The 1,153,433-nt window shown below is 41.9% G+C and overlaps 1 protein-coding gene, 1 non-coding gene and 1 pseudogene across 2 annotated transcripts; 2 read left to right on the top strand and 1 right to left on the bottom strand.

Moving 5' to 3' along the window:
• Positions 1–334,524: 334,524 nt before the first annotated feature.
• On the bottom strand, positions 334,525–1,134,964 carry LOC126251807 (dipeptidase 1-like). Its single transcript, XM_049952451.1, has 11 exons — positions 1,134,838–1,134,964; positions 691,775–691,931; positions 514,937–515,093; positions 446,938–447,070; positions 424,902–425,052; positions 407,808–407,877; positions 400,828–401,004; positions 392,146–392,230; positions 378,263–378,338; positions 367,506–367,644; positions 334,525–335,036 (listed from the first exon to the last, which is right to left on the bottom strand). The coding sequence occupies exons 2-11, from the start codon at positions 691,921–691,923 to the stop codon at positions 334,908–334,910; spliced, it is 1,266 nt and encodes a 421-aa protein (XP_049808408.1). The 5' UTR covers positions 691,924–691,931; positions 1,134,838–1,134,964; the 3' UTR covers positions 334,525–334,907.
• LOC126253994 (5S ribosomal RNA) lies at positions 955,779–955,896 on the top strand (annotated as a pseudogene).
• On the top strand, positions 1,121,922–1,121,996 carry Trnat-ugu (transfer RNA threonine (anticodon UGU)). The gene has a single exon. It is a non-coding gene; the product is annotated as a tRNA-Thr (tRNA).
• Positions 1,134,965–1,153,433: the final 18,469 nt, after the last annotated feature.

The following is a 1,153,433-nucleotide window of genomic DNA, read 5'->3' as shown; positions in this document are numbered from 1 at the left end:
AGGTCATAATCTGAGGAAAAATGTTTCTGAGCATTTATTTTTGGAGGACAGGATTGTATGGCTGTTAGAAATGGACTTTGGAAAAACCAGAACACAAGATGGTTCAAATGGCTCTGAGCACTATGGGACTCAACTGCTGAGGTCATTAGTCCCCTAGAACTTAGAACTACTTAAACCTAACTAACGTAAGGACATCACAAACATCCATGCCCGAGGCAGGATTCGAACCTGCGACCGTAGCGGTCTTGCGGTTCCAGACTGCAGCGCCCTTAACCGCACGGCCACTTCGGCCGGCAGAACACAAGAGAATCAATGCATTTGAGATGGGGCGATACGGAAGAATGGTCAAATTTTGGTCGACCGATAAGGTAAGGAATGGGGAACATCTTTGGAGAATCAGCGAGGAAAGGAATATGTCGAAAACAGTTACAAGAAGAATGGGTGGGATGGTAGAACTAGTAGGGTAGTGGGGTTATCATTCCACTTTTGATATGAAACTGATATGCAAATTAATGAAATTGATCAATTAATAACCCTCGCCCACACCGCCCTCGCTCAGAACCTCCCAACACCGCCCACCTCGACCCTCAACAACCCAGACCACGCCAACTCTCAAGCCTGGACGACGTCAACTGTTTTTCTGAACCTGCACATTGGTCCCAACCTCCTCCCCCCCTCCCCACCCTACCCTAACCGTCACCTAATAAACTCAATTGGCGCGAATTTCGAAATTCAGTGGGAATTTCACTGGCCCAATGCTGGCCGTCGTCCCACTCCATCCCTCTAATCGGAAACTGGCGGGAAGTAGAAATTGGCATGCCCTTTCCGATATTCGAACACTGGTCCTCCTGGGTGGAAAGCCAAAGTGCACCCCCCTAACGCAGTTAACTCACCAGAGGCGCTTAGCATTGATTGGAAGTTAAAAATAGTGGTGCCTTTTCCGGGACTCGAACCCAGATTCTACTTGAGCGGAAAACCCAAATGTATACCCCCTACAAAACCTCGAAACTGTGCAGATGTCGCAGAGGAATGTTACGTTACTGCACTCTCTTTATTTTGGTAGGGAAAATGAAGTAAATATCGTTCTTAATTATGTAATTAATCATAAATATTGGGTCTAATTACACGAGTATATGCGTAGCGCTACACAAGGACTGCATAAAAGCGCAATACAACGCCAAAATTGACGATTCCATACAACTGCTACTATCCTGCTGGGAAAAATTTCGCAATACCACTCGAAACTAGCGGACAACTCTAGCCTACACTTAGGAGCTGGAAGAGAAAACAGACTGCGGTGTAAAGTATTATCTTTATTATTATCCTGCAGCCCAGGTAACCAAAGCCAATTAAAGCCATCACAGCTGATGTAGAGAAATGCGTCACAGTTCTAATTACACTTGGAAATGGTTGTGAAAAAAATAGCACTAATAATGAATTGCTCATAACGCAGCACATGTACTGGGGAAAATCTTCGTCCTAAAAGACTGCAGAGGGGGCATTAGTTGAACGTGATTTCTCCTCGATAGCGTCCAAAGACTGCCGAAAATTCTAGGGCTTCTTTCACCCTTCCTCCTTCTTGCCCCCCTGTCTCCATCCTTATACAGTGGTCTGGGGGCACACAGGCATTTTCAGATGGTCAGCTACTCTGACTCGCAGCACGTGCTGTTCGCTGTCCACCTTGAGAAGGTGGTCCTTCACCTACACAAAAGCAGCTATAGTTAACTAACCAATAGGATACAAAAGAACGGCTGCTCCAATTGCCACTTGATCGCCTATAATGACACAATTACCCCTAATAGTTAGGGCGATGCACCTGTGGCGGTTACCTGACACGGACTAGGCAGGCCCCCAACGCCACTAACAGGCCTCTCGTTATGCGCTGGAAAACATTTTGATTTAACGTCAAGAACTATTTCCTGCAGTCTATTAAAAGTATTTCTACAGTTCTGGAAAACGATGCCGCAGCACGTGGCTTTGCACCATCTGGCCGCTGCCTTTAGGCGCCACTCCTACGCCAACACAGTAGCGTGTACAGTTAACTAAACAACAGGAGCTGAAAGGACGGCTGCCTCAAGTGAAACTTGTTAGTCTAAGACATATCAATAGAGCCCTCATCCTCATGCACTGCCCCCTAGGCAGAGAGCGGCTGTGTCTGCCGAGTGACCACCGCAGACACGTCCCTGCTGCCGTCCCCCTTTGCGGCTCCTGGCTGCACTCGGCCCTGCATGGGATACATTTAGACGACACAAAAAGGAAATTTACTAGCATAAACTAAGCCCATCTGGAGAACGCTCCAAATGGCTATTTCAAAAGCCGGCTGCTTGAGAATCAGGAAGCCCTATCCGCATTAAGCAAGCACAGCCTCAGGCTGGCATCCTTCAGAACCATCATAAATGACTGCTATCCCGACCAAGGGAGAGCCGTGGTCTATTATATAAGTCGCCCACCGTTCTGTGCTGGACTATTTAACATCGACTCAACTCCTACAATAAAGCAACTATTAAAAAAGAATAAGATATCCCGCCAATAATAAATCATGGAAAAAAACTTCCACTATTTCGCTGCGAAAATTGCCCATCACCGCAGAATACCCTCATTGTCTCGAAACAGTCATCAGAGTAAAGAAAATGCGAGAATTTAATCTCCACTGAAAAAAAAAAATATTCTTTCAGGTTGTAGAACAAATTATACGACCTAAGAGCGTTTCCCCGTGTTCATTGTCTGTAAATAAACTGTCATGTTCGTACGTATTACAAACATTTCAGACAACCTTGCACGCCATTGGCACACTTGTTGAAAAAAAGAACGAGTTATAATTCAAGAGAACAAAGCTGTTTTGTACACTGTGGCAGGCCCCGTTTTACCTATGTGATACTGTATCATAGTAGCGTTTACGAAACAAATCTTCAGAGCCTGTCTCGTTCTGTGAAGGTGGGAGACTGAAATTTTGTTAAAAGATATCGCTGCAGCGAAACGAAAACAAGCGCTTGTCAAGAATCATTCTATGGTGCCCTAACCATCTCTTTCACCCACCAGATCGCATGTCATTGATATAAATTTGATAGGCTAAGTAATTAAATTGATCAGGAGTGTCAGTTTGCATGGCAAGAAACTTTTTTTTCAGCACCGGAGTACACTCGCCAAGTAGAAAAACTGGGTGTCCATGGAGGGAACATGATGTTCTTTTTGACGAACTCTATTGAGAAGTGACATCTGGGCTGAGAACAGAGTGATTGTACATTTTGCTTAAGGACTGCACTATTAAAAGGCGATCATAACGCCTGTGTTACCATCACTCTGAATAAAAAGCGGTCTTGAGTCTACAGACACACATGGGTCGCTGATGGTGTTACGCTTCCAGGCAAAAATGCTGTGCGAAATTCTGTCCGCAATTTGCAATCATATCTATCCATTCAACTATCTTGATACGAGTCACCTTTTTCCAAACCTATCTGCTAAGGATCCCATATATCAAGAACTGCAGCGCTGTTTTTCGACAGCCCCTCTACATCTTGTAACTGCTCCTAAGTCTCAGTCCTGATCTTCCTGCAGCTTAGTCCATGTCATCGTCCCAGTTTAAGTCTGACCTGTACGGAAGCCGGAGAGCACTATATCTAAGACCTTCGGCATCTTGCGGGGAAACAGGACGAGCTGAGTTAATGCGACAGGAGAGCGTTTTGACCAGTCGGTGGAAATGCGAACATGGTGTCAAAGCTCCGCCAATCATGTACAGTGCGTAAGGCGAGCGCCAAACGAAGTAAGAAGAGGTAGTAGAAGAGACAGTACGAGCAGCTACGGTGGTATTTCTTGTTGGGAAAGTTAGGAGGACTAGACATAATACAGTGCATGGAGGAAGGACCAAGGTTTTGCTACTGCATTGCGACACATCTCCGAACTACACACATATACTGCAGTCCGAAGGAGATCTGTGTCTCTCAGGCTGCATTCATGTCTATCACCCAGACATATGTGTCGATCCTATTATACATACAGGCATTGGTTCATCATCGAAAACGCTTCCACAGACTGGTGTAAAGTTTCATCACCTGTACTGTAGGATGACCATATCATACAGACTATCAGTCACACTAGAGAGTTCCTGTGTTGTTCCTTCGCTGGCCGCGGTGGTCTAGCGGTTCTAGGCGCGCAGTCCGGAACCGCGCGACTGCTACGGTCGCAGGTTCGAATCCTGCCTCGGGCATGGACGTGTGTGATGTCCTTAGGTTAGTTAGGTTTAAGTAGTTCTAAGTTCTAGGGGACTGATGACCACAGATGTTAAGTCCCATAGTGCTCAGAACCATTTGAACCATTTTTTTGTTGTTCCTTCATAAACAACTTAATGCACTGTTTTTTCGGTTGTAACACAGCCAATCAGTGTACACCGCCATACACATAGTTTTTTCTACCTTGACTTAGAAATCCATGTGGTATTGTAGAGAGCTTCCAACAGCTATTCGAAGTTGATTACCTGTACAGTTAATCTCATCTTCGCAATCGACAGGGAAGCGGATGTCTCGGTGCTCCATTTCGAAAAGCGTTGTTCTTTCATTTTGTAGTCATGTACATGATTACTGTTTCGATGCTGACCATCGCTAGAAGGTGCTGTTAACATGACGCATAAGGTAGCACAAATAAACAGAGGTACTGTTATCTTTCGGGTGAAAAAAATTAAAATTAAAAATTAAAACGTGTGTAGGCCATCGCAGCATATGGAAAGAGTAGGAGTCTGTACCAATGAGGAATGCTTCCATACAACTGTATTAAGGTGATAACTTCTACATTTATTCGCATTTTATACAGTGACAAGTAGCAGATATCCAGCCTTCCGCCAATGCTCCCTCCATTTCAACTCAGTGGTGTCAGTCAGTCGTTGTGTGGCAATTAACAGCATACCCAGACGATGGTAGGGGTGGGAAAGATGCCATTGATATGGGGCGATGTGCTGTAATACACACCACAATTGATATCGAAAACGAATACTGCCCATGTGCAGGCATCCAGCATATGCGGCGATCCTGTTAAGTTTACAGGTATTTATCCACTGGAGCAGGTGGCTAGTGATAGACGTCGCTTGCACAGACCAGTGTAAAGTTTCATCACCTGTATTATATGAGAACCCTCTCCGACATTTTATGAAACGCAGGAGATGGTCCTTGTTCCGTTGTTTGATACATCACTGTTTCTGCTGTAATACACTTTGTACACTGCCATACATTGAGTTTCTTGTTTTTGTTTCCGCCACGACTTCGACTCTGTGATATTTTCTAAACTGACATTAACACGTTGTGGTCCATTGGCTCTGCCAGAAAACTAGACATCACACGATGTAAATCATGTTGGTGCAGTGGATCCCACAACCCATCCACCTACTGGGTGATTTAAATAAAAGACGGTGACAACATAAAGAAACTGGAAGAGTTGTGAGGCATTGTGGACCGTTTCCAAACTGCTCTCCGAAGGTGACTGACGACCTGTACATTGAAACTCATCGTTCACAGTGACGGGATAGCTGATGGCTCTGTGTTCCATTTGATTGATTCCTCATAATGCATCCATGCACGTGATCACTGCTTCGGTGTTAGCGATCCCCAGAAGGTGTCGTCTCCTTCACCAAGACTCTTTCTCCATCTCAAACAATCGATGCCATTCAATCATTATGTGGGTATCAACTGGAAAAGATACCGTCGATGTAACGTAATAATAAGCATCATAGTTGATAGTGCGATCAATGTTAGCAGTTTTATCGTAATTTCAACACCAACCAATGGAGCGGCAGCATGCTTACCAATTTCTGTATCATCGTTAACAGTCCCTCTACTACTTTGCGAGTACCACCGCAAATGAAAGTAGATGACTGAGAAGAAAGTTTATTCGTTGTTAATTCTCGAACATATACACCAAAGTATACCACACAGAGACTGCATACCTCTAGCACTTCATAGTGTGTAACTTACGATCTTTCTTTATGTGGATGGGAGTGACAGGGTATTCTCGCATTCTTAAAATAAAGTTAGAGACTGAAAGATCTCCTCGCATTGTCTTTGACCAGCGCTCCCTGCAGCTGATCAGAAGTAGACCGCTACATTCCATATTACATGCAGGAACAGTGTGAGCCGAGGCTGCAACTGCTGTCCTGTACACATCCAAGAGCACAAGATTTCTCCAGATGCGCGAATGTCGAGGAGGTTAGCACACATTATCGGTGTAAAATAGATATGAACTGTTATGATATAACAGACTGTTAGGAACAAGAAACAGGTGATTTTTATGTATGATGGAGCACCACACAGACGGAGTTTGTTGCGTTTTATGTAAATCAACTGCGCTATCGATTCTAGTGTCTGGGGTCATTACCAAGAAGGTACTTGTAAGAGAGAAGATAAACACACGCACTCCTAAGGCTACAATGCTCTGCAATTAAAACGCGCTATTATGTTAGATTGCTGCAGTTTCCCACCTATTACTCATATGGAATGAAACGCTATTAATATCCCAATGTAAGAAATATATTTCCTGCGCAAGACATACATTCTCCTCGCAGGTTTCTTTACAATAAACTATGGTGATAAACTGTAAAATGAAAAACTACTTTTTTAAAACACCGATTCCTTGTGATATATTGTACATACTCGTATAGCTTTCCTGAGGCGTGTAGCCCCCACTATCCACATCCATTGACGGTTTAGAAATTATACTATCCTCACATCAGTCCTATACAAAAAGATATTTAGTAACGGAGAACGCCTCATATAAAAAAAAAAGAGATGGACATAGCAGCGGTATTTGACATGTGAAATTACCCCCCAATGCCGCCACTAACTCCGTAAACAGGACATCCGTCAAGCAATTGTTCACATGGTAATCGTAGTACCTCACAAACACCTGGCGCTAACTTAGAATCACCGTAGTTATGAAACTGAAGGCTCGATTTTATGCCCAAGATGCAGCTGGGGAATGGAGTATGTCACATAAATCTTCGTTCGTCCAGAGGAATGCGTCGAAACAGAATGGAAATCCTCTGATGTTCGAGAGGATTGCTGTTAACGATCGCCAGTACACAGTGCTCTACGTCACACAAACAACACGCAGTTGTATGCGAATCGAATGCAGCTTATGTGACACAACTGATGCATCCCGACAGAATAACAGAAAAAAATGGCCAAAAGACCTACAGCGACATGTCCCTCTCTTTCTAAAATGCATCATCAGTCTGCCATTAAATCGTACGTTGTTACAACTCCATCTCAACCTATGACTCCGACACTCTGTCATCCTTTAACGCCTATGCAAGTAAGTTTAGAGGCAGATGGTTCTCTTTTTCTCCATGAAAGTGTCAAAGACAGCAGTCAACTCGCACATGTCACTGTTGCCTCAATAGATAAAGTTGCCTCGACGAAAAATTAAAGATAGTATCCCTGGTTCATGGAGCTTCCATCTCTCCGTTTTCCCATATTCCTCTTGCTGTCGTATACTTGTTCCCAAGTAGATGAATCGCAACTGAGGAGGATTTTTCAATACATTACTCTTGTTTAACTTCTGATTGCTTCATCGCTTCAAGTATCGTGATAACAAAGTCATTAAAATGTGCCACAGTGCTCTGCAGAGCTCCAATGCAATACTGGCATGGCTTGCTCTGTATGGCCGACAGCCCCCCACCCCTCCACCCAGCATCAGGTAGCAGCAGTCGCCTAACCTTGCTGGCTCAGACCTTCCACAACTGTGCTGCTTTCGTGTGGCCACCTCATGCATCATGGGACACGCGTACCCACAACCCTCTGGCCTGCTGCGCGCCTTTCATGAAGAAACGTGCCACACCAAGTGAGCTATTAGATCTCAGGCGGCCTAACAATACAACCGTAACACATGCACCCCTCGGCCACATGTCTGGGGGTCTACTAATGACCACTTGTCTGCCTCCATCAGGGGAGGTGTGGGGAAGCGGCCGCCAGCAGCTGGATCTGTGTACCATTCCTTACCACCAGCAACAGAGTTGTTTTCGAAGGTTAGCGTCTTAATGCACACTTGTGTCCTCAGGAAAGCCGGCCGGTGTGGCCGAGTGGCTCTAGGCACTTCAGTCTGGAACCACATGACCGCTGCCGTCACAGGTTCGAATCCTGCCTCGGGCATGGATGTGTGTGATGTCCTTAGATTAGTTAGGTTTGAGTAGTTATAAGTTCTAGGGGACTGTAGACCTCAGATGTTGAGTCCCATAGTGCTCAGAGCCATTTTCCTCACGAAAACAGCAGAATATATTTCGAGGTATACAGCTGGCATTGGGTGTGTCGGACTATCCACATGTCTCAGACTGAACAAAGAGTGTTTTTCTAAGGCTAGCAACTGCATCTAATTTCCCATCGACCGGATGCCGACAAACACCGGATGTTTTCTAAAAGGGTCCTCTACTTGTTTCACAGAAACATTTAGGTCTCCCACAGCAACTGCCTGCACCAAGGAAAAAAAAACAACAACAAAGTTAGCATCTTCCCCCTCATCTCTATCCTCAGCTGAAGTTAAATAGTCCAGCGCAAAATGGCAGGCGAGTTCCCTAACAGACTACCGCTCTCCCTCAGTTGGGATAGCAGTCATTTATGAGTGTTCTGAAGGATGCCAGCGTGACGCTGCACTCGCTTTATGCGGAAAGGGGCTTTCTGTTTGGCAAGCAGCTGACTATTGAAACAACAATCTGGAGTGATCTGCAGGTGGGATAGGTTATGCTACTAATTTCCTCTTTGTGCTGTCTAGGACTATTTCTTCAAGGCATGCTGCATATGGCCGATTGTGGCCAGTGGCCACATAGGGGTATGATAGAGGGGGGCACGTCTGCTATAAAGTTGTCGCTGAACACAGTCGCTGTCTACCTAGGGGGTGGTGTGTGGGGGCTTTGTTGCTATATTTTAGACAAACAAGTTGCACTTGTTGCGGCCGTCTTTTATCTCCTGTTGTTTAGTTAATTATACACGCAATTGTGTTGGGGTAGGAGTGTCGCCTTAAGGCTGTGGCCAGATGGAGTGCTGCAGACCAATTGGACCATTCTCTGGAATTAGATAAGTACTTTTAACAGATTGCACGAAAGAACTGTTAACATTAAATAATGGAGTTTGGCAATGCAGAACGAGAGGCCTAATTGAGGCGATGGGGGCGTGCCTCGTCTGTGTCTGGTGCTGCCACAACATTATGGGCAGCTGTGTCACTACAGATGAACAAGTTGCACTTGAGAGAGCCATCCTTTTATATGATATTACTTTGTTAACTGTACCTGCTTTTGTATCGTTGAAGTACCATTGCCTCAAGGTGGACAGAGGACAGCACGTGCCACAAGGCGGAGTTGCTGGCCGTTTGAAAATGCCTGTGTGCTCCTCCACATTCCGCCCCCCCCCCACTCCCAGTAGGTAGATGGAGCGTTGGAGGGAGGGTAGAAGAAGGGAGGGAGGAAGAGCTCCTCAATTTTCGGCAGTTTGTGGACGCCTTTCGAGGAGAACGCACATTAAAATTCCGCTCCCTTTGCAGTCTTTTAGAACAACTATTTTTCCAGTACATGTGCTGCATTATGACGTCTTCATTATAAGTGCTACTTTTTTCACGACACTTTCAAATTGTAATTGGAACCGTTACTCATTTTTCTCTATCAGTTTTGAGAGCATGTATTTGCTTCGATTACCTGGACTGCAGGAAGTTTTTTGAGCAGGCATCTGATATCAGAGATAGATACTGTTTGCTTACAGGTAATACACTTCTTATATTCCTCTCTGTCCACCAGCGTCTCATCAGATGAATGCATTTCCTGCCTAAAAGAATAAAGATAATACCTTTCACTCCTGATATTTTCCCGCCAGCCTGTGCGTGTAGGGTAGAGTTTGAGTGTGCCTGTCGCAAATTTCGAGTGGTATTGCGAAATTTCTTCCCTTGCAGAATAACACCAGTTGTGTGGCATCGTCAATTTTTGAGTTGTATTGCGTTTTTATGCAGTCCTTGTGTAGCGCTAGGTATATAGTTGTATAATTAGACCTGATGTTTATGATTAATTACGTAATAAGGACGGATGTTTACTTCATTTTTCCGACCAAAATAAATAAATAACACTAACGTAACCTTTCTCTCTCACATTTGCTCAGTTTCCATGACTGGGCCGGGGGGGGGGGGGGGGCGGCGGTGCACTTGGGCTTTTCATCCAGCAGAATCAGTGTTCGAGTCCCAGAAAGGTCAGCACCATTTTTAATTTCCAGTCAATGCCAATCGCCTCTAGGGGTTTAATTGTGTTAAGGAGGTGCACTTGGGCTTTCCACCCAGGAGAACCAGAGTCCAGTCTTGGAAATGGCACCACCATTTTTAATTTCCTGAAAACTCCTGGGCGGGTGGGGCGGGGAGGGCGGGGGGTGGGGGGTGGAGTGGGATGCCGTCACCACCCTGGGAAAATGAAATTCCCACCAAAACTCGAAATTCCAGCCAATTGTGTAGGTTTGGGGAGGGTGAGGAAGAGGCTGGGGTCCCACGTTCAGGCTGAGACAAACACCTGACATCATCTGGGAAATGGATGGGTCGTCGTCTAGGGCATGGTTCTGCGGGGATGGGTGGAGGGCTAGGGTGACTAATTGATCAGTTTAATTAATTTGCATATCAATTTGATATCAAATGTGGAGTGACGACGCCACTACCCTACTACTCGTAGGACATCTGTTAAGGCCGCATGGTACTAGAAGGAGCTGTAGAGGGTAAAAACTGAAGAGGAATACAGAGATTCGGATACATACAACAAATAACTGAGGAAGTAGGGTGCAAGTGCTAGTCTGAGATGAATAAGTTGGATCAGGCATAAACAAATAACTATCTATCGCAAAACCATCTCGGTCATTCGTATGATTCATATACATAATCGATTCCCCACGACAATTCTGAGAAATGGGAATGACCTCCGCTGGGTGAACGCTGAGGGCAGTCATTTAGCGTGCACTCATTTTTTTAAATGGTAATTAGGCGTGGATATTGTACTTTACAGAAAATGTCGACGTATATAGTTATATGTGTAGTGTCAGAGACGATAAAAATTTATCTCGAATAACCTGTTCGCAGAAAGTCTCATGGTGTGGGATCCGTACCATATGGGGTTGATAGAAGAGATAGAGAAGATCCCACTGAGAGAAGCGCGCATCGTTACAGGATCATTTAGTAATCGCGAAAGCGTTACGGAGATGATAGATAAACTCCAGTGGAATACTCAGCAAGAGAGAAACTCAGTAGCTCGTTACGGGCTTTTGTTGAAGTTTCGAGAACATACCTTCACCGAGGAGTCAAGCAGTATATTACTCCCACCTACGTATATCTCGCGAAGAGACCATGAGGATAAAATCAGAGAGATTAGAGCCCACACAGAGGAATACCGACAATCTTTCTTTCCATGAACAATACGATACTGGAATAGCAGGGAGAACTGATAGAGGAACTCAAGGTACCCTTCATCTCACACCGTCAGGATGGATGTAGATGTAGATGTAGAACTCACTTAAGGAAGAGACAAGAAATTCATAACGTCTGTTGCAATCGTTACTTGGTACTTCTACACAATTGGCATCTTTACTACCGAAACGTTTCATTTCTTAGTGTAACAAGGAGCAGCTTTGAACAGTTCACATCCTACTTGGCGTTACTCAACAGTGAAGACGCCTGTCACCTTCTAGGCACAGCTTTCAATTTACTTCTTCGTATTTATTCTCCATGTTGTCTACGACCTTTTCTCTCTCCTTTGATTGTTACAATGTCTGTGTTTATACAGTATCTGTATCTTCCCAGTGTAAGAAGCACGAATTGTGTGAGCATACGGGATGTTACATACGGAAGTCTGGATCGGTCCTGGAGATGTTCTAAACAGCCGAGGTTTATGAGGCGACTGGTCGTGATAATCGGGAATTCCAGGCTCGAGTGCCGGTCCAGCACAATTCCGCATGTCTTAAAATAAGACAGTCTCGGTTGGAAGACACTTTTTATTTACAGGATATGACTTGTTTGGTAGTTTTGGGGCATCATCAGACTGGCGTAAAAATTAATCTGGAAACCCAACATCCGTCCATTCATGCCCACGTAAGCCATTAAGATAAAATTTTATAAGGAAACAATTATTGTCTGATCTTAATGCCATACGTGGGCGTTAATGGATGAATTTTGGTGTTCCACATCAATTTTTACGTCAGTCTCATGATGCCTCATAAGGACGAAACTCGTAATTTCCTGCACATAAAAAAGATTTTGCACCCGAGACTATCTTATTTCAACAGTTTCATAACCAGTTGCTGTAGCACAGTCCAGTATGGAATGGAACCTATTTTAATTCCTTATGTGTCGGGAACAGCTGAATATCAATGATTAGTAGCAGCATACTAATCTGTTTCGTAATCTGCTCTCTCACATTTAGGATTCTAAATTAATATTTCAGGATATTAACTCTGGTTAATTCATCTCAGCTTATTTGGTATAAAGTATGACCAATAAAAACCCGTGATTTTATGAACAAACGCTGCCATACATATTTCAACTGCAAGAATACGACATGCTACAATGTCAAAATGGCATGATGCGTAAAAGTGCTTTATTTTATGTGATTGCAGGCTGTCTCTGCGAATTTCAATCATTAAATATTCTCTGCTGATTAGTGGAGGGGTCGTGTCGTTTTGTTGCGACGTTTCAATTAGTTTCGTATCCATCATCATCTTCGACCAAAGGTTAAGCGTATGAAACTCACTGAAATGTTGCAAAAAGACAACGCCACCGCTCGGCTACTGCCAAAGAAAATTTTATCTTGCTGTAATTTGCAGATCATTAGCATTACTGGAAAACGGCACAAACACACGCGAACGGTTAGCGTTACACTGCAATCGTACAAAGTAGGTATGGATTATTCCATCTACATTCTGTATTTAAGGAAAGATCAAGAAACGGATTACTGAGTCAGAAACCACATTCGAATGTTTTTTGTGAAAAGATCGTGTCACACCTTGTGTAAGACGGTGAAACGTCTGCGAGCATGAGTTTAAAACCAACAGCGGCATGACCGTAGTCTGTTGAGACAGCGCTTCATCGTTCTTCTGCTTAGCTGAACTGTTGTTCGACATTTAAAGATTGTCGTTTGAATAGGGAATCGATTTGTTCAGGAGGTGCACACTCAGAGCAATGAAGGATCTTACCCGACCTACTATCGATATAAACTCGTCCAGGCGATAGCAACGTCACCTGCCGAGGCATGACTGTTAGATTCACGCACGGTGCATGTAGTCTCAGCGAGCGTGCTGTCTGGTTGTGGCGTAGAGAAAGATCTCGATCTATCTGAGTTTGATCAAGGCTAGATTGCGATTGCCCAGAGGCGTGGCAAGAGCATTTTGGAAACTACGCTTCTTGACGGACTGCTGTGGTGAGTGTCTTCAGCACGTGATGAAACCCAGATCAAGCGACGTCAAGACGACATGGGGTTGTGCGGCCACCCGTTACAGATGTCGGACTTCGTAGGTTGGGCAGATTGGTAAAAGAGGGCAAGGGCCGAACTTTGTTTTAGCTAACATCAGACTTTAATGTTGAGCTCAGTACAAGTGTGTCTGGACACAGAGTGAACCGAACACTCCAAACTACGGATCTCCACAGCCGACGACAATGCATGTGCCAATGTTAACACCACGGCATCAGTAACTACGACACGAATGTGCACGTGACCATTGGCAATGGACTTTGGCGCACTGGCAGAGCGGTGCATGGTCTGATAAATCCCGCTACCTTGCTCATCATGCTGATGAGACTGCGTGACTCCACTGTCTTCCAGGAAAACAGCTCCCGGACTTCTGAACTGCAGGACGGAGAAAAGCTAACGGCTCTGGGGAACAATTACGTGAGCATCTGTGGCTCTACTGGAGGTCGTGCAAGGCATCATAATGACCAATGGTACACTGGTTGTAGATCAAGTACACCCATTAATGCCCATCATTTTCCCCGACGGCAATGCGCCATGTCACAAGACCAATTAGTGTGATGGAGTGATTCGAGGAACACTATGGTGAGTTTCAATTGATGTGCTGGTCCCCCAACTCGCCGAAGCCGGCCACTGTGGCCGAGCGGTTCTAGGCGCATCCGTCTGGAACTGCGCGACCGCTACGGTCGCAGATTCGAATCCTGCCTCGGGCATGGAAGTGTGATGTCCTTAGGTTAGTTAGGTTAAACTAGTTCAAAGTTCTAGAGGACTGATGACCTCAGATATTAGGTCCCATGGTGCTCAGATCCATTTTTGAACTCTCCCAATCTGAACCCAATCGAGCAAATGTCGGCTGTGACTGAATGTGGCATCAGAGCTCATCGCCGCTCTCCCCGGAAGCAACGGGTATTACGTGACTTGTGAGTGCAGATGTGGTGCCAACTCCCTCCAGCGACCTATAATGGAGTCATTGCTTGCATGCCACGACGCAGGGCGACTGTTATCCGTGAAAAGTTTCGGCATATTTGGCAGGTGGCCATAATGTAGCTAGCTGACCTGCGTTTATGATTGGTATTAAAAGGACAAGGTACCAAACAATGCCGCCGATATAATTGAAATATTTATTCAAAAATAATCACCACAGGTCTCAGCACAACCGTCCGAGTGGGGATTCCCTTTCCTCAGAATTCTTGTGGCTGTGACGTGAGCCAGTCCTCCTCTATATGCTTCAGATCGTCGTTCAAGTTGAAGCACTTCCTGTAGAATCAAATCCTCAATGAGCAGCCCAGGACGTTTGCTCTTGATGGACTTGGTAGGCTACAGAGTGTCTCACAGTACACAGCTATGTTAATGGGTATATTTTTGTACCAGGAATTCGATGAGCTCGGACCTCGTTCGTCAAAAGAATGCAGTATCAAATGGTTCAAATGGCTCTTAGCACTATTTAGCACTATGGGGCTTAACTGCTAAGGTTATTAGTCCCCTAGTACTTAGAACTACTTAAACCTATCTAACCTAAGGACGTCACACACATCCATGCCCGAGGCAGGATTCGAACCTGCGACCGTAGCGGTGGCGCGGTAAAAGACTGTAGCGCCTAGAACCGCTTGGCCACTCCGGACGGCAGAATGTAGTATCACCTCGCCTGCTGAGGACACAGCGTTGAATTTATTAGTAGGAGTTGACGACACTACTCTCGCGTCCCTCGATGTCTCATTACGTTATCCCAAAGCGGCATAAGAAAATTTCCACCGTTCTGGTTCTTATGATGTTTCTACCTTTTCATTTGAACACTTCTATGATCGCGTTCTTCAAGTTAAACACGAAAAGAAACGTCTCCCGTGGGAACAAGAACCTCTGTTTCAGTCATGGCTGTACTTGAATGGATACTAGTTCCTTTCCCCAGATCATCCCGCCATCCATAGTTTCGATACGTATCTTTGCCGAATCCCGCGATATTTTAATGCTGTACGGAGGCCAAATCCTTCGTCACTGTCGAAATTCTTCATAGCCCACAAAAAATCGGATTTATTCTTTAGTGAGTGCCTTTAAAATACCGCATTTACGGTCTTGATGTTGTGTGTAGCCTGTCCAACGGCAATAATGCTAATTTTCTCTCCTATACTGGCGGAGGATCGAAACGAGAACGAAGAATTGGGACTTCGATTCTCCTTATGAGATTGTCGCACACTTCTTTCTGGAGGAACGAGTGAAGTTTCTGAGGCCGATAAAACGAAGGAAAGACGCGGTTGCCAGTGGGGACGGAAAGCGTCTGGGGGAGGGGCATCGGCAGTTGCGGCCACCTGCGCGCGCACCAGAAGAATGGTGGTGGCAGGGTGGGACGGTGTGGCGTGGCGTGGCGTGAGGGTGTGTGCGCCATGAGAATGAGCAGGTGCCGGCGGAGGCCGGAGCGCAGACGAGCTTGTTACCGGCCGACGGCGCGCTGCAGTGGTTACCCGTCTAAGTGCCTCCCCCTGTCCGACTCAGGCTCGGCACGCCCACCTAGCTGGTTCCGAGTATCATCTGTCGCAGCCACATTCTGCTAAACGTATTTTAGCCCTATATGTGCGGCAAATTTCATGTCCATTTCAGTAAAATTCTCATGGGTTACTGTTCACGTTAAAAGTCATATAATTTCCAAAGCTTCGCCTACTAATGAAAGCAAAATCCATGTCACCCCTATCAATGTTTCCTGCTATGGCACCCCAAATGTCGACAGTAGAATGACACAGGAGAATTTTTACTTATAAGCACTTTGATTCAAAGCGGTATCTTAATTGCGGTAGGGAGCTACCGTTGAGTGGAAATGTACTGAGCCATAATGAATTTATTAACGTTTCCAAATACACTACATAATTTATTTATAAAAGCAAAAATCCAAGAATAACATTAACAAATTGCCTCCATAACTGAAACGACGATAGCAAACCCCTCAAAACGGCAACAGCATAAAATCACTTTCTTTTACTACAGAATATTAAATGAAGTAAACATACATTAACATTACAAACAGCAAAAAATATGATAAAATGAATACATCACAAATATCAACCACCGGCTATTGGCAGTAATTATCAAAACGCCATTGCCTTCTTAGTAACCAAAATGATTGAGACATGTTGTTCAAATTTATGATGACAGAGGCGGTGGCAGAAGCAACGCTAGTAGCAATAATTCCTCCTTCTCTGCTAACATAGGACGGCGGTTGCCGCTACCACAGTTCTAGAAACTTTCATTAAAAATTTCAATCATGGTACACAGGCATCTTTAACTAGACCACAGTTAACAAGAGATACAATGAGCTATCCTGTAACAACAGACAACTTGTTAATTATTTAGTACAAATGCAACATACTACAAACGCAGCAAAGTACGAACGTTATGCAGGAACCTTAGATATGTCTACTGAGGCATAAAATTTTTCTTTAGTATTTTTAGTAGACGCAAACAGTTTAGTAAACAGCTCGATTGCGTGATATTAGGCGACAGGTAATTACAGACATGCCTAAGAAATAAGGTATCTAGATCAAGCAGTTTTCACTGACTATAAAGTAGAATTCGTAAATCAGAATAATTACATCTGCACTCTATACCTCTAGATTCTAAAATTAGTTTAGAATAGTGACAGCTGCAAGCCTACACATATTGGCAGAACTGAACGCAAGTAGCAGGAGGCTAGACGTTCATAAATAACACATTTATATACATATAGACGGGCAACCAGGAGTCAAAGTTGCCACCACGCGTCACCAAGTGACGCGCGCATTAATCGCATGCTCATCGTAAAATCCAGCGCCCTTTGACAAACGGTTCCTTAGAGAGCGACGAGAGAAGGATGTAACGAAAGATTACTCGTAGTCGAAAACCCACGGAAATCATCAAGCAGACGACAGCGTGTCCAGTACTTACAAAGGTCAGGCCGGACTCCAACCCGCCACCACAAAGGACACAAACTGCTTGCAACTTCAATAGCAAAGGACACGCCGAAACTGTGCGCCCTGCCGAACTAGCTGTTAACGAGCAATATTCACGGCTGCGATCAACACTCGGCCCGCCAAACCCGCAGTGAGCAAAGGCGCCACTCTTGCCAACGGGCAACGGCAGATGCTTGGTGGCCACAACCAGCCGCCTCATTTGCGCTCCTCGCCGCCCGTGTCACACTCTCCATTTCTCCAGGTCGCCGCAGCCCTTAACTACCTTCCCCTCCGACCTGCCCTCTACCGGCGACAGTAAAGCCTAGTTTACATGACGACACTAGGTTGCACGCAACTGTACTACCGTCCACTGCGCATGCGCGCTGCGCGTTTGCGCAACTCGTCGGTGAAACTAAACTTTCGGTGTGTTCCAACTTTGGCGACACTAGTGGCATGAGTTTTGAGGTTATGTGTGTTAGTAGAGTGTAGACATGCAGTCAGGAACGGAGAATAATGTTCGCTTTTTGGATATCTATGCTTTGCATAGGTGTTTGTGGGATTTCATTGCTACTCCTGAGACCTTCACGTACGATCACAGCACAGAAAGTTTGACAATATCTGAGCCGCATGGCAAAATTTATTGAATTAGAAGCACGTATAGAAAATGGTTCAAATGGCTCTGAGCACTATGGGACTTAACATCTATGGTCATCAGTCCCCTAGAACTTAGAACTACTTGAACCTAACTAACCTAAGGAGAGCACACAACACCCAGTAATCACGAGGTAGAGAAAATCCCTGACCCCGCCGGTAATCGAACCGGGGAACCCGGGCGTGGGAAGCGAGACCGCTACCGCACGACCACGAGCTGCGGACACACGTGTACAACTGAATTAAGACAAATACAACCAAATGTAACTCTAGCTGTCGAAATGCCCTCGTCTACTAAACTGAAATCCCAGCGTTCGAATTGGCAGACTCTTTTTTCTTAAGGGATATAGTTGAAAGGAGGAAAAGCTACACAAATCAAGAAGCTGCATTCTTTATTCAATATTCATCTATTCAAAACGTCGCAGCAGTGCTAACCATTCACACATGTTTGAATTTTGAAATATTGCCACTGTGCAGATCTTAAAGAGAGCAGTTCGCAAACCATTCTCTTCTTAATGCGGCCTGTTCGAATAATTACTGCTGTTAATGTTAATAATTATTACTGTTAATGTTAATTGGTGGTGTTAATGAAAAATTGCCATCACCAACTAAATCCGCATCTTATAGCATGTCGAGTGTTCTTGATTGTAATGTACGCAATGTGATACGTAATTTCAGTTCTGGAGAAGTGCTTCATGTACTACAGTATCTTTATTCCTTATCGCTACATTAAGTCTATTCAGAAGAAACGTGAACTGTTGTGGTGACATTCTAAGATAATTAAAAGATCTTCTTGGGTCTTCCATTGCAAATTATTTCAGTAAGGATGCTGAGCAACCGAGCTGACGTCTGTTCTTCATTCGGTCACGAATCGAAACACGTTTCTTATTTTTCTTATGCAGCGATTCCACGCAACAAGCTTTAATTCCATCACTACTTGTGAGCCGTGCAGCTGCCAAAACTTTCATTTCAGTCACCACTCGGGAACCTACAAAACGACGAAAGTGAAGTGTATAATGGTTTCGCCGTGTCGACAGTCAAATATGAAACCATTTGTGTGCAACTCGTTCCACGCAACGAGTAGCGCAACCCAATGTCGTCGTGTAAACTAGTCTTAACTTTCCATGCACTCTTGCGGCCAGAGGGATTTCAAATCCGCGGGAATTACGCGAAATTAAGCGCAGGAGCACGGCACAGTATCTTATATATGAATGACGACGGAATGAATTTTAAGTTATGTATGTTTTTTTTCTAAAAACCCACGAAATTACTGGACGCTATAGCTTTTACAAGTCCACCTATGTAGGTGTCTGGTTTGTGGGTCTGACTGTTATGTGGAGGGCCGGGATTCAATTTCCAGGACTACTAGGGATTTTTCGTTGTTGGGAGGACTGCAAAAAGGTAAGTTCCATATCGCGTTGCTAATTGAGGAGCTTCTTGAATGAGAAGTAGCGGCTCAAGATCTGTAACTCCTATAGCGGCCAGGACAGCATTGAGCTGGCTTCTCCATACTGCGTACGAAAGATGCTGTAAGACAAAGGATGACATGCCGGCTGTACCGTGTGATGCTCTGGGCCTGATCTTGGAGTTTAGTCGTGATTTACATGCATACTGGGTGTCTCCCCTAAGTACAGTCCAAGCGCTTTTTTCTGTGGCGTTTCGGCAGATATCCGCAATTTCGCTTTTGCGATGTGTACCTGGTGTCAGCTCAAACTGCTGATCCTGTCTTTCATGTGATGCCCAGTATCGAAGGAAAGCGTCGTTTTGTTTCCCGCCACAAACAAAAGTATTTTTAAAGTGGAATTTTTTGTGCCCATTCGACAGAGCAGTCCCAAATTAGTCTTGTGGGATATTTGTTTTGTCGATATGTATTAACAGGGACAGAAAACATGAGGAATAACTAGCAGTCTAGAAGAGACCGCATCGTTTTGGTGCGCTCTGACTGCTGCCGCCATGCAGCAGTACTGCAGTTGTTACTGGTGTACTGGCTACTCATCTTGTTTTACTGTCCTTGTAACGCATATCGATAAAATCAATATCACCGTAGCTCAGATTTGGACTACTCTGTGGAAGAGGCACGGGAAACAAACCGACTCTTTCCGTCGACACTGGGCGTAGCATTCAAGACACTATCAGGAATATTTGTTGAGGCGGACGTCGCAAAAGCGAAACTGCAGGTATCTCCCGAAACACTGCAGCTTCGTCCAGTTTGACAAATACATAAATCTTTCTACTCGTGTTATCTGGCATTTATACTTGGTATTGATTTTTGCTGTAGCAGCCACATGGTCACTGATACCAGTTTCGACACGGACGTCCTCACGGAGATCATGCATATTTGTTACCGTTACCCCTACTACATATCCATAATGAGTGGAGTTGCGAACTACATGTAGTAGGTGCAAGGCATTTAGTAATTTTTCACTGGATGTCTTGCCAAGGCCGTCAAAAAAGTATAACTATCGCAACTAATTGTTGGATGCTTAAAGTCTCCTCACATGATTAGAATATAATTAGCTACTTAAATACAAGAGAACTAAGGATGTCTCCAAAGTTTTCGATTACATCAGGAGATGAGTCTAGTGATCGAAGGATTTAATTATAATTTCATGCCCACCCTTGATAATGAGTCTTTCCTAAACAATCTCGTTCGCAGATTCGATTTCTGTCTCGGTGGATCTGAGATTCGTCTCTACTACAACAGATACACAACTTCCATTTCCCATTAGTCTATGCTTTCGGTATGAGGTCATATTTTCCCAAAAGTCCACACTGATGTCAATTTAATCAATATTCTGTACCTGGTTTTATGTGAGGATTTAAAATTATAGATCTTAGCTGTAAATTTTTCCGCATTTAACCACTTGAAATTTAACACTCTCACCAGTGGGGGCATTTTTTGGTTCTTACATCCATAATTCTCGGTTTTCTATGCCTATCGTTATCTGGATTGGATGAGAGTAGCCTAATCTAAAAAGCGTTGTGGGAAAATTACGCCAAATTCGTATGCCAATATGGAAGTTTAAGCATTTAGCCCAGAACAGCAGCATACGAGGAACTATGGATTAACTTTAAAAGAATATTTGACCAAGTACTGGATAGATATGAACCCAGTAGAAGGGGTCATGTCGCGAGGGACACTCTATGGTGCCCGGTCTCTTCAAAGAAACAGAAACTACTGATTATCAGCTGTAGCACAGAGCATAGTGCCACAGATAGAGAAATGCTGAATGGAACGCGTCTGGCGACCAAGTGAGTAATGAAAATCATTTAAGGACTAAGTAGCTGAATCGTCACAAAATATTGTCAAAAGATATTTCTCAAAACACAAATAAACTGGGAGCGCGTGTGAAGGCTGTTAGTGGCATCAATGTCAGTGCACGGTCCATGAACGACGAGACAAGAGCTGGAACTGAGAGCAGCAAAACAAAAACAGAAATTCTGTACTCCGTTTTCAAAAGATCACTTAAAAGGGAAACCCAGGAGTACTTTCCCACCATAATTACCATAACACTGGAAAAAAATAGATATTAGTTTCAGTGGCAGTGAGAATCAGCTGAATTCGTTGAAACTAAACAAATCCCCAAGGCCCGTTTTCATTCCTATCGCATTCCATAGTCAGACTGCGATGAATCAATCCCTGTATTCACTATAATCTACCGTAGATCCCTCGAAGGGTTTATCAAAATTTTAGTATTTATTTTACACGTTTCGATTTAGGTTGATTTATAAATAATTTATAGTTAATGTATCATAATTATTATTAAATTAAGAACCCTTACGTGTGGCGGTAAGAAAGCAGAGGTTACGCAAGAAGTGTAGCAGATATGATCCACAAAACTGCCGTCCAGTGGCCTTGATCTCAATTAGTTGGGGTATCTTAGAAGATATTTCGAGCTTAAACATAATGGGTACGTCGAAGAGAATGACGAGAATATCACTGCCGTAATGGAAAAATGTATGAGGTTGCCCACGGAATCATGGATTTTTCCATGCGAGCACCTCTTTGTCTGAAACAAATAGATGGCCTCGAATGTCTTTCTTAAGGGCTCTCAAAATATGGAAACCGTTTGGGGAGAGATGAGTACTGTATGAAGGATGTGTAAGGGTCTCCCAACAGTGGAGTCTCTCATCTCCGCCCGTCTATCCTGCGTTAGGTTTCCGGGTTTCCTGTAATTACTTCAGTCAGACACCGGGTCTTACCTGGCCCACCCTTGTCAAACGAAACCCATACCTATGTAAACGTCGGAATATATAAGCTGCCTATTCCTTCTTTAAACTATCACAACTGTGACGTTCTTGTAAAAGTGATCCAATGCTACTACTGTTTTTACTACTATTCTTTTGTGTGATACGAGGAGAGTTTTTCCATGAAGGTGTAAGTGCTCTTTTTTTTACCTTGCTGTACACGTTCCAGTATACATCTAACTATTAAACAAATCGTCATTCACGTCGCTGACGTGAAATACCACTTTTTCTTCGATACTGCACTACTTATATTCGTTATCGACGTGTAGGCAGCTTAAACTCAACAGACAACAGAATTTTCGACTTTCGCTCCAACCTGACAGAATACGTCCTCATCCTTTCCGACAGCTCTCTAATTCTGTGTAGTACCGACAGGACTGGTTTCTATAGACACTATTTTAGAACTGCTGATTCGACATCAAATCGCCCTGTGTGCCTAAATCAAGTCTGCTGTAGCAGTAGTATACTGATTCGAGATTTCTGTGGTGTTTCCACGGACCACACTACTTATCGAAATGACAAGTACGCTGAAAACAGTTCACACAAAGCGTTGTTGCAGAATAACTGAAGATACGATGGGTGTATCAGACGCTTGTATCAGATGATCTTAAAGAGATAATTAATCTTATGTGGGAAAAAGATGAGTAGATCATGATATTTATTGAAGATAGCATTGCTGATACTACACCACCTTGATGTCATCAAACAGTTGCTTTAGTAATGCAGAAGTGACCGAGAATACCCGAAAAAAGTGAAATTAAATGCAGTTATGAAGACATGAAGACTATGTCAGCAGATGTTACAGGTAAAACATTATCAGTCAACTACATGCGAATATTTAGCGTAATTTTTATTTTATGTATTACATATTTGTTATGGAAAATTGTCAGAGCAGTGCTTCGTTTATCTTTACGATTAAGGAGTGTATCTAATGCTACCTTTCAAGCGACTGTGATCGACTTTCGGCAAGTTTAGATTGTCGTACCTTGTGAATGCCACCATCGCTTAAAGAAATACTAAAATACACTTACAATATAGTCATTAACTGAAGCAGCCATTCATAGAGTACAAAGGACATTCACTTTTCATCTCACCTTAGACACAGAAGAAATCTAAATATCGATGGTCTATAGTCGGTTTTGTGGAACGAAAGATCTGTATCAATACGTGGCAGAATTAGCCGAAAGTTTTACTTTCAAGATGAACTTGATTTTAGGTCTAAAATTTCGATCACGGTCTACCTTCACATTTATCCATTCTCGCATGCTGCAGAATTGGCTAGCGTTTGATACACAGGGTAACTTTTATAAAACAGGCATGTAAACTGAAGATATTGTAACAATTTCTGTGGCATGATGCTTGAGAACTATTAACGGCACTGTGGTGGATGAATAGTTTCAAACACACAAGGTTAACATTGACTAAAAACCTTAAATTCCTCTCCTAGACCTATACTGATTAACTAGGGTGACGTTCTCGCTTGCGAAACTCTAAAGAGGGATAGTAAGGTTAAGAAAACGCAGTAGAAGAATAGCAGAAAAACAGTTCTCTAGCATTGGAAAGTAGAAATGAGGTTAAATGTTACAAGTGGACTGATAATTTGTTTCAATTTTAGATTGAAACAATCCTATAATTTGAACTGTGTAAATGAAGCCGGACTTACCAATACTTAGAGAGCGTAGGTATCTCATATTCGTAGTACGAAATTAAGGAAAGAAAATCATGCATAACCTTCCCTGCAACTCCTTCAATTAGTCATGTCATTTCATCCCCGTAATATCTATGGCTTGTAGTTTTTGGTGCTATTGGAGCAAAGAGAATACGGCAGCCGCCACAGCAGCATCAGTCTTACCAACGATAATAGAATACCTGTAGGGTAGTTTCTTTGCAACGATGTAAGAAAGGTTTTTTAAAAGTGTTCCATGGTCTTAAAGCATAATCAAATCGGCGAGAAAATTACAAGCATTCTGAGGAGAATTATACAAACGTGCTGCAAATTCTTTTCTTTTATTCCCTACGTTGCCATGAGAAATGGAACTTCCATTGTGTTATCCCACTCCCTCGTTTTTGTTACAGAATTTGTCCCCTGGTTTTAAAGGCCTTAATTTGCATAACGGTGTTATGCAAATGGAACTTTTAATACCAGAATGAAACTACAGCATAAAATGTTAATCTCTTCTTTCCAAATAAATACACATCAGAATTCGTGCAGTTCCATTATCAATTTCGAGTCTAAGCCACGTGCAACCCAAACCAATTTGTGTCTTGTGTCTTCAGTCTGAGAGACGAACGAAAAATAATGACGTAACACACAAAATAAAATTAAGGTAACACTGGATATTAGTTTCATATCCGTCATAAATGAAACACAGAAACCTAATATATGTGTAAGATGTATAAACGAAGTGACATTACGATTATATTTCAATCCAAAGTTTTCATCTTTTTTCCTCGTCTCACAAAAAAATTGGACTTACTTCACGACCGGTTTCAGCAATCGCATTTCGTTACCACACTAAATGAAGTTTCTGTTATAGAGTGTGTGATTATTGTATCATCAGTTACAGGGCACACGAACGGTTTCAGCAATAGCATTTCGTTACCATACCAAATGAAGTTTCTGTTATAGAGTGTTTGATTATTGTATCATCAATTACAGGGCAGTGTTGCAAATACAGTTATAATCTGCAGCCAATGTCACAGTGTTTGTGGCCTAAAGTGGTCGGGAATGGAGAGGAAGCAAACTTATTTTCGAGCTATGCATATCAATACAGGCATTAACAAATGTTAACAGTCGAGGACACAAAGTAAATCAGCATATAAATGAGGAAAGTTTTATGAGGGAAGACAAAACTGAATTTTAACGACCAGATGTCAATGAATTTTTATGCTAATCGTTTCAAACGTTAAACGAATTTAAACGTAAATGAGAACGAAATGGGAATTAATTACTTTTTAAGGCGTTTCATTTTCACTCCCTGATGAAGACGCAGTCTTAAAACACAGAACCAGCTTTAATATTATCTTTCTTATTGATGATGTTTTCTGTAAGAAAAGGCGTTGCAATCAACACGGTCATTCTATCAATATAATTTTATTACTATTCTGCCGTGCGGGATTAGCCGAGCGGTCGAGGGCGCTGCAGTCATGGACAGTGCAGCTGATTCCGGCGAAGGTTCGAGTCCTCCCTCGGGCATGGGTGTGTTTGTTTGTACTTAGGATAATTTAGGTTAAGTAGTATGTAAGCTTAGGGACTGAAGACCTTAGCCGTTAAGTCCCATAAGATCTCCCACACATTTGAACATTTTTTATTACTATTCTGGAACTGATGTGCGACATAACATCCGCAGAATTCTAGTTTTGATATCGATATATTGTCATAGAAATAGTTTTTTTGTGCACGTAAGTATCGAATTCCTTCCACAAGTGCGGCAGAGAAAGTCTCATAAACATAGCGGCACGCGAACGTTAAACAGAAGATCATCCCTAAACCCACTTCCAAACATTCTGTCGGCGAAACTATTAAGAGCTGCTAGAGAATGTGGTAGACGGAAAACTGTGAGACTGTACCAGCCCTTTGATTACATTATCTTCCGGCCTGTATATAACGTAGCTTCAGAGTCACTGTTATTTAAAACTATTTATTGAGGTATTAAACCAGTGAATTATATCAGTTCATATGCTGCTAAGAACATTCTTCTAGAAATTAAGCCAGTGATCGAAAGAAAATTGCAAATTTATACATCTGTGTATTCCTTGAGCTAGAGTAACCAAACATTGGATCCTGATCGTATCACTTCAGACGTTCAGAAGTAGTCTATTATGCACAAAATGCACATAAAGGCACACACACACACGCACACACACACACACACACACACACACACACACACACACACACACAAACGCAAACACTTCACTAGTTATTTACCGATGATTGTAATACTTGGTGCAGCCTTTTCCCAGCACGCCTTCTTTTAAGTGAACTTGCAAATTCAAGATGAGTTTCTAGTGCGTTTTAGTATGAGTTTATTTCTATAGCTTCCCTTATATTCCCCACAAGACAGAACACGAAAATTGCTCAAACGTTATCTGACTTACGTCAAGCAGCTGGAATATACTGTTACTCTATGATATCGTAGACAATTATGACATGAGCTAAATTCTCTTTCTCTCAAATAGTGCAAATGAGACAAAATAATAACTTTCGTGCTTCGTGAATCGTCATTTTTCCCCAACCATTTCAGGAAAACGCGTAGCACATTTAACTGGGTATATCTAGTATGGGGACGCAGCAGTGTCAGTCATTTTACAACCAATTTGCGTATCGCTGCAAATGTGCTAGATGACCTATTGAAACATTTATATTGTTACTACTTTTTAAGAAGCTTTTGGAACACAAGGTATAAAAAATAAGATTAATCATAGAATGAGAAAATATTTTCAACACTGGACGTCGCAAGAGTTAGAAGACATGGTAATTCATAAGAGGAATGCTTATGGCGTAGCAAAATGTGCAAAACATGTAATTTGATAAGAAACATATTTAGAAACTGTCATTAAACCTAAAAGTATTTTAGGAATAAAGAAAGTACTTGCTATAAGTTAATAAAGTAAATAAATTTTTTGAACAAGTATGCGACCGTTTTAGATTTGAGTGAGTATGTCCTCTAGGTCGGGCAATACATTTCTTTAATGATAAACGTCACTTCCACTTAGGCATTTTTTTTTTTTTGAAACTGACGCGGAACATTGTTTTGCAAGTATCTTTGTTTCCACAGATTGTTTGCAGCGATGTTGCGTTGTCTTTCTGACGTGTTCCGAGAGCTCGAACGGAAGTCGAGTTCTCAGAAAAGGCTGTGATGGGAAATAATCGGCTTCGGCATTCTCCTTTCATTCCAGACGTGCTCTACAATGTTTGTATCGAGATGTCTCTATAGGCAGTCCAACAGGTTGAGTTCTTGACTTGCTAATAATACATTCATCAGAGCACGTCGTAACGAAATACTACCTACGTAGAACGAGTATGCACTAACTATATCTGATAAAAGAAGCATATGTGGTCTCCCCACCTGATCCCTTTCACTGTGTAGCGGAATTGTAATCCTCCGACCATAAATGATATTATAAAACTACATACGCCAGTCAAAGAATATCTTACCGAGAGATATCACTAGACAACGAAATGAATACACATCGACGATTTTAATGTGACTGGTCGCATTACAGCCTTTCAAGGCTATTGTGAAACTAGAATCATTATGAAGTCTGCACTATCATGCATTTCCGAACAGAAACTCCCTCGAAACATTCATGCAAAATCTAGGTACATCTGAGGAATAAATACTGGCATCCGCATATGACAAATCACGCTATAGCTAGTTAGAAACAGGTGGATTTACTCGTCAGACGACCAGCAGTTGTAGTCTCACCATGAGGATACTACGCTGTCGAAAGATGATCATAATACAGAACTTGATTATAGCTGGATGTATCATGAGCAGTTATGAGTGTTAATAATGTTACTTTATGGCATAATTTGCGATACTATGTTTTTGAATGTCCTTTCAGTCAGTCAAATTATGTAGGTATATAAGAAATACAAAAAACTTCCGAAATACCTTGCCTCATAAGTTCGAGCTTGGTCTAATTTCTGATTTCATGTGAGATGAATATATAGTTGTCCTCACTGGTGTCAATACAACAGTCTCTCCACTAATTCAGTAGCTAATTGGAACCGTTGCAGAACTATAAGTACTCTATTTTCTTTCTTTTAAACAGTTTCACTTATTTTGGGATTTTTAGATGTGTAAAATGTTGCAAACATTTGTAATGACAATTAATTCTGTCATCTGACTGCTAATGTTATTTCAGTGAATAAATGAACATTCTTCTGTTTCTTCGCTTAGTTAACAAAAATATCATCTATATAAAAGTTCTCACGGACATTCTAACATAGAATTGACTAGCGAACAGCTGAGGACGGAACTGAGGAGTGTAAAGGCAGTCGATCGTGGCATGTCAAAATATTTGAGGGAAAGGCAGTATATTCTGTAGAAATAAGTGTTTCTTGTTAGCCGCGACTAGGAGGAGTTCGGAAGAAGAGTATGACCAAGTCGCAAGCCTGAAGTAGTTAGAAGGGACTTGGAAGTGTAGTCGGAACAGTCGCGAATGCATTGTCAATCCGTGAAGACTGTAACATAATTATGGACCATTTTGTTTATATCTGAATAGTGTTAGGGCCAAGCTTACGAAAATTTAACTCGAAAGTAGTAATCAACGGAAGGCTTCTACTCAAATACACAACCAAGCAGTAGTCCTTGTGGAAACTGAAAATCTCTGTTCATAATATCGACCTGATGCAACTTGTATACCATGTTATGAAATCAGTTAAAACTCATTTACGTCTGCTTAGCCAAAGAACAATACGCCAGAGCATCCGTGTTTTATTTTACTTGAGCTTGTTGATTTTCATATTATTATCAAAACAGATATCACCATCTTTCTGAGTCCTGCAGGCTGCCAGAGACAATATCATGACATTGATCACAAAGGGTATCCACCGAACTGGATTCCATTTCAAAGTAGGAGCATCTGTGACTCACTGAAAAGCTGTCAGTCGCATTCTCATAGCTGTGTAACACACAAACAAAGTTTCTACAGCAGGTGATTTGTGAATGATATACAAGACGATATTACTTTATCTGAACTAACGACTAAAGGTAGAGTATTTTGTGAAACAATAACAGTACACTGCTGACAGATACTTTAATTTGAGGTTTAATACAGAAATGTTGTTGTAAGACATTTGCATTCAGGACTACTTTTTACTAATGTTTTTCTGTTATCCACCCACACACTGACGGCTAACAGTTTACTGATAGAAGTCATCAATACAGAAGTCCCAATAGTATTTGTGTTAGTATTATGAGCCCCTTTAGTGTTGGCAATACGTACTTCCCAAGTAAAAGGGTGCAGATTATAATCATTACAGAGCTTCATTCCAATTATACTTTGCAAAAGCCTCTTAAAGAGTTAAAATCTAGAAGAAAAGGAAAACAGAAATATTTGATATAAACAAGACATGATGAGAGGTTTAAAGGTACTGTCGAGCAAAGAGAGGGTTTAAGAAAAGCAGAAAACTATCGGGATGGTCTGCAAGAAAATTTCTTCGTTGAACTACCCTATAACTATACTTGATTTACTAAAAGCGTGTTCCCTGCAATTTTTTTTATAATTTTTTCAACTTATCCCAGGAAGCTCATATTATCAGCACATCTTTTGTCACAGAGTGACTAAGGTTTCATAAAATAAATTACTTTTTTACCTGTCATGCACAATACCTCAAAAATTAATGATAAACATGTCCAAGAGATACAAGAAAGCAAAAAGGGGTGATCCATTATAATTCCTCCTGTAAGTTTAAAACCAACATTAGGTGCTATAGATAGACAATTTTGTATAATATAGTACCAGGTTACTGTACTGCCTACTTAACATGTAATGTGTAGAAAGGGGTCAGTAAAAAGAGAAATTTTGTTTGTTTGGATTTCCTGTTTAGCATTAGGCTATAACACGCAAATAAAAATGAAATCTGTTTATACAGTGATAAGGAATCAAAATTAATTAAGATTGTGTTCTATTATATAAATGCTCAATCAATGAGGCTGTTAACCTGATATGCAAGGAACATAGGGTAAGTAGAAACGGTCTTAAAAGCCTGTACGGGTGTCGCAGGATAAGTTGTGCTGACAAATACCTTTTAAGAAAAATTTCGATACGTTGCGCAGTCTCCGAGTTAGAGAAAATTTGGAAATATGTGGTAAGGTCTTGTGGGACCAAACTGCTGAGGTCATCGGTCCCTAAGCTTACACACAAATTAATCTAACTTAAACTTACTCTAAGGACAACACACAGACTCATGCCGGAGGGAGGACTAGAACCTCCGACGGGGGGAGCCGCACGGACCAGGACAAGGCGCCCTGGACCAAGCGGCTTCCCAGCGCGGCGTCTCCAAGTTAATTAGCATTGAAGTAAGCCAATCAGACCGTTGGGCGCGCAGATTCAAGTAGCTCGCACGGTACATTTAGTGTCACTTGTTCTCATAGTGTAGGTGATAGCGCCCGAAACTGATCAGCCTTTTGCTCAGGTTCGATCCTTACTACAATCTCTTGTCCAATTTTGGTATTGTTGTTCGGTTTTATGAAACTTATTGAAGAACACGTTTGGCGATACTGTCTCTAGAGCGTCGTTTAAGGATACAGGATACTTATAAATGGCAGAAAAATCAATTTTTTTTTAATTTATTAAATTCTATAGTCTTTCCTGATTACACTGATTGTAGTGTTTCAAACGGAAAATGACCTATATACACCAAATTTTAAAGTTACGGTCCTGTATGCCGTTACATCCCCCTTTATTTCTGTTACAGAAACCAGTATTATTTAGAAAACTGTGAACCTTCTGTTTCCAGCGATGATCCGTATGACACTTTGTATATGTTGGTAACAGTGCAGGTTTCTAATGTCTGTAAATGATTATCTTTGCTAGTATTTACTTTTGTTTCGCTGAAGCAGTTTGTTCACGTGTTACTGAGTGTTCCTTGCCCAAATGCTACATATATTTGTGGAAGTACATATCCTTTAGTGCGCAATAAATACGAACTAGGCCACGCATCAAGAAACTCAATAAAAGGAAACTCCGTGGTAACCAGTTCACAAACAAAGCAAGCCACACTGATTAAAGTAACCTATGTATCGGTTCTTCGTGGAAGAAACTCCCACATGACACGCCTCATGGTGATTCAAATTTTTCTTTTAACGATGACGCTGTTTTTAGTGGATTTGTTGTTGTCTATTTGGGCATCTTATCTTCTTTGATACAGGAAGTGGCGAAATGTGAACAATGTGATGGTGTAGGCTGCCTAGAAATAACTGAAGAACAAAGTAGAAGGAAGATTTTAGGGTCAAAATTAGTTGCTCTGTGCAGATTGTGCAATAAGTCTACCTCGAAAATTACTTCGAACATGGTGCGAAATATACATATGATGTACATTAGAAGTTAGTGTATGCAATGAGTGCAGTAGGAAATGAGAAAAAGGCTGCTCAAACATTTTGTGGTTTGATGGACCTCCCTCCTCGCCCCCCCCTTCCCCCCCCCCCCTCCCTGTAGGTTCAGCAAGTACATAAAAATACTTTTACGTGCCTTGACGGGTGTGTCTAAAGAATCTATGAAACGTGCAGTAGAAGAAACTGTAAATATTAGTGGAACTAGGGACATTGCTGTTGCACTTGCTGGGACATGGCAACGCCGAGGACATGGTTCCTTGAATGGTATTGTATATACTACTTCTCTGGAGAATGGAAAAGTTGTTGATATTGAGTGCTTATCTAAGAACTGCCCCACCTGGCATGGTAACACTGAAAGACATATTGAACATTAGTGTTCTGAGAATTATGATGGTTATAGTGGAGGTATGAAGGGTGATGGAGCTCTACAAGTATTTCAGAGGTCGGTACCCGTTTATAACGCTAGCTATACGAAGTACCTAGGCGATGGGGACTCTAAAGCTTTCAATAAAATTAATGAGTTCAATGTTTATGGTGATACCTTGGTAACAAAACTGCAAAAGGTGCTCGGTGCTAGACTGACGAATCTACGAAGAGAAGTGAAAGCAAAGTTGTTATCTGTTAGAAAATCTTTTTCTGGCCGCGGCAGATTGATGGAAACTGAAATAAACCTTCAGGGTTATTACGGACTGTCCATTACACGAACTGGACCTCTGAATGATGTTACAGCAATGATAAAAGCTGTATGGGGCATCTACTTTCGTAAGTTGTCCACAGATGACCACCTTGTTCACGGACTTTTCACTAATGGAGCAGAAACTTGGTGTGGTTACACACACACACACACACTAAAAGACAACATCATAAGCATCGTCTTCCTGAGTCTGTTATGAATGAAATAAAACCATTTTTAGAGACCTGAGGGACCCTGTTTTTCTTAGTAAATGTCTTCATTGGAGCACGCGTTAATACAAATCAAAGTTTCAACAACTGCATATGGAAAAGATTACCCAAGAATGTTTTTGTAAGACTAAATACAATAATAGTTGGCGTACTAGATCCAGTGATATGCTTCAATGATGGAGTGATAGGAAGGTTGGAAGGCCTGAGACATTTAGGCATGAAATGTGGCTCTAATAAGGAAGATAAATTGCTTGCGGGTGACAGACAACGGGTGCATGAAGTTGAAAGATTCGCTATTCAAGTTACCAAAAAAAGGCAAGAAGTGCTAAAAGGAATGCCAAGAGGAAGGTTGAAGATGGAGAAATGCGGCAGGATGAAGAGTATGCTTCAGGTATGTTCTGAGGCACAGTTTAATTGGACTCATATCTTCATTCGCCATTTCTCGCAAGTTCTATTTTTCATAATTCAGGTACAAATATTTCCAAATTTTTTTCTGTAACTTGGAATAATGCATACGTATGTAGTAGACGTAAGCTTTATTGCAGAAGCAACTAAATTATACAAAAAAAACATTTATTAGGGGAGAAATTATAAAAATTAAAATGTAAGAGGTGATTTTTTTATCCTTTCAATACACATAATAAGTGGAATTAAATAGGTCTGGTATCTCAGCCATCACGTCATGCATATCTGGTAAAAATTGGTCTCCTTAAAATGTATAACATTGGATTAAATGGTACCTCAATTTGAGGAAGTATTTTGGGAAAAAAATGAATAAATTTCTTGGTAATTTTTAATAACCCTAAACAGCTTCAAAAACATTCAAATTACTTCTGATTTGTTTAGAAAGTGTGCGGCATTACCTGATATCAACAAAAAACATTAAAACATATATGTTGTGGACATAGTTCCGCGTAGTCAGCGCGTACACAACTATCCCACTAGAGCGCGCCCCGCTAAGCACAACAGCGCAGGCGCATCGCTCGTTTGTCTCCACAGTACGAGATGGCGCTGCCATAAAGACGGACCAAATTCTGCTTCCGCCGATCCGTGTAATAATATGTAAAGCAGCCAATGAGATTGCTGCTAACGTAGAACCTCTTCTCCTAGTGGATCACATTCGCGCAGTGATACCTGAACGCGCGAGGTATTATAACGAGTGTACAGACCTCCCATTAGTCAGTTTGCATTAGTCTGTACGAGTATCAGAGACATGTGAGAATAAGATTAACGTACCAAGACCAAAGGAACTTCAGATTGTCAATTGTAAGTAGCATCCAGAACCAAGTTAAGTCATTTTTATGCTTGTTATTATTTTAATGCTACCCCTACGAACCATGGACTTTGCCGTTGGTTGGGAGGCTTGCAGGCCTCAGCGATACAGATGGTCGTACCGTAGGTGCAACCATAAGGGAGGGGTATCTGTTGAGAGGCTAGACAAACGTGTGGTTCCTGAAGAGGGGCAGCCGCCTTTTCAGTAGTTGCAGGGGGGACAGTCTGGATGATTGACTGATCTGGCCTTGCAACACTAACATAATGAAATAAAACCATTTTTAGAGACCTGAGGGACCCTGTTTTTCTTAGTAAATGTCTTCATTGGAGCACGCGTTAATACAAATCAAAGTTTCAACAACTGCATATGGAAAAGATTACCCAAGAATGTTTTTGTAAGACTAAATACAATAATAGTTGGCGTACTAGATCCAGTGATATGCTTCAATGATGGAGTGATAGGAAGGTTGGAAGGCCTGAGACATTTAGGCATAAAATGTGGCTCTAATAAGGAAGATAAATTGCTTGCGGGTGACAGACAACGGGTGCATGAAGTTGAAAGATTCGCTATTCAAGTTACCAAAAAAAGGCAAGAAGTGCTAAAAGGAATGCCAAGAGGAAGGTTGAAGATGGAGAAATGCGGCAGGATGAAGAGTATGCTTCAGGTATGTTCTGAGGCACAGTTTAATTGGACTCATATCTTCATTCGCCATTTCTCGCAAGTTCTATTTTTCATAATTCAGGTACAAATATTTCCAAATTTTTTTCTGTAACTTGGAATAATGCATACGTATGTAGTAGACGTAAGCTTTATTGCAGAAGCAACTAAATTATACAAAAAAAAACATTTATTAGGGGAGAAATTATAAAAATTAAAATGTAAGAGGTGATTTTTTTATCCTTTCAATACACATAATAAGTGGAATTAAATAGGTCTGGTATCTCAGCCATCACGTCATGCATATCTGGTAAAAATTGGTCTCCTTAAAATGTATAACATTGGATTAAATGGTACCTCAATTTGAGGAAGTATTTTGGGAAAAAAATGAATAAATTTCTTGGTAATTTTTAATAACCCTTGCTGTGCTGGTAGTGCGAACGGCTGAAAGGAAGGGGAAACTACAGCCGTAATTTGTCCCGAGGGCATGCAGCTTCACTGTATGGTTACATGATGATGGCGTCCTCTTTGGTAAAATATTCCGGAGGTGAAATAGTCCCCCATTCGGATCTCCGGGCGGGGACTACTCAAGAGAACGTCGTTATGAGGAGAAAGAAAACTGGCGTTCTACAGATCGGAGCGTGGAATGTCAGATGCCTTAATCGGGCCGGTAGGTTAGAAAATTTAAAAAGGGAAATGGATAGGTTGAAGTTAGATAAAGTGGGAATTAGTGAAGTTTGGTGGCAGGAGGAACAAGACTTTTGGTGAGGTGAATACAGGGTTATAAATACAAAATCAAATAGGGGTAATGCTGGAGTAGGTTTAATAATGAATAAGAAAATTGGAGTGCGGGTATGCTACTACCAACAGCATAGTGTACGCATTATTGTGGCCAAGATAGATACGAAGCCCATGCCTACTACAGTGGTATAACTATATACGCGAACTAGCTCTGCAGATGATGAAGAAATTGATGAAATGTATAATGAGATAAAAGAAATATTTCAGGTAGTCAGGCTAGACCAAAATTTAATAGTCATGGGTGACTGGAATTCGAGAGTAGGAAAAGGGAGAGAAGGAAACATATTGGGTGAATATGGATTAGGGGAGAGAAATGAAAAGAGGAAGCCATCTGGTAGAATTTTGCACAGAGCATAACTTAATTATAGCTAACAGTTGGTTCAAGAATCATAAAAGAAGGTTGTATACATGGATGAATCCTGGAGATACTAGAAGGTATGAGATAGATTGTATAGTGGTAAGACAGAGATTTAGGAACCAGGTTTTAAATTGTAATACACTCCAGGGGCAGATGTGGACTCTGACCACAATCTATTGGTTATGAACTGTAGATTAAAACTGAAGAAACTGCAAGAAGGTGGGAATTTAAGGAGATGGGACCCGGATAAACTGACTAAACCAGAGGTTGTACAGAGTTTCAGGAAGAGCCTAAGGGAACAATTGACAGGAATGGGGGAAAGAAATACAGTAGAAGAAGAATGGGTAGCTCTGAGGGTAGAAGTAGTGAAGGCAGCAGAGGATCAAGTAGGTAAAAAGACGAGGGCTAGTAGAAATCCTTGGTTAACATAAGAAATATTGAATTTCATTGGTGAAAGGAGAAAATATAAAAACGCAGTAAATGAAGCAGGCAAAAGGGAATACAAACGTCTCAAAAATGAGATCGACAGGAAGTGCAAAATGGCTAAGCAGGGATGGCTAGAGGACAAATGTAAGGATGTAGAGGCTTATCTCACTAGGGGTAAGATAGATACTGCCTACAGGAAAATTAAAGAGACCTTTGGAGAAAAGAGAGCCACTTGTATGAATATCAAGAGCTCAGATGGAAACCCAGTTCTAAGCAAATCAGGGAAAGCATAACGGTGGGAGGAGTATATAGAGGGTCTATACAAGGGCGATGTACTTGAGGACAATATTATGGAAATGGAAGAGGATGTAGGAGAAGATGAAATGGGAGATACGATACTGCGTGAAGAGTTTGACAGACCACTGAAAGACCTGAGTCGAAACAAGGCCCCGGGGGTAGACAACATTACATTGGAACTACTGACGGCCTTGGGAGAGCCGGTCCTGACAAAACTCTACCTTCTGATAGAGATGTATGAGACAGGAGAAATACCTTCAGACTTGAAGAAGAATATAATAATTCCAATGCCAAAGGAATCTGGTGTTGACAGATGTGAAAATTACCGAAGTATGAGTTTAATAAGTCACAGCTGCAAAATGCTAACGCGTATTCTTTACAGACGAATGGAAAATCTGGTAGAAGCCGACCTCGGCGAAGATCAGTTTGGATTCCGCAGAAATGTTGGAACACGTGAGGCAACACTGACCCTACGACTTATCTTAGAAAATAGATTAAGGAAAGGCAAACCTACGTTTCTAGCATTTGTAGACTTAGAGAAAGCTTCTGACAATGTTGACTGGAATACTCTCTTTCAAATTCTGAAGGTGGCAGGGGTAAAATACAGGGAGCGAAAGGCTATTTACAATTTGTACAGCAACCAGATGGCAGTTATAAGAGTCGAGAGGCATGAAAGGGAAGCAGCGGTTGGGATGGGAGTGAGACAGGGTTGTAGCCTGCCCCGATGTTATTCAATCTGTATATTGAGCAAGCAGTAAAGGAAACAAAAGAAAAATTCGGTGTGGGTATTAAAGTCCATGGAGATGAAATAAAAACTTTGAGGTTCGCCGATGACACTGTAATTCTGTCAGAGACAGCAAAGGACTTGGAAGAGCAGTTGAACGGTATGGATAGTGTCTTGAAAGGGGGATATAAGATGAACATCAACAAAAGCAAAACGAGGATAATGGAATGTAGTCAAATTAAGTCGGGTGATGCTGAGGGAATTAGATTAGTAAATGAGACGCTTAAAGTAGTAAAGGAGTTTTGCTATTTTGGATGCAAAATAACTGATGATGGTCGAAGTAGAGAGGTTATAAAATGTAGACTGGCAATGGCAAGGAAAGAGTTTGTGAAGAAGAGAAATTTGTTAACATCGAGTATAGATTTAAGTGTCAGGAAGTCGTTTCTGAAAGTATTTGTATGGAGTGTAGCCATGTATGGAAGTGAAACATGGACGATAAATAATTTGAACAAGAAGGGAATAGAAGCTTTCGAAATGTGCTGCTACAGAAGAATGCTGAAGATTAGATAGGTGGATCACATAACTAATGAGGAGGTATTGAATAGAATTGGGGAGAAGAGGAGTTTGTGGCACAACTTGCGAAGAAGAAGGGACCGCTTGGTAGGACATGTTATGAGACATCAAGGGATCACAAATTTAGCATTAGAGCGCAGCGTTGAGGGTAAAAGTCGTAGAGGGAGAACAGGAGATGAATACACTAAGCAGATTCAGAAGGATGTAGGTTGCAGTAAGTACTGGGAGATGAAGAAGCTTGCACAGGATAGAGTAGCATGGAGAGCTGCATCAAACCAGTCTCAGGACTGAAGACAACAACAACAACAACAACAACATTATTTTAATAAATGTGTGTGAAAATCAATTTCTGTTTAAAGTTGGTCACCGTCAAACTGCTACTCTAAGCGTGTAAGTGGCATTTCTATCGTCTGGCCTAACGGCAGAAGATAAACACGCCACGATAAGACCACGAGATGTATTGCTGACACTCGCATACTTCGTTAGAGCGACAAGTCAAATAATCTGATGGTGTGTGTACCGAAGGTCTTACAGTACGCACACCACAATAAACATTACCATTTTCGGCACGTTCATTATCAGTCACATTTCGCCGATTTGAAACCCTTAACTGTGCTGCTCCTGAAGTTTATCCGCGGTTGAGATCTAGTAATATGGTTCTACCTGTTCTTTGGGGCGTAGTGTGCCACCTGTTCCTCGGATAGTAGAGTGTATTGCGCTGGAGAGAGCGAGATTGTGTGTTTCTGACGTCCGCGACAACAACTGACCGGTGTCGGCTGTCATGAACTCCTCTAGTAAACAGCCATTTGGTGGTAGAGTCTACCGGGATGTACGGTCGTCGTCATAGACAAATTTAGGTTCCTCCTCTCGTCCACAACTGTACTGGACATCTTCGGTGGTGCTCATGGCGGCGCTGAGTCTTGCCGACTGACAAGCCGGACGATATAAATACTGTGGTAAATGGCCGAAGGCGAGTTTACAAGTGATCAGCAGAGATAAGATAACTATTGATTGTCGTTTGTCAAACATTAAAACTTACCTATCCAATATACGCAAGCAATGTCCATATATGGCTAATTTTTATTGCTCCTTCTTTTCTGCTAAAATTACCACCATGCTTATATATGTCAAATAGTGTGTTCTTGTAACTAAATTTCTGGGATCAGAAAGATTCACTTCTTGACTTCCTAACTGAAGAGCATGCTTTACTACAGCTGGTATTTCTGATTTTCGTAATCAGAAAAGTCTTACATGTTCTTACAGTCTTCTAGTCGTACTTCTCTTGGTAGTTCCAGGACAGATATTTACACAATTGGACGGAATCTCACTTCCCACATGCCAACAAAGGAGTGGTTTTATCCCTTACAGATTTGAATGTTTGACGTATATTCTTAGTTGATCTAAAAATCGGTCTCATGAAAAGTTTTTGTACTATCTTCCCGATCTGATCACTTACTTTTCTAATAAAGAAGAGAGAAAGGGTGTTTCTTTTCATCGCTGTGTTTCATCGTTGTCCATTGGCCTACTGTAATTTGGTGTCTAAACCCTATTTACGTCTTTTCTCGAATAACAATTTTTCCCAAAAGCCTGCTTTAATTAAGCGTGGTGTTGTTCTGTAGTGCAACTCTTCTCAGTCTGTCACCAAGAAGTTTAATGACATCTCTGTTTTCTCCTGGATGATAGTTGGAGGTCTTATGCAAGTATGTGTCTCTATGCATAACTTTTCGAAAGAACTTTCGGTTCAACATTCCATTAGTCTGTCTCATGACTAAAATATCCAAGAAGGATACTCCGTTGTCATCTTTCAATTCCATGGTAAATTGGATGCTTGTATAGAACAGAATCGTAACGAAGTGATATGAGACTAAAAACTCAGTTTACCATGGAAATGGAAAATTACAATATAGTATTCTTCTTCGATGTTTTAGTTATAAGACAGACCGAGGGAAGATTGAAATACAAGATCTTTCGGAAAGTTACGTGGACAGACATTTGCATAAAAGCTCTTACTGTAATCCACAACAAAAGCGAGATGTCATTAAAAGTCTTGTTCCCAGAGAGAAAAAAATTGGCATCCTACACCGTCTGGACAACGAATTAAACCATATGAAGCAGGTTTTCGAGAAAACTGGCTTTACGGGCAAAGAAATAAACAGGGTTCCGTGACCAAATGGCAGCAGACGAAAGACCAACGATAAAACACGGTGATGGAAAAACACCGTGTCTTTCCTATCAGAACAGTAACTGATCAGATAGGGAAAATTTTTCGGAAACGTGACATCTGACCATTTTTTAGATCATCTCCATCTTTAAGGGATAAAAGCAGTCCCCTGTCGGCATGAAGAGTAAATAAGATTCCATGTACGTTTGGAAAGATGTCAACTGGTACTACCAAGAGAAGCGTGAATACAAGGCCGACAGGATGTATGTGATTTTACCAACTAGGAATGATAATCACCTAGGACAGAGCATACTCTTCACTCAGGAAGTCAGAAAGTGAATGTTCCTGAAACCAAAATTTTATGTACACTGGCCAACTATTATTCACGTCTGCTTAGAGAATCCATCGAAATATATAGGCATGGGGATAATTTTAACAGAAATGAAGACAGTGGCTCTGCAGAATCTATCCTTAAAAGGCGACAATCAATAGTTATCGAATTTTGGACAAGAATTATGTCTGCTGATGACTTGTAATCTCGAGAACGCAAACTTTACACAGTGTTTATGTCACTTTCAAAGGTTAAACTTGTCGGTCGGCGAGAATCACCTCTCCAGGCGCATCCCCGAAGATATCCAGTGCAACTGTGGACGAAACGTCACGAATGGAGATGTCTCTTGGTCAATGGCCATAAAATTCGACTCACCAGCAACTGTAACACCCGGTCGTGAAATCCTTTATTGTGTAACAGGTGTCGATTTTACCTGCTGTTACCGGATGTACACTTTTCGGTGTGATTGACTGCAGAATGACTGCACGGATGGTCCTCTAGGTAAACGAGGAGCTGGTCGCCGAACTTGCCATACATGGGCAGCAGCCTACTGGCAGTGCCACGGATTACGCCAGTGCGTTGCGGGAGAAATTGGAAAGACTTGTGGCACTTTGAGGGATTAAAATTACATCTAAGGAAATTCTACACAGACACCACCATAATTTAAGATCCGATGTTACCTTTATTCTGCAAAAATAAAATTCTGTTTTAGGGAAAGCTATTAGAATTTTCAGAAATAAACACTCGCTGACATAAATTAATAATTCATAGAATACAATTTTAGGGATCTTCCGAAACGGGTTATAGAACAAACAAGACACTGTAGGAGATACGACATCAATTAAAGAAAATGTTTATCTTGTGGCTGATAATTCACTAACAGAAAAAAATCACAACACCAAAAATCAGTTAATGTTGAGTAACGAAATTTGAGGAACACATTTGATTAAGTAACATATTTAAGTGGTTAACATTACAAGATCGCAGGTCAACGTAAGCGCGAGATAAGCCATTGCAATTATGAAATGCTGGTAAATTAATAGCCGGTATAACCGCCAGAATGTTCAATGGAAGCGTACGTAAGTGCATAAATTGTGTACAGGTGTCGGATGACTCATTGTATAGTGGAGTTCCACGACAGTTGCTCTTAGTAAGTACAGGGATGGTTAATGCTGGTTGTGGATGACGCTGCAGTTGTCCCCAATAATGTCCCAAACGTGCTCGATTGGAGACAGATTTGCTGATGATTTCTATCGACATTCTGTAGAGACTCGTGGATTATAACAGCGGTATGTGGGCGGGCGTTACCCTGCTGGGAAACACTCCCAGGAATGGTGTTCAACAATGGCATCACAACAGGTCGAATCACCAGATTAGCGTACAAATAGTGCTTGGGATACGCACGACAGGCTCTTCCTGTCATACAAAGTCACACCACAGACCAAACTGCATCCAATGTGTCTTGCACGCGTCATTCAGACCAGTGATAGATCTGAAAGATGATTTCTGATTACATTTCGCTCCAGTCGCATTAAAGTGGCACTAGTAGCGTCGCTATGAGGATTCAAATCAGGTTCGCTTTAAATACTCGCTGCAACGATCGTGGAGGTAATTTACTTTTGGGATTGGATGTGGTGAGCTGATGATAGTCAAGAATGTCTTTATGCCGACAAAGGAGAAATGCTCAACGCCTAAATTACTTTGATACTGCAGAAAGACTTGGCAGGAGTGTAGCCACAGAATATGATTACTGGCAGCGGTGGTCACGAGTCACGCTATGCTTGTAAAGCTGTATTACAAGAATGATAACTGTGCACACGTCGCTGGGCAGAAGTTCCGGACACTGAAGGGTTTGAAAAAAGGTGTTGGTTAGATGACTGCTGTGGGTCTGGAGAAAATGATTCGAAATTCGAAAAGATGGGTTCTTTTGGCGTGCATCCCGGTAGAGGCTGAAAACGAATTGATTCGACGTCAGTGGAAGCAGTGGCCACAGCAATGCAGAAGGAGACGAGTGGTGGTGTGAAAACGTGTGGTGCATAGAGAACTGCCCGAACATTTGACATAGTCGTGAGCACGGTGCGTAAAATACTACGAAACTACCTTCTTTGCTAACCATTAAAAATTACCAAAGTAAACTAGCTTCTCCCTGTTGGCCTTCCAGCAAGAGAGACCTTTGCTTTAGAATTTCTTGCTCGCGTGGAAGTGGACAATGATTGGCCGTGGAATATTTTGTGGACTGACCAAGGCCACTTCCATCAGACAGGGTATGTCAACACTCAGGATTCTTGAATACGGGCAAAGGAAAATCCACATGAAACTGAACGAGTACTCCATTTTCCCGAAAAGGTCACTGTGTGGTGCGGGTTTACGGCATCATTTATCATAGGGCCATATTTTTTCGAAGAGGCAGGTGCTTCCGGTCCTGTTACCTGTACCGTCACTGGTAAGCGCTGTGAGTGTCTTTTGCGCAACCACGTCATTCCAGCTCACCAACAGCATAGATGTGCGGAAGGGAACATTTTTATGAAAGATGGTGCACCTCCGCACATGGAAAATCCAGTTAAGCAGCTGCTGAGGCGCAATTTCGGTAATGCTAGGATTTTCAGCCGCCATTTCCCTACATCCTGGTCGTCCCAATCACCTGATCGTAATCAATGTGACGACTGTGGGGCTATCTGAAAGATGTTGTGTCTAATATTCCGACTGCAAACTTAGCTGAACTGAATGCGTGCATTGCGCAACACATTCTGAACGTGACCCCGGAAACATTTCTATCAGTTGTAGAACATGCTGTTTCTGGATTTCAGCTTTCCTAGAAAACGGTGGAGAGAATGTTGAACATGTTTTACTCCAGTGACACGGACATTAATAATCCGATTTGATTTCGATTTATGCTTTTTATGCGGTTTTTGCCCTCAGGACAGTTAAAAAACTGATGTGATTGATGCTTTTTATACAGTTTTGGGCGTCAGGACAGTTAAAAACAGATTTTTTCCCATCCGATGCGATATGACGTTGCCTTGGTGGATGGGATTACGTAACTGACAGCATCACACCTGTACGCCCATGCACACTGTGTAATGCAGTTTCTTTAACGTCAAACGTACACCTTAGGCAATGTTGTATGATTGATTTGTCATTTGAAGTCGACCACTATTAAATTATGACTCTTACAGCACCGTCTATTCTACATTTTGTAAACAGTAATTTTTTTTTCTGCGATACGTTTTCTCTCCTCTCCGATAATATTCCGCTGCAATTTGACATCATTCTGACCAATGGTGTTATTTGTACAGCGGTTTGCACGCTTAACTTTAGTTATAATCACCAAGTGCGAGGTTCATTCAAGTTATAAGGCCTCGATTTTTTTTCTCCGGACTGGAAAGAGATAGAAACATGCGCATTGTTTTAAAATGAGGCCGCGTTCATTGTCAGTACGTCCCAGAGATGGCAGCACCGTACGGCAGATGGAATTTTACCGCCAGCGGCGAGAATGAGAACTGCTTATATACTTAAAATAGCGACGTTTTCCTTACTTGAACAGCGTGCAATCATTCGTTTTCTGAATTTGCGTGGTGTGAAATCAATTGAAATTCATCGACAGTTGAAGGAGACATGTGGTGATGGAGTTATGGATGTGTCGAAAGTGAGTTCGTGGGTGCGACAGTTTAATGAAGGCAGAACATCGTGTGACAACAAACCGAAACAACCTCGGGCTCGCACAAGCCGGTCTGACGACATGATCGAGAAACTGGAGAGAATTGTTTTGGGGGATCGCCGAATGACTGTTGAACAGATCGCCTCCAGAGTTGGCATTTCTGTGGGTTCTGTGCACAAAATCCTGCATGACGACCTGAAAATGCGAAAAGTGTCATCCAGGTGGGTGCCACGAATGCTGACGGATGACCACATGGCTGCCCGTGTGGCATGTTGCCAAGCAATGTTGATGCGCAACGACAGCATGAATGGGACTTTCTTTTCGTCGGTTGTGACAATTGATGAGACGTGGATGCCATTATTCAATCCAGAAACAAAGCGCCAGTCAGCTCAATGGAAGCACACAGATTCACCGCACCACCACCAAAAAAATTTCGGGTAACCGCCAGTGCTGAAAAAATTATGGTGTCCATGTTCTGGGACAGCGAGGGCGTAGTCCTTACCCATTGCGTTCCAAAGGGCACTACGGTAACAGGTGCATCCTAAGAAAATGTTTTGAAGAACAAATTCCTTCCTGCACTGCAATAAAAACGTCCGGGATGGGCTGCGTGTGTGCTGTTTCACCAAGACAACGCACCCGCACATCGAGCTAACGTTACGCAACAGTTTCTTCGTTATAACAAGTTTGAAGTGATTCCTCATGCTTCCTACTTACCTGACCTGGCTCCTAGTGACTTTTGGCTTTTTCCAACAATGAGAGACACTCTCCGTGGCCGCACATTCACCAGCCGTGCTGCTATTGCCTCAGCGATTTTCCAGTGGTCAATACAGACTCCTAAAGAAGCCTTCGCCGCTGCCATGGAATGATGGCGTCAGCGTTGTGAAAAATGTGTACGTCTGTAGGGCGATTACGTCGAGAAGTAACGCCAGTTTCATCGATTTCGGGTGAGTAGTTAATTAGAAAAAAAATCGGAGACCTTAGAACTTGAATGCACCTGGTACATCACTGGTGCAGGGAATATTTTCCCATAGATTAGCATATGCCATCGTAAAATCTCTTTATAGGAATGATGAGCTGACAGACTTAAATAAATATCGTCCAAGTTCATCACTGACGTATTTTTCTAAAATATTTGAAAAAGGAAAGCACTCAATAGTAGTCTCACATGAAGTGGTAACTACGTGCTAAGCTCATCACAGTTTGGATTTTAGAGTAGTTGCCCGAGCGAGAATGCTATTTATCCATTCATTCAGCGAGTATTACAAGACTTAAATAATAAAGTATTGCCCATTTGCATTTTTTTATAATCTTTCCAGACGTCTGATTACATAGACCACGTTACACTCTTGGAAAAAGTCATCTTTCACAGAATTAGTGGCCTTACACACAACTAACTGCCCTCAATCATACTTACCTGCCATATGCATAAGGTGGGATAAATAAGTGAATCAGTGTTGAAAGGAAGGAAAATTTTGGGGGATATTTCACGAAGAGCATACCACACGTTCCTATTTTGTGTACACTCCAGTTCCATATGTATGTGAATTACTTTTCACTTAACATTCTTCAAGCAGAACTGGTACTTTTGCCAGGCATTACTAGCGTTTTAGTAAAACCAGTTGAGAGAGAGAGCAACAGAAGATATTATTAACGATATTTTTCAAACAATTTTAGGTGATTCGTTGAGTCTCCCTTTGAGGAAACACACTATATTCAGTTCCCTACAACAAACAGTCATAGCAACAAATGATGTACCACGAGAAGAGGAGTCAAGAAACATGGCAGAACGGTGCATATTTTTGGGTGTGCATAGAGATGAAAATTTGAGCTGGAAAAAGCTTATTACTGACGACTCAAACAATTAAGTTCAGCCACTTTTCTCTTCCTATAATTGCACACTTCCATTCACTAATGCTGAACCGTTGCCCGATCGACAAGTCGCCCCAGGGTCTCTAGTGGAACATCTTTGCCTTAGGTGGGCGCGGTTCACATGGGGATCGGAGGTGGGAGGGTAGTGACAGTGAGACCGGGAAGGTGAAACAGTTCGCTCGGAAGTTAGGCGGCCGAGTCGAAACCTGGGGCGAGGCGAGCATTGTGCTTGCAGTTGATGTACAAGTTCGGTATCACCGGCTCTGCGCGCAGCACAGCTAACAGGAAGAGACGCTCAGGAGGGTTACTAAATTGTGAACCATTATTACGTCGATTGCGGCCGGCTACAAATCTTTGGACGTGTGGGTTGCGTACCAAGGGAAAGAGCGGACCTAGAGGCCGGCGGTGGACCTCCACTGTATTCAAGTTGTGGGCCAGTTCCACGCTGTCCTTTCTAGATCGTTGTACGCATATGTCTGGGGGGCTTCCGATTAACGAGTGAGATGAGTATCGGCATAACCAAAGCAAAAATTACCATTACCTGTACCAGTACTGTGACTTTGGTTCGGTAGTTTTCTGGCTGTTTGTTCGAGCGACCAGGTCCATATCAGACTTCTGGTTACTGATCCCGCTTCTGTCTCTAGGCAGGAAAGTTGCGTGTGCTCTCGTATAAAACTGTTTAATTTGTTTCTTTACTTAATGCTTCAGTCTGAGTGTTATCTGCTATTTTCGGTCTCAGAATCCTAGTTCGCTGATGTAAGGCGACGGATTTGTGGCGGCTCTCATATATTGAGTGGGTTAATTTGATGTGCCACGACTTGCATGTACTACTACTGGAGCGCACAGTTCCATTTATTACCTTATTTGGTATTTATACTCCCAAGTTTGACTGTATTTTTTATTTTTTAGCAAGTGTGGGACCTTTCCATCTTAATTATTAAGTCTCTTTGTCCCATTTACTCAATACTTTATTTTGCGTTTGTTACTAGTGACCTATATGTGGCTGTAATGTTATTCAAAAGGTTATTTACTATTTGTTGCTTGACAAGGGTTCGTTAGCCAACAGGAACGTATTTGCTTCAGGTTTCGTTCTCCGCTCCGTGTGGCGATTACTTGTTTACCTCTCGCTCAAGTGGCGTGCGTTTGTTACAGTTTATAGTCGGTAGACAAACTTCCTGCTCAGAGTGTGTGTTTGTAACTGTGCGTAGACTGTGGTCGTCTTACAAGTTTAGTTGTTTTGAATCCATTAACCCACTGAAAAATTGTTTACTAGCTTTTTCTTGATGCTGGGATTTTGACTGTCGTGTGGCGGCTTTTGTCATTAGTAGATGCTGGCCCAGTTCCTGTAATAAATTCTGTATTCCTCTGTTAATTAAGCTACTATTTCTGTTTCTTCTGGTGGGACTTGGGTGAAACGTAACTGGTTGACAGAGTAGCTGCAGCGTTCGAAAGCGGAGCTAAGTCCCCATTCGACCTAACGGCCAGACAGGTGCCGGTGGTCCTGCACCGCTTAATCTTCCCGAGCCCACTTTGTCTCGTCAACACAGAGCTGTTCAGCACTTAGATGTATTTATCTGCGCCTTAATCATTGTGCACCTACTGCAGCTCTCCTTTTAAATTTTATTTCTAGCTCATGTGAATTGTTGAAGTGTTAGCAGGCAAATTTATTTACTTAAATTTGTTTATACAGTTGTATTTCAGCTAACTTAATGGTTATTATACTCCTTGTATGCACTGTTTGCTTTTTAACTGACCGAACACTAGGAGCTTTAAGGTCTATTAATTTCATGAAGATTCTCACTGATAGTTATTCCTATTCAGGATACAATATTCAATGTCATCATTGTCTAGATATTACTCTTGCGTGGCTTGCGAACCTCTGCTCTACAGCGGTATAGTAGTTTTCTTATATTCTGCTAATTTAAGGAGTACATTTCTATTTTATATTGTTAATTTTAAAGTTTCTCTCTAGAATGAATTTTTAGTTTTTTTATTGCACTTCTAATTTTTATTGTACTTCCATAATTTTTACTATTCTGTTTAATCTGTTCAGTCTAGCACAGTTTTATGACTGTAAATTATTCTATTTCTTGGTAGCCAGTATCACTGGAAGTGTTTTTTCAGTAGATGTTTAGTGAGTCTAACTTAGTACGATTTGTTCAAATAAAGAGAAAGTTCACAACACGAATGATATTCAGTCTCCTTATGGCCCTGCCCTTCCTACGTCAAACAGTCTGAAGCGGGTATTGAGTTCTGGTGCCTTACGGAACAATTCTCTTAGGCAACTCAACACTCACAAAGAAAGTTCGTGGAGCTACGGTTAACGGCACTACTGCTACTAATTCACATGCCAATGTTTGCATTAAGTATATAGCAGCCCATCCCTCTCAAGATTCTGTGAGTACAAAACGAAGAAGAATACCTGTCAGTACATTATTAGCGTTCGAGGAAAAGATCAAACATTGTGTTTACCGCCTCATGAATCGAGAGTTGTTAGTGCTATATTACAATGTGTAACGTCGCATGATATAGCACTTGTACTATCCGCATTTTGGCTTGCATCCTGTACAGCGATCTTGTTCAGAAACTTGCAAATATTCGTATACACTGAAGAGCAGCGGGTTCTTAATGCAGAGTCCACTGGCCATGTGGCTCACTTACGCAAAACTGGTGCCGCTGCTCTCAGGTCCGAATCGACCTGGAAACGTTTTGAGTATGAGAGTACCGCCACTTGCAGTGGGGCTGCTCAGTAATGGCGTCCAGTAAATTTACCAGGGCGGAACGGCTAGTAGCCCTGAGCCACTCGAAGCTGATTAACGCAGAGCCTCCGTTGTGTAACAGAACAGTCGGCGTTTCAGCTTCGTGTGCGCCGTTAGCTTGCGCGAGCATTAATGTGGAACCAGTTTGCGCTCTCCTGTATTCGTGTAGTACTTTCTCGTTGGCTGTTTAAGCTTGGTATTGGTCCAAACGTATTTTGTGTAAACTGTCTCTATTGGGTCCAGCTGTCACAGGAATGTCGTTTCTTTTCTAGTATGTTACTGTCAACCACGTTGTGCATGCGAGTGCACTATGTTTATATTTTTATTGTTGATGCAAATCATATGCAAGTTATATTAACTAATAATGTGGGGGTACAATGTTGTTTCCAAATCAACGATGTAAGAAGTAGTATACAGAAATTTATTTGATTTTCTAATCATCTCCAGAAACAAACAGTCCATTACAGTTCCCTAAACGACAGGACATTATGCACCCTTCTGGATAGTATGACCAGTATGAATAGACATACACAGAACAGTTTCTGCGTCATTTACTTATTAGTTTTGCCACTACGAGTTTCGATGGTTCACAACACAATCTTCAGATGGAGAAATGTTTATTTACATATACTTTAATGATTCATTATTGCGTCCAATGTTGCAGCCATTTGTATTTTAGAAAATACAAGAAAACTTACTTATGTGTATATGACTACATAATATGACAATTACATAGTGCACATATCTATATTCTGATGAAACCCATTCATATTTTTTAAAGAAAGAACAACATATTTACGTAGAAATCATTTAATCTTTTTTTCTTTTTATCCAATAGAAACAAGGATACCTATAACACTGGCAACGTATTTGAAGTGACTGTATAAATATCGTGTGTAGTGGAGAATACATATATTATGTAGCTGTACTCATACTTCTTACAACTCTCACGCCCCTGTAAATACAGTTCAGTGTCAGAAATTCATGTTTCTCAAGCTTGAAAGTGCTTTTTATAAATGAACAATTTTTATAGTTAGCAAAAGCGGCGGCATAACTTACATTGCCCTTAGTCAGCTACCATGAAATGTCACCTGTACTCTTCGCCATTACCAGCTATGAAACTAAACAACTCTCCACCTGAAGGTGATGGTGTGAAGCAGTGAAATGTGTAGCGGTAAAAGAAACAATGATTGACGCAGAAAGTCTTTTAGTAGTATGACCAACAGTATTTATATTATGGCGCTCGTGCAATGTGTGTGTGTGTGTGTGTGTGTGTGTGTGTGTGTGTGTTTGTGTGTGTGCACGCACGTTGCTTATTTATTTTTATTTATTGACATATCAAGTTCAGTAGGACCAAATTGAGGAGCAGATCTCCAAGGTCATGGAACGTGTCAGTACATGAACTTACAACATAAAAGTAATAACAGATAAAAATAAATGTTCATAAACCTGAAAGAAAATCAGACCATAAGTTTAAGCAAACGCCATCAGCAATACAATGAGAATCAGCTTAATTTTTCAAGGAACTCCTCGACAGAATAGAAAGATTGACCCATGAGGAAACTCTTCAGTTTCGATTTGAAAGCGCGTGGATGACTGCTAAGATTTTTTAATTCGAGTGGCAGCTTATTGAAAATGGATGTAGCAGTATACTGCGCGCCTTTTTGCACAAGAGTTAAGGAAGTCCGATCCAAATGGAGGTTTGATTTCTGCCGAGTATTAACCGAGTGAAAGCTGCTTATGGTTGGAAATAAAGTACTATTGGTAACAAGAAACGACAATAAGGAATATACATATTGAGAGGCCAATGTCAAAATACCCAGACTCGTGAACAGAGGTCGACAAGAGGTTTGTGAACTCGCACCACTTATTGCCCGAACCGCCCGTTTCTGAGCCAAAAATTTCCTTCTAGAATGGGAAGAGTCACCTCAAAACATAATACAATACGACATAAGTGAATGGAAATAAGCAAAGTACAGTAATTTACGTGTCGAAGTAGCACTCACTTTCGATACCGTTCGAATAGTGAAAATGGCAGTATTAAGTCTTTGAGCAAGATCCTGAACGTTGGCTTTCCACGACAGCTTACAATCTATCGCAACACCTAGGAATTAGAACTGTTCAGTTTCACTAATCATATGCCCGTTCTGTGAGATTAAAACGTCTGGTTTTGTTGAATTGTGTGTTAGAAACTGTAAAAACTGAGTCTTACTGTGATTTAACGTTAGTTTATTTTCTACAGGCCATGAACTGAGGTCATGTACTGCACTACTTGAAACCGAGTCAATGTTGCACACAACAACCTTTACTACCAAGCTAGTGTCATCAGCAAACAGAAATATTTTACAGTTACCCATAGTACTGGAGGGCATATCATTTATATATTTAGGGAACAGGAGCGGCCCCAACACTGTCCCTGGGGCACCCCCCACTTGAAAGTACCCCAAGCAGATCCCACATCACAGCCGTTATCAACATTGTGAATAATGACCTTTTGCTGCCTGTTGCTAAAGTAAGAGGTGAACCAATTGTGAGCTACTCCCCTTATTCCGTAATGGTCCAACTTCTGGAGCAATATTGTGAGATCAACACAGTCAAATGCCTTTGTGTGTGCCGAAAGTGATATTGTAAACTGTATAATTAGATAAAAAACCTTTTTTACTAAGAGAGTATCAATACGCTGGCTTGTATACGCTACAGGACAGTCGGACCACACACGGGAAAAGTCTGGTTACGTCACTTGGGGAGGCCACGGCTAGGGAGAAAGTTTGTGGCTGACAAATTCGCTGTCTGTGCGTGGCCCTTGGATAAAGGGCCTAGAGGTCCACAGGGGGTGCCCGTGATGTCCCTAAAATATCGCGGAGACCCCGACTCGTATTCTGCCTCCTTGACGACGCCGTGGGAGAGGAGGAATGTAGTTCGCAAAAACAAGGCAACTTTCGTCATAATGTAAATGATCAAACCGTTGTCGCAAGACATACATCACTTCCTATAGTGTTGTTGAGGGTCCGCGTAAATGACAATATGAGTTTTAGTGTGAATTCCACATTACTATGTAATATCTCATTATATTCGATGAATTATTCTGATACAATTCTACCCTTGAATGACGTTTACTAATTTTCTATCTTCATACTCGCATAATCCATGCGCAAAGTAGTTTCATACAATAGCTGTGCCACGAGCGCATAATTATTCTTTGTAGTACTCTCTCTGGCGGTTGTTAGAAAAAAAGCTTCCGAGATTGTCTTCGTGCCGATTAGCCTGAGCATTATTTCAAGAATTATATTCTCAATATTGAAATTTATGACAAAAGATAACTGATACGAAATTGTACGATTAAAAGGGAGCCGGCCGCGGTGTTCTCGCGGTTCTAGGCGCTCAGTCCGGAACCGCGCGACTGCTGCGGTCGCAGGTTCGAATCCTGCCACGGGCAGGGATGTGTGTGATTTCCTTAGGTTAGTTAGGTTTAAGTAGTTCTAAGTTCAAGGGACTAATGACCACAGCTGTTAAGTCCCATAGTGCTCAGAGCCATTTGAAACATTAAAAGGGAAATATAAGTATATTGCTCCTTCATACAAAAGGTATGTAACAATTTACGTAATTTGACGTTTGAGAATTAATGATATTCATCGATATAATGCGTAGTAGTTAATCAGAAGGGAACGTCCGAAAGACTGGTTACGAACCTGCATTTAATAATCCAAGAGCTCCATTACTTCTTCGGAAGCTTAAACTTCATCAAAACCAAATATCCGCTTCATCTGAGGTTTCCCGACTGATTATACAACGCTCCCAAAAATACGAGGCATTTTATTTGTACAGATTAGCAGACTGCCGCAAAGCACGAGCCTGCAGAGAAGAAGAATCATCGCCTGATTTCATTCTAACAAGCAAAATTTCTGAATAATTTTGAGTGACTGAGTTATGACTGTGTTTCCTATTATGAATGATTGATTGCTCGAACGAATTGAGAACCATAACTACATAACTACATAGACAGGAGGAAAAATTACAACTACCTACCGTCGTTAGACATTACCGGCCGTTCCAGGCAACAAACTACATTCGTTTACTTTTGCACAGTATGACATATGGTAAAAATATAAGTTGGAGGAAAACCAACGGCTGACTCATGGTATTTTAGTATCTGCGACACATGTGTACTTTTTACCATCGAAATTACCAGGCTGTCGCAGATGATGTAATTTTGATAGAAACGATCAAGCACCTGACAACATGCAAACCTTTTTTTATGCTTTCAGTTTTCCACTACAGTATGAAATTTTATTTATCTCTAAATAAATACTAAACGAATAATTTATTTCGCGTATTCTAGGTTTCTCTGAGCTTCCCATATTTCCCTTGACTGTTTCTTTCAGCATCTGATAATAATCTTGAATACCACATATATATTCCTCTAAACTATTTCCTCTTCTGGTTCAAAATGGTTCAAATGGCTCTAAGAACTATGGAACATAACTTCTGAGGTCATCAGTCCCCTAGAACTTAGAACTACTTGAAGCTAACTAACCTAAGAACATCACACACATCCATGCCCGAGGCAGGATTCGGACCTGCGACCGTAGCAGCAGCGCGGTTCCGTACTGGAGCGTCCAGAACCGCTCGTCTACAGCGGCCGGCCCTCTTCTGGTAAGTTTTGTTGATAAACTTATTTCATGATCTCCCCTTTGTAGTTCTTTTTGACTCCATAATTTAACTTTCCACTAATTCTTTAATATTTTGCCACAACAGCACATTTCAGATGCTTTAATCCCAACAAATATAAGCGTCGCTATTTAATTCAGGCCTGTGGCACTAACACATTTTAATATTGCACAGTTTTTAATTACATCCTGATAAGTACGAATATATCGTACATTTTACAATGTGATGTTATTATAGCTATTTTACATTGGCCACCTCTTATTAAGAGCAAATGAAGGGCTTGATTTTTTGATGAGATTTAACACTGTAAAATTTGTTTCTCAGCTACTTTTGTTCGAATGATATATATTTCAGACAATTCACGAATCAAAATGCAGACTACAAAGTTCAATGACGACAAAGAACAACGAAATTGATCACACACTTTTTTATCGAAGCATATACTAAAAGGGTACATTTAGGAGTGTTTGCATAATTTAGGCCAACTTCAGCTCCGAAACACTAAAACCCAATTGTGTCTTATGGAATAGACTAGAATTAATCTCCCAGTTTACATACTTAGAGTGATATCTTACCATTCACATGGGCATCATCGCACATATTTGGATCAACAAATTGTGAGCTAGACTAAGATCCCCCTGTCATGAACTATGAATCTACAGCGTTAATAACTATGCGTATACATTTATTTTGTACTACCTTGAATGCATCTGGCATTTCAACTATGAGCGGTGATACCTAAGCCTTTAGGGTGACAAATAATAGCCATAAGAGGATATCTCAGACAGATTACTATGAAAACAGGAACCAGTGGTCGGAAATAATCATTTACTTTCTTACTCAGAAAACAGTTTTCGACGTTATGTAATAATAATGAAGATGGAACTATATAGCATAACAATATAGAAAGTATGGTCAAAGACTCCGCGGATAAATCAGGAAATGCTTGAACTTCTGTATGAAAGAAAAAGACATAAGAATTTCACGATGCGTACGAACACGACAACGCAGACTCTATTACTATAAATGACTTGGAAGCTATGACAGTTTGCGTAAGGATATATGAAAGAAGCAAGTAAAGATCCTGAGAACGACATGACTGTAGGAAAAATCCACATACTGTACAAGAAGGTAAATTGTAGCTTGGGGCACATAAAATGTAAAAGTGAAACTTTTGACAGGACTCGAACCGAGGACTGAATCATGGATTGCTGCTTTTGTGGCAAACACACAGACGAGGTACCTCCTGTTGACAGATTTCAGGAAGACGGGGGTGATGGAGGGTAGCAGAAACAAGTGTAAACATCAGAGTGTAACATCAGAACTGAAGCGACACTGTAGTGGAACAAAGGAGAAAATAATCAGTGCAAGAAGGAAGCGAGCCTACAATGTACGGGTGAAGCAAGGAAGGTATCTGGAGGAGAATGGTACACGAGAAGAAACCTTTCATCAGTAGAGGAGCTGTACTGGTCTAAGATAAAGATATGGTATAGAGGAAGGGTTTCTACAACCATCTGTGGAAATGATCCTTGGATCATCGACAATCCAGAAAAGAAATAAATTGAAGAATTTGATATACCATGCTACGCAAGAATGTGACAAATCTTGTTCATAGTGAAGAGGTAACACTGAGATTCAGTCATGGTAGGCTTCTGTGGAAGATATGTGAAGAAAGACGGGACATTTCTTATAGTATCCAGAAATAGTTAACCTGGGTCATGTGGCAGTCTTTCTTGCAAAACTATTCTGTGAACTATTTTACTATTAAGTGAAACGAAATCATGTATGTTACATGAAAACTGCAGGTGTTGATAACAAATGTTTCTCTGCCTCGTGATGACTGGGTGTTGTGTGACGTCCTTAGGTTAGTTAGGTTTAAGTAGTTCTAAGTTCTAGGGGACTGATGACCATAGATGTTAAGTCCCATAGTGCTCAGAGCCATTTGAACCATTTGATAACAAATGTCAATGAAACAGTTCCAATTAATTCTCTTACTTTTCCGTTTGGCATGTTGGAGGAATCTTGTAATGAGTGACAGCCCTTGACTTTTAGCTGACTGGCGAAATGTAAGAGCCGCTTGGGGGAACGGTACGGGTCATAAATATGTTTCCGCTGAAAGCCGACATCTCATCAGGTAACTGCAGGGAAGAGCAGTGTGCCGACGTAATGTAGCAGAAGAAACTAGCAAGTGTGGCCTGAAAAGAATACCTTTTAACAAAGACAATTATCTGAAGGCTAGGAGTAAACATGACGCATGGGATCCAGCCAATAAGCGCAAATGAGGCAAGCTGTAGCTTTGCTCAAAGTTTAATAAGAAGAATTTTGAGTGGTTCACAGCAGTTACTCTGGTAATGGGGCAGAGTTCTCACGTATGTGTACATGGATGCCTCCTCATTGGCCATTACTAGGAATCTCTTATATATTGTGGGAGATTTTCTGCCTTCTACCGCACTCAAAGATAGGAATATACTTCATTCGTTAACCTTGGAAAAATCCGTAAACGTTCTGTAATAGTTAGCTTGTTTATTAAATTATCATTGGTTGGAATTCGCAAGGTCTGCTGCAACTTGTAGGCGAGACCCCAATGGTGGTGGAACCTACAAAGTTTTGTGGAGGAGAGTAAGAAAGCACTTCTTCTCTGAGGGTCACAGTAAACAGTGGAGAACAGTTGGTCTCGGGTGATACCATAGGGCCGCAGATGGAGACGTCTGAAACTTAAAGAAGAGATCAGATGCTGGGCTAACTTAGAATTCGTAGACACAAATGCGGCAAGGTTCTACTTTTTTACATCACTAGAGTGGTGAGTATGTATTGTTTTGGCGTTAACTAGTATATGTTCTCAATTATTTGTTCGCTTGATAATATAGTGCATTCTTCAGTAAGTGGATGGAACACATTGATGCCTCTTAGCAGTAAATCAGATAGTTACTGTGACCTTTAGTTTCTTTTTGTAGTTCCTTTTTCGTTCTTGAATGGGGAGCAGTACCCATATATTCTTGCTTCATTGGGCCACACTAGGTAATTTAATTAGCTAAGCTGTTACCATGGCAGGAGCTTGTTTTCTTTTAATTCGGTTGGTTACGGGAAGTTATCTATCACTGTAGGTCATCGGAGACAGATCCAGTACCATCTTTGAGGTACATTAAATTGTTTAAATTGTTCAACTGACACATCACGACTCCATCTCTATCAATTTTCTTTCTTTTTCTTTTTCCTCAGGGTAGTATTTGAACGCTGTGTCTTCAATTATTTGCTGAATGTATTCCAATCTCTGCCTTCTCCTATACCTTTTGCCGTCAACGCCTTCCTCTAGTAACATGGAGGCTTTCCCTGCTGTCTTGACACATGTCCTATCATCCTGTCCCTTCTTCTTGTCACTGTTCTTCATTTGTTCCTTTCATTTCCGATTGTTGGGAGAGGCTCCTCATTCCGTATCACTCACCTAATTTTCAAAATTATTATGTAAAACTTAAAATCTGTCCTTTCCTGCTTTTTCCACTGTCCATACTGTGCTCCAGAAGTTCATTCTCAGCTATTTCTTCCTTTAATTAAGACCTGTATTTGATACTTGTAGACTTCTCTTGCCGAAAAACCTCTTTTTCCCAGTGCTAATCTGCTGTCTATGTCATCCTTGCTTCATCTATGATGGGTTTTTTGCTGCTTAGGTAGCAGAATTCCTTAAAATCGTCTACTTCGTGATACTCAGTTCTGACGTTTGCTTTTTAATCCCATTCTAGAACCTACCTTTTGTTTGCATCATTGCTTCTTCGACATGTAGACTGAACAGTAGCGGTGAGAGATGGTATCCATGCCTTATACCTATTTCAGTCCAAGTACTTCGATCTTGCTCTTCCAGATCTACTGTTCCCTCTTGGTTCTTGTACATATTAAATATTACTCGTCTTTCCCTACGCATTACTCCAATTTTTCGCTGAATTCTAAACATCTTACCATTTTACATTGCCACACGACTTCGGATCTTTTTCAGTGCTTCTTCCATTATCAAACGCTACATCATAAAGTTTGAATTTATACAGAAGCAACATCGAATAACAGTAAATGTTGAAGAATACGATAAAAAAGAGCCTGGAAGAATATGGGTGGTAAGATTTTCGGTTGACACCACTACCCTCATACAAAGTGGTGATGAACTGCAGGACCTATTGAATCGAGTGATCTAATGAGAATAGTATGGAATGGGAGTAAGTCGGAGATAAACGAAAGTCATGAGAAGTACCGGAAATGAGAGAAGCGATAACCTTGACATAAAGCAGAAAACTACGAAGTACACGCGGTGAAAGCATCCTGATGTTTTGAAAGCAAAACAATAGAGTATAGCCGAATGAATTTGGATACAAAAACCAAAGTAGCACTGGTAAAGAGAGCATTCATGGCAAAAAGAAATGTACTGGTTTCTATAATCAGTCCCACATGAGGAAGAAATTTCTGAAATGTACGTTTGATGCGCAACAGTTTACGTTAGTGAAATGTGGGCTGAAGGAAAACTCTGAAACAGAAAAACAATGATTGTGAGATGTAGTGTTGTAAAATGGTGTTAAAAAGTAGGTGTAGAATCCGTGAGGAGAGAAGCAATTGTTATATCATCGTTACGATAAAGAGACAGCATGTCAGGGCATGCGTTAAGACACCAGGTAACACATTCCATGGTACTTATGGGAGTAGTAGAAGCAAAAACTCTAACTGAAGAAAAAAAATTGGAGTCCATCCAAAAAGTAACTGAACAGGTTGGGTGTACGTGCTAGTCTAGTTGGAGAGGTTGGCACTAGAGAGAATTCGTGGCGGGCTGCAGAAGATTGATAACAAAATAAAGACGCAGCGAAGGTGGCAAAATATTTTGGCACATAGGGACGTGCGATCAGGAAGCAACAGTAATAATGTTCTGAGAGTCCACGGGTGAACTGCCGAATGTCAGTGTCCAACGGGCACAATATTTTGGCAAATGACCGTGTTGTCATCATCACGTACACTGATGAACTGACTGATGGAGCGCCATACCGTGCTTTAATTCCTGCTGCTTTCCCTCTTAGCCGTCCGGTGTGGCCGAGCGGTTCTAGGCGCTTCAGTCCGGAACCGCGCTGCTGCTACGGTCGCAGGTTCGAATTCTGTCTCGGGCATGTATGCCTTACCACTTTGGCAGGGTATCTGACATACCCCTAATTTCCGTACTCCTTGCTCATCTCTCACACTTCCAAGCAGTGCCCATGTTTTTGATGGTGGGCGGAAGACCGTCTTCAGTAGGTGTTATCGGAGAATTCGTCATTGATGATGATGTTTGGTTTGTGGGGCGCCCTGCTGCGCGGCCATCAGCACCTGTACAAAGTGCCAATTTTTACACAGTCCAATTTTTTACACAGTCCAGACTGTCTAACGTTACGAATAATGATGATGGTGATAATGATGAAATGATGAGGACAATACAAACACCCAGTCACCGGGAAGAGAAAATCCCCAACCCGGCGGGGAATCGAATCCGGGACCCCGTGATCCAGGGGCAGCAACACTATCCACTAGACCATGAGCTGGGGACTCCGTAGAATTCGTCCTATCTTCCCGGATAACGCGCCACAAAAAGGAATAAATGCATGGGCATGGGATACTTCGATTAGAATTGGCAAGAAGGTAAATGAGATAGGACCGATGACCTTTCTGTTTGGTCCCCTCCCCGAAATCAACTATCTAACTAACTAAATGAAATACCAGACATCGAACTGACGGAGGGAAAAGGTGGAGGAACGAGAGGTGCTGCAACCATGCCCATCTGAACGCGAACCTACGACGGAGCACCAATGTCGGCGGAGCTGTCGGGGGAAGGGAGAACCAATCTCGGCGGAGCAGTCGGGGTAGGGAGGCTGGAAGCGGACAGCAGATAGAGCGGCTGATCAGGGGGAGAGGGGCAGGAGATGAAAGCGCAGCGCTGGTCCCCCAACAGTCAGTTTATCAGCACGCCTGATGATGGAGTCATGGTCGTTTGCCAAAAAATTGTGACTGTGAGGCAATGACATCCGGCAGTTCACTCGTGACCTACTTCGACATGAAGTACGTCGGCAGAAGCTGATGAATCACAAAAGTAATAACGTCCGACCTAAATACGATGTAACAACACATATGACTGACGAAACATCAACCAAGAACAATAATTTAATACTTATTCTAATGAATAAAATTAATTATATGTTACGTACAATGTAAATATGGTGCAAATGGCTCTGAGCACTATGGGACTTAACAGCTGTGGTCATCAATCCCATAGAACTTAGAACTACTTAAACCTAACGAAGCTAAGGACATCACACAACACCCAGCCACCACGAGGCAGAGAAAGTCCCTGACCCCGCCGGGAATCGAACCCGGGAACCCGGGCGCGGGAAGCGAGAACGTTACCGCACGACCAACGTAAATATGTATTAAATGAAACTGAAATAGCAATCAGCGTCAAATACTGCGAGCGACGTTAGCGACCAAACCGTGTGGTGATGTAGATTCTGAGTATTGTGGAAATATGGCACGGTTTCGGTTGTCTGCCGGTGCGGTGACAATGCCATTACCGTGGGTAACGTCAAGAGATCCGCGCCTGCGAGGTTCCGCAACCGAATAGATGACGAAGGAGGAAGAGACGGGCGGACTTGGGGGATGAGGAGCGGCTGTTAGCGCCGCGCCGCCGCCGCCGCCGCCGCCCCCAGGCGTCACGGCGCCTATTTACATAAAAGCATCGCCCTAGGCGACGTCTCGAGGAGCTGCGGCGCAGGTTCCTGGCACCTCCACACCGCCTACCCACCACCACAAAACGGAACTGCCTCCGGTCGGATGCGCACGAGCAGTTTACTTCTGCAGGCTCGCAGCGGCATTTCCTTGTGGAGTACACGAGTGCATGTGAAGCAGCGCAGACACGCAGATTACAGAGATACAGGTACTCATTCGCCTGGAGGCTGCGGTGAGATAATTGTGCTTAAGCAACCACGGTTGCTAAACAACGAGCTTACCAATCGCTACGAATCCGGAATACAAGTGCAAATATCTAGAGTGTACCTATTTGGGGAACCCTAGTCTCACAGTCCCCAGCTTGTCGTGGATGCAGTCGGTTTCGAGGAGGTGAAGAAATAGATACACATACGGAATACAACACGGAGGTGATGTATCAAATTTCTGCTTAGCAAAAGCGACAAAAAACTTGTTTTCAGGTTATCCGAGCACTAAACATTAAACATTCATCTCTAGGACAACATTTTGATTATAAATGTAGAAAGTTCGTGAGCACTGTACAATATTCTTTGGTTCAAATGGTTCAAATGGCTCTGAGCACTATGGGACTTAACATCTGTGGTCATCAGTCCCCTAGAACTTAGAACTACTTAAACCTAACTAACCTAAGGACATCACACACATCCATGCCCGAGGCAGGATTCGAACCTGCGACCGTAGCAGACGCGCGGCTCCGGACTGAGCGCCTAGAACCGCAATATTCTTTAGACAGGTATCTGCGGAGCAAAGTTGTGAGAGATGTGAGAGAGCCACCGTGGTTAGTTAGACGAGTGAGAAAGCTGCTAAAATCCTAAGGGAGACTGTCGACAAATTTGAACTTTGCCAAAGCCTTAAGGACGAACAAAAAATGAAAGAAGCTGAAATTAGTGTCAGGAGAAGCATGTGTTAAGCGTTCAATGAATCAAAATGTAAAATTGTGTCTACTAATCTGATAGAAAATCCTAAGATTGGTATTGTGGTAAACATGTAAACGGATCAGAGCCATATTTGCAGCAGCTGCGTGAGCAGTAGGAGATCTAAGCAGGTAACAACAGCAAATATACAGAAATACTAATGGAAATACTGAACTCCTTTTGCTGAAATTGTATCACTGAGTAAGATCGTACAGATATTCCTCCTCCTACAGTCGAAGAACTTAAAAATATCAAAAATGGTCCAAATGGCTCTGAGCACTATGGGACTTAACATCTGTGGTCATCAGTCTCCTAGAATTTAGAACTACTTAAACCTAACTAACCTAAGGACATCACACACATCCATGCCCTAGGCAGGATTCGAACCTGTGACCCTTGCAGTCGCGCGGTTCCGGACTGAAGCACCAAGAACCGCTCGGCCACCGCGGACGGTTTCGGAGTACAGATGTAAATATACGCGTATCGTGGGTGTTGTGTGTGCGCGCGCGTGTATGTGTGTGTGTATGTGTATGTGTGTGTGTGTGTATGAGTGTGTCTTGGAGGCTGGCTGAGGTGGCACAAGTAGAAGAAGAAACAACAAAGACACGCATACAGTACATATCCAGCTCGTGTTACAGCATTCCTCTTGTGAAGCTACGTAAGTACTGTGATGTATTATTAAGACCTATTGCCGTAGTTCTTTGTCGACTCTTTATGGCAGACAACCTCGCCGTGCCACACAAAGAATCTCGTCTACGTCTACGCTTGACTCAAGGAAGGTCGAACGCTGAATGTTGAGACTTCTGGTGAACTGCCGAAAAGAGCGTACCGTATGTAAACGAAGCAAATTCCCTGAAGAAATTTTTACGAAAACGTTTTACTCGTAGCATAACGACTAAAACACCACGTTTTCGGTTTTACATGTTTCTCGCTATATATTTATTCTCGAATGATTACAGTGAAGGTATTGGTTATAAATACCTCATTATTTCAAGTGATGATATAAGTTAAGGTTTTTTTAAATTACCGCTACCAGTAACAAACTTTGTCAACTATTGTATTACTTATTTATTTAACGACATGTTTCGAGGGAATACCTCATTTTCAGGGTAAATGGCATTACAACAGCAACATTGCAAAAAGGTCATACTGATGTTACATAGTCTTTTCATAAATTCTGTGGTCATCCTGTGGAAGAAGAGAAAACAGTAAGAGGCGAAGTCACTTTGGAAGCTGGACTGATGTTTCCACTAAAATGTTTTGTAACGGTCACTCACTTTGTTCTTCTGGCGTGGCAGTGATGTTTCCCAAAAAGTCTGTAGGTTCTCATGATTGGGCCTGAGTGCTCAACGGTAAGAGCGCCGATAAGTCCATCTTCGTGCGTAAACTAGACTGTAACGGCAGCGGCGGTAACCACCTTCGCGCACACTTCTTCGGTGATCATTTTAACACGACACTGACCATGAGCAAAATGTGAATAATAGTGATGTCCTATGGGCCTACATGTAGTTCATCGAGAAGAAGTTTCCTACATCGTGTGCTCGGGGTTGTGGATATTCGGCTTGGAATGTAATCGGGACAGTGTTCATCCATTAGAGTTCACCCAGAGAACTTACAGTAAGCGACACTTGCTCTTGTGAAGTAAACAAGATCGCGCACGCCACTAGATCGGTGGGACGCTAAACACGCGTCCTCGCCGCTTCGCCCCCGACGACAAACATCTCACCATCAAACCTCATGCGAATCTGATCACGCTTTCTGTTAACTCTAGACACTGATGCTCTCTCGAGCTTGGCAGCTGCTCAGTAGGTGGCAGTGGCAGCGTTTTCACAAGTTAACATTAATTCGTCGTCATTCGGACAATTTGTACGAAATGTTTATAATTTCCATACAAAATTTTCCTCTTGAGTCTGTGTGTATATTAGTGGAAACAGGATCAGAAACCCTGCAGAAGTTCCTGTAATTAGCCTGCGTACACAGACGGACACTAGGAATTATTCAATCTATACAGGGTGGTCCATCGACCGTGACCGGGCCAAATATCTCACGAGATAAGTGTCAAACGAAAAAACTACAAAGAACGAATCTTGTGTAGCTTGAAAGAGGAAACCAGATGGCGCTATGGTGGGCCCACTAGATGGCACTGCCATAGGTAAAACGAACATCAACTGCGTTTTTGAAAATAGGAATCCCCATTTGTATTACGTATTCGTGTTGTGCGTAAAGAAATATGAATGCTTTAGTTGGACCACTTGTTTCGCTTTGTGATAGATTTCGCTGTAATAGTCATAAACATATGTGTCACAATTTTAGACGAACAGTTGGTAACAGGTAGGTTTCTAAATTAAAATACAGTACGTAGGTACGTTTGAACATTTTATTTCGGTTGTTCCAATGTAATACACGTACCTTTGTGAACTTATCATTTCTGAGAACGCATGCTGTTACAGCATGATTATCTATAGATACCACATTAATGCAATAAATGCTGAAAATGTCCGTCAACTTCAATGCATTTGGCAATACTTGTAACGAAATTCCTCTCGACAGCGAGTAGTTCACCTTCCGTAATGTTCGCATATGTACTGCCAATGCGCTGACGCATGTTGTCAGGCGTTGTCGGTGGATCTCTATAGCAAATATCCTTCAACTTTCCCCACAGAAAGAAATCCGGGGACGTCAGATCCGGTGAACGTGCGGGTCATGGTATCGTGCTTCGACGACCAATCCACCTGTCATGGAACATGCCATTCAATACCGCTTTAACCGCACGCGAGCTATGTGCCGGACATCCATCATGTTGGAAGTACATCGCCATTCTGTCATGCAGTGAAACATCTTGTAGTAACATCGTTAGAACATTACGTGGGAAATCAGCATACATTGCTCCATTTAGATTGCCATCGATAAAATGGCTAAATATCCTTCCTCCCATAATGCTGCACCATACATTAACCCGCCAAGTTCTCTGATGATCCACTTGTTGCAGCCATCGTGGATTTTACGTTGCCCAATAGTGCATATTATGCTGGTTTAAGTTACCGCTGTTGGTGAATGACGCTTCGTCTCTAAATAGAACACGTGCAGAAAATCTGTCATCGTCCCGTAATTTCTCTTGTGCCCAGTGGCAGATCTGTACACGACGTTCAAAGTCGTAGCCATGCAATTCCTGGTGCATAGAAATATGGTACGGGTGCAATCGATGTTAATGTAGCAATCTCAACATCGACGTTTTTGAGATTCCCGACTCTCGCGCAGTTTGTTTGCTGCTGATGTGCGGATTAGCCACGACAGCAGATAAAACACCTACTCGGTCATCAGCATTTGTTGCAGGTCGTGGTTGACGTTTCGCATGTGGCTGAACACTTCCTGTTGCCCTAAATAACGTAACTATCTGGTGAACGGTCCGAACACTTGGATGATGTCGTCCAGGATACCAAGCAGCATACATAGCACACGCCCGTTGGGCATTTTGATCACAATAGCTGTACATCAACGTGATATCGACCTTTTCCGCCATTGGTAAACGGTCCATTTTGACACGGGTAATGTATCACGAAGCAAATACCGTCTCCACTGGCGGAATGTTTCGTGATACCACGTACTTATACGTTTGTGAATATTACAGCGCCATCTATCACATAGCGAAATAAGTGGTCCAACTGAAACATTCATACTTCTTTACGTACTACACGAATATGTAATAAAAAGTGGGGGTTCTTATTTAAAAAACACAATTGATTTCCGTTTGACCTATGGCAGCGCCATCTATCGGGCCAGCCATAGCGCCATCTGGTGTCGTCCTTCAAGCTAGACAAGTTTCGTCCTTTGTAGTTTTTTTCGTTTCTTGCTTATTTCGTGAGATATTTGGCCCGGTCACTATCAATGGACCACCCTGTATATGTAGAGAAGATTTATTATGCAGTGCAACAAATTTCTCATTCAGAGAGCGTTAAGCCTCATGCGAAAAAAAGAAACTTCTACCACCATGTGTCAGAATATGACAGCGACTACTGAGACTGCAGTTCTTCGTCCACGATACTGGTACTCGCACTAGTCGATGTAGCTCCGACTGAAATTGCGATTATGGAGTTGATGGATTCCGAAGGATATACTTAAAGCAAAACAGGATCTCAACAACTCACACGAGTACGTGCCTTGAGTTAAGGAATGTGGCTTGTTCGCAGGAAGACAAACGCCCTCATTGACAATAAGACGACGCATACATCTGAGCCATACGCGGCTAGTGTTCATGCCGTTCAATGCTTGACATCTTTTTTTTTGCTGTACTTTCGTCCCGTTTATTATTCGATTTACTTTCGTCACTAAACTGCTGGCTTGCCTGCCCGTGAGCGGCAGCAGCAGCGCTTATCGATAAACACTGTCATACTATATGTGGAGAGACCGCTAGTATTTCCGGGTCGTCGCGTGTGAGGTCCGGACAGCCATGACTCGCCCGACCGTAGCCGACACACATAACGTGAGTGGGAACGACCTTGGTTGATCGTTCGGACGGTCGTCTGATCGGACGTCGTGTATTTTGTCGCCTACGGCTTCTGGGTTCCCCGTGTGTGTCGACTTGTGATCGTCCTTCTTGTTCCACAGTCACTGTTGTTAGTATAGTTCGAGTTGTTTGTGGAAGTGTTTTCGTGGAATCGTGTGTAGCTTGTGTGGTTTTGACTTAGCAGCTGTTCTAATGCTATCTGCATGCTGAATGTAGTCAGTGGGTTGGGACAGAGTAGCAATCAAGTCTCCGTGGCACGTGGCTAGGCCGGGACCGCTAGCAGAGTGCACGCGCTGTCGGATTGTTAGGTGCTAGCTGCAAGAGCGGCAAAGTTCGTTGCCCACCGAACCTGGACACTGAAGTTGAGTGATCAGTTAACCTGTTATGAAACCTCAGGTATTGTGACATCTCTTCGTTCATTTTCAGGTTGTTGGTCCCTGGGCCGTTCGGGCTAGCAGCAATATATGATGTGTTGGAGTCGGCGAAATCGTGCAGCCGTCATCCTATATTGTGATTAATTATTAAATTGATTGTAACTTACCAGGGAAGTGCACCAGCGGTGTTTTCTGCCCTGTGGCTGTTAACGCGCCAGTTACCCGCTCTAGTCGTTAGCGTAGTTTTCCGTCAGTGTGCCTTTCCTCGTCGTGTTGATGCTGTCTGGCACAGCATGAAGGCCGACAGCCTTTAAGTTGTTTGGTTCATATTTTGCTTAGAGTGGTTATTATTCCGTTGGCTGTTTTTAGACGTCAATTTCTGAAGAGATAATGCTGTTTATATCCTCGTCCTAGGCCTATATTTTCCATCGTTGTGCCGTTGGTCGGACGGAAGGGAATTGGCTAAATTGTTGGTCGGTCTTTGGGCTGTCCCTAGTTTGGTTTCCATCCAATTATTTAACTTAAGCTCTTGACTGCCTGTCTCACCTCACCTTATGTTTGAGCTACCTTCTCTGGCGACCCTTGGAACACTTTTGAGCACCATTTGTTCTGTTTGTTTTAGATTGTGGTTTTCATGTTAGTTTGAATTATTGTGCGAGGCCTTCGGCAACCTATTAATTCGGTTCTTTTCAATTTTACATAAAGGCCTTTGGCTGTGTTAAATTAAGATTTTTAAAATTGATTTTATTTTATACAAAAAATTTCCTTAATATTGGTTCTGTCTGAAATTGTTTGTAATCCAGGCCCTAAGCCGTTAGTTGTTCGATATGTTATGTGTGGCCTTCAGCCGAGGATTTACGTGAACCACTTTTAAAAAGGCCAACTGCCGTGTGTATTCTGTAAAGGAAAATTTTTTATAAGAAGGAAGGGGTTTACTTTAAATTGTTTGTCTGACTTGTTCTTCAGGCCTTCAGCCATAGTTTCAAATTTGGTTGTGGCCTTCAGCCGTGCAATAAGTTAACATTTCTTTAATTAGGCTTTCGGCCGCTCTGTTGTAAGTTTAAAAGGAAATTTCTTGTTTTGTGAAATGGTTTATAAATGGTTTTAATTACTGTTGTCTTTCAGACGTATAGTGTAGGCCCTCAGCGGCTAATTGTTTCAATTGTCTGTTTTTAAATAAATTTTAACCTTCTTTTTTTAATTGCTTCTGGTTTCTAAGCCAGGCCTTCAGCTGGTATTGTTTTGGTGTGGTTTCGGGCCTTCAGCCCAGAAAGCATCTCAAGTTTTCTTTAACTAGTGCTTCAGCCATATTGTTAATTGTGATCTTTAAAGCAATGTGAAAATAAGTGGTTCTTAAAAAAAGTTGTGTGTTTGATTGTGCAACTCATAGTAACTGTTTATAGCCCCATCCACAACCGTAACCTTATCCTGTGCGCTCTCTGAGTACCTACCAACCTGAATTCAATAACATTACAGTCTTTGATCACAGTGCCTATTGTAAATTCCATTGGCGCGGTGGACACATGAGCAGCAGCACATTCATTTTTTTTTTTTTTTTAAGGAGCTTCGTCCTGAATTCAGCATCGCGATGGTCATACCTGTGTGTGTTTGGTTCTGAAACAACGACCGAAGCCAGAGTTCATTATCCTCGCACGCGCCCCAAGCTTGGCGTGATGGTTAGGGTGACATTTTGCTTCGACGTCAGCCATTACATTTTGACGTGTAAAGGCTGTCCGGCTGGTCACTATCTTCGTAGCCTCTCACACATTACCTTTCAACAAAGTAACGCAAGATCACATGCTGCCCAGGCTGAATTGCCATACCCCAATATAGTGATTGTCGACTCTTTGCCCTATTCAGCATATTCTCCATAGATTACAGGCACTGAAAACCTCAGGCCATGAGTTTCCAATATACTGGCACTTGGCCAATCGTCAGCCTCTACAATTGGTTAACTCTGGCATAGTATTGAAGCAGCATGCAATGCCATATCCATATTTGTCATTCAAGCTCAGTTAGATACAGTGTGATAATTAGTGAACTATATGAGAAAAAAACGTAAATTGATTGCTAACTACGGTGTGCACACACTGTATTGAACATGTAAACGTCACTACAGGTATTCGGATTTACCTTATGATGTGTTCGATATGCCTAGAATTATTGGCGATAATGTGGCGCAGTCGAATAGCGAAATCCTGCATGATCCGCTGAAGTTTCGGAACATCAGTGCTGTCGATGACCTCCTGAACGGTTGTTTTCAGCTCAGCAATGGTTTTGGGGTTATTGATGTACACCATGTCATAGCCCCACAAAAAGTAGTCACATGTGTTCAGATTTGGAGAATATGGCGACCAATCGAGGCCAATGCCAGCGGCCTCTGTCTACCCCAGAGCCAGAATGCGTTCCCCAAATTGCTCCTCCACTCTCCTGCTTCGATGGGGTCAAGCTCCGTCTTGCATGAACCCCATATTGTTGAAATCAGGGTCACTTTGGATAATGTGGATGGTTCAAATGGCTCTGAGCACTATGGGACTTAACATCTATGGTCATCAGTCCCCTAGAACTTAGAACTACTTAAATCTATTAACCTAATGACATCACACAACACCCAGTCATCACGAGGCAGAGAATAATGCGGATAAAATCACCTTCCAAAACCTTCACATACCGTTCGGCAGTCACAGTGCCATCAATGAATATCGCACAGATTGTTCCATGCCTAGACATTGCACACCACACACTCACCCACTGATGGTGAAGATGGGTGGATGGAAGAATGGAGAGGTTTGTATGGGCGCACGACGGCAAGGTCTTCAGCGCCCGCGCAAAAGCAGATTAAGACGGGCGTCAAGAAAATACCCAGAACAGGAAGATAAAACAGAACGTAAAACACAGGTAACAAAGGTTCGAAAACTATGTGCGTACCCGCACGGAAGCGTGTGACGAAGCAATGCCTCAATAGTAAAACATGAATGGCACAGGAAGAAGGTGAAAGAAGGAGCTAAAACTATATAGCAGATGGAAGTGGCTGGCTGACCGCAAGAAGAAAAGGGAGGAGCCAGTCACTCTGCAATTCGCTAAAACCTCCAGCCTAAAACCTTAGGCCAAAGCCCAGACATCGCAAAACTTTAAAACCCTAGTTACACTTGTCTCATAATTAGCTAAAATAGAGGGCAGATCCCCACCAATTTTTGCTTCTGCCCTTGTATCACGGTTTAAAATGCACTCCGTTAAAATGTAAGGGATAGAGATGTGCACGAAACAAGCATCACAAAACGGGGGATCCTCCCGCCGTAATAGAAAGCTATGTGTGAGAGGACAGAGCCCAATACGAAGATGCTTGAGAGTCACCTCATCCCGGCTGAGAAACCGGCAGGAGGAACGCCACGGCCGAGTTTTTGACTTCACCAATAGCAGCTTATTAGCCGTCACCGCCAGTGATTCTCCCTCCCACAATTGCATAAACTTCCTCTGGGGTCCAGAAACGACAGCCTGCAAGGGAATAGGACTATGAGTCACACCCTGCTCTCTGCAGGCCTCCTTGGCAGCCCAATCGGCCTGTTCATTGCCCCAATTCTTACATGACCTGGTGCCCAGTAGAATGACACCTGATTTCCCTACCGTTGGAGCAAATACTGTTGGTCATATATCAGCTGGACCTACTGCTCAGCTGGGTACAGGTTCTGCAACGATTGTAAGGCACTAAGGGAATCGGAACAGGCGAGAAACCGATTGACCCGAATACAATGCATCTGCTCCAATGCCGTAAGGATCGCGTGGATATATTCGTCAGGCAGGCGAATCCAGGTGATTGACCAGGGATCACTACAGAACAACCAACAGAATTCCCTTGTTTGGAGCCAACAGTATAAATTACTGTAAAACCGTGATGCACATCTAAAATGGTAAAAGACAGAGATTGGAATGTAATATCTGGCGTACTATCTTTCTTAAAATAGGTCAAATCTAAAATAAGTCTGTGTCTCCGGAGGAGCCAAGGTGGAAATCTCCCCCATCCTCGACGTAAAACATTAATACCAGACACATCTATCTCCAAAAGGCAATCCTGCGCGAATCCTATAGGGCCTCGTTGCTCGTTGCCAGTTATGAAAAGGCCGTGCCAGAGGAAGCTGAGCAGCGGTATGGTATGCAGGTGTGTGTGGTGTGGACTATGTTTTATACGCTTGGATCACTGTAAGGAGCCGTTGCCTCGTATGAAGGGGCTTGTTCTGAATGCGCCAGTCGCCAACTGAATCCCTTCATGGTGCACCACGTGTATCACCTTTAAATAAGAAGGTCTTGTAGACCCATAGACCATGTACACATAATCGAGATGAGATTGCACAAATGCCCTATAAAACTGGAGCAGACAGGTCCTGTCAGCTCCCCATGTACTGTGGCAAAGACATTTTAAAATACTTAAAGCCTTAAGTGACCGTTGTATAAGGTCTTCAAGATGTGGTAGCCACGTAAGCTTAGAGTAAAAAATTACCCCAGAAATCTCACTTTGTCTTCAAAAGTAAGGACAGTATCCCTCATCCTCATCTCAGTAAAGGTTAAAATCGAACGAGAACGGTGTAAAAGAACACACACGGACTTCTCAGTGGAAAACTTAAAACCTCTCCTCTGAGCCCATTCATAAAAATGTCTAAGAGTAAATTGCAACTGACATGTTGTCGTTGCGAGGCTTGAGGAACAGCAAGACACAGAGAAATTATCCGCACACTGGGCAGAAATTTTCAGTATGGACGTAATGCTACTAACAGCTATGGCAAAGACAGTCACACTTAAAATGCTACTTTCAGGGAAACCTCTCTCCTGCTCAAAGTGATCAGACATGACGTCACCGACTCGGTATATAAAATATCGTGGCGCGTGGAAGGACTGACTGAAAATGGGAAGACCACCACGAAAACTCCATTCCTGAAGCTGCTCCAAATATTATATTTCAGGCATTCTCGATGTCAAAAAATACACTTAGAAGGTGATGCCAGCGTAGGAAAGCTCGTTGTATAGCCGCCTTTAGGAGGGCAAGGTTATTAAAGGATGGATCGAAGCCTCCTGAACCCACACTGAAACCGACTAAGGAAATGCCAGGATTCTAAGATCCAGACAAGGCGGCTGTTGATCATCTACTCCAAAGTCTTTCCCATGAAACTAGTGAGGGCAACACTACGGTAACTATTTGGGCATGTGCGGTCTTTCCCAGGTTTTAAAAGAGGAATTAAAACTGCCCACGAGTCAGGAAAGCGAACTGACGCCCAAATGGCATTGAAAAGTGAGAGGAGGATATCTTTGTTTCGCCTTGTGGCCAGGGGATGTGTCGTGAGACACAGACAGTGAAGAATTCAGCTCCCACATGAGAATGGGCAGTTTTAATCGTCAGTAGAGGCGGGCTGGAAGTCCAAAACTACACTTCTGAGCAACCGCTCTATGGTGATGGAAACCTGGATCCTAACTGGCTGTTGCAGTAACTGTGGAAAAATACGCCACCATACTCTGGACAGTGTCTCGCGGATGCTTTTGAAGACAGCAACCATGGGGCACCTCCCTCCCCTCCCAGAAATTTGCCTGATGGTCTCCCACGCTATGGAATTTTTAGTGGCACGATTAATGGTGTTCAGGAACTGTTGCCACGTCCTCTTCTTGCTCTCTAAAATAAATAGGCGACACTTTGCCCTCGCTGCCCCAAAGGCTGCAAGATTCTCGCCAAGTTGGCCGACAATGGAACCTTAGTAGAGCTGCACCCCTGGTCCTGATTGCAGAGCGACATTGGAACTCCAGCAAGGGACAAGTTGCCTCTTCTGTTGGCCCATGGACTGTGGAATGAATGCTGCAGCGGCGGGGTGGACCATATTGGTAATATGCTCCACCCATGCCTCGACATTTGCATTGTGTTCCAACTGGGACAACTGGCTATAAAGTGTCCAGTTAGCTCAACTGAGCACCCATCGCGATGATTTCCTTTCGGGCAGCACGCCAACTGAAAGGTGAATCCAGATCGTGGTCACTTCCGTGCAAGTCATAGACTACTTCCCATTGAGCACTGTGACCAAGAGCTGGAGAGCAAAACGAGAGGTCAGTGGCAGAGAACGACTCAGTCACTGTGCAGAAGTGAGTGCTCGGTCTCACAATTAGCAAGCATCCACAGGATGACAGGAGAAGCCTCTGAATTAATGTACACCTGGGACAGGTAACTGCAGAGCCCCAAAGCACACTGTGTGCGTTGATAGATGATGAATGGGTGCAGGAGCTGTGTAATAAGGTCAGTAACTGTTTCTTCATCAAGTGAATGATATGGGGGTAAGTAAAGGGAAACATATTGTCAATGTATGATGCACGTGCACGGATACATCAACAGCTTGTAATGTCGTTGTAAGTGAGAGAGGCGAGGAGTGGTTGTCGGTCCTGGCGAAAATACCTACACCTGTTCTAGCTGTCTCTCCACACACGTCGCCCTTTTGGTGGATTGCATAGCCTCGTAGCTCAGGAGCGTATGATGGATGGAAATAAGTCTCCTGACACAGACGCAGTGTTCTACCCTGAGATTGTAGACGAAGTTCCTCCACATGCATAGTGAAACCCTGCAAGTTCCTCTGAAGTATCGGTACGATATATGACTGGAGTAGCACATTGGTCCTGTCTCCGACGGGGTGTGGAGTGTGCAGCAGGTGGAGGGGAAGTCGTGGGGCGATATGATTGAACCATGCATATGTCATACTCAGCTCAGGGAGGATTAGATTAAGCATCAGGTAAAATGACATCGTCATGGTCAGACGGTTTACCACTTAACTGCTGATGGTGCTCTATAGGAGCTTTTCGCGGTTTGGTGGGCTTTGGTGGAGCCGACGTGGGAATGGTAGCGTCCTTGCAGGGCTTCCGAACAGCCTCTGCTGGTGGAGGCTACAGGAGCTGGCCCAAATTGGCCACTGCAATTTTGTGTGCCATTCGATTAGAGGTTACAGGCTCTGAAACACTTGCTGCCTAGCAAGTGCACTAACACTTGCAGCTGTTAGTGCCAACAATCGCCACCTCCGTCTGCATAGAGGCATTTGTTTTTGGAGTAGGCTTCTGAACCATTGACGCAAAAGGTGTAGCTAATGTGGGAGGCTGCATGGACTAGCGGATTTTTTCGGCCTCACCATAGGGGATACCCTTGAATGTTTTTATTTCCTTAACTTTGCGATGCTCTAAAACGATTCAGCAGTACCTACTCCTACTATGGTGGTTCCCAGAGCAATTGATACATTTGGCTGGAGACGAGCAACCAACTCCTTCATAAGCGGCGTTACCACAGTTGCTACAAGTCGCTTTGCCTTTACACCCTAAGGTAGTATGCTCAAAACGCTGAAATTTAAAACAGTTCATTGGGGTCGGGAAATAAGGCCTCACACTAAGGCGAAGGAAGCCAGCCCTAACGTTCTCCGGAAGTTTTGTACTACTGTAGGTTGGCGTAAAAAAGTCGGATTTCATAAGATTGCCATCAACCCTTTTCACGATAAGTTGCACATTAACTATACCTTCCAGAGCCCACTCACGTTGCAATTCCTCCTTGGTAATGTAGACTATATCCCAGCATGTCACAAGGAATTTGTGGTGTCACCGCTAGACACCACACTTGCTAGGTGGTAACTTAAATCGGCCGCGGTCCTGTAGTACATGTCGGACCCGCGTGTCGCCACTGTGTAATCACAATCCTAGCGCCACCACATGGCAGGTCACAATACACGGACGAGACCTCGCCCCAGTTGTACGGACGACATAGCTTGCGACCAGACCTACCAAGTCTTCCTCTCATTTGCCGAGAGACTGATAGAATAGCCTTCAGCTTATTCCATAGCTACTACCTAGCAAGGCGCCATTTGTATCAGTGCTTATAGCTTACTACTATTCAAGAGATGTATTCCAACAAGAGAATAAAGTTAAGTATATTATTCCAGCTACGTACTGTTCTTCTTATTCATTAATAAGTCTCATGTTCCAGTACTTCACGCCCGTCTGCGTTAGTTTAGCGTGCACTTTCAGCCACTTCGATCTACAAGGTGTTGGCCCAGCTGCCGACACATCAGAATTTGCTATAATTCAAGGTGCTATGCAATTTAGTGTCCATTGCATATTCCCCAAGGCATTTTATAGTTTGGAGGTTAGCTACTTGCTGGGAATTGGAAGTTTACATTTACAAGTTGCTGCCTCGGGCATGGATGTGTGTGTTGTCCTTAGGTTAGTTAGGTTTAAGTAGTTCTAAGTTCTAGGGGATTGATGACCTCAGAAGTTGAGTCCCATATTACTCAGAGCCAGCCACTTACAAGGTGCCACTGCACAAGGGATTTTAATGAGCCACAGATCCCCTCCAAACACTTTTGTATATAGATGGGCGAAAGCTTCTCAAAACTACCATCCTTCCGTTTCACTGTGAGAAACACATTCTGAGGACTAGCATGCATTCTGTTACTAGAGAGAAGCGCCACAATTAGAGGAACTACTACAGAGGCCCTCTTGTTAGACTGGGTTTTATTAGCTTCAAGCGGCCCACCCTTTCCACTCGGAGGAGGAAAAGGAGATATAGGAGGATCCATTTCGGTTCCATGAGGAGCAAAGGAAGTAAGGGTCCACTCAGACTGGGGATCGCATGAATGAGTAAGCCCTAAACGACTTAGGTGCGGCTGGTTCCCCCGAGTTCCCCTTTAACAACTGTTCCACGTCAAAAGCCATGCATCTCATCAACACACAGCATACTTTGAGATTGAGTTTTTTTATAGAGGTTTAGTCCGTTCTCGCTGACCCATGGTAAAAATTGCTGTTTTGAAGAACGCCGCAGTGCATAGTGGGAAGAAGTCGCAGTCTGTTTCTGGCGGTGGCGCCGCTGTGGCAAACGCAGCTTTGGTGTCTCCGTCTGGTGGGAAAAGGGAAAGGTTGCCTGTTTACGTGCATTTAAGGGGCGCTATGAGCTAGCCAGTCGGTCAGTCTGGGTCAGTCTCTCGTCCTCAGCTTGCTAGTTTGTCTCACGTCCGCATTTGTGAGGCAGTTAGTCTCTGTCTGTCGTTCGGAGTGCTAGTATATCTGTCGTTCGGATCAACCTTTAAAGATGGAAAAATGAGAGTGTTTCCACTCCGCCAGTAAGAGAACTCAGCGAGTGGTCGCCCAGTTGGGGCTTAGTTCCTGCATCTGAGTCTGCGCATTAGGCCGCCAGTCTGATCGAGTTTGCTCAGGCAATGGTCATTGGCGGTTGGATCGATCGGTTGGTCGGTCGTGCAATGAGACACAAGGTGACTTGTCCGTCCTGAGCGTCGGCGCATGCGAGGTCGTCACGTGAGTCCAGCGGGCCGCAGCGTATAGCGAAGGGTAGTGACTTCGCCGTCGACACGAAGGCAACCCACGACATCAGTCTGGCCGGTGCGAGCTGCGACGCCGTGACATGGGAGATCGGCGCGCTTTCCTGCATCCGTTGAAGCGGCTAGCAGCGGACGGTTCGGGAGAGCGATTTAGGGGTGCTGCGCCAGGCCTTCTCGAGATATCACAGTTTATTAGAGGTTAAGTGACTTGTGATTTGTTGTTTGATTTACTGTTGTTAGATTATACTTGTTTTCTTGGTGAGGTCACCAGCCGTTTTGCTTCGGTGTCGTCCTACAATTCTTCTCCGTTTACCCACCCACGGGAAGGTAGTTGTTTATAAATTGGGTGGTCCGTTTTTCCCTTGTGGAATAGGGGCGGGTTAGAACAACCTGCGGTTGGGTTGTTCGGTAATCTCCCTATCACTCCACTGTGCGTTAGTAGCTGCCTCTGTCATGTTTGTCAGATCTGGTGTGTTAACGAATTTATTGCTTGGAGTGTAACGGCCTAATACCTGAAATATGTTATAATCTTAGGAAACTTTGATATTATTGCCTATGTTCTTGAGAGGAGGTATCTGTGTACTGTAGAGGATCTTAACTATTGTTTGGCCAAACTTGTAGAATTTTATATAAGCTTGCATTTCAAGAGCTTTTATTTAAATGATCATTTTAGTATATAAAGTTGCCTCCCTTTCACTGTAAGACTTTTGTTAGATGTTAAAATCAAGTTGCACCTTCGGTGGCGAGGTTAATATTTTAATTGTTAGTTTTTTGTACTATTTCCATCCCTCCTACAGGGGGTGCATAGTTTGTGTGCTAGTGTAAATTGTTAAAACTACTACTCATCTCGGCTTCCGACACACGCTGGAGACTTCCTGAGGCGAGGGCCGCAGATTCAGATTCCGGATCGCTGGCGGTCGTTGCCGCCACGTTCTCAGATACACCAGCGAGGATCAAGCAGCCACGCGGCTAGCCTATGGCTCCCGGCAGAGCAGCGCAGAGACAATGGGGACGGTCGCCACTGAGTCGGCTGCTGGCACAGCGATCCTGATGTAATCGGTACTCTGCAGCTGGCGTAGGCGGCCAGCTTGACACAGCAGCATGTTGCATTGGGTCGCTGGGGCGGTGGCCTCAGCATTGCGGGACCCTGTGACATTGACCAAGGTATATGGGGCGCTGTACCTAAAAAAAATAAATCATTTGGAAAGCTCGGACGACTTTTAATAGGGCACCTCCTAGCACCACCCACTACATTTAATGTCTTCCCACTACATTTGGAAATCCTGATACATTCGGTGGCAGACGTCTACATTACATTAGGTGTCAGAACAGCGGACGCCATCTGTCCAGTATGACGTTATAGTCCATCGCCTGCATTATTGTCACAAGTTGTATTGAGTTGTGACCAAATTATTCTTTTTGAGTGTTGGACGTTTCCTTTCATTTTGTTTTTTCGAGTGTGGCTCCTGGCAAGCCACATTTTAGACGTTTTGCGTATGCTTTTTATTTATTTTTTCAGAATAAGTTTTAGTGTATTTGGGGCATTAAGATGTTGTTTATCATGGCATTTGATTACTTTTGTCTGGGCTTATGATGGTACTGTGATGATACGGAGCTGTGGGAAGTCAGGTTGTTCTTGTACATAAACATGTTTCAGGACTAACCGGGAACGAAAGCTTCAAAATGGCAGAGTCAACGACGCAAGGTGTGTCGGAACCAGAAGCGATGTGGATTTTGATGGAAAAGATAGCACAATTGACAGTGGGGAGTACTTAGTTACGAAATGAATTATCATATAGAAGTGAGCGGGAAACCGCATCTCATCAGTCATTGTTGCCTAGGGTGCAAGAGATTGATCCAGCTGCCGCCAGTCTGATTATTCCATTTTCTGGCAAGGCGAGGACGTGCGTTCGTTTGTGGAAGCCGTGGAAATTTCACTTGCGATGAATGGTCGGTCTGATGAACAGTTGTTACATGTAGCCAAGATTAGATTAACAGATGAAGCAAAAACACATTCAAGGTGATCTGAGGCCTTAAGGAAGGCAGGACAGTTTAAGCAGTTAAAGGAAGAGCTTTTACAAAGGTACAAGAAACAGAATAGCGCTCAGTACTTTAGGGAGAGTTTAAGGACAATGACAAAGAGACAGGGGGAGACGGTGGAGAAATTTGCGGACAGGATAATGGAGATTAATGAGTATACTTACGAGTTGGGTCAGCGTGATGAAGCGAACAGTGTTCTGTTGCAGGAGGCCGAGAAAAGGTCACTTGATGTATTTTTGAGAGGGTTACCAGCGCATATGTCACGGAGAGTGTGTGAAGGGACTCCGAAAGATTTGTATTCGACAATTCAGCTGGAAATTCATTGTGAGGAAATAGAGGTGGCAACAGGGGTACGCAAGAAGCAGCGGGTATAAAATTTTATAAGTGTGGTCGCACGGGATATGTGCAGAAACAATGTACCCAGTCACCGAGGAACAGAGGAAGGGGTGGAAATCAGCAGCGTGAAGGATGGATAAGTGGAGATAGGAGAGGTGGACAATCGTTAAACGACAGAGTGGAGCCCATGACCCACCTGAAGGAGCTCCCGTTTAATTTCAATGCTACGAATACATATGCAGAGGTGGAATGTTCAGTGGTAGGATCCATAGGAACTAAACAGTTTAAGATTTTGTTGAACACAGGGGCCCAAATGTGAGTGACAACTAGGAATATAATGGGACGAAGGAAGCTAGACCGACCACGTTATAGGTTGTGTGGAGTGGTGGATAAGATGCCACGCCTTTGGGGACGATGACAGTTGACTTTCGAATAGGAAAAGTCCGATTTAATGCATGCATGGAGGTAGTACCATGGGTACGAGAGGGCTACGACAGGATCCTAGGAGTAGATTTTTAGCATCAACATCATGCTAAACTTGACCTTGGACAGCGAACTGTGGAACTTGGTGGAATGTTATTTCAGCTAGGGGAAACTGTTATCAATGCAGAGCTGTCGCGAGGGGTGTTCAACGTAATGAACAAACCAACTGAACCGCGTACATTAGCATTAAGGCTTAATTCACATGAGTGTGTGTGGCTAGTGGCACTAGGAAGTGGCTTTGGGTAAGTGTGGAGTCGAATCTACCTGAGGGTGTCACTGAACCATTGAAGGATAATGAAGTTTTGGGTTCACTGGGTTGTTTTGTGAAACGTAGTGTTGTGCGTGTACAGGAGGGCAACAAGGGGCGAGTAGTTCCCGTGAACGTGGATAATTTTAGCACTGTAGACGCGAATTTGAGGAAAGGAGTTTTAGTAGCGAATTTCGATGTGCCAGATGACGAAGACTGGTGTTCTAGAGGTAGGCGAAGCGATCAACCACTAACTACCGATAGAACTGCATTGCATGACCATCATTTGAAGGGAGGAGAAGGAGACCATATGGAAGAATTAATGCGGGAATTTAAGGATTTGTTTCTTCAATGTGGGCCTTTACCAGCAACTCCTTAGTTCAACATAGGATACGATCAGGGAATGAACCACTGTTTACCATACAGAATACCGAGGTATTGGCAGCCGATTGTGGAGGATTTCATTGATCAGCAGCTTGCACACGATATTATAGAGCATAGTAATAGCTGCTGGGGAGCAGGCATTGTCTTTGTGCCTAAAAAATCTACGGACGGAATTAGGAAATACAAGTTCTGTTGTGACTACCGATACCTCAATGATAAGACAGGAACGGACGCATACCCCATTCCAAACATATCGGAGACATTGGATCAATTAGGACAGTGCCAGTAATTATCCACGATGGATTTGACAAGTGGTTATCATCAGTTAGAGGTGGCTTCAGAGGATCGTCCAAACACTGTTTTTTCTACACCTGGTGGCAATTACCAGTACATTAGAATGCCATTCCGTCTGAAAAATGCTCCGGCCATGTTTCAGAGATTGCTAGACAGCAACTTCATGGGTTTGAAACCACGGCAGTGTCTTATCTATTTGGATGACATTGTAGTGTTTTCAAGTAGTATTGAGCAACATAGACAGCGGTTAAGGGAAGTCTTTATGAGGTTAAGAGCAGCTCGTTTGACGTTGAGCCTGGAGAAGTGTCATTTCGCATTAGAAGAAGTAAAATATTTGGGTCTTATTATCAGTAAGGACGGACTGCGAACACATCCGAGGTTGGTACAGGCTGTAAGTGATTTTAGGGAACCGAAAACAGTTAATGAAGTGCAGACATTAATCGGAATTTGCAATTTCTATCGAAAGTTAGTGAAGGGTTATGCAGATTTAGCACAGCTATTGCCGCGATTGTTACGGAAGGCTGTGAAAGTTGAGTGGACAGAAGAGTGTCAGAAAGCGTTTGACAAACTGAAAGAAGTGTTTACATCAAGTCCGGTTCCTGTGTTTCCAGATTTTGAAAAGGAGTTTATACTAGCATGCGTCGCATCGAATCAAGCATTAGGGTGTGTTCTTAGTCAGGAATTTAATGGGAAAGAACATCCTGTAGCCTATGCGTCTAGGCAGTTGAATGCAGCAGAAAAGAATTGCTCAACAACAGAGACGGAGATGCTTAGCGTAATCTATGGAATTATATATTTTAAATGTTATTTATATGGGAGAAGATTTCGGGTACTGACAGATCATGCGGCGTTGATTGTTGGGGTTGAAGGATCCGTCCACAAGATTCGCTATAAGGGCTGTGAGGTTTAGTGAATTCGACTACGAGGTAGTGCACAAGCCTGGGAAGGAGCACGGCAATGGGGATGCACTAAGTAGGAAGGTGGCGAAAGTAGAAGTCACAGGTTACGACCTAGCAATATGGCAAAAATTGCAGGACGCGGACAACGATTGTAAGTTTAATCGGACACAGCCACAGTTTAATGTGTACTACGGTCTTCTGTGCAGGGAAACGTAGTTAGTGCCAAGGGTCGTAGTGCCAGTGAAGTTGAGGGATGAGGTTTTAAAGGAAGCACACGATCACGTGTTATCCGGTCATGGAGGGTGTAAAGGGACGAGTAGGAGCGTGGCTGAGAGGCATTGGTGGAGCAGTAGGAAAGGAGATGTGGATCCGTATGTCAAGAATTGTATACCAGGAAGGAGAGACAGCATTGGTCGTATTTTTTTGTTTATTAACCGCAAAATCGATTTTCGGTCACTTAGTGACCATCCTCAGTGCGATCGCTCTACGCTTGTTGACACCAGTGCCTACCAATTTAAATTGCATATTACAGCACTGAGGATGGTCACTACGTGACCGAAAACCGAAATAAAACAAAAAAATACGACCAATGCTGTCTCTCCTTCCAAGTATATCCATTATCTGGTCGTGGTGCACAGGACACTCCATGGAGTCACCAATCAATAATTGTATACCATGTGCGCAGAGAGCAGATTTGAGTTGGAAACAGACACAGCTACAACGATTACCGGAAGCGACATGTCCATACTATATGCTCGAGATCGATGTCTTATGGCCTTTAAGCGAACACCATAGGGGAACAGATTCGTTCTGACAATAATAGACCATTTCTCAAGGTATGTGGAGATGGTGGCTATGCAGAATCAACAGGCAGCAATGGTCACGCAAGCGTTTGTAAACAACTGGATTTTGAAGTACGGTGTACCAGAGACAATAACTACTAACGAAGGGACCAACTTCATGTCGGATCTAATGAAGGAACTATATAAATTGTTGAACCTAAAGAAGTTGAGGAAGAGCGCGTTGAATCCACAGGCCAACAGAAGGACAGAACGGGTACACACAACAATCGGGACGATGCTGTGATTTTATGTGGATTCGCATCACCATCAGTGCGACGAGCATTTGAAGCACGGTTTATGCTCATACAATGCAATAGTCCATACAAATACCAGTTTGTCTCCATGTGAGGAAGTGTACGGGCGAAAAATGCCGTTACCGTTTGTTTCAGTGAAGCTACAGGAAGGAAGGACTGGAGAATCTGTACGTCAATTCGCGAGAAAAATTCGATATGTTTGGAAACTGGTACAAAAGGCGAATATGAAGGCTTTGGAAAGGAAGGAAGACGCAGTAAAGTGAAAAGGAAGTTTATCGAAGTATAGAGTGGGGTAATGGGTATTGCTGTCCAGCCCCTATATGCAAAAAGGGAAAACGAAGAAGTCCCTCAAGGGCCATACCAAATTGTTGAAACACATCTCCCATTAATGTTAGGCTTCAGTGGCCAACTAGAACGGCGATAGTACACATTGGGTGGTAACAGCCATTTAAGGGTTGCTCGGATGTGATTCCAGGCATGTCACAGAAAGGAAAGAGGAAGAATGAGAGAGTGAAGAGAGGTGTTCAGTGTAGAGAAAACCAGGAAGATAGAGTACAGCATGAGGTTTAAAATGGCTCAAATGGCTCTTAGCACTATGGGACTTAACATCTCAGGTCATCAGTCCCATAGATCTCAGAACTAATTAAACCTAACTAACCAAAGACATCACACACATCCACGCCCGAGGCAGGATTCGAACCTGCGACCGTAGCGGTCGCGCGGTTCCAAACTGCAGCGCCTAGAACCGCATGGCCATCCCGGCCGTCCAGCATGAAGTATCGTATGCTTTCCTATCTAGAAAGTAGTAGAGTATTTGTAGTTTTTGTTGTTTTTCTTGTCATGTATCATTCAGTTTGCGTAGATTAATTAGGGATTGTATTTTATATGTGTTTTCAAGTATTGTGAGCCTGCTAAGGGCAGCAGTCTTTTTGAAGAGGTAGGAAGGGTGTTGGTGATCTCTGTCCTCAGTTCACTGGAAAGAGAAGTGTAGCGTCTGACGTATGTGGAGTGTTGTTGGAGGAGAAATCAAACGTTGTACTGAAGAAATAAATGCGTCGGAGTAAATTTAGCGACAAAACCGTAATAAATATGTTTTTAACGATGTCAGTGTTGTACTAATTACTGTTTAAACTTTTTGCTATCGTCAGTGTTGTGTCACGAAAGTCGAGTTCTTATAATGTAATTTAAATATGAAAGTAGTCACACAATCAGTGTTGAGTTTGTATCAAAAATAGCGTATGTTGGAGAAAAATCTGTTTAACTACAAATATGAGACACGTGCACGGTGCAGTTATTTTTAGCCAGGGGAAAAGGAATAGATTGTCCAACGGAGATCATGGAGCCAGAATTGAGCTTGCTACAGGTCGGGATGCACTGGATCTTATCCGCCTACGAAAATTTTGTAGTAGTAGCAAGCTGTTTTTAGTGGGGAGTATTTGCGAATCGAAACGTATAAAGCTCGAGCTGAGCGAAATTTTAATCAGTGGAACTAAGTGTAACAAAATAGGACAAACCTTGTATCTGCCAGCGTCAATTTCTGGAGTCACGCAATTGTAAGTTACGCAGCCAGAAACCACGTTAGGGTTTTTGCCAAGGCAAAATGTGACCTTGTTAAACGAAACTCTGGAGCCAGGTCTGTTGAGATCCGTAAACCAGTTCATTTTAGAGCAGGAGGGGCGCATATCAGCTGAACAGCTTGTTCAACATGTCGCTCAGTATAGGGAAAGGCAACGGCAAATAACCATCATTTTGAGCACCTCTGTGCCAAGTGTCATCGCAGCCTTAACTTTGTTATGTGTTGTTTTCTTTCTGATCAGGCGGACAGCCAATTCCCAGAGGTATCTGGGGGTAGTCCAAGACCCATTAGATTGGAAACCGAGGGTGTAGGTAAGGGGATGAACGAGCGTTCAGCGGAGTGACCATCCATTAAGGATTTTTTTATGTTTTTCCCATGTCATGTGCTTAGGAACACTAGACAACTTCTAAGTTTTCTAATAGTAAGTAAGTATGTCATAAGTGCCAATCCAAACAAGTTTAAGAGTTAGTTAAAAGACGAACCAGAGACCAGGTCTTTCTGAAGGGGGGAATAACGTAGCAGCACCAGCGTTTAGGATAGGGGAAGTTAGTTTTGTGCAATATTCGGAGCATGAGTGACAGCCAGGTGGGGGATGGATTGCAGTTAGTTACGCATACCAGCAGTTACGAAGGCAAGTACAGGCCATAGGGGCATAGAACTGCCGGAGAGGGCGCACACAGCAGTTCCTATGGCACAAGTCACAGGCAGAAGAGGGCCACTGGCCAACCTAAGTGTTATGTATACGTGACGCAAAGCGGAGCGCTTGGCAAAGCAGAGGCGCACAGCCGAGTATAAATAGGTACCGTTTTCTAACGAGATCCATTCAAGTGTGGCAGCTCTCCTGGACGGCACGGTGTATTACACCACCGAGCTACACACAGCTAGAGATGGGACGCCAGCGTCCCCGTCCACGGCGGGGCGTTGGTTCAACGCTCTGAGGCCGACACTGGTGCGCAGCCACAGAGGGACGGCCACTCTTCGGCTCGGTACCTACTCGTCTCGGCTTCCGACACACGCTGGAGACTTCCCGAAGCGAGGGCCGCAGATTCAGAACCCGGATCGCGTGAGGTTGCTGCCTCCGCGTTCTCAGCTACGCCAGCGAGGAAGAAGCAGCCACGGGGCCGGCCTACGGCTCCCAGCAGAGCGGCGAAGAGACAACAGGTACGGTAGCCACTGAGTTGGCTGCTGTTGCAGCCATCTGGGCGTAATCGGAATTCTGCTGGTGGCATACAAGGCCAGGTCACAGAGCAGCACATTGCACTGGGTCGCTGGGGCAGTGGCCTCAGCACTGCGGGACCTTGTGATGCTGACCATAGTGAAGGGGTCACTGTAGCTAAAAAACAGTAAATCATTTGGAAAGCTCGGACAAGTTTTAATGGGGCACCTCCTGGCAGCACCCACTATATTAAATGTCTTTCTGCTACATTTGGTCATCCTGATACATTCGGTGGCCGAAGTCATCATTACAGTGGGAAAGATGCAGGCCTTCAACGACAACTTGTCACAGTCCCTCCCAGTTTATTCCCATCTGTTATGCAGTTAGTCTTAATGATTTCCTGGGGCTGGTTTGAAATATAGCGCGTGTCTTCTCGATATTTTCATACGTTTTCACCCTTTCTGGACGACCGACAGTGCCAACTCTGTCTTCACGAAAACTACTCCATCGCTCCTACTTCCGAATGAAATTCTTGATTGTTAGCACACTTGGACCGGTTGTCTTCGACTTGAACTCGGTCTCACACCTCCTTTGAGCCGGAATAGGGCTGTCGTTGATCGCATAGTAGGCCTTCATAAGCGCTATACACTCAGGCATGTTGTACCATGATGTTTTCAAGCGCAAATGGCCGACAACAATTAGACGTGTATGCCTGCGTATTCTATTTCCCATGACGCTCCGTGGCCAACCGTGCTGATTGAACGTCCTAACGCAAAACCGTTCACAAATTATGACTATTTTATTCCATATAGTTCAATAGTTATCACTCAGCATAAACCCAGCCAAATTAGGACTACTGTTGATACTGGAGGTGAAAGATCGGTGTACATTTCACGCCTTTTGATTGATCCTAATTAAATATTCTTTATTCGTTTGTCCTACCGTTGTACTGATGTGTCGAGGCAGTAGGCCTCGTCACATTTCATTCCACACAACATCATTACGGAAACTAGCAAAATTTTTGTAAGCAAGTTAGAATCAGTTTGGTATGGTAATTAATTACATTTCAAATTAATCCAGTCGGAAATGGGGAGACTGCAGAAACATACGGATATTTTCAATTGCAACACCACATCATTGAGGGCCTTGGTGATTTCTTCCTTTTCTCGCATTTCTTCCATCTTGACACTTGTAAGTATCACATTGCATGTACTGGGCATGGGCTAAGACAATTTCCGAATGCTGTGCCAGCCGCAGAGCAAGAAGAGCACTTCATCACGAGACCAGTTTCATCCCCCTGCTGGTTTACATGGCACGGAAAGCGTCGGCTTCAGGTATGGGGAGGTCGAATGCTGGAGATTGCCATTCACTGTGCTCTGTTGTCTTCCTGGGGAGACTGGCAGCCAGGCGCACACTGTAAAATTCTGACTAGTAAGGACGATCTCCTAAACAACGTGTCCCTAGTGCAAAGAGGGTTTGGTAAACAACGCGGCCACTCTTAAGAGAAAACTTTCTACGGGAGATATCGATCGAAAAGACACAGGCGATCACATGCTTCGGCGGCCTGTACGATATTTAGCCCTATATTTTTCCTTTTTTTTCTCTTTTATGTTTCTACGTGAGAAAAAGACACCGATTGTAAGACATCTGGATTGGCCAGAGTATCGTGACGTGAAATTTATAGAAGCAAATTTCTGGAAGGGAGGCTTCAGCACACTAGACAGCAGTGGCTGCATTTATCTTACGGTGATGGGAAGTACAGCGGCGTATAATTATTTTTCCCTTTGTAGAACCAATATCTAACTTTCTGATCGCCAATTGCTAGTTAAGACATGGGAAGTGTCAGCAAACCTGACAAGCTCTGAGCTTTTAATTTCATCTTTGATCCTGTCCTGAGTAGAACGACTTCAGGTTTTTCTTTCAGAGGATGCTCTTCAGGTTCTGTTTTTAACAGAGTCACTTCACGTTTTATTGTCGGTAGAGACACTTGGGGTTTATCGCGCACCTCCTGGCGGTGACTTCGCCTAGCATACTTCTGGCACAGACCTAATCCGAGGACGGCGCAGCAGAGCGCACTCAAAGATTCTCTTAGCGACCCGTCGGTACCACCGACAGCCAGCACATCCATACACCAACGAGATTTACAGGCAGCGACACCGATATAATCGCGATGAATTTAGTATCCCGCAATAATTTCATGGATAGTTTCTACCAGGCACTGGGGATGGCACAGTGACACAATAACTTTACTTATATTGCCGGCATGAATCCTATCACTGTTGTCTAGTTGCGGACTTGAGTAATTTGCAATTTAATATATTAGCTGAACTAAGCTTCTAAACTTTCGCTTCAATTTTATCTTGATTTGTGCTTATTATTGCTGTCCTTGCTTCTGTATAAATTTTGTTGAATTATTTGGCAATGATTTTGACGAAATAAGCTTGTAACCATAAACTCAGGAATTTATCGTACCTTTGAATTTCATTTTAGACCCAATAATACCTGTGCATGATTAAAGAAGGTATGTGATTACCCGCTTAAACATTGAAGGGTCGAATGCTAGCGGTCATTAACTTCGTTGGCCACAGTTTAATTAGCCTTAATGATTAGGGGATAGATGTAGATTCACGACCGATGTGAGGGTGCAAATGTTCATGGTGATGAATGGGAACTTGTGGTATGCATCTTCGTTGCTGAAATGTGATTGCCAGGCCATGTCTTTTGATGTTCATGGAAATATATATTATGGTGCAACATGTTCGAAATTCTGAGGAAACTAGGTTTAAGCTGAAGTGGGAGACGGATTGTGCACAGCTTGTACAAAAACCAAGAGGGATCACTAAGACTGGAAGACCAAAATCGAATGCTAGATTTAAAAAGGGTGTAAGACAGGTATATAGTGTTTCGCCCCTACTGTTCAATCTATACACTGAGGATGCTATGAAAGAAACAAAGAATTTAAGAGTGGAATTGAAATTCAAGATGAACCGATATCAATGATATGATTCACTGATGACAATGCTATCCTCAGTGAAAGTGAAGAAGAATTACAAGATCTGCTGAATGAAATGAACAGTCTAATGAGTACAGAACACAGATTTGGAGTAAATCGAAGAAAGACGAGAGTAATTAGAAGCTGCAGAAACGAGAACTCCAAGTAACATAATGTCACGATTGACGGTCACAACATAGATGAAGTTAAGGAATTCTGCTACTTAAGCAACAAAATAACCCATAACGCACGGAGCTAAGAGGACATCAAAGGAGACTAGCACTGATAAAGGTAGATTCTTGGACAGGAGTTGTATATTAATAGCAAACATTAGCCTTAATTTGATAAATAATTCCATGAAACTACGTTTGGAGCACAGCATTGATCTGTAGTGAAAGACGGACTATAAGTAAAGCGGAACAGCGGAGAATCGAAGTATTTGAGATGTAGTGCTAAACACAAATGTTGAAAATTGGATTGACTGATATGGTAGGCTATGAGATGGTTCTACGCAGTATTGGTGAGGAAAGGAATACATGGAAGAAACTGTCAAGACGAAAGACAGGATGATAGGATATCTGTTAAGACATCAACGAATAACTTCCGTGGCGCCAGAGACAGTTGCAGAGAATAAGGACTGTAGAGGAAGACGGAGATTGGAATGTATCCAGCTATTATTTGAGGACGTAGGTTGCAACAGCTACTCTGAGTTCAAGAGGTCGGCACAGGAGAGGAAATAGAGGTGGCCTCATCAAACCAGTCAGAAGACTGGTGACTCAAAAGCAAATACTACGTTTAAGTAACAACAGTTACAGGTTCTGTTCGGATCAGCGTGGTGATTTATGTTGGAGATATCCCGGGGGGCGCCAAAAGGTTGCTCGCGACAGAGGACATAGGAGCTCAGTGCGTGCAGAGCGGTGTGGTGTACCATGGAGGTACCTTTCATAAGCGAAGTTCTATGATGGTGGAACTTGATAACTAGGAAGATGTGTATAACACAGAACGGCAAGGAAAGTTTGTTCTTGTTGTTAATTGATTGTATGAAGTTAATGTCTATCGGAAGTTAATCTGATTTGTAATTGGAATAATAAACACTGTTTGTGAACCTACCAGCACCCGTTATAGCGCAATAGTAATCATTGTAAAAAAAATGTCCTGAGGAAGACGGTGTCTGAAACATGGTAATTAAGGAAGGCACTACTGGGTTACGATTGTGGACGGGGCCCGAATCAATTACTATTGGATTGCTTTGAAATTTCACCCATTTATTTTAATAAATAATTTTTGAAAACAAGCTAATGAGGTCGCAATCAGACTTTTAAGTCATGTAACCACAATCACTGCTGAAGGCCTTTAAAAGCAGAATGGCAATTATTAGAAATGGAACAAACGTACATCAAATAAAGGCAGCAAATAATTTTTTTCAAAACAGCCAAATGCGGTCCCAATCACAATTTTAAAACTAGTAAACATAATTAAGGCTGAAGGCCTTTAACGCCCAAAATGACAATTATAAAAAAATTTAACAAATATACTGTCAAACGGCGAATTCGACACGCAAGTCGCCGAAGTGGCGTCAACTCGAAAGACTTGCACCAGGCGAACGGTCTACCAGACGGGAGGCCCTAGCCACACGGCATTTCCATTTCCAATGGCGAATGGCATAGCAAAAGTTAATTAAAAAAGCAAGAGATCACTAAACAGGTGAGACACATGATGGTGACTTAATAATACAATAATAAAATAAAACGCATGGGCCAGTGACAGACGGTGCTCCAGGAATCGACCTGTGAGTAGGTCACACCAAAAGCACGAGGAGAAAGGCAGCCAAGAGTTGCATACAGATCACAAGATGGTAAATCGGACTGGTGGCAGTCTAACGAGCGACTAATGATAATCTTGGTGAGGCTACCTGACATCCAGCAAAACAAATGCAAGATGTAAAATTACGGCAAAGCCGAAACCGGCGGTCTGGGCTCCGCGCGCAGAATACTGTGCTTAGAGCACCCGGATCAAGAAGGAATGACTACCACTAACGTAGAAGAACGCCACCCAACCTACAATCACAAAGCTGTCAAACTTACACGCCTCACCGGACAGCGGCGGCAAGGCGAGGAAATGTACACTGCCGTTACATACACCAATCCCCAGGGCAGGTAACTGGGAAGTTAGCGGCCACAAGACAGAAAAATACCGCTGGTTGAACTTAACAGTGTGAGAAGCTGAAAACAGTAAATGGCAATTAGAAGCTAAGGAAGGCTAATCAGATGCGCCTTCCCCAGGTACTCCACTCACGGCGTTTCGCCTCGGCGACACTACGAGCAGCAACACGAACCCACGTCACTGGAGAATCGTAAGATTTCACAATGGTAGAGGTTTCTCTACGCTAATAGCAATGCACTCAACTTAAACATGCAGAATCCGGTTTCGACGAGGTCGTGCACCCTCGTGACCACCGCCCTTCGCTCTGGCAGTCCACACACGCCGCCAGCGGTCCCAGCATGTTGTCGCTGTGTGCGGACCTCACTGCTCCTTCGTCTCTAATCGAACTCCACACTCACACCGCATGGAAGAAGCACTAGGTCGCCCCCAAGATAGGGCAGCAGAACTACATATCAATAAGCGCCGCTGCTGCCACTAGAGGACAGGCCACGCTTACGAAACCGAGTGGCGCCAGTGAACACGAGAAGAAGACAAACAACGCAACCATGTCAACTAAACGATACGGTCTGACAGAAACCTCCACACGGCATCAACGCGAGACGCAGCACAGCTCAGTGTCCTTCCGACACGAATAAGAAGATCGCTTAAAAAGGAGAGAACCGTTGCACGGACTAGCATCACTTCTCACTCTCTCTCATAGGGTAGAGAGGATGACGCGTACTGTGTCAGACGGTTACTTGATGTCACTTAACGCCTTCCTTGTTGGCACGAGTTCTAGCCGCTGCACTGGAAATTGGAGAGGCACTAGGTGGGACCGAGGGTATGTATCAGAATATGCTTCGTATGTACAATGTCTGTAAGAACGATGGTAGTCGCACATTGAGCCTGCTGTTGTAACGCATGTCCTCGTCTGGTTTCTTTTTTGTTTTGTAATAATGTCAGAAACTATGTTCCAGTGTTAATACAAACAAATATACTTAGGTGATAAATAGATGTATCCTTATGTTTACTTTCGGATTGTTACCTAATAACTGTACTGCGTGACGCCTAATTCAGTTCCTCAAGCAGAAGCTGACGGGTTAAGCAACTGAACCGAAACAGTCGTAGAACGTTTCCTATTCAAAATATTAAGCACTCACTCCCCTCCACAAGTCCTAGAAGCCTGTAACGATGGTATCTGAACACCCATTTTATGAACAAAAGTAAACATGAGTTTTTCCTAATCTGCCTTGCGATAAGAGCCAGAAGTGCGTAGTCGGACGTACTTGAGAGTGGCACTGCAGGGAAAATAACTGAATTCGTGACTTCATGAACTTCGTGTTGACAGGGAAATTATTTACAGAATCGTAGAATCGTCTTCAATTTTGCTTCATAAAACTTGAAGTTTACTGCCGCCTGTCAGCGGCCCTACCGGGAAAGCAGTTCGTCATTGGTAGCACATATTCACACATTGATACAACGTCGTTCTAAGAAGCTCCACCGGCCTACATCAGAAAATTTCGACCAAAGCTCCTACACAAATTAGCGTTGCATTACTCCCATTCTTCGGCACGAATTGCTTTGCTACCAATCATCGACACCTTATCTCGCAGCAAATGTGTGGCTGCTGGCAAGGCGCGGCGTGCGGTGTGCAGTTGCAACCGCGCTGCATTACGTGCATTCTGCACTGATGGAGCGGAACCCGAAATAGCGGATTTCGCTCCCGGCGCTGCAGCGGAAGCCGGTGGTTCTGCAGCCGGCCGGCGAGGCTCTCGCCATTAAGCGGAGCCATTGTGCGGGCCGCGTTAAGTCAGATGTATCGCGGCGGCAGGTACAACACGTTGCGCCAGCCATTATGCGTGATAAACGCACGCCGCCTGCTGCACGCCGCCACGGCCGTTGCATAATTACTGGCGACGTCACAGTCGTACGGTACGCGCGCTCGTGCGGCACAGCACGCTGCGTGCCAACGGAAACGAACTGCACCATGCCGCACCGCACCTAATAACCCGTTATTGATTTACAGCTCTCTTTTCTATGAAAGGTCAAATGTATACGTTGTAGGAACCTGCTGACCGCATCTTTAAAATGTTCAAGCACTTGGGCGGAAATGAGGAGCAACAGGTGAACCGTCATCTAGAAATACCTTTCCTTCCTCCTGCCACAGATGGTGCTTCGGTTTAGACACTTGACTTCTATCTCAGGAAGAATGCCAACAAAATTTCCATGAGATTCTTGCCGTATAAAATAGTATTAATGTGACGTTTCAGGAGGTTACTCCGTCTTTCCAGATTCTGGTGAATTGCCGGTGTACTACTGTCTCTATACATGGTCTCGGACTCCTGCTTAGCTGGGTGGTTACGTGCTTGCCTCCAATGCAGCAGCCCCGGGTTCCATTCCCGGCCTGATTGGGGATTTTCTCCGCTTGTGGGCTGGGTGTGGTGTTGTCCTTATCATCATTTGATACTCATCGCCTGCACGCAAGTCGCCCAATGTGGCGTCGACTGAAGTAAGACTTGCCCTCGGCGGCCGAAGTTCCCATACCGTAGCCTCCCTGCCAACAATGCTATGGAGCACGTATTGAAACGTGGACTTCTAGAACTCAGCCACACACAAATGATATCATCAAAGTGTACGGGCCTGAAGATGGCGTCGACGCAACGTCGAAACCAGTAACCAAATAAATATGAAATCTTAAATATAGCTTGAGTTGTTTTTTTAATACAAATTATACCAGCTGATGTCCGACCATCATTAAATTTAAATATGTATGTACGAAGAACAATGCTATACCCTCATTTCATTTTATTACATGGTTTCGGTTATCGGCGGTGGACATTTAAATATCGCAACGGAAATTCGCGTCTGCCGTCAATCGATACCATACACGGTGTACACTGATGTTCCATAACAAGATTCGACTCCTTAATACTATTTTTACAGAAAGCCTTAGGTCAGCAGATCATTTCGAAACTGACTATGTTCTTGTCCGTTAAGCTGTTCTCGTCCCGTCGGATACACGTATTTTCCTGTACGAGTCTTACGTTGCGAATTTGTTCCATGCAAGTTTGGGAGACAGCAGGCTGCGTTTGTCGAGGTAAGATTTTCTACATTGACATGAAATGTGGTGACGACGGGAGTGTGGAGTCTCAAGGTACTTCTCACGCGACCCAAAAAGTTTAATTTTTTCAGGTGGTCGAAATACCTTTCTTAGACAGAGATCGGCCACTACTTGCGGAAGCTACACCATCGCATCGCAGGGACGAAATTTGTTGTTTCTCTTTAGATCCATTGTGGATACGTGACAGCGGCCGGTCAGATATTTACCAAAGAAAAATCACCGAACAGCCTTATGTTCTCGGAAGTTATTTCATTTACACGACAACTTTCGGCATCTCAATAAAGCCATCTTCAGACCCATATTCACTCCACGTATAGCGAATCAGGTACATCGATTTATGCAAAATCGTAGCCACCGGTACCATGAATTCCGTGAATGTTTTGTGGCGTGTGTGTTTCGAAGACTTGGCAACAAGACTTGAGTTCTTGACAATCTTTCGAAGCACATACCACAAAAAATTCCACGGCATCCAAGTGCAGACAGCTCTGATTATGCATGTGTCGATATATCTGATTTCCTACACATGGAGTGTATAGTTTCCTGAAGACCCCTTTAATGAGATGCCGAAAGTGGTCAGGCAAATAAAATAACTTCTGAAAAGTTACAGCTGTTTGGTGATTTTTCTTTGAGAAAAATATGCTGTTCTCTTTCATTGCGTTCGTCTTCTCTCCCTTATTGTGGTGTTTAGAAGGCTTAGTAGGGCGTGCCCGTAGGAGAACACGATGAAAGAGAAGTTCTCGTTCCTCCCATACGTTGGTGCAGCTCTCACAAGAAGCTGTGGGGCTCCGTCTAAGAAAGGTACCAAGTCGACACTTCGACCGCCTTGGACTTCGTGCACTAGGGACCTATCACGTTCGTGCAACTGTGAAAACGCAGCACAGTCTCGGCACGTCACTCTGTAAACATATGAAAAGTAAGAGTTAGTCGTGAAAATAACTCTGCACTGTTCGAGGTCTGTTTAACGGAAAGGATAGAGTTAAGTACGAAAAGACACCTATGCTCAGCATTTTTTGTTTTTTTTGTTTTCTCAGAAAAGTATCACCGAAGAGGCAATCAATATACGAGTGTAGATACGTGTCTCGACGAATCTTTTTAATCGATATAAGGATTTTGTCATCATTGCGTCTTGGCAACGAGACTCTGAAGTAATGAGACGGGAAAAACAGCTGTCTTGGTCAGCAGCGGATGGCGATCGCGAATTGTTAGCTATTTGATGACGACGATGCTGATGACGATTCCGACCATGGCAATGGTGATAGATGTTGCTTGAGCCACCACATCAGGGTCATTAGCGCCTTCACAAACAACTTCGAAAGGCGTATGAAAAAATGAAAACTATAATACTTCCGACCAAATGTTCAAATGTGTGTGAATTCCTAAGGAAATTGGACATTTGTGGTAAGGTCTATAGGACCAAACTGCTGAGGTCAGCCGGCCGCTGTGGCCGAGCGGTTCTAGGCGCTTCAGTCCGGAACCGTGCTGCTGCTAAGGTCGCAGGTTCGAATCCTGCCTCTGGATGTGTGTGATGTCCTTAGGTTAGTTAGGTTAAAGTACTTCTAAATCCAGGGGACTGATGACCTCACCTCAGATGTTAAGTCCCATACTGCTTAGAGCCATTTGAACCATTTGCTGAGGTCATCAGTCGCTAGGCTTACACACTAATTAAACTAACTTACGCTAAGGACAACACACGCCCATGCCAGAGGGAAGACTCGAACCTCCGGCGGGAGGGGTCGCTCGATTCGGGACATGGTGCCTTTAACCTCGCGGCACTTTCGACAAGTCAGTTCCTTACAAACCACTATCACCATTTCGCTCAGGTCCCTCCTCCTGCACCCCCCCCCCCTTCACACACACTATAATTAATGTAATCATCTATCCTAAAACAATTACAATATGGAGCAAGATAACATGATTAAGTGGTAAGGTGCTACGTCATGGAAAGCAAAATTTACGCAAACCACTTTAATAGGTCAAAACTAACGAAATACACAGCTAGAACATACGCCCATTGCACAAAAGGAGATTAAATACAAAAGTATGCAGCGTTTATCATTCCAGAGCATAGTTATTACATGAAGACATACGTACCCTACCAAATATTAAAACAAAAACAATACTTAGAAAACCATCTCAGCTATGCATCTACGCAGTTGGAATAATAGTTATAATTTGTAGATATTACATTACAAAAATTGAGAGACGCTTGTGTGTGCTTGTCATCCTATACTGAAATTAATAAAGTCTACGTCATTCAACGGATATCTCAAGGCATTGTAGAAATACATTGACTAATGATTTGAGTTGACTGGTACTGTACTACAGATATGTACACTGCACCTAATTCAACTACTGAACGCCCACACTAGGCTTTATACCTTTATTAGTTTAATAATAGACTCACTATATTTTATGGTCACTGCGTGACATTGAAAGAACATTGTGAGGTACACTCAGTAAACAATTCTATGAAAGCAGTAGAGAAACAAGTCGTCCTAGTATACAAAACCGTCAATGATTATTTAATTTTCTTACACTAAACTTTAGAAGTACCAGTGTATTTCAGCAGTTTATCGAAGAACAATAGCATCATTAGAAGTTCCTACCTGAAAATACAATACAACAACCACGTCAATTATTATAGCCTGTTCTATGCAAATGTCTATTTATTTATTGTTATATTATACAGAATAATGGAAATAGCTATCATAGCATGTATCATTCTTTTGTGTCCGTACATGTGAAGAGCTTCAAAATAAAGACTTACTTTTATAGGTAGCATGTACATAGTGGCATAAAAAGAAAGAAATTGTCTATGGTGCCTACACAGGCATATGTCCTCAGTTTTTCACTCTCGTACATGTATAATAATCACTGTTCTGCCGCGCATGTGTCAGAGTCACGGTGACAGAAGCACCACACCGCCGGGAGGCAGCGCCCTCGCTGGTGGAACTGCAAGGAACAGTTTCGTCGGTGTTCCCGTTCTCTGCAGTTATCCTAGTATGGTCTTCCTGAAGTGCACAAAGAAGTTTTTCCTTTACGGCCAATAGTGAGTAATATTGACAGCCGAACATTTGATTTAGCCAAGTATCTTGCTTATATGGATACGGTGTCTGTTTCTTCGGACATTTGGTGAACTTCCTTTTTTTACAGTTATTAAAGTTTTGAAACAACTTTGGGCCTTTTACGAATCCAAGATGGCTATTTACTCCGACCTTGAGATCATCCTCATTCATTTCTAAAAGATCAGTATTGGAGTCGGACCTACAGAAAAGTCATTCGATGGATTCTCGAGCAACCACCTGGGGTACGGAATATGTTTTGCACGCTTGTCTCATCAGCAGTAACTAATACTTCACGTATTTTTACAATTTACCAGTTCTGGTACAGAGGTTGCGGACTGTCCCTTGCCCTAAAAGCACCTGTTGCCAACATAATGCGCTCGTGGTGGACTGATCTCAGTACCTCAAGCTATGATGCTCTTGCAGACGCGTAAGACTTGCATTTGTAATCAAGACGAGAACGAACAAAAGCCCTTCAAAACTGGACCAGACTTGTTCGGTCTGTTCCCCACATCTGGTCTCAACACAATTTAAAATGATAAGTTATGCGAAAGACTGAATTTTTAATTCAATCATGCGTGGTAGCCACGTAAGCTTCTGATGGAAACAGAGGCCCCGATACCACCTCGACTCACAAAAATTTAAAATTCTCTGGTGAATATTTAAAACCAGTTTTTACTGCACGTTCTGACGGTCTTCTTAATTGTCATCGAAGCCGAAGTAAACTTGTTACAGCACTGGAATAGACGCATCAACTGAAAAGTTATCCCCAAATATAGAGCACTTAACAGGACACTTTACTGCGAACTCAATGCTGTCTATAGGTATTGAAAACAGCGACACGCTTTCTTTTATAAAATAATCAACATCACCAACCCGATAACTAAAGTAACGTGGGCAGAGATACCATCATACACAAACAGGTAAACGTTCTTGGAATACCTATGCCCTTAGCTATCCAAGGATATGAGGCCCACGAGAAGTATTGTGATACATCTAAATGCCGAGAAATAATACCAATTTAGTGAAAGTCCAGCAGGGTCAGTTTATCAACTCAGAGCAATTAATAAGTTGCATGGATTCTAATATACAGACGAGGTGGTGATTGACTGTCCACTCCAAAGTATTTTCCACACTGGAGGTGAGGACAAAACTGCGACTTTCTGCCATCACCACCTGAATGGCTTTGGGGTTCCCGTCAGACGGCTAGACCTTCAAGGCCCCGCATCTATCGCAGACTGTGAAATGACATGCCTCACTCCACCAGGAGATAGTTGGTCTTTTTGGACGCCTGTAAGACTTCAGCTTCGGGGAACTGTTTTGGTGATGTGGCCTAGCCAATACTGGACACTGTCATGCCAGTTGGATGTACAGCGACCAGTTAGCCTTAATGAGCACTCTTTCGGGCAGCACTCTTCCTTGTCAGATGAATCCAGGTAAGGAAATGAGGTCTTCATACACTTCCACTGAATAGCTTGTGCGAGAGTGGAGAGTTAAGTATATATGTTACACAGAGAGCAACTCTGTAACAGCGCTCAACGACGACCCATTCCTCATGTGAGGGAGACACAGCAAGATGTTCTCAAATACTCTACCCTGGGAGCATGCGGTGGTGGAGCCTGTAACACATGGAGTTTGTTGACGTTTCCTCGAAGAAAAGCAGCTGAGGACGCTGTATGATGAAACTACTGATAATCTTGTCCTCAAGGGTCTTGCTAGGTGGCACGTACACCACTGCAATAACTGCCTGCAATAGAAATAATTCAAAAGCCAAGATCGCTTAAATACTGTTTACTGGATAACCGGTTTGAACCCACTAAAGGTGCCATCATCGGATCTGAATGTAGATTAACATTTATAAACCATTATATATCACGATACATGAGTCAGACTAGCTGGTATAAAATCTTTGTCACAAAAATTAGAAAACAACTGCTCTCATGTTCATTCTTTTCCATAATATATGTAAAACAGCAGCCACAAGATAAAACTATTTGGTACATGACCGCTGCTCGACTACCAACGGTCGGCATCAGTGTGATGCTGAAACTCTGGCGAACTTTTGGGATCCACCAGGTTCTGACTCTATTTTTGTGGCTTACAATGCATGACTGCATCGAACAGCGCAGGTGGAGGAACTCTTGGAAAGAGAAGATATTGGACGAAAGGACTGGCTTACTTGTTTGCCCGACTTAAATCCCACCTATCAGCTCTTGGATGTGTTCAGTCGCACTAATGGAGGAATAGAACTCTTTACTAACTTAGTGGACAGCATGGTAGCACATTGCAGCGCATTAACTACTGTAACTGGTGATTACACACCCTATTAAGAACCATGTCCCACCTCTTGGAATGTCCAGGGGACCAGTTTAATAATGGCTTGGAACGAAAGTGAATTTCGTTCCTCTCACTGCCTGTAGCTTTCAGATACCTTCTGCGCCACACGGTAGTAGTTATTTTTACGTATGGTCCAAGCTTCACGGTGTTATGTTAATTGTCATAGACACATCCGCGACAATTTCTTTTGTTCGTACGATTTCCACGCCATTGTATTAGTAGAAACATCAAACTCGCCGTGGAGGCTGTGAAGAACAACTCTTTTAAGTTTCTGGTAGTCTGCATCCAGGAAATCCGCGCGGTGTAGCCGCGTGGTCTTAGGCGGCGCCTTGCGCGGTTCGCGCGGCTCTTCCCCCTCCCCCCACCCCCCTCTTCGCGGAGCAGTTTCATCATACAGGAACTTACCACCACCAACATCCAGGAAAGCCCTGTGAGATGGAATGCAGTACACCCAACCATATGGATATATCTGCCAGTGACGAGCAGTCTAACTAAGGACAGTGATTTCCTTGTTTGACGTCGCTGATACACAGGAAGAAGAGGTTATGAGATGAAGGCAACCTATCGATAGTGCTGGATCGCCTGGAAAAGATCTTTTCTTTTAAGTGCTGAAAGCATGTAAATGTAGACACAAGAGGTGGATGTCAGAGAATGGCCGGTCTAGCATGTTCTGGCACAGCACCCATCGAAATCGGACTAAGTTTAAACAAGAAAGGTACCAAGCTTATCATCTGACCACCTGCTTAATTAGAGGTCTTCCTGCCAGCATAAAAGACAACCTTGGCCCTCGAACATCATCTTGGAAGTATGAGGAGTCGTGCACTGGAAAGACACAGCACTTAGTCTTTGGATGTTGCGCGTAACATACATGTAGAGCAAAACTCAGCCTGAAACGAAAAACAGAACTGGCTCAGCAAAGACGTCGGTACTTCGCCATAGGTTCTGGGACAGTATTATAAAGTAGACAAAAGAGATGTGAGTTGCACGAAACTCTTTAATCGGTATAATGGGTATTCTCACAGCGCTGTTTGTCAACTTTTATTGGGAGCCACAAGACGGGTTCAAATGGTTCAACTGGCTCTAGGCACTATGGGACTTAACTTCTGAGGTCATCAGTCACCTAGAACTTAGAACTACTTAAACCTAACACACCTAAGGACATCACACACATCCATGCCCGAGGCAAGATTCGAGCCTGCGACCACAGCGGACGCACGTTTCCAGACTGTATCGTCAGGAACCGCTCGGCCACTCTGGCCTGTCACAAAACGGGAGTGAAGACTGTCTGCATGTCGCAAGGCAGCGGTCGAGGTGATTGCGAGTCGTAAACACATCGCCAGCGTGGTGGTTAAACACTTAACAAAGGAAATCGCCCAACAGTCTTCCGATTTGAGAAGTTATTTTACGAGGTGCGACAATAAAGCAATGAGACTGATTTTCTTTGCAAGATGTGGCAACTCTGCAGGCATGTGTAGGAACAATCTCTTTGAACTGTATGTGTTAGGAATGTGTCGTCACGAGGAAAATTTTGGGAATCTCTGGTTTATGCAGCCTGAGTTTTTGGCTGAAGAGCTTCACCAGTCCCCTGGAAGGATGCTGTTAATGTGAAACAGCGACAAATTCTGGACAGACTTCCACACCTGAGATGTACAAGGGTTGCCCATGCAAGCTTGGCCCTATATCGATTGCCTTTTACATTTCTAGCTGTTCGCAGGAATTTCTAGCGTCTGGGAGTAACATCACCCAAACAACAAAAAGAGCTTAGACAGCCCACCGTGAGCATCGGCTCTATAAAGAATGATATCCAATGACGAGAGACCCACTGTGCCAGGTTGTTGTTTTGAATATTATGAGACAGGAGATATGTAATGAATAAGTGTCGCTATACAGAACGAAGATGTAGAGTAGGGACACTGATTAACCGTTTGTGAAAGGGAATACTATGAGGAGAAGCTGCCACAGCTCATCGAGTGGAGCAATGACAGAAAAGGAAAGTTCTCAGAGAACAACTAACTTTGTCTGGGTTACACAACACCCTTAACTGTAGCAAGGAGAGACCCAATGTGTATATGTGTACATATAGAGGAACTTAAGAATGAATGAGAAGCCGCTGGGATGAAGGCTGTGAGAAACAAGTTTTTGTCACTGAGCCCACATCCACAGATGATCTAAAACGGCGCATTGAGAACGCCAGTTGCTCCGTGACACCAACGACGTTACATTTCGTCCGTAGATCCTTTAGAAGGCGCAATGCGTTGTGCATCCAGCAACATGGACCCACATTTGAACATCTCATTTAAATCAGAACATCAATCACCCACCACCCAGCCATGTATTATGTACAGCATGTGGTACCTGCCCCTGAAACTTTGTAGGGTTGTAGCTCCCAAATTAAAATTGATAGCAATGTAATTTAAATTGATGCATACACAGCTGGTGTTACTGATTCCAGTGCATGATAGAAACACCTGCTGTTCCATTTAAAAAATTGTATCTTTTTGCTGTAACTCTTTGGATAAGAACAAACTAAACTATGCTCATAGCTCCGCAAACAGTGTAACGTTTCTTATGGTGACCTACCGCAATAAATACTCCCGTTGCCTATTTCTTCGTAACTTACAGAGGCAAACACGTTTAGTGAAACATCCTGTATGTCATGAGCTCTGCGGACAAGGGTACTGTTCACCGACTTCAGTTGTGCTGGGTGATGGAATCTGTTGGCTTTGAGGTATAGGACTGTGTATTTTCTTTCGGTACACCGAGTATCCCAGTGTGCCGTCCGATTTCTTATTTATTAGCCATAGGGGAAGGGTAGGACCCATTTCCTCTAATTTCATTGCTGTTCATATGGTTGGGAAATTCCATTAGAGTGTTTTCGCCGTGTGGGAATTCGAGGAGCATCGTCAACCTGACCAGCGAGGAACTGGGTGAGGCGACTAAAATGCCTGGACTAGCAGGACAGAGCGTATTAGGTTGTGGAAAGGGGCCAAAATAAGTTGCTGTCAGTTGCACTCAACATACAAATTTTATTTATCAACAGACAATTTTATAATAAGGATGCAAAATACTCAAAACTTTAATCGACCTACTTTGATTAGCTTTAAATCACTCAAAATCCAAGACGCAAGGCCTAAGCAAGAAATTGAAAGACAGGGTTCTTCTTTTCACCCAAAAATACTTTCTAAATCTTAAATCTAAACAGGCTGAAGGCCTTGGCAGTTTCATTTTAATGGAACTTGGCTGGATGCCGCATATTAAGCAATAAGAAGAGTTTCAATCAAAAGGAAAAAGGCCTTATCTTAAAACATTTCTTGCAAAATTCGGCTGATGGCCCCATACAAAAGCGTAACAATGTTATGCCTTGAGCGCAATACGAGAACATTAATTTAAGAGATATTAAAACCCGGCTGAAGGCCGCACATCAGCAAATAATTTAACGGCTTAAGCCCTAGAGAGAAGAGTTTCAATTGTAAAAGGCAGAAGGTCTTATCTTAAATCATCTCATGTAGAACTCGGCTGAAGGCCCCATATAAAAGAATAACAATCTCATGCCTTAAGCGAAAGAGAAGAACATTAATTTAAGAGATATCGATACTCGGCTGAAGGCCACACATCAACCAAATAACTAAAACCCAAACAGGGAAATTACTATGCTCTGAAGGCAACCCATCCGTCAGACAGCCGACCAACCAATCAACAAAATAAGTTCCGCTCCACGCAACTAGTAAATCAACCAAAAGATTCCAAGACAACGACACACAGAATATTGGCACCCACTACGACCAACAACACCTCAGCTGTCGAACTACACGCCGCACTGGACAGCAACAACACGACGAGGAAAATACACTGCCGAAAGTTACATCAACGACCGGGGAAATTAACCGGAACGTCAGTGACCACAAGGCAGAAGATACCGCTGGTGAACTTCAACTACGAGGAATAAATTAAATTACGTATAACTCCACAGGAAGACAACTGGAATCCTAGGCGACTTGAATACACACACGTTGTTGCTCGCGGGAATGCCCCAAAAGCGACAACCAGGATTGAAGGAAGAAATGTAAACAGTGGAGGCTCGATAGTGGGTTAAGTGATGACTCAGCCTTCATGTCCAATACCGGTTTGCGACGAACTTCGTAGCACGCGCAAGCAGCACCTCACGCTCCAACCGCGCTAGCCAACCGGTCAGAATACTCGCAACAGAGACGGAGACTTCCTTGCACCTCCATGCCAACTGACCTAGTGGTCACACACCTCCTAGCCAGAGACTAGTGCCGAGCACATTACGAAGACTAGAGATCATCAGCAGCATCGAACAGGCCATATGCGGGCTGCCATCTGAAGCCGCGGAAGAGGAGAGAAAGGAGACCTGCAGAATCCTAAAAAAAGCGAGAATGCCTAAAACCAACATCTCGGCGGCGGAATGCAGGGCGGTATGCAGCCTCAGAGAAAATGAGGGTACTGTCACTCCACCAGCAGAAAAGGTGAACGCGACAGTGTTGCTGAGAGCGGCTGACTACTGCCACAAGATTAATTCACTGCGGCAGAATCAGGCCTACAAACAAATGGTTTTGGTTTAGTTTTGCTCCAGGGCGCAAAAAACAACTAGGGTCATACGCGCCCAAGTCAAAACTATAGAACACAAAGAGAGATGAGTTCAAAAACGACTGTACGTCAATCCTAAATGACATAATAGAAGGCAGCTAAAACAGGCACGATGGAAAGGGTCTAAAGAAGACATTATACAGAAACGGATGTCCAAAACTGAAAAGTTAATTGCCTTCGCAATATTGATTTGGCGGATAAAAGTAAAACGTGGTCGACAGCCCACGCGTCATTTGCAAAAATGGGCAATAAATGAGACGGACAACCCAAGCGGGAACGTAAACGGTTAAAACTTGGCATTGCATCAAGAAGTGGCGGACAGTTAAAACTTGGACACAATGTGTACAAAGTGTTGGGGTAGCGCCACTTAGCAAATGACGATGGCTAAAATGGCAGCTCCCAATACGTAGTCGACTTAAAATGACCCGGTTGGAGGGCCGAGAGGTGGTCGTCCAGGCCGCTCGACGAGGCTTAATAATCCGGAACGTATTCCCGTGAAGTGACAACCTTTGTCGATGAGAAATGGACACCACCTCTTGACAGACGGCAACACAGAAAACATCGGAGGGAATATAGGTATTCGGTATCCGCCGGCTGAGGTATGAGGACTGCAGCCTTGGCAGCAGCGTCAGCAGCCTCGCTTCCTGGCAGACCGACGTCACCAGGAACCCACAGATTCATCACACTGAGTCCACCAAGAGTGAGCAAGTGACAGTTTTCCTGGACCCGCTGCACTAAGGTGGTGGTGGCGGTTAGTGTTTAACGTCCCGTCGACAACGAGGTCATTAGAGACGGAGCGCAAGCTCGGGTTAGGGAAGGATTGGGAAGGAAATCAGCCGTGCCCTTTTGAAAGGAACCATCCCGGCATTTGCCTGAAACGATTTAGGGAAATCACGGAAAACCTAAATCAGGATGGCTGGAGACGGGATTGAACCGTCGTCCTCCTCAATCGCTGCACTAAGGGATTGGCGATGTACAGCGCACATAGACTTTGAAGGGCGCTGAGTGAGTCTGAGCAGACGACACAATTCAAAAGGATTTGTCGCCGGATGTACTCTGTGGCCTGATTCAAGGCGAAGATCTCTGCTGTAAATACAGAGCAGTGTGTTGGAAGCCGATATTGAAAGACACGCGTGCCAATATGAAGGCATACCATACCCCACGGTCAATCCGAGAGCCATCAGTGTATACAAAGGTACTCCAGCGGAGTTCCATGCGAAGGTCGTGAAACTGAAGGCGATAGACCAAGGCAGGAGTAGTGTCCTTAGGAGGCAAAGTTAACGCGGGCCGCTTCATGAAGCCAAGGCGGTCAAGTGTTCACACAACATTGGTAAAGTTGCTGGTAGTGTGAAGTTAATCCGTGGTAGCAAGTCCTGAAAGTGGACTCCAGAGAAAACAGATGAAAACCATATGGACGATCAAAGGAATCATCAAAGAAGGAGGCACAGGATGGATGTCCATGCATGGCAGACAAACGGCATGCTTACCAGCTGAGGAGCAAGTCTCGGTGGTAGGACAGAGGTAGTTCAGCAGCTTCCGCATACAGACTCTCAACCAGGCTAGTGTAGAAGGCACCGTGGCCAAACGGATGTCACGATGGTGGATGGTATTGAGACAGCGTAAGAGCGATGGGCGTGCAGATACATTAACAAAGCACCCATAGTCGAGCTTCGAACTGGTGAGGGACCGGTACAAACGGAGGAGGCTGGTTCAGTCGGCACCTACCACTGAGGACACATACGACGTTCAGGAACCACGTACAGCGGGCAGCCAGGTAAAACAAATGGGGGGGGGGCCAATAGAGTTTCCCATCGAGCATGAGCCCCAGGAATTTCGTAGTCAATGAACGGAAGGGCAACAGGCCAGAGATGTAGAGATGATGGGAGAAAGCATTTACTTCTCCAGAAATTTGTACAAACGGCTTTGTCACTGGGAAAGCGAAAGCCATTGTCGACGCTCCAAGACTAAAGACGATCAAGACATAGCTGAAGACGCCGCTCAGTGAGACAGGTCCGTGGAGAACTGTAATAGATGGCAAAATCGTCAACGAAAAGGGAGCCGGAGATGCATGGCGGGAGATAGGACATATAGGGTTAATGGCGATAGCAAAGAGGACGACACTCAGGACAGAATGTTCAGGCACATCATTTTCCTGGATGAAGGTGTCCAACCAGGCAGAACCCACACGCACCTTTAGAACTCGATCTTTTAAAAGTGCCTGAAGGAAACAGGGCGGGCGACCAAGGAAACCCCACGTGCAAAGAGTACGGAGGGTACCAGTTCTCCAGCAGGTGTCGTAGGACTTCTCCAAATGGAAAAACAAGGCCACAGTCTGGGATTTCCGCAGAAAACCATTCACGACATGAGTGCACAAAATAACGAGATGGTCAACTGCAGAACGTCGCTCTCGAAATCCTCACTGTGGATTCGTCAGTAAAGTGCGAGGCTCAAGTCACCAAACCAGCTGGGCATGAATCATACGTTCCATCACCTTGCAAACTAAGCTGGTAAGAGAGATGGGCGGTAGCTAGAAGAAAGATTTTTGTCCTTAGCCGGGTTAGGTATGGATATGAGGGTGGCGTCCTGGAAATGTGCCCTCTGACCAGATGCTGTTGTACATGTTAAGCAGAAAGTGCTTGTCAACAAGAAAAAGGTGCTGCAACGTCTGAATGTGGATGGGATCTGTCCCGGGGGCGGAGGATCGGGATGAAATGAGAGCATGATCTAGCCCCCTCATACTAGAGGTGGCATTGTAGCAATCACGATTCGGAGAAGAGAAGGGTATCGCGCGAGCCTCCTCCTCACGTTTGTGATGGAGGAAAGCAGGGTTCTAGTGGAAAGAGCTCGAAAATTCCGCAAAATTGTAGCCCAAGGTGTTGGAGACAGCAATAAGGTTCACGATAACATCGTCTGCTACTGACAGGCCGGAAATTGGAGAATGGATCTTGGTCCCAGAGGAGCTGTTAAAAGTACTAGTGAATGAAGTCCAGGTAGCCATTTCGTATTGCTAAGAACGCGACGACACTTTGCACGCATCTGTTTATAATGAATTCAGTTTGCCATCGAAGGATCATGCTTAAAAATGCGGAGAGCACGTCTCCGTGCGCGAACTGCGTCATGGCATGCCTCAGTCCACCATGGGACTTGGAGAAGGTGTGGTAAAGAGGAAGTGCGAGGAATGTAACGTTCTGCAGCAGTAGGGATGTTTGTGAGATATTCCGCCTGGTCATCACATCTGGGGAAATCTTCTTCTTCGAATGTCGCCAGGGAGGAGTAAAGCTGCCAGTCAGCCTTAGTAAGATGCCATTTGTATGTGCACGTGAATGGTGTAGGAGTCAGCAAACGGATGGCACATGGGAAATGGTCGCTCGAGGAGGTGTCAGAATGAACGGACCACTCAAGACCATGGGCAAGCTGGGCAATGCAGAAGGATAGGTCCAAATGGGAATAGGTGGGCGAGGAGTCAGAAAAGAAGGTGGGTGCTCCACTGTTAGAGCAGAAGAGGGTACCTCTCTGACAGGTCCTGTAAGAACCCCAAAGGGAATGATGTACATTAAAGTCACCGAGTAGCAAAAATGGGAGAGATAATTGCCCAATCAGCCGAAGGAAGTCCGTTCTGGTGACATTGAATGAGAGAGGGACATTAATGGTACAGAGGGAAAAAGTCAGGTGGGGAAGGAAAAGGCGAACTGCAACAGCTTGAAGATGGTTAGTATGAGCAGCGTGACGCGCCCATGAGATGGAATGCCGACTTCAGGCGGAAGATAAAAACGAATCGGTAGGTAATGTGAAGGCTCAAAGTGGTCTTGAGGGCACAATTTCGTTCCTGAAGGCAGAAGGCAGAAGGCAGAGTACAGAGGGATGCTGCGATGTTAAAAGCAGCTGCCAATTCTCTTTATGTCACCAAAGAACGTGAATGTTCCATTGGTGGACAGTCATGGTGAGGAACAGATATAGGGGTTTCTACTCGGTGGCTGCCGAGTAACAGCCTGTGTAGAATCGCTGCTATAGGGCACAGAAGCAGGAGGATACCGCTCCATGGGCTCCACAGAAGCTAGTGCAGTCAATCCATGGAGTCCAACGCTGGAAAACGTTAGGTGGTGCGCTCCGACGATACGGAGGCGGGCCGGGCTAAATTACCACAGAGCGACACTGTCGAAGATGATCTTCGAGTTGGTGAAGGAGAAGGCCGTTTTCTGGTTAGAGGAAGACTCGGGTGTTGTTTGGCTGGTAGAACAGAGGAGGTTTACACGGGAGTACTCCTTCTCTCCTTTCAGGCCTACCGGTTGTGTAGATGGTGGCTTCGCCCCATGAGGCGAAAGTTTGACAGTTTGTTGCATAGCTGGACGAAGGGATGGCGATGCTGCCATGACAATGGGCGATTTCACAACCTCATAGCTGAATTTGAAGTCGCATGTCTGCGTGGCCATGTCCTTCATGGAGCAAGGGGTGATAAGAACACAACTATAGGTGCCAAACTGGAGAACACAGGGTTTGCGACTAACCAGTAACGTGCGACCGACTGTGGAAGGTACTCTTTCCTTTACCGAGATCTCTTGGAGAGCTCGCTCATGAAGATACATGGGACAATCCCGAGAGGAGGCGGCATGGCTGCCTTTGCAGTTGATGCAGTGGGGGGGGGGGGGAGGGTGAGGGGGGAAGGGAAGAAGGCGAACAAATGCCTTTGTGTGCATCCCTACCACAGTTTACACATTTGGCTGGATATCTACAAGACGTTCTAGAGTGCTTGAAACGATGATACTGGTATCTGCTCATTAGGTTCGGAATGTATGGCTGGACTGTGATAACTTCACAGCCTTCTTTGACCTTGGATAGCAGCACCACTCTATCAAAGGTGGGGAAAAGGTCGGGTGGATGTAAGGAGGAATCTACCTTTTTCGTTACAGAATGGATGCCAATGACTCCCTGATGAGAAAGGTAAGGTTGAATTTCCCCAACACACATGTACACAACGACCCAAATATGCCAACCACCACCATCATACAGAACAGAACGCAATCATTTTATGACAAAGCAGAAAACTCACCATTCTACCTCATTTTGTATATCGTATCGTATTCTCTTCATGTAGATCACCAACACCCAAGAAACGTAACCACTCGTCATTTCAGAGCATAAAACACCTCACCAAATATCACACTAAACACAGAAAACTACACACCAAGAAAAAGACATACAGATGTCGCATCACCTACCTTCAACAGAATGCATTAGGAAAAGTCCACTGGACCTTCAGTAAATATATGTGCTCAAACCTAATCATGCAAACACGCACGCAACCCTACACTTCGCCTGAAGATGGCAAGTAAGATTGTGAAACGTTGCCGGACAACAACGCATTGACTCGGCTGTCATCCCGAGAAGATTTTACCACCGAGTTTCGCCGAGAAAGCCTGCATTCTCATACGCAAAAGCTCCCCAGTTGTAATGTTGCATGACATTTGTTATTGATTAGGATTGCAGTGAAAAATGCCTTCGGAACCCGATGCGCTCTATGTCTTATTTTGAAACAAACATTGTCCATTCACCCAAGCTACTTTCTGTTGAGAATAGACCTAGTCAACCAACACTTAGCCCTCAATGTTGCATTTAGTATTGACAGAAACTGTCATGTCCCTATGATACCAAAGTTTCGTGACCTTACCACATTAGTTATTGAACTTTTGAAACTGTTAAAAGGTAATGTCTACAAAGCATCAGAGAACACAAGAGACGAACTGATTACTCGTATTGTGGATAGTTCTGCCCTCATAACAGAAAGTCAACACAACCTCATGAAAGTTGTAAATGGTGCTGTGAGGTGAATCCGAAACTGCATTGAAGTTTTAAGTAAAATTCATAAAAATCAACTTTGAACTTAATAATTTTTCTCAGGTAATCGTTCCGTGAGTATATGTTTGGGTTGGATCCTAACGATTGTAAATTAGTTTTTTTTTTTTTCTTTATATGAATGGGTGGTGTCTGTTCATTCTGACATTTCCGAAAACAGACATTATGCGGAATACGCAGCTGTGATACATTATTGAATGTAGAGGCGGGTGAAAGAGGAAAGGAAAGGGATTACTGACGTCAGCAGCATCGAGACATTACATGGAATCAGCAGCCTTCGAGTAAAAATGTGTACCGGACCAGCATTCGAACACAGGATCTTCAGCATACTAGGCAGGTGTGTTAACCATTGCACCATACAGTTATTGTAACTGCGCAGACTATTTCTGTACGCCTCTCAGGCGACCCACACTCACACTAGTTAATGCATCTGCCTAGTAACCAGGAGATCCAGGGTTCAGATCCAGGCCCAGTACACATTTTCAGTCAACGCCGTTGATTTCGCGTAATGTACCGATACAGCGGTCATCTGTAATCCCTCCCTTTCCCTTCCTTTGTTCCCCCTCCATCTCTAATTTACGTATAATGTATTACATCTGCGGATTCCGCATACAGTCTGTTCTTTCGGACATGTCCGAAAGAGCAGACAGCAAACATTCATATAATTGAGTCTCCTAGGTAGACAATGGATGCACCTTCTTCAGCGTGAATGCACAAGTACGTCCGGTGTCCTACGGAAATCTCTGAGTAGCGAGTATGGAGGAAATAGACAGGGTCTACGGATAGGTTGCGCACGGTGGGACTGGGACTCGACTGAAAGGCGTGTCGAGATGGTGAACGCAGATAATACTTTCCAAGATGGCGCAGTGGTTAAAAAACCTGATTCATAAGCAGGAGATTCCATGTTTGAATCCTGCTCCGGTACACATGTTTCACTCGTCACTTCTCACTCCGCGTAATATCCCGATGAAGCTGACATCAGTAATCCAATCACTATCCTTTGCTTTCACACCCTTCACCGTCAATTTAGATACAGCTTTTTTATGTTGTTTTTCTGAGACATCTGTCTTCCGACTAGTCTGATGCAGTCCGCCCAGCTTTTCATCTCAGAGTAGCAATTGCAACCTAAGTACGAATTATTTCCTGGATATTTTCCAATATTTGTCTTTCCCTACAGTTTTACCCTCTACAACACCCTCTAGTACCGCTGAAGTTATTCCCTAAAGTTATAACAGATGTCCTATCATCATGTCCCTTTTTGTCAGTTTCTTTCTTTTCTCGCCGATTCTGCGAAGAACCTCTTCATTTGTTACCTTGCCGTCCATTTCATTTTTAATATACTTCTGTAGCACCGTATCCCAAATGCTTCGGTTATATTCTATTGCGATTCTCATGCAGTCTGTGTTTCACTACCATACGACGGCGTGCTCCAAACGTCCGTTCTTAGAAATTTCTTCCTCAAATTAAGGCCTATGTTTGATACTCGTAGACTTCTCTTGGCCAGGTATGCCCTTCTGCTAGTGGATGTGTGAATTTTATGTCCTCCTTGCTGCAGCAAGAATGGTTTATTTTGCTGATTAGGTAGCAGAATTCCTTAACTTCGTCTGCTTCGTGATCGCCATTCCTCATGCTAAGTTTCTCACTGTTCTTATTTCCGCTACTTCTCATTACTTTCGTCTTTCTTTGGTTTACTGTCAATCCATATTTTTGACTCACTACAATGTTCATTTCATTCAACAGATCCTGTAGATCTTCAGTTTCATTCAGAATAGCGATGCAACAGCAAATCGTGTTTTTCACTTGTACTAAATTACACTGGACACATTTTACATGGAATGCTGTATTCGACGTAGTCTACACTACTACTGCCTAAAGTAATTTCTGTTCCTTGGAAAAAAACTGACGTTGGAGTGTTAGAAACCTTTTTGTCCAAGTATTAGTGCCGCATGTAGCCTCGCAGGGAGGTGCAACATGCACTTTTAGAAAGAGAGAGTGGAAGAGATGCTTATACATGGGATGATACAGAAGAATTCTGGAGATTATATAAATCTTTATGGTACAGCCCGCTTCGTGAACACCAAGCAATGAATATATGAATGCTACGAAGTTAAGGAATAGAGGGAATAGAAAGCGCGACTACAGCGGGCAGACACAGGTAAATGTAGGAGGCTACAGAAAGAGAATTTCGCAGGAGAGAGTTGCATGGCGAGCTGTATCGAACGAGTCTGTGTCACTGACGCCGATGCATTGAAGTTTCTCATAGGTCGGTATGGGTTCGTTGACCTCTCGATACCAGGTGGAAGTGACTTCTGATGTATGAATGCTCAGGTTGCTCTAAACCGTTGCCCAGTTGACATTTACGTGCTTATTGGTGATGCTGTTAGGCTTGTCCGTCTTTTGCCAATTCCATATTATTATCGTTGTACTTACATAGGCTGTTCTCAGGTACTTTCCCCCAAGTAACTCAACTCAAGACAGAACATACCGCTATGTATTAGGTGGAAGTTGATATTGTGAATATTAACCTGCGGGTGCATACTTTTAGGTCTAGGTATGCTGAAAGGCTTAGCTGTGATGGAGTTCGGGTGCTCATGTAGTAACATGCTGATTCTTTTTAGATACAAAGCAGTGACTTTCCTATGTAAATCAATTAATTCAAGTCCCTCTGTCAATCATGGTCTGGTGATAGTAGCATATGTAAGTTGAAGATGTGTCCTCTCCATACGTATCCATCTGAAAGCTTCATTGCCTTCTTCGCTTGTAACTAGGATATGGGAAAGACCTGGGCCCCATAGAATGTCTTCAGTTATATTCAGTGATCTCCAGCTAGCTTCTAAAGTGGTACCATGCATTTTGTTGATGGTTTGCCTCCAGTTCTTTATCGCCATTTTCAGTGGACATCTATTGAGTACGATGCCTGGAGTTTTGTGCTGTTCTACAGTTAGGGCCCATGGTGTGGCTAAGTCGTCAAAACCTCAAAGATTTAGGAATATACATTTACCGATGTCGATTTTTCGCTCCTGAAGCTGCTCTGTATTGGTCGAGTTCTCCTTTCAGGATTTCTGTTTCAGCGTCTCGTCGAATGAGCACACCCACTTCATCAGCGTAAGCTCTTTCTACGAAAGGTACCCTGACAGCGTAAGGCCAGATAGTTTATCAATTACGCTCCTGACCAGTGGCTCCAATGACATTACAAACAACAATATGGAGAGGGGACTGCCTTGTGGAAAGCCCCTCTCGATGTTTATAATTCGTGTCAGCTGTCCATTGACGTTTATTCGTGCTGTTAGTCCTGTGACCATATTGCGGATGACCCTGATAGCCCTCTCCTCAAAACGATTTTGTCCCATAATGTGCTCCATACATCGGTAGCTGACAAGATCGAAGGACTTATGGAAATCTAGGAAGAGTAATGCATATTTGACATTAGTTACTGAGGCTACTGAAATGAGGTATCTGTATTCTGAAGCCGGTGACATGACTGTCAGCCCAGGGACGTAGGAATGATTTCTGTCGACGACGGGGCGAATTAGCGGTGACAGTCGACTGTTGATTGCCCTGGCAACGGTTTTATAGTCAAAATTTAATTAATGGGCCTGAAATTTTCGACGCATTGCTGACCCCTAGTCTTAGGAACTAAAAAAGTTTTCCCTTCCTTAAAATCCTTGGGTATGGGGACTCCTTTTACCATCGCATTTAAAATTGTAGTAAAAGTAGCCCCTATGATGTTGCAAATTTTGAAATAAAATTCCCTTGCAGCCTGTCTGGTCCTGGAGTTTTATGGGCAGGGTATTTGCTGATCAGCTCTAAAACTTCGTCTTCAGTAAAATCTTTAACTGGAATGCCTTCCCGTATTAAAATAGCTGTTCCTGTACCGTCTTCTAGGGTTGCGTTTTCTATGGTATTAATGCTATATATATGAAGACCTGTAAAAACAACTTCCTGTAAAAAGACGATGTAGGCGTCATATACGTAGAGGAATTGCTGTAAAGCTGCAATTTTCTAATCCGTTTTAATCCTGTTGACGTTCATGTCAGTATCTTGTACGCTTGCATCAGGGTCATATGTGTACTTCACTATCTTTACGTCATGATATCAACTTCCGTGTCCTCGTACCAATCCATTATAGGTTCGAGCTGTCCACTATTTTCCTGACTGTCATTGGTTTCAGCGCAATGTCAGAGTTTTTGTTCTTTCTCCGCGTAACATTTACATTGTTTCTACGCCTCCCACTGTTGCTGGATCGCTCCGTAGAAGGCAAGGCGTGGCATGGGCTGGGGGGGGGGGGGGCAGATGTCGGAGTCCATCCCACCTGCCGCTACGTCCGTTGCCTGTGTGTGAACCGACTTCTTCTGTGGTGTCACACTACTTCTGCGAACACTCTCACTGTCCGCGTGTTGATCAGCACTCGCTTCTCCCACCTGTTTATTTGAGAAGCTATGTTGATGGTGGCAGGTATCTTTACCGTCACTCTCCACCGGCTCGCGACTACACACTGCTTAAGTCCTGGCTCTACTTGTTGTGGTTGCTAGACTTGTAATTGCTGGACGGGTAGGGGACTCTCTTCCCGTTGCTTCGGTTCAAGCGCAGACGGGTGTTGTTTACAGTCGGGACTTGGACTGATACACGGACAATATGTCGTTAGCCGAAATTTTAAGATCGGACGCAGCATTACTGGCATTTTTGCTGATACCCTGCTCGTTGTGGGAGGAGTCTTCATTCGGACTCTCCTCGTCAAATGTTCGCCTCCTTTTGTTAGGTGGCACCGCGGTAACAGAAGGTGTAACATTTTTAAAGGGAGCCTGTAACGATATTACTTTTTGTGCCAATGGAGGAAACTGCGCACGGGCCACTACCTCACGATCTTGTGTGTTGCCACCGGTCGTCGGTTTTACAACATCTGCCACCTGGTTTGGAGTCGCTAAATCAGCTAAAGTGAGCTTCTTTCGCTGTTGCAAATAACTTTTTAGAGCAAAAATTCCGTCGGACAATCTTGACACGTGTGACCCCTTTCGTTGCAAATGAAACACGTCCCTAACTGGCCATTATACATGGGCCTTATAAGCACAAGCAAGTACGTAGTAGGAAATATTTTCCTTGATTTGCATTTCTACTTCTCGGACACCGCTATGGTACTGCAATTTGTGCTGTGTCGACCACCGTTCATTACGAATTAGTGTAACGTCCTTAATATAACAATTTTCATCTACATCTACATGGTTACTCTGCATTTCACACTTAAGTGCCTGGCAGAAGATTCTTAGAACCCTTTTTATACTGCTTCTCTACCAGCTCTGTTAGAGCTCTGTTTTTTCTTATTTTATTATGGTGATCATTTCTCCATACATAGGTGGTTGACAACAAAATACTTTCGCATTCTGAAAATAAATTTGGTGGTAGAAATTTCGCAAATAGATCTCGCATCAAAGATGACCACCTTTGTTTCAGTGACTGCAGCCCCGACTCGCGTATGATATCAGTGACACTCTCACCCCTATTGCGCGATAACACGAAACGAGCTGCCCTTCTTTGCACTTTTTCGATGTCCTCCGTCAACCCATACCGTGCAGCAGTATTCCAGCAGAGGGCGGAAAAGTGTAGTGTTGGCTGCCTCTTTAGTTTGTCACATCACCTAAGTGTTCTGCAAACAAAGCGCAGTCTTTGTTTCACCTTCCCCACAACATTATCTGGGTAGTCTTTCAATTTAAGTGGTCGTAATTGTAATTCTTAGGTATTTAGTCGGATTGACAGCCCTTAGATTTGTGCGACTTACCGTATACACAAAATTTATCGTATTTCTTTTACTAACCATGAGGGTGACCGCGCACTTTTCTTCATTTAGTGCCAATTGCCACTTTTCGCAGCATACAGAAATTCTCCCTAGATCATTTTGTGATTATGATTGATCGTCTGATGATTTTACTAGACGGTAAATTACAGCATCATCTGTAAATAATCTAAGGGGGCTGCTCAGATTATCACCTAGATCATTTATGTAGATCAGGAGCAGCAGAGGGCCTATGACACTACCTTGCGGAACGTCGGATATCACTTCTGTTCTGCTCTATGATTTACCGTCTGTCACTACGAACTGTTACCTCTCTGAGTCAAACAACTGAGACGATACTCCATATACGCGCAATTTGATTAATAGTCGCTTGTGAGGAACGATATGAAAAGGGCCGGCCGGTGCGGCCGAGCGGTTCTAGGCCATACAGTCTGGAACCGCGCGACCGCTACGGTCGCAGGTTCGAATCCTGCCCCGGACATGTATATGTGTGATGTCCTTAGGTTAGTTAGGTTTAAGTAGTTCTTATTCCTAGATGACTGATGACCTCAGCTGTTCAATCCCGTAGTGCTCAGAGCCATTTAAAACCATTTGATATCAAAAGCTTTCGGGAAATCTAAGAATATGAAATCGATGTGAGATCCCTTGTCGACAATACTCATTACTTTATGGGAAAAAAGTGCACAAGAACGATATTTTCTGAAACCGTGATGGTTATGTATCAATAAATCGTTTTCTTCAAAGTGATTCATAATGTTCGAGTACAGTATATGCTCCAAAATCCAACTGCAAATTGACGTCAGTATATGGGTCTGTAATTCAATTGGCTACTCCTATTTACTTTCTTGAATATTGGAGTGAACTGTGCTACTTTCCAGTCTTTAGGAACAAACCTTTTGTCAAGTGAGCGGTTGAATATGATTGCTAAGAAAGGCGCTATTGTGTCTGCATACTCTGAAAGGAACCTGATATGTATACCATCTGGACCGGAAGACTTGCCTTTCTTAAGTGCTTTGAGTTGTTTCGTAACACCTAAGACACCTACTTTTTGGTCACTCGTGCTAACAGCTGTTCTGGTTTCTAATTCTGGAACATTTACTTCGTCTTCCTTTGTGAAGGAATTACGGAAAACTGTATTTAGTAACTCCGCTTTAGTGAGACCATCATCTGTAACATTTCTATCACTATCGCGCAGTGTTGATACTGACTGTTTCTTTGTGACTGGTGTACTTTACATACGACCAGAATCTCTTTGGGTTTCCTACCATATTTTGAGACAATGTTTCATTGTGGATTTACAGGGAACTTGGCTGAACAAACTGGTAGAATTTTCGAATTCAGAACGTAGGGCGCAATTCCTGGAAACTTTTCTTTCCATGGTGACGGCTATTCAGCGGTCGAAACAACCAGAAACAAGACACAAAACACTATATCAAGATAACGAGAGGACGATGCACCTTGTAACAAGAAGACACAACAAAAAACGAAGAAAAGAAACTAGTTCGAGGCTTGTATACGCTGCAGCGGAGAGGGACACGAGGTAAAGTGTGTACTCTGGCGCGGCTCAAGCGGAACTAGCCATCGAGGACACAGAGATTATTGCGACTCGAGGGACGTATCTTTGGCACGCTCCTAGTGAGTGCCTCATTTCCAGTGCGGCGCTGCACGTTACTTTTTTACCGGCCTGCCAGTGTCCAGCAATATTCATTTGTCTAGCTAAAAGCTGCAGTAGAAAATACTAGACCACTACTGTCTACTGTAGGTCGCAACATACGTAGAATTGTCCGGTAAACGGGATGTGGCTACCTACTGAGCCAAGTTCGTACTAAGTGGCAACACAATGTAAAGTTCACACGCACACCACAATCACACACATAGCCAGTTTATGGTATTCACACACGTTACCGAAGTTAATAGAGTTCACTGGATCGATTAGTTATGAAAATGCTTGCTCAAATGTTTTGCACTCTGCTCTACACGTAATACCTGTTCCAGTCTTAGATAGCACAACACGCCACGCGGTTTTAACTAACAGTCAAAAGCAATAATTTTGATATTCCGTCCGAAATTCCACACGATTTCCACTATACCGTTCACTTAAATACACTTTGTACTACCTCGTGAACTCGTAATTAGCATTTCTCCGCGATTTTACAGTACTTTCGTTGGAGCTGCTTTCAATGAGATGTTACTAGTCCGAATCCGCAGCCCCGACCCCCCTAGATCACACCAAAGGCTTTGTTCCCAGCATAGATTGGCGCGAGCCTGCCTTTTTCTGATTGGCTGACATCACAAACAGCAAATCAGGTTCCCCCCCAGGGGGTCCACAACTGTTTTGTGGACACGTGCGTAGTGAGCACGGGACCCAAAGCTAATGTGGCCTTCCTTCCTTTCCGGGCTGCATACCTTCCTTTTCCGCACCCTTCCCTATCCCCCATCATCGCCCCCCGACCCCTCACCTCTGGCTTTTTCCTTCCCTTTCTCCCCCTCTGGGAGTATGGTTTGTGCCTACGTCCGGAGGCGGACGCTCGTAAATGTAACGCACTCTTCGCCTTCTCTGCTTGTATGTCTTCATCCTTCCTTTGTCCTTCTCTTTCCCTTATCTCTTCACTTTACCCTTTTCTCCGCTGCGGCGTTTGAGACCTCTCTTCTTTCCTTTCCCTTTCTTTGTTTTTTCCCTTTCTTTTTCTTCATCCCTGTGCGTGTCTGAAGGCCGACCCACGCATTTTCGTTCGTAGCCGGTGACGGGGTAACGCGTAATTCCCCGCCCTGGGTAGACAGGTAGGGCACGTACGTACCCCCTGGTAACGGCCAGGCCCAGGGAGGGGTGATTACCCGAGCTGATACCTTCCGAAAGTGCCGATTGGTCCCTCTGTCCGTTTGTCGAGAGGTGTGACCTGAGGTGTGAACAATCACCTAAGGCGGGAGGTCCCTCAGAGAGGGGCCCCCACAAGGGAGGAGCGCGCCATCGGAGACGCCGGTAATCATGGGGGATTCTTCCGCAATGGTTTCCTCATCTTCCACTATGTCTGCTCACAAGCGTAAGTTCACTGAGTCTCAGCCACAGACAGTTCTTCCATCGTAGCCACAGTTACTTGTTGTTTGTCGGTGTGACGAAGGTCACGACTTCTCCACGGTAAACCCTTTCATTATTCAGAAAGGTGTCGACGCAATTGTAGGTCCTGTAAAGTCTTGTTCCAGGTTACGGAATGGCACCTTGTTGTTAGAAACAGTCAGTGCCCTCCAGGCACAAAAATTGCTGCATACTTCACTGCTGCACACTTTCCCTGTCCGGGTTGAAGCGCACTGAACTTTAAATTCCTCACGTGGAGTCGTTTATATACGCTCCCTCGACGGATTGTCTGATGAGGAAATTCAGCACTACCTGTCTGACCAGGAGTTATGGAAAGTGTTGACACGAACATCATTCCAACCAGCACTGTCTTCTTGACATTTGACAAAGTTCAACTCCCATCGAAAATCAAAGCAGGCTATGAGATAATTTCCGTTCGCCCTTACGTCCCAAACCCTACGCATTGCTATCGGTGTCAGCAGTTCAATCACACCAGCCAGTCCTGTTCCAATCCGGCCAAATGTGTTACGTGTGGCAAGGATGCCCATGAGGGTGCTTGTCCACCTCCATCCTCTCATTGCATCAACTGTATGGGTGTCCACGCTGCTTCCTCTCCAGATTGCCCCATTTTTAAAGACGAAAAGCTCATTCAGGAAATCAGAGTGAAGGAAAAGGTGTCACCTTTGCTGCTCGAAAATTATTCGCCAGTCGACAGCCCACCGTGCCTCAGACAGGAAAATACAGCACTGTCCTTGCTTCTCCTCGGCCAGCAAACGAGGTGGCCGTGCAGACTTGCGACCTCACTTTTAGTGCCACGGTCGTCAGATCGGCCAGCGCAAAGATCGCCCGTTCAACCTCACCACTTTCGCCTGCCCACTCTATGGCTCACCCTTCATCGGGTTCTGCTAAATCTCGAGCCCAAAACTCAGACACCAAGATTTCGAAAAAAGAGCATACTCGTGAAGATTTTTTACGTACCCCACCTTCACAACCATCGGTTCCTCCTTCATCTAAACATCATGTTTCCAAGAAGGCTAATAAGAAAACCAGTTCATCTCCTTCTCCACCAAGGCGTGTCTCATCTACAGCACCACCTGGCGGAAATCGCCCTCCGCCGTCTTCTGTGTCGCCGAGGCGCACTGCTGGCGGCCTATCAACCGGCCGATCGCTGGTGGCAGGAGCTGCTGCTGAACAACCTATGGATCAGGATCTTCTGCCTTCAGCTGAAAGCCATTCCATGCTGTCTGTCGCAAGCTCTGAGCAGTCGTTGAGTTGACGGCAACCTTGGTCACATTCCTCCATTTTCTGTTCTCGTTATGTCCATTATCCACTGGAATATCCGCGGCATTCGAGCCAGTCGGGATGAATTGTCGATCCTCTAACGATCCTACTCGCTGGTCATTTTCTATCTTCAGGAAACAAAGCTGCGTCCCCATGACTGCTTTGTTCTCCTCCATTTTCAGTCTGTCCGATTTGATCTCCCCTCTGTTGAAGGTACTCCAGCCCATTGAGGACTCATGATTCTTCTCCATGACACTCTCCGATATCACCCAATCCCCTTAAACACTTCTTTCCAAGCTGTCGCTGTCCGTTTTTCCCTTTCTGGATATACCTTTTCTCTTTGTCTGTATACATTCCATCGTCCACACCAATGGCACGAGCTGATCTCTTTCATCTTGCTGGTCAGCTTCCACTCCCCTATTTGTTGGTTGGGGACTTCAATGCGCACCACCCACTTTTAGATCACCTCACTCCTGTCCACGTGGCTCACTATTGCTAGACGTCTTCCACCAAGCAGATCTAGTTTGCCTCAACACTGGGGTCTCTATATTTTTGACTGCCTCCACGACACATTTCTCTCATTTGGACCTATCGGTCGGTACTGTTCCGCTAGCTCGGCGCTCCGAATGGTTCGAGTGACCACTTTCCATGTGTGCTTCGACTGCAGCGTCAACTGCCATATATGCGCCCGCGACGCTGGTAGTTGGCCCAAGCCGATTGGACACTTTTTTCGTCTCTAGCGACATTCGATGACCGTCACTTTCCTAGCGTCGACGATGAGGTCACACATATTACAGACGTTATTCTTACAACTGCGGAATACCACGCACCTCCGAATTGTCCCGGCGCCCCCCAGTTCTTTGGTGGAACGAGGCATGCCGTGACGCAATACGTGAGCGGCGACGTGCTCTTCGTGTTTTCCGCCACCATCCTACTTTGGCCAACTGTATCCGCTATAAGCAGTTCCGTGCGCGATGCCGTCGCGCCCTCCGCGATAGCAAGAAGGCAAGCTGGAAATTTTTTATTAGCTCATTTAACACCTTCACTCCCTCCTCGGAAGTTTGGAGTCGGATTCGATGGTTATCAGGCGCGCCTAGTTTCTCCCCGGTCTCTGGGCACACTGTCGCGCATGATACATTAGTGGACCCCGTCGAAATTTCTAACTCATAGGGTCAACACTTTGCTGCGATTTCGAGCTCTTCAAATTACCCGCCAGCGTTTCTCCCGAAGAAACGTGCAGCGGAAGTGCAACCTCTTGCTTTCTTCTCTCAAAATCACGAAAGCTATAATACTGTTTTCTCCATGCGGGAACTCCAACATGCACTCTCTTCTTCTCGCTCTTCCACCCCAGGACCGGATGGTATACACGTCCAAATGTTGCTGCATTTATCAACCCATAGTCTGCGTTACCTCCTTCGCCTTTATAATCGAATTTGGAACGACAGTACTTTTCCCAGAGCTTTTAACACCAGCCCAATGCGGATTCCGAAAGCAGCGTTCTGCAGTTGACCATCTTGTTGCTCCCTCCACTTATATCATGAACAATTTTCTCCGGAAACGCCAAACAGTAGCAATATTTTTTGATCTGGAGACAGCATACGATACCTGTTGGAGGACAGGCATCCTCCGCACACTGTTCTCTTTGGGCTTTCGAGGTCGGCTGTCCCTTTTTCTTCGCGAATTTATGGCAGAGCGCACATTTAGAGTGCGGGTGAACACTACTCTCTTTCGTACTTTCCCCCAAGAAAACGGGGTACCCCAGGGCTCTGTGCTGAGTGTTGTACTGTTTGCCATTGCCATAAATACAATTATGGATTGTCTCCTTCCTGATGTCTCGGGCTCCATCTTTGTGGACGATTTTGCGATCTACTACAGCTCGCAACGGACCAGCTTCTTGAACGACGTCTTCAAGGATGTCTCGATCGCCTCCACTCTTGGAGCATCGAAACCGGCTTTCGCTTTTCTCCCAGTAAGACCGTTTGTGTTAATATTTGGCGACGTAAGGAGTTTCTTCCACCCTCCTTACATATACTACCTGTCAACCTTCCGTTTTCGGACGTCGCTAAATTCTTGGGTCTTATGTTTGACAGAAAACTGTGCTGGTCCTCCCACGTTTCCTATCTTTCGGCTCGCTGTCTGCGATCCCTCAACACCCTCCGTGTCATGAATGGTACCTCCTGGGGAGCGGACCGAGTGGTCCTTCTCCGCCTCTATTGCGCCTTAGTGCGCTTGAAATTGGACTGTGGAAGCATAGTTTACTCCTCTGCTCGGCCGTCTATTCTTCGTCGTCTCGACTCTATCCACCACCGTGGATTACGTTTAGTGTCTGGAGCTTTTTACACCAGCCCTGTGGAAAACCTTTATGCTGAGACTGCTGAACCTCCGATGTCCAATCGGCGAGCAGTCCTTCTGAGTCGTTATGCTAGCCATCTGTCTTCCATGCCTGCTAATCCAGCCCATGACATGTTTTTCGACACCTCCTTTGATGTAGGGTATGCAGGCCGCCCCTCCTTCCTACTACCACCGGGAGTCCGCTTCCGTCAACTGCTCCATTCTCTTTCCTTCCGCTTTCCTAAAACCTTCTTGACAACTTGGGGTACAGCACCGCCTTGGCTCCGTCCTCGGATCTGCCTGCTCCGTGACCTTTGTCAATTTCCCAAGGATGGTACCCCTTCACTTGTTTATCGTCGGGCATTTGCTGCTCTATGTGCACAAATGAAGGAAACCACATTTATTTACACTGATGGCTCGAAAACATCGTTAGGTGTAGGGAGTGCCTATATTGTTGGCGACACCCCAAATCAATTTCGGCTTCCCGACCAGTGTTCGGTTTATACTGCGGAGCTTTACGCTGTTCTCCAGGCTGTCCACTACATCCGCCGCCATCAGCGGATACAGTATGTTATCTGTTCAGATTTTCTCAGCTCTCTCCTAAGTCTCCAAGCTCTTTACCCTGTCCACCCTCTGGTCCACCGGATTCAGCACTGTCTGCGGTTGCTCCACCTGGGAGGCGTCTCTGTGGCGTTCCTCTGGCTCCCGGGACACGTTGGTATCTGTGGAAATGAGACGGCCGATATAGCGGCCAAGGCTGCAGTCTCTCTTCTTCGGCCAGCTATTCAATCAATTCCCTTTGCCGATTTATGGAGCGTTTTATGTCGTCGTGTTGTTCTTTTATAGCACGCACATTGGTCGACACTTCTCCATAATAAATTGCGGGACGTGAAAGCTCTTCCTTGTGCTTGGACCTCTTCCTCCCGAACGCGTCGTCGGGAGGAGGTAATTTTAAATAGACTCCGGATAGGGCACTGTCTTTTTAGCCATCGACATCTTTTAAGCGGCGATCCTCCCCCACTCTGTCCCCACTGCTCTCAGCTGTGGACGGTAAGAAACCTTTCAATTGAGTGCCCCTATTTTACTCCGTTACGCGCCCGTCTACAGCTGTCGCCTGATATATCGTCAATTTTAGCAGATGACACGCGCTCGGTCGATCGCGTTCTCGAGTTTATTAGTGCCAGTGAAATGACGTCAGTCATTTGAAGCTTTTTTTGGGGACAACCAACCCCTTTCTGTAGTGGATTTTTAAGCCTTCCTTCTGCGTTTAGTTTCTCCAATTTTTTGAGTTTCGTTCCCATTGCTGCTGGTTTCCATTTTCGGTTTTTACTGTTTCCTAAGTCACGGACCGGGCGCTAATGACCATAGCGGTTTTGCGCCCTAAAACAAAAAAAAAAAAAAAGCTAATCAGGTTGCAGTATCATCCAGCGTTAACCTGCGCTTTACTTCAATGACCAATCATAGTAAAACATTTCTTTCTATGGCAATTGCTAAATAAATAAATTTAGAAAAGTATCAAATATAAAATTACTCCTTCTGAAATTACCGATTTAGTTGTGTTCTACTCACGATTTATTAGTACCATAAACTGACTGCACATTTAATTATAGTAAATCCCCTGTATAGTTTAACTGGTACTTCGTGAATAAACAAAACAATTTTCATTTACTTCTGTTCTTCTTCACTCATACAACGCTCACACTGCTAATTACTACACATATAAAACAATTATAATTATGCAAATACATTAAATATTAATCAAACATAACTTTACAACATTGTTTTGACTACGACTGCTAGCGCTGTCCGTCAACTGCTGACCTTTGCCGCCTACTAGTACAACTACGTGCAGCTCTGTAACTCAGGTCCATGTCAGCTGGTGACATCTGTCGATGACTCATGCCTATAACGATATCGCCCTAACAAGTGTCAGGAGCGATGCGAAGGCGCTACGCCTCACCAGCTTCTGTCCACACACTAAATTTGTAGTGCCCCTTCCCACTATACTCATTACTCGCGGCAGTATACCGATTCCCGTAAGAGTTTCAGCAAGTCCGAAAGAACAGATACCATTGGTGATCTTGCAGCTCCCGACATGTCCGAAAAAACAGATACCATCTTCATATACTCCCTCCCTCCCTTCACTACAATCACACAATTTAGAATTCAACGTATGCTTAGTAACGAGAATTGTCTCTTTCCAAGTGGAAATGACTCTAAATGTAAAACTATAGAAAATAATGGCAAGAGAATAGGTCTTTTGATACCTTAACCCATTATTAAAGTTCTAAATATCTCTTCTAATTCCTGTCAAGTGTGACAGAAGATTTTGTTTTTCTCCTGCTGCAAGCGCTGTTAAGGAAACCGGGAGACCTGTAGCAGCGGCACTGTCAGGTGACTCGCGGGGACGGCTATGTATCTCCCGACGGGCCACGCTATCTCTGGGCGTCCCCGCTGTGGAGGGTACGCATTGGTATGCCTGATGAGGGATTCCCACCACAAAGAGGTCGCCGGCGCGCAATCCCGCCTACACAGACAATTCACGGCGGTACACTGTACCCACCCTTGTACATGAACGCCGAACCCAGATTTCCCTCCAACCTCCTGTGCAGTATGAAAATACTTCCCTGGCGCTTCATGTGATATTAAATTGATCTGAGACTACTGTAAAGAGCCTGAATGAAAAAGAAATACGAGGTTCCCATATATGGCAAGTGCTTTCCAAGCTTTCCGATGTGCCTCAGAGAGGCTACAGACATGGACTATGCTTTAGGAAGATGCCTTTATGAGGGACTGCGTCCGCTTACTCTTAACACTGTTATACATACTGATTGATGTTGGGAACGAGAATGTGGCACAAGTTGGAGCAAGATGTTAACGTTAAGCAAGTGGACGGCGAACAAATGACTGCGTGAGCGGATGACGCTTAGCGTAATGTGTCATATATCAGGAAGCGAATTACTCACTGACACAAGTGTCGTTAGGCAGTTGTTTTGGTCATATTATTAACAATAGAAAGAAATGCAAAATTTTCGAAAACTTCAACAATTTTGTTCCTCAGAAGCTGACTTCAGAGCTTGCATAGAAACTCCAATGAAAATTATTCTGTCTTAGTGATTTGGTTCTAAAATGTGCAATATTAAATGACTCGTCATGATATGATAGAGACAACATATATTCAGAAAAGGCTTACAGTTTACAATTTTAGGGAAAAAGAAGAGTCAGAATGAAAGCAGTAAGCGATTTGCACCTTCAGCCGAAACTTGGAGTCATACATACTACACTGACGACATGTCAGATGTGCGAGGAGTGTTGTCAGTACATCCTGTTAGTTGCTTAATCTGTTATGCTGTTGTATTTAGGGCCTTGACGTATGAGTGGACACCATGTGGCAGCGCTCCGCTTGTGAAAGAATGTTTGCTATTACTGTCTCATCTTCCTGCTCCTCGGGGGCAAACAGGACACTGCTGTCTACGTGATCGGGTCATCAGTTACCTTTGCTGGGTACAGTATACAAGGGCGAACCATTTGTTCAAGATGTATGTATTAGACGTAACATAAAATATTAGAACGTTTGAAGATATAGCAGCAATACTGCTTACAAGTGATGGTAGGTGCTGGGTAGTCGTTTACTTTTGCATTATCAGTATTAAAACATCTGATCACACGAAATGGGGAGAAGAATGGTTGATGCAACGAGTCAGCTACCTTTTAATAGCATCAACCAAGGCACTGGAATCGTGTTTGCTGAAATCGTGGTAGCGGAATAAGAAAATGTGTATTATATGTTGAATACAGTGGCGAAAACTGCATTTCAGCCATGTTTTTATCCTGTGTTTACATGGCACTTGCGGTGAAACAGTGGAATGCAGACGTCCCTCGCATCACAATTCACGAATATTTTGCCTAATATTTCAGATAAAAGTACGAATTTCATCACTGGAAAATATTATGAGCTCCAGACATTGTGAAAATAAGTATATGCTTCATTAAAAACAGTTTTGTTTAATAACTAAAAAGGTTAAGATCTTTAGGTTTTACGGAACGTAAAATTCCTGTATATTTCGCGTTATATACAGAGAAGTTGCTTGGGTAACTTCTATGCTTTCCAGAACGTTTAACGTCACTATCTTTAGTCAATTTATTGCATATGAGCGACAGAGGCTTGTAGATCTCATAGCAGATGAATGTACAAAATCAATACATACAAAGTCGTTCTGATTATATTCAGCAAGTTTGAAATCAGAATAAATTTTCCACCTTAGCAGTCTCATGGTCACTCGATCTGACATAGCTTAAGAAACATATTTTCCCACTTGCGTACACTATGTGATCAAAAGTATGCGAACACTAGGCTGAAAATGACTTACAAGTTCGTGGCACCCTCCATCGATAATGCTGGAATTCAGTATGGTGTTGGCCCACCCTGAGCCTTGATGACAGCTTCCCCTCTGACAGGCACACGTTCAATCAGGTGCTGGAAGGTTTCTTGAGGAACAGCACCGCATTCTTCACGGAGAGCTGCACTAAGGAGAGGTATCGATGTCGGACGATGAGTCTTGGTACGAAGTCGGTTTCCCTAAACATCCAAAAGGTATTGCATAGCATTCAGGTCATGGCTCTATGGAAGCCAGTCCATTACAGGGACTTAATTGTCGTGTACCCACTCCCCCACAGGCAGTGCATTATGAACAGTTGCTCGATCATGTTGAAAGATGCAGTCGCCATCCCGAATTGTTCTTCAACACTGAGAAGCAAGGAGGTGCTTAAAACATCAATGTAGGCCTGTGCTCTGGTAGTGCCACGCAAAACCAGAGCTGCAAGCCCCCTCCATGAAAAACGCGACCACGCACATAACACCACCGCCTCCGAATCTTACTGTTGACGCTACACACGCTGGCAGATGACGTTCACCTGGAATTCTTCATACCCACACCCCGCCATCGGATCGCCACATTGTGTACCGTAATTCGTCACACCTCACAACGTTGTTATACCGTTCAGTCTTCCAATGTTTACGCTACACGAAGCGAGACGTTGTTTGGCATTACCGGCTCGACCACGATATTAAAGTTTTCTCACCTCCTGCGTAACTGGCATAGTACTTGCAGTGGATCCTTATTCAGTATGGAATTCCTGTGTGATGGTCTGGATAGATGTCTGCCTATTACACATAACCACCCTCTTCAACAGTCGACTGTCTCTGTCAGTCAACAGACGACGTCGACCTGTACGCTTTTCTGCTGTACGTGTCCCGTCACGTTTCCACTTTTATTGTATTTTACTTCAGTTAATTTTAATCATGAGTCTTCTGACTGTTTTCATACACCCGCCACGAATTCCTCTCCTGCGTTAATCTCTTCATCTCACAGTAGCAACCGCAACCTACAATTATTTCCTGGGTGTACTCCAATCTCTGTCTTCCCCCGCATTTATTTTATTTTCTGCAGCTCGCTGCAATACCAGGGAGATTATTCCCTAACGTCTTAACACATGTCCTATCACCCTGTCCCTTTTTCTTGTCACTGTTGCCAGTGTTTCCCGTTTGTTCCTTCCTTCACCGATTAGCGGAGAACTTCCACACTCATTATCTCATCAGTCCACCTAATTTCCGACATTCTTCTGTTGCATCATATCTCAAATTCTTCGATTCTCTTCTTTTCCCGTTGTCCTGTTGTGCTTGATTCATTGCGCTCCATCCTTACATTCTCGGAAATTTCTTCCTCAAATTAAGGCATATGCTTGATACCAGCTGATTACTCTTGGCCAGTAACTCCAACTGAGCTTACGCTAGTCTCATTTTTATGGTCTCCTTGTAACACCATAGCTCTAATGCTGTAATGATTTATTTTGCTTTTTGTTCATTTTATGTTTCATCATTGAGCTTCTGTAAATGTGTTTGATTGAATAGATAACACAAAATTGTATACTCATTTCTTTGTACAAACTTTGACTTCATGTTTTGGTTCAATACAAAGTAGTGTATCTACAATTTATATTCTTTGTCCCATTTGGAGGGAACAAAACTTACTGTATATGATTGTAATTTTGTGTGAATAATTTTTGTAGACATGTTAATATGTGCAAAGGTTCTGTCTTATTTAATGTATTTGTTTGCTGTTATGTAAACTGCTGACCTTCACTTAGGGCTCTTAGTTATTCTGTATGTAAAAGGTGTAGGGGTTCCCCTCGGGAACGGAACAGCGCAACGCGCGCAAAATGTGGTTGGCATAGGTGGAAAAGGTGGAACTGATAGTCAGTCGGGGACGAGCCAGCAGTCTGAGATAAGCTACGAGTCCGTGCGCTGCCGTGTAAAAGTTGCATAGTGCTGGTTTCGAGAGAGGCTTTTCTGTTATTTTCCAATGCCTCGGATGGGTGGATAAATAGCTGGGCTATTCTGGAATTCGTATCTATCTTCGCCACCAAGAAATGACAGAGTCCAGCAATTCTGCTCGCAATTCCACCTACCAACATGGTGTGGCCACCACATTGCGCAATCATTGCAACATATCACTATAATGATGTACAGTGAAGGATCAGCGTAATGGATGTGTGATTGTGCGGAAATATAAGGTAATTCGTATCTGAATTTATGTACCTACCTTGACTTTTCTCCTCATCATAACACCTCTCAGGGTCCTTTCCGTTCGAACTAAAGTGATTACCGAGTACCCTTACTGAAAGTACGTTAAAACTCAGTTTGCTAATTAATACCTATTGGACAGAATAAAGTTAAAGTTAATGTGGCAAGAGAGTGAGTTATAATTAATGATGCTTGCTGAAATAACTTTCCTAGTAAAACTGATTATTAATGTGTTGTTGCCAACTTCAAATTAAAATCTCTCAAGACTAAGGTTTATAAAGTTTTGCTTAGTAAATGATCACATTACTACCTGTTGCTAATCGCAGAAAGTGAGCTAGTATCTTACATAAATGTTAATTTTATGTCTCATGGTAGTAAAAGTAGAAAATTGCATAGTAGAAAATTATATGTACATGATTACTAAGTGTTTGTCTCTCTTGTCTGCATATTAACAGTATAAAGACCACTCACTTTGTGTAAGCCCTGAAAGTAATAGTGGGTTTCGGTAGCTGTTATAATTTTGGAAATAGCTAGTGCTGATCCAGTTGTTAGCTTCAATCTTAAAACATAGGTGTGTCAGAATTCATTGCACTCGTGTGTGGCCAAGTTTAGGTTGTGTTTGTCCGTTATAGTTACTTATACCTACTTTCCTAATCGAGAATGTTAATCTTTCTCTTGCCTAGTTAGGCTGGCGGCCGTTTTCTTTATCCGTTGAACAGTGCAAATAGGCAAAATTTCGTTTCGTACTGTTTAAATATTTACGTAATTCTAATTTTCATTTCCGATAAGCCACTTCCGTTGGGTACAACACGGTCAATTTAACAAAATTCCTCTCAGAGGGTAACACTGCTCTGTTGATTTGCACTATAATTGCTTTTACAAAAGAGTTATATGTCACAACCTGTTTCTAGCATTGAGGTTATGGTGCAGTAAGAACAGCAGACGGGTAGTGTTGTACGTGGCGCTGCGTGACAGGACGTTGTTCAGTTTGCATGTACAGACGAGAAAAAAATTATATGTAATTAGCATTTTACAAACATAGAGTGAACGTAAAACGTCCAGCGGCACGAACCTGTATCTTACTTGGCAGAACTGGTAGTGAAAGTTCAGTTTAAATTAAAAATAAAAGGTATCAGTACTTAATAATAGCTAAAATGGACAGGGAACTAGAAATGAATATAAATACGCGAGAGCAGAATGCAATCGAGAGTAGTTCAGGCAGCACACTAACAGATGGCACGACGCGCGACATGCGAGTACAGGCGGACGTAAACAAACCGATCCAAGCTACGAACATTGCACACAGTAAACAGCATGAAACAGACGATGTTGCTAAAGACTATGGCTATGCTAATGAATCGCGGGATATGTTCGAATCACCAGAAGCTGAGAGGGGTGTAGGATCTGAACACGAAAATGCAGTTGAAACCAAAAGTGAAAAGACACCAGATGTGACTGATTTGTTAAAAATGTTTTCTGCACAAATTACAGCACTGGGGCAACAATATGTAGAACAAAGACAGCTAATAGCAGCACGGGGACAACAATTGACAGCGCACTATAACGATATTTCTACACAATTGACAGCGTATTATGATGATATATCTGCACAAATGGCAGCACAAAGTAAACAAATCGAAATGCAATGCAACAGAATTATCGAAAAAATTGATATGTCATTCAATGATGATCTTTCAATGTCAGAATCGTGTGAAAAGGTATTATTAAAAAATGAAAGTGAGCCAGAAAATACGAGTGAAAAGGAGGATATTTGTACTGTTAATGATGTGTATGAGGTCAATGACGTAGATGTGGGGGAGGTTATGATGAAATATGCCACGCAAAAGACGTGTGCACAGCTAATAATAGGCGAAAGTGATGTAATGGAGGACGTTAGTAAACATAACATTATAAACAGTGCAGGTGAAATTATTGTTGATGAAAAGGTGTTTTGTGGCTCGAATGCAGACGGGTCTGGTAGGGATTTCGCACGATTACCTGAAACTGATAGTAAAGGAATCATTGAAACGAAGGTTATCAATGTATGTGACGAGTATACTATGTGCGAAACTAAGTCTGAAATTGTTCAAAATAATACTACTGAAGTGCCTGCGTGTCCAAACGATGTGCATTGTTTAGAAAATGAGTCGAAAAACGAAGTGACTGAAACATCTAGTGATAATTTGCCTCACTGTTTAAAAGTTGCATTCCTGCTCGAATCGGATGACGAAAATGAAATCAGTGATAGCTCAGACGAAGGAGAGACCACAGATTCAGATACAGATGAGTTTTCGGAGGTAGACAAATCTACTTATACCTTTACAGAAAGAGGTTACGAAAAAATTAATGACATCTTTTCGAAACAAAATCCGGAATGTGTAACTGAAACAAAACCGAAAGAGCCGCCGGATGACACTATATTAGGGCAGGCTTTAATTAATATAATGACAGAAATAGATTTACTGAAACTTAAAGAACCTCCAGATACAAATATAGTAGAACGTGAACTGTTAAAGATCTGTAAAGATGTAGAGGTACACAAACTCAAAAAGCCACCTGATATACAATTAAAATCAGTAGGTAATATTTCCTGGAAAGACATTATGGTTGAGCAGGATTTGTTATGGGAAGAACAGGAGGAAAAGGAACAGAAAATTATTAAACAAACTATAATACCTGTAAATGTTTGTAACACTGAACTGCAAGTACTTTTAGACACAGGTTCCCAAATTAGTGCCATATCAGAATCATTCTTTGATCATATCTCATGTAAACCAGGGTTAGTAATAATGTCTGTTAGTGGAGTAAAAATTATAGGAGCTACTGGTAGGTCCAGCAAGCCCATTCAAAAACAAGTACTGATGGACTTTGAAATAGGAAGCCAAAAATTTGAACATGATTTTTTAGTGGTCCCTGAACTAAGTGCTGAAATGATTCTAGGTATTGATTGGCTAGACAAGGAAAAGGTAATTTTAGATTGTGGTAATGGAATTGTTAAGATTAATAGGGAAACAGAAACAATAGAAATTAAATTTGAAGGTGACAACCAGGTCCAAGCTGTGAATGTAGAACCCATTTTGTTAAAAATAGAATCTGAAAATGATGGTTTATCCCAAATATATGAAATATACCATGTGAGAAGTTTATTGCAGGATGACCAAAAAACCGACAGTTTTAGGGAAATTGTTGATGTTATCCAAGAAATATCATGTGAACAGAAAGGTGATTTATTTGATATCTTGAATAATAATAAGAAAGTGTTTTCTGATAAACCAGGTGTCGTAAATAACTTTGAATACCGTATGGATGTCCTGGAACATGAACCATTCTTTGTCAAACCATATCCTATACCCATAGCTAAGAAAGAAGCAGTACAAGCTGAGATTGATAAAATGTTGGAATGGGGGGTAATAGAAAGAAGCAATAGTGAATACAATAGTCCACTTATTATAGTCAATAAAAAGGATGGAGGTGTAAGAGTTGTCATTGATGCTCGGACATTGAATAAGATTGTCAGGAGAGAAGTAGACAGGCCTGAAAATTTAGATGATTTATTACAAAAGTTCCATAATGTAAAGTATCTAACTAGTTTAGACCTTACGGCTGGATATTGGCAGATCCCATTACACAAAGATTCTAGAAAATATACAGCTTTTTTGTTTGCAGGAAAATGTTACCAATACAAAGTTGTACCATTTGGTTAGAATACTTCGGTTTCTGTTTTCATTAGGGCTTTGGATTCTGTATTAGGAAAAGAACTTTGTGCCAGATTGACTGTATATGTAGATGACTTGTTGATTGCTACTGATAATTGGGAGGAGCATTGTGATCTGCTGAACAAAACCCTTATTGCTCTTCAAGCAGGGGGCATGACTCTGAAGTTAAAAAAGTGTGAAATTGTGAGACAAGAAATTAAGTTTTTAGGACACATAATAACCACATCTGGGATTGGCAAGGACCCAGAAAAGCTTAATGCTATTGAAAAGTGCCCTCCCCCGAAGAACCGGAAACAGTTGAAAGCGTTTTTAGGTCTTTGTGGGTTTTACCGCAAATTTGTGAAAGGGCAAGCTTTTAATAGCCCACATTTGAATGGTTTGTTAAAGAAAAATAGTGTCTATATTTGGACATCTGAATGTCAGAAAGATTTCGAAAATTTGAAAACTGAGCTAGTAAAGGAAAACATTTTACATCACCCTGTTTTAAGTAAACCATTCCACATGATTACAGACAGTAGTGCTTATGGTATCGGTGTTGAAATATTTCAGGAAAACACAGAATTTGGGGAAACAGAACATAATACCATTGCTTTCGCTAGTAGAACTTTAACTAAATATGAGAAAAACTATACTATTTCAGAGAAAGAGGCCTTGGCAATCATTTGGGGATTAAAGAAATTTAGGATTTATTTATGGGGACACAAAACTATTATTCATACAGACCACAAGGCATTAACCTTTTTGAAAAACTGTCGACTGTTTACCGGCAGGTTGAGTCGATGGGCTCTGTATTTACAACAGTTTGATTATGAGATATTGTATATTAAAGGTAGTGACAATTATGTAGCTGACGCTTTATCACGTTTGCCTGAAGGTATGAACAACTTACCAAGGGAATCCAATGAAGATGGCAAATTTCATATGAGATATATTAAGGAGGTTCCAGGTAGGAAAAGAATTGAGCAAATTTGTAAAAGTATGAGGTTCCACCAGAATGAGGATGAAATTTGGAAGTCAGTGAAAATTAATTTTAGTAACCCTAATTTCCCCCAAATCAGTAGATTTTACAAAATATTCAATGGAGTTTTGTACAGGAGAAAGAACACCAGCACTGAAGAATGGAAGGTGTGTTGGCCTAAGCAATTTGAGACTGAAGTGATTGATTATTTTCATCTTGCCTTAGGGCATTGTGGTCCCAAGAAATGTATTGAAAAGTTAACTGATGTGGTTGCGATTAACGTAGGTGCTACTAAGAAAATTACTGAGAGAATAAGATCTTGTGATGTATGTCAAAGGGCAAAAGTAACAAATAGAGTAAATCAAGGTTTCATGCAGAATACAATACCAGAGGACACATTAGAATTACTGTCAGTGGATTTGTATGGTCCGTTACCAAAAACCTCAGGTAATTGGTCTTATATTGTTGTAGTGTTGGAAGTGTTTTCCAAATTTATTAAATTATATCCAATCAGGAAAGCCACTGCTAAAGTAGTCTATAGCAAGATGACTGAGTATTTTAACACCATTGGTAAACCCAAAGCAGTTTTGTCTGATAATGGACCACAGTTTATCTCAAAAGTCTGGAAGGAAGGCATGAAGCAACATGGTGTTCAAGTTAAATATATTTCAGCTTACCACCCGGCTAGTAACCCTGTCGAAAGATATATGCGTGAATTAGGAAGATTAGGTAGAACCTACTGTCACCATAACCATAAGGCTTGGGGCAGGTTTGTAAATGACTTGGAAAAGACCATGAACACCTTGTACCATGAAACCACCGGTTTTACCCCTGAAGAAATTCTGTTAGACCATAAAAGTAAAAGTATTATTGAAGAGACCTTGCAATACCCCCCTATTGTAGGAATTAACCTGCATGAAAAGAAAGAGTTAGTTAAGAAAAGAATGAAAGAGAAAGCAGCCGCTAGATCTAAAAGGCATGATTATAATCTCAAAACAACTAAATTTAAGCTTGGAGATTATGTTTTAGTGAAAACCCATGAAAAATCAAGTGAAATTAATAATGAAATTTCTAAATTCAAATACATTTACAATGGGCCTTTTGAAGTGCAAGGAACTCCACATGCAAATGCTTATTTTCTTGTGTACCCTAGGTCAAGGAAGCCTTTAGGAGTTAGAAATATAGTCGACCTGAAGTTGTATGTCCATAGAAACCAATGATGAATGAAAAGTAGTACCCTCAGGGGACAATGCACTCTTTGCATTGTCAGGTGCCTGACAAGCACCAGGGACCCGAGTCGTTGCCAGTACTATTTCCGTTTCTTTTCGTGCTGCCAACCTTCCTCTTCATCATTCAGAACTTTTGCTATCTTCTTTCCTTCTTCTCTATCAGAATAGACTGAAAAGTGTAGAAAAAAGGTGAGATACTGTGTATTGTTTGTGGACAAGTTAACGAATAATTAAATTGAGTACACTAGAAAATGACCAAGCATAATGAAAGTATAGTGAGTATTGTAAAAGAAAAAAATGTAATGGGAAACTAATTGGAAAGAGAAATATGGATGAAAAAGGTAAGAATAGTGAAAACAGGGTAAATGAATAATATATTATGACTAAATGTAAATGTTTTTGAAAATAGGGATAGTTATGATGTTGAAAAACATTGTGTGTTAAAAAAAAACTGTGGAGATGAACCTGGCTAATGTGTGTAAGATGGATAGGAGATGTATATGTCTAGTGCCACTAAAGGCAAAAAGCATTTGCAATAGGATATAAAATTATTGTCCTGGACTTGATGTATGTAATGACCTAACTGTGTGTGGTAAAGCAATGGTAAAGGAGTAGTAAGAAATTCTTAATCCTGACTTGACCCCAAGTATGACATTTAATTGCTTCTTGATTAATGTATATGTTTCCTGTTGTTGTCATTCGAAAAGAAATGATTTTGTTGCCAGTGTCTAATTACTGTTTCAAAGTTGCAGGTTTTATATTTTGTACCATTAATGTAAATGTTACCAAAGATGTGACGTAATGATGGAAAACACAAAGATGATGACAATAAACTGCTCAAAAGTATGTTGTTGGGCAGTAAAACAAGACAAAACAACAAAAATACTGTGTGAGCAGTAGCCAAAGGACTTGCCATTGTGGGGCAAGAAGTTAAGAGGTCACGAACTGCCAAACCTAGAGGATGGGGCAGTGTGTGAATTTAAAAACGTGTTTTCTTTAATGTTCTTAATCTAAATTGTGTTTTTGTGCTTAAATGTTTATAAAAGACTGCCAAAACAATAATGGGCAGAATGTATAGCATGGACTGCTAATGCTGAGGCAAGCAGTGAACTTAGTTAGGTTTATTGGTCAATGTGTTATGAACTGACTATTCTTTCTGATGTCAGTGAAAATTTATTAAAAAATATGTATGCATTGTCATTCAAATGGATGTAGATGTTTTGATTCTAGCTTTTTTGGAATAACTTAAAGTTCTGGACTGTCTGTTTTTAAAACACAGCAGTGATGATTAAAGATAGGTTCTGAATAGGTTAATGTGTTTTTGTGCAACAAACATTTTGGACTGCTATTAATGAAGAGCAGCTTTAAAGTTAATTGTTTTGAGAAAACCTTGAAAACTTACTTTTGTATTTAAAGAGTCAGTTGGAAAAAGTTCTCATAGCTGTTTGTCTAGAATTTTGTGCATTGATGGATGCAAACTGAAATTTTGAACATTAACTACTGAACCCTGCAAAATGTACTGTGATCATGAGTATACTTGTGTGTCTCTGAAAGTTACATTCTTTAACAACATTGAAAGACAAATTTGTGTTTTGTTGAGTTAAAATGTTCTGTGCTGTTGTATGTGTGTTTATTTCCTTTTCTTTTATTTGAAGACTATACCTATTCTCCTAATATGCAGATTTATTTTGTGTATTGTTTGTCTATTATTTGAACTGTATGTGTGTAAGATGAACATGCTTAAAGGCATTTTGTGTAAAGGTGCAAAATTAATTTCCGTAAACTAGTCTGAAAATGAAAATTGCTATAAATGCTTTACTTTGAGGATGTTTTTGAAAGAAATATATGCATTTCTTAGTGAATATACTGTATATTTGTAATATGTGTATTTTTTTTCTCCCAACTGGAGTTGGATGGTACAAATTTTTTTCTTTAGCCAACACCACTTAGGTGTTATGGATGTTTCCTTGAAGTATCCCTTACAGGAAACTTCAACGAAACATGGGGCATGTGTAACACCATAGCTCTAATGCTGTAATGATTTATTTTGCTTTTTGTTCATTTTATGTTTCATCATTGAGCTTCTGTAAATGTGTTTGATTGAATAGATAACACAAAATTGTATACTCATTTCTTTGTACAAACTTTGACTTCATGTTTTGGTTCAATACAAAGTAGTGTATCTACAATTTATATTCTTTGTCCCATTTGGAGGGAACAAAACTTACTGTATATGATTGTAATTTTGTGTGAATAATTTTTGTAGACATGTTAATATGTGCAAAGGTTCTGTCTTATTTAATGTACTTGTTTGCTGTTATGTAAACTGCTGACCTTCACTTAGGGCTCTTAGTTATTCTGTATGTAAAAGGTGTAGGGGTTCCCCTCGGGAACGGAACAGCGCAACGCGCGCAAAATGTGGTTGGCATAGGTGGAAAAGGTGGAACTGATAGTCAGTCGGGGACGAGCCAGCAGTCTGAGATAAGCTACGAGTCCGTGCGCTGCCGTGTAAAAGTTGCATAGTGCTGGTTTCGAGAGAGGCTTTCCTGTTATTTTCCAATGCCTCGGATGGGTGGATAAATAGCTGGGCTATTCTGGAATTCGTATCTATCTTCGCCACCAAGAAATGACAGAGTCCAGCAATTCTGCTCGCAATTCCACCTACCAACATGGTGTGGCCACCACATTGCGCAATCATTGCAACATATCACTATAATGATGTACAGTGAAGGATCAGCGTAATGGATGTGTGATTGTGCGGAAATATAAGGTAATTCGTATCTGAATTTATGTACCTACCTTGACTTTTCTCCTCATCATAACACCTCTCAGGGTCCTTTCCGTTCGAACTAAAGTGATTACCGAGTACCCTTACTGAAAGTACGTTAAAACTCAGTTTGCTAATTAATACCTATTGGACAGAATAAAGTTAAAGTTAATGTGGCAAGAGAGTGAGTTATAGTTAATGATGCTTGCTGAAATAACTTTCCTAGTAAAACTGATTATTAATGTGTTGTTGCCAACTTCAAATTAAAATCTCTCAAGACTAAGGTTTATAAAGTTTTGCTTAGTAAATGATCACATTACTACCTGTTGCTAATCGCAGAAAGTGAGCTAGTATCTTACATAAATGTTAATTTTATGTCTCATGGTAGTAAAAGTAGAAAATTGCATAGTAGAAAATTATATGTACATGATTACTAAGTGTTTGTCTCTCTTGTCTGCATATTAACAGTATAAAGACCACTCACTTTGTGTAAGCCCTGAAAGTAATAGTGGGTTTCGGTAGCTGTTATAATTTTGGAAATAGCTAGTGCTGATCCAATTGTTAGCTTCAATCTTAAAACATAGGTGTGTCAGAATTCATTGCACTCGTGTGTGGCCAAGTTTAGGTTGTGTTTGTCCGTTATAGTTACTTATACCTACTTTCCTAATCGAGAATGTTAATCTTTCTCTTGCCTAGTTAGGCTGGCGGCCGTTTTCTTTATCCATTGAACAGTGCAAATAGGCAAAATTTCGTTTGGTACTGTTTAAATATTTACGTAATTCTAATTTTCATTTCCGATAAGCCACTTCCGTTGGGTACAACACGGTCAATTTAACAAAATTCCTCTCAGAGGGTAACACTGCTCTGTTGATTTGCACTATAATTGCTTTTACAAAAGAGTTATATGTCACAACCTGTTTCTAGCATTGAGGTTATGGTGCAGTAATAACAGCAGACGGGTAGTGTTATATCCTTCTTTTGTCCGCCATGGGTTATTTTGATTCGAAGGTAACAGATTCCGTAACTTTCTTTACTTCAGGATCAATAATTCTGGTGTTAAGTTTCTCTCTACTCCTATTCCTGTCTTTCTCCGGTTTAATCTCAACCCACAATCTGCACTCATTAGATTTTTCACTGCAGGCGACAGATCCTGTAGCTCTTCTTCACTTTCACTTGGAATAGTTAAGTTATTTGTGAATCTGATAATTGTTATTCCTTCCCCATGAATATTTATACCAATCTTGAAAAATTCCTTCATTTCCGTCATTGTATCTTCGATGTATAGACTGAAGGCGAAGGGCAGCACCCATGCCTTAACAAAGTTTTTAATCACAGCACACCGTTTTTGCTTCTTCCAGTATCTTGTTCCCTCTTGATACCCGTTTTTCCCTATACGTTACTCCTATTTATCATAGACTGTTGAGCACCTTGCATTGTTTGGCATCGTTGAACGCTTTTCTATCTTCAGAGCAATTATATTCCACAGCGCCAATACATTCGATCGATTGTTCATATTATTTGGACACAACATATGGAGACGACATTCTATTGTGCCGGCTCTCGTAATGCAACAAGGAAATAGCTGTGCGAACAGTGCACACTAATCACAAATAAAATACGAGTATAACAAGGATGCAACAGGAATACATTCTCTAATAAGAGGAACAACCGTGTTTATCAGTGAGTGACTCCTATTCTTACATCTACACATACTTCGCAAGTCACTGTACTGTGCGTCGAGGAGGGTACCCTGTGCCAATATTAGTCATTTTATTCCTCGTTTCCTCTCAAACACAGCTATGGAAAAATGACTGCCTATATGCGTCCCTTTAAGCCCTAATGTCTCTTATCTTATATTGATGGTCCTAGTGCGAAACGTATGTTGGCGGCAGTAGGATCGTTCTGCAGTTAGCTTCAAACGCCGGTTCTCAAAATTTTCTCAGTAGTGTTCCTCGAAAATAACGTCGCCTTCCGCCCATGCATTCCCATTTGAGTTTCCGAAGGATTTATGTAATCCTTGTGTGTTTTTCGTTTGTGCCAGTAACAACTATAGCAGCCTGAATCTGAACTGCTTCGATGTCTTTCTTTCTGTTATCCGACCTGGTGCGGATCGTAAACACTCGATCAATACTGTAGAATAAGCCGCACTAGCGTCCTATAAGTGGCCTCCTTCACACATGAACCAGATTTTCCTGAAATTCTCCCAATAAACTGAAATCGACGATTCGCCTGGCTACCGTACACTCTCGTCCCATTTCATATAGCTCTGCAGCATAACGCCCAGATATTTACGCGTCGTTAATGTGTCAAAAGGTACAACACTAACGTTGTATCCGAACAGTACAGCTATTTGATTCCTAATCATCGGCCATTAACTTACATTTTACTACATTTAGTGCCTGCGGCCATTCATCACATCAATTACAAATTTTATCTAAGTGTCCTGTCTCGCCTGACGGCCACTTATCTTCGACCACCCCTTCATTTAGGTATCGCATAACTGGAGGAATGTGTGGAGCATATTTCTCACCGAATGGAGGCTATCATGAAAGCCTGAAGCAGTGTTATCCGGTACGAACTTGATGTCTCTGAGGTATGTGAATGTTTCTGTATGCTGTAATTATTAAGCCTGAACAGGAAAATGAAATTTTAAATGAGCTATAGATTTCCTGGGGATTTTGACACTCGTCCTCTTATTCCCCGAGAATAAGAACTGAAAATTATGATTGAGTGATGTCTTTGTTAAAGGCACTGTAGCGACAAAGATGGCTGCGGCAGCAGACGATCGGCCGAAATTAATTAAGGCTTATGAGGGACAGCGCGGCGCGATCCAGTAGCAGATCATTACAGGGAGCTTGCCAGCGCAGCCAGGGCGACCGCATCCCGCAGAGCGTAACAATGGCGTAACGCAATGACCCAGCCTGCCGATGTCTGTTGCACGCGGAATTGTCGCAATGACCGGCGAATACTTCACTAACGACTTTGCTGCGACGAATTTGAATTTAGTGTAGTAATTGTGACTCGCTTGAAATCTAGATCAACGTAAAACAAAGCCAAAGGCAGGGGAACGGAACTTCATTGTAACTGATTAGATTACTGGTGAAAATCTTGAGCACGTCCGATCGTGTAAGTTGAAAGGTACGCGGTAACATAAGTTCATGTTAACATATCATTGTGTAGAGATGAAGTAGATGGTCACATCTATCACAACGATCTGTGTAGAAATGAGATACTTAATAGACATGTAGGACGTTTCAAACCAGATTCAGTGAAAATTTGCTTAACAAGTATGGACAAATTTAGCAGAATGCTGAATTCGGGCTTTGCAGAGCACCAAAAATCAATAATCTGGTGGGCACCGCCCCCCCCCGCCCCTCCCCCCCCCCCCCACCGACGTTAATAAATGTACATGTCTGAGGCGCTGCAGTCATGAACTGTGCGGCTGGTCCTGGCGGAGGTTCGAGTCCTCCCTCGGGCATGGCTGTGTGTGTTTGTCCTTAGGATAATTTAGGTTAAGTTGTGTGTAAGCTTAGGGACTGATGACATTAGCAGTTAAGTCCCATAAGATTTCACACACATTTGAACATTTTTTTGGCCTCATTTAAACTTCTCTGTTAGGAACGTTAATTTAGATGTGGAACGGCTGCTTGGATCAGGTTGGTGGTCTCATATTGGTGTGTCTCCTGATAACTATCAGTAGGTGGCACTCTACTGGGCATGTTATTCACGTCAGCAGGAAAGGGCCGGGAAAGCTGTCTGGGCTAATAGCAAATAACCTAAGGGGGGCACAATCACGTGTGGTAAAGTACGAGTCACTACAATTGACAGAACAGCAGTTTTTTAGGGTAGCGCGGTCAGAAACAAAAGATGTTCAGAGACAGGCTGAAAATTACATTCACAGTGATATAATAGGCAGACAAAATGTAAATTTTAATGTACACAATTCATGCAAACAGCCCCCGATTGAAACTGAAGATATTCCAAAACTGAGGGAAGTGAGGTTTATCCAGCTGCAGTTCATCCAGTGAACCAAACCAGTTATCCTCATTGCAACAGAATATCTGAGGACTGAGGGGTAAGCTTAATGAGTTGTTTATTTGTGTAGAAGAATTGTAGTTAAGCACACCAGTTGATATAATTTGCCTCTATGAACATCTTGTGACCACTGGTATAGATACGTCAATTTTTGTAGGATTCAGTTTAGCCTCTTACTTCTGTAGAGAAAATATGGAGAATGAAGGAGCTGCCATATTTGTGAGAAACTGTTTTAACGTCAAGAATACTGATATTAATACAGTTTGCTCAGAACAGCACTTTCAAGCTTGTTCAAGTAATTGGTATTTCATAACAAGTTCTTTATAATACTAATTGTATACAGTGTACGTTCAGAAAACTATGCTCACCATAAAAAAATCTTGGAGCTCTGTTGTACCATCTCACAGTAAACCACAAGGTGATTTTAATGTACATCTATTGGAAAGATCTATCAGTGAACAGTTATTGCAGTCAGTACCACTGTCATTCAGTTTAATTCCTACTGTGAAATTTGCAACTAGGACATGAAAATGCTCTGAGACTGTTGTTGATAATATCATTGTAGACAAATCTAGAGAAAAATCTTATCACAAAACCAATAGTAAAATATGCTATTTTATCGTGACATCTTAAATTCGATTTTGAGAGTTCTCAGGATAAAAAATTTATTAAATCTGAGCACAGGAGAGTAATAAACCACTCTAAAATTGAGAATTTCAGGAGATGGCTGAAATAAATGAACTGGATAGACGATTACAATACTTGTGAGTGAAATGAAAGGTACAAAGCATTCATTAATGAAGTGTCTTCCTCATTTTAAAATTGATTTCCCCTAAAGTTAAATTATATCACACAGAAGTCTAAAAATAAAACATGGATTACACAGGAAATAAAGATATCATGTGGGACTAAAAGGAGACTGCATTTACTATCTAGGAACAGCTGTGATGTTTGCATCGTGATGCATTACAAAGAATGCAGCAAAATACTAAAGCAAGTAATTCGGAAATCTAGGCAGCTGTAATAGGAGAAAAAGATAATTACATCAGAAAAAAAAATGAAATTGTATGGGATATAGTGATGATGGAGACAGATGGGGCCCAAAAGGAAGAGGAATAGGTAGCCCTAAAAATAAATGAGACCCTGGTAACAAATGTATATTGTTTTGTGAACCTCTTAAACAAGTACTTTTCCTGTTACTGACAGTTTGGAATTACCAGAATCAGCAAACTGAGCATTGGATCTGCTAGTAGTCTTTACAAATAACTTCAGCAAAATGAAGATGATACTTACATATCCCAAAGAAGTAGCAACGATCATAAAAATCTGTAGAATCAAAGTATTCTAGTGGTTATTATAATGCATCAACAAAGTTAATCGAAGACTACACATATGTTCTGAATTCTATCTTAAGTTATTTGTGTAACCAATCTTGTATCAGCAAAACATTTTCAGACTGGGTAGGACATGTTGAAGTAAAGCCTCTTCACAAGAATGGGGAGAAAGTGATACTATGAAACTATCGACTAATTCCACTTTTGCCGGATTTTTCACAAATATGAGGAAAAGAGGTTCTATTAAAGCGTCTTCTTATACATCTGATTGCAATTAATATATCGTCCAATTCACAAATTTCGTTTCTTAAGGGATCCAGTATAGAGAGGGTTATTTACACAATCAGTGAGAATGTACTTAATTCGATAGGTGACAAATTGGAGACTACTGGAATTTAAATTAGAATACTGTGGTATCACTGGTATTGCGAAGTGGTTCAAGTCTTACCTAACTAACAGGAAATGAAGGGTGTCGTCGTGAAATATCCGTGTAGTAAGCAATCAGTCTTCATCTGAATGGGATTGAATGAAAAGTGCTGCTCCTCAAGGTCCTATCTTGGCTCCAATGCTTTTTTCTTCTGTACTTTAATACACTTAGTGTCTGTTAAATTGGCAGATGATAAGTTTCTTTTGTTTCCACATGATACAATCATTGCAATTAATAGCAATTCTAGCACAGATTTAGAAATATCTGCTACTTAAATTTTCATTGACATTAATAAATGGTTTATACCTAATTCACTGTCATTATAATTTGAAAATACTCACTTTATGCAGTACATAATCTATAAGATATTTCCTTCCAGCATGTGTGTGTGACATATTAAGACATGCTGATCGAAGAGGTGACTGTTAAATTTCCGGGATTACAATTCGATAATAAATCCAGTTAGGAAGGCCATATCACAGAACTGCTAGGGTGCCTAAACAAACCTATATTAGTAATTCGAACAATGTTGTATGTAGGCAATATAAATATATAAAACTTGTACAATTTTCTTACTTGGATTCTGTCATGTCATGTGGGCTCATATTATGCGGTTGCTCGTCAAACCAAGCAAAAGATGGATTGGTTTATTTGGGGGAGGGAAGCCAACAGCGACGTCACCAGTGGATTAGGAAAGGACGAGGAAGGAAGTCAGACATGTCTTTTCAGTGGAACCATCCCGAAAAGTGCCTGAAGCGGTGTATGAAAGTCACGGGAAACCTAAATCAGTATGGCCTGACTCAGGTTTGAACTGTTGTCCTCCCGAATTCGAATCCAGTATGCTAACAACTGCGCCGCCTCGCTCGCTGTGGAGCAGAAGTTTCCAGAGTTGAAAAGCGTGTAGTAAACCTTACCTGTGGTGTAATTCAAGGACATCATGTAGAAACATTGTTAAGGAACTGAGTATTCTAACTACTGTTTCTCAGTATATTTATTTCACACTGAAATTTGTAGCAAACGATATATCTGTTTCCAGTCACTAGCTCAATAAATAGTGTCAATACTAGGAAAAAGAACAATCTACATAAAGCCCAAAAATCATTTATCCTGATCCAACGAGGGATCCAGTATTCAGGAACATACAATTTCAGTAAATGGCCAGAAATAATTGAAAACTTGGTTTCAGATAAAGCCCAGTTTAAACCGAGTTTGGAAGACGTTTTGATAAGAAACTTACACTCTACAGATGAATATCTTAACAGGATTTGTTATCACGACTTAAGTTTTGATAGCACATTGTCATATCAGTCAAGATTAGGTGTTTTGTGTATCATAAATTTACAAAAAATTCAAAAACTATGCTCCATTCTGATAGTGCATTAATTCTGTAAATATCAGCAGTTCCAGTTTACTTTAATGTATTTATGTATTTTGACACTCTAATGGCAAATTGTCGGGGAAGTGAGTATTACATTCAAGTGCTCTACGTTTTGTATGCCATAGTTTTTTGACATGTTTCACACTCATCACAATTTTTTCGGTCAATGGAACGAAAATTTATACTAATCTAACCTAAGTACAACCAGGTGCAGTTGTTTCACTTCATACGCAAGCAATTATCGTTGCCTCAGCTTTGTAACACGAAGCTGATCAAGGTGTGGAACGATTGATTGACCGTTAATGGACCTTAACTATTGATATACATTTATTTAAAAAACGAAGACACTCCAAAACTTAAAATTCAATAAGCAACAGCGTCTGAAATCATTCGCTAACAAAATTTACCCTTAATTTTAGAAGAACAACAGTAAGCCGCTCTACTATAAAATAGACTTGCAGCCCTCAGGCTCCTCAACATACGCAACTGTTAAATAATAAAAAATTACAACTATTATATGTAAAATGGTATTTCATGAAAGAACGTCGGCTGAGAATAAGGAAATTTGCTCTAAGTCCTGCCTGAAAAGACTTGGTGAGTTTCGTATAATCAAACGTAGTAGCAATACAGAGGAACAAATCCCCAATGGTAGAGTCACCCACTCTATATGTCCGTTCAGCGATACCTTTAACAGCACTACATAAAAGAGCGAATACCATTTAATTATGGTGCACTGAAATTAGTTCTTCAAGAGGAAGATCATCATTAGCATTCAATAAAAAGAAATTTTCAAATAGGCTTACATACAAATTAGCATACTACAACTATTAATAAAATGAAGCAACGAGTCTTCCCTTCTATCAGTTTGTTGCTACAGAGTTAGATACTTCCATACAATGTCAATCATTCCTCTTGGTTCTTGCTTCTCCCACCTGTAGCAACACTGTCATACATATCAGCTTTAGTGCTCGTGGGACAACACAGTGTAATAAAATGCCACCTGTAACAAATTTGAGTTACTAACTTGCAGAGCCAGTGTTGAAAGGTAGTCAGTTCCACAGTAATCCACAAGGCCACTTGGTTGGAAGCACGATTAAGCACTATAAGAGGTTTACTGTTACACCCCTACCAATGCCAATTTCCAATATCAGAAACACTTGTCATCCTCGGCGGCACTGCCTATCCCCTTGGACATAATCACAGTTTGGGCAGCAATTCACAATGCTGTCAAACATGGAGAATCCGAGTTCATCCAGGGCGCCACGATAACTGAGGTCGAGGCTCATCGCCTCCCACGCCCTCCACGCCTCGTTGTACGCCTCGGACGACACCTCGCGCGCGCCAGCGAGACCCATGCCAGTTAATAGCCGCGTCCTCCGTCGGCGTGAGACACGAACCAGATGTCCGTCGGAGGTGAGGTCGCAAGCCGCAAGCGGCACAAGTGTCGACGTGGCATACCTTCCGCTGATTGTTTGGGCGTGCAGTTCTATAACAGTATACTGGTATTATTATCTTTTCCACGCAGAAACAGAATGTAACACAATCCCGTCAAAGTAACTACAAATATAGCACTGGATTGAAATCTTGACTTCATATTGAGTTATTGTTATCCCTTTCAAAGAATTATAGTGGCCGTGAACGTGCTTCTGGAAAAGGACTGCAAATTTCTCTTCTTAACAAAACCTAATATTAAAATAGGATGAACTGAAACACTTAATTCAAACCGGTGCTTTTCAGACCATAATAGTTGTTTGTGTACAGATAAATCAAACGGTCACCAGCTCAAATCGAGCAAACAATTACAGAACGCATTAATATTAATATTATCTTTTTGCACATCAATAATTAAAATTATACTTTTGAATCTGTTGACTTTCTAAATGCAAAAGAAAAATGTATTCAGACGAGAAAGCGCCAGCAGGCTCAATCACTTACCGTCACCTTGCATTTCTTTATTGACAAGCATGAATAAAGCAATTCATTTTGTCGCACTATCCTTTATCGGCCTATAAACAATGTAACCTTTATGATCTTTTAAGAGTATCAACTGATCATTAACTAGTACAGTTTCTAGAATACGGGGATAAGATTCTGTTTCGGTATACCATGGACATTTCGCTAAACTTTTGTTGTCTGCAAAGACCTAGAGTGTAACCAAGTTATTCTTATATGAGAGCTAAGTCCTAATTAAGTTATACGATAACGCATTGGGCTCTGAAGGTGTTATGATACAGAAACGTATTTCTACTGAGACGTTTACTGTATACAAATGTATAAACCCTAAAAGAGACAGTCCACAATGTAATTTGCCAGACAAAATAATGTCTATGCCGAAATTAAGATGACCCTCAAAACGTTATGTTTTACAATTTTCTCTTCAACATGCACATGATCGTGAAATATGCGTTCAATAATCTTTAATAAACGTTCACTGACTGTAAATCTGGATAGCACCTACATGACAAGGGATACCCTTAAACTGGTACAGCCCACGATCTCCTTTGCAAAACACTTTTAAGGTCGAAATATCCACAGCAAAAACTATATTCAGCTTCACTTCTTCAAACATATACAATGACGCAAAAAATCGCAACACCAAAAAATTATTAATGTTGAATAATTAAACTTCAGTAATATATTTGTCTGGGTATCATATTTAAGCGATTAACATTGAAAGGTCACAGGTTAACGTAAGCGCACGACAAGTCATTGCGAATGAAATGAAATGCTGGTACATTAATAACCGGTGTAGCTGCCGGAATGTTCAATGGACCCATCTTATTGAACTTGTGCAGGAAGTCAGTTGTAGAATGGACGGTCAGTGCTGTATGTAGACGACGCTGGAGTTGTCATCTGATGATGTCCTGTATGTGCCCCCCTGGAGACTTATCTGGTGATCCAGTACGTCAAGGCAACAGGTCGAAATTCTGTAGAACATGTTGGGTTACAACAGCAGTATGTGGGCGAGCGTTATTCTCTTGTAAAGCACTCCCTGGAATGCCGTTCTTGAATAGCAGCACAACAGCTCGAATGACCAGATTGAAGTCCAAATTGGCAGTCGGGCTGCTTAGGATAACCCCTAGACTGCTCCCACTGTCATACGAAATCGCACTCATGACCATAACTCGAGGTGTAGGTCAAGTGCGGCTATGACGCAGACGAGTTGGTTGTAGTCGGTCGCACGCCCTCGACCTAGCTGCTCCTTCCAACATACGGCCATCATTTTCACCGAAGCAGAGCCAGCTTTCATCGCAAAACGCAACTGATCTCCACCAGACCCTCCAATGAGCTCTTTCTTGACACTACAAAAACCGCAAATGGCGGTGATTTGATGTCAGTGGAATGCGCGCCACAGGCGGCTAGCTCTGAGCTCTCCTTGAGGAACACGTTCGTAATACTTGATTGTGGTGCAAAAAATGGTTCAAATGGCTCTGAGCACTGTGGGACTCAACTTCTGAGGTCATTAGTCCCCTAGAACTTAGAACTAGTTAAACCTAACCAACCTAAGGACATCACACAAATCCATGGCAGAGACAGCATTCGAATCTGCGACCGTAGCGCTCTCGCGCTTCGAGACTGCAGCGTCTAGAAACGTACGGCCACTTCGGTCGGTTTGTGGTGCCAACTGCTGCTGAAATTGCTGCTGTAGATGCAGTACGCTGCACCACAGCTATACGCCGAACACGGTGATCTTCCCTCTCGGTAGACCCAGGAGCCCGTCCGGAGCCAGATGTTCTTGCGACCGTACATTCTCGTGATTACCGCTGTCAGCATGTACGGTGGCTACCTTCCTGCTACGTCCTTCTACAGTATATGGCGTCGGCCGCCTTAAAGGAATTTTGGCTAACATCAACTCTCCACATCTAATCTAAAAGATAACTAATGCTTACCATCAGTATAGCGTGTACTTAGATAAAACTTGATGTGTATCCTCGTAGTGGCGCGGAATTTGAATTAACATCATGTTTCATTTGCAGAAACACGACTGTCATCATTCGTTTAAGTCACACAACTTCTTCTTGATGTTGCTATTTTTCCGTCAGTGTATAATTTGGTATGAAATGAGCTCCTCGGCTATGATGAACACTAGTAAGCGTTTGGAGATTAGGAATACAATTCTCATACTCATGAAATAATACAGGTCAGAGATATCAGCCTGACACACGTAATTTCAGATGACCACTATAATAAATAAATGTCGTGTGACTAGGGCCTCCCGTCGGGTAGACCGTTCGCCGGGTGCAAGTCTTTTGATTTGACGCCCCTTCGGCGACTTGCGCGTCGATGGGGATGAAATGTTGATGGTTAGGACAACACATCACCCTGTCCCTGAGCGGAGAAAATCTCCGACCCAGCCGGGAATCGAACCCGGGCACTTAGAACTGACCTACTGTCGCGCTGACCACTCAGCTACCGGGGACGGATATCTATAATCAGAACACGTTACGAATAACTGGTTCAAGTGTAAAATTGCAGTTCTATATCATTACATTGAATTTAGGCAATCGAAAAGTCGTGTTGTTGTGGTGGCAACGCTTGTCAGAATTACGCAATTGTTTTTATAACCGTCTACCCACCCTTAGCATTCTACACGTGGAAGCGTGTAAAAGTCTGTAAGTGTGAATTAATTTATTTTTCTTTTTTTTAAATTGTAATAAAAAGACATGTTTAATATCCTTGTGAAAGAGATCTACAGGTAAGTAAAACTAGTACTGCTACTCCTCCTACTACTACTGCTACTACATTCTCTGCAGCACATATTCTTGGTGATGTAATTTAGTAAGTCAGACAATAACATTAGTAGCACCTTGACTGGGTGTTGTGTGATGTCCTTAGGTTAGTTAGGTTGAAGTACTTCTAAGTTCTAGGGGACTGATGACCATAGATGTTAAGTCCCATAGTGCTCAGAGCCTAACAGTTGCAACTTGCTATGAACATTTGCCGATTTCATCCAAGGCTCATTTTATGTGGCTAATTTATAAATTTGCCTCGTTCTTCTATCCAATTCTTCCATATTAGTGTCTGGCCACAGATTAACCTGTCTTTGTTGTGGTATTGGTGCTCTAGCTCCGCGTTTTCCCACATTTTCGACTGGCGTGTTCAACTTCTAAGCATAGAGGGACTTCCCTACAGCTTTCCCTATTATTTACAGTTGTAAAAGCCCTAATCGTTAACGGGTTGTATTGCATAGTAAATTCCTACATCTAACACGGCGAAGAACGTAGACTTCATCACAATCTGCAATAAGAGTTCACATTTGGGAATAGTGAAATTAATAATCAACGTGTAAGAGAGTTGGATTCCATGCAGAATTTCGACAAAAACCACCATCTCTATTTTTAAGGTTACTTGTTAATTTCATTTGAACAGTTTCCTCACTAAAGCTGCCGTAAGAGCTAGGAGCGCGTGCTACAAACTCTGAGTTATATTCCATAGGCCGACCGGTGCCAAAACAATGATTTGGAATGGAGAATTTGGCTGTTGTAAACGTACGTGCCGCTTATGCTCAGTACACCGGTCCTTCACAATCCTGATAGTCCGACATATAGCTCACATGACTACTGCAAGGAATACGGTAGACACCCGCCATATGCAAAGCAAGATCATCCTTGAGTGACACTAAAAGAACCCTGTTCGAGATGCTTCCTGTATAACGCACAATGGCTATCTTCGTATTATCATCGTACATCCAGTGCACAGTTGGTAGACAGCGCATAGCAAGTCTATCATTCACTATAACCATTCTGACGAAAGGTGACTTCGATGGGCTAATTCCACTGATAAACTTACAGATCCACGGTACGAAGTCCCTCTTCACTCTGAGCCGGATTGTGATAGAAACATGTCAGTGTGAATAGGCTTCCTACAAACAGCATGTCCCAAAGTAGCATCCACCTTCCTCCTGACCAACGCATCAAGGATGGGAAGATAGCCATACTTTTCCACCTCCATTGTGATATAAATATTCGGGTGGACTGAATTCAAAATTCTGTTTCTACGATTGCCTAAAATGTGCACCATATTAATTCTCCTGCCCCCAGTCGCATCAATCAACGTGCTAGCTTACCTTTTATTCATGAAACGATAAATTACAGTCGTCCACAGTAGGATTTTGTTTTCAAAGGAAATGTTTTGGTTTCATTTAAGGATGGGATCAAAAGAAATTTCGACCTTTTCTGGAGATTGGCTGGTCGATGGGTCATGGTCGCTGCCTGAGTGAAAATTTTTTTCTTTAATTGTCTGGCATCTGGCGAAGTTTTAACGTGTCCGTGTCCCGGAGTCTAATACTATTTATCTACTTTCTGTGATAAATCTCACGAAAAAAATTTGACGACTCAGCCCTATTCGTGGAGTGTTCGAATTTTGCACTGACTGCCAAGCTTTTTCCAGCAGTTAATTTCATTAGTGCTGTAAAACAAGCTGTTTTTAAACTACCTCCTGATGTTGGAGAGAAGGCTAGGAGAGAGGCTGGTCGTATATTGACTGGTCCACCTCCGTCCATGAGTAATATCACAGCGTCTGAGAGGGCTGCTTTACATTTTCCTGGAGTTCATCGGGATAATTTTATTTTAACTGCTGGCAAAAGCAATGCTACAATTATTTTTGACAAGCAGGGTTAGGTTTATAAGATGCAGTGGTTACCGTCCTGTTGTACCTAGGTTATCCGGCCACCCAAAGGTCCTAAAGGAAGTGGTTTCTCTTCGTCGTATTCGACATATTGGTTAGCAAAGTACATTGCTACCCTGTTAAAACCTGTAGTACGTCTGTGGCAGCAATTTCTTATGTCCCTTAGAGAGAATACATTTCAATGACTCTAATAATCTAGTCAATTTTATGTGGTCTCTCTCTTCACTCGCGTTCCTCTGTCTGATTCGTTACGGTTGGTTGAGGTTACGTTTGATGCTGAATTAACGAGCCTATTTCGACGAGTGTTGACTTCGACTTATTTTTTGTTCAATGACCAGTACTCCGAGCAAACATATGTAGTTGCAATGGGAAGCACGTTATCACCTGCTACTGCCAATTCGTTTCGGGAAGAGTTTCCTGGAACGTGCCATAGACACGGTGGCTCTGGAACCTGCGTCTTTTTAAATATGTATTAAAATATTTTTTAGTCTCATGACAATTAGATCATGATTACATCAGTTCAATTCTCACGATAACACGAATATTCCTTTCACGAAAAGGATGGCTGTCTCCCCTTCATTGATGCGTTGGTCAGGAGGGAGGTAGATGGTACTCTGAGACATGCTCTTGATAGGAAGGCTACTCATGCTGACTTGTGTAAGCCGGCTGACAGTTTTACCACCCGGATCAAAGAGAAAGGGCACTTGGTACCTTGGTTAACAAGGCCTATACCTTATCCGATCCTGAGAGATTGCCAGCGGAGTTAAGCCGTTTCGAAGTCATCTGTCGTCAGAATTGTTGTAGGGAAAGACGGAATGGACTTGCGTTGCGCTGTCAACAAACTGTGTACCGGGTGAGGGATGAAAATACGAAATGACACCAAAGTCATTTTTGATTTACGTAGGGAGCATCTCGAATAGTCCTTTTAGATTTTCTAAAGGATGATCTCGGTTTGCGTAGTACGTGAGGCACACGCGTTTACAACAGCCGAGAAAACCCGCCATGGCAGAACATTGTCTTGGCACTGATTATTCTATGGAAAATAACCCAGAGATTCTGGCATGCTCTTCGAGCTATCATGATAATACTGTTAAGGAAGCTGTAGAAATTAAATTAGAAAGTAACGTTAAAAATAAGGATCATCGTTATTCTTAAAATTTTGCATGGACTATTGCTCTCTCACTAGTCAAAAACAGAGGGACACACATTGATTTTTAATATCATAATTGACAACATCTGATGTCAATCACAATTTGTTTATGGTAAGATAGTGTTATATATATTATATATATATAAACACTATATATATATATATATATATATATGTGTGTGTGTTTGTGTTTTAGCTTGACGGGCATGCCATAAAAACTGAGGTATTGGATTCACTTGCTGCAGTTTTACTTTGAAAATGGTGGAGTGGTTTCCTTTCGAAACGCCGGCGGTTGTCGACGATGTCACAAGGCTGAATTATCGTAAGTTGTTTGAACGTGTATCTTATGGTTTCTTAATATTGTTTATTTTTCTATATGTGTGCTTTCGCTGGAAATTATTACGAGGTCTACGCTCTTTTGTGTATTAGATGTAGGAATTTATTCGTAATACAATTGGTTAATGGTTAGGGCTTTCAGAACTGTAGATAACAAAAAAATGTAGGGACTCCTGCTACGCTCTGAAGTTGAACACACCAGTTGAAAAGGTAGGATAATGCGAAGCTACTGCTCCAGTACTAGAAGAAAGGCTAGGTTGTCTGTGACCAGCCATTGCCATGGAATGATTGGAGAGAAGAGCGAGGCAAATTTATAGGTTAACAGTATAAAATGAGCCTCGTATGAGAACGGCAAATGTTTGTGGCAACTTTGCAACTAATGGTATGCCCTGATTTATTAAATTCCATCACCAAGAATACGTTTTGTAGGGAATGTAGTAGTAGTAGTAGTAATAGTAATGCAATTTTGTTTACCTGTAGATCTCTTCTAGCACGATATTTAATATGTCTTGGTATTACACGTTCAGAGCTATAAAACTAGAGTACCCGGCTGGGTTCTCATAAGTTAGTTGAACATTGTGTAGGCCTAGCTAAACTAAGGTGTCACAGGAATGTACATAATTATGTGTACAGAATAGGTATTACAAAGTCTTTGTCAGCAGCACATACACACTTGGCGGACGTTCAAGTTTTTCGAGTACATTAGTTGGGCAGTGCAGTGCTTCTTGTAGTAGGAAAGAAAAAAGTTTCAAAATCATTACTACAGATTTCCTCCAGGGTACCTCTCCTTCATGAAAGAATGTAAATTTAGATTGGGCTTCGAGCTTGTAATTACTAAAAATTTTTAAATTGCATCTGAGCAGGCATGTTATCGGACTTTGTACAAGTTTCTTAGCCCCAGTATCATCCGTTGCATGAATTACCGAAAGAGACACAGGTCACTGTTTCGTCGAATTTTGATTGTAGCTTTCGTAAGTAATTGATCATCGCAAACACTGCTCCTCTACAGATTTTTTAATTCGTTACGTGTCTAGATGGTTACAGACATCCTATTTCCTCATTTTTCCTTCTTCATAATGTTATATAATTTTTCTCTGTGTGTTTTAACAGTGCTTTTTGCCATTAAAATTCTAAAACTGAGTGTAGCTTTTACCTCAGTAAAGTCAGTAGCCGATCATCCACCATCTTACTTGATTAGAAAATTTTTGAGTGTTTAACACACTTATGTCAGTCTATGCTGTAGCGAAACAACTTGTACTAGTCTCACAATTTTTTATTTGCCATCTAAACTCTGTGAGTGTTACAGGACCACACACGACATTCACCTACCATTGCGTTATCCGTCTCTCTGTTGCGTCATTTGGACCTCAGTAATGAGGGGCAGGTGTTTAGCAAACGGATCTCGTTCCCGCTAGTTTTGTTGTTCCTTAACATTCACCGGTAATTTTCGTTCACGTAACTCGACAGTTGTTCTCCCGAGATTGAGATCATCTACGTAGGGATTGCAGAAAGTGAGATACCTTCGTCATTCCATGCAAATACGGCTGTGCAAGAAGTCTGGAGCGATGTCAGACGAGAGTGCATTTCTGGTTGTCCTGCAGATACACTTCTTCTATACTATAGATAGCATGTGAATAGCAGTGTGCGAGTGAAATGGTGCGGCAACCGGAAACGTGCTCCAAAGTACACGGTTCACTAAGATTCACGTGGGGAAAGCGTCGACATATCACACGGACGGGCCGTGAAATTCTGGCAGTATTTTGGCCAATAGCATAGAAAGAGAAGAGCTCACAGATGAAGATGAAACGGGAGATTTGAAGTTCCGACAAAAATGTAACAGAGCGCTGGGATGCCTAAGTTGAAACACGGCCCCAGGAGTAGACAACATTCCTTTAGAACTGTTGATAGCCTTGAGAGAGCCAGCCATAACAATCTTTCCACCGTGTATGTAATATGTATAAGAGACGAAATCACACATACATAACCAAAAATGTAAAAATTCCATTTCGAAAGTACGCAGGTGCTGATAGATGTGAAAATTATCGAACCATCAGTTTATGAACTCGCTCATGACAAATACTGACTCGAGTTATGTAAAAATTGGGAGAAAACGAGCTCGGAGAATATCGTTTTGGATTCTTGAGAACAATAGAAACATGCAGGGCTGATCCTGACCCTACGACTTCTCTTAGAAGGTAGGTTAAGGAGAGGTAAACTACGTTCATTTGCTTTTGTAGATCCGAAGAAAGCTTTTGAAGATATCGGCTGGAATACCCAATTTGAAATTCTGAATGTAGCAGAAGTCCAATACAGGTAGCGAAAGTTTGTATACAACTTGGCCAGAAACCAGAAGACAGTGGTAAGAGTCGAAGGGCATAAACGGGTGCCAGTGGTTGAGAAAGGAATGAGATAGGATTGCAGCGTATCCCCTATATTAATCAACCGGTAAATTAAGGAAGCGGTATAGGAAACCAAAGAAAATTTTGGAGAAGGAATTAATGTTCATGGAGGATACATTTTAAAAATGTGGTTTTTCCTATGACTTAGTAATTCCGTTAGAGACAGCTACGTTGCATCAAACCGGTCTTGGACTGATGACCACACATATGGAACTACTGCAGTTCAACCCCATTGGTTGTGCCATGATGCCAACAATTTGACCGAGTCTAAATTGGGGTGACTCCAGCTAATCTAGAATTTCACATCTTGCACCATGTGATTTTCATCTTTTTGGCAAGCTGAAAGGACAATCGGTGGATGAAGGTTTTTGAGTCATACATGAGCCATATCTGAGTCGCGTGCGTGTGATGGGGATAGCAGCGTCTCTGCGGAAGTGTCTTTGCCTGGTTGTTGGGTAACCAGTGAAGGGTGTAGGGATGTGGCGCCAAGTGGCGGTATATGGGCATGCACAGTAGACTTTTGGAGACATGGCCTACTGGAGACACAGTGAGCTGTTTGACGTTCGCTGCAGCTGCGGCCATGTTTACTTTCCCCGTGGGCAGATCACTGGGGCCAAAAGGGCACCCTTAATTGAGGACTGTTGGTGTTAAGCCATCTGTCTTAATTAAAGCCATTAGTCAATCAGCCATTTAACGGATGGGAATCTTGTCTGGAAGAGCGGCCTTAGATAGAGTTTGAAATAATGGTTTCGACAGTCATATGTGTCAGTAACATGTGGCAGTTACTCATATCAAAACCCCATGTGATACCGAAAATGCACGCGGTTACGAAAACTTTACGTCGATTCCTAGTTTATACACGTGCCCAGGCTCATGTTTTACTTCATAGATCTGTCACTTCATTTTAGCATCTTCTGTATTTCAACGGATTGAGCCATAATTGCATAACTGGAAACAATCACCGTAACCCCTCCCCCTCCAAATTCTAAGAAAGAACCACACTGTGTAGAAAGAATGATATGATTAGCAATCAGGAGGCGATTGATCTAATAAGGGCATGAATGTGGATTTACTTTCTCCGACATAAGGTTTGTAGTGCATCACCCTAACATAGATCACACTTGACTATAGAGCCCAGTTACTCTAAGAACATTGCTTGACAAAAAAGTTTGAATCACCCAGAAGACATACATGATACTCAGTGTAGCTCTGTACACGTTCTCACAATAGTTGGCTATCTAAATAATTAGGATGTCGATAGTCGTGACAGAACAGCCATTTGATCGGTTATTAGAACCGTGCAACATCAGGATTTTTGGGGGAAATCGTGAGAGTGACCTACGTGGGAAAGAGAGTACGCCTACTCGTTTTCAAGGTACATGGTCTGAGGATCAAAAGTGTGAATCGCGGTATTGTCCACCCTTTCACATCTGCACCTGCCATCCGATATTAAGCAACGGACTCTCTGCAACGTTCAGTGTCATGTCACACCTTTGGTGGAGAATAGCAGCAGGTGTACTATTGAATTAACGACTCATGCAAACCCTACCTTTAACACCACAGCACAAACGGCTGCGTTTGGAATGGTTCTATGACAAGATAGCATGGAATGGTAACGAACGACATCACACTGTGTTCTGCGATGAACCATTGATCTGCGCAACCCCGGCTGACAATCATAGGAAATTTGGGGGCGACCTTGGTGGGAGGGTGCATTCTTCCAATGTGCTGGAGCCACAGCTATTTACTCGTGGATCCGCGGTTTTAGGAGTCATGGGGTACATCTTCATGACAATGCTGGTACCGACTCAAGGAACTTTCAACTGTGTATCATTCACATGCTGCGTTTCATGGCCGGCCGGGGTGGCCGTGCGGTTCTAGGCGCTACAGTCTGGAACCGCGGGACCGCTACGGTCGCAGGTTCGAATCCTGCCTCGGGCATGGATGTGTGTGATGTCCTTAGGATAGTAAGGTTTAAGTAGTTCTAAGTTCTAGGTGACTGATAACCTTAGAAGTTAAGTCCCATAGTGCTCAGAGCTATTTGAACTACTTTTTTGCGTTTCATGTGTTGTCTCTCATGCCACAGAATCGTGGTGTCATTCTTCAACAGGAGAATGCTCGTTTACACATGCGATGTGCTTGTATGAACTGTCAGCATGATGTCGACATAATCCCATTGCCAGCAATATCCCCAGACCTGTCCCCGTAAGAACACATGTGGGACCAGCTACGATGTCAACTCCATCCTAGCGCCAGTATCCAGCGTATGAGAAACCAATTACGATAATTGAGAGACAAATTTTCACAGGAAGTTTATGACACCATTCGCAACGGAATCTGGACATACATACAGGCCAGAATGTCATACTGGTAAGAGGAGGTATAATACCAATTTCAATGCAAATGTAGATAGATTTTGTAATCACGGAAGTAAAAACATGCACTTCCTTAAACCGTTAAGCTTCCTCTAGATTATTCAAATTTTACTCAACCAGTCTATAAGATGTATTACTGATGTTGTAATGGATAAATATTTGCGATTGTGGTGCTCCACAGAAACAGTATTAAAGACTGACCATCAGATAATATCAAAAGATACATAATGTTGGGAATGGACCGAAACTATTAGCAATATAAAAACTTTTCGCATGAACTGATGATGTAGATACACTGTGCAGCAGAATTAAAGGATCAGTCTTTCGGAACACTGTAGTTGTCTTCGGTTGCGACGGAGAAATTTGGCTCAAAGGTGCGTACAAACTTCTTCAGTAAAGGTGCAGAAACGTGACGCGCTGCGACGTCACCATCGGGCTCGACGACATTCAAACAGTAAGACGAGGACGCATAAGAAAAGGCGGATGGAGTTCAGAAGTTCACGTAAAGTGAAAGGTGGGTTAATTACGTCGCATTGGCGCCAACCTCGGCCACCATTATCCACAAAACCACAACGGACATGCCACACAATGGGAAAGTCGTCTCAGGTCCTCTTACCCACAGTTTACTCTTTCTTTTGACGCCTCTGCCGCGCGGGATTAGCCGGGCGGTCTGGGGCGCTGCAGTCATGGATGTGCGGCTGGTCCCGGCGGAGGTTCGAGTCCTCCCTCGGGCATGGGTGTGTGTGGTTGTCCTTAGGATAGTTTAGGTTAAGTAGTGTGTAAGCGTAGAAACTGATGACCTTAGCAGTTAAGTCCCATAAGATTTCACACACATTTGAACATTTTTTGACGCCTTGGCGATGTATGTCACAATCAGATGCCCAGGGTTGAAAACAATTTGTTTCCTTGTGAGCGGCGGAGGAAAATGTTTGACTCAACGCCGCTCAGAGTCGATAAGGAAACGCCTCAGAAGTGTCGTAATGGGCGTTAATGAACCATACCTTTCCTTGTGACGTTGATTTCAACATATTTGGCTGTCGAACACAACTGTTCCAGACGGGTGAGCAATCCCTGACACCGCTTACATTCCATTCGTTTCAACCCTAATAGAAGAATACTGTGGTTGTTGATCCAAAATGAACGTGATCGCACTTTATTCGATTGCAGATTTTGCTCTCGTGTGTAACTTGGAACCACTAAGGACCATTCATAACGACTCGACGATATTTGAACGTGATTCGAAGCAGCACAGGTTGCTTATACATTTTCAACACTTTTGTTCCCTGACCTATAGTGGTTGAAACGTCCGTGGCTGTCAGTGATGTCAGAGGTTGTTAAGAACGTGGTGCTGTGGCTCATGCCACTGCGAATTATCGTTTCTGAGGCGAGATGTGTGGAAATCAACGCCGTAAGGAAAGAAGTGGCGTTATTTATGCCCCTTAGGCGATCTCTCACACCTTTTCGTGTCGTCCTAAGCAGAGGAGTGTCTCAAATGCTTTTATCGGTTACCCTACACCTCACATGAACTTACGAGACCTGGCTGTGTTTTTCGCATGTATCGACACGTCGCTGGTTTACCCCAGGGTGACTTCGCAGGGAGTCAAAACGGCAGACTATAACGTGGTTCCGTTTAGTGGTACTTGAATTCTGCTGTACCGTGTATATTGACATGGTCCCGCAGGTGTTATCTGCGATAGATACCGGGAAAAAATCAGACAACGCCCGAAGCCCAATACCTTGAATACGTGGAAGTTGTGGGGAGTACGGACGGGCACCGTTTCTGTAGTAAAAGTTTTTAGTTACTTTTAAAATTACACAAATTATATAACTTGATTTTAAAATAGTAAGTGAACATTCGTTATCATGAACAGCAAGATCCTCAGTATAGTTTCTTATTCAAAATTCCTGAAGCATTATTTAACCAACACTCTTCAATAATAACAGATCAAAGAACAGCTCTCAGAATCACTTTATAACTCTGAAAACTCAAAATCTCTTTTTAAGCAAAGGAAAAAATTCTAATTGCATAATTCAAGATTAAATAAAAATTCTAACTTCACATGCAACACCAAAATGTTTCTAAATATCACCTGCAATCTCTAAATGCAACAAAATAGTGATCACAAAATGTTAAGTAAAACAACAAATTATATGCAATGAAATCTGATTACTGTAAACGTACACTCAAACCCCGTAGCCTCTACGATGTACACCGTATCACAAAATATTTTCCTTCGTTTTAAACACATTACACCATAAACCTCCCCACTTGTGATGCATACGACACCCAACGAATTATGACAGTTAAGCATAGATGTAATAATTAAACAGATATGTAAATATTTTCGTTGTAAAATAAATAAAAAAACGCTTAAATCCACTCTTAAGTGCAGTGGTTATATCCGTTAAAATGTTAATATAGAATACATAAATTTTGATTTCGTTGCGGTCATGCGCTGTTGTGCACCGTGCTGCCCTTCAGGACCATTTGCGACAGGGGAAAGATTTTCCAAGAGATACAAAACTATAACTGGGCGCAACCAACTTACAACAACTTACACAAATTGCGTACTGGGATTATACATCGATATTGATGCGGCTCGCAAATCTTCAAACGGACGTGGAAGTAGAATCGGTACTACCGCATCTACCCGACTCCTGTGGGGTAGACAAGAGAGAAATCAACAACTGTTGCAACGCAACCTCAGCAAAGGCTGTAAGAGAATATTTGTGGCTTTAAACTCTTGGGAGGGCCAGACCAAACCAGAGAATGACGTTCCAAACTAAATTATGAAAATACTGTAGGCAATTTCTCCACGACAATTAGAACAGTAAAATATCATAAGAAGTGAACTGCAATTAACACGATTCATAAGCGTTCGACTGAAAGGCTCCACAGTCAATCAAACACCTAAGATTACTTCCAACGTAATGCGGAGGGAATTAGATTAGGAAATGAGACACTTAAAGTAGTAAACGAATTTTGCTATTTGGGGAGCAAAATAACTGATGATGATCAAAGCAGAGAGGATATAAAATGTAGACTGGCAATGGCAAGGAAACCGTTTCTGAAGAAGAGAAATTTGTTAACATCGAATATAGATTTAAGTGTCAGGATGTCATTTCTGAAAGTATTTGTATGGAGTGTAGCCATGTATGGAAGTGAAACATGGACGATAAAATAGTTTGTACAAGAAGAGAATAGAAACTTTCGAAATGTCGTGCTACAGAAGAATGCTGAAGATTAGGTGGGTAGATCACATAACTAATGAGGAAGTATTGAATAGGATTGGGGAGAAGAGAAGTTTGTGGCACAACTTTACCAGAAGAAGAGATCGGTTGGTAGGACATGTTCTGAGACATCAAGGGATCACCAATTTAGTATTGGAGGGCAGCGTGGAGGGTAAAAATCGTTGAGGGAGACCAAGAGATGAATACACTAAGCAGATTCAGAAGGATGTAGGTTGCAGTAGGTACTGGGAGATGAAGAAGCTTGCACAGGATACAGTAGCATGGAGAGCTGCATCAAACCAGTCTCAGGACTGAATACCACAACAACAACTTCCAACGTTCACTCCTGGACACCACCAGCGTGTCAAATTACTCGTTATAACTGTAGATAACAGAGTTTAACACGCTGGGGGCCGACTTAGGTTTCTTAATAAGACAAGCAATGATTGGGACCCTCACTTGGATCCACCTTCGATCCCAAACCGTCATTTACTTTAAAGTAGCTAAATAGATGACAATGCTTCTCCCAGGCAGCACTCCAAGTGGAGACTGCAGACCGATGGAAAGCTTACACCATTCACAAGTCTGAGATACGCGCCACCCACGTGCACCATTTCAGAATTCTTATGTTCACCTCATACACCAAACTTGCTGTAATACTTTGTCGTAATCCAAGGGCAGAACCAAGAAATCACTTCTCAACCCCTGAATGACCACCTGATGACCACCATAGATACAACACCTTCCCTCAACACTAGGGTCTAGGAGCCCACAGCGATCCGTGGCCAACCTAATGCTTTCGAGGGGCCCACCGACCAAGCGGCCTCGCCCTCCGACACCGACGTCGCTCCTCACGCACAGTCCAGAGCCAACTCACAGAAACCCCCTTCTTCTTCGTTCTGTTGCCTCCCGGCGTGCGGGAAGCCAATTCGCCAAAGATATGCGCGACCAGAGACTCCTATCCGATTTCGATCTTTAAATCACAGCGAGTACTGAGAAAATTTAAACAGCGAGCCGTACCGGCTCATATATAAATACGCCTTTAAACCATCATAACTGTCACTCTCGCTCCAGGCACTAAATAAAACGTCGCAACGGCCTTGACCCACAAATAACCAAAATCTTCCGTGATCGGTTCTCCCCGAAGTGAGTTCGTCACTTCGTTTTTGTACAAGTTACTGTGGTTCTCGACATTGTCCAGCATAGTTCTTTGGCGGTAATTTAGACTTCGATAACAGTGCATGCTCATTCGTACAGAATCTGCGCCCTTGGACCGTTCGAGCGCAGAACCAAGCTGAGGTCCTGTTACGCTATGAGCTTCCTTTGTGAAACAAAGGGGCTGCCTTGTGCTCCAACCGCAGCCTGGCCATTGCGCCCAGCTTAACGCATGGTAAAATGTTGCACTTTTTCCTATCATAGCCTAGTGCCTTAGAATTACATTGGAACTGACATAAGGCTTTTACACTCACAACGCAGTTATTTTAGTAGAACGTTTATACTTTTCTGATTCATCCTTATCACACCACCTCGTCGTCTGCTCAATTAATTTGTCCTTAGAGTGATTGGCGGTGTGTGCTGGTACACTGTCCTAGATGAAGTAATCGTAGGTCTTTCCCATGATTGTAAAATCACAGAGAGAAGATGTTGCCGTTAAGCAGAAATTAAGCTTTGGCTGATAGAGATTGCTCGTTCGTAGTGTAGAACTAATTGCCCATAACACCCTGTTTTTGAATCATTGCTAATGCTTAAGATGTTATGGATGATTTTCCACAACTGCAACGTTGAGTTTTCGCTGAGTGCACAGCCTATATTTCTGTAGACATGTTTGAGCAGTAAATAAAGGAGCATTTCAGGATAAGCCTTTCAGTCGCGCACAGATCGTGACAGTCAGGTGCCGTTCTGACGTTGACAACTAATTTAAATGTCCAGTCGATGCCCATGCTTCACTTCGTAGTGATTAGTCAGTATATAGTTCAGACAGCAAAATGAGCTCAAATCCAGTCAAATTCCCAAACAGCCTTAGGATTTTGTTTTCAAGGTCACTTCTAAATTGTCTTGTCAACCGGCTAAAACCGGCATTCCTTCTTACACTAAGGAAAGAAGGAAAATTAGGTTTAACGTCCTCTCGACATCGAGAGACGGAATACAAGCTCGGGGTGTGTCAAGCATTGGTACGGAATCGTCCGTGAACTTTCGAATGAATCATCCCGGCATTTGCCTCGAGCGATTTACGGAAATCACGGAAAACCTCCATGTGGACGGCCAGACGCGAATTTGAACCGTGTCCTCCCGAATACGAGCCCATTGTGCTAACCACTGTGCCACCTTGCTCGGTCTTCTTACACTATGTCCGAGCAACGAGTTGGAGAGTGTTCGGTGATCGCATCCTCTCTGTGAGATACTGGTTCCACACGGTACCTATGAAAGCGCTTCTGTAGATAACCAACCTTTTGATCGATTAGACACTAACCAACTTTGATTCCGTGAGGTAGACCGTACTGTTGAGCACAGCGACCTTAGAATATAAAGGAGAGACATAGAGCAATTAGCCCCAATCCCATTACTTTCTATTACTCTCACAGATCTGTATTTGGGCTATAAATAGCCATCTTCAGTGCATTTCAGTTACAACCGAACAAACTCTCGACAGTACATGTCACCATACGACCTAGTGTGTAAGCAGAAGGAAATTGCTTCTGCCTATACGCTAGTTAGTTCGTTTGGCGACGCGAGTTTGTTGGATTGTAACTGAAATGCACTGATGATGACTATTTATAGTCGAAATTGCGAGGTAGCATCCGAAAGATGTACGGGCTGAAATGCGGTTCGTCGAAATGTCCTGTCTCAAACTCGTCTAGGGGTTGAACCGCACGTGTCGCATTACTCGCCCTAAATCAGACACTTGTGACCCTTTGGTAAAATTGTCTGGCTGGTGGCAAGTTTGGGAAATATGAAGTTGATATAATATATACAAACAGTAATAATAATATCGGGAACTAAATTAACGACCCATACATGATGTAGGCCACACAGTTGCGATTTGGTTAGAATAATGTTTATTCAGAAAGAACACTGATGGCGAAAGTGGTCGTATTTAGAGTTACTGTTACACTCGAGCGTATATCCATTTGACACAGTTAGATGATTCACAATCTCATTTCGAATTACAAGTCTCCTCCAGCACTGTCCCTCTGCCCGTCCCTTGCCGCGTTTCCCGCCCGCCGAACATCTTCACTCAACTGACCAGCGCATTTTCGTTTCCCGAAGCCGTCCATCTGATTGGCTACTGTACATTTTAACGTATTTAAAGAATCAAAACTTGACCATTTTCACGTTCTAAATAAAGTAACAATAATATCCATTACATAATAAACGTTAAATTCTTCTACATAAAACCAATACAATTTCCTTTTAACTTTGAATGTCACGGCTAGTAGCCTTGTACCAATATGCCTTCTGATAAATAAGTAACGAACAAAAGTAACTATTATGCCCTAAACTTTACGACAAACGTTCCATTACCTAAGATCCCATAAGGTGTCATGCCGTCATCGTTCGATGTGTTTTGTGTGGGGTAAATGATGATCTGATGCTTAACTGAAAATACTGATAATTTAAACTTGCTATATCTTTCAAACAAATAAAGTTGCAGAGTTGATATTTACAACGTTGGTCATTTTAATGATCCGCTTCTGTATGAAATGTCGATCTTTAAGATCGACTAAAGCGATCAGATTGTAGGATCCAGGTCTTTGTTGCAAAACGTGTTAATTTCACTTAAAGAGTAAATTCTAAACTATTACAGATATGATGAATATGCAAGTTTTATTGGGATCACTGTGAAAATTTCTGGGGGATGGGAGATTAAAATTACTGTGGCTTGATTCCCTGCATTTCTACAGAACTAAATAGTTTTCATATATGTTTCCCTTTATGGCCGACCGTAGCTCCGCCTAATTTAACACTGCTGCGTCCCCTCGGCACAAAAGCCTTCCACTGGGTTTCCCTATGACGTAGGTTCTCGTCTGTCTCACTCACGCACGACAGCACTTAAGCCTCAAAAGACAATAGACGCCTGTGAATTTCAACACCTTGTGGTAAATCTGCGCCCCTTGTCGCACGAGGCCCTGGACGACAGGATTAATTTCACAATTCCTGTAGCCTTAATCTTTCAGCCATCTATTTAATTGAGAGCACAATGCTCGTTAATTCACAAAATATAGGTATGCAGGAGTAATTAAACATAATGACATTGCGAGTGATTGGTGTGTGTCTCTCCTTCGATACAGAAATTTCAACTACACTTCCTGAAACAAAACAGAAGCTGACAGAAGGAAGGAGTAAACTAAATGAAATTTCACTATTGTGGTTGTACATGATGATTAAAAATCTGAGTCCCTTTTGCAAAGAAGTTTGCAGTATGGGCACAGTTACCAATATGACGATGCATGTCCTATGCATGCACGCAGTGACTTAGTTGAGAATGGTGTCATAAAGCCTTTCTATTCACTCATGCGTCTTTTTTGCCCACAACGTCGACTGTTCGTTGATATATTTGATACTGGTACTGGGACGGGGTTGACGTCCAAGATGACGCTGCACATACTCTATCGAGTATACATCTCAGGCTCATGCTGGCCACGATAATACACCAACATCATGCACACAGTGCATGGAGACATGCGTTATGTGTGAAAAAGCGTTACCCTATTGAAAACTTGTATCATTATACTGTCGAGTGAGAGATAACACACGAGTACTCTGAATGTAAGTAACGTACTGTTGTGACGGTGGAGTTGTCTCAATCACTAACAGCCGTGAGCTGGAGTCATACCTCGTGGCTCCCAACACCAAGACGCCAAGAGTAACTCTGCTGTAGATCTCCAAAACATTGCACGAAAGATACTGCCCCTCAGGTGGCAGTCAAATTCGCCTACGATGATCTTCTGGATTGGTGCAGAACTGTGTCTCACCACAAAACACAATGTGTCAGCATTCATAATATATCAATGCTTCCCGGTCACGACACCTTTCCAGAGGAAGCCATTTCTGTGGTGGTATTAACGGCAGCCCCGCATCGGGTGATAATTTCCTAATCCAGCTGCTGCTAGTCGCCAACTAAATGTACAGGTTAACGAGGAATACTGGGGTTCGTCCATTACTTGTTCTTAGATTGTATCTGCAGATTTGAAGGGACTTTGGTGTGCTTGCTACACAATACGGCATTCCTCCTTTTCAGGGTTAGACGTGATGGACAGAAACTTTGACGACGAGTATGCCCGCCACCACATTCCCATGCAGAGCAGCGTCGTCCATTGTCTTATCCGAGTGCCCCACAAAGCTGGACACTGCACTACTCGACCAGGCGGCCAAATGGAGACTCACAAGTGGCCACTTTGACTCGTGCTAATAACGTTCTCTCATACGAGTACACAGTATCTTCATGTCCTCACAGTGATAATTCGACATCTGACGCCGTCCACGCCCTTATACACCCTATCAGGCCTGGTGGACAGCAATAAACACGAAGAAACGTAATGCACTCTGATGGCCGTTTCCCTATCACTGAGAACTGCAACACTTATCATTTACATAACCACTGAAGTTGTGTATGTGTACGAAGTTAAATTGACAACCGACCATGTCCTCCATGTGCTTCACTTTTTTTGCACGCAGTGTACAAAATAGAGAATACGATTTAGAAAATTCAGTTTCTGAGTCTGTTCCTGGGATTTCATTATCAAATGAATAAAAAAAAGTGGCTCAAATGGCTCTGAGCACTATGGGACTTAAATTCTGAGGTCATCAGTCCCCTAGAACTTAGAACTACTTAAATCTAATTAACCTAAGGACATCACACACATCCATGCCCGACGCAGGACTCGATCCTGCGACCGTAGCGGTCGAGCGGTTTCAGACTGTAACGCCTAGAAGCGCTCGCCCACATCGACCAGCAAATTAATAAATGCAGCATTAAATAGCAACGTAATGATATGGATTTTGTGCATTTCTGTCCTTTTCAATCTGCAGAATGTTAGCGATTTTGTGATGAAATATTTTTGTAAGACAGACGCGTAGATTAGTGTAGTTGTGTACAATGGGGTCAATTCCACAAGAATTTTGAATAATACCCAGTTCAGAGATAATGTTACTAACAGATACATCTGTCACAAAAATCCCATTTACAGTATTGAATCACTACTACTGGACTAAAACACAGTTTACCTAAAGTAGTTTTCATCGTCAGTAAAGGAGATCAATATATTCCGAATTCATTAGTCTCATTATTACTTTGATATTGCCCTTGGTCTCTTCGTATTATTTCACCTCAACATGTCTACAATGGGGTAGTTCTTTGCACTATCTTACGTCATCATAATTATGTTGTTCAGCCCAGAAATTTTCCCTCGACGACTCCCACCAGTGCCAGGTTAGCTGCTTATGGATATTGCGGAACTACCATCAACTTTTCCCATCACGTGTATCGATGTTACACAGACCATTGCGACTACATACCAAGTGAATCGTAACTCAATTCAGAGACTACACAAAACACTATTGTAAGCTGACCTCCTTACTACTGCAGGGTAATTCAACATCCGTACATACTTTTACAGTTTCTTTACTTATTTTTTAAATGAGCGTTTTATTGTTGATTGAATATTCCGCTCTAGCACAGCCTAGCCACATAATCCATAGATGATGCGAAGATACGCGCTGCAGCACTGAGGATGAGACTTTCTCCACGTGAGATGTTACCTGTCGTTACAAAATCTCGTCGTACGTATCAAATACGATGGAGACAGCGGAAATATTACGCAGTGTACCGTGAAATTCTGTTTTACATTGCTGCGTGCTATAATTAATTGTTATAATAAAGTTACATCATCCCTAAATTGTAGTCGAGAGAAGAGGCGCAATGGTGAAAGATCGGGACTACAGAAACGATATTTAAGTCCTTGTCACACAACTGGTAAAGGCAAATGGTGCGATGGTTCCCTTAAACAGGACATGTCCTGTTAGCTTTCAAAACCGATTTCTTTCCATGGACGTAATCCGTTACTAGTGAACTCATCATCGACTGAGCGTCAAACCCCATTCTTCCTACCGGGATAGTAGGACAAGGACTCAAAATATAACTGTAGGGCTCTGGAGCATGGACTCATAAGATCGTTTTGCAACCGATGCTTTACACGTTGCCAGAATTACAGTTCGCATTACCGTTTACTGAATTTGCGTAATCTTCCGTTCCATATAAGTTTGTAGCGTTCTCAATGGATACTTAAGTGACATAACTTTCCATGTGTGATGTCACTGGAGATAGGGAAACGGCATCATTTATGATCTCCATTTAACTGACTATTGTAGATGAAAGAATGATAAACGTATGAAAGTAGGTAAGTATCACAATATCTTGTCTATTATTTGTGATTAGAATTGCATTTCACCAACACTTTGTTCACAAATCGCTGTTCAGTTTTCAGATTTCCATTTTCAGAGTGTAAAATAAAGAAATGTAATCGTCTACGAGGGACAGTATGGACCATTGCTGCTCTTTTTATTGGTCCTGCTCTTCTCATTGGACCAACTGGTAATGTATGAAAGTGCTGGGCAACATCTAAATTATTACTTTCTAGAAATGTATTTGAAGTAAGTGATGTTGCAATAAGATCAACAACTTAAGAACCTGAGATTATGCGTTGCAACAAATGGTTACTGGTTAACTAACGAAAGAAGTTTATAAACCCATTTAAAACATAGTGAAAGCACGTAGAATGAGCAAATTGCCTCTAGCGAATCCCATTTAGGTACGCTGTTGCTGCATCCTCAGCCAGTAATTTTTATTTTTTTTTACTTTTAAAGAGCTCGTTACTAAGGAGTGGTGACTAAGAAACTTTTTTATTTATTCGATTTCAGCTTTTACACCGCTTTCAAACGGTTGCATTGCATACCCGGATTCGTGCATACAGTAAGTAAGTACGTCCCTGTATGTCCATCTTTTCAGAGATGGTTGCAGGACTCAACTGTTCGATACACGATGTCAAACTGATCACCTTTCATCAATCTATTTTCCAAACTTGTGTTATTTGGTTACCAATTTCAGCGATTTTCTACGCCATTTTCAGGCCCCTGATCGACGTTTTGGATGATTCCACCTCAGTTATGATCAAATATCGGTACTAGTAGATCACTCCCGAAGTGGGAGGTGATCGCTAGAGCAAGCAGATATCTACTAGTTCCGATATTGCTGGCCCCTGTTTTGATCATAACCTAGGGAGAATCCTTCTACCCGTCAGTCAGGGGCCTGAAGATGGCATAGTAAGTCGCCGAAACTGGTAGCCAAACAAATAAAGTTTGGAAGCTAGACGGCTAAAAGGTGTTTTATTTGACATCCTGTAAGCAATGATGTGTCATTTAATGTTGTTCATTTTTGATTTCTGATACGCGCTCCAAGAGTTTTAAAACTACATGTACGAGTCCTAAACTGTCAGAATAACTAAAAATATTTTAGAATAGCTACTCTTTAAAAATCATCTTCTTGTAATAATATCGAGAATGTGCTTTGGTTTCCTGAATCTCAATATGAACAACGGTGTCAAAGCTGAAACTTGCAGTGCTGCTATGATACAGCATTATCCTTCTCGTAAAAATCGTATGTGTAGAGAGCCCTTTACACTATCACGTTTGCTTGAGCAGACTACGTTCACGACTGTCTCCACATCCGGTCTGCAGCACTCAGTTCGCATTTATACCTTCCAACCACAATGCAGCTTTTACACAGTCCTGAATCAGTCGTTCGAGAGTCCACAGTATTTCCTGGCCAATCCAAACAAATTAAATTTTCTTACAAGATAATTATTCAATGAGCCTTATTATTTAAGTTGTAAAAAAGACATTAGTAAAAAGAAATGGTTAAAGGAGTGGATTCTAAGACGTGTTAGATTTTCACACTTAAATCTTCTGAAGAAAATGAGAACTTGTTTACTCCCCTCGGCAGAGGGCAATCTTTTGTGCTGTTGCAGGATATTCATTGTATCACAACGTATGCAACAAGAAATGACACTGTAAGCAAATCGATAAGTCATCAGCTTACCTTCTATTAGGAATGCCATTGGTATACTCAGCGACTGTGGTATTATTTACAAATACTAGAACGCAGCAATCATTCTTCGGGTTTTTGTAGGTTTTATTTGGCAAATACCGATTTCAGCTAATGCCTAGCCATTATCATTGCACTAATTTCTGGTCTCGATACATGTCAGTTCCCTGTTGTTCGGGCGTCAGAAGCATTCAAAGAACAATAGTATTCAAGGAACTGTGACTGACGCTCGAACAACAGTGAACTGAGACTATAAAATAGTGCATTGATAATGGCTAGGCACTAGCCGAAATCTGGATTTGCAAAATGATATCTACATAAAAGGACGACTGATAGCTGCGTTCTGTAATTTACAAATTTATAAATCGATAAGTGCCTCTCGGTTACTTAAAGTAACACTGAAGTTCTTAGCAACTAGCAGAAGCTATGCCCATCTGTAATTCTGCCTTCATCGTTGAGCCACATCTTGCTGGAATCACGTCGTGCCGTATATCAAGTATTACAACACTTGATCTGCTGTGAACGTCTGATCTATGTCAGTTCAGACGCCACAAGACTTCGCACAGGCCGAACAAAGACAGTAACACTGGTAAATTTTTCATATCGCAGGTCATTAACAGGCAACAATTTGTCGGTGCAAACACTGTCTGTGCAGACACGTCGGTGCAGATATCCTTGCGTGTCAATGGCCACGACACATTACCCAATGGTATAGTTAAATGACCAATTCTTTTCTAGCATATCAACTAGTCTGTTAGGCCACTGAAAAACATAATGAACAGTCGCACCTCCAAAAAGGAAACAAAGGCACACCTTTCCTCCTAACATCTTGAAACTGTAATCGTGAACGAGAAATAATCATTGGAAAATAATCCAATACCACCATATAGATAAAAGTAGAATCTGCCTAGAACATATTAGGTATAAGTTGGATAGCTATCACGAATCTGTCGGAGAGTGGTCATTGATCACGTTTTCTCACTAATTAGATTCCGTATTTTATGATAATCGCGTTCAGTGCTTGATTACAAAGGTCGACAAGGGCATGCGTTGCATCTGCATGGCAGAAGAACTCATTTATCTCGTATAGACTATGACCAATGAGTTACAACTGCGAACGCCCTTTAAAAAAATTCATAGGATCGAAAACAGAGGGAGATGCGAGCGGTAACGACAGGTCGCACTGCAGGGCGTATCCAGTCCCCTGTGGGTCTGATGATCTTTTTTTTAAAAAAAAAAACGTTGATCGGTCGGTGTTTGAAATTATGGCCTTACAATGTTCTCGTAGTAGTGTTTTGCCCAGCTAGTTTCGCTGAGGTTTTTTTTTTTTCCCCGGAGGCAGCCACAATTTGTGGTTGCCACTGGATTAATTGTGACCAGCGGCTGCAATCAATGGCCGTAACCAATATCGTAAATTAACTAAACGTCAGGGCGCTGCATTCGGCGGCAGAAAGACGAATAATGGGCCATAAAAAATAAACTGAATTATATTTTCTGGTATTACCTTCTCTGTGTGGAACCGATCAAATGCTGTATCTCTGTGAACAGGCATGTAGACCTGACTGAGTGTCTCAATGATAGAAAATTCACTATAAGTGGAACGGGAGCTTTTGCTCCTAATCATTTACGATTCCTTAAGCAATGAAGCCGTCATCTGGGATTTCTTTATAGCACTTGGAAGTAAACTCGTGATGAATAACCTATTTACCATCTATAATGTGGAAAAAAAGAATCAAAGGCTGCAGTGACATGCTCTAGGATGTGAACTTGTGTAGAAAACAGACTGCTGTTATAAGAGTTAAACACCGCAAAAGGGTGTCATTTGTTCGAAAGGGAATGACACTGGTGTTTTTCAATCCGTGAATTGAGCAAGCTGTGAGATAAAACAGTAGAACAACTGGAGAGGGATTAAAAATTTTGGGAGGGGAATTAGAAACACTGATGGTTTGAGATTCTGTCCGAAGAGGAAAAGGCCTCGGAGAAACTGATGAACGGAATTGATAGTGCATGAATATAGGTTTCGAGACTAATAATTTCAAACGTCAGACAAGTATAATGGAATGTTGTGGAACCAAATCAGGCGATGGTATGCGAATTAGATTAAAAATAAGACACAAAAAAGGAGATGAGTTGTGTTGTATGGCCAAGCGAATAACTGACGAAGCAGAGAGAACAAAAAAGACAGCACGCAATAGCAAGAAAAGCATTTCTGAAAAATAAGAATTTGTTAACATCAAAAGTAAGTTTAAATGTTAGGAAGTCTTTTTGGAGGTGTTCCTTTCGACCGTAGCCTCACTCATACATGAAAAGTAGACTACAAACGGTTGAGATAAGAAGAAAATAGTTTTTGAAGTGTGTCTCTACAGCAGAGTGATGAGTGTTAGTCGAACAGCTCGAATAACTATGTCGGTGATACTGTATCAAAACAGGGAAAAATTTTTATAGCACAACTAGGCTAAGGGAAGGGATTAGTTAGTAGGACACAGATAAAGATAGCGCTGAACCTTCGGTTTGTAACTGCGTGTGTGTGTTTTGGGGAGGGATGATCGGAGTGGCGGGTGGGGTGGTGGCATAAGAATTGGTGACCAAGGCTTCTCTACAGTATACATGCCTCTAGTGAGAAATTATACACTGTGTGATCAAAAGTATCAGGATATCCCCCCCCCCCAAAAAAAATATACATTATTCAAATTAAGTGCATTTTACTGCCACCTACTGCCAGGTACTCCGTATTAGCGACTGCAGTAGTCATTGGACATCATGAGGGAGCAGAATGGGGAGTTCCGCGGAGCTCACGGACTTCCAACGTGGTCAGGTGATTGGGTGTCGTGTCATACGTCGGTATACGACGTTTCAGCACTCCTGAAGATCCCTAGGTCCACTATTTCAAATGTGTTAGTGAAGTGGAAATGTGAAGGGGCACGTACAGCACAAAAACGTACAGGCCGACCTCGTCTGTTGACAGTTGAAGAGGGTCCTAATGTGTAATAGGCAGACATCTACCCAGACCATCAACAGGAATTCCAAACTACACGAGGATCTACTGCAAGTACTATGACAGTTAGGCAGGAGATGAGAAAACTAGGATTTCATGGTCGAGCGGCTGCTCAGATGCCACACATAACGCCGGTAAATGCCAAACGACGCCTCGCTTGGTGTAAGGAACGTAAACATTGAACGATTGAATAGTGGAAAAAAGTTGTTTGGAGAGACGAATCACGGTACAAAATGTGGTGATCCGATGGCAGGTTTATGGGTACGGCGAAGGCCCGTAGAATGTCATCTGCCAGCGTATGTAGTGCTAACAGTAAAATTCGGAAGCGATGGAGTTGTGGTGTGGTCGTTTTTTTCATGGAGGGGGCTTGCACCCCTCGTTGTTTCCTCGTGGAACTATCACAGCACAGCCATTCGCTGACATTTAAAGCACCTTCTTGCTTCCCAATATTGAAGAGCGATTCGGGGATGGCGATTGCATCTTTCAACACGATCGAACACGTGTTCGTAATACACAGCCTGTGGCAGAGTGGTTACACGACAATAACACCCCTGTAATCGACTGACCTGCGTAGAGTCCTCACCTAAATCCTATAGAACACCTCTGGGATATTTTGGAACGCCGACTTCGTGGCAGGTCTCACCGACCGACATCGATACCTCTCCTCAGTGGAGCACTCCGCGAAGAACTGGCTCCATTCCTCAAGAAACCTTCCAGAACCTGATTGAACGTATGCCTGCAAGAGTGAAGCTGTCAGTGAGGCTAAGGGTGGGCCAACACCGTATTGAATTTCAGCGTTACCGATGAAGGGCGCCACGAACTTGTATGTCACTTTTAGCCAGGTTTCCAGATACATACTTTTGATCACATCGTGTAGCAGTGTGCTACAATGGTAGTAACTGTAACTAAACTGAATATATTAATTATATGTATATAAATATAACTGTGTAAAAGTATTTAAATTTTATAATCGGTGTCTTAACATTGCAAGGAATAAAATAAAACCAAAGCAAACTAGGTGGCTGTAAGGCTCTAACACACGTCCGCCAATTATTACTATTTTGTTTATCAAAATCTTTATTTAACACCTTCACATAATCACATCACACATCAGAATGTGTAATAAAGCAAAACTCGTTTTATAAATAGCTTTATGACTTACAACACATTCACATTTAAGTCTTCAATACGGAGATCTGTAAGAAAGTGACACTTGCATAGAATACATATTCCATTGCCGTTAAGGGTGAATGCATATTTCTCGTGATTATTGTAAATTTGTTATAAATTTTGGTATTGTCATATAAAAAAAATCTCTTCATTACTGTGCCTTTTGGAGAGTATGTATGAGATTGTATATCCCTTTAGTAAGTTGACTGCATTTTCTTCATTTTCGGTAAGGTTTTTCAATTGGTTGTAGAAGGATCGTCGGTGTTATCATGATCGGTGGTGTCCTATGGACATTGCCACCGTTTTCTCTTTTGGAGAGACATGCGTTATTTGCATTGCTGTAAAAACTGCTAGTCCTCAGTGTCAATTAAACTGCAGGTAGCACGCAGTGGGGAATCTGCCGGACGAATGGAGCGCAGTATTGAGTCTGTTGATCACTTTCTGTTCACAAGATAGTAGTACACTACCCACACATCAGTAGGTAACAGCAGGCCGCGTGTATTGTTCCGGCTTTTCTACCAGTTCTCTATAGTCACCAACGGTAGAGTCGCGATAGAAGAGCTGTAAAAATGCCTCATACTCTACGTCTGAACAATTCACCACTCTCAGTTTCAAATAAAAGTACTGGCTTTTGATTACAGTAATCTGTGGCAAATGACTTCCCATTAAATATTTATTCAGGAAATTATGTGCCCTTCCTAAGACCACCTTGATATTACCCTAAATTAATCTCCTGTGTAGCTTATACTGTGTTTATTATAGTGTTCGAAACTATATTATATGTAACTGGTTACAAATAAATTTCTCTGTTGTTATGATCATATTGTTTGTGATCATTTTTTTACGTAGTGAATGCAAGAAGGCCACTTTCCTCTCTCCTGGGAGTTTCTGTTTTCCAATTTTTCTCAAAGATTTCTCCAAGAGCTTCATGAAGTTAATAATTTCTTCAATTTCTTAGATAGTTGCGGATAAATCTTCTAAATTTTTATGAATGTTTGAATATCTAAAATTATGAATTGGTTCTTCACAGTTAAGAAGGAGATCTGAACCAGTCATTGTTCGGCTCACCTGAAGATGACTGGCAGTTGTCCAGCCGAAATATCGTGCAATGAAGTTTACGACGACCGGCTGCAAGCCCGAAATCTTTTTGAAGAGTTCATTCATTGGGAAAATTCCAAATTTTACAAGTAATTCGAAGTTTTCAGTTACGTGAGCGAAATCGCTAAGCATCGTCACATGCCCTTCTGCTGTTCGAATTACAATTGAAGTACATCACCCTAACTCTTTAAATCGCGCATTCTCCTTCAAAGATCTACTGATACCGGCCCTTTCAGCATATCGTCTCCAGAGAATATTGTCATATTAAATTTCCTCACATACTCGCTTATCTTACCACAATTTAGTCTAAAAAGGAATATTTTAATTTTTCATACAAAAATAGAACAGTTAATTTTAAATTTTATAATAAATCTTTTAACATTGAGCGACATGAAAGGGAAAAAAGTAGTTTTGGTATCAGCAAGAAACGAACTTAGGCCCGAAAATTCCCAGTCCATGCTTCAGGCAGATGGCCCACAGTTGTGTTACGACAAGGGTTTTTAAATTGTCTTAGAACCATATGCTTGTATCATATTAGCCTTCCCACTGCGGAGTACAACAAAAACAGTGCAATGGCTTTTAGAAGTTAGTTGGATGCATTAATTACTATGCCCTTTTGGCACTCACCTGAATGATTCTAGAGCGTTATTTGATATAGCTGCATTATCTGGAGCCACACAAATTTTTATGTGCAACAGAAGGATAACATCAAAGCCAAGGAAAATATATTTTAGGCGAAAATGTAAATTAATGGTGATGAAAGGGCATCATGAAGTGGAATGAATTCCTGAGAATGTGCCATAGCTTTGACGCCATTAGTAGAGACAGTGGCACTAGTTACAAATTTCTTAGTGACGAATCTTATAACTTCACCTACGGGATGGTATCCAGTAAACTGTGTGTCAGATCTCTTCCATTCTCGAAGTTTCGATTCCATACTACAGTATTTTTTATGATATTTCCTGTGTAACTATAGTACTTTCCTTAGGCCTTAGATAATTCTTTGGCTTTTTATCCCCCTTCTCCCTTCTTAATAGGGTACCATTCATTATCAATTTTTCTCCACTTTATTCTAGAGCTGACTGATTCCGCAGCCATACTTTATACATTTTGACAAGCTTCTTTGGGTTGTACTCGATTTTGTTAGGATAACCAATCATTGTGATCTGACTCTTAAAGGGGGATAAATTCCCGAATGGTGAGACTCGGTAATTATACATCTGCATTAGGAAAATATGACATCAGCCAGGGTAGCCGAGAGCGCTGATGCGCTGCTTCCTGAACTCGGGTAGGCACGCCAGCCCCGGATCCAACCCGCCTGGCGGATTATCGACGAGGGCTGGTATGCTAGCAACCTGGCTGTGGTTTTAGGCAGTTTTCCACATCGTAATAGGTGAATATTGGGCTGGTCCCCATTTTCCGTCTCAATTACACTACTAGCAGACATTTGAAAACGTTTGCACTATTCCATGGCTTACACTTGACCCTAACATCTGGGGTACACTAATTCCATTCCGGGGTTTCGGGGTGGCAGCAGGAAGGGCATCTGGCCACCTCTGCAACTGACACTGCCAAATAAATAGTAACACGTCCGACCTCGCGTGGTGCAGGGGAAAGGCCCCAAGAAAGAAAGAAAATTAGGAAAATATAACTATTGTATTTGTCGTTGTTCTTAGTTGAATGCCAACACTATGGTTCTGTATGTCTACCATTTCAAAAATTTCACATAGAGGCTCAAAATGGCTCTGAGCGTTATGGGACTTAACTTCTAAGGTCATCAGTCCCCTATAACACAGAACTACTTAAACCTAACTAACCTAAGGACACCTCACACATCCATGCCCGAGGCTGGATTCGAACCTTTGTCCGTAGCGGTCGCGCTGTTCCACACTGTAGCGCCTACAACCTTTCTCAAAAATGTTTTGTACTCTTGACAGGTGAGCCTAAAAATGCCTCCATATTGATGTGATACCTGTAGTTGCGAATAAAGTACCTTCACACAGCCTTGCGGCTTTTGGAAACCTCTCATCAACCTTGAATTTTTAACTGTTGTAATTTTATGATAATTTGGATGGTTACTGGGTGTTGAGTGTTTTGACTGTTGTTCACAATGTGTTTAAGCTGTGGTTGCCCTCCCCACAAAGTTTTTGGGAATAGTAAGGATGTCACAACATTACGTTTCAGCAACCATAACTTATTAATTAAGTGTTTCAGCGTTATCATAAAACATTGTTTCGTTATTGGGAACTCCTTCGTCAAGACCTGTTTCCTAACTGAAAATCTCCATGTACAGCGACCCCTGCATTCTGCATTCTCAGTGCAGTTTGTGAAACACCAACTCTTCCTCGTGGCAGTGTATCCGAATTTGCGATTCTAAAAATTGCTTTCAAACTATTGTTTGCGTATAGTCTGCTTAACTGAAAAAAATGTGGTAAATTTATTTCGCATAGGCTTAACTGTAGTGCCGTACGTTTGTGGGAGAGGAGCGGAGGCCTATTGTAATACTGGTCTGTCAAAATAAAATACAACAGAGCAGCGACGGCCATTATTGTTCAACGTAACGCTTGAAATGCCTGCAGTTCGTAACGATTGGCTATCAATCCGGGTGCAGATAGTACTAACGAATAAGTCACAGACAGCATTAGGAGATAGAATTGTACCTTCAGGACCGTGTACTTGGTCGGTGTTTCAGTCTAGTGACCAATGTTAGAACCGCATTTTCTTCTATACTGGCTCTTGTGCGACATGAGGTTGCGTTTCGTGTAAGATTTGTAAATAGATTTCGTTCTGCAGAGTTGATGTATAGTGTAAATACTATTTGGAAGGTATTGTTGATTCTTCAGATACCGAATTTTACGCTGAATAAGGTTTTTCAGGGTAAAGCAGAACTTTACTGGGAATTTTTCAAAGGTGGTAGTATGGACCAAACCCAGAAAAAAAGATTAGTAAACATGGGTCTAAAGTGCATCCCATAAGAGCCCTGACCGTTTCTTTGGGAGAGACATGTTTCAGAGCACCGATGATGAACAAGAGCACATAGCTCTTTACGGATACACTTCAGAGACCATTAATGTAACAGATTGACTCTTAAAGATATTATTGACAAAATTTTATCCTTGCAACACATAAATTTCAATAGAACAAATGCTCCTTTTTACATAGCAATGTTGTACCTAGGAAAAATGTTTCACATTTTAAAAACCTTGCCTTCTCAGCTACAAAGAAAGGCTGCACTACACGAAAAGTGTACAAAAATACATCCAGAAAACACTTTAAACTTTTATTATAGAGGTAGCTGGACGCCAAACGCCGAAAAGTTTCCCAAAGCACAGTACTCTCCCCTATGTAACGAAATATGCATACTTAATCACTCAAGCAAACTATAACGAGCCATCTGGCTTTACACGACGGAATGTTCCATCGGCAGATATATGTCATACACTGAAGAAGACCATCAACCCCCCTGCATATCAGAGTAAACTGCCAGTTCTGCTGAATGGGACAGGTGACAACAAATAAATGGGACTCATCCACTCTCGTAATTGTGTCAGCACAATTGCTCATCATTCACACACACACACACACACACACACACACACACACGCACGCACACAGAACGCACGCGCACGCACGCACGCACGGAACAATTTCAAAACATTGCATTATTACTCACAAGGAACTCGTTCAGTGTGAGGTCGCAAGTTCAGTATTTAATAAGGCTCATTTCAAAGGTGTTGTGTTAACAATCTTGACAGTTAAAATGTTAGCTCACTGTGGGCTTCTAGAGGGCGATGGAAAATGAGTGTCCAGGAGCTGCAGATGGGATGTACATGCTACACTTCACGAAATGGACACTGACGGCATTCAAGAAATGTTGAAAGCAAATCATTAACTTGCATCATGAACACCGGGTGTAAAGTGGCGCACTACAATGATCAGAAAGGTTTTCACCCTCATGATCGAAGGTGGAGTCCTTGGGTGTTGTAACTGGTGCAGGACGTTCAGCTAGCTCTTAAATAATAGTTGTAGAATCATATTGGTGTAACAGAGTGATGAGAACTAATGGAATGTGACGGCAAGCAACCAAATGCGAAACAGTCTGTCGTGGAATTATTGTGAAACTGGTTATTCCTTACGGCGTACCCACGCCCGGGTTCCCGGGTTCGATTCCCGGCGGGGTCAGGGATTTTCTCTGCCTCGTGATGACTGGGTGTTGTGTGCTGTCCTTAGGTTAGTTAGGTTTAAGTAGTTCTAAGTTCTAGGGGACTGATGACCATAGATATTACGTCCCATAGTGCTCAGAGCCATTTGAACCATTCCTTACGGCGTACCTGCAGACAGTGCGATAATACCATTTATAGCTTCCAGTGGTTCGAGGTGGTACGAACTGAAATGTGACATACATTCCAAGAGGGATAGTTTGCTTTAAAGGAGTATGAGTTTTACACCCAGAGCAGGAATCATGAAAATTAAGTTACTTTACAAGCTATTGACCAAACGCCGTGCTCATTCTATAGTTGTATTTCTCTTACCCCCATTTTTCCACTCTTGCTGGCTGTGACGTAACTATTCTCTGCCGCCCTTGCAAGATCACGCACGCCAGAAAGAATAGTAGAGTGGAGAGCACCTCCAACTTCTCGCAGCACAATAAATAACTTTCCAGCCAATTTACCATCTAGATTAACAGTCGGCATCGTTGTACACCAATACGTCAAGACACTGATGTTGGTGATACAACTCTCTAAGGTATGTCTAATTTTCAGAGATTCTTTCATACACATTTCCTCTTTATATCATGACAGGTTGGAGTTGAAAATAAATTCCTTAGTGGACGATGGGAGACGTTTATCTCATCTACAAATTTTCAGGCCGATGCTGCAGTTTGCTGTGCATCATCAAGTAGATAAATTGTTTGAAATTTCGTTATATTACCTCTTCCAGTTCTCTATCACTGACTGAAGTTATGAAATCATCCACTGCTTCCCTTGAAATCACTGCAATATATGTTACGCGCCATTTGATGTGTATAACGTAGTATTCTCTAAATTGTATCGCGCATTCGTGAAAAGCCGAAACACCAGTTTTTGTAACAAATGCGCCTTGTCCGTAGTTTTTCTTATGAACCAGACGGTCATATAGCTGCGGACTTATTAAAATCTTATCATGCTCCTTTTTCTTAAAAAAATATGCTCTGAATGATCTTCCATGTACGTAATTATGTTTGGCACCCACACCTCTGACAATGACTGTCTATTACTACGTTCACTGGAGACGGGATTGGTGTCTCGCTGTCCAGTAATGATGATGAACTACATGGCTCGACCCCTTATTTGGTATCGCATTCACTTGTTAAGCACATGCTGTCATAATTGTACTCATCACGTTCACTGCCCGCACAGTCAAGCGTATACGACACCAAACACTCTACTGATTCGTCATGCAGATTTGCTAATCTTTCATCTGCCACTTCTTACTCACACTGTGAAATTCCTTGGGCTCCTCTCTGATGAAATGTCAACTTCTGCAACTGTTGTTGTTGTAGATACAAAATGCACGTTTTTATCATTACCACTGCTCTGTTTTGTATCAACACATCACTAGAACTGTTGTGAGCTAAGCAGCTCTAAGCCTCTTGCTGTGCTCACCATTGGATACATTCTGTCACGACCCACGATGCCATTATCAGCCAATATCATGGCTGCTTGGTGGACAATATGTGGGACGTCGAATGACGTAAACATCATTGGCCTTTGGTGATCTCGCTCTCAAGGGGTTCCTTGTCAGCCTTCTAAAACAATGATAGTCTGCATTTCCTACCAAAACAGGTGCTCAGGCGAAAGCGCCATGAACATTTTTGAGCGATTCCGTAAAATATTTATAACTGAATTTAATTATCTCTAATAAAATGTACAAGGCAGTACGTCCCGCTACCGAATCTACATCTACTGTTACATGATCACTCAGCAATTCACACCCAAGTGCCTGGCAGAGGATTCTTCTCACCACCTTCAGTCTAATTATCAAACATTTCACTCACTAACAGCGCATAGGTGAATTGAACACCTACATGTTTCTGTACGAGATCTGATTTCTCTCATATTATTAATGATAATTTCTCCCTGTGTTGGATGGTGACACAAAGATATTTTCACATTCGGGGCAGAAAGTTCGTGACCGAAGATTCATGAAAACATCTTGAGCAACGAAAAATGCGTTTTTTTATTCAGTGTCCCTTCAACTACCTTATCACATCCATGAGACTCTGTCCCATATCGCTCCATAATACAAAACAAGCTAGCCTTCTTTGGACCTAGCATCCTCCGTCAATCCTATCTGGTACGGATTCCTTAACGCAGAGCAGTACTCTAGCACAGGACGGGTAAGTGCCGTGAAGGGAGTCTCTTTAGTAGATAAGTTGCATATTCTAAATGTTCTGCCTATGAAGCGTAGTCTCTGGTTGCCATCCTCAAAGTGATTTCTGCATGGTCGTTTAAGACGTCCGAGCACTTAATTCTTAGGGATTTAGGTGAACAAACAGTATACAGATTTATATGATTTATAGTGCAACTAAAATTTAACCGATTTCTTTTCGTACTCACGAGGATGTCCTTAAACTTTTCCTTATTGAGAAACAAATGCCACTTCTCGCACTACACGGATATTTTATCTACATAATTTTGCTATTGGTTTTCATCTTCTGATGATTCTACCATACGGTAAATGAGAGTATCATCTTAAAATAGTGTAAGGAGGGTGCTCTGGCTTTATCCTAAATCGCGTACATACATAAAGAACAGGACAAGGATAAAACACCTCCTTGAGGAAAGCCGGATATCACTTCAGTTTTAGTCAATGATTTTCCATCGATTTCTACGTAACTTGACCTTCATGGCAAGAAGTCACGAATCCAGTCGCGCGATTGAAGCGATACACTTTAGGTATGTACTTTAATTAGCAGTAGATTGTGAGGAACGGTGTCTAAAAGCGCCTGAAGGTCTAGAAATATGGAATAAGTTTGAGATGTTGTTTCTTTCTTTAAGTATATTTGTGCCATCAGATGTACAACTGTGTTTTTGTTCTATACTGCTGTCGATTATTACAGCCATCTTCACAGGTGAAAGGCAATATACATCAGTGGATCAAAAACACTTTTTTCAGTTTGAGACCCACTGTTGATAGCATTCATTACTTCACGCGATTGGAGAGTTAGTTGTGTTTCACAAGAACGATAGTTTCTGAATCCTTATTACTAAGCGTAACAGACCGTTTCCCTTTTTGTTGTTTTTTCTCCAAGCTGATTCACAGTGTGACTCAAAATGTTAGAACTCAGTACACGTTCCATAATGCCACTGCAAATTGACGTCACTGATATGGGTCTGTAATTCATTGGACTACGCCTACTTCCTTTCTTGAGTATTGGTATGACCTGTACAACTTTTCAGTCCTTAGGTAAGGAGCTTTGGAATATTGTATCAGCATACTGAAGAAGTAATCTATTTGGTATATGAATATGAAGGTAGGGCAGAGGGTGTGTTACTGTGAACAGTTCAGTGACCGGGTTGTTCTAATCAGAATCGACAGCAGACCAACACCGACAACGATAGTTCTGGTATACATGCCGAGGTCGCAAGCTGAAGATGAACAGATAGAGAAAGTGTATGAGGATATTGAAAGGGTAATGCAGTATGTAAAGGGGGACGAAAATATAATAGTCATGGGCGACTGGAATGCAGTTGTAGGGGGAGGACTAGAAGAAAAGGTTTCAGGAGAATATGGGCTTGGGACAAGGAATGAAAGAGGAGAAAGACTAATTGAGTTCTGTAACAAGTTTCAGCTAGTAATAGCGAATACCCTGTTCAAGAATCACTAGAGGAGGAGGTATACTTGGAAAAGGCCGGGAGATACGGGAAGATTTCAATTAGATTACATCATGGTCAGACAGAGATTCCGAAATCAGATACTGGATTGTAAGGCGTACCTAGGAGCAGATATAGACTCAGATCACAATATAGTAGTGATGAAGAGTAGGCTGAAGTTCAAGACATTAGTCAGGAAGAATCAATACTCAAAGAAGTGGGATACGGAAGTACTAAGGAATGACGAGATACGTTTGAAGTTCTCTAACGCTATAGATACAGCAATAAGGAATAGCGCATTAGGCAATACAGTTGAAGAGGAATGGACATCTCTAAAAAGGGCCATCACAGAAGTTGGGAAGGAAAACATAGGTACAAAGAAGGTAGCTGCGAAGAAAGCATGGGTAACAGAAGAAATACTTCAGTTGATTGATGAAAGGAGGAAGTACAAACATGTTCCGGGAAAATCAAGAATACAGAAGAACAAGTCTCTGAGGAATGAAATAAATAGGAAGTGCAGGGAAGCTAAGACGAAATGGCTGCAGGAAAAATGTGAAGACATCGAAAAAGATATGATTGTCGGAAGGACAGACTCAGCACACAGGAAAGTCAAAACAACCTTTGGTGACTTTTCAAAGCAACGGTGGTAACATTAAGAGTGCAACGCGAATTCCACTGTTAAATGCAGAGGAGAGAGCAGATAGGTGGAAAGAATACATTGAAAGCCTCTATGAGGGTGAAGATTTGTCTGATGTGATACAAGAGGAAAAAAGAGTCGATTTAGAAGAGATAGGGGATCCAGTATTAGAATCGGAATTTAAAAGAGCTTTGGAGGACTTACGGTCAAATAAGGCAGAAGGGATGGATAACATTCCATCAGAATTTCTAAAATCATTGGGGGGGGGGGGGGGGGGCAACAAGACGACTGTTCACGTTGGTGTGTAGAATATATGAGTCTGGCGACATACCATTTGACTTTCGGAAAAGCATCATCCACACAATTCCGAAGACGGCAAGAGCTGACAAGTGCGAGAACTATCGCACAATCAGCTTAACAGCTCATGCATCGAAGCTGCTTACAAGAATAATATACAGAAGAATGGAAAAGCAAATTGAGAATGCGCTAGGTGACGATCAGTTTGGTTTTAGTAAAAGTAAAGGGACGAGAGATGCAATTCTGACGTTACGGCTAATAATGGAAGCAAGGCTAAAGAAAAATCAAGACACTTTCATAGGATTTGTCGACCTGGAAAAAGCGTTCGACAATATAAAATGGTGCAAGCTGTTCGAGATTCTGAAAAAAAGTAGGGGTAACCTATAGGGAGAGACGGGTCATATACAATATGTACAACAACCAAGAGGGAATAATAAGAGTGGACGATCAGGATCGAAGTGCTCGTATTAAGAAGGGTGTAAGACAAGGCTGCAGCCTTTCGCCCCTACTCTTCCATCAGTACATCGAGGAAGCAATGATGGAAATAAAAGAAAGGTTCAGGAGTGGCATTAAAATACAAGGTGAAAGGATATCAATGATACGATTCGCTGATGACATTCCTATCCTGAGTGAAAGTGAAGAAGAATTAAATGATCTGCTGAACGGAATGCACAGTCTAATGAGTACACAGTATGGTTTGAGAGTAAATCGGAGAAAGACGAGGGTAATGAGAAGTACTAGAAATGAGAACAGCGAGAAACTTAACATCAGGATTGATGGTCACGAAGTCAATGAAGTTAAGAAATTCTGCTACCTAGAAAGTAAAATAACCAATGACGGACGGAGCAAGGAGGACATCAAAAGCAGACTCGCTATGGCAAAAAAGCATTTCTGGCCAAGAGAAGTCTACTAATATCAAATACCGGCCTTAATTTGAGGAAGAAATTTCTGAGGATGTACGTCTGGAGTACAGCATTGTAGGGTATTGAAACATGGACTGTGGGAAAACCGAAACAGAAGAGAATCGAAGCATTTGAGATGTGATGCTATAGACAAATGTTGAAAATTAGGTGGACTGATAAGGTAAGGAATGAGGAGGTTCTACGCAGAATCGGAAAGGAATATGTGGAAAAAACTGATAAGGAGAAGGGACAGGATGATAGGACATCTGCTAAGACATGAGGGAATGACTTCCATGGTACTAGAGGAAGCTGTAGAGGGCAAATACTGTAGAGGAAGACAGAGATTGGAATACGTCAAGCAAATAATTGAGGACGTAGGTTGCAAGTGCTACTCTGAGATGAAGAGGTTAGCACAGGAAAGGAATTGGTGGCGGGCCGCATCAAACCAGTCAGTAGACTGATGACAAAAAAAATTAATTAATTAAAAAAAATACCATCGGGAACGAAGATTTTCCTTTATTAAGTGATTTAAGCTGCTTTTCTACACCAAGGGTATCTGCTTCTTAGTTACTAATGTTGACAGCTGTTCCGGAATACTTACTTCGTCTTCTTGGGCGAAGGAGATTCGGAAAACTAAGTTTAATAACTTCGCTTTAGTGACTCTGTTATCGGTACTATTACTATTTATATAGGGCGGTGAACGTACAGTATCTTGCCACTGGCTTCCTTTCCATACGACCAGAATCTTTTTGGGTTTTGCATCAGATTTCGAGAGATAGTTTTGTTGTTGTATTAAAAGCACCTCGATTTGATATCGGAGATAAATTTCGAACTTATATATAGCATCGCCTATCTTAGAGATTCTGTGTTCTTTTAAACCTGGCATACTTTTTCGTTGCTTCTATAACAGTGTTCTGAGCTGTTTTAAGTACCATGGGGGTAAGTGAAATCTTTTATTAATTTATTCGGTACAAATCTCTTTATAGGCAAGGTTACTTTTTCCCTCAATCCAAGCGACACCTGATCTACGCTTATATAACGGGTGATCAAAAAGTCACTATAAATTTCTAAACTGAATAAATCACGGAATAATGTAGATTGAGAGGTACAAATTGACACACATGCTTGGAATGACATGGGATTTTATTAGAACCAAAAAAATACAAACGTTCAAAAAATGTCTGACAAATGCCGCTTCATCTGATCAGAATAGCAGTAATTAGCATAACAAAGTAAGACAAAGCAAAGATGACGTTCTTTAGAGGAAATGCTCAATATGTCCACCATCATTCCTCAACAATAGCTGTAGTCGAGGAATAATGTTGTGAACAGCACTGTAAAGCATGTCCGGAGTTATGGTGAGGCATTGGCGTCTGATGTGGTCTTTCAGCATCCCTAGAGATGTCGGTCGATCACGATACACTTGCGACTTCACGTAACCCGAAAGCCAGTAATCGCACGGACTGAGGTCTGGGGACCTGGGAGGCCAAGCATGGCGAAAGTGGCGGCTGAGCACACGATCACCACCAAACGACGCGCGCAAGAGAGCTTTCACGCGTCTAGCAATATGGTTTCTTTTGTTTTAATAAAACCCCATGTCATTCCAAGCATGTGTGTCAATTTTTACCTCTGTATCTACATTATTCCGTGGTTTATAAAGCTTTCAAATTTGTACAGACTTTTTGATCACCCGGTATGCTAGTGTCCAAAATTAAATCAACCGAAATTTTTGAAGGGTGGGTCAATTTAGCCAAAAAACAGTATATACAGGTGATATTAAAGTAGATAAAATGCCAAGAATACATAACGCCAACAACTGCAAAGAGCATAACGCTAGTCAAAACTGTTCTTCGTTTTTTCCAAATTAATGGATTTGCATACACATTCCGACTACTGATTATTGGCTCACTATAGGCAGTGACCACTTCTGGCAGCAATACAGGCCTCACAACGACGGGGCATGCTGTGAATGATGTCATCAACCACATGTTGAGGCAATAATGCCCATTCTTCCTACTCGCAATTCTTGGAGATTCGTTGGTGGGTGCTGACGTGATGCAGTACGTCTCCGTAGAGCATCAGAGACATGCTCAATGGGATTCAAATCAGAAGAGTGAGCGGGCTACGTCATGCGTGCAATATCTTCTGGTTCCAAGAAAACATCAACCACCCGTGCTCTATGGGCTCGGGCATTATTTGGTCTCTTTCCTCAATGTCTGGGTACCTAGATCGTGTTCCGCGTTCTCTCCAAATGCGAGTCCATTGAAAATCACTCTCCATACCAACAACTCGGGACTCGTCTGTGAAAAGAACATTGGCCCACTGTTCGACCGTCCAGGTGACAAGTTGGCAACTCTACTCTAGACGATCTCTTCTATGGAGACGCGTCAAATGTACACTTAGAGTAAGTCTCCGACAACAAAGGCCACTCTGCCGAAGTCTTCAGTACACCGTCTGCCTCGATGCTACACATCCAGTGGATGCTGCGAGGTTAGATGCCAGTTGCCATGCCGTACTAAGGCAGAACAGTTTTACCCTTACAGCCAAATAACGGTCTTCTCTTTCTGATGTCACACATGGTCGGATCTGCCCTGGCCTTTGGGATACAGTTTAGGTCTCTAAAAGCTGTCGCCATATTCGAGAAACTACAGAACGATACACTTTAAGCCATCGATTTGCCGCTGTCCTACTTCCTGTGTCTCTTCTTGCAGAGAGTGTAGCAGGTGTCTGCTCTGTGTCATACCGCACCGTCTGTGACTATGTACAAAGCGATTGTAGATGTGAGACTACCCGACGAATACTATCCCGTTTGATGTGTGCTCTAACATCATCGCTGGCGTGGTTCTCCGTTGAACGGAATGACATCTTCTATGCAGAACGCTGTCGTACGGACATCTGTTGACAGTTTGCATGATCATATTATGAGTTAGACACAGGAGGGGGGAATAGCGGTTTGTTGTTAGTTTTGGACACCATTGTAGTTTGGTGGAAAATGGTGGACGCTGTCCCTTAGGAGAGCCTCAAGGGAATTCTTACCTGCCTTTTTTATATATTGCGTTTACTTTTGATTTATTTAGATGATACGGCCGTCAGTCACCCTAAAACGACCTACCGGTCACTAATCGCTGTATTTGTCATCTCGCTCCCTATACCTGTAGAGTGGGGTACCTATTCGAGATAATACGTTTTCTTCCAACTGTCCATCAACTGATTCATCTGTGGTGAGGGTAGGATAAAGGAATGAATTATTAATTCACTCTGGTTGTCAGATATAATCTATATCCGTACTAAGTCATAGGCACTATCTACTTCAATTTGCCTGCAAAATAACTACTTATGATAACAACAAACACACCACCTGCGAACGTATTTAATTTATCCATCCGGAATACCATGAGGTACTTCGGAAAAATTTCGGCTGAACCTATTTTCGGCTATATCCAGCGCTTTCTGATAACACTTGGAGATCTTGTTCTTTCCCAACAGAGAAATGATAGTTGATAACTGAAGTACTGATTGTTGCTATGTCTACGCTCTTCTGTGGTTATCCTCCTCCCTTAAGAAACTGAAGCCCTTTCTGCACTTCCCCCAGAGCCTCCATTCATATATAATAAAATCCGGTCTTTTACACTTAATCTCGACTACTTGTGTAGCTGCTTCCTGCTTATAGTGGATCCCTGGCCTATCAAGCGGAACTTCAAAACCCACCATCCCATGACGCAAGTCGACCAGTCCTCAACCGGCATGGTCGTAGATTCGTCTGACCCTCTGACTCATACCGTCCATTCTGTTCCACACCAAACGTCTGCTATCGGTTCTTCATTGATATAGGCGCTGGGCTCTGCCTTCCTCTCGTAAGCTCCCCGAAATCAGAGAGAACTTTTATTATCCTAAGCAAAACACTTTAGTACCGACAGAACTTACCATCTGCAACTGACTACACCTTGTGTCTTCATAGCATCTTTCCACATCTCGAATGGTTCCTCCCGGAATGCACATAGAATGTGGACTGGATTCCTTCCCCTCCATGGCAGCCACGTCCCTGAGTAACCCCATTACATGCTCGAAATTTGAGCTCCACACTTATGGGCTGAGGTGCGTCTCTGGAACATAGCGATCGACTGCATCTGGCTCAAGATCTTTCTCAGCTGCATATAGCACCCAAAACCTGTTCGTTAGACGAAATGGGGAGGCTCTTCCATCTGAACACCTGGAAAATCTTTCACTGTCTGCCACAAATTTACATGATCTACCACTCGACCACGGATGTGGGGTCCTCCACAATGCGGACAGTAATGAGGGCAATCACAGTTGTGGGCTGACTGGGGGACACAACGGATATGCTGGGCATATCTTGGATCCCCACGTTTGGCCCCCCACAGTGATACCCACGGGCAACAGTCTCCAGCTGCGTGACCGAATCCAGTACAGTCTAGATCTGTGAGCAAAGGGTCACCAACACAGCTCGCTTTTGAACGCAGCCATCACAGTCTCAATCCATAAAGTTTGCGGAAATGTGCACTACACAGGTACAAAAAGGCGGAATTGTCGCTACTAGAAACACAAGTAGACAAGATATTAGAGAATTCATACTAAAATACGAAAACGACACATAAAATAAAAAGTATGTCGCTTCTTGTTATTAAAAGCTCGTTAAAACTCGAAACAAAGAAAGCTGTGATCTGATCTGCTGCTGACGACACGGGAGCTGCTGCCCAGCAGAAAAATTTGCTTCACTTGGTGGCTCGTTTCACGACATCTCATGTTTTATTTCTTAAATTGTCGTTATATATATTATTTTCAGTATTTGCAAAGAAAATGTGTACTGTCCTAATCTCAGTCCTGGAAACTGTGCGGAATCGATGAATTTCCGGAATATAGTAGTGATCGTGTTGGAGTCAATTGTTATCACACTGCACTCACACAAACATTTCTATTCCCCTATCCGCCTGGTCCTCTTCCTCTGTTTCCTCAGAGCCAGGAGCCATTTAATCTGCCAATTACAGCAGTTCGTATACGTCAAGTCACAGGACGGCAACCGGCCACTACCACAATCCTTGTTCTATCACAGGAATACAATACTGGTTAGTGCCTCACACCCGACGCTCTCATTTGCGTGAAGGTATCAATGACTTGACCTCTTCTACAGATATTAAATATGCTTGCAGTCATGTTGCTATTCATATTACCAACATTTATAAGACCAATAATGGTAGTTCACTTTCTGTAAGTTCCACCAATATTAAAACTGACAGCTTGTTCATTAAACAAATCAAAATGTATGTGAACTATTACAGAGCAGTCAAATGGTAACTACACCAGTTACAATGTTAACATAAGAATAAATTATATCTGTATTGCTTAGGTGGTATACCTTAAGACAGATCTGGGTATGATCGTTTAATATATTCTAACGCTCTGGATCGTGTTGATCACACTGACCAAAGCTAAATCTCATACATCTCAGTTCGTTAGTTTCAGTTTGTAATACAGCACTCTTGACTTACAGTTGAACTTCGACTGATTTGTGTACTTCTAAATCGTCAAACTATTATATCCTCTCGTTTCACTGATATTTTTCTCCTTCTTGTCTCTTATAGGCTAACTAGAGACCGCAGAATTAAACTACTGTGTTTCTAGTGGATTTTGATGTTCACCCACTTGTTGCACATCCTCTGGTTGCTTGTTCCTCTGATTTGTTCAGTGGGCACTTGTCTTCGTTTTTTGTGGACTGTCCTGGAACCAGACTTGTTTAAGAATTCCCCTGACAGATGTCTGGTCTTTCATGTTCCTTTCTATACCTACTTGTTCCTGTATATTTTTATGAATTTCATCAACCGTAGTGACTTTATCTTCGTATTTTGCCAGTATACGAAATGACTGGTCAACATCTCAATACGAGGCTAGACATACCTTCCCAGCAAAGTTCCTGATGTTCACAGTGTTTGTAGAGCTCCTGATTTGGTCGCCTTTAACGTTTGTTACCTTCCTTAACTAGTCTCAGCGCCCCGGCGTTATCTTCCCGTTCTTTATTTCAAGTTTGTGACACACTTTCTGCTGTGTACAAACCACTCTGATGCCTATACCCCTTCATACGGATGATTAAGTGCTTAATTTTTGTCTTACAGGAGAAAAATTGGATTGTTATAGGTGCTCTTCGTTAGTGCCAGGTCCTTCCAGCTTGTTTATTAGAGTTTATGGTGATATTTTTCAGAAGGGTTTGGTTGTAGACGTTATTCCAGGTACTGGTTAATTTTTCTTCAGTTTTCCCCGTTCCAGATGCATTGTGCAACGAGAATCACTAATGTTCGTGATGTATCGTGTTGTTTACAAGCGATACATTTAACAGTAGGTTATTATTAACATTATTATTATTACAGTTATTATTCACTGAGCAGTCTTAATAGCATATCCTTGCTGGTTCTCTCCCTTTCGAGAAAGAATAAGTGTCAAACGGAAAAAGTACTCATACCAAATCTCATTGAAATTATGTTACGCTCGTTACTAAGACAACTAAAGATAATGCCTGAGCTGCGACTTCTAGGAGGCTAAGCCAGTAGCTGAACTACTAGATTAATATTTAAAACACTGAAATATCAACAGAATAGAAAAGAATTTGGCATAAAATTACAATCTGAAGAGCGACCATCATGTTCACAGTTCATATTTAATTGCCTTGATCACACAGCTTTTGGGATAAAATTACAGTTTCCGCCTACGCAGTTGTCATCTTAAGACTCTACAACAGAGGGAAGAGAAAGTATATAACTGGCTACTTCATTAAGAGATTCAAAACAAATAACAGAAGTTACAGCGGAACCACAATATACCTCTCATCCTGATGCACTGCAACAAGTCATTAAATGTAAAAAAAAAAAAAAAGAAAAAAATCGATATAAAACGGCCATTCATGCTTCAAACACTTTTATACAGGATGCAAAGCGATGCTAGAGATCGTTGAAGCATCCATAACGCTGAATAAATGTAAGAATTAATTGAAATGAAAGTTATTTAAAAGTGAAGTTCTTGGAATATCCTCAGCTGTAAAATGAATTCATCTTCCGACAAGTTCAACTGGTCAGAATTTAACTATGTATTTAAAAAATTTGTATTTGTTTGCATAAGTCATTCTAAGACTGACTACATTGTCATGGCTGTAAGGTCAGTTTAATGAATGAAGAAGACTGAATAAACTTCATATTGTCTCGTTCCTCACGTTCCATATTATATTCTGATTAGGATACTAAATAACAAAACTGAAAATGATACGGGATCTGACGTAATCTAACGTAAACAAAAATTTACGAGCTTATGTCGATAAAATAAATAATAGACATTATTATTTACTGTGATTACTGAAAAGTATTTTCGCGAGTACATCGTCAGTTTACGCTTCCAAATCAAAGGCATTCTGCAGATGCGCCTTCACTAAAATACTGGCCAGAATGAAATTAAATTTTCAAAGGGGGATGTTTACGAAGAACATGTGACGACGGCAGTTGCTTTTATATTGGACAGACGTAACGCACCTTTGACAGAAAATTTAAGAAGACACCCATATCTGCGATGAAACATCTTGAGGTTATAATTTAAAATTTCTGTAACACGGAATATCTGTCACTGAAAATAATTTGACGATTTTGTAGATACAACACTTTGATGGAACTAGAAATTTTTTGTAGGAAGAGGCAGCATCCCGACCGTGTTCTTAAGGAGGGAAGTGTCATAATCCAAAACGTCTGTTGCGAAATCTTTGAAGAACTCATTTCCTGCTATATGAGTTCATGCTGAGCAGTGTGATTGTGCGACGTCGAAGGCTTGCAGACATCAGTAGTGGCACCATCATCTAGAGAGCTTTGTGGACGCACGGCATAGGCGACAGTGTCCCGCTCCCTTGAATAGCACAACAAGATCTGTAGCCAAGAGAAAGTAACATGCAGCTACGAGTAATCAACGCCATCTAGCAACGACCGCTGCCCCTCATTACCTTCCCATTGTGAATTATGCTGTATTTTATTTATTTCATTGAAATATTGTCGTAATTTACTTGTTTTCGTTACTTTACTTCCGTTAGCATTTCATTTTCATTTTATTATTTACTGCCATAATCAAACATAAAATGGTGTATACAACAATGTGCATGTTCCCGAACTTTGTTCCGTCTTGTTACTTTATGTAGCTGATTTTAGAGGCAACACAACGCAGTCAGTTTTAGAGTGATTCACATAATCAATTTCTCCGTCCTGAACATTTTGTTAAATTGTGACCAATTTATACTGTAAGGAGGCGAATACATTTTTCATATGGCTAGGCTTTTCTTTAAAAATATTTGCTTTCTTAGGTACAACTGAGTATGTTTCAAAGATCTTAACTTTTAAATGAATTTCGTTTTAATTACTTTCCATATTGATTTCTACGTTATGCATGCATCATGACCTCAGGAGCTGTAGGCTCGCTTTGCATCCTCTACATATATATATATATATATATATATATATATATATATATATATATATATATATATATATATATATATATATATATATAGGAGGCATAGCAGTTTTGACTTATGTTATTTACATATGTTATGAATTTTTTCAGTACAACGGAATAAGATGAATAACCTGTTTTTGTTGTAAGTTCTGCCATTTGTTTTCAAACTGTTAATGTAGTTGTTTTACTTCTGTTGAAGAGCCTGAAGATGGCTAGTGCATAGCCGAAACCGGCAATTCTATTCAGAAATGTGTACTATCAAGAGAAAGAAAAATAATGTAATGAACAATTTCGTGAACCTGTAATATTTTGTATTTGTTACACAATAGTGTTCACTGTAACTACTGTCACCGCGTCTTCTATCATGTATCTCAACTCATATGACCAAAGAGAATACTGATTTTTATGTAATGCTTATAGAAAATAATCTTAACGTAAATATGGAACAGAATATTTCTTCATAAATATGAACGATCAAGCTGTTTGATTCTTTCCGCAATAATCTTCAAAAGTCCTGCCTTTCATCCATTACTAAATGAAAACGTTCATAAATTACTGTTATCTGCCCGGAAGCTTAAATAAAATCATGAAACATATGAGACGTTTGCTAGTTCGTGTGATATATCCTGTTACTCTGACTCACAGATTCAAAAAATAACGTATTTTACACAATTTGCTTTGCATTTTTTTAAACCTACAATTCGTTACAAGAGATATGACAGTGTTTCAGGAATCCTTCTGCACTGGATGCCCTCAAAAACAATGGATACCACATCTGTTCATTGTCATCACACGCACCGTGCAGAGCAGCTATCTTCATTTCTCTGTGGCATATATGCAACAAATCAATTTCTATTCCTAAATTTAAAGTACGTATAGTAACATAATAATCTGAACCTATTAAACGAACCACTACATATAGTAACATAATAAACTGAACCTATTAAACGAACCACTACTTATAGTAACATAATAATCTGAACCTATTAAACGAACCACTCAGCGGAAGAAAGTATTAACCTTCAGTTTAGCAAGAATTAGTGGGACACCATAAACTGTTGTTTATGGGTACATTACATTAAAGTACTAAATAAATCACATTAAATTACAAATAACTCCCCACATGCCACTAGAAAACACTGTCTACCATATAAATTCCTTTGCCTTATAGCTTTTATGTCCTTGACTTCCAGTTTAATGACACTAACATGCACTACTTAAAATACGTTGTTTTGTGTTACAATGTTTATTTTGCCCACCACTTCGTCAGTTGCATATAGTACTGCTATTTATGCTGTAGGTGGCAAGGTGATCTGTGACACTTCCTGTGATGTAACACTACAGCGTATTATGTTCCATGTTCAGTACGGTGTGCAGTGTCTCCAAATGTGAGCAGAGTAGTGAGGCCTACGTACCTTGTGTACTCTGGTAGACTTACATGGTCATTTCATCTATATGGGTGTACAAATATTACAATTACTTGTAAAAAAAACTCATGGAATATGTCGTTGGTATTATACACTAACCAGTGTCAATGATCGTACTGCACACTGGATATCTGTTATATGCATAAAGCAGAGTTGTATGTGTATGTGTCTATGTCTAGAATCTCTGCCTAGACAAGACGATCGATTAGAAACATAATCTGGCACAGAAAGAGTAAGCTTCACGAGTATCAGCACTTCGTGTTTGTAGCTTCCAGTTCTGATAGAAGTAGAGACACCGATATAAACTAATGTTTTCCAGCTCCTAACATACAGGCTGCCTTGCACAGTTTTACAGGGCACTCTACACAAGAAATAATTTTCTGGGCTCTGGAACGCAGGATGCACTGAATGGCAGGCGTGTTGGAGTAGAATGGCCTGCTGTATTGAACTGTATTGCAGGGCTACACATTCTATTGAGCATGGCTGGAGACAGGCTGAGATGGATAGAGCACGGGGTTATCGAGCAATAGGAGGAGGAAATTGAGAGGGATTGAAGGAGTAGATGCTAGATATAGGTCGAAGACCTGGAGGGGTTATGGTCTTTTGGGAAATGAAGAGGGAGAGGTGGAGGTGGAAAGAGAGAGGGGATAAGGATTTTGTCAGAGAAATGGGGGAGAAAGATGTAATCAGAGGGAAGGAAATCGACAAAGTGAGGAGGGGAGGAGGAGTTTATCATGCATATATAACTACAACACTTTCTTAACAACTACGAGGCACTGCTTGTTTCTCTAGTATAACACTTTTGTATTTATTTGAGCTCGGAAGATGGTGTATTTTATTAGATCCTTTTTTCCTCTTCGGCGTTTGTGATCTTATTTATTTAGTTTTATGAGGTATACACGGTTTTCTTTGCAACGTCACCTTCTATCGACTATCGTGGCTGTTCTCACTTCGAACCATCGTCAAGACTCCTCTAATGCACCATTAAATTGGACTTGATCTGTTTCGTTAGTAACATATTTTCTCGAATTCTTAATTTCTCTTGAACGTCCTTGAGGTTTCGTTTGTTCATTTGTTCATTTTATTAGTACCATCGTTGCAACAACTGGGCTGCAGTGAAACTGCCTGCTCAAACATATACTTGGATGTTCTGTAGTCACGTTGGGTATTTAGCTCAACCTGTCGGCAGGCGAAGCTGGCTGAACGGGTCCGTGAAACTCACGAGTCTTGCGGAAACCCAAGCTGGCCTCCGTTAACAGCTATGCTTCAGAACACATGTATACTTGAGTTTCCGTCGTCAGAGGCTGACCTGCGTTAATTGTCTTGGCGGAGACTGGGGTAGACAGGTTGCAAAGAGAAACTGTATTTCTATGGGACAAACAGAGGGAGGAGTAGGTGAACACAAAGATTGGGAGAAATAGATGTATTCTATGTATGTGCCGGACGCATACGGACTCAAAACCACAAGAAAAAGGCTATAAATTAATAAAGATAATTGTAAATAAATTCAGTAATGTGAATCACCTAAAGTCACCTCACAGACACTGAATTCACACCAACAGAAGTTCGTTTTAAAACAATAAAGCTACATTGGCAGATGGGCTACTTGCAGAAATGATGAAAGTACGTGGTAAAAGGCTCACGCAGAAAATGTATAAGATTCTTACAGATATTTGGTTGGAGGAAACAATCCCTAGAGATTGGCCATGTGCCATAGTCCAGCCATCGCACAAAGCAAGTACCGAGGGGTTTCATTCCTACTAGTTAATTACAAAATTGTTTCAAAACACAACCTTGAATTAATTGAACCATAAACGGGCAATCTAACTGGCGAATATCAAGTAGGCTTTAGGAGAGGTAGCTGCTGTGTGGGACAAATACTCGCAACGTTCTTACAATCCCCCAGGTGCAATGGGACGGTGTTCACCTTTGTAGACTTCAAAAATGCTTATAATTCAGTAGCTACATGTACACTAGTTCTTACACTCTAAGGGTTTAAAATGGATAGAAAGGCAAGAAAGTTCATTACACAAACATTAACTTAACACAAAAATCCGACAGGGAGACGGATTATCCTCCTTAGTGTTCTGTCTTGTCCTACAAATAGCACTCCGGACGAGGGAGTAAGATGTGAAAGGAATAATCTTCACCACTGTACTGAAATTCATTTATGATATTTAGCTTCTGCAGACGACTGGAGATATTCTCGAATAACAGAGATCTGGCAGTTAATTCATCTGAGAAGCTCTATGAAACAGCAGCGAAAAGTACACTGTAAATTTCTTACGACAAACCCAGCACATGAAAGGTTATCCTAGACACCTAAATGGACAGTGAGGCAAAATATCCCAAATATGCAAACGTGAATACCTAGAAGACGTCATCCAACCCTCTTGATTAAATAGTGATTCTAGCAAAAACATATTCATTATATTACAAACAGCTTGTACGATTACGTGGAATGTTATTGTGGTCTTCATTACAGAGACTGGTTTGATGCAGCTCTCCATGCTACTTTATCCTGTGCAAGCTTCTTCATCTCCGAGTAACTACTGCAACCCACATCCTACTGAATATGCTTAGAGTATTCATCTATTGGTCTACCTCTACAATTTTTATCCTTCACGATTCCATCCAGTACCAAATTGATGATTCCTTGATGCCTCAGAACGATTCTTACCAACCTGTCCCTTCTTTTAGTCAAGTTGTGCCACAATTTCCTCTTCTTTCCAATTCTATTCAGTACCTCCTCGCCGGCTGGGGTGGCCGAGTGGTTCTAGGCGCTTCTGGAACCGCGCGACCACTACGGTCGCAGATTCGAATCCTGCCTCGTGCATTGATGTGTGTGATGTCCTTAGGTTTAACTAGTTCTAAGTTCTAGGGGACTCATGACCTCAGATGTTAAGTCCCATAGTGCCCAGAGCCATTTAAACCAGTACCTCCTCATTAGTTACGTGATCTACCCATCTAACCTTCAGCATTCTTCTGTAGCACTACAATTCGAAATATTCTATTCTCTCGTTGTCTAAACTATTTTCCGTCCATGTTTCACATCCATACATGGTTACACTCCATAAAAATACTGTCAGAAACGACTTCCTGACACGTAATTCTACACTCGATGCTAACAAATTTCTCTTCTTCAGAATCGCTTTCCTTGCTATCGCCAGTCTACATTTTATATCCTCTCTACTTCGACCATCCTCAGTTATTTTGCTTCCCAAAAAGTCAAATCCATCTACTACTGTAAGTGCCTCATTTCTTAATCTAATTACCTCACCATCACCTGATTTCATTCGATTACATTCCCTTTTCCTCGTTTTGCTTTTGTTGATGTTCATCTTATATCTTCCTTTCAAGACAGTGTCCATTCCGTTCAAATGCTCTTCCAGGTCCTTTGCTGCCTGAAAGAATTACAATGCCATCGGAAATCCTCATACTTTTTATTTCTTCTCCATGGATTTTAATTCCTTCCCCAATTTTTTCTTTTCGTTCCTTCACTTCTTTCTCAATATACAGTTTGAACATCGAGGGTAAGCAACAACCATGTCTCACTCCCTTACCAATCACTGCTTCCATTTCATGCAGCTCGACTCTTATAACTGACATTTGGCTTCTGTACAAATTGTAAATAGCGTTTCGCTCCCTGTATTTTAACCCTGCCACCTTCAGAATTTTAAAGAGAGTATTCCAGTCAACTGTGTCAAAAGCTTTCTCGGAGTCTACAAATGCTAGAAAAGTATGTTTGCCTTTCCGTCACCTATCTTCTGTGATAAGTCGTATTGCCTCTCGTGAACCAAATTTCTACGGAATCCAGACTGTTCTTCCCCAGTTCGGCTTCTACCAGTTTTTCCATTCGTCTGTAAAGAATTCATGTTAGCATTTTGCAGCCATGATTTATTAAATTGATAGTTCGGTAATTCTCACACCTGTCTACACCTGCTCTCTTTGGGATTGGAATTATTATATTCTTCTTGAAGTCTGAGGGTATTTCGCTGGTCTCACACATCTTGCTCACCAGATGGTAGCATTTTGTCACGGCTGGCCCTTCGAAGGCTATCAATAGCTCCAACGGAATGTTGTCTACTCCCGGGTCCTTTTTTTGTTTTTTTTTTTTTTTTGTTTTTGTTTTTGATTTGGGTCTTTCAGTGCTCTGTCAAATTCTTCACGCGGTATCATTTCTTCTGACTCATCTTCATCTACGTCCTCTTCCATTTCCATAATATTGCCCTCAAGAACATAGCCCTTGTGTAGACTCTCTATATACTCCTTCCACCCTTTTGCTTTCCCATCTTTGCTTAGGAATGGTTTTCCATCTGAGCTCTCGATATACATACTGGTGGTTCTCTTTTCTCCAAAAATCTCCTTAATTTTCCTGTAGGCAGTATCTATCTTACACCTAGTGATATATGCCTCCATCTCCTCAAATCTGTCCTCTAGACATCCTTACTTAGCCATTTCGCACTTCATGTCGATCTCATTATTGAGACGTTTGTATTCCTTTTCGCCTGGTTCATTTACTGCTTTTTATATTTTCTCTTTTAATCAATTAAATTGAATATCTCTCGTGTTACCCAAGGATTTCTACTAGCCCTCGTCTTTTTACCTACTTGATCCTCTGCGGCCTTCACTATTTCGTCTCTCAAAGCTACCCAAACTTCTTGTACTGTATAACTTACCCCTGTATTTGTCAATCGTTCCCTAATGCCCTCTCTGAAACTCTCTACGTCCTCTGGTTGTATCAGTTTATCCAGGTCCCATCTCCTTAAATTCCTACCTTTTTGCAGTGTCTTCAGTTTTAATCTAGAGTTTATAACCAATAAATCGTGGTCAGAGTCCAAATCTACCCCTGTAAAAGTCTTACAGTTTAAAACCTGGTTCCCATATCTCTGTCATACCATTATATAATCTATCTGAAATCTTCCAGTGTCTCCAGGCAGCTTCCACGTATATAACGTTCTCTCATGATTCTTAAACCAAGTGTTAGCTTTGCTTAAGTTATGCTCTGCACAGAATTCTACCTTTCAGCTTCCTCTTTCATTCCTTACCCCCAGCCCATATTCACCTACTACTTTTCCTTCTCTTCCTTTCCCTCCTATCGAATTCCAGGCTCCCATGACTATTAAATTTTCGCCTCCCTTATCTATCTGAATAATTTCTTGTACCGCACCATCGTCATCTGTGGAGATAGTTACCAAATAAACTCGTACTACTGTGGGAGGCGTGGGCTTCGTGTCTATCATGGCTACAATAGTTAGTTCAGTATGATGTTCGTAGTAGGTTACCCTCACTCCTGTTTTTTATTCAATATTAAACCTACTCTGGCATTACCCCTATTTGATTTTGTATTTATAACCCTGTATTCACCGGACCAGAAGTCTTATTCCCCTGCAATCGAACTTCAGTAAATTCCGTTACATCTAACTTTACCTCTCCATTTCCCTTTTTAAATTTTCTAACCTACCATCCCGATTAAGGGAGCAGATATTCCACCCTCCGATCCGTAGAACGCCGGCTTTCATTCTCCTGATAACAATGTACTCCTGAGTAGTCCCCGCCCGGAGATGCGATTCGGGGACCATTTTACCACCGGAAAATTTTACCCAAGAGAACGCCATGATCATTCAACCAAACAGTAAAGCTGCATGTTCTCGGGAAGAATTACGGCTGTAGTTCCCCCTAGCTTTCAGCAGTTCGCAGTACTAGCACAGCAAGGCCTTTTTGTTTAATGTTACAAGGCCAGATTAGTCAGTCATCCAGACTGTTGACCCTGCAACTACTGAAAAGGCTGCTGTCCCTCTTCAGGAACCACACGTTTGTCTTGCCTTTCAACAGATACTTCTCCGTTATGGTTGCACCTACGGTACGGATATCTGTATCGCTGAGGCACGCAAGCCTCCCCACCACCAGCAAGGTTCATAGTTCAAGGGGGGTTACGTGGAATAGGGGAGTAGGTACAATAAAAAAATCTATATCTCGCAATGCAACATTGAAAGATTACATCACAATGGTTATATGCATCAGAGACTGTAATCATTGTAGAATGAACATTAACCAACGGCATATAAAAAGAAGAAAGGACAAGATTAAGGAAAATTTTTCGTCCAAATTGTGTTGATGCAATCCGGATGGGACGGGAGATTTACGTGATGTATCAAAATCTGGTGAAATTCTTTGGCATTTTCACGAAAAGAATATTTAAATTTTATGGGTACATTTCCGGAAAGAATGACAACAGGCAGACCAAATGTATTCTCCATCTGGCCCTCTAAATGAAAGGTGAAAACAAGTGGATGGTTGAAGTGAAAAAGGTCTTCACGAAATATGCGTTACAAGATAAATTCTGCAGAGAGAACCACCTTCAGAACTTTTAATTCAGAAGCCTCAGTTTAAAGTTAAATCGAGTGTTACCTATAGGAGAACATGGACAGAAGAACATAACGAAAAACGCAATGACAAAATGAAGAGATTCTGGGAGGAGGAGAGGGCAATTCCACTATCCAGATAATTAAATCGTGCACCATAGGTCCACAAGATAATGTAAAAAAAAGGATAAAAGAATAATTATATGGATGCACAGGGTTTCAATCAACGCCGTCATGGTAACAACTTTGGTATTACATACTATAATATGACGAAATGTTCACGTGCTGGTATAAACACACACACACACACGTAAGACACGCATATTTTTTGTAATACGTAAGTAACTTACAAGTTCCTGAGAGCGGCACGAAATGAACAAGTTTTTCCTTCGCATCATGTACCTGAAAATAGTTGACATAACTTAGAGAAGGGCAGTCTAACCATGTTTATCAGAAGATGTAGATAGTTACTTCAGGCAAATGGACGATGCGCTTCTTAGGAAGAGAAACTGAAGATGAAAATGGTAAGATACTGTTCAAGGAGGAAGAAGTACGAAGGAGATGCAAGACGTTTAGCAAAGTAGATGTATATACAGGAAGGAAGTTTTATATACAGCGAAGGAGTACTCAGATCTAGCCATTGAAATGGAAGATGGGATAGAAGCAGAGGAGAAAGGAATAATTGTGACTAATGAAGTGGAAGAAGTATAAATTCTCATGCTGCCAAAATTATGTTGCGGGTATTGAATTGTAGACTGGTACACATAACGGGAGACCACATAGAGGAGAAAAATTTGCTTTCTGATACGAATAAGGTAGTAGACAAACCACTGGATTAATTACTAGGATTGGTGAAAGATAGAAAGAGGAAAAGGATTAACTTTGTGCTTTACACAGCGCAATATAAATAAAGGGTCATTTTTTAAAACCCGTTAATAGTCTGTCATTGCGACGCAGAAATTCGAAGGGTACCTAAAGTTACTCTGTAATGGTGCAATAGCGTGGCGCCCTGCCGTGTTACCCTCGGGCTCAGCGGCGCTTAGTACAGAAAGGTGTCGACACATGCGAAAAATTGACAGAGCTCACAATTTCATGTGAGGTGTAACGTTGGTTAGTGTCAGAATTGCACCAAATTTCACCACAATTCTGCCGGACTCCGCAGTGCAGTGGACTTATTACACGATGGGAGGTCGTCACCTCCCCTCCATTCCACATTTCGCACTTTCTTTTCACGTCTCCGCGATGGATGTCAGAACTGCGGAGCCTAGCTTTGAAATCACGAGGTTTTCTTATCGGTAGCAAAGAAAAACGTTTCAGGCCACTCCCGCATAGAATCGATATGAAAGGGCCTTAGGGAGTGGCATAAAGTGCGTCAGTCAAACCACACCTTCCCTTGGGTCATTGATTTCCACACATTTCGTGCTACAATTGGCAGTGCTATGACCAACAGGACCAGGTTCTTTACAAGCTTTCGCACTACTAACAACACTTCTATAAGAACGTCGTGGATCTGCAACGCCATCGAGCGTGATCCGCCCTTCTTGGAGTGTTGTGCGACCACAATATCTGCTCTTGCGTTTTTGGTGGAACCAACGGGCGGCCATTCAGAACCACTCGACGCAAAATTATACTGTGTTCTGAAGCAAGAAAAGTTGTTCATGTTTCCGGCGCTCTGTTTTACACGGCTTCCTGTGGCGTGTCCACAGGGTAGAGGAGGGGGAGAGGGCATATTGGCACGTGCGTGATTAAAAAGAGAAAGATCTCTTTCACACCACCTGTTTCACAGCACCCTCTTTGTCACCTGCGGATCTATTATGGGAACTTTAAAAATATTCCTGCATTCCTAGGCGTCTTAATGACGGACGCTAATCCCTTTGAACACCTCTGAGATATCAGACCCTACAGCAGACGCGTGTCGAAATGGTATCATGTCACACCAGCTCCTAGGAATCAGTGAATGGCTTTGTACAGGCACGCGGGTGAGCGGGTGACACCGACGGTGTTGCCGAACTGGGAATGGAGGTCTTAAAGCTATCCTTTGCCGTTTCATTCACGCGTGTGTTAACACCGCAACCCCATGTGATCACGCCACAGGATGGCGCAAAACAGGACTGAACAACGGTGTGTGCACTTTGCTGCTTACTTCTTCAGATCACTTTCAAGTTTCGTTGAAAGGGTTTGGAAGTTCCGGAATTGTTCAACCCTGCGCAGCTAAGCAAAAATTTCGGTCGTGATACATTGCAGAGAAATCAGGTCCAATTCAGTGGGTTTGCAGCTTCATGATGTCCTTAGAAAAATATGGTACCAGCAGTGTCAATGAATCCCAGGGCCGTCACACTGTTACGAAATAAACAGCAAACTCTCGTTTTCGACCGCGAAATGTGTGGGAATCAACGCCCCAAGGGAAGGTGTGGTTTGATTGGTGACGTATTTATCATTCTCACAGGCCGTGTGTCACTTCTGACCGGCCAGCCATAAGAAAACTCCATGATTTCAATGCTGGCTGTCGGGGTACTGATCTACAAGGCAGAGACATCAAAAGAAGGTATTAAACGTTGGTAAGAGGGATGTGACACTTCTCATGGTGCGATACGTGCAAGGTGACGCTGTAGAGAAATGTGGTGAAATTTGGTGCACAGCTAACCCGCCTCACGCATCAGATAGACTTCTGAGCTCAGGGATAGTCGTTTACGCATGTGTCACATTTTGCAGTTTGAAGCGCCGCCGAGCCCGACGATGAAATCGCAGGTTCCCACACAGTTGCATCACTACGGAGGTAGGTTATACGCACATTTTTCAAACTTCCGCACTGTAATGGAAGACAGTTACTGGATTTCGAAAGCTTTCTGTTGCGCACAAAAAGACCTTTGCTCTAGGAAATGGAACACAATGAAGGAAAAATGTGAACTGAGATGATAGCGAACTAATTGTGGAACTGTAATCAAGTCAGAAAATAACGTTGAGGCTAAGAAAAGGAAATCGGAAATGTGTATGGCCTTTTGATTTTCTTTAACACCGTTTATCGTATCTTTCGAAGCTTGGTAACGTAGACGTTGGATATATGAACGAATGAGTAAGGACAGAAGGCCGCAAGATCAATTGTATGAGATTTGTTGATGACATGTTATAGCCTGCAGATCAATATCTCTTCAAGGAAATACACATAGAAACGCAGTGATGAGAGTATTTGAAAAAGAAGAAATGAAAGTGAAAACGACAGATTATTGTAAACATGATGCACAGTGTAGATATTTGGGTAGAGTGCTATAGATATCTGGGTAGCGTGCTAACTAGTAAGTTGACGAGTGAAAAACAAGTAATATGGATGTTTCAGTATCAAATCCAGGTTCCCAGAAAAAAAATGCTCATAATGCAGCGATCTGGGGCTGGAGTAAAGAAAAAATTAGGTTATAAGCTTCGTTGATAGCTCTTCTCTTGTGTAGCTGTGGAAACTGAACATTGAAGACATGAGGTGCCAAAAATGAGTCATTCGAACCAGATGTTGAGTGGCTATTGTGAAGAACATGAAGATGCCACGTGCACGTCTGAGACAGCATATTAGCACGTGACTGAGTTTGAAAGCGGTCTCATTGAGGTTCCCCATTCAGCTGCCTGGTCGAGTTCTGCATTTGTGGGTTTGGCAGAGAACAGACAAAATAAAATGGGTGAATGAAGTGAACACCAACGAAAATAGAAAGAGACACATGCACAAATAAACCTACTAAAAGTGCTTAAAATAAGGAAAGAACACTAGGAGGTAAAAACAGCGAAGGAAAGGAATTCTAGCAACAGTCGAAGGTGCAGTGGAGACACGGAGGAAAATAAGAAGGAGAACAGACAGAACACTTTATGATGAGTTCGCCTGCTTAGCTGGATGGTCTGCCTCTCATGCCAGTGGGACCGGGATCGATTCCTGGCCAGCTTGGAGATTTTATCCGCTCGTGGACTGGGTGTTGTGTTGTCCTCATCATCATTTCATCCCCATCACCGACGTGCAAGTAGCCCAATGTGGCGTCGTCGCAAAAAAGACTTGTACTTGGCGGCCGAACTTCCTCGAATGGGGCCTCCCTGCCAACGAAACCACACGCTCATTTTCATTTTACCTTATGAAAATATGAACGTAGACTGCCTGACAAAAGCAGTGAAGCATCAATACGACGTTGTAGGGCATCAAAGTAACTTCACACGCCGGTCATTGGTGGCCGAGCGGTTCTAGGCGCTTCAGTTTGGAACCGCGCGATCACTACGGTCGCAGGTTCGAATCCTGCCTCGGGCATGGATACGTGTGATGTCCTTAGGTTGGTTACGTTTAAGTAGTTCTACGTTCTAGGGGACTGATGACCTGAGATGTTAAGTCCCATAGTGCTCAGAGCCATTTGAACCATTTTTTAATTTCACACACGTACACACCATCGGTAGGTTTGTAAATGATTGGAGCCACAGTTCTCCCTGACTGCTAAAACGGTCACCTGATTATATTAGCGCTGTCTGTGTTTATTACCGTCATCTGGTCTAGTAGAGCTCATAAGGGGCTTGAACACCTTCAGATGTTAAGTGACGACTGTGAAGAATATGACGATGCAACGTGCTCGTGAGAGATAGCGTTATCAGCGAAGGACAAAGTTGAAAGGTGCCTCACTGTGGGTCTGAGATTGGCCGGCTGGTTGAGCTGCGCATTGTTCGTAATTGTGGGCATTCTGATCTTATAATGTCCTGATGTGCGACTGCATGGGGACATGAAGGATGGTATACTCGTCGTCACGGTTCCAGCCGACCACCTCTGACCACCACAATTGCGGTTTGCCGTATTGTGCACCAAGCACACAGTAACACCACACAGATGCGCCTGTGAACCGAGAGCAAGTAATGCACTCCCTGCAACATTCTGTGACGTCCCAGTCCGAGACTAGCAGCTGCCGGACTACGAAATGCAGCCCCATGCATAGTCTGCCTTAACTCCATAATACAAATGGCTGCGTATGGAGTGGTGCCACGATTGAGACGCATACACAGCTGATTAATGGTGTTCAGTGATGAATTGCACTTCTAACCACGCCGGATGACAACCTTCGTTGAGTATGGCTACGAATTCAGGATAGTTCTACTACATAGAATATTTTGGAATATCGTCGCCGTGTGGGGAGCCTTCGGATGTGACTTCAGGGTACTGTTGGCAGCGAATGAGCAAACTCTGACAGTTTGTGGTATCCAGCGTTGTCATGAGTTGCTTCTCATGCAACAGTTTCGTAGTGCCATTTTTCGAGAGAACAACTTTCGTTCTCACAAGAACTGTCTGTTTGATGTTGAGGTACTTCCATTGCCAGCAAAGTACTCTGTACTTAACAGAACACGCGCAGTACGACCTGCTCGGATGTAACTCCGTCGCAGTTCCTGTATCCATGATATCAAGGATCATTTACAACAGTTGTGGACAAGCTTGCCTCAGGAAAAGATAAAATGGCTTTATAAAGATTTCCCAACACAGTAGTGGTGTAATTTCATACGGATTATTGGGCACTTTTTCTGCGTAAATTTTGCCCGAATATGAAACTATTAAAAAAAATCATGTATCATATCAAACCGTGTAGTATGCTTTCCTTTCCTCTTATCCTTCTGGGTGTTCCACTTTTTGGCAGGAAGTGTAGATTTAATGGATACTCAGAGTAAGCGAACCTTCAGATGAGTGCCTTATTAGGTGAGTTTTGTTGTGCATTCTGGATGTTTCACGAACACATCTTGCAGAATGTGTAAGTGGTGTCATTTCTCAATGATGCGGCGTTACAGTAATGACTTTTTTTATTAGAACGGCCTTTCAGCGTCAAATGAGGCACCGTAGAACGTGTGTGTGAGAGAGAGAGGTGACAGAGGCGCACTGATTCGTTCGTGCGTGATTAAATTCCATTAGCAAGTTGGGAACACTGTGCCCAGTAGAGATTGAAGGGAGAGTCGGGCACCGCCGCAGCGGCCCTCGTCTAGTGGGGACCCACTCTCCGGCAAGTGTGTGCCGTGGCGATGGTGGTGGCGGCGGTGGTAGCAGTAGCGACGAGTGGCTGAGGAAAACTGCGGAGGGGACGGGGGCACGAGTGGCGCGTGTGGATTTATCGCCGATGTCCGTGGCAACGACAACAGGTGTCTGCGAGCGACGGTGTCGGCGACGGGTGGAGCGACGCGCAACAAAGGGGCGGTCGAACGTCCGCAGCCCCCACTACACACCCTACCACTGGCCGGAAAGCGGATAAGTGCCTTGCAGGCTCTCTCGTTAAAGAGGTATGATCTTACGAAAGCATACGACTTGTGCTGGCTCCAGCCATGACAGCATCTGGCCGAGTGGGAGTGTGTGTGTATGTGTGTGTGTGTGTGTGTGTGTGTGTGTAAGTGCCGATGTGTTCACGAAAGTGTGTAACCGCGTAAGCGAGTAAATGTAACTCATCAGCCTGTGCAAAAGTTTTTGAGGAATGATATTCGGCCTGCAGTTGGATGTTTATTGTCTGTGTTTAGCACTGTCCAGTTTACTATCTGTGGTGGACCGTCATAAAACATTCACAGCCACTCTCAGCTGTCGCGTCGACAGCGATCTGAAACTGCACTTTTCACACTTTCGCCTCTTTCCAGCTCTGTTACAGAAGTTAATAAATTTTGTGATACAAATTCTGTATTTGAATAATTAACAACATATTACAAATAGTTTTATACAGCATATAGATCAATTGTACTAGAAATATTTACAAACAGTGTACAAACTACAGCTCCATGTATATCAAAAGCAAAAACTGCAGGAAATGGCGGAAACTGATGACGATTACCTGTAGTGTGCATTCCTTCACTTCATTATAAAATCTTTTAAAATTAAAAGGAGGAAATCTTGCGCGCAAGTGAATATTTATTAAAAATAGCAACTGGTTTCAGCAGAACTTCAGCAGAACTTCAGCACTATCAGCACATTCTTCAAAGTATTACATGAAGCGAGGAATAATTAAAAAACATCAAACAAAGAAGAGAAAAAGACAATGCTAGTGTACAGTTCCATCCACAAGAATGTATACTTGTTCTTTAAACAAACAGCGAGGCATAATTAAAAAGCATTTGAACAAAGATGAGAAAGAGACAATGATAGTGTACAGTTGCATTCACAAGAATGTATACTAAACAAATATATTCGTTTCTCGTTGTAGAATGTTTTATTCCGTTTGGTGCACCACTACGTATTCAGACTTCTCACCGCGCAGACGTCGGCAGTTGTAGTGGAAAGCATAATCGTCGTAGAAGCTCCAGCATTCCGTGGCATTAGCCGAAAGCTGCAGTGCCTGCGAATCTTTGGGGCCATGTCCACGCAAGTGCGAAAGAAATCCATTGCTGATTAGGCCGGTCAGTGAACGGGACTATTATCTTTCAGTCAAAGTTTCTGAAGTTTTCTTTTTGACAGTTGTCTTTGATCATGGTTCTATAACACTGCGTGTATGTATGTTTTGTATTTTTACCCCAGATTCCGATTCGTTAGTAATTTCCATCTTTCTTTCCTTAGGTGGCCCTGGAAAGCTTAGGCTGTTGTTTCATTCGTGACTCACTATGTCGAAACGTTCACACGGCTTGGAAGGTAGGAAATAGAGATTTATTTACCAATAAAAGAGCGACATGCTACGATTCAGAACGTGGACTATCAGAATTCCAAATGTGGTAGGGAAGATAGAAAATCTTCAGTTAAATATGAAGACTCAATTTAGCTACACGTAGTGACGTCCAATGAAGTAAAATAAAAAGGGGGTAAGTATTTATATCCGGATGACTGTAGAATAATGTCAACAGCAGCAGAAAACGGTACAACGGGAGGAATCGCCTTGTATCGTCTGTATCTCTCCCATATCGACTTCCGTTTCATCTTCTATCATGTCATCAGACGAATCTCTCCCCTCACAGAGGTCTTCAATACACTTTTCCCACCTGTCCATTCTCTCCTCTGCATTACTCTCTTAATGTTACCTCCCTTGTTCTTAATTCCACGAAGGTTGTTTTGACTTTTGTATGTGCTTACTCAGTCCTTCCAACAATCATTTCTCTTTAGATTTCTTCACATTTTTCATGGAGACGTTTCGCCTTAGCTTCCCGGCACTTCCAATTTATTTCATTCAAACGTGACTTTTATTTCTGTATTCCTAAATATTCCTGTAGGGTTTTGTAGATCCTTCTTTCATCAGTCAGCTGAAGTATTTCTTCTGTAGCACAGAGTTATTTGCAGTTACCTTGTTTGTGCGTACGTTTTTCTTTCCAGCTTCTGCTGCTATTTTTAGAGATGTCCATTCCTCGTCGACTGCGCTGCCTACTAATCTATTCCTTGTAGCAGTATTTATGGCATCATAGAACTTTAAAAGGAATCTGCTCGTTTCTTAGTACTTCCGTACCCCACTTCTTTGTGCAGCTGCTCTTCTTGACTAACCTCTTAAACTTCAGTCTGCTCTTCAACACTACTTATTTGTGATCTGAATCTATACCCGCTTATGAGTACACCTTACAATCCAGAATCTGACGAAGTAATCTTTCCCTGACCATGATGTAACCTAAGTGCAATCTTCCCGTGACTTCCAATCAGTTTCAAGTATACCTGTTTCTCCTGTGATCGTTGAACCGAGGATTCTCTATTAGTAGCCGAAACTGATTGCAGAACTCAATCAGCCTTTCTCCTCTCTCAGTCTTACTATCAAGTCCATACTGTCCCGTAACACATTCTTCTACTCATGCTCCTACAACCAAATTCCCATCCCCCATGACTATTAACTTTTCATCTCCCATTACGTACTGAATTACCTGTTCGGTATTGTTTGGTTTGCGATATCGGCATTTATATTACAGTTGTAGGTTTTGGTTTGCGGTCGACTCTGTTGAGAGTAACCTTATTACTGGACTGTTCACAGTAATACACACAGTCCCGTACCTTCCTATTCATAACCTTCCATTATACCACTTTCTGTTGCTGGCCATATTACCCTATGCTCATCTGACCAGAAACTATTGTTTGAAACCATTTCACTTCACTGATCCCCATCAATACCAATACTCAGCCTTATCATTCTCCTTTATTTCCCTTTTCAGATTTTTTAGCTTCCGTACCATGATATGACATTCCACGCCCAGATTATTTTAACGTTATTATTCTTCCACTGGCTATTCAATCTTTCTCTCATGGTCACCTACCGGAGATCCGAATGAGGGAATATTCTGGAATCTTTCGACAATGTGTGGTTGGTTTGAGGTGTAAAGGGACCAAACTACAGGATCATCAGTCTCTTTTTAATGACGCAAGCAAGGCTCAAGGTACAAAAAGACCCAACATCACACCTAAAAATAAAACAATGAAACGAACAAAAAACGTGGAAAACATACACTACAAGGAAAAGTGGAAGAAGGTATTAAAACCATAGAGGTGGTGGTGTGGGCTGGCTGATCACAATAATAAAAGAGTATTAGCCAACCACTCTGCAACACATTCACATGTCCACCCCAAAAAGACAAGGCGAGATGATCAAATGTAGGGAAAAGACGATCTCCAAGTCAAACAAATGCAAAGAAAGTGTGATAGAGTTAAAATGGAAGGAGGGTGGCGACCTGAGAGAGATGGCTAAATGCCCACCCGTGGATGGTGTGATAAAAAAAAAGAACCTCACCAATAAAACATAAAAACTAAAACTGCTGTTGAGGCATTATCGCCCAACACCGAAGGTAGGTTGCTGGGAAGGTTAAAAGTCCGCCGCAGAGTGGATAAAAGTTGACAGCCCAGGAAGATGTGGACGACAGTCGTATATGAGCCACAGTGACACCGAGGTGGGTCCTCGCGACGGTGGAGGTAGACACGTGTTAGCCGCGTATGGCCAATGTGGAGTCGGCGAAGAAACAAAGAGTCCTAGCAAGAGGCCCGCATGGAGGTCTTCCACACAATTGTATTGTCCTTAAGTGCACGCAGTTTGTTGTGCATATTGCGAACATGCGATTCCATCTCCCACAGCTGAAAAATCTTGCAGCGTAATAATGACCACAGGTCAGTTACAGATATGCCAATTTCCAGAAGCGGTTTCCGTGTAGCCTGTTTGGCCAGCCTGTCGACAAGTTCATTTCCTGGGATTACGTCATGGCCTGGGGTCCACACATACACCACGGAACCACTGAGCCATTCCAGGGCATAGATGGAATCCTGGATGGTCGCGACCAAAGGATGGCCGGGGTAACACTGGACGATAGGTTGTAGGCTGCTCAAGGAGTCAGTACAGAGAAGAAACGACTCGCCACGGCATGAGCGGATGCGCTCAACAGCACGGGAAATGGCCATCATCTCTTCAGTGAAAACATTGTAGCTATCTGACAAGGAGAGCTGATCAATATATCCTCCATGAACGTATGCAAAGCCAACGTGACCATCGGCCATCGAGCCGTCAGTGTAACCCACTTCATGGTCCCAGCACATGTCAACAATTGAGAGGAGGTGACAGTGGGCAGCCACAGTGTTGACTGAGTCCTTAGGACCTTGTGACAGTTCCAGGCTAAACTTCGGCACTGGTGTACACCATGGAGATATACGTGAATGTACCACGAGTAAAGGTGGTAAAGGCAAGTACTCCACTTCAGACAGAAGAGACCGGATGCGAACGGCCCTGACCTGGGCCTCCTATGCGGGTGATGAACCGCAGTGGATGGGAAAAGGAGAAGGTAATTCGGATGTTCAGGAGAACTACAAATGTGTGCAACGTAACTGGAGGGGCTCCGGCCTCCACAAGGACGCTGGTTACCGGACTTGTGACGCTACAACGCCGTCCTTGCTATGAAATTTTTCGCTTACTTAACACATGAAACTGTTTGTATACGATGTATTGTCTAGTGGAAACATGTACTGTAAATACTATGTTTAAATTGTGTAATATTTAACACTGGAAAGTCTGGGCATATTTAGTTAACGTTGAAGTCAGAGAGATTGGTTTGTAGTGGCGCTGGGCGCGGGAGCGCGCCAGCGTGTAGTAGTAGCAGTGACGCCGTGCTCGGAGTAAGACGTACAGTCGAGTGCTGCTAGTCCTAGCTGTGTTACATCTGACGGCTAGTGTGTGGATCCAAGTACGACGGGAAAGTAATGGTCGGAATGTCTGGAATCATGGCCGGGCAAGTTATTATGGATTAATGGGCATAGTGCTGAAGAAACGAGGACTTAAATGTGAAGCGCACTGTGGGCCCAAGTCGCAACAGTAACAGTGAATTGCGCTGCCACCTACTGGAGATTGCCTGTCACTTGGGTCGTACGTCTGTACGCCAGATTTCCTCACTCCTAAACATCCCTAGGTCCACTGTTTCCGATGTGATAGTGAAGTGGAAACGTGAAGGGGCACCTACAGCACAAAAGCGTACAGACCGACCTCGTCTGCTGACTGACAGAAACCGCTGACAGTTGAAGAGGGTCGTAATGTGTAATAGGGAGACATCTGTCCAAACCATCATAGAGGAATTTCAAACTGCATCAGGATCCACTGCAAGTACTATGACAGTTAGGCGGGAGGTGGGACAACGTGGATTTCATGGTCGAGCGGCAGTTCATAAGCCACACATCACGCCGGTAAATGCCAAACGACGCTTCGCTTGGTGTAAGCACGATTGAACAGTGGAAAAACATTGTGTGGAGTTACGAATCACGGTACACAATGTGGCAATCCGACGGCAGGGAATGGGTATGGCGAATGCCCGGTGAACGTCATCTGACAGCGTGTGCAGTGCCAACTGTAAAATTCGGTGGCGGTCGTGTTATGGTGAGGCCGTGTTTTTCATGGAGGGGGCTTGACCCCGTGTTGTTTTTCGTGCCACTACAATGATGTTTTAAGGGGCTCCAGAACGCCCTATACTTGCAATGTTAAAATAACGCTTATAAATTACATCTTTCCTCACAAAGTATTTGAGGTGGGAAGTTGAACTTTTTACAGATTATTTATTGGAATATGGGCTGCAACTTAACACAGGGATTTTACAAAATTTTAGTTCAGTTATTAAAGACGGTTTTTTTTCAAATGTAATGAAAATACACAAAATTTTTTGCAATTTTTTATTTATATATTCAAAAATATACAGTTTTTTTTAGAAAAAGGCTGTGTTAAATTATGCAGAAGGTACTGTGTAACATTTACTGAAAGTTTGAAACAAATATGTTTGGAAGATCCTTAGAAAACATGTAATTAGTGTGAGAAAATAAAAGTTTTGGGAATCGAGCGACAAAGATTGGATTAACTTTTTAGTGCATTCCAGGTCCATAGGATGGATTATCTTCATCCTCTGCAAACTCCTCCTCCAGCTTCCTCTTGTTCCTCCTCCTGTTTACTCTTGCTTGTATTTCTAAACTCTTTACAGCCCTGTCTGCAGCCCGAAGGCGTTCCTTGTCTAAAGCAAGCATCGCTCGTACCATGTTAGAACCTATCTTCATTCCCATATTTCTAAATACCTTGCACCTTACTATGTTGCCATCATTGAAAGTCGCAACAGCATCATACACACCAAAGTGAAGTGTTTCTATTCCAACAGTCTTGGGGATTCTCGACCATATAACACTATTTACACTTTCATTGGGGTTTTGAGTTTTTCCGTGAATACACTTTTTCAACAGTTCAGGTGCTGCTAAGTCTCTGAAAATAGGTTTTATCACCTCCATTATTGCATGAGGCAGACTATGCTTATGAGTGTACACTTCACCAGTTAGCAATCCTTTGTTATATTTACACCAACTGTCTTCTTCTTTGGGACACAAGCTATGTTGGGGATTTTCATCGTCTTTATTGTTTACAGTAATAACACATACCTTTGGCTTTCCAACATTTCTCCTTTTCTTAAAAGCCTTCAGAGGATTTCTAATAACTTTACTTTTACTCATTATTATACTTCAACAAAACAGAGACTCAAGAAACAGAATTAATTACGAATATTTTCGAGATAACGACAGAGTAAATAAACATGAAACAATCGACAACCACACCAGCGATATATATTGAACCATCACAGGTTAGCCACAACACATACCTTATCTCACATCACTAAATTGTACCTGATGAACACGGACGTTAATAATAACACCATTTGACAGCAGTTTAACAGCGCCACAGTGGGTCACGCCCATGTACAACACATTTCTAAAAAAAAATTAAAATAGTTGTAGTCTTCGGAATTGAATAAATTATATATCTATTAAAAGGTAATAGTCTGCAGATTCAGAAAACGCAAAAAAGTAAAAATTGAACTTTTCATGATTTTGAGCCTTTCCGGAGCCCCTTAAGCATTTTCTTCCTTCCCATATTGAGGAGCAACTCGGGGATGGTGATTGCATCTTTCAACACGACCGCCGGCCGCTGTGGCCGTGCGGTTCTAGGCACTTCAGTTCGAAACCGCGTGACTGCTACGGTCGCAGGTTCGAATCCTGCCACAGGCATGGATGTGTGTGATGTCCTTAGGTTAATTAGGTTTAAGAAGTTCTAAGTTCTAGGTGACTGATGACCTCAGTAGTTAAGTCCCATAGTGCTCAGAGCCAATTTGACGTTTTTTCCTGGTTATCTGCCAGCATTTGTAGTTCATGACACAATGATTTTCCCTTTTGTATGTTTATGTTTCACATACTCCATGCGTTCAGTGCCGACAGCTGAAAGAGGGAAATTCACCTTATGTCCCACCTGTTCTGACGCTTCATTTTTTTGTGTTGATTTTATATGCTACATATATGAAAAGATAACAATGGCTTATAGTATTATTGCCGTGTTTGGTTAACCGAGCGGTCTAAGGCGCTGCAGTCATGGACTGTGCGGCTGATCCTGGCGGAGGTTCGAAACCTCCCTCGGGCATGTGTGTGTGTGTGTGTGTGTGTGTGTGTGTGTGTGTTTGTCCTTAGGATAATTTAGGTTAAGTAGTGTGTAATCTTAGGGACTGATGACCTAAGCAGTTAAGTCCCATAAGATTTCACACACATTTGAACATTTTATAGTATTATTGTTGATCTGTGTTTCACTCTGATAGAAGCTTCAACACCTGGATGAACTGACCTAAATGATTCCGAACTCATCATGTCAGTGCCAGCAATATTCGACAATGGCGAGGGTAGGATGACAGTGGTAGGATGACAGTGGGGGTGGAGAGAACGTAAAGAGCCTGAGCGACAGTAATGCATTCGTTTCGTGAGTTATACTATTTTCTTTAAAACGCCTAGACACCCGAAACTATGCTGTAGTGCATGTAAAAAGAAGTAAATTTCAATCCAAATAATTACGAAATTATAGTATATTGTAGATATTCTGAGCGGTGGGGTTGATCTGTTATCCTGTTATTCTGCGCAACGGATTAATCTGAGATGTACCCTTTACCCTGTGACTCCTGCAAGATGCAATTTCCACCCCCACACTACTACAGAAGTCAGACAGATGCTCCTAACGTTCTAAAGAGAAATGCCTGAAAAACTTTCAGCAATAAATATCTTCTGGAGTCGTCCGCTGTAAGGTAATGACACAAAAATTCACAAAAATTCTTACGTAACTAGTGGGATACTTGGGTACTGGAATAGTGCTAGTTAGTGTAAGAAAAACATGAAACTAACAAAAGTTATTGTTTATTTTGCAAAAATACTGAGAAATCACAATGACACTTTTAGTTATGAATTGAACAAGTTATATCCTGGTTCTTTTCGGAATGTGAAGTTACCTTTCAAGGATAGGATTCGCTAATGAAATTTCTATACAAAGTTTAAGATGCTTGTTGCTTTGGCAGAATGGCTGAGAGGCGCGCCTACTCAACTTGAATAATTATCCTTTAGAATGTTGTTAGGTATGGTCGAGGCTGTCGCGTGTGAAATGCAGTGAAGTGTACTGTTGTGGAGGAAATATGGGGCTCGCAATAGCTGTAGCGCACAATACCGTAAGCTGCGATGACTGCTGTCTGCGCCGCTCGCTGCTGACAAATAAGATAACTCTCATTCTATCTGGATTGATCTTCGCCAATCAAACTCTCCCCACGCCTTGATGAATTCAAGGACTCCTATTCGCCCCTAGTCTAACTATTGGCGTGGTACACCAGTCAGATAACCAGTCCACCGCGATGCCACTCAAAATTCGATCGCAGGCATTAACTACAACTCTGTCCGATCACACCGCACAATAAGTGAGGCGGCCAACACAGTGAACAACGCTTAATTGCAAGGACTCAATATAGAGTCGCACTTCGATTCGCTCTCTACAGAGGTGCTCTCCCAGTGAAGTAATGAGGAAAGACTTGTTCCTCGCTTTTTGACTACACGTACGAGCGCGCACGCTCTCGTTATGTATTCTCGCTCCAAGAGCGACAATGGAACGGCCCCTCTCCACGGCCGATGTGAAGGGGTATATCTTTTGGTCTCTTCCATTACTCCTTCAGCTCAAGGCGTCAGAAATATTGTCTGCCAATCAGCATTGCTCTTCTAAAACGTGAGAATGACGTTTCATTTAAGGCGACCTATCCGGAAATCTGTAGTATCGGCGTTTGGCGTTTGCTGTCTCCCTGTGAAAATCTCTAATACTGCGTGCTATGTTTAAAGAATGCGTAGGCTGGCCGCTCCCACACAAAGTAGCGGAATTTGCCATTAAGGCAAACACGGGGTCGTCCTTTCACTCGGGCAAATGATGTCTGCTCCACGGGCGGTCACCGGCAGACGTAGATGTGTTGGGACTGGCCTCCTGGTGTGCGGTTGCCTCTCTCTAACTAAAAGCTTTTGTGACCGTCGTGTCGGGAATGTAGGTGTGCACACCAACCTCGAGTATTTCAAAAATGGTGCGCACTTGCGATTTATTAGTTATTTGCATATCGTTTACATGAATTCATACAACATTGATTTTATCTTACCGAGTTTGGGTTCGAATGAAGTGTCTCGATGTGCGGAATAGGATTGTGAGGGCGGAATATGTAAGCAATCAAGGTCAGGAGACCACGACGTCTTACAACATCTTCAAGCATATCGGACAGATAGTTTCACAGAAATGGATGATACCTATGTGCAGTCAACCAGTCAGGCAACATGCAGGCTGGCCGGTTTGGCCGAGCGGTTCTAGGCGCTTCAGTCTGGAACCGTGCGACCACTACGGTGGCAGGTTCGAATCCTGCCTTGGGCATGGATGTGTCTGATGGCCTTAGGTTAGTTAGGTTTAAGTAGTTCTAAGTTCTAGGGGACTGATGACCTCAGATGTTAAGTCCCATAGTGCTCAGAGGCATTTTGCAAGATGCAGGGGCCCTGACACCTGTCGCCCAATATTCTGGCCCACGCGTTGATGCCAATGCGGAGTTGAAACCCACGGTCGAGGTTGATGTGCGGACTAACCTCACGCCAATGGTGGGCATTGTGCACATTTAAGACACCGTCACGACTGAATGCTGCTTCATCCAACCATGTTACGGTGTTCACGAAGTCATCGTTGGCTTCCTGCTATTTGCTATTGTTTGAACCATCCATGAAACTGCATCCGCTGATGCCGATCTATAGGATGCAAGTCTTACGTGAAAGCATGATAATATAGGTGCAGCCCATGCACGTGCAGCACTTTAACGACCGTGCTTTGCGACAAACGAAGCTGCCTTGCTACGCTACGTCTAGTTCGCTGAGGTTCTTAGCGTATGACCACCAGAACAGCTTCAGCAGTAGCTGGACTACGGCTAGTCCGTGGACGACCACTGTCCGCGATGGGGGAGAGAACCTGAGTACCGAAGCCGCAACTCCAGACGACACTTTTATCTGCAGGATATCCAGCAGCATATTCATGAGCGGCAACGGCAGCCTGGTTATACGATGCACCAAAGACCACAAGCATATCAATATATTCATCGTTTGTGTATGCCATATGTCTGATACACTGGTAGAGGTATAGATTGAGAAAATTAGATACGTGTACGCATGAACGACCTCAGTCGAAACAAGGCCCTGGGAGTAGACAACATTCCATTAGAACTACTGACGGCCTTGGAAGAGCCAGTCCTGACAAAACTTTACCAGCTGGTGAGCAATATGTATGAGACAAGTGAAACACCCTCAGACTTCAATAAGAATATAACAATTCCAATCCCACAGACAACAGGTGTAGACAGATGTGAAAATTACCGGTCAGTTTAATAAGTCACAGCTGCAAATTACTAACACGAATTCTTTACAGACGAATTGAATAACTGGTAGAAGCCGACCTCGGGGAAGATCAGTTTGGATTCCATTGAAATGTTGGAACACTTGAGGCAATACTGACCTTCTAATCTTAGTAGAAAGATTAAGGAAAGGTAAACCTACATTTCTATCATTTGTAGACAGAGAGAAAGCTTTTGACAATGTTGACTGGAATACTCTCTTTCAAATTCTAAAGGTGGCATGGATAAAATACAGGGAGCGAAAGGCTATTTACAATCTGTACAGAAACAGATGGTAGTTATAAGAGTCGAGGGGCATGAAAGGGAAGCAGTGGTTGGGAGGGAGGGAGACAGGGTTGTAGCCTCTCCCCGATGTTATTCAATCTGTATATTGAGCAAGCAGTAAAGGAAACAAAAGAAAAATTCGGAGTAGGTATTAAAATCCATGGAGAAGAAATTAAAACTTTGAGGTTCGCCGATGACATTGTAATTTTGTCACAGACAGCAAAGGACTTGGAAGAGCATTTGAACGGAATGGACAGTGTCTTGAAAGGAGGATATAAGATGAACATCAACAAAACCAAAACGAGGATGATGGAATGTAGTCGAAATAAGTCGGGTGACGGTGAGGGAATTAGATTAGGAAATGAGACACGTAAAGTAGTAAAGGAGTTTTGCTATTTGGCGAGCAAAATAACTGACGATGTTCGAAGTAGAGAAGATATAAAATGTAGACTGGCAATGGCAAGGAAAACGTTTCTGAAGAAGAGAAATTTCTTAACATCAAGTATAGATTTAAGTGTCAGGAAGTCGTTTCTGAAAGTATTTGTATGGAATGTAGCCATGTATGGAAGTGAATCATGGACGATAAATAGTTTGGACAAGAAGAGAAGAGAAGCTTTCGAAATGTGGTGCTACAGAAGAATGCTGAAGATTAGGTGGGTACATCACATAACTAATGAGTAGTATTGAATAGTATTGTGGAGAAGAGGAGCTTGTGGCACAACTTGACAAGAAGAAGGGACCGGGTCGTAGGACATGTTCTGAGGCATCAATGGATCACAAATTTAGCATTGGAGGGCAGCGTGGAGGGTAAAAATCGAAGAGGGAGACCAAGAGATGAATACACTAAGCAGATTCAGAAGGATGTAGAATGCAGTAAGTTCTGGGAGATGAAGAAGCTTGCACAAGACAGGGCAGCATGGAGAGCTGCATCAAACCAGTCTCAGGATTGAATACCACGACAACAACTAACGCAATTTCATCTAGGTATGTCACGGTCGCTTTACTCCGCTCGCAATTAGTCCCTGTCTAGTGGACAGCGTTACAGTATGAACACGCCGTCAGTCCTGCGCGCTGTTAGACCTGACGCACATTACCGCTCTGACAGATATAGTTCTGCATGATTGATCCCGAAATTGATAATTATGAAACGTTCAGGTTCGAATTACACTGTTTCCCTAACGGTAATAGAAGTGATTTTTTACACAATACCATGTATAGAATAATAATAATAATAATAATAATAATAATAATAATAATAATAATAATAATCCCCGTGGAGGCCCGGGAAAAGAGTAGGCCTCCGGTTTGTTCTGCCAGTCGTAAAAGGCGACGAAAAGAACAAACCACTAATAGGGCTAACCCCCATTTTAGTGTGATTAGTCGGTTCAGGACAGAACTAAAGAAGCCTCGGACAAGCGCCGTCATGGTCGGGGACGACGCTTGAACCCTATGCCCGCCCACAATGGTAACGACACTGCTAGCCAACTGAAAAATGATTTAAATCCAAATAGAGGTGTTTTGCAGGATATGCTTCCTGCAACCACCGTAGAAAGAAAACAAAGACAGAGGATGAGATGGTCAGATGAAGTTAATCGACACCTCATGTTCTGTTATTACCAAGCAACAAACCTAGGAACCAACACAACTGGATACAGATCACAAGTATACACAACATTTATTACCAGATACCCAGAATTAAAATTTTTAACAGAACAACGACTAGCTGATCAGATCCGTGTAATAATCAAAAATAACAGGATACCCCATTCAGAATTAGAAAACATCAAACAACAAGTACAACAAATACTGGAACAAAATAATGTGCAATCAGAAGAAGAAGAAAATACAGTAATGGACTCAAACATCCCAGAGTAAACAAACAAAGAACAACACGCACCAATTAAACAATCAGAGGAAAACGAAATCTTAAGACAGCCACCAGAACAAGCACAAATAGAACACGAAGTGACACAGATGTTAGATATAGAAGAAAAATTTCAGCTAACATATATAGAATACAAAGACACAAATACAGACATTAGACCATTCTTGCATAGACCACCAAATAACCCACAAGTCGAAACAACAATAAAAACTATCAACACAATCATACACAACAAAATAAATGAAAACACAACTATGGAAGAGTAACAACTACTGGTTTATATAGGAGCACTCACTACACTAAATATACACACTAGGCAGAGATCAGAACCAACCAACACACGGAAGAAACCCACAAAACCAGCATGGCAACACAGGCTACAGATCAAAATAGAAAAACTGAGAAAAGACATCGGACTGCTAACACAATTTATAAGAAATGAAATCTCGGAAAAGAAAACGAAAAAGGTTAGGTAAAATCTCACAGCAAGAAGCGACAGAGCAATTAGACGAAAAGAAGCAGAAATTACAAGCATTAGCCAAACGACTCAGAATATACAAAAAAAGTGAAAATTGAAGGAAACAAAACCAAACATTCAACACAAACCAAAAGAAATTTTACCAGACAATAGATAACACACACATTAAAATAAACAATCCACCAAACATAACAGACATGGAACACTTCTGGAGCAACATATGGTCAAACCCGGTACAACATAACAGGCATGCACGGTGGATACAAGCAGAAACAGACACATACAAGATGATACCACAAATGCCTGAAGTGATAATTTTGCAACATGAAGTCACCCAAGCAATTAACTCTACTCACAATTGAAAAGCTCCTGGAAATGATAAAATAGCAAATTTCTGGTTAAAGAAGTTCACCTCAACACATTCACATCTAACTAAATTATTTAACAGTTACATTGCAGACCCATACACATTCCCTGATACACTTACACATGGAATAACTTATCTGAAACCTAAAGATCAAGCAGACACAGCGAACCCAGCTAAATATCGCCCCATAACATGCCTACCAACAATATACAAAATATTAACTTCAGTCATTAAACAGAAATTAATGACACATACAACACAGAACAAAATTATAAATGAAGAACAAAAAGGCTGTTGCAAAGGAGCACGAGGATGTAAAGAGCAAATGATAATAGATGCAGAGGTGACATATCAAGCTAAAACTAAACAAAGGTCGCTACACTACGCATACATTGATTACCAAAAAGCTTTTGATAGTGTACCCCACTCATGGTTACTACAAATATTGGAAATATACAAAGTAGATCCTAAATTGATACAGTTACTAAACATACTAATGAAAAATTGGAAAACCACACTTAATATCCAAACAAATTCAAATAATGTCACATCACAGCCAATACAGATTAAGCGTGGAATATACCAAGGAGACTCATTAAGTCCTTTCTGGTTCTGCCTTGCTCTGAACCCACTATCCAACATGCTAAATAATACAAATTATTGATACAATATTACTGGAACATACGCACACAAAATCACACATTTGCTATACATGGATGATCTAAAACTACTGGCAGCAACAAATCAACAACTCAACCAATTACTAAAGATAACAGAAGTATTCAGCAATGATATAAGTATGGCTTTTGGAACAGACAAATGTAAGAAACATAGCATAGTCAAGGGAAAACATACTAAACAAGAAGATTACATATTGGATAACCACAGCGACTGCATAGAAGCGATGCAAAAAACGGATGCCTATAAATATCTAAGATACAGACCAAAAATAGGAATAGATAATACAAATATTAAAGAAGAACTAAAAGAAAAATATAGACAAAGACTAACAAAAATACTGAAAACAGAATTGACAGCAAGAAACAAGACAAAAGCTATAAATACTTATGCCATACCAATATTGACCTACTCATTTGGAGTAGTGAAATGGAGTAACACAGACCTAGAAGCACTCAATACACTTACACGATCACAATGCCACAAATATAGAATACATCACATACATTCAGCAACAGAAAGATTCACATTAAGCAGAAAGGAAGGAGATAGGGGATTTATCGACATAAAAAACCTACATTATGGACAGGTAGGCAATTTAAGAAAATTCTTTCTAGAACGAGCAGAAACTAGCAAAATACACAAGGCAATCACTCATATAAATACATCGGCTACACCACTGCAATTTCATAACCACTTCTACAACCATTTAGATCACGTAACATCAACAGATACGAAGAAAGTAAATTGGAAAAAGAAAACACTTCATGGCAAGCACCCGTATCATCTGACACAGCCACACATCGATCAAGACGCATCCAACACATGGCTAAGAAAAGGCAATATATACAGTGAGACAGAAGGATTCATGATTGCAATACAGGATCAAACAATAAACACCAGGTATTACAGCAAGCATATTATTAAAGATCCCAATACCACAACAGATAAATGCAGACTTTGTAAACAACAAATAGAAACAGTAGATCACATCACAAGCGGATGTACAATACTAGCAAATACAGAATACCCCAGAAGACATGACAATGTCGCAAAAATAATACATCAACACCTTGCCTTACAACATAAACTTTTAAAACAACAAGTTCCTACATACAAGTATGCACCACAAAATGTACTGGAGAATGATGAATACAAATTATACTGGAACAGAACCATTATAACAGATAAAACAACGCCACATAACAAACCTGACATCATACTCACCAATAAAAAGAAGAAATTAACACAACTAACCGAAATATCCATACCCAATACAACAAATATACAAAAGAAAACAGGAGAAAAAATTTAAAAATACATCCAACTGGCTGATGAAGTCAAAGACATGTGGCATCAGGATAATGTTGACATCATACCAATTATACTATCAACTACAGGAGTCATACCACACAATATCCACCAGTACATCAATGCAATACAGCTACATCCAAACATATATATACAACTACAGAAATCCGTAATTATTGATACATGTTCAATTACCCGAAAGTTCCTAAATGCAATATAACATATACCATACAGTTAACAGGAAGTCACGCTTGATGAAGGTCCGCGTCACTTTCCATTTTTGACCAGACATAACGTCTGAGAAAAGAAAGAAGTAATAATAATAATAATGGTACATTGATATACGTACCAAACAGCATTCGGTTACTAGAGTCAATGTTTAAAGGCATAATTAGTGAGACCATTGTGACAACACATACCAATAGTAACCGAGTTTGGACATTATTCGCAAAGCACGTTTCTCGTCCTACTGGTGACGTAAGGCGCTAAAGAAATGTAATGGACCTGAACGAGGCAAGAATAGTAGTTAATACTAATCTATGGGACTATTGGAGGAGGGTACAAATAAAACAGGTTTCGCATCTAGTAGGTGAAGTGGTTCAAATAAATTCACTCCCACGACGGGGACAGGGCTTCTTTCAAAGATGACCTATCTTCCATTTCTACGATTGTAGTATGGAAGTGCAGATGTTTTCTAGAGGACCCGCTGCAGTCGCTGTCGATGAGAAACGGTACCAGATACCGTACCACCTGGACTACATTTACCAAATAAAAGACATATGACTCAACCCAGGATCGAACCATCGATCTCCTGTAAGCTTATCCAAAGCTCTATCCACTGCACCAACTGCACATCACAGCTTATATGTACTAACAGAGGTAGTTACCATACATGTCCTTATAGTGTTGCCAGATTACCATTCTAACATTTTTCTGCCGGATGGCCGGCCGGGGTGGCCGAGCGGTTCTAGGCGCTACAGTCTAGAACCGTGAGACGGCTACGGTCCCAGGCTCGAATCCTGCCTCGGTTATGGGTGTGTGTAATGTCCTTAGTTAGGTTTAAGTAGTTCTAAGTCTAGGGGACTGATGACCGTAGAAGTTAAGTCCCATAGTGCTCAGAACCTTTTGAACCATTTCTACCGGATGTAGTCGCCGGACGGAATTTTTGAGAGAACTTTTTTTATCGATGGCATATGAGGAGTTGCGCTACAAAGTCCGAGTGCATGAATTTCGCTTCACCTTGTGTGTATAGATTCACTAGCTATTGCCACCAATAATAACTCCGATTGTATGATAGTAGCCGAAAAGTTTGTGGGACAAATCCTGCATGAGACAATGGGGCCCATAATAAGACGTTGTTTTTATGTCGGTAGCCTGTCAGTGAGGGCACCGCTAGTTCCTGCTACTAGTAAGACGAGTACACCGTTTTTTTATATTTCTACGAGCTTCAAACAGGGGCGACTTCTTTTCAGTTACCTCTTTAGTTACTAGTATATTTTTGTAATATCTTAGGTGTTTGAGTGCTTACTAGGAGCTACCTTTCATTTTAAAAACAGTGTAGCGTATAGTACCGCCGTTGCTATCGACCGTGGTATCGACCTTCATATCGTACAGGCTTTCGTTTGTTTTTCTTAGAACAGCTTAGTGTCGGTTAGTCCGTCAGTGAGAGAAAACCACGAGTACCTGCTGCTAATAAGGCGAGTACATATTTGTTTATTACATATGAGTTCAGAAATGTATTGGCACTGTGGTTGCTATGTACTGATGTGAACTGACTTGGTGACCCTTCGCTCACAGCTGCAGGCAGTGTTGGCTTCCGTCACGCAGCTTGAGGCTGGTGCCAGGGGAATCACCGTTGGCGGTCGGATGCGGTTATGCGAGGGACGATGAGCACGGCACACGTGTCCCCTGGTCGATCCACTGCTGTAGCCGCCCTGCGTACTGCCTGCATTGAGGTTGACCCCTTACCCATGGTCGAGTGGGAGGTCATTTCAAAGTCTGCCAGGAAGTGAAAGACTTTGCCTGGGGCCAATCGTAGGGCCTCCCCGTTTCATTTGACGAACAGGTTTCGGGCGTTATCTGTGGGTGACGAAGTCTCTGAGCCGGATGCAGTCATCCACCTTGTTTCAGAGGAAGCTTCTTAGTCCAAAAGGTCTGGGCATTCACATGGGGTGGGTTTGCTGGTAGGTGGGAGCTCCTACACTATGCGCGTAGTGGGGCCCCTTAGGAACATGGCTGCCATGGAGGGGAAGGAAACCAGTGTGCACTCCATGTGCATACCGGGGGAGTCATTCCGAATGAGGAAAGGGTCCGTCCGGATGCCTTGAAGAGTACAGGGTGCAGAAAACCGCAGATGGTAGCCCATGTCAGTACCAATGACGCACGTCGCTTTGGATTGAATGAGATTCTCTCAGGTTTCGGGGGGGCTAGCGGAAATGGTAAAGGCTGCCAGTCTTGCTTCCGAGATTAAGGCCGATCTCACCATGTGCAGGATCGTCGCCAGAACCGACTGTGGTCCTTTGGTGCAGAGCCGAGTGGATAGTCTGAATCAGAGGCTCATGCGGTTCTGTGAGCGTGTAGGCTGCAGATTGCTTGACTTGCGCCATCGGGTAGTGGGTTTCTGGGGTCCGCGGAATAGATTTGGAGTCCACTACATACAGGAAGTGGTTAGACGGGTAGCGCGGGCTATGTGGGACTGGGCTGTGTTTTAGGTTACAGGGTCTCAGGAAACCACAGAAAGGACATCTAAAAGGGTGCAGGTAAGAAACAGTAAGGTAGTTGTAAAAACGATCGGTATTGTAGTTATAACTTGTCGTAGCTGGTATGGGAAAGAACCAGAGCTCCAAGCCCTAATAGAAAGCAATGAGGCTCAAATAGTTATAGGACCAGAAAACTGGCTACACCCGGAAATAAGTTCAGCCGAAGTTTTTCTAACGATATTACAGTGTCCAGAAAGGATAGATTAAAGGCAGTAGGTGGTGGAGAATTTATTGCTGTCAGAAGTAATTTGTCTTGTATTGAAACTGAAGTAGATAGTTTCTGCGAAATATTGTAGGTAGAGGTTATACTGGATAATTGGAGTAAACTGTTAATGGGATCGTTTTACCGACCCCCCGACTGAGAAGATATAGTTGCTGAATAGTTCAAAGAAAACTTGAGTCTCATTTCGAATAGGTACACCACTCATATAATTATATCTCCCCTAGATAAGCTGGAGAAATAACACGTTTAAAGCCGGAAGCAGCCATAAAACGTCATCCGAAATTATACTGAATGCTTTCTCAGAAAATTATTTTGAACAATTAGTTCATGAGAGTACTCGAAGCGTAAATGTTTGCGAAAGTATACTTGACCTCTTAGCAACAATTAATCCTGTACAAATAGGGCGTATCATGACGAAGACAGGGATTAGCGACCACAAGAAAGTTGCTGCTAGGCTGAATACCGTAACACCCACAACTATCAAAAGAAACGCAAAGTACATCTATTTAATAAAGCTGATAAAAATTCTCTTAACGCCTTTTTATGAGACAGTCTCCACTCTTTCCGATCTGAGCACCTAAGCGTAGACAAGATGCGAATTATTTCAAAGAGATTGTATCGACTTCAATTGAGGGATATATACCACATTAATTAGTAAGAGATGTTACTGATCCCCCATGGAACATAAAACGGGGCCGGCCGGAGTGGCCGTGCGGTTCTAGGCGCTACAGTCTGGAACCGAGTGACCGCTACGGTCGCAGATTCGAATCCGGCCTCGGGCATGGATGTGTGTGATGTCCTTAGGTTAGTTAGGTTTAATTACTTCTAAGTTCTAGGCGACTGATGACCTCAGAAGTTAAGTCGCATAGTGCTCAGAGCCATTTGAACCAACCACATAAAACGGGTCACATCGCTTTTGCAGAAGCAATGAAGAGAACTTGCCCAATTTTAAAGAAAGCAAACTCCCGAAGACTGGCAAAGTTTAGCAGAAGTTCGAAATATAGTGCGTGCTTAATTGGGAGATACTTTTAATAATTTTCACAACGAAATTCTGTCTTGTAATCTGGCAGAAAACCCAGTGGCAAGACGCAATCAATACCTTCACTGCGCGATAACAACGGTGAAGTCACTGATGACAGCGCCAACAAAGCAAAGTTATTAAACACAGTTCTCCGAAATTCCTTCACCAAAGAAGACGAAGTAATATTCCCGAATTCAAATCAACAACAACTGCGAAGATGAGATCGTAGAAGTAGATATCCTCGGCGTAGAAAAGCAGCTTACATCTCTTAATACAGGCAAGGCTTCCCGTCCAGATGGTGTACCAGTCCGGTTCCATTCACAGTATGCGGATGCAATAGCATTCGAACATTACGAAGTCTTTGGTTCTTCGGCTGACGTTCATCTAATGATTTTACTGACGTTTAGCCAACACGAGTGGCTGGCATTGTCAAAGCTTCACCCTCCATTGCCGGTGAGCTTTAACAATGCCAGCCACTCGTGCTGGCGAAACGTCAGTAAAATCATTAGATGAAAGTCGGCCGAAGAACCCGAGACAGTACCCAATAGGCAATTTGTCATTATGAAGTGCCTCGAAGAAAACGATTTATTGACACACAGTCAGCACGGAATAAGAAAATATCTTTCTTGCTGATCACAACTAGCTTTTTATACTCATGAAGTAATGAATGCTATCGATAGGGGAGGCCAAATTGACTCAATATTTTTAGATTTTCTGAAGGCTTTCGACACCGTTCCTGATAAGCGTCTTCTAACCAAACTGTGTGTCTATGGAATATCGCCTCAGTTGGGCGACTGGATTCGTGATTTCCGTAATAGTAGACGGAAATTCATCGAGTAAAACAGAAGTAATATCAGGTGTTCCCCAAGAAAGTGTTATAGGCCCTCTATTGTTCCTGATCTATATTAACGACATAGGAGACAATCTGAGTAGCCCTCTAACATTATTTGCAGATGATGCTGTCATTTACCGTCTTGTAAAGTTATCAGATGACAAAACGTAATTTCAAAACAATTTAGATAAGATATCTGTGTTGCGCGAAAAGAGGCAGTTGACCCTGAATAAAGAAAAGTGTGAAGTTATACACATGAGTAGTAAAAGATATCCGCTAAATCTCCATTACTCGATAAGACACACAAATGTGAATGTTGTAAAGATAATACTGTGGGTGGAGCAAACCAAGGACTGCGATTCATCGGCAGAACACTTAGAGGGTGCAACATACCTATTAAAGAGACTGGTTACACTACACTTGTCCGCCCTATTCTGGAGTACTGTTGTGCTGTGTGGGATCCGTATCAGGTGGGACTGACGGATGATATTGAAAAAGTTCAAACAAGGGCGGCTCGTTTTCTATTATCGCGAAATAGGGGAGATAGTGCCACAGAAATGATACGTGAATTGGAGCGGCAATCATTAAAACAAACGCGTTTTTCGTTGCTACGGGATCTTCTCACGAAATTTTAATGACCACTTCTCTCCTCCGATTGCGAAAACATTCTGTTGGCACCCACCTACGTAGGGAGAAATGATCATCACGATAAAATAAAAGAGAAATCAAGACCCGTACAGAAAAATGTAAGTGCTCATTTTTCCCGCGCGCCGTTCGAGAGTGCAACGGTAGGGAGACAGCTTGAAGGTGGTTCACTGAAGCCACTGCCAGACATTTAATTGTGAATAGGAGAGTAATCATGTAGATGTAGATGCAGATGTTGCTAGGTGGGGTCGCGATAGAGACATGAAGGTCAACTTTGTTTCCTTAAATGGGATGCTATAGTTTGGTACTTATTTATAGATAGTGGCTATCTAGACGAGTCCAATGATGTGTAACAGTAAGGTCTTTGAGGGTGAGCGAAGATCAAAAAGGTGGCATGAACGTTCATTTACAGAAGGTGTTCGAAGTGATGGCCGTTGGTGTCAATACAGTGCTGCAATCTTCTTACCGTGGATTGAGTAGTATTGCTTATCACAACGACGCTTATCGAAGAACATGATCTGACAATTCTATCTCGCATATCTTCAGGTGTAGTTGGCATGTCTTTATAAACAATGTCTTTTACGAATCCCCACAAAAAAAAAAAAGGTTCAGAGGCGTCAAGTCTGGCGAACGTGCCAGCTACTACACATCTCCTCCACGTCCAATTCAACGATTTGGGAATTGTCTCTGCAATCATTTCCAGGCATCAGCGAAATATGTGCTGGACGCCCACTGTGTTGATACCACATTCTGTTCTTTGTCTCTAAAGATGTTTCTTCCAATAACAGACCCACTGTTTCTTGCAGGAATGTCGTGTACTTCCTACCACTTAGATTTCCTTCGACGAAATAGGGGCCTACAATTCTGTCCTCCAGAGTCTCACCCAATTCATTCACAGACCACGTTTTTTGATGTGCAACTTGCCGCAGCCAACATGGATTGTCAGTTGTTCAAGTAATGCATGTTACGCAGATCAACATTTCCATGGTTCGCGAATGTAGCCTTGTCAGTAAATAAAATCAAATTAATAAATGTGTCATTACTCTGAATCTGAAGTTGAGCCTATCTTCAGAATTCAGAAGGACGCATACGATCCGTACCAGTTAACTTTTGGTGGAGACTGATATGGTAAGGATGACATTTATGACGATGCAGAACACTAACAACGCTACTCTGACACGTGCCAGATTCCCTTGCGATTCGACGCGATCTAACTGAAGGATCTCGAACCACAGTGTCAAGAGTGCCGATTCCCGTTTCCCAGTTAGTAACTTTCCTTTTCCGGATATATGTTTCAAATGCGTTAAAGATCCCGTAGTTCTCAATTTATCATACACATATTTAAATGTACGACGTGTACGATGAGGATATCTCTCAGCGTTTAAGTCTCTAGTTCTCACCTCGTTGTCTTTTTCAGCGCAACTTTATGTGCTTGTTTGGTACAGCAGTCTTAAAGTAGTATAGTGCTGTATTACTTTTATCGCTATGTGTTAACAGCTACAGTGAAAGTCGAAGAATGCCCAATAATCCAGCTGTAACTGCACCAACCTGGCCCTCGCTGCTTGGTACAACCAGTTCAGCAGCCTACACAGTAGCCGCTGACGTACCGGTTATTCTTGGTGTATTGCTGTCCTAGTTAATACATATCGATGAAACTAAAATCGTTCTAGAATAATTTGGGATCCCTCTATCGGATGACAATGTACAACTCAGCTTAAAAATCATTCTCTCTGTAACGGGAAACAAACAGACTATTTTCTATAATTCTGGTGCTAGCCGTCGCATGAAAGACCTGTTGAGCATTACTTGTGTGTGCTGTCTCCTTCTGCATGTGAGAAAAAAGGAAATTTCAAACACCTGCCGAAGCATCAGAGAATTCTCGTAACGGCCGGCCACCGTGGCCGAGCGTTTATAGGTGCTTCAGTCTGAAACTGAACGACCGCTACGGTCGCAGCTTCGTATCCTGCCTCGGGCATGGATGTGTGTGACGTACCTAGGTTCGTTAGGTTTAAGTAGTTCTAAGTTCTAGGGGACTGATGACTTTAGAAGTTAAGTCTCGTAGTGCTCAGAGACATTTGAACCATTTGAAGCCAATTCTCGTGACGAGTCTTACGCATGATACCCTATGTATACGACAAAATACTTATTGTGTAATTCAGTATGTAAATGGAGGTCAGAAAGTAATAATGTCAGGGGTTGGAATGCCTTAATAGGAACTTAGTAGGAAAGCAAACAGAGTCACGGGTGAACATGGGTTCGGTAGCGGGAATGAAAGACCCGAAAGACGAAATGAGCTATGCAATAAATTTCATGTAAGAATACCGAATACACTGTTAAGAAGGCAAAGGACCTGGAGCTACGTGTATTTGGAAATGGAAAGGGGAAACTAGAAAATTCTAGACGAATAATGATATGGTCAGCCAGAGTTTCCGAATACAGACAGAGGATTGTAAGGAGTGCCCAATAGGCTGATATAATCGTACTCTCTTTAATAGTAATGTAGAGACAAGTTCAGTACAATCTTAGAGAAGAATCAGAGTGGAAGGAAATGGGGTACATAACTATTGAGTAATGATGAGATGCATTTAAAGGTCTCCAAGTATGTAGATATTGAGACAATGAATACCGTTATGAGTAATTCAGTTGAAGAGGGCTAGACGTCTCTAAAACTATCACCAAAGAAGTTGTACAACAAACATAGGCATAAAGAAGGTAATATAAGAAATTAGGTGTTTAATTAACCAAAGAAGGAACTACAAAAATGTTCATGAAGAGCCAGAAACACAGTAATATGTCTAACGAATGAAAATGAAAGTAACTGCAGGAAACGATAACGCTGTGGGGAAAATTAGAAGAAATCTATAAAGAAATGGTCAACGGAAGGACTGATTGAGCATGTAGGGAAGGCAAACCAAGCTTCGGTGAAATAAACACCAACGGCATCAAAATTAACTGACCAATGAAAATTCCAGTGCCAAACTCGGAGGATAGAGATGATACACGCAAGAGTGTGCTAAAGGCCTCGACGACAGGGAGGATGGCCTGACTTTCGTAAAAATATCATTCACACATCAAGATTTACTAAGGCCACATAAGTGAGAGAACTGTCGCACGAATCGCTTAATAGCCTGTGCATCTAAATTGCTGAAAAGAACAATAAGCAGAACAATGGAGAAGAAAGCTGAGGTTCTGTTAGGTGACGACAAGAGAGGTTATCGGTGGGTTGGTTGGTTTAAAATGGGGGAAGGGGGAAGGGACCAAACTGCGAGGTCATCGGTCCCTTCTTTCCAGTAGAACAATTATCCAAGGTAAGAAAGATAACAAAGAAGATGTACGGCACAATAACAGGAGAAAGGAAGAATGTCAAAACGACAACGAACACTACAATTGACAAAACAGGACAAGAAAACTTCAGAGAGACGCAAGAAACAGGGAGAAGAGACTAGAAACAAGAAAGCAGATTACCATGGCAGGCTAACCATGAGAATAAAAATGGAGAATCCAGCCACTCTGCAAAGCATTAAAGCCTCCACCCTAAAAACCCTAGCGTGGGGTACACAAAGGGACAAAGGACATGCACTATAACTCAGATCAAATGATAAAAACCCAGCCTCACGAATAAAACGTAAAACTGGAGCTGCTTTTGAAGTATTGTCACCTAACACCGAAGGTAGGGTGTTGGGAAAGTTAAAAGTCAGCCGCAGAGTGGCTAAAGGTGGGCAGTCCAGCAAGGGGTGGACGACTGTCATTTGGGAGCAAAGAGACCCTGAGGCGGGTCATCGCGACGGAGGAGGTAACCATTAGAGATGGGGGATCCGCTCCTGAACTGTTTTATAGAGTTGAATGTTTCAAAGGAGTGAACAATCAGTGATTCAGAAAAAAAGAACGGTAGCTCCAACGTTTCACACAGCAGAGAGAGAGAGAGAGACAGAGAGAGAGAGAGAGAGAGAGACAGAGAGAGAGAGAGAGAGAGAGAGAGTCGGAGCAGGTCAGCGGGGCCTCTGCTGGTCAGAGCACACTGCACGCCACACAACACAGCCAGCGCCGGCCTCTGCCCTGCTTCTGCCTTGGCTGCCTGCATTGTGCAGTGCCCCATTGGATTTTGTGTTTCACATATGCTGTGCTGTCTCTGTGCTTCCTCTGCCACGTGCAGTGTCTGACTCACCTTAACTTAGCATCGCACTCCGTCGGCGATCGTTTCAGTCGCACGTCCTGCCCTCTGGGCAGTTTATGCGAGCAACAGGACAGAGAGCCTCCTAGCGGAGAGCATAAGAACTACTTGCAACAACCTGCTCGCAAGAGAATGGACGATTTGTCTCGGAGCGGGTGAGTGGTGGCCGTTCACCGCTCCCCCCACCCTCGGAACTCGCCCGCTCAACGCTCACCCCACCGTTCTCGACTCTAGCCAGAGCGTTGAGCAAAGCAACTCAGGTGTCACTCTGGTCTCTGCAGTCTTAGCTCACGCAGCAATACAGCTCGCGGCTCGACCAGCTAGACTCAGCACCTCTGCATCGGAGTTCGTCTATTCTGGATATTGTTCTTCGTACTAATACCGATATGTATATTACATAATTATGTTATGTATACATCATTTGTTTTTATTTTATTTTTATTTGTTTAAACTGATCAGATGAGGTTCCTGACGACTCCTCTTACTATAGGATTTTTTTTTATGGACACTCGAATTTACACTTTAATTACGAGCGAACCAATAAATGTATCGCAAAATGTGATACACCAATATTTTCCTTGTTTTGTTCTGCATAAGGCTATATGCAGCACTTTGGTCTTACAGTCAAATTTATATTTTTTTTCTAATTGTAGTACGGATTTTGCGTTTTTGGGCGTCTTCGGAAGGAAATGTTCACTTTAAAAATTAATGGCTTGGGATGTATTTGTACGAGGTTAATGAAATTTTAATACATTATAGCCAAATACATTGTTAATGTAAATCTCAAGTTACAACATTTTCCAATCACCCAAAAAACCACGATAGTGCAAAATAAATCGATAGTCAAAAACTTTGTCACATCGTGGAAATTTCAATAAACAATACAAAATTCTTACTCATTATCTGTGTTACTTCAAAATAGGATCAAATAAGATCAAAATACAGGTATAGTACTGGAATACACCAAGTTTAAAGAGCAATGTGCCTCCCATTTATTTTCTATTGTGAATGAGTGGTGAGTCATGAAAAAGACCTAGTTCATTTCAGGGAGTGAACAGTTCGGATTCGATCTCTGAAAAGAACAGTTTTGCCCATCTCTAGTAACCATGCGTGATCTACATATGGCCAGTGCGGAGCCGACTAAGGACAACTGATTCCAAGCGAGAAGCTCACAAGGACAACTGCCTAACATTTGCAGTCTCCTTAATGACACGCACTTTGTTGTGCATACTTCTATGGCTCTCCGTCTCCATCAGCCGAAACAGAATTCAAGTTAGTTTCAGAGATACCCATCTCCAGCAGCGGTTCCCACATAGCTTGTTTAGCCAGCGTGTCAGCAAGTACGTTGCCTGGTATTCCGACGTTTTCTGTAGTCCACACAAACACCACAGAACGACTGGACCGTTTCAGGGCAGAGATGAACTCCTTGATGTTTGCTACGAAAGTAAGGCGAGGGTAGCACTGATCGATAGCTTGTAAGCTGCTCAGGAGGACAGAGCAGAGAAGAAACGACTCACCAGAACAGCAACAGATGTACTGGAATGCACGAGATATGGACACAAGCTCTGCGGTGGATACACTGCAGCCAGCGAGCAAGGAATGCTGTTCAATATGGCCTCTGTGGACATAGGAGAAGCCAACGTTACCATCAGCCATCGAGCCGTCGGTGTGAACAACTTCAGGCAGCCGGAACACGTCAAGAATCGAGAGGAATTGACAGCGGAGAGCAGCGCGGTTAACGAATTCCTTACGACCATGCAAAAGGTCCAGACGAAGCTTCCGCCGAGGTGTACACCATGCAGGTGGACCTCAAGTAGAGGTGATAGAGGAATGTACTCCAGTTCGGAGAGAAGGGATCTCACGCGAACCGCAATCATGAGCCCTGACCTGGGCCGCCAGGGCGGGAGATTAACTGTCGCGGGTGGGAAAAGAAGATGGTAATTCGGATGCACAGGAGAAATACGAACGTGTGCAACATAAATGGTGAGCAGTTGTGCACGTCGGATCCGCAATATAGGGACTCCGGTCTCCACCAGGATACCGGTCACCAGACTCGTTCTAAAAGCTAATGACGCTAGGCGAACGACACAGTGGTGCACTGGGTAAAGTAAACGCAACGCTGAGGGCGCCGCCGAACCGTAAACCAGACTTCCATAGTCAGGAAAAAATATTCAAATGTGTGTGAAATCTTATGGGACTTAACTGCTAAGTTCATCAGTCCCTAAGCTTGAACACTACTTAACCTAAATTATCCTAAGGACAAACATACACACCCATGCCCGAGAGAGGACTCGAACCTCCGCCGGGACCAGCGGTGCAGTCCATGACTGCAGCGCCTCAGACCGCTCGGCTAATCCCATGTGGCCCCATAGTTGGGGCGGGGTTGAACGTGGTCTCGGTAGAGCTGCAGCAGCGCAGAGCGATCTGCACCCCTGTTGGTGTTGCTCAGGCAGTGGAGAGCATGAGGTGCTGCCAGCACTCCCACTGCTCAGGAAGGTGAAGTAGGCAAGTCAACAGGGCGTCGAAAACCAGTCCTAGAAATCGATACATCTCCACTACAGTGAGTGGATCGTCATTAAGGTAAAGTTCAGGCCCCAATAAATGCGACACACGACTTCCTGGGTGAAAACTGGAATCCGTGGGCTGGAGCCGATGATTGCGCCTTGTGAATGGCTCCCTGTAGGCACTGCTCAGCAACGCCAGTACTGGAGGAGCAATACGAAATGCAGAAGTCTTCCTCATAGAGAGAAGGGGAGTCCAAATGCCCTACAGCTCCTGGTAGGTCGTTAATGGCCTCTAAAAATAGAGATACACTCAATACGGATCCTTGCGGAACGCCGTTCTCCAGAATACAGGGAGAACTACGGGAGGCACAACTTGGACACGGAATGTATGGAGCGACAGGAAGATTTGGATCAAACTTGGGAGCAGGCCCAGGAGACCCCACTCATACAATGTCTCAAGTATATAATGTCGGCAGATCGTGTCGTATGCTTTACGTAAGTCAAAAAAGACAGCAACCAGGCAACGTTTGAAAAAGGCTGTTAGGATTGCAGACTCGAGGGACACAAGACTATCCATGGTAGAGCGACCATGGCGGAAGCACCCCTGACATGGAGCCAGTAGACCACGTGACTCCAGGACACAACCCAAACTGCCGACACTCCACATTTTCCTGCAGCTTACAGACAACGATGGTGAGGCTGTTGGGCCAATATCTATCGACATCAAGCGGACTTTTAACAGGTCTTAATACTGGAATGACGGCGCTCTCCCACCAGTGCAATGGAAAGACGCCATTACACAAGATCCGGTTGAAGATGAGGAGGAGATATCGCTTGTAGTCAAACGAGAGATGTTAATTCATCTGACTGTGGATATGATCTGACCCAGAAGGTGTATCGGGGCAATGTGCAAGTGCGTCGAGGAGCTCCCACTCAGTAAATGGGGTGTTATAGGGTTCACTGTAGTGTGTAGTGAACGAGAGGACTTTGCATCTGCCGTTTGAGTGTGCGAAAGGCTGGGGGGTAGTTTTCCAACCCAGAGGTTTGAGCATAGTGCTCATCAGTCGCGTTTATGTCGGTAGAGTGCACGTTGTTGATGTTAATGCCAGAGACACCTGTTGGGGTCTGGTACCCAAAAAGACGTCCAGACTTGGGAAGGTGACGTATGGCACCCAATGGTCGACACGTACCTCTCCCAGCACTCATGTTTTCGTCGTTTTATAAGCAAGCGAATGTGGGCACGTAGCTGCTTACAGGTTATTAGGTGCTCTAGGGAAGGGTACCGCTTACGTCGCTGTAGAGCTCGACGAAGATCTTTAATAGCCTCAGCGACCTCCGTCGGCCATCAAGGGAATGTCTTTCACTGGGGGCACCATACAGAACGAGTAATCGCCTTGCTTAATCACAACGTTGATGGCATAACGTGGAGGAGATTCAACGGTGACAGCAAAGGGAAGCCTACCCAGTCTGCCTTGTTTAAAGCCCATCTGGGGAGGCGCCTGGGAGAGTGACAGGAGGATGGGGAAGAGGTCACTACCACTCAGGTTGTAATGTGCTCTCCAGTGGATAGATGGGAGAAGTCCTGGGATGCATATTGATAGATCAGTGGCTCAGTAACTACCATTAGGCACACTGAAATGCGTGGTGGCCCCAGTATTTAAGAGGCAGAGGTCGAGTTGGAAAAATAAATTTTCGACATCTCTGCCGCAGCCAGTAAGCACGGTGCTACCACACACAAGGGGTTATGAGTGTTAAAATCTCTCAAAAGAAGAAAGGGGTTAGGGAGTCCATCAATCAGGGCAACCAATACGTTCAGGTGTACCGCACCAACTGGATGATGATGATGATGATGTTTGGTTCGTAGGGCGCTCGACTTTGCGGTTATTAGCGAATGTACAAATTCCCAACCTTTGCTCAGGCCAGTCTCGCTACTTTCAGGAATGATGAGGACAACACAAACACCCAGTCATCTCGAGGTAGGTGAAAATCAATGACCCCGCAGTAAATCGAACCTGGGACACTGTGCTTGGGAAGCCAGAACGCGACCGCGAGACCACGATCTGCGACTCACAATCTGTAGGGAGATATACGTTGCAGACAGTTATTTCCTGTTTCGCCCTTATCCTGACAGCCACAGCTTCAAGCGACGTTTGAAGGGGCACAGGTTCACCACATACCAAATACAGGACATAAACGCAAACTCCATCTCACAATCTATTATATTCGCTATGGTTCTCATGGTAACCCCAGTAGCTGTGAAGGGCAGGGGTCCGCATTGCCGGGAACCAGGTTTCCTGGAGGGCAATGCAGAAAGCAGGTGTAAGGCTTAACAGTAGCTGTAGCTCAGTCGGATAGTGGAAGAAACCGTCGGAGTTCCACTAGAGGATGACGTGATCGTGAGCCTGGGGAGGCATTAAACGCCTCAGGGTCACGTACTGCCTCCAACTTATTTCCTGAACAGGTTATATCCATTGTTTACTATCAAAAACGGCCTTGATCACAAATTATTTATTCCAGTGAGTGGTTTCGACCACAACTGTGGTCATCTTCAGACCAATGAGTGAGAACCTCCTTCTGGTGTGTAATGATTTACCACCAGAACGAGGTTCTTACTCATTGGTCTGAAGATGACCACAGTTTTTGTCGAAACTGGTCACCGGAATAAATAATTTGTGATCCAGACAGTTTCTGGTAGTAAATATTTGTAACAACATTGATCACCTTTCACTCTCACAATGTATTTAAAAGTAATTAATATATATATCAAGTGTGTCTGAGGGTCTGGCAACGCCAGAATCATCACCTCGTCCTCAGACACTGAGGTTGTTGGCAGAGGTGGTGTGCATGCCACTGCAATTCCTTTGGTCTTGAAGGTCTTCTTTCTGGATTTCTCTCGCTGATCTTAGGGTTACTCTGGCTGGGAGGGCGGCACTGACTCAGTCTCCGGGACTGAGGATGATCATGAAGCCCTACAACCAGCTGCTGGCGGGTGTTATCTTTCCCACTAGCAGAAAACTGGGAAAGGAGTCACCCAAGGAACCCATTCCTAGGGAGAGGAGCCGGAGAGACTGACGCTTCTCCTGCTGAGAAGTTGGTACTTGTGTCCGCAATGGTTGGTTGGACAGTGTTCCTGAGGCAGGTGATGCAGGAGCAACAGGGAGGGAAGTGCGCCCCCCCTCTCCACCATCAACGGGGTAGGTGTAGTCCTCTGGCTCTGTGAGCCGACTGGAACTCGCGGAACTGATGGGGCTGTGACTGTTCTACTATATGTGGCATAAGAGGAGGTCATAGCCACAGGATGTAGGCACTTACATTACCTCTTGGCCTCAGTGTACGTCTTGTATTCCATGATTTTGCTTTCTCACTGTAAAATCCTGCAGTCTGGTGAGCAAGGGGAATGATGCTCTCCGCAGTTGACACAGATGGGAGGTGGGGCACAAGGGATTATTGGGATAGGATGGACGTCCACAATCTCGACATCTGATGCTGGAAGTACAGTGGGATGACATATGGCCGAACTTCCAGCACTTAAAGCACTGCATCAAGTTAGAAATATAAGGCTTGACATCACAGCAGTAGACCATCATCTTGGCCTTCTCAGGTAATGTGTCACCGTCGAAGGCCAAGATGAAGACACTGGTATCAACCTGATTATCCCTCAGACCCCGATTGATGTGCCGGACGAAATGTACTCCACGTCGCTCTACGTTCGCGGGCAGCACGTCGTCAGACTGCAAAAGAAGGTCTCTGTGGAATATAATACCCTAGACCATACTTAGGCTCTTATGAGACATGATGGTAACTGAAACATCCCCCAGCTTGTCACAAGCGAATAATGCCCATGACTGGGCAGAGGATGCCGCTTTTATCAAGACTGGCCGTGACCGCATTTTGGACAAGCCTTCCACTTCCCCAAACCTGACCTCTATATGCTCTACAAAAACCTGACGCTTCATCGAGACACAGGAGTCCCCATCAGCTCTCGTACATATGAGGTACTGGGGCAAATAAGGTTCTCTGTCATCCTTAGCATGGCGTGACCAGGGAGGGGAACGATTGAAGATCGTACTTCCTTGCATTGTACTGAGACTTGGAACACTTAGAGACTGCTGGCGTTTGATCACCAGCAAGTGATGATGTGGTACGCTTCCTCGTGTGTCACCTGCCCTTATACCACCCACTCTAACCACAGGCGCCACCCAGCTGCAGCAAAGGCCACTTGGCAGAATGGCCATTGTTGGGAGTCCCGATGTCCAGTGTGACAGGCATCTACTCCTTGGCATACAGGGATAGTTAACAGCGCAGGAGTCAGCAGAGCGATCCCTGTGTAGTCTGGGGGCTACTACCAACAGGGTACATGACGGCCCCACCACAATGTATTGGCTACAGCGCTGCATATGAGGAGGCAAAGACCTCCATGGTCATCGTCGGCGCAGGACTGCAATGCCATGACAAGAAACTGGGCTGAAGATTTCAATGCACGATGAACGCAATGCATCATGTAAGGCACCCTTCCCCAACTGGCTCACTCTTCGGAAAAAATTTTGAAAAATTGAGGTCAAATACTGCAGGGGACCAACACATAAAGGCCGAAAGGGGTGAGACTTCTAGTCACGTATTACGACAAACTGGCCTATTCTAACCCGTGGGCCCGCAGGTGGGGGGGGGGGGGTTCGGAACGTTAAGTTCAAAACGTTGGGAGTTCTGCAATTCGCGACTGATAATGGAATCCAAATTTTAAAAAATCAAACACTTTCATAATGTTGACATAGAAATAACGTTCGAGAATTACAAATGGTACAAGATGTTCGCATCTCTGAGAAAATTAGTTTAGGGAAAGATCTCTAATATACAAAATGTACAATACCCAACAAGAATGGAAGACCAAGACTTGAGGATCCATATTAAAAAGCCCCCCGCCCCCATGAACCATGGACCTTGTTACTGGAGGGGAGGCTTGCATGCCTCAGCGATACAGATGGCCGTACCGTAGGTCCAACCACAACGGAGGGGTATCTGTTAAGAGGCCAGACAAACGTGTGGTTCCTTAAGAGGGGCAGCAGCTTTTTCAGTAGTTGCAGCGGCAACAGTCTGGATGATTGACTGATCTGGTCTTGTAACACTAACCAAAATGGCCTTGCTGTGCTGGTACTGTGAACGGCTGAAAGCAAGGGGAAACTACAGCCCTAATTTCCCCGAGGGCATGCAGCTTTACTGTATGGTTAAATGATGATGGCGTTCTCTAGGGTAAAATATTCTGGAGGTAAAATAGTCCGCCATTCGGATCTCCGGGCGGGGACTCCTCAAGAGGATCTGCTTAATCGGGCAGGTAGGTAAGAAAATTTAAAAAGGGAAATGGATAGGTTAAAGTTAGATGTAGTGGGAATTAGTAAAGTTCGGTGGCAGGAGGAACAAGACTTTTGGTCAGACGAATACAGGTTTATAAATAGAAAATTAAATAGGGGTAATGCAGGAGTATGTTTAATAAAGAATAAAAAAAATAGGAGTGCGTGTAAGTTACTACAAACAGCATAATGAACGAATTACTGTGGCCAAGATAGACATGGAGGCCACGCCTACTACAGTAGTACAAGTTTATATGCCAACTAGCTCTGCAGATGACGAAGAAATTGATGAAATATATGATGAGATAAAAGATATTATTCAGGTAATGAAGGGAGACGAAAATTTAATAGTCATAGGTGACTGGAATTCGATAGTAGGAAAAGGTAGAGAAGGAAACATAGTAGGTGATTATCGATTGGGGGGTAAGGAAGGAAAGAGGAAGCCGCGTGGTAGAATTTTGCACAGAGCACAACTTGGTTCAAGAATCATAAAAGAAGGTTGTATACATGGAAGAAGCCTGGAGATACTGATAAGTTACAGATAGATTATATAATGGTAAGACAGAGATTTCGGAACCAGGTTTTAAATTGTAAGACATTTCCAGGGGCAGATGTGGACTCTGACCGCAATCTATTGGTTATGGACTGTAGATTAAAACAGTAGAAACTACAAAAAGGTGGGAATTTAAGGAGATGGAACCTGAATAAACTGACTAAACCTGAGGTTGTGTAGAGTTTCAGGGAGAGCACACGGGAACAATTGACAGGAATGGAGGAAAGAAATACACTAAAAGAAGAATGGGTAGCACTGAGGGATGAAGTTGTGAAGGCAGCAGAGCATCAAGTAGGTAAAAAGACGAGGGCTAGTTGAAACCCTTGGGAAACAGATGAAATACTGAACGTAATTGATGACAGGAGAAAATATAAAAATGCAGTAAATGAAGCAGGCAAAAAGAAATACAAATGTCTCAAAAATGAGAACGACAGGAAGTGCATAATTGCTAAGCGGGGATGGCTAGAGGACAAATGTAAGGATATAGAGGCTTATCTCACTAGGGGGCAAGATAGATACGTCCTACTGGAAATTGAAAGAGACCTTTGGAAGAAAGAGAGTCACTTGTATGAATATCAAGAGCTCAGATGGAAACCGAGTTCTAAGTAAAGAAGGGAAAGCAGAAAGGTGGTAGGAGTACATGGAGGGTCTATACAAGTGCGATGTACTTGAGGACCATATTATGGAAATGGAACAGGATTAGACAAAGATGAAATGGGAGACATGATACTACGTGAAGAGTTTGACAGAGCACTGAATGACCCGAGTCGAAACAAGGCCCCGGGAGTAGACAATATTCCATTAGAACTACTGACAGATTTGGGAGAGCCAGTCCTGACAAAATTCTACCATCTGATGAGCAAGATGTATGAGACAGGCGATATACCCTGGGGCTTCATGAAGAATATAATAATTCCAATCCCAAATAATGCAAGTGTTGACAGATGTGAAAATTGCCGAACTATCAGTTTAATAAGTCACAGCAGCAAAATACTGACGCGAATTCTTTACAGACGAATGGAAATACTGGTAGAAGCCGATATCGGGGAAGATCAGTTTGGATGCCGTAAAGATGTTGGAATACGTGAGGCAATACTGACCTTGCAACGTAACTTAGAAGAAAGATTAAGGAAAGGCAAACCTACGTTTCCAGCATTTGTAGACATAGAGATAGATTTTGACAGTGTTGACTGGAATACTCTCTTTCAAATTCTAAAGGTGGCAGTGTTAAAATACAGGGAGCGAAAAGCTATTTACAATTTGTACAGAAACTAGATGGCAGTTATAAGAGTCGAGGGGCACGAAAGGGAAGCAATGGTTGGGAAGGGAGTGAGACAGGGTTGTAGCCTTTCCCCGATGTTATTCAATCTGTATATTGAGCAAGCAGTAAAGGAAACAGAAGTTCGGAGTAGCTATTAAAATCCATGGAGAAGAAATAAAAACTAGGAGGTTCGCCGATGACATTATAATTCTGTTAGAAATAGCTAAATATTTGGAAGAGCAGTTGAACGGAATGGATAGCGTCTTCAAAGGAAGATATAAGATGAACATCAACAAAAGCAAAAGAGGATAATGGAATGTAGTCGAATTAAGTCGGGTGATGCGGGGGGAATTACATTAGGAAATGAGACACTTAAAGTAGTAAAGGAGTTTTGCCATTTGGGGAGCAAAATAACTGATGATGGTCGAAGTAGAGAGGATATAAAATGTAGACTGGCAATGGCAAGGAAAGCGTTTCTGAAGAAGAGGAATTTGTTAACATCGAGTATAGATTTAAGTGTCAAGAAGTCGTTTCTGAAAGTATTTGTATGGAGTGTAACCATGTATGGAAGTGAAACATGGACGACAAATAGTTTGGATAAGGAAAGAATAGAAGTTTTCCAAATGTGGTGCTACAGACGAATGCTGAAGATTAGATGGGTAGATCACATAACTAATGAGGAGATATTGAATAGAATTGGGGAGAAGAGGAGTTTGTGGCTCAACTTGACAGGAAGAAGGGACCGGTTGGTAGCACATATTCTGAGGCATCAGGGGATCTCGAATTTAGCATTGGAGGGCAGCGTGGGGGGTAAAAATCGTAGAGGGAGACCACGAAATGAATATACTAAGCAGATTCAGAAGGATGTAGGTTGCATTAAGTACTGGGACATGAAGAAGCTTCCACAGGATAGACTAGCATGGAGGGCTGCATTAAACCTGTCTCAGGACTGAAGACCACAACAACAACAACATTAAAAAGGTTGTTAAACAGACAAGCATATTTTAGTCTGTACTGTTCAGTCGGTACATCAATCACAGAGATCACAGAAAGATTCAGGACTATTATTATAATTGAGGTTTAAACGCTATCACAGATAAAATTCGCTGATGGCGTTTCTGTTCACACTGAAAGTGAAGAGGAATTTCTGAAAGTCTTGTTGACTGGAATACACTGCTTAATGAGTACAGAATAGAGGTTGAGAATAAACTGAATGAAAGAAATGAGGAGTAGTAGAAACTTTCGATGCAGGCTAGGGTCCACATAGTAGATGAATTGAAGGAAATCGGCTGTCTTGGAAGCAAAGTAATACAAGACGCACAAAGCCAAGGAGACTTGAAAAGCAGATTAGCACGGGCAAAGAGGACTTTTGAATGAAGTCTAATATTTCGAACACAGGCTTCAAGTTGCTGAAGAAATTTCTGTGGATAGATTTGGAGTAAAATGTTATTTGATAGTGAATCATCGACTGTTGGGCCTCCAGAAATGACTAGAAGCTTTTCAGAAGTGATGTTGTAGAAGAATGTGTAAAATTAGTTACTAATATGACAAGAAATGAGAATATTTGAACAGGTTCTGTGAAGAGAGGAACTTACGGACGACATACATTAGGACGTTAAGATGTGATATCCATCTCATCTGTAGAGGATATTGGCATACAGCCTACGGATTATTCATATTGTAGTCTGAAACGTCTTCTCTGAGAGGGAGAGGTGGGCACAAGAGAGGAATTTTGGCGGGTCGCTTAAAACAATTTTGAAAACTCAGACTTAATACTCGTATTTGTAAAGCGAGATAACGACTGTGTGCCAGTGGATAGCCTGAGGATGCTACTGCGTGCCGAAACAGGTAGCCAGCAAGCAAAATAAATAAATTGCGAATATAGTTTAAAAGATATACCCCCACCGACAGAATGTCGTGAATACGCTAAAAAGAACACCTGCCGATTAAGTTTTATTTTCGTTTTAACTTATTACTGGACTAGTATCGGGCAAATAATCACCTCAGAAGAAAAGAAAACTCTTTACAATATGATATTCTCTAGCACATACAGTTTTGTGCGGGTTAATGTGATAGTTCGTCATACAGTATTCTTCTACTCCTCATACACACAAGGTGGGCCTGAAAACTCAGTGAATGGTCACAGAACATAAAGGAAGCAACAGTTACAAACAAAGTACCTTTACTGGCCCTCAAATTAACCACTGTTAACTACAACACTCTTCTGACATGGGCTGTAAAGCTGTCGCTAACTGTTAGCAACCGCTTCTTGAGGATTCGATCGAAGCTGCGTGCCCCTAACAAAATCTAGCAATTCGACCGAGGAAATGGGACCTACAGTTGAGTGTGGAAACCGCACCACGTGTCTTTCCTGATTACTCCTCGCATAGTTGAGTGATGATACTAGGTTTAGGGCAGACAGCTGGGATTTGTCTACCGTCCTCTCTGATTCCAGATACAACCTTTATTACCAGACGACTGCGCCGGACTGTGTGCAGGAAGAACAGGCACCGCATAATGCCATAGGCTGTGTATTTTAGTTCTTGAATGTGTGAACTAAATGAGGACATATTCACGTCAGTGAGATTCAAATTTTATCTGAAGTGTCTTTTGATATTTCTGCTTGTAATATGTTTATTCTTTCGCAGCTATTGCATTTACGTATACAACCACTTGAGCGCAAATTTTACGTATTAATCCATACAAAGACAGAAACGCGATCCTACTGCGTTTTGTGTTCTGTAGCTTATTTTTATGTGGGTTTCTGAAGGTCAAGTTTGGTTTTATCTGAAGTTTTTCCCAGTACAGTAGAACACCCAAGAGATCCTTCTTGTTATCGCATGCCTTTGATAGGATAATGGGATCTATTATTTTGATCTCGCAGCATGTAGCTGTTCATCATAAATTTTGTTGAGTAATTTGTGATCGTAACCATTGTTCTCTTACTAGGTATGTTAGTCTTTCTAGCGATATTGTTTCGTTTAGTAAGTAGATATTATACTAGCCTCTCTATGTAAGTCCAACAACCAAAATATGTGTCGTTTTGTGCCCCCGTATGACAAAAGCTATTGTGAATTACGCAGTCTGTGGTTATATATTTTTTTAAGATTTGTATGCAAACACTAAACTTTTTCTGATTTCAAGATCTGAAAAGATTATTTTATAACGCTATTCATGCTCGTATTGAACGTGATCCTTTTGTGTAGCTTGTTGCAATGTTGGTGGAAGATGTTTTCGTTCAAATTAGATAAATTTATTATCTATTATCAATGTTAATGAAGAATTTTATGTAGCCAATTTCGGCTCAGTTTAAATTTTTGTCTCTTTAATGTCTTGGAGCATTTTAGCTGGTTCATCAGAGGGGCAATTTAGAATATCAAAACAGTGTTCTTGCATTTATAAAGCTATTTGTTGATCTTGAAATATGTGAGACAGCTAATGGTCGTAATGTATTCTATTTCTTTTGCAGTCACCTTCTCATGTGTATGTAAACTATGTTGGTTAATTTCAATGGTTTCTTTAACTGACACTTTTCCGTACACGTTGGTTAGTACAAAGGAAACCATTCTTCAATTACCTTTAATGTGAATTACTTTCCTTTGTTGTTCCAGGTACCTGGAATTCCTAATTTTATAGTGGCTACAATAAGGCTACTTAAGAAAGCGGCTGTAATTTAGTTGCTTTATGTGTTGGTTAGCAGGATTACTTATAGAATTTCCTGTTGGTTTCGATTCAATCCGAAATTTAGGTGAAAATGGGATCGTCGTGGTGTAATATGTATTTTCTGTTTTCAAAAGTAAATAATTTTAGTTGATGGATTTTTCATAAAGGGTAGGGAACAGCTGACTGTGTCTCATCCCACCTTAACTATTTATTATCATTGTTGTTGGTCGTACTTGGGTCTTCTTTATGTTGTCGATATGACTACTCGCCAAACATGAATCCAGTGCCAAATATTCTCATCAGTCATGGACGTAAATGTTATGAATTACTGGTCGCCAATGCATCGTTATGGCACATAACATGACTGAAATAGCACGTTAAAAATGCAATTCACCACAGTATTAGGACTTGTTGAAAGTGAATTCTTTTTATATAAGAAAGGTAAATTTATATAAGAAACTCAGTGAAGGGAGACGAAAATTTAATAATCATGAGTGACTGGAAATCGATAGTAGGAAAAGGAAGAGAAGGAAACGTAGTAGGTGAATATGGATTGCGGGTAACAAATGAAAGTAGAAGCCACCTGGTAGAATTTTACACAGAGGATAACTTAATCAAGGCTAAGACTTGGTTCAAGAATCACGAAAGAAGGTTGTATACATGGAAGAAGCCTGGAGATGCTAAGAGGTGTCAGAAAGATTATATAATGGTAAGACAGAGATTTAGGAACCAGGTTTTAAATTGTAAGACATTTCTAGGGGCAGATGTGGACTCTGACCACAATCTATTGGTTGTGAACTCTAGATTAAAACTGAAGAAACTGCAAAAATTTAAGGAGATGGGACCGGGATAAACTGACTAAACCAGAGGTTGTACAGAGTTTCAGGGAGAGCGTAAGGGAACAACTGCATGAATGAGGGAAAGAAATACAGTAGAAGAAGGATGGGTAGCTTTGTGGTTTGAAGTAGTGAAGGCAGCAGAGGATCAAATAGGTAAAAAGACGAGGGCTAGTAGAAATCCTTGGGTAACAAAGGAATTATTTAATTTAATGGATGGTAGGAGAAAATATAAAAATGCAGTAAATGGATCAGGCAAAAACGAATACAAACGTATTCAAATTGAGATCGACAGGAAGTGCAAAAAGGCTAAGCACGGATGGCTAGAGGACAAATGTAAGGATGTAGAGGCATATATCAATAGGGGTAAGACAGATACTGCCTATAGGAAAATGAAAGCGACCTTTGGCGAGAAGAAATCCACTTGCATAAATATCACGAGCTTAGATGGAAACCCAGTTTTAAGCAAAGGACGGAAAGCAGGAAGGTGGATACAAGGGCGATGTACTTGAGGACAGTATTATAAAAGTGGAAGAGGATGTAGATAAAGATAAAATTGGAGACATGATACTGCGTGAAGAATTTGACAGAGCACTGTAAGACTTAAGTCGAAACAAGGCCCCGGGTGTAGATAACATTCATTAGAACTATTGACAGCCTTGAGAGAGCCAGTCCTGGCTAAACTCTGCCATCTGGTGAGCAACATGTATGAGACAGGCGAAATACCCTCAGACTTCAAGAAGAATATAGTAATTCCAATCCCAATTGAAGAAGGTGTTCACAGATGTGAAAATTACTGAACTATCACTTTCGTAAGCCCTGCAGCAAAATACTAACACGAATTCTACAAAGGAAGATCTTGCACAGACGTAGTTTCACTTTGAAAGACGAGAATTCAATTGGGAGACATGCCGAGGATTTTTCGTCTTGTTAATCGTTTCCTAAGATATCTAGTTTCTTAAGAAAAAAATTAATCTTTTAAAGTGAGTTGTTTTTATTTAATTTTTAAGTATAAATAAGAACGCATTTGAGCGCATCCACAGAAAACAAATCTCGTCGGTTATAGATAAAGAGGTTTCCACGTTACTTGATAAATACATACCAAGGTTTATACGCTTACACCAAAATATAATGGCAAAGAGGGGATACCAGAAATCTGGATGTAAGGCAAGGCTATAGTGTGGAACCTACACTATAAAGCATCTGCATCGACGACCTGGTCAGGAATGAATGATGTAATCCTTAAAGGTATAGGAACTGGGCCAGGTCAATATCTAAAAATAATGCTTTTTGTAGACGGCCAGGTAATTATACATAACAGTCAAGACAAACTAAAAATAACGGTACATAGATTACACCACATAATCCTAAGTTATAATCTAAAGATCTCAACAACAAAATCTAAAACAATGGCCAATTTTTTAAAGTACCATACGGGGACTATGATTTTGGTCAATAGCATAATAATAAAACAGGTGTACCATTTTCAGTATCTCGGACGTGGCATAATCTTTGAGCAAGAGAAAGACATAAACAAGATAATTACAGCTATCAACATACTGTATATGTGGCACAGTAAGAGTAATAGTGAAGGGTAAAACTAGAAGAGAAACTTAAATGAAATGACAGAGTTATAACGCTATCCACCTAAGACAACTTCAATTGTGAGAAATGAAGCTCCATACATCAGTGAAAGGCTGCACAGAGGAAGATAGAATGAGAATGAGAAAAGTAAGAAAAGAATCGGTGGTTCAGCCATTATCTGAAAAAGTAGTAAACCAACTCAGGATTGGAAACAGCAAGCATTGCGTATGTTATGTCAGAGTACTTCTCGACAAGCAGTGGAATACCATTAGAAGAACGAGTATGGGAAAGCCGAGGAAGAGATTATGCCGGAACACGCAGTAAGATCTAGTCCCAGACAGGCAGAAGGAAAACCAAACTAAGTCTTTGTTTCAAGTGCTAACACGACACAAACTTTCAATCCGTCGGTAATTTGCAATACAGCCAGCCAAACATACAGCAAAAATCAAGTTTCCACACCGGCATTGTCTAGACGCGCAGTCCGGAACCGCGCGACTGCTACGGTCGCAGGTTCGAATCCTGCCTCGGGCATGGATGTGTGTGATGTCCTTAGGTTAGTTAGGTTTAAGTAGTTTTAAGTTCTAGGGGACTGATGACTACAGATGTTAAGTCCCATAGTGCTCAGAGCCATTTTTGAACACCGGCATTGCCATTATTTGGAATAATTTCATAATATTGTATTGACCACATCAGGACTAGTAAAGTAAAACAATTGCACTCAGCTTTGATGAGAATTTCTGCGGTGGTGCTCAGTCAGCACACAGCTCTGCCCCGCGCGTTCATTGCTCTGCGGAATCAAACCATCGGTCAGGCGTCGGTCCTGACGGGACGGAGGTGCAGGGCTGCCAAAAGGCGGGGCGCCACAGCATTAATTAAATTCCAGCCGCGGCTGCGACCGACGTTTTCTCAGCTTCCGCACAGATGAGGTTACTGCCTCTGCTCGGCGTCTCTTCCATCTCACACGACCTTTGTCAAGTTGCCTCTTCTCTTAGCCGCAATGTTAAAATTGGGCTTCCAAAATCTTTCAGTCTACCATGACGATTTCATCTACTCTTTAAGATAACACAAATATTTATTCCATTCAGTGAGGAGCTATAAGAGAAGTGCGGTATATATTGCTGTCTTTTGGCACACAGGGAGACCTGCTTGTTAAAAGTATATTTTGAATATGAAACAAGTAGTAAAGGTAGGTATAACAATGTTTGGCAGCAAGTGATATGAAGTTTCTAATTTCGAAATTAATGAATTTCTTTTCAGTGAAGGTTTCTGAAAATAAGGCATTATTAGTGAAACATTATTTTCAGTCCACTTAACTATGAATGATCTAGTTAATAAAGCAATAGGTGTAGCACATAAGAAAATAAATCCTGAAATGATTTCTCGATCATTATGAAATTTTCCGAATAATACTGTCTACTTCGATTCAGTAAAATCAGGTGCGCTGCTAACTGTAAATTCCTGCTGTAGTTATAATAACAATAGCTACAGATCCTTCACAAGGCTAAATTCTTTTCTAGCTTCAGATTGTACATCTACATCTACATGGTTACTCTGCAATCCACACTTAAGTTCCTGGCAGAAGGTTCATCGAACCATTTTCATACTATTTCTCTACCATTCCACTCTGAAATGGGGTGTGGGAAAAATGAAAACCTATGTATTTCCGGTCGAGCTCTGATTTCCCTTATTTTATGATGAAGATCATTTCTCCCTACGTAGGGTAGTGTCAACAAAATATTTACGCATTCGGAAGAGAACATTGGTGATTGAAATTTCGTAAATAGATCTCGCCACAAAGACTGCCAGACCAACTCGCGTATCACCCCTATTTTGCGATAACGCGAAACGAGCTGCCCTTCTTTGCACTGTTTCAAAGTCCTCCATCAATCCTACCAGGTAAGGATCAGAAACCATGCAGCAATATTCCAGCAGAGGACGGACAAGTGTAATGTCGGCTGTCTCTTTAGTGGGTTTGTCGCATCTTCTAAGTGTTCTGCCAACAAAGCGCAGTCTTTGTTTCGCCTTCCCCACAACATTATCTATGTGGTCTTTCCAATTTAAGTTGTTCGTAATTGTAATTCCTATGGATTTAGTCGAATTGACAGCACTTAGATTTGTGCAGTTTATCGTGTACCCAAAATTTATCGGATTTCTTTTGGTACCCATGTGGATGACCTCACACTTTTCTTTGTTTAGTGCTAATTGCCACTTTTCGCACCATACAGATATTCTCTTTAGATCATTTTGTAATCGGAATTGATCGTCTAATGATTTTACTAGACGGTAAATTACAGCGTCATCTGCAAACAATCTATGGGGGCTGCTCAAATTATCACCTAGATCATTTATATAAATCACGAACAGCAGAGGGCCTATGACACTATCTTGCGGAACGCCACATGTCACTTCTGTTCTATTCGATGATTTCCATCACTACGAACTGTGACCTCTCTGACACGAAATAACGAATCCAGTCACACAACTGACACGATACTCCATATGCACGCAATTTGATTAATAGTTGCTTGTGAGGAACGATATCAAAAGCGTTCTGGCAATCTAGGAATATGGAATCGATTTGAGACCCCTTGTCGACAGCACTCATTACTTCATGGGAATAAAGAATGATATTTTCTGAATTCGTGTTCGTTATTTATCGATATGTCATTTTCTGCAAGGTGATTCATAATGTTCGAGTACAGTGTATGCTCCAAAATCCTACTGCAAATTGAGGTCAGTGATATAGGTCTGTAATTCAATGGGTTAGTCCTATTTCCTTTCCTGAATTTTAGTGTGACCTATGATACTTTCCAGTCTTTAGGAACAGGCCTTTCGTCAAGTGAGCGGTCGTATACGATTGCTAAGAAATGCGCTATTGTGTCAGCATACTCTGAAAGTAACCTGATTGGTATACCATCTAGACCGGAAGACATGCCTTTCTTAAGTGATTCGAATTGTTTCGCAACTCCTAAGATATCTACTTTTATGTCACTCATGATAACAGCTGTTCGGGTTTAGAATATTATATCGTCTTCCTTCGTGAAGTAACTACGGGAAACTCTATTTAGTAACCCTGCTTTAGTGGCACCATCATCGGTAACATTTCCGTCGCTATCGGGCAGTTATGGTATTGACTGTTTTTTGCCACTGGTGTACTTTACATACGACCAGAATCTTTTTGGATTTCGTACCATATTTTGAGACTATATTTCATTGTGGAAACTAACAAAAGCTTCTAGCTTTGACGTCCGCACTAAATTTCGAGCTTCCGTGAAACTTAGCGTCTTGGGGATTTTTCGATCTTCCGAATTTGGCATGCTCTTTCATTGATCCTACAACAGTGTTCTGACGTGTTTTGTGTACCTTGGTGGATCAGTCCCGTTTCTTATTAACTTATGTGGTATGAATCTATCTACTGCTCTCGATATTGCATCTTTGAATTTGAACCATATCTGGTCTACACTGACACAATTAGGTTGGAAGGAATGGATACTCCCTCTTAGGAAGACATCAAACGAATTTTTACCTGGTGTTTTAAATATATTTAGCGTTTATTTTTAGTGGTTTTGGTTGATATGGTTTTGAGGCTCGCTACAATGACCTTGTGTTCACTAATCCCTGTATTAGATGAGGAGTACTTGTGGCTAAGAGGTGAAGTGTGTTTTCGCAACCATTTATAATGCTTGTGGGCTCATGAACTAATTGTTCAAAGTAATTCTCAGAGAAATCATTTAGTAAGAGTTAGGAACATGATTTTTCTCATGTAGGAACATGTATTACCGCCAAGAAATCGAGGGTAGACTGAAGTCTCCACATAATTATAACTGTGTGGGTGGGGTACTTATTTGTAATGTGATTCAAGATTTCTATTATACCATCTGAGTCGGGGGGTCGGTAAAATGAGGCAATTATTATTTTGGTACGGCTGTTGAGTATAACCTCTACCCTTAGTTATTCGCAGGAACTATCTATTTCAACTTTACAACAAGATAAACTACTACCAACAGACACAAACACACCACCACCTACTTTATTTAATCTATCCTTTCTGAACACGGTTTGCGCCTCTGTGAAAATTTCCGCAGAATTTATCTCCGGGTTTAACCAGCTTTCTGTTCCTATAACTATTTCTGCTTCAGTGTTTTCTATCAGCGCTTGAAGCTATGGTGCTTTTCCAGCACAGCTAAGAAAATGTACAACTACTATACCGCCTGTTGCTTGGTTGGTTATCGTCGTTTCTTTGCCCTGTACCCTTTGAGACTGGAGCCCTTTTCGATCTTTCCGAAGACTGTCTAAACTAAAAACCACCCAGTCCACGCAACACAGCCTCTGCTACCCGCGTAGCCGTCTCCTGCTTGTAGTGGATACTTGACCTATTTAGTGGAACCCGAAACCCCACCACCCTACGGCGCAAGTCGAGGAATCTGCAGCCCACACTGTCGCAGTACCGTCTGAGCCTCAGATTCAGACCCCCCACTCGGCTCTGTACCAAAGGTCCGCAATCGGTCCTGTCGACGATGCTGCAGATGGTTAGCTCTGCCTTCATCTCGCTAGCAAGACTGGCAGTCTTCACCAACTCAGATAGCCGCCGGATACCAGAGAAAAGCTCTTGTGATCCATAGGAACACACATCATTAGCTCCGACATCAGAAACCACCTGCCGTTGGCTGCTCCCTGTACCCTTCATAGAATCCGGAAGGTCCCATTCCACATCTTGGATGACTGCCCCCAGCATGCACACGGAATGCACATTGGCTTTCTTCTCGTCCTTAGCTGCCATATCCCTAAGGGGCTCCATTACCCGCCTAACATTTGAGCTCCCAGTGACAAGTAATCCCAACCTCTGCGCTTGTCCGGACCTCTCAGGAAAACCGGCCACTGCCGCAATAGGGGAGGCCGCCCTTGCTGACTCAGGAGTACTTTCAACAGTGGACAGCACCTCAAACCTGTTACAGAGACATAAGGGTACAGCCTTGCAGCCAGCACCAACTTTCGCCTTCTGCCCAGGAATTCGCGACCCTGCCACGGTTTGCCAGTCACCGTCAGGCAAATGTCAACCGGCAGACACGTCCGAATCCGAGGATGCAGTGGCATCAGAGATACAAGGCGATGCTACAGGTTCCAGAGGCGCAAAAACGATCGCCTCGGGTGTTCAATTGTCACCGCGGCCCAGGACAACAGCCTGGAGCCTATCGACCACTGCCAACACAGCCTCCAGCTGTTTACGGACGGTGGCCAACTCCCCCTGAATCCGTACACGACAGGCGCAGTCCCTATTCATCCGTAACAATTTTTTTTTCTCTATTACCTCACAAGCCGTTCAAAACAAACAGATGACTGATGACTACGCTAATTTTTCACTGTACGGGTACTAAAACGCAATGCTACAACTCTCAAATACTATAATACGTCAGAAATGTATGAATTAAACTATGCAAGTACCCAAAAACACACAAAGAAATTAAGAATTGAACTATGAAACACATAAGTGAGCGCAGATTACGACTTGCTGCTGGCTGCTGCTTATCCAACGGTGGCAGGGAGGTCAATGATTCTTAGTACTAAAACTCAACCTGCAAGTTGAAACAAAACCAGAAACACCAAGACCACGCAGAAGTGGTCAGTTCATTATTAGTACTAACAGAATCATGTACAAAACTAGCATGAATATGTATCGTATTTTCTGTTCTTCAGTTTCGGTTCCTACCTTTTCCTTACATTTAATTAATTTTCTTTATAGCACACGTAGAGTAAGCGGATACCGGCTTCACAAAAAACAAACAAAACTCTTAGTCTTCACATTATTATTGTAGTATCAAACCACATGTTTGGATGTCATTATTACATATCACTTAATTACACTTACTATAGTTATTCATTAGTGAAAGCGGATAAGTGTGTCACTAACGGAATCTGGCCTCAGTCACGGTATCTAGGTGTGATGGCATCAAGTTCTTGCAGCAAAAAATAAAATAAAAAATTAATAAAGTACCTGAAGGCAGCAGCGATTTTCAAACAAATTTGTTCCGTGTTTGTGTACCAAATGTTGACAAAATACCAAAGGTAGACAGTTTTAGGAAAGGTTTAGTAAATATCCCAATTTCGAACATAACTTCAATCCAATCATCGAGTAGCTTCTACTACACCGACACAGCAATATTCAGAACATATTTGTGTGGACAATACGAGTAATACAGGTTTGTCACATACAGTCTGAAAAGCTTGTAAGTGTGTTGCAGGGTAGGTTCTGGTGAGAAATAATTTTTAGGATAAATATATGTTACGTAGCGTTGATTCCCACTTACCTATCATTGAATTTAGTCAATCAGGCTTCAGCAAGCGTTGATTCAATCGGACCGCTAGAGACGGTATTGTCAAAGGCGTTCTTCGTTTGTTTTCTTAAAACCGAACAACACAGCGATACAAAAACTGGACGATAGTAAGGATCGAACCGGTGCCAAAGGCTGAGCAGTCTAGAGCGCAATCATCTACGTTATGAGAACAATTGACACTAACTGTATCTGGCTGGCCGATTGAATTGGCACTAGCAACGCATCTTTACAAAGTCGTATTCCCGAAACGTCAAACATCTCAGCAGCTCGACCATCCCTCTCTCTCTCTCTCTCTCTCTCTCTCTCTCTCTCACACCCACATCCACCCACCCACCCACACACCCACACACACACACACACACACACACACACACACACACACACACACACTTCTCACTGAATGCTACACTGGCAACGCCAATACTACTGACAACCAAAGGTAACATGCCTTAGATCATCTGCGGCCTAACATATCGACAACTGAAGCCTTCTGTTTGAAAAATATCCAGTGTACAAATATGAAGCATAGCACACCGCAAAAAGCTAGTTCGCATCACTTTTATTGACTACTAAAAATAAGCTGATAACCTTAAAACAGTGCTATCGCATCTGGAAACTTCACGTAGCTAAGAGAGCCTGCGTACAAAAGGAGAATGGTGGGGGCAACTTAAAACTGACATTATTCACATTTGGCTACGTGTTGTTTTACGGACACGCGAAAATTCACCAGTTAACTACGGTTAAAAGTCCTCTTTTGGTTCTGCCACAATGGGAACGACGAATAAATAATGTTAAATAACTTCACGTCATTAGTTCAATGTAAAAATGTACTCATCCCCAAGTTACATTAGAAACAGCCGCAAAAAGGAAATTCCAAAAGCATATGGTAGAAAGAAATGAAAGAGGAAGCCGTCTGGTAGAATTTTGCACAGAGCATAATTAAATCATGGCTAACACTTGGTTCCACAATCATAAAATAAGCGTGTATACATGGAAGAATCCTGGAGATACTAGAATGTATCAGATAGATTATATAATGGTAAGAAAGAGATTTAGGAAATAGGTTTTCAATTGTAAGACATTTCCAGGGGCAGATGTGGACTCTGACCACTGTAGATTAAAACTGAAGATACTGTAAAAAGGTGGGAAATTAAGGAGATGGGACCTGGATAAACTGAAAGAACCAGAGGTTGTACAGAGTTTGAGAGTGACAGGAATGGGGGAAACAAATACAGTAGAAGAAGAATGGGTAGCTCTGAGTGATGAAGTAGTGAAGGCAGCAGAGGATCAAGTAAGTAAAAAGACGAGGGCAAATATAAATCCTTGGGTAACAGAAGAAATATTGAATTTATTGTATGAAAGGAGAAAATATAAAAATGCAGTAAATGAAGCAGGTAAAAAGGAATACAAACGTCTCAAAAATGAGATCGACAGGAAGTGCCAAATGGCTAAGCAGGGTTGGCTAGTGGACAAATGTAAGAATGTAGAGGCTTATCTCACTAGGGGTAAGATAGATACTGCCTACAGAAAAATTAAAGAGACCTTTGGAGAAAAGAGAACCAGAGAAAACAGAACCACTTGTATGAATATCAATAGATCAGATGGAAACCCAGTTCAAAGCAAAGAAGGGATAGCAGAAAGGTGGAAGTAGTATATAGAGGGTCTATACAAGGGCGATGTACTTTAGGACAATATTATGGAAATGGAAGAGGATGTAGATGAAGATGAAAGGGGAGATACGATACTGTGTGAAGAGTTTGACAGAGCACTGAAAGACCTGAGCCGAAACAAAGCCCTGGGAATAGACAACATCCCATTAGAACTACTGACGGACTTGGGAGAGCCAGTCCTGACAAAACTCTACCATCTGCTGAGCAAGATGTATGAGACAGGTGAAATACCCTGAGACTTCAAGAAGAATATAATAATTCCAGTCCCAAAGAAAGCAGGTGTTGACACATGTGAAAATTACCAAACTATTAGTTTAATAAGTCACAGCTGGAAAATACTAATGCGAATTCTTTACCGACGAATGGAAATACTGGTAGAAGCCGACCTCGGGTTTCGCTGGCTCTTTACTATTTGTTTTGTTTTATTATTACTCGCGTAACAACTAATATATGAAATAAAATATGTTCCTACGAAAAGAGCCCCGAAAAACCTTTTAGTGATGTTGTGCTGTGACTTCCTTTGGATCATTAATTTTCAACAAAACAAAATATATTATGTTATTATTGTTCTGGATCTGGCTTTCTATTTCTAGCGTTGGAGGGCAGCGTGGAGGGTAAAAATCGGAGACGGAGACCAAGAGATGAATACACTAAGCAGATTCAGAAGCATGTAGGATGCAGTAAGTACTGGGAGATGAAGAAGCTTGCACAGGTTAGAGTAGCACGGAGAACTGCGTCAAACACACAACAACATGGTAGAAACACTACCTTTAAAGTAGAATTATGTCATTATGTATTCAAAATTCCCCAAGTTTGCAGTCACTGTTGCAATGACTTCTGGACAGGGTGAACAAATCCCTTCGGTTCGGCATCATTCCATATGCTGCAAAAATGCGTTGTTTTATATCCACGTTGGTCGTTGGAACTTGTGGGCAGACTTTGTCTTTGAGCTTTCCCTATAGACCAAAGACCAGTGGCACGTAGTCACGAGAACGTGCAGTCCAAGCATTAGAGTTTTCACGTTCTATCCAGCAACCAGCTACGAATTTGGTCAGCGCATTCCTAGCTACAAACCATCAGTGTGCCGGGTGTCCGTCATGCTCATACGACGTACAGATACGTATTCCAAGTGCTAATTTCTCTGGGGAACCGGTAACACGTAAGTAAGAAATTGTGCCAGTCCTAACACAATCTGGTCCGTGATGTAACACCATTGATTCCTAGACGAAACTGATGCCTAACTCGCACAGGCAGAGGGGATTCTCATAGGCAAAAATAGAAAAACTAAGAATTATCGCGTAGATCTCCTAACGAAATCATTATTCACTCAAATTTCCCCGTAGATGAGGGCCCAGACCTCATTGAAAATAATCTGTTAAGGAATAAGAATCTAGGGCATGCTGAAGTTGTAGAACATACTGAGCTACTAAATCTTGTACTGTCCCTCGATAACAAGTTTCGCAAACACAATGAAGATCTAGCGAAAGGTTATTTCCTAGCAGGCACACTAGGCAATATATTCTGAGATCACTTGCAAATTAAATTTTTCAAAGAATAGTCATAATTTGCAAAAAGGTTAGTATACTATAGAAGATATGTAGACGATACCAGGTTTCTTGAAAACAGAAATATAAAAGAAATTTAAATAACCTTAGTAACTTAAAATTCAGGAGTGAAATCTAGGAAAACACTTCAATAGATTCTTCACGTCTGAGAATGATAAATGCTAATGCTGATTATCAATTCAACATATTCCGTAAAGTAACGAACAAAGATGATATAATACACCAGTCTACTTGCTAGCCTGAAGGACGTAAACGTCCTTTTGTCATTGTGATGATTGAGGGATTCATTATGCTTCCCTTTAAGAGGATAGACACAATGAGGTAGATACATTACGATGTATAGCCACACGTAGTGGCTACACCTCTGACATAGTAGACAAATTATTTAACAGAAAAATGAAGTCTAATGAAAACCGAAAACGAAAGAGATTTATGCTAGAACAGGTTTGTCACATTCATATATAGGAAAGGTATCCAATAAAACTCAATACTTTTTCGTAACACTTACGTTACAGTAACCTTTCATACCAACAACACTGTCATAAATAATGGAGTGGACACTTTCGATTAGACACGCCAATTTGATTGGTCTGGAGTACAAAGCATTAATTGGAGTGATTGTGATGAAGATTATATAGGCCAAACTGGACTAAAATTACGTGTCAGATACAAAGAACGTATTTCTGAAAGTGACAGCAATTAGTTCACATTCTCTCTACACCTGAAAAATAAAAACTACTCCGGTTTAAAAACATAGGACTATTTACAATTGTCGCACAGAACTGGCAAATGCCACCGTATTGACATATTAGTACTCGATATTTACTAACGTTTGAAAGAAAAAAACCTGAATCGTTTTAAATGAAAACACTGAGCTGAGATATCGATACATCTGGTCTTAATTACACATGAGTATCACTTTACCCAACATATTTCACATTTCGTATTCAGCGATCTGTTTTAAGCATAGTATGTATTCGTTTTTATTTATCTTTAAACGTCTTAAAAATTCCAGCAGTATTGTTTTTATTTACTTTCATACGTCTGTGAAAATAGTAGCAGTCTCTGCATCGCCATGTCACCTCAATGGTATTGAACATGGCTAGGAGTAGGTGCTCATTGTATGTGATGCTCTGTTGATATTGTTCATTCATGTACCAAGTCTGTCTACATATGAGTTCAACTCATCATTTAGTAAAATTACATCATCTGTACACACAACACGATATTAATTCAATGTACGTGTCCGTTTCTGTTTACAATTTTAATTTGTTTTACGTTAGACACAACTGTCACTTTATTTTGTTTTGTTGGGTACTGATCGAACTATTTGTCTATGAACTCTAACGTATTACATTTGTTGTACTAAAATGTATTCGAATATTCACTTAGGTTCATGTTTTATATGTCTGTACATCGTCTCTTGAAAGTCATTGTACGACGGAAGCAGTGCACATGTGGAATGTTAACGTAGCTTATTTCACAGCATATGTGTATGAGATCGGTTACTTTATGTCACCGTAATTATACCACACGCTTCAGTTGCTGTTAGATGCAACATACAATCTGTTATGATTATCACATTAAATAATCGCAGCATACGAACCATAGCTTGCATAATCGTAAAATACCTACAGTCGGCAATATATGGTATGCCTCCGCTCACAGCGTTAACGCTGACTGCTTATCTAACATGAAAGAATGCACCGCCAGCACAGTTTATATATTGCCTTTGAAGTTTATATTATAATGTGCGGCACATAACTCTTTATAAATACCAAGCTTTCATATTAATGTAATATGATTAACTAACAAAGGGTTACATCGCTGTGTATGTCATACTTGCATCTGCGATGACAAATTGATCGTTTTATTATGTGACGTCCTTGATTTTATATTCACCTAATATGAGGTTGTAAGTACTTTTAGGTGAATAAGCGACATTTTATTACTTTTGTGTTGCCCTTAACATTTCCAGCAGTTGACAGATTTGTGACAATTTAATCTTGTAATGCCACTTATGTATAACTTCAATTTGGTTTACAGGAAGTTGATGATTCTCGGTCGAGTGAAACTCTTTGTTTAAATTAAGATTTTATAAGCAGCCCAAGATGGTAAATATAAAATATCCCGAACATGTACGGCCTTTGGTGCACCACAACCTGAAAATATATTAGCATATTTCCTACATACCGCTTTCCATGATTTGTAAAGGTTGCTTAATGGTATGATGACAGAACCTATTGTTATATTGCAGTATCAGTAACGAGAGACAGAATTCCATGCGCCTTTTACTTGTTAATCTTCTCATGAAAGGTGACATTTTACGGATGGAAGCCGTATGGTTGCAAAATAAGAACAACGCTGGGCCGGTATTCTGGAAGCACTAGCAATGTCTCTGGAGGTAAGGTGCGAGTTATGAGCTATTACGGCAAGAAAGTAAGTTTCGTTTTCGCCGACCTTGCTGGCTAGCCACTTACACTCTGCTTAGTATGCCCGAAACACTTCAGTTGAACGATGAAATAAGGAAGTACAAAAATGTTCATGTGAAGTCGGATATACAGATATACAAGTCGCTTAGACATGAAATAAATTGGAAGTGCTGCGGCGAAATGGCTGCATGGAAAATGTGAAGAAATCGGAGAAGAAATGACTGTCGGAAGGGCTGACAGTATATCATAAGCCAAAAGAACTGAGGCGCGCGCGGCTCGTGTTCATTCCGTATATTGTTTGCCATCTTCTCTTACCGTACAGCCAACTCGTTATCTTATTCCATTTACAAGTGTCACTAACTTTCTGCCTTATCTGCCCGTGAGTGGCAGCAGCAGCGGTTATCGATAAACGCTCTGTCGTACTATCTCTGAAGCGACCGATAGTGTTTCCGGGTCGTCGTGTGTCCGGAAGTCAGTCGGGTACGGAGCATCGATCGGGGACGAAGGAGCGTCGGGCATGGAGTGCCAGTGAGGTGCGAACGGACAGTACTTGCCGAACGCTGGCGATACACATGGACTCTCCGACTGAAGAAGACTGGAGCGGGAACGACCGTCGGTTGGTTGTTCGGTCGGTCGTCTCATCGGCCGACGTGTATCTCATCTTTTGACCGTTTCCGGCTGTGGGCAGTTGGTCGGTTGCGGCGGAGCAGCGAGGAAGTCTCTGCGTCGTGTAATGAGGCCGCGCCCGCTGGCGGCGTGCACGCGCGGTCGGATTTGTGTGGCACTAGCTGCGAGAACTAAGTTCGTCGCCCACAGCACCTGCATACTGGAGATGCGTAATCAGTGGACCTGTCATGAGAGCTCAACCGTCGTGACATCTCTTTGTTGATTGCTGGTTGATGCATCCTGGGCTGTCCCCGCAAGCAGCAACGCGATGGTGTTATTTGGAGTCGGCAAAATTTGCAGCCGTCTCCCTGTATGGTGTTTACCCATTGAAGTGATTATAATTTATTAATCAAGTGCACCGGTGGTATCTTATGCCTTGTGGCCGTTAACGTTCCGATTACTTGCCCTGGTCGTTAGCGTAGTTTTGCGGCAGTGTGTTTTCCTCGCCCTGTTGATGTTGTCCGGCACGGCGAGTAGTCGACAGCTTCGTGGTTCCCTTGTTCTCTTTGAGTGTTGATAGTGCCTTGACTGCGTTTATGCACCAGTAATTAAGACATAATCCTGCTGTGATCCTCGTCTTCGCTGATACCTTCGGTTGTCGTGCTGTTGGTCGGGTGGAAGGGAATTGATTATGCGGTTGGTTGGTTCGTCATCCATCAGGAGGCCGTGCTGCAACCCGATTGTTTAGTTTTACGCTTGGCTGCCTGTCTCATCTAAACTGTGGTTACTTGCCTCCCCAGGCTGACCCTTGGAACATTCTGAGCACCACTGTTTGTTTTTGTAATTTTGTTTGGTCGCAGGTACTGTGCCAGGCCTTCAGCCGTGTAATAATATTGACTGTTTTATGTTTAGTATATCACCTTCAGCCGAACTTCATTTCAACTATTTTAAGATTAGGGCTTCAGACGTGTTTCATTTAAAACTCTTGTTGCTCTGTATTTAGGCCTTCAGTCGAGTTTGTTTCAGAATCTATGGCTTCAGTATGTAAATCCTTGTCTCTAAAGTTTCACTTTCATTATCTTGAATTCTTGAAACGGACTTCAGCCGTGTTCTGTAAACGTTTATCTTAATATTGTCTTTAATTATTATTGAGTAGTTGGCGACAAGATGCTTCAAGTTTTGTTAACATGTTTTTTTTGTTGTACTGTGTAATAGCCTATCTTTAAAGCCTCTCTTTTATTATGTAAAGAAATAATTTTTATTGGGCTTTCCGCCGAAGAATTAACTAGAATTTTCCTTAATGTTGCCATAGCCGGAATTTGTAAATGCTTGGCTTTTAAATAATTTCCTTAGCTAATCCTAAATATTATTTCAGCCAAAAATATATTGGAATTTTGCTTAAGTAACGCCTTCAGCCGTTACTCTAAATCCTGGTGTTTTAAAAGCAGTCATTTAAACTTATTCTGGAGAAGTTACTTGGGCCCTCAGCCATGAACTGATCTTTGTTGTTTTAAAGAGAAAACTGTGCATTGGTTTGAGCAATAAAGTTGTGTATGTTCTTGTATAACTAACCGTAATTGACCTTGGCCCCTTTCCACAAGCTGATCCACTCTGTCCTGCGAAACCAGATTTCAACAACCTTTCGTGAAATTAAAAGCACAGTAAATATTTTACTGTTAAATACAAAGTGAGCGCACAGACGGAAAGAATTCATTGAAGGCCTCTAAGAGGGGAATCGTAATGTTCTCCACAGGCAGATTTCATTAATTCGATATCATCTACTAATATTTTATTACATGTGATGGGAATACACACTGCTGTTCAGTGAACTAAACACGCAATTCTTTACATAAAACCTTTGATGCGAACAGTCGTAGCTACAGATGTGCTTTCAAACTCTGTTTGAATAATATCCTATGACACATAATCCAGATAATCAGACCAGAACCCAACACTACAGATCACTGGTAACAGAAAAGAAAACTCATCTGAGTTTCTAGTAATACAAAGCCGGAGAAGTGTGAGAAGGACTCACGCTCTGATTGTTCCTGCCTATTTACATTAGTGTGTGTGTTTTGAAGAATAAGTTGGCGAGTTTCAAATAATGCGACATAAAAGGTCGTATCGTTTGACTACGTTGACTTGGCAGCTTACATTTTTAAACTGTGTGGAGACCGTAGACCTCAGTATTCGATTTAAATTTCACCTAGGTACGTCTAACCGTTCCTGAGGAAACTGGATATTAACAGACTGACAGACCGAAAGATGTACCATAAAGAGTTTCGTTTTTACCGATTGTTGTACATAACCCTAGTAATAGGAAAGAGTGTGGATGTTTCAGTGAGCTAATGAGTATTGAGTTACACCTGAAAGACTGTAGTTACGTAAACGCAAGAACCGTGTAAACCTACCGTCATGGTTGGCAACATATAGATTTCGATTATTTGGAGAGGTTCTAAGAACCTGTAAGTTGTAAATAAAGAAAATGATTGACATTTTAGATATTATGTAGCTATGACTCAAGAAAGGGAGTATTTAAATGTGGAAAGAATGCTTGACACATTTTCATTGCAACAGACGGTTTAATTGATGACGAGACTGGCTAAGAGGAAATCGTCTCTGTCCGTGGAAAATCCGTCGAAAGACTGATGATTAAAAAAAATAAAGGAATTAAATAGATTGTAAATAAATTGTTGTTCCCGTTACGTGAATGAAGTTGCGCAGGTCATGAATGTTCACTCTTAACTGGCATATCTGAACACGAAAGTCGACGACGTGTTACCAATCGTACAGAGATTGGAAAATACACGATAATGTACGTCAGAGAAATCAAGGTACAAACGAAAACGAAAGGGTAGTCCACCGAGCACAATTCGCAGAAGGTACTGGAAAACGAGATCTTTGAAAATGACAGTGAAAATGTTCCATCAAGAGAAAACTTAAAAACAATTCGATCTTTTAAATTAACGATAGTAGATTTGTTCGTACTGCAATACGTAAAAGACCACCAACGATTTGCCCGAATCGGTAGAATATTGACATCAGTGGGGTCACATCCCATTATTTAGCTAGTAGTCTGTAAGTGTGGACTGAGACCAACGCCCGCCCTGCGGCATGTACTCCGAGCTGCCTCGTGGATGGTGCTTGGCGCGTCGTTTACACAGCTCTCGGCAACCAACTGGCTGGAAGAGATAGCGCCGGCCAACTGCAACTAAAACTGCCGACATACGCTGCGGTCGGACCGCTGATAACTGCGTTGTGTGTATATGTGTGTGTGTGTGTGTAGCCTTTTACGAACTGCTGTTGCGCGTGCATTGGGCTGGAGGTACTGTCGCATTTCCGACTCATACTGTAGTGGATGATCGAAGTCGTCGGCAATATCTCATCACCATCACCATCACCATCATCATCATCATCATCATGAAATGAACTGATGCGATTGATTTTAGTCGAACTACTCGGTACTAAGAATTAGAGACGCATGCGACACCGGATTTATCCGTAATCCAAACATTGCATTTTCTTCTTAATGGTATTTCAGTTTGCTGGTTGATAGCGGGTTAATACATCTGAATAATATCCACCCGCCCGTCCTTCGCAACGGCAGGAAAAGAAGGGCCTTTGCATATTAACGGATTTTGGGATTTCGTACTCTGTCTGTGGAACTCTTACAGCGGTGGTCGTCACACTGCGGCCCGTGATTCTCAGGTTTTCAACCGTATTTTACAACAGCACCTAACAACTAACTGCTGAGTTTAAAAACACGTCAAACAACGCGGTGAGCTTGTTAAGAGATTACTTTTTAGTTCACTAAAAAAAACTTACAGGGACAGTATTATTTCACGACGTGGTTAATTTTAATTCACGTTGGTGAATTCAGCCTTGAGCTAAGTAAAGTAGGCCACTTACCTCGGAGGCTATAGGGTAAGTAGATAGCACTACGATTGCAGGGTTAGAGGATGTCAGAGGGAGGGGAGGGGGAGGGGGCGAATGTTTAATTGTTTGTCTTCCAGTACTGACACTGAACGGGTGTGCGCGCCTCGTACCGCTCAGCAGCTATGGTACAAATTTTGACACGGAAGGAACATGGATTCATGAAGGCACGACTTCAAACGCGTCACATATTTGAAGCAGCGAATACGAAATTAAATCAAGGTTGTTGTAATAGATCGCAGTGAGCAGAAGAAAAATGACATTCAAAATATATTATAAACATTTTGATCTTGTCTTTGCGTAATCCATTTAAAAATAAGTTCCTTTAATCAATTAAACATTCGCTCATGCAGACAACACAAAACTTTATTTGGTAATCACACTGTCAGAGCTTCAGGATTGCTGAGGGTGTCAGCTATCTGTAACACATCACAGTCGACACGAAATGTTCCGAATGGCGCCGGCTTTAAATGACCAGGACTTTGAGGCTTGCAGCCAACTTACAGGGGTTGGAGAAACGCATGGAAACGCAAAGAGAAACACGTGGTTCAACATAAATCCAATAAATCCAGAGGCTAGTAAAACCTCAAAATGGGCTGTTGTTTTCGAGCACAAACGGCACCTATGCAATGCCCTCAATACATTACAAGTGGTCTGTTTAGTTGTGAGTGAATTACGTCGGAGGTAAGTGTGTTCGAAAGTGGGAAGATTGTTGGCGCTCGCTCCGTGGCTGCTTCCATTAACAAGGCAGCCGTAGTTGTTGGTGTTTCAAGAGACACAACGTCGAAGATTTACTCCGCGTACAACAAAAGCAAAAAAAAAAAAAAAAAATCATCTGCTTACACCCAGCGCGGAAAAATGTGTGCATCGAATGAGCGTCTGGGACGGTCATTGAAGACTGTGACGAAAGCTAAGAGGAAAGCGGAAGTAAAATTCACTGGAGAACTGAAAGCCGTACTCGAAAACCCTGTCAGCACCAAAACAACATCAATTGGGCTCGATACGCTTGGAATTGAAGGGTGACCTGGATCAGTGAGGCGAAAGCTCTTAAGAGGAAAACGTAGTTGTGCAGTCGCAAAATCGAGACTATCGAGCAACGGAAGAAAGTAATATTGTCGAATAAGTGTTGTTTCACACTGTTTCCAACTTCTGGCTGAGTTTACGTCCCAAGAGTGAAACATGACTGGGTTTCGGTTGTGATTTGAGCAGCCATATCGTGGTGATCCATGATCCGTATGTTTATTCTGCAAGCTCGCATTGCTGCTAAGGATTGTATTATTTTGGCTGGTCAAATCCATCATATGGTACAATGTTTGGCATTTGGCACTCAGTGTTGATGCTGTGTTCCAGGAGGCAGAACCGCTGTTCACAAAGCTTGCATCGTTCAAGACCAGGATTGTTAGCACAAGGACGAACTGAACGGTCGAATCTCTACTGGCCACAAGTCATCAGGTCTCGATATAATTGAGCCTTTGCGGCCTACTTTAGAGAGGAAGGTGCGTAATCGCCACTCACCCCTGCCAGCATTTCCTGAACTTGCCACTGTTTTGCAGGAAAAAGGTATAAGAATCCATTGAAAACCATGTATGAACTATGTTTATCCACTTCGAGACGCCTGGAGGCTATTTTTAATTCCAACGGTTTTCATACGTCATATTAGTTGGTAATGCGATTTTCCACCCTGGGTATCTCGCCTTTGCTCTAGCTCGTCTATTGGGGGGCTTATAACATACTAATTTATGTTAGTAACCATTAGGTTGGTAAACATGGTTCCATAGTTTCCGCCTCACGATGTTTGTATTGGCTCTTAGGGGAAAAAAAATTTGGCGACCACGGCGTTGTAATATCACTCGTTTAATAGATTCAGCCAAGAAGTCTAATTTAAATAAATCCTGTCAAAATAAACAAAGCAAATTCGTTGTGATTAATAACGAAGGTAAATCAGTATACGTAGATTTTTACCTATAAAATTTAATGTTACTTTCTGTTTGTAAATATAATATATTATGCGCGGCATAATGCTGTTACCAACATAAAAATTCGAAGAATCATATGTCACTGAGGTACAAAAACTAACAGCGTCGTCTATTGGTTGTTTGGTGTATTACACCGTGACGATCGTGTCACTAAGGTAAACACCCAAACAACTAAGCCCATGCGACTCCTAAAACTTCAGATCACAATATCTTCTTTCTCCTTCGTGATCCAATTTTGATGTAATAGGGCCTGTGTGTTAGCCCAAGCTAAAACCGAGTTGCCTGAAGAAACTGGGTGCGAATTCGTCTACTAATTTATGAGGTTAATTTCTTCAAAACAGACAAATACTTTTGTTTTTAATAAAACATTGAATGACGATGTGTTTTCCTCCGTGATCCTATTTTGATGAAATAAAGGATATACATTGCTCCAACCTACGCTCAAGTTACCAGTGAAGAGCTCATGTAAGTTCGTAAGATCGTTGTGGAGATTAGTGTGTTCAGAGAGATAGACACGACGGTTTAGGATTGAAACCTGAAAGTCAAGGTAAGGCAGGATTCGGATACGATTGTTCACGGGGCCGTAATCAGATACTACTGGTTGCCTTTTAGAGTTACATACAATAAATTTAATCTAGTAATTCCAGACTCGACAATAAATAAAATTACCACACGTTATTAATGAAAGAATAAACAACTGTGTAAATAATAGTGTTTTCAGTGAGTTACAATTTAGCAAATCATTAAATACAGATACAGCAGATAATGCTTTAAAAGCAAGCCACTTTGACCTGGGTAGAAGGCCTTACACACCAAGAATAGCAATAAATTAAGAATTGTTTAAAACCCGCTGCTACTTACAAACAACTGGTATTGAAATATTAAAGGCAAGGCGCCACAAACACAGCAGACGGCATCAGACGTCAAGAATGGCAGTAAATAAGGTTTTAACGGCTTACTGCGTAAATAAAAACACCAAATTAGAATTTTACGGCAAGCGACCAAAATCACGGCTGGATGCCTTACACGCCAAGAATGGCCATAAATTAAAAAAAAATTGAAACCTGCTGCAAAGCAGGCAACTGATCCAGACGGTGCTCCACGAATCGACCTCTGAGAAGGTCCGTCAACAAACATTTTCGCGAGCGATGAGATAGATAGCCAAGGGTTGCATTCACTTCACAAGGTGGTAACTCAGACTAGTGGCAGTCTAACGAATGACTAGTGATAATCTTGCTGAAGCTACCTGACGTCCGATAAACCAAATGCAACGATGGAACAATACGCCAAAGCCGGGTCCGGCGGTCTGCACTACATCCCCAGAATACTGTGTTACTCACAATGGTGGAGGTTTCACTAATTGGATTGAAATGAACTCATCTTAAAGCTTGCTCGATCCGGTTTACGACGAGGTCGTGCGACCTCGTGACAACAGCCCTTCCATCCGGCAGTCCATGCCTGCCGCCTGCGGTCCTGGCGTGTTCTGGAACTGCGCGGACCTGACTCCTCCTGAGTCCCCAACCGAACTGGCACACTCACACGACCTGAAAAAAACGACGTCGCCCCAAAGATAGGCTAACAGTTACTACATATCGATAACCGCCGCTGCTGCCACTAGCGGACAGGCAACGCTTGCAAAACCGAGTGGCGCTAGTCAACACGAGAAGAAGACGAACAACCTTAACCATGTCAATCAAACGATACCCTCTGGCCTCCAACAGAGGGCGGAAACCTACAGACACCACCAACACGAGCCGCAGCACAGCTGAAGGATAATATATATAATTATGATATTTTTTGCGTGATCCAGTTTTGATTAAATATGTACTATCATGTACCCAACGTAAGTTCAAGATATTTGTGAAAATTCCATCGTACTTGTCTAAGTAGTTTAGAAGATTAGTGATGTGTTGGTGAATGTGCCAACACCTTGTAGATAGAGGAGGCCGAAAATGCACGCTATCTAACGCAGACGGGCGTAAATTCTGGAACACGATAAGTAGTGAATTCTAATAAGAAAAGTATGCAGCTCCTCAATACTTAACTTTTATTTATCCTTGTTGTGAATACAGCATTCTTGATGAGACATTTCATACGATAACTATCAAACTATGTAAGGCTAATGGCGCCTTGCTAAGTCGTAGCCATGAACTTAGCTGAAGGCTATTCTGTCTCTCGGCAAATGAGAGCAAAGGCTTCGTCCGTATAGTTGCTAGCAAAGTTGTCGTGCAACTGGGGCGAGTTCTCGTACGTCTCTCGAGACCTGCCGTGTGGTGGCGCTCGGTCTGCGATCACACAGTGGCGACACGCGGGTCCGACATGTACTAATGGACCGCGGCCGATTTCAGCTACCACCTAGCAAGTGTGGTGTCTGGCAGTGACACCACAATTAGCATGTATAAACAAACATACAGACAGGTGCAACGATTTTACAGTTTTATTACTAGTATGACCGAATAAAGTTTATTTGTTATATATGTACTAAAATACGCGATTTTTAAAGTCGAGAGGGTGTAAGACGATCTGTAACAGCTCCTAGGCAGTTGCTAGCTCTCAGTTGCGTAGCTCAAACAGCAGCAGGAGAAAACGGTAGCCGTCTACAGAGGTATGACAACACAGGTGTCATACGGACATTTACAGAAACCCATTACTTTAGTGCCAGAAGTAGCCCCGCGAAGATGCCTCGTCCCTGCGAGGTAACGAATTACACCAACTGAACTTCGAACTTGTTTTTTGGTCGATAACGACACATCGTTACAGTAAACCTCATTGATGAATGTAAAAACAATCGATAAGTTGTCAGTTTCACACACATTGACACATTGATAATGTTATAGACCGTGGGCCGAAATAAGTAATAATTTTGGACGTGAGGGTTTTTAAGATTGTTCCTAAATAATGAAAGTAATTATGATTGCTCTTAGAATAACGTATTCATTTCAGTTGAATCATTGGGAAAAATATGTAGATACACAGTGGCGGCAACTGGTTCTTTCGAGGCACCTATTTTTGTCGCGGTTGATTGCTAAATAAGTGTATTGAATATATTTAAGGGGGATAGGACGTCAAACTCGCCGACTTTGAGCAGGAGAGGCACCACAGGACATTTTATTTTCTACTGTGTATACTTTTACAAATAAATTCATAAAACTGTCAGCATGACGAGGAAGGATTCTGGATTGACACTCATAGCAGTGGAAGTGCTAAAATATAACAAAATAAATTTTTCCTAGATACGAAATTTCATCATTTTTTCACTTACTGTTGGCTGCATTTGTTACTATAAGTACATTTTTCTTCACAAGTAAGAGAGATTCATTGATGAATTTTGCACAGCTTACAAACCATACTTACAGGTGTATGAAACTCTAGAATTTTCCAAATCTATTAAAAGCTGTGGTAAGAATTGAGATAATTAACTACAAAATTGGATTTTTTTCTAAATATAAAGTTTAAAACATAACAGCTCATTCATTTTTTCATAAATTAAGTATGTTCTAGAGTATCAGACACCTGTAAGTATGGTTTGTATGCTGTGCAAAATTCATCGAACAGTCTCTCTTACTTATGAAGAAAAGTGTACCTATAGCAACAAATGCAGCCAACAGTAAGTGAAAAAAAATGACGAAATTTCACATGCAAAAAAAAATTATTTTGCTATGTTTCTTATCTTCCGCTGCTACGAGTGTCAATCCAGAATCCTTTCTGGTCATGCTGACAAAGTTTTATGAATTTACTTGTGAAAGTATGGAGAGTGGAAATCAAAATGTCCTATGGTGCCTCTCCTGCTCCAAGTCGGCCCGTTTGACGTCCTACCCCACTTAAGGCGTGCACATACGTGGAATAAGTTGAAATGGAAATAATTGTTAATTAAATGCAATACCTTGGGCTTCTTCATCGTGTAACAAGAAGTAGTTTTCATTTGGACGTGGAGTAACTAGTGTTTAATAGCCGTTTGTTGTCGACAGTAAGTGACGCTCTGTTATCCATTTGCATCAGATACAATGCACGAACAGTTTTGTCTTATGTGAGAATAATACTCTTTTAAGACGTAGGGGGAAAGCGAACTTCAAAGTCAATAGAAGCTGCATGGAAATAGTTGATACGCGCGCTAAACCCGCTGGACACAACAGGGAATTAGTGGAATTGTGGAAAGGACCACACACACCGCCAACTCATGAACGATCGGCGAGCCAAAACGCCTCGTCCGGTAGGACGACCGACCAAAGATCCACCAAGATCGTGGCCAAGCTAAAGTGATGTATGGCGGCAATGGTCGGGCGAGCCATGTCGGCGCAGACCTCACTGCTGATACAACCCGACTGCACTAGTGCCGCTTTGCAACTCCCCGACTGGCAGGTCCGGACTGCGCTCCAGGCGCGTCCCAACCGACTGGCAGACCCGAACTCGGAACGCGCATCCCTTACGACGGACAACGACTGGGAAGTAATAGCAGTCGAGCAAAGATACTACGAGAGGGGATATATCGATACGTGCTGCTAACGCTGCTTACGGTCAGGCAAAGCAGCAACAAAATGACAGTAGCAATTTAAATTAACTTAGAGAGGTGGAAGTACGTTAATAATATGGTGTAAAATAAATGATGGCGGGGGCGCGAACCACGCATAGCTCGATAGTTTTCGTCCAGTCTTCATATACTGCTGGCTTACAATGTACTTGTCCGTGTAGCCCTCTCTTCTTTTCCAAAACATACATGTTCCTCTTTCTTTCAAGTCGAACACCATCCTTAACGTAACCGTCTCCTACGTCATCTCATATCAAGATGAATCTAGCAAAGAATTGGCATTATTTGATAAAAGTACCAGGACACCCCAGCAACATTCAAAATGAGTCACTCCAGACGCAGTCACACCTCCTCAACACAGAAAATAAAGGCGATATGTATTTTATTGTCAGTTGAGAAGCAGTAACAGCCGAACAGATCCATCAGGACAGCCCACTGACTTCACTGGATGTAACAAATGTATTCGAAACATTTCAATCCTTCTATAGCTGCCCTTGTTTACTGTTAATGATGTGATTTTGAAGTGGAAAGGCGAAGGATCATCCACAGATAAATTAAGACAAGCCATACTTCATGTAATGGCCGAGAGTATTGATAAGGATGGTACCAGAATATCACAATAAATCAACCGAAGGAATCAGTCGCGTTCCAAATTAACTGTCTGTAGCGACCTAAAGAGAACATGATACAACGATCGAGCAGCTCCTCATAAGTCAAAAATTTCTGTAGTTAGGCTATACGATACGTCACGGAGTGTAAGGAGCGACTGAATGAAAGTAAGTTACTTCGTGTGAAGGATCACTCCAAATCCTGAGTGTGGGCGATGGATGTGTTTCGGTTTGGCGGATGCCTATAGACCGTTAACTGCCAGTATTCGTGGTGTCAGCAGTCAAGCACGAATCAGGTGCTGTTATGTCGGTGTTTCTCGAGGGAAGGTTGTTGGCATTTTATTGGGCAGCGGGGGTAGGGCGTCATACGGGCCGACTTGGAGCAGGAGATGCGCCACAGGGCTTTTTAATTTCCACTGTCTATTCTTTCACAAATAAATTCATTAAACTTTGCCAGCATGGCCATGAAGGATTTAGAATTCTCATTCATAGCAGTGGAAGTTAAAAAACACAAAATAAATTTTTTTACATGCGAAACTTCGTCATTTTCTGCCTTACTATTGGCTGCATTTCTTGCTATAGGTACACTTTTCTTCATATATAAGAGATCCTTCGATAAATTTTGCACATGATACAAACCTTACTTACAAGTGTATTAAACTAGAATTTATTTAATTTATGGGAAAATGATCTGAGCTGTTACATTTTAAACTTCACGTTCAGAAAAACTCAAATTTTATAGCTAATTATCTCAATTTTGTTGTTGGAAAATTCTAGAGTTTTATACATCTGTAAGTATCGTTTGTATGCTGTGCGGAATTCATAGAAGACTCTACTACTTAGGAAGAAAAGTTTACCTATAGCAACAAATCCAGGCAACACTAAGTGAAAAAATGATGAAACTTCACATATAAAAAAAATATTTTGTTATGTTTTTCAACTTCCACTGCTATGAGTGTGAATCTTGAATCCGTTCTGGTCATGGTGACAGAGTTCTATGAATTTATTTGTAAAAGTATAGACAGTGGAAATTAAAAAGTCCTGTGGTGCCTCTCCCGCTCCAAGACGGCCGTGTGACGTCCTACCCCCATTAAGAAAATGCTACATGGGCAAAAATGGGAACAACTATTCGGAGACGATGACAACGATGACAGTGCATCCATACATAAACAGCATCTGTGAGGCAATGGTTTACGGACAATAACATTCCTGAAACGGACTGGCCTGCTTACAAGGGAACATTCCCATTACATCCCCCCTCAGATTTAGTTGTAAGTTGGTACAGTGGATAGGCCTTGAAAAACTGAACACAGATCAATCGAGAAAACAGGAAGAATGTGTGTGGAACTATGAAAAAAATAAGCAACATATACAAACTGAGTAGTCCATGTGCAAGATAAGCAACAATAAGGATGGTATAAGCTAAGGAGCGTCGTGATCCCGTGGTTAGCGTGAGCAGCTGCTGAACGAGAGGTACTCGAAAGAAAAATTTGATTTTTTATTTTCAGACAATTATCAAAGTTCTGGCACTCACACATAATCAACTTCGCTCTCCAAAATTCCAGGACATGTTCAGATTTGCTTGGACATATGCAGGATCTGACGGTCTACACACGGAAAAATATGAAATCGCTATAAACATACGTTTTGACAGAGCACAAGGAAAACTGTGCGACTGTGAATCTGTTACATTCATTTCTTGCAGTTTATGTGACAAACTCTTATGTTTTCATGACTTTTTTGGGAGTGATTGTCACATCCACAAGAAAACCTAAATCGGGCAAGGTAGAAGAATCTTTTTACCCATTCGCCAAGTGTACAAGTTAGGTGGGTCGATAACATATTCCTGTCATGTGACGCACTTGCCCTCATCAGTGACGTATATAATATATCAGACGTGTTTTCCTGAGGAGGAATCGGTTGACGTATGACCTTGCGATCAAATTTTTTCGGTTCCCATTGGAGAGCCACGTCCTTTCGTCTGCTAATCGCACGATTTTGCGGTGCATTCGGAAAACACAGAGACTAATTACAGTGAACAGAGACGTCAATGAACGAAAGGGCAGATCATAACTTTACAAAAATAAAGAAAGTAAAACTTTCACTCAAGGGAAGACTTGAACCAAGTACCTCTCGTTCCGCAGTTGCTCACGCTAACCACGGGACCACGGCGCTCCTGAGTTCGCACTGTCCTAGAGGTTGCATATCTTTTGCATGGACTGCTCAGTTTGCTTAGTTTTTTCATAGTTCCAAACTTCTTCCTGTTTTCTCGATTGATCTGTGCTCAGTTTTTCAAGGCCTATCCACTGTGCCAACTTGTAACTAAATCTGAGGGGGTGCGATGGGGAGGTTCCCTTGTCAGAATCCCAACCTCAACACAAGGGAACGTATCTGAGACGAGTTACAAAGTCGACGTCTGTCCAGACCACAACTTCACTACCTTCACTCGTTACGGCTCATGAAGAAGGGAGGGCTTCAAACCCCTCCTCCCCCTCTCCACCACCACCACTCCATAGATATTCACACACTTTGTTGGAAGTGTCACAAAAAGAGTTTAGGTCGTCATGAAGCTGAAGGGTTGACACACACCGTGCTAACGCCAAGTAACAGATGTCCAGATTTGTGAAACATGCTACTGAAGCCACTCTACTTAATTTTATTACCCATCACAAACAAAAAAATATTTTTTTTTTTAAATTTCCTCGTTAGGTTGATATAAAAGCTTCGATGATCGGTGTATTATATGCGTAAGACCTGCGGCACTACATGAGCAACATATACTTAACCGGGATTTTAACTATCTTTTAGCCGGACGTGGTGGCCGCGTGGTTGTAGGTGCTTCAGCCCGGAACCGCGTGACAGCTATGGTCGCAGGTTCGAATCCTGCCTCGGGCATGGATATGTGTGATGTCCTTAGGTTAGTTAGGTTTAAGTAGTTCTAAGTTCTAGGGGACTGATGACCTAAGATGTTAAGTCCCATAGTGCTCGTAGTCATTTTAACCATCTGAACTATCTTTCGTTCTGTGGTACTCCTTGCATGTAATGTTGTTGTTCTTGTCTTCAATTCGAAGATGGTTTGATGCTGCTCTCCGTGCTATTCTATCTGTGAGAGCCTCTTCATTTCCGAGTAACTACTGGAACCTACATCCTTCTGAATCTGCATACTGTATTCATCTCTTGATCTCCCTCTACGAATTTTACTCCGCACATTTCTCTCCAATACTAAACTGGTGATCCCTTAAAGCCTCTGAATGTGTCCTATCAACTGTTCCCTACTTTTGGTTAAAATGTGCCACAGTTTTTTTCGCCCCATTTCCTTTTAGTGCCTAATTATTTACGTGGTTGACCGAAAAAATTTTCAGCATTCTTCTGAAGTTTATTTCGCAGGTCCGTCTTGTTCACGCAACCTCTTACACTTCACTATTACCGGTTTCGGCTTCTGTCATTTTCAGATCTGTTAAAAATAAAGCGGGGTGTAACTAACAAAGTTCAGTTATGTATAAAAGGCCTGGTGCTAGAACAGAAAGAAGAAAAGAGTTTACATGATTAACAGCCTTGTATACCATCCATACATGCCACACATTATACTGATATAGTATCAGTGTCAAACTAAAGATATAGGTACATAGCAAGTGATGGTGAAGATCAGAATTCGTCTAGTATATATATATATATATATATATATATATATATATATATATATATATATATATATATATATCAAGAGCTCAGGTGGCAACCCAGTTCTAAGCAAAGAAGGGAAGGCAGAAAGGTGGAAGGAGTATATAGAGGGTTTATACAAGGGTGATGTACTTGAGGACAATATTACGGAAATGGAAGAGCATGTAGATGAAGATGAAATGGGAGATAAGATACTGCGTGAAGAGTTTGACAGAGCACTGAAAGACCTGAGTCGAAACAAGGCCCCGGGAGTAGACAACATTCCATTAGAACTACTGATGGCCTTGGGAGAGCCAGTCATGACAAAACTCTACCATCTGGTGAGCAAGATGTATGAGACAGGCGAAATACCCACAGACTTCAAGAAGAATATAATAATTCCAATCCCAAAGAAGGCAGGTGTTGACAGATGTGAAAATTACCGAACTATCAGTTTAATAAGTCACAGCTGCAAAATACTAACGCGAATTATTTACAGACGAATGGAAAAACTGGTAGAAGCAGACCTCGGGGAAGATCAGTTTGGATTCCGTAGAAATGTTGGAACACGAGAGGCAATACTAACCTTACGACTTATCTTAGAAGAAAGATTAAGAAAAGGCAAACCTACATTTCTAGCATTTGTAGACTTAGAGAAAGCTTTTGACAACGTTAACTGGAATACTCTCTTTCAAATTCTGAAGGTGGCAGGGGTAAAATACAGGGAGCGAAAGGCTATTTACAATTTGTACAGAAACCAGATGGCAGTTATAAGAGTCGAGGGGCATGAAAGGGAAGCAGTGGTTGGGAAAGGAGTGAGACAGGGTTGTAGCCTCTCCCCGATGTTATTCAATCTGTATATTGAGCAAGCAGTAAAGGAAACAAAAGAAAAATTCGGAGTAGGTATTAAAATTCATGGAGAAGAAGTAAAAACTTTGAGGTTCGCCGATGACATTGTAATTCTGTCAGAGACAGCAAAGGACTTGGAAGAGCAGTTGAACGGAATGGACTGTGTCTTGAAAGGAGGATATAAGATGAATATCAACAAAAGCAAAACGAGGATAATGGAATGTAGTCAAATTAAATCGGGTGATGCTGAGGGGATTAGATTAGGAAATGAGACACTTAAAGTAGTAAAGGAGTTTTGCTATTTAGGGAGTAAAATAACTGATGATGGTCGAAGTAGAGAGGATATAAAATGTAGACTGGCAATGGCAAGGAAATCGTTTCTGAAGAAGAGAAATTTGTTAACATCGAGTATTGATTTAAGTGTCAGGAAGTCGTTTCTAAAAATATTTGTATGGAGTGTAGCCATGTATGGAAGTGAAACATGGACGATAACCAGTTTGGACAAGAAGAGAATAGAAGCTTTCGAAATGTGGTGCTACAGAAGAATGCTGAAGATAAGGTGGGTAGATCACGTAACTAATGAGGAGGTGTTGAATAGGATTGGGGAGAAGAGAAGTTTGTGGCACAACTTGACTAGAAGAAGGGATCGGTTGGCAGGACATGTTTTAAGGCATCAAGGGATCACAAATTTAGCATTGGAGGGCAGCGTGGAGGGTAAAAATCGTAGAGGGAGACCAAGAGATCAATACACTAAGCAGATTCAGAAGGATGTAGGTTGCAGTAGGTACTGGGAGATGAAGAAGCTTGCACAGGATAGAGTAACATGGAGAGCTGCATCAAACCAGTCTCAGGACTGAAGACCACAACAACAATATATATATATATATATATATATATATATATATATATATATATATAGTCTGATTTCAGGACAGGGCACTAAAGCTATGGTGTATGATTAACCAGTATCGCTAACGCAATTGTTAAAATCCGGAGGTTGAGTAGTCATTAATTGAAATTACTTCCCATGGCAAAAGGAGCGTGTGGCAATAGGGTGCCAAATGGGCACTCTACTCGAGGATGTGGAGATTTATGTACACAGAAAACGGCAACCCGAGTTACTGCTCAATGAACAGAATGAGTTTAACATGAATGCGTATTTTGATGTATTCAGAAAGTTACTAATTTGAGCAGCGTCGAGCGCCCCAGCGGCATAGCTTGCTGTGGTGTGCGCCACCCACCAACGGTGATGAGACTGGGCCTTCCTCCGAAAGTTCCGCGGCAGGAAAACAACAACCTCATATAGAGAAGCCACGACACGCCGCCATTGAGATCCCAATCAGGAGGTATTATAGACTATCGATTTTTTAATTTTTTAATTAATAGTCACTGTTTCGTTAATTACCTTACAGTCAAGGTTACGGTAATTGCTTTTTTTTTTGTGCTGGAAGATTTCGTTTTATAGATGTGATTTTATGCCCAAACTTTTTATACTATATGTTTTACTTTGCCAGGCTAAGAGCTTCATATTTTAGGTATTTGTACATTTTATGTAGATTTTAAATACGGGTCTAATTCCACGTATTGTATGTCAGTACATGTTTTATTCTCAACCGCTCGTTTTGCCATGCGAAGTACTTTTAATTTGTGACTAAGCATGCCGCATTTTAACCATTGCGTTTGCTATACTGGTTAATGAAAAACTCCTGCTATAGTGACCTCTGCTGGCCTCAGTTCTTATGTGTAAATACCAGACGCATTCTGATGATCACCAGCACGTACTATGTTCCTACATGTTTAGTTTGACACTGATACTACATCAGAATAGTTTATGGGATTTATGGATGGTATGTATGGCTGTTAATAATGTAAACGCATTATTTCTTTCTTATGTAGCACCAGTTCTTTCACAGATTTACCCTCAGCAAACTGAACTTAGTTGGGTACACTCTGCTTTCGGTTGTAACAGACCTGAAGATGGCAGTGGCCAATAGTGAAGTGTAAAAGTTTGTAACATCACGTTCAAATGGCTCTGAGCACTATGGGACTTAACATCTTTGGTCATCAGTCCCCTAGAACTTAGAACTACTGAAACCTAACTAACCTAAGGACATCACACAACACCCAGTCATCACGAGGAAGAGAAAATCCCTGTGCCATCAAGACGGATCTGTAAAATATTGTGCTAAAATATGATTACGGACTCGTTTCCAGGCTTTGGTCTTCAGTTTATAAATTCTTTAGTACCACCACATTTCGAAAGCCTCTATTCTATTTTTGTCTAAACTGTTTATCATCCATGTTTCACTTCCGTACAAGGCTACAATATCTTTAGATAAGGCTTCCTAACACTTAAATCTATATATTCTTCTTCATAAATGCTTTTCTTGCCATTGCCGTTCTACATTTTGTATTCCCTCTACTTCTTCCATCAGCAGTTATTCTGCTGCCCAAATAGCGAAACTCGTCAACAACTTACGTTTCTCGTTTCCTAAACTAATTACGGTAGCATCACCTGATTTAATCCGACTTCAATCCACTATCCTCGTTTTGCTTTCCTTGATGTTCAACTTACATGCCCTTTGAAGACATTGTCCATTTCGTTCAACTGATTATCTAAGTCCTTGGCTGTCTCTGACAGAATTACAATTCCATCGGCAAATCTTATTTTATTTCTTCTTCCTGTGCTGTAATTCGTACCCCAAATTTTTCTTTGAGTTTCTTTACTACTTGTTCAATTTTACAGTTGCATAATATCGGAGATAAGCTACAACCTTGTCTCGTCCTCTTCTCAACCACTGCTCCCCTTTCGTGTCCCTCGATTCTTATAACTGCATTCTTGTTATTGTACAAGTTGTTAGTAATCTTGCGCTCCCTGTATTTTAACCCTGCTATCTTCAGAATTTCAAAGAGAGTATTCCAGTCAACATAGTCAAAAGCTCTCTCTAAGTCTACACATGCCATAAACGTAGACTTGTCTTTCCTAAATCTGTCTTGTAAGCTAAGTCAGGGTCAGTATTGCCTTACGTGTTCCTACGAGTACATCTACGATCCAAACTGATCTTCCCCGTGGTCAGGATCTACCAGTTTTTTCGTCTTTTCGTAAAGAATTCGTTTTAATATTTTGCAACCATGAGTTATTAAACTGATAGCTCGGCAATTTTCACACATTTCTTTGGAACTGGAATTATTTAATTCATCTTGAGATTTACTTGTCTCATACATCTTGCGCATCAGATGGAAGAGTTTTGTTATGGTTGGCTCTTCCAAGGTTATCGGTAGTCCTGACGGAATATATACCCCTAGGATTCAAAAATGGCTCTGAGCACTATGCGACTTAACCTCTTACGTCATCAGTCGCCTATAACTTAGAACTAATTAAACCTAACCAACCTAAGGACATCACATACATCCATACATTCGAACCTGCGACCGTAGCGGTCGCTCGGTTCCAGACTGTAGCGCCTAGAACCGCCCGGCCACTCCGGCCGGCTACCCCTAGGGCTTGTTTCGACTTATATCTTTCACAGCTCTGTCAAATTTGTCTCGCAATTTCATCCATCTTTATCTACATCCACTGTCTTTTCATTGCCATCGTCTCCCTTGTACAGAATCTCTACATACTCCTTCCACTTTTCCGCTTTCGCTTCATTGCTTAGGATTGGTTTACCATCAGAGCTCTTGACATTCATACAGCTGCTCCTCTTTTCCCCAGAGGCCTCTGAAATATTCCTGTAGTTGATATCAACCTTTCTCCTGGATAAATGCAAGCTCTTACGTTTGTGCTCTAACCACCCCTGCTTAGTCATTTGCACTTCCTTTCAGCCTCATTTTCTAAACGTTTGCATTTCCTTTCGCTTGCTTCATTTGCTGAAATTTTAATTTTCTCCTTTCGTTAATTAAATTCAATATCTCTTGTGTTAACCAAGGATTTTTATTAGGCCTTGTCTTTTACCTACTTGATCCTCTGCGACCTTCAATATTTCATCTCTTAAACCTATCCATTTGTCTTCTACCGTATTCCTTTCCCCTGTTCCAGCCAGTTGTTGCCTCATGCTCCCTCTGAAGCTCTAAAGCACTTCTGATTGTTTCAAATTATCATAGTCCACATCTGCCACTGGAAATGTCTCACACTTTAAAATCTCGTTCCGATGTCTCCAGGTCCCTTCCACGTGTACAAACATTTCTTCTCATTCTTCAGCCGAGTGATAGCGATTATTTAATTACGCACTTTGCAAAATTCTACCAGGCGGCTTCCTCTTTTTATCCTGTCCCCCAAACAATATTCACCTATTATTTATCGATACCTTCATTTACCTACTATCGAATTCCAGTCACCCATCACAATTAAATTTTCGTCACTTTAAACTGTCTTAATAATTTCTTTTATTTCATCACACATTTCTTCAATCTCCTTACCATCTCCGCAACTAGTTGGCGTATACACTTGAACTGTTGTGGTAGGCGTAGGCTTCTTGTCTGTCTTGGCTACGATAATGCTTTTACTGTGCTGTTCATAGTACCTTAACCGCATTCATAATTTCTTTTTCATTATTAAAACCCACTTCTGCATTACCTCAATTTTACTTTGTGTTTAGAACCCTGTATTCACCTGCCCAGAGGTCATGTTCGTCCTGCCACCGAACTTAACATATTCCCACATATCTAATTTCAACCTTCCCATTTGCATTTTAAGATTTTCTAACCTACCTGCCCGATTAACGGATCTAACATTGCACGCTCTGATCTCTGGAATGCCATTTTTGTTTCTCCTGACGACGACATACTCCTAAGTAGTTCCTGCCAGAAGAATGGGGAGCGGTTTTACCTCCGGAATATTCTATCCAAAGCCACACCATCATCATTCATGCCCTGGGAAAAAAATCACAGCTGTAGTTAACCCCTTGCTTTCAGCCGTTCGCAGTACCAGCTTGGCCAGGCTGTTTATGTTGATGTTACAGGGCCAGATTAGTCAATCATCCAGACTGTAGGCCGCTGCAACTATTGAAAGACGGCTGCCCTTCTTCAGTTCAGGAACCAACGTTTGTCTGGCCTCTCCACAGGTACCCCTCCGTTGCGGTTTCTCCTATGGTACGGGAATCTGTATCGCTGAGGCTCGAAAGTCATCCCAACGACGGCAAGGTCCAGTTCTTATGAGGGGATTGCATGTAATATAAAATTACGTAGATAATTATTACTTTAATACCACCTAATAACAACAAAAAAATTACATTTTTTTTCTAATAAGCTTTTCGCCTTTGTAATTTTTAGGACATCTTCACCGGCTTGGAATACGAAATAGTATATATTTGTGTTTAAACTGTTTTGGATTACATTTCTGAAATTCCTTTTATTCAGATTATAAACACTTTTTTCCCATGCCTCGTGATGGCTGGCTGTTGTGTGATGTCCTTAGGTTAGTTAGGTTTAAGTAGTTCTAAGTTCTAGGGGACTGATGACCATACATGTTAAGTCCCATAGTGCTCAGAGCCATTTTTGAACTTATTCCCATTCGTATCGATCCATGCTGTAGTGACAGTATAAATTTCTACTTATGGAGTTTAAGTATTCTGGTGTGCATGTATTCTTTTTACTGTTTTAGAGTTGTTCTTCTGCTTTCTGTCATGTGAAACTTAGTTTTCGCAGCATTTGGAAAATAATATAATTGCTGTCTGCATAATCATCTAAGACCCAGTCACTGTGAAACTCACACACACACACACACACACACACACACACACACACACACACACACATACACACAAACACAGAGACCACTAATTTCACAAGGCACATTCACGAGCTGGTAGTAAAATTCAAAATTTGGCAATACCACCCAAAACGTATACAAAACTTCGTTTGCAAGTGTTGTGAAAACGAAGTTCCGTGCGGCGGAAGTCAGACGAAAAACAACTGTAAAACAGCGAAGGAACGGATGTAGACAAGCATCTATGAAATTTGTAAGAGAAATTTATACCAACACTGTATCACAGATAAGGAAGACTGTTTATAATCGTGTTGTATTGTATGGAACTGGGGACGTAGAAATGACGGAGAAGATTCGTCCCCACCGTTGCCCGTAGTGGTACAGAACCCCACAACAGGGTACAGCAGTCCACTCATCCCACCACCGCCACACACCGAACCCAGGGTTACTGAGTGATTCGCCCCTCAGTGGAGCCCCCGGGGAACGTCTCACACCAAACGAGTGTAACCCCAATGTTTGCGTGGTGGAGTGATTATGGTATACACGTACATGGAGGAAGTGTTTGCGCAGCAATCGCTGACATAATGTAATTGAGGTGGAATAAGGGCAACCAGCCCGCATTCACCGAGAAAGATGGAAAACCGCCTTAAAAACCATCCACAGACTTACCGGCACACCAGACCTCGACACTAATCCTCCGGGCTGATTCGTGCCGGGGAACGGCACGTCTTCCCGCCCGGAAAGAAGTGCGTTAGACGTCACGGCTAACGGGGCGGGCTTTTATAACCATACTATACAATGTTCTAAGTGTACAGCAAAATAGTTGAAACACAAATGAGTAGAGACTGCATGTCACCCAAGATGCCTTACAAATAATAAAAGCGGAACGCATACGATAAGAAAGAAGTTGTTTTATTTAGTTGTGATTAGACGGTTCAAAAGGAATAATTCTCACTATATCTCTTAATCAATACTTATTGCTGAGAATAGTGAGATATTACCATCTGTAGGATATATTTCAATATGGCAACTAATGGTACTGTTCCTTGCTTGAATATTGTAGAGTTAAATCTCAACTGTCTTGGCGTACATATCAAACGCTTTCAGATGCCAAAAAATATTAATTGATGTAGATATTTAAAGTCCATTTTCCATTGACCTCATTATGTTATAACGGAATGAAAACAGACGTTTGCACTGCTTCTATTGAAATTTTGAGGATTATGTTTTCCCACATTTGGTAATATGTCTTGTTAATAGCATAGTAACCTTGCGAATAATGTATCCTGCTTTGCTGTATTATTTATAAATCTCCCTTACCTTACCGCCGTTGAATGCACGACATTCTCTTCGTTGATGTAACTTTAGCTCTTGGAGTTGGTACTAAGTAATCACTGAGGCAATCTGATCTTACCTGCCTTATATGATCGACTATTACCTCAGAACTAATGCCGTCAACGAAACTAACCAAAGCCTTACCATTGGTTCTTGGATGTCTTTTATTCAAAAAGCAAACGTGGCAGCAACTTCAGTGACTATTTTGTGTGATGTTAATATTTCCATGAACTGGATGATGGGGAGGACTAAACTGAGCAATGAAATGTGCCTTCCTTTCGTCAGTCTTTTCCATAAATTAATTACCGTGCCCATATTGCGCAGATCCTCATCACGTCGCTCAGTGGAATTAATTCTTAGTGCGCTACTGGTTCCAGCCTTTTTCGACAATATCAAATATATAGTACGGGATAGTTATATTATGAACTGCCAAGACCTTCCATAAAGACACAGCATTATTTTACAGCCCACTTTGTAATGTCAAAAAGGTCGAAACTGATTGTTCTTCAATCTAGTAAGGGAACTTCATGTTTTCATTGTTCACTGTTTTTCATTAAATATAAGATGGCTTGTAGCGACTGCTATAATGTAAGCTTTGCAGAGAAAAATATTTAATAAATCTCAGAGTTAACTGTAGGAGAAATCTATCCGGTTAACAGGGGAATTAACTTTCATTTGGTCGGTGCGAGAGCATCACAGACTCAACAAACCTCAATGGCAGTCGTACGGTCGATGGAAGGCAATGGCAAACCACCTTCACTAGGACCTTGCCTAGTACGGCGGTGCGGGCCTCCCGCATCGTTCCCCTAGGCTCTGTCAAGGAGGATGGGACTTCCTCATCACCATCACATATATCTTGCAATATGAGTACGATGAGAAAATACAATCGGTAATTCTCAAGCGCCATTCGCACTCGTGCAGAGAACAGAGAATGGAGTACAAGTTTTTTGGTTTTTTTTTTCCATCAGTCTTCTGACTGGTTTGATGCGGTCCGCCACGAATTCATCTCCTGTGGTAACCTCTTCATCTCAGAGTAACACTTGCAACCGGCGTCCCCTCAATTATTTGCTGGATGTATTACACGCTCTGTCTTCCTCTACAGTTTTTGCCCTCTACAACTCCGTCTAGTACATGTCTTAACAGATTTGGTGTCATCCTGTCCTTTCTCCTTATCAGTGTTTTCCACATATTCCTTTCCTCTCCCATTCTGCGAAGAACTTCCTCATTCCTCACCTTATCAGTCAACCTAATTTTCCACATTCGTCTGTAGCACCACACTTCAAGTGCTTCAATTCTCTTCTGTTCCGGTTTTACCATAGCCCAAGTTTCACTACCATACAATGCTGTATTCCAGACGTTCATTCTCAAAAATTTCTTCCCCAGATCAAGGCCGATGTTTGATATTAGTAGACTTCTCTTGGTCAGGAATGCCTTTTTTTGCCAGTGCTTGTCTGGTTTTGATGTCATCCTTGCTCCGTCCAGCATTGATTATTTTACTGCCTAGATAGCAGAATTCCTTAACTTCATCTATTTCATGACCATAAATCCTGATGTTAAGTTTCTCGCTGTTCTCATTTCTACTACTTCTCATTACCTTCATCTTTCTTCGATTTACCCTCAGTTTATACTGTGTACTCATTACACTGTTTATTCCGTTCAGCAGATCATGTAATTCTTCTTCACTTTCACTCAGGTAATGTCATCAGCGAATCTATCGTTGATATCTTTTCACCTTGAATTTTAATTCCGCTCCTGAACCTTTCTTTTATTTCCATAATTGCTTCCACGATGTACAGACGGAACATTAGGGGAGAAAGACTACATCCTTGTCTAATACCCTTTTCTAATACGAGTACTTTATTGTTGGTCATCCAGTCTTTTCATTCCCTCTTGGCTGTTGTACATATTGTATACGACCCGTCTCTCCCTATAGCTTACCCCTAATTTTTTCAGAATTTCGAACATCTAGCACTAATAAGTAGTACCAGAAATACCCTCCGCCATACACCTTCAGGTGCCTTGCTGATTACTGATGTAGATGCAGATCCAGAAGCAAAATTTAAAATTCTAACACCTGTCGTCAGCTGAGGTTGTTAGTTAGTCATCATTTATTCCAGGGAAAAGCTCCATGGTCATCAACAGTAACTGCTCGTTCGAGAACAAGTTACTGTCTTCGTATATATATTAAAATTCTAAATTACGAAATGTAGATGTAAGACATAGAACACATGAATGATAGCACTAAGTAGAGGGCCTATATAACACGAAAAACAAGTTTCCGAACGATGTAAATGCGATGAATGACCAATCTCCCGAGCAGGAATCTATTCTTTAACATAGGAGCCAATGGAATAAGGATGACATTTCTGAACTAAGAAGTTGTATAAATAAGTTGACAATCTATGAAGCGAAAGCCTGATCACATTTTCAAGAAAATATGAGATTCACGTTATCGATGAAATTAGATACACGTCAAACATTCGAACAATCAATTTTAGGTAAGTTACCGTAGTGTATGTTCGTTCTATCTGATGAATGGAAGAATTTAAAAAACTCAAGAGATACTAACAACCAGTTGCTTTCTTTCGGAAAAGAAAACGTACTAGTAAAACAATTCAGATTTTCGGCATAATAATAGAAAGAAATATAAAGAACTAACGACTAACTTCCAAGGGTTTGTAGAACTACAATAATCTTACAGAAACTGAAATGGAACAAACTGTTTGCAATCCTGAGTCGCTAAAGCCAAAAATATATCTTTTGACATCTACCGAAATCAGATTAGATATATGAGATTGGAAGAGAAGAAGAACACGTTTGTGTTAACAATAGTTTAAGGGTAGACTGTAGTTTATTAGCGATGTCGTTTGATTTGTTCATGGTAGAAGAAGTGACAAAAAGAAAAAAAAATTAGAATAAGATAAAATATGGAAGGACAGCTGCATGCTGCGTTGCTGTAAGTAATTTAGTTGTAATCAGAACCGGTGATTAACATGACTAACAAATGTGGAGGGAACTGACCTTGAATTTTAAAGAACGTAAGTGTCAATAGCACATTTGGTGCTATAGCAGGTAACAAAGGGTAACGTAATTTAAAAAGAGACGCTAACAATCTCGAGCACAGAAACATTTATTTTTTATGGTATCCAGTTTTGGTCAGTTTTTGACTATCTTCAGACCCTCATTCCATGATGTTAGGTGGTGGTGGTGCATGCAGCGGATGTTGTTGCTCCAGGAACGTCAGCTACTCGTATAGCTGCTCAAATTGTGCAGTAAACTTTCATTAAGTTATAACATCGTTAGCATTCACCGCCACCACGATATGAGGGTCTGAGGATGGTCAAAAGCTGATCAAAACCAGTTACCATCAAAATATCAGGTTTGCAGTCGAGATTTTTTGTTTCCATTTTTAAAGATCTTTTCGCCAGACCGTTGTTCTCCAAGAGAAATGTTCTCGAACATTAATAAAGGGTATTGCGCTTCAAAGAAAGGTAATCCGGCTAACTCTCGCATACGTAGAGGAATTAGTGGGACTACAGTGGAATTTTCACGGCTGGTAGCACTTATTAGTATTACTTCTATTGGCAATGATATTATGAAATGCGTTTATGAACTTTACCACATCACTGCAGTACGGCTTGTGATGGACGTAACTCTACCGAGCGTATTCCAGAGTGACCTATTCATCTTTATTTTTACTTCTGACAAATATTAGCGCATTGTGAGAACTGATTATATTTCTCATGTCTTACTGTCAATTTACGGGGTTTAGCGTTTATTTTACGTGAACTAGTAACGTATACGTTTCGTACCTGTTGGATCAAGACAGTCAGATATATATTTCTCCATATTGCTCGAATAATAACGTTTGAAGGCACAATAATAGCGAATTGATTCAGATATTCAACGATACCGAAAAATGGTAGAAAATAGAAGCAATATTAATAAAATTACTAAGTCGTTAATATTTTCCTACTTGCTTCAGTTCTATAACATACTGCTGAGAATTTAAGAACCTCTATAGAATAGGAAACGTGCACAATTACTTCAACTGGTCGATACGTAACATGGCTTAAGGATAACCTTATCCTGGTCATGTACCAGCAACTCGTCGTGTATTAATGAAAGCTTGTCTGCAAGCAGAAACAAAGGTTCTAACGAACTCATATCGAGCGACAGCCGGCTTTCGACAGCCAACTTTACTTTTTTTTCCCCTTCTTTATTTACTGATTCCAGTGCTGTTTAGTTAGGTCCATGTTGTACTACCTTGAAAATCACTCCAGCCTGCTTGGAAGAAGAAAGCTAACTCTAAATATATATTTTAGCCAAACGTGTTGGTAAAAGGATAGTAAAAGTGGTTGTTCGTAATACATTTATTTCGTTTTGGACAAATAAAAATAACTCACATACATTGTAAGATTAAAAAATCGTAGCTCAGGTACAATACGGCAATAATGTCTCACCTGCCACTATCATTAATGGAAAAATGAGGACAACACGTGAACCTAAAGTTGAATTTGTAATAAATTTAACAAGCAACTGATGCAGTCGTTCTTTCGTTGCCTCAGACAATATGTGACGGAAAGTTAATACGTGGTTTGACGTAGTCTGGGGTGGGATGAACATTTACGGCTTCCATCAGAAGAGAAAGTATTGATATAGTGTCAAAGTAGAAGAAGAAAAGATATTACTGAAGAATAAATATTCGGAGGAAAAGCAGCTTTACAAAATAATTATTTTGTGTTGAAGTGCAAATGCATTCCGACGGCTTAATATGGAGTCATAAAGTCGATAGCAAAACTGACATTCCAGTATTGATAAGGGAATACACTGCCAGGCAGCAGATAATTCGTTGTTCCTTGGAAATGGTTAGTGCAAAGGAATAGCTGGTGTAACTTAAAATTCTACGTCATTTATAGAAGGTAAAGAGAAGGCAATTTAATTAGAGATAATTTACGATGAGATGCCCATCAAGGAGTCCATCCTATTTAAAATTATATTTGTTATTAAGGATACAAAAGTTATCATATGATTCGTCCCTACACTTTGCGATGGTCAGTATTTTCCGTTCCAGAGATGTTAGTTTCCCTGGACACTCGATCAGTAACAATGATCAAAAAAAATCTCTTACATCGATTCTGTATATCTGCAAATAATGATAGGAGCATTACATCACTGTCGCTGTACATATATAAAAAAATACAGCAATTTTTTACGAAGCCTTATTGATACGAAGATCCACTTCTGTTAAGACCTACAGTTAACTGGCATAAGACATTTATATCTTTATCAATATTATGTTTTTGGTGACTACGTTTTGCACTCTGCAGCTGCCTTTCATTCTCTTACTATCAGATTCTTGCTTCGCATTTACGCGCATAACGCACACATATACACAGGAGTTGCACTAAAATATGGAAGTAGCAAAAACATCAACATGCCTTACACCGTGTAGGAAACCCTTTGTCATTCGAAATAGCTTCCACTCGCCTCGGAGAGGATAAATAAAAGTCATGTATAGTTTTCAAAAAAGTATTACACCATTCTTTCTGCGAAATAGTTGCAAGTTCTGACTACTATAATGGAGGTGCATAGCGATCAACAGTCCTTCTCTTGGATATAGACGACCAAGGCTCAAAAGTATTGTGATATGGTGACTGTGGCGGGCGGGAGGGATGCGACAATTCCTCCTCGGGCTCATAAATCTAGTGCTGTACGACCTTATGATCACATAGAACTAATGCCGTCAACGAAACTAACCAAAGCCATACCATCACATAGTCCTTGGAAGTAATGCGACCTTGCAGAGTAACCATGAAGCCCATGGATTACCACGATATTGCCTCTCGAATAATCACCGAACTGCCACCATGCTTCACTCTTGGAACATAAACTCGACCCGAAGTTGAAAATAGTATAAAACAAGACTCATCCGATCAAATGACTTCCTTCCATTGCTACATTGTTAAGGTTTCATGGCTCCGGCACAACGTGTTCATGTTATGGGCATTTGAATCACCCATTAATAGTTTTGAAACTTCAACTCGCACTTCAGTCACCAGCTTAAGGTGCTCTCTCGATGCTTCTTGGCACTGACAGCGTTCGAGTGCGTGGCATATAGTGCTGCAGTCACCTTTGCAGCTGTCGTACTCTTATTTTTATCAGAATCCTCTTCAATAACCACCTGTCACGATCACTAAGGTCACACTCTCACACGCGTTGTGAGTTAGTGATGTTTTCAGCTTATTTTGTTTTCGGTATAAATATTCCACAGGGTTTCTCATGGAACTCTTCACCTACCTCGGCCACCCAAGCACGCACCATACGAAAACCAACAATTTCGCTACGATAGAACTCACTTAGCTCTGACTTCAAACAATCACAACAGCACAGAGCACTGTTCTAGCCACGACTGGCACTGGCAACGTATACAGGTCACAGCACAGCGGTTGTTCGCGGTCATAAACAACGACGACCTGCAGGCTTAGCGGGCATATGCTTTTATATTCTAGCATGCACCTATCGCGGTGTTTCTATATTTCTTTCCAACCTGTATACCTTGAAAGATGCGCTCATCGAGGATACAAACCAAATCGCATCTTGGCATAAGTAAAATATAAACACTGATTACTGCATTACTTCCGGGTAGCGTCTTTTATTAGTAAACAAAACGACTTCGGTCCCGGGATCGAACCATGCGACCGCTTAAATTCTGAATAAAATCGTTAAAATCATCAGCAATGGCGGCAGATGGCTTATGGCATAAGAAGTCAACGGCCTTGTCAAAGAGAGTGGAGGAGCCGACAAAGATTCAGACCGCTCTCTTGTACTTGGAATGAGAAACTGCCCCTAAAGGTGCAAGAATCCGCAATGATCAAAGGCATGTGGATTCAGGAGGCAATGGAAACCACTGCAATAATCACCTGTAGTGTGTATCCACAGAAATGCACGCTGTAATTGAAGCAAATGCCACGCTGATCTCCCATTGCCAAAAGAATCCGTAATATCAACCATTCTGATCTCCGGGAGGCGACTGTCTAGGCGGAGGAAACTACAAGAGAAAGATTGAATAACCAACGAAAGGACAACGTCATACGTGTCGGGGCGTGGAATGGCGGAAGTTATAACGTGGTAGGAAAAATATAAAATCTAAAAAGTGAAATGAACGGCTCAGTGTAGATAGAGTGGGGTCAGAAAAGTGAAATGAAAAAAAAAGGACAAGGATTTCTGGTCACATGAAAATAAGATAATAATAAAAACATAAGGGAATGGTATGCTGGGAGTAGGATTTTTTATGAATAGGAAGGTAGGGCAAAGAATGTGTTACTGTGAATAGCTCAGGTATAGGGTTGTTCACATGAGACTCGACAGCAAACAAACACATACAACGATAGTTCAGGTATACGAATGGACGTAGCAGTGTGAAGATGAAGAGATAGAGGAAGGATATCAGGATACTGAACGGGTAATTCAATGTGTAAAGGGGGAAGAAAATCTAATAGTCATGGGGGACTGGAATGCAGTTGTAGGGGAAAGAAGGATTACTGTAGAATAAGGGCATGGGGCTAGGAATGAGGGAGGAGAAAGACTAATTGAGTTCTGCAATAAATTTCAGCTAGTAATTGCGAATCTTCAAGATTCACAGGAGGAGGAGGTATGTTTGGAGGAGGACGGGAGATGTGGGAAGATTTCATATATATTGCATCATGGTCAGGCAGAGATTCCGAAATCGGATATTGGATTGTAGGGCCTATCCAGGAGCAGATACAGCATCAGATCATAATTTAGCAGCGATGAAGAGTAGGTAGAAGTTAAAGAGAGTAGTCAGGAATAATCAATAAGCAAAGAAGTAGGATATGCAGGTTTTAAGAAATGAACAGATACGCTTGAAGTTCTTCAAGGGTGCAGATATTGCCATGAGGAATAGATCAGTCAATAGTTCGGTTGAAGAAGAACGGCATCTCAAAAAAAGGTAATCACAGAAGTTGGAATAAAACATGGGTACAAAGAAGGTAACTGCGAAAAAACCATGGGTACAGAAAAATACTTCAGAAGATCGATGAAAGAAGGCGGTACAAAAATGCTCGGAGAAATTCAGGAATGCAAAAGTACACGTTGCTGGGGAATGAAATAAAAAGGAATTGTAGGAAAGCTAAGATAAAATGGCTGCATTAAAAATGTGAAGAAATCAGAAAAGAAATGACGGTCGGAAGGACCGAGTCAGCTTACAGAAAGTCAAAACAACCTTTAGTGAAATTGGAAGCAAGGGTGGTAACATTAATAATGTAGAGAATTACACTCTTAACTGCAAGGGAGAGAGCGGATAGATGGGAAGAGTACATTGAAGACCTCTATGAGGGGAAAGATTGGTCTGATAGAAGAAGAAACAGGAGTCGATATAGAAGTGATAGCAGAGCCAGTATTACAACCAGAATTTAAAAGAGGTTCGGAAGACTTAAAATCAAATAAAGCAGAAGGGATAGATAACATCCCGTCAGCATTTCTAAAAGCATTATGGGAAATGGCAACAGAAAGCCTATCCACGTTCATGTGTACGCTATATGAGACTGCCGATATACTCTCTGACTTTCGGAAAAAGATCATCCACATATTTACGAATACTGCAAGAGCCGACAAGAGCAACAATTATCGCACAATCAGCTTAACAGCTCATGCATCCTGGTAGATGACAAGGACAGAATACAGAACAATACAGAAGAACGGAAAAGAAAATTGAGGATGTGTTAGGTGACGATCAGTTTGTCTTTAGGAAAGGTAAGGGCACCAATGAAGCAATTCTGACGTTGCGGTTGCAAGACAAAAGAAAAAAAAAAAAAAAACAAGACACGTTCATAGGATTTGTCGAATTGGAGAAAGCAGTGTAAACTGTCAAATGGTGCAAGATGTTCGGATTTTTAAAGAAAATATGGGTAAGCTACAGGTCGAGTGAAGGGGAATACACAATAAGTACAAGAGTCAAGAGGGAATAACAACAGTGGAAGACGAAGAACGAAGTGTTCGGATTTAAAATGGTGTAGGACAAGGATACAGTTTTTGGTCCCTACTGTTGAATCTATTCATCTAAGAAGCAATAATGGTAATAAAAGAAAAGTTCAAGAGTGGAAATAAAATTCATGGTGAACTGATATCGAGGATAAGATTCGCTGACCACATTGCTATCATCAGCGAAAGTGAAGAAGGATTACAGGATCTACTCAATGGAATAAATTGTCTAATGAGTACAGAGCATAGACTGAGAGTTAAATCGAAGAACGACGAAAGTAATGTGAAGTAGTAGAAATGAGACCAGCCAGAAACTTAACATCAGGATTAACGGTCATGAAGTAGATCAAGTCAAGGAATTCTCCTTCCTAGGCAGCGATATAACCAATGATGGACGGAGCAATAAGGACATCCAAACCATACTGGCACTGGCAAACAGTGTGTTCCGGGCCTGGTGAAGTCCGCTACTATCAAACATAGGCTTTAATTTTACGAAGATAATTCTGATAACGTACGTTTGTAATACAGTGTTGAATGGTAGTGAAACCTAGACAGTTGGAAATCAGAGAATCGAAGCATTTGAGATGAGGTCCTACAGAAGAATGTTGAAATTTAGGTGGACGGATAAGGTAAGGAATGAGGAGGTTCTGCGCAGAATCGAAGAGTAAAAGAATATATCAAAAACACTGAGAAAACGACGGGACAGAATGATATGACATCTGTCAAGACCCCAGGAAAGAACTTCCATGGTAACAGAGGGAGCTGTAGAGGGTAAAAAATGTAAAAGAAGACACAGATGGAAATCCATCCAGCAAATGATTAAAGACTTCGCTTCCAAGTGTTACTCTGAGGTTGGCACAGAAGAGTAATTCGTGGCGGGTCGCATCAAATCAGTCGGAAGACTGATGAATGAAACTGACAAACAAAAAATACAAAAAAAAACACGATTTTGGAAGCACTAGTACTGTAATCAATACTCTTCAAGAGGACGTTTATTGAGAATATTATTAACTAAAATACTGTTAATAACAGGTTACAAGATTAATGTCCGTAAAATTCAGAGAGAAGAACAACGGTAGATACGTAATTCTCCGCATGAAATTCTTTTGTTTTGTAAGAGCAGGTGAATGTCTGTAAGCATTGGGCTGTTCAGTTAAATATGTAGGCTGCTAAGGTCTATTTGTAACCAGCAAATAAAATTTCGTTGAACCAAAAGTTTTGGATCACAAATTGATTATGTAGACGAATGCTCTTAATCACTGTTTGTGGCTCTACGTTCATTCGTTACACTTACAAATGAAAATAGGTTTTAGAACGGATTATAAACATTGTGTGAAAATATCCAGAAGCATAAGCTGCTCCTTGAGTAGGGTTTGCGTGGGAATGCTTCCCAGCGCGGACCTCATTACATGAATATTCCCGAGAGTTCTAAAGCAGGTAGGCCACTTGTCATCCCATGAGAAAAACACAGTGGTTTAGTGGTTAAGATCGAAAGTGAACTTTATGTTAATAGCTACTGCGTTTCTGTACGGGGGGCCAGCCGCAGTAGCCGTGCGGTTAAAGGCGCTGCAGTCTGGAACCGCAAGACCGCTACGGTCGCAGGTTCGAATCCTGCCTCGGGCATGGATGTTTGTGATGTCCGTAGGTTAGTTAGGTTTACCTAGTTCTAAGTTCTAGAGGACTAATGACCTCAGAAGTTGAGTCCCATAGTGCTCAGAGCCATTTGAACCATTTTTTTTTTCTGTACGGGGGACGCTTTCCATATCATCCAAACTAAAACACAGAAGTAGTATACCTCAATCAAAATCATTACTGCCTAACCATACACGTCTCATTGAAGGACATGGCCAATTAGCTATTGTATATTATTATGTCACGAATGCCGTAGATGGCACCGGCCCTTTGTCATGACCTCCTGTATTTACTGAGGAAGTCTAAGGATCTGTCCACAGAATCATCTCACATGCAAGTAACTGAAATTCACTGTTTAAAGGCCGGCCGGTGTGGCCGAGCGGTTCTAGGCGCTATAGTCTGGAACCGCGCGACCGCTACGGTCGCAGGTTCGAATCCTGCCTCGGGCATGGATGTGTGTATTGTCGTTAGGATTCAGTAGTTGTAAGATATAGGGGAGTGATGACATCAGAAGTTAAGTCCTATAGTCTTCAGAGCCATTTGAACCATTTGAGGGTAATTCTGAGGGTAGCAAAGGTAAAACACAGGGAATAAAATGTTATCTACAACTTATATAGGAAACCGGGCTGCTGTTTTAGGAATCCTAGGGCATGAAAGGAAAGCAGTGGTTTGGAATGGAGTTCGAAGATATTTCAACCTCTCGACGATGTTATTCAATCTGCATACTAAGCAAGAAGCTATGTAAACCGAGCAGAAACTTGGAAAGATAATTGAAGGTCAAGGAGAAGAAATGAAAAATTTGCCCTTTGATGATGGCATGGTGTCAGACAAGGAGAAGGACCAACAAAAGCAGTTGAATAGATTCAAAAGAGGATATAAGGTTTTATAGACAGAAGTAAGACAAAAGTAACTGAGTTTAGTGGAATTGAACCAAGTTTTGATAATAGAACGGCGCTAAAATAGTTGATGAATTTTGCTACTGGAACAGAAAAATAACTGAAGATGGTGAATTGGAGAAGATAACAACAGTAGACTCGAAATAACATTAAATACCTTTCTGAAAGAGAGAAATTTGTTGAAATAGAATATGAAGTTAAACATGTAATAAAGTAACATACAAGTGTAACATACAATAAAGTGCCAAAGAAACTGGAAGAGGCATGCGTGTTCGAATACAAGTGTAAACTTGCAGAATACGGCGCTGCGGTCGTAAACGCTTAAGTAATGCAACAAGTGTCTGGCGCAGTCGTCAGATCGGTTACTACTGATACAATGGCAAGTTATCAAGATCTGAGTTTGAACGTGGTGTTAAAGTCGGCGAAGGGGCAATGGGACACAGTATTTGCGATATAGCGATGAAGTGGGGATTTTTCCGTACGACCATTTCACGGGTGTACTGTGAATATCAGGAATCCAGTGAAACATCAAATCTCCGATATCACTGCGGCCGGAAAAGGATCCGGCAAGAACGGGACCAACGACGACTGAAGAGCGTAGTTCAACGTGACAGAAGTGCAACCATTACGAAAATTGCTGCAGATTTTAATGCCGGGCCATCAACAAGTGTCAGCGTGCAAACCACTCAACGAAACATCATCAATATGGGTTTTCGGAGTCTAAGGCCCACTCGTGTGCCCCTGATGACTGCATGACACAAAGTTTAATGCCTGGCTAGGGCCTAGAAACACCGATATTAGACTGTTGATGACTGGAAACGTGCTGCGTGGTCGGACGAGTCTCATTTAAAATTTTATCTAACGGATGTACGTCTACGAGTATGGAGACAACCTCATGCTCCCATGGACATTGCATGTCAGCAGGGAACTGTTGAAGCTGGGCCGGCCGCTGTGATCGAGCGGTTCTAGGCGTTTCAGTCCGCTCTGCTGCTACGGATCGCTGGATCGAATACTGCCTCGGGCATGGAGGTGTGTCATGTCCTTAGGTTAGTTAGGTTTAAGTAGTTCTAAGTCTAGAGGACTGATGACCTCAGATGTTAAGTCCCATAGCTCTCAGAGCCATTTAAACCATTTTCTGTTCAAACTGGTGGAGGTTCTGTAATGGTGTGGAACGTAAGCAGTTGGTGTGATATGGGACCTCTGAAACATCTAGATGCGACTCTGACAGGTGACACGTACGTAAGCATTCTGTCTGATCACCTGCAACCATTCATGTCCATCGCGCATTTTGACGGGCTCGGACAATTCCAGGAGGACCATGCGACACACCACATGTCCAGAATTGCTAGCGAATGACTCCAGGAACTCTTTTCTGAGTTTAAACACTTACGATGGCCACCAAACGCCCCAGACACGATCATTATTGAGGAATCTAGGATGCCTTGCAACGGGCTCTTCAGAAGAGGTATTCACCCTCTCGTACTCTTGTGGATTTTTGGACAGGACTGCGGGATTCATGGTGTGATTTCCGTTCAGCACTACATCAGATATTAGTCGAGTCCATGCCACGTCGCGTTGCGGCACTTCTACGTGCTCGTGGGGGCCCTACTCCATATTAGGCAGGTGTACCAGTTCCTTTGGCTCTTCGGTGTATTACGTAAGTGATACGTACATGGTAAGCAGTTCCGATAAGAAGAGCATAGAAGCTTTGAAACGTGACGCTATACACATATATCGAATTACTATTGAGAACGTTCTTTATAGAATTTGGGAAAAAAAGAAATTACGGTGCAATTGTGCTAAAAGATGGATGGTCTAGCGGTTCTAGGAGCGCAGTCCGGAACCGCGAGACTGCTACGGTCGCAGGTTCGAATCCTGCCTCGGGAATGGATGTGTGTGATGTCCTTAGGTTAGTTAGGTTTAAGTAGTTCTAAGTTCTAGGGGACTGATGACCACAGATGTTAAGTCCCATAGTGCTCAGAGCCATAAAAGATGGAGTCTGTTGGTAGGACACATTCTGAAGCATTGCAGAGTCGTCAGTTTCGCAATGGAATTAGGTATGTAAGGGTAAAATCTTAGAGAGTGAACATGGTTAAAGTACAGCAAGCGGCTTGAAATGGGTGTAGGCTGTAGTAGTTATGCAGAGATGAAAAGGCTTGCGCTGTACAAACCAGTGGACAGCTGCATCCAACCTGTGTCGGAAAACAGCGCAACAACAACAGCAACAACGTTAGCTGAGATATAATAACCTACCGGCATGTTTCTGTTAAATTTTGAAGTTTGAAATAAATTTGTTTGAACTCTGACAAACTTTAATCGTCTAAGATCGATTGCATCTGTGCGTGTTCTTGTACGTATCAGGATACGCTTTGCATCGAATCAGAAACAGCTTCTATATAGCACATGGCTCCGCCGCTGAAACGAGCTTGACTCAGGCGGAGCGAAACACGAATCAGCGCAGCTACTCTGGGGCGGTGTGGTGTGAGAACTGGTCCCCCGTTGATGGACGATCAGTGCAGGAGCGCTTCCGCGGTTAATGGCCTGAAAGGAAAGCGCGATTTATCGGACGGACCGATCGGCGCAGAGCCCGGCGAGCGCTTTCTGGTGCGCCTGTCCGGCTGACGCGCCGCGCGCGCCACGGCGCCAATTTGTCCACAGAGACCGCCGCGTCTTGCTGCTACTCGGACAGCGCGAGTGTTGCCACGGAAAGAGTTTTGTCTGCGAACATTTTGTCAGTTGCGTAACTGATGTTGATAACTGTCCCACAACAAATTTTTTTCGAAAAGAATATGCGGGATTTCACGCTATACTCTTAACATATAAACCTTATGAAACCTGTTAAATTTCCTAGCATGTTCCGGAAAGACTTTCGCTTTTTAACATTATTACACAACTTGGGAAGGTAATTTAGGATGGAGTACTGCACCCCGTGGCACAGATCAACCCTACTTCACTCAATTATCAGGCGCTTAAAGTCATTCGCAACTTTATATCATCATATTTTAAAATGATATCTGAGTACCCGGCGATACTGGAGAACGTATCTCTTCCAATTTTCTATAATTCGTCTCCTCCAAGCTCTCTTCCTCGTCTTTCATCTATCTCCTACTCCTACCCATGCCCTTCTCCTGTCTCTGTCCATCTGCTCCTCTTTCTTTTTTATGTCCGTCTCCTGCTCTACCCTCTCTCTCTCTCTCTCTTTCATCTCCTCTTCTTCCTCTTCGTATCAGTCAGTCTCCTTCTTCCTCCTCTCTGTTCATCTCCTCCTCCCCCCTTCTCTCTCCACGCTCTCACCCTCACTCCAAAATGAGGCTTGTGGCTCATACCACTAGAGTATTTCTGTCCAGATCGTATCTAATATGTGTTCCATATTCGGTTGGAATCTTTTCAGTCATTTAGGATGAGCTTTTTACCCATGCCATTGCCAGTCTAAGCGTATGTCAATCATATTCCACACATATTTATCATATTTCATACTTATTTCTGCACATATTCCACCTGTATCTCTAGCAAATTTCACCCTGCAGCTTCATTTTCACACATCTCAATGTTTATTACGTAGTATTTAAGGGTCGGAAGATGTTAAAGGAAAAATATGGGTCTTTAAAGGTGTGTTCGCTTAAGTCAGAAGCCTCTGACTTCCATGGTCTATCCACCGCTGCATTGTTGACGGCGAGAACTCTTTTAATTTCGATGCGATGGATAAGATGCTTCACACAAAGGCTGTTTCGTTTGAAATTCTCTGTCTGCTTGCACTACAGAAAAATCATTGAAATGACACTCTAAAATAATGGTCAGTACGATTTTTCAAAATGGTTCTAAGATATTATATTTTGTCGGAGTAGCAGATCCGTATGAGATGGCATAACAGTTTTGTAGACCTGACAATAAATTGCGAAGAAATATAATGGTGAATTCTTTGTTATTGTCTGTACCCTTTAAATGGCACCACGTCCTGAAATTTATTCCCTTCGTTGTCGCATGAGTGTCATAAACACCACATTTCGTGGCCTACGGTGGAGCTATATTCCGCATGGTGGAATTGATGGAGTGTCCGCCATTAAAGTGGCCACAACACTATCACAAAAGAAACATAATAAACAATGTATTTTTATTCTGAAATTACTTTCCAGATCCATGTTACAGTAATTTCAATGAATCTCACATATTCTAGTAAAATAATTACATACGCCCATTTATGTAATTTTTTATCATTTCTATAGAATATGTTTTGAAGTGGATTTATCTCGCATGTTCAGTTACGGATTTTAGAACTTAATGACTTGTTATGAAACGATACGTGTTGTCTGACGGTTGCAAGTAATTATGCAGTTGTGATTAAAACGTCGGACTTAATATGTGTAGAAAACCTGCGACTTCTAATATCCATATTAATATTCAGCGCAGAAGGTGAACCATTATATCCTACTGCAACTAAGATCACTGAGGAATAATCCTGGACAATAGAGCCTATAAGTGAAGATACTACAGTAGACTTAGAAAGAAAGTTAAGTCAAAGTAACTACGTTCGATAATTATTATCCCATTCATATATAGACGTCTCCCCCAATTCTTCAGTGTTTAGACTATTGGAGAAACACAATCCAAACCTGGTTGTTTGAGATTTTAGATCTTTTCCCAGTTTGATGACGTTCTGTGTCTTTAAAGTCAGATAGCTTTATACATGAGATGTCCAATCCTAATGAACATTGTTGCTATTTCTGCTGCTGCTGTTTCTGTGGTTGTGGTTGTTGTTGTTTTTGAGGTCTTCATTCCTACCACTGTTTTATGCAGATATCCACGATTGTCTATCCTAAGCAAGCCTCTTCATCTGTGCAGAACTAATGCACTCGGCACCCTTTCAACCTGTTTAACTTACACAAACCTTTGTCTCCCTCTAGTACCTTTACTCCCACACGTCTTTTCATTGCCATTTTATAATTCCTTGGTACCTCACATTGTTCCCAATCAGTGTGGAAACATATATACCATTTTGTAAACGAGAACCATGTAAAAGTCATTTGCTGAGAATTTATTCACAAATTGAAGTTCTCAAACGTGTAACAATCCGTCAGGATAGAATTAAACCTAGCAAGTGCTCTCTTATTCTCTTCTGGTCCCGTTTACCACCATTTTCAGTAGCTACATATAAATTAGAATTGCGAATTTCGAGTTTACCCAATGCTGCTGATCAAGCGGCCTCTATAAAATGTAGTAATTAGTCTGTATACCACAACTTAAAAATCTCCATTGTAATAATGACACAAAATGTGAACATGCTGTTTGTGCCGTGGCGACTGATGAAGATATCTTTGATCTAAACCGAGAGTAGTTCTGCGTACGGCAGAAATATGAAGTCAAAAGCGAATTAACAATGAAGGAATTTCTCAGACAAGCTTCTAAAAGGGATGTCGTTCGAAAATTTCTCTCATGTGTTTCTCTAAAAAAAACGCAGGCCAACAATTTTCAAACATTTTACTGAACACCGTAGTTCTCTTATTAGGGGCAGAAACTTGTAGGACATCATCCTGTGGTATCTTCGACGCCCCTGCTCTGTCCTAGCATTGCGATTTCTCAGAAGACCATGCAAGCCTACAGGACCATCCATACTAAAAGGACCAACAGTGTAGCGGCAGCCGCCAAGCCGAGAGGACGCGTAGGAGCAGCATCAGCAGCACTTGTCTGATAAACAGTAGATTAATTTAGTCTTTGTTTTTCTTCACATACTACTGCAAAGAAGTGAACTATATGTGTGTATTTTACTGTGTAGACTAACGGATAGAAAATTAATCGTAGTTTTTGTTTAGGCATAATTCTTGTGAATACCCTTGTGTAGGGCGGCTTCCTAGCTTAAATTTTCCCGTCGCCAGAAACACCGTCACTCCTCAAAGTTTTAATTTTCTGCTAGTAGACGGCATACAGTTTAGATCAGCTCATTCTGGTTTGAATATTTATCTCGTGCATTAACTTTTCGGTAAACAGGATTTCTGATAACACTGGGCGGAAGGCGAAAGAGGGAGCAGGTCGTGCGGCTGGCTCCCTACGTCTTGGCAACAGGTACGAGGTGCTACCGAGTGCTGAAGATAACTCTGAGCCAGCGCTGGCTGCCTCTCCTGTTGGGTTAGCGGTCGATTTTCCTGCCCAGTCCGGACAAGTACAGAGGGTGTGTATGCTTACGATTGGCAGCTCCAATGTTAGGTAGATGGTGGAGCCCTTCAGGGAGATAGCAGGTAAGGCGGGATAGAATTCTAGTGTGCATTCAGTATGTTTCCCGAGAGGTCTCATCCGTGATTTGGAGGAGGCCCTGCCGGCGGCTATCACGCGCACTGGGTGCAACCGGCTGCATTTAGTGGCACATATCTGCACAAATGACGTCTGCCTCTAGGGTTCTGATGCCATCCTTGGCGCCTTTCGGAGGGTGGTTGATTTGGTGAAGGCAACGAGCAACACACGCGGGTTGCAGCCTAAACTATTTGTAGCATCGTACCCAGGGTTGATCGCGGTCATCTGGCTTGGAGAATTGGAGCAGAGTGGAAGGTCTCAACCAGAGGGTCAGACGACTCTGCAACGGTGTCGGATGCGAATTTCTCAATCGCCGCGATCGAGTGCGTAATTGTAGAGTTCCCCTTAACAGGTCAGGCGTGCACCACACGCAGGAAGTGGCTACTAGGGTAGCGCAGTATGTGTGGAGTGCACATGGGGCTTGCTTAGGTTAGAGAACCACTCTCCCGGGAACAAAGGCGATTTGCCTGTTAAGTCAGCCACAGCGACCTCAGAGAACCTTGGTCCTCGCACATCAGAGAAAGAAAAGATTAATATGATTTTAGTAAAATGCAGGAGGGTCCAAGGAAACGTCTCACAGTTAGTATCGACTACTGAAATTTAAGATGCATAGATTGAAAGCAGGTGTTGACAGATGTGAAAGTTACCGAACAATCAGTTTAATAAGCCACAGCTGCAAAATACTGACACGAATTCTTTACAGACGAATGGAAAAACTAGTAGAAGCCGACCTCGGGGAAGATCAGTTTGGATTCCGTAGAAATACTGGAACACGTGAGGCAATACTGACCTTACGACTTATCTTAGAAGAAAGATTAAGGAAAGGCAAACCTACGTTTCTAGCATTTGTAGACAGAGAAAGCTTTTGACAATGTTGACAGGAATACTCTCTTTCAAATTCTAAAGGTGGCAGGGGTAAAATACAGGCTATTACAATTTGTACAGAAACCAGATGGCAGTTATAAGAGTCGAGGGACATGAAAGGGAAGCAGTGGTTGGGAAGGGAGTAAGACAGGGTTGTAGCCTCTCCCCGATGTTATTCAATCTGTATATTGAGCAAGCAGTAAAAGAAACAAAAGAAAAATTCGGAGTAGGTATTAAAATCCATGGAGAAGAAATAAAAACATTGAGGTTCGCCGATGACATTGTAATTCTGTCAGAGACAGCAAAGGACTTGGAAGAGCAGTTGAACGGAATGGATAGTGTCTTGAAGGGAGGATATAAAATGAACATCAACAAAAATAAAACGAGGATAATGGAATGTAGTCGAATTAAGTCGGGTGATGTTTGAGGGTATTAGACTAGGAAATGAGACACTTAAAGTAGTAAAGGAGTTTTGCTACTTGGGGAGCAAGATAACTGATGATGGTCGAAGTAGAGAGGATATAAAATGTAGACTGGCAATGGCAAGGAAAGCGTTTCTGAAGAAGAGAAATTTGTTAACATCGAGTATAGATATAAGTGTCAAGAAGTCATTTCTGAAAGTATTTGTATGGAGTGTAGCCATGTATGGAAGTGAAGAATGGGCGGTAAATAGTTTGGACAAGAAGAGAATAGAAGCTTTCGAAATGTGGTGCTACAGAAGAATGCTGAAGATTAGATGGGTAGATCACATAACTAATGAGGAAGTATTGAATAGGATTGGGGAGAAGGGAAGTTTGAGGCACAACTTGACCAGAAGAAGGGATCGGTTGGTAGGACATGTTCTGAGGCATCAAGGGATCACCAATTTAGTATTGGAGGGCAGCGTGGAGGGTAAAAATCGTAGAGGGAGGCCTAGAGATGAATACACTAAGCAGATTCAGAAGGATGTAGGTTGCAGTAGGTACTGGGAGATGAAGAAGCTTGCACAGGATAGAGTAGCATGGAGAGCTGCATCAAACCAGTCTCAGGACTGAAGACCACAACAACAACAACAACAGATAGAATTGTGAACAGAAAGCTGGTTGAAAGCAGACGTCAGTGGCAATGATATTCTAAGTTCAGATTGGAATGTTTACCATAAGGATAGGTTAGCCGCCAATGGTGGCGGAGTGTTTATTGGAGTAAAATATTCGATAAAATCTAGCGAGGTTGTTACAGATTCCGATTGTGAATTAATCGGCTGAAACTGAGTATCAAAGAACGATCAAAAATGGTGATCGGATGCTTCACCTGAGTCAGGATCTGTAGTTGTAGAGGTCTTCAGATAGATCTTGCAGAATGTCATTCGTAATTTACCTGATCATGCCCTTGTAAATGGGGGGGGGGGGGACATCAACATACCAGGTATAGATTGGGAGTGTAATGCTATCAAAACTGGTGCCAGAGACAGGGAATCGTGTGGCATTGTTGTGGATGTCTTGTAAGAAAATTACCTTCAGCAGATATGGAACCACCTCGTGAGGGTAATGTCTTAGACCCCCTGGGAACAAACAGACCTGAAGTTATCGAATCAGTTACCGTAGAGGAAGGTATCAGTGATCATAAGGCTGTGACAGCATCTATGAGGACGGGTCCCACGAGGAATGTAAAGAAAGGTAGGAATATCTATTTGCTCAACAAGGGTGACAGGATACAAATTTCACAATTTCTCAGCAGTCAGCATCAAATATTTGGTGATGAGGACGAAGATGTGGAAAGCAAACGGAAAAAATTCAAAGTCATCGTTCAATACGTGCTAGACAAGCATGTTCCGATTAAGGTTTTAAGGGATGAGAAAGATCCACCATGTTTTAATAGCTGTGTTAGAAACGCGCTACGTAAAGAAAGAGCACTTCATCTCACATTCAATGAGAAGTAAAACCTAACTGACAAACAGAAGCGTAACTAAGCGGCAATGAACGTAAGGAGAGCAAAAATAGAAGCAATCAATTATTTAGAAAGTAAGACGTTGTCAACTGACCTTGGTGAAAACTCAAAGAGATTTAGGTCGAAAATAAAATCAGTAACCTAACGAATGGAAAAACATGCAGGTCATTTTATGAAAGGCCGTAAGACAGATACACCAATTATAGACCTATATCGTTGACGTCAATCTGTTGTAGAATTGTGGAAGATGTTTCATACTCAAGAATTGTGATATTTTTGGAGAATGAACGTCTCCTCTATAAAAATAACATGGATTCCGCAAACAGAGATCCTGCGAAACTCAGCTCGCTCCGTTACTCCATGAAATCACCAGCACAGTGGACAACGGCGCTCAGATTGATGCTGTGTTCCTTGATTTCCGTAAGGCATTTGACACCGGCCCGCATTGCTGTTTAATGAAAAAAATACGAACTAACGGAGTATCGGAGTAAACTTGCAATTCGATTCAAGACTTTTTTGCTGATAGAACTCAACAAGTTATCGACAGATGCGAAGGTAATATCCGGAGTACCGTAGTGAAGTATGATAGGATCGTTGCTGTTTACAATATATATAAATGATCTAGTGGAAAGCGTCGGATGCTCTTTTAGGCTATTCGAAGATTATGCAGTTGTCTGTACGAAAGTAGCAACGAGAGAAGATAGTAACTATTTGCAGAACGACCTAACGAGAATTAACTATTGTTGCAGGCTCTGGCAGTGGACCCTGAACGTAGATATATGTAACATATTGCACATACGTAGCAAAAGAAATCCATTACTTTATATCTACGTCTACATGCTCTCTCTCTACCGTTCCCATCTTGAATGTCGCGCGGGAAAAACGAGCACTTACATTTTTCTGTGCGAGCCCTGATTTTTCTTATTTTCTCGTGATGGTCATTTCTCACTATATAGATGGGTGCCAACAGTATGTTTTCGCAATCTGAGGAGAAAATCGGTGATCGAAATTTCATGAGAAGAGCTAGTCGAAAATAAAAACACCTTTGTTTTAATAATTACCACTCGAATTCACGTGTCACGTGTCTGTGCCACTATCTCCGTAACTTCGCGATAATACAAAACGAGCTGCCCTTCTTTGAACTTTTTTATGTCATCCGTCAATCATACCTGATGCGGATCCCACACCGCACAGCAGTACTCCAGAATAGGGCGGACAAGTGTGGTGTAGGCAGTCTCTTTAGTAGATCTGTTGCACCTTCTAAGTGATTTGGCCAATGAAGCGCATTCTTTTGTTTGCTGTACCAACAACATTATCTATGTGATCGTTCCAATTTAGGTTAATTGTAACTGTAATCACTATTTAGTTCAAGTTACAGCCTTCAGATTTGTGTGACTTATCAGGTAATCGAAATTTAGCGGATTTCTTTTAGTACTCATGTGAATAACTACACACTTTAGTTTATTCAGGGTCAATTGCCACTTTTCGCACCACGCAGATATCGTATCTAAATCGTTTTGCAGTTCGTTTTGGTCATATGATGACTTTTCAAGACAGTAAATGACATCATCACCTGCAAATATTCGAAGAGGTCTACTCAGATTGTCTTCTATGTCGTTAATATAGATCGGGAACAATAGATGGCCTATAACATATCGTTGGGGAACGCCGGATATTACTTCTGTTTTACTCGATGACTTTTCATCTAAAACTACGAACTGTGACCTTTCTGGCAGGAAATCAAGAATCCAGTCGCACAACTGAGGCGCTATTCCATAGGCACGCAGTTTGGTTTGAAGCCGCCTGTGAGGAACGGTGTCGAAACCCTTCTGGAAATATATTAATATCGAGTCAATTCGACATCCCGTCGATGGCACTAATTACTTCATGAGTATAACGAGCTAGTTCTGTCCCGAAATAACGATATTTTCTGAATCCGTGCTGACTGTGTGTCAATAAATCGCTTTCTTCGACGAACTTCATAATCTTCGAAAACAATATATGTTCCAAAACCCTACTGCAAATCGACGGTAGTGATATGGGCCGGTAATTCAGCGGATTGCTCCCTTTTTGGGTATTGGTGTGACTTGAGCAATTTTCCACTCTTAGGTACAGAATTTTCTATGAGCGAGTAGCTGTATATAATTTCTAAACATGGAGCTATTGCATCAGCACACTCTGAAAGGAACCTGACTGGCATACAATCTGGCCGAAGGCCTTGCCTTTATTCAGTGATTCAAGCTGCTTTGCTACACCAAAGATATCTACTTCGCAGTTGTCCTTGATTGGAATTCTGGAATATTTAATTCGTCTTCTTTGGTGAAGGAGTTTCGAAAAACCGTGTTTAATAACTGCTTTAGAGACACTGTCATCAGTGACTTCACCGTTGTTACAGCTCTGTGACGATACTGATTGCGTCTTGCCACTGGTATGCTTTATATATGACCAGAACCCCTTTGGGTTTTCTGCCAGATATCGAGACAGTATTTCGTTGTGGAAATTGTTAAATGCATCTCGCATTGAAGCATATCGTAGTTCGAACTTCTGCGAAACTTTGGATATCTTGGGACTTTGCGTTTTTTTTTTTTTTTAAATGTGGCATGCTTTTTTCGTTGCTTCTGCAACTGTGATCTCACCCGTTTTGTGTACCAGGCAGGATTAGTACCATCACTTATTAATTAATGTGGTATATGTCTCTCTATTGACGTCGATACTATCTTTTTGAAATTATTCCACATCTTTTCTACGCGTACGTGATCAAATCTTAAAAAGGCGTTAAGAGCATTTTTATCAGCTTTTTTAAATACATGTACATTTCGCTTCTTTTCGATGGTTGTGGGTGTTACGATATTCAGCCTAGCAGCAACTGCCTTGTGGCCACTAATCCCTGTATTCGTCATGATACTCCCTGTTTTTCCACGATTATTTCTTGCCAAGCGTTCAAGTATGCTTTCGCAACCATTTACGCTCCTAGTGGGCTCATGAACCAATTGTTAAAAAAATTCAGTATTGTTTCGGATGACGTTTCATGCCTGCCGCCCGCCTTAAATGTATAATTTTTGCAGCATATCGAGGGTAGATTGAAGTCACCACCGACTATAATTGTATGAGTGGGGTACCTATTTGAAATGAGACTCAAATTTTCTTTGAACTGTTCAGCAACTATATCTTCTGAGTCGGGGGGGTCGGTAAAACGATCCCATTAATAGTTTAGTCCGATTGCCAAGTATAACCTCTACCCATACTATTTCACAAAAACTATCTACTCCAATTTAACTACAAGGCAAACTACTTCTGACAGCAATAAATACTCCTCCACCAACTGTATTTAATCTATCCTTTCTGAACACTGTTAGATCGATTGAACTTATTTCCGGCTTTAGCCAGCTTTCTGTACCTATAACTTTTTGAACTTCAGTGATGTCTGTTAGGGTTTGGAACTCTGGCTGTTTCCCAACACAGCTACGACAATTTACAACAGCAATACCGATCGTTTCAACAACTACCTTACTGTGTTTTATCCGCTCCCTTTTAGGTAGACGCCCTTTCTGTGGTTTCCTGAGATCCTCTAGCCTAAAAACGCCCAGTCCCTTCCACACAGTCTCCGCTACCAGTGTAGCCACTTCCTGTGTGTAGTGAACTCCTGATCTATTAAGCGGAACCCAGAAACCCACCACTCGATGGCGCAAGCCAAGGAATCTGTAGCCTACATGGTCACAGTACCGCCTGAGCCACTGATTGACACGCTCCACTCGGCTCTGCGCGAAAGGACCACAGTCGGTTCTGTCCTTGATGCTGCAGATGGTGAGCTCCGCTTTAATCTCGCAAGCAAGACTGGCAGGCTTTACCATTTCCGATAGACGCCCGAATTCAGAGAGAATATCCTCCGATCCAAAGCTACACACATCATTGGTACCGACATGGGCCACCACCTGCTTAGCTGCACCCTGTACTCTTCATGGCATCCGGAAGCACCCTTTCCACATCCGAAATGACTCGCCCTGTATGCACGTGAAATGCACACTGGTTTCCTTCCCCTCCTTGGCAGTCCTGTTCCTAAGGGGCCCCATTATGCGCCTAGCGTTGTACCTCACAACTACCAACAAACCCACCTTCTGTGAATGCCCAGACCTTGCGGGCCGAGAAGTTTCCTCTGAACAGAGTGGACGACTGCATCTGGATTGAGAAACTTCGTCAGCTACAGATAACGCCCAAATACTGTTCATTAACGAACAGGGGAGACCCTACGATCGGCCCCCTCAGAAAGTTTTTCGCTACCTGCCAGACTTTGGACCGATTGGGGGACACGAGGGTCGTGTTCCACGTCACTTACATCCCCGTGTCTGACTCCCCCACAGTGATACCCCTTGACAGCAGCTTCTATCTGGTGACAGAAGCCAAAATTGCCTGGAGCTGCGAGCGAAGTGTCACCAACTCGCCTCGAATCTGTACACAGCAATCACAGGGCCTATCCATATCTGAAGTCGCTCCTGTTTGAAACTCGTAAAAATATGGAATAAGCAAATGGTGTACTCGCCTTATTAGCCACGAACTCGCGGTGCCCAATCACTGACGGTCTAACCGACTGTTACACTATTGACGACAAACAGCTGGAGACAGTATCTGCCGTAAAGTATCTAGGTGTAACTATGCAGAGCGACCTCAAGGGCAATGACCACATAGAACAGATAGTGGAATCTGACACCAGACTCAGATTCATCAGAAGAATCTTAAGGAATTGTAACTCATCCATGAAAGAAGTAGCTTATAAGGTGCTTGTTCGTCCGATTCTGGAGTATTGTTTATCTATCTGGTTCCCTATCAGGTAGGACTGATAGAGGAGACCCAACGAAGAGCGGAGCGTTTCGTCACAGTATCGTTCAGCTGGTGAGAGAGCGTTACTACACTGGCAGACGTTGCAAGAGAGGCGTTGCGCATCAGGGAGAGATTTGTTACTGAAATTTCGGGACAGCACTTTTCAGGAGGAGTTGAACAACATATTACACACCCCATATACGCCTCGCGTATTGACCACGAGAATTACAGAAATTAGAGCCAATACAGAGTCTTACCGACAATCATTCTTCCCACGCACTTTCGCGAGTGGAACAGGGTTGGAGGGATCACATAGTGGTACCGAAAGTACCCTCCGCCACATACCATTAGGCGGCTTGTGGAGTATGATGTGGATGTAGATGTAGACCTGGCCAACCATGTCTGATGATTTCAGACGTCCGCTTTCTCCGCTTTCTTGGAGGGGTGACAGAGAGGCCTCTGGTGGGCTTTACGTTACACTTCTCCAGAAATAACTGTAATTCTAGAACAGATTTCAACTTTACTTAGAGGTAGAACATCAGCCGAATTTTGACAAAAAGGTATTAGGAATTCGGAAACCGGTTCTTCGATGGAACTAATTTTCACCTATGACTCGTTACAAAATACACATAACCAAGGAGTGATTCGAGTGATTCGAGTCTTCAATCCCCTCACGAATTACGAGTTTTCCAAGTTAGGAATTTCTTCATATCCAGTCAAATTAACTAAAATTATTAGATTTCTTGTTCTCACATAAGTAACACGCATTAATTTTGTTGTCTTCGCTAATAATGCCCACAACAGGTGATGAGAGCCATTTATGTTCACAAGATACACATTGAAATGGTGGGACTTTCAACACTCCCACTTGCTGGAGTCTACGTTCGAGTGCCGTTCACGCTTGGAGCTTAACTTGTACGATATCACGTCACTGATATTATTGTTGCTTGATACGTGTAAAATGTTAGTGTAATCCGTTGATCTGTATGCAAATATAAAGCAGCCAACGCAAGAATATTGAATGGTCTTTAATTTTAAGGAAACTAGCGATTTTCGTAATTTTGAATTCCATCTAAATACAGATGCCACAAACTGGAAATCTTAATGGTACGTAGTCTACATCTATGGAATCATAACATTTTGAAACAGCGTCTAATAATCAAGTTTGTAACTGTAATGGAATAAGGTCTACAGATATCTGAAACAGAGCTATTGGAAGCGAAAGTCTCCAAAAGTTAAATTTGAAATATTACAGCTTTCCCATTTATAGAAACAGAATAATTAATTAACTGTATCGTATCAAGAGGACCTGCTACTATTTTGGAAAATTGGCAGTAACTTAGATTCCTTGTTGGGAGAAATATTTAGGTCTTTGTGCGATGCGAGCAGAATTCTTTAGCCTCAGATGGAGGGCATTGAAAGATAATTAACACGAACATTTAGGGGCGATACTGAAATAGTTCTGGAGGTGTCTGTCAGTCAGTGCCAAGCAGAATGTGTTGTCAGTATACGTCAAGCTATCGATACAATCTGTCTGTGATAATATGCTGAAGCTGTCGCTATAGGGGTTACCAGGAAACGCTAGCCAATAGAAATCCAATAAGTGAAATATGATATCTCCCAAACTAAGTGTCGTACTGTGATATAATCTTCCAGGTATATTCAGAGTTATATGTGCATACTGTCTACAAAATCTGTGGCGAACAGAGTTAGTAATAGAGGAGTAATAATTCAATATTTCATGTCTGATGCTGCAGTTCAATGTATGAACTACAAAAATTTAGCAGGCGATAAAGCTTTTCCCTTTTGTGGGATGTATCTAAGAGAAAAAGATTGTTTAAGCTTTGAAATTAAGTGGAAAGTCTAGTGGAAGATAGTGCCATCAATCATAAGTATTGGGTATATATAGCCCGCGTAACCAGTGGGCCGTAAGTAACGTTTCAATAGATGAACAGATTTTATATGTACAATACTTGACTTTTTGTGTTAAATTTACAGCAGAAGAGTATAACTCGTAATGAGCACATTATAGCAATATTTTAAATTTTAAATTCATTCTAGAACTGTATGAAATAGTGAAAATCAAATGTCTGTTTTCTCAGGAAGCAGTTAGACAGGCAAATGCGACTTGGATGGGCTCGCAGTTACACTATTTAGTAATATCAATTTCAGCGCGTTTGGAATTCTTATGACAAATTTATGGAATTGAATGTGGGAGAGACATTTTTATCAGTAAGCAAAGCGACTTGCAGACTTATGTCGAACTACGTATAATATTTTGTGTGTTGCCTCCATCAGATTGACCTTCAGCGTGACTGGTGGGGTATTAAGACTTTCCTCTTTCAGAGTGAGTAAAATACTTGCGCCATGCCATCCTGTCTCGGGCACTCGATATCTAAGAGGTTTGCCTCGAGCGTGTTATGGCGTTTGTTATCTCTGGCCGAGGAAGAAGTGAAGCAGCGTTGGCTGGCGCGGGCTCTGAGTCAGGATTCTGCGTAGGCACAAGGAAGGGAACATACAGATCACTGGGGCGCCTTGGGTAGCAACCATCCTGTGTACTGAAATTGAGACCATGGTCACCGTTCCTGACAACGGAGGACAGCCCTGAAGTGTGCACATCGAGGGGAGGTTGCTTTTTGTGTCTGCCACTTCTCTGTGTCAGGTGAGGAGGAAGACGGCCGTACGGATATTCCGTAGTGACGGCATCGAGTGCAGGCTGTCGCCCTGCCATTACCTCGGTGCCGTGTATCGCATACAGAGGCCAGGGAAATGCTGTGGAGTCACCAGAAACGAGTGAAAGCTACCTCCTTACCCGTACCTTGTTGCTGTGTGCTTGGAGTACTGCGCTTGTCGACATTAGCACGGTACTCAGCTGGTGCTGCAGAAGTCAGGGTGTGAGTGAGAGGGACGTTTTTCTGTTGGTCATTATGGTTCATACATCGTTGTTTGAGTTTTTGTTTAACTGTCTCTCACTTCACGTTCGTTTCATAGCGTTCTATTACTGTGCCTCACGTGAGCTAGTATCCATGTTAAGCTGAGTCGTTCTCTAGTATAAGTGAAGGGGCCTTTTATGCCATCTGAAGCATCGATCTAGTTCGCTCCCATTTCTTAAAATTAGTGAAAAGTTTGGGTTGTCGTTTGTTTACCTATGTCTCTAACCACGTGTTTTAGAGTGGTGCAAAGGACTGTCATACTTCATAGGGATATTTAGTTGTGAAGCTTTTGGCTACTGGCGTACCTTTAAGCATTTATTGGGCTGGTGGCGCAGAGGTGGCCCATCTCATAGTTCAGCATATGCTGTTGATTTCAGGGCGCCACTAATTGATTCTGCGAAGCTTAGTGCTCCAGTTGCTTCTATATTTGTTTTTCTATTTATCTGTGTATATGTACATGGCTAATATAGCTTTCTGTTACTTTAGATCTTAGGCTTAAGTGATGTTTCACTGGTTGCTCAATAAACAAATTTTCATCGTCTGACGTTTTAAGAAGTTTTTCAGTAATGTTTCCTCTAAAGAAACAATCTTTTACTGGGCAAGAAAATGATGGATCACGTTGTGGACGATGGCGTGAATAACAGTGTATGCTAATTTCGTAGATATGTGGCAAAGTAATTACTTTTTACAGACGATTTCTCTCTGACGTGTGTGATTCACCTATCTGTCGGCTGCTATCACGGTCGTGGCTGTCTTCGAACTAACTCTTTTTTAACAGGGGTTCATTTGATAATTAATTGACATAAACAATAGGACAACAGAGAGAAGCTACAGACAGGAGGAATTCCATCTGATGAAAAATCTGCTATATTCTTCCGTCACTAACACATAATAAACTGGCGAGGTGGACTGATGCACTAGTGTGGCGGTAAATTTATGAACGCCCCGTCCTATTCATTCTCGATGTAGGACACAAACACAAAATATAATACATTGAATTATATGAACAGCAGTGGGTTAAAAGGCCTCAGCTCTTGAACTACGAGAGAGTGCGGCGAGAGAAAAAATTGATCCTAGTTCACTAGCATGAAATATAACAGAAACCCGGACAGGGCACTTCAAACAATTAACCCGGTATCATCTTAAATAGCGGCCAGTCCATGGTGCACTGAACGATCAGCAGCATAAGTACGAACACTACTGCAAGTAAACTCGAACTTGAATCTGTCAGCAACCTCGCGAGCGGAACGGTCCATGGCGGGAAACTGCGCACAAAGCATGCTCACCGACGCTAAGACGGTGGTTGTTCGTGGATTCAACACCGTCGTCGTTTCAATTAAATCAAGTAGTCACAGCTGCTGTTACCATAGCGTCTCCCGATCCTTTTACGCAGTAAGCTTCGTCCGACAAGAAGAGAGCCGTATAGCCAACCTAATCAGCGCTACAGTTACCATTAGTTTCCCCTGTGCAACAGTGAGAAACCATGGCCCAGCTGAACAGGAGGCAACTTGTGCGGAAACGGCGGGCACTCTCGTGTTCTTCAGAGACAAGTAGTCGTGGCCCCAATTTTAAACTAACGGCAAGCTGTCCTCTACCAGTATTCGCCATCTTACGATATTGTAGTGAATTCACCTGTGGTACAGAGGTTCATCAAAAACTTCTTCCTTTAACTTTAGCAGACATAGTGTCTTCCCAGTCCAACGACAGTCAATCTCCAGCATTAAGCGATGTTGTGGCAACATTACCCCCAACTCCTTGCGAGTTTCCATTGTTACCGGCGCGTCGCGGTGCGGCCTCTGTCCGTGAGGGGACGACAACTCCTGCAGCGCAAGTCAAACGCCGGCCGACTGAGGACGGTACAGTTTTCGAGAGCGTCCCTCTCCAGTCTCGTTCTTCTGATACGGCGTTGACAGCGGGTGTACCTTCTGGCGTTACTGAGTTGTCTACTGACGTTCATTGTGATTTCAGTTTTACCATAGATGATGCAGCTGCTTCTGTTGATGTTGAAATGTGTGTTGTATCTGCGTCCCACACCTCACCTGTAGACGCGACGGTTCCCGTGATTTCAGATGTTCCCGAAGAGACGTTGCTTGCTGGCCAGTCTTTACAGTGTTCCAGTGAAATACCACCCCTCCTCCTCGCTGAGACGGTGGGGCTACGTGATTCTACGGGTTCTCATCCTGATGACCAAGTGATGCAGTCCGACACCGATACCGCATTACCTGTCTCTTCTGTACCTGTTGTTGCTGTAAGTCGTTCTCAGTCGTGCTCCCCGATTTCCGATGAGTACAGTTGAGATGGCTCCTCTATCAAATCGGAGCTCGACGTGCCCCCAACCCTGCACATCAAGAGTGTATGTTTAAACGGAGTGGTGTGAAACAGCGTTTTCAACCTGCACGAGCAGCACCGTGTCCTAAAAAGGAAAACGAGGATTCCTGGGCTTCAGGTGGCGAGGATTAGAATTATACCTTCTTTCCACCGCCTCCGGACATTGAGGAGAGAAGGGTGTGATGAGCGCATTTTCCTCATGTGCTGACGGATGCAGGTATATACGTTTCTAACCCTCAAGGTTAATAGGATATGTTCCCAATTACGGCTTGCTGCGTTACGCCAGTTTATTTACGATTCCCAAGCTGATATCATGTGTTTACAGGAGGTGTTATCTGATATGCTTTGTCATCCTGGATACTCTATGTTTTTCAATGTCGCGCCTGAAAATTCTACCGGTATGGCTTAGCTTTATCGAGATAGAATCCCGCTGACGGCCTTAGAAATGCTATATGATGGTCGTGGTATAGGCTGTAGTTTTTATTACCTCACCGTAATTTTTCTTTATGCCCCGCCTGGATCCGGTCGTTCATCCTAATGCGTGCGGTTTTATAAGGAAGAAGTTGTTTATTTACTCCGACAGAACCCTCGCTAGGTTTTGTTTTGGGGGGGGGGGGGCATTTTAACTGCGTCTTACGACGTGTAGATCAGACCCCAATTATACATATTGTCATGAATTAATGATATGGTGACGTCTATGCATCTCCAAGGTGCTTGGGTTTGCAGATATCCGACATTTGTGCGGTTTACGTGTTTTACAGCTGCTTCCAGTAGCCGACTGGACCGATTTTATTTATCTGCCCCATCTGTAGTCAGCGTCTATCGACCGGTGTAATTCCTGCCAGTTTCACTGATCACTGTGCTGTTTCAATGACTTTTAAAAACGTCCCGCAGCGAGTTCATCTTTCGCGCCCTTTATGGATCTAAACATTCTGCATCTCACGGACCCCTCTCTGGAAGGCATCGCTGCAGACGTATGGCGGCAGACAATCCAGTCAGAGGCACGTTATCCCTCAATTCTAGAATGGTGGGTTACTCTTGCTAAACCTCGGATTCGAAATACACTGAGGCATTTTAGCGCTCAAAAAGCGGCTGAAAAGAGGCGAACTACGGAATTTTATTATGCTGTCCTTCGCGATCTTTACTATAATGCTCGTGATGCCCCCTTGAGTGTCGCACATGTCCACTGTGTGATGGCAAAAATTCTACAACTATAACGTAGGCTAATGGATGGTGTCCGCTTGCATTCCGACCAATCGTACAGGATGAGTTGGCCTTTCTCTATCATCTTTTTCGGCTTCACAAACGATCTCAAAGGACGTGTCTTACTACCATTCGTTCTGTAAATGGCGTGAGTGGGCCTCCCAATCTGATACGATGCGTTAACTTTAGCAGTCCTTTTCAGAACTTTATACTGAAGTGCCTACCGTCTGTTGATTTTACCTCCCTCCTTGATAGTGTTGTTACGCCAGTTCTCCAGGAAGGTTTTTTCTCTGTATTCCATCACAATGATATTCTTGATATCGTGGCCCGTTCTCCGTCCCACAAATCTCCTGTCTTCAATGGTCTTCCCAAAGAATTTTATATTCGATTTTGGCCTCTGATAGGAGACACGATAACTTCTATGGTGAATGTCTTCCATGGTACTACAGGGAGCTATAGAGGGCAAAAACTGTAGAGGAAGACAGAGATTGGAATATATCCAGCAAATAACTGAGGGCGTAGGTTGCAAGTGCTACTCTGACATGAAGAGGCTAGCACAGGAGAGTAATTCGTGGCGGGCCGCATCAAAACAGTCAGAAGACTGATGAAAAAAAAAAAAAAAAAAGAAGAGAACCAAATTGTAGAATTAATCAAATTAGAACCCAGAAATTTTATCTGCCCCTATGAACACGTAGTCTGCTGGTTACGCAAGCCAACAATAATCTCAAATCGTCGGGGTAAAGTAGCCTGATAGGCATTAATTAAATGTTAATTATAACGACTTTTGTAATAACAATTTATTAAGGAATTCTTTCAGATAACCTGAAATTGCTTTGAAAGGCCGTGATGTAATTTGGTTAGTACACCTTCCCTTTGTGTCTGAGGTGGACAATGCAGCAGACCTTGCGGCCAGTTCGCGAAAAGTCAGAATTTACAACGTACGACACAGGAAAAGTACAACTAAAGTTACAGACCAATTGTTGTAACTTTTTATCATTTTCGAACTTAGGCTTTCTGGAGACTATCTGTTTGAGATTATGTCACTGGTGGTACAGAGATTGCAGGGTTGCAGTATTTACCGATCTCGGCTAGATTGCCAAGGCTTTCTAAAACGTTTGCAGACTATATTTCCATTCTTTATCATTACCAACCAATACCGAATAGCTAGAGCTAACGACAAGTTAGATCTACGACATGTTTATCCACCGACATCACATTTTGTGTCGTTTCAGAGACATTCTTAATATAGTGAATAATTTAAACTTAATTTTTTCGTAATACTCTAGTATGACTGTAAAAAGTGCCAAATACGCAAGTTAGCATCATACATACTTGGATGAAGAAGGCTGGAGCTTCGACTGCGTGTGTCAACCAACGACGGAGCAGGTTCATTGACGTCACTTAAACTTCAGTGCTTCATCACGCGAACTCACAAACACTGAACACATTTCTCCATATTCTAGCGGAATCTGTGTATTGAAATTAAAAGTTTACTAATTGAGCAATGAATAGTCGTTAAACGTACTTATTTCTCCAGCTCTAAAGACTGCTGTTAACTTTTCTTGTTATAGAGACACAATATCCTAACCATCCCATTTACATCCACACCTTTTAAGCGGGTCCCCGTAGGAATGAGGGTTTACAGACAGTTTTTTTAAATATCCTCTGAAATATTGAACGTTTCTGATTACGTCATTTTCTGTGAGTGCTTCAACATATATCCCCTTCCCATTGAATTAAGAGTAAATGGGGACGTATAATATTTCCAAGTTATCTACAGTTGTTTCCAGTTGCTGTGTTTAAACTAGCCTTGTTTAGGCATCAGCAATGGCGTGTTCTTTTGCACACAGTAACATACGAGGAAGTCAGAAGTTATGGGATAGCGATATGCACATGTAAAGATGGAGATAGTGTCACATACACAAGGTATAAAGGGTCAGTGCATTGGCGGAGCTGTCGTTTCTGCTCAGGTGATTCATGTGAAAAGGTTTCCGGTGTGATTATGCCCGCACGAGGGCAACTAACAATCTTTGAACGCGGAATGTTTGTTGTGGCTGACGCATGGGAAATTCGATTTCGGAAATCATTATGGATTTCAATGATCCGAGATCCCCAGTTTCAAGTGTGTGCCGAGAATACAATACTTCGGCCCTGTCTCACAAGTGGCGTTTTTGAAGAGCTGCCACTGCTAACAAACACGCAACACTGAGTGAAATAACAGAACACATTAATACGAGACGTACGACGAACGTGTCCATTAGGTCAGTGCAGCGAAATTTGGCGTCAGTGGGCTATAGCAGCAGACGACAGACGTGAGTGCCATTGTTGACAGCTCGACTACGTCTGCGCCGCTCCTGGCCTCCAGCCCATATCGGTTGGACCCTAGACGACTGGAAAATCGCAGGCTGCTCAAATGGGTTCAGATTCCTGCTGGTAAGGGCTGATGATAAGGTTCGAGTGTGGCTCAAACCACATTAAGCCAAGAATCCAAAGTGTCAAAAAGCACTGTGCAAGCTGGTGAAGATTGCATAGTTGTGTGGACTGTGTTTACATCGAATGGGCAGGATCATTGACTGGAAATGGATATGCTCGGGTACGTGGAGGCCATTTGTAGCCACTGATGTATTTCACGTTACGAAACAATGATAAAATTATGGATGACAAAGGTTTAAAGAGCATTCTGGACGATTCGAGATAATGATTTGGCGAACCAGATCGCTCGACATGATTCCCATCGATTAACAATGGAACATAAACTGTTGTCCAGTTCCTGCACAAAATCCTACACCGGCAACACTTTCGCAATTACGGACGACTCTAGACGCAGCATGAATCGATAATTCAGGACAGAACTTTCAACGACTTGTTGAGTCGACGCACTACGCCGGACAGAATGAGATCTGACACGATATTAAGAGATATTCCATAACTTTTGTCACCTGGGTGTACGTCCCACCTTTAGGGCAACTGTCCAGTTTGCGGTTTCTGAATTCGATCTCTTACAGTTCCAGCTTGCTTTCGGATACACGTAAAGCATTAACTGTGCATAGAGGTTTAATTCCTGTAATAATGAATCGATTAAGTCTGTTGAACACACTGCAAGCATGTGATACATTTCACATATACGACATAAGAGTGTCTCTGCTAATAAGTGTGCTAGTAGGTAGCAAATCTTATGGCAAATTGTGACCTGCTGGCGTTTTTAAACTTGAACATATCTTATTTCTCATATTACAGAAAAATGGCCTGTTTAGCTGCTCATGTATCAGGCTGTTGCTAGTGGTATCTTTGTATTAGTCGACAATCACGAAAAAACGGATGATGTTCACGTATAAATCTTTGGGGATTTCTACTACTATCTTTGTGACAAATTTTCTAAGATGGCTCGACTGAGATACTGCAGACGTTCCTGATAGATGACTATTACTTTATCGACCTGGATAAAACACAAATGTACATGGGGTCTTCAGCAAAATGGAAGTGTGTGATTAACTAACATAAATCCATAAAATCCGTCTGCAAAACGACTATCCGGATAACAGCTATTTTATTTTTAGCAAGAATAAGACCATAGGAATACACAGTTTTAAATGTCGATGAGCTATTGTTGTAGAATATATATATATAACAAATTTATATGTCTGTCACAAGCACAGGAATGAACTGTGATATCAGTAACCATCTTATAAAATCTATAAAATGCAATGATATACGCCAATCAGAAAAGTTTACCTCATCCTTGACTGAAAATACAGGGTATTACGAAACTATGATAAATAGAGAATGGACTACCTTGTGAAAAACTAAATTTATATCAAGCCAACAAACTACATTGCCGATATGCTTCACTGCAGGGCCTCCTCTGTGCCAGTTGCTTCTGTGTGACAGCTTACACAACGTTTGAGGTTTATGTTCCAAACTGCTCTTTAGTATGTCAACTTCGGCAATTGGAAACCTTAAAAGTTGACTAGTGTAAAATATTTTTCAGACAATCAAGGACGAGAAAAGATTATAACTTTCTCCTTGCATATTGTTTTAATTATATACCTGTGGAAATTATTAACAAAGATTCCAACAATGGCACAACAAGTGTTACATTACAGGTGGTGAAACATACTTTTCTCATTGCCCATGATTGAAAAACCCAATGCAGTTGTAAAGTTATTTATTGACTTGAGGTCTCAGGAAATGAGCCCATTTTCATGTGTATCTATAAGTAGAATGTCGAAGTGTCCATGTCAAAGCTAACTCACAAGGCAACGCATCTGATATACAGTATGCCTCATTATATTGTAAACCAAAATGAGCCCACACACCATGCATCTTCCAGCAGTACTCGTAAGTGACGTAAGTTAGCCTTGTCCTGAAAATGACTGATGACAGCACATTTGTATATTCAATCTGATGTGCTATGTATGGCTGATGAGTTGCCTTGTAAGTGAGCTTTGGCGTGGACGCTTCAAACTCCCATCTACAGATACATCTGAATCTTGCACTCAATCCCTGAACCCTAATGGTGTAAAAATTTTACGCAATAAATATCTGCAGATCCGATTTAATCTCGATGTTTTAATCTTGAACATTTAATATAAGAGATGTGAATGTCCCACCAGCAAAAACCTATATTTTACTTAATCCATTACACTGTTCTCCACAATAGTGTCAAACAGAATTTTCCAAGTAAGGACTGGTTCATATGAATAATGTTATTCAGAGAGTCATATTACAAAGAAGCAATGTATCAAACAGACTGAAGCCAATCCCTCTTATGCAAATTAGTCCTTTCTGTGCAGTTCATGCATTAAATGTAAACAAAAGAAGACACTGGAATAGATGAAGTCAAAGTTAAAAAAGGCAAATAGTGTATTTGGCAAAGCATTTGTCACGGAGGAGGAATTAAAAAATTGCATTGACGATGCGGAAAAAGGCTTACAAATTAGTTAAAAGGCAATGTACATCTTACTCTGGGTATGACTGGGGAACATTTGCTACAAATATTACGGTAAGCACCCATCCATTGGCGTACCTGTAGAAAATTATGTATCGAAAGACTTTTACTATATTAAAGGATATGCGATATACGTGTTCATGAACCTCGACTCCCACATAAACTTGCTTAAAAAGGATGGTCATTTTGCAGCTAGATCGGGTGGTCGGAAAAGCATGCATCAAGTAAAAGATTAGTGATTTGCATCTCAAAACTGATGGAATAACTACGTTGAACAACCACTCCTCTGCTAAGATGGCAAACTGGAAGTGGATCTAGTAACAGAAAAGCCACTTGCAGTTTAAAAGTGAAAGAAACGACCACTCAATTGCTAAATCAATAAACCCGGGTTTCAATAAACAGAATCCATTAGATCATGGAGAAGGGTCTGCGGTGTTAATGAGTTCATGTGATGAAGAAGTTAACTTTCTTGTGACGTGACTATAACTGGTCTGTCATTGATTTAGAGAAGGAAACCGAGCAACTGAAGTGATGATTTAAGCGCTTATGAAGCTAATGTATCGTATTTGATGTTTTTCGTAACTTTACTTGCTTTTTACGAAAAAATATAATTTGGATAATGTACCACTTTACACATGTCTCCAATGTAGGTCATTTTTAGTAAATCTTGTGATGAAGTGTTTGGAGATGTGATTTCGACAGATAAACACATCAGATATCTTCTCTTAAAATTGTTTAGTAGGTGCTTACGAAGACGAAAGGCGATATAGGTTTAAACTTCTTAGAGAGGTCTGGCACCATAGTTACTATAGTTAAATGTAACATCCTCACTGTCTCTGTACCACAAGAATCACAACGTCATATAGACATAAGACAGAGAGTAATAAAAAGCTGTATAACTTGTCAATAATGTCAGTCATATGTTTATAGAAAATGATGCAATACCTTCCACTCTCCTAATCCTTTGATTCCCAGTATTGTTCCTAGACGACACCATATTCAAATCTGTTACACATAGCATCACATGTATTTATATTTAAAGTATCATTGTAGTTTAGGGACAACACTCTCCTATTAAGAAATTTTGTAACTTGGCATTGCATGAGGCCACTTGAGATGCATTGATCTCTTTGACCTAGAGGTCATGTTACGTTGCTGTCTACACATGGCTGTTGGTGTGGTCTATTTACGGTTATTTTATTTTCATTGTTCCAATGAATTGTTATCTCTTTGGTACTTTGGAGAAGATCATGCTTGCGTTATTGCTCTGACAGTGGTAACTATAATTAAAGTATTCCTCATTACAAAAGAATTATGTGTGTGCACAATGTTGTGACTAGAAGGTTCGTAATTGCCAATAGGAAAAAGTAGTCTATATTTTCCTTTTCATATTGAAAAAAATTAATAACAAATTGAGATATAATTACCGTAATACTTCATTTGCTTTGGTTCAGGTTGTGCCATCACCAGCTAACAAGGTGGGCTTGGATTAGAGATTTAAACTTTGGAAACTTGTATACAATGTAGTTACAATTTTTTGGCAGACTGATTCGAATTGAACATTTAGATTTAGACAAACTGAGCACTGAAGAATTTCGTGAACTCTTCCTGTTTGTAAACTATGTCAATTTGTCAGATATTTGTCGCTTTTCTAATGATATTGATGATGATGAACTCTTCCCTTTATGTGATAAAGTGTGTACTACTTACAAAGCTTAGGGTGTCCTTCCCACAAGTGAAGTTCACTCAAAGCAATTCCTAATGTCCATCACTAAAGTGATTACTGTCAGTGTGTTCTGATAACTGGTTCCCATCTTTGCAACTGACAGTAGGACTGAGACTTGGTGGTGTTGGCGCTGTTAGACATGGCAAAATGGAAAAAAAATGTCATTTGGTAAATGAAAGAGATCTGAAGAAAGCAGGGCTTGATAATAAGGACTGGACATTGGAAACCAAATGTAACGTGTCCCTAATCAGGTGGGTTGAAAAAGGAGCAATGAATTTCATACCATTACATGCTGTTGTAGATGCGGAATGTAAATAAGAAAGCTGGTATGCTACAGAAAAAAACCTGTAGATGTGGACAGACCATTTGTTGTAAATGTGTACAACATACTTATTAGAGCAGTTGATAAAGCTGACATGCTTCTGGAGCTGTATAAAATTGGCATGCTGTCTAAGAAGTCGTATATGACAACGATATTCTGGTATCTGGGGATAGCAGTCCAGACAGCTTGTTGTGGTATAGGTGTCTCTAGGGAAAACCAATGAATACTAATAGATGCAATTTCAAGCTGATACAGCAACAGATTTGACCAGGAGTAGAAAAGGTGATATGAAAAGGAAAGGGAGGCCGCGCAGTAGTGATAAGAATCCAAAGAAAGGAAAGCAGCGACTAGCAACAAATCTAATTGTTATCAGATGTGACTATATTGGTCATTTGTCAAGGTTTGATGTCACGCAAGGACGGTGCTAACATTGATAAAGGGCTTTGTACTTAAGTTGCCAAAAATGTGTTGTACATTCATATTTGGCGGCAAGAAAGAATTGTTACAAATGAAGTAATGTCGGCTTAGAGAAACTGTCTTTATTTCTGTCGTCACTTTTTCACAATGTGCATAGTTTCTATTTTTCATTAGATTTTATTTCATTTTTTTTTACCCAGTAATGCTTACCGTAAACATTTTATCAACTAATAATTTAACCTATTTCTGATTTGTTATATTCTCCATCTGTTCGGTTAGTGTTATGTTTCTCATTTCATATGATAGTCGAGTACCTTGTAGTTTCTAAACAACATGACATTAAAGTATAATTATTTGATCGGTAATATTAAAGAACATTTTTTTTTGTGTTTAGTGCATTGTATTAACACAAAAGATACAGTACTGAATTCATCCATAGCTGAATTCGTAATGTGGAAATCATAGGGCTAAAATGGTAATTTCTCAATTCAAGCATTACTAAAAAAGTCATAAAAACATCAAGTGATGAGAGTTTCTTTCTTGAACCACCACTGAAACGTAACTCCAGTAAGGCCAAAGATCGGAAGTAATAAAAAGTTGTGTTACACATTAAGTAACGGCAAATATATACTTTTGGTTGAGAATATGGTGTATTATCTTCTCGCCCCCTAAAATGGTGCCTTATAAGTGATTCAACACTATTATCACAGTTGTATTATGGAGATTTGCATTTTAAGGGATACACTGTTTTGAAGATCTCTCTCGTCTTAGTGATTATTAGTTATCATGTGTTTGTGTGTGTGAGATGGAGACGTAAAGATAACATTTCGTCACTGAGTTTGAGGGTCCACAGTCGTGTTTTAGGTATTAAGTGTAGTATGAAATATACGTTACACCAGTAGGCTGAATAACGGACGCCAAATAAGATCTGTCCGTTACGTGCTTTGGTAAACAATCCAGACAATTTCGTTTATTTAAAGCACTGTATTTATGACGCATATACTGAACTTTCATCCACATATATCCAACCTTCGTTTGTGTGCAACCTTCTCCAAAGACACTACTCCTGACACTCATAGAAGCACAGTAACCCTTTCTCCTTCTCATTTCATTCCTTTCCATATGAAGAGTCTTGGAGATTGTAAGCTATAGAATGAGAAATGAAAGTAACATTGTGGAACTAATTTTGATAGTACATTGTGCCGTGCACTAAGTGGGGAGCAAAGATTGAACCACAGTACTGGCCGAGTGTACGGTAACCTGCAAGATACAAAAGTAGTGTCAATGAAGTGACCCGTGCTTGTTTTGTACCGTTATACAGCAATGATACAGACCATTTACACGTGGAAGTAACATCTTGGCACATAATTTGAGGATCAGTTGCGCCTTCCCTATGTGTGTGTCCCAATGGAATTAAAGTCGTGTTTGGTCCCCAAGTGGAGGTACAGAAAAAAGATGACAAGCTATTGAGTGTACGTATTAATTTGGTGTTTCATTTTATGGGCGGCAAAATACGAGGGCTGTCCAGAAAGTAAGTTACGATTGATTGCGAAATGAAAATCACAGTGATAATCAGAAATGTTTCATTTGTAACAGTTAGCTACACCTTTCAGCTACTTCTCTACGTAGTCGCCGTTCTGACTCATTCATTCGTCGTAGCGTAGTACCAACTTCCCAATACGCTCATCATAGAAGGCAGCCGCCAGTGCTTTCCGCCAATTCTCTACGCTGGCCTAAAGCTCGTTGTCTGTGCCAAAATGTTGTCTTCATAGCCAGCGGTTCGTTTGAGCAGAGATGAAACTCAGTGGGAGACAATTACGGGCTTATTGTGGGTAACCAAACATTTCCAATTGAAACGATGCAGGAACATCTGCTTTGCCGGCCGGGATGGCCGAGGGGTTCTAGGCGCTACAGTCTGGAACCGCGCGACCAATACGGTCGCAGGTTCGAATCCTGCCTCGGGCATGGATGTGTGTGATGTCCTTAGGTTAGTTAGGTTTAAGTAGTTCTAAGTTCTAGGGGACTGATGACCATAGATGTTAAGTCCCATAGTGCTCAGAGCCATTTGAACCATTTGAACATCTTCATTGCCCCTGCAGAATGAAGCTGAGAATCGTCTTGAAGAATAAACCGCACGGCAGTTATATAATGTTGGTTGCATAGCTTCAGGGGAAAATTCTCACTAGGCACTCATACTTGGCGGGAGACACTATTTTCTATTACATCTTTACGGGCTCACTAAGAGCTCAGGAATGAAAAGAGCGACATAATTCTACCTAGAGTCATACTAGAGACACTGCCCAACACATCTTTGCAAAGCTTTATCGGATTTTCATAGTTGTTTCCATTTCGCGACCGATCGTAACTTACTTTCTGGACAGCCCTCGTATTGGGGTGTAATAGCGTGAGATAAATATGTTCGTATTTGCGTCTTCGTGTACTTCCATGCGCTCGTGCGCTTGCACCAACATTATTTTCCCACCTCTCCCCGCACTGGCCAGACAGACCATGCTTGTAGACAGCTTGGGCGTGATACGTCGGAAGGCCTTATGCTATGGATCATGACTCTACAGACATGATGCTATTCTCAGGTGAAGGTAGCCTCATTGGCAAATTATAAAACACATTTAGAAGTCAGAGATGTTTACTGTTTGATGTAGATAGCATAATCAGTATTCCAAGTGCTGAGGAGAGTCGTCTTGGAATAGGCATTGTGTGTCCTGCTCGTCTCGTGCAGAACGATCCACACACTGTCGCTTTACGTGCTTAGCGCCTTGGCTAAGGGGTTCTTTGTTGTGGTTGTCCTTAATTCAGTCTAACACGACTTTTTCAAACTGAACGTTTGGCAACCTTCGAGGTCCACCAGTTTATTGACGGTATCGTTTAAAGAATCCTGTTTCACTATAATGGACAACATGTCTTTGGTAAACGCCTCATTGGAAATCGGTCTGCGTTAGGCGTCCCACTGCTCTAATGCTGCCTCGTTCCTCCTCATAAAATATGAGATGTGTGTCAGCGACCTCGGTTAGAGTGTAATCACCTGACAGTAACAATGAACAGTAGAAATTTTCGTGTCACCACCATGTCAACAATAATAAAGTAATTGGTTATCTAGAGACGTGGATACAGGTAGAAGTAATGTAAACTTACCGTTCGTTGCAGTATCATGTAATTATGTTGCTTGTTGGATTCCTATGTCAAATGTACTACATACGAAGGAATTAAAACCACTGTGAACGTTGACCTAAGCGATACGTCCGTCGCAACCCTCCAAAAAGCCTAACCAGGGAAGTAGATCTTGTGTGACGTTTGTTCCACATCAGGGAAGTGTTGCATATTGTCTCCACTTATAACTCTACAAATTTGTACGCGTTGTTTTTTACAATATGTAGGGTGTAAATGATAACCGTTTACAACGTATCACAGTACTTCAGGGCCCGTCATCATAAACATCTTGATACAGGATACTGGCTGTCTGGCCCAAAAAAGCCACCTAAGCCACAGCGCATTCATTCTGTGCAATATTTTTATTATCCTCGCTCTCTATTAAACCAAACGCTTAGTCGGCTATTTCGCTAACATTGTCGACTTAAACTTTACCCTGAGGGTAATGGAAAAATGAGACTTTTGTAAATGAAATGGAAAATTTAACTACATTTACACTTCGATCCAAACTCGTGATTCTTGAAATTATCCCGGCGTAAAAAGTATTCCATGAAGTGTCGAGATTGCAGACGGATGACGTCGACTTGCCACGATGTTTAGGCTGATAATATTTCAGCCATCTTCCGGTGAGTGTTTTGTATTGGAAATTGTTAGTTCATAGTGATAAATCTATACCAAGAATGGTACTTAGAAGCTTGCCCAAGGCAACCGATACATGTAGGTGTCTGCCAAATTTCACGCTCTTTTCGAATATTGCTCCATCTATGGCGTCTAGGTACAGAAGTACAATTCTCGGCTATGGTTCACTTGCTGGGCAAAGAAAGGCGAGCGCGCATGTATTAATACCATTATGCATGGGTCTGCACGTCATTGATGGAGCATGTTCGAAGAGGGCACGAAACACGGCAGAGACTGAACGTGTCGCGGCTGCCTTTGCGGAAGCGCCTCCGCGATAATTTTTGGTATATGATTTACGATGTGAACTAGAAATCACTAATGCGTAACACTCACCTGAAGATGACTTAATGTTTGTCAGGGGAAATTCCGTTGTAAGAAGTCGATGTTAACCGGCTGCAATTCTGAAACATTAAGAAATACGCCCCTAAACTTAACGCTTTCAAGCGCAGTAGATTCGTAGGGGAAAAAAAAAAAAAAACAGACGAAGACACTATTTTACTGTGGTTAAAATTCATAATATTACATAAGATATCTTTTATGTTTTGTAAGTGGAAGGACAAGGGGTTTTTGTTTTCTAAGGGCGATCGTAGCCAATTTCTTGTGACGGATGCAGGCGCCATAGTTTACGTGTTCTTTGTAAGCCAATTTGAGGTTGCTCCCAGCTCGATAGATCACAAGTGCCGCCATATGTCAACTTCTTCATCCCTACTGAATGAGGAAACGAAGCATTTGGAGTTTCATACTGGTAATGTATTTTCCGTTAGTTACTTAACACCTGTTGACTGGATTAACTTACCAGAACATTGATATTCTGCTGATTGTCTCAGCTGTAGCTGCTTCTGCCATGGTGCTCATCCCTTCTATACTTTTAGGCAAGACACCAATACTAAGAGGCATTTCCTTTATCAACGGTGCTCTGTATATAGCTGCAATTATAACCATAATCGATTTGGACGTTTACTATAGAAAGCTGCACCGGTTTTCGTACCATATATTGCATCGTCAGCGTCAGTTGTTTTGAATAAAGGTTCACTTACAATGGTTTAGGATCCGAGAATACAGATATTCATTTGAAATTTCATTTGTGGTACTTCCTAAAATGTTCGTGTGTCTACATTACTACCTGCCAACAATCTCATTATATGTCCATTATAATTATCCGGGCTGTTATGCCGTGGTCGGTTGATGAATTCTGTGTCGACTCCCAACGTTTCGTCTCCGACTGCGGGAGACATCTTCAAGGGGTTCCGTAGCTCGATGGAAGGTCCAACACACCCACTGGCTCGCTACTGACTGCCGCTAAATTCCGTGTCCGCGCGCTCCCGCGCCGCGGCGTGACGTCAAGTGTTTTGAAAATGTCAGTGCAATTGGCCGCTGTCCGTCGCCGTCGATCGCCGTTGCCATCACCCGAAAGTGGACGGGTGGTACACATCTTCTTTAACACCGGCATCCCTCTACCGTTTAATTTTACGCCCTCCTCCTTTCGGTTGAAATTATTTGGGTGTTTAGCGATTTCGATTGCCTCCCTGTAGAGCCTTTCGTAATATCCTCTTGTGGCCGCTAGTACTTGCGTCTCCTCGAAACGAATATTATGGTTCCCTGGCTAGAAAGCATGTTTCGCAACAGCTGGTCGTTCCGTTTCTCCTCTTCTACAATTTCCCTTGTGCTCTTCCAAACGTTTAGAAACAGTTCTTTTAGTGGTACCCACATAAACATCACCACAGCGGCATGGGAACCTATACACTCCAGCTTTTTCCAATGGTTTGCGAGCGTCCTTGGCAGGCATAAGGTATTCCTGTATCTTCCTGGTGGGCTTGTAAATTACGGTAATATTCCGCTTCGTCAAGATCCTCCCTATGGCTTGGTTCAAATGGCTCTGAGCACTATGCGACTTAACTTCTGATGTCATCAGTCGCCTAGAACTTAGAACTAATTAAACCTAACTAACATAAGGACATCACACACATCCATGCCCGAGACAGGATTCGAACCTCCGACCGTAGCGGTCGCTCGGCTCCAGACTGTAGCGCCTAGAACCGCACGGCCACAGCGGCCGTCTGATTCTCCCTATTCTTTCCGTTACATTTATAAGAAACGGCAGGAAAACCTTAGATTTTGCAGTAGCCTGTACGTCAGAATGATTTCTGCGTGGCTGCCTCATCGCACGTTTTATTTCGGCGGACAAATATCCTTTCTTCATTAGTGCATTGTGGAGATGCTCCATCGCAAATCCAGAAACTCAGGTTCACAAATATTTCTTGCTCTGTCCGCTAACGTCTTGACAACACCCCCTTTCTGTTGTGGGTAGTGGTTCGAATCCCGGTGCAAATAACGGTCCGTGTGCGTAGGTTTGCGGTATACCGAGTGGCCCAAACTACCATCTTCGATTCTAAAATCCTTAAGCCTGCCAAGGACGCTCGCAATCCATTGAAAAAAGCTGGAGTGTATAGGATCCCATGCAGCTGTGGTGATGTCTATGTCGGTAGCACTAAATGAACTGTTTCTAAGCGTTTGGAAGAGCACAAGGGAAATTGTAGAAGAGGAGAAACGGAACGATCAGCTGTTGCGGAGCATGCTTTCCAGCCAGGGAACCACAATATTAGTTTCGAGGAGACGCAAGTCCTAGCGGCCACAAGCGGATATTACGAAAGGCTCTACAGGGAGGCAATCGAAATCGCTAAACACTCAAATAATTTCAAACGAAAGGAGGAGGGCGTGAAATTAAACGGTACAGGGATGCCGGTGTTAAAGAAGATGCGTACCACTTGTCCACTTTTGGGTGATGGCAACGGCGATCGACGGCGACGGACAGCGGCCAATTGCACTAACGTTTTCAAAACACGTGACGTCACGCCGCGGCGCGGGAGCGCGCGGACACGGAATTTAGCGGCAGTCAGTAGCGAGCCAGTGGGTGTGTTGGACCTTCCATCGAGCTACGGACCACTTGAAGATGTCTCCCACAGTCGGAGACGAAACGTTGGGAATCGACATAGAATTCATCAACCGACCACGGCATAACAGCCCGGTAATTATAATGGACATGATATTTCCGGCCGTGAAAGTTTACATTTTAGAATCTCATTATAAATTATTGCTTGGAATCTGCCTCACAGATTTAACCTATTTACCGAATCTCGTATCAGGATCTTTCCCTCCAACTAACGTTGTCGTAATAAGACAACTTCCTGACAAATCACTCAGGGTTTCCTTAGAAACCTGACTCTGTCTTCTGTTCAAGCCATGATCATTTGTAATGTTTCGGCGACGAGTGGTAGTCCAGTAACGCGTGCAGGGTAAATTCAGTAGAAATGAAACTACGAATCTGAGTGAGTGTGTGTAATGAGGAGTAAGGCATATTTGGGAAGCTCAGTTACGTTGTTTCTCGTTAAAGACAAAGATCGGGTCCATCAATGTCATATAGCTGTGTAACGGTATTATTTATTCACAACTGCATAATTTAAAAATAATTTCTGAATCTGGGCAAAAGCACTTTGGAGGTGAATTTCAAAAATATTTGTAATATCCATCGGAATCATTCGCCTTCAATCTATTCTTCGTTAGAGCTACAGGGAACATGATCTGCTTACCAAAAGCGACTGACAAGCAAAAAACTAATACCACCGACGGAAGAAGAAGCTAAGTAAACAACGTATGTGTAGGAAGTTAAATTACTTATGCATCCCAACAAAATCAAATATTGGTTAACCAGTTTAAAATTTATTACTGGTAGAGCCATTTATTCCTTTTACTGCAAAATTATCTTGTAAAAATTTTATTGCAAAAATAATACAATCTTGATATGATGAGCTGTACATAAGGCCCTAAGACCGTAATGCAGTATCTTCATCTACATCTACACTAACTAGATGCGATTAGCATTATATTTCAGAAGGAACGAAATGTTTATACCCATACAGAAGCTCCCGTTCTTTTTGCTAGATAATTACGCGCTTAACCCATTTTCACATTCCAATTGTAGCTAAAATAGTGTCAGATATGTTACAAACAAATTATAATAACTTGTAAATAACTTTTAGTGCCGTTATATAGGCACAGTGTTACACATTTCTTCAATAATCTCAGTTTACCTCATATCAGTTTCAAGAGAATAAAGAATACCTTGTAGCTGTACCGCAGAAAACCAACATTTGTGACATTTTCTGTATATCTGTGTCCTTTATAGATAATAAAACATCCCATATATTTCAATGTAAAAGAGCAAAAATTCTTATCAATCCAACATCGCAGTTTTAGCCATACTTATCCTCTTGGTCATTATTCTAAATTACAAAAGTTAGTGTTAGTTATGCAGGCAATTATTTAATTAACAATCATTGGTTTGCTTAGATGTCTTCATTATCCTGTTGGGAAGCAAAACTGAAGAAAACACATGAAAGTACTCATGAAAGTCTGTCACGTATGTACAAACCTAGTATAATTATATTAATTGTGGTTATATGATGTATGTAAAATAGTTTTCAGTATATGGGTGAACAAAATTCTAATTAGGATTTAATTCACAGATTCGTGCAGATATAAAAACGAGATTCCGCATTAATCTTGTATCCAACGCTTTTTCAGTGACAACAGGTACTCGAGTGCAGTTTCAAGAGCCGGAAATTTATTTGTGTAATTTACTCACAAAACCACTACGAACACATTGTCTGTGAAACTTAAAGCTGTTTTACACTATAGACTATATACTTGACTTTCCAGCTTCAAATTAAGAATTAGTCTTTCTCGAAATACAGTATAACAGCTAGAGTCAATATGTACGATATAAGAGCACAGTCAAGTGAGATATTTGTGCCCTAAAATAAGCGTGTTCTTTTGGCGGACTTGATATTATGCTATAAAGCGAGTTCCATATTGCTTCTGATGAAGTGAAAATAGTAATCACATCAACAGCAGAGTTAAAACTGAGAGCTTAGTTATATGATTGAGGCGCATGCGGGTTTTATAGTTGTGTAAATGAGATTTTTTAATTACAAGTGAAATCTTACGAAAATTGCTCGCAATGGTGGACAACCCAGTCACGTAGTCACATTTCTTTTAAGAATAGGAAAAAAGACTGCAGTAATCCGTTTGGTCCAAATTACAACCTGTAACGACGAGATCCAGCTGACATCGGTAGTACCAACCATCCTCCAGTGTTTTAAATCTGAAGATGGCTAAATTCGGCCGAAACTGGTCAAACGTTGTTCATCAGGGTTTTGTTCATAAGATTTAAAAACTTGACAGCCGCTACATGCTGCAACACAAAACCGACGCTCTGTACATGTAGTCCTTAAGTAGAATTTTGAAACCTTCGTGTTCCTTTCATATTTTAACAGAGGGAGTTATGGTAACGTGCCGTGTTCGTAATTCAGTGCTTGAAACTACTTCAAACGTATTTTGATGTTGGTTGCGTAAGAAGATCATCGGTGCAACGATCACCACCGGTGCTGCAGGACCTGTCGTCGTACCAACATGAAGATCATTCTACATTTGAAGATACACGGGAAATTTGTTTCGAAAGTAGTGCATCATAAACAATATGCAATATTGCTTTCCATGTAAATAAGAAATATTTTAAAAGCAGGACACCGTAGGTGTTAAATAAACCAATATTTTCGAACAAGCTATAAACAGTTATACACTGAGGAACGAATAGAATTTGCCCCAGACCACAGAAATTGGCTGTATCTTCCTGATGATGGCCGATAGATTCAAATAGCCATGCAAAATTAAATTTTTTTGTTGGCATTGTTGAATGGAGTTCCAGGCAATTTCCATAAAACTAACATGTGACTTCGCTAGGCTGTTCGATTTAGATTTTGTTATTGCATTAGAACGGATTTTGTTAAGTAGTAGGGACAGAATTAGCCCAACCGTGTTTTAAGTGTAGTAAAGGCCACTGGGTGAAAACCAACTGTTAAATCGACAGCTGATGGAAAAAGTGAGTTCAGAGTTCGGTGTAGCTATATGTTCCACTTTCAGGTAAACAAGAGAAACTGAATGTACGAAGTTAGTTAGCGTCCTCGTGAATATATTGATTTTTAATAAAATTCGTACTGTAGTGCTTTATGTTAAGCTGTTGTTACCTCAAGGGACACTGCAAGAGACCGATGGCCTTTGTAGTCTGGTCCCATCAACCTCCACAAACCAACCAATGGCAGGACACTGCATCCTTTGTAGAACGTATTCTGAAGTTCCTCAGTATTGCAGCATTAGTGAATGTACCAGCCTCATTAACTCAATAAATTATTGTAAACACACTGGCTGTACAATACCAACTCCACAGTGTCAGTAATACATACAAGGATACATGATGAATAATCAGTAGGAATACCAATGTATAATTTTATGGAGCAGCGTGTACCATATAATATAGGTATTCATATATCCTATATTATCGAAATGGTATGTTTACCATATCGAATAGATTGTTTTGAAAGGTAAGAGATGTGCAGGATTTAGGTTCCCAAATACTTTCATGAGGCATTCCTAGAAAGAGATTTAGAGAGAAATTATTATCTCACAGACCTGTCTCAACACTCACAAAAATCTGTAAAAGCCACAAGAATAATGTTTAGTAGATTTTCATCTACTTCTTCCCATCAGCGTCACAGTTAGAGATGTTAGGGGTGTTTATATCAGACATGAAATCAGTGAATCAGTTTGTGATGAGCTGTAATTACGGTGCTACGGCGTTGAAAGAATGTTTAGCCCCATTTCGCTGACATCCAAATTTTCATTTTTACATCGCTTAAAGTAGTGTGATACTATCTCGGAGGGACATAACGTTATAACACACCATGGGTGTGGAGGAGAAGAGGGGTCCACAGCTCGTGGTCGTCGGGTACGGTTCTCGCTTCCCACGCCCGGGTTCCCGGGTTCGATTCCCGGCGGGGTTAGGGATTTTCTCTGCCTCGTGATGTCTGGGTGTTGTGTGATGTCCTTAGGTTAGTCAGGTTTCAGTAGTTCTACGTTCTAGGGGACTGATGACCATAGATGTTAAGTCCCATAGTGCTCAGAGCCATTTGAACAATTTTTTTTTTTTAGAAGGGGGGGGGGGGCAGTTGGATCATTATAGAATATTCTAAAGTTTCTAGCAATCATTGTCTGCGACTTTACGAATCTTCCTTAGCAATAGCTATATGTCTTGGGTTTTCATAGTTGTCACTCATGAGAAGTTAACATATTCTTTGGTGTGGTGTCAGTGCTAATCTGCAGTAGGTTTGGATACAATTATGTTTTCAATCTTTTTTTCTCTCGCTTCATCACTCAGCCTTCTCCGAGCTAGAGAAAGGAGCCAGCTGGTGCATTGATTTTGTTACCGATTTTCAAAACGTATGTAAGGCACTAGTAAATGTGCCTGTGATGTGTCGCCGACTACCATAAGGACACCCCCATTCTTCGATGCACATCGAGATCACAACACGTTTCACCAATTGTCTACGAAGAAAGAAATCCCATGATCACTTGCTGATTCTGCACTTAGTTTTAAAAGAGAGAGATATCGCAGTATACTCACAAGAAGATAACTACGACATATTGTAGGTTTTTAAACATATGCATAATAGCAAACACGTCATTCGAAAAAAGGAAATAATTTTTGCACTAGAAAATGGGCAAAAAATTTGTCGAGTTTCGTGAACGAAAAAATGTTCTCACCTGAACCGAGACTTTCTCAAAGTCTGTGGACACAACACAATGCTATATGCAGCCACAGAGCTATGGATTCTGTATTCCATTTAGCATGCTGCACAATGTTGTGACAAACTGGAGGAATAAGAACTACCTTGGTGCAGTACTAGCCTCCTAAAATTTACTTCTGCCGGACAATCTGAAGAGAGTTTTGGGATTTTTCCAAATTCGTCGTATACTGACTATGGGGTGCGCCTTACCTAAGCAACTCCCAACAGTTTAGCTTCCTAAAAGAGTTTTGTTGATCATCCGTTATGCCAGCCGTCACTAAGAACATAAATCGTAAAAATCATGCAATAAATCCATTAACGTGAACAGATATGAAGGTTGTATGTAAACCAAATGTTACATACAACATCAAAGTTGAATAAGCGTTTTTGAAGGTTATCCCTGTTCCTCCAATTCTAGGTGCATTAATCTGGCGTTTCTGCTACTTTCGGTCCATCTGACATTTTCCTGTAGCTGATGTCTTTTATGTATGTGATTTTAGAACGTTTAATCAAAAGGTAGTATTCATATTCATATTAATAACATAAATAAATGTACGGTGTATATGCTACCGTTTTGGTAGCAACGTAATCTACCTAAGAAGTATCGAGTAGATAACGACCAACGATGTAAAATTTGGTACCTCGGGTACAACACGTTTTAAAACTCACCGACGCAGTTACATAAAAACTGATAAGTTAGCGATATTGCTGCCTCTTGGAAAAATTTCCGACGATAGCTATGCAAGACACCACTATTAAATTTTGCGTAACGAATATTGAAACAGTGTATTGTTTCCTGTCTTCTTACACTGCAGTACATAATTTTAACGAATATCTACGTGTATACATTCTCGTGAAGTGATCGTTATAAGTGGCAGTCGCTCGGATGCTTTGTTAGGCAACGCTAGGATCTAAAGTCCATAATATCACCATTCGCCTAGCATCAGCCACTTGTTTATAAATTATGTTCGTTACCCATGGGCCCCCACAGAAACTGTCACAATCGTAACTTTGATAAATCAGCAGCTAGATTTTGTATCGCCATAAATCGGGTTTCAATGACAGAATTAATTCAACAGAAACTGAATTATCCCTTAGGAAACTGCTCTCCTGGGATCTGACTCAAAGTCATTTTCACATGTTGTGAGCGGAATGGCAGATGCTGATAATAGTCATAAATAAAGTAAATAAATGCATTGTTAAGGACTATGTGTGCATTAAAATCTGTAATCTTAAAATGTGTTCACGATTTACAGTTGAAAACTGTGGGAGCTTCAGAGATGCCTTCGTAGTTGAATAAGAAATAATAGAAACAAGAGTGGAAGATTGACTGAAAACTTGATTGAAGGGAAACAAATGGTTATAATATTTATCAGCTAAGAAATTTCATTATAAAATAAGAATGAGCTAATGAATTACAGCTCATTAACACATTGGCCAGTAAAGATCCCAATTAAAGTACTACAAAACATGTATCCGTCATTTTTGAATAATTCCCCTCTTCGGCGCTTTAGTCTGGTATGTGTCCTAAACTTTTGCGGATATTTGCCAGAAGAGCTTGACATTAACACTGAATGTGTAAAATATAATAACAAGATATGGAATTTTGTGTTTAGTACAAGTTCAATTTCATAAGAACCCAAATATTCTGTTATCCTCTATAGACATGTCCATACGACCGAATTCAGTTCTTAATGTTGTATGTGGAGCACGTCATTAACAATGAAATTCAGATACTGTACTTTTTATTCGAGGAAATCTCACGATGGCTTACTTCATTTCAAACCAGACATTCGTAGATACAGAACTTTGACTGATATGAAGTGGAATACTTCATTAACTTTCGGTCTGTTTCGCAGGTCCTCAATTTATCTTTGCATTGTTTCGAAAAGACAGATACATGATTTCGCGTTACAGATATGTTATCTGTGGTGTTTACGTATCCGCAGTCCATTTAATACGAAAAAGTAAGTGGTAGTAAATTGATAATTCTTTGGAAATGCTCGTCGTACAGCGGCGCCTGCAAAGGTGGTAAGTACATTTACGCTATGAACGTAATACGTAATATTAGTTATCAATTAGCGCTTCAGTTAATGACGGTGTCGAAGAATAAGGACGTTGTGTAATAATGACAGTAGAACTGGTGTCTACTGAATATCATTCTCCCGCGAAACAGCAGGGTTTATGGAATTTTTTTTTCTTCTACGTTTAAGATCGGTTTGGAAGACACATACGATTCGCGACCAGTGTTATAACTGCAAGCACTGGTCGTTTTCATAATTTTACAAAACATTTAAACACAACATAAATCTAGCAATGTCCGTTATATTCAGTCAATCGTTACTTATTAGCGATTACAGCTGAAATGTATGATTCACTGAAAATCAGACTGGAAATATTTATGTCTTGTGACAGTGAACATGGTAACAACTGCAAGAAACTTTCCACGTTTTCAGAACAGGAGTCACATGCTCCGCTCGTGTGCTCCATTTCCAGCACAGGTACGGCGTGCACTGTAATCACTCCTCACACGGCCGCTGCTAGTGGATGAGAAGGACGCCAGCAGCGTCTGCACGGATGCCGAAGCCGAGGACCGCAGACCCGGTGGTGACGCTAGAGACGGCGGCGTCGGCGCGGCAGTCCCCTGGGAAGTGACGCGGGTAGCGGATGCAGCAGGGGCTGCGGCGGTCGCAGGCGGAGCGCGCCGCGCGTCACAGCTCCATCTCGCGCTCAGCGCGGCTGATGTCGAAAGCGCAGGGCGACGCGGGGCCCGGTGTACCCGGCTCGGAGATCAGCTCCTCCGAAGGTTGGACTCCTGCCTCGCGCATCTCGTCTCGAACCTATAGAAAAACGTCTCGTTCAGCTTTTACCATCGAAGCACGTATGCTTTCGAGAACAGTGTGATACATTCTAGAAGTAGCACGCTGACGGCGCTGTAACCAAGACTTTTTGTTTCATTGGTAAATTTTTCGTTATAAATTGAGTGTAGTATCAATATAGCAGGAAAACACACACACACACACACACACACACACACTGCAGTGGTACATGTTGCTATAAACCATCTCAGTTTTAGAAAGTAAAATCTACTACACTATGTGTCGTGCAGTGACATAATTTTGCAAGTACATTTAGTGCTATACGTGGATACTGTCTGCAAAATGTGTTTCGAATAGAGATTGCAGTGAAGAAGTAAAACCCTGATGCCTGATGCTGGAGTTCGATAGCAACAAGGAAAATGTAGTAACTGATAAATTATTTCCATTCATCATTTTGCTGCGGATAAAGGTTTGACATTACGTGTTAAGTTTCCTGGAAAGCAGTAAGTGTCTCATTCTCAAATACTGGATAAATAAATTTCGCCTATTGCACGGCTTCATTTACACTGCCTCAACATGTAGTTCTTATGGAAACCGTTATATAGGTAACCTGATGTGGTAATGAGTCCCGGGGTAGCGGTTTAGTCGCACAAATTACTAAGAGAAGGCTATTCGTAATCACATCACCTAGTCTCTTGTGTTATTGTATGTAAATAAGTTATACAAAACTGCAACCAGTAACTTTTTTGAATAATTATGTGTTATTCCATGAACTGGTTTCCGAAACTTGGCCGGTTCATCTTCAGATCATTTCAGGAAGTTATATCATTACTCCTAGCATAATGCTGGGTGCTGGCTTGTGACAATATAGGAGGCTTTTTACCGTTATTGTCCATCTGTCTGCCTCCATTTAGATGTCCAGTAGTCATATCACTACACATACTTCCACACAAACTATATTAATTTACACTTCGACAGCGAGACTTTTCCAGCATCCAGCATGCGCTTTACAACAACCTGACAAGGTTCGAAAACCGATTCATGGAATAAAACATAATTATTCAAAAAAGTGACTGGCGGCAGTTTTGCATAACCTATTTACATTCAATATACAGTCACAGTTCTAAAATATCCGTAATGGATAAGCATAATCTTGTGTTATTATATCTCTGTAGACAATGCGTTTCAGCTTGCCACCAAATATGTAAAGGGATAAGGTCCGACAACGACCTTTTCAGACTATCCACCAGTACTTGGAATGTTGGATTTACATGATGTAATCTGACGACTAGAATGGGCATGGGCCCGGTCATACTGGAAAAATATATGTCCTACATGTTTTCAAGATCGCATTTGTGACGGGGCTCTTCAAGACAATGGGTAACACTGCAGGTTCAAACAACATTGTCTTCCCTAACGCACACCACAAATGTAAAAGGGAAATGTTCTTGAAGGTGTGACACCATCTAAGTATGTGGCCTTACGTTGGAGCACCGACGTGAGTTACGAGTGTTATTGATATCGTCACGAGAGATATTATATTCATCAGTAAAAAGTATTTATGGTCTTACTTGCCAGTTTGCAATCAGCCAACGGAAAAATTCCAGTCTTCTACCGTCATGTCCGTTTCGACGGTGTTGGCTCCACTGTAAATGATAACTGCGTACTGTATACGCTTGACATTGTCAAAGTAGGGCGTGATCTACATTAATTCAGATATAGAGGTGTAACTTCAAACAGCCAAGATCGCCATTGTACAGACTGTACCATAAATCACAATGAAGGCTGCACAAAAGCGATTTTGGATGTTTGGAGTTGCATTTTTATTTCTGTATAGTTACATACTGCTACGTTTGGCATATTCTTGTAGTGTATGTGGAACACAGATACGTGTGAAATTTGTGCATAGACTTGTAGAAAAACTACGTCCCACCAATAAATAATGTATTTTACTTCACCCACTCTCTTTTCCTTTGCCCGTGCGAACGAATTACGACATCTGGACATTGCATTAGTATCCTGTATTGTAGTACGGAAACGAATTAACAACCTTGACTACTGTCATCTACTGTTAGCAACATGGAGTTCTGAAGCTTGTCCGATCTGTAAAGCCGGGTAGGCGGTGACAATCTTTGGAACATCAGACAGTAGACTACAGTGCTGCTATAGACCCAAGTGTTTTCGAAAGCACCAGCTCGGGATTTTGACTATCTAATGCCCTAATGGTACAACATTTCACACAATATTCGTCAGAACGACATCCAACAAATCTGTCAAACGTTGTGACTTGCTCAACTTGTGAAGCACTTTCTCTTGTATGAGTCACCAATCTCTTATGAAATTGTAATCATTTGTTTGTGCATGTACAACCTATCTTATTTACGTACTGAGATCTTGTCTTGTAGAAGTTTGCCAGCAATATCATGTGGTTAATCACAACTATTGGTAAAACTGACTGCTTGCCACCCGACACTAACTGAGTATTTCAATGTATTCTATGTATTCGTTTTGACGCATTCACAGAAATATTTGGTACTGTTAGCCTGTCTCGGCCACCACTTGCCATCATCAGAACAGACAACCACAGGATGTTCACCAAGCAATTATTTCTCAGCATTACAGTGCATAATAAGTTGAGAGAGATTAGGCTCTGTAGACAGGAGTACGAACATTTATTTTTCCCTATATCTACATTAGGAAACGCGCTACACAACAGCAAGTGTGGCCAACACTTTTTTATGAGGCTGTAGATTGAATGGAACTACGTGGGCTGATGTTCTTCTTGCATACGTGGGAGGAGATACCGTTATGTGTAACTTTTGTGAATGTAGCAAAATGCGCAATATTACTAATAAATAAATAAAATACAAAGAAATCCTTTTAAAGTTTTATTGTCATCAGATGACCAATGGAAAACGTTAAATTTAAAACTAAGGCTTATAAAATTCCGCTTAGTCTTTTCCAGATTAACGCTTTCGTAGGTCCAGATAACAATTTTTCTCATGTCTATTGAACTTGTAAATTTGTATCGTGACAAAGAAAACACACAGTATCTGCCATGAAATCACTCGACTGTATCGTACTGCCGCTGATAAAGGTAGGCCGTTCGGCGCAATTTCCAACACGGCGTTGCACAAAATTGGTGGCTCGCAGAAACGACCAGAATAAATGCGGCTAATGAGCGAGATGGGACCGCACGCACATTGGCCAGCTCGGCATGGGAAACAAAGGTGCGACTGGCCACAAACAGTGTCCGGTGGCCGCGTTTGGAGGAGAGGTTAGCAGGGCGGAGTGGTGAGTTCGGAGAAGGGGGGAGGGGAGGGAGGACAGCGAGAGGGGCCTGCGGTGGCGCACCTCACCTCACCTCAACTCAGTCCGCTGGGTACGGCCGGCCGCCCGCTCCCGTGAATCAATACGGCACGCCCCGCGGACGCTGCCGGACCGTGTGTGTGCGTGCGCGTGTGAGTGAGAGTGTGTGCGCGAGCGTGTGCTGTAAAGCGCGTGTGCGGCCGCCGCCCTCCGCTCCTACACGTCGGCCCGCTCTACGCACCTGTTGGGCGGCGCAGTCCGGCCATCTGTCTGTCACCACACTACCTCGAACCAGACTCCGCTGCGCCCATCTCCCCACTTCGCTATAAAACCCGGGACTCTGACATAACTGTCATCCGACATAGTTTTATAAAGTAATGGTACATTTGTTTCCTTCTTAAGTATGTGTTTCACCTACATATTTAGCATACTGTTGTGCAGAACTTGAGGACTAATCTAACTTTCGAATGACACGTCATGTCAAGTAACATAGTTCGACGAGTCTTGTATCATACACAGAATGAACTGCTCTAGTGCAGTACTGCGCAGAAGCTAACCGAAAGAAATACGCAACGAGACGTACGAAAATCAAACTTTTATTCAAAGACAGAAATAACAAATATGTCATCGCGATTGATGATAGTAAACTGTAGAGGAAGACAGAGATTGGAATACGTCAAGCAAATAATTGAGGACGTAGGTTGCAAGTGCTACTCTGAGATGAAGAGCTTAGCACAGGAAGGGAATTCGTGGCGGGCCGCATCAAACCAGTCAGTAGACTGATGACAAAAAAAAAAAAAAAAAAAAAAAAAAAACAGCTGATGAGCCCTGCGACGTTATTATGAATTATTGAGAACTGGTAAGCCATGACTATATGTAGTTCGAGGATAGTTAAGATTATTCATTCTCTTACTTTATCTCAAGCTGAGGAAACTCTTAAACTGCGATAGTCATATTCCTAAATAGCCGCATTATTTGTTAGTAGCTAATGCGGATACGAGAGATTTTTTAACATTTTAACTGGTTTACAAAAAAAATTAAAAATTCTGTGATTTATCTAAGATGTGGATGCCCAAACCGGAATATCATATGTCGTAAACTAGGGCTTAACAAGTATATCTCTTTACAAAATGCTGTCCTCCCTGTGAGGCCTATGATTCCGAAAATTGTTTTCGATGTGTCCTAACACCGTTATTGAGACGTAATATCGTGTAGTAACTTAAGCATTTTGTACGTTATGGTAGGGTGGAAATAGAATACACACGTTATTGTAGGTCACGAAATGAGGAAAATGAATGAGAGGCCCTAGAGTCTTCCAGAAATGTGACAAACCAAAGGTCTCTCCTAAAATAACATATTTTGGACAAACCCATGTATATAGCACAGTAGCTGAATTAATAGAGTGAGACGGAAAGTTCGACTTCATAGAGCACCCAAGTGCAATTATAACGTTACATTATGATCAGCTGCTGATGTGAAGAAGTGTGGAATTAGAGTTGCGACAGAAAATGGAAATACGATAAACATAAACCAAGAAGGAGTGGAGGAAATTTCTAGGTGCATTGAATACTGGATTGAACACATATTATTAGAAATGCATTTCAATGAAAAAGTAATTTATCAAACCACTTTAAACTGATTTAAAAACAGTAATGGCAAAGCTATTTTACGTGACCCACAAACAGACCTATTCGGAATTAGCGAAGCAAAATGGAGGAGGAGGAGACTACCGTTTAACGTCCTCTCGACAGCGATATCATTACAGACGGAGCACAGGCTCGGATTAGGGAAGGATGAGGAATGAAATCGGTCGTGCCCCTTCAAAGATACCATTCCGGCATTTGCCTGAAGTGATTTAGGGAAATCACGGAAAACCGGCCGGACGTAAGTTTGAACCGTAGTCCTTGAGTATGTGAGACCAGTGTGCAAAAACTACTGCGACACACAGGAATGTCTCGTGGAATACGGAAGATTTAATGTAAACCAAATATTGAAGGGAATCAGTTCATTAAGCAACACGTTCAAAGATGAAATATTGAATTTGATAAGTGAGATGAACAAATGAACTTATAAAGTCTTACTTATGATGAAATATGGAGCCGCCTGTGGGAATGTGATACGTATTATCATTCAATTGGGTCGTAAATTTCAGCCTGAAACGTGCAAGTAAAGATATTTAAATATCGAAGAAAGTGCATAAAGATTGCCTGAGTAAATAGAAACTTTGTACGATGACAGAGAAGTGTCGCGAAGTAGTATTGTTAAGGTTTTGGACGAGGACAAAAGAGACAGAAAGGCGAAAACTTGGTCTTTATATCCAGTCGACTCTTACATCAATATACATGGTGCCGTAGCGTACTTATATACTTCGCCATCTCCTTAGGGAGCGAAGGAGGAAGCTAATTTGGACGAAAATATAATACTATACCGTGGTTACATGCTGACACATTAACAGTCATTTACAGCTGAAAGATATCTGCAGGTGTCCATACCATTTACGGATCAGCCAGAGCATCATGGCCTCCAAGCTATAGCCGGTATGTCCACTTTTGGCACAGATAACTGCGGTGATGCGTCGTGGAAAGGAAGCAATGAGGCCTTGGTTTTTCGCTGGATGGAATTCGCACCACATCGGCATTCCTGTTAATTTCGCGGAGAAGCGCAATGAGTTCTGACGCCACGTAAAATCACAACCCAGATTGTTCGATCGGGTTCAGTTCACGGGAGTTGCTGTATTTCTATAACCACTCCATCGCAGTCTTGACCTTTTGACATGGGGCGTTATCTTGTTGAAAAATGACACTGCTGTCGGGAAACGTGATCGTCATGAAGGGGTGTACGTGGGCTGCAACCAGTGTAAGACACATCTCGGCCGTTGTGGTGCCTTGTACGATCTCCACTGGACACATGGATCCCCATGTGAATGTTACTCAGAGCAGAATGGAGCCGCCCCCAGATTTCCTCCGTCAAGCAGTACAGATGTCGAGCAGTTGTTCCGCTGGAAGGCGACGCATTCGCGTTAACACTTGATTTAAGAATCAAGAAAGAGGATTGTATACGTGGAAGTAACTTGCAGGCACTGTAAGGTTTCAGATTGATTAGATAACGATAAGACAGAGATTTTGGAACAATATTTTATGCTGTCATACCCAGGTGTGACACTCATTACACATTATCGTATTCTTAGAACTAAGTCGCCCTTGAATCAGTCTTTTAGAATCTCTGTTCGCCTGAAATACCATTTAACTCAACGGATCACGTGTCTCCCCATTGACAATGTCAAAGAATAACATAAATATGCTTTGTCAAGTGAAGGGAGATTGCGGAATACTTGTGAAGGGCGACTTAACTCTAAGAATACGACAACGTATAATGATTGTCACACACAGAACAGCATTTGAGACGAGCTAAAGGTGGGTCGTCAGTGAGCCGTAACCGGTAATCATTACAGAAAATTTGCGATCTTGAAGTGGAATTCCTATCCACACATGTTTTAAATCAACGGATCGCGAATCTCCACATTGACAATGAGAAAGAATAACAAAGATAATAAAAGATAGAATAGAATCTTATGTAGGACCAGTAGGTCGACTGCATTTTAATTTGTTTAGGTAACCTGATTATCTGATACCAGTTTACCCTCCCCCTCCCCTCCCCCTTTCCCCGATTCGCGATTCCGTAATTGAGTGATTTGCGGTATTGCTAAAATTTCTTCTTTGGTGGATGGACTCGAACTAGGCGCCAGTCGTTATCCATCTTCACCGAGTGGCGGCGGCACCAGATCTGCTAACCGGACAACGGCCGAGAGAGCGGTGTGCTAAACACAACGCCCCTCCACGCCACATCTCGATAACGTCATTGGCTTAGGTTGACACGGCGGTCTATCGGGCACGTTCGGCGCGTGGCCAGAACGTGGGTGCTGCCCATATTTTAGACCTCCAATTCCTTAAAGAATTGAACTTCCGTCTGCAAAACACCTTGAAACTTCTGATTAATTAGCAAATAGGTTCATGTATTAAATATTTTACGTTAATTACACAGTCAAATATAGTATAGAAGCGGTTTGATGTAATGTTCAACGATTGTTGGTGGACAAACTGCACTAATTATGAAATATTTTATGATTATAATCTGGGGATTAGGCCTTCCCTTTTAAGCAAGAGCTTGTTTTTGGAGCATGCGAATGACTATGACCTCATATCTACTCAAAACGTGCCACACAGAGATATTATTTTGCAGCTATATTCTTTCATACTTTCTTTTTGTCTGTTACCAACCGGCTGTCAAATGAGTTGCGAATGGATTTAATTGTAAATAAATAATAAGTTAAAATATCATGCTGATGTTGAAGTTTTATTGAACGAAGAACAGAAATACAGTAATCGATAAACTTTTTACTTTCATCGTTTTGTGGTGGTGTCAGTGAAACGTAGCCTCGTAAATGTTTTGAATTACGTGGAAGTCATTATTTATACAACAGTGTAGCTTTTTTGCAGTTTTTGAAGCAATTAAGGTGTTCCAGATTTATTATGCTCATTCAAAGAGAAACGAAGAAAATGGAACACGATGAAGGAACCATAATGCCTATGACTACAGAAGAAGGTGTAGTCCTTCTAAGAGAGCCAAACTCGCCACTAACGGGAATGGGCGCATAGCCACGCGAGGACAAAAGGAGCACGGTCCCGGTCGGGGCACACACTTTCAATGGTCCCAGTTGATATTTGTCAAGGCCTATAAACTGCTAATGGTCTGGACTTCATTTTAACTTCATTATTCGAGAGATGAAAGATCACGAATGACATCTGTTCTTTCCGACATGTCCGAAAGAACAGATACCATCTTCATATAAAAGGAGCACAAGCTCACGTCGGCCGTCCACTACACTCAACAGTGCTGAAAACCGAGAATTGAAGGCTTCAAAAGAAGAGAAAACGGGGCGTGGTGTTTCTTGTGACAGTGGAAGGAGTACGGGAAATGAAAATCCATCGAATATTAGCACAAGGGTACGGAGAGCACTGTATGCCCGTTCTAAAAGGCACGACTTGGCAGAAGTGCTTCACGAAAGTAACGATGTCATTGGCCAGCGATGCAGTATCCGGAACGCTACACCGCGCTACTACATTCAGAAAGTGGATGCCTTCATTATCGAAGACCGGGGAGTTACTGTGACAGCCAAGGTCCCAGAGGTTGCGCTGAACGTCTGAATTTGCAACGGACATGCACCCATCTTTGTACACTTGTTCCATTCTACGATCAATTTTATTTCCTCGCATTTGTTCCGCTGCCAGGATATACACTTCACGCTTTACTCTTCTGTTGCAGAACTGCGTCTAACATAGAGAGTGTTAGACGTGTAAGTGCAGGTACTGTGATCGGTGTACCCAGCTCCGTGTGTTAGTGAATTTTTCCCAGCGTCTCACAGTATTCCTGCAAACATGTCACAAAATTTACCATCTGATGTTTTCTACACCGTCGTAACTTCTCCACTAACAGGACTACGCCTTTCAGTACAGACTAAAGGTTTAACGTCCACATGTCCATACTTCAACTCCTGACGTGCTGCTCAGGGGAAAATACATATTAAACGCTAGCTATCTGTACTTAAAGGCCTTAACAAACCTTAAAATATACTAATCCTAATGGTTGTAATTATTAGTCCACAAATGAATTAAATACTGATTTGATGTTGCTCAGTACACTGCTCTCAATCACCGATAGAAATAGCTGAACCTACACTCCTAAAAACTTGCATATTCAGAGTGGGTGATATTTAACTGCCTATTTAAATTTTGTTATAACTTCTTAATACTTAATTAATTTTCATGAAACGAAGAAAATTTTTTTCCCTCACAGTGATTTACTACCTTTATTACATTACATAACATTTATGTCATCGCAGGTATCAGTGGCGGACCATTGCGTAACTTCTAATCTTTTTGAACGGGCTCAGCTGGCATCCCGGTACGCAGGATGACGATCTGTGGTACAGGTACCAGCAAGTAGAGAGATGTTGTCAAAGTGTGAAAAGTCCTCCAGCCTCGGTAGATGCAATCAACATAAAAATTTGCTACTCGAATTTTAAGGACACACATTCTGTATAAGATGTTACGAGAAGCTGTCTACCCACAACACCCAGGACGGAAAAAGATGCACAAGTCCTTATGTCCATCGGAAGTCCTAAGATCTAACAAAACTAGGCACGTCACGAAAGTGGCTTGAGATTGCATGCAATTCTAATTGTTGTGAGTTGGATTTTCGTCTATACAAACCACATTTCCGCCGTGAGTTATCGCCTGAACACTGTGATCATCGTTTGGAATATGGGGAGGTGAGAACTGCTTGGTATGAAGGATGGCTGGTTCAAATGGCTCTGAGCACTATGGGACTTAACATCTGTGGTCATCAGTCCCCTAGAACTTAGAACTACTTAAACCTAACTAACCTAAGGACATCACGCACATCCATGCCCGAGGCAGGATTCGAACCTGCGACCGTTGTGAAGGATGGTCCGATATTTTTTGCTAGTATTCTGTGCTCAGATGAAGCCGAGTTTCATGACGGGAAGTTTGTTAAGCGGCATAATTGTTATTATTGTGCAACAGAGTATCAGAATGTGATGGCTGAACAAAGCCAACGTCGCCCAAAAGCCGCAGTGTGGTGCGGCATTACATCCACGATGGTTATGTGTTCATATCCCACTCTGGTCACAATGAATTCAGAACGTTACCTTTATATGTCTAATTTCGTTATCCGTTTTCGAGCCGCGCTGTCTGAGGCTCCTGGCCTTGCTTCGTGCGGCTCCCCCCGTCTGAGGTTCGAGTCCTCCCCTGGGCATGTGTGTGTGCGTGCGGCGTGTGTGTGTCTGTTTGTGTGTGTGCGTGCGTGCGTGTGTGTGTGTTTGTGTGTGTGTGTGTGTGTGTGTGTGTGTGTGTGTGTGTGTGTGTGTGTTTGTGTGTGTGTGTGTGTGTGTGTTGTTCTTAGTGAAAGTTTGTTTAAGTTAGAATAAGTAGTGTTTAAGCCTAAGGGCCGATGACCTCAGCAGTTTGGTCCCATAGGAACACAAATTTCTAATTTTCCCGTTTTCGAGGACACTGGCTAGGACGCTGTTGACCCTCGAATGGTCAACAAGGAATCCAGTCCTAATGCCCTGCGATTTCTTCCTCTGGGGATGGGTGAAAGAAGAAGTTTGTCACACAAAATCAAAAATCCCTCACGAATTGGAGGAGTTAATTCGCCAATTTCCTCCAAAACCTTCCAATGGATTATCAGCAGAAGGCAGTAACAAACATTCTCATCCATCTACAGAACCTGGTAGATAGCAGAGATGCTTATTTTGAATATTAGCAGTTCATAACAATTTTTCCTTTGTAAGCTAAAAATGTTTATTGTTTCATGAAAACTGATTAAGTATTTAAAAAGTTATATACAATTCTAATTTGGAGTCTCGCTCACCATGTACATAAGTTATTTGCCAGCCAATGCAATTTCTTACGAACACCGTATGATACAAGAATACAGCAATCTTGTCATCCCAAATCTTCGTCGCTGAACTAGGTATGCCCCGGTAACCGTTCAAGGTTTACGAGCTCTAATGCCTCGAACGATAGCAAAACTGTTTGGAATTTTCATAAATTGTCGGCACACTTTGGTGGCATAATTTCATTTTCTGTTAAGTGACGTGTATAGACAATGTCATTAATTAAATTCTCTCTTACTTCACAAACCTTATTGAACATGCAGCATAGTGATACTGCTACGACAGCCAGCTTGAAATTCGTTACTATCCTGACGGCACAAGGCCATTTCAGTGCAGATCTATTAATTTTCTTCTCCTGTTTCAACTACTTTTCTGTGTACTATAAATAGTGGAAAGAAACTGGATTGCACAATTGGTCTACTTGTCACAGAGAAGGGCAATTGAAGTGGACTTTATATTTCCAAGAATGACACGGAAACACGTGGCAGCGATTGCCAGAGAGCTGCGATGTTGTTCCTGCCCGTATCTTTCTCACATAGCCAAGTGAGATTGGCTGTGTCTCAGGTTCAGCGACATACCCTATCAATTTCGCGTAGCTCAAAGGAGAGAGGAACTAGAATATTGGCCTTGAGAGTTAGTTTCTGGAGAGGTTTTACAGGCTAGATAGTTGTATTGATTCGATATTTTGCTACTGAAAATGAGCCATAATACAGGATTACCCTTCAAGCGGTGAAAATTACATAAAGTAGCATTCGTCCAGTGTTACTAACAATCTTAGTTTCTAAGGTAGACATAAACATGATGTCTAAGAAACATGGTTCTGCTAACGAAATTTAAGCTACATAATCTTGATTAAAACCAGTTTTGACTGATCGGCTTCGGAAAAATTAAAATATATGCATCTGACGCTAAAATGTAAGAATTAACATAATCAGTTGCCAGCAAATCTGTGATAGTGTTTCACATGCGTGTTACTGGATGGTTAATCAATACCAACGCGCTAGGCATGTCCATTTTTGTACTCTGAAACTTGGAAAACTTAAGAAACACGAAGATGGGCGACATAATGCGAGGGATTCAAATTTTTCAAAACTTCCACAAGTCGACATATTCCCATTTTGTATTTCCCTACTGTTTCGTGTTGCCCATTTGGAAATTGCAGCCAGAAATGAGGAGAAAGAGCAACGTGAAAATAATTGGCGTTATTAGGTCACTGACTGAAGATCCTTAAATGTAAATCCTCCAAATGGCAGCTTTCATCTCGCAAGATGTTGTGCATTCTTCTTATTACAGTGTTTTACACACTGTTTTTGTATAATGTTTAGGGCTTAAAAGTGTGTCTAACAGTGATGAATGGCACTGCAGAAGATATAAAGTTACTGGTAGTTGTAGAATAGTATTGTTCCATGTAATAGGAAGGGAAATATTGAGATATAGAAAAGCAATACAGTCAGGACAGCTCAGCTTGTAGGATTATTGTACGAAGATCATAGCGGATTAGAGATACCAGCAGGACGACTAGAACTGAAGTGTAGCCATACTGATACAGTACTAATCTCTTCAACTGACCTTACTTGTATAGGCCTGGTAACAGTTATGTTGCGAAGTACTCATCTCAAGCAAACTAGAGTCAACCATTAAGTTAACCCTGTTGGAAGATACATTATATATCAACCCACGTTTCGTGTCTTGGAAAGAAGGAATTCTCCGAGTTACTTGGGGAGGAAAATTACTTGAACATTTTCAGGCAATGCTATGCTACTAGCTAGAAAAAGGAGCAGAGGCTTATAAGCTCATGGATTAACATACATATATGAAATAAAGCAAAGGCGTCCATGATAAGAAGAAAGCCGATGTAACCTGCACATCAATTCTAGCCCTGTAAGGGAATCTCATGATTGAGATTACTGCACACTAGAACTGCAATTGCAAGTTTTGGTGACGGCTGGTGCACACATGTTTCACATAAGAAACGCTGATAGTGAAGTTAAAATCTCCCCATCTGATCAATGTAGAAAAGCACATTGTAACAGTTAACTGAATCTTACACGTGCAGAAAGGTAAAAAGTTACACTGCAATGAAATATGATTACTCAAAGGCGAGGGAAATAGTGTATGACCTCTGTGTTTTTACTTCACTCAGTGTGTCATCCTATCTCGATCACTTTTGTTACAGATATTTTTATAGCAGGCAGCTAACTGTCTATGTGCTGTGCAATCACGACATAGAAAGTAAGAAACGCAGAATGTACAGAAAATTTTCTCTTCCTATCAAACCTTAGGACAATACCACTGAAATTTTGAAGTGAAGTTCAAGATATCTTTATTGCAATAAATCACCTAAACAAACGTTTACACATTTCAAGAAAGCAATATTTTATTTCACGACAACAATATCAGCAGTTGTCAACAGACGAGGTACAAAAGTCACTCAGGTGAAAGAAGATGAAGAAGTTATAAGATCTGTATAAAAGAAGAACAAGGCAATGGCAAATCAGTGAATGCAATCCCACAGTCATGTAGATGATGATGAGAAAGTTGATTTCTAGCCAAAAAGGACAAAATAATTAAACAAACTGGAAATAGTAACATTTGGTATATTATGGAGAACAAACTACTAACAACATATTGAAATAATAGTCAAAGCTCTCGAATAAAATGTCATGTGAGGGAAGGACGTGGGAAAACCTAAAGGGTGACTCGGTACTAGTTGCTGGGCCCAAAAGAGCGGCAGTAGCCATACTTTGCTTCACCAGTTACCATGACTCCTTGACCTCCCATCTGAGGATACTATCCATCCTACCGTCTTCAGAATGCTTTCTCTGCCAAAATATTGGTTTCATCAGGAACGCTATTATAAAAGAGTGCATAAAATTAAGTGATAGGAAGCGGACATAACAACATGGCATTGGGAAGCAATGACAATAATGAACTTCCGGAACACTGAAACAGTAACGGAAAAATTTCAAAGACAGGTGGAAGCCGCAATGTAACAAGATCTCTGTATAGAACCTAAACACAAGCCATTCCAACGTGTCCGTTTCTCCATTTGTATAACTGTGTTTTTAAAGAGAAGTGTAAGAATTTTTCACTATTAGTGAAGAAGTTGAGAAATCATACCAAATGTCAATACAAAAAATGCAAGATATTTATCAGTCATTTTTAAAATCCTAACCACCACAAAAGTAGCACTGAAATAAAGGAAAATGGTGGTTTCCAATAAGCTTCAAGTATTTGATGCACAGGATTAAATTAAAACTAGGGGACCTGTGCCAAACTTTCGCACTTTTAAACAATGACGGTATTTGGTATAATTGTAGTCGTCGGGATAAGAGTATTTGTGGGAATACAGAGAAATAACCTTTAAAAGTGAACAGAACTACGTTGATTAATAATCATGAATTTGTCATACATCTTTGTATATATATTTATTTATATGCTCTTAATTTTGAACAGATGCTCATCATTATTATCTAAATATATTAAGCGTTTAATAGAATAAAATGATATCTGTAATGAGGTAATATGAAAAGCGAGTCTCTTATTCACGATTAGTAAGTTCGCTTTGTAAAATATAGGTATTAAATTGAGCGTCCACGACATCCTTCGTCAAAGTTTCTTTTATGTTAAAATTCTCCACAAACAGCAAGTCTTAGCGAAAAATCTGTATGTAATGTCACAACCCAGTTAAAAATCCTTTCTAACGGTACCTCATTCAGCCCAGAATGTGCGGGAAAAAGTGACGTCGCGCTATTTCTGTTTAAGTCTTATATGTGACACGGCGATAAAATATGAAACAATGTCGTGTTGTAAAAATATGATGTGCGAAATGAAAGCCATTACAGTGCCTCCAAAAGATATAATATTTATGAAGAATGCTTTATTTGCTTCGGACTATGTTTGCTTTGGATAAAATCATCAATCTTTATGGCGTAATAAACAGATAAAGCGCCGCCAGAGAGAAAACTGAGAAACTCTCTTTTCTCTCACTGTACCAGGAGGAAGTTGTTTAACAGCACCACTGAGGCTTACTGCTTGTGTAACGAAAATGGTATGCATTATAGATATATTATTTCATGCTTAAATTCAGAATATAATTCAATAGCTAAAATATTAACCTGCTTTGCTCATTTCCGAAAAGCTCCTCTCCTTCAAAGTAAGCACGTAAAAATTTCTAACGGCCATAAGCCAATGCGGATAAGTGTGCATCGCGGCCATAAGCCGCTAACAGTCTTATATGTGTGTAATAATTTGCGAGCTTCACGTGTCTTCTTACATAATATTGCAGGAACGAAAATCCAACTAAGAATAAACACTAATAGAGTGATGTGCAGTACGTTGTTGACTTGAGAAATAATAGATATGATTTTGCGATAAGTCTTGAAAGTCGCTGGTGGCAAAAGGTGACTCTGGAAAAGATTAAGAGTAATTAATGTTTCCGTCCAGCTTTATATCTTGCATTCCATACAGAATCACTGTTCATTTACATTTGTTTCATTTTGTGAATGTCCTTACGTTGATAATAAAAATGTTTCTGCCTAACACTGCGTTCTTCACTCTGAAGAAACAGTTCTGTTTTTAAATGGTAAGAGAAAATTAAAAGGCTAATATTATGACTATGGCATATAATACCTCAGTTTCATGTAGTAGTACACGTCTACACTTAAGAGTAACACGATATAATGTAAACCGATTCCTTAAAGAACCTTGAGAAGTACATTAGGTACCTTGCCAAACGTTTGATCCAACCGGCTGATATCATTTAAAAAATTCTATTCTATATTAAATGCAAAGCACGTAGGATAAATCTTACAACAAGCGACCGTGCACTTCTAGTTTAATTTCGGAGCACACCAAGGTGAAAACCAATATGAAAATACTAGGCATCATGTGAATATGCAGCAGCAAGAAAGTACAGTAAATAAATAACTGTTTCAATGACGCTTAGGATAATGCTGCTATGCCGGATGGGCCGCAGTTCTGTCACTAAACGGACGTCAATTTGTTTCGGGAATCGGTATCAGACAGGGCGGTTTCGGAGATCAACTGCCTGTCACACGTCACTGACACACATGTCACGGGGCACCTGTTGCCATTCTCCGTCCGTCGACCGGGTATCGGCAACGACTCTTCCTCTCTTCCTGACAATCGGATGTCATACTTCTTTTAAATTTACGTCAATATTGCGAAGTTTTTTTAACAACGTCTGAAAGTTAGGACTAACTCCACTCCTGTGGTCTCGTATTAAAAATAACTCATATTTTAGCCTTTCCAGTTGCATCAACTGTAATGCAAGAGTTTTTTAGTTTTAGTCCTCATATTTACTGCAGTGCTATAACATATCTTCCTTATCTAGATTTTCAATGCAAGAAGCTATTTCTCTGAACGTTCTCAGCTTTTCTGCCTCGCTTAAAGAGTTCTTTTGTGACAGCTTATATAATAGTGTGTCAACTTCGTGACATGGTGTGTGCAATACTGTAACGTGAAGCATCGGCTCCTACCTCTACAACCATTCAGAATTTGGGTCATTTTCCTTCGTGGACTGGAATAATGTTTTGCAATCACTTGGTTTGCCTCAATTCTCTTGTGTAGATGAACAAGAAACAATCATCGACAGCTCTCCATGACTCAAGCTATGCATGAATATATGCAAGGCACGTTAGAGGAGTACGTGCCACACGCCGTATCTGTGCCTCGCACTGGCGTTAACACTACATACGATACTGCAGGAATCTACATCTACATCTACATCAACACGTACATGGATACTCTGCAAATCACATTCAAGTCCCTGGCAGACGGTTCATCGAACCACCTTTACAATTCTCTATTATTCAAATCTCGTATAGCGCGCGGAAGGATAGAACACCTATATCTTTCTGTACGGGCTCTGACTTCCTTTAATTTATCGTGGTGATCGTTCCTCCCTATGTAGGTCGGTGTCAACAAAATATTTTCGTATTCGGAGGATAAAGTTGGTGATTGGAATCTCGTGAGAAGATTCCGTCGCAACTAAAAACGCCTTTCTATTAATGATTCCCAGCCCAAATCCTGTATCATTTCTGTGACACTCTCTCCCATATTTCCCGATAATACAAAACGTGCTGCCTTTCTTTGTACATTTTCGATCTACTCCGTCAGTCCTATCTGGTAAGGATCCCACACCGCGCAGCAGTATTCAAAAAGAGGCATAATGAGTACACAAACACTATGCTTATGCAAGAACGAAGTACCTGAAGTACCTGATGGAATATGTGAAATTCTTATCGTTTCAATAAGTAAAATAGGGCTGCGTTTTTGGATACACCGCTAGTATCAGTCAATGAAAAGAAAATACTGTCTAGTGCCTTTTACACAGAGAACATGCGTTTTATTAAGCAACGACTTCACAAGCAGAGTACCATGGTGAATATTAAGAGGAAACTAATCTTTTCGCTGTCACCATTGTTGCTTCGTTACGCTAATCTGAAATATTCTTAGCCCACACTACAACTAGTTAGCTGGGAATTTCCCGCATCTTCTTCCAAACTCTATAAAGTTTGCTACGTCATTTGCTAGTATTGTTCTTTGTTCATTCTTCCTGTTATGTGCAATGTTAAACGGTTGGTCTTCTTCAGTTCTTTTTCCATCAGCCACACCCATTCAACCACATTCCATTCCGGGCATTTCAGCACCTGAGCAAAACGTGAAAGGACATAGCTTCTTCCCTCCAGATACTGTTCATTCTACTACTACTACTGGTATTACTGTTATACTAGTGTCATTCATTATTATTATATTATTGTTACTTTCATTAGCAATCATAGGGGTTATCTGTTATACTTATTATGACTAACTTCCGCATTCTGATTTTGTAGTATCATATCATTGGAAAGGTTCATAGAGAAAAATGATAATTTTGACTGTAAGACCTAAAAAAGACACACACACACACAAGTAGCTCAGTTTTCAAACGACGATCACACTCACTGAATATTAAGGTAACTTATTTCGCTAGTAATTGTTAGGATTTAATTTTTCTTTTGTATGTGTAACACATATTAAATATTCGTATCATATTTTCTTTATCGTAACTCTGACCTACTAAGAGATAACACAACATTAGTCGTAATCTAGAACATAATGTAGGAACATTTGGCCAGATAATTTAGTTAAAACTTATCTAGTCACATTATTAAAGGAATCGAGCTCCACTTACTTTCAAATGCTACTTTAAAAAGACTGACTGCAGCGTTTTGGTGAGAAACATATGTTAAGGGAAAGCTGGAGGATCAGCTTGGATTCAGGAAAGGAAAAGGAAAGCGTTAAGCTATTTGAACTTTGATAATAATAAGAATAGGAATGGTGTAAGTTAACAGAGAGATTTACGTCTGCTTCGTGGTTATTTATGAGGAGTTTGAGGGAACTAATTGCAGTATCCTGGTGCAGACAAAACATGTTACTGTATGTTTGGAAGTAAAGTCGACTGGTAAAGGAAATGTACGCTTGTAAAGGAAATGTACACAAAATAAAAGTGGTAGTACAGTTTGGCGGTGAGTAAACGATTAAGACGCGCACGGAAAGAGTTGTTAGGTAAGGACATTGTTTTTAATCAATAATTTCAGCACATATGCTAAGGAACGACAAAAATTATTAGAAAGAGCGCAAGGGAACTCAGCTGGAGGAGAAAAGTTATTACAATAAGGATGGAGGTGTTCTAGTTGAGGAAGGTCTACATTTTACTTAGCGGGATTATTAAATGAGGTTAAGTGCTGGACGGACCTAACAGTTGAAAACTTTGGAACATGTGAAATCTTTAAGCACCTACGTAGTTCGGTGAAAGAAAATATAAGTTGAGTGGAGGATATAGCAAAAAGATTATCTGTGGCAGATAATTCTTTGGACAAGCTGAATCTGTTAGAACTATGGAAGTTATTCACTAAGTGCTTAGACAGGAATACAATATTATGTGGCATCCTAACGTAACAGCCAAAAAAAAAAAAAAAACAAAAAAAAGGAAAGAAAAATTATTGGACAATTCTGTAATGTAGTTGCAGAACAAATTGCTAAAAGTGAACCTGACAGACAGAATGGTGAGTGAAAGAGTGCTTTTAAGCATAGATATTGAAAGAAAACCGATATAAATATGTAAAATAAATAGTCCCGATGTACATTGCGAAGAAATCGAATACAGAGTAGAGTAATCGAAGGACATAAATTACTGATTAGAACGAAAGTAATAAGAACACCTTATATTAGATTACATAAAAATCTCCCATGCCGTTTGCCGAAGGAATCAGTGAGAACATTACTTTTTTACTGTGAAGTTCGTTTCTGTGCCGTTTACATATAAATTGGTTAAGAGCTAAACGGGTCTGGACTAACAACCATTATCAGGATAACATAAATAATTATTAGCCACTGGTTGCAGCAGTCTATGCCAGGAGTTAACCTTCCCATGAGCTCCTATTTCTGGGAACGTTGACTACTACGGCTATCTGACGAAACTATCGGCGAAGAAGTATTAATGAACTGTTGATAGTAACAAATCATTAGCCTTTCAGCAATTTATGTCAGTATTTAAGTAAGATAAACTACGTAGTACTGAGGAAAATGCACAGTACTAAGGAAATAGAAGACCCACCAGTCGATATCGGTCAAAAGAAAAAAAAAATATACGAAAGAAAAACACTTTGGAACAGGGCAAGTATGCGTAGTTTAAGCAACTTTTCAGTAGAATTAAGCACTTGCTAAGTTTTTTGTCAACAGCACAGTATTTTTTAGATTTGTCCTAGAATATTTTATATGTCATCGTTCCGATTCAGTGTGTTTCAAATGATAATCCGCAGATCATCGGTAGGATCGACGAGCTCTATAGGTATTTGTGTCATTCATCATATAACTGAAACTACACGAAACTCTGTCATTTCGTCGATAACCTCAGACTTTTTAGTGTTCGCATTCTGTTGCCAACGTTCGCACTGCTCATATCTCTTGAAATGATTAACTAATTCAGACATTCTGTTGACTTCACTAAAGTGTAAGTAACGAAGAGACTGCAAACCATCTTAGCTAGATGGTCATACTATATAAACAGGTCTGGAATAGTGCGAGGCCTATCACACTCCATGGGGAAAGATATGTATGACATTCGTTTCACTAGCTGACTTAGTGTCAATTACATTGTGTTATGACCTCTCTTAAAGGATGGTACGAAACCAATGACATGAAATTCGATTATTTAAACATTGCCTAACGCAAAAAATAATACTTTTTTTCTTTGGTTGCTCAGACGCTTTTTGTCACCTATGTGTCATCTTTTGTCAGCCAAATTTATTTCTGTTCAATGTAATACAAAGTACACTGTCATTTACTTATTTTAGGACAAAAAAGTATAGCTTCAGCATTTTGTTTAGTTTGATTTGATTGGACATGTCAGAATAAAATTGCTAGTGGAAATTGATTTTTATCGGTTCGTTTGTTTCCCCTTTAACGGTTATGACAGCGCATCATCAGAAAGAATTCACTGCGAAATATGTTTGTTTTTGAAAAACTTATACGTGGGTAGTGTTTTGTATATGTCACTGTACTTATATTTTTCTGCCTGTTGTGCATCTCTGGCGGATGTCTCTCTCCACTGCAATTGTGTACACTTTTTTCACAACTTTTCTTGTGTCCTTCACTCTTACCTATTTCTTCCTCATATTCCTTTTTCACAAAACAAGGATTTGATCAAAGAGTCATTGATGGGCATTTGTTCATTGATTTCTTTATGTTCAGTGAGACGCTAATTTTGAATGTTTCTTTGGGGTTATTTTGCTTTTTCAGCTGGGATTTGGGGGGGGGGGGGCACTTACACGATGTGTGTGTGTGTGTGTGTGTGTGTGTGTGTGTGTGTGTGTGTGTGTGTGTGTGTAAAATGAGAGACTGTGTTATAGTGAGAGTGAGAGAGAGAGAGAGAGTGAGAGAGAGAGAGAGGGAGAGAGAGAGAGAGAGAGAGAGAGAGAGAGAGAGAGCTGGATATAGGGGGAACAATGGTTTGAGTAACAGACATGTCTGGATATTTTAGAGTGTTTTATTACTACTTGTTGCATTGGGGAGTAAGTGTATAATTCATTTAGTGCTGCAAACAATGTCTTTTGCACAGTGGTGTGTTTTCATTCAAAACTTTATTTTCATGTATCATAGTATTTGTTGCATGTGGTAGTTCACTTCATTGTGAGACTTTGATAGAGACCATCGCTTTCTCTATATCAGTCTGAAAGTTGTTTACTTGGTGGTTTTCCTGTACGAGATATGTACTGCCATAGTTTGAGGCTCTGAGGTTTTCAGAACTTCACTTTTAAAATTTCCTCATGTTTGACCTACGTAGACTAATTGGCATGAATTGCAGATATAACCTGATAATCCCACCTTCGAAACATTTGTTTGCAGAGGCGTTCTTAGTGCCCAGATTTTTCTGTAAAGTGTTAATTGTTTATTCAGCATGACCCCACTCTGTGGACATTTTTGTTGCCGTTTATTAGTATGTGAATAATGTGTTTTTTATTATCTGTTCGTGATTCCCTGTATTTGCGTTCCTGGATCTTTGTTGTAGCCGATAATTTATTCATGTTTTGTCCTGTTTTAATTTGCTATCATATTTTTTGTTCAGTCTTTGTTAGTTGTGTGTTGCATCCATTTTCTCTGGCTATCATGTGTACTGTGTTCAGTAGAGATTTTTTAATTCTGTGTAGCATGTGTATGAGATTGGTGAGTTTGTGACATGTAGCTGAGTTTGTCATGTTGGGCTTTACGTCTCTGTAGCACGTGTAAATGACATGTGAATCTGTGGGTGATCTGAATGGTTGTGGACAGGTATACTTGTGACTGTCAATTTGCTGAATATTCCAAACTTATGTTTGTTGCTGATTCAGTGTACTGTTGTGTCTAAGAAATTAAGTTTCATGTCTGCTTCTGTCTCAATGATGAATATAATTTTAGGCTGAGCTGTACTGATAACACTGTGTAGCTGTTTTATCAGCATGTCTTATTCATCTGTCAAGCAAATGATGTCTTCCATATAAAGGTATCAATATACAGCCTTATATTCTACTGGATGATGATTTCATTTAATATTTCGTTTTCACTCAGATTTGGGAGTATGTTAGCAAGCAGAACACAGATCTGTGAGTCTACTGGTAGGTCTTGTTTTGTAGGCAGAATTAGTTCTGTTCAGCTATAATCTTTAGGATGGCTTCAGTTTCGCCTATTTGTGCATTTTCTATGTTCCCTTGTATCTCCTGTAGCTCTTTAATGATGCTGATTATTTCTCCTACTGCTACAACTGTATACACGGATCTGAAATAAAAAGTTTTACTATTTCTGTTGGTGTGGTATAATTATGTTTTTAACAGTTGGTTACCGTTTTGTAGATTCATGCTGTGCAATATCTGTGTTACTGCAAGAGTGTGCCTAGATAGGTGGTATGATAGTGCAGTTTTGAAGTTGATTAGCGGTCTAATTAGACAGTAGTGATAGTTACTTTTGGTAAACTGTTTAGGTAGGATGCTTTGAGATTCTTTCAGCCATATATTTTTCTTGATATTTGGTGCTGATAATTCTAAGGGGTTATTTGAAGTTTATTATTTTTCTTTGGTTCCTTGTGGTGGAATAAGTGATCAATATAAGTTTGTTCCCTTCTGTGAATTCTATTCTGTTGCTGATTTGTACAGCTTCACTAATAAATGAATTTGTTAACATCGAGTATAGATTTAAGTGTCAGGAAGTCGTTTCTGAAAGTATTTGTATGGAGTGTAGACATGTGAATCGTGAACGATTAATAGATTAGACAAAAAGAGAATAGAATCTTTCGAAATGTGGTGCTACAGAAGAATGCTGAAGGTTAGATGGGTTAATCACAAAACTAATGAAGAGGTATTGAATAGAATTAGAGAGAAGAGAAATTTGTCGCACAACTTGACTAGAAGAAGGGATCGGTTGGTGGGGCATATTCTGAGGCATCGAGGGATCACCAATTTAGTATTGGAGGGCAGCGCAAAGGGTAAATATCGTAGGTGGATACCAAGAGATGAATACACTAAGCAGATTCAGAAGGATGAAGGTTGCAGTAGGTACTGGGAGATGAACAAGCTTGCACAGGATAGAGTAGCATGGAGAGCTGCATCAAACCAGTCTCTAGATTGAAGACCACAACAACAACAATACTACTAAATATCAGTGTGCTCCATTTATCCTCACCCAAAAAGCTGAAAGAAAAGCAGAAATTATTTGCTGATCCTGGATTTATGTTCTTATAGTTATTTGTTTCGATTTCCAGATGTGTTTTGTTCCGCTGTTTTTGATTTAGAATTTATGTGGGATTTGCTCTCCTTGATTACCTGTTTTATCTCTTCTCCTACCAGTTCTTCTACCAAGTTTGCACGCAAATATGGTTTTCCCAACTTCCCTTCTTGTTTTTGATGTGTTCTGTTATATTAGCAGCTTTTCTATTTTTTGTGAGACATGTTGGTTTTTATGATGAGGCTCAGTATTTTCAAGTAATACTCATTCTCATCTTCTTAATTCTATGACACTGACCATGTCTCTCATGTAACACGCACGGCACACCCATTATGACATCGTGTTTTATTGATGTGGTGGATTTCATGATTTTGTTCAGTTTTATGTTTTGTATTTCTTTCTTCATTTTCATTGCAGTTTCTGTGTATGACATTATTCCCCATCTAATGTCATCGAATTATGTTTTTATGACATTAACCGTTTCAATGTGTCTTTTTTATAACATGGTTTGGACTACTATTTTTAAACATGCAAGAAAATAATGGCTTATTTTAACGAAATAATTTCTGCTTTTCTTTCATCTCCCAGCACAGTAGCTGACCTGCGTCACTTTCTGTTCAAATGAACATTTTCAGAACCAGAAACTGAGAAAGAATTTTTTAAACCCAACATTTAGGATAGCTTTGTGCAGATATGCTGTTGTATTCTTGAGAGAGCTTTGTGAGATTACAGACAGTTCTTTGCAGACCTTTGTGAGAAATGCTTGGCATGCATTTGAGTTAAGCATCTCGCTCACGCTGGAAGCCTCTTATGATACAGCTAAATTGATTATGTGGATGGTCAAAAGCCTTCTGGCAGTTAAGACCTACAGAATTAAATAATGCCTCAACAATGCATATATATATATATATATATATATATATATATATATATATATATATATATATATATATTCCTGGAAATGGAAAAAAGAACACATTGACACTGGTGTGTCAGACCCACCATACTTGCTCCGGACACTGCGAGAGGGCTGTACAAGCAATGATCACACGCACGGCACAGCGGACACACCAGGAACCGCGGTGTTGGCCGTCGAATGGCGCTAGCTGCGCAGCATTTGTGCACCGCCGCCGTCAGTGTCAGCCAGTTTGCCGTGGCATACGGAGCTCCATCGCAGTCTTTAACACTGGTAGCATGCCGCGACAGCGTGGACGTGAACCGTATGTGCAGTTGACGGACTTTGAGCGAGGGCGTATAGTGGGCATGCGGGAGGCCAGGTGGACGTACCGCCGAATTGCTCAACACGTGGGGCGTGAGGTCTCCACAGTACATCGATGTTGTCGCCAGTGGTCGGCGGAAGGTGCACGTGCCCGTCGACCTGGGACCGGACCGCAGCGACGCACGGATGCACGCCAAGACCGTAGGATCCTACGCAGTGCCGTAGGGGACCGCACCGCCACTTCCCAGCAAATTAGGGACACTGTTGCTCCTGGGGTATCGGCGAGGACCATTCGCAACCGTCTCCATGAAGCTGGGCTACGGTCCCGCACACCGTTAGGCCGTCTTCCGCTCACGCCCCAACATCGTGCAGCCCGCCTCCAGTGGTGTCGCGACAGGCGTGAATGGAGGGACGAATGGAGACGTGTCGTCTTCAGCGATGAGAGTCGCTTCTGCCTTGGTACCAATGATGGTCGTATGCGTGTTTGGCGCCGTGCAGGTGAGCGTCACAATCAGGACTGCATACGACCGAGGCACACAGGGCCAACACCCGGCATCATGGTGTGGGGAGCGATCTCCTACACTGGCCGTACACCACTGGTGATCGTCGAGGGGACACTGAATAGTGCACGGTACATCCAAACCGTCATCGAACCCATCGTTCTACAATTCCTAGACCGGCAAGGGAACTTGCTGTTCCAACAGGGCAATGCACGTCCGCATGTATCCCGTGCCACCCAACGTGCTCTAGAAGGTGTAAGTCAACTACCCTGGCCAGCAAGATCTCCGGATCTGTCCCCCATTGAGCTTGTTTGGGACTGGATGAAGCGTCGTCCCACGCGGTCAGCACGTCCGGCACGAACGCTGGTCCAACTGAGGCGCCAGGTGGAAATGGCATGGCAAGCCGTTCCACAGGACTACATCCAGCATCTCTACGATCGTCTCCATGGGAGAATAGCAGCCTACATTGCTACGAAAGGTGGATATACACTGTACTAGTGCCGACATTGTGCATGCTCTGTTGCCTGTGTCTATGTGCCTGTGGTTCTGTCAGTGTGATCATGTGATGTATCTGACCCCAGGAATGTGTCAATAAAGTTTCCCCTTCCTGGGACAATGAATTCGCGGTGTTCTTATTTCAATTTCCAAGAGTATATATACACTCCTGGAAATGGAAAAAAGAACACATTGACACCGGTGTGTCAGACCCACCATACTTGCTCCGGACACTGCGAGAGGGCTGTACAAGCAATGATCACACGCACGGCACAGCGGACACACCAGGAACCGCGGTGTTGGCCGTCGAATGGCGCTAGCTGCGCAGCATTTGTGCACCGCCGCCGTCAGTGTCAGCCAGTTTGCCGTGGCATACGGAGCTCCATCGCAGTCTTTAACACTGGTAGCATGCCGCGACAGCGTGGACGTGAACCGTATGTGCAGTTGACGGACTTTGAGCGAGGGCGTATAGTGGGCATGCGGGAGGCCGGGTGGACGTACCGCCGAATTGCTCAACACGTGGGGCGTGAGGTCTCCACAGTACATCGATGTTGTCGCCAGTGGTCGGCGGAAGGTGCACGTGCCCGTCGACCTGGGACCGGACCGCAGCGACGCACGGATGCACGCCAAGACCGTAGGATCCTACGCAGTGCCGTAGGGGACCGCACCGCCACTTCCCAGCAAATTAGGGACACTGTTGCTCCTGGGGTATCGGCGAGGACCATTCGCAACCGTCTCCATGAAGCTGGGCTACGGTCCCGCACACCGTTAGGCCGTCTTCCGCTCACGCCCCAACATCGTGCAGCCCGCCTCCAGTGGTGTCGCGACAGGCGTGAATGGAGGGACGAATGGAGACGTGTCGTCTTCAGCGATGAGAGTCGCTTCTGCCTTGGTACCAATGATGGTCGTATGCGTGTTTGGCGCCGTGCAGGTGAGCGTCACAATCAGGACTGCATACGACCGAGGCACACAGGGCCAACACCCGGCATCATGGTGTGGGGAGCGATCTCCTACACTGGCCGTACACCACTGGTGATCGTCGAGGGGACACTGAATAGTGCACGGTACATCCAAACCGTCATCGAACCCATCGTTCTACAATTCCTAGACCGGCAAGGGAACTTGCTGTTCCAACAGGGCAATGCACGTCCGCATGTATCCCGTGCCACCCAACGTGCTCTAGAAGGTGTAAGTCAACTACCCTGGCCAGCAAGATCTCCGGATCTGTCCCCCATTGAGCTTGTTTGGGACTGGATGAAGCGTCGTCCCACGCGGTCAGCACGTCCGGCACGAACGCTGGTCCAACTGAGGCGCCAGGTGGAAATGGCATGGCAAGCCGTTCCACAGGACTACATCCAGCATCTCTACGATCGTCTCCATGGGAGAATAGCAGCCTACATTGCTACGAAAGGTGGATATACACTGTACTAGTGCCGACATTGTGCATGCTCTGTTGCCTGTGTCTATGTGCCTGTGGTTCTGTCAGTGTGATCATGTGATGTATCTGACCCCAGGAATGTGTCAATAAAGTTTCCCCTTCCTGGGACAATGAATTCGCGGTGTTCTTATTTCAATTTCCAAGAGTATATATACACTCCTGGAAATGGAAAAAAGAACACATTGACACCGGTGTGTCAGACCCACCATACTTGCTCCGGACACTGCGAGAGGGCTGTACAAGCAATGATCACACGCACGGCACAGCGGACACACCAGGAACCGCGGTGTTGGCCGTCGAATGGCGCTAGCTGCGCAGCATTTGTGCACCGCCGCCGTCAGTGTCAGCCAGTTTGCCGTGGCATACGGAGCTCCATCGCAGTCTTTAACACTGGTAGCATGCCGCGACAGCGTGGACGTGAACCGTATGTGCAGTTGACGGACTTTGAGCGAGGGCGTATAGTGGGCATGCGGGAGGCCGGGTGGACGTACCGCCGAATTGCTCAACACGTGGGGCGTGAGGTCTCCACAGTACATCGGTGTTGTCGCCAGTGGTCGGCGGAAGGTGCACGTGCCCGTCGACCTGGGACCGGACCGCAGCGACGCACGGATGCACGCCAAGACCGTAGGATCCTACGCAGTGCCGTAGGGGACCGCACCGCCACTTCCCAGCAAATTAGGGACACTGTTGCTCCTGGGGTATCGGCGAGGACCATTCGCAACCGTCTCCATGAAGCTGGGCTACGGTCCCGCACACCGTTAGGCCGTCTTCCGCTCACGCCCCAACATCGTGCAGCCCGCCTCCAGTGGTGTCGCGACAGGCGTGAATGGAGGGACGAATGGAGACGTGTCGTCTTCAGCGATGAGAGTCGCTTCTGCCTTGGTGCCAATGATAGTCGTATGCGTGTTTGGCGCCGTGCAGGTGAGCGCCACAATCAGGACTGCATACGACCGAGGCACACAGGGCCAACACCCGGCATCATGGTGTGGGGAGCGATCTCCTACACTGGCCGTACACCACTGGTGATCGTCGAGGGGACACTGAATAGTGCACGGTACATCCAAACCGTCATCGAACCCATCGTTCTACCATTCCTAGACCGGCAAGGGAACTTGCTGTTCCAACAGGACAATGCACGTCCGCATGTATCCCGTGCCACCCAACGTGCTCTAGAAGGTGTAAGTCAACTACCCTGGCCAGCAAGATCTCCGGATCTGTCCCCCATTGAGCATGTTTGGGACTGGATGAAGCGTCGTCTCACGCGGTCTGCACGTCCAGCACGAACGCTGGTCCAACTGAGGCGCCAGGTGGAAATGGCATGGCAAGCCGTTCCACAGGACTACATCCAGCATCTCTACGATCGTCTCCATGGGAGAATAGCAGCCTGCATTGCTGCGAAAGGTGGATATACACTGTACTAGTGCCGACATTGTGCATGCTCTGTTGCCTGTGTCTATGTGCCTGTGGTTCCGTCAGTGTGATCATGTGATGTATCTGACCCCAGGAATGTGTCAATAAAGTTTCCCCTTCCTGGGACAATGAATTGACGGTGTTCTTATTTCAATTTCCAGGAGTGTATATATATATATATATATATATATATATATATATATATATATATATATATATATATATATATATATATATATATATATATATATATATAACTTTACATCACTAATTTATTTACCATTAGGATGCTCTCTATTTGGTCCAGATTACAAGCACTGAGAAGTTTCATAAGCTGTTAGAACATTTATAACTTACTGTTAAACATATTGATGATATATGACATTATTCTTGTACCAACGAATTTAAGCATGAATTTTCGCCCTTAGCGTAACTGTAAACTCGACAAACTAAATACCCATACATAAAACTTTCCTTCAGAGTTTCAGGAAATACATTAGGTTCCTTAGAGCTACGGTAAAAGGAATCAATTAATTGTATATTTCCATTAGCACATGTAGCTTCTATAGGCAATGGCCTTGCCGCAGTTCATACACCGGTTCCCGTGAGATCACCGAAGTTAATCGCTGTCGGGCGTGGTTGGCACTAGGATGGGTGTTGCCATTTTTCGGCGTGCACTCAGCCTCGTGATGCCAATTGAGGATCTACTCGACCGATTAGTAGCGGCCTCGGTCAAGAATACCATCTTAACGACCAGGAGAGCGGTGTGCTGACCCCACGCCCCTCCTATCCTCATCCTCCACTGAGGATGACACGGCGATCGGATGGTCCCGGTGGGCCACTTGTGGCCTTAAGACGGAGTACATGTAGCTTCTATCCATACTAAAGTTAAGTAACTATCTTCTTTGACCTAAGTACAAGACATGTTCCTTCTTCTTAAAATTAATGAAATTAATGGACATTAACTACCAACTGACTTTGATCTCTTCCATCGGTAAACTATTATGGCTTTGGGAAAATTTTGGGGGAACTTATTTTGGGCTTTCAGCGTTATAAGGACAATTAATAGCTGTGATACTGATGAACTCCTGGTATGCAGATGAATTACTTGCATTACATCTTTCAAATTTATTTATTAACCTAGAAGAAAATTAATCAAGTATCGTACTTCTAAAGACTCGCCACTCGAGCGGTATGGAGACGAACTCACAGAGTGCTTGGTACATTATTTCAGCGGTTGAAACTTATGCCTTCAGAAAGTGTAAGCCGAAGTCGTCACAGGCCAGTCACAAGTAGTTCACATTTATCCGTCTACCAGAAATAAATAATACATCTAGGAGTTCGTACTTCGTTAGTAAAGTCATAGTTATGGCAACTCTCAAATGTAGCTAGAACCCTGCTTTCTGCATCTGAGGCTGACTTTGTATATTCGTTGTATTTTGTAATTACTCATGGAGTTCCATAGACTTTCTCTTCTATCTATTCATACTAGTATTTTTACTTACTATTTTTCCTGTCAACTGAATTTTTAATTTCAAGTGGTATCATGTTTCCACTTTCTTTCTTGAAGTAGTGATAGCCAATGTTACACATCCAGAACTTTGTGTTCCGTACAAACTATTGAACTTTTTCCTCATTCCCATGTCAACAAGTGATACATTTCATAACACAAGCCCATCTTCTCCCGTTCCAATCTATCTCTCATTCATTCAATGTTTCGACCATTATGCTCATGTTTCTTATTACATAGGATCTCGTTCACAGTTTCCATATTCAGCGAGACGCTGATGTCTTACCTATAGATATTTACTAGTTTCGACTTTTTTAGTGCTCATTTCAAGTCATGGTCATGAATATGGTCATATTTGTTCCACGGTCTTAGTATTGAATTTTTGTTTTTTGAATCTTTGTTTAAATCAATGCGATGGTAAGCTTTAATTAATTTATAAAATTGTGTAACCGGCCTTATTTACTGATGTTAAGACCAGCCAAGTCATTCTTTATCCCATACTCTATCGTTTGTCCTCATTACGCTTACAGTGGAATATATTTCTGTACAGCAGTTTATAAACATGAGTTACGAAAATAATCAACTGGTAGTTTACACATTTTTCATTTGTACCTTTTTGGTAATGTGATTCTAATGCTCTTGTGGTAATCTGGATGTTAATCACCTATTTTATAGATTTATGACCACAAAAGGAGGGACTCTGGAAACTACACGTCCCACAAATTTCACTACTTGTTAAAGTATGTAGCTGATTCCTGCAGATTTAATTGATCTCAGATCACACAGTACTCAACGAAAATCTGTCCACGTAACGGGATCACCCCTTGCTCCTTCACTGGGTTCCCCTTACACTTCCGCTGCACTTCTTCGCCACAGTTCATCTCCACCGCACTGGCCTTGTAGGTAATCCTACTATGTGCTACTTTTCTTCTGCGGGGGAATTCTCGATGTTTTCAGAGCATCTGATAAGCTACACGTGCTCCCCGGGTTGTACTAAATGGCGAGCCCCTCACGGAGCTCAGCATTAGTTTACTGGGTACAGTCTTTGCGAACCCAGGTTTTCTGGGTTGGGGTCTCATAACACATCACCAGTCCTCTGTAATAGTTAGCCCTTGACATGTTTCAGTGACCACCCAACGGCACATCAATGGACAGTTGTGGGTCTCAGGGACTGCGGATCTTGGGTTAAGATCCCGGGTCGCGAAAATGTTAAGAACTTCTATTAGAAAATATTCACTATCACGGTGTGCTGTGCGCCGATGAGAAACATGTCGTTAGCTGGTAACCTCTGGGAAACCGCCGCATTTCAATTGTATAAGGTTTATCCAGGGAAATGGAATTCTAGCTGGGTGGACCATAACATCCCTAGATGCTCAAGGAACCGAGATGGAACGCTCGAGCTGAAAAGCATCGACTCCCAGCGGATTTGGTGTACTGGTGGTAGGTCAAACAAGAGAGCTCATGTAGGCAGTCAGGGACTTAGGGCTACTTTACGGTAGGAGTAACAAAAAATATACTGGTCAAAAGGCGTTTCTATTATTTAAGAGGAAAGAGGATACTATGAGATGGTTTCACTTTTCTGCATTCAAAAGGCTTTGGAAGCATTGCCTGCACTTTAAAATCTGTTAAGAGACTGCGGAATGGGAATCTGTTGGTCAAATATTGTAGATCACAACGAGCAACGAAACTCCAGACAGCTAAGTGCCTCAGGGTATATGTTAATGAAACGAACCAACGCAACACGTTGAAAATCTGGTAGATATTCCCGCAGATGGCCTGAACGCCGAATAGGACAAAGAAGGCACCAATGATCTAAGTTGTTTAAATGAAAGGCAAGACAGCGATCTGGTGGAATCAGACTCGTTCATACTTACTTTTCTACTTATATTTACTGTCTATAGCGCGAAACTTCAAGAGAAGGTCAAGGAAGTCTCCTTTCTAAACGTCTGGCGTTATATCCCCAACCTAATGTTTTACTTTCAGTTACAGCGCTTTCAGCACACCACTCTCGGATGTAAGGGAGAAGCCATTCGTCACAAGAGTGCTAAAATCGTTGTCTCCGAAGAGCAGTCACAAATCTAACTTTCGAAAAGTGGAACTGGCTGGCACTATATTTCTCTAAGTCATGGTTGACGTCAGCTGTTTTCATAAAAATACTTTCAGATCTTAGTTAGCACGTTTACTCATTGTATCAGTATTAATGTTATTCTTCCCTAATACATTTGCTAATTGCCCTTTTGTTTTACTTCTGTCTGAATAGCGGTGGGTATTGATTAAAAGAACTGTTTCATATCGTGTTCCGAGTCTGAAGATGTATTACCATTCAGAACAACGAGAAGTACGAAATAGGTTATATTATCGTTATTTTGTAATTACTGAATATCGAATCATTGATTTTACAGCATATTGTTCATATTACTTCTGAGGTTAAATATTTGTACAACGTTAATTATGACTAAGCGAGTATTGCGTAATCATGAATATTCAGTGCATATACGTATGTTTCTGTGACTGCCGGTTTAACGAATAAATGTGAATGGTTACGTATTATTTTATTTACGTTCGAACAATTGAGTCTACTGCTGAAATAGTCCAGTAATCTGATCAAATAATCTGACAAAACTACATTTTCAGCAAGCTTTACGCTGTACTAGAGTTTCATATAAACACGTGAAATAAGTATGAAATATGACTGTGCAAGGGCAAGAGTAACATTTACTGTGAAGTGTTTGTGCTTGCAGTGGCGTCTGTTTCCTTGATACAGTTCATCAGTTTTGCGTGATATTGCATTAGGAATCGAAGGAAAAGTGTTGTCAATAAGTTGTTCACGAGTGTTTTACATCAAAACATACCCAGGTATGGGTACGTTACCTTCTCAACCTCCCTGAAGACCCTGAGAAGGTTGAGGCCAGCCACCTTTTTCAGATCCTCCTCCGGCCAGTGCCCGTGCCTCAGGAGCTCCGTGAACAGCTCGGGATACATGGACACGTCTTCCAGGCCGCGCGGCGTCCTGAAGGATAATGAATCCATGATTACGCCATTTACACAAATTCATTTACTTCATTCTGTACCACAATAAATATTAGCAAAATGAAATAATAATACAGGTTCTTAACAGTTTCACCCTCCGTCTGAGACAGAGGGGGAGACAAGCAGTTCATTATTGTTGTTGTGAGAAACTATGTTGCTCTCAAAAATAAAGATTCTCAGGAAAAAAATCATTCGAGGAACAATGAAATCGTGTTTTAGCTGTAACGCAGATTTTCTTGAAAATTCACTTGCGAAATCAGCTATTGAAATACGACTTACCTCTTATTTGATACTTTCCAACCTTTGTATCTCAGTCTATGTAGCGGGATAATGCATAAATTGTACAAATTTAAAGATTTTATTCATCATAGCCGAAACGGTAGGTTACAAAATTATTTAAATAATGCCATCCTCAGTTCCGCTCGACTGTCATTGTTCAGTATTTGCATTCAGAGACCGAGGTCGACATGCAACGAAAGACCTAAGAGAGTTCCAAAGAAGGTACATTGTGAGGCCCCGATTAGCTGGAGCATCAGTAACCATGACGTCCAAGTTATATAATATTTCACGAGCAACTGGTTCAACATTCATGACAGCCTACAGAAAACGTGGGAAGACATCAGCATGTAAACGTAAATCAAAACTAAACGACAGAGATCGTCTTATGCTAACACGAATTGTGTCAACACAACACAAAACTATGGCAGCTAAAGTGAATGCACTGATACTGTCTGCCAAGAACTCCGCAAAGAGAATATTCATGGAAGAGCTGCTATATCGAAACCATTAGTGGCGACAACCAACGCAGAGAAGCGTAAAACACGGTGTCAGGCGCATAAATCCTAGACGGCTAATCGGTGGAAACACGCCATATGGTCGGATGAATCAACTTTTTAATTATTTTCAACAACGGGCCGTGTTTATGTCTGGAGAATGCAAAAAGAACCCTACAATCTTGACTGCTTGATTCCAACGGTTATGCATGGAGGTGGAAGTGTAATCGTTTGGGCAGCCATATCAATGTATTCTGCTGGTCCCACCTTTACTCTCAAAGGCCGTTACAGCCAAAGATTAAGTGAGTATTTTAAGTGATCAGGTGCACCCTATAATTAAAATGTTCTTCCACAACAATGATGCTGTATTTCAGGATGATAATGCACACATTAACACAGCCAGGGCAATACAGTCGTGGTATAAGGAGCATTCAACTATAGGGTCTTCCGTGGCCATCGCAATCCCCACACTTGAACACTATCGAACACTTGTGGGCGATATTGGAGCGCAGACTCCGTAGCAGATTTCCGCCTCCCCCGTGAGTACTGCAGTTACAAGAGATTCTGATAGAAGAGTGGCATAAAATTCCATTGGCGACTATACAATCGTTGTATGCGAGTATTGTAAAGTGGCTTTCAGCTATATTATGGGAAAATGGGGGTCGAACTCCTTATCAATAAGCAATTCCCAAGTACGTACAGATGTTCATATTATTTCCTATCCCCTGTATGTCAGTGAGCTTAAAGATTTGCACTACTCTTAGTTCAAGGAAATTTTTCATGTGCTAGTTCTTCCATCACCATCTGTAGGCACTACAGTTTAACGTTTTCAGTTCTATCACACCCCTGTATCATTTGCGTGAATATACATTTTGCACTTAATGAGTCTGATCATTTTTTCCATTCGATCCTATACGTGATTCTTCCTATATTACTCCTCTGTTTTACGAGAGACTTTCTTTGGCGGCTTCCTCGAAGAGCGTTCAAATCACTTTCTTGTCATAGATGATGCTGTAGTTGTGGATTTCTTCTCATTTGCTTCAGTTACTTTTCATCCCTTTGATTAGACCTTGAAGTTTTACTTGGAGCTTTCATTATGCCTTCGGATGCGGTACTACGTCTTGGATGGCAACATTCAGGCCGCTTTTTACCTGCAAAACCATCCTCTGAATTGAAATTATACGCAGATCGTTTCATTGTGCTCTGTCGAATCCAAGTTTTCTGACATCCGTGATGAGAAAAGCAAACATTATCTCTTGAGATATAAGACAATGCTTCTTCGTTTTCAACTTCATTGGAAAATACTTTTCTGCTATCAGATTTCTACATACATTTGTGCTCTTCGGTTCTCGGCATGCCCTTCAATTGCTCGCTGGGACACGTTTTACATGTGTGCGTATTCATTTAAGCCATGGTCGTCATTTAGATATACTGATACGGCTAAATGCAAGTCATCTGACCTCCACGTTCCATAATGCGCCTCTCTTGCCGTTCTAAGTAACGAAATAATTATTTTATAAACGATTTGGGATTAAAAAAAATGTATAAGAAAATTGGACACACCATTTCTAAACTTTGAGTTGACCCAATAATTAGAAATGAATTTTAACGGCTCACTTTCTTAAATTGTACAGGTATATTATTGGAAACTTGCAGCGGTACACAACGTCGTGATTTTCTCTTAGTGAATTTTCTACTATGAACCACCATATTCGAGACTGAAAACTAAGGTTATCTCATGTGCATTCATCTATAAATAACACATGTTGCAATTTACGGTGTAACACTAACCCTCTTCGTCACGTAAACAAAAAATTAGATAAAATCTTCAACAAATTCAGCGCTGTCTTCAAACGATCTTTTCCACAACACACAAGAGTGGTAACACAAAGCGTTTCTCTATATCAGCACTAATTACTTTGAACTGATTTTAGTTTACTTGATACTTAATTTCAACTCGCATTCAAGTAATGGGTGGAAAATTACAGGATAAGAAAATGTGAAAAGCGGAATGGGATACATAGCTGTAGTCCAAATATCCACTACATTGCTATAAATAGCTAAAATAAGAGAGAATAATATTTGCAGAGGAAGTGTTGCTAATATTCAGCCTCCGTTATTAACAAAATATACTGTGGAAGATATTCTGTGATAGCTTGACAAGGGAATGAAAATACACGCCACGAAGAATGAAACAGATTACACTACACTGTTTAGTTACCTAAAGGGGATAAATATTACTTCACTATGACATGAACGCACCCCTCTTCATGAAAGAACGGAAAGAGCCACCAGGATAACAATTTCTAGGATGACATGAAATCAAAGAGAAAGTTGAGGTGCAAAAAGGTAGAGAGTAGATGAAAAAATTTTCAAAGAAGATGAAATAATAAAACAAAATGGTACTCGAATAAGTCAGAAATACGCTTAATAGAGAGGCGTCAACGGTGCTTTATCAGCGTCGTGATGAGTTATTAGCTAATGTAAACGATCAGTTTCAGAAAGTCTAACGACAAACCTGAATCTGTATATAGAGCACAGTTTCCCTTAGAAAACATTTACGGTCAAACGACTGAAAAACGCACAAGAAAGTTCATTTACTCGCAATAAATACAACGCAGTAGAAACAGTTTAAAGGATGCAGAATGAATGCGATAAAACATTTATGGTCGTAACGTAACTGCTGTGGGTCGACACATTTTAAATTTATTAAACTGTTAAGAGAGAATTAAAAATGAATGTTTCATATATCTCCAAACAGCACAACAGGAAGGTATATAAACGTACCTTTCGATGAGAAGTGTAACGGAGAATTATACAGGAATATATTGAGGGTAATACCTAATTCGGGAGCCATCGCATTACATGAGCGGTATGAGCATACAAAAATCATTAACGGAACCAAAACTAAAGGACTGGTAAAGATTCTGCAATGGAAATTCAATTACTGAACAGTTAGCAGCTGCCCCGCACGCACAATGCAGCGACCAAGAGGCCATCAGAAAGCTGCTCGCTGTTTGCATGCTGAAGTAATCTTTGCCCACCATCCTCACTACTCTAAATATATTCACCAAGCGACGTAACTTGCTGCGGTTCATTTCTGATATCATTCATACCAACACGTTATGACTCTGGATATACAAATTCGTTACTTACATATGATCAATATGACGACCATTTTTATTGTGCTGAATGTGCTAACCATTCACTGCTAACTTTCGTAGTTTCTCATCCGTAATGTCTGTTGCAGCTTCCATCCTAAGTGTTAGAAACTGCCAGTAATGTAATTAAAGGTAAAAATGAACATGAAAAAGGGATTCGCTTGTTGATTTGCTATCTGAGCCTGACTGGAGGTAAAGACTGGAAGCACAAGATCGAAGTTCTGACTAATAATACTTTGGATGAGACGTTTATTACGCAAGTAACATTTGAAGTCATACATTCTATTCCGCAATTCATCAAACAAATGTAATCAAAAATACTATGTTGGATTAATAAAGGAACACTCGAAATATGATCTAGATACTAGATTTTATTTATGTCAGCAAAACGACGCCTTTAATAATGGTATCGTTATAAATGTCATAGCTGTTCGAAGTGGCACTGTCGTGAGGTACAGGGCTCTAAGTTGGAAGAACGGCGGCTCAGATTCTTATCCGAGCATTGAGCTTTAGGTTTTCCATCCAAACTTTCCTTCAATTCTTCACGTCAACTGAACGGATTCTGTCTTAGGGAGTGTTTTGCTTATTTCACCCCCCCCCCCTAATATTCCATAATCTGAGCGTGATCACAGCATAAACCTCTTCGTCAACTAAAGCTTAAATCATAACATTGCTTCCGTTTCGATGGTTATTGTTCTGGTGTAACCACGAACGCCGGAACGAAGATGCAGAACGCAAGGCCAGAGAATGAGATGAGGAAAGGTCGGCCAATGGCGTGCGGAATTGGACCGAGCCGCACCAAGACCGACACCTGGAAGAAATGAATATAAGCGCCGCTCCTTCTGGCCTCGGCTGCTCAAATCTTCAACAGACCTTAGTGCTACGCTCTCAGACCGTCATGATCCACATCAGCTGCTTACTTGGACTTTATGTGTAGCAAGAACTTTGCTGCTTTCATATCGCCTCTCACTAGAGACATTTACTGTAATCAGAGTTAAGTATTATCAATTTGCTTTCTAGAAATAATATCACTGATGTTACTTGCTTGAATGGTTCTAAAGCATTCTGAGAACGCAACATCCTTTAGGCATCCTATAAGCAACGAGTGGGCAAGATCCCAGATTTATAATGTTTGATATATTTCCTCATTCCAGATGCTGCATCTTTGGGTTATATTTGCACTTTTGCTGCCAATGCAACTGCCACGTCCGGAAACAACTAGTGGAACTGCAGTTGTGCACGTTGATGAGCCATATCTGATGATAAACATGGTGACTACAACTCTGTATATTGTCATTAGACTATGGTTTTATTCCAGACTTTTATGTTCTAATAGAAAGATGTTCCTTATTCATCGGACTATTGAATATATCCACTTCTAGCTGACATTTAAACAAGGAGCTAAATTACGTATTTTACTCTCATATTATTTTTAGGGCAGCATCACGTAGCCACCGTAAATTAGGGTGCGACCAGGATTAAAACTTACGTTAAGGAAATGGAAGTGTCCTAAGCAGTTAACGTTTCATTTTAGAAGTAAATGCGCTACTAAAATACAACAAAATAACACTATTTTTGACAGGTTTATGAATAACATACAGACTAAATAGGGTACCACAGATCTACAGGTTGAGGGTCGGGCGTAGGGTTAACAACCCCACCTCGTAAAACCAATCGTGTTACTTAAGCTAGAGAGGAGCCCCAGATACAGAACAGACGCCCAATGTAACGAACCAAGCATAGAAAACGACTACGATTAGCAACATGGAATGTACACTCTCTGTACAAACCTGGGGCGGCAGTAACTTTGGTTAGAGAACTGGAAAAGTAGAAAATGTTGGTGGTTGTCCAGTAGGAAGTACGGTGACCACAGACGTAGAAAATTACACAATATTCTATGGGAAAGCAGTCAAGCACAGTTTTGGAACTGGTTTCTGTGTTAACAAAGGCATTGTAATAATGGTAAAGAATTTTACGGCAGTGAACCCAACAATCTCAGTTCTAACCCACCAACTTACCTTTGTGAACTGTCATCCACCAACAGAGGAAAGTGATGGTCAGGTAAAGGATATATTCTCTGAAGAGCTGGAAATGTTATGGATTTCATTCCTAAAAAGAGCTGCAAAATTCTCATCGCGATTTTAATGCCAAGATTGGAAGGGAGACCAGTTTTACTTCCGTAATAGGCCTTCATAGTCTGCATGACAATAGTAACGACAGCGGAATAAGGCTAATTAGCTTTGCTACGTCCAAGGACATGTTTATCAGTAGCACAAATTTTCCACATAGACAGGTGCACAAAGGAACATGTGTATCGCCAGATGGGAAAACAGTCAACCAAATAGACCACATAGCAATTACCACAGAAATCACGAATTGGCATATGGATGTAAGAAATTCCCGTCGGGCTAAGTGTGGTTCAAATCAGAGTCACCCTGAAACCAAACCAAAGAAGTAAACTAAAGAAAGTGGCACGTTTAGAAATAGAAAAAGTACCACAGGAAGAGACCAGGAATGAACTTCAATTTTTACACTACTTCGGGAAACAGAGGACTTAGCGACGGGAAGAAATTAGAAATTTGGTTACAAAGGCTGCAGGAGCACTCATTGCCAAAAGAGTGGCGAGGAAGAAGAAGTGGTTCAGTGAGGTCTGTGAAGAGTAGGTCAGCAGGAGAAAGAAGCCCATGACAAGTGGTTACAGTGAGCAGATGATCAGAGCAGTAAGGCAGAATTTGACAGAGTCCGAAGAGAAACACAAGCGGTACTGCGGAGAGATATCAGTAGGTTTGTGAGTGGAATTACTACAGAAGTAGAAGAAGACTTCCAGAGAAGGAGGATGAAGAAAATTTACATAAAGGTGAACTACATGAGGGAAACCTATAAACCCACTGAGAAATTCATAAGAAATGCCAAAGGAGAGATGCTGGCAAATGAATATCAAATTGCAAAGAGATAGGAAGAATATTTCAGGGACTTGTTAAATTGTGAAGACCCAACGACACTCTTTAACTTCCCCCTACCACAGACAGCAGACCCTGAATACCCACCGCCAACTCTAGAAGAGATAAGGAACCAGGTAAAACGGCTCAGGAGAAGATGGCATCGTCGATGAAACAATTCTGGAGGGGGGGGGGGGTGAATATCTTGTAAGGATTCAAAAATTAGTAGAGAAAATTTGGAACATTGATAAGATTCCAGAGAACAGGAGGAATGCATTTATCTGTCCCATCCGTAAGAAGTATGACCGAATTGAGTGTGAGAACTACCGTTCTATCGCTCTGCTCAAAATTTGATATAAGTTCTTCTCAAACTGTCTTATAAATCGAATCCAGCTGTTGGCAGACACCATTATTGGAGAATATCAAAGAGGATTTCGTCACAGGAGATCTGCTATCGACCAAATCTTTGTCCTAAACCAGATCATAGGAGAAAGGTAGTAGTTTGTCCAAGAACTACACGCGCTGTTTGTCGACTTCAGAAAAGCATATGATTGCATTATCGGGAAAGTATGCTGAGGTGTCTGGAAGAGTTCGGTTTTGTCAAGAAACTAGTAAGCCTCACGAAGGCCGGCCTGATGTATACTACAGCAAAGGTAAAAATGGGAAATAAGGTGGACGAAGCATTCAAAATATGAACTGGGCTACGGCAGGGCGATGGACTATCACCTGTTCTTTTCAATCTAGCATTAGAGAAGGTCCTGCGAGAGATGTCATCTAATGAACTCAGAGGAGTCCCGACCAGGGATGTAAACATGAAGTATCTAGTATATATCAATGATATAGTGCTACTGTCTGTGCCGCAAGAAGACTTAGGGGGAATGGCTGACAATCTGGAAACAACAGCGAGGAATATTGACATTCTGGAAACAACAGCAAGGAATATTGGACCTCGAATCAATATTTCCTAGAACCCGTTCTACATAATGAAACTCAAGAACCACTTCCACCCTTACGGACAACTGAGGGTTTCTATCGTCAAGTCAGAAAGTCCAAGTATCTGGGCGCAGTACTCGGAGATGAACCATCCAGTAAAATCGAAATACAGGCAAGACTACAGGCAGGTATTCGCTGTAGCCAAGGCCTTAATGTTCGCCTCAAAACCAAAAGCTTGTGCCGAGTGGTGCAGCCGTGCGATCAGTGGCACCTTGTCACGGTTTGCGCGAGTCCTCAAGTCGGAGATTCGGGTCCTCCCTTGGGCATGGGTGTGTGTGTTGTCCTTAGCATAAGTTAGTTTTAAGTTAGATTAAGTGGTGTATAAGCATAGAGACCGATGACCTCAGCAGTTTGGTCCCATAGGAACGTACTACAGATTTACAATTTCCAGAAGTTTGTTCAGGCATTTCAAAATAAACATCTACAAAACACTCCCACAGCCATTAGTACTATACGGATGTGCCACGTGCAGTACAACGAAGCAAGATCTGAACAGATTGATGATATTTCAAAGGAAAGTCCTTCGGAAGATGGATTCCTCAGAATACATTTTATGATATTTTCAAAGAGCGGAACATCCTTGCTATAATGAAGACACGACGACTCCAATGAGCAGCGCATGTTGCTCGAATGCAGGTCAAACGATGGCCGAAAGCTGTACTCAACACCCACCGAACCGGCAGAAGTCCCATAGGAAGGCCTAGAACTCGATGGAGTGACTGCGTATCCAAAGACCTTCAGAGGAAGGATGGCAGAAAGGACCTGGAGACAGGCTGAATGGAGGCAGTCTGTCAAAGCAGCCCACTGTCCATTGCGCCTGATCGCATAAAGTAAAGAAAAATAAGTAAATTAGTTATGAATAACATTGATTAACCCAATATTAATTGATCACTGGGTTTCGGGGAGAGTAGGTATCCTATTGTACCTAGAGGATAGTGCAGATAGAAATGTATTATTTCCTAGTCGGTGTATCAGTCTAGTGACTTATTTCACAATAACATGGAGGAATGCGGTCTAGAAACCAACGTAAGCAGTTTGCGGCATTTTCTACTATTTTTGTTGTTCTGGGACATGAGGTTGTGTTTTGTACAGCGGTTGTAAATATTACGAGTTCTATATCTTTCAGTTTTATGCAACACATTAAAGCCGTTCTTGTGGGCTTCGCTAATTTGTCAGTCACAGAGTGTTATGGTCAGTAGAAATCTGTATATATTGTAAGTACGCTGTTTAGGTTTTTTTATTGGTAACGCCACCTCTGTATGAAAATCACTGGCTGTGCTGTGTGCAGTCTGTGGCTGCTTTGCATTGTTGTAATACTCGCCATTGTAGTGTTAGGCAGCTGGCTGTGAACAGCGCGTAGCGTTGCGCAGTTGGAGGTGAGCCGCCAGCAGTGGTGGATGTGGGGAGAGAGATGGCGGAGTTTTGAAATTTGTCATGAACTGCTCTCTGTCTCTCTCTCTCTCTCTCTCTCTCTCTCTCTCTATATATATATATATATATATATATATATATATATATATATATATATATATATATGATATCAAGGTAAATACATTCTCTATTAATATCTTTCATTTGCTAACTATCCCTATCAGTAGTTAGTGGCTTCCATAGTTTGAATCTTTTATTTAGCTGGCAGTAGTGGCGCTTGCTGTATTGCAGTAGTGGGAGTAACCAAGATTTTTGTGAGGTAAGTGATTTGTGAAAAGTACAGGTTAATGTTAGTCAGGGCCATTCTCTTGTAGAGATTATTGAAAGTCAGATTGCGTTGCGCTAAAAAATATTGTGTGTCAGTTTAAGCACAGTCTCGTGTAAAATTGTTGAAAGGGGACGTTTCAATATTAAAAGCTAGCTACATAATGTGCAAACTGTTATGCCATACTTCATCGGTCGTGCACCATGTTGGATACTGAAACGTAATGGTTACCACTACAGAACACGTGGTATTTGCAGATTAACTGAATTACTCTAACACCTTAAGAGTTTTACCAGTTCCTAAAACGGAAGTAAGTGTTACTTGCCAACACCTTTATTTCAAAACGTTTTCAACAATCATTTTTGATAAAACTTCTGCTTAATACGAGTTCACTTGCTGGTTACTGGTCTGTAGTAAAGTAATAATATCACAATAGACTACCAAACATATCTATGACAAAATTTCTTCGGTTTCAACACTTTTAAATTTGAATGGAGTATGTTTTGTTCCTAGTTGCACACTATGTTGTACCTAGGAATAGATTTTCACGTTTGGAAAACTTTATTTTCCCGGAGTAATTTTTTCAGTTTCAGAAAAGACTGTGACATACATATAATGAACGCTATCACTTGAAAACGATGTAAGATAATATTAAAAGTCTAATACATAGCAAGCTGGAAAGCATGAAACTGTTCATACCGACAATACTGTTCTCTATTCTCATACTTTTGTGGTTACAATAACATGAAAATGTCATTTTAAGAGCCTAAATTTATACTCTTAACAATCTGCACTTAGACAGGAATAATTCCGGCTAGTCCCAGAAGAATAATTTTCTGGAAGATATCATAGCTAAATAACTATTACAACCGTATATCCTGAAATGATACTGTCTGTACGAGAGAAAATCACTCAAGAGTGCATACATTTACCAAAGAGTAAATTTTCAATAAATACGTTAGATGAGTACATAAAAGATAGGTTTTTCTAAACGAAATGTCTGCAGTGAAATGCTGTAGCGAAGTTTCTTACTCACATGTTTATTCCATCGAAATCGCCTCCAACGCCGATGTGGTCAACTCCGATCAAATTTCTAATGTAGTTAATGTGTTCTGCAAAGGAGCAAAAGTTACATGTTTAAAAACAAACATCTCAAATTATTCTTATTCGGTTTGTACACTACTGTTGACTTAAGAAATAAAGCTGTAGATGAAGTTATTTAATAATTGTTATAAATTAATTAAATTGATTTATCTAAAATTATTTACGAAAGGATCCTACGTGTTTGTTTTTAAAGTTTCCTCAAAACGAGTTATCAGTCTTGCTCCTCTTAACAAGCTCAGTTTATCTTCACAGAAGCATGCAGCTTTTCTACAGTCGTCAATCTTATCACAAAATTTACAAGTGTCGTTCATAATCGGAATTTGAATGTAGAAAAGACTCTTCCACAAGAATTTCTCAAGTACTTAGCACGTCTGCAGGCAATGGGACTTGGTTATTTATTATTCTTATTTATTATTTACTATCGCTATGAATAATTTTTATCCTTAGACAAAATGTTCAATTTACAAACGCAGTCCAAAAATTTTTGTTACCCACATATTTATAGCCACACTTTGTTCTACCTTGTGAGTTTCTTTATCAATTACCATAGGTTTCACATTTGACCTTATTAAAAATCTAGAATGCATCGTAGTGTGACTTTACCGATTTTTCACTCGTGGCCTTTCATTACGGAATAGTTTAAAAGGGAAGCCACTTCGGCACCATTTTCGCTTATTGGAAGCAGCATTTTTTCGAAGCCTTGGTTGTTAACACTGTTCCACAATGAGACTTTCACACTGGGCAGCTCAGTTGGCAGAGCACATGCCCGCGAAAGGCAGAGGTCCCTAGTTCGAGTCTCGGTCTGGCACACAGTTTTAATCTGCCAGGAAGTTTCAATCCTGTTCCACCTAATGCTCATCTAGAGATTAGTGAGGAGACCAGTTCGTGGTCCTTTCGGTATTGCAGCTTGAGTATTTCCTATTTAAGAAAGACTGTTAACAAGAACATGATTTGTGTTTTGAGCTGTAGAAAAGTCATGTTCATTAAACACAGGCATAACATACGGTACATTCTCGCATTCTTGGAACTCATTAACTGCTTTACCGACAAGAACTGACTGAGAAATATGATGTGCACGTTAGATGACGAAGTCGTCTTGACTCACTCAACTTGCCCCATTCGGTTACGTTAAAAGTGGGTGATTTCACGAGTGGAAATAACAAGATCAAGACATGGAATAAACATCAATGTGAAAAACATTTTCTCTAAGGTGTTCACGTAAACCAAGAAGCAGACAGATGTCTTGTTAGTCTTAACACCGGACCCTACGTACGCAAAAACACCCGAAAGCCCACTGGACTGGGACAGCGGTTTTACATTGTAAGATTTTATTGTCATCCCTCGTGAAGGATTAGTACTGTCCATGTGGTTATGCAATATTGAATATCGAGATATATGCTTAGACTGAGTGAATAGACATCTTCAGCTTGTTACAGTAAGACCTCCCAGATTTCAGTCTCAAAAGTCTGAAAAATACTCTTCGTTAGCTTATCCGATCCCGTAGATGATTCTCCTTGGTACCGTCTTTTTAACTAAACTGATTCTACAGTTATTTCGGAACAAAGACAACTCAGTGAATCATTTTCAGAACTAGTAATGCTGAAAAAGCATCTTGTTGAATCCTTAACCGTTGTAGCGGGAACTGTATAGCATATTACAGATATTTCGGTATGTCACTGGTATTTCGTAAAGAATGCAGCCTACTGCTGCATTAATAAACAATAATAATAATTATTATTACTGGTAGTAATAGTAGCAGTAGCAGCAGCAGTGCTGTTATTATTCTCACGTAACCCAACATGGTTTGGAGTTAATGTTGAAAAATACGCAATGTGTTTGGACTGAGTAAGATCACATGATTTATTTGTGTAGTCTGCGATTTGCTCAGTTCGTCGGAGAGGAAGGATCTTGATTGCAGATAAAACTAGAATCCAGTATTCATTCATCTGTTAATTCATTTTACGCGTTTTGACATTAGCCATCATCAGAATCGTGGTTCAGATAAAAAACCGAGGATTACATACTACACGGTTGACTTGCAACGATCATGAGCGACTGACTGTTCGTTGCTAGTCAAGCATGTAATACTCCATTTTTTTCCTGAACCAGGATGTGATGGCTAACATCGAAAAGCGTAAAATGGATTATCAGATGAAGGAATACTGGATTCTAGGGTTCTCTGAATCATAATTCCTTTATCTGTGACCCATTCAGAAAATGACAGAATACGCAGATTTAACACCTTAGTCGCCTCTCTATTGGCTGCCTTTATGGCACACCTTCGTTAGATCTCATGAGTTCATAAACGTAGAAGCAAGAGAAACTGCTATAATTTCGCAACACAATGATCTTCAAATTAAGTGATTTATGAGGGTCAGAGCATTTACTGAAGAAAAAAAAAACAGATTATATGTGTTAGAGAAATTAAATGAAAGGATTACGGAAATCAGAATTCGAATGATCGGACAGATAAACTAAATTGGGAGGGAATGAGGGATTTGGGTAGATTGGATCCAGTAACAGAAATATCATTCTAAAATCGATTCCTTCTGTCACTAATACTCTTGTTATATTTGAGAAGCAATGTCATTTTGTGTTCATTTTCTCCTGAAAATGCTAGGCTCGTGTCTAAAGATGCACTGGCTACCACCCTACGTTTGTAGACCACTTCTGCTCTTTAGAATTACTGAATGCTTCATCTTACGGTACTGCGACCTGTCTCAGCCAGTTAACGACCTACTCAAACAGTTCAGCGTACTATGAAAACGTAGTTCCTCATGGCATCATCCTTATCCTTGAAGAAATACTTTACCATACCGATATTTAATACAAATCTCATATTAAATAATACCTGTAAACAGTATAATTACACTTCAGTCGAGTCTCAACTTCTTCGCACATTATAACGCTGTTTACCTTTCTACACTTCTGCAATATTTCGTCTTACTTGTACGCCACGTTCTGATGACTCCAGCAGTCTGTTTCTAATACTTCTTTTGTGCCAGTACTGGAGCATTCTCAATTTGTTAGTGCCAAGTGTGTCCAAACTAACATACTTCCATTGAAACTTTTTTCGTTACTGTCAATAATATGCAAGTGTGTCCTAAGAGAGCACTGTCTTACCAGGAAAGTACTTGGGCTCGAACAAACACAAATACACCAAAATCGTGTGAGAAATAATGTAAAGGTCTCTTATTGCACTACGCCCTGCGGGTTCGGGGGTTAGAATAGGCCCACGGTTTTCCTGCCTGTCGTAAGAGGCGACTATAAGGAGTCTCAAACTTTTCGGCCTTATGTGATGGTCCCCTGTTGGGCTTGACCTCCATCTCTCAAAATTTTCCGAAGAGCGAGCCGATTGGGGAAGGGCGCCTTACTTGGTGCATTGTGTCCATCTTGCGATCAGACCTTTCGCCAGCTTATTCGCCGTTGAATTGCAGTCCCGCCCGCTCTCCATCTCTTGGGCATGACTACGTTCCTGCGTGCAGATTACACCTTGCACTTTGCAGTGCCTCTTTCTGCACTGACGGCGACCATGGACCACTTGTTGCCTAACATCCAGCACGGTAGCCAGTGCGTTGTGGTGGGGCCGCCATGTACCCTGTTGGTTGTAGCCCCCTGACAACACAGGGATCGCTCTACTGATGCCTGCGCCGTTAACTCCCCACGTATGCCAAGGAGTAGATGCCTATCCTCCTGGGGCATCGGGACTCCCGGCAATGGCCATCCTGCCAGGTGGCTCTTGCTGTGACTGGGTGGCTCCCGTGGGGAGGGCCCTTGGTCGGAGTAGGTGGCATCAGGACGGATGACCCGCAATGAAGCGTGGTACATCGTCTTTCGCTGGTGGCCAGCCGCCAGAAGTCTCTTAGCGTTCTCGGGGTCAATTTAACGCTCAGAAGTACAATCCGAAAACGTTCCCCTCCCTGGCCACACCGTGGGAGGAACGTAAATCTCAGGATGGCAGTAGCAGTTATTCGCCCCGTTTCTTAGTTTGTACGAGAGCTGATGGGGAGTCTTTTCTCTCCAGAAAGCCTAAGTTCTTCGTCGAGCATTTAGAGGACAAGTTTGGGGAGGTGGAGGGCTTGTCCAAAATGCGCTCTGGATCAGTCCTGATACAAACGGCATCCTGTGCCCATTCACGACGGTTACTTGCTTGTGACAAGTTGGGGGATGTTGCTATTACGATCACACCCCATAAGAGTTTAAATATGGTCCAGGGAGTTATTTACCTTAAGGACCTTCTTTTGCAGTCTGATGACGAGCTGCGCGCCAACTTAGAGCGCAGAGGTGTACATTTCGTCCAGCGCGTTCATCGGGGTCCGAAGGAAAATTAGATTGCTACTGGTGCCTTCATCTTGGCCTTCGAGGGTGATACGTTACCGGAAAAGGTCAAGGTGATGGTCTACCGATGTGACGTCAAGCTCTATATCCCTCCCCCAATGCAGTGCTTCAAGTGCTGGAAGTTCGGCCATCTGTGTTCCCGCTGGACTTCCAGCCTCACATGTCGAGATTGCGGACGCCCATCTCATCCCGATACTCCATGTGCCCCGCCTCCCATCTGTGTCAACTGCGGGGAGCACCATTCACCTTGCTCGCCAGACTGCAGAATCTTCCAGAAAGAGCGCAAAATCATGGAATATAAGACCCTGGACCGACTGACTTATACGGAGGCCAAAAGGAAATAGGACCGATTACATCCTGTGAGAATGACATCTTCCTACGCCGCTGCTACGATACCTGTGCTCGCCCCATCAGTTTCGCAACTTCCGGCCGGATCGACGTGTGGTACAACTCCTCCTGCCCCCTTGCTAGTGGGGGTGGGGGGGCCTCTACCCAACGGGTTGCTCCTGCGCCACCTACCTCAGGAGCAACACCATCACACCCATCGGGGACGTCCGTCCCCGCTTCTACGCCGGAGAAGTGTCCACCTTCTTCGGCTTCTCACGCTCCCAAGGGGTCCCTTGGGTCCCTCCCTTCCCAGGTTTCCACTAGCGGGAAGGCTGACGACCGACAGTGGCGTAAGTGCCCACAATCAGCTGGTCGAAGGGCATCACGATCCTCCTCAGTCCCAGAGACTGAATCGGTGAAGCCCTTCCAGCCAGTTAAACCCAAGGAGCAGCGTGAGAAATCCAAAAAGAAGAGCTCTAAGCCCAAGGAACTTGCGGTGGCAGCCACCCCACCGCAACCTTCCAGCTCTGCGTCTGAGGACGAGGTGGAGATTCTGGCGTCCGCTGAGGACCTCGATCTCGCCGGTCCCTCAGACGCCATGGATAGCGCTAGCACCGGTGCTCAATTGGAGGCAGCAGGTGACCCATCGGCGTAATCTGCTTTCCAAGTTCCGTCACGCCTTTCTCAGACATGGCCAATAGCATCCTCCAGTGGAACTGCGGCTGTTTCTTCCACCATCTAGCTGAGCTCCGACACCTTATCAGCCTTCACCCTTTCTTCTGCATTGCTGTTCAGGAACCTTGGTTTCCAGCAATGCGAACCCCCGCCCTCCGTGGCTATCGGGGTTATTATAAGAACTGGGCAGCTTATGAAAGGGTGTCTGGTGGCGTCTGCATATATGTCCTTAACTCTCTTCACAGCGAGTCTATCCCTCTACAAACAGCTTTAGAGGCTGTCGCTGTTCGGTTGTGGACGCCGCAGGCTGTTACCGTCTGCAGTCTTTACCTTCCACCGGATGGTGATGTCGCGCAGCATGTCCTGGCTGCGCTGATAGCCCAATTGCCGCCATCTTTCTTATTACTGGGCGACTTCAACGTCCACATCCCTCAGTGGGGTGGGTGAGTGGCGACAGGTCTAGGCGCCACCATTGAGCATTTATTGGCACAGCTCGATCTCTCGCTTTTAAATGATGGTTCCTTCACACACTTCAGTGTAGCGCATGGCTCGTACTCCGCCATTGACCTTTCGATCCGTAGCCCTAGCCTCTTACCGTCTGTCCAATGGAGAGTGCATGACGACCTGTGTGATAGTGACCACGTTCCGATCTTTCTGTCACTGCCACAGCGTCAGTCTTCTGGGCGGCCTTGCAGGTGGGCAATGAATAAGGCTGACTGGGACTTGTTTTCCTCCATTGCCGCTATTGAGCCTCTCTCTACTGATGGCATTGATGCGGTGGTTCAATCGGTCACCATGGGCATCGTTACTGCCACCGAATCTGCCATTCCCCGTTCTTCTGGGTCCCCTCGGCGGCGGACTGTGCCTTGGTGGACGCCTGAGATCGCTGAAGCGATTAAAGATCGCCGACGGGCGCTCCAGCGTCACAAGCGACATCCCTGCATTGAACACCTCATTACCTTCAAATGTCTTCGTGCACGGGCCCGCCGCCTTATCCGACAAAGCAAGCAGGAGTGCTGGGAGCGCTATGTGCCCACCATTGGCCTCCAGGTCTCTCCATCGCAGGTCTGGGCCAACATCGGACGCCTCTATGGCTATCGGACCCCTGTCAGCGTCCCTGCGCTCGCACTGAATGGAGCAGTTTGTACAGACTCCGACGAAATTGCCAACAGCTTGGCAAAGCATTTTGCTCTTGGTTCCGCTTCTTCCAATTACGCACTGGCCTTCCGCTCCATTAAAGAGCGGATGGAACGTCGGAGCCTTTCTTTTAGCACCCACCATTCTGAATCCTACAATGCTCCATTCAGTGATTGGGAATTTCACAGTGCCCTTGCCGCTTGCCCTGAAACCGCTCCTGGGCCAGATCGCATCCACTGTCAGATGCTGAAACACCTTTCAGTGGACTACAAGCGACGCCTCCTCGACCTTCGTCTCTGGGTCGAGGGTGAGTTTCCGTCGCAATGGCGGGACAGCATTGTCATCCCCGTTTTGAAACCAGGAAAGAGCCGTTTGGAGGTGGACAGCTACCGCCCCATTAGCCTCACCAACGTTCTTTGCAAGCTTCTCGAACGGATGGTGAGCCAGCGCTTGAATTGGGTACTGGAGTCTCGGGGCCTTCTGGCTCCGTCTCAGGGTGGGTTCCGTAAAGGTCGCTCCGCCGAGGACAATCTGTTGAGCCTGGAGTCAGCCATCCGCACTGCCTATGCCCGCCGTCAGCACCTGGTCGCTGTCTTTTTCGACATGCGGAAGGCGTACGATACGACATGGCGTCATCACATCCTTTCTACGCTTCGTGGATGGGGCCTTCGGGGCCCTCTGCCGATCTTTATCCGCAATTTTCTATCGTATCGTACCTTCCGCGTGCAAGTCGCAGCCTCCCATTGTTCCTCCCGCATCCAGGAGAACGGGGTACCACAGGGCTCTGTCCTCAGTGTCTGCTGTTTTTAATTGCAATAAACGGTCTCGCTGCAGCGTTGGGAAATTCTGTCTCCGCTTCCCTGTATGCTGACGACTTCTGCCTTTACTATAGCCCTATTTGCATTGCAGCTGCTGAACGTCAGCTACAGGGCGCTATCCGCAAGGCGCAGTCTTGGGCTGTAGCGCGTGCTTTTCAGTTTTCGGCTGCCAAGACCCGCGTTATGCATTTCTGCCGGCGCCGAACGGTCCATTCTGAGCTGCGGCTTTATCTTGACGCCGAACTTCTTGCTGTGGTGGAGACTCACAGGTTTTTGGGTGTCCTTTTTGATGCCCGGTTGACTTGGCTGCCTCATGTTCGGCAGCTTACACAGGCGTGTTGGTGGCATCTAAATGCTCTGCGATGCTTGAGCCACACCAGCTGGGGCGCCGACCGATCTACCCTGTTACGGCTCTACCAGGCGTTAATCCAGTCCCGTCTGGATAATGGGAGCCTGGCTTATGGCTCCGCTTCCCCATCTGCGTTGCGGGTGCTGCACCCAATACTACACACTGGGATGCGTCTTGCCACTGGTGCCTTCCGCACCAGCCCTGTGGACAGCATACTAGTGGAGGCAGGTGTCCCTCCCCTGCGGTTACGGCGCCAACGTTTGCTGGCCACTTATGCTGCCCATGTTTTTAGCTTGCCCGGGCATCCTAACTATCGTCTCCTGTTCCCGCAATCGGTCGTCCATCTGCCAGAACGTCGGCCCCGGTCTGGTTGTATGATCGCGGTCCGCTTCAAAGAGCTTCTCTCCGGGCTTAGGGTTTTCACTGTTCCACCTGCTTTCCGGACCACTTTGCGTACACCCCCATGGTGTGTTCCTCGCCCTTGCCTTCGGCTCGACTTGGCACAGGGCCCGAAGGACTCAGTCCCTCCAGAGGCCTTCCGCCACCGCTTTTATTCTATCCTGGCCACGTATCAGGGCTCCGGCATTGTTTACACTGACAGTTCGATGGTTGCTGGTCGTGTCGGGTATGCGCTAACTCTAGGGGACCATTCCGAACAACGTTCCTTGCAGGATGGCTGCAGCGTTTACACTGCTGAGCTGGTCGCCATCTTTACTGCCCTAGAGTATATCCGCTCCTGCTCAGGTGACTCCTTCGTTATCTGATGCGATTCCCTGAGCGGTTTACGAACTCTCGACCAGTGTTTCCCTCGTTCTCGTCTGGTGATGGCTATCCAAGAGTCCCTGCATACTCTTGCCCGTTGCGGCTGCTCTGTGGTCTTTGTGTGGATCCCCGGTCATGTCGTTATCCCGGGCAATGAACATGTTGACCGCCTGGCGAAAGAGGCAACGAGTAAACCATGTCTGGATGTTGGCCTCCCAGAGACTGATTTGCGGGAAGTCCTCCGCCGAAAAGTTTTTGCGCTTTGGGACGCTGAATGGCGCGATCGGATCACGCCCAATAAACTCCGTGCCATTAAGGAGATGACGACTGTGTGGCGGTCATCCATGCGAGCCAACCGCAGGGACTCAGTTGTCCTTTGTCGGCTCCGCATTGGCCACTCCCGGCTGACACACAGTTATTTACTGCGCCGGGAGGACCCTCCTGTATGTCGCTGCAGGGCGGCTTTGACCGTGGCCCACATTTTGTTGGCCTGCCCCCTTTTAGCTGTGGTCAGGCAGACATTTGCGCTGCCTGATACGCTTCCTTCCCTTTTATCTGATGACCCTGTTATGGCTGGCTTAGTTTTACGTTTTATTCGGGCAGGGGGTTTTTATCGTTTACTCTGTTTGTTATGTTCTTTTGTGTTGATTCTGGCCATTGGCCTACGATTTTAATCTGAGTTTTTATTGAGTTTCTCGGTGGTTGGCTTTTCCTTTTTTGTTTCTATGGTCGGCCAACCACCGTCACACTCTGTGTGATTTTAGTTCGTCTTGTCTGGTCTTCGTCTAAGTATCTCTTGTTCTGTGTTGTCTGTGATCTATTCGGTTACTCGTTTTCAATCTCTGTGGGTGTTTTTAGTATTTGGAAAAAGGGACAGATGACCATCACAGTCGGGTCCCTTTAATCCCACAACCCAAACCAACTCTTATTGCACTAGTGATACTCCCGCATCGGCAAAACTCTGCAGTCGTCCGTTAGAGGCCTCTGCGAATGCCATGCCGCATTGCACACTGACCTGCCGGTACGCCAGTCGGGACCAGTAGGGATGGTGCAGTGTGCCTCTGAAGTTGCGTTTTGTGACATTATTTGTGTATTGAAGCATCAGATGGCTCGGCGATTGGTAATCAATCATGCTAATGTATTGCGATTGGTTGAGATGAACTTACGAAGAACCCTTCTTCGTGAAGATGGTATTCATGTAGAAGACGAATCCTTCGCATGTTTTCTGGTATCTATTATAGTGCAGAAATATGAGCATCAGTTAGAAACAGATACTTTTGTAACACTAACACATAATGATGATGATAGGGATGATAATGACGAACAACTCATTACAAACGGTAGTGCTACGGTAAGTGCGGGAAGAGGCGGTGGAAGCAGTGACAATGAATACCAACCGTCTCCCAAGAAGAAGGTTAAAGTTGCAAATATCATCACGGCGTTTGATGGCAACACACTGGAGAACATGTACAATGATTCGTATTGCTCGGAGCATTTTTTTGACATCGCGCATTTACATTTATAGTTAACATTGCTGCATTGCGCATGGCGGCTACAACTACATCTACAGTGATATCTAGAGCATGACTACAGAGTTTTGCAGAAAAACGACACCCACCAGCGCATTCAGAGGTACATAATAGTCCTGTAACCAAACGTTCATACAGATCTGTTTGTTCGAGCCCAAGTACTTTCCTGGTTAGGAGCGTTGATTTCCATTCCAAAGCGACTCCACACGGCAAGTTCAGTAATTGAATGTTCATCATTCCTAATTAGAGCCACTTTAGGCTTCACGGCAGTCGTAACTGGTATTCCACGGCGTTCATTTCATTCATGTTGTCCTTTTATTGAGTCTGTGTCTATCTCTCTGATAAATCACTAAACAAGTTAAATATGAAATTAAGTTGTAACTTGTTGCGCACTAAAGCATTTGACTAATATTACATTGTTGCTGAAAACATATTTCTGAGTTCACCAACTGGGGTAGAAGGCATAGCCATTGTAACAATCACTGCAGTCACCTCGACTCATAAATTTCCAGTTACTGAAACTTTCGACTTCAGACGTGAATCACTACATGAAAGAGTGATATCAGCTGAGTTTAATATTACTTCATCATTATTCTAACTGGTTTAACGTACTCCACCACGATCCCATTTCGTGTACGATACTTTTCGTCTGAGAATAGCACTTACACCCAAATTTTTGAGTGAATTCTTGGATATAGCCCAATCTTCGTCTTTCCTTGCGGGCGTTCTAGAACCATGCTGTCTTAACAAAAGTTCATTCTTTCCCTCGCCCCTGCAAGTTCCTCTCCTCGCTGATTCTACAGATAGCCTCCTCATTTCCTATTTCATCCGTAAACCTAATTTTCAACACCCTTCTAGAGTACTTTGTCTCCAACGCTACAATTTTCTTGTTTTACGATTTTTCCACATGCCGTGATTGACTGCTACACAAGAATGTGTCCCAGGCTGACATTATCAGTACTTTTATCCTCAAATTAAAAACGACGCATGATGCTACAAGACTCCTTTTGGCTGTTTCTCTGGTGGCTTGTTATATTCTTCTTTCCTCGGCCCTCTTGTGTTAACTTGCTTCCAAGGCAGAAGCATTCCTACACTTCGTCCAAGTGGTCCACAATTTTGATGTTTATCAGTAAGTTCATTTTAATTTTTTTCTAATGGGTACAAGTTTCGTAGAAAGCTTTTCTTTGAAACAAAGTTTCAGAGTGGAATAGTTTTCTTCCTTCATGTTTTGGTACTGCGTATGTAATTTTGGTTATTTCTACAATACGATATGCTAATGTATCGTTGAAATTTCGTGAAGATTTAAGAACGCATTCAAAGTCCACAAACGTATTAGCCATGGTTTCCCTGGCTTTTATAAAACATATTTATCTTCCAAATAATGTGGCACTACATTTTTGCAAGTTTCAGGTACCAGAAAATTTTACCCGTTCATTTACTATTCCTCTTTGGTAACTAAATTTCTGATTGGATATTCACATTTCCCTGCATAGCATTGCTGATTGAATGGTGGTTAGACTGATCGAACCTGCAGCTTTTGTTTCCTCATTCGTATGTATGTCTGTTCGTGGTCCCCCAGTGAAACAGTCATTTTAGTGTCGCCTAGGAAACGAACAAGCCGACAGCAATTCCTCAAAATATTTTCACACTACAGTATCTATCCTGATGATTCGCCTACTTACCTACTAAAAAATTCCTTCTAACTTTCGTTAGGTTTATGCCATGATTGAGATTTACGGAACATTTGTCTAACAAAAGTGACTAAAGCCGCCTACAGCTGTTGATGGTGACAGTCCAAAACTTTTCGAAAAAGGATTATTAAAATTTTGACCAAGTACGCGTAGAACCTACACCCTGACGGTTGCATACGAATTTATTTATTCAAATAAACAGTTTAATTATCCCGGGAACCGTGGAACTCGACGAGTTAAGCAGACGGGCTGGCAGACAATCGGATGAAAAATTACAAAAAGAATATTTTTTGACGTGGGTCGTCGTTACAAATTTTCGGATTTATTAATTTAGTAGCCCTGTGGAACCACGCTCCTTGCGAAAATGCATAATTGTAGGTCAACCGGATGTACCATAAACGTTTTGATAAGTGAGCTGCGAATACCAAAACAAATTACGTAAATGGCCACATCTTTTAACCGCATGACGTAGAAACTTAAATGTTTTGTATCGCCATGGGTCCATAGACCTTAGTGTGCGACATATATTTCATTTGGATACGGCTACATTTTCCTGATAAAAAGGAGTCGTAACAGACGGACTCACAACAAACCATAAAATATTTTTCTCGTGTGATGTAAATACACATTAACCGTTTTAGGATATTTTCCCATTATTTGTAGCGTGGAACTATACATCTTTCCAAAGTTAATTATTCTAGGTCAATGGGAAGTAACCTACATGTTCTGATGAGTGAATCTGCAAGTACCAAGAAATGTGAGATAAATGGCCGTATCTTTTCACTGCAGTGATTTAGATACTTAAATGATTTAGATCGCCAAGGGACCGTATACGTTAGTATGTGTACAAGTTGCTACTTAATTCATTTTCTTTCTGGGGAAAAGGGATCTCAGCTGTCGGACAGAGAGACAGACACACAGAGACGGAAAACAAACTGATCCTATGCTTAAGGTGTTCTTTATAGTCGTTTAATGCTTAAAGCGTTCCACATAGCCTCTCCTTATTTGATTAAAACACACAAAATGTTCTTGAAATCATCCAAAACCTTCAGAAGTGTCCTCCTTTGTGATGTTCAACTAGCGCGTCACATCTGCACCTAATTTGTCAATGGTGAAGCATCAGAGAGCCATTATCCACATTTTTGCGATATATTCAATGTGGCAAAATAAAGTCTCGTCATCTGTGACGATTTTTGCCAGAAAAGAAATGTCCACGGTTTTCATTACAATCGTTCTGGAGAATACCTTGAACATTTGATACATAGAGTTTGTCGTTCTTTGCTCAATGTCGATTTGTGCTACATCAGTGGTGAGATACTACGGCCGCAGATTCATCGCCGAACACTATCTGCTTACAACTGACCGGTTGACAGTTATCTGTTGTTTACTGTTGTCAGTTCTATGTGCCACCATGACGCTTATGCATCAGGAATAACATCAGTCTTGGAAATTTTTCGATGGATGGCTTATGTAAGTATCATTTTATTCAAATTTGTATTTATTACCTGTTTCATGTTCCACAACTTCTTTGGCATAATGTTTTTCGCATTTTATCAAACAGCTTCTTTTGCGCCACGTTACTAAGCCTGGTAGGATTCCCAAAATCTACAGTGTAATGCCTTCCACACGTAGAAATGTGTAAACAGATAAGTTGATAATGTTTATGTGATAGCATGTTGTTCGCCTGTATTAAGAATATTTTTGATAGACTTTGACCATCGTACTGCTTAAGGTCAGTATATTCCCATAATCATCCTCGATATTAAATGATCGTACGGATATCTCCAACAACATAAATTTAATAAATTTTTAAGCATTGAATCACCTATCTATGTTATTTACATCAGTATAGAAAATTACGCCTATACTTGTTGAAATCCCACAGTAAATAAGATGCTAAAATATATTATTGGGACCGAATCAAAAGATATAGTCACTGGTAACAACTTTGTCGTTATAGCACACTTCAACGTATGGAACATAACTGTTACCACTGCTTAGTGTATGAACAACTAATAACAAGAATTATTTTGAAATCAGAAAACAAATTCTATGTATCGTTTTCAGTAGATCTTATAAAATATTCCCGAAAAGTAAAAAGTGACATAGCAAATTCGAGGAAGAAAATGATCACCAGAAAGATCAAGAATTAAAACATGGCGCTTGGAGACATTTCTGCCTAAACTCACCTGCTACGTCGGAAACTGATGCCTTTGGCCCACATTTCACGAAGTAGTTATAGAAAGTAACCATCACGAGTCCACGGTTGCTCGCCTGTTTGTAAAGAAGAACAGATATCTGAGGTATTTTGGGTTCACAACAGTACAGTCAAAAGTGAATAAAGTTTTTAACATTAATATATCTACGAACACATACGGGCTACTAGGCTAAATCACTTGCACTGAGAGAATATCTGTAACTTAATGCTGGTTGCTCGGTGTGTTCACCAGATACAGTAAAAAGAAACTGGAAAAGAGCATGTCGATAATCTGAAATCAAAACGATCAAAATAAGACCTTTTATTCAACTCCTCACTTTGTACCCGCAACAGTTAGCATAACACACCATAACAAGAAATGGAGCCTCCTTTGTGTTGGTTATATAAATTCTTAAAACGCCCTATACATTTCCAGACAAATAAAAATTTCGGTTAAACTGTAGGCCAATTCCTATCACTGTCTTGAGCTTCAAACTGTACAATAAGAAATTATTTCAAACTTAACAAGAAAACAAAATAAAAAATTTCGATTAACGTATGTTTCAAAATTTTGAAACAGACATTCCAAAACTGTTAACATTCTTATAGTTATTTCCATATTTTTTGGATGATGATTTGAAAACATATGCAAATTAAATTTTTAATCCACTATGAATTTCTCTGGATATATAGATTGATGCCTTGTAACACGAGTGTGCTGCAACATATGCGTCGCTAGTCGTCTAGATTTCACGTGTTAGCGTCTTTTGATGGAATTGTGTCCTGTAAGCACTGTACGATTTGTTTAAAGGGTATTGAGTTGACAGTCAAAGTGTGGGAACACATATATTTAGCTGAGAAGTTGGGTATCATTTTCTTTGTGTGATATACTATGGTACTTCAACTGAAAAAATAAATAATTAAGACGAAAGAAACTAAACTACTTTTAGTTTAGAATTTATTGCATGGTTTGTAAAACAAAAACATATCTCATCGACAAAGAAGGTATTGAAGTGGCAGTAAACACAATTCTGAGGAGACTTCAGAGGCGAGACCCGCTAAGCAACGTTCCTTTTCTACTAATGGTTTTTTACAATATTTACAATTATTCGCTCGACCGTTTTACTTTGTCATATGCTTGGCACGGCACGAAATGTATTCTGAAGAATTTGAATAATTTGATTTTAACAAATTGCAATACAAACGGATAAGGTTATAAGAAGTAGATGTAGAACCTAACACATAATTCTAGAGTATACTGAAGTGTTTCGCTTCAGACAAAGTATTATTTATTAAATATACCTGAATGGTGGACAGTCAGTGATTAAGAGAAAGTGTTTTCAATTTGTTTCAAAGGGTTTTCTATTCTCTATCGGCACCTTCATGCTGCAGATAGACATTCATGTTTATGACTGAATGGATTTCAATAAGTAATTTGTTAATTTCACTCCAACGTTATAATTTGGTTAAATCCTGTTGCCCAATGAGGTAAACCGAAGTGGTGATACCTAGCAAAGTTATAATGTGATGGTAATAGAGACCACACATGTCCTTATGTCTATGGCTGTATATGTTCCACTATTTTTTCCTTTATTTTGTCTGATATACAAAAATAAAAATGTAAGCCTAGCAATATTCGTCGCCCTTATTACTACCTTCCACTTTACATAAGTTATGGAGAATTACCTAATCGCTGTCTCAGTTTTAAGGAATGTCTACAGTTCTGTAAGAAGCAGTGAACAGAAAATGCAATTCTTTTCTATCCTGGTCAGTGATTCTTTGACAATAATGACGGAATCAGTACATAGTGTGAGTTTGCGACCATGTCTGCTGCCTATAAATTTATTTCATATTACTTATTAAGGCTATCACAAATATATAAATAGTCAGATTTCTGGAAAGACATTTGTATGTCCATTCAATGTGGCACTCTGCCTGAAGAAATCTGCAAGTGCTAGATGCATCAGCACAGACTACCAGTTTTGTCAGTCTCTGATTAATTTTAGTAAGTAGCCAGAACTAATTATATTTGATGTACTGAAACTAATTGAAATAAATGGTGGACACAGATACTCATTGGAATATTTTCCTATGAGGCCATGCAGAAATTTGAACCTCTTTCTTAAGTCATAATTCTCATTTACTGCAGTAATACTCTCTCCCTCCCTGTGTGTGTGTGTGTGTGTGTGTGTGTGTGTGTGTGTGTGTGTGCGCGTGAACGCGCGCGCACTCGCGCGTGCTTGTTTGTAAATGTGTGGTTCTGTCTAAAGACCTTCTTGCTAAAAAGCTGTGTGATATACAGATATGACACAAAATGGCTTAATAAGCAAATTTCAGTAAAGCACACATGAAAGCACACATGAAAAAACGTTTCCACCACCCCGGTTCCCAGAACTTTTGTCGATATTACAGACACAGTCCCTTTGAGTGTTCAGAGATATCACTAAACCCTCCCAAACATGTAAACAAACATGCATGAGCAGCGCCTATTAGACGGAGCGGGTCTGACAGCCGATCAGTTCTAGTCATTCCACCATGATTAGGTACACGGCTAGTGTCGTCTGTATTTCAACCATGCCTAGACGGTCAATACCGCGGTTCGATGGCGTCCACATTGTTACTTTGTGCCAGGAGGGGCTCTCGACAAGGGAAGTGTCCAGGCGTCATGGAGTGAACCAAAGCGATTTTGTTCGGACATGTAGGAGATACAGAGAGACAGGAAATATCAATGACCTGCCTCGCTCATGCCGTCCAAGGGCTACTACTGCAGTGGATGACCGCTACCTACGGATAATGGCTCGGAGGAACCCTGACAGCAACGCCACCATGTTGAATAATGCTTTTCGTGCAGCCACAGGACGTCGTGTGACGACTCAAACTGTGCGCAATAAGCTGCATGATGCGCAACTTTACTCCCAAGGCGAGGTCCATCTTTCCAACACGACACCATGCTGCCCGGTATATATGGGTCCAATAACATGCCGAATGGACCGCTCGGGATTGGAATCTCGTTCTCTTCAGCGATGAATATCGCATAAGCCTCCAATGAGAAAATCGTCGGAGACGAGTTTGGAGGCAACTCGGTCGGGCTGAACACCTTAGAAAAACTGTTCAACGATTGCAGCACGGTGGAGGTTCCCTGCTGTTTTGCGTTGGCATTATGCGGGGGCCGACGTACGCCGCTGGTGGTCGTAGAAGGCGCCGTAAAAGCTGCACGATATATGAATGCCATCATCCATGCGATAGTGCAACCATTTTAGCAGCATATTGGCGATGCATTCGTCTTCATAGACGACAATTCGCGCCCCCATCGTGCACATCTTGTGAATGACTTCCTTCAGGATAACGACATCGCTCGACTAGAGTGGCCAGCAGGTACTCCAGACATGAACTCTATCGAACATGCCTGGGATAGTTTGAAAAGGGCTATTTATGGACGACATGACCCACCAATCATTCTGAGGGATCTACGCCGAATCGGTGTTGAGGAGTGGGACAATCTGTACTAACAGTGCCTTGATGAACTTGTAGATAGTGTGGCACGATGAATATAGGAATTCATCAATACAAGAGGACGTGCTACTGGGTATTTGAGATACCGGTGTGTACACCAGTCTGGACCACCACCTCTGAAGGTCTCGCTGTATGGTGGTACCAAATGCAATGTGTGGTTTTCATGAGCATTAAAAAGAGCGGGAACGATGTTTACGTCGATCTATGTTGCAATTTTCTGTATAGGTTCCGGAACTGTCGGAACAGAGGTGATGCAAAACTATTTTTATGTGTGTGTGAAATTAGTCATGATAAGAAACATACTGAATTGTCCAGAGCAATAGCATCACTAGAGCATCAAACCATTAGACGAAGTACTGTTCTCGTTCTGAATTTGATCAGGATGACTCCACAGCATCTGAGCAGTGCAAAGAGTTCGAGTCTTTCGTCACCAGCAGATGCTGAAGGAACGGCGTTTCCTCTCTCTCTTCTTCATCGTGAAGTTTAACTCTGTTCCTCAACTATTATTAGACAGCAAGTGTAGCAACGGTATTATGTTTCATAAGCATTCTCAAAGCTGGTTCTTTTTCTGCGAAGCACGCTACCTGACAGAAATGGTGAAGCACCCAGAAGGAAAGGAGGGAAACAATAGAGAATTCACGAGTTGAGAAGCTATGTGATCTTATTTCAGTAATCAAAAAATTGATTCAGATATGCAAAGTCTGCAGTATACTTTTCAGCATTATCTGGACACCCTCTGACATGGGTGTTAGCAAAGATTTGGATTGAATGGCTGTAACAAACCAGTGACCTTCTCCTGAGGCAGGATGGCCCACAACTGCTGTAACTGGTCCTTGAAATTCTGAATACAGGCACAGGGACGTAGTTGCCGTTACATCTGGTTCCACACTTCTTCTGTTGGGGCAGATCTAGGGATCTTGCCGGCTATGGAAGCATTTTAATATCACACATGAATCATAGAGTGACGTGTTAAGTGTGAACGAGTATTGTACAAATTAACTGAAAATTTATATTTTTGTAATTTTGACGGTTTTCACCAAGTATTAGCTGTTATTAATATTATTTAACTTAAGTGCGTTTTAGATGAAATCTGACTACGTTTCAGAACAGAACTCAACTGGAAATTAAAGTTACTTATGGTGTCTGCGACATGCTAACAGACGTGATGCTGGTGTAATCATATATCTTAAAGAGTCGCCCCCTTCGTCTAAGGAAATTCTATAATATCTCATGTACAGTAGTTAATCCATTCCCTTCGCTTACGGCCAACACACTGCGGATTTTTACGTTCTTTCTCAACATTTGTGAGTGGAGAACACACGATCTTCGACAAAATAAGTAAGTTTACGTTTTATGTTCCGTTAATAACGAACTAATCACGCATCCGTCGCTGATCTTACGTTGTGATCCATCTGGAATGAGTTCATCGCCGACATTATTTTACACACTAACCTTCCTTCTTTTGGATAGCTTGAATTGCATTGAGGATAAGACGATATGTTAGTTACATTACAATAGTAAGTAAGTAACAGTAGACATTTCTTTCGTGCTCCATAAGCTGTCATCTTTGAGTCAACGTGACATACCTTAAATGCACTGCTCTTCTTGTGCATTTGCTATACTGACTCGTTGGATGGATCTACTCATTTTGCTTTTCAAAGTACTTTTTTATGAGTGCGTCGTTCTTCAGAAGTCCCAAGGAATACGATGAGAAGACTGATACGTTCTGCATAAATTGAACGGACTAATTATTATTCGTTCAACTTAGGAGGGGGTACTTATCTCATCGAACGAAGAAATTAGTAGATAAATCGCTTTAAAACTGGAATTTTATCGTTCTGTGAGAAAAAGTGTTGTGGTAGGGCAACCGCTTAGATAAAGGATGATGACAGTTTCGAGATATATGAACGGTCCACTGCAGATTCACTACACTCGTGAAGATTCAACGCTGAGTAGAGGTATACAGTGAGATGCTGAAACACAAAATCAAAGCAAAGGAATGAACCTTCCGAAACGAGTAATTTCGCTTCACGATAATGCACGCCCACATGGGCAATAAAAAGAGCGGAAACGATGTTTACGTCGATCTATGTTCCAATTTTCTGTATAGGTTCCGGAACTGTCGGAACAGAGGTGATGCAAAACTATTTTTATGTGTGTATGAAATTAGTCATGATAAGAAACATACTGAATTGTCCAGAGCAATAGCATCACTAGAGCATCAAACCATTAGACGAAGTACTGTTCTCGTTCTGAATTTGATCAGGATTACTCCACAGCATCTGAGCAGTGCAAAGAGTTCGAGTCTTTCGTCACCAGCAGATGCTGAAGGAACGGCGTTTCCTGTCTCTCTTCTTCATCGTGAAGTTTAACTCTGTTCCTCAACTATTATTAGACAGCAAGTGCAGCAACGGTATTATGTTTTATAAGCGTTCTCAAAGCTGGTTCTTTTTCTGCGAAGCACGCTACCTCACAAAAATGGTGACGCACCCACAGCAGATTCACTACACTCGTTAAGATCGAACGCTGATTAGAGGTATACTGTGAGATACTGAAACACAAAATCAAAACAAACAACAAAATGAAGCTTCCGAAACGAGTAATTTCGCTTCAGGATAATGCACACCCACATACAGCTAGGAAAACACAGCAATACAAATCTCGGTTTTGACCTGCAGGAACACGATCACTACAGTCCAAAACCTAGATCAAAATCATGTGCACCTTTTGGTCTGACGAAGGAGACTTTCGTATCCACATTGTCGTTGAATAAAGAGCATGAGATGGCGGTGGAAGAGCGGATACGCACGATGCCACAAAAATACTTCCAGGACGGAAATTGGACGCTTGGGTAGCGGTTCACGAAGGGCGTGGAGGTTAAGGGAGATGTTTTGCTTCATTTATTCTTATCGGTTTCCTTTCTTATCGAACTGCCTTTACTTCATGACTTATCCTCATACAATAAGAGTATATCAAACGTGCGGCAGCGAACTAAATAACACCTCTACGTATACAGGGTGGTCCATTGATAGTGAGCGCGCCAAATATCTCACGAAATAAGCATCAAACGAAAAAACTACAAAGGACGAAACTCGTCGAGCTTGAAGGGGTAAACGAGATGGCGCTATGGTTGGCACGCTAGATGGGGCTGTCATAGATCAAACTGCGTTTTTTTTTAGTAGTAACCCCCATTTTTTATTACATATTCGTGTAGTACGTGAAGAAATATGAATGTTTTAATTGGAGCACTTTTCTGGCTTTGTTTTATAGACTGCGCTGTAATAGTCACAAACGTATAAGTACGTGGTATCGCGTAACATTACGCCAGTGCGGACGGTATTTGCTTCGTGAAACATTACCCGTGTTAATATGGACAGTTTACCAATTGAGGAAAAGGTCGATATGGTATCGAAGTATGGCTATTGTGATCAAAACGCCCAACGGCCATGTGCTATGTATGCTGCTCGGTATCCTGGACGACATCATCCAACTGTCCGGACCGTTCGCCGGATAGTTACGTTATTTAAGGAAACAGATGTTCAGCACATGTGATACGTCAACCACGACCTGCAACACATGATGATGCCCAAGTAGGTGTTTTAGCTGCTGTCGCGGCTAATCCGCACGTCAGTAACATACAAATTGCGCGTGAATCGGGAATCTCAAAAACGTCGGTGTTGAGTATGCTACATCAACATCGATTGCACCCGTGCCATATTTCTATGCACCAGGAATTGCATGGCGACGACTTTGAACATCGTGTAAAGTTGTGCCACTGGGCAAATGGGAAAAAATGGGACGATGAGAGATTTTTTGCACGAAGCGCTATTCACCAACAGCGGTAACGTAAACCGGCATAATATGCACTATTGGGCAACAGAAAATCCAGAATGACTGCGGCAAGTGGAACATACAGCGACCTTGGAGGGTTAATGTATGGTGCGGCATTATGGGAGGAAGGATAATCGGCCCCCATTTTATCGATGGCAGTCTAAATGGTGCAATGTATGCTGATTTCCTTCGTAATGTTCAGCCGATGTTATTACAAGATGTTTTACTGCATGACAGAATGGCGATGTACCTCCTACATGATGGATGTCCGGCACATAGCTCACGTGCGGTTGAAGCGGTATTGAATAGCATATTTCATGACAGGTGGATTGGTCGTCTAAGCACCATACCATAGCCCGCACGTTCACCGGGTCTAAAGTCCCCAGATTTCTTTCTGTGGGGAAAGTTGAAGGATATTTGCTATCGTGGTCCACCGACAACACCTGACAACATGCGTCAGCGCATTGTCAATGCACGTGCGAATATTACGGAAGGCGAACTACTCTACTCTACTCGCTGTTGAGAGGAATGTCTTTACACGTACTGCGAAATGCATTGAGGTTGACGGATATCATTCTGAGCATTTACTTCATTACTGTGGTATTTACAGGTAATCACGCTGTAACAGCATGCGTTCTCAGAAATGATTAGTTCTCAAACGTACATTGGAACAACTGAAATAAAATGTTCAAACGTACCTACGTTCTGTATTTTAATTTAAAGAATCTACCTGTTACAAACTGTTCGTCTAAAAATGTGAGCTATATTTTTGTGACTACTACAGGGCCATCTATCACAAAGCGATAAAAGTGGTCCAATTAAAACATTCATATTTCTGTACGTACTACACGAATATGTAATAAAAATTGGGGGTTCCTATTTATAAAAAACGCAAGTGATATTCGTTTGACTTATGGCAGCGCCATCTAGGGGGCGGACCATTGCGCCTTCTGGTATTCCCCTACCAGCTAGACAAGTTTCGTTTTTTGGAGCTTTTTCATTTACGCTTATTTCATGAGATATTTGGCCCGGTCACGATCAATGGACCACCCTGTATACGTAGAGGTGTTATTTAGTTCGCTGCCGCTTGTTTGACATACTCTTATTGTATGAGGATAAGTCACGAAGTAAAGGCAGTTTGATAAGAAAGGAAACCGATAAGAAGAAATGTGTAGTGTACACTTAAAAAATATTGCTGAGCAGACGAGGAGAGACACAGTGTTTATATGTGGTGTGTGTCGATAATGTTGGTTCTTGTTTCATCTACAACACAAGGGTGGGCTTGCGAACTATGTTTACGGCTAGGCTGTAGATAGTGGAGCCCGCTGACCAGTTGGTGCAGCACGTCGTCGGGAACGTTGCGCGAGTTGTTGCAGAGCGCGTAGACGCTGGAGTGCGAGAAGATGACGGGCGCCTGGCTGGTGGCGAGCGCGTCCTTCATGGTGGCGACGCTCGCGTGCGACAGGTCCACCATCATGCCCAGGCGGTTCATCTCGCGCACCACCGCCTGCAACACGGGGGGCGCGTCAGCTGCTTCTCTTCGACACATCCATCCAGTGAACGTGCGTTACTGGGCAACAGAATGATAGACTACAGCACTGTGGAAGAGAGACCATAATTTAGTCATAAAAACGTGAGAAAATGTAGCATAGACGAAAACTAATGTTTATTATACAGAACGTACCACAAGAATATTGTGTACAGTAGCTAACCGAATATTTTGTATAAGCCTCTTTAGACTCTTAGGGATTCACACTTAGAGGAGCCTATAAATATACTCACTAAAGTATTTCTTTTTAACAACTAGAGTAAAGTGACATTGAATTCGGCAATAAACAAAGACATTACTAGGTTTGAAAATATTACCATGTAGACTACTCTTTCCTATCTAAGGACCAAAATGTTGTTTTAAAACGCTAGAGCAAAACATGGAAGAAGTTGCAGTTGGACTTCAAGCTATACGTAAGAAATGTCCGAATACTCAAAACACGTCGGAATACTCAAAACCTTCTAAAAGAATAGATTTAGCCACCCATTATACAGTTTATGACATTACTTTGACTAGTAAACGTAACGAACATTTATGTTAGATTCAACATGATTTTGCTTGTATACAGAAGTAATAATAGTCAGTGTTTAGTCGCTGAATTACACTACAGGAAAAAAAAGAAGGCTCATCACATATCAATTACCCGAAAGGGAGGGAAATTTCTGAATATGATGTACAAGTATAGGAAAAAAAAAACATTACAGCACCCGAAAAATTGGACGCTTTGTTTACGAGAAAGAGCTTCACCAATTGAGCAAGTCAGTAACGCGTAGGTCTACATCTGGCCCTTATGCAAGTAGTTATTTGGCTGGGCAGTGACTGTTACAGTGGTTGGAATATCCTCCTAAGTGATATCACGATAATTTCTCTCCTCTCTCCTACAGTGTCAATGTCCAGAGCTGGTGGCAGGGCCGTGCCTAAATGGTCCAAGCGTTCTTAGTTGGGGAGAGATTCGGCGACCCTGCTGGTCAAGACAAGGTTTGGCAAGTACGAAAACCGGCAGTATAAACTCTTTCCCTGTGCCGTTCGGTTTTATGTTGCTGAAATGTAACCACAGGAAGGCTTGCCATGAAGCTGAACGAAACGTGGCGTAGAATATCGTCAGCGTACCGCCTCGCTGCAAGTGTGCCGCGGGTAACAACCAAATGGATCCTGCCATGAAAAGATGTGGCGATCCAGACAATCACTCCTGGTTGTGGAGCTGTATGACGGGCGACAGTCATTTTGGTATCCCACCACTGTTCAGGGTGCCCCCTGACAGATCTTCGGCCTCGAATCTCGTTAAATGTCGCAGAACTCTCTTGAGTGATGTCTACGGCTTTGAACTGAGTTCTGATGACTAGCAAATACATGTCCGGAAACGCTCCAGATAGCAGTGGGATACCATTCTGACTGTCACCCACTATATAGCCCGACAACCAGGAGTAGTGGTTTCGATTCCCATCCCATTTCATAGTACGACAAATGTGGTTGTGATCCGCTGCATCATTATAGGAGAGCTGCGCTTACATTTTGGCACGGCGATATTTAATTGTGGTTGTCTTCGTGTTTTAAAAACTCTGCCCTGGTCAGAAGAGTTGCTGGATCTGTCACCAACTGAGAATGTTTGGAGCTTTATGAACAGATCCCTCCGATCACCTCACGATTTTGGCGATCTATCACACCAGTTGGGCAGAATTTAGCACGGTGTCCCTCAGGAAGAGGTCATGCAACAGCTTTAGGAATCAATGTCAAGTGGGATTACTGCTTGCGTAAGAGCCAGAGGTGGACCTAGGCGCTACTGACTTAGTTGGTGAAGCTATTTTCTTGAATTGATATCCAATTTTTTTTTAAATTGTAATTCTAAACGTTTTTCGTCTTTATATGTACATCACATGTACCGATTTCCGTAGCATTTGGATATTTCTTTCGTGGTCCGTTGTTTCTCTTGTCTTATAAACTTAAGGTAAATTATTCATTGTTGACAGAAACAGAAAAAAAATTTTTATGCAGTACCTCCATGCCTGATGCCTCCCCTCCTCCCATTCGGGCTATGTGTACTTCATGTACGACTGAGGGTGTAGCTATCGTCCATAATTTTGGATGTGACAGTGCTATATTTCTTTTCATCCATGTGAAATATAGTGAGTTTGATGCTTCCACAGTGTGCTTCCCTACCCACCCACCATCCCCTTTTTCTCTTCATTTCTTAACTCTCTCTGTTCAGTAAAATTTTGGAATACAGAAATAAAAGTCACTTAGGAATGATGTGTACAATAAGTTCAGGGATACTAAGGAGAAATGGCTGCGTAGAAAATGCGAAGAAATCCAAAAAGAGATGTCTGTCGGAAGGACTGACTCAGCATGTAGGAAAGTCACAATCTTCGGTGAAACTGAAATCAAGGGCGGTAACGTTCAGAGTGCAACGGTAATTCCACAGTTAAGTGCTGAGGAGAGAGCGGATAGGTGGAAAAGAGTACATTTCAGGCCTCTATGAGGGGAAGTCTTGTCTGATGAAGCGATACAAGGAGAAACATTCATTGATATAGAAGAGACAGGAAATCCAGTGTTTGAATCCGAATTTAAAAGAGATTAGAAAGACTTAAGATTGAACAAGACAGAGGGGATAGGTAATATCAACCAGAATTATTAAATTCAATGGGGTGAGAGGCAACAAAATGACTACTCACGTTTATGTGTATAATGTACGTCTCTGGCTATGTTCCACCAGACTTTCTGAAAAACGTTGTCCTCACATTTCCGAAGATTGCAAGATATGTCGTATAATCAGCTTAACAGCTCGTGTATCCAAAATGTTGATAAGAATAATATGGAGGAGAATGAGAAAGGAATTTTAGATGTGTTAGATGAAGTCCAGTTTGGCCTTAGGAAAGGTAAAGGTACCACAGAGGCCGTTCGGACGTTATGTTGATAATGGAAGCAAAAAGGAAGAAAATGTCAAGACAATGTTTGTAGGATTTGTCGATGCAGAGAAATAAAATGGCTCAAGATGTTCTAATTTGTCAGCAAAATAATGTAAACTATACGGAAAGGCGCGCAATTTCCAATACGTATAAGAGCGCAGAATGAAAAATAAGATTCGAAGACCAAGAACAAAGCACACGCATTAAAAAGTGTGTAATTTAGTGGTGTAGTCTTTCGCCCTACTGTTCAATCTAGAACTCGAAGACGCAATGATGGAAAACAAAGATAGGTTCAAGAGTGGAATTAAACTTCAAGGTGAAAGGATAACATTGTTATCGTAAGTGAAAACAAAGAGGTAGAATAACAGTATCTGCAGTCTATTGATTACAGATCACGGACTGAGAGTAAATCGAAGGAAGGCGAAAGTAATGAGAACTAGCAGAAAAGAAATGAGCGAGAAATTTAACATCATAAGTGGTTATCACGATGTATATAAACTTAAGAAATTCTGTAGCCTCGGCAGCCAAATAGCCCATGACGGACGGCGCAGAGAGGACGTCAAAGGCAGACTTGAACTACCAAAAATGGCATTCCAGCCGATAGAAATCTACTAGTATCAAACATAGGACATAATTTGAGAAATAAGTTTCTCAGAATGTACGTTTAGAGCACATCATAGCATGGACTATAGAATAACCGGTACAGAAGGGAATCGAAGCATTTGACATGTTGTGCTACAGATGAATGTTGCTAATTCATTGGAATCATACGGTTCGCCATGAGCAAGTCTCCACAGGATCGGCGAGGAAAGGAATATATGGAAAAAACTGACAAGAAGATGGGACGGGATGCTATGACATCTGTTAAGGCATCAGGGAATAACTTCCATGTTATTAGAGGGAGCTACAGAGGGTAAAAAGTGTAGAGGAAGACACAAATTGAAAAACATCAAGCAAATAATTGAGGACGTAGTTTGCAACTGCTAGTTTGAGGTGAAGTAGTTGACGCAGAAGGGGAATTCGTGGTGGGCCGGATCAATCCTGTCAGAAGATTGATTACTTAAAAATATAGTGAGAATTGCTTTTATTTTATCTTTTGATAAATTTTTGACGATGCATGACTACAATAGGCTGAGAATCATCATATGTACCTAAGTAATGGAATATTTAACGAGTGATAATAAATTTTATATCATTTAAAATGTAAATATGTTTAAGATCTGTAGGAGGTACATTAGCATACCTATTCTTAATTTGTAAATGTTTATTGCGTATTCTAGTTTTCCGACATGTTCCCCATCACAGAGGATCTGCTTATCACTATGGATCTATAGGAACGGGAAGTTCTGCTTCTACCGCATTACAAAGTATTCCAGCAAGAGTACCTGGAAAGGCAGCAGCGATATCCAGGCCGAACAGCTCTTCCCCAGCAGGCATTTTGAATTCTGTCACGGCAGTTCCACGGCGCATCAACTGATACGCTTTTTGAAGAATGTCAGGAAGGCTACGATGTGGCATTTGTATTACACGGCTATATTATGTGACGTATCCCGAACCTTCAACACCGTGTGGTACGAGATACCATTCTACAAGCTTCTGGACTTTCGTGGAATTATTCATGCCCAACCACAGCTGCAAAAGCCCTGGTACACATATCAAACACGCTTTCGGCGTTATCTGTCTTTTGATGACTTTAGTTTCCTTCACATCCATTAGTTCTAATTTCTGCACAGTGTCTGTAGACAACCGTCACAATACAAAGTTATCGGAATTTGAAAATGTTGTGGTATACAAACAGGAGAGTGACTGGTGCATGCACATTTCATATCAGCTATTAAGTGGTTAAAAAAGAATAACAAGATCAAATCTCTAATAATAATTTATATATTCATGCTCAGCATCTGTTTTCACAAAATTATGACTATTTTCACTCATTTAAGTCCAGAAATCACACAAAACAAAAATTCTTAAGATAGCATAAATCGAAATTTTTCTCACACACACCAACTAGTTCGACAATGGGTCACGATAACCAACAAAATATAACTAATTCTTTGCCTAACATTTTTATTTATAATGACTTGGCGTTATGTTTACCACGCACATAAATGTGTTCAGTTTAGTTGCGACACACTGTCACCTAAGAGGCCTGCGACCATGAAGTAAATTACGGAACTTCTTATACGTTGGGTCGCTTCAAAACAACACGTCCCTTCCTGCTAAAATAGTTTTTACCCAAACCTCAATGTATCTTCAACGCATGGTCGTAGACGTATGGTTGACGACATATGGAAGTTTTGGTCTGGCCGAGAGTCGTCCACGGACAGCCAAGTGGTAAGGCGACCGCTCGCCATAAGCGGGAAATCCGGATTCGTGTCCCGGTGTGGGACAGATTTTCATTGTCATTCTGTTCCGCAGCCGATGGTTGTCCTTATACGCAGTTGCGAATTCATTGAATGTACCAACGAATTTTTTCGTGGCAAATATGTAGAACGTAGTTGTGACCATGCATTCGACACTAGCATGGACTTGGATCGTAAAATTTCGTATCCTTGCACTTTTCGGCTAACCTCATTGAATGCTGGAGCTTCTACGACCATGAAGCATCCCAGTACAATCTGCCGTCACCATCGCTCTCAGCAGTTTGAAGAAACACCTACTTAATGAAGAAATTAAAATATTTTGGAACAAGAATTCAATATGTTGTTAAAAATATGCCTATAGTCTTGTGAATACAAATGTACAATGGCACTGTATTCCTTCCTTGTTTGTTTAAAATAATATTTCATTAATTCTTGGTTAATGTGATAATTGTTGTCGGTAGTGATTAAGTCTCGCATCAAAGTTTGTGCAATCAAGAAATTCAATATTTTTCAGTACAATAAACCATTTTGGTAAAACGAAAAGGCAGCTCGTTCGGTAAATAACTTGTCCAAGAAAGGCAAGGGATCCGGACTCGAGTCCCGGCCTGCCATAAAATTTTAATCTGCCTGGAAGGCCATATTCCGCAGCAAAGAGAAAATTCATTCTAGAAATAGTTTATTATTTAAAAATGCTTACCATGTTTAGTTACAACTAGGATTCAGCAGCTACATTACAAATTTTCTCGGCACTCGATTTTATAACGTGATCCGGTCGTAAAAGATGAACGATCGCCACAATTACCTTGTTTAAAAACATTGAAGTTACAAAAGTAAATTTATATTTTTGTTTCAAATGCGGCATAACCTCAAGAGTTTATGATTTACCAAATAGTTATACCTTTTCTCCGTAAATTTATTTTATATGCGATATTTCGACTAATCTTGCCCGTTCTTGCAATTTAATTTGTTTTATTGATTGTACCTTTATAGATGGAAATTTCGGACGATTAACATACTTATAAGATACCGAGAAGAACTGATAAAAATCTTCAAAGGAATAAGGGACCCGACATTTCTTTTGGTATAGGTTAGAATTTATGGTCAATTACGAAAATCCCCTAAGCCACCGTGCGACTTGCAAATAATGTTCTGGGACATAACGAAATCGGCCGAATACTCTCCTTTCCTTTTTACGGTTACCTCATTTCGGTAAGTGATATAAAAATGCAGTAAACGGTCCACAAGAATGCAATATATATCTTGAACGGCATTTGCCATTCGCCGACCATTAGTTGAACTCGAGGTGGTAGTAAAGCGGAGACCGCGCTCCCAGGGAGCCCCGTAATGGACGGCGGGCCCGCCATTTAGAATTCCATTAAAACTTTGCCCGAGCACCTTAACGCCGCTCGCCTGGATCATCCAACAACGCTATGATATACCCATCGACGCAACTTTGCATGTATTGTTCGCCTGTTAAGCTGTTTCTCGTAATTACCTTTCCAAACTGAGTGAGTCCGCCGTGCTCAGGAAACTTGGCTTCGTGGTCAACGGAGGACGAGTCTGCCCTGCAACAAAGAGTTGCCAAAATTAGTCATCGTATTAGGTTGACGAAATGTTTCATAGTCGTTCATACACAGTTTGGCTATCAAAGATATGTATTTAAGTAACAACTATCCACTGTTATGTAGTGGAACCATACATAATACTAAATGAAACTTCGCTACTAAAACGTCATGTTTTCAATGAAGTCCCTTAAACATGTAACCAATCACGTCAATTAACTAAATCAGCATTATTAGTATACTATCTTCAAACTGCCGTACTAAAATTATGTTTTTGTCAACATGTGTATCAAAAGCACCAAAACTTTGTTCATCGTCTTCTGATCTATACTCCAACTAAATACCAAATATTATAGGCATATTTATAAGGTAATTAAAGGATTCTAGTGCTTTTCAGGCCAAAACTAAATACCAAGTAGTTGGGCTGCCATTGCTAAAATTTCAGGTATTTTTTTCATGGCCTGTCCGAAAACATAAGCTACTTTTAATACGAAAGAAATAATGGGCGAGCGTATTATATTAATGAGTTGCGCATTATGACCGCCTGTCCGCAAGTCAATAAAAAAATGGCTCTCAGCACTTTGGGAGTTAATATCTGAGGTCATCAGTCCCCTAGACCTTAGAACTACTTAAACCTAATTTACCTAAGGATATCACACACATCCATGCCCGAGGCACGATTCGAACCTGTGACCGTAGCGGTCGCACCGTTCCAGACAGAAGCGCCTAGAACCGTTGGGCCACACCGGCCGGCTGCAAGTCCATAAATAAAATATTTATTTTGCGTGGAGCGTTTCGCCTCTTTTTTTATACTATCACCAGTGGTCTGAAATACATAAGCATTTTGCTTTGTAAGGAGTACTTTCTACTCACGTTTTCTAATAATTAACATTTAAGTTACAGTTTTGACCTTTTGCTCAATACGCGCTTCATTATTTTCTGTGTCGGTTAACATTGTTCTACATGTGCTCCTTCTGTAAAGCAGATGAAGCTGACATCCTGTCTATAACAATGGACACCATTTTTAGTACAGGATGAAAAGTGAACACACGTTCTCCCTCCATGTTAACTCGTCTATGTTATGAAGTACTCCCAACTATGGGACGTATTTCCGAATGCCTAGAGTCAAAGACTATATTTCTCTGTGTGTGTGCGTATGTGTGTGTGTGTGTGTGTGTGTGTGTGTGTGTGTGTGTGTCTGAGCTTTATGTAGATGTCTGGTTCTCAGTTGTCTGTATGTGTCTGGTCACTTTTAAGTTGTTTCGTTTCTCCTTTGGCTTTTGAAATCTGACAATTTTTGATAATTTACTTTTATTGGGTGGCGATATTTGTAGTGGTTATTAATTCTGATAATTACCAAGTTTTTCATATATTTTTGGGGTAATGGCTATATTACTTTAAAGAATTTGCAAGTGTAGAGTGAAAAGTGTCGCATTTGACATCTGATATTTTTTCTTTATATCTCGTGCTAAAATTCCTGCTGCTTCTCGTTCCGACAAACACTGCGTTTTAGCGTACGCGAATGCTGAAATTCGTCTGATTGTTTAAATGTGTTTGAAGGACGTTTGTTGATTTATATGCCATATAGAGGTTTGTATCCTTAGGAAGTATCATTCTACGTGTAAACTAACATATAGTTTTGTGAGAAGAAAGTATGTGGGCCTTATTGAGTTCATAGACACAGCTTGACACATTGACATTATACCACGTAGCTAGAACGATAATTAGTGTACATTTAATAAGATTGATTCAGATTACGTAACAAACATGAGTTTCTTTAGTATATCTCCCGGAAAGACGACTATATAATTACTCAGGACATTGAAATGATGTCACTATGCGCTAGAGTTTCTAGTTTCGATGCACTTTAGAAATATGAAACACATCTTGCATCGTTTATCTTTCCTGTTGTAGCTCATCTCATTAATTAAGACTTGTAGCGGAGTGGCTGAAAACATCTTTTGACGCGCAACTAGGGACAAGATTAACAGAGAAATCTGACACAAGTATATTAAATAAGCGAAAACGTTCCGGTGAAAATAGACCTGCAGACGAATCATTTACATCATCTACTTCTACAACAAAATGTACAAGATTACTCCGCAATTCACAATTAGGTGTTTGGCAGAGGGTTTGTCGAACAGGCTCTAAATTACTTAATCACTATTCCACTCTTGAACAGCGTTTGGAAAAAACCTACACTTCATTTTTTCCGGTCGATTTCTGATTTCTCCTATATTATAATGACGATCATTTCTCCCACTGTAGGGAGAAGCCAACAAAAATATTTTTACACTCTAAGGAGAAAGTTGGTGACTGCGAAGATATGGTTGTGAGCCGCCTGTGACTTCACTATGAAACATAGTCTTGTAATAAGGCTCGAATTTCAAATTGGTCAGTTGCTTGGGACAATAACATGTAACTACCGGCCGCGCGGTCAGAGGCGTCTTGTCGCGGATTGCACGGTCCCTCCCGCCGAAGGTTCAAGTCCTCCCTCGGGCATGGGTGTGTGTGTGTTGTTCTTAGTATAAGTTAGTTTAAGTTACTTTAAAGTAGTCTTTAGGTCTAGGGACCGATGACCTCATGAGTTTTATCCCTCAGGATTTCATCAGCATTTGAACATTTGTAACTACCGCGAGAAATGCATGGTTGAACACAAATGCGATTTCCAGCGACGCCTAAAGGCTACTCTGGTGTACTTGACCATGAACGACCTATGGAATGTCCTCGACATGTTGCGAGTGCCAGTCGTGCTCAGAACAGTGTTCTGTGTATAAGTGAGTGCGTATGTCGTAGGTAAGTGAATTCCAACGTGGGAAAATTGTTCGTGCTAGTGAAAGGGAGCCGAAGCATTGGTGTTTAGAGAGACACCGTATCAAACAGTTGTACAAAATACAGTGAAAGTGGAAAAGCGTAATCCGCTAAGTCACAAAGCGGAAGGAAGCCTGTGTTGAGTAATCGTGACACATGCTCGCTGAAGAGGATTTTGACGAAAATTACGGGGATGACATCTGCAGGTATCACTGGAGAACTGAGTGTTGCACGCACGGATCCTGCCTGCATCAAAACGAAAAGAAAGGTCTTCCACATGCCAGGGAACGTCGGTTAATTGGAATTGCGAAACCACTCCTCAGTGCTACAAATTCCGTTGATAGGAAACCGTGGTGCCTAAGCCATAAAACGTGAATTACGGATCAGTGAAGAATGTCATTTGGTCACATAACTCTTGTTTTACAGTGTTTATAGCATCTGGCTGAGCCTAGGTGCGGAGTGTCACGTAAAGCGGCAGTTCGGTGATGATTTGGGCAGCCATACCGTGGGACTCCGTCGGCCTCATGGGCACTCCGTAACGTCGCATTACTGTTAAGAATTGTGTGACTGTTTTGGCTGATAAATTCCAAACCTTTATACAGTGGTTGTTCCCTAATTGTAATAGGGTGTTCTAAGACGACAAGTCCTGTTCATACAGCTTCCTTCGTCCAGGACGGTTTTATCAGCACGAGGCCAAATTCCATTTATCGTGGACACCACAGTCACCATATCTCAATTTTATTCATCCATTGTTGTGTATTTCGGAGAGAAATCTGCGTGGACGCTGTCCGTCTGCATCATCGTCCCCTGAAGTCACAACTGTTTTGCAGGACCTGTACTTATCCACGACTGGATGCTGTTATGAGAGCCTACGAGTTTCCTGTACCATGTTAGGTATGCTAATGTGTTGTGTACTGCTGTTTCCGTACTTCTTTTCAACCCCTCTAGTGGCACACTTTGTTATCGATAACCCTAATTCACGCAGGAATACGCTACTGGTGCCCCTCTTCACGAACCACACGTTTGTCTCACCTTTCCACACGCACCCCTCCGTTGCAGTTTCACCTATGGCATGGCAATCTGTATCGCTGAGGCCCGAAAGTAATCCCACCTACGGCAAGGTCCAATATTCATGAGAGGGTTGCATGTAACATAATATTATGTTGATAATTATAACTTTAATAACACCTAATAACAACACAAAAGTACATTTTCTTCTTGCAATAAGCGTTTCGCCTTTGTAATTTTTAAGAGATCTTCACTGGCTTGGAATACGAACAACTATACACCATTGGGCATTAAAATTGCTGTACCAAGAAGATGACGTGCTACAGACGCGAAATTTAACCGACAGGAAGATGATGCTGTGATGTGCTAATGATTAGCTTTTCAGAGCATTCACACAAGTTTGGCACTGGTAGCGACACCTACAACGTGCTGACATGAGGAAAGTTTCCAACCGATTTCTCATACACAAACAGCAGTTGACCGGCATTGCCTGGTGAAAAGTTGTTATGATGCCTCGTGTAAGGAGGGGAAAAGCGTACCATCACGGTTCCGACTTTGATAAAGGTCGGATTGCAGCCTATCGCGATTGTGGTTTATCGTATCGCGACATTGCTGCTCGCGTTGGTCGAGATCCAATGACTGTCAGCAGAATATGGAATCGGTGGGTTCAAGAGGGCTATACGGAACGCCGTACTGGATACCAACGGCCTCGTATCACTATCAGTCGAGATGATAGGCATCTTATCCTCATGGCTGTAACTGATCGTGCAGCCACGTCTCGATCCCAGAGGCAACAGATGGGGACGTTTGCAAGACAACAACCATCTGCACGAACAGTTCGACGACGTTTGCAGCAGCATGGTCTATCAGCTCGGAGACCATGGCTGCGGTTACCCTTGCGCTGCATCACAGACAGGAGCGCCTGCGATGGCGTACTCAACGACGATCCTGGGTGCACGAATGGCAAAAACTCATTTTTTCGGATGCATCCAGGTTTTGTTTACAGCATCATGATGGTCGCGTCCGTGTTTGGCTACATCGTGGTGAACGCACATTGGAAGCGTGTATTCGTCATCGCCATAATGGCGTTCACCCGGCGTGATGGTATGGGGTGCCATTGGTTACACGTCTCGGTCATCTCTTGTTCGCATTGACGGCACTTTGAACGTAAGACGTTACATTTCAAATGCGTTACGACCCGTGGCTCTACCCTATATATCTGGATACAGAAAATGTTCAACTGCTGCCCTGGCCAGCACATACTCCGGATGTCTCACCAATTGAAAACGTCTGGTCAATGGTGGCGGTGCATCTGGCTCGTCACAATACGCCAGTCACTGCTCTTGATGAACAGTGTTATCGTGCTGAAGCTGCATGGGCAGCTGTATCTGTACACATCATCCAAGCTCTGTTTGACTTAGTGCCCAGGCGTATCAAGGCCGGTATTACGGCCAGAAGTGGTTGATCTGTGTCCTGATTTCTCAGAATCTACGCACCCAAATTGCGTGAAAATGCAATCACATGTCAGTTCTAGTATAATATATCTGTCCAATGAATACCCGTTTACCATCTGCATTTCTTCTTGGTTTCGCAATTTTAATGGCCAGAAGTGTACCTTGGGGCGGACACGTGTCGGGAACGTGGCACTGTTTCAGGCCTCCTCCATGTTAACAAATGAAGTTATTCACACAAAGGTGGCGTCTCTGCGGCGTGTCGCTTCGTGATCCACGCCATATTCGTTTATACTCACGAGTGGCGCAACGAAGCGACACCTGTTTGAAGCGTTCAAATGGACGGTGTTGTTCACATACATTCAGGGTCATCTGATGTGCCTCGAAAATGTTTTATGTAAGAGATTCAAATCTACATATGTCGCTCTAGCTAGTGTCTCACTAAATCAGTTGCCTTTCATGTACAGAGTTAGAAAGCACTGTTTTAGGATTCACGCACATTCATTGCTATGCAGTCTCTCTCCTTCACTTTTAGTTTTTCCCCGCTCTTATTGTGAGACGTCACAGATTGAAAGTCAGTTGGTCTATATTCCTTATTCCCTATAAGTATTGTGATACTTCGCGTATGTTTAAACCACAGGAAAAATTATCAAAAGTTTTAATAAAAAACATAGTCACTGGCCAATTTACGTTTTGTGGGTTGTAGGTCATAGGTTTCTGCGTACGAAATACAGCTCTTTCCAGTTCCGAGTATAAGTGATACATTTTGAGGTTAGGGAGCGACGAGCTAAGACGCGCCACACTCGATCCTATGACCGCGTGATAAGTAAATTTTGGCTCATGTTTCTCTTTCGTATACGGTTTATGACGTCTTTTAAAGTCATATTTTAAGTTAACATTGCATTTCGCTTTATTTTCACACAATTTACACACAGTCGCAAATCAACCAGGATAGTTGTATACTCTATATACCTCAATTTTTGTGGTCTACACCAGCAGTTTCATTCACGAAACATTCAGTATCAGTTCCGTCGCAGAAATGGCTTGTGCTCCAGTGATCAATAATTGTGAAATGGGAGTTTGCTGCTGATATAACTACAGCATTTTGTGTTCCGTAGAAAGTGCAACAACACAAGTAAAAAACACGTAACATTTATTTCAATACGAAGCAGCACAAGCAACAGCAGAAAATACGTAAACATTTAACACTACTAGTCTTGCAGTTACGTTAATCACGTACAGTCAGCAAATCTATCTTTCATTTGATACTTCCTCGAAGAAATTCAGTATTTCAGTTGGATTATACTGTCACCTGTCAAGTAAGCCTTTCTTCTTGGAACGTTTTACTGGCGATATTTTATCACATACGATATCGAAAACAGAAATCTTATCTATCGGCAGATTTATTTTCCCAGTATGTCTCGGCTTGAAATGTTCTGGCAGATTAGAACTCTTTGCTAGACCGAGTCTCGAACTCGGGATCTTTCTCTTTCTCGTAAACGTGCTCTACCAACTGAGATATCCAAGCACGACTCACGAAGCGTCGTGAGTCGTGCTTGGGTAGCTCAGTACCTGCGAATGGTAAAGGTCCCGAGTTCAAATCTCGGTCCGCCACACAGTTTTAATCTGCCAGGAAGTTTCATATCAGTGCACACTCTACTGGTGAGTGAAAATTTCATTCTAGATACTTCTCGGCTTCTTTGCAATGCTTTAAGAAACCCACTGTTGCTAGATGTTATGGCTTTTCCTTTCGTTAGGGCAGTAGGTTTGTCAGATGAAGCGTGCAGCCGGACATTCTTACTTGTTTTGAATGAGCCTTTGTGTAACCCCTGGTCTAGTGCACTAAGATTCCTGAAATCATCTGGCCCCATATTACACAGAAAGAATCGATTTTCCTTGGCGTTGGCAATGCCTAGCATCAAATTTTCTGGGTGAAATGATATTTTGTCCTTTTATAAGGATAAAATCTCTATGACACGATAGGAAACTCTCCCCCGCACCGAGGAACTTTAAGTTTTCCGCAGTCAAATCTTTACGGATGATCAGTTTTGGAAAAGTGTCCTAATATTTCGATTGTCTCTCAAAAAATCTGCAGCATTTATGCTTATTTGCAAATGAAAATTATATGAAAAATCTGAATTATAATCAAAACATTCCTGTTCCGTCGCTTTTCTCTGAATGCTGTCCTTCAGTATGTGTAACACAATATAGAAACAATTTTGAGCCGTTCTGTAAAAATGCTGGAAACTTTCTAGATACGTTACCATTTCTTTCATTATAGCAAATGTAAAATGTATGTTCTTCACTGCTCAACATTTACAACTTAAAAAATATCCAGTGCATCAATAACTTCGTCTGGTGAAGCTTCCCCACGTCTCTGTGGCAGCGTTACATTACTGTTAATTGCTTACGTCACGCCACCAGGTATTCGTGACTCTCTATTTCGGTGCGAATCGTGCCCAAGACGACGTCTAACGCTCCAGTACTATCTCAGAGGAGTAGTGGTTAATGAAGAACCCGCCCCAGCCCTTGGATTTTTATGTCCGGTAGCACCTCAGCATATAAATATACAGTACTCTTGTTGATACGGTAGATCCGCAATGATGCAGGAGTACCTGAAGACATTCGTAACTGGATTGACAAGTACTGTATTTTATGCAAATGCGGCGACGACACACGGAAGAATCTACATCTACATACATATTTACATGCGTATTCTGCAATTTAAGTGCACCGCCTTCACAACTATCAATTATTCTAATCTCGTATAGCGCGCGGAGAGAACGAACACATATATCTTGCCGTACGAGCACTGATTTCCTTATGTTATCATGGTGATCATTTCCCCCTTTGTAGGTCGGTGTTTACAAAGTAGTTTCGATTTCGGAGGAGAAAGTTGGTGATTGATTGGAATTTCGTGAGAAGATCTCTCCGCAACGAAAAACACGTTTGTTTTAATGATGTACATCCCAAATCTTGTATCATATCAGTGACACTCTATCACCTATTTCGCGATAATACAAAAATCGCTGCCCTTCTTTGAACTTATTCGATGTACTCCGTCACTTATATCCGGTAAGGATCCAACACTGCGCAGCAGCATTCTAAAACAGGATGTACAAGCGTTGTTTAGGCTTAGTAGATCTGTAATATTTTGTAAGTGTCCGGCCGATAAAACGCAGTTTTTGGTTAGCCTTCACCACAATATTTTATATGTCTTCCTTCCAGTTTAAGTTGTTCGTAATTGTATTCCTAGGTATTTAGTTGAATTTACGGCCTTTAGATTTGACTGATTTATCGTGTAACCGGAGTTTAAGGAATTCCTTTTAGCACTCACATGGATGAAGTCACATTTTCCATTATTTAGCGTCAAGTGCCAATTTTTGCGCCATACTGATATGTTTTGTAAATCGTTTTGCAATTTGTTTTGATATTCTGATCAGTTTATTAGACGATAAACAACAGCATCATTTGCAAACTTTCCGTCAGTTATTACAAACTGCTACCTCTCAGACAGAAAACCACGATTCCAGTCATATAACTGAGACAATATTCCATAAGAACGTAATTTCACTTCGGGCTTCTTGTGTGGTGCAGTGTCAAAAGAATTCTGGAAATCTAGAAACACGGAATCAACTTGAAATCCCTTGTCAGTATTACTCAACACTTGATGCGATTAAAGAGCTAGTTGTGTTACACAAGAACGATGTTTTCTAAATCAGATTTGACTATATGTCAGCAGACCGTTCTCTTCGAGGTTATTCTTTATTATCGAACACAATATATGTTTCAAAATCCTACTGCATATTGACGCTAATGACATGGGCCTGTAATGTAGTGGATTATTCCTACTACCTTTCATAAATACTGGTGTGACCTGTGCTACTTTCCAGTCTTTGGGTACAGATGTTTCATCTAGCGAGCAGTTGTATATGATTGTTAAGTATGGACATATTGTATCAGCGTACTCTTAAAGGAACCTAACTGGTATACAGTCAGGACCGGAAGATTTCGTTTTATTAAGAGGTTTAAGTTGCTTCACTGCTCCAAGGGTATATAGTTCTAAGTTACTCATGTTGGCACCTGCCCTTGATTCAAATTCTGGAAGATTCACTTTGTCTCTTTTGGTGAAGAAATTTTGAAAGGCTGTGCTTGGTAACCCTGCTTTAGCAGCACCGTCATCGATGGTATTTCCATTGCTATCGCGCAAAGAAGGCATCGATTGTGTCTTATATACGACCGGAATCTCTTTGGATTTTGTGCCAAGTTTCTAGACAAAGTTTCGTTGTGGAAACTATTATAAGCATGTCGCGTTTAAGCCGGAGCTAAATTTTAAGCTTCTGTAAAGGATCGCCAATCTTGCTGATTTTGGGTCTGTTTAGAGCAATACAGAAAAATCTCCGAAGGTAATACAACATAATGTCTCGCATCTGAGGCCACCTCCACTGACCTTCCACCAACAGAAAGGACACAGTGGTGCAAATCCCAGAAAGTGTGAACTACTTAAAATTTGAGCAAGGAAAAATTGCCTGAGAATTTTGGGAATGAAACGCAATGATCTATAGTGTTATCAGTTTTCAACTTTACAATCCTTCCTTTATATGGAATTAAATATGAATTACAAGACACTGTTTCATTAATTAATAAACTGTCATACAGTTCCTAAGAATAAAAACCTCATCAAGTTTTATCAGTATTCTCATCTTGCCGCATGCCAAGATAACGCTTTTGTAATAGTTCGTAAAATTCACAAAATAATTATGTTTATACAGAAATTAAACATTGTAAATCTAGGTAGAGTAGACGAATGATAAGGGTCCGTAGGTAAGATTCAGTAACTGCTGGAATGTGTAAATTACAGGTGTTGCAACAGTCAAGAAGCTACCTGCAGTCACTCAAAAAATCTTGGGAACAGAAACTATACTCGATGATCGGAGTTCAGCATTAATTCAACCAGTCCAAAGGAAAGATGAGACTCACCCCAACAACAAGAGGAAGGTCTATCTTTCCAGTGACTCAAAAAATTATTTAAAAAATATTACAACACCGGTTGGTAGTGCAGCTGCATCAGCAATTGAAAGAGTACCAAAGAAATTTCAGACAAGTTTGATTTTGTGTGGAAAAGTATAATATGCGAAATTTATAATCAGTTACGGAAGAATGAGGACACTTATGGAAGGTCTCCCAGAAATGCTGCTATAGACTTCGTGGGGTTGTAGAGTGTGTTCTGAGGAACTACCTGTGGATAGAAACCCGTATGAGGAAACGTCATCCCACGGCGCTACAGAGCGCCGGCGCCCACCACTAGGTGACTCCTTAGGCAGCAAACGTTGCTTTGTACGCTGACGCAGGTGGAATGTCTAGCAATGTTCTTTGTTATTCAGTGATCGGGATTGTGTGCTACGATTGAGAATGTGGAGCTAGCTGCTGCGTAGAAAGGCTTTATCTTTTATGAACGTGATGCTTTGTTGCCTCGGTGGGTGAGGGTTTTGGACATCCACAGTTTAGTTTTGTCCTGGAACTCTCTAAAATCTCTAATGTTTCTAGGTATACTGGAAAAAGCGAAACTGCTGATGGAAAACTATATCTGAAACTGTCACCCACCAAGGCATTGCCGGCCGGAGTGGCCGTGCGGTTCTAGGCGCTACAGTCTGGAGCCGAGCAACGTCTACGGTCGCAGGTTCGAATCCTGCCTCGGGCATGGATGTGTGTGATGTCCTTAGGTTAGTTAGATTTAATTAGTTCTAAGTTCTAGGCGACTGATGACCTCAGAAGTTATGTCGCATAGTGCTCAGAGCCACTTGAACTATTTTAAACCAAGGCATTAGAGCATCGCTTTGAAAGGAGTCAAGGCGTCTCTATGTACCAGCTAACTCCATGTTTCCTGCCTCGGGCATGGATGTGTGTGATGTCCTTAGGTTAGTTAGATTTAATTAGTTCTAAGTTCTAGGCGACTGATGACCTCAGAAGTTATGTCGCGTAGTGCTCAGAGCCATTTGAACTATTTTAAACCAAGGCATTAGAGCATCGCATTGAAAGGAGTCAAGGCGTCTCTATGTACCAGCTAACTCCATGTTTTCCAGTGGCAAACGTGGCAATTAGTAGCGATCGCTGAATAGCGAACAACATTGCCAGATATAACACCTGTTATTCGTCAGCGTACTTAGTCCTGTTAGCTATCGAAGGAATGTCTTAGTAGCAGACGCCGATGGCTGTAACTTCAGCGCTTCTTAGCGTAGTTGGATGACACACAACGATCAGATTCCTTTCATAGATTTGTTCCTCAAGAAACCCTCTACAACCTCTCAAAGTTTATCACAATATTTCTTGGACACCCTGCATTACATTTGTGAACTAACAAGAAGCATATGATTCGACTGACAGGGAAAGACTATTCAACACCTTAAAAACATTTGGAGCTGACAAAAAATTATTGGCAATCACAAAATACAGAATAGTGAACGCAACTCAAATTTGTAAGCGAAACCACAGACGCTTTTGATATCATAACTGATGTAAGACAAGGAGATGGATTTTCCAGACTACTATTCAATGGCACACTAGCAGATATAATTATCGAACGGAAGAAAAGAAAAACAGGTATTACAAAAGCATAACTTAGAGAAAGAGGAATACTCTGAGACGTCATTGTTTGGCCTTTGCAGATGAGCTTGTCAGCTTAACTGAATTTATAGAAGATACAACAATATAGATAAATCTCCTCCACGAGACAGCTTCAAAACCAGGCCTAAGTACAGTTTTTTAAAAACATAGAGTATAGGACAGATACGTAGGAGTCACCGAAACACATGGAAACTGAACATAGGAATTAGAAATGTTACAAGATTTAAATAGTAAATGAAAAAATACAACCAGACATTGGGCCAAGTACGTAACTTAGCAAAGCAGTGAACGTGGAAGTGTCTTTTGTATTAATAAAGAAACCAGGATAACCAGGAACCATTAACCAAAAATGCAAAACGCCTGCACTACAACACTGTCATTAAACTAGAATGTCGGCATGTTCCGGAATACCTTTCCTGAAATACAACCAGAGAATCAGGTGAGATAGCAAAGAAGGACAGAAAATAATCAGGAAAAATCATGGGACCAAAGTATGACAATAGCAAATGGAAATTAAAATATAATAAAAAGTTAGACACAATGAGGTAAAGAAGAGTAGTAACCTATGCATGCCAACAAAGATAAGATGAAACAAGAATAACAGAACTAGTTCTTTACTTTCTTGACCGACACCCCAAAAGCAGCAATGAAGTGGATCGATGAAGTAAAGCAGACCTTAGGGGAATGGAGGTAAAGGAAGTAAATGGGGGAAAATGAAAGAAACAGAAAAGTTAGAGCAAAGTAAAATGTTTGAAGGGTTTCCAGAAGAAAAAGACAGTAGCACCCTGTGAAAAAAGAAAGGAACAACACACGGATAGAATGAAAAACAACTGGAAGGTGAGAGAGAAAAAGAAGGGGTACATTCGTTACTTCAGGTGCTGCTCAAGTGCCAAACAAATTTAAGCACCACAGGAAAGAAGATCGTTGTACTAATGAATGTAAAGATACTGCAGTTATCTCAAAATGTGAAATCTTTATACATACTTACGTTGTGAAATCATCAGCTGGCCCCCGTGCCCCATAGATTTATTCCAACTAGTACATTTCATACTGAGGTTTCAGGCGGTCATAGCCACACATTCTAAATTCTTTCAATAGAGGATGGTATTTGCACTTACTTTTATGGGAATATTTGAGATAAAACTATACTTCACAAATGTCAGTTTTCGCTGTTAATGTTGACATAATTTGTAAAAAGTGACAAAGCCTTGAGGCCAAAGTACAAGATCTCGTATGTCTAAATATTATCTTCTCGTAACAGACAGATTTAAACGTCTTATTTATTCTCAGATACAAGTGAAAGGGTAAGCATAGACGTACTACAGTGGTTCCCAACCTTAATGGGACCATTACTCCAAAGCGTAAGCAGATATTGGCTGATACACTACGACACTCCCCCCCCCCCCCCATTGTCCCCACCATCCCGCCCCTCACCTCAGTCCCAGTTCCCATCAACATCAGTATTAAGGCACAAATAAACTTTGGAACGAACAGGATTTTCTTTCAACTTTTTTATTTTAAAAATTATGACTGGTAAATTCAGTGTAGTATTTATAGATATTCCCTTAAATCCCTAACTTATGAATCAATTAGACAATTGGTACTGAATTCTTATAATAATCCTTTCTACAAAATGATGAAACAATTCTCAGTGCTAATTATCGACTCTTGTTTCACCCACACCCCGTACCCCCATATAAAACTAACCAAATAAAAAGGTGTGCCCTACAACTCTTGTTTTTAAAAAACCTGATTGCTGGAGTCCGTACTTCTAAACTGAAGACATAAGGCTGCCAATGCTTCGTTTCTGACCACTGCAACTAGTAAAAATAATCTCAGTAATAATAATACAGTGAAGACCCTACAGCAGTTACTGTTGTGTTGTACTACCAATTAGTACGCTTACTTGTTGTGAAGCGAATAATGAAGCAGTTTCAGGTCTACTGAAGGAACAACCTAAATTCGGAGAAAGTGGTTCTGTGATATCTATATGTGTACGTTTTACTGTGATATACGCATGGTACAAAGTATAAATTTTTTGTGTAGCGAGTGGACTATCTCATGAAGATGTTGTTCATACATTCGTATCACAAACTGTAGCCTACACCACAATGTGTCACGCGTTAATGCTAGTATTTGAAAGAGAAGATGTAGTTGTTGGTAACTTCTGTAATCAATATAAGTTTCCTGAAATAGTGATACCAGTAATAATATTATATAGTTCTGTTTTGAGACCGACAGAGTGTACTTCTGGAAACATCCCCAGGCTGTGGCTAAGCCATATCTCCGCAATATCCTTTCTTTCAGGAGTGCTAGTTCTGCAAGGTTCGCAGAAGAGATTATGTAAAGTCTGGAAGGTTGGAGACGAGATACTGGCAGTAGTGAAGCTGTGAGGACGGGGCGTGAGTGGTGCTTGGGTAGCACAGATGGTAGGGCACTTGCCCGCGAAAGGCAAAGGTCCCAAGTTCAAGTCTCGGTCCGGCACACAGTTTTAATCTGCCAGGAAGTTTCAGTGTACTTCTGTTTTCATCCTTAGGAAATTTCATTTTACCTATCAGGCCGTAGTTACTGGAGATCAGAAATAGCGCGACTACAAATACTGTGGGTGGATGCGTTAGAAATCAAGGCGCCTCTATTGTTCCGCAAGAATGATGAGTGCTTGAACGGTGACACTGTGGTCTCTTCATACTCGTCGCGTGCAAAATTGTTAGGCTAGTTGTGGCTTGGACGAAAAGTGTATGCATGGACAGGGTAAACGACCGATTGTTGGGACCAGATAGTCTTTAAAACATTTAGTTTTTGAGACTGTGGAAGGTGAAAGGCGGAACTTAAGGCTGTGCAGTATACGCGACTGCGGTTGTTTTCCTTTAGCGGAACAGTAATTTCCGGAATAAATTCGGTGCAATAGTCCACGCTTCACACAGAAACTCTGCAACTCTATGGTTCTTTTACAGTTTACTTCACGGTAACAGGGACAAAGGAATCTCATTGTTATATCCCTGTGACAAAAAACTGTGCTGTATTAGAAATATTTTATTTAGCCTTGGGAAGTTTCGCTTACGGGGTTACAGCTATATGTCTACCTTATCATATATTTCTATAACGTTTTAAAGGAGTGCTGTAACTTTTAATGATTAAACAGCATTTACATAACACACTTGACTCTCATCTCCTGCTTTCTAGTACTGCCGTGACCGACTCGGTACCTTGACGAAAGGGCATGTATGTGAAAGTAGTTGTAGGACATTGTAAATTTCATAAATGATGTATATTAGAATTTCACACTAGTTGCATAAGACTGGCGCTACTTGGGCTACTTTCAGAATTCAAATCATGTTTGCTTCAAATACACGCTACTATGATCGTAAGCGTTAGTTGACTTTGAGACTGGACGTGGTGATCTTATGTTAGTCAAGAATACGCTTAAGGCCTCAAAGGTGCTATTATCAACATCTCACATGCTTTGAAAGAGGTAGTGTAACGGGACTACGGGAATCTGGTTGTTGCTTCTGCGATACTGCAGAAAGATTTGTCAGGAATGTAGCCACTGTGAATAATTTCTAGCAGCGTTGGTTATAGGAATGTACCGTCGCAAGAGGATCTGGCACTGGAGGCCCACCTGGCACTACCGAGAGGCCAGGCCATCGTGTGGCTCTGGCGCTTCTGCAGCAGCAATTTAAGCAGCAAAATAGTTCAAATGGCTCTGAGCACTATGGGACTCAACTTATGAGGTCATTAGTGCCCTAGAACGTAGAACTAGTTAAACCTAACTAACCTTAGGACATCACATACATCCATGCCCGAGGCAGGATTCGAACCTGCGACCGTAGCGGTCTCGCGGTCCCAGACTGCAGCGCCTAGAACAGCACGGCCACTTCGGCCGCCTTTAAGCAGCAGTTGGTAGCAAAGTGACATAACGAACTGTTGCAAATGGGTCGCTTCAACGACAGGTCCGTGCCAAACGGCAAGTAGGGAGCACTCCACCACAATTTGCGACCTCCGTGGTGTCAAGCGACACCACATTGGAGTACAGCTGTATTTTCTGATTAAAGCTTGTTCAGTTGAGGGCCTGAAGCCAACCTGTCTGCACGATAGAAACACTGGACCTACACGGAGGTTATGGAAAGCGATTTCATATGACATCACTATCACTTTTGTGGTTATCCCACGCGTCCTGACCGCAGATTTGTACATCAGTCTGATGATTCGACAAGCTGTGCTACAATTCATAAGCAGCATTCCAGGGATGTTTTACAACAAGATAACGTTCGCTCACATAACAGTATTGTAACTCAACATGCTCCACAGAGTGTCAATATATTTCCAAAAAAATGGTTCAAATGGGTCTGAGCACTATGGGACTTAACATCTATGGTCATCAGTCCCCTAGAACTTAGAACTACTTAAACGTGACTAACCTAAGGACAGCACACAACACCCAGCCATCACGAGGCAGAGAAAATCCTCGACCCCGCCGGGAATCGAACCCGGGAACCCGGGCGTGGGAAGCGAGAACGCTACCGCACGACCACGAGATGCGGGCGTCAATATATTTCCTTGACCAGTCTGATCACCACATCTATCTCCAGCCGAGCACTTGCCGGACTTCATCGGACGACAACTCCAGCGTCATCCACAAATGGCATTAAAGAACCCTACTTTGACCACTCGAGTGCAACAGGCATGGACTCCATCCCACAAACCGACATCTGACACATGTACAAAACAACTCAAGCACGTTTGCATGCTTGCATTCAACATTCTGGCAGTTACACAGGTTATTAATGTATCACAATTTCACGTTTGTAAACTCGCGCTGCCAATAACATGTGGGCTTGCAATGTTAGTCACTTAAATCTTGTATGTATACCAATATATTCTTGAAATATCGTTGCTCTAAATTAATATATTTTTTTGTGTTACGATTTTCTTCCGTCAGAGAGAGAGAGAGAGAGTTTAAAGCGGTTGTATAGAGCTCATTTCTAATCTGTGGTTATTACCAGGTTAGGAAACACTGCTATAGGTGATGCAGGAGTACATAGAGTAAGGAATGTTGTACAGCCAGTTTGCACAGGAGTGACCACAGAAAACAGCTGGCATAACAGAGGGAGTATGCGGCTGGTGGCGACGTACCATGGCGTGTGGCAGCTGTGGGTGAGCGTCATGTAGCGGACCCCTAGCGTATAGAGGACCCGCAGCACGGCCAGGCTGCTGCCGATGCTGTGGCCGCCCTCCACGCCGATCAGGCTGGCGATGCGGCGTGCCGCGTGCGCCGACATTATCTCTGCAACATCACGGGCACTCGCCGTCAACAGGCCCGGCAGTTTGTATTTTGTCTCGGTGGGTAGTTGTCCAGGAAAGGATTCAAAACCCATTGTAAGCAGAAGACAAAAAATAATAAAAGGAACGCTATTCAGCGATAAAACTACAGTAAAATTGCAAAGGAATCATAAATTATTATTTACTTAATTGAATGCTATTCAGTAGAAAAATCACTTACGCAGTACAATACTGTGCTTCGATTAGCATTTTCCGGAAAAAATGCATTCAACATATCATACATATCTAGTGTATTGGTAATGTCGCTATAAACATACAGAAATGTGAGATGATTAAGTTGATCTTGAAACATGGTTGATCGTAAATAAGTTTTCCATGGATGTAAAAACAGAAACTTCATTCATTAGAAAAGGATACTCTACGAATCGTAATTGGCAAACATACAAATCCTTCATCTCTGGAATTAGTCCTTATCGGTTCACATTTTCATTAAAAACTGACTACTTTCCTCAAGTTTATGGTCTGCTCTACTCATTTTCTCTGTCTCTTTACACTCGTTCTCCAACAGTCTTTTTTGTAAAATTTTACAGTTTCATCGACATCTGAGCATGTTCAAAAGATAATTTTTCGAACGAATTGAAAAATTTCACAGAATCGCTGCCACATTGAAGCAATCAGTTAGTCAAAAACTTCGAAATTTTACTTCCTGAAAATTTACTGAGGTGTTTTGTTTCACTGTTACCTCGACTGCGACTTTCCGGAACTCTTTGCTAAAGTGGAAGTTCAGCTTTGGCAAGTTGAAGATCAGCAACAACTTGAACACTGTTATTTCAGATTTAATAAACAAGAATGCCTTGTAACATCAGTAACAGCTTCTGTTATTTCATACAATTCAACGATAGAAAATTAATACTTCTATAATTCAACGTTTCAATTTTTTACCCTACGAAAAACTGAAATAAGCGTTGTTGAGTTAAAACAGCACTCAAATCTTTGCAAGTAATCACAGAATACAGTCGCTTTGGGTCATACCATATTATCAATTCCCTTGTCAATAGAATGGTCGTACAAAACCTGCACTATTTGTTTTTAATTTGCCTTCAGAGGTCGTATTTGCACTATTTATCTGTAAAATAAAAGTACATATAAATATCAAACAATAATCACAGTTAAATATAGTTTTTATCGAGATAAATACGTCGTTGAACAGTAGAATAATAGAGAAGGTTAACATCATTCAGTGTCTTTCTCTCCTTTCGTATGCCACTTCTTGAACGGAGGACAGTGTTTCGGTGAGTTCGGTACAAAATTTATTAAATATTCCCCTACTCCAATAAATTTCGATGGTGGTAAAATATCTTCAGTACAATCCTGAAACATAGGATCATGGTTACGAGCGTATAATGCACAAACAATGTTAGAGGATCTTATTTGTGAATTCGTGACTGCAGTCCTGAGACTCTGTCAGAAATATTTGATTCCTGTCGTAACATTGGCCTCTGAAGCTCAAGTGTGCTAACTTGTGCACAGCTAAAAGGTCTTTGACGAGATAAACCAAGGTTCCTGTAGAACTTTTGTTCGTAGAATAAACGCCGATAAAATACTCATTCCCTGCGAGATCATCAAAAACGACTCTGAGGCAAACAGGAATGAGTTCAGTTTGCATAAGCCAGAAGTTTCGTCCAGTAAAATTGAAAATAAAATCATAATTTTTTATTATTTCGTTCATAATTCCTGACAATTCTATAGCTGCCGTCAGCCCGAGAGTTTAATTTTCATGAAAATGTTGATTTTCACAGGAAGATTTTAATTCAGCCTGTGTTCTGCCCAAGCCTTTAAAAGCGTCAGGAAGTTGGAATTTTAATTCTTATTACTGTCTCGCCAGGGTCTTAGTGTACCGAACACTTTCGTAACGCGTTTCGATTATCCATCATTTGTGTCAACCGAAGTGACGATATCCACTGAACAATGTCAGAAGTTTCAACCGTTTTTAATGGTTAGGTGCATTTAATATGAAGAATCCTTATCCGCTCTGCCCCATGCTACCAGTTTCAAAATCAGTCGGAATTGAAGCTGCTTTCTATTTCATGGACCACCTGTCGAAAGTGATTATTAACTTGCGTGCACAGACTTCAGTACAGATATGACAAATTGCTTCATTATCTCTGTTGAGTTGAAGCCATGAATTGTGCTTCATTTAATTTTTAAAATCTGAAAACACTTAGGATTTTTTTACGGCTGACGCTAAAAACAAAAACATTTTTTCGTGTTACGCGAAATACATGTAGATAAACGGAAAATCATAGAGACAATTGGAATGATGTTGATCGTCTGTACTACAATGCAGTTTTTATTTATTTTTCAAATACATAATATATTCCGACACTTCAAGTTAAGTTTGTAGACAGGAGACGACTAAATTATATCATTTTCATGCTTCTCGTAAACCGCATAAATTTAGACTACTGTCGGTTCTCGAAAACGTGACACTCGATAATTTCAAACCCTCAATAATTTGAAATTCGTCCAGGCCCCTTGAAAAATAATTGATAAATTGGATAAAAGGATGAATGTGTTTTGGCTACCTCGGTAAGATTAAGCTCTGACAGTGAGGACACCTCGTCAACGCCTTGTGATTTGAAGACTGGGCTTCCGGATTCTATAATTTCAGGTCTATCTACATGATTCCCACTGAAGCATCCCTGCAAGTGAGATTCCCAGTACAGGCACGGTTCACCTGTCGCTTCTTTCTCCGACCTATATACTCGTACCACTGTCTGCAGTCTACTTACATGCCGTGTCGTACTCAATCCGTTTCCTGAAACAGTGAAATGCCATTAATGTTGAAAACAGCAAGTATCTTTCAACTAACAAAAAAAAAGAGATGTGAAGAATGGAATTTCGGAAAAAGGTCGAAAAAAGTTCACGATTTTAGTGTCTACACAGTCAATGATTTAAAAAAACAAAGATCGCTTCACCTTAGCCGTTTCAAGCACAGGAAGAAAGGATCGATTAAGAGCGAATCTCCTCGCCTTGAGGAGTGCAGGATCAAGTGGGTAAAGCAGGGTAGAGGGCAAAGTGTTCGGGAAGGTGGTTTATCTTAAAGGAAAAAGCCAAGTCCTTTGAACAGCCTCTTGGCACTGAAGGATATGCGGCGAGTGAATGGTGGTTCTCAAATTAAAAAGAAAAAAAAGAATGAAACAAATCTTCAGGGCGTAACGATAAAAAAATCTATGTGAAGAGTGACAGTTTAGGTAAATCCCTGTATACTTAATGAACTGATGATGTAAAATAACTTTTGAATGTCTATGACAGCGCAACATATTCAACACAGATCATCGTGATCGAACCAAAGCATCCAAAGACTAAATGTGCAAAGGAGGAAAATTGAGCAACGATAGAATAAATGGCATTCTATCATGTAACATAGGCGGTTTTCAGAAGCTGAAACCTCTCATTCCAGGGGAATCTGCGAAATCACCCTGCTTTCAATGGAATAAAATCGCTTCCCACAACTTATCACTCAAACAAAATATCGTGGATGACGATGAACTGGTTAAATGAATGATTGCCCCAGGTTAACAGTGGCATGAGGAAGGAGAAACGAAATATTTTACTGTTTTTGGACAACTGTGTCTTACATAACAGACCACCGTCATTATGATTCGTAAAATTGACTTTCTTCAAACCCAATGCGATATCAAGACTCGGCCATTAGATCTGAGCATAACAGAAATTTTGAAAACTCTATACGCAGACATATTGTTTCACTTCTGATGAAAAGCATTAAAAAACACGAGAGGGCAATCATAACATTTCGGCCGCTTTGTCCTTGGTGGATAGGACTGGTAAATGTCAGCCCTACAGCTCTTTATAGCTGATACAGAAGACGCTGATTTGTAACGCAAATATACTACGTAGAATAGATATCAGAGTCGCCATAGTTAACTAGACAGTCCTGCTGAAACCATTCCCAGCTGTGATGATTGACACTTCGGAATTTCGTTCATGTTGACGATGACATCAGTGTCTATGGTGTTCTTACCGATGCTAAACTATTGGCCTGTCAGAATGGGGACGAGGAAGATACCGAAGAACAACCTCCTAATTCAGTTACTTTCAGCTAGGCAAGGTCATGGTTCCATAGTCTAGGTCCTGTGCCTAATCGCCATCGAAAATTCGATCGTCACCACAGAAAATTCGCTGGACTATACTAAATACGAGTCACTCTCCCAACTGAGAAATACAAACTGTTTTTCAAAATGACTTGTAACATTTTCATTGGTATGGTTTTCATGTAATCTAGGTATGTACTATATGCATGTACGTATGTACTACGTCGCACATTATTAAAATTAAGGTGTATGTAATTCGTATGTACAACAATTTTCTTTCCGTTATACTCTAGTTGAATTTTCTCCTCAACCCCTCTAGATTATTTGATTTCGCATTATTTTCAACCCTTGTTTTCTTTAAGCTTTTCCTGTTCCTCCGGATTTAAAATAACGCAGAGTCGTCTGTACATGCTTTGAACGGTAAAATTATAACAATACACAATTTCAGTTACCGTTTAGTTCATTTTTTTCTACAAATAAGAATAACATTGACAATACTGTCTGGTATTCTAAATGTAAAAAAATCTCATAAATCTCATCGATTTTATAATACACATACGATTTTCAGTGTCAGCTTCCTAAACCAGTTCACTGTTATGCTAAAGGCTGCCAAAGATGGTACAGGGGGCTCTTCCATATTCTGCTGCCATACTGCTTTCTCTACTTGTTCCGTTCTTTTTTCCTTTTGCTTCTGCTTCTCACAACGAATATATTAATGACCATTATGAGTGATTCTACAATACCCCTCTGTTCAGTAGGAGGAAAACCCAATATACGTCTCAGTGCAATCGTAGACGGTTTCTTAACTCATATATAATTCGTGATTCACTACGATGAATTTTACTTTGTAATACGACAGTACGAGTATCGAAGAAAAACAGATGCGTACTGACGTACGTACGCTACAAGTTCATCGGAAAATCGACTGCCGAGGATAACGGCAAACAGTGTTTGACGAAAAATAATTTCAGTAATTAGTTTAATATTGTAAATCTGGCGTGCGATGTGTGGCATAATAAACGCTTAATAGTCTGATAAGCGGCTTTTACTCCTCGTCTACGGTAAGGGCTCAGAATGAGCAACATGTTTCAAGAAATTACAAAATACGGAAAGGAAATATAATTATTCTTTCAGCCACATCTCGTACCTTTTCTTTATGTTAGTTGCCTCGATCGCACTCAGAAAAAGTTGGCGGACAGCTGCCCCAATGAGAAGGACTTTGCAGCGATCGGTTGAGTTCGTAACGTTCCGTTTCGGACAACAGGGTTTCGAAACGTGCGGTATCAGCGGCAGCTTCAGCACTGTGGTAGGTTAGTAATGTCACAACGCATTCATGATGTTGCTGTCTCAGTTAATAATGCTTGCGTTACCGTTAGCGATATAAGTTCCGGCAGAAGACGTGGGTGCTATCCAGGGTGTTGTAGCAGTAGCGCTAGTGTCTGCGAGAGCAGTTTTCCCAAAAGTTGGAGAGATCTCGCACTACGCTGTAAGTGTGCCATTGTGAACTGCAGTTAGCACTGCTGTGCCGTGAACATTCTCTCAGTGTTTATGTGAGTGCGTGCTGAAACCTTATATCTCCGAATGTTTTAGGTGAAACCTCTTATACATTCTTAAATGAAAGAAGAGCTATTAAAACTCTACATATCTAGTCTTAATGTCTACATATTTTCATCCCTCTGGCGCTAGAGGGCACCGAATTGTAGCGTGTAACATGGTGATGTGTAACGTAAATATGTCGGTGCGTGATAAACAGCGTGCTGTATAATCAAGTTTTGAATTCTAAGGCTTCCTCCACAAACGGAGAGCCCCCTCCTTCAGCATGTCAGTGATTTCCACGTACTTCCAAAATTGAAGAACGCCTTCGAGGACTTCACACTGATAGTGATGCAGCGATGGATGCAAACGGGAAGTTTTGGCTCCTTTAACAAAGTCAAACATACTACAGTGACGATATATACAATCAAGTCTATTAATCGGAGAGATGTGTTCGTGCCAGGGTGATTATATTATCAAGCAAGAGAAGTATGTAAGTGAAGATTGAAGATAATAGTGTCGTGTGACGAGGGCCTTCCGTCGGATAGACCGGTCGCCTGGTGCAAGATTTTCGATTTGACACCACTTTGGCGAATTGCCCGTCGATGGGGATGAAATTATGATGATTAGGACAACACAACACCCAGTCCCTGAGCGGAGAAAATCTCCGACCCAGCCGGGAACCGAACCCGGGCCCTTTGGATTGACATTCTGTCGCGCTGACCACTCAGCTACCGGGGGCGGACAGAATGAAGATGTAGAATGTTAACAATGTTCCTTTTTTTATTTTTTTTATTTATTTATTTTTTGAGAGAGACTTTAGAGTTCACACATAAAAATTCGGAGACAATGCTTTTCAACATGACCTCGTATATTCCTTTACATTACGAGTGGGTATTTCAGTCACTCTGATTACTGAGTGGGTACCGCTACCCACTACATCCATACCAACCGCCGGCCCTGGCGGTCGAACGTCCTTTATAGCAATGCATATAGCTGTCAGGTAATAATCAGCGATTGTCCGAAGTTCATCGAGTACAGTGTATCTCTGAATTTGTTGAGATTACTTTTACCGACTAAAGTTACTACAGTAGACCATAGCGCTTTTACGGAAGGGTCTACTCCAATTGATCCGAATTATCGTATAGAGATTTATCTAACTAATGTGTTACAGAAAGTCCTTCATTCATAATACAAACTCTATGTTGGTACTGTCGACGGCTAGTGATGAAGACCATCAGTGTGTGTAATATTTAGCGTTTTATTAAAATGTGCTTGCATAACGCTAGTCTCCAGCTGCGTGCTTCACCAACCCTATCCAATTCTTTTCATATTTCATTTGGCTTATTCTTCATGCTTTAGTTACAACTACTGTGCCTATGTGGAAACTATTAAACTACATTAAGTCGGTGTTGAAACTTTTAAAATACTGACTTTCATTTGTACACAATCTTAAAATTATGCCAAGATGCGGTTCATCTGCAGCGAGACGTACCCTCTGAAGTCCGACCTGAAGCCAGCTAGATGCAAAGATGAAACAGTGATACGGTAAAGAGCAACCCTCAACGGCGATGGCGGGGAAGGTTATTGCGACTATCTGTGACTGTTCCTTTCTATGAAATTCTTCTTATTCTATGGACTTCCATCATTCTGCAACACTAGTGACTTATCGAACACATGGTATTTCAAATGATTCACCTGATTTCACATGACTGTATATTTCACGTAAGTGAAGATAGGAGGCTGGGATGAATTTTAATCCTCACATCAAAACTATAAGTCTACCTTTAGTTGACGGTTGATGTGGTTGTCAGCAGAAGGAGCTATCTCTCCCCTTTCTCTTGCGTTACCCAAAGTGTATGGAGTCGAGATGGCGATAACACAACAAAGAAAGACCTTTTGTGTTCTCCATTGTAACAGATACAATTCGTTTTCACAAACAAAATTCCTTGGCATTATACTCAAAGTAAATATAAATTTCGTAGAAGCACATAGTATATACACAGTGGAAAACCTGTAAGTCGAGCATATTCTGGACAGAATTAAGATAAATTCCTGTGTCTTAAGACATCGAGAAAATACACAACCGTGAGACATGGAAATAGTAATTATTTTATGAGTGCGGACACGCCATGAATTTCAATTCAGAATTCTCCTATAAAGCACGAAACATCTTGGAAAGATTCTCAAAACAAGTCTCAGAACATCTTTCATGGCATCCTGTTTTTTGTAATATAAAGCGTTTAGGTGCAATACCGTCAAAGAAAAAATTATACTTTAATACTATGTAAATAATGACATGTACCTTACATGTTCTTGAAAAAGAAAGAAAAATTCTCAGACTCTACAGGACGTCTCAGAAATATTGTGACAGGTTTTGAGGGGTTGTAGACGGTGTCATGAGAAACAAATTGAGGATACGAAACAGTGCCCTGAAACACCATCCACCGACGTTATAGAGCGAAGGTGTTACAGGCGCCTGCGTCTGCCATTAGGCCATACTTTCAGCAGAAACGTGGTTTTGTTTACTGACCGAGCATATGCGGAAAACCCCACAATGTTGTATGTAATTCAGCGAAGCGTGTGATTGCCTTGATTGCCAATGGAGAAGATGGAGCTAGCTGATGCGTAGAATGGCCTTGTCATCTATGAACGGAACGCTCTGTTGCCTCAGTAGAAGACGGATTACAAGACGGGTTTCTAACAGCAGTTTATTTTTCACCTGGAACGTCCTCAAATCTTCATTTTATTTCGTTATAAAGGACAAAAATTGACTGTAGATGGAAATCCCTGTCCGTAACATTTATCCACTAAGCAATAGAGTATCGGATTCGTAGGAGGCACGGCCTGCCGACACTGCTAGCTCCATCTTATCCACCGGCGATCGTGGCAATCTGTCGTAATCACCAAATAAGAAATAATATTGCGAGAGGTTCCACCTATGGTCCGTAATCGTAGAATGTTACGTTTATTGCCGAAGAGACAGCCTAGCAGCAGGAGCCGTCGCCTTTAACTTCGGCGCTCTGTAGCGTCGTTTACTGATGTTTGCGGAAACGAGTTCCCATCCTTCATTTGTTTCTCACGACACCTTCTACAACCCTCTTTGTCAGTAGATAAAACCCTTTATAGGGAGCGTTCAAAAATGTCTTTTTCAAGGCCGTACAGTCCAGAATATTGATGTGGATCAGGTAAAATTACTTTGAATACCAAGACAATGATCCTACCACGCACCAGTTTGAAGGTACGCAGTTGGTAAATCATTGTGTTCTGCTGCTTGAAGAGGTCCATAACTGCCTGCCTCACATCCTCGTCTGACAGGAATCTTTGACCCTTCGAGGCATTTTTCAAGGGGTCTAAGGTGTGATAACCGGACGTGAAGAGATCAGAACGAACGTTATCACGAAGCAGCAGCAGCACTCTTTTCACAAAACCATTCCAAAATGGTGCCTTTCGACAGACAGTCTACGCCATACCCATTCTTTATTCTCCGATGAGTGTATACCGGTGTTTGTCTTCAGGAAGACAAGAAAAGAACATAAATTCGTTGGTCCCGGGTGGACGCATATGGTAATAATGTCGCAATTGTTGACGTCTCTGGTTCCTTAGGAAGACAATGAAAGAACCTCAATTAGTTGGTCCTGTTTGTACGCATTTGGTACTAACGTCGCTACTGTTCACGTTTCCGCATTTACTGCACGCACGTGGCACACACGCGACTGCCACACAGATGCCTTGAGCACATGTCAGTGCTTAAACACCCGCATCTGGCTCACGCTACTCTGCATATACTCTGCAGTAACGGCAATTTCTTGGTAGCCCCTCATACGCAGAGCATAGATGTACGAAAAATTATAATTAAATGAGGTGTAGCCCTGTAATGGTGCTGTATATGATGATAACTGCCTAAATACATTGTGTGATACAAATCTGACTTGATAGTTACGATGTATGTTGTCTACAGATGCCATTACATTACAATTCTGCGACGCGATTTTACTGAGTGTATGGAACTGCATCCGTCGTAAAGAAAGTACGGATCTCGAATTACACCGGTGACAGCCAACGCCTCCTGAACTTATGTATTAGATTTTTTGCGGTGGTATAAGAAAGTGTCTCCTATCTGAACACCTTTCTATGAACTATAACACTATATAGCAATACCAGTGCAAGTAATAACTCGAGATGTGCTCGAAAGATATCTTTAGAATACTGAATGTGTTTCCTGGTACAGGCCCGTTGAACATTCGTTAACCTCCATTGCGAGCATTATTAGTTCCATGGTAGGAATACGTCGAAAATGCTACTGCATTTTACTTGGCGCAATGACACTATTCGTTTCTTTCAACTGTTCTTCCAAGTCCAATGCTGCCTCTGGAAGTTTACGAATGCATTGTAACTGGCAAACTTCAGATTTTTTTGTCGTCACTAAATCGAAGTTTAAGAACGAAGAAACGGACTTTAAGGGTTGCTGATGACATTTTAATTCTCCAGAGACAGCAAAGGAAGCAAGGGACATAAAAGCACTTAAATCTAATGTAGAGTGTTATGAAAGAGTTTCTAAGGTGAACACCAACACAAGTAAAACAAGGATAATGAAATGAAGTCGAATTAAATCAGATGATCATGAAGCAATGCGATTAGAGTGTAAAATACTTAAAATAGTAGTGGAGTTTAGCTGCTGGGGAAGCAAACCAGCTGACGGTGGCTGAGATAGAGAGAACGTAAAACGCAGATTAACGCACGAAAATTTGGTCAGAAAAAGAGTGATTTCTTTACTCGTAACATAAACATAAATTTTAGGAATCCCTCGAGTGTGGCTCGGCACGAAAATGAAACGTGGCAGGTAAGCAGTTCAGACGTGTAGGGCGTAGAAGTGTCTAAAATGTCGTGCTATAGAATAGTGTTGAAGATTAGGTGGATAAATCTAAATATTAATGCGGAAGCACTCATTCGAATTAGGGAAAAAGTTAAAATTCTGAGACAAAATGACTAAGAGAAGCGACTGGGTGACACATTGCTCCCTAGGGGTATCAAAGATTCATATGTTTGGTAATGGAGGGAAACATATGCATGTGAGTGTGTGTGTGTGCGTGTGTGTGAGTGTGTGTGTGTGTGTGTGTGTGTGTGTGTACGTGTGTGTGTGTGTGTGTGTGTGTGTGTGATGGTGAGAGGGGAATGAGGTAAGAATTGGACGTAGCGGATGTAGACGCCTACCCAGGTTAGACGAGTGTGAAGACCTTGCATCAAACCAATCTTCAGACTGAAGACAACAGCAACAGTAGAGCGAACGTGGATGATTCAAGTTCTCCTTTTTGTCATCAGCCTTCAGAACTGTGTGATGCGCTTTAAGCCGCGCTGATATCATGCTAGCTATTCCCTGAAGTAGTAACATACGGCCTATCACAGTACCCCTTCGTCTTAGTGCAAGTTTCCTGAATGTTCCTTTCTTCGCCGATTCTATTAAGAATCTCCTAATACATTATCTTAACCGCCCACCTGACTTTCAAAACAATTCTGTATCAATGCATCTGAAACGTTTAGATTCTTATCGTTTCTTTTTGTCAGAAAGTCCATGATTCATGTCCATGCTGTGCTCCAAATGCACTTTCTCACAAAGTTCTTCCCAACATTAAATGTGAAGTTTGATACTAGCAGACTTCTCCTGCCCAGGAATTCCCTCTGTGTTTAAACCAATCAACATTTTAACGTTGCTTCACCAGTGGTCGTCATTTTGCTTCCAAGGTAGCAGATTCCGCCATTTCATGTCCTTCGTGGTCACCAATTCTTATGTTACGCTTCTCGCTATTCTAGTTTCTGATACTCCTGATTTCTCCTTTGTTCGGTTTACTTTCAGTCTGTATGCTGTACTTATTAGTATGTTTATACCGTTCAAGACATCCAGTAATTCTTAGTCACTTTCTCTGAGGATGTCATCAGCGAGTCTTATCACTGCTATCCTTTCATCCTCAATTGTAATCAAACTCTTGCTCCTTTCTTCTATTTCCGTCATTGCTTGTTCGGTGTATAATTGAACAGTAGGAGCGAAAGGATACACCTCCTCTTAGCTGTTTTTAATTCGAGCATTTTGTTTTTTGTCTTCCATTTTTGCTGCTCCGTCTTGTTTCTGATACAAATTGCATATTATCCGTCTTTCAATCTATCTTACATAAATTTTTCCCACAATTTCGGACATCTTCGACTGTCAAACGCTTTTTTCAGGTCCCCCCAACCTACGAACGTGTCCTGAATTTTCTAAGTCTTGTTTCCACCATCACTTACTTTCAAGCATTGCATTGTTCTAGTTTAAATCATGCTTTCCCATCTTGTTATTATTTGATTAGTATAGAGGCCGTTTTGAATTCAGAATAATTCTGAAGACTGCAGCTCACATGTTTACTTCCTACTTCATTCGCTGCGTTATCTCCCATTTAATTCCAGTTAACTATATGATTTTTTAATTGTACTTACTTCCTTTGACTTTTCCCTTTCCTTCCACTGACATGATTTTACATGTTACATTTAATATGATTGTAGAAGACTGTGTCAGAAAACGCACTAAAAATATTAGAGGTTAAATTTATAACAATGGATAAAATTGTAGTTAAATAGAGACACACTGGGGAAATAAATTAAGTACTAGAAGTACATTCAGCAATACACAACTCATTTCTTATCTGTGAATGACCTTGAACTTCTCACATGAACTGAATTTTTGAATATATTAAAAATTATGAACATGGCTTTTTCAGAAATGCCACTAATGCTAGACATACTTATCTTTTGGAAATGTTTTTATACGAATAAGAACAAGAATATTACCGACTGTGGCTTGGCGTATGCATTACTACCAAAGTGGATTACCAAGTTGTTATTCACATAAGTACTGAGAAACGACCTTCCAGGTCTCTGTTTCAGATATTCTCATCCCAGATTTTATTTGTATCTGTGATTGTAGGAGTTAAATTAAACACTTAGTAGTCATTCACATATCAATAACATAATCGGCACTGAACAATACATATCATGAGACAGAGTTTACTATCCAAGCATACGTCATATTACATCTTTGTTCATTGCTTCATAACAAGGAAGCTACCTTCCAGAACCTTTTAGTACTATGAAATTCTGATACAATCATTTAATGAAGAATGTGAAAAATTTCAATAACGTTTAGTCCAGTTATACTGTGTAACTTGGACCACTAATATTTATTGGTGAGAAAACCAACACTATACAGGATATTAGTTCATTAGTTTTGTCACAGCACTTCATGAAAAATCTTCAGTGGAATTTTTCTTTATTTGCTTGTAAGTAGGCTGTTTATGTTTTCTTATTGGCAACGCTACGTAGCGCTCTGTATGAAAATCAGTGGCTGTGCTGTGTGCAGTCTGTGGCTAGTTTGCATTGTTGTCTGCCATTGTAGTGTTCGACAGCGGCAGCTGGATGTTAACAGCGCGTAGCGTTGCGCAGTTGAAGGTGAGCCACCAGCAGTGGTGGATGTGGGGAGAGAGATGGCGGAGTTTTGAAATTTGTAAGACTGGATGTCATGACCTGCTATGTATATTATGAGTTTTCAACACTATTATGGTAAATACATTGTTTGTTCTCTATTAAAATCTTTCATTTGCTAACTATGCCTGTCAGTAGTTAGTGCCTTCCGTAGTTTGAATCTTTTATTTAGCTGGCAGTAGTGGCGCTCGCTGTATTGCAGTAGTTCGAGTAACGAAGGTTTTTGTGAGGTAAGTGATTTGTGAAAGGTATAGGTTAATGTTAGTCAGGGCCATTCTTTTGTAGGGATTACTGAGAGTCACATTGCGTTGCACTAAAAATATTGTGTCAGTTTAAGCACAGTCATGTATAATTGTGCAAAAGGGGACGTTTCGTGCTTCCTGACTAATCATTTCTACATGTTAAAACTTCTGTAGGGCATATGAGTATTTGCGCAAGAGTTATTTACATGTGAAAAGGAGCAATATATTGTCATCAAATATTTTACATTTGATTATGTTTACCGTTAAACACACACGTCACCAAGAGGCGTTATTACATATTGTGTACTTCTGCTGTTCTGACAGATCTAAGTTAAAGAACCTTATTCGGGAATAATATGTTAAATATCGGTTCATTTATCTCACATAACGCTATTACTTATCTGCGCTGTTAATTTTAAGATCTACCACAGTTTTCGACTTGTCATTTGCAAACAACAAAAACTTTTATGTTCTTAGGATTTTAGTCTGCAAACTGAGGAGCTTTGTCTGTCAAACTATTTGGCATGTTACTTATATTTTCTTGAAAGCTTGTTCAGAGCAAGACTTGCTGCTGACGCTAAACTCTGTTTGTTCTCTGAAGAGCTTGAGAATGGATAACATTCGTTATATATTTGTCGCAGGTGGCATTTCCTTCTAGGAGCAATGGTCTTTCTATGATGTGGACACTTTTATTCATTAGAACGTGTGTACATAGAAATTATGTCAAATGATATTGATGTCGCTGTGTTTGATATGGTTAGAATACTTACTGAGCCTGTTAAATCACCAGAGCATTCAGGCTTCTGTTTCTTGTATCTTTCATTATTGTGTAGTAATGCGTCTGACTAGACAGGAGTTTGTTTCATTGATGAATTTGCTCACAAGCCTAGTAGGGTTGGTTTGTGAATTTTAGAAAATGATTTCAGAGTGGTGGCTTAAGAATCATTCTGGATTATTCTTCATCTCTGCCTTTGTGGGGATTATTTCTGTGTTTTTCAGAGTTTTCCTCTAATTTCTTTGGTATCAGTTTGTAGACCACTTGTTAGTTCTGTAATTTCATTGTTGTGGATGAATTCAAATATTCTGCTAATGAATTCCTTCTCTTTCTTACCTGTAATAGTGTTAGACTCTCAGCTTTTGTGATAATGGCATTTTATTGCTTCAATTTCATCTGTAGTTATCTTTAGCTCTTTCCTACAGTCATCACGGTGTTTTCATTTGTAGTGGCTTTGTATTATTTTATTATCTGTCTTATTAATGCAGTGAACAGTTCTCTAGTCAGATTTATGCTGAATTAAGGTGTATTCAGTCTTTTGTATAACATGATAAGAAATAGATGTTCAATGAGTAAGTGATTAATCTACCAAAAGCAAAATTATCTGAACAAGAAAACTTCTTGCTTTAAAAGAGTCCTAAACATAACACAAGCATAGTTATGTCTCACGAAATGAGAGAGTGCACCATAACAGAAACTGAAAACGTAGTTAAGCAACAAGAAAAGCTGAATTCACCTAAATGAAATGTAAACCTATCCAGATAACTTGTCATTGAAGAAATAAAATCATAATAAACCAAACCAACCATAAACTTAAATCTATAGAAGACTGCAGAAAACCAAGTGCGCTTATCAGAAACACTGACAATGGAAAGCAAATTGCAATTATGAATGAGAAGAAGTACATTGGCAAAATATTAGAACCCATTCAGAGATGAGAAACAGACGAATAGAAATCCTGTACTTGTTTGCAGACGAAAAGCTGCAGAATGTATCATAGGTATGTAACCACCAGCATTCACTACTAATAATGTCAATGGGGTATTGAACATTTATTTAACCACAGTATAGCCAACTTAGGTTCCAAGAAAGAAATATCTCCCTCAACCCTATAACTGTGTCTTAACTGTATACTTAACATGTGTAAAGTATTTTATGCCAAATTATCACTCATTAATGTATGTAACTGCCATTCAGACAAACGTTCATATAACCTGCACAAGATGTTAATATTTACTATAATTTTCAAAAAAGAATGCAAACAAAAACGCCAACATAAGATAGTCTATAAGGAGTGGGAATATGCTTTCGTAAAAAAAATTTAATGAAACTATTTCTTGGATAAAGTGCAATTTCAGTCCAGTTTTTCATAACATGCACAGAAAATAGGAGGAGCTCTCCAAGTTTAATAGTTATGATTTTATTATTACCTACCATGGAATAAAAATCTATCATCCAGCCACATCCTTTCACATTTTATTTCTGAAGATCTTCTGCAGTGCCATGTAAGTACTGTAATAAGTACATGCCTTAAGGTAATTCACATTGTGTGCAAAATAATTCTTGTAATTAGTTTAAATCTTTCATTATTTTGTGAGAAAATTTTCGGGACTGTTTATACTACCAAAAATTTTGAAACAAACATATCAGTTTACCTATTTAAAACCAAAGATAATAAGAAATGTGTTCAATAACTTACGTAAAATATTTCAAAACAAGAGAACCACAATCATGTGTGTAATAAAGACTCAGACGATGCTGCAGAGAATGTGTAAGTTCTCAATATGTATGCTGTATTTAATTGCGCTTAAGTTACCACATCATAAATTTGCTACCCGACATTATTTAAAAATTTTAATTTCCATAATAGTCTATCAAGATGTATGTCTGTGATCATTGGACTGCCACTTACAATTCCAGATAACAGTGCATGTGTGTAAGTGTTTACACACGTGTCAGGTAGAAGCCACAAGTGTAGATAACGATTTCCAACCGAAAGGCTCATAGTCGAAAATGACAATAAAAACATTTTTCTTCTGTTTATGGACATATTAATTCAAAGTTTAAAAAGGCTATAACAGAGTCTATAGTGGGTGTTTGTCTCTATCTGTAAAATTTTTTAATGAAACGAGTTTTAAAGCCCATTATCAAACCATATGCTTCAGTGATATGACATACTCGTATTGGAATGAGGAAATTATTTGCCTGGGGCAACGTCACTCCATTGCACACAATATTAATCTTGAAAAGTTTTGAAATGGAGATTACATGTAAATCAAACATAGATGTTTACATGAAGTGCAAAGCGAAGAAGTAGTGAAAAGAATAATTGAGAAAAGATGTTTGCAAAAAACATCTAACAACGAAGGTAGATGACAGCATCTTCACCCTTAACATCCTGAGAACCTTTTGTTGGTAGCAAACGAAGACGTAAAGAAAAAAGATGTTATGGTCTCTTTGTTGTTGTTGTGGTCTTCAGTTCAGAGACTGGTTTGATGCGGCTCTCTATGCTACTCTATCCTGTGCAAGCTTCTTCATCTCTGGGTACCTACTGCAACCTACACCCTTCTGAATTTGCTTAGTGTATTCATCTCTTGGTCTCCCTCTACGATTTTTACATCCCTGCGGCCTTCCAATACTAAATTGGTGATCCCTTGATGCCTGAGAATATGTCCTACCAACCGATCCCTTCTTCTAGTCAAGTTGTGCCACAAATTTCTCTTCTCCCCAATTCCATTCAATACCTCCCCATTAGTTATGTGATCTACCCATCTAATCTTCAGCATCCTCCTGTAGCAACACATTTTGAAAGCTTCTATTCTCTTTTTATCTAAACTACACTCCTGGAAATTGAAATAAGAACACCGTGAATTCATTGTCCCAGGAAGGGGGAACTTTATTGACACATTCCTGGGGTCAGATACATCACATGATCACACTGACAGAACCACAGGCACATAGACACAGGCAACAGAGCATGCACAATGTCGGCACTAGTACAGTGTATATCCACCTTTCGCAGCAATGCAGGCTGCTATTCTCCCATGGAGATGATCGTAGAGATGCTGGATGTAGTCCTGTGGAACGGCTTGCCATGCCATTTCCACCTGGCGCCTCAGTTGGACCAGCGTTCGTGCTGGACGTGCAGACCGCGTGAGACGACGCTTCATCCAGTCCCAAACATGCTCAATGGGGGACAGATCCGGAGATCTTGCTGGCCAGGGTAGTTGACTTACACCTTCTAGAGCACGTTGGGTGGCACGGGATACATGCGGACGTGCATTGTCCTGTTGGAACAGCAAGTTCCCTTGCCGGTCTAGGAATGGTAGAACGATGGGTTCGATGACGGTTTGGATGTACCGTGCACTATTCAGTGTCCCCTCGACGATCACCAGTGGTGTACGGCCAGTGTAGGAGATCGCTCCCCACACCATGATGCCGGGTGTTGGCCCTGTGTGCCTCGGTCGTATGCAGTCCTGATTGTGGCGCTCACCTGCACGGCGCCAAACACGCATACGACCATCATTGGCACCAAGGCAGAAGCGACTCGCATCGCTGAAGACGACACGTCTCCATTCGTCCCTCCATTCACACCTGTCGCGACACCACTGGAGGCGGGCTGCACGATGTTGGGGCGTGAGCGGAAGACGGCCTAACGGTGTGCGGGACCGTAGCCCAGCTTCATGGAGACGGTTGCGAATGGTCCTCGCCGATACCCCAGGAGCAACAGTGTCCCTAATTTGCTGGGAAGTGGCGGTGCGGTCCCCTACGGCACTGCGTAGGACCCTACGGTCTTGGCGTGCATCCGTGCGTCACTGCCGTCCGGTCCCAGGTCGACGGGCACGTGCACCTTCCGCCGACCACTGGCGACAACATCGATGTACTGTGGAGACCTCACGCCCCACGTGTTGAGCAATTCGGCGGTACGTCCAGCCGGCCCACTATACGCCCTCGCTCAAGGTCCGTCAACTGCACATACGGTTCACGTTCACGCTGTCGCGGCATGCTACCAGTGTTAAAGACTGCGATGGAGCTCCGTATGCCACGGCAAACTGGCTGACACTGACGGCGGCGGTGCACAAATGCTGCGCAGCTAGCGCCATTCGACGGCCAACACCGCGGTTCCTGGTGTGTCCGCTGTGCCGTGCGTGTGATCATTGCTTGTACAGCCCTCTCGCAGTGTCCGGAGCAAGTATGGTGGGTCTGACACACCGGTGTCAATGTGTTCTTTTTTCCATTTCCAGGAGTGTATTTATCGTCCACATTTCACTTCCATACATGGCCACACTCCATACAAAAACTTTCAGAAAAGACATCCTGACACTTAAATCTATACTCGATGTCAACAAATTTCTCTTCTTCAGAAATTGTTTCCTTGTCATTGCCAGTCTACATTTTATATCCCCTCTACTTCGACCATCAACATTTGTTTTGCTCCCCGAATAGCAAAACTCATTTACTACTTTATGCGTCTCATTTCCTAATTTAATTCCCGCAGCATCACCCGATTTAATTCGACTACATTCCATTATCCTCGTTTTGCTTTTGTTGATGTTCATCTTATATCCTCCTTTTAAGACACTGTCCATTCCGTTAAGCTGCTCTTCCAGGTCCTTTGCTGTTTCTGAATGATTTACAGTGTCATCGACAAACCTCAAAGTTTTTATTTCCTCTCCGTGGATTTTAATACCTACTCCGAATTTCTCTCCTGTTTTCTTTACTGGTTGCTTAATACACAGATTGAATAACATCTGGGATAGGCTACAACCCTGTCTCACTCCCCTCCCAATCACTGCGTTCATTTCATGCTACACGACTCTATAACTGCCATCTGGTTTCTGTACAAATTGTAAATAGCCTTTTGCTCCCTGCATTTGACCCCTGCCACCTCCAGAATCTTAAAGAGAGAATTAGAGTCAGCATTGTCCAATGCTTTTTCTAAGTCTACAAATGCTAGAAACTTAGGTTTGACTTTCCATAATCTATTTTCTTAGATAAGTCGTAGGGTCAGTATTGCCTCCCGTGTTCCAATATTTCTACGTAATCTAAACTGATCTTCCACGAGGTCAACTTCTACCAGTTTTTCCATTCGTCTGTAAAGAATTCGTGTTACTATTTTGCAGCTGTGGCTTATTAAACTGATATTTCGGTATTTTTCACATCTGTCAAGCCCTGCTTTCTTTGGGATTGAAATATTATATTCTTCTTGATTTATGGTCTTATATAAGCTAAAATACTTTCAGACAATTATTGACTTTAAGAAAATCAGTTGGTTCATACCAGAACTTCTCTTTTTAGATGACGCAAGTGTTGTTGTGAAATGTAAAGAAAATTGCGTAGCTAATATAGTAGCTGATGTTCCAGTAGGTGAAATTTAGTGAACAGATTAACGTTTAATTGAAACAGAACGCAATCAATACCGTCTCTGATAGCTTGTACCAAAGGCATATTCGGATATCCCAATGGGGAGTCGGCCATATTGATTTTTTCGCAAAGAAAGTAGATGAGAACACATCTAGGAAGAGTTGTTTTCTAGGTTTTGTGTAGAATGTGAATGCTACCATCTTCATTCTGACACTGAAACGTGATGGCCTGTCTTCTTCGCTATTATCTACTATGGTATCATATTTTGGGGCAAAACTGTGCACGCACCAAGAGTTTTGTAGACCAATAAATAGTGGTTGGCATTATGAGGCCAAGGAAAATTTCTCCTTCCCATAAACTGTAGACTCATCTCTCTCCTTGATTTCTTAGGTGAAATGATGGAGTTATTATTCTATAATCGTTTCAAAATTTCTTTACTGGTCGCAAAATCCTTTTCATAGAACAGTTTGGATTCCGCGCTGAGCACTTCACTATCCATTACTCTTTCTTCGTGGCTGAGTATATTTTTAAAACAAAGAGTCTAGGAGAGATGAAGGTAGCCACAGGCTGAAGTGTGAAGCTGAGAGCAAGGAGGCGGTGGGGGGTGTTTTTCTTGATGTATTAAAGGCATTTTACGGCGTCTAGAGTGATGGATTCATGTATAATATAAATCTGAGTCCATAGATTGACAGGACATATGTTGTAATTCGTTGATTTGTTCCTGGGAAAGGTAATCACAGTAGAGACATCAAACTAGTGTAGGCTGGGATGTTGCATGGTTTGGTTCTGGGACCTACGTTGTCCTTAATCTATACCAACGACATACTGAAGAAGGTTGGTGGAGAAAGCACACTGTATGCTTATAACACTGTGCTCATGAAGCGCTGCCATGACCTCAACTACATTTTCGGGTCTTCCCGAGTCATCTTAACGAAATTAATGATGCATTGTCAGAGGGGTGAATATCAATCATAAGTAAGAGCGAATAAATTCTGTTCACCACCGAACTCAAGCTTCCTGACTACCAGCTCACAAATGGTAGCGCGGAGTTGGTAAGACTGTGTCAAGACTTTAGTCTTATCATAGACTAGCTAAGAGGTCATACATAACCATAGAGCCAGGAAGGGGTTCTTGATTATTTTCCCACTTGCACGCGTTCTCCAAGAGTCATGCACAACGAAACAGCGCGAAATTGTCTACTTGATGCTCAACATACTTCTGGTCATCTTATACTGTTTGGAAGAGTGGTGAATGGGCACCGTCACACAGCAGATACCACTGCAGACTTTTAGAACATGTTTTTTTGTGTCTAATAACGGATACTGTCCGCTAGATTATTAACACACGCAATGGGCAACTGTTAGGGCAGCTATCCAACTATCATATCATCAAGAAGAAATCTATCGAATTCTGCACAAAATCTGCTACTTCACCTCACAACTCTATGAATTCATCAAGCCAAGAACCCGCAAATTTATTCATATGCGTCCAAGGATAGGCCCCACTCACATATTGTGGAGAAGCACATTTGCAGACTACCCAAACAGTTAAACTCAACACAGTCAAAACCCCTCATTTTCTGGTCTGATATCAAGCCGACATAAAGTACTGGGCAGGTTCTTATCGTTACTCTGAGCTTGGCTGAACTATCACTATCATTGTCGAAGCGCAGTAAAAATTTCATTGCGTCACATGCCGTACTTCCAATCTGCATCATAAAAACAAACCCAATAAGCACAAGAAGTCACCAGTCCTCTAAGACCAGCAAAAACAAAAGTTAACTATAATCTCACTTGAAGATAACTGATGATGAGCAGCTTCCTTGTAGAAGTACACCCTGTCATGATAAATATCCGAACATCGCTAGTTAATGCGGAATTGACCACTAGACATCAAAAGAGGCAGATCCGCCAAGAAGAAAGGAAATTGGGAGTTTTTTATTATCAGTAAAGAAGCAGTAACAGCAGAATGTAAAATGTCGACTTCAGATTTTTGAGTTCAACGTCACAGCCTTCTCTCGTTTCGGGTCTTGATAAAGAAAAGGCCATTCTTCCAGAGGCGATTAGGGATACAATTGAGTGTATCCAGCAGACTTCTAGCCGTTATAAAGGCACATTAATGTCCTCTAATCGGGTCGGGATATATCTGATGAATTAGTGTATTGTGCACCTTATGTGGGATCAACCAACGCAACACACGAGAACCTTTAAGGCAAATATGATACTGCATTGAGGTGAAAACAGATTGTGATGGAGGTTGGCAACAATCCAGTGAAAAGATGAATATTTTAAATAATAAAATAAGTGTCCCAGTTGGAGTGGATGTTGCTACAACCTAAAGCTTGCCCTTACCGTCAGCAGAGGCAGCGAACATGAGCTGATCTGGGTACTTGTCGATGAGCCGCCGGATGAGGTCTATCTGCTCCAGAGTCAGTTGCACGGCGTTCAGGTGCTGCGACTCGCACGGCACGTACGCTGCCCAGAACTGCAACAGAACAAGCGTGCCGTACTGGAGACAAGCAAACACAGTGAGCTCCCGCTCCCGGGTCTCGCTGCCTGTCTGGCACCTGCTACGATGGGAAGCCCCTGCGGTGGTAGGCCGGCCAGCCGCACGCGCCGCTATGAATATGCATGCCTCGCAAGCACCCGGTCCGATTCCAACGCTGCCTCGCCGGAGAAGAGTACGTAAAAGTTTGCCTGTTCACTTATTCACTTGCCCAGCTTCCTGCATTCGTAACTAACACATTTCTCAACAGAATCATCAGGACGGTGTGTTAGTGACATGAGAGGCACTGTGCGAATTGCCGGTATTGGCAGATTTATTTTTGTCTGAAAATTCTGAGTGTCTTTTGGCGACCTCGTATAATAGCGCCGTGAAGAAAGGATTTTTCTAATACAAAAAGTCATATTAATTGAAAACTGCTCTAACGAAAACAATCTAACACAAATGTTAATCAAATATTTAGTTCTTCATCTTTCAGCTTCAATAAAATCCGCCTCCGTAGCCAAGGTCTCTAACGTACTGTTGTGGTGCTTGTGACGACCCGTAAGCAGAGTTAAAGCCATTATTAAGGCAAATTAATGTCCTGTAATAGGTGTCCGGATTATTGTTATTGGTTAATTGTAACACCTTTTCCACGCCGAAATATAACATATAACACATTTTTCTATTAAATGCATCTTCGGTGGATTTATTTCATTTACCTGCCTGTCATGACAAACTCTTTGCTTTCTCTAATGTAATGACAGTTTTTTTCCCATTTTTCCTTTTCCTAATCTGCAAATAAATGAAATAGAATATTGACTTAAGCAGAACAGACAAGTAGATGAAATAGATCCACTGAAGATGCCTTTGATATGTAGAACTCGTCTGGGTATCTAATACTGTACTCAGTTTAAAAGGTCACCATTATCATCGCTATCGCTTCAGAGATTAGATCCGTATTTTCTCCGGTCTTTCTTGGCCAATGTGTCTGTGTGATTGTGTCATTTTCGGAAACTTTATATTGTCCACTCTCCTCAAATACTGTTTCCAGGAGCTCCTCTATTCGTCCATATTCTCCCACATTCCTGATATGTGTAGGTAACTGATTTCTTGTACCCTGATTTCTTATTTTAACAAGGTATGTGTGTCCCAGTTGTATACTAAGGAACTGCATCTCTGTGACTTGTATATGGCTGTGGTCTTTCTGTCTTTACATCCACATTTCACTGAAATCGTCTTCTACAGCTTCAACTACGTTTAGGTCCGCGCACCTTTCAGTGTTTTTCGAATAATTTCACACACTGCCTGGCATCTTCTCTTATTACTTATATCTCTGTAGTTACAGTACATCACAGACTAAATAATTAAAAAGTTCTATAAATGATTAAGTTGTGAGACAGAATCACATAGGAGGGTAGGGACCACTCTAGTAAATATGCGTGTATCTGTTTTTAAGCTAGCTGGGTAGCATAGAAAGTTATACACCAAAGGAAGGACGACTTTATTGACCACGAAATATGCGTGACTCATTTCGGAAATCCAAGTGCCAAAGTAGCACATGGAAAAGAGCGCTACCAGTCCTGTGCGTAACATGGGATGGCAAATTATTCTAAAACTAGGCCACCCGAAAAAAAAATCTTTGTTGTTATTGGGTGTTTGCCCTGGAATGCTATAGTTACTGATTTTGATAATGCCTATTAAAGTCATATTCCTTACAAATCTTACATCATTACAAAGCAGCACTTTGAAGATTATATTTGGCGTTCTGCATACTCCGTAAGTCATCAGTGGAGACTGGATTATATGCATTTGTATGTTGCATATGAATTTGCATATTCGGCTCGTTTCCACTGGCTGTTGCATATTTGAACTAAAACTAGAGACGATGCATATTTTAGCTCTATGTCTATAATATTTTAAAAATTTTGACTGACGGTCTCACAGATTGACCACGACCTAGTACTGCGTGCAGTCCCTAACCGAGAGGCCACTGCCTAGCGAAATCATTACTGAAGAGGAGCAGGAACAGGCAGATAGAGTCAATGCTCCTGTCGCCTCGCCCCCGGCTAATCCCCTCCGCTGTCATAACGTTCGCGTAGGCAACAATAAAATTACACTACGCAAACTTTTAGTTGCACATCCATTGCTTCAGGTTAGCTTTCCATTTACTTGTATACAGCTGATCGTGTTTAAGTCGTGTAGTGTGTAACGTGTTGTGCGCTATGCCCCCACAAAAAGAAAAGTCGTTGCATTGATAGCTGACCATCCTGGAACATTTACATACAACGGAACAGTTTTATGCTGTCGAGTTTGCAAGAAAAACGTTTCTTACAAAAAGATAGTTTCAAATAGATAAGCATGTCAAGACAAATCTTCATATCGCAGTAAAGCAGAAGAAAGGACCATGACAACTTCTAGCAACAGCAAGTTGCAGTAGCAGGGATTTTTCCAAAGGTAAACAAAATGTATGTTTAACATGGATCTATGTGAAGCATTCATTGCAGCAATATTCCTCTTCACAAACTTACAAACCCTAATGTAGCGGGACTTTGAATTTCGCCGCGCCACACTCGTTCCCTCAGATAAAAAATATCCCGTCGCAGTGGTATGAGCGCTCGACGGCAGAAAAACTACTAAAATTGTAGCTCTTTTTTGTTTTCTATTCGTTTCTTTTTTGTCTCTTGATAGCCGAAGCTTAAGGCAGACGGGATCTGATGCTGACGTACAAAACTTAATAGCTAGTCTTGATCTGATTTTAATGTGTAGACACATTGAGGAAGTTGTTATGAAATTTGGAGGAGGGAAGCAACGTAAAATAAATTGAATTTAATATCAAGACAGTTTTGTGTACATTAGAAGTTCCTGGATAATGGAACTTACTGCAAGATTTCGGAGCCGACTTTTCACACAGAAATGAAGGAGATTTTTGAAGACCTGGACGCCGCACGAAAGAAGACAAGTTAACCTGGTAAAGGATGATTTATCTACGCCACTTACCCATATCAGTTACATTTTGTTATTCTCTGTTTCTTTTCAGTAAGTTTTGTAGTGGAAATTGGTTTAACTTTTGCTCAAAAACGCCAAAAGGACCACCCCAACTATAGCTTTTCTGTAATACGAAGTCCGATTTGCTTTTCATTCTCTCTCTTTTTCACGGTCATTTACGATTATGAAACCCCTTTTTTATTCACCATTTCTTCCCACATTTTCAACCTTTTTCTTTTCTTCTCTCTTATTTTTATTTTCTTTATTAACCACTACACTAACCTTAAAGGCTTCCTGCGCAAATATTGTTTAATGCAAAATATACCAGACGGATCAACATTGCATAAAAATTACATACGGACAATTCAGGTAAAAGTTCTGGCAGAAATACTCAATGAATTCGAGGACAACATTATCTGGATTTCAGCTGACGAAATTTCAGACACTTTTGGCCGTTACATTGCAAATTTAATTGTTGGTGCTTTAAAAGAATAGCCATCTTCTTCCTATTTAGCCGCCTGCAAAGAACTTGAAAAAGTAACTCATTCTACGATCGCCATATTTGTGAATGAGGCTATTAGAAAAACATTTCCAGGCTCTTCTGCAGATGAAATGGTATTTGCGGTTATTTCAGATGCTGCTCCCTTTTTGACCAAAGCAGGAAAAGACCTCCGAGTATTTTATCCCGATTTAACACAAGTGACGTGCTTTGCTCATAGAGTACTTCGCCTTGCTGAAGAAGTACGTTCCACGTTTGTGAATGTAAATAAACTGATTTCATCTACAAATAAAATATTTCTAAAAGCTTATGCTCGCATCAAGACCCACAAAGAAAAACTACCAAATGTGCCTTTACCTCCCGAACTAGTGGTAACTCGTTGGGGTATGAGTCGAAGCTGTATTGCTTTATAAAGAACATTTCGAGGCCATTAGAGGGGTAGTAAACGATTTCGATATTGTAAAGGCTTCGGCAGTGTAAAAAGGCAAGGGAGCTCTCGGTGATTTCGGTTTCAAAAAAGACACTGCCATGATTTGCTCTCATTTTTCCCATATACCTGCAAGTATTAAAATGCTTGAAGCTCAAGGTTTGGCGTTGAATGAATCTTTTCAGTTTATGAATAAAATTATTCTAGTGAACTCATCATTGTCGGAGTTGCTCCCAAGAAAAATTAAAGGATAGTTTGTAAACAGGCACTGAACCCATGTGCCAAATTGTTAGTTTTATTAATGGGTTGGGTGAACTTTTACCAGAAACAATAAGTGTCAACATAACACCCAAATTCAGATACTGCCCAGTTACCTGACTTGATGTGAAACGGCCCTTTTCAGCTCATAAAGATGTTTTGAGGGATCGAAGATACAATTTTAATACCGAACATTTGGAACAGCACCTTGTCGTTATGTCTACGATAGTATAAAAGTGTAATATAAACTGTAAATGATGCTTTGGTCCAATAGTATTAACTAAAAGTTAATGCTGTTCGATAAAATTCATGATCGGGTGTTTTTTTTAAATAAAACATTGCGGAGATTTTGACCGTGCCCCCCTGCGTAATACGTATCTCGAAGTTGGTTCTGTACCTACCGATTGTTTCTCTGAGACTCACTCGTATCGCATCCGCTTGTTACCGACAACAACAGCAAACATGGTACAATTCTTGAAACACGGTATGCGTCCCCATTTTTTGCAAATTTTTAGAAAATAAACCCAGAAAGGCCACCTTCCAAACCTCTACCAGAAAGTATTCAGAAAATTATATCAGCGTTCTAAATGTATCGATTTTTCCCGCTGCCGGCTTTCTCGTTCGTAACTGACATGCACAGGTTCGACTTTTAGATATACTCGTAATGCAGGCATTAACTACCATGTTTCTTTATTCCATTTTGCATGTTTCGACATTTTGCATGCGTTTTTAAGCCTTTTTCATTCATATTTGCATGCATATTTTAAGGTTTTTATAATGCATGTAATCGGCTTCAGCATATCCTAGTACAGTTAATATGGTCCTTCCTAACTTAATTCCACGTGCTGTCAATATCTTCAGTCAGTGTAGGATATCAGTCATATAAGCATTAAAAATCTCGGATGACAATCACATCCTTGCCTAAATCCCTCATTACCAATTATATATATATTTTTTTCGTGTTTTTATGTTTTTATCGTCTGTATGGAAAGTAACACCGCCCTTCAGCTTCAGCATTTAGCTTGCACAATGAGAGGCACGGGTATTTTACGGTTTTCGGATAGTACGTGAAGGTCCTTCGTTATATTCCAAACTGCTCTGCAGCCTTTCGTGGAGGCCTTACGACACTACCTGGCTACCTGTCCGTAGAATGGCAATGTTAATCTTGGTACCTTCGTTGATAGTGTTCGCGAGTAGGCTATGTGCCTGTACGTCGCTTCACATTCTCTTTACTCTCCCTGTCCATCAACAACAAAAGCAAAACCTTTCTCTCCACTCACTCATCAAGGTGCCGTACACTTGGCAGATACAAAACACATGAACTTTCGGAAAGAAACCTGCTGATATTCACGAGGAAGGAAACCCTTTCCAGTTAACTGTCTAAGTGAACAACGTAACAAGTTTTTTCCTTCAGTGCGCCATTACTTAGAGTAAGATAATTCCCATTCTTTCCATTATTTAAGAAACGTTTGAAACTTACAAAGAACCTAACACGTATTTTGCAAAGAGGAAATATTTGAAAAACATTAATGAAGCTTTGTAAAGCGTCGATAATCCGCATGCTATTGGATAGATTAGAAAATAAAATGGCGTACGTGAAACTAAGGCAAGTATCCGTGGACTCGAAACAAGGATCATGTCTCGTAGATAGTTTTTGACCGCTAAGAACGACGTTCGTGCCCTAAACTAGCAGTGTTGATGGAGAAAAACCAGTTCGATGCAAATTAAACTTCTCTTAATTCAAACTGTTGATAACAGTGGCGGGTACTCTGTGCCAGAAACGTGGAAAATTCTGACCAAAATAAAAACGAAATAAAAGAACTGGGACATGGATTATGACGTTTTAGAAATAACGATTATAATGTACACAGTTACTATACGCACAGGCCGATAAGATGTACCTTGCACACATCAAAAATACTCTATGTGAGCAAACGTATCCGGACACCTGGCTGAAAATCACTTACAAGTTCGTGGCGACCTCCATCGGTAATTCTGGAATTCAACATGGTGTTGGCCCCCCCTTAGCCTTCATTACAGCTTCCACTCTCGCAGGGATACGTTCAATCAGGTGTTGGAAGACCATTCGTCATGGAGTGCTCCACTGAGGAGAGTTATCGATGTCGGTCTGTGAGACCTGATACGGAGTCGCCGTTCCAAAACAAAAAAAATGGTTCAAATGGCTCTGAGCACTATGGGACTTAACAGCTATGGTCATCAGTCCCCTAGAACTTAGAAATACTTAAACCTAACTAACCTAAGGACAGCACACAACACCCAGCCATCACGAGGCAGAGAAAATCCCTGACCCCGCCGGGAATCGAACCCGGGAACCCGGGCGTGGGAAGCGAGAACGCTACCGCACGACCACGAGATGCGGGCCGTTCCAAAACATCCCAAAGGTCTGCTGTAGGATTAGGTCAGGAATCTCTGCAGGCCAGTCCATTACAGGGATGTTATTGTCGTGTAACCACTCCGCCTCATGCCGTGCATTATGAACAAGTGCTCGATCGTGTTGAAAGATGCGATCGCCATCCCCGAATTGCTCTTCAAAAGTGGGAAGCAAGAAGGTGATATTCGTCATGGAGTGCTCCACTGAGGAGAGTTATCGATGTCGGTCTGTGAGACCTGATACGGAGTCGCCGTTCCAAAACATCCCAAAGGTCTGCTGTAGGATTAGGTCAGGACTCTCTGCAGGCCAGTCCATTACAGGGATGTTATTGTCGTGTAACCAATCCGCCTCATGCCGTGCATTATGAACAAGTGCTCGATCGTGTTGAAAGATGCGATCGCCATCCCCGAATTGCTCTTCAACAGTGGGAAGCAAGAAGGTGATTAAAACACCAATGTAGACGCTCTGATAGGGCCACACAAAACAACAAATGGTGCAAGCCCCCTCCATGAAAAACACGACCACACCTTAGCACCACCGCCTCCGAATTTTACTGTTGGCGTTACCAAATGGTTCAAATGGCTCGAAGCACTATGGGACTTAACATCTGAAGTCATCAGTTTCCTAGACTGAGAACTACTTAATCAGACTAACCTAAGGACATCATACACATCTATGCCCGAGGCCTGATTCGAGCCTGCAATCACAGCAGCAGCGCGGTTCCGGACTGAAGCGCCTAGAAACGCTCAGACACAGCGGCCGGCTGTTGACATTACACAATCCGGCAGATGACGTTCACTGGATATTCGCCATACCATCTGCAATCGGATTTCCTCATTGTGTACCGTGATTCGTCAGTCCACAGAGCGTTTTTTCACTGTTCAGTTGTAAAATGTTGTGGCTTATGAGCAGTCGCTCGACCATGAAGTCCCAGTTTTGTCATAGTACTCGTACTTGCAGCGGATCCTGGTGCAGTTTGGAATTCCTGTGTCATGGTCTGGATAGGTGTCTGCCTATTACATATTACGACACTCTTCAACTCCCAGTGGTCTCTGTCAGTCAACAGTCTATGTCGGGATGTGCTCTTTTGTGCTGTACGCGTCCCTTCACGTTTCCACTTATCTATCACATCGGAAACAGTGAACCTAGGGATGTTTAGGAGTGTAGATTTCTCGCGTACAGACGTATGATACAAGTGGTACCCAGTCACCTGACCACGTTCTACGGAGCACTCCATTCTGCTCTCTCACTATGTCTAATGACTATTGAGGTTGCTGAAACAGAGTTCCTGGCAGTAGGTGGCAGCACAATGCACCTAATAGGAGAAACGTATGTTTTTGTGGGTGTCCGCATACTTTTCATCACTTAGTGTATCTTTCATAGTCACTAGGGTTCTGTAAATACGGTGTTTCGTTCGCTCATACTCGCTCTAGCCCATCGCGCTCGTGCGTGACTTACCTGAGTACGAGCGCTCGCAATGGGCTGACTGTGGTCGAACGAGGCGCCGTGGGAAGGGCAGAGGCCGTCCGGTCTAGCGCGTTCGCTGCGCTGATGTCACCGTTTTATTAGCAGCTCTGTCTCTGTACAGGTTGGTGTCACTCCTGACATACTCCCAGCAACCGGCGGAACTACAGTCACGTCAAATTAGTTATGCTGCAGACGTAGAATCCTGTGTGGTTGTGTCTAATAGGATGATCCGCAACGAAAAATAACGCGCTTTATGTAATAGCGTAATCGTGGAAACGATTTGGGGTTTCACAGGAATTTTATGTAACTTTTGTCGGTCTCATAATGAAAAATCACACTGCTGCTTTTTAAAATACCATCTGTTTTATTTAGTCATACGAACATATGTGAACTTGACCTCCTAACGTATTATAAAGCTAACAAAAATAAAATTGCCCCCAAATTATTCCCTCTTGGAGTAATTACAAAGAATCAACTTGTTTCATATCAAGTGTGATTCGTCCGTCGTTGATGAACTTCCAATCCGCACTGAAATTTCTTTCGTTAGTGACATTCGAGGCTGGAACACAAAACAGTGTTCTCGCTAGATTATATAGTTTGAGAAAGAGACTACGGTTACGATTTCACATATCAATCGGATCTTCGTCTTCATGACTGTCCATTCGGGTTAAATAGAAATAAATTTCGTCGGTAGATGGAGTGTGAGGTGGCCCACACCACGAAAAAAGAGGCTTCATTTTTTTACTGCTGAATGCAGCTGAATTCTCTCTGGCTCACAAAGAAATATTTCCAGAAATTACAGAAATAGAGTAAGATATTATTGCGACATTATAATTTGTTAATAGCTTGTCAGAAACTGGTATTTCACCACACATTTGACGCTTATCTCTGTCAGAAACAGACATTATTTTGTATAATCGGAATTATGAACTCAGAATTGTCACTATACTGTGCAGTGTGTGCAGTTCGACTTTTCCATCTGCGAGACGGAGACAGCGATGTTTCAGCAGTCGTAATATCTACACGTAATGGATGATAATAGAACCGTTGAATTGTTCTGTCGAAATACCGTTGATAAGAAAACGGCTATTTGCAGTTAATCTCAATTTTCATTTGTTGACAAGCGGCGTGTTAATCAAACATATGTACCTTTGTATCTTCGGGCCCTTTATTACAATGACTTTTCACTTTTTTCACCGATAACAAGAGAAACTGTATTTTCGGGAACTTCTCGCCTTCCAGCATTCCTATAAAACCTCTGAAAAAGTTTCACGACTTATTTTGCTATGTAACCAGTACGTTTCTTAAAGCCGCCTCTCTCCGGATCCAGTTCAATGATATTGTCGTATTGCCTTCCTACATAGTGAAACGTTATAAGGAAGCTGTTCCACTTAGTCTCCGTTCCTTGCTTCAAGCTTGTCTGCATCAAATTCACGTCACCACTTTTCTTCATGAATCTCTCGTGGAATAAACCAATCTAATCCCATTTACCAAATAACCACAACCCATTATACGTTTCATAACTGTGCTTAAAACATGCATAATTCATACATAATGTTGAAAGGCGTGCCTGCAGAGCATTCCATATATCAGCGCCTTAATAAACTCCACTCCCCCTTTTTTTCACCTATACCATATTTCGCAGTGTCCAGTCTCGATAACCAAAGTCGACAGTAGTAGATAGGTAACACATTTTCCGGTATCTATCGGTCCATGTATCCGATCTACACCAACATGCATTTACGCCCATGGCCAGCATAACGCTCGGCATCACTCTCGCTCCAACTTCATCGGTTTGTCTTTCAGTGTTTTGTGCTACCATCATAGGAAGAGTAAAATATGGGAAAGGGCTACATGTCTCAATTCTTAACCGACATTTCCAAATTCCTGACGTAAAGCGCGAAAACCTACACCTAATGTTAATGGAAACCTTTCTAATTACTCCAACTTTCAATTCAACTGCTAATCATTCAGAATTTATACACTCCTGGAAATTGAAATAAGAACACCGTGAATTCATTGTCCCAGGAAGGGGAAACTTTATTGACACATTCCTGGGGTCAGATACATCACATGATCACACTGACAGAACCACAGGCACATAGACACAGGCAACAGAGCATGCACAATGTCGGCACTAGTACAGTGTATATCCACCTTTCGCAGCAATGCAGGCTGCTATTCTCCCATGGAGACGATCGTAGAGATGCTGGATGTAGTCCTGTGGAACGGCTTGCCATGCCATTTCCACCTGGCGCCTCAGTTGGACCAGCGTTCGTGCTGGACGTGCAGACCGCGTGAGACGACGCTTCATCCAGTCCCAAACATGCTCAATGGGGGACAGATCCGGAGATCTTGCTGGCCAGGGTAGTTGACTTACACCTTCTAGAGCACGTTGGGTGGCACGGGATACATGCGGACGTGCATTGTCCTGTTGGAACAGCAAGTTCCCTTGCCGGTCTAGGAATGGTAGAACGATGGGTTCGATGACGGTTTGGATGTACCGTGCACTATTCAGTGTCCCCTCGACGATCACCAGTGGTGTACGGCCATTGTAGGAGATCGCTCCCCACACCATGATGCCGGGTGTTGGCCCTGTGTGCCTCGGTCGTACGCAGTCCTGATTGTGGCGCTCACCTGCACGGCGCCAAACACGCATACGACCATCATTGGCACCAAGGCAGAAGCGACTCTCATCGCTGAAGACGACACGTCTCCATTCGTCCCTCCATTCACGCCTGTCGCGACACCACTGGAGGCGGGCTGCACGATGTTGGGGCGTGAGCGGAAGACGGCCTAACGGTGTGCGGGACCGTAGCCCAGCTTCACGGAGACGGTTGCGAATGGTCCTCGTCGATACCCCAGGAGCAACAGTGTCCCTAATTTGCTGGGAAGTGGCGGTGCGGTCCCCTACAGCACTGCGTAGGATCCTACGGTCTTGGCGTGCATCCGTGCGTCGCTGCGGTCCGGTCCCAGGTCGACGGGCACGTGCACCTTCCGCCGACCACTGGCGACAACATCGATGTACTGTGGAGACCTCACGCCCCACGTGTTGAGCAATTCGGCGGTACGTCCACCCGGCCTCCCGCATGCCCACTATACGCCCTCGCTCAAAGTCCGTCAACTGCACATACGGTTCACGTTCACGCTGTCGCGGCATGCTACCAGTGTTAAAGACTGCGATGGAGCTCCGTATACCACGGCAAACTGGCTGACACTGACGGCGGCGGTGCACAAATGCTGCGCAGCTAGCGCCATTCGACGGCCAACACCGCGGTTCCTGGTGTGTCCGCTGTGCCGTGCGTGTGATCATTGCTTGTACAGCCCTCTCGCAGTGTCCGGAGCAAGTATGGTGGGTCTGACACACCGGTGTCAATGTGTTCTTTTTTCTATTTCCAGGAGTGTAGTATGTCGTGTTCTGCAGACATGTGCCTTCAGCGGTGTACCGTAGGTCTCTAGAAGAGCGTAGCGTTCCAAAGGATTGGAAAAGGGCACAGGTCATCCCCGTTTTCAAGAAGGGACGTCGAACAGATGTACAGAACTGTATACCTATATCTCTAACGTCGATCAATTGTAGAATTTTGGAACACGTATTATGTTCGAGTATAATGACGTTTCTGGAGACTAGATATCTACTCTGTAGGAATCAGCATGGGTTTCGAAAAAAGACGGTCGTGTGAAACCCAGCTCGCGCTTTTCGTCCACGAGACTCAGAGTGCCATAGACACGGGTTCACAGGTAGGTGCCGTGTTTCTTGACTTCCGCAAGGCGTTCGATACAGTTCCTCACAGTCGTTTAATGAACAATGTAAGAGCATATGGACTATCAGACCAATTGTGTGATTGGATTGAAGAGTTCGTAGATAACAGAACGCAGCATGTCATTCTCAATGGGGAGAAGTCTTCCGAAGTAAGAGTGATTTCAGGTGTGCCGCAGGGGAGTGTCGTAGGACCGTTGCTATTCACAATATACACAAATGACCTTGTGGATAACAGCGGAAGTTCACTGAGGCTTTTTGCGGATGATACTGTGGTATATCGAGAGGTTGTAACAATGGAAAATTGTACTGAAATGCAGGAGGATCTGCAGCGAATTGACGCATGGTGCAGGGAATGGCAATTGAATCACAATGTAGACAAGTGCAATGTGCTGAGAATACATAGAAAGATAGATCCCTTATCATTTAGCTACAAAATAGCAGGTCAGCAACTGGAAGCAGTTAATTCCATAAATTATCTGGGAGTACGCATTAGGAGTGATTTAAAATGGAATGATCATATAAAGTTGATAGTCGGTAAAGCAGATGCCAGACTGAGATTCATTGGAAGAATCCTAAGGAAATGCAATCCGAAAACAAAGGAAGTAGGTTACAGTGCACTTGTTTACCCACTGCTTCAATGCTGGTTAGCAGTGTGGGATCCGTACCCTATCTAGTGTTGATAGAAGAGATAGAGAAGATCCAACGGAGAGCAGCGCGCTTCGTTACAGGATCATTTAGTAATCGCGAAAGCGTTACGGAGATGATAGATAAACTGCAGTGGTAGACTCTGCAGGAGAGACGCTCAGTAGCTGGGTACGGGCTTTTGTTGAAGTTTCGAGAACATACCTCCACCGAAGAGTCAAGCAGTATATTGCTCCCTCCTACGTATATCTCGCGAAGAGACCATGAGAATAAAATCAGAGAGAATAGAGCCCACACAGAAGCATACCGACAATCCTTCTTTCCACGAACAATACGAGACTGGAATAGAAGGGAGAACCGATTGAGCTACTCAAGGTACCCTCCGCCACACACCGTCAGGTGGCTTGCGGAGTATGGATGTAGATGTAGATGTAGATGGGTGATGGGGAATGTCTAATACAGGAGAGCAGAGCACTTGCCACAGTAGATGTAGCCGACATCCTTTTCACTCACTGATGAAAATCTGTGCCAAACATTGTTACAGTCACCATCTTTCGTACTGAGGATATATTATTTCGCGTCAAGTTTTGCCTTTGTCCTCTCCTTCATCTCACCTTCGCCTGCCGTGATCCTGCAGTGGGCGACTGAACGCTGCTCGAATATCTATAGTAGACGGATGAGCAGTTGGCTCGAACAAGCGTCAGGGAAGTTGCGTGCTGTTGCTTCCAGTGGCTGTCTTAACATGTGACGGACTTAGACGGAACTACATGCACCGAGCAGTTCAAGCTAGCAGAAACGTCAGATGAAGACCCTCCCTAATAACTATAATGAACCAAGTGTAACCTGATGCAGATTAGAGCCGCAATACGCCCTTCTTCCAGTTAATTTATCAGTACTACACAATGAGAGACAAGGTCATCATCACGTTCCCGTCCGGAACGTTGTTTTAAAATTTTCCGCTCAATATCGACAGCGTCAGTTCACTGTTTCCTCCAAGTTTTTACTACATTAAACTGACTAAATGTTCTTTGAATTGTGATAAAATGTAGTTGCGTTCCATGAAGGAATGGTTATTGTACTTAATCATCAAAAAAGAAAAAAAAAATTGACTGGTAGCAGCCCTAGAGCAATGCGCATTTCCTGCAAGTATTTTCATTCTAGTAAGATACCTGCACTATCAGCTACCACACGCCCTATCATTTGTGATGTCCATTACTGTAGGTATTCAGTAGGTTCCTGGACTACTCTAAGTTGAGAGACCATCAGTTTCTATGCATCCGCGAGTATGTATAACATCATAAACCGACACAAAGGTGGTATACAATCACGGGACTGAAATCACAAGAACAGTACCCGATACGTTTCGATACGAGCAGTTGTTGAAGAGTTGTGGGGTAACTGTTTAAAACCGCAAACAAACTTATTGGGCTCCATGTTTGACAACTCAAGTCCCACCAGTCATTTATAATCACCAGGTTTAGGACTTTTAGGTGCACACCTTTTCCTTATGGTAATTTTCAACTCTTCGCAAAACTACCACAGAGAAAGTTTTGCCTCTAATTGCGCAATGATACGTTGCTTCATGCTCCTGTTTCCCTTTTTTGGGACTTTTATACTTTTTCCCCTGCAACCATGCCCGTAATTCCCTTTTTTCTTTTACCACAGCTTTTCAGTAATCCTCTTGAGTGCATTTTATTATTTATAAAATAAATAACTTGCGAGTATAATTTTATACCTGCTTTCAAATCGATATAAAATATTTAACTTTCAGTTTGCAGTGAACATGGGAGAAGTAAGCCAGCCTCTATCCGTAAACACGGAACTGAAAGTATACATCCAACAATGGAAAATAACTGACTGTACGACAAATCCTTTTATCTTTCATTTTACCTCTATAAAAAGCCTGCAACAATCCTAATGACAAGGAATGTATTTCATTCTATCCTTTTCATTTCAACATAGTCAAAAGCCTGTTGTTCATGAATGTCATTTTGTTACTAGGCGAGTATATTCCAAACTGTACCACACCGAATATTTCCAGTGCCACCTATTTCGTTCTGTTTCAGACATTCAAAAGAGGTTCTATAGGAACTGATGGAACAGCTAAGTGATGTATTATTCGCGATTCAGAAATTTTGTTAGATGAAAAATACCAGCGAGATCGCCTCATACAGCAGATATCCAGCTCTAACTATAAGATCTGAAGAAACAAGATTCTTCAAACAAACAAGTCACGGCAACCTCTCTTACGAAATGCGTTTGAAACTCAAAATGTGCAGGACTTCAACATTGATTTATGTGCACTTCTTACCCAAACAAGAATACCAGTCAATAAACGAATCATTCAGCCTTCTAGGGATGTCTTCAATGACGCACAAAGCTGTCAATGGCCGATGAGAGCATTTTGAGGAAAGAACTAGATGGCGCATGTTTACAAAGAAACCATCCACAAAATCCAGGAGAAAGTATTTTACTGCAAAGTGGGTGTCATTCTAGATGAAACCATAGACTCAGTGGAACAATATATCTTGAACAATTTAGTTGTTTTCTTAGCAGAGGAGAATAACGAAGCCTGTCTTGTTATAAATGCATGAGCTGCCGAAAGCCGATGCCGGTACAGTAAAGTCACCAATCATGGGTTTCGTATAAATTGCCTCGTGGTATCGAGGTAGAAAATGTTTTTCTGGCGGTTACGGGTCTGTCTAAGCATATTACATATTTGATCCATGTCCTTCACACGGTTTGTAAATCCATAAGAAAAGAATACGACATTTATCTCTGCTCTGAAGTAGATTCTGCTGAAAGCTCCGAGAGATGTTGTTGCCTACAAAGAAATCACTGGCCTGCTCCTTCCAGATTTCCTGGTCATTACTCGCTGGGGATTTTGTATTGATGTGCTGCCATGTTGTATGAAAGTACTGACAAGGGTACAGACTTTGTGCTTTCTTTGGATTCAGCGGACGCATCTGCAATTTCCAAGGCACAGCAAGTTCTGATACCAGAAAAAAACACATAATTTGCGGTCAGAAGCGTTTTGTGCCTTTAGTTACATGTACGAGAGTCCTATTAAATGATTAAAACAGAAACTATTCAGAAAGGAAAGACAGTAGGATATTTAATCTTCCGCGAAGGAGCAATTACATGGCTTTTCCAAAGGTAAGTTGAATAAAGTCTTCCGAAGGAACCAAATATTAAGGAATTTGTCACATCTGTAGGCTTACCATTCCTTATTAATACAGAGTTTGGCTCACTAGTTTCTGCAGATGTCGAAAGAAGCTTTATCATCTACAAAGACTTTCTATCCCCTAATAGCAACAGATTTTTTTAAAAGAAGTATAGAGATGCTTGATGTCTTGAAGTACAGCAGCTTCACGTTTTTTCCTACTGATGAGTAATGATTTGATGCACTTATTTGTAACTCAGTAAACTAGAGTAAGAGACAGAGAATACGTTGAATTAAATGAGTAATCATCACTTTGTGTCCCCTTTTTTACCTTGCGTTAGCACCTTTATCCTTCCTTTTTTCATCTGAAATTTGCACCTATTCTGCTATTCACGCTAATCACTGTCTAGTAGCAAATACTGTGGTCACCCGTTAATAGACAATCCTCATATTTCTTAATAGATATTTATCCTTGGGGTAACATGGATAACTAGAGCACATTCTAAGACACTTAATTACAATGGATAACTTCATTTTACATTTCACTAAAGGGGAATGTGATATAAGTAATGAACACTATAACCGTGCGGAATTAGTGCTTGAAACATTTAATACAGATAAATGTAGAGATAATCATGAATTACCTCCAAAACGGATTATTAATTAATAAAAACTGTAACTGAACACTTAGAGATACGCTTTGACAGTTGCATGATCGATAGCTCGCCCCACGTTCCAGGAAAGCAGTCTTGAGCGTGAAGAGAGCGCGGCGTATTTGTGGCAAGTGCCGTTGAGACCGTTATCTGGGTAGAGTCAGGTTTTGAAGCAGCACGGAAACCGCAGGTCTGCTGGTCAACGAGCCGGCTGTTCGTTTCACCACCTGTGGGACCTCCAAGTTGGTTTGGTTGAACATCTTCAGGACTCGAGGAACCTGCACCTGAAACGGTAGTGGTTACGTTATTCCTTTGGCCAACCAAGTCTGGAGGCAAGCGGTTTTTTGTCGTCATCCACACATCTTCTGGCGCCTCCATTGTTTTCACTGTTTGACATCGCGCAGCCGCTTTCAATCCTCGGTGTGTTACTTTTAGTTCTTTGCTTCAGTGCCGAGACCACGCGGCTTTCGTAGACTGATCTTGCTCTCCGCTGTTAGCTTGATATTTGCAATAGGTTCGGTTCCTGCACGGGTTTGTACCTTACTGCTTTTTATATCGCATTTGGTTCAGTCTTCTGTTGCTTTTCTCTGTTATTGTGTCTGGCCACTCGATTTTAGGAGCTTGTCGGTCGTATCGAAATGTAATAGCTTCTATCTGGAAAGCATCATAGAGTAGTGATTTAATGCTGTGTTTTAAATTAATGGTGATTTGAAATTTGCTTTAATGTTAAACTCGTCTGAATTTAGGACTTTCACAGTACTTTTTTGTCTGGTACATTGTCCACTAAATCGCCAAGTCGCTTTCTTTAGTTATTTGGAGCCTGCAAGCTAATGTTCCTTACTGGGGAAAATCTTGTTGCTTCTGTTTTGGTGGACTATACTTTTAAGCTAAGATAGTGTCTCCATAGGTGAGGTTCATCAGACAAACCATTCTTGACTCCCTTCCACCAATGTTTTCTGTCCCGCGCAAGTGTTAAGTATTTGCCGCGATTTCACGGTTAAGTGTCGGTTGGCCACTGAGCTTCTTCACTATCAGGTGTACGTGGGAACGGTTGCCATAGACATTTACATTATCTCTTAGCAACTTTTCGCAACTATTTTGCCTGAAATGCCAACGTGTAAGCCGATGACTTACTTTTTTACTCGTTTTACTTAAAAATTACTTTTCGGGTTATTAGGTTATCACTGAATGGTTGAGCCTTGAGGTGTGTTCCCATTGGTTGCTTAGGAAAGGAGTGTAGTGACCAACGTATCGGGCCAGCCCTAAGTAATTTCGGGTGTGTTCGTCCGAACCTTATGGCCTGAGGTGTGGTGGTTTCATATCAAGGAGCTTTAATTGTTTATTTTTCCATTTTAATGAACTTCTCTTTCGGTAGGGTTCACGCGGAATACGGTGGACGACGCGCAGTAACCGGTTTTCGTCCAAAGTAATGAACGAGTTCATTCGTTTGTTGGGAAGCGGGGGCCGACAGTTTTTTCGAAATTTCGCTCTGTCAGCTATGACAGAATCAAGCCACATGCACTGCAATCTTTCTCAAACGGTTTTATAGAAACCATTCGATAAAATTTTTTATCTTCGCTTTCGTTTTAGCTCTCGTGTGTTAAGTTCATGACCATGTGACCATCATTTCATTAATGGTCATAGTTATTGTGATATTTACGTGGAACAAAGCCACTGCGTGGAATTCGGTAAAGCAATGAAAACCCGACGTCGCTATGATTATGCGTTTGGTGCGTATTACATAATATGTTATTGCGTATGAAATTCAGCTAACATATAGAATTTTTATTTAGGTATGGGAAAGATATCTCTCTTCCACCACTCATTTGCGATGGCACTGCGCCAGTGATAAGGCCTGAGTGAAATATCGACCTCATTCACCATATTCCGTAAACAGTTTCAGATATCGAAATGAGATTTTGGCGAATGATAATACGCAAAGAGGAGAGAATTTTACCATATCGTTATTATGTAAAACTTCATTATATACCTTTTTATTACACTAACTACAGACCTTTTCGATGAAAGAACGGAATTTTTGAGTGGCATCAATAACTAGTGAAACGAGAAATGCTATGGGTTTTGGAACAACATAAGTTTTCTTTTAGCGAGGGTGTGCCTCTTCATAAGCTACTGACCTTACTTTTCCTCAGTTACTCATTTAATGCACTTAGAAAACCGCTGTTTCAGATTTCTGTAGCAACTTTGTCTGCACAACATATTAGTGAGGTGAGATTCTGTGAACCCTGTTTTTTTTTTTTTTGGCAAATTAATCAAATTTAACGTGGGAACCAGAGAAATTTGGAACTCATGGCGTTACTCTGCAAGTTACTAATGGTTAACAGATCAGGCGAATATAAATCGCTGCATTTTCGGCGGAAGTCTTCTAGCCACTAACCAAAGCAGAGGTGACAGTAGATCTTCTTGAATGGCCACCGTGCAAGTGCAGGCGTGGATGTCCCACTTAATACTTCAGCTTTAGAATGGCACATCGCCTCTAGGCCTTAGTACTTCCCCTACAATGCCTGCCCTTAACCCCTTTCACCGCTGCTCTCCCTATGCCTGATGCACATCTACTGGCCATGACATCCTGTGCAGACTATAAACCCGAATCATCTGTTGTATTTTAGTCAAACACATTCTATAGCTATTTGTGGACTGCCTGTTTTATGGGCTTTTTGTTAGATCTTTTGAAGAGAGTCTCATGTAACTTCAATTGGTAAAATGTTATTTTGCTTCTCTTGTTGAAGCTGACTAAATATTTGAACAAGAGTGGCCATCGACACATAAAAAATTTTTAATTTGAAAAAAGAACAACATTAGCTGTAAAAATAATTTTCGTACTTCTTGTTCCCATGAATAACCTTTTGAAGAGTTGAAACTGAAATATTAAACATTGTTGACTATCACAAATTTTTCAAAATGGTTTTGTGATATTACATAGATTTGTCATAATATGTCAAGGTGCAATTGACTTAATTTTTATAGTTGTTTTGGCTAAGTAGTGTTATTTTAAAGCCTTGACAGGAATTAGTTTGAATGCTTACTTTGCCTGGTTCTTCTACTCACAGGCAACCTTACCACATGTATAAAAGACAATGGTTTTGATCCTGCACGATTTAAGCAGCTTCTGGATAACCCACCAACCAGAAGATAAGACAATTAGTTTTTCACTCCAGTATTTACATCCATGTTCGGTTTTGTCGGATGCATATTAGCTCGTTGCCTGAAAGGCTTGTAAGCTCCCTGGCTCCAAGTGTATGATCTGATACTACCGACTTACCTGTATTTCAAAGACGACAATACTTCAAGTGTCCCTTAAGACTAGAGTTAAACTTTTTTCTTCTTCGTTTTTAGTTCCAATGGATACTTCGCTAAATGTGCAAGAGATCCTGTATAGTATAGCAGTGGTGCAGTCGCAGTTAGTCGCTGTATGTTCTTTGGATTTTTCAGATACTCATGCAGCTCTATTGATGGTTTAAACACTAAGTCTGTAGTGGTTACTGTTTATTCTTTAATTTTTTTTACTCTGCTCATACAAACTGAGAAATTAACCCATTACCTCCCTAGTTATCGGACGCATCCTTTCATTTGTTGAATTTTCCCACAGTGAACGTCTCGTATTTTCTGTGTACATCCATTGTTGCCTCCACACTTTCAGCTGTAGCCTATTTGGAGAACACGTTTTTCAGTCTGCCACATTAGAATTAGAGAATTTTTTTCCAGTGCACATGATTTGTTTTCTGTTCTGCTGGACGTCTTACTAGAAGAGTAAGTAAATTATATTACTTAACAGTGGAATGTTGAAAATTATTTATGCCATTTGTATAAAATACCTGATTAAAGCTAATAATATCGTACTAAAAAATTTGGGTTGAAAATGGTGTACTACAAACTGGACCCTGGGTTGGTATAATACCTTTGCCTAAATTCCTTTTCTTTCAGGAACTGTAATATGTATCGGCAGAAAACATTCAAATCGGCTAAAGAGACTGTAGAAAACTTGTATTCTCAGGAGATAGCGCCAGATATGGTTGCATTATCACCTGATGACAAGTGAGAAAGTGAAGAGAGTTTGGATGATGATAAAACAGGGCGTCCTATGGTGCAGGATATTCCAAGAACTGCAGAATGGTTTTTACATATAAAAAAAGAGTAAACCAGGCAATATTGTCTAAGACAAATCTTAATCACAGAATATTAATAACGCTATACAAGGTTACACGCCTCTCTAACTTTTTGAGGAACTACTTGTTTCTGAGTTACTGAGTAGTTTTTTCGAAGAAACTGAAAAGCATGTAAAACAAGCGGAATAACAAGCCACAATGTTCTACCGCAGCAGATGAGTGAAAGTAATATAACAAATTCGATACCCTTGAAAGATTATGAGAAATAATTTATCAAATCCTGTATTTAGCCTCTAAATGGGGTTAAATCATACTTACACTTGGTAAAGAAGGGTAAATGTAATTATCTATTGAAATAAGTGATTAAGACCTATAGGCCCAATGAGTTACATTTACTAAAATGTTGAATATAGTTATTGTTGACCTAGATGTTGGCAAACATGTATTAGTAGAAATTAGTAGTTTGTTAGATGGTACAACTGCAATCAAACCATTTACTTGGGATATCCGGTTAGCTCTGATATAATGGAAAACAAGGAGTAGATAAAGTTACATCCCACTTAATACAAAATGTGAGAGACTTCCTTGAACATATTTTGGAATTGGCATCATCTTTGATTTTCTCTTTTTCTAGAAATGTGATCTCGTCCACCCATTTAGTAATTGCTTCACACAGTGACAGTCGTTGTAACTTACTATAATTCCATGGATCGATAAATTTTCATCAACTATTCCTCTATTCTGGAAGTTGTTTCTCATAATGGCAATAAAATTTGTCTCATTCAACCCTTCGTCACTTTTGTTAGCCATCGCTCCATTATACTGTACAAAATAAACCTTTGCTTCCGTTCAAGGTGTTAATTACTTGTTACGGCACTTTTTAGAGGGGCAACCATCAGATCATGAACTTCAGACCATTAATTTCTCTCTTTGGGGAATGCGTGGTATCCAGATGTAATTAAGAAACCAATCAAATCTTTGTTACTTTTATTGTCTAAATACTGGATGCAGAACTCAGTTGACATGAGCTGGCGAGTGAAAACCATTTTTGAATGAAGATGGCAAAATTCATCTGTGAGGAAGTGTAGGTCAACCGTGGATCCATTAAGTATAATAAAACTAAAGCCCATGTACCTAACATAAAAAAGAATTTTCTTGTAATGGGCAGAAGCTTGTATAAAATATTGGTTTTGTAGGGCGTTGACAAACACGTTCAGCGTCGTCACCTGACTGGTCCTCATGTAGTTCACTGTCCGTAAACTCGCTGCACCACTTCTGTTTTTACGATGGGCGATAGCACTCCAGTTTCACCCCATTTAGTTTGATGATTGTAACCCTGTAGCTACCGCTGTACCGGCTCTTCCTTCCCCTATAGCAAGTTTTAGTTACATGACACCATTTTTTTACTACACATTATTTTAAAATTGTTCAAATGGCTCTGTGCACTATGGGACTTAACATCTATGGTCATCTGTCCCCTATAACTTAGAAATACTTAAACCTAACTAACCTAAGGACATCACACAACACCCAGTCATCACGAGGCAGAGAAAATCCCTGACCCCGCCGGGAATCGAACCCGGGAACCCGGGCGTGGGAAGCGAGAACGCTACCGCACGACCACGAGCTGCGGACATTATTTTAAAACTAGGATAGTCTCAGAAAAAGTAATTATACATTATTGATTAATTATTCATACAGTAGAACAAAGGTGTTCACATGAAAGTGCTAATTTTCTGAGATATAAAACTGACTGAAAAGACGATTAACTCACAACAGCCTTATTTATTGAAGTCGATTAGAGACCCACACAACCGATTTCGGAACTTAAAAATTGTGTCTTCGATGTTTACCAGCACATAAATTTCTATAAATTAATAGTGTCAGAATGGGGAAATGAAGTTATCTGAGGTATTTTCAAAATACTGAGTGAAGAGTTTTGAATAAAGAAGAAGATATTATGGATCTCGTTAGGAAATTAGACTTAGATCACATAAGCTCCACAAAGAACGGTCCTTTTCGTATGTAATAAGATTTGTAATATCAGGCCCAAATATGGTTTAATTTCAATGCTGTGTCATATGGTTTATCGAGTTATTACAGAATATCGCACAGTAACAATTGTCATGGCTATGAGAAATTCGGAGCCTCTTGCAGTTGGTAAAAACCATTATCAAAGATAAATGTCCAGTACATAAAAGCGAGTGAATCAGAAACTGATCCTTGAGTAAAAGGCAGTGGAGCAGTAACTAGAAAAAAAAGAGATGGGGAAAATCCCACGTAACGTGGAACAACTGACAGAAACGGTACTGGCGTGTTAAAATCACGACGAACTGTCATCACTTGATCGATAAGAAATATTCCATTGGGCCTATGACAAGCAACGGACGATACCCCTCGTAAATGTTATCAAGGAAAATATTGGGTCCCGGATGGATTGAAGAATAAAAAAAAATAATTAATGATGAAAAATAGTACAATTAATGTGTTAAAGTACACTGAATAAAATTACTTTTAACACGTTATGGGGGGTCACCAGTGATCGAAAGAAAGAAGATTATGTTGAATGTCAAACTTACCGGAAGTTGACACGCTTTCTATGTTTGTCACCAAAATAATAGTGATCGTAATGGCTGACAACACAAGCTACGAGGTGCCCAGTGTGTTGCAAGAGCGTTCACTCATTTCTCCAACATAACAGTATTAATTCATAGAAATATCTGTTTATATGTATACCAGAAATGCATCTTAAAAGTTGTGAAATCGGTTGTGTGAGTCTGTAATCGACTTCAATAACTACTTCTATTGAGAGATAATTGGCTTTTCAGTCAGTTTTGTATCTTATAAGTAACAACTCCTGTGTGTAAACACCTGTGGTACACTGTTTGAACGGTCATTCAATTATGTATTCCTTTTTGTTATATTATATTTCATTAATCTCTCTCCCCTGCACTAATTCGGCATACTCAATGTTTTTACCAGATATGTTTTTACCTCTTTCCTTGATTTCCCTCATATTTCATTGTAGTGTATTTCAGTTGTGTTTTCCAAAGCCGTTTTACATGACAGCCGGAGCCCATAACGCTTTCAGCATTCAACCAATTGAATTTGAAAGTTATATTTTAACCTACTCAACTCATAGTGATATTGAACCAGCTGCTAGCTTGTATCAAGTACTTCACCTGCAAATTCTTCCTTTTTGTTCCAGTCAAATGGTGCGTTAACCCCTTCAAACACGTAATTCGTAAACAATTATATACTTGTAAATTATAGATCGCAGCGATCAGTCACCCTTTCTAAATTTTATTGTGCAGATGTAGATTTCGGCTAGAAACTAGCCATTCTCAGTGCACTATTATTTTCGCTCTATGCTTGTAGTTCCCGGTTGGCCAGGCTTCATCCACAGTTCATTGATTATTCAGTGAACTGTGGATGAATCCCGACCAACAGGAAATTACATGCATTGAGCGAAAACAATAGTCCATTGAGAATGGCTAGCTTCTAGCCCAAATATAGACCTGCTCAATAAAGTTTAAATAGGATGACTGATCGCTGCAATCTACAATTTACAAGTCAATATAGCAGTCGCTGAGTGCAACAGCTTTCTGAATAGAAGGTAACCGGATGGATTATATTCTTTCCACGAAGACTGTTCGCTCATTTGCAAAACATATCTACGCTTGCGGAATCAGCCATAATGCAAGGGAACGGAATATATAGAAGCAATAACGTATTACGAGGCGAGGTAAGTAGACGAAACGGTATCGGTAGAATATGGGCTTGGTACTGGGTATGAGAGAGGAGAACGGCTAAATCAGTTCTGCAATAAATTTCAGACAATACTCTGCTGAAAAGTCTCAAGAGGAGAAGGTATACTAGGAAAAGACTCGGAGGCACTTGAAAATATCATCTGTATCATATCTTGTATACAGGGTGAAAAGTATTTCAGCCGACAAACTCTGGGAGTCTGTAGGGGACATTCAAACAAATATTTTTCCCTAATGTCATTTTTTCCTATGAGGAGTATTTAAACCGATAGAGGAAGATTTCTCCGGCGGCAAATTAATTAAACCAACAAACACTTTTAAATTTTTTTATGACCAAGAGACAACACATTAACACAACCCAATTTCAATTACAGTATATTTTCAGAAGTGCCTCCACAGACACGTAAACAAAGGTTACACCATCGGATCATGTTTTGTCTGATACGGGCAAAAATCCCAGGTGTATCCTGAATTGTTCCTGCTGCTGCTGCTACTATCCGCGCAACCATCCTCTTCTGACACAACAGGAGTTGGAGTTGCGTAAACAAGGTTGCGCATCTCTCCCCATACAAAAAGTCCAGAAGGGGCATATCTGGGAATCGAGCAGGCGACGGTACAGGACCATCTCTGCCAATCCACGTTTCTGGGAACCGGCGGTCCAGGAATCGACGCGCACGACAACTGAAATGTGCCGGCGCCCCGTCACGTTGGAACCACATGCGTTGTCTTGTAGGGAGCGGGACGTCTTCCAGCAATTCTGGTAATGCTCTGTCGAAATAATTGTAATACTGCCTGCCATTTAATGGCCTAGGTAGCAGAAACAGCCCAATTAAACAGTCCCTAACAACACCGACCCGCACATTAACGAAGAACCGCACTTGATGAGCGCTAGTGACTGTGGAATGTGGGTTATCCTCACTCCAAACATGAGAATTGGGCATGTTGAAGACTCCATCACGCCCGAACGTTGCTTCATCGATAAACAACACAGAGGATGGAAATGTAGGATGGATTTCACACTGTTCCAGGTACCACTGCAAAAACTGTGCTCTGGGTGGATAATCAACTGGTTCCAGGCTGTGGACACGCTGTATGTGAAATTGGTGTAACAATTGCTCTCGAAGGATTGTTCTTACACTCGTCTGATTCCTTCCCATGTTATGTGCAATTGCACGAGTGCTGATTGAAGGATTCCGCTCCACATACTGCAAGACAGCTCCCTCAAAGTGCAGCGTTATTACCGTGCGGCGGCGTCCCTGTCCAGGTAATCTGCTAAATGACCCGGTCTCAAGCAGACCTTGGTACACCGCAGCAAAGGTCGTATGATGGGGGATACGGCGATTAGGATATTGTTGCTGATAAACTCACTGTGCAGCTCGCTCGTTGTGGTGCGGTACGTAGTACGCACCAATCATATCAGTGTACCCACTCCAGGTGTATCGCTCCATTAGTAAACAGAGACAATACACTACTACACTGGTGGACAGCACTTGCCTACAACTGAAGAGTGTAATACGCCCTCTCACAACTGAAGTTCGTAATGCGGCGTCTAACAACTGAAGAGCGTAATATGGCCTCCACCGATTTAAATAACCCTCATAGGAAAAATTGACATTAGGGAAAAATATTTGTTTCGATGTCCCCTACAACGACCCAAAGTTTGTCGGATTAAATACATTTCACCCTGTAGACACAGAATCCCATGTCAGATATAGCATCATAAAGCGTATCCAGGAGCACAGGAGCAGATACTGACCCAGTTCACAATTTGATAATGATGATGAGTAGGCTGATGTTTAAGAGAATCGTATAGAAGTCTCAACGTGGAAGGAAGTGTGATACTCTGTTACTGATAAATGGTGAAACCGGTATCATACTATCTAAAGCAAGGAGTACCGTAATAGGCTGTTTAGCTGAAGAGGTATGGATATCTCTGAAAACAGCAATCATAGATTGTGGAAAGACAAATAGTACGAAACCTTTGGCCCGGGACGTGGTACTTCAGTTGATCTACGAAAGAAGGGAGTCCAAATACGCTCAGGCAACGTAGAAACATAGCAATATAAATCACTTAGGAACGAAATAAACAGGAAGTACAACAAATCGAGGCGAAATGACTGCAGGAAAAATGTGACGAAATCGAAAATTGTGGAAGGAAGTACTGAAAAGGAAGTACTGACTCAGCGTATAAAAAAGCCAAAACAGCCTTCGGTGAAACTTAAGAAAAGCGGGGCCACACTGAGGGTGAAATAGGAATGCCACGGTTAAGCAGAGGAGAAAGCGGATAGGTGGAAAGAGTACACCGTAGGTCTCTACGATGGAGAGGAATTCTATAATGACCAGAAAAAAATTGGTGTCGGTATGGAAGATCCAAAATTTAAAAGAGCTTTGGAATACTAGATATATAGTGAGACAGAACGGATAGATAACACTGCTTCTAAATACCTAAAATTGTAACCAAACAGCTACTCAAGTTGGTTTATAGAGTCCCTGAGATTGGCGACATACAGTCAGACTTTCGGAATAATATCATCCACACGATACCGAAGAAGACCAGGGAAGACAAATGCGAGTATTATCGCACAGTCAGCTTCACAGCTCATGCGCGTCAGTACTGACAAGAATACCAGGGAGGTTGTTCCGATGTTGCGCTTGATAATGTAAGTAGGACTGAAATAAAAGCAAGACATATTCATGGGATGTGTCCACTTGGAAAACGCTTTAGACAACGTAAAATTGTGCGAGATGCTTGAAATTCTGAAAATAATAGGAGTAAGCTATATGGGAAGACGGGAAATATGTTTGCACGGGGACCAAGTAATAAAATGAGACTGGAAGGCTGAGAAAAAAGTGCTCGGATTAAAAAGCGTGTGAGATGTGGATACAGTATTTCACCCCAATAGTTCAGTTGATATCTCGAAGAAAGAGTGACAGAAAGGACAGAGGTGTTCGTGAGAGGGAATAAGTCAAGGTGAATGGAGATCGATGATAAAATTCGATGATGACATTGCTGCCCTCATTAAAGGTTGAGAAGAATTGCAGGATATGTTTTATGGAATGAACTGTCTAGCTATTAATGAATATGAATTTAGAGTAAACTGAAGAAAAAAGAAAATAATGAGAAGTAGGAGACAAGCGAATAGCCGGAAACATAACATCAATACTAGTTATCACAAATTAACGAAGGTAAGGAATACGAGAACTGCTCCCTTGGAGACCAAATAACCCATGGCGAAGGAAACAAGAAGGACGTAGAAAGCAGGCAAAGAGGGCATTCCTCGCCAAGAGAAAACTATCGGTAACAAACATAGGCCATAACATCGGGGAGAAATTACTGATAATGTCCGTTTGGAGTACAGCATTGTATGGTAGTGAAATACGGAATGTGGGAGAAACAGAAAAAAGGAGAATCGAAGGATATGAGATATGGTGTCACATAAGATTGTTGAAAATTTGGTGCACTGCTAAAAGAAGGAATAAGGAGGAATCGATTGTACGGAAAACATTGAAGAGAAGGAGGGACAGGGTGGTAGGACACCTGCTGAGTCATCATCGAGGAATAACCTTCATTTTATTAGATGGATCTATAGAGAATAAAGATTGTAAACAGAGATAGGAATACATCTAGCAAATAATTGAGGACGTCGGTTGCAAGGTCTACTCCGACATGAAGGGATTGGTACAAGAGAGGAATACGTTGTGGACCGCCATAAACTAGTCAAAGCACAGATGACTCAAAAAAATAGAAATAGATGTAGATACCTACAGTATAACATGGCTATATTCTTCCGAGTGTAGTACAATAGCTCTGTCCTCTAAATCTGAATGCAGTCTTCCCAAGTCACTAGCTGTGTGAAAACAAGAACAGAATGGAATCGAAACTTTTGAGATTTGGGGTTCAGAATATTTTGAAAATTTGGTTGACTGGTAAGGTAAAGAAAGATGAGGTTTTCTGGAGAATCGAAGAAAAGAAAGAATTCATGGCGGCCCGCATCTAGCCAATCAGGAGACTGATGAGCCGGAAAAATGGAAATAGCTCTTTGTAGCCTCTGATGGTGCCTCCAGCATTATGAGACGAAACATCTGGCATTGAAGGAAGCCTTATATGATGGCATAATGGCTGTAAAAAACATCACTGATGAAGCTATTATATTTGAGGCACGATTTTCATGTAACAATGATGCTTGAAAAGTGAATTAGGAGTGGAATATAACAATTTATTATATACTGGGTGGTCCATTGATCGTGACCTGGCCAAATATCTCACGAAATAAGCGTCAAACGAAAAAACTACGAAGAACGATATTTGTCTAGCTTCAATGGAGAAACCAGATGGCGTTATAGGTGGCCCGCTAGATGGCGCTGCCACTGGTCAAACGGATATCAACTGCGTTTTTTTAAAATAGGAAACCCCATTTTTATTACATATTCGTGTAGTACGTAAAGAAATATGAATGTTGTAGTTGGACCACTTTTTCCCTTTGTGATAGATGGTGCTGTAATAGTCACAAACATATGGCTCTCAATTTTAGACGAACTGTTGGTAACAGGTAGGTTTCTAAAAATAAGAAAAAATAAAATACAGAATTTAGGTACGTTTGAAAATTTTATCCGCGCGACCGCTACGGTCGCAGGTTCGAATCCTGCCTCGGGCATGGATGTGTGTGTGTCCTTAGGATAGTTAGGTTTAAATATTTCTAAGTTCTAGCTGACTGATGACCTCAGATGTTAAGTCCCATAGTGCTCAGAGCCATTTGAAGACTTGAACATTTTATTTCGGTTGTTCCAATGTGATACATGTACCTTTGTGAACTTATCATTTCTGAGAACGCATGCTGTTACAGCGCAATTACCTGTAAATACCATATTAATGCAATAAATGCTCAAAATGATGTCAGTCAACCTAAGTGCATTTGGCAATACGTGTAACGACATTCCTCTCAACAGCGAGTAGTTCGCCTTCCGTAATGTTCGCACATGCATTGACAATGCCTTGACGCATGTTGTCAGGCGTTGTCGGTGGATCGCGATAGCAAATATCCTTCAACTTTCCCCACAGAAAGAAATCCGGGGACGTCAGATCCGGTGAACGTGCGGGCCATGGTAAGGTTCTTCGATGACCAATCCACCTGTCATGAAAGATGCTATGCAATACCGCTTCAACCACACGCGAGCTATGTGCCGGACATCCAACATGTTTGAAGTACATCGCCATTCTGTCATGCAGTGAAACATCTTGTAGTAACATCGGTAGAACATTACGTAGGAAATCAGCATACATTGCACCAATTAGATTGCCATCGATAAAATGGGGGCCAATTATCCTTCCTCCCATAATGCCGCACCACAAATTAACCCGCCAAGGTCGCTGATGTTCCACTTGTCGCAGCCATCGTGGATTTCCCTTTGCCCAATAGAGCATATTATGCCGGTTTACGTTACCGCTATTGGTCAATAACGCTTCGTCGCTAAATAGAACGCGTGCAAAAAATCTGTCATCGTCCCGTAATTTCTCTTGTGCCCAGTGACAGAACTGTACACGACGTTCGACGTCGTCGCCATGCAATTCCTGGTGCATAGAAATATGGTACGCGTGCAATCGATGTTGATGTAGCATTCTCAACACCGACGTTTTTGATATTCCCGATTCTCGAGCAATTTGTCTGCTACGGATGTGCGGATTAGCATCGACAGCAGCTAAAACACCTACTTGGGTATCATCATTTGTTGCATGTCGTGGTTGCCGTTTCACATGTGGCTGAACACTTCCTGTTTCCTTAAATAACGTAACTATCCGGCGAACTTTCAGGACACTTGGATGATGACGTCCAGGATACCGAGCAGCATACATAGCACACGCCCGTTGGGCACTTTGACCACAATAGCCGTACATCAACACGATATCGCCTTTTTCCGTAATTGGTAAACGGAAAGTGGCCCAAATAAAAGATTCATATTTCTTTACATACTACACGAATATGTGATAAAAACTGGGGGTTCCTATTTAAAGAAAACGCAGTTGATATTCGTTTGACCTATAGCAGCGCCATCTAGCAGGCCAGCCATAGCGCCATCTGGTTTCCCTCTTCAAGCTACACAAGTTTCGTTCTTTGTAGTTTTTTCGTTTGATTGTTGTTTCGTAGATATTTGGCCCGGTCGCGATCGGTGGACCACCCTGTATATGTGAATGCAAAAAGTAAGTGTATGAAGGAATTTAATTAAGGTAACTTAATTGTTTACGGAATTTAGACGTAAATAATCTGTATATGGAAACGTCTGAATTTCACATTGACTGCAAAGTGGTTCATGGCGTTCACGATATCAACACAGCAATTAAGATTCAAAATACGCTATAAAAAAAGTTGTGTAGAGTGACACTGTAGCCGGCCGAAGTGGCCGTGCGGTTAAAGGCGCTGCAGTCTGGAACCGCAAGACCGCTACGGTCGCAGGTTCGAATCCTGCCTCGGGCATGGTTGTTTGTGATGTCCTTAGGTTAGTTAGGTTTAACTAGTTCTAAGTTCTAGGGGACTAATGACCTCAGCTGTTGAGTCCCATAGTGCTCAGAGCCATTTGAACCATTTTTGAAGTGACACTGTATGTGAGGAAACTCTCGACGTGTCTTTTTGTTGTGGTTGTTGTTGCATTGTGCAGATAGATCACTGGACGGTTCGGCGTGTAAGTTCTTTTATGCCCCTTACATAATTCTGTGCTTCCGTTCGGGTTGTGTGCAGCTGCAACGGAAGATTTAACAGTCGACTGCGCCCATGCTACATCACTGCGTGAAACGAGTGAGGAAGCCGTGGGAGGTAGTCAAGTGTCTCCAACCTGCGCCACACTCCAGTCGACCCTAAGCGCTCTGGCCCCGTCGACGCCGCCGCCGTCGCGGAACGGCGCTGCGGGGCGCCTTTGTTCCGTGCCGTTCATCCCTTTCCTCCGGCTACTCTTCAGAGGAGCGCGCGCCGCCCTAGACGATGCGGCAGGCAGCAAGCGGTGCGTAGAATTATTAAGCCCGTGGCGTCTGTAGGCGCAGCGCTGGAAGCACTCTGCGACATGCCTGGCTTGGCGCCTCTCCTCCCCTCACCCTACTCCCTCCCTCCCACCCCCCCCCACCCTCTTCGTACCCTATTTTCGCGGGCCGCAGCTACTTGTGTCTCGCACTTGCGCCCTGGAATTATGCATTTAAGCCCGCTGGCTGCTGCCGGCCGACGATTCACCACTTGTTCGTGCAGCCAGCCGTCGCCATTCGCTTGTTCACAACTTTTGGTAACTGCCACAAACCTGTCTGCGTCGGCGCATGTACTTGCGCGTCCGTGCAAGCGCGTGAGTGTGAGTCTGAGCACGTACTAAAAAAGAGAGAGAGAAAATACAGGAGAGGGTCTCTGAGATTAAATGGACTGCCACTTCTTTCCCAGGTAAGCAACCTCGTCGACATTGATGAAAACGTGAACTGCAAGAACATGATAGCACGGTATAATTTTCAGTGCTGAACTATGCTAATAATATCATAATAAGCTTACAAGCAGTAAACACCGTAACGGTTTTTTGTCACAAGACACATACTATCTTAATACGGTTTTTGCGTCACTCGACACCTACAACATAGCGAGGTGAACACTAGGAAGGTTGACTCATCTGTCCTGCAGATTTAACCCCCGCTCTTCCTCCAATCACAGTTTGTGAAGCGTTTGTAATCACATTTCTCCGATCTTGTACCTATTTACACTGGGAAACTCAAGGATGCATCTCGTGGTCGTGCGGTAGCGTTCTCGCTTCCCACACCCGGGTTCCCAGGTTCGATTCCCGGCGGGGTCAGGGATTTTCTCTGCCTCGTGATGGCTGGGTGTTGTGTGCTGTCCTTAGGTTAGTTAGATTTAAGTAGTTCTAAGTTCTAGGGGTCTGATGACTATATAGATGTTAAGTCCCATAGTGCTCAGAGCCATTTGAACCAAACTCTAGGACGAAGTAGGTAAAGTAAGAATTAATGAAAGTTCGGGTGCGTGTAGCCACATGTCTACCAGTTGTACACAGAAACCTGGACGTCACATGGCATGAGGTGATTGTGACTCAACCCAAATGCAGTCGGCCCCACAACACGACACAGTTGAAGGAACGCACAAGGACAAAGTGTGTCAACCGTTATGGTTCTTCATTATTGTAGCCCGGAAACATTTTGATGGCTGGAAGTGGGGACGAATCGAGAGACTGGAAAAAGAACGAAGTGTGACAAATGTAGGTGAAGAGTTTGGTAGTGCTCACAGCATTGTTTCGGGTGCATGGGGAGCGACCCGAATGATGGGTACCGCAGCCTGCAAAACTTGAGGTGGCCGACCACGGTCAACCACAGCAGCAGATAACTGCTACGTTGCACGACACGCAAGAAAGGAGTCGCGTCAATGAGCGTGCGCTACTGTAGCCACGTATAACAGGACTGCAAGGCACGCGCTCTCACACTCCTCAGTGGCACGTCGGCGGTATCGTTTGCAATGGTGGCAAGAGCATAGCGATTGTACCATCGAGTAAGTCCATAACTCTTAACGGATGAGAAGAGAACCAGCCTGAGTAGTGATTCTGGACGTAACCTCTTATGGCGAGAAGTAGGAAAACCTAATGCACCCAGGTGAGTCGTGGCGCCATTAACTTAGTGGACTGTTCTCTCTGGCGCCACTAGCTCAAGGGTAGAATCGGCTATCCCTTTTGCGGCCTCGTTGCCAATATCTATGAGGAAGAGTTGGTATCTGTGGGCTGTGTCCTCAGAAGCTCTTTGTCTGCTTATATATATATATATATATATATATATATATATATATATATATATATATATATATATATATATATATATATGGGATCGCTGGCTCAAGAAAGGAGGCGACAAGAGGCGGGCACGAGGTCCGAGTGACCGAAGCTACGAGCGACGCAAGGAGTTCCTGCGCAGAGGAAGGATACCGGAGTACTTCACCGGGGGGCAGCGTCGACTACAAACAGCAGGCCGACATCCCGTCCGTTGGTTGTCAACATTTGTGTCCGACGACCGCTTTTGGTCTATCTGCCCCTCTATCTGCCCCCTTCTAGATGACTGTCATCGGCACCAGTCACTAACCGCCGCGACGCCCCGTGGATCAATGGAGCTGCTTGCTGATAAAGGGGAGTAACATTCCGTAATCTTCGTGACGATTGGTGTCGTTGCCTACCTGATCTTCTTATTATTTTCAGGTTTTTACCCGACCCTCAGAGTTTTACTCGGTCGGCGGTTCGCTCGTAAATATAGTAGTAGTCCTAATTCGAAAATTTGTTCTGATATTGTATTGCCCAGCTCCTGGTCGAAAATACAATCGGAACAATTGTACCAAGGCAGAGGATGCCGTTAAACAAACAGGGGCTCGCGGTTACATTAGGATATTAACCTGTTCAATTCCTTGATTGTAATTGTATTTGAGATAGTTTGAACTATCTGTTGTACTAAGCTGTGCCTTTCTGTTTTTGGAATACCGGGTCATTATTGGTGTATTTTTTACGGGATCTTGTGGTTCCGCCGCGTGAGTTCCCTTGTAATCAGTGCTCATACGTAATATTTTAAAACGTTCCTTCAGAGCGGCCTACATAACTGAGAAGCAATTTCACTTTTGACATATTCGCAACCAGTTGTGACCAGGGCTTTAGTCAGAATAAGATTGTCAAAAGGGACGGGTTGTGGTACAGTAGCACATTGGTTGCTGATTGAAATGAAAATGTTGCTCGCTTTGAAGCAAGCCTGTTCATTGTCGTAATTGTTTCCTACTTTGGTTTAACTTTAAGCATAAGTGCGCATCTTAACCTCGAATCTCTCGACATACAGTTTCCAAATTTAAAAACAAAAAACAATTTTACGTCATCTGTTTGAGTAATTGAAACACTCTTGTCATTAATATTACTTATATGTTTTCATGTGTTGCAGAAGGGCATTTCATAAGAAAAAATGTGTCCAGCGCGGTAGTAAACACCGATGTATCACCCGATAACGGGCGGGCTGCAGGTCGGAGCCCTTGTAATTATTGTCATGTTGTTCTTGTTTTGATTTCTCTTGTAAAAGCATATTTGTTGATTTGTAAGGAAATCAAGTCTATGATTGCATATTGTTGAATAAACAGGTTGCGTGAAAAGGAAGTTACATTGGTGGATCCTTCCTTCCAAGTTTCCCTTAGTATCAGTAAATACCAAGCCCCAACAGGAGCGTTGTCGAACATGATCGTTTTGGTGTTCCAGGTGTTCACGGATCAGCGAAATTGTCAGACTGTACTGTCTACCCATATGCGTCTTTTCATGGTTGCATTCGGCCCCGGATTCGTTTTTATGAAAGAAACTCTGCTGCCACATGGAACTGCGCAAGTGGTGGAGCTCTTGGAACGAGGGGATAGTCGGATAATGGGCTGCTCTCTCCGCCACACCGCTCGTCGCCCGACTTAAATCCCATCGAGCAGACTTGGTGTGCGTTGTGGACTCTTACCGCAGCACGTCCACTTGCACCAACGGTTATCCGGCAGATGTCAACAATGCTGTTGAAGGAATAGGTCGCCCTAACACAAGATCTCACCCTTGTGGCCCGGCTTGAGAGTACGTTGCATACCATGACATGGCGTTCGTGGTGATCATAACTCTATTAACAATCATGTCCCGCCTTTATTCATATTCATGGGATCATCATAAGTAGCGGTGACTGCAGTGTAATAACCTTCTGTGAATTAAAGTGTCATTTCTCTTGTCTCATTGCGTATTTCATTCAGTTGTGCGCTGATAATCTTGATCCTGAGTGGCTTAACACACACACACACACACACACACACACACACACACACACATACATATACACTGAGTGGCTTAACACACACACACACACACACACACACACACATCCATACATACATATACACTTTCAGTTACGTTCTGTACTATACTGTATTATTTATCTCTATGTGATGTTTCATAGAGCTGTATAATTTTGCAGTGACATATCATGCGAAAGTTGGTTTCGTCCTTCAGGTTTGTGCACACGTGTCTACTGAATTTCTTACAGCACACAGCGTGGCTCTTAAAATACTGATCACTGATGTAAGCTTTTTATTATGGCAATAGTTTTCACAGGGTGCACAAACAAAATTCTCCCGGAAGCTATTTACAATTAGTTTGAAGATATACAAACACACATACGTAGACCGTATCATCTTCATCTTTATATTGTAACTAAAGTTCAGCCTTGATCGCAACACTTATGTCTCAATAACATAGGTGACCGGTTTCGGTTATATTTATGTAACCATCTTCAGACCCATTACTTCCTTGGAGGATTGTAGGCGGAGCTGTCCTCAGCTGCTACGAAGTCAGTTGACTTCGTAGCAGCTGAGGACAGCTCCGCCTACCATCCTCCAAGGAAGCCATGGGTCTGAAGATGGTTATATAAAAATAACCGAAACCGATCACCTATGTTACTGAGACGTAAGTGTGGGGACCAAGGCTTAACTTTAGTTAAAATATAATAATCTACTGATCACTGTATTCAAAAATGTTGACCAAAATCTTCATCTTTGCCTAGGTGTGGTTTGTCGTCTTCCGGAGCCTTGGATTTGCACTGCCGCGATTGGTCCGTTTGCTTTTAAATTTCGGAGGCCGCTGCGATCTGTAGAGAGAGACCTGCTGACGACGAGAGTATCGAGTGCTGCTGTCGGAGTGAGACGGGGAGTTTAGTTTCCGGTTGTGTGGCAGCGCAATGTTGCGGGAAAAGTGGTATAACTTCCTGTGAACGCACGTGATTGCTACGAGCGAGTGTACTCGGGACGGCGGCAGTCGTTCTGGACGGGCTGTGTGATAAGGAAGCTCGGCGTGGCTACTGTTGACGCGGTGTGTCCGCGTTGCTGTGGCGTGACTGGGGCGATTGACATAACTCGAGTTGGTGCAGGTTGCAACCTGTCGCCGAATGCTTGTCTGCCTTCTGGACTAACGGTGAGAATTTCTTGACTTGATGTGTGTCACTCAATTTCTGCCCGTGTCGTCGGGTGTGTTTTGCTCTAAGGTCGTGTGCCATGGTATTTCGCAATTTTAATAAGCTCAGGCGTGCCCGAAATCCCGATTCAGTGATCTTCTGTTATACCGTCAAGTGTAACTATCACTAGAAAAGAGTGTTAACTCTCTGTGCCTTAATTGTTTTTTGTTGTTGTGGTCTTCATTCCTGAGACTGGTTTGATGCAGCTCTCCATGCTACTCTATCCTGTGCAAGCTTCTTCATCTCCCAGTACCTACTGCAACCTACATCCTTCTGAATCTGCTTAGTGTATTCATCTCTTGGTCTCCCTCTACGATTTTTACCCTCCACGCTGCCCTCCAATGCTAAATTTGTGATCCCTTGATGCCTCAAAACATGTCCTACCAACCGATCCCTTCTTCTAGTCAAGTTGTGCCACAAACTTCTCTTCTCCCCAATCCTATTCAATACCTCCTCATTAGTTATGTGATCTACCCACCTTATCTTCAGCATTCTTCTGTAGCACCACATTTCGAAAGCTTCTATTCACTTCTTGTCCAAACTGGTTATCGTCCATGTTTCACTTCCATACATGGCTACACTCCACACAAATACCTTCAGAAACGACTTCCTGACACTTAAATCTATACTCTATGTTAACAAATTTCTCTTCTTCAGAAACGATTTCCTTGCCATGTGCCTTAATAACTCAACCTAAAACATTATCTGTGGTTGAAATTTTATTCTGACCCAAGTGCAATAACGACCTTGTATTTTACAATTTGTTGAATGGTATTATTATTTAGTCCTGGCCGTCACATTTACTAAGTCGAAGATTTACGAAGGCCAGTGGCCGTCATTAACAGTACATGCCTAGATCGGCGTTATATTTTGAACCATGTGCTTCAGTGATTAGTAATTTTTATTTTTTGTGTTATACAGAGTTGCTGTCATGCCCTATGTGGACGATTTGCCACGTTGGTGAAGTTTCTAGTTGTTCTGCTGGTCTGTGTCATACTACTAAAGCAGGCACTCCTATCACAGTTGATTGTAAATTTTTCCTTGTGTCTGGTTTTAAATGCTAACTCACTAACTTCAACCATTCTCAAATATTTATTACTACTGATATTCAGGCCCTTCAGGCCGAGTGGTGACGTCACTACCCCTTTTTGGTTATTAATTTTTTCTTGTCAGCTTGACTCATTAGAAAAAATCCTTTGGTCTATGAATTTGTCTTTACTGCTCCTTTGGACGAAGAAAATTAACTGTTGGTTTTGCATTCTTGTAGCATTATCAAAACAGCCTTTGTGGTTATATTTGATTGGCCCTTCTGGCCGAATGACTGAAAGTCATTCCTTTCAGTAATTTATTGCATTGGTCAATAATTAATCAAAGGTGTTGGGTCCTTCAGACCGTGATTATCTCCTTATGTTGAATCTTAAGGTTGTCATTCCGACATTACAGTTGTGTATGTTCAGCGGCCCTTCAGGCCAGGCGTTTAAAAAATTTTGTGATATGTTTTTTTTGTGTTTTTTAATGTTTAATAAAATTAAATTGTGTCTGAAAGTGTAACCTCATTTGAATCTACGCTTTCACTCCCTGCAGCCTTTGAGCTCTGCTTATCTTACGTTTTGGTTAAGTTTTCTCGTACCACGGCGTATCAATATGCGTGGTCGGATATGTTCGACTGAACAGAAACCAATGTGTACATACATTCGGTCGGAACTCCTCTAGGAATAAGGGTGATCTGCCAGCTAATGCGGTCGAGGCTGCCGCTCGTGCACTCCTGCAAACGGGAAATGCGAGATTGAGGCCCGGGTTGGAACAAGTTTTCACCTGGAGTCTTTTGACTTACTTCAAAGCCTGAATGCGGTTGATGTGGTTGGTTCCTCTTCATTCATATTTACAATGAGTCTTACTTGGGATTGATCCGTGTTAATATGCATCACAGAAGATGCTTGAGAAGGCCGCCGTTGACGTCAGTGAAACGGTGTGCTCGATATATCAAGTCGTGAAACGCGCACAGAAGCTCCGTCTGAGGTATAGCGGCAACCGCATTCCACCAGTCGTACTGCAGCTATTCCAGTCTGTGATAATTTAAATACACCTGACGGTCAACTGGTGCTGCAGGTAAACAACACAGGTAGGAGGAAGGAGCAGGTGATCGAGGTGACCAGGAGATTTCACTGCCTCTGCTGATTGCCCTCTTCTCACCGAAGGCATCAGTCTTTCGTGACAGGGTCGGCAAGGCGATTGGTCCTGTTGCTCCGTCTTGATGAAAATAACCATACAGTCGTTCGTATTCTATGAGTTGATCCGCATTCAGATTAAATAGTTTTTGCACATGCCGGTTGGAACTAAAATTTTTTTGAAATAATCGTGTTACAATGGGAACATCAGACTGCGCACCGAAACCAGTCTGGAGTTTATCCAACAGCTCTTAAAAGTTCTCACGGGAATTTTCTGATATATAATGGCTCATCTTAAGGGAGGTTGAACCAGATTCCATCTGACGAAGGGAATACTGAGGATAGATTCCACGTCAATCACAAACTACCAGCGGAACCAACCACGCGAAAGTTTGTCTCAGTAACGTTTCGGTAGGCTCCCTCCTAATTTCCAATTCCACAGATAAACTGCGTTTGGATCTCGTCAGACTTCGCTCCAAGCATTCCTTCACTTGAGCGCTGGTTTCTGCTGTTCGATCTCTTTCAGAAGTTAAAGTTTTTTATTAGCTATAAAGGCTGTTTCACGACGTTTTGCGATTATGTGTTCTACTGAAGAATTTTCTGGAGGTTTTACCAAAACATTTCCAGTCTTCGACTGTTGCATAGACAGCTCTGCTCACGTTTTCCACGAATTGGGATTAGCATAATATACGACAGTAAACACGCTCTGTTTTACCGTGAGCGCACTGTGTGTTGCATTCACCTGGTGACTAAACACTTCTCCCTCAATTCACTCATACGTAATGATACAGCGAAATACCTGGGACAGAGAAAATGGGAGATGCGCAAGTGCTATCATGTGACACCAACCGATGTGTGCCGAAGCCACGATTTCCAACTTTTTTTGCAATGTGCACTCCTCTTGTTCATTACCAAGTGTAACTTCGGCGTCAGTATTATAAATATTTTACGGGCAAGTTTTCCGGGGGATGTTAAAAGATAATGCCTCGGTATTTTGTATTCCGTTCAGAATATCGTTCGAGGTATTACAAATCAAGTATATTCCTCGGTCGAGTTTCCCGCTTCGCTGACGCAAGTCGCAACTCTCTGCCGATAGATGGCTCCACGTAGTGGCGTATGTCGATGTGCGAGACAACTCAAAGCACGAATTCGAAGTGCTAGTCCACACATGGAGTACGCTATCGTTCAGCATGAAAATGCCAGACCACACACGAGCTCCGCGACATCTGCAATAATCCGACGCCTTGGGTTCAGTGTCATCAGTCATCCCCTATACACTCGCGATATGTCCCATCTGATTTTCATCTCTATCCAGGATAGTGATGAATTGGTGAAAGCAGAAGGAAGCTTCAGGTTACATCAAGTAAGACAAACCTTTGACACTGGCGACATCAACGAACAGGTCCGTCATTGGAAGAAATGTGCACGTCGCCTATGTTACTACGTAGAGCAATGAATATGTAGACACAAAGACTTAAGGTGTCGAACGTTAATAATGTTTTCTTTTATTTAAAAAGCTTTAAGAAATTTCACATAAAAAAATTCGAGGCCATTACTTTTCAGTACACTCATGTACTTTTCCCGTCGTATAAATGCGATGGATCACTGTAGACACTGAACCGGAGAAAGTATTTCTCAACATCTTGCGTCGTCAATAATGGACTGGCCGTAAGGGGAATGCAGATATCACATTGGACCATCGACCTCCAGAGTCGCAATTTCTAAAGGCTTATGACTTTGTCTTTTAGTGAGTGGAGGATTGCAGAAGTCTTCCTTTATGTGGGAAAGCTGAGATGTTGCTGATGACCTACGGATCTGAAACTTCCTGGCCGATTAAAACTGTCTGCAGCACCAGGAATCCAAGCAAGTGCAGTTGAGTTTCGCAGGCACGTGCTGTGACAACTAAGCTACCTAAGCACGATTCATAATCCGTCCTCACAGCTTTACTTCCATATCATATCCTATCTTATCATGTCCTATCTTATTTCCCGGAGAGGACAACGTACCTCCTAAGAGAAACAGTGAATTGCGGAGAAGTTTCCTGTAGCTGAACTATTGTCCTATTCATTAACTGCAAAAGTACACCATTTGATAAGAGTATAACGTTCCTGATTGGATATTACACTAGCGAAAACTGAAAATCACGCAAATAAGCGCTTCAGTAATTAAACTGCTTTCGCAACATTTTCATTGTTGACATCCTTCGAGGTTAACGTCCGGAAAACAGGTTATACACCAGCACTCTGTCAGCGACACGTAACAACTCTTTATATGTTCTACGGCTATAGCCGTCCATTCAATAAGACATGCTCTTCAGCATTTGCATTGTGTGATACACATTTGGCAGTCGAATAGTTTATGAAAGTTATTGACATGGTATGTACTTAACTTTTATAAATAAAATCCAAATGTTCAAGATTGTACCTAAGGTTCTTTACTCCTTGCCTTAGCTGGGCTCTATATGATGCTGTATTAAAACATAGTTATTTGCTTGTCGTAGAAGTTACGTATAACGGCTACATTTCTTGCAGGCTTAAGTACCGCTTAGTCTCTTAAATGGGGAAGTAAGATCATACCTACGTGCATTTCGGAAATACATATTGTTTGAAATTTTTAAAGACAAACGTGAAAAAAAAATTGTTTTGAAAGATAGTTGTATAAATCATTTGTTTCAGAAAAATACTACTTCTGTTGTAAAAGGCGTTAATGTACAGAAGTGAGTTTATTTTTCCATGTTGTCTATGTTATAATTACAGACCACCCCAACTGAAGACATTATTTTTTGTTTACACAATGAAATAAGCTTCACAATTATTAGTATGTAGAAAATAATTATTCCACGCTCCGCAATAGTGTCGTTAAGGACGAAGGAATGTGACATATCTTCAGCAGCAAAACATAAAAAGCACATTTACCTAATAGCTCTGTGAAGCACCTTTCCATACGAAATACCTTACTCAGCATATTTACTGCTTACTTGATACTATGACCACTAAACCAGTATTAATAATTTTGATTCCGTGATACGTCTAGTGTTGTTACATATAAGCGACATTTAACACTTTGACCTCAATATTTGTTGGTTGTTCGGGACTTGTGGATAGGGAACGGGTGTTAAAAAAAAAAAATCACGTCTACGGCATATTATCGTACGACGATTTGAAGAAACACTCGACTGATATGCCACTCAACAATTATTTCATTTCTCGCCAGGAAATAATTAAAGTCAACTTTTTCTTCACTTTATCACCAGCTCCTCGATCATTATGCTACTACTGTCTCGTACAACTGTCAACTACATTTCACTCATGTTCAGAGAGGATTTCAGTTCAATAATCCTCACAACTTTGAGGAGTAGGTGTTGCTACACGACAATAACGTGCTGTGTGGATCGGGGGGGGGGGGGGGTGTTACAGGTGTGTCCGTTTAAGGTAGACGATCTACGACCCACCAAGTTGGACATAACACACAGTTTAATGGAACGTAATGGTCACTGTGTCGGTCACAGTTAAGTCATTCCTGCCGTCCGGGAACTGCGACGTCACAGGTTGCCTGAGTGGGGGACCAACGATTACAGGCTGGTGGACACCGCACATCTTCAGTACCTGTCAGCTCTGTGCAAGCTCCAGCCACCATAGTGAGGCGCGGGTGTGTAACATTCTGTGACACAGAAAGGTGGTATGTTCGCTTTGCTGGTAACTCATAGTGTTTTACACTGAACTGGAAGCAATCGTTATCTGGTAACCTCTGAGAAACCTATCGTATCCCAATTCTAACGGGTGACACAGGGAAATTGGTTTCGCCTAGAAGGGGCATTATTTCCATAGCTGCTGTGGAACCAAAATTGCGGGTAACCAGTTAGGTCAGTCCTCCATTGCAATAACCGGTAAATGTGATTCACTTTGAATGTGGAACCATTATTGTTAACATCATAGATCAAACTGAGTAGTGGTAGCGTATCACAGGTGAGATGCATTTCGTTACGTACACTGACGGAAAGAAAATCGTAACACCAGAAAATAATTAACATAGAGCAATGATACTTCGGAACTGTATTTCTCTAGATAACATACTTACGTGATTAATAATGTAAGACAACAGGTTAATGTCAGCGAGAGATAGGCCATTGCAAATGCGAAATGCTGAAACACTACTTACCAGAATGTAGCTGCCAGAATGTATAATACAAGCATGCAGACGTGCATGCATTGTGTTGCACAGGTGCCGGATGACAGTTTGTGGGATGGAATTCCGTGCAAGTAGCACTTGGTCGACCAATTCAGGGACGGTTAATGTTTTTTGTGAATGGTGCTGGAGTTGTCGTCCGATGTTATCCCATGTTTGCTCAGTTATAGGCAGATATGGTGATCGAAGAGGCCAAGGCAAGACGTTGACACTCTGCAGAGCATATTGCGTTATAACAGCGGTATATCGGCAAGCGTTATCCCGTTGGGAAACTCTCTCTGCAGTGCTCCTCATGAATGGCAGTACAACAGGTCGAATCTCCAGACTCATGAAGAAATTTGCGGTCAGGATGTGTGGACGACCACGAGAGGGCACCTGCTGTCATAAGAAATCGGACCCCAGACTATGACTGCAGGTGTATGCCGAACGTGTCTAGCACACAGACACGTTGGTTGGAGATCATCAACCGGCCTCCTTCTAACCAATACAGGCCCATCACTGGTACTGGGGCAGAATCAGCTTCAATCAGAAAAGACAATAGACCTCCAAATTGCCCTCCAATGAGATTTCGCTTGCAACCACTGAAGTCGCAAATTCTCGGAGTTATCCTTAAAGTAACCGATTTGTAACAATTTATTGTGTGACTGTAGTGCCAGCTACTGTTCAGGCTGCTGCAGCAGATGCAGTACGATACCTCGAACACGATGGTCTTCCCGTTCGGTAGGGCCACTTGAACGTCTGGTGCATGGTCTTCTTGTGACCGTACATTCTCGAGACCACCGCTGACAGAAACTATGTACATTGACTACCTTCGTGCTAAGTCTTTCTGCAGTATCGCGGAAGGAACATTCAGCTTATCGTAGCACTATTACAAGACATCTTTCAAAATCAGTGAGATGTGGAAAATGGGGTAATTGTTGCCTTGAAGGTGTTCTTCACTGGCCTCACCTCACCACGTCCAATCTCAAAGGTTTACAGTGAGTATTTATGGCAAATCTGATTTTCATCCTCATAGCCATGCTACTAGCTCCACTCTCATGCGATTGGCGCAAAAATTAAACATGAATGATCTTTCAGATGAAGAAACACGCTTACCAATAGAAGTACGCCTATCAACTTTCGTTTACGTTACACAGCTCCTTCTTGCTGTATGATTTCTTTTCGTACTTGTATTAAGGATCGTGACGCCTTACTGTAGAATGTAAGAACGTATCACGGTTTTCCCTACGATATATTGGTGTCGAGAAATTTTTTGCACACGTACAGCTCTTATGAAAAGTTCATTCGTTAGAAGAACGGTGTTAAGTGAGTCTACAGACCACTAGGACATTTGTTTAAGTAAGACGCTGTTCAAGAAACGAATAAGAACAAGGATGTACTGCAGGAAAATGTTAAGGCTGTTGCGGTAGGTAAGAATAAAGATTAATTTATAGAACAGTACCACCGCTTGCTATTAAATTTGGCTCGGAGTATAATCGTGTAATAAAATTCGTCATGTAACCTGAAAATTATAAACTCCTAGAAATTAGGGATACAGAAGGAAGTTAAAATTCAGTAAGTATATATCTTACGCTAGTAGAACCATTCAGAACTGAACTAGTTACCAGGCAGTCTGTAAAAGTTAAAACTGAGAAAACAGCGTAAAAATGATTGTAAAATGTCATTCAAATTATTGAGTATGAGTGGTTAAGTATGAAAACAGATATGTAAACGGTAGCAAGGAGGAAACGTCGGAGGACTACGTCACATAAGCTCAAAAGTTGACTACAGTATAAAAGACAACGGATTCGTAGTGCATAAGATTCCAAGAACGAAGAATGGTATCTCGAGACAGAAGTGGCTACAATAGCATCAGATCCAAAGTGTCTTTAGAGTACAAAATTCCCATTTCTACAATCCAAGCTTTAAACTTAATCGTTTGTAGCAGTGGTCGTCAAACTGTGGCGCGCGAGTCGAATTCGTCCCGAAACGAAGCACTCGCTCGGCCCGCAGTTCTCAGCTTGTTTTAAAGTTGTACGGATGTAGCAAGTAACAGCTGAATCTGAGAATGTCAACTAACACTAAGAGCTTCTTCATTCTCAGTAACGAACAAAAATACAACTTGCATCCTTTATGGATGTGTGGACACTGCGACTGTGTTGTAGAAAGTCTGCCAGAAACTACAGCAGGCAGGCACCTTCTGTTTTATTCTTCAGTTTTTTCTCTTTTCCAGTTTGGGGAATATAAGTTGATGAATAAAACTAAAGGCTGCAGGTTGCAGTAATTTCTGGAAACTTTTAAACATAATTACCTTTAGAGACAGAAATACACTACTGGCTATGAAAATTGCTACACTAAGAAGAAAAGCAGAAGATAAACGGGTATTCATTGGACAAATATATTATACTAGAACTGACATGTGATTACATTTTCCCGCAATTTGGGCGCATATATACTGAGAAACCAGTACCCAGAACAACCATCTCTGGCCGTAATAACGGCCTTGATACGCCTGGTCATTGAGTCAAACAGGGCTTGGATGGCGTGTACAGGTACAGCTTCCCATGCAGCTTCAACACGATACCACAGTTCATCAAGAGTAGTGAATGGAGCATTGGTGACGAGTGAGTTGCTCGGCCACCAATGACCAGACGTTTTCAGTTGGTGAGAGATCTGGAGAATGTGCAGGCCAGGGCACCATTCGAACGTTTTCTGTATCCAGAAAGGCCCGTGCAGGACCTGCAACATGCGGTAGTGCAATGTCCTGCGGAAATGAAGAGTTTCGCTGGGATCGAGTGAAGGGTAGAACCACGGGTCGTAACACATCTGAAATGTGATGTCCACTGTTCAAAGTGCCGTCAATGCTAACAAGAGGTGACCGAGACGTGTAACCAATGGCACTCCATACCATCATGCCGAGGGATACGCCAGTATGGCGATGACGCATACACGCTTCCAATGTGCGTTCACCGCGATGTCGCCAAACTCGGATGCGACCATCATGATGCTGTAAACAGAATCTGGATTCATCTTAAAAAAATACGTTTTTCCATTCGTGCACCCAGGTTCGTCGTTGAGCACACCGTCGCATGCGCTCCTGTCTGTGATGTAGCGTCAAGGGTAACCGCAGCCATGGTCTCCGAGCTGATAGTCCACGCTGCTGCTAACGTCGTCGAACTGTTCGAGCAGATGGTTGTTGTCTTAAAAACTTCCGCAACTGTTGACTCAGGGATCGAGACGTGGCTGCACGATCCGTTACAGCCATGCGGATAAGATGCCCGTCATCTCGACTGCTAGTGATACGAGGCCGTTGGGATCCAGCAAGGCGTTCCGTATTATCTTCCTGAACCCACCGATTCCATATTCTGCTAACGGTCATTGGTTGTCGACCAACGTGAGCAGCAATATCACGATACGATAAACCGCAATCGCAATAGGCTACAATCCGACCTTTATCAAAGTCTTTAACGTGATGGTACGCATTTCTGCTCCGTACACGAGCTATCACAACAACGTTTCACCAGGCAACGCCGGTCAACTGCTGTTTATGTATGAGAAATCGGTTGGAAACTTCCCTCATGTCAGCACATTGAAGGTGTCGCCACTGGTGCCAACCTTGTGTGAATGCTCTGAAAAGATAATCATTTGCATATTACAGCAACTTCTTCCTGTCGGTTAAATTTCGCGTCTGTAGCCGTCATCTTCGTGGTGTAGCAATTTTAATGACCAGTAGTGTATTTCAAAATGAGCTTTATTTTAACTGCCTTTGATGAATTCCACCGTGAGCTAAGTAACGTTGGCTGCTTACCTAAGGGGCAAAGGTGTAAATGGCATGGGCACAGCGAGGTTAGACGACGAGAGGGGGAATGTTTTATGGTTTGTCCTCCAGTACCGACAACTAACAGCAGTACGCAACTCGTATTGATGAGCTGCTACGGTATAAATTCTGACACGGAATGAACATTAATGGTGATTGGGCTTTTACAGGGACGGTCATCTTCAACTGCGGTACACACTTAACACCAACTATTAATTTTGTCATGTTCAGGTCCATTACATTTCCTTAGTGCCTTACGCCAATAGTAGCGTTAGCAACTTGCTTTGTAAATAATTTCAATGGGACCACTGGGGGAGGGTACACAGAAAACAGGTTTGGGATCTAATAGGTCCAATGGCCCGGTACAATTCACGTCTACAACGTCCAAAAGGCTTCTTTAAGAGCTGACCAATGTGGACGTTTGTACTTCCATTTCTGTGTTTGTAGTGCATAAATGCAAATGTTTTGTAGAAGACCCACTGTAATCTTCGTACGACGATGAAGACGTCAGATACCGTAGCACGCAGACTACGTTCACCAAATTAAAAACAATTAAACTTCGAACCACTGTCGTAACATGAACCACCTGCATGCTAATCCAAAATGCTATCTACTGCACCAACTCCACAACACTGCTCTGCCAGCTGACAGATGTAGTTACTCTACACGTGGTTACACAGCTGCCACATTGACAATATTTATCGTCCATTTACTACCTGAAATAGTTGAAATGTGGCTACCCGGCCATTTACCTTCTTGTGCGAAAGCACACGTTATGCCCTAACTCGTACGGGACTTGGTAGATTAATCTGCCACGAGTAATGAGTGTGACGGGCAGACATCTATTAGGCGCACTACGAATGTAGTGGTATGAACATGTTGGGAATGTGGGTCTCACGGGGAACGTGCAAGGGATAAGTGCCTGCAGGCGCACTATCCGCACTATCCTCTGTGCCCTCGGTGGCTCAGATGAATAGAGCGTCTGCCATGTAAAGGGAGATCCCGGGTTCGAGTCCCCGTCAGGGCACACAGTTTCGGAATGTCTCCAGTGACGTATATCAACGCCTGGTTGCTGCTAGGATGTCGATTTAATCACCATTCAATTCAGAAGTGTGTTCCTGGAGCCACACTGTATCTATTTTGGACGTGTGGGCGTCGCATTGTCCTGATGGACTTGCCCAAGTCGGTCGGAATGCACAGTCGACACGAATGGATGCAGGTGATCAGACAGAATGCTTATGCACCTGTCAGAGTAGTATCTAGACATGTAAGGGGTCCCATATGACTCCATATGCACATGCCCCACACATTACAATGCCTACACTAGCTTGAACAGTCCCCTGCTGGCATTCAGAGTTCATCGGCTCATGAGATTGTCTCCATACCCGTACACGTCCATCCGCTCGAAAAAATTTGAAACGTGACTCGTCCGACTAGGCAACATGTTTCCAGTTATTAACAGTCCAATGTCGTTGTTGACGGGCCCAGGCGAACGTAAACCTTTGTGTCGTGCAGCCATCAAGGTTAGACGAGTGGGCTTTCGGCTCCGAACACCCATATCGATGACGTGATTCTTCAGTTTCTCCCGGTGTATTTCTTGCTCGAACAGTCCACAGGTGTACCACCGGTCCATAGTGTACAACGGGCACAATATTTTGGCGATCAGACATGTCGCCATCCTCAGGTTAGCGCACCTGACGATGGCGACATGTCTGATGTCCGAAATATTGTGCCCGTTGGACACTATGGACCGGCAGCAGACCCGTGGACTGTTCGAGCATATCGATGATGTTACGTTGAATGGTTCGCAAGCTGACATTTGTCGATGGTCCAGCTCTGAACTCTGCAGTAATTTGTGGAAGGATTGCATTTCTGTCACGTTGAATGATTCTCTTCAGTCTTCGTTGGTCCTGTTACTGTAGAACCTTTCTTCGGCGGCAGCGATGTCGGAGATTTGATGTTTTACCGGATTCGCGATAATCACAGTAAACTCGTGAAATGGTCCTACGGGAAAATCCCCACTTCATCGCTACCTCGGAGAAGCTGTGTCCCATCTTTCGTGCGCTGACTATAACACAACGATCAAACTCACTTCAATATTGATAACTAGGCATTGTAGCAGTAGTAACAGACCTAACAACTGCACCACACAATTGTTGTCTTATATAGGCGTTGCTGACAGCATCGCCATATTCTGCCTGTTTACATATCTCTGTATTTGTATACGCATGCCTATACGAGTTTCTTTGGCGCTTCTGTGAAGTTTGTTACCCAAAATAAAACTCTTTTCGTTACCTGTTCACTATTTAAAAATGCTGATTTCTGTTTTTTATTTTTAATTGGGCAAAAAGCACGAAATTCAGATCTGTAGCGAGAAATAATTACTTATGGATTTATCTACATACCGATCTGACAATCGTAAGAAATGAAACTGAAATCACTGAACAGAGGAGAAGCCACTGGACCTGATAGGTATACGATTCTCGATATTGTATGCGAAATAGCTTTCCCCTCTTCCAGTAGAAGCGTTCACATTGATTGTAGAAATGCGCAGGTCATTTCAGTTATCAAGAAGGGTTGTCGAACGGAGGAAGGGAACTATATGACTGTATCGCTGAATTGGATGCGTTGTATCTTGCGTATCCTAATACTTTTCTCCTTGTCTACGAATCAACAAGAATTCCGCAGACAACGATTATGTGAACCTCAGCACGGTCCGTCCGCCCACGAGACTCAGAAGGCAGTAAAAAGTTCTTATACGGCGAGGCTGTACCGTCTTCCATGACTTACAGAAGGCGTTCGATAGAGTCTCCGTACTGCGGTATACTAAACAAAGTACTTATTGAACGTATTGTCCCAGGCAACTTACGTGGAAGACATGAACGCCACTTTATAGCCCTCGGTTACAATGGTTTCTAGGTGCAAAATCCATTGCACCGGATGCCCGCGTCGTTTGCAGGAGCAAAGTGCCCTTATCACGTTGTTCCCTTGTTCATCGTAACAGGTGCGTAGATGGACGTGGCCGTCGATGAGCCGGCGTAGGTGGCCATCAGGACAGGCGGCCGCCTGTGTAATTTGGGCAATCCTGGCGCGCGTCTGATGTCAGCCCGGATAGCCACCGGCTGCAGGGGGTGGGGGACGGCGACACGGCCGCAATTTGATGTCGGCCTCAATTACTGATATCTTGCAGGGCGCTCGGTGGCGTAATGCGTCCATTCTGTGTACGATAATGCAGCCCGCCGGGCGGAAGTGCTGGAACTCAGCCGGCTTCCGGCGCACCATGCCTTTCCACGCGACGTGCCACGTAACGGACAGGTCAGAGCAAATAGATGCGGTCACGCTATAGATTAACTAACAAAAGGGGAACGCCTTAATTCTAAATACGCCGTGAATGGACGGTTATCTAAATTTTAAAAGGTGTCAAAAAGAATCAAGTAGGGCTGAACCACATTTGTAGGATTCGTCCAGTCACGTACTATGAGTGAAACAGAGATCTAACTGCAGTCAGATTACTCATAAACATTACGAGTTGTTATAAATTTCAGACAAGGTAAAGAGAAATTTGTGTTTCGTTAGCTACGACGAATTCTGTAAATAATTTTGGGATGGCAAGGTACCTCTATTTGCGGTACGCTCAGTTCGACTGCCTACAAGTCTAACGACAAACAAAATCGAGTTTCATTTCAATGGCTTTTGGAATTTCGGTGGACGTTCTAAATATCTCCACTTACTAAGACTTGAGTAAATTGTACACATGTTTACTATTTGTTGTTACACTAACATGCACGTCAAAAACGTTTTGCATCACCCCGGTTCCCAGAGCTCCTGTAGATAGACGTTGACTGTGGATATTGTAACACAGATACAGTCCCTTTGACTGTTCAGAGATTTCACTAAACCCGTCCAAAAATGTAAACAACCATGCATGAGTAGCGCCTATTAGACGGAGGGTCTCCGACAGCCGATCAGTTCCAGTCATTCCTCCTGGAAGGAGGTATACGGCTCTTGTTGTCTGTAGTTCAACCATGCCTAGACGGTCAACACCGCGGTTAGATCGCACCGCATTGTTCTTTGTGCCAGAACGGGTTCTCAACAAGCGAAGTGTCCACTCATCTCGGACTGAACCAAAGCGATGTTGTTCGGACATGGAGGGGATACAGAGAGACAGGAAATATGGATGACCTGCCTCGCTCAGGCCGCCCAAGGTCTACTACTACAGTGGATGACCGCTACCTACGGGCAGCAACGCCACCATGTTGAATAATGCTTTTCGTGCAGCCACAGGACATCTTGTGACAACTCAAACTGTGCGCAATAGGCCTCGGGATGCGCAGCTACACTCCCAACTTCCATGGCGAGGTCCATCTTTGCAAATACGACAACATGCAGCGCGGTAACATGCCGAATGTACCGCTGAGGATTGGCATCACGTTCTGTTCACCGATGAGTGTCGCATATGCCTTCAACCAGACAATCGTCGGAGACGTGTTTGCACTCAACCCGGTCAGGCTAAACGCCTTAGACACACTGTCCAGCGAGTGCAGCAAGGTGGAGTTTTCCTGCAGGTTTGGGGTGGCATTATGTGGGGTCGTGTACTCCGCTGGTGGTCATGAAAAGCGCCGTAACGGCTGTAAGGTACGTGAATGCCATCCTCCGATCGATAGTGCAACCATATAGGCGAGGCATTCGTCTTCATGCGTACCCAACGTGTACATCTTGTGAATGACTTCCTTCAGGATAACGACGTCGCTCGACTAGACTGGCGAGCATGTTCTCCTGACATGAACCCTATGGAACATGCCTTGAGTAGATTAGAAAAGGGCTGTTTGTGGAAAACGTGACCCACCAACCACTCTGAGAGATCCACGCCAAATCGCTGTTGAGGAATGGGACAATCTGGACCAACAATGCCGTGATAAACTTGTGGATAGTATGCCAAGAGTATGTGCTACTGGGTATTAGAGGTACCGGTGTGTACAGTAATATGGAACACCTCCTCTGAAGGTCTCGCTGTATGGTGGTACCATATGGAATGTGTGTTTTCCATGAGCAATAAGAAGGGTGTAAATGATGTTTATGTTGATCTCCATTCCCATTTCCTGTTTAGGTTTCGGAACTCTTGGAATCGAGGTGATGCAAAACTTTTTTTGATGTTTGTATTAATCGAGATAATACTGTGCAGTTCAGTAGTTCTCCTCGGTAGCCAGTGTATACACGGAGTTTATACTAAGTTTGCTATAAACTTTTGAAACCAGCGCTATATATACCATCGCCAAACCAGTTTCGGAATAGTTTTCAGTATCGTGAGTGAATGTTTATTCATTTTCTTTACCTGTCGTCTAACTGATGCCGCCTTGACATCATTTTTCGAGAAGAGTTTGTGCCAGTGGCATTCACATGAACTGAAAAACGAGTAATAGGTATGATTATGAGGTCGATAGTTACACAACAAGCGTTCGATTTGTTCTCTATGTGCCCATTAAGAACTACGGCATGAGCACCCATTACCCTCGTGTCAAGCGTAGACGGGCGAAGATTTGCCCAGTATGAAACACTGACCAATGTCCCACGTGCGACCAATGCGAGCTATTTCTAAAATGTTTTGTCTTTCTCAATAGCGATTGGAGGATCATACGACGTCAGTGTGCTATACGTAAGTTTGATTTGGTGAGTATTGTATGAAAATGTAATCGAATAATATAAAATGGCTTTAAGCACTATGGGACTTAACATCTGAGGTCATCAGTCTCCTGAGTTTAGAACTACTTAAACCTAACTAACCTAAGAACAACCCACACATCCATGGCCGAGGCATGATTCGAACCTGCGACCGTAGCAGCCACGTGGTTCCCGACTGAAGCGCCTAGAACCGCTCGGCCACAACGTCCGGCTTCCAATAATATATATAAATTTCAGTTAGAGTAGTCTTGGTTGATATGAAGTGGCAAATATGTTAAATCCGCTATTTGTCCCTGTCGAGGGCGGGAAGGAAAAATCAGTCCTGACGCAACTTATCGGAGTCTATCCGACCTGTAGTCAAAGGTGAGAGAGTACGAGACGCAGGATAATAATGATTTCCCGTGAAGTAGAAAATGGAAGAAACGAGATTGCCATAAGGAAGGATCATTACCTCCAGTATTGTGGAAAACAAATGGGCATTGTCATCGTCAAAATAGTTAAGAGAGTAGCTTAAGAGAACAGCAGCTTCCCAGCTTCACCTAACCAACAATTTACGATTGAGTTTTACTTGTGTATGCACATAGCATGTTTTTAGAGTAATTATCAATTCAAGTAGTTAAATATTCAACGTGCTCTGTAGTGCTTCATTCATATGAGTGACATTGTGTTCGTGATGCTCCATAACTTTATTTAACGTGCCTCATTTAAAATGATAATTAACCTGTAGTCACAGTGGCACAGTAAATATTAAAATTAGATATTTGTTTTTCAAATGTTGTTTACTGGAAGTCCGTGTTTCTCAACAACGAAAGCGTTAAACTTTATTTTTGCACAGGAATAAAATTTTGTTGGAACCGACTGTGATCTCTTGGAGTGTGCCTATCGAGCACGCAGCTATGGTATAAACAATGTCACTCCCCGGAAGAACTGAAGTACAAGGAAATAGTCAGCATACTGCCTCAAAGTGCGCGAGGAAAACGTCAGGAGCTTCTGCTTGAGCAATTAGGCGTGAATGCAGAGCAGACACAAAAGTTTGTGTAATGGGACTACGTGCAGTAACTTTAAATAGGGATGACACAAGGCCACCTTTCAGGCTGGAAACTCGCCTGTGAGGGACATTGACGTTGTTGAAAGTCTATGCTCGTAACAACTCCAGCGCTATTCTAAGGAGAGTAAATTTCCTCCCATGTTAAAGTAATGAAGCAGCTCACTTTCCTCCTGAGGTTAGGTGAAAGACTACAGGTATCATCGTTAATCTCAGTTTGATTAGTAAGGGTATTGTTGGCACCACCAATAGAAGGCTGTCGGAAGTTTATTCAGTTGTTCAGTTCGCTCGAAACTGATGAAAAGCAATCAAGAATTTATTGTCTTAGTGAAAACGATATCAGACATTTTATTTCTGTTAACATTAAACGATTTAATATTGTGGCTACAGACTACACCACTTAGAATTTTCGTAACGATGATTGCTGGATGCTACACTGCCATAACGATCATCCATATCTTATCGCAGAACTGTGTCTATAGAAACTCAGTTGGTATGAGGAGACATACATTATATTTCTAGACTACAGGCGACCAAGGAAATATTAGCCGAATCACTGTTGAAATATGAGATCTTCGGTATCCAGCACAGTCATTTCTAGCAAGTTTTGAGATATTTTAGCTCCACAAAAGCAATTGATCATTCATGGTATCAATGTACATTAACTGAACGATAAAGAAAGACTGAAAGGAAAACATAAACGCTAAATAAAATGTAATCAAGATAATAATAAACTTTTCAATAAATAATAAGTTTATTTCACATTTTCATTTTCTAACCCATTGGTAAATGATGACCTATGTCCACTTGGATTGGCCACTTTCTTTATAAACCCAATATAGCGTTAGTTTCACACTTTTTCCATGAAACATACTCCCTGAGTTGCATTCAATACGTGATCAGAACCTCCTTCCATTCCGATTAAGTGCTATATTTGGAATACGGTGCCCGTCGCAGGCTACACAAAAACTATTCCGTCGTCATCGTGAAGATACGAATGGCTACCACTCGTTTCTGTCATCTCACTTCATCATGATCATTTGATGCGATTAAAAGGAAAAGACATGGCGTGAACAAAAATATGGAAACACCAGAAACACAACTTATTGCATACCTTATAAGACGTAGGACCCGTTGGCATTAAAAACAGTCGGCTCGGAGTAGATGAGGACAGGTGTTGTATGCCTTTCAAGGGAGTCTTACTATATTTTCTGCAAACTAGTGGCACGGATAGGTAACGATGGAGAAGGTGAGTAGCTATCACGCATCCCACGTAGACCACTAGCGTTCCTAATTATTAAGATCTGGTGACCGTGGTAGCGAAAGAAGATGCAAGGATAGTCGTAATCAAATATCCAGCACTGGATGCTGACTGTGCTAACAGGGTCCCTGTCGTTTTGGAATACTGCGTCACCATTAGGGAACAAACGTTGAACATTAGGATGGACCTAAGCCTAAATAATTCTTGGCAGTAATAAAGCCTTGCAGAGTAACCATTAGGCTCATGAAATACCACGCTATGTTTCACTCTTAGAATGTAACCTCGGCTGGAAGTTGGCAACAGTATGAAACGAGGCTTATCCGACTAAATGGAATTCTTCCAATGCTCCATTTTATTGTTTCGGCGCGTCGTTTTCCTGGTACTGGTATTTTCGTTGCTTATGAGTGGGTTTGAAATTCCAACTCCGTCTGCTAGCAGTGCGACATTCAATCCTGCAATGACCTTTGCAGCTATCGACCACTTATTTTTTTCACAGTCCTCGTGAATGACCGTCTACCATCGTATTTCAACACACAATTTTATACATGTTGCGACTTAGCTGCCGATGTTTTTGAGCTTTCCCTATATGCCGTACATGGTACCTCTTGAAACCCCAAACCCTGTCACCAGCTAGGTTACGTAGCACCCATCACAAGAACACCATCAGTCTGTTCACTTTAGGGTGTTCTGATCTCCTACATAATGCACTCACAATTACGCAGAATGCTGCTCCGACCACGACTCACACTCGCAACGTATTTAGGACGTATCACAAATGCCGTCCGTGATGCAACACAACAGCGCAACCAAGGTTTTCAGTGATTTTGTCCACCACTTGTATGTGAAGACACTAAGCATCACGTCATTACCAGGCATATTAAATGCCTTGCCCTGTTATAATTAATTGGACCAAGAACAGTTGACTGACCGGTTCGTTCAGCTTAAGGCATAGGGTACACTAGTTTGTGATGCACGGATGAAGGTTCAGACCGGGCGAAACACTCGCGAAGTGCTAACAGCTGTCGCTCTGGTATATAGGGATGGACTCAGTGTGATTTTCAAGCGGAAGTCCTCCCTCGTTTAGGAAAATTGTTTGGCTGGTCCCCAATTAGTTACATCGCCTCTGGCGACAGCAAGAGCAACCGGCCACAAAATTAAAATTAAATAAAATTGTGAAATCAAGAAAACAGCTGACGCATTATGACGTAACTAACGCCACGACATTGGGACCCCCAACCGGTCATTATAATACATTAAATTACTCTTAAACTATATTAACGTAATTTTGGCTCACTAATTAATCGATGAGGACCAGATACTACTGAAAGGACTACGTTTCCTTCTTATTTTTTCGCGGACGCTGAGTCATTCAAATTTGTAAATTTACGTTCAGATGCCGATTGCATCAGGAAAGCATATCTGGATGTCTGCTAATGTATCCAGAATCCGGGTAATTTAAGAGCTAGAAGAGGTAGGACCAATAGTGCTGTATACACCCTATACAGCAATGCACTTCGTAAACTTCAGTTTCATGCGCTTTACTTGGGGAGCACATATTCTAACCGTACAAATATGTCTTTAATTTTTTTTGTAATATGCCATATTCTGTGCGATATGTCGCGGCAGCCACAGTGTAAGAGAAATGTTGATATTTCTAATGCGTAACACTCTTTGAATACTCACACAGTTTAGGATTAGCTGATTGATATTTTCATGCTTGGGGAATTTTATTAATTTTTCTTGAAGCCCGTTAGTTGATTCAATGAAACGAACATAGAAGATCACTCAAGTGTTCTACATGTCACAACAAATCTCTGTAGTTTGGTAATTTTGTACTCAGATAGATGCGACTGGTTCTATACAGGGATTACAGCGGAATGTTGTAAGCTAAATTAAGTTTTCGTTGGTTATCAAGGTAATGTAGGATCCTGCATGAACGGATCGATCAACCATGGTGCTGAGATGAGCAATTTCAGTGCGACTAACTTGTAAATCGAAATAATCTGGGTTCTAGGCCTTCAATCTGGAATCGCGCGACCGCTACGGTCGCAGGTTAGAATCCTGCCTCGGGCATGGATGTGTGTATGATGTCCTTAGGTTAGTTAGGTTTAAGTAGTTCTAAGTTCTAGGGGACTGATGACCTCATATGTTAAGTCTCATAGTGCTCAGTGCCATTTGAACCATTTTTTGAAATAATAAGCAACAAGTTGCATAATATAAATTTTATTCCCTAGACTCTAGACTCTAGACATAGACTCTATGCGACCGCCGTAAGCTTATTGACACCAGTGCTTACTAATTTAAGTTATATATTACAGCACTGAAGATGGTCACTAAGTGACCGAAAATCGATTTTGCGATAATAAACAAAAATGTACGACCAATGCTGTTACTGATTTGTTTGACTGATGAGGCTGCTAAGTGCTATATCACCTACTGCACTTCCCTTCCTTAAGGCCTCGTGAGTTCAATTCGATTTCTAATCTGAAGAAAACACTTCACGGCATCCGCTTCACAACTGCTACACCTTCGTCGGGCAACAAACCGCGCCGCTCGAACTGTCAACATAACTGGCAATGCTAGGTTACCCCACCACTTCCACATCGCTGGCAACGGGTTATACACAATGCTGGTGACTACTTTGAAGGTCTGTAAAACTTCGAACTACGTATCTATTTTGTACGAGCTGTAAATAAATAGTTGACATTATTAAAGTTCCAACCGTCGTACACATAGGTACACATATCATAATTAATTTTATTGTTCTCACGTTATATTTATCATATGTTTATTTATGATATTAGTGAGAAGTAGTAGGTGCAGTTTCTTAAATCGCGACTATTGCTCGGGAACCGTGTGTCAACAAACGAACTTTGGCATAAAAGGTAGAGACGTTTGCACTCCCTATACCACGCGTTATAACTCGTCTGAAAGTGGAGAATAGACAGTGGGGTACAGTGTCCAAACTGCATGACTAATGGTACGACGGGCAACTTCTATGCTCCAAAGAGTAAATCACTTGCGGTACATAGCGGGCTCTATCGCTGCACGTTGCAAAGAGGGCTGTATGGTGTCCATGTCAGTGTGCCTTATTAAAACGAATTCATTCCTGGTACAAGGCGCCACAGAATCACTAAGACAAACACAGTATATTGTGCACCAAGTGTCCAGCGGAATAATTTTTTTTTTTTTTTTCAGTATGGCTCGCATTGTCTAAATCAGAATTCACTGCACTGCCAGCGCTGTATGGCAAGTGGACGCTATGCAAACTAATAGTGTTAAATGTTAGTAACAGTTGCTACTGTCTTCGAGTACATGACCGTGCTGCCAGCACTGTTTTGACAAGTGGGTATCATACGCAATATAGATTTGGGTACAGACAACAGATCGCAGTGTTGCGGAGAAGGCTGTATACCACTATGAAATGTTGAAACGCGTATGTATTCAGTGTATTCATTAACAGCGATGGCGAGGCATGACAGAATCTCTGACCAGAGAGTTATTTATCGTTGCTAGTCTGCGCTTGACCGCGCGAGAGTTCAGTTCAGTTGGAGAGCTGTAGCGCGCGAGTGCAGTTGCGAGGCAGTAGTTGTACGTAGCGAGTCGCGAGAGCATGTAGTAGCGCGCGAGAGACAGTCGGAGTTGTGTGTGAGGAGTCGGCGGACGTCGACATGGGGCTCTGGTCAAGATTCAGGACGAGGTGTATTTTTAAATAAGGTAATGAAGCAGCATTGCGCTCATCTGATAATGTAATGTATCTTAACAGTAATTAATTTGTTCAAGAATCGCCCCACTAATAATTTTGTTCTGAAAGCAATTTTTTTAAGAAAATAATCATTACAATTGAAACAATACTTCCTATGCTTTTCCTGCCAGAATCAATTTATTAGATTTGCACACGGCCTAAGGTCAGCGCAGATGACCTTATAAAATTTATCAGGTTGATCATAATGTTAATTTTGTGGGGACTTAATATTTTTGCACATTGTTATTATCATTGAGTTTTGTTACTGTGGGAAGATGATATTTGGCTCTAATTGCATTTTCATTCATTTCATATCATTTAAAAATAATTACGGGGAGGTTACACTTAGCACGATGAGTATTCACATTGAAAATATTTTCTTTCATCTTTGCGGGAAGATTACACTTGGTTCTATTCCCATTAACATTTAATTATTGTCTTTTCAAAATTCTCCAAAGAAATTACATTAACATTATATTATTGTCCTTTTTTTCAAAATTCTCCGGCGAAATTAAACTAATATATCTTTTTCAAAATTCTCCGGTTAGGTTACATTAAGAATTTTGAAAAAAAAGGACAATAACATAATGTTAATGTAATTTCTTTGGAGAATTTTGAAAAGACAATAATTAAATGTTAATGGGAATAGAACCAAGTGTAATCTTCCCGCAAAAATGAAAGAAAATATTTTAAATGTGAATACTCATCGTGCTAAGTGTAACCTCCCCGTAATTATTTTTAAATGATATGAATTGAATGAAAATGCAATTAGAGCCAAATATCAACTTCCCACTGTAACAAAACTCAATGATAATAACAATGTGCAAAAATATTAAGTCCCCACAAAATTAACGTTATGATCAACCTGATAAATTTTATAAGGTCATCTGCGTTGACCTTAGGCCCTGTGCAAGTCTGATAAATTGATTCTGGCAGGAAAAGCATAGGAAGTATTGTTTGAATTGTAATGATTATTTTCTTAAGAAATTGCTTTCAGAACAAAATTATTATTGGGGCGATTCTTGAACAAATTAATTACTGTTAAGATACATTACATTATCAGATGAGCGCAATGCTGCTTCATTACCTTATTTAAAAATACACCTCGTCCCGAACCTTGACCAGAGCCCCATGTCTACGTCCGCCGACTCCTCACACACAACTCCGACTGTCTCTCGCGCGCTACTACATGCTCTCGCGACTTGCTACGTACAACTACTGCCTCGCAACTGCACTTGCGCGCTACAGCTCTCCAACTGAACTGAACTCTCGCGCGGTCAAGCGCAGACTAGCAACGATAAATAACTCTCTGGTCAGAGATTCTGTCATGCCTCGCCATCGCTGTTAATGAATACACTGAATACATACGCGTTTCAATGTTCTAAACTCATATAGCTACTAGAAAGATTCTGTGTTTATAAGAACTTTGCCTATGCCTTGAGTGACTGATATGAACTAAAGACAAAGTGTATAAAACCACAATAAGTAAAAGCCATGTTATGGCCTCTGAATATCGAGAAATTGTCGGACGTTCTGGCTTGGTCTGATTCCAACCTCTGGAAATGTATGCAACAATAATGGAAACAAGCTCATATCTCACTCCGTATGAGGCTTTTAAGCGAGCGTGAGCATGTATGATCGGTGCACTGTGTATGATATTTTACATAATGATTGTTTTACTTTTGACATGCCGTTGTACTATGCTATGCATGTTCTTGGTATGCCTAATTATTATGTGACACAAATTATTTTACACATAGACAAGATCCTTTGAAGCGCATAAAGTACTTTATGAAGCCTTATTATGTTAAAAATGTTACGTAGACATCTCTCACCCACTTCTGTACTTTGCCAATGCTTTACATATCCGAAGATGGCAACGTGGTTCGCTGAACCGGTAATCCAGATTAAACGCCCTGCTAAAGCGATAGTCGAATTTTGAAGTTTGTTACTTCTGTTTTCATTACTCTCATTCCTACTATACATATTAAATGAAAGATCAGTACAATATCATTAATCATTATTATTATTATTATTATTTCTTTGCTTTCTCAGACGTTAAGTCTGGTTGAGAATGGAAAGTGACGCGGACCTTGATCAAGCGTCACTTCCTATTAACTGTACGGTATGTGTTATATTGCATTTAGGAACTTTCGGGTAATTGAACATGTATCAATAATTACGGATTTCTGTAGTTGTATATATATGTTTGGACGTAGCTGTATTGCATTGATGTACTGGTGGATATTGTGTGGTATGACTCCTGTAGTTGATAGTATAATTGGTATAATGTTAACTTTATCCTGATGCCACATGTCTTTGACTTCCTCAGCCAGTTGGATGTATTTTTCAATTTTTTCTCCTGTTTTCTTTTGTATATTTGTTGTATTGGGTATGGATATTTCGATTAGTTGTGTTAATTTCTTCTTTTTATTGGTGAGTATGATGTCAGGTTTGTTATGTGGCGTTGTTTTATCTGTTATAATGGTTCTGTTCCAGTATAATTTGTATTCATCATTCTCCAGTACATTTTGTGGTGCATACTTGTATGTAGGAACTTGTTGTTTTAAAAGTTTATGTTGTAAGGCAAGCTGTTGATGTATTATTTTTGCGACATTGTCATGTCTTCTGGGGTATTCTGTATTTGCTAGTATTGTACATCCGCTTGTGATGTGATCTACTGTTTCTATTTGTTGTTTACAAAGTCTGCATTTATCTGTTGTGGTATTGGGATCTTTAATAATATGCTTGCTGTAATACCTGTTGTTTATTGTTTGATCCTGTATTGCAATCATGAATCCTTCTGTCTCACTGTATATATTGCCTTTTCTTAGCCATGTGTTTGATGCGTCTTGATCGATGTGTGGCTGTGTTAGATGATACGGGTGCTTGCCATGAAGTGTTTTCTTTTTCCAATTTACTTTCTTCGTATCTGTTGATGTTATGTGGTCTAAAGGGTTGTAGAGGTGGTTATGAAATTGTAGTGGTGTAGCCGATGTATTTATATGAGTGATTGCTTTGTGTATTTTGCTAGTTTCTGCTCGTTCTATAAAGAATTTTCTTAAATTGTCTACCTGTCCATAATGTAGGTTTTTTATATCGATAAATCCCCTTCCTCCTTCCTTTCTGCTTAATGTGAATCTTTCTGTTGCTGAATGTATGTGATGTATTCTATATTTGTGGCATTGTGATCGTGTAAGTGTATTGAGTGCTTCTAGGTCTGTGTTACTCCATTTCACTACTCCAAATGAGTAGGTCAATATTGGTATGGCATATGTATTTATAGCTTTTGTCTTGTTTCTTGCTGTCAATTCTGTTTTCAGTAGTTTTGTTAGTCTTTGTCTATATTTTTCTTTTAGTTCTTCTTTAATATTTGTATTATCTATTCCAATTTTTTGTCTGTATCCTAGATATTTATAGGCATCTGTTTTTTCCATCGCTTCTATGCAGTCACTGTGGTTATCCAATATGTAATCTTCTTGTTTAGTGTGTTTTCCCTTGACTATGCTATTTTTCTTACATTTGTCTGTTCCAAAGGCCATACTTATATCATTGCTGAATACTTCTGTTATCTTTAGTAATTGGTTGAGTTGTTTATTTGTTGCTGCCAGTAGTTTTAGATCATCCATGTATAGCAAATGTGTGATTTTGTGTGGGTATGTTCCAGTAATATTGTATCCATAATTTGTATTATTTAGCATGTTGGATAGTGGGTTCAGAGCAAGGCAGAACCAGAAAGGACTTAATGAGTCTCCTTGGTATATTCCACGCTTAATCTGTATTGGCTGTGATGTGATATTATTTGAATTTGCTTGGATATTAAGTGTGGTTTTCCAATTTTTCATTACTATGTTTAGGAACTGTATCAGTTTAGGATCTATTATTATTATTATTATTATTATTATTATTATTATTATTATTACTAACATCCATTATCTATGTAAGAACCGTCACTAGGTCTTTTTTTTCGCGGATGCTAGATCATTCATGTATCGAAAGTGAGGTTCTTTTACCGATTCTGTGATAACAGTATGCCTTGGTCTCCTTTCTGAGGAGTAAAAACATCTGTTGAAATCAAGAGTAATGTATATTCTGGCATAAATTACATTGCGACTGTGATAATATGTAGGTTAATATTTTCCTATTCCGGTTAAGTGCCTCCTTTTGGAATCGTTGACTATTAGCAAACCATCAGTCTACACAAGAAAGTGATCTACTTAACTAGCAGATCGGTCGGATACATTGCAAAGTCTCCCGACCAATTCTAATTTACGAAGAAAGAGATGCGATACGTTTTGTGTAAATTATACCATTACATGGCTTGTAACAGGTACTAATTAACAGAGTAGAACAATTATGTTTCGATTAGAGTCTCCAGAGGCGTTGAAAAATAGTTTTCGGGCAGTTTTGTTCTCCATGCCACGAACAGGACTTCCAAGAACAATTTTTTGCTGATTCAGTGCTAAATTATGTGTATCTGAGTGTTGAAGATACAACCGTCACGTAGCAGAACGCGAGGCTACTGCTCGTGGCGTCAGCATATGATACTCCGGTGATATGTGTGAGAAAAGCCTACAAATCAGCGAAACCGACTGTCGACACAATACCTCAGTCACATGTGTGACGCCCCACATGCCGAAGTATTGCGTTTACGAAAATTTCCAGTAAACACTTTCTTAAGGTTACATGTTATGTACATTAATCCAGTATAAATTTCCGACGGCAGACTTATTTTTAATATTTTGATAGCTCGTACATCGTCGAGGAAGTTCAAATATAAGTGCTTCATATCAGTTATATCGTCCCACACAAGTTCCTCTGCTAATAACTGGCAGCAGAACAGAGAGGTTAGGACAATCAGTGGAAAACTGCGTAAGTATGAAGCCACCTGAACTGGTAACTTACTGCATGTGTTGGTACACTCCACTGTGAGAGTAGTGTAGAGTCAAAAGTTACAGTAGCAATAACAATCGCCACAAAAATTTAACACAGTCGATTCTGACAAGGATATCCTCATAACAGGAATGTTTCACTGGACTGAAACAGGAAGAATGGCAAGTCTGTCGTCTTTTCATTCAGGTGATCGACAATCGTGTCTGACCACAGAACATGTCGAAACCTTTTCTTCGTGTGACGCTGTCTACAGATTCATGAGTTTGCATAGGCACTTCATCTGCTCTCCGCTGGTTATGAGCTGTAGAACGATCATCAATCTAGCTACCGTATTGAATACACCAACCGGCAGTGACTTAGTAGTGGTGAATAAAAATGTAACATTCCTGAATGACAGCTGTAGTAACTCAATAGTGCAATAAAACTCCCGGAGAAATGGGACTGTTCAGCAGATCAGAGCACGTTAGATTTTCTGTGTGAGTAAATCCAAATGACACTATTTAGAAGGACACACCGATTACATTAGATAAAATGAAATGGCGTATTACTTCTGTTGGTGTTGAATGCCTCAATCTACACATGGCATAATGTAAACTTGTACTGAAGTTGGTCATCGGCATACTGAACACCACTTTTGACCGTTAAATTTTTTTCTTCTTCAGAATCTGTTGTGTACATAGTTCCGCGTAGTCAGCGCGTACACAACTTTCCCACTAGGCGCGCCCCGCCAAGCACAACAGCGCAGGCGCAGCGCTCGTCCGTCTCCGCGCTACGAGATGGCGCTGTCTTAGAGACGGACCGAATTCTGCTTCCGCCGATCCGCGTATTAATATGTAACGCAGCCACAATGAGACTGCTGCTAATGTAGAACCTTTTGTCCTCGCGGATCACCCTCGCGCAGTGATACCTGAACGCTCGAGGTATTATAACGAGTGTACAGACCTCCGATTAGTCAGTTTACATTAGTCTGTAAGAGTCTGCATTTGTCTGCACCAGTCTGTACAAGTCTGCAGTAGTCTGCATTAGTCCGCCTTAGTCTGCAATAGTCTGTTGTCAAGTTTGTCTGCGCCTAATAAGATTACCATATTCCTGTACATAGCCATGACAATAAATGTATAGACACTTTGTCAAGTATCAGAGATATGTGAGAATAAGATTAACGTACCAAGACCAAAAGAACTTCAGATTGTCAGTTGTAAATAGCATCCAGAATCAAGTTAAGTAAGGTTTATGATTGTTATTATTTTAATAAATGTGTGTGAAAATTAATCAAGTTCTGTTTAAAGTTGGTCATCGTCAGTCTGCTCCTCTAAGCGTGCAAGTGGCATTTCTATCGTCTGACCTAACGGCAGAAGATAAACACGCCACGATAAGACCACGAGACGTATTGCTGATACACGCCTACTTCATTAGAGCGACAAGTCAAATAATCTGATGGTGTGTGTACCGAAGGTCTTACAGTACGCACACCACAGAATCCAAAACCTTTGCAGATTTACTTTATTCCTTGTGTTACTAGCGACACATGGAGCATATTTCTGCTGTTACTTACTGTTTTGAAATTGCAGCTGCTCGTTGACTATTTGTTCTAGATTCCTGAAGAACTTCTGACGTTCTGATTTATTCCACTGACATTGTGTTAATATCAAAGAGCATTGAACTATTCAAAAATTACTGAAATAAGTACACAGTTTAATGATTATTGAAATATGTATTTGGGTGTTACTTATAGGCCTATGGTTACTCTTAACTTCTCCGAAAACAGCACATCAACAGCATATTCCATTTCAGGACTGTTTGGCGGTAATACTTTGAAGTTACAGGGGTTTCAGAGGTTTGCATCAAACGTCTTAGTGTGATTACGTGCATGGGAACAACTTTTGTTAGAGACAAAATTCTCACTTATGCTTCCCAGCAAAGGTTGACGGTTTTTACGATATTATTCATCATAGAGCTGTGGCGCTGAGAGAATGCAGGGAACAGACTCTCTGAGTGTTCGTATGCAATGTGCGTTATCTATAATTCATTCATCTGCTGTGCTTGAAAGGTGGTAAGTCAGGTTTTCGATTCGCTTCTAAAAATATCTTTTCGACTTACAGACACTTGTTATTAAGCTTCTGTTGTCAGAAATCTCCCTGCAGGGCCGGCCATGGCGTGCCAAACTTAACGCGTGCTGCGTGTGCGGGCTGCGTGTCACTCGTTTTATTCGGTCCTTCTCGGAAGTACCCGGAACTGCGCGACAATTCATTTAAAATTGTAGTGTGCCATTTTCCAAACTATTTGTTCACCGTATGAAGAACGTCTACAGATCCTAGGGCTGCTTGCAGAAATGGAGGAAGCTTGCGATCTATGACAGAAGAGTGGGATGAGAATCCCAAATTCGCATAAGCGAGGTGTACTGCATGTTTGCTACGAACCGAGATTACAGTACCATGCAGAAAGAATTTAAAGATTGAGTTGACAACGAAAGAACATAAAATTACAACCGTCGAGAGACGGGATTCATTGTTATGAACATCAAGAAGCCCTTTGTGCTAAATTCGCAGGCATTAAGAGCGCGATGTAATTGGTGTTACAAATAATAAAATTTTTGAAGTCGCACGCATTATTCCTTTGGTAGTTAGAGCATCTTTCAGTGTAACTTAATGAACAATTTGGATACTTCATGCATTACTGCAAAATGAGTTGGTTAAGTCAGGGGCACGCCTCGAACAGTTTTTCGATTTAAGAATCGCTGTTGTTGAATTTATGAAGGAGAAAGGAGTGTCTGAATGGAAATTAGAACATCCGGAATGGATTGCAGACTTTACAATTTAAGTAGGCTTGACTGTACACTTCACACACTGAGACATGTGAAGGCAATTTACTTCAGAATGGTTTGGGATTCATTTAAAAACAAAATCGCGTTGTAGAAGGGACACATTCTGTCAAAGGCCAGTTCCATAAGTTCACTGGTGTTAAATAAAACACATGGTTTGAAGAACTGATTGTGGCCTTGAGAGAATTACATGAGTAGTTTTATAAAGATTTTGAGGACACCGTCCCTTACATCTCTTTTCGATCCGTTTCAGTAGAAAGCTCTGCTGTGCATGTGGAGATGTAACTGACTGATCTGCAAGGTAATTCCAGTTTTAAAGACAAATCCTTTTACTTTAAAACAGTCCAGGACTTCTACATTGCTTTGGTGAGGTAGAGTCCCCACAAGCAACTGGCAAAGTGCTACAATATTTCGATCGACGTATTTGCGTGAAAGACTTTTTCTTCGATTATAAAACTAAATGAGTCACTTATCACGTGAAAATTTGAGTTCGAAATTCTCTGAAATATTCTGCGTGTGTCCGTATTACGACAGTTTGTACTGATTGACATGCAAGATAATTCAAATTTTAACAAGTCTTTTACACTAGAACTGTCCAGGACATCTACATGGCACTACTGTGATAGAGTTTCCAAGTCCTCTCAGTGATGTTGCAACAGTGCCATAATATTTCGAACGACACATTTTTGTGAAAGACCTAGTTCACTATTACATGGCAACTTGAGTGCGAAACAGATAAACTTTATTTTGCGTCTGTCCATATGCCGATAGTTTATATCAGAAAAAAATTATATTACTTCAGCGGGCTAAAAACAGTTATTTCGTTTGTGATCTATGTTGTTGAAAAATAAGAAATATAAAATCACGTTGTATGGTGTACGACTCATGCCATTTAAATCCTTCTGTTTCGTAGTTTCCCCCTTTTCCCCTCCTCGCAATCAGACAGCTTGCCTTGTTGGTGGGCGAAACGCGAAGCGAGGCAGAGCGCTTTGGCACTCTTGCCCCAGCACAGCCCTTGAACTAGAGACTTGGTTACCTCTGATTTACTGAGATAGTAAGCCCTGCAAACTCGGTGTAGTCTCGTCGACACAGAGACGGTGAATTCAGTAAACTGGTGCCTAGTGACTCAAGAAGCGTCGGCACACATATGTCACCGTGAATGTTCCATGCGAACACCTCGTATATATAGGAAAATTGATGTTTCAATGTCCTTGCATCGAATGTCAGATACATGGTATAGCAGAAATCGTGCGACAAACTTCGAAATATTGTTTGTTTCCAACTGCTCGACATTATCGCCAGCCGAGAAGATGGAGCAACCTGTTGTGTAGAGAGGCCACATATCTTATAGATGTGGTGCTCTGTTTCCTTGGTGGACGACGAATTCGCATATGGGTGCCCTTCTGCAGTTTATTTTTCTCCTGTATATCTAAAAACCCAAGAGATTTTAAAGGGTTCCAGAAGATAAATAAGCTGCGGATGGGCCCGTGTCCGAAATCGTCATCCACTGACGGAACAGAGCATCGCATACGTAGGAGACAAGTCCCCTTTTCGTAGCACCTTGATCTTCTCAACTAGTTGGCAATCAGTTGTGATCGCTGAATTACGAACAACATGCGAGACGTTGCCCCTAGGACGGAGGGCCTTTGTAGTCTGGTCCTTTCAAACCCCACAAACTAACCATCCAACCAATCGTTGGGCCTACTGTCCGTCAGCGTACAAATGTCACACTTGCTGCCGAAGACATGGGCCAGTGCAGGCACCGGCGCTTAAACTTCGGTGGTCTGTGTGTGTGTGTGTGTGTGTGAGAGAGAGAGAGAGAGAGAGAGAGAGAGAGAGAGAGAGACAGAGAGAGAGAGAGAGAGAGTTTATCTATACATTCCAGTACTCGAGTGGAGCACCATAGCGGAAGGTAAGTTTAACGATTAATTGGAACAATCTCAGCTGTATTATTACACGTTTATACTTCTACGACCGGTCGTAGCACATTGAATGCATAGTGATGGAGCTGAGTTGGTTCCAGAAATCACTAGGTTGAAACTGCTGGCAGAAGAAATCTCCAGTTCCAGTGGCCACGGGAATTAGGCAGCGCAGCAGCACTTTTGAAGGTACGTGTTGTCACACACCTGCCCGCCGACGAGCCCCATGCGCAGTCGCTGCAGGTCTGTGTGGGACCAGGCGCTGCGCGACCACGGCTGCACGGAGCGCAGGTCAGCCGCGAGGTTGAACTCCCGCAACTGGTTGTGCACGAACTTGCGGATGTTCCAGGGCAGGTCGTTGTGCCTGAAACACGTCGTACACAACTGCTAAGTGGATAACTACTTTTCCACATTTCACGTGTGTCATAATGCTCTTAAAAGAAAACCAGAAAAGTCACTACGTTCCACAAGCATTTCCAGGGTGCTATGTGGCTACTATGATGCTACTGTCCTATTACAATTACTTTCACAAAAGGAGGTTAAGAATAAAAAATGTTCTGCCCTTTGATATTCGCTGCTTGGTAGCGGCAGCGTTCAGATTTCATCATGGATTACAATATTCAGTCATAAGTGTTCGAGGTGTTCCGCCATATTGTCTGCCACCTGCTCACACACACTTAACTGAAGATTTCATTCAGTGCTTTCCTTTGGAATCCCGAAGAGATTTCTCGGGCTACATTTATTGTCTATCAGCGTAGGTAGATGTGGTGCTCACCTCTATTTCATTTCAATTAAATAATTCGTAGTACGTCCATTCCTATTTATTCCTTGATACAGTGTGGGTCAATCCGTCTTGAAACTGTTTGGTAGCTTTATGCTTGGTAGGGCGTCATGCAGTTTCTAAAAGAAGGAAGCAGTAAGTATCCAATTTGTACTCCATCCATGGGAAAATTAATTATGATTTTTGGTCTCAGTCTTGACCACGTAAGGATACGTCTATTAATATTGCGAAAAGTTTTCTTTACAATTTGATCCCCCTCGTTGAGTTTTGGTGAGATGTGGTGAGTTCTTCCCCCTCTGTCTCACGCGAGGGTAAAAAAAAATTGTTCTAAACGCAAATTAAAAGTAATGAAACTATGTTTCATTTAAAATGCGTATTAAACAGAGCTTTAAACACATCAGTAAAATACATTTGTAAACTTGCATTATCATGACTAGTATTTGGACTGAGGGACAAACGGCGACAAACTGACGAAAACGCTCCACCAAGAGAATAGTAATCGGTTAGACGGATTCCTAAGATACTAAACTTTTACGGGTATTTACATACACTGAAGCGCCAAAGAAACTGGTGTAGGCAAGCGTATTCAAATACAGAGATATGTATGGGTCAAATGGCTGTAAGCACTATGGGACTTAATATCTGAGATCATCAGTTCCCTAGACTTATAACGACCTAAACCTAACTAACCTAAGGACATCACACACATCCATGCCCGAGGCAGGATTCGAACCTTTGACCGTAGCAACAGCGCGGTTCCGTACTGAAGCACCTAGAACCGCTCGGCCACAGCCGCCGGCCAGAGATAATGTAAACAGGTAGAAAACGGCGCTGCGGTCGGCAACGCCTGTGTAAGAGTAAAAGTGTATGGCGCGGTTGTTAGAGCGGTTACTGATTTTCCAGTGGCAAGTAATCAAGATTTAAGCGAAATTGGGCGTGCTGCTATAGACGCCGCACGAGCGATGGCACACAGCATCTCCGAGATAGCGATGACGTGGAGACTATCCTGTACGACCATTTCACGAGCGTACGTGAATATCCGGAATCTGGTAGAACATAAAATTTCCGACATCACTACGGTCGGTAAAAGATCCTCCAAGAACGGGACCAAAGACGACTGAAGGCAATCGTTCAACGTGTTAAAAGTGCAACCTTTCTGCAGACTGCAGCAGATTTAAGTGATGGGCCATCAACAAGCGTCATCGTGCCAACTATACATCATCGATATGTAACCTTGATGACTGCCCCTCACAAAGCTTTACGCCTTCCCTGCGCCCGTCCACACCGAAATTGGACTGTTAACTGGAAATATGTTGCCTGTTCGGACGAGTCTCGTTTCAAATTGTATCGAGTGGATGGACGTATACGGGTATGGAGATAATCTCATGAATCTGCATGTCAGCAGGGAACCGTTCAAGCTGGTGGAGGCTCTGTAATGGTGTGAGGCGTATGTCGTTGGAGGGATGTGGGACCTCTTATACGTCCATATACGACTCTGACGGGTGACACGTACGTGAGCATCCCGCCGGATCACCTGCATCCGTTCATGTCCATTGTGCGTTCCGACAGACCTGAGCAATTCCAGCAGGAAAATCCGATACCCCACACGTCAAGAATTTCTACAGCGGACCTGTAGCAACACTCTTCTGAGTTTAAACACTTCCACCGGCTACCAAACTCCACAGTCATGAACGTTATTGAGCATATCTGGGATTCCCTGCAGCGTGCTGTTCAGAAGAGATCTCCAGCTCCTCGTACTATTGCGTATTTATGGATAGCCCTGCTGGATTCATTATGTTAATTTCCTCCAGAACTACTTCATATATTAGTCAAGTCCTTGCCACGTCGTGTTGCGGCACTTCTGCGTGCTCGCTAGGGCTCTAAAGGGTATTAGGAAGCTGTGCCTGTTTGTTTGGCTCTTCAGTGTACATTATTATATACATTAGACGTTATTGGACCTTTACTTTGCATAAGAAAGGTAATATTGTTTGTACTTTCCTTTTAATCGTATGATTACGCAGCTTCTCAATCTACTGATTCATATGATTACTAAAAGAATTCTTCTTGGTGAACTTCAGCTAAGCTTCCCCAAACAAACAGTAATTTCTAGCACCCACATGTCTGTTGACTTGTTGGCTTGCTGATTAAGAGACGCATTGCAAAATTTTTGATACAAATTCGTGCTGAACACAATAATATCGGGTTTGTATAAGTTCCAGAATGTCATGACTTGCGCACTGCGTGAAACGTAATGATTTCGACCAGCGCGGCAACGAACTTCCCTAACAAAATCTAATGTGCGGCACTTGTTTCAAATCAGGGAATCCAAGGCATACACACATGTAAAGCAAAACATTCACTTTCAACGACCACTAAGATAGGTAAGCACTTCGATTTTGTCTACTCTCGGGATGAATTAAATAAAACAAAATTTTATTCGTTAAAATAGTATGTACTCCTGAGTTTAAAAATTGATGTGAGTGTTTCATTGCCTCCCCACCCCATTTGCGTGAGATTTCGTGAGATTCTGCCAGACCCCTTCCGCCCCCCCCCCCCCCCCCCCACACACACACACTGTTTCCAGCTGAGGTAATCAACGAGGTCCCCTAAGGCAATCGAAGTCTTCCCTTCTAGCGGCGGTTCTATACTGATAAGATACTGAAGTGTGACGTACTAAGGAAAATATTATCATTAAAACATTTCTTTATTGGAACTAGGAACTTCCATTGCTGAGAACTGCCTTCTCAAAGGTTGCAGCCAAGAATTCGCTGCAGATAATCATATGCAGTCCTCTGACACTTAAATGGCAAGATTGTTAATAAATAACCAGACAATTTCGCTAAAACGTGCCATTTCTCTGGAAGCTACATTTAACCAGTTAGAATTTAATACGATTGGGTGGTGGCGAGGATTGGGGTGATGAGGAAGCCCTAGAGATAAACCAGTCATCATTGCATACTTCAGAGTCGACGTGGCTTGCAGCATCCAGTAAGCTGCTACTCAGATTCTGCCACGAGTAGTTGCTAATGCTGCACTAAAACGGTGTCTCTATCGCGGCCAACGCTATGCCTGTGAACATGAAATATTGCGAACCATGGATGAAGGGTATCAGACGGATGCCATATTCCTTGACTTCCGGAAAGCGTTTGACTCGGTGCCTCACTGCGGACTCCTAAATAAGGTACGAGCATATCGGACTGGCTCCCAAATATGTGCGTGACTCGAAGACTTCTTAAGTAATAGAATCCACTACGTTGTCCTCGATGGTGAGTGTTCATCGGAGGTGAGGGTATCATCTGGAGTGCCCTAGGGAAGTGTGATAGGTCCACTGTTGTTTTCTATCTACATAAATGACCTTTTCTATAGGGTGGATAGCAATGTGCGGCTGTTTGCTGATGGTTTACGGGAAGCTGTCGTCGTTGAGTGACTGTCGGAGGATACAAGATGACTTGGACAGGATTTGTGATAAGTGTAAAGAATGGCAGCTAACTCGAAATATAGATAAATGTAAATTAATGCAGATGAATAGGGAAAAGAATCCTGTAATGTTTGAATACTCCATTAGTAGTGTAGCGCTTGACACAGTCAGGTCGATGAAATATTTGGGCGTAACATTGCAGAGCGATATGTAGTGAGACAAGCATATAATGGCAGTTGTGGGGAAGGCGGATAGTCGTCTTCGGTTCGTTGGTAGAATTTTGGCAATATGTGGTTCATCTGTAAAGGGGACCGCTTATAGAACGCTGATACGACCTACTGCTCCAGCGTTTGGTATCCCTCTCGGGTCGGATTGAGGGAGGACATAGAAGCAATTCAGAGGTGGGCTGCTAGATTTGTTACTGGTAGGTTTGATCATCACGTGAGTGTTACGGAAATGCTTCAGGAACTCGGGTGGGATGCCCTAGAGGAAAGGAGGCATTCTTTTCGTGAATCGCTACTGAGGAAATTTAGAGAACCAGCATTTGAGGCTGACTGCAGTACAATTTTACTGCCGCCAACTTATATTTCGCGGAAAGACCACAAAGATAAGATAAGAGAGATTAGGGCTCGTACAGAGGCAAATAGGCAGTCATTTTTCCCTCGTTCAGTTTCGGAGTGGAACATGAAGAGAAGATACTAGTTGTGGTACGAGGTACCCTCCGCCAAGCACCTTATGGTGGATTGCGAAGTATGTATGTAGATGTAGAGGAAAAGTGTAACCAAAGACTAGGGATAAAGCGACTAGAGGCGATAGGCGTAGTCGCCTTCCGATCATGTCATCAAGTTGTATCCGCAGATAACTGAACAAGGAGAATGAAGAAGACCGTCACGTCCTGGAGTCTTATGATTTCCATGTGACCGGTCCAGGCTGAGCTTTCGACGCTAAGTGGAAGGTCTCCTGCCAACTGCTGAGAAAGATAGCAGCCAAATTCTGCCTCTTGGTGCACGTTATGTTATGTTAACCGGGGACCTAGAGGCTAAGTCCCCGCCGCAGCCGCAGTGGTCCACAACCCCACGACGACTACCGCAGTCCACTTCATCTCTCCACCACCCCATACCGAGCCCAGGGTTATTGTGCGGTTCGGACCCCGGTGGTCCCCCCAGGGAAAGTCTCACACCAGACGAGTGTAGCCCCTATGTTTGCCTGATAGGGTAATGGTGGTGTACACGTACGTGGAGAACTTGTTTGCGCAGCAATCGCCGACATAGTTTAGCTGAGTCGGAATAAGGAGAACCAGCCCGCATTCGCCGAGGCAGATGGAAAACCGCCTAAAAACCATCCACAAACTTGCCGGCTCGCCGGACCTCGACACAAATCCGCCGGGTGGATTCGTGCCCTGGACCAGCGACCCTTTCCGCCCGGAAAGCCGTGCGTTAGACCGCACGGCCAACCGGTCGCGTCTTGGTACATACACGTACCACTCACAGGTACCACTCACATTAACGTGAACACCGCCTATATTCGACTTCAACTAAAAGACGTCAGGTGGCAGCACTAGCAGTGTAGGGTATATAAAGCGATTCAGGGGGACACGGGAAACAGTTCTTTCGCGCAAAGGGTGGCTACGTTTGTGAACAGTTAGCGTACCACCGTGGGTGAATTATACCGTTCGTTGCCATTTGGCGCTATCAGAACCAACGCCGGAGGAACTGTGGTGCACCACGAGCCGTATGTGACTCGAGTGAACAATGGCCGAGGAGAAGTGTACTGGCGAATAGATGTTTAACTAAAATCATGTCTTTACTGGCGATTAGATGTGCAACTAGAATCATTTCTAAAGTCAATATTGCATACATATTTCTTTATTTGAAACAGGCAGTGGAGATTAACTTTGGTGTTATCTTCAGGTCTTATAAAACCCTTTAATTGTGGAACATGTTCATTTTAAGTTGTAGCTCACGCCAATTAATGAACGCTTTTCATAACAAAAAGATTTATAAGACCTGGAGATGACAGAAAAGTCTATCGAAACAGGTTGTTTTAAATAAAGAAATATGAGAATTTATGCCGTCGTGACTTTAGAGTGTTTTTAGCCAGTAAAACAGATCGCTCGTTCTGTGTTTTCAAAATGAGAAAATTCGGTCAGACGTACAACTATTGAGCGGTTGACCGCTTAGATGAACGAAGACGCTACCAACAGTACTGTCACAACAGTAACCAACAGTACTGTCTCCCCTCCGTTGCTGCGTGTGGCACTCTCCTTCAAGCGCCTGGTTCATGCACCCCGTGCTCACTGCTGGTCAGCGGTGACGAAGGAGTGGAGACAAATGCATCGCGTGCTTGTTCCATCGGACACTTCGCCGTTGACGTATATGGCAGTGCAACGATCGTCGGAAGGTTCAAATGGCTCTGAGCACTATGGGACTCAACATCTGTGGTCATTAGTCCCCTAGAACTTAGAACTACTTAAACCTAACTAACCTAAGGACATCACACACATCCATGCCCGAGGCAGCATTTGAACCTGCGACCGTAGCGGTCGCGCGGCTCCGGACTGAGCGCCTAGAACCGCTAGACCACCGCGGCCGGCGATCGTCGGAAGCGTCCCGACCAGAGGAAGGCGCTTTATGGTTTGCGGTATGTTTTCGCAGAGTTCTCTGGTTGATCTCGTCATGCGGAAGATTCAGTGGATCAGCACATGTATGCCTCTGTCCTTGAGTACCATGCATGTCCATCCTATATGCCTTTTATTATTCGCTCGGCACAACGGCATCTTGCAGCAGGACTTTTCGAAGTGTAATAGTGAGCTCATTGTATACGTGCGTGGCTCCAATAGCTCCTCGATGATTGTACTCGGCTAACCAGAAACTCCCTGGATTTAAACAAATTCGAGACTCTCTGGGACCGACTCGATGGGGCTATTTGCGCCTGGATCCTCAGCCGAGAAACCTAGGGCAGCTGCCAACGGCACAGGAGTCGGTATGGCTCCATATACCTGTTGGTACCTTCCAGAACCTAACTGACTCTTCCCGCACGCCAGCGCTACTGAAGGTTTTTATTCAGGCAATGACATCAATTTGGGTGGAGCGTGCAGGTCTGTGACCTCAGACTTCAGAGGTTTTCCATCCTGCCAAGGTACCAACTGACGTAACGCAGGGCTTCTTGTTCACCAAGTATCTCCTTTGAAGAAGAAACGGATTCTAACGGCCATCAACATTTTGGAGTAATTGCTCTCTTCTAACGGCCGCACAATAGATCAGATTCGTACTGTCTGTTCTGAGTCGCTAACTATTGCCACCTATAATAACCCTTAAAGTTTTATAATAGCTTAAACGTTAGTGGGGCAAATGTTGCATGCGATAACGGGGGCGATATTATGACGTTGGTTTTTTGTTTCTAGGTGGAGTCCCTTCTGAGATATGAAGGTAAACTTTGTTTTCTTAAATGCGATACTATAGTTTGGTACTTATTTTTGATAGCGGCTATCGAGACGAATACAATGACTTGTAATAGTAAGGTCTTTGAAGGTCAACGAAGGTCAAAAAGTTGTCATGAACGTCCGTTTATAGAAGGTGTTCGAAATGATAAACATTAGTATCAACGCAGTGCTATGATATTTGTATCATGGATTGAATGGCATTCCTTATCGCTTCGGCACTTATCGAAGCACAAAAAAATTGTTCAAATTACTCTGAGCACTATGGGACTTAACATCTGAGGTCATCAGTACCCTATAACATAGAACTACTTAAACCTAACTAACCTAAGGACATCACACACATCCATGCCCGAGGCAGGATTCGAACCTGCGACCGTAGTAGTCGCGCGGTTCCAGACTGTAGCGCCTAGAGCCGCTCGGCCACTTAGACCGGCTATCGAAGCACATGCTCTGACCATTCTCCCTTGTATATTCTGCAAATAGTAAATATTCGCCGAATACGGCGTATCCATCTAACGTGCCATTGACATGTAAGCACCATTCGACGGTTTCACAATACAACACTAATAGAAAACAGTAAGACTAGTATAGTCGAATCAAGCGAATGTGAATGATATATTCTTTCGAAGACCAAGTCATTTACGGAGAAGGCCAGCGAAATTCAGTGAGAGCTAGAGACTAGGATGAAAGATGTCCTCAACGTACTCACCCTACACGTCGTACACGTAAATATGTGTATGATAAATTGAGAACAACTGGATATTTAACGCATCGGAAACATATCCGGCAAAGGAAAGTTACTAACGAGGAAACGGAAATCAGTACTCTTGCCACTGTGGTTCGAGATCCTTGTGTTAGTTTGAGTCAAATCGCAAGGGAATCTGGCATGAGCCAGAGTAGTGTTGTTCATGTTCTGCATCGCCATAAATATCATCCTTACCATATCAGTCTCCACCAAGAATTAACTGTGCGGAATGTATGCGTCGCATTGAATTCTGCCGACGGGCTCAACTTCAGATTCAGAAGGATGACACATTTATTAATTTGATTTTGTCTTGACGAGGCTACATTCACGAACCACGGAAATGTTAATTTGCATAACATGCATTATTGGGCAACTTAAAATCCATAATGGCTGCGGCAACTTGCACACTAAAACCCGTGGTCGATAAATGTATACTGTAGGATTCTGAAGGACAGAATTATAGGCCGCTCCTTCATCGAGAAAATCTTAATGTTACGAAGTACACCACGTCCCTGCAAGGAACATCAGGTCTCTTATTAGGAGAAATACCTTTAGGAACAAGGAACAGAATGTGCTATCAACACTGTGGGTGTCCGACACATTTTTTTGCTGATGGATAGAAATGAGTTGGAGAGACCATTCCCAAATAGTTGGATTGGACGCGGAGGAGATGTGTCACAGCCGGGTCGTTCACCAGACTTGACGCCTCTGGAGTTTTAGTCGTGGGGATTCGTAAAAACATTATTTATAAAGACATTCCAACTACACCTGAAGACATGCGAGCGAGAATTGTCAGAGCATGTGCTTCGATAAGTGGCGATGCGATCAGGAATACCACTCAATCCATGATACGAAGATTGCTGCACTGCATTGATACCAATGCCCATCACTACGAACACCTTCTATAAATGGACGTTCATGCCAACTTTTAGCCTTTGTTGACCTTCAAAGACCTTACTGTTACACATCATTGGATTCGTCCCGATAGCCGCTATCAGAAAATAAGTACCGACCTTAGCATCCCATTTAAGAAAACAAAGTTGACCTTCATATTTCTGAAGAGACCCCACCTAAAAACAAAAAAAAAGGTCATATTATGGCCACAGTTGTCCCATGCAACATTTGTCCCACAAACTTTTCAGCTCCTATCATACTTTCGGAGTTATTCTTGGTGGCAATAGTTAGTGACTCACCCTGTGGAAGGTCTCTTTCCCGATTACCTTTGAGGGCCATATGTGCATGCAAAGTTTTGCAAACATGGAAATAAAATTAAAATTAGAAAATTAAATGCACCAGAGTGTTGGTATCAACGGGAGAATCAATATTCCGTATGAATATACATTCTAGTTCAATTACTTTGGGTCTGTTCCTTTCTTACTTGACTTTGCGAGAGCGTTAATGTTTTGGCACTTGGAAGGCGGACTTTGATTGTTGTGCCACTGTTTATCCTAATTAACCGCAACAAGTGTGATTGCACTACTCACTAGGAATATGTGAATTTTTAATATTTTGTTACTTAGTTGAGGGGCTGTGTCTCAATACTATTACTCGAAAATCTTAATAAATACTCGGAATCTGCGACCTAATTTGCAGCGCCACAAACTATAGGCTCCGTTGCTCATCTCAGCAGATCTAAATAAGTATAATTTTCCGTAGTTTCAATGATTTTTCGTTCTCTCATGCCTCTGTCTGGATATAATATGAAGAATAAATACATGAGCTGCCAGTGTTTTAGTTTTTGTCAGTATCAATGATAACTGCTCTCTCATGCTTGGAGTTTGAAACCATCACGGACTTATGACGTGTCTCACTTTCTCGGGTTCCAAAAGAATAATGAATGCCAATAAAAATGTTAATAATGTACGATTTCTGCAAACTCAGGTTTCCGTGGACTTTACCAATACTAATGAAAACCTTCCAGGTATATGGTCACTTAAGCAAGTATTAACATTGACCAATGATTTGGCCACCGCGACAGATAATTTTCATCAAGGTGGTGTATTGAGTAATGCCGACTATGCATCCCAGATAGTTCCACCAGCTGAAGAAACTTTCTGGTCACCCATTACAAATACACTGCTGGAAATGGAAAAAAGAACACATTGACACCGGTGTGTCAGACCCACCATACTTGCTCCGGACACTGCGAGAGGGCTGTACAAGCAATGATCACACGCACGGCACAGCGGACACACCAGGAACCGCGGTGTTGGCCGTCGAATGGCGCTAGCTGCGCAGCATTTGTGCACCGCCGCCGTCAGTGTCAGCCAGTTTGCCGTGGCATACGGAGCTCCATCGCAGTCTTTAACACTGGTAGCATGCCGCGACAGCGTGGACGTGAACCGTATGTGCAGTTGACGGACTTTGAGCGAGCGCGTATAGTGGGCATGCGGGAGGCCGGGTGGACGTACCGCCGAATTGCTCAACACGTGGGGCGTGAGGTCTCCACAGTACATCGATGTTGTCGCCAGTGGTCGGCGGAAGGTGCACGTGCCCGTCGACCTGGGACCGGACCGCAGCGACGCACGGATGCACGCCAAGACCGTAGGATCCTACGCAGTGCCGTAGGGGACCGCACCGCCACTTCCCAGCAAATTAGGGACACTGTTGCTCCTGGGGTATCGGCGAGGACCATTCGCAACCGTCTCCATGAAGCTGGGCTACGGTCCCGAACACCGTTAGGCCGTCTTCCGCTCACGCCCCAACATCGTGCAGCCCGCCTCCAGTGGTGTCGCGACAGGCGTGAATGGAGGGACGAATGGAGACGTGTCGTCTTCAGCGATGAGAGTCGCTTCTGCCTTGGTGCCAATGATGGTCGTATGCGTGTTTGGCGCCGTGCAGGTGAGCGCCACAATCAGGACTGCATACGACCGAGGCACACAGGGCCAACACCCGGCATCATGGTGTGAGGAGCGATCTCCTACACTGGCCGTACACACTGAATAGTGCACGGTACATCCAAACCGTCATCGAACCCATCGTTCTACCATTCCTAGACCGGCAAGGGAACTTGCTGTTCCAACAGGACAATTCACGTCCGCATGTATCCCGTGCCACCCAACGTGCTCTAGAAGGTGTAAGTCAACTACGCTGGCCAGCAAGATCTCCGGATCTGTCCCCCATTGAGCATGTTTGGGACTGGATGAAGCGTCGTCTCACGCGGTCTGCACGTCCAGCACGAACGCTGGTCCAACTGAGGCGCCAGGTGGAAATGGCATGGCAAGCCGTTCCACAGGACTACATCCAGCATCTCTACGATCGTCTCCATGGGAGAATAGCAGCCTGCATTGCTGCGAAAGGTGGATATACACTGTACTAGTGCCGACATTGTGCATGCTCTGTTGCCTGTGTCTATGTGCCTGTGGTTCTGTCAGTGTGATCACGTGATGTATCTGACCCCAGGAATGTGTCAATAAAGTTTCCCCTTCCTGGGACAATGAATTCACGGTGTTCTTATTTCAATTTCCAGGAGTGTACATTGTGATGACGTCTTTTCCGCTGTTAATAATCAGAATGTCAGATGGGACGTCCACTCACAAAATTCGATAATCAATAAATATTTCTCGCATTGATTTCTTCAGTAACTCGTAAGAGAGAAGGGCAGAATGTTCAACAAGGACCATACTGAGAACAAAGTCTTTCTGTATAACACATGTTTTGGTTGCTGTTGATATTAAACATTTGCTGTTATCCGTAACGGTTTTTGTTTGTGTTCCACAAAACATGTGTTGAGGAATAAGTTCGATTATCAATTGGGGGAGTACTGTAATATTTTTACTCGTTGTGCTAGTGGTGTGTTTGCTACATGTAACTGATAATATTTTCCTAATTATAATGGAGAATTTAGAGGTAACTTTTACTTGGAGAATTATTTGGACCTAATATGTAGAAACTTTTAATATGTATCACTTACAACGGTCATACGCCACAGTATCGGATACATAAATATTTAGAGAGATAAATTGGGTCACGAACTGGCAATGGGTTTCCATCCACCACAAAAGTGTACACCCCTAACAGAAAAACAGCTGGTTGCTGAGCCACGGTGATGTGCGGATTGCGTCCTGTCACAGCGAGAAATAATCTGGTGTATGGGTCGAACCAGCAACATTAGTCTGGTTGCAGCAGCGTGGGTCATGGGCAGTGGGTCATGGGCAGCAGTGGCAGAAAGGGTGTCCTGTATGACGCTGGACCACGACTGGTACGCTGCCCAGTGTTGTCTGTTTCCAGACATAGCTGGTTCAGGGAGCCCCATACTCAGGATGGGGCGACAAAAGTCATCATCAGAGAAGAGCGTCAGTTCAGGCTAGGAGTATCCAGGCAAAAAAGCTAGAAACTTCCTATGAGAGCAACCATTTGGAGGAAGTGAAGCAGGAAAAGAGACGCTGGTGGGCGTAAAGTTGTGAGCAAATCAGCGTGGAGCAAAGCAGAGATGCCACCTGACGGGGTTGCGTTCTCCGCTTTCAGTGACTTGCTGTCAACACAGGGCACTTTCCAGTCTGGAGCACCAGATAGTGCTCGGTTTCATGGATCCAAGGAAAGAGGCGCTGCCAGCAATTGTAGCTGTGGTGTTTTGTGTGCTTGGCTACCACAGATAGATGAAAAAAATGCCGATAGAGATTAGTGCCGGTTTTTGTAGTGTAGACAACTGCCCCTGGCTTAGACAATTGAAGTTGATCAGGAGATTACATAGTGAGTACGGTGACGCTGCTGCAGGGCTAATGTATCTGAGAACCGAAAAATATGAAAAGTGTATATCGCTACTCACCATATAGAATCGCCGAAAGGCACAATAAAGATACTGCTTTACATTTAGGTTTTGCGCCAAAAGGACTTCTTCTGAAGCACAAAAGACACACACACACATTCACACAAGCACAACTCACACACACAAGACCACCGTCTCTGGCAGTTGTGGCCTGAGTGTGGGACAACTACTGCCCCTGATATGAGAAGCATTCTAGTGCAGGTGGTGAAGGTAAGGCAGGGGCATGGCATGCCTGTCTGCAACCCAGCTTCTCCTCTATAACGCAATCTGTCTTTTTCACAGTATTGTTGTTATTCCACCCTGGAATCTCCATTGCCACATTTCGAGAATCCGTATTTCATGTTTGTTCTCTTCAGAGAAATTTTGATCAGTGGTTTATGTTGCCATTCACTGTCTTGCTGGCGAGCAGTGGGTATATGAACTGGTGAGTTCTAGTATTTATATTTTGTTCCCAGGTTAACTGCTTGCTTCGTATTAATTAGGGTGTTGGCTTCTGGCAAAATATGTTTCAAAAATTTTATTCAGAGCCAAGATGGATTCTCCTCCGAGATCTTGTTCTCCTATTACTGTGTGTTGTTATTTGTAGTACATTAATTCATACACCTTGTAACCTCCCCCTCACTTATCGACCTTAATGAAAGTAAAAATTAAACCACGTGTACCTAATAGAAATTTGGGAAAACAAACGTCACCGAAGTTAATCTGTCGGTAAAGAGGGAGGAAAGGGTTACATCTAAATGAAAGGCAAAATCCAGATGAAACTGGTGGAAATTATTTTTAAAAAGGGAAAAGTTAATAAAGAAAGTAAATGTGCGGTCGTTACATTAACAATTAACTGGCGTTAATTACATATTTGAGATTTGGGTAAAATTACGGTCGCCAGTCCTATGGACAACTACTATAATAACTGAAAAAGAAAGGTTATTGCACATATAATTAGTACTACAAGCGTAGCAACTGATGGATGACACGTGTTGTATGAAAACTGATTGTTTGTCAGAGGTAATAAATTTCGCTACACTCTGACTTAATTTAGCAAAAGAATTAATAAAATCGGTAAACTGGAAGTTAATTTAGTGACTGAAAGTAATAGTGAACTTTGTTTCTGAAGCACTACGAAATAAAATGAAAAATGGTTAGTCTTGTGCTACCTCAACGATCATCTCAAAAGCTACTTCAATCTACGCAATTTTGAAATAAGAGATCTAACTTTGAACCTGAATTAAATGATTTTGAACAGTTAACAATAGTAAAATTTATTACGTACCAAGCTGAGCTGCAGTCACAGTTAAGCAAAAATATGGTAACAAAACTCGCACTCTTAATTTGTGCTTGTGTAATCTAAATTTTGTAGCCAGCTATGAATACTTTAAAAGAAGTATGAAACTAAAGCAGTGAAATGGAATGATATAACTTTAATGCTGGCGCCGGCCGAAGTGGCCGGGCAGTTAAAGGCGCTGCAGTCTGGAACCGCAAGACCGCTACGGTCGCAGGTTCGAATCGTGCCTCGTTCATGGGTGTTTGTGATGTCCTTAGGTTAGTTAGGTTTAACTAGTTCTAAGTTCTAGGGGACTAATGACCTCAGCAGTTGAGTCCCTAAGTGCTCAGAGCCATTTTTTAATGCTGGCGTATGAATTTCAACGACACTCGGGTTCATTCCAGAAAAGGAAGGGACTCTGCTTGGTAATGCAATTGGGACAATGAGCAACAAACGTTCATGCTAAGTTGCCGTATTTTTGTGATCCAATAGTTTGAAAAGCTGAGGTCCGCCATACAGTTCTAAAACTTTACGTGCTTTTAGTCTTCCTTGTTGGTTGATTAAAGGTTTGAAGTCGTCGATCGAGGAGGTGGCGACAATCACTCATTGTCGACCGTAGCTGTTGCAGAAGCTGGATGTTGGCGCGCCTTCTTCTCGACACGGTCTCCAGGAGTAACGGGCTCTTGATGTGTGCCAGCTAATGATTCCCGTTCGTGACACCGTGCCAGAAACTAACATAGGATGTCGAGCGCAATTACATGCTGCCGAACCCCGAAAGCGAAAGCATCACACAACACGCATGCTCCACCGCCCTCCTCTAGTCAGAGCCCGCTCTGCCCGCGCTAGACGCGGCAGGGTTCACATTACCAAAGGTCGTAAACACTTTGGTTCTCCACATGACCAATGTCATCATACGATAGCATAGTTTTTCCTAGGCAAGACCCAACGTAAGACTACAAATAATAATTACAAATGAACCAATTACACACACACACACACACACACACACACATATATATATATATATATATATATATATATATATATAGTAATACAATTATAACATATCAAGACACAGAAATGTCTTATCTTCAGGTAACAAAATAAGGTAAAAATTAGTAGTACAATATATGGAAATAGGAGGATATGCATTTCCGGCGTTACACGTGCCCCACATTGTCTGAGGATGTTCGTGTAACCTAAAGACTCAGAAAATGTCCCAAAAAGGAAAGAAAAAAAAACAGTGGAAAAAGCATATGCTCAAAACATCAAGAGAATTTAGCGTTAGGCTATATAACCATAAACCAATTTTTATACCATAATAATTGGGTGGAGACACTCCTAACCTTATCTCACTCAGTCATCTCACACAAAAGAAAACAGGTTGACAACATATAGAATTCATAGAAAACATAGAAAACTGCTTAGTTATACCAAAATCAGCAAAATTCCAAACAGTATCAAGAAATGGAATACTATTTACAAAATTAGAGCACATGGTCATTAAAAAGGTAGATCAGAATACGCAAATTAATAATTAATTACATAGAATACACATTTTTATGTAACCTTTTTATAATTAATATTCTTGTCATGAGAGTCCACTTAACGCTAACCAAGAAAATAATATACAGCAGATCGAAAGAAACATAAATATTGACAGCAGAATTCCTTCACATCAGCTGTCCGGGAAGAAACACAACTCCGCCTTCCGTAGTCGCAAGTACAAAGAATGCCGAGAGCGGCTCAAGGTTCGACAGCGGTTCCGCCTCGTCAGTATTGTTGCGCCCGCCTGTGCGGCACGCTTTATCTCACTCGCCTGTGAAATGGCATTTCCAGAACGTCCGTTTCTCAGAATACTTCCGGAAAAAATCACTCCCGAGTAATCTCAAGGAGTGCATTAACACTGTCACAGTGTATAACTCAGCACTGTCCAACATCACACGCATGTACTAGCCTGAAACTTAAAACAGTGTCTAAGTACATTGGCAATGTCTAGTAAAACACATATTCATGAAATCTTACAGCTAGTTACAAAATCAAATTTACATTCCTTAATCTACTGTGTCTCAGCTGGAAACTTAAACTAGTAGCTTGGATTTTTCAATTGATTAATAATCAGTTACTCTTAAATCATTTAATCAAAATTAATTACTTATTTATTAAAACTTCTTTAATGACCCCTTGGTCAGGCAAAAGCATGACAACCTAGCATAACCTTAAATCTTACACTCTATATTTACATACTGTACAAATTACCCATTCCGTGATATTAATCAATCCTTGGTTGGTACAATTTCAAGTCTACAATGTTCCGTATACCTAATCGTTATCCAGAGCTTGGATACTCTAAGAAATAAGCACTTTTGTGAGGTATACCAATTACTTTATATAGTCCATTATGAACAAACTTAAATTTAGAGATTTCATTGTCTATCTCGCTTGATTTCTCATGAACTTTTACAAGTACTAAGTCTCCGATTACAAACTTATCAAAACGCGCTTTAGCGTCATGACGACGCATGCGAGTATCGGCTTTTAGCTTCATTATTTCTCGCAAACGATCTTTTTTCACCCCAATACTAATGTCAATTGATGGAGGGAATTTGATTATCTCTTCCACTAAACTTTCACTTCTGTCATCTAACAGGATTTCCTCACATTACAGTAGTTCAGATTCATGCCTACATCAATGGAATCCGGCCAGTTAACAATGTGTATAGGCTGGTATTGCCTATGAACACCGTCTCCTGCCTCGTTAAATCTAACTACTATTGTTTTATCTTGTGACGTACATGTCAAAGTATTGCTTTCGCAATCAATCACTTCACGGTACTTTCATAACCAATCTAACCCGATAATTACTTCCGTAGTTAAGTCTGGCACGACGTCAAATTCTTGTTCAAAACGTGTCCCACATATCTCAAAGTTGATAAAAATCTGCTTTGTGACCGGTTCACTGGCCTTCCCAGCAGCACCGATAGTTTTCACTCCTGGTACTGGCATCACTACGATACCAGGTCTGTCTTTCAGTAAGTCTAATATTTTCCCAGATGCAGCACTCAGTTCTGTACCGGTGTCAATCAACATGTTTAGTTGTAGGCCGTGCATATTAACAGATACTACTATCTGTCTACACTTGTCCACGGCCTCTACCACTGTCGCGATTATTGCGCCAATTGTCCTGTCCTCTACTCTTTCCGGGGAATCATTGATTGTCCTGTACTTGCTTCCTACGTAGCGTTTTGTATCATCTGGAAGCTTCTTGTAGAGTTCCCAGACTATTTTGGATTCCGTGCGTTGAACACGCAAATATTCCACCATGCGGATCCAGCCCTCACAAAAGTCCTTCATCGAGCCACGCGAATTCGCATCGAAAGGCCTCGATACGAGAAATTCGCGCCTGACACTTTGTTGTTTTTGCTGTGACCAGTATTCAGCTAGAAACAAATTTTTAAACTCATCGAAAGTCAGGTTCGTGATGTTGAGATTTAAGCCCCAACGCTTGGCATCACCAGCCAACACGACAATAACCGCATTAATTTTTCTCTCATTAGTCCATGATCTGGGTAAAACTCTTTCACAATTTTTAATGAAACCGGTCGCGTGTATACCGCCTTTTTTCAGGGGGTCGAACCGCTCCTCTTTCGTCAACAATTCCAAACTATGTGCACAGATTGGCACACAGCTCTGTTTTTCATCAAGTTTCTTTTCTAATTGCGACACTCTAGTAATTACTTGGCAAGTGGTTGTCACAAGCGTTTCCACTTCCCTCTTTTCCTCTTCGCAGTTATTAGCCTGTTTCCTCACTTTAGTATCTACCTCTGATACTAAAGCCTTTAAAGTTTCCACCTTCTGTTGACCCTCTTTCCTCACTAATTGAATTTGTTCCGTCACCTTATTTTCGATGATCGGAGTAACTGCTTCTCCTACACTTTTCTCGATTCTGCTAATTTTGCAGTCAGAAAGAGCATTAATGCTCGGAATTTCCGCCTGAACTCCTACCATTTCCTGTTTCAAATTACTGATTTCGGTGTTATCCACAACATCATCTTCTTTGATTTTATCATCTTTTGTGTTAACAACTCCAATATTGTTCTTAACAACATTAATAGCTTTGTTCTGATTGTCTAGCTTCCTATCATTTTTTTCAGACTGAGCTTTAAATTCTGCCGATTGAGTTTCTATCTTGCTGGACTGAGCCTTGTTTACGTTAGTCAAAACATTCAGTAAATCAATTAAATTCCCGGAAACTACCGGTTTTATTTCAGCAGTGCGTTCCTATATAAATGTCCCCCAGTATTCGTCATCAAGGGGTTCAGATTTGATTAGCACTTCCGATTACGAAACATTTTCTATAGTCTGGAATTCCATTTCAGCTCTTTGTTGCGTTTCGGCGGTCGCGTCTTTCATGATAGCCGACTGCCCATGAACAATGGGTTCTGCGGTGCGCGTTTCCCACTGTTCGACCGATTGTTCCGTACCCAAGTCTACCAGATTCGGGTAATTGTTGCCTTCACTCATTTTACCAATTTTCAATATAAATGCCAAATCTCAAATCTAATTAGGATTCGTCCCACTACTTATTCTCGCTGACGTAACAACCTGTTTGTAACCAGTACTTTGTTACAAGATTTGCACAATGCTAAATTCGTGTCCACAACAAGCTCTCATCCGAAGATTGTCCACTCACCAGGTCACCACGTGTAACCTCTACCCTCACTTATCGACCTTAATGATAGTAAAAATTAAAACGCGTCTACCTAATGAAAATTTGGGACAATCAATTGTCGCCGAAGTTCATCTGTCGGTAAAGAGGGGGGAAAGGGTTACATCTAAATGAAATGAAAAATCCAGATGAAACTGGTGGAAATTCATTTTTAAAATGGGTAAAGTTAATAAAAAAAGTTAATGTGCGGTCGTTACGTTAACAATTAACTGGCGTTAATTACATATTTGAGATTTGGGTAAAATTACAGTCGCCAGTCCTATGGACAACTACTATAATAACTGAAAAAGAAAGGTTATTGCACATATAATTAGTACTACAAGCGTAGCAACTGATGGATGACACATGTTGTATGAAAACTGAATGTTTGACAGAGGTAATAAATTTCGCTACACTCTGACTTAATTTAGCAAAAGAATCAATAAAACCGGTAAACTGAAAGTTAATTTAGTGACTGAAAGTAATAGTGAACTTTGCTTCAGAAGCACTACGAAATAAAATTAAATAAGATTAGTCTTGTGCTACCTCAACGATCATCTCAAAAGCTACTTCAATCTACGCAATTTAGAAATAAGAGATCTAACTTTGAACTTGAATTAAATGATTTTGAACAGTTAACAATAGTAAAATTTATTACGTACCAAGCTGAGCTGCAGTCACAGTTAAGCTAAAATATGGTAAAAAACTCGCAGTCTTAATTTGTGCTTATGCCAGCTATGAATACCTTAACAGAACTTTGAAACTAAAGCAGTGAAACGGAATGATATAACTTTAATGCTGGCGTATGAATTTCAACGACACTCGGGTTCATTCCAGAAAAGGAAGGGACTCTGCTTGGTAATGCAATTGGGACAATGAGCAACAAACGTTCATGCTAAGTTGCTGTATATTTGTGATGCAATAGTTTGAAAAGCTGAGGTCCGCCAGACAGTTCTAAAACTTTACGTGCTTTTAGTCTTCCTTGTTGGTTGATTGAAGGTTTGAAGTCGTTGATCGAGGAGGTGGCGACAATCACTCATTGTCGGCCGTAGCTGTTGCAGAAGCTGGATGTTGGCGCGCCTTCTTCTCGACACGGTCTCCAGGCGTAACGGGCTCTTGATGTGTGCCAGCTAATGCTTCCCGTCCGCGACACCGTGCCAGAAACTAACATAGGAAGTCGAGCGCAATTACATGCTGCCGAACCCCGAAAGCGAAAGCGTCACTCAACACGCCTGCTACACCACCCTACTCCAGCCAGAGCCCGCTCTGCCCGCGCTAGACGCGGCAGAGTTCACACTACCAAAGATCGTAAACACTTTGGTTCTCCACATGACCTATCGATGTAATCATGCGATAGCATAGTTTTCCCTAGGCAAGACCCAGCGTACGACTACAAATAATATTTACAAGCAAACCAATTATACATTGGCATATATATATATATATATATATATATATATATATATATATATATATATATATATAGTGAAACAACTACAATATATAAAGACACAGAAATGTGATATCTTCAGGTAACAAAATAAGGTAAAAATTTATAGTACAATAGATGGAAGTAGGAGGATATTCATTTCTGGCGTTACACCCATTCTTTTTAAGGTTCAAGAAGATAAAGGCATAAATTATTTAATCTTTTGCTCTAGTGTGTCAGGTAGCCTATTCAGTTTTTGCCCTTTGCTAAGCTGATCGCTAAATACTTCCATCGTCTTAGCGTGTGAAACCGCTCAGAGTTGTTACATTTGATTAATAAATATATTTATTGTTAAGGATTTACGGCTACAGTATCCGCACCTACTTTCCAATTCCATTGTCCCTGCGCCACAGTGTTAAATATTGTCAAACGGATTTGACATTAAATATCAGTCAAGTTGTAACAGCAATATTGATATTACCTCTTCTTATGTTGTCTAACTTAGTTATCTGCTTTTACTTATATGAGTTCTGTGTCACCAAACTATTTGACGTATCATCAATGTGCACTATGTGATGAAAAGTATCTTGACACCCCCAAAACCTTTCGTTTTTCATATAAGATACATTTTGCTGCCACCTACTGCTAGGTAGTCCATATCAGCGACCTCAATCGCCATTAGACAGCGTGATAGAGTAGAATGGGCGCTCCGTGGAAAACCCGGACTTCAAACGTGGTCAGGTGCTTGGGTGTCACTTGTTTCACACGTCTGTACGCCAGATTTCCACACTCCTAAACACCCTAGGTCCACTGTTTTCGATGTGATAGTGAAGTGGAAACGTGAAGAGTCACGTACAGCACAAAAGCGTACAGGCCGACCTTATCTGTTGAGTGACAGGGAATGCTGACAGTTGAAGAGGATCGTAATGTGCAAAAAGCAGACATCTATCCAACCCATCACACAGGAATTCCAACCTGCACCCAGGATCCACTGCAAGTGCTACGAAAGTTAGTTGGGAGGTGAGAAAACCTGGATTTCATGGTCAAACGGGTGCAAATAAGCCACACGTCACTTCAGTAAACGCCAAACGACGCCTCGTAAATATTTGACGATTGAACTGTGGAAAAATGTAGTGTGGAGTGACGAACCACGGTACACAATTGCGATCTTATGGAAGGCTGTGGGTATGGCGAATGCCCAGTGAACGTCATCTGCCAGTGTGAGTAGTACCATCAGTAAAATTCGGAGGCGGTGGTGTTATGGTGTGGTCGTGTTTTGCATGGAGGGGGCTGGAACCCCTAGTCGTCTTGGGTGGCACTATCACAGTACAAGCCTACATTAATGTTTCAAATGTCTTCTTGGTTACCACTGTTGAAGAGTTATTCGGGGATGGTGATTGCTTCTTTCAACACGATAGAGGACCTGTTCATAATGCACTGCCTGCGGTAGACTGATTACACGACAATAACATCCCTGAAATGGACTGGCCTGCACAGAGTCCTGACCTGAATCCTATAGAACACATTTGGGATGTTTTTGAACTCTGACTTCGTACTGGGCTTGACCATACAACATTAATACCTCTTCTCAGTACAGCACTCCGTGATGTATGGGCTGCCATTCCCCAAGAAACCTTCCAGCACCTGACTGAATATGTGCCTGGGAGAGTGGAAGCTGTCATCAAGGCTAAGGGTGCTCCTACACCATATTAAATTCCAGCATTACTGATGGATGGCGCCAAGAGCTTGTAAGACATTTTTAGCCATGTGTCTACATACTTTTGTTCACATAGTGTATATCTTTTTTTCATTATTGTAATAGCAACATCTGACACCAAATGCAACAGCAACACCAGATATAGCAGGAACAGGTAGATGGCACCGTATTAAGACTCGTCCAAGCTTTCCAAGCGATTTATTGTTTCCAACTACAGTGCCATGTTCCCCTCAGTCTGCATCACCGGGTCCCACAATGCTGAGGACGCCACTTCACAGTCTGTGAAATGGCTTGTCACAGAATGGCTGCCTCAGCAACCCATGCAACGCCCTGTGGTGTGTCGGCCTTGTAGGGCCTCTGTCCCAGTTTGCCTCAGTGCTACTTGCCGGGAAACCACAAGGTGGCCCAGCAGCGTGCTTCCTCGCTGGCATGGCTAAGATCGCAGCGACAATAGGCACCCATGATCTGGCAACTGAATCTGGGGCCCTCGCCCTGGATGTCTCCGGTGTGAGTGGGGAGCCAAGATGACTGCCCACAGTAGTGAGCCATGGAGCGGCCCGCCCCTGGCTGGCTGCGGACACCACGTCAGCCTCAGAGGGTCGAACCAGTGACCCACAATAGACTGGAGTGCTGGCACCCCATCTGCTGCTGTGTGTAGCTGGTGGTGTGACACTTCCTGCCATCCAGGAGAAATGCCACACTTCAATGCTTTGTTAGTGAATCGGCCCCCAGTTATATGTGGCTGAGCACCTCTGTTTTGCTGAACGCGCCACTCTGTGTCACATACTGATATTGCTTTGATTGGGCAGTGGGCCCCTTCTGCCTGTGACTTGTGCCATGCAAACGGCTATGTGTACTTTTTCCAGCAGTTCAATGCCCTTGTGGCATCTATGTTACTTCGCAACTGCTGAGTGTAACTCATTGTAAACAGGCCCGTGCCTGGCTGTCAACTGCACACTCAGACATATTGCACCAAAACTGACTTTTCCTCTCCGAAATGGTAGTGCCGCTACATTATCTATGTAAGAATGACTATGGATTTAAAAGTAAATTTTCTTTCAAAGAATAGAAATGTTAATATTTTACCTGTAGTACTGGTCCATCCATAGGGTACTTAGGGCTGTAAACATGTAGTACATGAAGGTATCTCCCGCCACTGTGAAACTGGCTTCGCAGGAATAGAGAAGGTGGAACTGCACAACTGGTTAGTTTCAAGAGGTATTTAGTGGCTCCTGTGCATGTTCACATCTTGTGTGCCGAATGAGGCAAAAACAGCAGCAGTATTATTGAGGGTGTAAATTTTAAGTTGACAAACGAGAATAACTTGAAAAATAAGCTTCACACGAAATAATGTGTACGATCCAAAGTTGATTATTGTCTAGGGGGACAACTGTTGGTGCTATAATTAACCAGTCACCCCAGCCCCCTGGGGGTGGGGTGGAAGGCCACTTTAAAATTTCATATGTGAATTTGGGCCAACATTTGTGTAACTCTAATTCCTCTTTCTCAGAACCCTCCCTATGGGGAGAGAGGGAGAGTTTTAGTTTTAGAGAATCAAAATTTACAAACTAGATAAGTATTTTTTTATTTATCTGTTACAATTTTACACGCAAAACTGATAACATCGATTTTATTGAATTACAGCACCAACTACCAAGAATCAAAACAAATGTTTAAGATTTTTATGTTGAATCTGATTCTGCAATAAGAAATGTAGGTTCCCATTCGAAATTTTAATGTTGCCTCCCACCCCATCCACAGGGGGCTGAGGTGGCGTGCTAATTATAGCACCAGTAGATGTTCCCCTCGAAAATAATCAATTTGGGATTCTACACATCTTCTCATTTGAAGCTTATTTTTCGAGTTATTGTGGTTTGTCAATTTAAAATTTACACCCTGTATAACATAGTCTCGTATGTGGAAGAAATGGGTCTTATTATTTATGGTATACTCTGAATAGCACAGTACTATGATAATCGGTCACTAAGAAGGGCAATTTCAGAACCTATTGCACAGAAAAATCAACTGACAATTTTGCCACCTTTGTGAGCAACCACGGGATATCACCATAGCCACCACCTTCGTATTGTATGGGCCGTTTACTTGTTTTCTTGTCCAAATAATAAGGCTATGTTGTTTCAATTTTGTGTAGAAGACCCATATTTAATTCATACTCGTTTATCTAGGCAGAGTTCCTTTCTAAGTGCTGCACTCTTGACGAGTATCTGAATGAACTGAAAAGTTACTGCTTTGTTTAACTACGTTTAACAAACGTTTTGGAGTAATAAGTTTCATAATTATTCATTGAGCCTTGTTTCTGAAATACTCCACGTGTTTATTATAAAAGTTTTTAAAGTTTATCCAAAGAAGAATTGCAATGAAATGATCTAAAGTGTTTTGCTTAAACGTTATTCTTACTGAAATGTCAGTAAGCATCTAGATCATTAGCATAAAACTGTGATCAATCAAAATAGTACTGAAGAGTAAACGTGAAGGACCAGCTTAAGGAATAATCATTGTACAGATTTGAAAGTAACACTATGTTGCATGTGCATGTAGATGGAAGTGTTTCTCATATTGTGTGTCAACTAAAATTTTCATTGAGGGTTTCAATTAATTTAAAGAATAACTTCGGCGTCTCCATGCTAATTGTTGAGCCAGTTTTGCAGTATGTATTACTAAAAATGTACTAACAAGTGCATATTTCATTCTTGTAACTTGTGTCTGCTCTAACAAGTAACTCGCTGCCACTATTCAAACTGTGACTGATCTATTGGAAAGGTGTTTCTTTTGAGTTGTATAGTATAAAGAATTGAATGATCCTTGAGAAAACAAATAGGACAGAGAATGCAACTGTCTGAAAACCGTTTCAGTGACAGTATTTTTCAATAATTAAACTGATAAAAGACCCTCTTGCCCATATTAGTGGTGCTCCAACATTAGTAACCATTTACACCGAATGATAATTAATTTTATGTTTTAATGAGCCAGTTGTTACCAAAACGGTTAATTCCTTCTGAATTGTTCATGTCAGGTCGCCGTTAGATTGCTTGCTAATTTGAGCTACTGCCTTGTATCTTACCTGCAAAACAGAAATTCAGTATCAAGTAAAATCAGTCCCAATCGTTAACTTTCTGTGTGAACAGTGCTGTTACTTTGTACAACTTTGCTAATTAGGCTAGCGACCGTTTCCTTCTAATAATTGCAGTTAACTTATATCAGATACAATCTTGTTTCGAATTCCGTTTATTTTGTTATTGGTCCCTTTCAACAGTACTATTTCGAGAACCCTAGGACTCACTCTGCTAAAATTTCCCTAGTACTCCATCTGGGGTCATACATAACCCCAATCAATATATAATTGACTGTGTGTACTAATCATTCAGAGAACAACGTACTGTCGTTTTATACTGTTTGTTTACATTTTATTTATTATTTAGACATATTTCACAGCTTTTTTAACATGTATGTACATAGTAGAATTAAATTACATATGGCAGAGTAATTACATATCAGAAGTTACAATATTACTCTAAGTCATAATTTGTTTCACTCATAAATGTTTCACAATGGCTTCAAATTTACAGTAAATGTGATGAACAACTCAACAGGAAACATAATTCTAACCGGAATCCGTACCATAGTCATCTGCACATATTTTGCAAGTAGTAACTATTTCAGAATGTTCCTTGCAAACAAATTTGTTACACTTTTTGCATGTTGAACTGTATTTTGTGTCCTTTGAATGGGGGCAAATGGAGCATCTGCCTCGCTTTCTCTTCTGATTGTCGGGTATTACGTCTGGATGTCCATTGTCTAACAGATCCTCAAATCCACACCGTTTGATACTGCTAATAATATCCATGTTCCTTGCTTGTGGTAAACTCAAACGACGTTCCACTTGGAGCTTTGCCATTTCTTTGGCCAACTTCATTAGAAAAAGACATCTCTCTGTTTTTTCAACAGCAACACAGAAGAGTCTGAGGCATTGAGTGCAGCTAGATCGACAAGATCATAAAATACTGCTAATGGCCAACGTTTTGTACCCTTTTTCACAGAATAGTAAGAGCTCATTTGATCTAGCGTATCAACACCTGATTTTGTTGAGTTGTAATACAACACTACTTCTGGTTTTCGTTTCAAGTTGTTTTCTTTGGGCACTTCGAATGATTGATGTTGTGTTGACATGAGTAGTACAGCCTTATTTCTTTTTGGAACATACGAAACTAATAGGGTTTTACCACTGTATGCAAATCTGGTAGTGCATTCTTCCCTAGTTTTCGAAGGAAAGAACTCTTTTGGGACTTCTTTTCTTGTAGAATGTAGAGTACCTACAAGTGTCAACTTCATTTTCAACAATTCTTGGCCAAGGTCATAGCTCGTGAAAAAATTGCCAGTGGTAATATTCTAACCACTGCCAGCCAGATGACGTACTAAATCTAAGACCACTCTCTTGCCTTGATTCACTTCTCTCACATCACCACTCCTTCCAGTGTACATTTGAAGATTTGTCAGATAACCATGTTCACAGTCTACTGCGCATCATATCTTGATGCCATACTTTCCTGGCTTTGAAGGAATGTAGACCTTGAAACTGCACCGACCTCTGTATATGCAAAGATGTTCATCAACAGTAATGTTGCTGGAAGGTATAAATGATGTTTGACATTGCACGGCAAACAAATCAAATATATCCTGTACAGCTTCAGCCTTATTTCCAGTCCTCTCTTTCCTTTCAAGTCTTGTGATGCGGTTGTCAAAACTAAGTGAACGCAGAATGTCCTGATATCGCCTCCTCGACATAGTAGGACGGAATAGAGGAGTGCCATATTCAGAGTCCCAAAATTCGTCAGTAGGTTTCCCCCGGCTCTTCTGTATGCCATACAGAATCAGCAAGCCTAAAAATGAAAGAAGTTCGCATCTGTCTGTATCACGCCACTCAACTAATTTTCCAGACACTTTCAATTCATTTCCCCGTTGATTTGTGAACTGAACTATTATATCCAGCAATTCATTAGTAATAAACTGCCTGAAACAGTCAACAGCTGAGCTAACACTAACTGTACTAGGAATACCTGCTGAAAATCGTTGTATGTTGGGGATTGGAAATCTACGAATTGATGGTTCTTTTGTACTCCATGCAATATCCCGACCCCTGCTTACCAGTACTGCACTTTCATCTTCTCCACTGTCATCATTTTCAGCAAGAATATCATTTTCTTCTAATTCATGTAAACAAATTTCATCACTTTGGTCTACCTGTGTCTCTGTTCCATCATCTTCGGTGTCACTACCTTCTGAATCACTACTGCTACGAAATAAGTCTTCCATAGCTTGTTATACACTATAGCCAGGAGAAAAACGTATTCCATCCATGCTGAAATTACACTGCAACAACAAACGTACAACAAATGTACAAACGAACTTCTAGTTTGAGGTTAGTTCTGAGTAACACCTGAATAACACCTGAATTCAGTGTTACCAACTCAAAATACTTAAGAAAGAGATTGATAGTTGATAATCTATACATTCTATGAATGTTACATATAATCTATCTGGGGTCATAATTGACCCCAACAGTAGTTTTTGTTAATTATTGATTTAAATGTTGCGTCAAGCGCTCTAAAATTTTTTGTGAGAGAACTACAATACTGTGTGGTAAAAGTCATAAAATTCTGGATTTTTACAAGAAATAGAAATATTATTTTATCCATAGTAAAGATGATTGGGGTCACCTATGACCCCAGAGTGAGTCCTAGGGTTAGGCTAGCGACCGTTTCCTTCTAATAATTGCAGTTAACTTATATCAGATACAATCTTGTTTCGAATTCCGTTTATTTTGTTATTGGTCCCTTTCAACAGTACTATTTCGAGAAACGAAAATAACCCTATTCCTCAACCATTACACACACTCACGGTCAAATAAGAATTCTTTCACAGGATAATCTTATCATTGTAGCACGACACCATCTCTTTTAGTTCCTATTTAGGTAAAGACAGATCACAGCAGAAGTACTGAACGCGAAACTAACGTAGTATGAGTACTGAATGTCCAGCGGCACGAACTTGCAGTTAGTTGAGTAAAGCAAATAATACTTAAAATTGCGGGAGTTTAGAAAGTTACCTGTAAATCTTTTTCACTATTAAAATTAATACAAAACAGTAGTAGATCAAAGCTAGCAGAACGTAGGAGTGGGGGGTGCCAAGAAATATCATGGAGCCCGATAGCAGTTACGAAATTGAACGCGCAGGTACCGCTGTAGAAAGGGTTTAGCTGTTCGTGGAATACCACGCGTATACAAAGTATCAGAATCAGATGATGAGTCCATGACGAACGAAACAGGAGCTAGTTGATGAAACAGATGAAAAAGATTCCGTGGAAGATAGTATTTACGCGAATGAATTGGTGGCTATGTTCAGTTTGCCACAACCACCGAGAGGACTGGTCGAAACACATGAGTGTAATCAGAGCATTAGGATTCGATAGAACACTACAGCAAAAAAACCTTTCATTATGAAGTATGTTTTTAAAAATTTATGCAAACAAATTATGGCACAGGATATTAGACCTCAGAAGAAACTCAAGACACGGGGAAGTCGTATCAGTTGCATGAATAATTTGCTCAATAGAAAAGCTCGTTTCAATAAAACTCATTGTGCTCCGAACACTGAAATGATTAACAAAGCAGCCAAAAGTAGTTCTGAGTAAAATAATTGAGGATATTAAAATCAAAGTAGATAATATAAATGGCAATGTTGCCAGTATAGAAGGTGTCACATCAACGAGGTCAGCGAAAAGGTTCGATGCGAAAATAGAACAGCGTAGAAAATTAAAAGTGGATGAAAAAGTTTTTGGCCTGAGAACTGAATTTTTAGACAAGGAAATTCACATTTGAGAGAGAAGGTATCTGATTCTCAAAAGGCGCTAGTTAAACAGGTAATAGATTGCGAACAGCAGTGCGATCGAAACATTTCACAAACTGAAGGCAAAATATGTGGCCATGAACATAAAATTAGGGAGCAGCCCAGTAATGTGGCAAATGGAGTACCCTGTAACCAACTGTCAGATGGCGAAGAACGCTTTGGTCTTACCAGAAGGCGTACTGGCTGGGTACCTAACATATTAGGTAAAGATTAACGTAGTTATTAGAGGCTTAGCAGGTGATGCTAAACAATGAGGACTCATTATGAACACAGATCAAATAACGTTTAGTGACTTTAAGCAAGAGTTTACTGAAGAAAACCAGTCAAGACGGTATATGGCAAGGATTTATAACGACCATATTGTATCTACATTTTCATCTACATGATTACTCTGCAATTCACATTTAAGTGCTTGGCAGAGGGTTCATCGAACCACAATCTTACTATCTCTCCGCCATTCCACTCCCGAACAGCGTGCGAGAAAAACGAACGCCTAAACCTTTCTGTTCGAGCTCTGATTTCTCTTATTTTATTTTGATGATCATTCCTACCTATGTAGGTTGGGCTCAACAAAATATGTTCACATTCGGAAGAGAAAGTTGGTGACTGAAATTTCATAAATAGATCTCGCCGCGACATAAAACGTCTTTGCTTTAATGACTTCCATCCCAACTCGCGTATCATATCTGCCACACTCTCTTCCCTATTACGTGATAGTATAAAAGGAGCTGCCCTTTTTTGCACCCTTTCGATGTCCTCCGTCAATCCCACCTGGTAAGGATCCCACACCGCGCAGCAATATTCTAACAGAGGACGAACGAATGTAGTGTAAGCTGTCTCTTTAGTGGACTTGTAGCATCTTCTAAGAGTCCTGCCAATGAAACGCAACCTTTGGCTCGCCTTCCCCACAATTATTTCTATGTGGTCTCTCCAACTGAAGTTGTTCGTAATTGGTTGAATTGACAGTCTTGAGAATTGTGCTATTTATCGAGTAATCGATATCCAACGTATTTCTTTTGAAACTCATATGGATCACCTCACACTTTTCGTTATTTAGCGTCAACTGTCAACTGCCACACCATATAGCAATCTTTTCCACATCGCTTTGCAACTGATAGTCTTCCGATGACCTTACTAGACGGTAAATTACAGCATCAACTGCGGAAAACCTAAGAGAACTGCTGAGATTGTCACCCCAGTCATTTATATAGATCAGGAACAGCAGAGGTTCCAGGACGCTTCCCTGGGGACCACCTGATATCACTTCAGTTTTACTCGATGATTTGCCGTCTATTACTACGAACTGCGACCTTCCTGATAGGAAATCACGAATCCAGTCGCACAACTGAGACGATACCTCGTAGGCCCGCAGCATGATTGGAAGTCGCTTGTGAGGAACGGTGTCAAAAGCTTTCCGGAAATCTAGAAGTACGGAATCAACTTGAGATCCCCTGTCGATAGCGGCCATTACTTCTTGCGAATAAAGAGCTAGCTGCGTTGCACAAGAACGATGTTTTCTGAAACCATGCTGATTACGTATCAATAGATTGTTCCCTTCGAGGTGATTCATAATGTGTGAATACAGTATATGCTCCAAAACCCTACTGCAAACCGACGTCAGTGATAAAGGTCTGTAGTTCGATGGGCTACTCCTACTACCCTTCTTAAACACTGGTGCGACCTGCGCAATTTTCCAATCTGTAGGTACAGATCTATCGGTGAGCGAGCGGTTGTATATGACTGCTAAGTAGGGAGCTATTGTATCAGCGTAATCTGAAAGGAACCTAATCGGTATACAATCTGGACCTGGAGACTTGCCCGTATCAAGCGATTTGAGTTGCTTCGCAACCCCTAAGGTATCTACTTCTAAGAAACTCATGCTAGCAGCTGTACGTGTTTCAAATTCTGGAATATTCCATTCGTCTTCCCTGGTGAAGGAATTTCGGAAAACTGCGTTCAATAACTCCGCTTTAGCGGCACAGTCGTCGGTAACTGTACCATCGGCACTTCGCAGCAAAGGTATTGACTGCGTCTTGCCACTTGTGTACTTTACATACGACCAGAATTTCTTTGGATTTTGTACCAAATTTTGAGATCGTTGTGGAACCTAGTAAAGGCATCTCGCATTAAAGTCCGTGCCAAATTTCGCGTGTCTGTAAATTTTAGCCAATCTTCGGGATTTCGCGTTCTTCGGAACTTTGCATGCTTTTTCCGTTGCCTCTGCAACAGGATTCGGACCTGTTTTGTGTACCATTGGGGATCAGTTCCATCTATTACCAGTTTATGAGGTATGAATCTCTCAATTTGCTGTTGCTAGTATATCTTTGAATTTGAGCCACATCTCGTCTACATTTGCATAGTCAATTCGGAAGGAATGGAGATTGTCTCTTAGGAAGGCTTCTAGTGACACTTTCTCCGCTTTTTTAAATAAAATTATTTTGCGTTTGTTTCTGGTGGATTTCGAAGAAACGGTATGGAGCCTAGCTACTAATCCCTGTATCAGTCATTATGCTCTCTATTAGCTCTGGATTGTTTGTGGCTAAGAGGTCAAGTGTATTTTCGCAACCATTTACAATTCGCGTGGGTTCGTCGACTAACTGCTCGAAATAATTTTCGGAGAAAGCATTTAGGACAATCTCGGAAGATGTTTTCTGCCAACCACCGGTTTTGAACAAGTATTTTTGCCAACATATCGAGGGAAGGTTGAAGTCCCCACCAACTATAATCGTATGAGTGGGGTAATTATTTGTTACGAGACTCAAATTTTCCAATTGTTAAATTAGTTCGGCTGTTAAGTATATCCTCCACCCATACCAATTCGCACGGAGTATCTACTTCGACTTCACTACAAGATAAACCACTACTGACAGACACAAACACTCCACCACCAATTCTGCCTAATCTATCTTTTCTGAACACCGTCTGAGACTTCGTAAAAATTTCGGCAGAACTTATTTCAGGCTTTAGCCAGCTTTCTGTACCTATAACGTTTTAAGCTTCTGTGCTTTCTATTAGCGCTTGAAGCTAAGGGACTTTCCTAGCACAACTACAACAATTTATAACTACAATTCCGACTGTTCCTTGATCCAAGCACGTCCTGTATTTGCCAAGCACCCTTTGAGATTGCAGCCCACCCCGTACTATCCCGCGGCCTTATAACCTAAAAAACCGCCCATTCAACGCCACACAGTCTCTGCTAGCCGTGTAGCTGCCAGCTGAGTGTAGTGAACTCCTGACCTATTCAGTGGAACCCGATACCCCACCACCCTATGGCGCAAGTCAAGGAAACTGTAGCCTAAGTGGTCGCTAAATCTTCTGAGCCTCTGATTCAGAAACTCCACCCGGCTCTGCACCAAAGGTCCACAGTCGGTTCTGTCAATGATGCTACAGATGGTGAGCTCTGCCTTCATATCGTAAGCAAGACCTGCAGCCTTCACCAAATCAGATAGCCGCTGGAATCCAGAGAGAATTTCCTCAGGGCCAAAGCGACACAAGTCATTAGTGCCGAAATGTGGCACCACCGGCAGCTGGCTGCACCCTGTGCTCTTCATGGCACCCAGAAGGACCCCCTCCACCTGGAATGCACACGGAGTGAACACTGGATTTCTTCCCCTCCTTAGCCGTTACATCCCTCAGGGGCCCCATTACGCGCCTAACATTGGAGCTCCCAACTACCAATAAGACCACCCTCTGCAATTGCCCAGACCTTGAAGGCTGAGAATCATCCTCTGAAACAGGGCAGGCAGCTGCATCTGGCTCAGCAAGAGACAGTACCTGAAACCTGTTTGTCAGACGCACCAGGGAGGCTTTCTGATCAGCCTCCGGGGATGTCTTTCGCTACCTGCCACGACGCCTTGGAACGACCTCCCAATCAACCACAGGCAAGGGCTCAGCCCCATTGCAGGCAACAACTGGGGCAACCACAGTGGCAGACCGATCTGGGGACAGACAGGACGAGTTGACATCCCCGTGATACCCAAGTCCGGATCCCCACAGTGGTGCCCATTGGCAACAGCCTCAAGCTGTGCGACCGAAGTCAGCGCCGCCTGCAGCTGTGAGCGAGGGGATGCCAACTCAGCCCTTATCTGAAAACAGCAATCACAGTTCCTGTCCATTCTAATCGATGTTGAACGACAGTTACTGAAACACGAGTGCCTAAATAACACAATGGAAACACGCAAACAATGTATCAACTAACCTGTACAAATTCCTAACGACTGCGCTACAATCTGCCTGAATTTACGATTACAGTAACTAAAACTCGAAATTACACCTCCTATACGAAACTCACACTCAATGTAAGTACGAATCTACGAAGTAAACACAGAAAAGAAGCTATATACGTATCTTTCTGCGCTGTCGATGTGCACCAACTGGGAGCTCAGGCGGCAGGGAGCACACTGGCTGTGACCAACCGACACTGGCCGTTCAAAACAAAAACAGAAGACAGACGACTATGTGAATTTACACTGTTCAGGTACTAAAGCGCGATGCAACAACTCTCAAATACTATGATACGCCCGAAATTTATGAATTAAACAATGCAAGTACCCAAAAACACACAAAGAAATTAAGAATTAAACTATGTAACAAATAAGTAAGCTAGGGGTATACGACTTGCTGCTGGCAGCTGCTAATCCAACGGCGGCAGGGAGCACAATAGAGTGAGAAATTCCATGAAAAATTTCTGCACTCTTGGTACTGATAACACACACACCTAAGCAGTACACGATTGAAATTGAAAATTTTGTCGGAGCTAAGGAAAAAGCTGTCAGAGGATTCGAAGAGAGACGTGGGAAGAAATGATAAAAGCTTTTCTACAGTTCTGTAAAGACACAAGCATGAAAATCGTCGGAGGGTAATTTGTGGTTATCGTCAAAATAACTGTAACAGAGGTAATCGCAATAACAGTGAACAGAATAACAATGATAAGTATCGCTATAATGCAGTTTCACTTTAATAGTTCATAGAGGTAGGGGCGGATTTGGAGGTGTGTGTGTGTGTGTGTGTGTGTGTGTGTGTGTGTGTGTGAGTGTATTGAACAGGGGACCTAGAAACGATGGACATGCCCTGTCCTGTCCTAGCCCTCAGTGGTTCACAACCACAAAACAGGCTACAGCATTCCACCCACCCCACCGACGCCCCACACCGAACCCAGGCTTATTGTGCGCCTTGACCCCGAGTGTTAAACCCCACCCCCCTCCCCCTGGGAATGTCTCATACTAGACCCGTGTAACCCCAGATGTTTCCGTGGTAGAGTAATTATGGCGTATGTGTATGAGGAGACAGTGTTTGCGCAGCAAATCGGCGCGACAGTGTAAATGAGCAGAGTAAGGGAAACCACCCCGCATTCGCCAAGACACATGGAAATCCGCCTTAAAAACCATCCACAGGCTGGCCGGAACACCGGACCTCGACACCAATCCGCTGGGCGGATTCTTGCTGGGGACCGCCAGGCCTTCGCGCTCGAGAAGCAACGCGTCAGACCACGCAGCTAGCCGGCGGGCAGATTTCGAGGTTCTTCAGCCGGTCGTGAAAGACGATTTTTTCTACGAGATTACCAAGATAGCAAGAACGCCGAAAAACTGAGGACTGCAAATATTGCGAGCCAAACTAATGTGGACAGACTTTCTAGGTCTAAATATAAGAAACAGTAGCGGAGTGGCTGTAATAGACTTTGCATATGATATAGCGACTGCAGTGCACAGCAGACCACTGAAAGCATAGAGACAGGTGTGCTCAGCAATGAGTCACTGAGGCATTTGATGAAACGAATACTAGCTTGCCGACAGAGGGCCAGCCAGCAACGAACACATCAGACCCATCAGCTGTCGGTCTTGTACAAGAGGTATTTACATCAACAGAACAGAATGTGGATGCCATAATAAAATGCAATATATTTGCTGCGGTAGATCACGATACCGTAGCAAGAGAAACCGTGAACATATTCATAAGGAAGAAAGAGTCGACTACAATTAAAGTAAGATAAATTCTGCGAAGGTGAGTTTTTAGGGATTTCAAGTTGATACGAACAGATCGATGACCTTTACCAAGGGCTAAAGCAGTGCGGGTGGGAGGATTTCTAAAGGCATTATGGAGAAAAAGGAACGTCGGCAATAGGATGTGTCCGATAGCAAGGAGGAAACGGATGTAATTTTTGGTGCAAAAAGCTCGCGAACAACAACTGTTACAAAGATGGTAAATAGTGAGGAAAACGGCGCCGTGCAAACTACGCGAGCTGCCAATAGTGCAAAGATTAATAGCAGGAAAAGGAATACGGTCGCATTGAGGAAAGTGAGAGTGGCAGAGGATGAAGCATTCCTGACGAATGGAACGCCAGTAAACCAAACTTCTCCGTAAACAGGAAGAGGTAGATACGGAAGATTGCTTACTAATTACTGAAGTTCACAACGGCTATATAAAGTACGAGGTAAAGCTAGATGTGATTTCAAGCGATGAAGATGACAGTTCAGACGTAGAATCTGCTGTGAAAGAGAAGAACTAATAAACTAATAGAAAATCGTGACCTTCAGTATTAAAAACGCACAAAAGTTGGATAAGGAAATAAACATCTGTCAGCGAAATACGTTTCTGTTAGAACTGATAGTGGACCCGAATGGTCGAATAGGGAAGAGAGAGTTCAGATAAGGAATATGTTCATGTAACTTAACTCGAGCAAAATGTGACGAAATATATTTTTATCATCTGATGAAGCGATTTAAAAACAAGAGTCAGAGTCCCAGAATGAAGAAATAAAGAACCTCCGGATGGTTTGATATCTAGCAAACAGCGGACTCAACGCATAAAAAAATTTTAAATCTGAAAACGAAACAAGTCCCCATAAATAGTTAAAGGACATGTAGACATCCTCACCTACGATAAAATTAGACCTCTTCAAGACTCGTTATGGTAAGGTCAGGAAAATGAATCTATACTGTGTACAGCAGCACATACTGCCACCATAATTTGAGAGTGTGGTGCAAGTTTACTTCCTAATGTAAATGTATTATAGTGCATCGTTTAAGGTACAAAGAACTCCTCACGCTATTGCCTGCCAACCGGTGTACTCAAAATTAAAGCAAACATTAGGTGTTCGTAACATAATAATGGTTCAAATGGCTCTCAGCACTATGGGACTTGACACTCTGAGGTCATCAGTCCCCTAAACTTAGAACTACTTAAACCTAACTGACCTAAGGAGGTCAAACACATCTATGCCCGAGGCAGGATTCGAACCTGTGACCGTAGCAGCAGCGCGGATCCGGAATGAAGCGCCTAGAACCGCTCGGTCACAACAGCCGGCCGTAACATAGTAAATCTGAAACCTTAGGTCCACAGAATAGAATAAAAGGAGCACTGTTTGAAAACATGTAATGAATACTAGCTACTGAATTTAGAAATGATTATGCTTAAAAATGTGTTTCTTAACAAATGTTATACTGTTGTGAGGTACTGCTTTTATAATTTTACTAATATACGTCTAAAAGTTTCAGATTCTTAAACATGTAAACTGTGTTTCGAATAAAATTGGTATTCCATAAAAAATGAAATGACTTGCTAAAAGACTGCATTGCTTAAAGATCTGTAGCTTAATAAAGTGGACTGACAACATGTGGTATGAGCAGCAGAATTTCCTGCCAAGTAAATGGAGCAAGGGAGGATGTTTCAAATGGACTACCAAATATCTCAGTGGGCAACCAAAAGTTTCCTTGGCAAAACAAAATGTATAAATAAAACAATTTTATACGAATAATGAAAAGACAGTGAAAAAGTTTGTCTTTTGTAATTAGGATTGTGTTTTTCCTGAAATGCATAAAAATTCACACAGCCAAAGATATCTATTTGGTGAAAGTAATAATTTTTCCTAATTGTTTTTCCTGTATATGAACTGAAAGTAAAATCTTCAGTAAAATTTTCAAAATTGTAGAAAGTTAAGAAGGTAAACGTTTCTGTTAAGGCGAAACAAACTAACTGCTTAAAATTTATACTAAGAATCTGCTTAGAAATTTTAAATACTGTTTCTGCAAACGTTGATACTAAACTTCTCACGTATTTAATGTGAGTGTACCAACTGTTACGATATTCCTTAAGTAACACAGTGTTTTCTACGGTGATACATGTTATGCAAAATATAACTACGGCTGTTCTTATGTAAATGTGATGAAATGATGATTTTTGTATTTCTGTGGTGTGATGTTTTGATATACGAGTACTTGCAAGTTTTTCGCTTTACACTATTTGAGGTGTTATGGGTGTATTATGGGGCAAGTTTAACACCGATATCGATATTACCTATATTTACCTAGCTTCTTTGTCTCCTTTACCTTAATGTGACTTCAGTATCACTAAGTTCTTTGACGTAACATGTGTGTGAACGTTTTATTCATTCTTTATGGCATAGTAATTAATCTAAGATTTTAAATTTAAGAATAATGTTCTTTAAAAGGATGGCAATGTTAAAACTTTACTTCCAGTACTAGTTCATGCGTAGTAGACTAAGGATTTTTATCACGTAAGACATGAAGGGAAGTCCTTCCACACCGAACCTAGCTTGGTGGGAATAGAAAAGGTGGATGTGGCGGTCGAAATGCAAGGCTCCTTCGTGCTAAGGGTTACTTGGTGGTTTATCATGCAAAGTGATAGCATCTTCTGTGCTGAACGAGGCAGGAACAGTAACAAGATTATATAATATAGCCTTGGATGGGGAAGCAATTGGGCTTTTTATTCACAGCATAATCTGGATGGCACTGTACTATGAAACTCCGACGCCAAGATGATAATTTTCAGAGCTTGTTACTTCGATATGTGAGGAGGGGTCGTGAGTCGTGCTTGTGTAGCTTAGTCGATAGAGCACTTGCCCGCGAACGGCTAAGGTCTGGAGTTCGGGTCTCGGTCCAGTATACAGTTTTAATCTGCCAGGAAGTTCGCTAAAACATCCTACAGAATTTAGAACCATGTACAAGACTTTTAATGCCCAGGGTCCGCCATAAATCGCGATGCCTCCAGTGTAATTATTGTCTTCGTCATTTCTGTTCGGCTCATGACATTTTTCTTTCAGATGCAAAAGTTTGCTTCGGTTTTATAATTTACGCACCAGAGCATAACTCACAGTTCGCTTGCATATTCTAACTGAGCATGGGAGCCTGCTCTCGGTACACATAGTTTGAAATTTTATGTGGTTGAGCGAATTCTAATATCTTATGTATAGCGAGTAGGGAGTTACGTCTTTCTTCGCCACAAGTCAGAGAAGAGCCGGACGAAGTTTCGTCGCGTGAAGGATACTCGGAAATGAACACTACCGCATGTAAGATATTGGATATGATACCCAGTGAGAGACGTTCATTCGTTTTCTGCAAATGTACATTTTGTGCTGGAGGTCAATATCTTTTTAAAATCAGCTCGTACATCTCCATCAGCTTGTTTCTTTACGACAAAGTTTAGGTGGTACCGCGTTCAAGGCTTTCGACACCGGCATTGTGCGCTACAGTCGTATAGCGTTAATGACTTGGTCTAACTGCCATCTGCGCTGCTATGTCTGTGGCATCTCACATTGAATATTGTTGTACATACATCCTGCAACAAACATGTCACCCTATGAACAGAAATGGATAACTTTCCAGTAGATATACCATTCGTTAAGAGTGAGAACAGAATTTTAAGATCTAGTTGTGATCTTCAATGTCTTATCCTATGTGATACTACTGAAAGTGCGACCATTTATTAAACAATAAGAAAATTAGGATTCAAATCAGTTTCATTGATAGTGATGGTACAGTCCTAGTGAGATCAATATTACCTGACATAAACAACTTTTCACCTATTCGGAGATGAGACTAGAGCACTCTGCTGGTTACTTGACACACTTCATTCTGAAACTTCCTGGCAGATTAAAACTGTGTGCCCGACCGAGACTCGAACTCGGGACCTTTGCCTTTCGCTGGCATGTGCTCTATCAACTGAGCTACCGAAGCACGACTCACGCCCGGTACTCACAGCTTTACTTCTGCCAGTACCGGGCGTGAGTCGTGCTTCGGTAGCTCAGTTGGTAGAGCACATGCCCGCGAAAGGCAAAGGTCCCGAGTTCGAGTCTCGGTCGGGCACACAGTTTTAATCTGCCAGTAAGTTTCATATCAGCGCACACTCCGCTGCAGAGTGAAAATCTCATTCTGGAAACAGTTCATTCTGTTGACCTTCGCTAATACAGTATTACATTCGTCCAGTGGAGGCACTGACGCTGTGTTTAGAAGTCTGTATGCACACGGTTGTAACAGCTGGGTTTACTGAACCAGTCCACCTCTTGATTTGTAACGTACTGTCAAGTACGAAACGTGTTCTAGAGCAATGGTTGAATAGATCAATATGCAAATGAAAACATGATGGAAATGCGTTCATTCCCATGCGCATGGACTTAAGTCGAGGGGTACAACTATTTAAGTACGGCGATGCTGTGCATGGTATGCCCTCCCACCATCAACATATGATGCATTAAAACTAGAGTGTTCCACGTCATGGAGACACATTACCGATTCGAAATGAAATCTGCTTAAGATGAAAATACAGCCGAATTAGCGAACCATTGTAATCAGATGTATATAACACAGCTTCCTGAGGTCTGTCGGGACTATTTAACTAAAATTATTTGGTGTACTGTGCCCCTCCCTCCATTAACAGATGGTTCAGATGGCTCTGAGAACTGTGGGACTTAACATCTGAGGTCGGCAGTCCCCTAGACATAGAACTACTTAAACATAACTAACCTAAGGACATCACATACATCCATGCCCGAGGCAGGATTGGAACCTGTGACCGTAGCAGCAGCGCAGTTCCGGACTCAAGAACCTAGACCATGTCGGCCACAACGGCCGGCACAATTAACAAATCTGCTATTAGAACTACAGTATTGCATGTCATATACACCGAAGCGCCAAAGAAGCTGGTATAGGCATGCGTATTCAAATAGAGGGATTTGGAAACAGGCAGAACTCGGCGCTGCTTTTGGCAACGCCTATATGAGACAACAAGTTTCTGGCACAGTTGTTAGACCGGTTACTGCTGCTAAAATGACAGGTTATCAAGATCTGAGTGAGTTTGAACGTGGTGTTATAGTTGGTGCGCGAGCGATGGGACACAGCATCTCCGAGGTAGTGATGAAATGGGGATTTTGTCGTACTAGCATTTCACGGCTGTACCGTGAATAACAGGAATCTCGTAAAGCATCAAATGTCGGACATCGCTGCCGCCGGAAAAAAGATCCTACAAGAATGGGATCAAAGACGACTGAAGAGAAACATTCAAAGTGACAGAAGAGCAACTCTACCGCAAATTACTGCATCTTTCAGTGCTGGGCTATCAACAAGTCTCAGTGTCTGAACTATTCAACGAAACATCAGCGATATGGGTTTTCGGAGCCGAAGGCCCACTCATATATCCTTGATGATCGCACGACACAAAACCTTACACCTCGCCCTTGGCCGGTCAACATTGGACTGTTGATGACTGGAAAAATGTTGCCTGGTCGGACGAGTCTCTTTTCAAATTGCACGTATACGGGTATGGAGACAACCTCATGAATCCATGGACCCTGTACGCCAGGAGGGTACTTCTCAAGCTGTTGGAGACTCTGTAATGGTGTGGGGCGTGTGCAGTTGGAGTGGTGCGGGACCTCTGATACATGTAGATACGACTCTGACATGTGACACATACGTAAGCATCCTGTCTCATTACCTGCATCCATTCATGTCCATTGTGCATTCCGATGGACTTCGGGAATTCCAACAGGACAGTGTGACACACCACAGGTCCACAACTGCTACAAAGTGGCTCTAGGAATCCTCTGAGTTTAAACACTTACGCTGGTCACCAAACTCCCCAGACATGAACATTATTGAGCATATCTGGGATGCCTTGCATCGTGCTGTTCAGAAGAGATCTCCACCCTCTCGTAATATTACGAATTTATGGATAGCCCTGCTGGATTCCTGATGTCAGTTCCTTCCAGCACTACTTCATACATTAGTCGAGTCAACTCCAGGTCGTGCAACGGGACTTGCACATGCTCGTGGGAGCCCTACACGATATTAGGCAGGTGTCCCAATTTATTTGTCTCTTCAGTATATAAGCAAATAGAATCCATTCAATTTCGAAACGTAATTAATTTGCCTCCGGAGAAAAAAAAATAAAAACAGTAATCCAATGCTGCAAATGAATCAAATGGGTGTAACAAAGATCCCAAACGACTGTGGGAGCTATTTAAGTACAGTGATGTTGTTTAGGATACTCTCTTCCACAATTAACAAGTGTTCCATTAAAGCCGCAGCATTCTATACCACAGACATCTCATACTGATTTTTGAAGTGTACTATCATATGACTAGCATTCAGAGAGGATAAAACTCTAACAGACCGTTTCTAAAATTTTACATCAGCTCTTAAAAGCCACCTTCATTCTAGTAGAGGGATCTTCCTATTACATTACTGCACAAGCAAGAAGAGTCTGTGGCTCAGTCACTGTCAGGAAGGTAGATTTACAATGAGGCAGCGTCTAGACTTTTGAAGTAAGCATAAGCTATGGTAAAAAGAACTTTAAGGACTAGTAGCAGACTATTTATCCATCAGAATAGCAATTTTGACGTTTACCTTATCTAACAGACGTAAATTGATCATGAATCTATAGACGATTTAAAGACCCTGTTACCACATTTTACATTAGGTGAAATTTAACAATTCAGCAGACAGCAACAGCAGACGGAGTTATTACATTTTCTAGCGTGCTATACACATGCGACGTTCCAACCACCCTAAGAGGTCTAAGAGTTATATTTCCTGGTACGGTGACTAATAGTTTCTTCCAACGTACGACTATTATCAAGGAACTTCTTGTCACATTCGTACAGAAGTGGGGAGGATATATCATACAGTCGCTGCAAAGAAGGTGGATTTCCGATGAATAGATGTTTGAAATTCTAAGGAAAGCTTAAGCTATAGCAGCTACCACGTTAATCCAGACAGCTGCTCCATCAGGATTGCAGTTCTGAACGTCAACCATATCCAACTTAGATGGTTTGATCATGTATCTTGAGACGCTTCTTATCCTACTGTCACCACATTGTCATCATCCTGTAGGATACATGGTTTCTCAGCTATGAAGGAGATGAATGTGTGAAATTTTCCATATCGAAAGCAGTAATCTCCACCACAAATACTTGAAAGTGTTTCTCAGCTGCACCCCTCCGTCATCCAGGAAGCTGAATGCGGCTAGACACACACGAAGTGTTTCTTCCGGAATCATAAGTGGTGGACGTATATATGCAATATTGTGCTCAATCAGTATAGAGGTAGGAATAGAAAGATAATCGATAATAATGATGCGACTTACCCTCTACAATGCACTATACAGCCGCTTACAGCGTATTTATTTAGATGTGAGAAGTGGGCAGTGGGACGACTTGTGGCGGAGGTGGTAGTTGACCTGCATGTAAGTAAATCTGTAGACAATTAATAGGAGTAAAACTACTGTACACTGTCATTGAAATCTTTAATGCTATAAAGTGCTTAGGAGTAAGCATATGGAGGTAGGTATCTGAAGTATAATGCTTATTTCTGGTTCAGATTGATTTGCTGGAACCTTAGGGGAAGCAGTACAGACTTTGAGAACTGAGTCGTCTGTCAGATAAAGCAAAAGAAAACGACAGTCTTCATGTACATGAATTTTTAAGAGGGTCTGAACCCTCCATTAAGATGTGACAGTGTAGAAGGCGTGAAACGGCAAGTCAATGTCACCTACAGACTGATGCACTACAATTCAGACCAAGGGCTGAGAAGTACTAAGATGACTACTGTTGCTGGAGGAAACATTGAGATGGGTTTGGTCTAGCTAGTACTAGTTAGTTAATTGTCCCTCGATGTAGAATAGTTAGAAAACCGTGTAAGTACTAAGTTTCCTCCTCAGTAAATAACTAGCGCTATGTGTACGTGTAATACCCACGTGGATATTCTCTGCTCTACATGGATTGCAGTATCATGTTCGATCCACTATTGAACAGCACTTGGGGGTAAAAGGGGGCTACACCGTGATTAAATCAAGAAACTCTCCCTAAAATGATCAGTGAGCAATTAGCAATGAGTACCGCTAACTACTCTAGCAGTAGCTCTGAATTAAGCATGGGGTGTGAGGCTGTTTCACTGATGTAAATGATTCAATGGATAGTGTATTGAAAGCTCTGTGATAATGTTAGATTCGTATTATGGAGGTATGCTCCATTTGACAGAATGTGATGTATCCCTCACGAAATGCTAGCTATCAATAAAAACAATAATACCATTACACTGTCGTGTTTGTAGCGTACTAAGGATAGGAAAACGACAAAGGTAATTAGCAGATCGTACAGGGGGTTAATATAGATATCGATGAATTTCTTTGTTCTGTCCACGTATAGTCTCCGTGGTTTTCACTTCGCTCGTGAACTTTAGTGTGCCAATTTTTTCGTTGTGGTAACTCTCTACTTAATCAGTGGCAGGTGGAGGACTACCCAACCTTATAACTAATGGGATAATGCTGTCAGAACGTTATGGCATTTCTAGAAAATTAACAGTGACTTGGCGAGGGCATTCCTTACTCGTTGAAATCAAATGGATTCAAATGCCGTATATCGAAGGTGGGAAGATTAGTGAGAATATGATACGTAAGCGATATTTTGATGAAAGGGGAGATGAGACATGAACTCTATACCGCTTCTTTTAAGAGTTATGGGCCAACATATTTCCACCTGCCACATATACCTCGCGAAGTGATTGTAATGAGAAAATTAAGAACTAATACTAAGATTTATACTTCAAGTCAACCAGCAGCAGAAGTTGCAGCTAGTGTCTCCTCGTCCTCGATAAATAAGAGACAACATTCTTTTTAAATTAACGTCTTAGTAGGTAGACTGAATTTACATCCACATCTATATGCATACTTTACAAGCCATCATACGATGCGTGGGTGAGGGTAACCTGTTCCACTGCTAGCCATTTCCTTTCCTATTCCACCCACAAATATAGTGGGGGAAAAAAACTTTCCGTATGCCTGCGTATGAGCGCTAATTTCGTATTTCTTATGTTCATTGTCCTTGCGCAACATGTATGTAGATGGCAGTAGAATCCTTCTGCAATTAGCTTCTATTGTCGGTTCTCTAAATTTTCTCAATAGTTAACATGGAAAAGAACTTTGCCTTCCTTAAAGGGATTCCCAGTTAAGTTCTTGACCCATGCACGCTCTAATTTGGTGGGAGCCAGTAGGGAACTCTTATAATGGGCTCTATTCTGAGGAAAACACAGGTCTTCAGGCTCATACACATTTAGGATGGTGTGCTCTGCAGATAGGTAATTTGCTGTTGTCCACTGGGACAGCCTTTACCGCTTATTTCGAAACAACATAAGAGAACGTTTCAGTTTACAGGTGGTAGGACGAGACGCATATTGTTAGAGAATTTTCTATGTAGCCCAGCGACATTTAAAAACCCAGTCCTTCTGAGAACGGTAGGACAACCTTTGCAAGTGTGTAATGATTGACAGCTGTCCAGCAAGGCGAGTGATGGCTGGTTGGCCAGGTGTGGGATAGACCTGATGTGCAAGAGGAGGTTCTTGATCCAGTGCGAGGAGTGACAGCTGTTTGTATTTGATGCGGTAATGGCTGTAGGGACAGAGGTGGATGCATCATGGGGGTTGAGGAAAGAGTCTAACATCCTACTCCTCCAAAGATCGACATGTCTTAGAATGAGTAGTTCTGGAGCAGTATGCCTGGAGTCCCACGAATATGATTTGCGAGTTGTAGCTGTAATCAGGCGGTTTTTTGTTTTGGCGAGATCTTTTAACGAAATTTCAATCTCCCATCTACAAAGGTGCCATCACAACGAAATCAGCTACATTACCGAATATATCAAGTATAAACCTGACGTTACAACACCTCTGTGCCGTTAATTACCTACATTGAGAGACTTTGTAGGTGATGAGTCTTCTGGCAACGTTACGAGGGTCCGAAATTTAGAAACATCTTGTGACAGAGGTAGAGCATGCTCTTAGCATCCTGTCATATACCCAAAATGAGTTTAATATTCTAGTCCTGTGAGTCATAACGTAACAGATAATAAGCTGATAAGAACTGACGTTTTCGCCTGGTAACAGAATTTCTTCTGTGTTCGAGAATAAATCGTATAAAAAGGAGGAACCTATACTTTGCCTGAGAAATTCCTTGATGAAGGGCAAGGACATTCTTGTCTCGGACTGAGTAAAATGAATATTTTTTAACTGGGGGAGTCTATGTTGAGCGTGGAACCACAGTTAGAGCTATATGTCCTAGCCACACGTTCTTTTCTTGAAGTGTACCACAGCCAGCAGCAGGGACGATAATGGAGGCTTCAGATGTCGCCGCTTATCCTGTGTTGATGTTACTTACAGAGAAACGCTTCGGTTAGTCTGCTCTTTCCTGTAGACATAGGGACAAGTTCCAGCGGCGACACTAGTGGGTGGCTGAATGGCGATCTAACCATTATACTGGTTCAGTGGCGAGAGAAACTGACCTGTGTGTTGTGTGTATTCTGTGTGTATTCTTTATTTTTACTAGGAAATTTGAGAAGATTCAATACAGTGAGTGTTTTCACTGGACAGTCATTCTCCCCAAGGATGTAACTTGATGAGCTGATGGTTGGGCTGTCACAGTGACAGTCTCTTTGAGTGTCTGGTACAGCGGGCATGTGGTTAGCAGGAGGTGGGCACGCAGTTGCGGGTCTCTAGTCCTCTCGTAGCCAGTGTGGCTACAGCTCCTGGCATCCCTGCAGTTGTCAGGTGGCATGGACTTTGTGATCGTGAGTGTGGCTTTTTTTCCAGATATGTTTAATGGAAATATTGTGGTGGAGGAAACTGTTTATGTTCTCAAATGTTGGTGCATACAGCACCTTGGATGTACTTAGCAATGACCTATCTGTGACGTAAATTTAATTACTTGATTAGCAAAAGTATGAATGGGATTCTCTAATATTGAAAATATATTTTATTACAAAGGAAAATCATCTTAATTTAGTTGTGAATGTTTAAAACAATCTATTTGACTTGACCTTCCAGAACATTTTTATGTACCTTATCTCCCAGAAACTGTTAAAAACTTAATGTGATGTGGTAGTGCCAATGGACTCTCTCCCGTCATTTCTAATATAGCAGTTGTCCTGTCATAAGAGTGGATTGTTTATCTCACACAAATCAGAGTGACCCACAGGCCAGAATTTCCCACCAATTTAATGAATTTCGTTAATGTTTAAATAATTAATATTGCTCAAATTTTTCGCCCATTTCCTCCCAGTCCAGTAGCCAGCTCTTTCCTGCCTATTTCCTGATGAGGTGGGGATGGGGTAAAGGGGGCTACGGAGGGAAGGGAAGGGACCCTGTCCACCAAACACTGATTAAATAAAGAATATGTACATTGAATTAAAGGATATTTTATTATGTCAAATTACATTGATTTGAATTTCGTGTCATGAGATCCTTCCTCTCCAGCAGTTCAGCACAGACTGAGTCTTTTACTCTCCAATTTCCAGATGGGGGAACAGAGGTTGGAAGTGTGATAGGAAAGCCGTGACCTTGGGGGATTTCCCAGGAGGACGAAAAGTGGCTCAGAACTGAACTGGGGAGCGGGTAAGGGCGATGAAATGGAGGTTTCTCAGAATGATAGATTACCTCCAGGGTGTCATAAATCAACACCTAGGGGGTAATAAATCAATTAGCATAACGATCGATTGAGGGGGATAATTTATCCTTGAGTGTATGCTTGTCCCTATATGTATGCTACCTACACAAACTAATTGTGCCAGAACTAGCTTTACCCCAATACTAGTATGTACCAGCTGTAATCCAAACAAAAACGAATGTATTGTGGATAAGAATAAATGAATAAGTGATAAATTTAAGAGGAATCTGTTTAAGAATTATACTATCCCGACAACAACACAATGCATGACAAATGAAACAACAAAGATATAAGAAGCAGACTGCCACAGGAAGAGACTATTCCTTCCCAAAGAAATTTTCTGGTTCTACTTTACTTATCGTGGAAAAGTAACTGCTGGACTACAGCAGTGTATGGGAATATACCATGTACTGCAGGAAACTCTGAAGTGAAGGGATTCGAAGTGTTTGAGGTGTGGTGCTACGATCTGATACTGGAAAAGTGACTGATAAAAGGGGACATCAGGACGTTCTCTGCTGAATCGGGTGAGCAAGAATTACATGTAAAATTTATACTGAATGAAGAACATAATGGTAGGACATTTATTCGCTTGTAAAAGAATGGCTTTCATCATACATTGTTAAATGCTGTAAGAGTAGGAGAAGACAATGAGTGGAATGTTCCCAACAAATAACTGACGTCGTTAGTAGTAAGAATTACACTGTGATGAAAGAGTTGCCACAGATGGGTAAGTCATGAGTAGTGAGTATGCCTTACAGGTAAATACCATTTTAAAAGTCATTATTGTCGCCAGTGACTGAAGAAACTATTTATTTTATTCATACAGTCAATGGCGACCATATATACTTTGATAAAGGAGTTTGTAGGACACTTTTGTTACCAAACTGATATGCCACTTAATTAGGGGGTCCTAGGATAGTTTCGATATCAAAGTGATATGCTAATTATTGAGAATATCAATTTAATATCGAAAGTGTCCTATAACCACCAATACTTATATTCGGTGCTTAGCAGATTGTTCAGACCATATAAAGGTCCTGTAATTCATCCCAGTTTTCATATATGATATCAGTGAAGGACATCCATAGAATGTCTTTAAAGGGGAGAGGCATGTTTCTACACCTGAGGTATGGAGTATTTTCAGTATTTGGAACATGAATGACGACTTATAAGAAGCCATAAAAAAGTTTAAGTTCCGACCCTGTTGAAAAACCTGCATAATTACTTTCCGTGAAAGCTAGGGGTGAGGGGTAGCGTGACCATTTCCCCTCCCCCCTTGTGCTCAGTTAGGGTTTCCCTTCATATCAATATCATCATCCAATCTTATCACTGATATGATTCAATGCTGAACTTTAAAAGCACTTCTGAATGTTTTCCTTAGTTAATCCACTGCCTCTCTTATACACTGCTCCAATTTTAGTGGAAAGATCATGAATTCCTTACCATTTCATCTTCGATAGATATTGTTCCCGCTTCCTTTTCAAATTCTGTATTGCCGTTCTTTCTCTGTGGGGTACACTTACGACTCAGAGAGTTAAAATCTTGTGTTATATCACGTTGTTCAATTTTCTTCAAGATCGGTAAATCCCACGTAGCTCGCTCGATTGTTCTTTGCATTTGCTTCCGTTATCAAGACCAAGATTAGTATTTTGTTTGTCATTAGTAAGGGGTGCTGATATATCTGGTGCTGAAACGTATCGATAACCTGTGGAACTTTCGAAGCTCAGCGCACTTTTCAATGGAAGGAGCACTGTCTTGCTATATTATGGCAACAATGTCCCTGCACAAGTGGTTACACGCCGCCTTTCTGTGGACAGAAGAGCCGTAGTTATACTTCCACACGCAGCTATCGTTCAGCCACGCCGCGGACGAGTAGTAGGAAGGACTCGAAGGAAAGTGTAATGAAAAGTTGAAAGTGTTAGTAGTGTCATAGAAGAAAATTATTTGAGTTATTCAGTCATTTCCCGAAAAGGCGCGTAGGATTGGTTCCGAGATTTATGGTTGGAGTATTGTCGTGCTTACGAATTATTAGCTTTCGTGGAGCAAGAATTTCATGGTACAACGTAAAATGAAAACGCTTCCGTTATCAGTGATTACCTTTTTATTTTGCAAACACAACTTAGCGTCGATTACTTCAATCAGAATGGGAAATGACACAAAAGTGGATGCTTTTACACATTGTTATGGAATTGTGATACTGTAAGTAGGCTGTTTAGGTTTTTTTATTGGTGACGCCACCTCTGTATGAAAATCACTGGCTGTGCTGTGTGCAGTCTGTGGCTGCTTTGAATTGTTGTAATACTCGCCATTTGTTAGGCAGCTGGCTGTGAACAGCGCGTAGCGTTGCGCAGTTGGAGGTGAGCCGCCAGCAGTGGTGGATGTGGGGAGAGAAATGGCGGAGTTTTGATATTTGCAAGAATGGATGTTATGAACTCCTATATATATTATGACTTTTGATGACTATTAAGGTAAATACATTGTTTGTTCTCTATCAAAATCTTTAATTTGCTAACTATGCCTATCAGTAGTTAGTGCCTTCCGTAGTTTGAATCATTTATTTAGCTGGCAGTAGTGGCGCTTGCTGTATTGCAGTAGTTCGAGTAACCAAGATTTTTGTGAGGTACGCGATTTTTGAAACGTATAGGTTAATGTTAGTCAGGGCCATTCTTTTGTAGAGATTTTTGAAAGTCAGATTGCGTTGCGCTAAAAATATTGTGTGTCAGGTTAAGCACAGTCTTTTATAATTCTTCTAAGGAGACGTTTCAATACGTGCTACAGGGATAATAAAACAAAGTAATTAGACATGCAACAAAGTTATTTCACAGTGACATTTTCCATTTTTCGTTTGAACAACTTTAATGTTTGAAAAGTATGAAAGGCACGTGATCGTATTAGGCACATGGTGAGGTTTATTTCATAACAACACGTAATCGCTATGTAAAGCTCCCATACACTATTCCATACGCGGACAGCCGCAAAAATTAAGCTACAATAACTTAACACTGGAGCTTTACAGTACATTCAAGGCAAATCGTTTATCATGTGATTCTGATTTATCCGTGCCTTTATTCTTCATATTATCCTCGTCAGTAATGTAATCAGGAGCATGAGATGATATTACCACAGTTCTCACAGTTCCTACCTTCCCTTTCTTCTGAAGTGTGTAAATGGCGCTTTCCGATAGTCCGATGGCGTGTAATAGATTCTACACAGTAATTTTAATCATTTGGTTGCCACATCTCGCAATGATGTTTTGAAATCATGTGGTATGTTATCTGTCACTGTTTCCTTGTTTTTTGGCAACCCTCCAAAACTCTGCCAAACCGTGACTCCTAGAGCTGGTGTCTGCCACAGACATTGCATCCTCTATCCCGTCAGAAAAGCCGTTCTTCCCCTTCCTACACTCCCTCGTGTATTCGTTTAGCTTGTATGCATTCTGTCTCTTCTATGTTTAACATTGGAATCACTTTTGCAAGCTTACTTTGACGAACTAGCTTTTAGAGTCTGCAAAATTTATTTTAACGTTTTTGTTTACTGAATGTGTCCTTCCGACGAACATTCCATGATCAATTTCTTGACATCTCTCCTGTTATTGTTGTTCTTTTGCGGCCATGCATTTCTAATTCATTTCCCTGCATCGTGACTTACTTTCTTTTCCTGAACGTAACTGCATTTCTTTCGTTGAGAAGTTGAGGTACTTATTCGCTTACTTTCAATTTCTTAGCAGATATCATCCTTAAACCCACATTTGTGTGTCCCGCATCTGTAATTACCATTCTAGGTACGTCTGTTCCTTTTCGGCTGAACCACCACCTTCTTGCGATAATCAGTACTGCAGCCTCAAAGAAGATCCAAACTATATCACAGATTGCTACTGCTTCAGAACGCAGTTTTTGGCACTCTGATTCAGCATACTCTGTTTCATTACTAAAGTGCGATTCGAGTCTGTAACTGCTCAAGGAATGCCATCACTACTACCAACTGATATTCGAACCTTTGTCTCGCCATTATGTGAAATAGCTGGTGTCTTCCTGTGATTCCTTGTCTTCTCCTAGAGTATCTTATTTTCCGAAATTTAGAAGTGTACTTGTAAATACAATCTGAAGTTCATTGCAGTATTGGAGAAGTGTTTCTGCTCTCTGTGATATGCCGATTCCGTAGTATACAGGGTGTTAGAAAAGTGATGGTCAATACTGAGGGATACGACAGGAATTTATTATTTAGCGCGTGGAAAGTACAAATCACGTTCAAAGAGAAATAAGCTGCTACAATAACTTTATAACTTTGGCACTAAAACCAAGACATAAAGAATTAAATACAGTTATGGCATGAACAACATATATATAATTACAAATTAACATTTAGGTTTTCAATATATTGAACTGCACTTCGAGTCGCATCCAGGAAGTCCGTTGTTTGACCTGAGTAGGCTCTCAGAGGGCACTCTGCAATGATGTGCTGGATCGTCTGCTTCTCAGCGCCGCAGTCGCACTTTGGGGATGGTGCTCTTCCCCATTTGTGTAGAGAGTCCGCACATCGACCGTGGCACGTCCTGATCCTGTTGAGGATGGTCCAGGTTTTACGTGGTAAGCCAAAACCTGGTGGTCTGTTCGAGGGTTTCAGTAAGGTGTTTACCTGTGGTGGTGCTAATTCTTCCCACTCCACTTTCCAGCGTTCTTCAAGACAGAAACCATTTTCCTCCAGATCTTTGGCCCTTACAAGAGGTGGATGTCTAGACCGCAATCTATCTCTGTCAATGCCATTGCTCAAAGCGTGAATCGGAAGTTGCGGGCTGTCATGTATTTTTTTTTTTTTTATTCTCTGAGAAGCGCATATTCTCTTCGTAAGTGAGGTGGCGGTATGTCTCTCAGTACAGGTAGCCAGTGAATGGGGGTTGATTTTATTGTACCTGAAATAATCCTCATAGTTTGGTTCAGTACTGTGTCCACCATCTTGGTGTGAGCGTTCTTTAGCTTAACAGGGGAACAGTACTCTGCTGCAGAGTAGACAAGTCCCAAAGCAGAGCATTGCAAGGTAGAGGCGGAGGAGCCCCAGCTGGTACCACATAGTTTCTGAATGCTATTGTTCTTAGTACGGATTTTTGCAGCAGTGCTGATGAGGTGTTGTTTGTAGCTCAGGGTTCTATCTAATGTCACTCCCAGGTATTTTGGATTTTTATTATGAGGCAGAATATTGTAATCAAAATATATCGTAAGGTGTCTGTTAGACAATTTATTATTCAGGTAGAAACACATAGCCTCAGTTTTAGTTGGACTAGGTTGTAGTCTCCATTCACGAAAGTACGTTCCCAGCAAGGACAAGTCGCTTGTCAGGACACCCTCAGTATGCTCCATATCTCGATGTTGTGTAGCTATGACCCAGTCATCTGCATATCCAAACTTTTCAGATTTACTATTAGGCATATCGGCTATATACATGCTGCAAAGTAGCGGTGCCAGGACTGAACCTTGGGGCAAGCCATTATTGAGCTTCAATGTTTTGCTCCTACAATTTCCAAGTATCACCTGGAATGGTGTGTTGCAGAGCATCTCGTTGGTAAGGTTAACCGTTTTCAAACATGGCACGATGCGGAGTAGTTTGTAAATCAGGCCTTGCCTCCATACAGTATCATCAGCCGCTGTCAGGTCTATAAATACCACGGATGTTTTTTCTTGTCTTTGGAAGCCTGCCTCGATGTAGGAAGTTAGTGAGAGGACTTCATCTGTGCAGCTCCTGTTTGGCCGGAAGCCTGCTTGTTCCACAGGGGTACACTTTAGGATATCTAGACTTATTCTGTTACATATAAGTCTCTCCAGTAGTCTGTAGATCATGCTAAGAAGGGCAATTGGGCGGTAGCTGTTTGGTTCGTCATTCGGTTTACCTGGTTTCAGTATCGCTACGATTTTTGCTTTCTTAAGGGTATTTGGTATTCTTCCAGTTTCCATCATGCTGTAGAAGAACTGTGCAAGCCATAATTTTGCAAATTTACCGCAGTGAATCAGAAACTATGGATGAATTCCATCAAAACCTGGGGCTTTCCGTGGCTTGATGTCTCTAATAGCCAATGTTATCTCTTCGATGGAGAAGGGCTGCGAGTGTAGTGAATTGTTTCCTACTAAAGATTTCAACTTTTTAAGTTCCTTTTTGTCTTTTATGGTATGAGCTCGATCCCCTGGAGCTCTAGAGGTTTTACTGATGTGTGCCGCAACTGTGTTTGGAGTAATAGAGCTGGATGGTCGTTGGTTCCTGCTACTGCCACCAAGCTTCCGAATTAGCGACCACGCCTTTCCGCTTGATTCTGTGAAGTACATTTCCTCAACAGTCTCTATCCATTTAGTGCGCCTGGCAGCGTCCAGACTGTGCAATAAGTCATCTGCAATCTCCCTATCCCCATGCTCTAGGAACTGTTTATAGAGGCGCTCACTCTCTTCGTTCCACCCCGGCACGTATTCTTTTCTAAATCCCCGGGGAATGCTGTTCTTAGCTGAGCTGATGACTGCTCCCAGAAACATTTTGTAATTTTTATAAGTTGGAGGTATCCATCCAAGGCGTTTATCAAGTTTTTCTGAGAAGGTAGCCCAGTCCGCTTTCCCAAAGTTCCATCTGGGCCGAGGATACGAGGAAATTAGGGGGATAGTAAGGCCTACAGGCCTATTTCTATGAGCACCGGACGATGTTGGGAGTGAGTGAAGTCCCCAAGTATTCTGCGGGAGGATAGTATAGGTTTGTTATTAGTGTCAGCCGTAACAAAGCATAGATCAGGGTGGGTTTCAGTTCCCCATGCAGCTGACTTAAATGTAATTTGTCCTTTGGCGTCAAAGATTAGCTGTGTATTGCAATCTTCAGCCCATTTCACCAAGTCTTCACCATTCTGGTCAGATGTGCGGTATTTCCACAGTTCGTGGTGGCTGTTGACGTCACTCACATATATCCTGGGGTGAGGCAGGGGTTGTAGAACTTGTGGAGGCCACGAGTGGCCTGAAGGTTTGCAGATGTTGTTTACTGTTAGTTCACCTACTTTTACAGTAACTTGGTGAATATCACATGTGGTAGATGTAGAAATAAGGACTGCATACTCTATGTCCTTTCTAACGTACGTTACTGTACCATAATGCCTGTGATGTGTAGCACCTATCAGGTCATAGCCCGTTATTTTACTTCTTGATCTTAGCTCCTCATCATTCGAAACAAAAAAGTCAAGCATGCATTGGCTGCAAACGCATACCTTAAAAGCTGTAAGATATTCTTGATCGTCAGTATTGTTGAACAAATCTCTTCTACTGCAAAACTCTTTGCTTTCTATATTTTGGAAAGTGGTAGTATGGACTAAAACAAGATAAAATGTCCCGTAAACATGTGCTCTAAAATGCATACCTTAAAAGTTAAGAACACTTGTTCATTAGAAGAGTTGTTTTCCTAAGTACCCAAGATGAACAGGTGCTCGTAACTGTTAAGGTATTCGTTTTAGAGCATATGTTTACTGGTTATTTTTTTATTGTTTTCGTCCATACTACCACTTTCCTAAATATGGAAAGCAAAGAGCTTGCAGTAGAAGAGATTTGCTTCACAGTGTCCAAGATCAGGAACTGCTCATAGCTCCTAATGCGTTTTAGAGCATATGTTAACTTGACTTTTTTGTTCATAAAAATCATTGCTGCCATATTCCTGAATATTGACAATCACTTCTGAAACACCTTGTATAAGTATTTTGTCTTCTATTATATACCGTATCATCGTATTCTATCCGCCAAAATTAGAACAATTTTATTTTCATCCGTATACACAGATATCATTTCCATTCTCTTGTTCATTGCATCAATCCCGTCACGGTTTCTTGTGATGACAGCATGTATACCTATAACTAAATTTGATAGAGTTGGTTTGACATCGACTTAGCGTATTGCTATCGGTTCGCTTGCTGACACAAAGCAAGCCATTCCTTTACCTTTCTATTCATCAAGAATGTTAATTGTATCCTTCATTTGCCTGCTGCTGCTGACGTTACCGCATAGCCGTCTGGATATGGGCGTTTACCTTATCTTCATTTAATTGCACTGACCCTTATTACGTCTGCATTCAGAGCCTGCATTTCTCTTTTCAGATTTCCTCACCTCCCTGTCGCCCTCAGACATCTAACATTCGAATTACGAAAACAAAAGACGTAGACAAAGTACTGTCTATCAACGTATGACATTAAATTCTCTTAGAAAGCGGAGATATTCTATTCGGTTAAATTTTCAGAAGGCTCGAGCAGATAATAATTCACTGCAGTTTTGTTTCTTTCTGTTAGTTTTATTTTGTAGGAGAGCAAAGCTAAGGTTTCCATTCCAATTATTGATCTCAATATCAAAAATGGATCTGAGCACTATGGGACTTAACTTCTGAGGTCATCAGTCCCCTAGAACTTAGAACTACTTAAACCTTACCAACCAAAGGACATCACGCACATCCATGCCCGAGGCAGCATTCGAACTTGCGACCTTGGCGATCACGCGGTTCCATACTGTAGCGCCTAGAACCGCTCGGCCACCACCGCCGGCATCTCAATATCGTCACAAACATTGGTAAAGGTCTAATGTAGGCAGTGAATACTATTTTGCAGGTGGTTGAAAGGCATTTTTTATTTATCTCGCAGTTTTGTTGGTTCTTGATACCACTCGCCCGTAATTATGGACACATCGAGAGTAATTTGAAATTATGTAACTAATGACAGAGACAATGCAAATATTTTTTCCCGTATATTTGCAGAGGGCTTTTATGACATTTCGTGGAATGTAATTTAAGTTGGTTTGCTTGAACCCTTTTCTTGTGCAGCACAAGTCGAACACAGGTATGAATAAAGAAACAAGATCACAGCTATTAACATCAGTACACAAGTGTCTATTCGCACAAGGACCTCAAATTCAACAGGAAGTTAAACGAATAAGAGGAAACAAAAGCGCCGCGATTTCACTCCTGCTGCCAAACACAGAGACGTTGGAAAGGGGTGAAAAGGGGACATTGTGGTGTTAGTGAAATGTAAATATAGGTAGAAAATTGGCTTCGGGTAGCAGGTGTTTCAGTCAGAGCTGTTTAAAGCTGTGCGCTCCACTGCTCCGTATCAAAGATCGTCTGATATTGTTTCAGCCACATGTAGCTAAGCTCAGGACATGTTCTGGCGAGCGTGAAATGACGACAGCAATTTGCACGACGTTTACGACCGGCGTACGGCTGGATAGAATCGTAACGTCACACCAAACAAAAGCAGTTAGCATCTCGTCGACGTTTACCTGTTTAACCAACGCTGGACCGCGTAAAATTTTACGACCTGAATCGGGTTGCAGATTAGTAAATGTGCATCCGTTCTGCTGTTAGCCGAATTTCGCGTAACAGATGATAGCGTACACTAGGTCTTCCTGTTAAATTAGTGACAGACTAAAGTCCAATGACGTTCAGGTAACGGTACAATGAAGAACAAGAGCTCTACATATTCACGCAGGAGTCGAATGGTACAATCAGAGCAATAAACTGAATGATGATTGCACCTTAGCTCATTTAATATGAAAGCGTCACTTTGTAAAAAACCTGTAAAGAGTCTGCTGTAATTCCTGTTCTATTTTGTGTCAGATATTTCCAATTCAATTTATAATTTTTTGGGACGGCTGTGATATAGATCTGGCACAAACAGTTCCGTAAAAATCAAGATGTTTAAATTACGAGTGGTCGTAGTACCTCAAAAACTCAAATCATACAAACTTTGTAATACAGCTTATAAGAACAAAGGTAACACCTAGTGATTAGCAAAGAAATAAGTAACCTGTAATCATGTTAACAACGCTGACTCAAATGTTAATACAGCTGTCACGAAACGTCGTTATGAAATGAACTTTCATAACTGAACAGCTACACAAATAGCTGCACCAACAAAATCTGAAACCTATTATGGCATCAAAGTAGCAGACTTACTAAGTAGTATGACAGCAACTGAGACATCGATGTCATACAGAAATCAAGCCCACCTGATGAACGTTGCAAACCATAGTTTAATTTTTTACTTAAAAATTTCAAGTATTGTACCAAACTACGAAAACGTACTTCTCACAGTTAACCTGAAGATAGCAATCACACCAAAATATGCCTATCGTAATGAACAGTATAATCAAACACAGCTGGGTCTTAGGTATAATTACGTAATATTTCCAATTCAATAAAAAGGGATGCAGACGAATCACAGATTTTAAACTTAAAACAGAAAATGTAATCTCAAAAGTATGAATTTTTTTTTCAAATTAAATTAATAGAGAATCAGAAAATAATTCATTGCGTACCTAGTCTGCACTAATTTCTACCGGAAATGAAATGACAATTCATACGGAAGTTACACTTCGTATCCAATTATCAGGAAATGATGTGAAGGTTACTGAGTTTACTGTCGAAATTCTTCGTCCTTCTGTCTATTCTAAAAGACGAATATACCATGTAGTTACTTTCTTTATCGGTGCGTTCCAAAAATGTACGCTACACTACATTAAGAGAATCTGTAACGTTTTTGCTCAAATATTCTTACACTGGAAATACCATCGATGAGGCGGGTGGTGGAGCACCTACAGGGGCAGACAAGTATCTCATGATGTGAAGTGATGGTCTTGACCCTTCATATGAATTTGTTACGACAAATGGAATCGTCTACATTAATCAATTAAAACTATACTAATGACGAAATGTATGTGAAGGTAATTAAAATGATATTACCGCTAACCTGCTACGTTAATAGAAGCTGCGATGCCAAAAAAAAAATCTGCTTTCCTCTCTTTACAATCAATTCGTCCAAACCTACAGATTAATTATTGAAGTTATTGTCACAATTTAGATGATTTTCTTTCAGACATAGATTGTCAATTGCCCAGCATGTTTTCGTTTCCATTGACATAAACCAACTTGGAGCTCAGCAAGATTTCCATTATTTCTGCTCTAATAACAGATATTATGGGCTAACCATCAGTCTGGTTTTTCTGTTATGTAAGTAGCTGTCATTCCTTATCCCGGATTTTCTCTGTTACGTTATCGTATCGTCTACTTTTCTCGCTTTGTCTGTCTGTGGAATCTGTTTGTTCGTCATTTATTTGTGCGCCTTCAGATGTCTCTCCGTCGACCACTGCGTCTGATATCTGATTTCGGTCTCGAATATGTGCTTCGTACTCCGTCTGAGATTCTGCCTCTTTACGGATACAGGAACATATTACTTTACTGAAAAGGCGAAAATCTAATTTCATAAAATAAATCAGTTTCTGTCGGTGCTTCAATTAACTATGCAGAGAGAAGCAGCGCTCCCTGTACAGTCACACACGAGAGACAGCAAATGACGTATACACAAATAAACAATACTGACGAACAATGCGTAAATTTTTACAAAGGATTGTGATATGAAAATACAGCAAGAGGAAACGAAATTGAAACAGTAGATGAGAACGGATTAGATGAAACGGTCTGTTCAGGCAGTCAGTACCTGAGCAGAATCAAAACTCTGAGGAATGACAACTGAAATTTGAGGAATGAATCTCACCTTGATGAAGGCAGATTTGTCAACAAACTGTAGCGGCCAAAGGCTTGGAGTGTAGTGGGTTTGCCCTAGATACGCAACAGGAGAGGATGAAAGACGAGATTCCCGGCGTTTTTACATAACCAGAACGTATCGTTTGAAAGGTATAACTCCGAATGAAACCCATGGTCCTCACGGGAAAGGAGCAGAGCGGATGTGTCATGTAACCTACTCTTGGGAAACACACTATTCCAAGTAACCAAAGGAGCCTAGAGAATAGGATGGTCACAAAGGTAAATTACAAAGCTACGAAAAAGGACAAACGAAAATGGATCAACGGACACGTCAAAGCAGCAACCTGGAGCTTTAGAGGAACTTCTCAGAAGAGAAAACGCACTAAAAATACACTAAATGACATGAACGCCGTCGCTGTAGCAATCGGAGAAAAGAAAATGAAAATGAGAGGTAATAAATAGGCAAGAGATTACTTTATATTCTACTGTGGAGTTGAACAAACTGAAATACAAAGTGAAAACGTAGCACTAACCCTACAATAGAAGTGGGAAAAAGAAGTCAAAGATTGCACTTACATTAGTGAAAGATTAGTTAAAGTTACACTATAACTAATGACAGGCAATGTCACTATTATAAGTGTATATGCACCAGACGAAAGAAAAATGGGATGCGTCTAGAGCCTCTAGAACATTCTATGGAGAACTGTAGCAGGCTGTAAATAAATACAGTGCCACGTTGTTATGATTGGTGATTACAATGACACAAAGGGAAGCATGCCAGCAGCAAAAATTATAGGGACTTTTAGAGAGCCAGACATGTAAAGAAAACGAAAAAAATACTAAGAGATCTTTCCTGTCACAACAATTTAAAATACAAACGCACTTTTTTGAAAAGAGATATCAATAAATATTCTTGGGCCAACAGAAGTCGTAGATCAATAGACGACTCCATCTTCGTAACTGATAAATTAACAGATCAAGTAAGAGACACAGGAGTTTATAGAGATCGAGGTATAAGACCAGATTATTTTTTTAGTAGTCTCCGGAATAGATCTTTCTACGAAATGGAAGAAAATAACAAAACAAATAAGTCACTAACAAAATCTAGGTGGTTATAAAGTTGTTTGAAAAGGACGGTATCAAAAAACTTTACCAAAACAGATGGCATAAAGAGCTGGCAAACATGGAAACTGAAGAGAATATTGAAAAAGAATAGTAAAATCTATACAATGTGGTATGCAGAGCAGTAGGAGAGGCTCCCGGTAATAATAATAATAAAAAAGGAAAAGGAAAAGAAAGGGCATAAAAATTAGGAATGAGGATAGAATGAAAGCTGTTAAACAAAAACAGAGCTCAAATACAAAATAATTAAACAATCCCGCAGCTGAGATGAAGCAATACAGTAATGCAATACAATAAGGATAGAAGAAATCGCTAAGTGTTTAGCAAGAAATTACAACGTAATTAGAAGGAATATCGCTAAATTTGTTGTAAGAATTACATATTAGCAACACTGGAATAGATTTATATCTAACATCGACAATGATGCACGCGGGAGACAGCAAATGAAGTATAAAAAATAAACAATACTACGGAAGAACAATGGGTAAATTTTTACAAAGGATTGTGATATGGAAATACAGCATGAGGAAACGAAATTGAAACAATAGATGAGAACGGATTAGATGAAACGGAGTCGGAAACAAAATTGAAACAATAGATGAGAACGGATTAGATGAAACGGAGTCTAACGAAATGACATCTTCCTTAACATCACTTAAGACCAGAAAGCGAAAATAGTGTCTCACGAAGTGACAGCTGCTTTAACATCACTTAAGAACCGAAAAGCGAGAGGAAGGTCCACACCTTCCTTAATTAATTCTTAATTAATGCTTATTAATGCTGAATTGGTAGGAAGTGGAGTAATGATGCTACACCTACGACTACCACATCTCTTGAACGGATGTTGGAAAAGAATGGAAGGTTTCTAGAGTAATATCAGTTTTTGAAAATGGTATAAGATCCTTTGCAGTAACTACAGAGGAGTGAGTTTACTGGACTCAGCCTATAAGAAATATGGAAAGATTTTAAACCCAAGGGTTAGAAACGTAACGGTACTAGTAGTGTAACAAATGGGGTTAGGGGGACATGAAGCTCTAGGACAGACAAAGATCTCATTTTACAGTAGTTCGTTTTTTAAAAAGTCTTTGTCTCTGTCAACATACAGGAACTTTGGGTGATAAAGAAAATCGCGGATATCCAAAATGTCTAAAAAATGTCATAAAAAGTTTATACCATTATACGAGCATACCCTTAATCTGGAATACTTCCGGGCTATATATCTCCCCAACTTTGCTCATCATTTACATACATGAAGAACATATACATATATGGAGAACAAAATTTCGAAAAGATATATACCCAAACAGAAGAATTCTTTTAAATAAGCTACAGCAAGCTATGAAGTAATACTAGCAGATAAACGTTCCAATGGCTCTAAGCAGTATAAGACTTAACATCTGAGGTCATCAGTCCCCTACACTTAGTACTTAAACCTAACTAACCTAAGGACATCACACATATCCATGCCCGAGGCAGGATTCAAACTTGCGACCTTAGAAGCAGCGCCGTTTCGTACTGAAGCGCCTAGAAACGATCGGTCACAGCTGCCGGCAGCGGATAAAGAAGAGGACTCTCAGAAAGGAATTTATTTACTGAAACGAAGTACGAAATATGACTAGGAGGTTTCAGCACATTGACTTAAGTAGTGGCTCTCATGACGAAAGACCACATTGAAACCAAAATAATGAAAGTCAGAATATTTTAGAATATTATTTCAGTTACCTAGGATGTGAGGTAACAAATGCCTAAAGCAAAGATATAGAGATTAAGCTCAATAAATTGAACAAAACCCTAAATAAAAGACTAAAAAAGAGATTCAAATTAAATTCTAGAAATAGTTGCAGTCCCCAATTTACTCTATGGTAATGAGAACTGTGTCATTACGAAGAAACTAGAAAATCATATTCAGGCACAATAACTGAAAATCCCAAGAACAGTTAACGGTTTCAAAACAGCAAACAGAGTAAGAGAGGAAGAAACTAGAGAAGATATAAATTTTTTTTAGTTTTATTGATTAAACTCTGGATTATAGAAGAAAATGTAACGAACACCTAGAGACAATGGAGAATGAGAGTCTTCCATCAAAGGCTAGAAACTATCAGAGCCAAGAAAGAAGAAGTAGAGGAATGTATCTACTCAGAACTCTCCCAAGTATCGTACTATATGCTGACAGTGCAGCGATCCCAGCAGATAAAGAAAAGGGCCTTTCAGATGAATACCAAAACAGGCAATTCTGCCGAATAACTGAAGAGGAGAAGGAGAAGAAGAAGAAGAAGATGATGATGAATAAATAGATCAGCGTCATTTCTTATATGTAAGATTACTCATATACCTTTCATGTATCCGTAGCAGCAGCGCTCCCAGCTACACGATATGTCAACGTACTTCGGTTGTGCAACGTTGAATGTCGATTTAAACACGTAAAAATTGTTGCTTGAAGAACTGAACAGCTTGTTAATAAATATCCCGAGTATTTTTCAGTATTTGGAATAGAAGACCCCACTGAAAATCAGGTGTTCGGGTTAGTGTATTGTGTCTACAAAGAGGAGTATTCGCTAATTTGACTTCTCGAAGCCTATTTCAGTGTTTCTTGCTACACAGTCGACGAAGTTTTGCCTATTTTGCGGTAATCGCTCTTACAAGCTGCGTGAGTTGAACACGATGGTCCTTTACATCTCCCGTTAACGGATACCTTCAAATATTCACTGGCTTTTACGAGGTATATGTGTGACGAGCGTTGTGGGAGAAGATTTAGTATTAAATACGCATACGTTCACTAATGAGAAACACTAAACCACAACACAATGTTTAGTTGAAATTAGAACTGAGGGCTCTCTACTAACTCCTTAATTGTTCCGTAACCTTAGTCCTAACAAGCGCAGTTTTTTAGATTATGCAGCACTTCATTAAGCTGTAGTAAGACCTTCTCAGCATTATTTATTTCTCGTATGTAGGAGTGAAAGGCTTTCTTCCAGTGTACATCTGTATATGATTAAACAAAACACTGAAACATACTCATTAGAATAGAACCAATAACTATCTGCTAATATGTACATTACAGTCCACGATTACATATGATTAAGCAAAACACCGATAACACAATTATTAGAAGTGAAATAATACTTTTTATTCTCTTGGCCTTTTCCCGCATATTCCACCCACAGAAAATGCGGGAATATTATCAAAACATATCTGTGTTATTTGCATATATGAAGAACGAGTGTGAACATTACCATGTGGCACAGGACACGTTTTCTACATTTGAGCATGATTAGGCAAAGCATGAATAACAAATACAATACAGCAGGAACAATAATTATCTTCCGAGCACAAAAAATGTGGTAATATTTTAGAAAAACAGTTCTAGAGTTATTTTTATCTGATACCATGTCTACATTTGAACATAATTAGGCCAAGCACCAATAACATAGGCCTAAACATTATATCAGGAACAATAATTATCGCAGGAGCACAGAAAATGTGGAAATATCTTAGAAAAATTAATCCGAAAATGGACAATCTCTGATTTATGACTGCGAGAGAGAAGCTATGAGCACTGTGGTGCTCAGCGTTTCTTTCTGGACTTCGCAAATAAGCCGTGAAAGAAACGAAATAACTGGCTCTAGTGTTAATTATTCTACTAGATGGACATGTGCTGAGTTCTGTACGTCAGGAATGGTATCTGTTGCTGGAAGTCAGACATTTTATGAAATTCTGAGATTCTAAAAGTTAATGAAAGGAGAAAGTCGGAATAAATACGAACGCTACCTACTAGTGTATAAGAAGAATGTGGAAAAATACATCATTGTTTTATCTGAACATAATCATTATAATTTACTAAGCGATCCTATGCGTATGAATCCCAGTTTGTTCCTCATCGGAATTGACGTTCAGACAAATGCACTTTGGAAGAAAATCCACAAGCCTGCGTACGATTAGAACTGTTGTAGGAGACATTTTGCTCAACACACAAGTGTTTTGCTCAATTTTGAGGTTTTACTTGGACAGATAGTACTACCAAATTCCAAACTCAAAAGGTATAATTGCATAGATAACTTCAAAATGTTCTTTTGCGAGAAATCTAGTTTCTTTGGGAGCTACAGTCTGTGCAGTCTTTGCAAGGGAGGGGGGGGGGGACGTCTGGAAGCAGAAGAGTAATTTCGTCTAGTTTCATGGAACAAATATTATAAGAATATGCCACTTAATAAGCGCGCTCGTATCTACGAAAACATTACATGAATAATTAGGACATTAACCCTCATAATGCCATTAAATTACACATAACACTAAACAGATACACTTATTTCATTTTTGTATTATAGACTAAGAAGTTTGGACCGTGTGCATCTCAGTAAATCGTAATTGTAATACAAGGCACGAAAAACCATTGGTTATATTCGTCAGCATTAAAAGCAGAATAACCCGCTAAATCATATATGTTGTTACACTCACATAGTTTCATGGCCTGATACAATGATGTCTAATAAAACTGAACAGTATGTAAGCACAGATAAATAAGTAGGAAAGAGATAATATAATGAAAGGATTTAGCAGATTACAGAGTTTGAGAGCTTTAAAAGTAGAAGCGCACAACCAGGCTATCTACCGCTGTGAGGCAGCACTCAAATGTCTTCAGCGTCATCTCGTGGCAAATACCTCAAGATAAACCTTTGTGGACAGTCAAGCTCTGTGCATGAACAAGGAGCTATAAAAAGAGCAGTTGTCACAACGTCACAAACCCGAGGCCGACGTGCGCCTTGTTAGTTGTCCCAAACATTAGCTTCCACTGATAGTGTATTGAAAAGAAATGCCAGCTTGCCCTGGTGTACTAATCATTCTGATTAGAGTCTGGAATATACATAAATCGACATTTCTTTCATAAACCTTATTTTTCTCCTGTTTACATTTACGGGAGTGGTTTTATTTCTGTCACTTTACTTCAGATTTCCTATCAGCCCTGTTCGGAAACGGGACTCGAATAAAGACTGGAAACCGACAAAATATAATGAAATATACTTCCATAAGTTTCGGGAAGAGGACATACATCAAACAAAAGTTTTGTCAATCTGTTCAAAGCAAAATACTGGATTACGAAAGCAGCCTTACGACATGCTTCTTTTGCTGGTTGTTCAAAACGTATATCAAATAGAAATGTACTCTAAGCGAAATGCGTCGTGTTACTGGATTAAATCGTTTAACACCAAAAATTCTCTGAACGTGTCCCCATGATCTAATATCAGTAGACTTGATAAAGATGCTACCAAAAACAGAAAAACCGTAAAGCAATTTGAATTTATATTGACAGAAAAATAGGCACCCATTTTGCGAGCACATCCGAAAATACATGAACATAATAACTGTATCTGCTATATTGTGAACAACATTGAAGTTACTCTTATTTATGAAAGAAAAAATGAACAGTGTCATCAGAGGACTATATACGTGTGAATCTACATATTGAATGGAATCTTCAGTAGAGCAGCAAATCAAATTAAAGATGTCCATATTCCTACTACTAGCAAACTATCCCCTTTTGACATCAACAGTTTTTACACAGGTATATATGTATCTGTAATAGCAACTATAGACATCGTAAAATCTACTCTGCTTAAACTAGGCTCCTGTGACATCAACAGATTTTACACAAATATATGTGTACCTGTAATAGAAACTATAGACATCATAAAAGCTCCTCTGCTTCGATATAAGAAGATTGGTGATGAACAGTAAGTGAGATAAGTGAAATACGACTGATCCTTTTGTACGATTGCTTTGTGTTTCACGCAACGTCTACAGACAGCGAGGGAGTCTTACAATTAGTTGCAAACTTCCAGACTTTTTGTTACTCTTACTGATGCAATTCTTTCTAGCACACCTGACAAAATATAAACTATAAACGTTACATTGGTGATGAGGATTCCATACCTGACGTTACAAAGCTGCTAGAGTCGAAGAAGATGTACAAGAAGACCAAATTTTTGATCCATGTAGGGATAGAAACAAGTATAAGTTTTAGTGACATCAAGACAGTAAATGAAGATCTTAAGCATAAATTTGAAATATTTCGTATACCAACCGCAAAAAATGTCACTATGCATAGTTCATCTTGTAATCCGGCAAAGCATAAGAAATTTATCAGATAAACAGACTAATTAATCCTCTCGCAGAAAAAAATGTGACTTGATAAAGATATGCGCAAAAAACTGGATGTGAGGCAGATATGGTACAAAAGATGTATAATAATATGTGGCATTGGAAGAAAGACAAAACGAATGAAACAATGACACTATTAAAGGAACCAGAGACAGAAGAGGATAAGTACAGTGTCCTACCGTATCTTGGTGACATTTTAAATATATTTCCATACAGAGAACCATCCGAGTAAGAGATTACTAAACGGTACTTGAACGTAAGTTAATGTTAGCTTTTGGTTATGTACAGAAATGACTGTGGAATATGTAATACGGAGTGACTGGCCAAGTTAGTGAAAGGTTGAGGGAAGGCACATCTACACGCGACAGTCATAACTCGACTTCTGTCATACACATTAGGCTATAGAGGAATGAGGCATCAATATACTGGTAATTGAATGTAGATCCTTTGTAAACTGAATAAAGAGAACAACATAATAAATGAACCTAAGTGACATAGAAAGATCCTAGGAAATGTCGACTAGGTACTGCATGTCGTTTAATAGTTTTCAATTGTTTTGCTACTTTAAAGTTCAACGCAAATTCCGGTGGTGCTTCAGAATGATGTTCGATTCTCGCAATATGAAACCCACCTCTGCGTGTCATGTCGCTTACCTTAGGATACTGCGCTTCTTTCTGTTTCTCTTTCCTCTAGTTTTGCACCCTATGACTGACAGAAATGTTTCAATATAATTGCTTACTACAATGTTTCTACGGTCCGTATGCTTTATGTTTGAAATAGGATGTGCCATCTTTGCGTTACGCACCATAATGTAGTCGACACTCTTAAAATTGCTGGTACCTGAATCTCTGGTTCTCTAGTTCTGCTACGTTTGGAATTCTGGCTCTGATTACGAATCTTGAGTGATATTTTTTGTTGTAAACTGCGCGTAACGTCTCTTAAAAGTATCGTATGGTAGGATCTGATTACGGATTGAAGTTTACTTTCCTTAAGGATTTATATTTTGGTAGAAATAGTAACAACCGTTGTACATGTAATAGAAAATAACAGTTCAAACCAATACTAACATTCGTGTTAATATCTGAGGTAGCATAGGTCACATATTGAGCGTACCTATCCACACTCATTTATCTTTGACTTTTTTGCCACAAAGTGTCGTTGCATACTGTAATCTGCTCCTCACCTTAGTAAAGAAGTTGGCTGTGTACTACTGATTGTACAGATCTGGACGTCATCAATACAGTTCCCAAATCGGTAATGTGCTAAACCATTTTATTTTATGACGTTTTCAATTATAGTTTATTTATCACAGAAATTAGTAATTACATGGGTTATAATTTGATTTTACTTTATTGTGTTTGAAGCGTTCCACGCGCCGCCCGTCATATTATACAACTGTAATCTAGGTGTAGTAAGTGCTGTTTTTATTTCGTTGTAATTCTGTTTTTATTGTGGTTACTAAAACCATTGGTTGCTTTGTACCTTGTGTTCTAATTACATTTTTCTGGTATGTATGCGGTAGCAAGAATATGGTTGCATAGCCGGGTTGACGTAGTACATATAACACTATAAAACGAGCGTAAAAATAGCCAATGCTGGAATCTGATTTCTAACAGAGATATATGTTATACAGGGTGGTCCATTGATATCTCACCAAATAAGCACCAAACGAGAAAACTTCAGATAACGAAACTCGTCTAGCTGGAAGGGGTAAACCAGATGCATGTTGTTGGCCCTCTAGATGGAGCTGCCATAGATCAAACGGATATCAACTGTCTTTTCTTAAATAGGAAACCCCATTTTATTACATATTCGTGTAGTACGTAAAGGAATATGAATGTTTTAGTTTCCGTCACTTCCGACACGTAACGTAGCTGCACGAAAGTTTCCAAATGGCGTCTGTAGGTGATTTACGTTACAAGAAACCTGCTGTCATTGAATTTCTCACTGCAGAGAAAGAACCTGTGGGCAAATTTCACAAACGCTTGTGCAAAGGCTATGGAGCATATGCTGTCGACAGAAGTACTGTTAGTCGCTGGGCACCAAGGGTGAGGTCATCACAAGGCGGTTTGTCACAGCTTCACGATTTGCAGCGGTCGGGGACACCATCCAAGGCTATCACACTTGACACACCTGAACAACACCCCTCGGACTTTCACTTGTTTGTGGCATTAAAGGATGCCATTCGTGGAAGACATTTTGGAAAGGTGATCCACACAGTGAAGCAACGTCTCCGACACCATGACAAGGATTGGTACGACAGGGCAAACACGCCGTTGTTTCACGCTAGAGGGAGGCCATAGAATGAGAAGGACATTAGGTGTAAATAAAAGACCATTCTCTTGTGTGTGTAATTCTCAATATATTCAATAAAGAATTGTTGAGTCGTGGAGCAGCATCACTTCATATAGTCCTCCGGATCGATACTATTGGACTGCGTCTGCAGGATGTCTCAGTTGTTGACAGCTGTTGATAGTAAATGCCAGTAGTGATGGCTACGTCACGGGGATGTGAATTCGCGCATTTCATTGTGAGGGGAGTTGCTGCTTCGTTTTGGTTCAACCATTCCTTTCGTTTCCTTCTACTTATTCTTCTTCTTCTGTGGCGTTTCAGTCCAGGATGAATAACCTTCCCAACGAGCTTCCGCCATCCATCAGGGGCACATGCTACTGCTACCCTCCTTCATCTTCTGCATTCGAGGTTCCGTTGGTGTTCTTCCACTCCATGCAGCCATCCTGTTCGAGGTTGACCTTGCTCTCTTCGATTACCAAAGGGAATCTTCTTCATCACCTCAGACTCCCACATTCTAGCCACATGACCTGCCCATCTTATCCTTCCTGATCAATGATTTTTGCTACAGGAGCATTGGTATATATATATATATATATATATATATATATATATATATATATATATATATATATTTTGTACAATTCTGCATTGTACTTTTCCTCCACGGTTCTCTGTCATACACAGGGTCAATTATTCTCCACAAAACTTTCCTCTCAAATCCGTCAAGTAGCCTGGCATCGGTTTCCGTCAAGGGCTATGTTTCCGAAGCATAAGTGAGAACTGGCCCGACAACGGTTTTAGAAATACTGAATTTTGTTGGGCGGCTGAGGAGTCTTGACCAGAATAAATTAAAGCGAGATATGCGTTCTTTGCTTTCAGTGCTGGTACTGTCCGTGCTATGATGTCTACGTTTCCTTACGATACCACAAAGACATCTTTTCTCGTCAAGAATACCGATGCAGGATAAGAAGGGTCGGCGTCATTCACGAGCGAGCCGATGACGAGAGAGCAGAATACACATAATGCCATCCACTGATAAGTGCAAATGTCGTACAACTGTGGAATGATTACAGTTCATCACATATGCCAGTTCTCGATTCCGCTCGCTCGGATCATGGTGGACTAATGTATTTAAACGATCATCTTCAAACTCCGAAGGTCTTCGTGCACATGGATAGTCATTAATGTCAAAGAAATCCTCCTTAAAACAAGATAACCCGTGTCTTGTAGTGCTCTGTCCAACGGCATTATGCCCCTGCAAGGCGCAAAAATTTCTGGCTACCTCCGCTGACGTCACCGCCCTACGAACGTACAAAGAGGAATATTAACAAACGCTCAGATTTCTCCATTTGGCACTCCATTTGATAACGCCCACAGCTCAACTCACTATCTCCAAATGACAATATGTTAACTCATATAGCAACAGTGAACTAGAAATAAAAAAATTGCAATCGATAAATCAGACCAAAGCAACCGGAATACCAACATGCAAAACAGAAACGTTACGAACTTACACACCAACCTGACGGTAATAATGATATTATTAATAATAACAGCGAGAATAATTGTTGTTAGCTTTTACATTCAATATCAATGTTACTTTTAGCATTGGAGGGCAGCGTGGTGGGTAAAAATCGTAGAGGGAGGCCAAGAGATGAATACACTAAGCAGATTCAGAAGGATGTAGGTTGCAGTAGGTACTGAGAGATGAAGGAGCTTGCACAGGATAGATTAGCATGGAGAGATGCATCAAACCAGTCTCAGGACTGAAGACCACAACAACAACATCAATGTTACTTTGAAGACTGTAAAAAGGGTGGACATATACAATGCAAATATTTTGTGATAAAGCAGTTTCTTCTCTGTTAATATGTAAAAGAGACTTGTGATGTTAACATGGCTGTTAGTGACTTGGAAAACCGTTGTCGAAGTAGACAAGGAGTGAGATATGAGAGGCAGTGGCCTGTGTGTACTGGCTTTTTCAGTTTTCTTTGTCTTCCACAGTTGTTCCAAGGCTTCAGTTAATCCCAGTGCGACTAGTCCTTCCTGAGTTCAGTAATCTACTTCGTTCTCTTGCTCTTGTCATATTGCAATGCAACGTTTTAAAAGATACAAGTCTCTCAGCAGCGGTGGTGACGGTGCAGACCAAGAGATGGAGCTTTCGCACCGTCACATTCGCACGCACGGAACTGAAGAGGATCATGGCGAGAATTGTCATTGAAATAAAATATGTCTCCTTCGAAATGTTATATATTTTTTTATACACAGTGCAGTAACGCTGCAATAATTCTAAAGTTATCCAACTATGCATTTGTATGAGTTGAGTCAATCAACACTTAAAACTAAGCAAATTAAAGCAGTATTATTGAGGTTATGTAAATTTCCTTATCAAACTGCATGATAACCTGAGACGATGCAAACTGAAACGACGTGGCAAATAAAACATACCTGTTTGTTAAACCAGAATATGTATATCTCACAGTAACATATATTATTACGTCGTATATTATGAAGTCACACATTACCTCTTTCTCATCATAGATATTTTAAAGAACTCACTTTTATTTTTATTTTTGTAAAGGTTTCTGCCACCTAAGCACGGTACATGTGTTTTAAATCCTGAGAGCACAGTGTGAAAGGTCGTTGTAAGGCTGTTGAGATTAACAGGGTGTTTACTAAACATATTTTCTTTGTGTAAACTTAAGTTTATAGATGGACATATGACTGCAAGAAATGACTGTACGTATGAAAATTTTTAATGTTTTACTTGTAAAATTAGAATGGTGGCTGTAAAAGTGATTTTCGTCGTAAGAAACAGGACAGTGTTACGTCAGCGGCGCTACCTAAGGGAGACGTGACAGTAATACTGAGTCCTTTGTCCCTTGTTCGTGGACGCAGCGTTGGAGATTTTAGGCGACATATCCGCCGTGCTGAATGTGAACCACTTTAAATTTTAAGCTTTCCGCATTCGTGGGTGATTGTTATTGGCAGACAGCAAGCACTTTATCTTTCGACTGATATCAGAAAGCGAGTTGAAACATTGCCTATTGCAGTGTATTGCACTTTGCTACAGTGAATTGTAAAGTCTGTTTAAATTAATATCGTGGGAATAGTAGCACTAATGAAAAACCGAAAGGATATTGTTGATTAGCCGACCGCTGGTGGCTGAGCAGTTCTAGGTGCTTCAGTCTGGACCCGCGTGGCCGCTACGGTCGCAGGTTCGAATCCTGCCTATGGCATGGATGTGTCTGATGTCCTTAGGTTAGTTAGGTTTAAGTAGTTCTAAGTTCTAGAGGACTGATGACCTGAGATGTTAAAGTCCCATAGCGCTCAGAGCCATTTCAACAATTTTGTAATTGTTGATTACCATTTTTCAGTGACAACAGAACTGATTAATTAAAATTAATTTTCGAGAAGTAAAGGCGCATTCAAACTTTGAAACTGAGCGATCATGTGTGATGTTCCGTTGCCTTGTTCAGATCAGATATGCTAGCTTTACTGCACATGTAAGAGATCCACAATAACGAACTGTTCTTGTCAACACTGTCTTTATCTTATTTCTTTTATTTTGAGACTACAATTTGCATGTGAATCCTATTTTATTTAACAAAATTAATTCTTTCTGTTTTTGTCATAATTATTGTGGTTTTTATTGTAAGTTGGCAAGAACTATGCCCCTTACATGAAGTGATTAAAGATCACCTAGGGCTGAACAAAAATGACTGACAAGGCACAATGCATCTTGTATAGGGTATAGTATGGACGTATTGGAATAATTAATGTCGGGTAATGCAAAGTAATTCACATGACATGAAAACATAGTGGAAATGCGTCGATTTACTGGAGGCTAGTTTATCCCAGGGAAGTATTCAGATTTGAACGTGGCCGGCAGGGGAGCAGTGAAGGGAAGTGACAATAGGCAGCTTAGGGTGGCTCAAGCTCTGAGAAAACGGTAACGGGGCGCAGCCTCCAGCTGCCTTAAGATGAGTGACAATGAGTGGTTCGTTGACCCCATCTTGGTGTACTGGGAAGCAGAAGGAGAACTTGTACGCCTGTTGATAAATGTCCGTCTTCCCGTTTTCAGTGAAACATGCGAGAAAGCCACGCAAAGCTACAGTGGAGCGGTCAACAGAGGCCTAAATATGCATGTTCATGACTATAGCAACTTCACGCTGAATTCACGGTCCGCAGAGTCTGAAGTAAATCAGGTGAAGACCGACAGAATGAAATACACCGGCCTCCAATGGGAATGTAGGACCAAGGAATTTGAAGTACTCTCCTGGGAGTCAGAATACCGGGAAAATTGGTGTTTTGTGCAAACGCTAACTTTGATGGGTGGCCTGGGAGGAGCTAAATAGCAGAAGTTGAGAGTAAATGAACTTTGTGGGAATTTGTTCACTTCCCAGAGCATGCATTGGTCGCCGCTGGGAAGGGACGCATAATTAACGCGACTTGCGTTGCATTGGCGTAAGTGATTTTGCTGGAGGGGAAACCGATGCGAAGAGCAGACTGGGAGAAGTCTCCATAGTGGTCTTCCATTCCCAGCTTGCCTAGAGTGCGGACGTGGTCTTCTTGACACAGCTAACCTGAGAAAGAGTGAGCATCTCTGCAGTTTAGGACTTAGCAAATGGAACGATTGGGCTTGGAGATAGAATGTTTTGGTTAAGATATGTACTGAGCAAGATAGCTAGGAGTGAATAGACGAGTGCAGCCTTGCAGCATCATGATGCCGGGCGACGTCCTCACAACGATGCTGTCCCGCCACACTGAATTCGGTGATATTGCACCCGCTCCGGCTTCAATTAGGCCACATTGATTTGTTGGATCACGTCGGCAAAGTTTCCATGAGGATTTCATGGGTCGTGTTTTGGGGAATTCTTCTCGCACTTTGCATTATGCCTGGTTCAGTCGATAGGAACTAATTTTGATTTATCGCGCTTTACTCCATGTAAACGCAATTTATTACCGCTGCCTGATAGGAGAGTCATGTAATGTGATGATGGAAGGTCGGAAGTTAAAATAAATTTATGCCAATCGACTGCATCTCTTTCCAATCAAGTAGTTGAAATCCCAAGTCATTTTCTTAATTAATTTTATGTTAAACATTTGCATCCGGTGTTCAGTATCTGAATATAACATCAATGTGCACCCCTTTTCAATTAAAAGCGTTCAATTCTGAATCAATTAATGTCAACACTGCCACCGCAGTTCAATCAGGAGTCACAGGGCCTTATTACTTTCTTTGCGTTCTCCGATATTGCGGCAGTTTTGCACTCTCTGTTGAGCTGCTAGCCGCACGGGATTAGCCGTGCGGTCTAGGGCATTGCAGTCGTGGACTGTGTGGCTGGTCCCGGCGGAGGTTCGAGTCCTCCCTCAGGCATGGGTGTGTGTGTTTGTCCTTAGGATAATTTAGATTAAGTAGTGTGTAAGCTTAGGGACTGATGACCTTAGAAGTTAAGTCCTATAAGATTTCACACACATTTTTTTGTTGATCTGTTAGTCAATTAGCTGGGGTGAACACACTCCAAAACCAGATAAGTGACAGGTGGGGTGTTACATTATTACTTATCTATAGTGTTTCATTAATTTCGTTTCCAAATCATAAAGTATTTTTTATGCAATTCTCATCATTAGTTAGGAAAATCACTAATTATCTAACGATTCTACTAAAGAAGTTGGCCAAACGCTTATAAACTGAACTGTGTTTAACCACACATTAGACATATGTTCGAGCCACAGTTTCTGCCAGGTGCCACAGTTAACTAAGCATCTACTACTTAGACCGCAACTTTGAGCAATACCATCATACACTTTATTAGTCATCTTCTCCACATTCATCCTATACACAAGTTTCGCAGTTGGTAACCTTTTTATTGTGATTTGTCCTGTCATGTCCTCAGGGTCTGCGCATCACTTTGTTTCAACCTCTAATGTGCTCAGTAATTTCTTCCACATTTTTGCTCTTCTTTCTGCGACAGTAGTGCGTCATGTCCTCATACTGCTAGCGTTTAATTTACACTAGTACCTTATTCCTCAACGTTACTTTGATGTGTCTTCGTGGCTGTAAATATATATTTTTATAGTATAGAACACTGCTCATACTTAGTGCTTCTTCATACTCGTTTTTATTGATCATGTGTCTGTCTGTAATGTTATATCCTCCTATAGTTTCGAACGATGCCTTCTTCTGTGTTCGAAACCCTACTGGCAGTTTCTTCTTCGTGAGGGCTGTCTTTAGTCCCAGCCTTTCAGCTGTCTTGCATTGGTTTTCGAGTTGTATGTTTATTCACGTGCTTAAACACCTCTACGTCTTCTGCATGGAAACACGCTCTATTTGGGATCTGCTGCCTAACTTCCCCCACATGTGTCCCCAGTATTCCCATTACTACATCTGTGCTTAACAAGCGGCCTTAACGTGTGTGGCAGAGTTTACTTTGTATACCGGTGTCTCGTCTCGGCATTCTCTGTCAGACATGAATGTCTCGCGGGAATATCGACTGTTAGTAAGTCTCCGCATAATATCGGATATCTTTTCTTTCATGGTCTTTTCGCGAGACATACCTAGGAGGAAGAAACACATATGTTGATCCTTATAGGAACTGTAACGATAAGGCACGTCATAATACACAGTGATATTCTTCCAGAATCTGACATTGGTGTTCACTTTCGTCCTTACTAAACGAATTTGTAACAAAACATGCAGCTCATCTTTGCAGCCTCTGTATTTCCTCTCTTGTGTCGTTCCCCTACTGATAAGCAATGACGGTATTCAGTCATCGGTGAAAAGAGGCTTTTCAAGCTACCTCCTCTGGATTGCTCATCCACAGGATTGATAAAGTGAATTTTAGTCTGACGCCAGCCTTAACTGTGATTACTTTCACGTAGTCTTCCCATTTTAAATCATTTTCAATCTCTCCATAATTATACTACTCGTTATTTTATGGATGTGACTGCTTGCAGTCTTAGTTCGAGCAAACGTACAAAGTTATTCTGTCATTAGGGAGCAATAAGTCACATTTCAACTGCCAGTCTTTGCATCAAGTCTCGATCCCTTGCAGGTGTATCTTCGTTTCGCTACAATTTTCTAGCTTCACTACTTTTGTGTGTACAGTAGCACTGTAAGTGAAGAACCCCGTGGAACTGCGGACATCATCCACTAAGCTATTTGCATATACAGTGAAAATTAATGGTGCCCGAAAATGCTTCTATATCTAAAGATTTCTCTCCACTGAAAACAACATAAAGTTTACTGGTTACCATAAACTTCTCATTCACAAAGCCAATCTGATGTTCCACACGCTCTTATTTTATACATTACCTGGTAGTGTGAACTTTAGCGAAGACACTTTACCGAACACCTCCCGGGAGTCAAGTATCTCGGTATCAAACTATGCACTTGTATCTACTGCTTCCTCGGTCACGTGCACGAACAGAGCTAGCAGGCTTTTACACTATCGTTGTTTTCAGCAGCCATGCTGATTCCGGCAGAGGAAAGGAAACGCAGGTGAATCCTTTACATAAATGGACGGACACGTAAAGTAACTGACCCATATCCTTAACATTGGGATATTCAAGAATTTTTGGAGACATTGTAATAATTTATAACAATAATTTACCTTGAGGGAGAAAAGATTCTGTCATTATATAATCAGGGGAATAGGAAGCATCACTTCCCACACAATATCCTCGAAGCATGAATGAAAGGCAACATGCAGATTCCATATACCTAGATTTCCGGAAAGCGTTTGGCCCATTACAGGCTGTTAACGAAGTTCCGAAAGTATGGAATAGGTTCGCAGATAAGTGAGTGGCTTGAAAATTCTTAAGCATGAGAACACAGTGCCGTGTCGTCGACGGCGAGTGTTCACCAGAGACAAGGGTATCGTCAAGAGTGTCAAGCGCTTTTTCTCATATGACTGATATGACAGATGGGATGAACAGCAATCTGCGACCGTTTGCTGATGACGCTGTAGTCTATGGGAAAGTGTCGTTGGTGAGTGATTGCAGGACACATGATGAAAATCTGTTTGATGTAATTAATATTAGCTTGTTCTAAATGTACTAAAATGTAAGCATTAGTTGTGAACTGCTGGATTTAGGCACTTCGATTAAATATCTATCGTTCCATTCAATGTCTGACGTTGCAAACAGACATGAAATGGAAAGAGCATGCAAGGACGGTAGTTAGGAGAATGGTCGACTTCGGCTTACTGGGAGAGTTCTAGGAACGTATAGCTCATCTACGAAGGATGCCACGTATAGAACACTTTTGCGACATATTCCTCGGGGTTTGGGATACGAATCAGGCTGGATTGATGGAAGACACCAAAGCATGAACTGCTGCTGAACGCAACGTGCTCCTAGATTTATTACCGATGGGTTCGATCGACATGCAGGTGTTACGCAGAGGCTGCATTAAATGGGAATTTGTAGATGAAAGATGACGTTCTTTTTGCGCAACACTGTTGAGAAAATTTAGAGAATAGGGAAGTGCAGTTGAGTGTAGAATGATTCTACTACTGCCAACGTACTTTTCGCATAAAAACCGCGAAGACAAGACAAGGGAAATCAGGGCTCGTACGAGGACATATAGATAGAGTTTTTCCCCCTCTCTCCACCTGTGAGTGGAATGGGAAAGGAAATGACTAGTAGTGGTAGATGAAATGTAGTGGTAGATGATATCCTCCGACATACACGATATGGTGACCTGCGGAGTATGTACACACGTGTAGATCTAAATGTAAGATTTTGGTTAGACTGAAACGTCATAACATGAGTGCATGAAATATGTTGCCAGATTCTAAAACAGACTGACAGCAGTGGCAGAGCCTTGTAGTTTTGCAAGTCTGTTCGATGACCTTTTTTGAAACTGGAATTGCCGGTGCGTTTTCAAATTACAAGGAACGCTTCTCTCTCTTACTCCTGAGTTTACTATTCTTCACTGTCTCTTTGCTTAATCCAAAGGGAAATTGAAGAGATATCTTGACACTCCATGTTCTTGTATGGAACCGTTCTTGATCGCAGACTCTTCCTGTAATCTTCCTCTAAATTTTACCCAAGCCTTCCGTTCTGACAATTTCCTTGAACAGTTGCTGTGTAGTTCTGTCTGGCCCTATGTTACTCAGAATCATTCCAACAGCCTGTCTATAGATTCGTAGATCTTCATATACTCATGCGGTTATGTAAGGACCTTTATCCTATAATTTGGTTTAGGATAAATACCAGTGTCATGCCACTGTCCTACATAAAGCCAGCGTGATGGTTTTCACCTGTACTTTCCATTATTTCTCCTGCTCACTTGAGTAGGACTTTCGTCAGAACCTTGCAGGAGACCTCTAGTATCGATATTACTTATATTTTTTGTCCATCCCCATTCTGCCTCATCACAGGTATTGACTTTATGATCGCCTTCTCCGGTTCTTACGGTTAGTTCTTAGTCCATCAAAACTAACTGATTACCTCGTTCGTATTGTGAGTAGTAGTCTAATAACTTGTGGCATTCCCACATTATCAAGTCAGCTGTTTGTAGGCAGAGCGGATTTCAAAACATTCTTTCTGTCTTTTCACATAAGCAACAAATTATGTTACGTCAATGTCTCCCTCCCGGCCATCTCACCCCCCACCCCCACCACCCCGCCACCCCACACACACACACACACCATCACTCCATCAGACATTCGTAATTCTCTGTTGAGCTTGCACTCGTTTTAGTCATGTAATTTCGTTCGTGTCACAAATACAGTAGTCCGTCTCCGTAGTTGAATGGTAGGTTTCATGCTTTTGACGCGATAAACCTGGTTTTGATTACTTGAGACATCCCTAGTTTGAAATAGCACGTGTGTCACTGAACGGGTATCAGATGACGATATTGGCACCATACATTGAGCCACACGCGATTTACTATATTTTTCCCATAAACACTTCACTATAAATTTTGATATTATATGTACAGAGTGGAACATAAGTAATAATGAAATCTGACAGATGTGGAAGTATTTGATAACGGGAAGTAAGATTGGCGTTCAACTTCCCGTTGACGGTGCTGTGTTGAGAGACGGTACACGATAACAGAAGCAAAGACTTTACGTAAACAGGCCATTCGCAAGGTGATTGTATGGGTACGAGCCGACACTCACATCAATAGGAAAGATATTCCTCATTCGTACAAATGTATTTTCCGTTACGTACTGCTGCAACTGGGCTCAACTTTCACGCGTAACCTGCATCACCCTGTGCAACGTGGGGGAATTGTGGTACATGTATGACGGGGCACAGGCACATTTTGTTGCTGTTATAACAAGACATATAACGCTACAATATGGCCGAAAGTGGAAATGTCGAGCACAGTCTTTATCTTGGCACCGAAAGTCATACGACTTCAATCCTCTGGAGTTTTCCGCCTTGGGTCCTCTCAAAAGTGAAATGCCCCACACGATGCACGGATGAGGAACCAGAGCAGTGATTTCTTGAGTCTTGTCGAAATTTACGAGATGATCCAGGGAGAGGGGGATCTGAAAGTATTCGTAGCTCGCGCAAATGCAGTGTTGCATCGAAATGTGAAGATGAGGCGAGGAACACCCGCTTGATCGGATACGAGTGTCTGTCGATGTGAGGTGATGAAGTAGTATTGTATTGCTTTTTAAGCTAAGCCATGCGTGCAGTCACATGGCTACTGAATAGAAAGGTTTTCATTTCAGAAACATTTGTACCACATAGTACAATATTCCATATCGATCTGAATGGCAGCTCATAACCATAAGTTCTTAATTATATAGCAAAAGTCTCCTTCACGGACCCATGTTTACTTGAATGCTTTTGTTCTATTTCTGCTTCCAACCCTACATGATTACTCCGGAATTCACAATAAAGTATCAGGCAGAGAATTCATCGAACTACTTTGAGCTACGTGGTTCGTTAAATAAGTAATTTAACACATTTCTTTCAGTACACAGCTGTGTTTTGTTCGAGTTCTAATACACCATAATATTTCCGACTCTTTTGGCTATAAAATACTATTGTTCAGCACAATCTCCATTCTATACGACAGCCCTACACCACGCCGACCGAGGTGGCGCAGTGGTTAGCACAATGGACTCGCATTCAGGAGCACTATGGCTCAAACCCGCCTATTGCCATCCTGATTTACGTTTCCCGTGATTTCCTTAACTCGCTTCAGGCAAATGCACGTATTTTTGTATGTGTGGACGATACGAGAGACCATCTCCTTCTACGGATAACCTCGTAACTTTTCCACAATAACTGATTGAACCATGCAGGACCTCTTCGGATTCATACTTGTAGCTTCCCGGTAACCACTTTTCACCTTCGTCACACAGAAAGAGCACGATGAGATTGAACTAGAATCTCGACGATCATACTCGCCGCAACCATACCTGCACATTTTCCACAGTTTCAATGTATTCAAAGAAAGATCTTGTGGAACCACAAAAAGTTGTTTCAACCAAAATTTAAGAAGAAAACCATCAGCTGATATTATCGTCAGTTTGTGGTACGGCCTCGGCCACTCAGTATTCTTTACTCTGTGATAAACAGTCAGACTTTACACTTAGTAACTGCAGGAAAATGTAAAACTTCACAGTCGCGCTTGTTACAGTTTAGTACAGCAAGTATCTCACGCTAAAGATCATTTCTTAAACTGGATGTAGTGTTAATCCGTGAATTGAAGATGATCACTAAAGTTAGCTGCAGAGGAAATAGTATACGTAACTACAATACGATTTGGCCGCTGCCAAACAGAATTTTGTAGCTGTTTATTTGGAAGAATATTTGTTGCTGGAGCAGCTGCATAATGTATGTTAAAACAGACATAAGGAATAAGTGAACAATTGAACAATATATTACATTCAAAGATTGAAAATAGACTTTTAAGAATATACAGGGGTTGGGACAAAGTCAGAGGGGTTGTAAAAGATGTATTTAGGATTAAATCAAGGGTTGGAAGCCGTATCTGGTAAAGTCATCCGAGGACGCTATAGATTGTCTAAGTTATAGGCGGCGACGCCTGCCACGAGGCCACACCTTATGCAGAGATCGTGACTGAACGCTGACGGACCGTTGACGGAACGACCCACAATTTTGTTTGTTACTCAGTTATCGCTACTTATTGCCACAGGATTCAGTGGAAAAGTTGAAGGAAGCTGTTGCGTAGCAAGGCATTGTCTCCTATGAACGGTGTACTTTGTTCCCTCGGTGGATGACGGTTTCAGACACGGGTTTCCATCAACAGTTTATTTTTCTCCTGGAACCCTCTACACACTCCAGAGTGTTACTGTATACAGGAGAAACATAAAGTGTAAACAGAAGCCTGTGGGTGAAACTTCAGGAACCAAGTCAACAGAGGATTGCATTCACAGGACGCAAGACCTGACTACACAACAGCTACCTCCATCTTCTCCACTGGCAAACGCAGCAAAGAGTCACGATCAGTAAATAGCAAGCAACACTGCGAGACGTTGCGCCTACGGTCCATACAAAGTCAAATGGGTGGCCTAGTGACAGGTAGATGTATATGTGCCATGAGGGCTAAGCGATCATTTATTGCGGAGCACTCTTTGCCCGGCCTCACGCGGGACTTCGCATGATGTGATGAGCGGAGGGAGGAAGAGGAGCTTGGGGACGCTGCTTTGGTGGCGTGTGGCAGGTGGGAATTTGGATTGAGGGGAGATGCATGCTTGGGTGGTCCATTCAGTTGTGCCTAATCACTGTGCCAAGATGGTTAACACAACTGCCTAGTCGGTAGAAGACCTGGGTTCAACTCGTGGCCTTGGTAAAAATTTTCATTGTCACCGATGAATTCTTTCACTGCCTGAATGTGGCAGAGATCAGAATTTCTCCTTTCTGAATATAGTCTATGCTCGGCCGCAGGATCAAACACAGAAATGGTGTCTGTTCTTTCAGACTACTCATATAGATACCTAGGTATATGACTTGCGTAGTATTCTGCAAAAGCACAGCACTAAGTGCGTTTTTCCTCATATATTCAATTGGTGGTTTCTCCTAATCAACTTGTTAATATGGCTTCATTTTTTTACATGACATTAAAGAATTAATCTGCTATCAATGCAGTGAGTGTCATGTTGACATGGCAAACATATATTTAGTTGCGGACCTCTGAAGTTAATGCGGAGAGCACGGACACTGTAAATCATGGAGTTATTGCGTGGATTAATTGGTTTCATGTTATATTTGTTTCTTTAAACTTGATTAGGATGCTGATTGTGGTTGTATTTGAGTGTTTCATTCAAAAATAGTTGCAGTAGAGCACTTTAGTTTTGTTTGAAATGTTACTTTGGCATTCATAGGAATTATTTGTGTAGTTTTGTAGATTTTGCGTCATGTATGGAGCAATTTTACTTATATTTTGCTTTCCCTGTTTATGGTTAGCTTGTGAATGTGCTATATTTAGTTCAAATTAATTCTCACATCTTCAGGTGTTTCTGTTGTCAGAGTATGTTTGATTTTGAATGTTTTACTAATTGCTTTACTGGCCGAGTTGTGCTCGAAAACAGTCTGTGCTCATCTTCTTCATGTTTACATTGGCACCAATGCCACCAGGCTGTGATAACAAATCTGAAAATGAAGCTAATTTCAAGAAAATTGCACATAATACATTATTGCTACATTGGTAGCAGTTACTTCTGTAAAATATCTGGGAGTATGCGTGCGGAACGATTTGAAGTGGAATGATCATATAAAATTAATTGTTGGTAAGGCGGGTACCAGGCTGAGATTCAATGGGAGAGTGCTTAGAAAAACTAGTCCATCAACAAAGGAGGTGGCTTACAAAACACTCGTTCGACCTATACTTGAGTATTGCTCATCAGTGTGGGATCCGTACCAGATCGGGTTGACGGAGGAGATAAAGAAGATCCAAAGAAGAGCGGCGCGTTTCGTCACAGGGTTATTTGGTAACCGTGATAGCGTTACGGAGATGTTTAATAAACTCAAGTGGCAGATTCTGCAAAAGAGGCGCTCTGCATCGCGGTGTAGCCTGCTCGCCAGGTTTCGAGAGGGTGCGTTTCTGGATGAGGTATCGAATATATTGCTTCCCCCTACTTATACCTCCCGAGGAGATCACGAATGTAATATTAGAGAGATTAGAGCGCGCACGGAGGCTTTCAGACAGTCGTTCTTCCCGCGAACCATACGCTACTGGAACAGGAAAGGGAGGTAATGGCAGTGGCACGTAAAGTGCCCTCCGCCACACACCGTTGGGTGGCTTGCGGAGTATAAATGTAGATGTAGATGTCCCGCAGCCTGTATCTTACAAGGAGACGGCACGAGCGTGGGGTCGGCGATTTGTCCGAAATTTTATGTGGTGAAAAAGGACCCCTAAAACCTCAGGTGGTTAAAATATTAGGACGCACTACCCGGAAAATCCCGGGAAAAATCGATCCAGTATTTCTTAGGTGCCTTATGAGCTGCTGTCTGGCCTAGATGTTGACGGCTCGGACTCTTACGCCAGACATCTCGGGTTCTATTCCTCCTCTGGCACTTCCTTTTCTTCTGTTTCAGTTTCTTTTGTTATTCCACCAATTATTCAGAAAGTTTCCCAAACCTACATTAGCTTTAACAAATCAGTTACATTATTGAATAAAAATTATTTTCTTTTTGTGCAACAACACAATTCATGGCGGTGGATTTTCCAGTTATCATTGTGAAGTATATAAGGAGAATCATTGGTTTTTTAATCAGAATAAGAATTTCGATTGGGAAACATTCAATTTTTATACATACCATAACTATAAACAAGAGCGGCAGTGGTAATCATCATAAAAACAAAGAAAGCAATAATTTTTGCGACATCTTGCGCAACATGTAAAAGCGGATTTTTTACAATCACAGGGAGTTTGCAATAAATCTGTACAAAAATATACCCCATTAATATTTACGAAAATGTTTTGAGATTCTGATAATTTTGAAGCCAACCAGGCATATTGAATAATGTCTCGGAATATTGGTGACGATAACTGATGGTGAATTATAGAATGAATTTTTATACAGTCTTCCCGGGAATTAATTTCACGATTCTCCTGTAACAATGCGCTGCAATCTTGCAAGCAACAGAAGAAAAAAAAAAAAAAAAACGTGCCAGAGGAGGAATCGAATCCGAGACCTCTGGCGTATGCCAGACGGCGGCTCGGCAATGGACTAACATTTTATACTCATAAGTCACTTAAGGAACTTTGGATCGATTTTTCTCGGGATTTTCCGAGTAGTGCGTCCTAATATTTTAACCACGTGAGGTGTTAGGGGCCCTCTTTCACCACACAAAATTTCGGACAAGTCCCGAACCCCAGGGTCGTGCCGTCTCTTTGTTAGACCGGGCTGTCGGCTCCGTTGTGAGCCGCAGAGTGCTCCCTTCCAGGGAGCCGTGTCGCTCGCTGCGACCATACAAGTGGGCCGGCAGGCCGGCACGTGGCCACGGCTGGCTGAGGCAGGCTTGCCTCCTGGCAGCTACGTCTTACAAGATCGACAACCTCATACTCTTAGCTGCTAAGACTTGGTGACATGCTACACCAGGAAATACGATGTTCAGGAAATAAATAAGGAACAACTGTTTTATAAGAAATTGCAAACTAAATTTATTGGACCCCTGTAGCTTGACATTTTCTTTTCATTAGAAGGTCGGAAATAACAGGCATCAAAGTGTTCGCAGTGTTAATGCGGACGATGGCCTTCATCGTTGCAACCTGAAGAAACAATCGTTCCGTACTTTTTACTCTTTTCATTGCTCAGAAAAGCTGCTCAGAACAATAAGTAGATCCAAAAATGCTCATGATTTGAGCGGCATTGTTGTCAAGCTTGGGAAATGTTTTTGCTGTAGTGAACGATACCATCGTTACAAATCCAACGTGTTGTAGTACCTCTCTTACAACGAAGTTGAATTTTGCAAATCAGTAATCTCCAATTGAAGTGACGATGACAAATCATCGGGGGAAACTGAAAAAGGAAGGCGTGCTGAACACCTTAAGTTCCATTTCCAAACTAGTGAGGTCTTGGAATCGTGTTTCAAACGACGTGATGAGCTGCTTTAACTTTGCTTGGTAATCGCCGAAAGTCGTACCTTTAGGTAGTTTCAAAGAAGCAAGATGATTGAAGAACGTTAAATGTCCATTACTCATCTGCCTCTCAAATGAACATAACTTCTCCATGAACGCTTTGATCTGGTCGTGCATGTCAACTATTAGCTGCCCTTTGCCCTGCAATGACAGATTTAAATTTCCAGATGCATAGTTATGTCAGCTAGGAACGCCAGGTCTGATATCCATTTTATATCTTTCAGACAACGCATTTCTTTCCCTTTCATTTCGAGAAAAAGGGATATTTCCTCAGGAATGCCAAAGAAAACATCAAGAACTTTTCCCCTACTCAGCCAATATATCCTCATACTCCGCTTCCGTATCTTTCAGGAATCCTTTGAATTTGCGATGATTCATACCGTGACGCCGCACTAAATTCACACACTTCACGACATCTTTCATTACGCCACCTAGCTCTACTGTTTCAGCACACAGTGCCTCTTGGTAAATAAAACAGCGACGAGTCAAAATGCCTTTCCCAAATTCGTCCCTGAGTTTATTTTTCAAACGAGAAGCAAAACGTTGGTGACGCCCGAACATTTGTGGCGCACTGCCTGTCGCTAGAGAATGGAGCTTATCCCACGGCAAATTCATATTCTCCACTGATTCACAAACAGCTTCAAAAATGTCACGTCCTGTTGCGGTGTAATAGAGTGGTACCACATCCGAGAGTTCTTCATTTACTTGCAGCTGCATGTCGACACCACGCACGAAGACTGCAAGCTGAGCACAGTCCGATATGTCAGTGTTTTCCTAAAGTGCTAGCGAAAATGCAACACAGCTCTCCGCCTTTTTCCTCAGTTGTGTCTCTAAATCCGCTGCCATGTCCAGGATTCGACGAGACATTGTTTGCTTCGACAGGCAAACCCCTTCAATTGCCTGCACCTCCCTTGGCAACAAACATTCTGCAACTGCTACCATGCACGATTTTACGAGTGGTCCCACCGAAAACGGCTTGCCACTCGTCGCAATGATGCGAGCGACCCTGCAGCTTGCTCGAATTGCAGATTCATTAGTGTTTTCTCCGTTCTCATTCACCTGAAAATTATAAACGCATTACAGAAGACGAACTATGTTTCATGTTTTGATACACTCCGTAATACGAAACCGTTTTCAAACTTACGTCTCCTGGTATGTCGTTCTTAAGCCTGGCTACCAGTTCTCTGCGTGCAACGCCTTCTACCTGATCGTAATGCGCTGCGTGAAGATGTGTATAATGTCGTTGTATATTGTACCTCTTCGCAGAATTAAATACTTTACGAGATACAAGACACTGCGGACAACCATCCCTCTCAATGAATAGAAAGGTATCCTCCAATAGAGGTACAGGGCTCCCGCGGCTAGTCACAGCTGTCATTCAACACCAATTATTGCGTCAGTTGCGGCTGCATGCGGTCAGGGGGCAGTGAGTTCGCTTTTCCCCTCCACGCGGGCTCCGAACTGCAGCATTGAGCGCTACAGAGCGCTCCGGCTCCCTGGAGCTCGGATGTAACAGCCCGACTTAGACAGTATATAGCGTCGTTGGGTGATATTTCTGGACACTGGTTCCTGTTCTCGATTTGTTCATCAACACATCCTCTACAACCCCTCGAAGTTCGTCACAACACTTCTGGGAATCCTGTATTGCTAAAAGAATACACTTAGGCAGTACTGACGCAGAGTACTATGTTATCAGAATATGTAATTTCCGACTTATTCTGGTTTCGAAGAAACACAGAAAAAGTGAAAAACGCAGTTTTTAGTTTTAATTTTCCGGCTTAATTCCGTAACAGAATAAATGTAACGTCACGAAGATACAACTTATAACCACGGCCGAAGCACTTCTATTTTCTTCTTGAGTGACTGGCGAATGCAGGGTATCGGTTCTTAGGGAGTACAAAAACTCGAGAACACGCAGCACACACTTTAGAGGGCCGGTGTTTGTTTATGCTGGACAGAGAAGTCTGCAAAACAGAGCGGCTGCACCCTCGGAGGCTCCTGCGTTATTTACGGAGGCAGAAGCCGGCCGGCCGGCGGGCGGAGCCCTGCCCACTGTACACTACACCACGGCGCTTGGGTCCCAGGGGCGCACGGCCCACGCCCGCAGCGGACTGCGGCAGCAGCAGGGGCGGCGGCGGAGGCGGCGGCGGGGGAACTGCGTCCCCGGGGGTCGAGGAGTCACAGGACGGGGGTGGGCCATGCATCACATGCGGAGGCCTACCTCCCACAGCCGCCGCCGTCATCTTCCCTTTGCGAAACGAGAAAAGCGTACTGAGAGTGCACCATCCACGGGATCTATCAATGGGTACACGCTGTATAATTTTTAAAAAATCTCTTTTTTCTTTTATTGGCTTAAAGATGCTTCGAATCTTCTAAAATATGAGGGAAGCGTCTAATATCAGGGACATAATTGTTATATGGTATTCCGTGCACTCCGTCTAGCGCCTCGGGTAAGCCGAAACGGCCTGTGCCAACTCGATATCCTCTGTAGTGTCTGGGCATACTTAGAAGCATTTCAAAACAATAATACGTCAGCTCGGCATTAGCAAGGGTCAGTACGTGTACGAAAAAGACACATCTCTCGCTTCTGGTATGGACTTTCGTGTGCAGTATTGACTGTTGATAGTTTATTTGTGAACTTTTTGTATCTACTTCTTTCTTTCTAGTACGAATGAGTGGTTGGTAATCGCACCCGGGCAGAAAAGGATGAAAGCAGTGTCGAAGCAGTATGTCATCAACGATTCCAAAGAATAAATGCGGCTGACAGCAGTTACGAAGGAAATATAGAATCCGCTAAGAAATTGAAAGACAGTGACAAGGATTTTGATGCGAATTACTGGTTGAGCTAAAGGATTATAAATTTTCTTGCCGTTTTCTCTGTTATTTATCAACACGCGAAACGTAAAACGTTGCATTAACGAAGTCCTCGAGTCTTAGGCATCACAATAATTATTGTCCAAGTTGCAAATTTATATGGAACACATATGAAATGAACCGTCGAATCGTCTTAGCAAAGCGCCTGCTAGGGGTAGGACTAAACGTACCTGTTGTTTTTGCATTCATGAAACTGCCACGACCAATATTTGAAACTTTCTATTATAAGCTGGTGCATATGATTTCGATCACAAGTACGACAGGCCAGTCCTGGAGCAACACATTAATGGTAAGACTTTTCTAAATATAGAATTTTTTTTCATTTGTTCATGTCTATAGAACACGTTTCATAACTTCAGACGCGTGTTTCTCGGAATCTCCCTTGTGATCCATTTCTTCTAACCAAATTATGGAACGTCCGTCCGGTCATTCACGTGCCTTTTAACTGTATTCAGATTTGTGTACGTGTCGTGGTATAAAGTCCATTAGCAACAGCGAAGGGTAAGGTGCCAATCTCCAGACGTAAGTATCTCTTATTTGTTCTGCACAAGTACCACAAGTTAGGACCACTGCGTTCCGTTTTGGAAGCTCTGACTCTTGAATTCCTTTGTTCCAACGTAGTTCACATCCGTTTATTTGTTGTTTCCATTTCTGTTAGAGGTCTATACGTCCTGTCGCCTGCTCTCACTCTTCATCACATTTACTTGCGACGGTAATTCACTGCTACCACATGATTCAAAATCTTAAACCAATGTATAGTATACTATAGAAGGAGAACAAACACGTCAGTGATGGGTCAGAAAGTTAGTAATTCTGTGGAAGAAAAAGTGGGGCACGAGGAAGATTTGAAACAGACGTATCACTTTGCAGTCCAACAATGTGACAACACAACCACCTGTCCATGGTTGTTGCAATTCGTTAGATGTAGCACTTCCTGAGCTTTGACTGTTCAATGTTTCACTTTTGCTTCTTTTTTCACAGTTCAGTACGGCTTCTTCCTATTTTTATGCTTAACCTGCGTTCAGTTTTTGACGGCCTATTCATTGGGCATTGTACCGCTAAATCTGATGGGGGATACTACGGGGAGTTCTCAGCATCGTGGAAGACGTGCAGTTATGAACGCAGGACTTATTATTTATTTGCCGGCAGATGACACATCACATCATTACAGGGTTTGCTGCCATGTGGCGGCTGGTGTGTCATAAGCACTGCATGTCGAGCATATAGTGGAATGCTGAGGTGACGTTGGAGGTAGGTGGTGGTGCCGGCTTCGTTTCTGGGAAAGATAACGCTTCAGCTCTACAGCACTGCACTCTCTGTACCTCACCTCGCGTCTGCACTTTCCGTACTCTGTACTCACTCAGTGGCCCCACTATGCGGCATAACACAGTGTCACTAATGTGACCAGGAACTGTTGACTTGCATTTAAATTTAAAATTTCTTTCTTGCTGTCGATTTTTCAAGTTTTCTATCGAGAAAGAATGCGCTTATACCTGAGATTCGCGAAGTATTACCTCAGTGATTTTTCTCATGATAGTCGAATAGTGAATGTAATTGAATACAATCAATGTAGCAGTGGCTCTGTAAATTTTCATGGAAAGATAGCTACTGGAATCATGTTAGTATTTACTCTGCTGCTAAAATCGCACTGACAGAACAAATGAGAAACACTTATGTTGAGGAGCCTGAAAACAGATGTAGTTGTCAAACTTCGCTTGGAATTAACAAAAAAGAACTTCAATCCGGCTGCACTGTAGGATCTCATGGGTAAATCTAGCAAACGAACTAATAGGATTCGTAACAGTTTATAATGTTAACTGCAGTGATCGGAAAGATGAAGGAAATGGAAGGTGTAATAGTAATTCGATATGGGTGTTATTAGAATAAATTTCTACCTGGATAGCTGTTCTAATAAGTAACTTATAAAAATATGTTTATTCGCGAATAAATTATTTGTAAATAATAAATAATATAGAATGTTTTTGAATTTTCTTTCATTACTTCTTACACCAAACTATATGACTAATGTTTCATCCCATATTTTAGTGCAGTTTCTATTTAATAAATAATTTGAATTAATTGACCGAACATAAATGCCCCGATGGCAGCTCATTTCCAGACAACAATGTCCAAAATTGCGTTGAATGTTCTTATTTTGAAAATACAGACGAAGCGATTTGTTTAACTTGCTAAATGCACTCTAAAGCATAGATCCCATAAATATTTCGTTATTGAAGACAACTGGTTTCGACAGACTTCGTTTCTCAAAAGTTTCAGTTTCCTTCCCTCGTTGGTTCAACAATTGTTTTTTCTATTACCTACCGTATCTTCCATGTCGAATAAGGACAAAAAAAGGTTGCACTGCGTTCTGAAGTACAATTTGAATTGCAGGTTCTAACTGGCTGTATAAGTCGGTTCAGAGTGGATAGTAGGTCAAACGCACACTACCATACCTGCAGAGTTCAAACGAACTTTTGCGCTGAGCATAGCATCCTTTGCGTTAAAGCCTAACAAATGCATTTGTAAACATTTCGCGTTCTGTATGCTTAAGTCCTGTATAAGATACTAAACTTATTTAGCATATATTGTTAATTCTTCAGGTACATGTGGTGAGTCAAATGTTAATATTTTTGAACTTTTTATACAACGTATGGACACGTAATCATACGTCGCCGTTCGTGTACCATCATGTACGTTGAAAGGGAAGACGGTTTTTACAGTGCAACGTGTGTTACAAGCTAAGGAACTGAGTTTCCTTGATGTCTTAACAGTTTTGCCTGTTTTGTTGGTTTCCAATAGCATCTGTTTCAAAATGTATTTAACTTGTAACTCGTTTTCGATAAATCGTCTGTGGCAGAAGTAGCCATCATATTTACAACAGTACAGATCCTTATTACAGGACTTGGGGTGTGCTTTGATTGAGGTTTCCTTGCCAGCATTTGCAAGACAAGATGTTAGTCTTGCTGATGAATAAGTATTAAACAAGTTTCTGTTGGTAACTGTTACTTTCACATTGAGTGACCTTCTCTCGGTAGGTTTCCCTTCTTCATTGGCTCTGCCTTTAGTTGTTGAACTGGTGATTTCTCAGGAGTCTTCACCCTTTGATCTGGCAAGTTCACTTTACCAATGGGTTTCTGAAGAAACGTTTGGTTTGTATTGAAGAATTCCAGTGGCCCTAAATCCAGAAGTAGCATTAGCAGGAGTTGTAGCTCGGTACCACGTTTCAGAAAATAGTTTTGGAAGTTGTAGATTCCAATGCGATTGTCCTGGATTCTGACGACGGAAACCATCACCAGCGTCATTTCCGTAGCCTTTAAGAGATTTGAAAAAGCTCTTGTTCACGGTCCGGGGCTCATGACTGCAATGGACAGGGAGGCAGAGTATAGTGATACCTAATTCTTCAGCTACATCCAGTATACTAACATCTATGTGACTTCTAGAGAAGTCCAAGATGAGCAAGCAGTTTCCAGAAGACCGGTGCCGGTTGAAATGACCCATAAATGAGTAGAAAACCTCTGTAGTGACGTGGCGCTGGGTGACATTGAAAATGTGCTGCCAGTTGGCAAGTCATATGCCAATTTCTTTTTACCATAGGCGCCTTTGTAACGGACCATGGGCGCAATCCATGTAGCAGCAGCAACTGTCCTCTTTGTTCTCCATTCGTTGCCACAAGCACCCTATTACTGTCCTTCCAAGCGAGATCTATGTCGGCACCAGTTAAATCCACATTACAATTTCATGTGGCAACAGTTCAATTTGGTCATACACCGAAGCCAAAAGATCAAAAAAAGGGCTTCACTTTCTGCATACCGAATCGCATAAGCCTGCCGTAACTTCAATTTTCACTCTTCCGACGAACATGTCAGGATTAAGCTTTTTTTTTTTTTTTGGGCACCAGTCTATTGACTGGTTTGATGCGGCCCGCACGAATTCCTTTCATGTGCTAACCTCTTCGTCTCAGAGTAGCACTTGCAACCTACGTCCTCAATTATTTGCTTGACATATTACAATCTCTGTCTTCCTTTACAGTTTTTGTCCTCTACAGCTCCCTCTAGTACCATGGAAGTCATTCCCTCATGTCTTAGCGGATGTCCTATCATCCTGTCCCTTCTCGTTATCAGTGTTTTCCACATATTCCTTCCCTCTCCGATTCTGCGTAGAACCATCTCATTCCTTACCTTATCAGTTCACCTAATTTTCAACATTCGTCTATAGCACCACATCTCAAATGCTTCGATTCTCTTCTCTTCTGGTTTTCCCACAGTCCATGTTTCACTACCCTACAATGCTGTACTCCAGACGTACATCCTCAGAAATTTCTTTCTCAAATTAAGGCCGGTATTTGATATTAGTAGACTTCTCTTGGCCAGAAATGCCTTTTTAGCCATAGCGAGTCGGCCTTTGATGTCCTCCTTGTTCCGTCCGTCATTGGTTATTTTACTGCCTACGTAGCAGAATTCCTTAACTTCATTGACTTAGTGACCATCAATCCTGATGTTAAGTTTCTCGCTGTTCTCATTTCTGCTACTTCTCATTACCTTCGTCTTTCCCCGATTTACTCTCAAACCATACTGTGTACTCATTAGACTGTTCATTACGTTCAGCAGATCATTTAATTCTTCTTCACTTTCACTCAGGATAGCAATGTCATCAGCGAACCGTATCATTGATATCCTTTCACGGTGTATTTTGATTCCACTCCTGAACCTTTCTTTTATTTCCATCATTGCTTCCTCTATGTGCAGATTGAAGAGTAGGGGCGAAAGGCTACAGCCTTGTCTTACACCCTTCTTAATACGAGCACTTCGTTCCTGATCGTCCACTCTTATTATTCCCTCTTGGTTGTTGTACATATTGTATATGACCCGTCTCTCCCTATAGCTTACCCCTACATTTTTCAGAATCCCGACAGCTTGCACCATTTTATATTGTCGAACGCTTTTTCCAGGTCGACAAATCCTATGAAAGTGTCTTGATTTTTCTTTAGCCTTGCTTCCATTATTAGCCGTAACGTCAGCATTGCCTTTCTCGTCCCTTTACTTTTCCTGAAGCCAAACTGATTGTCACCTAGCGCATTCTGAATTTTCTTTTCCATTCTTCTGTATATTATTCTTGTAAGCAGCTTCGATGCATGAGCTGTTAAGCTGATTGTGCGATAATTCTGGCACTTGTCAGCTCTTTCCGTCTTCGAAATTGTGTGGAAGATGCTTTTCCAAAAGTCAGATGGTATGTCGCCAGACTCATATATTCTAAACACCAACGTGAAAAGTCGTTTTGTTGCCACTTCCCCCAATGATTTTAGAAATCCTGATGGAATGTTATCTATCCCTTCTTCCTTATTGGACCGTAAGTCTTCCACAGCTCTTTTAAATTCCGATTCTAATACTAGGTCCCCTATCTCTTCTAAATCGACTTCTGTTTTTCTTCTATCACATCAGACAAATCTTAACCCTCATAGAGGCTTTCTATGTATTCTTTCCACCTATTTGCTCTCTCCTCTGCATTTAACAGTGGAATTCTCGTTGCACTCTTAATGTTACCACCGTTGCTTTTAATGTCACCAAAGGTTGTTTTGACTTTCCTGTATGCTGAGTCTGTGCTTCCGACAATCTTTTTCGATGTCTTCAAATTTTTCCTGCAGCCACTTCTTCTTAGCTTCCCTGCACTTCCTATTTATTTCATTCCTCAGCGACTTGTGTTTCTGTATTCCTGATTTTCCCGGAACATATTTGTACCTCCTCCTTTCATCAGTCAACTGAAGTATGTCTTCTGTTACCCATGGTTTCTTCGCAGCTACCTTCTTTGTACCTATGTTTGCCTTCCCAACTTCTGTGATGGCCCTTTTTAGAGATGTCCATTCCTCTTCAACTGTACTGCCAACTGCGCTATTTCTTATTGCTGTATCTATAGCGTTAGAGAACTCCAGACGTATCTCGTTATTCCTTAGTACTTCCGTATCCCACTTCTTTGCGTATTGATTCTTCCTGACTAATGTCTTGAACTTCAGCCTACTCTTCATCACTACTATTTTGTGATCAGAGTCTACATCTGCTCCTGGGTACGCCTTACAATCCAGTATCTGATTTCGGAATCTCTGTCTGACCACGATATAATCTAATTGAAACCTTCCCGTATCTCCCGGCCTTTTCCAAGTATACCTCCTCCTTTTGTGATTCTTGAACAGGGTATTCGCTATTACTAGCTGAAATCTGTTACAGAACTCAGTCTTTTTCCTCTTTCATTCCTTGTCCCAAACCCATATTCTACTGTAACCTTTTCTTCTACTCCTTCCCCTACAACTGCATTCCAGTCGCCCATGACTATTAGATTTTCGTCGCCCTTTACATACTGCATTACCCTTTTAATGTCCTCATACATTTTCTCTATCTGTCCATCTTCAGCTTGCGACGTCGGCATGTGTACCTGAACTATCGTTGTCGGTGTTGGTCTGCTGTCGATTCTGATTAGAACAACCCGGTCACTGAACTGTTCACAGTAACACACCCTCTGCCCTACCTTCCTATTCATAACGAATCCTACACCTGTTATACCATTTTCTGCTGCTGTTGATATAACCCGATACTCATCTGACCAGAAATCCTTGTCTTCCTTCCACTTCACTTCAATGACCCCTACTGTATCTAGATTGAGCCTTTGCATTTCCCTTTTCAGATTTTCTAGTTTCCCTACCACGTTCAAGCTTCTGACATTCCACGCCCTGACTCGTAGAACGTTATCCTTTCGTTGATTATTCAATCATTTTCTCATGGTAACCTCCCCCTTGGCAGTCCCGTCCCGGAGATCCGAATGGTGGACTATTCCGGAATCTTTTGCCAATGGAGAGATCATCATGACACTTCTTCAATAACAGGCCACATGTCCTGTGGATACACGTTACGTGTCTTTAATGCAGTGGTGTCCATTGCCTTCTGCATCCTCTTGTCGTTGATCATTGCTGATTCTTCCGCCTTTAGGGGCAATTTCCCACCCCTGGGACAAGAGAGTGCCCTGAACCTCTGTCCGCTCCTCCGCCCTCTTTGACAAGGCCGTTGGCAGAATGAGGCTGACTTCTTATGCCGCAAGTCTTCGGCCGCCAGTGCTGATTATTTATCAAAATTTAGGCAGTGACGGGGATCGAACCCGGGACCGAAGACGTTTTTCGATTATGAATCAAAGACGGTACCCTTAGTCTCAGTATCTTGCTGCTAGATCGCCAGAGATAGGCGTTTCCACGCCCAAGGCTGGGCTGAATTCAGCTGCCTTCTTGTACAGAATTTTTTTTTTTTTGTGACAGTAAAGCCAACTTGCTGCAGCGTAGCAGCTGTTTCTCTAAGTTACTATTCGATGTTAGGGTTCAACACAAGATTACGACCAAGTTTCCTAGTGTCTTTCCTTCATCCTTGTTCAACTAGTCTCGGAGAGTTCTTCGTGGGATGTAATTGCAGATTTAAAATCCTCAGTGCCCTTCCGTAGACCCTCAGGAGTCCAATTTGCCTGACGATTTCGGCAGCACTTAGCCATACCGCCACATTTACGAGAAAAATTCGGAAATCACTTATTAAACTTTTTATCAGATTCACTGAATAATATTTAAATATATTAAAATGTATTTATATGTTTAATATACGAAAGAATGTGTTTTACTTGCACAGTAAGCGAAACATTAAATGGGAAAGATGTTAGGAATTCATAAGTAAGTCCTCTAAACCACGGAAAGTATTCAGCGTCGTTGGAAAGCAAAGAGTTAGCACGTGACCTCACTCTGACGGCTGTCCAACTCAGACTGAAGTTGCTAAAGCTGCAAGGACACTACACACATGCAGTGGATGCTTCCCCCTTTGTTAACGGTTACTTACATGGTGCTGCCCCCATCAGAATATTTCCAAATAGCCATTATAGTGCACATGGAGTTAAAACTTGTACGGCGTTATTACCTTCAGTTACCCTATCCAAGAGAAATGCACGTTTCTTCAAGAATACAACTCTTGTTCTACATTTTTGCTATTCACGGTGGTGATTCTTCTCGCTTGTATTCAAATTTTATTCAACCTGTTTCCGCAAGTCGCACTGTTGTAGAACTATTTTTAGATGGTTGCTACATTCGATGTTCTGCCGACCCTACCTACTATAATAGAGTTCCTGAGTTGTAAGAACGAAACAGTGACAAACATTCATGAGAGACTGAAAATGGTGTAAGGGGTGAGGTTGCTGATCGCAGTGCAGTTATTAGTTAGCCTAGCAGATTATCTGGTGGTAGTGTGCAAGGGTCGAAAATTTCCGACTGGCGGCAAACTGGGAACTGCACACACTACTTGTAATGTTCAGCCTATTCACAATCTTATTTCGCCTAACACCTGTCATTTTGAGTGAGAGTAGGACAAGGAAGCATGTGTAAAATATTGAGACATATGAAGATGAAAAATATTTCCGCCAGATTGTTCCTGAGAACGTTGACGAGACCTCGAAGCACGGGTGACAACGGACATCCGTACTACAGTCCTAAAGTGGCACTGTGACTAGTACCTCTTCGATAAACTGAAGGAATCATTTAGTGAAATGAGATATTAAAATGATGAGCTAAACAATGACTCATCTGCACTGGTCCTGACTTCTATAGTGCAAATACAATGCGCTTAGTGCCACAGCCTCCTAAGGCAGATTAAAGAGAAACATTATTTAGAAAAATGCAATTTAGTCTCTGAGGGATGTATCAATATACTGTAAAATTTGAGGGTCATACGTGGAGTGAGCTTCTCTTCTTTAGAAACGCTTTCCTTGCCATTGCCAGTCTACATTTTATATCCTCTCTGCTCCCCAAATAGCAAAACTCCTTTACTACTTTAAGTGTCTCATTTCCTAATCTAATTCCCTCAGCATCACCCGACTTAATTCGATTAAATTCCATTATCCTCGTTTTGCTTCTGTTGATGTTCATCTTATATCCTCCTTTCAAGACACTATCCATTCTGTTCAACTGCTCTTCTAAGTCCTTTACTGTCTCTGACAGAATTACAATAAGTGTTAGGAAGTCATTCCTGAAAGTATTTGTATGCAGTGTGGCCATGTATGGAAGTGAAACATGGACGATAAATAGTTTGGACAAGAAGAGAATAGAAGCTTTCGAAATGTGGTGCTACAGAAGAATGCTGAAGATTAGATGGGTAGATCACGTAACTAATAAAGAGGTATTGAACAGGATTGGGGAGAAGAGAAGTTTGTGGCACAACTTGACTAGAAGAAGGGATCGGTTGGTAGGACATGTTCTGAGGCATCAAGGGATCACCAATTTAGTATTGTAGGGCAGGGTGGAGGGTAAAAATCGTAGAGGGAGAGCAAGAGATGAATACACTAAGCAGATTCAAGAGGATGTAGGTTGCAGTAGGTACTGGGAGATGAAGAAGCTTGCACAGGATAAAGTAGCATGGAGAGCTGCATCAAACCAGTCTCAGGACTGAAGACCACAACAACAACAACGTGGAGCGAGTAACTTCCTCTCTAACATTATCCACAGCTGTAGAAGTGAATTCGATCCTTTGGGAGCAACAAATCGTTAGCAGCTAAGTGGCGTAAGCGTAACTTTGTTAACTGTATTTCTGCTTTCCCAGAGTCGTTAAAATTTTCTTTTATTTAGATTCGTGTTATTGGAAAATCTGTAATATGAATAGGACCTTCATCAAAGTAGTGTTCTGGACAACGTTATGTGGAGAGATTTTGTGCGTGCAAGCTTGAGAAATACAGTGTTGCGGCTGTCGCCTGAGTGTTAGTGTTCTCACGCAACACCTGCGTCGTGAGGGTTAACTACCTTCCCGGCGACGATGTCGGCTGTTGCGAAAGCAACGGGGCGGAAAAGTGTGAGACCGTCGGACGTGCTGTGCTGTGCTGTGGAGGACGAGTTTCGCGAATGTCGACGCCGGCGCCGCCTCAGCATTAGGCGCGAGTTAAGGCTCGCAATTAGCTGGCAGCGGCGTCTCTGCGCGGCGCGGGCCCCACTACCCGCCTCAGTTGACCCCCGCCACCGCTCCCCTCCACTCTCCCTCCACCCCCCCTCCACCACCACCCCCCCCCCCCACCGCTCCACACCAGCTACCGGCGGCTTAGCTTTGTTTGCGGCTAACGATTAAGATATTAGCAAGGATTTAGGGCCAGCGGCAAACGAGTGCATAGCGCCCACCCCGTGTCGGTCTGGCCGTTCTCAAGCGGCGGCTGTGGAGGACCCTCCTTTGCATTTTTGCTCCTAACATACGGCCTTGCGCCCAGTTCAGCTGCTCCGCAGCGGGATTAGTCCTTTTACGATCGTTCTCAACTTTAGAGGATGTAAAAGACTACCCGGGCTTTTCATTTGCTTGCTGTGTTGTGGGCTGTAATCTGATTTACCGTTTAATTCCGAAGCTGACAGTGAGCAATGCAATTATTCTAGCGTTGAGTCCCTCTCAGCTTCTGCTTTATTAAAACAGTACATAAAATGAACAGACACATTAAAGAAACTACATGAAAACCAGGAAAGAGATTTGGCTACGAATCTGATTTTCTCTGCTATGTTGGTAGTTGTAGATTTTGAAATATAGGTCTCATGGTACAGTCGGTAGGAGATCCTTTTGCTCAACCCATTCATAATAATGATCGTAAGGGAAAGCACACTCACAATCAGAGGTAAGATGAATATATAAGGTTGGCGCATAAGTTTGTAGCGTTTCTGTTTTGCATTTAGGTAAACCGTTTGCAGTGGGTTTCTTTATCAAATACCTTTTTTTATATTTTTTAGGTCACTGTTGTGATTTGGGGTTAGGTATTTTCATTTTGTCATTTGAAAACAGTGAGTGGAGCTGTGGACGCTATAAAATGGAGCGCAAATTCGAGAAATTGGAACATTTCCTACATATTCTTGTGTTTCTATGAACAGCAGTGATAGCAGCGGAGAGAGCGAGAAACATTTGCATTGTGTATGGGTATAATGCCATTGGACAGTGCACAGAAATAAAATCTTTTTCTCGTTTTAAGGAAGGTCGTTTTGACATTATTGATCCTCTACGATCAGAAAGACTTTCGGGGTTTGATGTGATCCACGCCCGTGTACTCGAAACCTGGGCAACGTGATGAACTGTGATCATTTCACCATCGTGCATCATTTGCATAAAATGGGGAAGTTCAAAAGTCGGGTGTATGTGTACCACATGCTCTAAAGAAAATTCACAGTAGTCGGTGGGTGGCCACGTGTGCATTGCTGGTTGCTTGTCGTTAACTGGCTCGTGAAGGGTACCGACCAATGTAATCCTGCGCGTTACCGGCGACGAGAAATTGTGCCTGCGTTCTAACACAAGGAGACAGATGGAATGGTTGTGCCCAAACAAAGCAGCGTCTCTCCTTACAAAGACCACCACGTATCCACAGAAGATAATGTTATGTATCTCATGGAATGAGGACGATGTGGAGAACGACGAACAGCTTACCCGAGGGTAACGTTCATTGTCAACAACTAAGACGCCTTGCAGACGATGTCCAAGAATAAAGACCAATAGGAGAGCTTGAAATGATTCTACTCAACGATACCCCCCGTCCGCATTCTGCTACACTGACAAAAAAAACATTATACAGGAAGCCATTCCGCACCCATCATGGAAGAACCTTCAAGAAACTTTCCTGGTGAAAATTATTCCGAACATAGCTCAAAGACTTCTCCGCCTTAAAACCATAAGATTTCTACAACCGCAGATTTGAAATGTTAACCCAGTGTTGGCAGAATGTTGTAAACAGTAAAGAGAATATATTATTGATGGCTAAAGCCTATGTTATGAGTATCTTTAGCGTTTACTTGACTTACGGAAAATCGCTACGAATTTATGCACCCAATCTAACATTTTTGAATACGCCATACTTCAGAACCACCACACTTTCTGATAAGCTCCGGGAAACGTCAAACTTCATTGCCAAGAACTGATAATAAATCATTATCGTAACTATTCTCAGTCCTGAGACAATCAGCAGATGTTTAAAACAGCCTACAAACCGATATAAAATCCTTGGCTATTTGGAAATTGACACTTTATGATTTTTATTACGACCTGAGTTTTAAGCGCCTTGTAGTACCTGATGATGGTTTGCAAACTGGAACTGTATGCAGTAAATAAGTACTTATAATCAGCTCCTGGAGGTGAATTATTACGTTCTTTTTTTTAATACTGACGATGTGTGATGCATCACCTTCGCAAAATACATTGAAATAAATTTTCATTGTACTAACTGATTTTTCCGTTTGTGTTTGACAGAACTGGACGTCATTATAAGATAGTGAATACCTTCCTCATATTGTGAAAATGTTATTTTCTTTATCACAGACCGGCTTTTGACTTCTGAAACTATCGTCATGTGAAACCAAAAGTCACAATGACGGGTAACATATACAGGTATCTTTGATACAGTAATGTTACTACGAGAAGTGTATACATAGGAAACTATTACTTCCATATGTAACGCACAAATAGTTACTTTTAATAAACAGTGAGGTAATGTTATATGGAATTCCTTATATTTAACAAAACGTGAAAATGAAATTTAATTTATTATTGTAATTTAAAAGTGTAGTCATACACAAAAATCATTACATTTGACAAAATGGAAAATAAAGTTTTTTAATGGTACCAGGAATTCGTCTATTTAACAAAATGTTAAAATAATATTAAATTTAATATTGTAAACTATCATTTGCCTAGCCGAAACTTAATTTAAGGATGCGGAAAAAAGAATGTGTGTTTGATTATTTAAAATTAAGCTGACATCTGTGTCACATGTTTAGTGATGCCAATTAATTATTGTAATGTCATCTTTCTGCTTTTCACAACAGTATGTGAAAGATCACAATCTTCCTAATATGGGTGGTTTTCAGTTCAAAGGAGGCACACGGAAGTTGAATCTGTCTTTCCTAGCCTCCAGTTTCTCTCGTGTTGTCATACCTTAACTGTTAATCTCAGTGAACTAATGGATACGGTCATCTTGCCATCTTCCGATATCATAAAATCGTTTACAACGTCATGTTTGTCAACTTTTCTTCTATGGCGTCAGCTAAAATAAAATTAATTTTGTTTCATTGTCATTAATAGCAAAATTATTATACCTGTAATGAACAGTGAACTGTAAAATTCATTGATATGGTCAATTATTCCTTTGGGGCTGCCATAAACAGGTTCCATCATTCTGCACAGAGTCCACTCTGCAGTGTCTGCAGGTCTGTATGCAGAGTGAATTCCATACAGAACAATGGACTCTGTTTATGGCAATTCACGAAGATTAATTGAGTTCCTCAGCGGTTTTCACTGTTGATTAGAAAATGCCATGAATCTATCAAGAATCTGTATCGAAGACACTAGACAACATACTGACTAGACTCCCAAAGCAGACAATACTCAGTATAATTGGAAACAAGTTACCAACATAACAGGAACTACAACCAGTGAAGCTTTAAACAAATCAAATCATAGGGAATGGAGAAAATGACACACAATTCGGACGAAAGAAGTGGAGAAGTCATTTGCAAAAACGAGAAAACAAAAATCAAAATAATGGAATCTTGCAATCAAATTAAGGTCATAATTAATAGAAGAAGTAGAGCAAGCTCTCAGACAAACAGAGAACTAAAGGGCAGTAGCATGTGACTGTGTAAATAGCAAACTAATAAAATCATTTTTAGTAAGATTTAAAACAAACAGCCTTACATTTCTGAATCTTTGCTTGATGAGGGTGGAAATACTAAAAGAATGGAAGATATCGCTCATTAAATCAGTACAGATAAACGTCCACATTTCTATTCCCTTACACTATAGTGGGTTATCGTTAATGATTTATGACAGAGCAGTATTCGAAAGACTGGAACCAAAATGGAGTGCAGTCTATCACAAAAACAAAATGGGTTGAGAAAAAGAAGTAGGTTTACATACACTATATTTACTTTCCAACAAATTATAGAAAACCACAAGGAACCTGAGCTATGCGTGGCTCACGTTCCCGCCATCATGTGTTTGACACCCTCTTTTAAACGTAGTACCACCTCACTACGTTAAAATAAATTACTGATGTCACTGAGTTGCTGCTTTACCTGACCCTGAGCGGCGCTAGCAGCGCATGTCATTATATCCCCTCTCGCAGTATCTTTGCTCGACAGGTATTACTTCCTGGTCGTTGTCTGTCATAAGCTAGTTCAGGTCGCGAGTTCGGACTCCCAGTCAGTCGGGGAGCTGCAGAGCGACACTAGTACACTCAGGTTGGGCCTGTGAGGTCTGCGTCGACAGGCTCGCCCGACCATTGCCGCCACGCATCACTTGAGCCGGGCCACAGTCTTGGTGGATCATCGGTCGATCGTCCTACCGGACGACGCGTTTTGGCTCATCGATCGTTCCTGAGTCGACTGTGTGTGTGTGAAGGCTTAAATTTTTAAGCCATGGCTCAACATTTAAACACATGATCAAGCAGTCGTCATTGTTGAAAGTGCCAAATTGGGCCTGCACTATTTATCTGACATTATCCAATCCTGCTCATATTCCGAAATATTTTATTTCGTTATTTTACAGTGTGTTGAACCACGGGATGACGTGCAACAGCAGCCAAGATAGATTATTTTAATACAGGTAATTCTTTTCGTAAGTGACAAAACAGCAACGTCGTTTGGCAGTGGCTCTGCAACTCTCATAAAACAGCAGCATAGCAACTTCAGCAATGATGTTCCTTTAATGCTGTATGACCAAAGATGAGCATTTCAGAGATAATCGTCCAGCCAATATCTGTTTTACATCATGGGACACCAAAATCTCTATCTATGAAGTGGATCTGGCCGTGGGTCGTGCACGAATAATCACAGCGCTTAAGGCCACAGCTCGAGTGAAGAGCGAAATGTGGATTCGTACGCTGGTCCGACAAAAATTTTCACTATCATCATTCCCTTACATAGCTGATGGTTGCTCGTATTGGCAACTTCAAATATATTTCACATACTTCATAACGACGGTAGTAGGCCCGGAGCCGGTTTTCTCGGACACGCATAGTTGTCCGAAATAATATTGGACTGTTATTCTTAACAACATACGCACTGAAATATCTTATCGACAGATGTTTTTGTCGACGTGTAGGAATTGGCTACTAATTAGCAGTTTCAGGTTTTTATAATTGAAACAAATACGCCGTTGTTCATCCTTGGCCATAGTGGACATCGCATCTTGGTGGTTATCTGGAATGTTGCTCTGTTTAGCCGTGTTTTTATGCTTTCTGTATATGGAAATATTTTCGTGGTATTAGTTTCGGAATGACCTACATAATTTCCAATCAGTTATGTTACTGCTGATAACCATGGAATCTTTTTTTCAGCCAATATGTTTTCTAATCATACACGATATTTTTATTTTACAACAATTAAGTATTAAAATATCTTCTAGTCTTAAAAAGACTGGTTACAATTTGTACAGAATCATTGAAGGGAATCTCCAAAGAATGTCAGAGTTCTATATGGTGAGAATAATATACTGAAAAAAAATTTTCTTCTAATGGTCTTCACTTCGAAGAGTGGTTTGGTTCAGCGTTTCACGATTATTCTGTGCAGGGCCCTTTATCTCCTAATGATCAACGCAAACTACATCCCTATCAATCTGCTTACTGTATTCATGTCTTGGTTTCGCTCTCCGACTTCTCTTGATGTCTCGCAGTGTGTCCAACCAACCGATCCCTTCTTATAGACATTTTGTGTCATACGTTTCTTCTCTCCCAAGATCTATTCGGTACCTCCTCATTAGTTACTTGAGTTACCCATTTAATCTTCAGCACTGTTCTGTAGCACCACATTTCAAAACATTCAATTCTCTACTTGTCTAAATGGTTTATCGTTCATGTATCACTTCCGTACATGATTACACACCGTACAAATACCTTATAAGTCTTCCTAACGCTTAAATCTGCATTCGATGTTAACAAATCTCTCTTCTTCAGAAATCCTTTTCTTTTCATTGCCAGTCTACATTGTACATTCCCTCTGCTTAGCCCATCCTCAGTTCTTTTGCTGCGCAAAACCCAAAATTCGTCTGCTACACCTCGTTTGCTAATCCCCTCAGCATCGCCTGATTTAATTCGACTACATTACGTCCCCCCTTGTTTTGCTTTCGTTGATGCTCATCTTATATCCTCCCTTCAAGACGCTGTCCATATCGTTCAACTGCTCTTTTAAGTCCTTTGCCGTCTGTGACAGAATTACAATGTCATCAGCAAATCATAAACTTTTTATTTCTTCTCCAAGAACTTTAGTCCATTACGGTATATTGATAATTTTTACTTATGGACCGTCTGACAGCAACTGAATAAAACGCAATTTTAGTGCCATACGCGTTTCGCCTTTATTTTCTGCAAGGCATCATCAGTGGCAGGTTGCGTGGACAATTTCTTACATATTAAGCTCCTGTTGCAATTTAAATGTTGTTCTTCTTCTTATGAATGCCAATTTGCGTTTTTTTCCACATTCCATAGCACTGTGCTATGTAATGTGAAAAAAAACGCAAATTGGCATTCATAAGAACAGGAACAACACTTAAATTGCAACAGGAGCTTAATATGTAAGAAATTGTCCACGCAACCTGCCACTGATGATGCCTTGCAGAAAATAAAGGCAAAACGCGTATGGCACTAAAATTGTGTTTTATTCAGTTGCTGTCAGACGGTCCATAAGTAAAAATTATCAATATACCGTAATATTAAATGCAACTGAGGAAGACAGGACTACAAAACTTTAGTCCAATTTAAAATTTTTCTTTGGTTTACTTTCCACGGCAGATGTGGACTCTGACCGCAGTTTATTTATTTTGAGCCGTAGATTAAAAATAAAGAAATTGCCAAAAGGTACGAAATTCAGAAGATGGGGCCTCGATAAGTTGAAAGAACCAGAACTTGTTTGGGATTTCTGAGGGAGGATTTGCCAATTACTGACACGAACAGGAGACAGGAATACTGTAGTAGATGAATGGATAGCTTTGAATAATGAAATAGTGAAGGCAACACAGGATTAACACGAAAAAGAGAGAAGACCTAATAGAGGTCCTCGGACAACAGGAGATTAAATGATGAAAGTAGGAAATACAAAATTGCAGCAAATGAGGCAGACGAGAAGGAATACTGATGTCTACCAATTCGACTGACGAGAAGTGCAAAATGGCTATGCAGGAAAAGCTAAAAAACAAATGTAACGATTTATGTTTCACTAGGGGAAAGACAGATGCCGCCCACAGAAGATTAAAGAAGTATTTGCACAAAAAGAAGTAGCTGTATGAATATCAAGGGCTCGGGTGGAAAATCAATTGTAAGCAAAGAAGGGAAAGCTGGAAGTTGGAGGGAGTATATAGAGCTTGTATAAAAGGGAGTCGTAGTGGGAGACAATATTATAGAAATAGAAGAGGTCGTGAACTAAGGTGTGGTGGGAGATGTGATAGTAAGAGAAGAATTGAACAGAACAGTGAAAGACCTGAGTCTAAACTAAATTCCGGTAGTAGTCGATCCAGGACTACTGACAGTCTTGGGAGAGCCAGCCATGACAAAACTCTCCCACCTAGTATGCAATATGTTTGAGACAGGCGAAATAGTCACAGACTACAAGAAGACTGTAAAGATTCTAGTTCCAAAGAAAACAGGTGCTGACAGTTATAAACATTAGAGAACTATCAGTTTAATAAGTCATGGTTGAAGAATACTAACATGAATTCCTTACAGGAGAAAGGAAAAACTGGTAGAAACCGACCTCGGGAAAGACCAGTTTGGATTCCGCAGGAATGTAGAAACAAGCGAGACTGTACCGACTCTACGACTTCTTTTGGAAGATAGGTTAAGGAAAGGAAAACCTACGTTTATAGCATCTGTAGAAATAGAGAGAGCTTTTGGTAATGTTGACTGCTCTGTTTCACATTTTGATGGAAACAGGGTAAAACATGGTAACCTAATGACTATTTACAAATTTTAAAGCAACCAAACAGCAATTATACGAGCCCAGAGCATGAAAGGAAGTAGTGGTTGAGAAATGAATGAGAGAGTTGTAGCCTATCGCCGATTTTATTCAAGCTGTACACTGAGCAAGCTGAAAAATATAAAAACTAAATAAAAATAAAATCACTTTCATTATGTTTCAACTTTTTGCCATTTTTCACAATACCAGGTCACGTTAGGCGCCACACGTGTACCAAGTTCTCAATCTGATATTGAAATAATCCTCAATATTTTCATTCCTCAGTAAAAGATACATATCGATTGTTCTGTTTTTATGACAACCATTTGCCTTGCTTTCTGCTTCTGTGTAGTGCAGCCACATGCAAATATTCTGTTGGTACGCTCATTGTTATTAATCTAGTTTCACCGTCTGCCGCTTTTCGTTTTGATCCTTCCATACTCCTGTCTACAACTATGTTAATTTTGAAGACTGTAATTGGACTAATTAGATTATTGTTGCTGATGATTCAGACAGTAGAAATGCAAATGTATCGTTAATCATTGCATTGAAGCTGAATACATAATGTACCCATAAATGAATATTTAATTACATTGTCTGTACATGATACGCTATGAAACTGATAATCGGTCTCTGGGGAGGTTTCCATATCTACTGCAACTGAAAATGTATTTCAAATCATTACTAATTCTGAACCTAAGTGATACCAGCTTCTTTTTATCGAGTATTTCATTGCGTAATAAATCCATGATAGCTGTAGGATTACTGACAACTCTTATGTAACATTATTTCCCCAGCAAAAGTGTGTTGTTGATTACGAAGACTGGCTTCAGCCTGAATTTAACATGCGGTGTGTATCTCTTCGTCAAGTCGTCTGATATATTGTTCCATACAATTACCCAACGAGTCCACGTGTAAAGCTGGAATCACGGATTTCTTGATAAAAGCGTGAATTCCTGCTATTTCTGTCCAGTGCTGAGTTCACTGTACTGCAAATATTTAGTTTTGTGGTCAGCATGTTCACATTCCTACAAGAGCTGATGCAGATATCAGCTATTTCACGTGATACTCTCTGTGTGAGTCTTTCGAGAAAATTCAGACACTACGTATTTGGAGGTCATAGTGATGACGAAAACGGGTGACAATAAATTAATAGTGAAATTACAGCTGACGGTAGTGTTAAAAATCATAATACATAAATTCGTTTCCAGTAACAGACAGAATGCTAGAAAAGCTTGGCAATGCCATAGATGCTTGGGAACTGTGAAAGCGTTTGTAACGATGAAGTGGAAATCCGTCTCCAAGAAAATTCATGGCCAATTCCGTAACTGGTGCCATTGAATTCATGACGAGTTGGTATTTCTTTCCTAAAACTAGAATATTCAATCATTCGTTGGTCGGAATGCAGAGTACACAGTTATTCATCAAGAGATTTCAGCTGGTTAACTAGCGTCTTAACACTTACTTCTTGTGTTAGACCAGCAACGTCGTAACATAGTAAACGAAACTGGTGAGCTCTAAGCGGATGAATATTTCGTGCATATGGATGGTTGTTTGCACAAGGCACTGAACTAGTGCTGAATTAACGGTTATCATTTGACATTTTTTAGTTCCCTACAATATTATGCGTTTTGAATTCACTGTCGCGGTAGAAATCGTCGGTTACATGTATCGTAGAAGCTATCACCTCATGCAGCAATTGTAGAGACAATCTGAAACTCACAATTACTTTCATATTTCCTAACATATGTGCGTTCCTCGCCGTTACCAAGGACTAGGCTAACATTTTCTTCATATTTTTCGCAAGGTAACTGAGCCGTAAGATTTTATTTGTTTGTAGCAAAATATGGAGAATGACTCACTCATCTGACAGAAAAATTGTAGCGGGTAGTATACGGTGATACATAATATGAAACTCATTACATATGAAATTGTTCAAATTGATTGCCAAAAGCCGTCAGTGAATGAAAAATAACGTAGTTGTAAATTTCCTTAGAACTGTAGTCTGTAAATACTTGGATATCTACTAAAAGATAACGGTAACATCACGTAATGGAGCATGCACAAATAATTTGGTTTGCAGGCTTCTCTTGGAAAGACGGACTACCTCACGTACCCCTGAAATGCTATAAAACGTGCAGTATGGGAAGAGCGGTGAGCTTCACAAAGAAACAGGATCTTGTGCGAGAGTACATACAGTGTGACAACTATTAAACTATATATAACAAAATCGTCATAACTTCTGAACGGTTTGCGTTAGGACGTCCAAACTGTAGGGTTGGCCGAGGGCCATGATGGAATTTATATGGTTTGGTTTAGCGACGAAGCTCACTTTCATATGGACTGGTTGGTCAATAAGCAACTTTGGCCCATTTGGGGGACTGAGAAACAGTATTTTGCAATAGGGAAATCTCTTCACCCTCAACGGTGTGTGGTGTGCAATGTCCAGTCACGGAATAATAGGTGAGATATTCCTTGATGCCACGGTGACTACCGAACGGTACGTGAAGGTTTTGGAAGATGATTTCATCCCATTTACTCAAAGTGACCCTGATTTCGACAAGCTGCGGTGCAAGACGGCCCCATCGAGGCAGGAGAGAGATGCTCTGCAGGAGCACGTTGGGGACTGCATGCTGGCTCTGGGGTACCCAAAGGCCACTGGCATGGACCTAGATTGGCCGCCATGTTCACCGCATCTGAACATATGCCACTCTTTTTTGTGGGGTATGTTAAAGGCACGGTGTACACCAATAACCCCAAAACCATTGCTGAGTTGAAAATAGCCGTTCAGGAGGTCATCGACGGCATCGATGTTCCGACACTTCTGTGGGTCATGCGGAATGTATGTGCCACATCATCGCCTATAATGGGAGGCTTATCGAACATGTCATATTCTATATCCGAATTCCTGTAGGGACGTATACATATTGAATAACGTGTGTACGCCGTAGTTTGTAACTAATTCACGTTTTCTTTTCATATACATAGAAGCGCGAAAGCAACTGGTATAAGCAAGCGCATTCAAATACAGGATGAAAACTGTGCTGCTGTCGGCAACGCCCATATTAGACAACAACTGTCTGGCGCAGTTGTTAGGTCGGCCACTGCTGCTACAATAGAAGGTTACGACGAGTTAAGCGGTTCTGAACATGGTGTTATAGTCGGCGCACGAGCCAAGGGACACAGCATCTCCGAGGTAGCGATGAAGTGGGGATTTTTCCGCACGACTATTTCACGATTGTACCATGAATATCAGGAATCCAGTAGATCATCAAATCTCCGACATTGCTGCGGCCGGAAAAAAATTCTGCAAGATCGTAGCCTACGATGACTGAACAGAATCGTTCAGAGTGACGGAAGTGCAAGCCTTCGACAAATTGCTGCTGATTTTAATGCTGAGCCATCAACAAGCGTCAGCGTGCGAATCATTCAACGAAACATCATCGATAAGGGCTTTCGGAGCCGAAGGCTCACTTGTGTACCCTTGATGACTGCACGACACAAAGCTTTTCCCCTCGCCTGGTCCCGTCAACACCGACATTGAGCTGTTGATGAATGGATACATGTTGCAGTTGGACGAGTCTGGTTTCAAATTGTATCGAGGGGATGGATGTGTACGGGTATGGAGACAATCTCATGAATCCATGTAGCCTGAATGTCAGCAGGGGACTGTTCAAGCTGTTGGAGGCTTTGTAATGACATGGGCCATGTATAGTGGGAGTGATATGAGACACCTGGTACATCTAGGTACGACTCTGGCAGGTGATGCGTACGTAAGCATCCTGTCTGATAACCTGCATCAATTCATGTAAATTGTGTATGCCGATGGACCTGGGCAACGCCGAGAGGACAATGCGATACCCAAACGTCCAGAATTGCTACAGAGTGACTTCAGGAACACTCTTCTGAGTTTCAGTACTTCCGCTGGGAACTATACTCCCCAGATAAGAACATTATAGAGCATATCTGAGATGCCTTGCAACGTGCTGTTCAGAAGAAATATCCACCCCCTCGTACTCCACAGGATTTATGGACAGCCCAGCAGGATTCGTGGTTCAGTTCCCTCCAGCACTACTTCAGACATTAGTTGAGTCTATGCCACGTCGTGTTGCGGCAGTTCTGCGTGCTTTCAGGGAGCCTACGCGATATTAGGCAGGTGTACCCGTCTCTTTGGCTCTTCAGTGTGGTTCAATAACTGTCACCCTGTACGTCATATCACTAGAACGGGATGGGTTGATGGAGGGATGGATTTAAAATTGTTGGATGCTGAATAGCGTGGTCATCAGCGCCATTTCTCAAGATAGTGGTGCTGGTCTATGAGTAAATTACTCTTGTTACAACGAAAAGCAAATGCCATAAAACGTTCTTAATACAATCTGCAGTATATGTGTTCTCAAGGTTACCGTGCGTTTATAGTATTAACAAAACCGTGGAAGGCATAAAGACGGATGATTGATCGCGGCAAAAATAGGATGAGCCACCCACCCAAAAACACATTGAACACGTCGTCCAATTAAACTGATCAGGAGGTCCATCCTCACTTAAAATATCAACAATTTTCTTACTACTGTTTCGTCATATCTTATAGAGGATTTTTCTCGCTACGAGCGTACAAAAAATGCGACTTTGAAACATGGTGCGACATATGACGAAGGCGGATCTTCACGCGGCAGAAGATAAGTCCGTGTAACGGGCAGTGTCCGACACGAAGCCGCGTGAGGACAACTTCGTCCCGTCCTGGAGTTCGTATGGAAGTGGATCATGGACGAATAGTTGGTTTGACCAACCTCAACTTATAGTTCGCCACTTCCAACCACTGTCTTTTCCACTCAGCGAACACTGTGTTACCCATGTCACGATAGCCTGTCTTCTTCTTCATGTGCCGTCTCCTCTAAGAAGGTTGGCTGTCATCATGGCAATTTCTGATCTTGATTTGGCCGATCTAAGGAGTTCTGACGTTGAACAGTTGTACCTATTTTTTAAATTGTCAATCCAGGATGTCCGTCTTCTACCCCTCGTTCTCTTCCCACAAATTTTCCCTTCTAGTATTATTCGCAATATTTTGTAATTTACTCCCCTAATAACATGGCCTAAATATTGTAGCTTCCTTACTTTAATAGTTTTAATTAATTCTTTTTCCTTTCCCATTCTTCTTAGGACATCTTGATTAGTAATCCTCGACACCCAACTAATTCTAAGTATTCTTCTATATGCCCACAGTTCAAAAGCTTCTAAACTGTTCATGTCCTTCTTTTTCAATGTCCACGCTTCCATTCCGTATAATAATTTTGAGAATACATAGCATCTTAGCAACCTCATTTTTGTGCTTAAACAAATGTCTCTCGAACAGAATGCATTTTTCATCTTATTAAAGATACTTCTGGCCTGTCCTATTCTCGATTTAATTTCTTCTGAGCTTTCAATCTCCTCATTTACAATTGTTCCGAGATATTTAAATTTACGTACTTGATCGACTCTTTCCCTATTGCTTGTAAGATTTTCTTGTTGGTGTGTTTTAGATATCACCATGAACTTAGTCTTGCTTACGTTAAGAGTCAAGCCAAATTCTTCACTTTTTTCTGCGACTTTGTCAAGAAGTAATTGTAGATCTTTGAGGTTTCCAGCTAGTAGTACAGTGTCATCAGCAAACCTAACATTGTTAATGTTTAGCCCATTCACTTTAATGCCAGCTATTTCATCTGATAGAGCTGCCTGGATTATGTCTTCTGAATACATATTAAACAATAAGGGTGAGAGAACGCAACCTTGTCTCACACCCCTCTTTATTTCTATATCATTCGATAATTCATTTTCTACCTTCACGGTTGCGGTTTGATTGTAGTAGAGGTTGTATATAATGCGGATGTCTTTCTTATCAAGTGTTTTCTTTTCTAACAATTCTATGAGATGATCATGACGAACTTTGTCAAATGCTTTATTATAATCCAGAAAGCACACATATAGTGGCTGGTTAACCTCCATACATCGTTGCGCTAATATGTTAAAAGCAAACAATGCTTCTCTTGTACCGAGGGAACTTCTAAAACCGAATTGTGTTTCACTTATACCTTCTTCTACTTTTTTGTATATTCGTTGGTGTATAACTTTTAGAAATATCTTTAAGGTGTGACTCATTAAGCTTATTGTACGGTGATCATTACAAGTTTTGGCATTAGCCTTTTTGGGTAATGTAACAAAGGTAGATGTCAACCAATCCCTAGGAATAATTCCCGAATTATAAATATCATTAAGCCTTAATAAGAACTGTGGTATTTTCCCGGTAGGCTGCTTTCGCCGCTGCGGCAGCTTTCTCACTCCCCATAATACCCACGCGTCCATGGACCCAGCAGAACACCATCTCTTTGTTCTGTCTGTGCAGGAGGTGGATAGGGACTTGGAACAGCTGAACTGTATTGGCCAAAATTGTGTGCCACGTCGTGACTCGAAGTAGTACGTCTTCGTTTTGCAGTCAAGTGCTCTACCAGTTTAACTTCCCAAGCACGATGCAAGTCCCTTCTTCACATCTTCGTTTTTTCCAGTTCTTCATCTCCTAACTTCCAAAATTCACAGAAGTTCTCCTGCGAAACTTACAGGACTATCACTCTCGGAAGGATATTGCGGATACATGATTTAACTATGGTCTGGGGTATGTTTCCAGAATGAATTTTCACTCTGCAGCCTAGCGTCCGCTGATGTGAAACTTCCATCAAATCAAAACCATGTCCCGGATCAAGACTCGAACTAGGGACATTTGCCCCTCTCGAGCTAGATTTGCAGGGGACGTTCTGCGAAGTTTAAAAAGTATTAGATGAGGTGCTGGTGGAAGTAACCTACGAAGACAGGACGTGAGTCGTGCGTGGATAGTTAACTTGGTAGAGCACTTGTCCACGAAAGAGAAAGGTCCCGAGTTCTAGTCTCGTTTCGGCATGTAGTTTTTGTCTGTCAGGATGTTTCATATCAGCATACTCCGCAGCAGAGTGACAATCTATTCCGGACTATTCCTATCTGCCGGGAACGTTTGCTGAATAGCGTGCAGAGCACTGAGAGAGTCCGTGCAGAGAAGAGACGCCATCAAGAAGCCTCATCTGCTCCAGTGCCTTCTCACTGGCCACAACTCTGCATGGTGCAGAAAAAGTAGTGGCTTAGTAGGTGGATTTTAATAACACAATAAAGGAGGGTGACAGGGCTCTATTAATCACAAAACATTTGCGCTAAATTTCTTACCCAGCACACAGTCTATGATCAGTATAGTTCACATTTGACAGAAATGCGGTCTCAGGTGTTTCGGCGATATCAGTATGCCGACATCGAATTGCTCGGACAGTGTGCCAGGCCTTAACCGAGTACATAGTCGGCAGCGGCCTTGGAAAATATTCCGAGACCAAAGCTTTACGGCTGCAGTTCTAGCAGTGGGAGAGGCTTAATATCAAAAATTTTCTGCTAATAACAGATTCTCGGAAGGCCTTCGAGAAACTAGAACACCAATGTGGAATCAATATATCAGTGTGTCTTTGGATCAAAGGGCATTCCGGAATCAGTGACAACGAAGTGGTTGATCTATTAACTAAGAATAGTAAATAATAGTTATCATAAAAGTGACGGTTCTGACTGCTGCAGTCCCAGCTGTATACATCGCAGAACGATGAAATAGCGTAGGTTAATCGGCACGCTTGCGGAATATGCTAAAAGAATTAATAATTCCACCTTCTGCCATCAGGTGAAAATATGGCGCTGTAAGCAGTCATACTGTGTAATGTTTCCTGTTTTCACGTCAGTATGCTGATTGTCGCTTGACGATGAGCGTTAATTTCTTTTGTGACGTTGCTCTTGGTGTAAAAGGGTTACACCTACAAGATACAGTATGAAGCCTTAGATACGATACAACGCCGCGACTTTGCACTTCGTTTCTTGGTATGCATGGAAATGTATGACATATCGGTGGGGAACATACTTTGGACAGACGAGGCACATTTTACTAATATTTACTATCAAAAACGGTCTAGATCACAATTTATTTATTACAGTCACTGTATTCGACCACTGCTGTGGTCATCTTCAGACCTCCTTCTGCTGGAGAATCACACACCCCAACACCACCGCCTCCGAATTTTGCTTTTCTCACATAACGTTCACCGGGCATTCGCTATACCCACACCCTGCCATGGGATCGCCACATTGTGTCCCGTGATCGTCACTCCACACAACGTTTTTCCATTGTTCATTCGTAAATGTGTACGCTCTTCACAACAAGCGAGGCGTCTTTACACGTTTAGCGGAGTGATGAGTGGCTTATGAGCAGCCGCTCTACTATGAAATCCAAGTTTTCTCACTTCCCGCCTAACTGTCAAAGTACTTGCAGTGGATCCTGATGCTGTTTGGAATTCCTGTGCGATGGGCTGGATAGATGTCTGCCTATTACAAATTACGACCCTCTTGAACTGTCGGCGGTCTCTGTCAGTCAACAGACGACGTCTGCCTGTACGCTTTTGTACTGTACGTGTCCCTTCGGGTTTCCACTTCACTATCACATCGGAAACAGTGGACCTATGGATGATTAGGAGTGTGGAAATCTCGTGTACAGACGTATGACGCAAGTGACACTGTATCTCCTGACCACGTTCGAAGTCCGTGGGTTCCACAGATCACCTGATTATGCTGTATCACGATGTCTAATGACTACTGAGGTCGCTGATAGGGAGTACCTGGCAGTAGGTGGCAGCACAATGCACCTAATAGGAGAAACGTTTGTTTTTGGGGGTGTTCGGATGCTTTTAATCACATGGTGTATAATCACAACTTCAACAGTTGCTCAGCATTTTCCTATTTTTGTCCGTGATCGTTCCGCTATGAGTATTTTTAACTGATTATTTGCCAGTAAACCTTAATAAATTAAGTAAGCAAAGTTTTTTCCTTACAACTTTACAGAAGTCCTGAGAAACTGAGCAGTTGTTAATCATCCAGGTTTGTCTTTGTTACAGTTACCAATTTTTCTTTTTCCTCACTTTCCAAAATATTTAGAAATCTTTCAGCTTCTAAGACAACCATTCCAGCTTTTCTTTTAAGTTGGGTGATTTTGTTATTTTTTGGGTATTATTAATGTTTTTAAATATTGCCTTTGGAACTATCGTAAATAGAGCCCAAAAGTAAACACTGAGAGTAGCCAGATCGGATTTAGAAAAATCACGTTTTTCTCATCGGCAATTCTATGTAGCTTGTTCACAAAATCTTTACGAGAGTAGTAGTATAAGGCCATTAGTAGCGCACTTTTGATATCAAATTGATATGAAATTTAATTAAATTGATCAATTGATTAAAGTGATCAATTAAACACCCCCACCTAGCCCAGCATACCCTAGCCTTCCCCTCCCCCCAGTTAATGTCACGTGTTTTCTCTGCTACACATGTCCCACTGCACCCTCCTCCACCTCCCGCCCTCCTCCACCCCCAATCGCCAACCTACCTTGTTGGCGGGAATTTCGAATTTTGGTGGGAAATTAAAATTTGCAGTATCCTCTCTGGAACTCGAACCCTGGTCCTCCTGGGCGGAAATCCCAAATGCATCCCCCTAACACAAACCAGCAGAGGCGCTTGGAATTGATGTTAAATTAAAAATTGCGGTGCAGCATCTGGGACTCGAACTGTGGTACTCCTGCATGGAAAGACCAAGTGCCCCACCAACACATGGAAACTGTTCAGATGCGGGAGAGGAAGGTTAGGTTAGTGTGCTGACCCAAAGATCGATCATAATTACATACTTAATCGCAAAGATCAGGCCTAATTACACGAACATATGCATAGTGCTACACAAGGAGGGCATTATATCGCAATACAACTCAAACACTAACGATACTATAGAACTGGTGAAATCCTGCTGGGAAAAAATTTCGCAATGCCCTCGAAACAGAACCAAATATCGATCCTAATTACGTAATTAATCACAAAGACTGGAACTAGTTAAACAACTATATGCATAGCGCTACACACGGACGGCACAAATGTGCTATACACTACAAAAACTGACGGTACCATACAACTGATTTCATACGGCTGGGAAAACATTTCGCAATCTCACTCGAAACTAGCGGCAGACACACTCAATCTTTACGCTACACCTACAAGATGGCGGGAAAAAGACTGGAGTGTAAGGTACTACCTTTATTCTTTTTGGTGGGAGAAACGTTCAACTGACGAGACCGCAGGTGTTGGACAGAGAGGAGTTTAAAAAGTGTATAACCTGTAAGCAAACAGTATGGTTTAAATGGCTCTGAGCACTATGGGACTTAACATCTGTGGTCATCAGTCCCCTAGAACTTAGAACTACTTAAACCTAACTAACCTAAGGACATCACACACATCCATGCCCGAGGCAGGATTCGAACCTGCGACCGTAGCGGTCACACGGTTCCAGACTGAAGCGCCTAGAACCGGAAACAGTATCTATCACTGTTTGACGTCAGAGTTCACTACAGATGCCTCCTCAAAAACCATCCTGCGGGCCAGGTAATCGAAGCCAACACACGCTACAACAACTGATGGAAAATAATGCGTCACAGTTCTCATTACACTTCGAAATTGTTGAGAAAAACCAGCACTCATAATGAACGGGTCATAATGCAGCATATGTATTGGGGAAACTCATCATCCTAAAACACTGCAGAGGAGACAGTAGTTGAATGTGTGTTTTCCTCAATAGGCGTCCACAAACCGCCGAAAATGAGGCCCCCTTCCTCCCTCCATCCACAACTCCCTCCATCCATCCTCATATGGTGGGGGACACGTGCTTCTTCAAACGGTCAGATGCTCCACCGACTGCCTCACGGTGCGGCAATTTGCAGCCTTCATCTGTAGTCGCTGGCCGTGCTCGGCTTTACACCACCTGCTGCCGCTTTAAGGCGATGGTCCTGGACAATACAAAAGGGAAATTAAGTAGCATAACTCCCCCACCTCAATCTGGTGGACACTCCAGATGGCTATTACAAAAGTCAGCTGTTTGCGTAACAGAAAGCACTCCCGCAGTGCCTTCAGTCCAAAGCACTCAGAAGCGTGAACGAAGGGAGAGCCACGGCCTCGTAGGGAAGTCGCCCTCCATTCTGCACTGGACTGTCTAATATCGACACGACTCCTATAATAAAGCAGCTATTAAAAAAGGAAAAGTCATTCGCGGCAGTAATAAATGTCCTCTTTCCAAGAAAATAGGCAAAGTGCATTTTCTTTTAGTTTTATAAGCAAAATCGGTATAGTTTTTACGTTTGACTGTAGTGGCATCTCATTATTTTGTGACGTCCAGCGTAGTATACTGCCACCGATCACAAATGATCTTCAGAGACATGCCCACACTGCATAAAATGAGGAAAAATCTACAACTATTTTTATGAAAAAACTACCAGTCACCACAATACGTCCTCGTTATTTCGAAGTTTAATTGATCGTGAGGGTTTCTTTGCAAGGGGAATTATTTTTGGTTTTTCTTTCTGTAGTCGAGTTACATTCACCAGGTAGGTCAAATAGGAATCCATGGGGGGAACACGATGTTATTTTGGATGAGAACTATTGAAAAATGTCATCTGAAGCTGACAATAGAGCGATTCTACAGCCCACAACATACATTTTGGTTAAGGACTGCGCTATTAAAAAACATGATCATCGTAACCATGTTACCCTCACCCTGCATAAAAAGTGGTCTTGAGTCTACAGGAACACACATGCGTCGCTGTTAATTTTACGATATCTGGTAGAAATGATGTCTGACATGCTGTCCGTAACTTGGAATCAAGTCTGTCCATACAACCACATATTTGCGTTGGATTCTGTGGAGACATCTTTTAATGATTACGGCCACTGCTGAAGCATATTCGTGTAACTCTCCTATTTCGAAATGAGTCATCGTTTTCGAACCTATCTGCTAAGGATCCCATACACCAAGAACTCCAGCGCTGGTTTTATACAGTTATTCTGCATCTTGTAACTGCTCCTAAGTCTCTGCCCCGACCTCCCTGATGCTTAGTCCATGTGATTGTCCCAATTTACGTCTGACCTGTATGGATGTTGGAGAATGTTACATCTAATACTTTCTGCATCCGGTGGGGAAACAGGATGAGCTGAGTTAATGCGACAGGAGCACGTGCTGAATACTTGGTAGAAATAGTAACATGATGTCACAACTATGCCAACTGCGTACAGTGTGTAATGCCAGAGCCAAACGAAGCTTTCCCCTGCAACACGAGGTAGTAGAAGAGATAGTATGAGCAGTTATGGTGGTATTTCTTGTTTGGAAAATTAGAAAGACTACACATCCTACATGGCATGGAGGAAGGATGACGATATTGCTACTGCATTGTGGCACGTGGCCAAACTACATGCGGGTAGTCCGAAGGAAATCTGCCTCTCTCAGGGTGCATTCATCTCCTTCGCTCAAACATATACAGGCATTGGTTCTTTGGAGTAGGTGGTTCATGATCGATGTTGCTTCCACAGAGCGGTGTAAAGTTCCATCACCTGTACTGTAGGATGACCATAAACAACAGACTATCAATCACACGAGCGGGTTCCTGTAGTGCTCCTTTATAAGCAGTTTAATACATTGTTTTTTTTTCGGTTGCAACACACCCAGTCATTGTACACCACCATACACTTTGTTTTTTCAACCACGACTTAGAGAGACGTGTCAGCTGCTGCTAAACCTACAATAACATGTTTCGATTGTCTGGCTCTCACAGAAAACTTGACATCGCATGGGATAAACTATACACTTACCACACCACAGGCTGGTAGAAATAAAACAAAAACATGATGTTTCGCCGGCCGGTGTGGCCGTGCGGTTCTAGGCGCTTCAGTCTGGAACCGCGTGACCTCTACGGTCGCAGGTTCCAATTCGGCCTCGGGCATGGATGTGTGTGATGTCCTTACGTTAGTTAGGTTTAAGTAGTTCTAAGCCTAGGGGGCTGATGACCACAGATGTTAAGTCCCATAGTGCTCAGAGCCATTTGAACCATGATGTTTCTCATTGACAAACTTGTGGAAGACATCGCAAAATATGGAAACTGTAGAGCGCTTCAAACTACTATTCGAATGTGCTTAACTGTACAGTTAATCCCATCTTCCCATCGAAAGGGTAGCAGATGTTTCGGTGCTCCATTTCGAAAAGGATTCTTCCTTCATTTTGCAGTCGTGTTCATGATTGCTGTTCCAGTGTTGACCATCGCCGGAAGGTGCTGTTCACAACATGCATGAGGTAGCACAAAAAAGAGGTACTGTTATCGTAATAGTAAAAACAAATAAACACATGTGTAGGCTATCGCAGTATATGGAAATAAGACGAGTCTGTAGCAATGGGGAATGCCTACAAACAACCGTATTAATGTGATAACCTCTACGTTTAATCCCATGTTCCACAGTGACAAGTAGCTGATATATAGTGTTCCATCAAGATTCCCTCCATATTAACGGAATGGTGTCAGTCAATCATTATGCGGTAATCAACAGCGTACCCATTGGACGATCGGGATTTGAAAGATGCCATTGATTTGCAGAGATGTACCGTAATGCACACCGTAATTGATAGCGAGATCAATTTTACGTAGAAGTCAGAGAGCAATATCCACCATATTCTGCAACCAGTGCAGAAACAGGGTGAGCTAAGTTAATTCTATAGGAGCATGTTTTGACTATTCGTGGAACTGGGAACATGTTGTCATATCTCTGCCACCCGTGTTCGATGTGTAACGTCAACGTCAATTGAAGCCTACTCCACCAACACAACGACAGTATGAAAAGTTACGGTGGTGCTTCTTGCTGGGAAAATTAGGAAAAATCTACGTCGGAGCAGATCCTCGTCCCTCAGGATCCATTCACGTCTATCGCCGAAACAATCTATCATCGTTATTCTGTACTACCCAGCAGAGAAGAATTACGAACTATAAGAGCTTCGTTAGATTCACCCGACTGATTTTTACGGCATCTCACTCTTCCGACATGTGGAAAACGAATACCGTCTACGCGTTGGATCGAGCATATGCGATTATCCTATTCCATATACAGGTATTTATCCATTACAGCAGGTGGCCAGTCATGAACGTCGCTTACACACACCAGTGTAAAGTTTCATCGTCTGTACTCTTCGATAAACTTCTCCCACATGTTATCAGTCGCAGGAAAGGGACCCTGTTTCGTTGTTTAGTACACTGCTTTTTCTGCTGTAACATGCTTTGTACAAGCGCATTATGTGGTAATCAACAGCGTACCAGTGGACTGTTGGGATGGAAAAGAAACCACTGATGTACTGTAATACTATGCATCGTAGTTGATAATGCAATCAATTTTAGCAATTTAATCGTAAATTTCAACACCGACCAATGACGTGGCAGCACGCATAACAATTTCTATATCATCGCCAAACAGCCCCTCCTCTACTTTGCATGTACCACCGCGAATATAAGTAGATGACTGTGCAGTAGGTTCATTCATTGTTAATTCTCGAACATACACACCAAATTATACCAGACAGCGATCTGCATATCTCTAGCACTTTGATCATAGCACGTAACTTATGATCTTCCTCTATGTGGATGGGAGTCTCAGGGCATTCTCACATTCTTAGGACAGAGACCGGAAGATCTCCTCGCATTGCCTTTGACCAGCGTTCCCTTCAGCTGACCGTAAGTAGACTGCTAAATTCCTCATTTTGCGTAGGAACAGTGCGAAACAAGGCTGTAACTGCTGTCCCGCACCCATACAAGAGTACAAGGTTTCTCCTGATGGGTGAATGTCGAGGAGGTTAGCACCCTTTATCGGTGTACAGTAGGTATGTAACTGTTGTGATGACATAACAGACGGTTAGGAACAAAAAATGTGTGGTCTTTATGCATGCTGGAGCTGCAGACTGACGGAGTTCGCTGCTTTACATGTAAATCAATTGCGCTAGCAATTATAAAGTGTTGTTCTAGTATCTGGAGTCATTAAGAAGAAGATATTGGTAAGAGAGAGCATAAATACACCCACTTAAAACACGCTATAGTGTTAGATCGTTGCGGTTTCCAACCTGTTAGTCATATGAAATGCTACTCTGTTACTATCTCAATGTAAGAAATGTATTTCCAGTGCATGACATACGTGCGGTTCTAGGCGCTACAGTCTGGAGCCGCGTGACCGCTACGGTCGCAGGTTCGAATCCTGCCTCGGGCATGGATGTGTGTGATGTCCTTAGGTTAGTTAGGTTTAAGTAATTCTAAGTTCTAGGGGACTGATGACCTTAGAAGTTAAGTCCTATAGGGCTCAGAGCCGTTTGAACCATTTTTTTGCATGACATAGATTCTCCTTGCAGGTTTCTCTACGATAAACCATGGTGATAAACTGTAAAATGAAAACTTACTTCCTTAAAACATCAATTCCTTGTGATATACTCATAACATAGTTTTCCAGAGTTTATAGCCCACACTATTCACATTTGATCACGGTTAAGAAATTATACTATGCTCACGTCAATCCTATATAAAATGATCGTTAGTAACGGCGGATGCCTCTTACAAAGAAAGGGAGAAACACATGGCAGTGGTGTATGTCATGTGAAATTACGTAATTCCGCCACTAACTCTGTAAGCAGGACATCTGTCAAGCAGATGTATTCACTGAGTTTGTAGTAGCTCACAAACACCTGTCACCGTAGGAATGAAACTGAAGACTCCATTCTATGCCCAAGATTCGGCAGGAGAATAATGTACATCGCATAAATCTTCATTCTTCTAAAGGAATGTGTTGAAATGGGTTGGAAGTCCTCTGATGACCGAGAGGTTCGCTGTTAACAACTGTAAGTAAACAGAACACGCAGTTGTATGCGAGTGGAGCGCATGTCATGTCATACAACCGATCCATCCCAAAAGAGCAATGAAAGAAAATGGCTAGAAAAATGTGATTAATTGATCTATTGAATTAATTTGCATATCAATTCGATATCAAAATTGCACAACAAACAGCCTTATACTACTACTTACGAGTATTTCCTCGTGAAAGAAGACAAGGCCAAAACTGTAGTTTAGAGGTGTCCGACATTCAGCAAAATAATAGCAAAACCCTCATTGTGTGCATACATGTAAACATACACTACATACATTTACACATACTTAGCTGCAATGCAAACGGTGCACCTGTTTTAAAGTTAGCAGTATATATGCGCATGACCGTTTCCGTTTTTGTGTGTATGCGTTTTGTGTGTGTGTGTGTGTGTGTGTGTTTGTGTGTGTGTGTGTGTGTACGTGTAGAAAGAGCGTAACTTCCTGACATGTGAAACAAATGTGCCTACACACGATTTTAAACATGGCAGCAAGCAGAAACCGTAAATAAATTTTCAGTATATAAAGGATACATACAATCGGTTGCATATATTCAACGCAAAAACATTTACACGGTTTCACTGCCACTACAGGTATCCTCTTCAGAAGAAAAGTCACCGATAATCATTTAAGTATATTATAGAATAAAGTCTGAAAACACTTATTACATCAGAACATTGAAGAGCAGAACATGGAAAAAAACTGGTATTTACACAAAAAGCTCAATGTTGTAATTGTAAATATACATGATAGGCTAAGGAGCTCAAATCAAACAAAAGAAACTATGAAATAAGTTCCTCCATGAAAACAGAAAATATTATTGTACTGGTACAGCTCGTTAAATGAGTAGACACTTTTCTACATACTGCCATGGTCATTTCCATAAAAACTGTTCTGTTCTTTTCGTATTTGTTGTACATACTGTGTTTGACACCACATACAATTTACTTTGTTGAAGCACACAAGTGTATATGGTACTGGTGTGTTACTGTAACAGATACGCATTTCATACAGTTGAGTGTTTATCATGCTACTAGCGCCCAGTAAGTGACGCGCTGTACACCAGGTTCACATGGCATCGCAGCTAGTTGTGACACGTTTAGTTCAATAGCTGCTCCTCTAATAAAGCTGTATTCGTGTATCAATTTTTACTGTTTCCATGGAGGACTTTATTCCATAGTTTCTACTGTCTGACTTGAGTTCCTTACCTCATCATTTATACTTTCAGTTTTCATATCACTTCTATTCCATGTTTCCCTTTTCAGTATTGTCAAGTGTTAAGTATTCTAGACGTTTATTTTGTAATATATTTAAATCATTAAAGGTGACCTCCCTTCAGAATAACTTACTTTTAGTGGTACAGAAACCTGGTGGAAGTCTTTTACACTAAATATATGCAGCCGGTTGCCTGTATACTTTGTGTATTGAAAAATATACGTACAGCAAACTTAATGCTCGTTTTTATACAATAAATTAATGAACAACGCTCATATTTCATAAAATTACTTATATGTCACGGAAGTAAGCCTATATGGCAGACTAAAGAACTCCGTTAGGGATGTCATGTTAATAGTGTAATATTTAGTTCGATAAAATATATTTTATATAAATAAAAAATGCTATCTTAATTAAGGTGATATAGTTACCCATAATAACATGGCAGTATGCGCTTACAAAATTCCGCTCCCACGCACACTAACTTAAGATATTTTAATTTATTTGGCATATATTTGTTTTGGTCCACTTCGTTAGCAATTAATCGGCAGTCAGTTGAATTTAATTAGAATTTCGTAAACAGTCAATTCCTCAGTGAATACGGGCGATGATTCGCCGTATGATTTGTATATAGTGCGTTTTCGGCAAACTCCACAACGCTGGAGAAATTTGAGATTCAGTTGATCACATTTTCTTTAATTAGGAACTGTGAGACCAGTATTTACCGAATTAATCAGTGCGCAAGCATGGTTGTAAATGTATGCTTATAACTGTTTATAAATATTTTGTATGGTTCTGGCAATATCGAAAACTACAGGCAAAGATTTGATGCTGGAACCACGGGGTCGTACAAGTATTTATATGAAGTCCTTACCACAGATATAAATGCCCGCGCGAGGGCCATAGTGGGGCAAGTGGGTTCCGTCTGAGCTGCAGGGAATATCTATGCGTGTTGGCGTCGCTAATTGGCAGGTAAGTTTCGTTAGGACTGTGAGTTTCGTTGGTGTTTTGACTCTGAAGTTTTCGCGTACGTCTCTTCCACTTCAGCTGTTTTACCCGAACAGTGAATTTGCAGTGGCGAACACTGCAGAGTGGGTCTAAGAGGAATTGCGTGAGCTATATTGACAGCTGATACTTATTTAGCGTATTGTTGTGGGAGAACCCGCGCCCACTATTTTAAGTCTGTAGTAGCTTTTTCACTAATTAGAAGTGTTGAGTTATTTTTCGAAGTTTCTCAAAAATTCTAGCACGATTGCTGTTACAACTACTGTGAATTTTGGCTCTGGTCTTATTGTGTTCTTGATTGAGGAGCACTCGACCACTGTTTCTAATGTGATTTGTATTCATTTGAATTAAAAACCTTCACGTACGATAGTAGTATTAGAATGTCCGCTGCCAACTTAGAGGTTATTTTTACTTGTTTTAAAGAGAAGTGGCCTGTACTTCAACCTATATAATAAGCAACCAATTGGACTACGTCAACATGACTGTTTCAAAAAGATTTAACAAGCTTCGCCGTTAAAAATGCGTCAGTAACGAGACTGGCAGTGGTAAGCAGCAGTTGTACCCGTTCATCATTTAGTAAGTGATGAAAGGAAAGGTGACAGTCTCCATCATACACAGAGCCTAGGAGGGTTGGACAAAAAGCAGTGGCAACACTGCGGTGGCATGAAGCACGTTCGTCAAAAGATATGATGCGAGCTGTCTGAAGCTGATAGCAGAAAGTGAGTTGAAATAGTCCAGTGAGCGGTGACGACTGTGTTCGAATCGCTGGAGTGTGTGCTGTCTGAAACTGCCGGAGGCCTGTTCAAAAATGGTTCAAATGGCTCTGAGCACTACGGGAATTAACATCAGTGGTCATCAGTCCACTAGAACTTAGTACAACTTAAACCTAACTAAAAATGGTTCAAATGGCTCTGAGCACTATGGGACTTAACATCTGTGGTCATCAGTCACCTAGAACTTAGAACTACTTAAACTTAACTAACCTAAGGACATCACACACATCCATGCCCGAGGCAGGATTCGAACCTGCGACCGTAGCAGTCGCGCGGTAAACCTAACTAGTCTAAAGACATTACACACACCCATACCCGAGGTAGGATTCGAACCTGCGACCGTAGCGGTCGTACTGTTCCAGACTGAAGCGCCTAGAACCGCTCGGCCACACCGGCCGACAGAGGCCTGAGCAAGCGCCCTAAGAGACGGTCTCTGGATCCCACTGCCGCAGTTTCTTGCGACACCATCGGTGTCCTGGAATGAGAAGAAAGCTACGGCACCTTGTGGATCTGCATCCCATCATCCTTCATTACAGCGCAAAATACCACAAGGCGAACCCCGTGTAGGACTTCCTTCGCACGTGGGCGTGGGAGATACTTGAGATACTGGAACATCCTCCTCATTCACCGTGCGATTAACCTGTCCATCAAAATTAAGGAATCTGTTCGTGGCACGAGCTACAAGAGAAGCTATCATCCGTGCCATAGGGCGGTCCTTCCATGACATTAACAGAGGTACACGCGCTGACAGTGTATGACGCCTTCGAACTGTGTGGGGAAATGTGGTCGAGATGCGTGTCGATTATGTTGGGGGGCATGTAATATGGTGAACGTCTGTCAGTAAGGTCTGGTATGAATTATAACATTGTTGTCACTACCTTTTATACAATTCGTGATAGCCATCTTGCTTAGTGGCCTCTATCAACAGTATCTGAACCGATTAATTTATGCACTGAAATATCTTTGTAGAGTCCTCGTTTCCTTTCTGTACAGATGAATGAACATATGCTACTGACATATCTCTAGCGTTTAAATGTGGAACGGTATTCTCGAATAGCTTCTGAAGGCAGCTCCAAGCTTCTGTAATTTACTCTTGGCTATAGATGATACCTCAGTTGTCAGTCTACACAACGGGGTACAGCATAAGTACAAATCGCATCCCGCACTAACGCCTAACTCAGCACTTGTGTTCCAAGAGAGATGCCACGTAGTTTCTACAGTAGCGCAGTACAATTCTCGTTTGTCTACAATGAAAATTCCATTACACGTAATACTTCTGCATGCAATGGGTTTTACAGACTTTAAGCGGTATTTTCGGTTCAGAAAGGACACAGAATCTACACTCATGTTAATCAAAAACAGAAAATCGTAAACGACTAGAGATGAGACGTTCATATCTACAGAAAATGTACACTAGTATGTTCTGCAGAAATGATTAGCATTTGAACCATGGCAGTCCGCGGATTGAAGATTAACCTCCATTTCGCGGTGCAGTATCACCTACCGGTAGATTGTACCTGCGGATCTCGTTGTTACGATAATCCGAAGGTAATGGATCAGTGAGACTTGAGCAGACGTGCATGACGCCTCGCAGTCGCATGCGCGAACCGTACCGTCAAATCAGTGAGTTTGAAAGGGAGCGCTATTTGGCATCGGGGGAAAAGTGCCGCACTTGTGGGATGACGTGTTTCGGCAGTGCAAAGGGTGTGAGCAGAATGGTTCACGGATGGGTAGAACACGACGAGATGGGTCAGGTCGCGTCACTCAGACCACCACTCGAGAAGATAGACACCTCATTCGAATCACATTGCAGGAAAGATCAGCGTCCTCCTCGGTTCTGACGCACCAGTAGGACAGTGTTATGTAAGACACCATACACCATCAGCGGTGAGAGTCCCATCACAAGTGTTACGTGCGTACCGTCCGTCCACTTCTCCGCCTACCTTTGACGAATGTGTAGAAACATGCTAGAAGGCAATAGTGTACAGAACGACGTCATTGGGGAAATAGTGTTTTCGGCCAAATCCAGGTCCTGTTGGTTTGTAAGTGATGGCCGCATTTTGGTTCGCCGCAGACATGAGGAGCGAGACTTACAGAGCTAACTCCAGGCCTAAAGGTGTGGTGATACTATTTGGTACAACTAAAAAACACAGGTGATGTGTGTCCAGGGCACTGTGACCAGCGTGACGTTGTTGAATGACATCATGCAACATTTAGCCACACCCTTTCTGCAGAAAACCCCAGATGTCATTTTTCAGTAACACAATGTACAACCATACGTTGCTGGACCACGAATGAACTTTGGAACCAAGTGAATGCAGCATGAATCGCTATACCGCATGACGCCATTCGTGCCATATACGCGTCGGTGACATCACACATGGAACAAGCTATCAGGGCCCATGGCAGACCCTGTGCCTACTAGGCAACATGACACATGTTGAAATGAGGTGACTGAAATTCTAATTATTTCTGCAGAACATACCAATGTACATGTCCTGTGAATATGACTGTCCTATCTCTGGTCTTCCAAAGTGTTCTGTCCTTTCTGAACATCAGTGTATTCAAGCATCTGAATCGCGGAACAGCGACATCCCCGTAGGCAATGATAAATTTGCTTACATTCGCAAGAAAAGGTTTTTTCTAATGTAAATCTGACATCGTGTTAACATTTGGTTCCAATGGCTCTGAGCACTATGGGACTTAACTTATGAGGTCATCACTCCCTTAGGACTTGAAACTATTTAAACCTAACTGACCTAAGGACATCATACACATCCATGCCCGAAACAGGATTCGAACCTGCGACCGCAGCGGTCGCGCGGTTCCCGACTGTGGCGCCTAGAACCGCTTGGCCACCAGGGTCGGCTGTCAACACTTGGAAATTGAATCTTGACACTGTCAGTTTTTTTATATTTCGCTTCTTCCATTACCTCTAGATAAAATGGTAAACTTATTCTGTTTTGTGGTAGATGGTTACTATACACATCAAAGAGTGAAACGTCCCCTTTCAACATTTATACACAAGACTGTGCTTAAACTGACACACAATATTTTGTTAGCGCAACGCAATCTGACTTTCAATAATCCCTACAAAAGAATGGCCCTGACTAACATTAAACTATACCTTTCACAAATGACTTACCTCACAAAAATCTTCGCTACTCAAGCTACTGCAATACAGCGAACGCCACTACTGCCAGCTAAATAAAAGATTCAAACTATGGAAGGCACTAACTACTGATAGGGATAGTTAGCAAATGAAAGATACTAATAGAGAACAAACAATGTATTTACCTTGATATCATCATATATAAATATAGCAGTTCATGACAAATTTCAAAACTCCGCCATCTCTCTCCCCACATCCACCACTGCTGGCAGCACACCTCCAACTGCGCAACGTTACGCGCTGTTCACAGCCAGCTGCCTAACACTACAATGGCGAGTATTACAACAATGCAAAGCAGCCACAGACTGCACAAAGCACAGCCAGTGATTTTTATACAGAGGTGGCGTTACCAATAAAAAAACCTAAACAGCCTACTTACATAGCCCCCATGCTCCCCACAAAAAATTTTACAAATTGGTTTGGGCAGTGGCCAATACAGATTTGAAAATTTTTTTTTATAATTACAATAACAAAGAAATCAAATGCACACACTTATTGATACAATGTTGGTCAAAAGCTAAAATTTTCTCACAGTCCATAAAGACAGTCCTGATCATTCATCACATTGCAGTGTTTTTCTGAGCAGGAAAAGAAAATGCACACGGAAGTAGTGGATTTCCATGCAATCTTGAAGAAGTAGCGTTGTCCTTCCAACGGAAAGACAGTGCTGACTCTCGACATGCAGACAGGTCATGGGCCACAACAGAGCAAACCCACAGCGGAGTCAGTCGACGTTTTGAAGAGTATTGGTGGGTAGGTCATCACAGAGCAGACCCACTGTAGTCCTTGTAGAGATTACGGTATTGGTGGGCCACCAGAGGTGCAGACCCAATGCAGTCCTTGTAGAAATAATGGTATTGATGGATCATCAAAGACGTAGACCCACTGTAGTCCTTGTAGAGATGGCCAGCAGCCATCTGTTGTGACTATGCAGGTGCACAATCACCATTGAAGAGTCTTGCGGATAATAGAGCAAGTCCATAACCACCACTTGTGCACTCACAAAGTTTTTGAATTGTCCTGAGAACCAGCAATGCTGTTAACCAGTCCCTTGCCGAATTATTAACACACGTGCAAACACTAACAGTCCCTACTTCTCACATATTGTCCATATACTATGACCAATAGAAACGTGTGCAGTGAAATGTAACTTACAAGTTACTTAATTTGATGAACTGCTGTCAATTACAATTTTATAACATAAGAATACAATAACAAGGTACAAAATACATCATTCAAGAACATAACAATACAGATAACATTTGTAGTACAGGCTTTGCAACAGAATAGAAATAAACATATACATCAATGTTACAGGAATTATGAGATAAGTAGATACATAATAGTTAAGAATAACTTTCGAAACATCAACTTCACACATGAGCATTAAAACAAAACAGAATAAATAATGTCTAAACATCTTTACAAAGAAAATAACATATTATTAATGCAAATTATATTTGAGGATAACAGTATTCCTCATCATAGTGAATAGTATTTGAACAAAAATTCTATGAAACTACACAGAGACAGGAAGAAAACAAATACACAAGGCTACACAAACATATAGTGGGAAAACACAAGGAAAGGACAGGGTTTCTTTTACTGCAGTATTTGGCAAACAAAACTTTCTTTACTTCTCGGAGATCTCCCTTCATTCCTCATTATTTCCAAAAAGTCCTATCAATACCTGCTTTCTCTACTCTGTTCATATTTCTTTCAAAATAATTACGGATCATTGTACAATACTCATTTTGGCCCAAAACATTTTCATATACCTTCAATGCATTTCTTTCCATTCATCACAACTTGTTACTTATATAGTCTACCCCCTCTGAAGCTAACTTAAATCTACTGAGCTCAGATGCTAAACTAAGGGACGAGGCAATGCAGCAGCACATAAAACAATTAACGCAAACAGCAATGACAAAAAAGTGCAGATTTGCAAAGGAAGCAGCATTTTAGAAATTAGCGAAGCAATTGCAATATTACGACTAATATAAGGCAATGTGCAGCAAACAAGAAAAATAAATCTGGCTTAGCAGAGTAACACAAATTAAAATTCAGTAGCACTATGCCTGGCAAACAGCATAACTTATACCTAAACATGACAAAGTTCAAGCAGAAAAAGTATTACACTAAAAATGGCCATGTCTAATACCTATGTCACATCTTAACACTAGAGTGATGCATCACAATTTATTCTACAAAAGAAATTAACAAGTACTTGAAAAGAAAACTATGATTGCAGTTCCTGTGAAGGTAAATGTCTTTTTGTGCTCCCTCATTTTTTTTTGAAAAAATTATTATTTACTCGATCTGTAGACAGAAAATATTTATATTAGTACATCTATAAAATTTTGTTTTAACCAATGCTGCAATGCAGCTAGAAACTAGATATTAAACAAAATGAGTAAATATGTACAAAGGAAGGCATGAAACATCATTCATTAGCCATAGGGCATTTCATAAGGTAGTACAGAAAATCTCTCAACTCTCGTAGAAAGACGCTTGTCATAATCAGGTGTGCAGATGTAAAATATTTCTCGTCATTTCATTAGGCATTTCTGTAAATATCATAAATTAAGAGCTCCACAGTGTCAACATATGTTTTCAAGTTCGACCGTGTCGTTTTTGCGATGCTCTCTACAAAGGAACGTCAATAGCGAGGATAATGGCCTCCTTTTTTTTTTCTACCTGTGCTGCTGAAAAGGGCTCGCAATAATGGCTTTTTCTCCAGGTGTCTGACACACCTGGCCGCTCACAACGAATTACTTCACGGTCACTTACCTTTCTTAACGAAATATTTACGACAGCAGTTTTTGCTACAGCGACAGTCTCATATAAAAATTTCATAGGTCAAGAATTTGCGTTACAAATCTGTAGAAACAAAATCGTATGAATATAACAGTGTCCAAAAAATTTTCGCCGGCATTGTGATAGATTCACACATTTACACACATTTCATAACTCTTAAAGTACGATTCTCGGTTTACAACATCCTTTTTCACCAGTCAGAGTCCCTACCTTCTATTCATTACTCCTTACCTTATTACACATATATATATTCGTCGACGCTTCTTTAATATTTCATTATATGAAATATGTAGCATAATCAAATTCCTCATATAGCATCAGCTTCTTGACCACAAACATACCTCAGCAGCATAATACACATCGTCATCGTAAAAATAACATCATAACACCTAAGTCAAATCTCAAAATCGTCGTAGCTTCCTCCAATAATTTCAAAACCTAAAAAAATTCTCTGCTCATGTCAAAAGTGTCATCTGCCTCAAACGTACTTTAAAATCATGATCCCATACCAAATACATCATTCAAAGCTCTCATAGTACCACAATGGCTCCGAAAAAATATGAATAGTTCACAAAGTACTGACAAAATGCAATTTCATAAGTGTGAAGTTATCCAATGGTGTAATTACGTAAACATCTGTCACTGACGTAAAATAAATGTTTGTCTCTCTCAGTTAAATGATCAGATAGCTGTGTAATTCTGTGTTAGAGAAATATGGTACCGATGTGTAAAGTTGTATAAGCAAATACCATATTAGCTAGGGCTCCTTGTGCTTGCCAAACACATGATACACAAAGTAAGTGTGTACCCCCCTGAGGATTAATGTAATTATACCCTCAGGTGTTGTAGATTATTGCAATGGAATGAAATGTATCACGGAAAACCTTATTTGCAATTCAAAAATCTTGAAAAATAAATGGCTTAAGTACAAAATTAATCTCTCAAATGCGTGTCCTGTAGCGCAAAATGTGCGTCTTGCTGTAAGATAATTCTGTGGAAGTGTCGTAGTTATCATCCTCCGAAAGCTAAGTTCTGCAGAAGTCAATGTACTTACCTCATGATACACAAAAGTGAAATGCTTTGCGTATAGATATCTTTGTTATTACGCTTATTGCCGTGATGAGGAAAGTACTGTGCTGTAACGTATTGTTGTGCCATGAAAAAGGCTGTCTCATTGTAGCTATACCACAAAAGTTACTACTAAAACATGTTTTTCTTTCCAGAAGAATTCAGAAAACTGTGCAGATATAAAACAGATACACCGTAAAAGCAACATTGTAAATTGTCACTCATTAGTAGCGTCGTGATAAAAATCGTGTAGCTCTCACGTAAACTAACCACTGTGTCATCTGGTATCTCACAGAAAGTACTTTAAATCCAGAATGTATTTTCAAGTGAACCAAAATGTTGCATTAAATCTCAAGTTAAAAAAGCACATTATCTCTGAATAAACGGTTTTATGTGTGAAATGTGGTGTAAACCTTTACTCTTCCTAGTACGCAGAGTTTCAACTTCAAAGCAATTATCATGTGGTATACGTCGGATTCTATAAGGTCCATTGTAAACTAGAAAGAATTTGTGACTCAAGTGTTTCTTCTTATGTGACAATGAATGAGCTTTAATGAGAACTTTCTGACCAATATACAATTTCTTTGCATTTGCTTTACCGTGTAGTTTTCTCCTTTTGTCTGCTGCAGATTTTATATTTTTAAGAGCCAAATCAATTATATCTTTGTGTCGAAGTTTACGTGTATTCGGGAAAGGTACAAGCTCTCTGATTCTGTTCGGTGGTTCTTCATTCTTTAGTACAAGAGTAGGTGGTAAAGCAGTGGAATCATGAGGCATTTCATTCAGCACGTTTTGAAATAAGTGTAAATATCTGTCCCAATGCTGATGCTTTCTGTGACAATAAAGTCTGCAAAGCTTATTCATTTCTTTCATAATCCGTTCGGAGGGGTTACAATGTGGTGAGTACAATGAAATAAAAACAGGTTTGATTTTATGGTTGCGAAGCATGCGTGACCAAACAGCAGATCTGAATTGCGGTCCGTTATCTGAAATGACTTTAGCAACGTGGCCAACTTCACGTAAGAAATTTTTAACAAAGGCGTTGGATACAGATCGTCCAGTGGCTTTACGTAACGGAGTGAAAGAAACAAATTTGGAAGTAAGTTCAACAGCGACTAGAACGTACGAAAATCCATTCGATGTTCTGACAAGGGGTCCCAATAGATCAACTGCAGCAAATTCTTTTAATTTAGAAGGAATGATAGGAAACAACGGAGCACGATGTGAGATAGTAGATGGTTTCGCCTTTTGACAAAGCTTACAAATAGACAGGACTCTTCGAATTCTCTTTTCCATATTGTTAAAATAACAAGTCGTTCGAAGAATATGATAACATTTTCGTGGACCAAAATGTGCGTAGCTGAAATGAATGTACCAAATGAGCTTATTAACAAAATCGTCAGGAATGCAAAGTACCCATAGCTTGTCATCAACAGTGCAGCGTTTGAACAGTATGTTGTTTCTAACCAGATAATAATGCCGAATCTGTGTGTGTGTCTTTTCATGCCATTTGCTTTTGATGTCTTTCCAAATCAGATCTTTATCTTGTTCATGAGCAATGTCCTTTAAAGATGTGGTGATGAAGTTTTCAAAGGCGACTTTCTGAATGTAAAGAATAATGAAATTTTTCTCGAGGTTACCTTCTGTGTTACTTTTCTCAAGCCCAGCTGGTGCGCGTGACAGTGCGTCCGCAACAATGTTCTCCTTGCCGGGAATGTAGACTATTGTGAAGCGGAATTCTTGCAGAAACAATGCCCAACGTTTTAACCTGTCATTTCTCAGTTTACTTTGGAGCCTAGTATTACGTTTTTCACACGCCATTATTGTCACAGTATTTCACTCGACAACACAGAAAAACACAATTTGAAGAGCAAAAATAAGAGAACACATTAACATAACACTGAAAATAATATCTAGTTAATTGCAGCTGCGAAATACTTGGTGCAAATCTACATGCATGCCACACCTGTTTTACTGTACAACAATGAAAGACTGCAACTACAAAGGAGATTCTCTCTACAATTACGCGCTAGCAATAAACAATAGCTACACTAATTACACAAACTACAAGAAAAAATCAGAAGATTCCAGTGAGGTATCTTAGGCTAAGGGTCGACATATGTAACGTCCCCTTTGAACAATTTTACACGACTGTGCTTAAACTGACACACAATATTTTGTTAGCGCAACGCAATCTGACTTTCAATAATCCCTACAAAAGAATGGCCCTGACTAACATTAAACTATACCTTTCACAAATGACTTACCTCACAAAAATCTTCGCTACTCAAGCTACTGCAATACAGCGAACGCCACTACTGCCAGCTAAATAAAAGATTCAAACTATGGAAGGCACTAACTACTGATAGGGATAGTTAGCAAATGAAAGATATTAATAGAGAACAAACAATGTATTTACCTTGATATCATCATATATAAATATAGCAGTTCATGACAAATTTCAAAACTCCGCCATCTCTCTCCCCACATCCACCACTGCTGGCGGCTCACCTCCAACTGCGCAACGTTACGCGCTGTTCACAGCCAGCTGCCTAACACTACAAAGGCGAGTATTACAACAATGCAAAGCAGCCACAGACTGCACACAGCACAGCCAGTGATTTTTATACACAGGTGGCGTTACCAATAAAAAAACCTAAACAGCCTACTTACAAGAGGTCACACGTATTATGAACACATAACGTGGTATCAAAACGCAAACAGTACTAAGTATGTAGAAAGTCTCGCCAATCATATCTTTGCCAGTGAGTTTTGGATGCAATGAAGGATGCTAATAATAATATAACTACGAATATGGACATCCGTCAGCTGTATAATGGAATGACGACAGTTAAAATTTGTGCCAGACCTCGAACCCAGATTGCCCGCTCATCGCGAGCGGTCGCCTTACTCTAATGTTAATGTCCTGTACAACGTAGTAGTGGCTTACCTCGTTCTATGGTGAATATCCTGGGTCCGACTTACTCTTCACGTATGCGTGCCTTCTTTAGATCAATCTTTACCTGTTCTACAAACAAAAATATATCTTCTTGTTCCCTGTGTTCTGGTTCTCCTTCTCCACGACCTTAATTTGTTGGGCAGCGTCACGGTCTAATAGTAACTTCCCTAATCTATTAGTTTTACTTGTTCAGATCGGCTGCTTTTTCTAACATAATACCATTTAATAACCCTCCTCTAGAGTATTTATAAAGCAGTTGCCCACGAAAGCGAATGAGGTAGTGGATGTCCGATAAACCGGCCACGTCTCTTTCCAGTTATTGTCTTTAGAGTATGTTCCTCTCCTGTGTTTCTCTTTATTCGTCCTTCTAATTGTCCAGCGTAACCTCAGCATTTGGAGAAAACTTGTCATTACGAAAGGCTCCAGTAGACCTTGTCATCCTTAAGCAAAGCTGACGTTTGTAATCGGTATGTTGGCTTCTTCCAAACGGAATCTATCATGAAATAGTTTAGTTTCTTAGCTAACGAAACGTTTCTTTGTGTTGAGCAGTCGTTTCTTATATAACTTGTATAAGAGGAAATAAGGCCTCCGAAGCATCTAAACCCATTATGACGTATTACCTTTACGCCCTGTCTACCAAATGTTAATTTTATGCTCCTTTGTTATACCTTTCCTTGCATTTCAGTAACTCAGTTATCATCTTATTTTGCTTCACATGACATTTTCAGCAGAAAAACTTCCTTACTTTTGCCGAAGATTCCCACAATTTCTCACTTTCTACTATTAGCGCTTAGATAATTGAAAAGCTGATTTTGAGTATTCAATATCGGAATATTGAATTTTTACTTTATTCTAGTCTGATATGAATTTTGAGTCTGACATCTTTCATTTGCGTCTTCCACTAGTATGTTGACTTCTACATCTACATTCATACTCCGCAAACCACCCAACGGTGTACGGCGGAGGGCACATTACGTGCCACTGTCATTACCTCCCTTTTCTGTTCCAGTCGCGTATGGTTCGCGGGATGAATGACTGTCTGAAAGCCTCCGTGCGCGCTCGAATCTCTCTAATTTTACATTCGTGATCTCCTCGAGAGGTATAAGTAGGGGGAAGCAATATATTCGATACCTCATCCAGAAACGCACCCTCTCGAAACCTGACGAGCAAGCTACAGCGCGATGCAGAGCGCCTCTCTTGCAGAGTCTGCCACTTGAGTTTGCTACACATCTCCGTAACGCTATGACGGTTACCAAATAACCCTGTGACGAAACGCGCCGCTCTTCTTTGGATCTTCTCTATCTCCTCTGTCAACCCGACCTGGTACGGATACCACACTGATGAGCAATACTAAAGTATAGGTCGAACGACTTGTATTGAAAAATTGCAACGTAGTTCTATACATACTTTGGCTTCAGTTTCTCTTCTGCAGAATGTGCCATTTGGTTCTATAATGGCTATATACATGTACATTCTGTGAATATGTAACCAGGAAATTCCAAATGAATTTTGAAATGGTTTGGGGCGCTATTTTTTCAGATACACTATTAATCAACACTTATAAAACATAAGTGTAGCAATGATGGAATTAATTTTGAATTAGTGACTCTTGAGTTATGTTCCGGAAGCCAATTCAAACATATTATTAAAATGGAAGTACATATGTGTTTGTATATATGTATCTTCCACGCCTCCTTATAAACCACTGGACCGACATCTACCAAACTCAGTACCAATAATTCTTACTGTCAGGCAACAATCTCTGGTGAGTAAGAACCACCTACCTGTCATTTTTCACGAGATGTGATGTCATAAACAATGAGATGCGTGGAAATGTTGCCTCATGCATGACATTTAAACTTTTTACTTATGTGCTGCTAACTCTATTCGAAATAAATTTCACAGACAGTATCCACTCATGCCGCTAAATATACCTACAAATTTAAATAATGGTACCACAAGCAGTTCAGGAAATATGATGTCATGAACACAGAGATTCGTGAAAACTTCCATATCATACAAAAAGTTTAAATTTGTTTTCTTCTTTGTAACTTCATGAGAGATTGCAAATAACACTATTAGCAACATATATCGCAAACAGTGCCCACATATGCCGCTGAATGTACCTGCACATATATAATACGACACTGAGATCAGAGGTATGACATCGTTAACACTGACATAGTGAAAAAATTTAGCATCAGGCATGGAGTTCTAATACGTACATTCTTTACAACTAAGATACTGCTATAGTCGAGTCAACTTAAAACAATCCCTGATATCTGGCAAGACTTCTGATGCTTACAACTGCGACCCACAAACGCTGTAGGCGAAAACCGTAGCTGTCTACAGAGCTATGAAGGGGCATTACCAAAGAGACGTTTTCAAAATCGCTGTGTAGATACGTGAAGCAGCAGCACCCGGCGTAGAGAAACTGTACGTTTCTAATACAAAATGGGAAAAACGAGTACAAGGGTTTGTCACCTAATAAATAAACTAAAACGACCATCGTTCTGGAGATTGTTTATTTGCTGGAGAACACGACAGCGCCTCCATTAGCAGTCACTTCGGGTAGCCAGTCACTGTCGAGTATTAGCAAGTGCACCCATATCATTTGCTGTCTGTAGTGTTGTACAGCGCACCGCTACGTTTATTTTTTATTATTACAGAAGAACTATGATAATTATGGACAGTTTCGAACCTGCTACCTCCACCTCAAAAACTTTATAATTACCGTCGCTTGAACCATGTTAACTCCAGACGATCGAAAAAGAAAAGGTATACGAGTCGAATATTAATTGTACATCCGCCTGAGTATAATGTTGCACTTAGTTTTTAAAAACGTATTTCTGTAGGTTTACAGTTTATTTATATGTGAAATACTGAACATTGTTTTTCCAAAACCTTGTCCTCGTGTAATGTATTGTGTAGATACCGTATTCATATGCTGAGCAGTACTGACTGTTGGTTAGCCCTGTACTGCGATTGTGAACAGTGTCATGAAACAAAGCTTTAATCTAAATGAAATGCTGAATATGAAATAGTGAAACTGAATCTGATAAATGCCAGAAGAAACTAATTGTGTCCTCATTGAAAACTTTTAACGGAAACTCAATATTGAAGTACGTTATGAAAGTTTCGTACATGAAGTGCAGTGTCTGCTTTGAAATATACACTAAATGAAATACTGCTCAACTCGGAACACAATAATTATTTAAGATTACTTTCATTGTTTACTGTGAATTAGACTTCTTACTTAGCACAACACCTGAAAATTATTAATATATTTGTTGATTGCTCATAAGAAGGTAAAGTGTGATCTGCCCTGAGAGAAAAGTAGCTTAACTTACGCTGAGCATGTTGTTTTGTGTCAGGTATAGTTATGTTTTAGAAAGCAAATTAAATTCAGAAAATGCAGCAGCTAAACAATCTCCCAATCTCCTCACTAATTAAATTCTTCCTTGCTCGTCAGAAAAAGTCTGTCTGACAGTGGCTTGAGGCACAATGCTCATACGACAAAATATTTCAGACTTTAGTAAGGGTGAGAGAGGAAAGTTTTACTTTAAAGAAAACGGTGTTCAAAAGTTAAACTTGCTTATTGACAAAAGAAGACGGTACAACTTAAGAAGACTTTAACAATTACGAAATTCACTCATTACAAAAATTACAGACTTTTTAACCAATTGTTTTATTTGTGACATGATGAAAACAAAGAAATCAAATTAACAAAGATAACAAATATTATTACATACCTTAGTGACAATGATTTCCTATATTAAATAGTTCCCACAAACAAACATTTCATTCATATGCGTGCAGTGATTACGCTGAAATTTTTCTCCAAATACTTCTCCATTCATACTGTCAAGAAAATATCTTGAGAAATAAGTTTTCATCTCCGTAATACAGTATCCAAGATAATTTTTCCCAGACACACAAATATCACATCTCCTTCTCTAAAACTCAATGGCTCGCTAATATACCTGTCATGAAAATGCCCTAACGCTGTACATCTAGCAATAAAGCGCACCACAGAGCACATTAAACTCACAGTTATGGATCATATCCACCACTTGCACAGCACGCTCATGCTTCTTTGTCCCAATAAACTAAGGTGAAAGATTTACAATGGCAACAAATCTATGAAACCATTCCAGTGAACATTCGATACTTTGATTAACCTTTAATAATTGCATCCGACAGTTGTCTTCCACTTCGTGAGTATGTGGAGCATTTCAGCATCATTAACTACACTGGCAGAGTTACGTCCTATAGCTTTTATGTGTGCTGCTACAGATAATTAGTCGGGAATATCCCATGGACAGGCGCTGATGTGTTATCCGTATGGAGGGCGGAAGTGGATCGATCGGTCGATAGCGAGCCGGCCCGGTACAGGAAACGGTGCGTAACGTCCGGCGGCGGCGGCGGCGGCGGCGGCGGCGGCGGCTTTCACCTGCGGACGTCAGCGGAATGAGTTACGGCAGCTGTCGGCCACGGTGCCGCTAATTACCCGCGGTGTGGCCGCCATAGGGGGTGGGGGAGTGGGAGTGGCGCCGCTGGCATTCGTCAGCTCAGCCGCGGCGGACCGCGCCTCGCCGCCGGGCGGTCCCCGCTGCTGACGCGGCGACCCATTCACTGTGCCCTGACAGCCTGCCACGCGCAGCCGGCACAGTCCGTACTGCCACTGCTGGACGTAGTCACCGCTAGAGATGTATTAGTGGAAATTCCGTTGTTAAATACATAACATTGATATGTAGAATGTATGACCCTTGCGATATACCATCTGACTTTCAGAAGAAAACATCATACACACAATTCCCAAAACATCAACACGCAACATGTGCGAGAATTATCTAACAGTCAGTTTCACATTTGATGCATCTAAGTGTCTGTTCTTTCAGGTATGTCCGAAAGAACAGACATCACATATATAAAAGCGAGACTGGCTAATGATCACTTCCGTGAAGATGCAAACATTGTTCGTACTCGAACAGGAATCGGAGAAATGTCCCGAGTAATGACGAGAACGTGTAGTGGCACTGAGGTAGTAGTGCGTGGATAAATTTAGAATTTGACTAGCAGTCCGTGCAGTTGCATGACTACTGTATCCGGATGGCTTAGAGGTCAAAGCATGTGTTTAGCAGCAGGAGAATCGGGTACGATTCCCGGTCAGGCACAAATGTTCAACAGCCCATTGACGTAAATCAGTGCGCACTAGAAGCTAAAATTCGTTAATTACTTTCTTTCAAGAAAACTGACGGTGAGTTTGGCTTCAGGAAAGGTAAAACACCAGAGAGGTAACTGCGACCTTACGGTTGATAATCGAAACTATTGGGAAAGATGGATAGTATACCATATGTACAGGAGCCAGGAGTGAATAGTAAGAGTGGAAGACTAAGAACGAAGTGCTGCAATCAAAAATAGCGTAGGGCAGGGATGTAGCTTTCGCCCCTATTGTTCAATCTATACTTCAAAGAAACTATGACTGAAATGAAACAAAGCTTCAGGATTGGAATTAAAATTCTAGGGGAGAGGATATCGATGGTAAGATTTGCTGATGACGTTGCTATCGTCAGTGAAAGTGAAGAATAATTACACGATTTACTGAATGGAATACACAAGCTGATAAGTACACAATATCGACTGAGAATGCTATGAAGAAGGATGAAACTAATGAGAAGTAGCAGATAAGAGAACAGCGAGTAGCTTAACATCAGGATTGGTGATCACGAAGTAGATGAAGATAAGAAATTCTGCTACCTAGGCAGCAAAATAACCCGTGAAGGACGGAGCAAGGTGGACATAAAAAGCAAACTAGCAATGGCAAAGAGGACATTCGTGGTAGAGAGAAGTCTTCTAGTATCAAACATATGCCTTAATATGAGGAAGAAATTTCTGAGATTTGACTTTTGGAGTACAGCATTGTATGGTAATGAGACATGGACTTTGAGAAAACCGGAAAAGAATATAATTGAAGAATTGTGATGTGGTGCTACAGAAAAATGTCTAAAATTAAGTGGACAGGTAAGGTAAGGAATGAGGAGGTACAGCGGAGAATCTGAGAGGAAAGGAATGTATCGGAAAGAAGAAGGCGCAGATCTATGGTAATATAGGGAGCTGTAGAGGATAAAAGAACAGGGAAAGGCTAGAATACTTGAAACAGTTAACTGAGGACAAAGGTTTCAAGTGCTATTGTAAGATGAAATGTTTAGCACAGGGTAGGAATTAGTAGCGGGCCGCATCAAACCACTGAGAGGACTGATTAGTTTGAACCAAAAGAGAGAGAGAGAGAGAGAGAATGTCACTTAACTTCACATGTATCAGTCGCAACCCACTTCGAATGCTTTGCTGCATCTTGAGATGACCAACTCGGAACATTGTATCACGAAACACACGGAAGGGACACGTTTTAGAGGACCGGCGAAGTGGCACAGTGGTTACACACTGGACTCACTTTCGGGAGGATGACGGATCAAACACGCGTCCGGCCATCCTGATTTAAGTTTTCCGTGATTTATCTAAATCGCTCTAGGCCCTCCAAATCCATAACAGAGTCCAAGCTTGTGCTCCTTCTCTAGTGACCTCTGTGTCAACGAGTGTTACACCCAGTTCATTCTTCACGTTTCGGAGAACATCGTTTTCGATTTTGGAGACATGCAGGAGCACGCGTGGCAACACTACACCTGCGATTTTTCTCAGAATGAGCTCCTTGCTCAGGATCTGAAGGCCAAAGAATGACCATCATCCTCTGCCTTGTTGCGTCATTGAGATGTGGTGTGGAGGTTAAGGTGGACAGCACACAGCTCTCCGAGGCGTATTGTTGACTTCCCAGACCGTTGCGCTGCTACTTATCGTTTGACGATCTCCTTAACGCCAGCGACAACATGGCACTTTCCCACAACGGGCAATGTCAAGTGGGATGGTGGAGAATTTTTACACACTCTAAGAGAAAAATGAAAAAAGAAAATAAAAATTCGGTAATTGTCGTTGACTTTTGTTGACAACGTAATTGTGAAAGAGCTATTGACGTCTAAGTAAGATCGAGAACCAGAAAATATTTCTAGTACACTCTTAGGATAATCAATGCATTTTCAATAATGCGTACTATGAAGCTTTCGGTACTTTACGACAACCACAACAGAATTAAAATGCAACTTTCGTTAATTGCTGTTGACTTCACTACCTATTATTTAATGAGTTACTGGTGTGTAAGTAAGGTTCTGAACCAGAAAATATTACATATGACAATCGTTGTAGAAGGTGAAATGTACTACTACACTTGAATCTTTGGGTGAGGTTGAACTGAGAAGTGTGCAGCATTTATAGAATCTCATAGAAGAATTCATTGAACAGAATAATTATATCACCAAAGTTTTAAAATTTAAAGTAACTTCCTAGTTTACAATACTGTAAGCTAGGTATACTATGACTGCTGTTGACACTTCGACCATACATACAAGTCTTTTAGCTCTCTGCTAGCTCTTAGTTGGGCGCCATGTAGTACCGGTTTTCTTATGCATCATTTGACGAACCTGTTGCGACTTATAGTTGCATATGAAAAAGAGTGTTAATATTAGATAACGAAAAATTCACCGATGATGATGATTGATTTGTGGGGCGCTCAACTGCGCGCTTATCAGCGTCCACACAAATTCCCAACCTTCGCTCAGTCCAATCTCGCCACTCTCATGAATGATGATGTAATGATGAGGACAACACAAGCACTTAGTCATCTGGAGACAGATGAAAGTCCATGTCCCCACCGGGAATCGAACCCGGGATCCCAAGTTCGGGAAGCAAGAACGCGACCGTGAGACCGTGACTGCGGACAGATTCACCGACATCATTTAACTGTAACGTGGTCGGTGCTTTAAACTATATTACGTATGTTACTCGATTAATTCTCAAAAAAGATTGCTGATCAATTATTTATTGACGTGCATATTAAGGGTTCTGACGTCATATATATGATATCTCTATTTAAGGGTTACTTTGACTACTACTCATTGTCACTCCAGGATTACAGATACACATTTAATTAAACACTGTTGATGCCAATTACATAGTGGGTCTAATGGAATTGATACATTAACCGTCGGTATACGCACGAAGTCTAATTTGTAGTAATCCGCTTACAACTTAAAAAAATGTCAGTCACATATTGCTCAAATTGAGATATTTGTGGTTCACACACTGATTAGGGTACTGCAAAGAGTGGTAAATATCTCCGAAAACAGGGAATGAAGTTTTTTTGGCCACAAGTGCCAGATTTTTCTGGATAAATAACCTTAATTGTAGCTGCAACGGAAGTTTTGAAATAAGGGTTTAGGTCTAATACGGATTAAGCTGAAGGTCTTAAGCTCAGCTGAATTGGGGCTATGTGTGTGGTAGTCCTTCGTAGTATCTTCCATTATATTTATAATTTTGGTGATGGATCACACTGTTTGACTTATGGACCGTGCTAGGTTTCTCCTTTCGTGAGACTCTGTTAAGCAGTTAAGAAAACTTTAGATCAATGTATTTATTTCTAAGTGATCAAAGATTCATAATTTTTTTTAAAACAAGGACCGCAAATGGAATGGTAGCTGAGAGTTGTGTTACCCCCCCCCCCCCCCCCCACCCTTGTTACTGTGAAGGTAGTTTCTCGTCCAAGGCTCAGTGCACCCCGTACCAGTCTTCCCACCTAGGAAACTTCCTTGTCAGTACCAGGAAGCAATCACATATTCCTTTTATGGCACCCACCGATGCTGACCACTCATTTATGGGGGTTAACACTTCTCTTAGAAGATAGAATAAAGACAGACAAAACTTGTTTATATCAGTTATGGACAACATTGAATGGAAAACACTTTTTGAGATTCTCAGGGTACCAGGGACAAAATACAGAGCGAGAAAGGATATCTACATCTCGTAAAGAAACAGTTGAAAAAATTGGTAGTGTCACGAACATCAACAAAACTAAACTGAGGGTACCCTAATGCAGGCGAATTAAATCAGGTAACAGTGAGCGATTTATATTAGTAGAAGAGACACCTAAAGAAGCTGATGAATTTGGCTGTTTGGGCAGCTAAATAACTGAGGATGGGCGTAAAAGATAGGATATAAAATTCCGAATGGCGGTAGAGAGAAAAACATTTCTGAAAAAGAAGATTTTTCAATATTCTTACCTAAAATAAAAATGGATGTACACTTGTGTTTCCGTTCCAAGTCTCCTCCTAAACCACTTGACCAGTCTTCAACCACCCTCGGTACACATATCCCTTACTGTCAGGTAAAAACTGTTACGGGGGAAAGAACACCTACCTATCATTGTTTTAGGAGACGTGCCGTCATAAACAATGACATGCGTGAAGAACTGCCACATTGTGCATGATGTTTAAATTTGTTACATATTTGACACTAAATTTATTTGCACCACATTTTTCAGACAGTATCCACATATATCTCATAATGTACCTACAAAATTTTATCATTGAATGCCTTATACTAGGGGCATTCAGTAACTAATGCCACATATTTTTTTCTGAAAACAGATTGGTTTTAAAACTTCCTGGCAGATTAAAACTGTGTGCCCGACAGAGACTCGAACTCGGGACCTTTGCCTATCGCGGGCAAGTGGTCTACCTACTGAGCTACCGAAGCACGACTCACGCCCGGTCCTCGCTGCTTTACTTCTGCCAGTATCTCGTCTCCTACCTTCCAAACTTTAGAGAAGCTCTCCTGCGAACTTTGCAGAACTAGCACTCCTGAAAGAAAGGATATAGCGGAGACATGGCTTAGCCACTGCCTGGGGGATGTTTCCAGAATGAGATTTTCACTCTGCACCGGAGTGTGCGCTGATATGAAAATTCCTGGCAGATTAAAACTGTGTGCCCGACCGAGACTCGAACTCGGGACCTTTGCCTATCGCGGGCAAGTGCTCTATCATCTGAGCTACCGAAGCACGACTCACGCCCGGTCCTCACAGCTAGGTAAAAGTCCCGAGTTCGAGTCTCGGTCGGGCACACAGTTTTAATCTGCCAGGAGGTTTCATATCAGCGCACACTCCACTGCAGAGTGAAAATCTCATTCAGGAAACATCCCCCAGGCTGTGGCTAAGCCATGTCTCCGCTATATCTTTTCTTACAGGAGTGCTAGTTCTGCAAGGTTCGCAGGAGAGCTTCTGTAAAGTTTGGGAGGTAGGAGACGAGATACTGGCAGAAGTAAGGCTGTGAGTACCGGGCGTGAGTCGTGCTTCGGCAGCTTAGATGGTAGAGCACTTGCCCGCGATAGGCAAAGGTCCCGAGTTCGAGTCTCCGTCGGGCACACAGTTTTAATCTGCCAGGAAGTTTCATATCAGCGAACACTCCGATGCAGAGTGATAATCTCATTCTGGAGATTGGTTTTATTCAGGATTCCACTATACCACACTATTCTCCCCTATTGTCAACAAACCCCACACTTTCAAGATAGCCGGCCGATGTGGCCGTGCGGTTAAAGGCGCTGCAGTCTGGAACCGCAAGACCGCTACGGTCGCAGGTTCGAATCCTGCCTCGGGCATGGATGTTTGTGATGTCCTTAGATTAGTTAGGTTTAACTAGTTCTAAGTTCTAGGGGACTAATGACCTCAGCAGTTGAGTCCCATAGTGCTCAGAGCCATTTTGAACTTTCAAGATAATCTCTGTTCAGTGTGATTGGCTTATGCCACCTTTCCCGGAAGGCCTGTATGCCGATGTGTTACCATTCTAACGGTCGTCTTCGGAGCCAACGTCTTGCAGGAACAGTCATCTCCCCATCATCCACGCTCTGCTCCCTGGAGAGTGCATCCTTCATTGTGACAAATAGAGGAAATCGATACGTGCGAGATCCGTGTTGTAAGATGGATGAGCAAAAACCGTCCAGTGAAGTTTCAAGAGCTGCTCTCGGGTGAGGGGACTTGTGTGAAACCTTTCATTTTTATGGTGACGACCACACTGAAGTTCTTTCTTCAGTTTCTGAGGGTAGCACATTACACTTCAGTGTTGATTGTTGCACCAGGAGGAAAGACATCGAATGGAATAACCCCTTCATTGTCCCAGAAGGCCGTTATCATTACTTTACCGGCGAACGTTTTCTTTGGAGGAGAGGGGATGTGGCAACAGTCCATGGATAGTCGTTTCGTTTCGGGTACGAAGAGAACTACCTCTGTTTCGCCCATGAGACTGCGTTCGACTAATAAGTGTCACCATCCGCCTCGCCACGCGCAAGCAATTCCGCACAGGTGTTCCTTCTTTGACCGTTATGGTTTTCTTCTAGGCTGCAAGGAACCCAGTTGGCACATATCTTTAAGAACTCGAACTGGTGCACCATTGTGTCAGCACTACCAATAGAGACGTCCAGTTGTGTACTGAGGTGGTAACTGCGTTCCGTCGAGTTAGAGCCATGCGCGGCCGGCCGGCATGCAGGATATAGGACAGGTTTGCGTGACCTTGTAGCGACGATGATTGTGGCCACCCCAACGACTATTCACTATCAGGTCTCCATGGACCCTCTGCAAGCGATTATGAATATCTGTGGTGCTTCAGTTTTCCGCGAAAAGAAACTTATTGACAACTCTCAGCTTTGAAGGCACATCCGTTACAGATGCTATTTTATTAAGGTGGAACAGGAAAAAAAATGAATGAACTAATGACGTCAGCTTCATCGGGACTTTGTACGGAATCAGTAGTGAGGAGTAAAAATGTATGCCAGACGGGGAGTCGAACCCGGGATCTCCTGCTCACGTGATTCTGTAATGAAGTGAATGTTTTGTGTGTATTTAACAAAAAAATGGTTCAAATGGCTCTGAGCACTATGGGACTTAACATCTATGGTCATCAGTCCCCTAGAACTTAGAACTACTTAAACCTAACTAACCTAAGGACAGCACACAACACCCAGTCATCACGAGGCAGAGAAAATCCCTGACGCCGCCGGGAATCGAACCCGGGAACCCGGGCGTTGGAAGCGAGAACGCTACCGCACGACCACGAGCTGCGGATTGTGCATTTAACAGTACTGGCTAGAGTATACTAACGTTTTATGTGCCATTGCATTGTACGAGCTGACTTTGCAGTGTAGTACACTTCAGAAGTGACAAATCAGCAGTACTTAGGCTGCATCAGCGACTGCTTCGAATAGTGCTGTATTCCTTGTGTTACAGACGAACTTTGTTTAAAGATAGGTAGGATCCCTGCCAGTTCTATATGGAGGGAAAGGCAGCCGACCACTACTTGCAAACAACTGGAATCTGTGCTGGAGACGGCCGACAGACTTCAGAGTGCTGCCCTGGGCTTCCGAGGTGTTGGAGCTCCTCAAATGAGTACTTCTGCACCTCAGATTTCTATAGAGTCGGTAAGAATGCATTATGTTTTGCCTCCCGATGCGCTCGTCCTGACCAGTCGACAGTCACTTAAAAGTGATGGTCCAGCTGAGACGGTGTCGTGAATATCTGGAAGTGGGTAGTGGCCATATGGCTGTCCCTTTACGTTTACATCTCAGAAACACGTTTCAGGTATTGTTCACCGCTAAAGCTACATCACATCCAGCACTGGACACCTCGTCTATTTTTACAAGGCCGTTCTTCGTTAAAGATATGACCATGCACAGAGGGTGGGACTGCTTCTCATAGGGAGGTGTAACATTAGTGGAGTGATGGTGCCCCATGGGGAAATAGTGGGTTCAAAAATGGCTCTGAGCACTATGGGACTTAACATCTGTGGTCATCAGTTATGACGAGGGTGCCTAGTTGTAAGGAAGACTACCCTACCAGCACTGGCTGAGCGAAATGGGTGACTCATGGCTACAAGTCGTTTCTCTTGGCGGCAAAAATGACACTTGCTGCCTAGTTTCACGAGTCAGGCTCAGTTCGCACACTCAGTTAGCAGTTTTGGTGAACAGTGTCTTGTGCACTTGATGAAATCAGCGACAGTGATGTATAGCATCATTCCCACAGCTGGTCCCGTTCTTCTCGTTTGGGACAAACTGGATTTGTAAACTGTGTTGTATACGGGTTCTTACACAATGGTAAGGAGAGGTGGGCTACAGAGTGCTGCAGCAACTGTCGTCATAGAAAAGCTGGACAGGAATAGAAATGATTAGTGAAACTAAGTGGCTCCGAGCCTGAGTGAGCTTATACTGCAGCGACAGAGGGTGTTCGAGATAAAGAGCTGCTGGAGGTGTGGTTTAATGGCCGTGCTCCGTTGGCTCCGCTGGATCCCACATGATCACTGTCGACATTGGACGGAAACTTGCAATTCCATTGATAACTTTACGCCCTTGGAGTAGTATCAATATGTGATATCACAAACTAGAGGCTTAGATGATTCTTTGACGACCGTGGATGCATATTTCTCTACCTTCACTAAGGCATGGAGAATTTTATGTCCTTCCCTACACAAGTTAAGTGTGTAATACACAGAGGAAGCAGCAAATGTTCAAATGTTCAAATGTGTGTGAAATCTTATGGGACTTAACTGCTAAGGTCACCAGTCCCTAAGCTTACACACTACGTAACTTAAATTATCCGAAGGACAAGCACACACACCCATGCCCGAAGGAGGACTCGAACCTCCGCCGGGACGAGCCGCACAGTCCATGACTGCAGCGCCTAAGACCGCTCGGCTTACTCCGCGCGGCGAGGAAGCAGCCACTAGAGTAGTGAAGTATGTGTGGAGTGCTCATGCGATTTTTTATGTATGTATCCCTCCATAGGCTACATAATATTCGTTCTGATTTACAGTGTACAATAATATTCGCATTAATTAATTAGAGTATCATTTGTCACTCCATGAAAGATATGTTGTATTAATTAATTGCAGGAGAGACTTTGGGAATGTCCCAGAGCCAGGCTCGTTTGCAATACGGTAATAATGCCCACATAGTACTAAGAACAGAAAGCTTGCTGAAATCACATTTTAATTCCAATGAAATTCTAAATTCCGAATGGAATACATATCACAAACATACATAGAATGTTCTTAGTGAAAGTGTATTTACAGCTGTAAACATTACATACAATAATTTCTAGTGAGTCTTGTACAGCTTTTGAATGAAAAAAATTTTTAATGAAGGTAAATGTGAACAATGAATCACACACGGTCATTAAATATTTCTTTAGACCTCCTGTGTCAGGTGCAGTAGTGATGGAGCATTGGACGAGAAACTTGGAGATAATTTCGAGTAAATTGTCATGTAATGTTTTATTAGAAGGCAGTTCATGATATGTACCGTACCAGTCGTAACTAAACAGCCGCTCTGCAGAATTACTCCTCATATTATGTGGAGTCCTGGACTGAGGTTGGTTTTAAAGACGGAAGCTGGCAACCATAATTACTTTCTTTTGCGATATGGAATGATTCTTACAAAAAAAAATGAACCTCATGGTCACAACATTGACAAAACTCCTAAAATAATTGCCTTAAAATACACTCCTGGAAATTGAAATAAGAACACCGTGAATTCATTGTCCCAGGAAGGGGAAACTTTATTGACACATTCCTGGGGTCAGGTACATCACATGATCACACTGACAGAACCACAGGCACATAGACACAGGCAACAGAGCATGCACAATGTCGGCACTAGTACAGTGTATATCCACCTTTCGCAGCAATGCAGGCTGCTATTCTCCCATGGAGACGATCGTAGAGATGCTGGATGTAGTCCTGTGGAACGGCTTGCCATGCCATTTCCACCTGGCGCCTGTTGGACCAGCGTTCGTGCTGGACGTGCAGACCGCGTGAGACGACGCTTCATCCAGTCCCAAACATGCTGAATGGGGGACAGATCCGGAGATCTTGCTGGCCAGGGTAGTTGACTTACACCTTCTAGAGCACGTTGGGTGGCACGGGATACATGCGGACGTGCATTGTCCTGTTGGAACAGCAAGTTCCCTTGCCGGTCTAGGAATGGTAGAACGATGGGTTCGATGACGGTTTGGATGTACCGTGCACTATTCAGTGTCCCCTCGGCGATCACCAGTGGTGTACGGCCAGTGTAGGAGATCGCTCCCCACACCATGATGCCGGGTGTTGGCCCTGTGTGCCTCGGTCGTATGCAGTCCTGATTGTGGCGCTCACCTGCACGGCGCTAAACACGCATACGACCACCATTGGCACCAAGGCAGAAGCGACTCTAATCGCTGAAGACGACACGTCTCCATTCGTCCCTCCATTCACGCCTGTCGCGACACCACTGGAGGCGGGCTGCACGATGTTGGGGCGTGAGCGGAAGACGGCCTAACGGTGTGCGGGACCGTAGCCCAGCTTCATGGAGACGGTTGCGAATGGTCCTCGCCGATACCCCAGGAGCAACAGTGTCCCTAATTTGCTGGGAAGTGGCGGTGCGGTCCCCTACGGCACTGCGTAGGATCCTACGGTCTTGGCGTGCATCCGTGCGTCGCTGCGGTCCGGTCCCAGGTCGACGGGCACGTGCACCTTCCGCCGACCACTGGCGACAACATCGATGTACTGTGGAGACCTCACGCCCCACGTGTTGAGCAATTCGGCGGTACGTCCACCCGGCCTCCCGCATGCCCACTATACGCCCTCGCTCAAAGTCCGTCAACTGCACATACGGTTCACGTCCACGCTGTCGCGGCATGCTACCAGTGTTAAAGACTGCGATGGAGCTCCGTATGCCACGGCAAACTGGCTGACACTGACGGCGGCGGTGCACAAATGCTGCGCAGCTAGCGCCATTCGACGGCCAACACCGCGGTTCCTGGTGTGTCCGCTGTGCCGTGCGTGTGATCATTGCTTGTACAGCCCTCTCGCAGTGTCCGGAGCAAGTATGGTGGGTCTGACACACCGGTGTCAATGTGTTCTTTTTTCCATTTCCAGGAGTGTACATGTAAGAACTTTCATTTAGATTTTGTTCGCTACAAGTGAAAAACTCCATAGACATTTTTAACAACATTCAGGGCACTGCTTAGTTTTCGCAATTTGATTCATTCTAGTCCACGATATCATAATGATAAGGTAATAAATAGAGCCCATAAAAAGACGGAAAAAATTCTCCGAAACATGCATGGGTAGTAAGACAAGAAAAATTGTGTTTGCTTAAGACAGAACCATATTCTCTCATTATATAAGACAATTCCTGTTTCCAGTGGAATCTAAAACGTTTTGATAATTTTATTAGTAGCGTTGCATTAGCATAGGTATTTTCCTGCTCTAATATTTCACATCCAGAAATAGTTTAGAAAATATGTCTCCAAAGGGAAGCCGCTACATCAAGTCTCATTAAGTAAGAAACTGGTGTCATTAATGGATTTCATTAGCGATCGTAATTGTCTATCAAAGAGTTCATCAACATAACATTTCGCTCCTATAGAATGGATTAATTTTTTATTTGAGTGATGGTTATCAAATATTATTGTGAAAGCTTCCACATACAGTATTTAGAAATCATATTGGATATCTTAACTACAGTGCATACCCACAATAAACTGTTAACCGTTTTTTGAAACTGCCGCAATGTATGTGTCTGAGATTGTATTTACTGACTTCATGACAAAATATATGCATTTTAACCTTTGTATCCGAACATATTACATTTTAAAACCCTTTTATAGCATAGCGAAAAAAAAAAAAAAAAACATTCCCATTAGTACCTCTTCATTTCAATCTTTGACATATGGTTTCCAGTAATTTATCCATAACTTAAGTCAAAAATGAAAGGTTCAAATATTGCAATACCGGTGAATCAGTAGGTGCAGTTTAAGGAAACCCAGGACGATTATCAAAGAGATCGTATCCGTGGCGAGCGGACGTTGTAATAGCAAGACATTCCCAACAGGAGTTTTAAAAGTCGGACGGTTCGAAAGTTCTGAAGCAATAGCCAAACAGCGAAGACACACCGCAAATGCAACAAATTTACTAGATGATGTAACGGTCCTGAGGCCACGAGAGCTTCACTGACAATTCCAATTCCAACCTCGAAGCTTCAAATGATGTCTAATTGCATCTTTTGTTGTAAACATACATTTTAATGATTAGTTACTGTCCATCTTTGCTATTTGAACAGTTGAAAACGTACGTGTAGCCGAATGTATCACAAATTTTTACTGATTTAATGAAATTATGCAGTCTCAAACCTTACTTTAATGCAAAAGGTTCCTTGTGTAATATTTGAAATATCACAGTAAGTCTTCCTTGCCGATCCTTAGTCGCGACCATTGTCAAATGATAGGGATGCGAATTTCGAACCTCAGATGTCACTATAGAATAATTTGGCCGGCGAATGGAAGAGATGGGTGTTGTGCAGTTCCTGATGACTTTATTGTACATAACTATCATGTTAGATTGCAAAACTACTCGACTGTCCCATCGTGTTTGACCAGATGTCTAATGGGACGGGATATCTTAACTCTTAGATCTGTTCTGGATGAAGTCTGCCGTCCTACAAAACGGTTGATCACGTCATATTTAATATCTTCACTGAAAGGAGAGCAAGTCGTATGTGTAATCTGCGTGTGATGGGCAGAACAACACCATGATCAAACTGGAAGCACTGTTTCTAAATGTAGCACTCATGTTGGTCGTTCTTCCGTACTAAGAATATTTTATCCGCTTAAGGGAATTTTATGAATTCCGATACAAAGCATCGCCTTTGCAAGCACTTACTTGAAAGAGCCACACTACTGCCAAATTGTCAGTTTCAACGGCAACACCTTGCTGTGACTCAATACATGTTACCACCGTTTATTTAAAACAACGCACTTTGTGCCTGAAGATCGAATTCACTGTTTATCCGAAGACTTCGCAGTGTGTTGGTTCAAAAAATGGTTCAAATGGCTCTGAGCGCTATGCGACGTAACTTCTGAGGTCATCAGTCGCCTAGAACTTAGAACTAATTAAACCTAACCACCCTAAGGACATCACAAACATCCATGCCCGAGGCAGGATTCGAACCTCCGACCGTAGTGGTCGCTCGGTTCCAGACTGTAGCGCCTAGAACCGCACGGCCACTCCGGCGGGCTGCAGTGTGTTGAATCAGCTTTTACGCACACCCACATGACTTCTGCGTTTCTTAGTTCATTGTACCACAGTCCCACACGTCGTGATGCCCGTCAAACTGTATGAAGTGCAATAAGGAGCTTCGAAACAACGCTCCAGTTCAGGAAGTGTAACAAGGAGTCAGGCTCCGTTGAAGCTCTTATTAGGTTCCATATACTGTGTGGTCAGAAAAAATTATAAAAGAAAGTAAGGGTGTGGCAGGGAGATTTTGCTGAGAAGTAATTGTCAAGAAAACTAACTATACGTTGCGCCATTTCCGAGATACGCAAGACTGAGCTTAACCTATGAGGTTGTTGCATGTGCAGTTTCATGCAGCCTGCCAGAGGCGGTGTCGCAAAATGTAATCTTTGTTTGTTTCGTCAGACAGAACAAGCATAGCTATTACTTAACTAGCTTAGATTTACTACTTCTGAAAACGGCACATTTTAGCTAGTAAAGAAGTGGTAACTCACGGACCCACCGACGTCTGTGCACTCCCTTATTTTAGCGTGTGCAAGGGCTTGAATTTGCGCACGCTATGGCCTGACTGGCTAACTTCTAGGCTAAATAATTCGGAAACGGCGCAACATACCGAATTGCTTTGTTAACAATAATTTTTTTGCACAAGCTCCACTATACCTCTTTTGAAAGCTTTTGAGAATGTTCTGACCACCCTTTAGTTTGTTGAAAAAACTAGCGATGTGATCCAAATGTGGAAGAGAAAAAAGTTCTGCGCTTGACTGAAGGGTTCAATATTTGATGAGTCAGCCATATTATACAAGAAACTGTATACTAATATAAAATTTAACAAACAACTACACTCGTTCATAGTTAAAGAAAAAGTAAAGTAATTGGTAGGACACTGACATACTGGCACTAGCACACAAAGAAATAATTGCACTGAAAGCACTTGTATGGGCCATATTTAAAAGCACAGAATGCGTATGAGGGAATCTTAGACATATATACAGGGTGTAACAAAAAGGTACGGCCAAACTTTCAGGAAACATTCCTCACACACAAATAAAGAAAAGATGTTATGTGGGCATGTGTCCGGAAACGCTTAATTTCCATGTTAGAGCTCATTTTAGTTTCGTCAGTATGTACTTTACTTCCTCGATTCACCGCCATGATTTCATACGGGATACTCTACCCGTGCTGCTAGAACATGTGCCTTTACAAGTTCGACACAGCATGTGGTTCATGCACGATGGAGCTCCTGCACATTTCAGTCGAACTGTTCGTACGCTTCTCAGCAACAGATTCGGTGACCGATGGATTGGTAGAGGCGGACCTTCCGTGGTCTCCACGCTCTCCTGACCTCAACCCTCTTGACTTTCATTTATGGGGGCCTTTGAAAGCTCTTCTCTACGCAACCCCGGTACCAAATGTAGAGACTCTTCGTGCTCGATTTGTGGACGGCTGTGATACAATACGCCATTCTCCAGGGCTGCATCAGCGCATCAGGGATTCCATGCGACGGAGGGTGGATGCATGTATCCTCGCTAACGGAGGACATTTTGAACATTCCCTGTAACAAAGTGTTTGAAGTCACGCTGGTACGTTGTGCTGCTGTGTGTTTCCATTCCATGATTAATGTGATTTGAAGAGAAGTAATAAAATGAGCTCTAACATGGAAAGTAAGCGTTTCCGGACACATGTCCACATAACATATTTTCTTTCTTGGTGTGTGAGGAATGTTTCCTGAAAGTTTGGCCGTACCTTTTTGTAACACCCTGTATATAAAGACGCAGACTCTTTTTATTGGGGTGAGAATTTAGAAGAAATGTTAAATACAAGTCACTCGTACCCATACATTTCCCGACATTGTGAAGCCTAATGCATACTACAGATGCTGTGTATTCTTTTCGACAGAGTGTTTCTTCTGTCCGTCTACAACTTGTGACAGTTGCGGACTTCAGTACTGGTACCTATTTTATAACTAAGATGGTTTTTTCCGCTCCTAACGTACAAAGTATCTAATAGTTTTTTCCGCCTCCCAACGTACAAAGTATCTAATTAATTATGACGATTGCAGTAAAGCCTACTCAAAACAGCTTGTTCTTCTAAAAACATGAATCACACAGACGAATCCACTAGCGGCTGTCAGCAAGGCCGTTACCCTTTCCTATATAGATAATTTACTAAGCTGTCGCAACTTTCTTCCTATCGTGGGATTACACTCGTAACACCTCCCAACGCACAAAGTATCTAATTAATTATGACGATTGCAGTAAAGCCTACTCAAACCAGCTTGTTCTTCTAAAAACATGAATCACACAGACGAATGCACTAGCGGCTGTCAGCAAGGCCGTTATCCTTTAAGCCCGTTAATCGTGACTCTTGCTTGTATAATGACTAACGATAGCAGACGACTGCGAGAAATCATTCTGTATGCGATTCAAGCAATGGAAAGTCCTTATTGAATATATACAATATTGTGACGGGAATAGACTGCTACTCTCCATGGAGATGACATGCTGAGCCGTAGGCGAACACGCCGAAAAGGCTTTACACGCTAAGCTTTCTCCTAATGTCTCCTTTGGAAAGATCACATACACACATTCAAACAAGTAAGAAAACCTCACGGACACATTACCGCTATCTCCGGCCACTCCGGCCAGACCGTGCTTGATCCTGTGAATATGTGTGTGTGTGTGTGTGTGTGTGTGTGTGTGTGTGTGTTTTCATTCTGAAGAGGGCTTTGGCCGTAAGCTCACTGTGAAGCAGTCTTTTCGTTGTGCCTGTGTGCAAGTCAATGTATCATCTTTTCGCTGAGGAGCAATTATCCTTTTTGGAGCGTTGTTGTTATTCTAATATCGACTTCCCACTGTTTGATTCTGCCTAACGGCTTTCCCTCCAACCCAGAATCTAATAATGTTTTCCTTTCTTTGTATTTTCTAAAACATTATCCAGAGCCCGTTCTTTCACTTCTATGCTGTGTTTTTCATCGCCTTCCAAACCCCACACTTTCTGTATGACATTCAATATTTGGCATCTCAATACTACTTGGTATTAAAAGATTTCTGTACTGTTCTATCTGTCTGTACGAAATAGCAAATAACCCTCCAATTCTTATGACTTTAAATGATGTATCAAATGCATTTCCCAAGTTCTCAGTCAAATAATTCGCATAAATAAACACTGACGTAGTTGCACCATCTTTTGTTGTCAGTGCAGAGTTTCGACAAAGACGAAACAGATTTTTCGGAATGATGTGCGACAAATTCTGCAAACGATGCTGCACCAAGAGAAAATTGTTCATCTTAGAAGTGGCGCACCTACCTCAATTAATTTAAAACCGTGAAAAACGGATTTTTATTCAACGTGAATTTATTTTATACTGAAAGTTAACAGTTCGACAGTTTGCGACGTGCTGAAATTCTCACCTATCACCGACGGATGGCAATTTGATGCCCAATTAGTGAAAACAAACTTAATACCATCAACAGCAAACGCTCGTTCCAAGTTTATTTTACAAGAGCATATACATTTAATTTGTTCCATACACGGAACACGTTAAATGCCCCAACAGCCCATGCAGCTGGTCCGCTTGTCTGTTTGAACTTCAGTCATTGCTTAAAATCTTAGTCTCTCCTTAGTTCAGTCCTGACGAACAAATCGAATTTTAATAAGCCTAAACTTCAGCACCTAATTAACACAATTCTCTGTATTTATCATAAATTATCACTTATTAAACTTCCACCTCCCACACAATTCAAATGCAAGAGCGTAATCTTGGCGTTTAACACAGAATTATCCTCCATTTGCCTAACGATGCGGCGTACAAAACTGCGACTTACAGCCTCCACTTCATCACCACCTAACCAAGTACAACCAAATGGGTCTCTGCGGAAATTCTTACGAACTGCAATCATAGCTCAACTCCATTTCCAAAATGCCTGACAAATTCCACATAGAGCACAAGAACTGCTCGCGAACGAGTGCTCATCCCGACTCGACAGTTCATATTCTCTTGTTTCAGCAACCAAATTTCCTCCTAGTGGGTCATCTTATTATCTTACACACAGAATAATACGAGGGCTATCCACAAAGTACATTACGTTTTGGAATGAAAAATAAATAAAGTATTGGAATTTTTTTTATTATATACAGATGAAAGCCACACTTAAATACTACTTTTCTACATAGTTGCCATTTAAATTTCTTATTGTCTGTTTTCATACTTATCTGTATTTTCTTCCTAGCCAGTATCATGACAATATTATCAGGGTATCTGGTGGTTAGCTTCAGTTTCTAAAGCTCCTACGGTTTTAAGCAGGACCGAAGGTGTATCATTGGCTCGTACTGCCTTGAGTTCAGACCAAGAGTAATGAGTTCATGTGGAAGAAATACCATATTAAAGTTTGAGTTCTACATAGCTCTAAGTAATTTATCAACTTCTGGGTACCATTCTTCCTACATTTAACACATTTCACTTTAATCTTCAAACATGTAGTAAAATTTTTTTCCGTCACACCCTTCTTAAAACGTTGACAGGTTTATCTCGCCCACTTTGAACTAGCCTTTTTGCGTTTTCTGTTAACATCGTTCCTGCTGCCTTTGCACAGCAATGAGATAACTTAGACATAAGTAATCACTGGCCACATGAAACCACATCTAAGTCTCATTTTTACGACTGCCATGTCTGTGGAAGCGTCATACAGAAATTTAATTGTTTCCACGTAGAAACTCTGAAGCCCAATATTTCCAGAAAGATATTAACTCTCGGCTACCTTTTAACTTTCAGGCTTATCTAATGATGACGTTTATCACACGAAATTTTCCCTCTGTCCTCCAGCAAGTTGTATCCGCTCCCCTCATTTTAAGGGCAATGAGATATTACCAGAGGAATCCATTGTTTCTCGCTCTCAGAGAGATCCTCATTAACTTGTGTTCGGCAGTCAGACTTGTAATGGAGTCAGTTGGAAGTATTTCAGTAAGATCAAAGGAAAAGACTTGAGCAGCAGCGTTTTAAATTAACGCTACGGAACGCAAAGGCGTGTCTCGATTGAACGAGGACCTGGCATGCTGGTTACAACCAGAACTGGAGTATGGAAATCCACCATTTCATGTAATAAACACTCTAAAACCTGAATTTGTACTGCGAATTATCTACTATAATTATTTGGGCTAAAGTTCCCAATGTCATTTGTGGTCCATCTTGACGCAGACGATAAGGAGACAAACGACAGACGATGCTTGAAGTTCTAAGGTCTTTTTCTATCCATCTCTCTGTATTATTTGACACGTTCCGTTACGTACCTCCGCTGAATTCATCCATTTAGACAACATCTGAGTTACATATCTCGATGCTTCATTTAATTCGATGCACTGTCTGTACTGTTTCGTCGGAGACCACCGAATGAGACATGTAGGATTATAAATGGCTGTTTGTCTCTTGCGCATTTCCTATTCAGCTGAGAGCTTCTTGGAAATGGAACATTTATACATCTTTTACCTGTCTACATAGCGCGAAGTGAATATTTCAATGTTTTTGTTTTAGTTGTTGTTGCGGGCTACAGTCCGAAGACCAGTTTTATGCAGCTCTTCATGTCACTCTATCCTGAGCCAGCCCCTTCATCTCCGAATAACTACTACAGCTTATACCCTTCTGAATCTGCTTACTACAGTCATCTCCTGGTCCCGCTCTACGATCTTCACCACCAAACGTACATCCAACACTAAATTTGTGATTCCTTGATGTCTCAGAATGTTTCCAGTAAACAGATAACTTTTTGTACTCAGGTTCTGCCACAAATTTCTTTCCTTCCCAATTCTATTCAGTACCTCTTCATTAGTTATGTGACAACCGATTTCATCTTCTGCCTTCTTCTGTAGCGTCAAATTTCAAAAGCTTCTATTCCCTTCATGTCTAAACTGTTAAGCGCCCATGTTTCACTTCCTTTCATGGCTACACTCCATACAAATACTTTCAGAAGAGACTTCTTAACACTTAAATCGATATTCCACGTTAACAACTCTCTTTCCTTCAGAAAAACTTTTCTTGCCATTGTCAGTCTACATTTTATATCCTCTCTACTTCATCCATCATTATTTAATTTACTGCCGAAATATTAGCAGCAAAACTCATCTACTTCTTTCAGTGCCTCGGTTCCTAATCTAATTCTCTCAGCAGCACCTGATTTAATTCCGACTGCATTACATTACACTTTTTTTGGTTTTTGTTGATGTTCATCCTACACCCACTTCCCAAGACACTGTCCATTGCGTTCAATTCATCTTCCAAGTCCTTAGCTGTCTCAGACAGAACTGCAATATAACTGGCGAATCTCAAAGCTTTTGTTTCTTATCCATGATCTTTAATTCCTTCTCCTAATTATTCTTTGGTTTCCTGCACAGATTGAATAACATCTGGGATACACCACAACCTTGTCTCAGTCCCTTCTAAGGCACTGCTCCCTTTACATGCCTCTCGACTCTTATAACTACCGTCTGGTTTTTGGACACGTTTTAAACAGCCTTTCTTTCCCTGTGATTTCCCCTGCTGCCTCCAGAATTTCAAAAGAGTTATTCCAGTCAACATTTTCAAATGCTTTCTCTAAATCTACAAAAGCTATAAACGTAGCTTCCCCTTTCTCAAACCTATCTTCTAAGACAAGTAGTATTGTCAATATTGCCACACGTGTGCCCACATTTCTCCGAAATCCGAAGTGATCTTTCCCGAGGTCGGGTTCTACCAATTTATATGTTCTCCTGTAAAAAATTCGTTTGAGCATTTTGAAACCATGACTTATTAAACTGATAATTCGTAAGTTTTCACACTTGTCAGCAAATGTTTTCTTTGGAACTAGAATTACTACGTTATTCTTGTAGTCAGAGCGTTTTACGCCTGTCTCATACATCTTGCACACCACATGGAAGAGTTTTATCATGACTGGCTCTCCTAGTGCTATCAGTAGTTACCACGCAATATCGTCTACTCATCTTCATCTGCATCCACCTCCCTTCCTATAATTTTGCCTACAAGTTCATCTCCCTTGTATAAGCCCTCCAGACACTCCTTCCTCCTTTCAGCTTTCTCTTCTTTGCTTGGGAATGGTTTTCCGTCTGTTTTCTTCAATGGCCTCTTTAATTTTCCTGTAGGCGGTATCTATCTTCCCGTTTCCACTAGCCACTTCTGCTTAGCCATTTTGCACTTCCTGTCAATCTCATTTTTTAGACCTTTCAATTGCCTTCCGCATGCTTCATTTGCTGCATTTTTATATTTTCTCCTCTCATTCACAGAATTCAGTATCACCTGGCGTTATCCAAAGATTTCTTTTCGGCCTTGTCTTTTCATCTATTTGCTCGTCTATTCTATTTTATCCTTTGTTGCCTTCGCTATTTTATCTCTTAAAGCTAACCATTCGTCTTCTGCTGTAATCCTTTCCCCTGTTCTACTCAGTCGTTCCCCAATGTTGCCTCTATAACAACAACCTACGGATCTTTGAACTTATTCAAGTTCCATCTCCTTAATACCATAGTTTCCGTCACTTCCTTCAGTTTTTATCTACACTTCATAACTAACAAATTGGGGTCAGATTTCACATCTGCCCCTGATAATTTCTTACAATTTAAAATTTATTCCGAAATATCTGTCTTATAGTTATACAGGGTGTTACGTAAAGGTACGGCCAAACTTTCAGGAAACATTCCTCACACACCAAGAAAGAAAATATGTTATGTGGACATGTGTCCGGAAACGCTTAGTTTCCATGTTAGTGCTCATTTTATTACTTCTCTTCAAATCACGTTTATCATGGAATGTAAACACACAGCAGCACAACGTACCAGCGTGACTTCAAACACTTTGTTACAGGGAATGTTCAAAATGTCCTCCGTTAGCGAGGATACATGCATCCACCCTCCGTCGCATGGAATCCCTGATGCGCTGATGCAGCCCTGGAGAAGGGCGTATTGTATCACAGCCGTCCACAATACGAGCACGAAGAGTCTCTACATTTGGTACCGGGGTTGCGTAGAGAAGAGCTTTCAAAGGCCCCCATAAATGAATCTGTTGTTGAGAAGCGTACGAACACTTCGACTGAAATGTGCAGGAGCTCCATCGTGCATGAACCACGTGTGGTGTCGTACTTCTAAGGCACATGTTCTAGCAGAACAGGTAGATTATCCCGTATGAAATCATGATAACGTGCTCCATTGAGTGTAGGTGGAACAACATGGGGCCCAATAAAGACATCACCAACAATGCCTGCGCAAACGTTAACAGAAAATCTGTATTGATGACGTGATTGTGCGGATTCTCGTCAGCCCACACAAGTTGATTGTGAAAATTTACAATTTGATCACGTTGGAATGAAGCCTCATCCGTAAAGAGAACATTTGCACTGAAATGAGGATTCACACATTGTTGGATGAACCATTCGCAGAAGTGTACCCATGGAGGCCAATCAGCTGCTGATAGTGCCTGCACACGCTGTACATGATACGGAAACAACTGGTTCTCCCGTAGCACTCTCCATACAGTGACATGTTCAACGTTACCTTGTACAGCAGCAACTTTTCTGACGCTGACATTAGGGTTATCGTCAACTGCACGAAGAATTTCATCGTCCATTGCAGGTGTCCTCGTCGTTCTAGGTCTTCCCCAGTCGCGAGTCATAGGCTGGAATGTTCCGTGCTCCCTAAGACGCCGATCAATTGCTTCGAACGTCTTCCTGTCGGGACACCTTCGTTCTGGAAATCTGTCTCGATACAAACGTACCGCGCCACGGCTATTGCCCCGTGCTAATCCATACATCAAATGGAAATCTGCCAACTCCGCATTTCTAAACATTGCACTGACTGCAAAACCACGTTCGTGATGAACACTAACCTGTTGATGCTACGTACTGATGTGCTTGATGTTAGTACTGTAGAGCAATGAGTCGCATGTCAACACAAGCACCGAAGTCAACATTACCTTCCTTCAATTGGGCCGACAGGCGGTGAATCGAGGCAGTACATACTGACGAATTCCCTGTAACAAAGTGTTTGAAGTCACGCTGGTACGTTCTGCTGCTGTGTGTTTCCATTCCATGATTAATGTGATTTGAAGAGAAGTAATAAAATGAGCTCTAACATGGAAATTAAGCGTTTTCGGACACATGTCCACATAACATCATTTCTTTATTTGTGTGTGAGGAATGTTTCCTGAAAGTTTGGCAGTACCTTTTTGTAACACCCTATATAATCAGTGTGAAACCTTTCGGCGTCTCCAGATCTCTTCCATCTGTACAACCTTCTTTCATTTTTCTTATACCAGGTGCTAGCGATGAATAAATTATGCCCTGTATAAATTTCTATCAGGCCGATTGCTCTTTCATTTCTGTAAATTGAAGGGGACCGCTGGTGTCAGCTGCAGCGGGACATTACGCGGAATCAGGGGCGAAGAGTGAAAATGTTTATCAGATCGTAATTCGAATCCGGAATCTCCTCCTTAATAGAAAGATGCGTTAATGACCGCGCCATTGTGGAAGCACTGATGTTACACCTGCGTGGGCCATCTCGTCACGCCTGACGGTCGACCTACATTCCCGCCAAGCGGCACCTGTCCTCAGTGCCTGTACATTGACTACTGGTTCGCTACTCTGAGGTTCCCACAGGAGATCGGACGTATTTGTGCATTTGCACTAAAGAAGGTGGATCCATGGCCCAGCTAGGATATCAATTATATGAATGAGTGTTCTCTCGGTCAAGTCCGATACGTAGAACGCCATTTTTTTTGTCTTGATGACGACATCCTCCGGAACAGTTCCCGCCTGGAGATCCGAATGAGGGACTATTTTACCTCCAGAACGTTTTACCCAAGAGGATTCCATCATTATTTACCCATACAGTACAGCTGCAAGCCCTCCGGAGAAATTGCAGCTGTAGTTACCCCTTGCTTTCAGCCGTTCGCAGTACCAGGTTTTCACTGTCTTCAACTGTTGTAATAAAAAAAATGCTTTAATTCACTGTTAATTTTGTCAAACTCTGATAGCAAAATTACGATTTAATGAAATTCTGTTCCAGAAATTATATACAATATCCTTTATTACAGTGAAGCGACAGTTTCCTCTGTATTATAAGTTCAGGTTACCAGCAGTTGCGCGGCTGCTACGGTCGCAGGTTCGAATCCTGCCTCGTGCATGGATGTGTGTGATGTCCTTAGGTTAGTTAGGTTTAAGTAGTTGTAAGTCTAGTGGACTGATGACCTCAGATGTCCCATAGTGCTTAGAGCCATTGAAACATTGAAACCAGCAGTTGATATATCATTTACATTTCCTTCCAGAGTTACAGGTCATTAATTTTACGTATAAAGAATAGCAGTTGTTGAGGAACAATCTGTGCACTCCTTCCAACTTCATGCAGCCACTTAGACGGGTTCGCATTTGTTTCGTGCTATTTAACAATGGGGGAGTGGACTTCTGCCTGCTATTTGCAGTAAAGGGAAGAACTCACGGTTGAATTTTTCCCTAATTCGACATTCTTCCAAGTTACGAATCAGGGTTGCTTCGAAAGGACAACTGAAGTTTTCTGAGTATCATATCACGCCATTATCTTTAAAAAAAATGCTATACTGGTTTCTCCAGTATACCTTTTTGTTCATGCGCTACGACACTCAGAAAACTTTTATGTCGATTGATTCTGGTTGTGGAAGTCTACGCAGTTATATTGACAACACAGAAGAGTGGGTATCATATGGGTGTGAGAAGATAAATACCTTCTATGAGAAAATGTACCACTTACCATTTTAAATTTTTCTGGACTATAGACTACTTTTTCTTGCGTGTTTGTACTCTATCGGCACAGGATGAGCATGGTTATGTACGGATTTGGCAACGTTAACTGAAAGGGTGGACAGATGCTCCTTCCGTCGCCAACCCGGTACCTTCTGGGACGGAATATGTGTACCTCAAATGTCTGCCTGTAGTGCTATTTATGTGATAGTTGGTGAAAGGTTTCTGAATATTTGCGAATCGTGTAACTGAGTTGGAACTTGGGAACAGCCCGTTATTCACCTAGTGGGATGTGGGAAACAGCCTAAAAACATGCAATCTGACCATGGCACCGACCCTCAGATGAAATCATTCCAGGACTGATGTACCTCCGCGTCCCGGAAACGGCGTTTCAGCACGCATATCCATCCGAGTGTGTATTTAGGGACATAGAAAATAACACTAAGAACACGTTTGCATACGTAAATATTCGCAGTGGTCTCAAATTAAATTCAGTTTTTAGTTTTTATCAGTTGTCGTTTCAATCATCAGAAGATGCTCGTAACTATGGAACGTGACGTGTAATTTCTAATAGAAATTTATTTTATATTCAGTTCCACATTACGAGAATGCTCAGCCACAATTTTAATCAAAATAATGGGGGTTGGTGATTATTTAATTGCAGTTGCCAACTATAAAGTTTTTGAATATTTTGGTTTGATGCGGCCTGCCACAAGTTCTTCCGTTGTGCCGACCTCTTCTTCTCAGGTACCACTTTCAAGCTACATCTCAAATATTTGATTCATGTGTTCCATTCTCTGTCTTCCCCTAATCTTCTTCAGCTCCCTCTAGTACCACCAAACTCATTCCTTGCTATCGTCACACATGTCCGTCATACCGATCCTTCTTTTTGTCACTATATTCCACATCTTTGCTCACCGATTCTGTGGAGAATCTCCTCAAGTCTTATGAGTCAACAAATTTTCTCTTCCATACGGACTGAGCTGCAATTCCTTTTTTCATGGTCACCTCCCTCTTGGCAGTCCCCTCCCGGAGATGCTAATCGAGGACTAATTCGGAATCTTTCGCCAATAGTGAGATCAACACGCCACTTTTTCAGTTAAAGGACACACGTCCCGTGGATTCACATGACATGCCTTTAACGCAGTGAATCCCATTGCCTTCTGCATCTTCGTGCCGTTGATGATTGCTGCTTCTTCCACTTTTAGATACAATCAGACATTATTAACGCGGCGTTACAAGTAATACTGTTATTTAATTGCGTTTCGTCTGTATGTAGTAAGCTGCACCAACGTACATGTAAGAGAGAATAACTTTTTTGCAGCGCCAATAGACAGTCATTCCTCGACGTCGTTAGTGTTACGAGTATTACAGTATTAACAACTTTTTCCGCTAAGTCTCATTTAGTAACGAAACTAGCTGTAAATGTCTACTTTTATCTTCGTACCATCATGACCCAGTACAAGCCATATTCTGTAACAAAGAACTACGGACTTTAATAGTGGTCGCTTCTAGACTTACGTAATATAGAAGTGTAGGTTGCCCTCCTGCAGCGCTTAAAAGCGTTAGGAGACTCTAGCGCTCGGAGGTAATGGCCGGTGCGTTGGATAAATTCTGTGTTGCGTCCCTAATGCGAGCAGCGCTCTTAGCATGTACGTACGTGAAAATGGCGCGGTATACAGGCCACTTGGGTGAGTAAAGAGAGTGCCCCCAGTGAAAACGCAGTGCACACGGTGCACGTGGTGTGTAAGTACTGTATCGGCTAAATTAGTTCGGGAGGGAACGGTTGGCGCAAACTCGCAGTAAATTTAGTCGGTCGCCCACAAACCTCGTACGTCGGATAATGAGTTCCTGTGGGAAAGCGCTACTGTTTGTAACAGGGGGTATGGGCCACCCAAACGAATCCTGGCAGCCGTGGCTGGCAGCTGAAAAGAGAACCGTGCCAGATGATAAATGGTAAGCGGTGAACGGGACTGGGCCGCTGCTGCTGATGGAATTCGTCCAGCACTGCCTACCACAGAAAACTACCGCGACGAGTACTGCAGCCACAGTAGAGAGAAATTTTAACTTGCTTGCCTCTGTGCCCCTTACCTCGTATTATTTACTAAGGTTTCTAAAACACTTAGAAAAGTCAATATGAACAGAAACTTATGCCAGAGCAATAAAATTTCATTTACACTATCCACAGTATTTCCTCTATTCTTTGATTTTTGGACACATGTGGAACGCTTATATGAGACATGTGCATGTTTTCTCCGGAAATTACTGCGTTTCAATTCTGGCCCTGTAGGATCATAAGCATTTTGATAAACGAGTGAAAGTAATTAAAAGCACAGTCCTAAAAATCTCGAAAGCCTCCCTTCAGTCAGAAACAACGACATTCTGCTCAGGGGTAATTTCTCACTCAAACGTCCAACTTTCTTATGTGAAAAAGAGACTGTGTATCAGTTATCAAGTCTCCCGGTCGAATTGAGAAATGCAGCCAATATTCTGCTTCCAAGAACCCCACACTCGAACTAAAGTCCCAGAAATATCAGTTTAGCCGGTGAGTTCGTAGGTAGTGGTACAAAGGGCTTACAGGTGATACGCAAAAAATGTGAACAGTGGTAGTAATGGGATGGTTGTGTTTAACGGTCAACAACGCAGGTAATGCACGTGTCGCACTGGACTCTGCGTGTTTAATATGAACTAGGCAACAGTGCAGACTGTATACGAGTAGTGAAGGTATTTGCATTCACAGGCCTACATCGACGTGCATTGAAACAGAGTTCCAAAGAGGGCAGATTGTGGTGCCCGGATGAGCTGGAGCATCAGTAACCAAGACAGCAAACTTAGTGAATGTTTCAAGAGCAATTGTTTCAACAGTCATGACAGCCTACACAGAACATGGAAAGACATCCTCGTGTAAACGTAATAGTAGGTGCAAGTCAAAACTAAATGATGGAGATCGTCGTACGCTAACACGAATTGTGTCAAAACACACGTAACTAGGGCGGCTAAATGGACTGCAGAGACCAATATCCATCTTCGAGACCTCGTATATATCGACACTGTCCGCCGAGAAATCCATAAAGGGAAGGCCGGCCGCTGTGGTCAAGCGGTTCTAGGCGCTTCAGTCCGGAACCGCAATGCTGCTAAGGTCGCAAGCTCGAATCCTGCCTCGGGCATGGATGTGTGTGATGTCCTTAGGTTAGTTAGGTTTAAGTAGTTTTAAGTCTAGCGGACTAATGACTTCAGATGTTAAGTCCCCTAGTGATTAGAGCCATTTGGACCATAAAGGGAATGTTCATGGACGAGCTACTATACCGAAATTATTAGTGGCGACAACCAACTCAAAGAAGCGTAAAACATGGTATCAGGAGCATAAATCCTGGACAACTGATCAGTGGAAACAAGTCATATGGTTCGTCGACTCAACGTTTTCATTATTTCCAACATCGAGTCGGGTTTCCGTCTGCAGAATGCCAAAAGAAGCCTACAATCCTGACTGCTTGATTCTAGCGGTTAAGCATAGAGGTGGAAGTGTTATGGTGTAGGCAGCCACATCACTACTCTCACTCTCACCAGCCAACGATTATGTGAACATTTTAGGTGATTACGTGCACCGCATGAATCCAATGTTGTTCCCCAACAATATTGCCATATTTCAGAATGCACCAATTCACAGAGCCAGGACAGTGCAATCGTGATACATGGAGAATGCAACTGAACTGCAGCGTCTTCCCTAGCCAGCAGAGTCCTCGGACTTGAAGATTATTGAGCCCTTGTGGGCGGTATTGGAGCGCAAACTCCGGAGCAGATTTCCGCCTCCCTCATCAGTACAGGAATTAGAAGAGGTTCTGAACGAAGAGTGGCGTAACATTCCAGTGGTGACTATACAATCATTATATGCCGGTATTCCAAGAAGAACTGCAGCTATATTACAGGAAAATGAGAGTCCAACCATTTATTAATAAAAGTACTGGTATTCACAATATTTTGCCTATCCGTTGTATTGAATAACTGGCTGCGCTTACCCCTCCGAGTTTTGCTGTAATTGAGCCAGTCTGCCCTTGAACTGACTTCGTGAGCCGCCGTGTAGGAATTCTTCCTGCCTGTTACGTGGAGATGCTCTCATAGTTTTATGTCGCCTTGCAAAGCCGTCCCCCCATGAACCATGGACCTTGCCGTTGGTGGGGAGGCTTGCGTGCCTCAACGATACAGATAGCCGTACCGTAGGTGCAACCACAACGGAGGGGTATCTGTTGTGAGGCCAGACAAACGTGTGGTTCCTGAAGAGGGGCAGCAGCCTTTTCAGTGGTTGCAGGGGCAACAATCTGGATGATTGACTGATCTGGGCTTGTAACACTAACCAAAATGGCCTTGCTGTTCTGGTACTACGAACGGCTGAAAGCAAGGGGAAACTACAGCCGTAATTTTTCCCGAGGGCATGCAGCTTCACTGTATAACAATAACAAAAAACTTGCAAAGCCGTAGCAGCACCGTCGGATTCTGAAAGTGCGATCCTACTGTCTTTCATAATGAAGCGGGAACGAGTCTTTTGTTTTGTGGGGTACAATTATTTGTACACGGTATACCATCACGGCGTGTTTATTTAAGAAACACCGTAAAATGAACTTGTTCACACTGAATATAGGCTATCAAAGGTAAGAGGGCATGGTCTGCCGCATAAATAGATAGAAAGGCATCCTATCGACCACTGCCGACAATGCCGTACGGTCTGTAACCTGAGCATTTAATCATTATAGTTCGTAGAAGATCGTGCATTTTAGGTTATGACAAAGTTATTCGTTCATTTATTAATATCAACGTTTCCTGACATTGTAAAATGACCGAAAGATGGTATTTATGACCCGTAGACTCCTCCTAACGTCTGCGTGGCAAAATCCAACTTTTGTTACTAAATATTTGCTAATAATAAGTGTTACTTTATGCACGCTGCTGCAGCGCTGATACATTCGCTTCACGCATGTTAAGTACCAAAACAGGAAATAAAATTAAATGTGCTCTTATCGGCAAATAGGGGCTGCCTTACAAGCTTTTTTTTTTTTTTTTTTGCCTGCCTTTCATTTTGTTGTACTATTAATGTTTTTGTTTACACTTTTATTTGCAATCCTGTAATAAGGGAATACGTTCTTCTACCACATTAGGAAATACTTATTGCTTCCACTCTTTAACGGTCTTGAATTTATGGAAAACTGATATCAGTCAGATAACATACCTCCTTTTCTAATAGACATGTAATGTTTTACTTTACAATCGTTGGTATTGAAACGTGGCCATAAAAGTGGTTCTTACTTTTGAGTCTCATCCAGTCTTATCCACCTTACAATAGTCCAGTGGTTCCCAACCTTTCTGAGATCATTACCCTTGAGTGCAATCATATATTGTCTAATACATTCCTCCTTTCCCTACAGTATATTCAATAACAGTGCCTAACAATAGAATAAAAAAGAATTTTCTTTCAACACTTTCATTTCAAAATGACGAAAAATAAATGATATTTAGTTTTTGTAGATGTTTTATTGAACCACGAACTAATGAGTCAGTGAGACAATTGCTGCTGCTTAATTCTAACATAGTCTTTTCTTTATAACGTTGAAACAGTTCTCAGGAAATGGCTGATGCTGTATACAAGCTAGCTAATGACGTTGAGTCCGAACACATTTTCCTAAAGATGCTTCGTCTGCACCACTCCTCTCCCTAACCTTGATTCACCCAAACCCTGTGCTTCCATTTAAAATCAACCGAATGAAAATGTATGTTTGTCTTAGGTTTACTGGTAGCACGTCACTTTATTGCTGAACTCTGACACAAATTGGAACACTTTAAGCTGCCAGAGCTTCGAATGTGACCACTGTCTCCAGTAGTATCAATTAAAATAAAATTGATGCTAATACAATGTAGGTTTAAAGGAATCTAATAGGCATTATATACCGTTGTGCTGTGCTTTATTTTAGTTGTTGCCAAGTGAATAATGAAGCAATTACTGTTCTATTGCATGAACGACCTACAACTTAGAGAACATATTGTTACAAGATAGTCAATCATTATGATGTATGTGTTTCAAATGTTCAAGTGCTTGTTAATTGCCGGCCGAAGTGGCCGAGCCGTTCTATGCGCTACAGTCTGGAACCGCGCGACCGCAACGGTCGCAGGTTCGAATCCTGCCTCGGGCATGGATGTCTGTGATGTCCTTAGGGATTGTTAGATTTAAGTAGTTCTAAGTTCTAGGGGACTGATGACCTCAGAAGGTAAGTCCCATAGTGTTCAGAGCCATTTGAACCATTTTGCTTGTTAATTGCCAAGGGATAAAACTGCTGAGGTCATCGTTACCGAGACTTACACACTACTTAAACTAAGTTAAACTAACTTTTGCTAAGAACAACACCACACACCCATGCCCGAGGGAGGACTCGAACCTCCGGCGGGAGGGGCCACGCAGCCCGTGACATGGCGCCTCAAACAGCGCGGCCACTCCCCGCGGCTTTATGTTTCAGTTTACTTTTATGGATGTATAGCATAAGTAATATCTGTGTATTGGGTGGACTATGTGAGAAAGATGTTATTCGTACATTCGTTTCACAAGCAGTAACCTCCAGCACATGGCGTCACACGTTATGCCATTATTTGAAAAGAAGAGCAGTATTGATAAACTATGTAATCAGTGTTATTACGTGAACAAATAGTGAAGGTAATAGTTGCCTTTTAGAAGTAATTTAGTTTCGTGATCGTAACAATCTTTTGTTTTAGCGGTCAGAAAATAACATGTTGCTCCCAAGCTGTCATTGGCATTACTTCACTATCATATTATTTTATAATAATTACCGTGTCAATATCGTACTTTTCAGTATCCTTAACTGAATGGTCTTGACTGAGGATAATTTTTGCCCGTGGTCAGATGCATGACCTTATGTCACAGTGCTAACGTAATTTGAGAGGGAGAACGTCATATACAATATTCTCAAGTTTTCTGGTGATATGTATCGTAATTCGTAATTTTGTGTGCGTATCGCTTCTGAGGCCAACAGCAAAAAAAAAAAAAAAAAAAAAAAAAAAAAAAAAAAAAAAAAAAAAAAAAAAAACAGCCTTGTTAAATGAGTGAAGAAAACCGCATCGATGCTCTCTTTGCAGTAGTCTAGCGCTAAACGATCCATTGCGTATGTTCTACCTCTGGGCCACCGACATTTATCTCTCCTTACTGTGCAATACGGAACTTGTTGAACAACACGTGCAGTCGGTGTAATGTACCTTAAAATAAATCATGATAAAATAGAGAGATCGCTACCATTAAAAGCTCATTATTATTATTATTAATATTATTGTTAGTATGGTATCTAAGAGTTCCGGATTTCAAACTCTACAGTAAGAATGTAGACGAAAGCCAGACGGCTCTTCTCAAATAAGGCATTCATTTTATGAACACCCATAAACACAATCCATGTTTTCGCAGGACAAATGCCTCATTTGACAAGAGTCGTATCGCTTTATTTGGTGAACTTTATCAACGTCTAATGCAACAGGATCCACTATACGTTCTGGAGAAAAATATTTTAAACTGTTGAAGCCCTGATCGAGTGTTCCAACAAAACCTTTATTTGCAACTGGTTGGCTGATACTAACAACTTCTCCAAGTTTACGTACAGCCTTTAAGATTTTAGAGAATTTAATTGTTAGTCGTGCAGTACACCGGTTGACGTGTCCTTCCGAGAAATGCCAGTTCCGCAACCACAAGCTCTATTCCCTGTTCAGTTTGCTGCGCACCACGCAACAGACAGCAGGCCATGTACTCAGGTCTTCTGCCCACGGGGCGACGCAGGCAAGTCCCTGGTACGTACGAGACGGTGTGAGAGACACGCAGTAGATAGGCTGAGAAACCAGCGCGATGTGCGACACTACTAATTTGGAAATTTTTGTGCGATATTACCCTAACAAATTTTAGCTGGTTAGGATTTCCTGCTAGTTTTAATACTATTACTTTAGATGCGGCAACATTAGACCCACCGAAAGAAGTGTAAGTAAAGGAGGCAGCAGAGCAGAAGGAAGAGAAACCGGATCAGCATACTGAGGTGGCAAAAGTTATGGAATAGCGATGTACATATTTGAAGAGGGCGATAGTAAGGTACAAAAACGCAGTGCAGTGAGGAGCTGTCGTTTTCAATGAAGTGATTCATGTGAAAAGATTTCCAACGTTATTATGGCCGCACATCGGGAATTAACAGGTTCTGAACGCGGAGTGATAGACGCATGGAATGTTTCATTTCGGAAATCGTTAAGGAATCCAGTGTTCCGAGATCAAGTGTGAAGGGTGTGCCGAGGTTACGAAATTTCGGGCATTACCTTTGAGAGCTGTGGCCTTCACGTAATAGACGATAGCACTGCAATTCCGTAGAGTTTTCAGTGTTAACAGGCAAGTAACACCGTGCGATGTAGCAGCAGAAATCAGTGTGGGAAGTACGACGAACGTGTCCGAAGAGGAATTTTGCGTTATTTGGCAGCAGACGACAGACGCGAGTGCGTTTACTAACAGCACGACATCGCCTGCTGTGCCTCTTCCCAGCTCGTGTCCCTATCAGTGGGACGCCAGACGAATGGAAAACCATGGCCTCGTCGGATGAGTCCGAATTGCAGTTGGTAAGTGCTGCTGGTAGGGTCAGAGTGTGGCTCGGATTCCATGAAGCCTTGGACTCAAGTTTTACACTGTGCAAGGCGCTGTGCAAGCTGGTGGTGGCTCCATAATGGTGTGGGCTGTGTTTACAGGGAATGGACTGGGTCCTCTGGTCCATCTAAACCGATCATTGACTAGAAATGGCTATGCTCGGCTACTTGAAGACCATTTGCAGCAAACAACGATGGAATTTGTATAAATGACAATGCGCCATATCACCAGGCAACAACTGTTCGCGAATGATTGGAAGATATTCTGATCTGGCCCTCAGGATGTTCTGATTTGGCCACCCAGGTAGTGCACCTCTTGTCTCCGCAAAATCCTTTATTCCATGAGTGTTAATCCTGCAAGTTTTGCAGAAGAGCTTCTTTGAAGTTTGAAAGGTAGGAGACGTGGTACGGACAGAATTGAAGCTCTGAGGACAGGGCGTGACTCGTGCTTGGGTAGCTCAGTTGGTAGAGCCATTGCCCACAAAATACAAAGGTCCCGAGTTAGAGTCTCGGTCCGGTACAAAGTTTTAATCTGCTAGGAAGTTACATTTATTCCTTTCTCGCATTTATCAACAACAGACTGTATGTGAGGCGCACAGCTGAGCCGATAGTCAAATATCGTACGAGGAATCAAGCATGGTATTTTATCTAGAAAGTATACTTTCCGCGTGAGGTGTGATCGGCAGTGAGAGCAGTGTTCGATTTATAAAAAGATACGATCACCTATTTTTCAGCCGAGATCTCTTACCCAATGTTAGAGAGCCATTCATCAACGTCTTCCATAGCAGTAAGTAATTCCGTTCTAGCCTGAATATATGAATCTGCAGCTGAATAAACACAAACATGTCTGCACATTGTACAATTTTTTCGGGAGATTGATTATTCACTCTAAATCATAAGCAGATAGAGTATACAAAAGCAGATTTGAAATTGCACGCTGGGGCAGGCCCTGATAGACAAGAAACGGACAGGGCATGTTTCCTTTAAACCTGATATAGACTGTTCTTTGAGCGACCACACAACTGATGCCGTTATCACGAACGAAGGAATTCCAAGATCCGTCAACCTGTTCAAGAGTATCGGTATCTGCACACGATCACGAGGTGGCTTAAGGTCAAGATAAGCGACGACTACCGTTTTTCTCGTATGAAAGGCTGAGATGATGTCCATAGCAAGCTAATACAGTTTTCCATAATCCCTTAGCCTTTTCTAACTCCTTACCGAGTTCGAGGCACTAAGTTACTCAAGCCATTACTCCAGTCTCATTTTTCTTAGGAATGATGATATCCTCGGCGGTTTCTATAGCATTTATTAAAATTTGGTATGCTTATTTTTCCTGTAAGTTGCTTATAGTTTCGAAATTCCTTCGAACTGTGTCCCTATATTTGTCCCTGTAGGCTTCTGCAAATATACGTTTAATATTAGCGAAAAATGTTTGTTTGCTATCTATATTTATGTTCATGAAGATTTCTGCTGGGAAATAACCTGATCCCATTGTGTCATTTCATCGTGCCGGTTAGAAAGTTCAGTGAAAAATGGAGTGCAAACCGTTATATCTATTGCAGAACTACGTAAGAAGGCTGACACTGTAGTGGGAGTTCTATCGTTGACTATCACTAGGATGCTGTATTTAATAAGATCCATCAAAGCCCTGCCATTCCTGTCAGTCACGTCTCCTCCCGATGCAACATGACGGGAATTCTGGTCACCAGATTTTATAAATGGAGGCCGAAGCTGGCTTAATAGGAGCCTCAAGACATCTTCCACGATTCTATAGTGGTGAGCTTTATTTACAGAGACTACTCTAAAGGTTTTGTGAGCAGCTTGTATTTGCACAAAAACCAAATCAAATTCATTGTTTCCTCCATTGAGCAGAACTTTCTTACGGTATAACATCTTTTACTTATATAGCAATGGCACTGTTCCCATCGTAGCAGTCCTTCCTTATTATAAAATAATTATTAAAGCAAACAGTCTCCTCAGACTTGAACCATGTTTCGCATAACAGGACTATATCAGGCCGACTTACGAATAGTTCTCTTTGTGAGCTTTCTCTATTGAAGTTAGCTGATCTTGTGTTCAAATGCAATACTTTTATAGGCTTCCTAATTTAGGCTGGCAGAGAATCAAAGATATCTCTTACTAGAAGCCTCTATCGTTATCATTCATACCGCTCTTTCGTCACTTATTTTGAATGAAAACATCTACAATTTTTATTATCTCATTATCTATTTCATTGTGAACCAGAAGCTGTCGTTGATTTGGTACTTGCGAAGTTGTTATTCTGTGAGTACCAGATACATAAGGATTCTAACTTACAGGAGTGATTGCATGTTGCGTGGGGTATCGAAGGTTTCGGTACTCAAAATTCAAATAGCTCTGAGCACTATGGGACTTAACAGCTGAGGTCATCAGTCCCCGCCGGCCGTGGTGGCCGAGCGATTCTAGGCGCTACAGTCTGGAACCGCGCGACCGCTACGGTCGCAGGTTCGAATCCTGCCTAGGGCATGGACGTGTGTGATGTCCTTAGGTTAGTTAGGTTTAAGTAGTTATAAGTTCTACGGGACTGATGACCTAAGGAGTTAAGTCCCATAGTACTCAGAGCCATTTCCATTTGCATCAGTCGCCTAGAACATAGAACTACTTAAACCTATCTAATCTAAGGACATCACACATATCCATGCCCGAGGCAGGATTCGAACCTGCGACCGTAGCAGTCGCGCGGTTCCAGACTGAAGCGCCTAGAACCATTCAGCCACATAGGCCGGTGGTTTCGGTACTGAGACGACTCATATACCTGGTGATAAAAAAGTCAGTATAAATTTGAAAACTGAATAAATCACGGAATAATATAGATAGAGAGGTACAAATTGACACACATGCTTGGAATGACATGGGGTTTTATTAGAACCAAAAAAATACAAAAGTTCAAAAAATGTCCGACAGATGGCGCTTCATCTGACCAGAATAGCAATAATTAGCATAACAAAGTAAGACAAAGCAAAGATGAAGTTCTTTACAGGAAATGCTCAATATGTCCCCCACCATTCCTCCACAATAGCTGTAGTCGAGGAATAATGTTGTGAACAGCACTGTAAAGCATGTCCGGAGTTATGGTGAGGCATTGGCGTCGGATGTTGTCTTTTAGCATCTCTAGAGATGTCGGTCGATCACGATACACTTGCAACTTCAGATAACGCCAAAGCCAATAATCGTACGGACTGAGGTCTGGGGACCTGGGAGGCCAAGCATGACGGAAGTGGCGGCTGAGCACACGATCATCACCAAACGACGGGCGCAAGAGGTCTTTCACGCGTCTTGCAATAAGGGGTGTTTCTTTTGTTCTAATAAAGCCCCACGTCATTCCAAGCATGTGTGTAAATTTTTATCTCTCTACCTACATTATTCCGTGGTTTATTAAGTTTTCAAATTTATACTGACTTTTTAATCACCCGGTACATTATGGTGTTCGCTTACTTCCGCTTGTCGCTGGTAAGGTCGGCGAGCACTGGTTTAAGAGGTTCATCCACAAGTTTAGCAACAATTCCATTTGCGCGCTTCCATGTAAGCTTAACGCGGAAAGCGGCGAGAGAAGTTTTCTGTTTTAGTGATCTTGCGCGCTGTTGTTTCTTTGAACAGAAGCTATCGGCCCATGATAAAAAAGTTATTACCTCCCAGTGTAGGAGGCGAAGGTTGGTATACGAGTAACGTTCGGCGCATGCCTGACAATGTTATTACACGTAGCTAGTTGCTGAACTCTTCGCTTTCTGTGATAGTACAGGATCGATCTGTGGATGGGTGTTGACCCCACTAAGAGCACAAACAACAACAGATGCGGCGAAGGATTCTACAGAATGAGGCCCACTTCATTTGTTGCATCTCCTGTGAGACTGACGTTGTTTGCTGATGAGCTCCTAAAGGAGGCATTTAAAGTACAGCCTGACAGCTGGCACATAAGGATCTACAGCACATCTAAATTCGTAAACAGACACATCGTCTGGTAAAGTTTCAGCATCGAAGGTCAAGAAGCATGCCCGCAGTTTCATAATCTGTTCTTTACCATCCATTAAATATTGCGTAGTAAACCTTCCAATACGTAAAACAGGAAATATAGATTGAACGACTACCAAAATTACTCCTTCTTCAAGATTACTATTAATAAAATGCTACCAGCTATTATTCCGTGGTAGAATGGATCTCACTTTAAAACCGACGTTTCTTCCCCATCTGCGGAGGACACTCTCGAGAGGGATCGTAGCTTTGTTGAATGTCCGATTCACACTCTGGTTCGCTACTGACTACTGGCTCGAGCAAAGGTGCGAATCGGACATTCAACAAAGCTACGATCCCTATCGAGAGTGTCCGCAGATGGGGAAGAAACGTCGGGTTTTAAAGTGAGATCCATTCTACCAGGGCATAACAGCTCGGAGCATTTTATTAATTGTGGCATTTCCAGTCGATAAAGTTTACGTTTCAGAATTTCTTCGAGACTTGTCACAACTTTTCTTATTACTTCCTGTCTGTGAACAACGAAAGGAGGAATTAAGCTTCTATATCTTTAAGTTTTTATAGACCCGCCAGGGTAGCCGAGAGCGCGCCGGCCCCGGATCGAATCCGCCCAGCGCATTGACGGCGACAGCCGGTGTGCCGGCCAGCTTGGATGTGGTTTTTAGGCGGTTGTCCACATCCTCCTAGGTGAATTCCGGGCTGGTCCCCAAGCCCTACCTCAGTCACACGACTCGCAGATATTTGAAACACATTCGCAATATTTCACGATTTACACTAGACGCAGACAGCTGGGGTACACTCCTTCCGTCCCGGGGGGGTATGGGGTGGCGGCAGGAAGGGTATCCGGCCACCTCTTAAAATTAAAAATTCCAACTCCGTACTTAACCCAGCCGACCCTGCGCACAATGCGGGATAAAGGCAGTAGCAAAAGAAACAATCTTTAAAATTTAATACTTCGTGTTTACTACGAAATTTGATACTCCTGACAGAAGAATATGAACTGTAGATTTCTTCAGTTCAGATAAGGAAAATGGCATAGAATGCAGGTGGCCTATGTTTTTATCCAAAGTTCCTATATAAACTGCATACGGATAATTTATCTTTTCGTCTGCAGAAGTTACTAGATTTTTGAGTCGTTACAGACTCTACAGGAAGAATGTTTCTAACGCTTTTTTGACAAGAATCTGAACCAGAAACTGCGTTTACATGGGGGACAGATACATTTGAAACAGTAGCGGGAGATGCATAAAAAGTTCTCGGTTTACTTGCTGTGCCAAATTTGGATAAACCCCGAGCTTTCGTTGACTACCTCCGTCGTCTTAGTCAGTTTACCACTGACGAAGATGAGGGAGGTAGTCATCGAAAGCTCGGCATTTTATCCATATTTGACGCGGCAATTAAACCGAGAACTTTTTATGCATGGACTCCGTCGCAAAAGACTTCTTAGCCAGTAGTGGTAGATGATACTTGGTTAGCAACTGCAATTAAGGTTTTAGGATTTCTTAATTGCAGACTAACCTCAATTTGCCGCTTATTTGTCGTGCTGGGAAAGTTGGGAGGCTCATGTTCTGACACTTCCATCTTCTCCTCTTCATAATGTGTTCCAGATGCACCACTGACGACGGCTAATAAGTGGCTGACGCCACCCATCATACAGTCCATCGTAGCTGCTGAAGAGGTCAGTTCGTGCACAAAATTCTGCACAGGGAACAATATCACAATTATGTACGGCTATAGAGGCAACAGTGATCGATGTTTCTGCAGGGGCCTCCCTACTACTTGTTGAGTTCGTGCCACATCAAGTTGCTGCACGACACCGTGTAAGAGGAGGCCCGACAAAAGTCAGGAGGTACCACGTGACTTTTGTCACCCGAATGTAAATGTGGCAGGTAAGGTGGTGGACTCACCCGTCAATCAGGGGCGCCTCGGCGAGCACCTGGCGCGCCTTCTCGCGCCGCTCGGTGTCTGTGGTGAGGTGGTAGCCGTCGCTGGGCTGGCCCGCCGGTAGGCGGCAGAGCAGGAGCGCCGCGACCGCCACCGCCGCCCACGCCGGCATCCCACTCCCTGCTGAAGACAGCAGAACAGACCCGTGAGACAGCCGCTCTCTCAGTGGTGACAACAACACATGCAGATTGGAGTGTGGGAGGGGCAGAAGTGCAGACACTCTTGTGCTGACATAGTGCACTCAAAGTTAGTTGCTACATGATGAGGATTGAAGATACTACAGCAGCACTGTCTAACAGGTCGCATTAGCCTTACTGATGTAATTCATTTTCCCTGAACCCTTCTACCAAAGAACCCCTTGAGTGTAAGGTCGCAAGTAAAAATTTTAGTGACTCTCATTACAGAGTGTTGCGTTAACAATTACGACAGCAAAAATATTAGCTGCTAATGACTCACCATGTGCATCTGGAAGGGGACAGAAAATGGGCATCCGACAGGTGTACAGATCAAACTTCTATGGAATATATGCATTACACTTCACAAAATTGACATAGTCGACATTCAGCAAACAGTTAACTTCCACTGAATGAAAAATGGCGCACCGCAGTGATCACCATGAAGTTCGCAGGTGAACTCCTTTGGGGTTACAGATCGTACAGGACCTTCAGTTAGGTATCATACACGTGTAATAGGGTAAAGAGAAGTGATGGAATGTGATGGCATGCAACCGAATGCGAAACAGTCCGTCGCGGACCTTATCGTGAAAATGGATATCCTTTAAAGCGTAGTTGAAGATAGTAAGTTAATATGTTTTATAGACACGGACAAACGAACATCCAGAGGCTGTATTTGTCCAGTGGTTCCACGTAGTCTGAATTGCAACGTCACACAGTTTTCGGGACGGATATTTAGCCCTAAAAGAGTATGATTTTTATAAGCAGACCAGACATCAAGGAAAAGCAAGATATTTTGACCAGCTATTGGCCAAGAGCAGTGCTCACACCAAAGTTGTAGTTCACTTACGCCCATCGTTCCACTATTGCTGTGATGTAAATATTTCCTACTGCCCCTGGAAGACCACGCACACAAGAAGGACTAGTAGGGTCAAGGCACTTCCAACTTACCGCAACACAATAAATACCTTTCCTGTCAGCATAATTCTATACGAATCAGTAGGTTGTTGATGATAGTTGATCATGATACAACTCTCTGGGTACCTCTAACTTCCAGGGTTCCTCTCATATGCATTTTCCCTTCAAATTCCGATTTGTCGCAGTTGGAAACAAATTCCTTATTGAACTGGGACAAGTTTGTTTAAATCATCTACAAATTTTCGCGCCGATTCCGCAGTTTGCTGTGCACCGTCAAGTTGACACTTTGTTTGAAATTTCGTTATCGTAAGTCTTTCAATTCTGTATCATTATTTGAAGCTATGCAACCACCTATTGATTCCATTGAAATCACTGTAGTTCATGACACGGGCAATTTGATGTACATAACGTAGTAGATCATTATCATGTACATCTTGTAAAATGCATATAGTATCCTTGAAACGCGCAAACACCAGTTTTCATAACAAGTGTACCATATCCACTCTTAAAAATCTGTACTTTCTCGTATGCGCTAGACGGTCATGTTGCTGCGGGCTTATTGGAAATCTTTTTTACGTGTTCTTATTCTACAATGCCAGTGGTCTTCTACGTACTTGTGTATAGTACCCCTTCTTGGACAACGATTGTCCTTAACTACGTTTCGCTGGAGACATGGTTTGTGACTCCCTCTCCGAAAGAGACGATGAAGTACATCGCTCGACAGCTGTTTCAATAGCAGTTTCAGTTTTTAAGCGCGTATCGTCATCACTGTACTTCTCATGTACATGTCCGCCTGTCTACTGTGTACGACACCACATATTCCACTGAATCATCTTGAAGAGGCGCTAGCATTTCATCGCCCACTTCTTTCTCACTCAGTGAAATTCCTTAGGTTCCTTCCTGATGAAATGTCAACTTTGGCATCTATTATTGTATATAGTATGTAATGACTGCATTGCTTACCGTTGCCGTTGCTCTGCTTCGTGTCGTCACCACTAGTACTGAAGCACTGTTGTGAGAGACTCGTTGACTAAGCAGTTCAACTAGGCTTCGTAGCCTCAAGCGGTGCTCACCATTAAATTCTTCCCAGTCCCGCTCCCTGTCGCCATTAGTAGCCATTGTTATGGTTGCATGGTAGACAATTATGCGGCACACCGAATACCATAAACTTCATTGGTCTTTTGTAACATCCCACTCAAGTCATTCATTCTAAGTCTTCCATTCGTCATACTGATATCACTTGATCGTATAATGTCGCTTCTTAGCATTAGCTCCGGACTCTAATACGATCTGACGCTCTCAAGATGTTCACCGCTAATCTAGTAATCGTACAATTTCGTGTTCTTCGTCTGTAATTGGCACTATCTTGCGTACATCTTCATTTAATCAGAGTTTCCATTCATTACACCAATATTTTTACACGTCCTTCTGTATTTTCTTAACTTCATTTAAAGATGATACTTTCCTATATACAACAGAATCATCATCGAAGAGTGTTATACTCCTTAAAATCCCTTTATGAAAATCCCATTATAATAAATCGCCTACACATGCGGAAAACATTATAGGTAGTTATTGCTATCCTTTCTAGGAACACGCACGATACTAGTTCGGTTTTTGTTATACGTTTGCCATCCAGTATAGCGAACTGTATCAAAGTTCCAGAATGAGATTTTCACTCTGCAGCGGAGTGTGCGCTGATATGAAACTTCCTGGCAGATTAAAACTGTGTGCCCGACCGAGACTCGATCTCGGGACCTTTGCCTTTCGCGGCAAGTGCTCTACCATCTGAGCTACCGAAGCACGACTCACGCCCGATACTCACAGCCTTACTTCTGCCAGTATTTCTCCTACCTTCCAAACTTTACAGAAGCTCTCCTGCGAACCTTGCAGAACTAGCACTCCTGAAAGAAAGGATATAGCGGAGACATGGCTTAGCCACAGCGCACACTCCGCTGCAGAGTGAAAATCTCATTCTGGAAACATCCCCCAGGCTGTGGCTAAGCCAAGTCTCCGCTATATCCTTTCTTTCAGTAGTGCTAGTTCTGCAAGGTTCGAAGGAGAGCTTCTGTAAAGTTTGGAAGGTAGGAGACGAGATACTGGCAGAAGTAAGCCTGTGAGTACCGGGCGTGAGTCGTGCTTCGGTAGCACAGATGGTAGAGCATTTGCCCGCCAAAGGCAAAGGTCCCGAGCTCGATTCTCGGTCGGGCACACAGTTTTAATCTGCCAGGAAGTTTCATATCAGCGCACACTCCGCTGCAGAGTGAAAATCTCATTCTGGAAACATCCCCCAGGCTGTGACTAAGCCATATCTCCGTTATATCCTTTCTTTCAGGAGCGTTAGTTCTGCAAGGTTCGCAGGAGAGCTTCTGTAAAGTTTGGAAGCTAGGAGACGAGATACTGGCGGAAGTAAGCCTGTGAGTACCGGGCGTGAGTCGTGCTTCGGTAGCTCAGATGGTAGAGCACTTGCCCGCGAAAGGCATATGTCCCGAGTTAGAGTTTCTGTCGGACACACAGTTTTAATCTGCCAGGAAGTTTTGTATCAAAGTTCATTAATTTGTTTAAAAACTTCTGGGTAGCATTTGGAGAACTATAATTTACCAATTTTGACTGTTGTGAATAATCATCAGATGTAGTATCTTGTTACGAAAGTAACACGTCACGCAGTCACTTAAATCAACTGAGTTAATTTCCCGTCTTTGAGTAAAGAATAAACAGGAACAAAACGTCGCTATTTAAAGTAATTCGCTACACACATTCACCCGGAGGGTTATAGCTAGCCAGTTCCGTCACATAAACATCGTGGAAAGGGAGGAGTTGCTGTTGTCATTGGGTTTAAGTGTACGGAATTATAACAATGGACGGACTAAAAGAGCCTCATACCTTTTCGACGTTAGACAAGGTACAGTCAACGTCGAGATGCATTTTAAAATATCTGTAACGTGTACGAGAAAACGTACTTAAGTCTTCAGCGTTTGACACTGACAGACATAATTATAGACACGTATTTTGCAGTACATCCTGTATTCTAAGGGTAAAGTGAAGCAGGCTGTTTGTGGTTAGGTCCATAGTAGAGTCGCATTTCTTCTCTGACAATTGAACGCCGAACTGCCATTGGGCAGAGAAGCTCCCAGCTGGGGATAAATGGGAGGGGATCATCAGATCCACATTCGCTGACAAACAAGGAACGCTTCCCGAAGCCCTTCGGCAGATCTGGAGGGATTTGAATTCTTCTAATTTATATATGTGACAATGTTGTCCATTATCCAAGAAAAATTATATATAAGACGTAGCACCCTTCTTAATTCGTGAACGACTACACATATCGAAACGCAATTTTCGGCGAATGTTAGAGCGTCGAGAAGCACATATGTTTCATCAGTCTTTTTAGCGCTGGTGTCAGCTGCGATACTGAAGTAAGTATGTTTTTTTAAATGAAACCGAATTTTTTCACAGCTGCATTCCATAGCTCTTGAGAAGAGAACTACAACGACACGGCGTTTGTTAAGGTTCACGTTGAAACCTGCGGTAAAAAATTTGAGAAATGCCCTCAAATGTGAAATTATGGTGGCCGGAAATGGTATTTGCGGTGCAGACACAGCCATGCAGGCGCCTCGGATCAGGCTGCGTAGTTGTGTACCGTAAGGTAGGCCTGCGCGACGAGAATAAAGCTTTATTTCCCATTGATCCAACTTACGACCTAGATGCAGCTTCACCTACGAATGCCGTATACGGAAATACGGCATAGGCTAGAATCTAGCGTATCAGAAAGGGCTTAAGAAAACTATTTTACATTCGTGTATCCTCTCAGATGTATGTGAGCTGAAGCAGATAAATCAACTGTTCATTCTTCAAAAATAAGAAGGTCTCACACGCAGCAAAAGCAACTAGTATATTAAAAAATTAAATGTTAGAGGGAAGATTTCACCTATCTTTTGCTCTACGTGGATGCCTGCTTTTTAGAAGTAAAATACAAGTTATCGAACAACCGGTTCTACCTACACTGCTCTAAATTATATCATATCGGATACATTCCTTGAACTACACATTTTATTAAAAATACTTTGGTGACCACCTGCACACCGCAAAATAAATATGCTTCCTAACGAAACATCATTTCTTGCTGAACATAAGCGCGTAATGTCAGTGTTACCAGCTTCTTGAAAAACATCGCAGTCAACTTATTTGACATTGTGATACAATTTCGTACATCCGTAAATGAAATAAAAAGTTTGCTAACAATGATTTGCTAACTATCCAAATCACATAACATAAATTTTGCTTTAAAATACTTTGTCCTTTATTTATCAACTGTGGAAACTACTGACCATTTGAAATGCACATTTGCAACCGCCGTTCGAAAGAATGAAGAACAAATGTAATTACAGTGAACGAAATGGTAGAGCACGCATTGCCGATCCGTCGACACATATCGTCTGGTGTAGGTGGGGCTTCGTCATAGACTGAATCTTGGAGTGGTCCCCAAAGAGAGAAATCAAGAGGAGCCAAAGCGGCGGACGTCACTGGCCACTTGGCAACAGAATTTCCTCCTATCCAATTCAAGAAAAGTTCCCATCCAGTATTTGTGTTGCAACACGGGACGAGTGAGCTAGACAACCGTTGTCGTGCAACCACCTACACTGTCAAATATCCTGTGGGGCCTCTTCTAGAAGAACCGGCAGAATGTTCGTCAGAAATTGTGCATACTAATGTTCATTTAGATGGCGTGAGGTGAAGTAAGGTCCCACAATGTAATTTCCTATGATGCCATGCCATACCTTTGCGCTCCACGACGTTAATGTTGCCCCTGACGAAGCCAGTGAGGATTTTCGGCTGCCCACTAGTGTATATTAAGCAAATATAAGCGTGGTTAGTAAACACTGCTTCATCGGTAAAGAGCACATGTTGGAGAAACATAGCATGGTCTCTCATTTGCTGGCAGACAGATAAAATTGTGTAAGACGCTCTAAAGCATGATCGTCCAGTGCCTGGTATAATGACAGACGATGGGGATGGAAATTGCGTCGATACAGGATACGAATGACACTCGTCTAGCTGATTCCATGCTCCTTGGCAACATGTCTTGCACCACGGAGCGGAATCATTAGCGTCGTAGTGAGAACAGCTTCTTCGTGTTCTCTGTCAGTTGCAGTCTTCGCTCTTGTCCTCTTTTTGACGTTCAAGCAACCTTTGTGCATTAGCGAGTTAATAGTTTGTGCAATTGCCTGGTGCGTCAGACATTGGCGATCTGGATAGAAAGCCCTATCCCGTTGTACGTTTTTTAGGCATTTATTTTACTTTCACCCCCTAAAAGTAGTATATCCTACTTCTGCTCATAGGTGTACATATCTACAGCCAAAGAACATTAAAGCAGAAATGAGCGTTCAGCAGTGGAAAGAAATAAACAGGAAAATGTGATGACATTCAGACACAACGTAGCACGAAAGAGATGCTTGGCGGTGTTTGCACCGCCAATACCGATTCCGACACCGTGTTCTCAAATTCTAGGACATTTCTAGAATTTTTACGACGTCTTCTGATATCAACATCAAAAACGCTGTGTTGTCTTCTCAAAAGCTGTCGAATGCAGTTATAAGAAGTACATGGTTCCATTAAAAAAATATCTCCGTTGATACCAGCTCTAAAAACATTAACCAAACAAAACAAATACGTGCCCCTCGACTCTCTATTGTTTGATGAAAACCGCGTTTCAACAGTTACAACGGTTCAAGAAATAAAGGGGTTTTACATTTTACGTGACTTATCATATGTATACATATAGAAAGAGAGAGAGAGAGTGAATCGCCTAAGACTACAACTGCAGATATTGTGGGTATGGTTACTGCTGTTGATGTGCTGGATTGCTAGGGGCTCGTGTGGTTATCCAACCAAAAAATTGTAACAATGATTTTGCGTAAATATTCACTTTCTTATATGGAACAATGCCAGTTGAGATTAGCAGACTAAAACTAGGGCAAATTAGAATGTCAGTGGTGATTTTTGCAGGATTCTAGTGCGAGTCATTTACGAGGTATCGTATTATGAGAAGTTCCCACACCGACGCTCGTACAGCGCCTCTGGTAGCACACACTAAACAACAAAGAAGTGCATACACTAGTTACATGGATCCTGACCGGCAACGAGACACCTGACCATCATCAGTAGTGTTCATATCGTCCACCGGCGGTGGAAACAATACACGCTTCAAGTCCGGAAAGGAACGACTGCTGCTAGATTCCCGGGGAAATGTCCAAGAGGGTTACAGTAATTCGTTGTTGCACATCACGTGGTGTAGTTGGTATGTCCTTGTACGCAGTGTCCACAGGCGTCAAATGCGGGGAATGGGCGGCTCAAGGTACAGGTCCTCTGCGTTAAATCCATCGATTTGGCAAAGTTCGCCGAGTGAGGCTTTAGTACTTCGTGCACTATGGGCTGCACAGCCATCGTGTTGTTACCACAAGGTGTCTCCTAGTCTGCAGAGGAACGTCTTCTAGCATCCATGGATAATGGGCTGCTAGGAAGATTGAATACTTGTGCGCGTTCAGTGTTCTTTCAACGAAAAGCGGCCCTATGAACTGATGGTTCATTGTCTCACACCACACGTTCACACTACATGGACGCTGACGTTCTATCTGACGAAGCCAACGTGGACTTTCAACTGACCAACAGTGGATGTTTCAGCAGTTTACCTGGCTATAACTGGTAGGTATAGTTTCGTCACTAAAAAAGATACATAATATATCTAGAGTAACCTGTCTTAATACCCATACAGAAGTTAACACGATTCTCGTAATCGTTTCCATCCAGTCCTTAATGGAGAGAGATGAGATTGGAATGGAACCCATGTCGATGGATAATGGGAGAATGCATAGGACACTTGCTTGACTCATGCCATTTCTGGGTTCCATTTCGCGGGTGCTAAAGTGTGGACCAACTACAACGGCAGTGAGAAAGTTAATTTTGCCCCTCTTCTGTCGCCACTTGTGTTACGCTATCTAGGTATTGCACCACTTTCATGAACAGGTTGCTAAATAACTGCCGAGATGATTGACTTTTGTTGACACATATTGCCACATACACCGTACAATTACGAGAAATGTACAAATGTGTGTGAAATATTATGGGACTTAACTGCTAAGGTCATCAGTCCCTAAGCTTACACACTACTTAACCTAAATTATCCTAAGGACGAACACACACACACACCCATGCCCGAGGGAGGGCTCGAACCTCCGCCGGGACCAGCCGCACAGTCCATGACCGCAGCGCCTTAGACCGCTTGGCTAATCCCGCGCGGAGTACAATTACGAACTGCATTCTTACTACACTCTCCATGAAACACGACCATGTCAGCTTTCTGAGCCATTGTAAATCCCACCGTCCCCTCACGACCTGCTGCTTAGATTGTCACCCACTAACGGACTATAAAGTCGCAATGTACTCAAGGGACACACAAGCCCACTGTAAGCGAACATAACAGCATCGTACCTATTAACAGTGCAGTTTGAATGGCACGAACAAGTGTCTGTGTGGAAACTTTGCGTGATACGATATCTCGTAAACTACAATCCTTCGACAAATAACAATTACATTCCAATTCAAGCTACTTTTAGTTTGTTAATGACAGTAGACATTGTTTCATTTACAAAAGTGTGTCTTTCCATAAAAATTACAATTTCTAAGCATTATTAAAATCTGCTTATTGGCTAACAGTTGAGTCCCTCTGAAAACCGCACATTAGTAGCATCCATTTTCGTAATATTTGCGGTGCACGTTTTAGGTGTATGTGTATGTGTGTGTGTGTGTGAGGTTGCAGGTTACAGGTTTGCAAATAAATAAATAAGATAAATATTTTCACCAATGGCTATGGAGTTGATGGATGTAGTGCTCACCCGTCTCAAATTACTCCGTTACTCGAAAATCTCGCAGTTATAAGTATTCATCAAAAGTACTTATGTCTGAAGCTATAGTATATCAATTACGGAGTGCAGCCTTAGTCTCTGGGCACATGTGGTGGCCGCTACCTCAACGCTCAAGGATGCTAGACCAAACTCTGATCCCGCCGACCCTGCAGAAAAAAGAAGATTGACGCGCCTGAATCCACTGCGCACAGGGTCGAGGAACAGCTCGCCTTGTCGACAGCGCGCGCGTTAGAGACGGAGCACGCGCTACGACCACGAAATGATAGGCTTAAAAATCAGCCCTGAGGCTGAGGAACTATCCAGGCATTCGCCTATTGTGATTTAGGGATAACTCGGAAACCCTGAATTTGGATGGGCGGAGTGGGATTTAAACCGTAAATAGCCACCTCAGTCGGTAGTACATTTAAGGCAGCAATCTGGGACTAGAGCTGTGTAGTCAAACAGCAGACAGAAAAAATGACATGAATTTAGTGCTACAGGCTTCCTCGGTGAATTACACTGTAGAATTATAATCGGGATATGAGCCGAATAAACAGAATAACATTTTATCGAAATTTCTAAACTTATAGAGAAAAATAGCAACTAAACCAGCATTCAAGTTGGTGTATTGAATCTATGATACTGGCGATGTACCATGAGATTTTCGGAAAAAAATCATGCACGAAGTTCCGAAGATAGCAAGAGCAGATAGTGCGAGAGCAATTATACAAGTAGTTTAACAGCTCCTGCATCCACTGTGCTACCAAGAATAAGCTAAAAATGTATGGAAATGATAAGTGAGGATGTATTAGATGTCTATCAGTTTGACTGTAGGAAAGGAATATGCATTGATAGCAAACCAGAAGAGACACAAATAATGCACACAGCATAAAAAGTTTCCGTCACCCCGGTTCCCTGAACTCCTGAAGATACACGTTGATTGAATATTGTATCACAGGCACGGTCGCTTTGGCTGTTCACAGATGTCACTAAACCCGCCCACAGATGTAAACAAGCTCGTGTTGTTTACAGATTAATCATGCCTAGATGGTCAATCTCGCAGTTCGATCGCGTGCGCATTGTTACTATGTGCCAGAAAGATCTCTCAAGGGAAGTGTCCAGGAATCTCGGAGTGAACCCAAGCGATGTTGTTCGGATGTGGAGGGGATACTGAGAGACAGGAACTGTCGATGATATGCCTCGCTCAGGCCACCCAAGGGCTACTAATGCAGTGGATGACCGCTACCTACGGATTGTGGTTCGGAGGAATCCTCACAGCAGCGCAACCATGTTGAACAATGCTTTTCGTGCAGCCACAGGACGACGTGTTACGACTCAAACTGTGCGTAATAGGCTGCATGATGCTCAACTTCACTCCAGACAGGCATCACAAGGTCCACCTTTGCTACCCTGACACCATGCAGCGCGATACAGATGGGCCCAACAACATGTCGAATGGACCTCTCAGGTTGGCATCACGTTCTCTCCACCGATGAATGTAGCATATGGCTTCGAGCAGACAATTGTCGGAGACATGTTTGGATCCAAACCGGTCAAGCTAAACGCCTGAGACACACTGTCCAGTGAGTGCAGGAAGGTGGAAGTTCCCTGATGTTTCGGGGTGGCATTATGTGGGGCCGACGTACGGCGCTGGTGGTCATGGAAGGCGCTGTAATGGATGGACGATACATGAATGCCATCCTCCCACCGATAGTGCACCCTTATCGGCAGTATATTGGCGAGGCATTCGTCTTCATGGACGACAGTTCGCGCCCCTATCGTGCACATCTTGTGAATGACTTCCTTCAGGATAACGACATCGCTCGACTAGAGTGACCAGCATGTTCTCCAGACGTGAACCCTATCGAACATGAATGGGATGGATTGAAAAGGGCTGTTTATGGATGACGTGACCCACCAACAACTCTGAGGGATCTATGCCGAATCGCCGTTGAGGAGTGGGACCAACAATGCCTTTATAACCTTGTGGATAGTATGCAGTTCAGTATGTAGTGGACAGGCATGCATCAATTCAAGAGGACGTCCTACTGGGTATTAGAGGTACCGTTGTGTACCGCAATCTGGACCACCACCTCTGAAGGTCTCACTGTATGGTTGTGCAACATGCAATTTGTGGTTTTCATGAGCAATAAAAAGGGCGGAAATGATGTTTATGTTGATCTCTATTCTAATTTTCTGTACAGATTCCGGAACTCTCCAAACCGAGTTGATGCAAAACATCTTTGATGTCTGTAAGAAGTAGCACAAATTAAAATCGCGAGAAACTAATCAGAATTGGTGATCTCAACGTAGAAGAAATTAAGGAATTACATTACTTTGGAAACAGAATAATCAATGACGCATGAAGAAAGGAGGATATTTAAAGAGAGACTAGCATAGGCAGAGAGGGCATTCCTACCCAAGAGAATCCTACTAGTACAAAAAATAAGCATTAATTTGAGGAAGATATTTCTGGGGAAGTACGTTTGGAGCAAAACGTTGTTCTCGTACGGTAGTGAATCATGAAACACCAGAACGGAAGAGAATAGAAGCGTTTGAGATGTGATACTACAGAGGAAAGTAGAATATTAACTAGACTGAAGATTTGAGGAATGATGAGGATCTCTGCGGAATCTGCGACGAAAAAGGGGCACTTAATGAGAGGATATGTGTTTATGCATCAGGGAATAACCTTCATGGTACCAGACTGAACTGTAGAGGGTAAACCTGCAATAATTGAAGGGAAATATTCAAGAATAGCTGAAGTTTGAAATACATCTAGCAAATTATTCAGAATGTAGAAGTGGAGTAGCATGTTGTCTTATGCCGCTACTGTTCAGTCTCTACAATGAAGAAGCAATGACTAAAATTAAAGAAAGGTTCAAGACTGGAATTAAAATTAAAAATGAAAGTGAACGGTTACCAACGATAATATTTGCTGATGACATTGCTATCCAGAGTGAAAGTGAAGGAGAATTACATTATCTCCTGAACGGAATGAACAGTCTAACAAGTACATCGAGACTGAAACGAAGAAAGAAAGTGATAAGTAGTAGCAGAGATGAGAACAGAGAAATTTAACATCATAATTGGGTATCACGAAGCAGCTGAAGTTAAGGAATTCTGGTGCCTAGGCAGCAAAATAATGCATGGCTGACGGAGCAAGGGGGACATACATAGCTGTCTGGAACTGGCAAAATGTCTATTTCTGCCAAAGATAAGCCTGCTAGTATCCAAAATACACTCCTGGAAATTGAAATAAGAACACCGTGAATTCATTGTCCCAGGAAGGGGAAACTTTATTGACACATTCCTGGGGTCAGATACATCATATGATCACACTGACAGAACCACAGGCACATAGACACAGGCAACAGAGCATGCACAATGTCGGCACTAGTACAGTGTACATCCACCTTACGCAGCAATGCAGGCTGCTATTCTCCCATGGAGACGATCGTAGAGATGCTGGATGTAGTCCTGTGGAACGGCTTGCCATGCCATTTCCACCTGGCGCCTCAGTTGGACCAGCGTTCGTGCTGGACGTGCAGACCGCGTGAGACGACGCTTCATCCAGTCCCAAACATGCTCAATGGGGGACAGATACGGAGATCTTGCTGGCCAGGGTAGTTGACTTACACCTTCTAGAGCACGTTGGGTGGCACGGGATACATGCGGACGTGCATTGTCCTGTTGGAACAGCAAGTTCCCTTGCCGGTCTAGGAATGGTAGAACGATGGGTTCGATGACGGTTTGGATGTACCGTGCACTATTCAGTGTCCCCTCGACGATCACCAGTGGTGTACGGCCAGTGTAGGAGATCGCTCCCCACACCATGATGCCGGGTGTTGGCCCTGTGTGCCTCGGTCGTATGCAGTCCTGATTGTGGCGCTCACCTGCACGGCGCCAAACACGCATACGACCATCATTGGCACCAAGGCAGAAGCGACTCTCATCGCTGAAGACGACACGTCTCCATTCGTCCCTCCATTCGCGCCTGTCGCGACACCACTGGAGGCGGGCTGCACGATGTTGGGGCGTGAGCGGAAGACGGCCTAACGGTGTGCGGGACCGTAGCCCAGCTTCATGGAGACGGTTGCGAATGGTCCTCGCCGATACCCCAGGAGCAACAGTGTCCCTAATTTGCTGGGAAGTGGCGGTGCGGTCCCCTACGGCACTGCGTAGGATCCTACGGTCTTGGCGTGCATCCGTGCGTCGCTGCGGTCCGGTCCCAGGTCGACGGGCACGTGCACCTTCCGCCGACCACTGGCGACAACATCGATGTACTGTGGAGACCTCACGCCCCACGTGTTGAGCAATTCGGCGGTACGTCCACCCGGCCTCCCGCATGCCCACTATACGCCCTCGCTCAAAGTCCGTCAACTGCACATACGGTTCACGTCCACGCTGTCGCGGCATGCTACCAGTGTTAAAGACTGCGATGGAGCTCCGTATGCCACGGCAAACTGGCTGACACTGACGGCGGCGGTGCACAAATGCTGCGCAGCTAGCGCCATTCGACGGCCAACACCGCGGTTCCTGGTGTGTCCGCTGTGCCGTGCGTGTGATCATTGCTTGTACAGCCCTCTCGCAGTGTCCGGAGCAAGTATGGTGGTTCTGACACACCGGTGTCAATGTGTTCTTTTACCATTTCCAGGAGTGTAGATATATTAATATGGAGAATAAATTTCTCAGAATGTACGTTTGGAGCACATCATTGCATGGCAGTGAAACATGGACTAATGGAAAGGAAATTGCAGTATGTGAGATGTGCTGCTGCAGACTAATGTTGAAAAGTAGGTGGACTAATAAGATAACGAATAAGCAGGTTCGACGCAGAATCGGAGAGGGAAGGAATATGTGGAAAACACTGACAATGAGAAGGGACAGAATGGCAGGACAACTGTTAAGACACCTGAGAATGACTTCCGTGCTATTGGAGGGAGCTGTAAAAGGATAAAAACTGTAGACAGAAACAGCGATTGGAGTATATCCAGCAAACAAATCATGACGTAGACTGCGGGTGCTACTCTGAAATGTAAAGGGTGGTGTAGGAGATGGTTTCGTAGCGGGTCTATCACACCAGTCGGAAGAGCATAAAAAATATAAAAAATAGATTAAAAACTTCTATATTTCTGCAGAAGACTGCAAGAAGGAATAGGTGCGAAAACTTACGTACAGATGTACCAATTTATTCGGCTGATATTCGGATATGTATTTGTGAACGATAAATTTTATTTATACTCCACTCAAGGACCTGTTGTGGCAGGTGTGTGACAATATATTGAAGTTGTTCTACCCCAGAGGCGTTTCGGATCTTGACAAAGGCCGCATGTAACATTTACAGAAACGTTGATTCACGATCTTACTACATGTTGTGGTTTAAAACACATAACAATTTAACGTATTTGTGTAATATTTTTGTACTTGGAATATTTACTGGGTTATTAGCAATTGAATTAATCCAAAAATATGCGCACAAAACACAGAAAAGCTGCACGAGTTGACAAATTATATCGATGTAAAGTAGGGGAATACAATACATACTTCGACTCATTTGTACAAAACGGGCTGCGAAACTCAGTTTCGTCTGTGGTATAATTTATTTTATCCTCAGTTATTTGTGCGATCTGCCAGCAGGGTCTGCTAATGATGGGCAATCAATCATCGGTTATTTGAAAATTTACATTTCAATTAGGGAGCCACACGCTCTTCCTCTATCATCTTGTAATCATAAGTCCAATAGGCGTCTTCGTTCTGTGAATCGCGTGTGTTATTTTCCTTGTTGTGTATCTCAGATGAAGTTGTGGAAACCACGCAGCATTTGATTCTACGATTGTTGGAAACCACCTCAACTCACTGACTCACTTTCAAGCTGGTCACTGTAACAGATCCCCCGAGCAATGAAGTCAGTACGTAGCTAAAATAGGTATCAGCGAAGGCAAGATTTTTTGTGCTATGGTGACAGTGCAAATCAAACTAGTTTGTCGTACAACGTATTAAAAAATGCGTATATCGAGAATGTTATTTATGCGTATCTTAGACATACCATGATGTTGTATTACATCCTGGTGCCTCTGTTTCCCTTTCACATAATACTGAATTGGTCAGTCGATTAAGGGACATAATGGTGCGTTGAGTGCTGATACAGTATAATTTTTTGCTAACAATGTTACGCTGCTGAAACGTCTGCTGCAACCACAGTTGACATGTCCATTTTTCACTGTTATATCATGGGTGGCGGTGTTTTCAGAAAACATTGCATTTACAAACACTTCAACATTAGTAACCCTTTTTGTGGCCATGTTCAGTTGATCCACGAAACCTATGTAATTTACATAATGCTAAGCGAACACGGAAAACATTCTCTGAGCGATAAAAATGAAACATGTACGGCAATGACTTTAGCTGTATGTAGTTGACAGGAACAATCGCACAGTAGCCCAGAGCTCGTTGTTAGACGGGTTCCCAAAGCATGTGATCAATATTGCTATTCGGCAAAGAATAAAAATGCTGCTGATGTTGTCAGGTAGTCGGATATTAATGTATTTGGCTCGTTCAGTAATATGATTACTAATTTTGGTTTAGTTTTTTGAACTTTTGCACTTGTTAGACCACGAAGATGACAGCGTGCTGAAAAGTAATTTGTCTAATTTTTTATGTGAAAATTCTTAAAGCTTTTTAAATAAACAAACTGTTATCAACATTCAACACCTTTGTTCCTGATGTCTTCATGTTTGCTGCCCTCTGCTCGAGAGATCCAAATCGTAACGTTCAACATGGCGTTGTGTAACATGGGGATGCGTAAGAAACTGTGTGCTCTTACAGAATTTCCAAGAGCTCCTTCACACACGGAGCACCTCCTCCTTCAGCATGAAATACCAGACGACACACGACCGCTACAACGTCTGCAAGAATCCGACGCCTTGGGTTCATTGTCATCGATCATTCTCCGATTTCATCTGTTATCAGAACTTAAAGAACAACGTCAATGACTTGACTTTGATAATGGCGAAGTGGTGCAAGCAAAGGAGAGGTTGTGGCTCCGTCAAAAGGGTCAAACATTCTAAAATGACGTATCAACCAGTTCTCTCGTTGGGAGGAAAACTTTTGTCGCCAGATTGACTTCATTCAGGAATAAATAAGGTATGGTAATTAAAGGATGTAGCATGTTATGTGCTATCAGAAAAATCCTGAATGTGTCTCTGAGGAAAACCTCAGTGACTGGGTGGAAGCTGTGTTTATTATACCAATATTGCTCGTTTCGGACATTGCCATCAACAGACATGAAACCAAGCTGAAAATTCATACAGTTGTATAATATAAAAAACCAAGATAAATGCCCATAAAAGGAACAAATTGTAAGTCATTAGAAGAAACATAACTTGGAACATCATGTTGTAGTATTAACGATCCAATTTCGCGCCAGACCCTTGAGCGGCGCTAGTAATGCCGCTATGAAGATGAACACTAGGATTGCTTTAAACGGTTGTAATTACCTTTGAGTCTGGATATGCATGCAGAGCCCGGCAATCTTGTGACCGTACATTCCCGTGACCACCACTGCCAGCAGCCAAGTACAGTGGCTGCAGTCCTGTCAGGTCTTTCTGCAGTATTTTAATTTTGGTTATGGTGAGCTGATGTTAGTATTTGGGGTGACGTCACGTGTGCTGCACTGCTGTTGATATCGCTCGTTAATGTTTTATAAAATTTTAGCCTTCATTTACTTATTTTAAAGTATATTTGTGTTAATATTTGCTGTAAAAGTAACTTATTACTGGATTTTCATTAATCTCAGTCTTTCTTCCTGCGTTATTCGTTAGAGTGCTTGCGTCGTTCGTCTAAGCCTCACCTGTGTTTACATTTTGCGGCGTGCATAGCAACTGTAGCGGCTATACAGCTAAGTACTGACAAACTTATTTGTGCTGTGTAATACAGTTATTAAATTTAATAGTTTTCAGCCGTGTTGCGTGCCGTTTGTGGCGAAAAACGATTTAATAAACCTTTGTAATCGTTCGCTCGCTGTGTTTTTTTAGAGTTTTCTGTGCGTTGAAGTCGTTTAGTAAATTTCGTGCTTTAGTTTTCAACTGACGTTTCTTATTGTTTCTAGTGAAATATTTCAGTATGATTTTCATTCAGTGTTTTAGCTTCGCTTAGTGATCCAGTGGCCGTTTGAATTTTTTTGTTTAGCTAATAGTTTTGAGAAGTTTTGTTTGGTATTGGTATTAGCTGTGGTGTAGTAGTACTAATACGAGTAGTTGCTTTCTTAGTAGGAAGAGAATTTCGAGACCATTATTGTTAGTTCTTAAACAGTGATACTGGTGTAACTAAACTTTGGTAACGTAGACGTATAGTTTTTTTCAGTAACTGTAACATTTTACCATGAGTGAGAAGTGTGGGCTCTGTCGTAGGTTTGTGAGTAGTGGGTTACGGTGTGGGGTTTGTTCGAAGTATTTCCATGGGGGAGGGGGGGAATGCAGTGGGGAAGGCAGTGGTCGTTTTAATGAGATCCTCCCCCGGGATTGCAGAATCTGTGGTAGAAATAAATTAGAGGAGCAGGAGCGTAAAATCTGTGCCCCTCAGGAGCAGTTACAATGCGCGAAGGAGGAACTAGATAGGTTGAGGAGGGTGAAGGGTGGTGGGGAATGGGAACTGGCAGTTGGCAAGAAGGCAGCTAGGAAGATGAGGCATTCAGACAGTTTTACTTTGCATACATGCAATAGATATGACCGACTGTCAAAGTTGAGTGGAGAGGAGCCTCGTGTAGCTGTAGATGTAGGGAACATGCAGCAGTCCTCAGCAATTAGGAGGCCTAGGTTAGTTGCAAAGTCTGGCAGAAGATGGAGGTTCTGCTGCTACGCAGTTCCCACGGTAGAAGTGTGGGACAGCAGTTGCAGGAAGTGTTGGGGAATGAGTACCAGGTCACCAGCATTGTGAAGCTTAGTACAGGGTTGTCTCAGGTGACTGACAGCATAGGGCAGTTATGTAAGAATTTTACGAAGGAGGATCAGGTAGTGATAGTGGGGGGAGCAGGGAACAGTCTTGTAGGGATGGGGAATATGATGTCGGTGGTGACCTGGTTAAGATAGCTACTCGAACTGTTGGCACACTAAAATGCATTTCGTGCAACTGTTTCAGCGTCATGATTGGCCTCTCGTTAATGTTAGGCGTGTTAACGTGTGGCTGGGGAGGGCGCTGGTGGCAGAGGGCAGTGGTGCCAGTTGGGACTATCAGTAGATCGGGTTTCACTAGGCATAGCGTGCATCTCAGTAGGTACGGGAAGAGGAGGCTGGCTAAGCTTAAAGGTGACAGTGTAGTGGGTGGTGGTGGTGGTGGTGTCACTCATGGAAAAATTCCTGTAGTAGTTGGTGTTAGAGCTGCACCTTTTTTAGATTGAAGTCAGCTGATAGGCATACCTGCTCCATCTAACTAAGGGCTCAACTTCCGAGGATGTAATGTTTCCAAGTAGAGAAGGAATTCGCATATTTCATCAAAATGTAAGAGAGAGATAAAGTTAGTGAACTGCTCATAGATGTTGACTCAGAAATTATCGGTATATCAGAGCACCACTTAAATAATTTGACAATTCAGAGGCTTCCTCTACCAGGCTACAGATTACCTGGATGTTTCCCAAGGAGTTCCTTGCGGGGTGAGGGAGTGGCTATTACGTAAAAAACAGTATTCCATTTGAGTCCATAGATGTATCACGACACTGCACTGAGCAGATATTTAAATGTTGTGCAGCGGTAGTTGAATTTACTGAAATTAAACTTCTAATTGTTGTATGTTAAAAATGACGAAATTCCTCCAGCTGTATTAAGGTGTTGGGTTTATTGGCAACTAGTTTCAATGTTTTTACAACATAATCTTTAGGCCCATACTTGTTGACAGCAACAGTATGTGTCTCACTAGTAGTCAGTGGTGAGATAAACGTGTTCCATGCGGAAGGCCGGTAGTAAGTGATCAGTTACTACCTACCTTCCGCATGGAACACGCCTATCTCCTGTCCTGGGACAGAGAACGGTGATTCCAATGGAGGCCGAGAAAAGGCTTCTGCATTTCAAGAGAAGCGTTACCTACGTGCGTCTACGTGCTTTAGAAGCCGACAGCTGCATCTTGTTGGTGAAGTGATCCAGTTTTGTGTACACTGCAAAGATTAGGCGGTGCTTTGAGTATGTTGGTCAAGAAGTAATATTATTCACGCGAAGTCTGTGGTTATAGTACTACATGTTACTATCGTGTGATGGCACGCTTGGCATGTGGATTTGTTCAGTGGATCAGAGGCATTTTGAATTTGTTAATTACACAGTAAGATTAGTTTGTTTATTTTATTGTAAACAATGTGACTAAGAACAGTTAAGAATCGATAGGTAGCGTCTCGCTTTCAAGTGTCTCCCTCTTCAGCCAGAGGGCGTTGCTGGCCGTCTGATATGCCCGAAGGGCGCTCATTTTCTTCACGTTCGGCCGTCGGACAGTGAGGTTCGATGGGGGCCTGAAGTGGGTCACAATTTTACTCCGTCTTTACTCCAGTGGCCTGGTATTCGGGTACTTGTTTCGTCCGCAGCTCGCAGTCTAGTGGCATTCTGTGTTTGACTGTCCGTGGACTTCACGACAGCTAAGAAACTTGTGGTGGGCTGTCATCTTAAAAAAATATTCCGGCACCGCAGCTCAGCGTGTTCGGCCAGAGGAATAACTGCCCTCTGCAGTAAAGTAAAACTGAGTGAATGTATCAACGATGAACTTGAACAAGTGTCATGGGACGTTCACCCCGAGTAAATATAACGACCAAAAGCGAACAAAATGAGATTAAAAACAAAAAAAATAAAAAGTGACTTGCGTTTCTGCCTCTGGATCACGGTGTCCTGGGTTCGATTCCCAGCCAGGTTGGGGATTTTCTCTGCCCGAGGACTGGGTCTTTGTGCTGTCTTCATCATTTCACCACCATCATCATCTTCATTCGTCACTGTGGCTAGACTGGACTGTGTAAAAAACTGGACTGTGGAAAAATTAGGACTTTGTATAGGCGTTGATAACTCGTGCATTTGAGCGCCCCACACACCAAACATCGTCTGGATCCTTGTTTCGTCGCCGAAATTCTTCGTGGTGCAAGCTGGGTGTGCTAATCGTAGCGACTTGAGAGTACGGTCGGGTGAGTGGAACAACCGCCCGACGTTTACGGCCGTAACGGCGTTCTTGCGAGCAGCAATTAGCAGTGAAAGGGCTCTACCACTGGGTGAAAGCGGCTCTAATACCGACGCCGATGTGTCTTTTCTAGCAGCTTACCGGACACTTATTACCCTTATTCCCCTTGGTTAACTTTACTGTGTCGCACGTTGTGGCCTTGGCGCAAGACAGTTTACTTTGCGACCAATTCTTATGACCTTTTCAGTGGCTGTTCGACGATGCTGTGTGCTATGCTCCTCGTGCACTGACTGGTATGAATTTGGTTTTTCGGGACCGGATAAGCACTTTTTCGATTCTTAAATCTGTAACTGGTGCAACTCATCCTGCCTTAAACTGTATTTCTAGTGTCTGCATTATTGTGATTTTTAATAATTGTTCCCTTTCACACCGTGTGGCTTATAAAATAATTCTGTAATGCTCTTAACGCTTGTGCCTCGTCTATATGGACTGTTTAAACTGAGTAATTCGTGAAACAGGATGAATAAATTCTGCTCCTATTCTGTGCTTGTTGACGGGAGCTCTCATCCTTTCTTTGCTCTGTAACTTAAGGTACCGCAGGCTCCACACATTATTAATACGGCGAAGAGGGTGGGATCATCCGGTTTATTGTTCACTGCCTTGCCATGCACGTTGTTTGGTGTTTAGCTTATATTGTTAAAGAACATGATCCTTATTCAACTCAAAGCATTTGTTCTATTTATTGTTTGAGCACATGCGCGTTCCTCAAATTTTGACACAGTTGCTAATGTTTGCGCACACTTAAGTTCCCTTCTGAACTGACTGATAAGTGGTTCAGATGAGTAGCTTGCTCGCTGTTTGAATCCTCGTGCGTTCTAAATACTGAAAAGTTTCTTGGGGTTAAATACAGCCAAGAATATTCGGTTTGTTTTTAAAACAAAGATTCTTGTGATCACCTGTGTTGTGTAAAGTGTTAGTCTGATCTGTTATTATTGCACTCATTCAAGGTTGTTTTACGTCTGTGTTTTAGTGTGAGATGGTGTTAGAGTTCCTTAACCAGTCTTCCATATCAAGCGCCCGATTAACTGGCAGTATCGGTGTTGAACCTAGTTCTTTGAACTTTAGTTGATATTTGTTTACTGCACTGTTGATTCTTAAGTTTTCAAGCGAACTGGTAATTGTAGTAAAGTGTGCTTAAGATTTATTTGTATCACGAATGATGTCTAAGCACTGTTAGCGTAACCCTTCCATCCCCAAGGCAACCAAGCGCGAGGCCGCGTTTCAGATATGTTGTTTTCTTATTCTGTGAACGTGTGTGATTTGGCTATTTCATTTGTTCAAGAAATTTATTTTGCTCTGTGCGAGTAATTGACGTATATGTTCCATTGCACAGAAGTTTGTATTGAGGTATTTGTGTAGCTAGTACTGCAGATAGTGTTCGGATTCGTGGGTGATGGAGCAGCCGTAGACAAATGTTTATCTGGTTGCTTCGTGGGGATATCTTAATTACGCCTGGGAGCCTTCTTCGTGTTCCACAGTCAATTGTGTACGTTGTATTTGATGGAGTCCTGTCTGTGGCTAAGGGATATTCTTTTTTTTTTTTTTTTTTCCTGCCTGGTTTGGTGCGGCCCGCCTCGAATTCCTCTCCTATGCAACAATCATCGCAGAGTAGCTCTTTCAACCATTGTCCTCAATTGTTTGCTCTATGTATTCCACAGTTTCTACCCTCTACAGCTCCCTCTCTTTCTGTGGAAATTATTCCATTGCGTCTTAACAGGTTTTAAAAAAATGACACTGTGCACTATGGGGATTAACATCTGAGGTCATCAGTCCCCTAGAACTTAGAACTACGTAAACCTAACTAACCTAAGGACATCACACACATCCATGACCGAGGCAGGATTCGAATCTGCAACAGTAGCGGTCGCGCGGTTCCCGACTGAACGCCTAGAACCGCTCGGCCACACAGGCCGGCTTTAACAGATTTCTTAACAGATTTCCTACCATTCTGTCCCTCCTTCTTCTCAGTGTTTTCCATATATTCCTTTCCTCGCCGAAACTGCAGAGAACCTCCTTATTCGCTACCTTATAAGTCCACCTAATTTTCAACATTTTTATGTAGCACCACAACTAAAATGCTTCCGTTCTCTTCTGATCCGGTTTTCCCATCGTCCATGTGTCCCTGCCACACAATACTGTGCCCCAAAAGTACATTCTCAGAAATTTCTTCGTCATGGGCCACATAATTGTTGTTGCTGCCCAGTTGCGTGTGGTGCGGCGGAGTTGATTTTCATTCGGTTTCAGTGAATTCCATTTCACTGTGATTAAGGCATTTTATTGTTATTCTCTTATTTGAGTCGTGCCTTCCAGATTTACAAGAGACTGAAGATTGAGTTCTATTGAACAGTTATTTTTCTGCTGTCAAGAAAAATTTAGGTAGCTTACATCAAACCCATGCCTGCTCAAACACCAGCACGAACCCGTTCCACCCAAATCCTATGCAACTATAAAAGCAGCAGCAGCAGCAGTCAATACACAACAGCTTGTCCAGCCCCACTGGCATCCACACCCTCTTTCCATAATGTTAGTTGTACAGTGACATGATACAGACTACCTGCAGTATACAGAAATACTTCCACACATATAATTAAACAAATCACCTTCAGAACATCGTTTCACTAAGCATCATTTTTGCCGGAAACATGTAGTGGTCTTTCAATAACTCACAGTCTAACCATTTTAGAAGTTCTAAATACTTTCAGTCAATTGGCCACTTTAGCTGCCACAGAGCTCAATACTATCACCCTAAAATCTTCCTTACTTTGGGGCGTTACGGAGGAAGAAAGTCCGCAACGAGGACCAACATGATGCATCCGGCTAATCTCAACATCCGTCCTCACTTTTCCTTTTCTGTACCACACTAGTGTTTGAACTTATTGCCATTGAGGGATTTATTCGCTATACCATTCTTTCAAATCTTCATCCTATCATTGTCATATTCGTAATGATTGTCTCCATTGCACCCGATACATTCATTTTTCGGCGTCTCGCTACCTAATGCTCTTCATTGTCCTCTTTCTGGTAGCCGTTTATCCCATGCTATTTTCATAATTCGGAAAATTGTCGTTTCAACTAAGCGAACAGATACTTTGCAGGTTGCCATAGACATCAGTCAAGGTATGGGAGAGAGTATGCACTATCTGCGATTCATGTAAACAGTATTATGCGTGCGTTATAACTGTTTACCTCTGAAATGAGAGCATTTCCATCACTGTAGCTATTGTTTATATCTCATTGTTGAGCCACTTCTGCTCTTACGTGCTAGACGACAAGCCACGATGTTGTTCAGCCATTAGTATATGGCATAAAGTAAAACTTATGAGAAGCAGTGGTGAGTTAAATTGGTATTGATTCATTGTGACTACCTGTCAGATGTTCTGTTTGACCGCCTACGCTTGGAAGGACATCGTGGTAGCCTGTCCTCATGCGCGGCTACCGCTCGACAATGGTATAACATCCAAAACGACCAGCTCTGAAAAGAAAAGCAGTCTGAGGCGACACATGTTGTCGTTTCAGAAATTTAATACGCTGTGGTACCTGACGGAAGGAATGTGCAGATTCGTAATTTTTCTGACTGTGCATCGCTTTTCTTGTGACGGAAAATGTGGGTCAGCCCATTTGGTAAAACGAGTTTAGAGATCGTTCTAAAAGGTACATTGAAACTAAGTCATGTGACAGAACTACGGTCTTTAATCCACCATGTAAATTCCATCCAGGTATGCCCCACTTCTCTCTCTCGGGAACCAGCGCAATGAAAGTGGAGATTTACAAGTAGGTGATTGCAGAAGGATTTCGTGATCGTTGTCATAGATGGTATAACCTTATAGGTAGTGAGACTGGGTCACGTTCAGCTTCAAAGTTTTTTCTCACACAATCAAATTCTTTGCTGCGGTGTTCCTCATGTTTTTTAGATCATCCTCTTTACCTTTTCAGCAAACTAGGAATACGAGCGTGTAAGAAGAGGATTATGACACTGGGGTGGGGGGCTCCCTTGATGGTTTTACCTGCAGTTTCAAACATCATCTTTTCTCATTCCGAATAGGCATCTGTGAGTTTAATGATGTTACATGATTTACCTTTTACGTTATCAGGAGATATTACGTACGTTATAAATTCAATGAAGATAACACCAGAATGATCATTAAATGAAACAAGCATTACATGTTATGCTAAGGCCGTAAGTGCATTCTTCAGAGTTATATACAGGGTGGTCCATTGATCGTGCCCGGACCAAATATCTCACGACATAAGCGTCAAACGAAAATACTACTAAGACCGAAACTTGTCTAGCTTGAAGGGGGAAACTAGATGGCGCTATGGTTGACCCGCTAGATGGCGCTGCCATAGGTCAAACGGATATCAACTGCGTTTTTTTATATAGAAACCCCCACTTTTTATTACATATTCGTGTAGTACATAAAGAAATATGAATGTTTTAGTTGCACCACTTATTTCGCCTTGTGGTAGATGGCGCTGTAATAGTCACAAACATATGGCTCACTATTTTAGACGAATAGTTGGTAACAGGTAGGTTTTTTAAATTAAAATACAGAACGCAGGTACGTTTGAACATTTTATTTTGATTGTTCCAATGTGATACATGTAACTTTGTGAACTTATCGCTCCTCAGAACGCATGCTTTTACAGCGTGATTACCTGTAAATACCACGTTAATGCAATAAATGCTCAAAATGATGTCTGTCAACCTCAATGCATTAGGCAATACGTGTAACGACATTCCTCTCAACAGCGAGTACGCATTCCGTAATGTTCGCACATGCATTGACAATGCGCTGACGCATGTTGTCAGGCGTTTCCGGTGGATCACGATAGCAAATATCCTTCAACTTTCCCCACAGAAAGATATCCTGCGACGTCAGATCCGGTGAACGTGCAGGCTATGGTATGGTGCTTCGACGACCAATCCACCTGTCATGAAATATGCTATTCAATACAGCTTCAACCGCACGCGAGTAATGTGCCGGACATCCATCGAATGGGAAGGTAGGGCAGAGAGTGTGTTACTGTGAACAGTTCAGTGACATGGTTGTTCTTATCAGAATCGACAGCGAACCAACACCGACAACGATAGTTCAGGTATACATGCCGACGTCGCAAGCTTAAGATGAAAAGATAGAGAAAGAGTTCGAAGATATTCGAAGAGTAATACAGTATGTAAAGGGACATGAAAATCTAGTAGTCATGGGAGAATGGAAGGCAGTTGAAGGGGAAGGAGTAGAAGAAAAGGTTAAGGGGAGAATATGGGCTTGGGGCAAGAAATGAGAGAGGAGAAAGACTAATTGAGTTCTGTAACAAGTATCAGCTAGTAATAGCGAATACCCTGTTAAAAAATCACAAGAGGAGGAGGTATACTTGGAAAAGGCTGGGTGATAGGGGAGGACCTATACTTCAGTATTGCTCATCAGTGTGGCATCCGTACCAGGTCGGGTTGACAGAGGAGATAGAAAAGATCCAAAGAAGAACGGCGTGTTTCATCACAGCGTTATTTGGTAAGCGTGATAGCGTTACGGAGATGTTTAGCAAACTCAAGTGGCAGACTCTGCCAGAGATTCGCTCTGCATCGCGGTGTAGCTTGCTGTTCAGGCTTCGAGACGGTGCGTTTCTGGATGAGGTATCGGATATATTGCTTCCCCCTTCTTATACCTCCCGAGGAGATCACGAATGTAAAATTACAGAGATTCGAGCGCGCACGGAGGCTTTCCAGCAGTCTTTCTTCCCGCGAACTGTACGCGACTAAAACAGGAAAGGAAGGTAATGACAGTGGCATGTAAGGTGCCCTCGGCCACACACCGTTGGGTGGCTTGCGGAGTATAAATGTAGATGTACATGTAGATACCGGATTTCAGTTATACTACATCTTGGTCAGATAGATATTCCGAAATCAGATACTGCATTGTAAGGCGTACCCAGGGGCAGATGTAAACTCAGATCACAAAATAGTAGTTATGAAGAGTACGCTGAAGTTTAATACGTTAGTCAAGAAGAATCAATATGCAAAGAAGTGGGATACAGAAGTATTAAGGAATGGCGAGATACGCTTGAAGTTATCTAAGGTTATAGAAACAGCAATAAGGAATAGCTCAGTAGGCAGTACTGTTGAACAGGGATGGACATCTCTAAAAGGGCCATCACAGAAGTTGGGAAGGAAAACAAAGGTACAAGGAAGGTAACTACGAAGAAAACATGGGTAACAGAAAAAACACTTCAATTAATCAATGAAAGGATGAAGTAGAAAAATGTCCCGGGAAACTTAGGAATACAGAAATGCAAGTGGCTGACGAGTGACATAAATAGGAAGTGCTGAGAAGCTAAGACGAAATGGCTGCAGGAAAAATTTTAGGACATCGAAAAAGATATGATTGTCGGAAGGACAGACTCAGCATACAGGAAATTCAAAACAACCTTCGGTCACATTAAAAGCAAGGATAATAACATTAAGAGTGCAACGGGAATTCCACTGTTTAATGCAGAGGAGAGAGCGGATAGATGGAATATATTGGAAGCCTCTATGAGGGGGGAAGGTTTGTCTGATGTGATACTAGAAGAAACAGGAGTCGATTTAGAGGAGATAGGGGTTCCAATATTAGAATTTAAAAGAGCTTTGGAGGAGTAAAGATCAAATAAGGCAGAAGGGATACAAAATATCCCATCAGAATTTCTAAAATCATTGGGGGAAGTGGCAACAAAACGACTATTCACGTTGGTGTGTAGAATGTATGAGTCTGGCGACATACCATCCGACTTCCGAAAAAGCTTCATCCACATAATTCGGAAAACGGCAAGTGGTGACAAGTGCGAGAATTATCACACAATCAGCTTAACAGCTCAAGTTGCTTACAAGAATAATATACAGAAGAATGGAAAAGAAAATTGAGGATGTGCTACATGACCATCAGTTTGGCTTTGGGAAAGGTAAAGGCACGAGAGAGCAATTCTTACATTGCGGATAATAACGGAAGCAAGACTGTAGAAAAATTTAGACTCGTTCATAGGATTTGTCGACCTGGAAAAAGCGTTCGAAAATGTAAATGGGGGCGAGATGTTAGAAATTATGAAAAAAATTGGGATAGGGTTGTACAATATGTACAACAGCCAAGAGGGAATAATAAGATTGGACGACCAAGAACTAAGTGTTCGTATTAAAAAGTGTGTAAGATAAGAATGTAGCCTTTCGCCCCTACTGTTCAATCTATTCATCGAGGAAGCAATAAGCAATGATGTCAGTTAAAGAAAGGTTCAGAAATGGAATTAAAATTCAAGGTGGAAGGATATCAATGACACAATTCGCTGATGACATTGCTACCTTGAGTGAAAGTGAAGAAGAATTACATGGTCTGCTGAACGGAATGAACAGCCTATTGAGTACAGAGTAAGGATTGAGAGTAAGTCGAAGAAAGACGAAGGTAATGAGTAGTAGAAACGAGAACAGCGAGAAACTTAATATCAGTATGGTCTCGAAGTAGATAAAGTTAAAGAATTCTGCTACCAAGGCAGTGAAATAAGAAATGACAGACAGAGCAAGGATTACATCAACAGCAGACTAGCAATAGCAAAAAGGGCATTTCTGGCCAAGATAAGTCTACTAATATCAAATATCGGCCTTAATTAGAGGAAGAAATTTCTGAGAATGTACGTCTGGAGTACAGCATTGTATGGTAGTGAAACATGGATTGTGGGAAAACTGGAACTGAAGAGAATCGAAGCATTTGAGATGTGGTGCTACAGACGAATGTTGAAAATTAGGTGGACTAATAAGGTAAGTAATGAGGAGGTTCTGCGCAGAATCGAAGAGGAAAGGAATATGTGGAAAACACTGAGAAGGAGAAGGGACAGGATGACAGGACATCTGTTAAGACATGAGGGAATGACTTCCATGGTACTAGAAGGGGCTGTACAGGTCAAAAACTGTAGAGGAAGACAGAGATTGGAATGCATCCAGCAGATAATTGAGAACTTACGTTGCAAATGCTACTTTGAAAAGTGGGAAATTTGTGGTGTGGTCTTATGGGACCAAACTGCTGAGGTCATCGGTCCCTAAGCCTACACACTACTTCCTCTAACTGAAACTGTCTTACGCTATGGACAACACGCACACACCCGTGCCCGAGGGTGGACTCGAATCTCCGACGGGTGGAGCCGCACGGACCGTTAGTAGGGAACACAGACCGAGCGGCTGCTACTCTGAGACGGAGAGGTTAGCGCAGGAGAGGAATTCGTGGCAGACTGAATCAAACGAGGCCGAAGACTGGCGAATAATTTGTTTTTTAATACAGGCGTTACGGAGGAAGGAAGTCCACAACGAGGAGTGAAATGGCGGGCCTTGCTAATCACAAAATCCGTCCCCAATTTCCAGTGTCTGTACCACACCTTCAAAACCATCGCCCTATTAGTTCATATTCGTAATGATTGTCTCCCTTGCATCCAATGCATTCATATTTCGATTTTTCACTACCTTATATTCATTGTTCTCTTTCTTTGCTGCTGCTTATCCGATCGGCTATTTTCGTAATTCGGAAATTTGTAACTTTAACTATGTTGCCGGATAGTTTTCGTGTCACCATAGTCCTGAGTGAAGCTATGGAAAGTAGTGTATAGCATCTGTGAATAATGTACACAGTGCCCCGTGTGTTATCACTGTTTTACTGTGAAATATGAACAATTTCATTGACTGTACGTATTGTTAATTCCCACTGTTGAACAATTTCTGCTATAACGTGGAAGACAAAAAGCCATCAACCCGTCCAGATCCCAGCATATCGCATTTAACGTAAAACCGATAAATAGAGTTCTGGGAAACTGGTACTCATTAATTATGACTACTTGGCAAAAGTCTTATGTTTGATAGAAAAAAAGAAAGAAAAATACAACTAAATATGCAACAGTTTTTCTGTTGCGGAGAGCGTGGATCAGCCCATTTTCTTTCCTTTGAAACGAGTTTAGAAAACTGCCTAAAAGCCACACTGAAGCTAGCCCATGTAACAAACCTACGATCGTTAATCTTCCATGCGAATTCAATCCAGGTCTTTAACTCACCTTCCTAACTATGGAACTAGCGCTTTGCAAGTTGAGGTTTGCAATCAGGTGATACTGGGGCTTCAAATATTTTTCTCACACAATCGACGTCTCGACGCCTTTGCTGGGATCTTCTTCAGGATTTTTAGGTTACCCGGGTTAGTTGTTCAGCTAACTGGGAATACCAGAAGATTCTAAAGAAGATTCCAGCAGAGAGGTAGGCTAGAAGGTTTTGTAAGAAGAGGTTGAAGAGGACCAACACACGACCTAACTCACTTGATGGTTTTACCTACATTAAGACATTTCCTATATTAAGACATTCCCTCATTGTGAAAATGTACCTGTGTTTTTAATGTTTCATGAAATACCTTTTCTATTACCACGATATACTAACTGGACGTGAAAAGCTGGAAGACCACGTCTGTAATATCCATGACCACATGAGGTTCACGATGTAGGTAGAGAGTGACGCTGCTTTCCCATTCTTTGACGCCGCTGTCCGCCAAGAAGGAAATGGATTTCTCAACCATAATGTTCACCGAAAAGCCAATCGTGCAGGCCGATATCTGCACGCTTTCAGCTATCACCAGCCATCACGGAAAAATTCTGTTCGGCTGACCTTGGATCCCTTTCAGACGCTGAAAACCTGGTGAAAGAACTGAGTGACCTACGGAAAATCTTCAGATAAAGCGGCTCGAACATTCAACAAATTTCTCAGACTCGTAAGCAGAAGCCCCCAAAGCGGACCACGGAGAATTTGGCGTGTTTGGGGGTATGTGGGTCAGTGACAGGAAGATCAGCCGACTCCTAATGAGTCGTTTCAGTCTTCAGACTTATTGAATATCGCCGTGTGGTTTAAGAGAGGTGTTCCTGCCTACGGTATCGACAGGAATCACCAGTAGCAGAGTATGCTATGAAAACCATAGGCCGAATTGCATTCGACGAAACACCTATTATGAAACGCGCGTGATTTCCGGGATAACGTAAAGAAAAGAAGCGACCGAGATCGAAATACCTGCAAACTCCCTGAACAAAAACGGTGGTCTACAGTTAAGGACATCTGTCATCGCCGGCCGGTGGGCCGAGCAGTTCTAGGCGCTTCAGTCTGGAACCGCGCGACCGCTACGGTTGCAGGTTCGAATCCTGCCTCGGGCATGGATGTGTGTGATGTCCTTAGGTTAGTTAAGTTTAAGTAGTCCTAAGTTCTACGGGCTGATGACCTCAGATGTTAAGTCCCATACTGCTCAGAGCCATTTGAACCATCTGTCATCCGAAGAATGGGGCAGCGGTCATGCGACCGATCATTAGGTTACAGGCACTTGCTTCGGCACCAGTGACGCCACAGGTGGTAGCGGCTTGATGTAAGGACGGCAGCAGCAACCATGGATCGGTCATCATTTGCAAAGGCCGAGGAGTAGTTGGTCGAAAGCTCGTGCTTTTCAAATCACTTGACGAAAGTGGACGTCCGACGAAATTCTGCAGAATTTCTTATATTGTACTGTACTGGTGTTGTCGTGGTTGTGATGAAGATAATGCTCATGCAGCCTTTCTTTCTTCATTCCACTCACGATTCACAGTAATGAAGTGCACGAAGATAAACTTGAGCCAGTCACTCGACCTGTATTACACGATCTTAACAGTTCGCTGAACCGTAAGCAGTCAGACTCTTCTCGTTTATTATCCATTTTTCTCAGTTTCGCAACCACTTCTACTTTCGCCTGGCGTGTCTCACCTCCGCATTTTTGGCTGGTTGACAAGCTGGCGCGACGCTTTCCGTTAGAGGAGCGCAGCGCGACGTGCTTCTTCCGTTATCTGGCGCGGTTTGCGCCTCGTTGTCCCAGTGTCCCGCAGTGCCAGGTGTCGTGCGGCGCTGCTATCGGCCACAGGAGGCAGCGGGCGCCTGACGTCACGTCTCCGCAGCTGACGGCACGACGTCTTATCTGCTGCGACCCTCCCCAAGGCTCGCCGCGGCTGTGACGTTCGTCCCAGCTGACTGGCGTCCATGCTTAGTTTGAGAACAGGCAGCTCACATCTTCCCCTCCGCCAGTTCAAAGTACCGTCTGCACTGGGACTATTGACGGGCAGGTTGAGCTGATAGCGTTTTAGTGTAGGGAATGTATCGGATACAGTATGACTTAGAAATTCTATTTGGTATGACGAATCGCAGCTTGCTCTAAATGTAGAAAAGTGCACGCGAGTAGAAGAAACGATACTGTAATGTTCGAATACAGTGTTAGTGGCATGCGACTTGGCCTCATAATGTGGATTAAATGTCCAGAAGTAACGTTGCAAAATAATATGAAATGGAACGAGCACGTAAGAAAGGAAATGGTATAGACAAATGGTCGTTTTCGTTTTCTTGGTTAAGTTTTAGGAAAATGTACCGCATCCAGAGAGAAGACCATGCACAAAACAGGTTTGATGGACACGTGAGAATTATGGAGATGCTTCTTGAACTCAAACGGGGATCCCAGGAGGAAAGAAGACATTGTTGTCGCTGCACAGGAAGTTTGGAGCACAGACATTTACAGCTGACTGCAGAACGATTCTACTGCCACCAACATACATTTCGCATAACGACCTTGAAGACAAGATAAGCGAAATTAGTGCTCGTACGGAGGTCGCTCGGCCGGGCGGAGTGGCCGAGCGGTTCTAGGCGCTACAGTCTGGAACCGCGTGACCGCAACGGTCGCAGGTTTGAATCCTGCCTCGGGCGTGGATGTGACTCACCTCAGATGATGTTGCCCGCAGCTGGCAACGAAACGTCAGGGAGAAGTATTTCTACTATTGGACCACGGCCTCTTAGCCCGGAAGTTTTAATTTCCGCCATTTATGGTTACATACTAAAGAGCTCTCAAGTAAATGACCAGAAACTGATGATGGCTGACTTGCGTACCAAAAGAGGAGGCTTAGCGATCCGTGAATACGAGTATTTTGTATGGCATTGTGACCGAGCACTTGAATTACCGAAAATTGGGCGCACGTTGGGTACCGAAAATGTTGACGGATGTGCACAAAACCAAACGTTTAGACAGTGCATTGACTTTCATTGAGTGGTACCACAACGACGGTGATGATTTCTTAAGCCAAACGGTTACGGGCGATGAAACATGGGTGGCCTACGTGACACTAGAATCAAAGCAACAGTCCATGGAAGTTGAGCAAGGGCATCGTTTTGCTGCAATACAATGCCCGTCCGCATGTGGCGAATCAGACCAAAGATCTCATCACATCTTTTCGATGGGAAACTCTAGATCATCCTCCGTAGTGCCCCGATCTTGAGCCCAGTGACTAGCATCTGCCGCGCGGGATTAGCCGAGCCGTCTAGGGCGCTGCTGTCATGGGCTGTGCGGCTGGTCCCGGCGGAGGTTCGAGTCCTCCCTAAGCTTACACACTACTTAACCTAAATTATCCTAAGGACAGACACACACACACCCATGCCCGAGGGAGGACTCGAACCTCCGCCGGGACCAGCCGCACAGGCCATGACTGCAGCGCCTAAGACAGCTCGCCTAAGCCCGCGCGGCATTTGTTGTTTTATCTAATGTTCGAAGAAGTTAAAGGTGAAGAAATTAAACTACAGCTATGTGCGGGAAATGCTGAAATATGACGAATTACCCGAACAAGGACAAGGGAGGTCAGTCGGCACTTGGCAAACGATGACCAGAAATTTCAGGTATAATTCAGGTTGAACACAGCACATTTCATCTATGTCCTCGATCTCGTCAAAGACGTTATGACGAAGGATTGCTATCGCAGATGTCCGTAACCTATAATTACGTAAATTATATACAAACAACTCGTTAAAAAGTTTTATTGATTTATTAGTTGTGCAGTCAGTATACAATAGAAAATAGTATAATATAAGCATAAAAATGAAAACTTATCACAATACTAAAAAGGCTGGTATGCTTTTATTTCAGTAACTCTGTAATCAGAATGTGCGATGGCAGTGTTATCCACAACTCATGGCCTTGGAGATACTGAATGTGAGTAAGTACTCAGTGACGAACAACACAGGAATAAATAAGAGCCGAATGACGTGCGATTTTCCAAATCGATAGGCATCTACAGAGTTCTTAGTTTGGTATCGTTGATCAAATTGTGATTCACTCTCTTTACACAGCTCGCGGTACCCTGCACGAATTTCACTTATTTGCTCCAAGCAACATCCTTTACAGTTTGGTCTACGAGGTGCGGCTAGAAAAAAACCGGACTGATGCTGGAAAAAACATTTATTTACAATTATTTACAATTTCATGTTATCTCCTTCAATTTACTCTCCTCCTCGGTCTCTACACCGCTCCATACGAATTTTCCACTGTTCATAGCAATGCTGCAGATCATTTTCGGTAAGTCCATACATTACTTCCGTCGCTTTTTCTTTTACTGCTTCAACAGTCTCAAATCTAGTTCCTTTCAAAGCTGACTTGACTTTAGGGAAAAGAAAAAAGTCACAGGGGGCCAAATCAGGTGAGTAGGGTGGATGATGTAAGATGGGAATGTTGTGTTTTGCCAAAAACGTCTTCACTGACAACGCACTGTGAGCTGGGGCATTGTCTTGGTGAAGGATCCATGACTTTTTTCTCCACAAATCGTTCCGTTTTCTCCGTACTCGCTCACGTAGGGTAGCCAGGACGCTAATGTAGTAATGCTGATTTACTGTTTGTCCCTCTGGTACCCAATCAATGTGCACAATCCCTTTGATGTCAAAAAAAAACAATCATCATTGCCCTGAATTTCGATTTTGACATTCGTGCTTTTTTTTGTCGTGGAGAACCAGGAGATTTCCAATGCATCGATTGGCGTTTAGTTTCGGGATCGTAAGTAAAAAACCACGATCATCGCAAGTAATAACATTTTGTAAGAAGGTGGGATCACTTTCAATGTTTTCCAGGATGTCAGAACAAATCATTCTTCGGCGTTCCTTCTGTTCAATTGTGAGACACTTTGGAACCATTTTTGAACACACTTTGTTCATGTTGAAACTTTCATGAAGAATCTGCCTAACACTTTCCTTGTCAACTCCTGTTAACTCAGACACTGCTCTGATTGTTAAACGGCGATCTTGTCGAACAAGTTTACCGATTTTTTCAATGTTTGCATCAGTTTTTGCTGACAATGGTCTGCCAGTGCGAGTGTCATCACTGGTGTCTTCGCGGCCATCTTTAAATCGTTTAAACCACTCAAACAATCATCGCCGTACACTTGTTGTAACATTACAAACGTTTCACTTGCAGATTTTCCTAGTTTGAAACAAAATTTGATGTTAACACGCTGTTCTTTCTGTACACTCAAAATTTTCCGACGCACAGACAAAACGTCAACTACTTAAAACAGACGCCACGGGCAGACTGAGTGCAGGAGGCAGATGAAACTCGAGCAGTAGGCGGAGCGAGAGTCACGTGACAGGCCACGTGACTTTCAGCCTTATTTCATTCGTTTTATTGTTTCACCAGTACTAGTCCGGTTTTTTTTCTAGCCACACCTCGTATTTGTAGTGGTAAGGATATTTCGTAGATGCAAGGAAATTTGGAAACCATTGGCACCAGTTTTTCATCTCCCACCACCGTAAACGCCTAAGCACTGGACACAACTCACTATACGATACGCTAGAAAGGTCTGCGGTGGTCGAATCCGAGCAAGCACTGGTCCGCCAGACCTACTGCCGCCCGCAAGTAAACAATTCCGGCAGTGGGTCACGTGTAGCATACGCCCTGTATGGCACATTTTTGCACCACCCCGCTGCTCTACCCACGCCAGCTCGTCGGCCTCTATTGTGATGTCCACTGATACGGAAGCTTCCCTTTCTTAAATAATAAGAAAACAACTTTAAAAATGGACACAGACAGTCTCAACCGTAATAAATTTATTTTGATGATAACCGGTTTCGATCAGTTATGACCATCCTCAGACCCATATACCATGACGGAAAGCGATGGCGGTGAATGGAGTGGGTGTTGTAGCTCCACAAACGACAACTGCAGTTGCATTAGAGATGAGATTAGATTCTGTTTTCGTTCCATAGACCCAAATAATTCATAATCAAAAACGTCTTCGGTCCCGGGTTCGATCCCCGCCACTGCCTAAATTTTGATAAATAATCAGCATTGGCGTCCGAAGACTTCCGGCATAAGAATCCAGCCTCATTCTGCCAACGGCCTTGTCAAAGAGGGCGGAGGAGCGGATAGAGGTTCAGGGCACTCTCTTGTCCTAGGGGTGGGAAATTGCCAATAAGGCGGAAGAATCAGTAATGATCAACGACATGAGAATGCAGAAGGCATGGAAACCACTGCATTAAAGACACGTAACGTGTATCCACAGGACATGTGGCCTGTAATTGAAGAAGTGTCATGATGATCTCTCCATTGGCAAAATATTCTGGAATAGTCACCCATTCGGATCTCCGGGAGGGGACTGCCAAGGGGAGGTTACCATGAGAAAAAGATTGAATAATCAACGAAAGGATAACGTTCTACGAGTCGGGGCGTGGAATGTCAGAAGCTTGGACGTGGTAGGGAAACCAGAAAATCTGAAAAGGGAAATGCAAAGGCTCAATCTAGATATAGTAGGGGTCAGTGAAGTGAAGTGGAAGGAAGACAAGGATTTCTGGTCAGATGAGTATCGGGTAATATCAACAGCAGCAGAAAATGGTATAACAGGTGTAGGATTCGTTATGAATAGGAAGGTAGGGCAGAGGGTGTGTTACTGTGAACAGTTCAGTGACCGGGTTGTTCTAATCAGAATCGACAGCACACTAACACCGACAACGATAGTTCAGGTACACATGCCGACGTCGCAAGCTGAAGATGAACAGATAGAGAAAGTGTATGAGGATATTGAAAGGGTAATGCAGTATGTAAAGGGGGACGAAAATCTAATAGTCCTGGGCGACTGGAATGCAGTTGTAGGGAAAGGAGTAGAAGAACAGGTTACAGGAGAATATGGGCTTGGGACAAGGAATGAAAGAGGAGAAAGACTAATTGAGTTCTGTAACAAGTTTGAGCTAGTAATAGCGAATATCCTGTTCAAGAATCACAAGAGGAGGAGGTGTACTTGGAAAAGGCCGGGAGATACGGGAAGATTTCAATTAAAATACATCATGGTCAGACAGAGATTCCGAAATCAGATACTGAATTGTAAGGCGTACCCAGGAGCAGATATAGACTCAGATCATAATATAGTAGTGATGAAGAGTAGGCTGAAGTTCAAGACATTAGTCAGGAAGAGTCAATACGCAAAGAAGTGGGATACGGAAGTACTAAGGAATGACGAGATACGTTTGAAGTTCTCTAACGCTACAGATACAGCAATAAGGAATAGCTCAGTAGGCAGTACAGTTGAAGAGGAATGGACACCTCTAAAAAGGGCCATCATAGATGTTGCGAAGGAAAACATAGGTACAAAGAACGTAGCTGCGAAGAAACCATGGGCAACAGAAGAAATACTTCAGTTGATTGATGAAAGGAGGAAGTACAAACATGTTCCGGGAAAATCAGGAATACAGAAGTACAAGTCGCTGAGGAATGAAATAAATAGAAAGTGCAGGGAAGCTAAGACGAAATGGCTGCAGGAAAAAATTTAGGACATCGAAAAAGATATGATTGTCGGAAGGACAAACTCAGCATACAGGAAAGTCAAAACAACCTTTGGTGACATTAAGAGCAACGGTGGTAATATTAAGAGTGCAACGGGAACTCCACTGTTAAATGCAGAGGAGAGAGCAGCTAGGTGGAAAAAATACATAGAAAGCCTCTATGAGGGTGAAGATTTGTCTGATGTGATAGAAGAAGAAACAGGAGTCGATTTAGAAGAGATAGTGGATCCCGTATTAGAATCGGAATTTAAAAGAGCTTTGGAGGACTTACGGTCAAATAAGGAAGAAGGGATAGATAACATTCAATCAGAATTTCTAAAATCATTGGGGGAAGTGGCAACAAAACGACTACTAACGTTGGTGTGTAGAATATATGAGTCTGGCGACATACCATCTGACTTTCGGAAAAGCATCACCCACACAATTCCGAAGACGGCAAGAGCTGACAAGTGCGAGATTTGTCGCACAATCTGCTTAACAGCTCATGCATCGAAGCTGCTTACAAGAATATTATACAGAAGAACGGAAAAGAAAATTGAGAATGCGCTAGGTGACGATCAATTTGGCTTTAGGAAAAGTAAAGGGACGAGAAAGGCAATTCTGACGTTACGGCTAATAATGGAAGCAAGGCTAAAGAAAAATCAAGACACGTTCATAGTATTTGTCGACCTGGAAAAAGCGTTCGACAGTATAAAATGGTGCAAGCTGTTCAAGATTCTGAAAAAAGTAGGGGTAAGCTATAGGGAGAGACGGGTCATATACAATATGTACAACAACCAAGAGGGAATAATAAGAGTCGACGATCAAGAACGAAGTGCTCGTATTAAGAAGGGTGTAAGACAAGGCTGTAGCCTTTCGCTCCCACTCTTCAATCTGTACATCGAGGAAGCAATGATGGAAATAAAAGAAAGGTTCAGGAGTGGAACTAAAATACAAGGTGAAAGGATATCAATGATACGATTCGCTGATGACATTGCTATCCTGAGTAAAAGTGAAGAAGTATTAAATCATCTGTTGAACGGAATGAACAGTCTAATGAGTACACAGTGTGGTTTGAGAGTAAATCCGAGAAAGACGAAGGTAATGAGAAGTAGTAGAAATGAGAACAGCGAGAAACTTAACATCAGGATTGAGGGTCACGAAGTCAATGAATTTAAGGAATTCTGCTACCTAGGCAGTAAAATAACCAATGACGGACGGAGCAAGGAGGACATCAAAAGAAGACTCGTTATGGCAAAAAAATCATTTCTGGCCATGAGAAGTCTACTAATATCAAATACCGGCCTTAATTTGAGGAAGAAATTTCTGAGGATGTACGTCTGGAGTACAGCATTGTATGGCAGTGAAACATGGACTGTGGGAAAACCGTAACAGAAGAGAATCGAAGCATTTGAGATGTGGTGCTATAGACGAATGTTGAAAATTAGGTGGACTGATAAGGTAAGGAATGAGGAGGTTCTACGCAGAATTGGAGACGAAAGGAATATGTGGAAAACACTGATAAGGAGAAGGAACAGGATGATAGGACATCTGCTAAGACATGAGGGAATGACTTCCATGGTACTAGAGGGAGCTGTAGAGGGCAAAAACTGTAGAGGAAGACAGAGATTGGAATACGTCAAGCAAATAATTGGGGACGTAGGTTGAAAGTGCTACTCTGAGATGAAGAGGTTAGCACAGGAAAGGAATTCGTGGCGGGCCGCATGAAACCAGTCAGTAGACTGATGACCAAAAAAAAGACCCAAAAAATGAGATGATTGTCGTCGGTGTGGAACATGTCAGAAAGTTTAACATAAAAACCTAAAACATCTGAATATAATACTTACTAGCCTGATCGTTTGTCAGGAGATAATGGAAATAGGCGAACACAATGCGGTAAACTGGAAGAGATATAACACGCTGCCAAAATGAAACGTTGTTATGCACCATTAATAAATTTATCATACGTAATCTTGACTGTTGCGACCAAGTGCTGACAAAACTTAAATCTAACAGGTATATCTACTTAAGCTGGCTTAACAGTCTCTATTAAGATATTCATCTACAGAGTAGAAGGAGTAGCCTATCAATAAGTCTTTCAAACTCTGTTTAAACCGTGCTTTATATGAAAGTAAGTATTTAATGGTTGCTGGCAGTTTATTGAAAATGTGTATTCCTTAATAATGGATCGCGTTTTGGACCAAGGTTATTGATTTTAGGTCTTTATGTAGATTATTCTTATTCCTAGTATTGATACTACGTATTGAGCTATTGGCTGGAAATAAACTTGTATTACTCGCAACAAATTTCGTTAAGGAATAAATACGCTGAGAAGCAGTGGTTAGAATATCAAGTTCCTTGAACAGGTTTCTACATGATGTTCATGAATTAACACCTCAACGTATTGTTATCGCACTCTTTGGCACCCTAAAAACTTTTGTTCGGTTTGATGAGTTGCCCCCAGAATAAGATCCCATATGACATAGTAGAATGGCAGTAAGCGAAGTACGCAAGTTTTTTTATACTCATGTCTCCTAAATCTGACGTCATTTTCACTGCAAATACAGACCTGTTTAGGCGCTTGAGCAATGCTGTGGTATCTACTTCCCAACTTAATTTACTATCGAGTCTTAATCCCAGAACCTATTCGATTTGCATGTCTTCATATGTTATACACAAGCTGGAAGGAAATCTCTTACAGGCTCTGAACTGCATATAGTGGCTCACCTCAAAGTTTGATGACAGTAAATTGACTTTAAAACACTTATTAATGTAAGTAAAAATTTTATTAGCAGCTATTTCTAAATCTTTACCTGACTTACTACTTATTGCAATGTTTGTATCACCTTATCACCTGCAAACAAAACAAACTTAGTGTCTGGCAATGCAACATGTGAGAGGTCATTACCATACACAAGAATAAGTAATGAATCCAAGACGGAACCTTGAGGAACACCACATGCAATTAATTCCCAGTCAGATGAAGACTAAATGCTTACTGCACAGGTATTTCGCAATAACACCTTTGTTTCCTGTTTGACAGATAAGACTCAAACCATTCCTCAGCATTGCTGGTGACACCATAATTCTAATTTACTTAATAGAATGCTGTGGTTGACGCAGTAAAAGGCTATAGACAGGTCACAGAAGATGCCAGTAGCCTCTAATTTATTATCTAATGAATTAAGAACATTCTCACTGTAAGTTTAAATAGCTTTCTCTATAGCAGGACCCTTAAGACTGTGACTTGGATTATATAATACTTGCAGTCAAGAGACGCTTGAACACAACCTCTTCAAATATTTTTGAGAAAGCCGGCAAAAGTGAAATTGGTCGATAGTATCTGTTTATCCCCTTTCTTGTAAAGAGGCTTAACTTCAGCATATTTTAGCCAGTCTGGAAATCCTCTGCTGATAAGAAATTGATTACACAAATAACGTCGTTGATATGTTATCATACCCACTGGAATACTTAGATTTCAAGGATTTTATGATGATGCTACTTCTTTGGGAGACGTGAGTGTCATTTCCATTTTACTGAAGTTATTTTTAAAGATTGGTCTCAGGCACTCCATTAGACCTGATAATCCCAAGCTGTCAGTAACAAAATGAGGTACTTACTTAACATGTTTGCAACAGTTCATCCACTAGTTACCAAAGTCTCATTTATTTTTAGAGCTATCTGTTCCTCTTCCTTTCTGGCCTCACTTGTCTCTGTCTTCACTAATTCCTATACAGTTTTTACGAAGTTTGGAACTTTAATAGTGGCAATTGTTTATTTATATCCCGTACAAAATACACTCCTGGAAATGGAAAAAAGAACACATTGACACCGGTGTGTCAGACCCACCGTACTTGCTCCGGACACTGCGAGAGGGCTGTACAAGCAATGATCACACGCACGGCACAGCGGACACACCAGGAACCGCGGTGTTGGCCGTCGAATGGCGCTAGCTGCGCAGCATTTGTGCACCGCCGCCGTCAGTGTCAGCCAGTTTGCCTTGGCATACGGAGCTCCATCGCAGTCTTTAACACTGGTAGCATGCCGCGGCAGCGTGGACGTGAACCGTATGTGCAGTTGACGGACTTTGAGCGAGGGCGTATAGTGGGCATGCGGGAGGCCGGGTGGACGTACCGCCGAATTGCTCAACACGTGGGGCGTGAGGTCTCCACAGTACATCGATGTTGTCGCCAGTGGTCGGCGGAAGGTGCACGTGCCCGTCGACCTGGGACCGGACCGCAGCGACGCACGGATGCACGCCAAGACCGTAGGATCCTACGCAGTGCCGTAGGGGACCGCACCGCCACTTCCCAGCAAATTAGGGACACAGTTGCTCCTGGGGTATCGGCGAGGACCATTCGCAACCGTCTCCATGAAGCTGGGCTACGGTCCCGCACACCGTTAGGCCGTCTTCCGCTCTCGCCCCAACATCGTGCAGCCCGCCTCCAGTGGTGTCGCGACAGGCGTGAATGGAGGGACGAATGGAGACGTGTCGTCTTCAGCGATGAGAGTCGCTTTTGCCTTGGTGCCAATGATGGTTGTATGCGTGTTTGGCGCCGTGCAGGTGAGCGCCACAATCAGGACTGCATACGACCGAGGCACACAGGGCCAACACCCGGCATCATGGTGTGGGGAGCGATCTCCTACACTGGCCGTACACCACTGGTGATCGTCGAGGGGACATTGAATAGTGCACTGTACATCCAAACCGTCATCGAACCCATAGTTCTACCATTCCTAGACCGGCAAGGGAACTTGCTGTTCCAACAGGACAATGCACGTCCGCATGTATCCCGTGCCACCCAACGTGCTCTAGAAGGTGTAAGTCAACTACCCTGACCAGCAAGATCTCCGGATCTGTCCCCCATTGAGCATGTTTGGGACTGGATGAAGCGTCGTCTCACGCGGTCTGCACGTCCAGCACGAACGCTGGTCCAACTGAGGCGCCAGGTGGAAATGCCATGGCAAGCCGTTCCACAGGACTACATCCAGCATCTCGACGATCGTCTCCATGGGAGAATAGCAGCCTGCATTGCTGCGAAAGGTGGATATACACTGTACTAGTGCCGACATTGTGCATGCTCTGTTGCCTGTGTCTATGTGCCTGTGGTTCTGTCAGTGCGATCATGTGATGTATCTGACCCCAGGGATGTGTCAATAAAGTTTCCCCTTCCTGGGACAATGAATTCACGGTGTTCTTATTTCAATTTCCAGGAGTGTAGATACGTGTTTCAAAGTTTTACTGACCTTCAAAGTAGTCATCAGCATTGTGTATAACCCGTTGCCAGCCCTGCGGAAGTCGTAGGATACTCTTAGCAGTGCCAGTTGTGTTGACAGTTTGAGCGGCGCAGTCTATTGCCCGACGAATTTGTAGCAATTCTGAAGCTAATGCCGTGAAGTGTTTCCTTTAGTTTAGAAATCAAGTTTAACTCACGAGAGCTTAAGTCAGGGTAGTGCAGTAGGTAGTATAGCACTTAGCAGCACCATCAGTCAAACAAATCAGTAACAGCTTGCACTGTACGTGCTTGAGCACTGTCCTGCAAAATGATGGTCAGGTGCTGCAGAAAGTGTCATACTTCTGTCTCTATGCTGTTCTATTTATTTTTGGAACACAACCTACGACCAGATTAGAGGCAGAAGTGATGACACTTTCTGCAGGACTTGACCATCATTTTGAAACATAAGAGTAACGATATTGCAACCGAAGTGCTTCAGACATCTTCGGGTCACTTTGGCGGGCCTGGGAGACGAAGTACTTCTGCTGCACTAGTCAGACTGCTTCGGGGGACCATCAGAGCCGGACTTGTGACACTGTTTAGAACGTTATAGAAGGATGGCCGTGTAACTATGTTTCGGTAGTTCTGGAGGGATGGACATGTCGTACTCTACATCGAAACTGGATAGAGAGGTTGCCGTACAATTAAGAAAGCTTTGTAGAGCGTCGTAAAAGACTGTGCAAAATGTAAGAATAATTACGTAATAGTGAAACAGGATGCTTTTATGAGAAGTGATGCCTACCGTCATTATCAGTACTACAGATCTTGCCCTCTGTAGGTGCAGAGACTATCCTGGGCAAGTGGCATCCCATAAAAAGCACAACCACAGGTTCGAAATGACAGCATAGCAGCTTCCGCCGAAGAAGATCCAACGACTGATGAGCTGTCTTCTGGGTTGGGGACACAACTTTAGAAGTCGACAGGTTGGTGGAAATAACGGTTACGGACTCTTATTCAATCTCTGCAGCTTCCAGATCTGGCTTCCAAAGGACACACGCACAATTTGTACTTCTCATGTACGGAGATACTGATTATAAAAATGCACTTATGTCCGGATCGTAAGTTAAGACGTCAGTACCTGTGTATGTAGGCAGTCGGCAGATTTTGTGGAATTAATAGATAGGCCACAGACATTTAGTAAGAACTACTATTTTTACGGTTTAATGTTATCTAACATACCAGGTGGTTATAATTAAACTGACGGTATTCCGAGAGCTGCAATGCGGGTGTATACAGCCCTGCTAGACACGAGCTTTCGGATATCACCTAAACCAGAAGTCTTATGGGCTTAGGTCTGGGGATCTGGGAAGCCACACATATTGAAATTGCCTAGAGATCGTTACCAAAGGTTTCTCCAAGCAAATCTTTTACCTGGCAAACGATATGTTGTTTGGCCACAGTTACATTCTTGTCGATCTAGGATCATGTGTGGTACAAGGACATTCTTATAACTGTAACTTTCAGATGGCTCTGTACACCTCTCACAGGCCAATGAGGCTTCATCTCCTCATAGACAAATGGACAGAGACTGAAGGACCTTGTAAAACTATACCACACAGTCACTTAAGCTGAGAGTAGTGTATGTGCCTGCACGATACGTGATGTAAATCTTATATGAGACAGTTCTGTGCATTGACGGCTGTATGCAGAGTAAAATTTGCCTGACATGTCATATTCTTCCATGTTTTCCAAAAACGGGAGGCCGAAGTTACGGAGTTGTAGGCTATCTGGGGGATACATCTGAAGCACATCCCGAATTTTGTGGGAATACCAACATAAAGTACGCTTCAAAATAATTTGAACTGTTGACTAAGGGAGACAGATTTCCCGTGACACAGCTCCAGCACTGGCTTCAGAATTTCATGCATGTGCCGCAGGTTACAGCAACTTCATCGGCAACTGGGCCGCCTTCCTCTTCCTACTGCACCACCTAACTCGTCTGTTCTTCAGATTTCTTGATCATTTAAGGCCATTTATAGACATGGGGCCTATTCGCAGCTGTTTCTGTCTGCTATATTCCCGCAGTGCAGCGTCCCTACTACTGCTGTTTTGATAAAATAACTTTACCAGCAGAGCACGGTTTTTCTTCTCAGTAGCCATTGGGTTCGGTACGCAGAACTTCAACCAACTTACCTTTACACCAACAAGCTTCGCAAGCGACAAACAACATGCTGAAGTCAAAACAGGAAACACTTTACTTTTTCACTGCTTAGAACTCCATATTTTGGCCTGGTGGGAGCAAGTGTAGCTCCCATTCTTTTGTCAACTTGCTCCACACCGATGTGATGACTCAGAGATACAATTCTTCAAATTAATGAACACACCTGCGATGTTCCAGCATCCAGCGATGTATACAGCCCACATTGCAGCGCACGGAACACTACCAGTTAGTTATAATCATTGTCAGTTTGATTATAGCAAGTATATTTGTGATACAAATAGCACATCGAAACTATATCATAAACTGATCGTTAGACTGAAAATGACCATGTGTAAATGATTAAACAAAGGATGTAATTATGCTTTACGTACTGTACGATTTACTCTGTAAGGTACACTATGTGACTCCATAATTCAATAATAATGATACAGCATTGCAATATGTAAAAAACATCGTGGCTGGTGAGTGATAAAATAAATTATAAATTTATTGAAAGCATAATCAAATTAGAAGGAAAAAGAAGCAGGAAGTTGCCGTGTTGCGTTCACTGCGTTTCGCTGAGCGTCGGTTAAGTTTCTGCCTGATGTATGGTGATTTTTAACGATACGTTTGCAGTGTGCCATCCGGCTTGGCGCATATCTGGTGGCGCGGCATCTCACTGCGATTTCGACCGTCGCTGCCGCCGCGGCCATAAATTGGGCTGCCCTGCCACAGCGACAGCGACAGCCACTGCGCGAGCGGTCGCAGGGCCGACAGCATGCGGCGGCGCCGGACGCAGTTAATCTCTAACGCGCCGCGTCCAAATAATTTCGCCAGCGCGTACATTGTTCAGGGGCTGAAAACGTGTCGTTGGCGATCAGTGGCTGACGAACAGGGTTCCACTGAGCCGTAACGTGCTAGACCCGCATGCAATTACGACATTGTATCCCTTCAGAGTAATAAATCCTTCTTAGGCTAAATATTATCCCACTGTCGACAGCCTATGTATCAGTATGGGACAATAATATCGCTCTCAATGATATGTAAATTTGATTCAAGTATAGAAGACCAATGGCTGTTTATTGTTGTCTTAACCGCAAAATATTGCCAATAAATACTGCCGTTCAAACTGAGACCGTAGTGGGCATCAGTGCGCACAAATATAGATCGATGTCTTGTAATCATAAACTCTCGAATGAGAGTGTCCGCACGTTCCAACACTGCAAGAGTCACAACTGTGTGCTGCTGGGCCGCACGCGCGAGATGGGAGAGGTTTGAGCGACCTTTTGTGATGATGACACATGCCTGACGTTGATTTTTCTCACTGTCAGGACTGCGTGTACATTGTGCATGTGCCTATGAATATCTCGTGATGCTCTGGTTTTCCGCCTGAAGAAGCACAATGACAATTCTCTGCTTGGAACATAGCTCTAGACGCCATATTGAAGGCTACGTATAGCGCCGTCGTCGAGGTTCCAGTCGACAATGTGTGTCCATCATAAGGGAGGATAGCCGCATTGTGCACTATGCATCTCGCTTACATTTTTGTGACGACCAGCAAGCAGAAGCCGTGTCTCCGGCTTCCTCAGGGTAGCACAACACTGTTCAGCACAACACAGTTCAGAAAAAAAAATGGCTCTGAGCACTATGGGGCTTTACTTCTGAGGTCATCAGTTCCCTAGAACTTAGAACTACTTAAACCTAACTAACCTAAGGACATTACACACATTCATGCCCGAGGCAGGATTCGAAACTGCGGCCGTAGCAGCAGCGTGGTTTCGGACTGAAGCGCCTAGAACCGCGCGGCCACAGCGGCCGGCGACAGACTTGGGATTCACGGAAGAACCTTCAGTACCTCGCAGTGTTCAAAATGTGGTTTTAAACGGCCAGAAAGTTTCATATCAGCGCACACTCCGCTGCGGAGTGAAAATCTCATTCTGTATATCACAAATGTGATTACTGATTTAATGAAATTATGCAGTCGCAAACCTTACTTTAATGGAAAAGATTCTTGGTGTTGTAATTTGAAATATTATACGAAGTTTTCCTTGCCCATCCTTAGCCCCGACCATTGTCATACGACAAGGATGCGAATTTCGAACTTCCGATGGCCCTCTAGAATGATTTGGCCGGCGAATGGAAGAGATGGGTCTTGTGTAGTTCGTGATGACTTCATTGTATATAACTATCGTGATAGATTGCAAAACTACTCGACTGTCCCATCGTGTTGGTCTATCTGTCAAATGGGGACGGGATGTCTTTGCGCTTATATCTGTTCGGGATGAAGTCTGCCGTCCTACAAAACCTTTGTTACGTCATATGTAATATCTTCACTGAAAAGAGAGCAGGTCATCTGTGTAGTCTGTGTGTGACGGACGGTCCGTACAGGACCATGATCAAACTGGAAGCACTGTTGCTAAATGTAGGACAATTGTTGGTCGATCTTCCGTACCCACAATACTGTATCCGTATGAGGTAATTTTAGGAAGAGCCACACTACTGCCAAATTGTCGGTTTCAGCGGCAACAGCTTGCTGTCACTAAATACATGCTACCACCGTTTATTTAGCACAACGCTCTTTGTGCCTGAAGATCCAATTCACTGCTTATCCGAAGACTGTACACTGTATTGAATTAGTTTGTACCACAGTCTCACACGTCGTGATACCCATCAAACTGTATGAAGTACGATAAGGAGCTAAACCCTCTGGCTACCACGCTGGCAAACCATTTGAGCTACCCAAGCGCGACTAACAACACGTGATCACAGCTTTACTTCCGCCAGTACCTCGTCTCCTACCTTCCAAACTTCACAGAAGCTCTCCTGCGAAACTTGCAGAAGTAGAACTCCTGGAAGAAAGGCTGTTGCGGAGACATGGATTTGCCGCAGCCTGGGGGATGTTTCCAGAATGAAGTTTTCATTCTGCAGCGGATTCGCTCTTGGATACCTCAGGTGGTAGAGCACTTGCCCGCGAAAGGCAAGGGTCCCGAGCTCGAGTCTCAGTCCGGCACACAGTTTTAATCCGCCAGGAAGTTTCATATCAGCGCACACTCCGCTGCAGAGTGAAAACTTCATTCAAGTGACACTTGATCTCCAGCGACTAGTACAGAGCTATGATGAATTTATGATTTATTGAGTTTGTTAGTTATTCTTCATTGTGTAATCCTACAAAAATACCCTCGAGGTAGTGAAGCAACATGTGACATGCAGTAACTATAACGTACAACAGGGAACAAAGAGCAATGCAACAACTCTCAGACGTAAAATTGCTGTGATGTAGTTACCGTCTAAATAGCTTTGCACAGCGCTGTTGCAAAGATCCTTTATTGCCTTCAGTTAATCCAAACGAGAGATTAATATCGGGCTCATCCTCCTCAGTGAATCTATGCGTACTGTTGTTTCTACTTACGGTACAGATGTCATTGCCGGAGAAACGAACTCGAGACAGAATTCAGCAGTACTGTTTGTAATCTTGGGTCTGAAGCGTGAAATGATTAATACTGTTGGAGTAAGTACCGTGAGTGACAAGTTTGTTAAAAAAAATCAAATACTGCACACAGTCCATATTTGCACAGTACTGAGAGTGTAATACAGATACAAATAAAATCAAAATCAAATGAAATACTGTTCCTTTGTAACGAGCCAATGTAGACCACAAATACTGTGTACCAAAATACTCGGAAAATATAACTGAATAACTTGTAAAACTTTGTTAGAGTAGTTCAGATCCACTCTGTAATTTATATTGGATTGGTTTAACTTTTACGAGCAGAGCTCCACTCTGCTAAAACTATGGTTCAGTAGTTGTGGTACACTATATTAATGGCGTAGTAAATGGTAGGATTACGAGTAGAACTGGTAAGGAAAACAATGTAACTGAATGTGTAAGAGAGAAAATGGGAGACAACGATTTCTCTCTTTTCTTTGTTTGTTTATTATGCACATAATTAAAACCGAACGTCTGGCAGCGTTTCTTAAAAGACATCATAGTCGCCGTTGACTGTTTAAAATATTTATTGTTACTATTGCAATTTCGGCCTTATGGCCATTCTCAAGTGACACTGCAAAGTCACATTCTGTCAGAATATAAAACTATCTGACATGAGTACATGTCGTCGTCAAAATGCAGCCATTTGACTGTGAGAGTCCCACAAGATCCGATGAGTACGACACATATTACATCGTAATCATTGTGTTCAAAATATCCTCTCTACTTCGACCATCATCAGTTATTTTGCTCCCCAAATAGCAAAACTCCTTTACTACTTTAAGTGTCTCATTTCCTAATCTAATTCCCTCAGCATCACCCGACTTAATTCGACTACATTCCATTATCCTCGTTTTGCTTTTGTTGATGTTCATCTTATACCCTCCTATCAACACACTGTCCATTCCATTCAACTGCTCTTCCAAGTCCTTTGCTGTCTGTGACAGAATTACAATGTCATCGGTGAACCTCAAGGTTTTTATTTCTTCTCCATGGATTTTAATACCTACTCCGAACTTTTCTTTTGTTTCCTTTATCGCTTGCTCAATATACAGTTTGAATAACATCGGGGATAGGCTACGACCCTGTCTCACTCCCTTCCCAACCACTGCTTCCCTTTCATACCCCTCGACTCTTATAACTGCCATCTGGTTTCTGTACAAATTGTAAATAGCCTTTCGCTCCCTGTATGTTACCCCTGCCACCTTCAGAATTTGAAATAGAGTATTCCAATCAACATTGTCAAAAGCATTCTCCAAGTCTACAAATTCTAGAAACGTAGGTTTTTCTTTCCTTAATCTTTCTTCTAAGATAAGTCGTATGGTTAGTGTTGCCTCACGTGTTCCAAAATTTCTACGGAATCCAAACTGATCTTCCCCGAGGTCGGCTTCTACTAGTTTTTCCATTCGTCTGTAAAGAATTCGCGTTAGTATTTTGAAGCTGTGGCTTATTAAACTGATAGTTCGGTAATTTTCACACCTGTCAACACCTGCTTTCTTTGGGAAACAATTGCTAATGGCAACATAAAGCCGAAATCATGATTGTGTAAATGTAACACTGCTATAAAAATCAGTCTAATGTCGGTACTGACTTTAAAGTAATGAAACTCATTTTTTTCTCATCCAAAGTCGGTTATAAAAGTGCAGAATTTGTTGAGGGCATCGTAGAATATTCTAGCTTCCGTCCCTACAGTTATGTGAAGTTACGAAGGTTATCGGCGTCCTTAAATGAAACGTATGTCTATGAGCTGACTGTATGTAGCTGAGGTACTCCCGTGACCCGCAAGATCTCCAGATCCGCCTCCTATAGAACTCCTTGTATGACTACCGCAGTTAGCTCTGTCTCGTTGCCAGTATTAAGAATACAGAAGATGAGTTACAGAAGTTGTGGGCCAGCTTGCCGCAGGAGAGAATAAAACGGCTTTATGGACAAACTTCTCACCAAATCAGTGCATGCAGTCAGGCAAAAGACGCCAAAATATACCAGCAGTCTATTGATATTGTTTAATATGTCTAGTTATGATATACATTAGGTAACATGAGTATACCTGTGGAGTCTGGGGTAATCAAGAGAAGTGGGAGGGATACTTGGAATCAGAGGGATGACAGTGGAGAAAAATTTTGTAGAATAACGTGGATACATCTTAACATCAGTGGGAAGACACTAAAGCAGTTGAGTGTAAAATATATAATGAAGGCATTTTGTTAAGTATAAAAGTGGGAACTAAAAATTACTGAGTGAGTAATGCAAAGTTAATGGATACTAAAAGACAATTCGGAAATAAATTACACACAAAAACAGTATTATGCTATGTTTACATAGGAATTTCTCGTATTTAGCATGACACAATAATCTTCGGCTAACGTTGTCAGTAATGTAGTTGCTTTTTACGTCTGTAAATTTTGTATGTGGTTTTTATGCTATCTCGTGGTATGTACATATGTACTCGTATATAAATGATATATAGGGTGCAGAAAAAATACCACACTCGGCAGTCGTCATGCGATTCGTCATCCCAGTTAAGGATAGAAGTGCATATAGCAGAACTTAGTCTTGTCAATAGGTTTAACAGAAATGCGATTCAACGAACGAGGCTCTTGCAGCGTCGTAACTGTGTACAGTGTGATCAAGAACAGGTAGCACGAACTCTGTACCGTGCCGGAGACGCCTATTAGGTAAGTGAGACGAGGTAATACCGTGGGGGACAGATATGCAGACTAACCGATGTTAGTCTCGTTTGTGGCTTACTTTTTTTTCTGTTACAGCATCAATCCTCCACAAATATAAATCGTAAATATTTCTCTCTGTAACTGTTATCTTTGTAAAAAAATAAGACATAAGACGAAGTTCTTACAGACGTAAACGAGTACTTTGTTTCACCCACAACATAAAATATAGCAAACAGAAAATAAAAGTGGATAAAGTAACATCCTTTGTGCCCAATGAGGTACAAAAAACGCAGGCTATACATTATGCTTTTTTTTGTCGAGTTATCAGTCTTTTGACTGGCCTGATGAGGCCCGCTACGAATTCCTCTTCTGCGCTACTCTTTTCATCTCACAGTAGCGCTTGCAACATACATCCTCAATTACTTGCTGAATGCATCCCGAACTCCGACTTCTTCTACAGTTATTATCCTCTACAGCTCTGTCTAGTACCATGGAATTTGTGTCCTATGTCCTAACAGATGCCTTATCATCCTGCCCTGCCTTCTTGTCAGCCTTTTCCAACACATTTCTTTCCTCAGCGATTCTGAGGAGAACCTTCTCATTTCTTACCTTATCAGCTCACCAAATTTTCAACATTCCCCTGTTGCGCCCAATCTCAAATTCTTTTATTCTCTTTCAGTTTTCCCACAGTCCGTGTCTGACTGCTATACAATGCTATGATCCAAACGTTACACACAATAATTCCACTCTGTACGTTTGACATCGAGGCTTGTCTTTACAGGCCTAGTATGAACACGTTCGAGGAACGTTCGCTTTAGAGGAGATGTTCAATGCGATCACCTTTCATTTGCCACTCTCTTTTCATACTCTTCTGGACCCTACGCAACTGATCTGCATCCAGCACTGCCTAAACAGCATGGACGCGAACTATTAGGTCGTGTAGATCCATGTGTGAAGTACTACAAAACTGTTCCTTTAAGTAGTCTCACAGATAAAATTCTTGTGAATTAAAGTACGAGGAATGTGGAAGCCTGAACACTGGACTTCCACTATCAATAAATTTCCTTGGAAACGCTTCGTTTAAGTAGTTATCCACAATAATTCAAAAGTGCGACAAGGCATCATCATGATGAAACCATAGCTGCGAACGTAAGAAACAGAGGTGTATTCATATTGCCCGACAATAGGCCAGAGCTCAAAAGGACTCAGCCCATACATTTATGCCAAAACGTTGCAGAAACCCATGTGGGTGGGTGATACATGGGTAATATTCCGACTAGTAACTGCTGTTGTGGAGGCTGAGAATACCTTCAAGAGTGAAGCTAGATTCCTCAGTTCATATGATGTTATTTTTACACACATTAAAAAAAGTTTTACATAACCCCATTTCCCAGAACTCCTGAAGATAGACAGACATTGACTGTGGATACAGTCAGGTCACCTTCCGTACGGAAAGCGGTTGCACACAGCGACTGTTATATTGACTTGTAAATTATAGATTGCAGCAGTCAGTCGTCCGTTTTTTGAATTTTATTGTCCAGATCTAGATTTCGGCTAGAAGCTAGCCATTCTCAATGCACTATGATTTTCGCTCAAAGCGTGTAAGTCCCTGTTTATGGGGCTTCACACACACAGTTCATTGAATGAGGATCTGCACAGTAAAAGTTAAAAAAAGGATGACTAATTGCTGCAGGCTATAATTTACATGTGGATATTTTATCACAGACACAGTCCCTTTGACTGTTCACAGATATCACTAAACCCTCCCAAAGCTGTAAACAACCATGCATGAGCAGCGCCTATCAGACAGAGGAGGTCCGACAGCCGATCACTTCCGTTCATTCCACCAGGAAGAAGGTACACGGCTCGTGTTGTCTATAGGTCAACCATTTCTATACAGTCAATACTGCGGTTCGATCGCATCCTCATTGTTACTTTGTGCCAGGAAGGGCTCTCAACAAGGGAAGTATCCAGACGTCTTGGAATGAACCAAAGCGATGTTGCTCGGACAAGGAGGAGTACACAGAGACAGGAACTGTCGATGACATGCCTCGCTCTGCTCTCCCAGTGTACTACTGCAGTGGATGATCACTACCTACGGATAATGGCTCGGAGGAACGATGCCAGCAACACCAACATGTTGCATAATACTTTTGGGCAGCCACAGGTCTTCGTGTCATGGCTCAAACTGTGCGCAATAGGCTGCATGATGCGCAACTTCACTCCCGGGTCCAGGGCGAGGTCCATCTTTGCAACCACGACACCTTGCAGCGCGGTACAGATGGGCCTAACAACATCCCGAATGGACTGCTCAGGATTGGCATCACGTTCTCTTCACCGCTGGCTGTCGAAGATGCCTTCAACCAGACAATCGTCGAAGACGTGTTTGAAAGCAATCCAGTAAGGCTGAACGCTTTAGACACACTGTCTAGCGGGTGCAGCAACGTGGAGGTTCCCTGCTGTTTTGGGATGGCATTATGTGGGGCCGACGTACGCCGCTGGTGGTCACCGAAGCTGCCGAAACGTCTTAACGATAAGTGAATGTCATCCTCCGACCGGCAGTGCAACTATTCGGTAGCATATTGGCGAGGTATTGAAAAGGGTTGTTTATGGGCGGCGTGACCCACCTAACATTCAGAGGGATCTATGCCGAATCGCCGTTGAGGACCAAGAGTGCCTTGATAAACTTGTTAACAGTATGCCACGATGAATACAGGCATGCATCAATGCTAGAGGACGTGCTACTGTGTATAAGAGGTACCAGTGTGTACTGCAGTCTTCATCGCCACCTCTGAAGGTTTCTCTGTATGGTGGTACAACATGGAATGCGTGGTTTTAACGAGCAATAAAAAGGGCGAAAATGATGTTTACGTTCATCTCTGTTCCAATTTTCTGCACATGTTCCGGAACTCGTGGAACTGAGGTGACGCAAAACTTTTTCTGATGTGTGTCCAATGTTCGTAATCTTTCACTTGCTGGAAAAATAATTCAAGTAACTGGTCGAATGCGGTATCCTGGCCGTTGGTGTTGAGTGAACGTGTAATTATATGGATGCAGTTCTTCATCGTGCAACGCTTCAGCAACAGATGTTTCAGACATTTGGAACTGCCTTCGAATGTCATTGGTCCTTCGTCGAAGTGACTGGTGAACGGTGGAAAGAAGCTCGTCCCCTGTGAAAAACGTCTAGGCCTCGGACGAATTCTGCCCTTAACCTGTAGCCGAAGATTACCGTTTTCACGAAGGCTTTGATCCAGGGGACGGAAAACTTCCTTATCGGGATGGCGCCTTTGAGGTTCAAAATGGTTCAAATGGCTCTGAGCACTATGGGACTTAACCACTTTGGTCATCAGTCCCCTAGAACTCAGAACTACTTAAACATAACTAACCTAAGGACATCACACACATCCATGCCCGAGGCATGATTCGAACCTGCGACCGTAGCGCTCGCGCGGTTCCAGACTGTAGCGCCTAGAAGCGCTCGGCCACTCCGGCCGGCGCCTTTGAGGGTACCATGCATGGTATGCACGATCAGCACCAAAAGCTAATCGACATATTCATTGTGATAGGCTTCTGTCACGTGACAATATGATGTCTGCTTATAAATGACGAGAACTAGAGAAGGGACCAAAAAATAGAAAAGGAATCTGACGAGGATTCCTATAATAGCCCCATGCAAGATGTGTGTGTGATGTCCCAGTAGACTATTCCGTGTCTCATTGTTTTTGAGAAGTAATAGTTTTGAGGTAAAACTGCAGCGTTTCGCAACTAGGAATGCTTATTGTCAGCTAGTTAACTTGCTCAGCGCTGAGAGAAAGACCACCCCACTTCACAAAATCACGGAATAACATATTAATTGTTTGAGCTGCTTGATTTTTATAGAAATTTTCTGTTAGTTTTGTACCCTTTTTAAATCATTGTTCATCTTGTTAATCATAGCGTTGTTCAGGCTAATGTAATGTTTGTAGATCACAAGAAGCTTTGCTCTGTCTTTTTGAATAAATACTTCACTCTAAAATCGTTGTCTTGGAATATCATTTCATAGGAATAGTTACTCTCACCATCCCACTGTGTGCCATTACGCATTACCACATGTAACAATTTGAATACGTATTTAGAAACAAAAATCAATCTTAGCCGGTGCCTGCTTGCTGATTGCTGTTGTGTTTTCGAGAAACCTGCAAAAGAGTTGTCAAGACGCGAGTAAGTGGAAATTTTAATTAGTGCCAGATAATTGTTTTACTCTCGTTGCATGCAAACTAGTTACAGCTTAGTTCACACTAGGTTCTGTAAAGTTGGGCTAAATTTCAGACAGAAACAAAATAGAGAGCAACATACAACTTTTGTCTTGAACATGTATGAGGAATCATATATTGACCTCCACGAGCAGCTCTATTCTTCACCCTGTATACATGATACATACATCAATATTCAATTATATTGTAAACTGTTCAATAAATTTCAATAGAAAGCTTAAGAATTGAACAATAAGAAGCGTAAACATTCTGCAAGTTTTTACTGTTAACAGTACAGTTACGGACATAACAGCAAACAAAATAAATAAAAAAAACTGAGAGACAGAGTTATCTGCTTTGGAAGTTACCACAGTTATCCATACTATAGTGTTATGGGATATGTTCATCGAAGTTTGGGAGAACTTTCAAGAAAATCGCCAGACCAAAGATGACGTTTTCCCTCAGAAAGGATTGTGGAAATTATGAGTACCAACTCCAACTATAGTGAGGATCACCTCCATCTTATATTTATCAAGGGGATTAACAGAGATGAGATTGCGTAATGAGACACAGCTAACCACTCAACCTCGATTGATGTGGTTAATACATTAAAACATGATGAAAGATACTGAAAGTGATAGTCGTCGGCTGTGTTTTACATATGCGATGACTACTTTCATTTTGAAGAATTCACTAAAATGCTTCAGGCGACTGATGGAACACATCCTGTAATGAGGACACTTCCCTTTCAAACTTGTGCTAGAGCCCTGCCAACGTCTACGTCGTGTTAATTTCTGATCTCCATTACTTCATGTTTCTTTTGCTGGGTTGAAGAGTGGAGAAGAAGACCAACGTACTCCAAGGGCAACTTTTTTTTTCAAGGTCCTATCAGTCGCGAAATACCTGATAAGGTACCACAGATAAGGGCTTTAATTTGTTACACCTGACGTGCTGGGTGTAATGAATATAAGTTCAGATAATTTTGTGGTGCCCGATAACATATTGAAGAACATTACATCAGTATTTACTTTATTTCCAGATTAATAATTATAGATACTAGGCATTATATGTTTTATGTTGGTTAGTACCTTTAACTAGATGTGACTAGAGCCTTCCCTTGAATGCTTATTTTCCCTGGGCAGCAGTCAGTGGTAGGAGTATGGACACATAAATGCATAATGAATATTCTGTACTCCAGTCCTTCATAGTCGTGCATTTATCACTTCGTAGAAAATATGAGATAGTAAATTATATCTTGTTTCGGGAAGAATGTTTGACACAGCCGAAAGACAACCAAAACACTGATGTGTGTACATACTAAGGTACCACATATCACAACATCTGCACCTATAATCGTTACACTTAATCTGTTTTAGTCACTTGGAAATGAGTACTCGGTGAAAACTGAGCAGTAGTAGTAAATGCAGCGGGAAACACTTATCTTCCGCAACGACAGCCAGTTCCACCAAATATTATCAAATGGAAAACTGATTTTTCTGTGAACCCTATTATAACTGGAAAAGATGACTGTTTTTTTTCACAGAAATGTTTAGACAACGTAGTTGAGTAGGTAACTGTCTGTAAGGTAGATATTTTTTCTAATCACTCGAGTTATTGTAACTAACAATTGGTTTTTATTTGACTCTTGGCCGGCGCTATTGCTAGCAAATGCATTGGAGAAGCGAATGCTATCTGAGCAAAGGAAGCTACGGGCTAAGACTGAGTCCGTTGTGAGATATGGCCAGCGACGGCCTTCAAAGCACCTGAGCAGGAAACTCAGCGGCTGCGGTAGCTGATAATTGTTGCGCTAACTGCGGCGCATCGCTGGCTGGACTGCCTCTGTGTGTCCTCTGGCCGTCGCGGCGTGGTGCGTATTTGCCAACTGGAGCCCTAGCGAGGGCCGGCGGGCGATGCCAGGGGGAGAGCAAACAGCCCGGATGACGGTCGTAAACGCCGGCAAACCCCCGTGCGCAGGGACTCTCTCCGTCGCTGGCTTCTCCTTTAGCGACGCGGGCAGCGCCAATTTAACTTGTACGCGTCAGAGGGACGCACTGACACAGGAAGCCCTTCTGCTCCACGGGCGTCCCTCCACACTGACACCAGCTGAGCGCGCTGCGAGGTACAGTGCTTTTCAAGATCTACTGATATTCTGTTAGTGTTAGCGCCGAGTTAGCAATAAGGACAAGCGTAGACTTGTGCAGATGGATTAAGTCTAAAGAATGGCTCATTATTAGAGTTGTGAAAGTACCTTACCTTTACGTAGACTACCGTTGATAAAAGTAGGCTGTGGTAGATTTCTTAGCAGCTTTGGCCAGTTAAGGTCGTACCAGCGCTACCAGTACATTGAGTGTGTTGAATACCTATCAGGCGCTACTTCATAACGAACGCTTTCTTTACTTATGCAGTCATTGTCTTACTAGATTCTCCTAAAACCTGGAGACCTTGAACCTTCTAGAGAAGTGAGGATATATAAAGGCTGGGTAAAGTATGGAACGTTTTAGATTCACGTAGTTCTTCTCATGTCTGTCATTTAATAATAAACACTATTTATACCAAAACTGAAATTGTCTATGTTTAATTCAGGGTTTATTCGAATATTGGCGATTTACAACGAAACAGAGCGATGATTTAGTAAAAATTAAGAAACAATTCCGATTTATCAAATAGCGCTGGAAGGCGCAATTTCCTCAAAGAAACTGAAATTAAAAAAACCGCAGAATGAAACTATATCTAACTTCTCTTCAATACTTCGTCGAACTTACTTAAAACATGTTTCTATCATTCGTAAACAACTTAAGCTCTTATCAATAATAACACGAAACACCATTATTCAGATACTAATTACAAAGTAACAAGGATAATAATATAAAATGTTTTGTGTTTATGTGTTTAAAAATGTACTTGCATTAAAAGTAAGTAGTTTGGTTACATAAAAGAGCGGAACTTACGCGATAAACTAATTTTATTAGCTAAAAAATGCAATTTACGTTCTGTAGGGACATAAAATACACAATGGAATAACGAAGTCGAAATGGCTGCAGGAAAAATGTGAAGACATGGAAAGGAAAATGATTGTTGGAAGGACAGACTCAGCATACAGGAAAGTAAAAACAACCTTCGGTGATATTAAAAGCAAGGATAATAACATGAAGAGCGCTTCGGGAATTTAACGGTTAAATTCAAAAGAGAGAGTGGATAGGTGGAAAGAATAACTTGAAATCCTCTATGATGGGGGAGATTTGCCTGATGTGATACAAGAAGAAATAGGAGTCGATTTAGAAGAGACAGAGGATCCAATATTAGAATCAGAATTTAAAAGAGGTTTGGAGGACTTAACATCAAATAAGGCAGAAGGGGTAGACAACATTCCATCAGAATTTCTAAAATCAGTGGGGGAAGTGGGAACAAAACGACTATTCACGTTGGTGTGTAGAATGTATGAGTCTGGCGACATACTATCTGACTTTCGGAATAGCATCATCCACACAATTCCGAAGACGGCAAGAGCTCATAAGTGCGAGAATTATAGCACATCCAGCTTAACAGCTCAAGCCTCCAAGTCCCTTACAAGAATAATATGCATAAGAACGTAAAAGAAAGTTGAGGATGCGCTAGATGACGATCAGTTTGGCTTTTAGGAAAGTTAAAGGCACGAGGGAGGCACTTCTGACATTGCATTTAATAATGGAAGCAAGACTAAAGAAAACTCAAGACACGTTCATAGGATTTGTTGACCTAGAAAAAACTTCCGAGAAAATTTGACGATACGGATGTGATATAATTTCTTCGTTATGTGACGAAGAAGGCTATAAATTTATGTGTGGAAACGTTGGTACTCTTGGATAGAATAACGATGAGAGAATCTTTTGACGGTCAGATGTAGCAACAAAGCTAGAAACGAATAACTTGAATACACTAGGCCCAAAAGAATAACTAGGCACAAGAGCTTGCTGGCGACGAAACTTTCCCATCGATAGCCTGTTTGAAGAGTCCTTATCTCGGTACACAATTAGATGATCAATAGAAATAGTGTACGGTTATAGACATAACAGACCCAGAAGAACTGCAGAAAACGCTTCTGGAATACTGTGCCAAAAATTGGGGATTAATTATCGTAAATCTGTCACAATCCGGAATATATAGAGAACGTTATTCTAGCCACTTCCGTCTTGCACAATTTTGTCAGCTTCGATACAGTGTAGTTTGACAATGGAGATTCTGAAGAGACACGATAGAGAGACGATAGGAGGTTATTTCGCAATCAGCTTCAAAAAATAGAAAAGGATTATTTGTAGATATTCGTACGTTTTGTTTCATTACCTCGGCAGTTTCTTCCCAAATGTAGCTTATTGTGGTACTAGTCAAATGATGATAAGTTTGAAGTTCATATATCTCTGGATATTAACTTATACATACAATTAACTTTCCCTCGTTTAAGACAATTTTCGTAAACATACTTTAGATTCACAAGTCAAAAGAGCTATGATTTGAGTGACGTGTAGGGTCGCGAAACTTGTTACGCCCCCTTTGCGAAACGGAGCTATGGAACGTCCCTCGGGGCACCAAGCTGGATAGTGGTCAATTTTTCCTCGTAGTGCTGCCCGCGCAGTTCCACTGCCGTGTACTGCCTCATGTCTCATACGATTTCATATAAGCATTATTTGGGCGAAGCCCAATTCTTCTCCATTGCAGTTTCTCTCAGTGCGGTGTGACTTCTAGTCTTGTGCGTGCTCTGGTCTGACGTCATACTCGCGTCCAGGGAAAGCGCCCCTACACAAGATTTTGCTCTCTGCCAACGATATTACTTTCTCCAACTTTCCACAGCATCAATTACGCAGAATAATCACATTACAATACAGAATAATGTACACACGCAAAAAAATGTTTTGTATCACCCTGGTTCCCAGAACTCCTGAAGATAGACGCTGACTGGATATTGTCCCACAGACACAGTCCTTTCGACTGTTCACAGATGTCACTAAACCCGCCTAAAGATGCAAACAACCACGCATGAGTAGCGCCTGTAGACGGAGGGGGGTCTGAGAGGCGATCAGTTCCACTCATTCAACCAGGAAGGAGTTACACGGCTCATGTTGTCTGTAGTTAAACCTTGCCTTGACTAGATCAATACCGCGGTTCGATCGCGTCCGCGTTGTTACTTCGTGCCAGGAAGAGCTGTCAACAAGGGAAGTGTCCAGGTATCTCGGAGTGAACGAAGCGATGTTGTTCGGACATAGAGAAGACACGGAGACAGAGGAACTGTCGTTGACATCCCTCGCTTAGGCTGCCCAAGAGCTACTACTGCAGTGGATCTACCTACTGATTAAGGCTCGGAGGAAACCTGACAGCAACGCCACCATGTTGAATAATGCTTTTCGTGAAGCCACAGGACGTCGTGTTAAGATTCAAACTCTACGCAGTTGGCTCCATGATGCGCAACTTCACTCTCGACATCCAGGCGAGGTCCATCTTTGCAACCACGACACCAGTACAGATAGGCACAACAACATGTCGAATAGACCGCTCAGGATTGGCATCACGTTCTCTTCCCCGATGAGTGTCGCATATGCCTTCAACCAGACAATCGTCGGAGACGTGTTTGGAGACAACCCCGTCAGGCTGAACGCCTTAGACACACTGTCCAGAGAGTGTAGCTAGGTGGAGGTTCCCGGGTGGCATTAGGTGAGGCCGACGCATGCTGCTGGTGGCCATGGAAGACGCCGTAACGGCTTTACGATACGTTAATACCATCCTCCTTCCGATAGTGCAACCATATCGGCAGCATGTTGGCGAGGCATTCGTCTTCATGGACGACAATTCGCGCCCCCATTGTGCACGTCTTGTGAATGACTTCCTTCATGAGAACCTTAGTGGCCAGCACGTTCTCCAGACTTGAACCTTATTGAACATACCTGTGCTAGATTGAAAAGGGCTGTTTATGGATGACGTGACCCAGCAACCACTCTGAGTGATCTATGAAGAATCTCCAGTGAGGAGTGGCACAATCTGGACCAACAGTGCCTTCATCAACTTGTGGGTAGTATGCTACGACGAATGCAGGCATGCATCAATGCAAGAGGAGGTGCTACTTGATATTAGAGGTACCGGTGTGTACAGCAATCTGGACCACCACCTCTGAAGGTCTCGCTGTATCGTGGTACAACATGCAATGTGTGGTTTGCATGAGCAATAAAAAGGTCGGAAATGATGAAACTTCCTGGCAGGTTAAAACTGTGTGCCCGACCGAGACTCGAACTCGGGACCCTTGCCTTTCACGGGCAAGTGCTCCACCTGTGAGACCGGGCGTGAGTCGTGCTTCGGTAGCTCAGTTGGTGGAGCACTTGCCCGTGAAAGGCAAGGGTCCCGAGTTCGAGTCTCAGTCGGGCACACAGTTTTAATCTGTCAGGAAGTTTCATGTCAGCGCACACTCCGCTGCAGAGTGAAAATCTCATTCCAGGTCGGAAATGATGTTCATGTTGACCTCTATTCCATTTTTCTGTACAGGTTCCGGAACTCTCGGAACTGAGGTGATGCAGAACATAATTGCCAAAAATTTGAGGTATCTCATCTGTATTATATTGTGATGGCCTTACGAAGCCTTGTGGAAATGATAATGGGCCGTGCAGGAGCGGTAGGTTACCGGAGACGCTGCTGGTCATGCATCCGGCCCGCCGTCGTCCGTACCAGACATGCCAGTTGGCACTTAGCCTTGATTTCCCGAGGGGTGGCGGGTGAAGACGAGGGCGTCGGCGACGCGGCACGCTCACGACACGGGCAGCACCATTCCCTGTCTGCGCAGGAGCGCCGCCGAGGAAGGCGTCAGCGGTCTCTCCGGAGACGCAAGGAGTTACGCTGTACGTTTCAGCGTCTGGTGGCCGGGTGTAAAGATTTGACACAGAAATTACCACAAAGGATTGTCACTGCAATAAAAGACGTCACCATTTACTTTCACATTTCTTCCTATTTCTTGAGTAATGCACAAAATTTAACACAGTATCTCGGGAGTCATGTACGACGAAGACATGTTGTAGTCCTATATGTAAGACATTATATCATTTATTTTTTAAATTTTATGACGTACACAGTACCTGTCAAAATGGTCCGAAATACCGAAAGATATTTGGCAGATTTTTGAGCGGAAGTAGCCGTAAACTCTTACCCACGTATCATGAGAATGTATTGCATTAACAACTAAACATCCACTTTCACTGTACGATTGTGAGGGGAATGGTGCATTACACTACCTATACATTCATTTGTTTCAATGCATTTGTTATTGTGTAATCAATAATTATCGCTGCAAACTCAAAGTTTTCTTTACGTCAAATTTTCATGTGCTGCTTACTTTGAAGGTTCTCATTATGAGGGGTATTAATGAGGTTTTTGTTACTGATATGTTCGGTTACACGGGGGAAATTCACTAAAGAGATATTAATAACACTATAACGTAAAATAAACGATAGTTCTCCAACGGAAAAATTTAAGATTCTGAACCAAATAATAATTACATTCTCAGCACATGAAAATAATTGTTTGATAAATGAGAAGATAATATTCTTTAAACGGGAAAAAAATCTTCAGGTCTGAAGAAAGTAAAAGTTCAAAATGAAACAATATCCTTAAACAATGATTAAACATTTTCGAAGTAATAGTTAAAATTTTGACTATTTCTGATACTGTCCTTCTTCTACTCACATTTTATCAATATTTTCTGCCCACAATACACGTATTGTTTCTTTTGTTTGCATTTCTTTTCTTCTACTTTTGTCCCACATCGGCGCAGGACATGGTTACGAATGGGTCTGATATGGTTAATAAAGGGCTGGCCAGATGTCCGTCTTGTCGCACCTTGTTACCTCTTTGGTACGGAATATGAATACCCCAACTGTCTGCATGAAGAATTGTTCTTATGGAAGTGAGCCAAATTTCTCTAAATATCTGTGAATCGTGTAACTGAGGCTGGAATAGTGTGCTCACCTAATGGGATGTGAGTAATCGTCTGAAAACCGCATGCAGGCTTGTCGACATACCGAGCCTCGTCGTTAATCCACCAAGCGGATTCGATCCGAGGAGGTGCACATCCCCATCCCAGAAGCGGCGCTTTAGGACGCACGTGTATCCGGACAGATACGTTTGTTCTTCCATCATCACTGATGGAACAACAAACGTATCTGCTCATCTACAGTGATATATATATATATATATATATATATATATATATATATATATATATATATATATATATATATATATACTCCTGGAAATTGAAATAAGAACACCGTGAATTCATTGTCCCAGGAAGGGGAAACTTTATTGACACATTCCTGGGGTCAGATACATCACATGATCACACTGACAGAACCACAGGCACATAGACACAGGCAACAGAGCATGCACAATGTCGGCACTAGTACAGTGTATATCCACCTTTCGCAGCAATGCAGGCTGCTATTCTCCCATGGAGACGATCGTAGACATGCTGGATGTAGTCCTGTGGAACGGCTTGCCATGCCATTTCCACCTGGCGCCTCAGTTGGACCAGCGTTCGTGCTGGACGTGCAGACCGCGTGAGACGACGCTTCATCCAGTCCCAAACATGCTCAATGGGGGACAGATCCGGAGATCTTGCTGGCCAGGGTAGTTGACTTACACCTTCTAGAGCACGTAGGGTGGCACGGGATACATGCGGACGTGCATTGTCCTGTTGGAACAGCAAGTTCCCTTGCCGGTCTAGGAATGGTAGAACGATGGGTTCGATGACGGTTTGGATGTACCGTGCACTATTCAGTGTCCCCTCGACGATCACCAGTGGTGTACGGCCAGTGTAGGAGATCGCTCCCCACACCATGATGCCGGGTGTTGGCCCTGTGTGCCTCGGTCGTACGCAGTCCTGATTGTGGCGCTCACCTGCACGGCGCCAAACACGCATACGACCATCATTGGCACCAAGGCAGAAGCGACTCTCATCGCTGAAGACGACACGTCTCCATTCGTCCCTCCATTCACGCCTGTCGCGACACCACTGGAGGCGGGCTGCACGATGTTGGGGCGTGAGCGGAAGACGGCCTAACGGTGTGCGGGACCGTAGCCCAGCTTCATGGAGACGGTTGCGAATGGTCCTCGCCGATACCCCAGGAGCAACAGTGTCCCTAATTTGCTGGGAAGTGGCGGTGCGGTCCCCTACGGCACTGCGTAGGATCCCACGGTCTTGGCGTGCATCCGTGCGTCGCTGCGGTCCGGTCCCAGGTCGACGGGCACGTGCACCTTCCGCCTACCACTGGCGACAACATCGATGTACTGTGGAGACCTCACGCCCCCCGTGTTGAGCAATTCGGCGGTACGTCCACCCGGCCTCCCACATGCCCACTATACGCCCTCGCTCAAAGTCCGTCAACTGCACATACGGTTCACGCCCACGCTGTCGCGGCATGCTACCAGTGTTAAAGACTGCGATGGAGCTCCGTATGCCACGGCAAACTGGCTGACACTGACGGCGGCGGTGCACAAATGCTGCGCAGCTAGCGCCATTCGACGGTCAACACCGCGGTTCCTGGTGTGTCCGCTGTGCCGTGCGTGTGATCATTGCTTGTACAGCCCTCTCGCAGTGTCCGGAGCAAGTATGGTGGGTCTGACACACCGGTGTCAATGTGTTCTTTTTTCCATTTCCAGGAGTGTATATAGTGATGATGGAACAACAAACGTATCTGTCCGGATATACGTGCGTGCTAAAGCGCCGCTTCTGGGATGGGGATGTGCACTTCCTCGGATATATATAGACGAGGTACATTTAAAGAAACCAAATGAAAATGTACAAAAAGCGATCTTTCCGGCACTCAGAGCAGCAAAATGTGTGGATTCGTAATTCGACTCTGATTAAATGTATGAGATGATGCGACTCGTTCTGTGATCATTTATGAACAGATTGTGGCAGGCAAAAGTGGTTCTATGCTTTGTTCCGAATGATGTTTACCCATGAGCTTGACGTATAAATACTAAAGAAATCGGCTCTATGATAGAGTATGTTGGCTAAGTATCCCGTTGAGCTTAATTTTTCGATTCGTGCCAATCATTGCTTTCTGTCCAGAACAGAGTGGTTGATTAGTTTCATAATTAAACGTTCAACGTGCAACATTCCAGGCAAATCTACAGACATTACAACAACCAGTACCTGCTGCGCTAAGGGGAGCTCCTTGTCGTACTGTTGTTGCGATCTGTAATTGTGGGGCTACATTCTTTGAGGTGCCTCGAGATGACTAGGTGTTTGCGTTGACCTTAACATTTCACCATCATTCATGAAAGTGGCAAGCTGGATTGAGAAAGGGTTGGAAATTTGTGCAGGTGCTGATAACCACGCCGTTGAGCGCCCCACAAACCAAACATCATCATCATCATCATCATCTTTGGAGTGCAGCGACAACGCAGTTTTCGCTCTCGTTTAAAGGTTGGAGCTACTATGAATCGTTCAAAATTATTCGACGAAATTTGAACATGATCCGATACAGCAAAGTGTGCTTACGCTCTTGTAGCCCAGCTGTTGATGCCTTACTGTGGCGTTATGTTGGAGGGGAGGGAGGGGGATGGTGGCGATGTACGACTTTGATGCATGAATGAATGCAATGGCGACCAGTCCTCTAAGATCCACGATTTCGGCAGTACCCTCTGTGGCACCTGTCCACATTTACTGACAGATTTAAAAATATGCCCTTTAGAGAAAACCTGTGAAGTAACCTTAGACACATGCAGGCGATGCAACTAGCATTGCAGGTGTATCACATGGTTGCCTATCTACAGGTGTCTACGGATAAGTGGCAGGTTTTCTCTTAAAGGCACATTTTTCAAATTTACAACAAATGTTGGTGAGTGCCACCGAGCGTATCACCGACGTAGGCGATCTTCGAGGTACCCTTTACTGTATTATTCACACATTTGTCAGTGTCGCGCCTCTCCATGATCCCGCCAGAGGAGGGCCTGAAAGTGGAGGGCTGAAAAAGGATAATCACCCTTTGCGGCTTCCGATCACGTTATAATTTCATCAAATGGTTTTGGACAATCAATAGCGGTTCCAACCCTAGCACAAGAGCAAAAATTGCAGTCGCGCAGCCCTACAACGTCTTTAAAGAGGGACTAAAACTCCTGGGCGTGTCGTAAACGTGAAAGGTTGTCAAGAAAGTTGTCCGGTTCCTCATCACACCCAGACCCGTCGTTTTCGACCGCGAAATGTCCAGGAATCAATGCCCAAGAAAAGGGGTGGTTTTGTTAAAGACCTCTACGCCACGGCTGATGCCTCTCCGTGTCGGATCTGAGGGGTGGTAGGTCTGAATTTGTTTCCTCGGCTACCCAAAAGAGTACCGCGTCGTTCCTTCGTAGAAGTTTCAAAGGAATGGATGAAATGTGTGTAAGATCCGGTGTGACAATTTTCTCATTGTCTGACACGTCCATGGTGGTGTTGAACAGAGTTGTGATGCAATTTGGTGATACAATGTGGCAACATTAACCCACCTTACACCTCAGATAAGCGTCAGAGTTCTGGCTTTTTTTCTTTCCGCACCTAGCTGTTTGAGGCATCGCACGGCGCCACTCTTTTGCATCGTTACAGATGAAGACTGTAGGCACCTTTGAGCCAAATTTCAAACTAAAATGTGGTCCTTCTATTCTACTGCGCAGTGTACATTTTAATACCGAGTTTAGGGAGTAGTAACACCTGTTTCCCCCTTACAGTATTGCCTTAATGCCTGGTTCAGTTGATGTTACTTAAGTAAAAATCGATCCAAAATGCTAAAATTCTTTGACAGGTTTATAACTGGTGCAATTCACTGTTAGATATTGAGAGTTGCGGAACTTTTTTTTCATCATCGTGTACTCAGTCATCTCGACGGTAATTTGTAGCACTGAACTTGATGACACTGATTCAAGGGCACGTATATTTCTTCTCAGTTGTTTTTGGGTGCGTCCTGTCAGGATAATGTCATCTGCATCGGAGAGACAGGTAAGATTTCCATTGCTGATTTGAACAACCTGAAGGTTCTTTTTGATGAAATGCATTACCTTGTCGAGGGCCAAATCGAAAAGGACCGGTCATAATCAATCTCTTTGTCTTAATCCTGTCTCCACTTGGATACCATTCGTCAATTTATTGCCTGTATCATCCTTAGCTTTTGTGTCATTTAAGCACATCTCTAAAACGCTGATGGTGACAATTTCTGTGTTTATTCATTGTCTGTATCTTCACATTGCAACGTCCTGCAGACCTTAATGCGTGTCTGAAGGCAGATACAGCTCTGACGATTACAGCTTAGTAAATATTACGAAATGGATTCGCATGTGTCACAGATAGACAAGCAGGTCATGTCAACATGTATTTGCAACATGAAAATCCATTTCGTAGTTTTTTTCCACAGCCATAACAGTCAAGTACAGTGTATCTTCCTTCAGGCACGTCTGAAGGACATTGTAATGTAAAGACACGGACACTCTATAAGAACAGACATTATAGTCATCAGTGATGCATCCATGCCTCGGCGGGATAGAATAAAGGTTAATTATTTGTCTATGTGGGAATCACCAAATGTGCGACAGTTTTGGTTGTAGACTGCATGACAATTGGAAGTTCGGTTAGGTCCTGGAGGCAGGCCCTATAGCCGAAATGGTTAAGAAAATCGCCCGCGCTAAGAGCGGAGTTCAAATCCCGGTTCGGCACCAATTTTTGTGTGTTGCAAAAAGATGACATTCGCAAAATACGAATCCATTTTGTAACAACTCTACAAGATTCGGCAATTTCTTTGACGTGGGATTACTTTCATGATGTCTTTAATCATACTCGGCTGATGGATACTACTGTCAGCCTTCTCTAAGTCTATGAAGAGAACATGTAACCATCGGACGTATTCACACGTTTCCTGGCTTATCTGCGAAGGGTCAAATATCTGGTCCTGTTTGAAAACTCCTAGGTAATATCCTATTATTTCTGTTACCGGAGTGTTACTAAGGTCACACGGCTGTGCCTCAGAAATTTATCTTTCCTTTAATGAATGGGGAAATCATAGCGTCCTTCGATTCCTCTGGCATCGCCTGTTATGTCCACAATAAATCAGCTTGTGGAATTTGGAGCAGAGCTTTCTGTCTCCAACTTTTAGAAGCACAGCCATTATTCCATGCCGTTCGTAAGGTTTAAAATCTGTCCACCTTCATTGTATAAATGCTACAGCGTAAGAAATTCGTCGAAAGACAATAGTGACAAACTGTCTTGGTACTTTAGAAATGATGTCACTGATAATTGTGCAGCTAACATAAAAGTAACGACTTGTGTCAGCACTGCATACTGTGTAGTGTGGTGGTACAGCAACCTCCTATTTCTACTATTTAAAAAACAGCCGTAGCTGGAGAATATTATTTATTATCTTAAGAACAACGAGTTTCACCTAGACTGGGCATCATCAGGTTATGTTAAATAAATCAGACATTTTCTGCCAGAAAGCATCCGTCACGAAGGCAAATTAGCGAGTAAAATGTACTAAAAGGCAACCTTATGGAGGTTTAGCACCGCAGAACAGGACCTCGCGCGCAAACTCTGAACATATCCGTACCCTACAACGACCCCAGAGCCTCGTTCGTATTCACATAGCGCATACATATGCGCTATGTGAGTACCGATGTGACTCTGCGGTCTTTGTGATGTACGACTCCTATACCTGTCGTCACCTCCGTAAGTTGTTTTAGAGTATGTTTCATTCTGTGTAATGTCTTCTTGACGGTGTTTTCTGGCAGAAAAATTAAGATTTTTTAACAGAACCTGATGATGCCATCACCCGGCGAAACGGGTTGTTAATAAGATAAAATAGAATATTGTGTAACCTACGACTGTTTCTCAAGTAGAAGCTGATTTTTCTTTTAAGGTTTCCAGACCTTCTCGAGGGCCGCGTACGAGGATCTAGATCCATACCAACGTATTCCTGGTGCAGCGGGTAAAGCGATGCAGTGGCCCGGCGGCTCGTCCCCGGTGATCGATGGCCCTGAGGTGTAAAAGCGCGAAGGTATCGGTAGGGCAGGGCGCGCCGGGGCGGGCTGACTACTTTATGGACCTATTTCGCGGGAGGCGGGCCTGCAGCAGCCGCCTGATGTACGGAGATAGAGAGCAGCGAGTCGCCGATCCGCCGTCCCGGGGCGGCGCAAGCCTAAGGCGAAGCGTGTAATGGCGTACTGTCTGCGTCTCTACCACACACGACGAACTTGCTTTAAAAGAGAAAATTGGTGGGAAAATTGAAATTTCTCTATTTACATTGTCAGTCAAGAGTCTATAATATCATGTTAATTCTTGTTTGGCTAGAGTTTAATTCGAAGTCGGTCCTATGAGTACAAAAAGTTTATTGATAACTATTGAGACACTTGTACGCACTGCCTACCACGTAGTCCTCGTGATCGTCTAAGCAGTTGTTCCATCGGTAGACTAATCTGCCTGAGATCCTAGTTTCCACGTCCACGAGCCAGTTAATAATAGCGTCCTGGAAGCCAGTGAACATGGGCGTAGCTAGCTCCACGTACTGGGCCCCTCTGAAAGTTATGTCTAAGTATTTATTTGCGATGGGTAGTAATTCATCCCTAACTTATTTTATTACATTACTAACACAAACACGCTCACGTCTTTTTGAGGGTATAAAATGCTTCTACCTAAGGATGCCCCTGGTGTTTGGTGGGTTTTGTGTCTGGCAGTAATCCACTGTCGTTACGTGTTTGATCAATTTCTTTTAGCATTACCAAAATAGGTGATACACTCTCGAAAGTATATGTTCGTGTGTTTCGGACAAAACTGAATTAATTCCATGACCAGTGAAAATTGTAACTTACATGCAACCAGTTCCACAGCAGCGGCGGCTAAATCTAACCTGCATAACACTGAGTGCTTGTTATGTTAGTGTGGGTTTCACTGTCATTTAAGCCTTCAACAGATCGTTCCACGAAAAATTTAAAAGTAACATTTCGATAAGATATCTGGCTACGTATTTGAATATGAATTTTCAAGTGATACAGAATCTGACTCATGCAATGGAATTTACTGGACTAGAGTACATGAGATGTTGTGGTGTGTCAATGTCTCCGTTTTGGCACTAAGATTTGCACTCACCTCTTTAGATGACTGCATTTCTCCATGTGGTTTACAGCAATTCGCAGCAGCATGCAGCAGCAGCAGCTAAAGCTTATTGTTACTAGGAATGAATTTCATAAAAAGGAATTTGCTTGAGTCCTGTTAACTACTAAATAAATTTTGAGAAGGAATTTCATTAATTAAGTCTATTTATAACTTCAGAATCATTATGAACAAGTATTCATAATGACGGTGACATATGACATCAGTGTCAATAGCGGCTGAGTGCCAGATTAACAATTTATTTAAATTTCAAAAATGCATTAACATTTAGTAAACATAGCCTATTATTTAGATGTGTAAAATAACAATTATTATTTGGAGGAGAAGGAGGCTTCTTTCACTGACAAGCAAAACATGCGATTATTGTGAACACGGACTAACAATCACGAGCCTAGCACTGCAATTGCTTTTGTGCTATGCTTGCGAATTTTACCTTTAATTCCATCTATAGGCGTAGTTAAGCCATATAAACCTCTTCTGGTTATACAAATAAAATCAGGTCTTGAGTGTGGTAAGATCTACCATCAACGACGTGAGGGCAACGTGACACGTCTTCTGTCTCCGAGCCCTCGACCGACACTACTACTTTCACTCTTGCAGACGTACCTCGTCTCATAACAATGCTTAGATCGCGCTCCCATGTTTCGCCCTCAGATTGTTACTATCAATATCTGAGTGCTTACACATTGCAATTAAGTTAGATATATTGTTTAATGTAGTGGAGAGTTCTAACACACTCCTTACAAAGTAATGCAGTGAACTTTGAAGCTATGCAGTAAGTGCGAATGTTTATACCCCATAAAACAGCTGGGAACCGCAGTCTGGCCTCGTATAGGTGTATTCAACAGAATTAAAACACACACACACAGACAGACACACATACACACACACACACACACACACACATACATGTCAGCTCTCGTCGCTTGCTTTCATATTCTTAGCGCAACAAAATAGATTTGGCATAGCTTCCGTTCAAACATTAAATCATTTAGCGAGAAACTGAAAATACGCTGACTTAAATGCTATTTGCTTTTATAGAAGTTGTGCACTCCCTTTAGTTTTGAAGGTCAGCTAGCGGATTTTATGAGGCTAACGCTGGCATGCAGACAAAGACACGAGTAATGGTTACATTTTATCATTTTACATACAGAATTCACATCGGTGCAAATAAGTTGTAACGTCATTTGATGGTAATGAAAAGGAATGATCGTATGGCATTGTCTGTACTTCGGGGAATGATTTCCGTTTCGATTTCCTCTCATTTTTGATGCAGCCATTTCGTCTTAGCTTCTCTGCACTTCCTATTTATTTCATTTATCAGCGACTTGTATTTCTGAATTCCTGATTACCCCTGAACATCTCTGTACTTCCTTCTTTCCTAAATCAAGTGAATTATTTCTTCTTTTACCCATCGTTTCTGCGCAGTTACTTTCATTGTACCTATGTTTTTCTTTCCACCTTCTGTGATTGCCCTTTTTAGAGATGTCACTTCCTCGTCATTTCTTACTACTTCCGTATCCCACGTGTTTGCGCATTGATTCTTCCTGACTAATCTCTTAAACTTCAGCGTATTCTTCATCACTACTACACTGGGATCTGAACCTATATCTGCTCCTGGGTACGGCTTACAATCCAGTACTTATTTCGGAATCTCCGTCTGAGCATGACGTATTCTAACTGAAATGGTCCCGTATCACACGGCCTTTTCCAAGTATACTTCCCTCTCTGGTGAGTCTTGAACAACATATTCCGTATTACTAACTGAAATTTATTACAGAACTAAATTAGTCTTTATCCTTTCTCCTTCCTTCTCCCAAGTCTATATTCTCTTGTAAACTGTTCTTCTGTTCGTTCCCCTTCATCTGCATTCCAGTGATCCATGATTATTCGATTTTCATCACCCGTTGCGTACTGCAATACTCTTTCAGTATCCTCATATACTTTCTCTACCTCTTCATATTCACCTTGCTTCGTCGGTATATATACCCGAATTATCGTTGTCGTTGTGGGTTGCTGTTGATTCTGATAAGAACAACCCTATCTCTGAACTGTTCACAGTAACACATTCTCTGCCCTACCTAACTATCGTTGTCGGTGCTGGTTGCTGTCGATTGCGATAAGAACAACCCTATCACTGAACTGTTTACAGTAACACACTGTCTGCCCTAACCTTCCTGTTCATACCTTCTCCTTTTGTACTATTTTCTGCTGCTGTTCCCTATGTTTATCTGACCAGAAATCATTGTCTTTTGACCCTTCCTGTATCTGGATTGAACCTTTGCATTTCTATTTTCAGATTTTGAGGCCTCCCTACCAGGTTCAAGACTCTCACGTTCCACGCCCCGTCTCCTAGAACGTTATCTTTTCGTTCGTTATTCACTCTTTTTCTCATGGTCATCTCCCCATTGACAGTTCCTCCCGGTGATCGGAATGGGGGAATGTTCCGGAATATTTTGCCGATTGAGAGATCACGACACTTTCAATTACAGGCCACATATCCTGTGGATACACGTTATGCGCTGTAATGCAGTGGTTCCATTGCCTTCTGCATCCTAATGCCGTTGGTCATTGCTGATTGTTCCGCCTTTAGGGGCGTTTTCCAACTCCAAGGAGAAGAAAGAGGGTGGCCTGAACCTCGGTTCGTTGCTCCGATCACTTTCACTAGATTGTTGGCAGAATGAGGGTGAGTGCTTATGCCGAAAGTCTTCGGCAGCTAAGGCTGATTTTAATCAAAATTTGACCGGTGGTTATTTCGAACCTATGACCGAGGATGTTCTGATTACTGATCAAATGCGCTATTCCTAGACCATGAGTTGTGTATACCTACCGATTCTGTCCGACAAATGACCGATGGGATTCGTGTCGGGCCACTCAGGCGACCATAATATTCGCTCCAGTTGTGCAGAATGTTCCTCGAACCTGCCGCAAACAAATGTGTCACTGTGGCATGAGGCTCTGTCATTCATAAATATTCAATAGTTTTTTGGGAAAATGATGTACTTCAGTGGCTTCAATGACCTCCAAGAAGTCGAATGTAGACATTTACTGTCAATGATCGATTCAGTTTGATCATAGGACCCAGTCTATTCTGTGGAAACACAGCCCACACCGTTATGAATTCATCAAGAACTTGCACAGCGCCTTGTTGACAAGCTTTCTGGTGTTCACACTCGATACCTACCATTCGCTCTTACCAACTGAAACAGAGACTCACCTGACCAGGGCACGGCTAAGCAGTTGTCTATGATGCAATCGGTATGGTTACGAGCCCAGGAGAGGTGCTGCAGAGGATGTCATGCTGTTAGCAAAGGCACTCAAATTGGTCGTCTGCTGCCACAGACCATTAAAGCCAGTTTTCGCCACACTGTCCTAACGGATACGTTGGTCGTACGTCCTACTTTGATACCGACGGTTATTACACGCAGTCAATTGAAGACATAAATTCTGAAAATGAGTCCGTGATCATATTGTGATACATTATTTTACAGGTCCGTTTTGAATACACCAACTTTTACCCTTCACTATAACCGATTTCGGCAACAGCCATCTTCAGGTATGTTAGGTACAAAAACAGCAGGTAACCAACTAAGTTCAATTACCTGAAACTATATCGTTAACAAGCCTCTTGGAGCTTAAGAAAAACAAAAAAAAAAAGAAATATTTACGTGATGAACAGTCACACATGCCATAAAATATTCTGATGTGGGTATCAACGTCAAATTATGCATATAGGTACACACCGTCAGGTGGCTTGCGGAGTATGGATGTAGATGTAAATGTAAGTTGGCGACTCCATGTTGTCTTGTGCACAACGACCAGATAACAGGTATACTTGAAAAAAGAGACAGCATTGGTCGTATATTTTTTTATACTATTGCAAAATCGATTTTCTGTCACTGAGTGACCATCTTCAGTGCTATATTGTATAACTTAAATTGGGATGCACTGTTGTCACTATGCTTACGGCGATCACATGGACTCATCGCCGTAAGCATAGTGACAACAGTGCATCCCAATTTAAGTTATACAATATAGCACTGAAGATGGTCACTCAGTGACAGAAAATCGATTTTGCAATAGTATAAAAAAAATATACGACCAATGCTGTCTCTTTTTTCAAGTATATGTAAATAAAAGTGCTGGTGATGACCTAGATGCGTGTGGTATTTATATAAATGAGGCCAGCAGAGTACACTATAGCTTGGGCACATGGGTAACCAGTATCGCAAATTCAGTAGTAAAAATGCTGTATACGAAGCGACTAATTGAAATTGCTGCATATTGCAAAATGGGCGTCTGCCAATAAAACATATACTAGCGTATAATATGTGGGATGGGGTCCGTACTTAAACCCACATAGAAAGTGCAAATAGTAATAATGGGAAGCTCAAAGCCTGGCAAAGTAAAACACAGAATTGTGTGAAAGCCAGTATAAAAAGTTTGAAACGAAATAACATCTATAAACCGAATCCTTCCAGCATGACAAAATAATTCAATCATAACTCTAAGTGTAAGGTAATTAACGAAACAGTGACTATAAATAATTGACGTAAGAGCAGACGGAAAGCAGGAAGTCAAACATCAATTTGAGGACAAAGTGTTCAATCTCACGAACATAAGAAGGCAGATACTGATATGTATCTTCTGAATAAGGGTTTACATTTTAGTATTACTCCGAAATTATGCCCAGACATAGTCAAAAATAATTTTTCAGAATTAAAAATTGCTTGTGACGCAGCTAAACTTAATGAATTTTATTAAATGGACACAGCAGGTAACACTAGCGAGTCTATGTCCGAAGTAGGTCGCTATGAATGTAATAGTGCCAAATATTTAGAGGCGCTTAAAAGCCTAACTCATAGAATGGGAAGTGCTATAGTGGCGATGGCTGACAAACGATTACGATTACGAGTACATCAGAAAAACTGAAAACTTTCTTGCAGATAAGAACATGGTCGAGGTGAAGAGAAATACTGTGAATAAATTTCAGATATAAGGTCAACAACTGAAAACAGTATCCTTTTTTTCTAGATGAGAAAGAGAAACTTAGATTAAAAATGATGGAACTGCCCATTTCTGCTCTTCGTTCGCAAATTAATTCACACAAGATGGGGGAAATGATTACACCGGTTATCAACAACATGTCATGTCCCAATTACAAATTGAACCGGGATTGCAACAAAAGACTGAGAGCAGCACATACTTACAAAAAGACGTTCAGTGTCAAGAATAGATATGAATTTCTCAGCGATGTTAAAGATATACCTATCCCAAACTGAGCTACGTTGGCCACTTTTGACATTGTTAACCTCTATGCCAATGTCCCAGGAAGCGATACATTGAGTATTGTAAGGAAGAGCTTGCTAACATACAAGAAGATTATTCAAGGGGAATTAGAAGAACTCTTGGAAATTTTAGAATTTATGTTGTCATTTAGTTATTCTATGTTTTACTATGAAATTTTTCATCAAAAGTGCCGAGTCACAATGGGGAATAGTTTGTTTGTAAATGAACTAGAAACGCTGGCGCTTGCTAAAAAATTTTCTGTTACAGACATTCCGTAGACATCATATTACTGCACAAAGATTACCAAAATGAAATACGCGAGGTAGCAGGAGGAATGGGTGGTAATCCAGAAAAATTAAGTTCATGGTAGAACTGGAATAAGAACGAAGTACGTGTTTTTTGGATCTTAGGTTAACTAAAAGAGAGGAAAGACGTAAGATCAGCATATATAGGAGGACGACGGCTACTCACCCTATTATAAATGTGAAATCCTGTCACCCTGAGGAGTATATATGGGCATGTTTCAGAGTCTTGATCAACGGGGTGGTAAAACTACCACTCACCCCTAACGACAAACTGTAAGAATTAAAGTTGATTAGACAAGTAGCCAAGGCAGACGGGTATAAGGACCGTCATGTACTGAACCCGTATAATAAACTAATATCAAAAATATATGAAAAGGAGGAACAACAGATCTACAGGGCATGGAGTACGTTGCTAGGTCATGCAATCGTGCATTTTCCGACAGAACTGCACACAATTTCAGAAAAATTACAGCGAAAATTGTATTTCATATGAAAGGTGCAATAGGCTATAGCCTAATTCACAAAGTTGGCAACAACAGCAACAGACATTTAGATTCTTGTCTCCATAAGAACAACTGCCACGACTATGACAAGTTTTATACAGGTAAGTCATAAAGGAGTTTAAAGACTCGTGTTTAGAGTCCCAAATAAGAGCGCTTTTGCCACTGATTTGGATGAAGAAAAACATTCGGTGGGAAACAGAGGATAATATGAAAGTGTGCCATGGGCCACTGAAGGGGCAATTACTGATCATACTCGGGGAAATAATGATTTATGTACAAAGAAAACGGTAACCGGAATTACTGGTGACTGATCGGATGGATTTCAGCCTGAATGCTTATTTTGATGTATTCAGAAAGCTACTAGTCGAGAGCCGCAGCAGCTCTTCCTGCTGTTGTGTGCGCCGGCCAGCAACGCCGAGGTGACTGGGCCTTTTGCCTCAAGTTCCGCCACAGGAAGAAAAGAACTTCATACAGAGAAGCGACGAGACGGCGCCGTTGAGATCCCACTCGGGATGCATTATCGACTATCGACCTTTTAGTTAATAGTCACTGTTTCGTTAATTACCGTAGCGTTATGGTTGAACTGTTTTTGTCAATCTCGAAGGTTTCGATTTGTAGATGCCATTTCATTTCAAAGTTTTTATACTAAATTTTACACAATAGTATGTTTTACTTTGCCAGAACTGGAGGTTTCCATTATTACTATCTGAATTTTTATCTGGATTCTAGGTATGGATCTAATTTCATATATTTTAGACAGTTCAAGTTTTATTGTCAGACCCACATTTTGCATTGTGAAGTAATTTTAATTATTGACTACACATACCGCATTTTAACTAATGAATTTGCTATACTGGTATACCAATGTAACCAAGTTATAGTGCCTTCTGCTGGCCTCAGCTATTTGTACAAATACCGGACGCATCCAGGTCATCACCAGCACTTACTGTATACCTACATGTATAGTTTGATGTTGACAACCACATCAGAATATTTTATGGTATGTATGGCTGCTATGCATGTCTGTTAATCATGTAGATATTTTAATTTTTCTCATGTATCGCCAGGCTTGTTACCGATTTGGCTTCAGGTAACTGAACTTAGTTGGTTACACCACTGCATTGTTGTAACAGATCTTAGGATGACAGTAGCCGAGACCTACAATAGTGACGTGTATTAGTTTGTGTGAATAAGACGGACCTGTAAAATAAAATTTCATGCAGTGTTGTTTGGCTGTTAGCACTGACGAATCTACGTAAACGTCACTGCTCTCAATCGTCAAGTGAAGGCCATCGGCCACTACGCTGCCCGTGTTGTGAGGATTTCGGAATATTGAATTACCTATGGATTTCCGAATTGGAAAGTACAATGCATCTAGCTCCCACTATCCTTTCGCGTTCAAAGTATTTTAATTACAGTCGTGTGGGAGTAATCACGTCGGAAATATTTTCACATGAATCACCTATGTACGAATGACAGCTCTGCCAATGTGCGGTCTCTTTATATGTAGTGTACGTGATACTACCGCCATTTGAATATGCATATTGCTATTCAATAAATTTTGCCATCTGAGTGTAATGAGACATCGGCATGATGTGCTCAGGCAACATAACAAACGACGTTTCACTTAGAGCGTGCTATATTGCACATGATTATCACAATATGCTGTCCGTTGCATAGATTAATTAATATTAGAGTTAACACCGTACAGAAACGGATAATTATTACGTACCTATTTGCTATGAAACCTAAATTTAGGTCATTATGAACAGACCGTATATTCAGTGGTATTGACGGTTTACCAGGAAATTAAGTTATGGCATCTTGCCTACATACTCAAATTACTCGTTCGTTTTATAAAAGTTTGATGAGTGCTAGAACATTTTCCCCTCATTATTCTAGCATTTAGCTAACGAAGGTTTTGCCGGCAGTAAGACAAAGAGAGACCGCGCCAGCAAAGAAATAGGAATAAATGCACGAGGCATGAAAAGAAAGCAATCTGACAGAACTGAAAATGTGCGCTCCATCCCGTAGCAGGCAGCAAGCAGAATTTTAATATCAAACTCTGTCGGCCACGAAGCTGGGATGGTGGCAAAAACTGTATCTCTGAACAAAAGGCTTATTTAAACCTGACAGCCACATTTCCCAGGATTATCGGATATCGTGCCAACGGCTTGATTCGTCTGTCGTTGGGTGGAAAGAAAGAAAGAAGAGGAAGGATACGAGAACACTGCATATCTCAAATTCTGCGCTGATTAGTGGCTTATGGCACTAAACGGCGAGGCCATCAGAGCCCTTGCATCAAATAAATGGAGACAAGGCAGATGAAAAACGATTAAAAACACAATAAATTTTAAAACCAAGTTGTATCAACTCGAATTAAAACTACAACCCTAACATTGTAAGAGGACAAACCGTAAGACAAAACACAGCAGAGTAACTATACCGAGTCACGGATAAAAAACAAGTAGCGGCAAGGAAGGCTTGCCAAGGCATTTCAAGAACTATTGTCCCTGCCTTTGTCCTCGTCATTCGAAAGATTGCAAGACTGTCATCTATTAAGCGCCTATTGATAGCCACCCTCTTGTCACTCATTCCGGAAAGACACTGATCATTCCTCCAAGGCATAGGTTTTCGCCATTCTGCTGTCCTTCAGGTTAAGCCTAGATCCTGTTCCCTCCAGAGCACAACATTCCTTTGCGCGGTGCACGGTGATCACTGAAGCATTTCGCCTGCTGGCATCGCCCACGCACCCAGCCCACGGAACCATCGTTCGCCAAGCCAGTACCCAGCCAGGTGCCCGCCATTAGGAACGACACGTGGAAAGTGGGGGGAGGGGGGTGAATCTTGTGGCTTACCGAACGCCACGGACGCAGACCACTAATGGTTTAGTCAGAATGCTGGTGGTGGTGATGGTAAGTTCCAGTGGGTCCAAAATGCTGAGGTCATCGGTCCCTAGGCTTATAAATTAGTTAATCTAACGTAAGCTAACCTACCCTAAGGACAACACACACTCAAACACACACAGACACACACACACACGCCCGAGGGAGAACTAGAACCTCCGACGGTGGGAGCCACGCAAACCATGGTTCAAATGGCTCTGAGCACTATGGGACTTAACATCTGAGGTCATCAGTCCCCTAGAACTTAGAACTACTTAAACGTAACAAACCCAAGGACATCACACACATCCACTCCAGAGGCAGGATTCGAACCTTCGACCGTAGCAGTCGCACGGTTCCGGACTGAAGCGCCTAGAACTGCTTGGCCACAACGGCCAGTGCGCGAACCATGGCAATGTTCGTTAGACCGAACGGAAATACATTTTCCGATAAGAACATGCATTAAGTATTATAGGTGTCTAGTATATTTTTGGTGGCTTTGCTGAATTATTTAAACAGCCATAAAATCTTACCACATTATTTAGTAATAGTGGTGGTGAAGGAGCTAAATATCACACTTGCTCTCTGGTGGGGTCTCTGAAGTTTTCCGTAGTTTCCTTAATTCAGCCAATAAAATCATTTTCGTCCCCCTCTATGCCCAAAATGAATTCGTATGGTGTCTATCAAAATCACGATTTAAACACGGGATTAAATTGTAGTCAGAGGGTGCTTCATACAACAATTACAGTCACAGGACCCAACATAGATGCGAATCCCTTAAATGAAAATAATAAGCAAGTCTACATAAACCAAAACAGTGTAGTTTTCAGTTATTAACGTAAAAGCGTTTCATGAAGTTCGAAGGTAGAAACGTTTAACAAATGTTTATAATATCCATCGCTTGTTCACATACGCACATACACTCTAAGTACGTTTGGGAGTAGATGAAAGTAAAGGTAAAATTTCATCTATGGATTAGATTAAAATGGAGAAAGGAATTGTAAGTTAATCTTAGGTATGTTGTAATATTTTCTCCCATAACGTCTTTCAAAAAATATTTTCGAAAAGTTCACTCACATTATTCACTATTCTTCACTATTAAGTAAGTACTGCATCCTGCAAGGAGGAAATAAGAATGTGCAAATAAGAATACGCTTAGCAGGGGTCTAATGAGATGTGACGTAAGTGCATGGGCAGAAGTGGGACCCGGTGAATTATAGGAAGACCTGTGGATGTGGGCCGTTAGTGGTGCGACTGGCAGTGAACATTAAGAAATACGAATCACGTATAAATGAACAAAGAAATTCATTCCTGAATACAGTAATCGTTAGGAATACCATGTTAAGTTGAAGAACATTTACTTCTTAATCACCTGTTTCGGACTGCTTGTCTATTACCAACCCAGTCTGAGGAATAAAATGTAAGAGACGTTACGGTATGTAGGGAAAAGGTTTATAAAATTTCATTACAAGTGATCTACAACACTCTAAAATGGAAACACATCATAAATATAAGTCATATATGTGGAACATTGGCCATGACATCAATAACGATAGCGCAGCCTCCACATGTGCTCATAGATAACCGTCAGAGCGAAAACGTCCTCTGAGCGGTGCCTACAGCGTCCACGTGACCTGAAAGAGCGCTAGTGGCGCCGTGCATCCAAGGACTGAGACACTTTGTTGCAACCCAAATAAGGTTTACAAAATCGTACCTGAAATACTTTGACGACAAGTTGTTCATGGAATAGAAGAATAACATGTAAATCATTGACTGGAAGATGCAAACATCAGGTACAATGACGCCAAGCATAGCATATTTGAAAACGTCAGGTAGTAACAATGCGTGATAGGATTTGTAAATACTTGGTAGTAAATAATGATGTTATTAAAATTAATACAATTCATTCTTGTCAAGTTGTTACAGGTACAGGACTAAACTACATAATAAGTAAAATAAAAACTGCTTAGATGAATTACCTGTGTATCTATGGCGTACAGTATACCATATAGATGTCTCACTTTAAGCCGTACTATGCTACAATCTGTTTATTTTAAGTGTCTAAAATCCATCTTACGGCCCTTTACAGCTGTCTTAGGATGTGCCAGAGGTAATATCGTTTTGTCACACGTAGGTCCTACTTTCATTTAATCAGGTTTTGTTTAAACCGTTCATTATTTGTAATGCTAGCACCTTATCAATAATTTGTAAATTGCTTGTAGTAAAATACCCAAAACATTTAACGTAATGTTACTACCCTACGATTTTAGAAAACGTCGTGTGTTTTGGTGTCTTTGGTACTTGATGTAGCTGAACATTTTATGAAGTACAGTCCTGTTCATGTAACATCTTGACAAGAATGAATTTTACTAATTTTACTATTTACTGCGAGGTATTTACAAATCCTATTACACATTGCCACTACCACATGCTGTGAGTGGCTTCATATTACGTAAGCAACTTGTCCACAATACATTTCATGTACGATGTTTTAAACCTTATTTTGATTACAGCAAATTGTGTCAATCCTTGGACACGCCGCGCCACTACTCCCTCTCAGGTCACGTGGATGCCGTAGGCATCTTTCTAGGCCGTTTTTGCTCTGAATGCTATCGATGAGCACTGTCACACTTCTTCACACTTCCTGGCAGATTAAAACTGTGTGCCGGACCGAGACTCGAACTCGGGACCTTTGCCATTCGCGGGAAAGTACTATACCAACCTTTTTTTCGATATAGTTCGTTGCGTTTGGTCTGGGCGGACATCGCAAGACATCCGTTCAAGTTGATCGTTGATTCCTTCACTCAGTTTTTTGTTAAGGGGGGCAAGCAGCCCTGTGACCGAACACGCTGAGCTACCGTGCCGGCGGTCCAACTGAGCTACCCAAGTGCGACTCACGTCCCGTCCTCACAGCTTTCATTATTCTGCCAGTACCTCGTCTCCTGCCTTCCAAACTTCGCAGAAGCTCTCCAGCGAACCTTGCCCACGAAAGGCAAAGGTCCAGAGTTCGAGTCTCTGTCCAGCACACAGTTTTAATCTGCCAGGAAGTTTCACATCAGCGCACACTCCGCTACAGAGTGAAAATCTCATTCTACCACACTTCTTGATTTCATGGCCAATGTTCTGCATGTATCTTATGACGGATCATCTATTTTTGAATAGTATTAGTGTAGTAGAGCCTCCGTTGCTTCTGTAATGCAATTTTGTAACAGTTTTTCTACGTACTGTAACATCTCTTGCATATAATCCCTCAGATTCAGTAAGTAATTAACAAGGAATCTGAAACAGAGGATTAGTAAACAAATTTCCTTCTTGTCCAACTTCAGACGGTATTCAAAATGGTTATTGTAATTAGGAAAGAATCTCTTTGTTCGTTTATGATTAGGACGAGGGTTGTTTTTTAAGTAAGGGCCGTTTTTATTTTTTAAAAAAAACTTTTATTTTCTGATTCTACACACTTTTACCTATTTTTCTACATAGTTGCCTTGTTTATTTAAGCACTTGTCATACCGTACAACTAAGTTTTTAATTCCCTCTTCAAAGAAATCGGCCGCCTGCTCCGACAGCCAAGAGTTCACGGCCGCTTTCACTTCATCGTCGTCATTGAAGTGCTGCCCGCCAAGATGGTGTTGCAGATACCGGAAAAGGTGAAAATCGCTAGGAGCAAGGTCGGGGCTGTATGGTGCATGGGCCAAAACTTCCCAGCCAAAAGAATCAACCAAATCCCGAGTCTTTTGAGAGGTGTGAGGCCTAGCGTTATCGTGCAGGAGCAAAACTCCTTTTGTCAGTATGCCGCGCCTTTTGTTTTGAATTACTCTGCGGAGCTTCTTTAGAGTTGCACAGTAGGCATCTGAATTGACTGTCGTTCCTCGTGGCATAAAGTCCACTAGCAAAACACCGCGCCGGTCCCAGAACACAGTTGCCATAATCTTGCGCTTTGACAGTGTCTGTTTGGCTTTGACCTTGACGGGTGAGGTTGTGTGTCGCCATTCCATCGATTGTTGCTTGCTTTCAGGAGTGATATGGGATACCCATGTATCATCTCCAGTGACAATTTGACTCAACATATCATCCCCTTCTTCCTCGTAACGAATCAAATCCAATGAAGTGGCAAATCTCTTCCCTTTGTGGTCCTCTGTGAGGAGTCTGGGTACCCACCGAGAACACAGTTTCTTAAAGTTTAGGTTTTCAGATACAATTTTCTACAGAACCGATCTTTAAACTTGTGGAAATTCCAAAGAAAGAGTGGAAATGGTGAATCTTCTGTCCTCACGAATCTTTGTTTCGACTGCAGCCACCAAATCATCAGTGATCACAGAGGGCCGGCCTGAGCGTTCTTCGTCATGGACGTTTTGACGGCCATTTTTAAACTCTCTAACCCATTGACGCACTTTACCTTCACTCATTGAATTCAAGCCATAAACTTCTGTTAACTGACGATGAATTTCTGCAGCTGATAGGCTTCTCGCGGTCAAAAAACGTATCTCACACGCGGTGGGTGATTCAATAATCGTAAACATTATAAAGCAGCACAGCGATGCGTACACGTCAGCTACAGAGCTGCAACTTGCATCAGTGTGAGCGGGAAGGATGCCGGCAAGTGGCGTGGAGGCTTGTTGCGGCGTCCGCGTGAACTACGGGACTATACGCGCGAACAGCACTTACTTAAAAAACAACCCTCGTATTTGTAAACATTCACGAGAAGAACACGATAAGTACCATACTCGCTTACCCATAAACTTCGATCACCGAAAGAGGATTCCCAATAAGAGAACAGATGTCTGGGTTCATTCTTAGACGCTCGACCGTTAGTGAGAAAACTACGGTCAAAATTTTCGAGGCACTCCATATGCCTTTCAACGCATGGCAAGTCCTACCGAAGCGGTGGCACAGTGGTTAGCGTAGCGGCTTCACAGTTCTCCACCCAGTGTTCGAAACACGACTTTTTTAAATTCATGTTGAAATACCGTTGTCGTTATTCGTCTACTAATTGTCAGTTTGGTAAATAAATTTAAAACTAAGAAATAAAAGAATGAGAAAATTACTTGAAATCGTTTTCGGTGAAATTTATATAGTGTGTCTAGATTCATAAACAACTGAAGGAGCCAGTTCTCGAAAAAGTGGTCGGTTGTGGGTGGTTTGCTGTGAAATTATAGTCAATGAGATAAATCTTCAGCAGTGTTAATGATATTTCCTTCCCGACATTTTTACGAAGAAATGTCGCTGTGGTAAACCTGCCTGCGCGCAAAGCTCATGGCGCTAGGAATTTCTATGTTTCGATTATTTCTACGATCGGTGTCAGCTAATGGAAGGTACAAAATCTTCCTAAAGAATAAACATAGGAATAAAATGGCTGAATTAATGTACGAACTGAGATAAGAACGAAATACAAGTTTATGAGGATAGAAAAGCCTGTAACCACTGAAAATACCATGCAGCCATATATTACAGTAAACTAAGTTGCAGTTTTACGGAAAATATGACGCCCTTGTGTAATCCAGTTTGAAAGAAGTATTTGTGTAATAACCTTTCACGAACCTGGGTAGATAAATAAAACAAAATCAAATTAAAAAAAAGGAGTTTCCTATACAGGATGGAAAGTTGTGAAAACGCGGTGCTTCCTATTGTGTCACCGCTTCGGTTCGACGTCCTGCGTCGTTAAAGGCATACGAATTACGGTGAAAACTTTGACCGTCGTTTTCTCAGAAACGGGTGATTATCTACGGATAAGTGGAGACATGGGTTCGCTTATATGTACGTGCCATGTTGTTCTAGTTGGAGGCGTTTTTCGCTCTGACGATTATGGATGAGAATATACGAAGGCTGCGTCATCTACTGTCACAGTTACTGATTTATGGCATATGTTCCACTAGTAAGATTTAAATTTTATGGTATATCATTTCATTTTGGACAGTATTAGTTATGTAGACCTATGATACTAGAGTAATGCAATTTTGTAAACAGTATTGCTATATACTGTAAAATCTCATGTATTGCAGCCCACAGGCTGAGCTGATAATGGACAAGAAGTCCGGAAACCGTCATTAATAAATATTCTTCCTGTGAAACTTAAGTTGGTTTTCATAAAGGTTATAATAATCACAAAGAAGTTGCTTACCTATTCCAAAGCCAGCAAGCTGGAGACACAGAAGATTAATCACAGGAAAGAGCAACTACATTAAAATACGAAACGACGAACAGTGGAAATAGTTCGTAATGGTAGTTGTACGCAAAGAGATTGTGGTTATATTCATTGGAATATGTTAAGGAAATGTACAGGGTGGTTACAATTAAAAGTTCGCTACTTCAGAGGGCCCACATTAAAACCCAATGACTGCAGGACAATGAAGCTTTGTGGAAAGAGTTGTAAGGATATGCGGAAAAGGGATAACGAATAAGCCGAAAAAGAAACACATTTTAATTTCCACAAGAGAGGGCAAGATTAGTTAATCTCATAAGAGAAAAATCTATTCGAAAGTCAGTGTTACATGGTCATTATTGGTGAGTAATGTTAAGTTTGTGCAGATACCATTTAACAATATTGTTCGCAACAGTTTTCAAACGGTGGAACATGGAATGTTCAGCAGACGTCTCACAGCTCGTGCACTGCTTTAATGTAGCATAATGCCTCCATAAATGTCAGTCATGGCAACAATAACTTCTTCAGTAATTTGAAGCGCAAGAATATATCCAAAATCGCCAGTTAATTCTATGTTGCGAATCATGTTATTCTACCATATTGTTCTCCATATTCCTATAATGCGGCGATAGAGCAACAGGACTACTGACGTTCTTTCGATGAAACAGCTTTCCGAGTAAAGTTCTCCTCACCTTGTCCATACACATTGAGCCTGCGTGGCTCGTGTTCATGCCGTTATTGCTTGACATTTTTTGTTGGCGGTACTCCCATCTCCTTTCTTATTCGATTTACTGGCGTCACTAAGTTGCTGGCTTGCCTGCCTGCCTGTGAGTGGCAGCAGCAGCACTTATCGACAAGGGCTCCGTAGTACCATCTTTGGAGTGACCACTAGTATTTCCAGGTCGTTGTGTGTCAGGAGTTTAGTCGGAATAGAGCTGCAGTGAGGTCCGGACAGACATGACTCGCCTGACAGTTGCTGACACACACTACTAGAGTGGGGACGACCTAAGTTGGTCGTTCGGTCGGTCGTCTCATCGGACGACGTGTGTTTGGTCGCAGACCGCTTCTGGGTTCTCCGTGTGTGTCGAATTGTAATTGGTCCTTGTTGTTCCACAGTCACTGGTTTTAGAATTGTTTGAGTTGTTTTTGGAGTGTTTTCGTGGAGACGTGTGTAACTTGTGTGGATTTGACCAAGTACCTCTTTTAATGATGTCTGCATGCTGCATGTAGTCAGTCGGTTGGGACGGAGTAGCGAGGAAGTCTCTGTCAGTGTGCCTTTCCTCGTCGTGTTGATGCTGTCCAGCACAGCGTGTAGTTTGACAGTCTTTAAGATGTTTAGTTCATATTTTCCTTAGAGTGGTTATTCTTTCCTTGGCTGTTTTTAGAAGCCAATTTCTGAAGACGTAGTGCTGCTCGGATACTCATCCTTGGCTGATATTTTCCATCGTTGTGCCGTTGGTCAGACGGAAGGGAATTGGTTAAATTGTTGGTCGGTCCTTGAGCTATCCCTAGTTTGAGCTGCCATCTGATTATTTAACTTCAGCTCTTGGCTGCCTGTCTCACCTCACCTTGCATTGGAACTACCCTCTCAGGCCGACACTTGGAACACATCTGAGCACCACTTGTTCTGTTTCTTTTAGATTGTGATTTTCATTTTTAGTTTGAAGTATTGTGCGAGGCCTTCAGTCATGTATTAATTGAGTTCCTTTTAAATTTTACATAAAGGCCTTCAGTCATGTTAAATTAAAATTTTGAAGGTTGATTTTTTTTAAATTTTTTTCTTAAAATTGGTTCTATCTAAAATTGTTTGTGTTCCAGGCCCTAAGCCATTAATTGTTTGATGTATTACGTGTGGCCTTCAGCCAAGGATTTACGTGAACCGCTTTTAATCAGGCCTTCAGATGTGTGTATTCTTTAAGGGATAATTTTCAATAAGAAGGAAGGCGTTTATTTTAAATTGTTTGTCTGACTTGTTGTTCAGGCCTTCAGCCATTGTTTCGAATTTGTTTGTGGCCTTTCAGCCCTGCAATAAGTTAATATTTCTTTAATTAAGCTTTCGGCCATTCTCTTGTAAGTTGAAAAAGAAATTTCTTGGTTGGAAATGTTGTTTATTAATGTGTTTATATTGTAGTTGTCCTTCAGACGTGTAGTGTAGGCCTTCAGCCGCTAATTGTTTTCAATTGCATGTTTTTTTTAAGGAAAAAATTACCTTCTATTTTTAATTGCCCTTGATTTCTAAGCCAGGCCTTCAGCCATTGTGATTTTTGGTATGGTTTTGGGCCTTCAGACCAGAAAGCATCCCAAGTCCTTTAACTATGCCTTCATCTGTATTGTTTAATTTTGATCCTTAAGAGCAATGTGTAAATTAGTGGGTCTTAGAAAATAAAGTTGTGTGTTTGATTGTGCAACTGTTTACGCAATCATAACCTTATCCTGTGCGCCCTCTGAGTACCTACCAACTAGGTTCCACTTATGTTGACTACCTGCAACTGTAGTGCACTGCAAACTGTTTGTGTTCCAGTTTCATGTCGCCGCAGCAGTACTATTAGCAGGTCATAACACTAGCAGTGCTAACAACACAAATCATGTGCGAGGAGGCCGAACATAGCTCCTATAAATTTAGGTTCCCACATAGTAAATATTTTTGCATCTACAGTCTCCCAAGTAGCGAATGTATTTCATTTACAAAAAAATGGCTTAAGAAGCCTTCATGGTGGTTTGATATTGCTCATTTCTCTGGGCACTTGATAGACAGCATTTACTGAAAATACAGAGTAGTAGCAATGAGGGCGGAGCATTTCGTCATGAATTCGTTTAGTAATAGTTACTCAGATCATCACCAAATGAAGAAACAGTCAGTCTAGGTTGCAGGGGTGTGTTTATTATTTTTCTACCTACGACTCGTTTTGACTGATTCAAATTGACTGAATAGTAGTTGGTTTGATACCTAGCATACAGATCGTCCCAGCAAATAGTTTCCCAACTCAAAAAAATGGTTCAAATGGCTCTGAGCACTATGGGACTTAACTGCTGTGGTCATCATTCCCCCAGAACTTAGATCTACTTAAACCTAACTAACCTAAGAACATCACACACACCCATGCCCGAGGCAGGATTCGAACCTGCGACCGCAGCAGCAGCGCGGCTCCGGACTGGAGCGCCTAGACCGCACGGCCACCGCGGCCGGCTTCCCAACTCAAACAGTAAAATAACTTGAAATCCCGTACCCAGTACCATGTGCGTAGACCAGAGAAGACCGCAGCGAGACGTGCATGAAGAGAGTCAGTGCGATTCTGGAACGTGCCACCAGAGATGTGGAGCCATTCCGAGTCAAGTGCAGTGGCTAGCGGCACTAGGTATGTCGGATGAGTATCTAGGGCGCATGCAGCCTGATCAAGGTGGGACCACAGATTCTAGACTGGGTTTAAGTCCAGGCAAGGGCAGTACGGTGAACTCATCCTTGTGCTCTTCCATCCACAACCGTGAACTGCGAGTTGTGTGACGTGTTGCAATGTTCGGCTGGTAGTTGCCATCCTGCCGAGGAAAAATAAACTGAACGTAGGAGTGGAAAAGAAAGGAAGTATACTTGTGTTGATCCATAGTATCTTCCACAATGTCGGGATCAACCAGAGAATGCCACGAAAGCATTTCCCAGACCACAACGATCACTCTGTAACGCCGGAAATGCATATCCTCCTATTTCCATCTATTGTACTATAATTATTTTCCTTACTTTGTTACCTGAAGATATGAAATTTCTGTGTCTTTATATATTGTAGTTGTTTTACTATTGGTATATATATATATATATATATATATATATTTATGCATTTATGTCGATGTATAATTGGTTTGTTTTGTAAATATTATTTGTATTTTTACGCTGGGTCTGGCCTAGGGAAAACTATGCTATCGAACGATTACATCGATAGGTCGTGTAGAGAACCAAAGTGTTTAGGATCTTGGGTAGTGTTAACACCGCCGCGCGGAGCGCGGGATGAGCAGAGTCTGGCTGGAGTAGGGCGTTAGAGCAGGTGTGTTGTGTGACGCTCCCGCGAGTTGCCGCGCTTTCGGGGTTTGGCAGCATATAATTGCGCTCGACTTGCTACGATAGTTTCTGACACGGTGTCGCGGACGGTAAGCATTAGCTGGCGCACATCAAGAGCCCGTTTCGCCCGGTGACCGTGTCGAGAAGAAGGCGCGCCAACGTCCAGCTTCTGCAACAGCGACGGCCGACAATGAGTGACTGTCGCCACCTCCTCGATCGACGACTTCAAACCTTCAATCAACCAACAAGGAAGACTGGAAGCACGTAAAGTTTTAGAACTGTATGGCAGACCTCAGCTTTTCAAACTGTTGCATCACAAAATACAGTCACTTAGCATGAACCTTTGTTGCTCATTGTCCCAATTGCATTACGAAGCAGGGTCCCTTCCTTTTCTGGAATGAACCCGAGTGTCGTTGAAATTCATACGCCAGCATTAAAGTAATATCATTCGATTTCACTGCTTTAATTTCAAAGTTCAGTAAAAGTATTCAAAGCTGGCTACAATATTTAGATTACACAAGCACAAATTAAGAGTGCGAGTTTTGTTACCGTATTTTAGCTTACCTGTGACTGCAGCTCAGCCTGGTACGTACTAAATGTTACTATTGTTAATTGTTCAGAATCATTTAATTCAAGTTTAACGTTAAATCTCTTATTTCTAAATTGCTTAGATTCAAGTAGCTTTTGAAATGATTGTTGAGGTAGGCCAAGACTAACCTTATTTTATTGAATTTCGTAGTGCTTCAGAAACAAAGTTCACTATTAATTTCAGTCACTACATTAACTATAAATTTTCCGGTTTTATTAATTCTTTTGCCAAATTAAGTCAGAGTGTAGCGAAATTTATTACTTCCGACAAACATTCAGTTTTCACACAACACGCGTCAACCGTCAGTTGCCACGCCTTTAATGCTAATTATATGTGCAATAACCTTTCTTTTTCAGTTATTATAGTAGTTGTCCATAGGAATGGCGACCGTAATTTTCCCCAAATCTCAAACATCTAATTAACGCGAATTAATTGTTAACGTAACGACCGCACATTTACTTTCTTTATTAATTTTACCCTTTTCTCAAAATTAGTTTTCACCAATTTCATTTGCATTTTTCCTTTCATTTAGATGTATCCCTTTCCTCCCTCGTTACCGACCAATTAACTTCGGCGACGATTGCTTTTCTGAATTTTCCATTAGGTGCATGCGGTTTAATTTTTCACTGTCATTAAGGTCGATAAGTGAGGGGGAGGTTACAACTCCTCCAACCGGGACCCTTCCGACTGTTGATGCAGGGAGATTGCTTCCAGATGTTTCACGCTGTACGAGCCAACAGTCACCTGTCTGAGCGTAAAGTGTGATTCATCTGAAAAGTCCACCTGTCGCCACTCAGTGGACGTGCACCTGCTTTACTGGCATGCAAATTCCAGCCATAGTAGCTGACAAACAGCAGTCTGCATAGGTGCCTGAACCAGGTACCTTCTGCGGGGGTCCATACGCAGGAACGTTCGCTGAACAGTTGGGAGATGACGCTATTGGTAGCCCCTTGGTTCATCTGGGTGGCCAGCTGGTCAGGGGCTGCACGTCTAATCGTCCATACGCAAATCAGCAGGCGTCGTTCACCCTTGTCATCTATGACATGTGGTGCACAAAAGGTGCCCAGGCGCCCGGTTTGGATAGAGACATGCCACCATGCACTGTTTATTTTAATCAAGGGGGCATGCGAACAGTTCATAATCTTAGCCGTTGTGGAAATGCATCCACCCTTGCCCGCGAAGCCAAAGGTCATACTCTTTAGGACATGAGATGAATGGCTTCGTTTTCACACGTGACAACGACAGCACTTTTTCCTGAGTCCCAGGGCATGCTTTATATACCCACCACTGCTATTGCTGCAGCCTGCCGTCTATGAGTGGCTATTGCATGTTGACGTCGAACGTAGACGGTGGCCACATTAATGTGACCGGTCAGTGTCAATACATATGTATTTTAATCGACCGCGTCGAGAAAATCTGAGCAATACGGATTACTGAGAATCGTTCGCCTCGTGCATCATTTGCAAATGGAACAGGGAAGTGGAAGAGACTTTAGCCGTATAAATAGACTTCGGGACACGGCTCAAGGTGGAGCGTGATGTGTATACTTCATTTAGATCTCTGACAATGTTGAAAGCTGCAGGTAAAGGCTGGACAGTATTACGTACACATTAGCCTGTTTCCTTTCTGTAGAGTGAAGCAATGTTTAGGTGTTGAGAATGTCCTGCTTGTTAACTGCGAAGCTTAATGTGTGTCATTTTGGGTGTAAGTACTACTTTGCATTGATGACTGTCCAGTACGGAGGGGGGTAGAAAGTGACTGGCATTAAGTGGTGAGATTACAGAAGGAGTCCAAAAATCATAGATTTTTCGGTATTATAAGATTTATGGCACGTAGTAATGCTGCATTAAAATAACTTTGGCAGTGATGACAGTGCGTTTTTAAGGGTAAGCAAGAGACTAGTATTCAGTGGCATTATTACAGAAGGAGGCCTAAAAACTGCAGTTTTTGTCCTGAAATTTTTTTGCCTGGCAGAAAAGTCGTACGGGTAAACTTTAAAATCAAGAGTAGAGAAGATTACATAAAATGTAATAGTCAGCCAACCGGTTGCACACAAATTAAAAAAAAACACACTAACCAGGTTTCGACAGTTCTAAGACTATCTTCATCAGAATGGTAAAATTTGTATGAAATCACATAATAACTTTTAAATTTCAGCAACAATGCTATCGTCAAATGAGATGTTTGTGTTCCTCGAGTCAAGAATAAAAATCATAATAAAAAAAGACAGTTATCACAGAATGATAAACTCATGGTTGCATGAGGCGGCACAACTGCTAAGACCAATTTTAACTGAAATGGAAGAGCAAAGTGGCTTTCGAAGAGGTAGATCTATGTAGATAACATCTAACGCTGAGTAACTAAGGAAGATTGCGAAGAAGATAGTGGGAAGGTATCTAAGCAGTCATTTGGCTATCGAAGACCTCGAGAAAGCATGTGATACACTGTCCCTAAAATTTGGTTGCTGTGGCCGAGTGGTTCTAGGCGCTTCAGTCCGGAACCGCGCAGCTGCTACGATCGCAGGTTCGAATCCTGCCTCGGGCATAGATGTGTGTGGTGTTCTTAGGATAGTTTGGTTTAAGTACTTCTAAGTCTAGGGGGCAGATGACCTCCGATGTTAAGTCCCATAGTGCTTACAGCCCTTTGCGCCATTTTTTCTTTATCCCTAAAATCAATGCTAAAGATGCTGTCGAAGTGCCAAAAAATCATGCAAGAAGGAAAATAACCAATATAAGTCCGAATAATGTGATATTAAAGTGATGAATCAACAGTGAAGACAGGCTCTCGGAACCACTATGTGACTGAAACAAAGATATAGTCTGTCTCCTACACTGTTGAAGATGTATGTGCAGAAGGCGCTGGAATCTGAAGTAGAAAGTGCTTTGGCGTCGAGACTGAAGTAGGGCACGACTGTATGTTCACACTTTTGTATCCTGATGATCATGTCGCTGCAGCAGACGAGGAATAGGGATAGACATGGTCACCAGGGATAGAGCATACTTTTCTTGATCTATCGCGCTTCCAGAATGACGACATATCGCAGGGAAAGCCACTAAAATATTCTATAGAGCATAATGCCCTCTCGTCCAGCCTGGAACCTTCCAACGATTGTTGCATAGTGTTTGCTTTCAGACTTGTCACGCCATACAGATCAACCGTCATCTGGCCTGTGGACCATAAACCGTCGTTAATCTGCAATAGTCACGTGCCGCCACAAAGTGGACGTCCATATGCGGTACTGATGTCAAAATTCCAGCTTCGTCACAGACGGAGAGCAGTTAGCATGCGTACATGAACGAGGCGCCTGCTGAGTTCAGTACGCAGCTACGTTCGCTCTATTGTCGTTGAGAAGACACTGTTGGTAGCCCCTTGATCGATTTGAGCTTTAAACGACTCCACAGTTGCACGTCTATTTGCCCGTACACATCTCTGCAGCAGTCGTGTTCTTTTTATTTTTTTTTTCTTTATTGAATTTCGATTCCCCCAAAAGGGGGCGGGCTGGCAGCAGCTTAGTATGCCGCTATTCAGCCTACAGACTTTCTTGTAAAAAGGTGAAGATAATATACAATCAAAAAACAGCTGATAGAATCGAAGACTTAAAGGGTAATATGGTGAATAAAATTCGTTGAACTTAGAACATACGAAGCAGAGAGGTAAAATCGTAGACAATTATAAAAATACTGCGACAGTCTGGTTTCTGTTCTACTATTCACACCCAGCGACAGTATGGTTTCTGTTCGCAACACGGGAAAAGATGAAACAACACTGAACATTCACTGAAACACTGCACTAAGACATACCACAGCTGAGAGCACGTGGGGGGAAACTGGATATATGAGGGGAAGATAAAAAAGGGGGAAGGTGAGGAAAAGCGAAGGAGGGGGGGGGGGCGGGCGGGAAGGAGCCAATGGAGGATGAGGACCCATAAGAGGGGTAGGGGGAGGGTGCTGGGCAGAGCGACAGGCATTGGGGAAGGCAGAGGACAGGAATAGAAAGGGACTCGGTGGGGGGGGAGGGGAGGTAGGGAGAGGTGAGGCGGTCAGAAACACAGGATGGAAGGGGGGAAGAGGAAGCCAGGGAAAGGATGGAGGAAAGGATGGGGGGGTGAGGATCAGGGTTGATAGGAGGGATAAATGGAGGCAGAGAGTGCATCATCCGGGAGGGGGACTTGATTGAAGCCACCTTGGGAAAGGAGATGAAGGGTGTATAGATGGAGGGCAGGGGGGACACAACAGTGAAGACGTGGCAGGGGGCGGGGGTGGGAGAGGAGAGGAGCAACCAGGGGGTGAGCGGGATCAAGGCGGCGGGAGGTGTAGAGTATGCAGATATGTTCGAGGAATAGGAGCAGATGGGGGAAAGGAATGAGGTCATAGAGGATCCGCATGGGGAACAGGAGGTATATACGGAAGGCGAGGCGGAGTGCATGACGCTCAAGGATCTGGAGGGACTTATAGAAGTTGTGGGGGGCAGATATCCAGGTAGGACTGGCATAACAGAGGATGGGACAGATTAAGGATTTGTAGGTTTGGAGAATGGGAGAGGGGTGCAACCCCCATGTCCAGCCAGAGAGGAGTTTGATGAGGCGGAGACGGTTGTGGGCTTTGGATTTGATGGAGCCGAAATGAGGGATCCAGGTGAGGTGACGATCAATGGTGAGGCCAAGGTAGGTGAGGGTGGGGGTTAGGCGGACAGGACGGGTGCAGACGTTAAGGGAGAAATCCAGGTCCTGGGAGGAGCGAGTGGTGCGACCTACGATGATTTCCTGGGTCTTGGAAGGATTGATTTTCAGGAGCCACTGGTTACACCATGCGACAAAGTTTCAAGGTGATTCGGGAGAAGGCGTTGGAACCGTTGGAGGGTAAGAGCGAGGGCGAGGAATGCGGTGTCATCGGCATATTGCAAGAGGTGTACTGAAGAGGGGGTTGGGCATATCTGCTGTGTACAGGAGGTAGAGGAGAGGGGAGAGGACAGAGCCCTGAGGCACACCTGCAGAGGGGTAGAAGGTGTGGGAACTGGCGATTTGTATGGTAACATAGGTGGGGCGGCAGGAGAGGAAGGAGGCCATCAGACGGATGTAGTTGACAGGAAGGGCGTAGGTTTGGAGTTTAGACAGTAGACCGGGATGCCAGACACGGTCGTAAGCCTTTTAGAGGCCGAGGGAGACAAAAATGGCGGAGCTGGAGGGAGAGGAGATGAGTGAGGTAGAGGAGTTGGTCATCGGCAGAGAAGGAAGGTCGAAAGCCACATTGGGGGGGGGGGGGGGTTTGGTGGAGGTGGTGATGGATGCGCCGGAAAAAGGATGGATTCCAAGAGCTTGCTGAACACCGATGTGAGAAAGATAGGACGATAGGAAGAGGCATCAGATGGAGGCTTGTTGTGTTTGGAGAACATCAGGATATGGGATGTCTTCCACAGGGGGGTGGGGCGGTTCCCAGTAAGGTGGTGGAAAGCAGACCAATACTTGGAAGAGTTTATGGGGAGCGTGGTGTTGAGTTGTGTACAAGTCTGGCCCCAGCCACGGCGTTTCTTCGCAGTAAGCAGGTTGCGGATGTGTCGTTATAATTGCCGGTGGCGGGTAAGTGTATCCCGGTCACGAGTGCGGAGAAAATTGCGGTAGAGGCGGCGGGACTCTCGAACGAGAAGGACGACCTGTGGAGGCAGGGCGGTACGGTTAGGGTGGATGGTGGGGATATGGGTGGCGACGGCGTCGGACAAGGACTGGTGCAGGAAGGCAGCAATGCGAGAGATGTCATCAGGAGATTGGAGGGTAAAGTCGCGGCCGTCAACCTGGGTGTGAATGGAGTCCCGGTAGGCATCCCAGTTGGCACAGGAGTAATCATGGACAAGTTTAGGAGGGATGTCAGGGCAAGGAGCGTTGCGGGGAGGGCTACCATTAGAGATATTAAGGAGAACAGGAGCATGGTCGCTGCCAATGAGAACAAGGACATCTGCGGTGATGCGCCCAAGGAGGTTGGGAGAGGCAAGGACCACATCGGGAGTGGTGTTGGATTCTGGGCAGGTGTGCTGAGGGAGGGGAACCAGGTCTCCCAGGAGGATGGTGATAAGCTGATGCCAACGCTGGAGGTCGGCAGGATCACGGCTGTGGATATTGAGGTCATAAATGGTGGCACAGGTTTTGGTAAGGGTGGGGAAGAAGTGGCTGAGGGTGAGATGCTCGGCAGGGTTGTTAAGGAGAGGTTGGGCTGGACAGGGAGGTGCTTGAGGTGGCCCATAGCAACTCCGCCACGTGCCAGAGGGTACGGGTTATCGGTGCGGTGAAGGGTGTAAGGAGCTGTGGAGGGAGATACAGGGTTGAAGGGTTTCATTTAGGACGAAGGCATCCACACGGTGCTGATGGAGGGTGTGGAGGAAGAGGGGGTTTGTGGGTGGGCAGCGAGCGAATATTGTGGTACAGGATACGGTAGGGTTGTTGTACCATGGGAGGGCAGAGTTAGACGAGGGTGGTGAGAGGGGTGAAGGTGAAGTGGGCCTGGTTGTGGGAGTATGTGGCATAGGTGGTAAGTTGGAAGATGGAACGGGGAGCGAAGGCAATTTGGGAAAGGGTGTGTGAGCGCTGGAAGGGGTGGTGTTTTGGAGCACAATGGTGATGAAACAGATGATGTCCTCTGCAGTAGGTGGAGGGCGGAGAGAGTTGTTGGGGTGGATGGGGTCATCAATAGGACGGACAGGGACAGCCATCGTTTACCGCTCTCATATATAACGCATGGTGCACCACAGTTGCTTAGGTGCCGGTTTTGGTAGGCAATATTTTGCAATGGACTGTGTACTTTAACCACGGCGGCGCGCTACCTGTATGCAAACGTAGCAGTTTTTGAAAATGCGTGTATCTTGCCTCTGGACGTCAGATGAATCGCTTCGTCTACGTATTACGACGAGGACACTGTTGTTCGCACTCACTCGACACGCTTTGCATTCCCTCTACTGCTAGTGCTGCCAGCTGCCGTCCGTGAGTTGCAACTGAACGTTAATACCGAATATACTCAATGACCACATTAATGTGACTTGACCGTGCACAAAAACACTCGTAGCACCAATGTCACGTTATGGGACTGAGTATTGAAATCACAGAAAGAAATAAAAAGAGATTTAGATCTATGAAAATGGATCATTCGAGCATGTGGAATATCCCGACTTGATCGAGTAAGAAATGGGGAATAAAAAGAAAGGATGCAAGGTTTTTATAGTTCTATGGATAGAACAGAAGACAGGCAGTTGGGATACTTAGGGCAAGTCACAAGAATAGAGAGGGCATTTTCATGACTACGAAAATGGTGGCTAAGGATAATCGAAGAATCGACGGAGGGAAGAGGAATTGAAGACGATGTGGAAGAATATGCAGATCGAGGCGTCCACTGACAGAGATGCTGGATGCGGCATTAATTTTAAGAAACATGTATCGTAAGTGATTAATAATTGTTTACAAAGCAGCGGGAATGCAGTTCGAGGTCGAGGGACTGGTAAACGTCAGTTGTGTGAGGATGAGCACGTTTATGCCTATATCTATGGTGGCTCATGTGGCTCGGATCAGTAGGTATGGCACTTCAAAGGGACTCTTGTGAGCTGAGAACGCCCAACGTGGACGTTTAATGAGATGCGGCCTACAACACGGGTCGCCAGCTACCAAAGGCCTGAATGAGCGCCCGCTGTGGCGCTGTGTGAAACGGTGAGATCAGTGGGTGGCTGTCCATCGCCGCAGTGCCGACGTGAATTACAGTGCCGTCAAGCGGACTCGGATCCCTGCGGCTGTCGATCAGTAATTAGTGACGCGTCATTGTGAGTATAATTACCACTGATCAGCCGAATATTGTTTGCTAGAGGGTCGGCAGCCCACAAACTCTGGCCGATCTCCTGCCGCGGAGCTTTCTCTCCCTGCACGCTGCTCTGCCGGTATTAAACGCGGTGTTTACGCACTCGAACATAATGCGAATCAGTGGCCGACATTTTGTGCGCCCACCGCGGCCCTGGCCGGCAAGTGGCTTGTGTGGGGACCAGCAGCAGCCGCCGCCGCCACCGTCCGCTGCAACAATAAACTGGCCGGCAAACACCGGGTTAGCCGCTACCCAAACAAACACGTCCGCGAACCACTCTAGCGCTCCACACCCTCCTCAGAGCCAGCGTACGTCCCCAGGCTGCTGCTGACATCCACTCCACAGATCATCGATATTCCGAACTGCCATCGGACGACAATACCATGTACGCGGTGAAGGCATTTCTGAGATGGAAGTTAATCTCGTTTTTATAGCTCGTGTTTCAAAACGGTTAAATTCGGATTCACAGTTTAAATAATTTAATAAAGGAAAGCATTCTGGTAAAGATAGTATACCACTTCCAGCTTTTATCAGATTATGCCGATGCAACAGCAAAGCTTTTAAGAATCATATACAACCGCTCACTCAAAGGAAGATCTGTTGTTAGGTGAGGGGAATGAAGAGGAAATGAAATCGAAATAATACGCTGTCTTATAGACATATATCGCTGAGATAGATTTTTAGTAGGATTCTGGTATTCATGTTGTCGGCAAAATGTCAAATTACGGCACTCTAAGAATGCCTGTGCAATATATAGCATTCCTATAACTTTTTCGCAAGGTGCTCAATTTATTTTTAATTCAATAACTTTCTTGGGAAATGCATGAAATATCTACGTTTTTTTATAAAGTTCGAAAAGGAAACAGGCAAAGTATGTAATTACAATGAAATAAATTATTCGAACTAGCAATTTGTGTATTTCGTGACTGTTAAATTAAAGGATCATTTTCTGTGTTCCCTTGACGCTCATTACATTGCTGTTCTTCATTAACCAATTATGGTGAGGTTGCTTCTTTTCCACAGTCTTAACCGAATGCACGTCCATTATTAATTCCTTATACTGGCAGTCTATTAGAAAAACACTATACCTTGAATTATTACTCCTCATTATCTGCTGCTCTCTATAAAATCTTTGTTTCATTGGATTTGCAAGATCATCAACCACGAAGTTTTCGCAATCATCACACGCAACCTTTGTTTCCGCGAAACTGACACTCTGACTCAACTGACCTCCAGCCAAATTGGGCTGAACAACAATAATAGCTGTGGATATTGTGTATGTCAAAATATTTGAATGATTTTCTTCTACACTTTGCCTAAAACGTAACCGACATTGTGTTCAATTCCTATGAAAAGTACTGAATAAAATGGATTTCATACCTGGCCTTACGATTTTTCTATATATTTTATACGTTATCTGGCCATTCCATAAAATTCCGAATTTCACTGTTTGCCGGTAGTGTATACTGGTGTCCAAAATTAAAGCAACAAACGGAAATTTTGCAAGTTTCCTTTATTTTGCCACAACAGTATATACAAGTGGTAGTAAAGTAGAAACAATGTAAAGAATAGAGAAACGTAAACAACTGAAACATGCATAACGATATAAAAAATATATTCCTCCTTTTTCCAACTTAACGCCCTAGCAAACACATTCTGACATCTGGTTAATGTGGTCAGTATGGCATGTGACGACGTCTGACACCAATACAGAGATGACAACGAAGGGCATGCTGTGAATGATGTTATCAATCTCATGTTGAGGCAATAGCCCCGTTCCCCCTCCAGAGGTCTTCGAAAGTCTCGCAGAGTGGTTGGTGGATGCTGACATGATGTAACCCGCCTCCCCGTACATCCCAGACATGCACTGATTCAAAGAGAGAGAGAGAGAGAGAGAGAGAGAGAGAGAAAGCATGCCACGATATGATTGCAATAACATCCATTTCCTAAAATACATCAACCAACGTGCTCCATGAGGTCGACCGTTCTCCTCCATCAATACGAAATCAAAGCCCACAGCACCTCCCAACGGATGCACCTGAGATCTCAAGATTTCGTCATGATACGTGACTGCACTTAAACATTGCACTTAATCACTGCCGATCGATGCGTACAATTTCGTGAAGAGGTGTTCACACCAAATAGAGATACTCCACGAATTCGGTTTCCTTCCATAATGTTTGGGTCCCGAAATCGAGTTCCCCATTCCCTCCAGAAGCGGATCCGTCGAGAATCGCTCTCCAGACCAAATATGGACTCACCTGTGAAAAGAACATTGGCTCACTGTTCGGCTGTGCAGGTGACATGTTGACGACTCAAGAGTTTCCCTTCTGTAAAGACGCGTCAAGAGGTTTTGTACATATACAATAGGTCTCCGACAAAAAAGGCCACTCTGCCGAAGCCTTCTGTGTGTCGTTTCCTCGATACCACACATCCACTGGATCCTGCGGAACTAAAATGGTTCAAATGGCTCTGAGCACTATGGGACTTAACATCTTAGGTCATCATTCCCCTAGAACGTAGAACTAGTTAAACCTAACTAACCTAAGGACATCACGCACATCCATGCCCGAGGCAGGATTCGAACCTGCGACCGTTGCAGTCGCGCGGTTCCGGACTGCGCGCCTAGAACCGCGAGACCACCGCGGCCGGCCCTGCGGAACTCTCTTTCTGGTATCACAAATGGTCGTTCCCTGCCCTGTTCTTCGGGATACAGTTTCGTTCTCTATAAACTATGGCCACATCCTACAAACAACAGAACAATTCGCATTAAGCCATCGAGGCACATCAGTTTGCGAATGTCCTGCTTCCATTCTTCCTGTGACCCTCCTTCGCAGAGAGTCTGGTAGGCATCTTCTCTGGGCCACACTTCATCGTTTGTGGCAGTGTACACAGCAATTTTGGGTGAGGGACTAACCGGTAAACACTACCTCCTTTGAAAGGGGCCCTGACGTTGTCGTTGGGGTGGTCGTTCGTTGACCGGAATGCCAATTCCCGTGCAAAACACGAAGGACATCTGTTGACCGTTTTTATGAATGCACCGTGAATTAGACACAGAATGTGGAAATAGCGGTTTGTTGCTTTAATGTTGGACACCGGTGTGTATACTGTGCTCCAACGGTACTGCCATATAACCACGAAAAATTGAAAAATTATTTTTGTTGTGAAATGCAACAGGCTTTTTTTTCACATCAACCAGTTAGTGCTATCGAAAAGGGATTTTAAACTGAGTCCATATTTCTATGTAGATTTACAGAATCCAATCCAGTCGCTTGCCTCAGTTGTGTCACTTCATTTCTTATTTCAAGTCACGTACGACACGGTTCACAGAAATTTGGGGGAGCTAATATAATTAAATATATCTGGGATTCCCGAGGGTAGTGTTATAGGCCCTGTGCTCTTCCTGATCTAAAAGAGACAATTTAGGAGACAAACTGAGCAGCTCTCTTAGATTGTTCACGGATGGAGCTGTCATTTAAGGGCCAGTAAAGGCGTCAGAATATCAAACTGAACAAAAAAATTATTAATATAAAATAACTGACGATGGTCGAAGTAGAGAGGATATAAAATGTAGACTGGCAATGGCAAGAAAAGCGTTTCTGAAGAAGAGAAATTTGTTAACATTGAGTATAGATTTAAGTGTCAGAAAGTCGTTTCTGAAAGTATTTGTATGGTGTGTAGCCATGTATGGAAGTAAGACATGGACGAAATATAGTTTGGACAAGAAGAGAATAGAAGCTTTCGAAATGTGGTGCTACAGAAGAATGCTGAAGATTAGATGGGTAGATCACATAACTAATGAGGAGGTATTGAACAGAATTGGGGAGAAGAGGAGTTTGTGGCACAACTTCACAAGATGAAGGGACCGGTTGGTAGGACATGTCCTGAAGCATCAAGGGATCGCAAATTTAGCATTGGAGGGCAGCGTGGAGGGTAAAAATCGTAGAGGGAGGCCAAGAGATGAATACACTAAGCAGATTCAGAAGGATGTAGGTTGCAGTAAACACGGGGAGATGAAGAAGCTGCACAGGATAGAGTAGCATGGAGAGCTGCATCAAACCAGTCTCAGGACTGAAGACAACAACAACAACAACCCGCACGATGCTCAAAGAGATAGAATTCACTCTGAAAAAAATAATTGTCATAGGTCCTCCGCACGAATAGTAAAAAACTTCCGTTAAATTTTATTTCCACGTTTCAACTACTTAGATTATTAAAGTTACAGACATCTTGAACTGTACTACGTTGAAAATGTCGTGGGGAATACAAACCAAATATCGTGTTTTATTGGCACTACAGTTGTCAAGTTGCAACAGATACATTAAGGAGACTACCTACACTAAGCTTGTCCTCATCTTCTGGGGTATTACTCTGCGACATGGGATCTTTGTCAGATTGTACTGACAGACAACTTCGAGAAAGTTAAAATAATGGCTGTTTGTTTTTTACTATCGCGAAATGGACCTGGGAGTATTAAGTATACTATAAGGGAGAAGGGATGGTAAAGGTTGAAACAAAGGTGTCTTTCGTTGTGGTCACATCTTTTCACAAAATTTCTATCACCCATTTCTAAGAATGAATGTCTGGAGCAAAGCACTGTATGGTATTGAAACACTGCTGTGGAACTACCGTAACAAAACAGACTCTACACATTAGAGATGTAGTGCCTGAGATGAATGTTGAAAATTGGGTGGATTGTTAAGAAAAGGAATGAGGAGGTGCCCCGTACAATCAGCGAGGAAAGGATTATAGGGAATACACTGATACAGAAGAGGAATTCGTGGGGCGCCGTATCAGATCAGTCAGTAGACTGATAATTCAAGGAGAAATGAAATAAAATAAAGTAAATAAACAAAATTAAAGAAAGGTATCCCTCCTTCATATACCAAAACGTTGTATTAGCTCCCACCTACCAAATGAGTAGCGCCAGCCGTGATAAATTAAGGGAAATCGGAGTTGTCATGGGAAGACGCAGCTGTTCATTGATGTTTGGAACGAACGAAAAATGGTCTGAAACTACTTCTACAAACCCTCTGCCAAATATTTAGGAGCGTACTGCAGAGCGATGGTGTAAGTGTTGATGTAGATAACATTTTCTACATGAATGAAAACAGACATTTGGAATGACGTATAGCTTTGAATGAAATTATTTTTGTCATTAGGACGCGTCGGGATGAAACACTAAAACAGCTAAAAAGCCGACGTTTCGACAGACTTCGCCGCGCTCCTCCTCAGGGTGCCGTCGGAAGAACCGCTGCAATGTCGGTCGGAACGTCGGCATTGTAGTTGATTTAGTGTTTCATAGTGACGCAGTCTTGTAACGAAAATGATTTCTCTGTAGTGACATTGGTCATGGAAGGCTACGTACGTCAACTGTAATGTGCTCATTGAAACATTAACCTTCATGCGCTCGCGCGGGCGGTGAAGTGACCGCCTTTTTGCAGTTTCGAGCCATACTTACTCCACAAAGGTAACGAGGCGGCGGGAGGGACATGTATTCTCTAGTTGCACCTTTTTCCGACAGATGCTGCTCAAAGTTCGTCCAAGTCGCGCCTCTCTGCCTCGCAGGAGAAGTTCAAATAGGTCCGAACACGTTCGGCGGTCAGTTTACCGCCTTGCGAGCGCTTACGGCACTTACAAAAACGGTCAGTTACCGCCTTGCGAGTGCTTATTCTACTCGTCTACTTCGGAATGTAAGTATTTCGTTTTGTAATTCCCCCATAATTCCTCAATTTTATAGACTCTTCCAATTCTCTAGTGAATGTGCATTACTTTCTATAAATTTTGCCATTCACAAATTCTGTTTTTCTTTCTACTTTAGCACTTCGTAATTCTAAGAAATTTCAGTTGGCAAAAGTAACAATTATTTCTAATTTTTTTAAAGGGAACGACGAAACCTTACGTCTGATGACATACGTAGAATCTTGGCTGAATTGGAGAGAGATGAAGCAGAGGGTAAAGGCCATGAGGAATCCCTAGAAGATGACGTTTCCGATGACCCAGATTATGAACAAGAAGGGACTGAAGATAATACACATCAAAATGAGTCGGAAATTGATTTGGAAAACGGGGGAGAAAATGACCGATCAACAGAAGCTACCAACAAATGACATCAGATTTTATATAGGTAAGGACATGGAAGCTATTTGGGCTAGTAGTGCCAATATTACCAGCACAAAATCAAAGTCAAAAAATATAATCAAAACTCTACCAGGTCCTAGAGGACAAGCCAGACAATGTGAAACTGGACTGGAAAGTTTTCACTGTGTAATAACTCCCGAAATGTTAGGAGGGATCGTAAGGTGCACGAATATTCATATTGAAAGGAAGACATTGGCACGTCAAGCACTGGCAGAAGAAAGCAGTAAATCTGAAGTACGTGAAAGGGATTATAGGCCGACAACAACGGCTGATATGCTAGCATTGTTTGGTGCTCTGTTTTTGAGTTCGGTCAAAAGAGGAAACCGTGCAAATTTCTCTGAATATTTCAAAAGCAATGGAACAGGTCTCACAGTTTTGCGAGCCAATTTCAGCTTAAATAGATTTGGATTTTTCCTACGAGCTATAAGATTTGATGACGTAAACACGAGATTGGAACGTCAAGCAACAGACAAACTAGCTCCTATACGAGAAATTTTGTCTTCTTTCATTGCTAGCAGCCAAAAATCATTCAGTTTAGGGGAATTTGTCACTGTTGATGAGGTGTTGGTTGCGTTTAGAGGACGATGTTCATTCATCCAGTACATGTCTAAAAAACCGCCAAATACGGGTTAAAAATGTATGCATTGTGTGATGCATGCACTTTTTATACATATAATTTAGAAGTGTACTGCGAAAAACAAGTCCCAGGCCCTAACGTACGCTCCAACAAACCATACGACTTGGTCGCTAGGTTGGTTGAATACATAGAAGGAACGAATAGAAATGTAACAACTGATAATAATTTTTCAAGTTACCCTTTGGCTGAAAACCTCCTTAGCAAAGGACTCACTTTTTTAGGTACAATGAGAAAAAATAAAAAGAAATTCCCCCAGAATTTGTGACAGTAGACGGAAATACAGTGGCAGGAGACTACATGTTCGGTTGTCAGGATGACAAAACTTTGATTCCTATGATTACAAAAAAAAGGAAAGCTGTAGTAGTGCTCTCCACAATGCATGATACCGACATCATTGATGAAGATACCAAAAAACCTGTGCAAATCACAGACTATAATTCAACCAAAGGTGGAGTTGTTACTGTAGACCTCATGTGCTCCAGAATTTCAACATCAAGAAGAACACAAAGGTGGCCTGCATGTATATTTTTCCGCTTACTTGACTTGGCAGAAATGAATTCGTTACGCATTTTTGAATTCAGCACAGGTAATAGGCCGGTGTGGCCGTGTGGTTGAGACGCATCAGTTTGGAACCGCGCGACCGCTACGGTCGCCGGTTCGAATCCTGCCTCGGGCATGGATGTGTGTGATGTCCCTAGGTTACTTAGGTTTAATTAGTTCGAAGTTATAGGGGACTGATGATGTTGAGTCCCACAGTGCTCGGGCCATTTGAACCATTTGAAGAGGTAATATGAAAGAAAAAACGAGAAGACAATTCTTACATGTGTTATCTTTGGAATTGATTAGTGAAAACCTGAAAGAAAGAGCTAAATTGAAGCATTTACCAAAAGATTTGTTAATTTTTGGAAAATTACAGAGAGAGTGACGTAGTTTCTCCAGCTGTATCAACCCCTACAAGAAAAGGAGAATGTTATTTGTGTGGCTCAAAAAAGAATACAAGAACAAAGCGAGAATGCGATGAATGTGGAAGAAACGTCTGCCTACGACATTCAACCACGACAGTTACGGGCAATAATTGTTGTCAGCCTGAAAACGAAAATTAAATGGATACAGACTGATCAGCATATTTCATCTGACAGAAATGTTTGTCACGTTTTCAATAAAAATTTTTTTTCAAATCAAAATTTGCTTTTCTTGTGACGAGTTAAGACAGTGATTAATTCTATTCTTAAGTATTACATTACATATTCCCAAAACATTACAACTGAGAAAATGTTCTTATATTTCATTTGGGTATTTGGCTTCCTTTTTGTATTCCATTGAATATTTTATTGTTAAATAAATAATTTAGGTTACAAATGTATTTGCAATATTGTGTGCGATATCCTATGTCGATATTTTACGGAAATATGACCTTTAAAAACGTAAAACTTCAAGAGATTGATGAAAACCCTTGGGCGGTCGGCCGACCGCCCGCGCGAGCGCTCACGTGACTATTTCTAGCGCGAGCGCATGAGGGTTAAATGGCAGGTACATATGTTTGCAGGTGGGTATCTCCTTGATGTAGCTATCACAGTTCGAATGCCTGAATTTGTCGAAAATTTCATTTTTTAGCAAGGTGAGCCACCACCAAACTCGAATCTGCATGTAAGATAACTTCTTAACAATTGACGCCTTAATGATTGGTTTCTCGTAAGAGCTGTACGGATCTGTATTGCACAATTGATCTCTAAGGTCTCTTGATCTCACGATATGTGAATTTATTTCGTTGGTTTCGTGTAAGACTACGTCTATGTGTTTCGTCTTCCAACAACTATGAGTGAACTGAGTCGCCGCACAGCAACTGCTGTGAATGAGTAACTCCAGGCATGCTTGCAGGAGTATGAAAGTTCTGCAATCATCTGGAAATTTATTGTGCTTCTGGCGGAGGGCATGTTGAACATTTATCGCACGTTAATGGAAACTTACATCCTGTTCGTACGTACGGAATATTTAATTCTCCTGATCACGTACTGCTCTTAGCTCCAAGGCAAATGTCAATATTCTATATCTTCAGTGAAATTAATTTTGCCGTTGATAGCTCAGATTATTGAATTGCTTAAAATTGCACTGATGACAACAATTGCGGGATACCTCTCAATGCCGTGTTGGTCTTCCTTTTTTCTGGGGTAGTGTAGCAACTCGACGTGGCATGGATGTAACAAGTCACTGGACGTCCCCTTCAAATAGGTCGAGCCATGTTGCCTCTATAGCCGTCATTACTTGCAAAAGTATCATAGGTGTATGATTTTGTGCACCAACTAATCTATCGATTATGCCTCACAAACGTTCGATGGGATTCATGTCGGGCGATGTGGGTGGAAAATCGTTCGCTCAAACTGTACAGAATCTTATTCAAACAAGATTTAGATTTTAACTCTGCAGCGGAGTGTTTGCTGTTATGAAACTTTCCTGGCAGATTAAAACTGTGTGCCGGACCGAGACACGAACTCAGGACCTTCGCCTTTCGCGGACAACTGATCTACCATCTGAGCTATCCAAGCACGACTCACACCCCGTCTTCACAGCTTTACTTCCACAAGTACCTCGTCTCCTACCTTCCAAACTTCACAGAAGCTCTCCTGCGAACCTTGCAGAACTAGCACACCTTTAAGAAAGGATGTTCCAAAGATAAGCATAGCCATAGCCTGGGGGATGTTTCCAGAATGAGATTTTCACTCTACAGCGGAGAGCACTTGCCCACGAAAGGCAAAGGTCCCGAGTTCGGGTCTCGGTCCGGCACTCAGTTTCAATCAGCCAGGAAGGTTTCTTCAAAGAAGTCAGGAAAAATCATGGCCCTGTGGCATGGCGCATTGTCATCCATAAAAGTTCCATTGTTGTTTGGGAACATAAATACAAGCAAATGAGCTGCAGGTAGATAACATCCACAGTACCCAACTACTCCATGCAAACACAGTCCACACAATTATAGAGTCACCACCAGCTTGCACAGCGCCTCGTTGAGAAATAGGTCCATAGCCTCGTGAGTCTGCACCTCAGTCGAACCCTACCACCAGCTCTAACCAACTGAAATCGGAACTCATCTGACAAGGCCATGGGTTTCCAGTCCTGTAGGATCCCATCGATATAGTCACGAGGTCAGGAGAGGCGCTGCAGGTTATGTCGTGCTGTTAGCGAAAGGCACTCGCTTCGGTCGTCTGCTGCCATACCCCTTTACCGCCACGTTTGGCTTCACCGTCCCAACCGATACGGGAGTCGTACGTCCCGCATTGATTTCTGCAGTTATTTCACGCGGTGTTGCTTGTATGTTAGCACTGACAGCTCTACACGAACACTGCCGCTCTCGGTCGTTAAGTGCTGGTTGTCAGCCTCTGTGTTTTCTGTGGTGAAGGGTAATGCCTGAAAACTGATATTCTCGCTACACTCTTAACAATGTGGATATCGGAATATTCAACTACTTAACGATTTCTGAAATGGAGTGTCCCATGGGTCTAGCTCTAAGTACTATTCCTCGTTCATTGTCTATTAATCCCCTTCCACGACTAAACTCTTTCACATGAATCATCTGAGTACAAATGACAGCTCTGCCAATGCACTGCCCTTTTACGCTTTGTGCACGAGATACTACCGCCATCCATTTAAGTCAAATGCTTTTTTATTCCAGTCTCTGATCACAATATCAATTCTTTAGAAGGTGACCGGTTTCAGTCCGTAATGACCATCCTCAGATCTTTTTTACACCATGTCCTAAAGTGCCAGTAGCCAGTTGCAATAATCACTATGTGGTCGATGTGGCCTATTCTACACCTTATTTTAGATCTATAGGACGACCCTGTGCTGAATATATTTATATGTTTTGACGATGCCATTATGGCCGTATCACTTTAGGACATGGTGTAAAAACGATCTGAGGATGGTCATTACGAACTGAAACCGGTCATCGTCTAAAGAATTCATATTGTGATCAGAGACTGGAATAAAGAAGCATTTGACAGTATTGGATCACTGTTTGTATACTCGATTATGTCGCAGTTAGTGAAATCCGTTTAAGTATATATCACTATCCCAAGACCGACGGTGTGTATGTGGAACAAAATATTAAAGTATTTTAAGTAATACAATTTGGTAAATGAACCTCTTTCACACATATGTGTAACAAGTCAGGGTAAAAGCACAGATATTAATTTTATTTCATTATTCGTCCATTATTTGACCGTCATTATCATTTTCAAGCTTATCACGTTGAACATGTAACACTCATCCTCAGTTGCAAATAGAAACCAAACTTTACCCAGGTTTCAGCCAAAATAATTTGGCCTTATTCGGAAGCGAGTAACACTGAACTATTGTCATTCGCTTCTGAAGAAGGTCTAATTATTTTGGTTTCTATTTGCGACTGAGGCTAACGTGTAACATGTTTAGTTTTCACAGTTGCTGACAGGGCTGCGCAATGTTAAAGATTCTTAAGCTTATCACATTGTCTTAAGACACGGCTCTCACAGAAAATGTAATAGATGCGAAATTTGGTATCAACATCTGACCACGAATAGTTCAGTGAAGATGTAACACAGACTACAACTGAACCAGTTTGGTTCAAATGGCTCTGAGCACTATGGGACTTAACATCTGAGGTCATCACTCCCCTAGAACTTAGAACTACTTAAACCTAACTAACCTAAGGACATCACAAACATCCATGCCAGAGACAGGATTCGAAACTGCGACCGTAGCCGACCCGCCGCTCCGGACTGCAGCGCCTAGAACCGCACTGAACCACTGAGGCCGGCACCCGTTTTGTGGACTTCCGACGTCTCCTGTGAACGCTCGACATTTTCACGAGACGCACGTGGACGACCAGTGGTGTTGTTTTTGCGTATGCAACCGGTTTCTAAGAACATTGTATGCTAGGCGTAAAAATGACTGTGCAGATACGGTATCTTGCTGAATGGATGGCCGAATGCACGTTACACCTGAACAATGGACTGACTTCGCCGCTTTATCAAAACGTGGAACCTTGCTCCATCTGGTGACAAGTAAAACTTATTTATCTCTTTATAGTTTGTCTGTTATGGACAAGGGAAATCTGTTCTTTCTTTTTGAATCACCCAGTAATTTAGAGGCGAACTAAGGGCGTCACAATAAAAATGGACAATTGAAAGGGTTCCGCTTATGGAAAAGATTAAGAGACTCTGGTCTACAGGTACGTTTCTTGTCATGTGTCAAGTACGAGGTTATTTCTAAGAAATGGTCTCTGTTTTATATATTTGCATGGTACAGTACATGTCTGAAGACTAACTCCTAAGGCTACGTTAATACACAGCACGCGGAAGTTGATCACAGACGACCTTTAAAATTTGAGATCCCTTTCATTTTCCATCAGTACACAACCAGTGTGAAAGCGATGCTTCTCGCATACAGGCTGATCATGCAGATTTCAGTTTCGTTTAGCAAAATTTTGCTTCCTCCAAAAATAGCGTAGCTCACATTAATCACTTTGCAAGATACCTGAATGGCTGCCAAGATTAAGAAACGGCCAGAGGCAAATTCCTGGTAACTGACTAATTTATCTTTGCGTCCGTCGGCTTCGTAACGAGAAGGCCTACCGGAGGTTTTAATTACGATGCTTCGTGCCGTAAAAGCGAAGCCCCAACGTATTAGCAAAGCAAGAAGCTGTAACAGCTTCACGGGCGGCCTGAAATTCAGCGGCGGGCGCTGCAGGCTGCGTAATGAAGGACGCGTGGTGGCTGCTGCGCTCATCACTCATCTGTGGGAGCTCCGATGCAGCCGGCTGTGATGGTATCCACGTAAAAACTTCGACGGCAGCATTAATTCAGATGAAAAGCGAGCTCGGTTTAAACCAAAAGCTGAGTTGATGTGACACTGGAAGCAAAATATGAAATCGAAATAAAATGTAAATCGGCAGCTGATATGTAACTCATTCTTTTTCACTCTCTTCACCAAAGCGATAGGGAAAGGGCAACCGCTGCTAGCAGGATGCTGGAAAATAGATTCATTCTCTGACAGGGAATCCCATCAAGACTTATCTACAGTATAATGCAGAGTTTTTTTTTCTTTTCAACATACGTTTTAGATATAATGTGATCCAGTAAAAACATAAACGTATTTCAAGGAAACCTTATCCATCAGAATGATTCATTCCAATATTCTAGTACTTATTTCCAAGGCCATAGTATTTTTAGTGATTATGGATACTATTTTACTGCATCATGTTTGAACCGAGGTGACAAAAGTCACGGGATACCTCCTAATACGGTGTTGGACTCCTTTTTCCAGACGTACTGTAGCAGCTCGACGTATCATGGACTCAATAAGTGACTGGAAGCCTTTTCCAAATATACTGAGCCATGCTACCTCCATAGCCGTCGATAATTGCTAAAGTTTTGCCACTGCAGGACTTTGTGCAAGGACTGACCTCCCGGGCGTGTCCCATAAATGCTCAATTGACTGCGTGCAGGGATCTGGGTGGCAAAATTTTTCGCTGGAACTGTCAACATTGCTCTTCAGCTAATCACGATCAATTGCGGCCGGATGACATGGCGCATTGACACTCATAAAAATTCCCTCTTTGTTTGGGATCTTGGAGTCCATGAATGGCTGCAAATTGTCTCCAAGTAGCAGCAACTGAACAAAGCCATTTCCAGTCCATAGGACTAAGTCCATTCCGTGTAAACATAGCCCACAATATTATGGAGACATCACTAGCTTGCACAGTGCCTTGTTGACAACTTGGATCCACGGCTGCGCGGCGTCCGCGCCACACTCTAACCCTGCCATCAACTCTTGCCAACTGAATTCGAGAGTCATCTGACCAGGCCACGGTTTTCCAGTAATCTGGGGTCCAACTGATACGCCCACGAGCACAGGAGAGGTCCTTTAGGCGACCTCACGCTGCTAGCAAAGGCACTCGAGTCGGTCGCTAGCTGCCAGAGCCCATTAACACTAAATTTCGAGGCACTGTCCTAACGAGTGCATTCGTCGTACGTCCCACATTGATTTTTGCTGTTATTTAAGGCAGTGTTGCCTGTCTGTTATGCTGAAAACTCCACGCAAACGCAGCTCCTCTCGGTCGTCCGTACGTTGTCCTTGTTGAGAGGAACTGACTGAAATTAGGTATTCTCGGCACACTCTTGCCATTGTGGATCTCGGAATATTGAATTCCCTAACAATTTCCGAAATGGAATGTCCCACGCGTCTATCTTCAAGTACCAACCAGCGCGCAAGTCTGTTACTTTCCGTCGCACCGACGTAATCACTTGGAAAACCCTTACACATGAATCACCTGAGCACAAATGACTTACCGCGTTTCAGTATGTATTTACTGTTTGTTTTCCTTCTGCAAATAGGAGCGTTGATGTAAGTGTTGCCCGCAATTGACCGCTAACATTTTAGTAGTTTTATATAGGAGACATATTAAATAATTCATTGATGCAAATTTCCTCCGATCTTGTACGACGCCGACCGTTTACGAATAATTAATGACTGACGATACAGTCTTCACTGAAAGCGAGGAAGATATACACGACATTTTGAATGCATAACAGCCTACCGAGCAGGCAAAATTCTACTATATTTAAACATTGGCTTTAATACTAAGAAGATATTTCGGAGAACACACATTTCCAGCACATATTTGTACAGTAATGAATCGTGCTCTGTAGGAAAACAGGAAAAGAAGATACTCGATGCGTTGGGGATCTGGTGCTATAAAAGCTCCTCCATTTTTTTTTCTTTTAAGGGCTTCTCCACCCTTCTGACGTTGCACTGTATTCTCATTCTTCAGCATTCACGATCGTTGTGGTCTTCCTCTTTTAGGCCTCTGTTCCTCATCATCTCAATTAACTCTGCTCTTTGCGTTAGTCTCTGCAAACTGCGTTTTCTTTTTGCCGTGGTCACCATTCCAGGATTGCTTTGGGCCGTCGTCCTTTCTTCATTCACAGTACATTACCAAATTATTGCAGAGCTCCTTTTTCAGTTCGTCACATGACTGGTTTTTCTGTATTCATTGTCTCCCTAATTTCTTTCTCTGACACTCCCCCCAGGGAGAGAGCTTCTTTTGCCACAGGATCCTCTCTTCATATCTGATTCACGGATTCCAGAAGTATGGATAATCGATTCTAGGTATGTACAATGCTTCACTGACTTAATAGTTCATTGCGGCAGCACATTGTTCTTTCCTTTCCGGCCATCTACTATGTGTTGTTTTCTGCTCATATTTAGCCTCGTACAAATTCATCCATTCACTTCTTTATCATAAACTTGACATTCTTCGCGCAATCATTAACCGGACATCGGCAAATAAAAATGAGTAGATAGCTTCATCCATGACTGAAGATAGATCAAAACACATACACAGGGTTAAGACATTTTCATAGGGTTTGTCGGCCTGAAAAAAGCGTTCGACAACGGAAAATGGTGCAAGATAATCGAAATCCTGTGAAAAATAGTGGTGATATGTACAAGAACCAGGAGAGAACGGTAAGAACGAAGACCAAGAATGAAGTGCACGGATTAGAAAAGGTGAAAGACAGGAATGTAGCCTTTCGCCCCCATAGTTCAATCTATACGTCGAAGAAGCAATGAAGGAAATAAAAGAACGGTTAAACAGTGAGCTTAAAATTCAAGTTGGAAGCATATCCACGTTAACATTCGCTGATGACTTTACTAACTTCTGTGAAAGAGTAGAAGAGTTACATGATCTGTTGAATGGAATGAACAACCCACTTAGAAGAGAATATGAATTGAGAGTAAACCGAAGGATAATGAAAGTTAAGAGAAGTAAAAGAAATGAGAACAGTGTGAAATGTAACACCACAGTTGGTGATAGCGGAGAAGATGAAATTCAGGTATTCTGCTACCTGGGCAGCATAATATCTCGTGACCGGCGGAGAAAGGAGGACACAAAAAGTAGACCAGCACTGGCAGAAAGAATGTTCCTGACCCTGAGAAGTCAACTAACATAAACAAGCATCTTAATTTCAGGAAGAAATTTTTGAGAATGTATTATTGGAGTGCAACATTGGTTGTATGGCAGTGTGACATGGACTATGGAAAAACCGGAACGAAAGAGAATCGAAGCATGTGAGATGTGTGCTACGGAAGAATCCTGAAAATTGGGTGGACCTGATAAGGCAAGGGATGAGTGAGTTATTCCCAGAATCGTCGAGGAATTCGCGCGGTGTGAGGCTCCTTGCCACGGTTCGTGCGACTGCCCCCGTCAGAGGTTCGAGTCATCCCTCGGGCATGGGTGTGCGTGTTGTCGTTAGCGTAAGTTAAAATTACATTTAATAGTGTGTAAGCCTAGGGACCGATGACCTCGGCAGTTTTATCCCATAGGAACTTACCACAAATTTCCAAAAATTTCGGCGAGGAAAGGAAAATATGGGAAACAGTGACAAAAGAAGGAACAGGGCAGTAGAACATCTTTCAAGACATCAGGGGAGTTACTTCCATGGTACTAGACGGAGCTGCAAAGGGCAAAAATTGTTGGGGAAGATAGATATTCGAATACACCCGGAAAATAACTGAGAATGTAGGTTAGCACAGGAAAGGAATTCGTGGCGGGCCGCATCAAACCAGTCAGTAGAGTGATGACCAAAAGAAAAAGGTTGAAGTGCTACTCTGAGATGGAAAGGTCGGCGATGAACAAAAAGGAAAGAAATGTCCCATACGGGAAAGAAATTCGTATACTCCCGCAAGCACATCACCTAATATGCTACCTGATGTTATGTCCACGGTCGTAACTGCCCCACGAAACGGACTACGCTTGTCAGTATTGATTATCCATTTTGCGTCCACACATCCAGTACCTCTCCGTTTGTCCAGGGGAAGACAAAAATTGGTTCTTATGGGGCGTGGGGTTGGGGGGGGGGGGGGGGCAAATAAAGGTTAGGGAAATGAAGGAACTGTGGATGTAGAGACTTTATGCGGAGTAAGTAGTGACGAGTGAAAGTGGGTACCGGACCAGGATCTGTAGCTTTCTAGGCAGTTGCGTTAAAGACTGCGGCACGCGGAAACAGTGTTTATCGCAGCTGTGCAGATCGTCTCCCGACCGCCCCACACTACCACTTAGCGCCACCAAACGCAGTCTCCTGCCGTGTCTTCCTTGTTCGCTACTTTGAGATTCCTGCGTGATGTCGAACAAAATTTTACATCCGTACTGAAGGTGGTGGTTTCATCGCTCATCTAGGTGAATTAAATATATGTACATGTCGAGTCTATTCTATCGGATTTATTCTCTATATTCTTTACTAGCTAGAACGTTCATTCCATTCAGCACATTCTGTGCCAGCCGCCGTTGCCGAGCGGTTCCAGGCGCTTCAGTCCGGATCTGCACTGCTACTACGATCGCAGGTTCGAATGCTGCCTCGGGCGTGGATGTGTGTGATGTCCTTAGGTTAGTTAGGTTTATGTAGTTCTAAGTCTAGGAGACTGATGACCTCAGATGTTGAGTGCCTTAGTGCTTAGAGACATTTGATTTGAGCACAACTTGTAATTCTTCTTATCTTCCGGGAGAATACCTACGTCCCTCAGCGAATCTTCTCATTGGTATCCCTTCAGTTCGAATTGTAATTTCACTCTTGAACCTTCCTATGGTTTGCGTCATTATTTCTTCGATGTATAGATTGAACCTTATGATCCGAGCACTTAGTGCTCGGTTCCCCCGTCTTTTGTTACTTCTTGGATCTTGAAATATTGTATATTACCCATCTTTCCCTAGAGTTTATCTCAACTTTTCACAGAATTTCCAATATCTAGCACCATTTTACATCCTTGAACGCTTTTTCCAGGTCGGCAAATTCTATGAACGTGCCTTGATTATTCTTTAATCTTGTTCCCTTTATCAACCGCAACGACGTAACTGCGTCTTTGGTGCCTTTACTTGATGTGTATCAAACTGATCGTGATCTAGCGTATCCTCAGTCTTCTTATCCATTCTTCTGTATGTTATTCTTGTAAGCAACTTGGATGCATGCGCTACTAAACCGAATTTTCACATCTGTGGCCTCTTTCTATCTTTCGACTTGTATGGATGATATTTTTCCAAAACTTTGATGGTGTATCGCCAGTCTCGTACACTCTACACACAAAAGTGAATTGTCGTTTTGTTGCCACTTCCCTCAATGGCTTTAGTAACGCCGATGGAATGTTATCTAGGCTTTCTATCTTATTTGATCCTAAGTCTCAAAAGCTGTTTTAAATTATAATACTGGATCCCCTGTCTATTCCCTACCGATTCCTGTTTTCCCGTCCATCACGCCTTCAGACCTAAGAGAATACTTATCTTCAGACCTCTCTCCTCAGGGAGCTGCAATGTACTCTTCCCACCTACTGCTCCATCCTCCGCACTGGACGGTGCAATTTCGATGGCATCCTTGCTTCTAAATTTAGTAAAGGTACTTTGACCTTTCTGTGTAATGAGTCAGTCCTTCCGACAGGCATTTCCTTTTTGATTTAATGACTTCTTCATGCAGCCATTTCGCCTTAGCTCCCTTGCATATCTTACACTACTGGCCATTAAATTTGCTACACCAAGAAGAAATGCAGATGATATAAGGGGATTCATTCGACAAATATATTATACTAGAATTGACATGTGATTATATTTTCACGCAATTTGGGTGCATAGATCCTGAGGAATCAGTACCCAGAACAACCACATCTGGCCGTAATAACGGCGTTGATACGCCAGGGCATTGAGTCAAACAGAGCTTGTATGGCATGTACAGCTACACCTGACCATGCAGCTTCAACACGATACCATAGTTCATCAAGAATAGTGACTGGCGTATTGTGACGAGCCAGTTGCTCGGCCGCCATTAACCAGACGTTTTAAGTTGGTGACAGATCTGGAGAATGTGCTGGTTAGGGCAATAGTGGGCAACAGCCGAACATTTTCTGTATCCAGAAACGCCCGTACAGGACCTACAACATGCGATCGTGCATTATCCTGCTGAAATGTAGGGTTTCGCAGGGATCGAATGAAGGGTAGAGCCACGGGTCGTAACACATCTGAAATGTAGCGTCAACTTTTCAAAGTGCCGTCAATGCGAACAAGAGGTGACCGAGACGTGTAGCCAATGGCACCCCATACCATAACGCAAGGTGATACGCCAGTATCCCGATGACGAATACACGCTTCCCATGTGCGTTCACCACAGTGCCGCCATTATGCGACCATCATGATGCTGTAAAGAGAACCTGCATTCATCCGAAAAAATGACGTTTTGCCATTCGCGCACCCAGGTTCGTCGTTGAGTACACCATCGCAGGCGCTCCTGTCTCTGATGCAGCGTCAAGGGTAACCACAGGCATGGTCTCCGAGCTGATAGTCCATGCTTCTGCAAACGTCGTCGAACTGTTCGTGCAGATGGTTGTTGTCTTGCAAACGTCCCCATCTGCTGACTCAGGGATCGAGACGTGGCTGCACGATCTGTTACAGCCATGCGGACAAGACGCCTGTCATCTCGACTGCTAGTGATACGAGGCCGTTGGAATCCAGCACGGTGTTCTTTATTACCCTTCTGAACCCACCGATTCCATATTCTGCTAACAGCCATTGGATCTCGACCAACGTGAGCAGCAATGTCGCGATACGATAAACCGCAATCGCGATAGGCTACAATCCGACCTTTATCAAAGTCGTAAACGTGATGGTACGCATTTCTCCTCCTTACACGGAGCATCACAACAACGTTTCACCAGGCAACGCCGGTCAGCTGCTGTTTGTGTATGAGAAATCGGTTGGAAACTTTCCTCATGTCAGCATGTTGTAGGTGTCGCCACCGACGCCAACCTAGTGTGAATGCTCTGAAAAACTAATCATTTGCATATCACAGCATCTTCTTACTGTCGGGTACATTTCTCGTTTGTAGCATGTCATCTTTGTGGTGTAGCAATTTTAATGGCCAGGAGTGTATTTATATTTTGTAAGTAACTTATAATCTGTATTACAGAATTTCCCTTAACATTTTTGTACTTCTTCCTTTCGTCGATCTGCTAAAAAACTTCTTCCGGTACCCATAGTTGCTTCACATTTATCTTCTTTGTACCTGTATCCTCTTCCCAACTTCTATGTTGACCTTTTTCAGAGATGTCCGTTCCTCTTCCACTGAACTGTCTGATGAGCAACTCATTGTCGCAATATCTTTAGCCGCAGAGATCTTCAAGCATATCTCTCCAGTACTTAGTATTTCCGTATCCTACTTCTTTGCGCAATAGAGAATGTCGAACCTAAATATCTTTCAGCCCTCTAAATTTCCAATTGTTGTTTTATTGATCAACCAGTTTAGGCGATGTATTACGCCATCTTCAGCCCCCCCCCCCTCACCCCCAATCGACTTATAATAAAATTCCCACTTCTGGTCCAGTCGAAGTAGGGGCCAACAAACAGTGACTTCTTTCCGTGGATTTTTGACACAGCGATCACTTTGATCACCACGCTGGACCAGGGATAGGAGTCTTTCTGCACGTTGGTCATTTAAATGATGATAGACATATGTAGAGACTCTTTGCTCAATTATTCTTCCTGTTTAGTCTCTTCAATTTAAGCCTACTCTGGAGGTGAAATTTGTAGTGTTAGCCAATGACTGAGATATGTATAACATATCATTTAGGACGTTGGGTGCAAGTGCTGCTCTCAGATGAAACGGTTTGCACACGACAGAAAGACGTTGCCGGCTACATCGTGATAGAAGCCTCATGACCCAAAAGAAAAATAGAAAAGAAGATGTGATACCGTAATTGCCAACTCTTGTGCGGTAACTTCGTTTATAAGTAGAACTGCAATTCTGCTGCTAACAAAACTGAAATTAAGTACTAAATATTACTGTACAGTATTTAAAACATTTACGTAAATTCTGATGATAAAATTAGAGAAAGTGTATTTCACAACATTGACAGCAGGACGTTTTTCGTTACCTTCAGATAAAAGACATTCACCGACATGTGTATCAAGGTTACCCTGTGGGTCACTCTTCACTAGTAATAAATAACTAAATAGGATACCTCAACCCAACAGAAAAGATATACAGCAAAGCGCAGGAGTTGTAAAAGTAATGTATGTAAAACTTCTAGCTCTATGCTGAAAAAGTTATTTGAGTTGTTTCACTCTTTCGCTTGTTAATATTTTTACAAAAATGGGGGAAAAAGGTGGTGAAAATTTAAAAAAGTTAGTTGTCTTCCATATTTTACACCGTCGTTCTCAAAGTACAGGCAAAATTACTGAGAGGTGTTACCTTCAGTTGAATTAGTATAAATTTCCCTATATCTGTTATAAGTAAAATCTTTCAGTCGGACAGAGCGCTTATAAACCCAATGCTCGAAACTAAGAGCAGATATTATTATGCTACAGGAATTCGGAGTACCATTGACATTTGCTTCCACTTGTCTATACTGCGAGGAAACACAAGAGACATGATGCATATTTTCAATAGAAGTCGTCTGTGTTAAAATATACACAAATTAATAACCACTATCTATGAGTCATTAATTAGTTATTCACTATACAATGAAGTTAATATATAAATAGGAAAAGTTAATTAATTCTTCATAACAACTAACAAGGGTCAGTATTAAAAATGTTTGAATATGAATAACATATTAAGTATTTTTGGTAAAGCTGATGTTTGTTCACCCCGCTAAAGGGGGCACTTTGCACGTAACAAACAACGTAATAAGCTTTCACAGCAAGGTACACGTGCACTGAGATCTCTCCTTCCCCTGTTTGTTTGTTAGACATCTCTGTAAACATTTCTGAAATTATAACAGTAGCTGTTATATCAGATGAGCAAATGTTCGCTTTTAATGAAGAGCAGGATAATATTACCGAGCAGTAAGTGTGTCGAACCTGCTTTACACAAGTGTACCAAAAGTGTTTTGTATGCTCACCCATTTCATGCGTGTAAAAGTGGAGAACAGCGGTTCATAGGAATAACAAAATCTTTGAGTATTCAACTCCGATAGATGTGTGGTCAAATCCAGAGAAAAGAACAAATTAACACAAAACATAATCTTATCTAAAGAAACGACTTCACTTACAGAATATTAACCGGCAGAAATTCCGTGGAACAAAGCCATTGGAATTCGATAGAAATTTTAGTTTTACGAGTTTATTTCCTACATTACACATAATTCTCTATCATACATTCTACACACCAACATCAGTAATATATATATATATATATATATATATATATATATATATATATATATATATATATATATATATATATATATTTGCCACTTCCCCAATGATTTCAGAAATTTTGATGGAATATTATTCAGCCCCTCCACCTTACTTGATTTGAAGTCTCCCAAAAATCTTCCAAATCTTCTATTACTAGATCCCCTATCTCTTCCCTGTCGACTTCTGTTTCTTGTATCACGTCATCAGATAAGTCCTGCCCCTCAGAGAGGCCTCAGTGTACTCTTTCCACCTAGCCACTCTCTCCGATGCATTCAACAGTGGAATTCTCATTGCACTGTTAATGTTACCGCCCTTGCTTTTAATATCACCAAAAGTTGTTTTCATTTCTCAGTACACTGAATCAATCCTTCCGAAAATAAATTCATTTACGATTTATTCACATATTTTCATGTAGCCAGTTCGCCTTAGCTTCCCTGCACTTCCTGTTTATTTCACTCCTCAGCGATTTGTATTTCTATATTCCTCAACAGACAAACACACACACACACACACACACACACACACACACACATAGTCTGTGTAAAAGAAACGTGTAGTACTCATGTACTTCTGCACAGCCCATTTGATTGTCGCTTTACGCTGTAAATTTGTTTGAGTGAGTGGACGTGAGAATAAATTTTGAAGCTGTCACCAGAGTACTTGGGGCATTAGGACAGTATTACCAAACTAGCTTCGTAGATGGGAACCGCAGGGACCACAGGGATTCGGTCAGTGGCAGAGTCGGAAGGCGGTCTGTTAGGCGATAGAAACACGGTTGGTAGCACGCCTGAGCTCTAATGAGAACATCCCCCCTCGAATGATCGCGGGGTAGCTGTTTGGAACGAGATCACCTTCTGGATCTCTTCCACTGAGCTGTGATAAATTTAGTTTTGGGTACTTTGAGATTATGATTATTTCCATTTATTTTATATGCGGTAGACAGGAAAGAACTTCGTGATTCCGTTTTATCTGCACTTTCGTGTAGTTTTGTGTGTTTGTATGTAACTTTGAAAGATACACTTTATTTTGACTTAGGATCCACCTAGCTCTTGCTCGAAACAAAGTGTCATGAGCAATTTTACTGGTGGTGTGCTTTTGCACGAACTGTATGCTGAGCTGAGTAGTGATTCTCCTCGAGGACATCGTATTCACTGCGTCAGTTAAAGATCCATTTACGCCTCAGACCGGATGTTACGTTCATACTTTAAGTGCATAAGTACTGTACCTTTGAACCTCTGGACCTTGGTAACGGATAATAACATCTAAAAAAGTTTCAATGTTCCGCGAGGATAACAGGAAGACTGGTTAACATATATAAAATAAATATTAGTGTAACTACGTTTGAAACTCGTCTGTGTTGATACGTTTAATGGGGCTGTTTAAGGGGTAGAAAGGGAACAGTCTGAAATACTGTAAATGCCGTGTTGTATGTGTGGTGTCACCGCCAGACACCACACTTACTAGGTGGTAGCTTAAATCGGCCGCGGTCCATTAGTACATGTCGGACCCGCTTGTCGCCACTGTCAGGATCGCAGACCGAGCGCCACCACAAGGCAGGTCTCGAGAGACGTACGAGCACTCGCCCCAGTTGTACGGACGACATTGCTAGCGACTACACGTACGAAGCCTTTCTCTCGATTGCCGAGAGACAGTTAGAATAGCCTTCAGCTAAGTTAATGGCTACGACCTAGCAAGGCGCCATTTGTACCATTGCATGTATCTCAAGATAGTCTCACTTGTATCATCAAGATTGCTGTATACCAAAGGACGATATAAAAGTTAAGTGTTCTAGTAGCTACGTTCTTTTCTTTATCACATTCATCATGTATCCTGTTCCAGACTTAACGCCAGACGGCGTGAGTTGACGCGTGCCCTTTCGGCTACTTCACTGTGGACTGGCTGCCTTAACAGTCAAAATGGTTCAAATGGCTCTGAGCACTATGGGACTCAACTGCTGTGGTTATCAGTCCCCTAGAACTTAGAACTACTTAAACCTAACTAACCTAAGGACATCACACACATCCATGCCCGAGGCAGGATTCGAACCTGCGACCGTAGCAGTCCCACGGTTCCGGACTGCGCGCCTAGAACCGCGAGACCACCGCGGCCGGCCCTTAACAGTCCACTACAGTATGTAGTAATGTCTCCTCGATCGATTTTTTCCCGACTCCTCTTCCAGTACTTAGGCTACTTCTTCAAAAATGGCTCAAATGGCTCTGAGCACTATGGGACTCAACTGCTGTGGTCATCAGTCCCCAAGAACTTAGAACTACTTAAACCTAACTAACCTAAGGACATCACACACATCCATGCCCCAGGCAGGATTCGAACCTGCGACCGTAGCAGGCTACTTCTTCCAAAGTAATAACTTCGACGGTACGAATGAATAGTTTTCATCAGTTTTATCCGACTATCGAGTGAGGATCAGCACTGCAGAGATGACCCCACTTTCAACACAAAAATAGTGTCCTACCTTTACAGTTGGACACATCGGTAGAAGTCATATGTTCTTAGACACATCGTCCAACTCAACACCTACCCGATTCTGGAAGTGCAAGAACTATTAAGTTAGATCCAGGTGTGATGACCAGCAAAAGGAGCCTAAAATATATTCCCGATAAAATATCAATGTTTAGTTTAGGTGTTGAAAGCGAATAAAACTGTCTTCTAACTGCGTCATACTCATTACCTCCTATCACTGTGAGAGCCGGTCCGAGCGACTTATCGCATGGCATCTCCTGCTCTGCCCCTCCTCCCCCTCTCCCCACTCCACCGTTTATTGCTCTGCGTCAGTTTTCGCCACTAATTGTAATACGAACTGTTCACAGATTTTACACTTGATACCACGTAATCTTCAGCGCCTGATCTCGGGGTTTCTTTTTCTATACGCACAGGGGCGCCCCTCTCAGCTTGACACCCCCAGCGACCGTTACGGTAGATGTACGTCCTGCACCGAAGTCATACAGTTGCGGCTCTTCTGACATCCGTCTCGGCTTGGCGGATGAAGCGACGGCGTGTGTCGCTTCGGGCTGAAACCGATCCCTATTACTACTCGCGATCTGTAAAATTTTTTAACTGTCACAGAAATTCAGTACAATCAAAAAAGAAATTCACTAGCACTTTCAGCTTGGTAATAATTCTCACTTGAACGATAACTGTTTAAGCTGTTAAGATTTCAGAATTATTCAACAGCTTTAAAATACTTCTATTTCAACCAACTCCAAATTCCCTATCATAAAAGAACTTAGTATAAATTTTCTTCATACATCCTGAGAACATCATATACTAGTAGTGCTCCCAGAAAATCAGCATCTACTCCAGTTACAACTTAAATACATTCCACATCACGTAAAAATCTTGGCCCGGCGCATTAAAAGCTCGCCGCGCGGGATTAGCCGAGCGGTCTACGGCGCTGCAGTCATGGACTGTGCTGCTGGTCCCGGCGGAGGTTCGAGTCCTCCCTCGGGCATGGGAGTGTGTGTTTGTCCTTAGGATAATTTAGGTTAAGTAGTGTGTAAGCTTAGGGACTGGTGACCATACCAGTTAAGTCCCATAAGATTAAATACACATTTGAACATTTTTTGAATATTAAAAGTTTACAATCGCAAACCAAAGAATAATTTACAATATCTGACTTCTTCTTGATTTTACATCATTAGCCAAGGGTGCCGGGTAGTTCATGTTTCCCAAACCTGTCCGAATACAGCTTGGCTCGTTATAAATGATCTCTTTTGTAACATACAGAGTGTTTCGCATTGTTTAGGAGACTACAAATTTGAATAGGACACAGATTTATCGCGAAACCAGGTTGAAAATTTTACACAATGCACAAAATTTATTCAGCTTTACTGCATCGTAAAAATGACGACCCTTCCCGTCTACACAATATTCGAGGAGTTTCAACCAGTTTTTTAACAAATGTTTCGTAACTGCTGGAGGAATTCTGAGAATTTCAATGTGAATTCGATTTTTTAACTGTTCCAGCTTCGTTGCCAGTCGGAGTACACTCTCCCCTTCAAATGGCATGCTTAAAACAGGCGAGTGGGTCGGCCACTCGAGACAAGGTCGTTTGGAAATAATGCGATTTCCAAACAACTCACGAATAATTTGCAAGAACTTGTTCGCTGTGTGGTATGTTCCGCCGTCTTGTTGAAACGTTTCCGTAATGAACGGCGAGTGCTTGCTTGAAAACTCTTACGCACACATTCGATGTTGTGGGGACCTCGGACGGTTTTCCGAGGGCCGGCTGACTTTATGCTATGCACTGGCAGTTGCACAGAAGTTTATTACCCGCTGCGTATTGCTGCAATAACAAGCTGAATTTTGAAATGTTTACGAAAAGCACATCGCACACGCACGACAGATTCGCCGTAGCGAAAATAGCACTACACCGCGACCAGTTTGATAAGTTTATTGACATGTATATGGGATGAAACTTGTCACTCGCACTACTAATAGACGGCGTCATTGAAGCTATAGTTTACTTTTAGTTTGCGTTTCTCAAATCTGAAATCGCAGCAGTACTGGCCATTACAAATTTGTCTTAATTATATACTCGAGGGTTAAACTGGCGGTCGCTTTAGGCGCTCCGTCACAAGCTGCCTCCTTATACTACGCAGATAATATATTATACCACCACACTGGGAAGATTTGGCTCTGTTTGCTGTACTAGTAAATCAAATCAGGCAATCGCATCGTTCCTTTCGTCATTCCTCCTGATAGCTACATTCGTGCACTATTTGTATATGGTTTTCTAAACACCTGTGCAGTCACCCTGAGTTAATATGTATTTTGGTACTCAAGGGACGGAGATTGTAATAATGGTTTTTTCTCGTGTGTTCAGATGGCTCTGGGCACTATGGGACTTAACTTATGAGGTCATCAGTCCTCTAGAACTTAGAACTACTTACACCTAACTAACCTAAGGACATCACACACAGCCACGCCCGAGGCAGGATTCGAACCTGCGACCGAAGCGGTCGCGAGGTTCCAGACTGAAGCGCCTAGAACCGCTCGGCCACACCGGCCGGCTTTCTTGTGTGTTATTAATTTATCTCCTACATACCCCAGACAAAATCACCGAAGTGAAATTGAGTACACCTCTCAGATTACGGGCACGTTTCTTGCAAACCCATCAAACTCTCTATTTTCTATTCCTTTCTCTCTTTTCCCTCTCAGTCCTAACTGTACTGGCGCTGCTCTCCCGCGTCCGACCTCACAAACCGTACAGTAGCGGCAGCTTTTTTCACGAGTATAAATACGAGGATTCCGCCAGAGGACGTTTGTAAAGAAATGCGTAGCATTTTCGCGGCTACGGGGGTGACATTAATTCTACTGCTTCTGCGACCACGGCACCTTACGTCTCACGGCAGGGCGGAAATGCAATCGTGACGAGGTGGAAGAGAAGCCTGGGGGTGGCAGGGGGTGGAGTAGAGCTGTGGAAGGTGAAAGAGGGGAGAGGGGGCTGTGGGAACGAGGACGGGGCAGTACGGTATCCCCCCTGGATGCTCGCAACAATCCCAGCCGCCCGCCCATTGCGCACGCCACTCCTGAGACAGCCGCTCGTATTTCCCCGTCTCTCTCGCGGATTTCACCCAGGCCCTTGCCAAGCAAAAGACAAGACACCGGTGCAGCCGAAAATTTAAAACAGGGCGCAGGCGCTAGGGAAACCCATCCCCCAATCGTTTCCACTCCTGCGCTTGCGTTCCATGTCTTGTCGTCTTGCTTCTTCCTCGTCTCACGTTCGTCCTTCGTGGTTCTCATTACTTCTTTTACCCTGTTCTATGCGCGTCGCGTCTCTTCCTTTCCACTCATTTCCTTGTTTCCCCGTCTGCTGCCGTGGCTTTCCGGCCGATGAGCCACGTTTCGTTTAAAAGTAACGGCGGTCTAGCGCTGCTAGGCGAATGGAACGCTCCATCTGCGACCCTCCCCATCTCTGCATGTTCCCCGTAGACTGCAAATTGAATTATTCGACAGCAATTCATTGTGTACCGTATTTGATTAGCGAGTCGGTGATTGTCATTACAACTGGGCAGAAGTGGGTGTGGGTGAAGGAAATGGAATCGGCGAGAGATGTTTCCATCCACTCTTCGTGTGGACAAGAAGAAATTTGCTCCTCAGGCAGCGGCTGTTTTCACCTGAGTGAAGACGTCTTTTAAGATTTACCCGAATATTAACGCCTGCCAGTCCTGTGGGAAATACACTTTTCTGCAGTTTCCACGCTAACGAGAGAAATTTTCCGTTTTCAAGAACAAGTAAAGTGCATTTGGTAACGAATGGAAGTGGCAGGTTTAACAGCAACTATAGGAACTCCGATTCTAGAAAATGATCATCAAAGACTGAAAAGCTCAGTGATATTGCGAAAATAAAAAAAAAACGAAAAATACCATCCAGTGATACAAGATCTTTTCCTGTTATGCGTCTTATACGATGAAAACCCTCGTTTTCGATTGCTATTGCTGGAAGTCTCCGTTAGTGCGATTACGTCAGTAGTCATCCTGAAGAAGCTGCAATAAACTGCAACCGAAACTCTTCCGTATGCTCAATAGAAAATGACTGATACAGATTCCAGCCGCGAATGGCCATGGTCTTGTAAACATGTGGTCTAGTCAATTTTAGACGAGCGTTGTTGAATGCGAATTTAAAGCCACTTATAATGTATTACCGTACCGTCTGTGGTGTCAACTGTCAACAGCTAGAAGCTTAAACACAATACGATTACGTAATTACGTCAATTATCATGTTCTCCGCTGAAGTTTTAAATGTATAAAATGCATATTTGAACCATCAGCTATTTCTATTTGAAACACAAATTCTACCGGTTTCGTTCTTGGACCATCTTCAAGGATGGAGGGTTAAAATGGTTTAAGCCACCATATTGCAATAGTCATTACTTAAATGAGTAGTGAGTAATGACTAAGTAAGTAATACGTAAGTAATGACCAATGCAGTATAGAGGCTTAAACCATTTTAACCCTTCATCCGTGAAGATGGTCCAAGACCGAAACCGGTAGAATTTGGGTTTGAAATAAAAACAGCTGATGGTTCAAATATACTTTTCACACATTACTTAACGGCTGTTGACAGTCAACTTCTGAAAAAGAACGTTTTAAAGGTTCTGTACTAGATTGTAGTTTTGTTTGTAATATTTGCCACTGAAAGCATCTTCGAATGCCTGAACACATGTGTGATATGTAACTCTTTGGTTACCAGAGATTGTGCTAAAAGCAGATGACGTTACTGCTGTGGTGCCGTGAGTACATTGGTAGGTGGTAGGTGAGAGCGCAGTGCGGCTGGCAGACTTGGTGTGTAGAGGACGAGTGTTCAGATGTTTCCTGGTGTGATTGTACGTTTGGAGTAAGGTAACATGGGGAAAGTTGATAGTGGCTGCGTGCCCTAATTGTAATATTAATGCAAGTTGTTTTGAGTCATATTTAACTTCCCGCCAATTGACGTAATGTAAAAGCTTAAATTGTAATAAAAATTATATGCCTTGGAATCTCTTACAAATTTATCAATCATGTTTTCAGGCCACTGATAACTATTTTTCCACCCCACAATTAAACGCATTTCAAAAGAACTAAGGAGACCGTTTCACGTAACCTGTGTAGGAAATTTTCTTTGGTTTGAAGTTTGCTTCAGTCTCCTTGTTCGTAACAATGCTTAAAGAGTATACGAAGTCCGAATATTAAAGTAAATACAATTTCTTGCGTTTCTGGTGTCTCAGCATAAGTTCAGTTTATAACAAAAAAATGGTTCAAATGGCTCTGAGCACTATGGGACTCAACTGCTGAGGTCATTAGTCCCCTAGAATTTAGAACTAGTTAAACCTAACTAACCTAAGGACATCACAAACATCCATGCCCGAGGCAGGATTCGAACCTGCGACCGTAGCGGTCTTGCGGTTCCAGACTGCAGCGCCTTTAACCACACGGCCACTTCGGCCGGCAGTTTATAACAACCATTTCGTTTATTTGCCCTCAGTTTCGTAAAGTTTCATCTTTCTGTTTCTTAGTTCATAATCAGCTCTAGCTAGTAGTCACAATCCTATGTACCAAACTCTTTCCAAATAGCTCGAATCTTTGCCACGTGTGTAGTAAGCTAAATTCTTTGCACCGCCCTGTTTTAGGTTAACCAGTGTGTTCGTCATCTTGCTTCAGTAACTGTAACTAACATCTATTTCAATCTCGCTCTACTCTTGGACAGTGAAAATTGATTACCGAAACTGTAAGTATATCGGCACCGTGAACGTATGTGAATCAATAATAGAAACTCCCTCTCTAGTTCTTTGCCCTCAGCATGCTGATCACCTTGTCAACCAAGTTATTGTCAAATACCATTTCCTAAGGGACAGTAGAAGTTAAGAATATCGTCTGATACACTGTTCATATTTCCTTCATGAAAAACTAACTGTTAATAAATGCATAGGTATGAATTCAGTCTTTTACTTTAAGCCTCGCAGGTCATTTTCAGATGAATCGGGCAATAGATAAAGAAATACGAGGTACCGCTGAACATTGTGTTGGTGTACATAAGGCAATACTATACTGCTTGTATCCGTTGCGTTAGTTTAAAGGACATCAGATCATTCCATGCTACCAAAATTAAAATCACAGCCAACACTTACATTCAAAATGGTTCAAATAGCTCTGAGCACTATGGGACTTAATATCTCAGGTCATCAGCCCCCTAGAACTTAGAACTACTTAAACCTAACTAACCTAAGGACATCACACACATCCATGCCCGAAGCAGGATTCGAACCTGCGACCGTAACAGTCGTGCGGTTCCAGACTGAAGCGCCTAGAAACGCATGGCCACGGCGGCCGGCACACTTACAATCCATTTCCGTAAATGTTGCATTTTCCGCTGTAAGAGATCAGTTTGTTAACCTATGCATGAAGTGATGCTTTAATATTCAATGACAACTTCATCTTACACAGTACTCCTGAGGCAAAGAATTTTGTCAAACTTAAGTAAATCCTTTATTCATAAACGTTATAAAGTAAACTACTATTAATTTGTTAATGTGTTCTGGTTTGAGGAGCTTCTCCAAGAGGCGACAGCTATGGCTGGACGAAAATATTTTCATCTGGTCCCGACACAGGCTATGTAAGAATTGCAATAATGAGGGTACCAAAGCACGAAATTTTAACAGCCAGGAGGCTAGACAAAACGGTTCCGTCACAGCTTTTCAGTGAGTTCACATGACAGGATCAACGTGACCACAAATGTAAAGGGGAGTCACTATTTTCCAGACGAACATTCGGATGAGGAAGGCTGCACAGTTGTATAATGAACAAATTCGTCATCGTGTAATTAATAGGGTGGTAGTTTGGTCTAATGAAATTACTTCTCCTTCCGAACTGTATCTGTTTTTGGCTATACCTGCTTGTTCGTGGTGACTATTGATATTAATTTTATGATAAAACCAGAACTGTGCTAAATGTGTTATAAATAACCATGATTTTATAATAGCCAGGATGGAAGATGGAATTTTGCTTCAATAAATTTCTGTCTTTGGCACCCTATATGAAGAAAAAATTACTTAATATTTGTTTAGTAACCTACGGATAACTTTCGGGGTTTACCATCTCCTTCCGGTCCCGGATTAGTATTATGCATTACATGTTTAACTGGAATATTTTTAAAGAACAGATCTGTGTCTCTGAGTTTTAGTTGCTGCAGCCTTCTCAGAACCAAGTGGACGCAATTCCGGTAGTGTGTGATGCATCGAAATACGTTTAGAACGTTGTGAGAAGTATGAGTGCCGTCTCTAACACCACTTTGCATTGTTTCAGGCAAATTTGGAAATAGTTCATATAGTTTACGTCCTCAAGCCGACGTTAAACTGTGAGTTCATGTATTACTCCTCTTCAAATTACGTGCTCTTACTGTTTCTTTGTGACAACCACGGTTAAACTGGGATCCTACTGTCCCAGTCTTGTAGGACGTGTGGTATTTTCGATATTTTCTTGTTATATTACTCCACATTTTAACTCCTGCTATAGCTTTTCACTAACATTATTCTCATCTTTATAGGTACCACTAAGTGTTTCGACATCCGTCCTGTCGACCTATATCCTGTTTATAACCCTACCATTATGTATTCTCCATATGACTAGGATTTTAATAATCATGAATAAAACGATAATTCATACAGTGGTATATGATTGGTTGTATGTGCAATAATATCAGATGGTAATAATAAAAGTCGTATTGGTGCACGTAGTTTCGCGTAAATCCGTCGGATGTCGATTCAGCAGCTTTCGACTGAGGGAAAAAGGCACTCGACTTCCATGAGGCTCGTTCGAGCGTCGTGCGCTCAAATTTCACGGCCGTCTACTATAGTTATCCGAGCGCCGCCCAGTCGCCCGATGTAATATTATGGAGCATGAACACGAGATGGAGATGGCAAAAGCGAAACTTGCCTCGGAACGACATATTCTGAGTGTGAAAGACAGTGGTTGTAGCAGTGTCTGGGAGAAATTTTCATTAGTAACTGATAAGGGCGTCGGCTACGTCTTCCGTGAGAACTGTTCTGCTCTCCTGTCTTACAGACCCTCCATCACTCATCTGGATGCACGTGTCTGCAGAACACGACGAAGTGTAAGTTTTGAATCATTAGCAGTTTCTGTGAATATTCCACCATATAAAAAGGTGCCTGAGAACTTCGTCCGTTTTCATTAACGCTACATGTTGGATTTCGAGCATTGTCAGGAGCTATTAAATGTCGATTCAGAATTGGTACATGAAGACGGTTTCAACATTTTTCCCCATCCCGTGGAAGTAGCACGAAACACTGAAAGACAAGCCGATAAAATACGAGAGAATACGATGCTCAGAATTTCCACGCCATAGGTGTGAATGGATGTGAAAGTACAGCGGAAATGTAGACTGACAGTTCACGGAAAATGTGTTAGCTGTCTAGTACTGCGTCGTTTTCTTATCAAGAAGAGGCACTGTGAAATGTGGAACTGGTGACAACTCACTTTTCTGAGAAGAGAAAAATATGAGGAATTTTTGAAGAAATACATCGGGGAGATATTATTCAAATTGTCAACAGTAAATCCCTAGAATTTTAATTAAATGTTATTTGCCACTAACCAAGCCACTAATATCTGCAAAGCACTGAAGTCCTTTCAGCATTAAGAAACCCCTTCGGCGTTCGGCCAATTATTGCAAGTATTTTTTTTTAGTTGACGCCAAATCGGTGACATGCTTATCAGTGATGATGAAAGACACACGACGCCCAGTCCCCTGACAGGAATCGAACCCGGACCCCCTTGCGTGGTAGGCAAGAACGCTACCGCTGCGCTACGGAGGCGGACGTGTATCAAACATCTTTTGAACACAATGGATTATTCTATGACTTAAAAGCTGCTAAAGATAGTGTTCGTTTCATGAAGAAAACTGGTGACGTGAATTCGATACTGACTAGATTGATGCAAGCAACAGTTTATTTGGAACACTACAATATGTAGTAAGTCAGTACGACAAAATCATAGAACTGCTTGCGCAGAGAGGTTTCTCTGAAAAATTTACTGGTTATGACAGAAATCCAAAAGAGCTCGTGACATATTTAAGGGTATTTAAAGATTCAGCAGAAAGGATGGGAGTCGAGAAGTTTCCAACAATTACTTTCTTTCGTTATGGGTGCACAACCTGAAAAGACATTGTAATACAGGGGCCGAAGGTAGAGAGGTACAGACGTTTAAATTAATGTAGGCACGTTGAATGTCCAGCAAATGAAAATTGCGTTTAATGTAAATACGCGTTTCAGTGTCAACTGTACTTTGGCGGTACAGTACAACGGTCGTGTTATGATCTACTAACTGTTGATAAAATGAGTGCTAAAACGTCTATGTTTCCATCTCACATGTGAAAAAGTCGAAATGCTGTGGTCACTCTTCCGTTTATTGAAAATGAGACAGAGATGAGACTTCAAATACTGTTTGTTAGCCGCCGGAGTGGCCGTGTGGTTGTAGGTGCTACAGTCTGGAACCGAGCGACGGCTACGGTCGCAGGTTCGAATCCTGCCTCGGGCATGGATGTGTGTGATGTCCTTAGGTTAGTTAGGTTTAATTAGTTCTAAGTTCTAGGCGACTGATGAACTCAGAAGTTAAGTCACATAGTGCTCAGAGCCAGCCAACTGTTTGTTAAATGTGATGAAATATCAGTTTCTGATAAGCTAGAAGAAAGTTATGACTTTGCAATAATATCTTACTCGGTTTTCTTTATATCTTTAAATACACTGAAGCGCCAAAGAAACTGGTATAGGCATGCGTATTCAAATGCAGAGATACAGGGTGTTTAAAAAATGACCGGTATATTTGAAACGGCAATAAAAACTAAACAAGCAGCGATAGAAATACACCGTTTGTTGCAATATGCTTGGGACAACAGTACATTTTCAGGCGGACAAACTTTCGAAATTACAGTAGTTACAATTTTCAACAACAGATGGCGCTGCAAGTGATGTGAAAGATATAGAAGACAACGCAGTCTGTGGGTGCGCCATTCTGTACGTCGTCTTTCTGCTGTAAGCGTGTGCTGTTCACAACGTGCAAGTGTGCTGTAGACAACATGGTTTATTCCTTAGAACAGAGGATTTTTTTGGTGTTGGAATTCCACCGCCTAGAACACAGTGTTGTTGCAACAAGACGAAGTTTTCAACGGAGGTTTAATGTAACCAAAGGACCGAAAAGCGATACAATAAAGGATCTGTTTGAAAAATTTCAACGGACTGGGAACGTGACGGATGAACGTGCTGGAAATGTAGGGCGACCGCGTACGGCAACCACAGAGGGCAACGCGCAGCTAGTGCAGCAGTTGATCCAACAGCGGCCTCGGGTTTCCGTTCGCCGTGTTGCAGCTGCGGTCCAAATGACGCCAACGTCCACGTATCGTCTCATGCGCCAGAGTTTACACCTCTATCCATAGAAAATTGAAACGCGGCAACCCCTCAGCACCGCTAACATTGCTGCACGAGAGACATTCGCTAACGATATAGTGCACAGGATTGATGACGGCGATATGCATGGGGCAGCATTTGGTTTACTGACGAAGCTTATTTTTACCTGGACAGCTTCGTCAATAAACAGAACTGGCGCATATGGGGAACCGAAAAGCCCCATGTTGCAGTCCCATCGTCCCTGCATCTTCAAAAAGTACTGGTCTGGGCCGCCATTTCTTCCAAAGGAATCATTGGCCCATTTTTCAGATCCGAAACGATTACTGCTATCTGGACATTCTTCGTGAATTTGTGGCGGTACAAACTGCCTTAGACGACACTGCGAACACCTCGTGGTTTATGCAAGATGGTGCCCGGCCACATCGCACGGCCGACGTCTTTAATTTCCTGAATGAATATTTCTATGATCGTGTGATTGCTTTGGGCTATCCGAAACATACAGGAGGAGGCGTGGATTGGCCTCCCTATTCGCCAGACATGAACCCTTGTGACTTCTTTTTGTGGGGACACTTGAAAGACCTGGTATACCGCCAGAATCCAGAAACAATTGAACAGCTGAAGCAGTACATCTCATCTGCATGTGAAGCCATTCCGCCAGACACGTTGTCAAAGGTTTCGGGTAATTTCATTCAGAGACTACGCCATATTATTGCTACGCATGGTGGATATGTGGAAAATATCGTACTACAGAGTTTCCCAGACCGCAGCGCCATCTGTTGTTGAAATTTGTAACTACTGTAATTTCGAAAGTTTGTCTGACTGAAAATGTACTGTTGTCCCAAGAATATTGCTACAAACGGTGTATTTCTATCGCTGCTCGTTTAGTTTTTATTGCCGTTTCAAATATACCAGTCATTTTTGAAACACCCTGTATGTAAGCAGGCAGAATATGGCGCTGCGGTTGGCATCAAATATATAAGACAACACGTGTCTGGCGCTCTTGTTGGATCGGTTACTGCTGCTACAAAGACAAGTTTTCAAGAACGTTTGAACGTGATGTTACAGTCGGTGTATGAGCGATGAGACCCACCATCTCCGAGGTAGCGATGAAGTGAAGATTTTCCAGTAAGACTATTTAACGAGTGTACCGTGGATATCATAAGTCTGGTAAAACATCAAATCTCCGACACCGCTGTGGCCGAAAAAAAAAACCTGCAAGAACGGGACCAATGACAACAGGTGGGAATTTTTCAACGTGACAGAAATTCAATTCTTCGGCAAGTTGCTGCTGATTTCGATTCTGGGCCCCCAACAAGTGTCAGCGGGCGAACCATTCAAAGACTCATCATCGATAAAGGCTTTTGGAGCCGAAGGCGCACTCGTGTACCCTTGATGACTGCACGATACAAGGCTTTACGCCTCGCCTGAGCCCGTCAACAGCGACACTGGACTGTTGATGAGGATACATGTTGACTGGTTGGATAAGTCTCGTTTCATATTGTGACGAACGGTTGGACGTGTACAGGTATAGAGAGAACCTCATGAATCCATGGACCCTGCATGTCAGCAGGGGACTGTTCAAGCTGGTGGAGGCATTATAATGGTGATACGGGACCTCTGACATGTCTAGATACGACTCTGACAGGTGACACGTACGTAAGCGTCATGTCTGATTACCTGCATCCATTTATGTCCATCGTGCTTTCAGACGCACTTGGGCAATTCCAGCAGGACATTGCAACAACTCACACGTCTAAACTTGCCACAGAGTGGCTCCAGGAACACTCTTCTGAATTTAAACTCTTCCGCTGGCCACCAAATTCCGCAAACATTAATATTTATGAAGCATATCTGAGACGATTTGCAACGTGCTGTTCATATGTGATCTCCATCCCCTCATACTCTGATTTATGGACAGCCCTGCAGGATTCATGGTGTCATTTCCCTCCAGCACTACTTCAGACATTAGCCAGGCCCGTGACACGTCGTTTTGAGGCATCTATGCCTGCTAGGGGGGGCCCTACACGATATTACACAGGTGTACCAGTATTTTTTTTTTTTGGCTCCTAGCTGTATTTATTTATGACCGTTGAGAGAGTGTCAGCCGCAATCAGCAGCCAAAAAAAGTCTATGCTTTCGGAATGACTACATTGTAGGTCACGTCACACTTCATCTAACAATTAACTTGACTTGTATTTAACCTGAATAGATAGTAGTGACGACCAAAACCCGCCTGATAGGGGAGACGATAGTCTCTTTTCCCAACTATTAATTTTAGGGAGAAGAATGTTTTGTGGTCCAGCCTCAAACGTGAATAGCGAAAGAAATTATAGTGCGGTTCATAAAGTTATCTTGGACAGAGGAGGCAGACTTAACCCGAAGCGAGTCGTTCCATTATAATTAGGCCAACAGGGAATAAGTTGGAGACAATTTCTGTCTTGTTAAATTTATAATTTGTTAGATTGTCCAGTTCACTTATGTACAATGAATCAATAAATCAGCAGTTCGATTTTTCACGTTGAGACTGGTAGAAGTTGGTATTTTAATAGTTTTCCTGTGAAACTCTAAATTGTTTCCAAATTTCGTTATTGCAAAAAGCACGCAATTTTTTTGTTAGGATCATAACGGTGTCGCTATGAGACACTACCATACATGAATGTACGCCTACAGCGGAACAAAGTCATGTGAATGTTGTTCCATCAGTTGCTGGGGGTATTGAAAGAGCAGCACCAGCCTTCAGACACCCAGAGTTATCACAAAAACAGTAGCAACTGCGGCGCAGTGAGCGCGCCAGATCTGGCGGCCTCTAAACTGCCCTCCCTATGGCGCCTCGTTCGACGACAGCCTATCCGCTTCGAGCATTCGTACTCGGGCAAGCCACATCCAAGGCCGGCAAGGACAAGTGAGTATGAGAGAGCGAAACGCAGACCACCATTACGTAATACTATCGAGGCGGCCTGATTCCAATCTGTAGACAAATATTTTTTCAGTCTTTGTCGCTATGCAGCAGTATTAATGCACCTACATCTAGCAATAACTATGACAGAATACTATTTCTTCGACCATCAAGTGTTAGACCACACGTACGTTAGTATTACTGCTAAACCATTTGTGTCATGGTGCATTTGAACGTAGAGAAACTGTGAAGCTGCAGGAAAAAGACAAATTGATGTTCTAACATTCTGCGTGGTGTCTGTTCTATGTCGTGTCTCCCTACCACTCTCGCGCAACGACGCTCTGAGCGTGTATTTTAGGGAATTGACTAGTTTGAACCTGGGACCTGTTGCTCGTAATGAGACGCCAGAGTTCAGAAGAGTTCAGTGAGACAAGCGATGATATAACTAAATACTTAATTATTTCAGCGTCAGCTCCACTGCACTTCCTGTAAAAGAATCTTAATACTAACTAAATTTAGTGGAAGGGGTTCAAAGCTTTCCTATTTTTAGTTATCTGGTAAAATAACGCCGAAAAAGCAGTTAAGTTTACCGTTGGAAATTTTATTCTACTCACAAAACATTGTTTATAAATTGCACTATTGATAAAAGGAAATGTTTTAATACAGGATGATAAAAACCAACTGCGTTCAACAAAAATGTGAACGAATATTCCCTGAATTGGTTTCCAAGTTCTACGATGGATCGAAGGATGACCTATGTCATATCACATCTATAATTTAGGTTTAAATTAAGTTTCACAAAAGAGAAAACTATCAAAATGGTATAGAGTGACCCTCAATTATCTTTAATTACTTATGTAACTTGTCGTAAATTACAGTGGCTGTTGTGGCTTCTCAGATTTTTACTTCAAGTAGCAAATGTGAACACTATGAGATTTAATTGACGTTCGACACTAGTATTCCATAAAAAGGGGATGTAACGGATGAGACTTCTGTAGTTCTGAGTGAAGCCTTATGCGCTCAAAAATGCGGCATCACGTGCGTTCATTACCTTGTCAGTGTTCGTCAGGGGGCGGCGGCCAGCGTAGCTCCATCCAGCTCGCCGTCTCAGAAGCAACTCCTTCCTAACTTCTCCTTACTACAATTTACCGAAGTAGCTTTTAAAAAAAACTGGCTGTGTTATCATCTGACCAATCAGGGTCTCAATGTTAACCTTAAGCTCCGCCTACAAAAATTCTGTCTATCCAATGAGAAACGTTATACTTTTCGTGGTGGGGCAATGTTTTTAAGGTTTGCAACGTAACAGAGACGCGAAAAAGTCTCACGCTAAAACTTGCAGCTGGTGTGGCCCTTTTAGTGATATAGTAAGATCTATACTGTTCTTCTGGAGGGATCTAGCTTTTAACATGTGCTGGGGGTGATCCTGTCGCTTAGCTGGCGACGTGGGTGTCCGTCCCTTATGGTAGGGCCTTCTAGCTTAACACAGTTCTGCTCTCAGCTTCTGTTCTCGTTTCTCCCCTCGGAACTGCGTCTGTCTCACGGTGGGAAGGTATGACATGCATTTAGGCATTCTTGTGTTAGTCTGTGGTATTCCATTTGCTCACTCGTTACTCGTATTACTTTGGTTAATTTAATGTCACGATTTACTCGGAGCTATGTGACATACTACTGGATTTGCTTATCATGTCAGGGTTTTCGTGGAAGGTGTTGGACTTGCCTGACACCTTACGATGTCCACGGATATGAGCTAGGATACTTAGAATTTTAAAACTTTGTGGTTATCTTCGAAGATCACTTTTCACTGGTAGTGAAGTAATATTACACAGATCAGAGATTAGTTGGTATTTTAAGCAAATTTAAAACTGTGCCTCATCCATGGTAGTCCATTACATAAGCAGTCAAGTTCAATCAAATATTAGAGCATGGTCGCCTACAGTGGGTTCTAGTATCCTCATAACGGACTCACCTTACGCCGTAGATACGGTAGAAGGGTGAAAATGTTTGCAATTCACTACTCTCATTCACAAAATTACTTTTGTAAATTGCGAGTACCACATCAACTTTGGGCACTTCTGATGTTTCACAATCACATTGGACATGTGCTATGTATTATCAGTTCTTTATATAAAGTATCATTTAATGTTTGTTTGTTTTTCTAGTCTTTTGAAGATAGACTCCTGTGACGTTTACAGGAACACTACAAAGAAACGGCGAATATGTTCTTTAAGATTCATTGGATCACTCGAACTACACCAGCGGATCCGTATCGAGTAGAGTGTGGTTTAAATTCACATCCCAATACCTCGACTTAGCTTTTCTCTGACTTCCCTTAATGATTTTGGTGAATCCTATGATGATTCCATCTACATGACCACAACTATTAGCTGGCTCACTTTGACACTCTACCTGTAATAACCTTAACATAACGAGACATTAACCTGACACTCTATCTACTTTCTAGTTTAGTTTAAATAAGGTTGTCGCTGATATTCATCTGCAAATCGACGATAAGGATTCAATGTGAGTAACTGACGGTAACATTTTGTGTTTAATTCACGTACCCATTGTAGTCCATTTAATTACTCACCTTGTTTGTTATTTAAAATGTTTGCAAATGAGTGAGTGGGAGTTCACGAACTGTACACCGTAATGTTCTAGAAGATATCCAGCAGAAAAATGTATCTACCGCTATGCTATCGCACTGTGCACAAGCGGATTCCTTCAACGTATTTTTGCAGAGGAACGTGGTAGCGCACGGAACTTTCTATATAACTCTTTTGCAGACAAGTTTTGTGGGAAGAAGTTTGTCGACGACAGGCACTTAAAGAAGGAGAAAAATATGTACCCTTCCATGGAACGAAGCCAAATGGGTCCAAAATTAATCTACGCGCCAGATCATTGTTTTCTCCGCTGTTCAAGAAATTATTTACCTCGTGTTGAGCACACCACTGATCTACTGCAGCTGGTAAGTTATGAATATTGTGTCGGGACGAAAGTTATCACAGGAGAACAGTGAAATAATTGCGACGTTAACCTACGCAGATGCTACATCTATGACCCTCCCTCTTCCCAATAATAGTGATTGTCAAACTTTCACACAGTATTTGAACGAAAATGAAAGAATGTGTTCTCAAAAGTAAATTTCCTGGAACAGCTTCTTATACTCTGGGCGATTTTAAACTTTCTCGGCGAATCTCGACGATGTAGTCTTTTCGGGTTATCAGACGAGTCAAGGTTTCGTTCTTCGGCAACGTTTCAACAAGTTATCTACTCGTCATCTTCAGGCAAAGTCCTGAAGTTGACAATTAGGACACCTTGTCTAATTTCTAGTATATATTCAATAAGGTTATCGTTGATATTCATCTGGTCATCGACGATAAGAATCCAGTGTGAGTAACTGACGGTACCATCTTGTGTTTAATGTAGCCTACTTAATTACTAAAGCGTTTTTTATTTAAAAAGTTAGCAAATGAGTGAGTGGGATTTCACGAACTTAAACTTTAGGAATTTGCCTGAAGATAACAAGTAGGAACCTTGTTGAAGCATTGCCACAGAACAACCCTTGACTCGTCTGATACATTAGATTAGATTAAATTAATACAAGTCCCATGGATCATGAATACGATATTTCGTAATGATGTGGAACGAGTCAGATTTTCCAATACATGACATAATTAAGTTAATTTAACAACATAATTAAGTTAATATAACAACTTTTTAATTTTTTTTAAATTTTTTAAATAATTTTTTTCTTTTTTTCTTAATTTATATCTAACAATTCTTCTATGGAGTTGAAGGAGTTGTCATTCAGATATTCTTTTAATTCCTTCTTAAATACTTGTTGGTTATCTGTCAGACTTTTGATACTACTTGGTAAGTGACCAAATACTTTAGTGGCAGTATAAGTCAGCCCTTTCTGTGCTCAAGTTAGATTTAATCTTGAATAGTGAAGATCATCCTTTCTCCTAGTATTGTAGTTATGCACAATGCTATTACTTTTGAATTGGGTTTATTTGTTAATAAAAAATTTCATAAGAGAGTATATATACTGAGAAGCTACTGTGAATATCCCTAGATCCTTAAAAAATGACTGCAGGATGATCTTGGGTGGACTCCAGCTATTATTCTGATTACACGCTTTATTCCTCAGTGATGAATTACCCCAAAATATGATGCCATATGCAAGCAATGAGTGAAAATAGGCGTAGTAAGCTAATTTACTAAGATGCTTATCACCAAAATTTTCAATGACCCTTATTGCATAAGTAGCTGAACTCAAACGTTTCAGCAGATCATCAATGTGTTTCTTCCAATTTAATCTCTCATCAATGGACACACCTAAAATTTTTTAATATTCTACCTTAGCTATATGCTTCTGATTAAGGTCTATATTTATTAATGGCGTCATACCATTTACTGTACGGAACTGTATGTACTGCGTCTTATCAAAATTCAGCGAGAGTCCATTTACATGGAACAACTTAGTAATTTTCTGAAAGACATTATTGACAATTTCATCAGTTAATTCTTGTTTGTCAGGTGTGATTACTATACTTGTATCATCAGCAAAGAGAACTATATTTGCCTCTTCATGAATATAAAATGGCAAGTCATTGATATATATTAAGAACAACAAAGGACCCAAGACCGACCCTTGTGGAACCCCATTCTTGATAGTTCCCCAGTTTGTGGAATGTGCTGATATTTGCACATTTTGAGAACTGCTTATTTCAACATTCTGCACTCTTCCAGTTAGGTACGAATTAAACCATTTGTGCACTGTCCCACTCATGCCACAATACTTGAGCTTGTCTAGCAGAATCTCATGATTTACACAATCAAAAGCCTTTGAGAGATCACAAAAACTCCAAATGGGTGGTGTTTGGTTATTCAGATCATTCAAAATTTGATTGCTGAAAGCATATATGGCATTTTCTATTGAAAAACCTTTCTTGAAACTAAACTGACATTTTGTTAGTACTTCGTTTTTACAGATATGTGAAGCTACTCTAGAAGACATAACTTTCTCAAAAATTTTGGATAAAGCTGTTAGAAGGGAGATTGGATGGTAAATGTTGACATCAGATCTATCCCCTTTTTTATGCTAAGGTATAACAATAGCATATTTCAGTCTATCATGGAAAATGCCTGTTCCAGAGAGCTATTGCATAGGTGGCTGAGAATCTTACTTATCTGTTGAGAACAAGCTTTTAGTATTTTGCTGGAAATGCCATCAATTCCATGTGAGTTTTTGCTTTTAAGCAAGTTTATTATTTTCCTAATTTCAGAGGGAGAAGTGGTTGAGATTTCAATTGTTTAAAATTGCATAGGTATGGCCACTTCCATTAACAGCCTAGCATCTTGTAATGAACATCTGGATCCTACTATATCTACAGCATTTAGAAAATGATTATTAAAAATATTTTCAACTTCTGACTTTTTGTTCGCAAAGTTTTCATTCAATTCGATGGTATTACTGTCTTCCTGTTCTCTTGGTTGACCTGTTTGTCTTTTAATAATATTCCAAATTGTTTTAATTTTATTATCAGAGTTGCTGATTTCAGACATGACACACATACTTCTGGATTTTTAATAACTTTTCCTAATATAGCACAGTAGTTTTTATAATGTTTGATAGTTTCTAGGTAATTACTCTTTCTTGCTGTCAGATACATTTTCCTTTTCCAGTTACAAGATATTTTTATAACCTTAGTAAGCCATGGTTTGTTACATGGTTTCTTACAAGTATATTTAACTATTTTCTTGGGGAAGCAGTTTTCAAATGCATTTACAAAAGTGTCATGAAATAAATTATATTTTAAATTGGCATCAGGTTCATGGTACACGTCATCCCAGTCTAACTGCTGTAGGCTATCACTGATATTTGCAATTGTTAAATCATTGACTGAACGTACAGATTTGAAGGACTGTTTAGTACTGCTGAATGGAGCTATGTCATATATTGTAACTAGCTGTGCACCATGATCAGAAAGACCATTCTCAACAGGCTGAGCATTTATCTGGTTAAACTTATCTTGATCTATAAAGAAGTTATCTATCAGTGAGCTGCTATCCTTTACCACCCGAGTAGGAAAATCAATAACGGATGTCAAATTGAAAGAACCGAGTAATACTTCAAGGTCATATTTCCTATTACCCTCTTTCAGAGAATCTACATTGAAGTCCCCACAAATAATAAGTTGCTTCCCCTATCTGACAGATAGAACAACAAGGAGTCCAATTTTTTTTAGAAATAGATGAAAATTTCCCGATGGGGACCTATATACAGTTACAATTATAAATGTGCCTTTATTTAATTTAAGCTCACAGGCAAATGTTTCTATATGTTTCACTACACAAAACTTTTTTGTTTCTATACTTTTTGCCCAATGATAACTTTTGACATATATGGCAACTCATCGTTTCTCCATATTTTCTCTAATTACATGTGCAGAGAGCTTATATCCACTTACGTTTACCTTATCCATATCAGTAACAATGTGATGCTCAGACACACACAGTATATCTATTTCATCTTCAGGTTCTAAATCTTCTAAACAAATCAGAAGCTCATCTATTTTATTCTTTAAACTCCCAACATTTTGATGAAATACACTTACATTATTTTTAATTATACTTTTATCAGAACCTTTCCTTATTCTAACATTTGTAGTACTCTCCTGTCTGAGTTTTGCATTGTCCTTAGGCCTAGTTCCTATACCAGTGGTCACATGGTGTTCAGAGAGTCAGATTATGTCAACTGGGTTGGGTGACTTTAATTAATCAATGCACTTACCTAGGACTGAGATACAACTTGGTGGAGATAAAATTTCTGGTGATTGGTGCAAATTTATAATTGACAGCTGTGATTGGTGATCCAATGTGCTAGAATTGTGCTGTTTAATTTCTTTTCTAAACTGAAGATTTGTTTCAATCGCGAACTCTCGTAGAACTTGACATCTTTCTGTCTTACCTGTCCTAAAAAAGGTGCTGCTCCAACACCTGTAACCAGAGGTATTTTACCATTCATGGCAGTTCCTCCCCCCCCCCCTTAAATTTCCTGCTATTACCCCAGCCAGTTTACCCTTCCCTTTCCTGTTGAGATGTAGGCCGTGCCTGGTATAGTCCCACCTACTGAGAGAATCAACAGGAACCACACCAATATGAGCCCCCGCACCCGACCCAAGCAGCCGTTACAACTCCAAATTAACTCTCCCAACAGAAGAGTTCAAATGAGGCCGGTCATGCCGTCTCAGGACAGATACAAATTCAACATTGGTGTGTATCGATGCCGACGCAATCTTCACCAGGTCACATTCTATATTGTACCCAGGATCTCTGTCGATACTGTTCCCTGGCCCTCCCACAATAACCACGGTGTCTTCCCTGGTAAATCCTTTATAGAGTGAACCTAAGCCCTCTGTCACCTGATCCAGACTAGCACTGGGTTTGAAAAAATTTGTGACCTGGTATTCTGGCTCTAATTCCTCCTGCAGAAGTTGGCCTACACCTCTGGCATGAGGGCTGCCTAACAACAAAACTTCCTTCCTTTTCGATGACTTTCCTACATTATTTTTCAATTTACTATTGAAAGTTTGTTGTGTCCTGTCTACACCTACCTCTGCTTGAGGCTCATCAGTTTCTAACTGAAGCAACAGGTCAAACTTATTTTTGACATTCACCACAAAACTCTCAGACTTAGTTCTAGGCCTGATCCTTCTGTTACCTGCTGCCACTTCCCTCCTCTCTTTGCCCTTTTCCCTCCTTAACCTGTCCAGATCTTCCCTAGCCTGATCTAGCTCAGCCTGAAGGGCAGCAATTTTCCCCTCCTGTCCCACTATCTTCCTATATCTGCTGCAAATCCTACATAACCACTGATGAGCCTGATCCACTTTCCCGACACCCACGCCACTGCAGTCCCCCCAATGAAAGAAACTACTGCATCCATAACACCAAACACCGGAACTGACAATTCTACGGCAAGTCAGGCACTTCTCACTCATGGAAAAAATAATACTTTAGCTAGAATAAATCAATTAAATTACCGAAAATCAAAAAAGACGTTACAAGAATTAAGCCTATTCACAAATGTATATAGGCAAGTTTCTGATTTTAAATTCCGATGTTTTTCTGAGATCTGTATTAAAACAATGAAGCTATACGCTATTTAGTATATATTTCACTCGATGGAATGAAAATAAGGACAATTAAACGAGATGCTTTAAGTCTGATCCTCCAAAAACGTTACGAGAAATAGGCCTATAAACAGATGTATATAAGCAAGTTTGTGATATAAAGTTATGCTGTTTTTCTGAAATCTGTATTAAAACAATGAAGTTATACGCTATTTACGGTAGTTTACTTATTTGTTACCGAGAAACTAGTAAAATTACCGTGAAACAAGAAAAGAGTTCATCATGAAACAAGAAAAGAGTTCATCGTACTTCATATACTGTTATTAAGAGATGGGTTTGCAGGTCTTATCATTCTCCCCAGAAATTTCATTCAGATATTGCTTAGCTGGAAGCCGTGGAAACTGTTAACATGTAAAAATGACATCCATGTCTGACCCTGTTTCACTACAAAATTCCGGTCAAGAAATCAGTGCTTACCTTTGGTTTTGTGTTGAGACAACTGTAACGTTTGTATCGTACGTGCAGCGCAAGTTCTCACTGAATGGAGTCGGAAAGAAGCAGCAAGAGCTAGGTCACAGCGAATTAAAAGCAAAAAATTAACTCCAGGTCAGTCTAAGTTTAGCAAACCAAGTAACTCACAAATGACAATGATTATTGTGTCGAGTGTTCCAAGAATTACTATGATAAAAATGGACCACAGGTGGATTGGATTCAGTGTGTCATTTGCAATAAATAGTCGAATGAAACCTGTACAGAGGAAGAAAACATGTGCAATAACTGTGCAGATGAATTCTGATTTCATTTGGATGCTTTCTTGTCATTTGCTTATTCTTAAATGTATTTATATGTTTGTTTCGTATTCTATTCCTTACAAAGATTATAAATTTGCTTTCTGAATTACTTACGTAGCTATGTTGTATCATGAATGCACAAAACTAGTGCTGAAATGTCCTTGATATAGCTGTCATCTCACCCCGATGCCTGGTGTGAGATGCCTAAACAACACTGTTCATAAAAAAATTAAATACGCGTATTATTATTAATGACTTCGGAAGGCAAACTGGCCTTTACACAGAAAACCTTCAGCAGTGAACAATATTTCAGTGCTGAACCCCAATCTTCAATTCTAACTCGCCTCTTGATCCTCCAAACCTTAAGAATGGCATCTTCCTCCGATCTACTCTATTGCAAATTAGTGTGGGGTGGAAGAAAAGCGAGAGGATATTGACAACAGACGACATTTCTTCAAGAAAAAGCAATAAAATGAATCTTCTGCATTGGGAGGACAGTGGTAACTCATTAGTTAAGTCATCGATCAGCACAGTTGAATTTGTGTGATTTAGAATGAGCGTGATCTTTTATAGGGACCTGCCAACAGGTCGCGTTAGGGAAGATACGTGGCACTGCAGAAATACCTGTATGAAGTAATTAAATATCTAACTTTAATCCACATTCAAACACACAGAAATCTTCTATTTCTGGTAACTAGTCACCATTCGTGCTCAACTGAACGTAAGTAAATATGTGTCACCGGGCTACCGTGACAAGGATATACTGTAATCAGCCAGACCATTTTGACCACCGACCTACTGTCTGTATGAACCCGTCCAGGTGATAGCAGCATCACCTGGCGAGGACTGACTGTTAGACACACTCAAGCAGTATCAATGAGAATGCTGTCCGTATGTAGAATGGGGAAGATGCACGATCTGTCTGAATTTTACTGAGGGCAGATTGTGGTGACCCGGAGGCTTGCCATGAACATTTCGGGAACTGCACGACTTGTCGGCTATCCTAGGACGACAGTGGTGGGTATCTTCAACACGTGTTGAAACCAATGTGAAACCACATCCTGACGTCCTGGGGTTGGGCGGCCACCTCCCATTACACAGATTTCTGGCGACATAGGCAGGGAAAACTGGTAACACAGGTTAGACTTCGAATTGCAGCGGGATTAACATCAAACTATAATGCTGGGCAGAGGACAAGTGTGTCTGAACAGACAGTGCACCGAACACTTCTTACGATGGACCTCCGCAGCCGACGACGCATGCATGTGCAAATGTTAACAACACGACATAGGCTGCTAGGACTGAAATAGGGCACGTGACTATTGGCACCGGACGTTGGCCCTATGGCAGAGCGTTGCATGGCCTGATGAATTCCTATACCTTCTTCATCATCCAAGTGTGAGGGCGTGAATCTGTCGTCTTTCAGGGGAACAGTTCCTTGACACCTGTACCGTGGGACGGAGACAAGCTGGCGGCGGCTTCATTATGCTATGGGGAACACTCACGTGGGCAACGATGGGTCCAGCGCAGCTTGTGCAACACACCATGATGGCCAAGGAGTATCGTACACTGGCTGCAGGCCACGTACACCCCTTGATGACGATCATGTTTCCCGACGTCAGTGTCATTTTTCGACAAGTTAAAGCGCCATTTCAGAAGGCCAGGAGTGTGATACAGCGGTTCTAGGAACAAGGAGGCAAGTTCCTAATCATATGCTGGTCTCCAACTCACCAGATGTTGGAACACATCTGGGATGTGACTGAATGTGGAATCATAGCTCGTCACCCCCCCTCTCTGGATTTTACGGGAATGTTGTGTCAACTCCCTCCAGTCACTTACCGAGGCCTCATGAATCCATGCCACGGCGTGTAGCCGCTGTTAACAGTGTCAAAATCGGACACACAGGCTATTAGGTAAGTGGTCGTAATGTTCTGGCTGATTAGTGTCAAAAATGGACACACAGGATATTGGGTAAGTAGTCGTAATGTTCTGGCTGATTAGTGTCAAAAATGGACACCCCGGATATTGGGTAAGTGGTCGTAATGTTCTGGCTGATTAGTGTCAAAAATGGACACACAGGCTATTAGGTAAGTGGTCGCAATGTTCTGGCTGATTAGTGTCAAAAATGGACACCCCGGATATTGGGTAAGTGGTCGCAATGTTCTGGCTGATTAGTGTCAAAAGTGGACACACAGGGTATTAGGTAAGTGGTCCTAATGTTCTGGCTGATCTATGTATTTCGCTACTGGTTCTTGTCAGCAGTTAAGGTCAACTTCCATTTTATAAGATATTTTAGTGAAATGCAAAACAACTTCTTGTTACAAATCCGAAAGATGTTTTCCTGTGAAATAAACTCATTCACTTCCACTAACAATAGACAGGTCTACGAACGGTAATATTACTAAAGTGTTCCTTTACATACTTGGTAGAAATAGCTTGGTAGAATATTTGGTAGAGGTATTTCTACTTCATACTAGATAAAATTACATTACTCAATTGTTTAGTGTGTGTGATCGGTATAACGATAATCTACTCTTCTTCTTATCATTCCCCCTAAGAACCGTCAGTCGCATTTACTCTGGTGTTCCGGCATATAGCGGGTGATCAAAAAGTCAGTATACATTTGAAAACTGAGTAAATCACGGAATAATGTAGATAGAGAGGTACAAATGGACACACATGCTTGGAATGACGTGGGGTTTTATTAGAACCAAAAAAATACAAAAGTTCGAAAAATGTCTGACAGATGGTGCCTCATCTGATCAAAATAGCAATAATTAGCATAACAAAGTAAGACAAAGCAAAGATGATGTTCTTTACAGGTGATGCTCAATATGTCGACTATCATTCGTCAACAAATGCTGTAGTCGAGGAATAATGTTGTGAACAGCACTGTAAAGCATGTCCGGAGTTATGGTGAGGCATTGGCGTCGGATGTTGTCTTGCAGCATCCCTACAGATGTTAGTCGATGACGATACAATTTCGACTTCAGGTAACCCCAAAGCCAATATTCGCACGGACTGAGATCTGGGGACCTGGGAGGCCAAGCATGACGAAAGTGGCGGCTGAGCACACGATCATCACCAAACGACGCGCGCAAGAGATCTTTCACGCGCCATCTGTCGGACATTTTGTGAACTTTGCTTTTTTTTGGTTCTAGTAAAACCCCATGTCATTCCAAGCATGTGTGTCAATTTTTACCTCTTTATCTACATTATTCCGTGGTTTATTAAATTTTCAAATTAATAATGACCTTTTGATCGACCTGCATTTAGATTTCGTTTTTTCCGTGTATAGCTGGAGTAAACCCAACCAAATGCTCCTCTTTCAGGTGACGCTCTAGGTCGTCGGAATGCGTGGGACGTTTTCCCGTCTCAAAGCGATTATAAAACGTAATTTTACGTGTAAATTTCGACAGAGCGCTCCCAAGTTACTCCAGAGCGATATTTGTTTTAACAATATGTACACAGATGGTAGTAAAACACTAACGAATATTTCAGCAGCCACAACACTGCTCTGGCTAGTGAAGACTACTACTGCCATGCAGCAGCACTGCTCAGTGGCTGCTGGAGTCCTGGTTATTCTTCATGGTTTATTCTCCCTGATAACACACATCGGCGAAACAAAAGTCGCAGTGAACTAATTTCCAAGCACTCTATTGTATGGGCAGGCAAAATTCCGTATTAATTATCATTTTGTTTGCAACGGCAAACAAATCGTTGCTTGTCGACCGCAATGGGTTCAAAATGGTTCAAATGGCTCTGAGCACTATGCGACTTAACTTCTGAGGTCATCAGTAGCCTACAACTTAGAACTAATTAAACCTAGCTAACCTGAGGACACCACACACATCCATGCCCGAGGCAGGATTCGAACCTGCGACCGTAGCGGTCGCTCGGTTCCAGACTGTAGCGCCTAGAACCACACGGCCACTCCGGCCAGCACCGCAATGTGCATCGGATGGAAGACGTGATCAACAATATTTGTTTAGGATGACTTCAGCTACACTCTTCTGCAATGGAATCGGAAATATCTGCCGAAAATAAGAGAAAATCGTCTTAAACTGTTGTGAAACGTGCAACGAACCTTTGTCCTGAATTGTTCTATCAATCACATTATAGTGACAGACATTATTCTTACGAATGCCGGAGTGGCATACGTTTTGTTTCACATGCAGCAATAAATAAAGGTGATTATTATCTATACTTACATGGTTCTTGTTTCCAGCGATCGTACATTCGTTTCTATCTCAAGAGACATTCTGAATAAGCAAAATTGTCCACCACTAAGAGTTTTGACTCTTTCGCAGCATTGGATCTCAAACACGTGTTTGCATTGTTGAAGGATTTTCGCTGTATAAAAAGATTGGTGGAAAACTAAATATTCTTCCGCAATACCTCCAGCAGCGTAGCCAGCAGTAGCGTCACGTGACCTAGCCGAATGAAGCGTGACACTAGCTCTCGGCTGGAGGATATTTCGTTCTAAAATAAAATTTTAACGCCAACGATCGAGTTTAATTTGATGAATAGCGTATATTTGACACTGAATATGGAGAGGTTCAAAATGGCTCTGAGCACTATGGGACTTAACATCTATGGTCATCAGTCCCCTAGAACTTAGAACTACTTAAACCTAACTAACCTAAGGACATCACACAACACCCAGTCATCACGAGAATATCGAGAGGGATGTTCAGTTTCTTGTGGGGGCTGTCTCATTTGTTGAATGCATACAACTGGAAATAATTGGCAAATCCGATGACTGCGTTGAACTTCTGTTGTTGTTGTGGCTTGAGCCGTAAGACTAGTTTGATGCAGCTCTCCAAGGTAGTGTACCCTGTGCAAGGTGCTTCATTGCTTCATATCTGCTGCAACCTACACGCATTTGAAGCCGCATCCTGTGTTCAAGCCTTGGTCTCCCTCAAGTAATAGACTGCTGATGGCTTATGATACACTATGAGATGAAAAGTATCCGGTCACCCCCAGAAACATATGTTTTTAATATTAGGCGCATTGGGCTGCCACCTACTTCCAGGTATTCCATATCAGAGACCTCAGTAATCATTAGACATCATGAGAGAGCAGAATAGAGCGCTCCGCGAAACTCACGGGCTTCGAACGAGGTTAGGTGATTGCGTGTCGGGTGTGTCATGTGTTTCCGATGTCATAGTAAAGTGAAAACATGTAGGGACACGAAAAGCACAAAAGCGTACAGACCGACCCCCTCTGTTGACTGAAAGAGACCGCCAACAGTTGGTCTTAATGTGTATGGGCAGACATCTATCCAGACCATCACACAGGAATTCCAAACTGCATTAGCATCCACTGCAAGTACTATGACAGTTACGCGGGAGGTGGTAAAACTTGTATTTCATGGTCGAGCAGCCGGGTAATGTCAAACGACGCCTCGCTTGGTGTAAGGAGCGTAATCATTGGATGATTGACCAGTGGAAAAACGTTGTGTGGAGTGGCGAATCACAGTACACAATGCGGCGATCCCATGGCAGGTTGTGGTATGGAGAATGGCCGGTGAACTTTATATGCCAGCGTGTGTTGTGCCAACAGTGAAATTCGGAGGCGGTGGTGTTATGGTGTGGTCGTGCTTTTCATGGAGCGAGCTTGCACACTTTGTTGTTTTGAGTGGCACTATCACAGCACAGGCCTACACTGATGTTTTAAGAGCAATTCGGGGTTGGCGATTGCATCTCTCAACACGATCGAGCATATGTCCGCAATGCACAGCCTGTGGCGGAGTGGTTACACGACAATAACATCCCTGTAATGTACTTGCCTGAACAGAGTCCTGACCTGCGTCCTATAGAACACCTTTGGTATGTTTTGGAAAGCCGACTTCGTGCCAGGCCTCATCGACCGACATCGATACCACTCCTCAGTGCAGCACTCCGTGAAAAATGGACAGCTATTCCCCAAGAAATCTTTCATCACTTGATGGAGCGTATGCCTGCGAGAGTGGAAGCAATCAAGGCGAACTGTGGCCCAACACCATACTGAATTCCAGCATTACCGATGGAAGGCGTCACGAACTTGTAAGTCATTTTTAGCCAGGTGTCCGGATACTTTTGATCACATATTGTACGTCCTACTAACAGATTTTTCGTCAAACTGTACGATAAATTTCTCAGTTATATAAGTTCATGGTGTCTGTTTTTCCACACATGTCCGAACGAACAAACACCACACATTCGTAAAACTGAAATGCCTTAATAGGCTATGAGTCCACCACCCTCAGTGCAAATGCACCATCATGGTTGACCTCACGCGGGAATTTCAAAGTAGCGAGCATGGAGTCTAGGATGGGACCTGCAGATAGGTGCTATATGCGAATATGCGTCGGCCGAGAGATGTGCCGAGATAGTCTGCACAGTTGCGCAATTAACATAATAATCTTCTCAATAACTCCTTATTAATTTTTCAGTCAACCAATAGAATTTTCCAGCATTCACCTGTAGCACGATATTTTGAAATCTTCTGTTCTTCTCCGAATTATTTATCATCCAAATTTCACTTCTGTGTAACGTCATCTTATCACAGATTGAAAAGTTCACTGCTTCACCACTTTTGGTGAGCAAGTGGAAGCATATACTTTGCAAACTACTGTTCATTAGGACATCGTACTGAGTTCCTGTCTTCGTAAGCAGTGGCTCATGACAGTCATACTCTTACAGTTTCAGGCATAACCCAGAATGTAAAGTCATCCAAGCCAATATAACTATTGTATTTCTTAAAACCATTTCAAATATCTTTATATGTGTAAGATCATTTAGTTAACGTTAGTACCAGAACTCTGGCCTGTTCGAAAAAGTTTTTGGGAGTCTTGGAAATAAAACGCTATTTGTTGTAATCTTCTTTGTTTAAACTTGCTTATTTGACTCAGGGAAATGCAGAAAACTTTTTATGTCAAATTATTCAAATTACTTATTTACAATTTTTAGTACAATTTTATTTATATCTGGGCCCTCAAACGACTTTGAATTTTCTTGTTAATGACTACTATAAAAGTTTGAGTACAGCTACAGTGTAGCCTAACTTCGATATTTATGAGATTACTAAGTTATTAGAAAGAGCATAATTTGGAGTATTGCCTTCCACTTAGTCAAATAATAATTCAATCACCTACACTGTTGCTTTCCCCCAATTTAACTACAGTCAGTTTTGTTGGGGAGTACAGGCTTCTCTGTTCTCATTAAGAATGTCGGTCAGTAGACTAATATTACGCTGTCTCAACGTTAGCAGGTGAGTATATAACATGCTGAATACGTACATTACATACTAATCGTCTTCGTTTGAGCATTTCAGTAAAAATGCTGAAGTTACTCAACAAATTCAGAATGAAATTAGGGATACCAGGAGGCAATTTTACTCTCTAACAATGTTTCTAATAACACCACGATTCTTCCTTCTATAGTGTGGCGACGCTAGTTCTTGAATATGTTAAATTAATTACTCAGTAAAATTTTATAGCAAGCGTGTCCCGTAGGACATTAGTTCTCCGAGATTTAAAGATAAATGTTTCCATCCTTGAATGACAAGAGATAAGGAAAGAACACCACAGTACTATAAAATTGCTCGTTATTTTGTTTGCGCTTGGCTTGAATCCTAAGGGTGTTGTATACCATTTCGTAAGCCTCATTCAGTTCCATAAACTGTGGATTAAGAAACGGCAACGTTTTCCAAACCAAATAAGAACTCAGTTAGTGTAAATAATATTAATAACAATAATAACTACAAGTATTCATTTATTATACTGCCTGTTATTTATGAACAAAGCAGATAACCCACTAGCTGAACAGCCCTAGACTAAGAGTATTATCACAATATTAGTAACAGCAAATAACTTAAATTTAACAATGTTTTGTAACAAATGTATTCTTCACCCTTATTCTTGCACTTCTGTTTGCTGCTCTGAGATTTTGCCAAAGGAAAAATGTTTTATAAATCGAGTATATCCCTTTAGTTTTAACAAAAGCTCGACGGAACGCATGTCTGCTTTTAGCCTCTCTGGCGTGGTATTTTTTCCATTACCGTTTTGTTCCGCATCTGTTTATATCGGTACTGATACAAGAGATTGCTTATTTGTTCACGCACCGCATTGCCGCAACGCATTATCGAAAGCCGCTGATTTTCGATTACATGATGCAGGTGCAGAACGCGAGATCAACGGACATCATTAGCTAAAAAGGAAGGTAACAGCCACATGAGTGAGCACGAACAATAACATGCGATGCGCTAACCACGCTGATGGCGTTCCTCATTAAGGAAACACGTGCAGTGGTGCGCGTTCGCTGACACTGGCGTCCCCCATACGTTCCTTCGTGTTCATGTATTCAGCCAACCTTGTTACGGTGGTCGTATTATACGACGACATTGTATCATTAGATGAACATGAACCGTACATTACATAAGCGTAGGTGCTAATAAGCTTCAATGTTATCAGCAGCCAAAATGAAGCATCCGTACGAAGAACGCTATCCTTTTAAATGTTAACAGTTCATATCAGAAGGTAAGACGTATTTTCGATCACAAATTATAGAAATATTGATTTTAATACAGTGCGAAAGTAACTTGTTAACTGGTTTAGTCTCGCTTGTAGTATAATCCAAAAGGAACTTGATAACTGTTTAGTCTTGATTGTAATAGAATTCAAAATTAACTTGGTAACTGGTTTCGGCTGACCGCCAGACTTCTTCATATCGTACTTCTACTGCAGTTGGTATCTGAGAGACCAGCTAATGTTAGCCACAACAGTTAATTTTATGACCTGAAGATGGATTTGGGTCAATCGAAACCGGATACCCAGTAACTATTCCATTGCAGTGCCATCCAGACTGTAAAAATCTGTAATAAATAATACAGAAGGTAGTATGTTTCACTTGATGGTGTCAGTAATTGCAGTTATCAAATTGGTAAAATTCTCTTCATAGTAGCTTGGGGCTATGGTGCAGTAGTCACGGTCTTGACAATGTGGTAGTGAATTGACGGTTGAAAATACTCAGAAATTTAAAACACCAATAATTTCGCCTATCTAATAACAAGCTCGTCAGAGGACATCTCAGTATGTAAACCTGTTTCCTGTCAGAGATGAAGTCGGCAGTGTTTTACCTTTATACACTTTTCAGACTTTCCGCATGTAGCCAGCCCTATAATAGAAGTTCAGAATATTTCTTATTCCATTTTTAATTGACGGCATTCAGTTTTTGTGTACTACAATCTTCACCAGGAATTACAAAATCCGTTCCGATATATTAAGATTTTTCCAAATCTGAAATTATCTTCCAAGGTGCGACGTGCTCACGTACCTAAGAATAAATATTGTATTCGAACTGAAAAGCTCAGCAGTAGGTAAAAATCTAGTCAGTGCTGTACTCAATGGTCTGTCTCTTATGTTATTACTGCACTACACAGCAGTAATTAGCAAATGAAATCAAATTGGGCGAAAGTATAATCAAAAACCAGTTGCAAGATAAATACATTTAGAAATAGAAGCTATGGGAAACTAACACGAATTTTAATTTTCAATAAAGATACATTTTTAACACAGAAAGGATATTTATTTCATTTCCAACTACCGACAGTTCCAAAATCAGAGACCTTCTTGTGTTTCGAGATACATGGTAGCGCGTGACCCCTAAAGTGTGCCTTAATAACTTATAAATAGTTCTAAAAATATGTAGCATTGTACTCATTATAAACATCAGTAATTGAATAATTAACCATATATTCCTACTAACTTTAATATACTATACTTTTAAGCATGTAGAAAGCGAAATATTTGCAAATTCTGTACAAAACTCAACTGCGAGTAGAAAATGGCCGAAACTACTCGTGGGGGTCTCTAGTACGCAGTTGTCCATGTGATTCTAAAGTGGGTCAAGAGACCGAAATACCGACCAAAACCAACATGTGCTCCGAGGTGCACTATCTCTTAGGTACAACACTATCCTCTACAATAACCATGAGTTTACGGTGGCGTATAATGTGTGTTGCTTTTCAGAAATTATTAACGGTAGAAATGTTTAAAATTGTCTATTCATAAGAGCTTTGTGCGTTCAATGAGCAGAAAACACACGAATCACATAGTGAAGTAACATATAATACTTTTGTTTGCTTCTTCGGTAGCAACTGTTACAACCAGCTATTATTGGTTTTATCCGTCGTAAACATATTACGAAAGATTAAAGATTATTTTCCAATAGAAGCATTTCCCTTTAAATTATAAATCATCTTCTGTGGTCATTCTGGAAATTAGTACACACAATACGTCTGTAAATTTTTGTATTTGCAGATAAAAATTCTTACCTTAAAAAGAGAGCCCACTTAGTAGTCCCTAGCCGTGGTGTTTTTCCGCTTGTTTACATACTCCACAAACGACTGCTTGGTCCTGCGTTGTTAGTGGAGGGTAAGGTCGAAAGAAAATTGGTTGCTTATTCACTTTCGGCCATTCCTCATTCTTACTTGAAACCTCTTTTTCTTGCGCTGTATTTGTGTTTATTCCACTTCACCTTACTCTGAAGTTTTTATTAAAGCGAAACGCGCCTGGTGGAAAAATATAATTACCTGCAGTAAGCCTACGACGAAAAAGACATTAATAATTGAAGTAACAAAGTTTGTCCTTTTGCACTTTCACACTGAAATGTTGTATTCGCAGGACATTTCCTATTCCATTCTACGTTTCAGTCATCCAGTGGAACGAATGTTTTGTGAATGCGTTGAGTGATTCAGTGTTAGATATGCCATCTTCCATCGGTTAATTTTTAAATGTGACATTTGAAACGTCTACTTTCTGCCTGCAGTTTTCCGTTTGAAGTCCAAACAGACCAAAGGAAAACTGAAGGGAACGTTTGGATCGGTTCACTGACTTTACGTGTGACCACAACTTCTTAGTATTTTTTGATAGATCCTTTTCCGTTTGAAAATTACTGTAGACTTAACTCCAAACATAGTGGCTTCTAACTTAATCATAATCATATCATCAGACTGCCTGGAAGGCGCTAAGTGCTCTCATTACGTAACACTGGAGGAATACAGTTTGTGAAATTTGTACTGCTGTTGAAGCAAAAGCTAGTTTTTCACGGGTCTCATTGTTTGTGACATCATATCTCCTGAATTTATGTGTCGTAAAATGAGATAATTTTGCACCTACATTCAGTGATATATTTAAATACTGTTTACAAAGTGTGCTGCGAACTGAGTTACTAGTAAACAAGTATTGTTGCACCTTGCGCCATTATAAGCAGAACCTAGTTTTGAGGCATCTAAAAGATTATCAAGTCATACATCGAGAACTGTGAATTACATAACGGTACACATTGCGCAAAAGAATTAACGGATCACTTTTTCGAAAACCCATTATTCCCGCCCAATGTTCGAATTTTGGCTCCAAAATGTGTATGACGTTCCTCCGTCAAGGTGTTGGAGCATGTCGCACTGAGACGTCACTCTCTGGTTCGTAAACATTTTAGACGGCAAGGTATAGTCAAATGGAATGGAGAGCCCACTGCTCAGAAGATCATGTCACGTGTGAGGTGGGCTAATTGTGACACATTGGCTCCGAATTTCTCTAAAAATCTGTCCAGTGCCACTGTGGTGGAGGTGTCACACGATCGGAAGGTGGTTACACCGCTTACCAACATTTCTTCCTTTATTTTGACGCCTCTACAATGGATGTCAGAACCGCGACGTCCAGTTTCAAATCAGCTGCTTATTATGAGTGGCCGAGGAAAACATTTCAGACACACCGCTGCTCCGAATCAGCACGGAAAGACCGCATGGGGTGGCGTAAAGCGCTTAAATAAAAGCAGTCCTTCTTCCTGGGGCGATGATTTCAACACATTTTGGAGTCGAAAACGACAGCTGAAAGTGCGATGGGCTACAAAAAGGCGTTCTTGGCACAGCTGACACCCTCAGGCGTTTCAAACCTTTAATAATGACACTGTGGAGCTGCATCCCCATAGAACATTATCGCATTCATTTGGAGCACAGTTCGACGAGAATTTTTGCTCTCTTGTTCATGAGAGAACTACCAGGGATCGTTCAACACAATTGGACGAAATTTGAATGAGATCCGAAGCATCAAAGGGGGTTAGGTTTTATTAGACCATCTGTTTCGCCTCTTCCTGTGTCGTGGTCACGTTAGGAAGGGGGGGGGGGGGGGGGACGGTGTGACACTGAAGCGTGCGTGAATAAAACGATAAAGAGTTTTTCTAAGATCCCCAGTCTGGCATCTGGCAAAACCGTCGGTGCCCATCACTCGACTTTGTTGAGCGTCTTAGAAATGTACAACCCGTGACGAGGGTACTAGACGTCTGCAGCCAGATTACCCTGCTGCTATTTCAACAGGACTGTGCTGCTTTTGCGCCTGCTAGTTGGCCACCTGGAATCGGAGAGTGCCGAAGGGGTCGCCAGTCTGCAGTGCCTAGGCCTTCGCCAAGGGTTCAGTCTCTACAGGTACATTTTTACAGTTCAGTGAAGGTCGGCAGGTGCCACAGAAGGATTTGGCAGACTACCTGTTGTTCTTAGAGGAATTCAGCGTGTTATTGACGTGTGTGTCAATTTCGCTGTCTAGTGAATAGAGGTAACAGTAAAAGTGTAAGAAATTACGTCATTTAATGAAATGCATTTCAAGCATCAGACAGTTTCGATTATGAACCATCATCCAGATTGTAAGGTACAACAGATGTCGCCTTAGCCTTATTTGTTGTATTCTACATACTGGATGATGGTTAATAATCGAAACCGGTACATGACTGATGTGACAAATAAACAGCTGATGGTGAAAATACTTTACGGCTGTGGAACCTCACTTCATTGAAACATTACAAATAATCATATGTCGCATGCTGAAGATTTACTACATCAACAATGTAATAAGAAATAAGATTTTTTTTCCTTTCATCATTTAGTGGGAGGGTTTGAAATTAAGTGTGGGGTTTGTTGGAAGTACAGCTGCGAATACTAAAAGGCCTTATTCAGAGACACAACAGGTTACGCTAAATATTTTTGCATCATCAGGTGTTTATAGTCAGTCCGTATAAGCGATCTGTTTGAAAGCTGGAGAAAGCACACTCCCATCATGGAATTTAAAATTTGCAGTTAGAAAATTTGCGAATATCCATTAATTAAAGCTCGCAACAGCACTATATACTTCCTATATACTTCCTAGGCTGTCCACACTGGAGGTTTCGAGAAGGACTTGGTCCTCAACCTTTATTTGAGGACGTTAGCCCATTTACGAGTTAGAAATTTTAAAGAACTTCATGAGAATGTTGGGGAATGTGCTTTTCTACGCTTTTAAACAGATCGCTTCTATGGATCGAGTATAAACACATGATGATGCAAATATAGTTCGCGAAACTGGTCGTGACTTGAATGAAGTTATTTAATAGTCGCAGCCATCTTATTCAACATGGCATATTTTGTTGAAACTCGTTAAGTGTTTCCGTTCTCAAATACCTGACGAATAGAGTCTGGTTATCTGCGCGCCATGATGTACGCTGCCTCAAGACATGTTTCCAGATTCTAACTGTAATATTTCTTACTGCGTTAGGGTGGGCGGGGGGAAATGTGGACATATGGCAAAGATCCGAATACATTGTTTTCCTATTTGTGAGTGTATTGTGAAAGCCCAGCATCTTTTTTGGAGATTTTATGATGAAGAGTTAGGTTTGTTGTTTAGTGGTTTGCGCTTTGAAGGTACCGCGATACAAGGTGAGTTAGTTTTTTGATCTGAGTATTTACCATGTAACTCATGGCTCTATATCTGCTATAAAAATGCCAAATAATTGTCAATTCCTCGTACGTAAGTGGATAACCACACGTGCTTTCCTTAGTTGTTCATTTAATAAGTTTCCCTATACGGCAGCAGGCATCAGAAGTTCAGAAATCTGCGCATCGGGCAAAAATCCTACGAACTAGATGGGACAAATGTCCACATGCGTACCTTTGATGCAAAACGTCTGTCCTTTCTTCCTTCTGTTTTAATACTGAGCAGATACTTTTATGTAACGTATTTAACGGTCTTTCATATAATTTACTATTTCACATCGATTTATTCAGTATTGATAAGTTGAACTTCACGTCACAGAAACTACGAGAGAAAAACTTCTTCCACGCCATTATCGTCTAAATCATTAGAAGAGGCTAAGGAGCTAATATCAAATAGATCTTCTATTAGAAATTCAGCTAAAATGCTTGGATGTAATGAGTCCATATCTCGTAATAGACTTAGAGCAGATTGTGGAGTGACATCATTTGGGTGCTTCTAGAGAGTATTTTCTCAGATAGAGGAAACTAAGATGGCGACGCTCTGTATTGATCAGTATCCTATGTTCTGTAGCCTTACCTTTAAACACATCCGACATTTGGCATATCATTTTGCCGAAACTAATGGCACAAACCACTCATTTCATAAAGTAACACAAGCAGCAGGAAAGACTGGGTTCGCTCGTTCATCGCTCGTCATAATTCTGGTCTGAGGCAATCGGAGAAAATCAGTATCAATAAAGCACAAATGCAACTTTTTTCAGCAGCCTAGAAACTTTGCAATCCAAATGTCATTTTCCGCTATCAGATCTTGTTGTGATCCACATTAAATCATCAGCGCAATTGGTCACGTCTTCAGGTGCGGGAAACAAAGCAGTGTAAATATGATCCTCGAGGGAGACGACCGACGTCCTTGTGAAAATTCCACAGTCGGCACAACTGAACGACGAAATACTGTGAAATTTTTAAAACAACATCCGACGACTCGCCCGAGAACCATATTTACAACTAGTCCGTCGTGAAAGCCTCGATCAACACATAACTTTATTACATTTTAGAAGCAACCTTGACCTTATGCTTTCGACCACGGTATGATCCTACGTGTACTTTGTTCAATTTTCAGTGCCCTGTAGCGAGAAAACAAAACAAAAAATTGAAAATCGTTAAGGATGCTTTTCCCCACCTACCCCACGTAAGGTATTAAAATATTATTGTTGTGTTACCCTGTAACGTTCTTTAAATAAGAATGATAATGATGAGGATGACGTAGGATGACGACTGAACTGTGGAAAGGATACAAAACTCGAATAGTCGTGTTGCGTGTTGTAAGTGCAAGTGGTGTGCTTAATCTGTGTTGTTGTTGGTGTGGTCTTCAGTCCTGAGACTGGTTTGATGCAGCTCTCCATGCTACTCTATCCTGTGCAAACTTCTTCATCTCCCAGTACCTACTGCAACCTACATCCTTCTGAATCTGCTTAGTGTATGCATCTCTTGGTCTCCCCCTACGATTTTTACCCTCCACGCTGCCCTCCAATACTAAATTGGTGATCCCTTGATGCCTCAGAACATGTCCTACCAACCGATCCCTTCTTCTGGTCAAGTTGTGCCACAAACTCCTCTTCTCCCCAATCCTATTCAGTACCTCCTCATTAGTTATGTGATCTACCCATCTAATCTTCAGCATTCTTCTGTAGCACCACATTTCGAAAGCTTCTATTCTCTTCTTGTCCAAACTATTTATCGTCCATGTTTCACTTCCATACATGGCTACACTCCATACAAATACTTTCAGAAAAGACTTCCTGACACTTAAATCTATACTCGATGTTAACAAATTTCTCTTCTTCAGAAACGCTTTCCTTGCCATTGCCAGTCTACATTTGATATCCTCTCTACTTCGACCATCATCAGTTATTTTGCTCCCCAAATAGCAAAACTCCTTTACTACTTTAAGTGTCTCATTTCCTAATCTAATACCTTCAACATCACCCGACTTAATTCGACTACATTCCATTATCCTCGTTTTGCTTTTGTTGATGTTCATCTTATACCCTCCTTTCAAGACACTGTCCATTCCGTTCAACTGCTCTTCCAAGTCCTTTGCTGTCTCTGACAGAATTACAATGTCATCGGCGAACCTCAAAGTTTTTATTTCTTCTCCATGGATTTTAATACCTACTCCGAATTTTTCTTTTGTTTCCTTTACTGCTTGCTCAATATACAGATTGAATAACATCGGGGAGAGGCTACAACCCTGTCTTACTCCCTTCCCAACCACTGCTTCCCTTTCATGCCCCTCGACTCTTATAACTGCCATCTGGTTTCTGTACAAATTGTAAATAGCCTTGCGCTCCCTGTATTTTACCCCTGCCACCTTTAGAATTTGAAAGAGCGTATTCCAGTCAACATTGTCAAAAGCTTTCTCTAAGTCTACAAATGCTAGAAACGTAGGTTTGCCTTTCCTTAATCTTTCTTCTAAGATAAGTCGTAAGGTCAGTATTGCCTCACGTGTTCCAGTATTTCTACGGAATCCAAACTGATCTTCCCCGAGGTCGGCTTCGACTAGTTTTTCCATTCGTCTGTAAAGAATTCGTGTTAGTATTTTGCAGCTGTGGCTTATTAAACTGATTGTCCGGTAATTCTCACATCTGTCAACACCTGCTTTCTTTGGAATTGGAATTATTATATTCTTCTTGAAGTCTGAGGGTATTTCGCCTGTTTCATACATCTTGCTTACCAGATGGTAGAGTTTCGTCAGGGCTGGCTCTCCCAAAGCCGTCAGTAGTTCCAATGGAATGTTGTCTACTCCGGGGGCCTTGTTTCGACTCAGGTCTTTCAGTGCTCTGTCAAATTCTTCACGCAGTATCGTATCTCCCATTTCATCTTCATCTACATCCTCTTCCATTTCCATAATATTGTCCTCAAGTACATCGCCCTTGTATAGACCCTCTATATACTCCTTCCACCTTTCTGCTTTCCCTTCTTTGCTTAGAACTGGGTTTCCATCTGAGCTCTTGATGTTCATACAAGTGGTTCTCTTATCTCCAAAGGTCTCTTTAATTTTCCTGTAGGCAGTATCTATCTTACCCCTAGTGAGATAAGCCTCTACATCCTTACATTTGTCCTCTAGCCATCCCTGCTTAGCCATTTTGCACTTCCTGTCGATCTCATTTTTGAGACGTTTGTATTCCTTTTTGCCTGCTTCATTTACTGCATTTTTATATTTTCTCCTTTCATCAATTAAATTCAATATTTCTTCTGTTACCCAAGGATTTCTACTAGCCCTCGTCTTTTTACCTACTTGATCCTCTGCTGCCTTCACTACTTCATCCCTCAAAGCTACCCATTCTTCTTCTACTGTATTTCTTTCCCCCATTCCTGTCAATTGTTCCCCTATGCTCTCCCTGAAACTCTGTACAACCTCTGGTTCTTTCAGTTTATCCAGGTCCCATCTCCTTAAATTCCCACCTTTTTGCAGTTTCTTCAGTTTTAATCTACAGGTCATAACCAATAGATTGTGGTCAGAGTCCACATCTGCCCCTGGAAATGTCTTACAATTTAAAACCTGGTTCCTAAATCTCTGTCTTACCATTATATAATCTATCTGATACCGTCTAGTATCTCCAGGGTTCTTCCATGTATACAACCTTCTATCATGATTCTTAAACCAAGTATTAGCTATGATTAAGTTGTGCTCTGTGCAAAATTCTACCAGGCGGCTTCCTCTTTCATTTCTTAGCCCCAATCCATATTCACCTACTACGTTTCCTTCTCTCCCTTTCCCTACACTCGAATTCCAGTCACCCATCACTATTAAATTTTCGTCTCCCTTCACTATCTGAATAATTTCTTTTATTTCATCATATATTTCTTCAATTTCTTCGTCATCTGCAGAGCTAGTTGGCATATAAACTTGTACTACTGTAGTAGGTGTGGGCTTCGTATCTATCTTGGCCACAATAATGCGTTCACTAAGCTGTTTGTAGTAGCTTACCCGCGTTCCTATTTTCCTATTCATTATTAAACCTACTCCTGCATTACCCCTATTTGACTTTGTGTTTATAACCCTGTAGTCACCTGACCAGAAGTCTTGTTCCTCCTTCCACCGAACTTCACTAATTCCCACTATATCTAACTTTAACCTATCCATTTCCCTTTTCAAATTTTCTAACCTACCTGCCCGATTAAGGGACCTGACATTCCACGCTCCGATCCGTAGAACGCCAGTTTTCTTTCTCCTGATAACGACATCCTCTTGAGTAGTCCCCGCCCGGAGATCCGAATGGGGGACTATTTTACCTCCGGAATATTTTACCCAAGAGGACGCCATCATCATTTAATCATACAGTAAAGCTGCATGCCCTCGGGAAAATTACGGCCGTAGTTTCCCCTTGCTTTCAGCCGTTCGCAGTACCAGCACAGCAAGGCCGTTTTGGTTATTGTTACAAGGCCAGATCAGTCAATCATCCAGACTGTTGCCCTTGCAACTACTGAAAAGGCTGCTGCCCCTCTTCAGGAACCACACGTTTGTCTGGCCTCTCAACAGATACCCCTCCGTTGTGGTTGTACCTACGGTACGGCTATCTGTATCGCTGAGGCACGCAAGCCTCCCCACCAACGGCAAGGTCCATGATTCATGTGTTATTGTTAGCAAAACTTTACACTAATCGATTTGGCAGTGCAGCTCCCAATACCAATAACTGAATACAGTCACTGCAAAATACATTCAGCCACTCAGGCACTGAATCATCTGGCCCTGTTCAAAACAAATAAATTGTCTTACCTCTAAAGCAGCAATGGAGTAACGCGATATATTCTGGTCTCTCATAAAAAATTTGAATATGCTAACTACAGTCTCAGCAGTGAACAATGCTGGCCATAATACTTGAAAAGCACTTGAAATACTTTTGGCTGATGAACGAGAATTGTTTAAGAAAATCCAACTTCTGTGAAAAATATATGACCTGGACGGGAAGGCGGTACTGATTATGGTGAATTATTAACTCATAGTAATTTTTAGCAAAATTATGTTGCAAGTCAAGTTTGGCTTTTCAAAAACATCTGACAATTGAAGTTACATTACTCACAATTGATTCACAAATAGTGAGACTCAAACAGCAAGTATTATCTAATTTCATTAATCCAACATAAATGCAGATCATCAATTTACACATAGCTCTGTTAACAAATCTTAAAAGCATTACAAAAATGAAATATCTAAAAAGTCTTTTTCTCAAAACAGTTTACGTACATTCTGGGGTTACTCAACAATTACCAATTATCAGCCAATTCACATGTACTAAAAGGCTGGCAAAAAACAGAAATCATAACTACTGAACACTTTTACCTTATTTGCCACCGAGCGAGGTGGCGCAGTGGCTAGCACACAGGACTCGCATTCGGGAGGACGATGGGTCAATCCCGCGTCCTGCCATCCTGATTTAGGTTTTCCGTGATTTCCCTACATCGCTCCAGGCAAATGGCGGGATGGTTCCTTTGAAAGGGCTCTGCCGACTTCCTTCCCCGTCCTTCCCTCATCCGATGGGAGACCGATGACCTTGCTCTCTCGTCTCCTTCCCCAAATTAACTCAACCCACCCCTTATTTACCCGAAGACTTCTGCTTCCATTTTCAACAATAGTGACGTACCTACATTAACTCTTGGTGGCTTCACACAGCACACCACAGAATCTGCCTATTCCATCGTCTTTCCCTCACAGACAGCTACCTACAACTGTGCGCCCACCCCATCTTACTCCAACAAACCAGTATCTTTGGCCCTGTGGTCGCGCACAGTCAGCGATCCACATTATCTAGACTATCAGAGACATTCATCCTTTATGGTATACTAGTTTCATTTTAATTTATTAATATTCTTGTCTTATCCTGGTGCCACATACAAGTGCGCCACAGTATACTCCTTTCACAGCCCTCCAGCGGGGTTTAACAAATTAGGCACATACTTAGAAGTACAACAAATGTGTGGTAAATTTATGTAACTCTGTAATATCATTAAACTTGACAGAATTGATAGTGCTCAGATGCACTGCTATATGTCATAATCTGGTTACAATCTGAGTAAATCGTCTCGTAAACAAGGTTGCTGACAAATATATCATATAATGCAGGATCACTATACAATCCTAATCGCAAAATAAGATACAGGATTGGGCAAGACAAAGGACGAGTCATGGCTGAAGCCTAGGAACATGCTGAAGTGATTTTATCCTACAGCCCATACACTTTTGTTTTGTGCAGGTTCAGCAACTAATTGTGACCCATTTGGATTGCTTACAGTGTAACAAGGCATCTGAACTGTGTACTGTTTTCCTCAATCATGTGGTTCAAAATGGTTCAAATGGCTATGAGCACTATGGGACTTAACATCTGTGGTCATCAGTCCCCCAGAACTTAGAACTACTTATACCTAACTAACCTAAGGACATCACACACATCCATCCCCGAGGCAGGATTCGAACCTGCAATCGTAGCGGCCACGCGGTTCCAGACTGAAGCGCCTAGGCCTAGGCAGCACAGGCCGGCCTCAGTCATGTGCAGAGACACAAGAGGTACTCAACAACAGGTTGCCGACAACCGTAGTTGGCGATTACTATGAGTAACGTGATGATCATTATCGTCACTGCTCCTCATAGTACAGATTCTTCTGAGAGTCAAACAAGATACGTGGGTTGTCCAGAAAGTAAGTTCCGATTGTTCGTTAAATGGAAACCACAGAGATAATGAGAAACATCGAAGCGTTATACCAAATTTTCAACACTATCAGTATAGAAGGCAGCCGCCTGTGTTTTCCGATAATTCTCTATGCTGGTCTATAGCGCGTAGCCTGCGCCCAAATGCTGTCATCATATCCAGCGTTTCATGTGAATAGAAATGATACTCAGAACGAACCACTTAGCACAGCTTTCTGGGTGATCGAACACTTCCCATCGTAAAGGCTGCAGGAGCGTCTTCTCTGGCCCTCCAGAGTGCGGCAGAGAACTGCCGTGAAGAAGGAAGTGCGTGGTAGTTCTGTTAGGTGGGTTGCATTCACTAAGTCGAAGCCTCTCAGCAAGCGCTCCTACTTGACGGGAGACATTGTTGTTCTAGGCACCTTTACTCGCTCACAGTGCGCTCACAACTGAAAAGAGCGTCTTGATGCAATCGACGGTCATACTAGAGACACTACCCAAGGCATCTGTGCAAAGCTTGAACGGGTTTTCATTGTTGTGTCAATTTCGCGACCGATCGGAACTTATTTTCTGGACAATCCTCGTATATGGTCACTTATGTTGAAGTAAGAATACCAGTAGTAAATTGGTCCAATACCACGAACACGGGTAGGATACTGGATAACAGATGCTAACGTAGTGGAACATGACGATTTCTACCTATATCAACTTCGAGTAATTAGTGTGATCGCAAAAAGTTCAGTATCCTAATGAAATTACAGATTGGATGACGCAACAATGCTTTATATCAGAGTGAATAGGCAAACCTGAATGTGAGCTCTGAATGAGACAAAATCAATAAGTATCGCATCAGGCTGCCAATTAGACATAGAATAACCAAATATTACACAGGGCATCACTGGTTCATAACATTATACTGTTGCTCTCAGTGGCCTTGTGTTTAGAATACATGCAAATCTTAGTAACGTAAACAAATGAATAGAAAAACGTCAATCAGAGGTGCCAAGAGGCCTTTGTACATACATAAATGCTGATCTTAGTTGCTATAAAATATTACAGACATTATATTTGTGGCTCAAAGTGGCCAAGATTTACAAAGATATAATGGCTGACTTAAGTAACTAAAAAGTGACACAAAGTTCTTTGAGGCTCACAGTGGCCTGGTTTTACATGAAATAAACGCTGATCTTAATAGCAGAGACGACAGATAACGATTTTGTGACTCAAGGTGGTTTAGTTTTCATGGCATAAACATCAAAACTAAGAACTTATCATAAATTATCCGTTAACTATAACTTTATATGGCACTCAGAGGCCTTTGAATAGTTCATAACTAGAATACATATCTCGAGATGGCTTTTACAAGAACAAAGTGGATAAATAGCAGTTATATATAAAACTAAGGCTCTGTATGGCCTGTGGGAATACCTATTAAGCAAATAGAATTATAGAATCAATGTATGGTACCGTCTGAGTAAAGACACAATATTTATAGGTTGTACAGCACACTCAGGGCTTCATAAAACTATCTGCAAAATGACCTATGTCTCCTACAATGCGCGTGTCTACAAGGAAGGATATGGGAATGCTTGATAAGGGCAGTGCACTTTATCTCTAACGAAAATGATTAAAAGTCAATTGTCGTTCGTCTTGAGTCAAGAATTGCTACGGCCAAAGCAAGGAAAAAAATCTGATTATACTATATACAAGCATAAAGACAAGAGTACTAAGAGCAATGTAGCTTAGTGACTAGGTAAATGTAACATATCACAGTAAATCAAGATGTAAATGTACAAAGATGAGGGTGAACTGCAGAAGTAGTGGAACCTGTAAAAGTGATTATTAACCTGGAAAAAAAGGCGGTCATGCATGTTAACATGAGAAGACAGTATCATATTCGGTCTCATAAGGAATGGTGAAAAAAAAAAAGTGTTTTTGGTATAAAGCTTCTGTGAAAGTCTCCCACAAACACCTCCAATTATTTGGGCAAAGTAAGACAGATTTTCCTAGAAACGTTACAACACACACAAAATACATATTAGCATCACACAACATCATTATAAAAAATTCATCAATATGTCAATATAATTCTCATTACTGGAGTGCAGCCGGCCGAAGTGGCCGTGCGGTTAAAGGCGCTGCAGTCTGAAACCGCAAGACCGCTACGGTCGCAGGTTCGAATCCTGCCTCGGGCATGGATGTTTGTGTGTCCTTAGGTTAGTTAGGTTTAACTAGTTCTAAGTTCTAGGGGACTAATGACCTCAGCAGTTGAGTCCCATAGTGCTCAGAGCCATTTGAACCATTTTGAACTGGAGTGCAGCTCAGGGCATGGACACTCAAAAAATAATAAACAATACTCTTATACCTACTGCAAAATTCAGAAAAAAATATCCTTAATCCTAAATCATTATATGCAATATGCCTAATTTGCCTAGTACACCAACAGGAAAATGGTTATAAAAGCCTGTCAGGAAACAGCTAGAGTAGTGTTTAATATTCCGTATAAGCTGCTGATAGTATGCTTTCCATGTACCGCATTTCCTACACTCTCATGTGCTTCTATTTAGGAGCGTACTGTCTCGTTTGGATACAAACGATTGGTTCTTATTTGCATGACGACTTCTGCTTCCATGTTCAACAATACTGACGTAACTACATTAATCAAACTCTTGGTGGCTTCACACAGGACACCACAGAAAATGTCTACTCCATCGTCTTTCCCTCACAGACTGTGCGCCCAGAGCTCTCTTATTCCAACACAGCAGTAGCTATGCCTCTGCGGTCGCGCACAGGCAGCGATCCACATTATCGAGCCTATCAGAGACATTAATCGTTTGTAGTATACTAGTTTCATTTTAATTTATTAGTATTCTTATCTAGTGATGAATGCTTGCGTTAGATACGTGTGCAATATACGGTTGTATGATCATATCAGTCCTTCATACTCACAACTAGGTTGGATACGCCCACATAAGGCACGCGATCTCCACACAATGTGCTTACTTCATCGATTTCTTAGCCACTGGTGCCCCCAATACTTATCTTCTCACATTAAACACCTATCATCATTCCACAGCCGCAATACCAGATCGGATCGTCTAGCATCTTGGCTTTACCCTTACATAACACAAAATCTTTCTCCGTGTCATTCTCCATCTCAGCCATACGACTATGGAACGCGCTCCCCTATGATCTGCGTCTTATCCAGAACAACTCAACGTTCAAGAGGGAACTCAAAACTTACATATTAGCGACGGTATAGCCACCATTGCTGTGCCCCTCTCATCTCTTTCTTTCTCCTCTCCATCATAGCCTCGAATTTTACCATTCTATTTCTCTTCCTCTAACCTAGCTACCTCTTCTATATCTCTTTCACCCCATTCTATCGTCTTATGCCTCTGCTCGATAACTCACAAGCTGATAGAACATTACGAGAAAATTCCCAACTAGCAATAGGAATGACATTCATTAAAAGAAAAAAAAAAGTTTACTTTCATAAACATAGTCAATACTATTATTATTATTACTCTTGATTGTTATAATTACTTTTTTGATTGTTATAATTATCATTGTACTACTGTTATAATCTCTATTTTTTCTTCTTAAACATTAATACTGTATAACACATTATATGTCCTTAACGTTCTGTGCAAACTGAGATTCATTCAATTTGAGTATGTCTGGATAGGTGTAAGAGAGGGCCTGAAGGCCCTAATCTTTCCAGGTAAAATATATGCATAAATAAAGAAATAAATGAATTATCTTATTCTGGTGCGACATACAAGTGCGCCCCAGTATACTCCTTTCAACCCCTAGGCGTTTTGTTGGCAACGTGCAAGTGGTCCTTACATCCGGGTTAGCAGTTCGGTATTTCAGATTTCACGTTCTTCTCTCAGTCTGATACTGAGGGCGGAGGGTGGGGTGGCCTACCTAGAAGCCGCGTGCGCCGCGGTTTTCCAGTCCTGCCTACCCGACTTTGGCTCTTGGTCATTTCATTAGCATCGCGGGCCGGCGGTTATCACAGATTGGAAGAGGCCACCGGCAGAAGGTCCGTCTGTTCTGCGGAAGTGGCCCGGCTAGATTCATTAGGGTCTCCGTGCGGGCCTTATCAACGCGGCAGCTGTCCACCCGAAATTGTGCGGTCCGCGGCGCGCCGCACCGCAGAGATGAGCCGATAGGCGGGATGCCTAACCTGAGCAGAGCAGGGGCGCGTGCCAGCAGGCTGCCGGCCAACTTCCCTCCGGCCGCCCGCCGGCCGAGTCGGCACGCTGTTCACATGTCCCGCTGCCCCTCAAGTTCAGCTTCCTGTGTCTCCGCTCTGGTATTACTCCTCGCCGGCCTACGTCCTCTTGGACAGGGACCTAGAAACTATACAAGCCCAGAGTATCTGTCATTGTATAGCTTCATTATTTGTTCCAACTAATTCTGCAAAAGAGAACAGCTGCAACCGACCATAGGAGGTGTCTTCGAAGTCGGGGAAGATGAAGTAACGTGGCTACTGTAAAGGAAACTGAATTTTCACTAAACCATGCTTACTGATAAAAGCTTGTCTCTTACACAATGAATCTACATATTATAAGTTATTAGAGTAAATGTTATAAGTGAAAAAGAAATTAATGCAACGGGACGAAAGTGACTTTTGCTTTGCATTTCCCCGTCGAGTAAAAAGCTCAATGAACGTTTGTACCTCACGTAGAAATAACTGCTACAGTGCAGTGTAGTACAGGTGGTAACTGGAAGAAATGAGCAAAGAGACGAACAGAAATTACAGTTTTATGCAAAGCATTAATTACACTGAATTCACCGTCATTTATAACTGTTTTATCCGCCTGGTGGTGCGGGCAGCCACCCAGCCAGGAGAACGTGCATAAATGGCTCTCATCGAAAAAGACATACTTCCTGTACAGCTGTGCTGTTTGCCGAGGAGTTACTCGTCGCCTCAGCAGCGTCTGGCGTCGACAACCTCGTCGACAGGCCGCGTTTGTGTCGCAGCAGAGACTGCTGCCGGTAGGACACAACTTCTTTACACCAAGTCACGTGCTCCCACGGCGCGTAACGGATGACTATCAATCCCCGGCTATTTGGGGAACCCTGGGACCGTGTACACTCAGTTATTCACTACGCCTGAAGTCGGCAGAACCAGCAGTTCCTTCCCTTCACATCAGCAGTACAGTTCAAACGCTATCAGGTGGCAGCACCAACAGTTTTGTCTGAGCGCTTCATTACGGAAGATCCAGCCCAGTTTCTCGTTGTCTTCACCAGCAGTACGTCAGCTGTCATACGCAAGCTGCAATGGCCCAGTAACGTCCCAAGACTTCACGCCACCGCCTACCGCTACTCTAGAGCTTGTCGTGTAGGCACATCACAGAGAACTTCACAGGAGTCGTATTTCTGTTATATGTAACTGTGTGGATATTCATCCAATGACATTATAATTGATTATCGTTTAATTAATAAAGTTTTCCTTCTTAAATTGTCTTTGATGACTTCTCAGTACCAGGATACAGTCTCCTAGACATTAAAAAAGAAGCGACATGGTTCTTAACGTGGTGTGTCATCATCACGGATGGTAATGTATGCCCTGCAATGTGCTCTCATGCTGGCCACAAGATTGGTCGGAACTTCTTGTCACTGGGCGTTCCATTCAGCCACCAGCATGGGTGATAATGTGGGATGGTCGTTGGTGTATGTGGACGTGCTGCAATATTTCTCACCAATGCATCTCGCATGTTTGATTGGATTCAGGTTCGGGCAACGTGCAGGCTGGTCCATTCGCCGAATATCCTCTCGTTCCAAGAACTTCTTAGTCAGTGTAGTTCGATGTGGTCGCCCATTGTCTTCCATACAAACTAGGTCAGGGTAGAACGCACCCAAGAAAGTCTGCTGTGTTCAAAACTTGGCGGTTAGTACGCCCATGGAACATTACGTCTCGCCACACCGTAACTCCTAGAACACCAAAACGATCATTATTTACCAAAGAAAAATCGTGAAACAGCTATAAGTTTTAAGAACTCGTTATTTCACCAGTTTTGGCATCACATTGCTAATCAAGTCATCAAAGTACACGCCCAGCAAAAAATTCACGGAAAATAGGTTTTGAAGGCTCCAATTATGCATTCAACGATGTACCTAATTCTCTACGGGTAGAGTGCGTAATAGCCTGAAGATTGATATAATGAGATGCCGAAACTGGTCGTCTAAATAAAATAAAGTTTTCTGAAAACATACCGCTGTCTGGTGGTTTTTCTTTAGTAAATATCTGACTGGCCGCCGTCGCGTACCCAAGATGTGACAACAGAGATCGAAATGTTCCTGGGTGCATTACGTGTTCTCACCTTTCGCTAGTTCAGGGTATGTCCATCATTGTCGAACACGATCGTTTTGTGAGGTGAGCAATAACGTACTGACCTTCGCATGTTTCAACACTCACCGGTCAGTGTTATTGTGACCGCGTATGCCTTTCCCATGTGCATCTTCTGGGGGGTGCATAATTATTATGGATGACAATTCTCGACCGCACCGAGCTGCGTTGGCGTAGGAGCTCTTCGAAAAATGTACTGACCTACCAGTTCTCCTGACTCAAATCGTTTCGAGCACGTATGGGATGCGTAGGGGAGACGTATTGTAGTTCATCCAAATGCACGATTCGTAACACTATCCACCTGCTTTGCTGAGTGGTTAACGTGTTAACCTACCACGCAGCGGACCCGCTCGCAGACCGGGTGTTGCGTTTTCCTCATCATCCTTTCATCATCGCTGTGGCGTCACCTGAAATAAGACCTGCAACTGGGTGGCCTGACTTCCCCAGATGGGACCTCTGACTATCAATGCCACACCATCTTTTCATTTTTCATTTAATTAATAATACCGTATTTGGAAACCGCGCTGGTGGGTGAATGAAACGTCCTACCACAAGAGCTTCTTACCAACTTTTTGGACATCATGGCAGCACATTCCAGAGCGTGCACTGCAATCCACTGTGGTCACACCGTGTTAACAATAATGTACCAGCAGTTTATAATGTTCAGGGGACAATCATGAAACTCTGTGACTTAAGCGTAATTAATGTGCTTGAATAAAAGCGTCATTTCGGTTTCCCACATTGTGCATACGTTCCGTTGCCTTCTGTTCTGTACTGTATCGAGCTGTACCATAACACAGTGTGGCAGTTCTTTCTATGTATGGGTCAAGTTTCATCGAGTTATTTTACTTGGCAGAGACACACCATGCGTAAGTTACTTTTGTCCGTAGTTCTTGCACACCAGAGTATATCGGTACTATATGCATTTTTCTGAGTCTCTCTTCATGTGCAGAATTCAGATTTCGATGGCCCTCTTTACATACCATTTACTTGACGAAGCCATTTGCTAATGATTTTGACTGCACCATCGCCCTAATGGCCAGATATGTGTCTTGTAACTCTTTTTCTACTCAGGTTTGAAGTTGGCCAGTACCGACCGAAATTAATAACCTTATTAAAAATAAACGTTGCGATGAATGACTGGAATTATAGTAAAGCTTACACAGTGATGTCTTTTTCCTAAACTATGGGCGCAATATCGTCAGAGCTATCACAATAGTATCGTAAGTTTGTTTTTCTGATTTAAAAACATATTTTCTAGACATCTTGATGTCCCATTATCTGAAACAATGCCAAGCGGTTGCAATAGTTTTCAATCGGATTTTTATGTTATGACAAATATAGCAGATCTGGGACGGTTTTAAACAATATCAATTGATTAGTTCAAAATCTTCACAAAGGCATCGGATGAAGGATAGATTTGTATATGAAACGGGTTACAAGTCAATCGTCTATAGTTTTGCGCGTTATATACGAAAGTACGTAATTTTCTGTATGGTGAACTCCTTGGATATTTTTACGGACGGGTAATGTGAACACTTTTATCGTAGGACGCCATGTAAGCATTTTTGGATCGCAGATGAAACTATAAAACCGAAGGAAACAACATCGAATTGCATCTGGACACTGACATTATAAGAAAGAAAAGAAATTAAGTATAACAGAGACAGCAAAAATGACATAAATGACTTACCTTACACCACACGACTGGAAATGAGAAATGATTTTACTAAGAAGTCACGAAACAACCTTCGTCTGTAAAATTAACTGACAACAGTGATAGTCTTTGTTAGAACTAATCTGATCACTCCTCGGCAGGCAGCAGTACCGTTCGGGGATAAATATATGTAATGAGGATTTTTATTGCCATGATCACCTTCCCTAAGTGAACGGGTATTTTAGTCCCAAACTTCACTCTATACTATATCTCATTAAAAGGTTTTAATTTTTAATGTTGAGAAGTATATCGCTACCTCCTAAAGTTATATATATTTTGATAGTGACGTAGCCCTCTCTGAAGCTGTAATTTTACTCTTGGGCAAGCGTGCCGCAGTGAAAACACGACGTGCTTGTCTGCTAACTTCCTCAGTAGGTACAGAGAGGTGCACAATTTAGAGGCGAAAATAACTTTCACATGATGTGCCACTACCAAATAACGCGGCTCCATTAAGCCTGGACCACACTTTGAAAGAATTGGTGTAGTAGTCTACAGACAGTAACTTAATGAACTAAACATAAGAGGCGAACAGAAATGACACTTTCGTTGAACGAGAATAGGCGAAACATGTTTCTTAACATGGCGTGTGATCACCAGGGGCTGCTATGCATGCCCTGCAAAGGGGTTCCATGGTTGGTACGAAGTTTTTGTGATAGAGCGTTCCCTTCCTCCACCAACGCGATTGACCACCGTTGTAAGGCCGTTGGTGCACGTGAACGTGGCTTAAAACGTCTCTCTCATGAATCCCATACTGGCTCGATATATTTAAGTCAGTGGGAACGGGCAGGCCTGTGGCCAATGCGGAGCGTACCCTGATATCGCGAGAGGTGGGAACACTTGACGCTCCCAGGACCAGTGTCCAACATATTCAGCGGATCATACACCGTTTTATGGGCCACGTCCAGCCGCTGGTGATGTACAGTGGTCCATTATGAACCCCAGTGCCTACAGCGTAATTATGTTCTTTGAATAAAAGTGTCATTTCTATTGGTCTGATTGCTTATTTCGTTCAGCTGCCTTTTGTAGTACATTGTAGCAGTTATTATTATGTATGGTCCAAGTATTATTGAGGTGTATTACCTGAAAGTAACACATAATGCCAGAGTTACTTTCATACTTACATTTTGCACGCAAGTGTAGTGTAATAACAGCCAGCGCGGTATAAGTTGTAAACTCAACAACTGGTAATCGTTGGAGCATCGGTCCACGTGTAAGCCTCTCTCCAGAAGCATTAAAACTGTCTCGTCCAAAGCTTTTCAGTAAGACTGATAACAGAACGTCAAGATGTAATATTTCACTCCGAGCCATCGAAACGTTCTAGCTTTTGCAGACTTACTGGCTGTTTAGAACGAAATCCCCCCCCCCCCAGACTGCGACCAAGAAGCACCGTCCACCTAATCCCAAACAGATGCAGTAATTTCCGAAGTATTCATTCAATGTAGGAGAAATAATTCCTAGGAAATAAAATCCAGGCGTCGGTGGGCATAATCGGCTTCATCACGATCAGAAGTAGAACCTTTGAGTGGCTCGTGCGATTAGTAGTAGGAAAATCAATACGCTGGAGAACTTTGGTCAACATTGAAACAACACTATGCTCTCGGCCCCGTAAGGAAAGCCAAAGTGCACGTTTCAATCCCCCTTCTCTACTGCGAAGTTGTACAATATCGGAAAGCAATGATACATTTCTACGCCGTAAACAATGAGAAACTAGAGTTTCTCCCGGTGCATAAAACGTGCGAACCAATTTTGGGAATATAGTAATGTGATGTCTTTGACCACAGTCGATATTTCGACATCTGCACTATCCGTCGCTTTCGATGCACAAATATGGCGAGAAAGGGCTCTGTAAAGATATTTAAAACCCTGGTATGCGGAGTAACTGCGAAAACGACATTTTAAACATGTAGCACCATCACACTATCAACGATTACCAACATCTAAAGTTACAGTGTGGTAATACTTACCAATAGGTAACAGAGGAGCATTTACTCTGCCCTTCTCGTTAAACCACGGCTCAAGCAAACAACTTCCTTCCTATTTATAAGGTCCTGTAGCCACTGCAATAGTACATTTGCTCGGTTCGTATATGCGTGTGCGATGGTTACACTTAATGCACCAACTCTCAAGGATCCTAGTGGCTTAACATACGTAAGTCATGCCAAAAGCGATATGGTGGACATACACCTTCTACGAAAGCGGAGATAGTTCTTTACAGACCCGAGAGGTCCCTAATCTCAGACGGTAGTCGAAAAACGCACTTCCCACCGCGACTCCGCAGAATACGATCAATCGTGTTTATTATGCTACCTGCGAAAGGAACAAAGGCGTTGAACTTCGTGTCACATAATTATTTACATTACTAATCCGATTCGCGGTAGGTCGAGAGAGCAACGCGAGCCTCGTCTGTCTTTCACTGTACTCGTTATAGCGAAAAGTGACCCCGTGATAAGCTCAGTGATCTGTTAAACTTTCGGTGTCTGACATGATGTGTTCTATGTGAACCAGTGTACGACGTACTCTCCACAGCGTGCTGGATGGTCACAACTATCAGCTTGAAGATAGTGCAAGTTGACTTTGTGTAAAGATGTCGAACATACTATCAACTTCACACCTATCCAATACATGAATGAAAGGAAGGCAGCCATCCTTATCCTCCTCCACAATGAAGAGCATCTATCGGTGGAATGAATTCACATGTTCCAAAAAGTTGTTTAAATTCCCATTTAGGTGAAGCTAAATGGCGAAAGTATCGATCAAATATCTAACACAGCATGCAGGGCTCCATTCCACCGACACTTGGGAACATCCGTCTAAATCTATATACAAATTGATGTAATAGGTCACAAAGAGTTCCCCCTCGCAAATCTGTCTGTTTATTCATTGAACTGGTGAGTGAAAGAAGTAAGTGGAAGTCAACCACAAACTTAACCTACATTAATGGTAACGCGTCAGACAGAGGAACGCGAGTGAGGATAGAGACTACATCAAAAGTTACTGAAATATCAGTAATTCAAACGCTATCTCTCTAATCAGCGAATTAAACCTGCCGAGCTATTAACGTGATGCACGTACCGATATACACGTGGGCTCAACAAAGTAAAAGATGTGTTGCTACACTGCTTATCGAATCGTTAACGTTACTGGTGACAGGCTTTTACTTATCTACACTACTGGCCATTAAAATTGCTACACCACGAAAATGACGTGCTACAGACGCGAAATTTCACCGGCAGGAAGAAGATGCTGTGATATGCAAATGATTAGCTTTTCAGACCATTCACACAAGGTTGGCACTGGTGGCGACACCTACAACGTGCTGACAGGAGGAAAGTTTCCAACCGATGTCTCATACACAAACAGCAGTTGACCGGCGCTGCCTGGTGAAACGTTCTTGTGATGCCTCGTGTAAGGCGGAGAAATGAGTACCATCACGTTTCCGACTTTTATAAAGGTCGGATTGTAGCCTATCGCGATTGCGGTTTATCGTATCACGACATTGCTGCTCGCGTTGGTCGATATCCAATGACTGTTAGCAGAATATGGAATCGGTGGGTTCAGGAGGGTAATACGGAACACGGTACTGGATCCAAACGGCCTCGTATCACTAGCAGTGGAGATGACAAGCATCTTATCCGCATGGCCGTAACGGATCGTGCAGCAACGTTTCGATCCCTGAGTCAATAGATGGGGACGTTTGTAAGACAACAACCATCTGCACGAACAGTTCGACGACGTTTGCAGCAGCAGGGGCTATCAGCTCGGAAACCATGGCTGCGGTTCCCCTTGACGCTTAATCACAGACAGGAGCGCCTGCGATGGTGTACTCAACGACGAACGTAGGTGCACGAATGGCAAAACGTCATTTTTTCGGATGAGTCCAAGGTCTGTTTACAGCATCATGATGGTCGCATCCTTATTGGCAACATCGCGGAGAAAGCACATTGAAAGCGTGTATTCGTCATCGCCATACTGGCGTATCACCCGGCGTGATGGTATGGAGTGCCATTGGTTACACGTCTCGGTCACCTCTTGTTCACATTGACGGCACTTTGAACAGTGGATGTTACAATTCAGTTGTGTTACGACCCGTGGCTCTACCCTTCATTCGATCCATGTGAAACCCTACATTTCAGCAGGATAATGCATCACCGCATGTTGCAGGTCCCGTACGGGCCTTTCTGGATACATAAAATGTTCGACTGCTGCCCTGGCCAGCACATTCTCCAGATCTCTCACCAATTGAAAACGTCTGGTCAATTGTGGCCGAGAAATTGCCTCGTCACAATACGCCATACACTACTCTTGATGAACTATGGTATCGTGCTGAAGCTGCATGGGCAGCTGTACCTGCACACGCCATCCAGGATCTGTTTGACTCAATGCCGCGGGCGTATCAAAGCCGTTATTACGGCCAGAGGTGGTTGTTCTGGGTACAGATTTCTCAGGATCTATGCACCCAAACTGCATGAAAATGTAAGCACATGTCAGTCCTAGTATAATATATTTGTCCAATGAAGACCCGTTTATCATCTTCATTTCTTCTTGGTGTAGCAATTTTAATTGCCAGTAGTGTATTAATATACATTCCCTGGTCTTGTTCTTCTATGACTACGTGCCAACGTGTTGAGGATGTAAGTATTAGATGCTAACTTTATTCGTGCACGTAGTAAGCCTATTTTCTTGCTTTGTGTAAACTGGAAAAAAAGATAATTCACCTCGTAAGAGGACGTAGATTTTGACCCGAAGACGTCACTTGCCACCTGTGGGATAACGATGTCCTAACAGCGGTTTTACGGGCTTAGTGGCATAGCTACAAGAACACCATATGTGTCTACCCTTTAAGAGGGAATGCTCACTGCCAGAGTACCTAGTGTGGCGCAAACATGTGAAACAAACAGAACCATTCCATGGAGACGTGGCATTCGAGTGTCTGGATGGTTCTTTCATAGGATTTCTGCCTCAGTTGGACGTGTTCCGTCAGTTGTGCAGCGATGCTTGTATTAGTGGTCATGTGAACAACATTACAGCCGTAAACGAGCCAATGGGCGTCCGCACAACACAACGGCCCGCCACGATCGTCCTACTGCTACTGTAAGGGCAGCAGTGGCAGCAGTACCACAGCCCAGACGTGTGAACACGAGCTGTTGCGAACGCGGAATGCGGGCACGCATACCTCTAGCCCGTCTTCCACTCGCTCCACAGCATGGACATGCACTGCTTGACTTGTGCCGTCAGTGGATCATTTGCAAGATGGAATGGCGCACAGTTGTTTTCAGCGGTGAAAGCAGTTTCTGCGTGTACGCAAGTGATGGTGGTTTGCGCTTACGACGTGGACCTGGTAAGTGGTGTCTCGTAGAATGCATTTGTCCAAGACGGACAGGCCGCACCCAGGTGTTATTGTCTGGCGTTTCTGTAGGGGACGCTAATCAGCACTCGGTACGTGCAGAATGTTGCTAGAAACGTTCTTGCACCAGGAATAGGATGACTTGTTCCAACAGGATAATGCTTGCTCTCACTGCCGGTGACACTCAACGTGCTCTGCGAGAAGTTCATCATTTTCCCTGGGCAGCACTATCTCCAGATTTGTGTATGATCGAGAGCATGCGGGATATGATGGGACAAGAAGTGACCCATACGACTCGTCAACCAACACCTCCTAATAACTACGTGAACAGGTCGAGAATGCAAGGCATAAAGTATCCCAGTGCGGTGTTCACCATCTGTACAGTCTAATGGAAGGCAGAGTCAGCGCCTACTTTTCCACCCGTGGAGGCTATTCCTTCTGATAATATGGGTAACGGGCCGATCGCTGGTGCCACAGAACCGCTTGTGCTAGGAATCTGTAAATGTAATCATTTCATGTACTCCACATGCACCGTTGCAACAATAAATCTTGAGAGAAATGCAAACCCTAATAAGTTGTACTAATTTTTTTCCGGCAACTGTCGACTAGGTTCTCTCTGTATTTAATCATTTTAGGTCTGGTGATGGCTTCAACGCCGAAACCGGTTATCAATTTTGACAAAGTATCATGTCACCAAATTTATGATGTAATGCGATACAGAGGTCACCGTTCACCTCTGCAGGTGCAAACGGCCTCGTTTAACGGAATGTATATGCTTAAGCTGCATGGGTACAGGGAAGGTTGTTTTTCTATACATTCAACTCAAAGGGTTTCCGTTCATGCTAGCGTCGGTTGACGTGGAATGTGTTTACACATACATAGCTTTTTGTGATTGAAAACTGTTTTGAGGCATATAGCAATGTTTCTAGCGGATCAGATACGCATAGTCATAGTGCTTGAGAGCACCTGATTAGCGATGAACATTATCTACAATAAGCTTCCTTTTTTCGGATTATGGACCGTATTTGTCTGTGCATATGCGTATCCACTTGGACACGTATCTGTGAAAGAGAATGCAACTCAATGCATATAGCCACTATTGGTCCGAACTGAAAATTGTACCACCGTTCAAGTCACATTAATGGAGCTACAAATGACTCATAATAGTGATTCATACAACGACAAGTTAGTTGAACTATATAAACATCTAGCGTGTGTTCACTGCAGTTATGCAAGTGGTATCAGATTAATTTCCTCTGGGAAGATGTAAAACAAGGAAAAAGACCGAGAAACGACTCTTAGCAGTATTGTACTTGGTGTGGATGAAGTAGGGCAGAGCAGCGGAGAAGCAGAAACAATGAAGAAGAAAATTACCATGAAATTAAATTCTGATTGAATTTCCGCTGTATTTAGCTCACGAGAGAAAAAGTAGCAATAAAAAGCTGAAACGAGTTACGGAATAATGAAAAAGACTCATCTACACAATACTCCGTGCTCCCTAATAAATTATTTTCTTAGCACAAAAGGAAGCTCAAGGAAAAAATACCCGCTTTAGGTCGATGCAACGCGTGACTTGCTCCGACAGGCCGTTATGGCTGTTTGTCATAAAAAAATCATTGGTGAACGATTTAAGACCTTTGTGTGTGAGATATATTTCTGTATAATGTTTATAAGTCTAAAATATCTAAAATATACACTACCGTCTGTATAAATAATATATCAGTAAATAAAGTAATAAAAAATTCCTTAGCTACAGCAGTTTAATACAGTTGTTGCTTATATTCATCAGAGGCAGTTGATATTTTTCTATACTAAATTCCTTGGAACTGTCACGAAATGTATACTACAGTAGCAACTGAAGCATAATAATAATGAAAATGCTTTTCCTGTTGTTACACATTCGTATTGGCCAATAATAAACCTGTGAAATTTTACGAATTGCAGAACTTCACTATGTTGCAATATGTGCGTCATGTGATTTGCTTTCGTTTTAGCTGCAGAGTACGTATGACTACAGGATTATTAATACACGTAAATATCATATACAATTCCAGGAAAGAAACTCACCCTATCTGTCTTCAAACATTCTTGCTGAATATAATTATTTCTCCTTTCACCAAAAAATCACTAATATCAAGGTTATTGATGCTTGTAACAGGCCGAACTTAGGTATCGTGCCCTTATAGTTTAGAAATATACAAACACGATGGACGTTTTGTGTAAAGGTTTATTCCAAAATACATGTCACATAAGAATGTACATTAATCCAACGCGCTATCACTGTATGTATCAAGCTGGCGTGGTAGTTACAGACTTTCCGAGACTATTCGTCTATTCTTGTTTCTTCTGACAGTTTGCCACGTGCAAGTGGTTCGTCACCCTAATCGAGGTATTGGGTGACGGGCGGGCCCTTGTCTAAAATGAGCAGTACGTCAGCGTCCCAGAGAAGGTGGCAGCTACATGCGTCTTTGTCTTTGGCTCTTACACTTAAAAATCATAGACCGTACATCACACTGAGATTGTAAGAAAATGACAATTCCTAACCAGTTATTTTATCTTTTAAGACACAATATTTTAATGTATTTGAGTGTATTCCTGTTCCTGATAGCGTGCAAACAATATTAAATACTGGCCAGGATCGAGCAGCATTCGCGGTCTGAGAATTCCGTACAAACTTAAATATGTATGAAGAAAGTTCATCCATTCAAGATCTCAGAATCTCTATGATTTTTGCCTGTTGTCGACATTAATTATGCTACGATATCGATAGCGCGAATGTTTTAAGTTTGAAATCGGATAAATGAAAAAGAAAATCTTCGTATGATCTCACGTTTTCTACTTGCATTGTGAAACCTTATATCTTGATAAATTTCATGATTGTAGGTCAACGGAAAGTACCCTATGGGTTTTAATGAATGAGTTTGCGAATTTCAAAACATGTGACATAAATGAACGTACCTTTTGAGTGCATTGACTCATAAGCTAAATGTTCCTGCATCACCAAGGGATAAAACTTCAACTTGAGACGTCTACACGCTCCTGAGAAAAAAACGGGTCCTAACAGATGGACAGGCTAACAGTCGGACACCAATTGTCAAAGAAATATTTTTTACACAATTCACAATTCACAATTTTCGGATTTTTTCCTTTACTTGTATTGTGAAGCTCTGCTTCTTACCAAATGGCATGGTTCTACGGCAATGGGAAGTGCCCCAAAGGTTTTGATCAGAGAGTTTTCATGAAAATGTGGTACATAAATGCCGTTATCATTTCACTGTATTAAATTAAAAGACTCAATTTTTAACACCGCCAAGGGACCGTAAACCTCAGTATGTAACATAAATTTCAGCTTGATATATCTATCCTTTCCTGATAAATAGGGTTTTCAACAGTCAGACAGACAACAATCCCATGAGTATTCCGTTTTAACCAGTTGAGGCACGGAATCCTATCAATTAATTTGGTGAAAGGTCTTCCTCTGAAATACGGAAGGTGACCTAAGGGAGAGTGGATTTTCATCTTGCAGTGGGATATGCGTTGGTCTGAAACTTCGTGGCACATTAAAATTGTGTGCACGAGTGGAACAAGGAATTAATCACGACCTGCCGTCACACATTACCTACGCCAGTGTTTCTCTTGTACTTCTTGAACTTTACAAAGGGTTTCCTGGGTTTTTAACAGGGCTAATGCTCTTGGAAGAAAATGGTGTTGTGGACAAGCTCTCTGACTAGCTCACACGATAAAATGTTTGCGTGCTACGCAAAGGTTCCGGTTTCGAGTACCGGTCTGGAGCACAGCTTTCATCATTGAAAGAGAGGCCCCGGACCTGTACTCGAAACCGGAATCTTTGCCTAACACGCAAATCAAAAATGATTCAAATGGCTCTGAGCACTATGGGACATAACTGCTGAGGTTATCAGTCCCCTAGAACTTAGAACTACTTCAACATAACTAACCTAAGGACATCACACACATCCATGCTCGAGGCAGGATTCGAACCTGCGACCGTAGCGGTCGCGCGGTTCCAAACTATAGCGCCTAGAACCGCTCGGCCACATCGAAAAACGTTCCGTTTTAAAATACATATACACTCCTGGAAATTGAAATAAGAACACCGTGAATTCATTGTCCCAGGAAGGGGAAACTTAATTGACACATTCCTGGGGTCAGATACATCACATGATCACACTGACAGAACCACAGGCACATAGACACAGGCAACAGAGCATGCACAATGTCGGCACTAGTACAGTGTATATCCACCTTTCGCAGCAATGCAGGCTGCTATTCTCCCATGGAGACGATCGTAGAGATGCTGGATGTAGTCCTGTGGAACGGCTTGCCATGCCATTTCCACCTGGCGCCTCAGTTGGACCAGTGTTCGTGCTGGACGTGCAGACCGCGTGAGACGACGCTTCATCCAGTCCCAAACATGCTCAATGGGGGACAGATCCGGAGATCTTGCTGGCCAGGGTAGTTGACTTACACCTTCTAGAGCACGTTGGGTGGCACGGGATACATGCGGACGTGCATTGTCCTGTTGGAACAGCACGTTCCCTTGCCGGTCTAGGAATGGTAGAACGATGGGTTCGATGATGGTTTGGATGTACCGTGCACTATTCAGTGTCCCCTCGACGATCACCAGTGGTGTACGGCCAGTGTAGGAGATCGCTCCCCACACCATAATGCCGGGTGTTGGCCCTGTGTGCCTCGGTCGTATGCAGTCCTGATTGTGGCGCTCACCTGCACGGCGCCAAACACGCATACGACCATCATTGGCACCAAGGCAGAAGCGACTCTCATCGCTGAAGACGACACGTCTCCATTCGTCCCACCATTCACGCCTGTCGCGACACCACTGGAGGCGGGCTGCACGATGTTGGGGCGTGAGCGGAAGACGGCCTAACGGTGTGCGGGACCGTAGCCCAGCTTCATGGAGACGGTTGCGAATGGTCCTCGCCGATACCCCAGGAGCAACAGTGTCCCTAATTTGCTGGGAAGTGACGGTGTGGTCCCCTACGGCACTGCGTAGGATCCTACGGTCTTGGCGTGCATCCGTGCGTCGCTGCGGTCCGGTCCCAGGTCGACGGGCACGTGCACCTTCCGCCGACCACTGGCGACAACATCGATGTACTGTGGAGACCTCACGCCCCACGTGTTGAGCAATTCGGCGGTACGTCCACCCGGCCTCCCGCATGCCCACTATACGCCCTCGCTCAAAGTCCGGCAACTGCACATACGGTTCACGTCCACGCTGTCGCGGCATGCTACCAGTGTTAAAGACTGCGATGGAGCTCCGTACGCCACGGCAAACTGGCTGACACTGACGGCGGCGGTGCACAAATGCTGCGCAGCTAGCGCCATTCGACGGCCAACACCGCGGTTCCTGGTGTGTCCGCTGTGCAGTGCGTGTGATCATTGCTTGTACAGCCCTCTCGCAGTGTCCGGAGCAAGTATGGTGGGTCTGACACACCGGTGTCAATGTGTTCTTTTTTCCATTTCCAGGAGTGTATATAACTTTCTATCAGCACCAATCTGCATCAATAGCCTTAATTGAAGGGCTTATTTCAATAGTGATACAAGTACATTTTTGTTCATTCTGAGATACAGAGTCCTAAAGTTAAATGAGCGCTGAGAAATCTGCAGTTGAGATACCAGAAATATTTAGGTATATATAGTTGAATATATACTAGGTGTGAAACGGGAAATTTTCCATGAACTGGTTTCGTTAATGTTTAACTAAGAATGTTTCCTAAAATTTTTTGCATTCTCAACTGATTTATAAATGGAAAATGGTGTAGACGTGCACAGCAAATGACACAGGAGCATGGAAATTATCGTTTCATGAAACAATATATGGTATCGAAATGTAATTTGAAAATGTCAGATTCTATGAACTGGAGGAAATCGCTTCAAGCTTACAGATCCGATTGAATAAAATGAAAGGATGGATTTGGGAGTTATTCAGCCATCACTCTCGAATTTCATTTACATTGGTGTAATGGATGGGGATTAATGAAGGTACATTTAAGAATCACTTTGGTTACCGTTTTCTAATACTACAATGAAAAGGAAAGTTAGAAACATTCAATAGTTTCGATGGTTCTGAAAATATATTGGAAGAGCGAGGGAGAATGTCTTTTTCGATACCTCGATAAGAAATAGATGTAGTCCAGTGACGCAAGCACTAACACTATAGTTAAGGAACCCAAAACTGAGGAAGCAATGAATGAAATACGAAATGTACGGGATAAAACTAAAGCGCCATAGGACGTCGATATAAATTTCAATAACTGGTTGGTGACACACAGAGCTCGAACCAAGGTTAAATATGATATATGGTGTATGTGAGACATTATACAAGATAATTGCCAATTGTTCAACATGAAGCAAAGGAAAGGAACAACAAGTAAAAAAAATGATTGCTTCCTAGGATACATCATTACACAGGATTATGGAAGTAGATAAAAAATGAACAGTGTGTATGAAGATGTCCCAGGAGGCATGTCGTCATACAGTAAGGTGAGGGGAACGATCATGAAAATTAAAAATTTCTAGAAAATATGGGTTCTAAAATCCACAACTTAAGAGCTACGTACACATTTCCATCTTCGATACTGTGAAACAAATATTTTCTTCTGCAGATTCTTAGCTTTGCATATCTTAAAACATGGTAGTATGGACCAAACCAAAATACTACTCCATTAAACATACACTAAACTACATAACTTAGCTATGAGCACTTGTTCGCTACTGTGAAACACTTATCTTCTAATGAACAAGTGCTCCTAGCTCGTAAAGTATGCATTAAAGAGCCCATGTTTACTAACTTTTTTTTATTTGAGCTGTGCTACCACTTCTAAAAATATGGACAACAAAGAGCGTGCAGCAGATGATATTGTTTTCACAGTATCTAAGATGAAGAAGTGCTCATAACTCTTAAGGTGTACATTTTAGATTCCATGTTTACCAGGAGTTTTTGCTTCGAATGAAGCATATTCTTCAAAATTTACCATTCCTTTTCGGGCATAATGTGTATAAGGGGATTATTTATTACGAGATTGAGGAGAAAGGTTGCCAATGGTTCACTTCATATCTGGAGAATAGAATGTAGAAGAGGTCCTTCAGGACAAATACCTAAAACGTGCGGTCTAACTTAGAAATAGTGACTAATATTGCGCATTTAGAGCACAGATGAATAAGAAATTATGGCAACCTTAGAAGGGAATCGTAGCATTTAGATAGAAATACAGGAGAAGGATTTGAATCATTGTTAATGTAGAGAGTCTAAGTGTGTGCTGGAAAAGACAGAAGCGTGAAGAGAGTCTTTGGAAAACTTTAGTATACGAAGGCGTCAAATGTAAGACGGCATCTAAAACTATTTATTTGATGCGGAAATAGAAGCTAAGATAGTATTTCTAGATGCAACCCAGATCATTACGCCCGGCGTGGTGGCCGAGCGGTTCTAGGCGCTGCAGTCTGGAACCAAGCGACCGCTACATTCGCAGGTTTGAATCCAGCCTTGGGCGTGGATGTGTGTGATGTCCTTAGGTTAGTTAGGTTTAAGTAGTCCGTTGCAAACCAGTCAGAAGACTGATGGAAGAAAAAGATTAGTGATAATGCAATGTAAAATTTTCGAACTGATCAAACTGACAGTCATTCCCACATTTGACATGACCTGAATTGCAAATACACAACTGGTGTTATACACACGTTCATGGTTACAGGATCATATACACCGTTTACTTTGAATCGATTATGGTCCATAGTTACAGGAACACAGAAGTTAATAGCCGCACGCTGTAAAAGGCTCGTGTTTTGTGTGACGCCGGCCGGTGTGGCCGTGCGGTTCTAGGTGCTTCAATCTGGAACCGAGCGACCGCTACGGTCGCAGGTTCGAATCCTGCCTCGGGCATCAATGTGTGTGCTGTCCTTAGGTTAGTTAGGTTTAAGTAGCTCTAAGTCCTAGGGGACTGATGACGTTTTTTGCGTCATTCCTGTACATCACAAAAAGAAATCTGCCATCAATATGAAAAATATGCCATCAGTATGAATGTTTTTGAAGATCGCACGACAACTTTTCTACTAGGTACCTTGCAGCGGTTGTGGTATCCTCTTTCCTCCCTCTTAGTTTTGATATGGCTTACCGAGTCATAGAGTGAGTTATAGACAGGCGTTGACTGCAACCCGAGCCGCGACTAGTTACTTTTCACGTTAACAGATAATTTCCAGACGCTAAACAACTGAGAAGCGGCAGAAACGTTTCAGGAATGACAAAGGCCGTATGTCAGGATATTTGTATATGTAGCCTGTCAGTTATCTGTGGCACTTGTAAGTCGCCGAAATGGCGCCAAATTGAAGGACTTGCACTATGCCATTGCACCATACGAAGTTATTACATTACTAAATGGTTAACCTACCCACTCTGTAAATCCATATCTATATGAATTCCATTGCCCATTTCATACACATAATGAAATGAACATTTTTTCATGGGTCTTTTTAAGAAGATTTCTGAAACAGTGCGCTATATGCCCATTTTGTATAAAACAATATTTCAGAGAAAGTTTTCACTTCCTTATGATGGAAATGTTTTTATTGTAATTACAAAAATGATATACATATCGGTTTACAGCCACTGTTTTAACAACGTCAATTTTTCATCATTTTTGTTAAATGCTTTCACAAAATGATTTTTAAAATTTCTACACAGCTGGAAGTAATGAAGCAAATTAATATCTAAAGTAATTCCGTTAGCGCTATTAAATGACAAAAGCCTAATTGTACGTTAATTCCGAGTGATTGAGTACACATGTATTGACACAGCAAGCGATGATTATTTCATTACTATCAGTTTACAGCTTCCTCTATGTAATCGAAATGTTTTTCACGGACATTGAAAACTTAATTAATCCTCGGCTCTTGTCCGCAGCTCGTGGTCGTGCGGTAGCGTTCTCGCTTCCCGCGCCCGGGTTCCCGGGTTCGATTCCCGGCGGGGTTAGGGATTTTCTCTGCCTCGTGATGACTAGGTGTTGTGTGATGTCCTTAGGTTAGTTAGGTTTACGTTGTTCTAAGTTCTAGGGGACTGATGACCATAGATATTAAGTCCCACAGTGCTCAGAGCCAATCCTCGGCTCACGCACCGTCACACTGCTTGCGTGTAAGTGCCGATACCGACAAGTTTTACATACTTCGAAACTCTGCTGCTCTAGTATCCACTTGTTAGAAGTGTTTGAAGAATAAAGAAGGTCTACACGTACAAGATATGAACCTGAAAAATAAAGTTGCTTACTTTCGAATCGCCCATTTTTTCACGTCAAGCAGATCCTACTTTTCATTTTGCACATACCGAGCAAAAACTTCCCAAACAAATCTAAGAAACGCTTAATGGTTTCATAGAAAGTAATATACGAAAATAGTTTATGACCAAATTTTTCATTAAACTTTATCATGCGTCAGTGATTTCACTTCAATTTACCGCCTAAAGACGCGCGACATTTATCGGGGCAGCGTGTGCGTCAGTTTGTGTCGCACCTTTCGTTCCTTAAATAATCTTGGGCGCTTAAGCTCTCGACAAACGCTACTACTAATTAATTGTTGTAGACGATTCATTATACGGCGAGTTAATTAAAACCAACTAGAAACCAGTAATAAAGACCTAAAACGGCACAGTTCGTAATTAACGACTTGCAGCAAACATTTACAATGCGGCAATTTGTGTAAATTTCAATTCAGGGCCAGCTGGACTCCAGCAGTATATTAAAAGGTTTCTGATCGCCGAATGAGTGGCATACAGACAACATTACAGTCACAAATCAACTATCGTAAGACCAAGACTAAAGTTAATCTCCGATAAGAAACATTCTCTTCTCCTGTGACATGTAACGCATTCTTAACACCGCTAGAAATGGCGTACATATATCATGCCTTCATAGTAACTCCAGAAAAGTTCTTAGAACGACTGTTTCGCATATAGCACCCTTCATAAACTGAACTGATCAATAATTTTACTGCAGAAATGTACCTGTGTGTAATTTTATATCGTCAGCATACAGATTTTCACTTATGAATTTCACTCGGACCATGGTGCGCATCCTTCATCCCCCCCAGATACTTTTGCGTCACAGTTACGGAAAGACGGTGATCAACCGAAGGAAGTATGCCCGGCCCTTCTTTTAATACGTCCGCAGCTCGTGGTCTATTGGATAGTATTGCTGCCTCTGGATCACTGGGTCCCGGGTTCGATTCCCGGCCGGGTTGGGGATTTTCTCTGCTAGGGAAATGGGTGTTTTTGTTGTTCTCATAATTTCATACTCATCTTCATCATATCATTCGTGACAGTGGCTAGATTGGACTGTGTAAAAATTCGACTGCGTAAAAATTGGGACTTTGTAAGCGCGCTGATGACAGCGCAGTTGAGCGACCCACAAACCAAACAACATCATCATCATCTCTTCACAAGGTAGCAATAAAATGAAATGGAAGCGTAGCCGTCATTTGTTGGAACAGCTGTCATCAGGTCACTCACACACAACGTCCTCAACTGCTAGTTCAGTATGTTCGAAACTCTGTCACCTCTACAGCCTTTACCTTCTACGGTTCACATCAGTGCTAAGTCAATACATCAGCGGACGTCTCAACCTCCTCAATATTCTGATGTTTCCCATAAATCTCCGTCGTTGCCGACTTGCTGTACTTCAAAATTCCTTCACTGTTCACCACATTTCAGTCAGGTAGTTTTTCAGTACATTGGCCAATAGGGGGGAATTAGAGCTTATGATCTTCTCTGCTTCTGTAGAACATTTACTGTTTTTTCCCACAACTACATGTTTGAAGGACAATTCGTTGTAGAATAACCGTAGCCAAGTCATCACAACAATTTATTTCTCCTTCTTGAATTGCATACTTAGAAAAACATGTTAATGCTTAATATGCAATCAAATAATATGGTGATAGGTTTATGTATACATCGTGAAGCACATATCTTGCAGTATTCTTGAAACATCCCGTGTTAGAAATGTGAAGCCCTTCAAGAGCATAAATCGTGATCCTTTTGGTAACACGATCAGTGAAAACACCTGTTATACACGGTGATTTTAATTAAAGTTAAACATTCGAAACGCTGTAGAAATGACACCACTGGTCAGAATGACGTTAAATTGCAACGGAATATTATCGGAGAATGCTGAAAACCTATGGTAGAGGAAAAAGAAAATAGTGCGAAAATTGATCAATAGATGCCGCTGTATGTGTCACAATACCTCAATGGAAACACCTGTCATGCGCATTACCCACTCAGGTTAGTATAAAAACACAGGTTACACGGCTTTTCCGCCTTTTACATCTGCGACGTTCGCCATGACTGACTCAATGCAGGATCGCGCTGTGTTTGTAAAGCTGCAGTACACCGCTCGGCAGTAGTTCCGGACACTGACTGGTTTGAAAAAAGGCGTTGGTCTGATGAGTGCTATGGGTCTGGAGAAAATTATTCGAAAAGACGGATTCTTTTGGTGTGCAACCTGGTAGAGGGAAGAAGCGAATTGATTCGACGTCAGTGGAAGCAGTGGCCACTGCAATGCAGGAGGAGACGAGTGGTGGTGTGCAAACGTGTAGTGCACGGAGAATTGCCCGAACATTGGACATAAGGTCGGTGCGTAAAATCCTACGAAACATCCTTCTTTGCTATCCATTCAAAATGACCCATGTACACGAGTTGCTTCCTGTTGATCTGCCAGCAAGACAAACCTTTGCTTTAGACTTTCTTGCTCGCATGGAACTGGACAATGACTGGCCGTGGAAGATTTTGTGGACGGACGAGGCCCACTTCCATCTGACAGGATGTGTCAATACACAGAATTGTCGAATATGGGCACCGGAAAATCTACACGCAAATCAACCAGTACCACTTCATCATGAAAAGGTCACTGTGCGATGCGGGTTTACGGCATCATTTATCATAGGGCTAATTTTTTCGAAGAGACAGGTGCTTCTTACCCTGTTACCTGTAATGTCACTGGTAAGCACTACGAGTGTCTTTTGCGCATGGGTGTGTGTATTTGTCCTTAGAATAATTTAGGTTAAGTTGTGTGTAAGCTTAGGGACTGATGAGCTTAGCAGTCAAGTCCTCAAAGATTTCACACACATTTGAGCATTTGGTGGGCTTACGTAACTAACAGTATCACATCTGTACACCCATGCACACTGCGTAGTACAGTTTGTTTAATGTGAGACGTACACCTTAGGCATTGTTGTATGTTCCATTTGTCATTTCAGTCGACTACTATTAAATTATAATGCTTAGAGCGCCATCTATTGTTACATTTTTGAACTATTTATTTTTCTTATGCCACACGTTTTTCCCCTTCTCCGATAATATACCATTGTAATTTGACGTCATTATGACCAGTGGTATTTCTTCCACAGCAGTTTCAACATTTAAATTTAATTATAATCACCCTGTATTTCTTCGCTTAGTACTCGTCAAGGCCGCTCGGCAGTAGTTCCGGACACTGACTGGTTTGAAAAAAGGCGTTGGTTCGATGAGTGCTATGGGTCTGGAGACAATTATTCGGAAAGACGGATTCTTTTGGTGTGCAACCTGGTAGAGGGAAGAAGCGAATTGATTCGACGTCAGTGGAAGCAGTGGCCACTGCAATGCAGGATGTGGTATTCTTCGTAAAGTGACTTTAGTCTTCTTATACAGGTTACCTTTGACTCAAATCAGAATGTTTCCTTCAGTGTCTACAGTGTGAAATGTTATCCTTTCTTTCATATCTTCATGATACGTTGTGAACATTCCCGTCTTCCTAGATGACAATCGCCGTGTTCACTAGGTTGCATGCACACGTTCTTGGATTGACGAACAGACCGGCTAGCCCGCTGAATCTACCAATTTTTATCCTATAAAACACGTCTGTCAAAATTTGGAACAGAGGCTGAAACCTAACAGTCAGAATCCGTTCCATCAGCACCACCTGATGATGGCGGAACGGTTATTCGCCGAAATATCGTGGAACTTCTACGATCGGATCCGGCTGGACATCCGAGAACCTTGGATACAGTCAAAATCCCCTAGTCGGGATACTATCAACAAGTGCCATCATGTTGATACGGAATAATTGAAGAAAGTTTTGAAATCACCTCCTCGAAGGAATAGGTAATTTTTAAGGGAAGAGGCAGTGTCACGCGATAACAGGACGATATCATCTGAGGATGACTTATGTTTTTTTTCGGGGCGCATACTCATTTAATTTAGAGTTATGTTTCTTTATCTCCGACTATGTGATTCATCGAGTTACAAAATCCATCATTACGTGGATTTATAACCCTTACAGTTACATACATGAATTTCACAAACTGTTTACTTCGCATGCCGCGGCACTGTGTTGCACCAGAACGTGACCACAAATCTTTATTACCGCATGGCTCTGATAACTTATGAATATTTTCAGTGTGTGTAAAATCAGTAACAGAACCCATTTTGTTGTTTAAAGGTGGTTTTCCACAATTATATCATCATTGCACATTTCTGTGGGTTGGCATAGCCTAAGACTGGGTGCTAGGAAGTTCCACTTCCAACAATGGCTGATGCGAATTCGAGTATGAGAATATTTGAAGAGTCGACTGGTCTGTATTGTTTCTAGTTCCTATACGCCTGTTTGGATAGATTCGTTAGCACAGTTACCGACAATGTTTAAACGCAAAGGAGCTCTCTGGCCACATTTGAAGTAAATGTACAATCACAAACCCTTCTTTGAATATTTCGGGTATTAGTCTTGTGTAGAACCTGAACAAACAATTAATATCCGTTTCCGAGCTGTAAACTGTGTTATACTGCATTTCGCAATTGAGTGAGAAGCGGAGCAAATATATCGATCAAAATGTTGATTCTGCAATTCCAAAAGTAACCCTTCCACCACGTAATGCAAAGGGATGAGAATGACATCTTCTCCCGTAGCGGTCGAGAATGGAAGGCGAGTAATAAGATTTCGCAAAGAAATTAGTAAATCACCCTATTTCACATTGTACAAACAAGCTTCCTAGTATTATTTCTGGATAGATTTTCTATTAGCTGACACGTCAACACGACTGAAGGATTAGGTGGCCAACTGCTGCCTACAAGACAGTACGAGGAGCGATCTATGATCGAGGAACATATTATCAGTTGACAGTCAATAAAAAACTCACCTGATTTTGGAACCGCATTGTCAATGATAATATTCCGACGTTTCGGCGACTATTGCAAGACACCCTGCTCAGGCTGTATTCAGGAGTTTGCAATACACCCTGAGGGAGGCGTCTTGCAATAGTTGCCGAAACGTCGGAATTTTATCGTTGATAATGCCCTCCCAAACCCAAAGGAATTTTACTGACTTTGATAACGGCCGCATTGGCCATACCTGTCTGAAGCAGGGGCATTTATTGGGCCGCGTGGACCCGCCTCTGTGTCGCTGTGGATCAGCGTTGACAGTGGTCCACATCTTGTTGGGTCGTCCTCTTTTAACTGCGCTCAGGCAGCAGTTTGCGCTGCTTGATATGCTCCCTGCTCTTTTAACATATGACGCTGCCATGGCAGGCTTAGTTTTGAGTTTTACTCGCACAGGGGGATTTTACCGCTCGATCTGAGGGTTTGTGTCTTTTTTTGTGTTGAGTGAGGCCTTTGGCCTACGGTGTTAGATGGTTTTTTTTTAGTATGTCTCTTGGTGGTTGGCTTTCCCTTTTTTTGTTATCATGGTCGGCCAACCACTGTAACACTCTGTGTGTTTTTTAATTCCTCTTTTCTGGTCTTTGTCTATGTCTTCCTTGTTCTGTGCTCTTCCTTGTCGTCTAAGTTGCTTGTTCTTGCCGGTTGGTGTGGCCCCGCTATTCTAGGCGCTTCAGTCTGGACCCGCGCGACCGATACGGTCGCAGGTTCGAATCCTGCCTCGGGCATGGGTGTGTGTGATGTCTTTAGGTTAGTTAGGTATAAGTAGTTATAAGTTCTAGCGGACTGATGACCTCAGATGTTAGGTCCCATAGTGTTCAGAGACATTTGAACTATTTTGCTTGTTCTTTTTCTTCTTCGAGGGTGGTTTTGGTCCTGGAAAAAGAGACTGGTGGCCTTTGTCGTCTGATCCCTTCAACATCCACGAACCAACCAACCGATAACAGCCGCGGAAGCCTACGTTTACGTACAACATGTCGACAGTCCATCTAGCGCTTATTGCTAGCAGGTAAATGCTTGTGATGATGTTGCTTCTTTATTCAAGCAGCTTCACATTTGACGTCACAGGATTGAATGGAGCCCGTTCTAGGTTTCCCTACCAGAGAAAAATATCTGAGAATGTATCGCTAGTCAAACCTGGGTCCTTCCACAGTGAAAGCATCGACGATGACATTTCTTTTTTTAAAAAATATTCGCTGTGGACAGGATTCGAACTTGTGTGGGTAGAGCCCGTTGGATCTCAAGTCCAACTTTTTGTCTTTTTTATATGGAGGAACAGACACAGTCAGCCTCAGGCTAAGTGGACACAAAGTGGGCAGGGGGTCGAAACTTGCCGCAGCCGCACCCCCCCCCCCCCCCCCCCGCCCCGGCTCCTCCCTCTCCGCCTGTCACTATGCTGGTCCTTCACATGGGCATGGTACTAGGTTTTTTCGTTTCTTGTTTTCTTTGTTAGTCTTTTGATATTTTTAAATTTATTCCTTTATTTTTGTTTTTCTTTGTGAAAAGAAAGATTGATAGACATAAATTCCTCAAATTTTTTCTCTAGGAAGAACAGAATGAGAAAAGGCTCCAGAACAAGGCAAGGGGAACAAAAGAGAAGAAACAAACAATGCCCTTCAATTTATTGACGCTTAAAGACAAGCTGTTACCTATTTGCAAATGACGCACGAGAACGTGGAAACCTGCGCCACTTCTTATGATCATTTACCATATACTGGCGAAAAACACGGGGATCGGGATCCTTCCCACACCCGACTACATCGTGGACGTAGTGTCCGAGGAGCCATGCGATCGAATTAGTCTTCTTCCGAGGGGAAATGGAAAACTCCGGACACAGAAGAGGTGCAATCCAGGAAGCAATTTCATCTGATCGGATACAGAAAGCCAGCTGTCGACGAATCCCGTAGCAGTGTTCTCGTCCGGAAGAGACACGAATTTGTGGTAATGTGTCAGGTCGATGACATGTGTCGCAAAGATCATTCACACTAACACCAGTGTGATGGTGGCGTTCGTTGGTCAGAATCCGATTGTGAATTAACCTGTACCACAATTAGGTGACTGCCATCGGGAGGACAGGAAAACTAACGTGAAACCATACTTCTTTCCTACATATCAATGGGTTGGCCAATACAACTGCGGGAGGGATGTTTGTACTCCCCAACGAGAAAGCAAAGACCTGTTTGTAAGGTATGTCACTGACAAAATGTCGGCTCCCAGAAAACTTACTATAATGTGAAATTCACATACGTGCCACAATTTAGAGTTCATCCGACGAACATCGGCAGGGGGAGTCAGACTGACCGGCCGAAGACACGTAAATAAGCCAGATACGAGGTGTGGCTAGAAAAAAACCGGACTAGTACTGGTGAAACAATAAAACGAATGTAATAAGGCTGAAAGTCGCGTGGCCTGTCACGTGACTCTCGCTCCGCCTACTGCTCGAGTTTCATCTGCCTCCTGCACTCAGTCTGCCCGTGGCGTCTGTTTTAAGTAGTTGACGTTTTGTCTGTGCGTCGGAAAATGTTTAGTGTACAGAAAGAACAGCGTGTTAACATCAAATTTTGTTTCAAACTAGGAAAATCTGCAAGTGAAACGTTTGTAATGTTACAACAAGTGTACGGCGATGATTGTTTATCGCGAACACAAGTGTTTGAGTGGTTTAAACGATTTAAAGATGGCCGCGAAGACACCAGTGATGACACTCGCACTGGCAGACCATTGTCAGCAAAAACTGATGCAAACATTGAAAAAATCGGTAAACTTGTTCGACAAGATCGCCGTTTAACAATCAGAGCAGTGTCTGAGTTAACAGGAGTTGACAAGGAAAGTGTTAGGCAGATTCTTCATGAAAGTTTCAACATGAACAAAGTGTGTTCAAAAATGGTTCCAAAGTGTCTCACAATTGAACAGAAGGAACGCCGAAGAATGATTTTTTCTGACATCCTGGAAAACATTGAAAGTGATCCCACCTTCTTACAAAATGTTATTACTTGCGATGAATCGTGGTTTTTTACTTACGATCCCGAAACTAAACGCCAATCGATGCATTGGAAAACTCCTGGTTCTCCACGACAAAAAAAAAGCACGAATGTCAAAATCGAAATTCAAGGCAATGATGATTGTTTTTTTTTTTTTTTGACATCAAAGGGATTGTGCACATTGATTGGGTACCAGAGGGACAAACAGTGAATCAGCATTACTACATTAGCGTCCTGGCTACCCTACGTGAGCGAGTACGGAGAAACGGAACGATTTGTGGAGAAAAAAGTCATGGATCCTTCACCAAGACAATGCCCCAGCTCACAGTGCGTTGTCAGTGAAGACGTTTTTGGCAAAACACAACAATCCCATCTTAGATCATCCACCCTACTCACCTGATTTGGCCCCCTGTGACTTTTTTCTTTTCCCTAAAGTCAAGTCAGCTTTGAAAGGAACTAGATTTGAGACTGTTGAAGCAGTAAAAGAAAAAGCGACCGAAGTAATGTATGGACTTACCGAAAATGATCTGCAGCATTGCTATGAACAGTGGAAAATTCGTATGGAGCGGTGTAGAGACCGAGGAGGAGATTACATTGAAGGAGATAACATGAAACTGTAAATAATTGTAAATAAATGTTTTTTCCAGCATCAGTCCGGTTTTTTTCCAGCCGCACCTCGTATAATGGAATGACTTTATCGAGTACCTGTTAAAACGTTACGTCGTATGAACCATATAGAAGCCTTCACTTTGATTTTGAGAAGTTCCAGTCCTCCAAGTGAATTGCGCCTCGCAACCGAAATCAAAGACTGTCACTTTTCCTAATGAAACGGCCGGAAGTTGCAACAATCTGCGCGCAATCATCTCGGGGAGTGGAAATAATTGTGTAACATATTTCACGTTGCTGAAAATGTAGGAACCTAAGATACGCAGTTCATGAAGAAGACTACGGAACCCGGTCAAGTGCCTTATTAGAACCACTAAAAAGCATGGGTGCAGAGACAGAAGTCGTTGGAGCCACAGAGACAGCGTCCAGACGTTCGACTGCAGAAGTCAGAATCGTGCACCCAGGCAAACAGCTTTGGTGAGCATCAAGAACGTTCTGTAGCAGTACCTACAAACGGCTGTTAGCCGCTCGGGCGACAGTTCTGTAATCGAAATGAAATTGTATGATTTTAATTAAATTTATCAAAGTCTAGACGTCCGTTTGCCTTCGAAATTAGAACGATTTTACCTATCTTCAAGGGGTCAGGTCAAGAATCAAATCCTCGTCCCACTCATTTACTAGTGATGGAATGGTATCACCTACAAGAAACCAAACACGGACATAAAATTCCTTAGGAATACTGTCGAGTCCCGGCGATTTTTGCGATAGTGGACCAACAACAAGGCGATATATATCATCCCGAGTACAATCAGTTACAAATTCTTCATTTCATGCGGGTGTAACCACACCGTCTATGAGAGGAGTAAATGCATCAGGGATAATCGCACCAGCAGCTGAGACATGATAAAGGATGAAAGGATAGTAAAATAATTATAGATCGCTCTGTGTAATGTCATGATGGGACGTCAGTGCGTGACTATCGGTGTGAGTTACGGATTTGATACGTGCTTTTTCTCGACGCGTCCGGATACATGGCCACGGAAGCGCTCTCTGTTAGTTTATATTATACAAAACATTATGCAGGAATTTTCTGTACGTTCGCTTTAAAATATTAAGTACATAATCAAACTTCATAAGTTTGCCGAAATTTATTGAAAAGAGTTATTGGCTGTTTGAAAGTAAAAATCATGCTGAGTTCCAAAACCGTAAACAGGAAACTATGTATTGCATTTTTCACTCAAACTCAGACACAGAATGAGGGGATAAAATATTTTGTCACTCTGTCAAAAAATAGAAAGCCTCATATCGACGGCAACGTGCTTCCAAATGCCGTAATATGTTGACATCTCCAATTCTAGAGAGGAATTTTAAGAATGTTATTAATTACAAAGTTTTAAATTTCTCAATACTGCATAAGAAAATTTTTTAGGAAAGTCTTTGCAAGTAACTATCTCTTGATACGTTCCATAAAAAATTGCTTTTATATTAAGTATGTTTCTTTTTACAGTTTATACAATACATAATGTTTCTGCGCGATACCAATGTTGATTCAATTAAAACATAATCATACAATAATTGCTATTTATACAAAGTGTTCGGGAATTACCGTTACGAACTTCTAGGACTTGTATAGAGGAGAAAGTAGATAATATTTTGAAGTGGAACCCATGTCCGGAAACGTACCGTTTTCGTCCTACTGTCATTTGAAAATATCTTGTTAAGATGACCGCTTATACAAGTAACTGATTAGGAATGATCCAGTACTTGTTTTCACAGTTTCATTCATTAATAACCGACAAAATTTCTCATGTACTCGTTGACGACTTCTCTTCAACGTAATGCAGTACGGCCTCTTCTAATTGGAGCACTACAGTCACGCTTGCTGAAGGCATGATTTCTCGAAGCCATTGTGTAATTGTGGTGAAAACGGTATGTGACGGAGTTGGATGTTGAAGAGAACAAAATTTGCCACTTAGGACTGGTTTTTCGCTGTAGTGAATCTTGGTGACAAGCTGCTCTTTCATTATCGTGAGATTCGCCATTCAGAAGGATCGATATATTCTGCAATGTATTCAACCAACTTGCTGTTACACTCAAAGACAAGTGAATGAGGCTCGAACCATGTCAGAGAGATAGGATAAAAGTCAACTACCGTTTCCGGCTATGGATTCCTGTGTGTGTGTTGGGGTTTATGGGCGCTCAACATCGAGGTCATCAGCGCCCATGGATTCCTGTTCAAAATATTGTGTACTCATTCCACTCTACAAGTCCTAGAAGTTCGTAACGGGCACCTCCGAACACTTTGTGGAACAAACATCAGCCAATCAAAAGAATATTTGCAATGGAGTAGTATGGGTCACCAGGTGAACAACTCAAATCATATGACTCCCTTCACGATTCTGTTGTGCGTAAAGGATGTGAGTGGAAAAACTATATAGTGAACAAGCCACTAGCCTCGGCTTCACTAAGTATTTACGGCCAGATTGTATGGATGGCAGAGCGGTAATAAAGTCCATGCACAAACCTTCTTCGTGAACCAGCCTATCTGTTGGTGAGAACCGAATCAAAAGTCTTACAAATATTCCCGAGAATTGAATTCAGAAACTGAGACAAAGACATGGCGGGTGATTTTAATTTATAATATGTGTAGGCTGTGCAATTTGTTGGTTCTGATTTATGAAGCTTATAATAGAGTAAAGGTATTGAAAGTTTAGCAGTGCAATAAAATGTCAGACTTCAGGTGGTCCGTTACAATTATTACAAACATCAGATGTTCAAGCGTTGTTCAATAAGAAAAACAGCACTTTCTTTCTCGACCATTTTCGGTTTGAAGAATGCAAAACTCGTTGTGGGACATCTTGGAATATCCCCGCTTCAACCCCTATAGTATCATGAAGTTCCGATAGATGGTGGTGCTCTATGTAGCTTTCAAAATAGCGTCTGTAACGGATGTGCGTACCAAGCAGAGAGATGAGATCATTTTGGAGGAAGGCCAGAGCAACAAAAATATTCATTGGTGCTTGAAGAACGTCTACAGAGACCTAACGGTTAACAAAACCACGATGAGTCGCTGTCTGAGGCGTCTATCATCTTCGTAACAATGACGCACAATCGTTTCCGGTCTCCCGCGTGCCGACCGACCGCACACACCTGTGACTCTTGCATTGTTGGAAAGTGCAGAAAAACTCTTTCGGTCGGCCGGTGTGGCCGAGCGGTTCTAGGCGCTCTAGTCTGGGACCAAGCTGCCGCTACGGTCGCAGGTTCGAATCCTGCCTCGGGCATGGATGTGTGTGATGTCCTTAGGTCAGTTACGTTTAAGTAGTTCAAAGTTCTAGGGGACTGATGACCTGAGATGTTAAGTCCCATAGTGCTCAGAGCCATTTGAACCATTTGAACACTCTTTCGTGGTGAGCGACGGATCACAATCAAATACCTCGCTGCACAACTAGACGTCACTGTTGGTAATGCTGACACATTCGTCCACCAGTTGGGTACTCGAAGGTGTCTTGAACGCTGGGTTCCTCGCCGCCTGAGAGGAGACCATAAATGGCAACGAAGGAACGTCTGTGCGTAATTGCTCGTGCGTTGCGTTGCTGATAGTGTCATGTTTTTGCCGAACACAGTAACAGACGATGAAACATGTTCATCTATTCGAACAGGATACAAAACGGAATTCCACGGAATTTCGCCACACCACCTCTCCTACGCGGAAGAACATCAGCCGCTTCAGTCATAGACACAGTCTTCTGGGACTCTGAAGGGTTATTCTGTTTGATGTCCTCCTTCGTGTTGCAATGCATAGTTCGGAAGTGTACTCAGTTACCCTCATGGAATTGAAAAAAAAGACTTCAGCGTGTTCGTCTCCACAGTAATGCAACTGAACTTCAATATGGCAGCACAAGGTTTAACACACGTCTGCATAAGCGAGAGGCGCTCACACCTAAATTTCATTCGTCCTCATCCATCCTGGATCTCGCACCTTCCATCCTGTTACTCCAATGAAGAATGCTCTCCCCGGAAATAAGTATGTGGATGGAGAAGTTGTTGATGCAGCAAGACACTGGCTCCGACGTTGAGCTGCGGAGTGGTATCATGTGGTTATTCAGACCCTTACCAGAAACGTGGCATAAGGCTGTCTCATTGAACGGAGATTACATTAAAAAGTATGATCACGTAGCGAAAAGAGTGGCGGATAATATGGTGTTTCGGAATCCCGAATAAAACCAATCCGCTTTCAGCAAAAAAAAAAATGGGTTCCATTACTTAATGAATGCCCCTCGTAATTTAAACGAGAAGACAGATAAATAACACCGTCGACTTTGCTGGAATGCCTTCGATAAATCAGCCGGTAATGTCATCTGCTTTTTCTGACAGTTATGCCAATAAGGAATAATTAGGTATATAATTCCTCTAAAGACCTGTAGCGGTACATTTTATCTATTCATCACCATTTGTGCTATCGGTATTTTATAGCTTATCCCAAGTAATGAAGTTTTTAATTCTTGTGTTTCTAAAATATCATTATGAATGTTTTGATTGCGAATTATTTCCTTAACTCTCTGCTGAGTATATCCTGCGTTGGCCACATGTGCCTAGTTAAAACTGCGGGCAAGCTGGGACTCAAGTTCCCGGTTCAAATCCCAGCCAATCAAACACAAGTTCCATAAATATAAACACACTTTCTGTTGATAATAACTTCACAGTTCTTAAGACACATACACATGGTTTCCTTCAGGAAAATGAACGAACTTCCCTTCTGCGCGGTTAGTGGGCTTATTTGAAACTACCTGGCATATTTAAATTTTTTGCCGGAGAAGGATTTGGAAAGTTTGTACTTCGCAGGGAAGTATTTTACCGACTGTGCTACCCAAGTACAATTTAAACTCCCCCCTCGGTTCAGCACTTGTACCTCTTCTTCAGCCTTTAAAACTTCCCAGAAGTTCTTCAGCATAACTTGCGTGTCTAGAGAAATTAAGATCTAATTCTAAAATCTCGCTTTCCTTATGTAAGTAGTGATGGACTTTGGATCTAACTACAGTTCTGGGTCTTCAACGACGATAATTCTTAGGTTTTAATTTTAATAGGAAGTACCTACAATGTTATTATTGCAGCAATCGCTTTACTCAGGTACGTGATGTTTAATTTAAGCGGCATAATGGCAGCGCGAGAAGCTTTGTAATCTCGTAGGGACTCCAGGAATTTGGCGCCCTATCATTAAATCACACACGTACATGGCGACGGCAGACTCATTCCTGTACTGTATGGAATGTAAATTATTAGCTTCACTGGAATGGATTTAATCAATAAAGTTTGCGTGAGTTGCATATTAATTTGTCTAGAGTTTGCAAACGAGGTCTCGTTGTTCCACATGGAATTTCCGTTATAGCACGCAATAATATATATTCAGTTGCTCCTTTCGGATCAGGTTTACATAACGGAAACCAAAAGACTACACAGACAGTAGCAGAGTTAAATGAGCTCCACTGATATTCAAGTGTAAGAAAATCTGTGCCCAAATATTATCAAGATAAGTAAGGTTGCTGAACAGAAAGAGAAAGTACTAAATTATAAAGTCTCAGCAAGCGCAATGGTCAAGAAAATTTAAAGATTTAGAAACCTTTCCGCCCAGTCCTTACCGTGCATGTCTTCGTCTACGAGGTATTCATCTGATAGAGTGTATAAGTGTCTTCATAATTGATAAAAATTATATCTGGATTAGACTTTGCACGGAATAACCACATTTCTTTTGAAGGGGACGTTTATGTATAAATACGAGTGATTGATTGAACAAAAACGTGTCTTTCGATTACTACGGAAGAACCATGCTCGGTATACACACGCAATATGGGTTTTCCCCATAACAGGTGTATCCATACTCAAGAGGACGTCGTTATCAGGAGAAAGAAAACTGGCATTCTACGGATCGGAGCGTGGAATGTCAGATCCCTTAATCGGGCAGGTAGGTTAGAAAATTTAAAAAGGGAAATGGATAGGTCAAAGTTAGATACAGTGGGAATTAGTGAAGTTCGGTGGCAGGAGGAACAGGACTTTTGGTCAGGTGATTACAGATGTATAAATACAAAATCAAATAGGTGTAATGCAGGAGTAGGTTTAATAATGAATAAAAAAATAGGAGTGCGGGTTAGCTACTACAAACAGCATAGTGAACGCATTATTGTGGCCACGATAGACACAAAGCCCATACCTACTACAGTAGTACAAGTTTATATGCCAACTAGCTCTGCAGATGATGAAGAAATTGATGAAATGTATGACGAGATAAAAGAAATTATTCAGGTAGTGAAGGGAGACGAAAGTTTAATAGTCATAGGTGACTGGAATTCGGCAGTAGGAAAAGGGAGAGAAGGAAACATAGTAGGTGAATATGGATTGGGGGGAAGAAATGAAAGAGGAAGCCGCCTTGTAGAATTTTGCACAGAGCATAACTTAATCATAGCTAACACTTGGTTCAAGAAACATAAAAGAAGGTTGTATACCTGGAAGAATCCTGGAGATACTAAAAGGTACCAGATAGATTATATAATGGTAAGACAGAGATTTAGGAAACAGGTTTGAAATTGTAAGACATTTCCAGGGGCAGATGTGGATTCTGACCACAATCTATTGGTTATGAACTGCAGATTGAAACTGAAGAAACTGCAAAAAGATGGGAATTTAAGGAGATGGGACCTGGATAAACTGAAAGAACCAGAGGTTGTAGAGAGTTTCAGGGAGAGCATAAGGGAACAAATGACAGGAATGGGGGAAAGAAATACAGTAGAAGAAGAATGGGTAGCTCTGAGGGATGAAGTAGTGAAGTAAGCAGAGGATCAAGTAGGTAAAAAGACGAGGGCCATTAGAAATCCTTGGGTAACAGAGGAAATATTGAATTTAATTGATGAAAGGGGAAAATATAAAAATGCAGTAAATGAAGCAGGCAAAAAGGAATAAAAACGTCTCAAAAATGAGATCGACAGGAAGTGCAAAATGGCTAAGCAGGGATGGCTAGAGGACAAATGTAAGGATGTAGAGGCTTGTCTCACTAGGGGTAAGATAGATACTCCCTACAGGAAAATTAAAGAGACATTTGGAGAGAAGAGAACCACTTGTATGAATATCAAGAGCTCAGATGGAAACCCAGTTCTAAGCAAAGAAGGGAAGGCAGAAAGGTGGAAGGAGTATATAGAGGGTTTATACAAGGGCGATGTAGTTGAGGACAATATTATGGAAATGGAAGAGGATGTAGATGAGGATGAAATGGGAGATAAGATACTGCGTGAAGAGTTTGACAGAGCACTGAAAGACCTGAGTCGAAACAAGGCCCCGGGAGTAGACAACATTCCATTAGAATTACTGATGGCCTTGGGAGAGCCAGTCATGACAAAACTCTACCATCTGGTGAGCAAGATGTATGAGACAGGCGAAAATCCCACAGACTTCAAGAAGAATATAATAATTCCAATCCCAAGAAAGCAGGTGTTGACAGATGTGAAAATTACCGAACTATCAGTTTAATAAGTCACAGCTGCCAAATAAACGCGAATTCTTTACCGACGAATGGAAAAACTGGTAGAAGCGGACCTCGGGGAAGATCAGTTTGGATTCCGTAGAAATGTTGGAACACGTGAGGCAATACTAACCTTACGACTTACCATAGAAGAAAGATTAAGAAAATGCAAACCTACGTTTCTAGCATTTTTAGACTTAGTGAAAGCTTTTGACAACGTTAACTAGAATACTCTCTTTCAAATTCTGAAGGTGTCAGGGGTAAAATACAAGGAGCGAAAGGCTATTTACAATTTGTACAGAAACCAGATGGCAGTTATAAGAGTCGAGGGGCATGAAAGGGAAGCAGTGGTTGGGAAAGGAGTGAGACAGGGTTGTAGCCTCTCCCCGATGTTATTCAATCTGTATATTGAGCAAGCAGTAAAGGAAACAAAAGAAAAATTCGGAGTAGGTATTAAAATTCATGGAGAAGAAGTAAAAACTTTGAGGTTCGCCGATGACATTGTAATTCTGTCATAGACAGCAAAGGACTTGGAAGAGCAGTTGAACGGAATGGACAGTGTCTTGAAAGGACGATATAAGATGAACATCAACAAAATGAAAACGAGGATAATGGAATGTAGTCAAATTAAATCGGGTGATGCTGAGGGGATTAGATTAGGAAACGAGACACTTAAAGAAGTAAAGGAGTTTTGCTATTTAGAGAGTAAAATAACTGATGATGGTCGAAGTAGAGAGGATATAAAATGTAGACTGGCAATGGCAAGGAAATTGTTTCTGAAGAAGAGAAATTTGTTATCATCGAGTATAGATTTAAGTGTCAGGAAGGCGTTTCTGAAAGTATTTGTATGGAGTGTAGCCATGTATGGAAGTGAAACATGCACGATAAATAGTTTGGACAAGAAGAGAATAGAAGCCTTCGAAATGTGGTGCTACAGAAGAATGCTGAAGATTAAATGGGTAGATCACATAACTAACGAGGAGGTATTGAATAGAATTGGGGAGAAGAGAAGTTTGTGGCACAACTTGACTAGAAGAAGGGGTCGGTTGGTAGGACATGTTTTGAGGTATCAAAGGATCACAAATTTAGCATTGGAGGGAAGCGTGGAGGGTAAAAATTGTAGAGGGAGACCAAGAGATCAATACACTAAGCACATTCAGAATGATGTAGGTTGCAGTAGGTACTGGGAGATGAAGAAGCTTGCACAGGATAGAGTAGCATGGAGAGCTGCATCAAACCAGTCTCAGGACAGGTGTATCCAACTAAACTGATCGTCTACGCTCGAATATTCTGTAACCGTTACAAGGTATCAATTTCCCATGCGGTTAATCCATGACTAGGATCATTCATGAAATGTATTTGCAGTCGCAAATACGAATATACAAACAACCATCAGCTGTATAATGGAATGACGACAACGAAAACTCGGACTCGAACACCAATTTACGCCAGCGGTCGCCGTAACCGCTTTGGTTATCCGTGCACGACTCACGTTCATACCCAAACTTCCATATGTCATCGTTAATGGGTCACAACCTGCACATTTTGTAATTCCTGTACAGGGAGAGGACACTTTTAACTGAAAATTGTGGGCTGGTATCGGAGGATAGACACGATATTGCAGTGCCTGTGTCGTTAAGAACTACGATGTAATGTTTCTTCATACACGCGTGCCTGTACTTCTTAACAACACAGGCACCGCAATATCATCAGAATCATCCAGAAAATTGAAGCAAAAGTCTCCGTAAAATATGATATTCCTCCAATCGTTCATAATATAAACTCAAAGGCGCTGATTTAATAATAAATGGACTACATCAACCTTGGCATGAGAGAGGCAGACACAAGCTATAAATGTGACGTGCAAACAAACTGTTGGTAGCCTCGCATACGCAGTGCGTCGCTTAACGTTATCAGCTGAAGCAACTACAGTATAAGACGTGCAAACAGCGCCGGAATAAATTTTTCGTGATTTTTTAAAAAAATTTGCGTTATTATGTCTGTAAAAGGCATAAATTACACAACAGAGTTGTTTCGACGAAAGTCATTACTGCCATTAGCGAGATATTTGATGATGCCGTATGGCAACGCTAGACTCTTTCACTACCTAAATTTATATGGATTACAACTTCAGCTAAAATAAGTAGGTTATTAAAATTTCTTATTACATATACAAGTTTTGTGCAAATTTATTATTCAGTCTTCATCATTCAATTGATACTTTATAGCACACTACAATTAATAATCAAAAATCAAACCTTGAACTCAGCATTATTTTACATGAAATGGAATAAAACCCTCAATACACAATCCCACATTACACTTTGAACACATTGTTCTCACAATAGATTGTGTGCACACCTTTTCTTTTTCTTTCCTTCTGTGTGCTGGACGAGGTGGTCAGTATTATCAAACCTAACTGAATCTGATATGCGGCTGCCGGAACATGCCCTTGATGCAGATGGTCTTCTGGCTCCTTTTGGTAAAGCTTGGTGTCTTTGCAAGTACACTGTTGCTACTTCTCTCTTGAAATCAAGCTGAGAAATAGTTTGCTTTCTTATTATAGAAAATCCAACTGTTTTGTATGGCGACATCTAACATCCATGTAAAGAGACAACAGTACCATTTCTTGCTTCTTATTGCAATGCGATAGCATGCTAGATTCTGATCCATCTGATCGGTACTTCCCATATATGTATCATATTTGGCTACCAGTTTTGGTCTGGGAATCATTATATTTCGCTTTTTTAATTGCGAGAATCTCTTGACTTGGCCAACTTCTTGTGCACCACATGAAGAAGAGATCACTGTGACAACTGAGTTGTCCAGCCACCGTACATAAATAATCAATCTGGGGGCTCAACAAACACATCACCTTCAATATCGTCATTATAAAGAATCTCCAGCGCCTCAGCAAGCGAGAAACCTCTTCTAAAACAAAAAAGAGAAAAATCGTCCTTTTACTGAGTACAAGCGCCTAGCGTTACCATATGGCAACACCGACGTTCAAACGGCCTAAATGAACGTAAATTATTTCACAGCAAGCAGTAACCTCCAAAAAAATATATATATTTGAGTATTTAAAGCACAACCATACAAAAAAATTATATATCGTAAGTTACTGTGTAAACCATGCTTACTCGAACTTATACTCCATTTTTCTTCGGCATTCACCAAACAACGATTTCCAACACTGCTTACGCCGCAGAATTTAAATGTATTTTTAAAACTGTTGCATTGTAGTGAGCTTTACAGTCTTGCGGAACGGAATCCAGTGTTGCCAACACTCTCGCCTCATTGATGTGGTAGAATCAACGATTTTAAAAAAGTGTTACAAACGTTGTCATATGGCAACTCACGGTGCTAATGGGTTTTAAATACATTTATGAACTCATTTTACAGCTAACGTATCGACGTTCTGGAACATTTTCGCTCCTAGCTTAACATGCAACGATTAATTCCTATGTCTCGGAAAAGTCACTGAATCCTAGAACCAATTTCCACACTACTTCACGTGCAACCTGTCTCTGACCAGGTGCATTCAATCAAACGACCCTACTCAGAAAAACGTAGCCCAAACGACTATACTGCATGAACAAGTACGTGTACAACAGCTCTGAAATATTGTCACTCCTACTGCTTTGTATGAGTTTCTGGTCATCACAATATTTCGGTGACGTTGAAGGGTGTTTACATATTTGTTTCTAAATATTGTATTCCATATTTTGAGAGGTGGTAGTGCCGACCATAAAATTAACAATACAAGACTGTCCAGGGAATATTTCCTCTAAAATGCAAACCTTGAGACTACGAACACTTCTTCGTCTTGACTATCCTGAAACACTTCTCTTCTACTGCAAACTTTTTGCTACCACGACGACATATAGATTGTAGTAAACAAATCAGAACGTATTATTCTGTTACTGTAAAACAGGAGAGCTTCTGCTGTGATCTGCCTGCTGCTGTTACATACAGCCAACAGATCATGCTGCCACGATCCGCCGTTGTCGGAGCTAAGGAACAAAAATCTGCTGGTCGCTGAAACAGACAGCTAAAATACTGTGCTGCTCATACTCCGCGTTCTTGACATATTTCGGCATACAGGTCATGGACACGACGTTTCCTTCCATTTGGAAAACCTTAGCAGTCCATTTCCGCCATTTTCCGTGTGGAATAATAGGCTTCCAGTATGCTGGTAAGTGTCAAGGCAAAACTACAATGCACTCCATTTCAATATTTTATCACAACCTGGTTCCATCAGAACTAATGTATGCAAAGCACATACCAAGAACTGTGAGTTATGTTTACAGTAGCTGATTACTTCATGAGATATCCATGGTCGGCAATGGAGGAATGTCTCCTTATATGATTACTGCATTATGTAGGTCTCCCGTAACAGCAAAGAATACGCAGCACAAGTATTCATAGCTCTTAAGGTATGCGTTTTTGAACACATATATGAACAACCTTTTTGTCTTGTTGTGGTGTATACTCTCATGTCGCAAAGTTTGGAATATTTTAACACCTTGTGTATGTGACACTGTTTAAGCAAACAAAAGCAAATTTTGTAGGGTTGTGTTTATTTTGCCACCAAACAGTATAAACAGGTGATACTAAAGTAGAAGTAATGTAAATAATACAGAGCGCATTCAACTGCAACATGTATAACGGTAGACAAAAATGTTCCTGTTTTTCTCCTAGTTAACGGATTTGCATTTGCACACACATTCCGACAACTGGTTAACGTGCTCAGTACGGGGTGTTACCACCTCTGGGAGCAATACAGGCCCGACATGGATGGGACATGCAGTGAGTGATATCATCAATCTCATGTTGAGGCAGTAACGCCCATTCTCCCTGCAGAGCTGCTCGAAGTCTTGGACAGTGTTTGGTGGATGTTGACGTGATGCAAGCCATCTCCCTAGTCCATCTCAGACATCCCCTGTGGGATTCAAATCGGTAGAGCGAGCAGGCCACGCCATGCCTGCAATATCTTCCTAGATCTCCTCGATCTCGATCTCTTTCCCCAATGTTTTGATCTCGAAATAGTGTTCCACGTTGCCTCCAGATACGAATCCATCGAGAATCACTCTCCAGAATAAATCGGGACTCATCTGCGAAAACAATATTGGCCCACTGTTCGATCGACCAGATGGCATGTTGATAACCCCACTCTCAACTTTCCCTTCTGTGTAGACGCGTCAGAGGTAGACATACAGCAGGTCTCCGACAATAATGGCCACTGTGCCGAAGCCTTCTGCACACCGTTGTCCTGGATACAACACGTCCAGACGATGCTGCGAGCTCACAAGCAACTTCCGTGCAGTAAGCCGACCTGTGTGGCCGGGCGGTTCTAGGCGCTTCAGTCTGGAACCGGGTGACCGCTACGGCCGCAGGTTCGAATCTTGCCTAGGGCATGGATGTGTGTGATGTCCTTAGGTTAGTTAGGTTTAAGTAGCTCTAAGTTCTAGGGCGCTGATGACCTCAGAAGTTAAGTCCCATAGTGCTCAGAGCCATTTTTGTCCGTTGCCCAGAATGCCATCTTCCGTGCAGAACACGATCGTATGTACATCTGATTGACAGTTTGTATAATTACATCGTGAATTAGACACAAGACGGGGAAATAGCAGTTTGTTGCTTTAATTTTAGACACCAGTGTATATAGTAAGAATAACGTAGTATGCGTCAGCAGTTGTCTTTAAGTAGACAACAAAACTACGTGAAGATACTTCTACGGGCTGTCTGTAGTAATATCTTCATCTTAAAGTAGTTCGCTCTGTTTCACTAAGAACATCTTAGACAAGTCGCTAGAATCAGCAACGACAATGAAATCTTTGAATTACGCCTTTGACGGGTGCTTTGCACAACATTTGGCAATGTCTACGTCATTATGTGAAATGACATTACGACTTTCGGTGGACACACACTATGTACACGATTTTGTAAGTGAAAGACTGGTTCCCAGAAAATAGCGACAAGGGGCCGTGGGTGTGACGAGCAGTTCGCGTGGGGCACCACCGAGCTATTTTGCGCTGTAACTACCCGGGTAGCACTTTCGGCTGGTCACTGCGTAATGGGGTAACATGAACATACCTATTTTCGTCACCCTTTTCAAGGTATAACATCATGCATATATTCCTTCCTTATATTGTTTCTTTGGACGATCATACTGTGCTGTCATCCACAGCACAGGCACCTTTACGTGCTCCAATACATACGTAAGGACTCAAAATACGATTTTTCCTAGTATTCGATTTTCTGAATGTGACCAGTCACTCAGAGACTAAAATTTGACTAGAAATACTGCAAAATGATGGAACTAAATTTTTTTTGTTTCTTGGTGTGTGTGATTTACTTTTCGTTCGTGGCTACGTGAATATGCACATAGGATCACTGTGTTATGATCGGCATAGTGAATCATAGTAACAGTTCTATGTTTTAATTCGGTAGAATTTGTCATGATGCTTTTTCTCTTTAAATATTTTGTGCTTTCCATGTGCATTTCTGCACTGTTAGGGAGATTGTGTTATACACCTGTAAAAATTCATATAGTCACTATCCTCTGCTTAAATCTATTTCCCAATCACTTGTAGCCCATATAAGTGTGTGCCTTCGGATCGTTGTAACCATCAGACATTTTTATGCATGATCGAGAAACAGGCTATGAATAAGTTAAGCGCTTATGTGTCAGCGGACAGAGTGCCTCGTAAACTAATACAAACTAATACGTGTAGAAAGCAAGAAGTAAACATTTGAGAAAGGCTGCTATAAGCTCCAATTTCCCGCCATCATGGCACAGGGTTTGAGTTTTGTGCTTCATAATTTGCCACGTTTCACCTGGTGTTGGTAGCGCTCGTAAGATATTTTACAGAGTATCCGTGTAGTTGCGAACAGATAAATAATTATGAAGAACAAGATAATTTAGCAAGTGAGTGGTTCTTCACATTGCTGAGAGTATTTTTACAAACTAGACTCTTTAAAACACATGTGTCGTGACTCTGATAACGAAGTGAATTACTGAGGATTGTCAGCAAAGAATAACAGCTCAGTTTAACTAAAGAGTAATCATATAAGAAAACAGACGGTCTCCATTGGTCGTAGTTCATTTGCCAAATGCTACGCACAATAGTTACATGCTTTGGACAGACAGTAACTTTAATACGTGCAGTAATCTCTGACAAAACACTTGAGAGTAGTCGAGTGCATGGACGTGCATATACTAGCCATCGAACCTCCTTGATGGAAACTGACTTCAAACTACTTTAGAAACGTATGTAAAATGAACTCCACTAATGTGTGTGTTGTTGTTGTGGTCTTCAGACCTGAGACTGGTTTGATGCAGCTCTCCATGCTACTCTATCCTGTGCAAGCTTCTTCATCTCCCAGTACCTACTGCAACCTACATCCTTCTGAATCTGCTTAGTGTATTGATCTCTTGGTCTCCCTCTACGATTTTTACCCTCCACGCTGCCCTCCAGTGCTAAATTTGTGATCCCTTGATGCCTCAAAACATGTCCTACCAACCGACCCCTTCTTCTAGTCAAGTTGTGCCACAAACTTCTCTTCTCCCCAATCCTATTCAATACCTCCTCATTAGTTACGTGATCTACCCACCTTATCTTCAGCATTCTTCTGTAGCACCACATTTCGAAAGCTTCTATTCGATTCTTGTCCAAACTGGTTATCGTCCATGTTTCACTTCCATACATGGCTACACTCCATACAAATACTTTCAGAAACGCCTTCCTGACACTTAAATCTATACTCGATATTAACAAATTTCTCTTCTTGAGAAACGCTTTCCTTGCCATTGCCAGTCTACATTTTATATCCTCTCTACTTCGACCATCATCGGTTATTTTACTCCCTAAATAGCAAAACTCCTTTACTACTTTAAGTGTCTCATTTCCTAATCTAATTCCCTCAGCATCACCCGACTTAATTTGACTACATTCCATTATCCTCGTTTTGCTTTTGTTGATGTTCATCTTATATCCTCCTTTCAAGACACTGTCCATTCCGTTCAACTGCTCTTCCAAGTCCTTTGCTGTCTCTGACAGAATTACAATGTCATCGGCGAACCTCAAAGTTTTTACTTCTTCTCCATGAATTTTAATACCTACTCCGAATTTTTCTTTTGTTTCCTTTACTGCTTGCTCAATATACAGATTGAATAACATCGGGGAGAGGCTACAACCCTGTCTCACTCCCTTCCCAACCACTGCTTCCCTTTCATGCCCCTCGACTCTTATAACTGCCATCTGGTTTCTGTACAAATTGTAAATAGCCTTTCGCTCCCTGTATTTTACCCCTGCCACCTTCAGAATTTGAAAGAGAGTATTCCAATCAACATTGTCAAAAGCTTTCTCTAAGTCTACAAATGCTAGAAACGTAGGTTTGCCTTTTCTTAATCTTTCTTCCAAGATAAGTCGTAATGTCAGTATTGCCTCGCGTGTTCCAACATTTCTACGGAATCCAAACTGATCATCCCCGAGGTCGGCTTCTACCAGTTTTTCCATTCGTCTGTAAAGAATTCGCATTAGTATTTTGCAGCTGTGACTTATTAAACTGATAGTTCGGTAATTTTCACATCTGTCAACACCTGCTTTCTTTGGGATTGGAATTATTATATTCTTCTTGAAGTCTGAGGGTATTTCGCCTGTCTCATACATCTTGCTCACCAGATGGTAGAGTTTTGTCAGGACTGGCTCTCCCGAGGCCATCAGTAATTCTAATGGAATGTTGTCTACTCCCGGGGCCTTGTTTCGACTCAGGTCTTTCAGTGCTCTGTCAAACTCTTCATGCAGTATCTTATCTCCCATTTCATCTTCATCTACATCCTCTTCCATTTCCATAATATTTTCCTCAAGTACATCTCCCTTGTATAAACCCTCTATATACTCCTTCCACCTTTCTGCCTTCCCTTCTTTGCTTAGAACTGGGTTTCCATCTGAGCTCTTGATATTCATACAAGTGGTTCTCTTCTCTCCAAAGGTCTCTTTAATTTTCCTGTAGGCAGTATCTATCTTACCCCTAGAGAGACAAGCCTCTACATCCTTACATTTGTCCTCTAGCCATCCCTGCTTAGCCATTTTGCACTTCCTGTCGATTTCATTTTTGAGACGTTTGTATTCCTTTTTGCCTGCTTCATTTACTGCATTTTTATATTTTCTCCTTTCATCAATTAAATTCAATATTTCTTCTGTTACCCAAGGATTTCTATTAGCCCTCGTCTTTTTACCTACTTGATCGTCTGCTGCCTTCACCACTTCATCCCTCAGAGCTACCCATTCTTCTTCTACTGTATTTCTTTCCCCCATTCCTGTCAATTGTTCCCTTATGCTCTCCCTGAAACTCTCTACAACCTCTGGTTCTTTCAGTTTATCCAGATCCCATCTCCTTAAATTCCCACCTTTTTGCAGTTTCTTCAGCTTCAATCTGCAGTTCATAACCAATAGATTGTGGTCAGAATCCACATCTGCCCCTGGAAATGTCTTACAATTTCAAACCTGGTTCCTAAATCTCTGTCTTACCATTATATAATCTATCTGAAACCTGTCAGTATCTCCAGGCTTCTTCCATGTATACAGCCTCCCTTCAGGATTCTTGAACCAAGTGTTAGCTATGATTAAGCTATGCTCTGTGCAAAATTCTACAAGGCGGCTTCCTCTTTCATTCCTTCCCCCCAATCCATATTCACCTACTATGTTTCCTTCTCTCCCTTTTCCTACTGACGAATTCCAGTCACCCATGACTATTAAATTTTCGTCTCCCTTCACTACCTGAATAATTTCTTTTATCTCGTTATACATTTCATCTATTTCTTCATCATCTGCAGAGCTAGTTGGCATATAAACTTGTACTACTGTAGTAGGCATGGGCTTTGTGTCTATCTTGGCCACAATAATGCGTTCACTATGCTGTTTGTAGTAGCTAACCCGCACTCCTATTCTTTTATTCATTATTAAACCTACTCCTGCATTACCCCTATTTGATTTTGTATTTATAACCCTGTAATCACCTGACCAAAAGTCTTGTTCCTCCTGCCACCGAACTTCACTAATTCCCACTATATCTAACTTTAACCTATCCATTTCCCTTTTTAAATTTTCTAATCTACCTGCCCGATTAAGTGATCTGACATTCCACGCTCCGATCCGTAGAACGCCAGTTTTCTTTCTCCTGATAACGACGTCCTCTTGAGTAGTCCCCGCCCGGAGATCCGAATGGGGGACTATTTTACCTCCGGAATATTTTACCCAAGAGGACGCCATCATCATTTAATCATACAGTAGAGCTGCATGTCCTCGGGAAAAATTACGGCTGTAGTTTCCCCTTGCTTTCAGCCGTTCGCAGTACCAGCACAGCAAGGCCGTTTTGGTTAATGTTACAAGGCCAGATCAGTCAATCATCCAGACTGTTGCCCCTGCAACTACTGAAAAGGCTGCTGCCCCTCTTCAGGAACCACATGTTTGTCTGGCCTCTCAACAGATGCCCCTCCGTTGTGGTTGCACCTACGGTATGGCCATCTGTATCGCTGAGGCACGCAAGCCTCCCCACCAACGGCAAGGTCCATGGTTCATGGGGGGGCTCCGCTAATGTATGGGTACATAAAAGAAAGCAAGAATGGAACGAACACATAGACAGGATGAATGAAAGGATGATTACGAAAATCGTAAGAAATAAATCACTAGCTGTTAAAAGTAATATAGATCAACCAAGGAGAAAATGGAGCTACAGCGTCAGGGTAGCCTGAGGGGTACTGAAGGAAACAGGATTTATCCTCTGAAGAAAGGATGAAGAAGACGAATATGGTTTTACCTCGGGTCCACCAAATCACTGTAGAAAAACAGTTCAAATGGCTCTGAGCACTATGGGACTTAACATCTATGGTCACCAGTCCCCTAGAACTGCTTAAACCTAACCAACCTAAGGACATCACACAACACCCAGTCATCACGAGGCAGAGAAAATACCTGACCCCGCCGGAAATCGAACCCGGGAACCCGGGCGCGGGAAGCGAGAACGCTACCGCATGACCACGAGCTGCGGAGTCAGCGTAAAATGAGTGGATCTGTATATCATGTAATTCGTTCAAATGGCTCTGGGTACTATGGAACTTAACATCTGAGGTCATCAGTCCCCTAGAACTTAGAACTACTTAGACCTAACTAACCTAAGGACATCACACACATCCATGCCCGAGGCAGAATCGAACATGCGACTGTAGCGATCGATCGGTTCCAGACTGAAGCGCCTAGAACCGCTCGGCTATCATGTAATTATAAAGCTGCCAGTTAATCATTTTTTGACTTCAAAGTTTTTACTGAATGTATGAATATGGTATGAATTATTTTAACAAACCTTGTGTTTATTGTGATACGCAAGGTTGTGAAGTCAGAATTCGTATACCTATTCACGTACAAAATGTCAGTCATTTTTTTCTTTTCGCTGATGGCTTTCCAGACTGTTATTCTCCGAACATAATTTGTGAAACGGAGCACGGTTTTACGAAGCAGTGTAATCAGTATCTTAATCAGGCGTTACACACTTCAGTAAAAGGAAAACTACGGCCACATCTGTAGGTTATAATTTACATTAACCGTCATCTCCAGTCCGAAGTAGTAGTTATTTGCAGAAAGAGGTTCTATTAAGTCGTCGCTTCACCATTCCCAGGTTCCGTTCGGCAGCTTCAAGTTCCCGAGTTTCACTGCGCGAACGCCCGGAGACGTGAGAGCGAACGGCGGGGATGAGGCGTTCTTCCTTGCTGGTATTGGAGTTCCAAGACTACTCCGCTCGAAACTGCGGAACACTTTCATCTAGGGCGCCTTAGACGGAGGACTGGCCAAGGGCGTGCTTGAGCGCCGCAGAGACGGAATTGCTCTACATTGTTGCCTCATCTCCTACAAATGTGTCGCGTGCCACTTGAAGACTTGCGATCCGTAATATTTACATTTCGTCCTTTCGCCCAAGTACTTTTTCCCTTACTTGATCAAAAAAGAAAGGCCAAGATGAGAATAGGAAATGGTCCAGGAAATTTCTTGTTTAGGTAGGAAAGAGATCAGTTCTCTATAAACAGTTTGATGCTTCGTGAACAATACAATCTGTTACCATTAAGTATGAAAGCTAAAATCTTGTTTTGGTCAAATGAAGCGCCTTAAGATCAATTTCACACGACTGAACATTCATCTAAATCATACCAATGCAAACCAATATGAATATTAACTAATTAATATGTACCTTGGTCTCAATACCATTGTGTCAAAAAAATGGTTCAAATGGCTCTGAGCACTATGCGACTTAACTTCTAAGGTCATCAGTCGCCTAGAACTTAGAACTAATTAAACCTAACTAACCTAAGGACATCACACACATCCATGCCCGAGGCAGGATTCGAACCTGCGACGTAGCGTTTGCTCGGCTCCAGACTGTAGCGCCTAGAACCGCACGGCCACTACGGCCGGCTATTGTGTCAAAACATGCAATGTTTGTTACCTAAACAGTAATATAAAATGGGTATTACAGTAACAGCCTCTGTTACGAAAGTATTCTCGTAATACTGAATTATTCACACAACGACTTCCTTCTGCATATCGAGCATTTGTTGTTTTCTGATTAATTTTGTAGTATACGTTTCCACCGTAGGGGAAATTTTTATAAGCAGAATCGAAATTACATGTTCCCATCAGTAACCAATACAGTGCTAAACATTAGTATGAAAGTAACATCACAATTTAACAAATTGCGGTTGTTGTTCATCGTCACCACCACCATCATCATAATTTTCTACTTCTTCCTCATGGTGGACAATGCCGCCTATTCCATACGAACAATGGTTCGAGGTTACCCTCCCAACGCTTCCACTGTCGTACAACATCTTTCCGGTCAGTAGGTTTGTAGAGCAACGCCTTTTCGAAGGCCCTTGTCTTCTACTCGTACCAGTTCATTTGTTCTTCTATCTCCCCAGCCATGGCATATCCAGCAGTTCTTCTTAAGATTTATTGTTCCGCTCTTTGAATTCTTCATTTCACATTTCTTCTCAGGAACGAATTCTCCCTCGTATTATTATTTTTATTATTGTTAGATTGTAGTGTTAATGGATAAATATTAAATCGTCAGCATGGAGGTAGTTCTTACATGAAACAAGCGCACTACGTTAGTACTGTCATCACTTGATCAAACACGTATTTAGTTGGTAGCTATTATTTTATACTGCAACACACCAGTTGGAATTTGTTTCACTTATTAACCTGAACATCTTGACATGAGTAGATGTAGAATCGCAAGAAAATCACTGACCTGCTCATTTCTGTTTGGAACATCATTAGCTTCGATTTGTTGAAGAGCATACCTACTTTATTTTACACAATGGACATAAAGACAATGAATGCACAACTGTATGTCATTCTCGTAGTTTACAAGTGGGGCTCACTATTACCAAATTTTCTTCTATTTACAATTGTGTTGTCAACTGTACTATGATTTGTATTGCTTTGTCAACTGTTTATAGTTTCTTCAAAGTAGATATCCAAAAGGAACGGTAACAAGGGGCACCCTAGTCACGCCTCATGTTTTACAGCATGCGAGGATCACCCAGACTGAACTGCCACTTAAATCCCGTATGGCTTACATTACATGATGTTAGTTGTCTCTATTATTTAATATTTCCTAAAAGTTCTCTCTCGAAATTGTTACCTAACGCTCTAGCATCGGTAATGAAGGGCCAACAAGTGCTTGAATCCAAGTTGCTGACAGGAATAATGTACAGAAGACTGAAAAACGAAACTGAAGATCCGTTGGATGATCATCAGTTTGACTTTAGGAAAGGTAAAGTCACCAGAGAGCCATTTCCGACGTAGGGGTTGATAACGGAAACAAGGCTGAAGAAAACTCGACACGTTCACAGGAATCGTCGACCCGTAAAAACCGTTCGAAAATGGAAAATAAAGTAAGTTGCTCGAAATTCTAAGACAAATAGGGATAGGACATAGGGAAAGAAGGGTGACATTCAACACGTAAAAGAAGCAACAGGAAACAATAAGACCGGAAGATCAACAATTAAGCTCTCGGATGAAAAAACAGGATGTGGCAGGGGTGTAACCATTCGCCCAGCTGTTAAATTTATGCGCCGAAGAAGCCATGACGGAAAAAAGAAAAGTTTAAGATTGGGATTAGAACTCAGGGTGAATTTATCTCGACAATAAGATTCGCTGATGACATTTCTGTCCTCGATTAATGTGAAGGAAGATTACAGGGCGTGTTGAATTGCATAAACAGTCTAAGTAGCTCATGTCATGGAATGAGAGTAAACCTAAAAAAGACGGAAGTAATGATAGGTAGCAGAAATGAGAATAGGGAGAATACAATTGGTGATCATGAAGTCCGCGAATTTAAGGAATTGTGGTACCTAAGCGTCACAGTAACCCATGATGAACGGAGCAAAGAAGACACGAAAAGCAGACAAGCAGTACCAAAAAGGGCAATCTTTACCAAGAGAAGTCTTCTGCTGTTAAAGACGAACCATAAGTTGAAGAAGAAGTTTCAGCATCTTTACGTGCTCGATTTTTGCTCAGAACTGAAAATCTACCCGACGCGATCGTTAGACATACTAGAGACTCTGCCCAACACATCTGTAGAAAGCTCATCGGATTATCACTGTTGTTTCCATTTCGGCACCGTTTGTTGGCGTATGCTTCTGATGATGGTGGAACACAACTTCTGATCTCTACAGGCAGACGAGAGTGATAATTAGTAAACATCGTCTTCCTCTACAGAAGAAATAAATAAATACGAATGTGCACTGTGTCTTCTCTGTGACTAACAACCTCGGGACGAGAGTAATCGCTGAATTACATCTTTGACTTTTATTGATAACTTTACGAATATAATACCTACCCACGATGGGAAAGTGGAAAGCTGAAGGGATGTTACAACCTGCAAAGCAACCTGAAGGGATTATCAGGAATATTGAAACTTGTAATGAGTAATAGATATCGCTATGTCTCTTTCGCATGACAGTGTCGGGTTTATCGAAGGTAATATATACTTTTTGAAATAACGATACAAATGTATGAGTTTTTTGCAACTTTTAGTGTAAACCGAAATGGCCTACCTAGTTGGATAGGTGGTGGACCACGAATAAAGGCAGATAAATATAAAAAATACGTTCCATCACCGCGTTTGGCCTACAGGAATAGCACAGTCACCGTGATTTCATTAACGTTGCAGCAAAGCAAACTGATGTGATCACATTGATGTGACCAAACATCAACAGTGGCACCACTGTAATGCCAAAGCTAAGCTTAGTAGCGTAATACAGCGTCAAACAACTATTTGTTACAAGGATAATAAAGATAAATATTCGCTTAATCTGCTAAATTTAGTTCTGGCTGACCCAGATTTGTCGGTTCGACGTTGGAACCTGTGAGCTCTAACCTTCTGGCGATTTGAATTCTGCAGTAGCCACGGAATACCCGATTAATGCACGAGCTGCCGCTGTGGGGGAGTTTCGGGCGAGTGGAAATGCCCACCGCACACAGGGGAGAGGTTATCTGGCGCGCGAGCACGCAGCCAAGCGGCCGACATCAGACAGATGGCGCTGTTTACGTCCGCAGCCGCGTCCGCACCGGGCGCACCCACGGAGAGCCGCGGCGGGAACCAATGGCACGACGCCTGCAGGCGGCGCACGTGAACGGTCCCGCTTACGAGCTGGGGTGAAAACAGAGTGTTTACTGTAGTGCGAGACATTTCTCTGTAAAATATCACTGCTACACTGCCGGCAACACAGGTGAAATTTTGAGGAGTGGCCGCACGGATTTCGAGCGTCTAGAAAAGTTACAAGGACTTTTCGTCGATCAGCTTTAGAGTGTAGTCGGATAACTCGTATTCCGTTCAGTCACGGGCCAGCAAGAGAGAAGCAATGTACAAAGAACTGATTAAAGCGACTACATGTGAGGTATTATGCTGTCAGCTATGGAATAATAAGAAGAGTGGACGCATACTCTGTTGTATGGATGACTGAATTTGAGGATATGAAATTCCATTATCAGCTTTACACTGGTGACTACTGTTATGATCAGACGAAGATACAACTTTGACTGCTGAGGGAGCTGGCTCTGGAACAACAGATGAATTATAAGTTTACTTTACCAAATGAATGATGAAAAGAGTTAGTAAACTTTATACTCTTTAACCTTGACGTGCTAGTCGATTACGACTTCCAAATAAGGGACGTGATGAGCCCAAGGAACAGGTACATGGTTCATAACCAGGTTGCCACTAAGTTCAGGTCGTCGTCTGGTGAATACTACCCTCGTTATCTCTGCGTTAAGTCTTACACGATGTACCGTTGCCCATTGTTCTGTGGCGTTCAGCTGCCGCCGTAGGCGCCAAATTGCAGCGGAGATTTGTCGACTAGTAGTTAATAACGCGGTGTCGTCCGCGAACTGCTTGAGGACGAGCTGCGGGAGCACCAGCATGTCAGTCGTGTACGACACAAGAAGGATTGGCGTGACGACAGACTTCTCGTAAGCCTTCTTGTAATTGTAGCGTGCTCGCGCGTTGTCGTTTATCTTGACATAGATGCGCCATCCTAGGAGGACGTCCGTACAGTAGTCCGGTATCAAACCTAAGCCCTGAAGTTTGACCTCCTACACTCAGTCGAAGGCTTTTTCGATATCCAGAAGAGCATTCGCATTGTAGGTCAATCGATTCATGTTGTGTGCTATACATTGCGCACGGAGTGGTAACTGAAGTTCCACGGATAATCTTGGTTTGAAGGTGAACCGATCTAGTCTAATTACCTCCTGCATGGCGATAGATTGTCGAAAACGTTTTAAGACCCCCCCCCCCCCCCGTCGACAGTCTTCCAAATGTAGGTAATAAAATGATGGGACGATGGTTTTTCGGTAGGCTCAAGTCCTTTCCTGGCTTTGGAATCGGTGCAAGGTGAGCTATTTTCCAAGCGGCCGGTAAGTACCTCAGCTGAAAACAGCTACCAAACATCGCCATGATGAGCACCAATGACTTCCGCTACAGTTGCATGAGTTGTTAGTTCGTAATCCCATCAGGCCCTGAGGCCGAATATGATCCGAGGTTGCGAATGATAATCCTGACTTCCGCTGGTGTTGTTACAAGAGGGTCGCCTCTTCGCGCAGCTTGTCGAATGTCCTCCGTCATTTGGGTAAACCTATTTGTTTTTTTGTGTCCCTCCATGATATTCGACGCGTTTCATGCCATGAAGGTTGATACGAACAGTTCTGCCAGTCTTATGGGAGGGGGAAGGAGGCGGGGGTGGAGGGCGGGAGGGCGGGAGGGTCATAGATGTGACCCGTTCGGCCCTGGATGGCTAGGGTGGCCGGTTGTGGGCTACGGGGTGCAAGTGCTAGTTTCCACTCTTTCCTAGACTGAAGTGTCAGCTGAGCCACTTAGGCCTTCCACACTTATAATCTGTTTTCTATCACACAGTAGTGTAGTTCTCTACAGAGGCTTTTAGTTCACGTTGCACCTCCGGATTGTGGTAAAGTTGTCATCGTTGGCGAATTCTGTTTTTAAGGTCTTCAGTTCTTGAAGTAAAGGAGCGAATTCGTCGTGGTGCCGGGCGTGAATATCATTGGTTACGGATTTTTCGCGGAAGGCCCGCTTTATCTTCTCAATTCTCTTCCAAAAGTAGGGCTTCTGAAGTAGGGCTGAAATTGTTGTTGAGACTTGCCTTGTAGTGGTCCCATCTAGTTCTCACATAGAACAGGAGCTGTAAACTTTCTAAAAAGGTGCGAATATTAATTGTAAATTGAGCACGATATGAAATTCATTATGTTGCTTTGTAAATCTCATTCTGCTCTAGGGCCCATAAACTGATCTTCGTAAAATTCAACTTTGCCTTCTTAAAAACACATTTGAAACATCAGATGATCCAGAGATTTGCTTAATTTAATTGTAAACTTTAATTATTGTTGAGTTGTTTTAGATGTCTACTGAACATTTTAAACTCATCTTGGAGTCGGATGAAAAGTGTTCACAACAAATCTTCTGCTTTTATTGGGGGAATGAAAAGGTACAGAAAAGGATATGAAACTAACACAAGTAAAAACATGAATGTACTCACAGGGATTTCGTGGAATGTGTTGAGTTATTACGGAGCTAGAGACAAATAAGTAGAAAAGCACCCATCCCTCTTTGTAACTGCAGAAATCGGAAAACTGAAGTTCTCTGGCTCACCAGCTTAGTCATTTCATAGACCGTGTGTATTTTGTCGTGCTTCTCTAGCATTCGCTTATTGAATAGGAATCCCATTGTCAAGGCAAAAATGAAAATTATACACTGTGATTGTTCTGCGGGATTGTAATTTGTAATTGGTAACATCACCACGACTAAAATGAGATATTAGTACTACAACTGTTCGAGTCAGTGTCCGTATCTAATTCTGTGATTACGATGTTAATATTTCAGGTAGAGCAGTAAGCAGGAATGCTTATCGTTGTACAACAGCTGAGTGTAAATTAAAGAAAAAAGGGGGATAAAGGAAAAAAATCCGTATCTTCGCATGAAAGCTGTCGCATGCCATGTTTGCAGCTTGTTTGGTGGGCACAATAGAAAATTTCAGCGGTCTCGCACTGCTCTCACCAGAAGATGAATGGCTGCCGACGGCTGAATTCGTGTCGTAACGACCCGGGAAGTCGATTGTACTGCTGGGACGGCAGTGGCAGCACGTTTTCGAACACATGGTGTTTGTGTTTGTGTGTGTGTGTGTGTGTGTGTGTGGGTGGGTGGGTGGGTGAGAAAGAGGGAGGGAGGGAGGGAGAGAGAGAGAGAGAGAGAGAGAGAGAGGTTTGTCGAGATAGAGAAAAGAGAATTAGCAATACGGAGTTTTAATCCATTACATGTTCTTCACGTATCTGCGCAATTCTTTGATATGTTGTCAGTACAGTTACGATAAAGGACAGCAATGGAATCGCTGTCCACCATCAGTGGGAGCAGTTATCGCAAGGTTTCAACGTCCTACGCAATCGCAGGAAAACATCTCTTTATACGCTGCTCCTGCCTCACTACCGTGGATATATTTTTATCTCTCTGCGCCTTGTATATGAATGTCTGTGTATGTGTGTGTGTGCGTGCGTGTGTGTGTGTGTGTGTGTGTGTGTGTGTGTGTGTGTACGCTCGTGTGTTTTCAGCAAAGAGAAGGATTATAGAGTGACTCCGTTATTCATACGGCAGTAATGAAATATCTCAGTGGTAGATACGCGAATTTGTTTATTATTTATTACGATCGCTCAACGATTTCCATGTTGTCAAAGAGCGAGTCGCACGAGTTGTGAAGGACATGGATCATTCATCAGCTGTATTAGTGTTAAGTGATGAGAGCCAATGTTGGATGATCAGTCTGTAGCGAGGGTGGCAGATGCAGTGCCAGCAAGCTGCTATGACGTCTCCTGAAACGCATCAGTAGATGTTCCCCAATCCTTTCTACAAGTATATTTGAATAAATGTTCTCAGCTCATGCTTCCACTTCGTATGATTATCTGATATCTATTTGTACATGTATTTTATACACAACTGGCTGTGATGGTTTCCGTGATTTGAGAGGTTGAGTTGAGTCTGACTCCGGCCACTTATATTCGTCATGTTTCTGCTATTTAAACTTCTACTCTTTGTGTCTCATGTTTCTTCAAGGCATTCGCCGCCATGTTTAACAAAATCATAGCCCCCCCCCCCCACCACACACACACACACACACAGTAATTAGATTGCTTTTCGAAGAAATGCGTAGAATTGTTTTAGCTTCTCCTTTTAGCGGTGCAGTGTTGTCTTTTCCGCAAATCCGATTCTCTCTTCCTAAACCAGGTGCTTCATTTAATAATAATGAATTTTCTGTACGTGTCGACAGTTCTTTTCTTAAAGTAATCAAGATTCTTCTCTTATTAAATTATGCTGTGTGTATAATAATTTTTCTTCAGATGACACCCATTACTCATGACTATCTCCCTTCTCCACTAACCGCTTGTACTGTGAAACCTGTGTCTGCTGGTGTAACTTACGTTTGCTAGAAGTATCTCGGTCGAGGGATAAGGTCAATGATTAGTAACAGAAACATCCTCGTTATCGGTTCGAACCCCGATACCGCTTAAATTTTGAATAAAAATCATCAGCAGTGGAGGCCGAAGACACTCTTACCGTTGGAGTGTAAAACTGACCCTAAATGCGGGAGAATCAGCAACGATCAACGGCAATGGAAACCACTCCATCAAAGACACGTAATGTGTATCCTCAGGATATGTGGCCTGCAATTGAAAAGTGTAATCATGATCTCTCCATTGGCAAAACATGCCGGGCTAGCCCCAATTTGGATCACCTGGAGGGGACTTCTTAGGGGGGAGTGAATATGGGAAAAAGAATTAAAAACGAACGAAGATTAACGTTGTAAGAGTCGGTGCTTGAAACGTCAGAAGTTTTAACGTGTTAGGGAAGCTAGAAAATATGAAAAGAGTAATGCTAAAGCTCAGTCTGGACGTAGTAGGGGTCAGAGAAATGAAATGGAAAGAATACCAGGATTCCTGGTCAGATGAGTACAGGTTATTATCAACAGTATCAGAAAATGTATTAGCGGCAGTAGGATTCTCTATCAATAGGAAGGTAGGGCAGAGAGTGAATTACTATATACATTTCCGTGATAGGGTTGTTCTCATCAGAATCTGCAGCAAACCAACATCGGCAACGATACTTCAGGTATACATGCCGAAATCGCAAGCCGAAGGTGAAGAGATATAGAAAGTATATGACGGATTGGACGGATAAATCAGTACGTAAAGGGAGATGAGAGTCTAATAATCATGGGCGATTGGAATACTGCTGCAGGGGAACGAATAGAAGAAAGGGTTATGGGAGAATATGGGCTTCGTACTAGGAGAGGAGAGAGATTGACTGAGTTCTGCAATAAATTTTAGCTAATAACACTGAATACACTGTTCAAGAATGGCAAGAGGAGGAGGCCCATTTGTAAATGGCTAAAAGATAATCATGATGATGCGGAGATTCCGAAATCAAATATGGGATTGTAAGGCGTGCTCAGGAGCAGCTATACTCTCAGGTCTCTATTAGTAGTGATGAAGAATAGAGTGAAGTTTAACAGATAAGTCACATAGAATGAATCCGCAAAGAAGTAGGATACGGAAGTATTATGAAACGAAGAGTTACACTTGAACCCATAGGTAATGCGATAAGGAATAGCTCAGTAGTCATTTAAGTTGAAGAGGAATGCTTATTTCTAAAACGGGCAATCTCAGAAATTGATAATAGGTGCCAAGAAGGTAACTGTAAAGAAGCCATGGGTAACAGATAAAATACTTCAGTTGATCGACGTAAGAAGGAACTTCAGAAATGTTCAATGAAATTCAGGAATACAAAAATAAAGTCACTTGGGAATGAAATAAATAGGAAGTGCAGGGAAGCTAAGGCGACGTATCTACATGAAAAATATGAAGAAGTCGAAAAAGAAATAATTGTCGGAAGGACTGATTAAGCGTATAGGAAAGTCAAAAACAGCCTTCTCTGAAACTAAAATCTAGGGCGATAACAGTGAGAGTGCAATGGGAATTAAACTGTTAAATGCAGAGGAGAAAGCGGATATGTGGATAGGATAGACTGAAGTTCTCTATGACGGGGACATATAGAAGAAATAGTGGATCCAGTATTAGATTCGAATTTAAAAGACCTCTGGGAAACTTAATATCAAATAAGGCAGAAGGGATAGAGGCAGAAGGAATAGATAACATTTCACCAGAAAATCTAAAATCATCGGAGGAAATGGCTGCAAAACGACTATTCACGTTGGTGTGTAGAATTTACGAGTATCGATATACCATCTGACTTTCGGAGAAACTTCATTCTCACAATTCCGAAGATTGCAAGAGCCGACAAGTGCGAGAATTACCGCACAATCAGCTTAACAGATCAGTCGCTGAAAAAGTAGTATACAGAAAAATGGGAAAGAGATCGCAGGCTATGCTAGATGATGATCATTTTGGCTGTAGGAAAGGTAAAGGCACCAGAGAGGCAAGTCGAACGTCGCAGTTGATAATGGAGGCAAGACTAAAAAAAGATCAAGACCTGTAGAAAGCTTTCGATAATGTAAAATGGTGCCAAATGTTCGAAATTCTCAGAAAAATAGCGGTAAAATGTAGGGAATGGCTGGTCATACAGTATGTACAAGAACCAAACGGGAATAATGAGAGTGGAAAACCAAGTACGAAGTTCTCCGATTGAAAGGGGCGTAAGAAGACAATGTAATATCACCCGTGCTGGTCAATCTATACAACGAAGAAACAATGACGAAAATAAAAGAAAGTTTCAAGAGAGGAATTAAAATTCAAGGTGAAAGGATATCAATGATAATATTCGCTGACTACATTGCTATCCTTGGTGAAAGTGAAGAAGATTTGCAGGATGTGCTCAATGGAATAAAGAGTCTAATGAGTAAAATATATGGACTTAGAGTAAATCTAAGAAAGACCAAAGTAATGACAAGTAGCAAAAAGAAGACAATGAAAAACTAAACACCGGGGTTGGTGATCACGAAGTAGATGAAGGTAAGAAATTCTGCTACCTACACAGTAAAATAACCCATGATGGAGGCAGCAAAGATGACACAAAAAGCAAAACTTCACTGGCAAACGATGTCCACTAGTCTCAAACATAGACCTTAATTTGAAGAAGAAATTTCTGAGATTATACGTTTGGAGCACGGAATTTTATGGTAGTGAACCATGGACTGTGAGAAAACTGGAAAAGAAAAGTCTCGAAGCGTTTGTGATGTGCTGGCACAGAAGAATGTCGAAAATTAGGTGGACTGATAAGATAATGAAATGAATGTATGGAAACCACTAAAAATAAGAAGGAACGGAATGAGAGGACATATCTTAAGATATCACGGTACTAGAAGGAGCTGTGGAGGTTAAAACCTTCACGAATCATGTATCGCACTGTAATTACAGTCAGGTTACGGAGAGCATACCGTATATTTGATTTAGATAGCTTCCATTGCTGTATATACCTAAATGTATTAGTACTAACATATCTGTTACGAGAAATTTTATCTAACACTGTTTTCTTGCTACGCTCTTTGACTCAGCAACACAACGTAGCGAAATTTGTACTGGCGACATAAAATGGCATGAATGATTCCAAACTGTGAAGATTACTACAGTATCTCAGCAACAAGTGATAAATGGTGCAGAGGTAAGTAATACACGTAATCGAAGAGACACTATTTAGTGGATGACAGGAAAGAAAAGGATTGCGCTAAGCTCAGGCTATGGAAATCTCTCAAGCAAGGTTGTCTCATCGACGTCCAGTGTTGTTATAAGGAAAATGATTGAATCCAAAGACGGAAGACTGATTAATCTCAGGGATTGGGGCAGCAGACAACAGTTCGTAGGAAACTGCAGTAATGGATCTTGGGATATATCGACATTTCAAAAATTGCTAAATTATGCAGCTACACAGGACATGCTGTACACAGTCGTCCACAGTTCTGGCATAGAGCGGGAATACTGAATCCACAATTGGGCGTCTGCTTCGATCCCAACAGATGGACTCGAATGCTTGAGACTGCACGCGGTACTTGAACGCCAAAGCTATTAATATAAGTGGCCAAAAGTAATTAGATAAACCCATTTTATCCAGTTCTGCATTGATCAGTACAAGCGTTATACATTGCTGTAGTGAAAACAATATGGCAGTCGGTGTTACTGAATGGCAGGAGAAACCATGGAGGTAGTGACGACACTCAGTTATCTCGGTTCCCGGATCGCTGCTGAATGCGACTGCAGCCATGAAACCCGGAGACGCCTGTTGCTCGGTAGACAGGCGGATTCAAACCTTGACAAGGTTATAAGGTCCAGAGATATAATACTAGCAACAAAGATCCGTATTGTGAGGGCTATGGTCTTTCCAGTTGTGATGTATGGATGTCAGACCTACACCATTAGAAAGGCTGAACGGCGAAGAATTGACTCCTTCGAATTGTGGTGTTGGAAGAAACTTCTTAGAGTTCCATGGACTGCAAAGAGAACCAGGAGATCAATATTGGAGCAAATAAAACAAGATATCTCTCTGGAAGGTCTAATGTTAAAATAAAAGCTGACCTACTTTGGACACAATGGGAAGGCATGCCTCGCTGGAAAAAAAAACAACAAAAAAAAACAAAAAAAAAACATTATTGCTACGGCAGATTGAAGCAACTAGAAGAAGACGTCAGAGGATGAGATGGATCGATGGCATCACAGAAGCAATGTGTTCCAACCTGGAAGGTCTACGGGAAAAAGTGCAAGACAGGAAAAAGTGGCATGATTTGCTTCATGGGTCACGAAGAGTCGGAACAGACTAAACGATTAGAGAGAGAGAGATTACTGAATAACTTGATGAACAAGCATTAAAATTAGATACATTGTCGATTCGTACCTAGTGGCGAGGTCTGCACCTAGTCAGAATGGTTTTACACGGCCAGGGCCTTCAACCTTTGATGTTACACAGCAACCCACATATCAAGAAGACAATGGCGCAGCCACACGTGTAACTCTCATTTACGGAACAAGTAGCATGGTCACCTGACACGTCGCCCACCGAAGACGTACGGAATATTACTGGACAGCAACTTGCTAGTCAGATATCCCCAATAACAATTCCAGATTATGAAGTAAAATGAAAGCAATAGTAGCCCTCGGTCTCAGAAAAGAAGTCTTAGGTTTCGGCACTGTTATGAGTGCCTCCATCAGAAGTAAAACATTCAAACTGGCATGTCACGTGTGAATCTTAATCGCTTGATATTTAGTTTTATACGTGACACGCCAGTTTGAGTGATTTAATTCTGATGGAGACATTCACAGCAGTGCCGAAATCTAGGTGAAAAGACTTTTTTTGCGGTCGAGGGCTGCAATTGCTTTAATTTTAATTCCAGATTTTTTTCAAGAACATGTCACTGGAAATTAACAGTGATGGAAACTTATCGAAATGCCGCTGCTGGTTTCCTCCAACTAGTGACCATAATGAAGCTTGTCGTAGTGTTGGTTAACATTAGTGACACGTCTACGGATAACGCAGCGGTTTGCTTACGCCAACGCTTTCAGAATGAGTATGTAGTCTGATGATTGACTACTACCTTGTCGAAACAGTTAGCCACATTTTGAAAGGCGTTTGTGATTGCTGTTGTAAATAAATAACAGACTGTTAATGCTTTGCAAAGTAGCAGAAGAACTGCGCAAAGTATGATTCCCGAGGGACATATCAGTATGCTCTTCCATTCCCTTACGTGATTTTTAGAGATCGTAACTGCAGTACACACAGTTGAATATCACGCTGATTTCTCAGATCCGGCTGTCGAACACAGCTCTGTAATATTGTTATACACACCATTATTAAGACCACAAATAGTATTGGCTGAAATGTTGACAGATTTTACAATGTAGTACCGTCTACGATCCGGAAGAATTTTATGGAAATTTAAAGTTTTATTTAGTGTCATGTACGTAATCGGTAACACAAAATTCATTACAGTCACAAGTTTGTGCTCAAATTTTCACATCAGGTCTCCCTCGGATTTTCGTATCTGTTTCGGATTACATAGAATGGCTGAGACTATTAAATGGCAGATAACTGTCGAAACTGTCCTAAATAATCACGTTACAAACGCACTGTATAGGAAACTGACTCATGCACAAATTCTTAGAAACTCACAAGAGTTTGAGAACCTGCCCATATTGGAGGAAAGTAATCTGTTTGTCCTGTACAAATTGTAACTGCATATTTCTGCACCACCTTCTGACACTCAAGAACACAGAAGGGGAGGATGTAGGATACAGTGTCTGAAAGAAAAGAAATATCAAAATAGTGTGATAAAGGAAAAATGGAAACCACTGTTGGCTTAGGAAAACGAGCACCAGACATGAAAATAAACCTACGTCGGAAGAATTGGTGTAACAATTTCTGCCACGATTATTCTCAAACAAAGCATCATCCACATGGTACCAGGCAGCTGACAACATTAGATACTACTGAGAAATGTAGGCAGTTAAAGGAAAAATATACTTGTCGTTTTGCACACGGAACCGTAGATAGATTTCCTTTATTTAATTGACATGGCACTGCGTATGCGATCCTACTCTCTGGTACTTTGCTCTGACGTAGCATACGCGCTGAAAATTGTAACATCATTACTTACTATTTGTTAAATAAGACGTCATTGAAATTTGCATTTGTGTGAATAGTCTCTCTCCAATGTAATTATTGGGAAGTACCAATGAAAATAATCTGACAATAACACGTGAACCATAAGGGAAGTTATGAACAGCAGGAAACACTTGGTGAGTTGTGTTGTTAGCAAGATGCCCCACCTCAGTGGTCGGCACTGCATGTAAAGTTCCAGTCTCGCTGGCGCCAGAGAAGTTGCATATTGGCGACCTAGCTGGTTATCGTCCAAGTATAACATACCACCTGCGAAGATCCATTTCATACCATGAGTCTGCGAGCAATGCCTATCTGTTATTTATTTCCAATGCTTTTTGTTGCTTTATGTATGAGAAGTAGATTTAATATATGTGTGGATTAGCTCTCTTTTGAATTTATAGATCGCCTACCAATACGAGAAAGCGACTTTGTGAAAAATGTAGTTTTGTTCTTTTAACCAAAGCCAAGAACGTAAAAAAAATATTGGCAAAACTCTGCAGATTTCGATTGCGTCTCTTAATAGTCTGAGCCTGAATCTCAGACACTCGTTACCTGATCCAGATACGTCCTATAGATTTCAGGAACATATTATGAATTCGAATATAATACATTTCTTGAGATGGAGAAGTTTATATTCACAAATTGGCAAGCATTTAGAAAGAATTGCTCATGTGAGACTCAACTTGCCCTTTTCTCGCACAGTATCAAGCGAACCATGGGTGAAAGCTCAAGGTACATTCCACACTCCTAGATTTCCGGAAAGAGTTTGGTAAAGGGCCCCGCTGCAGCCTGTTGACGAAGGTCCGAGCATACGAAACAGATCCTAATATGTAAGAATGGCTCAAAGCGTTTTGAAGTAATACGAAGAAATCCTTTCTTTCTTTCTTTCTTCCGCTTACGCCATAGTCCCGCAGCGATCGCAGGGTCGTTGTGGTTACAACGGATTTGGCAAGGTTAGTGTTAGGGGTGGCCGGAGGCCCTTCCAGCCGCCACCCCGTACCCCCAGGGATGGAATCAGTGTACCCCAGCTGTCTGCATCCGGAGTAAATCGTGAAATAGTGCGAACGTGTTTCAAATGTCTGCGAAGCTTGTAACTGAGGCGGAACGTGGGGACCAGCCAGGTATTCACGTAGCGAGATGTGGAAAACTGCCTAAAAAACCACATCCAGGCTGGCTGGCATACCGACCCTCGTCGTTAATCCGCGGGCCGGGGCGCCTACCCGAGTCCAGGAAGCAGCGCGTTAGCGCTCTCGGCTACCCTGCGGGTAAGTAATACGAAGAAATTACTGTAGCTTATTTCAGTTCACACGATATTTTCAAAACTCTGTTACATTAAGGCCACCAGCTGTGCGACTCTTGTACTGCTGGTTACCTTACTATTTTAAATATTTTACTGTCATGAAAGCATGTACGTCAGATATCTCGAATATTTAGCGAATATTACTGTATTTTATTATTCCCCATTGCAGCATTTTAGTTTGTAATAACTGTCATACATTTTATGTTATGCAGAGCCGCTTTCACTACACCACTTTCATCACCGTTATTAATTTTATCGTTCTTTGCGGCTAAGACATTTCAATCCGGATTATAGCGCATTCTTGACATACACCTGTATCTGGCATCCGTACAAGGTGGCTGCATGTCTTGAAATCCGTGCATTAGGTCTGACTTTTCCTTGTACTCGGGCATTTAAACAAAGACCAATTTATCTGGACAAAGGTAATGATAATACAAGCAGCTAATTTACGTAAAATGTGCTTTATATAAGTTTATTATAGTAGCTGCAGATGGTTAGGTTGTTGGCATATGACGGTATCTATCGATTCCAGATCTTTTCCATGGTGTTCTTCATACCAATGTGAATCCATAATATCTTTGATTAATAGTGGAACGTATGGTGTCTCCTTGGTTATCAATATGGTGTCCTACTGACCTTTGCCACGTTCTCCCAGTTGGGTCGTAAATGTTTTTCTATTTCGCAGCTTTCTACAACGGTTGTTCTTCTTTACAATATCATAATATCCTTTGTTGTTTTGTCAAGGACTTAGCTCTTTATATTTATACATTTAATACATGTTCTGTAATCAAGTTTCATGGACACTGGCTACCAACGACGTTATGCGAGAGACAATGGGCGGGGCTTCCACTGTTTAACTACTGGTAGCCGTGTTATATTCAGCAGTGTTCTCCACGCTTTTGGAAATGCACCAACTCCACGGGAACGGCTCTTACGGCTATCAAGGTTATATTAGCTTATCTTTTTCACTATGTTATTTTAGCGTCCATTTCGATTGTAACGGAAGCGTTATGTTTTATCCCTGTTCACAGAAAGTAAGATCTGAAGATGATGTCTTAGAAGATCGAAACCGGCGAAAAGAAAGCTACAAATGAAAATAACTTAACCACAATCACGACTGTGTGTATTGAAATAATTTATAACATTAGTATAATGCTATTCTTCGTGGAACAAAGTTTCAAATATTTTGGGGATAACAGTGCTCCAGGGATGTAGGATATAAAGTGACGTCGTTGAGTGACTGTTGGGGGATACAGTGTGACTTACTGCAGCTTACTCTAAATGTAGAACACCGTATGTTAATGCAAAAGAGTTGGAAAAACAATCTCTTAATGTTCGAATACATTATTAGTGGTGTGCTGCTTGACGGTGTGACATCGCGTAAATATTTAGGGGTAGAGCTGCAAAGCGATACGATGTGCTTTGAGCACATGAATTCGACAGTAAGGAAGGTAGTTTATGGGCGAATTCAAGGAAAACATCTCTCAGCTGTAAAAAAAAGACCCCGTATAGGAGAACAGTGCGACCCGTTCTTGAGTATTGGTCAACTATTTGGGATCCCCACCTGGTCAGATTAAATGATGTCGTCGAAGCAGTTCATAGGCATGGTGCTAGATTCGTCATCGGTAGGTTCATCAACAAGCAAGTATTACGGAAATGCTCCATGAACTCAAATGGGAAACCCTGGACAGGAGATGAAGTTCGTTCCATGTAACACTGTTGAGAAAATGTAGGTACCGGCTTTTGTGGATGACTGCAGAACGATTTTAATGCCACAAAATACATTTCGTGTAAGATTTGTGAAGAGAAGATAAGAAAAATTAGTGGTCTTTCGGAGGCATAGAGACAGGCATCTTTCCCCTCGCTCCGCTTGCGAGTGGTACAGAAAAGAGAGAACCTAGCAGTTGTACAAGATTTCCCGCACGGTGGCCTGCGGAGTAAGTATGTAGATGTAAAAGCTCTCCAGACTCGTCTTTGACATAGCTTGGAACTTGGCGATCTCTTTCGATGCGTTAAGATTCGACTGCGAGCCCCACACTCACTGCGCTGAATTGTCGTCGACAGTGGTAATAATTACAGGTTGAAGGTTACAGCCAAATAACAATAATTGACGGTATTGCTACGCGTAATACTTCGTCGCCCAAAGTAGCCAACCCTCTAATGGAACACTTCGACGACAAAGCATTGTATCGACGAATTTGAAACGCATCAATATCCGACGCTCCGCCCATCAACCACTGAAGCAACAATAAAGTACTTGTCTTAACCAGTGTTAGGAGGGCTTGGTGCAAAGTAATGACTCGGAACTTTTCATTGAAAACTCTTAAAGTTTTTAACTACAACAAAGCTTATTAACGTTCTACATCTTTTTTGTACATGTCTAGAGATTTGCAGCCCTCTGCCGCTATAAGGCTACGAATTGCAGCGTGTAACATGGCGGTGTGTAACATAACGACGGCGGTGCGTGAGAAAGAGGGCGATGTAATATAGTTTAGAATTCGAAAAGACCATCCACATCTGTGGCACCCTTTCCTTCAGCATGACAGTGCCAAACCAGATACGAGCGTTTTAATATCATTCTCCTTGACGATCATCTATAGTCTGCACAGTCCCGACTTGGTCCCATCCCATTTTCAGATATTTCCATAATTTGAAGAACACCTTCAAAGACTTCACTTTCATCAAGCGTTGCAAGCAAAGGTGAGGCTGTGGCTCCGTCAGCGAAGTCAAGCATTCTAGAGTAACAGTGTGAACAAACTGGTCTCTCGTTGGGAGACATGAGTTCGTCGCCACAGTGACTATGTTGAGAAATAAATATGTAGACATTAAGAAGAAAGACGTCCAACGTTAATAACTTTTGTTTTACTTTCCTGTAAAAAAATTCAGAGACATTACATTCCAGCAGGCCCTAGTACATACGTCGAATATTCGACATTCCTGTTTCAGGATACTAAGGTGCACATATTAATGGGTGCATTATGTGAAGTACTGTTTGCTTTCCTCTGCGTTACAGCCCTCAAGACAAATGAGACATCCTGCCGTGTTACTTTTCTCTAGACTCCTTACGGAACGCGAGAAGGAAATTACAGCAGACTTCCTCGAGAAGAATGAGCTTTCCCTTTCGCTTCACAGGCCAATTACCGCCGACCTGCGGCAGACCAGGAAACATGGAAGGTAGCCGGACGCGTCTCAAAGGACCATCGCTAAACTGGAATCAATTTGACATAACGAACGCTCACTTCAAAGGCTGCCCGTAATTGGCAGAAAGGATGGCGGGCAGCGGCCTGTTACAGCAGCTAGTCGTCCCGGTGGCCACTGCTGAGGGCAGCGGGGGAGAGGGTGGGAGGGGCGAGGAGTTGGGCCAACCTTACGCGAGGCGCGCACCGTCAAAGGCTCGCGAGCCAGGCGTCCCCTCCCTCGTGCGCGCCCCACCGCAGCAATCGCCGGCAGCTGACAATGGCTTTGCGCAGAGAACTTCATCTGGCGCGTGCATCGCGCTACGGTGGCGGCTATTACGTAGTTCGTCGACGTAACAATGGCCAGACCGTGGTCACAGAGGGAGCCGCGGTGGGCTGCTATACCGATTGCGTGATTGGAATCGTGCGATCACTGACCCCGTTGTAGCAGCGCTGGACCATGCGCAGGTTCCGAAATTCTTAGGCCCTCCTCATGTGACTGGAGTTACGGAAGTCATCAATTGATTGTTAGGTAGTTTGGAGCTAAGACCAGCAGTAGCTTGCAAAACAAATTCTTTATTTTCTCATGTCGTCCAGTTTAAGAAAGCGTGGAAATGACCTACACAGATGCAGAATTTTATCTGAAACACCGTGGCAGATTAAAACTGTGTGCTGGGCCGACACTCGAACACTGACCTTTCATATCAGCGGACACCCCGCTGTGGAGTGAAAATTCATTTTGGAAACATCCCCCAGGCTGTGGCTAAGCCATGTTTCCGCAATATCCTTTCTTCCAGGAGTGCTAGTTCTGTAAGGTGTGCAGTAGAGCTTCTATGAAGTTTGGAAGGTAGGAGACGAGGTGCTGGTGGAATTTGAACTGTGGAGACGGGTCGTGAATCGTGCTTGGGTAGCTCAATCGGTAGAGCACTTGGCCGTGATAAACAAAGGTTCCGAGTTCGACTCTCGGTCCAACACACAGTTTGAAACTGCCAGGAAGTTTCTTAGCAGCGTACGCTCCGCTGCAGAGTGAAAGTTTCGTTTTGAGAATTTAGTCTATTGGTCAAGGATTGTTGTTCAGTAAACACAATAGGAACTTACCGAGTATCGGTCCGTTGTTGCGACGGCATACAGGACATTCTTGCAGAGAGAAGACAACACCGCATACGCAACGGAGCAATATAAATTTGATTTCGGAAACACTCCAAAGAAGTGTTATAACGACGCTTCCATATACGACTGGAAGGTTGCAAGCCATCTGGCTTGACGACTTCCATTTATTTTTTAAATTCGTCTGTCCCTTTTCACGACTGGCATCATGCTAAAACTCTCATGGTGTTTTCTAATCTGGGGAAATTATTTTTTGAAACTGCAGTGCATGACGGTCGAGGTTTATAGTTCCATTCTAAAAATGCGTGAGAACCACACTGTTCGTGCAGCACTCTGGTACGCCAGGGCAGACCACACGACATTCACAGGCCTTGTGCCGGCTTACGCTTGTCAAGAAGCCACCTGAGAGGGCTCACGGAAATCCCCTACTAATCAAGCTAAGGCGGAGTTCACGGTATTCTTCACAATCCGCCTCTGTAGAGTGCTGAGCGCGATGGTTTCAAGTGCCGGCTGCCACCTTACAATTTTCGGCGAGAAATCACAAGCCGTCGAATATCTGCGTCTACGCTGTGAGAGAACTAGCCTTGAGGGGTTCCCGTCACTTAAGTTCGGCGTCTCCAAATTTTGAAATGTCTAAACAACGCTCTGAATGGCTCACCGCCTACTGACAGTAGACGGGAACTTCTAGAGCAAACTGGTGAGGAAGATGTACTCTCCTACCCCCCATCTGGAGATTTTCTGTGGTGGGAATTTATCAAACGAGGCAGTTTTCACGCTATTCGTGGAAAACTGTTACATTTTTCCTGATTTCAGTCTTAAACATGGCTGCGACTTAGCAGCTGTGTAAATATGAAGAGGTTGAAAAACCAGCCCAACCAATTTCAAAATAAAGATTCATCAGCTCTTGATCTAGGCTTTGATAATTCTAAAAAATATCTTCGTCAGCAAAATATTTATGGGTTTGTGACCGCATTGTCAATAGGTAAAATTACCGACGTTTCGAGCACTGTTGCAAGTAACCCTGAAGAACGGATGCTCACTGGTAAATACCCAAACGTAGAAGCTCTTCTCAACAGAAAATTATGACAGGAGTCACAAGATACAATATTTTCATATGTTAAGTGTTCATCATGCCAGAGATAGAGGCCCATTACTTAGGAAGAAGATATTTTTAGAATTATGGAAACCTAGGTCAAGGACTAATAAGCCTCTATTTTGCAACTGATTGCCTGATTTTGTTCAACCTCTTAATCCCGATTGGTGGTTGTGGCCGGAACGGGGCTAACAGCAGAATCGGGAGCACGGACACTTGATGAAAATCGCTCTTGGTTAGGCTGTTGAAGGTGAAAGGTCGTTGGTTTTAAACGTTGAGGACTTTGCGTTAAGACGGTGGATGGGAACTTAAAGTACACGAGCTCTGACGAGAGAGATTGTGGTTCTCCACATGCGATCACGAAACGCCGATTTTCCGCCAGTGAAGATTCGTGATACTATGAATCGGCATGGCAATAAATGGGAGCTGATGTTGCCACAGTATCGCTAATACCAGTTACAATATCAGTATCGTTTTGATTTATTGTTTAGTCAACCACTGGAATAACTAAATCATTCTGTGGGTCGCATTCGTACTGGTATTTGAATGTGTTGCTAGGAGACTACAGAACTCCCCCAATTGTTCCCTTTATTACAGTCACGTTTTCTCATAATAATCTCATTGAGTTTTATGTCTTTGTTTTTAATATTGTCATACATCATTTTAATTTTGTGTTTCATTTTAAGAAACTTGCAGTTTACTTCAATGCATTATTATTATTGATATTATTATTATTCTTCCTTTCCTTTCTCAGACGTTATGTCTGGTCAAAAATGGAAAGTGACGCGGAATTTGATCAAGCGTGACTTCCTTTTAACTGTACGGTATATGTTACATTGCATTTAGGAACTTTCGGGTAATTGAACAAGTATCAATAATTACTGGTTTCTGTAGTTGTATATATAAGTTTGGATGTAGCTGTGGATATTGTGTGGTATGACTCCTGTAGTTAATAGTATAATTGGTATAATGTCTACTTTATCCTGATGCCACATATCCTTGACTTCCTCAGCCAGTTGGATGTATTTTTCAATTTTTTCTCCTGTTTTCTTCTGTATATTTGTTGTAGTGGGTATGGATATTTCGATTAGTTGTGTTAATTTCTTCTTTTCTTTGGTGAGTATGATTTCAGGTTTGTTATGTGGTGTTGTTTTACCTGTTATAATGATTCTGTTCCAGTATAATTTGTATTCATCACTCTCCAGTACATTTTGTGGTGCATACTTGTATGTGGGAACGTGTTGTTTTATTAGTTTATGTTGTATGACAAGTTGTTGTTGTATTATTTTTGCTACATTGTCATGTGTTCTGGGGTATTCTGTATTTGTTAGTATTGTACATCCGCTTGTGATGTGATCTACTGTTTCTATTTGTTGTTTGCAAAGTCTGCATTTATCTGTTGTAGTATTGGGATCTTTAATAATATGCTTGCTGTAATATCTGGTGTTTATTTTTTGATCCTGTATTGCAATCATGAATCCTTCCGTCTCACTGTACATATTGCCTTTTCTTAGCCAAGTGTTGGATGCGTCTTGATCGATGTGTGGCTGTGTTAGATGATACGGGTGCTTGCCATGCAGTGTTTTCTTTTTCCAAATTACTTTCTTCGTATCTGTTGATGTTATGTGATCTAAAGGGTTGTAGAAGTGGTTATGAAATTTCAGTGGTGTAGCCGATGTAATTATATGAGTGATTGCTTTGTGTATTTTGCTAGTTTCTGCTCGTTCTAGAAAGAATTTTCTTAAATTGTTTACCTGTCCATAATGTAGGTTTTTTATGTCGATAAATCCCCTTCCTCCTTCCTTCCTGCTTAATGTGAATATTTCTGTTGCTGAATGTATGTGATGTATTCTATATTTGTGGCATTGTGATCGTGTAAGTGTATTGAGGGCTTCTAGGTCTGTGTTACTCCATTTCACTACTCCAAATGAGTAGGTCAATATTGGTGTAGCATAAGTATTCATAGCTTTTGTCTTATTGCTTGCTGTCAAATCTATTTTCAGTATTTTTGTTAGTCTTTGTCTATATTTTTCTTTTAGTTCTTCTTTAATGTTTGTATTATGTATTCCTATTTTTTGTCTGTATCCTAGATATTTATAGGCATCTGTTTTTTCCATCGCTTCTATGCAGTCGCTGTGGTTATCCAATATGTAATTTTCTTGTTTAGCGTGTTCTCCGTTGACTATGATATTTTCCTTACATTTGTCTGTTCCAAAAGCCATATTTATATCATTGCTGAATACTTCTGTTATCTTTAGTAATTGGTTGAGTTGCTGATTTGTTGCAGCCAGTAGCTTTAGATCATCCATGTATAGCAATTGTGTGACTTTGTGTGGGTATGTTCCAGTAATATTGTATCAATAATTCATATTATTTAGCATGTTGGATAGTGGGTTAAGAGCAAGGCAGAACCAAAAAGGACTTAATGAGTCTCCTTGGTATATTCCACGCTTAATCTGTATTGGCTGTGATGTGAGATAATTTGAATTTGTTTGGATATTAAGTGTGTTTTCCAATTTTTCATTACTATGTTTAGGAACTGTATCAATTTAGGATCTACTTTGTATATTTCCAATATTTGTAGTAACCATAAGTGGGGTACACTATCAAAAGGTTTTTGGTAATCAATGTATGCATAGCGTAGCGACCTTTGTTTAGTTTTAACTTGATATGTCACCTCTGCATCTATTATCAGTTGCTCTTTACATCCTCGTGCTCCTTTGCAACACTATTTTTGTTCTTCATTTATAATTTTGTTCTGTGTTGTATGTGTCATTAATTTCTGTGGAATGACTGAAGTTAATATTTGGTATATTGTTGGTAGGTATGTTGTGGGGCGATATTTAGCTGGCTTTTCTGTGTCTGCTTGATCTTTAGGTTTCAGATAAGTTATTCCATGTGCAAGTGTATCAGGGAATGAGTATGGGTCTGCAATGTAACTGTTAAGTAATTTAGTTAGATGTGAATGTGTTGAGGTGAACTTCATTAGGCAGAAGTTTACTATTTTATCTTTTCCAGGGGCTTCCCAATTGTGAGTAGAATTAATTGCTTGGGTCACTTCATGTTGCAAAATTATCACTTCAGGTATTTGTGGTATCATCTTGTATGTGTCTGTTTCTGCTTGTATCCACCGTGCATGCCTTTTATGTTGTCCCGTGTTTGACCATATGTTGCTCCAGAAGTGTTCCATGTCTGTTATGTTTGGTGGATTGTCTATTTTAATGTGTGTGTTATCTATTGTCTGCTAAAATTTCTTTTGGTTTGTGTTGAATGTTTGGTTTTCTTTCCTTCCATTTTCATTTTTTTTTGTATCTTCTAAGTCGTTTGGCCAATGCTTGTAATTTCTGCTTCTTTTCATCTAATTGCTCTATCGCTTCTTGTTGTGAGATTTTGACTAACCTTTTTCGTTTTTTGTCTCATATTTCATTTCTTATAAATTGTGTTAGCTGTCCGATGTCTTTTCTCAGTTTTTCTATTCTGATCTGTAGCCTGTGTTGCCATGCTGGTTTTGTGGATTTCTTCTGCGTGTTGGTTGGTTCTGATCTCTGTCTAGTGTGTATATTTAGTGTAGTGAGTGCTCCTATATAAACCAGTAGTTGTAACTCTTCCATAGTTGTGTTTTCATTTATTTAGTTGTGTATGATTTTGTTGATAGTTGTTATTGTTGTTTCGACCTGTGGGTTATTTGGTGGTCTACGCAAGAATGGTATAATGTCTGTATTTGTGTCTTTGTATTCTATATATGTCAGCTGAAAATTTTTCTTCTATATCTAACATGGGTGTCACTTCGTGTTCTGTTTGTGCTTGTTCTGGTGGCTGTCTTAAGATTTAGTTTTCCTCTTATTGTTCAATTGATGCGTGTAGTTCTTTGTTTGTTTGCTCTGGGATGTTTGAGTCCATTACTGTATTCTCTTCTTCTTCTGATTGCACATTATTTTGTTGTAGTATTTGTTGTTTTCATGTTTTCTAATTCTGTCAGGGGTATCCTGTTATTTTTGATTATTACACGGATCTGATCAGCTAGTCGTTGTTCTGTTAAAAATTTTAATTCTGGGTATCTGGTAATAAATGTTGCGTGTACTTGTGAACTGTTTCCAGTTGTGTTTGTTCCTAAGTTTGTTCCTTGGTAAAAACAGAACATGAGGTGTCTGTTAACTTCATCTGACCATCTCATCCTCTGTCTTTGTTTTCCTTCTAGAGTGCTTGCAGGAAGCATATCCTGCAAAACACCTCTATTTGGAATTTAATCATTTTCCGTGGGGCCAGCAGTGTCCTTACGATTGTGGATGAGCATAGGGTTCAAGCGTCGTCCCCGACCATGTCAACACTTGTCCGAGGCTTCATTAGTTCTGTCCTGAACTAAATAATTACTCTAAAAGGGGGCTTAACCCTATTAGTGGTTTGTTCTTTCCGTCGCCTTTTACGACTGGCAGAACATACCGGAGGCCTATTCTTTTCCCGGGCCCCCACGGAGTTATTAAATAATAATTATTATTATTATTATTCGACTGTGTAAAGCTAGTCTTTCAGTAGGTTATTATAGCGGTTTCCATGGTAGGGTCACTTATAATATAGCGAATTTAAAATCACATCTTAAGGAGTGTGTGACTTAGTATGGGCAGTTCCATCATTCCGATACAATTTCACTTGCACAATTCCTATTAACGTCTAAACGATACTGTTGGAGGCTCCTCGAGGTTATTCGTAGACGACATGCAGTCTGCTATGAGGTTGCGATGTCTGAAATACTGCAGGGAAATGCAGGAACACTAGCGGCGAATGTACACCCATCAGATAGAACATTATGACCACTGACCAAGTATCGAAATAATCCCGTCCAGGTGATAGCAGCGGCGTCAACTGACGAGGAATGACTGCTACTCAGACACACCCATGGTGTGTGTATATCAGTGCAGAATGGGGAAAGAACGATCTACCTGAGTTTCATGGAGGACAGATTGTGATGTCCTGAGCATTTCGGAAAATACGTGGCCAGACCATGATGAAACCTAGTCGAGTAATCTACGGGTTCGGCGACCACCCCTCGTTACCCATGCTGGACGTCGTAGGCTGTGCAGACTGGTAAAATAGGACAGGCGGCGAACTGTGGTGGAACTAACATCAGATTTTCATGCTGGGCAGAGTACAAATGCCTGTGATCACACAGTGCACCGAACACTCCTGAAGATGGGCTCCCCACTCGATGATCAATGCGTGTGCTAATGAAACTTCCTGCAAGATTAAGACTGTGTGCCAGGACCTTTGCCTTTCGCGGGCAAGTGCTCTACCAACTGAGCTACCAAAGCACGACACACGCGCTGTCCTCACAGCTTTACTTCTGCCAGTACCTGGTCTCCTACCTTCCAAACTTTACAGAAGCTCTCCTGCGAACCTGTGCTATTGTTAACACCACGACATCGGCGACTGTGACTGAAATTGGCACATGAGCATCGGCTGCGGACATTGCCGCAGTAGCACACCATTTCTTATCATGCCGATGGGAGGACGAGAATCCATCTTTCACGTAAACAGCTGTTCGACACTTCTACTGCAGGACGGAGACAAATGATGGTGGATCCATTATTCTCTGCGCCAGTGAAGCTCGTGAAAGGCACCGTGACGACCGAGGAGTATCTAAACTGATTGCAGAGCAGGTACATCCCTTCATGACGATCATGTTTCCAGACGCCAGTGGTATTTTTCAAGATTTTGCGCCATGTCGCAAGGCCAGAAGGAGTGGTTCGTGGATCACAGTGGAGACTTCCAATTGAGGTGGTGGCCCCCCAACTCGCCAACTCTGAACCGATTGAAGTCATCCGGGATGTGATTGAACGTGACGTCAGTTCCACCATCCCAGGATTTTACGGGAATTAGTTGGCTTGAGTGTGCCGATGTGCTACCAACTCCCACCAGTGATCTATCAAGGCCTCAGTGCTTGCATGCCACGACGTGTCGCCTCTGTTATCCGTACCAAAGGTGGACGTACCAGATATTAAGAAGATGGTCATAATACTCTGGCTGATCAGCGTATGATTGCAGCAGGGACTGGTAATCGAACGTAAACGTAAATAAATATTGTGCATAAACAGTCGAGGAGGTCCACTACAGTTAGATAACACTACTAGCGACAAATCATTGGAAACAAAAATTACCGTAAAACACCTACTTCTAAATTTTCTGCCAATGAATCATGTTGTTTTTAATTTACTTACACGTCAAGTTCCGTAGGACCAAATTGAGGAGCAAATCTCCAAGGTCATCAAACGTGTCAGTACATGAAATTACAACATAAAAGTAATGACATTTAAAATAAAATATGTATGAACCCAAAATAGGTCAATTAAGTAAATGGAGTCAACAATATAACAAAACAATCAACTAAAATTTTCAAGAAACTCCTCAGTAGACTAGAAGGAGTGACGTATGAGGAAACTCTTCAGTTTCGATTTGAATGCGCGTAGATTACTGCTAAGATTTTTGAATTCTTGTAGTAGCTTATCGAAAACGAATGCAGCGGTAGACAGTCCACCTGTCAGCCAGCACAAGAGTTAAGAAAGTGCGATCCAAATGCAGATTGGACTTCTGCCGGGTATCAACTGAGTGAAACCTGCTTATTCTTGAATTATGTGGTATTGTTAAGAAGAAACGACAATAAAGAATGCATATAATGAGAGGCCAATGTGAAAATACCCAGACTAGTGAACAGGGGTCAATAAGTGGTTCGCGAACTTGCACCACTTATTCCACAAAATGTCCGTTTCTGAGCCAAAAATATCCTTTTAGAATGGGAAGAGTTAACCCAAAATAAAATGCCATACGTCATAAGCGAAGGAAAATAAGCAAAGTAGACTAATTTTCTTGTCAAACGATCACTTTTTCAGATATAATTCGAATAGTAAAAATGGTACCAATAAGTCTTTGAACAAGATCCTGAACGTGGGCTTTCCACGACAGACAACTATCTGAACACCTACAAATTTGAACTGTACCGTTTCACTAATCATATGCTCATTCTATGAAATTAAGACGTTGGGTTTTGTGGAGCTGTGTGTTATAAATTGAAAAAATTAGTCTTACTGTGATTTAGCCTTAATTTATGTTCTACTTATCTCATGAACTGCACTACAGAAACAGAGCGAAAGGTGAACACAACATCCTTTACTATCAAGCTTGTCTCACCAGCAAACGGAAATATTTTAGAATTACCTGTAATACTAGAGGACATATCATTTATATAACCAACAAACAGCAGTGGCCCCAACACTGAACTCTGGAGCACCCCACATTTGACTATACCCCACTCAGATCCCTATCACCTCCATTCTTAACATTGTGAATAATGACGTTTCGCTATCTGTTGTTACAGTAAGTGGTGAACAAATTGTGAGCTACGACCTGTATTCCTATTTGTCCCACTTCTGGAGAAATGTTTTGTGATCAACACAATCAAACGCCTTAGTTAAATCGAAATATATGCCTAGGGTTAGAAACCTTTTGTTTAATGTATCCAGTTCGTCACAGAGAAAAGAGAATGTACACTATGTGATCAAAAGTATCTGGACACCTTGCTGAAAATGACTTACAAGTTGGTGGCACCCTCCATAGGTAATGCTGGAATTCAGTATGATATTGGCGCACCCTTAGCCTCGATGACAGCTTCCACTCTCGCAGGCATACGCTCAATCAAGTACTGAAAGGTTTCTTGGGGAACAGCAGCCCATTCTTCGCGGTGTACTGCTCTGAGGAGAGGTATCGATGTCGGTCGGTGAGGCCTGACCCGAAGTCGGCGTTCCAAAACATTCCAAAGGTGTTCTTTAGGATTCAGGTCAGGACTCTGTGCAGGCAAGTATATTACAGGGATGTAACCTCTCCGCCACAGGCTGTGCATTGTGGACATGTGCTCGATTGTGCTGAAAATGCAATCGGCATCTCCGAATCGCTCATCAACAGTGGGAAGAAAGAAGGTTCTTAAAACATCAACGTAGGCCTGTGCTGTGATAGTGCCACTCAAAACAACAAGGTGTGCAATCCCCTCCAGGAAAAACACGACCACACCATACCACTACCGCCTCCGAATTTTACTGTTGGAACTACACACGCTGGCAGATGACGTTCACCGGGCAATCGCCATACCCACAATCTGCCATCGTATCGCCACATTGTGTACCGCGATTCGACACTCCACACAACGTTTTTCCACTGTGCAATCGTTCAATATTTACGCCCCTTACACCAAGAAAGGCGTCGTTTTGCATTTACCGCCGTGATGTGTGGCTCGTGAGCAGCTCTCGATCGTGAAATCCAAGTTTTCTCACCTCCCGCATGTCGTGGTACTTATAGTGGTCCTGGTGCAATCTGGAATTACTGTGTGATGGTCTGGATAGATTTCTGCCTATTACACATTACTACTCTCATAAACTGTTGGCGGTCTCTGTCAGGCAACAGACTAGGTCGGCCTGTACGCTTTGTGAAGTACACTATGTGATCAAAAGCATCTGGACACCCTCAAAAAACATACGTTTTCCTTATTAGGTGCATTGAGCTGCCACGTACTGCCAGGTACTCCATATCAGCGACCTCAGTAGTCATTAGACATCGTGAGAGAGCAGTGCTTTAATCGTTCAATAAAACTGACAATCTTAAAGGAAAAATTACAAATATGGCTAAGTACAGGGCTAACATACGCAGTTCAATACTTCAATATTCCGTAATGCACTTCGTCACATCTATGACAGTCCTTAGTCTCCAGTAATTTAATTATTGACTCAATCTCCCCTTTTCAGTATCATAGAGGAGTATTTCAGACACACGTCTCGGAAAGGCATTTTCCAGGAGAGTTATATTATTCCCTATAGAAATTGAGTTTTTTGGATTGTACTTACGTCGTTCATTTAAGTCTCACGCCTCAGTAGTGTGTTTACGTTTCGTGGCGTGCGCTTGCAGCTGTAGTGGTTATAAAGCTAAGTGCTGTCAAAGTTGTTTGAGCGCTGTATTCGAATATTAAATTTAGTAGTTTTCAATCGTTCATCCAAATATTAGCAGTGTGTTTCCATTTCACCCAGTGGAGTTGCACCTGTAGCGGTTCTTAAGTTCTAACAAATTTGTTTGTGCACTGATAATAGTTATTAAATTTAGTAGTTTTCAATGGTGTCTCGTGCTGTTTTTGGCGAAGTAACTTTTGGAAACGTTCGCTCACTGTGTGTTTTAGAGATTTATATGCGTTTAAGTCGTTTAGTAAATTTCGTGCGGTAGCTTTTAGCTGACATTTGTTATTGTTTCTAGTGAAATACTTCAGCAAAATTTTCAGTTACTGTTTTAACTTCGTTGAGTGATCCTTTGGGCATTCAAATTTTTTGTTATACTAATAAATTGTGTGAAGTTTTGTTGGTAATGGTATAAGTTGCGGTTTAGTAGTATTAATAAAAGTTGTTGCTTTCTTAGTAAAGAGAAAATTACGAGACCAGTATTGTTAGTTCTATTAATAGTTCTACTGGTGTAACTGAACTTATGTAAAGTAGACTCCTTTTCAGTAACTGTAAAATTTTCTCATGGGTGAGAACTGTGGTGTTTGTCGTAGATATGTGTGTGGTGGTTTACGGTATGGGATTCGCTAAAAATATTTTCATTGAGGCGAATGCTGTCGGAAGGCCAGTCGGCATTCTTCCGAGATCCTCAACTGGGAATGCAGAATCTGTAGCAGAAATAAGTTGAGACAGGATCAGGAGAGTAAGATCTGTGCCCTTCAGAGGCAGTTACAGTACGTATTGGAGGAACTAGAAGGTTGAGGGGGTGAAGGTTGAGGTGAATGAAGGGTGAACACTGCCGACAGTGAACAGGAAATGGCTGTTGACAAGAAGGCAGCTAGGAGGAGGAGGTATTCAGACAGTTGTACTTTGCGGATATTCAATATATATGACCAACTGTCAGAGTTGAGTGGAGAGGAGCGTCCTGCAGCTGTAGGTATAGGAAACATGCAGCAGTCCTCAGCAGTTAGGAGGCTTAAGTTGGTAGAAAAGTCTAACAGAAAGAAGAAAGTTCTGCTGATACGTAGGTTGCTCGGTAAAGATGTGGGCCAGCAGTTGCAGGATGTGTTGGGAAGTGAGTACCAGGTCTCCAGCATTGTGAAGCGTATTGCAGTGTTGGCTCAGGTGACTGCCAGCATAGATGAGTTGTGTAGGAATTTTACGAAAGAGGGTTAGTCAGTGATTGTGAGTAGAGCAGGTCATAGTCTTCATAGAGACGGTGAATACTACGTAGGTGGTGACCTGGTTAAGACAGCTACTCAAACTGCTGGCAGTAATGTGCATTTCGTGCAACTGTTTCAGCGTCTTAATCGGCCTCAACTTAATACGGCTCTAAGGCATGTTAGCATGGGACCAGAGAAGACACTTGTTGTGGCTGGGAATCACAGTCATAAAAACCTTTTTGAACGACATCATCTTCACGCCAGTGACTGTTATAAGTTTTTATTACACTATTACAATTTCGGCCATAGGCCATTATCAGCTGCTGATATTATGGCTTTAAGCCATGTCAACGTAATGTAAGCTGACACATTTGTATGTCGTTGTCAGTATTGTTAAACACATTCGTGACGTTGTTACACAGTGCGAGCACACGTATTAAAACATTTTAAAACAACATAACTGTAAGTGGACATGTTCGTTAACCCATCACTCGTCACAAATGCATTATTAACAGTATCGACAACGACATACAAACGTGTCAGCTTAAATTACGTTGACATGTCTTAAAGCCATAATCGCAGCACTTGATAATGACCTAACGCCAAAATTTCAGTAGTGTAATAAAAACTTATAGCAGTCACTGGCGTGAAGATAATGTCCTTCAAAAAGAGAAGACACTGATGGGATAGGGAGTGGGTCACATTGTAGTGGAGAGGAGGCCGGCAAAGCTTATAGGTGAGAGTGTAGTGGGTGGTGATGGGATCACTCATGGAAAAATTCCCTTAATAGTTGGTGTTGAAGCTGCTCATTTTTTAGACTGAACTCAGCTGAAAGGTATACCTGCTTAAAGGAAGTCTAACTAAGATATTATCTTCAGAGGAGGTCAGGTATCCAATAAGGAGAGAGAAATTCGCATATTTTATCAAAATATAATAGGTATTAGTAAACTGCTTATAGATGTCGACTCTGACATTATTGGTATATCTGAGAAGCACTTCAATAATTTGAGAATTCAGAGGATTCCATTACCAGGATATAGATTAGCTGGCTGTTTTTCAAGGAGTACCTTGCTGAGTGGGGAGTCGGCATGTACGAAAAAGAGTCCATAGACATATCACGACACTGGACTAAAGAGATATTTGAATGTTGTGCAGGGGCAGATGAATTTAGTGAAACTAAACTTCCAGTTGTTGTTTATAGATGGCCTAACTCTGACTTCATATCATTTCTGCTCAAGCTAGAGAGGGTTCTTGGTTCACTTTATAGGAAGTATCATAAATTAGTTATATGTGGTGACTTCAGTATTACTTTTGTGTGTGATTGTGCAAGACAAAGGATGTTGGCACATCTCCTAAACTCGTGTCCGCCCCGGTAGCTGAGTGGTCAGCGTGACAGACTGTCAATCCTAAGGGCCCGGGTTCGATTCCCGGCTGGGTCGGAGATTTTTCTCCGCTCAGGGACTGGGTGTTGTGTTGTCCTAATCATCATCATTTCATCCCCATCGACGCGCAGGTCGCCGAAGTGGCGTCAAATCGAAAGACCTGCACCAGGTGAACGGTCTACCCGACGGGAGGCCCTAGCCACACGACATTTCCATTTCCTAAACTCATGTGATCTGATGCAGTCTTTTTTTCAAACTAGGGGCCAGGGGAACAGTTGCACAGCCATAAACAATATTTTTATTCATTCTTCATTACTAGATGGATATACTGTTGGTAAAAGGGTCAATGGCGTTTCAGACCATGATGCACACATTTTGACACCAAAAGGCTTGTGTACTCAAACAAACGACACGTATAGTTACAAACTAAATTTGAAAGCTAATCCAACGGGAATAGAGAATTTTCTAAACTCCGTTAAGGAACAAGAGTGGCAGGATGTTTGTAGTACCGATAACATAGATGAGCAAAATAATATTTTCTTTACGCTTGTCTGATGCTCTTTGAGAGTTGCTTTCCATTAGAACGTTCAAAACGGGGTACTAGCAGTAAAAGGCAATATGGGTGGCTGACTAGTGGGATAAGGATATCATGTAGAACAAAGCGGGAATAATATCAAAACCTTAGAAGTAATCACAACCAAGCTACAGTAGCCCATTACAAACAGTATTCTAAGGTTCTTCAAAAAGTTATTAGGAGGGCAAAGAGTATGGTACGCAAATAGAATAGCTAAATCACAGGTTAAAATTAAAACCATATGGTCAGTGGTGAAGGAAGTGTCTGGTCAGCAGCACAAGATCTACGTTATACAGTCAGTTGGTAGTAAAAATATTTCTTTTACTGGTAAGTCACATATATGTACAACATTTAACAATCATTCTCTGAACATTGCTGGCGAATTAAATAAAAAATTACTCTCTACAGGGGATCTTTAAGTTGCTTTCCTACAACATTATCTATGTGATCGTTACAATTTAGGTTATTCTTATTTCTAATCTTTAAGTATGGATGAGTTCACACATTTAATATTTAGGGGCAATTGTTACTTTTCACACCATACTGATCTCTTGCATCAGTTCTGATCTTATGATAACTTTACTATATCGTAAATGATTGCATCATGAAACACAGCCAAGTAATATGACGTCGATTGCTTTAACCGATACAGAAGAATAACTATAATCTAGACGAGACCAAGATCTAATAAATAAAAGCTAATCGGATTTAGCTCCTTCGAGTGTCCTTTCTAATCAGGGTCCGACTGCTCAACGGTGTTCACACACTGATAAAGGATTCTTCAATAAGCAATGCCAATACATTTTACAGTGGGCGTATTATGTTTCGATGCAATATTAGTCAGACACTACTTCCGTCTCACACTTCTAATTACAGTTAATCTCATCAGGCGTCAGATTTTTTAGTATTATATCTCTCGTTGTAACAATGGTCACCATACACAATGCTCACTGCAATCCAAAATGTGGCCGGCGTGGCTGACGCGAACGGAAATACAAGACGCCCTGTAAACGCATGCCCTCAGAAATGTTTGTTATGAATCGGTAATGTTTTTCTGAGGGTCAACCCACGGCCGTGGGGACTCACTCAGCCAGTACGACAGAATGTGTAGCTCACAGCTCCGTCCGTACCCTAATGACACTCAGCGCTAGCGACTTTGCCTGCTATCGATCTGTGCGAGGCAAAAGTATGTTTGGCGTTTGGTGAGGGAACGCGAACCCATTACAATAATCTGCAATCAATTCAAGAGGGCCGTTCATATCGTCTCCTAAATCGTTTATACACATTAAGAAGAACAAAGGGCCTATAATACTTCCCAGTGGAACGCCGGATATCTATTTTACCTATCTTCCGTCAGTTATTACAAATTGTGACCCCTTGACAGAAGGTAACCGGCCGCTCAACTGAGCGGATACTTACTAGGCGCTCAGTTTCATTAGAAGCCGTTTCTGATGAACTGCGTCCAAAGTCTTCCGTGAATCTAGAAGCTTAATCCGTTTGGGATCCCCTGTCTATAGCACTCATTACTTTGTGTGAACACAGAGCTAGTTGCGTTTCAAAAGTACGATAATTTATTTGCCCGTTCTGACTGCATGTCAGTACATGTCTTTTCTTCAGGGCAGTTCACAGTGTTAGAATATATTATATGTTACAAAATAGTGCTGCACATCCACGTCACTTATACTGGTCTGTAATTGAGCAGGTGGCTCCAGTTTCGCTTCTAGAATATTGATGTGGCCTGTGCAACAATCGAGTCTGCAATATAAACCGGAGGCCTTGCTTTTATTAAGTGATTAAGACTGCTTTGCTACACCAAGTATTTCTACTTTGATATACTCTTGTTCACGGCTGTTCTTGATTCGAATACTGGAGTGTCTACTTTCGTGAAGGAATTTCTGAAAATTGTGTTCAGTAACTCCAATTAAGGATACTGTCATCAGTAAAATTACCATTGCACGTTGAAGAAACTGATTGTCTTACCGCTGATGTACTTTATATTTTATAGATAACCAGAATTCCTATGAATTTTCTACCGGCTTTCCAAACGGAGTTTTCTAGTGCAAACTATTAAAAGCGTTTAACACTGAAGTCCGCGCTAAAGAAATTGACTTCAGTAAAACATCACCAGACACCATCATCAGTTTTATAGATTTTGTGTTGTTTTCGAATCGGCGTGCTTTTTTCGTTGCTCCTGCAACAGTGTTCTGACCTGTTTTGTGAACCATAGTGGATATGTTCCATCTGTTACTGATCTATAGGGCATCAATCTCTTCAGTTCCATCTATTCCTGATTAATAAGGTGCACACCTCTTAATTACTGTCGCGCTTTTTTTTATTTATGCCACATGTCGCCTAGGCTTACTTAGTTTTCAGGGACTAGGTACTGTTTCTTAGAATGCAGCAAGCGAAATTTAATCAATTTGAGCTCCTCTGTAGACTGAACGCATTAAATTATGAGAATAAAGAGCTAGTTGTGTTTGTTACATGACAATGATATTATCTGTGAGCTTTCCGACTATGTGTAAGTAGGAGTTTCTTTTTCTTTATGTGTAATTCATTAAGTTTGAGCATAGTCCATGTTCGAAATTCCTTCTGAAAATCGACGTCCTTGATTCAGATTTCAATTGATTAGTCCTATTTCATTTCTTGAGTGTTTGTGTGACCAGTGCAACATTCCAGTATTTAGGTAAAGATCTCCCGTCAAGCGATCGACTGCATATGGTTCCTAGCTATGGAGCTATTATACCGGCACACTCTGGAAGTAACTTCGTTGGTTTACAATACGGACCGAAAGACTTGCATTTACTAAGAGATTTAACACGCTTTGCTACACGGAAGACATCTACTTCGACTTAATCATGTTGACAGCTTTTCTTGATTCAAATTCTGGAATACTTACTTTGTCTTTTTGGTTAACGAATTTCGGAATACTGCGCTTAGGAGCTCCGCTTCACTTTACTGAGGGTCGGTAACATTACCATTCTTACCGCACAATGATGGAATTTATTCTATCTTACCATTGATGTACTCAACATATAACCAGAATCAAATTTGAATTTTCTGCCAGATCTCGACATAGAGCGTCTCGCATTAAAGACAGCGCTATTAGTCGTACTTCAGTAAAACATCGCCATTCTTGGGGATTTTACGTCCTTTTAAAATTGAAATGCCTTTTTCCTCTCTTCTGCACCAGTGTACTGACCTGATTCGTGTACCATTATGGATTAGTTCCATCTCTTATTGCTTTATGTGGTATACACCTTTTAATTACCGTATTTTTTTAATGTAAGTCATGTCAGGCCTACCCTTAGTCTGGAAGGGGTGGAGACTGTCTTGTACGAAGGCGTCAACCGACTTTTTATCCACTTTTCTTACACATATATTTTTGTCAATATTTGGTAGACCTGAGTGTCTCGCAACAATGACCTTGTGTTTACTAATCCTTGTATCCGTCGTAGTGCCTATTATTTGCTCCGGATTACTTGTCCCTTGGAGGTCAAATATGTTTTCGCAACTATTTACACTACAAGTGGGTCCCTGATATGACTGCTCAAAATCATAATCATCAGTTCCCTGATTACATTTTTGTTACGAATGCAAGTAAAATCAAAGGGTATGACGAAAAAGAGAACTAATAATTACGTGTTGCGCATATTTTCAAATGGCTAAGTATTCTGTAGGACAAAACTGGACGGAAATCCGAAATCCGACGCTAAGGCTTTTCGACGTTAAACCTCAATTAGTTGAAAATAACATATCGTTCAGTATATTAAAAATTTATATTAAAATTTTTACGTCGCATATGAGTTTTTGTATGCTCAGCACGCTGCCCAGGAACTGCAGCCCGAGGTATTTCTTCAAGTCCGCTATACCTGTATGTGGCACGGGGCAATCCATTGTTTCAAAGAACGTGACTGGTACAGACACAGTTCTAGACGTTAAATAAGATTTGATCCCTTGTCTCGAGAATTTAGATTATTTCACTAGTTACAGAATACGCACCTAACTAGAAAATCAAACGTAACCTGTATTACGAAGCATAAGGCTTTGCCATCCTGCTGTTTATCTTTTGTGTAACCATTCACTTGAACCATTTGTACTTGAATATCAATAGGACGTATTATAATTCTTTTTATTACCGTAATTAAAACCAATCGAGCCACAAGTACAGTCAATCAGGGGAACTTTTTACTGGTCAGGGTACCTTTGTACCATTTACAATTCTGTTTCAAATGGCTGATGTCCCATTTACAGGCACTATTTTGTGCTAAAAGTAACGGAGGTAACGAAACTGTTACATTTTGAAAAAAATAATTCCAGTATATGAGACACCAGCCGTTTGAAACAAACCTGTAAGTGGTAAAAAGATAACCAGCCTGGAAAAAGTTAGCCTGATGGATTGTAACTCAAACATCCTGGATGTGACGGTTCAGTCATTCTTGTCACTTCCACACGGAGGTGCTTCGGGAAATTCCTGATTTCGTCAGACCGACAGGCGAACAGAACGCGTGGACATGTACATTGCGTCATAAAATTGTCAAAATAAAACATCTCTCACTTGGTACTTACAATATTATGACACCAATTTCGCGCTCCTAATAAACTCGTAAAGAAAAACACAATCTTATAGATTCAACTCTAAGAAAAAACAGGGTCCTAGATACGCAACAAAAACTTTAATACAAGGTGTTAGGCAGTAAATACGGATGGCAACATCAAAACAATACAGTAAAAATTTACGATGTGCAGCTCGAATAACTATATCGTGCGGCAAAGGCTTAGATTAGAGTTTTGTGGCGTACCACATGAGTGATTCATGGCACACGGAAGGATTTACAGATCAAACAGCCACTGATAACAACGACATTATTTTGTTGCCAAAAATTATGATGTGTCTCCGATATCCGTTCGAGTTAGGCAATACGAAAATAAATCTCCGAGGCAAATATTTACCAAGTAAAAATCACTACCACATTATATTAATTTTGTAGATGGAACGAAACTAACGAATATTAAGACCTATGTCATCTGTGGAAGAAAAATGGTCTTTCATCGCGTAGACCACAACGTTTTGTTCCCGAAGCTTAATGTACGAAAGATGTAGAGCAGAATCTGCGTAGTCAGGTAGTACACGATTCAAAATTAGCACATAATGCGAAGATTATATTCAACTCTTTGCATTTTACTGTTAATAAGCGAAGTACTTTGAATGTTTCTTTTCACAACCAAGGGATGACGGCATATATGAATGCATGGTTTCGGGGCGATATGAAATAATAAAATTTTCTCGGGTTTCCAGCCGCGCCAGGTGGTTAAAATCCCACGAGCTTTCGACCGAGCTCTCCCCGGTCATTTTCAAGTGGTAACACTGATTGCTATGTCGCCGTGGCCGCATCGTTATTATAGCCGCACTGCTGGCTGTGACGTCACTGGTGCTCTCTTCGTCGCCTTATATGGAAATGTTTTCTACCCGCGTCTGTCGCGCCCGTTTTAACATCGCGGTAGCCGGGTCCCAGGCTGTGCTGAGCTGCAAACCACAGTTCTTGTGATGGTGTTTTCTGAGATTTTTATTTTAATAGCTTCTTTTATAAAGTTATCCCAAAATCCTTTCGTCTTCATAACAACAGATGTTTCGTCGAATAGAATTCGGTGTGCATTTTCTAAGGCGTGTTCTGCCACGGCTGATTTTTCTGGATAGCGTAGGCGTTGCTCCACCGCGTGTACTGTTTGGCCGACATAGTAACAGCCACACTCACATGGTATCTTGTACACTCGAGGCGTTCTAAGCCCTAGATCGTCCTTCACATGCCTCATGAGCTGACGAATTTTTGCTGGGGGCCTGAACACTGATGAAATGTTATATCTCTTCAGGAGCCGGCTAATCTTTCCCGACACTGTAACGCAGAAAGGCAAAATCACAAGTTTATTTCTTTATTCTTCGGTGGTGTTCTCTCCTCTGTTGATGTGTTTCTTGGTTGTCACACCAGATATAGCCTGTGACACCTATCCGTGGCTGTACCTGTTTTCCCGGAAGACTTTTCGGAGATGGCGCAGTTAAGGTGGCCGACTTTCTGCGTCTGAGACGACATTAGCACAATGGCCGAGAGTATTCAGAACGCCACGTTTTTGTGCCAAATGGTGCTGACTGAGAGCGTGCAGATACCGATCTGTGTGTCTCGGTTTCCTGTAGACACTGTGGCTGAGGTTCCCAATGGTTTTCCGTCGAACGAGGGCGTGAAGGAAGAGTATTAAACCATCTGTCTCGACTTCGATCGTAAACTTGATGTGGCCGTGAATGCAGTTCTGGTGTTCTAAAACTTCGATGGAAAGCCAATGGGTACCTCAGCCACAGTGTCTACAGAAAACGAGACACACGCTCTCAGACACCACCATCTGGCTCTAAAACGTGGCGTTCTGAATACCCTCGTCCATCGTGCTAAAGTCGTCTCAGACGCAGAAAGTCTGCCACTAGAACTGCGCCACCTCCGAAAAGTCTTCCGGGAAAACGGGTACAGCCACGGACAGGTGTCACAGGCTATATCTGGTGTGACAACCAAGAAACACACCAGCAGAGGAGAGAACACCAGCGAATAAGAAAGCAAGAAACTTGTGTTTTTGCCTTTCTGTGGTACAGTGTCGGGAAAGATTAGCCGGCTCCTGAAGAGATATAACATTTCGTCGGTGTTCAGGCCCCCAGCAAAAATTCGTCAGCTCATGAGGCCTGTGAAGAACCATCTACGGCTTAGAACGCCCGGAGTGTACAAGGTACGATGTCAGTGTGGCTGTTACTACGTCGGCCAAACAGTACGCACGGTGGAGCAACGTCGGACGGAAAACGAGAGGTGTTTACGCCTACGCTTTCCAGCAAAATCAGCCGTGGCAGAACACGCCTTAAGCTATTGAAATAAAATCCTCAGGAAACACCAACAACAAGGACGGAGGTCTGCAGCTCAGCACAGCCTGGGACCCGCCTATCGCGATGTTAAAACGGGCGCGAAGGGAGCGGAACGAAAACATTACCGTATATAGCGAGGAAGAGAGCACCAGTGACGTTACAGCCAGCAGTGCGGTTATATAACGACGCGGCCACGGCGACACAGCAGTCAGTCGTACCACTTGACAATGACCTGGGAGAGCTCGGTCGAAAGCTCGTGGGATTTTAACCACCTGAGGCGGCTGGACCACCGAGAAAATTTTATTGAGAGACTGCGGTTTGTCATGGGCGGAAATCATTATTATCAACTACTTAATTTCCGCTGGCATCCACTCCAAGAATAATGATTCCTGCAAGAATCTCAGTTACCGCGTATCCGATAGGATCGGATAGTTTCATGTCTCTACTAAGAATCGATGACACTAGTCCATCTATTCACGGAAGATTGTATCCCTGAATATGTGTGCCATGGGAATTCACTCTTCTCACATTGTGAGTATATCTTGTATTAAGAAATAACTAAATATTTTTGCGTGACGTTTAATGACGTTTATTAATGTGGTTAACATCTTGTATTGAATCGAACATTTTCCTAACGTAAAACTTTGTCTGGTATGTCCGTCTACAACCTTCAGAAATGTGAGACATAAACTGTAGGATAAACCCTACGATCATATGAGAGAAACCTGCTACCACACAAGTAACATGATTTTTTATTGGAAGCACTGATTTGAATGATACTTAATTTTCTTATCTTTCGATATCAGTATACCCCAAATAGTTCTGAGAGGATATGATTTTATATTGTGCATCTAGACCTGTCGGTAAGTTCCTCAAGAGCCATGCCGTCGCTACCTCTCCAAAAGGCTTTGCTTTATTTGTTTCTTTTATAGTGAGCATTACAATCTCTTTAAGGAGAATAGCAATTGTGTATTAAAATTGCTACTAAATGTTTTACAAAGTAAAATAGTGACCAAAAATGTTTGAAATTGATTATAAACTTTGAGTCGTCGGTGCCATCAACTCTTCTCCTAACAGCTGGTAGCTGCTTATTTTAAAGTGTAGGTATTTGAAGTTTGAAGTATAGAATACTCGGCAGTGGACACAGTGTAGAATGAGTTGCGTGCAGAGGAAGGGAATGTGAGCTGAAATTTAGTGAGAAGAGATGGAATATTTCTGTGGAGGCGTCCATCGCATTGCATACATTGCCTCCATTGGAAAGGTTCTCCGGACGCATAGTCGTTTTGCCCGACATAGCCCCTCATTAGCGATGTATCACCGACCGCATTCACGATACATGAGGGTCAGTCTGCATTCATCGTACAATTGGAGGCAGAGCTTTCATCAGCTCTTGTGTACCAATAACGGATTCTCTATAAGTCTATGACTATGTTATCCCCCGATTCATTCACTGAAGTTAACGCTGGATGACCTACATCGGATGCTTTTATGGCATCCGTTCCTTTGACGTAATGATTGACCCGGTATGTAATTATTCCTAGTTCAAACATAACCCACACTTTACAAGCATCGTTTTAATAACTATAGCTTCCTGCACTTTGGCACAGCATATGAATACACGTTCAGTGTTTTAATTGTGTTAGGTATTAGCCTGGAAGTTATTTTACAATGCAAAGTAGTCTTGTAGTGGCATAACCTCCCGTAAAACGTATTTTAATGTTTTTTCATGAACATTAATAAATGGCTGCTAGCTCTGCGGCGCTAAACTTTGAAAACACAGTGGCTTTAAAGAGGTTCACACAGTCTACGTCAAAAATGTGAGGAAAATCCGAATTAGTATTAAAATCTAGTGGTTACAAATTGATAGCAAATTAACTTGGCAGAAACATGCTACAGGACTTCCAAAACTTCTAAGGAAATCTTTATATGAAATGCGGATTTCAGCGTCATAGTTGATTTACAGTCTTTCCATAATGTTGTACAGGATTATTATTTTGGTGTAATTCATCAGGCCAACCAAAGCTTAAGTTTCCCAATCGAAAACTGTGTATTATGAATAATTTTTGGTGTATGAAAGGTATGTTCAACAAATGTGGAGTACAAACTACTAATTATAACAGATTCTTATTCTTTTCGAAACAATTATTAAAGTCAGGAATTGGTTTCTACAAATAATGAGGTTCAAAATTCAGTTCCTTTGGCTGAGAAAGATGCGAGTTATTCAGGAGCACATATATTAATAAGTGGTCAGCAGCTATAAAAGTTAACATAGATTGTAAACTAAAGAGTGGGCAGTGCTTGTGTTGGGACAAAAAAACCTTTCCCAGAAGTACATTACTAGTGTTGTACAGAATGACTAACGTAAAAAACAATTTCCAGTTCGACAATGCAGTGCAACGTGCTGTGATTTGCGTTTATTCTGTTAGTGTGTGTTTCATGTGTTAGTTATACAAGTTATTACTTCCTTCATTCTGTATGGCATTAAAGTATTTAATGGAAAATAAGTACCTTCGGCGTGAGTCTGCGCATTGGTCTCCACTGATTCAGGAGTCGCGCCTGAGGAAACGGCGGTATAAGTTGTGGAAAAGCCTGTAGTGGCTCCTTATGACGTAGCTTCGTAGCTGAAGTGCGGACGCGCCTGTTCCCTCTTCAGTTTGCAGATGAACTGTGTGGTATACGTGTTAAGAGACGTTGTAATGGATTTATTGGTGGTTAACTTCTTCTACTCCACTGGCCAAATACTCTGGAAAAACAATAAGTAACTTCACTTGTGGCGAGTGTTACAGACAAAATCTGATTTGCCGATCTGTAACATAATAATGTGGTCTGTGTCAACAATTGTAAAAGTTATTGCACTTCAGTTTATATACGTCAACAAATCCGGCATTAATTTCTAAATGAAATTATGTGTCAATTTTTTACTTTTTTCGCACTTCGTTGAGAACCATTCCACTCAAGATCTATGAAGGAGGATAACATTAACACATCCATTTCGAAAGATATATTACATATCCTTGTTTTTATGATGTGTTGAACATCACTGATGATCTAACCGTGCAAGATAAGCATATCTATAGATAAACCTACTTATATGATGTCACAAGTACTAAACAGGTCCACAAACAACCTGAATGCACCTCGCATAAGACAACGCAATAAGTAGTCTACCACTACGCAACGCTTTCCCTTAAGATTAACTATTGTCTTATTTCTTCAGTTTCAACGATTCACTAACATGGAACCGCAACTTTACTTAAATTCCTTGTAGCATATATTAATGTTCTCTCAAAAGTAGTAGTATTTATTAGGCGACCAGTTTCGAACCCTTACATGTTCATCTTCAAGTCTGACCTACTGAGGCTACAAAAACAGTACATTATCAGTGAATAGTGAATACAAAAGTGGTATTGAAATAAAATGTTCGACTGCAACAGAAATTAGTTTTTTGCAAAGGAACAGTGCCTGATATTCATAATAAATACTGAGTGGCAATACAGGCTCTATGAGTGTTTGCAGGATGAATGCCGCAGTCTACGCATCCCTGGTAAAGTCAAAGTCAAACAAGAGGTCAACATCACTACGAAAATTTCAAGTGCGCTAGCTAGTCTCACGTGTCGTGTTTCAAAATGGGGATGCGTCTAAGCACCTTTATTAACCCTGACAGCAATACAATGAATGACAACAACAAATGTAGAGATATTACACAAATGCCAATACTAATACCAGTAGACCCATCGAATTAAAATAGGGCGTATTGTAGTGCCTTTATTGACCAGTCACATATAATATAAAATATAATGAAATAAATCACATTTGTTGCTCCGCTACAAATTTTGCGTTACACATGTTAATGATTATCTTCCAAACGTATACATGTCCTCTACTCAAAGTGCTTATGTGTTCATGCAAGACTTGTGAATTAGAGAGGACAAATACTTAAGTATGGATACTCAAGCATTTTACGTAACTCCAAACAATTTCGTGTTACATGTCATCCATGCTGCATGAACAACTTTTCTCATATAGTGCCCCTATGATGTTCAAAAATGTTCAGATGCGTGTGAAACCTTATGGGACTTAACTGCTAAGGTCATCAGTCCCTAAGCTTACACACTACTTAACCTAAATTATGCTTATGACAAACACACACACCCATGCCCGAGGGAGGACTCGAACCTCCGCCGGGACCAGCCGCACAGTCCAAAACTGCAGCGCCTGAGACCGCTCGGCTAATCCCGCGCGGCGCCCCTATGATCACGCCATAGATATGCACATAATGACCTGACATAATTTACTAACTAGACATGCTAATCCAATTACAGAGGCACTAAAAGCTCTAATACGAAACATTGTTTCAAATTCAAACATCGTGATCAAACATGTCTGCTGGCTTGATAACCGTCTCTAACTACACATTCAGCTCAAAGTATGTGATATCCACTACAAAACACTCTGGTGCGATCATTGTGCTCCATGTCATGCAGTGGGCGGTACTTTCTTGTTTATTCGCTGTGAGATCATCATACACTATTTTGGGCATCTAACGCAGTAATTAAAATTGAAACGGAAATTGTATGTAGCTTGTATGTGAAAACTGACATATTCTTAACTACAAACGAAAAAAGATAAAATTAAAGTTAAAATTAATAAAATTTAAGAGTCAAGAAATATAATTCTGTATAAAAAGCTTGACACAGTGCTGTATTGTAACTTCGTATTTATTGCGATTTGTTTCGGTCTTAATGCCTCATCCAGGGAATATACGAACGTCAAACAGAGATAAAACAAAACGTAAAAACGTACAAAGTCCCAAAACACGTGTGGAAACCAATCGTTACTTAATACTCACAAATGAGCAATAAAAAAGCTGTCGCATGTCAACGGAAAAAATAAGGAAAAACCATACACGCACGCATTCTCCTTCCTGATATTTGTAAGATTCTCTTTTGAAGCATTCTTGAGACTGAATAATTGTTGCAACTTTTTTACACCTTCTGGCATAGATAACAGAAATATGTCAACGCTACACAAAAGCAAACTGCATGGTCTTCACGACCCCATCATACGAATATCCTTTAGTACTCTTTACAATTCGAAAATTATAAACTAAACACGGAACTTTGAATTCTCAATCGGCACCTCATTTCTGTACATGACTTCAAGCATCATTCAAATATGTATCAAAATATAAACAAAATTTTTCCCTGAGCTGTTTTACTTCTTAATTGTAGGCAAACGACTTCGCAAAACATTTACGATTCTTTTTCTTTTTTTTTAATTTTTAAGTTTTGTTCCGAAAGCATTAAAAGCTATGGATTTAAATATCAGCTGGTATTCTATTTTTGTCAAAAGTACATAGATTACGAGAAAGCAGAGAATTTTCCATTAATGCTGTGATTTGCCTAAAGAGTGGATGCTTGAAAATATGAGTAGCTATATTTCTTGCTCCTACTCTCATGAGATGTGTTCCCTAACACAGCGATCGGCAGCTTCCCTGCTTTTTTGTATCGTTCACTTTGACAACGGATTTGAAGACAACATTTTTTGAACTCGCATATCATTCGCAGAACTAGCCAGTTGTTCGTAACGGACGGCAGAACCATTGGCATACAGATGGTTGTGCTTCTTGGCGTCATCAACGGCTGGCTGCATTGTTTGAGTGGAATGTCGAACTTTCAATTGATATGAAGTTATGACAATCTTTTGCGATCACGATGATGCCTATATCCAGAATATAGCTTGGCATTTTCTAAATTCTTTTAGGTGCGACATAAAGTCACTTAGAAGGATTACGTCTTTAGTAAAACTTGTAACTCTGCTGATTAGATAGCTAGAATTTTTTTTCACTGTTTGTTCAGTATGTCACGTTTATTTCCATGTTTATCACTCTTTACAATTCAAAAATTGTAAGTTAAATATTGAACATTAAGTTCTTAATCGGCACATGATTTCCGTTATATCGCTCATGGCTCCATGATGTGTATGAAGAATTCGAACTTACGATTAGGTACGATTATTTAAACTCCAAACACGTCGATACGTGTGCATTACTGAACACCAAGTGAAACAACTTTTACTAAAGACCCAATATTTGTGTTAGAAGTTATAAAGAACAATTTTTACAAGTCTACAGCTCGAATAAGTCGTCCGTGGTTTGTTGGAAATAACAGAATGCCGTATTTTGCTTTGTTTGGATTACTCCGTGGTATTTTTGGATGTTGATAAATCCGTGGAATAATGCAAGATGTCGCTTTTCTACGGAGGACAAGTCAGTGAAGAGAGTAATTCCTGCAATTCCATTTAATCCACTCTGTTTGAGAAGGAATGCGATGACCCATCAATGACTGACTGATAGCATGGTGTGCATAATGCTCCATTGTCATCGACGGATATATTATTATTTGCCAAGAGCTTACGAAGCCTACTGTTATCTACACGTGGTAACAAAAGATGTCAAAAGATTTGGCAATCGCAAACACGGCAAGTCGGAAAAGTGTCAGTGTCTGCTAAGAATTTTCTCAGTAGTCTTTCAAGTAAATTCGTGCTCCTGGAAGATCATTTCCCTTCTCAGTCTGAACGTGCTTCTATTCATTCAACGTTGCGGAAAGCCTTCCACGTGTAAGTAGCCGGACTGTATGTTGGAAACGCTATAGATTGTGTTAATATCGCTGACAGCGCTCTGCACCCTCGGCAAGAATTTCTGTGGGCGGAATATCAGTTAACGAGTAGATAGAGAAGTGTATGGACATGTTTCTTTCCTTACTGGAGACTGTGTTGTTAGGCAATGTAAAGTGAGATGAAATCTCTTATAAGAAAAGATGCAGGGAAAGAATGTATTGATTTATGGCTGATAACGTTTGGGTAATGGAAATATTGACAACAATATAATTTTTGGAACTGGATGTCACATGAATAAGATAAAATTTTCTAAATACATTGTTTACTCTACAACAAAATCATTCTTTTGATAACCATCTTCTTCTTCGTAGTTAAAGTCTATACTAGTTAGAATCTTTTTATTTAGCTGGCCGTTGTTGCTATTTGTTGTAATTGGTGTAGTTCGTGTTACGATTTTCTGTCAGGTAAGTGACTTATAAAAAGAATGAGGGTTTCCACTACCGGTATTCATGATTGAATTGAGTTTAGGAAATTACCAGATTTGGAGGTTGTTCAACATTTCTTTAATTTCATATATTTTTAGATTTGTATTATTGTTAGCATTTCTTGCAATTCGGTCCATTCTTTTGTGTTAATTATTGGAAGTCATGTTGTCAATGTACAGCAGTCAGATTACGTTGGGTTTGTACAGTAAAACTTGCTCAAAACTGAATCGCGTGAGACGAAAATAATTTTCGAAATTGGACAAGTTTCCGGATTACACAAAACTCAATGGGCTACGTAAAATTTGTCAGGTATTATACTCAGAAGTGCAGTAAATTTTTTTAATTGTGCATATACCCGTATTTACGTACCTTCACCCCAGCACTGTAGATGGTCATTCACTGATATTGGAAAAGTGAACACTGGACTATTACACTAATTGATAAATAACACGAAATTTCTATACTTTTACTCGGACTTTAAATTCGTTTTGTTTTTGTATGTACATACATATTATTCCCATGTTCATTTGATTTACATTTCACTTTTTTCGCCACATATCAAGGAGGCCAACTTGTTTCAATTTTCTGTTCACAGTTGTTTTTTTACTAGGCAATTATTTTGGACCAAACAATATTTTCAACAAAAAATGGGAGAATTTTTGTTTGCTAAAAATTGTATAACATGGTTTATGCACGCAATGGCTTTTTCAGGCGTATTAATTCTTTTAGGGAAAATCATTTTGCTCCTTCTTTCTTAGTTTTTTCTTCACCATTCTCTGTGTTGCGGGTTTCTGTTAAATCTGTTATTGAAGTGAATGTGGAGTGAGTTGACAGAAAGTCATCACTTCGAATGCAAGCATCTGCACTGCATGAAATGTTTCGCATTTTCAATTTTCTTGAACTTCGATGGTCACAGAAGTGTCTTCTTCTTGACCCCCAAACACCGCTTTGTTGAAAGCACTTGGTGACAGTTTCGGATTTTATTTCCTATGCTACCAAGGCAGTGCAATTTACTACATCCAGGACAGAAAGTGACCGTGCAAGAGCAAACGCACTTACGGCTTCTTCAATATTAAGAATAACACATTGCATCAGTCATCGCCTATATTGACACTCCAATGTGTAAATAGCCCCCTGGTCCATGGGTAGTGTGAGGCTGGTTGAACCTGGAAGGAACCACGCCACTTTTACGTTTGACAACTTTACTTTCGGGAGGCTGGTTGCATTGTCTAGGAAAAGGAGAACTTGTGATTTCCTTTTTTCTTTTTTGCTTTGAAAGAGCCAAGCCATTCCTTCTTAAGACCACTCACCATCCACGCCTTTTTATTGCTTCGCCTTGTGACTGGAGGCTTACTGACGTCTATGTTTTTGAAATAACGTGGTTATGGTCCCTTTCCAATCACCAGTGGCTTCTCCATTTCACTTAACATGTTTCCACACAGCACTACAGTGAGTCCTATCGATTTTGAAGGCACCGTGCGATAAAACAGTCCCGTTTCGTTGGCACTGACCGCGTCTTTCGGGTCCTAATTCACAACTAAGTCTTCCACTCTGTTGCTACACTTTCCTGCACATTCTTAACTTCCCCACACAACTTCATTCCACACGATGTTGTGCCTAGCTTTGAAACTGTCCAGCCATCGCGTGGATGCCTTAAACTTCGTAATTCCAAGCTCTTCAGAGACTTTGAGCCCCACTCTGCCAACGGCCATACCATGTTGAATAAACAGGTTCTCGTCCGATCACCGAAGCTATGCAATATCGGCCCGGTTAGTATTAGGATTGGTGACCGCCTGCGAACACCGGGTGCTGTTGGCTCCCCTTCATTACCGAGCCTGGTGGCGCAGTGATTTGCACACTGCACTCGCATTCCGGAGAACGACGGTTCAGTCCCGCTTCCGGCCATCCTGATTTAGTTTTTCCGTGATTTCTCTAAATCGCTCCAGGCAAATGTGGGGATGGTTCCTTTGAAATGGCACGGCCGACTTCCTTACCCATCCTTCCCTTATCCGATGAGACCGATGACCTCGCTGTTTGGTCTCTTCCCCCAAAACAACCCAACCCTCTCTCTGCTACATGAGTCCAGATAAAGACAATTTCTTTGCCCGTGAACTTACGAAACGTTCCCACACTATTCCGTTAATTTCTTCATTTTCGTTCTTCTTCTACTTACTTTTCATCTGCCCGTTTCCTTTCATCCATTCGTTCCGAATTTTATCCTTGTTTCTTAAAGAGTCATAAATTTGTGTTTTACAACATTTCAAACGCAACATAATCTCTCGCACAGAGAGTTTGTCTTCTTCACTCGCCTCGATTACATTAATCTCTTCGTTAAGTGTTAATGACACATACCATTTGTTCGACATCGTGTTACTATGCCTCTTAAAGTACTGCTAATCAGCTGAAACTGGTAGAAAACAATGACCTTGTCGGATAAAACCATTGTTTATCGGAACAATACCAACCTCTTTCACTGCCCACATTGCAGCAGTGTGTTGGCAGATGCGCAAAGATGTTCCTGTATGCACCGGCGTGCGTCAGTAATGCGGAAAACGAGAAAGACGACAAACAGAGCGCTAACGAACATCGTTCCCTTTGATGTATTGTACCGACTCTGTGCGTAACTTATTCGTTGTTGCGCGGTTTTGGGTTCACACCAGCAGCGTCGGGCTGCGCTGGAACTCTTTCCTTTCTGACAGTTAAATATCATAGCATGTACACGTATATCTACAAGGATACTCTGCAAATCGCTTCTCCATCTTTACAATAATTCTCTATTATTCCAGTCACGAATAGTGCGCGGAAAAAACTAGCACCTATATCTTTCCCTGGAAGCTCTGATTTCTCTTATTTTATTATGATGATCGTTTCTCCCTGTGTAGGTCGACGTCAGTAACATACTTTCACATTCGGAGGAGAAAGTTGGTGATTGAAATTTCGTGAGAAAATTCCGCCGCACGAAAGAGGGTTTGTTTTAATGGTGTCCATCTCTAATCCTACAGCATGTCCGTGACACTCTCTCCCCTAGTTCACTATAGTACAAAACGTGCTGCTGTTCTCTGAACGTTTTCGATGTACTCCGTCAGTCCTATCTGATAAGGATTCCACACCGTGCAGTAGTATTCTAAAGGAGGACAGACGAGCGTAGTGTAGGCAGTCTCCTTCGTAGATCTGTTACATTCTCTAAAATTCTGCGAATAAACGGTCTTCTGTTCGCCTTCCTCACAAGATTTTCTATGTTTTACTTCCAATTCAAGTTGTTCGTAATCGTTATTCCTAGGTATTTATTTGAATTTACGGCCTTTAGGTTTAACTGACTTAACATGAACCCGAAGTTTAACGGACTCCTTTCAGCACTCATGTTAATGACCTCACACTTTTCATTATTTAGGGTCAATCGCCAATTTTCGCACCATGTAGATATCTTTTCTAAATAGTGTTCCTGTTGGCTTTGATCTTCTGATGAGCTTACCAGAGGATAAACGACTGTATCTTCTGCAAGTGAAATGAGACGGCTGCTCAGATTGTCTCGTAAATCATTTTCATACACAAGAGACAGCAGAGCGCCTACAAAACTACCTTGGAGCACGCCACAAATCACTTCTGTTGTACTCGATGACTTTCCGTCAATCACTACGAACTGTGACCATTCTGACACGAAGTCACGAATCCAGTCATATAACTGACACGATATTCCATAAGCACGCAATTTCACTACAAGCCGCTTGTGTGGTACAGTGTCAAAAACCTTTTACAAATCTAGAAATACGGTATTAATTTGAAATCCCTTGTCAAAAGCACTCAACATTTCGTGTTAGTAAAGAGCTAGTTATGTTTCACAAGAATGATCTTTTCTAAATCTGTGTTGACTGTGTGTCAACAGACCGTTCACTTCGATGTAACTTGAAAATCCTGCTCCATATCGAAGTCAATGATAAGGACCTGTAATTTAGTGGATTACTGCTACTACCTTTGTTGAATATTGGTGTAACTTGTACAACTTTCTAGTCTCTGGGTACGGAGCTTTCGTCAAGCGAGAGGTTGTATATGATTGTTAAGTATGGAAATATTGCATCAGCATACTCTAAAACGAACCTGATTGGTATACAGTATGGACCAGAAGTGATTTAAAATGCCTCACTACTCCGAGGACATCTACTGCTAATAGACTCATGTTGGCACCCTTTCTTGGTTCGAGTTCTAAAATATTTTCTTCGCCTTCTTTGGTAAAGAAATTTCGAAAGGCTGTGTTTAGTAACTCTGCTTTCGCAGCACTGTCGCGCAGAGAAGCCACTAACTGTATCTTGCCGCTAGCATACTTTACAAACGACCAGAAACAGTTTAGATTTTCTGCCAGGTTTTGAGATAAAGTTTCTTTGTGGAAATTATTATAAGCATATCGCGTTGACGTCCGCGCTAAATTTCAAGTTTCTGTAAAAATTGCCACCCTTGGAGATTTTGCGTTCGTTTGAGTTTGGCATTCTTCTCGTTGTTTTGCAACAATGTTGTGGCTCGTTTTGTATACCAAGGGGATCAGGTTGGTCGTCTGTTAATTTATTTGGTATAAATCTTTCTATTTGCTGTCGACACTATATCTTTGAATTCAAGTCCCACCTGATCTACACTTACATTGTTAATTTGGAAGGAGTGGAGATTCTCTCTCAGGAAGGCATCAAGAGAATGTTTGCCTTTATGAATAGGTATATTTTTCGATTATTTTTGTAAGATTTTGGCGTTACTATATTCAATCTTGGAACCACAGTCAGTGTTCACTAATCCCTGTATCCGTTTTGATGCTCGTTATTAGCTCAGCATTATTTGTTGCTAACAGGTCAAGTGTGTTTTCACAACCGTTCACTATTCGCGTAGGCACATGAACTCGAAATAATTTTCGGAGAATACGTTTAGCACAATTTCGGATGAAGTTTTATGCGTAGCTCCGGAATAAAACATGTATTTTCGCCAACGTATCGAGGGTAAATTAAAGTCACCACCAATTATAATTCTTGATGCAATAATTTACAGCTCAACAGTCTGTGTCCCCTGGCCACCAAGAGCTGTTGTAGGGTGATTTGATCACGGATCCAGTTATATGGGTCCTTCCGTGTATAGCGATTTTACCACTATAACGAGTGGGGCCTGAAGATGGCATCAATGTAATGCCGAAACTGGTAGCACATAGAAGATAATAAAATAAAATAAATTTCTACAACACATGCGGCTGTTGGTAAATTATTGCATCAAAAAATTCATGCCAGCCATCGTCCCACGATCCATAATGGATCAACGAAGATCCAATTATAATTGTACGAGTCGGGGACGTATTTGATATTAAATTCAAGTTTTCTTTGAACCTTTCAGCAATTGTATCACCTGAAGGTAGTAAAAGGATCGAATTATCATTTTATTCCGGTTGCTAACAATGGCCTCTACTCATACTAACCCAAAGGAACTTTCTACTTCAGTTTCAGGAGAAGATAAACTACCTGTAACAGCAACAAACACGGCACCGTCAACCATGTTTAGCCTATCCTTTGGGAACACCGTGACGTTGTTCGCAAAAATTTCGGCTGAACTTATCTCCAGCTTCAGCCAGGTTTCAGTACCTATAACGATTTGAGCACCAGTGCTTTGTATTAGCGATTTGAGCTCTGGTACTTGCCCAACACAGTTATGACGGTTTAAAACTGTGATACCGATGGTTCCTTTATCAAAGTTATTCCTATTTTCGACTTGCACCCTCTGAAACTGGAGCCCCTTTTGTATTTCCCCGAGACCCCCTAACCTAAAGAACCGCCACAAAACTGCAAGGCGAGGAGTATGCAGTCTCCATGTTCGGAGAACCATCTGAGTCTCTGTCTCAGACCCTCCACTCGTTTCTTTATCAAAGGTCCGCAAACGGTTCTGTCGACACTGCTGCAAATGGTGAGCTCTGCTTTCATCTCGTAAGCAAGACTGGAAGCCCATACGACTTCTGTTACCCGCGTGAAACCAGCGACAATCTCTTCTTATCCAAAGTGACATATATCATTGGTGCCGGTGTGAGCCACCACTGGCTTTTGGCTGCACCCTGTGCTCTTCAGCCATCAGGAAGGACCCTCTGAGCGTTTGGAATCACTCCAACCGGTATGCACACGGAGTGCACTTTGGCTTTCTCTCCTTCCTTGGCAGCCATGTCACTGAGGGGCCCCATAACGCACCTAACATTGGAGCTCCCAACTAGCAATAATTCCATACTTTGTGTTTGTCCAGACCATTCAGGCTCGCAGGTTCCCTCTGAAACAGGACAAGCGACTGCATCTGGCTGGGGGGCAGTGTCAGCGACAGACTGCATGTGCAGCCTGTTTGTCAAACTAATCGTGGAGGCCATACGTGCTGTCCTCTGGGAAGTCTTACGCCGCTGCTCTGTGTGAAAGCTCCGCAAACGGTCCTGTCGACAATTCAGCAAATGCTGATCTGTGCTTTAATCTCACAATCTCTTCTGATCGAAAGTGACACATATAGTTGGTACCGATGTGAGCCACCATTTGAAACTGGCGCATCCTGTGCTCTTCAGGCATCCGGAAGGGTCCTTTGAACGTCTGGAATGACTCCACTCGGTATGCACACGGAGTGTACACTGGCTTTCTCTCCTTCCTTGGCAGCCAAGTCCCTAAGGGGCCCCATAGCGCGCCTAACATTGGAGCTCCCAGCTAGCAACAATTCCACCATTTGTGACTGCCCAGACCTTGCAGGCTCAGAGGTTGCCCCTGGGAAGTCTTTCGCCGCTTCCACGGCCCTAGGTGACCTCCCACTCGACCACGGGTTAGTGGGCAAGTCCAGTGTTACCAGTAACTTGGCTGGTCACCGGTACGGGCCGATTGGCGACTCAGAAGTGCTGGATGTCCGTTGGATTCACACGGCCAGCCCACACCAGTGATGCGCATCCTCACCAATGAAGCTGATTATGTGCAAAATGGCTAGGCCTTGAATATTTTTGACTCTTAATATACTTATGGAGCAGCAGCTGTTAGCGAAATATTTCTATTTCCTCTTAAATGACTAATTCAGTTGTTCTTAGTAACCCTAACTTAATTCATGCAATTATATATATTTTTTAGAACTATAATTCACGCTCGTCTATTGGATACCCCATTTGGCATTTCCCTCTCTTCCTTTCGCCGTGGAAATTCAGACACTAAATTTTCCTCTAGTCAGTAATTAATTTTTTCTTAATTACTTTGATTACTTTCAAGGAAATAAATATTTTTTTTTTTTTGCTAAACTGTACCTAACGATGGTCAGCTTAATGAACCTCATCCTTCGCTTGGCTATGAAAATTCATCCAAAAACCTGTTTAATTTTACAAACGTGTCACCAATGAAAACTCCGCTATGAAAATTCTCCCATAGTTGACGCTTCAACAAGTTATCGAGATGTTGATAACCTCGCCGCTGCCTTTTAACAAAGGGAGTGTAACTGTACCATATTTACCTCACAGCAGCAAAATAACTTATGTAACGTTTCTTGGTTTAGGTCGCTTTGTGATCCGACTTTTGGCACAGGTTGACAGTGAGCAACGGAAACTGTTCGTCACTTGCAGACTTAGACAAAAAGACCTCCATCCTCCCAACGCTCCGGTAACTGATGGTCCTGTCCAGTGCCGCGACGAAAAAATTTCTCTTCAGTTCTTCCACGTTAACGGCATTGTGCAGTAAATCAATGTTCGGAAGCGACTGAAAGGAATATCACTCAAACAGAGTATGAAGTGAGCGCACAGACCAACGAGTGGAATATGTATCTCTATTAATATTATAAAGTCCTTTGCAACGTTTTTCTGTCTGTACGTGAATGCTAATCTCAGGAAGCATTGTGGGAATTTCGATGCAGTTTCACTATTAGAGAGACTGATTAAGGAGCAAAATTTTTGTATTTAAATTATTATTTTTACGCCGGGCCTGTCATCCAGCCGTAGATGCTACCCATCTGAAGTTGCACCGGGTCGCTAGTTAAATACAAATATGTCCTAGAGGGAACTGTGGACCACCATGAAATTATTACATACTATTCACATTATTTCCTTCTTCTAAATGGGAGGTAATTTGTCCATTAATGTGATCGACGCGAACGTCTGATATCAACGTGAAATAACCACTCACAGTCAGCAGGTAGCAGCACTAGCTGTGAAGGATACATAAAACGTCTCAGGATATCGCGGGGCAGCAGTGAAATCGTTGAATTTTGAATTTTCTCGTTATGAGAGTGTTGAATGGCGAGTTGTTGTTGTTTTTTCTTTCTTTTTTTATAGTGAGAGATGTTTGTTTTACGCTGAACCTCATGCATAAGAAGTCAAGTTGATAAAACTCAACACACTATAAACGTTTGTCAGCACTAAAATACTTAAAACACACAGCACTTAGTCCAAAAGACCATTTTCATGTACATCTGGGAGAAATATGTGTATGGACGTGGCCTTTTGGACAAGGGGCTGTGTGTTGTTAAATACTTTAGTGATGACAGATGTTTACAATGAGTTGAGTTTTATCCACTTGACATCTTATGCATGAGGTTCAGCGTAAAATGAACATATTTGACTACAGAAAATGTTTAATACATCAATTTGACAACTAATACTGTTGAAACCGGTTGTCTTTCTGCGATCTCGGCATCTAGATGGTTTTTAACAAGTGCAGTCGTTGTCGTAATACGGAAACGGAACTGATTACCTGCTGTCCAGAAGTGCAGCATCATTGTCTATCGAGCCAAGGGTGGAAGTATTTCCGAAATGGCTTATCGCCGTGATGTGTTGGGTAGTGTCTCTAGTTTGACTGTCGATCGCATCAAGACGGTCTTTTCAGTTGTGAGAGCACAGTGAGCGAGTAAAGGTGCCTAGAACAACGATGTCTCCCGCGAAGTAGGAGGCTCCGACTAGAGGCTTCGCCTTAATGAATGCAGCCCACCTAACACAACTGCCACGCAATTCTTCCTTCATGGCAATTGTCAGCCGCACTCTGCCGTAGCAGTGAAGACGCTCCTGCAGCATTTTCGATGGGAAGTGTTCGATCACTCACAACACAGCCCTAATTAGCTCGTCCTGAGTATCATCTCTGTTCACATGAAACGCTGGATACGACGACAACACTTGGACGCAGGCTACGCGCTATAGACCAGCGTAGAGAATTATCGGAAAGCGCAAGTGGCTGCCTTCTATGACGATGGAGTTGGAAATTTGGAGTAACGTTCCGATAAATGTCTACTATGTAGAGAAGTATCTGAAAAGTGTATCTAATTCTTGCAAATAAAATTTTCTGATTTTCACTGTGGTTTCCATTTAGCGACCGATCGAAACTTTCTTTCTGGACACCCCTCGCAGATGGCAAGAACTTAGCCGTTTCGCTAATTCTTCTCCACTTACACTCCGTCGTCGTCTGTGTGCCTCATACATGGCCGGTCGGAGTCCTGGGGAAGGGGGGGGGGGGTGGCGGGCTCAGCCTAGTCAACAGGTTCATTACAGGCTGTAAGGAACGTTGTTGTGGTTGGAGAGAATCATGGGATGCTAACTTCCCTTAACTTAGGTAGATGAAAAGAAATGTGCTAACTGAGTTGTGCATTATATTTTTTAAATGTATTCCAAGAGCGCCCTTTTTTGAGGTGAGATAAATCGTCTGCTTCCGCATTACGACAACCGCGCCACTGTTATCTGCATCCCCATGGAACTCTTTATATAGTCACGACTTCTAGTGCTGCCATCTGCCGTCTGTAACCGGTTACAGCACGTTCATGTGGAGCGTAAGAGGCGGTCACATTAATGTGGCTGAACGTGTATATAAAATGGCAGCAGAGTGCGGCATTTGCATATTAAATAAAAATTAAGCACACTGTTTCAAATTGCACTTTAGTGCGGCGTTAGCACTCTCAGTAAAATTATTAGGAGCCCAGACAGGAGGATCCCCAATAGGAAGAATTTAAGATAATTAGTCATAAATGCGTATTTGTAGAATATCATTACGACTTTGGACGACAATTACTCGTATAAGTTCACAAATCATTCAAAGTAAGCGATAATAATGTGTCCATTATCAGTCACAAAATTCTCGGAGCTACTACCAGGGTGTTTAAATGTGGTTGCTATGAGACCAACTGAACTGGTAGGCGGATTTGAATGAGAGGTGTAGTGTATTTTGCCGGACGGTTTTCAGACTGTTATCAGCGCGAAGGATGGCGCTCTGCGAAAGGTTGGCGGCGTCTCGTAGCAGCGTGACGGGAGCATGCGCACGTGCTGCAGACGGATGGTGTCATCTCTCTTGAGCTTGCGGCGCATATGCGGCGGAAAATGGGTGCTTTTAGCTGCTACCTGCGCTCGATACCCTGCCAAGGCGCACATCAGCGAGGATCGATGTTGCCTTCTCGATCATAATTGTCCTTACATTGCGACGTCTTTGCATCCTGAAGAGCTAAGTTCCTGTGCGTGGCCATACTTACGATTGGCTGGGTCATACCTTTTTCTCACAAATCACATTAATGTTCACTACCATTGTTAAACATTTTCGTACCGCCCACAGGTTCCAGATTCTCACGGTAATAACGGAGGATCCACGCAGTCCTTATTGTGGCTAGAATACCTACACTGGGCAACATCCATGTCGTCTGTTAAGAGTTGATATCAAGTGTCCCGTCAATCTGTCATCTCCGCGTCCTCCCCTGCTATAACCTCCTTTGCTTCAGCGCGTTTTTCTCACGCTCCTCTCAGCAGGGGAGCACACGCAGCTGCTAAAAGGCATTAGCTGCAAGCATTCTTTCCCTCAGCAAACAGCATATCGTTATTTCACATCAGCGTCTCACGTCCAGCAGAGCAATCCAATTGTCCTCTCGTCTGGCCCATTGCAAACGTCTTATCTCCATTTCTAAAAGATGTTTTACTCTGCGTCTTTTCCACTCTTCTCAAGAGCACAGATAAACGATCCGCCAGGCGACAGCCTGGATGTCCCGCAAGCCTGAGGGGGGAGGAATCCATTTCTCTCCGACGGCGCCTGCGTGCCTCATACAAGGCCGGTCAGGGTCTTGAAGGGAGGGGCGGAAGGGGGAGGGTGAAGAGGTGGCAGCTCAGTTCTCAAGCGCATTACAGAATGTAAGCAACGTTGTCGTGCATGAGAAGAATCAAGGGATGCTAACTGCCCTTGACTTTCTGTAGGTGGCAAGGAAATGTGATAATTGAGTCGTATCTCAAAAAAAATGTGTCTGAAATCTGATGGGACTTAATTGCTAAGGTCATCAGTCCCTAAGCTTACACACTACTTAACTTAAATGATGCTAAGCACAAACACACACACCCATGCAAGAGGGAGGACTCGAACCCCCGCTGAGACCAGCCACACAGTCCATGACTGCAGCGCCCCAGACCGCTCGGCTAATCCCGCGTGGCAGTCGTGTCTCACTAGGAAATAATGTTTGCGTTATGTTTCTAAAATATGTATGCCTTTAATAACAACATTATAAACATCACAACAAATTTTACAACTGTCGTCCTATGCCTAGTGACCATGTCACAAAAGAGAAAGTTTATTCTCACTGTATGGCTAAGCAAGTTACAAATAACGTAATAATTGTACTGAACAGTAAAGGAGCTTTACTTAATTATTTTATTGTAAGATGAGTCTACAACTTATGCCTTACTGAAAACATGACGAAGGTAAAAATGTTTACACAGATGAAGAGAAGTCGTGTTTAGAATGGGCCTCGGTGCAGAGTTCTAAAGCAGTGTATTGAAGCGTAAGGTACATGTGATGTCAAAATTTATTTACCTCCTACGCTTGCTTGGGTTGTTTCTTTTATATATACAAACAGACAGAGCGTACGCCGTAGGTTTACTGAAAGTCTCTCACAACGACTATTAACACATGAATAGTCAAGAAAGACAAGGGTGATGTGCAAATTCTTACGGTTCCCCAAGAATTTTAAAGAATAAGAAAAAAGTATATGAACTAACTGCAGCTAGGATGAACGTAAGATGCATCACAATAATCAAAGAGAAGCCCAATGCAATACAGTTTAAGTACGATCACAATGACAATGTAGAGAACTGTAAAGTCAGCATCTCTAAACGATTATATGATTGTGTGGTAGCTATTCTTTCGCAGATGTCGAAAGAAAATGGACGGCCACTATTGTGTTTCTTAAGTGTTTCAAAAATATGGAAATCATATGGAGAGGGATCAGGAGCGTATGGAGAATGCGTAAGGGCTTCAATCGAAACTTCTGTTGCATAGCCGAAACAGTCGTCGCAAAATGTGGTCGGGCATTATCCTGCAACAGAATGATGCCGTCCGTCAACATTCCTGGGCATTTGGAAGGTACGCTTAAATTTTTGCAGTGTCCACGTACTGCAATGTGTTAATTTTGGTGCCGTGTTCCATGACGTCAATGAGCACCGCGCACATGCAGTCGAAGAAGAAGGGCAACATAACTTTCCCGGAGCTAGCATGTAAGGCTTTGGACTTGTTCAGTGGGTGTGAATCCACGTGCTTCCGTTATTGACCTCCGGTTCAAAAACGTGCTGTCATGTTTCATCTGCCGCTACAATACGGAGCTGGAAACCATGTTCTTCATCTTGATACCGTTTCATACACTGCAGTTCCGTTCCTCCGTCAGGCTGTGGGGAACCGGAACTTTAGGTGCTCTGTCCTGATAGCATGAGCGGCACCGCAACAGATGCGGTAAATGGACACAATATCGTGCACTGTCCGCTGTCTGTAATTTCTGCCTTCAGCATCTACCTCATCAATAACAAGAGGGGTAATGAAATCTTTTATTCTACGCAGGCACCGCACGTGAAATACTGTGTTCACCCCACACAGCTGACAGTTTGGCATGAATTTCACTCACCGGCGCTCCTTTCGCCGGCTAAAACTGCGGACACCTCGCTGTTCCTCTTTGCCGGCCTCCGTAATGTAGTCGGACGTACACACGACTCGCTGACCTCACGTGGAGCAAGTCAAACAGACTGAGGGCACAGCGGAAAAATTCGCGCTGTTCCTTCCTGAGTCCAAATCCAGGACACTTTTATACATACACCTACCTGCATTAGCAGTGCACGTACCATGCTCTTCATATGGTGTCCCTCTCTTATTTGACTGCCCCTCTTAGCAAGATATGCAAGTAATTTATTTATTTATTTATTTATTTTTAGGTCACAAACTGACCATGAGTTTTATATATAATACTTCTACGTTGAGTAGCGTTGTTATCACGTGATCAAGTCTTTTAACAAGCAAACAGAAGAAAGCTGATGGTCTACTGTCGAGCTGTCTTAGGTTTGAAAATGTATTGTGCCTTGTTGGGTGGCCACAGAGCGTCTGGTCCTTTACACTATGCTATTAGGGCTTCGTTGATCACGGGTTAGGCGCCTACAGGCGTTATAGGACTTTGAATCCGGTGTGGAATTAGAAATTTCAAGTCGCTTTCAGTGTTAGATTCTTTGTGCTCACGTGTACGTTATTCAAATTCAAATTGCACTGAGCACTATGGGACGTAACATCTGAGGTCATCAGTCCCCTAGAACCTAGAACTACTTAGACCTAACTAAGGACATCACACACATCCATGCCAGAGGCAGGATTCGAACCTGCGACCGTAGCGGTCGCGCGGTTCCAGACTGAAGCACCTAGAACCGCTTGGCCACACCGGCCGGCCCTAGGCTCCACGCTGCCCTCCAATACAAAATTGGTGATCCCTTGATGCCTCAGAATATGCCCTACCAACCGATCCCTACTTCTAGTCAAGTTGTGCCACAAATTTCTCTTCTCTCCAATTATATTCATTACCTCTTCATTAGTTATGTGATCTACCCATCTAATCTTCAGCATTCTTCTATAGCACCACATTTCGAAAGCTTCTATTCTCTTCTTGTCTAAACTATTTATCGTCCACGTTTCACTTTCATACAAGGCTACACTCCATACAAATACTTTCAGAAACGACTTCCTGACATTTAAATCTAAACTCGATAAACAAATTTCTCTTATTCAGAAATGCTCTCCTTGCCATTGCCAGTCTTCATTTTATATCCTCTCTACTTCGACCATCATCAGTTATTTTGCTCCCCAAATAGCAAAACTCCTTTACTACTTTAAGTGTCTCATTTCCTAATGTAATTCCGGCAGAATCACCCGACATAATTCTACTACATTCCATTATCCTCGTTTAGCTTTTGTTGATGTTCGTCTTATATCCTCCTTTCAAGACACTGTCCATCCAGTTCACCTGCTCTTCCAGGTCCTTTGCTGTCTGTGAGAGAATTACCATGTCATCGGCGAACCTCAAAGTTTTTATTTCTTCTACATGGATTGTAGTACCTACTACCAAGCCTTATCACGGACCCCTTTGTCAAAACACAGAGCCCTCTTTGTGACTTTATTGCTTATAGTTCTTAGCTCAGTATCAAGCACAGCTGCCCATCTGCCTGGCGTCGGCTAACCAGCCCGCTTCCGGGCCTACGGCTCGTCTCTCCAAGCCTAAATACATTACTATAGTCTCTTTTCCGTTACCTCTTTGTGTTATTAAAATTTTCCTCCCTCCAAAAATAAAATTCATGTCGGAAAGGGTTCGTTAGCCACACACAGTGTGCCTTTGCACACCATCATCAGTGGATGTGTTAAAAGGACAATAGGCATTAGTGATGAAGTGTATTACTGTCACTTTTCGCCTATTTTCAACCAAAAATACAGGTTGAGATCAATAGTTTTGTTATCAGATTTCTTCGTGCAACCGAAGTTAAAAGCACAGCCTGTACCTCATGACAGCCCTGTTTACGCGGCTGCACTCATACGCTCCTGATTTCACCATCATTCAGGCATCGTGCAGCACTTCGAATGGCTCGCTAAATCACATGGTCTTAACACCCTAGGAAACCCCTGTCACTATTTGAAAGAGTACGTGAAACTTAGCGATAAACAATCCCGCAGTAGCTCTGTTGCATCTAATCGTCAATGAGAGGCTTTAGTAGGATACGACGTACGTGTAGACACCTGTAGACTCTGAGAATCTAGTCGGCTAGAGCCGATGTCACGTGGTGTTTCACTGGTGTCTCCTTGTGGCGTCCAGTGTACTCAAAGAACTTTACTATGGTATGTGAAACCAGAACTCACAAACACTTTACAGCTCAGATTGAGAAACACTGAATGAGTTCTTATTTGTTGCACTTGATACACCTTACAAAAAGTTACAGTGCATTGTGATTTTCTGTGTACATTATATGAGGATCGACAGTCTCGGCGGATTCCACTGGTCAATATTTATCGGGATCAATTTACTCGGATGATATCCCGAGTGTCAGTGTCTATCGAACATTTTTGCATCAGATAAGTACAACACTACGGTATAAAAAGGAAGCAAAATATTGGTATTACTACTGCTAATGCTACCATCATCGCCAGCGTTGTTACGACAACGACTACTATTACTACTAGTACTACTACTACTACTATAACATAGTGAGCTCTTAACCGACCGCGTAAATCGAACTTTGAAACGAAGTATTTTATTTGCTTGATATTTAAATTCAGTCGTCAGGATACTGGGACAGATTTGTGTACAAAGTAAATAAACGCCGTCAGCTGCTCGTACTGTGATGAACACTTAAGTTAAGACTAGACTTAACTGCCTAGAGGATATTCAGTCTCAAATTTGCAGTGATGGCTTTACAGTGTGATGCGCCGCAGTCCGTAGATAGCTGATAAAATAAAGGCTGGTTATAATTAAACTTTCGCTACGTGACAGGACCTGCACGAAATTCGAGTGATCGTAGGACAATGAAACTTTTAGGAAACATTTGTAAGGACGCGCGGAAGAGAAATAACGAATAAACCATTCAGTGAAACACATTTTAATTTTCAAATGAGAGAGTAACATTTTCTAATTGTGTATCATGTTTACGTTCAAGGTTACTGAAGCTGCTCAATGTAATTACCATCTGCATCCACGACAGCAAGGTATCCCTACTGTTGTCCTAAACTTCTCAGGTAGGATGCTGGCTATCGCACTGGCTAAGCTCTTCTTCAACCATCAACGTTTTCTATTGTCCCGTTGACAAACCCTGTCAAACGGGTAACCCCACAGCCGGAAATCACACAGGTTCAAATCTGGTGATCTTCGTGGCGAAGCGTTAATTCTCTGCTTCTGTAACGCACACTGGGGCTTGTGTCTCAACCCAACCTTAATCTCGCCGTACCAGTGCCGGCACCTAAGGGCAAGTCATGTTGTATATATGTATGTAAGTGTGTAGGTATTGAACCGGGGACCTAGAATCGACGGAGGCTTCGTCCCGCCGGAGCCCTCAGTGGTTCAAACCCCCAACAGGCCACAGCAGTCCACCCACCCCACCGACGATCCGCACCGTACCCAGGGTTATTGTGCAGTTCGGCCCCCAGTGCCCCCTACCCCCTCTCCGGGAATGTCTAATACCAAACGAGTGTAACCCCAAATGTTTGCGTGTTAGAGCAATTACGGTGTACACGTACGTACGTGGAGGCAGTGTTTGCGCAGCAATCGCCGATATGGTGTAACTGAGGTGGAACAAGGGGAAGCAGCCCTCATTCGCCGAGGTAGATGGAAAACAGCCTTAAAAACCTTCCACACGCTGGCTTGCACACCAGACCTCTACACTAATCCACCTGACGGATTCGTGTTGGCCGGCCGAGGTGGCCGAGCGGTTCTAGGCGCTACAGTCTGAAACCGCGCGACCGCTAGGATCACAGGTTCAAATCCTGCCTCGGGCATGGGTGTGTTTGAGTCCTTAGGTTAGTTAGGTTTAAGTAGTTCTAAGTTCTAGGGGACTGATGACCTTAGAAATGAAGTCTCATAGTCTCAGAGCCATTTAAACCATTTCTTGATTCGTGCTGGGGGACGGCACGCCTTCCCGCAAGAGAAAATACATTTTACGTAAATTACCTTTCATTTTGGTGATACGAGAAATTATCTGCACTTTATGATGTACAAAAAACACGCTGATAGTGAATAAAATTCGCGAGAAAGTATACAAGTGATAAAAGTTTTTAATTACACTGCCAGTGTCCACCATTTCTGCCACTGTTACGAAGGACAAAATGTCCGACCCTAAGTTGATAAATATTACAATTTAAAGATATTCAGCATCAAACATTCCTGGCATTCACCCATTGGTAAGTCAGCTTGTATATGCACCACTGGCATGGTCAACACTGTAGATAACGTAACAGATTCTCGTCTAGTTGTATGTGGATAGCATGTTCCGTCAACATACTCGTATTTTTCTTCATAGGTTGCATGGGAGATAGCACTGAGCCTATAATGATGCAAGGTGACGCAGTGATTAGCACATTGCACTGGCATTCGGAAGGGCGATGGTTCATTTCCCCATTAGGCCATTCAGATCTAGGTTCCCAGTGATTTCCGTAAATGCCAGGATAGATCCTTTGAAAGGTCACGGCAGACATCCTTCCCATCTTTGGAATAATCCAGGGTTGAACAATGTCAGCAATAAACTCGTTGTCGAAGGGAGGTTCGCGTCACTCTGGCATCACGGATTCGTTGCCTATGTACAGCAGTACATCAACGGCGCAGCTGATTAAGTAGTTAACGCCCACCATTCCGCAAGCCTGTCCCGATACTGCTGTGACACTGCACGATACCTTATGAAGCCTATCAGACTCATTCGGTTCCCATACTTGCAATGTGTGATAGATTCCATCCATACTATACTCATGACCACACTTCTCGATTTACAGAATCGACTCTACAAGGTAGTGTCTCGACTACGGTTTCAACACGTTAGCCAAACCTGACCTCTCATGAGAATGTGTTGGATATGATAGGACGGGTGCAGCAATAAAGGCATAATAATTTGACGTCGGCATTAGACAGCTCCACAAGTGTCAACCGATGCAGGTCAACATTATCGGTGTTGAATCTTTATTCTGGCCATAGACGCGTTAGAGCGTTCTGTTAGCTTCCTGTAACTGTAATACTATTGTGGCAGCTTATATGGATATTTATCAAGACACTTACTGCCTCCTATAGAGGAACTTGATTTAATATCATGGTAACTAGCTTAACACCCGCTACTTCGCTCGCGTAAACTGCGTGGTCTGCACGGAGTTGTTTTATCCTTCTTTCATTTTTAATCAAACCTTTATGTTGTTTATTTTTCGGGCTAATTAAAGCGATAGAAACATGGCCTTTCCCATGTGTGCTTCTGACTAAAAAGCTACTCTGGTAGCTGGAACCCAACGTGTTTGTTAATCATGCCTCTTCCATTCAAGATATTACCGTAGAAACGTTCATCCCCTAACACATTTTCCTGCCTCTAACTGAGAAATGAATACCAAATTTAAAGGGGTTTAGCTTTTAAAATTTTTAATGGAGTTAAATATTATCTCAAAAGTTTTCAGCCTCAGTTTCACCACCTTAGGTGTTGAATTTACGAAAACATTGAAACATAGTTTTTTTTTTTTTAATTTGTAGCTCAGAATTCAAACACAGATTTTCAAAGATTTAGCTTTAAAAATTCTTTCACAATGAAAAATTTTCACAAAACATTGCATCCTCTAATTTACCCCCTTAGGGGATGAATTTCCAAACACATTAGAATACGTATTTATTCATTTGTAACCAAGAGGTTGGTATGTTGATTTCGGGGAGGGGACCAAATTGCGAGATCATCTGCCTCATCGTATTAGGGAAGGATGGGGAAGAATTTCGGCAATGCCCTTTCAAGGGCACCATCGCAGTGTTGCCACAGGCGATTTATGGAAATCACGGAAAACCTGAACGAAGATGGTCGGACCCGGGTCCGAATCGTCGTCCTCCCGAATGCGAGTCCGATGCGCTAAACACCGCAACACCTCGCTCGGTAAACCGAAAAATCAAATACCAGTTTGATAGATATAGCTTTAAAAACACTTTACCAGTTGATTGGCGGCTCCATAGAGTGCTGTGTGCAAATTGGTTCGAATGGCTCTGAGCGCTGTGGGACTTAACATCTGAGGTCATCAGTCCCCTAGAACTACTTAGACCTAACTAACCTAAGGACATCACACACATCCATGCCCCTAGGCAGGATTGGAACCTGCGACCGTAGCAGTCTCGCGGTTCTAGTTTTAAGCGCCTAGAACCGCTCGGCCACTGCGGCCGGCTTCTGTGAGCACAACGACCATATAATAAGTAAAATTAGAAGGAAGGTCAGGGCTGGCCGTAATTTTGATGATTTATTAACAGCAAAATCGATTTTCGATCACATAATGATCATCTTCAGCGCTTTCGCGTACAAATTAAAGCTCGTAAACGCTGGTGTCTAGTTGCGGGTGACAAATAGCCAATGTCCTTCACTACATACAATGCCCGTGTATGCATCTAGACACCAGTGCTTACGAGCTTTAATTTTTTACGCTAAATCACTGAAGATGGGCATTATGTGATAGAAAACCGATTTTTCTGCTAATAAATCTTCAAAATTACGGCTAGTGCTGACATTCCTTCTAATTTTACTTTACTAGTTTCTTAGAAATAAATCAAGACTTTCATTTTCTAGTATTTCACTGCCACGGGGATTAAATTTGCAATTTTTTTTATTTTTTTTATTTTTTTGTTTTTTGGACCGAGTCACCAAATACCAATTTCCGTGGTTTTGGATTCAAAATTACCTTAACAGCGACATATTTTAAAACATCTTTTCGTCCCCTATAAAACCACTTTAGGCGTAGAATTTCGGAAAATCCCTTGTAAAATGAGCAATAAGTTCGGAACCCTCTCAAAATTTCAAGATTCTGACCTTAGAGGTTTGGGCTGGACAATGATGAGTTAGTCACAGTATTGCCTTTTATGTGCACCAATTAAACCACGCAAGGAGAGATTTTAAAAGTCATACTGTACTCACTCCATAAGAGAATTGAACTAGATGGAACTCTAGTACTTACCACCCTCTAACATGCACTTCACTGCGGATTTTAGAACTTGGGTGTGGGACCCTGCCCACACGTCTCTTATGAAAGGTGGCTACACTGAGTCACAGCGCCAGAGATTGCGCCAAAGAGTATTACTCAGCTGCCTCCACTGGCAGCCGTAGTTCAGAAGTTGCCGTGGGCAGTAGTGGTTCTGAAGTTTCCGTGACTAGTTGTGAGCATGTCGTGTGCAGTTGTTCTGATGCGCTAGACAGCTGATGCTGTTCGATTGGGGATGTTGTAATGATCAGAGAGTAATTCTGGTTTCCATGTGCAATTATAGTATTTCTGTTTTTTTTAAATTACTTCAGTGTAAATGGTGCTTAAAATACCTTGTCTTATTGAGGAAGAACCGTGCCAGATGTGTACGTTGAATCACACTTCCACACACAGAACAGTTACACTTATGCTTTGTTGTTTCGTAGTTTCTGTTTCGTGGCACTTATAGTTGCTGGGGACTTAATTAATTAATTGTGTTAACGGAAATTTCCTTTCATTCTTTGTTGTTATTCTATGCAGTCAGATTGCGGAGTAATATTAGTCAGGGCCAACCGGTTACGAGACTTCGTAACCGGGCATACAGCTACTAAAATTAAAAATATTTGCATTTTATATAATTAAGCCCCCATGCACGTGGCGACCGCTGCTTCGGATCGTCCCTTGGAATTCTTTTGATGGTAAAAATAGCAGACACTAGGATTGTTGTAGTAATTTGTAGTTTAGTAATTGTAGTCTATATTGCATGTGTAGGTTTGGTAATTGAACATTTGTAGTTGTCTTGTCATTCTTCTAATGGTATTTTTGCAGAATTTAATTTTTGATGTCTTGTATACGGGTTTGACAATTTTGTGCAATTATGAAGATTTTAATTGTTCGTTAGGCGTGTCTGTCGGGAAGCATTTCGTGTGAGTGGTATTGTTGGTGATAAAGTGTTATATTGTTTGTAATTTTTGTATAGTGACGAGTTTTGTATGTTTTCTAATTGATTACGCGATCGATGGAAAAGGCAAAAATGATGAATAGTGAGAATGACGAAATTGTTAACATGGCGAACTCGCCAACACAGGAGAACAATATGATGAATAATGAAGTTGAAAACAATTTATTATGTCGGGAAAATAGTCCGGAACCAGTTCAAAATTTTTCACAATCAAAAAATTTTCAGAATACGAGATTAACGACAGAAGTTTCTGGAATAGTATCGAACACAGATAGCTTTACTGCTATGACGAAGGAAGTTAGTTTTACGGGAAATGTTAGGGGCGAAAAGAATTTCGAACAAGTTAATATGGAGTAGTTGATGAGTGCAATATTAAATTTGGGATCACGGTTAGACTCACAAATAGGGACAATTAAAACTGAGATGGGAACAATGGAAACACGGTTACACTCACTGGGATCACAGTTAGGATCTGAATTAAAAATAGAGATGGGAACTTTGGCAACACGGTTAGAAACTGATATGGAAACAATGGAAACACGGTTAGAGTCACGAATGGGGACATGTTTCAAAAACATGAAAGATGAATTAAAGAAAGAAATTAGAGAAGAAGTACAACCGATTTTGAATGCTCACAATAATAGATTAATTTCAATAGAAATTAGACAAAAGGAACAGGATAGAGAACAGGAAGAAAGAGATCGCGTGATAGTACAAACATTTTCAGAGTTACATTTACAATGTGCACACGATAAGGAAGATATATTTGAAAGAATCGAGGAATCAGTACCAATTGACAGAATAAATAACCTAACGCAACAGTATGAACAGTTAACTACTAAATGTGTCAATACTGAAACCCGAGTGGCGACACTTACGGAAGACGTAAATAAACAGAACGAAAAAATAGGTGACTTATCGGAAAGAGTTGAGGAGATTTCAGATAAATTGACAAATCTTAGTTTAAATGAGGACAGAGATTCAGATGATACAGCTCCATTGCCATTTGTAGAAACCGAAGAGTACCAGAAGATAAATAAACATTTTGAAAATCAGGGAAAATTTAATGAACGCGTTAAAAGGCAATTTGAGGCATTACGAAAGCAAGTCAAACAAATTGAAGGCGAAATCTTAGAAAAATAGAGTAGAAGAAATTTAGAATCACAGATAGCAGCGGGTTTTGAAGAAAATAATTTATTTCATTTACGAGATGCAACAAGAGAGCGCCAGGCGCGCGAACTTGTCAATAATCGACATTCGGACTGGGACAGACGCGGTAGGTCTTTGTCGCCACTAGGGGAAATCTTTGTCTATAAACACTTTTTAACTGTTCGGAAATTTAAGATCTTCCGCAATTCTAAGAATGACATACATCCATGTTCATGGTTAGATCAATTTATGTACGCACTTCCACCAAATTGGCCACTAAGACACAAACTGGAATTTATGTGTGGCTATTTAAGTACTCAGGGGATTCACTACACTTAGTGAATATGTGACGTAGCGTGCACAGGGCCCCGAGCTGTAGTGGTGCTATTTCCCTTTTAGTTTTCTGTACCGCTGCCTACTCTTTTCCTATTCTTTGTATCCATCAAAACAACTCTTCGACTATCAATCTATCTAGAAAAGGAGTCAGTAGAGAATAACCGGATATGACTATTTTACACAAAAGTGATTTCGGAAATTACCGTTTGGACTTAGTATATCTTCTGCGGTATTCATTCGTAGTTTAAACGAAATTTTACCTGTTTATCTTCGTGACAATATTACTTCATATGTTGACGATATTCTTATTGCCAAACGTTCTTGGAGTGAGCATAACAAAATTTTGGATACATTATTACGTATTTTTGCAAGAGTTGGCATTACAGTGAACTTGGAAAAATCTGAATTTGGTCATTCCCAGATGAAAATTCCTGGTCATATTATTTCTACAGAAGGTATTCTCCATGATCCAGAGAAGCTAGACGCTATTCGTAATTATGCTGTTCCTACTACAAAACGTGATGTTCGTAGTTTCGTTGGTGTCGGTGATTTTCTTAGACGCTTTGTTAGATTGGACAATTTGGCCACATCTCGTTTATGTGAACTATCTGGAAAGAATTCTAATTGGTGTTGGGATGAGGAAGCTCAGTCAGAATTTGAACAACTTCGTGATGCTTTAGTTGCTTCTCCACTTCTTTCACATCCGGATTAATCTAAAGATTTTTGTTTGGCGACGGGATCATCATACAAAGGCCTAGGTGCAAACTTATTTCAAGAGATAGAAGAAAACGGCGTTGTAGTACAGAAAACTATTGCATTTGGAAGTCGTGTTCTCTCTAAATCAGAAAAGAATTATTCGATTACGGAACTTGAAGCCTTGGCTGTTGTTTGGGCTTTCACAGAATTTCGCATATTTTTGTATGGCAGACATACTAAGGTTACACCGATCATCGAGCTCTGGAATTTCTTACGTCAACAAAATTAACACATGGAAGATTGTCACGATGGGCGCTGTATCTGAAGGAATTTGATTTTAGTATTGTTTACATACAAGATTCTTCAAATATTATTGCTGATGCTTTATCACATGCACCTATAGGTTTGAAACAAAGTGCTGAGGAGGACTGCAAAGAAAACAAAGAAAACAATTATTGTTTGATGTATATTCAAGGTGTTGCGTTTGAAAATTTTATTTCTACTTCGCTCCAGGACATCGCTAAGGAGCAAAATAAGGATCCAATCAGGAAGGACATTAAGGAGAAGTGGAGGAGAAAGGAAAGCGTAGCGATTAGACAGTATTATTTAGTTCGCAATGATATTCTTTTTAAACGAAAATCGGTCGACAACTCTGTTTGCTTAGTTTGTATTCCTGAGGAGTGGGTTAATGAATTGATTTGGTATACACATATCAGTTATGCACACTTTGGTCCCAGAATATGCTTTCATAAATTACGAGAAAATTGCTACTTCAGTAATATGGAAAAACGTATTCTCTCTATTCTTGCCAAATGCAAATTATGTCAAAAGGCTAAGCCGCCAACTATTTCTCACAGAGCACCGTTGTTTCCTATCATTCCAGTGAAATTAAAGGACATGGCTGCAGTCGATTTGTTCGGTCCAGTGGATCGTTCTACTAATGGTTTTGCGTAAATTTTGGTAGCAGTGGAAAATTGGTTTAATCTTACGACGCCGTAGAGTACGAAGCCAAATTTTAGAGCGAAACTGTGATGCATTATCTGATATAACCTTATCAACATGACCCACTTCTTTAAGAAAATGTTTGATGAAAGCATTAAATACTGAACGAGCTGTTGCTTTACGTAAAGGTGTAAAACACACATATTGTGATGTCAATTCCACTTTTCACCCTCAATCTAACGCTTCAGAGAGATGGATGAAGGAAATAATTAAATTGTGTCGACTTTATTGTCATCAGAATCACCGAACGTGGGATCAGTATCTTCATATTTTTCAAAACATTCTGTATGAACTCCCTAATGATTCAACTTCTTTACCGCTTATATTGATATTAAAAAATAAAGCAACGACAAATCGCATATCTGAAATCGTTCCTTTTCCGCCTTCATGGAAACTGCGGCGTTCTGAAGTTGTGAACCTGGCTCTACAAAATATTGCATCTGCGGCTGCTAGAAGAGAGAAATCAGCTAAACGTCCTGGTCGTTTAAAAACCTTGTCAGTTGGTCAAAAGGTGTTAATTAAGTCTCATCGTTTGTCTCACAAAGGAAAAGGCTTACGTCGCAATTTTTTCTGCTTTATAACGGTCCATATAGGATTCGCTAAATTATTCATGATAACACTGTCGAAGTAGAAACTCTTAAATCTCGGCGCTCTAAGGGAATACATCATATATCGAACGTTACAATTTTTGTAGAATGACATACTTTTGAGAAACTAACAGTTATACGTAAACACACGGAGAATACAATGATGCCATGCCGTGTTCCGGCGGCGGCACATACTCAAAGCAACAGTCAAGTCTGCGCGGCGCACAAGGCAGTCGTTGACCGCAAACAATTACTTCCTACGTCACGCGTACCTACAGCAGATCGAGCGCTCAGTGCAAATGCACTGACAGCCGTAAACAAAAAACAGTCTAATTTCTCTGATTAAATTCAGTATAAAGCTACAGTGACTTGATAAATTATGTTATTAACGTTCAGTATTTTTCAGGATACAGTTGTATTAAATATTTAAGAACTTCAGGTAAATTCTGTGTGTGTCCGACGTTAAGAGGACTTGCTATCGAGAAAATTTCAGGAAGAATGTAATTTCGAAGAAGAAAGTAATAAACAAAAAAGGTAACTATTATTTGAGTTTATTTTTCAGGTATCATATTTCCACATAGGTACGTACTTTAGACGTAATTTGCTGCTCGCGATTACATGATTTATACTTTGTGCTAAATTGCATGTTCTATGAATTTACTTATGAAGCGACGTGCTTGCGTACATTTGCTGATTTTGACAATGTTTTATTAATGAACAGGGTTGTTACTTGTGTATATTATGCATCGCTTGGCTGCTATGCTTTTTCACCGATGTCACATTTTTTTTATTATGTGCCTGCTGTGCTTATTTATTTAAATTATAATTGTCACCTGATTAGTTGTGCTGATATGGTTATGTATGTTGGTTATTATTTGTGATTAGTCTGCTTTTGCCTTCATGTTTACTTATTAAGATTACATATGAACATTTATTTGTTTATGCTGATATGATTTTAATGACCTGTTTATTATGTAAGATATATATTTGCTGCTTTGCGTATGGATTGCATATTTACACATTTCTGTTTTGTTGTCATAACTACTCTTTAATTTGGTATATAGAAATGCTGACATACTGTGTACGAACATAGAGTTTAGGTTACACTATAGTATTAATTACAGATTGTTTGCTTGGCAGAGCCTCGTTGTAGGGATTGTGCTGCATCCACTTGTTGACATTCTGTTCTCTACTGGTATATTTACTCGATACTGCATGTTTTGCTTACGCTCAGTGCCTTATATTTTAAGATAAGAAAATGAACTGCTATAATGCTACGAACGACATTGGTACAAGAAAGTTCATTGAAGTCACATGAGCTGGAGGTTTTATGGAAGCTGTATACATGTATGCTAATAGGAAGGAAGCTAACGACATGACATACCAACACTCGGTTTAGACCATTGACAGTTATTACACTGTTTTCTTCGTGAGCAATTGAAATAGCAAGTGACACTTGACACAAGAAATACTCCACATGTTTCCTTCTGTTTTGCCATGATTCTTGAAGTGGTGTACACACTGTGAAATATTATGATCATTCACACTCCATACTCGTACTTACTTACTGAAAGTTATTCGAAGTAAAGGCTGTTAGAGGTCATGTATGCATTTCTTTCATTTAATGATGGACAAGGTAACCAAAATGTATTTTATAATTCATAATGAGTAGAAGATTTGGGTCAGATGGATTACACAGAGGTTGTGTGTGGACATTGTGTCTTCGGATTGTATGGGATGATGAATTGAAGTTCGCACTAAGATTTTATCTGTACTTGTTCGAGAAGACTGACTAGAGGAAAGAGTTGTTACGGAAGTGAAATGACATTGGCGATAAGGTTTATATGTGTCGACGTATTGAAGAGGTATTATTGAGGTATTGACATTGTGTGAAGTTGACGATTATTGGAGTTTTGGTGGACAAGAGGTAAGGTAAATGATATTGATGATGAGGTTTATATGTATCGATGTAAGAGGTATTATTGAAGTATTAAGATTATGTGATGCTGATTATTATTGGAGTTTTGGTGGATAAGAGGTAAAGTAAGTGAGGATCAGATTTCTTGTTGATTTATATGGAACAAGGAGGATGAAGATGGCCGACTAGAACACTCAAGTAGAAGGAAAATTGTCTACACACACACTTTGTTAAATCAATAAGCAGTATATACTTTTTGTTTCGAGAGAGGAAATATTTGCATATCATGGCACACTGACAGTTGTTCAGCAACAGTACATTTGATTTGGCTTGGCAAACATTGGTCTTGACATGATGACTATGACGTTGACTAAGTATTATCGAATGTTATACATTGCTGCCACTGCTACTTGATACACATGTCGACCATCAATTCTTTGACAGAATTGCATTTACACAGTTAACACTAGTCAACTACACAGTAGTACGTAATGTGGATGAAAGATGAGTGAGTGTGTTTTGTGTGTTTTCCTTTCCTCATCACAAATAATTGGTCCGACCTATCTCCTAAATATTATTTTACTTGTTTGTTGCGGCTTGCACTGACACCCATAAATATTATAGGTTTACTGATACTTGTGAATTTGTAATATTTAATATGACAATTATCTGATATCATTTGTGTCTTTATTATTATTTGTATGTTTAGTGTAAGAGCCTTGATGATAATTTTGTAAAAGTAATTGTGTGTGCATTCATACTGTTGCTCGTGCTTACACGTATTAATATTGGTGGGTGCTACTTGGAAATGTTTAATTTGCGCTAATGAACTCTGATGAACTGTCTGATTAGTGATACTGAATATTATGGACTGTTACCTGCACTTGTTCAACATGATGGGTGCCACTTGGAAATGTTTAATTACTGCTGATGAACTGTCTAATTAGTGATAGTGAATATTACGGACTGTTACCTGCACTTGCTCAACATAATGGGTGCCACTTGGAAATGTTTAAATACTGCTGATGAACTGTCTGATTAGTGATAGTGAATATTATGTACTGTTACCTGCACTTGCTCAACATGATGGGTGCCACTTGGAAATGTTTAATTACTGCTGATGAACTGCCTAATTAGTGATAGTGAATATTATGGACTGTTATGTGCACTTGTTCAACATTGCTGGGTGCCACTGATGGACCTGCCACTACTGAGATGATGTCACTTGTTGCTGTCTGCACATGTTCAACATTGCTGGGTGCCACTGATGGAACTGCTTCTACTGAAATAATGTCACTTGTTGGTGTCCGCACCTGCTCAACATTGCTGGGTGCCACTGATGGAACTGCTTCTACTGACATAATGTCACTTGTTGGTGTCTGCACCTGCTCAACATTGCTGGGTGCCACTGTTGGAACTGCTTCTACTGAAATGATGTCACATGTTGGTGTCTGCACCTGTTCAACATTACTGGGTGCCACTGTTGGAACTTCTTCTACTGAAATGATGTCACTTGTTGGTGTCTGCACCTGCTCAACATTTCTGGGTGCCACTGATGGAGCTGCTTCTACTGACATAATGTCACTTGTTAGTGTCTGCACCTGCTCAACATTGCTGGCTGCCAATGATGGAACTGCTTCTACTGAAATAATGTCACTTGTTGCTTTCTGCACCTGTTCAACATTGCTGGGTGCCACTGATGGAACTGCTTCTACTGAGATAATGTCACTTGTTGGTTTCTGCACCTGTTCAACATTGCTGGGTGCCACTGTTGGAGCTGTTTAAATACTTCTGATGAAATGTTATGAGACTACTATTTGCACCTGTTGACCATTGGTGGGTGATACTGTTGGAACTGTCAACTACTCTGAGGAGTGCTACTTGTTAATTGAACTATTGAAAGGATTTTATGTGAATATTTGTATAAACAGATTTTTTGTATATTTACTGTTTGTGAAATGTTATGAGACTTACCTCCACCTATTTGTCATTGCTGGTGCCATTGATTGAATGATACTTGTGTAAACTATTATGTAAAATCACATGTATGCAACAATTTGTATTCCTTACTGTATTTTATATATTAGGCTATTGAAGGGTCAGTGCAAAGCCAAAATTTATCTAGTTACGTAATATTTACTTATTAATATTATCTTTTATTTTTGTCTGTATTTTTGTGGACGAATTTGGTGGTATTTTCACCACCAATGCTGGCAAAAATACCATCGAATTGTACCCAGTGGAGGAAGGGCATATGAAAGGTGGCTACACTGAGTCACAGCGCCAGAGATTGCGCCAAAGAGTATTACTCAGCCGCCTCCACTGGCAGCCGTAGTTGAGAAGTTTCCGTGGGCAGTAGCAGTTCTGAAGTTGCCGTGACTAGTTGTGAGCATGTCGTGTGCAGTTGTTCTGATGGGCTAGACAGCCGATGCTGTTCGATTGGGGATGTTGTAATGATCAGAGTGTAATTATAATACTTCTGTTTTTTTAATTACTTCAGTGTAAATGGTGCTTAAAATATCTTGTCTTATTGAGGAAGAACCGTGCCATAAGTGTACGTTGAATCACGCTTCCACACACAGAACAGTTACACTTGTGTATTGTTGTTTCGTAGGTTTTGTTTCGTGCTTTTATCGTTGCTGGGGACTTAATTAATTAATTGCGTTAACGGAAATTTCCTTTCATTCTTTGTTGTTATTCTATGCAGTCAGATTGCGTACTAATACTAGTCAGGGCCAACCGGGTACGAGACTTCGTAACCGGACATACAGCTATTAAAACTAAAATTAAAAATATTTGCATTTTATATAATTAAGCCCCCATACACTTATACGATGCTAAGGGATGCTGCTTTCTCGGATAGCTTTACAATAATTCAAGCACATCACATTAATGGTCTTTATTACAATAAAGTAGATTGACAGTACTTAACTTTGGTTTACAATGTTGTCGCAAGCGATGGGTGACATGCAAATTATCAGTGTCCTTCACTACATACAATGTGTGTGTAAGCAACTGATCTAATGTACAGTTATCAGTATAACAGTTAGGATGACGGCTCCTCTAATGTCCGGGTCAGCTGCTACCGCTCTACAACTGTCCGGCCGAGGGTGGCAGGAGCGGCGCTTATATTCTCTTCTTATAGAGGCCGCTCCTGTCGTGGTGACGTCCTGGTCAACGTGCTATTGGCTGACGTCGTCTCACAGACTTCTCTGCGGTTACGTTCATAATCTTCGTCCCGGCGCTTGTCGTTACGACGGAACAACGGATGTCAATGTACAGGGTGATTATATTTAAAATTTTGCTGCCTGAGCCAGTGTAGAAAGAAAATTATGTACCGTATGGGTGCCCAAATGTACAAGAATGAAGTTCACATTGTGCACAGCAGGATTTGCGTTGTAGGCAGTGTTAGTGTCATGACTTGCCATTAGATGCCAGCACTGGTACGACGACTTAGAGCTGAAACACAAGCATCAGTGTGCATAACAGGTGCAGGCAGTCAGCATTCGTTTGGACAAGGTTACCATGGCTTTACTTATAGAGATGTTTTATCAAAACAACAACAAGAGTCCTGTTACTCTTCGCGAGTGTCGACTCATTAAAGGAATATGTGTAGGTCTTCTTCCCATACCGGGGTTGAAGAGCATGATTCGGAAGTTCGGGTACCTGATGGATAGAATCAGCAATAATCAACGACATGAGGATGCAGAAGGCAATGGAAACCACTGCATTAAAGACACGTAACGTGTATCCACGGGACATGTGGCCTGTAATTGAAGAAGTGTCATGATGATCTCTCCATTGGCAAAAGATTCCGGAATAGTCCCCCATTCGGATCTCCGGGAGGGGACTGCCAAGGGGGAGGTTACCATGAGAAAAAGATTGAATAATCAACGAAAGGATAACGTTCTACGAGTCGGGGCGTGGAATGTCAGAAGCTTAAACGTGGTAGGGAAACTAGAAAATCAGAAAAGGGAAATGCAATGGCTCAACCTAGATATAGTAGGGGTCAGTGAAGTGAAGTGGAAGGAAGACAAGGATTTCTGGTGAGATGAGTATCGGGTAATATCAACAGCAGCAGAAAATGGTATAACAGGTGTAGGATTCGTTATGAATAGGAAGGTAGGGCAGAGAGTGTGTTACTGTGAACAGTTCAGTGAGCGGGTTGTTCTAATCAGAATCGACAGCAGACCAACACCGACAACGATGGTTCTGGTATACATGCCGACATCGCAAGCTGAAGATGAACAGATAGAGAAAGCGTATGAGGATATTGAAAGGGTAATGCAGTATGTAAAGGGAGACGAAAATCTAATAGTCATGGGCGACTGGAATGCAGTTGTAGGGGAAGGAGTAGAAGAAAAGGTTACAGGAGAATATGGGCTTGGGACAAGGAATGAAAGAAGAGAAAGACTAATTGAGTTCTGTAACAAGTTTCAGCTAGTAACAGCGAATACCCTGTTCAAGAATCACAAGAGGAGGAGGTATACTTGGAAAAGCGCGGGAGATACGGGAAGATTTCAATTAGATTACATCATGGCCAGACAGAGATTCCGAAATCAGATACTGGATTGTAAGGCGTACCCAGGAGTAGATACAGACTCAGATCGCAATATACTAGTGATGAAGAGTAGGCTGAAGAAATTAGTCAGGAAGAATCAATACGCAAAGAAGTGGGATACGGAAGTACTAAGGGATGACGAGATACGTTGGAAGTTCTCTAACGCTATAGATACAGCAATAAGGAATAGCGCAGTAGGCAGTACAGTTGAAGAGGAATGGACATTTCTAAAAAGGGCCATCACAGAAGTTGGGAAAGAAAACATAGGTACAAAGAAGGTAGCTGCGAAGAAACCATGGGTAACAGAAGAAATACTTCAGTTGATTGATGAAAGGAGGAAGTACAAACATGTTCCGGTAAACCAGGAATACAGAAATACAAGTCGCTGAGGAATGAAATAAATAGGAAGTGCAGGGAAGCTAAGACGAAATGGCTGCAGGAAAAATGTGAAGACATCGAAAAAGATATGATTGTCGGAAGGACAGACTCAGCATACAGGAAAGTCAAAACAACCTTTGGTGACATTAAAAGGAACGGAGGTAACATTAAGAGTGCAACGGGAATTCCACTGTTAAATGCAGAGAAGAGAGCAGATAGGTGGAAAGAACACATTGAAAGCCTGTATGAGGGTGAAGATTTGTCTGAAGTGATAGAAGAAGAAACAGGAGTCGATTTAGAAGAGATAGGGGATCCAGTATTATAATCGGAATTTAAAAGAGCTTAGGAGGACTTACGGTCAAATAAGGCAGAAGGGATAGATAACATTCCATTAGAATTTCTGAAATCATTGGGGGAAGTGGCAACAAAACGACTATTCACGTTGGTGTGCAGAATATATGAGTCTGGCAACATACCATATGACTTTCGGAAAAGCATCATCCACACAATTCCTAAGACGGCAAGAGCTGACAAGTGCGAGAATTATCGCACAATCAGCTTAACAGCTCATGCATAGAAGCTGCTTACAAGAATAATGTACAGAAGAATGGAAAAGAAAATTGAGAATGCGCTAGGTGACGATCAGTTTGGCTTTAGGAAAAGTAAAGGGACGAGAGAGGCAATTCTGACGTTACGGCTAATAATGGAAGCAAGGCTAAAGAAAAATCAAGACACTTTCATAGTATTTGTCGACCTGGAAAAAGCGTTCGACAATATAAAATGGTGCAAGCTGTTCGAGATACTGAAAAAAGTAGGGGTAACCTATAGGGAGAGACGGGTCATATACAATATGTACAAAAACCAAGAGGGAATAATAAGAGTGGACGATCAAGAATGAAGTGCTCGTTTTAAGAAGGGTGTTAGACAAGGCTGTAGCCTTTCGCCCCTACTCTTCAATCTGTACATCGAGGAAGCAATGATGGAAATAAAAGAAAGGTTCAGGAGTGGAATTAAAATACAAGGTGAAAGGATATCAATGATACGATTCGCTGATGACATTGCTATCCTGAGTGAAAGTGAAGAAGAATTAAATGATCTGCTGAACGGAATGAACAGTCTAATGAGTACACAGTATGGTTTGAGAGTAAATCGGAGAAAGACGAAGGTAAAGAGAAGTAGTAGAAATGAGAACAGCGAGAAACTTAACATCAGGATTGATGGTCACGAAGTCAATGAAGTTAAGGAATTCTGCTACCTAGCCAGTAAAATAACCAATGACGGACGGAGCAAGGAGGACATCAAAAGCAGACTCGCTATGGCAAAAAGGCATTTCTGGCCAACAGAAGTCCACTAATATCAAATACCGGCCTTAATTGGAGGAAGAAATTTCTGAGGATGTACGTCTGGAGTACAGCATTGTATGGTAGTGAAATATGGACTGTGGGAAAACCGGAACAGATGAGAATCGAAGCATTTGAGATGTGGTGCTATAGGCGAATGTTGAAAATTAGGTGGACTGATAGGGTAAGGAATGAGGAGGTTCTATGCAGAATCGTAGAGGAAAGGAATATGTGGAAAACAGTGATAAGGAGAAGGGACAGGATGATAGGACATCTGCTAAGACATGAGGGAATGACTTCCATGGTACTAGAGGGAGCTGTAGAGGGCAAAAACTGTAGTGGAAGACAGAGATTGGAATACGTCAAGCAAATAATTGAGGACGTAGGTTGCAAGTGCTACTCCGAGATGAAGAGGTTAGCACAGGAAAGGAATTCGCGGCGGGCCGCATCAAACCAGTCAGTAGACTGATGACCAAAACAGAAGGGTCTATCAGCCTGACACTAACACACGTTCGAAGTTGGAGATGAGCTTGGCGAGTGAGGTAGCGAACTTCCCGGCTGACATGTCTCGGACAGCGGTAGAGCTATCTAGTGAGGTTCCTGGCTCTCGTGGATACAGATGGTCGTCACAATAAGCAACATTTGTACGCTGAAACGTAAAAATTGTACACAATTAGCAAATGGTTTCCTCTTATGTGGAAATTAAAACGTGTTTATCTCAATGGTTTGTTTGTTATTTCTCTTCCGTATGTCCCTACAAATGGTTCCACAAAGTTTCATTGCCCCACGATCACTCGTTTTTCATGGAGGCCTCTCGAATTGCGAAATCTTAATTATAACCACCCTTAGACGCATATATACAACAGAAATGATAGTAAAATAACTTGCGATGCAACAAGATAAAATATGCGCTTACATTAACGGTAACTTCACCATCCACTGCAGTCGTAGTAAGCCCTTCTCCCGCTACGAAAAGCAGCACGTTAATCCACTGTTACATGCATTTTTCAATTTGCCTGTCACAGCTCATTAATTATTTCTTTCATTCGCAAAAATATTGCATCGTTGTGGACCATCCTCTCGGGCTTCCAATTATTTCTTTTTGCTCCAGGTCTGACCTTCCATGACAGGTAGAGCATTAAAATAAATAGTCGTTTGCTCTTTTATATTATAAATCTGAAACGATTTAGGTATGTCAAAGGTTCTATAACAGAACTCTCTCAATGTTCTGGTAACTGGTAATGCAGTCACCTAAGGAAAAGGCGCCTTCGGCAAATGTCTTTCGGTGAGATGAAAACAGAAAATATGAAACATGGAGAAGGTATCATAGAAAAGTATAGAATACTGGAACTCATAAAATATCCTAGCATTCCGGAACAGAGCTGTAATGTCTGGGCCTGTTAACATAATACACGCAGCGGAAAGACGAATGGGAAAGAAAAATGGCAGTAGAAAACCTAGTTGTAGTTCATAGGCAGAAAGGTAGTTTCTTTAGTACATGGTTATTACTATGAAGCAGATGTTCTTGTTATAATTTTGGACTCAAATACTATACAAAAACCAGAATCTGATTGAATTGTTTTTCTTCTTCTTCTTTTCCTTAACTTCACAGAGTAGATTCACAATCTGTTTAATCTTCCCTTGAGTAATATGTTCCTCGGTCGTCCTACATCTATTTCCAATTGGTTCAAATAATTATTTCTTTAACCAATCTTCCTCCTTTGTGTTAGTATGTTGTTTCCACATTATACTTCCTAGCTCTGTGTTTTCTTTGTACAGTGTGTATTAAAATCTTCTCCTACAATATTGTTACGTACACGATCTCTCAGGGCTTACCCTTCCTAAAATGAAATAACTGATAGGTTATTTAAATCAATACAGTTAAAGCATGGCTACGGAATCCAAATTAATATTTCTTTTCCGAAATACAATATGTGTAATCCAGAGAATAATCTTAATGGTCATTAAACTTAACTGTTCTTTAGGTGAAAACATCAGTCTTGGAAGTAACACAGGTACTTCCTGTAAACCCATTTTTTTTTTTTTCACGTAAAATGAAAGCATCTCGCATCGTGAACTGATCTGTGTTTTGGAACACGCAAGGTACTTTCACACCTGTTATTGACTTCATTCCCATAAGAATATATCTTTATAAATACTTAGTAGCTTCGGGGGAATTATAAAAACAGTGGATAGCAATTTCATCAGGGAATCTTATCATTGTATCCTTTTACCTTGAGTTTAAATCCCACCCATGAACATTTCCTTTATTCCTATGTTATAAGTAATGATTAACTACTGACACACACACACACACACACACACACACACACACACACACACACACACACAAACACAAACACACTAGTACATGTACACCTGGACACGCACGCCCCTCACGCACGAACGCATTAAGTTTATTCTTCAACGTACCTTATCCGTTACTCGTGGATTTTCTGGCTTTTCGGAACATCAACAAAAATACTAATGTCCCCATTCGTGTCAATAACTATATCTTGAGAAAATTTAGGATGTGATCTCCTAAAGGAGACTATATCCAAAGTGAAGCAAGAAGCTCAAAGAAGTAACAGAGTACATTAGTTTTGTGCAAGAGGTTTATTAACCCTATTTTTGAGGACAAAACACAAATTTCTAACCATTCTAGTAATACTCGACAAAGAAATTTAAGTGACGTGTCATGACAGAAGTAAAAGTACGTCCACGTGCGTGTTTCTCTCGTCTTTGAGTCATTACAATTAGATTTTCACGGACCTTGAAATGAACAAAGAAATGCGCCTTATATGAACGTTAAGTATACGAAGGAGAGCTAATAAGTCACAGCCGTGAGACGATGAATGGCATGAGGCTCCATGTAGCACCCGAGGACCCCCACAGGCTGCCTAATCGTTCCTTTGTCGTAACACTGTGCTCGCACGTCTTCTGTAGCAAGACGACGGCTGTTGATGACGGGGAAAGGACAAGGGCGGACAAGTCACGGAGATAGGTTCTCGACAAACGGCCGTCAGGTGCGGCGTGCTCCGGCATACGCCCCCGGCGTTCCTACGGCCAGATTTACGACGTCGTCAGGAGAGCAACGTGCCGTGACAGCGACGGCGCCGCCGTCGAGCAGGCTGCACCCTCCCCCGGCAGAACCTGCGTATGTTTCTCTTGTACCAGCGGTCACTTCCAGAGTAATATTTCACAAAATACTGATAACCGTGTAAATAGTCGAGGCTCCAAAGTGATATGAAATACAGGCAACACAAACAGAGAAGAAATTATAATAAATTAAAGCAGCAGGCAAGGCTTTAACTGTCACTAACACTGTTTTGTATGTACTGAAGGTGTAGTTGTCAGAAGATCATGGAAGTTATCATGTCAACGTTACGCTATATGCAGATGATGTAGTCTTTATACAGAGTGAGGAAGGAACCTTACTACATTGGGTGTATAGATTATATAAACTAAGAGGACGCTAATACAGTTTGAATATATTCAGTAATAAAACTTAAATGTTTTATGAGTCATGAGTCTTCTGACTGGTTTGATGCCACGAAATCTTCTGCCAACCTCTTCAGCTCAGAGTAGCACTTGCACCATATATCTTCAGTTATTTGTTGGACATTTGCCAGTCTCTGTCTTCGCCTACAATTTTCAACCTCTATGACTCCCTGCAGTGCAGTGGACGTTATGCCCTGATGTCTTAACAGACGTCCCGTTATTCTGTCCCTCCTTGTCAGTATTTACCATATAATCTTTCCTCACCAATTATAAGGAGAAATTTCTCGTTTATTACCCTATCATCATCATCATATCCCCTTTTATTTTAGACATCCTTACCTGTTCCAAATTAAAATACACTACTGGCCACTAAAATTGCTACACCATGACGATGACGTGCTACAGACGCGAAATTTAACCGACAAGAAGAAGATGCTGTGATAGGCAAATGATTAGCTTTTCAGAGCATTCACACAAGGTTGGCGCCGATGGCGACACCTACAAGGTGCTGACATGAGGAAAGTTTCCAACCGATTTCTCATACACAAACAGCAGTTGACCAGCGTTGCCTGGTGAAACGTTGTTGTGATGCCTAGTGTAAGGAGGTAAGGAGGAGAAATGCGTACCATCACGTTAACGACTTTGATAAAGGTCGGATTGTAGCCTATCGAGATTGCGGTTTATCGTATCGCGACATTGCTGCTCGTGTTGGTCGAGATCCAATGACTGTTAGCAGAATATGGAATCGGTGGGTTCAGGAGGGTAATACGGAACGCCGTGCTGGATCCCAACGACCTCGTATCACTAGCAGTCGAGATGACAGACATCCTATCCGAATGGCTGTAACGGATCGTGCAGCCACGTATTGATCCCTGAGACAACAGATGGGCACGTTTGTAAGACAACAACCATCTGCACGAACAGTTCGACGACGTTTGCAGCAGCATGGACTATCAGCTCGGTGTCCATGGCTGCGGTTACCCTTGACGCTGCATCACAGACAGGAGCGCCTGCGATGGTGTACTCAACGACGAACCTGGGTGCAGGAATGGCAAAACGTCATTTCTTCGAATGAATCCACGTTCTGTTTACAGCATCATGATGGTCTCATTCGTGTTTGGCGACATCGCGATGAACGCACGTTGGAAGCGTGTATTAGTCATCGCCATACTGGCGTATCACCCGGCGTGATATTGTGGGGTGCCATTGGGTACACGTCTCGGTCACCTCTTGTTCGCATTGACAGCACTTTGAACAGTGGACGTTACATTTCAGATGTGTTACGACCCGTGACTCTACCCTTCAGTCGATCCCTGCGAAACCCTACATTTCAACAGGATAATGCACGACCGCATGTTGCAGGTCCTGTACGGGCCTTTCTGGATACAGATAATGTTCGACTGCTGCCCTGGCCAGCACATTCTCCAGATCCCTCACCAACTGAGAACGTCTGGTCGGTGGTGGCCGAGCAACTGGCTCATCACAATACGCCAGTCACTACTGTTGATAAACTGCCGTATCGCGTTAAAGCTGCATGGGCAGCTGTACCTGTACACGCCATCCAAACTCTGTTTGAATCAATGCCCAGGCGTATCAAGGCCGTTATTACGGCCAGAGGTGGTTGTTCTGGGTACTGATTTCTCAGGATCTATGCACCCTAATTACGTGAAAATGTAATCGCATGTCAGTTCTAGTATAATATATTTGTCCAATGAAAACCCGTTTGTCATCTGCATTTCCTCTTGGTGTAGCAATTTTAATGGCCAGTAGTGTAGAATGCAGCTGATCTTTTCCTATCCTCTTATGGGGCGTAACATTTCTTTTCCATTGAGTTGTAAGTCTGGATATTAATTTACATATTCGTTCTTCTGACACCCTTTTCATTTGTTCACGCCATTTCTTTCTGTAGTCCTCTGTTTCCTAACGTGTGGTTTCGGCACCCATTTCATTACTTATTTCGCTATTTTTTCTCGGGTTTATGTGTTTGAAACCAGCTAGAAGTCTTAGGGGTCTCATTTCTGTTGCCTCAATCCTCCTCCTTTGATTGCCGGTTACCGTGCAAGTCTCTGACCCATACATTAGTACTGGCAGTGCCACCGCAATATAAACTTGTATTAGTGTTTCTTTTCTAACGTTTTTTGGAGAGTGCGATTTACAGCACCTACTAACTGCTGGAATTTTTGCAGTTTGCGTTTTTGATCTTTTTTGTAATATATGAGGCCTCACATCCCACGTACTTAAGAATATTTATCTGCTCTAGTTGCTTTCATCAATTAATATTAATGTTCTTAAATGCACCTTACCATGGAATACCATTATCTTAGCCTTGCCTTTAGATACTGTCATGTTATAATCATTTGCTACCTTGTGCAATGACCAAACCGCTCCCTGTAATTCATCTCCTGAGACGTCTGAGAGTATTTCATCATCTGCAAAGTCATCTATGTACATATTAAAGAATTTGTGTCATAAAGGACACATTTGTCTTATTCCTTGACAGATGTCTCCCTTTTATTTTGGTTCTGTTGTGTATACACATACGTTAAATGACAGTTATTAGATTTTAGGGTATATCAATATTTTCTAAAATTTTCCAGAATTTTATCGTGTTAAATTAATCAAAATGTTCCTCCTAGTCAACAATGTCAGTCAACATATGTGGGATGATTGTGTTCTCTGTGTTTTTCAATAATTTGGTAAACTGGAGAAACACTATCTAAGCAAGATTTTCCCATCCGATATCGATTCGGCTCTTCAATAAGAAACGTCTCCAAAAGTACGTTTTATCTGTTAGCTATTAGTTTTGCATATATCTTGTATGCAGAGTTCAGAAGACTAATACCTCTACATTTATATTTTGCAATCTCCATTTTTAAATACTGGGATAACAAACTTTGTTTGTCAGTCCTCTGATACGTTGCTGTTCCCCAACAATTATTTACAAAATCAAGAAGTTTTATGAGTAATGATTCGGAAGCATTTTTGAATAACTCGACACTGGGGCTTACTTCCCCTGAGGATCTACTGTTTTTAGATGTTTTTAACAGAATCTTTAGTGCTTCCACGGACATAAGATCAGCATGCCACTCACTAACTGCAGTTCCCATATTTTTCTCATTCCATGTTCACACAAATTGAAATAAACCAGCTAGTCATTTTCTGAAATGGGGTTAGTTTGAACCACAAATATTTCATCTTTATTAAGTTGTTTCAGTAAGCTGTAGGCTTTGATATGTTTTCCTTGTACATCACGCTAAGAAAGTGTTCCCAGCTTTGTTGTTTCATTTTCCTGGTCTCTCCTTTGACCATTGTTGTGTGTCGCTTATACTCGATATAGTCTTCTTGTTTCTATGACAGTAGATGTTTGTGGTATTCTCAAAACTGAGAACCATGGGACTTAGCATCTGAGATCATCAGTCCCCTAAAACCCAGAACTACTTAAACCTAACTAACCTAAGGACATCACACACATCCACGCCCGAGGCAGGATTCGAACCTGCGACCGTAGCTGTCGCGCGGTTCCGGACTCAAGCACCTTGAACCACTCGGCCACAACGGCCGGCTTCTTCTAGTACGCCCTTTTCTTTGTAGATACCGCCTCGTTCTTGGTTCCAGACTGGGGGTCTCCTTCTGTTTTTATACTTCATCCTTTGTCGTAAGGATCCATAAGCAGCTATGTGCATTATTATCACTATTTCCTTCGACTCTTAATTAACGTTCTGTTTTTATACATGTTTCAGTACTTCATGTAAGCGTTTTCTAATGCCTGATTTTGTATCAAATGTATCCTGTAGACTTCTTCTCGTGTTTGCTTTTTGATTATGCTTTTATGGTTATCCAGTGGGATTTTTAGGTTTGATATTACCAGAAAATGGTTACTTTGAACATGATGTCCTACGCAGTCTCTCATGTCTTCGAATTACAGGATAGCTTTCTCATTTGCAAAGAAATAGTTTATTATACATCCACTACCCCGTGCACTCCATGCAAATTTATTAATATCTCTATAAGGAAAAAACTATTTGTTATCCTTAAGTGGTTGTAGACTGAAAAATCTATTAACTGATCTCCACTATAGTTCTTAGTATGTTCTCCCAAGTGCTCCATTATTCTTTTAATGGTTAGACTGTTCTACCCTCACACTGAACTCTCCATAAATTATAAAATATTCTGTTTCCGATATTCCATTAATCGTCTTGTGCATGGATTCGTAGGTTGCATGTTTTTCTTCTCTTTTTACCTCCTTTGGCGCAAATACACCAGTTATATTCATCATCTTCCCTATTGTCTTTATCCTTAAATATACTACTCTTTCATTTATGACCATAAATGACTGCAACCATTTCCTATTGGTTCTTTTGATCATAACTGCAACTCCTGCTCTTGCTCGTTCAGTTCCTCTTACTCCACTGTATCCATAATATAACCACTAATTTTTTCAGAGCCTTCTAGTTTCTTTTTTGTCTTTGACAGTGCAGTTACATAAATTTTAATCGTGTTTAATTTCCTTTTTAATGGTTTTCTGTACCTCTCATTTCTATTACATTATCAGTCCACCCAATTTTCAACATTCTTCTGTATCACCACATCTGAGATGCTTAGATTCTCTTCCGTTTCGGTTTTCCTACAGTCGATGTTTCACTATCTTACAATGCTATGCTCCAAATTACTTTCTGGGCTACATTAAGGCTTAAGTTTGATACTAGTAGTCTTCTCTGGGACAGAAATGTCCTTTTTGCCAGCGCTAGACTGCTTTCCACCTCTTTATTGTATTTTCCTTTACGGGTTATTTGGTTGCCTCGGTACCAGAGTTTCTTAACTTCGTCTGCTTCATGGTCCCCAAATTTGATGTTAAGTTTCTCCGTATTCTAATTTCTTCAAAATGGCATTACCTTTGTCTTTATCCGGATCCTCTCAATCCGTATTCGGTTCTCATTAGACTGTTCATTCCATACAACGGTTCATGTAATTCTTCTTCGCATTCACTGAGTACAGCGATGTCATGATTTCATCAATAATTCTTATCACTGACATATTTTTCACCTTGAAATTTAATCCCGCTCTTGAATCTTTCATTTATGCCTGTCTTTGGTTTTTCACTGTATAGACTGAACAGTAGGGACGAATCTCACACTCTTTACAATTTGAGCACTTCATTCTTTGTCTTTCAGTGTTATTGTGCCTCTAGGGTCTCGTACATATTGTAAATTAACCATTTCTCAATAAAGCTTTCCCCAATTTTTATTAGAATTTCGAACTTCTTGCACCATTTTACACTGTCTAACGCTTTTAGTAGGTAAATGAACGTTATGAACTTTTCGTTTTTCTTCAACGTTACTTCCATTATCAAACGCTGAGGGAAAACTGCCCCTCTGGTGCCTTTACCTTCCTTGAAGTCAAGTTTTTATAACCTGTCGAAGATTGGACAAGTAGTGATTTCATACGAAATTAGGATATACGAGAAAAATCCAAATTATTCACTTTAAACGACGAAGCACAAGAATATAGGAAGAGAATTCCAGTCACTGTCAACAAGTACAAATCCTCAGTTAAGGGGCTCCGGAACGCCCTATACTTGCAATGTTAAAATAACGCTTATAAATTACATCTTTCCTCACAAAGTATTTGAGGTAGGAAGTTGAACTTTTTACAGATTATTTATTGGAATATGGGCTACAACTTAACACAGGGATTTTACAACATTTTAGTTCAGTTATTAAAGATGATTTTTTTTCAATTGTAATGAAAATTCACAACATTTTTTTTGCAATTTTTTATTTATATATTCAAAAATATACAGTTTTTTGGAAAAAGGCTGTGTTAAATTATGCAGAAGGTACTGTGTAACATTTACTGAATGTTTGAAACAAATATCTTTGGAAGATCCTTAGAAAACATGTAATTAGTATGAGAAAATAAAAGTTTTGGGAATCGAGCGACAAAGATTGGATTAACTTTTTAGTGCATTCCAGGTCCATAGGATGGATTATCTTCATCCTCTGCAAACTCCTCCTACAGCTTCCTCTTGTTCCTCCTCCTGTTTACTCTTGCTTGTATTTCTAGACTCTTTACAGCCCTGTCTGCAGCCCGAAGGTGTTCCTTGTCTAAAGCAAGCATCGCTCGTACCATGTTAGAACCTATCTTCATTCCCATATTTCTAAATATCTTGCACCTTACAATGTTGCCATCATTGAAAGTCGCAACAGCATCATACACACCAAAGTGAAGTGTTTCTATTCCAACAAATACAGTCTTGGGGATTCTCGACCATATAACACTATTTACACTTTCATTGGGGTTTTGAGTTTTTCCGTGAATACACTTTTTCAACAGTTCAGGTGCTGCTAAGTCTCTGAAAATTGCAACATTCATAGTTTTCACTCACTGAACCTAGCTTCCTCTGTGAAGTATTTTCTTTCCCACTTTGACTGCTATGGGCAGGTGTACTTGAGAGGTTAGGTTCACTCACTTGGTCTTTATTGCTTACAGTAATAACACATACCTTTGGCTTTTCAACATTTCTCCTTTTCTTAAAAGCCTTCAGAGGATTTCTAATAACTTTACTTTTACTCATTATTATACTTCAACAAAACAGAGACTCAAGAAACAGAATTAATTACGAATATTTTCGAGATAAGGACAGAGTAAATAAACATGAAACAATCGACAATCACACCAGCGATATATATTGAACCATCACTGGTTAGCCACAACACATACTTTATCTCACATCTCTAAACTGTACCTGATGAACACGAACGTTAATAATAACACCATTTGACAGCAGTTTAACAGCGCCACAGTGGGTCACGCCCATGTAGAACACATTTCAAAAAAAATTTAAAAATATTTGTAGTGTTCGGAATTGAATAAATTATATATCTATTAAAAGGTAATAGTCTGCAGATTCAGAAAACGCAAAAAAAGTAATAATTGAACTTTTCATGATTTTGAGCCTTTCCGGAGCCCCTTAAACGAGACGTCGGAAGACTGAGAAAAAATGGTCTTAAAATGTGGATTCGGAATAACATATTGCACAAAGCTTTAAGTGAAGGAGGAAAAGGAGAAGTTAGTCGAACGACCTGAACGCATTCCTAATGTCTGATCGTAAGAACAGTGCAGCGTCAAATAAGCGATTTCATAACTAAACACACCGCTCTCTCCTCCATCGACTTGATAAGGATGTCAGACGGATGAACAACAGTTGAGAATCAATTGGGGGGGGGGGGGGGGAGAAGTATTGCAAGACGCCCCCGTGGCTTTTGATGTGCTCATTTCAATATAGGCAGCTAACGGAGGCCATTCCCGGATACTTTACGACAGTTACTCCGACTCTGTTCTCAGTGAACTGTTGCCAATCACGAAATCGTGTAAATTACATGAACCACTGGATTGTCTCTCCTGTTCATGGGCAACACCTTTATTTACGTTCAGGATCAAGTTCTGGTCCTGCCATCAATCGTCATTCTTATGAAGGTCATCCAGCATTTCTGTGCAGTCATCTGGCATTGCGACAGACAACATTATCTTCAGTTTCATGGAGCCTCCAATGTTATCCACTAGGTCGTAAACATAAACTGTAAATAACATCACTGTGACGTTGAAGACAATCATCTAGAGGAATCAGTGTGGATGAAAATAGAATACTAGAGCACTGAGGAGTGAAGAGACGCGTTTGAAGTTTGCTAAGGATGTGGATATTCCAATGACGAATACCAGAGTAGGCCTTTCAGTTGAAGAGGAATGGACCTCTCTGGCTCAAATGGTTCAAATGGCTCTGAGCACTATGGGACTTAACATCTGTGGTCATCAGTCCCCCAGAACTTAGAACTACTTAAACCTAACTAACCTAAGGACATCACACACATCCATGCCCGAGGCAGGATTCGAACCTGCGAAAATAGCAGTCTCACAGGACCTCTCTGAAAAGGTCGAACAAAGAAGTTGGAAAACATAGATACGAGGAGGGTAACTGCGATGAAACCAAGGGTAACGGAAGAAATACTGAAGAAGATTGAAATACATGGAGATCCAGGAATACAGAAATACAAGATTTTAGAAATGAAATAAATAGGAAATGCTTGGAATCTAAACCTACAGGAAAAATAGTAAGACATCGAAATAGAAATGATCGTCGTAAAATCTGACGCAGCTCATAGAAAAGTCAAAACAGCACATAGTTGGATAGACTACAGTGAAGGTTGGGAGGACTTGTCCGAAGAAGTGAGCGAAGAAGTTACTGGAGTCGATATGAAAGACATATGGGATATGTATTAGAGTCAGAATTAAATGAACTCTAGAAGACCTGAGATCAAATAAGGGATACATATGATTCCATCGGAATTCCAGATATCATTGGGGAAAGTAGCAACCGAACGACTATTCAAGTTGGTGTGTGAACTATATGAGACGGGCGACGTGCCATTGGACTTTCGGAAATGTATCACCCACACAACCCTGTAGATATCAATTGCTGATAAGAGCGAGAAGTATCAGATAATCAGCTGAATTCATTATGTAAGCTGCTGACACGAATAATACACAGAATAAAGGAAAAATTACTGAGGGTCTTTAGATGACGTTGAGTTTGGCTTCAGGAAAGGCAAAAGCACCAGGGAGGTGACTCTGACGTTTGGCTTGATAATGGAAGGAAGACTGATTAAAAATCAGAATCGCTCATAGGTCTAGTCGACCTCGAAAAAGCATTTAGCAGTGTAAAATTGTACGATATGATAGAAATTCCGAGAAAAATAACAATAAGCTATAGGGAAAGAGGGATGATATACAGCATGCACAAGAACCAAAAGAGAACAATAAGATTATATTACGAGAAATCAGAACTTCTGCGACCCACAGGCATGGAAATAAACAACGGTGAAGGTTAAAAAGTTTTCCCTTACCGAGACTCGAACCCTGATGATCCGCTTCTATACGATGGTTTTCTTTATCACCTCATCATATCTGACAAGGGAAACCCACCAGTCACGAGCGAGGTCGGCGGTGGGTTTCTCAGTGCGGGTGCACCTTGTCTTCCGAATCCCTGCGGGACTTAGCGAAGGCTACGTGAAATGGGCGAATGATGGAGGCACTACTTGCGCGAAACAAGTTGATAAATTTGGTTGGAGGGTGAACATGTCAGGATGGCCGAGGTAGCCAACGCGGTGCGGACATATGACTGTGTTCCTCAGCGAGGAACAGCCGTGTGTTTACCATGGCCGTGCACCATGGAGTACAACTACTGTAAAGCGACATTGCGATACACGCTTTGGCCTGATTTCGCTCGTCCTATGGCGCTCGACGTCAAACGATTCCTGCGTGACAAAGTGAAGATATCGCCTAACAACATCATGGGGATCAATCTCTCCATAGTGGTACTGGCTATGTGAATAGGACTGACGACGTTGCGTGTGACAAAATTTTACTAGAGGCCCACCGTGGGCTACGCTTTTCCACTTTGATGGCAACATGGGACCCGTCACCGTTGACCACGCTGGTCTCGGTGTCAGAACGATCAAAGTGTTCCCGGAAACCGTCCGAACTCCCAACGGACGTTGTGGCTGAGGCCCTCCGACCCTATGGACGGTCATCAAACACGATGTCTGTCGTGGAGGGTGTTTGGAAAGTTCGCATCGAACTTCGGAGCCATGTACCTTCCTACTGGCAGTTGCGGAGCCTTAAGTTTGCATGATAGTCAAGCACACATGAGCCGTGGTAAAAATTGCTGTTTTGAAGGACGCGCCGCAGCGCGTAGTGTGAGGCAGTCGCCCTCCGTTACTGGCGGTGGTGCCGCTGTGGCAATCGCAGCTTTGGTGTCTCCCTCTGTTGGAAAAGGGGAAAGGGTGCCTGTTGACGTGCATTTAAGGGGCGCTATGAGCTCGCCAGTCGGTCAGTCTGGAGTCAGTCGGAGTGAGTCTGGTAAGAGAACTCAGCGCGTGGTCGCCCGCTCGGGATTTAGTTCCTACATTTGAGCCTGCGCGTTAGGCTGCCAGTCTGCTGAGTTCGCTCAGGCAATGGTCATTGGCGGTTGCATCGATCGGTTGGTCGGTCGCGCACTGAGAGAGAAGATGACTTGTCCGTCTAGAGCGTCGGCGCATGTGAGGTCGCCACGTGAGTCCAGTGGGCCGCGTCGTATAACGAGGGGTAGCGGCTTCGCGGCCAACATGAGAGCAACAGGAGTCAATCCACAACATCAGTCTGGCCGGTGCGAGCTGCGACGCCGTGGTGTAACTGGTTCTCCGAGCGCTTCTGGGTCCCTTCAGTTACCATTTTGTGGAGCTTGGCTCGGTCCTTTCCTGGTGCAGGGATGTTCTTTTACCAGTGGGAATGATTCCTCTCCATGGTTGGGTCCGAGCCAGTATTTCCGCCGTCGTGTGTCTGGAAGTGATTGGGAGGCGCACCAGCATTGCAGTCGCGACGGAGCAGCATTCGCGGACGGAGCAGCGGGCAGTCGGTCGGTTGGTGCCAACCAGGAAAGACGGGAGATCGGCGCGCCTCCATGCTTCCGTAGAAGCGACTGGCAGAGAGCGGTTCAGGAGAGCGACTTGGGAGTGCTGCACCAGGTCTTCTCGAGAAATCGCAGTTGATTAGAAAATAAGTGATTGCTCATATGTTGTGTGATTTACTATTGTTAAATTTTACTTGTTTTCTTGGTCAATCTCCAGCTTGCTCGTCTGTCTCTCGCTCGCATTTGTTAGGCAGTTAGTGTCTGTCTGTCGTTCGGAGCTGCCTCTACAATGTTTGCCGGATTCGGTGTAACGGCCTAATTTCTGAAATATGTATTTATCTTGCCTATCATCTTGAGAGGCGGTATATGTGTACTGTAGAGCATGTTTGGCCAACCTTGTATGATTTTATGTAAGATCGCATTTCATGGGATTTTATTTAAATGGTCATTTTAGTATATAAAGTTGCCACCCTTCCACCGTAAGACTTTTCTTAGAAGTTAAAATCATGTTGTACCTTCGGTGGCAAGTTAATCTTTTAATTTTAGTGTTTTGTACCAATTTCATCCCTCCTACGGGTGCATAGTTTGTGTCCTTGTGTGAATTGTTAAAACTTTTATTTTAAGGTAATCTGGTATGTTGCAGATTTGCACCTGTGTAGTCTTTCAGAGGTTGTTGTGAGCGGTCGTGACTACGGCCGTGTCAAAAGAGAGCGGCAAGGTTCTCAGTCCGAAAGCTCATACACTCAAAAATTTGTTTCTTTCTGCCTCTGAATAAATTGTAACTTGATATTTAGAGCTTTCTGCTTATAAATGTATTTAAATATTTTATTTCAACCTGTTTCTAAAAAAAAAGCTTTTAGGAATAAAATTCCCATTTGTTAAACGCAAGCCGGCCGGGGTGGCCAAGCGGTTAAAGGCGCTACAGTCTGGAACCGCGCGGCCGCTACGGTCGCAGGTTCGAATCCTGCCTCGGGCATGGATGTGTGTGATGTCCTTAGGTTAGTTAGGTTTAAGTAGTTCTAAGCTCTAGGGGACTGATGACCTTAGAAGTTAAGTCCCATAGTGCACAGAACCATTTGAACCATTTTTTGTTAAACGCAATTTCATTTTGATTTCATCAGTTACTCCCTGGGAACTACTTCCACTGTCACATACGGTGATTAAATGTGTTAATGTTCTTGATGAATCACTAGTAAATAAAATAAAAATTTTAAGTATATTCTTTGAAATTATATCTCAGGTTCAACACACATGTTCTGTTTTCGGGAACGAGGCCATCTACGTTCAGACTGCGTTCAGTAACGTGTTGCGAGACTTTCTCCTACGGACGAGCCACCCCGACTACCAAGATAGTCCTGCCGATGTGTATGCGGCCGCACTCGCCTCGACGACGACAAGTCCGTCACATGGCCACTCCGACCAGCCACACGTGTGCCCACCATAAATCGGATGTCATTGCCCTCACTAATAACGAGGATTGCCTATAATAAAGGCGAGGAGGCCGCCTAACAGCCATCTTCCCCAACCCACAACGGATGGAGTGACTCCATCCCACGGTCACTCGACGCATTTATTATCGTGCCTACGGCGGCCTACAACTCTTCGTTGCCATCAACTGATACGGAAGAAAACGCAGACGTCGTCATCGGTCAGTCACGGGGCCGACAACCTCGCCCTGCAGGACGACCCGGTTCTTGGCCGGCTGGAAGACACTCACAGTACGATGTCAGCCGGCGATGACAGCGACGGGAAGCTTTGTGCTATTTGTACATTGGAGTCATCGAATACTATTATTGTTCCAGACGGGCAGGTTGAGACCACAGTCTCCTCACATTCCTCCCAAGACACCCCTCCTGGTGGATACAACCAGAGATGCTGCCACCGTCCTGCACCGATACCTTATAGAGATTCCATCCACACTCGAACGGATTTATGTTTCTGCAATCCTTCAGGCGAATACACCCTCTGCAGAAATGTAGCCTCTGGTCTTTTCCGGGCATACGACGTTCACCTGCACCAAAATCCTGCCTCCACAACCAATTTTGTGTAGTGAGGTAACTGAAAGCTCAATAAATCTCTGATTCACGATCCTGCGAACAACGTCTTCCTCTGTATCCATCGACGCTGCTGTGGAGGGTGACTCGTTCAAAGCCGGCTATCAAGAGGGAGTTTACCTGATATGTATAGAGATGCGGCAACATGTCACTCGGATACTACGCACAATTCTTACACCACCTTAAACGAACTTCATGTCATAGTGATTAAAAGTCTTCTGGGTATTATGCCGCGTCATTGCTGAAAACTAACAACAGTAGTAAACTAAAACCAACGTTTCGGCCGAATTGCAACAGCCTTCCTCAGGGCACACGGTTTCAGTTTATTATTGTTGTTAGTTTTTAGCAATGACGCGGCCTAATACCAGGAAGAATTTTAATCACTGTGACTCCGGCCACGGAAGCCCACGTTCTTATAGTACTTGGTGTCCTTCCAGTGTCTTCGGATGTCCATTGCAAACGTTAACCGATCAAAAATAAACTTATGTCCCTTCAATGGAACAATCTATGAGGCGTAGTGGTAACGTCTCGCCATCGAAATGTCACTGATAAGGGGCCTTCATCCATGCTTTAAATCATATCCGACCTCCGTCGTCGACAAGGTTTCCTCCTCTCCACGACTGCCATTCAGACCGGAAACCATGTCAGATCTCAAGCAGCGATTGTCTCAGCCTTCAGTGATCATTACCAAGGTTTTTACGATGAAGAACCGGTGGCGGCAATTTCCGACTATGTCGAACTTCATCCTTCGCCCTTCAGCCTTCATACTTGACTACAGGGAGGCGGCATTCTTGGTGATAGCGCCCACAGCGGTCTATGTTGTGGTTACGATCGCCAAAGGAGCGCCAAAAATATCCCCTGACCCCGACGGTCTTTAGATTGAGTTTGATCGGAAGTTCAGCGCATTGACACTTCCATGTTGGACCCAGAGAGTTGTTCAACCCTTCCTTCCCCATACCACCAGATTTTGTGAGTCTATGGTAGCTACATATCTTTGGCGAGTTGGCTTCCCGTGCGCCGCGAGGCGGCAGAACATGGAAGGAAGGGGTTGCGGGAGACGCAAAACCTTGGGCTCGAAGACCCTAGTGTGGAGGGCCGTTATAATCCCGATGACGGTTATCATATGGTTATTCAATGGCTGAGAAATAATTGGATTCCGACGAAGAATTACGGAAAGTCTGGTGTATGAGGTGTACATAACAAACCTAAAGAGGTGCACGTTGGTGGCGCTTATATCAGACTTGTGAGTGGTGTAAGCTTTGCTGCGGTACTGAAGTCTCCAGTTAGAGCGGTGCTTGGGAGCAGAGCGTTGATATCGGCATTGTCATCAATTTAGCTGCTTTAAGGTGAATGACTGTTTTGGATCGAAGGTGGATTGATCCACAGTTACCCTAATAACGAGTAAATTGACACTCTGGTAGTGTCCACGAGCGAACTTTGGAGGTACAGTTAAGTATTTGTGGTAAAGGAAAGATGTGCTGTGGAGATTTTCAGTCGGGTGTTCATGAAACGTGTTAATTGCATTTTACTTCTTATGATGTTTTACGGTTCCACTTGTCGTGTCAAAATAGCCGATAATATTTTCAAAATTTATCTTGAGACGTTATTCTGTGGTTTGGTGTGGCCCTCCCAAGAGTTTAAAGCCTCAAATATTTTCTTACTGCCTTGCTGAGGTTGCCTTGCAACAGTTGTTGATTTACCTCTCGTTTACCCCACAGTACTGCTGTCTGGTGCGGTGCGGTATAGTCGAAGTGTTCAGTAGTACCGCATCTACTCCCTCGCCCGTTTTAAGACTTGCGAGCCGCATCCATATTGACGTATAGTCCCAGTAGGAAATTTTTGGAAGTCGGTTGAGCCCTGTTAACGTTTTATAGAGCGTGGAAAATCTTTCCCGTGTCGCATGTGATCCTGAATGACAGCACGGCGCACAACAGCGCATGACTACGACGAAATCAACAGATATGTATTTTGCCTTTTTGTTTTTAACGGATGTAACCACAGAGCCTAAGAGGTGATTTGTGTGTTTTTTTTCATTTATTATGAAATAAAAAGATGTTCATACCTGGTTAATTATGACATCTATGCTCAATTACTTCTCATAATTCGTTGGGTGTCGTATCCATCACATGTAATGAGGTTTATGGTGTAAAGTGTTAAAAGGCAGGAAAACATTTTGTGATAAGATGCACATCGTAGAGGCTACTGGGTTTGAGGGCACGTTTATAGTAATCAGATTTTACTGCATTTAAGTTGTTGTTTTAGTTAAAATTTTGTGATGAATGTTTTATTGCCTTTATAGATCACCTGTGATATCTAGGCAAATTTTGGTATTGCCATGTGGCGTTAGTAACTTTTATTTAATCTTGCATTATGCAATTTGTAATATTTTCCTTTATTTAAAAATGGATTTTTAATTTTAAGCATTGTAAATTGATCTGAGAGCTTTCTTTGATTTTTATTATTCAAAAGACTTTTGGTTAAATGACGTTTTACGAAGTTTCATTAAGAAACTATATTGAGGACCTCGCTGTTCATGATAACGACTGTTCACTTATTATTTTAAAATCAAGTTATTAAGGTTGTAAAATTTTAAAGGTAAAAGAAGACTTTTACTAGGGAAGCGGTGCCTGCCCGTACTCCCCACAACTTCCACGTATTCAAGGTGTTGGCTGTCGGCCGTTGTCTGATGTTTCCCCCCGCATCTATCCCAGCTGACGCCTGCGGGCCCATGTCAATAAATACGTTCTGTGAAAAAGCATAACTGTGGTGTAGCATTATCTTCGTCAACTACATCTAAAATCATCTAGGTAACTGTTTGTTTAGGTAAGTTATTGTCGATGTGTACTGTGCACCGAAATTTGTGGGTGATGTTTATCGTGTGTGAGACTCTGCACAGATGGACCGTAAGAAAACTCTTCTTTCAAATTACTTCACCAATTACATATAAAAATCGATAACAAACTAAAAATTGTGATTTTCTTATACATTGAAGTAAAATCAACAAAACAAAGCAGGACCTCAGAGCTCGAAAACGTTACATAAAAATGGCGTAGTACAAAGATATACACACTTGATAATGGTTATCATTTCCCGACATGGATCATTGAAAGAAAATCGTGTCTGTTAGCAGAATAGTTATTTGTAAAGAAAAGCAGTGTTTTCACAGCCGCAGGCTTTCGAGAAAACCGTATATAATGGAGAAAATCAGATTGTAAAATCTATGCACGTCTTTTCGGGCCGCGTTTGCGTTCACTGTTACCTGCAGATCTATAAAAGAAACATGGCGAGGTGGCCGGCCAACCTCCACCCGGCAACAGGTGAATGTGGGAACCTTATTGCGCTGGCCTAGTTCTGTCTTCTGCGTGCGACATTGGTGACAATAGATTTCAGCAGTGCCTTCGAACGGGTCTGCCACGATTTTCCTCTCTCGTTGGTGGAACGTATGGCGTGGCTCCCCACCGTTCATAGATGCCATTTGCTGCTTACTTTGCAATTCCACGCCCTTAGTCCACGCGAACGGACGATTGGCTAGACTGATCCCTGTCCGGAGCTCGATCAGACAGGGATGATGACATATGTCCACTATTTTGTCCCCACATCAAAGGCCTTCTACCACGTTTTACAGTAGTTACATTGCGCAACAGCCCGTTCCGCTACCGGGCCTATGCGTTTTGGTATAACATTGTCAATGGCAAAATTTCCAGCAACAAACAACTACACCGTATCTGTCCTGTTGCATCGCCACTTTGCACATATTGCCTATGCGCGGATGCCAACAAGAACCACCTTACATACACTATGAAACGCAACGTCTGGTTCCTAATACAATGTATATTGGTCTGTTATCTCCTCATCCTGTCAGCAAAGGTCCACCCCAGTCTCCTACTTCTCCATTCTCCAACACACTTCTCTTTTCCCCCAATTAAACACCACGCTATCACGTGGTTGCGAGGTCAGGAGATCGCCTACCTTTTCCGAGATCAGCCGCAATTTACACTGGATTTTTGGTGCCATATACTGGAAGCTCTACGTTCGAACATTCCCTCAGATATCGCCATACTGTTGCCACCTATTTGCACAGTGTGATCAACAATCTCCACCATATGAAGATGGCATCTGTTCCTTCGGACATGTCCGAAAGAACAGATGCCATTGCTGGCCATGCAGCTCTCTAGAATGATATTACAATTAAATGAATACCATTAGCTGCTGACAGGCGTTGATACATATCAACGGGGACAGCTGAAAATGTGTGCCTCGACCGGGACACGAACCTGGGATCTCCTGCTTGCATTGCAGACGCTCTGTCCATTTGAGACACCGAGGGCATAGTGCGGCTGCAGTGACTTACTGCCAGCACGCTCCCGATGAGACCCACATTCTCAACTTAGTCCACACTCTACATTCTTAGTGCCCCTGCCACGATACCCATTACTCGCAGACGATCCACCGTGTTCCGAGGGAGTTCAGGCCTTCTTCAGTGCGGATGCACACGAATTGGCTGAACTCTTACTCGGTGGATTGTCTGCTGCGAGTAATGTGTATAATGGCAGGGGCACTAAGAATGTAGTGTGTGAAGTTGAGAATGTGATTCTCACGGGGAGCGTGCTGGCGATAAGTCCCAGCAATCGCACTATCCTCTATGCCGTAGGTGGCTCAGATGGATAGAGCGTCTGCCATGTAAGCAGGTGATCTCAGCTTCGAATCCCGGTCAGGTCACACATTTTCAACTGTCCCCGTTAATATACATCAATGCCTATCAGCATATAATGGTATAAAAATAAAACAAAACACATTTTTGTCGTTACCATGAACTAATTCCTTTCCCATCGCATGTGTCGTAGCGGATGAGGGGGTTGCGACCACTGCCCACTTCGTCCTCCTGCCTCCCCCCCCCCTTTCCCCCCATAAAGACTCATCTTTTGTCGTCAAGAAAAAAATAAACAAAGGACTAAGAAATTAAGCAGGAGATCCCAGGCTCGAATCTCATTAAAAAAGGCGAGCAAGGCAACCGTTCAGGACAAACTGAATATCCGTGTTCGAGGCCTGGCTCAGCAACAATTTTAAACCTTCACCATAGATTTATTTCATTGTCTGTAGGCTGCTTAAGTCCTTATTTCTCGTAATACAGTTTCTTTACTGCCGCTGTACCAACAGTTGTGTCCGTTCTGTAAGACATAGTCCCAAGGAGGGTAAATGCAATACATGTCCGACAGAACATATGCCATTGGTGATAAATGATCGTACGTTATATCCTCCGATTTTGACGTAACGTCCTGTTGATCTCAAGATGGCCGTTAATGGCCGCAATCAGTAACACTAAAATTATCAATGAATAAATCAGCGTCAGTTGTAGAATTATTAATATTTATTTCTAAAATGGATAGTACAACCCATTTCAGGATCTGTGCCCCATCTTTAGGTGTATACTGAAAATTAGAAATCATAATAATACCTATCCATATCGTTAACATCAGAAAAGCTAAATAGAACCGATAGTATTCCTAAGAACAAACCCCAATTCGGACATTAAAATTTGAGTCCATAAGTGATGCAAAACCAAGGTTAAAATCTGTTGAAATAGTGAGTTCCTGTTACGTGACACGAAACGGTATATCGTCTTCGATCCTGGGCCTGACAGAAAGCCTCTCGCGAAGAAGGACCTACATAAAAGGAGAAAGGTCCTCAATTAAATTTTACCTGCCCGACATACCAAACCCAATTAAAAAAACTTACACCAGTCTGGGCTGAAGGGCGCGCCACACACATGTATCAGAATGGTTACAGGTGGTAATTCGAAACGTTAAACGGCCAACGAAGGGGTTATATACAGTGTACGCCTATAGGTATGTGTTCCAACACCCAGTAACACCTTGAGAGAAGTTTGCGGCTACCAGTGTTGCATACGTTCACAACCATCAGACCGGGACGAAGCACAACTCAAAGTAGAAGTGCCGGTGGTAGCGACCGTGTACCTGTAATATAAGCGAGTCGACAGATCATGTCTTCTGATGATTAGCATTGGAATGAATGCAGCCACCAATAGCAGGTCCAAGGAACCTCTAATTAGCATCCGCTACAGTGAAAGCTAACTTCTCTCATATATCAGCAAGGCGCTAATTACAAATTGTCGAGTTGCACGTAAATACATTTCATACTAACCAACTGTTTCCAACTAATGTAAACTGACATAATTCCTGGTAATGCAACTTAAGAGTTCATATAGCACGCTTAAAGAGCAAAGGCCCAATTGTCAATAGATTGTACCTATAAGTGCCTTGTTAGTGTAAGTAATTTTACGACTTTATAATCCCAATTTCTTCCAAGATATTAAGTGTCGAGTCCATAGTTTGTACATGCATAATGTCAAGATCTTCCCTAATGTCCCGTGAACTATGGTTTTTGAGCACTAGGTGAGACGACAGAGCTGACTTTGAATTATTGACTGCAGCTGTGCTGGTTACACCTGATGTTGGAACTTCTGTCCGTTTGCCAACGTATCCGGCATCACACTATGGGCACTTACAGAAATTATATATGATTCTACCCGAAAGCAGAACATTAATAAACCAGTTTATTATTTAGTGGAAAATTGTGCCTAACACGGCTTGACTTATACAAAAGGATTTTCTTTCCAAAGTAAAAGTATAAGCTGAAATCAACAGCACACTGAAAAATAAAGGAAGAATAACAATAAAGCAAGTGGTGAAGACTCTATTACAGAAGAAGTATTGACGTGGTCAGAACTAAAAATCGTAAAGGACCTACCACTGCTTCTTGAGAACTTTGGGAAACTGAGAGGATTCCAGTTGAATGGGAAACAGCATTAATCCACCTGCTGCATAAAAAGGGAGACAAACAAAACGTCAATAATTAAAGAGGAGTGTCACTTCTGCCAGTGGCATATAAAAATATTATCAAAAATTCTCCTGAACAGGGTGGTAGATACGTTAGACAAACAACTGGGACAATATCAGGGTGGTTTTCGGAAGGGAAGAACCCATGCAGAACAAATTTTTAACTTAAAGTCAATAGTTGGCGATAGAATGTTAACCAGCAAACTAATTACAGTGTCATTTATTCATTTCAAGAAATCATTTGATTCTATACACAGAGAAACGATAGATAAGGTCATTAGAGAATTCGGTGTTAAATCAAAATTAACAAATATAATTCGTGAAACACTAACAGGTGCAATATCTAAAGTCAAATATATGGGAAAAGTATCTCAGCCATTTGGAATAAAAACTGGTGTTAGAAAAGGTGATGGTTTATCACCTTTGCTGTTTAATTGCGTTCTAGAAAAAATGGTATGGATCTGGAATTTGGAGCTAAAAAATCACAAAATTGAACCAATAACTCTGAGAGGGAAAACAAATGGAATCAAGGCCAACTTCTTGGCTTTTGTGGATGATTTGGCAATACTTTCAGACAACCTAACAGAAGCAGTTATTCCGATAAACCTCCTGGGAAAAAATAGCAAACAGAGCTGCCCTCAAAAGTTCAGCAGCAAAAACAAAATTCATGACAAATATAAAAATTGCGCCAAAATACATAGAAACACAAATAGGTAAAATAGAGCGAGTAAATAAATTTAAATATCTTGGAGAGACTGTACAACAGAATGAACTAGAAAAATCTCCAATAGATGTACGAATTAACAAAATGGAAAAAAGCATATGGTTTGACCAAAAATATTTACAACAAGAAATGTATATCCAGAAAAACAAAACTAAAACACTACACCACAGTGGTACGAGCAGAATGTTTATATGGATCTGAATGCCTAACGATGAACTATAAGATGGACAGACTAGAGGTACTGGAAAGAAGGATTATTGGAAAAATAATGGGTATAATAGAAACTGCAGATGTTCGGAAAATAAGAAGTAATGAGGAGCAACAGAAATATAGAGAAAATATCTGAAGTAATGGCCAAACGAAGATTAACCTTTTTGGGACACCTCTACCGAATGGATGGAAATAGACTAACAAAACAAATACTACTATATTTCTGGAAGAAGAAATCGACAATAGCATGGATTACAGAAGTAAGGAAAGATCTAGAAAGAAACAACATCAAAGAACCAGAAATAGCAGAAAGAAACTGTTTTAAAAATAAAATACTAAATATGGAAGGCTTTCAAAGCAGAAGAAATAAAAAATGGGGAACAACATGGACAGAAGAAAAGAAGAGACTTCATGGAGAGAAAATGAGGGAATACTGCAAAAATAGGAAATAACAACAAAGGAAGAAGAGAAACTGAAGTTGTTAACGTGATCCTAGTTGGTCAATACGATTAAAAAAAGAAAAAAGGAAAGGAAGAATGATAGTCTCCTACAAATACAGGCTGTTTTATACCCTTGGGAAATCACACGGTTTGCAACTTCATGCTGAGCCTGCGTGCGGTAGGACGGTTCTGTTGGTTGCTTATCGCGAAGTAGTCTGACGACAGCGGTAATTAACTGTGTTTTCAACGGGAGTGGGCGCTTATTTTGTTTCTAACGCCACAGAATATGAGCAAAGTTTGTGACGGCTACGGCTTCGCTTCTCTTTCCAGGAAACGCTCGGCTTCAACAGAAGGCTACGAAGTTATTGCAAACAATTTCAGGGCATCGGTTTAGCAACGACCTTACCCTTTGCTGATATTAACGGCTACTACACCCAAATTTAGTGAAACCTGATGCACTTCGGTTATTACAGTGATATATCAACACAGGACACCCTCTAACAGCAGTAACGTGAAATGATCGTGTGGCATAATTGGCTTGGAACCCCATCTGTGGTTGTTCGACCCCCTAGCACAAGTCTGTTTATTGATGCCACTTCGGTGACTTGCATGTCCATAATGATAAGGGTGCACGACATCCAGTCCCCTTGAGGGTAAAGTCTCCGATCAGGATGGATATTTAACCCTGGCCTCATAGACGCCACTCGGCTATGGATGTGGATCTAAAATAGCACTATATGAAACCGGTAGCTGTGCTTTCTATTGCAAGTCTGCCATGTATAGACCCTTCTTTTCGGTCACAGCAAATTATTTGACGCCCAGATAACAAAATAAATATTCTAGTGTTACTGTTTATCTTCGTAATCTCATTTCCTCAGCATCTTCCAATTTATTTAGACTGTATTTTATTAACCTTGTTTTGCTTTTGTTGATATTCAACTTGCAAACTGTTTTCACGATTATATTCATTCCATTCAACTGATCTTCCAAGTGCTTTCATGTGTTATTCTTCTGGCAATATCCGTATCTTGAAGGGTGTCGGCATGTTAATTATACTTAATTACACATTTATCAGCCAGAACACTATGACCAAAACATACTATGGATATAAACCCGTCCAGGCGATAGTAGCCTCACATGGCGTGGAATGAATGCTAGTCAGACACAAGCTGGTTTGCAACCTATCTTTCACCGAGGGCCGATTGTGAAGACCGGAACGCTCAGTATAAGCACATCGGATACTGTGCGACTTGTCGGGTGTTCGAGGAGTGCTATGAGGAGTGTCTTCAACACGTGGCGAAACCTAGGTGAAACCACGTGCAAAGGTCGTGGTGTTGAGCAGCCACCTTTCATTACAGATGTCGGACGTCGTACGCTTGGCAGAGTGGTAAAAAACGACAGGTGGCGAATTGTGGCGGAACGAACATCAGACTTTAATGCTGGGCGCAGTACAAGTGTGTCTGAACACACAGTGCACCGAAAACTCCTCCGCAGCCGATGACCCCTGCTTGTGCCAATGTTACACCATGACATGGGCAACTATCAGTAAAATGGGAATGTGACCACTGGCACTGGACGTTGGCGCTTTGGTAGAGCGTTGAATGGTATGAGGCATCCTGATATGTTCTTCATCATGCCGATGGGAGGGCAGGAATTCGTCGTCTCCCAGGCTAGTATCTCCTTGACACCTGTACTGCGGGCTGGAGGCAAACTGGCGGCGGCTCCATTATGCTCTGGGGAGGATTCATATGGACATCCATGGGTCCAGCGGAGCTCGTGCAGGTCATCATGATGGCCAAGCTGTACCGCGGTTGCAGACCATGTACAGCCTTCAATGACAACCATGTTTTCCGATGTCAGTGGCAATTGTCAACAAGATAATGTGCCGTTTCATAACGCCAGGAGTGTGATGGAGTGGTTCGAAGGACACAGTGGCTTGCCCCCGAGCTCGCCAGATATGAACCCTATCGAACACACCTCGGATGTTACTGAACCTGCCGTCAGAGCTCTTTGCTCCCCTTCCCGTAATTCGCGGAAATTAGGTGACTTGTGTGTGCAGGTGTGGTTCCAACTCCCTCCAGCGACGTATAATTGCTTCCATGCTACGACGTGTCGCCGCTGTCATCGTGCCAAAGGTGGGCATAACGGCTATTAAGTTCCGGCTGATCTGTAGGCAATGTTACTGGTGGTTGGTGGCTAGGTAATATTTCTGTCGGCACCCCTTTGCCCCTGCAGACATAATCCGTGTATCTCGTCTGTCTGTCCAATGTCATCCCATGTGAGTGTCTGTGAACGTTTCTGAATGTTTGCCAGTCATGTAGGGGAAGTGAGTCGTAGTTACTAGGTCGGTATTCATCTAGCCACATTTGGGGAAACCGCCTACAAACCACATTCAAGATGGCCACTACCCCGGCCCTTGTCGTCAGTCTACTAGGCAGATTCCATCTGGAGTAGGCGTTCTTCACCAATGACGGAAGCGGCGTGCTAATGGAGCAGCTATTCAGAGGCAGGCTTCCTAGTCCTTTGCCATCTCTGTCAGAAATACCGATTCAGTTGTTTATTACACTACTGGCCATTAAAATTGCTACACCAAGAAGAAATGCAGATGATAAACGGGTATTCTTTGGACAAATATATTATACTAGAGCTGACATGTGATTACATTTTCACGCAGTTTTGGTGCATAGATCCTGAGAAATCAGTACCCAGAACAACCACCTCTGGCCGTAATAACGGCCTTCATACGCTTGGGTATTCAGTCAAACAGAGCTTGGAAGGCGTGTACAGGTACAGCTGCCCATGCAGCTTCAACAAGATACCACAGTTCATCAATTGATCGTATTCTGACGAGCCAGTTGCTCGGCCAACTTAGACCAGACGTTTTCAGTTGGTGAGAGATCTGGAGAATGTGCTGGCCAGGGCAGCAGTCGAGCATTTTCTGTATCCACAAAGGCCCGTAAAGGACCAGCAACATGCGGTCGTGCATTATTCTGCTTAAATGTAGGGATTCGCAGCGGTAGAATGAAGGGTAGAGTCACGGGTCGTAACACATCGGAAATGTAACGTCCACTGTTCAAAGTGCCGTCAATGCGAACAAGAGGTGACCGAGACGTCTAAGCAATGGCACCCCATACCCTCACACCGGGTGATACGCAAGTATGGGGATGACGAATACACGCTTCCAATGTGCGTTCACAGCGATGTCGCCACACGGATGCGACCATCATGATGCTGTAAACATAATCTGCATTGATCCGAAAAAATGACGTTTTTGCCATTCGTGCACCCAGGTTCGTCGTTGAGTACACCATCGCACGCGCTCCTGTTTGTGATGCAGCGTCAAGGGTAACCGCAGCCATGGACTCCGAGCTGATAGTCCATGCTGCTGCAAAAGTCGTCGAACTGTTCGTGCAGATGGTTGTTCTCTTGTAAACGTTCCCATATGTTGACTCAGGGATCGAGACGTGACTGTACGATCCGTTACAGCCATGCGGGCAAGATGCCTGTCATCTCGACTGCTAGTGATACGAGGCCGTTGGGATACAGCACGGCGTTCCGTATTACCCGCCTGAAACCACCGTTTGAATACTCTTCTAACAGTCATTGGATCTCGGCCAACGCGAGCAGCAATGTCGCGATACGATAAACCGCAATCACGATAGGCTACAATCCGACGTTTATCGAAGTCGGAAACGTGATGGTACGCATTTCTCCTCCTTACACGAGGCATTACAACAACGTTTCACCAGACAACGCCGGTCAACTGCCTTTTGTGTATGAGAAATCGGTTGGAAACTTTTCTCATGTCACTCGTTGTTGGTGTCGCCACCGGCGCTAACCTTGTGTGAATGCTCTGAAAAGCTAATCATTTGCATATCAGAGCATCCTCTTCCTGTCGATTAAATTTCGCGTCTGTTGCACGTCATCTTCGTGGTGTTACAGTTTTACTGGCCAGTAGTGTATAAAGAAACTATAAAAGATAAATACACAATGCTCATGTCACTGGAGAGAGAAGGTTCAAAGTTTTGTCCCAGATGCGCTTTTGTTTGTTTGTAGCAACATGGCGATTACACCAAAAGAAAAATCATTTTGTGTTAGAATCTGCGCAAAGTTTATCCTGCTGTTCATTCCGCCGTCGATTCACCTAGAAACCGCCTGCGCACAAGCAACTTATGATTGGCATGCAAAATTCTTGAATGTCAGTTACATACGCAAAGGAAAGCACCCTGTTCGACCTGATGAAAATGTCGAGCGTATCCGAGATACGTTCACTCGGTGCACTCAGAAGTCAACAAAACGGGCAGGCCAAAAATATGGTTCAAATGGCTCTGAGCACTATGGGACTTAACTTCTGAGGTCACCAGTCCCCTAGAACTTAGAACTACTTATACCTAACTAACCTAAGGACATCACACACTCCCATGCCAGAGGCAGGATTCGAACCTGCGACAGTAGCGGTCGCTCGGTTCCAGACTTTAGCGCCTAGAACCGCTCGGCCATACCGGCCAGCGGCAGCCCAGGAACTTAAATTTCTCAAGGGTGTGGCGTGGTCTGAAAGGACGCCTGCATATGAAGCCGGATATGTTGCAGTTACTGCAGCAATTGCGACTCGTGCGACCATAAAAGAAGATGATAATTTTGCTTTTCAGTTCTCCATGTTGCGGCAGATGCGAGCTAACACCCCAAAGATGTCCGGGTTCACATGGGGTTTCTCTTTGTCGAAATGTCTTGACTCAAACTAGTTTAGGGGTTGAACCGCACGCGTCGCATTACACACCCAAAATTAGACACTTGTGACCCTTGGTTAAATTGTCCGGCTCATGGCAAGATTGCGAAATACCAAGTTAACATAACATGTAATAACTGTAATAATAATGTCGGGAACTAAATTAACGACCCATAAACGATGTAGGCTACGCAGTTCCGAATCGATTAGAATAATGTCTATTCAGAAAGCAAATTAATAGCGAAAGTGGTCGTATTTAGAGTTTCTGTTGTACTCGAGCGCATATCCATTTCACACAGTTCGATCATTCACAATCTTATCGCGAAATACAAGTTAGATACTCCACCTCGTTAACTATGCGAAAAGTTAAGAGTTCATACCAGGCGCGCGGCTGCTCACCGCTAAGAGACTAAGTCCCACGATACCACTAACGCGTCATTTTCTAAGTCGTTTCAGTTCCTGGCTGGCTAAAGACAAAATGTCCGCTTTCGCATCCCATTCTGAACTGTAACCTTTGGTGTCTCCAGCCGAAATGCCTGTTTTCGCGTCTCCATCCCAACTGTCCCCTTTGGTGTCTCGACCATAACTGCCATCTGCTCGTCTCCCGCTCGCCGAACATTATTCGCGCAACTGACTAGCGCAGTTCCCTTACCTGAAGCCGTCCATCTGATTGGCTATAGCTTATTCTACATTACTTCAAATTTTAACATATTTAAATAATCAAAGCTTGACCATCTACACGTTCTATATAAGGTAACAATAATATCAATTCCATAATAAACGTTAAATTCTTTTACAGAAAACAAATACAATTTCCTTCTTAACTTTGAATGTCTCGGCCAGTAGCCTTGCGCCAATGTGCTTTCTCATAAACAAATAAAGAACAAAAGTAACCTTCATGCACTAAACTTTACAACAAATAATCTGTTACCTAATGGTTCAATAAGGTAGGTCATGATGTCATCGTTGAACGTGTTTTGTGTGACGGAAATGATAATCTGATGCTTAACTGTAAATACTGGTAATTTAAATTTACTATATATTTTAAACAAATAAAGTTAGAGAGTTGATACTTACAACGTTTGTCATTTCAACGATGCGCTTCTATATGATATGTCGATCGTTAAGATAGCCCAAAGCATTTAGATATTAGCATTCAGGATTTTGTTACAAAACTTGTTACTTTCACTTTAACATTAAATCCTAAACTATTACAGATATGATCAATATTCAAGTTTTATTTGGATCACCATCAAAATTTATGGAGGATGGCAGATTAAAATTACTGTGGCTTGATTTCCTGCATTACTACAGAAATAAATAGTTTTCATAAATTTTCCCCTTTATGGCTGATCTTAGGTCCGCCAGATTTAACAATGCTACGTCTCCTCAGCCACAAACGGATTCAACTGGGTTTCTCTACGACGTAGGTTCTTGTCTCTGTCTCACTCGCACACTACAGCGCTTTAGCCTCAATGGACAATAGACGCTCGTGAATTTCCCCATCTCGTGGTCAATCTGCACCCTTTGTGGCACACGGTCCTCAACGACAGGGTTGGTTTCACAATTCCTGTGGGCTGACTCTTTCGGCCATATATATCAATGAGAGCGCAATTCCCGTTAAATCACACAGATGACCCTTCTTCAGTGACTCTGCTTTTCGGACTAATCGACGTTTATTGTATCGGCTAAAGTAAGCCTTCATAAAGTACGGATCTGAGGGTCACAAAATCCTGGAATCGCTGTCGAACGTGAAAGAGACGCACGGAAACCGAGTGTGCTGTGTGCCGTTTCTGTTCACAGAACTCATGGAACTTTCCTGTTTGCAGAGGAAACTGTGACAAGGACATTCTGCAAAATTGGTTGTTTCCTTAACTGCTCGAAGATTCCAGTGATTTAATTTTAATGTAAGACGTTGCACCGCCTCGCTTTCACCTTGAGGCGCAGTGTAATCTTAACAGCACCATCCCACAACGTTGGATTGGAAGAGGTGGGCAACAAGATCTTGTTCGTTGATTCTGACTTACCAGGTCACCAGACCTCACACCTTGCAATTTTTTTCTGTTGGGGTCCATAAAAGACAGAGTCTCCCCTCGAGTAGTTCGACCTGTCGATTCAATAAACAGGGACCTGTTGAATCGAATGTAGGAAGGAAATGGACTACCGTTTTGATGATTCTCGAGCAAGGTATGATGCTCATGTTGAGTGTACGTTACAGTGTCTGTGCGAACATAGAACTTTGATAATTACTCAGTCCAGTGATCGCAATATGTTACTATCTTTTATAGTTTATCTGTAATAAACAAATGAATACTATTCTTTGTATTGGAATTACTCTGTGCAATGTCATCGGCAAACCTCAGACTCTTTACTTGCTTTTCCTTAATATTAATTTTCTATCCAAATTTCTGTTGGTTTCCCTTTACTTCTTGCTCAGTGTACAAACTGAACAACAAAGGGGTAAAATCACTTACTTCTGAACTACAGCTTAGTTCCATGTCCTTAGGGTGTTGTAGCTGTTATATAAAACTGACGTTGTCGGTCTGCATGCGATCTGCACAAGCCAAGAGCGGTAAACTACGTATCTTACCGGATGAGCGGTATCGGCAGAACCATACTCCCATCAGTGGAACTATGCTTTATAACCTTTACAACAAATTGTTGCAAGTCGCTTTCCACCACCATGAACAGCACAACACATCGATGTGGAAAATATACAAGCACAAACATAAAAAAAACTACATTGCGCCTATTAAAAGTGTCAATGTTCTCTACCAGCAGATAATTGACAGAAGCTCGGAGCAACATAGGTATGTTTATGTTTGTACTTAACCCTTTTCCCCTTTCTATGCCAATGTGTAGTTATCGCCAAGCGACTTGCAACACTTATGAACAATATATTGCAAAAACCTAAAAAGCATAAGATCCGATTATGAAAGCATATCTCCATCGAAACTGGTCAGCCGATGAAATGCTTTTTAGCTAGCATGGTTTGTGAAGTTTTGTTCAGTTACATGTTATAACTGCAATCCGGTTTCAACACAAGTTGTAGGTAACCTTCCGCCCACAATTTTATACATGATATTGTCGCGTTCTTCGAATAATGCGTTACGAATCTTATATGGTGATACTGATTACGAGTTAGTCATAACAGTGTTTCGGTTATTTAGAGCTAGAGTTGGGGGTGGAAGATAGTTCCCACATCGACGTAATACCCATTAACTTCACAGGAGCGTAAAACTGTTGAATCCCATTGCCAATTATGGGAACAGGGTTCTTCCTATGAAACTACTTACCACTCGGGCCTTTCCTTCGTGTAGGCGGAGAAGATAGAGGCCTGATTTTCAGACGAAGCCGCCGGTGTGGGGGCGCCAACGATCTCCGTCTCGTTGATGGGGTGTAATTTGCATTACGGCCGTTCAGCGTAATTACAGGGTTCACTGAGCCCGGGAAACGTTTCTTCCGCCCCCGAACGATCAAGCGGAGTCCCCCGCCAGCTAGGGCCGCTTCTCGGATGACGGAGTCGCTGGAATGCAGATTCCGCCCCCGCAGCCGCGGCGACTTTCTGCTCGCGATTGAATTACTCCCGCCGCTCTGTTCAGAGGACACAGTGCGATCAGTCTCCTGTAAGGCCTCCGCGGGCAGATTGAAGTAGGTTTGTAGGAAGATAACATAATAAGGGGGACCCGTATTTTATCCGTGTTGGTGCCATCTACAGTAGTCGCTCCAGGAGCTGTCCGCCGTCAGAGGAGCAAGGAGCAAGGTATTACTTCGTAAAATGAACGCTAGACACGGCTGTTGCCGAAGCAGACAGGGCCACGGTACTAGGTACAGCCACGCAGCCCAATTTTTAAGTCTTGTGCAAGTACGAATAGTGGTCACGAAAATGTCTTCTCGGCCAGCTGTGACGGTTTGCTACTGGTGGCTTTAAATTTATCGACGATGAGAAGGAAAAACGAATGTCTGGGTTATTTCGTCCCGTGATCTTACCTTGATTAACAGAATGTTATACTTGAATCAGTCGATGGAACTCAAGTCTAATTTAGAGACACGATGCGAATACTTCTTACAATCACTTTCTAAATACAGCGGCCAAAATGGGATTCAACGGCAATAGCTGAAGAAGCAAAAGAATATGTCACTCCACGAAACTTTAAGCAAGTAGAGGTATCAGCAACACCCTTCAGCGAAACAAGTACAATTACAAAAAGTTCTAAAAAAGCACATATCGTATGGTGTTGACGGAATTTCTAACAGAATGAGAAAAATTGTTCTAACTTAGTAAGTACTTGGCAAAGGGAATCTTGACAGACAGATTAACATATGAAGTTCTTTAAAAAATCGAACAGGAAGGACTGAAATAATTACCATCCAATTTTGTTATGACATCATTTTCCATAATATTTGAAAAAGCAAAGTCTCACATTTGAGTAGAATCAGTTTACTTAGGACATGATAGTTGGAATTCCAGAAGGGGCCCTGGACTGAGAATGTTGTTTATACACCTATTCATTAAATATTAAAGACCTCGAACCGGTATGAAAGGTCGTTAGGCGTCTTCGGATAGCCTAACTGTAAGACGACCGCTCGCATACATATTCGCAAATGTGAGTAGATTCCATGCTGTAATAGCCGCAGGGCGTGTTCGTTTGGACATGAACACATGCATGCATGTGAAAAGGAACATTGCATCGTACTCATGAAAAATACAGGTGGACCGACGCCGCTCCAGGACGACAACGCGACAGCAGCGGCCCCTATGTGAGGAGGACGTATGAGCCGCTACCGATTGGCGACGCCCCAGTTGAATAGTAGCTTTAAGACTAGCGACTTGGACAGAAGCGTCAGCTCTAGTTACTTCGCTTGTACACTCCATGTGTCACAGACTTCGAATCGTTTATACTGAACAAGATTCATCATTTCGCAGGTCACCCTTTGCTTGCGACACATCTGCGTAACTGCGAAGTATTGTAACTTTTCATTTTGTAATAAAATACATTAATACGATTTTTTTGAATTGATTGTCTAGCGAACCGAGTACGTATGATTTCTGGACTCCACATATTTGACAACAATCATGCAGGCGTAGTAACAGATGCTGCAGTGTCGTATTTATACGCCAACATCAGACAAGCGACTTTCAGTTAAAATGTCTCCCCTGTAGGGGTCAATACACCACTGACATACGAGTTCAGGTTATAGACATATGGTTGACTGCTTATGGAAGTTTGGAACTGGCAGTGAGACGTGCTTGGATAGCATGGTAAGATGACGACTTAAATAAGCAAGAAATTCAGTTTCGAGACCCAGTGTGGCACAAATTTTCACTGTTTTCATTCCATTCATTATACAGCTAATGGTTGTTCATATTAATAACTTTGAACACATTTCATGTAACTCCTAACGGCTGCAGTCTCCGCAGTGCCTGTCCAAAAGAACATAACAAAGGTACTTATGAACAACAGAGGCAGTATCGAAAAAATAGTGTATTCGTTACTGCTACTCGCGTAAGACGTAACACACCCTTTATTCCATCAACGGTTACACAAATCGAAAGGCGGTTTTCGGCAAATATTAGTGGGTCGAGTGGCAGGTGTTTTTTTGTTATTGTTTTAGCATTGGTGTGAAGTATGTTTTTAAACGGAACCGCATATTTTTCGTAACTGCATTCGATAGGTCTTGAGATGATAATTACAGTGATACAGCGTTTGTTAACGTTTACGTTGAAAGTTGTTGTGAGAAACGTCCTGGAATTTGAGATCACGGTGGCCGGAATCGGCATTGGCAGTGCGAACACCGCCAAGCAGGGCTTTCTTACTAAGCTGTGTCAAAATGCCGACGCAAATGCCTATTTACTTGTCTGCACTGCAGGCTGCTCATCTCTGGTTCACCATTCGTTGCGTGCAGACATGTACTCCAATGATGAGAGGTTGGATACACTACTTTTACACGAAGGCTGTAGATGAAGTACCGTAAAAACAGTACAGTGCCATAGGGCTACCTATCCGGATCGCCAACGTCCGACGCGCCAGGCAATTGCACGAGTTATTAAGACGCTAGTGCGGACAGGCTGCTTGAACGTCAAAAAGAGTGTAAGAAAGGAGACTACAACTCATAGGGAATACAAAGAAGCTGTTGCGGCTTCGATGCCAAATAAGCCGCATGGTGGTACAAGACATTACCAAGGAATGTGGAATCAGCCAGAAGAGTTTCATTCGCTTCCAGCATCGACAGAATTTCCATTGCCATCATCTGTCACTACATCACGCACTCGACGACTGCCGTTCCGAACGTCGTACAGAATTTTGTCGTGTTGCCCTTCAGCAACTGACAGACGGCGCTACGTTTTTCCAACGTGTGCTCTTTACCTATGAAGCAACCACCCTTAAGTAAATATGCGTACCATGAACTACTACTCGGCCGAAAATCCACACTGGCTTCGTCAGGTGCTACACAAACGGTCGTGGAGCGCAAAAGTATGGTGTGGCATCATAAGAAATTACATTGTGGGAGCTTACAACATCTCATGCATTCCAAATGGACATTTGTACGGACACTTTCTGACAAACATCCTGCCGGGCTCTTTTCGAAGAGGTACCACGGGATATTCTACAGTGTACGTGGCCGCAACACAGCAGTTGTATAGTTTACCCGTCCTGTGCTGTAACGTAAATACAGAACGAAAACTTTTCTGGACTGTGGATAGGGCGAAATTCTGCTGTCAAAGGGCCAGCGAGGTCCGAGGTCCCCCGATTTGACTCCACTTAATTTTTTTCTTTGAGGAGCACTCAGAGATGCAGTCTACGACGGAGCACGAATCACGCCAGATGATTTGTTTCGTCGAATTGTCAGTGCATACTCTATCATATCTTCCAACGTAAGTACATTTTTTCATCGTTATTTCGAACGACGATTGCAAATGTGCCTTTCACTCCACGGTCAACAGTTTGAACACATGGTTGAATAAGGGATAAAATCATTTTCTTAGAAGACAAAACTTTCGTTAAGCTCTTTTTGCTTGTTACCAAATCATTGTTATAAATTGGTTATTTCATTCTCGTGTGTATGAAATTGCATTGAAATGTCTAATAAGTAGACTGCGTGTATTGCACGTAGCAGGTAACATTGACATTACGCGCTTACGTTCAGCAAAAATGGTTCAAATGGCTCTGAGCACTATGGGACTCAACTGCTGTGGTTATCAGTCCCCTAGAACTTAGAACTACTTAAACCTAACTAACCTAAGGACATCACACACATCCATGCCCGAGGCAGGATTCGAACCTGCGACCGTAGCAGTCGCACGGCTCCGGACTGCGCGCCTAGAACCGCGAGACCACCGCGGCCGGCCGATTACGTTCAGCATGAAACGATATTTCATTAGGAAGAATATTTATTTTGTCGTGTACATGTGGTCACAAAAGTATTTTTAGTTTAATGTTTAGTTCAACGTATGTGTCCCATATGATATAATTTTGAACAGTGTGGTTAGAGTCAGTTGTTTGACAGCATGTATTTTAACTCTAAGGAGCACGCAGTCACGTACAGGAAAAGATAGGTCAAATCTTCCTTCTAATATTTAGATACATTAGTTGCTTTTTGCAGGGTATAAGACCTGTTAATTATTTAAGAATGAGAAACTGATTTCTCTGTTTAGGCTCACGTAAATCTTGGAAGATACACGATTGTGAAATAGTTTTCCTAAGCCAAATGTGATACTCTTTATTCGAGCCTATGTTGTATTTCCAAATACAGAATTCGTTGTTGAAACTCCCTCTAGATCGTAAGTTGGTTCGAAAGCAAATAAAACTTTATTGCAGCAGCGCAGACTTACTTTACGGTATACAACCACGCAGCCTGGTTCGAGGAGCCTGCTTGTGTTGTCTGCCATTTTCGACCACCGTGCTCTGACGTTCTAGGACGTTTCTTGAATAATTTACAACCGGGTCAACGTCAACATTAACAAACGCTGTACTGCAGTAACTGTCTTCTCAAGAGCTATCGAATGCAGTTACAAAAAGTATATGAATCCATGGTTCCCTAAAAAAATACTTGCTTCACTATTCAATATCTACGTTGATACCAGCGCTAAAAACATGAACCAAACAAAAACGTATTTCTCCCCCCCCCCTCCCCCAACGCTCTAGCACTTACCGAAAACCGCGTTTCGATATGTGTAATCGTTGACGGAACTGTCTCCTTTCACATCGTTTTGTCGAAAAACCGTTCATATTATTAATGCAACACCTAACTGACCAACCAATGATGCCGTGCAGAACTGGATAAAATTATTTTCCCCAAAAAGAAAATGAAAATGCTCACTATAAACATCCAATGAATGAGTTTGATATATGTGTTATTGCACTAAGATTTTCTGGAAGCTGTGAACAGTTCAAAGAAGGACAACACTGCGAAAATATCACAGCTTTTGCTGCACTGAAATGGAAGTGAAGGCTAGGAACTAATTTGTGGGATAATTTGAGGACTATTTTATCACAACTCAACAGACTTTTTTTCAAAATGCTTTTTAACGGATTCTCGTTCTTTAATAGAAGCCTCACACAATGACTACGAGACAATACGACGGAACTGAACATTCACCGTTGTAAAATGTGCCTGAATATAATTAATACCACATAACTCCATTTTTCAAAACCCCGCAAAACTCAATTAATCTAACTTTTATACTCCATGGTTGCAGCTTAGAACATAAAATTTAAAACTTAAAAAATCCTTTACAATTGCACGTGTTTATTGCCGGGCAGTCACACAATATCCTACAAGGTATACGAACTGTTTGCTAAGACAACAACGGATATTGTCCCCGTAATCCACTTTTACGTTCAGTCACTGTTTCACTATATAATATTTAGCTCTTATAGAACATTCTGAATCAGTCCAGGAGATGAAAAGTGGAAGACAGACCAGAAGTTGTCAACGTCTAAAGAATAAGAAGTGCGGTTCTAGGCGCTCCAGTCCGGAACCACGCGACTGCTACGGTCGTAGGTTCGAATCCTGCCTCTGTCATGGATGTGTGTGATGTCCTTCGGTTTGTTAGGTTTAAGTAGTTATAAGTTCTAGGGGGCTGATGACCTCAGATGTTAAGTCCCATAGTGCTCAGAGCCATTTGAACCATGTTTTGGAAGCCCTAGGTGTAGCAGGATATTTGTTTCAAGTAACCTATTCATTGCAGATACAGCCTGTATGTCAATAAGCCGAAAGTTCAACAAGGATAAATTCTTACTACGAGACATGAGAGTGAACTAGTCTCAGAGATGCAGAGGGAAGAAAGACGATAGAAACAAACGGTGGTCTCTATCAGTCTCATACAGTATAAAAGTAGAAGAAGGCCTCAACATTCAGAAAAGTGAGTGGTGAATCTGATTTTATTTATAGCTCAAAGAAAAAATTTGTTAAATGAAGATAATATTCTGACCAGGTTAGATTTATTTCATACATATTTGTCCAGGGGTTTACGGAGATAGACGCAGGCGTATTACCAAAAGATGTAAGATGGAGGGTGTATTACCTAAGGAGAAACGAAGTGGATGAGCTCACAAGCTGCAGGAAAGGGACGAGAGGCAGACGCAGTTTCTTAACTAAGGCATACATAAGAATAAATGCTGATCTCGTCGTTACTCTGGGAAAGAAGATAAGCGATCATGTTTTCCACGAGAGTTAAAAGGAAGCATGATGGGTACAATGTTTCTTGAGTTATTGGACTGCTCTCTTTCAAAGTATAAAAAATTGTTCTACAGATGTTTCAACCTGTCCTTTGGAAACCCTCATACTGACAGTTGCTCACGTTGTGCGTACATTGTTCCAGAGTCAAAGTCACCTGAAGATTCTGAGTTAAGAAATAATATAAAAGTATATTATAGATTGCACAAAATAAAGCCAAAAAGATTTTTCAGTATTTTAAATGAAAATACAAATAGTTGTGTTGCAGTTTTTATAAAGCCAGCAAGGTGAACCCTTCCTTATTCAAAGTGTTTCTTAGAGAAGTATTTTTCTCCAGACTGGTCTGGTTATATAACTATACGATATCAAAGGACTCACTAAAGGAAGCATACAATGTAGTTAACCACACATACCTGGAGCCTGACTCAGATCTTGGGCAAAATGAAACTGCATCTAATATTAGAGGCTATTTAAATGCTTTAGAACAAGATCTGACGAAAGACGGAGCTGAAAATCTTAGTCTCAGATAATTTTCTGATTCTCTTGACTCACGAAAGTTGCTTATGCTTATGAGTTGCATTGGATGCTCAGAGGTATTTAAAGAAATTCAACATTATTTCCCAATATGTGGGCATATCTACCTGCCTCCGGAAAATGATTTTGGTGTTACTGATAAAGAACAATAAAACATGAAACAGTCACTCGCCCCTCAGAATATTACGACATTTTGAGAAAGTCTGGAAAGGTTAAAGTTTGGGGTAAACTTTTGCTCACTTTCAGACGTTGAGGTGCTGAAACCTGGAAAGAGAAGTGTTTCAGTAATGCAAAACGTTACCTACTTCATTTTTCTCTCTTTATATTGGTTTTTCTGTGAGACGTTCTGAGGTTCGACAGGAGTCGTGCAATCTGCCTGCCACAGTCACGAAATCGGTAAAAAACAAGAAAAACATTCCGAGTCATTTCACTTCTTCACAAAATTATTCAGTTGTATGGAATACTCTGTTCAATAATCACAAGAGGAGGAGGTATACTTGAAGAAGGCCTGGAGATACAGGAAGATTTCAGTCAGATTACATCGCGGTCAGGCAGAGGTTCCGTACTCAGATACTGGATTGTAAGGTGTTCGCAGGGTCATATGTAGACTCAGATTATAATTTAGTAATGATGAAGACTTGGCCGAAGTTTAACAAATCAATGTCCAATAAAACGGGATACGGTAGTACTACGAAATTAGCAGATACACTTCAAATTCTCTGAGATTATAGATACCGTCAGAAGGAATAGCTCAGTATGCAATTTAGCCGGAGAAGAATGCATAGCTCTAAAAACGGCAATCAAAAAGTTGGAAACAAAACCGTAGGTAAAGAGGAGGTAAATGCGAGTAATCTACGGATAACACATGAAAAACTCCAGTAGAACGACGAGAGAAAAATGTTCTCCAAAATTAAAGAATACAGAGTACAAGTCACTTAGGAACGAACTAGGTAGGAAATAGAGCGAGGCTACAGCTAAATAGCTGATCAAAAACGTGAAGAAATCGAAAAAGAAATCATTGTCGGAAGGGCGTATAGGAATGTCAAAACAAAATTCGACGAAATTAGAAGCATTGGCGGTAATATTAAGAGCGTAATGCGAATTCCAGTGTTAAATGCGGAGGAGAAAGCAGGTATGAGGAAAGAGTATATTGAAAGCCTCTACGAAGGGCAAGCCTTGTCTAATGACGTGATAAACGAAGAAACGGGAGTCGATAAAGAAGAGATAGGGGAGCCAGTATTAGAATCAGAATTTGAAAGAACTTTGGAAGGCTTAAGATCGAATTAGGGAGAAGGCGTAGATAACATTCCATGACAATTTCTGTAAAAATTGGGGGAAGTGCCAACAAAACTGAGTGGTAAAGCACCAGAGAGGCATTTCTGACGTTAGGTTAATAATGGAAAGAAGACTAAAGAAAAATGAACACTTTTATACGTTTTGTCGATCTGAGAAAGGCGTTCGACGAGCTAAAATGCTACAAGATATTCGATATTCTGAGAAAAATAGGGATAAGCTGTAGGGATAGAAGAGTATTACACAATATGTACGAGAGCTACTAGGGAACAGTGAGAGTGAAAGACCAAAGACGATGTGCTCCGATTAAAAAGGGTGTACGAAAGAGATGTAGTCTTTCGTCCCTACATCGACCAGCAGTCATCGAAGAAGCAATGACGGAAATAAAGGAAAGGTACAACAGTTCAATTAAAATTCAAGGTGAAAGAAGTTCTGATGATGACATGGCTATCGCCAGTGAAAGTGAAGAAGAATTAGAGGACCTGTTGAATACTTTAATCAATCTAATGAGCACAGAATCTGAATTGAGAGTAAATAGAAGAAAGATGAAACTAATAAGAAGTAACAGAACGGAGAACACTGAGAAACTTAATGTCGGGATTGATAAGCACGAAGCAGTTGAAGTTAAGGAATTCTGCTACCTAAGCAACAAGAAAGCGCATGGCGGACGGAGCGTGTAGGACATCAAAAGCAGACTAACACTGGCAAAAAGGGCATTTCTGACCAGGAGAAGTGTTCTAGTATCATACACAGGCTTAGTTTAAGGATGAACTTTTTGATAATTTACGTCTGGAGCACAGCAGTGTATGGTACTGAAACATGGACTGTGGGACAACCGTAACGGAAAGGAATCGAAGCGTTTGATATGTGCTGCTACGGAAGAATTTTGAAAGTTAGGTGAACTGATAAGGTAAGGAATATGGAGATCCTCTCAGTATCGGCGAGGAAAGGAATATATGGAAAACAATGACAAGGAGAAGGGACAGGACGGTAGCACGTCTGTTAAGACATTAGTTAATAACTACCATGGGTACTAGAGGGAGCTGTAGAGGGTAAAACTGTAAAGAAAGAGAGAGGTTGGAATACATGCAACATAAAATTGAGGACTTTGGTTTCAAGTGCTCCTCTGTGATGAGCCCTTAACTGTGAATTGCAGAGTTATCACGTAGATGTAGCTGTAGATGTAGAAAAGGTTAACACAGAAGAGGAATTCATGTCGGACCTTATCGAACCAGTCAGACCACTGACGACTCACTAAAAGATGCTGTATCAAGGGAAATTTGTTTATTTATTTTAATTTTAGCACCATCATAACTCTGGACGTTTAAGGCCGATATACAACAACTAAGGACATAGGTTGCAACTGCTACTAAGAGACAAAAAGGCTGACACAGGACTAGAATTCGTGGTGGGTGTACATCACACCAGACACAAGACTGATGGGTAAAAAACAAACTCACAAAAAAATGAATAAAGACAAGCGGAATACAGCAATCAAGTATTTGCATTGAAATGTCCTCAAATTGATCTCATTGGGTTCGCCTGTGTTATAATGGATCGCCGGCACTATGAATACAGAATTAAAGCATACCAATGTGACTGGACATATTTCTAAGATTTTCAATAATGAACTTTTTTCTGTTAAAAAATAATGGAGATGAGAGAAATATGTTAAGCTGATTACTTTTAATTCACCTAGTTTTGTGTCGGTGATATAGAGTACACAAAATAATCTGAAATTAATTATGTTCATAAGAAGTAGAATCTGTCGTAAGATTAATATAATAAAAAAAACTAACTTGAAGGTAGAAATTGCGGAATCTTAACTATACCCAAAATACTAGAAGAGCATTCCACTTGGGTATTCAGTGCCATGAGACTTATAATTAACGAGCAAACTCTTCACAAAAAAGATCGATTTTTCAAACCAGATGATATCCCAGTTACTTACCTTGTAAGAAGGAACACTGCTGACGGACGTGCAGATGGACTTCCGGGTCTGAGCAACTCACAGATACTTTGAAAGGAAACTGTTGAAAATTAACTCCCAACTCTGAATTAATACAAAAGCAACACAAACTGCGATTTAGAGGACACGCTAGTTGTGAGTTGGTCTGTGGAAAAGGACTGCGCTACTGCGACACTTGCTCAAACAGTAAACCCGTAAAAACTCCTGAGCAGGGCTCCGCAATAGAAAATCGGACAATGCGAACCAACGCACCGCTTTCCGGCCTCGCTAATACCACACTCTCCAGAATGCCATGTCGTCCAGTGGAAAATTCCATCACGATTTTCAGCCTGTCAACGCACGATATCTCTTGGCAGCACAAATCGCAGGAGAGAAACTGCTAAAATTCTTGAATAGCCGCCCATTGTGTATTCCTTAATTTCTGAAGATTGGTATAGTGATTGCTACCACCCTGCTCGTTGAATAAACCAGAAATTAGAGTGGGCGGCTGCCAGATCTCCCAGAAAACGTAGCCTTCTCACGCTGTGGAAGCACAAAATGACGGAGTCGCTTTCTTCAGTGTCACGCAGGGGGAGCAGATTCGTCACGCTAGCAAACACTTCGGGATTTCAGCGCACCTGCCTGATATCAAAGGGCGCGCTCTGTTCTGCTGACAAACAACAGTAGTCATTTACAGTAGTGTTCTTAGAATTTCGCGGCCCCTGACAACGTCAAGGAAAGCTCCGTGTGTTCCGAAGTGAACAACCCTCTCCGGCAGGAAGCCGACTCGCATGCACTATTTCACACCAGAGAAAATTGTAACTTGATTCCCACAATCGGGAGACGTGTCCATTCTCCTGTCACAGCTAAGGAAACGCAGGTATTTTCAGATAGTGTAGAGGTCGCGTAGCAACATGCAACAAACCAGTTATGTAACAAATTCCATCACAGAATCATGTAAGCAAAAATAAAAATCTAATGACGTAAAGGGATTGATGTCTTATCGAAAAAGATTCAAAAGAAAGTAAAGAGTTCTACTGAAAAGTTTTACAAGATAATACTAATTATACAGAAAAAATTATGTATTACGACGAGCCTATACATTAAAGAGGACTGTGTTTCAGTGTTGTTTTGGATGACCCACAGTATTAAATCTCTACATGGTATTAAAGTACGTAATATTGCCTTAATCGTCATTTCAACGTTCCTCCAAGAGTTTAAAAATACGTTTAAGATGTGGTAAACTGTTTTTGTTTCTGTGTAAACCTCTGTTCATGTGTTAGCTTACAAGAAAAAAATGAAATTGCTAATGCATTGTTACTTCTTGTTCTGAATATGTACAAAATGTAATATACTTAAGCACCTATTCAACTTGAATACTTAGAATATATAGCACCTAACTTAATAAAATAAAGAAGGAACTCGAATGAAAATGTAGCAATGTAGAATTTGGTAATAATTTGTAATTCGTGACGTTCAGTAAAGGTTTTTGGTGATGAACTTCAGTATTTCTTCATCAGTCCCATCATTCTACATGAGTGACCAACATTAACTTTTTCAGTTTTTGAATCAGTGGTGTTGACTACGAGTAAAAAAATATCCCTGCTGCAAAATATTATAAATGGTGTTTGTCGAGATTTGTTAAAAGCGGTTCTCTCTATAGCAGTGGTTCCCAACATATGGGTGCCTACTTCGTGAATGGTTAAATGTAATGGAAAAACAAAAAACCTACATTGTGTTTCGGTCACGAAACTAAATAGTTTTTTTAAAGATAATTACTGTTATCACTATTTCGTATGAATTTAATACTGAATACAATAATTACCAAAATTTTTTTCCAAATACTAGCACTTACTCGTGACACAGTGCGGTGTAGGTTACAGGTTGTTAAGCCGAAGTTCGAACAGTATCTTCCTCACAAAGCCCACCCACTGCAGACATACTTTGTACCATGACGCTATTGCAGGATACTTGACACGTATACATCACATTTGTTTAAATATCTCATAAAAATATCTTCTATGATTTGTAATTAGTTTCGAAAATATACCATAAATTGCCTGATTCACTTCGCAACAATAAAAGAAATAACAACAGGCACTACGTAATGACTACCGCACTGCTTTAAGGGTTTCACTGCGTTATTGTTATTGTTGTTATTATTAGAAACAGTGGTAAGATACGAATCATTAACACCCTGAAGTATGCCAATCTCTTTCAGTTTAAAAGTATGCAGTCTAGGAATCACGTGACTTAAAAACAATAAGTACAGTGTACACATTTTAATTTCGCCGATTTTAAATGGAGATGCAATGTGGGTGAAACCAGTGTCGCTATGGAAAGGAGTGGTGGAGAAGAAACAATGTTTCGTAACTAATGTCTGTCCTCAATGTGGATAGCTTTTTTTTCTGCGACGGAGTTATATATAATACTCGCGATCAACCGATAACTGCTTTATCATTCTATAAATATGTCGCTTTGACTCAATAGTTAGTTGTTTGATAAAAACATCTGCAAAAATTAAATATCATACAACTTTCGTTTAAGAACGAAAGTTTAGAAATAAAATTATTTTTCGCTCTTAAATTTAGTGAGGTTCCAATACTGATGATTGTGGGCGCAGGGAGGCGGGTAATAGCTAGTATCTGATTGCTCTCAGGGGTAATGGTCTCAGAAATGTTGGGAACTACTGATCTATGAGGCTTGGTTTTTTAAAAACGCCTAAATAAAGAAGACATTTTGTGTGTGAACGAGACAACATATTCCCGATACGTGTTATATTAACTTTCTACATAAAAAGTAGCAGTGGTACATTCTGACAAATTAGACTGTGAAATCAATATTTTGGGAGGGATAGTGTGAGAGCAGTATTATCAGACAAATGATCAAGTCAGTTTTTCGTTCACTCTGCAGAGCATCGATGTACACACATTTAACGTGTGGCAGTTCTGGTTTGAAGGAACAGACATTGCGTGACGATCTACACCTGCTAATGTGAGATAACTGGGGTGCCCACTGTTTCTGAATCCCCTATCTGTTTTCCGGATTTAATCGCGATGGTGCTGCTGCTACCCTGCTAGTGTTTTCATTTTCCTTTTCTGTGTTTTGGGACGATAGTGTCACGTACGCATGCGCAAGATGCAAGCGCAAGACGCATGTGCAAGACGAGTAGCGAGACACCAGCTGTCTCTTTACCGTAACTCTGCAATCGTCGCAGTCCTTGCTGTGATGTCGACGCACTCTGATTTCAGTATTTCTAAGAATGTGGCGGCACCTCATCAGCCTACTACGCAGACTCTGGCAAAACAAGGTCGAAAACAATACCGAAGTTTGTCTAGGTTGACGAGGGCGAAACGAGCACCTGCACCTAATGACGGTGGCTTCGTTACGACAACAGGCAGTTCTCTCCATCTCGTTACTGGTCGAACTTTCAAGAGTTCCATGGTCGAGATATGCAACAGGAAGCTACTGTGACGGAAGCGCTTCTGCGCAATTTGTCGTCAGGTTCGATAAAGATGACAAGGGCGTATATCGGCTACTCGGACAATACGTCGGTGGAGAAATCTTCACCGACAAATGTGTTCGGACGGTTCTACAGGGTTTCGCTCAAACTCGCTGAAGACATTAGCACGTCATCTTTCACTAAGCAATAGATCTCATTCTACATCTGCTCATCCTTGCAGGCAAATTGTTAAAGACCTTGTCAATGAACGTTGACCACACCCGAAAGCATATGGGGGACCTTAGTTATGGGTATGGCCTGCGTCTCCACGTCATTGAACTTCATTCTCCGTCTCCCATTGTGTGAGGAGGCTCGTTATTCTCGGCACTGGAAACTGGTTACTATCATGCTCCGTGAGTAGAGCGCTTTATCGTTACCAAAGAGGTTGCAAGTGCTGTTCTGAGAAGAAGATATAAGTGCAGGATGCGAATTCGTGACTGGCTGCATCAAACCCACTGAATGATTAATAACTCAAGAAAAAGAGTGCTAGCCGGACTTCGGAGATCCTTGACATATCTACTGTGCACTAGATGGACAACAGTTTATGTAGGACGGAGTCTATGGTACACTGGTTAAGCTACGGCGCTCCGTAGACGTTGTATCGACATGGATGTCGAACGTGTGGCCTTCCAGACCTCCAGACGTATGCCTGAGGCCCCTTCATGTTGTGGAGTTTGTAGGGCCTCAGTCTCAAGGCTTCCTTCTCAGAAGCGCACGACGAAATGCCTTTAGTGCTCGTCGTTGGGCGTGACATAGTTCACAACCGAGAGATTCGGCACTGAGTCGTGGAGGCTCTACTTTTGACAGGCATGGCCCTCCGCTGTTGCCACTATTACTTGGGCTTTCGTTATCGATCCTGATGATATGTCGGAAGCTATGATCATTGCTATGGGCGCGTGTGGTTGATTTTTGACGGGTCCTAGCATGACGAGTTAGTTGTAAGGCACGTGGATGACATGTTGTTGGTTTTGTGGGCTTCTACTGTCCAATATGTACCTCGAGAAACCGCCAGTGATTAAATCGGTCGGAGGCAAGCCTTGCTGGCTCGATGAAGGATTGATAGCGGCGAGTCGCGGGAAGTTCAGTGGACGTCCATGCAACCTGGCGGAAAGTTCCCGGCCTACTCTGCAAGCTTAAAATTTAAGCCACCTCGAAGAGCGCTTGTATGGATTGGAGGCAATAATAACCTGTGGAATTGGATCTGTTATATTAAGATGCATCCCAGTGATTAGTCTATGGTCATCGGTCAGTGTAACAAATGGTAATTTGTTGTTCCAGGCCATATTCTGTGCTAGTGTACAAGTATTATCTCTTTATAAAATTTTAACGTAGCCTGTGTCGAAGGCAAGGCACCCTTTGTAGATGAGTGTAACCTAGCGAATGTATTAGCAATAGCTGACATTTCGCCTTCTACTCTTCAAGTACTTTTAAGGAGTGTTAAGTTTGTAACATGTATATGTGATCGCTTCCGCTATAAGTTAATATTCCGTATATCTCTGGCATTCTCGTCTGTAGCCTTATTTGGGTAGATTACTGTTCCATTCTGACGTGTATTTGCACAGTAGTTTTGGCAGCGGACGGCGCGTTCCTGTTTCCTGGGTCGGGAGCAGATACTTGTGTTCTTTCTGCTGCTGCTGAGGCATTTCGTCGTCCCACGACGTCTACCTTGTCCCACAATCTGGTGCCTCTACCAGACTCATAATGTTTCTCAAGTTATGTAAAGTTGATCGTTTGATACGTGCCACGGCGGACTGTCGCCGATTAATCGGGAATTCTTAATCTACAAGTTTGTGAATTTAGTGAGCACATAAGCTCTTTAAATACTGCTTTAAACCTTGAACCCTTATCGCTACTCCTGGAATGTATTAAGTTTTAAGACCTTTTACTTATGAATATGAACTGATAAGCCTTTCCTTCTATCCACATTCATTAGATAACTTCACTGCTTCTTGCCTGTTGGTCGTGATAGCCACCTGCTGCTGAATTTGCGTTTATCTTGTATTTTGCGGGAGTGTATATTTATTTAAGGGTTATTGTCAATGTTCCCGCTGGTGTGTACTAGTTGGGAGTCACATTTAAATTGCATGTCCTTCTAGCTTTTCTTGTATTTTGCGGAATTTTGTATTTATCTAAGGGTCTTTCTCAACGTTTCTGATGGTGTGCACCAGCTGGGAATCACATTTAAACTATGTTCCTTCTCAGCTTTGCATGTACTTTGGGGGATAGTGTACTTTATTGCTTAAGAGATTTTATTAAGGTTTATACACTGTGAAAGGCTTTCCAACTGCCGCAATCAGAGGCGCGACTTGTTGTCCTTTCTGTATGTTGAATGGGCGTTATCTATTTTTTTTACTTGTTATCCATGCTTGGGAATTATTAGCACGTTTAGTGGTAGATATTTGTAATTCATTTTACTTTTAAAACTCTGTTTGATGAACCCGCCACCAGCCACACGTAGTTGGGGACTGTATATTCCTGGTTTCTTAAAGGTATAAATTGTTAGATATTAATGAACTGATCCTGCTTAAGGTCTTTAAATTATCGTAAGCTTTGTTATCTTTAACAAGGTTTTTAAGTTGTGATTATAATAATTAATAAAGTGTATTCTATGACGGAACAAATGACGAAATATGTGGGTCCACCTTCTGCGTTTTGAGGTGTCAGGCACATCAGTGAAATTGCCGCCATCCCCTTAACGACAAAGATACTCCGCACCAACATAGGCTATCCTCATGCTTCATCTCTAATGGCATTGGTTACATCTTCCAGCACTGCTGCATGCTGTCACTGTGTGGAAAATGCGCCAGCAGCTAAGCCAGCCTTGGCTGCAGTCGCAGACGATATGAAGAGGGGGCCCCCTTGTGCCGGCTGTGGCCAAGAACACAACGCCAGTTTCTGCGGCTGCATTGATTTTAAACACATCAGCGTCCAGCACCCACTGAAACACACCATCTTTCGCCCTGGAGTGGTCTTGTTTACGCAGCCTCTACCCAGAACCGTGAAAGACCACCAAAGCCAACAACGGGACATCTGCCATCGGCAATAAGAGCGTGCGCCCTTGTCGTCAGACCACAGCTAGTGCCAGAAAACATGCACCAAAGAAATCTCAGTCACAGAGTGCTGTTGCTGACAGGATGGTGCCGTCACAAGACGTCCTTCAGTCCCACCTGCAACCCCAGACTCTACACATACACCAACTTGTATGGTCCGCTCTCCTACCTGTGTCAGTCAGTGTCCAAATTACTCCATCTCCATGGGAGAAGGTTCGGGTCCAGCCTTTAGTCACAGCATTCCCGCACAACACCGTCACCAGCATGTTGGCATGTTGGCATGCTGCGTCAGTCGTCTGTGGATCACCTGTGGTAGATCTTCCCACCGCTCGTAACTGCTACCAAGGTGTCCCAATAATTTCACAATGGCCATTGTCTATAGGGATCGACAATCTGAGCAGGGATTTCGAATGCTTTGAAAAACAAAACTCTTTTAGCAGTATCTAGGCGAGGAATCCGGCAGTGTGTGTCTGGTAATCATGACCCACCTGAGGCCAGGAATGCATGTCCAGGCTGCCAGTTACTCCTGTTACAACAGGCCTACAGCTGGTGGGGGGTCGTGGCTGTTTATATATGCACCAGTCTTGCTCACCACTAGACATAACTCCCGCCTCTGCAGGGAATAGTGGACACTACTGGCGTTAATATGGTCCTATCAATTTAGTGGCAGCATACCACCCATAGAATTCTCCGCTGAAGCGAGCTGGCATTGAAATTCTCCTCTCCTCTGAAGCAAATTCTTCATCAGGGGAAACTTCAGTGCTAGGTATCTGACAATGAAATCCCGCCTTACTAACTTACATGGGAGGACCTGCACTGCTCTACACAATGGTTCAAATCAATACTTGCGGCCATGAGCCCACAAGCTGCTAGACTTCCTCAAGGAGGCCGTCACTAAAGGACAGTCATTTAGCATTTCGTCAAGCAAGCAGACTGCATCTGCTTCTGGCCATACTGCTCAACCTGGACGTCGATGAAGTCCTTCCACCAGACCGGGGTCTGATCGTCAGTCACACAGAGTGGCACAATTATAGCGAGCCGGTCAGCAAAGGCCTCGCAGCAGCATCTGCACGCTGACGATATCGGCACGGAAGCATCCAACCACCATCTTACAGAATGGACTCGGTAAGCTTCATGAAACATGACGCCAACTTGACATCCAGATTTCCCAGACCACACTGTCAACTGCTGCCACACATCTTGAAGACAATCACCGAAAGTAACCGAGTCCTTGGTCAGTGGCAGTGCGCGCATTTACTGTCGACCAACCTGCAGTGGAATCGGATGCGATGGGGCATCAGTGTCACAGTCAACCAGCACCTCTATCAGTATTGGTCTAACCGACTTGTGACACTACCTGCTCTATGAGTTGAACAAAGAAATAGTCAGTAAAATGGCTGGTAGGGGCAAAGCAAAAATGAATCATCGATGGACCAGAAGATCATCACCACGTCGTTCTCGTCGAATGGCAGCTTCTGGTCTACCTGGCGACTTAAAAAATGAGGAGGAGAAACAGGTGGAAGCCATCGACACAAAAGAGGTGCGCCTTATTTCTGCCACCTCAATGCCAGAAATTCATGAAGCCTCGACCCACTGTGATATATACCCTTCACTACTTCCAAACACCTGGTTGCAATCTCCTCCACCGTCCTCCAAAAGTGGTGGTACCAGCAACGATGGAATAGAGCTGAAATCTTTTCCATTCTAAAATTTAGGAGAAACTTTGCATTCCAAGCAGCTACAATCCCATTAGGTTGTTGCCACCTGTATGCAGGCTGTTTGCTAGGAGCTTCTATTGCAGCACTTCAGTTGCTCCCAGGGGTGGGCAATTCAGTTTTCTCTGAGGACATGAGATTATTTACCAGTTCCTGTGCCTTATGAAGGGGGGAGACCACCACTGGGGTGCCACAGGCACATGTATTGCCTTGTCAGTTAATTGTGGATGGCAACATGTTCTTTGTCCACGCTGACATTACTTCTATGGAGCACCATTATCTAGGAATCGTACCTCAAGTGTCAGTCTACTGTTGTACACCCTGTACACAGCAGATTTGCCAAGGATCCCAATCTTCTAAGTCTAGTACGCCCCATACACTGACGAAATGATGTTATACTCATGGAACATGGAATGTGGACACTGTCCATCTGCAACACAACTTTCAACGAGCGTGGTATATCCTCACATAATGAATATCAGAGGCTGAAGTTCAACAGCCTGCAGGCACACGCACTGGTTATTGCTTGAAAACTGTTTCCGGCACCCATAGCGCCAGTGACTGTTAGGGAGACATCAGTAGCCTGGAAAGCAATGATAAATACCTGGAGGTCACCATCGGCTGTCGCTTCATGCGCGGTCAACGCGAAGACACCTGTACAAGAAGGTGACAGGAAGGCTATGGGTATGCTAGCCGTTCATGAACGTCCAAACGACACCCACCCCATTTGGGTGCTCATTTTTCTTGACATTCATCCGCCCTATATTAGAGTATATGGCAACTGTTTGGGGCTGCAGTGACTAGCGTTCAGTTTCTCCATGGTGTACATAACATAGCTCTGCGGCTCGCCTTGAATGTCCCCAAAGGTCTGTCGACCTTAGACTTCTGACGGATCAGCCATGTGCCAAGTCTAACAGAGATGTTTTGACAGATGGTGCAGGTCTTTTATCAGACACTGCCCACTTCCAAACTGCCTTCTTCGCACTATTGAAACTTCCGTGCCGCTGCTGCATACCACTCATTTGAACCACCTCTTTCGAAAACGGACGTCTTGAAGCGCAGTTACTGAAGATAAACATCACCAAGACACTAACCTGCCAGGTGAACCATAAGAGAAGAATAACTGCCTACAGCTGAGATTGGAGGCAAAATTACTTCAGTTTTGTCTCCACGGGACTCGTAAAGACCTACATTGTTCTGTTGAGGATGCGACAGGAGCAGTATCAGCGATATATGAGCCATTCGTGGTAGTGGAGGCTGCATCGTCCCTACAAACTGCAATGCCTAAAAGCTACGACTTATCCTGGAGACCGTGTACTATCTTCACCAAGGCCAAGATCTAAGACTGTCATGGAATCATTGATCTGGGTTAAAGATTAAGTTCACATACATAGTTGAACTATTCATGCCTATTGATATTTTCTGTCTGAAGAGCCCTCGGTAGGCCCAACGGTACCGACCGACCGCCGCACATCCTTGACCCGATAGGCGCAGTGAACGCAGATAGGGATGTGCATGTGGCCGGCACTCTGCCCATCTGGCAGTTGACAGTTTTCGTAACCGGAGCAACTACTCCTCAGTCAAGTAGCTCTTCACTTGAACTCACAAGTACTGAGTCATCCCGCTCGCCAACAGCGCTTGGCAGATCCTGACGGTCACCCAATCGTGCCAAGCCCGACAGCGCTTTACTTCTGACGGGAACCGATGTTACCACTGTGGCAAGAAGAGAATCATTAGAGAAATTACGGTACTATTCATAACATGCACGAAAACGATTTGGATTTCAAATTAAGGGATATCAGCTGCTAATATTTCTGGAACCAGCGGTCTCCAATACATTTCGAACAGGTAAAACAACTAGAAAACTCTGTCTCGTGTATTAAACAGAAAGATTCCATTTATATATCTATCCTTTATTATCACACATTATTTCTCAATTTATGTAACTACCATTTAGTCACTTCATTTATTTATAAATAAAATGTCCTTACCTACAAAAACCTCTTACTGAATTCAGAACTGACGCACACTATTAACTGATTATCTTTCACACAATGATTGCACCGGGAATGCGCTTGTGAAGATATATAAAAGGATTATTTACGGAAAAGAGTAACATGTTCGACTCTGGTATCAGAGTTGCAGTTCCAGTCGATTCAATGAAGTTACAGGAAATCTTATTCTAATTTTATAAGGAGCAATTATTAATCACGACTGACGTATTTAGTTTCATACCTTAAATCGTATAATTTGTGCTCATTTATATTAAAATTTTGATGCAATTTGATAAGCCCATAGAAATATTTCGTTGTATCATAAATTTTTCAAGCAGTTACTTCACAATACGTTTAGTACATGAAGTAAATATTTCATTTTTAGTTTGAGGGAAACACACCGTAACTAAGAAAAGAGATGTGTTCTCAGGTTTAAAAATGAATATTTCTTGAATGTTCTCTACTTAACAAATAAGATTAATGAAAAATTGCTATTAATGGAAGTATCCGTTAAAAAGTAATCTTTGCCAGGTAATTAAGACATTAACTGGGGCTGCTGTTAGTTTGTAACTTTCTACGAGAAGATGTAGCGTAAATTATTATTGGATGTTGGTCTGCTACCATATACCTTTAAGAAATAGGACTGAACACAAAATAAAGTGACTAAACAACAGTAATATGGAGCAATTAACGGTTTCACGCTCGTTCGGAAGAAATCAGAACTCACAAGGACATTATAAAAAAAGAAGAACGAGAGGAATGATGCAGTTGTTCCAAGCTCTTTCTGCGCTTGTCTCAGCTGGTAATGTTATTACTGCCCCTGGGCCTCCTGCCATTTCTGCAGCAGTTCCACTTCTGATGGGTGGCTTCTGTGATATCCGATACACTCGACGGTTTTCTGTGAACGTAAGGCAATTATATTCCAAAGATGAGAGGGGGAGAGTACGTTGGCTTCTTGTTTCTGGGGCACCACAATAGTCTGACATGAGCAAGAATCAAATGTACAATCTACAAGAGAAAATATTCAACTATATGAAACCCTTCTTAAAGTTACATCAGGTATAATCTGTTACGCTCATTAGTATGGGTTGGGTTGTTTGAGGAGAAGACCAGACAGCGAAGTGATCGGTCTCATTGGATTAGGGAAGGAAGTCGGGCGTGCCCTTCGAAAGGAACCATCCCGACATTTCCTTGGAACGATTTAGGGAAATCACGGAAAACCTAAATCAGGATGGCCGGACGCGGGATGGAACCGTCGTCCTCCCGAATGCGAGTCCAGTGGCTAATGAGTATTATCATCTTTAATGAATAAGGCTCTAATCTTTCAGTAAAATGTTTTAATTAGCTGTATTAGGCATGTAACATGTACTGTGTTGGAAGTACACATATCATTAACAAAAGAAACATGATTTTCTTTATGTGTAATGCATTATAAGAGCTAAGTTGAACTACTGACCAGGTTTTAATAAATTACCAAACTGATGATCTTTAAAAGTCGAAAACGAACTATAGCTTACAGAAGAAAACCACGTTCAAATCTCTGAAAAAGTACGCATTAAAGTATGCTATAAACGAGCACCAAGTTCTTAAATATAAATTGATTCGTACCATGTATGCTCAACCATTGTTGAGCTCATTACATTTTACATCCCTTTAGGGAAAAATACTTACAGTGACGCTGGCGTTGGCGCTGTTACTGCCCAATATTCAACTCTCAGCAATGGGCTATTACGTCCTTCCACTAAAAAATTGTACCTCACTCTGCAATCACTTTGTACGTGAATGGGTCACCTTATTTCCTAGCTTCATAGCAGTCTGGTTCTACTAAAGGATCGTAATCACCCCTCTACTCGAGGCCTTATTGTCGCATTACGACTGGCTTAAAGGCTTCATTTTCATGTTGAGGTTATGGCTGACTGTATTATACACACTAAATGAGAACTTAGTTAGCGGGGAAGTGCGTAATTTTAATAATTCTCTACCGTCTAGATTTGACGTAAATATCTCATAAGCAAATCTTCATGGTAGATTATAACGAAACTATCAGGATGTTTTGCAATAATCTGATGCCTTGTAGCTAACTGACGACGAACTATGGCTCGACAAGTTAACATTCTTAAAAAATTTATCTGTTGAAAATTACTTGCGTTGAACAGTCAGTGATGACAATATTTCCCTGCTTTACAGGTACTTTCGCCAATATTTTTGGATCATGTGGAGCAGCCTCATTTACGAAAGTCAGTTTGAGTGTATTTTAAGTGTATTGCATGTATGCACAAAGCCTGTTGCGCAATAGGCTCTGGACATATAATAGGGCTCTCTCTTCGTCGAGAAATGAAAACCACAGTGAAAATCTAAAATATTTTAGTTATGTTTTATTTGCAACATTTAGCTACATCTTCCAGCTCGGACATAGAAATTTGTCGTATCCTTGTAACAACTTTCCAAAATCCTTGTCATAGAATGCAGTCGCCTGAGCTTTCAGCCAATTCTGTACCCTGAGTTGGTGTAAATTCTGCGTTACGACATTTGCAATTTGGGCACGTGCGTTGTCATGAAGGAGAATCAGCCCTTGTCAAAAATTTTGATCAGACATGCTGCCCCATTCACATTCTTCATATTCCGATGGATGTCTACCGGTGTCTGTCCTTCGGCAAGCAAAAAAAGAGTTACAGCACGTTAGTCCTGTTTGGACGCATTTGGAAATTATTTCGCCGTAGCTTACGTTTCCGAATTTGCCGCTCGCACATAGGATAGACACGGATCCCAGACTAATCACTTTTCTACATGTCGGTGCTTATGTACTCACATTAGAGTCGCGCCTCGTTGCACGTTCGCTGTAGCGACGCCCACAAATGGAAACCTTTCTACCACCCCTTTCACCATCTTTTGTGAACCGTATGCTTCAGTGATAAAATTTATGTTTATTCATTGTGAATGTCCATGGCAACTTTATGTTTCTCAGTATTAAACTGCCATTGACACCAAGCACGAATCCATATTAGATCCGTTCCCATGTGTTCAACTCAGTCAAACGACGTGATTCACATGCTAATATTTTTAGAAAAGGAAGTAATTTGATTTATAATGATGAACTCCAGGCCAAATACTGATACTTTCCTCAGAGCTTGAATGTTAATATATCCGAGTTGTCATTTGCGCATATAATCAATTTTCATGCCTTTATTTGGCTTATGAAATCTTACAAATTCGGATATTCTATACGAGATCAGTTGTCCCAAAACTTGAGGTAAGCAGAGCTATAAAACTATTTTCTTGTGCAAGATCTCAGTGTCTGAGATGTATTTAGTTAATACTCATAACAAACTCTTTAATTAAATGCTTAAGCTGTATTTTGACTTATAGGTATAGCTCTTTTGATAAATCCCTTTTCACTGTATTCCAGGACATCACTCGAACACGTAACGTTATCTCTTACTACGATGATATCGAAGAACGACTCAAGACCGCCTCTCAAAGCTCGCTCCCATTTACAAAATTTATAATTCGCCTGCTTACGTAGCTCTTGAAAGAAATTCAACTGCCACTGTCTAATGAAGTGTTTCGAGAATAATCTTTCACTCACCTGCGGAATTCACTCCATTTGGTAACTCCTTGGAAGATTAAAACTGTAGACCAGACAGTAAAAATTGTGTAGCAGAAATTATGAGCTAACTCATAGACTATGGCTAGACCAGCCTCCGTGAGTTCCTTACGACCAGGACTACAAGCACTGCAAGTTACTGAGTGGGATTTCAAAAATGTTGGAGAGAAATGAAATCATTGTACGGCATTTATTAGCCGGGATATCCCCTTCGGGGTTTGGCCGCCGTATTGCAAGTCTTTTTAGTTGACGCCACATCGGCTGCTTGCGTGTCAATCACGATGAAAATGATGGTGAAGGACACACAATAGCCAGTCCCCTGCCGGGAAGCGAACCCGGCCCCCTTGCGTGGTGGCAGTAACGCTACCGCTGCGCTACGAAGGCGGATTGTTAGAGAGAGTAAGTATCACAAAGAAATTATGGAGGGCAAGGTGTGAGCTGTGCCTGAATAGCTCAGTCGGAAAGGGAGTTTCCTAGAGACTGAACGTTTCGTGCTTGAGGCCGGGTCCGACACAAAGGGAATCTGTCAGAAAATTTTACTAAAGTCTCGTATTCGGTTTACTTACCGTACATGGTTGGCCTCCCGATGAAAAAAGTAAGTTCTCTCGTAATAGTCTGATTTTTTGCTTTTGCCGAACGCGAGGACTGAGAGGCGGCAGGAAGGATCCATTAGTAGCGATGCCGAGAAATGGTTACTAATTACCGATGAGAGTTAACACTGTCCCAGTAGACCGCGACGTAATTTGTATCCATATCCGAATGCAAAGGTAGGTTCTAACATCGAGTTAAGACAATCTTCAGCTGATTTCAGAATGAGAAGGCATCTTCTTCTGCTGCATGTGACCGAATAAAAGAGTACAATAAAACTCTTACAATCTTATGGAGATTTTTTATTTTCAGTATCTCAAACATTTGAGGAATTCCCTTCAAAAAGATTATCCGTGAGTGTAAATGCGATTGTTTGGTCTCCTGCATTAAGGCCGGTGTTTCCGGTTGTTGGTACTCTCTCACTCAGAATGTTTGCTGCTCGATGCCAGCGTCACATCGCCGGAGACTTTAATATTTCAGAGACCGTCAGAGTGGACACTGAGCTCGCCAACGCATTGATCAGGTACACGTGTTCGCTTGTAGACAGTATGGGTTAGCCAACAGCGCCCTAGATAAATTTTCTAGCTGCAGTATGGTAACAGCTGAACCACAACTTTAATGTACTAATGTAATATCTTTAAGCACAACCCGATAACAGCAACGGTTAAAAACTTTCATGTCTGTTTCGAGAAATCTACATCATGAATGGCGCCTGTTAAAAGATGAAATCTATATCGACATCGACGTTTATTGGTTATGTGACTATTTGCTATCAGGATCCGACAGACGGTAGTATATGTACTGCACATCAGTACACAATATCAGTTTTTCAGAGATGTTCCGGTACGGCTCGAGTTAGAAACAACCCTTGTAGACTACTAACGCTCTTTTACTATCCTTAAGTATGAGAATACAATATTAATCAAATATACACTTACTTACATATGGACTGCCAATGCTACACTCCTGAAAAAAAATAAGAACTCGGCAGGAGCAGCCTCGTAATTCGGCAGCGTGACTTAGCTTACTTTCATAAAATTGACCCCAACATACAACTGTAACTCGTAGACATCGTACTGAGGCAGAAAAAGTTAATAATAAACACTAACATTAATCGCTAATTATATACTGCAATCAATGATTAAGTAAGTCCCGATTGCGGGTTACACATTGGACGCGAAAGATTCACTGCTGAATATCGAACTCAGCCTAATCTTTTCTCTAGTACGTGATTCTTCAGAAAGCTTCATCAGTCACACTGCCTCTATACACGGTGCCTCTTCTAAGAGCTGGCATGCACATTTTCTCTGGTGTTTCGGCGCATATTTACAATTTATTTTTTTCATTGTGTAGTTGGGGTCAACCCAAACAAGTATTGTTTATCATGCCTTTCACTCGGCGCCTAGTGTGGCCAGAAAGCGTCGATTTGTTTTCCGTTACAACAAAATGATAAAGCAGAATTTTATAAGCCTTTTTGACAGACAGGTTACTCTTGTCTACTACTTGTTTTATCGATATGTGTTAATAGGTGTTAATAGTGACAGCAGAACGGGAAGTAAACAGTATTCCAGTATCGACAGTACCGTCCAGGTCTGTTCTGTATGCTACCACTATGCATCCAGCGCTTCTGAGTCGCTGCTAGACTACAGTTTATCAATCATGTTTTCGTCCCTTTTAATATAAATCGACGAAACCAAAATCGGACTAGACTAATGTTGGAGAACTCTGTCGAATGGACACGTAAATTCCTAATTTAAAAATCCTTTTGTTTGTAACTAGAAATAAACCGATGCTTTGTGCTGACACTAAGGCGTCGCATGAAAGACGTCACGATTTGCAACACAGTACAAAAACGAAATTAGAAATATCTGCCGAAACAATGAAATTAGAAATAGCTGCCGAAACACCAGAGAAAATGCGCCTAACAACTCTTTCGAGAGGCCTACAGTCGTCCTTATGATGTAATTTGGAAATTTTTTATAAGCTCTTATGGCACCAAATTGCTGAGGTCATCGGCCCATAAGCTTACACACTGCTTAATCGAACTTAAACTAACTAACGCTTAGGACAACACACACACCCATGCCCGAGGGAGGACTCGAACACCCGACGGGGGGAGCCGCCCTTATGATGTCATTTATTGTAAGGCTACTAGTTTTCTTGCTTCATTCCACCATCTTCATGCCTTAGCTAATGCTGAGGGGGGTCCAGTCAGTTGATAGTTGATGGTTGGAGCGACAGAATCGCTGTTACTAGTAGTCTGCGAAAATCAGTTGTAGATGTTGGCCACTGAAGCGTCGTGTATACGGATGGTGTTAACCCCTGCTGCATTACCTGAGGCCTGAGGATGATGCAATGAAGCGCCGAAACTGGTAGCCATACAATAAATGACATTGTAAGGCGGCTGTAGGTGTTTAATTTTCTGATATAAGTGAACGGCCGAAGTCCCCAAGACCTCCAATTACAAGGATAGACAAAAAAACTTACGAGAGACACCCGGTGCATACGCCAAACCGTAAGAAAAGGGAAGTAGTAACGCGTCACCCCAGATCACTGAGCAGAATGCATAGGAAAGAGGAAGATGTGCTTGTCAAAGTCAGTTCAAACTACATAGCTTGCTCTCTTATAGCTAATATTATAGTCCCTCTGAGCTTCAAAACCAATATCTTGCATTCATTCTCTTAAACCACAATTGACTCTTTTACAAATGCCCAACTGCAACCGCCAGAAAAAAAAAAAAGACACGGTCATGTGACACCACCAAGCCCTAAGTGTTGACCGAGATACTCACTCCGTAGATCGCCAGCGAAAAATAGGTACTCAACATAACAGTGAAACATCCCCTTTTGAACAATATACACGACTGTCCTTAACCTGACACACAATATTTATAGCGCAACGCAATCTGACTTTCCACACACAATATTTTGTTAACGCAACGCAATCTGACTTTCAAAATTCTCTACAAGAGAATGGCCCTGACTAACATTAACCTGTACTTTTCAGAAATCACTTACCTCACAAAAATCTTGGTTACTCCCACTACTGCAATACAGCAAGCGCCACTACTGCCAGCTAAATAAAAGATTCAAACTATGGAAGGCACTAACTACTGATAGGGATAGTTAGCAAATGAAAGATATTAATAGAGAACAAACAATGTATTTACCTTGATATCATGACAAATTACAAAACTCCGCCATCTCTCTCCCCACATCCACCACTGCTGGCGGCTCACCTCCAACTGCCCAGCGCTACGCGCTGTTCACAGCCAGCTGCCTAACACTACAATGGTTGAGTATTACAACAATGCAAAGCAGCCACAGACTGCACACGGCACAGCCGGTGATTTTCATACAGAGGTGGCGTTACTAATAAAAAACCTAAACAGCCTACTTACATAGCCCCCATGCTCCCCACAAAAAATTTTACAAATTTTGTTGGGCACTGGCCAATACATATTTGTTAAATTTTTTTTTTCACAATTACAATAACAAAGAAATCAAATGCACACACTTATTGATACAATGTTGGTCAAAAGCTAAAATTTTCTCACAGTCCATAAAGACAGTCCTGATCATTCATCACATTGCAGTGTTTTTCTCAAAGTCTGAGCAGTAAAAGAAAATGCACACGGAAGTAGTGGATTTCCATGCAGTCTTGAAGAAGTATCGGTGTCCTTCCAACGGAAAGACAGTGCTGACTCTCGACATGCTGACAGGTAATGGGCCACAAGAGAGCAAACCCACAGCGGAGTCAGTCGAAGTTTTGAAGAATATCGTTTGGTAGGTCATCACAGAGCAGACCCACTGTAGTCCTGGTAGAGATTACGGTATTGGTGGGCCACCAGAGGTGCAGACCCACTGCAGTCCTTGTAGAAATAAAGGTATTGGTGAGTCATCAAAGGTGCAGACCCACTGCAGTCCTTGTAGAGATAATGGTACTGGTGGGCCACCAGAGGCGCAGACCCACTGTAGTCCTTGTAGAGATGGCCAGCAGCCATCTGTTGTGACTGTGCAGGTACACAATCACCATTGAAGAGTCTTGCGGATAATGTAGCAAGTCCATAACCACCACTTCTGCACTCACAAAGTTTTTGGAATTGTCCTCAGAACCAGCAATGCTGTTATCCAGTCCCTTGCTGAATCATTAACACACGTGCAAACACTAACAGTCCCTACGTGTCACATATTGTCCATATAGTATGACCAACAGAAACGTGTGCAGTGAAATGGAACTTACAAGTTACTTAATTTGATGAACTGCTGTCAATTACAATTTTATAACATAAGAATACAATAACAAGGTACAAAATACATCATTCAAGAACATAACAATACAGATAACATTTGTAGTACAGGCTTTACAACAGAATAGAAATAAACATATACATCAATGTTACAGGAATGATGAGATAAGTAGATACATAAAAGTTCAGAATAACTTTCGAAACATCAACTTCACACATGAGCATTAAAACAAAACAGAACAAATACTGTTTAAACATGTTTACAAAGTAAATAACATATTATCAATGCAAATTATATTTGAGGATAACAGTATTCCTCATCATAGTTCATGTAGCTTAGTATTAGAAGAAGAAAAAATTCTATGAAACTACACAGAGACAGGAAGAAAAGAAATACACAAGGGTACACAAACACATAGTGGCATAACACAAAAGGAAAGGACAGGGTTTGTTTTCAGTGTAACATTTGGTACTGCAGTCCAACCCAAATCTTCATTCCATAGATCTTTCGTCTTATTTCAACCTTTGCTTCTACCAAAAAAATCCTATCCAAGCATGCTTTCTGTATTTATTTCACATATTTCTTACCTCATTATTTATTCCCAAGAAAATCCTACCTATACCTGCTTTCTGTACTTTACTCGTATAGCTTCTCAATGCATTTTTTTTCCAATTAATCGCTACTCATTATCTTATAGGCTACCCCCTCTTAAGCTAACTTATATCTACTGAGCTCAGATGTTAAACTAAAGGACGAGGCAATGCAGCATCACATAAAACAATTAATATAAACAGCAATAAAAAAACGCAGATTTGCGAAGCAGCATTTTAGAAATTAGCGAAGCAATTGCAATATTACAACTAATATAAGGCAATGTGCAGCAAACAATAAAAAGAAATCATTAGTAAAACTGGCTTAACAGAATAATACAAAGTCAAATTCAATAACACTATGCCTGGCAAACAGCAGCAACTTATACCTAAACATGACATAGCTCAAGCAGAAAAAATAGTACACTAAAGATAACAATGCAGATAAGGGAAATGTATAATCACATCTTAATGTCTAAGTAAGTAAAGTGGTGCACCACAACAACTTATTGTAAAAAAAATATTACCATTCACTCCTTTTTTTTTGACAAAAATTATTATTTACTCGATCTGTAGACAGAAAATATTTATATTAGTACATCTATAAAATTTTATTTTAACCAATGCTGCATTGTAGCTAGAAACTAGATATTAAACAAAATGAGTTAATAAATACATAAAGCAAGCCATATGGCATTTCTCTCAATTAGCACGACAATAGCCGTGAAATGTTGCGATGCTTTCTACAAAGGAACGTCAATAGCGATTATAATGGCCTCTTTTTTCTTCTACCTGTGCCGCTGGAAGGCTAATGGTTTTTTTTGTTCGGGCGGCTGTCGCCCAGGTGTCTGACACAGCTGTGTGCCCACGACGTATTACGTGCAGGTGGTCACTTAACTTTCGTACGGAAATATTTACGACAGCAGTTTGCTACAATGGCAGTCTTATATAAAAATGTTTCACAGGTCAAGAATTAGCGTTGCAAATCTGTAGAAACAAAATCTTATTGATATAACAGTGTCCAAAAAAATTTTCGTCGGCATTGTGATACATTCACGCATTTACACACATTTCATAACTTTTAAAGTACGATCTTGGTTTCCAACAACGTTTTCCACAAATCAGAGTGCCCTAATCACTATTCATTACTCCTTACCTTATTATACATATACATATCGTCGACACATAATCAAATTCCTCATATAGCATCAGCTTATTGATCATAAATATACTGCAACAGCATAATACACATAGTCATCGTAATAATAACATCATAACACCTCAGTCAACTCTCAAAATCGTCGTAGCTTTCTAATTTCAAAACCTAAAAAAAATTCTCTGCTCATGTCAGTAGTGTCATTTACCTCAAACATACTTTAAAAATCATGCTCCCTTACCAAATATATCATTCAAAGCTCTCATAGTATCACAATGGTTCCGAAAAAATTTGAACAGTTTACAAAGTACAGACAAAATACAGTTTCATAAGTGTGAAGTTATCCAACTGTGTAATTGTGTAAACATGTGTCACTGATGTAGTAAAAAAAAAATGTTTGTTTCTCTGTCAAATAATCAGATAGCTGTGTAATTCTGTGTTAGAGAAATATGGTACCGATGTGTAAAGTTGTATAAGCAAATACCATATTAGCTAGGGCTCCTTGTGGTTGCCACACACATGGTACACAAAGTAAACGTGTACCCCCCTGAGGATAAATGTAATTATACCCTCAGGTGTTACAAATTACAGCAATGGAATGAAATGTATGACGGAAAACTTTCTTTGCAATTTAAAAATCTTAAAAAATAAATGTTTGAAGTACAAAATTAATCACTCAAATACGTGTCCTGTAGCGCTAAACTGTGTGTCATGTTGTAAGATAATCTCTGTGGAAGTGTCGTAGTTATCGTCCTCCGAAAGCTAAGTTCTGCAGAAGTCAATGTACTTACCTGATGATACACAAAAGTGAAATGCTTTGCGTATAGATATCTTAGTTATTACGCTTATTGTTGTGATGAAGAAAGTACTGTACTGTAATGTATTGTTGTGCCACGAAAAAGGCTGTCTCATTGTTGCTATACCACAAAAGTTACTACTAAAACATGCTTTTCTTTCCAGAAGAATTCAGAAAAACTGTGCAGATATAAAACAGATAACAGCGCAAAAGCAACATTGTAAACTGTCACTCATTAGTAGCGTCGTGATAACATCGTGTAGCTGTCACATAAACTAACCTCTGTGTCATCTGGTATCTCACAGAAAGCACTTTAATTTCAGAATGTATTTTCAAATAAACCAAAATGTTGCATTAAAATCTCAAGTTAAAAAAGCACATTATCTCTCAATAAACGGTGTTACATGTGAAATGTGGTGTAAACCTTTGCTCTTCCTAGTACGCAGAGTTTCAACTTTAACGCAATTATCAAGTGGTATACGTCGGTAAAGAATACTGGAATTTTTCTCAAGGTTAGCGTCTGTGTTATTTTTCTCGGAGCCAGCGGGCGCACGCGGCTGCCTGCTGTGCGAGTCATTGTCTGTTTCTTTGCTGGCGCGCGTCGTTATTCGGATTAGGAGACCGAACTTCTACAAATTCGCCTTGCCGAGAGGGCCCAGCTCTGTTTGAATCCCGCCAGTTCTGATGCAATTCAGGTCTGTCGTTACGATTACATCATCTGTCGTCATGTCGGTAGTTTCTGTGGTTTCTTTCTTGTCGGTTAAGTGGTGGAGAATTTCTCCCTGAATCGTAACTGCGCGCTGGACCGTTGCGTCTAAAGTTATTCTGTCCCTCGTAATAATAATTGTTTTGGTTCCCATATTGTCTGTTTCTCTGATTGTCTCTGTGATAGTCATTACCGCGGAGAGGTGATCTTTCCCTGTAATTATTACTACTCTGCCAACGGTTGTTATACGGGTGGTGTCTGTTTCGGTCACGATTTGTGTTGTGAGAATAGCCTTGTCGCGTCCAGTTATTATTTCTTTCGTCGCGGAATTGCGACGGATGTGATCTGTAATTGTTGTGCTCGTGCGTTCCGCGATTGTCAGTGTCAATTTCTAGTTCTTGTAAGAGTCCTTGAAATGCTTCAATGTCGTCTTTGCAACGTCCTGCCAAAATAATATGTCGCAAATGTTCAGGCAGTTTGATTAAGCAAATGCGGATGAGTTCTGAGGGGCTGTATGGGTTTGACAGGTACTGATTCTTGTGCAACATGTCTTCAAAATATTTCACAAGACTGGAGAATTCAGATTGTTCGAAATGTTTCATCATTATGATGCCATGTTTTACTCGGTCTTGTGTGGCTTGAGACCAATATGCTGAGAGGAAGGCATGGTAAAATTCTCCTTCACTATGACAATCGTGAATGACCGAACGCATTCTTACAGCTGGTTCATTCTCTAAATAGCCACACATAAATTCTAATCTGTGTTCTAACGACCAGTTAGGGGGAAAACAATGAGAGAATTGATGGAGCCACGCTTGTGGATGAATGTCGTTGGCAGAATTTTTAAACGTTTTGAATTTACGTGTAGTAATGAACAGCTTATAGTCAAAGTCATCATGTCGGCGAGTCGCATATCGGTCATTGTTACGTCGTGTCGGCGGTTCCATCTCAAAATTCGGTGTGCCTTGCCAATTTCTTTCATAATTTCCGAAGTGTCCTGTGTTATTATTTTGTGGTTGTTCCGTATTTCTATGTCCCTCTTCCCGTACTGGAGCGCGACTGTCCTCTGAAATACGTAATTCTTGTACTACCTGTGTCAGCTGATCTTGTACTTCGCGGATTTCTCTTTGGTGTTGCGTATTAATTTGATTCTGATTTTGTTTGAATTTCCTAATTTGTTCGCACTCTTCTGTGTCATTAAAGACTACCGGTTTTGTGTCATTCAGATTATCATCTACCTTCGTAGATAAATTATTTAGCTGATCCGAAAGTTCAACTACTTTCTCTGATAATGTACTAATTTCCTCCATGTGTCTTTCTACTGTGTCTTTTAAGTTTTCCTGGGTTTTTGCAAGTTGCGTAACCGAATCGGTAGATGCAACTGAGTCAAATTTAGCTTGCAAGGTCTCATGATTTTCATGAACAGTAGTTCGCAGTTCTTTTATGGCTACTTCGTGATTCTGTAGTGCATTTTGATGCCGCGAAAAAATAGGTTGGAAATGCTCACAAATTTGTGTTTTTACGTCGTTACAGACTTTTTGACATTTCGATTCAATGTGATGTAACTCATTAGTTAAATCCTCACGTGTTTGTTCAGAGTTTGCTCCAATGAGTCTAACTTTTGAAGCTGTTGCTGTGTTTGACTCTGATTTTGTTCCATTTGTTTCTGATTTTGTTCCATTTGTTTCTGATTTTGTTCGATTGTGTCTAATTTTTGAAGATTTTGTCCCATTTGTTTCTGATTTTGTTCGAGCGTTGTGTCTAACTTTTGAAGCTTTTGTTGTGTTTGTCCCATTTGTTGTATTAATTGTAATAACAATGCACTGGTGTCTGGAACATGTTCCTCAGTGCTTTTCGGCAGTGAATTTGCACCGGAAACATTCACATTTTGACAAGCAGAAAATGTGTCTTGACTTATTTGAGAAAACGGTGAGGATCCAAAACCTGACTCTACAGTATTTGCGAGATCGTGTCGTGTCATTTCGGATTCCTGAGCCGAGCTATTGCCGACCGATCGATCGATAATTCTTCCCTGCTCACTAATTGTTTCACTGCCTACGCCATTGTTTGCCGCCCGCTCCATTTCCCTATGCACAATTACCAAATTACTACTTTGAATATTAGTTAATTCATTACACGGTGGCGCTAACACACTGCTTTCGTCTTTGCTGTCATTTCTCAATTTACTTTGGAGCCTAGTGTTACGTTTTTCACACGCCATTATTGTCACAGTATTTCACACGACAACACAGAAAAACACAATTTGAAAGCAAAAATAAGAAAACAAATTAACATAGCACTGAAAATAATATCTAGTTAATTGCAAGCGCAGCTGCGAAATACTTGCTGCAAATCTACATGCATGCCACAACTGTTTTACTGTACAACAATGAAAAACTACAACTACAAAGGAAATTCTCTCTATAATTACGCGCTAGCAATAAACAAAAGCTACACTAATTACACAAACTACAAGTAAAAAATCAGAAGATTCCAGTGAGGTATCCTCGGCTAAGGGTCGACATATGAAACGTCCCCTTTTGAACAATATACACGACTGTCCTTAACCTGACACACAATATTTATAGCGCAACGCAATCTGACTTTCCACACACAATATTTTGTTAACGCAACGCAATCTGACTTTCAAAATTCTCTACAAGAGAATGGCCCTGACTAACATTAACCTGTACTTTTCAGAAATCACTTACCTCACAAAAATCTTGGTTACTCCCACTACTGCAATACAGCAAGCGCCACTACTGCCAGCTAAATAAAAGATTCAAACTATGGAAGGCACTAACTACTGATAGGGATAGTTAGCAAATGAAAGATATTAATAGAGAACAAACAATGTATTTACCTTGATATCATGACAAATTACAAAACTCCGCCATCTCTCTCCCCACATCCACCACTGCTGGCGGCTCACCTCCAACTGCCCAGCGCTACGCGCTGTTCACAGCCAGCTGCCTAACACTACAATGGTTGAGTATTACAACAATGCAAAGCAGCCACAGACTGCACACGGCACAGCCGGTGATTTTCATACAGAGGTGGCGTTACTAATAAAAAACCTAAACAGCCTACTTACAACAGAGCGATATCAGAATCGACCGGGGCGCCTCGGTAACAGCTGTGTCATTGCGCCAGATTGCTACCCGAAGTGCCCCAGGTTCGATTTCCGGCAGAGTCGGATATTTTCTCCTCTCGGGTCGTGAGTATTGTGTTATTTTTACCTCCGTACCGTCATAAATGACACCAAAATCGTTTATGTGGCGTCACGTGACAAGTCTACACAAACTTGTAACTTCACACAAGGGTAAGGCTTGGCCCAAATGCATGTTCTTAGTTGCCGAAACACACTTTCATATCTTCCACTGTTGAGATGGTTCTATGAGGACGACTTTAAAGAGACATTTAAAAAATAAGTGAACAAATAAATAAAATCAACCAGCGAGTGCTCGGTAAATGTACCAAAGAACTCTCCCGTAATCGATATGCAAAACCGCATAGTCGAAGTGAGGGGTAGCTGGATCAACAGACATTTTTCAATCGAATTGCGAAATTGAAATTTAGCCATGTACATTTTCTGTTCGATGTGCAGTCTTCCATTTCAACTGTGACCTCTGCACAAAAGAAGAAAAACCTAACAAAACTTGGTGTTGGACTCAAATCGCGCAAATTTGCTGGTTAACATACCTCAGAAGAACACAGCGGCGAACCTAGGGAGAGAAAATAGAGGCAACGTTGGTAAGGACATGTGAAGAGTTGATGAAAAGAACTTTTGTGGAGGCAGAAATCCATCATAAGACACCAAGATTTGTCAACGTGGTGATCAAACTACTTATTCGAGGTTGCCAAGTTTGTAGTGAAGTGTGAGGAAGATACATCGGGCATTTTTTGTGAAATTGATGTTTGATAAGACAAATGTTAAATTTTTTTTCGTCTGTCTCGGCTCAGTTCCTCTGTTCGACATGCAGCTGTAACAGAATAGCAGAAATGAGCTATCGCATTTGACATACCCAAAGCCACAAGTTAATGAAGTTGTCCAATTTGTTGGTTTCCCAAGGTGGACATTGCAACATTTGTGCAAAGAATGGTGTACAAGTCACAGCCATGTAGCATGGCGGAAGAACAGTGATCGTAAGACTATCCTAACCAGCAAGGAACGGAGACAGTGCCTGCGCCATCTTCACAGACATCCATCACAAACTCTACGAATTGTTGCAGATCTATCTCTAGCAGTTGCCGAGGGATTATTGTATATGGAGCCACGTGCTATAGACATCTGTAGTGAGATATCTGGCTAACGATCATTGCCCATAGCGGCACCAAAGAAATGTCCTTCACGAATTCATTGTGCTGCACGAAGTAAGAACTGCACAGTAGCCCACTAAAGGACTGTAATATAGGCAAAATCGCGACTAATCGGACCATTCTCAAATAATCCAAGATCTTGGAGCACGCAACTTGTACCCCATAGTGTGCCGAGAGTACAGTTCAGGCCAGAGGCGCTCCTGCGATATTTTGGGGTGTTTTTTAGTAGTTCCTTAATTTACAGTTACTAAGAAACATGTTGTAATAAAAGTTCCTAGCGCATTACGTGGGTTATTAAAATTAACCACACGTGCCTTTGAGATCTCCTTATTAAAAATATTTACTGGTCCACATGTTCGTTACTTCACTGTAGACATTTATCTGTAGAGCAGTCGATTGTTTCAAGAAATAATTTAGTGCACTTGATTTAACAGTCAATCGTTTTACCTGTGGTAATCACAGAAAATTGCGTACAACGAAAGCAGCCATAGATCAGAAATTAAAATTTGTGTAGTCTTCACTAATTGCCTTAAACAACTAACTTATGACAGTTTAACCTGTAAATGCGCTTTTAATAACACTGTCGAGTCACGTTGTGAGAAACAGTCAAACGCCTGACTAACTATCTTTTGCAGCGCGGACTGCTGTGAGAGGTGCAGCAAGTGATAACGTTCTGGAAGGTACTGGCAGGGATGTGGAGCCATGACGACTCGAATGCCGTGGCCTCCTTCGTTAGTGTCTCGCTTGAGGATCCACGACGGCAACAGCCCGATCGAGATGGTCCAAATTATTCTCGACTGCGTATAAATCCGGAGACTTCGGTGGCCATAGGAGTTCGGAAAACTTATAACGGTGCTCTTTGAACCAGACTTATACGTTGCGACGTGTGTGACACGTTGCACCGTCCTGCCGGTAGATGCTATCGAGCCATTGAAAAAAAAAAAAAAAAAACTTTCGTATATGGATGGACGTGGTCCCATGTGATAGTTACCGTACATGTGTTGACCTATTGCACCTACCAAAACGCTGAGATCTTCCAGGGAATGCCACGAAAATATTCTCAGACCATAAAGATCCCTCCATGTTTGCTTATAGACGTTTTGTAAGTATGCTGTTTAGGTTTTCTTAATGGTAACGCCACGTAGCGCTCTGTATGAAAATCACTGGCTGTGCTGTCTGTAGTCTGTGGTTAGATTGCATTGTTGTCTGCCATTGTAGTGTTGGGCAGCTGGATGTGAACAGCGCGTAGCGTTGCGCAGTTGGAGGTGAGCCGCCAGCAGTGGTGGATGTGGGGAGTGAGATGGCGGAGTTTTGAGAGCAGATGATCTGGACAGAGACAGTAAATTTGTAAGACTGGGTGTCATGAACTGATATATATAATATGGCTTTCGAACAATATTAAGGTAAATACATTGTTTTTTCTCTGTCAAAATCTTTCATTTGCTAACTATGCCTATCAGTAGTTAGTGTCTTCAGTAGTTTGAAACTTTTATTTAGCTGGCAGTAGTGGCGCTCGCTGTATTACAGTAGTTCGAGTAACGAAGATTTTTGTGAGGTAAGTGATTTGTGAAAGGTATAGTTTAATGTTAGTCAGGGCCATTCTTTTGTAGGGACTTATGAAAGTCAGATTGCGTTGCGCTAAAAATATTGTGTGTCAATTTAGTGATGATCAGAATAAGTGAGAAATGTCTGAGTACGTTCAGTTCTGCTCAGCTGTTTGAAAAGAAAATAATGTAAGAGGTTTATCAGCACAGTCATTCAATAATTTTTCTAAGTGGACGTTACAGTTTCACACTGTACACCGCTGTAAACGCCAATAGCTATCTGTTCCGATGGAGCAAGAAACCTTATTCATCTGAAACGGACACATGTCGCCACTCAGTGGACCTATAGTTACGTTATTAGCGTACAAATACCAGCCATCGTCGCCGGATAAGAGCAGTCAGCGAGGGCTCATGAACCACGCGCCTTGTGTGGAGACCCATACGCGAGAACGTTCGCTGAGAAGCCGTTGAGGAGACTCTATTGGTATTCCCTTGGTTCACCTGGGTCTCAGTTGCTCCACTGTTCCACGTCTATTCGCCCGTACAAATTTACAATGTCGCCTTTCACCGCTGTCGTTTATGGCACATGGTGCGCCACAGTTGCCTAGGGGCCGGTTTTGAATAATTCAAGGTATCCTTTAACCACGGCTGCATGCGAACAATTTACAATCTCAGACGTTTCGAAAATGCTACCACCATTGTCCCGAAAGACACTAATAGTGCCCTTTTGGATGTCAGCTAAATTTCCTCGTTTTCCAGATATGACAGCACTGCCCCCCCCCCCCCCCCCCATAGTTTTGTGTACCTTCCACCGCTAGTACTGCTACCTGCAGTCTGTAACTTATTATTGGACGTTGACGTTGACGTTGAATACAGGCGTTGTTTACATAATGCGACTTGCCCGTGAATAACAGCTATTATCTGTTGCACGTTAGTTTAAACGCACACACTGCCGCAAGATCGTAGCTGGTTAGCCGTCATTCTACTGGCTTAGCACCACAACAGCGGATTCTGACCTTTGGTTGTAGGGCTAATCTTGTTTCCGAATCCTCTTCTGAAACAACTGACAGAGTTTTGTTTTTTCCTTCGCCATGTATTTCGATTTACCCTAACGGAGAAAGAATCGCAACATCAAAAGATAACTAACGTAGAGTTACGGCATTTTGTGACTATAGTTGCCTAGGTAACATATTTAAGTGAATGACGTCCCAAGATCATAGGTTAATGTAAGTGCGATATAAGCCAGTGCAAATTTTTATAGTGGTCCATTAATGATCGATGTAACAGCCAGAATGTTGCAAGGAAGAAGAAGACGGGCACGCATTTTTTTGTAAAGGTGCAGTATGTCAGTTGCCGGATGGTTCCATGCCCGTGGTACTTTGTGGGTCAATACAAGGACGGTTAATGCTGTTTGTGGATGATGTGCCGTATGTGCTCGACTGGAGACATATCTCGTGATGGAACAGGCCAAGACAACATTTCGACTCTCTGTAGAGCATGTTTGTTTACAACAGCGGTATAGGGGTGGGCGCTATCCCGTTGGAAAACAGCCCCAGGAATGCTGGTCATGAATGGCAGCATAACAGGTCCTGTCACCAGACTGCCGTACAAATTTGATTTCAGGGAGGTTAGGATGAGCACGAGAGTGATCCTGCTGTCCCACACAATAACTCTAGATGTAGGTCCAGTGTGTCTAGGCCACAAACAGGTTGGTTGGAGGCCTTAAACTTGTCTCCTTCTAACCGAGACACGTCATCTCTGACACCGGGTGAGAACCAGCTTTCATCATTAGACGCAGGAGTTCTCCACCTTACTCTTCTATGTGCTCTCGCAAATAGCGGAGGTTTTGGGTCAACGGAACGCAGGCTAGTGGGCGTTTGACCCGCAGCTGTCCGTCAAGTAACTGATTTGTAACAGTTTGTAGTGTCACAGCGGTGTCAACTGCTGGTCAGGTTGTTGCTGCAGGTTCAGTACGATGCGCCAAACCCGTACGCTACGCTGTAACCTTCCCTCCGAGTAGTGCCACGTGGCCGTCCGAAGACCAGTCTTCTTGCGACCGTACTTTCTCTTGGCCTTCGCTGTCCAGCACTCATGTACGGAGATCACATTCCTGCTAAGTCTCCCTGCAGTATAGCAGAAGGAACTCAATGAGATACTGATAATGACGCCTTAAAGATATTCTTGACTAACAGTCTCAAAAGTAACTAACGCTCACGGCCGTTACAGCGTGTATTTAAAGCAAACCTGTCTTGCATCTTGCGCTACTAGGCCCACACTGGCACTAAATTTGTATAGATATTGTCTTTCAAATGTTAAAACACTTCGTTTATGTCGGACGACTCCTTCTAGCTGTTGTGATTTGCTTCCGTCAGTATGTGTTACTCGGATATCTGAAGTTTGGTTTAAAGTGGCGAACTGACACTATTTTGTATAGAAGGTGTTGTATTTTACAACGATTAATTTGTTGCAGTGAGCAATTTTTGTACACTGCTGGAGGCTTCGTCGTAGTCTAGTACATCACACTTACAGGTTGTGAGTGATGTACACCAAACCTTGCATAATTTTCATCCAATTGGATAGAATATCAACGGTATTCCCGATGTTCTGCAGGTGGACTAAAGCCTCAGACACAATAGTAAATGTATCCTCTGACGCCAGAGTAGAAAACACAATCGCTTCTTGCTGTGACTAATTTTACAACAAATTTCTGCTTACCACGTCTTGCTAACTGTATCTACTTTCTGTTCAATATCTACTCATACTCCTTACTACACCTCATAACAATCAATATTCAAGATAATGGGTTTGATTCCGTTAAAATAAAGATTGAATCATATGCAAATCCTAATGGAGATCCGTTACTATTGTTTAAGGTGCATTGGAGAGAGTTTAATCCTTAGTTAACTTACTGATTTGCAAGAGACGTGCTCTACAAATAAATTGATTCAGCAGTTTCGATAAATAAATACAGAATTAACATGCGAAGTCGTTAGTGGGAAGTCTTTTCTTGGTTTGAATATTTCAGATATCTCACATCCATTGACAGTGCAGAAGGTTTAAACTACGGAAAACTTTCTCCGTGCCTCTCAGCGTCGATAATAACCATATGAACATATGTCTCTAGATCTATGGTCGGGAGACAATACTATCATATTTCAGTTACAGATGACGAAGGAGATTAAATTTTACAGGTAACTCACATGTGCCACCAACTCAGACGATAAGGCATTAGAAATTGTGGAAAAAGACGGAAGACTCTGAAGTACACGCAAAATTGTGGCGGACACCGGTTAGAGCCACTGTCAACTTGTGAAAGGCACTTGGTGTTGACTGACTTGGTATAAACGCTGCACCCCGGTATTAATTCGGAGACATCGTTTGCCATCACATTACAGCTATTTCTGTATAAACGTCAATTAGAAGAATGTAACTGATAGCCCGTATCCCATGATTTTTCACAGGTAATAGTTGAATTTACAGCATGCAGCTCTATTAGCTCTTTCTTTTCGTTTTAGTTAAATTACTCATCCATTACTACACAAGAAGTGCTCTATAACCAAAAATCATACCTCACAAGGTACACAAGTCGCTAATTAAAGTAGATACATCATTGCGAGTATTGGGCTAGACCAGATGTCATACTTTTCCCAAGGCATCTATCCTTTAAAAAGGACGACAACATGTAAGTTTCATAAATGAATGCCACGGTTATCTTTAGGCTCTATAGCACTGATCATACTCCTGCAGTCTGAAATCGTTTAACCGCAACACAGTCAAACTTGAGGTTGTTTAGAAATCGATTAGGATTGACATTTGATATCGAAATTCACAAATTAAATAAATTTGAACATCAATTGTCACATCCGAATATTTTAGCAGACTATATATCGTCCATACATAGGGTCAGCTTCACATTTCACAAAAAAGTCAGAATCAGTAACCGTGATATGCGGCAGCCTTCATCGAAGAGTGGCGCGTATTAGCGAATCAATTATGTGCAAGCTCGCCTGACATGTCGGCTTGTACGTGATTAGTTCGTCCGTAAGTAGTACTTCATGAACCATTACTAATACCTATTCATTGTTTTGGCGTGCGTGGAGGGGTAGAATGTCCAGAAACATCTAAGACCTGCATGACTCTACGCAACGAAGTTTGCACGACCAGGCTGTTGCGCATGAGTGTTTCACAATATGTTAAAGTCTTACAGCGAGAAATACTGCTCAATTCTGATCGTTTGTTTCGTGATAATACGAGTCTCACAAACGTTAGGATATAATCCGTATGTGACGGGAGTGGCAGTTGTCAAGTACTGGGTCATAGAAGCTCGATATATCTGTAACTCTATTTGATTCGATACAACGATGTCACGTGGAATGAATCTGTACCGGCAAATTTCTGGGGCCTGTGTGGTCATATTGTGGTGATGCATGTAGAACTGGGACTGTGTGCGGTCTGATGTGAGGTTTACAGTTATTCACATAAATTTCGACTGGACCGCATTTTGCTTCACTACTGCGTAGCGTTTAAAAAACAAAAAACAAAACAAAACATAGAGAGATACGCTCGGAAACAGCATTAAGCAAAAAATTGATGGCTAACATATGCCCTGTTGTGGATTACAGAGAACATCAATAGCAGTTCTGTGATAACGGCTTAATGTGAGCAGCCCGATAAATCTGTTTAAAACACACGGTGTACCTTGTTTCGGTATGAGTTACTACAGAGTCTCGTTGCGGGCAGTGTGCGCTGGTTGTCATGGAAGCAAACCTCAATCAACATAATTACTCCACAATGAAGTAAATAACTTTATCCACGGGAACCCGCTTCTTCGTAGTAATTACGAATAAGTAATAGGATCATGGTTTGCTTTAAGGTGGAACCAAAATCAGCCCACATTTCTCCTTTGCTATGTCCATGTTAAATAGCGTCAAATAATACAGTAGCTCCACACATCATATCGAAGTAATTCTGCACCCCTCTCCTCTAGTCGCTTAGTATATCACTTTAAATAATTAGGTAGTTAGATCTGTTTCAATATCCTTTTGGCTATCTACTGGTAAGGGCTTCATACAAATTGAGACTCTTAAATTATACCGAATGCGGTGGGGCAGTGGCTAGCACACTGGACTCACCTTCTGGAGGACGTCGGTTCAATCCCGCGTCCGGCCATCCTGATTTAGGTTTTCCGTGATTTCTCTAAATCACTCCAGGCAAATGCCGGGATGGTTCCTTTGAAAGTGCACGGCCAACATCCTTCCCCGTGACCTCGCTGTTTGGTCTCTTCCCCCAAAACAGACACAACCCTCTTAAATGATTTTGACTCGGTTTCAGCCCAAGAACCTTGCATGGGCTATTTAAAAAGAACGTTCACTAAGGAATACGAGTAGTAATTGTTCAAAAACTGTGTGCGGTTGGCATTAGTATGAAATTAGTTCACAGTAAAAACGAATACTGTTTTCGACGTTGGTTTCACAAGGAAACTATTCGTGTCCGAACGAACACAGTTACACCACAATCCCGTGAGGAGTCATTTAAACGTCACTTACTGCACAGGTTTTACCGTTTCATCTGCAAATCCCTCCAGTCGTCCATTAGAGAGCGCTGAGTATACCATGCCGAATTCGACCTTTTTCTGCCTCCACGCCAGTCGAGACCAGTATAGATTACGCAGTGTTGTGTAAGGAAGCGTAAAATGAGTCGACGACTGCTAATATACTGCGATTGGTTGAGATGAAGTTACGACGAACTCTTCTTCGTAAAGATGGTATTGGTGGGGATTCAATATTCACAAGTTCCCTGGTATTTATGTGGTGCAAAAATATTGTCACCGGTCAGAAACGGTACTGTTGTAACACCAACTCATAATTATCACGATAGTTTTAGATAACATTATTGAAAAAGGGAGATTGGTCAGTTGAGTAAAACTAGTGAAAACTAGTCTCGATCGCACAGTCATTTACTAAAAATATGACATGTTTCGGCCTCCAACAGTAGTCCATCTTCAGAAAATGCACCATCGAGTTGACGCTGATGACGTCTGGAACAGCTGTACTGGCTCCAGCAGCAGTTTTTCGTCTATGGTCTGCACAGCTGTTCCAGGCGTCATCATCGTCAGCCGAATGGTGCAATATCTGAAGATACACTACTACTTAAGTCCGAAAATGGTCTTATTTTTAATAAATGGCTGTGCGATGGAGACTGATTTTTATTAATTTTAGGATGATAATGATGTTGATGACGAATACCTCACTGCTAGCGATATTAATACTGCACGATCGAGAAGAGACGAGACAAGCAGTGAAACTGAATTACAACCTTCTCCTAAGAGGGTTGAAGTCGAAAGTTCATTACGGTATTTGATGACAACGCACTAGAGAACATATGCGATGAATATCGTTCCAGAGGTTTCAACACATACGAGAAACACCTGAAAAGATTAAACTGAAGGTTAAGTGGAATACAAAGCGTACTGGAATATATGGGAAAGAGAAGAAAAGAGAGTACTCTTTTCAAAGAAAATCGTAATCTTCAGTTTAATGCCATCAAGTAGTGTGTAATGAAAAGGTATGATTAAGTGCAAAAATGCGGTTCATCCGTTCATTATTGGTCTTGGCAGTGGGCACTGGACGTAGCCAGAAATCTAGGGTTTACAAACGTTACAGTGTCTTTGGGATTTATTACTAATTTTAAAGAGGAGTTTAGGATAACATCACGTCTTATAATTATGCTCCACGCACGGAAAGGTAAGGTCCACGAAGGAGACTCCAAAAATTTGTTGCTAAAGTCAATGGGCATAAGACGAAAGAAAACATCCAAATGGGTTCTCTATGCAACTGTGATCAGAGTCCGTTTAGTAGTGAGCTTTCTTACAAAAGAACGCCATCCACGAAATGGGAAAGACACACTGTCTCGACGTAGTAATCCGTTACCAGTTAAACCCACAGGTACATGATCGATTTTTCTATATGAATGGACGGGCGATTAGCAGACAAATTCGGTAAATGCTGCGAAGTACCAAATGGAAAGTTAGGACACCGAATGTCAAGGGAAACAGAAAAATGGTGCCTTCATAATGTTTTGACAGATGGAAGTGTGAGCAGATGACGAAAGAACATGTCAAGGGCCTTTTTCTGTCAGTTTTGAACCCATATTTGCTGAATAAGTGACTAGTATTTCACTATTTCTCGTCTGGAGAAAAGGCGCTACTGGCAGCCTTTGGAGGTAAAGAGGCAGATTTAAAAATAATTCCACATAGAACTACAGAATTTGCACGATTACTGAACGTGTATTTTGTCAGGCAATGAGATATGCCAAGAGAACCACAGACATTCTTGAACTTCGATCCAGGAACATGAAACCAAACTTGCAAGACAGATGATTTGTCGTGAAAATACATTCTGTCATTTACAATCAGTTACCTGCGGAAGTATATAGGGCAATGCTTCGTTAAGCTTGGCAGAATGCTGGCTACGATATTGGTGAACCTATGGACAACTTCAAAAGTGTCACTGACGTGGCGTTCAGCACTATTCTTATACAATGAAGCGCCAACGTTGAGGTCTGCAACACTTACATAAAACAAGTGTCTGCTGTAGCTGTTAGATCAGTTACTGCTGATACATTGGCAGGTTATCATGATTTCAGTGACTTTGAAAGTGATGTAACAGTTAGCGCACCACCGATGAGACACAGAACCTCCGCCGCGTGGGATTAGCCGAGCGGTCTGAGACACTGCAGTCATGGACTGTGCTGCTGGTCCCGGTGGAGGTTCAAGTCCTCCCTCGGGCATGGATGTGCGTGTGTTTGTCCTTAGGATAATTTAGGTTAAGTAGTGTGTAAGCTTATGGACTGATGACCTTAGCAGTTAAGTGCCATCAGATTTCACACACATTTGAGCATTTGAACAGAACCTCCAAAGTAGCGATGAAGTGGGGATTTTCCCGTACGAATATTTCACAAGTGTAACGTAACATCAGGAATCCGGTAAAACATCAGATCTCCGGCACAGCTGTGACCGGAAACACATCTTGCAATAATGGGACCAACGACGACTGAAAAAATCGGCCGGCCGAAGTGGCCGTGCGGTTAAAGGCGCTGCAGTCTGGAACCGCAAGACCGCTACGGTCGCAGGTTCGAATCCTGCCTCGGGCATTGATGTTTGTGATGACCTTAGGTTAGTTAGGTTTAACTAGTTCTAAGTTCTAGGGGACTAATGACCTCAGAAGTTGAGTCCCATAGTGCTCAGAGCCATTTGAACCATTTTTTTTTGAAAAAATCGCTCAGCGTGACAAAGTTCTGCCGTTCCGCAAACTGCTGCTGATTTCAGTGCTGGGTTATCAACAAGGGTCGGCGTGCGAACCATTTAACGAAACATCATCGCTATGGGCTTTCGGGGACGAAGGCCGACTTGTGTATCCTTGATGACTGAACGATTCAAAGCTTTTCACCTCGCCTGGGCCCGTCAACACTGACATTGGACTGTTGATGACTGGAAACAGGTTGCCTGGTCGGACGAGTCTGGTTTTAAATTTATCGGGCGGATGGGCTTCTATGGGTATGAAGACAATCTCATTAATCCATGGATCCTGCATGTCAGCAGGGGACTGTTCAAGCTGGTGGAGGCTCTGTATTAGTGTGGGGCATGTGCAGTTGGGGTGATGTAGGACCCCTGACACGTCTAGAAACGACTCTGGCAGGTGACGCGTACGTAAGCATCCTGTCCGATCAATTGCATCCATTCATGTCCATTGTGCATTCCGACAGACTTGAGCAATTCCAGTAGGACAATGCGACACCCCACGCTTCTAGAGGTGCTACAGAGTAGCTCCAGGAACACCCTTGTGAGTTTAAACACATCCGCTGGCCACCAAACCCACAGACAAGAACATTATTGAGCAATCTGGGTTACCTTGCAACTTGCTGTTCAGAAAAGATCTCCAGCCCCTGGCACTCTTGCGGATTTATTAACACCCATGCAGGGTTCATCACGTCAGTTCGTTCCAGCACTACTTTAGACATTAGTCGAGTCCATGGCACGTCGTGTTGCGCCATTCGCGGGAGCCTTACACGATATTACCCAGGTGTACCAGTTTCATTGGCTCTTCAGTGTAGAATGTGCAGTTGTGACTTATGATTGATTTGCTTTTATTCAGTGTGCGTTTTGTAATCCTTAATAATGCTTAGAGCAAGTTAATGAACATCCTCATTTGCATCTATAGCTGAGAGATCCGCACCGTGTTTGGCTTCTGCAATGTTGTCTGTAGTGACATATGGAGCAAGTTACCAGAGTGCTGAGAGGTATAAAATGGTTGTGCAAGCAAAATTTCATACACAGACGTTCGTTAAAACTCAAATGCTTACCTTGTGAGTAGATAAATTTATTATTGTCTATTAGACTTTCGTTCATCGGCAAGAACAGTCAGAATGTTGTAGGCATGTATTCAATTCGGGGGAAATCATATAAGGTTTATGTAACTACGTTATTTTACATATCCAGAGTAATGTACATATTGAAATGCAATCTGCGGAACGTCTTATGGAGGTACCTTTCAGGGGCTCTCGATATTGAAGCAAGATAACTCCATTGAAGGGAACTGGTGAAACACACCCTAGCCATTTGTATATCATGAAATATAGAACTGTCAAACAACAAAAATGACTCATTTGTTGGGATAATACACTATGAAACTTCTATGGATTCCAGGATGTGTTTTCCCTTTGCAACAAATTGTGCACTGATTGGAAGTAAAGTGCAAGAGAACTTCTGAAAAGATTGGAAGTAGGAGATGAGGTACTAGCGAAAATTAAGCTGTGAGGACAGCTTATGTAGTTTAGTCAGCGAAGTACTTTCCCGCGAAAGGTGAATGTCGGAAGCTCAACTCCAGTTCCGACACACAGTTTTGATCTGCCAGTAAGTTTCATTTACAGTTTCCGAGTCGCGTTAGTTCTAGGAAACACCGAAGTTATGGGCGAGCACCTCCTGGCTCTTTGTGAGGAGAAACTGTAATGAAGTGTTCCTCAAAGCGTTAAGATTTTCTCCAAAACTCTTGTAACAAGGAAATCAGGAACGTTTCCTACATGACTGCCGTTGCGAGGAACTTCGTTCTCACACCAGCATTTCTGTTATAGAATAAATTAAAACGAATATTAACAGGTAAATGAAACAAACGGAAATCTTAAAAATGTTCCAACGATTGCAGATGAACACAGTATATAATAAGAAGAGTTTCAGTTCAATTTCCAGTGACATGCTAGGCTTAATTATGTTAAGTCACCGTTAAAGATTGAGTGTAAGTGAATTTGAGCTGCGTCCTGATACGACAAGGAAGGGGAAGGGAATATAAATGTGTCGCCGACGTCGACGTCGACGTCGTCACAGGTTTAGTTCTTGCTCATCTCTGAGCGATGGAGAAGTGACTCGACTGGAACTATTTCCAGAAACCATTACATCACCGAAATAAAGTAACATAGGAAATAAACGGTCAGCATGAGAATAGTTGAAAGCAGTAAACTTGTAAAATGAAAACAATCACGAACACATATGTTGCATCCATCTTGTTCAAATCTTTCGGGCTCTTCTGCCGTGGTCGGACGAATCTCTTGTTGAAACCTAGCGCATCATTACCTACTGTGTAGCATATCTTCAAGGGAAGATGTTGCTTTCTCGAAGGTCCGATACACAACCTCACTCGTTATAAAATTATAACCATTTCGGTAAACTGAGATCGTTTTATATCAAAGGAGGTGGCGCATTGGTTAATACACTGGACTCGTATTCGGGAGGACGACTCTTCAAACCACCGTCCAGCCTTCCAAGATTTAGGTTTCCCGTTATTTTCCTAAATCGCTCATGGAAAATGCCGGGATGGTTCCTTTGCAAGGGCACGGACGATTCCCTTCTCCTTCCTTGACTCAATCCGAGCTTTTGTGGCGAGCCGGCCTGTGTGGCCGAGTTGTTCTAGGTGCTTCAGTCTGGAACCACGAGACCGCTACAGTCGCAGGTTCGTATCCTGCCTCGGGCATGGATGTGTTTGATGTCCTTAGGTTAGTTATGTTTAAGTAGTTCTAAGTTCTAGGGGACTGATGACCTCAGATGTTACGTCCCGCAGTGCTTAAAGCCATTTGATGTTTTTTTTTTTTTTTTTTTTTTTTTTTTGGCGACGAAAATGATGATCCATAAACTACATCGGCGATGGTGCAGGATGGTTCTCAATATTCATACGGTTGAAGTAAAGTGAAATATAGTCCTAGTGCTTCGTGTCTAATGACCTCGCTGTCCACGGGACGTTAAATCCAATCTTTCTTCCTCGTAAGACCGTTATAGAGTGTGGTCAGAAACAGTACGGAATGATTGTAAGTGTGATGGACGGTGGAAAGTGCTGAAAAAGAACTGTTTAGAAGGAAACGCGATACGCTGCTCGGTTTTGGAGTTAATTTGCACTGAAATAAGCCAATCAGGGCGTTGCGCGAAAATTCAAGGGACCTGAAAGATACAATTAGTGTAAGTTGTTCTCATAGGGTTTACGATAGTGCATGAGACTGCTCAGTCTTTGAATCGTGTTTGATCCATACTACCGTTCCATATAAAATTTTTGTATCGCTCTCTTGTTCGGTTTTACAAAAGCAAACGAAGAACGCGTTTCGTGACACCGTCTCTGACTGACCGCTGGAGGCGCAACGTATCGAATTTTGAAGACGTTGAAAAATCATCCAACCAGTTGCAAACAAAGGTCTATTAGCCCTTGACCTAGGTTTCGATATCAGTAAAATTATCTTCTTGAGAACGAGTGGGTCTTGTTACATCACATGATGTTACATCAGATTAGATGAAGGCGAGCGGCTCTTGTCACACACAAAATTTACAAAACAAGAATTATCCCAAACCTTGGCTTTAGATGGCAGCAAGATTACATATATGGTATTTAAGAATGAATGCTCACTAGTAAATCCAGACAGGTAAAGTCTCTTGTCAACACAAAATTGTTATCATTCTCGTCGTCAGTTGTTATGATGATAGATGGCCAATGACAAATAGAAACATATATTGATTGTTTGACAGTAAAGTCGGTAAGGAGCTGGCTGCACAGTCTGTATCTTCAACGACTGTAATAATTAGCAGTCGTGGGTAAAGAATAATATATATTGTACTTAACTTGTGTTACAGGCTTCATATGCTGCATACATATAATTACAAACAGATATCTAGAGAGGCATTACTTATGCCATTCTTGACTAAGCAGCTTCTTAGGGGTTGCTTCCTATCACATGAAGGCTACGCTACATTCCTAGTAGACGTTCCGAGCAAGAGTGGACGAGAGGTCGCTAGATACTTGTGACAAGCCGCGGAGCGGCGCTTGCGGCGCTAGTCGAGACTCGCGGGTCCAGCGATACCTGTTACGGTCCGCGGTCGATACCTGCAAACCCTAATAAGAGTGGTATCGAACGTTGATACTACAAACATTGTAATAGGGATTACAGGATAAAATGGGTGATGAAATAAGGACGACTCCTTCTGAAGAATATATTTTTACAAATATGGAAATCTGGTTGAGAGGCTAATAAATCTTTGTTTGCAACTGGGTAGCAGATATTTCAACCTCTTCAGACTTACACAGTTACAGTTTCGCAAGCCTTGTTCAAGATTTTATATCGAATTCCTTATAAGCTTTATATACCAAAGTTCACAATTAACTTCCTATTCCAAAAACGCAAACTGGAAAGGAAGTAATATCAGATATATAAAATATTCATATAGACAGGGTGATTCACGAAGATATGCCAATATTTTATATATTAGTCTACATGTAAAGTAAAGAAAATGGTTCATATTAACATAGGTCCGAAAATGTTTAGTTTCGGAGTTACGGCTAATAAAAGATTTTGCCTGAAATGTAGCAACTTCAGTAATATGAATCCATCGCAAAACTGTACGAGGTTAAAGTACAGCACGATTTCCTTTTATTTTGTTGTTATTGGCCTGGTGAACCTAATAAAACATGTCAATGACGTGTGTCTGCAGTAGTTTTCCAGAACATCCAGAGAAGGATAGATTATTTTATGAGTAAATTTGTTTACTTTCCATTAAGAATATAGAAACGTTTATGTCTTTGTTGGCAACCGATAGTGAGTTGTTTCAGTCATTTCCTAACATGGAAACAAGTTTGTTTTCTGTATTTTTCAATGAAAGAACATAATAACAACAGTGTGTTTAAGTGAAACCCCATAGTGACTGTTAGAGTTTGTAGATTATTTATGAAGTAGGGATGCCTTTCAATAATTCGACAGAGGAATACGCCGATATGATGTTTATTTATGGCAAATGTGACGGTAATGCTACAGTTAACGAATATCGCGTACGTTATCCAACTCGGAGGATTCCGAATGCACGAACGATGAGTGGAGTATTTCAAATCTTACGGGTGGCAGGATCTCTATCCAGCGCTACCTAGCGTTCATAATCAGTACGAGTGCTCGATTCGTGAAGACGTTGATGAGGATATAATGGATACTGTTCAACATAGCCCTGGTACCAGTACACGACGTATATCTCAACTTTTAGGCATTTCACAATCTAAGGTGTGGCGTACACTGAAGTACAATAATCTGTATTCCTTCCGTAAAAAAAGTGCATCATCTACATTCGTGAGACCCTGCACTTCGTCTGTAGTTATGCTATTGGTTAAATACTAAACAGCAGTTACACAAATAAATTTTATTTACTGATGAGGTACAGTTTACTTCAGATGGTATAAACGATTTACGTAACGAGCATGACTGGTCTGAAGCAAACCCACATGCAACAGTGCGACCAAATTCCCAGCAGCGGTTTAGCATAAATGTGTGGTGTGGTATAATCAACACACACTCTATTCGACCATTCATTATCCCAGGACGTCTAACTAGCGAGACGTACTTACAGTCAGTTCAAGAAGATATGCACCGCTTGCTCGAAGATGTTCCACTTGCTACGCGATTGCAAATGCATTTTCAGCATGATGGCGCACCTCTACATTTCACCAACGCCGTTACTACACATTTAAATGAACATTTTCCCCAGAAATGGATTGGTCGTGGTGCTACACGTCTGTGGCCCCCAGATCGCTCGATTTAACACCAATGGATTTTTGTATATGGGGATGGATGTAAGACATATTTTATGAGAACAAACTCAGTACGCATGAGGCATTACTTGCTTGCAATATTAATGTAATAGACGAAATTAAGAACACTGTGAAACTAAAACGAGCAAAAAAATCTGTTCACACACATGCAGCTAAATGCATTGAATTCCGTGGAGACATTTTTGTACATTTATTTTGAACGTATTGTGAAATTGTATGTACACTGTACAACTTCCTTAACACTGAGCTTTTCTCCGGTTTAATATGAATTCATGTGTGCTATGGTATTTATAAAAGCAGATTATCTGACACATTCATATAGATCCTTTTAACGTTATTACCATCATTTCCCCAAAATTAAATTGTGTGCAACCTCTGTTGAAAACTTTGTGCAATTGTCTGGCATTTAAAAAGCAAATTGGGCCTAGTAGTTAATAAATTAAAAAAAATTACGAAAGTATGTCTTTGCTTCTCTGGATGTTCTGGACAACTACTGCAGATACACGTGTGGGACATCTTTCATTACATTCACCAGATCAATAACAACAAGGTAAATGGAAATCGTGTTTACTTTAAACTCGTATTGTTTTGCGACGGTTTGGTATTAGCGAAGTTGCTAAGTTTCAGGCAAAATCTTTTGTTAAACGTAACTCCGTACCTAAACATTTGCAGACCTAAGTTTATATGAGCTTTTTTCTTTAGTTTTACTTGTAGAACAAAGTACTGAAATATTTTTGAGTCTTTGTGACTCACCCCGCATAAAAGTTCTAAATTAAAAGCATTTTAATGTCAAATTGTGTTATTTGTGTGAGCGCTAAACGGACGTTTGTGCCATGCAAAGCAGATACCACTGGCGTGTGTTACGCTGTGCTACTGTAGCGGTGTTTACTGCTGTGCTTAAGGTTCACCTCTCATTCATTACGTCCCCATGACGGATGGGTTTTATGTCGAATTAATTTTGCACAATCTGATGATGCACCAAAAGGATGAAATGCATAATTTAAATTAAATAACTTCGCAATCCAGACTGTTTTTCAATTTGAAATAATTCAAAACTGTTGCTGTACCAGCCGAACAGAATGGAATGAAATAAATTTTAAAAGCATTCTACGTTACAGATACGAAATCGAAAATTAATGAGAAAAATGCCAGAGACATCACTACGATTGAGAAAGCCCTCGGTGACCAATGATTTCCTTAGATATTTCACTTTGATGTCTGATATTCCTTGCACACTTCATCGACTGTTCTAATAGCCCGGCCCCCCTCTCGCTCCCCCCCCCCCTCCCCCAAGAAATGCCACACTTGATTTTGCTGACCTACATTGTCTATAATATTATGAAGTAGACTTGACGTTTGTTGAAAATACACTGGACTGCCTGTGCCCGTAAGAAGCTGCCGACTATTCCGGAAACTAGACCAGCACACGACAGAAAAGACATTTTTGGCTTCTCACATCTTAAGCCTTTTCCTCCTGCTTTCTGTATTTTTACTACAATACAGGTTTACCGACAAGGCTATCTGTTTCTTCGGAACATGATTCGTAAATTTAATTCTTCGGCTACCAGTATCTACGGACACCATGAATACTTCACAGTTCGTTTAGAATTCAGGCAGCCGGTACTTGTAAGATCACATCTCGCAGCATCTGAGCAAAATGACCACATCGTTCATATAAATATTGTGCATAAAAATATAAATAACAACTCCGCTGAACGCCCTAAGACAAACCATTATTCAGTCACTCCGAGAAAACCTGAGACATGACATTTTTCTCTATATCTTTTTCCATGTTACCACAAAACGCTACGACTGAGATATCGTCCAGTGGTCCAAAATATTTAATATTTTGAGATTTATTTGGTTTTCTCCGCTTCTGTTAACGACACTCAAAGGTGGAGAAGTTAGCTGCGATTAGATATGTTGTTCAGACTATCTTCGTGAATAGAGGAGCAGGAATTTTCCACAATGACTCTAATTTTCCCATGAATACAAAAAATTGTTGTAACACACTGACAGTTGTATAAGGCGCACTCCACGCACAAATAACGGTCAGCTAGGTGTACTGGAAGCTGCAATAATTATAGCAATAATAATAATAATAGTAATGTATCCTAGTAAAACCTTGTTGAGGTAATAGACCTCTAGTTCTGTGATAACAACCCGTAAAGCAGATTTTTTAAAAATAATCAGTCCTAATTAATGTGCTCGGTACAGACTGACAACGATCTGCACCTGTAGAGTGATACTAAATAGAACCCTTACGTTCTGCTTGAATATTCAATATACAATTTGTATCAGCTCTCTCACGGAAATTGCGCAAATTTATCACTTCACTCAGTGAGCACCTAATTCCAGTAGGAAATACAGTTCACTCAATGAAACTAGGGTCTTTAGCGTTAAATAACACACGTGCAAAATATACTTTGCAGGAAATGGTTTCATCAATGTTTACTAGCATCAGCGCCGCATTCTGCACTATATAGACAGAAACGAACACAATACTAAATTACCAAAAAATTTCACGAGCACTGAAGTTTGGACCACAGAGTAACGAACATTCTCGAAATAGGAAACTAGCTCAGAGGCATTGGCGTTGGTATACGACGTATGATTTTCTTTAAAAATCGTTCCCTTTCGTGGAAATAGTCTCGTTACACGAATTTTTAAAATGACTCATTAGCTTCGTTGAAGTGAAAGGAATACTGACCATGGTTACTGTAACGTTCCCTGGCAACACTCACACTATTAGTAAACTAAAATTTAACTGTACTACATACGCCGCTATGAAGCAATTTGTATATACTGTAATTATTTAACAAAAAATATTATTTAATTTTGTGTAAAGGACATTCGTTATTATTGTAATATTTTCTGTAGTAATATTCTCGATGTATTTATGATTGTAATATTTCTATACTCATAATGTAATTACGAAATGTGTCAATATCTGCGATAACAAAAATGTAAAATACAGCCGCAGATTGCAAAGAGACAATAACGGTTGAGGGTCGTATATATAGGAATACATAGTGTGCATTCTTGGTCGTCTTCCTCGAGAGCTGAGAGGGAGAGGAAGCTGTGACGTAGCATTTTATGAATGGATAGACTTTTTTTGTCTGTATCTATCTTCAGCCGCCATTAGAGGAGAAATTACAAAGTAAAGTAAGTTGAATTATTGTGGTGGTCTAAATACGTTATAATTTATGAAAATTGTGTATTACTAATGTAAATTAGCTTGCCCATGTCATCTATAATATTTCTTTAAAGAATTTTCAGCATTGTTAGCAATTAGCGTTGGTGTTGCTGGGCTGTGCCGCGACCGAACGATTAGCAGCGGTGGCACATTAAAAAAATTGTTCCGCTAAGAAAAATTAACCAAACCCGTAAATCGGGAGCAGATAAAAATTAGCAGTAAATTAAGAAAATGTTTTTCTTTTACAGCGATCCTGAGACTGACGGAATTTATTACTAGTTTCACATTTTTGCATTCATAGGCGGATAGTTAACGTTGAAATTTAACAATTTTGGTTCTTTCAAATAACTTAAATATATAGTGAAGTGGGTTTTATCAATGATAATTAAACGTCGGCTTGGCAATATTTATCCATTTTCTGCTAATAGAGACAGTCTTGTGTTCCATAGCTAACGCCGGGAAAGAATTCAGTAAATTAAAAAAGAAAATACCACTGCATTTAGAAAATGTGTGTCAAGGCCGAATTATGTAAAGGATTTAATTCTCAACTAAATATTCTTAATCAGTTAATATGAATTCACGTAATTTTAAATGTACTTTGTGTAAATGAATTTTTATTACCACACGTAGATAAGAGGTTCTACAACAAAGTTCGTACGTAGAGAAGGAAAGAAAGGCAAATTAACAAAAAACTAATTTTAAAAAAAGTAACTATTTAAATTTTTATTTTTTTGAAATTGTAATTTCATTAAATTGGCACCCAACGTTTCTACAACAAAGTTCGTACGTACAGAAGGAAAGAAAGGCAAATTAACTAAAAACAAATTTAAAAAAGGTAACTGATAATTTAATTTAATTTAATTTAATTTAATTTAATTGGCGCCCAACGTGGGGCACGAATATGCAGTGGCCACAAAATACCCATGAGATAACTAGGGAATTATTGTAGTCGAACTTTGTTGGAGAACAATTAATATTTTTTTCCATGTATTGTATGTATTGCCTAACCAATATTGTGTGGTAATACCTGTATATGATTTTTTGCATGAGAACACTATATACCCAGAGGCAAGCTGAAGAAGGGAGCTCATTATATCGAAAAATTAATTACTTACCACAATACCAGGGGGTAGCTGCACCCAAGATAGATCACCAAAAGGTAAAGCTACAGTGTAGTTGTCCTGTGGGTAGTAAAGTAGCCTCAGTGCAGTGTTCTCGGATCATTAGTGGTGTGCTTGTTGTTAGTGTTCTTTTTTTTTAAAATAACAGGACATTTGAGTAGTTAGTCATTGTAGTATATAAAAAGTGTGTTTCAACAAATGACCATTTCTTGTGTGATTATGTCAGTGAAACCTGAGTGTTAGGATATTTAGTTCCGATTTTGTTTCTTTTGTTAACTATGGTTAGATTGCGTAGTCAGAAAGATATAAACATGGATAATGAACAACAGTTAGCAAGCAGTGATGCCGAGTTAGAAAGTGGGGCACAAAGTAATGTTAGTGGCGTAGTTCAGGAAGTACAATGTGAGAATCGGGGGGCAGAAGGGCAAGAAATGTTGCCACTGCCAGCCAGTGATTCAGTAGTTGAAAGTAGAAATACTGTACCATCCACAAGCACTAGACACGGACCAGAGAGTGGTGAGGTGTCAGAAGTGCAATCATTAAGAGTTATGTTCGAGCGCATGCTCAATTTCCAAGCTACGTTTATGCATGAACAAGCAGAGCGTGATCGACGCCAGCATGAGAGAGATTTGCAGTTAATGCAATCTTTGGAAGCTATGCAAAGTGAGATTGTTAGTTTGAAACAAAACTATGAAACCATACCCGAAGCGGTGCAAGAACTGAGCGAAAGAGTAGATAATATCCAAGTGGCTAACGCCAGTATCGTGGGTGAAATCAGTGTACTGGCTAAGAGGATGGAACAATTAGAAATTGACACAAGTCAAGTAATTGAGCACAAAATGTCCGAACAAGTGCACAAAATTGAAAACGAATTTATAATGTCCGAACAAGTGCACAAAATTGAAAACGAATTTATAAAAAAAATAGACGAGAAGGTGCACGCCGCGATTGAAGCCCACGACGTGGGCTCCAATGCGGAAGTGCAAGACCTATAAAACGTGGTGCACAATGTCAACCGTCGTCTTGCGGAGCTGGAAACCAGCTTGCTGCACGGCGACGCACAGGCGTGTGTCACGCCAGCCAGGTCCAACAATGATAGGCATATAAGTACAGAAGTAAAAAATTGCGACTGCGAGACAGAACAGGCAACCAATGTTAGGGGAACAAACAAATGTCACTCCAAAATAGTGATTGAAGAAAGCCTGATTAAAAGCCGACAGTTTCAGATCTTTACAACGGAGAAGAAATCTGTTCACCCTGTAGTGTTTATCAATGGATTTAGAAACATTTTGCCTAGCGTTTGGAGTCATACACAGAAAATACAGTTCGTTATGTCTTACATCCAAGGAGATGCTGCATTATGGGCAACCGAAGCAGCTGACAGTTGCGACACATATGAGCAATTTGAAAAGGCATTCTTGGCCAAATATTGGTCAACGTGTATTCAGGAGAGATTACGGAAAGAGGTATATAATCCAGAGCCGTATTCTCCACGATTAGGCAATTTGCGAAAATATTTTGAGAAATACATTAATAAGACCCGTTACTGGGACGAGCAGATTTCATCCCGGGATATGATCAGACTTTTGAAATCACACTTGCCGATACACGTAAAGGAAAAACTTATACACGTACCGGAGAACGACATGGAACATTTCTTGTCTGTTCTGGACTCAATTGACCTGATTGAGGAGGATGTTAAGGCAGCCTCTGATGAGGCTAGAAGTAACGGAAACGGTTACAGAAATGGTCGAAATAACACGCCTCCACCAAATAATGGAAACGGCGGAGGTAGCAATAGGAGACAAGATTATGTACAAAACGGGAATAGAGGTAGAGACCGGAACGGCAAAGACCACCGGTGAATAATGACCGGAAAAGGAGGTCAGAAGACCGATATGAAACAGGCCCACCAAGCAAAAGTAGATGGAAAAATGCCAGGGGACCTGGAACACTAATACCTATAACGATGCAAACCGAACTTGGCCACAGAACCAGAGGCCCAGTCCGGACCGGCAAAACAGTGAAAGATATGACAATAACCGACCGCCACCACAAAATGCGCCAATTGCGCAACCGTGGCGGCCGACGCAACACAACTTACAGATTGTGGAGGTCAGCGACACAGAGCAGCCACACCCATCCACCTGTAATAATTCAACAAACTACACTCCTGGAAATTGAAATAAGAACACCGTGAATTCATTGTCCCAGGAAGGGGAAACTTTATTGACACATTCCTGGGGTCAGATACATCACATGATCACACTGACAGAACCACAGGCACATAGACACAGGCAACAGAGCATGCACAATGTCGGCACTAGTACAGTGTATATCCACCTTTCGCAGCAATGCAGGCTGCTATTCTCCCATGGAGACGATCGTAGAGATGCTGGATGTAGTCCTGTGGAACGGCTTGCCATGCCATTTCCACCTGGCGCCTCAGTGGGACCAGCGTTCGTGCTGGACGTGTAGACCGCGTGAGACGACGCTTCATCCAGTCCCAAACATGCTCAATGGGGGACACATCCGGAGATCTTGCTGGCCAGGGTAGTTGACTTACACCTTCTAGAGCACGTTGGGTGGCACGGGATACATGCGGACGTGCATTGTCCTGTCCCTTGCCGGTCTAGGAATGGTAGAACGATGGGTTTGATGACGGTTTGGATGTACCGTGCACTATTCAGTGTCCCCTCGACGATCACCAGTGGTGTACGGCCAGTGTAGGAGATCGCTCCCCACACCATGATGCCGGGTGTTGGCCCTGTGTGCCTCGGTCGTATGCAGTCCTGATTGTGGCGCTCACCTGCACGGCACCAAACACGCATACGACCATCATTGGCACCAAGGCAGAAGCGACTCTCATCGCTGAAGACGACACGTCTCCATTCGTCCCTCCATTCACGCCTGTCGCGCCACCACTGGAGGCGGGCTGCACGATGTTGGGGCGTGAGCGGAAGACGGCCTAACGGTGTGCGGGACCGTAGCCCAGCTTCATGGAGACGGTTGCGAATGGTCCTCGCCGATACCCCAGGAGCAACAGTGTCCCTAATTTGCTGGGAAGTGGCGGTGCCATCCCCTACGGCACTGCGTAGGATCCTACGGTCTTGGCGTGCATCCGTGCGTCGCTGCGGTCCGGTCCCAGGTCGACGGGCACGTGCACCTTCCGCCGACCACTGGCGACAACATCGATGTACTGTGGAGACCTCACGCCCCACGTGTTGAGCAATTCGGCGGTACGTCCACCCGGCCTCCCGCATGCCCACTATATGCCCTCGCTCAAAGTCCGTCAACTGCACATACGGTTCACGTCCACGCTGTCGCGGCATGCTACCAGTGTTAAAGACTGCGATGAAGCTCCGTATGCCACGGCAAACTGGCTGACACTGACGGCGGCGGTGCACAAATGCCGCGCAGCTAGCGCCATTCGACGGCCAACACCGCGGTTCCTGGTGTGTCCGCTGTGCCGTGCGTGTGATCATTGCTTGTACAGCCCTCTCGCAGTGTCCGGAGCAAGTATGGTGGGTCTGACACACCGGTGTCAATGTGTTCCTTTTTCCATTTCTAGGAGTGTAGATTCTGCCGAGATACGCTCTCCATCGTCGGCTGAGGTTTGGAGTGAGAGCTGCCCGACACAGAACAAAACATCGGGAATCTGTATCCTCAGGTATAATGACGGGGTACAGATGGGACATGAATTAATAACTGAACCATCCACGTGCATAAAGGAGCACAAAGAAAAGTACAAGCGATAATAGAGATCATAACTAACAATATTGATGTGCAAGCAATCGTAGATACAGGTGCTACTGTCAGTGTCATGAGTATTGACTTATTCAGAGTACTGAGGAAAGAAAAGCGTATGCTGACTTTTCCTGTGAACAATTGCAAAGTCACTGGAGCCATCAGTGCACAGCGACAAATAATTAAACTCCAAGTGCGGGTAGAGATGTATACAGGGGGAGAAGCCATAGCGTGCTCATTCCTGGTAGTAAAGGGTTTAAAGGTAGCCTGCATTTTGGGGGTAGATTTTTTGAGAGAAAGGGATCCAGTAATCGACCTTTCTCGGGGAAAACTAAGTTTGATGAACGCGGGTAGGAGGATAGAATTGTCCATGCTCAGATCTGAAGAGGTACCTGTGCCTAATTGTAATGCTATTAACATAAAATGTAGGAATCAGTGGATACTACATTTAGACAATCATTCTTTAGGACAAAATCTCTATTATCCAGACGTACAAAATCATCAATTAAAAGCAAATGTGGACGCACTTGTGAACAAAGTATCACCGTCCGAAAATTTGAACTCAATGCAACAGCAGTATTTGGTACAGTTATTATCTAACTATGCAGATGTATTTTCAGAACGACCAGGAATTGTTAAGGGGTATCAATACAATATCGAGGTGAAGCCTCACAAAACCTACTGTCGAGCCTCATACTCCATTCCTTAGTCCAAGTAGGAAATAGTAGCTATCTCTTAGCAGATCCCCAATCACGGAGAGTACGGGGACTGTATCCGCGTAAGGATGTAAAAATATTCCTACTGTAAATGACAAATGACTAATAGTCCTATGTGTTATGTGTAAAAAAAAAGGACACCATTCTTTTGAAAATGAATGAACATTAATGATGTGTGATCTGTAGAGATAATGTACTAGTGTAGAAGTGTTTAGTTATAAGAATATGATTGACTTTCTCTTTTCTTTATGAATATTTGTGTTATGTCTTCTTTTAATTAGTGTTAGCTTAAACATGCTCTAAATGTCTGCACAGATAACATGATTAGTGCAATTATTTATAGTGTTAAATTGTGACAGAGATCAGTCAGGAGGAACATTTTAGTAGTGATTAGTTTGCGTACTGCATAATATTCTATATTTGTGTCAAACTTCAAATATTTCTTTGTACAATCTTTTCTATTATATGTATATGTGCATATATGTAGCTGTCAGATTGACAGATCCGAACCCAGAATAATACCAATAATATGAGACCCTGAGAACTTTATTTTCAAACCAGTGTTATCAAAGAGAATAATGCACCAAGTAGTGACCCGAGGGCACCATGGGAGGCAAACTTATTGCAAATTTAAGTAGCGCAAGGCTATGCACAAAGAAGCTTCAATTGGAGCATGTACAGATCCAATCAGTGAAAAGGAGCTAGCCTGATACAGTCCAAATCAATGTTAGCCTACAGAGACTACACTGTAGTTACGTAGGACCTTGCAAGTAAAGTGAGACATAATTTCAAAGGAGTTATTGAACCATATGCCTGAATCCGGCTGGAATGCACAAATAAAATCTACTCGAACATAAATATAGATGATTTTTGGGCAAACTAATACGAAATTTTAATATTTGTTACCATGTACGCAAATATCACACACCTTGGTAAAGAGCGAGCAAAGAAGTTACGAATGTGCTGTTACAAAAATTGCACAACGGACATTGTAACCGAAAAAAATTAAACAAAAGTGCAGTATTGTGTGGCAGAGACAGACAGTGACTGTTAAAGCTGCAGCAATACGTCACGAGGTTGTTCTGAACAAGCAATAAGAAACTGTATCATCGCCGTGTGTGCAAGTGGACAAGGAACTAGCACGACACGAACAGTGAGCCGATAACGGACGGTGCACCAAGTTAGTGTTGTCAAACTATAACTCTTTGTGTGTCAAGGGACGCTAGGAAAGCGCATTGACTACAGAGATACACTTTGTCCTAAGATGAAAACTTGCGTGTGACTAATGACAAGTCATGACATGGTGAAAAAATATTGTGTGCCCATAATACGTGTTACTGTGACAACGAAACATTGTGCAAACCAGACTAGTGAGACCTACTGAATAATAACTGCCAATAACTGTGTGCGTTTTATCCCACAGCAGGAAAACTGCCCATAAGGATAGTACACTGTTTGTGAAATTGTTGCATGTTTGCTGGAGCACTGCAAGAAGATGTCACACGGGCGAGCTGATATACAGGGTGATTCAAAAAGAATACCACAACTTTAGGAATTTAAAAATCTGCAACGACAAAAGGCAGAGCTAAGCACTATCTGTCGGCGAATTAAGGGAGCTATAAAGTTTCGTTTAGTTGTACATTTGTTCGCTTGAGGCGCTGTTGACTAGGCGTCAGCGTCAGTTGATGCTAAGATGGCGACCGCTCAACAGAAAGCTTTTTGTGTTATTGAGTACGGCAGAAGTGAATCGACGACAGTTGTTCACCGTGCATTTCGAACGAAGTATGGTGTTAAACCTCCTGATAGGTGGTGTATTAAACGTTGGTATAAACAGTTTACAGAGGATGGGTGTTTGTGCAAAGGGAAAAGTTCTGGACGGCCGAGAACGAGTGATGAAAATGTAGCACGCAACCAGCAAGCATTTGTTCGCAGCCCAGGAAAATCGACTCGCAGAGCTAGCAGAGAGCTGCAAATTCCACAATCAACTGTATGGAGAGTCCTACGAAAAAGGTTAGTTATGAAACCTTATCGTCAGAAATTGGTTCAAGCACTGTCTGCAGCTGGTAAGATTAAAAGAATCGATTTCTGTGATTTTATCTTTGCTCAAATGGAAACAGATGAATCTTTCGTTTCAAAGATTGTGTTTAGTGATGAAGCAACTTTCCACACTAACGGGAAAGTCAACCGTCACAATGTCTGTATATGGGGCACTGAGAATCCGCGGGAAACAACTCAGTATGAACGTGACTCGCCTAAGGTGAACGTTTTCTGTGCCATTTCAGCCAATAAAGTTTTTGGTCCCTTTTTCTTCGAAGGTGCTACTGTAACTGGACTACAGTATCTGGAGATATTAGAGAATTGGCTGTTCCCTCAGCTCGAACAAGAAGCACAACAGTTCATATTTCAGCAGGATGGAGCGCCACCACATTGGCGCTTATCTGTCCGTAACTACCTGAACGTCAACTACCCAAGGCGATGGATCGGCCGCCAGGCAGCCCGTGACAGAGCACTTCATCACTGGCCTCCAAGAAGCCCTGTTCTTACCCCCTGCGATTTTTTCTTATGCGGGTATGTTAAGGATATGGTGTTTCGGCCACCTCTCCCAGCCACCATTGATGATTTGAAACGAGAAATAACAGCAGCTATCCAAAGTGTTACGCCTGATATGCTACAGAGAGTGTGGAACGAGTTGGAGTATCGCGTTGATATCGCTCAAATGTCTGGAGGGGGCCATATTGAACATCTCTGAACTTGTTTTTGAGTGAAAAAAAAACCTTTTTAAATACTCTTTGTAATGATGTATAACAGAAGGTTATATTATGTTTCTTTCATTAAATACACATTTTTAAAGTTGTGGTATTCTTTTTGAATCACCCTGTACAACGCGCATCCGGCTACCTCAGCCATGCAGCGGCCGCAGCAGCCCGTAGCAGACCTGACAGCCACACGCCTCTCCGCGCCGTAGCTGTCAACACCGGGGGCGGTGACCTACACGGAGCCGACGCGCCGCGCCGAGCGCCGCTCAACAATCACTCCGCACCGCTCACCAACTACAGCATTATTGACATATTCCAAAATATTTACACAAACTGCATAACATGTCAATGACTCCATTTTTGATAAACATTGAACATTTATTATGTATACCCGTAAACTGATAAGAGAAAATGAACACTAACAAGTGTAGGAGATGGATTTGTAACACGTAGGTAGTGGGAACATTATAAAAAGTGACGCTGTGCTAAATGATTTCAAAAAACTAAGTGATATATCCTAGGACAAGTGACCTTGCAGTATATCGCGAAATTAATAATATCGAGTTGTTAATCACACACAAAAAACTTTCGTTGAACTGTATGTGACTGTGATATTATGTAACCGCTGATGACAAACTGCTAAATCAATTCAAAAGAATGACTGTTAAAGAGACAAGATTAATCATGAACCAACTGGGATGGCTGGGCTCCGGCACAGTTTTACCGAGGTTTCCTGTCTGCCTTCGCCCAAATAGGGGAGCCATGAACATATATAACCCTGGGACTAATTAAAAGAGCCATTCCATAAAAAAAATACAGAATTGTAAAGAACGTTACTGGCACGATTGTGTCAAAGTATAGAAACACTTTGCCAAATGCTGCCAGGGGGCAATGTAACGTTCCCTGGCAACTCTCACACTATTAATAAACTAAAATTTAACTGTACTATATACGCCGCTATGAAGCAATTTGTATATACTGTAATTATTTAACAAAAAATATTATTTAATTTTGTGTAAAGGACATTCGTTATTATTGTAATATTTTCTGTAGTAATATTCTCGATGTATTTATGATTGTAATATTTCTATACTCATAATGTAATTACGAAATGTGTCAATATCTGCGATAACAAAAATGTAAAATACAGCCGCAGATTGCAAAGAGACAATGACGGTTGAGAGTCGTATAAATAGGAATACATAGTGTGCATTCTTGGTCGTCTTCCTGGAGAGCTGAGAGTAAGAGGAAGCTGTGACGTAGCATTTTATGAATGGGTAGACTTCTTTTGTCTGTATCTATCTTTAGCCGCCATTAGAGGAGAAATCACAAAGTAAAGTAAGTTGAATTATTGTGGTGGTCTAAATACATTATAATTTATGAAAATTGTGTATTACTAATGTAAATTAGCTTGCCCATGTCATCTATAATATTTCTTTAAAGAATTTTCAGCATTGTTAGCAATTAGCGTTGGTGTTGCTGGGCTGTGCCGCGACCGAACGATTTGCAGCGGCGGCACATTAAAAAAATTGTTCCGCTAAGAAAAATTAACCAAACCCGTAAATCGGGAGCAGATAAAAATTAGCAGTAAATTAAGAAAATGTTTTTCTTTTACAGCGATCCTGAGACTGACGGAATTTATTACTAGTTTCACATTTGTGCATTCATAGGCGGATAGTTAACGTTGAAATTTAACAATTTTAGTTCTTTCAAATAACTTAAATATATAGTGAAGTGTGTTGTATCAATGATAATTAAACGTTGGCTTGGCAATATTTATCCATTTTCTGCTAATAGAGACAGTCTTGTGTTCCATAGCTAACGCCGGGAAAGAGTTCAGTAATTTTTTTTAAAAAAAAAACACTGTATTTAGAAAATGTGTGTCAAGGCCGAATTATGTGAAGGATTTAATCCTCAACTACATATTCTTAATCAGTTAATATGAATTCACGTAATTTTAAATGTACTTAATTCTGTGTAAATGAATTTTTATTACCACACGTAGATAAGAGGTTCTACAACAAAGTTCGTACGTACAGAAGGAAAGAAAGGCAAATTAACTAAAAACAAATTTTAAAAAAAGTAACTATTTAAATTTTTATTTTTTTGAAATTGTAATTTCATTAAATTGGCACCGAACGTTTCTACAACAAAGTTCGTACGTACAGAAGGAAAGAAAGGCAAATTAACTAAAAACAAATTTAAAAAAGGTAACTGATAATTTAATTTAATTTCATTAAATTACCACATAAAGAAAAGAATGTTACAGTTAAACGACACGTCGAAGACCTGTTGTTTGTGACGGTGCACTAAGTCGGATAGAGAAAGAATTGGCAAGGAAATCGGCAGTTTCATTTTCAAAGGAACAGTGCCTACATCTGTCTTAAGTGATTCAGCGAAATCACGGAAAACGTAAATCTGGATGGCCGGACTATCTGAGCCGACGTTCTCCCGAATGCGGGGCCAACGTACTGATCACTGGCTCGACGGTCGTAATACGGGAATAATAACGTAAGGATAACGGACGAAGTCCTTCCTGCGTTTTGTAGCTACTTGTCGGTATATTCCAGCGGCCAACGGGTTACCGCTGTCGTATACTTACCGGTTTATGGGATTCCATATGGTTCATAAATGAAGGTAATAAATATACATGAATAAAAAGGTGTATATCCATGACAGTTTATTGTATTACGTGGCATTTATGATGTAAAGTTGGTCTTCTTGCTATGTGAAGCGTGTAGGAAATATATTCTGATAAATAAAAGAAGAAACGTTGATGTCAAATGTACGGTGCACTCCTTTCTTTCAGAATTAAATGTGTCTACAATTTCAGAGCTAATAAAAATATTATTCGAATGTAATTTAAAGAAATATGTAACTATACTGATGGGCTTGTGCTACGGAAAAATTTCTGATATATAAGAGAGGAAACGGTGATGTCCAATTTGCGACGGAAGAAAAGTGTCGGTAATTCAGAGCGTACAAAAATGCTATTCGCCTTATTCAGTTAGCTACATGAAGCTGTAACCTGGCTGATGTGTGTATGGCACGTTTGACAGGAAAAGTATTGTATTTTTTGGGTATCCGGATGTTCACTAATTAACGTGAATGGGTTATACATAATATATTTATCACTTTGTCTCATTTGTAGCCAACAGATAGGTGTTGTAACGTGTCCTAACAAAACACATATCGTATGTGGTAAGAAAGGAGAAAGGAATAATTGAACTGGATGATCGTAACTGCGTGGACAACGATTGTGGGAACTTTATGTAATAAAGAAAAACCATTATGCGCCATGTTTCATACTTGTATATAATTATGTACCAATTTCTGTAAAGATAATATCTGTGTCGGCGAGTACTGAAAACGCCACAGACGATACTTATTAAATACCAAACAAGGATGAGAATATGTCACAACGAGTATAAATAGTAGTGACCGAGCATTAATTTCTCTGTCGTCTTCTTGGAGTTACGTGAGTAGGAAGAGCCTGTGACGTTATATTGTACGCTTGTGTAGCATTCTTTTGTCAAGATTGAGAGAAGGACGCCATTAGGTACTGATTTGTAAAGGTTTGGAATAATTTAATCTGTCCAAATGTTTTGAATAGAGTTACTTAGTGAAACTTGCATTATGATTTGTAATAAGCTTGCCTGGTATTTTATCTCATCCTTTTAAGACATTTTCAGCTATTTAAATATTATTCGTGGTGCAGAGCTGCGCTACGAATGAACGAGCCGCTGCCGCGGCGCATCCAAACTGCATTGAATGAAACCAATCATACCGCAAAGAAGCGGACAGGTAATAGTGAAACAAAATTATTTCTTTCAGGTTTCGGGATTGAAGGGTAGAGCAGCAGATTTTATGATGTGTTTTACAGGTGGACGCGGGCTGCGGATGATATATTATTAACAGTGCAAAAAGATAATTTATCTTCATTACATAAAAGAAATCTTGCTGTGCGTAGTTTTGGTCTGGCAAACATTATAGTAAAAACATCTTTTTCTCTGATATTAGTCACATGTTCTCGTATTAGTCGTGGTACTTATTGGTGTTTTACTGTTAACAAAAATCCACTGCAAAATTTTCATGCTGAACAAATACTGCGCACTGTAACATCAGTATTGATAACGAAATAATTTTCCCTAACCATTTCAATAACTGTAAAGTGAGGAAAATATGTTGAACTGTATAGCGAGTTACAGTAACGAAACAATGTTCCTTTCGTAGAAAACCAGATCCAGAATAATAAGAACATAATATATTTCGTTTTGTTGAAAATTAATGATCCAAAGAAAGTCACAGCACAGCATCCCTAAAAAGTATTTCAGGGCTCTTTTCGTAGCAACATATTTTATCTCATACATTAGTTGCTACGCCAGCCATAACAAAGCAGAGAGCCAGCGAAAGTGTGTGTGATCCCACGCCGACAATCCGTGTTCGAACCCAGCCACTGCGGTGTATTTTTCCTTGATGACAGGGCTGAGACGGGTAAAACTAACTTAAGGGGCGGGTGGGGTGGGGGGCGATAAAGGAACCGAGTGAAAGGAAAGGCAAGCCTTCGTTCGTTTAGGATTTAACAGGTGAGTGAAATATCTGCTATCTGTATCGAACGTTACAAAAACGCCACGATGTGGATTCCAATGTGAATGTGGTACTTGGACTCTTCAAACTGAGTACCATTCGTATGTGGATTTCCATATTATCACACATCGTGACTAATTCTGAGCTATTTTACGTATATTACGCCTGAAATAAGAACCATTTAACAAATACCTTCGAGTGTTGAAAATCTTACATATAGTGCAGAATAGTCAGCTGAGAAACTGTTTGACACAGGGGCACTAGGTTTTCATCTATTTTCCGAATGACTATAACATGCCTGTTCAATATTTTGTTACAGTCGAAGCGATGAAAGCCGGGACGACTTGAATGCGAACGTTCGGAGAAATCGCACTGACGTCACCTCAGCTTATCAGTACGTGTATGTATAGTGCAGTCGTTTATTATTTGTTAATGATCTGTCGCACAATTTTCCAGTCGCTATCTAAGATGTCAGATCAATTACGCAGTGCCAAGGAACGTGTGATTTTAGTAGGATATAACAAACAGGAAATAACTGCACAAATTAGTATCAAATCGGCAGGTGCTGGAAGTTTTATTTTATACCATACGGTAGTAAAATTAACCGTTAGTGACAGTGCTGATCTTTCGGTTCTGGGGTGCATCATGTTTTCGCAGAAAGAGAGAATTCTGACACGAACTATTCAACATTGTTTACAAGAAATTTTTAAACTGTGTTCGAAACGGATAAAAATTGCAGAAACCACAAAAAACGTCAAACTGTGACATGAAGGGAAGTTTATGTGTGAAGCATTTTTTCGACAATTTATTTGATACCAGTGCTCAAAAACAAGCAAGTTGGAAGAAGACAGGATGCTTTTACTTCGACAGAAAAAACCAGGGTGACGAGGAGTAGACCAAATACTTGCGGATAAAGATGAAAGAGCGAGACAGAGAAAATTGGAAAAAGAGAAAAGTCAAGAGAAATAAAAGTGCACAGTATTTACGAGGGCTGTCCAGAAAGTAGGTCCCGATCGGTCGCGAAGAGGAGACCGCAGTGAAAACCAGAAACGTTTCATTTGCAATAGTTCTTTAGAGAGTCGTCACTGCAATTCCAGTTCTGTCGCAGTGTTGTATCAACTTTCCAATATCCTCGTCATAGAAGGCAGCCGCCTGTGCTTTCGGCCAGTTATCTGCCCTGGTCTGCAGCTCGTTGTCTGTGGGAAAATTTTGTCTTCATAGCCAGTGGTTCTTGAGAGCAGAGACCAGACTCGTTGGGAGCCAGTTACAGACTGTATTGTGAGTGATCAAACACTTCTCATCTGAAACGCTGCAGGGGCGTCTTCATTGTCCTGCACTGTGCGGCCGATAATTGGCATGAAGAAGGAACTGCTCGACAGTTGTGTTATGTGGGCTGCATGACACAGGCGAAATCTCTAACCAGGCCCTCATACTTGGCGGGAGACGCTATTCCCTACGCATCTTTACGTGCTCACTGTTCACTCAAAACTGAAAAGAGCGAAGCGACATGCTCGACGGGCATATTACTGACACTACCCAACACATCTGTACTTAGCTTTACTGAATTTTAAATTTTTTTCCATTTCGCGACCGATCGAAACTTACTTTCAGGACAACCCTCGTACTATGTGGTATCTAAACTAATAGAGCTCCGGGTAATATATTTTGGAGGACACTTTGGAAAGACGGAAAGTGTACCCTCCTGGACGAATGCTTCAAGAAAGATGATTAGGAAGAGCAAATTGACTGAAAAATTTTTCTTCTAAGATCACAACTTGAATTGTCCATTGAAAATGAAAATGCATTGAGAGATCTCTCTTTTTATTTTAAGTGGTTATGTCAATCTGTGGTTTCAGTGCAGTGCAGCTGTTAAGGTTCCTCATCTGGATCTCTGCTCTCATCTGAATCTCTAGCTCTTAAACGTTCTGAAATCATACGAAAAACACAGATTCTGTGATTTCAGAAGTAATAGTAAAGAATTTTAGTCATAATTTGTAGTATTTTAGTCATAATTTGTAGTATTTATGAGAACAGTTATCTGTCATATCGCTCGTTGATGATGAAGCAGACGTCCAAGCCAAAGTCAGAATGGTAGCAAATTTAGACCGCAAGATTTTACAAATTTAGAACAGATTACACCTTTTTGTGGAAAACTGGGAGGATCATTGTATGGTAAGTTCACTACTATTCAGATTACCATTTATTATTGATTTTTATTAGATAATTCACATCTCCCAATTCAATGTCATTCTCATTGTTAATTAAAAATTAGCTGAATCGAATCAATCAAGAGAAAGCTACGTTCTCTTGAGTGAAGATTGAAGACACTAATTTTATTCAACAATGCCCTTCGACTTTGACGACCGCCACTACATATTAAAACGATAAAACAATAGTTAAGGACTTTAAACTTTCAATATATCTTGAGAGGTGTGTTAAAAGAATGCAAGATTTTCATGCGCTACTGACTGTAGATGGAGAAAGGGGAATGTATATTGTGCTGTGTTCAAGAACGGTGTACACTGTAGCTGGATTGGAAGAGAGAGGAATTATTCCCGAGAATAATAAACGCATCCTAAAAAAGCCAAACTGGCATATTTAAATTTTATTTTATGCAGTTTTCAATTCAGAATATTAAAATGTGTACCTTCAGTCGACTTGGGTTAATGTCATGCTGTTGGGACAATTTTTTCCACGGCAAACCTGACCAAATAGAAAACATTTAGGGGGTGAGAGTAAAATTTTTGACAAAAAAATGTGAGGCGATATAACGGACACGCAATGGAACAAAATCGCGAATTCCAGTTATGTGATGTGTCCATCATTACCACTCTTCTTTTCTTTAACAAAGAAAAATTGTGATATGTCAAATGCTAATTATTTAGTAAAATATAAATTTGTTCTGATATCCAGTACATGTATGGATTTCCAGAACTGCACATACTGTGATTTCCTCTTGAGGACTTGTAGCCTTCACTTTCATCGAGGTGCCCTTTATGATGAATTTATTGAAGGTGTAGTCAGCGTCATGTAGAATGACAATGCAGTTATCCGGATCCTTATTCTACTAGACAACGCTGAGATGCAATGACGAGGTGAATTTCAATCTGTCAGCAGCCACTAGAGTCTCTTTCTCATATTTGCTAAACCTTTTCCGCTGACATAGTAGTCACTGACATAGAAAGCATGCCGCACTGCTGCTATGAGCGAGGTCACTAAGGGTAACCATAAACTCTGGTGTGCGATGTAGAAATGAGTTTTCAGTTTCGTTACATTTTTTGTACAAAATAAATATTATTTGGTTCTCAAAATATATTCTAATGGGCAGTTTTGTTTGCCCAAGTCCTGGAAACATGCAATAAGTAACTATAAAGGTCATCCGTTCAAAGAATAGCAGTTATTATATCCATCACATAAGTTTTAAAAAAGGCTCATAGATTTAATGGAACTGAATATACAATAGAATAAGTACCGAGAATGAAGCAGCTGTTTCTTGTATAGCTATTGTTATTGCCGGAACTTTTATTCAACAAAATGCAGATCAGTTTGATCCTTATCAACAATAATAAAGATTCTACCTTTGTACACTGCCGCTAACAGTCTACCGTGTAAGAGGGTTCTAAAAGCTGAAGACTCCACGAATAACTAGGTTTAACATTTTTAGCAGATTTCTGAGCTGTTAGATCAATGGTTTGACATGAAAACCACACAAACTATTGCAGCTCATTGGTAGGAAATCCGTGTGACTGTGCCAAATAGGGAGAAAAGTTTACTTAACACCTTGTTCCTGTATTCCTGAGTGGAATGTTGCTCATATAAGGATTATGGGACGTCAGTGTATTTTGTGAACTACTTTAAAATTTACAATCGATTAGGCAACCAGTCCATCATTTGCCAAATGATATTACCAGGTGGTGTCTACAACTAAATATGGTGCCTAAGAACTTTGTTTGAAATCATGTAGGGAACCCTCTTATGTTACTGCTGATGAGACGTGGATGACCCCGGCCAATGATGGTAAGAACCTAGCAGTAGACGTGATGGCGGTGTGACTGTCCCTGCTGGGCAGCTGTATACTGTGCAGCGATGGTGTCGGTGAAGTGTCTGGAAGACATTTTTAGAGAAATTTTTTAGCAACCCCTTAGTCATTGAACAATTTCGAATGTGTCCTTATTTTCGATGGATACTTTTGTGATTAATATTTTAAATATATTTAGGATACGTTTTTCTTTAAACTTGGTATACATGATATAAAATTCAATAGCATAACTGCGCACTTGTATTAGTCTTGTTAACGAACGTTACAATCTAAAATTTGAACATAAAGTTACAATGGACGTTCAATAAATAATGCAACACATATTTATTCTCTTCAAATTTCAGATAGTAAATTGCAAAACTTGTTCGCGACATAGCGGAATATTCCCACTTCAGGCCCTACAGTTTCTTGAGGTTCCAATAGGCGGCTGCAATGCGGGTCCGTTTGAACCAGAAGGCTCCCATTGAGTTTTGGAGGAAAATCAGACAATCGCAAATATTCATAGGCGGTTGCAGGTTGCCTACGGAGACCTGGCAGTGAACAAAAGCATGGTGAGTCTTTGGGCGAGGCGTCTGTCATCATCGCAACAACAACGCGCAAACCTGTCCGGTCTCCCGCGTGCCGGTCGGCCGCACACAGCTGCCACTCCTGGAACACACGTACACTCTCATTCGAGGTGATCCACTTACAACCATCAAACACCTCACTGACCAACTGGACGTCTCTGTTGGTGTTGATGTCTCGCTCGTCCACTTAAAGGGATACTCAAAGGTTTGTGCCCGCTGGCTGCCTCATCGCCAAAAAGAACACCAAGCGTGCATCGTTTCTTGCGCGTTTCGAGGCCGATAGTGACAATGCCTCGTCGATTATCGTCACAGGCGATGAAACAGAGGTTCTTCACTTCGATCTCGGAAGAACATGGCACACCATTGAGTGACGCCACCCCACCTCACCTCCGAAAAGAATGTACAAAGCCGCACCCTCAGCTAGTGATGTCGTGGCGACGATCTTCTGGGATTCAGAAGGTGTTATTCTGTTTGACGTTCTCCGTTATGGTGCAACGATCATCTCAGAAGTGTATAGCACTACCCACAGGAAACTGAACAAATGGCTTCAACGTGTTCGTCGCCACAGAAATGCAAACGAACCTCTTCTTCTCCATGACAAAGCAAGTCTTCACATCCAAAGGAGCACACAAAACCCTTCATCCTTATTCATCCTACCGGCTGGATCTCGTACCTTCGGACTTCCATCTGTATGGCCCAATGAAGGGTGCACTCCGCGGCCGGCCGGTGTGGCCCAGCGGTTCTAGGCGCTTCAGTCAGGAAACGAGTGACCGCTACGGTCGCAGGTTTAAATCCTGCCTCGGGCATGAATGTGTCTGATATCCTCAGGTTGGTTACGTTTAAGTACTTCTAAGTTCTAGGTGACTGATGACCTCAGATGTTAAGTCCCATAGTGCTCAGAGCCATTTGAACCATTTTTTGCAATCCGCTGTAAGCAGTACGTGAATTATGGGGAGATCATTGATGCAGGAAAACGTTGTTTCCAACGTCTACTAGCATACAGCCCCCCCTCTCAGTAACGTGGCGTAAGGCCGTCGTATTGAATGGCGGTTATATTGAGAAACAGGATTTTTTATCCAAAACAGTGTGAAATAATATGGTGTATAGTAAACTTGAACAAAAGAAGTCTGCTCTCAGAAAAAAATGTGTTGCCGTACTTGTTGATAGCCAGCATTCCTTGCACATCCCATTCAGCGAATGCCACAGAACAATATGTTAAAATTCTTTGGTAGCATTCACATTCAGCTGATATTAAGTTTACGTACGTGATTTTCCAGCATTCAATCGGACGCAAGAAGCTTCACACACATCAGACTAGACGCGGCAACGACTCTTATTGTATTAGCAATCCATGTGAAAATCTCAATGGATTTAGTACATAACGAAGGTAATCGAAAATGGTATCCATTCACAGACTACCTATTAGGGCTTGCGTGAGAGGTTATTAGGAAAATTTTGTATCCCTGAAGGCAAACACTTGGCGAAGCTGACTTGTGGGTTGATGAAGGTTGTTACAATTTCGCCAAAGGGTCTAAGAGTACCTTCGAATTGTGAAAGTGCGTTTTCGCGTTGTATTGGCGAGAAATATAACAAATCGGCCATGGCCGCTAACGTGACGTATAGTCATTCAGTTCTTTAATTATGCAGATGGGACGGACACGACATCTAGTATCTCCGGATTAACGGCACGTTTCAAACCGCCACACATTTGTGTCTGATATACAGATTTAGCCAGCGTCGGTAGCTGTTGTTGTGGGTGCTAATGGTAAAGGTTTCAATTTACCAGAACGAGTGTAGGCAGTACTGTGTACACAAATTTGAAGGTGCTAGAGTGAGGTCGTTGAGTTAAACAGCCGTGTTTCTTTCGTCTACGCAGTCTGAATTCCCGTGCCCCCCTCGGAGTTAATAATAAGAGCGCAGCCGTAATATGACGGTACTTCCATCTGCTGCTCCGAAATTACCTTTGAAGTCACTACCACCGCATCGTTAATTACAAGCCCCGCATCGACTGTAAAGGCCTCGCCGTGTGCAGACCGTGGTATCACTCTGTTTTCATTCACCCAACGCGTGGTCGGGAACATTATTTCATCCCCCTCTGCGCACACGTGCCGGGATATGTACCCTTCTCCCTGTTGAGAAACGTGCCGCCGAATTGGCTTTGTGTGTTCCTATTCCTGTCGTTGTTTCGTTTCACTCGCGTACGTTTTCGCTCTACGTTTCCTCATCACAGTGGAATGTTGGAACAATATGCATTGCACTTACCTTTGCGTACACAAATGGCACCTAAATTCGAATGTGTGCCGTACCAGATGAGCAGGAGATGAAGGGAGTGAATAAACATGGCAAGTCAGTGCCTGAACAAATCCGAATAACGGGAGCAATTCAGGCATACAATCAACCTTAGAGCACAAGATTAATGTAGCGCTGTGATCACAATAATTTCGAGAACGAAGAAAATACTTTTCTGTATTTAAATTTTACTGCAACTGAAAAACTACAGGTCGTTTGAATTCATACCTATTATTATTATGATGTAACGAATAACTCCTTAAAGTACCTGCCTTAACACATTATAATTATTCAAAAACAAATCGAAACCCATCGTGTAGATGTAGTGCGGATTAGTTGGAAATTGGGAAAAGATTTATTTCAAACAACATATTAGGGGGACCGGAAAATAACGCTGCTATTCGTTTGTCATTACTTGCTTATTGTGTACATCAAAGTCGTGAAAAACCATTGAAGGTTGGACGGTGTTGTTTATCCATAAATAAATAAACTTTTCTTTTTTCTACTATTTGTAGTGAAATAGATAGCCGTATGCCAGAACAGGTATATATCCGACACTATATGTTTTCTTAACAGCGATAGTAACAACAGTTACTACCAAAAACATTTGCGATGTTTATCCAAGTGCGTTAGACGTTCGTCAATGCCAAAGTGGTTTTATAAGTTTAAGTCCGACAACTTTGATCTTGCGAACTCGTATCTATCAGAAAGATTGACAACTTTCGATAATCACATAGTAAGGGTGGAGGTGGAAGCCACTCCAAGAACATTTGCGGTAGATTGGTAACGTAAGCACAGCAGGTGTTTGTATCCCTCAACTTATTGCTTCAGCGGCACCATACAGAAGCGTGTTTTGATCGCTTCATCACTGCATATGAAAAATGGGTCCTCTACGATACTTCAGGACGCAAAAGGCAGTGTTTTTCTTCGAATGAAAAGCTACGAAGTAAACCTAAGCCAGATTTACACCCTAGGTTGACAATTTTGTGTGTTTGATTTAGTATTCGTGGGCAAGATCAGTTTTAAGTGAAGAAACCTGGACAAACTATGATTGTAGACAGTTATTGCCAACAATTGGATCGAGTAATTCAAGAGATGATATGGGAGGTACTGCCCTTATTGCCCTACCCACCATGCTACCTCAATATTGCACCATCCGATTTCCATTTCTTTAGATGGCTACAACATTTCCCAATTGGCAAAAAACTTTAAACATTGTATGATGTCCAAAATACCTTCTCTAGATAGTCTGCTCGAAACTCAATTGTTTTTTATCGATCTGAGACTGGAAATTTGAACAATAGACGGAATAGGATGGTTGTTCAATAAGGTGAATACATCACTGATAAAAAATACAAACTTGTTAAAAATTATTCTGTTCCCATATCTTGCGAAAACCGACCTTAGTTTCCGGCCCCCCTAACAGAATCTTCGTCCACATTTCTGCTACAGAAGTTATCGCACGCTCTGAAGCGGAAATGAACATCGAAATAGATTCATGTTAGCTGCTTCTTAACGACTCTCAGGTGTTGTTCGGGAGAAAATATTGTCGATACTCGCTTTTATGATTACACATTTTAGTAATCCTATCGCCTTATTCGACGGCACTGGAGGATGTTAATAGAGTCGTTTTGGAGAACGGCCGCTCATAGCTTTCGAGCACAAGAGACTCTACGAGGCGTACTGAAACGGACAACCTGCAGACGAAATTTCCCGTTCCAATGTCTTGTTTGACAGTATAGCAAATGAATTTGATTAAGGTTTTTGTTACAGAAACTACCACTGGATTCATGCTATGAACTGAACAAGCTGTCTGTGTCAGAATCTGCAAATCGACCAGTAGACTGCCTCGTTTGCCATGACAATAGGTTTAGAATATTATGCACATTCGCTCAACGGCATTCCCGGAGCCCATAGCTACCAAGTATTACATTTTCATGGTAACGAATATCTTTCGCTTGTCTAGCTACTGGAAGTTTCATGTATCTTCTCTTTTAGACGAAGAATCCCCAGCAGAATTCTTTATAGTGTGATCATTTCAAGTTCTAATTACTTTAACATTCACCTGACATGTGATTTGTGAGATAGATAGAAGTACCGATGGACCCATGGTTATTAGTTTGCGTATACTGTGAGACAAATTTTTTATTCCTTTCAGGACTTTCTGTATGTGGCTTGTTTTTACGTACATAATGAAAGATCATCCACTGTGTAATGAGAATAACAGGCCCGTCACAGTACATCGAGTTTGGTCAAACTATAATCTCTATTCTGATAATGCCGCGCCGTTAACAGTAATCCTCTGCGTTCTGTTTACTGCCCTCTTTTTAATTTAGCATTTATTCATAGATTATTTTTTTTACTGCTTGATGATACGAAACTTTTAACAGGGTTTCCTTAAAGCCTGGAAAAACTATAAGAACCAGAACCTCGCTTGACTCGTATATCGCGTGAGCTACCATATCAAGTTGGGTATCACACAATACGTGCGTGCATTTGTGACAAAAGTTCAAGATACGAAGTCATCCCCTCCCCATATTTCTCCCCGTCTCTCCACCCCACACACGGAGACATATTTCTATGAACTTCCAGATGTGGCTGCCACTGAGCAATCCTTTATGCAGCCTAAGCAAACAATGATGTAAGTAGAATCCGTTGCATGAGACAGAATACGTCCCTAATATTTTCCAAAGCGGATTTTCCGGTCCTCATGCCAGGGATTGTTTTGGTGATAAAAAGGTAAGGTCAAGTATTCTGGATACCGTTGCGGTAGGAATCATTTACATAGCCTCCAGAAGGATCGTCTTGTGATACTGTCCGACGGTACTGGATCAAATTATGACTACTTCACACTTCCTCCTGCTTAGCAAATGGAGGAAACCGGTTGGGTCTCTATGCATTTGATGTGGTCTACAGTGGGCTCTATTGGACGTATAGAGGCACCATTAGGTCATGGACGGTGTTCATGGGCAGTTCCTCGGAAAACTTCACAAAAATGTTTTTGTTACTACATCTTCACCGCCACCAGTGGACCTAAACTCAACCGACGATTCCAAGGCCACTATACACAGTAAATGTCTGAAGCTTTTACGATATGTTCCTAAGTCCCCGATCTCAAACAAACTTGAAAATTTTCTTGATATCTTTATCCGTTTCCAGAACACGGAGGTTCAAAGTTACAATTCTACACGTAAAATCAGGTACCAGGCGAAATCTAAATAATAAATAAACATACTGTAAAGGTATATTCTCGAGGCTTTATATAGAAGAGACATCTCTTCAGTTTCAAAAATCTTTATGCATTATCGAGATACACCGCAGAAACTTGTTTCGTGATTACCAAAACCCAGCCGCTGATTCCGAGACGGCTATGAACAGCAACAGGGTTTCATTTTTACGATGTATTCGCGAGATCCAGATCTCAAAAAGCCCTGGATATTTCTGAAATATAGAGGGGCAAAATTGCCCTACTTGTACACGTAAAATATGCACGTTGAATCCGCTATGAGGCGATAACGCAGTTTATAAAGTGTTGTGTCACGAAAAAATATGCTGTAAATTGTCTCCGTTAGCATCTGGACACTCGATTTTGTAGTAACTGACGCCGAAGAAAATTATTTTGCACGTAAAATCTGGTCTGATGTGTACAATTAGTCTTGGTTTATTTCAGTTTCACGTAAGTAAACCATCTCAACCCTACTGACTAATACGTTTCTTTTCATACCAGGTATAAGTCCAATTGTAGCAGGGAAAACAAGGAAAACATCGGAAAAATCCTCCTATCGGAGCATAAGAAATACAAATGTGTTTCTGTTTATGTAAGAGATTCCGACTGGAAAGTAGAGCACCATCTGCCTCGTACTGCTTTCCACAGAACGCTTACAAAATTTCCAAAAAATTTTCGCATTCAAAAATATTCGCGTTTTTTTATGCTGAGAGAGAAGAACACAATGGCAGAGGGAAATAGACGGAAAATGACAAATACAGGAAGACAGCAGACGGTAGTCTGCTTGCTTGGTGCTGCTAGGTGGTAAGTTTCTATGGGACCAAACTATTGAGGTCAGCGGCCCCTAGGCTTACACACTACTTAATCTAACTTAAACCAAATTATGTTAAGGACGACACACACACATGCCCGAGGGAGGACTCGAACCTCCGACGGGGAAGCCGCGCGAACCGTGACAAGGCGCCCCAGACAGCGCGTTAGGGAAAGAGTGAAGGAGACAGTGGCTGTGTGAGCGAAAGAGAGAAACAATGAGGCAGTGAAACATAGCTGACGCTGACAGAACAGTGCTAAGAAAAGAATGAAGGAGAAATAGTCAAGGAGGAAGAAATAGAGACGAAGAGAAAGTGGATGTTGGAGTGAAAATGGATGAAGGTCAGTGATAATGGGGAGACGGAGTATATGACAATGAAACCCAGGAAAAGAAAGATAGAGGTGAGAAGAGACAGCAGCAGTAGGAAAGAGCGAGGGAAATATTATCAGTAAGCGAGGCAAGAGGAACACAGTGACAGTGAGAGAAGTTTGTAATAGTATGACAGAACGCAGAGTCTTTGGCTGTGACGTAAGAGACTGTGACAGAGAAGAGCAGAGACATAATGATAATGAGTTGGGCTAACAGTGCGAGTGAGAAAGTACAACCGGGTCTGGATGGGTAAGAGCGACTTAACGATGCACTAATAAGTGTGAGTGACGTACAGTTACGTGAGCTTGTCGGAGTTTGAGGTGAGCTGCAACTTAAAAAAAAAGCGCGAATTTGCTCGCACGCCGAAATATTTAGGAAAATTTTTAAAGGTGCTGAAGAAGGTAGAATGAGGCAGCTGGTACCCTACTTTCTAGTCACTTTTAAATAAACATGGACACATTCACATTTCTCGCGCTCTGGTAAGGGAATTTTTCCACTGGTATACTACAGTGAATTGAAACCTGTTGTTCCCTGAAGTACCGAACTGTGATTCTTTTTATAACTGTAAGCTTAACGCTATTCAAGCTCGTGATTTTATTTATCCGTGCGAAGCAGTATGTACTGTGTGTACAAAAATAAAAAGACATTAAAAATTGGAAATATTTGATTTAATGATAACCTTCTTGTTTCTCTTTAGGAGCCCAAGCAGCAGTGTCAACGATTCCTGTCGTTTCCGAGGTAATTTCTGTTAACAGAGTTACCTCGTTCTGCCCCGCGCGGTCGTCTGCCGGCCCAGGGTAAACACATTGGGGTCAGCAGCGAAACGAAGTTAGCCGTCGCCGCCATGAATACATAATTCGGCGGTGCCAAGCGCGGCCGCCGAAGCTGTTGGCGTCACGCATAATTTGCATACCAGCGTTACTAATAATACGAAAACCAAGAATAACGCTTCTGTGGAATACGGACCGATGAAGCGATACGCTGATTAAAGGTGAATATTTGCATTTTGTGTCAGCGTCGGCCTGTTAATTTTCGATGATCGATCATTTCTGGGCACGCAGTTATAAAATCCAGCCGTATCAGTTCCGTGATCAGGGATATTGCAAATCGTAGTCTCTTTTTTAATACGTCTGCCCGTTTTTTTCCCTTTTTTTTCATTTTGCTTCCCTCATACACCGTAGAGGGTGTCAAACATAATTAATGTTTGCCGTTAACTTTATTTGGTGCCAGAAAGCGGTTAGAGATTCGGGATCGAAATCATCAGACAGCTATAGAACTAAAGCCACTCGAGTGGTAGCGTGAGACTGTCGCCACTCAACACAGAGAAGACCTTAAGAGTTTTCTTTCGTTATCACTTCAGAAAAAGTTATATGTATTCATTGATAGGTCGATCATTAAAATCTTTCAAGTAAACGTAGCTTCTCTCATCCGTCACATCAGGTAAAAATAGAGGAAGGAGGTCCACCCCGATAGCCGAGTGGTCAGCGAAGCGGTCTGTCACGCCAAGGGGCCCGGGTTCGATTCCCGGCTGGGACGGAGATTTTCTCCGCTCAGGGACCGGGTGTTGTGTTGTCCTCATTATCATTTCATCTTCATGAGTGGAAGGCAATGGGAAACCACCACCGGAATTACTGCCCTAGACGCTTATGCAGTGGACCTCTCTGACGAGGCTTCCCCATGACAAGACCTGCCGTAAGGCAGAGCGCGAAGTTTAAGTACATGAAGGATGAGTGGTGTTCTCGTGAGGAAATTCTTTAGTACCTGGAACGAGGGCCATCGAATCCGGTGCCTTATGCATATTATTCGTTACGGGATTTAGTGTCGTCCGTTGCTTCCATGTAGTTGAACACCCACTGAATAGATGAAACATTTCATTCTGTCTGTAGTTGCCTAGATGGTATGAACTCAATGCAACACACGTTGCTGGTAAGGTCACTTGGAATACATAGGTTTCGGTAATATTAATACCTACGTTTCTAGCATTTTAGACTTAGAGAAAGCTTTTGACAATGTTGACTGGAATACTTTCATTCAAATTCTAAAGGTGGCAGGGGTAAAATACAGGGAGCTAAAGGCTATTTACAATTAGTACAGAAACCAGATGGCAGTTATATGAGTCGAGGGGCATGAAAGGGAAGCAGTCGTTGGGAAGGGAGTGAGACAGGGTTGTAGCCTCTCCCCGATGTTATTCAATCTGTATATTGAGCAAGCAGTAAACAAAAAAAAATTGGAGTAGGTATTAAAATCCAGAGAGAAGAAATAAAAACTTTGAGGTTCGCCGATGACATTGTAATTCTGTCAGAGACAGCAAAGGACTTGGAAGAGCAGTTGAACGGAATGGACAGTGTCTTGAAAGGAGGATATAAGATGAACATCAACAAAAGTAAAACGAGGGTAATGGAATGTAGTCGAATTAAGTCGGGTGATGCTGAGGGAATTAGATTAGGAAATGAGACACTTAAAGTAGTAAAGGAGTTTTGCTATTTGGGGAGCAAAATAACTGATGATGGTAGAAGTAGAGAGGATATAAAAGGTAGACTGGCAATGGGAAGGAAAGCGTTTCTGAAGAAGAGAAATTTGTTAACATCGAGTATAGATTTAGGTGTCAGGAAGTCGTTTCTGAAAGTATTTGTATGGAGTGTAGCCATGTATGGAAGTGAAACATGGACGATAAATAGTTTGGACAAGAAGAGAATAGAAGCTTTCGAAATGTGGTGCTACAGAAGAATGTTGAAGATTATGTGGGTAGATCACGTAACTAATGAGGAGGTATTGAATAGGATTGGGGAGAAGAGAAGTTTGAGGCACAACTTGTCTAGAAGAAGGGATCGGTTGTTAGGACATGTGCTGAGGCATCAAGGGATCACAAATTTAGCATTGGAGGGCAGCGTGGAGGGTAAAATCGTAGAGGGAGACCAAGAGACGAATACACTAAGCAGATTCAGAAGGATGTAGGTTGCAGTAGGTACTGGGAGATGAAGGAGCTTGCACAGGATAGATTAGCATGAAGAGCTGCATCAAACCAGTCTCAGGACTGAAGACCACAACAACAACAACAATATCTGTACGGGTAGGAAATCACCAGAAATGTTGCCCAAACTCTTTATCATTTTGCAGATATTGGAATTGTATAGGATTTTTCCCTAATCGTTAGCTGCATTCTTAATATTTTCCTACAAGTTTACTACATGAGGGATCTGGATTGTGATTCCATGTATCAGCCCATTAGACTTGTGATTATTGTCCTACGAGTTTCTTTCTCCTTTATTAAATAATAATTTTCGCCTCAGTGTCTCAACGCTGAATATGAACGCATTTATTACTGAAAATATGGTTTTTAAATACCGACATGTTGACAGTTTCAAATATACAACACTCGTAAATATTGGTATACTAATTTCTTACCTCACGACATCTTAGATACATAAAAATATTCACATTACCGGTTTTGGCCGATGAGTTTAATTCACTAAAAATCTTTCTATAGATACATAAACAAATATAGTTGGGAGTTTTGAGCATTATGCAGTCATCTAACGTCTTTCAATGAATCTTACCGTCGCGTTATGAAAAAGATTCATGTGACAATATAATATACATTCATTGAAACATGATTAATGACTTCATTATGTTCATAATCCACAAGTAGGCCTACATGGTGCGGCAAATAAAACTGGTCCGAGGAACGATATCCAGAGCGCAAAGGAACACAGTAGAGGAAAGGAAATGCAGTACTATCCCGACTATAGCAGACGTTGAAAGTGACCACCATTCATCATTTCGTATAATTTGGCCCTTGTCAGCAAGATGCTGAAGACGAATCGAAGCTGAACTACTGAAATTGCTGCAGTCTCATCCGAAATGTTCTGCTGCAGTTCCTGAAGATTATGATGGTTGTTGCGATACACCTAGACTTGAGGGCTCCCCACAAAAAGTAATCGCACACTGGCAAATCAGGAGACTTGGGTGGCCAGTTAGGGCCGCGAGCAAACTGACCTCTGCTAACGACTCTGTCAAGCGCGAAGATGTGCAGATTTTCTCCAAAGTTCGGCTGGCTTTTTGGTAATTTGCTCCATCCTGTTGGAAGTAGCTGTAGGTCTTTTCCGCCGCCGTTAAAACTGCCACAAATGGTGCGGATGATTTTTATTTGTACCAACCTGTATAATTGTTTATGTGTCTGAGAAACATTTCGGTGGATGAAGCTCATCTTAAAGTGGCAACTACCTGCCGAAACCGATAATGCGAATTTTTATACATGAAAGTGATCGTGACCTGATAGATTGTTATGCAAACTGTTGTATATATACATGTTTGTTGGTTAATTTAACTGCATAGAATTCTTTGTAAAGAAAATACATGACGTATGTTACGCATGACCAAAATATCAGTGATCTATATCTAGGCAGATGATTTTCTTGTGCATCACAGCGCTTGAAATCCCAGAATCTGTGAAGCTAATGTGTCATATTCGTTGATAAAAACTGATGACATTTTTACTTTAATGGCAATTCGTTACTTCCACTATTTGCGATAACTGATCGTTGTTCCAAGACTGCTATGTTTCGACTAACCACAATATCTTACGTGAATTTCAAGACTGCACTACACTACGAATAACTTCGAGTAAAGGTCGGACGAGTTGAGACGTTTATCGAGAGCCAAAATAACTGACTTGCAGTGGCGCAAATAAGAGTATATATGCTTGTTCACAACTTGCATGAACAAAGATACTTCATTAGTTTAGAGTTACTGATGAGTAGTACTAACTCGAAAGGTGGCCATCATCTGAGAAATTTGCGCGACACATCAGTAGCCATGAAGGCAACAGCGAAAAATAAGGAGTAATTGAAGTAAACGCACTAAGAATCCCATAAACTGAGAATATAGCTACAAGTTGCCGACGGTCTGTATACCAGCAATCCCAGTACCAACGGTGGCATGAGTTCGTCAGACAATATCTCAGGAAGACCGGGCTACACATGTACAAACAACAGCGACAACAAAGCTGCAGTGAGGCACAGGCGTTTTGCTGCAGTAAAACGCTGTCTGAGTACAGTGGTTGCCTGTCAATCATTTGCTAGAGTCTACACAGGCCTTCCATGGAGCCATCCATCCATAGGGATGACTCTGAACTGTCTTTCAGAAAAGTGGCGTTCAGGAAAGTGACGTAGGCTGTCGCTTAACAACGAAAGCAGGACGGCCGGTATATAAAGGAGCCAGCAAGGACGCACGGAACTTTGGTTTTAATAGCAGTTTTGGTTCCAAGACTTCACACAAATACACTTGTTCACTTTTGAGTCCTTCCTTGACAGAACTAGTTAGTATTTAAAAGTTGAAGTAAAATAAATTGTGATTTCTTCTATTAAATGACAGTTTATTAAAATTATTAGTTTTGTCAGCCTTAAAAAGTAATATATATTTATCCAGGTAATACTATTGATACATCAGGAACGCAAATAATTTAGCAGTGCCTTGCGGTGATAAATATTTCATCCGATTTTTTTTATCGTCTCTTTATGTATGAAGAAACGATATGCACGAATGACTCCATGGCAAGATCTGTCATTTAACTGTTTTTTTTAATTATATTCCAACAGGTCACCAAAGCGACGCGTCGCGCAATGCTAAAAAACAGTTATCTCAAACAACAATATCTTACATTGTCGGATATTGCGGAAGGAGGGAAGGAGAGGTGAAGAATAAGCAAATAATTCCACCAGCGCCTGAAAAATTCTGAGAGCAGTGGCAGACTGCATTCTGCGAGTGGGCTCCTCTAGAGAGACTATTCGTGTGAATGGTGAAAGAAAACGATACTGATAAGGAGAAGCAGGAGATGAAGTTGGTCCGCGGAACTGGTTCTAAACAGTGTTCTCCAACAAAGCAACATTAAAGCTTCAGATCTCATATTCGACGTGCGTGTGAAAACAGCTTATTTTGACAATGATAAAGCAGAATGTTAGCTGCAGTCTAGTGGAAGTGACTGCAAGTAGAAGCGCCTGAACTAATTAATGATAAACACATATTTTCTAAAACGGACTGAATGAGATATGAAGAAACAGTTTGATATTATGTGTTGCAGTTGGGCTACCACGCTCAGTATGATCTGTTGCCGATTAAGTAGTAGTTCCTTTGAGGAGTAACTTTGGCCTTGCTAGCATGTAGTACATCAGAAAATTTCATGAAATTGTCATCTTCAAGGCTGTTTTCCATACCATAGTGATTCTCATAGGTTACAGGTTATACGTTTGTAGCCTCCTCCGAAGTAAAAGTCTGTTCACTCATTAGCAACATGGGAACTCGTTGAATGCTAAAAGCTCTGCCAATTCGCATCTTCCTTCTTTCGTGTACAGAAGTAAATGTGCGATTAGGTAACGAATGTAATTACTCAGCTCGATGTATCTTCTTAAAATAAAGGAAACTTATTGACCTGCACTGAATAAATACCTTTCAGTACGAAAATAAGTAGACTGGAAACATTCACTGGATGACAGAAATCTTGGGATAGCGGCAAGCACATATACTGATTGTGTTAGGCATGTTATAAAAGGGCAGAGCATTGATGGAGCTGTCATTTGCACTCAGGTGATTCCTGTGAAAAGATTCCCGACGAGATTGTGGCCGGAAGACGGAAATTGACAGACTTTGAACACAGAATAATAGTTGGAGCTAGACGCATGGGACATTCAATTTTCCGAGATTCAAAGTATCAAGATTGTGCCGAGAAATCACATTTCAAGCGTTACATCACCCCACGGACAACGCAGTGGTCAGGAGCAGCAGCACTAACAAATAAGCTACACTTAATGATATAAACTTGGAAATAAAAGTGGGACGCACGACGAACCTTAGGACAGTGCGGCCAAGCTTGGCGTTAATGGGATATGCTAGCAGACGACCGACGCGAATGCCTGTGGTAACAGAACTACATCATGTGCAGCGCCTCTAGTGAGCTCGTGACGGTATCAGTTGGTCCATAGATGACTGGAAGACCGTGAGCTGGTCAGATGAGTCCCGTTTTCAGTTTCTAAGAGCTGATGCTAGGCTTCGAGTGTGACGCAGATCCCACGAAGTTATGGACACATGTTGTCATCAAGGTACTGTGCAAGCTTGTGGTATCTCCATTATCGTGTTAGCTGTGTTTACACCGAATGGACAGTGTTGTGTGGTCCAAATGAACTTGATATTGACAAGAAATGGCGATGTTCATGGACTTCATGTTCCCAAACAAATGTTCGCATCTGGTTTGAAGAACATTCTGGAAAGTTAGAGCTAATGGTTAGGTCATCCAGAGCACCCGGCATGAATTCCATCCAAAATTTATGGGACATGATCGAGACGTCATTTCGTGCACAAAATCCTGCTGTGACAAAACTCTCGCCGGTATGGACGGCTACAGAGGCGCCAGGACTCAATACTTCTGCAGGGGCTTTCAGCGACTTGTTGAGTCCATGCCATGTCGAGTAGCTGCACTACGACGGGAAAAAGGTTATCTGACACTATGTATTTATCCCATGGTTAGTCAGTATAGAACCAGTTCGCAGAAAGAGAGCAGCAGACGTGTGTCGGATTAATCTGCTAAAGCCAGCAACTGGCAACTCTTCGCTGCCTGTCAGTGAAATTCACTGCAGTCTTCAGCTATCCACCACTGGCTATGTATGCTAAGTGCAATAGCGCCGAACTTCAGTCATGCTGCGCTAGCTCTGGATGGCGCTACTCAGCGGTGCGTGAGCATGTTGCCTCCCAGCTATGTGCGTGTCGCATGCGTGTCCATCACGGACGGCCGCATATATTGAACCAGTACAAACTTGAGGTGAATTGAGGCCAAGCTGCACCCTCCAGGCGAGTTGTCGCACCTCTATCTGATGCAGCCTGATGTATAACAAGGAATTGCTCTGAACTCACACTGCAACGCTGAGGCTATCTTTACGGCAAAAACACTCCTGTCTCCCTTGCTAACTCACCGGGGGTGAGCTACCTGACAACTGGAAAAACTGCTCCCCACTACCTCTTAGGTGGCTATCCCGACACAACTGAAAATATACAGGGTGAGTCACCTAACGTTACCGCTGGATATACACTCCTGGAAATTGAAATATGAAAACCGTGAATTCATTGTCCCAGGAAGGGGAAACTTTATTGACACATTCCTGGGGTCAGATACATCACATGATCACACTGACAGAACCACAGGCACATAGACACAGGCAACAGAGCATGCACAATGTCGGCACTAGTACAGTGTATATCTACCTTTCGCAGCAATGCAGGCTGCTATTCTCCCATGGAGACGATCGTAGACATGCTGGATGTAGTCCTGTGGAACGGCTTGCCATGCCATTTCCTTCTGGCGCCTCAGTTGGACCAGCGTTCGTGCTGGACGTGCGGATCGCGTGAGACGGCGCTTCATCCAGTCCCAAACATGCTCAATGGGGGACAGATCCGGAGATCTTGCTGGCCAGGGTAGTTGACTTACACCTTCTAGAGCACGTTGGGTGGCACGGGATACATGCGGACGTGCATTGTCCTGTTGGAACAGCAAGTTCCCTTGCCGGTCTAGGAATGGTAGAACGATGGGTTCGATGACGGTTTGGATGTACCGTGCACTATTCAGTGTCCCCTCGACGATCACCAGTGGTGTACGGCCAGTGTAGGAGATCGCTCCCCACACCATGATGCCGGGTGTTGGCCCTGTGTGCCTCGGTCGTATGCAGTCCTGATTGTGGCGCTCACCTGCACGGCGCCAAACACGCATACGACCATCATTGGCACCAAGGCAGAAGCGACTCTCATCGCTGAAGACGACACGTCTCCATTCGTCCCTCCATTCACGCCTGTCGCGACACCACTGGAGGCGGGCTGCACGATGTTGGGGCGTGAGCGGAAGACGGCCTAACGGTGTGCGGGACCGTAGCCAGGCTTCATGGAGACGGTTGCGAATGGTCCTGGGATACCCCAGGAGCAACAGTGTCCCTAATTTGCTGGGAAGTGGCGGTGCGGTCCCCTACGGCACTGCGTAGGATCCTACGGTCTTGGCGTGCTTCCGTGCGTCGCTGCGGTCCGGTCCCAGGTCGTCGGGCACGTGCACCTTCCGCCGACCACTGGCGACAACATCGATGTACTGTGGAGACCTCACGCCCCACGTGTTGAGCAATTCGGCGGTGCGTCCACCCGGCCTCCCGCATGCCCACTATACGCCCTCGCTCAAAGTCCGTCAACTGCACATACGGTTCACGTCCACGCTGTCGCGGCATGCTACCAGTGCCACGGCAAACTGGCTGACACTGACGGCGGCGGTGCACAAATGCTGCGCAGCTAGCGCCATTCGACGGCCAACACCGCGGTTCCTGGTGTGTCCGCTGTGCCGTGCGTGTGATCATTGCTTGTACAGCCCTCTCGCAGTGTCCGGAGCAAGTATGGTGGGTCTGACACACCGGTGTCAATGTGTTCTTTTTTCCATTTCCAGGAGTGTATTTCGTAAACCACATCAAATACTGACGAATCGATTCCACAGACCGAACGTGAGGAGAGGGGCTAGTGTAATTGGTTAATACAAACCATACAAAAATACACGGAAGTATGTTTTTCAACACAAACCTACGTTTCTTTAAATGGAACCCCGTTAGTTTTACTAGCACATCTAAACAAATACGTAATCAGTGCCGTTTGTTGCATTGTAAAATGTTAATTACACCCGGAGATATTGTGACCTAAAGTTGACGCTTGAGTTCCTCTCCGCCGCTGTTCGATCGTGTGTATCGGAGAGCACCGAATTACGTAGGGATCCAATGGGAACGGTGATGGACCTTAGGTACAGAAGAGACTGCTGAGTGATTTGTGGTGACACTCGCTGTTTTTAATGAACAGAAATTAGCTCTGTGACCAATATAAAATCAGAATGGGTGTTGACTGATTTGTGGTGACACTCGGTCTTTATAATGAACAGAAATTAGCTCCGTGACCAATATAAAATCAGAATGAGTGTTGTTACACGGACATTAACAATGTAATGCGTGAAAACATTCCTGTTCCCACACAACTTGTCTGTTATATAACAAACAAGATGGTATGTTAAGTAGAGTTTCCTACCTTACTTCACAGACCTTGTATCCAGTTCACTACCAAAATAAACACGTAACTTGTGCTTGTCCCATCTGAAGATGAGTCCAAAGAGATTCGAAAAGCTCGAAAACCAGTACGCGGACATAAAGACACATACTCAGGGTGTCCCTCCCTCTTCCTTCATGAATCTGAAGCTATTTGGATTTCGTTTTTGCAATGTGTAGTTGGAGCCAGCACAGAGCAATTTGACACAGTGCTTAAGACACTGGACTCTCATTCTGGAGGTCGACGGTTCAGATCCTCGTCTTGCTACTCAGATTTAGGTTTCCCGTGATTCCCCTAAATCGCTTCAAATAAATGACGGGATCGTTCTTTCGAAATGTCACGCCTGATTTCCTTCCCCATGCTTGACATGATCCTCAATCGCTTCAAGTAAATGACGGGATTGTTCTTTCGAAATGTCACGCCTGATTTCCTTCCCGATGCTTGACATGATCCGAGCAGGTGTTCCGTCTCTAATCACTTCGATGTCGACAGCATGTTAAACCCAATCTTCCTTTCTTCCTACGCTCAATAATGCTCAGGTCTGGGGAGTCCGACAGCCAGCGGAAGTGTTTAAACTCAGAAGAGTGTTCCTGAAGCCACTCTGCAGCAATTCTGTAAGTGTGGGGTATCGCATTTTCCTCCTGGAATTGCCTAAGTCCGTCGGAATTCACAATTGACATGATTGGGTGCAGGTAATCAGACAGGATGCCTAAATGCGTGTCACGGGTCAGAGTCGTATCTAGACCTATCAGGGGTCCCATATCAGTCCAACTGCCACGCCCCACACTATTACAGAGCCTCCACCAGCTTCAAGGGGACTGTTCCGATATACCAGGGGAATCCTGGAAAAAATTGTCAGTTTTCTAAACAGTGTAACTCAAAGAATAAGATTTGTGAGATCATATAATGCTTACCATCTTGGGTAAGAGACCTTTTCGGAACATCTTTATGTATGAACTTCAATTCTCACGCTTTCTTTAATTGTATTTTTTTGTCGCAAGGGAATCAAACCAAGCTGATTATTTATGTACGTCATAGGTACACATTACTCAATATACAAAGTAGAATGTTTATTTTTATCCTGTAAGTTCTTTACACAATTATCTTTAAAGCAGACTATTGAAAAGAATGTGTTGTGATAAATAGTAGTACTAAAAATGTTAAGTATGATTGTCAATAATTTTGGAATTGAATTCAGCGTTTTTCTTCTGAAAAGCACTTTATTTTCAAAATTGAGTCATCATAGCAGTTTACTTTTTAGTTAAGCCTGTTTTAAGACAGTATACAAAATGTCTGGTCTACATCTTCAATAGTTTTTAGCCAAAGTGTACCAAAACATGAAGTAATTTAACTTTTACGAAATTCAAATTAAAGTTAAAATTTGCATTTTCTATTAAACTTAAATGACACTAACGTATTCCATATCCATATTCATCTTGTTTTCTTCTTCGTATTCTTGCTTTTTTGGTGGCTTCCAACACCGATTTTTCTGCTTTAAAGAGCCTCCTTCTGTCAGTTGCTATTAGAGCCCTACGCATATTTAGTCCACCAGACACTCCCATCAGTTCCATAACATTAAACCTTGACCCTGCACCGTCTTTGAAACGTAGAACAGCATCTAGCACACTTATTTTCAAGGTATTTAGTCCTACTAGAATAGTCTTTGGTATCTGTTCCCATATGCAACTGTTGAAACTTTCATTTGCATTTTGAGTCCTACCACGTAAACATTTCTCTAATTATCTTGTGTCACTAAGATCCTCATATGTAGGGTTTATAACTTCCATGATGGCAAATGGCAAAGAATGTTAATGGTTGTATGCCTCACCTTGAGTAACAGCTATCTGGTAGCCACACCATGAATCATTGCCAGGTGGGCGGACTGCATAAGATGGCTAGTCATATGTGGAGGATTTATGAAAGAACGTAGCCTTTACTGCTTTCTTCACTACCTTAAAGACATTTTTATTTTCTCTTATGGCTTGTCTATAAAAATACTCCAACCTGTTTATTTCTTTGTCTGTAAACCAACCACAGCAACTAATGAACTTCACATCAGCTAGTTTCTATCCCTTTAAATTCCTCTTCAAGTTCCTCAATCTTTTACCTAACCTTTTCTGGACATGTCCAACATATTCCATGTTTTAAATTTTTGTGTCAGCATAGGGTTTGAATTATTAAACTTTTTGTGTCGTTTTCAGTCTCCTTCTCCTAGGTAACATGAATATATGACACAATATTTCTCCACTGATCTATCCATGGATTCATACCCGTACGCGTACATCCACTCGATTCAATTTGAAACGAGACTCCTCCGACCAGGGAAGATACTTCCAGTCTTCAACAGTCGAATGTTGGTGTTGACGGGCCCAGGACAGGGGCAAAGCTTTGTATAGTGCAGTCATCAAGGGTACACGAGTCGGCCTAAGGCTCCTAAAACACTTATCGATGATGTTTCGTTAAATGGTTCACACACTGACACTTGTTGATGGCCCAGCATTGAAATATGCAGCAAATTGCGGAGGGGCTGCACTTCTGTCACGTTCAACGATTCTCGTCAGTCTTGTTATTCCTGTTCTTGCAGGATCTTTTTCAGGCTGCAGCGATGTGAGAGATCTGCTGTTCTACTGCATTCCTCATATCCACGGGACACTCGTGAAATGGTCGTACGGGAAAATCACCACTTATTCGGTGCCTCAGAGATTCTGTGTCCCACCGCTCGTGTGCCGACTATAACATCACGTTCAAACTCACTTAAATCTTGATAACCTGCCATGGCAGCAGCAGTAAACGATCTAACAACTACGCCAGACACTTGTTGTCTTATATAGCTGTTGGCGATTGCAGCACCGTATTCTGCCTGTTTACATATGTCTGTATTTGAATACGCATGTTACTTTGGCGCTTCAGTATACCGAAATCAACTAAATCTAAATACAAGAAAGACATACCAACAGGTTGTTTTCGAATATTTTTTGCATGAGTTCCGTACTCATCCCCACCATAATTTTATACGTATAATGAGTTATGTACTTACAAAATTTGCTTCAACGTTCTCCAGATGTTTATGAGTTTTACTGTTGCGTCACCTCCATTCACCATGTCCGCAGCTGTAGACTGGAAAGGGTGACTTACTTTCATAGAAATGTTTGCAACAGACAATGTGATAGACGTGCCAGCTATAGGAGAACCTACGTCAGGCATTACGGAGTCAGGCTTACATTTACCGCACACCATTCCGTGCTCCTCGCCAATATGGATGAAACATCATCTAGACCTACACCAGTTAGCCTATAGACCCAGAAAAATGTGGATTCGTTTGTAAGATCGATGAATATCAAGTTCTATTACATCTCATAGCTTCTCAGAGTCACCACAACCCCCAAGGTGATGATTGTATATTGCCCACACAGTGTTTTCAAACAAATAATATTGAAAATAATAGAAATAATGGGTTATGCAAATGGAAAATTTTGTCTCTACTCATATCAGACTTTCCGGAATTACAAAACTTTTTCACGCCATTTTCATTCCTCGCCAATGGGAGATATGTGCGTCTTATTCTCACACTGCTTCTTTCTCAATAGCAGACGTATAAAACTGGCTGATTAAAATACTTCTATGAGGATATTAGGAAGTAGTACAGAAATGGGTTGACGTAATCTTTCGTCAGCACACAGGTCGGCAAAGATGAAGGGCGAAGATCGATTAGTAGGTGCTGAACTAACTGCACTTGACACGAGAGAGGCCAGAGACACACTCTCAAGCAAAACACTGCCAACGCCCTATCGACATCATGTGTCTGGTCGTCGCTGACCAGAGGGCCTCACTCACTCAGTCGTCCAGTCCTGTCTCCAGTTTGGCGTCTGTCAGTTCACTCGCAGAGCGGGTTTAGTTCGTCACAGGCTACGATGGTACCTAGCGACCAGATTAGTGACTATAGTGGAATTCGATTACCTCAACCAGAATTGTACTTTACAACAGTCTGTTAGAGGACTGTTATTGAAGACCTTGTCCCACAACTTACGAGCTCTATTCAAGTTTAGTAAAGTTTCCGGTTCACGTAAATGAAGAACTGTATTAATCCACATATTTACCTGTGTTGTAGGCAGAGTATACTGGCCACAGATAACAACATCCTCTCCCTTGCTTCCTTGCGGTACAAGACTCTACAACACTACAATGATTACTATAAATATATAGACAATGTTTAAAAAAGTGTTATATATTTAGACAGGAACTAGAATAATTCCTAAGAGAGGAAGGAAGATGGCCCCTTACCTCAGCAGGTTTTTGGACATACTCTTCTAGATATTTTTCTCCTAGTTTTGTCCAGTGAAACCTACTTTAGCAATACGTGAAACATTTTATTAAAAGTCTGAATATATGAGGTGTCCCAGGTGGAATGGTCAGTATTAAGAGATATGTACTGATAAAAATACCAGGTCTATATCGCTATAACTCCTTTATTGATCAATAGTTTCATATAATTGATGAGCCATCTTCAGAGCATTGAAAATTATTAAATACATCTGGGTATATCAGCCACCATGCGTTAGACATTATTATAATCTGTTGATATGAGTCCTTCTTGTTGTCAGGTATACACTAAAGTACGTCGTCATTGTTACATAATGTACAATGTTAGCCATTTGTCTGACAGCCGTAATACAGCTACTTCCTGGAGCCTGTAGCGCTGCGAGTCCACGTGTGGACAATATTATGTAATATTTACCACTGTCGGTCACCTTGCATTTAAATAAAATGGTGGCAATATGTGCACTGGAGACATATATGGGTAACGTTGTACATTATTGAACCATGATGAACTACTTTGGTGTGTTTATAACAAGAGCAATTCAGCTTAACAGATTATGATGACGCGTAATGCCTGATGGCTGGTACACAAGATATTAAGTAATAACTTTTGTTAATTTGAAGATGGCTCATCAGTGTGCTGAAACTAGTAATTTGACAATATCAGATAACAACGTAAATCGAGGATATTGGAGGAACGATCTTTCGAAGCAAAAATATTTAATGAACTTGGGACATAAATTCATACCTTAAGAGCTATGAGCACTTGTTCAGTAGAAGAGATGTGTTTCATAGTAGCGAAGGTCGCCATATGTGCACAACACTTTAGGTTTCTTCTTTTGGTCCATACCATCTTTCAAAATATGGAAATTACCGAGCTGACAGCAGAAATGATTGGTTTTACAGAATCCGAGATGAAGAATTGCTCATATTTCTTAAGGTATGCATTGTAGAACCCATGTTTACCAGACATTTTTCCTTCGAAAGATCGTTACTGTCTTGTGCTTAACCTTGACCATTCCTCCTGGAACATTCTGACATAATGGACATTTCTCCTGAAGGTCTGCGACTGTCAAAAATTACGATCTTTTCTGTACGGAATAGGAAACAAACAGACAGAAGGGAAATACATTTTTTTAAAAATCATAGAGCTTCTCGTAGTCTCTTTCCCACAAAGCAGTCATTGTGATGTTGGCACGCTCAGCTGTGAAAATGTAACACGGCTCGGTGCCCCTGTTTTGCAGACTTGCAGAATGTTTTGCGCTGAATCCGTGCCTCTGCGCGCCGCGTGACGACGGCGGCTGATGCTAGCAGCAGCAGCCGCAGATAACATGCAAAGTGCATTAGCGGCCGCCGAACCTTACCCCGTTCATTGTACACGGCCGTGGCAACAACATTTCCGACCTCAGCGTGATTGGCCCCTACTGTACACTGTGTAATGTGTGCGTCTGTAGCTCTTCACAGAACTGCACTAATGAGCAGGTTTTATACGAATGCGTGGTGTCTGTTATTTCGGCAACGTCAGAATAAATAGACTCCACTCATTCATATAATCTGAAACTAGCTGGACAGTGGATGCATCTTCTTCAACACAGCTGCACAAATGCGTATCAATGAGTCTGAGGGAACGAATATGGGACGTCGAACAGATGTGCCGAACTATAAACCAATATCTCTAACGTCGATCAGTTGTAGAATTTTGGGACACGTATTATGTTCGAGTATAATGACTTTTCTGGAGACTAGAAATCTACTCTGTAGGAATCAGCATGGGTTTCGAAAAAGACGATCGTGTGAAACCCAGCTCGCGCTATTCGTCCACGAGACTCAGAGGGCCATAGACACGGGTTCACAGGTAGATGCCATGTTTCTTGACTTCCACAAGGCGTTCGATACAGTTCTCCACAGTCGTTTAATGAACAAAGTAAGAGTATATAGACTATCAGACCAATAGTGTGATTGGATTGAAGAGTTCCTAGATAACAGAACGCAGCATATCATTCACAATGGAGAGAAGTCTTCCGAAGTAAGAGTGATTTCAGGTGTGCCGCAGGGGAGTGTCGTAGGACCGTTGCTATTCACAATATACATAAATGACCTTGTGGATGACATCGGAAATTCACTGAGGCTTTTTGTGGATGATGCTATGGTATATCGAGAGGTTGTAACAATGGAAAATTGTACTGAAATGCGGGAGGGTCTGCAGCGAATTGGCGCATAGTGCAGGGAATGGCAATTGAATCTCAATGTAGACAAGTGTAATGTGCTGCGAGTACATAGAAAGAAAGATCCCTTATCATTTAGCTACAATATAGCAGCTCAGCAACTGGAAGCAGTTAATTCCATAAATTGTCTGGGAGTAGGTATTAGGAGTGATTTAAAAGGGAATGATCATATAAAGTTGATCGTCGGTAAAGCAGATACCAGACTGAAATTCATTGGAAGAATCCTAAGGAAATTCTATCCGAAAACAAAGGAAGTAGGCTATAGTACGCTTGTTCGCCCACTACTTGAATACTGCTCAGCAGTGTGGGATCCTTACCATATAGGGTTGATAGAAGAGATAGAGAAGATCCAACGGAGAGCAGCGCGCTTCGTTACAGGATCATTTAGTAATCGCGAAAGCGTTACGGAGAAGATAGATAAACTCCAGTGGAAGGCTCTGCAGGAGAGACGGTCTGTAGCTCGGTACGGGCTTTTGTTGAAGTTTCGAGAACATACCTTCACCGAAGAGTAAAGCAGTATATTGCTCCCTCCTACGTATTTCTCGCGAAGAGACCATGATGATAAAAAGAGAGATGAGAGCCCAAACAGAGGCATACAGACAATCGTTCTTTCCACGAACAATACGAGACTGGAATAGAAGGGAGAACCGATAGAGGTACTCAAGGTACCCTCTGTCACACACCATCAGGTTGCTTGCGCAGTATGGATGTAGATATAGATGTAGACTGAGGATACGTGGTTCGATGGGAATATGGATCGGCCGTGAGGCGTGCCGAAATACGACTTTCTTTCCCAGCTCAGTGCAGCAAAAAAATGGCTCTGAGCACTATGGGACTCAACAGCTGAGGTCATCAGTCCCATAGACTTAGAACTACTTAAACCTTACTAACCTACGGACAGCACACACATCCATTCCCGAGGCAGGATTGGAACCTGTGACCGTAGCAGCAGCGCGGTTCCGGTCTGAAGCGCTTAGAGCCGCTCGGCCACAACGACCGGCTCTCAGTGCAGCAACTCGACGCGGCGTGAACTCAAAAAGTTATTGGAAGCCCCCTGCAGAAATATTGAGCCCTGCCCCCTCTACAAAGTATAGTTGTCCATAAATGCGAAAGTTACACCGGTGCAGGATTTTGAGCACGGACGTATCTCTAGATTATGTATCGTAAATGTTCAATGGGATACTTGTCGGGTGGTGCGGATGGCCAAGGCATTCGCTCTAATTGCCCAGAATGTTCTTCTAACCAATCTCGTACCACTTTTGGTCCGGTGACATGCCACACTATCATCCACAAAATTCCATCGTTTTCTAGGGAATACGAAGTCCTGGTTGCAAATGACCTACAGGTATCTGAAAATAATATTTTTCACCCAATGACCGGTTCAGTTGGACAAGACGACCCTATGCACTCCATGTAAACACACTCCACACCACTATGAACGCACGATCAACTTGCACAGTGCCTTGTTGACAACTTGTGTCTATGGCATCGTGGGGTCTGCGTCGCACTGGAATCCTAATATCATCTCTTAGACACTGGAATCGTGACTCGCGTGACCAGGCCACAGTTTTCCAGTCGTCTAGGGTCCAATAGGTACGGTCGGAGACCAGGAGAGGCGCTGCAGGCGATGTCGTGTGCTGATAGCAAAGGAACTCGGGACGGTAGTCTGCTGCCATAGCCCACTAACGCCACACTTCGACGCACTTTCCTAACGGATACGTTCATAGTACACCCCATATTTATTTTCAGCCATAATGGCTATGTTTGTGAACCGTGACTTGTGGGATAATTATTTATTTCAAGTTTCTGCTACTAGTCACTTTTCATTTAATGCTTAATCTAACATAATGCAACGCGTTTCGAACATGTTCTGTTCATCTTCAGGCGTTTATACACATATACATACATAGAGAAATGTTACGTAAAAATAAACATTTTTAAACTAGAATAATCTAGAACACTTTGTCCATTGTTTTTTACTGTAGCTGCTGGTGGGGCATTTGGGGGGAAGGAGCCACACGCTGCCCCCTCCCTCTGCCCAAATGCCACACCAGCAGCTACAGTAAAAACAATGGACAAAGTGTTCCAGATTAATCTAGTTTAAGACTGTTTATTTTTACGTAACATTTCTCTATGTATGTATGTATGTTTGTATGCATAAACGCCTGAAGATGAACAGACCATGACGTCGGCCACTGCGTTATCCGTGATGAGAGATAATGCATAAAACTTTGCATTCTCGGCAGATTTTACTCTCGGCACGCTGTTGAGACTGTGGATCTTGGACTAATGAATTACCTAAAGATTTCCGAAATGGAATATCCTATGCATCTAGGTCCAACCACGATTCTGCGTACAAAGTCTGTTAATTCCCGTCGTGCGGCCACAGTCACGTCGGAAACCTTTTCAACGAATCACCTGAGTAGAAATGGTGTCTCCACCAGTGCACTGCCCTTTTATATCCTGTGTACTCGATACTACCGTCATCCGTTTATGTGCATATATCAATCCAACGACTTTCGTCACCTCAGCTTAGGAAGGCAAATATAGTTCTTCACTGACGACTTCATTATTTGATCGTATGGCTAGGGCCCCCGTCGGGTAGACCATTCGCCGGGTGTCGGTGTTTCAATTTGACGCCACTTCGCGTGACCTGCAGTCGATGAGGATGATATGATGATGATGAGGACATCACAGCACCCTGTCCCTGGGTGAAGAAAATTCCCCGCCCCAACCGCGAATCGAACCCCGCGCCCAGAGGACTGACAATCGGTCACGCTGACCATTCAGCTACCGGGGGTGGACCACTGACGATTAAGACCTCTGCACTTCTTCTGGTTGGTTTGATGCATACTGCCACAAGTTAGTATACTGTGGTAACCTCTTCAACTCAGGGTAGCATTAACACGCAGTATTCTCCATTATTTGATTCTCCGCTACGCCTTTTACCTTCTATGGTTCCCTCTGCAACCATGTAAGCCATCTCCTCATGTCTACAATTATGCTGTCAATTCTTCTAGTCAGTGTTTACGTCATATTGCTTTACGCCGATAATTTTTCGGAACAGCTCCTCATTTTTGTCTTAAATATTCAGCATTTATGTATAGCATCAAAACACAAAAGGTTGGATTGTCTTCTTTTTCGGCTTTCTCATAGTCCATCGACATTCACATCTGCATTATTATTCTGCAGTTCACAGTGTATTATTTGATTTCGAGCTATCACTTTCAACCTCATTCTCCACTGTTCCACTCTGGATTAGCATGTGGTAAAAATGACCAGCTAAATCATTCCATGCGCTCTCTAATGTCTCTTATTTTATTACGAGCGTCATTTCTGTCTAAGTACAAGGGGGAGAGAGTTTGTGAGTCACATTCCATGAAAAGGTTCTGTAGCAATGAAAAGATCTTTGTTTTAATGATTGCCACAACAAGTAGCTTATCATATACGCTAAACTCACTCCTCTATTTCGCGATAATAGAAAAAGAGCCGACCTTCTTTGTTCTTTTTTGATGTCCTCCGTCAAAACTATCTGCTACGGATCCAATACCACCCAAAAACAATCAAGGATGGACAAGCTTAGTGTAGGCAATCTCTCTTTTGAATATGTACCATCATCTAGGTGTCGTGTCAACAAAACGCTGTCTTTGATTCGCCGTCCCTATAGCCATTTCTAAGTAAAGATTCCATTTTAAACGGTTCTTAATAATAATCGATAGGTATGTAGATGAATCGACAATCTTTACATTGGTGTGTTTTATTATGTAACAATTTTTTTATTCCTGTGTAGGATGTCAGTTTAGGGTAAATTTACACTTTCCGCACCATGCAGATATCTTGTCTATATCGTTTTACAATTCATTTTGACCTTTAATAGACGATAACTGGCTGCAGACAACTGGGACCTTTCTGACGGGAAGTCATGAAGCCAGTAGCTCAACAGAGGCGACACTCCATAAGCGCACTTTTCGTTTAAAAGTCATTTGTGAGGGATGGTGATACAAACCTTTCAGATTTCTAAAACTATGGAATGAACCTTCTCTATAGGACTCATTGCTTCCTGAGAAAAAAACTGCGAGATGTTCGGAGAGAAAGATATTTTCTGAATCCGTTATAGTTTTGTGTCAGTAGTTTCTCCGAGGCATTTCAAAGTTTCCGAACACAGTGAATGTTCCAGAATAGTATTGCAAATCGAAGTCGACGAAGTCAGTGATCCACTTGCATATAATGCAGTGCTCCAAACGTGCATTCTCAGAAAACTGGTACTCAAATCTACGTTACGTACATTACTTGTGACAGACTGCTGCTTTTTATGTCTGCCTTTCTTCGACCGGCAGATGCTTTTAATGTGAAAAATTCCATCACTTCATCTACAATGTGACCCCAAATTTTGATTTAATTTGTCACTAATCTCCATTCTGTTATCCCTCATAATTTTCTTCTTTCTTTGCTTTAGTTTCAGTTCACACTCTCTACTCATCAGACTTTTCATTATGCTTCTTCAGTTTAACTCATGATAACGAACTTGCCGCTTGTTATCATTGGTATTACATCACCTCAAATTTAAATTCTACTTATGAAAGTTAATTTTTTCCCATAATTGTTTGCTGGATTTAAAGTTAAAGTAAAACAGGTGACATATTCAAGTCACCTCATGCCCTTTCCAGTCCGAGCCCTAGCCTCTTGGTATTCCATTCTCATTGTTCCCCCTTGCTTCTTGTTAATACTTTCACATTTTATATATTACATGGCATACCCTCTAGTTTACGCCGTTCTTTCTGGGAATCTCAAACGTGTTACACCATTTTACGACGTGCACCGCTTTATCTAGGTCGACAAACACAGTGGTGCTGTTTAGATTGTTCATAAGTATTGCCTCAGTTATGAACCAAAACGTCATAACTGCCACTCTTGTGACGCTATGTTTACTAACACCAGCTGGTCGTCGGCTGACTGATTCTCACAAGTAGCAACCGTATAGCAAATAAAAGATTAATATGCCCTGTGTAGCCGTAGACAGTCGTAGACAGTCGTAGATGATACGTGCGGATCAAAAATAGTAACAAGGAAGGTGTCAGATTTCTTGTACTAAGGATAGATATGAAACTTTTTGTAGATCCATATTAAAGCTCTTGTGTTAAAGCAGAATCGAGCTAATTTTACGATTAGAAAATCGTCACTATCAGTGTCTGAAATTTGTTCACTTCGTATACTTTCATTGTTTATTGGCTTCTGAGCTACTCAGGCTTTAAGAATACTTTTGACGTGGAGCCTATTAATCCTGGTAACGGAGCGGGTTAACTCTCGCGTCTGATGTAGTCCTCTGTGTATGAAGCTGGAGATTCTTACACTTCGTCATTGGAGGCTACTCACTACCCGTATTAAGGAAGGCTCCTTCAAACAAACAAAAAAGGACATTTTCATTGAATACAAGACAAAGGGATAAGTCCCTGCAGACGCACTATCCTCTGTGTCCGCGGTGGTTCAGATGGATAGAGCGTCTGCCATGTAAGCAGGAGATCCCGGGTTCGGGTCCCGGTCGGGGCACACCTTTTCGACATGTCCCCAATGAAGTACATGAACGCCTGTTGGCAGCTAGGGTGTCCATTTAATTATCATTTCATTTCTAGCAAAGCTGCATGGTCATCCACGGTATCTGTTCTTTCGGGAACAGATACTACCGTCATATATAGTTAAAAATATATGGCTTCCCGGCCATTGACCTTCTTGTGCGAACGCACACGCTATGCCCGAACTCGTACGGAACTTGGTAGATTAATCTGCCACGGGTAATGAGTAGGATGGGCAAACATCTAGCCGGCCGAAGTGGCCGTGCGGTTAAAGGCGCTGCAGTCTGGAACCGCAAGACCGCTACGGTCGCAGGTTCGAATCCTGCCTCGGCATGGGTGTTTGTGATGTCCTTATGTTAGTTCGGTTTAACTAGTTCTGAGTTCTAGGGGACTAATGACCTCAGCAGTTGAGTCCCATAGTGCTCAGAGCCATTTGAACCATTTTTTTGCAAACATCTATTAGGCGCACTACCGATTTAGTGGTGTGGACATGTTGGGAATGTGGATCTCACGGGGAGCGTTCAAGGGATAAGTCCGTGCAGACGCACTATCCTCTGTGCCCGTGGTGGCTCAGATGGATAGAGCGTCTGCCATGTAAGCAGGAGATCCCGGGTTCGAGTCCCGGTCGGGCCACACACTATCAACATGTCCCCAATGAAGTACATGAACGCTTGTTTGCAGCTAGGGTGTCCATTTAATTATCATTTCATTTCTAGCAAAGCTGATTTCTCATCCACGGTATCTGTTCTTTCGGGAACAGATACTACCGTCATATATAGTTAAAAATATGTGGCTTTCCGACCATTGACTTTCTTCTGTGAATGCACACGCTATGCCCGATCTCGTATGGGACTTGGTAGATTATTCCGCCACGGGTAGTGAGTATGATGGGCAAACATCTATTAGGCGCACTACCAATGTAGTGGTGTGGACATGTTGGGAATGTGGATCTCACTGGGAGCGTGCAAGGGATAAGTCCCTGCAGACGCACTATCCTCTGTGCCCGCGGTGGCTCAGATGGATAGAGCGTCTGCCATGTAAGCAGGAGACCCCGGGTTCGAGTCCCGGTCGGGGCACACATTTTCAACATGTCCCCATTGAAGTACAAGGACGCCTCTTTGCAGCTAGGGTGTCCACTTAATTATCATTTCATTTCTAGCAAAGCTGCATGGTCATCCACGGTATCTGTTCTTTCGGGAACAGATACTACCGTCATATATTGTTAAAAATATATGGCTTCCCGGCCATTGACCTTCTTGTGCGAACGCACACGCTATGCCCGAACTCGTACGGGACTTGGTAGATTAATCCACAACGGGTAATTAGTATGATGGGCAAACATCTATTAGGCGCACTACCAATGTAGTGGTGTGGACATGTTGGGAATGTGGATCTCACGGGGAGCGTGCAAGGGATAAGTCCCTGCAGACGCACTATCCTCTGTGTCCGCGGTGGCTCACATGGATAGAGCGTCTGCCATGTAAACAGGAGATCCCGGGTTCGAGTCCCGGTCGGGGCACACATTTTCAACATGTTCTCAATGAAGTACATGAACGCCTGTTTGCAGCTAGGGTGTCCATTTAATTATCATTTCAAACAAGTTTATACTTCGAGGGCAGCCTTAAATAATGTTCTAGGTAGTGTACAGCACTCTTTAATTCAGATTTCAATTGTGTTACACAGGAACTCAACGCTTTTCGGAACAAATTACAGATTATTTAACATAAGAGTAAGACATTTCTCTGGGAAGACTACATTAGCTGACTGAATACTTCGGATCCACATGAATATTTTATGACAGAAACTGCTTACTGGGGTGAGTCGTAAGTCTCAAAAAGTCCTTCTTATACAAACAGTTATGTTATAGGCATTACAATTATTGCTAGTGAGCCGGAAAGTAGAAAAAAATAACGATCAACATATGGAGAATGGTTCCCTAATCTACTCTGATTTAGGTTTTTCAAATTTTTTACGGTTTTTTCGTGTAACTGCGGTATCTTTTTCCATAGACTGACTGACAGACTACATTCTCATTCTAGATAAATACTGAAATCTGAGATCATTCTTTTCATCTCTAGTCGGAGCTTGCTTTTGCCTATCCTGGGCCACCATATAAGATTTTGCAAATTGTCACAAGGGGCCGCCATTCACGTATTACGATACTATCGTTTTAACATTCGATTCTTTTAATGAAATCCATGGCAGCTCTTAAATTAGACAAATAGTTTGTTCATAGTCAATTCATCCAAATGTTCAACCGTTCATCTAAATGTTTCATTCAACTATTAGTAAAATTTCGATACGGTTGTCAGCGATGTTGGTCGAAGAAAGTCGCTTCTTCCCAGGAACATACTTCCTTTCCGCATGTGACTGAAAAGGAATGGACTGTGGCTGTCGGTGAAGAAGAGGTAACCTAAGGTATTTCAATGATTACACTACATACGTAACTTCTTCGTAAATCGTAAGTTATGTGCTCCCATTGTCTGTTCCCACGTACTCCCCATAATTTCTCCGAATCTCAAAAACAGCACTTGTTAACTGATGTAAGAACCTCTCCAAAAACTAGAATGTAGGAATGCCAAAACCTCTGTACCACATTGTAATTGGAGAAGAAACGTTGATTATGTAGATATCAGCCGTCTAGATGTTCCAAGGCAAAAAGATACCACTATCTATGTTAAACAGTCGCGACATTCAGTGCCGTTAAAATTTTTATCGTCTGGTCAGAAGGACACTAGCGCCTCTAGCGGTGACAAATCCAGCTGTATGATTAATTTTAGTTTTTAGCATACTTCTACAACTAAGGAAATAGTTGTTATATTTTTGCATTCTAAGTGCCAGTAAAGTATGAAGAGACAGGAAAAACTATAAAATATACATAAACAGCGCAACTTATTCATGAAGAAATACTTCAGAACTGCAGCGTACTCCGCTAAAAGCAACAGAATATAAACACAGTATTTGATGCATGAGACGCACAACAATTTTTTGTGGAGTATAGTGATTCGCATATTCTCACATTACTTTCGATTTTCCAATACGCGAACTTTTTTGTAAATGTAATTATTTTTTCTTCGCAAAACAACGGCGTTGAAGATTCTAGGCGTTTCTGTCTCAGAGGTATCAGCATTTGCAGACTTGCTTCTCCTGTATTGTGCAACGGTATTGTACAGCTTTCGACTTATCATCACACCTGTGTGGTTTTATCTTCAGCTACAGTTATCGTGGCTTATTTGCTATGTTAGATAATATAGGTATGGCATTCCATACAAGTTTACTGTGTTCCACATTCAGTGATCTAGCGAGAAGGGTAGCGAATAAAACTTAATGTTGCTAGGTAGACACACGACGTCTTTCTGCGAAAGGTCAGGTCTTCTGCTGTTTAATAACCATCTTTTGTTCATAACGGAAAAGTACATTCTTCAGTGAATATCGGCACGTTACAAGAGAATCGTAAATAAATTTTCCTTTAATGTGCGCTTCATATCTCCTATGTTCATTTGTAAACAAAAGGAAGACAAATGTAGCGTAACTGTTCAGTTATTCTCTGTTTTATTGTACTACGTACGTTCCATTGTGTAAAAACTACGCTAAAAGTGAATAAGAAGGATATTATTTGCAGTCTCTCGATGTTGTTGTTGTTGTGGTCTTCAGTCCTGAGACTGGTTTGATGCAGCTCTCCATGCTACTCTATCCTGTGCAAGCTTCTTCATCTCCCAGTACCTACTGCAACCTACATCCTTCTGAATCTGCTTAGTGTATTCATCTCTTGGTCTCCCCCTACGATTTTTACCCTCCACGCTGCCCTCCAATACTAAATTGGTGATCCCTTGATGCCTCAGAACATGTCCTACCAACCGATCCCTTCTTCTGGTCAAGTTGTGCCACAAACTCCTCTTCTCCCCAATCCTATTCAGTACCTCCTCATTAGTTATGTGATCTACCCATCTAATCTTCAGTATTCTTCTGTAGCACCACATTTCGAAAGCGTCTATTCTCTTCTTGTCCAAACTATTTACCGTCCAGGTTTCACTTCCATACATGACTACACTCCATACAAATACTTTCAGAAATGACTTCCTGACACTTAAATCTGTACTCGATGTTAACAAATTTCTCTTCTTCAGAAACGCTTTCCTTGCCATTGCCAGTCTACATTTTATATCCTCTCTACTTCGACCATCATCAGTTATTTTGCTCCCCAAATAGCAAAACTCCTTTACTACTTTAAGTGTCTCATTTCCTAATATAATACCCTCAACATCACCCGACTTAATTCGACTACATTCCATTAACCTCGTTTTGCTTTTGTTGATGTTGATCTTATATCCTCCCTTCAAGACACCATTCATTCCGTTCAACTGCTCTTCCAAGTCCTTTGCTGTCTCTGACATAATTACAATGTCATCGGCAAACCTCAAAGTTTTTATTTCTTCTCCATGGATTTTAATACCTACTCCGAATTTTTCTTTTGTTTCCTTTACTGCTTGCTCAATATACAGATTCAATAACAACGGGGAGAGGCTACAACCCTGTCTTACTCCCTTCCCAACCACTGCTTCCCTTTCATGTCCCTCGACTCTTATATTTCTATACAATTCAATATATTTCAATACAATATCGAGAGACTCGACTCGATAAGAGTCGAGTCTCTCGATATTGTATTGAAATGTGTAGCGTATTGACCAGTTGGATCGCTGCGGCCGCAGTGTATAACAAGAGTGAGCAGGAGTGTTGCCACTATATTTTACACTTTGCCGATACTGGCAGAAGTGACTCTTTTGCTAACCGTTTCCAATAAAAGAAAAGAACTGTTTTTTTTTTTTTGGCTACATTGGACATGTCACCTCCATTGCTTAAGCGACGAAAGAGAAGGTAGTACTGAAACGTTTACAGCCATTATTGTGCAATAGGTCACCAACGAAATCAGGGAAAATTCACTGTCGATAAATTCTGACGCTCTTCACTTTTTACTGCGTCGTAGCGCTAGCTTTTTACGGTGTGTGTGTGTGTGTGTGTGTGTGTGTGTGTGTCGTCGGCTGTCAAAGACGTCATCTCGCTGCTTTCCTGTAAGTTGTTTGAATACTTTTTTGGTTTCCTAATGAAAAATACAATAAGTGAGGACAGTGATTATCAATTCAAGAAGCTGTTGAGTCCCTTCACTATAAAATTTACGAAGTGCCAAAACCAGAATAGAGAAAATGTTATCAGAATTGGTGCGAATTCATACGAAAGCATTTCAGTTTTAAAGTGGAATGTTATGGGGAACGGTAAAATCGATTTAACTGTCTTTTATAAAACTTAAAACTCCGTCCTCACAAATCTACATCAGTGTTCTACAAGCACTTTAGTATCTCAATTGTCTTTTTATTTCCATCAAAAGCCAAACCGGTGCTTTAAGTAGGTTCAGAGGAATGTTTTTCCTTTGACACGTCGAGGCGGCTTTCTGTGTCGCTAAGCTGTTTTGATCACGATATATTGAGATATGTTGAGCAAACGCGCAAATTTCCTTTACGAATCACTACTTTAGCGATGAAAGTAAGTTACACAGCAATAAATAATGGGAACATGTTGCATTTCTTGTTGCTTCCTAGTACAAAAAGACCCCTGCGGCGATATAGGCAGCTAAATTTCTACACTTCAAGAAAATAAATACTATTTGCCGTTGTGGCACAAATTTTGATGATTATTTCCCCGTGTTATACTGTACTTTCCATTTTGTGTGAAATTCGTTTAAAGTCTCATAGAAATAGTAGCGTGCCCTAATATTCTAACAGGGCACTGCAGCCCCTTTCATACGTTCTCTTTCACGCTAAAGCGGAATCTAACGGAACACTGGCAGATAGAATGCATGTTGATCATATATACTGACGTTCAAGAGTTGGTATTAATTTTAACTGTCTTACTGACAGATCATCTTTTACCGTCGCTCTCACTAAAAACCGGTGACAGGACAAATTCCTAGCATACCAATCGTAAGAGTGGGTGTTGGATTTATGCTGAGGTGATGTACTTAAGTTTCTTTTCGTTGTCAAAACCGGTAACCTGTACCACATGTATTAAATAGATTAGATCTGTAGGACCACCAAAATAGAGATTCGGTTTAGAAACACCTGTCGTTATTCCACAGTAACATGTCAAGCACATTAATAAACAGTAAGACACGTAAACAATAAGAAGGGCGAAATACCTTCTTATTGAAACGTCATCGAAAATTCACAGAAATCTGTAGTAGCTCCCGATAGGTGTTATCCAAGCGGTGCGGTTTTACATTAAACAGTATATGTTTGTTTTTCGACAGTGGTAGGTAGCAGACCGAGGTATGTGAACACTGTAACACACTACTGGCCATTAAAATTGCTACACCACGAAGATGACGTGCTACAGAAGCGAAATTTAACCGACAGGAAGAAGATGCTGTGATATGCAAATGATTAGCTTTTCAGAGCATTCACACAAGGATGGCGCCGGTGGCGACACCTACAACGTGATTTCTCATACATAAACAGCAGTTGACCGGCGTCGCCTGGTGAAACGTTGTTGTGATGCATCGTGTAAGGAGGAGAAATGCGTACCATCACGTTTTCGACCCTTATAAATGTCGGATTGTAGCCTATCGCGATTGCGGTTTATCGTATCGCGACATCGCTGCTGTTGTTGGTCGAGATGCAATGACTGTTAGTAGAATATGGAATCGGTGGGTGCAGGAGGGTAATGCGGAACGCCGCGCTGGATCCAAACAGCCTCGTATCACTATCAGTCTAGATGACAGGCATCTTATCCGCATGGCTGTAACGGATCGTGCGGCCACGTCTCGATCTCTGAGGCAACAGATGGGGACGTTTGCAAGACAACAACCGTCTGCACGAACAGTTCGACGACGTTTGCAGCAGCATGGACTGTCAGCTCGGAGACCATGGCTGCGGTTACCCTGGACGATGCATCACAGAGAGCCTGCGACGGTGTGCACGAATGGGAAAACGTAATTTTTTCGGATGAATCTGTTTACAACATCATGTTGGTTGCATCCGTGTTTGGCGACATCGCGGTGAACGAACATTGGAAGCGTATATTTGTCATCGCCATACTGTCGTATCACCCGGTGTGATGGTATGGGGTGCCACTGGTTACACGTCTCGGTCACCTCTTGTTCGCACTGATGGCACTTTGAACAGTGGACGTTACATTTCAGTTGTGTTACGACCCGTGGCTCTACCCTTCATACGATCCCTGCGACACCCTACATTTCAGCAGGATAATGCACGACCGCAAGTTGCAGGACCTGTACGGGCCTTTCTGGATACAGAAAATGTTCGACTGCTGCCCTGGCCAGCACATTCTACAGATTTCTCACCATTTGAAAACGTCTGGTCAATGGTGGCCGAGCAACTGGCTCGTCACAAAAAGCCAGTCGCTACTCTTGATGAACTGTGGTATCGTGTTCAAGCTGCGTGGTCAGCTGTACATGTACATGCCATCCAAGCTCTGTTTGACTCAATGCCCAGGCGTATCAAGTCCGTTATTACGGCCAGAGGTGGTTGTTCTGGGTAGTGGTTAGCTCATTGGGCTCGCATTCGTGAGGACGACGGTTCAGTCCCGTGTCACGCCATCCTGATTTACGTTTCTCGTGATATCCCTAAATCCCTTAAGACAAATTCCGGGATTGTTTCTTTGAAAGAGCGTGGTCGACTTCTTTCCCCATCGTTCCCTAACATGTTGAGACCGAACACTTCGCTGTTTGGTCCCCCTTCCCGAACCAACCAACAAACGTACAGAAATGAAATCCTCAGAAAACTTTCATCTGTCTCCTTCTTTACTGTTACCCTTTGCCAAGGCACTTAGACGAGTTAAATTAACGTAGTAAGTGCAAATAATTGCTGAGAAATTAACCACTGTTAGTTTTACCCATCGTGAAAGCATCGGATACATGTTCAGGGACCAATATGAAATCTGCAGAGAAATATGGGAAGGATGATTTAAAGACGTATTATGAACTTGGTACACGCAAAGACGGTGACGGAAAAATGGAGAATCGGATTTACACATAGGAGAACTATATTTCCGAATGTAGTTGTAATAGGTCGAAATCGTAACAGTACATTACGAAACTGTATTTGGTTGTTTGCAGAAGAGGCACGTTGATTCTGCGATGGATGACGGAGAAGGGTAAACGAGTTAATTTGAGGTAAGGACCTCCAGTCCTGTAACAACCGAGTCGGAAGTTTCGAGCGAATATCGTCCTCATACCTCAGACAGCGAAATACATGTATCGGTCCTATCATTGCTAAGACTGTGGGGTAGGCCACTTTCAGAGATTGTAGTATGGACCAAATCGAGAAAAAATTTACAGTTATAATGGGCTCTGAAAAGCATATCTTGAGAGTTTAGAGCACATGTTCATCTTCGCTGTTATGAAGCCCATGTCTTCTATAGCACCAGTGCCTATAACACTTGAGGTACGCATTTTAGTGCCCTTGTTAACTAGACAGGTTTTCCTTATGTTGATCCATACGGTTATATCTGAAAGTTGTCTTCCATATAATCGTAGAGCAAGCATGTATTCCACCATCAGAGAACCAGAACGATTTTTACTTATAGCTGTCGACTCGGTCATTTTCGGAGCAGGCTTATCTCACATTGGTATATTTACCCTTTTCCACCATCCCTGGAAGTTAATAACATCTTCACGGAAATACCCAGTACATGAAGACGTAGTAAATGCTTTGAAGCTGGGCAAGTAGAGACGTGACACTGTTTCTTATAACGAATTGGATCTCTCTCCGTAATGACAATATCACACCGGGAGATTCAGGAACATCACTGCAGTATCACGTTACTCGCTGCTCTGCTTATGTTCTCACAATCTTCTATTGAAGCTATCTCTATCCCTTATTTACTGTCAGAATCGTTTTTTGAAACATCGAAGTCAAATGGTATTAGAAAGAATTTATTGATATGACCATCGTGATATCTATTTGACGCTACTGTGACGTGAATTAATCTTTAATTATTATAGTCGCCATTACTATTTTTATTCTTCCTTCTGGTCTTGTCCGGTATCTTCATGGGGTCTGCATATCAGTCTAGATTTGGCAACTTTAATGGAGGAGAGGGATTGGATTCCCTTTCCTGTTGCCATTGCTTCCCCCCGGGACAACATCTGTGTACACCATCTGTCTGCGTCTAGTGTTATCCATGTGTGAAAGTGCGAGAAGTTTTCTAAGTGTTTGCAAAGTGTATAACTGGGCTGAACATGGGTATCAGCCTAGTATTCACGTAATCGGATGTGGGAAACAGCCTAAAAATCACATCCAGTCTATACGGCACATCGGCCCTGAGGTTACGGGAGGATATTTTGTAAGGATATTCAGTGTTGACTAGATACTGTGTATCTATCAAGATCTGAATATGCTATGTATCGGAATGCGTCAGGAGTAAATGTAAAAGAATTTTGGCGAGTAAGAAGAGATTATTTGATGAATATAGTACTAGTTAACATTTAGACAAGTTTGTGGACAGTGGACGTTTTTAGTTCCTTGGGCAAAAAGTTCTGTCAGGCTGTATTGTGGTCAGGCGAAGTTAACTAATGACTGGAAAATGTAACATCTATCGTAGAAAAACTTTTCGAATGAAAATTATATGTATCTAAATATACGTTATGTTTGAAAGTTATTTTCTTACAAACAATCATCTGTTATCGGGTGGACAGCTCAAAAGCATCATCTCAGCTAGTAATGGTGCTTATTGAGCAATCGTCTGCGCCAGCTGGGCAGCACAGCAGAGTTCCATAGTTGTTCTGATCTTACTTGTTACACACCAAAAGTATCAGACAAAGTCAGATCTAAGAGTCTCATCTTGAGAGAAGATATGAAAGGAAGTTCAATGAAACCATACCACCACCAGCCTTAAATGAAGCTATAGGACGAAGAAAAATATAAAAGAGGTGGGGATATGAACTGCCATCCTCTAGATTACAAGTCAGGTGTGCTGAGCATAGCACAATAGGTCTCATACCAATAGAAACTTTACGGAATACCATACATAAAATGAACACATGATTCGCAATCAGGTGTGTAGTTACACCGATGCATCTGATCATTTAGCACAGCACCACAATGCATAGTTACGATTTGAAAATACTGTGGTGGGGATTGTAGATTCATGGTCAGTCAACATTTGCTGTCGAATGAAACTACCGACAGTGGCTCTTCGACATTAAGTACCAATACATACGTTAGGGTAGGGGTTGTAGCTAAAGTAAACAGTATTGTTGATCAAAGTAGGGACAAATTGTGGCATCTGGCCCTGTAATTGATTTCAACTGTTTAATCATGCATAAGGGGAATACATGCCTTCAGGCTTTCGAAAAAAATGTGGTCCACACAACCGCGAAGATTCAAGAGCGGAAAAGTGAGGGAAACATCGCACATTCATGTGTTTAGCTCATGCATCCAACCTGGTAACAATAATAACATACAGAAGAATGGAAGCGAAAATTGAGGATCTATGATCAGTTTGGCTTTAGAGAAGCTATAGGCACCGGACAGGCACAACTAAATTTGCTCCTGCCAACGGAAGGAGCATATGATTTGCCGACCTAAAGAGAGCGTTACACTAAGTGTTGTAAGATGATCGAGATTTCTGAGAAAAATAGGGGTAAGGTATAGAAAAAGACGGGTAGTATTGAATACCTACAACAAACAAGATGGGACCAAAACCGAAGTATTTCGATCGTAATTTAACACAGGTACGCAGTCAACCGCTTCAACAGTTCAATCTATACGGGAAGAAGCAGTGCTAGAAGTAAAAGAAAGGTTCAGGAATGGCATTAAAATGAAGGGTAAGAGGATATCAACGATAAGATTCGCTGATGACCTTGCTATCCTCAGTGAAAGTGAAGAACAATTACAGGACCTGTTGAATGGAGTGAAGATTGTAATGAGTACACAATATTAATTAAGATGGAACCAAGAAAATACCATAGTAATGGGAAGTAGCATAAACGGGGATAGAGAGTAAATTAACATCAAAGTTAATCGTCATGAAATAGACACAATTAAGGAATACTGCTAACTTGAAAACACCAAGCAACGAGGACATGAAAGGCAGAATAGCAGAGGCAGAAAGAGCGTTGTTGGGCAACCCAGGCTTACTGGCATCAAACATACGCCTTTATTTGAGAAAGAAATTCCAGAGATTGTCCGCTTGGAGAACAATATTTTACTGTAGTGAATCATGGACAGAGGAAAACCGCATTAGAAGGGAATCGAATCGTTTGACCTATGGTGCTACAGAATAACGTTGAAAATTAGATTGACATATAATGAGGAATGAGGAGGTTCTCCACAGAATAGGTGATGACACAGCATCGGTGATGAAAAGAATATGTGGTCAACACTGACAAGAAGGAGCGACGGGCTTTTAGGATGTATGTTAAGACATTACAGAACAACCTCCACGTCACTTGAGGGTTGGATACATGGAAAAAATTGTAGAGGAAGAGAAAGATTCGAATACATCCAGTTAAATTATGAGTTAGAGTACAAGTGCTATTCTGACATGAAGAGTTTGGCGGAGGAAGGGTGTTCTTGACAGGTCCAATCAAACCAGTCAGGAGACTGCCGCACGCCCCAAAAAAAAAAAAAAAAAAAAATTGTGGAGGCTAGGGGAGGGTGGGAATAAGGTAGAGAAGTTAATAGCGAAACCTGACATAGTTGGAAGCACACAATAACATAAGAAGAAGTTCTTCAGTAACATGTGTCCGCAAATATTTTCGAGGTACTTGCGAATCTGTTCTTACGAGCAGCAAATGATTTCGGTATGACATTATGTGCTGTTTACAACACATGTATTTGAAATGTAATCGCTTCGACTGGGACCAGATGTATTTGGGCGCCAATATCGCTCCTTGCATCTGGATAGAGAATGTGGTACACGCTTATCTAAGCCATGCAATGCGTCCATATCGTCCAAGAGGGCTGAGTCTGACATCCGTGTGCCTTGGTTTTTCATCTCAAAATAAAGAGTGCAACATTCCTGCTGATACAGTTCATGAACTGGAGCTGCAAAGTGTACAGTATTATCATTATTTAGAAGAAGATCCAGAGGCGTTTTAGAGTCCGAAACTCATCGCACAGTACAGTGCACTATTGGATACGAATACGGCGGCCAAAATGGAACGAATCCTTTAACAGATATGAGTATATAGCAGATTATAACAGTTATTGAGGTACTATTTCTTGTTAAAGTAGGGCTTGGGAGGAATTCGAGGCCAATTAAATAGTTACAACTCAAACGAGATTGTATTCCCTAGGGCAATAATCATAATAAAATCAAGGAATACCATTAGAAAGTCATGTCTTTTCCATATTTGATTCAGTAACGAGTCGTCATTTAGCTAAGTTGCACATAACTACTCAGCTTATGTCTGCATAAGCGCCTGAACCTCACAACCTCGTTTTCATTTTCCGTGCAGATCATAAGAGAAAATCAGTAGTTAGGTTATAGTTGCGTTTGGCTACTCAGCTATCGTTGATCATAGATAATAAAGGTCGGTTGGGTACAACTGAATGAGTAGAACGACGCTATGTACAACGTAGGCAGAATTTCGGTGCCACATTTACCGGTCTTCTCTCAACTGGCAAGCTTAACCTGTCAGTACTGTAGGACGTTATTATCGTACGAATGGGGAATGTGACGCCCGAAGGAATAAGGTTTTATTTTGTAACTACGGTTTTCATACAGTATTTACAACAGCGTTAAAAACGATTGTTCATTTCATAGTATCCCGTAGATAAATTATTACACTTGCAGCGACATCGTCGTCTATGTATAATGTAAGATGAGTTTACTGAAGACATACCAGGAGACGCCTGACTTTTTACTTCGTAACCTTATTCTGGCTTAGGTAAATACCTATTTCATTTCTTTTTTCAACATTAAGTATGGTGTTTTCAGATATAGAGCCGAATGTTTCAAAGACTAAGAGCCTGTGTTATTATCTGTTATATGTGTTATTAAAGGAGTTTCAATGAAGTACCATCAGAGGGTTTATCCCGCTCTCAACGTCGAAATTCTCCGGCGAGAGGTATACTTGATTAGCTGTATATTTTCCTATCTCTGACGTCTAGTACTAAACGAAAGTCTGTAAAGCGTAAGTAAGAGATTGAGCTTCTCCTCGATTATTTGGATTTTAAATGACTGTTTATGAGTAGTTAAAATGATGGTCAAATAGCAATGAAAACCAAATGATATAAATGAATACGTTTGTACGTGCAAATACAGAAGGTGACACAAATGAAATATCAGTCATCAGTGGCGTCAGAGTAGAGGCATGGACTTCAAGTAGAATCCTCACGGACTCAATATCTACGTAGATCTGTTTGTTTTTCTGGGAGTGGTTAGAGCTGGCATGGAGACTAATCAAATATCTCATTTACATTTTAATCTGACGAGGCATGCGGATTCATTTCGATAGCTGCAAGGACATAAATTTCAGTTTCACGAAGCCTCCTAACAATATTCAAGGTAGAACAGGGTGGATAATATCAATTTACCAGGGATTATGCATCGAGTTCATCTTGGCTTCTACATTTTGGTCATTATTCTATTGGTTGGTGTTTCGTCAACTAATTCGTCATTACTGCACCTTGGCATAGCTTGGCAATTTATGAAACATAAGTATTCGATACTGAAAATGATTTATAAGTCTAAAGATAATGACGTTTTATCAACATATGTATAGGAAATTGTATGTTCACTATCGTTATGCATCTATTGATGGAAAGGCTTTCTACCTAAACTGTCACGAGGTGAATATAAAGCTAACGTTTGACAGTGTTTTGCAGGAGAGTTGAGAGGTAATAACTTGTTCCTAAAGGGCTCCGACGGAGCAGGTGCCGGACGCAAGGTACTCACGGAGCGCCACTCAGCGGGACGTCGCTCTCCTTCACGTGGTGTCGTCGCCGCCGGCGTGCGTCTCCCCCGTGGCCCGCGGCGCGGCGGTGCCTGCTGGCGTCTGTGACGTTGCGCTGCGTCCGTCCGCTCTGCACGGGCGCTGCCTAGCGACTGAGCGCCGGGTAGCCGCCCTTCGCGGCGCACCACGCGCACGCGCGTCAGCCGTCCTCCGACCGGCGTACAGTAGTAGTTGCTTTGTGCGCTGACGCTCCTCCGTTGCATGTACGCGCTCGCCTTAATGACCTATAAATATGTGAAAAGCATTACTGGTCCTACCTCGGGTGCGTCTCGCATCTCGAGGTGCCTCACCTTACCGTCCTACAGGCACCAGTTTCATCAAGCTGCTTGCTTGTCCAAACAAATGATCCTAAGAAACATCTCCACCAAACAAGAGCACGAGCGGGATAGAAGGAAGGGTAGCCATGCAGAAAAATATTCGTTACTACTGACTGATTGCTTCAGAGAAGAGATTTATAGGGTGATTTCAAAACGTGACTCTTCTATGGATTTTAAATGCTGTTCGCATCTAAAAGCCACAAAAGTCGGCGCTTATGTTGTAACTCAAATGTAAGTGACACGGGACTTCAGAGCAGTAGTAGCCCAGTTTCGTACTGTGCCCATGGTGGTTAAATATATAAGAGTTTTTAAGACGCCACTGGGCCATAGCTAAATGTAAACTGTGTCTTTGATCTAAATTGAATGAACCCTCTCGATATGCAGATCACCCCCTCCTACTCGGATGTACTGGGGTGTCCTGCAAAGTAATGCTTCCAGATTTTTTATGTGGAAACTCTTAAAACTTTTTAAATAAAAAAAATTTTAATACCATTTTACGTATTGATTCTTCACTTCTATATAATGGCAGTCCTCTGCGGCTATAGGCCTCCGAATTGTGGCTTTTACCAGCTTTGTGTGTAACGTAACTATTTTGGTGCGTTAGAAACAACGTGCTGTCGTTGAATTTTGAATTCGATGCCTTCATCCACATATGGAGCATCCTATCCTTCAGCATGACAACCCCGACCACTCACGAGCGCTGTGACATCTGTAACAATCCGACGGCTTGAGTTCACCTTTATTGATCATCGCCGGCCGGATTGGCCGAGATGTTCTAGGCGCTTCATTCTGGAACCACGCGACCGCTACGATCGCAGGTTCCAATCCTGCCTCGGGCATGGATGTGTGTGATGTCCTTAGGTTAGTTAGGTTCAAGTAGTTCTAACTTCTAGGGAACTGATGACCTCAGAATTTAAGTCCCATAGTGCTCAGAGCCATTTGAACCATTTTTATTGATCATCCTCCATACCCTCCCAACTAGACCGATCAGATTTTTATTTGTTTCGAAAACTTAAACAACAGCTTCGAGGACTTCACTTTGAGAGCGATGAAGCAGTACAAACAGAGGTTTGGCCCCATCGATAATGTCGACCATTCTTCAGTGACAGCGTAAACTAACTGGTCTCTCGTTGGGAAAGTATTTTCATTGGAAGGATGAATACGTTGAGTTAAATATTTGTTGAAGTCATAAGGATTTTCACCAAATAATTTCGGAGGCACTGCCTTTCAGTACGTCCTTGTGCATGATAAAATGTGAACTGTGCAAATGGATTGAAAAGAGGTTCTCCCTGACAAGTGACTCGTGAAATTAATAGAGATAACAGAGATGCCTAAGTAATGAATTTGATTGTCAGTAATTTAGACCACATCTTATTACAAAATATTTCACAGGAGAAACATCAGATGAAAAAAAAACTGAAAGTAATTGTTATCTCTTTTACAGACATGAGAGGAGTAGAAATCGGAACATATGGTCAACAACTCAACAAAATCATGGAAGGAAAAAATAGTCTGGTATCTAAGTCATTCAGGTAAATTACTTACACGATTACGCACCGCGCACGATCACTGCGTCGTTCTGATGAGGTTAGGAAAAGACACACAGGAACCCAAACAACTAGTCATGGTTAAACCACTGACTGCCAGAGTGTGTTTTAAAGGACATCTCCTATGCCTTAACTGGAAACCCGCCTGCTTTCACGCATCACTTACATGTAGCGTAGATTTACTGCCAGAGTTTACCAATGGTAAGAGGCAAAAAGATGGGCAGCAGCTTCAGAAGGGATCGGGGCTGCAAGTACTGCGCACGGCCAGCACAGCCGTTGAATCTCTGGCCCTGATCACCGCCTAGCCGACGAGTACTGTTACTGCTTGGTTCAAATGGCTCTTATGGGACTTAACAAAAGTGGGTGAAATGGCTCTGAGCACTATTGGACTTAACACCTGTGGTCATCAGTCCCCTAGAACTTAGAACTACTTAAACCTAAGTAACCTAAGGACATCACACACATCCATGCCCGAGGCAGGATTCCAACCTGCGACCGTAGCAGTCGCGCGGTTCCGGACTGAGCACCTAGAACCGCTAGGCCACTGCGGCCGGCGGGACTTAACATCTGTGGTCATTAGTCCCCTAGAACTTAGAACTACTTAAAACTATCGAACCTAAGGACATCACACACATCCATGCCCGAAGCAGAATTCGAACCTGCGACCGTAGCGGTCACGCGGTTCCAGACTGAAGCGCCTAGAGCCGCACGGCCACACCGGCCGGCTGTTACGGCTTGACCTCCACCAAGAGTACCGTCCGCTTCATGTCACAACTAAGAGAACTTTCTTGCCTCGCGTACAGTACAAACTCGTGCTTAAATTTTCCAGAGGCATCCCCTGCTCACTGGACCGCCGCCATCTCTGGCATGGTGAAATTTCTACCGAGACCTTATGCGTACGCGATTGTCCTCCTACGGCCTCCGCAAGGTATTATACACACCCATCACAACCAATGGCTCTAAGAACTATGGGACTTAACATCTGAGGTCATCAGTCCCCTAGACTTAGAACTACTTAAACTTAACTAACCCAAGGACAACACAACATCCATGCCCGAGGCAGGATTCGAACCTGCGGCCGTAGCAGCAGCGCGTTTCCGGACTGAAGCGCCTAGAGCCGCTTGGCCACAGAGGCCAGCTCCGTCACAACCGCGCAGAATCTGTGAACACGATCTGTCACTCAGCAGTGCAACGTCACATATGATACAGTGAAGTATCCAAGCGGGCTTATAGCTAAATCAGGCTTTCGTGGCCATTGTCACTGTCAATTAAATTCTTATGAGCTGTTGACCGCATAGTCAATATTTAAAATTGTTCAACGTTTCGGCCACTATTGCAAGTGGCCTTCTTCAGGGCTTGTGCTAAACTGATTGCTGAGAGGGGCACTTTAGATCTTATATAGTGGCGGAGGAAGCTGTTTACTTAATCTGATAGGGCAACTGAGGAGGGGTAATAGGGGTTCTTTATTGGTATTTATATTATTCCTTGTCATTGATGGTTGAAGATGTGCTTGATTGGTGTTTACATTATTTCTTGCCATTGGTGGAAACGGGCTAGTTAGAAATGGGTGATTGCTGTGACGTAGCGCTGTTTACATGTTCCAGGTGCAGACTGCGGGTCCGCAGCTCGTGGTCGTGCGGTAGCGTTCTCGCTTCCCGCGCCCGGGTTCTGTTCCCGGCGGGGTCAGGGATTTTCTCTGCCTCGTGATGACTGGGTGTTGTGTGATGTCCTTAGGTTAGGTTTAAGTAGTTCTAAGTTCTAGGGGACTGATGACCATAGATGTTAAGTCCCATAGTGCTCAGAGCCATTTGCAGACTGCGGCGTAATTGCGCTCTGTGTACGTACGATCACCGTAATATCCCGCGCGCCTATGTAAGCTGCTTTGCACCCGCTGTCCTATTGTAGCGTTGTCACCGCTGGCAGTCAAGACACCGGAAACATACACTCGTCCTCTCTATGCATGTCGCTGGGTCGTTTGGCTATTTCTATCGCCTCTCTAATGTTCCTCCTCAATGTACACGGCTGTTTTGCCAGTACACGGGCTTCACAAAGTATTGTTTCTTTCCCGCACTCATCCTGATGTTCGGCCACCACTGACGTGGTGCGTTGTCTCCAATTCATGTGCTGATCGGCCGTCCAAGAAGCAGCGCATTAGCGCTCTGGGCTAACCTGGCGGGTCACCGCATTCTTTTCAATCTCCATAGCATATTATATTTTAATATGCTGCTGACTGAGATATTGGTGGAACTTCTGTAGTGATTCCTTTCCATGTAGCCAGATGATATATCGGAGCCAGCAATTAGGGATTAATGGTGAGGTATGGAAAGCTGTTTCTTTAGATGACTCCATGAAGATGTCTGCCTCAATAGGCGAGAGAGGGGAACCCATAGTTGCACCGTCCGTCTGTTCAAAAAGTTCCCATTTCCATCTGAAATAGGCAGTCGTTAAACAGTGGCTCACCAGTTCGCAAATATTAGTTGCCATACGTTCCTCTAAGATGATTAACGTGTCTGACACTCATACATCCGTGAACAGATACTTCACGCCAAAACTAACCAACACATCCTTAGCTAAGACATACTTTCCTTATAAAAGTGTCACAAAATGGGTGGAGTCCCTAACATACGACGATTTGTGGATCACTAGATGTCCAAGCTTCGGTACCAGTTCTTTCGCTGATTTGTAAGTCGGTGAAAAACACGTAAACAGCTTCCTCCACTACAATATAAGATCTAAAGTGTAATTCAGGAGTCAGCTTAGCACAAGCCCTGAGGAAAGCCACTTGCAATAGTGGCCGAAACGTCGTACGGTCTTCCTACTGAAGAAGGCTGAGTAGAATGATACAAAAGTTAAAACTTCTGAAGCAATAAACAAAATTATTCCTCACCGTAATCAAATAGAAACGTATCCTTTGGTGTATATTGACAATGTGGTCAACACCCCAGTACCGAGCATATTATGTTTATGAGTGCTCTCCCACGACTCCTGCAAGTCCTTATCCACGGTCCACATTCACAGGACATGGACTCTCCATTCTCCAAAGCGGCGCTTTTCATAATACCAGCACCTCCTACGGTCAGCTCTCCTGTTGGAAGCCTCCAGGTAAACGTTGTTCCCCATGCCCTTCCGCATACAGGAAAATATTGCTGCGGTGGGTGTACCTCAGCTCAGCCAGATACCACAGACAAACTCGTAAGCAATCAAGGGAAAATTATTGGAGTGAAATTGCAACGTGTTGAACTATCATGTACGAGTCATTTGCGTCATTTGCATTGTACTGACACAAGGAAAAGGAAAAAACTCTGTCCCTCAGTAGTAGTAGTAATAATAAGAGCTAGTATCCTTAATAAAAAGACAACTGATGGGCTGGCTCCAGACTGATCCAACTTAGATGGCGGTTTCACGATCTGGACATATTTCTGAAACTAATATAAATTTTCAACATTGGTTCCTTATAAAATATTGAATTTTCACTAACTGAGACATAAAAATTCGTATTCAAGCTCCGACAGTCTATCAATACACGAGCCCATTATTATTATGTTGAACTGTTTTCATTGGTATAGTTTCTTTTCCTATTCTCATTGGCCTCAGTAAAGCCTTTTATCTAATTATACCGTAGTAAATAGCGAAATCCGACACGTTGGTCATGAGTTGCCGTATTACTAACGTTTCACACTGAATAAATAGACATATGGTTGGAGGTACTCGGTGATCGTCTCACTGGGCCCCGGAATTACCTTCGATTTCTGTTGTGGGATCTTTCGGGGTTGTTTTAAGATACTCTTATTCCGCAATATTGATGCTAGAGCTTCATTTTTTTGGAGCAGCGACATGTTTTCTGTTGATGAAAGACGACATCCAACCCTTTCGCGGCTGCGATTGGCGAGCGTCCTGCCTGTCCGTCCGTCTCTTAGGCCGAACGTACTGTGCCTCTGGCCGGCAGGCGGTTCAAATGGTTCAAATGGCTCTGAGCACTATGGGACTTAACATCTGAAGTCATCAGTCCCCTAGAACTTAGAACCACTTAAACCTAACTAACCTAAGGACGTCACACACGTCCATGCCCGAGGCAGGATTCGAACCTGCGACAGTAGCGGTCGCGCGGTTCCAGACTGAAGCGCCTAGAACCGCTCGGCCACTCTGGCCGGTCCGGCAGGCGGCTCACGCAGTCGACGGCCGCTGGAGGGTATGACGGGGAACCCGAGGCTGTCAGGCTAATCTTAGGTTCCAGCGCGCTTAGAACCATTCTTCGATAGTAAAATGAGTGTCACACTGTGAGATCAAAGTGGTAGTAGTTTCTGATAACCACGAAATAGAGCATCAAAACTAACTCACTGTTTGTAGCATATTTATCCTGACCTGAGCAAACAGTACCTACGAAAATGTCAAAAATTTCTCTATTTGTTATTGAAAAATTCTGTAACTTGAAATTCCCGATGCCAATATATTTTCCCGTAACCCATTATAATTTCATTATCATTGCACAAATATGGTTCAAGATATATAGATTTACAAATAAGGTATTCTAATTATAAATAAATAATTCTTACTGCACGACAAAAGCAAAGTCTTTCTGGTAGCTGGCTCAGAATTAATAATGAAACTTTTGATATCACTCAATTTGCGATACGCCTATTAGCTCCTTTGTAATTAAATCCTAAATTCTATTATCTTGCAAAAATTCTACCGCAAGACTCTACCTGCTTCCTGCACGCTATTTTCGCTTTGCGTTTATCACGCTGAGTCCGTGTTAATTTTATGATTTCCTATCCTTATTTTTGACACAGGCTTTGGAGTGCGCTGACTGAGTTAAAACCGTAGCTTTGAAATTGTTTCTCGTTTTTTATTTTTATTCTTTCTACTTTACTGTTCTTCAAACATACTTAATGAAACCACCTAACATTTCCTTATATTTTTCAAGTCCTGGCACTATGCAAAGAGCAACAGCACACTTTTAGTATCTTATGCGTGTCATATTTCGCTTTGATTTAACAGCACATACTCGCAGCGTCTCGGGGTAATCTAATTTTTCTACATTGCTCTAAGAAATTCCGGATAGTGCCATTCTCTATTTTTCAGTCGAAATGAGTTTCTTGCTTCGCTGTCTGTGGGATCTCAGTTTCACTAGTTTGTCCATGAAATGTCTCAAACAACTGGCGGATGATTTACGAATGGATTTTCGCCAATGCCGTTTTCTGTTTGTTTTTTCTTTCAAAAACTGTGTTTGTTTTTAGTACTGACTAAGTCAAATGGAACAATACCTTCTTGTATCACTTCATTGTCTCTCTTATCAACAGCACCCACTGACTTAATGTAGCTCATTACACAAGTCGGTTTCATTTTATATTGTACATTTTAGAGGCAACAGTACTCCACAGGATTTAAATTGTGTTTCCACTTGTTTCAGTTTGTCAGGCAGCAGTGGCCAATATTTCCGTATTTGCTTACAGTTCCAATGACATTGGTAAATAACCCATGGACCCTAGCAATAAATCGGGTTTCGCATAGCAATTATGGAAAGAAATGGAAAGACTTTTGTTGAGGTACGATAATATCAAAGTCTCAACATCGCCTGATTTTCCCTAACCTCATTTCCGAATTCTGTATCCGTGACGGCACCAGTGCTGACAATATAATCTAGACTAGAACGAAAATTTTAATACCAAAACATCTACGTTTCTTTGGTATATACTACTTAAGTCGTAACCATCCTTTGAAAAGTAGCAGGTTTCCATCTACGTATTAATAATTTTTGAAAAGGGACAGTGGCTTCATCTTGTGTGCTCTAAAATGAGCATTATTTTCACAAGAATATCTCTAGATACTTCAAAACTGAACACAAAAAGTCTCGACCCCAAAACTACTTCTTTTTTGTGGCACGCGGTTTCGGTCACTTTTTGACCATCATTGTAGGCTGTGGCGGTGAACGGAGCAGGTGTTATGACTCCACGAATTGCAACTGTGTTGAGCTCCTGAAGTTTTTGAAGTCACATTATTTCCTTTCGTTTTCTTTTTTATGCTCCATTTGCATTCAAATGAAATCTAACTAACATATAAATTGCGTCGCAAAATCCTGGCTTTCTGGAAATTGCATTTCAGATTAAAAGGGAAGTGGTCCCAAATGATGGTTTCCCTTGATCAGCGTCTCTTCGCTTATTGAATTAATTAATTTCGACCTAATGTACTGAGTCCAAATCTAAATTTTTCCACGTGCTAATGAAAGCAGTAAGGGCGGACACCAGTCTTTGCGCCAATGTCCTGGATTAAATTTGAAACCTCTTCGCAGGATCCCGTGAAGTCAGAGCAGGCGATAGTGTCGAAGGTGATCCGTCCCTGGAATGGTGATGTTAAACTCGGCGTGTACTTTGGTTCTTTTTTGTTAGGAGTAGGCCATGTGGCGGCACCGGGTTTGATGCACTCCCTTCTCTCATCATCTCCTGTTGTGTCGATTCCCTAAGGTCTCGACACAATGAGTGGCTAGGTGCACGCGAAACTAACGCAGACGGGCGTAAATTCTGAAACAGGAGACTGGATGAAAACTATAAAGAAAAGAAGAGAGATTTTAATATACTTAACTTTAATGTAGTCTTGTTCTTGTTGAAATACATCTCTTGCATAGTAGTAAGCAATTAGCAATGATACACATGGCGCCTTGCTAGGTAGTAGCGATGGACTAGCTGAAGGCTATTTAATCTGTCTCTCGGCAAATGAGAGGAAGACGTGATACGTCTTGTCGCAAGCTATGTCGTCCGTACAACTGGGGCGAGGTCATGTCCGTGTCTTGTGACCTGCCCTGTGGTGGCGCTACGTTTGCGAATACACAGTGGCGACACGCGGGTCCGACATGTACTACAGGACCGCGGCCGATTTAAGTTACCACCTAGCAAGTGTGGTGTCTAGCGGTGACACCACATTCCTCCCCCGCAAATCGGCGAACGGTCGTGAGATAAGGCTTCCGCCCGCCGTGGGGAGGACCCCATGTTGACGTATGCGATGAGGTGGGGAGCCTAACAACAGGCGAGGCTGTGCCACCCGCACCCGGCCATTCGGTCCGAGGGGAGCTAGGAAACGCCTGCAAACCTAGTCCAGGGTGCACGTCAACATGAGGTGTTTGCGCACGGAATGATATAAGAGGAGCCGCGGGGTCGACCTCCATGTGGTCGGAGCACCCGACGGGCGAAGACGACATCTGGTCCGGAGCGGGCAAGAGGTCCATGGCGGAGGACGGCTGGTCACGGGAAGCAAGCGGCGGCGCGTGACCCAGGGAGGCGCGAGGCGGCTGCAGCGAAGCGGCCGCTGCTGGCGGCGCCGGCGGCGGCTGCGGCGGCGCGACGCCATGAGGCAAAATGGAAGGCATCGTCGGTAACACCTGGGGATGAGGCGAGCCAGTAGATGGGTCCCCAGGGCGCTGACCTGACGGCTCCGTCGCTGAAAGCAGACGGGGAGCGGCAGAACCCAGGCGACGACAGAGGCGCAGCTGATTGAGATGCCGACGCACCTCACCAGAGGCCCCCAAAACCAAATACATCGCGCGGCCGAGGCAGCGAAGAATGCGCCCTGCGAGCCAACGCCGTGAACCGCGATAGTTGCGATAATAGACAACGTCGCCAGGAGCAAAAGCAGGAGTCTGCCGCTGCACAGGAACCTGATGTGGCGGATGCAGCAAAGACATCAGAGTTCGATGAGTGCGACCATGGAGCAACTCAGCCGGCGAGCGACCATCGCGGGGCTGAGAGCGATATGAGGACAAAAAGAGCAACAAAGCGTCCTCCCGAGAATGCGACTCTTTCAACTTCAACATCTGTGACTCGAAAGTCCGGACCAATCGTTCAGCGGCACCGTTTGACTGAGGCGAAAACGGCGCGGATGTCAGATGTTGAATACCATTGGCCTTGCAGAACGACTGAAATTCTGCGGACATGAATTGTGGGCCATTGTCGGAAACAATAGTCTGCGGAAGACCTTCAATGCAAAAGATAGCAGACAAGGCTTGGATGGTGGCAGAAGACGTCGTGGAAGACATCCGGACAACAAAAGGAAAATTACTGAAAGCATCGACCACAACCAACCATCGAGCATTCCAGAACGGACCAGCAAAATCGATGTGCAAGCGTTGCCAAGGGGAAGTGGCTTTCGGCCATGCAAAGAATTTCCGCGGCGGTGCGGATTGTTGTTCGGCACACGCCACGCAAGAGGAGCACATATTCGCAATCGCAGCATCGATTCCGAACCAAGTACAGTGCTGTCGAGCAAGTTGTTTCGTTCGCACTATACCCCAATGTCCTTGGTGAAGAAGCCGTAAGACAGAGGACTGTAACGAACGTGGGACCACGACTCGGGACTGATCATTATCGGAACGCAACAACAAAACACCACGTCGTACAAAAAGTCTCTCCTTGTGAGCAAAAAAACGGCGAACCAAAGGATCCTCGATCCGTGACTTTGACAAGGGCCATTGCGTAGCAACAAAACGCAAAACAGTAGCAAGGACAGGGTCAGCAGCTGTGGCAGTAGCTACACGACGAAAATCAATCGGAAACGATGCGACCACGTCATCGGTTTCCGAATCAATGAACATGCAAGCAAGTTCGGAAGAATCGAATGCTTTATCCTCAGCAACAGGCAAACGGGACAACGCATCAGCGTTGCCGTGCTTAGCAGTGGACCGATACAAGATATCGTAGCGGTACTGCGAGAGAAAAAGTGACCAGCGAATGAATTTCTGCGCTGTACGTGGAGGTACAGGCTTGTTCGGATGAAAAAGCGATGTCAAAGGCTTGTGGTCCGTGATGATTGTAAAGCGACGACCATACAAGAAGTCATGAAACTTGGTAACACCAAACACAAGAGCCAAAGCTTCCTTCTCTATTTGTGAATAATTTCTTTGCGCAGATGAGAGCAATTTGGACGCAAAGGCAATAGGGCGATCATGCGAGCCATCCTTGTGCGCAAGCACAGCACCGATCCCGAAATCCGAGGCATCTACCATCAACAAAAGGGGTTTTCGGGGATCGAATGGCGTAAGGCAAGTATTTGAAAGTAACGCCGATTTCAACTGGCGAAAGGCGCGTTCGCATTCCGTCGTCCAGACGAACGGAACACCTGTACGGCGTAAGCGATGAAGCGGAGCTGAAATGGAAGAAGCATTGCGCACAAATCGGTGATAATAATTTACCTTACCCAGCACACTCTGTAGCTGTTTTAAGTTCTGCGGTGACGGCAAGTCCTGAATGGCACGAAGGTGCTCTGGACTCGGATGTATTCCTTGGGCATTTATGACATGCCCCAGGTACGGTAAGTCACGAGCAAAAAACACACATTTGTCCTTCCTCAAGCGAAGACCATTCTGACGCAAGACCTGAAATAATGTCCGGAGATTCTGCAAATGTTCGGCTTCTGTCTTTCCTGAGATCACAATATCGTCCAGATAGTTCGCAGCAGTAGGGACCGACGCACAAATAGTTTGTAAATATTGCTGAAATAAAGCAGGGGCGGATGCACACCCGAATGGCAGTCTTTTGAAGCGATACAAGCCAAGATGCGTGTTTACCACTAAGACGCGCTGGGATTCTTCGTCCACAGGTATTTGCAAGTACGCATCTGCTAGGTCCAATTTTGAAAAATATTTTCCCGGGCACAGTTTGTCAAAAAGATCTTCCGGGCGGGGCAAAGGAAAAGTAGCAGTCACAAGTTGTGGATTCACAGTTGCCTTGAAGTCCACACAAAGTCTCAGTTTTCCGGAAGGTTTTGGCAAAATTACTAAGGGTGAGGCCCAGAGAGAAGCCTGCACACGTTCAATGACACCTTGAGATTCTAATTCGGCTAACGTTCTTGCGACCTCATCACGCAATGCGTGGGGAACATTGCGCGCTCTGAAAAATTTTGGTTGCGCGTTATCTTTCAGTTCCAAATGCGCTTCATAGTTCTTAGCGCAACCAAGGCCCGGTGCAAAAATGTCTGCAAATTCTTCACAAAGACTAGAAACACTGGCGGAAGGCACAGTCTGATTCACTGATAGGACCTGATTTACAATAGACATATTAAATAATTGAAACAAATCTAAACCAAACAAGTTCACTGCACTAGAGGAACGAAGAACATAAAATGACACAAGTTTTGTCTGTCCCTTGTATGTTGCAAGAAGGCTGCACTGTCCTAACACAGGTATGTGCTGTCCTGAGTAACTAGTTAACGTAACATTTGCGGCACGCAATGGCGGGGCGCCCAGTTGTTTGTACGTGTCGTGATTGAGCAAGGAAACTGCAGCTCCGGTATCGAGCTGGAATGGTATCACTTTTCCTGCAAAGTCTAAGTCCACAAAAAGTTTATTGTCTTGTTGACGACAAGAGCGACTGTCTCGTGCAATTTGAACTGATACAGGTCCAGAAGCACTTGCAACTTTACGGGATTTCCGGCGACGTCGACGCACACTTTGGGTGGGACGAACACAGTCACTGTTAGCTAAAGTGTCACTGGACGGGTGGGAATGAACTACATTAATGTCCATGGGCGAAGGTCCACGAGCCTGATTGTCCTGGATTCGATTCCGGCGCGAAGCAAAGGGCCTGGAATTTGTGTGATTGTCTGATCTAAGCTTTTTCTGGCAAACACTTTGTACATGTCCTTTCTTTTGGCAGTAAAAGCAAATAGCTTGGCGTGACGGGCAATTTTCACGCGAATGTCTAGTTGCACACCGCGGGCAAGATTTCACTGCATTTGCTTGCTTACGCGGCGCACGTGGTTGCAAGCTAGGCGGCCGCAGCGAAGTCGGGCGCGAGGGCCGCTTAGCGTCCCGTGCAGCGGGCCCGGCGGGCCGATTAATGTGACACACTGCTGGCGAAGTTTCAAATGATGCCTGAGCAAAGTTAAGTGTGTCGTGCCTGTTCAATATGTCTATCACTTGTTGCAGGGAGGGATTAACTAGTTTCAAAATCTGTTCCCGTATGCGAACATCAGAAACGTTCTGTGCAATTGCATCACGCACCATAGTATCTGAATATGGGAGGCCACATTCACAGGCAAACGCGCAGTCTCTAGTAAGGCCTTGCAAAGTTGCTACCCACTCCCTGTTAGTCTGACCGGCGGTACGTTTTGTACGAAAAAACGTATACCGTTTTGCAACAACATTAACTGTTTCTTTGAAATAGGCATCTAAAGCCGACAAAATTTCCTCGTAGGTCAGAGTTGCTACGTCGCGTCGGGGAAACAATTTCACTATCACCCGGTAGGTAGACACACCGACACAAGAAAGCAAAAACGGCTGCCGCTCTTTACCTTGAATTCCATAAGCAGTGAGGTGGAAGTTGAACTGATCGGCCCACTCAGTCCAGCTCTCGTTATGGGCCTCAAAGGGCCTAAATGGCGGTGCGACAGCGTTGTGTGGCTGCGGTAGCGAAGAAGCGGCTGCCGCCGCATCGGTTTGCAGCGCACGTTGACCCTGGACGAGCTGTCCAAGGGCTTCCAATAACGCCTGCGTCTGCTGATTCTGCAAGCGAAAAAATTCGGACAGTACATCTGGAGAAGGCGGCGAAGCCATGACACAAGCAAATTAGAGCAAATATAACACAAAGACTGCAACGTGGGCGCGGCACCACTCCTCGGCGCCAAAATATTGTTGTGTCGATTCCCTAAGGTCTCGACACAATGAGTGGCTAGGTGCACGCGAAACTAACGCAGACGGGCGTAAATTCTGAAACAGGAGACTGGATGAAAACTATAAAGAAAAGAAGAGAGATTTTAATATACTTAACTTTAATGTAGTCTTGTTCTTGTTGAAATACATCTCTTGCATAGTAGTAAGCAATTAGCAATGATACACATGGCGCCTTGCTAGGTAGTAGCGATGGACTAGCTGAAGGCTATTTAATCTGTCTCTCGGCAAATGAGAGGAAGACGTGATACGTCTTGTCGCAAGCTATGTCGTCCGTACAACTGGGGCGAGGTCATGTCCGTGTCTTGTGACCTGCCCTGTGGTGGCGCTACGTTTGCGAATACACAGTGGCGACACGCGGGTCCGACATGTACTACAGGACCGCGGCCGATTTAAGTTACCACCTAGCAAGTGTGGTGTCTAGCGGTGACACCACATCTCCAACGCCAACTTGACATTACAGTCAAATACACTTGTCAGTTACGCTTACGCACACAGCTCCCATTCTCCGCGAAGGGAAGATGTCTGCACACGTGAAGCATAGTGAAAACCTTTCCCATTAGGCGGCTGAACTTACCCTTAGGAGACTCCCACACAGTCAGCCACACAACTTCACGTTACCACCTCGTATCATTGACTACGTAATTATGTAGGGATTCCCTTCTCTGGATATATTTTCATGGGTTCTTTCCAGTTTCTACCTCACAACATTATAAATCTCTGACAGAATGTAGATGTAGCTGACAACTGCCAGTATATTAGAAATGTTATCCAGAACGCTACAGCAACAAACGTCCTTTGCAAAGGAAGGTAGCTGTGACTGCCATATGGTGTACTGAAGATATGATCTCTACATATAAACCATGAGATAGCCGACAAAACATTTTTGCTATTTGTATGCGCGGTTAAGTTTCGTGCCTTGCAGAGGCTGTACCTTGTATGGGGCGACAAAAAAGTTTCTTGTGTTTTATCCGTTGCTAACACGCTATACGGTCTGTTAAACGTTCTGGTAAAGCTTTCTTTTTCCAGTTCGTTGCTTTCATTTCACGGGCGGAATTAGTTTCCAGGTCTGATTACTCACCGGCGATTAGCAGCTTTGGTATAAATTTTGACATGGAAGCAACGTTAACTCGTGAATGCACTTTACAGAGATGGTGGTCTTCAGTTGCGGTACATATTTGCAGAAAGGGACGTTAGCTCTATTAAGGGTTTTTAATACAACGCAATGAGTACAAGAAAAATGACAGTCCAAACGTTTAGTGAAAGTTTGTGAATGTCCACAATACTGCATAATACATTTACATATAGCTACAATTACTGTTATTGATCAATAAATCATCCGCGCATGCAGACAGCTCAACAACACTCCGTTAGGAAATTACTGTGTCATAACTTTGGGGTTGCTGTCGGTAGATGCAATCTGAAACAGAACAGTCGACACAAAGTGTTCTCAATAGTTCCAACTTTTAACGATTAGTGCTTGGGAACAGCCCCTAATTTATTGTACACTTACTATAGCTGGTCTACTGGGTGTTCATAACAGACTATTTATGTAAGTTATTAATAATAACATCCTTACATACGTGACCCAGCAGTGTCACAAATGGCCATAGAGCAAAATGGTTTCGTGAACTCTGGTTTAGAAAATGGAAGTACATGACTATAGTTACTGGTCCCCTACAGTTAAGTATATGTGAGTTTAAAGAAGTTAAAATTAAACAATGCGACTTTAAAGAGAGCTCTTCATTATTCCTTCACCGTCCATTAATGTGGGTGGCTTCTATTATATCGGTTGAATCCAGCTGATAAATCTTAAGTTTTAATCTATACCAAAATAATATTTATTGACAAAGCAACAAAATAACAACTAATAACTCACGTATAGCGATCATAAACGTCAACAGGGTTACATAGCTGAGCAAAAACAAACATTATTTCTGGACTCTGGGACGGGTGGAGGATGAAGTATAATGGAAGAACAATATAAGATTCCTTATTCCGTCGATGTTAACGTTCCTAAAGATGGTACACAAGCTCCGATAGGTCAAGGATCATGAAGGAAGTGCCCCGTGTCCTCATAAAAGCAAAGGAATTTCCACTAATCGATTTAGGCTAAACTAAAATGGGATGATCGTAAAATGCTTGAGCCCACTCCTCCCGAATTCCATTCCGGAATTTTATCCACCGCGCTGTCTCGCTCGGAAGGTGTTTTTAAAGATTTTGTGTTTCCATTGTCATTTACACTTCACATAACTGAGCTTTTAATAAGAATATTGGGCTTTCATCTCGAGTTTTGTATGATGCTCCCTGAAATATGGTAATGGTAGTGATACACTAAAATCAAGATAGTAGTCCGTTGTAGTTGCTACATATTTTATTTCAAACAAAAGCGACATAAAATCACAATCAGATCAATACAGGAGACCGCCTTACAAGGCCAGATCACTTGGACAAATAACAAATAAATTTCTTTAACCGGAACAAGACCCATAACTCGTGAAATTTGAATATGACCAAGTAAATATACTCAGGTAAAGCTTTACTTAAATAGTACAAATGTCCATACAATTCCCATCAGAACTCTCATTAATTCCGATCAACTGAGGACTGTATTAAGGGTAAGAAAACAGATCTTTTAAGGCTTGGCTAGCCAACTTTCCTAAATAATACTATGACTAAAACAATTAAGGACGTTCTTCAGTTTTGACCAAACCAATCTTCAAATTTACTTACTCAGTTGATTAGTAAATAATAATCTTAGAATGATTACAACTAGAATACGACCATAAGACAATACCCCTAAATGAGGTCGCTTCAATATTGCGTGTGAATTAGCGATAGACGCGAGCAGTCCAAGGATTCAAATTCATACCAGAGATCCACGAGACAGGAAATGACATAGGAATGTACTCAACTTTGCACTGCAATTGAACTTCAGATGCTACATTTCTCCACCGGAAATAAGCAATCACACAACAGTGACAATATAACACAAGATGAAAAGGAGAGGGTCTCTCTGTCCCCGTGTTGCTCTGCTCCCAGTATGCTCGCGTCAACCGCTGTCAATTATCCGTGACACAACACACATCAACGGCAGACAGTTTTCTGAGACACAGACTACACAATATTATCTAGAGAACAGTTGATCAATACAACTGAACAGAAACAAATTAGCCTCCGTGAGTTACTTGGCCAGCGCCAGACCTTAAACTTTGATTAATAAGTTCGCTAAAAATCATACCCTAAAGTTAAGACGACAAGAACTATATCGACGCACATTTACACGCTAAACTACCAAATGAACTACAAGGTAGAATAGAGGACGTATCTCGGCGTCTCTTGAAACGCCAGAGCCGTACTTATTCACTAATCGTTACACTTCTAGCTACGTCTTTAACCACACTTCATGTCAGTTGGTTGGGCGTAGTCACACTTCCTCAACTGCCGTCAAGTTACTTTGTCACGACACCGTGGTAGGTGATAAACAACTAAAACAATTCCAAAGGATTTTTAGTACACTGGCATATTCAATTAAGCCGCACGCAACCCACCGAAGCAATTAGGCGACTCCAATTCAATTGGCCGGCGTAGCTTATAACAGACTCGAAGGAGCTTATCCTTCCGACCTCCATGGGAAATGGATCTGCCCTCATGAGTCAACACGCCGTAGCCGCTGGCCCCGCTCCTTCGTTGTCCGACTCGTCCTCTTGCCGTCCTGCCTACGTACACAGTCCCACGTAACTCTCGCTCAGCGCCGATCCCGAAACACCTCCCCAGCAGAGCGCACGCGCTGCCGTTAAATCCGCGCCGCCACAGAAGAGTAGAAGACAAGAAAGCATCGAAGACGACGCACATATCAAAATGACGATCGATGTAAACTGGCGCCAGAAAACGCACCAGCTCACTCCCATCTAAATGTTGTTAAGAAAAACAGTTTGTTGGAAGTTATTAGGTATTCTTTCTCAAAACTACGTTGGAGTTTACCGTTAAATACGATCCCTTAAATATTATAAGACTATCTGGAAAGAAACGCTTCGCTTGGTCTTTTATTTCGTTTGTTTCCTGGACTGAAGAAAAATGTGCGGTTAAGCATATCTTCTGTAGCGCATCCAATTTATACAGTGAGTATTGTTATGAAATGCATCTGGTGTCTTGCTTTATGGTGGATTTAAAATTTTGTAGTCATCCAGCAAGCGAACCCGCTACCTATAGCTACCCGTGTGAAAAGCACGGCACTTTTAAATTCACTTCTCAGTATTAGACAGTTTTGTCTTGCAATATTGTATGCTAATCTGTCCGGGTATTGGAGTCCTTCAAAGCTGAATGGTGAATTGGTAGAAATGAGTGGAATTCATAGAACAAATACTAACTTGCCTTTTCGTTTTCCGGTTAAAATATCCGCTTGTTGTGACTTTGTAAGCTTTCCCGGCAGAATAGCTTTGATACTCTGCTCCGGGCTACAGCTGAATATGTAAATTTGCTGAATCTCTGTTCAACGAGACTCAGCAGCAACAGCAGCAGCAGCACCACGTTCTAACTGAAAATGCTTACTAGATAGACCGTCGAAATACTGGGTCAACTGGAACATCCGTCCAGGAAACCGAGATGAGCATCGTAATACTTCTGCTTTTGAAAAGTTCTTTACAATTTTTTCGGGGGTTTATCGGGACTATTGAGCCAATTTGGAACACTATTTGGAAGTTCTGGCTTTCGTCTTGGTTTATCGTTGTGTAAATGAATTTAGTTATTTTATCTTCTCCTAGTATCATATTTAGCATTGGCTGAATTACTTGTTGAACTACATGATTTTGTTGCTTAAACTCTTCTCTCACACAACTATTCTCCGACTAAGTAGATCTTCTCAATAAGCGTATACATTATTTCCACGAGTTGTTGCTACGTCTTTACTAAGTTGCACAAATTATCCGTTAAGAGGATTTTACAGGAGCGGAAATGAGTGCCAAACGTGCCGTTTCCAAGCTTTATTCTAGAAAATTCGAGAATATTCTGGAACATTTGTA

This window comes from Schistocerca nitens, chromosome 4 (genome assembly GCF_023898315.1).
Source record: "Schistocerca nitens isolate TAMUIC-IGC-003100 chromosome 4, iqSchNite1.1, whole genome shotgun sequence".
Taxonomy (NCBI): domain Eukaryota; kingdom Metazoa; phylum Arthropoda; class Insecta; order Orthoptera; family Acrididae; genus Schistocerca; species Schistocerca nitens.
This window is presented reverse-complemented; position numbering and strand designations above follow the sequence as displayed.

Coding starts and splice junctions, on each gene's coding strand:
- LOC126251807 (XM_049952451.1), bottom strand. CDS start 691,923: ATGCCGGCGTGGGCGGCGGTGGCGGTCGCGGCGCTCCTGCTCTGCCGC. Junction 401,005..407,807: donor GACTCACTCAGTTTGGAAAG/GTAATTACGAGA, acceptor CCCGTGTTGCAG/GCGGTGGTGCGCGAGATGAA. Junction 367,645..378,262: donor GATTTCGATGGAATAAACAT/GTGAGTAAGAAA, acceptor ATTATCCTTCAG/GACGCCGCGCGGCCTGGAAG.